The sequence below is a fragment of the Camelus dromedarius genome, chromosome 13, assembly GCF_036321535.1.
Source record: "Camelus dromedarius isolate mCamDro1 chromosome 13, mCamDro1.pat, whole genome shotgun sequence".
Classification (NCBI taxonomy): Eukaryota; Metazoa; Chordata; class Mammalia; order Artiodactyla; family Camelidae; genus Camelus; species Camelus dromedarius.
In genome coordinates this window covers 67754594-68908026 of record NC_087448.1, presented here as the reverse complement: position 1 = coordinate 68908026, position 1153433 = coordinate 67754594, and the positions used below count along the sequence as shown (strand labels likewise).

General features: G+C 47.7%; 10 protein-coding genes, 4 long non-coding RNA genes and 1 pseudogene across 31 annotated transcripts; 5 read left to right on the top strand and 10 right to left on the bottom strand.

Annotated features, from left to right (window-relative positions):
* The first annotated feature begins 22590 nt into the window (after positions 1-22590).
* Positions 22591-91052, top strand: TNFRSF19 (TNF receptor superfamily member 19). Of its 3 annotated transcripts, XM_010988748.3 has the most exons (10): positions 22591-23028; positions 42414-42515; positions 44730-44840; positions 56845-57023; positions 59210-59295; positions 82420-82584; positions 83059-83184; positions 86404-86506; positions 87152-87453; positions 88246-91052. In XM_010988748.3, the coding sequence occupies exons 2-10, from the start codon at positions 42447-42449 to the stop codon at positions 88320-88322; spliced, it is 1218 nt and encodes a 405-aa protein (XP_010987050.3). In that variant the 5' UTR covers positions 22591-23028; positions 42414-42446; the 3' UTR covers positions 88323-91052. The 3 variants fall into 3 exon arrangements, with proteins under 3 accessions (XP_010987050.3, XP_064349339.1, XP_031321606.2); XM_064493269.1 differs by having other exon boundaries at positions 22591-22996; positions 87152-91052; XM_031465746.2 differs by having other exon boundaries at positions 87152-91052.
* A 32949-nt stretch (positions 91053-124001) lies between these two features.
* On the bottom strand, positions 124002-208624 carry MIPEP (mitochondrial intermediate peptidase). Of its 5 annotated transcripts, none has more exons than XR_010383707.1 (20): positions 208398-208624; positions 206314-206487; positions 203310-203398; positions 202170-202256; positions 196207-196270; positions 192264-192446; positions 191591-191747; positions 188851-188899; positions 187130-187190; positions 183843-183895; positions 179195-179348; positions 177610-177687; positions 176048-176252; positions 174788-174897; positions 165175-165249; positions 162233-162352; positions 161447-161502; positions 140696-140817; positions 139844-140467; positions 139030-139185 (listed from the first exon to the last, which is right to left on the bottom strand). XR_010383707.1 is itself a non-coding variant. In XM_064493268.1 (19 exons), exons 1-19 carry the CDS (start codon positions 208545-208547, stop codon positions 124172-124174), a joined length of 2103 nt encoding a protein of 700 aa, XP_064349338.1. In that variant the 5' UTR covers positions 208548-208613; the 3' UTR covers positions 124002-124171. The 5 variants fall into 5 exon arrangements, 1 of the variants encoding a protein (XP_064349338.1); XR_010383709.1 differs by having other exon boundaries at positions 139042-139178; XR_010383708.1 differs by having other exon boundaries at positions 139117-139193.
* A 3820-nt stretch (positions 208625-212444) lies between these two features.
* On the bottom strand, positions 212445-222250 carry LOC105096411 (complement C1q and tumor necrosis factor-related protein 9). Its single transcript, XM_010988750.3, has 4 exons — positions 222134-222250; positions 217996-218182; positions 214999-215061; positions 212445-213708 (listed from the first exon to the last, which is right to left on the bottom strand). Exons 2-4 carry the CDS (start codon positions 218159-218161, stop codon positions 212936-212938), a joined length of 1002 nt encoding a protein of 333 aa, XP_010987052.1. The 5' UTR covers positions 218162-218182; positions 222134-222250; the 3' UTR covers positions 212445-212935.
* A 2174-nt stretch (positions 222251-224424) lies between these two features.
* SPATA13 (spermatogenesis associated 13) lies at positions 224425-449881 on the bottom strand. 7 transcript variants are annotated; one of them, XM_064493261.1, is made up of 15 exons: positions 449552-449881; positions 362033-362145; positions 361321-361467; positions 281522-283150; positions 269617-269982; positions 267796-267940; positions 242337-242473; positions 241084-241263; positions 240685-240870; positions 238960-239139; positions 236970-237202; positions 233792-233921; positions 231647-232019; positions 229499-229573; positions 224425-228381 (listed from the first exon to the last, which is right to left on the bottom strand). In XM_064493261.1, exons 4-15 carry the CDS (start codon positions 282971-282973, stop codon positions 228206-228208), a joined length of 3633 nt encoding a protein of 1210 aa, XP_064349331.1. In that variant the 5' UTR covers positions 282974-283150; positions 361321-361467; positions 362033-362145; positions 449552-449881; the 3' UTR covers positions 224425-228205. The 7 variants fall into 7 exon arrangements, with proteins under 7 accessions (XP_064349331.1, XP_064349333.1, XP_064349332.1 ...); XM_064493263.1 differs by having other exon boundaries at positions 224425-225756; XM_064493262.1 differs by lacking the exon at positions 449552-449881 and adding an exon at positions 407628-407787.
* On the top strand, positions 264529-267802 carry LOC135322794 (uncharacterized). The gene is made up of 3 exons (XR_010383706.1): positions 264529-264687; positions 265307-265658; positions 265951-267802. It is a non-coding gene; the product is annotated as an uncharacterized LOC135322794 (long non-coding RNA).
* LOC135322749 (uncharacterized) lies at positions 373407-374571 on the bottom strand. The gene is made up of 2 exons (XR_010383530.1): positions 374307-374571; positions 373407-373638 (listed from the first exon to the last, which is right to left on the bottom strand). It is a non-coding gene; the product is annotated as an uncharacterized LOC135322749 (long non-coding RNA).
* Positions 449882-460412: 10531 nt separating the features above from the next.
* On the bottom strand, positions 460413-468123 carry AMER2 (APC membrane recruitment protein 2). The gene has a single exon (XM_064493260.1). The coding sequence runs from the start codon at positions 468056-468058 to the stop codon at positions 466217-466219; it is 1842 nt and encodes a 613-aa protein (XP_064349330.1). The 5' UTR covers positions 468059-468123; the 3' UTR covers positions 460413-466216.
* A 29633-nt stretch (positions 468124-497756) lies between these two features.
* On the bottom strand, positions 497757-530059 carry MTMR6 (myotubularin related protein 6). 4 transcript variants are annotated; one of them, XR_004141065.2, is made up of 15 exons: positions 529914-530059; positions 523078-523194; positions 522299-522461; positions 520891-521048; positions 520585-520713; positions 517695-517829; positions 515280-515412; positions 514427-514536; positions 513767-513892; positions 512867-512916; positions 512248-512448; positions 510727-510858; positions 510515-510641; positions 500094-500181; positions 497757-499659 (listed from the first exon to the last, which is right to left on the bottom strand). XR_004141065.2 is itself a non-coding variant. In XM_031465777.2 (14 exons), the coding sequence occupies exons 1-14, from the start codon at positions 529935-529937 to the stop codon at positions 499642-499644; spliced, it is 1623 nt and encodes a 540-aa protein (XP_031321637.1). In that variant the 5' UTR covers positions 529938-530059; the 3' UTR covers positions 497757-499641. The 4 variants fall into 4 exon arrangements, 3 of the variants coding, with proteins under 3 accessions (XP_031321637.1, XP_031321635.1, XP_064349329.1); XM_031465777.2 differs by lacking the exon at positions 500094-500181; XM_031465775.2 differs by lacking the exons at positions 497757-499659; positions 500094-500181 and adding an exon at positions 506701-508712.
* A 3121-nt stretch (positions 530060-533180) lies between these two features.
* LOC116157148 (uncharacterized) lies at positions 533181-535255 on the bottom strand. Its single transcript, XR_004141066.2, has 2 exons — positions 534745-535255; positions 533181-534662 (listed from the first exon to the last, which is right to left on the bottom strand). It is a non-coding gene; the product is annotated as an uncharacterized LOC116157148 (long non-coding RNA).
* A 130-nt stretch (positions 535256-535385) lies between these two features.
* On the top strand, positions 535386-568936 carry NUP58 (nucleoporin 58). Of its 2 annotated transcripts, none has more exons than XM_031465779.2 (15): positions 535386-535655; positions 539974-540095; positions 541897-542052; positions 542681-542818; positions 544178-544288; positions 547844-547868; positions 549038-549103; positions 549412-549586; positions 552405-552484; positions 554484-554602; positions 555027-555109; positions 558113-558314; positions 563699-563797; positions 565395-565490; positions 566784-568936. In XM_031465779.2, the coding sequence occupies exons 1-15, from the start codon at positions 535549-535551 to the stop codon at positions 566951-566953; spliced, it is 1749 nt and encodes a 582-aa protein (XP_031321639.2). In that variant the 5' UTR covers positions 535386-535548; the 3' UTR covers positions 566954-568936. The 2 variants fall into 2 exon arrangements, with proteins under 2 accessions (XP_031321639.2, XP_031321638.2); XM_031465778.2 differs by having other exon boundaries at positions 539953-540095.
* Positions 568937-589863: 20927 nt separating this feature from the next.
* On the top strand, positions 589864-1007129 carry ATP8A2 (ATPase phospholipid transporting 8A2). 2 transcript variants are annotated; one of them, XM_031465780.2, is made up of 37 exons: positions 589864-589986; positions 630486-630630; positions 654777-654876; positions 655326-655424; positions 656429-656474; positions 657706-657746; positions 662149-662222; positions 662653-662722; positions 664327-664454; positions 665628-665739; positions 671747-671912; positions 676036-676163; positions 676871-676948; positions 679484-679572; positions 682350-682394; positions 684961-685036; positions 685722-685827; positions 686058-686140; positions 688610-688659; positions 691111-691180; positions 692681-692765; positions 693966-694105; positions 695527-695665; positions 704004-704068; positions 768597-768769; positions 827337-827520; positions 831454-831564; positions 872939-873013; positions 879439-879561; positions 881479-881557; positions 896697-896758; positions 897263-897319; positions 898613-898720; positions 962430-962518; positions 967664-967768; positions 1001549-1001640; positions 1006588-1007129. In XM_031465780.2, exons 1-37 carry the CDS (start codon positions 589911-589913, stop codon positions 1006683-1006685), a joined length of 3567 nt encoding a protein of 1188 aa, XP_031321640.2. In that variant the 5' UTR covers positions 589864-589910; the 3' UTR covers positions 1006686-1007129. The 2 variants fall into 2 exon arrangements, with proteins under 2 accessions (XP_031321640.2, XP_064349328.1); XM_064493258.1 differs by lacking the exon at positions 1006588-1007129 and adding an exon at positions 1002639-1006530.
* LOC135322752 (solute carrier family 25 member 3-like) lies at positions 738459-739065 on the bottom strand (annotated as a pseudogene).
* A 16641-nt stretch (positions 1007130-1023770) lies between the features above and the next one.
* On the top strand, positions 1023771-1025672 carry LOC135322793 (uncharacterized). The gene is made up of 3 exons (XR_010383705.1): positions 1023771-1023993; positions 1024688-1024875; positions 1025612-1025672. It is a non-coding gene; the product is annotated as an uncharacterized LOC135322793 (long non-coding RNA).
* A 690-nt stretch (positions 1025673-1026362) lies between these two features.
* Positions 1026363-1031332, bottom strand: SHISA2 (shisa family member 2). The gene is made up of 2 exons (XM_010981642.3): positions 1030088-1031332; positions 1026363-1027177 (listed from the first exon to the last, which is right to left on the bottom strand). The coding sequence occupies exons 1-2, from the start codon at positions 1030416-1030418 to the stop codon at positions 1026624-1026626; spliced, it is 885 nt and encodes a 294-aa protein (XP_010979944.2). The 5' UTR covers positions 1030419-1031332; the 3' UTR covers positions 1026363-1026623.
* A 23174-nt stretch (positions 1031333-1054506) lies between these two features.
* Positions 1054507-1149279, bottom strand: LOC105090372 (phospholipid-transporting ATPase IB). Its single transcript, XM_064492886.1, has 36 exons — positions 1149239-1149279; positions 1149018-1149117; positions 1147486-1147584; positions 1146405-1146450; positions 1145713-1145753; positions 1144746-1144819; positions 1142233-1142302; positions 1138932-1139059; positions 1138484-1138595; positions 1136685-1136850; positions 1132496-1132623; positions 1131434-1131511; positions 1130192-1130280; positions 1129878-1129919; positions 1129356-1129434; positions 1128803-1128908; positions 1128168-1128250; positions 1126764-1126813; positions 1123212-1123281; positions 1117627-1117711; positions 1116049-1116188; positions 1110996-1111134; positions 1106687-1106751; positions 1102003-1102175; positions 1098811-1098994; positions 1095967-1096077; positions 1090053-1090127; positions 1083095-1083217; positions 1081838-1081916; positions 1077382-1077443; positions 1074971-1075027; positions 1071806-1071913; positions 1070588-1070676; positions 1065649-1065747; positions 1060377-1060471; positions 1054507-1056151 (listed from the first exon to the last, which is right to left on the bottom strand). Exons 1-36 carry the CDS (start codon positions 1149277-1149279, stop codon positions 1056021-1056023), a joined length of 3417 nt encoding a protein of 1138 aa, XP_064348956.1. The 3' UTR covers positions 1054507-1056020.
* Between the last annotated feature and the right edge of the window lie 4154 nt (positions 1149280-1153433).

Below are 1153433 nucleotides of genomic sequence, written 5' to 3'. Positions count from 1 at the left end.
GACTCGCTGAAGCGTGCTCTTTCCCACTTCATACCATGACCTTTGATCAGAATTCTGTGTGATGATTCCTATCGTGCAGTCCTATCATGGGGGCAGGTGAAGTTTCTCACCCCGTAAACAGTCACGTGAAGCTGGATCCATTGTGCTGGGAGTCCAGATAGAATAGAACCCTTTACTAGCATTCTGTACAGCTAAGATACCAATAAGAACTTGGCTGTAATATTTCGCTGCCGCAAATAGACCTGAAAACACCAGTGTGGGGACAGAGTTAGGGAAGCCACCGCGATTTTCTGTGGCTACAGCAGCTGAGTTCTTTGCAAACTACGGCACCCCAGCCCCTGCGGGGCCCCTGGCAAGAGCAAGTGTGCCGTACATATTTATTGACTGCTTGTTGAAACGTGATTTATCTCTTACTAAACACTGATTAACCCTGGATTCATTTAAAGTGTTGACTAACAGACACATCGTCGTGCACACAAATGTGCCTTTCCTGTGAGTGAGCAAAGTGCCCGCGGATTAGCACCTCTTCCCTCTTCTTCCCAATGCGCTTTTCTCTGCTGGTTGGAAATCCTCTCTAGTGAGCTCCATGCCCCGTCTGAAGCTCTGGCGTGTCCCTGAAATCGCTCATCACTGTCTTTTGTTTCTCTAACGTCTCTGCCTCGGTTCAGTGACTGCACAATGTTGTTTACTAAGCTGCTTCTTGAGAGGCAAACTGCCCGTGTTCACTCACAGGGTGACAAGAGCTGGCAAGGGGGCTCCCAGGACGGGGAAGCCCAGCCACGTGCTCGGAGCTCCTGCTGGTGCACGCCTGCCTTTCCCGTCACTGAGCACAGTGTCATCTTTCTCAGGGTCCTGGTCACAGCAGCCTTTCCTCTGTAATTCAGCATTTCTCTTTTCAAACACTTTTGAACCATTGTCTTCTATCCCTCCTCTTGCAGAACTGGACCAGATACATTATTGCACAAGCCCCATCTGGAAAGTGTGTTTAGAGTGTGAGATCTCGAACACTCTTTCCAGCTCTGAAGACTGGGGCCCGCAGGCAGGTGAAGATACCTCTTGTGATTGAAAGATGTTTCATCTAGAGAAAAAAAATCAAAGGGGTTACTTCATCATTCTTTCCAAGGTTTGTAAAGCCGACCTCACCTTTGGTGGCAATGATTTAAGGTAGATGATGAATGAATGGTTGCAATCAGTGGTTCTCAAATGGAGGGGGGCTTTTGCCCCCCCACGGGACCCCTGCAATGTCTGGAGATATTTTTATTATCGGGACTGGGGCTCCAGAGAAGCAGCTACTCTCTTGTAGAGATCTGGGGTGTTGCTGAATGTCCTACAGTGCAGGGAGAGCCTCGTCTCCGAAAAAGGAAGGTGGTGGAGTGAGATGGACAACTTCCTGAGCACCTCTTACCCGTCTCGGAACCCCATGACTGGGGGTTCCCAATCTTGTGACACAGTGAAAATCGGCACGTGGTGATGACTGTCCCCACTCTTGTGACCAGCTGCTGATGCTGTGAAGTAAGTCCAAGGTCACAGGGACATCCTTGCTCCACAGCTGCACATGCGTCAGTCTCTCTCTTCCATCCACACCCATGCTGTTCCTCGGGACAAGGTCGTGGGGAAAGTAGACTCACAGAGGGTTTTCTGAAGACCCAAGTGATTTTAGACATTATTACCTAGATTTTTTTTTCTTCTCATTTTCTGAACTGAGCTGACCACTGATGGATCAATGCTGCCTTTACTCTGGCTTTTTTTTATAGCCGTTTGGAGCCCATCAGATGCCACTCAGGTCAGCAACCGCGACCGTCATTAGATGACATGCGTCCTATCCGCCTGCTCGGCCTTAAACTGCAGACTCCGTAATAACCAGATTCCACCTGGAAACGCTCTCTGTCATGTTTATAGAACATGTTTTGACCAGCTCACCCCAGCGGGAAGCCAGAAAAGAAAACCGTAAATAGATTTTCAAAAGCTTTTCAATTCAGTGCAAACAGTAATCCATATTCAGGGTTAAACCTTGAAATTCCAGAAAGATTGGAAGGTTTTATAAGGTTTACCCACCCATTATGTTAACTTCTACCTTTTGCAGTATCTAATGTAGTTGCTTTGAAAGACAGTATAATGACTGATCTTGTTTTGTTTTGAACTAAGATTTTTGTCAATGTATAAAGCTTATTTCACCAACTCTCAAATATTTGCTGCCTCTTGGGGATAATATCTTTCAAACTATATTAGATGGCGATCAGTTGGCCAGGATGCTGTCTTAGGTGGATAAGATTTCTCTGGTGGGGTTAATTGTATGGGACACTGTGCAGTTGGAGCATTTAAAATCCAGAAACAGGGTCCGATGGCCTGGGTTCAAGTTCAGGGACTATTTGAAATGCAAATTTTCAGACCCACTAAATCAGAAGCCACCCAGGTGGCTCTGAGGTGTGCAAACGTTTGAGAACCACCAAGTTTCAGCCACGTCACAACAAGCGTTCAGTTTTGATCATCCAATCTTTGTAAGGCTTCTCTTTCCTCGAGTCTCGTACACTCCTGTCTCCTCAGTTCTCTTAAGATGTCTATGTCTGCCACGCCCTGGCTTCCATACCCTCCCGGCTTTTAGTCAAACACAGTGTGACTCACCCCCAATCCCGCTCCTCCCATGCCCGAACCCTGCTCTGGGGACTCCCCACAGCTCTGTGCCCCGCCCCCCCACCCAGGCCCTCGTCCTTCCTCCGTGAGTCTTGTGCAGGTCTCGGTGCCCTGGGTGAGCCCTGTCTGCTCTCGCAGAGCCTGTGATGCCGTGAGAGAGGGCAGGTGCCCTGAGGCCATAAAGCACAGGTATGTTTTAATGGTTTCCTTTGTGGTTCACTCCCACGGTGCAGCTACAGAGGGCACTATTCATACTTTATCCTATGTGACCCTGCCCGAGGTGTTGTCCTAAGGGGAATTTTTAGGACAAATAAGGAGGGGAGGTGATGACCTCATAGTATTTAATTCAATATTTTTGGTGGGGTGGGGTCTCCGGCACGTCTCAAAGTGCTGGCCTTGCTCACACAGCAGAGCTGGGAAGGCTCGTTTAGAACCTGGACACCGTGTAGAAAGCCAAAGAGGTGACATCATCCTAGAAGGACTTCTGATGAAGAAAGCCCGTCACGAGGGGCTCTGACACCAACAAGGATTCCTGTCCTCACTCAGCTTCCCAGATCAGCTCAACTGACAGAACAGGGAGCTTCCTTCCAGAGGGTACATTCTAGAAAGGGGAGGGGAGAGTGACTCTGCGGAGAAGAAGCCTGACAAACACAACCTCAGCCAGGTGACCTCAGTCCAGTACCAACAACGATACATAAAATAGATAAACAACAGGGTCCTGCTGTACAGCACAGGGAGCTGTGGTCAGTATCTTGTAGTGACCTATAATGGGAAAGAATATGCAAAGGAATATATGTTGTATGTATAACTGAATCACTGTGCTGTGCACCAGAAACTAACACAACACTGTAAACCGACTACACTTCAATTGAAAAAAACAGTCACGTATCATGTTGACAGCCCATGCTCTTGATTTTGTATGATGTGGTGGAAAGGGACTTTACCTCTGTGGTCTTTCTCCCCAAAACTGAGTCTAATGGTGAGAAAAACATCAGATGAACCCCAACAGAGGTACAGTCTACAAAAGACCTGATCAGTTCTCCCCAGACTGTCCAGGACAGCAAAAATAAGGATCATCTGAGAAACTGTCAAAGACCAGAATCAAATGAGGGGCCATATGACGAAATGTGATGTGTTCTTGATCCTGGAACAGAAAAAGGGCCTCCAGGAAAAACTGAGGAAATCTGGACAAAGTATGGACTTTAATCAGCAACAGTGCCTCAGTGTTGTTAATTGTGACGAAGGCACCGCACCAATGCGAGCTGTCAGTGACGGGGAAACTGGGTGAGAGGTCTGTGGGAATTCTTTGTAATACGTTGACAACTTCTCTGTGGTTCCCAAAAGTCGCTAAGATGATGTTTGTTACAAACAAGCAGAGCAGTGAGATTTGAGGGAGAGTGGGACAGCAGGCACACGTGGCATTCCCGCGGTGGGTCCCGCCGACACTTCCAGACCCACTTCCTCCGTTCAGACCTTGTGCACCAGCCATATGACGGTGATTTCCTTGAGGTCAGGATTTCACTCTTCATTTGCCACAGAGTCTCACATACAGAATGTGCTTAATTCTTTGAGAAACTGGCAGAAGGGGAGAGAGAAGAAAGGGAGAGATACAACCTTTTAGAGAAATAAATGGATTTTCCTAATTTCTTGGAAGAAGTTGAGGTCATAATGTACAAGTTAAGGAAGATTTCTACCTGGAGAAACTTCTAAAATAGAAATGGTGGTGAGGAAAAGCAGTGGCGTTTAATTTGCTATCAAAGATTTAGCAAGTCAATTGGGCACATTGGTTTTTAAAGGCTCTGCTTCAAGATATCTGTGCATTTCAAGGTCCACCAGCAAGTACGAAGCCTGCCAGAGCTTATGGAGCTTCATTTGTGGTGGTCTACACAGACCGACTTCCTGTTGCTGAGAAAAACGTGTTACAGCTCAGTTGTGACAGCAACCTGGATCCGGGCGAGAGACCAAGCAGCACTCGGGGAGTTGGAGAACTCAGGTTTATTACACCAGCAGTTTATCACTCCAAGCTCTGGACCCTGTCTGTAGGTTTACACAGGCTTTTATAGGCTGCCGCTTTACACTTTGCAATATCATATGCAAATAAGGTGTAACAAAAGTTGACTAATTAGGAACAAGCTTTGTAGAAATGGACCAATCAGGAGGGAGAGAAATAACCAATCAGGAGTAAGCTCTGTGCAAATGAAGTACTACAAATGGACCAATCAGAAGTTAGGGAAATGGACCAATCAGGAGTGAAGGAAATAAATCAGGAGTGAGCTCAGGAAACCAATAGTATTTTAGGGGTAAGTTCCACTTTCCTAGAAGTAAGCTGTTTCAGAGGCAAAAAGTGAGATAGAGTCTCTGGGCCAGGGAACCGGATGGTGCTGGCAGGAGAGTAGTGACCCTGCCTGGGGGTCCTGCCGGTCTTTTTTATGGGGCTTCCCACCTCACTGTCATAACCTTATGCCGCATGAGACCCTCCTACACATACTTTCATAGCGCAGATTCTCTTTGCAAGTACTGCTCCTAGCCCACCCAATACCCATGGCCTCACCTCCTTGCCAAGGGACCCTGTTTGTTCGGGTATTTCACAACATGCTCAGGAAAGGTGCCCCAGACCCAGGCGGTTTCCCGCGATCGCCCTGTGGACGCCAGATAATCCCGACCACCTTTGCCAGTGGTGGTTTAGGGGAGGGTGCTGCTCATTCTGGTCAACGACACGAGAGAGGATTACTGGGGGGTTGTCTGCTCACTATGAACGGATGTGTGGGAAGAAAGCTCCCTCCTTGGCTGGACATTGTCTGGTCTGGGTGTGCAACGTGGCACTGGACTGTCCTTCTGCAACTTTGAAGGGCGAAGCCAACGTGTCAAGCCACAGAAGGAAGATGGAGGGAGTTTGGATGCTCGGTAACACCATGAGCTGCTAAACGAACCATCGAACCACCCCGTTTCTGTATGACTTGTTGTGTGGGATGATACATTTTCCTCACTGTTCAAGCCATTGTTGGTTGGACATTGTATTATTTGCAACCAGAATTGTTTTAATGATCAAATACCCACTGAGTTGTCAATAATCCCTTTAATCCAACCACTGCCAGTATTTCATCCTTGCCAAGTTGCTAATTTATTTGAGCAGGGAAAATAAATTACCGTATTTTTCTAGTTAGGATTTTTTTTTTTTTTTGGTAATTTAACATTTCTGAAATCATGATACATCTTACAGGCACTGCTTACATTTAATATGAAAAGGGTTCTTTTTTCCTGAAAAAGAAACTTTTTTGACTCGATGGGGCAAATTACACAGTTGTGTTTTAGACACTAACAAAGGCGGTAATAGACTCAGCTTTAAACCAGTGAAGAGAAGAGAGAAAAATTATGGAAGAACTTGTACAAACACGTTCAAACCGAGGTTGAGGGTTTTAATCTGAGTAAGTTTAGGAGCTGGAGGGGCTCAGCATTATTTAATTCAATCCCCTTTTATCTACACACACATACTCAGTCCTTTTGTCTTTCACTTTTTGTAAAAAGATCTTTTCTAGTAATTTTTCTAGAACAGAATATCTTATAATTTCTAAGTTAAATAATTACTAGGATGTGTTTTTATTAATATATTGCAGAGAAATCATGTTATTTCAGGCCATTGACGATTATGTCCTTTTATGTGGGATTCCAGATAGTTGTGCTACAGTGTCTTATTTTTGGAACTTAGCTACTTAGGGCACAGTAAAAAGTTTTAAAGTAGCAAGATAATATTACGAACATCTGTACTCCATTAACTTTGAAAATGACACAGAGCACAAACCATTCTAGAAAATAATTATGATTGACTCAAAAATTTTATAAATCTCAAAAGAAAAAACCATTAGTTGTTAAAAAAAAAAAAGTCAAAGAGAATGCTAACATAAGCATTTAAAGCTACATACTTACCTCTAAATCCTACTTAAACTGCACCTGACAGATTTTTACATACTGCGTTTTCACTCTCAATCAGTTCAAACAGTTTCCAATTTCCACTGTGATTTCGTCTTTGTACCATAGGTTGTTTATTCAGTAGTGTATTGTTTGCTTTCCAAATATTTAGGAATTTTTCTAGTAATATTTTTATTATTGGTTTCTAATTTAATTACATCTTGATCAGAGAAAATAGTCTGCAGTATTTCCACCTTTTTAAGTTTATTGAGATTTCTTTTATGGTCCAGAACATGGTCCCTTTAGGTTAATGTTCCACATATATTTGGAAACAACGGATACTTTGCAGGCGTTCAGCGTGGTGTTTTATACATTTAAATTAGGCCCAGTAGGTTGATAGTGCGTCAGTGTCACCGGTATTCTGTGTATGTGTTTTGTCTGTTACAGAGAGGAGTGTTGAATTCTCCAAATAACAGTGCTGATTTCTTTATTTCTGCTGTGCTTCACCTGCTGTTAATCCCATTGAGTGAGTTTTTTCCTCTGCAGGTGTTGTATTTTTCAACTCTAGAAGTTATGTGATTAAGTTCTTCCAGGTCTGAAGCCTGGAAGACAGCAGGGCTCACACTGTGGTTTCTCCTCCCTCCGGATTCACAGCCTGTTCTCTCAGTGGTCTGACATCTTCGAGCAGTTGTTTTATATTTCTTGTCTCCTTTTATAGTTCTCTGTGGCAGGAGGGCAAGTCCATGACAATGACTGCAACGTGAGTGAGTGTAGAAGTTGTTTATAAGCTTTTAACACACAAATTATATAACCTTCTTTCCCCATTCCTTTTTTTTTTTTTCAGTTTCACGACTAGAATGTAACTTCTATAAAGTCAGGGAATTTAGTCTGTTTCCTTCCAGCTATATCTCCATTATCTCAAATATACCATAAATATTTGTTACATTCGTGAGTCAATTTTTTTCCCTGCGGTTTAAAGTACCCTAGCCAGGAGAGAATGATGCTGTATTTGTTCCAGTAAATTCAGGTTTTGATGTGGCCCAGTCAGTGTTCACGATGACGAGTCTACGTCCAGGGATGTTTGGCTGGTATTACACCAGTCAGCATATGAGGCATCAGTACTTATCAACATGTACGTGAAACACGGGCTCTCACTGGTGAAATTAAAGGTATTCAGAAAATGGGGAGAGGCTAGCATATTTCAGAGACATTCCTCACCCTTTTAGGACATAAGAATTCAGTAAGCCTGTAGTGTAAACCCTTAGTGAAGCTGTAAGGCTCAATCTCTAAACAATCTTGCCTCCAGCTATTTCTAGGAAAATATGTTTGCCTGACACCAACTATGAAATGTTTTTGTGCATTTTATGCAAAGCAGTAGTCACAGCACTCACATGTGCAGAGAGCTAGACTTTGATCTAGGTTAGAGAACCAGCTTTATGTCTACTTTTTTAATCAGTATTTGTGTAGTAAATGTTAGTATCTGTGCAGAAATTGGTCTAAGATATGCTTTTATTATACCTGGTAGGGCGCTTGTGGGGCAGCAGCTAACCTCTCACCTCAAACTTTTCAGAGGTTCCTGCTTTCAACCAAAGAGGAGCTAAGAGTTATATGTAATCAAATTTACTTAGATCAGTTTGTAATTGACCAAGTTGGTTTATTCCCAAGAAAGTTGAGAAAAATCTAGTAACTTGATTCATCTCATTAATAGATAAAAGGAGGAAGATCTTATGATTATGTTAGAAGATGTATCATAGTTTTGACATATAATTTCTCACAAATGCATGATTTTTGAAAAATTTAACAAACAGGAAATGGAAGAGACTTTCTTTTTTATTGAAGTATAGTCAGTTTGCAATGTTGTGTCAATTTCTGGTGTACAGCATAGTAGTTCAGTCATACATATACATACATCCGTTTGTCTTCATATTCTTTTTCATTATAGGTTACAACAAGATATTGAATTTAGTTCCCTGAGCTACACAGTAGAAACTTGTTGTTCATCTATTTTATACATAGTAGTATCTGCAAATCTCAAACTCCCAATTTGTCCCTTCCCACCCGCTTTCTCCCTGCCCCGTGACCATAAGTTTGTTTTCTATGTCTGTGAGTCTCTTTCTGTTTTGTAACAGAATGTAAAAGTTCATTTGCCTTTTTTCAGATTCCACATATAAATGATATCACATGGTATTTTTCTTTCTCTTTCTGGCTTACTTCACTTAGGATGACAATCTCCAGGTCCATCCATGTTGCTGCAAATGACATTCTTTTATTCTTTATTATGGCTGAGTAGTATTCCATTGTATATACATACCACAACTTCTTTATCCAGCCATCTGTTGATGGACATTTAGGTTGTTTCCATGTCTTGGCTATTGTATATAGTGCTGCCATGAACATTGGGGGTGCAGGTGTCTTTTCAAGTTGAAGTTCCCTCTAGATATATGCCCAGGAGTGGGATTGCTGGATGTAAGAGACTTTCTTTAACTTGAAAAGTACTATACCCAAATCTAAGATTAAATAAATCTGTGGAATAAAATGAAAACCAAGGAACACTTTAAAAGATATATTTAATGTATGTGTGATGCTACAGAGTTAGCTTTATGAATCAGTGAGAAAAATACAAAGTACTTAACCAATCGTGTCCCTTTTACCACCCAGAAGGAGTTTGACTTTAGTTTTTTCTGTGGTAATCTTAAGGTCCTAGCAATCTTTGATTAAAAATCTGAGCTGCTTTAAAGGAACAATAAAAAGCTAAAAACCTCATCTCTTCTAATACTATTTCAGATGTAATTTTATTGTGTGCAAATATTTGTATTGCATATAATGGGATAATTGGCAGTCCCTTGGGGAAAAAATACATCTATTTTATTCCATACCCAAAAATAAATTCCAAATGCATTTTAAAAATCTAAGTGTAAGAAGTGAAAGATTGAAAAATAGAAGAAAATACTAGAGAATATTTTTATAATCTTGGAATAGGAAATATTCCTTAAATAAGGTGGAAAAAGCAAATACCTTATCAATTCAGCAAAAAGATTTATAAATTTTATTATATTAACCTTTAGCCTCAGTATAAAAAAAACTTAGGCAAAGGTAAAAGGTAATTAATACACAAAATCAATTACACTCTAATTTTTTTAAAAAGGTAATTGATACACATATAAGCAGCCACAAATTGGTATCAAAATTTATATATAACATTCAGCAAATCGGTAGGTAAAAGACAAACCTAGTAGAAATTGGCAAAGTATTTGAATGGTTAGTTTAACGAAGAGGAACTCTAAATGGCTAATAAGCATTTGAAAAGATATTCAGCCTCACTCGTAATCAGAGAAATGAAGCTAAAAATAATGAAATATTCCTTCATACACATCAAGTGGCCAAAGCCTAACACCCAGCATTGGTTGGGGGTTGTGAGCACTGACAACCAGAACAGCCACTTGGAAAGCAAGCTGGCAACAGCTAGCAAATCCCAAAACTCTGCACGTGGGTCCCCCCCGGAAAACTCTCACGCACGTGCACCTGAGTCACAGATGAAGATGGTCGGTGGATGTCCATCGCAGCGTTTGGTAGCAGTGAAAAGCTGGAAACAACCTCAAAGCCCATCCCCAGGGCAGCAAACAAGCACGAGACATTAAGATCCACGTGGCAGAGAGGATTCTCCGCACCTAGAGCCACGCCTGGCTCTTAGTAGACAGGTGATCAGTAAACACTTGTGATATATACGAATAAATGAATTCTAGTGGGTTCACACCAAGTTGTATCATACAGCACATGAAGCAGTCTACATCAGTGAGCACCAGCATGGATGAATCTCAAGGGAAAAGGACCTGCAGAAGAGTGGGTGCAGTATAAATCTATACATGTAACCTTCAGATCACACATCTTCTCACATAACCTGCCGTATACTTCACATTTGCTTTCATTCTTTCTTTTTTCTTCCTTCCTTCCTCTTCCTCCCTTCTTTCTTCTTTCCATCTGTGCTCCTTCCTTATCCTCTTTCTTCGTTTGCTGGATGTTGGATTAACTTGTCTCTAACTCCAAGATCAACAAGGAGGGTAGTTTTTAGAGAGGACAGCCAAGTGCTGTGTTAGACTCAGAGGGCGTGAAACATAGCCCTGACCTGGAAGAAGCTTGTGTCTTCCAACAGAAGCAGGACACACGCTCTAGGAGACGTAGTTCAGATCTCCTCAGACGAGGTAGGGGCTCTTTGTTTCCCCGATTATTATAATCCAACCCAGATTATTGCTACACTGCAGATAAAGGAGTTGGAGGTTAAAATAGAACTTCATGAATACAGGGAAAATGTCTTGTAAGCTGACAGTACCACTCAGAACCTCTTGTAATACCTTTTGTTTGAGGATGCCGGCTGGTAGGCTTTGGCATTTTTTTAATTACTATTATTTTATTGAGATACAGTTGATTGACAATGTTGTGTTAGTTTGTGGTGTACAGCATAGTGATTCAGTTATACAGATGTGTGTATATATATTCTTTTTCAGATTGTTTTCCATTACAGGTTATTACAAGATGTTAAATATGGTTCCCTGTGCTCTACAGTAGGCCCCTGCTGTTTATCTATTTTAAATAAAGTTCAGTTTAAAATCTGAACCCTGACTTCTTCCAGCCTGAGCCTTCGTTGACATGCTTCCCACCAATTGTTTTGTTTGCTCACAGTCATCTGGGTGCAGGCCTGCTTCTGTTGGAAGATACAAGCTTCTTCCAGGTCAGGACTATGTTTCATGCCTTCTGAGTCTGATACAGCATTTGGCTCATGATACAAAAAGTTACTAAATATTTTTTAACTGATTTAACTTTTGGTCACCTTGGAAGCCAAGACAGAAGTCTTTTCCTAAATATTTTATGCGCCAGGAAAGAGTCTTAGCACTTTAAGAAGAAGGACCCATTCCTGCTGGAAAATGTTCCCTTTCCCAGACACAGCATCTGGTATTTCAGCATAAATACACTAGGAGAGAGAAACAGATCTCTGCCTTCAAAGCCTTGTGAAGTGTGTGCATCGTTCACAGCTCATCTGGTAGGTGCCGCCAGAGCTGTCTGCCCCTTTGCAGCCTCAGGTAGGAAAGTTCCTCTGAGAATTTCTCTGCATCTCACCCACAGACTTCGACAAGTGCCTTCAGTAGCAATGTCTGCTTTGGAAAGTTAGTCATGAAGAATTCTGGATTCTCTGGCCTCTAACAGAAGGTTTCTATTTTGCTTAAGGTAACTCGGAGGGGGCTGGATGTAATCTACAAAGCTCTATTGTCTCAGTAAGAATTCCGTTTCCCTTGCACGTTTCACGGTAATTAAGACAGCAGGCAGTTACTGCTTTTAAGGCAAAGATCTGAATTTCAGGGGATATGAAATTTGGTCTTGAAGATAGTGTCATTTTAGTAATCTTCCTATTAATTCACATTAGATTAAGCAAGCAGAATTCTGAACACCTAATCCATCTTTTTTTTTTTTTTGAATGATGGAAAATAGGACTAGGTAGGCTAGTGAAATTTTCATGTGAAATTGAGAAACGTTAGTTTAAAAAATAGATTTGGAGAATAATACTAAAGAATTTATAGAGGAAAAAATGGAGATGACATATGACAACATAAAGCATAGCTTAGAAAAGAGAACCCATGTTAATCCACTCATCGAAAGAGTAACGGAATCCAGGGGATCAAATTGGGGGATCATTAAGGATCATTCCTACCTGAAGTGAGTCCTTTACTTATCCAGCAACTAGTTCTTGGCCATCTGCCGAGCGGTATCCCATATAAGATGCTGAGAACAGCTACCAGCTCACGGGAGGCGTGGATGGTCCCTGAAGGAGCCCCGAGGGCAGGACGGGTCCTGAGTCAAACTGTGAAACACACAACACAACGTTAATTTTATTTATCTTTGTTTTCCCACTCTTCTTTTCATAGCCTTCTCCCAGCTACTTTCCCTCCCTGTGGTTCATCTTCTAACTCTAGGCCCCGGGATTAAAAACACTCTAGGAAATATACACGGTGCAGTTGCATCTTAGTGAGGCTTTAGGTCTCCCGATAGTGTTCATGTTTTAAAACTGATCTGTTTCCGTTGAAATGCTTGACTGGCTCCAGTAAAGCAAATCAGAAGAAGGTGGAGATGTCCATCAACAGAAGACGACAACACAGGGTCTTTTCCATTACCTGCCCCCAGGTAAACTATCCCACATCGTATTATTCCTAGGGACCTGAAAGACCAGCTTATTCAACCACGAGCTTGAAATAACTTTGGTTAGAGTCGAAAAGAAAGTCTTGGGTTGGGTCAAGTGCTCCGGGGATTTACACCTTGGAACAGCAAAGGAGTATCTTCTCTGCAGTCTGCTTCTACAAAGACTGCAGCTGGACTGCGCAGAGCAGCACCTGTTAACAGAGGTGAGCCGGCAGAGTGGAGAGGGTCTGGAGCAAAGCACCAGAAGAATAAAAGGGATGGGTTGTGCACTGAGATCAAAAGGCCTGGTGGTGCGTGGACTGGCCGAGCAATGGCGCAGAGGGGTGCCTGCTTGGGCGCTCGAAAACAGTTCTACAAATATTTAAAAGGTGTTAACACCAGAGAAGGCAGGTCCTTAGTTTGCTTCCTTGGAGGTGACATAATGTGAACCAGTAAAGGTGAAACTAAAGAGAGAACAAAGCCTTCAGAATATCAGGAGATATTTCCAACAGATAACTGAGGTTTTTGCGGCATTAGACAACGCAAAGAAATAGGTCCACTGTGCCGACAGCAGGAACTAACAAATGACTCCCCTGATTTGTCAATCCTTGGCTCTCTTGCCTCTCTTATCTGTCACTGAATACTTACTAACCCACCTTCTCCTACTTGCTGCCCAAATGCTTTCAGATTCCTTCAGGTCCCAGCAATGCCACTATACCTACTTTTTTGGCAGAACGTGCTCTGTGTAGCCAAGTTATATAGACAGATACGCTTGAATAGTGGCCATCGCTGTATGTATCCCACGTGCAGCATCTTGGTTAATGAGCATCACTTAGAATCACAGGGTTGGAAGAACCAGAAGCAAGCCTGAGGTAACCGCTCTCATCAGAGAGGCTGGGTGACTTCTCCCAAGTGCACCAGTCTGAAGACTGAGCAGAGGAAAAATGGGCTTGATTCCCAGTATGTGACAATACCTTTTTGTTGCCCAGAATGCAGTGCTCTCTCTGTGTGACAGCCCCAATTTAGTTTTCTTCTTAAAGCTATGATGAGCAAATTTTAGGAAATTTTTTACTTTGCCAGATTTCCGAATTCTTATACTTTCATTATTGCTTAGAATAGATTTACTTAAATTTGCAGATGAGGTTCATTAATGGGAAAATGAGGTTTGAGCGAGCCCACCCGCAGCCTTTCACTGGGGGCGGTGAGGGGGAGGCTTGAGCTGAGAGGGGAGGTTCCCCCCCCACGCCTGGTCCACCCTCTCTGACTAGATCCAGCTTCAGGCGGGCACACCTAAGCCTGGAACAGGAAGACCCTGCGCTGCCAAGAACCCCTGTAGCACTCTCACCACAGTCTGGGACAGACTTACCAAATGAAATATTGAAAGTTGGGACTGTGGTTATTTCTACCGAAAAATTTCACTGGTGACAAGACGGCTGAGGTGGGTGAGCTGCATTGCACGGTGATGATTGGTACGCTTCACCCCTGCGCTCACTCTGTTGACTACCTGTTTGGTTCTCAGCGCTGAGCTAGTCTCCAGGTGACAAGGATGAGTGCCACGTGGTCCCTTCCTTCCAAGAACGTAGGGTCTAATGGGCAGAGTGGAAGCAGAGACCAGTTTATAGCACTGTGTGTCGGCTGCTGTGACTGAGACATCAAGTGCCAGAGAGAGTCCTACAGAGATAGTAAGTCCTATGGATCAAATATGTGTTTCTTATTGTAAGTCACATCAGATGCACAAATGCTGAAAACACGTCAGTGTGTACGCTGAGTACTCCGGAGGTGACCGGATAGCTTGACATGGCTGTTAAAAACAAGGAGACTCTAGATAAACAACAAGGACCTACTCTAGAGCACAGAGAACTATATTCAACTGCTTATAATAACATATAATGGAAAAGAATCTGAAAAGTATACATGTATGTATATGTGTAACTGAATCACTTTGCTGTCCACCTGCAACTAACATGGTAAGTCAACTACACTTCAGTACAAAATTTTTAAAAATAAACAAAAAACAAGGAGACTGTAGTTCAGAGAAGTCAGGTTTCCCTAATTGTAATGCAAAATCCAGAAATCATGGGAAAAATAAAATGTAAAATTGTTTCATTATGCATTAATATACCACGGGAGATACTGGAGGAAGGAAATAGAAAATGAATTAGAAATGAGGATAGAAAGGAAGACATGTAAAATAAAATGAAGTAAAATATAAAGCCACGAAACAAAATAGAATAAAGTAAAATGCATCAGGTGAGTCTGTGGGCAGAGAAGAGTGTGCCTTGAGCTGAGTATAACAGTTTGCGCTAAACACGTCTACAAATATGGAAAAGCTGAAAAGGCAGTAGCAGATTTGGAGACAATGTTTGCAACATATAATAAAGTATTATTTCAAATACGAAAATCATTGTTTCAAATCAGAACACATTCAATAAGAGAAAAGGATAGGAAATCACAGTAGTGGGAATACAGCTGGCCAATAAACATGTAAAACATTACCTCGCTTCACTTGTAATCTAATACGGAATGCAAATTAACACAATGAGATAACACTTTTCACCTATCTAATTGACAAAAAAATGGAAAGTGCTGGTAAACTTCAATGTGAAGCAAATGCGACAGAGTCAAAAGGTTGTCACATACTGCTGGCGACAGCGCTAATTGATGCAACCTTTCGGAGAGTAACACAGCATTACCACAAAATGTTGAATGTGTATCATTTGACCTAGCAATGTTTTAGGAGTCCTTCCTAAAGAAATACTAGCATTTGCTGGCAAATATATTAAGTATGGTACCATTTACAATAACAGAATAATTGGAAATAACTGAAAATCTGTTAATAAGGAAATATGCTAGTATTCGGATATGTTTAGTGTACAAAAAGTAAGTTTTAATACAATAGAGCAGAATATAGCATAGCCACCTTTTTGTTTAAAAGAAATGGAATGTGTATGGGCGCATGGTGTGGCATGTGTGTGGAGTGTGTGCCTGCGCAGACGCACGTTTGGAAGGTCTCCTGTCACCGGGTTGGCAGAACTGGCCTGTGTAATGGGATTAGAACGGAAGGAAGGAAGGAGTTCATTTTCACTGCACACATTTCTATGTCCTTTGAATTTTTATTACAGACTTCTGCACCGATGTTCTGATCTCTGAGTCATGTTTCTCTTTTCATGCTAGACCTTTAGAGAGGAAATGGTGCAATTTCTATTCGAATTCCAACACAAGAGACCTTTTCTCATTGGAACCGCATTTGAGGACAGTGTCTTATTTTGCAGTCTCCTCGCCCCTCCCCCTCCGGTGTCAGAGACATTCCCCATAAAGGGAGTGATTGTCGGAGACATTTGTTTCATAAAGCTTTGCACATAGATGTGATTATGAGACAAAGCAGCGGCACTGCATTTCCTGTATTAAATATCACACTGAAGTAGCACTTGAGATACCAACCAGAAGGTTAAATAAACAGAAAAGGAAGAATGCCCTTTGCAAGAACCAGAGGTCTAGTTACCTTCTCTGTTCAGGACTTGCCGGTGATGGAAGTGGTGGTCACGAGAGAGGAGGCGACTGAGCTATTCGTGTCCTCAAATCAAAGGAATATCTTTCTAGAAGTATGTTCAAGAGTGTTTAATGGGGGTTACCTCTCGGGGCAGGCAAGGCTTTTGCTCTTGCTTTAATTACTTAAATTCATATAATTTTTTTAAAAAGAAGAATAAATTAGAATTATAGGTGAAATGGATAATGGTTTTTACTTTGTTTTTGTCTACTTATCCAGTTTTCTCTAACAAATATATGCTGTTTCTGTAATCAGAAAAAAAACAAAACCCAGTCCTTGAAATGTAACATTTTTCAAAGGAGAACCCACAAGCCTCCTCTGGGGGATTTCTGTAGCCCAAGAAGCCCAGGTTGGTTTACAGAGGCTGTTAACACTTGTATTGGCAGCACTCCCTACTTGTGAAAACTGAAACAGTGTTTTAGAGATATTTAATTAACAGAAAAAGAAAGTGAAATAGTGTGATCTTGTAAAAGAACACAACTTTAGAGTCATACACTTTTTTTTTTCATTGACGTATAGTCAGTTTACAGTGTCATGTTAATTTCTGGTGTACAGCATAGTGATTCAGTTTTATATATATATATATATATATATATATATATATATACACACACACACACACACACACACACACACACACATACACATATATATACCTTTCATATTCTTCATTATAGGCCATTACAAGGTATTGAATGTAGTTCCCTGTGCTATACAGTAGGACTTTGTTGTTTATCTATTTTATACACAGTAGTGTGTATCTGCTACTCCTAAACTTCCAGTTTATCCCTCCCCTCGCCTGTTCCCCCTGGTAACCGTAAGTTTGTTTGCATTTCTGTTGTGTAAATAAGGTCATTACACTTTTGAGGTTGATTTGAACCATGTGACTTTAGAAGGCTGACATAGCTTTTCAGACCCTTGGTCTCCTGACCTAGGAACTGGGGAAGTTGTTGTTGAATCTAGCAGAGAACCAGGTTGAAAGGGGACAGTTCACCAGGAACTGCTGTTCATAGCTCTGCAGAACACAAATGGAAAATGAGAGTTCGTTATCTGCCCAACCTCTCGGAGACCCCAAATGAGCTGTCAGATCATCAAGGCATTTGAGAGAGGGCTGGACTCTTTTCCTGTCTCTGATCATAGACCGTCTCCTGGCAGCATCCCATGTGCACCGAGCCCCAGGGTCCTTCACTTCTGATCACTCTTCTGACTTTTTACCAGTTGGACTTCCCCCATCTTTTATTGCCTTTGCCACTCATCATGTTGCATGCATCCCTTCCAGATCATACCTTTAGTCTTAGCACAAGAGGTCTTGTGCCTTCCTAGCAGCTCAGAGTTTGTGCCCTCCTCACTCTAGGAATCCTGCTCCATACCAGGCTAGCAGACTCACAAAATGCTGTCCCCCTACAACCCCCAACACACATAGACCATCTCTACTGGGCTTCTATTATCCCACCTGTCTCTGTGGTGACTCCTGCCTTCCTCCATACCCATTGCTGGTGAAGGACCAAACATCTTCTCTGTTTGGGGCCACTCTGCCCTCTGATAGTGGAGGACTCACTCACTGTCCAGCTGCACTTGTATGTGAAAGTCCACTTCAATCATTGAAGTTTACACACACAATTTACACTTCATTTTTTATTTTGAGAAAAGTTTACTCATAATCTTACACATTCATCTAAAGAATGATGAATCCTTGATCTTGAATTCTAACACAAACATGAATGAAATACCTCCTCTGAAAATTGTCATGATACACTTTGGACTTGTTGATGGTGTAATACTAAAATATCGCAGTAGCAATGTAAAAAAAAATCAAAGTTGTTCACTTTCAAATGCTGTGAAACATGTTATTTGCCAAAATGCAAACTTTTTATTTCGATGTGAGAAATGGTTAGAAAAAGCAGAATACAGGGTGCTTTTCTCTTCCAAAGAGAAATAGTTTTTTTTACCTGTTACAGTTAAAAATGACTTTTTTTTTAAAGCAATACTTTAAATAGCCGAGAGTTCAGATGTGTTCCATCCTTACTACACGCCATTACTATTCTAACACTGACCGAAGCCCTAAGGATAAGTACTCTTATTGTCCCAAATTTGAGAGACAAGGAATCTGAAGTTTAAGGCGAATTATTCACACTCAGAATTTCATGTGAAAATATTGGAATTCAAGCCAGTACAGCCTGATGCACGTGACCATTTATCTTTACTGTCTCTTTCTGTGTGTTCTCACCACTCCATTGGAAATCTAATTACCTCATATATCATGCCCAGCTTTCAACAAAAGATTATAAAGCCCTGTTAAAAGACAAGGCAAAACACAGTCTGAAGAGACAAAGGAAGCTTCAGAACCAGACTCAGATGCGATACAGATTTTAGAATTATCACATAGGAAATTTAAAATAACTGTGATTAATATATTGAGGGCTCTGATGGAAAAGGTAGACAACGTGCAAGAACAGATGTAATGTATAAGCAGAGAGATGCAATCTCTAAAAAAAGAATAAAAAGGAAATGCTGGAAATAAAAAACACTGTAACAGAAATGAAGAATGCCTTCAATAGACTCATCAGTACCCTGGACACAGTGAAGCAAAGAATCAATGAACTTGAAGAAATATCAGTGGAAACTTCCAAGCTGAAATGCAAAGAGAAAAAAATGAAAAAGTCTATGGGATAATTACAAAAGGAATAACACACAAATAATGGGATGTCAGCAGGAGAAGAATGAGAGAAAGGAACAGAAGAAATATTTAAAATAATAATGGCTGAGAATTTTCCAAAACTAATGACAAACACCAAACCACAAATCCAGGAAACCCAGAAACTACCAACCAGGACAAACACAAAAAAATCTATTCCTAGGCATACCCTATTTAAATTGCAGAACACAAAAGACAAAGAGAAAATCTTGAAAGAAATCTAGAAACCAAAATAAAAACAAGGAAAAGAAAAACACTTCACCTATCAAGAAACAAGGCTAAGAAGTACATCAGACTTCTCATAAGAAACTATGAAAGCAAAAAGAGAGTGGAATTATCATGCAATATCTGTCTTCCTCTGTCTAGCTTACTTCACCTAACATATGTCCTCCAAGTTCACGTTGTAGCAAATGTCAGGATTTCCTTCTTTTTCAAGGCTGAATAACATTCCATTATATATACACCACATCTTCTTTGTCCATTCATCTGTGGATGGGCACTTAGGTTTCTTCCGTGTCTTGTGCTAATACTGCAGTGAACATAGGGGTGCAGATACCTCTTCAAGATTGTGATTTCTTTTCTGTTGGACAAATACTCAGGAGTGGGATTTGCTGGGTACTCTCTGCAGAAGTCCTTGGCTCAACAACACTAACAGGGTAGATGGTGTCCCTTTCTTATAATTTAGAAGAACGAAGCTCAATGAGATTGAAGCTTGCCCAAGTTCTCCAAACTGTTACCAAGTTAGAGATGAGAAAGATTTGAACCCAAGACTTTCTGGCTCCTGTGTCCATACCCCTTTCTTACCACTGAGCTACTTTAAACACACACAGTGTGTAAATGAAATGAATCCTAAAATTATTCCTTCTAATTTATGTATAGAAAGCAGTGCTTATCACTTGTAATCCAGGATGTATTCTCTGAGCAGAAGGTTTAGAAAAGATGGCATTGGAGATGATCTCTAGGTAACCCCAAGAACTCTGAAAAGTGATGGAAAAAAATATGATGTGTTCCCTGAGCCTAGATCTCACACTTGTGGAATTTATGTGATTTGCCCATCAAGGTGGAGAAACAAAGGAGGCACGTCTCAGGTGTGGGGAAGAAAATACCACTCAAAATAGTGGCACCAGCGGGGACACGAGACCCCCTCCGTCCTTGGACGTGAACGGTTGAGGTCTCCTCAGTCTCAAGTGCAGTGAAAGGCAGCCCCAGCCCCTTCCCACAGATCCGACGGCCGCCTAGCCCACGACACAGCCAGGTGACACCTCGGAGAGGAGAGCAAAGGGAGCCATCTACGTGTGACGTGGCCTGGGAGCCAGCAGTAAAACGCCGCCGCTCAGTGTTATTAAAGCAGATCCTTACGTAGCGTGTGGTGATGTACTTCTTAACCCCGTAGATCAGGTTTCATTTCTCTAATCTGAGCTTTGGTTTTTATTTGGGGGCTGGGGGAGGCTGGTAATTAGGTTTATTTATTTGTAGTGGAGGTACTGAGGATGGACCCCAGGACCTCGGACATCCACAAGCTATACCCTCCCGTCATCGGAGCTTGTTAGAGAGGAAGGGGCTCCCTGCAGGAGCGCCCCTGGTGTAGCTGTTCAGAAGGAACGAGGGTGCAGCCGTGTCACCACCACGCAGGGGGCTCCATGGGCCGGGTCAGGGGATCAGTCCTCCTTCAAGGTGGCCGTTTAGCCACTCTGCTCCAGGTGACAGATGCAGCCCTAACCTGGCTCCCCTTTCATCTCACGTGTAGGGGTTGTCAGCCACAAGAGAACCAAGTCAACATAGTTTTCAGCCACTCAGTGAATAAACTCCACTGGCGATGACATTGCAAGGCTAGATGCACTTTGAACTACAGATCTTCCTTGGTGAGATTTGTGCAGGTTGAGGATCATTTGAGTGGTTTCCATTGGAGTCCCTGTTTTCAAATGCCTATCAGCTTTGGTGGAACTACAAGAATCCTAATTCAGTCCCTCACCTATTTCTGTCACTCTTGAACTCTGTGCAGACATTAGGATGTACCTGATGCTCCAAAGAGCGTCTCGGTGTTAGGATCTCCTGCGTCAGGGTATCGCGAAACCTCACTTCTGAGAGCAGTGTGATGGAATATAGATTTCACGCTGGTTGCAAGGTTGGATTAACTCAGAGAAGAAATGGGCACTTGCCCACTGGGAAAGATTTTGTCCTTTTAAGTGTTTTCTTTGTATTCGGAGTTGCCCAGGAAACATTGTGTGGAGTCCAGGTATCACAGGAGTTTTCCTGGTCTGCTTTTGAGACAGCCTAGAGAATCACACCTGCACTTCAAATACTACCTGAATTCTGCGCATCTTTGAGAAGTGATGTGTGGGGTAGAAAAAGTACAAAAGAAATGCTGGTGGGCAGGGGGAGGAAATGACCATTTAAATGTTACCCTGAACTCATTAACTGCTCAAAGCAAAAAGAGAATCATAGAAGTCTGGAAATAAACACACCATAAACCACATTTTCAAATATCGCATCAGGAAAAAATTTGATGAAAACGAATTAGGAAGGGAAGTTGTATAAGCTACATAAATTAAATTTTATTATCTTTGAAGTTTTGCAAACATTTTGAACTGACCTTCTAAAAGTTGGCAAGTTGCCATTAGAAAATAAAAAATTTTCCTTCAGTCCATAAAAGAGTGATCTGGAATTCAGAAATGCACTGTATCCTGAATCGGAAAAAAAGACGAAATTTTTTATTATTTTCTATTTTGATAAGTACTAAAAATAAGATAATCTTACTTTATTGAAACTGCTATTGCTAAGGAAAGATAGTAAGATAATGCTAAATAATGTGCAGTAGGTTTAATCTCAAATTATGAAGAAGTAGACCAATGTGATGATTTTTAGTGAGTGAAGAGTCGGAACTAAAGATTTCAGAGAAACAGCCCTAAAAGGCAGAGAACACAGATTTGGGGTAAGCACAGGGCGAGGCTTTACATCATCCTTTTCTTTTGTGGATTTTTTAGGTACTTGACAGGTGTTAATGAATGACACCCATCCAAGAAGCACACGTTGCCTTAAAATCTGATTTTCTGAATCCCAAACTAAGACGAAGGCTAAATGCCCAGGGGCTTAAGCGAGAAGGTGACAGATACCAGACACTGGTTACTTTAATTAAAGCTCCACTGTCTAATTGGTAGTCAAAACCTAATAATTTACGTTTCAAGGAAAAAGCTAAAGTTTAGTTAAAATGCTCAAGGACTTGTCACATTTAAAACAAACACTGTGAAGAAGTCACCCTCCCTCTGGCAGTGCCCCTGGTGCTTCTCCGAATGGCGGTAGAGTGATAGATATGTTTAACCATTCTGGACATCTGACACCCGGTCTCTGTGGAGAATTGTGATTTCTGCAGGGAAGGGGCTGTCCTTCGGAGCCAGGATGGATCGGGGTCTCTTCCTACTGAAATCGTCCCGCAGCGATGGCCACGCTTTCCAACTGGGCAGCAGAGGACAGGCTGCGAGGCGCAGGCGTCCAGCGCGGTCAGAGGCCGGGCCGCCGGCCTCCCGGAGCCCGCTCCCCACCGGCGGCTGCAGCCCTCCCGCCCGGGCCCCTCCCGCCCGGCCCCCGGCGCTGGTGATGTCATGGGATCCGCGGCTCCGCGAGATGAAAGGGATAAAGCGCAGCCCGCTGGCACCAGGCGCAGCTTCCAGCGCGCAGTCACGGCGCAGCTTGGGAACCCGAGCGCCGGGGAACCGCGGGTCCCGCCTCGCTGCAGGAAAGCAGGAGGAAAACGACGCGATCCGGGTCAAACAAAAGAATCCGAGGGCCGGGAGGCGGGAGGGCGACTACCTGCTGGAAGCCAGCGTTCCTGCTGGCCCTGCGCACACGCAAACCGGGCCTCCTTTGATGTTCTGCAACTGATCACCGGTCAGATTACGCATTTCATCTCCCTGCTCGTCTGCCTTTGATCTGCGGGCTTAATTCCATTTTCCTGGATTTGAAGTTTTGTCTGGGCTTGTGCTGACAGACATTTTTGGGAAGGAGAAGCACTTGGCACAGAGGTGCTGCCAAGGAGAAACTCGGGCGCCGAAAGGGTGAGTCCTGGAAAGAGTTCAGCGCGTTGAAGGTACGGCGTTTTGTGTTCTGTTGTGGCGTTCACTTCACTTTTCCTGCGCGTTCTCGGAAAAGATGCGTTTAGCCCACGGAGCACGAGCGTTGTGCTGCGTGTCCGGGTCAGAGGAAACACGCTGCTCCATGCGGTTTTAGTAGTTTGCACAAAGGGTTTGCAATCTGTCGTGCACATTTTACTTGGAAATGAGTTGCTCCAACAGGACAAAACAGGGAGTGCTAACTTTAGCACACACCCGGCGCTGCAGAGCCCGAGGTCTGGCGCTGTAATTGCTCCAAGTATTTACAGGTCGCTTTACTCGGTAAACAGGCGGAGGAACCCTACTTGACGCCGACGCTTTCCTTGTCTCCTCGTATAAAAGCGCAGAGTGCGTCTCTGGCAATACTGTTTCTTTAGCTTATTTATTCTCTCACCTCCAAGATGTCAACCTATCAAATACATTTACTTACAGTGTGTATTCTCAAGGGACTCACTGGAGAGGCATTTAAGTATGATTAAAGCCCTTTCTTTGTGAAACTGAAGAATTTTCAAACAGTGAGGGTTTAGTTGTGCTAAGTTTGGTTAAAACATCCTCTAGTGATTTCCTGGAACCTAGCACAAGCCTTATGGACAAACATTCACAGGGTTAATATCCTAAATTAACATTTACTTTAAATTTACAGTGACAGCTGTTGTCAGTTAAAATCGGCCAATTGTTCATGAAAACTATCTTTGTAATCAAGTTATTATGTTACGTAGAGTTTTTAATCACATTTTCACTTTGGTTTATGCGCAGCATGGCAAAACCAAAATATATGGCTGTGCTGAATTGGATAGTTACCTTGTTTTGTGAACTCAATGATCACATGTGCGCCTGCACACACACACGCGCACGCGCGCACACACTGTAAAATCTTTACATTGAGATGCAAGAAAATACAGTGGAAATGTAAGAGCGCCATGTTCACATTAGTTCATTGTAATGGTCTAATCTTAAAGTTTTTCGGGTGAAATATTTATCATCACAATAGTCTACTTAATGCCAGCTCAACCACAAAGAAATTGTAAGTGATGAGACCAGTTAGCCATTCGTCTGAAATTCTTATGAGACAGGAAAGGCCTAATGAATCTCGTTTCACATGTGATTAATTTCTCAGAGCCAGTTAATTGCTCTCTCAACTTTCCTCCTAGTATTGGAAGGTGGATAATTAGCATTGTTTGCTTAATTTTGAAACTCTGATTGCTGTTAAGTGAAGATTATTTAAAACCATACTGACTATGTTTTTAAGATGTGTCAGTAAGAATTTAATCTAAAAGATTTAACTGCTGTTTTTAGTCCTGCCAAGAGAGGCATTTAAATTTTTGTTCTACTGACAGTGTGACAAAACATGTTCACAATGTTCTGAATTACCAGCTTAGGTTGATTTTTTCATTTGTTTGCTTAAAAAGTCGTCATTAAATCACAAAAGCAGTAGTAATGTTCACATTAGGATAAAGAAAATTAAACTTTTCAAGTAATGACTGGAGAAGATGCCTAAAGATATAGTATGCTCAAGAACTCGGTCATTTAGTTCAGATTTGAGACTTAAAAATTTTTTAATGACTATTTATTCTGCTACTCAGTTCATTTTAACAAACACAGACTCTCTTCAGCACAAAACAAAAGAGAATTAGCAATTATCTGATTAATTGAGGCTTTGTAGAAAACTAGCTTGGGCAAGTCAGGTCATTGAAAATCCACTTCATTGCCTGAATTAATTCAGTTAATTGTTTACTTCTTGTGTCTTGGTTGAGAAATGAAACAGATTGTATTTGGCTTTAAAAGAAGGATGGCTATCGCTGAAGGGACAGGTACAGTCTCATAAGCCATCTCTTAATGAATTGCCAGGCGATGATCTTGACTGAGGTTTTGGTAGAAATACTTCCTCACACATCCACTGAACGAAACCCTTATTATTACTACATTTTCCAAAGCACTTCCCTATCTGTTGTTTCAATGGCAGCTTTGTTGCTGCAGAAAGTCCAAGTCTTCAAAAGACTTATTTCTAGTCCTGATTCTGTCACTGATTAGCTATGTGACCTCCAGAGAGTCACTTCACTGCCCAGTGTTCTCCATGTGGGAGTTGATCAGATCATCCTCCTGCAGTAAGCAGGGTGGAATTTTTATAGCCATTTTACAGATGAGGAAACTGAGAAGGGAGAAAAGTAACTTGACTTTCTTAACTAAGGTCACATGGCCAGTTTTGCAAGCCTTGGGCTCGTGTTCTTTCCCGTTCACCATGCATACTTTACAACACCTGCTAAAACAAATGCCCTGCTGACCAGAGAGCAGTGTTAGTTTGAAAGATCAAGTCAGCCACTTCCTTCTGCACTGCAGGTTTTTTGTTTCCATGATAGACTTGTCAGTCAACTGGATTAGTCTGCTTATTTCCCAAGAGTTCCTTTTGCTTCTGATTTTCCAAGCAGTTCCAATTAGTGCAACACATAATTTACCATTTAAATATTAAATACCATATTAAAATAATTTTCACAAAAAACTTAATATATCAATGCAATGTGAAATTATATACACTTGTCTGTGTTTGTGTGTGTATGTACACATATATATACACACAAGTTTGACATTATATAGACATCTTTGTGTGTTTCCAAGGAATTGACATTTTCTTAGAGGATGTCAGTGGGGTCCACGAAAAGTTTAATAAAGGTTGTTGTTCCTCCAGGGAGATTCCCAGTGGGATTTTGTGAGATTTGAGCTTACAGATTCAATATGGGCTTGTCCATGTTGTATGTTCCCTATTACATTTGATTATGTTCAGAATCCTTGAACATGTTTTCATGAACTCTTTCTGGGTTTTTCCCTTGGGTAAAAAAGAATATATTTCTTGTGAATAAATGTATTTGTTGCCTGTAAACTTTGCACATATCCACTGTGCTCTCAAGGCCAAATATCTATCCTTCATATCTCATCACTCTCATAAAGATTTCATACAAAGCTTTACAGATTATTACTTATCACAATCACTAGCATTTATTAATTCACTAAATATTAATTCACTAATATTTGAGTACTTGTGGGCCAGGCACTCGACCAGTATTTTTTGGAACACCATTTCATTTAAATTTCTGGCAATTAACTTTGTCAATATAATTACACAGATGGGGAAAGTGAGTCTCAAAGGGATTAAATAGCAAGTGCAGGGTCACAGGGCTAACTGGTCAGGTGGCACCCCCAGCGTCTAGCAGTCTGATTTCAGGTTGGGTCATTTTGTTCCAGGGCTGGGCACTTACTTATTTCTATTGTAAGCAGTCCATAGAGCTGAGCTTGGCAGCCAAAATTTTGGACAAAAAATCGGCTCTAGTTTTTCTTCCTTCCTTCCTTCCTTCCTTCCTTCCTTCCTTCCTTCCTTCCTTCCTTCCTTCCTTCCTTCCTTCCTTCCTTATTTTTACAAGCACTATTAGAATTCTTTGGTAGCGTTTTCCATCAGTTGGCCTAGAATTGTCAGCTGTGAAGGGCCTCAGGATGGGACTCACTCTTCCTCCACTTCAGGACGGGACCACACTACAGCACCCATGCTGGTTTGGTTGGTCAGACTGTGTGGTGGCAGGGCTGGGCCAAGGCACCTGGGGAAGATGAATTTAGTGCCCCTCTGAAGAGTGATTCTTTACAATGTTGTCAGCACCACCTGGAGGCATGAGCTATGAAAAGCTGGCAGGAGGCACCCTGGTGGCTGCACTTAATTTCTCCTTGACTATCACCAGCCATTCAGCTTTGTTCCCGGTTGCCCCTCAGATCCACCCACTTGCTGAAGTCACCACCCAGGTGACCAAGTCTTACTTCCTTAGACTGAGAAGTACTTTGAAACCATCCATTGTGTCTTAACTCTGCTCTTTCATGAGAAGGGGCGGGAGGGGCGTGGGGGTGTTGAGTGACTTTCAAACCATCTCTTCTATCACCGCCCACAGTCTCTGCGAGAGGAGCTTTGATACCCAGCTTTCCCTATCGCCCTAAGTGACCCCCACATCCAGCAGCCTACGGCCTGGCCTCGTGGCTGCTGCCGGCCCGCCTGCTCCTGCACTGAGGCGCGCACTGTGCTCATCAGAAAGGGCAGGAGGAGAGTCAGCAGCCTGCTTCCTCCCTCAGGAGCCACACGAGAAGAGTCTGGCCAGCACCTTGTGTAAACTCACTGAGGCCAGTGCAGGTGCTGCAACTTATAGCAACTTTGCTCTATAAATGTCATGAGTTTGGCATTATGTCAACTAAATGGATACCCATGTTGGCCTTTTCACGTATGTGAGTTTGTGCACCAGCGGTGTGGTGAAGATTGTTAGGATTCGGGGAGCCTGGATTTTGGCTCCTGCTTTGTTATTAACCTGGTATGTGACCTTGGGCAAGTCGCTCCCTGTCAGGCCCTGCGCTGCATGGCAAGTCCATGACTGTCAGCAGCAGGGGCAGGAACTGCTTAGATAGCTGGGTCTTGGTTGTTTTCCGCCTAATTTTCGTGACTATATTTGGCAGATTTTATTACTCGTTGAGATTCTTACCCCCCTTTATCACTTTATTCCACAGATTTTTAGTGAGCACCTACTATGTGCCAGGCAGCGTGAACTAACAGACAAAACCCAGGATTTGCACGTAGCTGGCATGCTACTCCCTTCCCCATGAAATAGTGACTTATGCTAGAAAGTACTAGAAAGTCAAACGACATTCCCTTAAATTTGCTTCCAGTGAGCCTACTTATCACTGGAACTGTTTTTTCAAGAATTTCGTTATTTCATTAGTTCAACTTTTGAAGGAAAATATTCTAAACAAATACACTGTGGATCAGCCTAGATATCACTAAAATCAGCTTCAGAAAGCTAACCCTTAACATAATCTTACAAACAACACCTGTACCAAGATTCTCACAACAGCTTGGCTTTTTCAGTAAAATTTCAACCCGTTAATAATAGTGTTTTAAAGGGACAAAAATGCGTTCAGCCCTAATTCTAAGCATTGATTTCATCCTGAATGAGCCTGGGACTCATGTTCTTTCTGTACCACCACTGCGCTCTCCTTTGGACGCTGTCTTCTGTGGGTGAGTATTTATTACCCTAACCGGCCTCTTCAAAGAGTGAGATGCACTTAAGAGCAGAGGTTCAAGGCTCTTTGTCCCCACTGTCAAATGCTTCAGTTGTCATTGATTTCTGATGCTTGGCATTGTATCCTCTACAAAAGGTACCCCACTGCTAACAGTGGCTGCATTTAGTGAGCACTTACAGTGTGCCAGGCATTGGGCTAAGCGCTTTAAATACTTCATCTTATTTAACAGTGACCAATGAAGCAACTCACTTCACAGTCGAAGAAACAGAAATTTGGGAAGGTTAAGTCACTTTTCCAAAGGCATTTGAGTGTCAGCTATTGAGTGGCAAACTGGCATCCAGGGCCAGATTACGGGATGCCAGAAGCCATGTCGGTTAACAGCAGGGCCTCTCGCTAGAGAGCCAGCCGCCTGACTGGGAAGATCAGTCAAACATACATGAAACGGCGCAAGAACGAGTGGACGATATAGTGTGCTAGTGTCTCTAAGTCTGAGGGGAGGCCAGAGCGAAAAAACATTTTTTCATGGCTGAAGTCAAAGAAGTCGTTCCTGAGCTGGCAGGTTAACTTCCTCTGAGAAAACATTTGTTGACATTTGTGAGAATGCTTGATACCATCAGAGGTGCAAGTTTGAGCAACATATGTCCCTTCTTGAAAGCAGAATTCCTTTTAAGTCCTTGAGGAAGAAAGCTAAGTCGCAGAGACTTCCGGCAGGAGGGAGAACGTGGCCGGTGCTATGGTTGGAGGAAGAAGTTGGAGTCTCTCCTCCAGCCTCGGGGAGACTCATGGGAGTTGTGGCTTTTGAGTTGCTAAGAAGTCAGAGAGCTGAAATAGGGGAGTCTAAAGAGGACGCTGGGGAGCAGAGGAAGGGCAGGTTTAGGGCTCCCTGGAGGCAAGGCATGCAGACCAGTTTAGCCAGAATATAAAGTGTTGGATCTGGAGGAAGAAGCGATAAGGCTGAAGATGTGGGTGGAGCCCAAACTCGGAAATCCCTGACTGCTAATTCAAGGCATTGAGAAGCCATTCTTTAGAGTGAGGGACCTCTGTCAAATCTTTTCATCGGCCAGTGACCGTGTTGAAAGGCAGGAGGAAGCAGCAGGGAGGGAGATTTGACAGCAGCTGGGCTTTTGGGTGAAAGGTGCCAAGGGCCTGCAGGGTGGTGGAGGTGGTGGGACCAAGAGAGAAAGAGGAAGGAAGTGTGAATGTGAATGTGTGACACCTTACAAAGAAGCAATCATTCAGCCCAACCAAGGTGGACAGAATATCCCCTCTGTGCGAGGCCCTGGGAGTCTAAGAAAATAAGATGTGCCCTCGGGAGGGTGAGGTCTAGTTAGACAGGTAACTTCCAGAGAAGAGCGAGCTTGTTCGTACAGCACCGAGTGTGTGTTGGTCCTAGGTAAGGGGACAGCGAGGCCGGGGAGACGTACACTCGCCTTGAGGTTCAGACGAGATTGTGCGTATCATTTGTGAACTCTTAAAAATAAGTCATTATTGCGATTTCTGTTCCAGCCATGTTAGGTTGGAAGTAGACCACCTTGAGGTGGACACTTGGAAGGATATTTTTAATGTCTTTTTCACAAGTACTAGTCCTGCACTCGGCGCTCCCAGTGTGGGATCCCTGGATGGGCTTATCAGTAATTAGCTGTAACAAGGTATTCATTCCTTCAACCAGTATTTACTGAGGGCTACTGTGGGCCTCGGGGTATAGAAAGGAAATATACGGTTTGGTTCCATCCAAAGAGACCCGCAGTTGTGCCAGGAAATCAAAACCAACACAGGAAGTGTGGGCGCCTCTCCACCGACACACTGCGCAGCATTGGGTTGGAGGGAAGTTTGTCCACTTACTCACTGGCCAGATGGACAATGATTGCTTAGGTTTCTCCAGCATTCTACTGCCAAAAAAAGACTTTTTAATGTACATGGTTCTTTTACTCCTTCCACCAAATCTGCGCAGCGGGCTCCATTAGCCCCGCTTCATAAGTGCACAAAGTGGAGAAGTTTTGACCCCGTCCACAATGCGCGTGTGGAGGCACGGAGCCCGAGCCTGGGCTCCCCACGATGCCCGGGGGCCTGGGTTGGACCAGGCTGTGCCCGCATCTTGGCGGTGGACGCACACTGACCTCCGGAGGCTTATGTCCTGTGAGGACCTGCCCCAGAAAAGCGTCGTGAATGATGGGGTGGACCGTGGGCCAGGTCCTGGTGATCTGGACCCACAGTGCACACGTGTCACATCGTTTCCCGGGCCTTTCCGGGCTGGGGTAGAAAGTGACCGGCAGCGCAGAGGCACAAAGGCCTGGAAACAGGTCCAGGGTGGACACATAGGCGCCCCCCTGGCCGCAGGCAGGTACTTGGCACAGCTCTGCCCTTGGTGGTCCTGGTGCGCCCCCTCCTCCCTGCCCAGGTCAGCCTGCTGGATGCAGTCAGCAGCCCCCGCAGCCCCAGGGGCCACCAGTGCCTGGACCGCGGCCAGGGTACCGAAGGGGCTGTTGGAGGCACAGCCAGGAGCCCAGCGGCGTGGGGTGGGCGGGGCTCCTTTAGGGGCGGGGCTCTAGGCGGGCGGGGCCGGGAGCGGCGGCCGTTGCCGGGCTACGGGAGAGCGCGGCGGGCTGCGCTGGGAAGCTCGGATCGTGCGCCCTGGGAGGGGACCCCGGCCCAGCTGCGCACCGCGTGCTGCGCGCCCAGCCCGTCTCCGCGCGCGCTCCGGAGCCTCTGACTGCCGCCCAGACCTGCAGGGCAGCCTCCAAGCACCCGGGAAGGTAGGCGCCGCGCGGCGGTCCCAGCCCTCGCCCCGGCGGATCCGGCGGGACGCGCGCGGAGAGGCCCGCGCGTGGAGGAAGGGGGCGCCGGCCTGGGCTGCTTGCGTGCGGAGCGGGGACGCGCGGACGGGGCCGCCGGAGGCGATCTGTTGGAGGACTGACAGCCAGGAACACCAAGTTGCTGGAGCTGCAGGAACCGGAGGGTGTGAACGCCCCCCAGTCCCCGTGGGCGACAGGAGAGACTGCACTGTCCAGGGAGGATCTTGTAAACAGAAAGTGTGCGTGGTGGTGAAGGTGCGTGAGTGTGTGTAAGTCACTGTGCGCAAGGCTGGCCGGGGCCTGGCTGGGGGCGCTCCAGCCCGGCCCGGAGCCGCCCGCGCGCGTCCCGGCGGGAAGCAGTGTGCAGGCGGGCCTGCCCGGTCGTGGCGGAGGAGGAGGGAGGACACTTAGAGGATGTGTCGGTAGTCCATAAACACGTTCACTCTGCGGAAAAGGAAAGTTTCCAAGTGTCCGCGGTGGGTGTTAGTACAATGATGGGAGGGGCGGCTCTCCCAGCCCTCGTCAGGGTTCTCATGCCATTTCAGGGAATAGAAATTTAGCTAATACACTTGAAGATGAAGTTTGGAAGTTTGCAACACACAAAACCATAAGCATTGTTGGATATTTCTTTAGTTGAAAGTTTAACTCAAACTCTTTATGAATGTGTGGTTTTTACTCCAATGACAGCTTTCCTTTACTAGAAAACAATTTCTTTATATAAACAGGAAACAGTTCTTGTTAAACATGACTTATGCAAACAAAAGAATTTGTTTTAATATGTTGTTACTTCATTATCAGATACTTACAGGCGAAAGGGAGGATTCCATTGCATTAGTTCAGGATTTACCCTGTTGTGCAGTTTCACCGTAGGCTTTTTTTGTCCATGCTACTTTCCTGTAGTTTAAAAATGTGTTTTATTTCAAGCACCACTTACTTATTATGTGATTTAAAGATATGTAACTAGAGGGGGTGAAAATGGAGCCCTATTGTAGAAGACAGTTTTTGACTATTATTTGCAGAGATGTGGGTACTTAAAAAGAATTTTTCTTTGCATAATATTTATCAAGTTCTAGAAATAATACAAAAGGTAGAAATGCAGTTTCATTTTGAAAATACTGCTCAGACATCAATACATGATGCATGAGCTCTGAAAGTCTGTTATATGTAGTCTAGCCCATAGATGTGTCTCAGGACATCTGCTTTGTTACTGAGGCCACATGGCTTTGCTGACTTGGAAATTTTTTCCTACACCAAGTGCTAGCTCTGGGATGTTGTGTTAGTGTTTTCCGGGACGCTCCTGGAAGTCATTTGTTTCTTTGCTGGGAGTGCCTTTAGACCCTGAGTCCAGGCTGGACTTTGAATTTGAAAGTAAGGCTATATGAAGACGTTCTATGCACTTGAAATTGCAGTATAAACTACCTTTTCTATCTGGAAGACTTGAATAAGGAACATTGCTAACATTTCAGTAGCATGTAAGAGGCTTTTTAAAGGAACAGAAACTTCAGATGATCATGAACATTAATTCATATATATAAAGTATGTATACTACACATAATAGTCACACGTTGTATGTAACATGTTAACTTAATTTACTTGATATAGCTCTAATACACGAATCTAGGGTGTGCTGGGGACTTAGGAAACATGACTGAGGAATTTTGCTAACACTCAGGAGGAGAATTTGATTCTCCTTTTCCACCTATTTAAATCTCTGAACTCAAGCTTGACCCAGTCCTCTACGACCAGTTCAGTTATTCAGAAATTTATACAACCCAAACCCAAAACCAAAGGCATCTTAATCCATGAAAAAGCCAAGTCCTCTTAAGTCTGATAAATCAGTATTTAAAGTCAAGTATTTAAAATGCTGGAAAAGGCCAGGCTGCTCTGTCCATTCGTTGACTACAGGTTGGATGAAGACTCACCTTGAATAAATGCACACCTGCATAAAGAGACAGCTTCTTCTGTCATGAGAGGTCCAGAAACACTTAAACAGTTACATGATTTGTCTCATGGCAGCTGATTATTAAATGTCCATTGCCTCTTTAAAGTGACCTTCTAGCTGGAGAAAAAGAACAGTCAGGCAGTCTGAACACAGTGTCCTTTCATGATTTACTGGTTGAGCAGGGAGTTCATTCATCGTATTTTATCTGTCTCAAATGTTTACATTTGAAAGTAAGATGTTTAAACAGTATTGGGTTATCGTCCAGTCCACACATCACAGAATCCCTTTTAAATCGAAGTTTTAAAACCTGGGCTTTTAAAAAGAGAACAAGCAACCTCAGCAACTGTATAAGACAAAGGAGCTTGTCTGTTTGAAGATCAAGTGTTCTTCAGCCAGCTCTTCCATCCAGTCTTCTCGGATGGGCCTAATATGAGGAAATTCTAAAAGAATGGGGGTGGGGAGGGTGCAGCTCAGTGGTAGAGCACATGCTTAGCATGCATGAGGCCCTGGGTTCAATCCCCATTCCCCCCATCAAAAAAATAAATAAAACTTTATCACCTCCAACCACCCCCCAAAAACTAAACTAATAAAAAAAAATTTTAAATAAACAAGAGAATGGAGGCCACTCTCAGTGGAGAACTGCACACAAGCTTTGGAATCTATGCAGACTTGCTTTTAAAATGAAAATTTAAGCAGCTGTGTTTTAGACATTGTTATGCACAATTCTCTTAGACTGTGTCGATGTTTGAGGTACCCTTAGGCCTGGATGTTACAATTGTTCCATTTGTATTTTAGGATTGAGAAATGTTGTGAACTGGTGGGGGAAGAGTACCTTAGTTACTACCTGCTGGTTGATTGGGTACTTTGAGAACACTGTATAACTGACTTTCCTAAGGCAAAATGATAGCATCCACAACTCAGATACCTAAAAAGGATTAGTCTCAAAAAGCCCTCTCCTAGGTTAAGTTCTGTTAAAAAAAAAATTTTCAGGAGCCTGACAGTGAGCACCCCTAATGCTTTTGAACTTCAGAGGAATTGAAGGTATTATATTTGGCAACAGAACGTTTTAAAAGCTTGTGGAGTTTTTAGTAGAAAATATTTCTTGACTTGAAAAGAGAAATGATTCTCATTCCGCAGCCAATAACAATATGTATATTTTTATCACAGCATACCTTTCTGAGATTCCTAGGCTACAAAAAAGGCTGCCAACTCTACCATGTAGGAATGATCTTCAGGAGATAGTGACATTGAAGACTAAGGTGAGAGTAGCTGGAGGCCAGGGCTTGTTGTCCTGATTGGAAATAGCGGGACCCTGCATTTCTGATTAATGTTTTATTCTCTTAGCATATGGGACTGACATTCTCAATGATTTAAGATTATGTTCCACCGTTAAAACATAAAAGGCCGTACATTTAGCATTGGCATTATTTCAATGCTGATTTTATACATTGTAAGCCTGCCAGTTTACTTTAATGTTGATTTTAAAAAAAATTCAGCTTATTGCATATTGGAAAAATGTATGAGTTGGAGGTAGCATCGTGACGTCCTGTTAACACAGTTTTACTAGAAGACAGCGTTTACCTGGTGCGCACTCTGCGTGTTGGCTAAGAAATCCAGTCGCCTTGAAGGGATGGGAAAAAAGGAAAACTAAGTAACTTATTCTGAAAAAATTATCTAGATTATTTGAATTATTGTACGAGTCATCTGTTTTGATCATTTGTAAGATCAAAAATAAAGACCAGCCTCAGAAAGGTTGCTGAGTTGTTAAGATTAGACAGCGACATGTAGCTCTTCCTTAGTGACCTCCGTCAGCGTCGTAGCACTCCGTTCAGAATGGGTCCTCACCTGAACTGTGTTCTACCACAGGAACTTGTATTTCGAAATCAAGTTGTGGTTACGCAAACTTCCCCCATATATTGTTTTAGCCCTTACAACGACCCTAAGGCAAAAATACTAGAGTTAATGAATTTCTTCATTTATTCAACATGTACTGGGCACATATTTTGGGTGAGTTTCCATTCCAGAGTGATCACAGTTCTTGTCATTAAGTCCTCAAACCCTAATTGGTGGTAAATCCAAATGGCTTGGTTGGTGATGAAGTGAAGGAGGGTTGCCCTGCGTGACAGTGTTGGGGTGGAGACTGGAGCACTGGAAGCCTACGGTCTTCCATGGAAGGGACAACGGATGTTCAGCTGTAGCTAGTGTTGCTTTGACCTGGGGCTCATGGTTGCCAGACTTTCTAACTTTTCAGGCCAATTCTTCATTTTTAATATTGAAAACATAGTTTTGAAATTACATGCTGTCCTGACAGAAGAAAATGACACTCCTGGCGAGATGCAGTACGAGGGCTCCGAAGAGAAGGATGAAGCCAGGTAATTACGCTGTGAGACAGAGGGTCACCCAGGGTGCTCTGGGAGCGCCAAGGAGGGCGCCCCTGGTAGATTCAGGGAGGGTGCAGGTTGATGCAGCCTCTGTGGTTCGGATGCTGTGGTCTGCCCCGCTAGGAAGGGGGAAGCCTGGGGCTGGTCCTCCCCAGCTGCTGCCCTAAACCCTGCTGCTTTGCCTTCTGGCACCCCAGCACAGGTCTTCAGGATCCAGACGAGGAAGGGAAGGGGTGTAGTCTCAGCCCCTGTTGGGTTTATTCCCTAAAAGAGGCTGGCCAATCAAGACGCTGTTAGTTACCATTCCTGCAAATGGGCAGGCTGAGTGGCTCAGTCAGATGTGCAGTCACTTTCTGCGTCAATGCACGGACTGTTTGCCAGCTCTGCGTTTAGGCTCCTGGGTCTTCTCTTTTGCTGGCCTGATTCTTCTGATACCTGCTCGCTGTGGTTGGAGAGCAGATGGTGAGGCGGGAAGCCCACACGCCTAGGTTTCCGTAAACCAGGCATCCTTTGTCTTCTCCTGATTGCTCTCCTAGGTTTCTCTGCACACGTTTTGCAAAACTGGATGCTAGGGTGTTAGTACATGTTGTGTAGCTCAGAAGACTCCAGTGGACCCATTGTACCTAATCTCAATAATTTGTATGTCTTTTGATTGAGAAGTCCTCCCCAAATAAATAGAACCCGAGTATATAATAGCATGTCTTTACCTGGGCCAGACCCTGAATGCCCAGAAGTTAAAAGCAATTTCAACAAATACCTTTTTATTGGCTTATTTTTACTTTAAAATATTTTTATTTAAGTACTTATTATTTCACTAAATTTTCCTTCTTTTCTATGAATGCCAAAGCTTTTCATAAGGTATTTCATTTTACTCCAGGAAATTCAAGGTCACGCTTATAACGCTCCACCAGCTAACGTGTTTATGTCTAACTGGTCCTTGGCCGGGCGGTGTTAAAAGGTTCACTAGCCCTGCTAAGCTTCTGCAGACGGCACCGCCTCCTTTCAGTCTCCTAATAGCTGTTTAATGAAAGTTTGAAGGATGAATGGCCACATCGCTGAATGTGTTATGTTGTTCTAAAGCTCTGTTAGTGTTGGCCAGTTTGCTGATGCAGCCCTGTGATGCTTAGGGGGCGGGGGTCTGGATGTACAGAGCAGCGGGGGGCAGCCCTGTGTCACCTGGCAGAGCCCCCAGCCCCATTTTGAGTCACCAGGTGTGAATTTGGTTGGCTTCCCACCATTTCTAGTACACGTGTCCTTTGGCCCTCAGTGTTCTCTCCCACTGTATGGGGTAAATATCTACTTCAGAGTGTCGGTGGCAGGGAAGAAGGCTGTACTTTTTATAAAGCTCTGACGCATCCCTCGATACCGTAAATACTTAGCTGCACTGACCCCGCGCTCAGCCTTGGACCGCCTTCTGCAGGTCCAGAGGTCTGCAGCATTACCTGCCCCTGGACTGTGAGCATCTGAATGAGTCTCACGGTTCCCCAGCAGGTTACAGCCTTCAGGGGCTGCCACATACCTTGGATCATTGGCTTCTAATGATAATGTCATTAGCAATGACAGCAACCACTGCTAACACATATGGAGCACTTTGGTCCCAGAAACAGCCCCATCTTACAGCTGCTAAACTCACGTATTCCTCACAGCAGTCCCAGGAGGTGGGTACTGTCGCTGCCCCCAGGTCACCAGTTCAGAGCTGAGGAAATGGAGACGTGGGTCAAGTCCACAGCTAGTAAGTGATGCTCTCCAGGCAGCAGGAACTGTGACAACGTCAGTGGCCATCGTCCGTTAAGTTGTCCTCTGTCCCAGGTCCTGGGCTGAGCATTCTCTTAGCAAACCCTCACTGCCCCCCGTGAGAAAGGGTCTGGTTTTATCTCCATAGATGTGTGATCTCAAAGTGACTTTGCCTAGAAACGGGACTGAAAACCCAGGTGTCCTGGATGCCCTTTTCCTCTGACAGTTCCCAAAAACACCCAGACTGATTTTACTTCTGGTGGGTTTACCTGCAGAAAATGATTGGAACCTGGCCTTTATAGCACCCTGACTGATCTCAGGAAGGTCCACCTCAGTCTACATTTCCTCCCAGCCTCTTGGTAGAAAAAGCCAGGTTAAACAGGAAGTCACAGAAAAGAGACCTGGCACGTTTCAGTGGTACATTTCAGCCTCCAGCTCCCAGTGCACAGACTCTTCTGTGAAGAACTGCTTGCCTTTTTAAAGTGAATTAGGGTTTTAAAAATGCACTGTGTCATTTAATCCTGTCTCCTAATCTAATGCACTTAATGCCTGGAAGAGGTAATGAGATTTTGTATCTACAGATCTGAAATCGAATGTTCATTCTGTTCACCACAGAATTAAATCCGTTATACACAACCAGATTTCAGGTGTTTTCCACCATGTATTCTTCATTGTTTTGCACATCTTCATTCTGTTAATTAATTCAGCAAATGTTCACTGAGCATCTTTATGTGGCAGACTGATCACGACACCCGCAACACGGAGAGTCACAGGTGTGGACCCTGTTTTTAAAAAATTTTTTATTGAAATATAGTTGATTTACAATGCTGTGTTAGTTTCTGGTGTGCAACATAGTGATTCAGTTATACATGTATATATTCTTTTTCATTATAGGTTATTGCAAGCTATTGAATGTAGTTCCCTGCGTGCTGTAGTAGAACCTTGTTGTTTGTCTATTTTGTATGTTCTAGTTTGTATTTACTAATCCACAAATCCTAATTTATCACCCCCTTTGCCCTTTGGTAACCTTAAGTTTGTTTTCTATGGCTGTGAGTCTTTCTGTTTTGTAAATAAGTTCATTTGTGTCATTTTTTAGATTCTACATGTAAGTGATATGATATTTGTCTTTCTGTCTGATTTACTTCATTTAATATGGTCATCTCTAGGTCCATCCACATTGCTGAAAATGGCATTATTTTATTCTTTTTTATGGCTGAGTAGTATTCCATTGTCTATGTATACCACATTTTATTTATTTATTTACTTATTTATTTATTTTAATTTCTTTTTTTTTAACATTTTTTATTGCGTTATAATCATTTTACAATGTTGTGTCAAATTCCAGTGTAGAGCACAATTTTTCAGTTATACATGAACGTATATATATTCATTGTCACATTTTTTTCTCTGTGAGCTACCATAAGATCTTATATATATTTCACTGTGCTATACAGTATAATCTTGTTTATCTATTCTACATTTTGAAATCCCAGTCTGTCACTTCCAACCCCCCGCCCCTTGGCAACACATGTTTGTATTCTATGAGTCTGTTTCTGTTTTGTATTTATTTTCCTTTTTTTTTTTTCCCGATCTCATATGGTATTTTTCTTTCTCTTTCTGGCTTACTTCACTTAGAATGACATTCTCCAGCAACATCCATGTTGCTGCAAATGGTGTTATGTTGTCAGTTTTTATGGCTGAATAGTATTCCATTGTATAAATATACCACATCTTCTTTATCCAGTCATCTGTTGATGGACATTTAGGCTGTTTACTCATCTTGGCTATTGTAAATAGTGCTACTATGAACATTGGGGTGCGGTGTCATTTTGAAGTAGGGTTCCTTCTGGATATATGCCCAGGAGCAGAATTCCTGGGTCATATGGTAAGTCTATTCCTAGTCTTTTGAGGAATCTCCATACTGTTTTCCACAATAGCTACACCAGACTGCATTCCCACCAGCAGCATAGGAGGGTTCCCTTTTCTCCACAGCCTCTCCAGCATTTGTCATTTGTGGATTTTTGAATGATGGCCATTCTGACTGGTGTGAGGTGATACCTCTATATTATAGTTCTGATTTGCATTTCTCTGATAATTAGTTATATTGAACATTTTTTCATGTGCCCATTGATCATTTGTATTTCTTCCTTGGAGAATTGCTTGTTTAGGTCTTCTGCCCATTTTTGGATTTGGTTGTTTGTTTTTTTCTTATTGAGTCATATGAGCTGCTTATATATTCTGGAGATCAAGCCTTTGTCGGTTTCATATGCAAAAACTTTCTCCCATTCCGTAGGTTGTCTTTTTGTTTTACTTATGGTTCTCTTTGCTGTGCAGAAGCTTGTAAGTTTCATTAGGTCCCATTTGTTTATTCTTGCTTTTATTTCTATTGCTTGGGTAGACTGCTCTAGAAGAACATTTTTGAGATGTGTGTCAGATAATGTTTTGCCTATATTTTCTTCTAGGAGGTTTATTGTATCTTGTCTTATGTTTAAGTCTTTGATCCATTTTGAGTTTATTTTTGTGTATGGTGTGAGGGAGTGTTCTAGCTTCATTGCTTTACATGCTTCTGTCCAGTTTTCCCAACACCATTTGCTGAAGAGACTGTCTTTATTCCATTGTATGTTCTTGCCTCCTTTGTCGAAGATTAGTTTTTTAAGGAATCTCCATACTGTTTTCCATAATGGCTACACCAAATTAACATTCCCAACAACAGTGTAGGGAGTTCCCTTTTCTGCTATGGACCCTATTTTAAAGGAGCATTCAATGTGCAGAGTAAAATTGATACACAGTGCAGGAGATACCGTTGTGAATGTGGAGAGGGCTGTGGGGACACTGTGAGCAGCTCTCTTCTCTGCATGGTTATGGACAGACAGCATCAGCAGAGAGAGCCGAGCTGGTCCTCAGAGGGACTTGGACGTGGAGAGGCTCTCCAGACCACAGTTCCAGCCTGTGCAGGAGGGCAGATCATGGTGTCCAGAAGAAATGTGGGTACTGGGGCATGGCTGAGCTGGATGGGCAGTGGGAGTGGTAACCAGTGATGAGACCAGCAGGCCAGTGGTTACCAGGCTATAGGGACTTTAGAAGATAACTTGCAGGGACAGACTTGCCTGTACCCCTGAAAAGTTAGGCGTAGCAATGCTCCTTTTGTATTTCCCATTCAAACTATTCAGGTTAGCATGTGTGTTGGGAAGAGAATGCAAACTGGCACATTGGATTTATAGTTCCATTGATTTTTTTCTATCCTAGCATCTAAAAAAGACCTTTATGATGCAAAAATCACAGTGCTTTACTTAATTTTCTCCTTTCTTTGGTAGCGCTTATGTGGTTTTTATCTCATGACCTTTTTTAGTTTATAAACTTTCGAGAAGGACCGTATTAATTACCTTTTTGCCCCAAGGGCACTGTACATATATTGTTTTCATTATTAATGAGATATTTACACTACAAAGAATTTTTAGGGAACAGAAGGTAATATTCATCCGGATTGCCACAGTATAAACCTAAGCCATTGATAATATTTTGGCATGTTCATTTTTGTACATAAAATGGATGTCTCTTATGAAGACAGAATCATATTGTCATGACTTGTAGCTTAATGTGCATGGTACTGTCTTTAGAAGATGCTACAGTGTTTGTCTGCCCTCCACAGTGACGAGCACAGTATCCCAGTGGAGTTTTCTGTCCAAACTAGTTGCTGGATTATGGTATGCACCGACTGTGTTTTTTCTTTCTTTTTTTTTTCAATTGAAGTATAGCTGATTTGCAATGTTGTATTAGTTTCTGGTGTCCAGCATAGTGATTCAGTTATATATGTACGTATATTCCTTTTCATATTCTTTTTATTATATTATAGGCTATATGTCTCTTTATTTTTCATATTTTATGTAAATGCTTTGGTATTTATACCCTCTTTTCCATGTTAGTTTAATTCTAGATAGATTTTTTTCTGACTTTTAAAAAATCAGCACATTAAAAAAATGCAGGACCATGCTGAGAAAGAGAGAGCCTAAAGCCTACCTTTCAGGGAATGTGATTTTATCTTCTGACCCCAATCCTGTGTCTACACAGCAGGTTGCATGGTTGGGTGCTTGCTGGATGATTTTGAGATATGCAAGGAGGGGAAAAAAAGCCATGACCAAGAAGCTAGAAGAGCAAAGCGAAAAAAAAAAAAAAGCTGTTTGAATTCACTCAAAAGGGTCATTCATTCAGCCAAGCTTAAAAATGGGTTTTCATTGCTCTGATCATTGGACCTGCTCGGGCAGCTGGGTTGACCACCCGGGTTGTGCCTCTGGGTCCGGGTGTACCCCTGGCTGGCTGCTCGTCCGCAGCTGGGACAGCAGCTGCCCGGCCCGCCTCCTTTGTTGTTTTTGTTACTGTTTTTCTTGGGCTCTTCGGCCCGTGGCTCTGGTTCTCTGCTTGGGGCTTCTTTCTAAGCCATCAGGTTACCTGCTCCAGGTTTCTGTTAAAGAGGAACGGAACCGCTGTGTCTGCCTGATGGTTGGCGCTCCCAGGAGAGTCTTCACTAAAAAAAAATTTGTTAAATGCATCTCTTCTCTTGACCTTGTGTGAATTGGTAAAACAAAGCAAAACGGATTTGTTTCTACGTTGTAGACCTTTATTGGTAAAGATAAAGAGGCTTAGTTTATCTTTTGTTAAAATGTCAGCTGAGTGTCTCCACCTTCATCACTTGTAAATGATCTTTAGGTGTTTTTAAATGAATATTCATTTTTCTGTTGATAGACAATCTGTCTGTACTGGTTTGGGGAAGAGCTCACAGTGCCAGGTAGTAGCTGCTTCTGCTTCTCGGTGGAGCGGAAGGCCTGACACCCGGGCACAGTGTATTTATTAAGTGGAGCAGGTTGTTTTCAGGACATGTGTGACACAGGGACACCAGAGCCACACACTTGGGTTTGCATCCAGCTCTGCCTCTTACTAGCAGCGATGTGACCTCAGGCAAGTGACTCAGCCCTCCCTGAGCCTCAGTTTCCCCATCTCTAAGATGGGGATAGTGGTAGTACTAACCTTCTAGAGTACTTGTGAGGATGAACTAAGTCATGTTAAACATAGTACCTGGCATATAGCACTTGGCAGTGTTCATTGTTATTTTATCATTAGTATTATCCTGTTGGGTTTCTGTAAGTCACAGTTTGAATGTAATTCTTTTCTGGGTGAAGTTGACTGGACATTGTAGAGACCTGGATAGAAAGAAAATAAAGCCATGGATGGTCTGGGAATTCAGAGCCAGTAGGAGTTTTGTGTATGATGGGTGGGTGGACAAAGTTTCATTTCTCATAACCTAAAGTTTTAAAGAATTGCATGTTACTTGCCTCTTGGATCTTTTTTAAAGGTGACTTTTCTTTTAAGACATAAATAACATTACGTAGTGTGTACAGTAAGTGGGAAACACCCTAGAGTAAGTACAGAGCACTCACGGGTGTTATTGATGTTCCCTGCATCTTCTAATCTTTCAGAACCTTCAGCCAGAAAGGCGTTGAGTAAGAACAATGGCTTTCGAAGTCCTCCTGGAGCGGCAGAAGACACTCTTCCCGATTCTGGTCTTGCTAACCGGTTTGGTAAGTCAACTCTTCACTTTCATAAGAATGTGGGGGAAGAATTTATGTAAGTAGGATCCAGTCTCTTTTCTATTTCTAATCACGTATTTTAAAACCTTTTTCAAATTACATTTTCTCGTGATTAGTTAGTAAATCCAGGGTTGCTGTTGGGCCTTAGCCTTTTGTAACAGTTCCTGCAGTTCTGTGTTTAAGTCTAGATGAAGTCAGAAAATCACAGCGTAACCTGGAGCCGCGTGATACTAAGGCTGCGCTGAGTTTACAGGCAGATGGGCCTCACAGCACAGCCTAGACTAACAAGGCTGGAGCTTTCAGCGTGGGGCCCATGACTTTGCAGTTTATGAAGAATTTGGAATTGATTCTTAAAATGCTCTTGTTGGGGAGGGGGGGAGGGTGTAGCTCAAGAGGCAGAGCACACGCTCAGCATGCACGAGGTCCTGGGTTCAGTCCTAGGTACTTCCTCTAAAAATAAATAAATAAGGTAAATAAATTACCCACCCAAAATAAGTGAGAACTTAAAAAAATAATAAAATTCTATTGTTTTAATTTATTTATTTATATCCCTCTTGGTTCCAAAAAGCCTCAAATATGGATGGAGAATTTTAATGTTTGAAAGCGTAACACAAAAGGTCTATGAAGATGTTCAAAAGAATCATTGAGACATTTAATCTGGAGATAGTCATCATCTACAAATATAAAAAGAATTATTTCCACTGAAGACAGTACCTGAAGTCTTCTTGGAAGACCAAGTAAGAGGTAGTGGGGTCCGACTGGAGTCTGAGATCCAGGGAGATGTGAGGAAAATGTCCCTTCCTGCAGCTGAGGTTGTAAACAGTGGAAGAAACGGTCTGGAAGAGACACTGTGATGTTTTTTTTTCAAAGCAAGTGCAGGGTCTTTGTGGTGGAGGGCAGTCTCTTCTCCCTCTTAAATAAAACTGAACTCCTCTAAGATTGGTTGTCAGAGGGGTGAAGAGAGGCGGGAGGTGATTATTAGACTGTTAACCCCAAATCATGTTCTAGTCCTGAACCCCACCATGAGTTCTCCTGCCTGCCGCTCTAGAGCTGAAGGCTTTGGTTTTGTGTAAGGAGATTAACTGACATCCTTGCAGATGTCTCTGCTTCAAGGTGGAGGTGGTTTATATGAATAACTGCCCGTTGTTACAACTGTCAAAAACAGTTTCCGTGCACCTTGTGTGACAGGCGTCGTACCAAACACTGAGTCTCTGTGCCCCCAGTGCTTCCTGACGTTCTCTGTTGTCATTTACGAAGACCGAGTTACAGTCAGGAGTGTTACCGAGGGAGTTCCTGCTCAGCGTAAGAGTCTGAACTGAACATTATCGCCCGTCAGAGATTCTGTGAAGACCAACATTTTTAACAAAACACTGTCCATTAAGAAACAAGTGTACATACTTTTGTAGAATGATAGTATATACAAAGAACTTACTGTTTTCAGATAAAATAAGAAATAAAGGCAATATTTTGGAAAATGACTTACAACCTTGTTTCTGCAATGTAGGTAATCTTTCCATTCAAGTCCTATGCTGTGAACCAAAGTACCCCGTTAGGCCCCACGTTAGCGGTAAATGAGGATCAGTAAGACAGTGAGTTCGTGTTTCCATCACTCTTGTACTTTGAAGATTCCAGAGAGTTGAGCCCTTACTGTCATCTTCATCATTGTCAGGAATTTTAGTGATCTCATGATTGTCAGATGGTATTTTTTGAAAGATGAACTCTTAAGTAAATGGAATTCAACTGAAAGAGGTGGAAACTTCGTCATCAGAACTGGAAGGCAAATCTGTCTAAAGGATAACAGCGGAGTTCTTGGGGCTAGTCTGTTTCATTTACCTATGTCTTCAATTCATTATATGTGAATATGTTTGTATTTCTTGAAGATCAAAGAATGTAATTTTTGAATTCAGAATTCTTCAGGTTGCAGAAGGACCTTGCATCTCTGCAAAACCATTTCTTTGTGTGTCTTCTTACTTAGCAAAGGGAGATCTCGTTCAGGGAGTGCAAAGAGGAATCAGACTTGTTGTTTGTTCCACTGACTTTTTCAGAAAGTGGTTTTCTTCCTAAAGTGAAGACTGAATTGGCCTCAGTCTGAATTACTGTTTACATTCAGTGATTATGTAACTAATACTGAAGAAAGCCTTCCTGTCTCAGAAACAGTAGAATTAAGTTACTTTAAGATAACGTTTTGTGGAATATTTGTTGCAGGCATGTAAAGGAACGTGTGAAACAGGAGACTGTGGCCAGCAGGAATTCAGGGATCGATCGGGAAACTGTGTTCTCTGCAAGCAGTGTGGGCCTGGCATGGAGTTGTCCAAGGTAATTAGCGGGTGTGTGGTAAAGTTGTCCATATGTGTTTTTGTTTTTGTTTTTGTTTTTGTTTTTTTATTGAAGTACAGTTGATTTAAAATGTTGTGTTAGTTTCTGATGTGCAGCATAGTGATTCAGTTATACACACGTACTTTTTTCATACTCTTTTTCATTATAGGTTATTGCAAGATACTGAATACAGTTCCCTGGGCTATGCAGTAGGGCCTTGTTGTTTATCTCTTTTATTTATAGTAGTTTGTATCTGCAACATGTGCTTTTCAGCTGAATTCTTTCAGTTAATTACTAGTGAAGATTTCTTGGTTCGTCATGTCCCTGTAGCCAGGTATCGTGCAATTCCCTTTACAATACTTGTGATTCATGTATCTTCCTGAGATAAAAGAAATAGATTCTAATAACTGCAATTCAATAAATGTCATTGTTTTCTATAATTTAGTGTTTATCATATTTCACTGAAAGAATAGAATCATTCAGGTTTATTTGCATGAATTAAAAGGAATCTACATTTGACTAAAGATGTAAAGATAGAGCATGATAACAGGAAATGGTGATGTTACTGTTTACTAGGCCTTCCTTCCTTTTCTTGAAATGAGGGTCACCACTGCTGGTCCGGAAGAGAGCCTGGCAGTGTCTTAGGTAACCAGATCCAAGGGAGCAACTCTTTTCCAAGCCACGGCTTTGAACATTCCTTTGACAATGCCCACTAGTATTGTTAATTTCCCTGTGTTGAGTGTCTGCTATTCCCAGGAGCATTTTAAATACATTCATCTGAACCACAGTTTGTGAAGAAAATGCATTCTGGCAGGTTTTCAGAGTCAGTTGTGCTAGGCACCTTCTTGGTCGTGAGCTTGTTCAGAGGTCCTCGTCCGTTTGCTTTATTTTATGAGCTTTTGACGACGTTACCGGTTGTGGACAGTTGTTATCACTTTGTTCTAAATAATGCATCAAGGTCTTCCTGTTGGAGAAAGGAACAAAAGATGTGTTTCTTAATTTTAAGTGACTTTTAAAAGAGGAGTCCTTTTCCCGACAGACGACCATCCCATTAAGTTGAGTCTTCTCCGCGTAGATTTTTGATCAGTGAGCTGCAGACACCAGGGAAAACAGGAACTTTGAGTTCCGCAAGTGAGTCCTGGTGGACGGCCTCCCTGGGTGTGTGTTAAACAAGTGCTGGCTTTAGGCACCGTGGGGAGTGCCCTGGGGTGGACGCAGGCTGACATTCGAGCTCTGCGACGTCTGGTTAGCTGCAGCCCTGCCGATGCTTTGTGACCCCTGTGGATGGTAGTGACATGCATTTTCAGGTATAGGTCTTGCCCTGTTGGGTACAGAAAGGTCCTTTATAGCAGCACATCTGCAACCTGGGATCTGTCAACAAAGAGGCTGAGTGTGTCCTCCCTGGGAGGGAAATAGATGACGATGTTTCTACCCTCAAAGCTGCTTCTTTTCCCAAATCTCTGTGAAAATCTGAATGAAACCTCTCAGACTGGAAGAGACGAGTAAATCGTTTCTAAGAAATTGCTCCCTAGCCGTTGTTTCCTGGGGAATCCAGTGTGATTCTGGAGAATCAGTTTAGAGAATGAAGGTTCTATCAGTTCTAATATTGTTTTGTTTTAAAAAATCCATCTTCTGAGATTACCTGATAACAGTTTCCATATTTCATCGTTTCGTGTGGATATCCAGCAGAAATACTCTTTATTAGGTAGCAGTTTTCCCTGAGTATTGAAACAACTGTCCAGCCCTCTTTCAGTACAAGCAGCCGTAAGGGAGCAATCGGAATACTCCCGTCTGTGTGTGCTTATTTTCTTAGTAATGTTTATGATCATTTTCTTCATTAAAAAAAAAAAAGACTGGGACAAATTGAGTGAGAAAGAGTAATAGTGAAGGTAATGATGTGCCTGAAATATTAGATTCTTAAGACCCACTTGGAAGCACAGATATACAAATGTAGAGCCTGTTCCTGTGTGTTCTGAGGAGTCTGCCTTGCGGGCAGCCGAGCCCTGTCAGCTTTCCAGCTGTCTAAACAGTGGTAGAGCGCGTGCTCGGCGTGCACGAGGTCCAGGGTTCAATCCCCAGCACCTCCGTTAAAAAATGGACAAATAAAAATAAGTAAACCTTATTATCCCCCCCAAAAGAACCCGGACGTCTCGTGTCTTTGCCAAAGGAAGGAACAAGCCAGTCAGCCTCAGGTAGGTTTTGGGGGGAAAAGGTGACGTTTACATCCAGTAATAGAAAGGCTAATGAGTTTGTGATTGTGTGCATTATGGTATGTTTCGCCAAGTCTTTTATCTTGGTTTTTAGCTCTTAGTAGATAAAATTAGCAAGTGAGCCTTGCTCGTACACTAAGGTACAAAAACGTAAAGAGGGTAGAGGGTTCAAACACACCAATGAAAGTATAAATACACTTTTATTTCCCAGTTCACTAATCAAGGCAAAGAGAGTGAGTTTTTTTAATAAGAAAACTTTGGGGCTAGAAATTTCTGAACTGTCCACTTTGAATTTGCAGTTTCTCCTTTCCAGGCTGCCTTTAGTAAGTTTTCAGCAATACCGTGTGTCTTTCAGAGGAAAGAAGAGTAAGTTCTGAGTGTGTTAAAATCACATACAGCACTAAGTCAACAACTGTAGTCAACTGGTTAACTATCACTTCTAAGCTTTGCAATTCAAGGTAGAATCTATTCTTCTCACCAAGATGAGGTTTTTTTAATTGCTGGATAACTACATTTATAAATAACCTGATTGCTTTTTACGTGGAATACTAAATAGGTTGTTTGGAGGAGGTGTTATTTTGTAATGAAGCAAATGAGTATAAAAGTTTTTTTACCATTTAAACTGAGGCTTACGATAAATAGTAACTTTTTAATTAGTCATGGAGAGGTAGACAGCCTGGATCAAATGATCAATATTCACAACTAGAGTTTTCTTTATATTAAGACTGAAAAAAAGAGCATTTTCAGCAAAGAGCTTTATTCTGACATTATTTTATAGCTTGTTTTTATGTAGTGAGCATAACTTAAGACTTCTGTCCATATCTGTGTAAATAACAAATTCTGGCTCATGAAGATCTCTGAATTACAAACATGAATCTATATCTTAAAACTCAAGCCTAGAAATACTTTGGGTAAGCAGGTTCCATCTGTGGTTTTATTGCTCCTAATTATTATTTTCTTTGGAAGACATTCACTCCTGCTTCTTCGCAAGGTGTCCGGCTTACTCCCCCATTGTTAGGTCTCCACTATCAGAGCATGCAGTCAGGGCTTGCCAGACACGGTCCAGATAGCATCCCTGGGGCCAGCGGGACGGAGCTCTGCTCACCTGTGGTCTGTGGTCCGTGTTTCCCTGACCTCTTTTTACTTCCTTTCAAGTGTGAGACAGTAAGACGTCTCAGCAGCTCGAGGTCCAGTAAGACTGTTGTTGCTTCTGGAGATTGACACCCTTCCTATCTTCTGCCACTTTTTTTTTGTTGTTGTTGTTAATATTTGGGGGGGGGGATGGTAATTAGGTTTATTTATTTTTATTTGTTAATGAAGGTACCAGGTATTGAATCCAGGACCTCACGCATGCTAAGCACGCACTCCACCGCTGAGCTCTACTCTCCCCCATCTTCTGCCACTTTTTAGACGAGGACTTATTTCCACCTTTGAAGTATGTTCATCCGCAGGAGGTCTCTTAATGTAAAAAATATGGACTCTATCTGCAGTGTCTTTCACTGTGACTCTGTAATACATACCATGACACCAAAATAGATAGTATTGGCTAGCATTTACTGTAACAAGCCAGGTTTTCTGTGATCTTCGTATGTGAGATAATGGAATCCTTCCAGCATGTGTCCTAAATGGGGAGTGTGACTACCTGGGTATGGATGGGGGACCAGAGACACCGAGGTTAGCTGATCTGCCTAGCACCCCTGGGGAAGGTGGTGGAGCATCTTGGGGTAATGATCTGTCTCTCCTTTCGATGATGCTCTGGTACCCTGAATCGTGGGTGATGATGGAGTGGTCCCTCCCTGTGCTGTCCACAGGGGAGCTACCAGGCACTGCAGTCACCCAACACTTGACCTGTGGCAGGTGTCCCCGAGGAACAGGTTGTTTATCTCATTTCATTCAAGTAACCAAACTGAAGTTTTTCCACGTGAGGTTATGGCTGTTGTACTGGACAGTGCAGTTCCAGAAGGAGCGACGTCTCTCCGGTAGTGGTGGCTTTGGGACCAACTTCTAAAACAGAGACGTATATCCCAGCACGTGTGCAGGGCAGGAGCGGCTCCCGCATCCCTCTCCTCTCCCTCCTGCTCCCGGCTATCTGCCCCCCAGCCCCACCCATCTCTGTCCCTGCTGCTCCTGGCTCCCCCCATCTCATCAGCCATTTTGGTCCCCAGGTCCACCCCCACAAAAGCCCCAAGCACTGTCTCTCTCATTCAGGCTCATTTTCGTAACTCAGCTTAAAGTCGTTTTCCTGAATCTTTGGGAAAATAGGGGAAGGATCACTGAGACATTTGGAGTCTGTTTTGAGGCTTTTATCCCCTTGAGCCACATTTTCTCCCTTCCCCACTGCAGGGTTTAGCTTTTAGTTTTGGGAAGTGTATGATAAAGATCATTAATGGGGTGGAGGGGATAGCTCAGTGGTAGAGCGTGTGCTCAGCATGCACGAGGTCCGGGGTTCCATCCCCAGCACCTCCATTAGATAAATATATAGAAAACCTAATCACCTCCCCCTCAAACATTTTCTGAAAATTTAAAGGTCATGAATAATGCCTTTTCTTATTTCCAAGGCAAAAAAATACCCAGTTTGGTTTCCGTGACACATGGAGCTTTCTGCGAGCAGCACGTGCCGTGGCTGTGGGTGGGCATGGGGGCGATGTCCTGGGGGCTCCTGAGAGCCAGCAGCATCGGGGCCTGTGGGCGGGGTATTTGTGTTTTCTCGAACGGCCACGTTAGGCTTCAGTTCGCAGCGGCTGGCCAGCGTTTGCCCAGCCCTGGCCCCTCCTCCACACCGAGCCTGAAGCCAACAATGTGCTTTCAACACGGTCGCCTCCCAGCAGTAAATCAGGAAACTAGTTTTCGCATGAGCCTCTGGAAACAGACTTCAAGTCTCTGGCACGGTTTTCAAAGAAAGCTTTTCTAACCAATTATTGGGATGACTTTGGTTCATGTGAAAAAATTAATTCTTGTGAACAGCAGCATCTTTCCCTCCACGCGGGTGCACGTGGGCTTCACCTTCTTAGAGACATTACCTTTCAGAAAACTGCTTTCACCCTTAGGAGTAAAGTCACCCACACAAAACTAATGTAATTTTCAGGCATAAAAAGATTCATTTCTGCCACTTAATTACAGCGTTGCTCACTTTATTTACGTTTAATTATACCTAATCGAGCCCAGTGGTATTTGGCAGATATTAACAAGCCCTAGCTTGTAATTTTTGTCTAGAAAACTCAACTACGGGTTTGCATAAACCGAACGTTGGGGGGAGTATGTCTTTGGTGGTATTTTATGAAAGGAAATTAAAAAGCTGATTTCTAAACACCAGCCACCTGAATATAATTTGTCATTTTCATTTGTGTGCCCTAGATTTTCTCCATAAATAACTTCTTCTCTGTACAGTTTGAGTTTTTAAAGTTCAAAGAACCGAAGTGACTACTTATTGGTTGAACAAATAAACAGTGCTTTAGACGTGAGGCCCCTGAAGGTACCTCCCGGACAATCGACGGTCTGTGAGGCTCTCCCCGCGGTCGGTCAGGGACGGCCCTCCGGCCGGGAGGTGGGAGCGGCTGATGTTTTTGTTAAGGGCCGGATCTGCAGAGGGAGAAAGGGAGAAGAGGGCTTGAGGACTGTTTACTTTGAGTCATTTTGCTACTGGAAAGCCACCAAATGTGGCTTAAAAGTATTGGGCAGAGTGACAGAGCTACTGCTGCCTGCAGCGTGGGCAGCAGCAGCCCGGCCGGGCCCAGCCCAGGACCAAGATAAGGGAAGCTCGCCGCCCCCTGCCCCCCCCCCCAGCCCAGGGGGCGCTTGGCCTTGCCCGCCGGGAGGTGCTGCTCCAGCCTTCACGGGCCCTGGCTCCCTGGGATAAAGCCATGACACTAGCAGTGGTGATGGCCGCCATCGCCTTTGGGACGCCCTGCTCAGTCTGTGTGCGTCCGTCTAGCTACTCAGTGAGCATTTGTCTGCTACTCACTGGCTGTTAAAAAGCAGTGACCGGTGTTGCAGGCGGCAGGGCAGGCGTTACTCAGAAGCTCTGCAGTAGGCGTGGGGGCCGCGGCGGAGGGGCTTCGCGGTGCGGGGGAGAGACTGGGTCCCCTCCGAATACAGCTGGGACAGGTGGGGAGTCACAGGCACGGGGTGGGGCCGGGGCAGCAGGTGGGAGGGTGAAGTTACCAGGAGCAGGCGCTGGAGTAGGGGGGTTTCTGACCAAAGCCGACCACACAGGGCTCCTGCTGAAAACAGACCAGGGTGGTCAGGTATCCCCTAGGGGGAGGGTGGGGGGTGAGGATCTGGGCTGGGCAGTTCTGGTGACACTGACTGTGGGGTTCTTGCTGGAACTCGATTTTACAAGGGAAAACGCACAGGTAGACCAGGACAAGGTCCGGAAGCCCGACTCAGGCACGGCCAGCAAAGCCTGCCTGTCGGTCCCAGGCGCGGGGGCTTCAGGGAGGAGTCGTGGGGGGAGGTGTCGTCAAGGAGGAGTCACCACCTGTACGATTCGGGGAAGTGAGTGGGAACCTTGCAGCAATACTTTTTTGAAAATTGCATTCTTTTTTTAATCCACGTGTATATTTTCCCACCTCAAAGTTCATTCATAAAAAGGCCTTCTTGGGGATTCGGGGAAGTCCTAGGAACCCCTGTAAGCTACCAGGTCATGATTTCAAAAACAAAGACTACAGTTTCGTTTTAAAGCCTAAACTCATGTCTACCATTGATGTTAATGACAGGCTGTGTCCATAAAAATAAAACATGCGTCTACTTCAGAAGCCCAGGCCAGTGACCGACTCTCTCTGCCCTCCCCCTCTGCCCTCCCCTCAGCCTCCCACATGAGCGCGCACACACACACACACACACACACACACACACACACACACACACAGTCCTTCTAACGAAATGGTGAGAGGCGGGACTCGGTACAGCCTGGGAAGTGTCAGAGAGCCAGAGCAGGACCGAGGTTAAAGCAGTAAAAGTCCCCTGTTCTGTTCAAGAACTTCTGCACCAGAGAAGGAGGGCGCTCAGGACAGAGCTGGGCTCAGTTCCAAATCCAGCATGGACACGTGGGGACTACAGCCCAGGGGTGGGGTAACTACGAGACATCGAGGAAGGGGTTCTGGCTGGAGAGATGGAAGAGGATTCTTGCTGAAAGTGGCCCGGGACCAGACATCCCCTGGGGGTGGCGGGGTGAGGAGGGTTGATCAGATATGGAGAAGAAGCAGACACTGAGGATGGGGGATTCTGGCTACAACTGGACAGGATCCCTGGACACCTGGGCTCTTGAAGACAAGGCCTGAGAACAGGGCGTAATTGAGAGAGAGGCTCAGAGAAGCCTGTAGTTTGGTCAAAGAGGGGCTGTCAAAGGCGCAGACGAAGCGTGGCCAGCCTGGCCAGCCTGCCCTGTTCCCCTCAGTACTCTCCAGAGACCCAGCCACACCTTTCCTTCTATTCCCAAGGGTAGTCAGCTAGCCTGCCGCCAAAAATAATGTGCCTAAGGAAATCGCCCCCTTTTACTCTAAAGTAATGAGAGGAGAGACAAAAGATAGATTATTTTCGTAGATGCAGTTAGATCCCGGGACCCTCGCCAGCGCAGTTCTCCGGACGTGAAGGTTACCCTCCCGGCCTCAGCACGTGGGGTGCAGGGATGAGGGTCGTGCTGCGGTGGCATCCCTGCATGGGAAATGAGTCCCCTGGGTTGACGCCAGCCAGCCCGCCCTCCCCTGAAGCGCTGATGGGGAGAACGAAAAACTAGATGCAGAATAGTTGTTCACACACATGCACACGCACACACACATACATACACGTGCACGTACACACACGAGGAGGATATTTCTGGGAGGGTTCCCCAAACCTGGCAATAGTGTTTACCTGTGTGTTGGGGGGATGGGAATTTAGAGGCAAGGATAGGAAGAGGGGGTTACCGTGGGGCCAGGGTTGTGGAGTCTGTCCCTCTGTCTCTATCTCTGTCTCTGTCTCTCTCTGTCATTTTGTCTCCTTCCTGTTTCTCCTGATAGTTGTTTGTTGAACTTGTGGGGAAGATTTCAAGGCATCTTAAGCACCTCATTTTACTGAATGAAATAAAAACATCAAAGTAGACATTTATGTTGGGGGTAATTTGATATTTATATGCTGTTTACTTATTAGCCTGGATTTCAAGTAATTACAGCATCTCTACATTTATGATGCTTTAGAAACACGGCGAATGAGCTCTAAGAGTGGCTGGTGCTGTGGCGCTATGTAGTCATTTCATTGCTTGCAAATAATTTCTCTGAATTACTAGTTAATTCAAGATGTCTAGGTAATTTAACATGGAGAGTGGTCACTTCATACATTTCTGAGACTATCACGAACTGCAGGCTATGATAGTATCCTTAAAAGTTTAAAAATAATCGCAGGCTGTGTTTCTAATCATACCTCTTTTAAATGGCAAACACTTCAGAGAAAATACATTTCAAGTAAAACTCCCCCAGATGGTCAGTCTCCATACGAGCGTGTCCTGCGGTGTGTGCTCTGCAAATCTGGGTGCTGTTGTGCGACAGTCACAGAGACAGTCTTATTTCAACCCCTCACCTAAACCTACCTGCCCCCCACAATTACTGTTGCTGCCCCAAAACATACGAACTCCAGGCGGAAGAGCAAGTCAGTATCCAGTTAGCGAAGGTGAGCTGCGATGCGCCTGGAGCCTGGCTTTACTTGCTTTCTATACGCGATTTGGTCCAGTGTGGAATGAACCAAAAGAAAAAAAAATGGTTCATGAAATCCCCATGCTGCAAAATCTAATGATGTGTAAATGACACCCAATGATGTATGGCAAAAACTCATGGGTCAAAATGGTCCCCGTGTACACACAAACTCTAGAATACAGTCAGGAATCAAAATAGAGAGGAAGTGAGTGATTGGAGCAACCCCCCCCCCATGATGCTCAGCAGGAGGGAGGAAGCCCCCCGCCCCCATCGCTCCATCGCTCAGCAGGGGCGTTACAAACACAAAACTGCCCTCAGATGCAGGGCTGCTGAGTTCTTTATGTTAAACATAAAGGCAGGATTCCACCAAGAAAGGTTAAATTATAGTTTATGTACCCATTTCCAAGAGCAGGTGGTCACGATTCATTTTAGGAAGATTCTAATTCAGTAAAAATGTTTTAGATAGAAAGTGATGTTTGAAGTAACCTGGAAAAAATCGGGGTCTGAGATCCCTTTCTTGCCCAGTGTGGCTTTATTTTATTTGACTCAGGAAAGTTGGTCTGTTGGGCTGTAGAGTCCAAAATACTCATAGTCATTCGTATCGTGTGTTTGATGGTTGCCTGTGCTTGATTTAGAGTTTAGAGGCTTTATATATTTTCCTCTTTATGCCTCTAAATAACCCTGTAGGGCCGGTGTTATCCCTTCTCACAGATGAAGAGTCTGAGGGTCAGAGAGGCCCCAAAATAACTTAGCTGGCAAGTGGCAGAGTTGGCCCTCAAACACTGTGTCTGGCTCCCATGTAGGAAAATACACACTTTCCCCCCATATCAGCCTGGCTTGAAAAGCAAAACTCCAGACGTTTGCCACCAGTTTGTAGACCTTTCTCTTCTCCTGTCTCTTTGCCTTTGTTTTCCTGTCTTCCTCCCCCTCCCTTTTCCCTTCCCTCTGTGTTGTGGGTTAACCTGTGGGTGAGATGCTTACAGTCCAGGCCGCCTGGATCAAAGCATGGTTTTGAAATTGCTGCCGCGTGAACCTTTGACGTGGAGACGCTGAGCCTGTGAGCCGGGAGGTCCCCACCCCCGCGGTCACGCGCACGCGCTTTGATCCCGGGACACTGGGAAGGACACTCCCTTTGGTGCCTAAAGAAAGCCTTTGGATGCCCACGCGGCGCTCTCAGCTGCGAACGCACTCGTCCCAGCACAGAGGCACACTGCACAACCCCCAGAAGAGCAGTGACTCCCTGCCCTCTGCGACTAAGTCTCGTCTCAAGAAATTGTCCCTGAATGTGTGTCTTTGGTGTTTTCCTGATTAGTCAAAAAGCTTTTTCGAGCAAGTCAAAGCATTACAGAATTATAAAAACTGAAAACGCCTCATCATTCCACTGCCCGCCTCCCCGCAAAAGATAATCCCTGTTAACAATTCAAAAGAAATTCTAAGTTGTGAGTTTGTACTTCAGCTTTTCTCCCCTGCTCTTTGCTGTGCCCCTTCAAGATGCACATCTGAAAGACAGGCGGAGAGATGGCAGGTGGGCGGGGCAGGGTCGGCCTCCCCGCCATGAGCCAGCCACCAGTAGAAGGTCTGGATTCAGGCGCTGTGACTCATCCTTGCTGGCCCGCTGGTGTCTGGAGTACGGGGGCTGCTGTCTGTTGTGTTGGTTTGGATTTAGTTTCTAGCCCATAAGTACTGTTCAGGTGACTTTGTGTATACATATGGATGAAGAAGTTAAATATGTACACTTTATAGAGAAGCGGGAATTTTGAACTGGTGGGTCTGCCCTCTGGCGCCTGTGGGTCACAGAGGAGGAAGCCGGCTGCGGGTGGGAGCCCTCCGGCCACCGCCCACGTCTGGCTGTCCATGCTCTGGTCCCGCACGCGCTCCGTGCTGCTCCGCCTGCAGCCCTTGAGCTGCTGTCTGCTTTTTCTTGACGGCCCGGGCTCTGTAGAAGCCATCACGCAGTAAAGATAAGCGTGTCACTGTCTGACGCGCCGTCTCTCAGACATCCTTCTGTGCGTGTGTCAGGTAAAGTGCCCGAGAGACCCACAGTGTAGCAGCGTGACATCTGACCCTGGAAGCAAACCGTTCAGGTTCAAATCCAGGTCCTCGGTAGCAGTGCCGCTCTGGACAAGGTGCCTGCCTGCTGTGAAGCTCCGTGCTCCCAGCATGAGATGGGAGGGATGGGCGTGTGAATTAGTGAGGTCGCGGTGTAGAATAAGCACCTGATGAGTGTTAGTACCGAGTATTAATGTTTTTGTAAGAAACGGGGTGGGTAGAGCTCAGAGGCAGCGTGTGCTTGGCACGCGCCAGGTCCTGGGTTCCATCCCCAGTGCCTCCATTAAAAAAAAGAAGAAAAAGGAACATATTTTTAATTCTGTGTGATAACTTATTTTTTAAACGATCATGAACACTTTTTTATATCATTCTGTTTGTGGCTGCACTATAACTACATTACATGATGTGCTATGATTTATTTTGTGCCAGAACTGGTGGAAATGATCACATGTGGGTCAGAAAGTCACGCGTGTTGCCCGCCCTTGGAGAGCAGTGCTGTGCTCTGATGCCCAAATCCAGAGAATCTTGAGACCTTTAGTTTTACCCAGACAGGAGTTCGGTGCCCTCGTAAGCACTGTGGAAGCCTCTTCCTACTCTCAGACAAGAGTAAACCGCTGAGCGGGTGTCGTATGTATATGTGATCTGTCCACGGGGCACATTTCTAGGCTTGTAGGCTTGTGACGTTTCGAAGTGGCCGTCTGTGGGTTCAAATACTTTTCAGATTCTTATTTTCTGCCTTGATAAGTGAGTCAGCGAGTGCGTCCCTGACTTCTGTTTCTGAACGTTCACACGACCGACTGAGTTATAGGAGGAAGCGCAGTAATTGTGCCTGAATCTGGCCACGATCCTGGGGTTGCGGGGGGGGGGGGGGCTTTCTTACTCAAATGCTGCTTGAGTCAAGCTGGTGACTAAGGATCCTTCTGGCCGAAAGAGAGATTATTAGCAGCGGGAGACACCTTTGAACTTGCTCAAAGAGCTGCCTCTGTGTGACTGTTAGCCCAGGTCTTCGCTGTACCTCCTGGTCCCCCGCCCGTGCTCCCAGTGTCTGAACAGCTTTCTCTGGCCCGTCCATCCCCGCAGGAGTGTGGCTTCGGCTTCGGGGAGGACGCTCGGTGCGCGAGCTGCCGGCCGCTCCGGTTCAAGGAGGACTGGGGCTTTCAGCAGTGCAAGCCGTGTCTGGACTGCGCGCTGCTGAGCCGCCTCCAGAAGGCCAACTGCTCCGCCACAGCGGACGCCGTCTGCGGGGACTGCCTGCCCGGGTACGTGGCCCGCTCCTTCCGCGTGACTGTTTCATGATTCTGAACAGGCATCTCTCTGGTTCCCTCCCCTGAATACGACTGATCTGAACCTGGACACACTGGCCAAGGGCTCCTGGCTTTTCTGTTCTCCGCACATCCTGTGCGCCGTGCGCCGAGACGGCATGCTGAGGGTGAAATGGGTGAGCACGCCGACCCAGGCTGGGTGTCACCAGGCTCTGCAGAGGCCCTGCAGATCAGTAAGAAATGTGGGCCAAGGGACAAAAGAATAAACAGTCAGTTCACAAAGGAGGAGGCACAGGTGGTCTGTGGTCACCCGAAGATGGCCTGTCCTCAGTGGTAATCCGGTAAACACACACATGGCCACCCGGTCACTCAGCATGTGCTGGTGGAGCGGCAGGAGGGCATGGCTTTAGGGAAGGCGACAAGGATCCCCACCCACGTGCAGCTTCTGATTTGGTGAAATTTGAAGAAGACGCTCATGGTTAGTGATGAGAAGTAAGTTGTGCAGGAAGGTAGAAGGGAGGATTGCTCTGGGGAAAGAGCGTCCACAGCAGCTGGGGGAGGGGGAGCCCCCAGGGACGCAGGGGAGGCAGTTGCAGGATTAAAGTGGGTCATCAGGGTGGGCGATACTGAAATGGTGAGATCTCAGTGGACGCAGGCCCTGAGGGGGCACGACCTGGGCATTTCCGAAGCTCCAGCGAGGCCCAGGCAGCTCAGGAGACGGAGAGCAGGGGCAGAGGCGGGGGTGGGGGTGACAGTGGACACCCTAACTGTCCACAGGGAAAGTGGACCCAGGCCGTGGACAGAAAGGGGACCCCTCCTGGGCCAGGTGGAGAGACCAAGCTCAGGAGGAGGAATTTTAAAGTTTTAAGTGCTTCTAGGCGACCCCCGGGCAGACTTCCCAGATAAAACAGGCGAGCATTTTACGTGAATTATTTTCTGCAGTGTTCACCGTGTTATTTTTCTTTATTAAGATTTGGTGTGTGTGTGTTGGGGGACAGAGGTAGTTAAGTTTATTTGTTTATTTACTGGAGGGATTGGAGATGCTGGTCACGTCCAGGACCTCGTGCATACGAGGCACGTGCTCCACCCCTGAGCTACACCCTTCCACCATGTTCACCGTGTTTAGAAAATGAAGAAAGTCAGCCTGCTCATTGTTGAAGGTTATTCAGGCAAGATTACACAGCCAGTCTGCAGTGCAGCTTGGAGCCACGACCAGGACACTGCCACCAGAATCCAGGCTTGACGTCACTGCAGACAGAGAGCCTCACTGTCCTCGGCCAGCACATGCCCACAGGGTCAGGGCTTTGACCATATGGCCCGGTGCTAGTTCTGTGACTTTATTGAGGCCAGAGGGCAGGTAACACTCTGGGCCTGAAGGGCAGAAACAGGGCAGGGAAGAACCTAGAGATTCAAGCCTTTCCCTATGCACAGACTTAGCACCTGCACAGATGCAAAAAGTAGTGGTCTTACACCAACAGCACAGGCAACCAAAGAAAAAATAGCTCTACTGGATGTCATCAAAATTAAAGTCTTTTGTGCTTCAAAGGATACTATCAAGAAAGTGAAAAGACAACCCCCAGAATTAGAGGAACTATTCGTAAATCATGTGTGTGAAAAGGGACTGTCTTATCTACAATATATAAAGAGCTCTGACAACTCAATAACAAAAGGACAGATAACCCAATTAAAATATGGGTTTGAATGGACATTTCTCCAAAGAAAATACACAAATGGCCAGTAAGCACAGAAAAAGATGCTCAAAGTCACTAGAAATCAGGGAAATGCAAAAACAAAAACAAAAACAAAAACAAAAAAACCACATACCTCAAACCCACCAGGATGGCTATAACCAGAAGGCAGACAATAGCAGGTGTCAGTGAGGGTGTGGAGAAATCGGAACCTCGTGCACTGTCGGTGGGAATGTGAACTGGTGCAGCCACTCTGGAAAACACTATGGAGGCTCCTCAAGCTACATGTAGAGTTACATCCTTAGGTGTTTGCTGTGTGCTTGGAGCTCTCTAAGGATGTGTCTGAGACGCTGTTTCATTTAGGCCTTTGAGAATCTTGGTTTTGCCAACAGGACCAGTGATGGAGACTGCCGGTGATTTATGACATAGATGTGTTTGCTGCAGCTGCGAGCTCTGATGAAAAAGCTAACAAGGGCTACTTTCCTTCTCTTCTAGGTTTTATAGGAAGACAATGCTCGTCGGTTTTCAGGACGTGGAGTGTGTGCCTTGCGGGGACCCCCCGCCCCCTTACGAGCCGCACTGTGAGTGACACCGGGCCGGCAGCACGGGGGCTCTGGGCCTCTGTTGAAAACTTTCCTTCAGTTGGGAAAGGAACAGAGCCTCCCTCTGCTGAGGGGCTGACAGCGAGCACTCTTTTGTCGGCCGCCCAGCAGGACATAAAGCCCCTTTGTTGTGTGTCGCAGTCAGCAAACTGTGTCCATTGATTGAATCTCGGGGTGAAATACAGACATTTTGCTGCTGCCGTGTTCCATTCAAACCTCTATTTTTCATTCTCGATTATAACTCAGGCCACTCCAATTAACTAGGGGGTCCAGAGCCTAATGCATAACGTCTTTGTGCACACATCCGTGTGTTCCCGTCTGTGGTCCCCAGACGCTGACGTGGGGTGGCGCCTCTCCAGGGACGTCCCTCTCGGGAACCACCTGCCTAATTAGTGCGTCATTCAGTGGGACCCCAGTTCATTTCGTCCGCTCCTTCGTTTTTCTCATTTAACAAATACATAACGAGAAAACCCATCACATGTTGGTAAAGAGAAAATTGTGCCTTTTCCTCTTTGTATGAACATTAGTTGAATGTTCTGACCATACTTTTTCCTTAGATAGAAGAGGTATTTGTTACAAATTATCAGCCTGCCTTGATTTTGAATAGGAAACGGCGGCTTCTCTGGCTTCTTCATTCTGAGCCCAGATCTGGCCGCTGGAAACCCAGGAGCGGGGGGCCAGGAGAGGAGCCAGGTGTGCTCGGGCTTGTCTGCTGAGCAGGGCTCTCCTGAGCTGTGGGGACAGCGCAGTCCAGGAGGGAGGCCGGGGAGGGCGCGCTCTCTGCATACGTAACTCTCGCCTTCCGGGGGAGCGTGAGTGACGCAGATGTTCACCTGGGGGTTGCTTTGATAGCATTTCCGTGCATGGAATCTCTCCTCTTGCTTCTCTGGGGGACAGAAGCCCCTCTAAATTAACTGAAAGTTATCTCGTTACTTGACAAGGTCACATGGTACGTTGGTTTCCAAGAGTGTCATGGAATTTTGCAGCCCACATAATTATGCCCTTTACCAAAATGCATCACTTTCTGCGTCTGAAGTGATGGAAAGGCAGAAAGAATGGAAGACTCTAACTTTTATAGAAGTGTACCTTGACCTGAGTCTTTATAATAGGTCAATGTTTGCCAAACAATTCATTGCCATATTGAATGCCTGCTGTGTACTGGTCACAATTTGCATTAATTTTCTCAGTGTCCCAGCATCAGTCACATTAGTCAGTGAGGACGGCACTTCCAGGGGGCTGGTAACTTTCCGTTGTTGGCTGGTACTTGGCAGAGACAGTACTCAACCCCAGGTCTGTCTGGCTCCAGATACCGTGTCCTTCCCATCACTCCCTACTGTCTCCTGAGAAGAACCCAGCTGTCCAGTCTGTCCTCTGTTGGCTGACGTGATCCACTCCATGTTGAATTCTTCTTGTATTGCTAGCTTTAATGTTCATCATTTAACAAAAACTAAAACTCTGACATAGAGGAGATACTGAAAGCCTCTCTTTGCAATACAGCCCATCAAAGGACACGTCTTCTTGCCAATTAAAACATGGCGGCAACCCGGCCTTGCCCGTGGGTCAGCTCAGCCATCATTTTATCCAGAAAGCAAAGAATATGCTCTTCATCCCAAACCACCATAAAAAGATTTAGTAAAGAGATCAGTATTGCCCAGTGTAGAGTTGGAAAGTACTGGGTTTTTTTTTTCCTTTAATTTATTGGGTTTAAATTTAATGTAATCTAGTCATAAGTCTGAGGCATTGGAATTTTTGCCTTTGGGGATCTGGCTAAGTTTGGGCATCATAAATTAGCCTTTAAGCATAGATTTCACATTTAACTTTTAATGTCTTGTAAAGCCCTGAGTAAGTTACAATTTGAAAAGAAAACAGGCAAGTGTAATTTATATGTATAGATGTATTTCTCCTTATAGGAAACTTTTTAGAAAGCAAAGGAAAAAAATTATTTTTCAGAGTCAGAAATGCAGCATGCACAGCTAATAGCCTTTTGAACTATGAAACCACAGTCTGGTGGTCTTCAGTGAGCCTTAATCCTTATCTCTCTAAAGGAAGGTTTGCTGCCTTTGGCACAGTTCTTGGGAATAATTCCAGAACGCAACTAATCTCCTCAAAAGAGATCTTGAAGTCTTTGGGGGAAATTATGTAAGGCGCCTTATGTTTTCATTTCTTCTGCTTTGAGCTTTTCCACTCATCCGCGGAGAAATGCTTCTGCAGTGATTCCCTGGAGGAGTTCCTGTGTTGTTTGGCCACTAGGCTTGAAGATGGTGGTGCCACACAGGCTACCTGGAGTGCTGGGGCTTGTTTCAGGGACACACCTCGTAGTGAGAGGCTGGACCCCAGGCGGCCCTGGAGTCTGGGGGCTGTGGCCCCCGCAGCTGGAGGTTCCCACAGCTGCTTTCTCAGCCTGCAGGACCAGCTTACGTCCCCTGGTTTCCCCCCACACTCTGTGGGCTGCTGTTCAGGCTCCTGAAGGGGAGAATCTGATTGGTCCAGGGAAATAGCATCGTCTTGGGAGGCACACTTCCCTGCTGAGCAAATGTCTGGTGCCCACTGGGCGTGCGGCACACTGAGGGGCACAGGGCGACCCAGTCCTGTCTTTCACCGAGCACGCAGCGTGGTGGGGAGCTGTCAGGTCCCTCCTCTGAACCGCTGTTCAGACACCACACGCCTGGCGCACGTTGTGACTGATCCGTCCTCGCCGGGGGGATCCATAGCTCTAGGAACTGGTGATGGATGATGACACAGGAGCCAGAGGGAGGCTCTCCCACCCGGGACTTCTGAGCAGGATGGAGAGGACCCGCCAGGGGAGGGGGAGCCTGGGAAGGAGGCAGCGGGGAGCCGAGCATCCTGCAGCCCCGGGCGGCTGTGCGGGTCCAGTCTGCTGAGCCTGGAAGCACCCTGGGATGGAGCCCCGCGAGGTCTCTGAGGACGGTTTTAGTGAGTAATGGCCCTGGGAGTTAGACGACTGCGAAATGGGCAGGGAGAGCGAGAGGAGGAGTGGAGGTGCTCTCAGAGGACTCTGTCCAGACGGAGATGGCGCGGGGCATGTGCGGGCGGGACACATTCTGTTTGGCTTTGGTTTTAGATGAGAGAACATCTGCTCACGTGCAGGCTGGAGGGAAGGAGCGAGCTGAGGGGCTGACCGTCTCACACGAGAGAACAGAAGGGCGGCAGGCGAGGCTGGGCCCGCACGGGTGCTGGAGGGCCTCGTTGCAGAGAGGACGGGGGCCGTTAGAGAAGAGCGGGCCCCGAGGCCCCACCGGGCTGTGGCTGCAGGGGGGCCTTACTCGCTTCTCCCCTGGCACCGTGGGGGCATCCGCCGCGGGGGCGGCTCAGGCCGCCTCTGAAGCTGCCCCGAGACACACGTGAGCTGTACCCGAAATGTGCAGCCTAGAGCAGACGCAGACGAGTCTTTAAAAGGGCGACTGTCTGCGTTACCAACACCAGGGTAATTGTAATGAACGTAGTACGCTGTCTCGTATTTAGATAATGCCTGAAACAAACCAGAGGTTTGCTTCCTGAGATTCCAGGCAAACAGAAAACGCAAGATTGAAAACGTCCTACACTTCTGTCCGCTCTCCAGAGGGCCACCCAGGTCCATCCTTGTCTTGGCTGGGGTAACTGGCAGGTGACTGAACTCCTGGGGGGCTAGGTGTCACCTCTGTAGACTGGGGCGGCCCCCACCGGCTTCAGGCTGTTGTACGTACGAAACAGTCAGGGGTCTGTAGTGTTCTCTGCAGCATCCGGCGTGGGCAGGGTCTCCAAGCTCTCAGCCCCCTCCCTCGTTCCTCCTACCGTGCAGGGCACCCTGGATGCTCAGGTCTCATCTCCCGGCATTTGGGAGGAGTTGCTGTCTTGAAAAGTTCCAAGTGGCTGCCCAGGGGCGTGGTGTTCAGCAGAGGCAGTGGTCCAAAGATCAGCAGCGAGTGTGGGTACCTGCCCCCCTCGACAGGAAAGGGCACAGCGTAACGGGTGGGGAGACGTCAGCTGTCAGATACTAGGTCCGCTCTCTGCTGCTAGGTTTGTAGTAAAGAACACCTGAATATGAATCCCTCTCTTTGTCAGGCACACCTGTATTCCTTGTAAGGTGATTTTAAAAACTGGAAGGACGTTTCTCTCCTCCATGACTATTTATTATTGGCCCAGTCTTTAGAAGTCCTCAGAACCCTGGCATCTCTCAGACCAGAGGAGTGAGGGGGGACACCACATGGGACCTGCTGCTGGAAGTCTGGGTTCACGTCCAGGCTCGGCCTTGTATGGATGGTATCCCTTCAGGCACCTCACCACTTCGAACCTCTGCTTGTTCCTTGGAAAATGGGGACAGTCATGCCCACGTTGGCGGGTTTAGGTAGAACTGAATGGAGACGTGTTAGGAAACATGCCTGCCTTTTTCCAAATGATGGCCGCACCTGCCTGCGTCCCCTGGGGCCCCGCTGTTTGCGGGGCTGGGAGCTGGCCCACGCGGGAGGAGCTCGGGTGCAGTAGGCTTGGATGTTGACTTGCTGGGCGTCCGCCTGCACTGGTGGGTGAGCAGTGAAGGTTACTTGGAAAGGGGTTGCAGTAGATGTTTTGGTGACTCGAGTGGCCAGAACACCAGGCTGCAAAGACCCTGCTCAGGCTGGCCACCTTCCTCTGTCCCAGCACCCAAGGGCTCTCGCCCGCTGCCCACCCAGCACGAGCCTTAAGCTCGCCTCCCCCACAATAGTGATGGACGTGTGAACAGAATTGATTAGTGCACCCACAGCACTGAGTCGGGAGGATGACTGGTTGACGTCTGTAAACTGCAGATAAATAAAAAGGCACCCTTTACGTAGAAATTCCTGCTTCAGGCTTTGCCCCTCATGGTAACGTCACCTCCCAGCAAGGTGCATTCTTCTGGAGCATGAGGAAAAATAGAGAAAAATATATGAGAAATTTTAGAAGAGGTCTATCCTGCCCTGGGCTTGATAAGAGATGCAGATTTTGTGTGATTTCTTTCAGCAATGTTGACTTAATTTGGAACAAATGCTGTGTTTGGAACAGATGGTTTTGAAAAAATTCAAAGCGGTTTTATTGTAGGGTGTTTAACCTAGATGTTTGCTTTGTTCTTGGGGGCTTGGTAAAACAAGCCAGGTGATTCCGAAGAGATAAGAGATCAGATAAGTCGCCCCAAGGGGGAGAAGGAAAGGCAGGAGCTGTGCTGACCTGCAGCGCATTCAGGAATTTACACGGCTTAATGCGCTCAGAAAACCGCAGGTCTCTGCGCCAGTAAGTAATGCATCGAGCTATTAAAGATTGATTGTTTTCCAAAGGAAACGCAGGCCATCTTGTGAATAATGAATAACAGTCATTTCAAAATAAACGTTTAAAAGAATTGTTTGCTCACTGAAGATGATATTTTTAATTTAGTAGAAAAAAGGAGGGGAGAGCTTTGTAAACAAAACCTTTCCAGCACGAGAGCTTACAGAGCAAAACTACAGCATTCTCAAGGTTTCCTTTTTAGTCTTTTTTTCTATCTGTGCTACTGGGTTTTTTAAAATGGGTATATTATGCCGTACATGTGATTTGGTGTCCTTTCTCCACTTGAGACGTGAATGTGTTTCACACGCTACCCCATGCGGCAGTCTAACGGCATTACCGAGCGAGGTGCCCCGTGGGTTTAGGGCTCCCGCTGGGCCGCAGGGCTGCCCCGGTCGCAGTGCTCTGTTCACACCCCTGTGCAGGAGCCGTCCCACAGGGGTGTCAGTGGGTGGGTGCCCGCAGGGTGTTCATGTGCCCAAAGGCACTGATATTTTTGTCTCTCCACCTGCAATGCGAAATTGTTTTAAAGTAAGGGTGCCAGGTAAACCCCTGTTTTAAAGAAAACAAATTTAAAAGGAAGTAAATGGGGAGTGTTTGGAAATCAGTGCCTGTGTGGGTGTTGAAGTTCCTTGTGGTGAATTCTGAGTGTCTCACCTGCACTCCTGAGGTTCAGAAGCCAGTTCCCACCATCATCCCAGTGCCCGGGACCGCTCACCGTGGGCCCTTAAACACTGAGTCTGATCAGAGCGAGTGACAGAGAAGGGGGTACAGAGGAGAGGCTTGGAATCCAAAAGTCCGTCCGTCTGCTTTGGAGACGGCGCGTGGTGTGCCTGTGTCTATTTTCTGTTTCTGCAGCAGAGTTCTGCTCCTGCTTAGTGGCCTGACTTCCCAGAGTCCTCACTGGAGTCTTTGCAGGATGGGCCCACAAAGCCACTCTGTGCTAATTAAGGGTTCAGTTTACCGAGGACGTTGAGGGAGCAAGTGTCGGGCGGGGAAGAGGAAACAGCTGCCCCGGGCTGTTTGAGGACAGAGGGGCGACCCCGTGCCTCCCAAGCAGAGAGAAGGGCAGCTTCTTCAAGATCTGGCCCCTTCCTGCGAAGCAGAAGCTTCAGGGACAGGAGGGCAAGGGAGGGCAGGGAGGGCAGGGGCTGGTGGGCGCTGATCATAGAGCCCCTGCCCCACCGGCAGCCGACGCCCTCTGCTGCTCGCTGCTTCGTCTGCTGGTTTAGGGACCTGTTCTCTGCTCTTCCTTCCACTCACCAGAGTTCCCTGCTTTTCCTCCCTTTCTCTTCCTCAGTATGATGTGCTTTCCTTACTTTGTTGAGAAACAGTCTAAAATAGCGGTCATGGAAGGCTGATGTGGAAACCACGGAGACAGAAATGGCCAGGGCTCCCGGGAGGGTCCCCACACGAATGCTCTCTGCCCGGAGGATGCCTTATGGGCCCCCCGGGGGATCCACTGATGCTTCTTTGTGGACGTTAGTCTTCCAGCCCAGCTGGTGGTGGGAGGGCCGGGGGAGATGAGGGGAGCAGCAAGCAGTGGCAGCCTGCGTCCAGCAGGGAGGGGTCAGGACACCACAGACCACCAAGGACTCCGTGATTTTGTGCCATTCAGTGCAAGGCTGGTGGACCTACCCCCACCCCGAGGGACGACTGACCCCTGGGGTCTTCTGATACCACTCAGCACCGTGGTTACAGTTCGCATTTTTATTCTGGACCCAGAAGGGGTGGGGCAGGGGTGACCCCATCTCACTTGTTGACATTCTTTTTAAGAAAAGGGAAAGCTGCTGTAATTTATTTCAAATGATCTCTATCGAAAAATGGTTCATCCTTTTTTAAGTGGATTTACTTGTGGAGGTAAACAACCGTTTTCTGAAAATACCAAACTTGCCTGAGGATGTTGGAGAAAATAGCTGGGTGGTTTTGACGGCTTGGCCACTCTCAGGGATAAGTGCGGCTGCTCCGAATGATTATTTAGCTATTTCAAAGGTTTATCTTTCCTTAGCCCTGGTTTTATTAACATTATGAAAACCAAAAATTCTTAAGAGAAAAATGTTTCTGAAAGTCATGTGCTTCTACATGCATTCTGTTCCCCCGGGATAAAATTGCCAAATATTTGTAAGCCATTCACTTTGTGCTGAACTAAGAGAAACAGAGGAAAGGGCGGTTTAAATGCCTTCACTGGTTCGCTGACCGTGTTCCCGTCGGGCCTGGAGATGCTCTGAGCTGGAGGCGCGGGAAACTTTGATCTGGTCCTCCGGGAACGGGAGCAGTTGATCATTACCCAGGTGGCTAGAAATCTAACTTCTTGGCCTTTATCTTCAGTCTCTTTTAGACATTTAAAGTCAATGAGCTGGTTTAAATATTTACTCATGAAGAAACAGGTTGTGGGTTGTTGGAGGCCATCACTAAATTAAATGAATGTTAGATTAAGTACAGTTTATTTAAAAAGAAATATAAAATCCGGCAGGCCTGTTTCATTACCTTGTGGACTTTTACAAATGGAACAGTGATTTGTGTGTGTACCTGAGACATGCTGAAGATAAACAAGCGTGGGGACAAGCCATCTCACGGGTTCTGCCAACCCTGCAGTGGGAGCACGCAGGGTCTGAGCTTAGCAGTGATTCCCTCTGGCGCCGCAGGGCCGTTGCTCCCCGGAGGCGGTGTGTGAGGGCCCCCCGCCTCCAGGTCAGTGTGCGCACCTGCGTCAGCATCTCCCGGGAAGCTGCGGACCACCTCTGTCCTCTCCCGCAGGGGTGCCCTCTCCAGCGGCACCTGGAGTGTCCTCGGGCTCTCCCCCACCACTTCCCACTGTCCTAGATATCCTTTGCTTCTCTTGCATTTGAAAAACTTCACCTGGGCACCTGTCACTGTTCTCTGTCCACATTTCATTTTCTATGCAGAGACCAAAGGGTTATGGTGTGGAATGTTGAATTCTGTCTGTTAGTGATTTTCTGCAAAACCTTCAGCATCAAACTAAAATGTACATTGAAAATCAGTCTTTCCTAGAAAGCTCTGCAGGGTCCTGGGAGGCCTGCTTTTCCTTAAAGTGAGAGAGATCGATTTTAAAATTCTCTGTGTTGTCTGATTCCCTCAGGAAGCCTGGCAGGGATCCGTTCTAAGGGCCTGAGGCTAGCTCAGATATCTGAGGGCACAAAGACACGTCTCTGACGTTGTGCCTGACCTGCAGGCCAGTCAGTCCTCTTGTTCACGGACAAATACACTGACTCCTGTCTGAGCGCTGGTGCAGGTGCTGCGGACCCCGTGGTGAAACAGACTGAGATCCCCGTCCTCGAGGCGTCGGCCTCGTACGGCCTCAGAGTAGGGGTACTGTTTGAAATAAGGTGGCCAGGGAAGGCCTAAGCAAGGGGACCCCAGGACAGGGCCCTGACGCGCAGGAGGAGGGAGCTGGCCGTGGCAGAGGCAGGAGCCCAGGGAGTGGGTGGAGGCCTCGGGGGAGGGTGTAGACCAAGTAGGGCCCAGGCTGTGAGGACCCCACTCTTTACTCTGAGGGTGAGGGGAAGTGTTAACTTAGGAGTGACGTGAGCTGACTTCACATTTTGAAAAGACCCTTCCCGGGGGAGGGTGCAGCCCAGGGGTGGAGCGCGTGCTTAGCGAGCCGGGTCCTGGGCTCCGTCCTCAGTGCCTCCATTAAATGAGTAAAGAACGTAATTACCTCCCCCCACCCTCCCCCTTAAAGCGGCAGGGGGACCAGTTAGATACAACAGGTCTGGCTGACACGACGCATGTCCTTCTGCACTTGGAAGAGCAGGCTTTCCACCCTTCTCTCAAGAGTTAGTGATTAGCCTAACTAACTAAATTAACGCATTTAATTTACTTAATTATTAGTTATAGTAATAATATAATAGTATTTGTTACAGTCTGCCTGCTCTGTGATGTGAAAGAAAATTCCAGAAGAATAACATTTGGTTGAGTTTTTCCTAAACTTGGGCAAAACAGAAATTTGGAAGAGGTGACCTCCAGTTTTCCATCGTATCATGAGATTGTACTGCGTCACGAGTGTTTTCTGTTATTTTAGGCTCTGGGACACATGAAGATCTGAGCAGCAAGTCAGGGAGACCTCTGTCTAACTTCTAACACTCATTAGCACTGGAGGGACCCGCTCACCTAACTGCCTCGTTTGATTGTCCCAGGACTAAGGCAGACTAACATCTGCTTGATGTTTTTCGTGGATAAGCTCATTGAATCTTCATTATAAAGGGGGCTTGCGTTCTGGTTCTAACACCTCACTTTCTTTCTCTCCTTTTTTTTTTTTTTTTTTTTTTTTTTGTGGTGGGGGAGGTAGTTAGGTTTATTTATTTATCTAACAGAAGCGCTGGGGATGGAACCCAGGACCTGGTGCAGGCTAAGCGTGCGCTCTTACCTCTGAGCTCTACCCGCCAACACCTAACTTTCAGACAAGTTACTTGTCTGTGTCCTGGTTTTTTTCATGTACTAAATGAAGATCTAATAATTTTAAAAGAGGCTGGACTCCTCGATTGAATTCCTGCATCTCCTTCACATTCCAAACCTCGAGAAATACACGCTCCTCCCGGCCTAACCCAGAGTCATGCTCTTTCCCAAAGTTCTGTCAGCTGTCAAGTTACAAATAAATGAACAGCAGAGTCAGTTCTGCTGGGGTAGGAGAGAGCAGAAACACAGTCTCCATCCAGAAATTTCCTCTCCAGTCTAGACCCAGCCATATTCCACTGGGCAGGACACAGGTCCATTTTTTTCTCTCAGTTGGAAGTTAATGGGCGGAAGTAACTTGAGTTTCATCATCTTAGAGTCATTTCACAGAAGATGGCTTCTTCACATCCTGCAGGGAGGTAAGTTAGCGTTATTCACTTGACTAATAACAGAGCCTGAAGACGAGAGGATGCAGAGTCCTCAGGCAAAAGCCTGCCTCGCCAGGCGTTGCCTCTTCCAGGATGAGGTGGAGTGAGGAGCTCGTGCCTTCGCTCCAGGGACACAGGGGCTGGAGCCCCACGTGGAGGCTGGCACGCAAGGGGTTAAGCAGTCATCTCTTCGTTTGGATTCCCAGATGGCAGCCCCATCTCAGTTGAAGCCAAACAATTTTGAGCTCGTGTGTCCTTTAGCACAGATGTTGGAGGCCATAATGATGTGTTTCTTTTATGGTGTCTTCTCTGTTTCTTGGTGCAGAAGTTTAAAAGCCTCGTTGTTTCTTCAGTCAAGTAAACTCAGCAAGACCTTCTAGGGCTGTGGGATAACAAAAAAGAAAAAAAACATCCTTGAAAGCAAGGAAAAAATTCATTGTCTCTGCAGGGAAATGGTATAGACAATCTGCTGCTGTTTTGAGGCTCATTTTTTTGTGTTAATGATGGTGTTAATTGTAATTAAAGTACCAAACAGTTATACTTAGAATCCACCAAGTGCCAAAGAGAAATCTGAGGTAATGAGCTCACTCTTGGCATAACAGACTCTTCTCTGACCGGCACAGGGTGGTCAAAGTCTTTAGTGGACCCCGTGGTGGCACTGTGGGCACTGATGACCTGAGGTTCACCTCCCTGCCCCGCCAGCCACTCTGTTGTGACAGTGGCCTTCTCTGTCCTCTCTGCGTCCTTTTCCGCACAGAGATGGGCATGATCGTATTTGACCTGCACCGTCATGGTGGGGAGCAGATCTCAGGCCAAGTAATCTGGGAGCAAGATTAAGAAGAACAGAAACGGAGTTTAAGTAACAGACCAGGTCTCAGCCACGGCGACCTTCAGCCTCCCTGGAGTGAGTTCCTGCCTGGATTTTCTCCCTTCCCGGGGTGCTTCTGCATGTTGAGGTTGGACTTCCGGATCCCCTCTGACCTCTAGCCCTTCAGGTCATTCAATAAATAAGCTCCAAGGCCAAATTTAAAGAAATTGGAAAAGAGGCATCTTTACCACTCCTTGTTGACTACAGAGTCAACAGTGACTGGTGAGTGTCAGTTACTCCGCTCCTGGGGGGCGACAGGTCTGGTCGGGACGCGGCTCACGTCACCCCCTCGCTCTAGGGCCACGCCCCAGCTCAGCACTTCCACACCTGGCAGGTGGTTCTCCCCGGGCTCCTCGGGTCCCTGGGCCAGTGCTGGCAAGAGCTAGTGGCTCTGAGAGTCCACACCTTGCCTTTGTGTCACAGGCAGAGCCCCAGCCACCACTGTGGGGTCCAAACAGAACAGCCCTGGGGCCCATCCAGGCAGCAGTCAGGGCCCGCTGGACACAGGAGGAGGAGATGGGGAGTGAGAACCGAGGAGAGGCTGTTGGGAGGAAGGAGAGGACAGAGACCCAGGTATTTGAAAAGATGGTTTTCAAAGCAGTATATACCCTGCTGGATGCAAAAGGATATTCTAGAATCATTCTTGATTTTTCTGGCCATTGACATACAAAGAACTCACTGTTGTAGTCACAGTGAGAGAAATGGTACTGCGGCTTTTCGGCTTAGGAACAAAACAGAACCCCCCTGACAGGATCACAGCACCTGTGCTTCAGTCGTCAAGCACTTGACGACTCAGCCGGCACTTGCACTAGTCAGACATGTGGGCGGGTGACGGAGCAGTCGAGGTGGCTGTGGGCGGCGCCATCTCCAGGAGGAAGGCCTTGGCTGCCGGAGACCGTTAAAATGTGTAGTGGGAGTCCGTGTATTTAGTTGGACGAGGTTTGGGATGGAAAATAGGGCGTCAGTTGGATAGGGACCCAAGCCCATGTCTACACACACCAAGTAGTGACTTGGTGACTTCTGCCCGAGTTTTTAAAATCAGTTTTTATAACCACACAAGTGAGTAATTGGTATCAGAAAATGTAGCTAGCTGTGTTGGTGAGCATCTGAAACCCCCACATTCCTACTTAACTTCAGACCTGAGCCAGCTTATTGGAAATACATACACGCCATCACCGACCCCCTGGCCACTAACGCGTCCCCCCCGTGGAGGGAGAGTGACCCTGTCAGGTAACGGTCACGGGTAAAGTGGAAGCAGTTACTCTTCCACATAATTAAAGCACTGATACTGTGTTCTTATCTTTAACCCTTCGATTCATAATAGTGCTCTGTCAGCTCCAGATTGTTAACAGTCAATTCCCTTGTTTCTCCACTGGCTTCTGTTAAGATTTTCTAAGAGCAGAGATAAAGTTGCAGATAAGAACTGATAGGCCAGAAAAAGAACCGATAGTCCTGTTATGTAGAGGAAATTTCTACTTTTCCAATCACACCTCTTCTTGGGTAGGAAATTCAGAAAAAATGTTTTGGCGGAAGCTTCCCAGAACGCAGTCAAAGGCTTTGGTTCGTATCACTAGTGTTTTAATTGCAAGATTTGGTCTTTCTGTGTTTAACTCAAAGGATAATGGAATAACGAGCCATTTTAGAATTGGGCTGTGTATCTTTTTAAACGGCTTATAATAGAGGTGATGTTTACTGCTAACCTAAAGGAAGGACGCTGTATGTAAGTCTGAGAGGAAAAGCATAAAGCACTCCTAATGCTTTCCATTTAAGAGTGGATGGAATTATATCCACCACCCTCCCGGCTCCAGTTTCAGGAAGGACGGGCCACGTTTTCTCGACGGTCTCCTCCCAGGGAGCATGGTCACAGGCTGAGAACAGCAGTGAAGCCATGATGGGCAGCAGCCCAGAGGGAAGCAGAAATTGATCAAGGCAGAATCGGGGACCGAGAGAGGGCTCAGGGGTGCTCCACGGGGGATCGCAGGGTCCACCGCCCTCGGTGCCCTGAGGCACCGCCATCCCGCAGTCCCACAGGGACCCTCAGTGCCATCACAGGGCCGGGGTTCTTGGTCCTGTAGCCTTTCAGCTACTCCAGGTTACTTCACGCACCCTCGGGGCTTCACCCAGCCTGACTGAGTGGGAAGTAAAGATACAGACGTTTACATCTCAGGGGTGGGTTCTGCTTGTAATAAAACTGTTTTTGTGAATCATCTGTGTGGATATTAAAAGAAAGCGAGCTTGAGGCTGCCTTGGGGTTCTGCCTAGATTCTCTTGTATTTAAATCATGAAAGGACTGATAATTAGGGCGGTGCCTGGAAGGGACTTAAAAGAAAGAATGAAACTCAGAAGTTCCGTATTTATAAACAAACGTCACAGTGCTGCTCAACAAAAGAAAAATGCTTGCAGAGCTGTGCTGCTGCTGCTGCTGGGCTCTCGGTTCAAAAAGGAAAATCAATAAAAAATCGTTTGGGGCACTAACTTGGAAAGCTCAGCACTCAGAACATGTTTGAAAACCGGTCTGACATGACGAACGTTTGTTTCTACTTGCACACAACTGACGGTCCCAGGGACAGGTGTTAGAAGGTAGTCTGGCCAGTATTTACTAGGCTCAGATTCCAGTAAACAGAGATGTCGAGTCAAAATTACATATATACATTTGGGCGATGCTTCAGAAGTAAGGTCGGAATGATTCCTTCAAGAAAGCTGCAAATCCTAGTGCACATCCTTCCGTCGTTCATTTGAAAGGTGGTACTCTCTCACTTTAGGTAAGCTTGCTTACTGAGGAGTGAAAGCCGATCGCTGCTTGTCCTGAACGCCCAGTGAGCTTTGCTCCTCCCGTTTCACTTTGTGCTGTCGCGTCTCAAAATCACATTTTGGTTTCATTTTAGTTCAGAGATTCATTCAGTAATGAATTTGTAGGCAGCCACAATGGGCAAGGTCAGTAATTTTTTTAAATATAGTGGTTCTATTTTTAATCTTTCAGGAGCCTCCATAGTGTCCCTGTGCTGGCTGTGCCAGTTTACGTTCCCACCGACAGCGCAGGAGGGTCCCTTTCCTCCACACCCTTGCCATCACGTGTTATGTTTTGTCTTTTTGATAATAGCCATTCTGACAGGTGGGGGGTGATATCTCGCTGTGGTTTTCATCTGCATTTCCCTGCTGATTAGCGATGTTAAACATCTTTTCATCTCCCTGCTGGACATCTGATGTCTTCTCGGGAAAAATGTCTGTTCAGATCCTCTGCTCATTTTTAAATCCAAGTTGTTTGTTTGTTTGTTTTGTTTTCTTAATATTCCACTGTGTAAGGCCCTTGTATGTGTTGACCATTCTGGGAGGAGGATCTGGAAGTGCTACCACAGTTGTCTGAGGTGAGCAAGTCCGCCCGGGGGGAAGCAGCGGCGGCAGCAGCCCCGGTCTGCCGCGGCCTCCGGCTCTGCCCACGTCTGCTCGGGGGGCGCACGGCATGCCTCCCGGGCGCTGGGGGTGCGGAGAGCCGCTGGCGGGGGTGGCACAGGCAAGCACTCTTCCTTATTATTGAGTGTTTTTATCGTGAAGAGGGGTTGGGCTTTGGCAGGTGCTTTCTTAGCGTGGCTGAGCTGGCGGTGCGCCTGCTCCCCTTGCGTGTACCTACCGCGTATTACGTGGTTGATCTCTGGGTGGTTGGTCCTTGCTGCTTCCCTGGGGCAAGTCCTGCTTGGTGCTGGTGTGCAGTCTTGTCCTGCACACTGGCTTCGATCTGCTTTTGCTTCTGTTGAGGGCTTTGCGTCTGTGTCTGTGAGGGATCTTGGTCTGTAGTTTCCTCTCCTCATGGTGCCTTTATCTGACTTTGGTATCAGGGTAACGTTGGCCTCATAGAGTGAGTTAGAAAGTTCTTTTCTCGTCATTTTTGGGGAAGATTTTAAGAAGCATTGGTGTTAATTTTTCTTTAAATATCTGGTAGAATTCACAATGAAGTCCTCAGTCTCATTAATGGTGAATTTTACCTCATGTATATTTTACCACAATAAAAAAAAAATCAATCCAGTTTTAAAGATACGTATTTTTTCCTGTGCAAACAGAAAAACCTCATTTTCAAATACTGTTTTTATCAGTTATTGAAAGACAAACTGTGTAGTTTGAAGACTCAAGTCTCAGATGAAGAACAAGCACGTGATAAAGACCCACTCCTTTGCAGGTTCCCAGCGTCAGAGGGCCTGGTAGAACGTGGGCTGTAAAAATCCAGCTCTTGTTCTCTGGCCGACTCTGTGGCTCACCTGGAACGTGTACGTTGAGTGCTACCACAGATATTTGTGTTTAACCAGTTTAGATTAGCAAGACAAAGCTTACACTTCAGGGCTATATTCCGGCCTCAGTTAAGATTGCAAAGAGCGCTTTGTTAATATATTTTTTTAATTAAAGAATTTAGCTACAAATAGTCATCAGGTTTTAACTTTGTTCAGCAGGTATTCAACATGGTTTTTTTTGTTGGTGGTGGTGGTGAAAGGGCACAGAAAGCAATGCATTGATCTGTAGTTTACTTGAAAGAAATATGAAAGTCAAAGATAAAATATTTTACTGAAAATCACTAGAAAATGTTTAGGGCACAACGCTGTAAACTGACTACACTTCAATTTAAAAAATACATTGTGAAAAGAAATTTTTTAAAGAAAACCTCTAGCTCGTATGTTTAACTTCCAGAACTAATTATTAATTAAATTGCATGTACAGTGGGTGGGGGAGGGAGCTCCGTGGTAGAGCACATGCTTAGCATGCACGAGGTCCTGGGTTCAGTCCCCAGAACCTCCATTCAAATCAGTCAACCAACCAACCAACCAGCCAACCTAGTTACCTCCCCCCACCAAAAAATAAAAAATAACTGAAAAAAAAGTTAAAAAGAATGGTTCACATGGTAAATCTTTTGAAATTTGCATGTGCCAAGACATGGGTATCCTGTTAAGCGCTCACATTTCCAGTTATGTTGGACTTTCCGAGTGTCGCACAGCATGAGCCCTGCTGTAGAATTTTCTTGTGCTGAGCTAATGCTGATGGAGTCACAGGGCGTTACTGAACTCTCACGTGGAAGGCCAGGCAGAAAGCGTCGTTAGTTCACTCACAGCCGGCCCTCCCCTCCTCTTGTTTACTTGACAGCTCATCTAGTCATACCACACAGACCTTAAAAATAACATTTAAAAAACAAAGTCAAGGATCCAGATGTTCTTTTTCACTGCAATAAAATGCAATAGCCTCTTCAATCTTGGGGGTAACGGGTTCAATTTGTGAAGCCATCTTTATGTTTTAAATTAGGTCAAGTTACATTGTGTATGTTAGCTAATTGATTAGAACTTACCGGTCTGTACAAAATTGGAATCAGCAGTCCTTCACACTGTAGTACATTTTCGCTGTAAACAGTTGGAAAGAGCGTAGCATAGTTTATTTTTAAGAGCATAAATTTTAGAGTCAGTCAAACCAGGCTCAAATCTAGATTCAACCACCTGATGGTGGTTTAAATGAAAAATTATTTATAGATTTGTACAGACCTCTTCATCTGTAAAACCCTTGCTGTGGAGGATTATTATGACATTTCAAAAGTGGGTAGCAAGGGGCCAGCACTCTGCAGGTGTTTGGTATTTGGGATCTGTGATAGTGCTGGTGATAATCCGGATGACTTTCTACCAAAAATACTCATGAGCTGCTGTGGTTAGCAGATCTCTAAACACGCACATCACTTTCTCCATGTCTCTGAGTGGTTTTGGGTGGGGGTAAAAACGTACGATTAATGTGCCTAGTTTGATAAAATGATAGGAATGTAATTTAATTGTTTCCTATACCCAGTTCCCCTCATGGTCAGTTTCTGAAATTGACACCCGGCAGCTTTCCTTGGAGGATGTGATGGACATCCCCTTTTCTGGCTTCTTTGGTAATTCATTATAAATCAGTCATTGCTATGTGTGTGTTGATAACTAAGGTTACGTTTGGTGTATAACGACTAAAGGAAGATCCCTCTGCGATGAGTCTGTGGAGCGCTGACCCACAGTGGCAGGAGAGAACTAAATTCTTGTTTCATACTCAGAGTTTACATTTGGTGATCTTCAAGGCTTGTGTGTTGATAAATCTGAGAAACCCTTGCTTTTTGACCCTTAGTCAGAAATTAACGTTGCATAAAGTGAGTGCCTGCAGGTGAAACTGTTTGCCCCAGCTGTTTGCATCTGCACTGTCACCAGCTACACAGCCAGAGGCGGAGGGCACAAGGCAAACCTGTCGCTGGCATGATCTCGTCTCATCGATGGGAGTATTCCTCGTTAAGCCTTGGGAAATACTTGGGGTTTTCCAGTTTCTTTCACAGACATTCATTCACTTCATCATTTATTAAATATTCACTGGGCACCAGCTGCATGCCAGGACCTTTCATGTGTGTTATCAGTACTGACAAGCATCCTTGCCCTTGTGGGTGTCAGTTTCAGAGACTGACAGGCCTGCGGTCGGGAGGCCCGGGGTGTCTCTGTGGCCCAGCCGGCTTCTCCCCACAGAGATGAGCCACATTTTGCTCACCATTACCTGGCAGATGTTTTACCTGCATCCCTCTGACAGTGTCCATTAGAAAGGATGCAGATGCGAGATTCCCATTCTCAAGCTGCTCCGTGTCACTGTGTAACCTTGAGCCAGTCACTCAGAGCCTGGGCTTTCTCATCTATAAAATGAGAGTGGTCAGCGGACTTCCGCGCCGTCGTCAGGAGGGTGGAGTCACCGGCGGTGTGTCAGCAGCGTCAGATGTGGGAAAGCACACAGAGGTCAGCTCCAGGCCGCAGGTGGTCTTCTCAGACTCTCCCGTGACCCGTCAGAGCCGCCACACTAATCCCCCCGAAATGCGCGTCTTTCCAGCCGTGGCTGAAACCTCTTTAGAGGCTGAGATGTGAGGAGGGCGTCTCTGTTTAGATTCCCACAGGGACAGGCAGGCTTTATGGAAGTCTTGCCTGGCTTTGCAGGTGACTTCTGTTTTCCTCATGTGTTCACGCATCATGCCTTGTAGGACCGAGACGTCTTACTCATAACACTCAGTACTTATCGTCCAATGGAGCTGAGCCCCTAAGGAAATGTACAGTAAGAAACTGAACCCATGTAAAGTATGTCTTGCAACATGAGTTTTAAGCTAAGAAACAGCTCTCATTCTGAAGTCAATTGCCAAAGGGTAGAGCTGAGATTATAGTGCAATTTAATAACTTAATTGGTTAGGGTGAGACATGCCTTTGTATTCCAGAGAAGTTAAAACTTTCCAAAGAATGTGGGTATTCTTATTACAGACTCCTCAGAAGTACTGTCAGAATCCCAGCAGGGTTAGGGTAAGATTCCCTGTCGGCAGGCAGTGTGCGTGGTGAGCTGCGGTCAGGGAGGTTTAGTCAGGGTGGCGGGTGGAAGGAATCTTTAATCTCAGTATCATGACAGCAGCCTCAGGTCAGAAAAACAATCTGTTTTTGTCTTTTTATTTATTTTTTATTGAAGTATAGTTGGTTTCCAATGTTGTGTTAATTTCTGGTGTATAGCATAATGTTTCAGTTACACATATATTATATATTCCTTTTCATATTCTTTTTCATTATAGGCCATTATAGGCCATTACAAGGCATTGGATATAGTTTCCCGTGCTGTACAGTAGGACCTTGTTGTTTATGTATTTTATATATAGTAGTGTGTGTCTGCAAATCCCAAACTCCCGATTTATCCCTCCACCTCTCCCCTTTCCCCCTTGGTAACCATGTTTGTTTTCTATGTCTGTGAGTCTTTTTCTGTTTTGTAAATAAGTTCATTTGTGTCCCTTTTTTTTTTTTTAGATTCCACATATAAGTGATATCATATGGTATTTGTCTTTCTCTGCCTGACTTACTTTACTCAGTTAGTATGACAATCTCTAGGTCCATCCATGTTGCTGTAAATAGCATTATTTCATTCTTTTTATGGCTGAGTAGTATTCCATTGTATAACTACACCACAACTTCTTTATCCAGTCATCTGTGGATGGACACTTAGGTTGCTTCCACACCTTGACTGTTATAAATAGTGCTGCTGTGAACACTGGGGTGCATGTATCTTTTTGAATTAAAGTTCCCTGTGGATATATGTCCAGAAGTGGTACTACTGGATCATAGGGTAAGTCTATTTTTAGTTTTTTGAGGAATCTCCATACTGTTCTCCATAGTGCCTGTACCAAACTACATTCCCACCAACAGTGTAGGAGTGTTCCCTTTTCTCCACACATTCTCCAGCATTTATCGTTCATGGACTTTTAAATGATGGCGATTCTGACTGGTGTGAGGTGATACCTCACTGTAGTTTTGATTTGCATTTCTCTGATAATTAGCGATGTTGAGCACTTTTTCATGTGCCTTTTGGCCATTAAAACAAAGTTTGTAGTAGATAAATCCTTTTCTGAACCACAGCTTGGTAGGGTAGAAGCCACTTCATTCAGCTAGCCCCTCTCCCTCCCCTCTGTTTTTACTGCTCAAGTCAAAAAAAAATGATAAGAAAATAGGCTTTTATCAGGAACTTATATGAATGAATTTCTGGGGTTGTTTTCAAGTCAAATGATAGCCCAGTCTCCCAAAGCTTCTGTAATTCTTCCTCATTGCTTATATGACAGATTTAACAATGATGAGCCCATTTCCTATTTTTTAAAAATGGTGTGTGGTGTAAGTGTTGTCATAACTTGTCTGTATCACCAAGAAGCAAGACCTGGCTTCCAGAGCCGCACTTCCCACGGGGGCCCTCGGGGGGGTGTTTGCGTTAACAAGATGCCTTTTCTTACATCGGCATCAAAAACTGAGGGATGAGACTTCTGTGTTTCTCCTGTTCATCTTCAGATGCTCCTGCCTGGGAAATGCATAGAAAGTGAGTTTTTTTGATGTAATTACCTTTAAATTTGATGTTCTTACCACAACTCGATAGCATTGAAATCACAGTATTGGTGCCCTACCTTGGAAAGATGTGTTAACAAGACTTTTAATTGGCTTAAATTCTGAGTCACAAACTACCAAATTAAAAAACATAATCCCCATTTGGGGGCATTTCAGCTCATGTATAAGTTAGAAACAGTTCCTTTTATCTGAAGGCAGGTAAGTGGACTAATCCATTTTAGAAGCATTTTAAACAATAAGAACTTAAAAGACTCTAATCATCATCTACTTTCGCCTGAATTCCTGATTCTCCGTAGGGTTTTCTGAATAGCCAGTACTACGCTGATTGACGAGTTCAACGTACTAGTGAGCATGGCTCGGGACTTTGAGAGCTTCGACTCCAAAGATGCATTCTGTCTCATTTTGATGACAGTTTTGCTGAAGCCCTATATTGAGTAGAGCTTGGCTATTTGGTGGGACGTTGAAGCAAACAGGCCTGATCTCACTCAGAAGTAAACCGCTGTCTCACAAGTGTGAGGGAGACGTCAGTTTCCCGCACTTCACCGCTCGGTCAGAATAGGGAATCCTTAAACATTCCCCAGATCAGTAGCTCACGAGTAACTTTCGTTAGATATGAATTCCTCTTCACGCGTTCACTGTCAGTGTTTGCACAGCTGTGTGTGTGTTGGCACATCCTCCTGTGAATCTGGCCACCAACGGGGGCTGTATCAGGTTTAGATTTAATCTCTGTTGGGTCGAAGATGTGATCTGTTCAACGTACTCTATGCGGAAGCCTTAATAGGTGCTCTTTGGTTATTACAGTATGTCTGCATAGCTGGAAGTGATAAAATATGTTTTTGAATATTAAGCATGATTACAAGCAAATAACCCTTTACAGCGTGTGGCTGGATTATGAGTCCTGTTCACCCAGACCCAAGGCATGTGGCTATGTGCCTTCCTGAGGCAATGAGAAACTTGTACCAGGGTGTCGCGGGCCCACTGAGCTCAGATATGCCAGACTCAACATCCCAAAGCCAAGGCGTCTGCTGTCCTGTTTTTATGATTCAATGAGCTTGTCTCTGGGTCTAGCCCGAGGTGTCACACAGTGGAAACCAGGCTGCTGGGTTAGGGCTGGGTGTGGGGCGCGTGCACCAGGGACGGGGAGGAAGTGCCAGGTGGCCGTAGGTGCCGTGCGGCGCAGATGCAGATACACACCTCTGCTCCAGAGCTGCCGGGCCCTTCATGATCGCCCGGAGCCGCACGGGTGGGCAGTTGGGCTTTGAGATGTACTCAGTCCACACTGAGATGTGCTGTCAACATGAGGTCACACTGGACTTGGAAATTTTTGTATGGACTGGAGGATGCAAAATATGCCAATACGAATTTTTATGTTGAGTACATGTTGAAATGGTAATATTTTAAGATATAGTGGGTTAAGAAAATAGATTGACTTTACCTCGTTTTTCTTCCTTTTTCAACAAGGCTTGTAGGTAAATGAAAATCTTGTGGGAGGCACACCTGCTTCCATCGGGCAGCAGTGGTCGGGGGGGACCTCAGCAGAGGGGGCTCCCTGGATCTGTGCCGAGAGCCCCGAGCCACTGAGGGGCAGCTGCTGATGGGGATAGGGCCTTGCTGCCTCTAGTCAGGTCTCAGTGCCTCTCACGTCCCTTAGAGGTCGGTTAAACAGGACACAGTGTGTCTCCACAGAACACAGACTTCTGGTCTAAATGCCTTTGTTTATCCTGGAGCCCTGAAGTGCTCATGAAAGTGCTCATTATGGTCACCACCACACTGACAGCCAGCGACCCTCCAGGGCTGAGTGCAGGGCCTATCCTGGGTCTCTACTCATTCACTCAGTTCACGCTCTCCCCGCCGGCGAGAAGGGGAGACTGGCACTGTCATGACCTCTGCTCGGGCAGATGTGGGCACGAGGCTCAGGGAGGCTACGTCATTGGCTCAGGGTCCCCAGGCCGGAGGTTGACCCAGGCGGCGGGATGCCAGAATCCCTGCCCTTAAACACGATGCAGCACCACCCTCCAAAATAGACCCTTTCTCTTGACGCTTTCTTCACACACGCCTGCTTCCCCCTCGTGTGACAACGGTGTGAGTTATTTTGTCTACAAAACTTAGATGTTGTTCAGTAATGTCATAGCTAAGGCATTCAGAAACGGTTACTGTCTCGTGGTCAGGCCGAGAAAGACAGATATTGTATGTTATCACTTACATGTGGAATCGAAAAAAAAGGATACAAATCTTAGTTACAAACCAAAAACAGACTTACGGACATAGAAAACAAGCTATGATTACCAAAGGGGAAAGGGTGGGAGGGATAAATTAGGAGTTTGGGATTAGCAGATACACACTACTGTATATAAAAGAGATAAACAACAGGGGCCTACTGCACAGCACAGGGAACTGTATTCAATATCTTGTAATAACATACAATGAAAAAGAATTTTGAACAAAAAATGTATGTGTATAATATATGTATAACTGAATCACTGTGCTGTACAGCTGAAGCTAACACTGTAAATCAGCTACACTTCAATTAAAAAAAAATGTTTACTTGGGGAGGGTACAGCTCAGTGGTAGAGCACATGCTTAGCATGCACAAGGTCCTGGGCTCAACCCCCAGTGCCTCCACTAAAATAAATAACTAAATAAATAAACCTAATTACTACCCACCCCAAAAGCCAAAACCAAAAAAAAGAAAGAAAGAAAAAACGTTTAGTGTCTCAAATTTGGGGACTAATATGAGGTTGTGAATGATCTGACTCCTTTGTTTTTTTCCTAAAATTGCCCCCTAAAGAATACCTTAGGCCAGTCTGCTTAAAAATGGAGATAGTCTGTTTCCAATTAAATGACAGATTTTAAGTGCTTGCTGTGTGCCCAACACTGCCAAGTGCTGGGGACACAAGAACCAGGGGACGGTTCCTGGCTCACAGACGGTCTGGTCCGGGGGCCCGACAGCCCCTTCCTGGCACACCTGGTCAGGGGTGCGTGTGGTGCGTGTCATGGGAACAGAGGGGAGGCACATGCGCAGGGTCTTGGGGCGCAGGGTCTTGGGGCGCAGGGTAAGGTGCGGTATTCCAGATCCCCCAAGAGGAGGGAGGGCTTGAGCCATCTCAGGACACCCCCTGGTTTCTGGGGTTTGACTCCCGTTGCACGAAGGCGGTGGCTGCCAGGGGCCCCGAGTTCAGTGTGGGCGTCTGTCTCCAGCTTGTGGAGCGCGTGCCGATTCCAGCCCTGTGGTTTTCAGGTAGCAGCAAGGTCAACCTGGTGAGGATCCCGTCCACGGCCTCCAGCCCGCGGGACACGGCCCTGGCCGCCGTGATCTGCAGCGCACTGGCCACTGTCCTGCTGGCCCTGCTCACCCTCTGTGTCATCTACTGTAAGCGGCAGTTCATGGAGAAAAAGCCCAGCTGTGAGTTCTGCGCGCCCTCCCCACCCACCCCCCCGCAGCCCCTGCACTAGGGCGTAGGGTGTTTATCATCATTGTCCCCGGCCCTCGTGTTCCACGAGCGCCCTAAGGCGGGAATCTTGCAGGCGTTGGGACAGAGCACACGTGATTAGACCTTCTGGGGACCTGGTCCCAGAGAGGCGCTGGGAGTGGACAAGGGCAGCACCACTTCATCGGGACCCGAAGAGGCAGGGGCGCCCCCGCCCCTCGCAAAACACAGCTCCTGCGTGGTTCTGGCAACACAGCTACTCTGCGTCTTGAGTTTTCTTGACAGATTGTGTCATATTTGTGCCTCTGTGTAAGAAGTCTTTTTAAATGTGAATGACAGCTGTCCTGTCCTTTTAAAATGCAAGAGCTGGGGCAGTGCCGGTCACCCTGTGATGCTCTCAGGCTCATCTGGGGAACTTGTCTCGCTGACCCACCTCTTGCCTCCCGCAGGGTCTCTGAGGACACAGGACCCGCGGTACCAGGGCTCTGAACTGTCCTGTTTTGACAGACCTCGGCTCAGCACCTCCGCTCCCCGTGTGTGTTGTCAGTGCCACCGGGACTCCCCTGCGACCTGCGGTAAGTTCAGCGCTTGGGGTCCGTTAGGAATGGGAGGAACCCAGACACCAGCGCTGCAAAGAATTGCTCCTGCTTGGTGTTCTAGTCAAAGCTGATCTGGGGGAGGGTAGAGCTCAGGGGTGGAGTGTGTGCTTAGCATGCACAAAGTCCTGGGTTCAACCCCCAGCACCTCCATTTACAAATAAATAAACCTAATTACTGCCTCCCAAAACCCCCCAAAAAAGACAGTGTAGGAAGCTAATCTGGTTCGGTCATTGTCCCCTGTCCCCTGATGTTCGTGGCGTTTTGCATCTCTTAACTATTAAACAGAAAATAAGCACCTCATTAAAGGTCTAGAATTTCTCAGTAACTTTCTAAGCACGTTTGTCTTTATGGTCTTGGGTTGACTGATCTAAAATCATGTGAACCTTTGGTAGAGCAGTAGTTTGTGTCCCTTCTTGTCTGGTGGCGTCACACGTGAGTGTGGACGTGGCAATCTTAGTGTCTTTTCGGATTCCTACAGGACGGATGAGGGAGATTTATGGCAGGGTTTTCCACAAACCGTAATTGCCTGTGGGCTTATGGACAGAAATGAAAGTTTAGGGAGGTACAGGCAGACCTCGGCGAGGCTGCGGGTCCGCTTCCAGACCGCCGCAGTAAAGCGAATGTTGCAGGAAAGCAAGTCACGTGACAGTTCTGGTTTTCCAGTGCATATGAAAGTTATGTTTACGCTGTACTGCAGTCCACTGAGGGTGCAGCAGCGTTATGTCTGAAAAAACAGTGGACCCACCTTAATTCAAAAATATTGCTGGAAAACGCTGACCATCACCTGGGCCTTCAGCGAGTCAGAGTGGTGACATCAAAGACCACTGAGTACGAATCCTCATAACAAACACAGCAATAATGAAAAGTCTGAAGTACTGTGAAAATTACCAAAATGTGACAGTCAGACACTAAGTGAGCAAGTCCTGTTGGGAAAATGGTGCCGATAGACTTGCTCGATGCAGCGTTGCCCTAGCCTTCAGTCTGTGGAAAAGCGGCATCTGTGAAGCACAGCAAAGAGGGGTCTGCCTGTAATTCGATGGACTTTGGCTTCTAATGTGGGCAAAACAGGCAAAGCTGACACCAGCTTTCTTTGCCATTTCTGTATATTCACCAACACGAGGCTCCCGCACTTACGCGCCCCGCCCCGGCCCCAGGACCTCACCCTGCAAAGCAGGCTCCCTGTCCCCGTGGCGTGTGCGGAAGTCCGCCCCCCCCCCCGCCGCCGCCCGCACGCTGTGGTCCCCTCCGCATCTTTGGGTGACATACTCACAGCGCCATTTTGTCTCCTTTAACCATTCTTTATGTTAAATGTTTCCCAGTTCGAGTGCTTATCCTCCTGGAACTGTCTGAGCTTTCTTTTCAAGAAATTGAAGGATTCCTCTTTTAAATCTGATACTTAATGTGTGGGCTACGGCATTTTCAACGTAATTATTTCTCTATCGACCATTACTATCTCTTGCTTTAGAGGTAAAAATGAAATATCGGACCTCCAGTGGTGTGTGTGGGTGTGTTTTTGCTTTTGCCTGCAGAGATAATAGACTCAGATTGTCATTCTAAGTGAAGTAAGCCAGAAAGAGAAAGAAAATAGCATATGATATCACTCATATGTGGACTCTAAAAAAGAAGACACAAACAGACTCACAGACATGGAGAACAAATTTATGGTTACACGGGGGGAAAAGGGTGGGAAGGGACAAATTGGGAGTTAGAAAGTTGCACCTCTTGGGAAGTGATGGAAATGTTAGGAAACACAATAACGTTACTTAAAATTTTCTAATTGAATTAAAATTTAAAAAAATAGACTCAGCTCCTGAGAAGATGATCGTCGGGATTGTCACCTGACAGCACCTCGGTGATTCTCAGGATGGGCCAAGCGTTGTGATTTCTACACGCTGAGCGTGGCACTGACACCAGATCAGAGTTAGCAAGTTTATTGCTTAAGAGCGAAACTCAAGCTTTAAGTGTGATCACATCCAGCTTTGTGCAAACTGCCTCGTTGTAACTTCTCTCCGAAAAGGAAGAGTAAAACAGGTGGCTTTGTTGCAGGCCCTCTTAACAGAAGGGAGAGACTGGACAGAACTCGCCCTGCTGCCGCCCGGGTTCGGGCTGCTCATCATGTGAATTGCCTCCCCCTCGATGGCAGTGCCTTTCCCTTCTAGCTTTTTATTGTGACTTGATTTCAGACTTAGAAAAATGTTGAAACAGTAGGAGAAAGAATTCCCACATACCCCTTACCCAGCTCCCCCAGCACTGACATTTACCTCATTTCCACATTTGCTGTATCGTTCTTACCTCTTTCTAAGTGTGGTGGGCCCTTGAGCAACGCCGGGGTTAGGGGCGCCCACCCAGCGCACAAAAATCCACGTGTGACTTACGGTTGACTGTGTATTCACGGCTTCTCCGTGTTTACGGCTTCTGTATCCATGGTTCCGCGTCCAGAGAGTCATAAAATCTTCGAATAAGTGGACCCACACAGCTCAACTCTGTGTTGTTCAAGGGCCAGCTGTGTATTTTACTTGTGTACACACACACACACACACACACACTTTTTTGTTTCCATTTAAAGATCGGTTGCAGACATGATGTCCCTTTACCCTTAATACTTCAGTGTTTTTTTCTGAGAACAAGAACGTTCTCTTACACAACAGTGTGATTGCTAAGATCAGGAAATTAGCATTAAGCCAGTGCTTTTATATCATCTACGGAGCATATTCAGATTTTTTTAATTGTCCCAGCAGCGTCCTCCATAGCAAAAGGAAATCCCATGTGACACAGTTGCACTTGGTTGTCAGCTCTCTTCATGGTCTTCAGTTTGGATAGTTCCTCTGCCTTTCTTTGCATTTCATGACCTAATGTTTTTGATGAGCCGAGGCCAGTAATTAAGCACACCCATATTGTATGTCACATCACCGCTGCCATCTCCAGAACTGAAACTCTGTCCCCATGAAACACTGACTCCCCATCCTCCTGGCCCCCCCGCCCTGACACCCCGCATCCTACTCTCCCTCTCCAGGAAACTGGCTCCTCCAGGCCCTTCATGGGAGTGGTTCATCGTTTTTTAAAATAAGAAAAAAAGAAAAAAAATTAAACCTCATACCCCCTTCTCCCAAAAAATTCACCCAAAAGGGAACAGCTCAGTTGTCAAGAGCAATGTTGAACTAAAAGTGTGCTTCCTGGCCCTGCCGGCTTTCCTAGGGCCTGTCCACCTGACCGCATCCGGGTGCTGTGACGGGGTCTGCATCGTCGGCCGGGAGACCCCTGGGTGTAGGGTGCATTCCAAGGCTGCTCACCAGGAGAGGTAACTGGGCGGGTTTAGTCCATATGATTTCATATTCCCTCATGCAAATAGACATTCTACTCATTTACCAATTTTCATGTGAAACTCTGGGGACATCACTTTTTTAGTATTATCAATGACATTCTGGACCTTGTAGGGGTTGGGGGGACCTTTGGCAAGAATTAGGTAAGTCTTTCAGGGCTACTGATAACCAGTGCAACATTCTTATACTTTATGTTCCATTAATTTTACTTATATTCGTAATTTGTGACACTTCTGTCACCTGCAAGTAATTTTTTAGCATGTCACGTACTCTGAGAATTTTAGAACAGCAATGAAAGAAACTCAGTTAAGCCCCAGGAATCTGCCTGTTTTAGACCCTGGATTAAATATAACTCTGTTGATTAGAAGCAGGTATGAAAATTCAGTTTTAAAATAAGTGGAGTGTTAAGTTATTGTATGGAAGGAAGCAAATTTATAAGAAAGGAAGACTAGAGTTCTGACTTAGTAAATTGCTGTTCATTTCATCTAGAAGACCGGAAAGCGTGGCTGGAGTGTTGCTCTGTAGGAAGCTGCCCCCAGTAGAGCGCTTATAGCCCTTTCACACTTGTGTCCAGAAATGCGGGTCCGGGGGAGCTGACTGCCTTTCTTCGGGACTCTTTCAAGGTCCGTATGTGGCGAGTTCTCAGACGCCTGGCCTCTGATGCAAAATCCCAGCTGTGGTGACGACATCTCTTCTTGCGACTCTTACGCTGGACTCACTGGAGAAGATGTTCCTTCTCTCAGCCTGGAAGACGGAAGTCCATCATCCTTGGACCCCAGCGGGCGTCGGGGGCTGGTCGGCGAGGCTGCTCCAATTCCAGCTCACCTTGAAGACTTGACGGAGACGACTGATTTACCGAGACACAGCAACTCACTGCCAGAGCCGGTGCTGACCCAGGACGTGCTCTCGGCCAGAAGCCAGCGAGGTCAGGAGAGAGAGGACCCCCTAATCTGCCCGCCCACACATCCCACCAGGTGCAGCAGTGATGGGCTCCAGTGGGCACAGCGCTGACTTAGGGGGAGCAGGGGGAGCAGAGCTCTCGCCCCCCCAAAATGCTCCTGCGTAAATGAGGAGCATTTCCCTCGCGTACAGTAACACACAGGTGCCCATGCCTTTCCCCTCCTGAAGTGAGGTCGCTGCCCTCTTGTAATAAGGTCAGCTCGGACGGCTGCTCTCTGCTGAGGACGTTTGCTCCGTGAAGAGTGGGGTGTTCCAGGGAGGTCATTATAAGAGAAGGCTCGTTCCCAAACTCTAAACTTTCTCCAATAGTTTAACAAAAGTTTTCAATTGAAAGACATCTAAGAATGGCGTTAATCCCTATCCATCTGCGTTCTTTCAAAGAACCGACTGAAGAATCCTAAAATCTTTTCTGACAAGTACTTTAACAGAGTGCAACCCGGAAACAAGCTTTAAATGTTTGAGGTTGAAAATCAGCAAAAGCAGCATTTGTTGATACTGTTCGGGGTACATTTTCATCTTTTCAGAACCGTTTGGGCACACTGACTATAGGTTGTTAGCCAATCTTTATTTTGATTCTCAGAGTTACACGGGTCTCTGGATACTGGAACACTATTACCAGACACACACTTGTCCGCATGGTCTGCGCTCACGTGCGTGCCTAGTGGAGGTTTTGCGCTGTGTGTTTTCGCAGTCACAGCTCAGCTGCTTTAATTGGGAAGCTGTCATGTTCAAAGCTTTCCGTCTGTCACTCTTTCAGGAAGCCAGAAGGACTTGCTTCTTCCTGCAGTGAAGTGTCACATGGGGCCCCAAGGACACTCACTCCTCTGCGTGTGAATGGCGCACCGCCTGGACCTCGCTCGGCTTCTGGGGGCCAAGAGAAAATCTGAACCAAACCGATGGCGTTTTTCAGCCTTTCGCCCAGTGGCTTCTGAGCCAGACCAGCTGTATGCTGCAACCTCAAGGCACAGGCTCTGGGCCTGTGAACCTCTGCGTCTTTCCCGCACAGGGAACCGCTGTGCTCAGGCCGGACTTCACAGGCCGCTGGGCCTCGTCTGCAGCCTGCGAGCGAGTGTGTGCGCCTAACAAGGAGCACGAGTGCATTCCTGGTGGGCGCTCTCACAGGACTGCAGACCCGGAGGATACATGTGCATTTGCCTTTTCTTTCCAGAAATAATTTCGTACAGCCAATTATCCTGCTAGAAGTCAATGTCAGATTAGTTACCTTCACCTTTATGTCAGATGGGTTCAAAGTGGAGTGTCTACTGACTGAAGGTCACTTTTTCATCATCTAAATAATTAGCGTAGGAGGTGAGAATTGACCGCCTACAGCTGCCCGAGTCCTGGGCTTATTAGATGATATTAACGGTCCTAATCAGGAATCAGAAGAGACGTGATCTTTTCCAGAATGGACACTCCTCACCTCAGCCACTGTCTAGTAGCAGGAGGGGCCGGAGTCAGGGGATGTGGCTGGAAAAGGCAGACCAGCCCACCGTCACCCTGAGTTAAAGCCCCCGGACGCTTGCATCGTTGGTGAGCAGGTTCATGTGAAAGTCACGATAAGGGAGCAGCTGTTGCCTCCGTCCCTGTGACTGCGCTTTAAAGACCCAGAGCTTCTCTTTGATAGGAAAGTGGTATTTATAATTTCCTTTTATGTGCATCGAATTTTATCCTAAAGGCTTTAGAAAGGACAACACAGCAGGTTTCCCTGCTGCTGAAGCAGCACCGGGTGAGGTGTCTGTGAGACCACGCAGCATGTTAGAAGCAGAGGAAAAAGCCCAGCTCGTAGGCGGCGTTTAGGTGAACTGTGCGTAACTGCCGTGGCAGTTTGACTAGGGTTGTAGGCTTTCCTCGATCTCGTAAGCTTCGTCAGCACAGTAACTCCCATCTCAGCCAGAGGATGCTGGAGTTAACCGTCCAGTGCTTCTAGGAAGGCGTTCCATCCCTACCACCTTGGTGTTTCTGTGCTAGAAGTACCCTTAGCGCTACGACAGAAATAACCCAGCCGTGAACCAGGGGACAGCTCGTTTGCTCTTTCTGTGCCCTGGAGAGGAGTTACTAGAGCAGGGTTTATTGTCTTCCTGCTTGAACCTGCACGATCAGCTCTGGTGTTGTCTTTTAACTGATTACTCTTGGCTCCCTCCCATTTGCACTTAAAAAAGAAACAGACCTTTGAATGTACATGTATTAGAGAATGCACAGAAACTTTGTTTCCAAATTGCCCCCCCCACCCCGCCACGGTCAAATCAGTGTCTTCTACCTGACATTTAAACTGAGTGTGAGAAATCTGCCTTTCCTAGGACATTTTAACTTCCCTCTTATCACCCCACACTTTTCTTTCTTTGCAAGGCTTTGATGAAATCTCGCAAGGCCTCTTCCTTGTGCTGGAATTGTTCCTCCATCCACAGTTGAGGATTTGCTGTGCGGACACTGGCTTACCCGGGTTTGGTACATCGTGTGTGTGACCCCGTTCCTTTGACTGAAATAGGAAATTAACCAGAGCACTCATGGTAACGCCAAGCCTTTCGGGTCTACCTGGAACCCAGCCACAGTCGATTGACTTTTTCTTTTTTCTTTTCCTATTTTAGCGTAGAGCAGAGGTTCTTAAGCTCTGGTACTCACCAGCTCCTCTGAGACTTGCCTTTAGGAGCCTCATGTACAGCACTTCGGGTCTGACCACAGGTGTCCATGAAAACGCAGGTTCCTTGAGTGGCTTCGCCATAAATCACGTGGGGCCCGCCTTTGCAGTCTGCTCACTCTTGTTCGGGGGAGGGATGGTCCAGGTAGGCTAGCGCTGTGTTCCTTTTTGTAACCTGAGTATGTTTTCCGTATGTGTAGCCCTCATTAACTCCAAAGGCACATGCTTGCGGGATAAAGCTAAGGTTGATGGGGAATGAGACTTCAGCCCCAGATCCTAAAACATCACTTTGGATCTGTAGAGAACCACCTAGGGTTAAAAACTGATTTCCTGTGATACCGCACTTGAAAAGTCCTGGGTTATGTTTATCAAGATGGAGACATTGTACCACCACCTGCTACCGGAACACTCCGTGATGTTATAGTCTGTGCTCTTTGTAAATACTGGAGAAAACCATCCAGTTACCATTTCACATCATTAGAATAACCTGGGGCACTCAGGCTTGGCTGAGAGGGTGCTGGTGCCAGGAAGACCCCATCAGGCAATAACAGGGCTGGAGCGTGAGTCCCTGTGACTTTCAGCTCCGCAGAAACACGTCACCACGGATGCGACTAGTATTTGGAGAGCAACCGCGTAAAGGCATGGATTTCCTGATTTTGTGTATATGGAGCACATTTTTCAAATACAGGTTTTTTCTACTTTAGGTGAAGTATTACTGTTGCTAGGTTAAGCACTGTTGTCTGTGCTAGTACAAAAATAGGACAGGAGCATCTCCATCGTTGCTTTAGGGCAGTCAGATCGCACCAGTTTAGAGTGCGTCGTCACTGTTTTGCCTACTGGGACTTACGAATTTGTAAATTTTGGTTTTCTCACACAAACCGTTTTGTAAGACCTTTTTTTTTATTTGTGAATAAAATTGCTACCTGGTATTTTGATGAACACATCCGGCGAGAAAATGACCCACGGTGTGACTGCAGGCCTGTCGCCCCCCTGCTGTGCAGGGGGGTCTCCCTGCACTCCCGTCCCTCCCGCGTCCCTCTCTGAGCCTCAGACTTCAGGAGGGCGGCGTGGACTCCTTACAGCGCTCAGGCCCGTCCAGCTGCAGAAGAGTGTCGTGAGTCATCTGAGAAGCTTTGGTACCAAGATTTTGTCACGATCTCTTTTTTCCGCCTTTCATTTATGATACCAAGAGGGCAGGTCTACAGAAGGAGTCGTTTTCGGTTCATTCTCCCTGGAGGTGAGTGGGGCGTTCTCCTGCGGGGGTGGGCTGGGGGTGTGAGGGGCTCCCACGGGGCAGCGCTGGTCCCTGTGGGAGCCCCTCGTTTCCTTCCCACTCCCCCTCTTCCTTCCCTTCCTCCCCTCAGTAAAGCCTTGAAAGCACCACTGGAGGTTTTTCTGAAGCGTAGCTGACTTGCAGTGTTTGTTAGTTTCAGGCCTGCAGCAGAGTGGTTCAGTTACACGTATATCGGTTGCTTTTCGTGTTCTTTTCCATTATAGGTTATCACAGGCTGTTGACTACAGTTCCCTGTGCTGAACAGGAGGAGCCTGTTGTTTATCACTGGATTTGGGGAGGACTTTAGACTTCCTAGGAAAAATTGGTTCTTCAGAGTGTCCCAGTATTCTCTCAGCTGTGGTGTTAGATGACACTGGAGTCCACGAGGGAAGGACCTACCTTTGCTTCTTCCCTCCTTCCCACCCGCACCCGCACGCCAGCCCGCGGCCCGTGCAGATGGGGAGAGCTGCGGGCGCCGCCAGCACTCTGAGCAAGGCAGCTCGGGTCCTAGGAGGGCCTAACTGGAGGCCTGACGCATCCCACCGCCACACACAGGGCGTGTCTTCAGGACTGCAGCTGTGCTTAACGTCTGTTTGCGCGTGTCTACTTGTCATTCTGAATTTGTCTCTTTGTCCCATTTTAACTTGCAAAGTCGTTGTCTGATTTTTTTTTAAAAACCTACTTGGCAACCTGTTTGGCAACCAATAAGGCAGGAAAATGCGTTCAGTTATCCTGAAACTAACCAGCACTCCGAGAAGTTCCAGAATCTTGTGGAACATCTAAGACATTTCACAAGGCCTGGCCTGTGATTCTGAAGAGGTGAGTATTCCGAGTCAGCCTACAGTTCACAGCAGTGCTGCTTACCCCACTGCGGCCCTGGCCACGGAGCAGGGCCGGGGCCTTGCCTAAACCACTAGCGGCATCTGAATTTGTGTGATTTACGGCTGCTTCCAAATTCGCTTCTCCAAGAAACTTGAGTTTTAAAACTGAACCAGCAGAACACTTTCTCTGGAAGCATGGGGGTCTTCTGAAGCAGGTTCAAGTGCTCGTTTGTAAAGACAGGGGATTCCTTCTCCTTTATACTTGTTTCTAATGGCATTAACTCTTCCAACTCAAGACAGAAATCCTATGTTCCAGCAGTTTTGTTTGGGGTTGAATGTAGCCAGCAGAGCCCTGCGGAGGGATTTTTCTGACCTGAGTTGACTGTTTGCACTAAACAGAAGACCTTCAGAGCAGGCCTGCAGCCCTCTGTGTGCGTGCGTGCAGGGGAAGTGGGCAGGTGCCCCCAGCCAGGCGCACTCACCCCTCAGTGTGTCAGAGAACTGTCTCCCTTGAAATCTAAGCACAGGTCTGACCCCCCAGAGGCCACGCTGTGAGGAGAGGCTGTGCTGTGTCAGGCCCCATCCTTCCTTCCCTGTGTATTTATACAGTTGTGTAGAGTCTGTGCTCGGTTGCAAGGGCAGTGCAAGGGTTGAAGCGTCCACTAAATATGAAGGCGACGGGCCTTCTAGGTATTTACAGAATAGGCCTTTTTTTTCCCATTTTTAAAATGGAAGTAGAGTCAGTTTACAATGTGGTGTCAGTTTCTGGTGCACAGCATCATGTTTCAGTCCTACGCACACACACACACATTCCTTTTCGTGCTCTTTTTCATTATAGGTCACTACAAGCTATTGAATACAGTTCCCTGTGCTGTGCAGTAGGTCCTTGTTGTTTATTTTATATACGGGACTTACACAATACCATAGATCTTGATTGTAAAGGCAGCGCAGACTCTTCCGGGGTGTGAGGGAGCAGCGGCGTTCAGGAGAAAGTCAGGAGCTGGGTGACCTTGTTCCAGGTGGCGGTCACCTTGTTCTGGGAGTACTGGGACCGGGCGTGGTGGGAGGGGAGGGTCCGGCTAGACCAGGGCCTGCGGTGGCCCAGCCGGGCACGAACGCCGCACTGCGGGGAGTCTATCTGCCTTTAAACAAGTGGGTGACGTGACGTGGACGCGCCGCTGTCTCTGGTCTCCCAGGAGCTTGGAGGTGGCATGTCTAGGCCAGTCAGAGCTCTGACCACAGCAGAAAAGCCGCAGTGAGGGAAGGGACGGCCGGCTGTGCAGGGAGCGGTGGGCTGGCACCCCGACTAGGGACACTGGGACTGAGACTGCTCTACCATAGGGTCACCGTGGGCTTTTCCAGTTCCGAGGGGGAAAAGGAGAACCACCTGCTAACATCAGGTCAGCGCTCTGCCCAGGACCTGAGAAGATGGAGTTGGGACCCCCTAGCCTTCCCGGCCATGCCCCCTGCCCCCTGCAGCGGGGACACCGTTCTCTCCTGCGCCTGCAGCTCAGACCCGTGGTCCCGGCCGGCACCCGCGTTGACCGTTAGGGCGAGATGTACTTGTCCAGCCATTTCCAGATCTTCCAGTGGCTTTCACCTGCGAGCTGAAGTCTTGCCTGTCAGGCTTTTCCCAGCCTCTTGCTCTTGTCTTAGAAACGCCCCCAGGACGTCTGGAAGGCCACCCTGGTTCGGGGCACGGCGGGGCGGGTGCCCCCTGCACCGGCCTTTTCCACCCCTGCCCTGCCCCTGCCCCGCCCCCGCTGGTCACCGCTGATCCCGCGGAGTTGCAGAGTCGCAGCTCCCTGGTTGCAGCCTGTCTGCACTCAGCATCCCTGAGGGGTGGAGAGCCTCTGGCCAGTGGTGACCCACATCTTCTTGGTTAATTTGAACCCCAAGTAAGTGCAAGCAGAGAGGCGCGATCGGCGGCTAGAGATGGAGCCCTGAGACCCCAGACCCTCCCGGAACTTGCTTTCCCACGGAGGGAGACCCCCCATACACCTGTTCTTGACGTGAGGGGGGAGGGGCGGAGCCGACGAGGAGCATATTGTATAAAATGAACGCGTTGATCCTAATATCTCTAAAACCTAGAGGGAGAGTGAAATTCAGTGTTTCTTCAAATGCAAGATTCAGGAAGTGGGGGGAGGGCGGTGGGCACGTGTAGAAAGGAAACTTTCCTCCCGCCTGCACTGCTGCCCACCCCCGTGGCCCTCGTCAGTTGACCTGAGATCTGGGGCTCCAGCTTTCCAGACGCCCGGGCTTCAGCCAACGTGGGAGTTGTTATCTGGCTTCATCTGCCCCTGTATTCACATATATTCACCATCAATAGCTCTATGCGTGTAAATACTGGGTTTTTGCCGAAATTCAGTCCAGTGGAGAGAGTGTTACCGCTGCCCAGGGTACACCAGCTTTGGAGGCAGCTCCACGAGATGTGTTTGAAGGAAATCTGAAGTAACAGCGATGTTAGAATAACGAGTTGCCCAACCAAGGAACATCTTTGAAGTTAATCTTCAAGGCTTGGATATTCAAGGCTTGTTTGTATTTTAAAGCCTCAATACTTAACAGCTAGACCTTGAGCATGGCCATTTCTGTCAGAGGTGACGAATGGCAGAACCAGACTCTTCACTGGAGGATCTGCTGACAGTAACATGGAAGCTTGGAAAACAGCTCATCTCTTACTCAGCACTTCTCCATCTGTTCCTTCATTTGACCTTCACGTCTGTCCTGTGAGCAAGGTGACAAGTTTCACCTCCCAGATGAGGACATGGAGATTCAAAGAGAGTAAATAACCAGCCTTGAAGTCAGTGAGTGGTAGCAAGTGGTGGGAAACATGCAGAGAAGTTTTCAGCCAGTCGTGGTAGAGCTGGGATGTGGATTGGATTCCGACTCCCCGAGCCGTGGTCCCCCAGCCACGCGATGCAGCCGGAAGTCACCTTCCACACGGAAGTGTGGTGAGAGGGGACCCAGGTTTTTGGCTGCGGAATGAAGGCAAAGGACTCCTGGCTTCACCTTGCAGCCCCAGGATGGAGCTGGAAGGACCTTAGAGATGGTCCAGGAGTTTTAGTGTGGTCATCTGTGGAGCCTGGGGTTCGGAGGAGGCCGCCCCAGGGAGGGAGAGGCCCTGCTCCCAACACAGGATCATTCACCTCTTACTTGGCAGATGGACAGACGTAAACCTAGAGAATCCCCATTTGGGCCTTGCTCTGCTGGCTCCAACTCCAGGGAGGAAGGCCATGGCTTGTTGAAAATGGACACTACGACAGAAGGCACAGAGACCAGATTCTAGTCTGAGTTCTGCCGCCAACAGCTGGGTGAGCTTGGGTGCGTCGCTTCTCTGGACCATTTCTCTCTTTCTGTTAAATCTTTCAGGCCCTTGTGGTCTGCGAGCTGGAGTCCCATCCTGGAGACTAAAGAGGCCACACACAGGCCCCAGTGTCGCTGCACTGTCCTGGCTCCGCCCACCAAGCTCACCTTCCACGCCCGTCACACACCCCTCCAAATTTCCAGTTCAAGTCCCAGGGTCCCCTCCTTTTACTGTCATCCCAGGAAAACAACAGGACCTGGCTGGGATCTGAAACACCTTCCCGCCCCCACCACTATCTCTGGATGCTGGTGGAGCAGAAACACCAGGCTCCCATAAAAAGTGTGCAGACCGGGAACATGAGCTGCCAGGGGTTCCTGGGAAGTCAGCGGATCCTGTCATTTCTCTCGGAAACGTTCATCCCATTAACCGACAAATGGATAAAACATGGTCCATCCACAGAATGGAATGTCACTCAGCCTTAAAAAGGAAGGATGCTGACACAGGAGGAACCCTGAGCACATTGTGAGCACAAACAGTAAAGGATTCCCCTTACGTGAGGCATCCTGGAACCCGCCAATCCACAGAGCCGGGGGGTAGAATAGAGGTTTCCAGGGTCTGGGGGGAGGGGGTGTCAGTGTTTAAAGAGTGCAGAGTGTATGTGGTGAAGAGGACAAAGGTGTCAGTGGAGACGGGGTGACGGTCACACAACACTGCACGTGGACTGGGTGCCACTGAGATGCACTCGTACAGTGGCCAGAACGGCAAGTTTTATTGTACGTGTATTTTACCACAGGTGTTTTAAACGGAGTCTGTTCATCTCAGTCAGGACCCCCAGGCCCAGCCCACACCTCTCAGGTGGGCCCAAGGCTGCAGGTGGCGCAAGATCCCCAGGTGATTCGGGAAAGTCTGGGCTCCGCCTTTTCAAGCTCTGTTCTGCTGAGATGGGAACAAAGCCTGCAGCTCATTGGCATCTGGAATCAGGCCCCCCCACACACACACCTTTCTCAGCACCGTCCCAGCCCCTGTGGAGTCAGGACACCATTCAGCCAGGCTGCGCGAGCAGCAGGCAGGCCTGCAGTGGTGACCTTGACCTCGGCCAGCGGCCCACCGTACAGCTGCCACCTTCAGGTCCTCGTCCGTCCCACTGGGAGGGGGCGGACAGGAGGACCGTTGCCGCCACCTGCAGGTGCTTGGTCCACGGCCGGGGGTGGGCGCGAGGGTCATTGTGCCACTTCCGGGTACCGGTCCACTGGGGACCGCGGGCAGGCGGGGCGGACGGGCAGGGGGTGTGCACGCCACCGAGCCTGGGGAGCTGATGCCCAGCAGAAACAGCACCTGCGGTCGGGCCGGGGGGGGGGGGGGGACGGGGGGCGGTGAGCGGAGGGAGGCCGGCCCAGCTCTGGCTCGGTGCCGGCACCTGAGCTAGTCTCGCCGCTTCTCTCAGCCTTTCTTCATTGGAGCCCAACAGACGTAACGTGTAATTTAGCAGCTTAGCCGTCTTCAGTGTGAGGCTCAGTGGCATTCAGTCAGAGATTTTAACACATTTCTCACAATAAATTTAATGAAGCTCCAGTCAAAACCCTGACGGTTTTTAAACATTATTGTGCTGATTCTAAAATTCTTCTGGAAGAGCCAGGAGCCAAGAATAGCCAAGGCTTTTTTGAAGACAAAGAAGAGCAAACTCACCAGATGTGAAAACATTATAAAGAAAAAAGTAATGACGACAGTGCAGTGTGGTCACGGCAGAAGCCCGTCAGTAGCCCAGGAAAACGCGCCACGGGACCGGCGGCCCTGCAGGTCCCCGGTGCTGGGACGGTCGGTCGTCCCGACGACCAGTCTGAACATGGTGGGTGAGCCCGTTCATGGTCAGACAAACTCCACACAAGTTAAAGATCTAAATGTCCTTGAAACTTCTAGAACAAAATCTATTTTGGCCTCGGGTGGGGAAAGATTTCTTGAATGAAACAAAAATACACGAGCTGGCAAATTTGATTATGTTCAAACTGAAAAATCCTCCATCACGAAGTCACCAGATGCAGATTGATAAGCCAGATCCCAGACAGGAGACGAGATCTGCAAAGCACACGCCAGCAGAGGATTGGTGTTCGGGGTGGGGGGGTGGGGGCGCGTGCTGAGCGTGCACGAGGCCCTGGGTCCGTCCCCAGCACCTCCAGTGAGAATAAGAGGACTGGTATCCTGATTGATGAGAAGAAAAAAAATTACGCTTTCAAGATGGTCAATACACTTGCCTCCCAAGAAAAAGGGAGGAAGAGGGGGGAGGGCAGAGATGAGCTGCAGCTAATTGTTTCAAAGCCTCTGAAGCCACTAGAAAAAGGTTAATACCTGTTTAACCTCAGGCGTGATGCTGCTGGTGTCTGTCCTGTGGTTTTCTCTGTTTACTTGGTGTAAGAGAGGAGATAGGAGGCTCGCAGCGGGGAAAAAGGAGCAGAAAATGGAACACTTTAGGGAACAAAGACAGAAATGAGTGTTTGAGCGTCTTTCTCGTTAAGCTAACTGTCTTTATAAGCTGAGTGTCTGTATCCCCACCTTTTCAATCATAATTTAATGCTCAGAATGAATGTCAGGCCCAAAGCTGCCCTTATGAGTCTGAGAATGAGTACATGTCCTCACGTGGTTCTAACAGCAGAATCACTCAGGCCACATGCAGCGTAAGGGGCTCAGGAGGTGAATAGTTAGGAATTGTGCTTAATAGCTCCGGCCCGTGGACCACGAGCAGCGCCTGCGGCTCTGGGATGGCCAGTCCCCGAACTCCAGGTGGCTGCAGTCAGAGCTGATGCAGTCAGCATGGCGGGCGTGGCAGGCACATCTGCACTCAGTCCAGCCTCACTCCGCCCCAGCCATCACTGGCCCCTGGGAGAGCTGCCAAGCAGGGTCAGCGGGCATTCACCCTGAGGTCAAGGCTGCGGGACGCGGCCCAGGAGAGGCCCCGTGTCCCCACCGAGGCCCACACCCGCTGGCTCAGAAGTCAGCACCCAGAGTACCAGGCCAAGCCTTGCCAGGAGGAGACGCTCTGATGCTGATAGGGAGAAAAGCTGTTTCTTTGGTGTTTTGTCCGGTTTTCATTTGCTTTCATTGTGGAAAAGCCCAGGAGCCAGCAGGGAGCCGCTGATGGCACTTCCACGGGTGGGCAGGGCAGGGGCCGGAATCCACTTCCCCCTCACGTGCGGGGGTCCCTACTCTGCGGAGACCAGACCCCCTCCTGCCGGGACTGCGTGGGATGTGGGGTGCCTGCTCAGAGATGGTGACCGAGCCGGCTGTGCCGTGGAGGTCACCTGGGTGCCTCCGGTGCCGCCCCCCCAGGACCTCCCGCCAGGGGCACGGGGGCCGCCTGGGTTCACCTGGGCCACTAGCAACCTTGGCGTTGCCACAGCTGCATCTCAGCAGGCCGGCGGGGATCCATCTGATCCCGTCAGCGTGGCGTGGCCGGGGAGGAGGATCTCTCCTTTGTTCCCTGAAGACCCTCCAACCGCAGCGTCCCTTCCCTGACTCCAGGGCTGAGGTGAGGTTTCTCCCGGTGACCCATCATTTTCTCATCCAAACAAGGGGCCCTCAGCAGCAGGGAGCACGCCTTCCCGGCGGCCCCCAGACCTGGCCTCCACCCCGGGGTTGGCAAGCCCGCCTTGGCCTTGCCGGCATCCAGGGACGCGTGAGTCACACACGGCCCTGCGCTCAGGGTGGACCGTGCTTGGTTTCAACTCCCCTCTTGAAAGTCTCAGTACTAGTTTGAACAGGGACCCCTGTTTTCATTGTGGTTGGGGCCCCGGTGCGGTGGGAACAGGGGCCGGGCCTGCAGCGTGTTCATGCGGATGAGACTGGGGGTGAGCAGACGGGAGATGCGGGAGGGCTGTGACGGAGGTGGAGTAGGGGTGCCCGCCCCCCGGCGTCTTCATTCCTAAATGCCCACCATGCCAACTAGGACCAAGGTCTAGAAGGGTGTGGGCAGCCCTGTCCCTGTGAGCCCGTAGAGTAGCCCCTGCCCAGGGGACAAGGAACAGCCACCACTGTCTCTGGCTTCACTGTGTTTGAAGCATCTCAAATCACTGTTTTGAAAATGAAGATGATGCCTCCTTCAGGATTTCCTGATATGAGCCAATCAGAGAAAACCAGAGGTCTTCCTAAATGTAGCGAATGCAGCCAACAATGGCTTTAAACAGCTGGCGGGACCCTCCAGAGACTGAGATCAGGGTGGCGTTTGTGATGATCTGAGGACTGTGGTCCAGGTTAACCTAAGAAAACTGGAGACTCCACTCTCTCGGTGTGGGTTCGTGATCACTGCACTTTGGGGAGAAGGTTGGGCTCAGTCTTAACTTCCTGGGCTTTACAAACATGGGGCGCTGATGACAGCATGGGGGAGCAGTGGGGGTAGGAGGAGGGAGGGAAGTTGGGGGAACCTCCAAGACTGGCCCGGGGATGCTAGAATCCTGTGTGCTTTCTCCAGACCTTATGATGCCTGCACTCATCATTGAGAAAACAAAAAAGCTGGAAAAGGGGGTGGGGTATAGCTCAGTGGTAGAGCACGTGCTTAGCGTGCAAAGGGCCTGGGTTCAATCCCCAGTCCCTCCATCAAAAATAAATAAAAACCTAATTACCCTCCCCCCAAAAAAATTAAAATAAATTTTAAAATGTGAAATTGTAAAAAAAAAAATGCTCAAAGAAAAAAGCTGGAAAAGTAGCACTTTAGGGAAAGAATAAGATTTTGGAACGTCTATACCATTCTATGAAAAGTCACCCAATTCTGTGAAAATGCATCCCATTCTATGAGCCTTGTCGGGGTGGGGTGCGGGGAGGCACGCACCTTGGCAGCTCAGACCCTGGGGTGGATCTGGGAGCTGGGAAGGGCTTATGTACAATGAAGCCCTCACTATAAATAATATGGGTAAAATCCTGACTATAAACAATCGATGTGGGAAAAGTGGGATGCGGAGGGGAAAACGCTGACTCAGGACACTCCTGCCATCACGTTATCATCCCCACAAACCACACGTTCGCCGAACACAATCCTTTCAAGGGCTGCATCTGCCACGTTTCCTGTGACGACCGTCGCAGGCAGCAGGCAACTGGGCCAAGGTGTAGGGACTCAGTTCAAATTGTCCCTCAGCTGAGTGCCCCCCAGGGTTGCTGACGGCCAGGACGGTGAATCTTGATGCTGTTGATCAAGGTGTGATTTGAGATCTGAGTAACGCCGCACGTGTAGACAGTTTACAGAGTCCGGGATGAGATGCACGGAGATCGAGTGAGTTTTCAGGATCAAGATGTAAACAGGATCGTGGTAAACCCGCTCGTTTGTAACTTACAGCTTACGCTCCTAAACCAGAGTGATTCTAGAGATGCTGAGATAAACGGTTAACGTACAAAGAAGGAAAGAGAATTATTGAGAACAGTGTCCAAAGGGCTGGAATCAAAGCCAGCGGATGCCGACAGACCAAAGGAGTTAAGGGCCCCACTCCACAAGGGTTGGACTTGAGCCCTTCTGGGGAGAACACTCCCTGTTTTATTTTTAAAGATCGTGCACCCCCAACCCCCAGAAATCTTTCTCTGGCCCCCATCCCATGCCCCAGGCTTAACCATGGAGAAGCTTTGTCTCGTCTTTTCCCAGCACTAACCCATCTGCATCACGTGAAGGAGATGTCCTGAGAGGAGTGCCTCGCCCACAAGAGGAACCCCCGTCAAGTGGTCCTGGGTGTCTTATGTCTCCATCAGAGATCACATCTCCGAGGCTTCCCACAGCTTCCACCGGGGGCCTGGCTGTCAGGACTGGAGGCAGGAAAAGGGGGGGGGGGCCCACGGTCACCACCTTCCTGTCAACAAGACCCGGGGAGGTGGCGGCCCATCAACCCAAACGACCCCAGCCTCCCCGGCGAGGATGAGGACAGGATGCGGAGAGCAGGGGGCGATCATAAAGGGCGGAAAATAGAAGGCGGTCCAGGCTGGAAAACATGCACATCTCGCCCTGAGAAGGACCAGAATCCCAAACACAGTTATTAATGGCAAGGAGAGAAAGTGTCTGGAAATGACAAACGCTGAGTGAGACCTCGGGGGAATGCAAAGAGGCCAACAAATTATATGTGAGCTGGTAACGGGATCCCGGGAAGCAGCCGCTCCGAGCACAGCGGTCGTGAATCGCATAGTTGAGGTATCAGGTCATGGACCAGGGGAGAGGGCAGTCTCCCCGGAGTGCCTGAGACCACAGGCCAGTCCCCGGAGATTTAGACGCAGCGGATGGAATGGAAGCGGCCCCGCAGAGGGCACGGCAGGCAGGGGTGGGTTGAGAGAATCCCCAGGGCAGCTCCCTGGGTGCGAGTGCAGGTGGGGACAGGCCAGCCAGGCCCGGCCCTGGAGGCCAGGGGACGAGGACGCAAGTCCTTACCGAGTGTGGAGGTCGGAGGCCCCCTGGCCTAGGGGGGCCACGTCGGAGGCCAGGTAGTGCCACAGTCCGTAGCCTGTGGGGGGCTCTGCAGAACAGCTGTGCTCTTGCCCCTGGGGCACTTTGGGTGTGCTCAGCGCGAAGGGGCTGCGCGTTTTCTCAGCCTTTGCAGACGGCCGCTGCCAGGACACCATCAGAGGCTGAACTCGGCAGGGACAGGGACGGGGCTGCCTGTTCGCGGAGACCAAGCCTGGGCTTCCTGTCATTTCTTGGGATCTACTTTCTGCCCGTGTTTTCACATAAAGCTAGAAGAAGAGCTGACAGCAGTGGAAGCAGAGGGGATGTCAGTAAGAGGGGTAGCAGGCCGGAAGCCCCGACGGGGTGGGCGCTGGGGCGGCAGAGGAGGGTCGCCTGGGGGCCTCCAAGGCTCGGCTGGAGAGCAGATGCCCTCGGCTGCCTCCAAGGGCATCAGACAGTGGCCTGCGGGCAGGAAGCCCTCCCCCGGGGCCTGCGCCCCATCTCAGCCACAGGCAGCTGAAAGCCGCACCCGCTGTCTGATACACGCCCATCTTCTGTGCTCTGTGCCAACGTGTACAGACCCCTGTGCTAGACTCTCACGGTGTGGAAGTGGGCAGTGTGGATCCCCGTGGAGACGTGGACCGGGGGGATGGACGGGGAAGCAGCTGACCACTGGGGTTGTGGGTGCACGACTGAGGCATGAGATGAGACCCCCAGCCAGGGGCGGGGTGGCCACTGAGGCCCGCAGTGAAGACGCTGTGAGGGAGGCATGTGTGGGCTCCTGCGGGAAGAAGGGGTCCAGCCCGGCGGGGGAAGGGGTGAGGGCAGCTCTGCCGAGGCATGATGTGTAAGGTGGAGGCTGGATTCACTCTGCCTGGCTTTGAAGCTGTGTGACCTCAGGCAAGTGACTTAACCTCTCTGTGCCTCGTTTCCTTATCTACAAATAAGGATGGAAAATGGCACCTACCTCCCAGGGTCATTCTGAGGATGACACGTGTGGATGTACAGAAAGGCCTTAGACTGTGTCTTGCACAAAGAAAATGTTCATTAAATAAGAGTGGCTGTCTTTTTGGCCATGTGTTCAGAAAACAGAAAAATTCAGTGTGACTGGGTAAGACAGGGAGACATGGCTCAAGGTCTGGGAGGGGCAGGTGCGGAGGGTGAGGTCCAGGAATGTACCACCAGCAAACGCAGGCCCTGGGTCCCTTGGAGGCTGAGATGAGAAATAGCTTTCAACCTCTCCTTTTCTACATTTTTGAACCTATTACTTTTTTTTCATTGTAGTTAAAACCATTCTCCAGTTACATGACCTACAAAACCAAAATTAAAACACGCTGCTATTTTTATATTGCATCATCCCAGAGCCATAGGAAATGATTGCTTAACCATGTATTTACTTGTGGCCAAAAGAACAAACAAAAACAAATGTCAGCGTTTCATTATTTGGTTCAAAAAATGCATAATGGTGGGGCAGCTTGGGTAGAAAAAATGAGTTCTACAAAAACAGGTGAGCCCAAAGGGTTAAGATTAGTAATCCAAGCAAAAATCGTTGACATTTTAGTGCTTATGAAATCCTTCACCTGACTGCAGTGCCCCAGTGTCTGGCCATGCCCTGAGGCACTCAGGGCCCTGGGAGAGGGTGCTTGTTCCTTGTCCAGCCAGCCGAGACCCGGGGCAGGACTTGGGAAGAGGAGGCCGCGGGCCCCAGCCACGTGCCTGGTTCCCAGAGGCCCTCGCAGTCCAGCAGGAACGCGCTGCATGTATTACTTGGCCCTTGAGTTTGGGGCAGAGTTAGTTCTCCTTCGTGGAGTTCTTGCCCAGGGATGGCCGGTTCAAAGCCAGGCTTGGGGTTCCTGTGGCCCTGACTTTAACAGCCTCTGATACTGGAGAACCACCAAAGCCGAACCACCCTGGTCCCCGATCACTGCCGATCCCTCCTCCATCACCTAAGTGTTAGTGCTGGGGGCATGTGAGGGACACGGTGAGGGTCTGGAGAGCCGGACTCTACCGCCGCCAGGCGCCCTGCTCCGCTGGCCCCACTCCATGGCCCCACTGGAGTCAGTCTCAGCAAGCCGAGTGCGTCCTGCTCAGACCCAAGACTGCCTTGCCCTAACGATGCCCACCCACTGGGGCTTCACACCCTGGGAGCCAAACCATGAGCATGCCATGCGGGGCAGTGGCTGTGAATGAGCTGGACAGAGCCTGTGGAACACAGTGGAAGTCACCAAGGCCCAGGGTGGGGCTCTTACCTCAGGAAGGGCGGCCAAGTCTCTGGGTGGTTTACAGACAAGAAGCAGGACCTGGCCCCACAGATGCCAACAGGGCCTCTTGGTGGCGGACGTGACCTCCCTCAGGCCTCTCCTGGACCATTTGCCTCGCGGCCTTGTAAAAATTGCAAGCTCCATTATCATGGATGCTTGGAAATTCTTGAGGCCTCTTAAAAAGCTGAGGTTTGGAGAAGTGACTCCAGAAGTCGGTGGGAGATGGGGCGTCTGAACGACTAATTACCAAGTGCCGATTTCCAGGCGAAAGGCTGGGTTTCCTGACACCTTCAAGGCGGGATGATGGCTGAGAAGGACCCTCCTTTGACAGCAGCAGCGTAAATGTAAAGAGTTAAAAAGATGCTCCGGGGGTGGGGGTATGGCTCAGTTAGTAGAACGCATGCTGAGCATGCCCAAGGTACTTGGTTCAATTCCCAGTACCTCCATTTGAAAAAGAATAAGAAAAGAGAGAGAAAGAAACCAAAATGAAAAAGATGCCCCAAGGCCAGGAAATTCTACCCTCGATTTTAACAGCGGCTCCCTCTGCCCACGCATTCCCCACAAACCATCCGAGGACGGGCTGACGGTCTTGCCAGAGGCCACTTGAAACAGAGTGGTTTGCTCTGTGCTCCTAGAACTGAAGTCTGCAAGTCCAAAGTCTTTGATAAATACTTGGCGCCAGGACTCCTGCTTAGCTCCCCTACTCCTGGCGGATGAAGGGCGGGGCCGGGGTCCCCTGGGGCAGAAGGGGTCCTCTCGTTTCCACACTGACCTTGCGCTGGGCCGGGGTGGTACACCAGAGCGCCATCCACCAGACCCTGGAGGACTGGAGGTTCTTCTTGACACACGCATTCCATGTGTTCTGTGTGTCTGGTGCTGTGCTGGGAACCTGAGGGGAACTTGCCACCTGTCAACAGGGTTTTCTGGAGACCAGGGCCACCCCATGTGCTGGGGAGACGATGATAAAAACACTGCTTTGCCATCAAGGGGCTTAATGGGAACGGAGGGGCTGTTATCAAGACACAGGGTGGACACGCGAGGTGGATAATGTTCGGTACTGAGGAGGAGGTGCGGCCAGAACCTGCAGCCGGGGGAGGATGCTGTGTGCAGCAGCTGAGGGACGGGGCCTGGAGATGACGTCCTGGGAGGAATGGTCAACGGGGACCTGTGGGGAGACGGGACGTGAGTATAGGTCCCAAGACAGGATGCGGTTGGAGCCTCAGGAACCAGGCTGAGATGGGGAGAGACGTGTCTGAGAGGAGGGGCTCCTGGCAGCTGCAGAGGGGGTCATGGGTTCAGATCTGACTCTTCCCTCGAATGGCGGCCCACGTGAGGCTTCACAGTGGATGTGACTTACGGAGAGAGGACTTTGGAGGATGGAGACAGCAATCTCTCAGGAGTGGCTGCCTGCCCCCTGAGCTGAGCCCGGACCCTCACTCACGTTTTCCTGTCACTGATGTCCACCAGGCTGCATCCAAACACCTGAGATGACATGACTTCTGGTCAAAGGAACCCTGCCGGCCCTGCTGTGACAGAACCACAGCGGGAACCTGGCTGAACCGGGAGTGATCGGTGTCAGGTGGGAGCATTGGACGTAGAGGAGGACGGAAACCCGTCGCGGAGTGGAGGGTAGGGGGCTGGGTGGTGCTCGACAGCCGGTTCTGCAGGATGAAACCCTGATCCGAGCGGTTGCTGACTTTCCTGCTGTCATAGCTCCCGCCAGGGCCAGTTTCTAGTTACCTAGGGGAAGCCACGGTACCCGGAGTTGGGAAGAAATGTGCACAACCAGATCTTTGGAGCTGTTCTGAGCAATGCCAGCTCCCCACTGGGAGGGATGTGGCCCCATCAGGGGCTGGAGGGGGCAGAGGTGAAGAGCAAGGACCCTAAAGCCAGGCAGACTGGGTTCAAATGTCAGCTCTGGTGTCCATTAGCTGTGTGATCTAGATAAGTAACCTAACCTCTCTGTGCATCAGTTTATCCCCTTGTAAAATAGGGAAAACAGTGGTAGCTACTTTACGATTATTATAAGGATTAACTGAGTTTATATTTATAAACACTTAGCATGTAGTAAATATTTAAATGTTTAAATATTTAACTGTTTTCCAAATATAGGAAGAAAGAGGTTTGAGTTCATGTTATGTATATTTCTAAGTCCAAGGACCAATTCACAAGCAGGTGTTTAGGAACCTTCAGAATTATAGACAATAGTAAGTGTGAGAGGAAACCCTGTGGGTTTTGCTTTTTAAAATACACTGTTGGTATTTAGCAGAGATAGCCACAGCTTTCAAAGTCAGGCTCACCTCCACCTCAGGGCCTTTGCAAATGGCTCTTCTGGTGGCTCTTCCCCTGCACAGCCCCCCTCTCCCCCAGTAAGTTCACCCCTCTTTTAAGTCACTTTCCCTGTGAGGCTGCCTCTGACCACCCAGTCTTCAATGGGTGCCTCCCCAGATTCCTTATTCCCTTCCCTGTTTGTCCATAGATGTTGTCACCTTTGAGCCTACCACTTGGGTGCTTTATTTCCTGTCATTCCCTGTGAGGATGTAAGTGCCCTGACAGCAGGGAGTTTTCACTGTCTCGTCTCTTCCACTAGACTGAAAGCTCCTTGGTGGCAAGGACCTTATCTTTTCCATCTCTGTGACCACAGCTCCCAGCAGGGCATCGGCTTGTGCCTGGTGCTCCACTGATGTTTGTCCCATGCACTTATGAGCAGGATACGGTTCCCCTACCTAAAGGGTGGTGACAAGGAGAATGACGAGCAGCGGCACTTCTTCAAGACAAGACAGAAGAAAGGGAGGGGGCCTGGAAGTAGCTCTTGCAGTGGCAAGACATGGTATCCTCCAGAAGGGGCTGAGGAAAGGCTGGCCCTCCTCCTCTGCGGATGATAAAGCCAGAAAGCCTGTCATCCATGTGGGGCAGTCTGGGTGTGTCTCCGTCTGAAGGCGGCGGTGGGGGGGGGGGGGGGGTGCCCTGGTGAACACGGGAGGCCCCCCACCCCAGGATTCCAAGGAAGCACAGGAGACCCTTGCCCTTCACCTGGGGTGTGCCCAATCTTAACACACTGCGGGCAAGCATTTTGGGGTGGAATCCTGCAGCCTATGACCCCACTGCTCCCAGGCTTTAAGGGGCTGAGCAGCGTCGTCTCAGGGCTGAAGAAGGGCAGCTGAAGCGGGACCCTGCCCGTCCTGGCAGAGCCCGGCTTCCGCCACGTGGCACCTTGCCGCACCTTGTCCGCGCCGCAAAGCTGCCCTGTCCAGGCCCCTGCGCTGGGGCAGTGAGCCCCGACCGCTTCCTGCCCCGCTTCCCTTCGGCGAACATCACCCACTGGGCCCTTTTGTCTCCTAGCGGCTGCTCTCCTGCTCACACCACATGCCTCCAACTGGCGGCTGCCTCCACCTCGGGAGGACGTGAGCTACAGACCTCGCGAGAGCCACACAGGACCCAGACCTCGCGGGAGCCTCACGGGGCCACCCTTTTAGCGCCAAATCCTCTGGAAGCCGCGCTTGGCTCAGCGGCGAGCACGTGACTGGCCGGGCCAATCGAGCCCGCCCAGGCGTTGCGGGCGGCGGGGTGGGGTGGTGGGGGGGTGGGTTCCTAGTGGCGCGCATGCTCCGTCCTGCGGGCTGAGCCGGCTGCTGCCGGCGGCGCTGCGGTTGCCGGCGGGAGCGGACAGGGCTGCCCGGGAGTGAGGAGGCGGGACGAGGACCGCTGTCCCGGAAAGAACCGAATTTGAAGGTTGGTAGTGACCTTTTATTGGTTTTTGATCTTGGACACATGTAAATGGTGTAAACGTCCCCCGGGGTCAGCCGTGACGGGAGCGGGCGCGCGTGCTGGGGTGGGAGCCGCGGACTCGGGAAGTGGGCTGCGCTCGTGAGGTGGGCGGGGGCAGCCCCTGAGGGGCTGGGCCCCGGAGGCGGGGGTCCCTGCGCTCACAGGCCCGGCCCATGGCTGGGCGCTGCTGCGAGTCGAATTGCCAGAAAACATGGCTTACCGTGGATCCCACGTGGTGGTTCCCGGTTCCGGGGGCTGTGGGGGCTGGGGAGCCTGTGGGGAGGCGGAGGGCCCGTAGGGCTGGGGGGGGGGGGGCTGTGAGGCTGTGGGGGCGTGCGCTCTCTCCTTCAGGAGGCTCTGCGGGGCCTCCGTGCCCCCGCAGCCGCGCCCTGTGCTGCTGAACCAAACCGGGGTCTCCTGCCCACGCGCAAAGCCAACCTGCTGACACTGGGCCTGGTGAGGGAAGTCGTGCTGGGTTTACTGCAGGCCAAGCAAGGAAAGGTTTTTAAAAAAGAGGGGGAGGGGGAGGTGAGCAGCTGGTGGACGTTCTGATCGGTTGTGGTGGGTAATGTGGAGTCAATACCATCAACCTGGTTGCAGCCGTCTGGGGTCCCCTCCCTGGCGGTCAATCAGCAGTTAAGGTCTTCCACCTGATGGAAGTTTCAGCATCTGCAGAACAGCTCGATGGCTCAGAATTACCTACAGTCCCTGAGGAGGAAGTAAAGGTCTTTGACTTTGCTAAATGGCTAAACTATTATTTTGTCTGGCTTGACTGTTTTCCTTGTCTGCATTTTCTCACTTCCCTGATTAAATCTGCTCTTTGGAACTCGAGGAAGACCTGGGAAGTTTAAGTTTTTCCACAGAGGAGAGGCAGGCAGAGGACGTGGGCGGGGATGGGAGGGTCTGTCCGCGAAGGCTCCATAGCATTGGGTCCTGCGGGTTTACACTGCCCCCTTTACTTTGATACTCCTTAATCTTGAGGAGGAACAGGTGCCAAGCAAGAAAGGGAATAAAGTTTTGGATAGATCGGTTAATCATAAACTCGGCAGCGGAACTCGGTTTCAGCTCAGCCTTGAGGTCGACCATCTGTTCTTGGGCCACGCTTCCTCGGGCTCCTCTAGTCAGTGACTGAGCATGGACCATTTCTTTTTTATTTTGGACAGTTTAATTGAGGTATAATTCATATGACACAAAATTCACTCATTTAGAGTGTATAATTCAATGGTTTTTAGTATATTCACAGATTTGGGCAACCATCACCGCCAATTCTAGAACATTTTCATCTTTCCTTAAAAGAAACCTCATGCCTATTAGCACTCACTCCCATTTCCTCTGCACGTAGCCCTAGGCAACCACTAATCTACTTTCTATAGATTTGCCTATTTGGGACATTTTATGTAAGTGGAATCACACAATTTGTGGTCATTCTTTCACTTAATACAGTATCTTCAAGGCTCATCCACAATATTTTCATTACATGTTGTAGCATGTAGCAGTACTTTGTTTCTTTTTATTGCTGAGTAATAACTCCACTGTATGGATATGATACTTTTGTTTATCCACTTACAAGTTGGTGAATGTGGATTGTTTCCACTTTTGGCTCTTCTGTATAAAGTTTCTATGAACATTTATATACAAAATTCGGGGTGGACATATTTCACATATACATATGAATGGATTATATTCATATGTATTTATAGAAATATCCAATGTATTTGTTTCCTTTCTCTTGTGTATATATCCAGGAGGGGAATTGTTGAGTCATAAAATAGCTACGCCGGTTTACATTTCCATTAGTAATATACAAGGGTTCCAGCGTCTCCACATCTTCGCTTGTTACTGTCTTTTGTATCCTAGCCATTCTAGTGAATGTAAAGTGTGTTATTGTGGTTTTGATTTGCATTTCCCGGGGCTTAACTGATTCTGAGCATTTTTCACGTGCTTATTTGTATGGCTGTTTGTATTTCTTCTTTGGAGGAATGTCTGTTCAGATCCTTTGTCCATTTCTAATTGTTATTTGTTTTATTACTGAGTCATAAAAATTAAATATTTGCATACAATTTCCCTATCAGAGATAGGATTTGCAAATATTTTCTCCAAGTCAATGGATTGTCTTTTCATGTTCTTGTTGGTTTCATTTGAAAAGTTTAAAATTCTGATGCAGTCCAATTTATCTGTTTTTTCTTTTGTCTCTTGTACTTTGGGTGTTGTATCTAAGAAACCATTATCTAACCCAAAGTCATAAATATTTATAGTTATATTCATAGTTTTAGCTCTTACATTTCAGGACTGCCATCCATTTGAGTTAACTCTGTATGTGCTGTGAGGTAGAGGTCCAATTTCATTCATCTCGTGTGATATCTAGCTTCTCTGAACCATTTGTTCGGAAGACTATCCCCCCCCCCCCGATTATTTTAGCACCCTTGTCAAAAATCAACTGGTCACAGATGCAAAGCTTTATTTCTGGACTCTCAATTCTATTCCATCAGTCTATGTCTTTCCCTGTGCCAGTGTTCAGCGAATAATACGGTGTCTTGATTATTGTAGCTTTGTAGTGAGTTTTGAAATTGTGAAGTGTGAGTCCTCCAACTTTGTTTTTTCCAAGATGGATTTGGTTGTTTGGAGTCCCTTACATTTCCATACAAATGCTGGGTAATCACTGTGTGGTGCAGGGCCCCTCTGGCAGTCAGCTGTGACTTGGGAACCCCACAGTGGCCTGCCTGGGACTTCCTCAGAGCTGGGCTGCTCTTCTGCCTGCCAGTCCCTCTCCACCCCTCCTTTCCCAGGGGCCAGGCCTGCATCAGTGTCTAAGGCTCTTCTGCCTGCTTCTGCTATCCCATTTCTCCTTCACAGGCATTTTCCCTGGTGCATCTCCACATCTAATCCTGTCTCAACAGCTGCTTCTCAGAACACCTGAGCTAACTTGGTTTCCTAAGCTTGGCGTTTCTAAATCCCATTCCAAACTCTTTTGATGCACAGTACTTGGAAATATATCAGTCAATAAAAGAAGGGACAATTCAGCTTCTAGAAAACACCCCTTATTGTAAGAGATGGGAGGCCAGGACCCTTTTCATAAAGGGCATAAGCAGGTTTAGCTCTGAGTGTCCCACCTGTAGCCCTTTAGCAGTGAGAGTCGAAATGGCCAACTTTTCAGTATGTGAAGATGAAGCATTTTTTAGCTACTTTCACTTGCTCACCCATAATCATGTGGCATGGCAATTTTTTTCTTATGATTTAACCCATTTTTGATTCTAGATTTATCTTATTTGCAGCGAAAGCATCCTAACCACTACTGACTGTCCTTGGGTGACTGTGAGACATTCTAGCAGTATCTTTGTAAGAAATCGTCCATTTTACTTAAGCTAATTCAAGTTTGCATTCTATCATTTGCAGTCAAGAGAGTAAAGTATTTGTGTTCCTAAAAACCCTGTAGGACAAAGATAACTTGACAGAGTTAGTTTGCGTAGCAAGAGAAAATCAATCTTCATTTTTCCTCTGTGTGACATTATTTCGTCTATTTCTGAAGGTGTCAAAACTAAATAAAAAGTGGTTATATACCTTGAAAAGGGAGGGAAAGAAGATTATGAGCATTAATATGTACCAGGTACGTTCCAGAAGTTACAGTTTTATAACAAAGTGGAATTATTTCATCAATCAGTTACACTTCCAGTCAAACATTATGTTTTGGATCTTATCACCCACATGAGTAAGGAGAGGAAGTAAACACATCTACCAGCTTCAGGAAGAAAACTGTTGAGGCAGAAGATCATTTGGCAAGAATTTGCTGATCATCACTGACGCTTTGATGAAGAAGAGATGTAGCCAGCTAGACTACCATATACCAGACACCGTGTTGTTCACTGAACAAATAAAGTGAGAAGCTGCTCGTCTGACTTTGTTCACAGTGTGGTAACGAGAAAAGGTGTAATTATAGATTCATTTGTTAAGTAGCTTTATTGAGATATAATTCACATACCATAAAACTTAGCCATTTAGAGTATATAATTCAATGGTTTTGATATATCACATTATTAACTTTTAAAAATTGTGATAAAATATTTATAACACAAAATTTTCCGTTTTAGTCATTTTCAAGTATATAATTCAGTGGCATTAATTACATTCGTATTGTTGGGCAGTCATCACCACTCTCTATTTCCAAAAATTTCTCATCACCTAAAATAAAACCTCTCTAACTGTATGGTAATTCCCCCATTACCCTACCGCAGCCCCTGGTAACCTCTGTTTTAAATTTTGTCTCTATGAATCTGCCTATTTTGGATATTTCACATAAGTGGAATCATACAATATTTGTCCTGTTGTGCTTGGTTGGCTTCTTTATACTTAGCAGAATTTTTTGAGTTTCATCCATGTCGTAGCAGGTGTCAGAACTTCATTGCTTTTTATGGCCAAATGATGTTCCATTGTATGGATATCCCACATTCTGTTCATTCTTTCACCTGCTGATGGGCATTTGGGTTGTTTCTACCTTTTGCTACTGTGAATAATGGTGCAGTGAACATTGGTGCACAAATATGAATTGAGTTTCCTGCTTTCAGTTCTTTTGGGTATAAAGCTAAGAGTGGAACTGCTATCTCATATGGTAATTTGATGTTTAGCCCTTTGAGGAACAGAATTAGAGGTTTCTGGTAATGGTAGATCTGGCATTTGGACCACCTCTCCCACAGAAGACAGTTTTAAAAAACTGGTTGAGATGTCTCTTAAAATCTTAAAAACAGTCAGGAGCTAATAACCATGTAATATGAAACTGGTTGAGTCTGGGGGAGAATAAGAATTTAGAAGGGTGAGCTTGGGCACTCAGGGTGTCTGCTCTGGAAATGTCTGCCTATCTGGGAAAGATAGCTGTGAGATTGTACTGCACTTCTGACAGCCCTGCAGGGCCACTCCAAGGGCTAAGGGTCAATTGGAAGGGTGGGAGCTGCGTCTCTGCTTTAGGATTGGATGCTGAAGGGAGGAAGGAGAACTGGAAGTAAGGTAGCTCTTGTATGGATTCCTGCTCACTTCTGAGCCTTCTGAGTTGTCCAGAAAATCGTTAGTCCTAAAACTGGAAGCATGTGGTCCAAAATGCTAGTGCTTTGTGTGCTCTCTAGACAAAGACAGCATCATCACAGGATCCAGCCTCTTTGTAGAGACAACCTTGCAAATGTAATCCCCAGTACTCAGTGAAAGATAAACAGGCATACATGAGGAGCCAGAGAAACAAAAGATACTGGAATTGTCGGGCAGAACTACGAAGAAGTTGTTTGCCATGTTCAAGATGAGTTGACTTTGAAATTTTCCAAAGGAAATTGGAAACTATTAAAAATGCCATGGGAGACTTGAAAAAAAGAACCAAAGCCAACTTCCAGAACAGAAAACACATATTAAGAACATAGATTTTTAATACCTTATTAGACACAACTGAAGAGAGAATTAGTAATCTGAAAGTTAGACTAGGTACAAACTATCTAGAATGAAGCGTGGATAGACAAAGGATAGAAAAAGAGACACAGGGAGGTCTAACGTGCATTTAGTTGGAGTCCTAGAAGGACACAGGCCAAAACAATATTTGAAGAGACAGTGACTAAGAATTTTTCAAAAACAGTTTGAAAATAATTAATCTACAGATCTAAGAATCTTAATACATTCCAACAGGCTAAGTAAAAAATAATAAGATAAACAAATCTACTAGATAGATCATAGTGAAACTATAGAATAACAAAGAAAAATCTTAAAAAGAGCTAGAGCCAGGCAGGAGGGAATAAAAACTGATTACCTTCAAAGGAGTAAGATTCAGATGGACAGCAGACTTCCCAGTGGCTGTAATGGAAGCCAAAAGGTCGTGCGATGGTGTTAACTAACGTGATGAAAGAAAACAACTGCTAACATAGAACAGTCTACCCAGTGAAAGTATGTTTTTAAAATGAAATGAGAAATTCTCATAGTAAAACACTGGGAAAAATTAAGACTTCAGAGAGAAATGAAACCGAGAGGGTCTTCCACAGAGCCCCATTAAAGGAAACACTAAAGGTGATCTTCAGTTGCACATGGAAAGTGAGAGGTGCAGGGAAGAATAAAGGGCAATTAAAAAAAAAAAAAGTAAACATGTACTCGAATCTTAATACCACCTACATAGATAGTAAAAATTACACATATATACAACAAAGAAGACAGCTTCCAGACTAAGAGAAGATAATAAACATGGAATAATAAAATAAGTAAACAATGTAATAACAAAAACATCAGTGAAAGAATTCAGGAAAGGAGGGAGAACATAGAGTAGGTGAAACAAACAAATCATACAGGAAGACTGCTACTTCCTTGATGTCCATGTAGACAGACAAACAGAAATGAGTTAGTATTTTGCATGAAGCATAAGTGCACTCAGTGGGCCAGTTAAAGGGCAGTATCCGAGTGAGGAACAACACAGCCTTTGTAGAAGACACATCAGCGTCAAGTGACACAGTGAAGGAAGGGGAAATACGTCCTGCAACTGTCAGTCAAGGGAAAACCTGTACAGTTACAGTAAGTCAGGCAAAGTGGGTAAACCGGAGCTAACAGGTGTTGCTGGAGACAGAGAATCGTGTTATATGATCACAAATTTTAACTTACCAGAAAGATACAATAATTCAGATTTGGTTATAGTTAGCAATATGGCCTCAAAAATCAAAAATTGACCAAGTTACAATAAATAAATCCAAGAGGTGGCAAGAGATTTTTAATACACCTTCCAGATGTATTAAGGTAGATTAAACAGCAAAAGATAAAGTGCACATTGTACCTCGTAGCTAAAAAAATACACGTTCTTCCCAAGCACATCTAACATGTTTGCAGTATTGATCACACACAAGGCCATAAAATGGGTCTCAGTAACTTTCAAAAAACTGACACAGTGCAGAGTATGTGCTCTGACCACAGTGCAGTAAAGACTCACTTCTAAATTACTCGCTAGCCTAATTTAGATATTTTGAACTGAGTGGTGATGATAATGAAAATACTACCTGTGAACACTCCTAGGGTATAATTAAAGCAGCACTTCAAAGAACGTTCACAGCCCTAAATGCATGTCTTACAAAAGAAGAAAGGCTGGAAACGACAACTGAATGAGCTAGGCATTCACCCAGGACAAAAGAGAGAGAACAGCAAAACAAACGTAATGAAAATTGAAGGAAATAATAAACCAGGAATTAGTAAAACAAACAAACGAACATGAGAGGATCAACAAAACCAACAGTTTGTTCTTGGAAGATTAACAAGATTGATGAACTTCTGATGAGCCTAACTAACCAAAAAGGAGAAGGCACACACACACAGTGTGAGTTAACTATAGCGTGCTTTACGTGTTCTTAAAAACACACAGAGTCTGACAAATTGACTTGAAGAGACTGAAAGTGAAAAAGCCCAGAAAAATAACAGGGCTTATGAGAGAAATAGCTGGGGCCGAAACTCAAAGCCTAGGTGTAGACCCTTAACAAGATGGACAAATCAATAGTGGGGACCACAGCCAGACGGGCAGCTCAGGGTGCTGGGGCCGTCTCGGCCGATGCTCAGGGTGCTGCCTGGGGACCAAGGCTATGCTGATGGAGCGCGGGAGGACGGCAGCGCCCAGACCCAGCTGCAGACGGAGCCTGGCGGCTGTTTCCTTCACGCAGAGCCGAGTGCTTTTTCCTTTTCTGCCGATGTCGGAACTCAGCCGCCCCCATCCTGGAACACCCTCGCCACCCCCGCCTAGATAAGGATCTCCTGTGAACCAGCTCAGTGGCCACAGTAATTGTTACTGTTCTTCTGTTGTCTGAGCATCTGTGACCTCATTTGTCATGAAAACACATGTCATAGCAGAACAGATTGTCTCAGGAGTGAAAATGTGGACATGACCGGGGTTCTGCAGACATAGGATGATGTTGTGACCTTTTCATGCCAGGACACTGGGAGATGTCCGCGACCACAGCTCTCGTGGGCTCCTTGGAGTCCAGGCTGAGCTGGAGCAGGGTCACAGCCCCATGTTCCCAGGCCAGTTTCAGTGTCCATCCAGCTGCCCAGACCTTGTGTGACTGGCAAACTTGCATCAAAGATTCCACACTGAAGTGGGGCCCAGGTCTGAACCCTAAGGGAAGCACCCCAAGTATGTTTTATTCTCACCTTCGTTTCCCCTGTTTCAGCTGCCTCTACACCTCAAGCACTTCCATCTGTCCCTTCACCTCTGGGGCCGATGGAACATAAATCCCTTAATGACATTAGGAGCCAGGTAAAGGGTTACCGCCCTGTGTCTTTTTGGCACGAGGGTGGACGGGATGGATTTACATCCAGTGACTCTTCGCCGTTCTGTGACTGAGATGTGGTTAAAGAACAGTGGAGCATGGGCGGGGACAGGCCTCTGCCAGTCTGGGGACATCACGAGAGGCTTCCCAGAGCAACTGGCGCTCCTGCTGAGTCTTAGGAAGGGGCGCAGAAATTGACCAGGCAGAGGAGACAGTGTTTGAAGGCAGGGAAGACACAGCTGAGGCCTGAGAAACGGGCCTGGGTAAAGACGCAGAAACCTTAGGAAAGTGGGGAAGCCTCCTAGGTGTCCTTGGCAGAGCCTGGACCCAAAAGGCACCTAAGAGATGTCAGTACAAAACCACCATCACGTAGAGGAACACGCAGACCTAAAGATGAGCCGAGTGCTTTCCTCTCCAAAGACCCGGGTCTGATAACTGAGATGTGCAGAGGTGGGGTCTGAGGTGATGGTCCTCATCATCAGACCATGAAGCGAGGAGACCTGGGAGCTAACCCAGCCTCCTCCCCACACAGGCCTCCATCCTGAAGCATTCCTGATGGATGGTCAGCGGCTTCTGCCTGAACCTTGCCAGCAACGGGGGCTCATCGCTTTACCACAGTTGCTGTCCTGTTCATTGTTAGCTCAAGTTATTAGCAAGATAGTCCTCATACTGAGTCAGAACTAGTCGGCCTCCTACCTCTGTGGCTGTCCCCCCACTGGACACCCTTCCCGCTCCGCATGGTCCCTGCGCTGACGGCACCCTGTTCTGTCCGTTTCAGTGGTGAGTGTGGCTCTGTGTCTGGCCTGCTGGGCACCACGGATGCGGGAAATGCTCAGACCACACCCCCACCACGTCTCTTGACCAGCTGTCTTTAGGCCCTTCCCTTTTGTGGCACAAAAGGCAGAGCACAGTAACCCACAGGTTGCACAGAGAACAGTAAAATACGCTTTATCCGCAGCTGAGCAGGCTGTGTGGTGCGGCCGGCCCACCCAAGACGGGAGGCCATGGCCTTTCCCCGGGGAGTGGACGGGCCAGCGGCGGGGGTGTAATACACGCTCACAACACGTCACAGAGTCGACAGATGCTTCTGACAAGACGTAATTACGCGTCACACATCCCGACCCACAGAGAGAAGCCACTCTGGGTCTCAGGCAGGTGACTTTCTCCTTGAGCCCTGAGTGAGCGAGCGCTTGGGCCTGTGACACAGGAGGAGGAGGGTCAGCGTGGGGCCGGGCGGGTGGTCACAGGGCCCAGGCTCGGGCAGCTGTTAGTTTCAGGCCAAATAGTTTGGCGTCTTTTGATGTTCAGCAGGGACTCAGTGAGGCTTCTTGGCAGTGACGTGACCTGGTGGGCCACTCAGATGACCACGAGTGACTGGAGGTGGGGCCCAGGGAGGCTTGGAGAAAGGGGGTTAGCACACCCCTGGGCAGAGGGGAGTCAAGGAGAAGCCTGGACGTGGGAGAGGGGTGAGACCCTGGCTCAGAAATCAGGGGCTGCCGAGATGCTGCTGCCTCAGTGGAGCGGGGCACTGATGCTGTCTGGCAACTATGGCAACAAGCAATGAGGAAACCCTTCCTGTGAAACCCTGTGTCCCAAGTGCGAGTGAGGCCCCGAGACTGGGAGTCTGGCAGGTCAGAGGTGGTGGGGCCGCCTCCTTGCCCCTCCCACCAGGCGTCTGCTGTGCATGTGTGGGGGTCAGGCCTGTGCTTGGGCCCCCGCACCATCCTCAAGGCCGGCAGGAGGCACGTGTTGGTTGTTCCCGGCCTCCTGGTGCCTGGACCTCGTTCTCGGGTAGACTCTTGAGCACACGGCTCCCGTTGCCGTGCTGGAGGTGGTATCTCCTGGGAGGAACTCTCCAGGAAGTCTGAAAGCACCCTGTGAGGGGCTGAACGTTTGTGTCCCCCCAACATTCACGTGATGACACCGCAAGCTCAGTGGGGTGGAATTTGGAGGCAGGCCTTTGGGGGGATTAAGTGATGGGAGGGGACCCTCACAATTCACATCAGAGGGGCCAGAGGACACAGCAAGGGGGCAGGCTGGCCCCACCAAACCCAGCGTCTGACACCCGGCCTCCACCTCGCAGCCTCCAGAGCCGTGGGGAACGGATGCCTGCGCTGCTTTGTGCGGGCAACCTGAGCCTGCGACACACCCCGTGCCCTGGACCAGCCCCTCCTGCGGGAGATGGTGACTGGGCTCTGCCTCCCTCCTGAGCCGTGGGACCCAATGTGTCCTCCCATGAGGGCCAGGGGACCAGGGGACACCAATGCCAGGCTAGAAACTCTGGCCCAATGGAGAAACAGAAATGGAGGGTGGGGAGGGCCTGTCTGCAAGGAGCAGACGCAGCAGGGAAAGCGGGCAGACAGACTGAGGGCGGGTCTGAGCTTCACCTTGGAAAGCAGCCGGCTCACCTCCACAGCCCTCCCTGCACCAGCGCCCTGGGTGCGGGACTTAATCCGTGCATTTCGGGGACGTGACGTTCAGTCTGCACATGCTGGCCCTTTTCCTCCACAGCCCGAAAGGCGAAGCGACTCGGAACCCACAGCAGGGCACCAGTTTGCCCGCAGAGCCGTCTGAAGCGCAGAGCTGGCGTGTGGAGTGAAGGATCTGCAGCTGGAGTGTGATTAGAAACCCGTGGCGCACGTGGTCACCTCCACCCTCATCTCTAATCTCCATCACGCCCTCTTTGCACGGACAGACTAGCCCTCCGTCTGCCTCCTTTTCTCCAACAGCAACAGGCTGTTAACCCAAGGCTTGCTTCTCCTGGCACACGTTATGTCCCGCCAGCTGAATGCTGGAGCCCTGCTGCTGGGATGCAGTCATCCTGGGGAGAAGGGCATCTGAAAGAGGCCTTCAGGAGATGCGTCGAGTACCCCGCACTGCCCTCCACTTGGTGGCGGCCCCATGCGCTTCGTTCCTGTTAAGCTTTTTCACTTACTAGGATGTTCTTGCTGGTTGTGCCCTCGGCCACGGCCTCTGTGTGGTTGTGCCGGCCAACCGGTCCCCAGGTACCAGGTCGGGCCATCCCTTCCCTTCCCTGGAACACCAGGAGCAACTAGCCACCCCCGTCCTTTTTTTAAAATAAATCCTTCTGCTAGCTACACATAAGCACATATTGCAGACTGAGTGTGAAAAGCAGTATCTAGAGAAACATTTACACAGTGTGGAGTGTAGGACGTTCCCGGGGAATCGGGCTCCTGCCCCACTCCGCTTTCCCTGAACTGGACCTTCACTGGTTACGCCCAGACTACATTGGAGGCTCTTATGGATGTTCTGATCCATGTCTGGTAGTGAGCTTGGCAGAAAGAAGCCAAGAGTCGGACACGCTCCCTCCCTGAGATTCAGACGCTCTTGATCAGGTCCCGTGGGGCAGGGAGGGCACGTCTGACCACGGGGACGGGGAGGAGTGACCCACCATTCCAGGCCCCACTGACCCAGACAGTGCCCCAGAGGAGAGCTGGGATGAAGAGTGTGATTTTGGGGGCCAATGTAATGGATCTTTGAGATGTGCAGGGAAGGGAGACAGCTTGAAAAAACACGGCATTCAGGACTGAGTTTCTAAAAATGGCAGGCCACTGGGCCTCCCGGGGCGCCTCGATGCTGGGGCTTTGTACCGTGGGGGGGAAGCTGTGAGACCGGCTGCTGCGACTTGGGGCTCCCTGGGGCGGGTGCACTTTTATGCAGTAAACACAGTTGTTTCCTGGGTCCTTCATGTGTCAGGTTCTTTTAAACTCCTGAATCCTGTTACTTGCTATTACAGAAAGCTGCCCATGTCTCCAGTAAGGGCAAGGTGGAGCCTCAGGCTTCGCTGTGGTGAATTTAGCGCACGGACACCAGGAGCTCTCTTTTGAGTGAGTTTCCCAAATCACACCTCCATTTATTTCAAGGTCTTGCTGAAGACTCATTCCCCCTGGAAGCACAGTGGTCCCTGACCTGTGCTCCCGGGGAAGGCAGGCCCACCACTCCCATCCTGACCCCACCGCTGACACACGCTCCCCCCCCCCAGTGTCACCCTCGTGAGGAGGACTTACCCGAACGCAGGTGCATGGAGTGGGCAGGGCAGTGCCCTGGGCCTGGAGCACCAGGATCTGAGAGAAGCAGCGCACGGCCCTCCCGGTTTCCCTGCAGGTGCGGGGGAGGGGCGGGCCGGCCAGACAGCTCATCGCTGCTGGGTGGTCTGACTCTAAAGATGCGGATGAAGCAGTTTATCAGCCTAACGGGCACATTAATGGCCACCCCGGACTCATAGCGAGGCCTCCATGCAGTTTTCTAAAATCAAGTGGAATCACAGTTTAGAGGAGCGTGTAGGTGGCAGGTGACCCAGGGCCACCACCACCACACAGCTGGTGGCAGGTTCTGTGTATGACTTTCCCACTCCTCTCCGTCCTCCCGCCCCACGTCCCTCCCGCATGATGCCGGAACACCGCGTCTTCCGTCTGTCTGCAGGTCTGCGCGACAACAGGCCCAGGGTTTGACAGGGTGGGTGGTGTAACCCCTCAGCACTCTGACTGTCCGCCTGCAGAGCCCTGCAGCCTCTCCGGAGGCCCCAAGTGCAGCGGACAGGGCGGCGGGCAGGGACGAGGAGCTGGCTCTAGTCCTGCGCCTGTGTGAGCAGCCCTGCGGCCCGCCTGCCTCAGCACAGCAGCAGTGTCGGGACACCGCCCGCCCTGTCCCCTCCTGGTGATGGGCAGCATGCGAGCCGACTGTGAGAATGTGCTTCCCAAACTGAACAATGCCAGGTGGAGTCAGGCACGACGGCTGCCAGGGTTCCACCGCAGTCCGTTTCAGCAAATCAGGCTGAACTCTGGGTATGAGGAAGGTTTCTGGCTGGACAGACGGTTCCCTGAGTGTCTCCGAGACGTTTTCTGAATTTGCTTACCGTAGCCGGCATTTCTTCAGAGTTGGAAACATGCTTTAAATCTAGCTCTGTTGTGATTAAACTTTTTGTAAACTTTAGATTATTATTAAAATTAACCTATTGCCCATTTAAAAAAAGATTGAACTAGAAGGAAAAGTAAAAGGCCAAAATCCCAACACTAAAGACAGTCACAATAACATTTTATTCATTATTCTCCAGTTCTTTCTCTAGGTTATATTTTAGCATTTACATATTCGTAAGTACTTTAAATTGGATTTTTGGAAGCTGGGGGTAAACCCTAACTCTGGAGAATTTTCCCCAGAGGAGCTGCTGTGTGTTATGGGCTCACTCCCATCACAAGGGAAAGCATTCATAATAAAATAATTTGCTGTAGTGATTCATCCAGTTATGAAAAGAGGCAGTGACCTCTTGGCATTCTTAGACGTTCTTTAGGGATCTTTGCTTTGCCTCCTGGTCTAACTCCTCCTTCTAGCGATTTTTGAAGAAAGGTACAAAGCCGAGATGTTTCCTGAGCCCTCGGACACTGGAGGCCAGTTTGCTTCTCAGCTTTGCCTCCTAAAACCTTTCTTCATTGTCCTTCGGCTTTTAACAGCGATGAGCAATCGGATTCTGGGAGCGTCGTAATTTTTATGCCTTCATGTGTAACCGTGTTGTTTCTAGCTGGATGCTTGTAGCCCTTAGTCCCCAGGCTTCTGGAAATGTCATCAGCAGGCGCTCCAAGGGGAGGGCCCTCTCACGCGTCTGGGAGGTGGGTGGTGCGCTGTGGACTGCTGATGCGCAGTGCCATATCAGAGCGCGATGGCACTTTCAGTGTTCAGCAGTGGGACCCTCTGGAGTTCACGGAACACTCACAGTTCCGGGGAAATGTCTGACTTGGGATCTGCTGGCTTATCATTTAAGTTCTATTTATATGCAAGTTCTCAAAAGAAAAGGCAGATTGTTCAGGTGAGGGTCTCTTCACTGTTCTGTTTGTTCGTGTTGACCTGGAATGCAGAATTCTCTCTGCTTGCACTTACTTACTTTACTTTAAAAAATTGTAGGTGAAACATTTTACTGTCTGAACCCTTTTTAACTGTATAGTCAGTGGCATTAAGTACATCACATTGTTGGGAATCCATCGGGGATTCCCTTTTAAATCACATTCACTTTTCCCTTCACCTCAAAAAAGTTTCCTTAAATTCACAGAACAGCGCGTTCTCACCAGAGCCCTGCTGCACGCGCAGCTGTGCTGGGCGCTGGGGACGCAGGAGGACGCGAGCACGCGGTCCCGCTGCCGTCTGTCTCCTTGCCGCGCCGGGCTGCGCTGCTCCGGGCCGCCCGCTCCCCCAACGTCCGTGACCTGCTCTCGGAGACGTCTGGACAGTCCTGCTCTTTTCTGCCGTGATGATGATTTCACTCACTGCCCTGTGTTTCAGTGTCTGCAATTTCTTTTCCTATTCCACCTTTCTTGTTGGCTTATCCTGTTTTAAATTTTCTGCCTGTTCTTTCTTTATGGCTTTCAGCTCCCTAGATAACCGTGTTTTCTCAGCTGTCACTAAGGACATCAGGGAAGTTTTCTACAATGTGCCTTAGTTCCTCTTAAAAAGTAAAGTTCCAAGTTTGGATCTTCTAGCATCTTCCAGGCGATCGCCCCTCCTTTTTCTGAGGCTTCGTATGGCTTTCCTTTTTTTGCTTACTGACCTTCAGCTGAAAAGGGACAGTAAAGGCCCAGGGCATCGTCGCTGGGTTGACCAGGAGCTGGTTAAAGCACCTTTTCACACTTGCCTGTCACTGACAGGAAAGTTGGTATCAATTCCTCCACGTCCGTCTCCCAGGTGAGAGTCCGGGTTGTGGACGGCAGGCTTCTCAGGCAAGAGCCTCCCTCCCCCCCCCCCCAACGGAGGGGCTGCAGAAGCAGCTGGGGCCGGCTCCCCCTGTGGCCGCACCACCTGCGCCCAGCCCGCCCTCCCTGACTGGGTGTGGGTGCGGGGGAAGCCCCACTGCAGGCCCGCCCCCAGCTCTGCCCGAGGATGCTCATGGGTTGTTTCCAGGTTCAGAGACTGAGACGGGGGGAGGGGGGGGAATGTGGCTGACGTGGACGTCCTGCAGGTGGTGCCGGTGCAGGGCCCACTGGGCCGGCCCCCGTGGCCAGGTGGACCCGGCGTTGGGGGGGGGGGGGGCGGTCCCTGACGTTTCTAGTCTGTAGCAGTTCCTCTACAGTCTGGGGGTGGGGGGTGGACACGTGTCCTAGTTTTAGGGATTTTTAATCTTCCCTTTTTACATCATCACTGGTGGTTTAATGAGAAGCAGGAAGGGGCTGTTGGCAGACATTTTAAACTAAAGTCTGTAATTAATTTCTTTAGTGGGAAAAACCCATTAAATAATTTCTTTCCTATTATTAGCACGTGGTGACACCATATGCAGTAATGTTCAGGATTAAGACAGGGTTTGAATCCCAGTTTCCTTGTTTATCAGTTGCTGTATCTTGGACATCATTTATTAATTTTACCTGTACTTTTCTACATTCAAAGCCAAGCCCAAAAAGTCTGAGGTCAAGACTTTGGTCTCTGTTCTGAGTCCACCTGTGGAATCTACTCCTCGGACGTGGGAAAAGCCAATGCGGTAATTACAGGTGCTTCCTGGGCACTGTGACTGACAGCTGCATTTTCAAAGCCACTTCTATAGTAGTCTGAAGAAATCACTGAGGACTGCATGTGTAATCTTTCTGAAGATGGCTTCAAATGGAAATAATTTTGCTTTTTAATGAAGTCTCTACCCAAGTAGAGAACACGGGGAAGGGGCAGAGGTCACTAGGAGAGTGGCTGGACTGAGGGTGGGCCAGCCCCTGACTCTACCACCTTGTGCTCTACTTTTTACCCACTCATTGAGTGGATTTCCTTATGTTCAAAAATCTGCCAGATTTTAAAAGCCCAAATAACTAAAAGAAATTCTTTATTCCAAGTTCCATTGGTTTAAGGTTTTTCATAAATTATTACAGAACTGAATACTGAAATCAGAAGCAAGTGTTCGTAGTTGTAGCATTTACAACGAAATTAGTGTCTCCATGATACGACTGTGATTTACAAACGATCTGAGGTGTTTCTATCATTCAGAATCCATGAGGAAAGTTTCAAAGTCGAGGTCCAAATCGGAAAGGAGGGCGTCTACAAAGTCGTCAGTGGAAGGACACTTCTGCAGCAGACCTGTGAACAGAGAAGAGGTCAGCTGGCTTGGTCACCACAGACCGTGCCTCAGAGGGACATCACGCTCAGGCTCCATGAAGCACTGACCACGGGACGGTTCAAAGTCACGGGCAGCGTGTGGGCCCTGAAAGTGCTTATTCCAATTTTTTTTTTAAACTATCTCATCAACACTTAGCTTAGAGATTAGACCCAAATATGTTTCCCAGGAGTTTTTATTTTGCTGATATTACTACACTCTTGAAGCAATGTCAGAAGACTGAATTTTTCAGTTATCTCTGGGTTGACTCGGAACTGATTATGCTTAATTACTTACCAAGTTTAATGATCAAGTTCTACACACTTTAAAATCAAAACTACAAAAGAAGATATCCAAATGACAGAACTTAGAAGCCCTGGGTGGAAACTAGACCACAGCGAGACACCACACACTCCCTCTTTGTCTCAGAAAGAAAAGTGCCCACCACTGAGCCCTAGTTAACGCTGTGCTCGCAGACGTGTCTTTGGGTAAAATGTACTTGATGGGTGGATGCAGGAGCAGACAGGAGGATGCGTGGTAAGGCAAAGCGAGCAGTGTGTAACTGCAGGAGCTAAATGCAAGCACGCCAGTGCTCCCTGTCAGTCAGCGTTTCTGAGTGCTTGAGAGCAGCCCACATAAAGTGGGTGTCCCCAGCACACAGACTGCAGCTGCTGGGAGAAAGGGGGGGACAATGAGCTCCGACAGAGATTCCAAAGGCTCTGTGGAGGAGCTGGGATCATAGGAGAAGATGAAAAGATGTGAAGATTGAGGTTCAAATTCAGGCCTTCGAGGTGGAGAGGCTAGCCATGTACCAGGTGTCGGGAGGGGGAGACTGGGGGAGACTGAGGCACAGACTCAGCATGACCATGACCAGGATGATGGCTAATGCATCACATTTCATGGCGTCTTTGAGATGCAGGTGTTCACTTAGACAGATGCGGTCAGATTCATAAATCAGGTTTCTGCATTTCCTAGTGGCCAGGTTTCTTAACACAGAGACCACCTGTGGAGAAAACACTGAAACATGGCTTTTAATCACACGGGTTATCCAGCTCCACGTTTCCTTCCTTGTAACACGTGCAGCGTTCTGTAAGTAAACGACTGGTCATTGGTAATCAAAGGCCTAGAGCTGCAGAAGGTAGAGCCCGCCTACTCAGGTGAGCATGGCCCCGTCCCCCTGAAGTGTTCTCTTCTCCTCAACGACCTGCCCACGGAGACAGGACTGTGCTCTGTCCTTGGCGGATGCCCCTGAGGGACACCCCCTCTCCCAGGTCCACCTCCAGCCGCCTGGGCGTCTCCAGGAACGGTGGCCGTGGCGACAGCGAGAGAAAACCACGTGCACTCTCAGTATTTTCAGTACAGTCTGGTCAGGGACAAATGGTTTGGTAATTTTGTATGTGATGCAACTGGTGTAAGGATGGAGGTTCACGAAGGAGGAGCAGGACCAGAAGGGGTGGGACCAGCTCCGGGGGTGGGCGCTCTCCTGGCGTGCAGCTGCGGCATCCTCGCTTTGCTTAGAGTTCATGCTGACCCTTGCCAAACTTCCACACAGAGTTCAAAGAAAAAGTGTTCTCGGGCAGCTCCACAAATAAATTGGAATTAGCTTTTGTGTATGCAGGTAGTAAACAAGATTCCAAGAACTTTTTTTTTTCTTTAAGAAGCTGAAGATGTTCCCTTTGTCTTCAAATCTTAATCTTAAAGGTGGTGATTAGATGTGCAATTTCCTAGGAGCCCCTGGAACCCGGTAGAGGGTGTTAAGTCCACAAGCGGGTGGGGCTTATGGATGCTTCCCTGTGAAATCACCTAAATGGGAGGGGAGGGAGGGGTGACTGAAACCAGGACAAAACCAAGCACAGCTTTACAGCTGAGAAGGTGATGTCAGACAGACCGACCGACCGGGCAGGATGCACGTGCACTCACACGTCTGTGAGGGAAAAGCGGTCGCTGAGTCCGTGTCCCTGCCGGCCTCGGGGACGGGGCCAGGTGGTGAGTAGCAGAGGGATGATTCAATCTGTTTTCTCCTCATTTCACCTGAGAGGCAGATGGGCACATAAAAATTGGGAGAAGCTAGGACATTTCCGCCTCGACCGCTCTGCTCCAGCCAGTGCGTTTCGTGACCTTGAAGGACCTGACGACAGCCCTTGAAGAGTGACTGCTGGAGCAGGACACTCCATGCAGCTGGTCGCTCCAGACTGTGGGCCCACAGCCCAAACTCTGGGGACAGCAGTGTCGCGCAGGACCTGCCAGGACAGCGGGCCCAGCAAGGCCATCACCACAGCCACGTGGTGCCAGGGCCTCGTGCCAGGTGGTGGCTGTGCCTGCGGTGTGGACACCCCTGGGAGGGGCCTGCCGGTGAGAGACGGAACAGGGAAAACGGGTGCACAGCTCTGCAGGTTTCTATGGCCGTTGTGGACCCGGCGGTCTGGTCCCAGGGCCTGGGCTCTCAGGTGCTGGCCCGGACGTCTGTAAAATCACACCTTCTAGAAAGGCCCGCATGTAAACCTCAGCATTCTAGACAGGTCAGAACCCACATGTGTGAAGTTCTGGGGGAGTAAGTCCAAGAGCCTCCCGATGCAGCTCTTGGCTGTGGGCAGCTCAGTTTTGGGACCATGAAGCCACTACCTGGGCAGTCAGACCTGCCGCCACCCCTGGGGGCAGAGACAGTGTTTGCCCAAGAGGAGCCCCTTCCTCAGCCCCCCACGTGGGCCCTCCTGGCCTGGACACTCTCAGGCTCCTAACCAGACACGTTTCCGCGCTCCCACAGAGAACACCCGTCAGCCCTGGGCTGAGTCAGGCCGAGCACGGAGCCGCCGTCCACGCCCTGGCACCTGTGCCTTCAGTCACACAGGGTCCGACCATGTCCTCACAGCATCCGCGCGCTCCTGGCCTGGGCGTATCCGCCTCCTGGAGCACAATACCCAGGTTTAGGGGGACACCCTCGCCTGGTCCTTGCCCGAGAGCCCGGGGGACGCGGCAAGCGCAGAGCACGTGGACTGCTGAAGCCTCAGAAGTGCAGGGGGAGCTCCCCTCCCCCATGCCGAGTCTACTTCAGGCATCACTTACCTGAGTGCCCCTGAGGACCGTGGTCATGGCATGGGGAAGGCCAGCCACGCAGAAGACGGGATGCAGTGACAGTCACTCCCCACCCAAGTGCCCCAGGCGAATGTGAGGCAGGCACAGGTCATATTACGTATCAGGAAGATGCTGGTGAAAGGACGACTGAGACGCTGTCTTACAGGAACGGGTGGGTCCAGCGGGTCTAAGACTGTGTCACTCCCAGACCAACATCACGGTATCAGCGGAGGACCTTAGGGCCACCCCTGGACCTGAGGAAGCAGGACTGGGGGGCTCAGCACTGTAATGGGCCCACCATGACCCCGACGCGTGAGAACCACGGCCCAACAGACCCCGGCAGACCAGCTCAGGGGAAAGGAGGTGAGCAGCAGAGGGTTGCTTTCCTACTCAAACTAGAGCGTTTCTCAAATGAAACAGGAAACAAAAGGAGCATCTGTTTGGGATGCTGTTCCAAGTTATGACCACCAAGCCCCCAGCGTGACAGCACACTGGCTGGCCAGCACCTGAAAGATCCAGTGGGTATGGCGTGAAAACAGCCTTAAAACCTGGGCTGGGGGAACCAGAGAGGGCACCGACCCAGCCCCAGAGCTGGGGGGTTGGGGGGCACTGCGGCCACAGGTGGCATCAGAGGCCGACCGCAGTATTTTTACTAAAAAGAACAAAAGCCAGAGCAGGGTCCGTTTTGGTTACTGGAGCCCCCAGGAAACAGTGTTCTGTTGACACCTGACTCTGGCAGCGGACGCTGGGAGCTGTTCCCCAGTGTCCTGAGCTGGGAGCCGCCATCAGGCTGCTGGTGGGGGGTGGGTTGCAGCATCTCAGGGGGACGACAGGACGTCAGTCCCTGTGCTGGGGGCCTGTGGGACTGTCACTGGTTCTGTGAAAACAGGGTATCTCAGGGTAGCCCCTGGGGGCGAGGGGATGCCCCCCTCCGTCAGGCCTGAGCCAGGCGCCCACCTGGCTGCTCCTAGCTCTGCAACGAGAGGGCCACCCCGGGCCTCACCCCGTAGGATGATGGTCCCCTCGAGAAGGTCATTGTCAGGGGAGAAAACCATGGAAACGCCTGCTTCCCTCCCTTGCCCAGCTGGGCGCCAGCCCATCCTTCCCGGAGCAGGAGGAGGAAGGGCTGAGGATGACTGGGTGGCTCATCCTGGCCCCGGCGCCCCAAGGGCCGCATCTGCCCCCTCACTGAGCCCCCGGAGCGGCGTGGCCCTGCCTACATTTGGCATCCACGGCAGCCTCTGCACTGCCCCTCAGATGCCTTAAATTCCAGTCTGTTTCTCCTCTTCTGACCATCCAGTAGTTTTCCTGTGAAGGGTCACCAAGGAGGAATAGAGTGGAAAGATAAACACTTCCTTCATTTTCTAAACAAAACTTTTGGTGCCTCCAAAGGAGGCACTGAGGATTAGAGCAAGGCTCTGGTGAGCCGCCCTGAAGCAACTGCCTGGGCAAGGAGCTGCAGACCAGCCACTTAACTCCCTGAGACTCACGTGTGCGAGGAGCTGTCTGGGTAAAGGTAGAGTGAAATACGATTTTGAAGACCGTAAGTTGGTACAATGTCATCTACTTTGCTAGACTGTTATAAGGACTAAATGAGAAAATGCGTTTAACACACAGGAAATGCTCCGCCACTGGGAGCAGTGACCACAGACCCAAAGTTGAAGGATGCTGCTGCCTGTTTTTTGCACCAGCTGAATTCCACAGCGCTGATCTCTGACGACGTGCTCAGGGTGTCCTCATCCCACACCCACCACAAGCGTACGGCCCAGGTGACGGGTCACGGGGGTCACGGCTTGCTTTGCCTTTTCCTGGTTCTCGCTGTCTGCTTTTTATGAGCTGCTTATCTACTGAAAGAAGGAAATGGAAGATGTGACTAGAATCAATCCACTTTCTACCTGATGGCAGCTGTGGTAAAAGGTTTATCAAGAAGAGACGGCTGGGATGGAGGAAGAGTGCACAAGACTGACCACACAACACTGAATGCCACTGACGGTCACTTTGAGTGGGGACAATGGTGCCTGGCACGTTACGCGCCCTTTACCACGACCTGAAGAGGAAGAGACCCCCCAAGGTACTAAGACGGAGCCTGTGACTTGCCCAGATTCTTAGCTTCTGTGTCCCGTCCCCTGTGGGCAAACATCCTGGCACCCAGGATGCACAGGAGAGTGGGCTGTCCACACTGACGGGGGCCTGAGAGGGGCGCTGTGAACCCCAGCTCCCCCATCACGGAAGTTCACAGCCATCCTTCTGTGCTGCAGTAATTACAGGAGCCCAGCCCGGCCGACTGAGGAAGGATTACAGCTCTAAGGCTGGCCTGGCAATGTGAAGAGCTCGGGTGAACTTTACGAAATCAGACTCTCATCCCAGCCCCGTCTCTCCCGCGCCTTGGGCAACCGGCTCGCCCTCCTCCACTTTGAAGTTCTTCCTGGCTGCTCCAAGGCACCCACACCTCTCTCCCGAGGTGGGGCCCCACTATCTGCCATCAGGCCCCAGGAAGAGGAGGACGGCAGCCAGCAAGTGAAATTCCTCTACTCCTTTGAACCAAGCGGCTCTGTGGCGCCCGGGCCGGGGTGGAACCTTTGTGCCTCCCCGAGGTCGCTCCCTGCTGGGGGGGTGGGGGGTGGGATGCCTGTCCAGCAAGGGGGGGCCGGGCCGGCTGTTTCCACATTGGTTTATCTCCATTTCACTGTCAGATTTCTCAATTCCACTCACCAGTTCCTTTTCTGAGTTACGAAACATGCTGCCTTTTGAAGCTCCACACCCATACATTAAACACACACACCCTCTTCAAAAATCAGTGCATTTACAGAAGGGGGGCCTCCGCCCTGAGAAGCCAGGTGCTGTCTCCCATCCCTTTCTTCCAGAAAGCGCCCAGCTGCTTCAGAGGCTGCGCTGAGCACATACCCAAACAAGCCAGAGACGAGGGATTCAACTGACTTGCGTCTGGGTTGCCGTCCACCTGTTACTGAAACCAGGCTGAAATCCTACAGCCACTGAACTCGAGATCTGACCCCCGGACATGTTTTCCTCATTTACTCCCGTCACGCTGTGCAAGAAAAGGCGGCTCCCTACCAGCCAGTGTGCTGTCAGGCACGAGACATGCCTCGCGCTCACGCGTTCTCGGTCAGCAACTCTGATTTTGCCATAAAACCTCTGCCACGGGACATCAGGCCTGGTCAGCACGTGCCGCCTCTCAGCTCTGTCCCGGGACGTGCTGCTCAGAGAAGGCAGCACCGTCTGAGCACCGGAGTCCAAGCCTCAGTGCCGCAGATTATAAAAGCGCAGGAGGAAGGTAGACGGACAGGCGTGCAGCCGTCCCCAGAGCAGACGCTTCCCGCTGTGACCTGGAAAGTTACGGGATGACTGGTCCACACGGGACAAGTCGGGGCGCCTGAATCTGAGCCCAGTTCCGCCACTCGCCTCGGTGGGACCTGAGGCAGTGAGCACGCCTTGACCGTGGAGAGGATTAAAGGAGGTGGTGCGTGTGAGGGGCTCAATGCCGCAGCCGGCGCATCGAAACCGCCCAGCAGAGCGGGGAGAGCGGTTCCCAGGCCCCATCTCGTCACCACCAGTGCTGCTCTCTCCCGTCCGCTTGACTCCAATGCAAAAGCAGCAGCCGTTAGTCTAGTTCACATCCAACAAGTGTTCTTTGACTGACTGACTGACTGGAGGTCCTGGGGATGGAACCCAGGACCTCGTGCCTGCTAAGCACGCGCTCTACCCCTGAACAAGAGCACAGGTCGCGGCAACATCTCAGTAAGAGTCCCCCCCCTGCAGCGAAACAAGCACAAACAGGAAGAAGACAGAAATGAAGGTGGTGCTGGAATTCCGATTATTTTGAAGGTGTGATTTCAGATTTTAAGAATGTTTTGAAGCTGTTTCAGTTTAAGCTGCTTGAAGGGAAAACGTTTAGTGCTCAGCTCTTCTCCTGACCGTCGGCTCGGTCACACTGAACACAGGACTGTACAGAAAGGGGTTAAGACACTCAGCGTGTGTCACTCGACGCGCCCTGACTTACCTGACGCGGTGGAAGAGAATCTGAAAGTGGCGTTTAGGTACCTGAGACGTGCGAGCTCAAATTACGGAGGGGTTATTCTATTTTAAAAACTTTAAAGACAAACTGTTAAGTAAAAACGAAACAGGAAACAAAAGGAGCATATAACCTATTTCGTTATCAGTAACGTTACACGATGGTCAAAGGGGAAGGCTTCTCCTAGAGGTGGCAGGAAAGAAGCACCAGGTGTCTCGCGGACGGTCCTTCAGGAGGCGGCCCAGTGAGCCCAGGGGGCGTGCTCCTGCCTCTGCGCTCTGACAAGGTTTCAGGTAAGAGTTGGTGAGCAAATGTCAGTTTCACTTCTTCAACTAAAATCTGCTCAAAACCACTACTCCTGCTATTCTAGTGTGCCCTTTCTCAGGGGGCTTTTTTTGTTTAATTGAATTAGTCAGTTTGCAATGTGTTAGTTTCTGGTGCACAGCACAGTGAGTCAGTTACACACACACGCACACACACACACACACACACACACACACACCATTCTGTTATCACAGGATACCGGGCATACTGTGCTGCACAGTAGGTCCTTGTTGTCTGTTCTGTACACAGTAGTGTGTATCTGCTAACCTTAAACTCCTCATTTATCCCTCCGCCACCCTCACCTCCCTGGCAACCATAAGTTTGTTTTCTGTATCTGTGAGTCTGTTTCTGTTTTGTAAGTAAGTTCATTTGTGTCACTTTTTAGATTCCACATATTAGTGGTATCACATGGTGTCTGTCTCACTCATGTCACTCAGTGTGGTCACCTCCTGTTGGTTCACGTGGTCCCTGTGCTGGTGGACTCTCAAGTGTAAACCCATCAGCATGTCCCCAGCACCGGCTCTGTCTGGGAGGCTTGTGGCTCCTCATTTCCTTCACCCCTGGAGCTCTATACCGCGGGCTGTCAGCTAAGAATCCACATGGAGAGCTTTGAGGAAATGACACCTGCTTCTCTCAGCTGGTTCTAGCCTGTGGCTGACAACATGCCTCCATGACCGCAGGTGAAGAGCAGCACCTGTGCTGAGCACCTCTGCAGACCACCGAGCACTGAGCACCTCTGCAGACCACCGAGCACTGAGCACCTCTGCAGACCACCGAGCACTGAGCACCTCTGCAGACCACCGAGCACTGAGCACCTCTGCAGACCACCGAGCACTGAACACCTTTACAGACCACCGAGCACTGAACACCTTTACAGACCACCGAGCACTGAGCACCTCTGCAGACCACCGAGCACTGAGCACCTCTGCAGACCACCGAGCACTGAGCACCTCTGCAGACCACCGAGCACTGAACACCTCTGCAGACCACCGAGCACTGAGCACCTCTGCAGACCACCGAGCACTGAGCACCTCTGCAGACCACCGAGCACTGAGCACCTCTGCAGACCACCGAGCACTGAGCACCTCTGCAGACCACCGAGCACTGAGCACCTCTGCAGACCACCGAGCACTGAACACCTCTGCAGACCACCGAGCACTGAGCACCTCTGCAGACCACCGAGCACTGAACACCTCTGCAGACCACCGAGCACTGAGCACCTCTGCAGACCACCGAGCACTGAGCACCTCTGCAGACCACCGAGCACTGAACACCTCTGCAGACCACCGAGCACTGAACACCTCTGCAGACCACCGAGCACTGAGCACCTCTGCAGACCACCGAGCACTGAACACCTCTGCAGACCACCGAGCACTGAACACCTCTGCAGACCACCGAGCACTGAGCACCTCTGCAGACCACCGAGCACTGAACACCTTTACAGACCACCGAGCACTGAGCACCTTTACAGACCACCGAGCACTGAGCACCTCTGCAGACCACCGAGCACTGAGCACCTCTGCAGACCACCGAGCACTGAACACCTCTGCAGACCACCGAGCACTGAGCACCTCTGCAGACCACCGAGCACTGAGCACCTCTGCAGACCACCGAGCACTGAACACCTCTGCAGACCACCGAGCACTGAACACCTCTGCAGACCACCGAGCACTGAGCACCTCTGCAGACCACCGAGCACTGAGCACCTCTGCAGACCACCGAGCACTGAGCACCTCTGCAGACCACCGAGCACTGAGCACCTCTACAGACCACTGAGCAATCAGAAGACCAGAGAAAATACTGCCTGCACCCCCATCAGAAAGTTGCGGGCACTGACACAATCTGAAAACATAGCTGCTGCTGTGTTTCTTGGAATGAGCTTCCGACAGGATATTTACTTGGGAAAGAAGGGGCTCGGACAGCTCAGAGCAAGCCAGACCCCAGATGCCCCTCGGTGCTGCACAGGTCAGCAGACTCGCCCCACCCACATGTGGAGGGACAGTCAGAGAGCTCAACCCTCCAAAAGTGGACAGCAGCACAGAGCTCCCTGAGTCCATGCGGCAGTGGGGGGGGGGGCTGCACTCAGTACCTGGTAATGTCCTGCAGTGACAGCGCTGTGAGGCAGCTACACTTCAGATCAAGTCTGCGGTCCCCGAGGGCACGGTGCTGGCCACAGGGCAGCCCCCGGGGCCCAGGAACGGCTCTGTAGCGCCGGCCTGACTCCCACTTCTGTGAAGGGGCAAGACCCTCCCAGACCAGCCCGGCCGCATAAGGGGACTGCTGATGCCTGCACCCAGCGGCTGTCCTCCTGCCACTGTCCCCAGACCCTTCCCCAGAGTGGACCTCCTTCCGACAGGCTGTTATCTGTTCTAACTCCGCCCTAAAGCAGAGTACCTGGAACCATGAGGGCAGGAACTTCTGCTGCCCAGGGCCGACAAGGGGCTTGGTCGAGACCCCCAGGGACCTGCAGTGAGCGTGCTCACCTGCCCCGCGGCCACGACCAGGCACACTGCTCACGGTGAAAGGCACCTGAGTTGTATTTGGCGTAGTGTGCGCTCAACGGGTTAACAAATTCAGATTCTGCTTACAAGGTACCTTCCCAGAGGCTTTTCATCACCTTTGCTAGCAAAAATTATGCTGGTTGAATTTATTCACTGGAGCATTGACAGTAACATGGGCGGGCAGGGGGGACCCAAGGGTACTAGAGGCTTCGGGTTAAGTTCACAGAAGAAAGGCGCTCTCGCTTCCTGGTAAAGGCTGGCTTTCTTGTGCCAGGTGAGGGGTCACCCTGCACTGCAGAGTGACACAAAATGCTCGCCTGTCCCCAGTGTGCGGTCCCGTTACCTGCCTGTTGTGCCCACAAGACACCACACCCCCAGGGAGCGCTCTTTCTTGGGACCAAAGCCTAGTCAGTCAGAAAAGGGACCGGCGCGTCTTTCCAGGAGGGCCCTTGACACCCTTTCTCCTTGTTTACCGCGTCTCTGAGGTCCTGGCCTCGTCTCGGCTTCGGCCCTCTGGATCCCTATTACGTGTCTGTTCATTTCAAATCTGACCTTTCGTGTTTATAAGCAGAGAACACATGGTGAGCTCTCGAAGGGCTGGGTGCCTCTGGTCCTTACCGAACGCTGCCTCCTCGGGGAAGAGACAGGATGTGTCCGGGCAACAGGGAGGTTTCTCAGCATGTTAGTTTTTTCCTAAAGCTACGTAAAGTCTGAAACTAAAACTCAGCAAGGGCCACTCACTCAGGACTGCTGGTAACATAAAAGGCAGCGGTCAGCAAAGGAAGGTGAGTAGCCTCATGCGAGCGAACACAAGCCTGCTTCCTCGTGGAGCCACACATCACTCGCCTGCTGCTCCCAGATCATCTGCACGTTAGTCTTTCTAGAAAGCTGTTCCTTTCCTGAAATGACTAACAGAAACTGAGCTCAGGGTCATGTTCACCAACGCGCACCTACACATTTTTCTAGCATGTGTTTTTAAAAATAGCAAAGTGAATGAAAATGCCACATCATCATAGTTTATTTTAAGCCAAAACTGAGTTCTCTTATTACTAGGAAATGTGATACTTAAACCAGAGGAACACTGTGGGGGTAGAGAATGAAGACCAGAAAACTTAACACTGAAAACCAGGACTTCAGCTCACCCTAGAGTTCCTGCCAGTCGGGAAAGCTGGGTCCAGCCATCTTGTGTTTAGTGGGGGATTAGGGAACTGAATATTCTGCTAATAACGTGTCTTTGTATGTGCTGTGAATGTGTTTAAAACTAGATAAGCACATACTTTCAAGCTGCAAATTAGAAAGAAGGGTTCTGAAGTCAAGTCACAGTCTCCCTCAGGGAGGTGAACCGACCTCCTCAGGTAATTGAGCAAGGAGCAGACCCAGGAACTGGAAGTCCAGTCTTGTTTCACCATGTGACCACTTCGGATTTTTTTTTTCCCGAGGAAGGAAACGCTGTTTTAACCATTTTGTTGTCTTCAAATGGTTGAGTTTTGAGAGGAAAAAACTATGGGGTCTTCTGGAAAAGCTGTAGATTTTTCCTGGGGCTCCCTGGGCCCAGAGCAAGAGTCAGCACAGGGACCTGGCCCACGGTGCCCAGATGGCTGCCAGAGCGAGACCTTCAGACCAAGGGGTGCGGAGCTGGTGACCGCCCACTCTTAATGGGGGGGGGGGTGAAATTCACCTGTGCACAACTTGGTGTTCAAAGATCAAAGCGTGGATTTCTTTATGTATCACAGTGCATGGTGTTCTGACTCAAAGGACTGGCTTGCAGTTCATCTGAGGTGAGGTTAATGAAGTTGTCATTTGGTCACAGAGGTAAAGAACTAATTTCTTTATCTGTTGCTACTTAATTCGTTACATTTTCCTAGTCAGTAGTTACATGAAATAGATAAAGCACCTATAAAACTTACATTTTCCTAAAGGAGTAACACCAACTAGCTCTTCATGTTTTCACATCACAGCCCTCCAGTAGTCTCACCCATCGGGATACCCTGATGTTGACCTCTGAGCCGTCAGCTGAGACATTCCTGTCCTGGGGTGCGGGCTGGCCGCACGCACGTAAGGAGAGGAGGCGCCACTGCTGGTCCTGCTCCACAAACCCGGCCCCGCGGAGTCCAGCAGGCCTGGCAGCCTCTGGGCACCCCCGCCCCACCCCGCCGCGGATCCCGTGCGTTACTGAGACCTGAGACCCGGCAGAGCGACCTCGAGGAAGACATTAAATTCACAGGCACAGGCGTCCCACTGCTGGAGCCAAGTGCAACCCGAATACCTTGTCATCTCTAGTTTGAACCACGGTCTTCTCTCTTTCCATGGGTGAGTTTCAGTGTGGAAACTATCAAGTTTCTTCACACAAAAATGTTCCATATGAAGAACAGAATTTTTAGAGAGATGTTACAACAATCGCAGAAGCAGAATAGAAAAATATACCAGCCAAAAGTCAAACACTGAAAAGAATCTAATATTTTTCTTCTGACGGAGCCACACACAAGCTGGGACTCATGTGCGGATGGTGCTGAGCCCCTGGGCTCAGAAGGGACAAAAGGCTTGGCTGCGGGGAGGGGTTCCCACTGAGAACCAGTCCCGGGGCGCCTCTTCAATCCTGACTCGCAGCAGGCTGTTGACACAACGCAACAAACTACCAGCCTAAAAGGACACAATCTGAATGACCAGAGCCAATTAATTTCATGTTTACATGCGTCCCCAGGGACCCTCACCCAGGCGTCCTGTGCTGGGGAGCACTGAGGAGCTTGATCTCTGCAGCCAGAGGTCACAGGTCCGGATCCACGCTCCCCTACCACCACCTCTCAACACAGGCTGGGACCTGGGCCGTTTCACCACCGGTAGGGTTAGGGTTAGGATGATCCTACCTCACGGTGTTGCAGGAAGATTAAGGTAATAAACACACGGAAACTAATCAAACAGTGCCTGGAGGTAGAGGGTCACCAAGGACCAGCTGGAAAGTGGGCGGCATCACTCACCTCCGTGATCCAGAGGGCAGCCCGAGGTGGGATCCGGTGATGGGACACCAGAGTGTCCCCACAAGGACAGCAGGGCTGGGCGACGGACCGCTTTTGGCCTTGGGCAGACCCAGCTGGAGGAATGCCCCCCGACCCCCAAGAGAAGCTCAGAGAGAAGCTGACAGAGTGAAGTTTCCCAGGGGGTGGGTCTCAGTCCTGCACCTCCAGGGCCAGGCACGGTGACAGCTCTGGACCACCATGTGCCGGAGGACGGGCGGCTGTAGGACAGTGACTGCAGCTCTGCTCAGGGTGTGGGTACCGCCGGGGCGGACCCAGGCAGGGACGCTGAGGTCAGAGCCACCACCAGGAGGACACTTAGCTACTGCGACAGAAACAGCATTTTCCTGAACCAGAAGTTACTTTCTAGACGCCTCTATCAGACAGTCAGAGGGGTCAGCTGCAAATGTAAACGCAGATACACTGAGAGTCTCCAGTAACACTGACATCTTCCCAGAAATACCTGCGATAACATTCAATGAAAACTCACGACGGTCACTTCCACTTACAATGCGGTTTTCAATGAAAGTACTTAAATTTAAAAAACCATCCTAAAAAGGACACAGGAAAGCCCAGCACTAGGACGTGTCAGAGAGAAGACCGGATTAGGGTCTCATTTCTCAACGGAGAAAAAATCCACCCTGATGTGTTGGGATGTCTAACAAAGGCACAGCAAGGCCTCCCAGCGGAGTAAGAGTGAGTTCTTCAGGCTGAAGAAATACATCGTGACTTAGTAAAACCTAAAGGCAAATGTTCTGAGAATTTACAGTAAAAATTCCCTGTTAGCATGTTAGTAACGTTTTGAAAGCTAAAGCCTGAAGTTTTTTCAGCAATCTAAGTAAGTCACAGTAACTAACTTGTTACCTGGGATACAAGCAAACATGCTCAGAACAGAGCGCCCAGGGGAAGCATCATCTCTTTATAAGAAAAAAAAAGTAGAGAGAAAATAGGAAACAGCTCTCATCACAGATGATGCAAAACAAAACCCAAACTGCCAATACCAACACACATAACTCATAAAAACCTTAAAAAATAAAAATAAAAAAGCGTCTCGCTCTGGCTTACCTTGCACCATGAGCATGGGCTCCTTGCCCCCGCCGTGCGCCAGCATCTCCCGGCGGTAACGCTCTCCCGCCGCCCTGGGGAGACAGGGGACAGTTACAGGGCCTGCTCCCGCCCGTGAAGCCACCGAGCCGACGTCAGATCAGAGCTGCCCTTCTTTACGGGTGCCTCCTCAGAGTCTAACTCTGACTTCTACCTTGCCCTACGAAGGAAGACAGGGTGACGGCACTGCGGACTGTTCTGTAGCCAGCACTCTCTTTAGAAAGGACTGTTTATGTTTGACAGAATAAGCAGAAAATCATACCCCCTTCTCCATCATCTTCAGGATTTCTTTAAAGTGAGATTTGAAGTCATTTGTGCCATTCTTTCAAAAAAGAACTTGAGACGGCACCCAGCAAAGAAAGCCAGGACTCTGATGTGAGCCTGAAGGCAGCGGAGCGGGCAGGAAGGGGTGTTGCACCAGGAATGCGCGGCGCTGCTGTTAGCTGCGCTCAGTGAGGAGCGCCGTCTGTGACGTCTCTAAATGACTGAAGTTAAGTAAGTTGTGAAGTTTTCACTCCACTCTTTTTGGAACACCTTTTGGGGGAAATTTTGTGAACATGGTGTCTAATCAGAAATGCTGATAGGAGTTCAATATCAAAAACATGCTGACCTCAAACACTAAATAACCTTGGTTCCATCCAGAAGTGAGTGCTGAGGCTAAGTGTGCCCCGAACAGGACATGTGGACAGAAGCTGGCGCTTGGGACCAGGCAGCCAAGAGCCCTGCCTGACCTCTGGCTGGAAGGGGGTCCGTCCGTGCCCCTCCTGGCGCCCCACAGCTCCGCTCCCCGCAGTCAGACTCTTGCTCCCGGCCTCCAGTTCCTGGCTGGCTCCCAGGTGTGGCCTTTCAGCCTGGAGACTTAAGCACTGGGATCAGAAAGGGTCTTCTGACGGAGGTGAGGAATTTTCTAGTCCAATGAGTGTTCTGACTAGTTTACTTTTACACGTCTAACAAGTATGGCAACCGCATGTGTAGGCGAGAACGCATACGCAGCCAGATACAAACACTGCAGTACATACGTATTAGTACGCGGTTTTCTAGTAAAGCGTGATTCCTTCAAACAAGGTAATTATTTTGCCTATTTTATAGAAATCTTCAGTCAAGAATTGTAAGCCCGCAAGTTGATTTATGATACTCAATTCTGGCTTTAGATCTTTTGAAAATCATAAAAATCTAAAAAGCAGACCAAATGTCTTCAGCGTGCAGAGGGCAGAACAGCATGTGGGTACCAAGTCGCAAAACATTTAAAAATTCTATTACATCAGATTCAGTGCAAGACATTCTGGAACTGAATGTGATGACTGACTGCTGAGAAAACCCAAGCCTTTGGCGAGTTACATCAGGAGCTGGGGTGGGGTGGGGTGGGGAGTGAGGAGCAGACCTAGTTCTCATCTTAGTCCAGGTGGTTCGTGAAGCCTTGAATAAATCACCCCACTGAGCCTCAGTGTCCTCCCATAAAAATGCCTGCGCCAGCAAGGCTGCCCTGACCGAAGACAGATGCCACAGGGAAGCTCACCTGCACTCCACGCAACCTCAGGTGCCCTGAACCCTGAACCCTGTGCGCACGGGAGGTTGCCCAGAGGGGTTGTCTGCAGTGTCTGTGTGGTGAGGAGTGTTTCAGGTGACTGTTAGGCCAGATCGTAATTAGGGGTTTGCTTTCCAAGGAGGCTTCTTCGAAGGACTCAGCAAAGTGCAACTTGTCCTGGTCCTGCTGACGGAGGAGCAGCGGGAGCCTGAGGTCCAGGGAATCAAGGACCCCTGGGCCTCTCTCCCCAGCCCTCACTGCATGTCGTGCCCCCACTGCAGGGATGGGAGGGGCGTTGGGTGTCCCCACCAGAACCCCCCCATCCCCACTGGGATTTGTACGTGGACGCTTTGGGAGGCCAGGAGGCCGCCCAGACACTCCTGAGGGGCCAGGTCTGAACCCTCACGGCAGGGCGGCCCCAGGGCCCCCAGAGCAGGTCCTGCCAGGGTCCCACAAGGCCCTCCTGGGGAGGAAAACCTTCCAGAGACAGAACAAACAGGACGCTGTCTGGTAAAGCAGCCAGTGGTGCTGCTCCCAAGGGCAGAGCAGTCAGGTCCTCTGTGGGCCACAGAGAAGAAATGAGGTTCCACGCGAGTAGGACTCGAGAGGCTGGTGCTGAAAATCAGGAGGCCCATCAGCAAGGACGGGAGGGAGCTGAGAACAGGAGGCCGCGCCACGTGGGGGAGGTGGGGGGGGGGGGGCGTGGGGCAGGCGGGGCCAGGCTGGCAGGTGAGGGAGCCGCAGCAGCTGGGGCTTCTCCAGGCTTGGGTCGCGCTCCTGGAGCCTGACTCAGGGCGCAGCGCGGTGGAGAGTGGACGTCCCATGAATCCCCCCACGTATTACCTGTTGAAGGGGTCCTGCAGGAAGCACTCCCTCCAGACCAGGGAGGCCACGGCCCTGGACACCAGGTAGGAGTAGTACTTGGCCCCGTAGCCCACGAGGTGGCTGAAGCGCAGCTGCCAGGCCTGCAGGGCGGAACCGCGCAGATGGTGAGTCCGCGTCCAGACAGGGCGGGGGGTGGGGGGTGGGTGCGCACGCGAGGACGCCTGCTTCCAAGCCCCACCCTTCATTCGTGCTCGCTCACAGCGCGAAACCTTTCACATTCTACACTGTTGGGGACGCTCCGACCCCAGCCCCTCGCCGTGGGGCCGCACGTACAGACGCGGCCTTCACGGAAGGGCGGCGCTAACGCGAGGCTGCGGGAGGGGGGGGGGTCCTCCTCAGAAGAGGAAGACGCCGGGCCAGCGTGCGCGGAAGCCAGGTCACGCGGGGACCCGGCAGGAAGGAGCCGTCCACAAGCCCAAGACGGAGGCCTCAGGAGATCCCACCCCCACAGCCAGCCGTCCTGCCAGCTCACTGCTGCCGGACTCACGTCTGTGACAGACACGGGCAGGAGCGCCAGTGCGGGAGCCGGGCGGACGGCCAGGTGGGCCCTGCTCCGCTCGTCTGGCTGGTCGGCGGGAAGGAGGGGCGTCCGCGCGCGGACGCACGAGCTGACCGCGGCACGCTCACAGTGGCGCTGCGTGACAGCCAGAATTACAGAAACCGCCCTCGAAAGGCATAGTAACGACAGAAAAATTTTCACTTTTCTGAAACAACTCTGACATGCAATAATCTTTCTTTAAACTGAAGTATAGTCGACTTACAATTCGTTATTTTGTATTCTGCTCTCTTTTAATGTATGCTTTATGTAACGTATGATGGTAAAATTTTTTGAAAAAAGAATTGAAACCTAAGTTTTAAACTAAGGTCATCTTAATGTAATGTCTTTCCACTCCCTGTAAAATTAAGTGTAAAGTATAATCCTCACCGCAAGTGTGCAACCTAGATAAACAGCTTCCACCTCACCGACCAGGCAACAAGCCATGAAAGGAGGCTGGTCCCCGAGGATGCGCAGTGGCAGGTCGCAGGCCGTGCTCGGTCCCACAACCAGCGATGGGGACCCCAGCGAAGGAGCCTCAGCGCTGGCAGCTCTCTGGCGTGACCAGCACCTCAGGACACGCGCTCCACCTGGCCTGGGAGGCAGGCGGGCTGGGGCTCGTGAGCTCACTTGGAACACGAGGCTGTCACGGCAGAGGGAACGGTAACCCTTGGGACCCACCTCTACCTTCAGCTAGGACAAGACGAGAAGTCAGCTGAGTCCTGTCCCCCACAGGGGGAGGGGGGCACCTTGTGGCCCTTCTGTGAAGGTGACCCCGGGGGTGGGGCCACCACTGGCGCAGGGCCCCACATGGCTGTCACAGTAACTGGACCCGGGTCCCCCAAGGCAATGGTGTTGCACCCTGCAAGGCAGAGCAGTGCCTGGGCCAGGACCCACGGCTGAGGAGGGCATGGAGGGTGGACACAGGCTTCCCACCAGCTCACACGCAAATGCTGTTTAAGGGACAGCATCCGTTGTAACAAACTTGAAATTTTTAGCCGGCGGGTTGGGAGTTTTGAAATTCACTTGTAACATACCCACAAGTCCCGGGTGCTCTTTCTCATTAAAACTAGGGCTCTCTGTCAGTATCTGTGTCGCACTGGGACCTAATGCACTGCCAGCAACACTTTCCACAGGAAGCCGCGGGGACGTGGTGGCCTCCGGAACGAGGAGGCCGAGTCTGGTCTGCCGTGCACGGTGGCTCTCAGCTGCGGACGACAGACGCCCTCCTGGGTGGAGGCTGTCGTGAGCCCAGGCGCAGGGCTCGGCCCCTGGAACCCTTCCGCACTCCGAGCCGCCACAACCAGGCCAGCCGCTTCTGTAGCACAGAGGAGAGCTTCATTCAGCTTGGATTCGAGCTGAATGCAGTCTTGCTTTGTCTGGAGATCAGGCCTACACCAACAGTGCCATCTGATCTGAGCTAAGAAAATTCAAGTTTCATCAATTCACAACTGAGTTCCCACATACACAGTGACAGAAGTAAGAGCTTTCAGAAGTGCAGAAAGACAGCAGATCGTGCACTGCACGGGTCCCCAGATGGCTCCCAAACCTGGACACAGGCCCCCAGGCCTGACACTCACCTGGCTGTCTTGTCCTGTAACGAAAGGTGTGAGCTTGGTGCTACACCCACCTCGGGACCTGCTAAACAAACTGCACCACTGACACCTTTCATCAGCGGCTGCAGGTTTACGGCAGACAGACCCACAGCCCCACCGCTGTTTGACCACAAACAGGTTGAGCTGCCGGGCATTCAGCTGACAGTAAGGCCTGTTTCCTCTTCACTCATTCATCAGGAAAAATATAAGACAGCCTTTCGCTGTGGGCTCCAGGGTTATGACATCCTCTCCCGTTTACGTCAAGTCAGACCTCTGCCTGGTGAGCAGGCATGATCGCCCGTCCTCCGAAGCCCCTGCAGTTCTCCTTTATTCCAACCAGAGGTGTGGGCTCTCTCCCTAACCCATCCCACTGTCTGTCTGTCTCCGTCAGGTCATCTCAGTGGTCCTCAAGAACAGAACTGGTGCAGGAGCGGCTGGGGCAGGACCCCCGGGGCCGGGTCGCTGGTGGGACCCAGAGAGGGAATCTCTCTGTGGGTTCTGATCTGCCAGAGCCACTTCCTCACCCACGACTTTCCTCTGTCCACACAGAGACGGGGCTGGGAGTGGACGGAGCAAAGCAGCGGGTTACTTCTGCCTGTTCTCAGCCTCGACCCTAAGAGGGACACTAAAACCACCAGAAACAACTCACACGACGGCAACAGGAAGTCCACATCGAACAGAAATCACTCCAAATATAAATGAATGGAATTCTCCAATCAAAAGACACAGATGGGCTGAATGAACTGAAAACAAGATCCAGCACTGCTTATGAAAGACTCACTTAGCTTTAAGGACAGACAGGCTCAAAGTGAAGGGATGGGAAAAGACTCCATGCAAGCTGTACTTGTATAAGACAAAAAGAGCCAAAAATGGCAACAAGAGACAAAGAAGATCATTCTATACAATGAAAGAAGATCAATTCATCAAGAAAATACAGCATTCGTAAGTACGTATGCAAATACTAACGGATCTGAAGGGAGACACAGACGACCACACGGCAACAGGAGGGACATCAGTACCCACTTTCCACAACAGACAGCTCGTTCAGACATAACATCCACAAGGGACGACTGGACCTGAACTGCACTTCCTGCCTCGGGGACCTAACACACACACGTGGAAGGTTCCACCCAACAGCACACACACACTCCTCTCAAGTGCACACGGAACATTCTCCAGGACAGGTCATAGATTAGGCTGCAAAACTAATTTTAATAAATATAAGGAGACTGAAATCATATCAAGCATTTTGTCTGACCATGATGGTATGAAATCAGAAATCAAAAATGAGAAAACTGGAAAATTCACAAATATATGGAGATTAAACAACATGTTACTGAAAAACTCAATGGGTCAAAGAAGAAATCAAAGAAAAAAAATTTTAATATCTGGAAGCCAATGAAAATGGAAACACAAAATACCAAAACTTATGAGATGCAGCAAAAGCAGTTTTAACAGGGGTGTTTATAGCAATAAATGTCTATATTAATAAAAAAAGAAAGATCTTAATCTAGCACTTTAAGGAACTAGAAAAAGACCAAATTAAGCCTAAGGGCAGCAGAAGGAAGGAAAGATAAGAGTAAAAATAAGTGAAATACAGACTAAAAAGACAGTAGAAAAGGTCAATGGAATTAAGAGCTGTCTTTTTTAAAAAAGTAAAAAGACAAACCTTTAGTTAGATTCACTAAGAAAAAGAGAGAAAGGAGTCAAATAAATAAAATTAGAAATGAAAGAGGAGACACTACAACTGATACCACAGAAACACAGAGGATAAAAGACTACTGTGACAATTAGACAACAAACAGGACAACCCAGAAAAATGGAGCGTACATGACGCTCCTAGAAGAAAACATAGGAAAACCTCCTTGAATTGGTCTTGGCAATAATATTCCTAAGTTTGACACCAAAAGCAAAGGCAACAAAAGCAAAAAATAAACAAATGGGACACCATCAAACTAAAAAGCTTTTATACAGCAAAAGAAACTATCAGCAACATGAAAAGGCAGCCTATGGATGGGAGAAGACATCTGCAAATCATGTAACTAGTAAGGAGGTAGCATCCAAAATACATAAAAAATTCATACAGCTCATCAGAAAGCAGACAATCTACTTAAAACTGGGCCAGAGGATCTGAACAGACATTTTTTTCTAAAGCAGACAGATGGCTAAAAGGTACATGAAAAGATGCTCAACATCACTAATTATTAGGGAAATGCAGATCAAAGCCACAATGAGTTACCATCTTACACCTGTCAGAATGTCTACCATGAAAAAGACCAGAGATTACAAATGCTGGTGAGGATGTGGAAAAAAGAGAACCCACATGCACTGCTGGTGGGAATGTAACGTGATAGAGCCATTACGGAAAATAGTAAGGAGGTGCCTCAAAAAATTAAAAACAGAACTACCATATGATCCAGCAGTTTCACTTGTGGATTTTTATGCAAAAGAAACCAAAACTCTATTAATTTACAATAGCCAAGACATGGAAACAACCCAGGTGCCCATCAACAGATGAAAAGATAAAGAAAATGCATGCTTACACACACACACACACACACACACACACAAACACCGTGGAATATTATTCATCCATTAAAAAGGCAATCCTGTCATTTGCAACAACATAGATGAACCCAGAGGGCACTATGCTAAGTGAGATAAGCCAGACAGAGAAAGACAAACACTGCACAGTATCACATACATGTGCCATCTTATAAAGTGGGCTTCACAGAAGCAGAGAGTAGACAAGTAGTTGACAGGGGCTGGGAATTGGTGGCGAGGGAGGAGAGGCTGATTAAAGGGCACAACTTTCCGTTATAAGATGAGTAAGTCTGAGGATCCAACATGCAGCATGCTGACTGCAGTTGATAATACCGTGTGCTGTAACTGAAATTTCCAAAGAATAGAACTTACATGTCATCACACACACAAAGGGGGTAAACAGAGCTGGTGGATGTGATAATTAACTCTGGGAGTGGAAATCCTATTCACAAAGTACGCTTTAAATATCTTACAATTTTATTTGTCAGTTTTACCTCAGTAAAGGAAAATGTTTTCAGATTATTTTTAATTGAATAAAAGATTCTTTAAATTCTATAGTGTTTTATAATTTTCACAAGTTTCACACACATGATTTCATACAATCCCATAATAACCTTTTCCCCTCTACTACCCCTATTTTGCCCCTCCTCACTGGTAACCACTAGAGTCTGCTGCTTTTTTGTTTTATTCACTAGTTATTTTTTATTCCATGTATAAGGGATATCATACAGTATTTCTCTTTCTCTGTCTCTTTCACTCAGCACAATGCCCTCCAAGTCTATCTATGATGCTGCAAATGGTGAAGTTTCATTTTTTATAGCTGAGTAATATTCCACCGCGCGCATGCTTGTGTGTGTGTTGATGGACACTTAGGTTGCTTCCGTATCTCAGCAATTGAAATAGTGCTGCTATGAATACTGGGGTGCATGTATTTTTTTGAATTAGTGGCTTTGTTTCTTTCAAATATATACCCAGAGTTAACCTAATTACCCCCCTTCCAAAACAAAAACAAAAACAAAAACAAAAACAAAAACAAAAACAAAAACAAAATATATACCCAGGAATGAAACTGCTGGGTCATACAGTAGTTCTGTTTTTCGTTTGACAAACCTCCACTGTTTTCCACAGTGGTTGCACCAATTTATATTTCCACCAACAGTGTAGGAGGGTTCCCTTTTCTCCACATCCCTGCCAACATTTGTTATTTGTGTTCTTGCCCAAAGAAAATCTTGAGGAAAAAGAACAGAGCTGGAGGAATCATGCTTCTTGGCTTCAAACTATACTATAAAGCTACAGTAATCAAAACAGTATGGTACTGGCCTAAAAACACACACAGATCAATGGAACAGAATACAGAGCCCACAAATAAACCCACATACTTATGATAAATTAGTCTATGACAAGGAAAGTAAGAATATACAATGAAGACAGTCTCTTCAATAAGTGGTGCTGGGAAAACTGGACAGCTACTTGTAAGAGAATGAACTTAGAACATTACCATATACAAAAATAAGCTCAAAATGAAGTAAGGACCTAAATGGACCAGATACTATAAAACTCCTAGAGGAAAACGTAGGCAGAACATTCTTTGACATAAATCACACCAGCATCTTTTTGGATCTCTCTTGTAAAGCAAAGGAAACAAAAGCAAAAATAAACAAATGGGACCTAAGTAAACTCAAAAGCTCTTACACAGCAAACAAAACCACTGTCCAAACGAAAAGACAACCTACTCAATGGGAGATGACATTTGCACATGATATGAAGAGCCCGTGCAACTCAACATCAAAACCAAACAAACAAAAAACCCCAAACAACCCACTTTAAAAATGGGCAGAAGAACTGAATAGACATTTTTCCAAAGAGGAAAATGCAGATGGCCAATAGGCACACGAAAAGATGGTCCATGTTGCTAATCAGGGAAATGCAAATCAAAACCACAGTGACCTATCACCTCACGCCAGTCAGAATGGCTTAATAATACACATACATATTTTTTTTAAAAAAACAGAAGAGGGATTCTGCTTCTATCTTCATGATGACTATGCACAGTTCAACAAAGGGGGCGGGTGTCTGTGTAAAGTAAGACAAAAGCCATGAAAGTGAACATGGACAAGATGTGACCGTCCTTCATAGACAATGGGATTTTCTGCTCATGTGTTAAAAAAAGTAGCAGAGAAAAAACAGTAACTCCTTGGTGGGGAGTTCACAGCAGCAGTATTTAAAATAACCAAGACATAGAAACAGCCTACATGTCCATTGACAGATGACTGGATAAAGAAGACGTGGTATATGTATACAGTGGAATACTACTCAGCCACAAAAAAGAAATGAAATCATGCCATTTGCAGCAACATGGATGGAACTAGAGATTGTCATACCAAGTGAAGTAAGCCACACAGAGAAAAATACCATATGATATTATTTATATGCACAATCTTAAAAAAACCACACATACACACATGCACTTATTTACAAAACAGAAGAGGGTGGGAAGGGATAAATGGGGAGTTTGAAATCTGCAGATACTAACTACTATATATAAAACAGATAAACACGGTCTTACTGTATAGCACAGGGACCACTATTCAAAATCTTGTAATAACCTATAATGAAAAGAATATGAAAAGGAATATATGTATGTACATGTATGATTAAAACATCACACTGTACACCAGAAATTGACACACCGTTGTAAACTGACTATACTCCAACTAAAAAAATAAATAACCATGAAATTAAAAAAAAAAAAAGGTAAGAACACCCTCCCCCCAGGAGCACACGGTACCCGCCCCAGCCCCACCCTGTGGGACCGGGGCACCTGCCAGGCACACAGAGCAGCAGCACACAAGTGCAGCCCAGGGTGCACGATGCTCCGGCATCTGGAGGTCATGTTAGTACCTGCATTTTGTACGGAGTAACTGACAGAAATAAAATATGTGACTGATCTGAAATGAGGGCTGCCTGCTTTCTCTCAACATGTCATCAATCCTTCCTGACTGTCTTGTCTGAAGAATTTCCAAAATTCCTGATGTTAAAGCTTTTAGCAATTTCTTACAAAAAAGAAACTGCTATATTTATGGTTGAAACAGATGGAAAACCTGGGTGATGCCAAACTTTCACTCGAAACAAGTGAAAAATTTGCAGTCACTATTAAAAAAAAGCAGCACCTAGTAGTATTATAAAAGTTTTCACACAAAAATAGTATCAACAAGCATTCTGTACAACGTTGTAGTGACAGGAGCCCTGGGCTCCTCTCCTCTCAGATTTCCTAAGTTTGAAAGTTCAAGGTGGAATCTTCAGAAGGGTCAGCTGTGAGCAATTTGTTTAAGGCTGAAACGAACCGATGGCCTTATATTTCCTTCTAGATCTACAGGTTACTGTAGGGCATGACAGCTCATTCCACACAACAGTAGCCAGGTTCCAGTCTAGTCGCAAAGCTGTGCCACCGTGACCACTGTCTAATTCCAGAACATTTTCATTACCCCCCAGAAGAAACCCCATCCCCATCAGCCCACACTGCACTCTCCTTCCCCCTGGCCCCCGATACACCTTCTACTTTCTGTCTCCATGGACTTGCCTGTTCTGAACGTTTCACATGAACAGACGCCTATAATAAGTGGCATTTTGTGTCTGGCTTCTTCCACTGAGCACACTGCCAGGGTCATCCACGCCGTAGCATGTTGTTTGCTGGGAGAATTTTGATGCCTCATTCAATCACTTTACTTACTAGGTGTGTTCAGATTTCAGATTTCTTCATGATTCGATTTTGACAGGTTCTATGTTTCTAGAAATCTATCCATTTCTTCTACATTGTCCAAATCCATGTATAATTTTCATAATTTATGCTCCATTGCATTTTTGTACTATCAGCTGTAACCGTCTCCTCTTTCACTTGTAGTACCATGTGAGTCTAACAGTTAAGTCTAACTAACAGTCATCTATTTCCTCTTTTCAGAAGAACCAGCTTAGTTTCTCTGATCTTTCCTACTGTCTTTTTTGTCTCTATTTCTGCTCTCATTTTTATTTCCTCCCTTCTGCTAATCCTGAGTTTAATTTTGTTTTCTTTTTTTGTTCTTCCTGTAGTTCCTTGACATGTAAAGTTAGGTTACTTGAGCTCTTTTTTTCTTAAATGTAGATGTTTGTGGTTATAAACTCCCCTCTTAAAACTGCTTTTGCACCATCCCGTATGTTTTGATATGTTGTGCTTACAGTTTTGTTTCAATATTTTTAAAAATTTCCTTTTGGTTTCTTTGACTCATTGGTTTTTCAGGAGTATGTTGTTTAATTTCCACATATTTGTGAATTTCCCAGGCTTCCTCCTGTTGGTTTCTAGTTTCATGGCATTTTGGTCAGAAAAGATACCTGGTATGACTTCAGTCTTCTTAAATTTGCTAAGATTTGTTTTGTAACCTATCATGTGGCCAGTGCTGGAGAACGTCACACGTGCACTTGAGAAGAATACATTATTTTGCCGCAGTTCAAAGGAATGTTCTCTATGTATCTGTTAGGTTCATCTGATATAAAATATAGTTCAAGTCCACCGTTTTCCTGTTGATTTTCTGTCGGAACGATCATTCTGTTGGTGAGAGTGGAGTACTGAATTCCCTCATTATCATATGGTTGTCTGTTTCTTCCTTCAGATGTGTTAGTATGCGCTTACCACACTGAGGTGCTCTGATGGTGGGGACGTGTATTTATGAGAGTTATATTTTCTTGATGACTGACTGCTTTATCATTATGTAGTAACCTTGTCTCTTGTTACCATTTTTGGCTTAAAGTCTCTTTTGTGTGGTTAAGCATAGCTACCCCCTGTTCTCCCGTTTTCCACTTGCATGGAGTATCTTTTCTCATCCCTTCACACTGAGCCTTTGTGTCCTTAAAGCTGAAGTGAGTCTTTCACAGCAGCATATTGTTGGGTCTTGTGTTTTTTTTTATCCTCCAGACACTCCATGTCTTTTGATTGGAGCATTCAGTCCATTTACATTTAGAGTGGTTATTGATCAGCGGGGACTTTTTAATTCTATCTTATTGTTTTTCTGGCTCATTTTTAGTTTCCTTTTGTTCTTTAATTACTGATTTCCTTTGTAATTTGATGGCTTTCTGTAGTAGTCGTGTGCTTTGATTCCATTCTCCTTATCTTTTGTGAGTCTGCTGTAGGTTCATGCTTTGTGATTACCCTGAGGTTTACATAAAACATGTTATAGATATAACTGTCTATTTTACACAGAAAACAATCTGACTTAGATCACAGAAAGTTTACCCTTTTACTCCTTACATTTTTGATGTCACAATTTACATCTCTTTATATTGTGCATCAACAAATTATTGTAGCTAAGGCTGTTTTTAATACTTCTGTCTTTTAACCTTTATACTAGAGTTCAGTGGTTAACGGCGCATTACAATATAAAGGGCTTCCTGAATCTGACTGTATGCTTGTCTTTACCAGTATTTTGTATATTTTCCTATGTTTCTGTTACTAATTAGCCTTGTTTCCTTTCAGCTTGAAGAATTCCTTTCAGGTTTAGTTGTGTAAAGCGGAGTCAGTGGTGATGACTCCCTTCAGCTTTCGTTTATAAGGGAAGTCTTTATCTCACCTTCATTTCTGAAGGACAACTTTGCTGGGTAACGTATTCTTAGTTGGCAGTTTCTTTCAGCACTTTGAACACATCATCCTAGTCTCTCCTGTCTGTAAGGTCTCTGTTGAGAAGTCCACTAAAAACTTTATGGGATTCCCTTGTATGAGAGACATCTTTTCTCTTGTTCCTTTAAAAATTCTTTATTTTGGTATCTTGGGGGAAAAAAAAAACTGTTTTGGACTGAAATTTTAAAGCGACCTGCCAGCTTCAGGGGCTTGGGAGTCCGATCTCTCCTCAGGTTTGGGATGTTCTCAGCCACTCTGTCTTTAAACAAACTGTCTCCCCCTTGCTCCCTCTCCTCTCCTCAGGGACTCCAGTGATGCACGCATCACTTCTCTTGATGGTGTCCCATTAAGTCTGTAGGATTTCTTCATTTGATTTCATTCTTTGTACTTTTCGGTCCCCTGACTGGATAATTTCGATTGATCTGTCTTCCAGCTGATTCCTTCTTCTGCTTGGGCAAGCCTCCTGAAGCTCTCTACTGAGGTCTTCAGTTACGGGGCGGGGGCGCGTGATGAAGTAGAGAGGCTGCCTGCTCTTCCTGTGCGCTTGGTCTCAGGTTTTTATTAAGTGGACTCCAGGGCTCTCTGGAGCGGTTTTTGTTCATGGGTAGCTCTCTAATTGTTGGTCTTCGTTGGCGGACCACGACTGGGGTCTCCTAGGTCACCATTTTGGTGACTGCACTCTCAAAATTCCAGTCTTGATTCCTGAGATTTGCAGTAAGTTTTGAAATCCAAAATGGGAGTCCTCCCACCTCTTTCTTCTTTTTCAAGATTGTTTTGGCTACTCTGGGTCCCTTGCATTTCTGTTAAGAATTTTATAATCAGCTTGTCATTTCTACAAAAAAGGCAGCTGAGATTTCATCAGTGATTTATTGAATCTGCAGGTCAATCGGGCGGGGGGGGGGGCTATAACCACCTTAACCAAGAAGTCTTCCAGTCCATGAACACAGGACATACTTCCATTTATTTAGGTCTTCTTTTACTTCTTTCAGTGGTATTTTATGGTTTTACATTATATAAGTATTAAACTGTTTTGTTAAATTTATGCCTAAGTATTTTATTCTTTTTGGTGCTATTATAAAGTGAACTGTTTTCCTAATTTAGGGGTTGTTTATTGATAGAGTGCAGACACATAATTGACTTTTGTTTTTGATCTTATATCCTGTAACCTTGCTGAATCTGTTTATTAACTCTAAATTTTTGTGGATTCCTTAGGATTTTCAATGTACAAGGTCACGTCATTCACAATAAGAGATATTTTTACTTCTTCCTTTCCAGTCTGCATGCCTTTTATTTCTTTTTCTTGCCTAATTGCTCTGGATAAAACCTATAATACAATATTAAGTGGTGATGGCAGACAGTGTTTAGGGAAGAGTCAGTCAGTCCTCAAATCCTGACAGTTTTACCTCAGTGTATTTCTTATATTTTTTCTCTTATATACGTGCTTACCATCCATGCCCAGGTTTAGAACCTCATCATTTCTTGCCTGGCTCGTAAGACCTTTAGGACAGGTTCTATGTGCATTTATTTTTGTAACCAAAAAAAAGTTGCCTTCATTAAACACAATCAAAGAAAGAAGCAGCATCAGCTCTTGTGATAAACATGCAATTGTAAACGTCAAAAACCAAAACTAAAACCAACCACACCAGAAACAGCAGGAAGAGGAGGGAGTAAAAACACGAAGGCGGTCTCCCAGCACAACAGTGCGCAGAAGCACAACCGAAGCCCGCGGAGGAGAGGCGGAGGAACCGGCTGGAGGGGCCTGGGCTCTGCCACGCGGCGCGCCTGCCGCTCCCAGCAGCCCTCCTGCATGAAGCAGCCGAAACGCTGGATACAAACACATTTTTAAAAAAGACTCTGTGAAAACACTACTGAGATAGGAGAGAATAATACATTATCAAAATGACCAGGTAGATTATTTTTACAAATAAAAACTGATTATTTTTAAGAGTATGGTAAGTTCACTACGTTTTTATATTTTTCACCTATTACTTGCATAGATCCTTCTCTCCCCGCCCTCAGTCTCTGTCCCCTCTCTCCAACGCCTGCTCCAGAGTGAAACACGAACTTTTCCCCTCAGTTTCCATCTGCTCATGTCACTACTCTGATCACAAACTTAAGACCTCTGAGGTCCCCTACTCCCTCCAGGATCACATAAAAGCCTCTGCGCAGATGTAACAGGAAGCATGCATCTGATTTTCCAGATCCTGACCTGACTTTCCACCACGAACAGCCGCCCCCACCTCCCGATTTCCCACCACCACCGACAGCCCACACCAAGCTCTCCCTACCATCAGGTAAGCGCAGGCTGCTGCCTTCTGCACCCACCTCCATCACGTGTCCCTCTCTCTCCTCCCACACGGGCTGGGGCGGAATCTGAGTTACAAGTGACCACGCCCAGATAAAATGCCACTTCTCACTCCCCAGGGCAGCCGTGAACAGAGCATCCCAGACTGCGTTACGTCATCTTCTACGCACGCACGTGCCCATCCTTCCTGAAAGATGGTGTCTGCCAACTGAACTGACACACGTGGCACGGGAGGAGAAATGGCGGTGCTGCGATTACGCGGGAGTGGTTTTCTTTCTGAATTGTTTAGTTGTAAAGCATCTCCACTTGAAAAGGGTTTACAGCTGACTTGGAAAAGAAAGGTGGAATAAGCAAAATAATGGGGCGACAGAAGCTCACATGGTGGTTTTTAGCCGTGGTGCCGTTTTCTACTAGTGGTTTGTGACGTCAGTGCAGTAGGTTGTGACAAGCACTTAAAAAACAAAACAGAAAACACGAGCACACCGCACACGCTGAGGGGAGCGTCTAGTCTCCGCACTGTTGCTTCAGTTTTACACACACTCACACCCCTAAAGGCACATAAACAAATTTCTGTAAAAAGACCATAACATAATGCATTTTGTGCTATGGGTTTGGTCAAAATCCTTGGAAGTCAGTGAGTTAACAGTTCAAGGACACAGACCAGAAAATCAGCGCTATGGTAAATAAAGAGAGACACCAAGGACATAAGGACAAATGAAGAAGCTCGAGATGGTGATGAGCTGTGCTGGGCCCCGCCCGACGGGGAAGCAGAGGTGGGGGGCTCCCTGCAGCCGCCCACACTCAGCGCTTCAGTGGTTTAGCTAAAGCTTTGGTGACTTTCCTGTCGCTCAGGAGTCCTGGTCACGAGCAAATGCCGGACGTGAAAGTCATTCAGATGATCCTGGACGGCACCAGTGTCGTTGCCCGGACCGGACAGGGTACCAGGGTCACAGTGGGTATTATCCCTGAGGAAGCGGGGTAAGGATACGTGAAGACAACGTTTGCAACTTACGGCTAAACTATTTCAAATAAGAGGTCATGAAAATCGTCAGGGTGGGAGCGCTCTGTGGCCTCCTGGGACCAGCGGCCGCAGCTGTCCACCACAGCGAGGGTGCCTGCCCCTCCCTGACGCCGGGGGCGGCCAGCCGGCCGGCTCGCATCTCAGAGGCGCCCAGGCAGTCGCTCTACTTCAGGCCTGTGCCGGACAGTGTTAGCCCAAGTCTTTTTATGTACTTCTTTATTCCCTTTTATTTAAATTCCACACAAGACGGGTTCATATCGTAGAGGACGTCCTTAGCTTTAAGAGGGGAAACGAGTTAGAAATCGTGTTACGAGACACATGTCAGCTGTCATCTGACTTACAGAGCCCCCCACCCTGCCCGCTTCCACTTAAAGGCCTGAGCAGAGTAAGAAGGGCTGTGTAGCCCGTGCTCTCGCTTAGGTGGGAAAAAGTTACTGCTGAAACTGTATAAATCACTTCAATTATTGTTTGATTTTTAGCTTTTAAGTGTCTGAGTTTTTCTAAATATCCTGAGAAAGTCTGGTTCAATTTTCACTCTCCATAAATCAGCAAGTATTTCAAAGCTTCCCTGAGACCTTGAGAAATACACACATGTGGACAGTGACTGCATCGTCACTCAGTCAGGGATCTGAAGACAGTGTGTGTGAAGAGAGCCACAGAGGGGCGCCCGCGTTTCTGCTAACCACGTGTGAACGACTCCAAGAGAAAATGCCCTCAGACACGAATAAGCTGCTCATGGAAAGCTGCCACAGGGCCACGAACCTGCTGTAACGGTGCTCAGGAAAGCGGCTGTGGGCGCATTTTTCCAGGGACTCGGGCCTGGAGAACGGCTGCCCTCCCGGAGCAGGGATCAGCCTCGCACACAGAGGTGCCCACCTGCTCTAATCGGTCCCTTTGCTGCGCCTGCTCTAACCCACCCTACGTGCAGGGGACAAAGGCATCTTTCCCACACACTGTTTTTATCACTTAAAGCCCCTCTTCTGATAATCATGTGCGACACTGACCACAGTAACGGACAAGAACACCTCACATCTGGTCTGTGCTCACCGTGCCGGGCGCCGGGCTAAGTGCTTCCGAGGCGCACTCTTTCATTCCATCCTCACAGCCGCCTGAGGGTCTGAGTCCAGGGCCCTGCACCACATCGTGCCAGTAGCGTCCACCACGTGGAGGCCACCTCCCCCTGGGGAGGGGGCCCTCTGTCTCTCATGCTGGTAACCCCTACCTTGAACTCCAGCTTCGACAGCCTGTCCACACCTGACTTCCTCCCTCTGGCCTTCACAATATGAGTGCACGGCTCTTCATCCTGGAATGGGCTCTCCAACACACGTACTGTCTTTCTTTCCGATCACAGATCAAGCCAGAAATACTCCACTGAAACCGTGGACAAAACGAGGATGCGTAACTTCTCCATCATCGTTTATCATGATTGTGAGAGTTTGAGCCCCTGAACCAGTCAAGGACCTGAGGGACACAGACACACTGAAAAGGGGCAGCACAAAGTGAGAACACCGAACTGTCTATGTACCGATGGTAACCAGACAGAAACGGTGGGGAGGGGGTGACAGACCCACTCACAACAGCCCCCCAAAATCATAAAACAGGAATACGTTTAGCAACATGTCTAAGGTGCGTGTCAGAGGAACACGGCACAGGAAGACGATGCAACAGAGCAGGGGCATCCCTGCTCCAAACAAAAAAACAACCGACCGTCAAAAAAACTCCACTAATGGCTGTCCAGCCCGGGCAGGAGGCCTGAAGTAAGTAGACACAAGTCTTCCATGTGAAACTCAGCCTCTCACAAAGGAGGCCTTTCCAAATCAGCAGGGAAAGTGGATTTTTCAAAAACCAATTAGAAAAAGTAAAAGCCAGTTAAGATTCCATAATGCTTTTGTTTGATGTTTACAACAGTAAATAGTTTGAACTCAATAAATATTACTGGTCACTGTGTGCTGATCAATGCATGCTACCCATTCAACTGTTTTACAGATTACCAATTTCTTTTATATGTTTTAAAAGTATTTATTTATTACAAGTTGATTGTTTAAAATATGCAAACAACCTCATCAGCCACCTAACAGCTGTCCATCTTAGACCTTCTGACTACTTGTTGTATCTGCTGGATATTTAGTTTGTATAGTTTTATTTGCTTCTATGTGTATGTTTCTGTGAAGCATTCACAGGGATTAAGTTAAAATAAAACCGAGAGACATCTTGAAAAAAAAATCTCATACCTTACACTGTGATAAACTTAAATCATCAAAGATGTAAAAGTTAAAAATAAAACCATAAAAGTACTAGAAGAAAATATGGACAGAAGTGTAAATACTCTCAGGCCAGCAAGCTCTTTTCAAGCGTGACAGGAAACAGCAAGAACAGCCTGACGGATTTAACTCAAAGCCACCACCACCATCCAGCAAACGAACAAAAACACAACATTCTGAAGGTTAGAAATTATACAAGTTGAAAGATAAATAACAAGATGGGGGATTTATTACAAAATGGATGAAAGATTAACATCCCTACAAAAATAAAAAGATGAACATGAGAAAATGACAAAAAATAATTTACCCCGTCGCCCCCATAAAGATGGAAACATACCACAAGGAAGACGTTGATCTTACTAGTAATAAAATAATTACAAGCAAAAATAAGTTACTGTATTTGTGGTCTATCAGGCTGGCAGAAATTAAAGTCAGATCAGGATTGTCAAGGGAAAGCGATCTGATTTAACTCTGCGGCGCGCTCTGGGAATCCACTGCCAGGGCCCCACCCTCAGGGGTGTGTTTCACGGACAGAGCATCGGGTGCACACGTCCACGGGGCTGCCTGCAGTCCTCCCAGGGTCTGAAGAGCGGGTTCAGAACCTCGAACCTGAGTGGGGCTGGGAGATCAGGCCTGGGGGGCAGGTCTCGGGGCAAGAGGACGGACAGCACACAGGGAACCCCTGCGGAAGGGGGGCCGCAGCCCCCTGCGGGCCGGCTCAGCACACTGTCTGCCCTGCGTGTGGCTGCCTCAGACAGAGAGACCCTCGGGAAACGTTAGAGACAAAAGACAGTGGGGACCTAAGTTCTCAGCTTCCACACAGAACTGCGGGCATCCTGCCTCTGCACTGCCCGGAGTGTCAGGAACGAACACGCACACGCACACACACACATGGGAGAACCACCCCCCACCCTGCAAACAGTGTGGAAACCCCGCAGCTCCCGCCCCTCTCGGCCGGCCCCCACGGGCTGCCCCCCAGCTCCAGCAGCACCGTCTGCCCCGCGCTACCAGGGCCACACAACACTCTGGGATCCCACCTTCTGTCCTCTTCTCCCCACTGCTTTCTGAAATTCCGCTGTCAGCAAAGCACCTGTACTGTCATCTGTCTCTGACCACCCCCTTCACTGTTTGTTCTAACAGAAACCGGGGTCTCAGCTGAGAATCCTACCTCCACAGGTCCCCGGCCATCCCACAGGGCTGTCCCCTCCTCTGGCGCCGGCGCGTCTGGGGTCCCTCCTTCCCGAAGACCCTCAGTGCTGCTCTGTCTCCACTCCCACCGAGGCTGCCCTCTCCCGCACCGCCTCCGGCCCGTCCCCTTCGCTCTCCGGCATCAGTCTCTTCAGTCTTCAAAGAGCCCTCCCTCCGGCCTGTGTGTGTTATTTCTCACACACAAACTACAATGAGGGAGCGGCCCGTGCTCCCCGGCTCCAAGCACCTCCTGTTTCCTCCTGACACCCACGCACTGTCCTTTGCTCCCTCGGCTCCAAAGACTGTTCTCCCCTAGGTCACCAACAACACAGGAGTGCAGGTCCCATGACAGCTTCCGCGTGAGGCACAAGCAGGTGAAGCGCGGTGTTTCCCGGAGGGGGAGGCGCATCAGCTGAGGGGTCAGTCCCCTCTGTGGTCCTGGGAGTGACTGGGGGCGGGGATGGGCCAGAGGGGGAGGGAGACTGCACCTGCAGCCCTTCTGCGCTCACCGCTTCAGGCCCGGCTCGCACGCAGTCAAGTGCGAAGCCCACATCGCTCAGCTGACGCGCGTCAGCTCCCCACAGGGCTGGTCGCCCGGGTCCCACACATGAGGTGACAACCGCTGGAACGAGGCCTCAGGGCCCCGACACCCGGCACCGAGCTCCATGCGTCCTGCCCACAATCACGGCGCACCGGATCGTGACTCACCCAGGAGTCGCCAGGGCGGAAGCCTCTGGAAATGTAAACAGCCTCAAATCTCAAAGACACACCTATATTGTTTAAAATGCAATGTTTACCTGGTGAAGAACGAATAGCCTGGGTTTTTATTTCATTATCTCTAGCCTATGTGAAATTGCAGACAGAAAAAGGAGGGGAAAAAAGGGCGCTGCACTCGTCATGAAAACCAGGGCAAAAATGACAGTCAGTGACGTGGCTCCAAGGGCTTTGCTATAAAAACAGCCGGGCGGTCATGTAATTTCCTCAGTTTTAAATCAGTGAAATCTCGGGCTGCAGCTGTCCCACAAACTGAAACCACATAAATTTTTAGAAAATGAGTCAATCATGAGATTAAAGTTTCAATTTATAACACTTCTGTGTTTGAGTTACAAAGTCATAAATAAATCCAGCATGACAGAGAAGGTAAATGTTTTCTCAGTTGTTTACGCAGCCCAAGAGGAAAGGAATTTAACATGCAATTAACCACTTAGGTTCTTCTGGATATGCACCATATGGTCTCGGTATTGGGGATAAAGACAAAAATAAATATTGTTTTGTTTAATTGAACATTTGCTTAGCAACAACAGATCCTCCAAACGGTGCCACCCGGGCATGCCTTTGCCTCCCAGGAGAGTGTTTTCATTTGTACAAGAGCCAGGGCACAAGAATAGGAGGAAACAGAGCTCCCCCAGGGGAACAACCTCCAGAGGAGAAATGGGGATTTTTACCAAATAACCTAAGCCGCATTCTCTGGAGAGAGAATGCTGCACTTCTAACCACTCTGGGGTCCAGCTGTACTGTTTAGCAGACAGTATTTTTTATACACGGAAAAAAGAGACCTTTGTGCCATTCTGTGAACCAACATCCAAGCAAGTGGGAGGCAGGGACAACCTAGGTCGAGAGCAGGCCTCGCATGTCCAGATCGAGACCCCCGTGAGGTCCCACTTCCTCTCACAAGGCTTGCTTTAAAAATAACTAATTGGAAAGAATCTGATCTTTTAATCTGGAGGGTGGAAGTCACTCAACAGTCAGTACTTCCTATCTTGGAGTTTTATCAGTGAACCTAAAATTACAGTTTTTAAAATAAAATCGTCAAGCCCTCCTGCCACCGAAAGTCAGTAAGCCAAGACGCGATCTTACATGAACAACCGTCACGGGCTGTGACATCGCCCGTGAAAAGCTCTGAAATATACATTTAAAACTAAAGATATAAAAACATAATTCTTAATCTGCTTGAAGGCACAAATGCCAGGTATCTACCTGGATTTCTACCCACACTCGCATATATATTTTAAAGAAAGGAGTTCTTCAAAATGGACTGTTAAGTGAACAGGACAGAAAATAAACTCCAGCAGCAATAAACCAGGTCTTAACAGCCAAACATTGTGCGCAGCAACATCGTCTCATGGCAGGTGGCGGTGTCAGCGGCCTTCTCTGGAGACCACCGAGGAGCTGAAGTGAAGCCCGGCACAGGAGTGCTCCCCCCCACCCGCCGCCCGTCCCCGCGGCCAGGTCTGCCGGAAGGCTGGTCGGGGCGGGCACACAGGGCCAACAGCCCGGCTCGCCACTGGCTGCCTCCACCTCCCAACCGGTGAGTCAGAGGTCACTCTCCTCCGCGCACACAGTTGTGACAAGGCAGCATCAGCTGAAGAGTCTGTTCCAAGACTCGAGCAATTTCAGGCTGGGGAGCCCGCAAATGACATGTAAGCCATATGCTAAAGGCTTATTTATTATTCTGTTATCCGGGAACTCAGAACTCACAGCCACAGAGAGGTTCTACAAACAACGTTCCAAGCTGCCATATAGTCAGTGTAACCCCAAAATAGCAGCAGAGGGCAAAGCACTACACTGCTGTAGCAGGAGAAACAAAAAAAGTTGTTCCAGCTCGAAGCTCTTCCCCACCCACACTGGCTGACAGTGGGTGCCCGTGGCTCCAGCACCCCTCCCGGCTGTCCCCGGGATGTCCCCTCATCCCACCCAGCACGCTCTCCCGCTCGGCGCCGTCCCTGGCCAGAGCGCACAGCATCCTCTCTCCATGGGCGAGTGACGCCCCAGCCCCGTGCTCCGGCCCCGTGGGTCCAGTCACTCACAGGAGCCTGCGCATTCCATCATCACCTCAAACTGAACCCTCCTTTGCACCCCTTGCCCCATGAAGCAGCCACGCCTCCTGCATTCGTGTCTCACCAAGTGCACCCCTCCCGCACGGACAGCCCCTCAAGCCACAGGTGCCGCGCCCACTGATGCTCTGTGGCCGCCCCTCCCAGCTTATCGGACCCCTTTACTGCCTTCTGGTCATGCTCTAACTACATGGAGTTAAGTCACATGGATTTTAGTGCCAAGCAAAGAAGAACGTAAAATGAGTGCAGCACCTCGCAAGCACAAGAGCCCGTGAATCAGGCATCGCTCTGTCAACTGGGGGACGCTCCTAGAATCAAGGCACTGCTATCATGAGTGAGCACACCGATGAACAGGGAGGCCGCTCTGATCGTTACAGAGCTTCCCTCACACAGATGACCCACACACAGAGCAGCACCCAGCACCGGGACGACACACACGGTCAGAGTGGGCAGCGTGACCAGCAGTCCACGCCCCAGACGACGACACGTCTGAGACAACGGGAACTGCCGGGGTGGGGGGGGTCATGAGGAAGACAAAACTCCAGCTCTTCACTTGTCTGAGACGTGCCAGCCCCTCCCGCACACGCGTGACGGTCAGGGCCCCAAGGCCCAGCGGGCGGTTCTATCTGCTGATTAACTGGCGCTCTGTGCCCAGCACGGGCCGGAGCCCAGCACCACCACAAGTCAGACCATGCTTACTGGGCGCGCTGCGGCGTGCAGCGCACTTCCAAATCAGCTCCCCTCCCAGCGGACGGCCAGGCTGAAAAGAGATGAAGGCTGACCTTTTGGTGGCCACCACGCCTCCAGGAGAAGAAGGTGAACCTGAAGAGGAACAGAGCTGAGAAACGGGGGGACGATGTCAGGCCCTCTCCCCAGCAGCCACCTGCAGCCATGCTGAGGCATCTCCATCCTGACCTGAGGTCCCGAGGGACGGAGACACACTGTCGCCCTGTGGGAGCCCCCACCACAGTCTCCCCGGTCTCTGGGCCGTGAAAACACTCGACCTTGGGGCTGGGTCTGAATCCCAGCACCGTCGCTGATTGCCCCCCTGGCCACCAGCGAGACACACCATGGGGACCAGCCTCAACATGGGCCCCCAAAATGGGAAGCCATCCAGTTACAGGGCTATTGTGAGAGAGATTTTCCAGCAAAGCCACTTGCTAGAGTCTGGCATCTAGTACTCAGCAAAGGGTCACAATGCACCAGCTCTCTGTCCGACAGGGCACTGGACACAGGGAGATGCCACACACGTCAAAACCCCTGAGCCAGCGAGGTCCTCACTCAGTGCTGACTGCCTCTGCAGTGGGGATGGTCTCAGGTCGCTATTCTTCTCTTTATAGAAGAATAACGCACAAAGAATGACGCCAATGGCCTTGTTTACACCCCCGCCCCCCACCGCTGGCAGGAGGGAAATAAGCACACGTGGACGGATGGCTGGGGGCGGTGAAGCACCAGGCACCCAGAGCATCTGCCCCACAGTCGCAGGAAGCCTCACGGGAGGGAGAGGACTTCAGGGTCACAACTGGACAGATTCAATGGCACACGCAGGGTCGGAACGCCAGGCTCACCGTGTTCGGGACGTACGGCAGGCCATAGAACTTCTCCTGGGTGTCCCTGAGGATGTCCGTGGTCGACCTCCTCAGGGGATGCTGCCCATGGTAGACCTGGTCCAGAGCGGCATAGAACACCTAGACGGATGACAGTACCTGCTGAGTCTGGTACCACTCACAGACATCACACGTGCACCAGGAGAAGAGTGTCACAGCGAGACACATTCACACACACGTGTACGCGGTTTGAGATGTATTTTGTATCACATTTAAGACCATGTTAGTGATGAAAAGGAAAGCTCTCAAACTTTTCACGATTAAGGTTATTAAAGAATTTTGAACCTCCTCTATAAGGTACTCTTTATATACAGTATAGTGAGTTAAATTTGTGACCACAGAAACTACATGTATATGTATGTATCTGGATATATATATATATATATATAGCTGGAAGTACAAAAAAATAAAGTCATAACTGGTGACCCCCTGGATCTGGTGAATTCTGTTTGGCTTCTTCCTGGAATCCTGATACACATCAAATGAGAAGTGACGTGGTCCAGTCCTAGCTTTGTGACCAAGGGGGCCGGGGGAGGCAGGGGCAGCAGCCCGGTGTCGGGGGAGCAGGGCTGTACAGGTGTCAGGTCTCGGGCCAGGCCAGAGTCAGATCCCCAGAGCTGGGGGCAGGCACCCGGCAGCGGCCACCGTGCAGGCAACCCTGGCTTTGGGAGGTGACCAGGAGAGAAGTGGACAGAGGCCATGGGAACATAATAAAGCACTAGAAAGAGTCTGAACATGAAATCTGCTGCTTAAAGTCCTACAACCTAACTTTTGCAGAGACAACCTCAAGTAAAGATAAAGCGCTTTGTCACTGCAACAGCTGGCTTGAATACTAATGCTGTCTGACTTTCACCTGAAGCGGGAAAAGTAGAAAATGTTTTACGGGAAAACTACTGTCGTGTGGTTATGTTTCTGATATGTATCTTTCTGATTCAAAGATGGAATCTGTAGAGAATGTGCAGCTGTTGACTTGAGAGAAGTGAGGATTAGTCTGGATAAAAGAAAAAATTTAAATGACCTCTAACTTCTGGCTTCAACTAGATATGGAATTATGGTTCCAAATTATAAAGTCAAGTTTAAACCTTTCCGAGAAAAATACCAGCATTTCCTAAATATAAACACTGCTTTCTCTAACTGGTAATCTGAACACGTACAGAACACATCTGTGTCCATACGAGACTCCCCAGGAACGACACACAAGGGCGATGCAGGAGCCCGAAGTACCCGCCCACATCCTGCCTACATTCCAAATGAATAAATTATTAGGAACTGAAATTTTTAAATTCTAACCTCAACTAGGGTGGGGTTTTTTTGGCCCCAAACTATAAACAAATCAGAATTCAGGCACTTCGTTCCTTCAGTTATGCCTTTCACAAGTGAAAGACATAAACCTAGAATGACCTTCTAAAAAAATTATCAAAACAGCAAAATAAGTTAAATGTGCATCTATTTCTTGCTGATTTGCTGATGAACCAAACAATTCTAAGCTTGAGCCTAGCTCCCCCCACCAACTCCCCAGGGGTCATGCCTGCCTGGGATCAGGAAACTTAGAGCCACAGAAGAACAGGGGCTGTTTTTAAAATAATGCACAGCAAAAAAAAAAAAAAACAAAAAAAAAACCCCACAATTTTTAAAACACTGTTTATACCCACTTAGAAATCTGAAACAATTCATTCTGTGCCCACCTGTCTGTACCCCCTGCACAGAGGACCATAGTGTGAAGGGACAGCACCCAGCAGCTCCTGCGGGAACTGCCTAGTCCCCCCCTCCCTCCACCTTTCAGCCTCTCTTCGCCCCCCTTCCCTCCCTTCTCCTTATTCTTTTTGGAGGGTGGGAGGACTGGAAGGCCGGTTTTCCGTCTTAATAGAAAATCACTGGAGTAACTGACACGACACAGGCCCCTGCAAAGCGGGACAGCTTCCACTGCAGACAGCGGCAAATCGAGACACTTCTGCCAAGTAACGTGAACCTTCTCAAATAATTCAGAAATCCTTTTTCGGGGGGAGGGTCTAGCTCAGTGGTAGAGTGCATGCCTAGCATGCACAGGGTCCTGGGTTCAGTCCCCAGTGCCTCCACTAAAAATAATAAATAAACTTGATTACCTCCCCCACCAAAAAATAAAAAAAAGAAATCCTTTTTCAATTGTGTGAGACAGAGACACTGAAGAAAGTAAACTCATGGTTTTGTCTAAACCATGCATTTTTTTCCACTGAAATGTGTATTTCAAGGTACACAAAAACCAGAGCTCATTCATTACTTTCTAGAGGCTGAACTTTATAAAACTCTGAAGTGATTAAACAGTGGCTACACTTTTGAATGAGCAACTGGGTCGTTACAAAGCGACCAATGCCTGAGGCGAAGGATGGGTGTCTGGGCTGTGTCCGTATCACTCTCTGGGCCTGGTGGCGAGGCAGAATTCCACAAATGGACTCAGAAATGACAAATAACCTAGACATCCGGCACCATGTGGCCCCGTCATCCAGACAGTTTACAAAATGTTCCTAGTCTTTATCTGGAAACCTGGAAATTGGCTTTTGAAAATGACAGAAAACTAATGATGATTGTTTAAATTTCACATCTAATAAAAACACAAATTTATAAAAAGACATAATGTGAGTCAAAATATATAACTTGGTTGCTGAAATGTACGACTTAGAAGTCATGGAACTTTCCCAAGCTCTGACTTTCCCGACGGAAGACAGGAAATAACCCTGCGTGACACCTGCTCCCTGAGAAGAGCCAGAGGACTGAATGAGTCACGGTCAAGTTCTTTGAACTCAGATGAAAGACGTTTTAGAAGCATAATTATTGGAATAAACGCACAGCACCGGCAAGAGTTTCACGGCGCGCACTCATGCTGAGTAAGCCCGCTGGGAGAGCTCAGAACAGAGGCGCGCACGCACCTGAAGCTGCAGATCGGCCGCGGCGCAGAGCTTTTTGGATTCGCAAAGACGAGACACCATGCTTCTGGGCAGCACCTTGAAAACAGAAGGACGCACGTGTGAGTAAACTGACCAGTCACTGCACTGTGTGCTTTTGAGGCTGGAAGGTAAAAAATAATAGAATTTCATTATGGTTGAGAGATAACTTTGAAATACTTTCATCGACAAGATAAAGGATGAATACATTCCATTTAATTTTAAAAAGTGCTTAATTGTCAAGTAGGAGTTTGTACATGAAAACACAGGCGTGTGGGGAACTAAGACACTGGCCTTCACCTTTAAAAATCTCATTACAACCTCAGGAAAGGTTAATGCTTTTTCTGCTCCTTTGTTACCAACGAAAGCCGGGCAAGTGCTCCGCTGGCCTTGAAGAGCAGACCGTGACTGACGACAGGAGGCGGGAGCACGTCAAGGAGTGACTACAGGCCAGGGTGCGCCAGCACTGCCGCCGCACCACGTGCCCGCATGTGACCGCAACAGCGAACCGCGCCTTCATTTCCAACCTGAAAGAGGCAGGGCTTGGACACTGAGCACAGCCACGTCCCCACACCACGAGGCTTCCTCCCCGAGACCAAGCAGGTCTGATCATGCGACGCTGCACGCTCTCTCAGAAGCAGCTGACAGTGCAGCTGCAGAGGCACTTCAGTCAGCCTCAGTCTACTTTAACATCGGTAATATTGGGGCCAACCGAAGACAGCTGCCATCCAACACAACTCCACTTATGATCTAAATTAAGCTGAAAGCCTGGCGAAAGAGAAACAAATCATGTCAGAGACCTATGGAAGGTCACTCTGCGCTACGCTCGTATAAACGGACCACCAGCGAGCGTCAGTGTGAGCTGTCTGCTGGGAGGGGAACCAGGCACTGTGTGTGTGCGTGCGCGGTGGCGGTGAGGGGGGGCCGACAGCAGACACAGAGGGATGGGGTGGTGGGAGAAGTTTGAAAAGACAGAAAATATTTCCCTTTTTTTAAATTAAAAAAAAAATGAAAAATAAAATAGAACGATTCTCTGAAACCATCTATATCCCTTAACAAAGGCTAATTATTCTGACCAGGGTTTGAGAACATGAATGCAAACTTATTTCAAAATATTTACTGAATGAATTTTCTACTTCAGAGACTTTACCCCCTGGCCTGAGTTTCTTTTACCAAAACACCTGCAGTTTTGGTCTCTAGCAGCCCTCGGGGTCTGAAGGAGCCCTGGTTTGAAGTCAGCTGGCTTCTGGGCTTCCCGAGGGGAAGGCGCCCCGCCGCACACAGCAGCCAACCCCAGGTCCTGCTGCCAGGAATGGGAAGGGGATGACCGTGAAATTACGCACGTAAGGAAATGCCCAGATGCCACAAAGAGGTGAAGCAACGCAGGAATTCAGACGCTGGCGTTTTTTCAGTGTCTGAAAGACACTCACCGTCTCAGTTAATGACGCCCCGTGTATGACTGTGGGGAGGGCACTGCTAGTTACAAGGTCCACTCCAGCCATAAAATGTAGACAGGAACCGGAGGGCACCCCCAGTGACAAACAGAAGAAGGGTGGAACTGTCGTTTCTGCCATTAGAACATAATGATGCCCACAGCTAACTGCGGCGACCTAATTTGTCCTAACGTATTTTAAGAATTCAGTATGAGTGTTTCCACAATTATATTTGTTCTTTGTTCAGAAACAAAAATGCAGTGCTGATTTCTGAAGAACGGGGATGCGGTTCTGTGTGACTGAACACAACAGCACAGCCGGCCAGCAGCGAACGCCAAGACTCCATGCAGCCCCCAAAGACCCACCGAGGTCCCGGGCAGCAGGGGCGCCCCCACCCTTCGTCCCGCTGGACGCTGAGAGCCGTCGCCATCTCTAGCATCTGGTTAACATACTCATCCGAATCCACTGATGTATCTGTGGCTCAAATGTGAGTTTCTGGAGCCCCAACCAGACTCCGCGGGGCGGTCGGCTGACATGGTGTGATCTGGAAGCTTCTTGGAAATAACCCCCTCTCAGGCCGCTCCCTGCCCACTGGCGGTTTCTGTTGCTGCACATTTGCTTCCTGACCGCAGCAAGCCTCTCGTATCCCGCCTCCTCATTTGTAAAACAAGGATAAAAACACCGCTGCCAAAAACCACTACGAAGATTCAGTGAGGTGACAGTTGTTCAGTCAACTTGTTTAAAGTACGGGCTGATCTGAAGAAATGTCAGTCTCGGCTCGAGCACGTGTCTAGATGCCACTCCCGCTGTGTCCACACGGGCAGGTGTGTGACTGGGACGGCGGCCTCCTCCCCCGCCACGGAGTCCTGGCCTGGACCACAGGTCCCCCGGTGCCCCACAGCACAGCTAACCCTCCTGTAGGCCCAGCCTCGCGAGGAAGGAGGCCGTGTGTGCTATCTTCTCGGGATAAACAGAGCCGTGGGGCTGGCTGACCGTGCACAGGAACAGAAATATTAAAATATTAATAGATTTTCTTCTATTCAGAAAGCACATTTTGGGTCAGATTTTTGAAATCCCGTCAAAAGTGCAAGTGTTTTAGTGAAGTTGGCATCACTGGAATTCTCTGAACGTTTCCCCGGGAGCTTAACTTGAAAGCAGGAAACGTCATCCGTGTGCCAGACGCCTCTCACCCGGCCACCTCGCCAGCCTGATGGAAACACTGTTACACGAGGAGTTTCAGCCTCCGATTCTGATGGAGCCAAGTCACTGTGATGAAGTATCTGGTTTATTTACGCCACTGCGGAAGTGCATTACGGTGGAAGAGTCAAGGCACTCTGGTACAGCCCGTTCCCCCACCCCTGGGAATCCCTGGGAAGGTGGTGGATCAAAAGACACCAGCTTGCTGAGACGTGGTCATCCAAACCAGATGAGGCTTTGGAGGCAGGAAGCCAACAACGCCCCGAGCCACCCAGCCCCCAAGTCAGCAGCTTCCCCTCACCACCGGACCCGAGCAGCCGGGCCCTGCCCGGCACGTGTGCCCAGCGGGCAAGCAGCTGGGTTAGGCGAGTCTCAGGCCGCCGGCCTGGTCGCTGATCAGTCATCCGGGCAGCAGATCATCGACACAAGGAAAACGCCGCCCAGGCCCAGAGACAGAACCTCGGCTCTAAACCCACAGCAAGTAACATCGCACCTGACTTCCTTGACTTTTAGTGGTTTTCCAACAAGCTAAGATGATACAAGATGAGACCCTTCGGGAAAGCTGACAAGGTGTCCCAGGCGTGCCACAGTGCAGACGCAGAAGTCACGTGGCTTTCAGAAAGCTTCACAGGGCTCAACCTTGAACCTTTCAAGGTGTGACAGAGATCTAGCTTCCATTCGCTAAAACAATTCCAGTCACGCCTTGTTTATACTTTGCACGTATTATTCAATTTGACTGACCAGAAATTTTGACAGACGTGTGGAGCTACTGGTTTTTAATTTCTAAGTGTCTGATTTGTATTTTCTATAGGAGAGCAGGAAGCCTCAGGCGAGCTCTGTGACTGAGGCAGGCCCCCTGCATTGGTGCTGGGGCCGGGGCGGACCTGGCTCTGCCCCGAGTGCAGCGGTCCTGTCTAGACACAACTGAGACGCATGAAAGCTGAAAATAGGAAGTTTCAAAACAACATCAACTTGCCAGAACGAAGCTCGTGCCGGCTGCACTGTAATTTTTACCTTCAATCCTTACTCATCCCTCCTGGAGAAAATGACAGAAAATTGATTACAAGCCTGTATGTCTCCTCGGAAATAGATCTTACGCAATTTTAGCCTCGGGCTGCCTGTCACAAACGAAGGCCACAAACTGAACCTCATAATGATGCAACGTAACGGCTCCAAAATGAGAGCGCCACCGCTGTCCCGAGAGCACCTACAGTGGAAACAGGCCTGCTCTTTTGTGAGACGTACTGTGTAAGCCGACTTCCTACGATACTGAGGGGTTTTTAACCAGGAAAAACTGGAAAAAGAAAACCCCCACGATGCTGTAACACGGACGTCCGCAACTCTGACGGGACCTGGAAGTTCTGACGTGAAACTAACGGACCCACCAACCCCGCTGTCACTGCGGTGACCTCTAGCAAACTGCTCAGCCTGTCTGAGCCTGTTTCTACAACGGTGGGTGACTATGTGCCAGCTTCACACATTGCTGGACAATTAAATCAGGAAAAACACACAGAACAATAAATGTTACTTTCTGCTACTTACTGTTTGATACATATTTTGTAGTGGCTAATGGAGGAGGGGCAGGGGTATGTGGACATCTCTACATTCCCCCTCGGTTTTGCTATGAACCTAAAACTGCTCTAAATAAAGTGTTAATAGTTTTAAAAAAAACACAAAAGTAAAGGGAAAGAATCATGTCCATCACCCTAGTGGAAGCCTTACATCTCGACTTTGGCTAGATCACAAAAATTAGTTATGTACCAAAGGTCTAATCTAATTAAAAGGCTGGCTTAACAGAAGTGCATGAAACCCCAAGCCCAACAATGAGGAAACACACGATGAACTCAAGCCCCAGACCACTTCCAAAAGCTGATGACACGCTAGGCCGGAGAACAGCACCAAAGGCAGCAGGTCGGCAGCGGCTGGAGTAGACAGCTAGACGGCTACACAGCAGCGACAGATGACAGACGGCTCCTCCGCAAGGGCTTAGAAGTGCTGCGCGGCGCCTCTGAACAGCGCCCTGGTCGGAGGGGAAGTGACGACGGAGATCAGAACGTTAGACACGTGTCACAACAGCACTGCGGCCTGCGGTTAAAGCACTGCTCACACCGTGTACGGTCTGCAGCGCTGAAGTGTAAGCCCGTATGGCAGCGAAGACAAACTTAATTAGCTCTAAGCGTCCACCTGAGAAACGGGGGGATGGGGGGTACAGCTCAGCGGTACAGTGTGTGCTTAGCATGCACGAGGTCCTGGGTTCAATCCTCAGGACCACCACAGAAGAAAGAATGAATGGGAAAAAAAGAAAAAAGCTGAAGGACAAAACACAAAAGAAAGAGCACAATCAGAAAAACAGAAACGAATGACCTGAAACAAACAAAACACTGAGGACAGCAGAGCTGGCACCAGTCCTGTGTCAGTGCTGCTGAGCCCAACACTCGCCTTCCACCAAGGTCGCCAGAGGGAGGAACGGAAAGGACGTGAGCACAGATGTGGCAGGCCTTGAAGGGGGAAAGAATGCCACAGATAACTTTATGCCAGTGAACTTGAAAACCTGGATTAAATGGATTAATTTCTAGAAAATTACAAGTGAGCAAAACCTCAGAAGACAAAAAGGCCAGAGACCCCCGTGATACTGAGGAAGCCAGTCCTTTAAAACTCTTCTCACGGAGAACATGACGGACCCAGGATGGTTTGATAAGTTAATTCTGACAGTTTCAAGAGACAGATAATTACAGTCTCATACAAGTGCTCGTAAAGGACAGAAGGAGCTCCCCAAAACCCACCTCGTGAAATGGAACACACTTACTGCCAACACCATCAGGGGTGAGAGGACCCGGAGAACCCAAGCGAATCTCTCATCAACACAGATGTGAAAACCACCCCCAGCACGCAGTGGTCACTGAAGCCAGCGCCGTATGAAACAGATACCAGAGAGTTAAGACCCAAGTCCTTCACGCCGGAACCCGAGGTGCCCGACGTCAGCGGCAGCATTCACAGCTCCGCCAGAGGGAAGTGACAGCCACCCAGCCACCTCCAGAGGTGCAGACGTGGTCTGAGAAGACGCAGGAACTCAATGATCAAAAAAATAAAAAAACAACTTAGCAAACTAGAGCAGGAAGGAACTGCCTCTTCCTGACGCCTCCGCCAGACCTGCACCACAGACACGTCTCTGCAGCCTGAACCGTTAGAGACGTTTCCCTTAAGAATCAGGATAAAGGCAAGTAACAACCACGTTCCAGCTTCCGTTCGACACCAGCACTGTGCTGCCGGTTCCCGGAACCGCCCGGGAGAACGGGATGAATAAAAGACCTGTGAGTGGGAAAGGAAAACCCGGCATTATCTGCAGCAGAAGCAACCTGTAAGCAGGTTGTTAGAATTAGTAAAAAAAGTCCGCCAAGGTTGCTAAAAATAAGGTATTAATATCCAAAAAAAGGATTAACTGCACATTTAAACACCAGCACAAACAAGAAGAAAACATAGTTTTTTAAAAACACACATTTATAAAACTATCAGAAAGGGAGGGCACCCAGTACTGAAGCTCATACGAGTCAAGCAGGACCCTCTGGGAGACTTTAAGACTTCCTGAAAGAACTCACAAGCGGAGAGACGCGTCGTCCTCGTGGTTGGAAGACTCCACATTCAGAGATGTCGGTTCTCTCTCCCCAGACTGACCTACAGATTTAACGTAATCCCCACCAAACTCTCATCACAGGTTTTCAAGAAAAGAGAAAAGCTGATTCTCTAAGATGCACAGGAAAGAAGACAAAGGCCCGAGAGGTGAGAAGAAATTTCCCAAGAGCCAGTCCAGACGAGCCCCATCAGATGCCAAGACCCAGAACAAGATGGCAGCGAGGAAGGCGGCTGGGCCCTGGCATCAGGACAGACAGACGACCGCAGGACGGAGAGAGGGGCCCCACGAGCAGGCGACCACACGCGCTTGGCCACTGGGCACACGTCCCTCCAGGATTCGTCAGTTACCACACCCTGGGGAAATTCCACCTGCGGGAGACAGGGCAGACCTGCAGGAATGCCAGGGAGGATGAGATGCGTTCATCTTCAGACACTGACCTGAGGCCTGTGACAAGATCAGTAATCCAGGGCAGGGACAAAAAGCTCCCGCCCCCACAGGAATCAGGGTCTACAGGTATGAGAGAAAGAGGGGGAAGGTCCAGGACTGCACGTAATCCAAACGTCCGGGACGTGTCCCCACGGTACACGCAGGACGGGGCTCAGGGAGCGGCTTCAGCCTGCGTATCGGGGTGCTCGGCACTCTCACCTTCGGAGCAGGGGCCAAGACCATCTTATTTCCTTGAAGCCAAAACCTCAACTGTTAAAAAAAAAAAAAGCTCCAGTGATTTTCTCTTTCAGCAGACGACTTACACTAAGGCCAGCAGAGCGCTGACAAGATCCCAGTTTCAGGATTATTAACGTATGAAAAAGAGCCGCACCATCTACTAAAATTAACCCAACGTGATTCAAAGATCTAAACATAAGACATAAAACTATAAAACTCTCAGGAAAAAACTTAGGGGAAAAGCTTCACAACGTTGGATTTAGTGATGATTTAGATGTGAAACCAAAAGCAAAAGCCAACAGAGGAAAAAGCAGGTGAACGGGACTGCACTGAAATTCACTGACACTTCTCCAAAGATAACACGGACACTCAACAAGCAGGGCTTCAGTGTCACTGGTCACCACACAGCGCGGATCGGAACCACGACAATATGCTGCTTCCCGTCCGTCGGGGCGGCGGCTCCAGCCTCCATAACCCAGACAAGAGAGACTCTGACCCGCGCTGCAGCGTGGATGGACCTTAGAAACACCGTGCGGGGGGAGCAAGCCAGTCACTCATGATTCCACTGACACGAGGTCCCCAGAGCCGTCAGAACCGCAGGGACAGAGGAGGGGAGAGAGGAGGGGAGCAGCGTTTCACGGGGACAGTTTCAGTTCTGCAGGGTGAAAAGCATTCTGGGGGTGGAGGGTGGTGATGGGTGTCACTGAACACAGTGACTGTAACTGGAAACCATCACTGAAACACGGTTAGGTTGGTCTGTTTCAGGCTAGCTGTGTTTTACCAAGACTGAAAGGAACTGCCTATTAAAACATTTAAAGGACGACAAAGTCCACGCTTCCAGAAGTGAGCCTGCTGGGGCCACTGACAGAAGCCTCGTGCTCACTGGGAGCAGCTGGGCAGGGGCTGGGCTGAAGGCCAGAACCACATGCACGAGAAGACCGACCATGGCCCGTCGCTCAGACACCACAGGTCCCGGGACGCAGCCTGGGGCGGCGCGAGGCCAGGGGCTCCCGCAGACGGCCAATTCACGTCAAGTTCATTACGTCTAAGACCTGGGTTTTTTCACACGGGCTGCCACCAAGTCCGCGCTTCCCTATGCTTGCGCTGTTGATTGGAAGATAAATTGACAAGCTACAACATCAAAGCTGTAAAGACGCTTCTGAATCCCAAGTGAGCACCTGCGGCACCGGTGACAGCCGTGCACCTGGACTCTGACAGGCACACCTGTAACCTCTGGCACCTTTGCCACGAGCAGCCCCTGGCCGGTGCGTTCCAGCTCAGACGAGATGCTTTCGTGTTAATGCCACCGCGATGCTATCCTTACTCTGAGAACTCGCTGGAATGCGCCACGGGATGGAGAAAAGTTCCTTTCCTGACGTGCAGTGGGCCGTCCTGCTGCTCCTCTCCCGGGCTTACGTGTTATTTACTTACAGACTCAGATTCTAGGGAATTAACTCCTGTCCTTAGGCTAGTGCTGCCCTCAAAATGAAAACATCAAGCCACTTGGTGCTTAACTGGCGACAAGAAGAGGCAGGCCCTCTGGGACGCGCGAGGCATCTCCTCTCGTGCCTCCGGCGCTCTCCAAGCTCTGCGGAGGCACAGGGTTATTTCAGACTCTCTGGAGGCTGTGTCTGCAATCCCCTCAGCCCTGCGGACGTGCCTTCGGAGCCTGAGACCTGAATTAATTCACAGCAGCATGCTGATTCTTTCCTGCTTCTCATCTCCTTTCCTGTGAAGTATGGCTTTGGGCTCAGTATTTTTCCTTGAAGCCACCTTGCTCAAAGATCACTCTTCTTACTGAAGAGCGTCAGTAGTAACACAGGATCGTCCTCTTGGGGAACTTCACGTCACCCCCGAGCAGTGCTTCCGGCCCGTCTCTGCTCTGATTGTTCTGAGCAGATAACAAGGTGGCGAGTCTCAGCCCAAGACCCGCCCATGGGCCGAGTCTCTGTAATTCACGTAATTCCCAGAGCAATTCCTGGCGGGTCGATGAACAGACAGCTGACTGGACCACATGTGTTTCAGCTCTGTCATCTTAATCACTGAAGTAGATTATGATGGAGACTAATTCAGATTAGTTATCCAGAAACCCACCGATTACTCTACAGCTGACAATAACAATGAGATAAAAGTCAAGTCCAAAAAATAGAAACGGTCAATTCACATCATGCATCTGGAGATACAATCAGAAAGTCACAAATTAATGTGATTTGGGCTCTTATTTTTCTGACTCCATTCATCCTTTCCTTTAATCTCTTTCAGTGTCCTTTCTAAAAGCTGAGCCCCAGGACGAACGTAACTGCACACGACACTCAGGAAGGCGCTGTCCCCGGGGAAGCACTACCTGATGTGATGCTCCATAATCAAATTCTGCAAGAAGGAAGGGAATGCGCTTCCCAGGCAGGGGACGCGGGGACAGGGGCGCAAAGGGAACCTGCTGTAGGGCCTGCCCGCTCCCGTGCGGACCACGCCCGAACCGCCCGGCCCACGTTAAAGGGCAGCTGTCTGCTGTCCACCCTCGACGAGAGCCATGCCCAAAGCAAGCGGGCGGGAGGCCACCAGGAGGAGGATTCTGTACCGAGAAAGTGCGGAAGGCAGGCCGAGATCAGCGTCCCCGGCGAGTCACAGGGGCCACCCACACCTCAGGGGATGGTGAATGAAGTCAGCCCCCTACCTGCCCCGTCTGATAGTGTCGGGCAAACTGGTGAACCACTCGGTAGTCGTTTGCAAAGTACTCCATCAGAATAGAAGGAACCTCAGCAAAGTCCGTGGGGCACCTGGTCCCTAAGATGGGGAAGGAGAAACAAATTGGCATGCATTACATCAACGTATTTATTTTACTTTTTATGAAATCTTTTAATTTTTATTTGTACTTCTGATGAACTATGATAATCTTTTAATTTATTAAATCAATATTTTACTTCTATAAAATTATTGCACATATTTGCAGAAAAATTTAAAATAATCTCATACATTTTCCCATGTATTAGAAGTAAAACAAAATATTTGCACAGCTGAATAAAACACCTTGTAAAGCAATGGCTCACACGCTCTACAAACAAACCCGTCTTTGGCGCTGCTGGGCTATATGTGAAGCACAGTCACAACATTCTTACTGTCAGCAGAGCACCTGAATTTAACTCACTGAATTCCCTCGCCAAATGCTGTTCTTCTTCATTTGTTTTCAAAGTATATTATTTGATCTATTAATTCCTTCTGGTAACAAGGTCAGGCCTCAGCACACAAAGCAACATTTTAAACTCAAAATTATTTAAAGCAACAAATCCTGTAAGAACCTTTTGTTGACACTATGATTCTGTCCAGCCCGTCTACAGTCTTTTCAAGTATCTTCTCCTCCCCTAAAACTGTGTGTGTGTGAAGTTAGTTAATAAACACGGCTCTCCTGGGTGGTCTCAAGCTGACCCGTGTGACAAGAAGCTTAAGACTCGGAGGCGACAGCGAGGGGGGACATCTTTGATGTCACCCGCACGGCCACACGTCAGCCTGAGACACCCCGGCTTTCTGCGGGGGGGGGGGGTGAGGACACAGCACGGAGCGCCCCTCAGCACGCCCTCACGTCTCCTGGCTGGCTCTGAACAGAGGCAGCATCCGCTCACTTCCTCACTCGCTGACTCTGCTGGGGAGACGCACTGACTCACACGCACGGCCACCGACTTGAAGTCCACGTAAAACACAACACAACGGGAAGTGGCACAAACTCAAAGACTGGGAGCGGAGACCCTCCTGGGTGAGAACTGCTATCAACGGCGGGAAAAACGCAGGAGGGTCGGGTCAGCCTCACAGCTGGGAGGACAAGGCAGACCATCTGCCACCCACGACTGCAGACACCCAGATAAAAGGCTTTTTTCCGAGTTAGGAAGAAATGTATGTTTTCAAGTGACTGTGCAGCGAAAGCCCCCTCTCCCCAGCTCACCAGTGACGTGCTGGTAACGTGTCCGGCCCAGCATAGAGTGCATGGCGTGGCCCATCTCGTGGAAAAGATTCTCCATCATCCCCGGGGTGAGCAGCGTCGGTAAGTTCCTCGAGGGGCAGGGGAGGTTCAGCATGAGCACGACGACCGGGAGCTGATAGTCCCCGTCGGCCTTCAGCCTGCCGCCGCGGATGGTGAAGTGGCAGTCCTGCGGGGCCGGGGAGCGGGTGGGTGAGCCAAGGGCCGGGCGCCCTGGAGGGAGAAGAGCCTTGCACACGTTTCACCTGAACTCCATACTTCTGCTCACTTAGTTAGGGACACTTTCCCCCCAGCACTTTTTATTTTGCTAAAATGTTCATCTTCTTAAAACACCATTCTCTGAGGCTGTGCTGATGAGTTCAGTTACTCACTCCAAAGCCATGCACTGAGCTGAGGCCACAGCAGATGCTGGAGATGCTCACAGCAAGGGGGACGGGACACTCGTGTTTACCGGGCCCCTCCTGTGTCAGGACGACACCTTCCACATCCACGGGCTTTGTCACTTGGACAGGATGAGCTCCAAACTGCCACAGAGCAAGGCCCTGGGAGGAGCCTTCCCGGCGCGCACGCACTCACCGCTTACTCTCCACAGAAACCTGGGAGGCAGCTGTTTCGTCTTTCAGACGAGAAAACCAGCTGCGTCTTGGAAATACCGGGTCCTGTGTCCAAAGACGCAGGGCTCGGCCACCGCATCCCTAACGGGGACTCGGGCCGAGGCCTGCGGAGCTGGGCCTCCAACAAGAAGGCACATGGGACTCGGCAGCGGCGACCCAGGCTCTGGCCCCGCCTTCCGCCCACACTGGCCACGCTGTCCTGGAGCCTGGTCCCCTTGCCAGCCTCGCCTCCACTTTGTCAAATACCAGAGCCACTGCCCAGATTCATAAGCCTACGTCTGTTAAAACTGCTTTGGAAGTTGGGAATCACTATTTAAATATAAGGTACCCTTATTTCTACTGTATCTGACAACCTGAATTCTTGATCATTCTAATCAAACTGCCCGGAAGTGCTAAAGCTCGAGAACATGAACCTCACGTATGCCACCCAAGGAGTGAACCGCCCAGAGGCTGAGTCTGCAGTTCTGAGCCAGGTCAACTGTCAAGGATGGATGGTGGCCGAGAGCTGGAGCTCTGGTCAGAACATGTGGGTTCAAATCTTGGGACTCCTAACTGTGTGACTCCAGGCAAGTAACATCCCTTCTCTGGCTTCGGTTTTCCGGTAACAGTAGTGCCCAGTTCAGAGGGGGGAGGTGAGCACTGGAAGGTGTGGTGTGGGAAGGGCTCAGAGCACCGGCCGGCACACGGAGGGCTGGGAAGTGTCAGTTGCTGTCACTGTCACGGTCACCACAACCCAGACACAGATTCACGTAGTTACTTTCACAACTTTCATCATCTTCAGATTCTACACCCTAGTTTCAAGTTTATCTATTCAGCAACCTTTTACATACCAGGCACTACAACAGGGAGATGTAAAGTCCGCACAAATGAACCAACCATTCTAGAAAGACTAGCGTGTAAATGAAGCATCACCTGGTGGGGCTTGTCTGCTCGCTGGAAAAAGTCACAGTAGATGTACCCCAACAGTCCTTCAGATTCGTGAACCACAGCCTGGAAGAGAGAATTTAATTTAGTGGTGAATGAGGCCATCAGAACTGGAAGAGTGCAATGCACTCCTCACATGAGAGTCTGCATCTAAGACACCCACAGCCCCGAGTGCAGACATCTCACCACTTCCTACGCCCACATCACCTCGGGGTGGCATCCACCCCGACGTCTGCCCACCTTGTTCCATCTCTTGGTGCCTCTGACGGATTTTGTCCGGAGAGGAGACCCTGCCTGTCAAGCCCTCCATCCTGACGGCCAGCCCGCGACAATGCAGCTCAGCCTGGCACGCAGCGCCCGGGGACTGGGGCTGGGTGCTGGCTGGATGATTAGCAGCCAAATTGTCCCCCCCATTCAATCTCAGAACATCAGGACACACGGGCATACTAGCCACAACCCTGGAAGGCAGAACCACAACACACAGCATCTGCCCCGCTAAACTCAGTGACAGCACCATTCACACCCAACCCACCACCCAGCCGACGAGAGAGGTGTGGCTCACAGGAGGGCTGGTCTTCAACTCTGCACAACTTGCGGAGAACTGAGAACTCCCTGCGCGCGTGTTCATTAACCCCACAAACATCCATGAGGCATCGCCGTGGTGTCAGGAACTGTTCCCGGCACGCAGGAGATGGCAGTGAACAAAACCAGCAAATGGTGACCGAGGGGCCCCCCTGAGCTGGAGGACGTCTTCATCACTCGCATCTTGTCCCTGCCCTCGCCTGTCACCAGCTTCCATTTGCAGACCACCTCTGCATTCAGTCCACCTCCACAGCTTGTGAGGACACAGCCCACAGGAGAGATGAATGCACTTTCATCTGTCCTTCCAACGCCACCTCCGCCCACTCTACGGCCACAGAACAGCCAGGGGACATGAGCCATCCCCGCTCCTTCACACAGAGAAGTGGCACAGTGTGCTCAGCACAGGGCAAGGGGAACAGAGAGCTACAGCCTGCAGGTCCTCAGATCCTCAAAGCCTCCTTGGGAAAAGCTAAAAACCCTGCACCTCAAATGAAGGGCGCCCTGACTTGGGGGGGGGGGGTGCTCCAGGCTGGGGTAATCGTCAGGAATACACACCAGAGCACAGGGCACCAACTAGCGTCCGATACAAGCGTGGGCTCCGACAGGCGGGAAGGGGCTAGGAGGAGAGGAAAGGGGGACCAGGGACCCTGGGATAACCAGCAGGGACCCGTGCGTGGCAGTAGCATGGCCAGCAATGACAAAGGTCTCCTGAACCAGAGTCTCTCAACAGTCCAAGCCTCAGCCTCGGATCAGGTTTCTAAAACAGTTTTCCTCAGAGAACGAGCCCTGCTGTTAAATGCTTACAGTCACTTCAGGCACTGACTGATGTTGGAGGAGAGTGTTTCTGTCGCAGGGTCCTAATCAGACGGAGCGATCCAGACTTCTCAACAGGCAGCAGTGAGGCGACGCTCCACTGGGGCAGAGCAAACCTGCGCGGAGCTGCCGGGGACCAGGGACCGCGCCCAGGATGCGGCGCCCCCGGGATGCTTACCAGCTTGCGGACATCCTCGCACCACACCTCTCCCCTCACTGGCTGCTCCGCGTGGAGTGAAATCCCCAGCAGCCTGTGAAACAGGACACTCAGGCCGTCCATGCACGCTCCGAGGGAGAAAAACGGGCAGTACAAACTCGGCTCGATGTTGTACCTGGGCAGGAAGAGACGTGACCACATTCTGTTTACTTCAGCTTCTTACGCGGATTCTGTCCCCTTCTCACTTAAAATTTAGGAGCCAGAAAGGACTGAAAACACAAGGTACATGTCTATGCACCTGTCCCAACTCCATTATCCCGAATCCATCCCACATCTCCATCCCTTCCAGCTTGTTCACTCTCAACACCACACCACACACACAGTTACATACAAAATCTGACCCGCTTGAGCTGACGGTCAAACTCTACTCCATAAAATGTGTTATACTCTATATTTATATATACACACATACCTCAAAGTTAACCTAGTTCAACAGAATTACCACATAGCCCAGCAATTCCATTTCCGGGCACATACCCAGAAGAACTGAAAGCAGGGTCTCAAAGAAATATCTATATGCCCATGTTCACAGCGTTGCAACAGCTAAAACATGGACGTAACCCAAGTGTCCATCTGCCTCGGACTGGGTAAGTAAAATGTGGTGCGTACATATACACTATGGGCATCATTTCAGCCTTAAAGAGGAAGGAAATCCTGACACCTACTACCACACGGATGAGCCCTGAGGACGTTATGCTCTGTGAAGTCAGTCAGTCTCAGAAAGAAACACAGTCTGATCCCACTTAAATGAGGTACTCAGAGTAGGGAGAGTCATAGAAACAAGAAGTAAAAGGTGAGGCGAGGAGCTCACAGGCAGGGTGCCCGCCGCCAGCGCCGCACCAGGGTGGGCGGATGTGGGAAACGCGACGCCGAGGCAAGACCTGCAAGGAGAGGTGGGTGATGCGCCCGGGGCACGGGAGCTGCCGAGACGGACACCCCGACGTGAGGGGTACTGAGGACCAAAGCACGTGACCGAGTGTGACTGGCAGGTGGCCGGGAACCTGGGGAGAGCGGTCTGACCGACCATCAGGGCCGAACGCACGCCAGCTCCGGAGGCCACGGAGCCGTGTGCAGGCCAGACCGCTGGGGCAGGTGCGGCAGGAACCCCGAGGGCGCCGCTCCCCCAGGGTCACGGGGGGCTGCTCACCTGTGTTCCAAGACAAGGCACGTCCAGCACCTCTGCAGGCAGAGGGGAGGAGGTTAGAAAGGAGGAGACGGATGACACACAATAGAGTCAGAAAAGCTGATGAAGCGACACCTGTGACAGGGTGAGGGGACACTGCCTTACGTTTGCAAAGCACTGTCACTTCAAGAACCTCCTGCATCCTTACGTCGCTCTGTGAGACAGGCCGAGCCAGAATGTTCCACCTGAGGCAACCAAGCTGCCCTGAAGCAGGAGGCGCGAGGGCCAGGAACCTGGCGCTCCTGGTCCCAGCAGGTAACTGGGACCAGACAAGTCTGAGACCACGGGGAGCGACGGGTCGAGACAGGTATGAGAGGATGCCAACGAACCGCGGTGAACTTTACTAGGTAGCAAGGGACTGGGGGCACTTAAAGAGCACACAGAACCGAGATGACAAGGGTCTAGGGCTCACTTTAAAGCACTGCAGTGATGAGGAGGGAGACAAAAAGGAGAAGAGACAAATGAGGCAAACATGGCCAACGTGCGACCACCGAATCTGGGAGGGGAGTATGTGGGGTTCATATTAGTCTCCCTGTTTCTGTTTATTTTGGGATTTTCGTTATAAAAGTTAATTCTTAGAAACCTAAAGCAACAAGCTCACACACACACACTAACCAAGAAGCAGCACAATCTCACACATTAAACCGCAGCGCTATCTTGAAACACCACCATCCCTCTGCGGGAGTCCAAGGTTTTACAAAGCGTCTAAAACACAAACACTCCAACTTCATTACGCGAGTGGCCCTGACCTCTTGAGAACGCCCCAAGCAAGGAAGACGCACTGCGGAGCCCACGCCCCCAAGACACCTCCCTGTAAACAGCTCCGAGGAAACAAGACTCACTGAAACTCACTACTGGCAGAAAGGAATCAAGTCCTCGAGCATAAAAATAAAGTCAACCATCGAGGGACACATTAAACAGCTTCAGAGTGACCACCCCGGGGCAGGGGCGGGAGGGAGGCTGCGAGCCCCATTCAGAGACTCAAACACTTTTAAATGCGGTTTTGATTTTTTTCCAACCATGTGACTGTATTAACCACTGAAAAATAAAGTAACTACATATATGCTTTTCATAATGTAAAGAATTACCTCTACCCTTCCCTGAAGAATGTGAGACTTGAAAAGGAAAGAGAACGAAGGCACGTTTGCTCCGAGGCTCCCCATCGTCGCCGTGCCCCGCTTCCCAGGACGACTTCAGTTTCTGCACATTAACCTCTTACCTTACTTGTACCAGGTTCTTTCTTCTCCTCAGCTGAGTATCTGAGAAACTGGAACTAAATCTGAAGTATTTCACATAAAAGCAAAGACAACCCCTGGGTGACCTGAAGAAAAGCTCACGTCAAGGACAGGCCCTCAAACTCCGTGTTTTGTGTCAAACCACACACTCGCGTCTTCACTTGCAAGTAGAGGAGACCAGCGTGGATTCAGAAACCTTCACGTGGCTGCGTCCTAATCTCCCCCCCAAACTACCATTTTCCCTCTGCTTTCTCATCCATTACCTGCACCTCTCAGCCCACTCTTGTCGATCAAGATTATTGAAACCTCAGCCCCAAATTCCATCAATTTGCCTTTTAAGCTACTTAAAACAGATGTTTCAAACCCCTGATTCTTACAACCCCACTTGAAGCACTTCTGCATCCCTTTTCCTGTTTTTTTTTTTTTTTTACGGAGTCAACAGCCAAATAAATGAACTAAAGGCCCTGTGGATGTCAGGTGGGCGACACTGTGTTCCTGGGACAGTGGTGACTTCTTACTCTAAAGACCATTCGGACTGCTGGAAACCTCTCAGCAAAGGGGCATTTTGTTGTGTGGGTCTGTGTGCATGCACGTGTGTGCAGGCAGGGGAGAGGTACTTAGGTTTATATGGTATTTACTTCAGTGGACGTACACTGGGGATTGAACCCAGGACCTCATGCTTTATCTCAAGGCGGGAGTGACCCCGTGACCTGGAGGCCAAAGGCACCGCACATGAGCTGGCCTACTGGCCACGTGCAGGTCCCCCTCGCCTGCACACGGCCACACCGCGGGGAAGCACAGACAGGGCCCCAGCCCAGCACTGCCTCCTCGCCCAAAGCTGAGAGCACTCTGCTACGGATGTAATACAGTCACTGCCCTTCAGATGAGTGTCTTCCCAGGCAGCACTGAACCTCCTTCAAAGACCTGAGACAGCACTTCCAAAGCAGCACCTGGAGGGGCCGTTCTCTAGAAGGGCTACAGTTGGCCAGCTCCGTGCCCTCCTGTTAACTTAGTACTGAGGCCACCAGCACGGAGGGAGGGGAGCGCAGGGGCAAAGCACGTGCCCAGCCCGCCCGAGGTCCAGGTCTGTCCCCAGCACCTCTGTTAAAATAAATAAATAAATATGGAGACAATGACGCCCTACTGGAAATTTTGTGGTGACAACTAAAAAATGAATAAATAAATAAATAAACCTAACCACCTCTTCCCCAAAACAAAAACAAACACACAAACAAAAAACCCAAAGAAACCATTAAAACAAATGAAATCTAATTTTAGTGAGGTGCCTCCCACCCCTGCTTGATGCCCGGGTAGAAGGCACAGAACAAAAGCGCTTCGCGGTATAACACCAATCGAGGAAACGCCTCATCGTGACGCGCGCCAACACGCTTCAGTAGAGAAAGCAGCACGGGGCTTTCCTCCTCCGCTGCCTGAGTTAATCCTGCCCTTCCTACCCGGCACAGCTGAAACAGGACCCGTCAGGAGAAAGTGGTGCTGAGTGAGTCACGGCAAAGATTCTGAGATTTCAAAACAGTCCTATTGCGCACGTAAAGCTGCCCGGGACATAAACAGTTTTAAACGTGCCACTCTGAACAGGCCTCCACGTTCCGTGGGCTCACATGCAAATGTGAGAAGGACAGAAACAGGGTGAACGCGGGGAGAGCAGCGCAGCTCCTCGCCTGCGCGACCTAACGAGCCAGACACAAGCCGGGGGGGGACTGCGAAACCAAGTCCTCTGGACCCTCATCTCACGTGTCTCCTTCCAGGCGCGCCTGCGACGAGCGCCGCGCCGAGTCCGCCTCTGCTCCTGCAGTGGTTCGGCAAACGTGCGCTGAGCCCCCCAGCCCCTCGGGCCAGAAACCGGCCACCACCGGTTCCAGCCAAGTCCCAGCCCCACGTGCTCAGATGAGGAGGACCTGGACACCACACACAGGAAGGGGCGGGGTCCAAGATTTCAGGGAGACATGAGCCCAAACCACAAAAGGACAGGACCCCCAGAACAAGGCTGACCCGGCCCGTGAGCACAGCCTCCTGCCCGGACCAAGTGACCCGCGGGCAGGTGCCGGCCACACCCACACGGGGCTGAGCAGGCGGACACGGGCTTGTGACGTGGGCGCCCGAACGAGGAGAGAGAGGCTCAACAGACACTCGTTTCCTCCTCCTCTCAGGCGAGCAGCTCTCAGAAACGTACCTCTCTGCGCGGATCACACCACTGTAGTAGGGGGGGTCCCAGGGCATTAACTCCTGCAATGGAGAAAGTCAGCATTAGGAAAGCTGCTGCCTAGTTTACAGGTCTTCTCAGTCATCTAGCTGGCTTACAAAAAGCGAGACCTGTTACTGTATCAGAAAAGTTCTATAAAAACTTAGGACGTGGCAGGAAACAGGTGCCTTTCTTTCGACTTCCCTGTGATCAGTGAGCGGAGAAGTATAAACAAGGCATAGTCCCAGAACCTGGGGAAAAGGTGGGCAAGAGTCAACCTGAATGTAAGCTAGTGCAAGTCCGCGCTAACAGACCACATCAGCCACGCTGAAGTTTCTCCCAAAATGCATTCTCCCAAAATGCAAGCCACGCATCAGCCCATCAGACGTGCTGCAGGGAAGGTCAGGGAACCAAGGGAAGATTAGGGCTCTTTCTAAATCTAAGCAGGAAGCTTAGGGTGGATCCCCAAGTAAAAGCAACAATTTAGCATGTAACTAAGGCAGAATTAACTCTAATCTTGGCAAAGAAAATATGTCATAAAGAAGTCTCGTAACACTCATTTTCGACACCTGGGACAGACAGTGACAGGGAAGATGTCTGAACACCTGCAGGGCTCACCCCCTGCAGGCTGTCCAGGTGACAGAGTGCAGGTGAGGCAGACAGCCTGGGACCAGGCTTCCAGTCCCTCAGCTGTAATGATGGGGACATGCTGTTTCAGCTCCAATGCTTCCCCGTTTCCCTCCTCCCCACAGCCACCCGGGAGCCCCCGGCCCACTCCTCCATCACACCCAGGCCCTTCTCCCTGCCTGGAGGGCTCTTCCCGAGCCGATGCCTGGCGAGCTCCCTCCTTTTTCCATGTCTGCTCTAGGGCCACCTTCCTGGAGAGGTCTTCACTGCCCAGGCCACAGAAAACAGCAGCCTTCATCCACTTCTCCCGGCAGCACCTCACCCACAGCCCCACCCCCACAGGACCAGCACACAGTGATTTTTCTCCTGTTTACGATCTCTTTTCTTCCCCTAGAACGTAAGCTTCTCGAGGACAGGGGTTTGTTGGCACTTTTCCTACTATTTCCAGGCACCCAGAAATCTGCCCAGTACACAGAACACCCTCAAGACTTACTTGGCGAACGAATCAAAAGCATCTCCCAGACAGGGCTGCCTAACACATCTGCACTGCCGAACAGAACGCCCAGTGCTGAGAACAGCTTACGGTCGCTGCCCTTGAAAATCTCAGCTGAGGCATCATCCCCTCCAACGACAAGGCGCTCTTCCTCGCGCGATGGGACCATGCTTTCCTCACAGAACGTGACCCACGGGAGACGTGGAGGTTTACTTTCTCCCCCTGAGCGCCCGGAGGGCAGGCCTGGCCCCCGGACCACACCCCTGCGTGCTCACTTCCCGGCACACACGTGACCGCCTACTCTCTGCTACGGCCCAACACGGTGCGGGCTCTGATGAAGCAGGGACAGGACATGACCCGGCCCCAGGAGCTGACGAGGGTCCAGCCGACTGGAGAGCCACGCGTCACATCTAGGACACTCTGCCGTGTGACAGAGCCCAAAAGAAGGCCCACATCTTGTGGGGAGAGCAGGAAGTGCCTGCAGGAGACAAAGCTGGTGCTGAGGCTGGAAGACCGGGAGCCCATGACCCAGGTGCACAGCGTCTGCTGGCCCAGAAATAGCCGGTACAGTTAAAAACAAAAGCAGGGAAAGCAAAGCGCAAGGCAAGTGACGAGAGCACACGAGCACCACGCCGCCTCAGCAGGGAAGACACCCACCTGCTCCCGGGCGGCAGAGGACGAGGCTGGAGGAGGACGTGCGGGCGGGAAAGCTGAGACTCAAAGGTGCTGTGAGAATTACAGGGAGCGCATGAAAATTCCACACAGAGTAAGATCAGATCTGCGCTTCAGGACAAGCCCTATGTGCTGGGGGCCTGGTCCACGTCTAACACGGGGCTGGGCACGCGGCCGTGCTGCCTGAATCCGTGGCCACAACCGCGGGCCAGGAGGCCAGTTCACCAGGTGCAGCCACATCCAGGCGAGAAGGGACAATGACCCGGCCCAGAGCTATGGTGAGGGGGCGGAGCAGGCCGGGAGTGAAACACCCGCAGGACTCCTTGAAGCACAGTCGGTGGGGCTCATGACACAGGGGGGCCCGCGTAGGGCTCGCAAGTTCACCCTCCTAACAAGTCCCAGGAGCTGCTGCTCTCCTGCCCGGGGGACCACATTTTGCGAACTGCTGGTCCCGGGTCTGGCTAGGGCAGCAGGGTGAACGGCAGCCCCTTCACCAAAACAGGGCTTCATGAGAAGACTGGGCACCCCTAGCATCTGCAGAACAGCCACAATCAGTAACCAAACACAAGTGTCTGGGGAGGACAGTTTCTGGTCATATCAGCTTTTAACGAATTAGCTTTTGGCAACACACTTTTCCTGCTTCCGCCCTCACCAAACTCAATTCTGATCTATGATCTAGTTTCTAAGTGGACCCACCTACCCAGCTGAAGCGTGCAGAGGACAAAGCCTGGCTCCTGTGCTAGACGCAGCTCCCACCACAAAGCAACAACCGACACGCTACTCTAGCAACTGGTGAATCTGGCAGCACGAGTCTGCCTCGCAGTGGTTGTATCTGGGAGGCTACTGAGCAGTTTCTAAGTCTCTAAGACTGGCTGTGACAGGAAGCTCCCACCCAAGAATCCCCCCAGGACCACCCCCAGAAGGATGGTGCAGGACCCGGGTGACCCCAAGCACCTCGAGCCAAGTAAGAACCAGGGTCCTAACACCTGGGATCCCGTCCCTCTTCAGGGCCCACTCTGGCCACAGGGACACGTGGTCTGACTGTAAGATCATGTCATCATTTGACCTGAAGACAGAAAACCACACTCCAGGGCTTTCAGGGGGAGGGGGTACACTTTGATCTACGTAACTGAGCAAGGGCAGCACTGACGCGGGGCCGCCACCGGCCGGCACCCTGCACGGAGCCCCGACAGCTGCTCCAGAGACGCCGGCTGCCGCGGGACGGAGGCAGCCCCACACACGCAGACCCCCACACGCCTCGTGCGGGGGACGGTGTGTAATGTCAGCTGACCAACAGGAACCCCGGCCTTCCTGGAACGTCAGGCCCAGACATGTGATCAAGCACTTCAGTACTGTGTTCTCCAAATTCAAGGACCCGGAACAAGGCTGAGCGCACCTTCAGCAAGTCAGCTCTAGGGTCGGCAGACAGACCTCAGCTGACAGGCTGCTTCTGTTACAAAGAAAACATTCCAACAAGGTCACTTACGGAATTCTGAGGATTTAGTTTCATTTTCATCCCTCGCATCATCTCAAACTCTTTTGTAGTTCTGTAAAACAGGTTCATTGTGGATGGTTAGGACAAAACTTTCATCCTTCCATTATAGAAGAACTAGTTTGCTTATGTTACATTCAACATTCATGGTAAGATTGGAAGAAATCTGTCACGTGGACATCGTGAACCAGTGTGAATCCAGATTTCACGTGTGTTGGACAAGACGGTGACATGCACGTCAGTGAATTACTTCAATTTCCACCTTAAAAAGCTCCCTGGCAGGTATGTGCCTTCAAAGCACTAAAGCCTGGAAAAGTGAGCACCGTTACAGAAACACGCAAAGTCTCATCAGCAAACTTTCAATCACTGCTTTTTGTGACACCTTAAAAAAGTAAAAGGCTAACAAGTTACTTTCTATAAAAGAATATTAATGTGGATTATACTTAAGATTGCCATTCATAATCCCTCCCCTACCAGCTGCACTGCCCGACTAGCTGAGCAACAATCACACATGCGCTCAATATTTGTAGAATATGAAGTTTCTGTTAGAATTAACTGCTATAAACCACTGTGAAATTATGAAGATATATAAATAGCCAGGGCCTACTGTACAGCACAGGGAACTATATTCAATACCTTGTAATGGCCTACAATGGAAAAGAACATGAAAAGGAACATACACACATACATGTATAACTGAATCACGATGCTGTGCACCTGAATTAACACGCCATTGTAAACCAGCTGTACTTCAATTAAAATTTTTTTAATAAAAACTATGGAGCTATATTTGCCCAAAATATAATCTATAGCTACATACAAGTGAAAAACAGTAACACTTACCAGCAAAGCAAAGTAGAATAAATTCTCAAATAACTGCATAGTTAACACTACTTCATTGTATCAAAGCCACAACAGTTCACTGGATTAGACCATTTTAGAATTGACAAATACAGCGCAAATTGGAGAGCACTGGGTTCTAAGGCACATGTTTATAACAGAAAATGGAAATTTGAGCTAAAATTGACTGTGTTGGTGCAAACAGCAACTGAGTGAGACGGCTTTGGGAGAAAGGGCATCAGCCATCTCCTACGAACCGTGACGCCCCTCCTCCCGGAGCCCCCAGCGTCCGAAGGCTCCTGGGGACGGGCCTCAGCCGCACCCTACAAGATGCCACGGAGGACGAGGGCCGCGACCAGAGGGCCAGCGCAGCGGGAGAAGGCGGGCGGGTCCCACCAAGGACAGGAGAGCACGTCAGCCTGGATTGCAACGCTGAGGCAGAGCCCTCTTAAAACGCACAAAATGGAAACACAGGTCTCTTGACACGCCCGTGAGCCACCCATATTTAGACCAAAAGAAGAGAAAGGCTACCCTGTGAGCTTGTTACAGAATGGACTGTACAAGCCAAAACATACAGTCTCAGAAAGGCTTGGGCATTTTTAAAAATTACACATCAATGACACATTCCTGAAACAACGGCCTGGTTAACCAGAGGGGACGGCCTAGCTGTCCAAGGTCGTCACCTTAAGACACCTTTGTGCTTTCAAAGTACATCTCACAGTTAACTTAAACTCCTGTTGGCTGAGCCCACAGATCCAACTCAATATTCCAACGCTTATATTCTTAAGAGGCCACGTCCTAATTTTTTAATAAATCAAGTCTTTAAAAACAAAACCTAAATCACACACACGCTGAGGAGTGGAGTAAAAACTAACCTTTCAGAAAGTTTGTCAGATAGTTTCTCGAGGAACTGCATGACGGTCTCTAAAACGAAAATCCAAAAGAAAACACCTTTAATTACGTAAAATAAAACGAACATACCTGTTAAAATTACCATGCTGCTCACAGAGTCCACGCACTGCACGCCCTCAAGGCGGGGAACCTCGGAGGAAGCGGGGCTGCTGGCATACACTAGGCACTTCCAGACGGTGCCAACTCTTCATGAGGAAAACAAGTTAAACTGACCTGGTGATAATCCGAAGTCTTATGCTGTATCCCCAAATAAAGAGTTAATGGGGAGCGAGAGAAAAGAATGCAAAGTTTCCATCTGTTTCTATGTATTCATACACGAACGGGAAAAAAAACGTTTCTTAGATGTGTCTAAATTCTTGTGAGTTTTCAAGTGATAGCAAGACACTGATGTGTTCATAAAAATCAGTACAGTTTTAAGGACCAGATTTTAAAAATCGATGTTTGGGGGGAGCAACTGTTTTTATTTTTACACCCAACACCAGAATGATCTATTCAGGACCAATATCTAAAGAAAATACAGCGAAATTAGAACATTAAAAATTTAAGCTGTTATAACCTTTTTACTACTTAAAATACTCCAGCTGTAAGTCATTACACTGTACAAACCCATAAAGGCCGTGTAGTGGAATCACCATCATTTCCCGTGAGAGGACATTTTTCATGTGTATTTTTGAATTTAGCACCTTTTGCCACTGATTTACGCGGATAGAGCTTTCATATGTATTTCAGAGGGAGCCACAAACACTGTTTTTCTATTTTCCAGATGATCTTCTAAATGGTTTTAAGTTTCTTGCTCTCTTCAAATTATCTCTTTTTGAGTAAAATAAAACGCTGGGGCAAAAGGGAGGCTGACCTAAACCAGGAGCGAAGCTGGGGGTTTCCTGCCTCTGACAGCACCCACCAGGCCTGGGGCCTGCGACCCGGGCAACCGCCCCGGGCACCCTGTTAGATGGCAGGTCGCCTCCCTACTGCTCCCGCCCCACCCAGTCCTCTTCCCCTTAACCTGTGCTGATCACGGATGCACACACGCTTTACCTGCTTTTGGTTCTTGTCTGTCTCCCTCACAGGGGTACACGCCACACACGAGCAGGGATCCCCGCCCGTCATGCAGGGATTTACCCCCAGCCCTGGTAACACCTGGCATGTGGCCCGTTCCCGCCGACTCACTGGACGGACGTGGACAAGGTGGGTGACAGAAAAGACAGGGCTGTGGTCTCGGGTGGCCTGTCGGAGACCATGGATATAGAGCTGGGGTTTGGGCTTCAGCTCAGCCAAGTCTTAGCAGTTTAACCTCACCGTGGGTTCCCCATCTGTGAAATGGGTACGACTGTCTACCTCACACGGCTGCAGAGGAATTAAATAAAACAACGGCCCAGAGCTGGCGTCACACCGTCATTAGCTGTTGTGTAAAATAATGCCACTTGATCGTAACACTGGGGTGACAAGAGTGACTATGGAAAAGCACTCAGGTGACATTATAACTGTTCAGAGATGAACCACCCAAAACAAACTGCAAGCATCCTAAGGGTTCAGGGACAGGGGAGTCTAAGGGATGTGAAAACGTTTAACAGGCAGGTTTTGAGCTGAGCACTAGAACACTGGACAGGACTGTCACGGGCAGACATGCAGGGAACAGGAGGGGCCACGGAGTGCGTGGGACACGCCCAGGGCTGCACAGCGGGCCCCACCAGGCCAAGGGACAGGGCTGCCCACAAAAGAGAGGCAAGGCAGGGTGGACCCAACGAAACCTCGGAGAAGCTATGAACATAGCAGAGGAAGAAAGGGTAACTGAGGGAGGGACACACACGGGACAGGCCCACGGAAGTGACCCTCCCCTGCAGAGCTCCCTCTCGCTCACAAACTCCCTCTCATGATGCTACGGCCCCTCCAGATGCATGACCAGAATCCGGGTTGGCCCCTGCCAGGTCTTCCTTCCTCTCAACCTATCACAAAGTCGTGTGAATCGAACCCCTAGAATATACCCGGACTCTCAACAGCTCCACCATCACGACCACCCGACCCCAGACCCAGTATCTAAACTAACTGAAATGTAATCAACATATTGCACACAGTTATGCCATTTTCTCTCACATCATAAACTGTAAAGAACCCCACAGAGCACACGGCAAGCTCATCAAAGCCCCAGGGGAGACGCTCCCGCCTGGCACCAACCTTGCCAGGCAGCCCTCCTCTCTCAGCGCAGGTGGGGACCCGGCACCAACCTCCTCAGGCAGCCCTCCTCTCTCTCAGCACAGGTGGGGACCCGGCACCAACCTCCCCAGGCAGCCCTCTTCTCTCAGTGCAGGTGGGGACTCCGTGGTTTTATGTGACCTGGCCTGCACTCAGCCTCGACTTGAGCAGAAAGACAGCGTGCCTGTCCTGTCTCACGCTAAACCTAACCCATCTGGTTAGACTGAGCACAGAGACCAGTTTGGTTAAAACGAAAATAATTGAAATTAGCATCAGTGAAACTTTTAAGTATGACCTGCTCTCAACATGCCAACAAAATACATTGGTTGGACAGGACATATTCCAAATTATTAGCTGCATTTAAAAGTCGTGTCTAATAATGACACAGACAACCTCCATCAACGGTCTCTAAGGACATGAAACAGAGAACACAAATTCACAGCTACTTAAAAGCAGGAGTTCAGCCCCATAAAAACCCTGTTTTGTCCTCAGAAGCTGGATCAACAGGCTCACCTGGGTTTCCGGCTATCGCTCCCTGGAGGGCTCTGTGGGCGTAGGTAGGGTACCCCACTAACTGGGCCAGAAGATCTCTGCTGCTGAGCAGTTCCTCTAGACACTGCAGCTGACCAGCATCGGGATACAGAAAAACCTTATAAGCAGCTTCTCGCACCTGTTTGAAGAGTAAATGGTGAAACACACTCACCACAAAACAAAGTCCTACGTGGTAAAAAACAGAGGCAGCCCCCCACCACTCCATTCTGCGGGTGAGCGATGCTTAAACGTAACAGTTTCCACAAGACGAATGAAGCCTTTGGATTCACCAGCTAGTGCAGGAGACACCATCACACTCGACCAGGGTCTCTGCTGGGAGCCGGGGGGGGGGGGGGGGAGGACACAACGACCCAGTGCACGTGCCACAAAGCACCGTCCCTGGGGGAAGACACCTGCATCGGAGCCCTGAGCAGTCGGGACTGGCGATGGTCCCTCTGCTCATCAGCCCCCGGAAAGGAAGAGCCCTTCATGAGACCGGAGTGATTAAACTGCTTTTGTTCTTCAAAGCATTTAGGGAATTAACGAGCCTCAGTTAAATTCCTAGCGTAAAGCAGCACGAACGTATTTTGAAGGCGTGACTGTGACCCCGGATCTGGGGTCACGGCAGCAGCGACGGGGCACGGGGCACACGCACCAAGTCATCCGGCGCCTCCGCGTGCAGACTGTCCACCACGACGTGGTCCCCGGCCGGCTCAAAGTGCTGCCGAACGTGTTCCGGCAAGAGCCGCTTCTCAATCTTGTTGGGAAAGTTGGTTCCCATGAGAAACGTGCTGCTCAGGTCCAAGATTTTCACGTTCAAGTCCACCGCTCTCTTACGCTGTACACGGGGGCAGTAAAGTTAACGTTTTACACCTAACTGAAGAGGCAGCTCTGAAGGCAGCAAGTCAGCAGACACAGTTAAATCGTAAATTAGTAAGACAGTAAATACACTCAGGGATACAACGCACACTGAATATATGGTGTCTGAAGTGTGTAATGGGGGTGACACATGGCAAATGTTAACTCTGCTTTTGATAACTGGCCAAAAAGTTACCCTTTTGGTTTTACAATGTCTGTAAGCTTTAAGATTTACGTAACTGCTAGAGTTCTAGTTTGAGTTCTATAATCTGTGAGATTAACCCCACTGGGAAACCTAAGTGAACCAGACGTCGTGGGCTAGTTGAATCTATTTGATAACAACACCTGAAAGTATTTTTAGACAGAAAACATTAAGTATTTGAAGGGCTGATTAGAAAACATACTCAGTCTTAAAAGGTTCAATACGAGGGCAGAGGAAGGGTCTTCCTGCAGCTCTTCCCTGAAGTGCAGAGAAGGGGCATCTCAAAGCTCTGCCGGGAAGGTACCGGAGGGGCTACAGGAGGAGGGGACTCAGGCACTGTCGACGATTCGAGAGGGGCCGTCAGCCCAGAGTGGGTTTATCTTCAGTTTTCGGACACAAGGTCCTGAGAAACCCTGTGCTGTCAGAGGGGCACCACAAGTGTTTGGGATGAAACTTAAATCTGCCGTCCACAATGGTAACCAGTTACCAGTCAGAGTTTTCAGTCACCTGTTCCAGGAAAACTGGAGGGTCATCTGGACTTGGGCTCACAGTGGAATCACACAAACCTTTCCAAGAAGGGGGTCAGTAGCCATTAACAGATTCTAAACTACACTATGACCCTGAAAAATTACTCCACAGCACTCATTTTTTTAAAAAAGATAACTATGAATGACGCAGATGTGCCCTTGATAATAAACTGGAAAAAGTATATATATTAATAACCAAAAGCATTTTCAATATGTAAAATTCAAACATCGTGGGAAAAGTAAGTTTCAGGACATGCCAAGGTCTTTATGTCCAGACTTCTCTCTGCCCGTTGTTTCTGAGGTGGCCATTTGTCACCACCTGCTGGTGACCAGTGGAATAACCAAAAAAATGAAAGGTATCCAGAAATTGCACGATAGTTCCCAAAATTTTCCTCAAAGCCTTTACTTACTGAAATAAAAAGCATGATAAAGTTATTCCAAAGAATTTGTCACCCGTTACAATCCCTGGAAAAACACAAACTGTTTATTTTCTGACTTCACCAACAGTCTGCTAACGCATACAATTTCATCACTGAGATATTTCGATGTGTGGTGCTCTAAGAAGGCTATGAAATTGTTGTGTTTATTAAATGATTGCTAAGGAACACACTCCCTTTAAATGTTTCAATTATATTCATGAGACCTTAAAAATTAAGTAAGAAATAATCTGGAAAGAATAGAGGAAGACAGCAGGCCTCGATGACTTGTAGGTTACACTGTAGGTTTATTTTGAGCTCTTTTTCTACACGTAACATGTCTTCTTTCCACCCCATCCGAGGAGGCACCGCCGACCACGGACGTGGGAGGACGAGGCTTAGCCTGCTCTCGCCCTCAGCGTGGGTGGGTTCGCGGGCGCTGCTCTGCTGGGCCGGGCAGCTGCCCTGGGAGGACACGCGTTAGGCGAAAGCAGCGGTCTGGGCCGGGGGAGGCTGACCCTGACCTCGCACATGTTACACTTGAATAAAGCTGCCAAAACATCTTCCACGGAGATCACATACAACAATTATGCCCAGGACTCTCACTGGCAACCTCCCCCCGAAGGAGCCCAGCCTGACGACCAGCAGTGTTAGCACGATCGCGCATGCCCACTCCGCCCAACACAGGACGTGCTGAGAAAGGACCCACTCCCTGACCCGCGAGGCCGAGGACTGCGACACGCAACACAGCAATGACAACTCACACACAGACAAATGCTGCACACGTGAAACAAATGGATGTGAGTTCAGACGAATACACAATTCCACCACGATGGGGGACAGAAGGGGTGACAAAAGCTCCTCAGACACCTTGGCCTGAGGCAAAGCCTCAGTGGGGACTTCAGGGAAGCTGGGTGAGCAGAGGGCAAGGGGACACAGGGTGGGGGACAGGGGCAGGGGGTCAGGAGTCACTGGGAAAGCAGGGCCTCGAGGACCCTATTTACGTATGAGCCGCCACTTACACCCTTTCAATAGGCAGTGGGAAGTCACTGGCGGTTCCAGGCAGTAGAGTGACAACGAAATCAAGGCTTTGAGGAAGTGACTCCAGTGCTCCCAGGCAGGTTAGAAGGACCACCCGGAGGCCTGCAGGCAGGGCCACCGGGCAGGCTCCGGAAAGGCCACCTCCTCCTACAAGCTCTGTGGCCTTGGGTCACACGTATGGCCTCCAGCGCCTTCACCCGGGAGACAGGAGCAACAGTACCAGCCTCGAGGTTGTTATGAGGAAGCACCTGATGAGAAACATATGACTGAAACAGCAAATGCTCAATCGCTGTTGGTTACAGCGAGCGTCAGGAAGACGAGGGCTTCTGGGGGCCCAGGCGTCTGGTGATGAGGACCAAGATGCGTCTCTCCGGGGATCAAGCAGCTCCACAGAAACACTCCACGGGCTTGGTCGCTGAGACATAAGAGCTCCGGGAAGAGAAAAAACGCAAACTGGCTCCAAAGCTTCATCTGCGCGTCTCAGAGAATGGCGGCGTGACTGGCGCAGAGGCATTAATCACAAACTGCTTTGCAAAGGGGCAGATGTGTCCATCTCAGGCGATGTGAGTTTGTGGTCGACCCCACAGGCCTCGGGGACTGCTCTGTCAGGCCAGGAGTCATGCGCTGAGCCCGTAAGGCCACGTAAGGACATGGATGTGAGAGCGAACCCAGCATTGCTCAAATTCAGCTCCAATCGAAATGATGGTGTCTATGTATGACACGTATCCCCAAGACCCGCCCTCTAATGCCTAAGATGCTCTGATAAAGCAACCTCTACTGACAGGTGAGCGGCTTTGTACTCTATTAAGAGACACAGATGTATCTAAAAGAGACAAGACAGCACTGCTGGAACAGTCTGGGTGCAGGCAGGTGAGGGAGACGCTGTGCAGCAGGCAGGCCCTCCAGGGCTGGTTGAGCCACCCTGTTCTTTCAACCCCAGGCCTCATGCAGAAAAGACTGAGCACTTGGGATGTCGGGTTCTAGAAAGAGCAGTGGCCAGGGTGAGAGGTCCTGGGAACTAAGGACGGGAACCTGAACACAAACCACTCTGTCCTGTGTCCACTTCTGTAAAATGAGGGGCCTGGACAGATCAGAAGGCCCCTCCCACCCCAGCTTAAACATCACACAACCCAGGCTTGCTGCTTCTGGAGCAAAGCCGTGGGGATCTGCTGAGGACAGGTATTGCGCAGATAATCACACGCACGTGAGTCCTCATGTCCTCCCCGCACACCTGCCTCAGACCTAACCTTCGATGGGGTCACCCTCCTCATTCACTGCCTTCCTGCCACTGCCCGTCTCACCCCAACTCCCTGACACCTGAGATGTCCCACGTGTAGCAAGTCATCTTCTAATTCTGAATTACTGTGGGTGACAGGCCAGCTTCCAGGGAGCTTTATGTTCCAATACAACCTACAGAAGAATTTCATTGCATGAACAACCTATGCATTTTTGTAATATGGAAATCTAAGCCACACACAAGAAGCGTAACCATAGCAACAAGATACCAACTTAATATCAGTAAAATAGGAGCCAAAAAACAGAGGAAAGAGTTACCTTTTCTTTGTCTAGATGGATCCCACTGATTTCAAAATCAAACATAAACAGTTCAGCCACTCGCCTATAAACAAAATGAGCCCAGGTTACAACAGGTAATAATTATTAACAAAAACCAGTTTTTTGCAAAATAAATCCATCTTTTCAACTTACTACCAAAAAGGCAGATGTCTCCACACATGCGCACGCGGGCACACAAGATTTGTTTGAAACCAGGAGCTTAACATCTTAGAAGCCAGGCCAGACGGCCTGCTGGCTGATGGGCTTTTACGTTCTCCTACAGACGAGCTGGCGCCACGTACACTGCGCTAACTGTGCAAGCCCAAACCTGAGCCAAGTGAATGACAGTTACTCCAATAGGGCCAAATGTCCGGCTGCCTCCTTCTAGAGGAAACGGACATCTTTTCAGCCATCTAGCTGTCTTCCTTCAAAAATATCTGCTGTATAACACACGCAGCACACCAGTAAGTACTCAACAGACACACATGCCACCTCACTGTGACATGGTGAGCGTGCACACACGGTTCACAATTAGCCTGTGTCATTCAACAGAACTACACTCCCAGCTGCTCGCGGGTGGAGACTCATACACACGTCCCGTAAGGCTTGGTCCCAGCCCGGGACACATTCTCTCTGAATGCATGAAGGCACGGTAAAAGAAATGACAAGTTTCGTAACGGGTACAAACCGTGCTGAGGGAGCTGGCGGGCAGCATCAGCAGTGCCCTCGGACACGTCAGCAGCGTGTAAACCTCACCTTCTCCTGCATCACATTCGAGTGCAGGCTCTTCCTCTGCTTCAGCCCACCGTCCTCACCCCTTGTGAGGGAAGATTCCTCACTGTTTCAGGAATTAGTACAAGCATGCTTTGCACACCTCCAGTTTTTACTGATCATAAAACGTATCTTCAAACTTTACAACACGCCCTAATCTTCCTAACGTGTAACGGCTTCACCTGAACGTCAAGTATCAGCAAGAATAAAAAGCCTTAACAGAACAGAGAGCACCCTGGGTCACATCCAAAGCGAAGGGCGACTGCTCATCAGATTTCCCCTGTGGTTATTTTATACTTGGAAGTTCATCTTTTCCTTTCTAATTCTAAGCTGTTTTAGTATCATTTACTTTCCCACAAGGGACCAGGAAATTCAAAACACCAAATTCATAAATGAAAAAAAACGTGTGCACTGGAAACAAGACACTCCCATGTTGTGCCACAATGGTGTGGGCTGGGACACACGGCTCTTCAAAGGAAGCGAGGGACGCTGGTGCCCAGGAGACAGCGATCTGCAGCACTCATAAACACGCTCAGCCAGTCAGCGTCAAGGCGGCGGGGGGCCACCTCACAGCGAGGACGTCGGTTTTACTAAAAGAGAAGTAACGTGCTTTGTAGAAATCCACGGTTTTTAATCAGGGGCTCTGCTATGAGCTCCAACAACATTCGTTTAATTCTTGAAAACATACTTGTGGGGTGAATACGGGATTTTTCTGAGGTTGTGCTGAGGCCGGACGATGCCCAGCCACGTGGCAGGAGACCGTCCCTGGGCCGGGTCTCCGGAAGCCGAAGGGCAGGAGGCAAAGAAGCAGAAGCTTCCACCAGGGCTCAGGGCCGCCATGTCGGTGCTGCAGAGCACAACCAGGAGTGGCCGCTCACCCCGCAGAGCACGCTCCTGTATTCAGAGTACAGACCTGTAAACGCCGCCGTGATAATTACTCATTTCAACTCCATCCAAGTCCCCGTAATTAAAAACATAAAGCAGCTTATCCTTGGACAGGTTTTCAAAGGCTTTCGGCATGAGGCGTTCAGTTTTTCCTCCAACTGGTGGCAGCTACTTAGAACATGAAGTCCTTTGATGCTGGGCCGGACGCTGAGTCTCCTGGCTAATGAGGACTGTTTTCTTTCTTTTTGATCCTGCTGCGTGCTTGGAGCCAGTTTCAAGTGTCGCACTTCTTTCTGTCAAGAACTTTTTTTTTTTTAAAACTACTTTTTGCTGGAATTAAGTTATCCAAATATTTTATCTGTTCTCCTGGCTTTCCTTGACTTTTCATAATGGATATATTTATTTTCCAGGTTATCGGGTGCCAATATATTGCATGAACGGAATTAAAGTTCGACAGACCACATTAATAACTTAGTCATTTATGGTCTTTCTTAAATAATGTAAGGTGCTTCACTCAGGCCCAGAACGGCGTCTACCTCACCCTGATCCCCCTTCCTCCACAGTCAACCTCAAAGTCACACCACTCTCTCGTAGCAAAGGTATTTTCTGTCGTTTCAACAAGAAAAAAGAAAGATAGTAGGGGGTGATAAATTGGGGGTGAGAATTTATTAGGTAACACAAGTTTATCGTATTACATAATACAGCCTTACTGCATAACAGCTTTACCGTAAACGTGTATGAAAAACTTAAAATCACTAATCCCCAAAACAACCACTATTAAAATCCTTGTATTTCCTTCCAGTATACGTCTTCCGTTCTTTCTTAAGGCAGTGAGGAGCATGTTTGATTAAATCAGGCGAGCCTGGAGAAGGCGGCTCAGTGCCCAGCACACAGTAGGTACCGGAGAACACGTGCCGAGTCCACGTGAACGTTAGGTGCGCTGATCTGACTCCCTGACCCTGGAACACCCCTGTCCCGGGGGCTGTCCCAGGTGGGCGGGGGACTCCCAATAGGACCCCTGTCCTGAGCAGCATAGCCCGAGGCAGCATGTCTGGTCTGGTGACGACCCCGGCCCGGTGACTGACACCACAGCCCCCGGCTCCCATCCAACCCACTCAGCTGTCACACCCCTGCCTACACCAGCTGGGACCAGCCACAGACTTTGGTGCCTTGCTTTTTCTTGTAAAACTGTATCATGAACATCGAATGTCCCTATCTTTAAACATTCTCTAAAAATGCAGCTTTTGAATGTTTACATTGTCTTGTCACACGGACTAGAAGTGTTTTCATTTCCCCACCCCCTCGAGTCACAGGACATCACCTCTTTACCTCCTCAGGGTAAAGTCCAAGAAACTAAGCTGATCAGAAAGTCTGCACATCGAGCTGCCACCTGCTGTCCTCTGAGATGCGTCAGCGCCAGCACTGCGGCGCTCCCCTCACCCTCAGCCCCGCCAGCCGGAGGGCCCCCACCGCACGGCTGCCTCAAGCCAGGTGCCCAGAGGGCACAGCACACGGGTCCTTCCACGTAAGCCTCATGGTCGCCCCAGGACGTGCTTTTACTCGCCTCTCACGGGGGGACACCTGAGGCCCGGAGAGCTAGAGAACCAGCATCCAATCATGGGTCCACTTCTGGGGGCCAGGCCTCCGGCCACGACGTCACACTTACCACCAGTGTCACACGCATGGCACTTGTTCCTCTAACAGCATCTGATGCTGTTCTTTATTCTGTGAAATGAGTTTTAGGAAAAGGATCCCTTGCCTGTTTTCCTATGAGACAGATTCGCTTTTTTCTTTTTCGGTGATTTGTAAGGCCTCTCAACACAGTTAACTGTGTCAACCCTTTGCCACGTGAGTGACATCCGTCCTGCTGTGTATTCCGACTCTGAATGGGGAAGGGCTTTGTCAGATCAAAGTCTGCGATTTTTTTTTTATAACCAAATCAATCTTTCTCTCAAGGTCTGATTTTGGTATCATGTGAAGAAAGACCTTCCACATTTCAAAATTATCAGCACTTTCATGGTTTCTTTTTAAAAAATATTTAAATCAAAATAATTAACTTTTTTCCCAAAATAGTTATCCACTGGCCTGACATCATCTACTGAAAACCAAGTCTTTCCCTCCTGATGAGAAACACATCCCAAATTCAGTCATGCATTCATGTGTCTGTGACTGAAATTTCTCTATTCCCTCGTTGACTTAATTGACTTTTCCAACGTAAGTATAAAACGCTCTTTTAAACACAGCATCTTCATAGTGTGTCTTACTACCTCGAACAAGTCCTCCAGCACTTCCCTCTACCAGATTTCCCCCGCCTAGCCTGGCATATTTATCACCTACAGCTTCAAACTGTCTTAAGCGACAACAACAACAAAGATTTTCTTCAGCTGTGGGCTGCACAGCGCTCGACTCACACAGCCCCCGCCTCACACAGCCGCACAACTCACACAGCGCCCGACTCCCACAGCCGCACAGAGCAGTCAGGTTCCTCTTGCTGCCTAGACACAGCTTGCTTCCCACTTGAATATGCCCTTACATGCTTCCCAGGGCCGTGCGTGCGTGTGCGGGTGCACACGCGTGGAGGGTCTGTGCTCTGCCCTCCGGCGTTCGCCCTCACGTGGATTTCAGCTTTTGCTGCTCCTGGGACTGGGCTCTCCCCTCCACTGTACTTTCTGGACAGTGTGCTTGTTAAATTCCTTGCACACAAGAAAGCCCTTGCTGGTTCCGGAAAACCCCAACTCAAACAGATTTCTTTACGGCTGGGCTCCTTGGAGCCTCTCACATACTGAAACTCTCCAACAGGGGAAAATGCTGTGTTACTGTGTCTGATTTCCAAACTTTCTGACCAGCAGGCCTTCTGGGAAGACGTCTGCATACCTCCTAGAACTAGGGCTTCAGGGAGTGCACCTGAGAACACGTGCCACAGCTCCCTCTCTGCGTTACTGCCAGGACGGATGGCCCGCGGCTTGGCAGCAGCCGCCACTTCACCACACGCAGGCGCTCTGGGAGCCAGACGACACTGCTGGCGGCGTCCCAGTGCCAGAGTTCACGCATCACTTCGGACTCCCCCGCTCACCAGTCACCTTTCCTTTCTGGAATATCCATCTTCTACCCAACCCGTTTTTAATGTATGTATCACTTCGTTATTTTAAAGCTCCTACTGGCATCTTAGCAGCGTCTAGAAACGTGGTCCGTGTCCTGTCAGCACGAGTCCTTTGCTCCCAGTCTGCTAGCGCACCTCAGTTTTCATACAGTACGTGCAGGAAAGCGAATCAGTGAAGTCAGGCCACAAGGAAGCTGTGGCCACGCGGCACCACACCAGCCGAGCACACGCCGGGCAGTCGGCAGGGGCTCAGCCTTCACTCACCCTGCTACGGCAGGCAACGTAACTGTCCGACAGACACATCACTGACGGCGCAGCGAGCTCCAGCGCGGCCCGAGCGCCAGATCAGTGACGTGAAGCAGGAGCGGCGAGCACCCCTGCAGGCAGGGGAGAGCAGCCCCTCCCGCCTCTCACACCCGGGTTAACGCAAGACTGTCGTCAGCTGATCCCTGGGGAACACAAGCCACACATAGAGACAGACCGGAGAGGAGGCGGGACCAAGTAAGTGGGGACTGAGGAAAGCACAAGCAGGTAAGAAAAATGCCAGTCTCTGTGCTGTGACACAGATGACACGCAGGTGAGGAAAGACAGACCCCACCACAGTTCATAAGTAAACCTGAGCAAAGAAACATAATCCCCAAAGCGCCACAGCAAATGTATCTGTGAACTGACCTAGAAATTAGGTCTTTTCAATTCAGATCAATAACTGGAATCTAAGGAACCGAAGCACATCATTCAAGGCTCTTGACGTCCACCAGTGAATAAAACCAACTGGCTCGCGCCTTCTGGTGTGTCACCCACAGAACTTCAAGAACGCAGCTAACCGCAACTCCCAACCGTCAGTAGGACTCGCTCACAGGTGAGGCTCCTGCTGTGGCCGCAGCGGCTGGAGGCACCGAGGATGCGGCAGTGAGCGATCGGGCCAGGCCCCTGCCCTAAAGGAGCCTCCGGCCCAGGGGGAGAGGGATGATGACGCAACACATGAGCAAATGGGGCGATATGGGAGTGGTCGGGACCAAGAGCAAAGCAGGGAGGAGGATGGAGTGGGACAGGCGGAACGTGGGAGGACACACCGTAGAGTGAGTCCTAAGGAGGGTGCAGGGCCTGTCACCTGGGGAGAAACAGTCCAGACAGAGGGGCTGTGAGCGTGGGGACACCAGTCTCACCTTCACAGTCACAATCACAATGAATGCAAGGGAAGAAGTACCTGGTTTCTGGATCAAGAGAATCCACAAGTTTTTTATCAGCTAGTAATTTTTGCAAACTTTGATATAACTCCACATTTGTGTTCAACCTGGAAAAATTAGAAACAAAGAAAAATTAAAAGATTTTCTAACACCTTCTTTTCTTTCTTTACATCAATAGAATGTAATCAAGTTCCAGCACACGTGCCCAGAGGTCTGGGCTGCTTTTTGTCTTGTGTCTTCCTCTGGACCATGAACACCTCAACAGTTAGTACAGGGCAGGCAGTGGGTCAGTATGAAGCAGGGTAGTAACCCTGGAAGGTCAAAGGACAAATGTAAAGCCACAGTCAATAGCTGGGGCCATAGGAGCAGACAGGGTGGGGTCCCACCTCCATCCAGAACCATTTGTTTTTCTAGAAAAGGAGAGGGGATGGGAGGGAGGAGGAACACACACCTGACATCCTGCCCTGAGCCCCCAGGGCCAGGGGCCTTTGCTCACCTGGGTAAGAGGCAGGTCCACACCATGGGGACAGATTGAGGTTAGGCTTCCGAGTCACACACCCGCTGCAACATGAGCCCCAAGGCTACTGTGTGACCTGGGACAAGCTGTCCCAGCCGGTGAGAGCCTTGGCCACCCCAAGGGTTAAATGAGATGCCAGGCACGGCCCACACCCCCAGCGGCTGCGCCAGCCCACCCAGGCCCCTGCCTGAGCAGCACTCTCAACCCACCTGGAGGACTACCATCGGGTCCCGAGTCCTCCGCCCCAGAAACCAACAAGCCCTGGCGGCTGCTCTAGGAGCAACCGGCTCCTGGCCCGGGGATCCCCAGGTAAGGCCCATGTTCCCAGAGCCACCTGTCAGTTCCCACTCAGGGACTCTGGGATGGTCAGGTTGCCCAGTCAGTTCACAGTCAAAAAAATCCATGGGTTTCTGCTGCCACAGTTCTCACAGGCCACCCCGAACACAAGAGGCACGAGGCGGCCCCACCGGCTGAGAAATGCTCAGCAGAAGGGCAGGCCAGCCTCAGCCCCAGGAACTGGGAGAAAGTCAGCAAGGACATCCACCTCCTCAGGTCGCCCCAGGGCCAGGTGTCACCGCTGGTGTCCCCGCCCAGGCCTCTCCGACAAGGCCGGGACCCCGTCGGGGGAAGGGAGCGCATGTACCTCTCCACCGCGGTGCCGATGCTCCGGCAGGCCTCGTCAGCTGCCTCTCGGAAGGCAGCCTCGGGGTGAGCGAGCTTCACAAAGTCAGCCTGGGGGAGACAAAACCAGAAGGGAATGTGATGGCGTGTCCCCCCTGGGATCTGAGGACGGAAACGCAAACCTATGATTTTAAACGGGATGTCTGGTTGGACCCCAGCGTCTGCGTTACTGACACTTTCCTGAACGTCATGATTTCTGCTCCTCCCTGCAAAGGAAATACTCCTACCAGCTTTGCTGTAGGAAGTCTCTCTCCCTCAAATGTGAACATCAGGCGAATTCTTCCTACTTCTATCGTTCAGAAAAGCAGACTCCTGTTTCAGATAATCTAGAACTTTTCATCTGAGTCTTTGCACCATGGTCCTCACACTAACCTGGCTCAGGGAACTCAGGGAGGCTCTTCCTTCTTAAATTGACACCTGGTGCAGTTCCAAGGCGAGTGGGCTGCACCCCAGCCTCGGTGCAGAAGACAAGGCACATTCTCTCCACCACCGTGAAGCAAGCAGGGGGCCCGCGGGTGCCTCCCCGGCACGGGACTAGGGCTGCTACACTGACCTGAGAATTCACCTTAGAATCTTTTTTAATGAAACTACATAAAATCAGACTTTAGTCTCCACGTTAACTGCATCACAAGGCAAAAGGGCAATGTAGGGAAACGACAAAGCACTACCCATCTTCTCTCTCGTGAAGACGTGTGACTGTTACACAAAATAAAATCACCACAAGATCAAACTTCCTGATTTTATTATCAAACAGTTTTTGATGTAAAACCATTTGAATCCATAGTCTGATACAACACTTGTTAAACAGTAGGGTAACATCAGCACTGAAGCACCTGAGAAGCGAGCTATGTAAAAATCACAACAGAGTATAAATCACTGACCTACATGTTGCCGAATTTACAATCAATATTAAAACTCAAAACACTAGCACACATCTTCAAACTCACTTGTGGTGGTGCTGAGGAAAATACTGTTACACAGCAACTATACTAAGAAAAAGAAAACAAAAAACCATTTGGTGGGGAACGTAGGTTATAAAACCACTGCCTTATAACACTACTGATCTCACTAGCGGTAAAGTCTTAAAAACTCAAAAAGGAAGATTCTTTGAACTTTTTCACCTAACAATCGACGTGTATAAATCATGTCATTTTTTTAATATTATCAAACTTCATGAATATTTTTAAAAACTTCAAAAATAGGACAAGCTATGGAGCAGGAGTTAAAATCCTTCAGTGAAAAGCGAAAGTAAAAATGTGGGGCAAATCCGAGAGCACTGGTTAATGGAGATGGAAGCTAAGGCAACAAATCAGCAGTAAGTCTGGGATTTGGGGCCACAAAAGCCAACACCTGATCGCACGTAAGCGAAGCCTGCTGATCAACATCTTCCATCCAGACTTCAGCAACACAACCAGGCAGAGGAGGGTCAAGACCTCGTTTCTGGCAGGAGGTCTCCCAAACCCCAAATCCAGACGTACGCCTGCTGTGCACACACTGGAGGGTCAGAACCCAAACCCAGTGAAACCCAGAACTGGCCAGAAGGAGCCTGTAACATCTTACTCCACTCCCGGGAAAACCCCTAACACAGGCACTTCGTCCATTTCCTCAACACCGGGGAGCTGCCAGCAGGGACTGTGCTAACACTGAGGGGCTGCTACTGACGCAGGTGCCAGGAGGAAGGAGATGTTCTGAAAAAGGAAAAAGGGGAAATGTCATGCTGGGTGAAAAAAAAAAAATCAACCTCAAAAGGTAACTGTGATTCCATTTACCTGACATTCTAGAAAAGACAAACCACCTGAGGGGTGGAGAACAGGTGGGCGGTCTCTGGGGGGGGGAGGGGGAGGTGGGTCTGACATCACTGGGGTGATAGTCAAGCCTCCTGACTGTGGTAGTGGCGTGTCTGGGAGTCGAAATTCACAGAACTGTCCCATCCCCTAAGAAGTCCACGCTACTGCATGATCATTTTAAAAATAAATACTTCCACCCCTCCAGGTAAGGCTCCCCTGGCCGAAGTTGCTGCCGCCGGCCCGGGAGGCTGGAGATGAGCAGGCAAGACCCAGAGCCCAGCTCCGCCGCTCCAGCCAGGTGACCCTGGGCCTCACTTAACCCCTCAGTGGCTTTCTTTCCTCATCTGGAAGTGAGGATGTGCCGAGAAGGCTAAATCAGTCAAAGCAGGTAAAGCTCTCCCCAGGACCTGCGCCCGGTAAGAACTGGAGAACAGTTCACAGCGGAACACCTGCCCCGTGAGGGCAGAGCCGGGGTCCGTCTCCCTTGTGCACTCACTCCCTGCGGGGCGCCGGGTGGGGCTCCACGGAGAAAGGGCGGGAAGAAGCTTTGGAAGGTCCAATACCACGCAGACAGGCTCAGGAGGGACCATGATTTAGGACACGTGCACCACGACCCTCACTCTTGACAGGATGACAGAGACGCGGCCATCCTGGGCGGGAGGAACCAGGCCTCCACCTCAGCTGGCCAGGAGACTTGCACACACTCCCCTCCAACTTCAAAATGTGGGGAAAAGAAGGCTTTGATAGAATCTGGTCGATGTCAAAACCTTGGTTTTAATTAGAGAAGACATTCCTGAAAAAGTTTACAAGAACTAGTTTTTTTTAATTAATTTTTTTGTAAATGTATAGACAAATGTTCTATTATACTTCTGGTAGTTTTCATAAAAGAACTTTTGTCCTGTGAAGAACCTTTGCCACACGCGTAATCGTTCTTTCATCACGCACAACATGTGTCTTTCACTAAATATACACATTCAAGCACCAGTTCTAACGTTCACCTAGAACGTTCCTGCACGTTCTTCCCCTTCAACAGCGCACTTCACTGTAACGGATCACACCTAACAGCTCTCAAGTAGTTCAGACGTTCTAACCTTACACTCTCAAGTTAAACCTAAACACTCAGCTTAAACTGTGACAGCTTGAGAGAGAGAGGCACTGGCGGCTCGGGCCAGGACTCACCAGGTCGGCCACCCTGCACAAGGAGTCGGACAGCTCGTCGAAGATGGCCACCGTCTGGGGCCCAGGCGGCATGGAGCACACCCGCTCCACCAGCTCGTCCGCCTTTCTCAAGGCCGTCTCCTGGGCGATACGAAATCCTTCTGGGGCACTGAGCTCAGGAACTCCAAAGAGGCCCTGAAATACAGAGAATATTCCCCCTGTATAACTAAAACCTTGCTTTACGGGTATTAAATATAAACACTGTTCTCATAAACAAAGTCTTGGCTTTCGTTGCTGCTTCACGGCATCATGGTACCTGTGCTCACAGACAGCACTTCCATATCCCCCACATCCCAGACGCAGACTAAAACGAATGTTCTTAGAATACAACTTCTCAGTTTTTAATTATTTTATAAAAACAAAAGAAGAACGATACAGTTCAAAATCCAGTGGTCACTACCACAGAACTGTGGCCATGATTAAATGAGACAATACACATTTAAAACTCAACATTTTACCAGTGGCTGGTACACAGAAAGCACTTAATAGATGTCAGCTGTAATCACTATTAGCTGTGTGACCCTGGTCAAGTTCTCCCTCCTCCTAGGCCTAGAGGCAGGAGTGCTGCTCTTTGCCATCTTAGCCAGCTGCCCAACTCAGGGCCCGCCACATGCAGGAACGCACGAATGAAACAGATTAACGGGCCAGACGTGTGTAGCTTTGTAGATTAAACATCTGCAAAGGTAACACATCAAATGTGGGAAACACCAAGAGGTAAGGTTTCTGAGGGTTGCCAGCGCCCACTGTCCCTGCAAGAAGGGATGAGGGGTCGTTAACCTCCTTCCAAATACACTAACAAGCTGGAGAAAATAAAGACAGCTGGGGGCAGAGCAGAAGCAGGACCAAAAATAATTTGATCTTTACATGGATTTGATTCGATTCAAGTACAGATTATTTATTTTCACTTCTCAGCATACCTCCCCAGGCTACTCTTGGGAATTCTAAATCTCAGCCTACCAGTTACAGTATTGCTTTAAAAAATTATAGAAACCTTCGTCATTTTTTTTTTATTAAAACCCCATTCACATATTTTAAAGTCTGATACCAGGACCTAAAACCATGACGTATAAAAGAAAATTAATAAAGCTAAATTAGTTACATTTCCTCCACCCACATCGGAGCTTGCCCCTCACATGGTTCTGCTCAGGACCTACAGGGAGTGCTTTCTCACGCCGATTATGTCAGTACCAACTTTGTTTACCCCTATAGAAGTTGGTGTAGCAGACTTCATTCAAAAATAATTTAAAAACAAAGAAACTTGGGGGTTAAATAAGAAAAACTCACATTCAGGCTCACTGTAACCACATCCCAGACTCATCTTTACAAGAAAGGCAGTAGTAGAAACAACGGGGGGAAAAAACAAAAACAAAAGTAACAACGTGAAGCGGGCAAATGCACAAATGCAAAGTAAACAGGCATCAGCTAAGTCCCTCTCCAGCCTGGCCTCCTTTCACCCTTAATTCCCTCACTGCATAAAGAACGAGTGCCGGCCGAATGCCGGCCACAGAGCGGGGCGTGGGAACCCCGAATAACTAGGAACACAATTCGGTGACTTCCTGCGGGAAAAGTCCGCGTGAGAGGCCTTAGGGGACACGACTCTCCACGAGTTTTGTGTTTTAAGAAAAGAAAAAGTCCAAAGCTTTGACAAATATTAATGACGGCGCATCAGCGGAAGGAGTAATTACACTAATTACACGAGCGGGTCCTGGCGAATAGACACTGGCTACTGCAGGTGAGCTCACGGGGCGGCCCCCGCCTCACCTGAGCCGGGGGGAGCAGGAACCGCGGCGGGAGTGGGAGTGGGGGCGGGGGGGAGGAGTAGGGGGAAGGGTGGGGACAGGGAGAGAGCCGCTCAGGCCCGCAGGATCCCGGGCTCTCGCTGAAGCGGCTGCCAGACCCGCACCGGGGCCGCCCCGCCCCCCTGCACCAGCCCCTCGGAGGAGTGGTCCGCAAGGTCACCCTGGGGCAGAAGACACCTCCGTCCGCTGCGAGGCGGGCTCGCCGTCCGGCCCCTCCAGACCCCGAGGACCCCGCGGGCCGCTCACCCCGCGCTCGCCGAACAGGTCCAGCTGGCGTCCCTGGGGCTGCACATTGAAGGCGGCGCCCACCGGGGACCAAGTGGTGCTGACCCGCCGAACCCGGAGCCCGGCCCGGAGCCCGGCCCGGAGGCCCCCCAGCCGTCGGGCGCACAGCATCGCGCCCCGCAGCAGCGCCCCGGCGCCGCGAGTCCCGCGAACCGCCCCGCAGCCTCGCCAGAGCGCGCGCCGCGTTTCCACGGCAGCCGCCCTCGCGCCACGTGACCTCGCGCTTCCGGGAAGAGGTCGAGGTCGCAGGGCGAGCGCTCGTCGGCGTCCCCGGGGCAAGAGCGTCGTCCCCGCCTTCCGGAGCCGCCGCTTGCAGCGCCCCCGGGGGCATGGAGGAGGAACCGCAGGGTCGCCCCACCCTCCCACGTGGCCTAAGCCTCCGGGAACACTGCGCGGCGGGCGCCCGGCTTCCTCGCACACCTGGCCCGGACGCGCCACCCCCGTCGGTCTCCGCCCCAGGGCTTGCGGTACCTGTGCGCTGCGACTGCACGTCCCAGCCTGGCGGCCAAAACTGTCGGTGAACCTGCATCCATTGACTGTAAACGCGTAGTGATGGATGATATAATCGACAACGCAGTTCCTGGGATGGGGGGATTCCATCAAACCGACGGGGTGAGGGGTGGAACCTGGGGCGGGAGGGCAGAGGAGGTGAGAGTAAGCCATGGGTGGAGGGGTGCGGACTGCGCCCTCCCGGTGTCCGCCCGACGTCCACCCGGATCGAAGGATCACCTGGGACGGCCCTAGAGAGTGACCCTACGGGAGGGCAGCCCGAGGCTGGGGTGGAGCGGGAGGGAGCCTGCTGCTGCGGCCTCGCCTCGGCCTCTTGCGGGAACCGGACACCCCGGCACCCAGCCGGTAAGCACGGAAAACCCGGGGCAGTGAGGACTGTGCTAAGGACGCTTCTGTGCCCTGGACCCCGGGGTGTGACCTGTGCCAAGGCCCAGCACCCGAGAGAACCTTTTATCTCACCCGCATGTTGGGGCCTGGGGTGGAGTCCACTTCTGTTGACATCGGTTAGTGAGCAGCCCTGGGAGCCTTCCCCAGAGAGCCAGGAGCGAGGGCCAAGTGGTGCGGGCTTCTGACCCTGCCCTGTCCATCCCCACAACAGTTGGGTGTTCAGTGGAGTGTGTTCTCAGTTTAGCCTGGTCGAGAGAAAGAGCCCAAGTGATAAAAATGATAAATAATTAAAACGTAGTTAAGGTAATTCCCATGGTGCACCTACACAATTCTCTACAAAGTGATTTCACTTTCTACTGATTTTATTCATCAAAGATTTCAAATTACTTAAAATCCCCAAAGTCCTAACTCCCTGGTGATTGACACCACATTGTCTGTAGCTGGTTGGTCCTGGGGGAGGCCACCCTACTTGGCAGGCTTGTACCACAGGCCCTTACACAGATGTTGGATGTGTCATGTAAAGAAATTAATACTGCTTGACAAAAATGCTGATTTTTGTCACACTTTTTAAGAGGAGTCTCAAATCTGAGAGTCTCTCTTTAGCCCAAAATGGTTTTTACATAAAGGTACCTAATCATTTTTACTGCCAACCTTGAAGCCTATAAACACCCTGAAGGAATGATGAATGCTGAGTTAACCAGGTGTCTTGTGTCTCGGAGCCGGGCTAGTTAAAGCTGCAGACCCGATTCCCAGACAACCCGTGGGAGATCGTCGCACGCCACCCCCTGCACCTCTGCCAGTCAGCTTTGTCCTTTCCAAGCACTTTAAAACACATTTTACATCTTATCTTCTATATTCACCCCACAAAAAAAGAATTTTATAAAAGTTTGAATCCTATGTCTGGTCATAAATTGTACTTTTCCCCATAAAAACCTATGAAACCACACCTGTGAGGTTGTGATCCTAAGTAGACGAGGGTTAGCACAGGCGTTTCTCTTTTTCATAACAAAGCCAGGCTCTGCACTGAGGAAAAGCAGCTTGGCTAATTACAATTCAAAAAAGCCAAAGAATAAAAACACAAATTTCTTCTGCAGAGCACAGGGAACTATATTCAGTATCTCTAGTCACCTATAATGAAAACATATGAAAACGAATGTATGTGTGGATATGGATTTCTGAGATGGGGTGCTGTACACCAGAAATTGACACATTGTAACTGACTGTACTTCAATAAATAAAAGTAAAGTATACAGGAGCAAAAAAAGCCAAGGGTAAGGACACTCTGGCTCAATAAATAAACTGATCAGTCTGTTGCTGGCCAAAGTCGGGCACCAAGGCAAGCTTGGGACCTGGGGAGGCTCATTTGCTTCATCCCAGCCCTGGCTCTAGTCTAGAAGAAACATTAATTAAGGAAGGCCAATCAAACACCTGTAAACAAATTATTTATGTATATTTCCATGCAAATAAAAACTACAATGAAGTACCACCTCACGCCGGTCAGAATGACCATCATTAAAAAGTCTGCAATAACAAATGCTGGGGACGGTGTGGAGAAAAGGGAACCCCCCCGATACTGCCAGTGGGGATGTAAACTGGTGCCGCCAACTGCATCTCATTGGCTCTAACTGGTTGGGGCACCATCTTGAAGTAGTCACCGTGGACAGGAGATACTATTCTGATTTGCTAGGACTGAACCCCGTATGCACCCCAGCCTGTAGCGTCTACACTACCTGAAAGACTGGGCCTGAGAGTGGACATTGGGACACTTTCACTGGAAGAAAGGGAAGTGAATGGTACCTGTCTGAACAAGAAAGTTCCCTCCAGTGTGGCCTGAGGGGTCGCATCCCTTTCACCCACCTCTTAGCATCTGTATCTCGCCTTGTGCTGCCGACTGGAACTCTGGTCTCTGTGCTCTGCCACTTTTTCTCTGGCGTAACTCACTTAAAAAAGATTTGGAAGGTAAACAGCACAAGAAATCAAATGGAATTTGCCCTGCTGGGTTTGGGCTTGTTTGGAACCCGGGATCCTTTGTTTTTCCTTCCTGTTGCTCCCTCTTGGATTGGGACCGTCTGTCCCGTGCTCATCCCACCATCGTACTTGGAAGCAGACAACTTCTTGTCTGGCTCCACAAGCTCACAGCTGGAGGAGAATGTTCCCCCTGGATGATTCGCACAGTAGGTCTCACCTGTAACTGACCTGAATGATCCAGATGATGGGGTTGATGATATTCGGGTGAGATTTTTGGACTTAGAGTTGATGCTGAAATTAAGACTTTTGGGGATCTCAAGATGGCGGAATGTATTTTGCATGGGGGAAGGACATGAATTTGGGGAACCAGAAGGCAGACTGTTGTGAGTTAAATTGTGTCTCCCAAAAGGATAGGTGAATTCCTCACCTGTAGTATCTGTGAATGAGACCTTGTTTGGAAATAGTCTTTGGAGATGTCGCCAGGTTAAGATGAGGACATACTGGATTAGGGTGGGCCCCAATCCCATTGACTGGTGTCCTTAAGAGGAGGGAAGCCTCTACACTGGTAGAACAGGGAGGCTGGCCACCTGAAGAGGCAGAGCCTGGAGTGATGCTGCCACAAGCCAAGGATGCTCGGGACTCCCCGAAGGAGGAAGCAGCAAGGAAGGGTCCTGCCCTCAAGGCTTTGGAGGGAGCACGGCCCTGCTGACCCCTTGATTTTTGACTTCTAACCTCCACAACTGTGACACAATACATTTCTGTTGTTTCAAGTGTCCCCATAAGCCTCCCCTGCCCTGTTTTTCGTGCAATCATCCCATAGTATCTGTGGGGGATTAGTCCCAGGATCCCCCCACGGATACCAAAATCCATGGATGCTCTAGTCTGTTATGCACAATGGTGTATTATTTGCATATGACCTGCATACATCCTCCATATGTTTAAAATCGTCTCTAGATTACTCATAATACCTAATGCAATGTCAGTGCTATGTGAATAGTTTCCAGGTTGGCAAATTCAAGTTTTGCTTTTTGGAAATTTCTGAATTTTTTTTACAAATATTTTCCACCCGTGATTGGTTGAATGTGTGGATAAGGAACTGTGGCTTCAGAGGGCTGACTGTCCCAGGAAACTAACAGAGTCAAGTCTGGCAAACAGTTTATTAAATAACTGAGTTGAGTTGAATGGCGATTAAAACCCAAGGCAGACAACGGGCAGAGGATCCCACAGCTTCCTGGGATGTGTCACTGCCACCAGCCTGAAACTTCTCAGTCGGTGATGAGGAATACGCTTCCTTTTCTTCCCCTGTAATACCCTCCGGAGTTCAGCTGAGACAGAAATCATCCCACAGCTCCTTCGAGCACCAAAGTGATATTAAAACACTCCTTCCACCGGGATGTGCAAAGGATTCTTCAAAGAACGGGAATGAGGAAAAATATTAAATGAATTGTAATAGACAGGACAGGAGTTTTTAAATTTGCTCTGGGAATGATAGCGAGTTACGTAGGATCAGTTTTAGGGGTAACTTTCCAGCTTTCACCTTTTCATGGTTAGGACAGTAGTGATACAGTTAATGTAGTAAGATCATCAAACAACTGGTCGGGGGGCTGGGGAGGCAGATTGCCATCCGCTCCCGGTCACGAGCTGCTGAACAGGAGGAACCCTGTGAAGGTTGTGTCATCATCCTCGTCCGCGAACAGGCCGTTGAACCTCTCCCCGCCCGTCACCTGCAGCCACACCTCGTCCCCAAGCTTCAGCTGCAGGACGAGGCCGCCGGACGCCTGGTCCTCAGAGCTCATGTACCCGTCCTTGGTGTGCAGCATTTTTACCCCGTTTTTGACCAGGGACACCTGGACGTTCCTGGAGAAGACTGTGACGTGGTAGGTGAAGTAATAGGCCCCGGCGATGTGGCAGGTGAATTTCCCCGTGGCCACGTCGTAGTGGTTGAACTCATTGTACAGGATCCTGTCGAATCTGATGGGGACACCCGACGGCGGGAACTTGCTCAGTACCGTGAGCCCCACGGTGAAGGCGCTTTTGGGCAGGACTGGAGTCTCACCAATTTTCCCTTTTTCTCCTCGGTCCCCTTTCCAGCCTCTCACTCCCCGGACCCCTGGCTCACCCTGGGGCCCCAGGGGTCCAGGGTCTCCCTTGGGACCAGGCTTGCCCACGGGGCCCATGGGGCCAGGTAAGCCCGCTGGGCCCGAAGGCCCAGTGCTGCCCTTTGGCCCGTCTGGACCAAGGGGCCCCACATCACCCTTCTCCCCCTTCTGCCCTGGGGGGCCCGCGTCTCCTCTGAGGCCTTTCTCTCCCACGGGGCCCACGAGTCCCTTTGGCCCGTGTTTTCCTGGGGGTCCTCTGGCGCCCTGATCGCCTTTCATGCCCTTTGCTTCAACGTTTCCATCTGCCCCTAAGTAAGACAAGAAAGAACAGAGGAAGGGATGCTGTGTGAAAGCAACCTTGTTTTTCCTGTTTTCAAGCCTACAAACGAGATAAAGCCACGCGCAGGTTCAGCATGAGCGCAGGGTTGGAAAGTTGACTCCTAACTTGCACACAAACCATGCTTGGACTCGGATCCCCTCAGTCGGCATTGGGACTCACGTGAGAAATGACAGGTCCTGGCGTCTGAGTCTGACCGCCAGTGGTGCCCGTCCTGAAAGGACACATCTTTGTAGGAGGGGACGGCAGAATGACTCGGGCGCTTCAGTACCTGCAGCGCAGCCCTAAGGATGCGGTGGCCCCTGAGAAGCTCCTCCCGGAACTGAACACAGACTCCCAGACTCGGATGGTGCACCTCGCTCGCTACCGGCCACCAGCCCGTCCATCGTGCCAGCGCATTGCCCCGTCCTGCTTCTGCGTGTCCCCCAGGGCCTCCCACCCCCCGCGCCCCGACGGGAGAGCCGCGGCGACGAGCCCGGACCCGGGAGGGAGGCGCCGGGACCCAGCCCTGTCTCCACCGCTCACGCACACGCACACGCCCACCTAAACCGTCTCCTCCCCATGAAGCTAGGGTGATGAACTGCCTCCTTTAGAGGCTGTGGTAGTGAGTGAGTCAGTACGCGGAAGGCACTTAGCACAACCTGGCACGCGTGAACATTATCCGTCTTTGCCACGACGACCATGCTCCCTCCCCACCAGTGACAACGGCCAGCGTCCTCCCTACCCTCCAGTGCCAGCTCAAGGGCCACCTTCTCCTGCAAGGCTGGGTCAGGGCCCAGTGGCCCCCTCGGGGCCCAGCGGCTAAATCAGGCTTCAGTAAACCGTGGTGCACAGGCCACATCCTGCCTCCACCTATTTTTGTATGGCCTGCAAGCTAAGAATGGTTTACATTTTTAAGCAGTCACAAAGAATGTCCCACCATCGGTGACAATTATATAAAACTCAGGCTTCACTGGAACACAGCCCCACCTCCTAACGCATTGTCCACGCGGCTTTTCCTACGACGGCAGAGCTGAGTAGTTGTGACTGAGACCGAGTGGCCCACAAAGCTGAAAATATTTACTGTCTGGCCCTTCACGGAAAGTCTGCCCATCTCTGCACCGAATCCGGAGCAGCTGCAGAGCAAACACTGTGTGGCCTTCATCACTGGGTCATCCTCAGAACCTCGTAAGGGACTGGACCTTGGTAAACACGTAATAATCTTCATGAACACACTGACAGCTCAGAGGAGAGTGCAGCAGAGTGGAGAGCCATCTCTGACCTGGTTCCCCTTTCTCTCCGGCCATCCCGTCCTTCCCTGGACCACCTGGATGTCCTGGTTCGCCTGGTGGAAGGTGGGAAAACAGGAGAGAGTTAAAACTGCATTGTTTAATGAACAAAAACCAAACAAACAAAAATTCCAGTTTCAGTTTCCCATGGGTCCCAGTGACAGAGGGTGGGGAGTCTGGGGAGCCCCAGCCGGACTCGCATGCAGGTGGGGACAGGTGGGGGCAGGTGGGGACAGGTGGGGACAGGTGGGGGCAGGTGGGGACAGGTGGGGGCAGGTGGGGCAGGTGGGGGCAGGTGGGGCAGGTGGGGGCAGGTGGGGGCGGGCAGCAGGCGCTGAGAGTGCAGAGAAGCGGGTTGTAAAGCGGGCCGGTGGGCGCTCCAAGCACCCAGCTCCAGGAAGGCAGGCCGAGAAGAGGGTGTGCGCATCATCACGACTGCGTGTTTCTCGTGTGACGGGGGCTCGGGAGTGACTGAGCGTGGGGACGCGGGGCAGCTTCCTCACCTCTCCTTTGTGCCACTCTGTGCGGAGCAGAGTGGGAGGCCTACTAGCCTCCTGTGAATGTACACATGACCTTGGTTACACGACGCTATTTGGGATGGAAGGGTGGGTTCCGGAAGGATCTCTCTGGCTCCCGAGGGTGGTGGTCAAGGTGTCTGTGACCCACTGGACACCAGGCCGTGAAGTTTTGCTGACTACACAGGGGTCCTGATGCTCAGAACAGGCTGCCCCGGGCACCAGCTTCCCGTGTTATGTCCTCAGGACAGAAATGGCTCCAGGCGAGGTGACAGAGCTCAGGAGGCCACAGTTCACCTGGGCCCTGGTGGCCACCAAACAGCAGGCCGTGAACGTCAGCCCCGCCGACGGGCGGCTGCCAGGGACGGGGGGGACGCAGCCCTTTCCAGGTCCTGGCACAGTGCTGACTGCAGGCGGGGCGGGAGCCCGAGGCCCCGGGGCCCTGGGGTCGCTGACCCCTCGTGCTCCCTCTCGCTCCAGCCACCACTGCTCCCGAAGGATGTGTCTCCCTCTCCTTCCTTCTTTCAGTCTCCCTGCTTAGTTCTCCCAGCTCTGCCCGCCTCTGAACGTGGCCTCCAGACTCTCCTGATTACGCACTTCCAGGGACAAAGAGTGAACATGTCCCCTAATTAGAACGCATAAGTCACCTTCAGGCACTGTTCTAAACACGTGTTCGTCATAAACCATGCACACAAAACATCTGAAAACAAAGAAGTTAATTTTGAGCGTGGGAAATGCAATTGAATATCTTTCTAAGAAACATGTATGTTGTGTGTAACGTATAGATAACGTATGTGCTCCAAGAAAATTCATACAACTCGAGCGGGTAGCCACTACGGAGGAGCAGGGCAGACTCAGTAGGGGAGAAGTAGAGAAATTTGGTGTTGGATATATGAGCGTTTGTCTTCTTTATTTCTCTCTCTATCCATTTATCTATCATCTTTTGTGTGTATAAAATAATAATTTTTTTTTAATTAAAATCCCCCCAAATGGGGGGGGGGGGTACAGCTCAGTGGGAGAGCGTGTGCTTAGCATGTATGAGGTCCTGGGTTGAATCCCCAGCACATCCTGTAACATAAATAAGCAAATAAACCGAATCCCCCTCCAGAAGACCCAAGGACTATCAAAAGAGGCTTCTGAGTATTTATCATCAGGTTTGGTGAAGCTTTTATACAGCGTGACCGTCGCCGAGAAGAAAATGACACTGTGTTCAGGCTCCGCACGAGCCCTGAAACGCCCAACTGTGGTGCTTCTTTGAGCCCTGACCCCCACGGCGCATCGGCAGTCAGGACAAGGGCGTTTCAGTGAATACAAGTGCAAATTCGCCTGCCCACAGCTGTAGTAATTTCTAGGTTGGGCAGGAACACCTTGAGAGTCTGTCCTTCATCCTTGTTTTCCCTCCTAACGCGCGTTCTGCTCTCATACGGTTGTTTACTGCTGGCGTCCAATCTGCCCGCAGCTCTCAGGTTTTTGCAGGAGGATTTTAGGCACCCATCTGTGATAGTTCAACAGCAAATCTGAAAACCCCCCTGGTCCAGGCACACCTTTTGCAAAACACTATTCCTGAAGGTCAGCGAACGTGGTGGGGTTCCGGCCAGCCTGCTCGCGCTGCAGGCTCCCACTCCTCCACGGCACACGTGTCCGTCTACAGGTGGACCCAATGAAGCCATTCACACCAATTCGCACAGTAAACATCTTCAAAGCTCAATTTTGTTCCTCTTTTAAAATTTATCTTTTAAAAATGTCAATAGAAGTTTTGAGATTTGCTTCCTGCACCCAGAGAGGTCACTGTTTATGCTTAGGTGTGTGACCCTATGGTCAGACCGGGGCTCAAGAACCCCATTCAAAACTAAGCTGCCAGTTGTTATTATGGAAACCACTCCCACATCCTGGCTTTTGCAACTGTCCTTCCCAGCAATGGATTCAGTCCCCGAGTCCCCAGACCCCGGGGCGGGTCCTGGCACGTGACTCAGGCACCTGAGTAGTGGCTGTGTGGCTCCAGGTCACCTCTCACTCTCTGATTTCCATGCCACCTGCCTCATGGCGAGACCTCATCGCTCTGGGGGCGCTCTGCCAAAGACCCAGCCATCGGACGTCTTTCCAGACCTCAGTGCCAAAGGTCCCTCGTACCTGATGCCTGAGGCAGAAAGATCTATGACATCACATGCTCCTGAAAACAACCCAGTAATATTGGAAATGATGCTGGGCAAACAGGTAGCCCCACTGAATGGCAAAGCCCATGGGGATGGGGGTCCTGATGGCTCGTGCTGCACTGGACCCCACGCCCAGCCTGCATCTGGCTGGAGCAGGCTCTCTGTAGTGTTTTCTGGGCAATGGAGGGAGGGAGGGAGGGAGGGAGAGAGGTAAGCAGACAGGCACTGAGCACACAGGCGATGGGTGGATGAAGGAATGAATGAATGAGGTAAAAGGAAGGCAGATGAACCAAGGGCAGGTGTAGGTGCAGGTCATGGGTACCTGAATCCCCCTTGTCACCCTTCGCTCCATCTCGTCCATCCCTTCCAGGCAATCCATTGTGACCAGGGTTCCCTGGGACGCCAGGGTGGCCCTGCCGGCAGGTGTCCTGTGAGTTCCCAATCCCTGCCCAGACTCCGGAGACAAGCAGGAGGCACCAGATCCTCATAGTTCAGACAGTAGAGCGGGACTGAAAGAGGGAAACACAGACACAGGGAGAAACTTCCATCGCCAGGACCTCGGACACAGCTTCTGCTCTCTGTGGAGGAACCTGGACCCCCCCACCCTGGCTGGACCTGGACAGAAGGGTCAGGGTGAGTCAGGGTGGGAGCTGGTAGCAGACCCAGCTGCTTATAATCGAAGGACGTTGTCCTTGGAAGGACTCCTGTGACTGGGGCAACTCTTGTTGGTGAGTCAGTGATCGAGGAGAGAGCTCACTTCCAAGTCAGGAAACCCCCACTGACCATGTCACTTTGGGCAAATATCCTTCAGCTGACCTTGTCACTTTGGGCAGACCACTTTTTGGAGCCAGAGAAGAGATGAATGCTTACCTCACGGGGCTGCTATAAAAACCAAATTGGATCACAGTGTGCATGAAAGCACGTTTTAAATAGTAAGGCAAACGTAGAATTAGCGTTTGATCCAGCAACCCCACTGCTGGGTATACACGCGAAAGAACTGAGAGCAGGGATTCCTGCAGGTGTTTCTACACCACGTCCACGGCAGCATGACCCACAGTCGCCAAAAGGCGGAGAGCGCCCACGTGTCCACTGACACGAGTGGGTAAACAAATGTGGTCCATCCACACAATGGGTAAGATTCAGCCTTAAAAAAGAAGGAAATTCGGACACCTGCTACAACATGGATGAAACTTAGTGAGCTAAGCCACTCACAAAAGGACAAATAGTGTATAATTTCACTTATATGAGGTTCACAGAGAAAAGTTCAGAGACAGAAAGCAGAAAGGTCGGTTCCAGAGCACCGCAGTGAGGTGAACCTCACAAAGGTGGAGCCACACAGACTTCTTGGGCTCCTGTGTGCAGAGAAGCTACGTTCACAGTACACTATACTCTGCTCATGCGCGCTAGCATCGTGTTTAAAAGCAGTGTTCATACATTAATTTAAAAATTTTATGCTAAAAACCGCTGACCATCATCTGAGCCTTCAGCGGGTCGCAGGAGTAACATCAAAGGCCACTGCTCACAGGTCACCGTCGCAAAAGTCCTAGTAATGACAATGCTTGAAATATTACTAGAATTATAGAAATGAGACACAGAGACATGACGTGAGACAATGTTCGATGCAGGGTGGCCACAAACCTGTAATTCGTGAAAAAAATGCGCTCTCAATGCAGAGCAATAAACATGGCTGCCTGTGTGCATTGTAACACGAACTGGAAGCAAACATGCCGGAGGAACGTGGTGGTTTCACAACGGTGGGGTTACGGCTAGGGAGCTTTTCTTTTTTAAAAATGCTTTTTTACAGCGTCTATAAAAATATTTCCGAATGTAAGTATTTTAAAAAACCAGCTAGACTGTCGTCCACAGGCTTACAGCGCCGTCTTATGGAGCCTCTACACGCCTCAGGGTCCAATTTGATGACAGTAAAAGTATTTTTCAAAAAAGAAATGCAGGTGTTTCCTTTTGAAGTCACAAACTTACGCCATTTCAGGAAACGGTGCTGAGTTTTCTTAGAGCCAAATTCCATAAATAATCTCCACCTTCCTCTTGTGTTTAACTCAGAAGTGACCGGTGGTGAAGTCTAGATTGCCCAGACCACCCTCTGGAGGGGTGCACGTTGTTCCTTCTTAATTTTCTCACAAAGTGCGTTACACTTATCCCAGTAATAAAACAGATCAGGAGATCAGAAAGGTGTCAAGTTGGGATCAACTCCAGTTTGCTCTCCGGCCGGAGAAGACCTAAGATAAAAGCAGACCTCCACCTGATTCCTTCCTGGGCTCTGAACACACTGTGCTGGAAGTCAGCGATGGGAGGAGCCGAGCAGCATCTCTAAAGAAAATGGTCCTGGGAGACGGGCGCGAGGCTTTGCACGAGGATTACAGTAGACGTTAGATTAATGTGCTATTTGTCAAAACAAAAATCGACAAAGCCTGGGGCTGGCTCCTCAGTTTCTGGGGTCCAACCGCAGTTCACAGGCTCATCGTTTAGCTCCTGTTCCTGCAGGATGCACCAGGGCTAGGCCCCCGGCCGTCTCGCATCTTTCCCTCCTTCCTGTCCTCTCCCCCGGACCACTGCCCTCCCGCCAGTTCCCCGCACCGCACCCGGACCAACCACAGCCATAACTTGTGAGACACCAACCTAGGTGACAGCTGGCTGCTGTCTCCAGCTGCATCTTCCTACTTTATTTTCAGCACATCTCCAACAGTTGTTGAGTGGCTGAATACATACATACACACATTACACACATGAAATCCTGCGGGGGGGCTGGGTATTAACCCTTCTCGATGCTTCGGGTGAGGGCTGCCAGTCTCTCCAACGTCCCGTCTCACCTTCCTCGACAGTAATGGAAACTTTCTCTGGCCCGTGGCCGCCCACGACAGACTCACTTTTCCAGCCCCCCCAGCAGCGCAGACATGACCCCGACACTAGACTGTAGCCAAGGACACGTGCAACTTTTGGACCGTGACCTAGCAGGCAGGGTGTGCCCTCCCTGGTGACTGAGTCTTCTCGGGCCCCACGAAGGCAGGCAGCACTCTGGGGACAGAGAAGTCCTGGTCCCCAGTGACGGCACAGCCCAGGTCTGCCCTTTACCGTTCCTGACGTCAGAGAGAAACATACGGACTGCTCCCTTGCCCAAGCCTGTTACTCGGGGTCTCTTCCACGCAGGGAAGCCTGTGTCCTGACTAACGCAGGGCTTCTGCTGTCCAAGGCGTGGGGACTCCTCTGAAGGGAGGAAGGTCTGAGTCTGCGGCCACTTCACCCAGCAGGCGGAGTCGCGGCGGACTCACTGGTGTAAACCCCCCTTGGTGCTGCGTTAACAGCCCGACCGCGGGCACCACTTGGCCCCGTCCAGTCGGTGTCAACGCAGAGAGGACAGACTCGGTCCTTCTGCTGAATGAGGGGCTCGTGGGGGGGGAGCGAGGGGCTCTGGGAGGCCGCTGTGACCTCATAAACTGACAAACGGAGACGTCTGGGGACAAGGAGGCAAGCTGCTAATGGCTTTGGAATGACTGTTTTTCAGACGCAAATAAAATAGGCTGTGACTTAGTTTACATCTTACTTCTGGGTCGTTTCTCCTATGCGCCCCACCCCCCCGCCCTGTCTTCTCCTTGACTACTGACTTTCTTGGTAAAAAGTTACTCAGTGTCCCTCCTGAGTAATTTCCTCCAAGGACACGATGTCCCTAATTTGCAGCCAAGGTTGACTTTAAGTTTCCGCTCTTCAAGATTCTTACTTCCCTAAATATGAAGATTAAAAAAGACCTGCCAGAACCCAGCTGAGCAATTTTTACTGGGTCTCCAAACCTCTAGCCTCTAGAGGTTGCATAAAATGCAAGGGATGTGTGAATCCTGGCATCCTTCCTGGACGTGGCGGTCCAAGAATCGAAATCTCTAAACTGCCTTCATTGAATACATCATCGTCCACATGCTCCAGACTTTGCACATACTACGTATTTCTTCTTCAACATACGTTGAAGACCTTGTTTTCAAACTACACCGAGCAGGTAGATCTCAGTGGCAGAGCGTGTGCTTAGCAGGCACGAGGTCCCGGGTTCCACCACCAGTACCTCTGTTAACACAAGTAAATAAATAAATTGACCTAGTCATCTCCCCGCAACCAAAATAAAAATTAAAAAGTAAAAAAAAAATAAATAAATAAAGGACACTGGGTAAGTTAGTATTGCCATAAATATAAAAATGTGCACATTAAAATTTGTGCCAAATAATCCATGAGCTTCTCTAGAAAGCTCTCCAGAAAGGTCTGCTAAATTGACTCATTCTGTGGTTTCCTCCGTTTCCGGCCAGCTGGCAGAGTTCTGGCAGAAGAACTTCAACACCTGCTTACATGGCCTACTTTGCAAATAATTAGGCAGGTTTATCACACCCCACTAACATAAGAGCTGATTTAGGATTCTGAGGCCCTAAATCAAATTTAAAGAAATTGCTTCTCCATGCACTTACCTGAACCCCAGGGCGGCAGGCGGCACCCAGGTGCGACGCAAACCAGAAGCCAGGAACAAACCAAATGAAATCACGCCTTCCTGCCGTGCAATTCCCAAGTGGCCGTCTCTGCAGAACAGCAGGAAGGGGAGGGAACAAGGAAGGGACAAGACGTCTCGGAAGAACTTAAAACACTGAGGCAGCCCTCGAGCCAGGGAGCGGCTTCCAGCGGCACCACTGGGTCCCGCACACCGAGCTCCCTCTTAACGTCCTTTCTGATGGAGCGAGGGCCCGGCTGGCTTCCAGGTGCGTCTGGAGGGCGGCGGCCCCACTGCAGGTGTCTTCCCTTAAAGTGCTGTGTGCCTTCGTTCCTCTCCGTGGCCCCCGAGCCGACCTTGGGCCACTTATGAGCCAACAGGACCCAACCGAAGACGACGCTGCCCGGCCTCGTGGGATTCCCGGACCCTCAGAACTGCTGTCCCTTAGGTGGACCTCTGCGGCTCCTTAGGGACAGCCTTCATGTACCTAAGAGAACACGCCTGTTCTCCTCCCAGACACACACACACACACACACACACACCCGTGTCCTGCACTAAGAAAAACACGGCGAAACTGTCTCCTCGGTCCCAGGTGACCACGCCTGCCCCTTCCCGTCAGGGCCCACGAAGGCTGGTCTCTAACGTGCAGGCAGCAGCGGGGGAACGGGGGATCTGAGGGCTGAGCCAGGCCACAGAGGCCCCACGGGGAGTGGGTGCAGGGCAGGCACGCCACCCTCACTGTGCCTCAGTTTCCCCCTCTGGACAGCAGGCAAACCAACACCAGCGTCGCAGGCCACCGGCAGGCCTCCCCTCCTGACCCCTAGCCCTGCTTGGACACCCGGGTCCTTTCTGAGGGGTGGGCGTGTCGGCAGCGGGGGGCCCAGAGGAAGCTCTCCTCTCCCCTTCCTATTCCTGTCTCCCCCCCCCCCCCGGGCTGGGGTCCCCGGGCCTCCTCTCCCCCAGCTGCCCACCCTCACTCAGCCCTTCCAGGGCGTAACCAGCTGCAGGCAGAGGCCTCTCCCAGGCTGCATCCCAGCCCTGAGCTTCCCACTGGGTTTCACTCCCCCCGAACCCGGGGGGGACCAGGCAGCCACAAACCCATCCTCCACGCCATTCTTCCCTGCATCTGACGCCAGCACCAGCACCCAGCACCCCGACGCAGAACGGGGTGGCCGCCGTCTCCCCAAAACCCTGGTGGCACAGGACCCGTGTCTTCACAGCTGCCTCCCCCCCTTTCCCAGTCTCTCCACTGGATTCCGTCTCCCCAGGTGTCCCCCGGCCTCTGGCTTTAACTCTGCCCCTTCTCTGGCCCTAGAGTGAGCTCCCCACCTCTGGAGACTCAGCCTAGTGGAGCCCAGAGCCCCGGCCTGGCCCTTCCATCACTTGGGGGTGTCTGAGTCCCAGCGCACCTGGATCCCAGCAGCACACGTGGGGCTGCGCGGGGCTCGCCTGGGGGTCCTGCTGGGGCCCTGCCCCAGCTCACCAAGAATTCCCCGTCCCTGAGTCCTTCCTAACTTGTCCATGCTCCCATGCTGCACACTGGCCTTTTAGTGACACCGTGTGCGTGTCCCTCCTGAACACATGCGAGCATCTCCCGGGCCTGGTGGGCGGGCGTGTCCCTGGAAGCCCGATGAGAAACGCCCTGCCTCCCAGCCCACCCCTCCCTCTGTGGGGTGCCCTCCTCAGCTGCCCTTAAGAGGGGTGTTAGGGTCCAGGGCTCCCATGGCCCCCTGGCCCCAAGCGAAGCCCCCTCTTTCAGTACAGCCCTAGGAGGGGAGCCGAGGGATGTTCAGAGTCAACAAAAAGTACTAACAGCTGGCAGCCTTCTGGGAGCCCTCTTCTGAGGACATCACAGCGACAAAGGGCTATTTGCTTAACTTTCCTGAGCTGTTAATCAGCGGAGGAAACTCTTACCCCCTCCCCGCCCGCCCAGGCCAAGTGGGGACCTGAGCTCCAGGAAGGGGCCGCAGCGCGGAGGGCTCCCCCCGGGGCCGGGCAGCCGCCCCTCAGCAGGTGTGCGCCTCGCCAGCCTCGTTCCAACGTCTGGGGGCTCCCTTCAGGTCCAGTGGCCTCTCCTTCCCCTGAGCCTTCTCGCCCCCCGCACCCCTCCAGCGGTCTGAGCAGCTCATCAGGGGAGGACATGTTGCTGCAGGGACATCGATCAGTGCCCGGCAGGGGCTGAGCGCTGATCGCAGAAACCCTCGCGGCACCTCCTCCGCACTTAGTATATATGTTACAGACACACACACACACACAGTCAAATGCACTCCTAGAGCCAGGCTGGCAAATTAACTTTAATGTATAGATACAAAATGACAAATATAGATTCACAGCATTTACAAGAGATCATTCAAATAACATTGTAAATAATTTTTTTTTTTTTACAAAAACTTCATTCAGAGAAAATACACGTCAGTTGCAGCGACCTTGTACCACACTCGTCAGCGGCCAACAGCATCTTCCTCAGCCTGGAAGCTGTCGCCCGACGGACACAGACGACGGCGACTTGATGAGCTAGAACCGAAGGAAGAGGTGGCCAGAGCCTTGTAAAGCAGCCAAGTCATACACAACTGATGCTCGTATTTACACACACACACAAAAAAACAAACCAGAAAAACGTCGGTTAAAGCACAGAATCAGTTAAAAGTATTTTCTAAATACAAGTGTCAGGTACCTAAAAAACAAGAACAGTCATGTTAAGTTTGTTCTAACTAAATCTGCATCAAGTATTTAAGTTTCTGGGTTTTCGTTTTGTTCTTTTTTCAAGATCAGACAGTTTCTACTTCTTATTTTCAGAATCCTGCGGGTGCCACCTTGGTTGCACCCATCCCGAGAAAGCAGCACCGGCCAAGGGAAATTTTAACACGGAGGACCATTTGCAGGGTCACCTGCACACTGTGGGGACGACTGTTTGGGGACAGCTTGACCTTGTTGATCTGTGCCGAGCACCCCTGGCCTAGAAGCCACGTTAATCTGCCCTCGTTGGCACAGAGCTGGGGACACATCTGTTTCTCCTCTCAACAAGGTATCGCACCGCTATTCCCCCCCAACTCCAGGTGGTGGGGCTGCTGTGCTCTGGCCAGGTCACTGGGGGACCTGCACCGGGAAAACCAGCCCAGGCACAGAGCAAACCCCACTGAGGAAACGCTGGGTCGTGGCTTTCACAAGGCATTCCTGTTGTGAGACAAACTGAATTAAATGCACTTTGCTCTTTGTCTGGACAACGGAATGGGGGATTGAGAGGGTTTTCTGAACAGGAATGGGGTTTAGTCTTTGTGGGACGAATAAAAAGGCACAAAGTAGCGTGGAAATGGGAGTGATATGTCTTCAACTACAAAATCACACCTGCCCGGGGAAAAGAGCAGATCTACTGAGAGCAAGCTCTGGAGATGCCGTCCCAGGGAGGGCTGGCAGACCGCCCTCTTCTTCCAGTTTGCAAAACAAAGACAAAGTACGCTACTCCTCCGGGACTTTACCGACAACCTTCTGTTTCACGACCGCGTACAATCTGCCACAAGGTGGTTACACAGTTTAGGCAAGATCCAAACTGAGAAGGCTGCTGGGACCTGAGGCCACTGCCATGGTCTTTCAACAGAGCTGGCAAGTCTGGGAACACGAATGAGAGAGTAAGTGAAATTCATCAGAAAGGTGATGCCACCTTTTTTTGGGGGGGGGGTCCACCCACATTGTGCAATGGGGGGTTAAAAAGAGAAAAGGACAGACAGAGAAGGCGAGCTCCCCAGTGAAACGCACATAGACAGTCTTTACAGGAGGCTCTTTGCTTTTTCTCCTTTTCTCTCCAAGTGACTTAAACCAAGGAGGAAGTTTGGCAAACGTAAAACAGAACACTGAGCCATCTATTCTGTAAAGAATTCAGGGATATGGTAATAAACACAAGCACACAGATTTAAAGAAGTTAAAGGATGCTCTGTCCTTTGAAACGCATTTTATCAGTTTTCAAATCACCTGGAAATCCAAGCAAGGCCCTTGCAGGACAGACATCTGATCAAGTGACTGTCACGTTGTACACAGTGGACGGGGCAGTGGGGACGCACACCTGCGCTGGCGTCCACGCTTCCCGCCCTTCTGTGGGGGAGCCCGGGAGGAGGGGGCGGGCCAGGGACAAGACCCGGCTGCCAAAGGCATGTCCAGCCCCTCCTCCCTGGGCTCCGGCCGAAGGCGGTGGGGGGCGGGGGAGACAGGGCCCTCTGGGAGCGCCTGTCCTTGAGCTGAATCCTCACTGGTAACGGATCATAAGAACTGTTCTCTTTACATCCTCAAACTAATTCTCTTCTATTAAAAACCAAGCAGCCCAACTGCTTAAAACTGCCGCATGTTCCAACCACTCTAGCAGAGGCCCTTCGGCTCTGCTGCGGGGCCCACGGAGAAGCCGACTAGGTGCAGTCCTCGAACACAGTGTCACGTCTCGTTGGCACAAGGGCAGCTGCAGAAAGGCAGCTAAGACAGAGAAGCCGCTCAAAAGGCAGCACCCCCACCGACGCACGGATCCGCACGGTTCCTCAGGAAGCAGCCTCCCCCCAGGGCGCCCAGAGCCAGCACCTCCTTCCCGCAAGGCCATCTCCAAGTGAGCACCTGGAGAAGGCGGGGCCAGGCCGCGGGTGGTAAGACTTCCTGACCAACTCCTGCCTGATGCTCTAAGGCCCGCCCTGGGGCCCCGGGACGCACCTCTGGGGAACAGCTTGGGGCGGGGGGTGGGGGCCCACACCTGGAGGCTCAGGTTCCGCCCTGTCTAGGCCAGCACAGGTGTGTCTCTTCTTAAGCACGGGCCTGTTGGCAAACGGCACTTCCAAGGGCAGCAACAGCACAGAGACCCTCAAGCCGGAAAACACGGGGCGTGTGACGCCCTCCCCGCCCCCCGGCGCTGCACGAGGCAAACGAAAGGCCTCTCCTGCAGAGCCCGTGTGATCAGCCACAGCTGGAAGGTACTGTCCTCAGAACGACCAGCACAGACAGAGGGGAGGCTCCTGCCGCAGGGCTCGGCCTGAGCGGCCGTCCTTGGGAAAGGCTGCGGTCGCCGGGCCTGGATCTGTTGTTGGGTCTCCTTTATACAGGGTCCTCAGGAACCCGCTGGCACTGGTCACGCACACCTGGCGCTGCTGGCGGGGCTTGTGCCGCAAAGCCAGCTTCCAGTGCGGAGGACGTGAGCCCCCAGCATCGTGCTCTCCCGTCACCGTCCCCGAGGGCGAGGGTGCTCTTTGCGAATGCCCTGCACCTGGCACACCTGTGCCTTCACTTCAGCCCAAGACTGAAGGAAATGGGTTTTTCTATTGTGGATGGGCCTGTGTGAACAGACTCTCAGGTCTCTGCTCACGGACTAACACACGGCACGTGGGCGGGGAGCGCTGGCCAGAGGGGCCAAGTCCCGCAGCAGCGGGTTTCCCTCCGTGCCTCGAGGGCAGCGGTGTCTCTGGAACTCGTGCTTTGCCGCGCACTGCAGACCCCGGGCCACGTGACGGACCCCCCCCATCCCCTGCGGCCGGTACGGGAGGGCCTCGCAGGAGGAGGCAGGCACCGTCACTTGGCAACTGCGTGGATTCGGGAGACACCGGGGAACCCCGGGGGCACCTGCAGGGCTGCAGTAACCCCTGCCCCAACACCGCAGGAGGGGTCCAGGCGGTGGGAGGGCGCTACCCCGCCGCCCCCATCCCCTTCGAGATCACATGCAAAGTGAGCCTAACCCGTCGTCCTCGGGAACCCACGAGCGCTCAGCCCCACCCTGAGCCTGGACCGCGGCGCGCTCGTCACCAGCGATCCTCCTGGGGCCACCATCCAGCGTCGCTTCAGAGCTCGGCCCGGGTCCAGGCCTTGGCACCTTGGCGGGGGTCACACGGGGTCCAGCGGGCATTAGAGCCGTGCGTCCTGAGCCCCCTTCCCTCCCGAGGACGCAGCCAGGTCTCTGAAGCCTGCAGGCAAGGCCAGGTCCGCCTCCTCGTCACTGGCTCCCCGCAAGAGCTCTTCAGCCCAGGTCCTGCCGGTTCCTGGCTCTCGCCCAGAAGAGGCGCGCAGGGCTCCCCTCTCCCGGGCTCTCCCGCCGTCACTTCCTGAACGGGGCCAGCTTACTGAAGGTGTGCCAGAAGGGCGACGGTTTCCTCCTGGGCTCTGCCAGGGCGAAGACCTGCGGCTGGGGGACGCTGGGGGGCACGGTGACGTGGCGCTGGTGGACCGGTCGGAAGGTCTGGTGCGGCGGGGCCGCCGGGCACACCCCGTAGCCTGACTCGGGAGGGGAGGGGGGACACAGACTGAGCACCACGTGTCAGCCCAAAGGGGAAAGCAAAGCACCAGACCCCACAGCCGCATCTCAAAAGGACGCCCGACAGCCATGCAAGCAAATGCTCATACTCAGACCGTGCGTGGGGCCGGGGGCCCGGGCGGTCTCACTGAGTCCTCGCTTAAAACCCTGCTGGGGAGAGTACCATTCCTGCAGGAAGCTGAAGCCAGGGTCACGGTGTAGCTTTTACTGCGGCAGAATCAGAACTGGGAGACGCACAAAATAAATAACTAAAGGGGGGTTTTCTGCCTTGAAGACATTTGTAACTCAGTGGGAGGGACGCTGTGGGGGATGGACGCTCAGTGCAGTTTTGGCCATAAATTCCTCTCAGCCCATCCATCCTGGGCTTCACTGAGCCTTGCTTTTGCATTTTCAGGTTGGAAAATATGGAATGGGGTACATTTCGCATGAATGAAGTTTAGAAGAACGTAACACGCGTTTGTGGAACAAACAGCCTTACTGTTTCACCTCGTACAGTGTTAGGTACGCAGGGAAGGCCTCTGCACGGCAGACGCGGGGTCTGTGCCCCCTACCCCCGGTGTTTTGCAGCAGCTGCCCGGGTAGTTCCCAGGGGCGCACGTGCGGGGCAGAGAATCCGGGCTCTCAACAAGCTGGACAATCTTTTGCTTTAACTCACTGCTCGGTGTACTGAACTCGTACACCTTCTTTTCTGACCTAAACTAGCCCATCCCTTCGGCTGACAAGCCGTTCTAGGGGTGGAGACTTCCTCCCCACAGGCCTGCGGAGAACCCCCCTCCCCTGGGCAGGGTGGGGCTCAGGGACCGAGCAAGGAGGTCTGGAAGTTCCGTGGCCCCCACTCAGACACACTTCACATTTTACAGACACATCTTCAGACGTTAGCAAACACTGAGGCACAGTCACAGCCAAATGCGGATTATTGCAAACTGTCCGTTATTTCAATTCATCGTCTTGAGTGTTACCTGTGTTTCTCTCCTTCATTTAGAGTCGGTCACACACAACAATTTGGGGCATTTCTTGTGATTTTACTTGCGATACGGACACACCCACTAAGGAGATGAAGCCTTCTCCAAAACTTACCTTTTGACTTCCCGTGTCCTGCCTTTTGAGCATTTAACATGGCCAGTTTCTTTTGATTTTCCGGAATTTCCATTCCTGGATTTAGAAACAAATGCGAGATGTACTCAAAACAAGTGAAAACATTTCAGTATAAAACTTGCACCGTAACCACGTGAACCCTGAGGCCTTCTCAGTAACCCTAGGCAAAGAGCCTTCATCTCTACAGAAGTATGGAGGTTGGAGAGAGCAAAAAAGGGGAAGGACCATCACCGGGACGGCCGCATCACTGCTCCCCCGAGCGGGACACGCGGGGAAGGGCACGGGTGCTGGTGACCAGGCGCACAGACCACCTGTGTAAACCCGGGGGACGAGCACACGGGTCACCCTATTTATCACCCCCCAGGAGGGCGCCGGGGAGAGGACAGACACCGGGGCCCAGGGTCTGCTCACTTCCCGGCCATGAAAGCTGAGCAGGTTTTGCTTCTACCCTGAGCAAAGGAAATCTCCAAGTACCGGGCCTGGCTTTTTTGCCCTGACTGTAGATGGCTCAAAGAGAGGGCAGAGGACAGAGACAGGGGCGGGCGAGGCAGCCCAGCGGGTCCCGGGCAGGCCTCCACCTGATTCAAGCAGACCTAGGCTCTGCCTGCAGGCATGAGGCCAGGGGTCACGGCCAGGGCTCCCCTCCACCTTCAGACGTCTGCGCCCTGGGCCTTGGGCCTTCAGCACCCCTGACACCTGTCCTGACGGGTCCTGGTGTCCCCTCCAGCCCCCAACCCTTGGCGTCTACTGCTCCCAGGCCCACGCCGGCCTTCCCTCACTCCCACTGCGCACACCCACGTGGCTCCAGGACATACCCACACGGGATGCCTCGGGCACACGTGACAGGCCAGGCAAGGGTCCTGTGGCCTCTCTGACTCTACACTCCCCCATTCACAGGCTCAGCGGCTCCCGAGGGCCACACCCACCCATTCACCCATTCGCTCATTCACTCATCCCAGTCTCCCAGCACCAGCTCCAGGGAAGCCCTGTGCTGCAAAGACGTGTGAAATCAGGCTCCCCGCTTTTCTGTCCAGGAGCAGAGCTGAGAAGTGTCCAGAGCGCTCTGTGGACTGCTTGGCTCCTTCTGCCTGACTTGTCTGACCCCGCGAAGCCTCCCTTGGTGAGAGCTGTCCCCGTGGTGGTGTCGCGTGTGACACGGGGAGGGCCAGGGGAGCCCCTCCGGGTTTCCATTTGAGTTTTCCTCACAGCAGGAGTGCGCATCCCACAGCAGGTAACCTCTGCGGACGCTGCCCATCACTCCACCCGTCCCCGAGGGCCCACAGTCCCTGACCTCCACTCCCGTCTGTGCTCAGATCCCTGCTGTGCCCGGGAGCCTCTGGACCTTGGGCTTGGAGACCAGGGGTGCTGCCACCGGCTTAAATACCAGGCTTCTGTCTCATGGGCCCATCAACACCCCGAAGCTGGAAGATGGGAGGGAGTCTGAGCGAGAGGCAGCACTGCCCTCACTGCCATGCGGGACGCCCGGCCCTGAGCCTCGTGGATGAGAGAGGGCACAACAGGCAGCGGCTGCTGGGCCTGAATAGGGGGCAGCAGGAGGCTGAGGGGGAGGGTGGAGCTCAGTGGCAGAGCACGTGCTTAGCGTGCACAAGGTCGTGGGTTCAAGTGCCTCCGTTAAAATAACTAAGTCAATAAAGCTAATCACCTCCTCCCCCTCCAAAAAGGCAAAAAAAAAAAAAAACAAAAAAAAACCCAAAACCCAACAAACAAAGTGTGTAAACACACAGCTGGAGAGGAAGCCTCAGGACTGTCTGGGGCTTCTCATGGCCTGGGAGGGGGAGTGAAGGGGTCACGCCGAGCTGGTTTCAAAGGCTACCTGGCTGTGTTACAAGGGTGGGTGGGTTCCTTATGCCTCAGTTCCCTCATCTGCCAAATGGGTATAACAGAGGTCTCTGCATCACCGGGGCCACATGGGACAGTCGGTGTAATTCCACATGTGGCAGGGCCCGGGACTGACTAAACACGGACAAACTCTGCCGTGGTGACTTCGCCTCTCACGTCTGCCTTGTAAGCAAGTGCAGAAACGGTCAGACCTGCAAGTCTCTTTCCATCTCCCGGCGGGGACGGAGGGGGCAGGGGGTGAACCGCGGGAGGGGCCGGGGCAGGGCTCACCCAGCTCCCGGTCCTCCTGCACCCGCCTGCGCTCGTCCCTGCAGGCCTGCAGCCACCGCGCCTTGTCCTCGGGCTTCCGGGCGCAGAACAGGTGCGCCTCGTCGCCGGTGCGGCTGACCAGCTTGAAGGCGTTGCGGACGCTGAGGCTGCAGGCGCCCAGGCGGCCGTCCTCCACGTCCACGAGCTCCACGGCGTCCGTGTCCGTGCGGCCCCGGTAGTAGAGCACGTCCCTCCGCAGCCGGTCCTTCTTGCAGGCCACCAGCTGGTGGTCGAACAGGAAGAAGGTGCGCTGCTGGCTCCGGCCCTGCTTGCTGATGCTGGTCAGCTCCCCCGAGTGGATCAGCTCGGAACTCTGCTCCAGGATGTCCGGCCCCTGGAAGGGCGGGAACACGTCTGAGCTCTCCCGCCTGAGCCCCCCGGGCCCGGGGAGAGGCCCCGACACAGAATCCACAGCCTCCTCCTCGGGCTGTGCAGCCACGTGAGGCCCACGCACGGGGCATCGTCTCAAAGGGCCAGTCACACCTCGGCTACCGGTCTCCTGCGTGAAATTCCTTTTTTTCCTACTGAGAAAATGGGAGTGTGCCTGTGACCTGGTGAGAAATGCTGGACTGATGGCACCCCATCGAGATCTAGAATGACACCTGGCCCGGCCTGACCCCCAAGGACCAGGAGGCTCCCTGCGGACGGGGGGCTCTGTCCTGCAGACCTGGGGGGCCTCTGAGTCAGGGGTGTGGCAGCTCCCGGGAAAACCGAGGCTAGGGTCTTGGAACAAAAGGCCAGATGCCAAACTGCCAGCAAGGAATTGGTAAACTTCTGACAATAAATCACCCCCTAAATGCCAGGGTCCAAGCACAGAAGGAAAAACGCACTTCTGTAATATTTAGCTTGGACTGAACCCACTGTAACTTTCTGCCCTTTGATTTTAAGATTTTATTCTCCTTTAATCCCAGTTATAACACAATACTTTTTGGAGACAAAAGATCTGGACTCCAAAACAGCTTTTCTGTTTTCTTGCCTGGAGTGATTCTGTGCCCCAGATTCCTCACTCACAGGACAGGAGACTCAGACCCAGGGATCCCCGCGGTCCTGTCCAAACTCCCGAGGTCGACGAGGGCCTTGAAATCAGGAGTATGTCTCTCCAGCTTCAGTGCTGCAACCTAAAGCTAACTTCTCCGTCGGAACTTTCGCAGCCCTCTGGGAGAGGGGTTCTGACCAATTACTTGGATGTCGGACGACTCCTGCTGCGTCTGAAAACCATCTGAATGCCATGGGCTTACTGTCCTCAGTACCAGCCGCAGGCGCAGTGACTCCCTGCAAGGCCCGAGGGTCCAGCTCTGCCTCTTCCCAGCTGTGTGACTGTGGCCGAGCTACCTCACTTTTCTGTGCCTGTTTCCCCATCTGTTAAATGAGTTAATCGTAGTTCCTACTTCATAGGACTGTCAGGAGGATGAAAGGAGTTCATGAATTTAAATGGCTTAGACCAGTGCAGGGCACACGGTAAACTCAGCATAGGACTAGCTACTGTCACTGTTGTTTTTATACATGAACATGTGTGTGTAGTGTGTATGTAGTGTGTGTGTGTGTGTGTGTGTGTACGTGTGTGTGTGATGCGAGCACACACGTGCCAGGCCATCACCACAGGCTGAACCAAGCACTGCATTGTACTGTCCTACGTAATCCTCCCAGCATCCCCATGAGGCAGGTCACATTTTCCTCCCCACCTCACAGACGGAACATCAGTCCTGCCCAGACCATACACGACTCATGCTCCCGCCACACCATGACCCGTATTTTAAATGTTCTCCAGCGGCTCTCCAGGAGCCCACAATCAAGCAAGAGAGACAGAGTGTAAGCAGTAAGTTGACTACAGACACTCTTCAGAGTATTTCTCAGTGGAGGTAGAGGGGAAAGGATTTGATTGTTAACTTCAGCAGTATGCCTGAAAATACCAAGCCATTAAAGCCAAGAGCAACGAGTACCAGTCACAGAACAGATGGCCACCGGTGGGAGGTGTGGGTGGGGCTGGATGGTGTTCGGGGAGAGGCTCCCATGTACCTCCCAGCCCACGATGGAGCACAGGTGGGGGTGTGGGCAGGTGGAGGGTGTGGGCGGGGCTGGATGCTGGGGGGGCGGGCTCCCACGTACCTCCCAGCCCACGATGGACACCTGCCACCGCGCTATCTTGTCAATGCTCTCCAGTTTGCGCTTCCGCTCGTTGATCAAACAGGCGACGTTCTTCATGGCCTCGTAGGCGGCCTTTATGTTGTTGTAATCACTGCAAAGCAAGGGGTTAATTTTAACCAGGTAATGTGCAACTGGCAAATAAGGACCCACAAAATAATATAACCCATGCAGACTGAATACTGACGGTCCAGGCGAAATGGCATTTCAACAACAGCCACTTTTCCCTTTTCCTTGTTCCTTCGTGAAGAGGCTACAGTCCACACAGCTTAAGGGGGCCGACCACATGCAATCCAGAATTCTTTGGAATAAGAATGTCATTCATGTCCCAGAAACCACAGTGAATGAAAGCAAAGGCCATGAGAAATGAGTTTGGTCCCAGTGACGATGGACTGTTTTCATTAATCAAGAAAGGGCAGGAGAGCCCAGGGAGCCAGCTGAACACTGCTGCGGCATCTCCCTCGTCGACACCCTCGTTCCTGGAGCTCTCCACACCGCATCAGACCACGACGCACCCCCTCATCCTCCCTGTGGCCCCGCTGACACTGGAGGTAACATGAGGGCCCCAGCTGCAGCCCCGACCTGTACACGGGCTGCAACAGAGCGAGTCTGGGGTCGGGTCTTGCTCAGCGTTCACAACTGGGGACGTGTTAGCCAATCGCCCAGCTAATGAGCTAAGTTTTTTATTTTCCGCACTTCCCTGTGTCCCACGGGACAGGGTCTCCGGGTCTCAGTTGTCCTGAATTCCCGTCCTCCTGCACAGCTGGGATAAAAGCCTGGGAGGCAGCAGGCTCCACTGTCTTTGATGGACCAGACACAGCTAAGCTCTGCCCTGAGGAGGTCCCCCCACCCCCGGGCAGCCCCCCTGACCCCCGGGCAGCCCCCCCACCCCTGGGAAGTCCCCCCCAACTCCCGGGAAGCCCAGACCCCGCTGTCTACAGGCAGGAGCAGAGCAGGAAGGAAGGATGCAGTGACACCGGGGTGGGGGCTGCTGGGACAATGGAAGCACCCCCCTCAGCTCAGGTTCCAGCAGTGAAGACAGTGTGCAGAATCATGGTACTTTTTTTCTACAAGGTTTTCTGTGCAATTCCAGAAGAAATAGAGTGTAATTTTTTTTTTAATTTTACTTTGTTTTCCTTCAGACAAGGAAATTGGTTTTTTGTCATCTCCTTTGAAATGCTTTTTTGGAAACAGCCAAAATGTCTAAGTAATACCTCGTAATGAAAAAAGCCCTTAAAAGAGAAAAATTAAGTTTTAAGGAAGCCCTGCCTTCCCAGATGCTCTGCTTCTGCGTTCTCTTACTTACTGTCTCTGATTCCCCATCCTGGTGCCTTTTTAGTCTTTTCCTAAAAATTTCTCCAAATTTGTGACTTGCCTGACTTTGCTGTTTTCTATCAAACTTTTCTGATGTTTCCATGTTTCCATCAGAAAAAGAAAAAAAAAATTGAGCTCTCTTTCCTCTTACCTATTTCAATGAATTATTTTCTCGTCTCCCTTTCATCCAAATTCTCTGAACTGACATTGTTATCCGGGTATGTGGTTCAGCGACCCAGCTCTTCCTCTTTCTACCTTCTGATCTAATTGTAAAGAGACCCCTTTCCCAGCCCTGTCTCAGCAGGAGCCCAGGGCAGAGGACAGAAGGTGACCCATCCCCACCCCACCCCTGCCTGGAGCCAGGTGCTGCCCTGGAGAACACGGCTGCTTTCAGGGCAAAAGTTAGACGTTAAAACCCCTCTGCTGCAGCAAATGTCCTCTGGGCACAACCCCTCTCCCTGCTCCCTCTTCTCGCTAGACTAGACCCCCTCCAGACTGTCCTTCCCCGAGCTCCAGGCGGAGTGAGAGCTTTGTGCGGAGACACGGATGACACAGACGAGGTCTGGTTCTCTTCGACAACAGTCAGCTTTGTTCTAAGACCTTGTGGGACAACGGCCGTGTCCGCACAGGCCTTCCAGCTGTGGAAGGCTGGGAACATAAGCCAAGAGCCCATGCCTGCTGGTGAAAGCACCAAGCAGCTGGGCCCTAGGAGGGGACCTTCCCCCACAGCTCGGGAAGTGGGCGGGCCTGCTCCGACACTGACTGGGCAGATCACAGCAGGGCCAGACGTTCCCGCATGTGCGGGAAACGAGGACTTGCTATTCAGTAAGCAGAGGGTAACCTGGGGTTCCCTCAGAAGGATTCAGGCACAGGGTAATAAGCCCCAGAGGGAAGCAGAGCATTCAGGTCACCATGATGAGAAGCCCTGTGCTCGGAGCCAGAGGGAAGGGGGCTGGGGAGGGGTGGTCGGGAGGCAGAGCGAGCACCCAGCTGGCCCAGAAAGGGCTGAGGGCCCACCCTGACCTCGGTAAGATGCGTCCCCTGAGCAACTCCATTCACGCACCACGCCGTGACCTTGAGGCTCCCTACTCTTTTTGAGTTCCAACTTTTGTGTGTCCTCACCACTCTGTAAAGCCATTTTCTGTTGCAGAATATAATACAGTCGGCCCTCCATATCCAGGGCATCTGCCTCCGTGATTCAACCAACCGTGGACTGAAAATATCCGGAACTTTCTGGAATTTTTTCCCCAAAGAGCAAACCTTAAATTTGCTGCTTGCCAGCAGTTACTTACATTGCATTTACATTGTATTTACAACTATTTACATGGCGTTTACATATCATATTAGGTGTTAGGAGTAATCTAGAGAGATTTAAACTCGCTGGGAAGATATAAATACAGAGCCATGCTCTGCAGGGCACTTGAGCATCCGTGGGTTTTGGTTCCCTTGGGGTCCTGGAACCGATCACCACGGGTACCTAGGACCACCTGTGCCGACTGCTCTGAGGGTGAGATGCTGTGAAACAGCTTAAGGACAAATAAGAGGAAAGGACATATTTCTGAAACTGTATTCATGCTGGTCTATTTCTCGCAACTGTTTTTATTAACTGAGTAGCTACAAAAGAGTAGCTATTCATAAAACCTATGCTGATCAGAAGGACCGACAACATAATAAAAATCCCCCCGTGCTCCTGACACAGGTTAAGAATCACTTTTGTATTTTAGTATCTCTAGAAAGGGATGCTGGGAGCCTCTGCAAGGACCCCATTCAGCGGTCAGCCACCTCCAACTTCCCCAAGGCCCGGAGGCCGCGGCCGTGGGGCCCTCACCCGTGCGCGGGCGCCGTGTACTTGAGCAGCTCGGCCAGCTGCAGCGGGTACTTGCAGATCTTCTGCACGGGCGTCAGCAGGAAGCCGTCCAGGGAGATGTCGATCATCTGCTGCAGCAGGCGGCAGGCCTCGAAGAAGTGGCGGTACCGGCCTTGCTTCATCAGGCCGGCCAGCTCGGCGCAGGCGCCCGGGTGGTTGTTGCAGTACTCGGAGTAGATGGCGAAGCCCTCTTGCTGCGAAGGGGAGGCTCGGCGTCAGGCCCCCGGGGGCTCTGGGCCGCAACAGGGGCCAGCGACACCCAGGCCCCCAACCCCGGGGATGGGGCTTCCGGGCCGGAGGGACCCACTGAGCTGCGACAGTTCTCCCCAAATCAGCCTCCTCCCCGGGGGTGGGGGCACGTCCAGACACCAGAGGTGGGGGCTGAGTGCGCATCCCTTCCACAGAGAGGCTGCGTCGGGTGCAGGCCGTGCCCCAGGAGCAGCGCCATCTCTATCACCCTCTGAGTCACCCCCGCATCACCCTCCTCACCCTGCCTGATCCGAGGGACACGGGACTGCTGTCCTCCCTCCTTCCTGGTAGAAACTTCTCCAAGGGGACCAGGAGGATGTGGGACCCCGGCCCCCATCCACAGCTCTCATCCTTCACCCGCCGACCCCTCCCGTCCCCTCCGCTCCCTGACTTCCCCGCTCAAGGCTGCCCTGTCCTCCCCCAGGACTCACTCCCAAAGTTCCCTGGATGCCGCCCCTGCCCCAGCGGCCCTTTCACAGCCATGCACCTGCCTACACCTGCACTCCCCTGGCTTGTGTCCTGCTCTGCTCCCTACCCGGCCGACCTCTCTGGCACCACCAGGCTCCAACTCCTATTTCCCTATAGGATGGTTTTCCTAACTCACTTGCTCACTCTTTGACTGGAAACCTGGAGACAGCTCTCATGCTGCTTTCTCTGTTCCTTGTGACCAGTCTTGTCTATTTGTCTCCCAAATCCCACCTCAACAGATCCCTCTTTCTGTGCCTCTAACGCTGTCACCCTCGCCCAGAGGCAGCGACACCCCTGTCCCCAAGCTACACTCTCCTGCCCTTCATGGCAAGATCCACTCCACAGTCCGGCCTCAGCTGACCTCGAAGCATCCCACCGATGACCCCTCTCCGTGAATCTCCCACTCCGGCCAGATGGGTCTGTTATAAAGTCCTAAACAGGCCGAGTGCCCTCAGGGGCCCACCTTCCCACCTGCACAGCCACCAACCACGGAAGCATATTGTTTCCAGCCATTTAGCGGCGACCCACCCCGGGGGCCCGCCCGGGGACCACCTGGGCTCAGTGCCAGCCCTGCTGCCTTGGTGGTGGGGGCTGCTTGTCACTGCTATTGTGATCACTGTTACTGCACCCTGACCGCTCTGGCTGGGGGTAAACCTCCTTCCTCTGAAACCTGTCGTACTAAAAGGTGGCAGCCAGGCATCGTTCAGCGACGAGCTCGGGCCGGCCTCACGACAGCGATCCAAGCAATTACTGCCTCTCCCCCGACCGCCAGCGTCCCTGGGCCACGCGCCCGGCCTGAATCAACATCTGCCAATTACCAATGTGTGACCCGGGGTCGCTCACTCTCTGGGCTTGGGTTTCTGCGTCTGGAAAATGGGAGCAATTATCAAACCTACCTCACAGCAGAACGGGAGCTGATATAGGAAAGCCCTGAACATAGATACCTAACAGGTCATCATTAGCAATTATGCCAAACACAACCCCTAGCTCCAAACTGCATCAAGGTGAGGAGGTTTTGAATAAACGGACTTGGGGTATTTAGGTAAAGATTAGCCACAAAAACCAATCAACTTAATCTGCAAGTGACAATACCTCCACTGGACAGGAAATTAATCTGGCACTCAAAGGAATAAAGAAGACAAAGGAAGCCGGGCAAAAAGGACTCTTTCTAGTGGAGAAACAGTTCAGAATTATTTGACCGGATGTTACTTAAGAGAAGTAAAGGGTGACGTACGTGTTGAAGAAAGCAGGATCCGATTTCGCTGAGATGAGGTTCCTCTTTATTGTATTGTTTCTCAAGGTCTTTCAGGAACATTCTTTGGAATTTGTAAATATCTTCGATGTTTCCAAAGATGGTGCTGAGCTGCACAGCGGTGAACATAGCCGTGTGCTTGCGACACTGTCGAATGTAGCCCTGCAGCACGGAAACGGACTCTGTCACGTCAGCTTGGAAGCTCACAGACATCACATACCTGAGTAACACAGGCTTCGGGGCCTAAAGCCGTGGCCTTGGCGCGGATCTTAGCTAGAGACAAGGATCTGACCCAAGCGGTCCCCGCTGGGCTAATACCTCCTTGACTGCGACGTGCCCTCAATACTTTAAAAACAAAAGGAGAGAGAAAAGGTACGCGCGGGTGGATTTACAATCCAAGGACCCGTGTAGAGTTTCCAGGTGACACTCATGAAACAGAGAGCTCGCGGTGAACACCAGTATGGTCGCCCGTGCTTTTTCGAAACTCTCAAGGTAACTTTCGGCCACCTCCAGTTCCACTTCACAGCTGGGAAGGCCCGTCACACACAGACGGCAGCCCCGCAACGAGCGGCTCGCGGAGCAACGCTCACAGTCGGGGCAAAGAGCCGGGGGGGCCTTCCCCGAGGACTCCAGCGCCACCACTCTCTGCGGACGGCTCGACTCTGCGCGTCGTAACCGGGGGAGGCCTGCACCAGTGAGGCACCGCTAACCCTCTGTGCGCCGGGCCCCGGCTGTGCGCGGCTCGGGAAGGTTGTGGAGGGAGGAAGGGAAGGCCGTAAACACATGGAGTAATTATCCCCCAAACCTGCACCACGCGATCACACAGACCGCGCCGACCACACGGCAAACACGGACCACCGACTACTAACAGGCTCTCGGCTCCAGGCTCCGGGGCGACTGTCTACACCCTGACCCCACCACTCACTTCTCTGAGCCTCAGCTCCCTCGTCCACACTGGGGGGAGAAGGGGGCCTTCCCATGAGGCTCGTGGGGGGGTTACCCCCGTGGAGGGACGCGCACAGCCGTGGGCAGGCTGATGAGCGGTGACTACTTCCCCAAAACGCTGCTTTAAAGGGACTCCCTAAACGGCCTGTTCACAGAGGGAGAGGGCTGCTGCAAACGAGCCAAATGTTTGGGTCTTTATCTGCCGGCCAATCCAGTCTCCGGGGTCGGGGGTGCAGGGCTCTCACTGGGCCTGCCTTTGTGCTGAACCCGCTCAGCCGAACGGGAATGCGGACGTCAGCATTCACCGGGGACAGCCAGAATGACTGGACGGGCGCACGACAGAGCAGCGGGTCACTCGCTTGTACGGGATCCAGAAAAACGGAAACCATCACGGGAGACCATGCTGCGGGGTGGGGGACCACACAGGGCAGAACTGGGCCTTGGGCCTCCCCAAATGACACTCATGCTCTCTGTCCATGAGGGTGACTCAGGGTCTCTCTGTGTGTCAGAGGTCAGAGGTCAGAGGCAGCGGGCTGTCGACTGTGACCACCCTTCGGCTCTTTGCAAAGTCAAAGGCTTCCATGTAAAGGTGCCTGGAGTTATGTGCTCCGAAAACTCTGGGAAGCTGGGTCCTGGAGGAGGGCTGGCCGCCTACACTCACGGGGTGGGCCAGACGGGCGGGCGGGGCGGGGGGCTCTAGACAGACGTGTGACCATGAGGGCCTGCCCACGGTGACTGGGCGCGGCCGGGTCGGCATCTCACCTCGCAGATGTCCCTGAGGTGCTTGATGTACACGCGCTCGGTGCTCACGATCTCCCGGATGACGTTGGTCCTCATCTGCTGCTTGCTCTCAGGGTGCTTGTGGCGGTTCCCGCCCGCGTCCTCCTCCAGCTCCTCGCCCGGGGTGCCGCTGGAGCCCTCCGACAGCTCCTCCTGATTGACCCGCAGCTGCGGTCCACACGCGACAGGTGAGCAGAGGGGCCTGGCAGTGGGCCCCCTGGTTTTCTGCCCCCAGGACAGTCAGGAGGACAGCAGGGAACCCCGCGCCTGCACGCGGCCGGCTGAGACCACAGCCCTGTGGACAGCCGCCTCGCCGACCCCAGCAGAAGCTCCCCACCCCAGCCGACCCTCGCCCAGGTCTGACTTGGAGAACACACTTACTCTGACGAAGCTGGCAGGGAACCAGGCCTCCTTCTCCTCACTGCGGCCCCACCACCAGTCCTTGTTGGAGGCCTCCAGGACCTGGATGACGTCGCCCGCCTTGAAGCCCAGCTCCTGGTCGTCCATGGTCACGTGGTCCCACAGCGCCTCGGCGCAGACCACACTGCCATCGCTGATCAGCTGAAACGGGGTGCCCAGCGCTCAGTGCAGAGCCTCATGGGGGACCCTGAGCTCGCCCGGCCCCCCGTGCCCACACCTACGGATGTCAGTCAACTCCTAGCGTTTCGTGTCATGTGACACGAACAGAGAGATGTGCTCTCGGGAGACGAGACCCAGGCGGGCTCCTCCACCTGCTCCTGAGGGAGACCCCAGGTCCACTCATCTGCGTGTCAGTCATCCAGCAAACGTCAGTGTCTGAGTGTCCACCCCCAAAATGGTCTCTGAGTGGCCAGAGCCACGCCACCAAAGGTTATCAGCCACCCTTTCCTGCAAGACCCTCATGCAGAACTCGCTCTCCATACTTCCCTGGCAACCTGCACAGACTTGCATCTAATGTTTGGTTTCCTGCAACTACAGAGGACACAGCATGACGTCTGGACACTTAACAGTTAATTTAAGCTCACCCGGGAGCCAGCCGGAGGGGTGGAGGACCGCACGTCCCCTCAGCTCCCGGGGACCCCGTTGCTCCTACAGCAACGGCCGGTGACACTGATGGGGCTGGGTCACACTGAGAAGGCACACTGCACACGCTCAGTTCGCAAACCCCAAAAGCCAGAGATGCCTTCTGGAAAAATTTCCATAAAAAGGGCTCAAGACATGGCAGAAAGAACCCCAGAGCCGTGGCGGGAAAAACGTAGTCAACGCCAGCTCTGCCGTCTACTGGCAGGTCAGTCAGCCTCTTAGTCTCCGAGGGTTTGCTGAAACGCAGATAATAACTGAAATGTCCACCCCCCAGGTCGGCTGTGAGATCCTCACGAGGCGGCGAGTGCAAGGGAGGGCGTTCCATAAGTGGAGACGCCCCCTCCCAGCGCCATGACTGCTGCTCTGATGGGGAGGGTGCATCTCAGTGACTGGCAAGACCCAGGCCCCTAGGCCGTCCATGAAAATGCTAGAAAACCAAACTGTTCTTCCAGACCAGAGTCCCAGGTTTACAATGTGTTCACTAAGAAATAATCGGTGGGAAAAGTTCGAATGGACTCTGGACCCAGAGCACCGGGGCCCCGTGCTGGCCACTGGGAGTGGAGCCCCGGTACCTCGTTGATGGCCAGCTGCTCGCCGCCCGGCTGCAGGTAGCGGGGGTTGGCCCGACAGAGGTCTTCATAGCTGAAGTCCTCCTCACTGCCGTTGTCATCCACTAAGGCCGAAGACTCCGTCCCTCCATCTGAGGAAACTGCGAGAGAGAGAGAGAAGCAGAGTGCTCTCAAGCCACGGCCAACCTCACAAGTCTGACGACAAAACCCAGGGCCTCTGAGAGCGTCCCCCCGAAGAAAAGTAACCGTTTTTATCTCACCCAGAATGCGGTCATCAGGGAATGCCTACCCACCTACGGAACCAAAGGTAGAAGGGCGGGGGGAAGTGTTACAGTAAGTGAGCAGGCGGACGTTTCAGAGCCGACCGCCAACGCTAACACACAGGGTCACCTCCTGTTTTGTGAGTTAGGATACTGAGTGAACTGTGTGTGATTTACTTGGAAATTTGTGCTCCAAAGGGAACATAAAAGACATAAACATGGATAATATTTCTAAGAAATGTGTCGATAAGCTTAAGGACGAAGAGAAAGTGAAAAATATAATCATTCAAAAAAAAAAAAAAAGTGTCTGGCGTCCATCACATCCCTGCTGCTAAGACAAAAGGTGCCGAGTCCTGTGTGAAGCCTGGGGGCCCCGCCTACTAGCTGCCCACATGTGAAAGGGCGGGGACTCACAGCGTGAGAATTAGGAGTTCTGCGGCACGTTTACCAAAACAAAGACAGACCTCTTGGGGGAGGCGTAGCGTTCTGGACGGCCTGCCCTGGCACTCAGGGCGCCTCTCCTGGGACAGTGGGCCACTGTCACCAGCGCTCCTCTGTCATCGGCATTCCTGGTGAGGAGGGCAGGGAGAGGCTTCCTGGGAGAGGACACCTGACTGAGAACAAAATGCAGCAGGATTTGGGCACCAGAGCATCTAACAAAAAGGCTGAGGCTGGAAAGCAAGGTGAGGGCACGCTGTGGGGAGGGGGTGCTCTCAAGGGTTAGAGCAGGCAACAGGGCTGCCCTCATAGAGACTGAGTTGACGGCGTGATGGGTTTTGAACCGAGGTCCAGATGCTGCAGAAGGAGCAGGTGTTGGGAGTCACAGAGGCCTGGCGTGGACTCGAGCCCTGGACCTAACCCGGCAACTTCATCTCTCTGAGCTGCACATCCTTCTGCCATAAAAACCAGTTTCTTTTTGGAGACTTAGGTGAGCTCACGTGTGTCGAGGTCCTGGCACCCCTGACGCACACTGGGGCTCACTGGGAGGAGTGACTGCAAGGACGGCCGTGGGCTTGTGGGCCGGGTGGGGGGCAGGCTCTGGGCCCAGGGACACCAGCTGGGAGAAGGTGGGTGCACTGGAGCGGGCGGTACCAGGGAACGGCGGGGGAAGTGCAGGCCAAGGATGTGCAGGCCGGGCTGACGACACGAGTCACCAGGAGAACTAACGGGAAGGGGGTCAGGGGAGAAGTCCCTGGGGAGGGGGGAGGAGGATGGTTTGCGATGGTGGTGGACGGTGCTGTGTGTCCTGTTTCTTTCAAGGGCCTGCGAACCTGAGTTTCTAGTAACTTTACCCTCAGGCGACAGGTCTAGTTTCCAAATTGAAGAACTTTCCTTTTTTAACGAGATGTTTTCTCTTCTTTATTTTGTACTGAGTCTTCAAGATCTGATGTACATCTTACTGACAGCCCACCCCCTCTGGACGGGCTGTGTTTCAGGTGCCCAGCAGACACCCGCGCAGCCCAGGACAGGCCCCAGCTCTGCACACCAGGCCCCCAGGGCTCTCCTCTGGCCCCTCCCTCGACGCCCTTGCTCTGGACGCAACACCCCTCAGAGATGCGCCCCAAGCCAGGTCTCTCCAGGGCCCATGCTTTCCCGCAGCCCGGAGAGCCCCAGCACCCGGGACCCCCACACCCAGCCAGTTCGGTCCTCATCAGACCCCTGTGAGCCCAGGTTGGGGGGCTGCCAGCCGCCTCCAGGCTTCTCCCTCCTCAGGCCCTGCCTTTACTTGGGTGTTTCCCTTCTGAGCCCATAACCTCCTTTAGAGAAGAGAGGGGGCCTAGTGTTTTATCTCCAGCACCTCGCATGGCACCCAACATACTGAAGGCACTCAATGAGTGGACTGCAAATCGGCGGTGAGGAACCTGACGTTCCCAGAAGTCTATTTATTTATCTGGGCGACAAAAGGGCTGGGTGGAGGCGGGGTACACACCGGGGTCTCCCTGACGCCCGGTCAATGGTCAGTTCTCATCTCAGCCAGGAAGGTCTCCCAGGACCCTGTCTCCACCACCCCCGAGCCACCCTGTAAGTCACTTCCAAGACAAACTTGAACCACTGGTTCCATCACATTCACCAGAAACCACGCAGGACGGATGCATCACGACAAAGTCCTGCTGCAATCCACCCCACCCTAGTGAGACAGCCCGCCTCCCACCCAGAGCTCGCCCCGCTGGGCGACCCCTCCCGTGGCCCCCCGCGCCCAGCGTCCCCCCCTCACTGAGTGTGTGTTTGTTGTCACTTAACATCTTCACTGGCAGACCAGGATCCGCGCGGAGACTTCTTGTGAGGTCGTTAAGGTTCACTCTTTCTTTTCCCTTTTGCAGTGGTGACTTTGTCATTTAGGGGTGTTTGACATGGTGTCCAGCTACTACGAACTCTCCAAATGTACTTCAGCAAAATTAGGAGAAATGAACATATTCTAATAATGAAAGAAGAACTTTACTCAGTGAATTCCCTTCCTCCCTGTCTTCCTTTTGTTCTAAAAAATACACAACGTTAAATCAAGTGTCCTGGCCGTCTTTCAGGGCAGAGTTCAGCAGTGCTACGAATACTCAAGCCGTTGTGCAACCAGTCTCCAGGACTTTTTCATCTTGCAAAACTGAAACTCTGTCCCCGTTAAACACTAATTCTTCCTCCTCCCTCACTGTTTGGCAACCGCCTTTCTACTTTCAGGCTCCATGACTTTGCGTGCTTTGCACGCTGCGCGTGAGTGGACTCGCACAGCTGCCCTTCCTGCCTCGTTATGGTGGAGGTGACATTCCACCGTACGCACAGACCAGGTTTTCTTCATTCATTCCCCTCCGAGGACCTCTGGGTTGCTCCTGCCTCTTGGCTGCTGTGAATGACGACACCACGAACGTGGCGTGCAGATGTCTCCTCGAGCCCCTGCTCTGAATCCTTCTGGAGGTGCTGGGTTGTGTGGTGACTCTATTTTAACTTTCCGAGGGGCCTGCACGCTGCTCTCCACAACAGCTGCCCCATTCTCTATCCCCGCCAACAGCACATGGGGCTCCAGTTTCTCCAGATCCTTGCCAACTGTATTATTATTTTTTTGTTGAGTAGACAGGTGTGGAAAAGCCATTTTTGGAAATGATCTTGTAGACACTGAGCACAGGCTGTTGCCGAGTGACATCGGTCTTCAAACCCTGCCCTCCCGGGCAGAGTAACATGAGGGCAGACGGGCTGTCCGAGGGGATGGCTCAGAGGTCAGAGTGAACGTGCACACGCACGCTGTGTCTGTGCCGCAGGCTTCCCTCCCGTGCCAACGTCACTGTCACGGCCAGCATCCCCTGGAAAGGCCGTCGCCACGGGTCTCACGGGGACTCGCTGGGTGGCCGTCCCCCTTGGCACCCCCCCCCCCACAGCCCCATCTGAGGACTCAGCCTCCGATCTTTGCTGCCTTCCTGGACGCGAGCATCAGGCCGCAGATGGTGTCTGAGGGAGCCCCCGTCCACGTCCCCAGCCTGCAGTGGCTTCAGGAACACTCCTCGGGAGAGAACCGCATGCCTTCTTACAGTCAGGACTGGTGCAAACACACGAGAGAGGGCGAAGTTTTGTCAAAGAGGCCAACGGCGGCAGTGCCCACACTCCTCAGGAGGGCGACAGACGTCCTTCTGCCCGAGCCCGGATTTCACATCTGTGAGGGGCCGACACCCGACAGCAGCTCCTCCAGGGGAGTTTTCAGGACAGGACCCGTCGAACATCACCAACAGTGCAAACTTCATCTCACGACACGTGCGGAAGGCGGCGGCCTGATGTGCGCTCACACGGAGCAGGCCGCAGCCCGTGTCCTGGTGGGAGGGCACCAGGCCTTTCCCGTTGGGCTTATTTTTGCACCCTTAAGGGTGTCTGATCGGAGTGATGGAATTTCAAACGTGCACGGCCTTACTGGGGTCCTGGCTGGGCCATGTAAGAGGAGGCCCTGAGCCATTCGAGCCTCGGTTTCCCTTGGTAGCGGAGGGCCCTGTCCCCTCTCGCCTGTCTCTTGGACGTTCTGTTAAGAGGGACGAAGAGCTGGCACAGGGGGCGTCCTGCCGGGTACTGAACGAGAGGGCGAGGCAGGTGAACACTGATCACCAAATGGGCAGAACATCCTCCCCACACGTGCGGCTCCTCCCCGGGGTTTTCCCACGGAAACACAGGTCACCAGGGAAATTCCCGCGCTGAGAATCATCTGTTAAAAATACATGTTTTAGGAAACCTCCTGCCGACCACTCAGACTTCCTCCAGCTGGAAAGAAGCCCTTCTCACTTCCCACCTTCAGAGCAGAAGCGGCACACGCGGGAGGGCCGTGCTCAGAGCCCAGGGCAGCCCCCTCCAGGCCACTGCGGTGCCGCTGGAACCGCCCAGGTCCCTGCACTGAGGGCGACTGAGTGGGACAGACGCATCAGGGAGGGGGGAGGGGCAGGGGGAGACGGGCCCAGTCACAGAGTGGCCTCCAACGTGGCCGCCCGTGCCCACCAGCAGGATGGGTGTGGAGCCCCAGGATCTCTGTGCTCCCAGGGCCACAGCGGCTGGCCGGCCCTCGGCCTCCAAGCAGCTTCCAGGTCCTGGAAGTTCGCCTGCTGCCCGGCCTCCGGCCCAGACCGGGGCTTCGGCTCCGGGTCGCTCGGTGTCCGGCCGCGAGCCCTGGGCTTGACGCTGGGCTTGTCCTCGGGCGTGTTTCCTCCTCTTGGCAAGCTGCTGCCCCTCCCTGGCCCTGGCTCTGACCGCGCTGCCCCGTCCATCACGGCCGCCCCGTGCCTCTGTCCTCGGCCCTCTCCTCTACCTGGCCGCTCCCTGGCAGCTAGAGCTGGTCTCAAGACCCGCCTCAGCACACACACTGGCTCCCAGCAGCTGCCCCCAGCCCCAGGCTGGCCGCACACACCTGGAGCAAGAACCCATGCGGTCCCACCGCACCCCCGGAATGCCCTCCCGGCGCGCACCAGGCACCGCGCTAAGCGCTTAGCATAGATCATCCCCTCTGAGCCCCGCAAGCACCCCGGAGTCCCAGCTGCCCATCGACACGGGAGGCAGCTGCAGCCCAGAGCGGCTGAGTAACTGGTCCCAGCGGCGTGGCAGGGACGTAACCCCAGGCCTGCCTGGCTCCAAAGCGATCCTGCCGTGCACCTGCCGGCGTCCTGGCCTCCCTGGGCCACAGCAGCCGGACAGAAGCCCCGCCCGGCCGCCCCTGGCAGGAGCTTCCTCCCCCGAGCCGCCAGGCCGGCCCAGAGGTGCCTGCACAGCCCCGCCCTCTGCCGCCCACCCAGGCCCTCAGACAAGACGGGTCCCCGCTCATCAAGCCCTGCGCGTTTCCACAGGCTGGTGTCACTGCAAGTTGGTGAAACATTGCACTTGCTGTCATTTCCGTCACACACACACCTTGCACAGTGTGTGTGTGGAAGTCAGTCCTCGGAGCACACGGCACCCACGGGAATGAGACTCCAGCAGGACTGCCTCCTCTCTTTGCAGCCAAGCTCAACAAAGGCCCTCAGGGCTGGGGCCCGGGAGCCTTAGGGGCACACGCTGGGAGGGGGGCTGTGCGGGGCCCCACGTGGAAGGTCTGAGCAGCTGCACGTCCTGGTGACACCAGAGCATTCAGCTCTACACAGAGGCTGGGCCTGGCCTCCCTCAGCCTCCATACAAGTGTAGGAGGGAGGCCCGGGAGCCGTGCCCACCTAGGACGGAGGAATGCCAGGGGCGGCTCCACCAGGCTCAGCAGCCACTGGAATAAACACACAGGCGCACCCACCGGCCGGGTCGAGGCCAGCTGGCCTGCATGCCTCCCTGCTGGGCACCGGGGCCACTGGGCCCGGTCACACAAGTAACAAGCACGGCCGCTGGGCAGGCAGGTCCGTGTTCCGAACGCAGGAATCACTGGGCAACTTTTTTCCCCCTTTTCCTCAATTTTGGTTAGTGAGATGGTGTACATGCTGGTCCTGTTTTTTTTTAATCCACCAGAAGCAGAAGCCCTAACCACGTTCCCATCTACTCTCAGCCAGCACGGGGAGCCAATCAAAACAAGGAAGTGGCACAAACCACACGCTGCTCTGCTCCGGGAGCCCCACTGCCTCCGGCTTCACCCACGATTCTCATTCATTCCAGCCTGAGCCACTGGCATTGACTTAAGGCAAAAACAAAGACTTTCTGCAGCATCTTACTGCATCCACGGGTGGCAGGCAGCTAAAATGCTGTGTGTGAATAATTTCTTTCTCTTACTCCTTGTAAGAACACACAGGTTACAGTTTGTAACTAACGAGTGTGAAAGCACCACCTTCTTTCACACTCAGGCAGGAACCAGTCCAGCTGGAAACACTCACAAAAACACTGAGAAGCACGGGTGGGATAAGGCACCAGGCGATCACGGAATCGGGGGCCCCATCACTTCTGCAAGCAGTCAATGACATCCTTCAAAAATCAGTTGTTACCCTTAAACGTCACACACCCCAAATTAGCAAGTAACACTGTTATGTGCCCCACAACAGGGATAAGCTCCTGTGTAAGGAAAGTTCATGTCAGAGAAGCAAAAACCGGCCAAGAACCAGAGCCATAACTCATACAGGAGAGCCCACACTTGAATCTTACTGTTTTCTGTTTCACACCAACTGCGATGCCATGACCACAACCGGTTTCCCTGATTTACTGCGTCCACACCTAGAACTGCCCTCAGGACATGGGACCAGGACGAATGAACTTACACACACACGCGCACATGCCCCTGACAAGCAGCAGCAGTAGAGAGAGAGAGGTCTGCAACTTGCAAGGAAAGAGTGGAACCGACAACACAGCCAGATGCGAGAACTCGTTCTCGGGGCACGTACCCAGGTGGAGGCTTTCCAGGCTCCAAAATCTTGCTACTTCCCCTCTAGCTACCATCCTTCCATTTGAAAAACAGCCACGTTCAGAGCGGGGCCAGGGTGTGACTGAGCATCGCGGAGAACGGCTCGGGCTCTGGCTGCGGAAAGGGCAGAAATCGCTTATTCACTGCTCTGCCTCCGCGGGCGAGCCTCCCTCCCAAGCCCGCCCGCTGAGGCTACAGCCCCAGACGGCGGCGGCCAGGGCAGCGGGAGGAAATTCCTAAAGCAAAGCCAGCCCGCGTGCCGGCCTATCAGACGCAGCCGAGCCTCCTCCAGGTGGGAGAGGGGCGCCCAGAGCCTAAAGGCACCTGTGGGGGGGAGGGCGCAGCGCAGGGGTGGAGTGCCTGGGTTAGCAGAGTCCTGGGTTCTGTCCTCAGTACTTCCGTTAAAAAATAAAAATAATCATAAATAAATCTATTCACCCAACCTCCCCCACATACACAAAAACAAAACAAAACAAAAAAGAAGAAAAAAAAAAGGCATCTGTCTCAGGGGAGAAAAAGCAAAAAGGTCACTCAGTTTAAAAAAAATGGAGACTTGCTGGCAGGGCAAAAATTTGCGTTCTGATGTTGCACTACATTCACCATTAACTTGTGAAATCACTTTAAAAGAGGGATTTTTGTTTAAAAAATATATGTGAATACGTGTGCCTTTCACTACATGAAACAGGCAAACCGTTACTATATAAAGTGTCCTCTATAATGAAGAAACTTGTTTTTTTTTAAGAGGCTCTCACTAGATGGCCCAGGTTGTTTATTTCCGCTGTATTTTTTGGTATTTTCCACATTACGATGAGCAAGTAACATTGTGAAACGCCAATTATTAACAAACAGCGTGCGTCCTTCAATTTCCTCATGACAGGAAGACGGTGACTTTTTAACTCTTGAAGCAGTGAGATCTGATGTGCAGAATAGGCATCGCATGGTTGGTTCCCAATAAATGCTTAAAAAATGAGCCCCGGGAGTGACTGTACCGTCCATGGTGGGGGACCCTGTCATCGCTCAAACCTCCGGGTGCGCAGGGTCTGGCCAGCACGGTGGGGACAACTGGACACAAACAACCCTCTCAGAGCTCCGGAGAACAGATTCCAAGTTTAGAGCAACCCTGGCACTTCATGGAGGAGCAAACATGACCTCACACTGCAGCGCCTCTGACGACCTGAGGTCCTCAATTCGGCGCCGGCTCGGGGAGCAAAGCTGCGGTGACGGCGCCACGCTGACCACGCACTTTATCCGAGGCTCTGCTCCCCTTGCACTGTCCGTGGCTATGTCTGCTGACTCGGTGCAGCCACCTCACATCCAGCCAAGGCTCCAACAATCCACAATGAAGGCGAAACCTGCACACCCGTGCACCCCGCATATGCATACACACACACACACACTCACAAAACCTGACCGGCTTCAAATCTACCCCTTGCAAGTATTTTTTAAAAATTATTTAAAAGAGTCAACATTTTTTTTAAAACAATGGACAGGCAGTTCATTCAATAGGGGTGTATCCATTATTTCAAAAAGGTAGTGTTTCATTAAATGACAGACTTAAAAGACTCCTTGAAATCATTTTCCAGAGCAGACCACTCTCCGAGGTTAAGGCTTCCTATATCCCACGTGGAACAGTCGTGCAGTAACAGTCCATGAAAAATGTTTGACAACCAACTACACCTACCTCCCGGAAACCACGTCCAGGTACCGACACCTGCATCACTTTAACACAGAATTTCCCCTTCTCATGTGGCCACAAAACTCCCTTTTTACAATAACGTGTATTACTACCCCAAAGTGTGGTCCAGAGACCCGCAGCACTGGGGGGCCCGGGAGCTGGTGCAGATGGAAGACCCCAGGCCCCACCCAGGCCTGCGGAGCCGGAGGGCAACTCTCACCAGACCCCAGGGCGCTGAAACGCACACTCGGGTTTGAGAAGAGTTGTTCTAGGCAATTCAGCGAACTCTTGGCTGAGACAGCATCTTAGATGCCGGCATGAATTTTTTTTAAATAATAAATTCAGAAACTATTGAAGACATGGCACCAAAGAGTAGACCTGGTTTTAGTTAGAAATGAATGAAGATGTTAATAAAGAAGCGAAAGGCTGAATTTGAGACACAGAGCAGTGAAACGTGGGTGCCACTTCTGATACGTACCCTTCCTGACAAAGCTTAAAGCCCAGCAGGAGGTAAACAAAACCCAGAGATCTTTCCTTTTCCTTTTTTTTTTTCTTTTTGGTTAAAACTGCAAGTTTTCAAAAAGAAAAAGATCTCTTGGCCACACCTCCTAGGCACGGTCTTAACTCGGGGCTGGTGCTCACGTCCACGCTCCACGGGCAGCTGGCGCAGAGGACAGCTTCTGTTTCCCAGGGACTTCTCCTAAATCCAGAGATGGGGTCAGGGCACTAGACTAAGATGCTTGGAATTTTAGGATCTTAAACCAAAGGCATTCACTAAGTAAACTTACTTTACTGCACACACACTCAAAACAAAAATAAAGATAAAAAGAAGGGGAAAAAAAGTAAATAATCAGACAAAAACTGCATTTAAAATGAGACATCCTCTCAAAGGAAGCTGACCCAACAACCCTTCTTAGGTATTTTTGGAAGAAGCTACAGAAAAGGCTTGACTTTTAGCTTTGAAAAACTTTTTAGCGATGAGAGCCTGTATTTACCAGATCAGGAAGAACACTGCCACAGACACCTTAAGCATAGCTGAAGGAAGTCACCCCCCTCGTCCCCCGTCCCCACCCCACTAATCTATTCTCCACTACAGGGCCAGAACTGGGACGTCACCAACGCTGGCAGCACTGGAGAAGGAAGCAACGGATTAAGCCCCATAGGAAAAGTGGAGAAATTCAAATTACACATCAATATCAAACACTGAGAAACCAGGGAGGACAGAATAAAAGCTGGAAACATGTGGGGTGCTGGATCATTTTTTATTCTAAGGAAGTAGAAATTACAGCTATTTAAGACCCCCGTACATTTGCACACGTAGTAGTGGAAGAGAAGCCCCCCAAGGAGGTGAGTGAGCAGTGGGACCTTAACCTCAGGCCCGTGGTCACTCCTCTGCCTCTCCAGGAGGTTTCCGGGATGACCAGGTGGTCCACAAGGGTCCATTTAGCTCCAAATTCCTGGACTCTTCTTAAGTACCACAGGGCAGAGACTCTCACGTGACCACCCTCTGATGCTGTGCGGAAAGATTACCAGCCCCGGTCATCCGCCCAGCAACCAGAGTTTCCCAGCCTCCTCGGTGTCACTGGAGCAGCAACCTGCCTGCACGGCAGAGACGGCCTTCACCTGGGGATGTTCTAGAATGTTCTTTGGCCCCCACCACCACGTGCTACAGGACAGGCACAGGAAGGCAGGAGGTCCCGAGGACAGAGCCACGCTCTTCTCTGGTGCATGGCTGTGATCAGTTTTAGAAAAATGAGCTCAAGGCTGGGCCCAGGTCAGAACCGAGGACGCCCCGCCCCGGCCCGACCGAGCCCCGGCCCACACCCCACACCACCCGACCACCCGAGATCGAGGGCAACAGGGCGAGGGTTGTGTGTGCGCTCACTCGCCCCCGACGCTGAGGCGGCCGCACTTCCTCCAGCTGGAATGCGGGGTTTCCAAACAGGAAGCAATCCGCTACAGTGGCCAGCAGTCACTGCCACCAACGCCCCGTCCACCGGCAGAAATCGCCGGGTATCCAGGGGGATCCCTTTTCTTTTTCAAATGGATTTAAGAGAAACATTATTAATCAACAGGGCCCGGCCATGCCATTTTCCAGAGAAACATAAGGAAACAGAACACAGACACTGAACGTGACACAGCGTTTTCTACACGGATGGCCGGACAACCGCGGACTCGGGCCCAGGGAGCTGCTGCTCGCGCTCGGCTAAGGTGGCCTTGGGTCTTCCTGAGCCTGTTCGGCGCCTGACTCCCCGCAGACGGGGCCCCAGCACTCAGCCGCACAGGAAGCCGAGCGCGGTCACAGGACCGGCGGAGAGAAGCGCCCCCGCGCGCTCACCGCAGGGGATGGGGAGGAGCCTCCTGCGCCCCGGACACACTCGGCCAGAAGGTCCTCTCTGGGCGCCTCGGGTGGGCGCCCCCGGTGACCCCGCCCCGGCCCCGCCTCTCCAAGAGCCCTCCGCAGCAGACACTGGCCCTGGGCTCTGACTGCAACTTGCAGACCAATTCAGAAACAAACACAGAAACTGTCCTTCAAAAGCAAAGGCGCCATCTCCACGTTAAGACCAAGACCTGTTCTGTCTTCTGTCAACGGCTTGTGGGGTCTTCGTCCTTCAAGGCCTGGTGCACATCTCACCTTGGTCTCTGTTTATCCATTTGTCTTGAATCCCCAGGACGGAGCGTATTTCAAGGCTAACAAGAGCAAAATCAACAACGGATTAGTTTCTCCCGTTTCTTTGTTTTAATCAAAGGCAATTATTGGGGTGTGGTGGTCGCAAAAACTGGCAGACAGGTGTACCTCTCTGCACGTAAATGAAACGTGTTGTGTTTTGTGATGGAGAAGCGTGGTGTCTCAGGGGAGCAAGGCAGGCTTTCGAGCCTGCCTCATCCGGTTTCAATGCCAGCTCCACTCCCACAACTTCCATCTCTCTTGGCTGAGCAAAGGAAGAGCTGAGCCGGGTATGTTTCTAAGCCTCAGATTCCTCAGGGGCACCGGGGATGGGCACTTGGTGCTGGTTTGCTATGTGTTTATTAACTCCCTGGCTTTCTTCCTGACTCAATATTCTTTCTTTTCCTTTTCTCTATGATTTTTTTTTTAATTGCGGTATAGTCAGTTACAGTGTGTCAATTTCTGGTGTACACATAATGTCCCAGTCATGCATACACATATACTTTGTTTTCATATTCTTTTTCATTACAGGTTATTACAAGATATTGAAATAGTTCCCCATGCTATACAGAAATTTGTTTTTTATCTATTTTTATATATATATAGTGGTTAACATTTCCAAATCTCAAACTCTCAAATTTATCCCTTCCTACTCTCTTTCTCCTGGTAACTGTAAGATTGTTTACTATGTCTGTGAGTCTGTTTCTGTTTTGTAGATGAGTTCATTTGTGTCTTTTTTTTTTTTGAAATTCCACATATGAGTGATATCATGGTATTTTTCTTTCTCTTTCTGGCTTATTTCACTTAGAATGATGATCTCTAGGTCCATCCATGTTGCTGCAAATGGCATTATTTTATTCTTTTTTATTTTCTCTATGATTTAAAAAGATTTTTTTTAATTGAAGTAGAGTCAGTTTACAAGGTTGTGTTAATTTCTGGTGTACAGCACAGTGGTTCAGCCACACACACATATGTACCCCTTCTTTTCCTTTTAAAATCCAATATCTGCAACTTGGCACTAGACAGATGATATTCTGAAGACTTCTGTAACTCTGGTGGTTCAGAACGACTGGAACAAATTTAAGGTTTAGAACTGAGACTGTTTGAAATGGTAGACGATGACACTTTTAAGAGATTGCTGGAAACATGTTTAAAAAGTTTATGATGTTTTTCTGAGAGAGGAACTAGAGCACTGTGTCCCTCTAAAAAAAAATCTTGATTCCGGGCGAAGATAAGGCTGAGACAGCAGCTGAGACCAGTGCTGCCAGAGCTGAGGCACCCCCGAGGCTTGTGGGCACTGTGGTTGGAGGCGCCGCTGTCCGTCTGTGCAGTGTTTCTGCACACGGAACCCTTTCAAGGCTTCTAAATTCGTCTGACTGTGGAATCCACACTGTCTTGGTGCCTAGTCAGCAGGGAGGGATTTCAGCGCGGACAGGGTCACCTGCCCAAAGACAAGCGAACAGAATCATCCTGTGTCACAAAAAAATACAACCAGGGCCCGGGTTCCGTGGCGCCAGAGCATTAAGCGGGCTGGGGGCGTAAGAGGGTGCCAGGCCAGACCCACGCCCACACCTGACGTCGGATACTCCAACCGGCCTCCCGAGAACTCCGCTACCATCGTGCTCCGTAGGTGCGGAGCAGGTGCCGCCTGATTTTGTATTTTCTGATTTATCATCGAAAGAAAACTTTTGCAAAGCAGTTGCACAAAGAGATAAAGAGACAATAAGAAATCGGACCAAACGGTTGTATGGCGTGGTCAAAAGCATCCCAAGGCATCACATACACACACGCACACACACAGACACAGACACACACACACCCCTCAAGACCTGCTGTTGCTTTTCTTTTTTTAACTTTTACCAAAAAATTTAGAGGCATCTCTGGGTAATACTTCGGGGACCCCTGAGATAAGGTCTGAAATTTTGGGTCAGGAGAACCAACAGAAAACATGCAGCCGAGTTACTTTCTTCTTTCCTAACAACCTGAGCACACGCATTTCCAATTGGTTTAACCTTTTCTTGGGGGATACTCACACAGCATGTCGTTCCATATAGACGCCTGGTGTCCTAGAGCCTTACACATTAGTTAAGGGACTTGTCTAAGGTAAACTGCTGGCAGTGCAGCTGAGTAAGTAACTCGGACCGCTGGCTGTAAACATGCTCACTGCTCATCACGAGCCTTGTCCCCGGTGTCATCGATGCTTCTCTTAGTTTAGTTCTTTGCAATAATGGCCGCTGATATCCACTGCACGATGGCTGTGCACCAGGTCGTCCTGACACACCTGGGGGGCAGGCAACAGAAACACTTCCCATCACAGATGAGGACGTTAAGACTTTGAGGTTAAGTAGCTGGCCAAGGTCCCAGAGCTAGTTAACAGAGGACTGGGACTCAACTCGGCTTTTTTGACCCAAAGTCCTGTTAGTAAGGAAATTAACTCTCCTAACCATCATTAGAACAGCGTGCCGGAATAACCAATTAGCAGTAGAATCAACAACAACAAAAAACTGAAGGAAAGGGAGAAAATCCTGTTTTCTTTGTTCTGACCAAGTGAAAAATCTGAAAGTGTCTTAATAAATTTATTAACTTCACTGCAAGACTTATCCAAAAATATGCTTCAGTAATTTCTTACAATGTATTTAACTGAAAAAAAAAAATCAAAGTTGAAACGGCATAAACCCTTACAATTAAATTTCCCCACTTCCTTAGTGTTGGGGCGTTAATCACATCGTAACTCTCAATCAAGGAACAGGAGCTTTCTGATGCAAACTTAACACGGCTATTTCTTTCAAAAATATTTAGTAAAAGTAAACATTGACACATTCATATTAATGAGCTTTCAAATACAGTAACATAAAATCACGACTGTTTTTTAACAGGTAGCAAAACAAGTAGTCTTTAACCAGCCCTAGCTAGTGGGAAATTTATGGGAAATTTTCAGCTATAAAATCAGAAAACCAACACAGATAAACAAAATAGATAAAACACCTCCTTGCTCACACATGAAGCCTGGACTCCCCCACAACCTTGCAGCCACCAGCACCGCGCCCGGGCCCTGCCCTCCCACTGAACTGAAACTGTTTACCTCCAAACCGACAAGTTCCCAATTGCGGCTGAAGCCGTGGAAAATGCTGAGCGTGCCCGACGTGACCCTGGGCGCAGGTGACCTCGTAACCATTCCCTCCCTGGAGCCCCGCATCCTCTGACACCTGGACACTACTCACCTGTCTGCCTGTTCCTTCTCTCTTGTGGGTTCCTTTCCCTTTCCAGGCCGGCCAATTCAGGCCCTCCTCCCGTTCCATGCCCACCCTCGGTGATCACACTCCTTGCACCAGCTTTAAGAGCAGCCACCGGTTTGCTGATGACTCCCGGACCGTCCCCTCTTGGCTGGGCCTCCTTCCTCATCAGACCCTCGTGGTGCACGCAGCCATCCCACCCGCACCTCCCCCTCCACGCGGCCCCCCACCTGGTGGGCTTTTCTCCTACGCTCCCCACCACCTGGGCGTCATCCCCCAAAACATCTGGACAACTGCCTGACCGCCACATCTCCATTTCTCCAGTGGAACCATCACGCCCCCAGTTCAGGGCTCTGTCCACTGATAAAGCAACTGTCTCCTCCTCCCGTCTCCAGGCAGGCCCACCGTCTAGCCAGAGATGTCGCCGAACGCCAGCCTCTTCACCCCGCTCCACCGAAAGCCGTTCTGCAGCTCTGCTGCCGCAGAATAAAGCCTGGCTCCGTCGTCACAGGAGGCCCTGACCGGGCAGGCCCCTTCGACCTCCAGGAGCCTGCCTCCTAGGCCAGACCAGCCTCTCAACCTGCCCCGAGGCCCTCCTGCCCAGAGCCGCCCGCCACCTGAAGGTCCCGAGTCTAAAACGTCACACACGCATCCGCGCCCCAAAACACTTCAACGTAAACACACAAAAGGGCAGCTGACTCACCACCTCTGCTCTCACGCAGGACCAGAGGTCTGCGCGTGTGATCGTGGGCTGGAATTCTGCAGGTCACACCCAGCATGGTCAACCCTGACTTCCAGTTCTGGCTTTAGACTAATAATCAGAGATGCCTGTGGAGCGTTCTGACTACGGATTCCCTGGTTTTTCCTTTTTCTTTTTTCAGCTGTCAGTTCTCATCTAATCTGACAGAAAACAGTTTTTTAGCAATTCACCTTTACCAAGTCTCCTCTAAGTGGTCACTGTTTGTAGACGTGAGTCCTTTCAGTCTCTTGTTTACATTTAATTTGTTTATTCAACTGGACAAGTTCCATGACTATAGTAATAACCCCAACTGCCAGAGACTGGTATGGAGTCAGGCCCTTGACTTCTCAGGACAGGATCAGTTTTTTGGGGGCGGGGGGGTCGCCCCGTGAAGAGTGGCCATGATCACGCGTGCGCAGCTCTGTCTGCACAGACGGACATAACTGGATGTGCACGCAGGCGAATTAAGAAAGTTGGTTGGTTTTCTCGAGGGCGCGCCTCTTCTCTGGCTCCCACTGCCCTGCATCTGTCCCCTCGGCCTGGAACACACCTCCTACAACAAGCTTACTCTGCCTCCCACCCACCCTTCAAGCCTTACCGCTGATGCTCTTTTCTGGGGGACAGCTCTGGACCCCCAGGTCTGACTCACCTGCTCTGTGTTTACCCCACCTCCCTTATTGCTCCAAGGCTTTGTGCATCTGCACACCACCCAGGAGGTTCCAGAGAACAAGCTGCCTGCCCCGGGCCAGCCAGCCTCTGCCACACAGTCCCACTTATAACAGGGCACGTATAGGGGCACCAAGCAGGACTCTGTGGGGCCTTCCCAGGACAGACCCCTCCCCTGTATCGTGATAACAGTGTAGGATGCACATTTTCTGAGTTTTTCAGATGCTAAAACCACCCCCAAGGGGAAAAAATTAACTACTTGGATGATCATGAGCGCAGAGCCCCCAGACCTTCTGGCACCTAAGGACCGATAATTACCGCCGCATGAAACAATCAGAGCACAGTGTGCAAGCTGATCACAAACACTGGGACTCCCCTCCCTCAGCTGGCCTTACAACGTGCTTTGCTGAAATCCTTCCAGGAGCTGGGGTTTGGGGGTGGGGGGCACAAGTCACCTGCACTGCTTGCTCAGCCCCACAGTAAACCTTTCTCTGCTCCAAACTCTGACGTTTTGGTTTATTTGACCTTGCTGTGTGTCGGACACATGAACTTGCAGCTGGTACACGTATACGTGTATACATGTGGGTATGTGATGCAACATCATAGAGATTTGTTATGTGGATCAACACACATGAAGTATCTCCTAAACCAAGAGCATATTAAAAGCCCAATTCAGAAAAGTTTCAGACCACTTTGGACATTTCCTGAAACACCATGTTTCATTATGTCCTAACGGCCCATCCTGTACAATTTCCTAATAATATTAAGCTTATCAACTTCATAATACAGGTGAGTACACTTGCTTTTACAACCAATACTAGTTCCTGAGTGGGGGAAAAGTAAATTAGCACACACATACGTCTCAGCATAAAGTCAAACGGAAGGGAGGGGAGTTGCAGATGTGGAAGCAGTATCCCCCAAGTGTTCTTGGAAACTCCTGGGCCTGAAAGGCAGAGGGCCCTCTTGGCACATTTGTTTTTCCTTTAGATGAACGAACCTTAAAGCTGTGTAGGATACATTCACCAGATGAAAGTCAGGCCGGCGTCGGGGCCGAAGGCGGCGGTTAGGAGAAGCGTGTGTGCAGGAGCCCGCGTGCAGCCCCGCCACGTGCAGGAGCCCGCGTGCAGCCCCGCATGCAGGACCCCGCCACGTGCAGGACCCCGCGTTCAGGACCCTTGCGTTCCGCCCCGGGCGCGACGCCGCCTCCTCCAGCGTCTCTGACACGTGGGCCTGGGCGCGCGGCGGGGGTTCCGGAGGAGCCCCAGCCTCCGGCCGCTCCCGCAGGACTCGGCCCGGACGAGTCCCAGACCGGCCTGGGCTGGGCTTGGGGGCGCCGGCGAAGCTCCGGGGCGGTCCGGTCCCTCCGCGGGGACGGGAACAGAGGAAGAGAAGAGGGGCAGGAACTCGCGCGGGGGAGACGCCGCTGCCTCGAACGTCCCTCCGGAGCAGGCCTCCGCGCGCTCTCGGGCAGAGGGGAAACGCAGTGTGCTGGCGTCCCACTACTAAGCGGTTCACTTGGGAATTTTAGGTTGTCCAACTCCCCACACCTCTGGCTGTATTCTCTGGACCCCGATCAGCGGGCGTGGGTGCCGGCCGCAGTATTTTTCTCCTGCTTTCTCACTGACAGCAGAACCGGGGACTTTCAAAACCTCAGAGTGGGTTTTCAAAATAGCTGCTGCCCCCACCAGCCACGGCCAGCTCTGATGGCGTCACAGAGAGGGTGGCCCGCGCGTAATTCCGGTTATTCAGTCCCTTGTAACACAAGGTGTTCTTTACATACCTCATGCCTTTAAGGACTGGATTTTTGGGCTGTTTACTAATGAAAAATGTACATGCGTAGTTTAGAGTTTTATACTCCATTGTTGGTTTTTTTAAATTTCTGTTTGTTTATTTTCGTTTTACAACCCCATTGTTAACAGCTCAAATCATGACATCATTCAGCTGAAGACTGAGCAATTGTCCCTGGAGGGACAGACTGGTTTAACTTGATCTTTTTCCTAGCTTGCAAAGTGTCTATATCCACAAGAAATTAAGATTTGGAAAAAAAAAAATCAAGAAATACTATGAGTAATTTAGAAATATTTTTAAAAGCCATTAAGAGTCTAATCAAGTCAATGCATCGTGTTTGTCTCTCCAGAAAGTCATTTTCTCTATTTTTTTTTATAATTAGTTATCAGTGTACCTAATCTTCTCATTTTCTCTCCTCTGTTGTTCGGCATTATTACAAAATAGTGTAATACTTTTTGGTTGAGTAAAAGGCTTTTGAGAAGTGGAACAAGCAGATACATTTTCAGTGGCATACCCACACCTACTGCTTCGATGGCATGCTTCATTCCTTTGGGTGTGGCCCAAAATTCCCCTCAAGTGTGAAAGCTAAGGAATGAGGTGTCCTCCTCTCCGGAAGGCATTTGAGATCATCACCCGGTTTATATCACACGAGAAATCTCATCTGAACTCCACGGCTGGGAGGCGTAGAAAGAGGCGCACGAGTAGACAGGAGCGTAAGAATTTTCAAGGATGATGAAGTTGAACTTCTGATCCAAACAGACGAGTGAAGGGAGGGCGAGTGGCAGGAGCCCGGAGTGAGCATGTGAGAATGAGGCGCAAAGGCTGCGATGGAAAGAGACGTAACAGAAAAGTATCACAGAAGAAAAAGGCAAAAGGCAGCAAAGACGGGTCCCTAAGAGAAGGGCGTCACCACGCAGGCGCGCTCGGCCCGCGCACCGCCCGGGTCCAGCCTCGGGGCTCCGATGGCGGGGAGCTCCCATCCCGGAACTTGTCAAAGGACCCGTAGGCGCCACGGTGATTCGCGGTCGAATTCCACGACGCCGACACCACACCCGCGCAGAGGGCTGGTGTTACTCCGCGTAACCTTCCCACGCGCGGCGGGAGGACAGCGCGGAGCACGGGGGCGGGGCGGGGCGGGGCTCTGAGCGGGAGGGGCTCCCGTACACCCACCCGGATGAGGGCTTCATTTACTAAGAAAATCTGAGAAATTTTAGTTGTGGGCACTTCTTGACTTGGAGATTTCGAGAGCACTTAACTAGGGAGGGAGGAGGAAACACTTTCATTACTTTTAAAAGCTTTTACTCTAGGAAATTGTAAACCCAAGAGCAGAGAAATTATACGATGAACCCACAAGTATCAATATTTTATCAGTTGCTTCCCACTCCTTCCCAACAACTCTGGCTGCTTTAAAGCAAATCTCACATGTATCACGCGACCAATATTTAGTCAGTGCCATCACAAACAAGGACTTAAAAATACCTGTGCCACCATTATCCCAGGGAACAAAATTAATCATTCTGTCTCTGAATACTCAGTCCACGTGAACATTTCCCCACTTGTGTCAGAATGACCTTTTTACACCTGGTTTGTTGGTATCAGAATCCAAACAAGGTTCACACACTATATTGTTTACCGGACGTAATTTAGGTTAAACCAAATTTGTCCCTTTCGGTGGCATCCACCGGGGATTTTGCATTTAACACATGAGTCCGGGAGCTGGGCGTCATTCCAGCACTTGGCTTGGGTGTAAACCAGGACCCAGCTCTGCCCACTCATAAAGCAGCTGAGAGGTCAGCTCTTGGCGATGGGAAAGAAGGTGTGTGAAGTCTGGCAGACCCGTCTGTTAGGTCTCATCCTCCCGGCCTCGTCCCCCAAACCAGACAAGGGAAGTGGCAACTCTTCTAAGCAGCGTGCTGCTGATCTGCCTGGGCACAGGGAGCCAGTGGGAGATGCTCCTGTGGCAGTGGGTCCAGGCCCTCCAGGGGGTGGGGGGACATCTGCCCAGGAAAAATGGGCATGGCTTCTGCCCCAGGCAGCCCGGCCAGCTGGGGTCCGGGGGTGGTCTGACCCACATGATCTCTGGCCGTGCTGACATTATCACAGGGTCCCTGGGGACAAAACTGAGGCATGACTCCTCTGTGAAGGTACTGCCTGATTTGTGGGGCAGGACAGCTTCACATCTGGTGAGCAGAAGGGGCACGTGGACCACCGTGACAGAGTCGAGGGTCCTCACTCAGCTCTCAGACCCACGTAGATTCCCAGACTCAGGACTTCCTGAAGAAGCAGAAGCCGGGTAACCGTGGGGTGGGTGTCCTGGGACTACAACTCCTCCTTCTGCCTTCCCGGAAGGGTTCCCCCACCATCTACCTGGTAACTGTGCCCCCAGCACTAAAACCTAAGCAATACTCTCTCTGAAATTTCTGAAACCAGAGGACCTCAGTAGAGGGGTCTGCTCGTGTGGGTTCATGGTTGGGAACAAATGGCTTGGCTGAGTGGCTTGGAGGAATCTGGAAAGAACCAAATGGGTTGTGGCCTGCTTTGGGGAAGGCGTGTGATCAGAAGTATCAGGATAAACTCAGAGCAAGAGAAAGCATCTGTCCCACGGGCATCCTGTTGCTGAAGAGGCTGTTGGAACAACTGCGTGGGCTGCGCGTCCCACTCGGCAGAAGTCAGTGTTTGTCTGGTCATCTCGATGCTTCCTCAGTGGTTTCAAAAAAATAAAATGGCCATGGTGGCAGAAACAGATGCCAAGTCCGGGCTAAACCACAGGGCGTCCCCTCCACAAAGTTAATGACATGGTTCCTTAAAGGGACTGGACGGCTACTTGTGGAAAACGGATTACAGTGGACCCTTTTCATAATGGAGGGGTGGACAATTTGCCCTGACTGGAAAAGACACTCATTCCAGATGGGATTTGTTTTCCTCACCCATCGGACCTCTGCTGGAATCTGGCTGAAGGCTCCTGCACCGTCCCTGGCTCTCACATGACACGGCTTCTACCCGAGGACTCCCCAGAGAGAGACAGCAGTACAGGGAGAGGCCAGTGTCCACGGGTGTCACTACCTCCCCCTCGTGCACCTTCACCCAGAGGGGCAGAATCACACCAGACGACCGGGGGTAAGAACAGCAGAGTTAGGAGGCGGCTGGGGGACACGTGTGGATGTGGCGGTGCTGTCCTGGGTGGGTAGGCGCACGGAATCAGTGACTCTAGGTGATGTGCACCCATAACAGGAGACATCAGTCCGGAAAAAAGAGGGCAAACACAGGGGGTTTACGACGACTTAACACACAGGCAAAGTATTTTTTTTCCATCCAGTAACTGCTCCGTCAAAACTGAATTGATTCCCTTAAGAGAGAAGCCCTCCCACTGGAGTTCACAGCCCCGGCCCTTTGGAGTTAGACCTGAGCAGGCCGTTCCCCCCTCCTCGTGCTCTGGGAGGCTAAGCACCCAAGGAAGACCTGGGTGTCTTCTGTGGTCACTGCCACCATCACCTCTCAGCTGGACCCATGCAACAACCTACAAACCCGCCTCCCTTCCACTGCCCTCTCTCCCACAAACATCCTTCTCTCTAAAGCGCACATCACAGCAGACCAGTCCCCAGCTGGCAGTGCCTCCTGCTTCACTAGGAGTAACCCTTTCTATGCAGCCTCTCCCCAGGCTCGCCGGCTGCACCATCCTCTCCCACCCTTGTCTCCTGAGCTTCACATCCTGGCAAGAGGCTGAACCTCAGACACACCGAGTTCCTGCCAAACTCCGGGCATCTGACATTCCTTCCGCTGGGACCTCTCCTCCCTCAGATCTTCGCCCCTGCTCATCTTCCAAGTCTCGGCTCCAGTGTCACCTCCTTAGAGACCTGAGGTCACCTGCTGCCACTCCCGCTCCTCCTCCTCCTCATCACCCACCTTCATCTTCTCCAGAACGATCACTGGTGCCTGAGCTCAGCCCACTTACCATCTACTGAATCTGTTCAAATGCCAGAGCATAAACGTCATGTGACGCTTTATCCTCTGCTCTATTCCAAACGTCAAAGAAAGTTAGTGCCTGGCTCACAGCTGATGCTCCTTTTTTTTTTTTTTTTTTGGTTTGTTTTGTAGATTCACTGATTTTTGACTAAGAGGGGGATGAAGGAGACAGACGACTCTAAGCAGGCAGGACCACTACCAGCTCAAGACACATCAAGTGAAGGCTTGGAGCAGCTTGGCTGGCAAAGACCAGCACGAGGTGGGGCACCAGGCAAAGGCTCAGGGAGCAAACAATGGGGACTAGACCAGCAGAGTGAGAAACAGCACATGCAGAGGAGAGGAGCACCCTCTCCCGGGGTCCCATATGTGTGTCCACGTGATATCGACGTATTTCCTATTTCCTTTCCTCTCACCTCTTTCCACCATGGTAAGGGTTCTGCTAAAATTTACTTCTGGATGTAAACACTGGAAAGGCATTGCAGTGGGACTGGAGAAGGGGTGGAATTACTCAGAGATCCTGGACTTGGAGACGTTTGCAGTGACTGGTAAGCCTCTGGGCTGCTTCCCTCCAGGGAAGGAGGGAGGGGGTTTTAATAAGACACGGAACAGGGGCATCATGTTGAGATGATCATCTTTGAAAAATTAGTTCCTTCCACCTGCTTTATTTTTCTTTCTGATGCCCCCCCCCCCCCGTCTTTACAGCTACTTGCTCATTTCTCATTCCCGCCCTAGAACATACGTGATGCTGGGGCTTTGCTGTGCACACAGCCGGCACTCGGCATGTGGTAGGCAAACCCTCAGCAGAGACTGAATGAGCGAAGGAGCCAGTGGGGGCCTGTCCAGGGTCTAGGTCTCTTTCCAGCACCACTTGGATTTCCTCTGGGGGAGTGACTTGCCCTCCACTGCGGTCAGCCTCAGCGCACAGGGAATCCACGCACCTGCCTCCTTGCACGGAAGACAAGGGTCCAGCCCTGGAGGATCCCATCTTCTCCCTGTCCCCGTGCCCCCAGGTCGTGGGCCCACAACCTGAGCTGGAGACGTGCACCCTCATCATGGGACTCTGACTCTGGAGTGATGGAAGGACGGACGGACTGTGCTTTCCTTGGCCCCTTCCACGTGGTGCCTTGCTCCCAGGAGCCACCCTGACTGCCACCTGTTTCCTAGACAGGTTCTCAGACGGCCCGTCAGTCCTGGGAACGCCTGACACCCATCCAACCGAGACGTCCTCTCTCTGCTTGAGCCAGCTGGGCTTCGTTTCCGTTGCTTCTCAGCAAAAGAGCACTGAACTCCGCATAAGACAGACGACAGAGAGCACAGGCGTGGGCTGATGTTCTGAGGGCAGGGCTGGGGAGGCGCCACCTGCATCCAGCCCCCCAGCTACGCTGTTTCCCCACTTGCCCATCCTTGCTGACCCTTCGGCCACACGTGCACATGCTGTGTAGGGCGGCCACCACGGGAGAAGTTATGAGTTGAACTGTGTCCCCCAAAGGATGCTCAAATTCTCATCCCAGGACCGGTGAGTGTATCTTACTTGGAAATGAGGTCTTAGCAGATGGTCAGGCTAAGGTGAGGTCGTTAGGGTGGGCCGTGGTTCAGTAGGATGTGCAGGTGCCACACGACCATAAAGGCAGAGACAAGGGCCACCAGCAGCCAGGACGGAGGCCCACAGAGGGCCCCCTCAGGCCCCAGGAGGGGCCCCTGCTCTCAGCCTCCGGCGCGGCACCTGGTGTGCGACACCTCAGCAGGGGGCCCTAGCAACTCCTTCAGCACGCGTGTGATTTTACATCCTGCTCTTGTTCTCACTTCAGCGTCACGGCAGCCATGCTTCCTATTTGCAGAAGGTTCTCGTGCTGGTGAGCATCACCCACATAGCACCGCGACTCACTTTCCCTGCTACCTGGACTTCCTCCAGCACGAGTAACACCGGGAAGGACATTCTTGTCGCCTTTTCTCTCCTTTTGAACAACTTTCTCAAAATGCGTCACCAGCGGCAGATGACTGGCTGAGACAGAAGGACTGATCTGCAGGGGGATGCTGCGTTTGTCACCGAGGGGCCGCCGGGAGCGAGCTCTGAATTCTGAGCAGAGAGAATGATGTGCCGGTAAGGAGGGGACTCGGGGCCAGGCTGGGTGTGAGAGCCGGGCGGGGAAGTGCTGGCAGCAGGCAGCCCGCAGACTCCACAGGAGCTGCGACTCCAGCCCAACACCGATGGGGTAAGTTGGCGAGGAAACAGCAGGGTGAGAACTGAACAGGAACAGGACTGACCACCGTGGACGGAAGCCTGGCCTGCAGGGGGTGGGCAGCGAGAGAGGACAGGGCCCGGGTGAGGGGGCCCGCCTGCTCAGCCGAGAGGACCACAGAGGTGAGATGCCCGGCCGGCAGCGGCCATCCAATTCCTCTTTCCTTTCACTGGTTCTGACCACAGTCTAGCCTGGATTCCTCCTGAGTTAGAAACCAGGCCACACAATGGGTGGGGGTGGGGTACACTTCCTCCCTGTTCACCGACCCCTGACCACTGGCCACCGTGTGCAGCCCTCCCAGGACACGCTCCCCAACCATGTCCCAGTCCAATCCACCAGTGACCCTCTCCACCTGCTGTGTTTCGGGGGACGGGGGGGACAACCAGAGCTCCCCCCTACCTGTTGTCTCTCCTCCACCCCCCGGGGTTCCCTCCTGCTCTCCACAAAACTGAAGTGACACCAAGTGACACACTGAGCCTTCTTCAAGGCTCTGGAAGCCACACTCTTTAAACCCCACCCCTTCTCATGGCTTCGGTCACCACCAGCACGTGGAGGAGGACTGCCCACCAGCCAGTGTGGCAGCGCAGGACCAGAACCCAGGTCTCTGGATGCCCGGTCCATCACTCACGCTCAGCGCCTGACGCTCCTTTTTGAAGGTAGGGCAGTCAGCCCAGCAACCAGAGCCCCAGTAGCTGGCAGTCTGCTGCATCGCTCTGAACAGTCAGTGCTGTTCAGGGGTTACACATGGGCCTGGCGGGGGAATGTCCTACTTGACTGTAGATCTAGATTGCTTTCTGCCACTTCCAGGGTGAGTGACTTTGGGCAGTCTACCTGTTTCCACCTGGGCTTTCTGATCTGTCGAACGACGGTTACAGCATCCGCCACAGCATGGAGGTAAGAGATCAGACGGTAACACAGCAGAGCCCACGGGACAGCGCCGCCACCTGATCAGCGCTCTGCCTAGCCAGGTCGAGCTCGGCCTGGCTCTGACGTGAGCGCTGGCGGCGGGGAGATGTCCTCTCTCAGGAATTTAAAAGTCATTCCATGAACTCCCGGCATGAGTACTTACTGGAGGAGTACCAGGAGGGCAGTGTCTATCACACTAGATAAACTCGCCTCTGGTGTTCAGGTGGCCCCAGAGAAGCTCAGACACCCGGGGAGAGTGTTGAAAGGGTTAAGGCAAGCACCCGGAGTCCACCTGTGGTCAGATCTGCACTGCAGGAATGCGGGACCCAGACCGCTCAAGGTCAGGGTCCCTGTGATGGCGCAGAGCCCGCAGCGCACCCTCCCTGGGCCGGGGCGCCCAGCCCACGCCGCAGGAGCGGCTCCTGCCCAAGCCCTCCCCGCCCAGACGCACGCCAACGGCCAGAGCAGGACTCCACACCCCTCTCCAGCGGGGCCTGCGAGACTCACTGTTGGAAGCTCTCATCTGCCGCCGGCGTCCCACGCGGTCCAGCCCGATGGGAGTGCTCTGGGAGAAGGCCAGCGGCCGGAAGCGGGCTGACACCGCCTTGTAGGGCGGCACCTGGTGGGCTGGCACGGGCGGCCGGGCGGCCGGCTACAAAAGGAAGGGAGAGGCGGTGAGAAGGGGCCAGGAAGTGGCAGCTCCGGTGAGCTCTGCACACCCACGGCCCAGCCGCGGGCTCAGCGTCTCACCTGGAAGCCGCTCGCAGGCATGAGATGTTCCCCCAGGTCGCGGCACAGGCTCAGGCCACCCCAAGGTCAAGTGCGACCTGATTCTAAAACACAACCCCAGGATGGACCCTCAGAGCATCCTGCTTCAGCCCGTTTGTCAGCAGCACACCAACAGGGGACAGTCAGAAAAGACGCAGGAAAAGGAGAAGCACGCTGAGGAAGTGGGGGCAGAGGGCGAAGACGACGTGTCCGGGGGTGGGGGCAGCGCCGAGGACCACGGCCGGGGACAGGCTGCGGCGGGAGTCCTTCCCGGCCCCGCCGCACGTCCACCCACAGGCGTGGATGCGCGTCTGTGGGGTACGGTTTCTGTTCACCTAAACTAACAGGACGGTGGAGCTTTGTCTAAAAGAGTCGGTTTCCCACACATTTAGAAGCATCTATGTGCCCTTCTGATTGTCCACATGAACCATCCCTACAGCTACGTCGAAGGCCAAGCTGGCTCGTCGTTCCCCTGGGCTCTCTGAGGATTTTCCTACCCAGGTGCCTGAATGAGCTTTCAGTGCAGAGGGTTATGCTCCTGTTGGATGCTCTGCGGTGAAGACATTTCTAAGTGCTTTAGATCTTCCCCAGACTGTGTTTCAAGTTAACACAGATTAGTTTGCTTTCGTTCAGAATGATTTCCTGTGCAGCGCTGGCGGTGTCGTGGTGAGCAGAGCTGCCTTCTAGAATCACTTCCTAGCGTAGAGAGCATCTAAACGCAACAAAAAGCTCGTGGTCTTCTCCCACTTAATTTGTTTTTTACCGGAAAAATTCAATTCAGTTTAATCCAATTAAGCAAGAGGCTTTGGGGCGTCTGCTATAAACGAGCACTGTGCTGGGCTTCTAGGGAGAATTAAACACAAAATCCAAAATCAACACAGAACTGCCTTTTTAAGAGAATTTATGGATTATTTATAACATCAACTAGCAAGTTTTAAAAATGAAACTGGCACTGAGTCCTGTACAGTTCTGTGAACCTGTGACCACCCAGTTCTGTGAACTTCTGAACAGGGCCTTTAGCTAGCTGTTCTGTGCCTTCGCAGCACTGGGTAACTGACAAGCCTTTGCTGAATTACCAAAATATACTAAGGGAATAATATTAAGATTTTCATCTATTGTCAAGGCAGCTGGAAAGCTGCAACTCAAATGCAGAGTCAGAGTGTGTTAAAAAAAATTATTTCCTCATCTCCTAAAAAACCAATTTATTTTCTTATCATTCTATTGTAAGGATAAGTGACACTTTCTCTTTCAAGACTTTTTCTTTCAGGAAGCTCACTAAATAGGCCCCACGACTTTCCCCAGATGATTCAGAACAAACAGCAGAGCATTTCACACATTATCCAGATGCCAGGAAAGACAGATTAGTAAGGGGCACCCCCGTGTCAGTGGGTTAGTTCTAATTTAGGCATGGTTTCAAAGCCAGGAAGAAAGGCTGCGAGCAGAAGACGTCATCGTTGAGGCAGAGAGAGGAGAGGGAAGCCAGTCGGTTAAGTCTGCAGCTGGGGAAGAGGCCGGGGGCTGGGGGCTGAGTGGGCTTTGGCGGCGGGCGGCCAGTCTTACTTGGGGAAGCAGATGCTCCGTGTCCCCAGTCTGGCTGCCCCCGTAGACGCCGACCCCGCCAATCACTGAGATGGGGCGTCTCCTCTGGGCCCACCGGGGGCAGCCTGCGTCCGGGGTCTGGTCTGCAGGGTCCGGGGAGGCCATGCCGGGCGGGCGGTCGCCGTCCTCGGTGTCCTCTCTCTGGGGGTCGGTGGCGACCGAATCTTCAGGAATAGACAAACTTCGGCTGACCGACTGGCCGTAGTCGGAGAGCGGTCGGGGCCTCGACCGCCTCCCAGAGCCCCATCTCCTCCGGCTGATCCTCTGGGCCTCCGTCTTCTCCTCCTCCTGTGGTGAGGCCCGCCTCCAGGACTCTTCAGTCACAACCTTTGTAAATGTGAACAAGTCAGGTGAGGGCCGGCCCCCGGGAAGACACAGAAAAGGAACAGGCCGTCCACTCCCTCCCGGCCCTCAGCCCTGCCTCCGTTACCCACGGATTGGAGACAAGACCGAACGTGACGGGACTAAGCAAATCTGCCTTTAACTGGAGGCTGAATCAAAACCCCAGTTTCAGCAGTGATGTCTGGTGACCGAGGATGAGCCAGGAGAAAAGACATGGAGAAAATCAGCACCACTGTGAGCTGCTAAAAACAACTTTTACCTACAGGAGGTGTGTCCCAAAGCACAGGTAACACCGTGTGGGGGTCGTGGGCTGCGTGAGAGCCGGCCCTCAAAGCCGTGGAGCGCCACCTCAGGGGCTTCCCTCAACCTTGTTTGCAATCAGAAGGCACTTTAAGACAGGTAAGTCTGGGCGACTCTGCGCTGTTTATAACAGCCCAGACAAGGAAGCGGCCTGCATGCCCATGGACAGAGGACTGGACAAAGATGTCGGGGGTGTGTGTGTGTGTGTGTGTGTAGGTGTGTGTAATGGAATATTATTCAGCCATAAAAAAGAATGAAATAGTGCCATTTGCAGCAACATGGATGGACCTAGAGATGATCATACTAAGTGAAATAAGTCAGAGAAAAACAAATATGACATCACTTATATGTGGAATCTAAAAAACTGACACAAATGAACTAATTTAAAAAATAGAAGCAGACACACAGGAAACAAATTTACCGTTACCACAGGAGAGAGGCAGGTGGAGAGGGATAAATTAGGGGTTTAGGATTTGCAGATACAAACTATTGTATATAAAATAGATAAACAACAAGGTCCTTCTGCAGAGCACAGGAAACTACATTCAATAGCTTATAATAACTATAACGAAAAAGAATATATACGTGTGTATAACTGAATCACTATGTTGCACACCAGAAACTAACACAACACTGTAAATCAACTCTACTTCAACAAAAAATAAAAAATAAATTAAAAAAAAAAAGTCTGGACCGCCCTGCGTGACAATCAGGGACCTAAGTCTCATTGAGGGCGGGGAGGAGCACTGAGCTAGGCTTCAAGGACTAGATCAGGCTCCTAACTAGCTGTGTGTGCTTGGACTAGTCACAACTAACCTTCCAGGACCTGAGATTCCAGACTAGACAGTCCTACAGCTGGAGAGCCTACAACCCTAAATTTGGCAGTACTTTCTAATTTTTCCAGTAACTTTTTCAGAGGCAATGCAATGTACTAGAAAAAACTAACATCAACAAAACAAACTCTTAGGTTTGGAAATGGGCCAACTTCTGTCCTGTCAGGCAGGCCCCCAGCTGGTTCCGTGACCCCAGGCAAGGTTCCCAATGTCTGCAGGCTTGGTTCTGCCCTGGCCCCCGGGGGATTCTGCGTGCGGGGAGGAGGGGAGGCCCAGTGGTGGGTCAGCACATCCTGTCAGCCCCGGGTGATCCATCGCTCTCAGCAAGCTGTGCCTGAGAATAAGCACCCCAGACTCCAGCCCCTGTAGGGGGAGAAGCTCCATCTCGGCCGACTGTCTAAGTCTGGGCTCAGACGGGGCGGTTTCGGGCTCCCTGGGCGGGACTGGAGGGGTGGAAGGGTGGAGCAGAAGCTTGCCGGAGCCAGTCACCGTGAGCTCTGGGCCTTCCATTCCCCCACCCCAGACACTGTGTAACAACAAAACGAAAATAGAACAGAACCAGCCCAGGGAGGGCTGGGAGAACCAGGCAAGTCATGTGACTACAGGGCAGGCAGAGTGGCTGATGTCCCCCCCGCAGCTCCACCCTCAGGACTGGCCCACGGGGTGACCCCTCTCACCAGTCAGTGGCACCTGAGACCAGAAATGCAGGTCCTGTATTTCCCACCTGAGACCCAGGGAAGTGACGTGACTTGCCCAGGGCCACGCAGCTGACGAACAGCAACAGAGACACCAAACGTGGGCTCTGTAACCTCCGATCTCGCTGACCCACGCCGTCCCCGCACACCTAGTCAGCCCTGCTCAAGGCAGTGGGCTCCAGCAGCCTCCGCCCCGTGCTGTCCACCGAGGCTTAGGGCCTGGACCGCTGTCTTTAATTCAAGTCAGCACCGACGGGGTCCAGAACTCACCGCCGACGGGATGAACGCCACTCGGAGCTGAAGGCATTTAAGGACAGGCTTTCTTAGGCTTTCTTCTGCCTGAAAGCAGAACTCGGCTGTCCTAGGTCCCCTCCCCTGGGACAAGGCTATTTCTTCCAACCAGGGAAGGCTGCCTCATCCCTAGAGGAGAAACCCTCACCTCAACAGACACAGGCCCCACACTCTCCGGTCTCCCCGCTTCCCTAAAAGTCACTTCTTTTCCCGTAAGTGCCTTTCTACTCTGCCTTCCCCAACGGGCGCTCTGTAAGCCCCCAGGGCTAACCACTTCCTGGAGTCACTCTTTTCTGTGAACTCCCACTTATAGACAGGAATAAAACCCTGTCTTTTCTCTCATTCATCTCCCTTTTGTTGGTTTAATTCACACACATTCTGAAAGGAATATAAGAGGCTGTGTGAAAAGTTTTTCCTCTGACAACAGGGGGAAAATATGAGTGAAATCATGGAAAAGTTAATATTGTTTTTTGCATCACATACATATGAGAAACAGGTTATTATGGTGGATAGTTTAAATCACCAAATCAAACAGCATAGACAACTTAAGCACACAATAAGAATAAACCCACTTGTATTATCCTGGGATGAAAAGGTTCAGAAATAAAACACTAGAAAAACAGAAGTACAACAAGATCGCAGGCAATAAATTGTCTGACTGCTTACAAATCCACCTGCAGGTTTTGTGTGTGATTTTCTTATGCAACGTGCAGCTTGCTTTCCTCACAGATGCCAAAAAAGAAAAAAAAAAGGAAACTCAGATATCTGAGTTGTTTAGGCAACAAATCCTGAGAGCAAACACTCCAGGAAGTGATGGGGGCGGGTAGGGAGTGTGTGGGGAGGGCGGGGAGCCAGACTGCCACTCCCTCCCCTTCCACAGGGGTGTCCACAGGGCAGCACTTGGGACAACCAGCTGTGGTTCCACTGGGCACTGCTCCCCCTCCTGGGGACACAAAAGGAGAAAGTACGCCTTCCGAGTGGTGCCAGATGTCCCAGGAGTTGCAGAAATTAGCTAGCCGAATCATCATCTATAAACCTGACACAGCCATTTCACTCGTAGCCAAAGCACAGAGGGAGGGAGGGGGAACCCCTCCCGTGTAAGCTCACACGCAAACAGTGATGCTTCTCCAGCAGAAATTCACACTCCTTGTGAAGCAAAGGTGCGCTCTGCTGCACATCTGAAGACTGAATCTTCTTGCAGCCAGGCTGACGTGCTTCTGAAGCACGACCTAGGCTCCTTGCAGGGAATGCAGGTTGACCGTGACTCTCCCTGGAACTACTGACACCAACAAACCACGCTCCCCTCCCACGAGCCAGGACCTCCCCCCGCTTCTGCACAGGGGGCGGCCCCCAGACGCCCTGGTGGAGGAAGGAGTTGACCACACCCTTGCTCTCCGAGAGATTTTTCTTGCTTTAAAAATACTATAATCAGGTAAAGCGCCAGGCTGGAGGTCTGCCTGATCCACGATCTCCTCACAGTCCAGCAGCCGGAGCTCAAATCTCCCAGGGCTCCCACCCAATTCACACCCAAGTCCTCAGCATCTGCAAACGCACCTGCCAGTGGCGTTGTTAACCCTTGCTTCTCAAGACAGTTTTAAAGTACATTTCCTAGTTGGGGGTGAGGGTGGGGGTGGGGGAGGGAGGTTCTGCATTTTTTTTCTTCCTATTCAAGATTCCTTTCTTTACAAAAGTAAAATGCCAAGATAGATCTTACTACCTCCGCTTAGACACTTCAAAACATTTTTTGAAACCACAGTGAGAGTAAATCATTAACCTGGCCCACCTGCACCCCTTCTGAAGCGGGGTTTATCGAGGGCAGACAGGGTGGACAGCAGGTGCAGGGGGAGGACTGCGTCCCCTGGGGAGATACGTTGGGAGTCCTCACCCGCAGTACCAATCCGTGTTATTTGGCGATACCTGGTCTGTAAATGTAATGGAGTTAAGAGGAGGTCATTCTGGGGAGGTGGACCCTAAGCTGATGGCCGGTGTCCCCAGAAGAGGAGGCAGACGTGGACACAGAGACAAGAGGAAGAAAGTCACGTGAGGCCAGAGGCAGCGATCAGAGCCATGCACCAGCGAGCCCCAGGGAACCCCCGAAGCTGGACAAGGCTGGGGCCGTCCTCCTCCAGGGCCCTGGCGGCTGCACTGCAGACACCCACGTCCACAGCAGCAGGATAAATGCGGGCTCCTTTGAGCCTCTTGTCTCTGTTCTGTCTCCTTCTCTCTCCTCTGTGCCAGGACCTCGCCCTTAACTGTGCACACGTGGAACTCAAATAAACTTGGATCTGTTTTGTGTCCTGAATCATATTTACATTCTAGTCCTTCATTCTTAGATCGAGTGGTGGAATCGTCTTTCTCTCTCCAAAGCTGCCGTCTCCTTTACCGTCCTTATTGGGATGTGAGCTGGGCGATCGTCCTACCAGAGGTGGGATGCGCGGGACATGGACCTCCCTCCCCCGGGTTTTCTAACCCTCCCTCCCCCCAAACTCTTACAGGGCTTCACGCATCTTTTCCTGCCTCCCGCAGGCGAGTTAAGGGACCAACAGTGTGAGAAGGGACTTCTGTAAGGGCAGAACTGCCCAAGGAAGAGGGGAGGGATGGGCAGTCACTGACTTGTTCTGAAATATGTAAATAGCCAAGCACCACCCACGAAACTAACGGCCACCCCAAAATCATGCCCCTTCAGACTGGCTCAGCTCCGCGCACCAGTCTCTAGTTCAGGGACCATCTTGGGAAGAGAGGCACCATCAGCCTGTCCCTCCCCTTCCCACACCCCAGACTGGGGCTCAGCCTGGATCTGGACAGGCCTGAGCAAGAAACAGACGGGAGAGCAGAGCCTGGCCCACTGCGTTATTCCTTCCTGGCTTTGTTTTTTCACAGGTAAAAGTAGCTGTTAATGTTGGGGTCAACCCTCACCACAGTGCTGCAGCTTCGACTTACAATGTAAGGGTTTAAGTTGTAAGACTCTTTACTGGTCATTGGAATTTCAACTGCAAATGAAACACAAAAATGACCAGCCAAAAGCCATTCTGATTTTTACGGAGTGGGATTACATGTGCGTAGTCATTTTACCTTGTCCCTTGGGTTCAGGCCATTTGTTTACAATATACAAGCAGTTAACGTGTCCTGTCCCCCGGGAGATGCAGTGGTGATGTCAGATGCTCCGGTTGTCCTTATGTGTGTAAAACTGATGACAAAATGTGTGGAGAACAGTTTGTGAGCCTGTGGCCTTTGTGACTTGTTTCACAGGCAGAACAGGTAATTGCCTAAAAATGCAAATACTGACGCCGTGAGAACACTGAACTTCATACTGATAGTCCAGCTTCGGGAGCATGAACAACACTCAATAGTGACTGAAAAATTCGGGCTGTTGAGGTTCACTGCCATACCTTTGTAATAATCATTCCAGGGAATTTCATTTTCTGGGCTTAACCTGACCATCCCACTATCTCACAATCAACAGCAACACGACACTGAGTTTGACAGTCAGGCAGAGAAAAGAAGGCTTGTGGATTGTCGTTTTGCACCTGGACTCGTGAAAGGAAAGAGACAGATGAAAACCATCATATAAAAAGAAATGCACACAGCGACTCCATCTTAAAGTGTGTTTTACCTCCGAAATGTGCTGGAAAATAGGGAGGTCTACTCAAACTTTCTTTTCTCAAGTTAATAAAAAGCATGATTTTATAAAAATGAACTTAACTTTCCTCTTTTGAAATTGTTTATTGGTTGAGGCCAACCAGATACTCCAAAATCAAGAACCATGTTTTAGAGCTGAATATGCCAGAAGCCCACTGTTTCTCTAAGCTTCTTCAAAAAAATTTATTTCTTTATGAATTTTGGGGGGAGGAAATGAGGTTTATTTTTACTTTTTTTTTTTAATGGAGGGACTGGGGATTGAACCCAGGACCTTGTACATGCTAAGCACGTGCTGTACCACTGAGCTGTACCCTCCTCCCACCTCTGAACATTTTTGACCATGAGGCTTTGGTGATGCTGTTTGACTTCCTTTGCACAGAGAGGTGGAGGGGTCGGGAGGAGAGGGGACAGGAGGCTGGAAAGCAGGGCCAGGCTGGCTCTCCCTGGAGGACGATGGGATGGAGGGAGATGTCTGTGTTCCCAGCATCAGCGAATTTCAAGCCTTGGTTGGCAGCACAAACATGCAAATCAATAGCCACAGATGCCTTTAGAATCATGGAAACTAAGGGTTCCTGGATCAGAACATGGAATGACGTCTTCAAAATCATCTCTCCCGGCACACTGCCTGTGTGTCCTAGTGGAGGACCCCCCCACCCTCGCCACAGCCACGCCATGCCAGGCACTCCTAACTGCTCCTGCCCCGCCAGCCACGGCCACGGCCGCCACGTTCTGTCACACTCAGCCTCAGGAGGAACTGCAGAAGTGCTCCATGATCCAGGGACTCGGATAAGTGCTCCAACAGTGTCCTAACTCGTTCCCATCTCCAGTCCACACTCAGCCTGACAACTAGAACCCATATCCGATCGTGCCCAGCTGTCGCCCAGAACAAACCCAGGGCCACTCAAAACCTCACCTGATATGTTTTGGGGGGGGGGCTTCCTTGGCGGTAGAATTTCTTTCTTTTTTTAATTAAAGTATAGTCAGTTTACAATGTTGTGTCAGTTTCTGGCGTACAGCATCATGTTTCAGTGCTTCGTGTACACACACAGATTCCTTTTCATGTTCTTTTTCATCACAGGTCACTACAAGGTACTGAGTGTAGTTCCCTGTGCTGTGCAGTAGGACCTTGTTGTTTATCCACTTTATATACAGTAGTTTGTATACGCAAATCTCGAACTCCTGACTTATCCCTTCCTGCTGGTAACCATGAGTTTGTTTTCTATGTCTCAGGACGTCTTTAAGGCTCTGTCTCACACACAATTACCCTCCAACCACACAAGACAACTCGCCAGTTTGCCCCGTGTGACCTGATGCAACTGGAGATCAGGTCAAGGCTGCTCCCCTAGGACCCCTTTCTGCCCCTGGTCCACCTGGAGACCCTGCCCTTCAACATTCAGTTGAAATATCATCTCCTGCAGGGAAACCTCACTTCCTGCCCCTTCCTGTTAAAACCACTGCGCTATTTACACAGCACTCATTTATTTATCTGGGTGTCATGTGGAAGCAGCTACATAAATTCTTCCCAGACAACCTGACACAATCATGACGTCCCCAGAGACACCAGAGCCTGGGGAGCAGGCAGTTTAAAAAGCCCCCTGAGTGGTCAGGGGAAGGTGGGTGCCTGGCGGTTAAATGACCAAGCAAGCAAGCGGTTCCGGACCACAAGACAACCGCTCTCACCCTGCACTCAAATATGGTTTTTAGAGCAATGAACCTGCGTTGTCACTTGACGGTAACTAAACCTCTCAAAACCCACAACCCGCGATTTTTAGATCAAGAAATCAACCATCCCATTCATGCCATTTCGGAGCCCACTTGAATGCCGTGCCACCCCGAAACAAAACAAATTCAGTTTTCTTTCCTGCACTGTCAACAATCTGTCCCCACGCTGGTGCCAGCAGGTGCCCCCCCCCCAGGCCCTGGGCCCCCAGGAGGCCCGGCTCCAGACCCGGCTCAGCGCCACCAGCTGAGGGGCTGGGGAGGGGGCTTGGCACCTCTCCAGGCCTCAGTTTAAAGCAAATCCAAAAATGCGGACCCCCTTGACAGGGCAACTGAGAAGGACCTCTGTTAACTGAAAAAGCGTCCTGTCAATGTGAGAGGATACACTGATACTTTCAGGTGCAAGAGACGATGACAGGTTTAAAGTTCCAACGTGAGTTGTTGAAATTCGCCCCCAGCAGTGGGTACTGGCCTCACTCTTCACTGTATTTTAGACCAGATGCTTTATTCCACCATTTACATCTTGCTTGAAAGGTTTTCATTTCACTGTGGGGGAACTGTTCATATTCCGTAGAGATTCATATCCAGTTGACAATATATTTCAATGAAAACAGCAGGGTTACAAGGCCATGTTGCAATCTTTCAGGAATGCCCCTCCTTCCTAAGTCAGGAGTTCGCTGGGGCAGACCTGGAGAGAAATGCCCAGACCAAACACGCAGGGTGTTAACACCACGCGGCGCTCTCAGACCCCAGCGTTTGAGGTATTTCCGAGCTAAGGGCTGTGCAGGCATCACCCATCTGACCTTCACCGTGACCCAAGGCGGCAGGGGGCTACTCTCACCGCTCCGGGTTTACAGGGGAGGACACGAGGCTGAGGTCACTCCTCTGGCTGACCCTCTCCCGAAGCCCTGTTCCTGTACCTGCTCCTCCCCACGCACTCCCTCAACCGAACATTCCTCCTTACACAACATCACGATTATTCGTATGTAGTCCACTCTACCAACTGGACTGTCGGCCCTTGGGAGTAAGAACAGCTTTCTCTTTAAGTCTTTCTTTTCCCCATAATTGGCCCAAAGCAGGCAGGTAATAAGTGAACAAGTCACGTTGTATTTATTATGTGAAGTTTCACTTGCTCTGTCCTTCCTGACACGTTGTATTTCCGCCCCGCCCTCCCGTCCCCCTCCCCCTCCACCCCTTCAGAGCCTTGTTAGCTCTGAGATCTCTTTGGCCGTAAATTCCTGCTAGCTTTCCCTCTGGTCACATTTTTTCCCAATTCTGGTCTTTATTGGTTTACTAGATTAACTTTTCAACACAGTTCTGCGCCTGGCCCTTCCCTATTCAGAAACATCCTCAATTCCTCAATGCTTATCAAGAAATTATCAACTCTGGAATTCAAGAGTCCATGATCGGAACCTAATGACTTCATCTCAGCGGGGGTCTCCCCCTCTACCACCAGATCAAACTGTTACTTCCTGTTCCTGTGAATCACACAAAATCTCTGTACCTCTGACCACCGAAATGCCCCCACCTTCCTCTCGTTAACCATCTACAGAAATCTCACCTTCTTCAAATCGGAGGTGATCAGCCCTATAAAGCCTTCCTTGATTTGGTTCATGGGTAACAATATCGCTTCTGAAATCCCACAGCATTATGGTGCCACCTCTTTTGAAGGATTTAATCCATCTGCACATTCCACTTTGGTTTGGACACATCTCAGGTCACTGATAATCTCCTTGGCCTCACCACTGTTCCCACAGAGCTAGCCGCTGCGTCTTATTGCTGGTCTTATTGCTGACAGGTGCTCGGCAGTTAGCTGTGGTGCATTCCGGACTAAACACAGGAATCTCACAATCCTCCCTAAGGCTGTAACACGGCGGCATGTCAGAAACCAGTTTTAGAAAAAAACTGACCTTAACTGGCCCGTCTGAAGAAGTCGGGTCAACCTAGGATAGGAAAGGCACTAAACGGAGAGTGAACACCAGGCAGTGACAGCCAGTGTTGAGCACTGGGCTACGTGTTCACCATGTTCACCGCATAACTTCCTTGGCGCTTACAAACCTCCAGGGCGGAGAAAGCTCTTCCACACTCCATCCAAGGGCTCGCCCAACGTTGGGCGTGTCCTAAATGTCAGAGCCAGGACTCCAGCCAAGCTAGAAACATCTACCCGAAGACTGAAGCTGCCTCTAAAGGAGTCACAGCGGAGGCCCATCGCGTAGGAGAACTCGGTCTACGGCACAGCTCACCACCGCTGGAAACCAGAGCGTCCGCACTGCACGACCAAGGACCTCTCCCAGTGACCTAACTCAGCCAGAGGGTCTCTGCAACTCAGTGCAAACCCCGGCAGCGACACTAAATCCCTAGGTCTGTACCTTTATGAGGGAACAGGTATAAATGCCCAACTTCATTTTTAAAGCAAGTAATAATGTTTAAGTTACATTTAACAGATCATCGTTGTTACAACAAAGTTCACCACTAGAGGGCAGAAGTACAACGCTAACCCGGCAATTTTGGACGAAGGTGGCTTGACCTTGGTCCAGCTCTTTTCACAGTAAAGGCACAATCCTGTTAAACTGCGTGCTACTTTTCAAAGATTACTTCGTCACCTTCAGAGTGGTCTGTTAAAAATAAATGATTCTAAATTGAAAAATTATTCTCTCTTATTGAAAACTGCATTATAATATGCATTTTAAATATATACAGATTCCAATCTTTTAAAATTCAACAATAACCACAGTTCAAACTACCTTAAAGCTACGTACAGGTAGAGTCATACTATTGATAAGTTTAAAAATAACACGGTGTACATTAAAATATAATAAAGACTGATATTTTAGTTTTGTGTAATGCTATCTGTATACAACTCACAAAAATTGCTTCTAACCCGTTGCATTTTGCAAGGTGCTTTTTGGTTTGTTTCATTTTGTTTGTACTTTGTTTCAAAATGTCAAAATAAAAGAGAAGGTTTCAGGTTATATTTTACAAGTACTTCTCTGCAAGTCACACTGAAGACTGCAGATATCTAAACTGCAAATTGGGCAAAACCACCAATACAGTTTCTCTTTTTGACATTTACTTTAAAAGCACCAGAGGAAGCCTGATGTGCTGCATAAGAATTGTACAGAAATGAACGCAATTTAAAAATGTAATGAACATCTGAAAGAACATGCGTAGAATTACCAACATGCATGCACTTTCACTAACAGTCTAGAGACTGGCTTCCGAGTCTGCGTAACCACTGATCTGCAGGCATCATGGCAAACCAGGGTCCTCTCCAGGGAACGGTGAGAAGAAACAGTGGCCAGCACCCCCTTACACCTGTGATGTAGTCTAGAAACTTACAAGAAGAATAATTTGCAATATGGACACACAGATGCATCCCCCTGGCTGAACGCATTTATAAAGTGAAAATTACACAGTAAGGTTGCCTGGATTCTTGACAGGATATGAAAAGAGCATTACTCTTGTACCCTTGACAGTTATTAGCGAATTCAACTCATGAGACTCTTATGTTCTACTCTAAAAATAAGTATAATAACCACCATAAAGTTTCCTTTGAACCATCATTGCTCACAGCTTGACAGGTCTCAACTGCACATTTCTAAGTCACTCCTGGGAAATAAAGCAGACTTAGAACACGTAATGGTCTCTGAACAAAGAATCTCATGCGTGGGCAAAGGATATAGAAACAGATTAAAACAAAGAGAAGAAAGCTAGTGTTTCAAAGATCAAAATTTTGAGAGTCCCTATCAACTGCATGGGTAGAAAAGAGGGGCTTCCAACTTACCCTCAACCCTAGCACATGGCCGCTCCCATCTTTTGGATGAACAGTGTGGTAAACGCCATCTTAAGGAATTCCACACAACATTCATTGCAAAAGAGAGGGAGATTACTTCTGAACCCGGTAAACAGCAACTTGACATGATAACCATTAGGGCGGACACCAGGAGCTCAGGGCTGCCGGCCCCCAGGCAGGTGAAGGGACCACCTGGGCATGTGCACACGGCGCCGGCAGCCCTCTGCTGAAGGCGGGCCCCACTCGGTCCTCACCTCCTCCGACTCTTCTTCCTGCCTGGCCGCCCCTCCGAGGCCCGGCGGAGGGTGGCTGCTAGCACCGCTGTCCTCACTGCCCTTGTCACAGGTGGCTCGTGCAGTGTCCGGGAAGGATCCAGGCCCTGGCTCCCGCAGCGGAGGCCCCTCTGTCCTTTCCTCACTGTCCACGGAACTCAAGGACAGCGCGCTGACACTGGTGGGACACCTGGCACTTGCTGCTCCCGGACTCCGAGGGCTGGGGGGCTTGGGCGTGGTGGGCCTCGGGGGACCCAGGGGCTGCTCGGGCTCCACGGGAAACCGGCCGCCGCCAGGTCTTGGGTCATGGGCGCCTTGGCGGGACACCTCCTGGGCCGGCCGGCTGGAGGAGGAGCCGTGGGCGCCCGGAGCTGCGCCTCCTGCGCCCGCGTCCCCTGTATCCGCCGGGCCGGGGTCCCGGGGCTCTGCGCTCCTGGACAGGCGCTCGGGGAAGGCGGCCGCGCGGCGGGAGTAGTCGTCGTGCAGGCAGCTGTGCGGCCGCGGCGCGGGCGGTGCGCTCCCGGGGTCCCCGGGCCGCCCGGCCGCGCCGCCGCCCACCAGCCTCAGCACGCGGGCCAGGTCCGGGGCCCTGAGCGGGCTCCTCCAGCGCCGCGGCCTCGCGGGGGCCCCGCCGGAGCCCTCGGAGTCGGCGGACGAGCCGCTCAGCGTCCGCCGGGGGCCCCGCGGCTCGGGCGCATCGCGGAGGTCGGCGAGGTGGGAGGCCGACTTCCGTCGGAAGGAGCTCTTCCTCAGAAAGGCCAGGCTGTCGGTGCTCTTGCTCCGCCTGCACACGACGCCGTTCCTCTCGGGCTCTTGCACCAGCGCCTCGCACGCCGCGGGCTCCCGGGCGGGCGGCTCAGGGTCCAGGAGGCGGATGCGCCCCAGGCGGTAGGCGCGCCGGATGCTGCGGGATCGGAGGGCGCCGCGGGCGAAGGCGTCATCGGCCTCCTCGGGGTCCGAGCCGTCGGAGGCGAAGCCGGGTCCCAGGCCCAGGGCGCCGCCCGCCAGGCCGGCCAGGGCGCACCTGCCCGTCGGGATGCCCGCCGCTGCGCCGTTGGGGACGGGTTTTCCCAGGTCGTGTTCCGATGCCCCCTCCTTCGCCGCATCCCATCCCTCTCGGCTCTGTATTCCCTGGAGTACCGAGGACTTCAGTTTTTTGAAAGACCCCATTTTCCGAAAGGAGGCCAGGGCGTTCCACGTGGAGGAGGAGACGCCCGCCAGGCGGGCGGGGCGGGGCCGCTCGGGGTCGGCGCGCGTCCGGGCCGCGCCCGCGGAGAAGAGGCGCAGGAGCTTGGCCGGGCTCAGCCGGGCCTCCTGGGCGCCGCAGCTTCCGTTCCGACACGCGGGGTGGGACACCATTCCCGGGTCTTTCGGATCAGGGACGGAGCAGGGGACCGCAGCTCCGCACCCATGGCCGTTCTGTGCTGTGGTCATGTTCTCGGGGCCGGGAGCCCGTGGCCCCAGCGCCGCGTGGTTCAGAGCCACCCGCGCCTCGGTGTCCCCCGGCCCCACATGCAAGCCTTCGTTCCCAAGGCCGCCGCCGCCGCCGCCGCCGCCGGCCTGGCTTCGCTGCCTGCGCTGCTCATCAGGCTTCCCGGTTGTGGCCACGGCCTGCGGCAGAGAACAAAGCAGAGCAGGGAGTTAGCGGCTTCCCCAGAGAGCCTCGGTCAGCAGGGCCGAGGCTATTCCGGTCAATAATCAATAACAGAAAAACAGGCATGCCCCAGGACAGGCCGATCATGTACAGCCTATTTTAAATTAAGTTAAAATTGTGCTTTCCCCCCCCCTCCTAATTCATCTTACTATAACTGAAAGGAAATAATGCCAATCACGCATTCATTTAAAAAAAGACAATTATTGGTTGTGCCTTCAATATGATGGAAAACTTAAATCCACTGGAACTTGTTTAAATGAAACTTTTGCAAAACTGCTAGAATGAAAAAGCCAAGGCATCATTCAAGACTGTCTTCTCTTCAAAACAGAAGAAATCTTAAATGATCTCACACACACAAAACCCAACAATCTTTCAAAATGTGTCACAGTCAAACGATGGACTGTTAAATTTAACACAGCTCATAGGAGGCTGAGTGTTCAGGGTACAGGAGGGCCCACGCAGGGAGTTGTCTGGGTCCCTGCTCTCCCCAAGTGGGAACGCTGCTCCGGCCGTCAGGCAGAGCGGTGCTCCACCTTCCACGGCTGGCCTGGGCAGCACAGCCCCCAGCTCTCAAAGAACGGCCAGCGATGATGACCATGTAAGGCGCCCATCTATACGAAGCATTTACTCCAAGTCAGGCCCCTGCACCAAGTGCTCTGAAGACCACACGACACCGAGTCCTCATTCAAACCCACAGGGTCAGCGGGATGGGTTTCGCCTTGTACACAGTCAAGCGGATGATTGGGCAGGTCAGCAAACTCCCCCGGGGTTCCTGCAGCTCCCCACCCCCCGAGCCCACGTTCTCCTCCACTTCTGCAAATGAATGAGCACTGAGGGAGCGGAGATGGGATATGGATACAGGCGTCAGACTCAGTTCAGACCTTCTGACAGAACCCTGACTTAAGGCAAACCCCAGACGTCCGTACGACAGCAGTCAAGACCATTATTCCAAAGGCAACGTTAAAGGCAGAAGAGGAAAAAGTTCTATAAAGACTTGAGGTCAGATCCCAATTTGGCTTAGCCCTTTCAAGCACAGAAAAAAAAAAAAAAAGATAATCTGACCTCATGAAAAGAGGTCTCATCACTTCTACTCTCCAAATTCTCTGGTGGGTTCGTTTTCATTTGCCCCTGAAGAGGGATTCCCTGGAAGACTCATGGCGAAAGGGCTGCTTCCATCTGGGACCAGGGACGCCACACAGCAGCCTTTCTGATGTCCAGTCACCCAGTTCCATTCATCAGAAGATGGACGGGGCTACCACATGCCGCCTGCAGTCTCAGGTTCTAACAGAGAAATGAGGGGCCTGAGGAGCTGTGGGTGGTGTCTGAATGAACCATGTAAGCAAAATCTTGAATCCTCCCAGAACTGCAGCTGGATGTGAAATCTACAACCAGTTGCAGAATGAATCCAACATTCAGCATCACCCGTCCACCTTCACCCACTCTGGGAGGAACAGGGGACCATGAGGTTGTTTCAGCTCCTCACCATCTTGAAATGGAGCAGACAGTTTACACAGTCAAGTCCGGTGGCGGGCCCTGACTGCACATTACGTCGTTAAGAATCCTCCTGCCCCGGCCTGTACTGGACACAGAGAAGCAGACAGGATCCCTGCCGCATAATCCGGCTGGATGTGGACAGTGTACTGACACCACAACTGGAAGGCACTGTGAGAGCTTTATAACCAAGGATGAACCTGTTGAGCTGTCCCTAAGGGCTGCAGGGAAGCGTTGTTTTAATGTTGTATGGTTTGAGAACGTTCTGTGGGGAACCTGGGGCCGGGTCTAGGTCTAAACTATTGCATGAATCTTGAGTAAAACCATTTCAGCATAGTCTGCGCTTCAGTGTCATCTGTAAAATGAGAGGTGCCAACAGGTATGTGTGTACCTCAAACAGCCCATCAGTTCAGGAGCCTGTACTGGGTACAAGGATCTGTGTGGGTCCCACCATAAACTCAAGGCAGTGTCAAGGTGACAGTCCATTCTAGGGGGAATGTGGCAAGAGCACAGGAAGGTTGGGAGGCACTGGGTTAGGGTGACCAGCTGGCCCAGCTGGCCCATGGATGGGGTGTCCTTTAGGATCCGGGATTCTCAGGGCTGAAACCCACAAAGTCCTTGGCAAACTGGGGTGTCTGTTCACCCTACATTATGGAGAACAGTATGGCGTGAAGAATGGCTCGATGCAGCGTAGTGGAAAGTAGGGGAAAACAGGTTTAGAAAAGCCTGCATTCCCTTCGTCTAACCCTGAGACCATCTGCAGGTGTCGCCTTCTTTGAGAAACTCTTGCTGATCCCCCTACAGTGAATCAGACCCCTTATTCTGTGGGTTCCAGGCATCTCCCCAAATCTCTTTACCACAGCATATTATAATGATCTGTATTTATCATTTAACAGGTTTATGTGGCTGCCTTCACAAGACTTAACTCTTTGGGAGTAATTACTGGGTTTTGGACACTTAGGTTATTTAAATTTTTCTCGATGGGAATTTTGTCTCAGTTCTCAGGCCTTGTCAACATCTGTACCAAGGTTAACACTCCACCATTATGTACCACCATAATATTCCAATGTGAAGATGTTCAAATTTTTACACCACTAAAAAGTCTAAGTATTTACTTAAAGCTTTTATAAGTTTTAGGATACAGATCCTGTAAAATACAGGCATATCTGAGTTTCTAATTGGGGCAACATGCTTTTTAAAAGACCAGTGACTTAACTATTCCTTTCATGCGGCTGAACAACGTGACTGTTGTATGCTGCTTGGAATGAAACTGAAAATCACGGAAAAAGGCTTTTCCTGGAATTTCCAAGTAACATACCAATTTGCATTATTTAGAACTAATACTTTGACCTGTTAACCAACAAGGGTTGCAATTCAGTCAGCGTTTTTTTGTAGCAAGTCTTGTAAATTGTGGGAGCTCAGCCAGAGATATTTATGAACAGAACTACAGGAAAAAATTTGAGATGGGGATATTGTGAAATCCTTTGTCTACAAGCTGGATTCAGACTGTATGAACTTTAGGAAGAGAACATTGCTTTTCATTCATCATGAGAATTCTCTGAAAACAACCCTGACCAGCAATTTTTAAATAAGAACTTAAGTTGAAATTCTGGAATATATACCAGGTTAAAGGTACAAAGAAGGAGGTTTTCATAACACTTTCAGGTGAATGACAGAAAACGTGAGACTGGAAGAAAATACTGAAACAGGAAATACCAAAGATGTGAGAGCAGAGCTTCTAGTCAGAGCACTCGGGGACGTTCCACCCCTCACTGCAAAGGTGGGGACCCACTGTCGGGTGAAAGCACAGGCCGGCCATCAGGGGATGGGGTTCCAGTCCCAGCGCTGCCACGTACCAGCCAAAACCCCGGGGTCATCCAATCCCCGGTCATTTCCCTCCAGATCTCACTGGTTAGTCTAAGAGGTTCGACTGCGTGTCTCAACAGTCCTGGCAGAGTGGCTTCCAGCCGTCGGTCAGCACCTTCGCCGGGACAACTATCCTGACAGGTGTCCTGTCTGACTCCCCTCCAACCCAGCCACGCTGAACTTCCCAGACTCCACCAAGTGTCGCTGGACCCAGAAGATGTCACATCTCAGCCTAGCACATCACACCTTTAACCTCGAGGGAGGCGGAGTTCATTAGTGACCCTTCCTCACACGGCGGATGCACTAGGCATCTCCTCCGCCAGGAGAGTCCGCTGCAGGCTTTTTTTTTTTTTAAATTGAATTATAGTCAGTTTACAATGTTGTGTTAATTTCTGGTGCACAGCACAGTGATTCAGTTACATATATATATCTTTTTCATTATAGGCCATTACAAGGGATTGAGTATAGTTCCCTGTGCTGTACAGGAGGACCTTGTTGTTTGTCTTATATGTAGTAGTTAGTATCTGCTAATCCCGAACTCCCAGTTTGCCCCTTCCCACCTCTTTTCCCTCTTTGGTAACCATAAGTTTGTTTTCTGTGTCTGTGAGTCCGTTTCCGTTTTGTGAATAAGTTCATTTGTGTCTTTTTATTTTTTTTTAGATTCCACATATGAGTGACAGCATATGCTATTTTTCTTTCTCTTCTTGGCTTACTTCACTTAGTATGATCATCTCCAGGTCCATCCTGTTGCTGCAAAAGGCATTACTTCATTCTTTTTTATGGCTGAGTAGTATTCCATTGTACAAATATACCACGTCTTCTTCATCCAGTCATCTGTGGATGGACATTTAGGCTGCTTCCATGTCTGGGCTGTTGTAAATAGTGCTTGCAGGCATTTGTCTCTCTGGATTAGGGAACCACGATTCCCAGGCTCCTTTGACCGGCAGCTTCTGGCCGGGTTGACAAGGGAGTCGCTATTAAGGGGAGGAAGGGAGACAGCAGAGCATCCTCTCTGAATCAGCTGTATCCATGCTGGTCCAGCATCTCCTCCTCGGCTCCTGGTCCTGCTGGGGTCCTCGCCAGTCCAGGTCCTCCCTCCCAGGGCCACGCTCCTGTGATGGGGCACCAAGACCCGGCTCCTGCAGTGCCTCCCCTCCCTTTCCCTCCAGTATCTTCTTGCTCCTGTTCGTCTGAGCTCTTCTGACTTCTCTCGTTCCTCAGCTGTGTAAAATAGCCCCTCTGTCAGACTCTCTGGAATATCCAGCAAAGCTTCTCTTCTCCTGACTGACAAACAGGTGCTTTGCCTAATTAACTTTAATCCAAACCAAAAGCCAGGGGAGCTCTCTCCGTCCTGCCCAACCAGACGCCCGTCCTCTGAGGGCTCCCGCGTGCACTGATGCTTTAGTCCTTGCCCCGCTCTGTAATGCTGGTCTCTCTGTCTGCCTTCTCCACGGGAAACTGCTTTGCACACTTAGCTTATCTACCTCTTTCCCGATGGGAATTTTGTCTCAGTTCTCCTGCCTTGTCAGTACCTGTAGCAAGGTCAACAATTCACCATTAGGTACCACCATAACGCACGAGCGTGAAGACGTTCAAAGTTCTACAACACTAGAAAGGCTAAGTATTTACTTAATAACTTACGTGAGTTTTAGGGTACGGATCCAGTAAAATCGATGCCTATCTGAGTTTCCACTTGGGGCAACTTGCTTTCTGAAAGACCAGAGACTTACTATTTCGACAAGGAAGAAAAGGTCTGACGGCCCTTCTTGGTTCCTGCGCCTCCTCCCTGTCCAGGCTCTTTCCCACGCTGAGTAAGGCTACAGCCGCAACCTCCCAAGTTCATGGTTAGGACTACCCGGCGCCCGCAGCCAACGCCAAAACTGATGTCACCGCAGCCACGGGGCCTCCCCTGCACCGACTCTTCAGAGCCAAGCAAGTTTTCCAGACGGGTGGCCCTAATCTTGAAGGCACTCAGAAGGTCACTGGAGCGAAAACAATGTTTCTGCTCGCAAGAGGCAGACTTGAGCAGAGTCTGGGGACGCGCGTCCCTAGGCCTGCCCTGCAGGCTGCACAGAAAGCCCGTCCGAGGGTCAATGCAGGTCGTGTGTCCAGCTTGGTAAAAACTGTTTATGAGCATATGTGTTTGTACACATGTATCTTCCCTGCACTGATTTTACTGCTCAAGCCTTTTGGTTTTATTTTCCTGCGTAAAATGTGCTTTTAGCCACAGAACCCCAACTTAACAACACTGCACTTTGGAGGAAACAAGACCAACTTTCGACTCCATTTCCATCCAGGAGCCAACTGGGTCTTGACTGAGGGGGTCTCGGAGCAGCCCGCTCTGTCATCTCCAAGGACAGAGTCCAGAAGACGCTGTTTCCGGCTCTGTTCACCAGTGTCCCAGTTCTCACCCTGGTTTTTCACGTGAAAGCAACTGCCGGAAGGCCTTGTGTTGCCTCATTTAAACTCTTCTTCCAACTGAACTGACACATGGCGGTTGTTTCTGGGACATCCAGTTCTGGGAGACGCCCTGGGTGGTGACATGGGATGAACCCCACCGTGAACAAGGCAGTGGTGCCTGGTCACTGTCCCGGAGCAGAGGCCCCCACCGCGGGGCTGCGTGGCCCCGCCCGACAGGACCTGACGGGGCCCGCTTTGTCAGAGGAGGAGGCTGTTGGGACGAGCCCTCCCCAGGGGACGTCCTTTGTCCCTCTGAGGCTGAAGAAGGGCTCCTGGGGACCTCAGACATGTGCTCAAACACAAAGGAAACCTCCTCTAATTAGGGAGTCCCAGATCCACCCACCCGCGGCCCAGAAAAGCCAACCGGCCCCCAGAACAAGCAGAACCTGACGGAGGCTCAGAGGCGCAGGTTCCTGGTGAGAAACTCCCGGAGTCGGAACACGCACCCTGCTTCTCAGGCCCTCGCTCAGGGCCGACCTCTTGACACACATCTGTCCTTCAGAAAAGGGGTTGGCTGGCAACTCGTGGGGGCCCTCTGAGGCCTCTCTGCGGTTTTGTCATCTTTCTAGGACAATGACTTTCGGCCAGAAGCTCCCATGAGACCACATGGCCTGCTCCATCACCTGGCTTGTTTGCCAAGAGCAGCTGCTTCGAGCACGGGCAGTGTCCCTGGAGCTGAGCACATGAAAGTCTCACTGGACAGCCGTCGATGACACTGTGTTGGGGACATAGCCGCCGTCACTGTCTACTCTCCCTGCTAACCGCCACCTACTCCTGGGGCAGTGAGTGTGGGGCACAGGCCGTGCTGAAGAGCTCCACCCACCCCCATCTTACCCACCAGTCAACCCGGAGCACCCTCCCCTCCCCCACCGTCAGGTCTGACTTTCCGCCTGGCTGTCACCAGCAGGCGCTTGCATCCCACCAACCTTGCCCGAGCCCCCAGCCCTGCCAAGGGGAGGCCAGCCGTCCTGCGGCTCCCCAGCCCCCTTGGCTTCCTGCACCTGATGTGACGCTTCTGGCTCTCACGTGTCAGAAGCTTCCGGAAGTGCCCCCCAGAACACGACAGGATCAGGTGTCATACTCACAAAAACCCCCGGCAGCCACGCCACTGACACGGCTCCCTAACACAGAGCTTAACCACGTTCTGAATCTGTCAGATGCTCAGAGGGCCTGACATGAAATGAGTATTATATTCTGTCTTTTGTGAAAAGTTCAAAGGCAGTTTAGTTCAGGTGCTAAAAAAAACTGAATAATAAAGACTTAAGTATCCTGAACCTAAGAAAAGGAGAGTGGAGGAGTGAGCGAGCTGAGCAGGGGGCGGGAGGGCCCCCTGGGAGGCAGGGGAGCTGAGCCCTAGGCAACTAAGAAAGGACACAGGTCTGCCTGCCTCCTGGGAGCCATGGCAAGGAGCCCAGGATGAGGGACGAGGCCAGGGCGACCCTCAGTGAGTCCAGCTCAGAGTCGAAGCACCCCTGGTTGGGGCTGCACTTTGCCTTTTACGAGCTCAGGGACCCTGGCGGGTCATGCCCCATCCCTGACCTCAGATTTCTCAGTGTGACCCTGACACAATCCCAGCACCTGACAGGAGTCAGGAGAAGCAAAAATACTGGAAACAGAATGTTCTCACTGGAACATTAATCACGCTTATAACAGGGCACCTCTCTTTGTAAAGCAGACATCTCACAGTTACAGGTTCATAGGAAAAGGGCTACAGGAGACGGAATTCTGCATCAAACTCGCAGACCGAAAAGAGGCAAGCTACCACTCTGCTGGGAATTCAATGGGTGTCACACGTGCACCTGGAATTAGGCCGCGGGAGTGCGGGAAGGCCCCGCGTGCGAGGCCACCGCTTTGGGGCTGGGCACCTCCTCCACGCTCCAGCCATCCTGCCCCACCAAAGGTCACTGCCACGCAGAAATGAAGGGCCAGCGAAGGAACACCTAAATGTGGGTGTGGGGAAATGCCACCAGTCCACCTTTAACCTCGCCCTGTCCTTTCTCCATGCACATGGACAATACACGCCTCAGGCTCCCTTCCAACCCCAACTCTGACGTGGAAGTAACTGACATCTCAAACTTTGACACGCGGTGCTCTCGGTGTCAATTCAGAAGATGACCATTGAGAATTTAAGACACGTCTTTCTGTAAGAGTCCCCTGTTATCCGCTCAGTCCCTCCCCCTCAATCCATAATGTAAGTAAATATGTTGCCAATAGCAAGGAACATGCACGCTACGCTGATAACTGCCATTATTTGTGTTCATGCTAAATTCATAATAGCAATTAATAAAAAGATGAACCCGATTTCTTTGGCTTAGGGGCTCATGTGGAAGCAGAAATAGGAGAGAAAGGAGAGTTTCCGTCCCTTTCCAGCCTGGGAAAGGCTCTTCCGGGACCTGGGAGCAGGGAGTGGTCCTCGGACTCCTCCCAACGTCCCTCCGCCCATCTGCGCATCCTCTCTGAGCTGCGTTCAGCCTCCCTCTCGCGCTCAGCCCCACGATGCTCCAATTAAAGAGGCTGCTTCCACCTTCGTCCGGCCTTGCAGTCCAGGAGCATCCTAGCTGCTGCGGAGACAGGCAGGCAGGCCAGCCCCGCGTTCCCTCTGCCATGACCTGCTGCCCTGCAGTCAGGCGAGCAGTCGGGCGGGCGGCAGCTCTGACCCGCCTGTTCAGGGGCCTCCATGAGTCCCAAGCTCGTCTTGTTTGGCCGCCTTTTCCCCGGGGCAGTGACTTCAGGGCTCGCGGACCCGAGCGGCTGGGGCAGAGCCGTGACTTGTAAGGCCGGGTCTGTGAGTCCAGGCCTGCCTTCTCTTTGCTAAGGATCCGGCAAAGGAGCTGTTCAAGCGTGTGTTTCAATGAGACCGATTCAACTTTTTGAGTTTCATTTAAAAAACAACCCTGCCTCACATGTCTCCTGCAAAAAACAAACAAACAAAAAACCCTGCCAAAGGCTGCCGGTTCATTTCCTTTCTAATTCTAACTTCAGAGCTGTCATGATACAGAATCAACTCTACAGGTCCCCAGGGTCCTCCGAGACCAACTGCTCTGATGCAAGAGGCTGTGCTTTTGCAGAAATCTCGCTGCTTCTGGGCGGTGACACAAGCTGTTCAGGGCCACATACAGGTGACAACAGCTGCATGTCATCCTAGACCTGCAGCATCCGAGTGAAGGGACAGAGGAAAGAAGCCCTGAGGACTTTCATCCACAGGAAGTTCCTGAGGCTTCTTGTGAAACCTTGTCTTGTAACAAGAGAGAGCATGACATGAGGCACTGTGGTTCATTCATTCATTCATTCATTCATTCATTGATACATTCAGCGTGGTTCCTCTGACCCCTCCGGTCAGACTGGTGTGGGAACAGACACCAGGAGAGCAGTGAACGGCAGACACTGTCTCAGCCACCCTCAGCCTTCATCCAACGGGGGAGACACAAAATTAAACAGGTGACTGTAATGAAGTCTGCATCAATGTGACACCTGGACTGCCTCCTCCAGGAAGTGATGTCAGTGCCAGGATTGAAGGTGGTGGGAGGTGCGGCCCCTGACAAAGGTGTTCACCTTATTCACTCACCTTTGTCAAGAACTGTCTTTCCATCTTTCATTCCTTCACCCCACACCTTCCATGTGACAATCTAGTTTCAGCAACAACAACAAAAACACTGACCTTCTAAAATTAAAAACTAAACGAAGACACAGCGTTCCACCTCTGTCCACCCGAGACAATCGAGAACACGACTGGGCTGTAACCCTGAAACAGGAGCAGGGCCATTACAACAATTACTGTGGATGTTTTTGTGATTACATCGTATTTTCAAGTGGAATTCCTAAAATGGGCTTGAGCCCGAGGTCAGGTGCTGACGGCCCAAGTCAGGTTAGGACATCTCTCCCGCGTCTACGGCTGCTCTGACGGGCACCGCCTGCGCCTGACAGCAACCCGAACCGAAGCCGCAGCCCACTGGGCTGGTTTGAACATAAACTTGTCCAGAAAACAACAAAAACACAATTAGATGGCCCTATTTTCTGGGGATTTTGTGTCTTCCAGGCAATTCTGTAAAACTTCAGGTTAAAAAAAAACCCTATATCCAACCTTCAACAAGGAGCCAGTGTTGATCTGCCTGACGTCAAACTACACCAAGCACGCGCATTTCTGAAGCTTTTCTTGGTTTTTGTCTTCTCTTCACCTCAGAAACGTCCTCTCTCAGACAGCAAGTGAAAACGGCTCCATCAGTGGAATTATTGTGGATTTCTGACTGCCGAGGGGCCCACGAAAGACGTGCTGGGAAACCCAGAAAGCGTGGGGACCCTTCGGACCCAGGTTGAACCTACTTGCAGCTGAAGGTCAACCTGGAACATGCCTTCCCCCATCCAGACCTTCAAGATCGACTCTAGGAGCCGCTCATGCAGAAACATGCATGCCCCTGAGGGTGGGCCTGTCCTCTGTCGCCGTCATCCTTGGCCACGGCATGTACACAGCAGTCAGACAGCTCGCATCAGCTCGACAAATATCTGATGAGACGTTCAGGGCCTCCCCGTGAACAGCAAGTCTGGACGCCTACAGAGCAACCCCACCCCCCTGGGGGGGGGTAGACCACCAAGCTCTTCTCGGGAATTTCCTGTATGTTATCATGTCCCAAAAAAAGAGACTTTCCGGCTTCTTTTCCCACCTCCCTGCCAAGAAAATTTAGAAATAAGTCAGAGAATTGGAGAGGCCACTGAATGTAAGCCGCCAAACATCCTGCATCCTAGTTCTCGCCTCCAGTAACCAACCTGTAGTGAAGGAGGGCCCTGTGTCACTGAGGTCAGGCTCCCCCGATGCACAGGGGACTGTCACCCACACATCACACACACGGCGTGGCCCCTACAGCCGAGTTCGAGGAAACATCTCAAAGCACCAGGAGTTCTGCCTTTGCTGGACGTGACACTGATCAACTGGCCACCAAAACAGATTCATGACACGATGCTCATGTCTCCTGGTGAGGGACGGTCAGAAAGACAAAGAAAGTGCACTGTCGGACCCCTCCTTCCCGCTGCGCGACGCAGACCAGCATCCATCCACCCCTCCCGGGGGCCCTGCTGTCCGGTGGTGGGGCTGGCAGAGGGGCAGCTCCCAACACCTGTTCTTCAGAAACGCTCATGAACTCGACGCCGTGACTCTAGGAGCCGCTGACAGCTTCCCGGGGGAGGGGGAGGTTGCTGTGCTGCTCAGCAGCTCTGCCACCAAACTGGACGTACCCAGGGCTGGCGGTCTCACCGACTGTCATGCCCTCGACCCCACCCTCGGCCCCTGTGTGTGCCCTGCTAACTGGCGGAGGGGACGTGTCTCAGCTCCAATCGTCAGGAATGTGGGTGGGGCTGCGGAACAGGAGGCGAAGCCGCCTAAAGACAGCATTGTCACTGTCCCCGCCCGCGTCTTCGGAGTAGTGGGGGGGCAGGTCTGCCATCCGTTCTGCAGGAGTCCTCCTCCTGCGCCCTTCAGGTACTAGAGCTTGATTTTCATTTTCTTCCCCAATTTGCGCACACACACGTCACAGGGGCGTCCTGATAGAACCTCCGAGCACAGGTGAGGCTGAAAACTAGGAACTTAGGTCTCCGATGGAGGCCAGGACCGGGTCCATGGGCCGTGCTGGCTGGGACACCCCCACCCAGATCCAGGTGCACGGGTCGTGCTGACTGGGTCTGCACACCCAGAACCAAGTCCACAGGCTGTGCTGGTTGGGTCCCCCCACCCAGAACCAGGTCCACGAGCTGTGCTGGCTGGAGCCCTTGCCCCCCAGGTCTGGTGCAGATGAGGAAGTGTCCAAATAGACATTTGTCCCTAGGCTCATCTCAAGAATGTGCTATTATTGTACATAAAATAGATGACAAACAAGGATCTACTGTACAGCACAGGAAACTATATTCAATTTCTTGTAATGAGACATAAGGGAAAAGAAACTGAAAAAGTATATATGTATGCAAAAAAAAATCCAAACTCTGTGCATGTAACCAGCTGATTTTAAAGGTCAGAGGAAAGAAGAAGGCTTGGGGCACCTGCAATATTCTGGGGTTGGCGGGGCAGGGAGGCACCAAACCAACAGCCTCAACTTCAGCACAAGGTTAAAGCTTAGTTATTACACGAAACTAAGCATTTTCACTGCATTAGTGAGTAGTTTGTTTGTCTGTTTAAACTGGAAGTGGCTGTGAGATTTTTCTGAGCCCCGAGTGACAAGGACAGTCAGGGGACCTGCCTAACTTTTCACGGAGGGCACGGGAAGGACTAACACAGAACTAATTCACGGCCCCACAGGGAGCAGAAAGAACAAAGCTGTTTCATAGCCGCGTCTCACACATGATGTTTATTCAGCTAGGCAGCTCCATGAAGAAAAGGAACACATTTATATGTAGAAAGCCAACAAAGAAGAGGAACGGGTGACAGGCCCAGTGCTCAGAATGACGCTTACCTCTTGGGGTGGGGGGTTTAATCCTGAACTTACACACATGCTACAAATATTCTTTGATGAATTAAATATTTAACAAAATCATTCTTAGAAGATACACCAGTGTTAGGAGGATGGGCCAGAAGCTACTAATGTAAGTAGCACAGAATGGGACTAAGTAGGTGCGCCGCTCATTCGGCGCCAGACAGACCTGTGTTCCAACGCCTGCTGCACATTCAGCAGCCAGACAGCCCTGAACGAGTTACACAGGCCCCCACCTGCGAAGGGGGGGTAATGCTCTTCTTCAAGGGAGAGTTGGGTTGAATAGGATAATGTCTATTGAAGCCAGAGGAGCCTGGCAAAAAAGACAACAGCTCCCCTTTGCACCACTGACCGTGCTGCAGCGGCCATGGGAAGTGCCTTACAGGCACCACCCCACTGAATTATCTCAAGGTCACGTCGTAATAAACAAAGGAGACCGGATTTGTACCCGTAGACAGTCTGACTCCAGGGCTGGGCCCCCAGCCATCGAGCTAGTCTTTCTCTCCGATAAAACGTCTATATTATTATTAATGATGATGCTTACTATCATAAATATTCGTGGCTAACATTTAAAAAAAACTCGGTTAAAAATTGCCTATACATGGCTAACATGGGAATACTTGACACAAAAACCATCTGTTTCAAAAAGAACCAAAGATGCAGAGAACTGGGTGGCCAGGGTGACCCGACATTGTCCCGCAACTCTCAGGAATTCCAGTACACTCAGTCCACACAAACGATGGAAGCAGAGCTCGACCAAAGAGGCAACAGCCCCGCCCGATCCTCCCCCTAGCCCATATCCCGGCCAGTTAATGTGGGGTGACACATCCAGTTCTAAGCACCACACCTTCGAAGAAACAGCTACGCTGTTGATTGGTTTGGGCAACAGTCGGGCACCCAGTCCTTTCACGAAGAGCAGAAGGATCCTGCGATACTCAGCTTTTCGGGAAGTGACCACAGTGACTGTCCTACGGGAGTACAGATTTATTCAGATGTGCACCTCCTGGGAGAATCAGGGCACAGAATGTGGTTTTCTTCCTTCTAGGACTGAGAATTCACCAACCATCAAAGAAACAGGACACGTGCCCAGCGAGGCTTAGACTTCTGACCTGTACGGGGACGGGGGAGGCCGTGAGGACCGGACACTTAGTACAGTCAGTGTAGAAGCAAAGCAAGTTAAGAGGAAAGGATGGCAGGAGGGGAGGAGCTGGAAGTGTCACTGCGGGCATTGAGCCCAGGACAAAGATGTCTCCAGGAGACCTTGCACACACAGACGGGTATGGGGACCAGGATGGGAAGTCCCAGGCACCCTGGTAACTGTGGTGCTATGACTGCCCCGTCTCTAATCCTTACACACATTTTAAAAATCAGCCAGAAGTGGAAATCCGACAAAGGGTGGCACCTTTCAATACCACCCAAGAGCGGGTCTAACTGGTCCACCCAAAGGCCATTTCGTTCCCCAGGAGAACGTGCCTGATTCTGACTTGCTATTTCCTGCTGACTAGGTAAGTTACAGGTTAATCTGTGCACTATTTTTGTCCAGTAGAGTTGCAAATAATTTCTGCCTCGCAGAAAAGATAACCACAAAGGTCATGGCTTGACTGCCCTGCAGGCAGGGCATTAACCAGTTTTGTCTCCAACTTAGCAAACATTTCAGTCCTTCCTGCCAGACTGTGTAACCCCCTGCATCTCAGCATCCAAGAGCACCTGCCGTCCCCGCACTCATGCCAAATCAGCTGTGACACCTGCTCACTGTGTTCTGTAGGTTGGTTGTGTTCTAACATCTTGAAACTGTGCTTCGATGTATTTAATCCACATTCAGTCACCGTTGTCCCACTTGCTTTCTTTTCCATCTCTATAATGTTATGTCGAGTCTGTCTTATGTCACAGTTTTTGTCACTATTATCCTAACTCTTAACTAACTTGTCATACAGATATTATAGATTCGTAGCAGTGAAGGGCATCTTGGAGAGTGGAATTAAAAGCATATGTCTTCCTAGTGAACAATCTTATAAGAGGTTACCAGAGGGGAAAGGGTGTGGGAAGGGATAAATTGGGAATTTGAGATTCCCAAATACTAACTACTATATATAAAAATAGATTTAAAAATTTGTTCTGTAGAGCACAGGGAACAATATTCAATATCTTGCAGTAATCTTTAATGAAAAAGAACATGAAAATGAATATACGTATGTACATGTATGACTGGGACGTTGTGCTGTGCACCAGAAATGGACACATTGTAACTGACTATACTTAATTTTTTTTAAAAAGTATTTGTCTTCCTCTAAATAGAGATCTTTTCCAAAGATTGAAAAATAATAAAAATAAAAACAAAAAAAAGTTACATCACAAAATTAAGATTTCTAAATAACCAAGTCCTACTCTTCCAATATATCTGATTACTGCTCACCCACACCTGGCAGCTGGTTGCTCCTTTCAAACTGGGCTCTTTCTTCTCTGCAAGCTGGTTCTCTTTTTCTTAACAATCCAATCCTCCAGTCTAATTTAGAAATCATGCCTATTACTGTCTCTTAAAATATGCTACTTTCTACTAATCTTACAATTTCTTTAGATAGAAAATAACATTTACTGAACATTAAGTGCCAGACATTGTAAGACTACCAGCGCGTTTTAATAAATGGGCAAACAAAAAAACCAGAACTGTTTCAATAATGAGCTGCATTACACCAGAAATGGACACATTGTAACTGACTATACTTCAACTTAAAAAAAAAAAAAAAAAAAAAAAGAGCTGCAATCCTTGACCCTGAAAGCCTCATAACCCCCGGTGAAGATTCTCAATCCTTGTCTCCTCTTCTTGATTTTCTGCATTCTCAGTGCTGTCTACCTTTGCTGTCTCTTGCTTTCCTAGATTATTTGTGACTGTATTTCCTATATTATTATTAGAAACACCATATTGCAGCCGGTCACACAGATCTGCTTAGCTCCTAGGGCTTTTGAATATGTTCTGCCTGCTCCACTCATCCTCCCAGTTCCACACTGGACGTCCACACAGGTGAGGGATCAGTGCAGCCTGGCTACTCGTGTCTCTGACCGTCTCACGGTTTCAACTACCTTCATTCCACCCCCAAGGACACCGGGTCCTGGGACTCTCAGGGAAGTCCGGGGCTGCGAGCAGAAGGCCTGAGCTGGGCACTGAGGAGGAACAGTCTGACCTCTTCTCCACTACACTACAGGGCCTCTCAACAGGCACCTGGTTCCAGAAATTTCCAACAAGAACTGGACCATGCCTGACCCCTTGGGAAAGAGCAGGTCCTTGACCGAAACCGTAGGACAAGTGTGTTAACTGGGACACGAACTCAGGCCCTGGCAGCGGTAAACTCCCATCTTCAGTGATTGAGTCACAAATAATTATCCTGCCTCCAGGTCTCTCCCCTGCTCCCGTGTGTCCTTTTCATCTCACGCTGCCTCGTGCTTGGTTTCTTACAACACGCCTTAATGCTGTTTCCTCAAGGGCCTTGTAGGATCTTAAAAAGTATGCACAGCATCTCTATACTTTTTTATCCCTGGTCCAGGGACCAATAAAGATTTATTACATGAATGGATGGCGTAGAAAGGACAGCAGAACTCTGCCCTACGTAAACTGGACCGTGTTCAGTGTGCTGGGAAAAGGTGCAGCTCTTTTTAGTTGGTGCTCTGTCCTTTAAGACTTTATTTTAGTGGGGAGAGTAGAGCTCAGTGATAGGGTGTGTGCTTAGCATGCACAAGGTCCTGGGTTCAATCCCCAGGACCTCCATTAAAAATAAATAAATAAAAATCTAATTACCTCTCCTCCTCAAAAAATAAATAAATAAATAAGTTTTAAAAGACACTTCACTTTATATAAGAAAACTGTTGGTTATCTACTCTGTGAATATTATGAGACAGAACGCAAGTTTATGCGATTGTTACTGACTGGAGTGTGACACCAGCGTGACACTGGCTGACGACAGCCTCTCTATGCCAAGGCTTCCACGCTGGAGGAGTGCGCCTTCCTTCTCACCATCGTTACGGAAGCTGCAAGGAAAACACCACAGAAGTACAACCGTGAAGCCCTCAGCACATCTGAGTAACACAGGAGCTCTCGGAAATATTACCCCAGGCCCCTTCAAGGTGTTTCAAAAACTGCAACAGGTGTAGTGCTGCCACTTCCGTTGAATTTCTTGGCGCCAAGATGCTAAATTCAAATGCAAACAGAGGCACTAAAATTAAGTTGCAGCTTTCCCTACGAAAAATGGTTAATTTCCAATATTTTTATAAATGAAGGGACAAAATTTACCAATCATCACAGAGCCCAAAACACAGCCCCAGTGCTACTTGCCACTAATCCAAAACATCACTTAAGCTAATACATTCAGCCTTTTTCCTTAAACCTTCCTGGCCAGTTTGTTAACCAGTGTTAATATATAGCTGCATTAATCCATTTAACTTCTCTCAGGCTCGCCCTCCTGTCCCCAGGGAAGTGAAACCAGATATTAAAGTGAAACCAATGAGTCAGTTGCTCAGAAGACAAAGAAAGAGAAACCAAAATCCTAGAAAACCCAGCTCGTAGACAATCAGTGGCTGAATAATTAGGAGTTTGCTCTAATAGTGTAGTGTTCCACACAATAACAAGTGTCGACAAAGATGTGGAGAAACCAGAACCCTCTTACTAAAATGGTGCCACTACTTGAGAAAACAGTTTGGCAGTTCCTAAAAATATGTTAAATATAAAGTTATTACACCACCTAGCAATTCCTCTCCTAGGTATACACCCAAAAGAAACAAAAACATACATCCACACAAAAAACTGTACATGAATGTTTATAGCAACACTCTTCTTAAAAAGCAGAAACAAATCACATATCCATCAACCCATGCAAGAAAAATCCAAATATAATGTGCCCATCAATCTGACTACTTGGTCATAAAAAGGGAGTCCCAGTGCGTACCACACATGGATGAGCACTGCAAACATTATCCTAAATGAAGGAAACCAGTCACGGCAGGCCACGTATTCTCGGATTCACGTATACGAAATGCCACGACTGAAAGTAGACCAGTGGTTGCTGGAGGCTGGAGGAAGGGGATAGGGGACGTCTAGAAAGCCGTACCGTCCCCTCCCCATGAATTTAGCCATAATTTACCCCCACAAGATGCACTGTTTTACCTCCGGTTCCGATGAACAAACATTTTGCAGCTGTCTTTGTACAAGTGCAGACGAACTCACTAACGTTCAGCAGGTGAAGTCAGGACTCCACAGACCTTGAAGCAAGTTGAATTTTTGCACAGTGAACAAGCGATTCCGCCGTGGAGTCAGAAGAGGAAATCCCTGCCCTTCCGACGCAGGGCAGCAGCCACATCAGCCTAAACCAGCAGGACCCCAGCTCCAAAACTGACACAGGGTAAGATGTAAAATAGTCATCTTTAAAAAGTCACTTGAGGGGGTGACACGTCAGTCGTCCTTTCTCACGGTCCACGGACTACTCCGACGTCCACGGGAACAACAAGCGCCCGGAGCCCCGGCCCGGCCGCCCGCGCACGTCCCCGGCCCCGCCGGGCTCGCGGTCAGTGGGCCCGTGTGTCCGGCCGCACGCACCTCCTCCTGCAGAGCCTGCCCTGCTCTCGCGAGCCAGAAGGGGAAGAGACGTCTCAGGGTGGCTTTCCCTACATGAACTATCCTTTCTTCTTTTTTTTAATCATGCTTTGAATGGCACGAAGTTCAGGGCATCCACAGACGCACATCTAAGCCCCAGCGCAAAGGGGCACTCCCGCGCCGCAACGGGAGTTCGGCTCGCCCCCAGCCGCGTCTCACGCGCCGGAGTCCGAGTTCCGCCAGGCCGCCCACCGCGCGCGGGGGCGCCGCCGGAGCCCCCGGGGCTGCCGCAGCACAGACGAACCGCGCGCCGTCAGGGCTCCGGGGCGGCCCCAGAGCGCGCGCGGGCGGGCGGGCCAGACGCCGCCCAGCGGGCGGCCTGCGTGGGCCTCCCCCCACCCCCCGCCCGGGTCTCTGCCTCTCTGGCTCCCGCGGTCCTCGGAACTGCCTCCCTTCTGGGCTCCTCTCAACGTGTCGCAGTCCCCGGATGCCTCATCCCCCTCTGCGCTGCTCGGGAACTCCCCGGGGGACGAGGCCACGCGGGACCCACCCACCGCTGTGGCTTCGTCGCCTGCGCACGTCTGCACCGGAACTGGACAACGGACCGCCCGCCGAGCGAACAGCTCCGCGCCTAATCCTGCCCCCCGCCCACTGGAAACCACTCCTGCTACGTGACTCCACCCCAGCACCCAGCGCCAGTGCAGCGCCGCCCGCGCCAAGCCAAAGGCGCCCTCGGGGAGGCTCCCGCTGGGCTTCCCGCGGCCTCGGGCACCGCCCGCTGGGCCGCGTGGCATCTCCTACCCGCCTCTATTCGACTCCTTGTCCTCTGCTCTCTCCTAGGGCCCCACACACAGGTCTCTCTGCTCTGGTGCCTGAGGGACCACGCGCCAACCCCTTCCCTGCTCGGGGTCAGACTCTCCTACCAGGCCGGCGCACCTCCACCAGGACTCACCGCCTCTTCTCAGCAGTCCCCAAGACAACAAAACCTACAGCTTCTTCTAACACCACAGCCTGAGGACACTGGGCACCCACCCACGCCCTCACCTGTGCCCTGCCCTGACCCCCCACCCCCATGTCCGCTTCCTGAGCCCCTCCCCGCCTCAGGCTCTGCAGATTCTCATCAAGATCTGTTACAAATCATTTTCCATTTTTCTCTCCTCTAGTCCATTGAGCACCCAGCACCACGTCCACAGGGAACGTCCCCGAAGGGCCTCTCCATCGCCTTTCCCCCTTTCCACCTTTCACTGTTCCCATCACTTCCTGGGTCCAGAGTCAGCCTCCTCAGCCTGGCCTCCAGGCTCTGACCACTCACACCCACCTTTACCCGCAATGACTTTCACTAACCAGATGGAGCTCCCACATTGTGCAAGGCTCTGGGCCCGGTGTTCAGAGAACAGCAGAAGGAGAGGGGTCTCCTCATCCCACACCACCTGTGCGGACAGGTGCTCCAGGCCTCGGTCCACCTCACGTCTCTGAGGGTCTGCGCCGTCCACCTGCATGAGCCTCTCCAGTCTTCCAAGATCTGCCCCAAGTGACATCCCTTCCACAGCCACACCCTCCCCGACCCCCATCATGCCCTGGGAGAGTACAGGCAAGCTCTGTCCCCTGAAGCCTGTGGCATGGGACATGGTCCTGGTGAGAGCCGGTGGCTGGGCTCCCCTGCCACACCCACGTGCTCCCCTCCACGTTAGATGCGCACAAACAGCCAGAACTTGGCTCTTGACTCAGAAGAGACCCTGGTGTGAACAGGACGTGTGGCCTGAGTGAGTGGTTGCAGATGAGAAAGAGTACAGCCCTGGAGAGCGGTGTCCTGGAGGACACCCCAGTCAGTGCTGGGGGACAGGGAGGGGACAGGGCAGAGCTGGGTAGAAAGGGGCTCAGCCACCGAGCAGAGCTCCAAGACAGAGGCAGAGATCCCGGGACACTGCAAGAAAAGGCCATCGACTTGCACATTCACAGGTCACTGCTGGACTGAGAACGTATTTCATGACCTGGATGAAGTACCTTGAATTACATCAACTAGAAGTAAACGTGCAGGGAGGGCAGGGGTAGCTGCCCTCCAGGCCTCCGCCAAGCTTCCAGAGCGGGTGCTGAGAGACACCAGGCGGCGGCCGTGCGTTAGCAGAGCTGGCTGGGAACTGCAGACACCGGGGGCCGCCCAGAAAGGACACCCGGGAGCCGGACGACTTGAGCGAACTCTGGGCACCGCCCCTGCGTAACTGGGGCCTCAGACGGAGAGGGCTGGTCTTGCCTGTCACTCCCCCGTCTTCGGACAGTGAAGGAAGTAATGGGTCTGAAGCCTGGAGGCATGTGACCAGTGGCAGCACAGGTGACCCTGAAAAAGGAGTCTCCTGCCAAAGTGTCACAATGCAGTGTCGGCGCTGGCCGGACCGGCCTCCCCAAAGGGAAGGATTCATGAATGGCTCTTTGTTGATTCTGCCCCGTCTGCACAAACCCGCTCCTGCCTGTCTGACCCACATGCAGGCCCGTTTAACCGAACAGCAAATTAAGTGTGACTTGGTGGAAACGGAATCGCTTTCTTGATAAATTAGCCAATTAGGATTTCCCGAGACACACGAAAACCAAATCCGACTTTCTAGCCTCTCTCTTGGAATTGTTTTCTTTTCCTCTCAGTTTGATTAATTTTTTTCAACAGTCCTGTTGCCCATTTCAAACAGGTTGCCCGTGGAGTACTTCTCTTTAAAACCTGTATTTTCCAGGCAGAAAATTCACATGTCCACTCCACGACCACGCCTGCTCTCCCTTCCTGAAACGGAAGGCTGCGAGACTCTGAAAGGTAACTTCTCTCCGGCTACGGGCCTGAGCACAGTGGCAGGACCCAGACGCTGGTGCCAACCTAAAATCAATTCCGCTGGAACCTTAAGTCAGAACGTGTGGCTGATGTCCTACATGGGCGCAGGCCTGGGATGCGTGGACCCCGCAACATCCACTTTGCTGGGTCGTTCCTGCTGCGGCTCCACCTCCCACGCCCTTTCCTGTCTGAAAACGATTTCCAGCCCCTGCACCCGCAGGACATGAGGCTTGTCACATCCTCGACACACCCCCTACTCCTGTCCTCGGTCACACTATTAATTTCCCATCGCTGGTGCAGCATCTGAAGTTCTTGCGGTTACTCCCCAGCTTACTAATTTCTCGCTTTTACCTTGAAATTCACTTGACACCCTGTGAGCAAGTGGAGGAAAGATGACGTTTTACCTGTCCACCGAGGTCAACCTTAACACTCCTATCTCCCCACTTGGTGAGGGTGATGGTTCATTTCATGTGTCCGACTTGCTGGGGTCAGGCTGCAGGTTATTTGGTCAAACACACTTGTCTAAATGTTACTGTGAAGGCACATTTTAGATGTGATTAACAGTTAAATCAGTAGACCTGGAGTCAAGCAGATTACCCTCCAGGATGTGGGTGGGTCTCGTCCAATCAGTAGATGACCTTAAAAGGCTGAAGTCCCCCAGAGAGGAAGAGATCAGGCCTTGCATGTTAAATCCAATGATTTGCATAAGGCTTCTGAAATGAGAGCACATGAAAAGGCTACATATGCAGAACTGTCAATAATCATGTCAAAAATGACAGACTACCAAGGGACTCAAAGAAGTAATTCTTTCTGGAAATAGAATCTAATTCATAACTTCTTTTGGCCCTTTGAAATCTCAGTCACTTAATTCTCTGCACTAGTTTATTTCCTACTGAATGGACCTCCAGGTAGCTTTAGAATAAATTATAGCCTCGAATCATAAAAATCTAAATTACAGGCCCCTAAAAATCATACTCACAGCAAAACGTTGCCGATAAATAAAATCCCTTGTGGAAAACATCTTTCATAAAGCAAGTAATAAAATTTTACCAGGAGTGCCTGTCACATGCGCTGGGAACAGTTATAAATAAACAAAAGCATTTATTGTACAATCTTTTGTCACCCAAACTAGCATGTGCTCAGTGCCACAAAGATGTGTCACGGTGAGGTGCACTGGTCTCCATTATTTGGAAAGGCCTTATATTAAGTGACATTCAAGGAGAAGTGCCCAAACTAGAAATAAGTACAGTTACAGAGCAGGTCCCCCGGAGAAGCAAAACAGTGCAACATGAATGCACTTCTCACAAGTCTGGTTCCCAGCACCTGCCTGCAAGGCGGGAGCCACTTCTCAGGGAACAACCATTCTCTCCACTCAAATTCTCTAACAGTGAAGCAATGGCACTTTCTGTACTGCCACCACTTGACCTTAAACTCAGAACACAAATAAAACAACGGGTTTCCTTTAACTGATCTCCCTTAAGATAACCAAAGAGCCATTTCACTTAAAAACGACAGACTGGAACCACCCATCCTCTCCCAGTCTTCAAAAGGCCACTACCGGGTTCACACACAGTAGGGATGAATTTATTTTAGGTCCCAGTTACTCAGCCAGAGAGCTCGGACCATGAAATTATCAGAGCTTTGAACTTTGTCCTGGACAGAACACAAAACCCACCAGTGGTGATTTGCAGGTCCGTGCTGTTAGCTGCCATGAAGTTAATGTGTAACCACAATTACACATTGAAGAGAAAAAAATCAGCAAGTTAAATACACACTCCAGAAAACCCCCAAACAGGCAACAACGACAAGACAGGGATTCTCTCTGTGATGGAGCCGGCCCTCTCCTCCCCACGCTGGTCGGGCGCTGGCCTGGGATGGGGCCCACCTCGCACCCCATCCACAGGTGCGGCCTCCGGTCAGCTGCGTGGCTGGGGTTTCAGGACAGAAACAGTCTGACTCCTTGGGTTCAGGTGGAGCCAAACTTTCTTCCCAGAGAATCATCTGTCTGGAATTCCAACATCTAAATGAGCTTAACACTGATTTCTCAGAAGGAGTCAGTCCCAGTGAGCCCAAAGACCAGACACCTGGTCAGAATCAGTCACTCAAAGGTGGTGGTCCACGAGTGCCAGGAGTTAAAGCAGCGGCCACTGGCTCTCAGCACTTGGCTCTGTGTCACCGCTCACGACACTCCTGTGAGGGAAATCGGCTTCGCTGGGCAACTTTGATCAGGCTACCTGTGCTGCGTCTCCTTGACAGGGCGGGAGCAGCCATGTCTGCTCACCGTGTTGCGTGCAGGAAGGGAACCAATATGTGAAAGACGCGGGGGCGCCACTTCAGGGGACGCCTGCAGGGTTATTTCAAAAATCACACATAGCCAAGTCAGGATTCGAACAAAAGCTCCAGGTCTCCCGCCCCAGCGCAGACGGATGCGGTCCCCTCTCCTCCTCCCTCAGGCCAGGTGCGCCGACAGGTAAGGCCACGGGCAGCCAACGGAGAACGGTAAAAAGTAACGGCAGCCTTGACCTGGATCTCTGAAACCTCCCATGTAGAAAGAGGTCCAACTTTTGGACACAATGCTTTTTTATGAAGTACGTTTGAAGAGTGATGGCACCTGGGTAGATGGTTCTGCCATCAATCTTGATTTGGTTTGAGGACATTTTTCCATCTGGAAGAATTCTGTCTACCCCAAAGGAGGTTTGTGTTCATTATATCTGACTTACGTTTGAAAAACTGGTGTTCAATTTATGTGATATTTTATTTGAAACAGTCACCCCTCTGTGAAAACAACATATAAACAAAAGAAAAGGAGATAAAGAGGTGTAGACTGAGTAAGAGAGAGAACCAGAGGGTTACTGAAGAGAATAACTCAAACACAAGGCTTTCATCTCGTTACTCTGAAGTCGTGTGTGCACTAGACATCTTTTTCTGCCTTTGCTGGTAAGTTACCATGGATAAGAAATGCATGTGGTCAGGTGTCTCTCTGCAGAAGCATCACACACCCCGATCCCAAATGCAGCAGTGAAGCTAACAGTGCCCCCGCCTGTGCCCCCGCCGTGGGGACCCTGCCTGTGCCCCTGCCTGTGGGGACCCTGCCAGCTCGGGGAACAGGGATGACCGTGACGGTCGCTGCAGTCACTCCTCGGGGTCTCAGCGGCTTTGCTTCAATGGACTAGGCTTTGTTTCACAGGCCTGATTAACAGAGCAGAACAACACAGAGAGTTTTCTAACGCTGATACAACCTGCACAGCTAACTGTATTTAACCCCACTAGGAGCACACAAAATTACTAGACATGAAGGTTTTCAAAAATTCAAGGATGCCGCTGAAGGAAGGATAAAGACATAACCACAAACCACAGCACTGAAGCCTCGCTAATCCCGTCTTTACACCCAGGGCGGTGGGAAGGGTACTTTCCAACCCCAAGACTCTCAGACCGTCGAGAAATCCTTTGTGTGGCACCTAGCCAGGCCTCCCTCCCCACGTGAGATTCTTCCTCCAGGAAAAAAAAAAAAAAAAAAAGCCCAAAGAGGAGTTTTCCACAAGCAGGTTAATGATGTCAACAAAATTTTCCACTCAAACATGTACTGATTCCAGACTCTACAAGGTGCTGCTGAAAAAGAATAAGAGAACGCAGTCACGAAGCACTCGGCTCTTGCTAAACGCCAGGTCCCGTGCTAAGTGCTTCTCACCGAGAAGCTCTGAATCCTGGCAAGGCCCCTGGAAGCAGGTCCTCATCCCCTGTGACGGATGAGAAAGTGGGGGTGTCGCACTCTCCGTGTGCTTGACCCTGGGACCAGGCAGCTGGCCCCGGAGCCCAGGCCCCGAGGCACTTCCTCCAGGGCTGTGGTCGAGGGAAAGCTGTGTTCTTGTACAACAGCCTCCCAAGACGCTCCAGAGGACGGGCAGGGAAGAAGGAGCCTCCTTTGTCAAAGAATTTAACAAGGAAAACGTCAGCTAATCTGCCTTTAAAACGTAGGACTCCGAACCAAATCATTTATTATTTCAAATAAATATTAGTGCATGGTTAATATGAGATAAATATTAAATATAAATACTAAAATATAGTTAGTAGCAGCTTCATTCTTTAAAAGGAACTGAAGCCATCCGTTTCAAGTCGTTATTTATTGAGTACCTCCCAGCACAAAGTACTGAACTAAATAATTTATACATTTTATTCTAATTCTCATGCCAATTTCCATGTTATAAATGAGAAGAGACTGAGGCCAAGCCTCAGAGTCCAGTATTTACCCCCAGAGAGTCCAGACTGGAACCCAAGAACACTGCTTCTAAAATTCCCTTTCAATTACACTTAGGTCTATGTTTAAAATAACATACACAGTCATGTGAGAATGTGTGGACAGATACGCCACCTGAATGTACATATACACTCAAAATACTAGGCGATCTTAAAAAAGAATATGTTTCAGAGCCTTTAAGTCCGTGTGATTAGATCAGACGCCCCACTCCTTTAACCTGCTGCAGCGGGCCTGGCACTTCAGAACAATGTGTGGCGTTGAAGATGCAGTCACTGCCCTGAGAAGCTCACCAGCAGCGGAGCAGACAAGGGGAGCAGGCAGCGCACACTGGAGGGTGTGACAACCTCGTACCACACTCAGTGTACTCATGAGCCTTCAGCACAGAGACTGGAGTGACAGCAGCTGCACCAGCAGGAGAAATCAGAGAATCCCTCACAGAGGAGCTGGGATCCGGCTGCACAGGTGTGAAAGATGGAAAAGCCAGGGTGACTAGAGAAAAAGGAGGATGTGAAGGAACTTTAAAAACGGTTTTGTTGGTCCTTTCTTTTAGGAATTAAATTTAAAAACAGGAGAATTCATTCTTCACAAAATCTTTTCCCAGAAACAGAACAGGAAGGAAAACGCACTACCAAACTCATTCTAGGCGTCCAGCATTACCCTGACAACAAAAGCAAAAAAAAATCACAAGAGTAGAAAACCACTTACCAGTATCTCTTGTGAATACAGACACAAAAACCCAAGACAAAGTACGAGCAAGCCAAATCCAGCAACACATAAAAACAGTTACACATCATGACCAAGTAGAATTTATCCCAGAAAGTCAAGGTTGGTTTAATATTCCCCAGATCCTTTAGTGTAATGCACCATGTCAGTAAGGGACAAAAACACACGGTTATCTCAGCAGACACAGAAAAACATTTGAAAAATTAAATGTCCCTTCCTGATAAAAGCACATAACAAAGGAGGAGTGAAAGGGAACTTTCTCAGTCTGATAAAAACAATCAACAAAAACCCTGCAGCTAACACCTTACTCAAGGGTGAAAGACTGGCTCTCACCCCCAAGATCAGGAACCAGACAGGATGCCTGCTGTCACCACTTCCCCACAACACGGCACCACCTGAGGTTCTAGCCAGGGCAGTTAGGCAAGAAAGCAAGATAAAAGGCATGCAGATTGCCACGGAATAAGTAAACTGTCTCTGTTTGCAGATGACATGATCTTATATGTACACAGTCCTAAGGATAGCACTAAAGAACTATTGGACTAATAAACACTTTCAGGAAGGCTTCAGGACAAAAGACAAATATGGAAAAAAATCAACTGCACTCCTATACATTTGCAAAGGCCAATCAAAAACAAAATTAAGAAAATAACTCTGGTATATATAAGATAGATAAACAAGTTCATACTGTAGAGCACGGGGAACTATATTTGGAATCTTGCAGTAGCTTACGGTGAAAAATATGAAAATGAATATATGTACATTCATGTTTGACTGAAGCAATGTGCTGTACACCAGAAATTGACATAACATTTAAACTGGCTACTGAAAGAAAGAAAGAAAGAAAGAAAGAAAGAAAGAAAGAAAGAAAGAAAGAAAGAAAGAAAGAAAAGGAAGGAAGAAAAAACCCCATTTGTAATAGCATCAGAAAGAATAAAGTAGGAATAAATTTAACAAAAGAAGTGCAAAATTTCTACTCTGAAAACTATAAAACATTGTTAAAGATCTCAATAAATGGATTCATGGATTGAAAACTTAGTATTGTTAAAAGGGAAACACTCTTCAAATTAATCTACAGATTCAGTGTAATTCCTACCAAAATCCCAGTTGACTACTTTGCATAAATTGGCCAGCTGATCCTAAAATTCACAAGAAAATTTAAGGGGTAAAGAAGAGCCAATACAATCCTGAAAAAGAACAAGTTATAGAACTTACACTTTGCAATTTTAAAACTCACTGTAAAGCCACAGTAATCAATACAGTGTGGTACTGGCATCAGGACAGAGATAGAGATCGATGGAAATAAAATTGAGAGTCCAGAAATAAATGTTCATATTCACGTCAATTCATTTTCAATAAGGGTGCCAAGACCATTCAATGGGGAAAGAATAATCTTTCTAACAAATGGTGCTGGGATAAATACATATCCCCCTGCAAGAATGGAGCTGGATCCCTCCCTCGTATACTGCAAATTCAAGTAAAAATGGAGCATAGACCCAAAATTGAGAGCTAAATATATTCCATATGAATATAGTTTAAATCTTATATAAATATAAAACGCTTAGATGGAGACACAGGAGTAAATCTTCATGGCTCTGGATGAGGCAATGGTTCTTTAAATATGACACTTAAAGCACAGACAACAACAAAAATAGATAAATTGGATTTTGTCAAAATTTAAAACTTTGATGCCAAGAACACCACTAAATAAGTAAAAAGACAACTTACAGAATGGGGGAAACATTTGCAAATCATGTATCTGATAAGGATCTGGTATCCAGAGTATATAAAGAACTCTTAAAACTCAAAAACAAAATGGCAAACATCTCAATTTTAAAATAGGCAAAGAACTTGACTATTCATTTCTTCAAAGATATATAAATAGCCAAAAAGCACTTAAGAAAAGAAAGTCAGCACCATTATACTGCAGGTAAATGAAAACCACAACCAAGTGATGAATAGGATTCTGGGGAGAGGGTGGAGGAGGAGGCACCAGGAATCTGTCTCCACATCTAGACAACAACTGTACTGTCATACTCCGATTGACATAACTATTTTGGAACTCTGAATACTGTTGAATGCTTGCAACTTCCAGGGATGAACTGAATGGTACTGGCCACTAATTTCAGTCAATTTCAGCTCTTAGCATAGTAGCTGCTACTCATCCCCCACTCCCAGTCACATGGGAGGCAGCTGTGCACATGTTCTGGAACACATAGCTTGTGCAGCCAGAGTGGGCAAAAAAGACTCTACCGTTCCAGTACTAGGGATCTGTGCTCTGATTGCTGACTGCTGCTCCTAATCACAGAGGTGCAAAGAGGAGGGCAACCATTGCTGGGGCACCTCCCCCACTGTTGCAAGCCCACCCCCCTCTGGCTCAAGTGACTTCCAGGGGACTTAAAGGACCTGTGCCTCTTCTCCCTCTGCTTCATTTTTTTGCCTTTTCTTCTTTAGGGAACCAGGCATCAAAGACTAGGACATTCAAAAACAACTGGATGCAAGGAGAAAATTTAAAAGTAACCACACATACCCAGGGAAAGGCTCAGAAAAGACCTGAGAAAACATTAAGTTTACATTCAGGCTGATCATCAACACAGAGATAGCCTACAGTAATCAAAACCACAAAAACAATAAACAACAAACAAAAATGTAGAAAAACCCAACAAATCCTGGGGAAGAAGGAGAATCTGATTTTCAGAGTTATCATATTATTAGATTTAAATGTCCAGTGTTCAGTAAAAAAAAAAAAAAATCACAAGGCATACAAAGAAACAGTAAAGTATGGCTCATTCAAAGGAAAATAAATAAATCAACAGAAATTGTCCCTTAAAAAGACCTGGTGGCAGATGTACTAGACAAAGACTTTAAAAAATAACCATCATAAAGGAGCTCAAAGAACTAAAGGAAGATGTGAAGAAAGTCAAGAAAATGATGTGTGGACAAAATGGAAATATCTATAAGGAGACAGAACACCTAAAAGACGTCAAAAAGAAATTCTGGAGCTGAAAAGTACAATAATTGAAATAAAAAACTCATGAGAGGGATTCAAAGGAATTAAGTAGGCAGAAGGGTCAGCAAACTGGAAGATAAGACAATGTAAACTATAGAGGCTGAGGGACAGAAAGAAAAATTACTGAGGAAAGGAGAACAGGGCCTAAGAGACCTGTGAGGATACCAGCAAGCAAACCAACATACACATCATGGGAGTCCTAGAAGACAGAGAAAAAGGAGCAGCTAGAATATTCGAAAAATAATGGCTGAAAACTCCCCAAATTTGACGAACATAAGCATCCAAGAAGCTCAACGAACTCCAAGTGAGGTGAACTCAAAGAGACTCACACCAAGACACATTATAATCAAATAGCAAGAGGAAGCAAATCATCACACACTGTGCACTTAACAATGGTTAAGATGGAAAATTTTGATATGTGAATTTTACCATAAATTTTTAAAATACACCTAAGTGTCAGGGAGGATGTGGAACTGGAACCCTTATACATTGTTGGTGGGAATGCAAAATGGTGCAGTCGCTTTGGAAAACAGTCTGACATTTCCTCAGAAGGTTAAACATAGGGTTACCATGTGACACAGTAATGACACTCCCAGGTATACACTCAAGAGAAATAAAAAACATACATCCACACAAAACACATGTACACAAGCATTCACAGCAGCACTATTCATAATAGCCAATAAGCATACACAATCCAAATGTCCATGAAGGATGAATAAATACAATGTGGAATACATACACTGTGGAATGTTATTTGGCAATAAAAAGAAATGAGGCACTGACATATGCTCCACCATGGATGAACTTTGAAAAATATTGAGTGAATGAAGCCAGGCATAAAAGGTCAGATATTGCCTGACTCCATTTACCTGGAATGTCTACAAAAGGCAAATCTATACAGACAGAATGTAGATGAGTTATTGCCTCGGACTAGGGACTTCTGGAGAAAGGGGAGTGACTGACTGTTAGTGGGCATGGGGTTTCTTTCTGGGGTGATGAACATGTTCTGAAATTGACCATGGTGATGACAGGCAGGACTCTGTGAATATCCTAAAAACAATTTAATTCTGCACTTCAACTGGATGAGCAGTATAGTATGCCAATTATATAATATATATATATATATATATATATATATATATATATATATATATATAGTTTTAATTCAAATATAATCAATTTAAAATGTTGTGTCAATTTCTGGTGTACGCATCATGTTTCAGTCCTACATATACATACATATATTCCTTTTCATATTCTTTTTCATTATAGGTTATTACAAGACATTGAATATAGTCCCCTGTGCTATACAATAGAAACTTGTTGTTTATCTATTTTACATATAATAGTATTTGCAAATCTCAAACTCCCAATTTATCCCTTCCCATCCCCTTTCCTCCCTGGTAACCATAAGTTTGTTTTCTATGTCTGTGAGTCTTTTTCTGTTCTGTAAAATAAGTTCACTAGGATTATTTTTTAGATTCCACATATAAGCAACACCATATAATATTTTTCTGTCTGACTTACTTCACTTAGTATGATAATCTCTAGGTCCATCCATGTTGCTGCAAATGGTATTATTTCATTCTTTTTATGGCTGAGTAATATTCCATTGTATAAATATACCACAACGTCTTTATCTAGTCATCTGTCGATGGACATTTAGGTTGCTTGCACATCTTGGCTATTGTAACTAGTGCTGCTGTGAACTATATTTCAGCAAAGCTGTTTAAAAAACAAACAAGTGAGGCTGGTGGCTTTGCTGTGGTGTCAATTCATTCTTACTCTAGTCAGAAGGTGGTAGGAATGGTTACAGTCTCAGCTCAGCCATTAGACAGAATGGGTCGGTCTGGGTCGTTAAACTTTCTGATCTTCAACATGTGCACCTTTCTTACACAGGTAATAGCACCTTTCCAGCAGCACATGGCACACAGTGAGCACGCTTATCATGGTGCTTGTTATCACTGGTACTCATGATAACTGCACACAAGTCACGTCCTAACTGCAGAGTAAAACAAGCCCTTACTGCAAGAAGACAGACGCACGTTTCTCAGAAGTTTCTAAATGATCTCTATTCACAGCAGCCGGGTCATAAAGCAGCCCAGTGAACTGCTGCTAATTCAATACACGTTTTTGAGAGCATGCTCAGGGCTGGCAAGCACTGGCTTTTGTTGAATTTCATAGTTCTCCTGTCTTTTTGGTCTACACGGGCAATTTTTTAAAATTAATTAATTAATTTAAATGGAGGTGCCGGGGATGGAACCCAGGACCTCCTGCATGCTAAGCACATGCTCCACCCCTGACCTATAAACCCTTCCCCCACGGGGAGTTTTTTAAAAACCAAATTCATTTTCAGTATTTAAGAAGGGAGATTCCACTTATATTAAGATTTCTGGATTTTCTTGGGAAAAGAAGGTTTGCTCACACTGGGCTCTCTTCCCTTGGGACCCCACAGGCAGAGAGGGACCCCAGTGTCTCCATCCAAACTACATAGCTCCTCTAGCTGCCTAGCCCCAAAAGCATCTGCAACATCAGGACTGTCACAAATGAGACATGAAGGCCACTGAGCTCCCCACCTTTCCAAGATCACAGACCAGCCAGAGATGATGAAAGCAGCCCCGCGAATCAGTGGGGCCCCTTATCATCAGCCAGATTCATTTTGCAGAGGGAAACAGTTGTGTGATTGACCTAAGGCACACCACACCAGCCAGACCAACGGACACTGGGCAATGCCTGAATTACTATAAAGGCACGGATCCCTTTCTTCCAAATATCTGTAAGAACTCAATGTCACAGTTAAAAGTACCAGTGAATCAGCGAAGTAAAGTATATTCGTGACCACCAGGCTTTGATTAAACTAAGGAATAATAAAGACGCTGAATAGACCATTTCCCACTTCTTCTTATTCTAGAAGAAAGGAGGAGGATCATTAATAAAACGTTAAGAAATAAAAGCGTGGGGGGGAGCACGCATGAGGTCCTGGGTTCCACCCCTTGTACTACCACTAAAAATACATAAATAAACCTAATTACCCACCCACAAAAGCCAAAAAATACATGCATGTAGCTAAAAAAAATTTATATAAAAAAGAAATAAAGCATGAGCTTGTTATTTTTTTAACATTTAACAGCTTACCAACCAAGCATGTATTGTCTACTTAGCTATATGGAGCTTCTTTAGAGAATTCACAGAAAACGCAGTAATTAAAGAGCCCCAAGGTAAGAGAAAAAATGCCAAGGATCTCGTCCAGGAACCACGCCAGGTCCCTGTGTGCTCACTCTGCCCTTGGACCGACCTGGCCCCATGCATCACAGCCACTGGTTTTCTGGGAAAATAACATGTTTTTGTGATCTGACAAGCAGATATTCAAGGGAAACTACAACGTCATGGGGGGAAAGAGAGCAAATACTATGATATTTTTAGCTGTGTTCTCTCATTATTTTGTTGTGTTACAAGTAACAGACCAAGGTCCCTGCTGCCCTGCTGCCCTTCTGCCCTGGTACCTGGTTAAACAGGTTACACTCCCGGCGTGTTTACGAAACGACGTGGTGAAGTAACTTCAGCACTGACGCTGATCCCAGATCTGTCTGCATTTAAATTCAACGTGATTCACGTGTAGATATTCTTTATAAAGTTGTGTTACCGAAAAAATGATGTAAGTAAAAATTTTCAGTATACATGGAAGCTTCTGTTTCTTCAGAAAGAATACATAAAAAATGGATATAAGGTTTAAGAAATTTATACTTGCCAGGCGGAAGGTAGAGCTCAGTGGTAGAGCACGTGCTTAGCAGGTTCCATCCCCAGTACCTCCATTAAAATAAATAAGTAAATAAACCTAATCACCTGCCCCAACAAAACAAACAAAAACAACAAAAAAGAAATTTATATTTGGCCTCTATCTGTATAACAATCGGACTTAAGAAAGAAAAAGCACACCAGAGTGTAAGGAAACCCGGACCCCTGCACCCACTTCAGTGGCCAGCACACAGAAGGGGACACGCAGGAGCGGCCCGGTTTTAGCCGAAAGAGACTACGTAACCATGTAATAAAACACAGCTTCCACGCACAGCAGTTTTAATATTATTTTTCAAATTTAAGTTGCAGCATCCGAAACTAATCTTCAAGGTTTAACTTATTCTTATGTTTTCTAGTAATCAGCCTTTGTGGAAGCCACTGAGATTCTGCATAGCACAGGGAACTACAATCAATATTTTGTAGTGACCTATGATGAAAAAGAATATGAGAAGGAATATATGTATGTGTATACACGACTGTAACATTGTGCTGTACACCGGAAGTTGACACAACATTGTGAACCGATTTAAAATTGTAAATCAATTGTAAATCGATTTAAAAAAAAAGAAAGAAGGAACACTACAGACCCTGCAGATAACAAAAGGTAAGAAAGGAGCACTGAACAACCGCACATAAATCTGACAACCTAGACAAAAGTGACCGCTTGCTCAAAAAACAAAGCTGCCGCATCTCACACAGTGTGAAACAGACAACTTCAACAGACTTTCACTATTAAGAAAATTGAATTTGTCATTTCAAAACCACCAAAAAAGAAATCTCCAGGTCCACATGGTCTCACTGAAGAATTCTACCAAATATTTTAAAAAGCATAAACACCAATTCTACCCTATGTCTTCCAGAAATTGAAAGACATCTCTCTATTCATTTTGTGAAGCTAGTACTGTCCTGATACCAAACCAGGTAAAGAGAGTACCCCTCCACCACCAAAAAAAACCCCAACTACAGGCAATATCCCTCATGAATATAGACGTAAGAATGCTCACAAAATAGAATTCAGCAACATATAAAAATAATTATGCATATGACCAACTGGGATTTATTCCATTTGGGTTTATTCCAGGGATCCAAGACTGGTTCAATATTTAAAAATTAATCAGCATAATCCATCATATTAATGGGCTAAAGGGAAAAAATCATATGATCATATCAATTGACAGAAAAAGCATTTGATAAAATTCATTCATCATTAAAGAAAACTCAAAGCAATGGAATAGAAGAGAACTTCCTCAACCTGATGAGAAGCATCTACCAAAAATCTACAGCCAACATTACACTTAAGACAGGATGCTTTCCCACTAAGATCAGAAAGAAGAGGCAAGGAGATTTCCTCTCACCACTCTTATTCAGCCATACTGTGAGAAGTTCAAGCCAGTGCAATAAGGCAAGAAAAGGAAATGAAAGGCATACTGGTTAGAAAGGAAGAAATTAAACAATCCCTATTTACAGATGACATGATTGTCTACAAAGAAAAACCCAAGAAATCTACCAAAAAAAAAAAAAATCCTAGAACTAATGAGTGAGCTCAGTAAGATTACAGGATACAAGTTAAACATACAAAAAAAAAAAAACTGTTGTATTTCTATATACTAGCAATAAACACATGGACATTAAAGTTAAAAATATAATACCATTTACAATTGCTCAAAAAAGTGAAATGCTGAGGTGTAAATCTAAGAAAACATGAACAGGAATTATATGCTTAAAACTACACAAAGCTGATTAAAGAAACAGAGAGACATACTGTGTGCATTGATTGGAAGACTCAACATAGCAAAGATGTCAGTTCTCCCAAAATTCCAGCAAGATATTTTGTAGATATGAGAAGATTATTCTAAAATTTATATAGAAAGGGAAAAGAGGTAGAGTCGCTAAAATAATTTTGAAAAGGAAGTAAAAAACGGAAAGAATCAGTCCACCCAAATTCAAGACTCATAGGAATCAAGACTGTGATGCTGGCTGAGGTATAAACACAGAGCTCAATGCAACAGAAAAGAGAACTCAGAAACAGACCTACACAAATACGCCCAACTGATTTCTGATAAATGCACATAGGCACTGAACGGAAGAGAGAGAGCCTTTGTAACAAAAAAAGGGCAATTAGACAACTACAGGCAAAACCAAAAACACCAAAAACTAAACCAAAATTTCACACTTTATACAAAAACTAACTCAAATGGGGCATGGACTTAAAGGTAAAACTATAAAACTTAAAAAACAATAGAAGAAAATTTTCAAGATCAAGGGCTAGGCAAAGAGTTCTTAGGCTTGACACCAAAAGTATAATCCATAAAAGGAAAAAAAAATCAATAAATTAGACCTCATCAAAATTTTGTTCTGCAAAGGACCCTGTTAAGAGGATAAAGAGACAAGCTACTGAGTCAGAGAACATATTCTCAAGCCACATTTCTAAAGGTCTGGGGTCACCTTCAGAGAATTGTGTTGAGTAAGGAAAGCAATACCTAACATACTGTACAATGCCAATTTTGTAACATTTTTGAAGTAATAAAACTATATGCATAACAGATCAGTGGTTGCTAGAGGCAAAGAAGGAGCAGGGGCAGGAGGGGCGAGGGTGTGGCTACAACAGGACAACCTGAGGGGTCCTCTTGGTGATGGAGATGCCCCCTGTCTTCACGGCATCAGTGTCAGTATCCTGGCTGAGAGGCACAAAATCATGTAAATATCACTGCACTAGGTCACGCATGAGAATCCACAATCATCTCCAAATAAAAAGCTTAATTAAAAAAATTATCAAGTAAGAATTTTAAGCTCTTCATGAGTACAACTGCATACTGTCTTAAGTCTCAAGTCCCCACTCTTCCACCAGCCCTGCCTCTTCTGTGTCAGATGTCGACTTTCACCCTTGTTACTCCAGCTAATGAAAACAATCTGCACCATTGCCGTGCCTCCCACACCACCAAACACTGGGACTGGGGTACGCCTTTAATCTGAAAGTTCAAAGCTATCTCACAGAGACCTTTCCTTGACCATCCAAATCTCCTGGCCAACGTAGACAGGTTCAGTAGGAGAGTCTCGCATGGAGGCCAGAAGTCTGTCCGAATCCCCATGTGGATTCCCCCGTCAGGCACCAGCAAGCAGGTGTGGCCACCTCCCTAGCAGCCGGGCCATTGTGTTATCAGCCCCCTAGACTGCTTCCTTCAGAACCGTTCGCCTCACCCTTGCAGTCTCAGCCCGCACCTGCGTTCAGGAGGCACAGCGGCGGCAGGCAGCCTTCCCAGCACCGACTCCCCAGCTCCGCCCTCCTCACGGACACAGCAAGTGCCACAAGATCTGCCCAGCGGGTTCTGAGATGAGGCTCGCCACCTCCCCATCCTCCCTCACCTCCCGCCAAACGGCAGCACTGAATACGTGAGGCAACACCTCCCAGTGTGAGAGCCGCTGCCCTGGGAGCCCGGAGCCACCCAGATCCCGACGTGAATCTGAGCTCCTCACTCTTCTGAGGTGAGAGCTGGGGGATCCTCCCACTGGGGAAGCATCTTCCCGTCTAACAGTCCACGGGAAGTATGTCCAGGCTAATTCTTTCTGACTCCTGCAGCAGTGCACTTGCACAAGGAAGGGGAAAACGCACTAATCAGGCATGTAGAGCAACTGGTCACTGCGTGACAGCTCTCTTTAACTCAATCATATAAAAAGCTTTCTGTGTGGAAGAAAGTTATTATATATATAAAAAATATATTTTTATATATTATATATTTTATATAAAAACATATATATTATATATATACATAACTATGCGTATATACATATAACTAAGCACATATAATACATATATATGCTTTCAAGAGTGTTATGTTTTTCAGGAGTCCTCTCTCAATAATGACTAGAGTGCCTCCCAGGTCTTAGTCACCCTGAAAGCACACACAGAGAAGTGGTGTCTGGGTTCAGGATGCGAGGGGCCGGGAACCCTCTTGCTGGGCCCTTTTGTTCATCCCAGACGGAGCTGCTCAGACAGCCAAGACCTCATTTCAGGGCAGAAGCGTTCCAACTGACACCAAGTGTTCTTAAACATCCCCAACCTGAGAAAAACAGACATCCTGTGCGGGGGGAGGGGGAGACCTGGCTCTACCGGGACAGCTTTCCAAGAAAGCCGAGAAACAGCACCTTCCTGCTGACAATGGGCACTTCCTCCTTTCTGAGAGATTCCTCATCCCAGCAGGAAAGAAAAACCAAGAGACTGGTCACATCCACCCACAAAACAAACAAACAAACAAAAGGAGATTAAAGTCCTTACTAGGAGAAAGACAAAAACGTAACCATCTGCTTGGCCAGTACAAATTCAGGAGCCCAGCACACGTGGAAATTTAATAAGCCATTTTGCCTCAGAATAATGGTGGCATGGGGTTTGATTTAATTAAACTCAGCAGGCTTGGAAGCGGCCCCCAGGAAGTGAATGTGATAAACCTCCTTCAGATGGACTAGGATGAAAATGGAAGTAACTACACCGCCAGCCCAGACCTCCTGCGCAGCGGCCTTCGTAGTCCAGGCTCTGTGCATCCACCGGCACGCGCCGACCTTGTAACGCTGGACCACTGGTGCTTCCGTGAACCGCTCACGGGCTCCGGGTCAGCTCCGTTTGGGGTGAGCACCTCGGATGAAGGGTCAGTGAGAACTAGAGATTAGGAAAAGCAGAGGGAGTGCCTGCTTCCCCCTGCGGGACCACTTCTGCGTCAGAAGAAAGGCGTTGCGTTCTGGGCCCTGAGTACTTCTCCTGACTTTGAGTGGAGCCAGCAGCAGCGCAGATGGTCTGCGGGAGGAGGGCTGGGGCTGACGGAGCACGCACACCTGGCCCTGCTCCTTCCCGGGAAGCTGAAGATTCCAGCCCGAAAGGAAGTCTAGGGGAGGTTACCTCCATCACTCCCCTCTCACCTGACCCAGAGATCTCAGGAGAGAAGGTGGGGTGGAGGGAAGGGGTTACTGCTGAGCCTGGACGCTGTAAGTGTGTGCTCAGCGGCAGCGCCTCACCCTGGCAGGAGCCACATCCTGTTTATGAACGAAGGGTCCCTCTGTTCCAGTGAGCCTAGTCAATCCACGAGCCATTCTGACCTGCGGGTGCACAGACCCCCCCGCCGGGTGCACCACCGCCAGGGCACCAGGCCTGCCTTCGGACAGCTCCACCCTGAGCACAGCTGTTGATACCAGTGCAGGTCGGTGAGGACGGCCGCGGAAAGCAGGAACATAACCCCTACCATCAGCCGATCCCACAAGCTGCAAGCGTACAAATCAGCCTTCGTACTCACACCCTGCCATGACTTGTCCTGAAAAAGACGAAGGGTTCACGAGAAGCTGCCGCTTTCCTGATGCAGAATTCAAACGTTTCATTTCTTAGGGAGCCCAGGAAGGAGTCTAAGACCCGACTAGAGGGGACAGTAGGGGATCAGCGGCCGGTGCTCAGGGCTCATGGTGCCGGCCGCATCCTGGACCTACACTCCCGCACACCCGCAGGTCACAGCCAAGAGGAGCTGCTGGGCCACAGCAGTGAAGTCCCCCACCCTCTTCTGGGATGCGTAGGACACGATGGTTCTGGCAGAGGGGCCGGAGGGCCGGGAGCGGTGTTCTAACGCCGAGCTGGACTTGACTTGGTAAAACGAGCGGCTCTTGAGTAAGATCAGCCACTCAGTCTACCCTGGGGAGTTTAGATTTGTTTCAGAGAGGTCAAAAGTGGAAAAAGCAGAGAAGGCAGATCTGGCCGATTGTAAGACATACCATTTTCAAAGAATATTGTTTACTTTCCCTGGTGTGTTTTGGATGGATTTCCTTACTTCGGAATTTTTTAAATTAAAATCTATTCTTTTACTCTTTTCTCATTTTAAATATGTCATGCTATTGAACCTACCGGAAGTTGTCAATGTTCATATATCTCCTCGTCTTACAGTTTCGAATGAAGGTTTGGGGATGTTATTTCAGAAGGATGCACGGACCATTTAAGCCAGGCAATTCCTGTCTTTCTAAAGCCTACTCAGCCCATGGGTAGCCCGCACAACGGAGGCTAGTCTTTACCATGATACTGAGCTGCTGTGTGCTGGCGCGACAAAAGCCTCCCCGGTGGCAGATTTTCACTTGGTAATCAGGCAGCGGAACAAATACAGCACACCAATTATTTCTTTTTGCAACACACACTTAAGTGTACTAGGGCCAATCGAAGAGCAAAGAGCAGTTCCTCGTATGCCCTGTGTGGCAAAACAAAACCGAAAACACGACTGAACCTTTCCACGCACAGCAAGAGAACCAATCATAAGCTTGAGATGTGAATTCCCACTTCGCATTTCCCACTCATTTGGCCACCCCACTAGGACAGACCAGAGACTAAAAGAAAATCAGAAACCTCCAGCTGGATTGCAGACTTCGTTCTCTGAGTGCTAACTGTGGCTCAGTGACTCAGGTCTCCAGGCACCCCCCCAAACTGGATTTTAATAACTTGTCGGGATGTTTTAGAGTAATTGTTGCATGGGGTTTGATTTAATTAATCTCAGCATGGCTCAGAGCAGGCCCGTGAAGTCAACATAAGAGATTGCCTTCAGATGTTCTGTTATTAAAAGTTGAGTAATTGTGTCACCGAAAGAGACAGGTACAGAGAAGGCTGCGGCTACAAACCCAAACCTAAAGAAACACTTTTTCCAGGCAGACAGAAAGGTGTGCCCACCCCTCCACAAGGAAGAGGGGCGAAAACGGCCAGCTGGGTGTCTGGTGCACAGCGCATGCTCACTGATACTCGCTGAATTAATAAAACAATGACTGAAGCTTGGATGGACACGTTGACAGGGCAGGCTACACAGAGACTGTAACCCTTTCACATGATGCTTAGAAATACGTCATTTATAACATAGACACATGTAGATCCTAGCAGACAGTTCAGGAGCCAGAGACCAAGTCTAGAGACGTCTTGAGCTGGAAAACGGGCATTTAAATACAAATGATGGATTAAGCCGGGACCAGAATCTTAAGGTGCCGGATTCCCATGCTCACTGTAAAGGGCAGCTCCTTCACAACTTTAGAATCGGGTTGAATTCCAAAAATTCAAGCTTTTCTGTACGGAGGAGGGAAAATGGTGCCCGGTGCCAGGAAGGCTGGCGGGGGTGGGGGCTGTGCGCCCTGTTCACACACGACCTCTGCAGCCCCAGGTAGAGGGCGCTCAGAACTCCATGTGGAGATCTGTGCTGGTCTCACCTCCCAAGTCCCAGAGCAAGACAGAATCACCAGGAGATCCCACACCGACAGGCACATGGCATCCAACAATCGACGTAGCCCCGCTTCCCCCTCCTGTCACAGACCACCAGAGCCCCCCACCCACAGCAGACGGACGTGCACGCCCTCTTCTGAGCACTTTCATTTCATCCCCATGACAGTCTATGACTGTGGTCCCCAACTTCACTGCACATGAGAAAATTCCAATGCCTGGGTCACACCCACAACCAATCACAACATTTGGGGGGTGGGAGCAGGCATCAATCTTTCTTAAAGACCCCCAAGTAATTCCCACGCCCAGCAAAGTTTGAAACACTCGGCTAAGAGATGGGTGCTGTGACTACCTACATTTTTCAGATAAGGCAACAGAGGCAGAGAGGCCTTCCCCAGGTCACACAGCCCTCAAGCAGCAGAGTTGGGACCTGAACCCAGTTTATTTGACTACCACCAAACGCTAGGAAATCATGTCAGGGAGGGGTGGTATGGAAATAATATAAATGACTAGTGTGCGATGAGATGAAGCGAGGTGGGCAGGAGAACTTGTGAGATGTACGTGGTCCAGAAGTACAAGACATGTGGGTGGCTCTTCGCTTGAGGGATGTCTTACATATCCAACCAGGGAGGAATGTGGCTCTTCGAGACGACCCTGCAGCCATGAAAAGGAACTGTGCTTCGGGCCTCTGGAAAGCACATGTTCTAGAATAGTGGTTCTCAGACCTTAGCGTGCGTGAAAATCACCTGGAAGGCTTGTTAAGTACAGACTGCGAGGCCCCACCCCGAGTCTGTAATTCAGGGGGCCCGGGGAGAGCCCTATAATTTGCTTTTCTAACAAATCCCCAGATAATACTGACACAGAACCACTGTTCCCAGCACATTGGAACAGCCACGAGTAATGGGCCGGGGACTGGGGCCACGCAGAATTGTCTGTGGGTCCCTCATCACCAAGCTGGGGTCTGCCTCCCCACCTCTGCTTAATCTGTCCTCAGAGGCTGGAATGCCTCCCTCTGTCAGCTCCTTCCTATTACTAGTCAGCCCAGGCTGAGGTCAGTGCCTCCTCCAGGAAGCCTTCCTGGATCCTAAGCCTCCCCTGTGCTCTCCTAACACCCTCCCCCATAAACTGACCCCTCACCTGCTACGAGTCCTTAGACTTTCCTTTCACACGTCCACCTCTCCCACTGGAAAGAATGCAAGCTTTCCCGAGACACAGCTGCTCCTGACGACTCTCCGCCGCCCCTGCCCAGCACGTGCCCGGCACGTAAAATGAAGTGCGCAAATGGAGCAAATTTCTGAAGCAGAGGCTGTTTTTCTCCTTTAGCCACAGAGAACCCAACATCTGAACCAGTCACGTCTCAATGCACATATGTAAGTGGTTTTAGGACCCAGGACTCCTCTCTCTCTATATATATATCATACAGGGTAGTGACGTACCTGGGCCAGACCTAGAAACGTGTTTACTGTGACTGAACTGTATCTCTAACATTCAACTACAAGACTGCACACTTATCCTTTCATACAGAACAATAATTTCCGTGAAAGGCTGAGATCAAAGTTCCGATGCCAGGAACACATCTCATTCCTGGCCTCCTGCCCCCTCTGCTGTAAGACAATAAAATCTGGGACTCACCCTCCCCTGCACCTGCCGGGACGGCAAGCAGAGACCCCGCCACCACCACCTTCCAGTCCAGTCGTTTGGGACCTGTGCTCTATTTTTCTCCAAGGACAGCTTGCCAGTCTTAGGGAACAAACTGTAACCATGTTAATGGGGGAGGGGAGAGGCTGGCCCCTCCCTCTCCCAGATTAGCTGGCAGCGTCCTCTTAGAGGTCCCCAACCCCATGACTGAGTCCTAGAGAGAATCAGGGGGCGGGAGTCCTGTCCAGATCCAGCCAGAGCGGGAGACATCCTGAGTCAGGCGCATGGTCCCTGAAATGACAACACTGAGTTCTCATGGCTTCCACAGTGACACAGAGCCGTCTCGCCACACAGAAATGGACAGAGGTTATTTCTGGCCAAGAAAGCAGGTCCTTTAAGGTCTTGATTAGCTAAGGTAACAGTCCTGCATCCAGGACATTTAAATATTCTGAGCACAGAATGGGGCATCACCTGTGTCCACGAATGCTGACCTCCCGACCACAGCAAATGGCCACAACCACTTATGAGAAACACAGACCAGCTCTGCCCACTCCTGGCTTTGCCACAGCTCCCGAATTCTCCCAGACACAGTCAGAAAGTATCCCTGCCCCTTGGGGAGACGGGGAAAGGCTGGCCCAGAACTCCTGTGAGGCTGACCCCATGCCTCCCTCCTGCTCCATCCTCAGTTCAGCCAGCAGGAACCACCTAGTTCGTAAAAGGCTCTGGGAAGGCTGCACCAGACACAGAGGAGACAGATGGGTGCAGATCGTCGAGCCAGGCAGCCCTGCGTTCAAATCTCAACCTCAACTCTTACAGGGGGCTCTGGACCTGTCCCTGAGCATTCATTGCGTCACCTGTGAAAGAGGAACAGTAAACCTAACTTGCTCTTCAGTTATAATGATCTCCACCTGAACCTGAGAACAGACAGACAAGTGTCTCCTCAGTTCTCCCAAGGACAGACACAACCACCTGTATCATGCTGGAAGCATCAGAGCGAAGCTAATTACATGCAACGTACAAGAATGGCTGATACGGAATGAGTTGAGCCTCACAGGTAAGCGGTACCCCACCAGGTTCCCTGAGGGCTCCTGGAGAAGGAGCTGAAACAGACAGCAGGGAGCAGAGCTGGAAAAGGGGCAGTGCAGGGAGGGCACGGCTGGGAGTCCAAGGTCAAGAGGAGAAGTGGGGGAGGGTATAGCTCAGTGGTAGAGTACATGCTTAGCATGCACAAAGTCCTCATTTCAATCCCCAGTCCCTCCATTAAAAAAAAAAAAAAAGGAGAAGGGGTGGGCATGGCAAAGCCAACGCAGAGACAGCAACTAACTTGAGACGCCCTCCCCTTCGCCGCTGTTTTGAGATGCGGCGATGAAGGAAACCAAGGGGCACTTGGTACTGATGCGTTTCTGTCTGCAAATGGAAAATGCAATTAAACATTCCAGCTACTGATTTTTCAATTTTCTTGCATGATTTGCCTCTAGAAAGCAATGTGTATTTGGTGTTCCTTCCTGCTGTTTCAGAAAACAAAAATATTGCTTTCTAAAAACATCTGGATTTATGCTTCTGCGATTTTATGATCCCATTTATATCAATACATCTCTCTAAAGCCCACATTTTTAAATGTTTAGCTTTCAGACACACACACACACACACACACACACAAAACCACTGACAATGTCCCTCCTAAATGAATCCTTGCAATGCCTCTTGGCTCAGGAAAGGAAGGACTGGTCCACCGCCTCTGAAGCAAACACAGAGGTCAACACACCAGGCTATAAGCCAGCAAGTTCTGGACCAGAGGTCAGCAGGCCTGGGGTCTAAGGTCAGCTCTGCTGTCCTGCTGCCTCCCTTGGACACGTCGTCTTATTTCTCTGGGCCACAGTTTCCTCATCTGCAGAATGGAAGTTCCCTTCCAGCTGTCAAAGTACAAAGCTACCAACACTCGGCTTCACCAGCTGCACAGGACCAATAGTTGCCTCCAAGAACTTTCAGGAAGGTGAAGACCGACCAGGAAATACATGAACAAGGCTTTCAATTATATAATGAAACAGAAATAAATAAGACTCATAGCAGCACAGGGCTATGAAGGGCCCCAGGGCTCTGGCCAGCTAAAATGAAACTGCCCTCTGGCGCAGGGGAGGACGCGGCTGGCAGTGGTCTTGGTGTGAAGCTTGCTTCCAGCCTCTGCAGCTCAGGGGAGCGTGCGCTCTCTTCAGGAATGCCAGCTGGAAGCCAGCCCAGGCCCTGTCCCCAGTCTTTCTGAGGCACGGGAGGCATTAAGCTGTCCCCACACACTCCTCTACAGGTAAAGATATCGTGCCCTCAGTTGTAAACTGCAGACCAAATAAAAGGTGCAAATAATGACCTCACATCCAAAGCCGAACCCCAGCCCATGCCTGAGTTCCGAAGTCCATGTGGCTGAGGTGTGGGTGCACAGCGCCCGTGAGGAGAGCAGGCCCCCGACCGCACAGCCGTGAGAAGCTGGCCCAGTGCTTAACTTCTCTGAGCCTCCCTCCTCTCATCTGTAAAGTGGGGACAGGCACGCAACGACATTACAGGGACGTGAGGACGATTTGTGAGTTACTACAGCATGTCAGTTCCCTAGAAGAGTGTTTGGTGCCTGTACTAAGTGTCTGACCACTGCTACCTAAGGCTCATTTTAACATCCATGTCAACACAGTTGCAGGACTTGTCTGTATACGATGCTACTTCAGTAAGAACACAAACAGAGCCTGGGCCAGATGGGAAGGTCCTGAAATCCAGAGCTGTCCGGGAGAAAAGCAGTTGCTGGCTGCCTCCTCAGGACACTTTCAGATATTCTGAAATACAGACGTCTGCCAGGGAAGGCAGGGCTGACTGGGAGGGAGGAAAAGGAACCCGGGTGGTGATGCAGTAGAAAAATCACAAGCAGAGGAACCGAAACAAGGTGCGCGGTGGAGGCGGGAAAAGCTTAGGGAGAAGTAGGCAAAAGGCACGAGGGTGCGTGTGTGGAGAAGCCCGCGCCTCGGGCGCTCAGGCAGAAAAGCAGACAGTCACCTGGGGGGAGGAAGATGGCAAATCCGGGCACCAAAGGAGGCAGATGAAACCCAGAATGTTGCATAAGAAACAGTCACGTAAAACTCAAAAGGATGGGGCTTCAGGGGCGTGGGGGTGGGGAGAGGACAAGACTCAGCAGCGCAGGAGCGAAGCACTGCGAACAGGACCCGGAGGGCACCGCCGCGAGGAGTTTGGAAGAAGTGAGGAGGGCACAGAAAAGGAGCACTTGTTAGGAGAGTGGGAAATAAAGTGGAGTGAAATTTCTGCTACTGTTAGCGAAGGAGAGCACAGAACTTGGGGACCTGAGGGGTTAAAAGGGCAGAAAATGCCAGGCAACACGGAAAACGAGTGAGATGTGGGAGGAGGGGTGGACGATGTAAGAATTCAGACGGCCTCGGTAACAAGTGCTTAATAAATTCAAGGTACGCTTGTATTTACAGACACGACTGTCCAGTGCTGGGAAGCAACTGACCGACAGAGTTTTGTTTGTCTGGTTGGTTGGTGTGGTTTGTTTTTCCTCACCTGGACGGAGGGTAGGTTTGCTCGGGCACAGCCAGATGGTGGCCCGCCAGCCCGGGTCACCTGAGTCCCCGGACGTGGGCGCAGCGCTGGTGCGTGTCCTCAGGGACCGGGGCGCGGGCGCCCCCACCTCGCCGGCCACAAGTGGAAGCGAACCAGTCCTGGCGCTCACTCCGTCCAGTTCAGAGACGCCGGACGCAGGGTCCCGCCGCCTTTCTCCAGAAAGGAGGCCAGGGGACCTAGGGAGAAACTCGCTTGGGAGGAAGTTCTCCACCGCATCCCCTGGGCGGCGCGGGAGACCCGCGCCTTTGTCCGTCCCGCAGCCCGAGCTCCGGTTTGGGGACCCCCAGGCGGCCGGGCCGCGCCGCGAGCGCACACAGGGGACACGGCGCTCGGGCTCCGAGGCCGGCGTCGGGGCCACCTTCGCTGCCTGGGCTCCGGGCTCCCCGCCCTGTCACCCGCCCGCCCCGAGCCCCGGCGCAGCCGCACCTACCGCGGCCCGGCCCAGGGGAGCCTCCGAAGTCGGCGGATCCAAGACGTCCCGGCGACTCAAGGCCGGTCCCGGTGCCGCGCAGCTCCAAGCACGCCGGGCTCTTGGAGGCGCTTCTGCTCTGGTGCGCGGCCTCCGGCGGGCGGCTGGCTGGGCGGGAGGAGTGCGGCGCTGAAGCCCGCCCGCCGCTCCCGCCCGGCCAAGGCCACGCCCCCGCTCGACCCAGGCCACGCCCATCTGACACGCACTCCGCGCCTCAGGCCACGCCCACGGCTGGCTCCCTCCTCGCCTCAGGCTGTGCCCGGGGTCCGGCCCCCAGACCACGCCCCTGGCTCGGCTCTCCCTTCATCCCTTCAGACCATGCCGCCTGCCTGGGTCTCTCTCCAACCCCCAAGACCACGCCCTCGGCCCGCCCTCCCCGCCCCCAGGCCACAGTGCCACCAGCCAGGCTGCCCCCACAATCCTCCTGGCCATTCCCTATCGCCACCCCTACCCCCACCCCCACCCACTACTGGGACATCCCCCAACCACCTCCCCGGTGCTTCGACACTTGCCCCCACTCTGGCTCCTCTTCCCCTCAGCTACACCCCCAACCCCGCTCCCTTCCTTCCACCCCCAGCGACTCCCCTATACCAGCATCCCCGCCTGGGTCCCCTAAGCCCGGCTGCCCCCACCCCATCGAGCTCCCAGCCTCGCCCCGGGCGGGAGGAGCTGCCGTGCCTCCCGGGCACCACCCCCACCCCTGCCCCTGCCCCACCTCTGCCCAGGAGGTGGTTGCTCCAGGCGAAGAGACACAGGCTGCGCTTTTCCAAGCAAAGGAAACCCTGGGTCCACCTCCCCAGGACCTAGAGCAGGTCTCACGTAGTCCGCCTGGGTGACCCCCACTCAGAACTCTCACCTCTCCCGCGTGGCTCGAGGATCAATGGTTAATTCAAGAGAAAACCGCAGACGCGAGGCAAACCCCCGCGCCGCAATCTGAGCCACGAACGCTCCGAGATTGTTTCCTGATCTGCAGCTAATGGAACTCATAAAATAAACACATTCTTTTAAAAACTGCCGTGTTTTAGATGATTCATTTGAGTGGTTACGTGTGCCAGCATTATTATTATAAACATGTGTTACTTTAATAATCAAAGAATAACCACTATTTTTAAACTAAGGTATAAAAATATTAAATTACCCAATGAAAAGCCAAAATTAATTCTATACATGCTGTTTTAAATAGTGAAAAAACTATTCTGTATGATACTCAGATGGTGGACTCATGTCATCATGTGCTTGTCAAAGCCCACAGAATAGAACGTAGGATGCAAAGAGTGAACCCTAATGTAAACTCATTTATCATACATAGCATATCAATATTGGCTCATCGATAGCAACAAACATGCCACCCTGACACAAGACGTCAGTATAAGAAACTGGGGTTGAGAGAACGCTCCTTTCAACTCAAGTCTTTCTATAAACCTAAAACTGCTCTGAGAAACACCCTCTTAATCAAAGCACACACACCACAATATTAATGGCAAGTATCTCTGGGTGGTGGAAATACGGGCAAAGTCTTATTCTTTGGATCTTTATTCAAATTCCTCAAATTTTTGATAATGAGTATATATATATTTATTTAAAGCAGAAACATACTCTATACATAAACAATGGAAAAATTTAGAGACATAGCATGAAGGGCTGATATCAAATATTCCATTTCATTGAAATAACTTTAACAAAACCTGCTTGAAGCTCTCATACATGTTACAAATGAAACCTACTTCAGTATTTTTTTAAGAAAAGACTATCAAAGGCAAAACTGAGAGTTTTTAAATGATCTCTTTAGAATCAACACACATCTGAGGAGATATTTTTGATTACTCTATTTTAAAAAATCCGAGTCTCGAAGGATTATTTCTGCCTGCTTGGAGATTATTATTAATATTTACAGGCAGTGCCTCTCAGATAAACAGAGAGTTGTAAAGACTTGGCCCAGAGGCACCTGCTTCCCTGATACCTATGATCGGGGCTAGCCCTTTACATTTCTGAATTTCAGCCTCCTCTTCGGTGAAAAAGGAAACCTCCCACTCTGGATTGGTTGGAAAACATCAAACTTTAGCCCATATAAAACTCCTGATATCTTCGCACATACGTACATTATTAGTTCCCGTCCTTTTTTTAAAAAAAAAAAAACGGTTTTAGTGGGACTTTGGTTTTAGTGGGACTCGAGCTCTTGGGATAAAAGATATTTCTGGTTTTAGATTATTAACTTGTTGGAGCAGGGCAGAATGTGTCAAGAGAAAAAACCCTGATCTGACACCGAGAGACTGGGCACTCTACAGCATCCATTCTAGTTGATAGGAAATAAATCACCAAACTTCTCCAGCTCTCACTTTTCTGATCTGTTCAATGTGCGATATGGACCAGTGATCTCTGTTTCTTTCAGCTCCCATCATTCCATGGGGAATCTCATTGTGGCTTCTGAGTAAAAAGGCTGAAGCCTCCCACAGTGACCCCTCTCCGCCCACGGGACCAGCCATCACTCACTGCCCTGCAAACAAAGCTGACATCTGCGTTCGACCTTCCCTACACATGGGAACTTCCAAAGGTTTCTTTGAACTTTTTTCCTCTTGGTGATCTGCTGGTACCCAACTCTGACTAGGAGCTTAAACTCTAATTCTGCTAGAAAGCCAATCCAGAGCTTTCACAAAGAGCCATTCCACCACCAGTGCAGACAGCAACTACCAGAATGTCACCAAGTCTGTGGTGCACTCTTTTCACATGATAACATCTCCAAAATTATGTGTCCCTCTTGAATACTTTCTGAGCCCTTAACATGCTACGTCCTCTACATTCATTCTCTACTTAGAGCCTCAAAGCAGCTCATGAAGTGCATTATCTTTCATGCCCAACCTGGCTGGGGGCAGAGGGACACTTATACATTAGCAAGAAATTTTCTCAGACCTACAGTCACAATCTCCAACTGACTTCATTGGCAATACCACTGACATCTTTATCTCCATCTGTCGGTCTCCAGTGTCTTGTTTCTTAAGTGGTTGTAAAGGTGGGAGGCGGTGGGGGATGGTAGAGAGCCCAGTGTCTTCCACTCCAGCCCTGGCTTGGGAAAACCACTTAACCTCCCAGCCCTTCCTCCTTATCTGCGAAGCTCTGGGGTGAAGATGAAGTTGATAACATGTGTGAAGTCTGAGCTCAGTGCCCGGTATGTGGTAAGAGCTCAGTAAGTGGTGGCTGTTTTATTGGTTAGAATGGATAAGCAGGATTGGCTGCCTTCAATTCTACAGTTTATTGGAGCAGGCACCTCTCTAATTTAAGCTTCCTAGGATGAATTATGTTTGGCATGCATCAAAATTATTTTCACACACAAGTATCTACTGGGGGAAAAGCGGAGGGAGTTTTCCTTGCTCCTTGCCCAGGAATGGGGCACGGAGGCCCACAGGACGGGAGAGTAGGGATGAGCCCATGCCAGCGTCGGGGGCCAGGCCCTCCCTGGCACTCAGTGAGAGGGATGCTCTCACACCTGGATCTGGAGGGACTGTGATGGCGGGCCGCCCTCAGGAAGAGAGAAGGACCCGCTAAACAGTGTCCCCAGCTAAGTCATGGGATTTGCTTAGGTTCATTTTTATTTACTACTGCCAAATATATTTTCCAAAACAGTGTATCCATTTACCTTCCTACAAGTGATATGAAAAGAGTAAGTTCACCTAGAGGTCTATTGCAAGAAGAATCTATTGCGAGAAGAATCTATTGCCACAGCTCAAGAATCACCAAAACTTTCCTTCCCTCCATTTCCACGTGGAATGCACAGCTTTCTAGGAAGAAAATCTCTTCTGTCCCAGTAAGGCTCTCCAAGGAGGAACTTGAGAAAATGTTCAAAATCAAGGGGAGGAGAAAACAAAGGCCGGCTCACCTGTGGGATGGGAGCGTCTAGGGCGCTGTGCAGCACGCGGCCCGCTGCAGCGAGGGTGCTTTAACGCAGGGGACGTGCTAACGGAACGCATGATGGAATCATGGCATTTAAAAAAGACCTATGGGCAAGTAAGAAAATTGTGGGTAGTTTTTTCCTGCACACGTCCTGTAATGATGTAATCTAAAGTAACATTTTAGAGGTGATTTGTAGGCTACATTCCTCTACATTAATTATCACACCAATTTACGTGTCAGTTCTTATCTTTTTTAAAATTTCTATTATTAATTTTTTTTAACGGAGGTGCTGGGGATGGAACCCAGGACCTCGCGCCTGCTATGCACAGGCTCCACCCCTGATACATACTCTCCCCTCCCCTGATTATATTCTAAGGAGCAAATTCCAACACTCACACAAAAAGCCAATGTGAACATTGTTTACAAATACTGAGAAGGGCGTGGCATCTCTTCTGTGGGTCTGCCCAAAATGCGTAACCTGGGTCTAAACATGGGAAAACCTCAGACAAATACAAACTGAGGGAATAACTGACTGAGGCTCTTTGAAACTGTCAAGGTCATGAAAGGCACGGGGACCAACGAAAAGTAACAGTTTGAGGAACACAGTTTAGTTTGAAACAAAATTAGTTTCTGCCACTAATATCCCTTTTTTGCATCCAGGAAAGGGTATTAGTGGGAGAAACAGCGAATTCCCACTAACGCCCATGGGTGAGTGAGGAGCACTGTGCCGTGTGCGTCCTGGTTCGGGTCGCTGACCAGGTCAACACCACAGGGGAGCTGGGGAAGGACACAGGAACTCTCCCCTACTTTTATCACATTTTTGTCAGTCTAAAATTATTTTAATGTAAAGCCTGAAAAAAATTTTTTTTCCTACAAATGATTAACACTGTCCAAAACTGCTCTGACCTCAGGACTGTAAATCAACATTGGGAGAAAAAAAAAACAAAACCTGCAGGATTGTTTCTAGTGAAAAGTGGGGGTGGGGGGGGGGAGAAAATGCTGCCTGGTCTACTTTCTATAATCACACAAGCTGGGGGCTTCTGTAGAGTGTTTCTAAGGCACTGTTAGCTCATTCTTGGAAACACTGTTTCTAAGGTGTTGTTTCTGCAGGGTTCCTCTAGGATGCCTGAGCCAGGGGATAAACAGCTGTGTGGAGGCCGAACACCCCATTGGCCAGCTCAGGTTAAATAGCAGTTTTGAAGAAAAAGAAAATACCAGACTTGCCCAAAGTGGTGGTTAGTGTGCTCTTGAAACAGCCCATTATCACCCTCAAAGTGATGAATTTGGAAAAAAAAGGACAATGTTCACTTCATGGTACATCTGGATCTGCTGTTCTTACCCCTGGGAGGCCTCACAGTTAGGGATACAAAAGGCAAAGGTTGCTGTATTTCTGACCATGTAACAAATATCCATTAAGCCCTCCTGGATACAACGATGCAGAATGCAGACCAACCCTCCTGCAGTACTCATATTCCAAATATTCCAGCAGAGACCGCCCTAATTAATTAGTCAAATTATACTGAAAACCTCTGTAACAGAGGAACCTGCAAAGTATTTTTGGAACATGGGAGAGAGAAGGATTAGCCCAGCTGGAGAAATCAAGTAAGGCTTTGAGGAATGAGTAGGAGTTTGTCAGGTACAGAAGGGAGAGTGGGCTTGTGAAATCTCATGACATGTTCACGAGTCAAGGGTGACTAGAATGTACAGGACAGCAGAAAGTGGTGGAAAATTCTAAAGCATTACCGTGGCCCAACGTTAAAAAGTGACCTTCACTAGAATTTCTCAGAACCCTCAAGAAATTAACTTTGAAAATATTAATTCTCAACACTCCTCTTCAAGCTCCTATGAAACAGAGAAGCTTTAGTGATCATTGTGTTTCAAGTGTGGCAGAGGACTGTCGGAGAAGCAAAGAGCTCCTCAGTAAAAAGGCTGAAAATTAACCCACATTTTGTGAACCCACCCCCTCGTCATAGTATCATTCTTGGCTTTTCTCTTGAGTGAACTGCAGAGATTCACAAACAATACGTAGCTGGATTTTAGTCCCCACAGCCTAATAAACCACAGAGGGCTGTCTCAGAAGGTCCCCCACACAGACAGAAGCACACAAAGCCACACTTCTGAACAAGAACGTCTGACCTCGGCAGAGAGGCTGGCTCTGGATCCAACGAGTTCTGCTGCTACTTCTGACCCTATTTGTTTTGGGTTCCGGAGCCTCTTACCCCAGGTCCCACCAAACCTCTTGCTTCTAAAGGGCTTTGAAGATGAAAACCCTATAACTGAATCACTGGTTTCACTTCCAACATCAATGAGCCTTTTACAGCTTGAAAATATCCTCTCTTCCCATAGGGAGAACAAAGTGTGGACTGACTGTCTCAGCATCGCAGCACCGGTCAGATCTCTTGACCTTCCCTGAATCCAGTGCGGTGTTCAAGGGGAACAATGGTTTGAATGCAAACTAACTTCAACCTAAACCACTAGGCTTGTGTACACCCAACATAAAATTCAAGAGCCATTTACCCCTTCAAATATGCCTGTGAAAACGGAAGCAGGTGGACTTATCATGGCATTTGCAGCCTCAGGTTATTAGAATTGGAAAGAGCCTTAACCGTGGTCTATAGATTCTGGAACAAGAATAGTTATGCCAATCAAGTAAACTGTTCCAAGTCACAGAGCCGAGCAGCACCAGGACCAGGAAAACGCAGAGCACCTGACTCCTTGTAGAATGTGCTTTTTTGCCTTTCCAGATTGCCAGGGTTTATTTTTAGAGTTCCGGGGGTTAGCAACTGGTATTCTGAAACTATCATAACTAATTTGTTTTTAAAATCAAAATTTAAAATTTTGGAAGACACGGCTTTGTGCAGTATCTGGATGTAACAGACGTGAATAAACTTACACAGACTTTCCTCTGAGATTAGAACACTCACCTGCCAGTTTTTGGTTCCTTCCCCATCAGAAGAATGTCCTGCTCACATTTCTATTTAAGTATCATTATGGGCTGAAAGGTCCCACCTCCCCAAATTGATTGAAGTCCTAACCCTGTGAATGTGACCTTATTTGGAACGAGGGTCCTTACCGATGCAGTCAAATTAAGATGAGGTCTGACTCATACTGGATTAGGCTGGGCTCCAATCTGACTGGTGTGTTTGTAAGAAGAGGGAAATTCTGATGCAGACCCACAAGGAAAAGACCAGGTGAAGACAGAGGCAGGGGTTGGAATGATGTCTCTAAAAGCCAAGGACACCAGGATTGCCCGGAACCAGCAGAAGCTGGAAGAAACAAGGAAACACCCTCCCCTGGAGCCTTCGGAGAGATCCTGGCTCTGCTGACACTTTAATTCAAACTTCTGGCTTCCAGAACTGTGAGAGAACACATTTATGTTGCTCTAAGGCACCTGGTTTACAGTAATTTGTTATGGAACTCCCAGGAAATTAACACAGTATATTATTAAAGAAGATGCTAAATCTGTGAATATTCCAACAGATAAAGGACGTTAAAAGATGTTTTATGACAAAAAATATAAACAACTATTAAACAGCCACAGGAAATGAAACAGTCAACCTTGCAACTTATGAAAGAAACGCACAGTATAACACTAGTGTACAGTGCTTTTTTTCAAGGAGCAAAATTCAACGTCACGTCAACAGTCAGTGCAGGTCCAGCTGCGGGAAAACTGACGGACCCCAGTGTTGGTAGGGGAAGCCCCACTGAGAAACAATCTGTCAACACTTGTTCAGGAATACTTTCACAGTCACCTCCGGGCCTCTGATCAGGTTCAAAAGAAACAGAGTAAAATCTCAAGAACACCCAGTAACAGTCAAGTCAGACCCATCACTGGGTGTCAGACTTCATAAAATATGGCATTTAGTTCCCAGCCTCTCTGACCTTCTGATTCTCTGACGAGGCACACAGATTTCTCAAAGTCAAGTCTGAGAGCACGTGCACTTCTTGATAACACTTAACATCACTTCTTGACTGTATTGTTCTCACCTAATATCCCTTCCTGATAACACTTAAGCTGAACTTAAAGAGGTCTTATTTCCAATCCACAACACACACCACATTCTACAACTCTTTAAAGGCGAAGATGTTTTCCCTGTTGTAAGATGACTTTCTCACAGAAATCCCCGAGGCCAGTTCTATCTTCCTCATGTTATGAGGCTCAGAAACACGAGGCAGCGAGACCCAGGCCCCCGGGCTGAGTGAGGCAGACCCAGGACCAGAAACCGGTCTTCTCGCTGGAGTTCGCGGTGATGCTGGGAAAGTCAGCACACTGACCTTCTCAAAGTTGGAGGACCCTTAGCAGTCAGGTCGCGGATGAAGACACCGAAGCTGGAGGAGGTGAAGTGCTCTGGCCAGATTCACACGGCAGTCACCAAGAACACAGACCTGCCTCTGACCCACGGGCACTCTCTCATGAGTAACAGCATATTTCATCCAATTTCCATCAGCCACACAGATCTGCACCTGAATCCAGCTGGCATTCCTTAAACAAATACTTCTTGCAGGCCTACTGTGAGGGAGTAAGACGTCTTTAAGTTCAGCCCTGTCCCGCGGGTTCCCTGTCCAGCCCAGAGGCCAGCAACCAAGGTGGCCAATGTGAGCCCTGAGCCCGTCCATCTGGCTCTGCGAGGTCTGGAATCGGAATTTTCTGAGTTATTTTCTAGTTATTTCTGCCCATAATTGTTTATTTAAAAATAAGGAATTTTTGTGGCCTGGCTGTGAAGGACCACTCAGAACCTCAGACAAATCATTTCCTGTTAATCATCTGCTTAGGAGAAACTGCCCTCCCACACAGCAGCCCTGCTGCGCAGAATGCCCTCTGAGCGGCTTCCGAGGCGGGCGGCTGTTCAGGGGCAGCCAGGGGATCTCCATTTGGCTCAGGAAAGTGAACGCTTTGTGCTCAGGAGATCAAAGATTCATTTAAAGGAAGTATCCCAGCCCCTGCTTTCCTTTTTTTTCAATTGAAGTAGAGTTAGTTTACAACGTTGTGTTAGTTTCTGGTGCACAGCACAGCAGTTCAGTTATGCGTATGTGAATTCCTTTTCATATTCTTTTTTCTTATCGGTTATTACAAGTTATTGGATATAGTTCCCTGTGCTGTACAGGAAGGCTTTATTATTCGTCTATTTTACATAGACTAGTTAGTATCTGCAAATCTCTGACTCCCAATTTATCCCTTCCCACCCGCTTCCCTCCTGACAACCATAAATTTGTTTTCTATGTCTGTGAGTCTGTTTCTGTTTTGTAAGTAAGTTCATTTGTGTCTTTTTTTTTTAGCTGCTACACGTAAGTGAAATCATCTGGTATTTTTCTTTCTCTTTCTGGCTGACTTTGTTCTACTAAGTGATTCAACCCCATTTTCTTTCAGATTGCACTAGATTTGCAAACATTTGTGGAGATGAAAACACTGGCCTCAAGGCGGGCAAGTCAATCTCCCCGGAGGACCCTTAGTAAATACCATTATCATCTCACTCTGGTCCCTCACCAGCAGTGATTCTGAGATTAGCAAAAGCTCCTGGTTGGGGAAAATGGATTGTGTTAAAGTGTGACAGTGAAGCACAGGAGAGAATTGTCAGTCTTGACTAACAGTCTTTGCAGAAGGAATCCAACTCCTAATTTAGGAGATTATGCTAACCACGAACAAACAGGATTTTATAGGGCATACAGCCTTTAAACCTCCATGAAAAGCACATATTTCTTTAAAATTGATGCTCTGCCTCCTACCCAATCATTGGCAAATCCAGGGAAAGATGGGAAAGCAGCTTTTTTTTTTGGATGATGATGTGTGTATGAGCTCGCTACAGCTGCCACAACAAAGGTCTGCAAACAGAACAACAGAAGAGTGTGTGCTCACAGCTCTGGGGGCTGGGAGTCCAAGCTCAAGGCTTCCGCAGAGCTGGGCCCCCTGGCCTGCCTCCTTGGCCTGTGGATGCTGGCTTCTCCCCTGTCTCTTTCCGCCAGTCACCTTCCGTCTGCGTGTGCGTATCTCTGCGTCTGAATTTCCCCTTCCTTGGACTGCGGCCCGCCTAACGACCTCACCTTAAGTGATTACTTTTGCAACAAACCTATTTGCAAAGAAGGTCACCTTCTGAGGTTCTGGAGGTTGAGGCTGCAGCGTATGGAGTCTGGGGGACACACAGTTCAACCCCCAACAATGAGTAAAGCTTTCCTGAGGCCATAAAGACCACTGGCCTGAGCCTTTATACTTTGCCGGCTCAGGAGGGAATGTTGGCCCCACGCATGGCGAGGATAGTGGGTGACAAGTAGGAAATCGGGGTTTCTCCCCTAGCTTCTGCTTGCTTGCACCTTCGGGCCAGATCTCTGCTTCCTCTGGCCTTTTTCCTCTGCAGGGCTCTGGCCCTAGTGCTGCGCGTGGCGCCGGCCTTCCCGCCTAGCCGTCTGCTCACATCTCCAGAGCTCTCCGTCTGGCCTCCCCGCCTGTTCTGGAACCCGCTGCACCTCTTGGCCCACCTGCCACCTGTTGCCTCCTCTGGCTATTGTGTGGCAGCTGCACGGCCTGCTATCCTTCCTCCGCCTTCCGTCTGCCTAGCGCCCGCCCCGCCTCCACAGGGGTGTCTCGTTCCATTTCTGACCCTCTGGTTGCCCTGTGACCAATGAAATGAACCCTCCTGAAGCGACCAGTGCTGGCATTAAAATTCACATACAAGGTCGCAGAAATATAACACTATTTCCTGTAATGGATCTCAAATGTGCCAGGAGCTACTATTTCACTCAGAGGAAGACAGAGAATTAGCGGAGTTATTGTGGCTTTAGACAGTGCCCATCAGGTTAACTCCAACACTTTGGGGCAAGTATTCAATCTTTCCCTGCACAGCATCTAGGCATGAGGAGCCTTTTCGGGGATGGTTGGTCTCTGTGCTACGGCTGGTCTGCACAGGCCCCGTGTCCTCAGCCCCCTAGGTCTCTGGTTATAGGGGTGGGGCCACCTGTGCCCTGGGAAGATGTCACAGTCCACCGTGGACACCGGCTCCTGCCCTCGCCTCCGTGGTGGCGTCCACGTGTGCTGTGTCCTCCTTGTCTCACCAGCTCTCCTTGCCCAGCTGCACACCCCAATGTGACAGAAGTTTCTGGATCTCCCTTCCCAGCCACCACGTACAGGCCGTGAAGCCATTGCCCTCGTGGCATCTCTCTCCTAAGACAGCAGACAAATGGGAATTGGGACCGGGGCCCTCTCTGCTTTTTGGATCCCCTCCAAGTTCCGTGCTGTTTCTAAATATCTCCTCCTCACACCGAGGTTGAGATGGTCCCCCTAAGAGCATCCGGGGCCTTGGTTCAAGAGGAGGTGGACAGACCGCGTGCGGGGACTCTGGGACTGGGACATGTTCTCGGATGCAAGCAGGCAGAGAGTCTCAGGGAAGTTGCCGGGCTGGCCAGGCCCCTGCCAGTGGACTGGGGGTCACAGGAAGGTTCCTGGTCAAAAGGGCCTGCAGTGATTGGCCAGTGGCCAATCCAGGGACTCAGGCACAGGGATTATTTGATAAAACTGGAGTCCAGGGTGAGGCAGAAGGCCTGTTGTAGAACAGAGGCCCAAGATCAGGACCGGAAGAACAAAGAGCATGATTGGGGCCCATCAGTGACTTTCAGCGGCAGAGCTGAGCCACAGCAGGTCCAACCGCAACCACCTCCCCCCTGTTACAGGTCACTTTTCATCCAGCACAGTTTCGTAGGCTGTGAATCCATATGCAAATGTTAGCTATAACCTCCCTTCCAACTTACCCCATTCTCGGCTCAGTCTAGCGTCTAGATACCCCTTGTCAGCTTGTACCTCTGGGACAGCATTCTCTTTACATCCCCCTTTCCTGCCCACGGCCCTGCAGGGGTCCCTGAGGCCTCGGGCCAGTCCTCAGCTGGCTAGTTAAGCCTTTCGGCAACTTCCTCCTCTGCCTCTCACCTGCCCAGGTTCCCAGGACTCCCTGTCACGCTGCTCCGTTCCCATCAGGTAAGCTCTACACCGAGTCCTGCCCCTGACATTTGCAGGTACCGGTTTCTGCCTCTGCTTTCAAGCACACCAGGCTGTCAGCGCCTGCTTTGTGGTGAGCGTCTCGTCACAGCGGAGGGCACAAACACAAGAGAGTTCTAAACTTACGGCTACCGGGGGGAAAGTGGGTGGGAAGGGACAAATGGGGAGCTCGAGGCTCGCACCTCTTGGGGAGTGGCGTGAATATTAGGTCTCGACTGTGGTGGTGGTTTCATGGGTATAGACATCTATCCAAATTCATCAAATTGTACATCTGAAATAAGTCATTTACTATACAGATATTATACCACGATAAAGTTGTTTAAAAAAATTAAAAAACAAACAAAAAAAAAAACAAGTGAGTTCTGACCTGACTTCTAAGAATTCTCCCCTTGTGGGAGCGGCCTCTCCTATACTTTGAATTCCCAATACCACGTGTTCTGAATGTCTTCCCCTGAGCCTGGCCTTGCTGAACGTTCTTAGTACTGGTATTAATAAGGTGTCATATTTGGATAAAACTTCCTATGCTTTCAAAGTGTTTTCAAATGATCTTTGGTCTCCAGCATAGCCTGTGAGCTGTCAAGACTGTAATTCTATCCCCAGGGCCACGTGTGAAGCAACGGCACTGAGGAGAGTTGGGCAACTCGCCTGAGGTCCCACAATAAATAAGTAAGGACCAGAGCCAGAGCGAGAACACAGGCCACTGGCTCTCGTCCAGCGTCCTTCTCGCACAGGGCGGCGTAAACAGGACCACCTCCAGTGGCCACACAGACCCGAAGACCTGGCGGGCCCGCCTAACTCAGCAGAAGTTCCTTTTTCTCCTGTAACAGGAAACTGGGAGACACACACACACCCAAGGCTGACGTGAGCGGGATCATAATGTAATTGGCAAGACCATTCCCACCTCTGACTACCAGCTCTGTGTCCTGGGAAGGAGAGTGAAGGGCACAGGGCAAAAATCAAAGTGGTGTGTGGAACCAGTTACAACAGTCAAGACATGGAAGTAAGCTCGATGTCCATCAACAGATGACTGGATAAAGAAGATGTGGTGTGCGTGCGCATGCGCGCGCACACATACACACAATGGAATACTACTCAGCCATAAAAAAGAATTTTAAAAATGCCATTTGTGGAACATGGATGGACCTGGAGATTATCATTCTAAGTGAAGTAAGCCAGAAAGAGAAAGAAAAATACCATATGATACCACTTATATGTGGAATCTTAAAAGAAAAAAAAAGACACAAATGAACTTGTTTACAAAACAGAAACAGACTCACAGACATAGAAAACAAACCAATGGTTACCAGGGTGGGAAGGGGGGAGTACAGGGATAAATTTGGAACTTGAGACTTGCAGATATACACAACTATATATAAAATAGATAAACAAGGTCCTGCTATACAGCACAGGGAATTATATTCAATACCTGGAAATAGCCTATAATGAAAAAGAATATGGAAAGGAATATATATATGTATATATATGTATACCTGAATCACTATGCTGTACAACAGAAATTAACACAACATTGTAAACAGACTGTACTTCAGTAACAATTTTAAAAACGTGGACAGCAGTTACATCTCCTCTAAGGAGCTTTCCTGGAAGCCCTGCCCAGTGGCCCCACCTGCATCTAATTGGCTGAACTGGGTTACCTGGTCAATCCTAGCTGCAAGGGAGTCTGGAGGCTGGCACATGGCCACCCTGCGCTAAATCTACAAGGAAGGGATGGTTTTCCATGTTTTCTCCAGCCGCCGACCCTTCTAATCATCTTCCCCTATTTCACGCTACCAATAATAGTCATTTCCTTGTCCTCTCTCACCCCGGTTCCCCAGCCCCTGCAAGAGTCTTACAGTATCCCCAGACAAGGCTCCACAGTTGTTGCTCCTGTTTCTCAGCAAAATTTCTGTTTCTCCAGAGAACTGTTAAAACCAGCAGTCTCTTAAAGTAATAACATGACTGTGTTCATCCTGGATCTTCTGTTACATCTCCCATTTCAAATCCATGGTCCTGTCATGCTCATAAACAGTTGGAAAGTCTTATAAGTCCCAACACTGCAGCATCCAAAGTCTACCTCCGGGGGGTCTGGAAGTAGCACAAAACCTGTCTGGACTCTGAGCTCTTTCCAGGCCCCCAGGGACCACTGACGAGAATGAGACAGAACTCTGCCTTCCAGACGCTCTCAGTCTGGATGGGAGACGTGCGTGACTTGGCAGGTAAGCAGAGGTGGTTCTGTTAGTTAGCCCAGGCTCGTGGGGCCCCAGAGAGGAGGGACACTGGTGTCTGTAGGCATGCAGGAAACTCTCCAGGAAGAGGACCATTTGATGGGACAAGTATGCGCAGAATGTGGTATGAATTCTTCTTCTTCTTCTTCTTTTTTTTTTTTTTTTTTGCTGTAAACAAATGCACAAGACCTTTAAAACCCGAGTAAAAACTTTAGTCCCTTCAAAGCAGCCACTAAGTGGATTTTAATAATGCAGCCTTTGTTCAAAGCCTTCCTTGCTTTGCAAATGCAGTTTGTTCCAATGAAATCCCTTGCCCGGATTACTTTCAAGATTATATAAAAATCTTTTGAATTTTCTCACTGGAAAATCCTTGTCCTTTAGTTCTGGGCAGACGGGAACTCACGTGGAGACGAATAGGTGCATCGCGATGGACTGAGCGAGCAGCGCTGTGGAGAGCTCGGCCCACGGCTCCCTGTGCAGAGCTCACCTTCTGGTCAGAAGCACAGCTGCTGAGAGTGCCAGCGCCTCCGGGTACACGTGCAAAGCCCACGGTGAAGAGAGGGAAGAAGTTAAAAAGCAGTGGGAATCTGAACAGGCCTTTATTCAAGTCCACGACGATCTTGTGTTGTCCGGTTCTGTTGATTTCGGGCTTCTCGGTCAGAGGACAGGTGTTTCCATCTCCACCTCTGTCTGGGCTTTTACCCTGAGCAACTGTTAAAACTTCGGCACAAAGAACTCTTCCCTTATCTGCTTGGGACGTGGATGTGGAAGGATTCATCCTGGGAAGCCGGCCGCCTCTAAGCTTCCAACCTCGCCTGATACATAGCTTGTTCTCTCGACAGCCAGCAATGCGCTGAAATGCAGCCCATAAATCAGCAGAGCTCTTATTCCTCCTATGTGCTCCTAGAACTCCCCTCGGCCCGCCTTGCCCTGATCTCTGTCCCCCTCCCATTTTCTCTCCTCACAGCCGGATCCTGGGACAGCGGTCTGAGTCCTGTCTGCTCCGCAGCCACCTTTTCGATCCACTTAGGGTGGGTGTCCACGGGGCTCACGCTGGACCCTGGAAGGTCTTCTCCTTTCGGGCCTCACTCACTCAGTCACCAGCACTATTTTCCTACGTGTGCAAAAGTGCCCGCGATGTGCCAAGGTGTGGACTGCTGTCTCCCTGGCACAACTCCTTCACACAAGGCACTGGCACACGCGGGGCAAAAGCCTCCAGGACCGGCCCCAAGCAGGGGATGAGGTCACCCAAGGGCTCGCTGCCAGCACCGGGCAGAAAGAAAACTTCCCGTAGGGTCGGGCGGGGTGGGCCACCTCCAGGTGCCTCGCCCGCCTCTTGGCACTTGTGTGCCACGCTGGGGCGTCAGGGGGCCCCAGGTGAGTTTCTGCATCAGGAAGCGACCACAGGTCCTCAGGAAGCTGCGCAGGCTCCAGGCCCTGACCTCCCGCTGGCCGGGGCTCGAGGGATTTCACCCCCTCCCTGTGGACCCGGAGCCCGGGTGCGGTCCTCGGTCCCGGGAGGACGGAGGCAGCGCTGCGGGGCGCAACAGGCAGGAAGGGCGAGGCTGGGCTCCACTTCTGGGAGGACCTCCCCAGGCGGACAGTTTGTTGTAAATAAATGATAAACAGGCCTCCGTCACGCAGCCCTTGGGCACACAAGCTAAGTACACAAAAGCACAAAGCCCAGAAATCCTTGCAGGATCAGAAACCACCAGCTCTTCCTCTGACCCCAGGCACGGGCGCCCTCCTCCAGGCCAGCTGCAGGCAAACACCAGGGCTGTGAGGCAAGACAGACCCAGCGCTACCTAATTTTTTTAAAATTGTTTATTAATTTTTTAAGGGCGGTACTGGAGATGGAACCCAGGACCGCTGCATGCTAAGCACTGAGCTCTACCCTCCCCCCAGCACTTCCAAATTTTTAAACTTTTGGTCACACCTGCAGCATTTCTCTGGCCCAGCCCCAAGCTGTGTTTTTAGCAGGGTTTTGTTTGTTTGTTTGTTTTGGTTCTGAAAAACACAGGGTTAAAGGATTGACCCCGGGAATTTAAGGATTAAAATCAGGCCTGGATTCTTGTCTGCACCTCCCCACGCTCCACAGGACAGACTTCTCACTGGATTCTTTGATTTTTGGATGTTCCTCTGACCCCCGGGGGTCGGCGTGGGCTGGGAAGGTAGGCCTGGCACCAAAGCCCCCATGGGCTCTCTTACATCTGACACCACCAGACTTTGGAGTCCAGGCCCGCACTGCAAAAGGCCCTCTTCAGAACCATGGTCCTTAGAGGGTCTCAGAAGGCTGACAGTTCAGCCGCAGTGAGCAGGGGGTCGGGGGCCGGGACGGGGTGTAGAGCAGCGGGGCGGGGCCAGGGCGGGGCCAGGGCCAGGGAGAGGGTGGGTCCCTGCTGCGGAGTTTTTCTCAGAGTTTGCAGAAGGCAGATAAGAAGGAAGCTCTCCTGGAGGTTTATGGCCATTATTGTCCTAAATAAAGAAAATAATTTGCTTTTGGATGGCAGAAAAAAAATTTTAAAGTTTTTAGTTCACTTGTTTTCTTACCAGGTTTTAAGGAGAAACAGGTAGTAACATGTCACTGTATTGAAAAATGTTCGCATAAAGGTAATTGTTACGGAAACGAGATAAACTAAAGGTAACCTTTCGTTCATGTTTTTGGTGGGAAATAAGCAGTTTCTTAGACTATAAGGTAGGACCTTTCTATGATTAAATCCTCTTTGAATATATTTTTTGCTCCTGCATCCAGGACTCCTGTTTCCAAAACAAGGCTGTGTGTCACCTCAATTGGGAGCTGTAAAAATGCAGATTCCGGGGCCTGGGGGCAGCTGGTCCCCAAAGCCTTTGTCTGGGACCAGGCCGAGCAGGCTAATGGGAAGTGAGCCTGCTTCGGCCGACGGACCTTCTTGTCTGCTCTGCCCACTGTCCAGTGAGCTCGGCCTTACCCTGTCTCTCCAAGCAGCTCACCAGAAACCAGAAGAGTCTGACCAGGCATGGGCTTCGAATACATTAAAGCTGCTGCTTTGGGGCATTTTGAAAATCCTTACAGAGCAGGTTAGGCAAGTTCCCGGGGAACAACAGGCAGAGATTATTCCCCTCACGGGCTGACAGGTGCACGTATGAAGTCACCGCACAGAGCATGGGACAGTGTCTGACTGGCCGTCGAGCCATCAATCCAGACCTACAGCACAGGGACAGGTTTGGAACAGACCCCGACAGGGCTGCCTGCAAAGAGTGCGTCACTCCCCGCTGCCCCAGGACCCTAGGGCGCAGACGACTGTAAATACATCAGACGTTCCTCCACCCAGAGCCCCCACCACCAGCAAAAGCCCTCACAACTTCAGAGAAAGTCACGGACACCAGAGACAGCGGCCTCAGAGTGAGCCCTCTGTTCACAGAGCAATTTGTAGTCACTTATTTGCAAGTGCTGTTGGTTAATTACACTGTCATTTTGCCCACAGGAGAGTAAAAAGTACTCGGATGCCAACTCCTTTGGGGAGGAAAAATAGGAAATGAATAAAGCCATAACTTCTTGTTTTCGATTTTACCTCCCCCGATGATGTACAGCTTAAACGCACGACACCCAGCCTCTTTGACTATTACTGTGGTTTCCGTGACATTAAATCTGAGTATTATGTTTGCTCCCGGTCCCTGTTTCATGCCCTTTCCAGAACGCGATTACTGTTCAGCAGACATGGAGTGGCCTGTGGTGTGTGCACGGGACGTGACTAGTGCTTTGTGGGTAAACAAAGATGCCTGCTCTCCGGAAATGTAGAAGGTCCAGGCTCGAAAGGATCTAATGTGGACTGGAAGTGACTTGTCACAGTAGTTCTCATTTCTTCAGCCCTTCCCGAGCTGGGTGGCTTCTGATTCACCCCACAGTTTACCTGGCTGCATCCTCTTGTGTCCCTAGCAGCTGCCCTGCGTGGACACCCCTGGGGCTCCCGTGGGGTCTTGCCCAGCAGGGAGCACAGCCCGCCAGGAAGGACGCAGGGAGGAGGGAACGGGGGCCGGCCAGTGTCTCTGCAGGCTGGGTGCCCTTCACGCAAGGTCATGGTCCCTGCAAGGCAGCCCTCTTCACCTCCAGGTCTGGCAGTGCCCTCTCGGGTCCCGTGTCAGGCCTGGAGTCAGTGCCCCCCCCCCCCCACCTCCGCTGCTAGCAGCCCGGGTGGGCTCTGCCCTGGGCTTCCCCACCCTTGGGAATCACTCCTTCATGAGACACTTCTCCAGTCCCCCCGTCCTGCCAGGCCTGACTGGCACTGCTCCTGTGAGTCTGGTGTTATTTAATTAAATCCTCACACAGCACAACGAGGGAAGTGTTATCAGTTTCATCTTCCAGACCCTGGAATGGAGTCTCAGGCGGGCTGGAGGGCTGGCCCGAGACCACAGGTGAGACGGTGGCCTTGCTGGAACTCAAGCCCTTTTCACTCGGGGTTTCCTGTAGAATCTCCAAAGAGAAGAGGTTTGTGGGACAGATCAGCGAAGCGCAGCCAAGTCAGTAACAACGATAATAATGCCTGTTTTTCTGTCTCTTCCCTGGGCCATCCAGGGGGCTCCGTGGTGAACACTGAGAGTCACTGGCTTCAGAAAACAGCTCAGGTCCAACACTGACCGAGGGGAATCTGCCAGCCGGTCAGAGCAGGCAGGCGTGAGACGGTTTGACTTCCAGCCCCTCATTTTGTTTCTAGTGGATTTATGCCGTGAGGAACTCTGTCAGGCCCCAGGCTGCAGTCCCCCTCAGAGGCCGCTCCCAGGCGCAGGCGCACAGCACAGCCCCAGAGGCCTGCCCCGCAGCCCGGGAGGGAGACAGGCAGCCCCTGGGGGCAGAGACGGGACCTGCTTCGGGGCCTGGATCCAGAGGGAACTCCAATTCAAAAAGATACCTGCACCCCAGTGTTCCCTGCAGCACTATTTACAACAGCCAAGACATGGAAGCACCTAAATGTACGTCAACAGATGACTGGATAAAGAAGTTGTGGTATATTTATACAATGGAATACTACTCAGCCATAAAAAGAATAAAATAATGCCATTTGCAGCAACATGGAAGGACCTGGAGATGATTATACCCAGTGAAGTAAGTCAGACAGAGAAAGACAAATACCATATGACATCACTTATGTGTGGAATCTAGAACAAAGACACAAATGAACTTATTTACAAAACAGAAAGAGACTCACAGACAGAACAACCTTATGGTTACCAGGGGGGTAAGGGTGGAGGAGGGATAAATTAGGAGTTTGGGATTCGCAGATACACACTACAGAACAGATAAACAGCAAGGGCCTACTGTACCTCACAGGGAACTGTATTCAATACCTTGAAATGGCCTATAATGAAAAAGAACATGAAAAGGAACACATAAATATACGTATAACTGAATCACTGACCTGTGCACCAGAAACTCACACAACATAGTAAATCAACTCTACTTCAATAAAAAATTAATAAATAAGAAAGAATTTCAGGGGATCATCCCTGAGACCTCGGAGCAGAGGGGAGGCCCCCATCTGACACAGGGTGCCTGGCTGTCACTTGCTCTGTCCCCACTCCTCCAGGAGCCACAGGCCTGGCCTGAGCAAAGCTAAAGACAGTCACTCTCAGCTGCAGGGAGATTCGTCTCCAGTAAAGGGACATTTGAATCCACCCTCCAGAGTGAGCTCCCTCTCACCCCCTAGTCCTCCCTTACTTTGCCAATTAACTGGCCAGATGTCTGCAGAGCATCTCCTATTTTCAGGGAGAGTGCGGGGCTCCCGTGTCCTCCCCGCCCGCAGCATGGTGTCCTCGGGCTGCCCCGCGCACCTCTGCCCTCCTGCCTGCTCCTCACCTCCACTGTGACCTCTCCTCCTTCCCACTTCCCAGGAAGAAAACCTTCATGCCTTGAGTCGCGAAGCTCCCAGCCAAGTATGAGGAAGAAGTTCCCTTGCTATTCATTCAGCTGCACAGTCAGACAACTCTCCCTAACTCTCCCTTGGTCCTTAGACCAACCAGGTCTCTAACTGGTGACTGTTACAGAGCATGGGAGAAAGTGTGGGGCTTCCTGGGCCCCTGTCCAGGGCTCATTTGCACTGTGTACCTGTGCTGAAGGAGAAAGGGAAATGGAGAGACTTGCAGAACCTCGGCCCCTCCTATCCCAGCTCCAGCCTGATCTCTCACTGTCACGAGGCAAACGTCTTCCTCTCATCCCTGCCTCCCAGCCGCCCCTTCCCTGGACCCCCAGGCTCCGAGAGGCCCCTCAAGGGCTCTTCTCCCCATGCAAGGGGGGGGCTCAGTTCTCATTAGTAACAGAGCCTTCTGGTTTGTCTGCTGCAGAATCCAGAAGTGGGTTCTGAGCCACCGAAAGCCAGCTCCAAAGTTGGTGCCTTGGAGCCACATCTATGCACAAGCTGAAGCCACAGGGGAGCAGATGCTCAGAGCCTTCCTTCCAAGGGACACAGGACGGGGGGTGGGGGGTGAAGGGAGACCACGGAGCCACCTGGGACACAGCGCGGGGAGAGCCCACCTTGCCACGGCAGCCTCTAAGGCTGCCCCTTCACCTCCACCTCTTCGCACCCTGTGAGTGGGTTTCGTTCCTTTCAGATCCCTGACCCCAGTGAGGGCCTTGCTCTCGTAAGTCTGGGCTGGCAGCTGGGATGAAAAAAAATAATAAAGCTGATAGTACCCTAGTCACATCGGGTCCCACTGCCAGTGCGTGGACAAGTCGGTATGGGATGCTAGAAACCAACAAAATGGGCCAGACATCGATTACACAGAAACACATGTGAAAAAAGACAAGCGTTGGAGCAGCTGGACGCCCCGCTGTTTGTTACAAGGGCAACGGTGGGGTCTGTGCAATTCAGAACAACCAAATGAAATTCGGAACCGTGAATCGCATGCTTCTTTAGCTTCTGAGAGGTTGGTAAGCCGCCCGATGCTCAGGCAGGCTTGTCGGGTGCCTCTGAACAAGCCCACTTCCAGAACTGCCGCTTTCACCGCCATCGGTAAGACAGCACAGCACGCTAAGAGGCGTCCACCTGGTGGGAGAAGGTCAGATGCCTCGCAGATGGGGGGTGAGAGAGGTTCTCCGCCATGTGTGTAAAACACCCAAAGCAAGAAAACAAAAACTTAAAAACCTCTACAAATTAAAAAGACCCCAAAATCCGTTTCTTATCAGCTGTTTTCTCTCAAAGGACTCAGATAATGGCTTTCTTGGTGACCTCACATGCGCACCAGTGTGGACCGGGGGCCCCAGCAGGACGGGTACACCCGCCCCGCCCAGGCCGGCCACGTCACACAAGGGCAGAGTCTTCCCGGCATCAGAGGCGTCGCTCCCCAGGGCCAGGTTATGTCAAAAGCCTAAAACAGGAAATCTGTTAAGGAATTAACAATGGTTACCTCTGGGTGGAGGAGCTGTAAGTGACTAATTTCTGCTCTAAACATTCCTGTACACCCTCAGTGGGCGTTCATTGCTTTCATAACTTAAAAAAAAATGCAAGCTTGAGACAACTCCCACTCCTCTTTAGCATTTGTTATCTTGCGTTTTCCTGCCCCAGGAGCTCCCATCGGCGTCACCCGCCTTCCACAGGAGTGCAATGCCCAGGCTCCCATTTGTAAGTAGGATGCAGCAGACTCCTCTCTCCGTGCACGTTTGGTGCCATCCCTTCTATTAAACTGTAACTGCCTGGTTGGCAAGGAGTCCAAAACCCTGGGCAGCTCCTCCAGCTCCTAGACGTGTGGAAAGACTTTTTTTTTTTTTTAGCTGATACTTTGATCTTGAATTTAAGCATTTGGTAATAATAATAATATTTATGGAGTATTTATGCCAGAATCTGTCTATGCACTTCACAGGCACTGAATCCGAGAGGAGTCCTCAGCATGGGTCCCCCTGTGACCCCCAATTTACAGGTGGGACTACTGAGGCACGGGGCACACAGTGATTTGCCCAAGATCACAAGAGGTGCTGAGTCGCTGAGCCAGAGTTGGAATCCCAGCAATCTGATCTTAAAGACCATGGTTTACGTGCAGCAAATGTAGACAAACGGAGCTGACTTGTAGCTCCTCCTGCTGCTGTGCCGGTGGAGGTGGGGGGGACAGAAGCCAGGAAAGACCATTCTGCCGTCAGTCTTCCCAGGGGCTAAAAAAACGACAGGACCACGCCAGCCTGGGCGACCTGCCAGAGCCGTGAGAAGTCTTTTGCATTCAGCCGTTCCCAGGGAGTCACACGCCAGTTTCTCAGTAATCACTAACTAGGAAATTAAGCAATGGTGGTGGCATCTGACTTCCGCAGAGGAGCTAGCAAGCCCGGGCATTTGCGGGGGCTGAGGAGTCCTAGTGCCGGAGACACATCACAGTGAGGGGCGCGGGGGGAGCCCGTCAGTCTCCACAACCAACCACAGTGGCCATCTGGTGATTGCTTCTGTCGCCACATCGGGGGGACGTGACTAAGAGGCTGCAAGTCATTTGAAGAGCAGTTCAGCATTTGCTCCCCAGTGTTCTGCCTAAAACGCAGGGGTGTTGAACCCAGGACCTCACGCATGCTAGGCAGGCACTCTGCCACTGAGCTGTACCCTCCCCCTGGGCCTTTTGTTTGTTTGTTTGTTTGTTTTGTTGTTGTCGTTTTCCTTTCCTGGGTTTGGCACACCACTTTTCCAGCTTCTCGGGACCCAGCGCATCTGACTGTGAGCCCCCCTCTCTGGGTGCAGCCTCCATGGCCCCCATGTACGCAGGGGACGTTCACCAGCATCACCCTGGTAAACTTTTTTTTTTGCTGTGAAAGTGAAACTTCAAGAGGGCACTTGAGTGCCCAGCCACCCTGTAATCACCTTGTGTTTCCCTGTCTCTAACATAGCTACTTGAATTTCTAGGATTTTCTTCCCCTGATAGAGCTGTAAAAGCTTTTTTTATTCCCTCCACTCCTCTGGCAAGCAAGCATCCCCTCTCCCTTTCCTACTGCCTTTATCTTCCCTTCACATTTGTGTCTAATCTGAAGGTTCCCAGAAATATAGTTTTCAGAGAGGAAATGCAACTAAAATCCTATCAGCCGATTCCTCCAGTGTGCAGAAGGGCCTGTAGACGTGAGCACGCGGTTACCTTTTGAATCCGTGTTCCCACATTCGCTCAGATGTACCCGATCTGCTTTATCTGAGATCTTGAATGAATTTAGGAACAAGATTTTCTTTTGTGGTCTCTTTCACTACAAGCTTACTATTATTCCCATTTCTTTAGCAGGGAGTTGGTGTTCACCCTGCATGCAGCATGGGGTCAGTGGCGGGTGGACCCAGCCCTCACCTTGAACTTGTCTGTGGTTTGCTTTGGAGCCAGCCTGGGGGGCCCAGGCCCAGGGCCTTCCACCCTGGAAGCAAACCATCACTGAACTGTTGGGACCCAGACCCAGCAAGACACAACGCGGGCCTTGCTCTGCGCGGGCCGCCAGCTGACTGACCGCCACGCGGGCCACCGGGGGCTAGTCTCCACTGAATGCCTGGGCAACCGACGTGACATGGACAGGACACTAACAGATCTGTCACGACTGCCACAAACACCAGTGGTGCAACAGTTCACGTGTTCACATCCAAGGAACAGCTGGGTGTAGAGGAAATATAACTCTCTCCTTGGGGTGGAGGCGCCACCTTCTTCCCACGTCCTCCCCTGGTCTGCCCGCCTCGTGTGTGCCTGTCCTGACCTCCGCTCTCAAGAGTGCCCGCTGTTCCGGGACAGGGCGCATCCTGGTGGCCTCAGTTTATCCTAAATGTTTCTTCAAAGGCCGTCTCCAGAGACAGTCAGGTTCTGACGTACTGGGGGTTAGGACTTCAGCAAAGGGATGAATTTTTATTCCCTAGTTAGAGACTCTAATTAAAGAACTGGGGGCCAAGACTGCTTTTGAATTTCAGTCATCCACGCCGCTCCCACTGCCCTGAAATGTGGACGCCATTCAGCCGATGACAGAGACCTTTCGTGTTCTTTCCATTTCTGCCCTAGTTCGCACTCTCTGCAGGCGGACGTGAGCTCACTTCATCTGCCACCCTCTTTTCTCTCTACTCAACATACAGTTCATGAGCTTCCATAATATTGCGTTTCCTCGCACTGTGCTTCGTGCTGGAGACCCCAGGACACCTCCTGCTGCTGAGCAGAAGGCGACATGTGAAAACATGGTCACTGCCCCACTGGCACCACGCAGCAGGCGGGGTAACGTGGCGGGGCGTTGAGAAGACTGGCAAGTCGGAGCAGGAAGATGGCAGTTAAGAAGCTTCTCAAACGATGGCTACGTGTTCACGAGGAGGAGAAATGGACAGAAACCATTCTAGAAAAGCGGAGCACAAAGTACCACCCGGTAAGGCTCAGTGTCTGGTCGTGAGCGGGTGGCAGAGAGGGCGCGACAGGAATGAGGCCGCACGGTGGGCCGGAGCCAGGCTGAGAAGTGGGACTCGGCCAGAGCGAGCCCGCCGAGTGTTTACGACAGGGATGACCTAGTAAATGGGTGTACTGTTTATTATGTGTACTGAGATATAGTCAGTGTGTAAACTGCCATATTAGAATCTGGGTTTGTGAACACTTTCTGCATACAGAGCAGTGCTGTGTGCTGCTGAGCCAGGGCCTGGCCGTTGTCTAACACTCCACCTCATCCCACACCCGCCTGTCATGGTCACCGCGAGCGAACACACCCCGGGAAACGACCGTCTCCACACCTGACACCTGTCCGGGAGACAATGATGCTGGCATACGTATGTATGTATGAAACACTTTTCCTTCATCTGGGTACTTAAAGGAAAGGGACTGCGGATTTGTTTTCAAATCAACACCTATTTGAAAACGGGGTGGGTGAAACCCTTCATCATATAGGCTGATGGAACCAGGATCCCTTTAAATGAACAGGAAGTGAAATCAACTGATCTTTCTTGTCAAACGCCAAACACTCTTTCCTGGAAAAGGTCCCGTTTGATCTGATCTTTGTGCTATTCAACAAAACAAGGCCACCATGCCCCCGCCTTACTGGAGTCTTCTCAACCTGTGTGCACGTGATGGGCATTCTCAGACTTGTAATCTGCTGCTCTCTAACGGTTTCATGTGATTAGTTTCCTCTGTAAACCATCAACAGCACAACGTTCGCGTCTCTGCGTCACCCTCGGCGCCGGGTGAACAGGAAATCATCGCGGCAAACATGGTCCACGGGGCCAAGGACTTGGTGCATCGTGAACTCTTTTCATTCTTACAATAATCTGTGAGGTAGGCACCATTGTTGTTCTTTATTTAAAGATGTGAAAACAGGCACAGAGACGCCAAGCAACCAGCTGGACGAGCCGGGACTCGCCAGGACCTGAGCTGTGCCTGGCCCTGGGGTCTGCCCTCTTGGTCCGTTCAGGTCCCTTCGTGAGGAGGCTTTCCTACGTATCTGTGTGGTTCAGTACATCATCCGAGCCCAGGGACGAGCAACAGGCCAGGCCCTCCCTCAACTGACTCAGCTGCCAGAGGGGCAGGCAGCAGAGCGCCGGGCGCTGGGGCCAGTGCCTGGCAATGCGTACCCCCGCCCGCACCCAGCTCCGGCCGTGCAGCTGCGCGAGGTCAATAGACCTGTGTGTGGTGCCGGGCAGCCAGGCCCCGACAATGACCTGCTTTCTTCTCTCCACACCAGCAGATGCATCCGCGAAAGGCTTTTGTTTTTATACGTATGGCACAGAGAGACTATGAATTGAGAAGGCTGGTCATCGTTACTTTTAAGGTTTTTCCCAAAACCATAAAGGATAAATTATAGTTAATAACAACAACAATACTAGTAATAATAATAATAACAGTACCATTTACTGGGCCCTCGATGCACGGCCGGTGCTGGGCCGAGTGCTTCACTGCACTGTCTCACTCAGCCTCCCCCACGACCCTAAGCAGCGGGGACCAGTGTCCCACTTACAGGCAGGGGAGCGAGGTTCCGGGGCCAAGGGCACGCAGCAGAGCACCCCCCACCAGGCCTTTTCTGCCCCTCCCCTCCCCTCCCCACTCAGACCCTGTCTGTTCCTCCCCACCTCCTTATAAATTAAAGTATAAATGACACCCAGTAGAATAAACTTATTTTTCTTTGTTAATTTTGCTCAGAATAAAACAGCCCTGTGGTTACGTATTTTCTTTTAGATCCTTATCCCCTAGAACATATAATACAGTGTTTACAATGAAACGGTAAGATGTCTGCCTTATAATAAAAATGTTTCAATGAGGGTACAGATAACACAAAAGCAAACAAAAAAGAACACATCTCTGTAGCACGGTGCTGGCCCCAGATCACAATGGGGACATTTCCAGCACCTGGAGGAGCCCAGTTCTCTGGGTCCACATTTACTGCCTCTCAGAAAGGCCACCAAAGTCGTGGTGAAAGTTCACATCAAAGCAAGAGCTCCTGGCGGGGGGGGGGTGGGGGGGTGGCCAGGATTCTTCCGGAGTATCAGGTGTTATTAGCAAAGCTTTCTGGGGCCGAGATGCTGCTGAGGGCAGAACAGTCATTGACCCACCTGGGTCAGCTTTAATTTGGATTTTAGCAGCTAATTCCAATGTATATTCCGCTCACCAGAAGTGATTCGCACGGCTTCCTCTGCAGAAGGACACGCATTTCCTAGAGCCAGCTGCCCACCTGGGGTCCCGCTTGGTCTGTGCTTGGAGGGGACCCAGGACACAGGAGAGGGGTCCATCCTCGGGTCCAGTCCCTCCTGCTTAAGGCTGAGCATGGAGGGGGCGGCCCCAGGGCCAGTGACAGTCACTTGGCCACTGTCACCGCTGTTGGGTTTGTACCGTAGACATAGCATAAAGCCTGTTCCCCAAACTCAAACTGCGCTGCAGCCTTTTAAACGCCTGAAAACTTTTCTGTGACTGTTAAGTAAAGTAACAGGTAGCTGAAAAGGTTTTGGATGCCCTTCACATGGGGACAAATTGAACCTTTTGATTCTATCCAATTAGTTGGATCTATCAAAGCAACTCTGTCAAATCCGGTTAGGTCCTAGAATGAAGATTCTTGGTCAGAGAGATGGGTAGGGACTCTGGGAAGTAAGGTGGCAAATATGCTTGTTGTTGCAGAATGAAAATGTCACCAGCAGGTCGGAGAGCTGCTGATGCAGAACTTAGTTGAGAGGGAGGTCCACTTCCTGTGTGTTGTTTTAATACAGCAGGATTATTTAAGGCCACTGAAATTTGAAAGGCTGCAGGAGATAAATGAAGTAATCACCCGAAGTGCTGCCGTCAGCCCTACTTGGAGTAACTCCTCGCCAGTGACCTGGTCACCACTGCAGACCCCACAGGTGGGCACTGGGCAGCCGGGAGTGGACGATATCTCTTCCCCTAAGGAAAACAAGACAGCCGAGTTTCCCTGACACTTGGAAAGGAAGACCCTGCAGTGCTCAGAGGGCTGGGGGCTGAGTCAGGACACAGAAGGTGCTCGGGGCACTTGGATCCGATGGCTGCTCACGCTCAGAAGCAAACAGTGAAGGATTCAGATTCCCTCCCCGGGCATTCCACCAACCTTAAGTGCCCTAGCAAGCGCCTTCCCCATCACTTGTGGGCCGGCTCCCCCCCCCCCCCCGCCCCTGGCTGCTCAGACGCAGCAGACCTGCATGCAGTGTGCTCCCTCCCCACCTAGTAAATGCCTCCCTTACTGTCCCCAGGGCGCCGGGATGCTCTGTTCCCGTTTCCACCCACTTCTTACAGTGAATTTAAATTGTTCCTCTCCTTTCTTTTCTCATCCAGTATGTTGCTAAGTTACGGAAGATTATTAGGAACAGGTCTGGGAGCTCATCACAATTCCAGAAACAGTTCCGTGTGTGTGTGTGTCCGTGTGTCTCTTTTCCAAGGAGCAGGAGGAAAATGCTCCTTAGACTGAAGTCAAGAAAAACCTTCAGCTTTTGGAGCAGACAACGCAGGTGCCGAGCACAGCACGGCAGGCTCTTGCGAATGGCACAAACGAATCCCTGCGCTGCAGAAATCCGCGAACACTTCATCGGTCCCCTGCCCTGCTTCACGGAAAATGACAGACAAGCACCTGAGCTCAGGACAGGACTGTTTGCCCAGTGAGGAGGGAGGGGCGGCCAGGAAAGGAGCAGTTCGAACTTTAATTCTAAAGCCACAAGCGGAGCCAGTCTAATCATCATTTGGCTGAACCCAGCTTTTCAAACCAGGAAGGGCAGACTTTCGGTCTGAAAAGGGACTCCTTTTTGACTTGACCTCCTTGCAGGACAGATCAGAAGAGAGTGAAGTTTTAATCCACTCTGATTAATGCTGCAAAATGAGCTCCCCTGACACGTGTAATATTACTCTCTGAGCAGATGATGAGGGAGGACGGGCTCTGAAGTTCAGGGAAACCGGACACAGGTCTGACCACCTGCAAGCACAGGGGGTCACTGCTGTCACCTCTAGGGCGGGTCCACACCTGCGCTGCTCACTCTGCCTCAACCCCGTGGCGTGTTGGTGACTGGCGGTCTGGGTCCCCCTCTGCCTGGGGAGACACAGCTGAGGCTGGCACCTGGGCCAGGCACCCTCCGTCAGAGGCCAGGGCTGACGTCACCCGCGTCTGTTGCTGGGCATCTGTCTCTGCCCTGGTTCCCTCGGAGCTCCTGGCAGGCTGGTGCAGCTTCCCCAGTCCTCGGATTACTCACTGGTGCCTTTCTCTCTTTGGGTTGCAAGCACCCTGAGGCTGGAGAAAGTGCCTCATTCACCTTGGCAGCCATAAAATTTCTTATTAAACAAATGAGCGTTCACCCTCGAGTGGAGGCTGTAATTCCTAGCCCACTGTAGACGCCTTGGGGAATTGCAATCATTAGACATTTAGATTTACTCCCTGAAGCCCTGAGAACAAATTGTATGAACACGCCATTCTTATAAATTGAAGAGGTCTCCAGAGAAGACAGCCTTTCCATACTGAGACTACCAAGAAGTTAAAAAAAATTTTTTATTGAGGTATAGTTGACGTACAATATTGAATAAATCTCAGGTTTTCAACATAATGATTCAGAATTTTTAAAGGCTACCGTACTAAGAAGTTTGGGGGTTTGGTGTGGCTGTATTTAGGTGGGATAATGCAATGATCTCATTTTTATTTTAGCTGAAGTTGAGCATAAACATTTCCATGGCTCTGCAAGCACCCTACTTTGCTGGGTAAACTCTGCAAAGTCTGCTCACTCATCTCAAGGTGAGTTCCCCAGCGTGACCGCCCCTCATCACAGCTAGACACGCTATTTTAACAAGACAAACCCAGCACGTTACTAATACTTTTTTTTCAAATCACACTGAGCTCAGCACCACTGAGTCCCGCCTCTGGCGAGGGAGCTGTGGGGTGAGAACTCAGTCAGCCCTCCTGCATCCCGGAGTCCTCACTGGCCACTGGCTGGGGGCATCACACAGGTCATTTCTAGAGGCCGAGCGTGCAGACCTGGAGTCACGCGGGGTTAGAATCTCTGTGCCACCACTTACTAGAAGTGTTTCTTTAAGCAAATTACTGAAGCACTGGTCTCTCTCTCCTCGTCGGTGAAATACAATAATAATGGCACTGACTTCAGGCTGCCCCTGTGAGGGGTAAATGAGCCAACACATGACGTCCTTACAGCGGCACTGGGCGCGGAGTGAACACGGAAAACATTGCAGCTAGTGCCGTCCTCCCCGTCTTGAGCATGAGAAAACGGGGGCTGAGCAAATTCGATCAATTTGTTTGAGGTCCCACAGCTAATAAGTGGCCGAGTAAGAGCTCAGAATGGGTGTGTCCAGCTCTGAAGTCTGTCCTCTCGGACCCTGCTGGGTCGAGGTGCTGGGTGGCACCGAGCCTCTGAGCGGGGGGTCTCTGGTGTTTGCAGACGAGCTTGCTTGTGGGGACAGCTGTTGGGGAGAGTGGATCAAGCAGGGGTTCAGGTGGGCAAGCAGCTGGTTTCCGTTCCAGCCACGGGGCCCAGACAGAGTCTAAGTCCTGGGGACCAAGTAACATACCAGGAAACTCCATGAAGCTATCAGTGGCTGGGCCCCGGGTGCAGAGTTAGCAGGGGACGAGCAGGATGGTCGGGGATACTGGCCAGGCCTCAGAGGTCCTGGGATGGAGCCTGCGGTGGGACTGGGCAGTGGGAGGGAGGGATGTGGGATCAGCTCAGGGATCCGAGAGGGGGAGCCCCGGACCAGACGCCACAGCAGTGGAGGGGGTCCGCCCTGAGGCTTCAAGCCCAGGGTGAGTGGGGCTGAGGGGTGGTCAACCAGCAGCCCGAGGGAGGTGATTGTGACCCCCGCCCCCCAGTGGATCTGGGCCCTGCATTTTCCTGGAGCAACAGTAACAATTCTGCAGTGCAACGCATCCCAGGTCCCCCAGTGCAAATCCAGCTCCCATATTCCATTCTTTCTTTTCTGTAAGAACATGTTGACTCGTCAAATCAAGGATCTCAATTTTGGGTTCAGAAAATACGGCCCCGGGAACTCTGGTTCAGCTCTGCTGTAAATTAAACCAGCTCTTGTGGACTGGAACTGGGATTCTAATTCCTATTTCTGTTTCCTGTGGGGAAATGCGTTTCAACTTCCAAAGGACTTTGGGAACGGAACCCATTCATAGCAGGGCAGTGCCTACCCAGTGGAAAAATCCATTTGCTGTTATTAAGTTCGACTGTAATGACCTTGTGCTCTTCCTCGACATTATGTCATTTTCTCTTTATCCACAAGGGATGGAATTTTAGCAAAAAACAGTAATAGTGGAACCTGTGGCTTGACAAGGAACCCAGGGTCCCCTCAACAACGTGGGAATTAAAGGGAAGGGAGATGGCCATCTTCTAGATGAAAGCTAGTCGTTCTTACAGACATCGCGAGGTTAGTGGGGGTCACCGGCCACATTGCCCTGCAGGCCGGCCCGTCCAGAAGCACGAGCCAGGTCTTGTTGGCATGTCAGGAGGACTGCACTTGAGCTCTGTTCTCAGCCTGCCTTCTCCTGGGCGTGTGCCTTCCTTTCTAGGGGGTACGCAACTTCCTTTGGATTAAGCGTGACACCCAGATTTTCTGTCTTCTCGTGAGCAGAACCCTTCCGCTGTCCCCGCCGCCATCCCCGCCACCATCCCACCAAGTTCCCGGTGCCCTTAGTTCTTGCATTTTACACTCAGTACTGCATCGCCTGAAACTGCGGGTAACCGGAGCCACAAGATCCCAAGTGGCCTGAGGTTTGAACGTCCCAGGTTCTGTTGGGCTGTTTCTCTTTTCCATTAACAAAGATCTTTGTTTGACTTTTCGCACAAATCATATCGAAACAAGAATAAAGACACAGAACAGCACGAGACCTGTTCACGTGGCTCTCCTCTGGGCCCCCCGCGCCCCCCGCCCTCGCCCCCCTGCAGGCCGGGCTCTGCGTCCTCCTCCACCCACCGCCCAGCACGGAGACCGGTCACTGTCCTCCCAGGGCAGCTCTGCCCACAGTTTACAGTCAGCATGGGCGTCACAGTCCCCTCCACTCCGACGAGGAAAAGCAGTTAGGTGACTCCCAGGGAAGCAGGCAAATGGGGAGCTGTGCTCTCTGCCAGCCCCTTAAGGACGCAGGCTAGACGGTTTCCCTCCGGGCACGAGGCAACATGGATTTTGACTGGACATCGGGGTTCGGAGCCCTGATTTCCAAGCAGAAGTGCTAACCCCCGGCCCGCTGGGACGCCGACTCCGCACCTCACCGCGGCGTCAGTGAGCCCCGCGCGGGTGGCAGCTCGGAGCTGGCTGAAGCACGGGGAACGCCTCGCTTCTGTTCTTTCGCACGAGGCTCTCAGAACCTTCCAGTCTACAAACGCGCATGGGTGGTGCTTCTTATTGTAATGAATTCCAAGGTAAACACTGTCTCTGTTTCACAGACGGAAAACGTGTGTGTGAGACAGAAAAAGAAGAAGGCCAGCTTCGTCGGGGCAGCTCAGGCTCAGAGAGCCTGGCGGGAACGGAGGGCCTTCTAGCAAACGGAGTGTCTCCAGCACAGTATTTCCTAGCTGTAGGGGTTTTTCTATTCTAGCCTGTTTGGGGTCCTAATTTTTCTACAGAAATTCTTTCCTCGTCTACAGGGAGAGAAAGTCCATGAAGGGAGAAGGGAAGGTGGGCGATGAGTGTGAGGACCTCGCCGCCCTCCCCACCCAGAAGCGCCACCGGGAGAGCGGGGCCGGCAGCCGGGCACAGCGCCTCCTGCCGGGGGCCTCCTGCCCTCCTGAGCTAGGCGGCCAGGTGAGAAGCTTCCACTCATTTTAGCTACAGCCGAAATCACAGACCATCTTCAAGTTTCTTTGAACTAAATACTTAACTTTTACAAGGCTTGATGGCAACTTTGTCACAACTTTCCCGAGTCTATAACGCGGAACCAAGGCAGCGTCACAGCCAGCCCAAGCAGCAGACGCGGCGTGCAGGGGTCGGGGAGCAGGCGGTCGCGAGGGGCAGGAGGACGTGTTAGCAGTTGTTCTTAACGCCTGAGTTTATGTGAGCTCAATTTAAAACTGAAAGGACAAACATGTATTAATAAAGGGGGAATCTTTCCACTGGGCCAATTTAAAATTGAGGTTAAATCTTTCCATTGAGCCAATTTAAACTCAGTTTTAAATTGGCCCAGTGGAAAGATTTCCCCTTTAATAACACGTTTTTTCCCCCTTTATTAACATATCTTCCCTTCAATGATATTGCTGCAGGACTCTGAGTTGCCAGGCTTACCCATGTGTGCGTCCACTCACGGTTCTCTGTTTCCTGCCTGTGTACCTGCAACGCGCTAGGCGGGGTTCCGGCACCGGTGTAAACAGTAGGAAACCAGCACAGGCGTCTGCTTTCCCGGAGCTGACGTTTCAGCAGGAGACTGGTGGCGAATGAAAGGCAAAGGAATCCTGGAAAGGCAGAGAGAGAGTGAAGACGGCTCTGCAGGGACTTAATACAGGCAGGGTGACGCGTAAGTGCGTGCTCAGGAAAGGGCTTCGGGAGGAAAGACACTGAGACTGATGTGCCTCTGGCAAGAAGGAACCAGCTATCAGAGGTCAGAGGGACGCATTCCCAGCCCAGGAACAGCACATAGAGCAATGGCACCGGGATGCTCTGAGGAAGGACCAGGCCCAGAGGTAGCGCATTCAGACGCAGTGGACGGGAGTGTCTCGACTCAGCCAGACCAGGGCATCTGAACCCTGGCTATAGTGCCAGGTTCAAGCAGCCAGGCCCGAGTTCCCTAACACTACCTCATCCATCATCTTTCAAGGGATCGGTTGAGTTGATCCAGCATGAAGATTCTAAAGACTGTCTCAATTCAGAATTCTGAAAATGGGTACTTAAAAAGAGACAGGGGTTTTAGCAATGATGTGGGGGCTTTTTAAAAATAAATTTGCATCAGTAACTCTAGATGTTTTATTTTTCTAGGGTGAGTTACAAACCACTTCTTTGCGATTCTAAGAAAACGCTTACCCTGTGACAAAGAAGAACTTTTCTTCCTCACGTATTTGTGTGTTCAATTGTATAGTTCTCCGGTTCACTCTTACTTAATACCCTTGACTGGATCTGTGCACTTCTTTTGTTTTCTATAAAAAATGAGAAAAGGGCATATGAATTGAACTATTAACATAGCAGGCGCATGTTACATATCTAACAGCAATAACACGCTGTAACCAGCTGCAAGTCCTCAGTTCGCTAGGTCCTCCAGCTACTCGCGCGCCCGGGACAGCTGTCACATGGTGCACACAGAGAAAACTTCCCTCGCTCAAAAATTCTTCAAAGGTTTGTGATGTTGAAACTTTTGCCAACATAAAAACAGAGCTAAGGGTCTTCCAGAAAGATAGCAAAGTGGGTGACAATGCCAAGAGCCTCCTTGCTCATGCTGTTACGTGTGGGACAACAGAAAATTGAACCAGTGGGAGTTAAATCTGACCCTGCACGGTGCAGGGCGGGTCTGCTGGGACGCACGGTGCAGAGATCACAGGAATAAACTCCGGATCCTGGAGTCAGACCAAGGGGCCTGTTTCCCTGGTTCCACCTGAGAGGTGACTGAGCACAGAGAGCAAGGTACTTCCTCTCTGGGCCTCAGCCTCCTCATCTGTAAGCCTGGGGTAATCAGCCCTGCAAGGACTGAACACGGCAACGCAGGTGAAGGCTGGCAGCCCCGCCCCGCCCAGGAGTGCTGGCGGCCTTACTCTTCTTCCACTTTGGTTGTATCCACTGGAGCTCACCGAGCAGGCTGAGCTCCAGCCAGCTTCTGCATCGCTCCTGACAACGTGTGGCTTCCTGCCCTTCGGTCTTGCCGCCCTCCATTCCGATGGGTCTAGAATGAGTTCTGGACTCCCAGGAGTCTCCTAAGACGCAGAATTCCCTTCTGTAGGAAGGGTACCGCCGTGTTCAAGCAGTTTACGGCAGAGCTCAGGCATTCGTTTTCTGAGCACCTCTAGTTTTCCTAATTGTGCTCAAGCCCTTCCTTGGACTATAAGTGTGGTGTTGTGGCTTTCCAGAGAAACAGAATCAACAGAATACATGTATACATATATGTGTATGTACACACACACACACACACACACACACAGATGTAAAGAGGACATATGAAGAAAGCAGCTCATGCATTCACGGAGGCCAGCAAGTCCCCAGAGCCGCAGGGCGAGCTGGCACACTGCAGGCTCAGGAGGGATGGTGGTTTCATTCCAGTCCAAGTCCGAAGGCCTCAGACTGCGGGGAGGCCGGGTTGTAATTCCAGTTTGAAGGCTGGCAAGGTTGAGACTCAGGAAGAGCTGATGTTTCAGTTTGAGTCCAAAGGCAGAAAACAAGCTGATGTCTCAATTCGATGGCTGCCAGGCGGGAAGAACTCCCCCTCTTACTCCAGGGAAGCACGGCCTTTTTGTTCTAGTCAGCCTTCAACTGATTGGTCGAGGCCCACCCATATCAGGAACTGCAATCTGCTTTGTTCTGTCTACTGATTTAAATATTAATCTCATTCTGAAAAACCCTCCAAATGTAGCTTGCTGGTTATTCCCCGGGATCCTCCTACTTTAAGACTCACTGGGATAGAGCTAATTTTGCTAAACTTGACATGTATCTGTCCAAGATTATTGAATATGCATGTGGTAGGTCTCTCTAAATCCCTCCGTATGATCTTCCCTCCTCTCCTGGCTCAATGAACCAGGGCCTCCCGCCCTGGGGCTGAAGTAGGGTGTGGGGGGAACCAGCCTGTCCCACCCAGGAAGGAGCCTAGGAGGGATGTGTCACGTCCTTGAAGTGATGACTCTCTGTGGGGTTTTACATCCTCCCCCACGGCTGCCCCGAGCACAGGGCACCCATTACTCAGAGGGACCCAGCACAGGCAAGGCTATGCAGAAGCCCCTGGCAGACCCCAGGCACAGAGGGAGGCCCGGGCCTCCCATTTCATTTCTAAAGCCGTCCACATCATGAGTGTATGCACAACCCATGATCTCACTCCCTTTGTCAGCTTGTTCATGTTTGGAGAATCCCTGTAAATTCCTGCATCGTGGCACACAAGAATCCGTTCCTGAACGTGTTTCAAACAGCCATCAAGAAAATGAAGGGACTGTTTTGGTATCTCTTACAATTCTTGCCTGAGTCTGGGTGGCTGGGTCACCAGCCCCTAAATACGACAAACATGACACCAAAGCACATCTGCGGGGCTCACGAGCAACCGGGAGGACAAAGCTGGCAGAGGCCGTGACAACAGGAGGCGGTCCCCAGCCTCTGGGGACATCAGCCCCGCAGGTGTGGGATCCTGGGACATCTAGTGGCTGGGGAGAGAGGTACCGACCTGCACTCCCCACCCCACAGCAAGACGGGTCCAGAAGGGGCTCAGGCAGCGAGCCCGCTGACCCTCCTCATTTCTGGGCAAGAAAGCTGAGGTCCAGGGTGAGAACTGCCCAGTCTCACAGCTCCAAGGGGTGGTGTTGGCACTTACACCCTCCACAGATCATTTCTAGCCAAACAGTAACACACGGGAGCTCCAATCAAATCGCCCATCAACTCTGAGTGTTGAGAGAGAGTTTTGGTGGCTCAGGGTTCGCTAGGTATTTGCATCTAAATCCAGTGATTTTTCCAAACTCTGTCCTTCATCTTCTATCGATCATGGCACTGCCTTACGAAAAGGAAAAAAAAAAAAAGTTACAACCCACACCCTAGCCCAGAAGAAAAACAGGTCGAAACAGGCTTGGAGGAAAATGTGTCTGATGGTCCACGCGAACTTAACTCACACAAGACCTTTTCTGCATTTCATGATAACACAAGTCAAGCAAACAGAACAGTCTTGCCCCTCAAACACTTGATGTTTTATATCTAAAATAGAAATGTCATGGAGGTGAAGACCCTTGATGCTGCAGGTGCAGAGAGGTCTCATAAAGACGAGACACTAAAGGAGACTCGCTATTTTTTAGCCTAAAGAGCCAGAATGGAGACAGAAAATTCAAAAGAATCAGGAATCAGAGATGTCACGCCAAGTAGAAGGGGGAAAAAAAAATCAAAAGCCAAGGTTCTTAGTCCCAAAATATCCCTACAGGAAGCTCAATGGAACAATTTCCGTGGAAAACAGGAGACACATCTTATAAATAAACAGCTGGTAGGGCTGTGAGTGAGACAAGGAACCCCGGGGGGGGGGGACTCCCGGGCGGACTCTGGGTGCCCACCCCACCTCCCAGGCACAGTGGCGGGGTCCAAGGCCAAGGCACTGAATATTTATGTTCTTCTTATAGAATGTGTCTTTTATGGAGAAATTAGTCCCATTACTGTGTCCAAAGAGTTCCTTAAAGTAAGACCCTTTAAGACACCCCCCTCTCCCCTGGTCATCAGCCTGGTGTCCATGGGGACCAGGCTGAGCTGGAAGCGGGGGGTTGGGCAGAGACTGCTCTGCTGGAGAGTCCAGGCAACCCGCCCGGAAACCTTAGTTCTCATATAATGGGTTAAAAATTAAAATTAAAAAAAATGTATATATACTGTATCAATAGGAAGGAACCTACACATGGGTGCTGGTCTACTCTGACTTTAAATATGTGATCACTCCTTAATGACAACCAAGAAACAAAACCACCAAGGTCAAGTTCTGCCACTGAGCCCCCAAGGGGCTTCGAAATCAGGCTGTACCTCCTCCCCCGACCCCAGCATCCCGCACTGGGAGTCCCCCGTCCCGCACTGGAGTCCCCCCGTCCCACACTGGGAGTCCCCCCGTCCCGCACTGGAAGTCCTCCATCCTGCACTGGGAGTCCCCCCATCCCGCACTGGGAGTCCCCCGTCCCGCACTGGGAGTCCCCCCGTCCCGCACTGGGAGTCCCCCATCCTACACTGGGAGTCCCTGGTCATGCACTGGGAATCGCATGGAGAGCAGAGACCCGAGGGCTCTGGGCGCCCAGCATTAGCAGCTCATTGTGACAAAGCCAAGCTCCGACTACAGCCGCTGGGGCCCCTCACGACCAGGCAGGTTTCCATCTGTACAAGAGGATTAACGTGGGGAGAGAACAAGGCATGGGGGGCTGAGAGGTGACAGCAGGACTAGACTGTGGGTGAGGAGTGAGAACAGGCACCTGGGACCCCCGGGCCCCCTCAGCCCTCTTCACAGTCCTCCTCTGGCCCTGGAGGAACCAGCAGGCTCTTTCTTGCCCCCGATTTTGACGGCACTGCCGCCTCTGCCTTCAGTCCTTGCCCTCCTCTCACCGCCTGCCCTGGAAACTGCCCACTTTTCTCAAGATTCACTAGAAGGTTCTCCTCCTCCCAGAGCCTCTTCCTCTCCTCCCCTCGTCCCCAGAGCACCCTGGACAGGGGCCATTCTCCCCGCGGGGCTCCATGCACTTGGCCAGTGGGTACCACACTGATTCATTCATGCCTTCCTTCCACTGTCCGTCCCCCGGAGATTAACCTCCCCGACCTTCTGTCTTGCACGTGTGTGTACCCCAGGGCCCCCGGGGTGCCACGTCTGGGCGTCCTCCAGGAGCCCCCGCCGCCGTGAGCCTGAGCCAGTTGCGCCTGGTGAGGCTGGTCAGCGCCTGCACAGGTGAGTCACAGGTGTGGCTGGGAGGGGACAGCCCTGAGACCTTCCATAGGGGGTGTCTGATGCCACAGGACAGGCTGCACATGGGCACTCAGGGTGTGGAGGACCCTGTCAGAGGGGCTATTGGCAAAGCGGGCTGGCGGGGGTTGGGGGCTGGGCAGGAACAGCGAGGATGGAAAACATCCAGCTTCTGAGAAAGTTTCATCTCCCAGGACAAAGTCATCCACCTGAGATGCCAAACGAAGATGAGCGATTTTGACGTCCGTGCAAACAGCCTGTCCGCCCAACTGGAAACTGCATCTGCCAGGCACGCCATTGTGACAGGTCCCAGGGACCCTGCAACAAGGTACGTGCAGGTGAGGAGAGAGGAAAGGCAGCTGCTGAGGAGGTGAGCACCGAAGTGTCCCCCCTGGGTCAGAGACTCTCCCTTCCACACCCAGGAAACCAGAGACGAGGAGAGGTTTCCCACGGCTACCCAGCTGGTCACGGGCAGACCCGGGTCTAGGATGCGGCTTAACCCGCAGGACACTCACCTGGAAGATCATGATGGGGGAAAAAGTCCCCTCAAGCACACAACTTAGATGTCTTAGATCAAAAGTTAGTAAGCAGGGCGTCCCCTGGCAGGAGGTGTCCCCTTAGACAACGTGCCTGCATCGTACAGAGCAGAGCGGCCACGCGTGGGCAGCACACAGCAGCCTGCCCAGAGGGCCTGCGGGGTGGGCACAGCCCCCAGCCTGCAGACAGCGGTCCCCCACATCATGCGGCATCTTGAGTTTGAAGCCGGACAGAGGCAGGTTTCACGTAACGTTAGGAACGGACATCACCATCCCTGCATTGAAACTTCTGGCTGAGACCCAGCACAGAAGGTGACTTCCCATTGTGGGTCCCAGGTGCTGCCCTGGCTGGAAACTGTCCCAGGTTCCCCTTCTTCCTTTCCCGGACATTGCGCGACTCAGGGAGAGCGGACCCCGGGCGATGGTGCCCGGTCGGAGCCAGTCTCTGGCCCTACAAGACATAAGGCCCTCTGACTGTTCGTCTCTTGGTTTTGTTTTGTCTCAGTGCTCTCCTCGCACAACAGGGATGTGGTTTTCTTGGGAGGACTGGTCTAGCAGGTAAATTGGGCTCTGGGAAGCTGACCAGTCGGCATTATCAGATTTCAAGGAACCAGAGTGCACTGAAGATTTTCATCTCCTGTTCCCAACTAAGCTCGACCTTTTCTGTTCCCTAACATCTACCACGTACAAGGCACCTTACAATTCCTCATAAAATTGTGGTGACTAGCCATCCGATGACATCCACAGACGGTCCAGAAAGACTCGGAGAGCGTCTGCAAACAAAAATAATCAGCCTCACCTCTTCTCGGCCCACGAGGCCCCTGCAGGTGTCTGCATCTGCTCCACGGTAAAGGTGGTCTAGGAACCTTCAGAATGTCTGCACACGTGCTGGAAGGGCCTCTGGGATACACAGACCCTCCACGCTCCCTTGAAAAGCGCGCGCATTCTGTGTCGCCAGCGGCAGGCGCAGGTAGAAGTCGTGACGCTGCTGGCCGCCCGGTAGAGCGCGCGGTGGCCGCTTCCCTGTCCTGGGGGCTGTTACTTCTGCTGCTCCTACTGCTGCTTTACAGCAAAGACAGCGAAATCACCAGAGAAGCGACATGTTTGCTTTTAGGCCCCGCGTCTTGTCCAGGGTTAGGATTCAGACACCTCGCAGCCGGCGAAGTCCTCTGGGTCCCGGAGAGCAGTGAGCTGGAGTCTAGGTGGTAAGTGTGACCTGGGCTTCTGCGCCTAGTCCCTTGCCTGCTGGGGGCCGTGTGCAGAGGCCCCGCACCTAACCTCTCGTGGTGCCGTCGGCGGGTGGGGGGAGCCCACACAACAGCAGCACAGCTCGTGGTTCCAAGGTTGAGAAACGGTTAAAGTGTGTCATTCTCCTGACAACCTTGGTCCGGAGGGTGACCTCATTTGTTCCGCTCAGTGTCCTTTACAATTTTGTCAGGAAGGGCCTTCATTAGAAAACATCAATGTGTGATGAGTCAGCACAGAATTACAAAAATGTGACCTTTCACTGGGAGTTGTGCCCGTTCGACGTTCTGTCCTCCGCCTCCAGCCCCAGCCTGTAAACAAAATTCCCCCGTTTAAAGTTAGACATAAACCCTGGGGACAAACTCACGGAGGACTTCATCCCCCAGAAAAGCCTGCTCTTCTCCTCAAAGCTGACAGTCACCGATTCCAGCCTGGAGACCAAGACTCTGCGTGTGTGTGTGTGTAACATACGTGTGCACGTGTAAAAGTGTGCTCACATACATGTACGTAACCATCAATCAAGGTCCAGAATCTGGGAGATGGGACATTCTCTCTTCTTTGAGTCGACAAGAGGCGGCCAAAAACTCCTGAATCTCTCAACACCCAGGGGCCCTTTTTAATAATTCTTATTCTTAATTGAAGTGTAGTCGATTTACAGTGTTAGTTTTAGGTGTACAGTAAAGCGGTTCAGTTATACATGTACAGACATATATACATGTATTTTCAGTTCTTTTCCATTACAGCACATTACAAGAAACTGAATACAGTTCCCTGTGCTCTACAGGAGGTCCCTGTTGTTTCTCTATTTTAGATACAGTAGTGTGTGTCTATTAATCCCAAACTCCTAATTTATCCCTCCCTCTCCTCTTTCTACCCTGGTAAGCACAGTTTATTTTCTATGTCCTTGAGTCTATTTCTAGTTTGTAAATAAAATTTGTATCTTTTTTTAGATTCCACATATAAGTGATACCATATGATATTTGAATTTCTCTGACTCACTTCACTCAGTATGATGATCTCCAGGTCCATCCATGTTGCTGCAAATGGCATTGGTTTATTCCTTTTAATGGCTGAGTAGTATTCCATTGTGTAAATATACCACATCTTCTTTATCCAGTCATCTGTTGATGGACATTTAGGTGGCTTCCATGTCTTGGCTATTGTAAACAGTGCTGCTATGAACATTGGGGTGCATGTGTCTTTTTGAATTATATTTTTCTCTGAATATATGCCCAGGAGCGGGATTGCTGGATCATGTGGTAAATCTATTTTCAGCTTTTTAAGGAACCTCCAAAGTGTTCTCCACAGTGGCTGCACCAAACTACATTCCCACCAGCGGTGTAGGAGGGCTCCCTTTTCTCCATACCCTCTCTAGCATTTATTATTTGTAGACTTTTTAATGATGGTGCCCTGTTTGATTTATAAGAAGCCAACATTATTTGAAAGTTGCTTAGGCACCAGATCTTAAAAATCCTCATCACAAGAAAAAAAAATATGTAGCTGTATGACTTCACAGTCAGTTGACTAAACTGGTGATGACTGTTTCACAATTTATCAGATGATGATGTCGTACACCTTAAACGTAAATGTTACATGCCAGTGATATCTCAGTAAAGCTGGAAGGGAAACAAAGCTCACATTTCATCACCTGAGCTCTGCGGATGTGCACGGAGGAAGGGAAGGACCCTGGCCACACCGCCGGTGAGCACTTAGGTTTAGCGAGCTCGTACGTTCCACTCAGCGGGGCCACGACTGGCATCGCTAACCAACATCCACGGGCACAGGCTTCATTATCAACTCAGGCCAGCTTAAAACACATTCACACGTATTTTCATACATTTGCACCAGCCCAGCAACTCTCAAATTGTTGTTAATGCTTCGAACTTGAATGAAAGACACTCCGAGAACCAGTTTTTAATGTACGTTCCCAGTCTTGTTTCTCTAAGTGCGGCTCTTGGAGCCTCTGTGTGGAAATCAACCTGGAGGGCCTGGTCAAATGCAGGTTCCTGGGCTCTGCCACTGGCCACCTGGGGCAGCCACTCTGGTTGACACGTAGGAATTTCTATGTTGATCAAGCCACTGGGACCAGATCCACGCACAAGGCGCTCTGAGCAGGTCTGCCCCTAGAGTTAATTCAGGGAGGCTCGCGTGCTGATGGTCAGGACACCTGATGACGACTTCTGTGCGCCTGCGCTGCGACATGGTGAGTCCGGGCGCACGTGGGTGTGAGCGGTCCTGCCTCTGAGCTCAGTGATCGGAGGGGAGAAGGGTCAGTGGTTTCGTCTGGAAGCCTCTTGTAGTTCGCAAAAGGAGGTCTTTAAACACGCAGCTTTTAAGAATGTGTCCTGGCACCTCACCCCTGCCCTTCCATTGTGCTTTTTAATTTGGGGTTACTTTTCCCTTTTCCCTTTAGTTCGCATTTAACATCCCCACGGGGGGGGGGGGGGTGCACCAGAGGTGATTGGAAGGATGCTTTCTTGGGGCAAATCCTAACCCTAACCTAGCATTAACAGTCGTCAAAACCAAGTTTTAGCAGAGAAGACACCGGACCAGAGCCAACTACAGAATCCACCCCTACCCCTGTCCCACCCCATCACAGGCATGTTTGGGAGAACAAATGGCAACTTACTAGTGGCAAAGAAGGACTGTGTGACTGATGGCCCCCTCGAGGGGACAGAGCAGTGAGAGACAGGAGGAAGGACCACCACAAACAAAAGCCAAGATTTCCTGCTGAGAATAAATAAGAAACGTTGCCTCTGCAGACACACACGACTGTGTATAAAATAGATAAACAACAAGGCCCTACTGTAGAGCACAGGGAACTGTATTCAGTACCTTGTAGTGACCTATAATGGAAAAGAATCTGAAAACAAATATATGCATGTACACGCATGACTGAAACGTGATGCTGTGCACCAGAAACCGACGCAACATTGTAAACTGCCTGTACTTCAATAAAAAAATAAAATAGAACAGATAAACAACACGGCTGACTGCAGAGCACAGGGAATATATTCAATAGCTTGTAATAACCTGTAACGAAAAAGAATAAATACGTGTACAACTGAATCATTGTGCTGGACACCAGAAACCAACACAACATTGTAAATCAACTATACCCCAATTAAAATAAAGAAGATAGAACAGGAAACAAGAGAAAAGGAAACAGTTGCCTGTGGTGAAATGATAACAAAAGGGAACCTAAGTCGAAGCGCCTGTCGAGTTTTAAAATTCAGATCTGCAAGCTGAACTGTCTAAAGCCTCTCTGTCTTTTCAGATCACAAACGTGTAAGTTGTGAATCGGTTTCCAAGACTGATGACACCATCGAGTTCCTGCCGACGGTTCCTGCTCCCACCCGGCTCCCCTCCTCCAGGAAGGTCTGTGAGGTGCTGACGAGGCCGTGGGGAGTGAGGAGGGCCTGGGGGAGAGAGGGCGTGCAGCCCAGCCCGGCCACAGCTGGCGCAAAAGGCAGAACTTAAAGTGGAACAATCAAGAGCCTGTTTTCCGAGCCCCGGCGACATCACCCACTGGGAACTTTTTATTCATCCTCTGCCTGGGACAGAGAAAGAGAGGGTCACTAATTACAGAGGAGGCAGATCAGGGAGCAATCCGGAGACCTGCCCTCTCCTTGTTGGTGATGGTGTAAACAATAACCTTATTTATTGTCTCCGGTAAAGGCTGCCTGAGAACTGGAGTGGTGATAACAAAATCGCCCCTGTTTCCCTGCCTCTGTCACTGGGCTGTCACCTGGGCTGGGAGGAGCTGGCTCTTTGGGTCTGTAGGCTCGTGAACACAGCCAAGATGGGGATGACATGCTGTAGGCGAAGTGCACAGACACGAAAGGCCCGCCCAATTACTTCAGTGTTGTGCTTTTTTATTATAACTGGGATTTCCTCGGTCCCGGGGAGCCACAAATTAGGTTGGCAAACTCTGGTGGCCCGTGGGCCGCATGCAGCCCCTGCCTGCTTTTGTAAATAGAGCTGTGCTTAGACACAGCCATGCCTACTATTTACCTCTGGCTCTCTTCTCTGGCTGTGTTCCTGGAAGATTGAGTCGTTCGAGCAGTTGCAACGGAGACAAAACGACCTGCAAAAAGCTTAAAGTGCTTCTTACTGCTCTTTACAGCAAAGGCCTGCTGCCCTCCGAGCCTGCTTCTCAGCAGTAAGGAGGTGCCTTGCTAAACACTGCAGCCATCTGTCCTGCTCCCTGGAACTAAGCACGTGTTTGTGTGGGATGGGACAGAGTCAAGGGGCAAACTAGGGCTTCTCTTCCAAACACAGACCCCCCTGGAATGTCAGAGGTGACTAGATGACTGGAATTCCAGTGTAAACACATGACTGAGAAAGCAGTGCCTACCGGCACGATCAAGGAAGGACTCGCTTCCACGGTGGGGGGTTCTGAAGGGTGGTGCGGTCTGTGTGACCCTTCCTGACCACATTCTCGCAGATTTGGGTTTAACGTCCCCCAAAGACCAGAGTAGTTCCTGTTGAGAATCTAGCTTAGTTGTTAGTAACCTTTTTATGGGGGAAAGAGAGGGTCACACTTCTGAGAAATGACACACACACAGACATTTACAATGTTATTTATAATTTTGGGGGGGCTCTTGGACCCCCAGAAGCTAATCCACAAGCCCTGGGCTAAGAAATGCAATCAATTTTTTTGCTAGTTGTGGAAAGAACAAAAAAAATATTTTTTAAAGCACTAGTCGAAGAACCTGTTTCCAATTAGCTTAATTAGCAATTAGCCAGCTCTTACTTGGCAATTTATTTAAAACTAACAGCATCTACCAAATGCAAATAAATGGTACAGACAGCAACATTATTGGAATTGAGGGAAGAAAGAGATGTTTGTTGTTAAGTAAGATGAGAAGGGGGCACAGAAAAAAATGTGGTTTGTCGGAGATCTGAGCGAACAGCTAAGCTGTCGGCGAGAGGGGCGGGGAGGCCTGGGCTACGAATGTCTTCAGGCTCAGAGAGCTCTCAGTCTTGGGTTGCTCACGCGTGGGCACAAGCAGACACGCACCTACAGCACCTCCAAGGGCAGGCAGCCGCCTTAAAGAAGCTCCAGATGCTGAGGCTTCCGAGATCTCAAGGAAGTGTTGTTCCGTGTCTCACCCCTTGTCTGCCAGCACTGCCGGCTTCCTGGGGGTTGGCGTGATGATCTGCTGTTACTTTCCTCAAATTTGTAATAATTTTTTAAATAAAGGGGCTGCATCCTCCTTTTGCACTGGGCCCCACAAATGATGTCGCCTGACCTGATCATGGGGGAAGAACAGACACAATATAAGACCAAACATGGATAAGAAGAGAGGAAAGCGGGGTCCTCTCCTTGCAAGCCGGGGCCCCAGCCCACGGGGTGAGAGAGCGCCCGAGCTGCCTCTTTGCTGCCCTGAAAACACGTCCCTGCTCAGCACTTACGCGTCCACTGAAACGCCTTTGGATGAACAGCATGAAGCCACTCCTGTTCCAACTTCTCATGCACAAGGGACGCCTGATCTGACTCGCTTTCCTAAATTTTAGGATTCCTCTCAGATTTTTTAAAAATTATAGTTCTTTTTAAAAAAAGTTTTTATTTTGTTTATTTATTTTGGAGGGAAGGTAATTAGGTTTATTTACCTATTTAGTGGAGGTGCTGGGGACTGAACCCAGGACCTCATGCACACTAAGCACACACTCTACCCCTGAGCTCTACCCTCCCCCTTCATATATATATATATATATTTTTTTTTTAATGGAAACTCACCCGTAAAGGAGAGGAGAGAGAGTTTAGAGTTTATTTTCAATGTCATTACTTCATTCATGTCTTTGCCTTACAGCTCACTCTGCATTTTTACTTCCCCGAGTTGTAATAACGTTTTGGGTTGGTCCCCTTCACCGATGTGGTGTCTTTGATCCAAACCTCTGACCTGCTTGAAAGACCCACCTTCCCCACTTTTCAAGCCTCATGGTCCTCTTTGGGCCGTTAATTCAAGGCAGCTTCCTGCAGGACCTCTTTGGCATCAGAGGCGGTGGTTTGATCCTGAGAACCGGGAGCTTTAAGCTTGAATGCCGTGAAAGCAAGCTGGCTGCCGCCAGCAGCGCCGCAGCTGGAACCTGGCTTGGAGGACTTGGTGTCTACCCAGCCGACCCACGTGGTGCTTCCGTTACTTTGAGGATAAATTTGAACACTTCCTCAGGGTGTAAACGCAAAATGTAAAACAAACTAGAAGGAAGACGACGTTAACAGACAGCACGCTTTCACGCGGCCTCATTCCGGGGGCCAGTCATTTTCTGTAAAAAGTCTAGTATTTGAATGTGACAATTAAGAAACCAGAGCTTGGCTAAGCTGCAAACGGGCAGGGGAGGGGAGGGTAGAGCTCAGGGGTAGGGCACGTGCTTAGCATGCACGAGGTACTGGGTTCCGCCCCCAGTACCTCTGTTAAAATAACAAATAAATAAACCTAATCATCTCCCCCTCCAAAAAAAACCATAAAAAAACCAAAAACAATGTTTATTAAAAAACAAAAAACAAAACCCGAGCAGGCAGTTCTAGAGTCGGATTCAATTTGCTTTGATGGGAAGGAGTAGTGTGTGATTTAAACCCCCCAGACCAGACAAGGCAGGGAAGTTTGTGTGGGTCCCAAAAAGCCAGGGGTTGAGATGCCTTATATCTGGGGGGAACTGTAATTTGAAAAGACACCTGCACCCCAATGTTCACAGCAGCACTGTATACAACAGCCAAGACATGGAAGCAACCTAAATGTCCATCAACAGATGACTGAATAAAGAAGTTGTGGTATTTATACAATGGAATAGTACTCAGCCATAAAAAATAATAAAATAATGCCACTCACAGCAACATAGATGGACCTGGAGATGGTCATTCTAAGTGAAGCCAGAAAGAGGAAGACAAATACCATATGATGTCACCCATATGTGGAACCTAAAAGAAGTTTAAAAAGGCACTGATGAGCTCATCGACAAAACAGAAGCAGGCTCACAGACACAGCGAACAACCTTATGGTTACGGGGGTGAGGGACTGGGAAGGAATAAACCGGGAGTTGGATATTTGCAAGTATTAACTAGTATGTATACAACAGATAAACAACCAGTTCCTTCTGCACAGCACAGGGAACTATATTCAATACCTTGAGGTGACCTATAATGAAAAAGAGCATGAAAAGGAAGACACGTGTGTACACGAAGCACTGAAACACGATGCTGTGCACCAGAAACTGACACAACAGTGTAAACTGACTACACTTCAATTTAAAAACAGAGTTGAGGTGCCTTAAGTCAATGGCACTCAAGTGGGATCTAAGGCCCCTTTGAGGAGTCGTAGAGATCAAAATTGCTTCTGCGATAGAGCACCCTAATATTATTTGACTATTGCTCTGTTGACATTTGCACCAGAAGGCAATGGTGGTAAAACTACTGGGCCTGTGGCCTGAGTCTAGGTCCCCAAGTGCCCCGGGAGGCCCATTCCATTCGTCACCACCTTGTTCTTATAGTTACCAAAAAAGAAAAAAGAAAAAAAAAGCCATTTCCACTTAAGAATGCCCATGGTGATGGAGTAAAACTTTAAATCTCGACCTGTGAGTGCACATCTTTCTAATGTTCTGCATGACAAGATGGACAGCGTTCAGAAAGCACTCAGTTTTGTGCAAAAGCACAACAGTCGTCTCAAGAAGCCTGTGTGCAGGAGTTTGAGTCGCACACCCGGTTTCCATGGTACCCTGGTCACTATTTTTACTTGAAAGCATGATTGACAGATAGACTCTGATTATTCAGCCTTGGGTGTTTGCTGGGCAGTTTCTCCAAAATCCTATCACTGGAAGGAAAACAAACAGAAGGTGTCTGTTGCCAACAGTAAAATTTAAGGTTTAAGCAAAATTTAGCTTATTGGAAACATGTAGCAACCACATGAGCTTGACAGCTTCCCCACATCTCAAGGCTTTTCTGATGAGGCTGGTGGTGACGTTGGCAGGGGTGCCTTTTTGATGCTGTTTTATAAGGAAGTGTGCCAGCGTTTTAAAGAGCGGCATAATTTACTGAACCAATACTTCTCCAGTGATCCATGCATGATGTTACTGAAACAGGAGGGAAGAGGGCAGAGCACAGCCGCTCAGGGAATGACAGCAACTTAACACCAAAACGGTGGAAGAGCCACCTCGGAGCTGGTTAACGCCTTGAGGATTAAGAGATTTGACGCCCAGTAGACCTTGAGCTTCACTGTGTGCTCGCTGTGACAGGGCATCAAGTAACGTGCCCGCAGGCGCCACGACAGCCCCAAGGCTGACTGCAGAGGGCCGAAGAGTGGGCGGTGGCCCCGTTCCCCGGAATCCCAGCCCCTTCCCCAGGGCACTTGGAAGGGTCCCACCTGCAGGCGTGTGAAGCTACTGAGACCATAAAACGTGACAGCACCACGCCTAGTGGCCCTTTGCACTCTCTCTCCCCTCTGGAGACGGCCCGCACTCTGCCTGTGGAGTGTGTACCTCCTTGTACTTTAACCTGAGCACCCAGTTCCCACACCTCTTTCCCTGCCTTTCTCTTGCCTTACGCTCTATGCAGCGTGTATCTCTCTACATAGATCTACCTGTACTCAGCGATGGCTCACACTTGAATTCTTTCCTGCGTGAAGCCAGGGACCCACACTCGGCGGGGCACATCCCAGGAGCTCAGCCGAGACCTGGGACACGGCCTCCTCACGCCCCATCCGTTTTCCTGCATCATTACCAAATGACACACGTGAAAAAGCGTCTGAAAGTGCAAGACGGAACGATGGATTTTAAAGTAACAGGAGGCGTCTGAAAGCGACGTGGCTTCTGACTCCACTGCAACTCACCTTTAAGAAGCCACACTTGTCAAGAAACTCAAAGCTGCCGTTATCTCAGAGGCCTGTTTGAACACTCCTTCCATTTACCTGCCTGCGTGAGGCCAGATTTCTCCTTAGACTTCACCTAGCACAACATATTGTGACAGATCCAGATTAAATGCAAAAACAGACATGAGAATCCAGCTGTCTCCTCTCAAGCCAGCCATTACAGAGGTTTGCAAAACTCCAAAACAGAGACACTCCTGTTACTCGTCTTTTTCTGTCTTGGAAAACATGCTTAATTTTCATAAAAATATGTCATTTATGTAATGGGACTATTACTGTACTCTTAAATTAGTAAGTATTTTTTAAACATCTCCATTTTATTTTTTTTATTGAAAATATTAGCCATCTAATCCATTATCAACGAAAGCTCTTCAAAATCCTCAATTTTGAAGAGCAGAAAGGGGTCCTGAGACCAACAGGTTTGAACTCACTATGGCTCACGGACATGCATCCCATCAGCACTGTTTCCCTGGCATGATTTTGCTCAAGTCTGCTTCTCGTTTTTTCTAAGTTAGGCTGTGCGCCCAGGAACTCCTGGCCTTTAAGGTTCCCACCGCTTGGTTCCAAGTCTCCTCGGCCAAAGTGAAACCAGGTGGCTTAAGGGTATCACTTAGGGAGAGAGCACCTGAACTGACGGAGGAGCAACCAGCATCCCGGACCCCTTCACCTACCAGGACCTGTCAGAGTCCACTGGACACTAACCTTCACCTACCAGGACCTGTCAGAGTCCACTGGACACTAACCTTCACCTACCAGGACCTGCTAGAGTCCACTGGACACTCACCACCAACAGGCGTGACGGCTTCATTTAGCATGAAGTGATTGAATCCAACCAGTTTCAGAGAGAATTTGGTCTCCTATTTATATTTGATCCAGAGCAGAGAGGATATTAACTCTTCCCCCCATTAAACTCCGCCGCTCGGCAGTAACTGTGCCAAGAGGAGCAGGGGAGCAGGTTTCATCAGAAGGTCCCAGGTTTGACCTGAGACCATCACACAGCTTGACTTCTCACCCTGAGTTCCCTTCTTGCCCAAAAGCACAAATCCAAGAATTTCCCAGCATCAGCCCTCAAGTCTAAACAGTCTTTTAAACAGCTGCTGAGTGTTGATGGTCTCATGATTCCTTAGAGGAATTTTTCTGTGGGCGGGGGAAGCCACCGCCCATGAGTCCCAGTTAAATGCTGAAGGCTCACTGCGGTGGTGAAAGAAGTCGGGTGGAATTCTCAGAATCTCAGTGTAGACAGACTGTCCCCTCTTCCATCAGTAAGGACTCGCTGCAGCAAACCCTCCTCATGCCTTCAGTCCTCCTGTTTCATGGAAAGACTATTCTTTTTTTTTTTAATTGAAGTATAGTCAATTACACTGTGTCAGTTTCTGATGCACAGCACCGTGTCCCAGTCATGCATATACACATATATATTCATTTTCATATTTTTTATTAAATGTTATTACAAGATATTGAACATAGTTTCCTGTGCTGTACAGAAGAAATCTTTTTTAGAATCTGTTTTTATATATAGTGGCTAACATTTGTAAATTTCCAACTACCAGATTTGTCCCACCCATCCCCTTTCCCCAGTAACCATAAGACTGTTTGCTATGTGAAAAGGCTGTTCTTGATAAATGGGGAAAGCAAATGGGGGAATCCCAGGAACACCAGTGACCCAGACCTCCTGACCTGACTTTAACACGCTTCTCCGGGTGCTGCCGTCCCAGGGCTGTCACGTGGGCTGAATGCAGGGCTTACCTGCCAAAAGATGGATGGGAAGGCAGCCCAGGCAAAGGTGACTTTCTCCAGTGACGTGCAAAGCACGTAACTGCCCTTCACCTGGCATGAGACCAGGATGCCAGGGGCCCAGAGCCCCAGCCCCACCAGCTCCCGGAGCAGCCGTGGCCAGGGGCCCAGAGCCCAGTCAGCCCAGGAGACGGAGGCCGAATCAGCTACTTTGTCGCTTTCTGTCCACTTTCTCTGCAGGTCACATCAATGACAAAGTCAGTTCACCAGTCTGAGTGGGAACCAGAGGTTAGCAGAGCGCCCAGGGCTGGGGAAGGGGCCCGAAAGACTGTGCACAGACCACACCAGCTTCTCATTAACGGGAGCGAGTGTGTCTCTGAGAGCCGAGGGTCTGGCTCTCAGTGACCCGGTGCCCTTCTGGCGGTACCGCAAAACAAGCGTAAGAAGCAGCTTTTCAAATGCCTCCCTACCCGCCCGCCCTTGACTCATTGCCGTCAGATTTCTGAAATCCTCTTTTCCAGGCAGTTTTTGTTTGATTTGGTGGCTCGACACCTAGTGCAGAGCTAGGGGGTGGTCCTGCTCCCACGTGGTCCAGTCACACCCCGAAAATCCCAGGCAGCCTCCACCCCTTAACCTAACTCCAGGGGACCTGCTGCCGGCCCGCAAGAGTTAAATATCTTTCAAACGTTAAATTGATGTCTTTTTTAGCTAGGTAAAAATGTGAATTTCTTCTTCCTCTCCGTTAAAAGGATTTTATTAAATGAGCCTTTCCAGCTGCCCAAATTGAGCCAAACCAATAAATGAGTCAAGTACTCCCCGGCCAGGACTATCTCAGACGACCCAGTATTCGGGGTCTTGGTGACCCAGAAAACAAACTTGATGTCTCAGACCTACTGACTCAACTGAACCGAACTGTAAAGAGGAGAGCCGGCCCCCAGTCTGTGGCCGCCCTCCAGGGCAGGGCCGCCAGTCGGAGCCAGTGCATTCAGGTTTACTCCCGTTTGGGGCAGACTCTCAAGTGCAAAGCTAGCTTGCACTTGTCCTCTGCTCATGACCTCGATGCTCCTGTGACCGAGCAGGACCCTGCGGGGCCTTCCCAGGACAGACCCCGCCCCACCCCCCATGTCCTCCGGCTGCCTTTTGTCTATAAAAAACTTTGGTCAAATAAGTTTAATTAGAGAAATAAGAAAATACAGAAATAAAGGGAAACAGTCAAGCAAGACAAACAAGCTGTTAACAAAGTCAAGGGCCTTCAGCTCCTCCTCAAGGGCCAGAGATGACATTCTGAGCCGTCCTGGAGCCATTCTGCAAAGACCGAAACCCCCACCAGGTGGAAGCAGTTAAGTGTGTGCTGACCACCAGCACGTGGACCCCAGACTGCGGGGAACCAGAAGGTTGGTGATGCTGACTCCCGATGACCTCATCACCATGACCTCATCCCCAGCCAATCAGAAGACTGTCCATGAGCTGATCCCACCCCAAAGCCCCCTCCCTCTGCCTGTCTTTAAAAACCTTTCCTTGCTTCTGCGATAAACACTGTACTTTCCTTTGCCACCACCCGGTGTCACTAGATTGGCTTTACTGTGCACGGGCATGGAGACCCGGGTTTGGCTCGGTAGCCTGCCCGTGTCCCCCAGACTCTCATGTCTCATTGGCAATGCAAAGCCTCCGTGCGTCCCATCACTACCGAAATAAGCAAACAGGCTACCCTCCATCAGCCACCCTGTGAACAAACACAAAAGGAAACCCGAGAGGCTTGGAGTCGCCCCCTGGGGAACCTCCGGCAGGAGCACAGGTGGACTGACTTGGACCGCGCTCCCCTTCCCGCGGGCCCGAGTACTCAGCACACAGAGGACAACGGGGGATGGCGAATCACCTGAAAACAGAGGAGAGGGCCCCAAAGAAGCACCTGCTGAAAGAGAAGTTTGCAAACACGGTGCCAAGGTGCCCTGGAAACCCCGGAAGTCCGTTTCCCCAGGCCTAGAATTTACGGAGAAACATCACGCCTAACGTAAGAGAGAATCTTCTAGCGCTGACTGAGCGTCTTTTAGGGAGAGACAGGACCTGAGAGCACCAGCTCCTTGGGGGCACGTCACCGTCTCTCTATCCTCGCACCTGCTGTGCCCTCGGTGCAGGAAAGCGGGTGGGGGCGTGAGGAGGCCGTGTCCCAGGTCTCGGCTGAGCTCCTGGGATGTGCCCCACCGAGTGTGGGTCCCTGGCTTCACGCAGGAAAGAATTCAAGTGTGAGCCATCGCTGAGTACAGGTAGATCTATGTAGAGAGATACACGCTGCATAGAGCGTAAGGCAAGAGAAAGGCAGGGAAAGAGGTGTGGGAACTGGGTGCTCAGGTTAAAGTACAAGGAGGTACACACTCCACAGGCAGAGTGCGGGCCGTCTCCAGAGGGGAGAGAGAGTGCAAAGGGCCACTAGGCGTGGTGCTGTCACGTTTTATGGTCTCAGTAGCTTCACACGCCTGCAGGTGGGACCCTTCCAAGTGCCCTGGGGAAGGGGCTGGGATTCCGGGGAACGGGGCCACCGCCCACTCTTCGGCCCTCTGCAGTCAGCCTTGGGGCTGTCGTGGCGCCTGCGGGCACGTTACTTGATGCCCTGTCACAGCGAGCACACAGTGAAGCTCAAGGTCTACTGGGCGTCAAATCTCTTAATCCTCAAGGCGTTAACCAGCTCCGAGGTGGCTCTTCCACCGTTTTGGTGTTAAGTTGCTGTCATTCCCTGAGCGGCTGTGCTCTGCCCTCTTCCCTCCTGTCTCACCCTGAGTCACTTAACCTCGTCTATGGCGGAAACCTCTGTTACGAGAAACACTCATTTTGTCTGATGTTCAGCAGCCCGAAGGGCATGCAGTTTTCTTAGGTCATTTTTCCTTTTCTAATTCTCAGTCCACCGAGCACACTCTGGTCACAGATGTGCCCCCCACCCCGCCTTGCTACCTGGAAAGGCCCTGGACAGTGGACACGAGGCTCCTGGCCACGGAAATAACACACTTGTATTGGAATCCCGGCCTCTGAGGTGTGTCTGCGTGAACCAGTTCACTAGAGTCAGATTAGCTCCGGGGAAACTAACACAAGCGAGTTTCAGGGCCAGTGCAGCCAAGGCCGGGGTCGGGCTGTGCTAAACCCCTCAAGTGGCCGCAGGAGACGCGAGGTCCTGCCGAAAACACAGGCCAGCCCATCCTCCCGGGGGGCCACCCCACGGCGGCACGGATAAACAAGTAAATCACAGCCAAGAAAATAAAGGAAAATACGCTGTAACACTTTGGGCTACTCTGGACGGTAAAAGGCATTGAGAAACAGAGAGAACGCAGCAAACTGGGTGAAAATGCAGGCTTTGGAGACTAGCTAGGACTGAATTGGGTTGTTACTTTGTGAATTTCAGCAAATCACTGAATGTTTCTGAATCTCACTTTTCTCTGTGAAATTGAGATAATAATACTATTTCACTAAGTTGGGAGGATTAAAAGAGATAAGCTGCGTTACATCTTCCATCGCTGGAAACAGGCTGGACTTGAGATCCTACAAATCTGCCCAGCCCAGAATGTGTAATGCTAGCCCGGACGTTTTCTAAGCCGTCTTTTGAGCTGTATGGACAAGTCGCGGGAGAGTAAAGCATTCCCCTGGAGTCGGGAACGGAGCCGGAGGGGAGACCCCGGAGAGTAAGAGGTTACTGCGCTTGCATCTTCCAGGCCCTGAGGACCCAGAGCTTTCATCTTAAAGGAAGCACGGGCGGCAGGAGATTAGGTGGAAGGGGAACCAGAGAGACCAAAGGCAAGACGCAGAAAAGACGCTTCCCACAGGGACATGTTAACGGGACACATACACACCCCACAAGCCGTAGACAAAGGAACTTCTCTGTCTTGGTCTGGCTTTTAGTGGAAGCGGAAAGTCGAGCTGTCAGATGGAGCAAATGCAGGGAGCTGGGGACAAACAAAAGTGCAGGGAGCGGGGGTTTCCAAGGCAGTGAAACAGTCCATGTGACACTGACACGGTGGGGACATGACGCTACACATTTGTCAAAACCCATCGGACAACGCTGCCCTCTGGGGGGGTGTTGCTGGTGGGGGAGGCTGGGTGTGTGTTTGGGGGGCACCGAATGTGAGAACCCTGTACTTAACACTCAATTCTGCTGTGAATGCAAAGCTGCTCTAAAAATAAAGTCTATATATACAAAAACAAAAAAACAAACAAGGTGCCCAGCTTAATTTGAATTTTATATAAATAACATACTTATACTTTAAAAAGTCCGCATTGTTTATTTGAAAATCAAACTTAACTGAGCATCTGTACTTTTTTATGGCCGCCCTGCTTCCTGAAGTCATTAGTCCTAACATGTATTTGGGTCTTGAATTCACATTATCTGTCCCAAAATTTTAAGCCAAAATGTTTATATTAAATACAGCCAAATTTGTATTGTCCCTACGTGCCTGGTAAGAGCAAAAAAAAAAAAAAAAAAGAACAAAATTCTTCCTATAAAAATGCACCTTCACCCTAGGACTCAAAGAATTCCCAAAAAGAGTTCAAACAAATTTAAGTTTACAAAAAACAAGCAAACATACAAGGAAATAAAAGAGCCACATTTAAAAAAAAAAAAAGGACCAGACCCACCAGGACTTTAGATATTAGAATTATCAGATATAGAAAATAAAACATTTACATGTTTGAAGAAATAAAAGAGGAAATTGAAACTATGAGCAAGGAGAATTTTTTAAATGATCAGAAACATTCACAAACAAACCTCTAAAATACAGAAATATAATTATTGACATGAAAAACTCAAAGCAACTGTTAAATAGCAGATTACACATGACTGAATAACGAATCAATGATCTAGAAGCCAAGAGTCCAACCCAGAGAGACAGAAAAATACGGAGGAAAGGTAAACGATACTGGAGCTCAAATAAGAACTGACATTCAACTGAAATTCCATAAAAAGACAATAAATAAAGGAGAGGAAATAGAATTTTCCAAAATTGATAGTGAGCGTCACCATAAAAGGAAAAAGACTGAACACATTAAGGACTTCTGTTCATCAAGACACCATAAAAGCAGGTGAATGTCAAGTCACACGCTGGGAGAAGATATTTGGAACTTACGTAATGGACAAAAAATCAGTGTACAAAATATATGAAGGACAAGCAAGCCGATTTTTTTAATAAGGACAAAATATATGATCAGATATTGTATTGAAAAGAAAGGTGAATGACTAATAATTATATAAAAAGATGCTCAACTTCCTCAGAAGTCACAAAAAGGAAAATCCGAATCATAGTGAGATACCATTTCTTATCCCCCAAACTGCAGAAGTCTTAAAACTGAGAACAGCAAATTTCCATCGTGCTGACCACTGGTTGTAAGTATTAATTGGCATGAACACCTTGGGAAAGAGTTTAGGAATATTTTTTAGAGCTGAGCACACAACTCCAGCATGATCCGGCCACTTCTACGTGTGCCTCAAGAAACCTGAACGTGGGTCCTGGGAGACATGTACGGAGAGCTCACAGAGCGTGTCTGCGGTAGTTAAGACTGGAAATAACCCCAACGTTCATCCCTAGGAGAGCACAGACGCACACACGTACGTTCTGAGACATAAGGACACTGAATCGCTTTAGTGACAATGGACATACTATAACCTCAAGCATCATTCTCGCTACTAAAAAGCAATGAGAGGGAGAATGTCTCTTTGCTCTAGAGAGCAGTCTTCTTAGGGGACCTGAGTAGGTTAGAACCACCGCTAGGCATTTTTTAAAAACAATAATTGAAGTTATTGCCCTGTGTGATATTCAGGGCTCCTTTTATATAAAAGCCTACACTATACATTTTTGCTTGAGTTTAATCCCAGGAAAACTTCTGATTCTGCAGATGTGTTCATCAAATAAAAAAAAAATCCTGGCAACAGATTTTTACAGCTACTTCAAGCACTCAGCAGTCGTCGTTGTCCTAACACCGAGAAGCAAAGCATCGAACTAGTAATCACTTTAAAAAGAAGACAGCTTTCAACTATGTCTTAAGTTCTAAAAATGCCTTATCAGGTTTATGATACTGTAATTAAGAAATGTGAAGACTTTTCTAAGAACCTATGTCTAGTCTGTGTTCAACAGACATTCAGTGAACAATGCCTGTGAATGGTGAACACTAGCATTTCATCTAAGTCTAACCCTTTAACACCACTGGGACGTTCTACGGGGTGGAGACCCAGCCTACCGGAGGTGGCAGGGGAGCCATCGGAGGGGACCTGCTTCTGAGCCAGGTGTCCGCAGCACCGGCCAAGGGCTCACTGGCCGCGCTTTGACGTTCACAGCCACGCAGCCCAGGGCGGCCCTAGGGCGTTAATGAAAGACCCCAGTGCAGCCCCGCGTCCCTCTGCGGCGACAGCCTCTCAGTCACCTTCACGCAGCCTGACCTGATCCTCCAAGGTCCCCCACACTGACCTGGTGCTCTGCACTTAGAGCACTGCCCCGACGCGGTTTGCCATGCCCCAGAAGCCCCCCGTGGCCATCCTCAAACGCCACCTCCTCCACCCTGCCCTTCCGGGGCCCGGCTCTCCCCTCTGAAACTCCGTGGTGTTTTGTTTCTTTCTTGTGGTCCTTACACATCACGTTCTACTTTGTAATGCAACCCCCCACACACAGACATGCACACGTCCATGAAACATTCAAATCTTTATCTCCGTATCCCCTTTTACAGTCAAGTGCCTGCTCAGTACAGGCTCAAAAGTAGTCATTGAATTTAACTCCAGCATCTTTACTTTTTTAAATTTTCATTTATTTATTTTTTATTTTTAGGGGGGAGGCAATTATGTTTATTTTTATTTATCTTTTTAATGGAGGTACTGGGGATTGAACCCCAGACCCCTGCATGCTAAGCACACGCTTTACCACTGAACTATACCCTACCCCCAACTCCAGGATCTTTAAATCCTATGCATCAGTTTTGTTTTAATAGTAAAAAACCATGCCACTGCTTCCTACACTGCATCACATTTTACAGGCCAGAGCATCTGGAGTCAACCTGCAGGTTTGTTGAAATACGTTTCGTTTAAGGTTCAACAGCCCCCTCTTGTGGCCGCTGAGGGAAGTTGGGTTTGCTGGCGCAGAGGGTTCAGTCAAGCCAAAATTTCCATTTACTTTTAGAAGTTGAATTTGAAGTGATTCTCAATCAATTTTAGTTCCAAGGTTATCAAAAACCTTCACTTTTGAGATTACCACTGAATGGCAAATTTTATTTGGCATAAAATTGTCATATTAAGGCAAAGGATAAACATAAGCAGTTATTTGAAATTTAGGTCAATGATTTCCATCTCAAATGACTGTAAGTCTGCTTTGAAAGATGTTAATATCATTTTATTTAAGTGTTAATAACATATTTGATTAAGGTTAAAAATTCTTCAGAGTGTCACATCTATTTTTCAGTGTGTGGGAGTAAATAAATCTGGGAATTCAGTGAGAGTGGACAGCATTATGTTTTTGCTTAATTGCAGATTAAGTTAAAAGCTCAGGCATTCTCACAAGCACATGCTCAAGTCTGAAATGGAACAATTTAAAACAAGGAACCAAGTACAATTCTAAAACACAAAACCCCAAACACGGCTCTCACTGAGGTCCAGATTTCTCAGGTCGCCGTGTCCATGGTGGGGGCTTCATGCCAACAGGGAGCTGTCTGAAGGAGGTCGGTCCTGGCTGTTGGTGGGTCTGTGTGCTCTGAGGGGGGTTCCTGGGGGGACAGCTGGGGTCTGCCTTGCATGATGAGGGCGGAAACTTCCGTAGAGGTGGAGAGTCTGAATCCTGGCATAGACAAACAGCTCCACTGGCCAGAGGACCCTGGAGAAGGGCTCCAGGGAGAAGGCGGTGGATCTCCTGGCCCCCGCATCCTCACTGACTCCAGAGGGGACCACAGACAGGGAGGCAACATGGGAATCTGGGCGTGGATGCCAACATGGCCTCGTTTGAAAGATAAAAAGTCTATTTCATAGCAGCTGTTCCTGAACACGGACTGTCTCCTTCCTTCTGGATTCCCACGGGGGCACAGAACCTCCGAACTGCCCAGGAGCCCAACAATTATTTCCAAACAGCACACTTTCAGAAGCATTTCTGTAGTGTCTTCCCATGATGGTTTTATTTTTAAAGAAAAATCTAACCTCAGAGAAGCATTTTCATGGATATTAATTCTAATTCTGAAGGACGCACAAGAGAAAAAAGGAAACTCACTCTCTGATACGTCTGGTAGCCATTGAGCATTTACATTAAAAGTGTTTTAAAACGTTCATCAAGATATGACTGAAGAATAGGTTTTTTTAATGACAAGTTTACTGAAAAATAGATGTTCAATCCCCAGTACGTCCGTTAACTATAAAAAAAAAACTTTCCGTCTTTAGTGAAATTCAAGAATCAGGCCCATCCTAGGGGTCTTGCTCCAGGCGGCCGCACCTCTTCCCACGCCTTCGCGCGCACGGCCATTGCCTGGGCGTCTTGTGAAAATGCAGACTCTGCTCCAGGGCAGCCGGGGACGGGCTCCCGGGCGGGCTGCCTGCTGGCGGGTGATCCCTAGACCCTGGTTACTGTGTGAACTGTGTCTCCCTCCAAATTCATGTGCTGGAACGAATAGTAAACGGGACCCTACTTGGAAATAGCGTTGGTGCGGATGTAATTAGTGAAGATGAGGTTGTTGGGGTGAGCCCTGACCCCATATAACTTATGTCCTCGTGAAAAGGTGGAACCGGACACGGGCAAGCACACACAGCCACAGGGAGAGGAGCGTGTCCCCAGCAGATGCCAGGACCGAGGCCTGGCGCCGGCCCCTCCTGTAGGGCCTCCAGGGGCCGGCGGCCCTGCGGACACCTCGGTCTCGGCCCTTCCAGCCCCCAGGGCCGCGAGGCAGTCGTGTCTGCTGTCGGGCCCTCCGCTCCTGCTCTAGGCTGGGGGTGCTACCATCGCAGAGATTTCCAAATACGCTCAAAAGCAGACTGCAAGGAACCTCTATGAACTCATCCCCCAGGTCCAGCAAACATCTCCGTTTTGCTACACCCGTTTCATTATTTTTATTTTGCTGGATTTTTTTAAAAAAACAGAGAGTTGTGCCCCGCCCTTCCTGTGGCCAGAACTCGGAGGGGTCGCAGTCCAAGGCCACAGTCAGGGGACAGGAAAAGGGCCCCAAGCTTAGGCTCTGCAGCCGGCCAGGCCCGACACCGCTCCCTGCCCGGGGCAACTTCATACATCACTTACAGCCCGAGCTCGCTTCCCTCGTCTGCAAAACGGCCACGATTCTCTGTGGACCCCTCTCGCGGCGGCCTTGCGAGGATTAAATAAAAGCTCACATGTGGCCTTCCCAACCCTGCCGACTTGAGAGAGAGTCGTTTTCAGGGCAAAACGCTAGAAAAAGACCCCGCTTGCTGAGGACTCGCTGGCTGGCTGGCCTCCCGCCCTGGCTCCGGGCTCAGAGCAGGCCGATGTGGGGCACGCGGAGGTGCGGGGAGCACCCGCACTGTCCGGTCCTGCCGGCCTCCCCTCGGCCGTCTGGGCGGGGCGGCCGGCGGAGGGGAGATGCTGGCCCAGCGGCCCCTCCAGCAGCCAGCCGGGTGCCAGCCCCTGAGCGGGCCTGGTCAGGACCAGAACAACCAGCCAAGCAAGCCTGGCTAAGGCCCGGCCTGTGCACAGAAGGGCCAGATAAGCGCTGCTGTCTGGAGCCACTGGGCTCTGGGTGGTTTGCTGTGCTGTATCATTGAAGGAACAGGTGCCTGTGCTGATCAGGTCTGGAGCCGTCCCCCCACACTCCAGTCGTGGGGCGGGCTTTGGAGACAGTGGGGCACAGCTCATCCAGCAGAGAAAGATGGACCGTGGAAGCCAGGGAGACTGGAGGGCCATGGACTTGGTCACCTTGGCCAACTCGAAGGGCCCTAACTTGCCGCCCAGTGGGCAGCCTGTCTCCCAGTGGGTGTCTCTGGCTCCTTATAGCCGGTGGGCGTAATCTCCGTACCTGTCCCAGTGGGGCTGGGAGACATCCTAACCATGCTCTCTAGATGCTGACCAGAAGGGACCATGTGAGGCCAACGTCCTCTTTCTCGGGGACAACCTGGGACAAGGTAGATGAGAGTCTGCCCTGGAGTCTGAAAGTGTTTCAGTTGGAAAGCAGAAAGAAATTCCCCGTTCTGGAGTGGTCCAGAGACCCCGGTGCCCACGATGGAGGACAGAGGGTCTCTGGGCTCCGCCCTGGGAAGGGGCAGCGAGGCCAACTTCCCCCAGGAGGATCTCAGGGAATCCTCAGCAGCGTGCAGGCTCCAGCCAGCTGCAGAACACAGGGCCCAAGGGGCAGTCATGCTGGCACTGCCTCAGGATGGGGAGAAGAAAAGTCCGGAGAATCCCCACTTCTCCCGGGAGGCAGGTGGCCTCCCAGAGCGCTGACCCGAGCTGGGGGCTGTGCCCTAGTGAAGGAACGCCACATCTTAGCCACACTCCCTCCATTCAGACCAGAAGGACCGAGAGGGGAGAGCCTGGGGTCTCAATCCTGACGCAGGGGCACTGGGGACCAGGTCCTCAGTGTGAGCCAGGGGGACCCCCCCCCCACCGCTGCAGCCCCCACCCTTCCTCCCTGGGCTTCCTGGAGCACTTTCTGGACACGGCACATGCACACAATGGCAGCCGTCGGTAATGACATAAATTTTACCCCGTTGTCACACACAGGTATCATCTAATCATCACTATGACACACGAGCTATGTAGCACTATTTCTCCTAAATTTAAAATAAAGACCCCAGGCTTAGTAACCTTCCCAGACCACACAGCTGCTCACAGGAGGGGAAGGGCCCCAGCAACGAAGGGCAGATGCGCCCTGAGATGGGAAGGAGCTCCCACCTGTCCTCTCCCGGCTCCTGCTTCAGGGCACGCCGGGCAAGCGGGCTCGGGCCCTGGAGACGCTCTCCCGTGGGTGAGGCACCAGCAGGATGGCCGCGGCACAAAGGGCTTCGGAGCAAGCTGGAAGGTGACCCGTCGCGAGAGGCACAGCAGGAGCCGGGAGCAGTCTGGAACTGCTGCTCATTAACACCACTTACAGATCCTTCCGTCAGTCTCAGTCCAAGGGAGCCTGAGGCTGCTCGGTGCTGTCCGGTGGTCCAGGGTGCTCAGGCGGCCCTGCCTACATACCTGCCTGGGAACCTGGGTCTCCTAAGACCCAAGGTGACAGCTCAGGGACACTGGGGGTAGGGACATAACTCTGATGAACACTAAAATCTGGGAGAGGACCCTCCACATCCTCTCACACACACTTTACCACGTCCCTTCTCAATCTCTCGTTGAATAACAGAATTATGGATAGTTACTCACAAATTGTCATATTTTCTCTGCAGTTCAACTGCAAACCCCGCGCCCCGCCGACTGCTCTGAACCCAGAAGTGTGAGTCTGAGCGTGGTACTCACGTCGGGAAAGGTGATGCTCATGCAAGAATCAGTGTGCTGTCTTCCAGAAGGTCAACTCTAAAGGTCAAGGGAGTGGAAGCCTTTATTAAGGAGGGGGAAAAAATGCCAGTTATGCGGCCGCACGCAGGAAAGGAATCCACCGCTCCATTGACAAAAATGCCCAGGCGGCTGCTTCCAGTGCTGCGTGTGCAGCTTTCCCGGTCTGTTGACAAGCCCACAAGAATGTGCGGTCCTCGGGGAACGCCCTCAGCGCCCGGCCCTCAGACGCTGCTCAGGACACCGATGGCCGTTCCTCTGCAGGTCACTATTTGAAAAGGCAGTTTTATGAACTAAAATCTTTCTCGTCCCTGTTCCGAATCCCATCCCCACACCCAGAGGGAGCAAAGCACACACACTCATCCCTCACAAGGCAGGAGAGCCGCGAAGCTGCACCGAGTCCTTACTCCCCAAGCGTCCTCAGGCTTATTTTTGTTTATAACTGAATACACTTTCCCTCCTGCTTCAGTCTGAGCTTCTGCCAGACCTGCCCCGCTGGGAACCGATGGGCATTCTGTTGGTCTAAGACACCAGGCAATTCTCCACTCTGTCCAAAGAGATCCCAGAGTCTCACCTCTAAACATATGTGTTTCTTTCAGGAACGTGATTTCATTCATCCATCCAGATTCATGAAACATGATCAAAAATGTAACAATTAGAACAATTTTGAAATGTGAGTACTATAAACAGGCTGTCAAAGAGCCAAATTTCTTTTTTTAAGTTAATTTTTTTAAACTGAAGTACAGTCAGTTTACAATGTGGTGTCAATTTCTGGTGCACAGCATCATGTTTCAGTCATACACACACACACATACCTTCCTTTTCATATTCTTTTTCATTATCGATCACTACAAGATGTTGAATATAGTTCCCTGTGCTCTACAGTAGGACCTTGTTGTTTATCTATTTTATATATAGTAGTGTGTCTGCAAATCCCAAATTCCTAATTTATCCCTTCCCACTCCCTTCCGCCCTGGTTACCATACATTTGTTTTCTAGGTCTGTGAGTCTGTTTCTGTTTTATAAATAAGATCATTTGTGTCTTTTTTAAGAGCAGAGTTTCTTTATAATTAAATCCTAATGTCATCTCTTGGCATTTAACTAGACCCCTAGAGAAGCAGAAAAAGCAGGGTCCTCTTAAAATAAGGACTCTAAAACATGATTTACTTGGAGGAAATCTTGGAGCTTTTAGAGTTGAAAGCAAGTTGGCAAAGATCATTTATATGTTAGTAAAAGGTGGTGACATAACAGGGTCACATTTTTAAAAGCATGTCCATTAATTCCTTGGATGCACCACTCACACAGCAGGCTGTAACCGAACAGGGAAGCCAGCTGAGCTGTGAGTTCGTGGAAGGGGTTTGTAGCCTCGCTGGGGGTCTCCCGTGGGGCGGTGCCTTGCTATCCGAGTGCCCTTTTGAGTTTACCAGTAGCTTTATTTCACTGCAGAGTCTCTGGTGGGTCACACTGCAGCACGTGACTGAACGCAAGTCGCGATGGTAAATAGGAGGGACCATTTTCAGGCCTGGGTACCAGAGTAGTCTTGGAATTGACTAAGCCGACGCAGTGTTCTGGCCCATCCCAGGTCTTCTCGGAGTAGCTTTTCTGCGGCCTGCCGGTTCCGGAGGAGACGGGGGAACATTCGCCAAAGGGGAGGTCCTGCCTCACGGTCATCAGGGGGCCGGGCCGGGGCGGGGAGGGAGTGGCCCACCCCGCCTCCTCCGGCCCTCGCGCGCCTGCCGCGTTCCTCCCCAGCACCAGACTCCCCCTTTCCCTCCGCATTTACCTGCTTGAACTCCATTCATGCGTCAGGTGCCCTAACACGCGCCACGTCCTCAGCGACGGCTTCCCCACCCGGCCCGGCCAGCCCCCCGCGGCGCCCCCTCCGGCACAACGTCCTCCTGCTCCGCGGCACCGCGGGTCCTGTTCCCGGGGGCGACCCCGTCCGAACTTTCGTATGAACTACGCTCCTGCTTCCGTTGTAAGGACGCATCTGTAAATCACGTATCACTTAACCGAGCATGTTTTAACTACGTAAACACAGCCACGCTGTCCTGTCCTGCTGAGAACTGCTCTTTGGTTGTTAACATTCTGTGTTTGAGGTTCGTCCACCTCCACGCACGTGGCCGGAGGCGCCGGCCCCTGCCGTCTAGCGAGGCCATCTGTGCGCACCCCGCGCGGCTGGCGGGCCACACGCAGCCGCCCTCCGCGGCGTCTCTCACCGCGCTCTGCTCCCCTGGCTTGTGCAGGGAGCAAAGGAGGTGGCAGCACTGAGACAGCCGCCCCACCCCCCACCCCCGGGGCTGGGCACCGGCTTTGCAGGGCAGAGCCCTGGGGGAGAGAAAAGAGGAGCTGGAGGAGAGTCGTCTGAGAACGTCTGGGGCCCCAGACGTGCTCCCTTACTTGCGACGGAGCCCACTCAGATGTGGCCTTGATATCCGTACTGGCCATCAGGCAGGTGAGACGGCGGCTAACCTAGCCCTCTCTGCCTGCCACCCAGGCTCTAGAACTTGCTGGGTTTTGCTGCGTAATATTATCTCAGCCCTCTCACAGATAGCCACTGCGTTCCCGGAAGACACTCGCCCTCGCTTCCCCAGCCACCTCTCAACAGACGTTTATGAGCAACAAAGATGTTAGCGGCGGGGCCATGGTGGGAAACAAGGGAGGCGTGGTCCTTGGCACTTACAGCCGCGTCGGTCACCTGCCGCACAAGGAAGCAGGCCACGACGGTGCAGGCGGCCCCGGAGACAGTCACGCGGGGCCGGGAGAGGCCCCTGCCTCGCACCTGGGAGTGTCAGGCAAGATCGCTGGGGGAGGAGTGCGCACGCCCCCCGGGGGAAGGAGGTGGAGGGCGCGGAGCAGGGAGAACTTTCCAGAAGCAGATTCAAAGCAATTCTCCACTGAAGACACACAGATGGCCAACAGGCATGTAAAAAACCATGCTTAATATGGCTAATTATCAGAGAAATGCAAATCGAAACTACAATGAGGTATCACCTCACACCAGTCAGAATGGCCATCATTCAAAAGTCCACAAACAATAAATGCTAGAAAAGGTGTGGAGAAAAGGGAGCTCTCCCACGCTGTTGGTGGGGATATAATTGGTGCAGCCACTATGGAAAATGGTACGGAGATTTCTTAAAAAACTAAAAATAGACTTATCATATGATTTAGTCATCCCACTCCTTGGCGTATATCTGGAGAAAACTCTAATTCAAAAAGGTACATGCACTCCAGTGTTCATAGCAGTACTATTTACAATAGCTAGGACATGGAAACAACCTAAATGTCCATGGACAGATGACTGCATAAAGAAGTTGTGGTATATTTATACAATGGAATACTACTCATAAAAAGAATAAAATAATGCCATTTGCAGCAACATGGATGGACCTAGAGATTATCATACTAAAAGAAGTAAGTCAGACAGAGAAAGAAAAATACCATATGCTGTCACATGTGGAATCTAATAAAATGACACAAATGAATTTATTTGCAAAACAGAAACAGACTCACAGACACAGAAAACAAATTTATGGTTATGGGGGGGTGGGGAGAGGGATAAATGAGGAGTTTGGGATCTGCAGATACAAACCATTATATATAAAATAGATAAAAAGCAAGGTCCTACTGTAGAGCACAGGGAACTCTAGTCAATACCTTGTAATAGCCTATAATGAAAATATGAAAAGGAATCTATGTGTGTACATGTATGACTGAAACATGATGCTGTACACCAGAAAATGACACAACAGTGTAAACCGACTATAATTCAGTTAAAAAAAAAAAGTCCTGAAACAAGAGTGTGCACCCCGAGTTCAGGGAACGGGAAGGTCCCTGGGGAAGGTCACTCACTGAAGAAGGAGCGGAGGGCAGGCAGAGGAGTCTGAGTTGTTTCCTAAAGGCAGTGGGCGACCCTTAAAGGGTTTTAAACAGAGACGTGATAATCTGATTTGCATTTTATAAGCTTCACTCTTGGCTCAGGGAGAAGTCTGGGGGCCAAGGATCAGCTGGACGCCACGGCAGGAACCCAGCAGCGCGGACAGGGTCTGGACAAGGTGGTGGTGATGGGACGAGGGGAGGACACACTGGAGGGATGCTGCATGGACCAAATTGGTTGGGGATGTACTGGTTGTGCAGAGAGTGAATCCAGATGGGAGACACAGGACCTGAGAAGTTGCTTCGTGGGTCAAAGGAATGAGTTCAGAGTCAGATGTGCTGAGTTTGAGGTGCCCAGCACGTGCTTAGCTACATGGGCTTGGCAAATGAAATTTAACAATATGCTATTTTTTGGTTATTTTTTCAGTATGTATCAAGTTATTTGTTTTCTTGTGTTTATACCTCTACATTTTGAAAGACTCAATAAGTCCTAAATATTAAAACATGTGGTGAGGATAGACATTTTTAGAATGTTCTCATCAAGATAAACCTCTTCTGAATGTAACTCTTCAATAAAGCCTCCTACAGCACCAGACGGTCTGCCCCCTTAATTAAAGTCCTTGTCACGGGGCCAGCATTTGGTCAATGGTGTTGAAAAGCAGGTTTCACTATTCTTAGACAAAGCTTCCGTTTCACAGCAGAGTTCCAAAAGCCTCCCCCAGGCTGCGCTGAGGATGCCAAACAAAAGCACATTTTTCAACAACAGCCAATATGGAGAAGGGAAAACTCGAACAGCCCAGTGGAGACATGAACAGAGGAAATGAAGATGGTCCCAGTGAAAGAAAACACGACAGCCCTGACATGCTCGGAGTTCACGCCAGGTGAGAGACATGTAAGTTGCAACTGTACTGAGACACCGGTTCCCACCTGAGATGAGCAGGAGTTTGGTCGGGAAACAGGCCATCTCTCAGGGGGTTGCAGATGGAGACCCTGTCCACGGAGGACAAGTTAGCAATAGCCCGAAATTTAATATGCCCATAACAGTTTTGTTTTAGCAAATTCATTCCAAGAAATTTGTTTAGCAGATATCTGTATGACTGTGTGAAATGGTTTAAGTTCACAGTTATTCACCGAAGCATGGAGATAACCTAACTTTCATCAACAGAAACCTGGTTTATAGAATACATCACAACCACAGAGCAGAATACTATGCAGCCATTAAAAAGAATGAGACAAGGTGGGAACAGCCCAAATGTCCATCGATGGATGGATAAATAAAGTGTAGTACACATACATACAATGGAATACTATTCAGCCATTAAAAGGAAGTGAAATTCTGATATATGCTATAACATGGATCAACCTTGAGGACACTATGCTAAGTGAAATAAGCCAGACTCAAAAGGATAAAACTTGTATGATTCTACTTATTTTGAGATAGCTAGAATAGTTGAATTCTTGGAGACAGTTAGTGGAATGGTGGTAACCAGGGGCTGGGGGTGGGGCAGGGGGAGTTACTGTTCAAGGTGTCTGGGGTTTCTGTTTGGGAGGATGAAAAAGTTCTAGAGATAAATTGGTGGGGGTGGTTGCACGGCAGTGCGAATGTCCTTAATGCCACAGGACTGTTCACTGGAAAGTGGAAAATTTCATGTTATGTGTATTTTACTAAAACAGGAGAATGAAGAAGTACTTTATGTGCTGATATGAAATAATCTCCGAAATATATCAGGTGAAAATAAAAGGTCCAGAATACTATGTACAGTATGTCATCACTTGTGTAAAAAGAATAGAGGGGGATAGAAGAAAACAAATTTCCTTTTACAGGCACAGACTTTCTCTGAAGCATAGGGAGGAACTGGGGGTCTAGAAAACAAATTTCCTGGGGGAGGGTGGGCAGGGGCTGGGCGACCTGGGGGTGTCAGTGGGTGGAAGCCAGGTGGAGGGAGAGACTTTTCAGCAGATGCTGCTTTGTACCCTCTAATTGTATAGCATGTCATCAAATTACATATTCTAATTAAAACAATTAAAATTAATGTAATTTTTAAAAGTTTTAATAGAGTTTTTCTTGCTTTCCTAAAAAACTGCCATCTTTCCCACTATGAAAATCCATGTTCTAAATCAACAGTTTCTTTAAGATAGATTTTTAGCAAACAAGTAGGCGCTATTCTTTTGTTCAGTTCAATTAAAGTATCATGAACACTAAATTTTTAATATAAAACCACTTGAAGAAAAATATTAACAGAAGATGTTGTTTTCGATCACGTGTCTGGTTCATACAGAGCTTTGAGCCCAAATGCTTGAGTTAAATCTTTCTCACCCTCTTGTAATCCATCGCCATAAATCAGATTCCGATGGAAATTCCAAGAGCATCTTTTCCCAAGAGATAATGGAGGATGAGCCACTTGAAAGTGAATGCCCTCCCCCTCCCTGGCCCGCATCCCCTGGTCCCGCATGGCTCTGTTGATGCCCAGGGACCCCGCTGGCTGGAGTCTTCCTTCCATCTGTCCCTGACGTCCACTTCACTAAGCCCACTTCACCCCACCTAAAACAAAAACTCGGGTGCCGTCCATTACATTTCAGTGGGTTTCATACTCATCAAATCCTTTTTTTTTTTTTAATAATTCTTACTTTTTATTGATGTGTAGTCGATTTACAATGTTAGTTTCATGTGTACAGCAAAGTGATTCAGTTATATGTATACATACATATATACAATCAAATCTTGAGAATATCGTCTCCTGTTGCCTTCAGAAGATGCTAGTGGCTCCTAAACTGCTGGTTAGAGTTCCACTAAAAAGTAGGGTTTTTATAAGAAATTCTAGTGGGGAGGGATACGGCTCAGTGGTAGAGCACTTGCTTATCACGCATGGCGTCCCTGGTCCATTCGGGAAAAAAAGGACTTAAAAAAAAAAGGAACTCTATCATCAGTAAATATTCTTTGAAAATTCCTTCCCTTGTCTCATTTTTAACAGAAAAAAAGTCTTAGGTCATTTTCTAAAGGAATTTTTCCCTTCTTTTCCTTTTCTTTTTTAATATGGATTCTCACTGCTGATGGCATTTTAATTTTTCCTGTATATTATGCTCACATCTTAATGTATGGCTTGCCACGCAGCTTTGAAGATTGGCCAACCTGAAATTAAAATTTGCACAACTGTTATTTGTGGTGGGGGAAACTATTTATCCTTCAGATCATCAAAATACCAAGCCTTCCAGATCCAGGGCTTCTTCCTTCCCGTTTGCCAACATTTAATTGCATAACCAAATTCTTACTGCTCAGATCATGCCTCATTCAGCGGCTGACTGCCTGGCCTGGCTGAACGCACTGTTGGAAGAATGATTTGTCTGGGCAGATTCTCAGAGCCAACATTGATAAATGTAATATGTAACATCAGAAGTGCTTAAACTTCACCCCGAAGAATACAGCCCCGCAATCAGGGCAACTGCTGATTTTCACATTTCAGCTACTTTCGTCCCACAAAAAAAAATGTGAGTCTCTCAGAGGGAGTGGGGTCCCCCGCTTTCAAGTCACATACATGTTTAAGAGCTAAACAGACAGGGAAAAAAAACTCTTCTTTTTTTCCTGATGTTGGACGCCAGCTTTGTCATTTCTCCAGTGTGTCCTCAGACAGGTGATGTGGCTCCTCTGGGCCTCACTTACTGACGCCACCATAAAAGTAACGCCCGCTCCAAGTCCCACAAAGTCCCACAAACCGCATCGGTGCCCAGGTCACAGTGAGTGCGCACTCAGGTTACTTTCCTTCCTTTAAAAAACAATCAGTGATGTACTTTTATATTAAGTACATCCATACAAATTTCTCAAAGCTGTAGCCCACATGGCTGGAAGTTTCCTTAGTTTCCCCTTAGTTTGTGAAATATTATGGGATGCTACTCTCTGGCTGTAACAAATGTGAGATGGAATTAGTTCTCTCTGATGGGAACGCAAGCAAAGTACTGAGCTAGAGCTCCTTTTAACGACTCCCCTGACGCAGAGAGAGAGAGGAAATGAAGGCCCATTGCTTGGATCCTGGGCAGAAATGTTTTCCAAGGGAAAACCCTACATACCGCTCCCACTGACTGTTTCAGGTACACTCAGCTTACAAACCAAACGCTCCTGTGTAACTGCCATCATAATGTGCATTTCAGGTCACAACAGGCATCTTTCTTAAGATCGGCCTAATCGGAAGCTTTCCAGGAATGTGTGTGTGGACTTCTGTTTGCTTTCAAAATAAGTAAATACATAATTAGAAAGGAAAAAATCTTCTAAAACACTGCACTTACTGCCTAAATAGAGAAGCCGGATAAATAAGACCCCACGATGACAAATTCTACAAACTAAGAGAACGGTTCCCCTGGACAGATTCAGTGTGGGCTTCACTTCGTGTGATCCCCTTGCACATTTAAAATACAAATCCAAAATACTGAAATTAAAACCTTTCAAAATTTCCTACCGTGTGTAAAATGACCAGGATTTGTGCTTCACGTGATATAAGCTGTAACTCACTGCACAAGGAGACCCTGCTGTGTGTCCAGGCATTTGGGCTGCAGATGCATCCTGAGATGTTAAAAATAACAACAGAAATGGCCTCAAGAGACCTTGACATTCTTACGGGCAATATGACCGATGTATGGACTGGTGGTTTCTCAAGGCTGAGATCTCACAGCCAAGACACGGGAGCCAGGAACACCTCTAGACAACAAAGACGTGAACTGAGAGACTAAACTGAGAAAAACTCAGAAATTCTCACCTCTACTCGTTCTCCAGGAGAGACTTTCCCAACCTTGTGTGCAGACACAGGGAGGTAACAGCATCACTGACCATGACAGTCTCATGGGGACACTGGAAGACTCATGGATAAAAGACAAGGGGACTGACACCTGACATTTGGGGTTCTTAGAGATGACACCTTCCATCTCAGGATGCCTTTTAGAAAGAGAAGAAGTCAAGGACACTGAGGGATTAGAAATTATCTAATCAAGTCCTTCCTCCTACAGAGAACACATCTCTGGGCACCTAGCATGCTAGCCGTGAATCTGTATTAGAGACAAGACTTGCACCCAGGGCTCCTCACTCAGCTGCCCTGATCGTCACGTCACACAGGCTTGAAGCAACAGAAATATCTTTCACTTGCGTGGAATTCAACATATATTCTCGTTAGAAACAGGATGTGCAGAAGAGGCCCCTGGGCTAGCCCCGCACACCCAACCCCAGCGCAAGAAGCAGCAGTGCACTGAAGGTCACCTGCCAACTCAACTGCCTCCAACAGAGCCGCTGTGCCAACTTGACGTGCTAGGAACAGTGGAATCAGACTCCACTCCCCTGCCAGGACCTTCCAGCTCCAAATGACTGCTGGTCAGCATGAGGGGAAGCACTGGGCCCCCATGGGCGAGGAGTGGGGAGTCAGGAGCGGGGAGCATGGCGCTTCCCAGGGAACAGCCACAGGGGAAATGCCTGTACCTCAGAGCTGGCTTCCCAGCTGCCGTGTTTTGGTTTTTAAGGGGAATGTTACTTATTTATTTATTAATAAATTTTAATTGAAGTGTAGTTGATTTACAATGTTAGTTTCAGGTGTATAGCAAAGCAATTCAGTTATACATGTATATACATACATTTTTTTTTTCAGATTCTTTTCCATTATATGTTATTATAAGAAATCAGATATGGTTCCCTGTTGCTTTACAGTAGGTCCTTGTTGTTTATCTATTTTATATACAGTAATTATATATAGTAGTGTGTATTTGTTAATCCCAAGCTCCTAATTTATCCCTCCCCCTCCCCCTCCGCAGCCAACACGTTTATTTTCATCCCTCGGCCTCAGGGGAAGGACCAGTTACCGCTGCCCTATCCTCAGTCATCCCCGAGGGTCTGCACCAGTGTTTTTCTCCTCTCTGCCCTGCTGTTGCTGACCACCCAGTCTCCCGTTCGTATGTTGCCAGCATAAACTTCTGTCCTTGAAATGAACACTCGGCAGTCTTTCTACAGCTTTCCGAGGTTTTATGAGCTCCACCAATGATGAGGAAAGAGAGGAGAAACGGCTCTCTCTCTTGCTCCTTCAGCCCAGCCCCTCCTTCATTTCCTTCAAGTCCTGATGCAGTGCCTCCAGGCGCAGGAAGGCTTAAAATCCTGTGGCCAGATTCGCCCTGGTTAAACACGTTCGAGGGAGGATTTCTTGAGCATCCTCGCTGGATTGAAGTAAGATTCTGAAAAGCAGGGTGCGGAGGTTGGGGTGATGGGAACTTGGAGGAGACACGCATTTTGGGAAGCCACGGCGAGGGAGGAGGAGGCAGCCCTCTGGCCACTGAGCCCGCCCGGAGCGGTTGTTCCCGGCAGCTTATGCGCACCTGTGGGCACGCGCACAACAGAGCTTCTGACTGTGCTTTCCTCCTTTCACGTCTGTCCTGAACTGGAGCATCAGCTGCTCGAGGAAAAAGCCGGTGACCTGTCTTCTCATGCTCCGTTGGCCTGAGAAGGTCCTGGGTGTCTGACAGATGCTTGATGTAAGCCTGGGAATTTCCAAACCACTTCAAGGTCATGACCTTCTTCAGTAGCACAGAGGAATGAAGGGTATTTCTGTGCCAGAATCTGGGAAAGCCATAAACGGCCGCGAACAGCAGTTTTCCTCACTCTTCATACATTTGCGCTGACTTCCTGTCTCCTCATTTGAGGGCAGTGCCTCCAAAGTGAGGTTTTGATTCAAGAGTGTCACAGAAGCAGCCGTTGACCCGACCCGCCCGCCTCCCGGACCCAGGCCCGCTGGTCTGCACAACTGAGCAGGAGACAAAGGTCTGGCTGGACTAGGGAGGGCAGAGAGAGCTCTGCCCTTCAGGAACCTGCTCTAACTTTCAAGGCTGACTTTTCAAAGTCTGGGCCCTGGCATCAGTCCCCTCCCTAATTAAGGATTCATGGCTCTGGGAAGCAGGCATCCTCTTTTGGCTGGGATAACAATAGCTGTCCCACACAGGAACCCGCTTCTGAAGCCATCCATCGTGGAAGGCTGCAGGATCCCATCCAAAGAGCACATTGTGAAAGCTCCTGGTGTTCCTTGGAAAAGCTCCACCAAATATACTAGACACACATCCTTCAGGTTATTTCAGAATATAGTCCGGGGCCCCACGGTTGGAAGTAAATAGGATGGCCCTCAAAGGCACGACACAGGGAAGTGCAGTGAGGACACAGAGAACAACTCCCCAACCCAGGATGGCGGCGGGCGGCTTTCATGGGGCTGTAACAGAAACAGACTCCTAAGGATGGACGCAGTTTCCACTCAACTTGCCAAAAGGAGCCAAGAGGTGACCTATGAAAACTCTGAGCAAATGACAAGCTCTTCCATGCAAAAAAGTGAACAACCATGCCCCACCTTTTCTGGAAGCAGAATCTGAAGTCATGAAGGCAGAAAAGAAAGAGAAAAACAAAAGCACTTTGAGAATTTGATGGATGGTGAATACTGAAAGATTTATTGCAGAAGGCTCTGGAACCTGCCCTGGCCATCTTGAAACTGCACATGGATTCCTACCTTCACAAAGCAGTTTCTGTGTGGTCCAGCCAAGGGCAAGTCACTGTTCACAATGTTGCCAAAACACAGCTTCCAAACCCCGCTCACTGAATTGAGACACTGGGACAGAGTCTTGGATGAAGTAGAAAAGGCAGCTTTATTTCTTGGCCAGGCAAAGGAGGTCACAGTGGGCTAATGCCTCTGAGACTGTGAGCCTGCCAGGGAGAGAAGGCAGAGGGTTTTTTAGGCAAAGTCCAAGAGTTCAAGGGGCAGAGCTAGTTTCCATAGAGATTGCATGCAGGGTAACAAATTGTTGCAAAGTTGTTCTTATTTTTTCAGATGCAATGGTCCCCTTCCCTCCGCTGGGTATGAAGTTTACCTCCAGCTTGGGACTATCTTAATATTCTTGCTCCTAGAACAAAGGTTGCAATAGGAAGGCAGTTTGTGGAAAAGAGCTCTAGAGAAAAACTTGTGCAGGTCAGAGTCAGGTTGATTAAGTGCTTTTAGCCTTTCAAGCAGGCTGAGGCCTGAGACCTCCTGCTGTAGGCTGAGGGCTGCAGCTCAAACAACAGGATACAAGGAAACCACAAAGGGCAAAAACAACTGCAGACATGCGCAGTTAGGGCCAGTTATGAACAACAAGATGCACAAAACACCCAAGAGGAGGGCACTGGGGTCAAGAGGAGGGCACTGGGGGGCAAGAGCAGGGCACTGAGCATGATCCCTGCACACAGCACCACAAGGGGGCTGGGCGGACCACCCAAGCCTCCCTTTTCTCCGGCCTAACCCTGGTCAGCTAAAGCATGAGAAGAACCTTTTAAACCATATACAGTTAGGCAGTTACAAACATCATTACAGATACCAGATGGTCACTGATGACAATAGGGTCCTGCTCGGCTACAAGACCTGCAGCCTTCCTTCTGGCCCCTGTTATTCTATGACCATGGCATTTTAATAATTTGAGTCTCTGCAACACGTTCTAATTATAGCCTTGTTAGTTGTTCAGCACCTCAGAGAAAACATTCAAATTCTTTCAGCTACCTTCCACAGTCTGAAACATGGCACCGAACATGTCTTGTTAGAAACAGCATGGAAAGTGCCATTCAGATGGAAGGCCGCCCTCGCTTAGCTTCATGGCTTCCCCATCCTTTCAGTATTGTGATTTTATCTTTATTGGATTTATTACCATGCTGCACAGGCAGTGCATACACTCAAATCACTCCACGGCTCAAAAAAAAGCAGAGAGACAGGTGATACCTAGATGGAAATGGGGGTCGCTGCCTTCTCAAAACTCAACAAGTTTGGAAGCTGGCCCCACAGAGGTGAGAGTGAAAATAAAGCACAAAGCAAGCTAAATATAAAAGCATTCATCTCAGAATCTCTGTTTTCTTTTCATACATCCAGTGGAATATACTGATGTAAAAACAAAACTGCCACAACTCACCCAAACATTGATTTGAGCTCAGAGAGAAAATGAATGGGAACAATAAAGCAATCAAAATAGGTCTTGTCTTCAGATTATAGACCAAGTTCACTTTCCTTTTTCTCTATGATGAAATGAGTTCCCTCAAAATTCATATGTTGAAGTCCTAAACCCCAGGACTTCAGAATGTGACTATATTTGGAGATGAGGCCTTTAAAGAGGTGATTAAGGTAACATGAGGTCATATGGATGGGCCCTAATTCAATATGGCGGTGCCATAAGAAGAGCTTAGGACACAGACACACACAGGGAAGTGGGGCACAGCAGAAAGGCAGGCAGCCAGCCAGCCAAGGAGAGCTCTCAGAAGAAACCAACCCTGCTGACCTCCAACCTCCAGAGCTGTGAGACCACAGACGTCCGTGGCTGAAGCCTGCCAGTCCGCCGTACTTTGTCACAGCAGCCCTGGTGGACTAGGCACCTTCCCCTTGGGGTCTCCTCACCGCCAGTTTTGAACACTGGTTCCTTCTTTTTTCCACTTCCTTCCACTCCACTGAGCCCCTCACCATCTCTTCCTTCCTTCTGTCCTGTTCTTTCTTTACCTGTCTTTTATTTACTTATTTATTTATTTTTATACAGGGTTTGGGGGTTTTTTGTTTTTTGTTTTTTTTGTGGGAGGAGATAATTAGGTTTATTTTTTAATTTATTTAATGGAGAGGTACTGAGGATTGAACCCAGGACCTTGTGCATGCTAAGCATAGCGCTCTACCAACTGAGCTATACACACCCCCCCTTTACCTATCTTTTAAAAGGGGTTCCCTCACTTTCTTCTCAGACAGAGGTGAAGTCTGCGGAGGGTGAAAGGGAGAGAAGGCATTTTGCACCCAGACTCCCCAGTCTGCTGAGAAGCTCGGGCCCCCCGAGCTCACAGGTGTCTCTGCTTTGCCAGGGCATCAGGCGGAATCACTTCTGACTTCATCAGAAGGTGTGACGCTCCCTTTCTGGATGACCTTGACCAAGTCACCCAACTACTCTGAGCTTCTGCTGGCTCATAGATTTTTTAAAAAGGGATGGTGATGCAAATTCCTGCGAAGGGATTCAGAATGAGCCACCCCCAAAAGTGCCACTTTGGCATGTGGATTGTTCTGAGCTGAAGACATCTGGGCCCAAAAGACCCAGGAGGAGATTTTTTTACCTCCCCCTCAACTTCCTAAAGGAATTCAGACTGGGGCCTGGCTCAGAGAGACAGAACTTTATCCAAGTGACCTATCTGTATTGCACAGCAACACTGAATTACCAAATGTCCATCTTCTTATTGTCCTGCGACTGGCCCTCCCATTCCTCAGCTCAGGATGGCATGGAAGGCTCAGCTGCCCAACTGGCCCTTGGCTTTCACGTCTTTGGGGCTCCCCAGTGTAAATAACTGATGTCGTTTTTCTCCTGTTAATCTGTCTTATGTCAATATAATTATTAGGCCAGCTGAAGAACCCGGAAGGGTAGAGCATAAATTTTCTTCACCTACACTTGCACAGCTGTGTGTGGTTCAATTGAGATAATACACTGGGTTGGGAATTTGGGATTAACAGATACATGCTACAGTATATAAAATAGGTAACTAACCAAATAAGGATCTACTGTATAGCACAGGGAACTATATTCAGTATCTTATAGTCACCTATAATGGAATAGTATCTGAAAAAAGAAGAGGTAGATATGTATCAGTATAACTGAATCACTCTGCTGTGTACCTAAAACATTATAAATCAACTATACTTCAATTTAAAAAAAAGAAGAAAGATAATACACTCAAAAATACTTTATATACTGGTCACAATAGCTCAGTTTTTCTATCTACAAAATAAGTTCTACCTAGAATTTCACAGTATAGTATCATGAAAAATGAAAGTCAGCAAATAATTAGAATTCTGTAACTCTGAATATTATGTATTTTAGAGGATTATTTCTACTCTGTATTTCATTGGTCTGATAAAGTTTATTTTTGTTTCTCCTGACAGTTAATATTTATGAAGAGTGTTGTACTTGGTATTCAGAAGAGGATTCTAAAAACACAAAAGACCTGGTTCTAGCCTTCACGGGTCCTGCCATTCTTGCGGAAAAATGTGTTACAGCTTGGCGTTACAGCTCAGTTGTGACAGCATCCTGGATCCCGGTGATAGACCAAGCAACCAAGCAGCACTCGAACAGCCCACCAGAATTAACACTTCAAATTCTGGACCCCATCTGCAGGTTTACACATGCCATTTATAGGCTGTCAGTTTTACATTTTGCAACATCTATGCAAATAAAGTACAACAGAAGTTGACCAACCAGGAACAAGCTTTGTAGAAATAAACCAATCAGGAGTGAGCTTTGTGCAAAGGAAGTACTACAAATGGACCAATCAGAAGTTAGGGAAGTGGACCAATCAGAAGTGAGAGTAATGACCAATCAGAAGTGAGAGTAATAACCAATCAGAAGTGAGACTAATAACCAGCAGGAAGTGAGAGTAACAACCAATCAGAAGTGAAGGAAAGTGAGCTCAGGGAACCAATAGAATTCTAGGTGTAAGTTAGCCGCTTTAGAGACAAAAAAGTGAGATAGAGCCTCTGGGCCAGGGAACCCGGCGGTGCTAAGAGGAGAGCAGCAGCCCTGTCCAGGGGTCCTGCCAGTATTTTTATGGGGCTTCCCGCCTCACCATCTGTTCAGGAAAATAACATTTTAATTGTAAAAACACTTATAAAACTAGTTCAAAGTGGTTTCGAGGGCTGTAATATGGTATACACAGCCAAATCTCACTGCAGTCCAAGCCAGTACATACCTGAACTTTTTAGGACAGCTTTCCATGCAGCAGTTTCCAATTATCACCTACCTAAAGTCAGTGCCAGGAGACGCCAACAAATCTGATTTAAAATATTTAAAGCCTGGAAAGCTAGTAACAACCCAAATGCTAACTACATACTGTACTTTGCTTTAAAGGAAATCTAACTCTGTAACCATCTGTACAATAGAACCCTTTAATACACAAGGACTTCTAATATTCTTAAAACATAATTTGAAAAACCAAATCTTAATTTTCTCTTAAAGTTCTTGGGAACCCCTGGAAAAGCAATATTCCAGTAGGAAAACCATACATTCTTCAGAAATGCAGTTGATATTTGACTTTAGAAATATCTCAACCAAAAAGAAAACTGTATAGTTTTTTTTTCTTTGGTGGAAATTAACAAAATCCAAAATCTGGTAATTTGGTTAGTAGGACACAGGGTTCAGATGGTTTAATGCTTCAGCAGCTGCCTAATCTGAACTTATATCCTGACTTTACCACTTACTGACCGTAAATGGTGGGGCAAATTACTGTACTTCTCTGAGTGTCATCTTCCTCATATTTTAAATGGGTGCCTTTGCCTTGAAAGGGCAAGGATGATAACATGCGTGAAGCACAAAGCTCAGAGCAGTCAGTGCACCTCTTCCGACAGTTGCAGGGACCATCCTGAGTGGAATTTATCAACGAAAGTGAATCGTAGTGGATTCTGGTTACTTCCCAGTCTTTGCCTCTCCCTAACAGGTGAGTTTCTCTAATTCAGCTTTGCCTGTCCCTCTACCACTTTCCTCTTCTCTCAAGTCCAGCACTGGGCACAGCATGAAGCAGAGCCTCAATACATGTCTGATGAATGGACATATGTATATAACACAGATAATTCAAACACGGAGGCAGAAGAAGAAAGAAACTAGTAGACGGAATACATCTTAACTAGTAACAGATCGGTGTCTTTGGCAAACAACTTAAATCTGGAGAAATGGCTAAAAACGCCAAAGATACCTTTAGCTATAGAAGGATAAAAGAAAAAAAAGGGTTGGAGAAGTATTTCTAACTTTTTCACGTCTTTCATCAGACCACAATCCAAGTATTATCAAAAGCAGAGTATTAATGCATTGAGTAGGCGGTAGCCGAGAAGCCTGATTCCCTAACCCAAGGACAGCCGCTGCCTATGGGCTGGAGTTAACCACCAGGAGACGAGAGTCAAAGAAACACCAGACTTGTGGGCTGGGCCTTGGAGCTCCCCTGGACGCCGCCAGCTCCCCACTGGGCCCCTCCGTTACCCGGCAACCGGGGCACGCCCCGGCTCGGCCCCGCCCCCGCTGCCATGGCGACGGAGGGCAACGCGGCCCGCAGGCGGGTGCCCGAGCCTCGGGGGCGCAGCTCGGGGCTCGCGCTGCACCTGCTGCGGCCGCCGCCACTTCTTAAACCCGCAGCTCGCCAGCGCTCTCAAGCCGAGCCGCTCACCCTCGTCTCCTCTCACCCTTGCTTCAGAAAGTGTTCCACGGACACAGGAGTTCAGCCACTTGCTGCTTGGTGGTCCCCTCCCCCCAAAATGAAGAAGGGGTGACCACCGGCACACAACACTCGCTTACCTTTCTCAGCATTCCTCCACGTTAACAGGGGTCTCTGGAGGGGTCGACCATCCCGCGCCGAGCTCCAGCGGGAAGGAAGTCACCGAGAAGCGGATGGGGGGCTGGGCCCCGGCGGGCGCCGCCGCGAGGGCCCCTGCGCCCTCCTCATTAGCACGACAAAGGGCAGGACCTTCGGACCACTCGGTCCGCAGACGTTCAATCCGTCCGGCTGTTACTTTCCAGGCCACGGTTCAGACTGGCTCTGAACTGCTGCCTGGACGCCCCAGTTCCCTGGCGATGAACAAGTCCAGCGGCTCATCCGTCGCGGCGAGTGCGCCCCCGGGTCCCGGGGCTGCGCTATTGTTTGCGGGTCCCTGCAGGGCGTCGTGGGGGGTTGGGAGCGGCCGAGAGCCGTTTCAGGCCCGCAAAGGTTGAGTTTCTCGCCGGGCTTCCCTCTCCCGCTGCCTCCCAGCCCCTTGCTGTTGCATATTCATAAGAAGGCGGGTCCGCTTTCCATCTCTTGAATCCTCAGGGTTGAGGAAGCAGAGGCGTAAGTGGGGACGATTCGATTTGGAAGGAAACACCAGGAGGATGGGGTAGAGGGGTAACGTAAATACACAAACGTGGGGTCCCTGTTTCACAATTTCTCCCCCCACCTTCGGGCAGCAAGGGCGCGGGCGTGCTCACACACACACACAAACACACGCACGCACGCACTCACGCCCTTCCTCAATTCCTGAATTGAGCAAAGGAAACTTCAAGGAGGTCCTGACTAAACCCATGGGTCCTAATTATAGCATCAGACTAATTGGAGGACTTGGGCGGTGTGGCGCAGGGTTTTTAAGGATGATGTCACCTATATGCTCCTCATGCCAAGAAAGCAGTTAAAAATTATACATGCAGAACTCACTGATTGCATTGATTTTATTGAATTTCATCATAATTGATTGTGTGCTTTTAACGTGGTACAGCCCTCCACCATGTTCAAAAACCCAGATTTTCTAATTTATAAACAATTAAGTTGCTAATGGGAACCCATTTTCAGAAAATAAAAATAGTGACAGGAAAATGACAGGCCTAAGGAAGTTCAGATGCAGAGAGGGACAGTCTTATTGATAAGCATGAAAAGCCATGGCTGCAGAGCTGTTTCCCCCAGACATAACAAGTGGTCCTCCAGAACGGTTTCTCTTTCCTCCCTGAAATTTCCACTATGGGAGTCACCATGGAATTACATTCTGGAATCCAGACCTGGCCACCCCTTACAGTACAGGTGGTTACCTGAGAAGGTGACTTGAAGGGGTACAAAAAAGCTTCTGCTTAACCCTCCAGTCCCCAAACCACGTGCCGTGATGCTTTCACCATAGAACTTACCCCTCTGTGTTGAAGTCCTACAGAAAAGTCCCTGTGAAGATGTGAATTTGTTAGCTGAGGGAGGTGACCCATACTCATTATCCCTCACTAATTACAGGTGGTTGGACTTATGGACGGACGTTAGAAATCCACTCACTCTGCAGGTCCTCTCTGGTGCCTGTGTCCTAGTGGATGTGGGTGCTGGGGAGACAACTGACAATGCAACAACCCAGGGTGATGACCTGGGAGCCGACCTCCTAGTTCAAAACAGACTACAAGCAAACATAAAAAGCCAGGTAGTTATCATGGCTGTAAAGAAAAAGCCATGTAGAAAGGCGGGAGCTGGAAGCCCCGAGGGGCCGTGACTTCCTGGGTGAAACAACCTGAGATGAAGTCCAGGTGCTCTGATGGGGTTTAGGTCCATTCTGCCACTCTGTAGTCATCGGCTCTGTGGCCTCAGTTAATGGGTGCCCTTCTCAGTTTCTGCTTCCTCATCAAGCAAACAAACAAAAGACGAGGCTAGGTTTTCAGTGGTTTATAGTGGGCAGGGAAAGTTGTCATGATGACATGCACTTGGAGGTGCAGAGGGTCTGACAGTGTGGTCAGGTGGTCAGCGCATGGATGCTGTGGGCAGATCTCTGGGCAAGACCCTTCACCTCCGAGTCTGGTTCCCTGGTTGTAAATGTGGGTAATAATACTGTAACAGAGTAGGGCCCTATTGTCATTGGTCACCATATTTATAACTGCTTAGTTGTGTAACAGTTTAAATGGTTTTCTCATGCTTTTGCCGACCAAGGTTAGGACAGAGAGGAGGGAGGCGTGGGTGGGTCAAGGCGCTGTGTGCAGGGATCATGCTCAGCACCCTGCTTTGACACCAGTGCCCTCCTCTTGACCCCAGCCCCTCAGAAACAGCAGTCGGGTGTTTTGTGCATCTTGCTTATAGCCCGCCCAGCTCCGCATGTCTGCAGTTGTTTGGGACCCCTTGGGCTTTCCTTGTATCCTGTTTGAGCTGCAGGCCTCAGCCTGCTTAAAAGGTGAAGGCATTTAACAATCTGACTTTAAACTGCACAAGTTTCTCTCCAGAGTTCTCTTCTATGAACCGCCTTCCGGTGCAACCTCTGTTCCAGGTACAAGAACACTGAGAGTCCCAAAGCGGGGGTGAGCGTCACACCCAGCAGAGGGAAGGGGACGTCTGCAAAACCAAGAACAGCCTTGCAACAACTTGTTACCCTGTATGTGACCTCTAGGGAAAGCAGCTCTGCCCCCTGAACTCGGGAAGTTTTGCTGTAAATCCCTCTGCCTTCCCTGCCCTGCAGGCTCGCAGCTTCAGAGGCATTAGCCCCCTGTGACCTCCTTGCCTGGCCAAAAAATAAAGCTGCCTTTTCTACTTCATCCAAGACTCTGTCCTGGACTCTCAGTTTGGTACGCGGGGTACAGAGGCCGTGCTTTGGCAGCAGCCCCCACCTCAGGGGTTGCTGAGACTGTCCGGTGAGGGCACAGAAATACTGGGGCCCGCTATTATGATCATGCCTCCCCTTCCGGAGGGCAGCCCCACAGCGCGGCCTTTGAAAGGCGCGGCTGCTTGATCACGAGACCCAACCATGCTTTCTAATCTGGACCCTCGTCTGTGTTCCCTCGCTGCAGAGGGAAGTAGGATCAGAGGGGAAAGATGCCCCAGAGGCACCCGCTGGCCCTCCATGGGCATCACCCCGCCATGGCTATCACTAACCATTGCACAGACTCAAAAAAGGATCCGAGAGGTCGACTTCCTACAAACGACACACAGCACACTTCTCCCTGGTGCTCTAGTCCCTTCTGAATAGTGAATAAATGCACCACGAGACCTGTCCTAGTCTCACTGAGCGCTCTGCACCCCGTGTGTGCCGTCAGGATTGTGAACTGTCTCCTGAACAGTCCCAGGAATGACGCTGAAACCTGTTTGCATGTCTTTTCTCAGGGCCTGCTTTGAGAGCGTGCTCTGAGAAACAGTTCTGGCACTGTCAACGAATTGCCTGCGCAAGCAGGGGGGCCGTGCTTCTGGACTTAAGACTGACACAGAGGAGGAGGGGGAAGCTGAAGTGGCTGAAGAGAGAGGGGAGGGAGCCCAGCCATGGTGCATTGGCCACCCTGCAACATGGCCCCAAGGAGAGGAACTCTGGGACCCAGGAAAGACAGCCAGTCACTCAGTCACACGTGAAGGTGCCAACTGGACCTCAGGCAAGTAGCCAGACACTAATGAGGCCCCTCACCAGCATGTGCTAAACGCAGGAAACTGTCCCCCACTTATCTAGTGGTCCGGATCTTGTGGACACACTGCCTTGTTAGACACCGCCATCCAGGAGATCTGGCTCAATTACCACGCTTATAAATTCTTTTCTCAGCTTCTGTAATCATCTATGGCTAATTAATTTGGATAAAAATTTCTTCCGCGCTTGAAATAGTCAGAAATGCATTGTATTCCCTTCCCGGATTCCCAAGTTAATACATGAGCCATGTGAGGCAAATTATGGGAGAGGATCTTTATCTAAGCCACATGCAGACAGAAATGCACACTCTAGAATCTCTCCAAATCTCATATCAGTCCCATAAATTGCTCTAGTGCATTACAGGGACTTGAATTAAATGAAAGGAAATCAAGAGGGGTAAGAAAGACTCATGTATGTCCAGTGTTCTCAATCATTCTAAGCATCAAACAAGTACGTTCCCCTGGGATCCTAATTAAAGTCACTTTTTTATCATTTTCACTGTGTGTCCCAGAGAAACAGGCACATAAGTGAAACTGACAAGATCTGACAGCATCATTAGCCACCAGCGCCACACCTGAGCAGGTAGCGCAGCCCCGCTGTGGTACGCGGTACGTTGCCGCATACGAGAACCTCCCGCTCTCAACCTGCCAGGTGGACGCGGCGGGGAGAGAAGGGAGCTTGCAACGGAGCTGTCTTAGGAAATTCACTCCACTGTAAGCCCTTAAGTGCTGTTGGTCAGATTTCCCCAAAGCATTCACTGTGCACACTACCGTGTTACTACTGAAAAAGGAAGAACAAATTTTCACTCTCCACTTTTACTTCTGTTCACTGGTTCCTTCAGCAACTGTTTCTCGAGTGTGAGGCAAGATGCCAGGCTCCTGGGGAGCTTTTTCCAAAAAGCAATTGTCCACACGGACTTTAAAAATACAATGAGAAGAGTGCATCTATACGTCAATCTAATTACTGTGAATTAAATCATTTCAATGTGGCTTTAAGGGACAATTTGCTTCACAGAAAACTGTGACTGTGGATGTAAACTCACTGTGGTGATCACTTTGCAACAGGTCCCTAGACTGAATCATGACGTTGTTCACCTGACACGAATACAGTGCTACGTGTCAATTCTCTCTATAAAAAGGGCAATTTCTGACCAAAAGAAGACATGATTTGAAGAATTCTGACACATTCTCTTCTAAAGCCAAGAATCCAAGTGTCATATGAGTAACAGCCTTTCCTTGATTTGTAAACTGGAGTTTTGGTGTAAAACATGTTTATAAGGCTGCGAGGTGGCTGACAGTGGCCAATGTCTTCCTGAAAGAGCCCTGGGTGGCACGGGGTGGGAAGGCGTTAGAGACGTGAGGGGCTGGGACCAGAGCACAGGAAGGGAGAGGGGAGCAGGCCAGGGTGGCGGTGGGGACCCAAAATGGGGGAGAGGTGACAGCACCAGTTCCAAAGGGGCCTGTAATCCAAGGCAGAGTGGTTCCGATTAATCTGATTCAGGGACCACTGTCCCCCAGAAGGGGCTGGTGGTTTGGGCAGCAGTCTTAGGTAAGGACTCCTGTAAAGAGCAGGACCCTCTGGGGTTTCCTGGGACAGACCCTCCCCATGTCCTCCGCTGCAGCTCCTCTCTGAAGGACCCAGATCATAGCATCTCATGTCTATTTCCTGAGTTTTTCAGATGCTAAAAACCACCACCAAAGGGAAGAAATTAAGTACCTGATGATAGAGAACATGTGGCCCCCAGACCTTCTGGCACCTGGGGCTTGATGGTGTTGACGCCCTGTTCCCTCCACGTCAGCCAATCAGAGAATTGTGCACAAGCTGATCGCGTACCTGCGACCTCCTCCCTCACCTGGCCTTTAAATAGGCTTCGCTGAAACCCTTCAGGGAGTTTGGGGTTTTCTTGGGCACGAGCCACCTCGTCCTCCTTGCTCGGTTCTGCAATAAACCTTTCTCTGCTCCAGACTCCAACGTTTCAGTTTGGCCTCATGGTGCATTGAGCAGATGAACTTGCTTAGGTAACACTCCCATCTTGGCAGCTGGGGAGGCTGAACTCAGTTACATAAGCACAGGTGTTGATGGTCCAGGAATTGGTGCCACGGGACTCAGCTCAGGGAGGGCAGGGGAGAGTCAGGCAGTTCCAAGGACCATGGGGGGACAGGTCCATGCTCCAGAGGACACATGTGGAGCGCATGCCCCAGCTGTCAAGGGTTGCTTCACATGACACCCGATCCACCCCAATTCTGCCAGTTCTTCAAGTATCCCAGAGGCAGAGGGCCCCGAGGAAACACGCAGGGAAGGCACGGCCCCTGAGAGCAGCTCCCCACCAGCACCACCATATGACACAGCATCCTTTCCAGAGGAGAGGTGGGAGCAGCCTCCAGTTGACACAGGCTATTTGCTCTCAGCCACAAAGGAGGCAGAAAGGCTCCTACTGAGCACCTGCATACCTGGCGTTCCCTGTGTTCACCTCCCTGGATACACATATCCACGTGATGTGTACCACCGCTTCCATCCTCTTCCTTCAAATGATCCATTGTGGAACCACTGTCCATTATTTCAATCTTTTCTGAATGGTTTCTATGTTTTAGCTGATGCACATTCTGGGGACTCACTAGATATATCAAGTTTTCAATTATTGCATAAATGGGCACTTTTTTTTTTTTGCTGGCCTCGGTAGGATATTAACTTGCCCCAGAGTTCACCCTCAGTCAGCAGTTTGCTCACCATCCATCCTTCACTCACTTGCTCAGTAAGCACTAATTCAGCACAAACCCTGGGCCAGACTCTGTGCCAGGCCCAGGGAAACAGCCCAGGGCTCCCACTCTCCAGGGGCTCACAGCCTCGTGGCAGAGAGACTGGGAGACGCGGCTCCGTAGCCGTAGCCGGAAGGCAGGTGTCAGTATCTGATCGCGGGGCTGTGGCAGCAGTGAGGAGAGGTGCCTCCATGCACAGACAGACACCGTGGGGGAGTCCGCCTGTCCTGTCCACCCTCAGTTTTGTTTTTATTTCATTTTATCTTATTTTATTTTATGTTTTAAATTGTTTCTTTTTTTTTAATTGAAGTACAGTTTACAATGTTGTGTCAATTTCTGCATCATGATGCACAGCATCATGTCTCAGTCATTCATATACATACACAGCTTCCTTTTCATAGTCTTTTTCATTATGGGTTACTCCAAGGTATTGAGTGTAGCTCCCTGTGCTGTGCAGTAGGACCTTGTTGTTTATCTATTTTATACATAGTAGTTAGTATCTGCAAATCCCAAACTCCCAATTTATCCCTACCCACCCCACTTTCCCCCTGGTAACCATAAGTTTGTTTTCTGTCTATGAGTCTGTTTCTGTAAAAACCAGTATCTTTCAAATGTGAACGTAACAGCCAGTAGAAGAGTCAGTGGAAAAGTCTGACTCCACCTGGAAGGCTCTCTGCGCACTGTATCGATGGGCGGGCTGGCTCTTGCCTCTGGTTGGGCTTGGCCAATGCAAACCCAGCAAGGGATCAGAAGGGAGGGAGGAGGCCTACTTATTTCCTCCTCCATCCCTGTTCTCTCTGGTGGGATTGGAGGGGGGCTGGTGGTATCCCTGGACAGAGGTTCCCATCTCCAGGAGGACCCCTGTGTGTGGGACTCACCAGCTCCTCCTGGCTTGCAACCATTCACACCTGTGTGCTAATGAAGGCCCTGGGACTGCTGCTCTCAGCCCAAAGGCGCTAACCCCTCTGCCCTCTTGCCTCTTCTATACCTCGTTCACATTTCTGCAAATACCACCTTTCTCTTCTCTATCACCTCAGTTTATCCAGCTTAAAGGGTGTCCTTCCTTATCGGAACCCTTACTGACACAGAGCTCAGTATAACAGCAACCAAAAAAAAAAAAAAGAAAAATACATCAGAATTAACAAACCAGAAATGCAGGAGCCAGGTAAAGAACACTTCAAAATCAACAGAAGAGGACAAATGGAAAGGCAGCCACCGACTTGGACGGGCAACCCCAACGTCATAAAGGCGTCAAGCCTTCCTTGGTTAATTTGTAAGTTAAACGCCAGCAGATATTTTTACTGCTGCATTGCTATTGTTGTTGTTGTTTCATTTTTTAATGAAACAAACCAGCTTTACCATCCACGTTGCAAAACAAACAAGAGTAGCTAGGAAGACTCTGAAAAAGGAGAGCAGATGCTAAAGCGTAAAATTGCTACCACTAATTAAAAAAAAAACCTATGGTACTGACACATGAATAGAGAGAATGATGGAATTAAATAAAAGCCCCAAAATATATGCAAATGCTTATGAAAAATTACAATAAACATTGCATCTTAAATCAGTGGGGAAAAGGACTATTTAATAAGTGGTTTGGGGACCACAGGTAGCATTCTAGAAAACAAATGCAGCTGAGCACTTTGGCACATACCAGGGAGGGACAAATTAGGAGTTCAGGATTGACAGACACACACCACTATATATAAGATGGATAAACAGCAAGGACCTACTGTACAGCCCAGGGAACTATATTCAATATCGTGTAACAACCTATAATGGAAAAGAATCTGAAAAAGAATAGACATGTGTATGTGTAACTGAATCACTGTGCTGTGCACCAGAAACTAACACAACACTGTAAATCAATTCTACTTCAGTTAAAAAATAAATAAAAACAAAAACAACAAACAAAAAGAATATTCTGAAAGGACAGGCAAGAAACTAATCACTATGGTTGTGTGAGGACGAAGGTGAGGGCGGGGCCGGGGCACAGGTAGCAGGTGAGGGCGAGGGTGTGCATCCCTTTCCTTCTTATATTTAAGGATTGAGCCCTGTAACTATATCCCCTATTCAAAATTTTTTTAAAAATGAAGATATATTAATCTTAGAACCAGAGCCCCGGACGGACGGAGGCTAGTATGTCACTAAGAAATACTCCTTGGCTTAGGATGGGTCCCTCACACCCGCTGGGGCCCACACTGCGCGGTGAGCAGCTTCTGTCCGTCTCCGAGAGGATGAACGAGGGCAGGCCTGTCGCCTTCGTTCCTCAGCGCAGCCAGGAGGCCGGGACGTTTACGCCCAGCGCGGAGGCAGGAGGACGCCCTGGGTACGATCCCCTCCCTGTTCAGACCGCAGGGGCCCCACGTGCGCCGGCTTCCGCGGCGTTTGGGGCTCCCCTCTCTGGACCGGTCCATGTAAGCTGCGCAGCGTTTTCAACGCCACCACACAAGCAATTCAATGCCCCTGCCGAAAAGAACACGCCGTCAGCCTGGCAGCTCATGCGTGATGCTTTTCATTTTTTCTTTCTTTCTTTTTTAACAGAAGAACTTACTTCCGGGGGAGGGTAGCGCTCAGTGGTAGAGCGCACGCTTAGTTTGCGCGAGGTTCTGGGCGCAATCCCCAGTCGGCCTGTAATAAGTAAATAAGCCTAATTACCTCTGCCCCCCAACCCCCCAAAACAGACAAACAAAAGAACCCACTTCCTGTGCCTTCCTGGCGCACAGGGCTACTTCCAGCTTCCGCTACACCAGCGCCCGCGACGAGACGTTCTCTACAGGTGGCGGGCTCTCCGGCGAGGAGCAGGCGCACCTGTAACTGGTGGAAATCGGGCAACGAAGACGAGCCCCACGAGAGGGCGAGGGAAAGGGCGGCCCTGAGCACGCGAATTCGCGCTTTCCTTTCATTTTGGAACCCATGGTGACCGAGAGCCCCGACTAGGCCGCGCAGCACACAGCACCGACCGGCGCCGGGGAAGGAATCTGCCCCTTCGATCTATTCGGCAACTTTTCGTACCAGACAAAATTTTTCTTCACGACAGATCACCTTGTTTGCCGACCGCGATCAAGGTTTCTATGAACCAAAATACAACGGACCGGTTAGTTGCCCAGCAGAAATGACCGTCCGATACCTCGCCCCGCCTGGTTTCAAATGCCGTAGTGTCAGTGGCTGTGGGATCACCATCCTCAAAGCTCCTGGGGAATCGGAAAATGAAGATTAAATCACAGATCCCCACCCCCACCCCCACCCCAGTGCTGTTCCACCCAAGTGAATTGTCCGGGAGCAGCATCTCCAGGGACTGAAAGCTACTCTGTATTTGCATCCTGGTGAACCTGCTTTCCTGTCCGTTCACACATTCAAACGGTTCCCCTGCGCTGCCTTTCTTTGAAAGAAAAGAGCATCTTGCATTTGCTAATGAAGCAGAAAATTCATCACGCATCTTAATCACAGCCTGCTTAGCACTTGCTTTGCACAAGACCATGTTCTGAAGCGACGTATGTGTTCCTAAAAGGCTGTGTACAGATTTACTGTTTAAACTTTTCGTTGCATTTTAGATTTGTGAAGCTCTGTAATGAATTCTTTGCAACGTGAACAGACTGTCCCAACTGATCTTATTTGTAGGACTGGACTGCTGGGAAAGGATTTTCTTAGAAGTATTTCAGACTGTCAATTCCTTACATACACAGCTACATTAAATCCCCAGATCGAGGCTGTGTATTTTTGAGCATAAAACTCAGACTTAACATGTGAATTTCCAGCCTGACTCCAAGACAATGTAAATATATATTATATTATTAACATTACATTTGTTATGTATTGTATATAGAGTTATGTGATACACGCTTATGTATATTATATATAAAGTATAATGTGTTACAAATGTAAAGTAAAACATATAATATATAAAAACACACATAATGTATATATTAATACAGTAGGAAGGGAAAAGAAAAATTTTTCATTTGATCTATTTTTTCCTAGATATTTTAAATCTGGGCTCTGAAAACTATCCTAGAAAAATCATTATATGTATGACTGAATCACTGTGCTGCACACCAGAAATTAACACATTGTAAACTGACTATACTTCAATAAAAAAAAGAGAGAAAAATCATTAATTTTACTGATCTTTCTCTATCTTTTCTGTACTATGATTTTGGTATCTCTCAATATATTTCAAATGCAAAAATAGCTTTTTTCATCCAAAATTTCAGACCTTACATAATAGCACTTATTTTTAATATTCAAAAATGAAGATAACACACAATGACATAATGTAAAGTTAGCAACATTATAAATTCAGCAACATTTAACAAAATCATAAGAATTCATTTTTAACTTCATGTTTTTTAAAAGATAGCTAATCAAAGATAGACACACACATGATCTTAACTTCTAGTTGAGCAGGGGACTCGGCCAGGTCCTGATCACAACGGCAGCGACTTTAAATCACTTGTTATTCCAAAACTGCTTTATTGCGATGTGACGGGCGTACAGACAGCTGTACATATTTAGTGTCTACGAGGTGATGAGTTTGGGGATAAGGATACGCCCACGGCCTGATCACCACAACCAAGGCCAAGCATATCCATCACCTCCAAAAGTCTCCTGCTGCCTCCTCTGTTTATTTACTTTAATTAATTTTTTTTTCCTTGTGTGCTAAGAGCACTTAAGTGAGGTCTGCCCCTTCCCAAACTAAGCGAAGAGTAAATGTTGTTAACCAGAGGCCCTAGCTGTCCGGCCGGTCTCCGGCGTAATCATCTCGCACAGCTGAAACTGTGATGCGCACTGACGTGCCCCCAGGAGTGGGACTGCTGGACCACATGCTAACTCTGTTTTTAGTTTTTTAAGGAACCTCCACACTGATCAAGAGGAGAGTAGGTCTTACAGCGTAAGGGAACTTGACCAAAGGCAGATGACTGTTCACCAAATTTTATAAACCTCTCCCTTCCATGGAATAGAGTTTCCTGGAAAGCAGCTGCCCCTCCCAAGGCTGTGCTTCCCAGGTCCTTGTTATATTCAGAAATGGTCCCATCAGTAGTTCTCCCCCTGGGAACAGCAGGCAGTGTCAGAAACAGGTGTGTTTCCTGTCTCTTCCCCCATCTCCAATCCCTTAAGGGAAAGAGGAGCCAGACCCAGAGTGTCTTTGGCTCCAGAGTCACTCCGAGAACAAAGCTGCTCACCAACTAGGAACCCATTCATTGAGCTGGAGAGAAAGGAAAGCACAGAGAGATCCAGGCTGCGGTCATGTCATCACAATACAGGGCATTTACCACTCAAAGTGGGAGAGACATCCAGAGACCCTTACGACAGCGAGCGTCTAGTGAGTCACAGTGCTGAGAGAAGTGACACTCACCTCCTTTCCTGCACACTTGCTTTGGGGTGCGGGAGGCAGGAGGGAACAGCGCAGCCTAAACGTTGTAGGCAAGGGCAGAAAAACTGCCCCTGGAAGAAAATCTTCATCCTTCCACGGCGGCCCCCAGTTTGAGTTTTTGGTTTACCTGTGCCATCGCCAGCTGCCCCTACCGCTGGGGAAAACTGGGTCATTAGGTGCTGAGTACAACTCTCCTCATTTCCAAGAGCTCGCCGGGGAACCCCTGCCTGGGGCATCACTCTAACAGGCTGCGAAACAGTGGATGGCAAAGCTGCCTGGGGCTTTCCGGGCATCACAACTGATGGAAGATGGGAAGTAATTAGGCTGCTCCGAGGAGACCGAGTCCATAGGGGGGACGGGCCAGCTTTCTGCAGGATAGGCCTGAGATGCAATCAGAAGGTTAATGTCAAGTCCGATTATACGGTTAGACTTAAGCTGGCACTGGCCAGTTAGCATGTAAGCATTCGCCTTCAGGACACGTCAGCTCGGAAACGTTCAAAAAGAAGACGCTTCTAAACAAACGGTGACGACTCCACTCTGATGTCACACGCCCGTTCTGACACATACACACGTGCACACAACTCTAACAAGCCGCTCTGCTTGGGCTGGCACACACGCCTACACCGACGCAAATCCCCGGGGATACATGGAAATCCAGACACGTTAGGGACCCCCTGGGCTAAGAGCCGTTATAAGAGCCCATCACTCTTAGTGTCATGACTTGTGAGGGGTCACATGGGGAGCACCTTGGGTAAAAGGCAACGAGCACCCATCTGCCCCTCGGCTCCTGCTTCCAGTGGAAGGAAAATGGTGACCAATACCGCCCACGGTCAACCCAAAGGAGGCAGCCCCTGAGGGGTGGGCTCCGGGGTGCTCTGCTGAGGACGCGTCGGGGCTCTGCTGCGGCTCTGGTCTGCCATGAGGCGGGATGTGTTCATAAATTGTTGCTTGCCCTTTTACGTGCACATACACGATGGGCGTCATTCTAAGGAGAAAGCACAGCTTTTGAGATGAACGTTCTCTGGTAAAAGGCAAAAGACTGGCAGATGTGTGTTCACCGCCATTTTAAAACTTCTTTTCCAGTTGATTTTGTGTTTCTTCTTTGTTCCTTTACTTCTCTTTTTCCCTTTGGGGTTTGGTCATTATCTTTTGTATTAGCTTGATTTCTCTTCTTTTTGGTTTCTGTGACTCTATTGTAGGCTTTTGATCTGTGGTTCCCCTGTTTTTCGAGTATGTTAATCCATTACCTGTTTGCTTTAGACTGGTGATCATATAGGTTCAAACACATTCTAAAAAGAATGAAAAAAAAATCTACATTTTCTTGTTCCCCTCTCCCACACTCAATAGCCAAGACACGGAAGCAACCTAAATGTCCATCGACAAGATGACTGGGTAAAGAAGATGTGACATATATACATATATGTATACACACACACACACAGTGGAATACTACTCAGCCATAAAAAATAATGCCATTTGCAGCAACATGGATGGACCTGGAGATCATCAGCCAGAAAGAGAGAAAAATACCATATGAGATCACTTATATGTGGAATCTAAAAAGAGGACACGAACTTATTTACAAAACAGAAACAGACTCATAGAAAACAAACTTACGGTTATCAAAAGGGAAGGGGTGGAGGGATAAATCGGGAGTTCGAGATTTGCAGATACACACCGCTCTATATAAATAAATAAACAACAAAGTCCTACTGTAGAGCACAGGGAACTATAGTCAGTATCTTGTAATAGCCTATAATGAAAATGAACATGAAAAGGAATATATATATGTGTATAACTGAATCACCATGCGGTACACCACAAATTAACACAGCATTGTAAGTCAACTATACTTAATTAAAAAAAACAAAACAAACAATAATAATAATAATAATCAAAGGCAAGAAACTATAAATCAGAAAGGGATCGTATCTGTTAGGTGATGAGCTTTCCTGGCCCAGGGAGCTAGAAATCTGGGGCTTCGATCAAGGGCAGTTTGGAGGATCAAGCCGTTGCTTCCCGGAACACGCCTGCACACAGAGGCAGAGTGCGCCTGCACCAGGGCACGTGGACCAGAGTCAGACAGGGCTGCTCTCCCGGCAGCAGGACAGGTGTCGGGGACATTCTGCCTCCTGTTACACTCAGCGGCGTTTGAGGGAGGGGCAGGGTTGTGCCTTCAAGGTGCAGGAAGTCAGGAAGCGGGAGAAACCATTAAGCAGCTTCCAGTGGGATGTATTAGAAAGATAATGTAGGCGCTGCCATTCTTAGCGATATACCTTGATATTTCTGACACGGTGCCAAGACTCACGTGAGAACATGGACCGGGAGGTCAGCTGCAGGGATCAGGCACATGGATCTGAGGAGGAAGTTGGGGCGAAAGGCACCAATCCTCCTCATTAACAATTTTTATGTGGAGTCCATGTTAAAATAACGCTATCTGTGGGGAGGGTACCTAATGACCTCCCCTCCCCCCCCAAAATAATGCTATTTTGCATGTATTGGCTTAAAGGACATAAATAACGAGATGAAATTTACCTCTTTCTTTTTATTGTTTAATGTGGGGCTAGACAATGTAAAATGAACCATGGGGCTGGCTGTAGAGTTCCCGGCTACAGACCAGGTTTAGATGAGGCCACCTGCAACGTGGCGCGGCCCACTTGAGAACCAGTGACCACGTGAAAGGGCACAGCGCACTTCTGAGTCCGACCCGTGCTCAGCTCTGGCTGAGATACGGTGTGTTCTCGAGCCCACATTGTCCAGGCCCCAGTCCTCCAAGGAGACATACACAGCATTTTGAAAGGAGCTATTTCCTCCTAATGCATTTTATAAGCCAGCTTATGTAACAAACTTCAAAAATCAGGAGGCCACCCAAAGTCTCTCTGGCGCCCCCACCTGGCCTTGGCTGACATTTACAGATCTGCCGGGGAGGGAACAGAAGCTCACCTACTGTATGCCTGAGTATGTGACAGTTATAAGTATTAAACGTCATAAACCAACAACAGTTAAACAAAATACGTTCCGCCCATTGCCTTGTCAAATACAGCTTCATAAGAGGAGAACAGAAAAATACGTGTGGAGCTATGATTTTTACATTTTGGATTCGGGACCAAAAATCACTATTTAGGTTTTTATCATCAAGCCACTTATATAACTTGTGTTCTTCGACAATAATGATCTAAGGGATTAAAAATAAAATGTAATTGTGTTCCAAGTGTGAGAAATGTAAATATATAGGATCATAAATCTAACAAAAGATGTGCAAGACTGCTACGTTGAAAGCTACAACACACTGTAGAGGGAATCATGCTCTTGGACTGGAAAAATCACTGTTGGCAAGATGCTGATTCTTCTCAAATTTTTCTATAGAGTCAATGAAATCCCAAATAAAATACTCAGCCAATTTTTTTGTTGTGGAAATTAACAAGCTGAATCTAAAATTTACATGAAAACGCATAGAATCTAAAAGAGCCAAAACAATCTTGGGGAAGAAAACAGAGTTGGAGGACTTACACTGCTCTATATGAAGACCAACTATAAGGCTACAGTGGTGATCAAGAATATGGTATCTGTGCAAGGGTAGACACATAGAACAAATAATAAATTTGAATAAATTAGACTGTCCAGAACAAGTGCACATGGATAAAGTCACCTGACTTACAATTCAGGGAAAAAGATGGGCTCTTCAGTAAAGGTCGCTGGGTCTGTCGGATACCTGAATTGTAAAGAATAAACCTGGCCTCTGCCTCACAGCACACACAATGACTAATTTGAAATAGATCATTGACCAAAAAGTGGAAGTTAAGACAACAAAGTTCTGGGAAAAAAATGTAAAAGAATATTTTCAAGGTTGTCAGTGGGCAAAGATTTCTTAAACAGGACACACAAAGCAGTAGCTGTGACAGAAAAGATCGAAAAACTGATATTCATTAAAATTAAGAACTTCTGTTTAACAAAAGTCAACACTGAAAGCCAAAAGCTGGGTCACAGGCTGGGAGGAGATCATCGCAATCCACATGTCTTGTGAAGTTACTCATTTTGGAATATTCAAAGAATGCCTACAAAATAACAGCAAAACACAATCCAATTTTATTTTATTTTTACTTTTTTACCAAATGAGGGAAAGACCTGAACAGGCAGTTAACCAATGTCTAAATGGACAAAAAAAAAAAGCACTAAAAAGACGTTGGACATCACGTATAGTCACCACTGCAGCGTGAATTAAAACCGCAGTGAGACACACTCCTCCGCCACTGGAAAGGCTCAAATGTAAAGGGCTGACACCACCAGATGAAGGGCCTGGAACAGCTGGGACGCGCATGTGTTGCTGGCGGGGTACAATGGGGGTGACCCATCTGGAGAGCTGTTTGACATTCTACAAAAACTCAAGGTACACCTACTGACCCAGCATTTCCACTTATATGCGTGTACCCACCATAAATGAGTTCCTAGGTCCACAATAAGACGTGGACAAGAATGCTCATAGCAGCTTTATTCATCATACCCTGGAACAGGAAATCCAAACGCCCATCAGAAGAGGAATGGATAAATAAATAATGGGATATTAAAGAATGGAGCGCCACATAGCAGTGAGGTGAAAAAAAAGGCTCCCCGGGGATGACTTCTGCAGCTACTGTGCTAAGCAGAAGAATAGTAATTGAATAGGTCCATGCTCTATGACCTGTCTATATGAAGGTCAAGGACAGGTCACAGTCATCTATGGTCACAGAAAAGAACAGGCGCTAAGCTTTGCAGGGGCAGGAGCATTGACCAAAGCCGGCAAGAGGAAACTTTCTGGGATGCCCATAACTTTCTCTATTTCCATCTGGGTAGCGGGTAAATGCGTATATACGTGCTCAAACACTCAGCAAGATGCCCACTTAAGATCTGCGCACCATACTGTTTGAAAGTTTTGTGTCAACCTTTAAAAATGAAAGGAGGAAGTTTGAAATTTGCAAATATTAACTACTATATGTAAAAACAGATAAACAACAAATTTCTTCTGTATAGCACAGGGAACCCCATTCAATATCTTGTGATAAACTTTAATGAAAAAGAATATGAAAACAAATGTATGTATGACTGGGACATTATGCTGTACACCAGAAATTGACACATTGTAAGTGACTATCCTTCAATAAAAAACAAATTGAGGAGGGAGAGAAGTGAGGTCCACACCCCGCCCGATAGTTGATAAGCAAAGTTCTGGCCCTAGTGACAGAGTAGTGTTCATCTGAAAACAAGAAATCTTCCTAATCAGGGGAACACCCCAATCAGCAGAAAGCATTCCTGATTAATTGCCTCCAAGTGTGAGAACACATTGCTAATTAGGTTCATAGTGAGACGGGAAAAAAGAACAGGTCTGGGTTTTGATCCTCAACATCCCTTAACTGATGGTTTTGCTCTTCTCATCTGTGTTTTGCTTCTGACTCATTTCGTTTGCTTTTGATGGAGAATATCAGAAAATCCAACCCAAACTGGGTTAAACAGCCAAGAAATGCATGCCGCCCTGAAGGAAAGCCCTAAGAGCGTCTTGGTTGGTTGACCAGTTGCTTGGTCTTGGCACCAAGGATTCCCACCATCTATCCTGCTACTTTATCATCCATTGCATGGGGTGCAGGTTAAGCTGAATCTCCTCATGGGGGGTGAGATGGTTGCATGGAGGCTACATTCTTCTTCATTCTTGCAAGAAAAATTGCTGCTGGAAGATCTCCCAGAAGAGTGAGGAAGAATTTCCCCAGAACCTCCAGCCAATCACCTCGTGTCCCCTTGGCCCAAGCTTTGTCACAGATCCATCTAAACTGGCTAGAGGAGAGAAGGCTGAGTGAGATTACAAAGACGGGTTTGGTCTAAGGAGGGTCAGCCCTAGGGCTGATTTGATTTCGTTTTTCCCCCTGATGATGAGTGATGTTGAGCACCTTTCCATGTACCTGCTGGCCATCTGTATGTCTTCTTTGGAAAAATGTCTATCCAGACCCTCTGCCCAGTTTTTAATCAGATTCTTTTCAGCTATTGACTTGTATGAGTTCTTTACATATTTCGGGTGTTACCCCATTATCTGATACACATTGTAAAATGTTTCCTCCCGCTCCACAGGTAGCCTTCTCACCTTGTGGGTGGTTTCCTCTGTTGTGCACTTCATTCTGGCCTTGATTTCATCTCCCTAGTCACCGACGATGCTGAACATCTTCCCACGGACTTACTGGTCATTTGCACGTCTTCTCTGGAGAAAAGTCTGTCCAGATCTTTACAGCGGAGCTGTAAGAGTGCTTTATATATTCTGGACGCAAGTTCCTTGTCAGATGTGATTTGCCAATATTTTCTCTCATTTTACGGCTTTTCATTTCACTTTTTTGATGGTGTTCTTTGAAGTATAAACTTTTTTTATTTTGATGAAATTTAATTAATTTATTTTCTTTTTTTGCTCATGCTTTTGGTGTCATATCTAAGCCGTCATTGCCCAATTCAAGGTAATGAATACTCACTCCTGAGTTTTCTCCTGAGTGTTTTAATTCTTACGTCGAGGTCTCTGATACATCTTGACTGACTTTTGTGTGTGTCAGTGTATGAAGTAAAAGTCAAACTTGACTATATTTGAATGTGGACATCCGACTGTCCCAACACCATTTGCTGGAAAGAGTATCCTTCTCTCATTTAGTGGTCTTGGCACCCTTGTCAGAAATCGATAGACAGTAAACGTAAGGGTTTAATTCTGGAATCTGGATTCGATTTGGATTGATCTCTCTGTCTCTCCTATGCCAGTTTTGTACTGTCTTGATTACTGGAGACTTAAAGTAAGTTTTGAAATTGGGTTATCCAACTTTGTTCTTCTTTTTCAAGATTGTTTTGGCTATTCTGGGTCCCTTACATTTCCATTTTAGGATCATCTTGTCAACTTCTGCAAAAAAGGTAGCTAAGTAGCTGGGATTTTCATAGGAGTCAGGTTAAATCTGTAGGTTGATTTGTGGAATATTGCCTCTTGACAATGCTAAGTCATCCAACCCATTAACGTGGGAGGTCTTCCCTTCTATTGAAGTCTTCTTTAAATTCTTTCAACAACGTGCTGTGTTCAGTGTTTCAGTCTTGTACTATTTTGTAAATTTATTCTTAAATATTTTATTGTTTTAATGCAAATGTAGTAAAACTGTTTTCTTAATTTCACTTGCAGATTTTTAATTGCTAGTATATAGAAATACGACTTACTTTTTCATATTCGTCTTGCATCCTACATAGGTATATGCATTTGTCGAAAGTCATTGAATCTTGCACTTAAGATACATGCATTTCACTTCATAACGTTTCCTCAATAAAAAAATTAATATGTAGTTTTAAAGAAAATGGGCAGGGCTGGTTATTTTTAGAATGAGAGTTATTTCTAATAACTGACACTACTAAAGGTTTATATGGTTGGACTGGCTCCTCTCAGAGAGAAAGGAGTGGTGATGTTCAGCAGAGCATAGCTAATGGCTGTTAATGGAAAAATAAAGTCATTCAATATTGATACTCCAAAGAGTTAAGAGCACTCACTAAATCAGTAACCATGGTGACAAAGGATGGCGTAGGCTATTACTTGCATTACCCTGACATTCGCTTTGTCAGAGCAATCTCACAAGCAAAAAGGCATTTGTTTCCCTTAAAAGAACGTATACTGTCTCTCTATTAAATGTTGATTGACTTTGTCATAATTGACGAGCACCCATGTCCCGCGGTCTTTGCACTCATCCTGCATCCCCACCACTCACATCTCGAGGCACCTTGGCGATGAGCAGAGCTTCTCTGCTGCCCCTTCAGTCACATCGCACGTGCCGAGACACTGCTGTTTGGTACTTATTATCAAGAGATGTCTCGGCTGTCCATCAGGAAATAAGGCTCTGTGAGCGCAGATCTTGTGAAAATGTAACAGTGACTAGCAAGTTTTCTTAACCATTGAGACAGGTCTGTCTCTTGTGGTAGCGAAATACATTCTGTCTCTTCCAGAGATCTCGTGACATTAGAAAGTCTAATGAACACTTCGCCCCCATGCGATGTTTCCCATGCCTTCCAGAGCTTACAAGGAAGGCTTCCAGACCAAAGCCTCCTGGAGAAATTGGTCTTTAGCTTTTGTGCCTGACGTTAAAGGAAAGCAGACCAGATGGGCTAAAATGGGCACATGGACCGTGAACACTTTCTCACCGACAGGATGATTCATCTTCAAAGTTCTTAAGCCTCATCAGACCTTAGTCTAAGAAAATCCTGTGTGAATCCGGCCAGCATTTATTTAGGACAGTCTGCTCATCTGCAGTTGCCTCATGTGAGCTGCTCTCGTGTAAATAATCTCGGGATTCCTGAGATGAGTACAAATAATCAGCCTTCAAGTACGCTCTATAAAAAACGGTATTAACATTTGTTGAGTGACTGTGTTCCACGCTTTGTTCTGGTGCTTTTATACATAACTCTCAGCTTAATGAAATTTGGTAATAAGGAAGGAAAAATTCACTTTTCCTGCCAAATCAATTCAATGCATCTGTGTTCATTAAACAGACAACTAAAACATTGCTCACATATAACCTATTCCCTTATTTTTTCTTAATATTATTTTAAGCTATCCAAAAATTACCATAACGGCATCAAAACCTAATTGCTGTCTATCCTCCTGATTTTCCCACTGAAGGGCAAGAGAAGAAAACTCCGTGTCTGTCATCTAAAATCTATTAGCAACTACTTTGGCTAAGCCTTGAAACTAAGACGCTGTGGGTCAGTTACACTGGAGTGAGCTGACATTCGCTTCCTGCCAGGGGCAACATCCCCAGATGGAGAGAACTGCTTTCCTGAACGTACCACGGAAAAGACAACATTCACCTCTGCCGGGATCTGAGACTTACAAAGCCAGCGCTAGAAGCTGTGTGCTCCAAAGAAGAACTTAGGTTTGGGGGGTCAGTGGACGTCCTGTGTTTCCTCGGGGAGGTGTCTTTTTAGCTGGCTTGTCTGAATGTGCTGAAGTGGAGAGAATGTTCTTTCTTACTTCTGGCAGAGTTGGACAGAAATCCAAGGAGGAGGTAAATCCTTAATCCCCTCCCAATGCCTCCAGAAAAAGAGATACCAAGACGTTAAAACTGGAAGAGCCTTAGAAGCCAGATCACCCACAGCCCTTATTTTACAGACATGGAAATGGAAGCAGAGTGAAGGGGACTTTGGTTTAAGCTTTTAGACCCTTTGTCATCTCTGCTTTCCTCTCTGTCATTTAGAAATGATGCTCGTAAAAAAGAATAAAATAACGCCATTTGCAGCAACATGCATGGATCTGGGGATTGTCATACCAAGTGAAGTCGGTCAAACAAAGACAAATATCATATATCGCTTCTATGTGGAATCTTAAAAAAAGACACAAATGAACTTATTCACAAAACAGAAACAGACTCACAGACACAGAAGACAAATTTGTAGTTATGGGGGCAGGGAAGTGGGAGGGATAAATTAGGGGTTTGGGATTTGCAGGTAACACTATATATAAAATAGATAAACAAGGCCCTACTGTAGAGCACAGGGAATTCTATCCAATACCTTGTGGTGACCTAGAGTGGAAAAGAATATACATGTGTGTGTGTCTAACTGAATCACTGTGCTGTAACGAGAGATTAACACAACATTATCTATTAACTATATGCCAATAAGAGATTTTTTTAATTAAAAAAAAGAAATGATGCCCAGAAGTTCTGCTGGTGGGAGTGGGACTCAAGTCCTCTGAAACTGAGCCGAAGCAAATGCAGAAATGATTTTCTCATGTGTGTGTATGCATGTTCTCATGTATACAGATGATAACAAGACAGCACAGAACACGAAGAGGGTCTCTGACAGGAAGAGTCAGCGCAGCCCACTTCAAAGGACAACTAATTCTCTCCCCCGGGGCCCTCTAAGGAGCTTTAGGTACTTCAGGACCAATGCGCATCGTCCCAAATGTAATTTCCATCACTCAGGACCACCTGCCAAGGGAAGACGCCCTCCAGTTCACCATGAGCTTCAGGAATTGCCCACTGCAAATGCTAGACAAATACTGGAGCTTTTAAAAATACCACTTAGCTAAGGTGCAGACTTCTAAGGCAGCAGCCATCTGCAGTCTTAATATAAAATGAAATTAGGCTTAAAAGAACTTTCCTCCTAGGTGAATTACGATCAATATCTCTATACAGAGATTTATGGGGAATACAGCTCTCTCAAATATTCCTAAAGTAGAAAAGCATGCTAAATAATAAGTATATACATTTACATCTATATGTACTTATGTGGGCAAATTTATTTAAGATACTTTGCATTTCTTTTTGAATAGTAATTAGGTGTATACTTCAATCTATTTATATTAACAAGAAGGGCAGATGCAATCCTACCGCACAGTGTCTTCCTAGGAATAAAACTAACTCATAAACTGTCAATAGAACAACTCAGTTCACTCTTCCCTTGTCTAAGGAAAAGACTGACGTCCTTTCTGAGGATCACCCAACATACAGAGAACCCCTCTTACTGAAAGTCTACATTCGATAGAGTAGTTCCCAAATTCCAGTTTTCCAGCTTTTGTAGCAAAAGCAAATTTCCAAGCAGTGGATCTTATTCCTCGCTGAAGTGATGGATTTCAACAGCGTGTGTAATACTTATTTTCTGGAATCTGGTGTATAAACACACAGCACTTGGAAACCACAGGAAAAAGGTTTCCCCTATTTCTCTCATTTTATGATTCAACAGTACTGAATGAAAGACTTATCTGTTATTATCATTCAATATTTAGTGATTGTTTTTACTGGCAGTGAGTCGTAATCCAGGTTCCAAGTCCATGACTGTGGGGCGGTAGTGTCTCACTGCTGCCACCTTCTGGAGAGTCCAGTCTCCGCAGTATTGACCAGCCGTTTTTAAAACTCAAATTACCTCCAAATAATTAACCTAACTTACTGGGAAAACCAACACGGCTACATTTGTGACTCCAGGTGTGTTTGTAGGGGAAAAGCTTGGCTTCCTGAAATACGGGAGGAAAATTATACAGGATTGATCAGAGAATAGCAGGCACCTTTCCTCCTCTATCCCATAAATGATTCCAGTAGCTCATAAAAGAACCCAACCTGATGTGAAAGTATCTTCCTGTCTTCCCCCTGCCCTTTGGCCACTTAAATTAGAAATAAGATCAGAGTTCCCCAGATCATTTCCCACCCTGCCTCTGCTTCTGTTTCCAAGTATGGGAGCTGAAATTTCCCTCTGCCTGACGGCCACAAGAGGGAGACAGTCTCTTTGCCTGAAGACTCGGCCATGAGTCTGGTCTGATGTTTATAAGGTTGGAGAATTGGTCTTCCACCCGATTCTCATGGTGTCAGGGTTATCATGACGTCATGACAGGATTAGGTTGTTGAAATTATCATCTTCATCACCATCATCACCTTCATCATCAACATCACCTTCATCACCTTCATCACCATCATCATCACCATCTTCTTCATCACCATATATTGTTTGTCTAATTCTGGGGGAAAATGACTCCAGATTGGAGGATGGTTTAGAAGCTCTCTTTGCACAAGATACTCCCACAAGAGGAGGTGTGTCTGAGTCACGGCCAGCGGGGGAGGCAGATGGGCTGACACCCAGTGCTGGAAGCCTCCGTGGGTGCGGGGTCTCACCACAGGAGAGCCATGCGGTGGAAGGGGAGGAGGACCTCACAGGGGCTGCACCTCAGGGGCTAATGGAGACTTGAAGCTAAGGCAAGACTGGATGTAAAACTTTGTCTGGAAGAGGATGTTAAGGCAGCGTGTTCTTGAGCTCCCACTTTTCAAAGTTGGAAAAACCTGGGAGCCTGTTACAAGTGAATCTTAGGTCCTACCCAGACCCACAGAATCAGAGCAGGCCTTTGGGCAAGATCTCCAGGTGGTTCACAGGCACATGCCAGTTTCAGTGGTGCTGGTGCAGATCTGGGGAGAAGGTAGAGCCGAGGGTGGAGACGAGCGGGGGGCAGGGGACGATGCAAACAAGGCATGAAGGTGCTGATGGAAAGGCTGCCTGGAGGCTGAGGGCATCTTGTGCCAAGTGACGTCTTCACTGCTTTTCTGGGATCCTCATCATCTGCAACCATCTGTCTCAGTAACTCTAACGAGAGCTGACACTTAAACGTGGTGCCAGACACACTTCCAGGCACTCCACCTGAATCACTAATTAGACCCTCACAACAGCCATGAGGTGGTGATTAATATTCTGTCCAGAGGGTGTGGAGGAAAGGGAACCCTCCCACACTGTGGGTAGGAATGTAATTTGGTGCAGCCATTATGGAAAACAATATGGAAGTTCATTAAAAAACTAAAAATAGATTTACTATATGGTCCAGCAATCCCACTCCTGGGCATAGATCTGGAGGAAATTCCAACTTGAAAAGATACCTGTACCCCAATGTTCACAGCAGCACTGTTTACACTAGCCAAGGCATGGAAACAACCTAAATGTCCATTGACAGATGACTGGATAAAGAAGTTGTGGTGTATTTATACAATGGAATACTACTCAGCCACAAAGAAGAATAAAACAATGCCATTTGCAGCAACATAATGGACCTGGAGATGGTCACACTAAGTAAAGTAAGCTGGAAATAGAAAGAAAAATACATGATATCACTTTTATGTGGAATCTAAAAAAAGGAGGGGTGACACAAATGAACTTATTTACAAAACAGAGAGACTCACAGACACAGAAAACAAACATGGTTACAAAAGGGGAAGAGGGTGGTGGATAAATTGGGAATTTGGGGTTAACAGATACAAACTACTATAAATAAAATAGATACAAGGAGGGTGTAGCTGAGTGGTAGAGCGCGTGCTTAGCAGGCACAAGGCCCCGGGTTCCAGCCCCAGTGCCTCCATTAAAATAAATAAATAAAAACCCGATTACCTCCCGCTCACAAAAATTTTTTTTAAATACAGAAAAAGACGGTAAACAATAAGGTCCTACTGTAGAGCACAGGGAAGTATATTCAATATCTTGTAATAAAGCATATTGGGAAAGAATATGGAAAAGAATATATGTGTGTATAACTGAACCACTATGCTGTACACCAGAAACTAACACAACATTGTAAATCAACTAGACTTCAATAAAAACAGTATCTCCATTCTGCCAATGAGAACAGCGAGGCAGGGAGGTGACATGTCTCCCCTACGTCCACACAGCCTGCAGCCCCAGACCAGGATTCAAACCCAGGCGCTGCCATCAGGACTCTGGCGTTTTCGCCACCTTGTCCTCAGGCTGCGGAGGAGCTTAAGCTTGGATTTGCTTTTTGTTCTCCTCAGAGTGTTCTGTTTGTCTGTTTAATGCTAACACCCTAACTCCTCCGCACCGAGGAGAAAGGGGAAAGGACAGGTGCATCCTGGACCACCTCCTCCTCCTCCAGACACAGTGGGTTTCGCTTCACCAGATGTTGTTTTAAAAACCAGACATTTTCACACCAAAAATCTCCCTGCTCACGTTTGGTGCTTCCAGCTTGCCAAAGTCCCCACCACTCCCTGCAGCCTTACACCTGGCCGCTTAGTGTATCCAGACGCTGCCTCCCACTCCACAGGGCATCTCCCCGCTGTGGTCTCCCTCAGTCATCCAGGTCCTGCTTCGAGCCCAGCGCTGTGCCCAGCTCAGTGCTTACTGCCCTGGGCATCCGTGGGCAGGAGCAAAACCAAGAGCAGGCTGGGAAGCTGGCCCCGGAGGACTGAGCTGAGGAACCAAGGCGAGAATCTCAGACTCACGGAGCAGACTTCTGTTAAATGACTGTAAATCATGGAGATCCAAAGACAAATCCTTCCTTCAGAGCAAGCAGCTGGGAAATCCCTCTCCTCTTTGACTCAGGCCCTGTGTAGTATTCCCTGGAAACGTGCCACATGACATCAAGTAGCTGATTTCTTAATAAGCGAATTCAGTTTCTGCTGTAGCATTCTCTCTCCTTCAGGCACCATCTGTGCTTCTGAGTCAATACGAATGGATCCCTTCCAAGACGTTCACAGCCTTGAAAGATGGATGAATATGCTGAAAAGTGCTCCCCCGCCACCAGGAGGACCATTCTGTTCCCCGCCCTCGCCGGCGCCGATAAACACGTTTCTGCTTTACCTGCCTGTTCTCCGCTTTCCCCAAGTGTAAGTGACCACGACGCACACTTGACGCTACAGTCGACTTTCTAAGGGGATGGAGTCGTGTGCTCTTAAAGGGCACCACCAGAAAAGCAGGCTCCCCTGTGACTTACTGATGGGAAGACCGGTCTCTGAGTTTTCCTCCTGTCAATTGGAATAGGAATACAGCTGTGATAATTAAAGATTTAATACTACTGGCCTCTGGGAGCCAAGTCCAAAAACAAATCTCCACTTAAAGCAAGGGACTATTAGGAAAGGGAACCTTTGTACACTGTTGGTGGGAATGCAAACTGGCGCAGCCATTGTGGACAACAGTGTGGAGGTTCCTCCGAAAACTAACAACAGAGCTACTGTATGACCCAGCAATCCCACTCCCGGGCGTAGATCTGAAAAAAACAAAAGCACTCATTTGAAAAGATGCCTGCACCCCAGAGTTCACAGCACCGTGATTTACAGTTGTCAAGGTGGGAAGCCGCCCGAGTGCCCGCCAGCAGACGGCTGGATGAAGAAGACGAGGTGCGTGTGCGCAGTGAACTCACTCAGCCATAAGGAAAACATGACACTTTGCCATTGGCAGCAACATGGATGGACCTACTGGGCGTTGTGCTAAGTGAAATAAGTCAGACAGAGAAAGACAAGCACTGCCTGATACCACTTTTATGTGGAATCTAACAAATACCACAGACTAGTGAATGTAACTGCAGCCCAGCAGGACCCCGCGGGGCCTTCCCGCGCAGGCCCCTCTCCCTCCCCCATGTCCTCTGCTGCTGCTCCTCTCTGAAGCACCCAGATCATAGGATCTGATGCCCATTTCCTGCATTTTTCAGATGCTAAAACCACCACCAAGTGGAAGATCATGAGCATGGCGCTCTCAGGCCTTCTGGCGTCCGAGGATCGGTAATGCTAATTACCTCGACATCAATCAGAGAACTGCGCGCGAGCTTATCACAGACCCTGGGGCGCCCCTCCCTCAGCTGGCCTTACAAAATGCTCTGCTGAAAACCTCCAAGGAGTTTGGAGTTTTGGGAGCACGAGCCACCCTTTCTCCTTGCTCAGCCTCACAATAAGCCTGTCTGCTCCAAACTCCGATGTTTCCATATTGTTTGGCCTCGCTGTGCGTGGGGCACACGACCTTGCATTAGTGACATAATGAAAAGGAAACAGACTCACAGATATAGAGAGCAAGCCAGAGGTTACCAGCGGGGAGAGGGGCGGGGAGGGGGATACAGGAGCAGGAACTATTGGGTGTAAAACGAGCTGCGAGGGCACGTTGTACAGCACAGGGAGCATCGCCAGCATCTTACAATAACTACAAACGGAGTCCAACCTGCCAAGCATGAAGCGCTGTGTGGCACACCTGTCACGTATATAGCACAATAAAAAATAAAAGTAAGAAGTAATAAAATGAGTGATTGATTCACTTGCGAGATCCGTGTATGTATATTAAATATTCTTGCAGCTCTTTCTTTGAACAGGAGAACAGCCGCAGGGAAAATCAGAGTCAGGCCGTCATTTCTGGAAGGAAGAAAAGCGACCCTCTAGCTGTGGGACAGGAGAGCTTTATCGAGCCTGAAACACGAATTCCATCATTTCTGTCTCTCGTGGCCCGTCCTTCACTCCCTCCTACCCCTCCCTTCTGCCTCGGACACATCCTGCTGATGGAGCCGTAAACTTTGTGCTCAGCAGCGTCTCAGGCCATTTCATGCTGTCCTGTTCCGATTCCCCAAGCTGCAGACGCACTGCAGCCCCTTTCTGCACCTTCGTAAACACCAACCACCCGATCGCACTGTCCCGGCTCCACCAGCTCCCACCAAGGGCCTCAACTCACTAGTCGGCTGTCTCTCCTTCCTACTCTGAGTTGCCTAAAAGGACATAGAAAGGGACCTATGGTTTGTTTCCCTAAGTGACATCACATTAGTCCCTCTGAAAAGGATGGACAGTTTCAAACAATAACAATGACGGTGCGAGATCCTATTTTTAACATGTCTGTCTCAGGCTTGCTTTGGAACGATGTGTTTTAAATGTACAAGCTAATTCAATCCGAACGACACTTTGAAATCAGCGAGTTCTTCATCACCCAGTTCTGAGAAATTTGAATTCTTATGCCCTATTCTAATATTCTTTAGGAATGTATTTTTTATTACTTGCCTTTCCAGGAATCATCATCTTCATCGTCATCATTGTCATTCACCCACCTGCACAGCACTTGAGAGTTTCTAAAAGGCTTTTATGAGACGAGTTTCGTGGGATCCTTCCCAGCGCCCCGTGAACCAGGTGCTGTTATGTTCACTTCGTGGGGAAGAGAGCTGAGCTGCAGTAAGACAAAGGGGTTTACGCGGGACAGCTGGCAAGCGGCGGAGCAGAGGTTTGAAACTGGGCCTCCCTGTGTGCTTTCCTCCAGGGCGGAGTGTTGAGAGAGAGACAGAGAGACAGAGACAGAGACAGAGAGAGACAGAGACACTGTCAAGAGCTCTGCTCTCAGAATTCCTGGTGCGAGTCCTGGCCCTGCCACTGGCCACCCAGGGACACGCGGACACTTATGGAACCTCTGTGCTTCCCTCCTCATCTGCAAAATGGAAACAACAACATCTACATCAAAGAGAGACTAGAGGGATAAAATCAGAGGGCCCGGAGAGCAGCGCACGTGGCCCCCTGCCACCCGCCCGCTGGTGAGCGCCTGGCATCGGCGTCCCCGCCAGAGCCGTGAGGCCCGGGGCCCGCGGCTAAACATCGAGGAAGAGGGGGAGGGCACAGCTCAGGGGTGAAGCACATGCTTCACATGCATGAGGTCCTGGGTTCCATCCCCAGCACCTCCATTAAAAATAAATAAACCTAATTACCTCCCCCCAAAGGAACAAAATGTGATAATTATATAAATAAATAAAAGGAGTTTCTATTTTTTAAAAAAATGACAAGGGAAAAAGAAGACTCAGTGGCTATTCTGGATATCCGTTTTTCTTAACTCTCTTCAAAAAGCCGCCTGGGCTAGAGATGGCAGTGCTCAGGGCTTCCGCTGCTGAAGAAGCCGGGAGGGTGTCCTGCACGGCGCCGCCCCCTCTGTCTCTCCCGGCCCGTCATTAGTCAGCGGAATAAAGGAAGACAATGGCTTACATTTCCACTTCAATCTGCCCACAAAAAAAAGAGTTAAGTCTGATAAGGCAAAATGCTAACATATTTCAAAGCTCCCATTACATAATTCAAAGAGAGTTTAGGAGGGGTTTTTTCATTTCTCTTAAATTATTCATTGCATCAGTCTTTGAAATATTTACACTCCTTTCTCCAGGAGTCGGAGGAGAATGCTGATGGAAAGCTCTCTGTGCAGGCCTGGGAGAGATGCTGGGGGCTGGATGGATGTGGGGTTGGGGGCAGTGGAGAGGGGGTGGGGGAGTGGGGAGGGGGTGGGGGGAGTGGGGAAGGGGTGGGGGGCTCTCCACCCAACCTTCAAAGGCTTTCGTTCTGCCTGCTCTGCTTTCTGAAACTCGGAATGTTTTCCTTTTGAGATCCAGGTTTTAGCAAATGGGATTTATTTTATCTAATGTCGTTCCGCAGGAAGAGCCCTTCACTCAGCCCAAGCAAACCTGTGAAGACGTGGGAACGTCCTCCCACCACAGACGAGAAGTCGCTCATTAGCAGAACACCGGGGTGCTACTATCAAGGCACTGGTGCAGCTGGCACCAGTTCTGAGAGAGGATGATTCATTACCATGGTTACTGATGCCAGAAATATTACCTTCTGCAATCAGCACACACAAAGATCCTTTAAAGAGAGTGTAAAAATTAGAGCACTGTAAACAATTAGTGAAAGCTGCCAACAGGCACCGAGGCTGCGCTCACACAATGCTGCTCCCAGGACGTGAAAGCGGGGATGCACCACTGCTGCACCAGCAAATCTCGCTGAAAGCGGAAAAAGGCACTCGTGCGCGGGAGAGAGCGGAAGGCCCCCAGCAAACGTTTCTGTGCAAATTTGTTACCAGCCACATGGACCAAGTTAGAAAAAGACCTATCAGATGGATCATATTTGAATGATCAAGTTCTGGTTGTTAAGCCCACCTTTTCTTTTTTAAGTTTTTTAAAAAATTAATACACTTTATTTTTAGGCTGGTTTTAAGGTCACAGAAAAATTGAGCCAAAGTGCAGAGAGTCCTAATACACCCTCTGCCCCCGCACACGCACGAACTCCCCTGCTATCAGCACCCCCACCAGACGGTGCGTTGCTTACAACCGACAACCCTGCACGGACTTGTCTCTGTCACCCAGAGTCCACAGTTCAGGGTTGTCTCTTGGTGTCGTACATTCTATGGTTTGAGGCAACTATGTAAGGACACGTATGCACCATTTACAGTATTATACAGAGTATTTGCCATGTGTTAAAATCCTCTGTGCTCCTCCAATTCACTCCTCCTTACCCTCTAATTCCTGGCAACCACTGGTCTTTTTACTGTCTCCATAGCATTTTCCAGAATGTCACACTGTTGAAATCATACAGTATGTAGTCTTTTCACACGGGCTTCTTTCATTTAGTACTAAACATTTAAGTTTCCTCTGTGTCTTTTCATGGCTTGATAGCTCATTTTTCAAGCACTGAATAATATTCCATGGTCTGGATGCATCACCATTTATCCATTCACCTACTGAAGGACATCCAGGTTGCTTCCAAGTTTTGACAATTATGAATAAAGCTGCTACAAATATCTGTAGGCAGGTTTCCGTGTGGACAGAAGTTTCCAGCTCCTTCGGGTAAACATCAAGGAGCGTGGCCACTGGCTCATGTGGCAAGAGGGCGTTTGGTTTTGTCAGAAACTGCCAGCTGCCTTCCATCCTGCACCCCCAGCAACATGAGTGAGTCTTCCACAGTCAGTTTTTGCAAAGTGCCTTGGAAGATGCAGTCTGTTATTGCGAGGTTTTATTACAGTCCAGTGCTGCTCTGCCTTAGTGACAAGATCAGGGTAAGGAAGGCCAAGGACAGGCAGTCTGGCTGTTAAATGACAGCCATTCCACCTTCAACGTCAGTGGGTTACCTCCCAAGTCTTGAACTAGGAAGATAGACTAACTTCCATAAGAAAGCTTTGATGGGCTGGATGAGGCATTTCTGTACATATTTTGTTCTGTTTAAAGAATGTCAACCCCCTGAGGCAAACCAGGCTTTCGTCAACTCCAGTCCAAACCCAGTACAACATCCCCAAACCCCACCCTACTCTGCTGAAACACCTGCGGTAAAGCTCGGATTGTGCAAAACTCTCTAATTCCCGTCCTGGTCGCTCGAACATTCAATGGACAGAAGTTTATCTTCTGCAGCATCATTTCTTTATAAAAAAAAAAAGGCTGTTATATCAATTAGTATCAATAAGATAATAATCTCATGATAGGAACAAAGTGCCTTTGCATTTTGCAATATAATCTGCAGAGTTCGTGGAAAAGCTCTGCTTCACGGTTAGCATCTATTCGATTGACAGGCAGCAGGTTGTCAGCGCTGCCTTAACCACTAGGACGGGCGCAAGTGGCTGTGATTTGACCAACACACACACACACACGCATTCTGCACGTACGTACACGGAGGTGTAGATAGGTGGACGTGCCGTGCAATCTCCTTGCAAGCGAGGGCTTTTTGTTTGTTTGTTTCTATTGTCCACTGTTTTATCCCAAGCATCTAGAAAAGTACCAGCACATCAAAGGCCATACCCACACACAGTCTCCTAATATCTGCAGAGTCTTCAAATACACATACATGAATGAACACAAAGGCTCCCCCCGTCCTGAAGTCAGAGATGCCAACGGGTCTTCTCTGTGTGTTTCCTTCTGGGGAGCACAGGGCTCCCCCTCCCTCGAGGCTGTGGCGGTGTTCTGGGGTTCTGAGCGTTCCTAACCTCCCCAGCACGCAACAGGCGTGCACCTGATCCTCGCTCTTGGCTTCTCAGGTTTGATTCTGGTCCACTGGGTCCTGGCCTGGCCCTGGGGGCTACTCTGCTTCCCCAAAGATCTTGGGTCCCCAAACCCAGCTTGGGAAGGGCCCTTGCTGCTTCTTTGCTTCACTGGGATGTCCTTCTTTCAACCTACAAACAGTAACTGAACAGGACAGAACTGGCATCTGGGCTCTCAGGCCTTACAGCATCCTTGTTCGCTGTCCTTGGTACTGATGGTTGGTGTCCGATTATGTGCAACTAGGAGCTCACAGGGAACAAAGCCAGGGGCTGGATATCGCCCTTTGCACACCAGCGCATAGTCAGCCAGAGCAAGACTGGCCAAATGGGTGGGCTTGCTAACATGGCAGCCCCCAAACAGACTTCACCTGAAGGACCTGCTGTAGCAACCTCTGAGCTCTGCTCTTTTGTCTTCTAAGGACTCACACCCACTGGGAGATGAACAAGGTCTGAGTGCAATCATGTGTTTGCCTGGTCTCCAGGACAGAGCGGCTGCGGGCTGGCATAGGACAGGCTGGTGGAAGTGACTGTCTCTCCCCAGGGTCTGCCCTGCCTCCCATAGTGTCAGGCCTATAGGGCTTGGGTGGTGTGGACCCCCTGGAAGGACCCTCATTTCTCCCCATCAAAAGACGGTCAGGACCCCTCTGCCCATGAAGAAACGGGAAAACCGAGGAATTCTCCAGTCCTGCCCTCCTCCTCCTCGGCAGGGAGCATGGCGGGGCAGCAAAGAGCCCTGGCTTGCAGCCCGGTCGCAGATGGTTTCCAATCTCTGCTCTGCTACTTACTACCTGCACCATTTTAGGAAAGTTGCATAACCTCCCTGAGCTTCAGCTCCTGTAACTGGAAAATGGCAGAAGTCACCACCAAGCACATAAGGCTGTGACGAGGTTGGGCGCTAGTGGGTGTGGAGTGTGGGGTGCGCAGGCAGACCCTCGTGGTTCTGTCCTGATGGCTCACCTACAGCCACCACAACAACCAGATGTGCCAGCCCCGCCTGGTCAGCCTCTGTGTACGCCCCGTTCCCCAACCCCAGCGGAGCAAGCCTCAGGCCCATTTCCCAGCGCGTCCCAACCGCAAGGTGCAACAACATGTGAAGTGGGCTTTATTCCAGATTTGATGAGGATCCAGTGGAGAGGACCCAGCACCCAAAGCACAGTAGAAACAATGAAATTCCCCCGCTTAATAACTCAGAAGTTTCCCTTGACAGCCATCCGGCTCACATGTCTCCTCCTCTCCCCACGATGCAGATTCTGAAGATCTCAGTGCTGCCCTGAGCAATCATGCCCCACCGTCAGCTCTGTACCCTACCCTGCAAAGGACAGGGCCACGGTCAGCATCCCTCTGCCTGGCCGGCAGCTGGGGTGGGCCTGAAGCCCCGGAGCCCTGGCCCAGCCCTCTCTCTGGGGCTCTCCGACTCTCAGGGAAGGAAGACACAGGCAGGGCTCAATCAGACCATTGGTCTCCTGTCCCTTCCTGCCCTGGGGCAGGTGCACTTTAATGAGCGTCCTGCAGGTGTCCAGATCGACTGCCTCCATCAGTTCTGACAGCGAGTGAGGAGGATGAGACCCTCGGCCGCCTTTGAACAGTGCAGCCAAAGGCAGGGTTTCCGGGGAGAGCAGAGCACCCACCACCTCGCCAGCCCCACTTCCCTCTGGTGGGTGGGCAGCTGACGCCCGCTGTGCCGCTCCCGACGGCAGGCCTGGACTGGAGCAGCGGTATGAGGTGGGATGTAAGCTGTATATCCTCCTGCTCAGCACCAGCATCTTGGGTCCCCCACTTGCTGGCTACTTAACCTCTCTGAGCCTCAGTTTCCCCGTCTGTAAAACACGGATAATATTACCTCTCAAAAAACTAAGGTCAATGTCCAGTGCCTGGCACAACGCACATCGCCAACAGAGTGCCTATTTGTTCCTGGTTTGGGGTCTCCATACCCACCTGGTATAAGGCTTTATTGCCCAGGTCAGCCAGCAAGCCGTCCTCAGAGGCTGCTGCCGCCGCCCTGGACCATGTGCCTTTCTTCCTGCCTGGACCACGGGATTTCATTCTCATCACCCCTTGTTTTCCTCCAATAGGATAAAAAGAAAAAGAGACCAGCAGTCTTCAACTGGGGCAATTCTGCTAAGTCCCCCACCCTCAGGGGACATTGAGCAGTGTCTGGAGATGTTTCTGGCTGTCAGAACTGGGGAGCTGGGGGTGTTACTGGCACGTGGCGGGTGAGACCAGGGATGCTACTAAACGTGATATCATGTACAGGACAAGCCCTGCAGCAAGGAACCACCCAGCCTGCGATGCTGACGCGCTGAGGCAGCAGGCCCTGAGAGACCTTGCGTCCGGAAGGTGTGTGCTTTGCACATAAAACTGCTTCTGAACGCAAGTTCCTGTGCCCTACTCACAGTGAGGCCAAAAAGCATCGAAACATGGGAGTTCAGAGCAGAGACAGGTTTACTGCAGGGCTGAGCGAGGAGAACGCACGTGGCTCATGCCCAAAAAACCCCAAACGCCCAGAAGGGTTTCAGCTGAGCATTTTGAAAGGCCTGCTGAGGGAGGGGCGCCCCAGGATATGTGATCAGCTGCGCACAATTCTGAGTGGTAGATGCTGGTCAATCCTTAGGTGCCAGTAGGTCTGGGGGCTCCATGCTCGTGATCGTCCAGCGGTTATTGTCTTCCATTTGGTGTGGTTTTTAGCATCTGAAGAACTCAGGAAATCTGTATGAGATACTATGATCTGGGTGCTTCAGAGAGGGGCTACAGCCGAGGACATGGGGGATGGGTCTGTCCTGGGAAGGCCCCACAGGGTCCTGTTCAGTTACAAAATGGCATTTTTTTTAATTAAGTGGGGAAAAAATGTTATTGGAGGCAACTATGCAAAAAGTGCACTAATGGACAAATTCTCTGAAAGGAAAGCAAAAATTGTTATCAGGAGAGGAAGATCTCAGATGATTTCTCTTGCATTTTAAATCTTCCTGGAGGGTTGTTTGGGCAACAGATAAAGAAGTGAATTTTTCTAGAGTGTAGCGCAAGGTTCGGCTGGTTACTTAAGCAAGACAACCAGCACGTGGAGACTCAGTGACCTTCAAACACTCTCCCTTCTCCCAGTGGGTCAATTTATCCACACCTCGTGCAGTTCGTAAAAGCCCAAGACAGAACCACACTAAGATAAACCAACGTGGAGGGGGGCGGGTTAAAATAATGTAAATAGGGTCTTTATATAACTTCATTGTTCATTAAACCAGAAAATGACAGCAACTGCCAGGACTATAGTTAGGTCAGTGGGGACCAAAAAATGTCTGGTTTTTCCTTTTAAAAAAGAAGTTTTTCCCCAGAAACTGTTTCGCCCTGCCAAGTCATTAAAAACTGCCAAACCCATCTGTGTGTAAAATGAAACTGAAGCAGTAGGTCAGAGGAAAAAAAGCAAGCCTTTAAAATCCCTTCCACATTATAGGACAGGCAGCTTCCATAATCACAAAAGAAAAAAAACTGGACATTGATCGTGAAATGACGTGGCGGAACATCAGAAGACGTTGTTACGTGGAGCTGGGAAAAGACTCCAGCACAGAACAGGTTAATCAGGGCAAGACACTTAAAAGCCCTGTTCATTCAAGGCCAAAGGGATGGCTTAGATCCCAAAATGCTATTAAAGAACTAGCTACACCCCACGTCTGTGGGTGACTGCCTTTAGTCACTGTGAGCACAGTGGGTTAATTTGCATGTGATTTACATACAACCTTCTGCAGGCAGATTAAGGCATTCACAAGCCTGAACTTTTTATTATTTCTTTTTTCAAAGAGAAGGATCCATTGACTAATGGTGTGGGTTTCTTTAAGCTCTGTTAGTCACAGTGGGTTTTGTTGTTTCCGCCTCCAACCACAGCTTGTGATTGTCCCTGCGATTTATTTACTAATAGTCTGATCAAGGCAAGGAAGCAGGACACTCTAACCTTTAACCTTTGAGATGGTTATATAGGATGGGGTTGAGCTTGGTTCCCTAGCAGAAAGTACCAAAGTTGTGAAATTATAAACAACATTGTTTATGAAAACATTAGCTTGACAAAAATTAGCTTTGAGGCAGTATTCTGTAATGGGTCCAGATAATTCGATCGGCTCATCCTACCCTGTCTAGTCTTGCAGTCTTGCTGAAATAATCTGTTTATTCATTGATTCATTTATGCTGCGCTCCACAAATGCTTCTGGGAAGTGTGCACGTGCACACGCACACAGTAGCTGAGATGACCAAGCTGAGGAAAAAGACTTATGCCGGGAGAGATTAGAACACAGAATGCATGCCACCCAGTGTGTTGGGAAGGACAGATTGGCTTCAGGAGAGGGATCCCCACCAGGGCAGAGAGGAAGGCGGCGGCAGGGGCACTGCCTGGGCTCCGCGCAGGGACGCGGGGCAGCCAGGAGTTCCCACTGCACCTGTAAGACTCTCTTCAAACAAAGACAAACGGACTCACAGCCTAATCTTGGTGGGCACTTTGAGGTTTGTTATATTTTTCCCTGAACTTTTCTGTGTATTGACATGTTTTGTGTTTAAATATTAAACATGACGAAAAGGAAGTCTGAGGACAGCCTGAAGGGTCTAGAACACCATGCCTGGGGCCCTGAGCTTGGTTCTCCAGGAGTGAATCAGTGTTCGAGCACGGGGCAGTCTTGTCAGCGCTGTGCTCTAGGGAGGTCATTCTAGCAGTCGCATAGAACTGGCACAGAGGACCAGGGCTAGAGGCAAGGAAATCTGCTTAGAAGTTGTTACAGGACATGGTGCAACCTACCATACTAACCAGGAAACACACACACATTTGTGTGAAGTAGATAAAACTCCATTCTCTTGCTCTTCCCACGACACATGCTCAATTCCACCCCTAAGCTCCGACGTCACGTTCTCAAAGTTGTCCCACAGGGATTACTGGAAACCTCCCTGTCCCATTTCCCACCAGACGCAATGTTTCTTGACTCAGCCGAAGATCTTCGAGGGAGAAGACTTGGTTACGGTAAAGAATGAATGAGAAAAATTGAGACTGGGGGCAGAGAGGGGGTGAGGAGTCAGGAAACATTATTGCTGCTATTAAAAAATACCCTGAGGAGAGCAACATAAAATTAAAACTGAAAGCAGGATTTGTGCAAATTACATACCAATTCACTGGTGGCCCAGCTATTTTAAGTACTGCCTGAGTTACATGTGATTAACAGTCACAGGCGATCAAACCTAGGAAGGATACAACTTACCAGCCCTTGTTGCTCCTTGTCTGGGGACCAGTGCAAAGCACACTGCTCCGCTGTTCCCAGGAGTAAACGTGCCTGCACAGGAATTTGTCTGTGGTCTGCGTGTGCCCCAAACGAATGCCTCCAAGGGCAGGTCGGGAATTTCCCACGGATCAGCCGACTGATAAAGAGCACTTTACGTCCTGGCTAGAGCTGTGCCAGAGCTGCCCCAGGTTTTCGCTCAAAACCCATCAGCTCCCATCTTTAGCAGCAATGTCCTTGCTTAAAATCTGCCAACCCCGCCCCCCCCGCCCACCTGGAGCAGGAGTAAACATACATCTTTAAGTAAAAGGGTCCAGGGATAAGAAAGGAAAATATACACACACATGCAAAAGGAAAAACCAGATGGAACCAGATAGGACCAAGATGGTGAACAATCTGGCTTCCAACAGACCCGGAGTCTCATTACACGTTGATGCCACTACATTAGCATGTTAAATGACACACCCACCAGCGGCCAGGACTGGACGTTATGGGCCAAAACAGGATAAAGAGGGGGTGGCACCCCACTCCCTCGAGAAAGCCCTGCCCCCTCCCAGGTAGACGGACGCACGTGCCTCCCGGCCATTAGCCTCACTCCTCCCCCGCGTGGCTCTAAAATTGAATCCCTCTCCTGAGACGGGCAAGAAGTTGATCTGTGAACTCGGCTGCCGCTCCTCCATTCTTTGGCCACTGAATAAAGCCTGTGCTGTTCAGCCTCAGGTTCCCTCTCGTTATTCACCTACTGGAAACCAAATGGAAACCGCCAGGGCAGAGAGCCACCCCCACGCCCCCAGGACCCGAGCAGGGTGCACACGTCTTAACAGAGCCGCCTGCAGGGGGTACATCCCTCCCAGCTTCTCTGCTCTCTCGCCTCACACTCCAGGGCTGGCTACCGAGTGCTGCTCAGCGACTAAAATGTCTCACAACTGCTCTCTCATCTACGGGCCCTCCGCACAGCCCTTTAATTCAGATTCAGTCTCTTCTTCTCGGTCCCCCCGGGCTGTCTCAGACGCTGGTCATCTGCCGTTCCTCCCACACTCCGGCCCTGGCCGCGGCAGAAGGCTCCCGGCTCCCTTTACTGAGGACACAGGAGCCCTGTTTGTGCTAAAGCAGTGCCTGTCATTCACACCTGTTGTCTGTCTTCCCTCCGTCCACCTCCTCATCTTCCTCCCTCTCTGGGGGATGTGGTCCCAGCGTGGCTCCAGCAGCCTTCAGGGCTGGGACAGGTGACCCACACCTGGCTTTTCGGCACTTGAGATCCCCCAGGCACGATGATTGGGTCAGAAACGGTCACATGGCCTGGGGCTGGCCAATCAGAACCATTCAAATCCCCGCACGGTGACCGGTCCCAGGATGAGCTGAAGATCCAGGTCTATGCAGGAGGGTGGGGCCCTCTCCTTTCTCCCGATACTTGATCCCAAGAAGACGGCAGGGCCGGTCAGCAGCTCTGAGGACTGACCTGACGGAGGGAGGTTCTGACGGCCCTGTGGGAACTCCTGGGGGCAGCCCTCCCTGGACGCCACCGCCAGGGGCTTCCCTTTCTGCTCAAGTCCATTTGAGCCGGGTTCTCTGCCCCTCTTGTTGCACACGCCTGACCGACCCAGGGCCCTCTCTGTTCCCCAAAGCAGCCCTTGCAGTTCCTTGCTCAGCTCCACACGCGCCCCGTTGCCTCCTGCGCACTGCCAGCAGGAGAGGCAGAGAAGGAGAGGGGACAGCGTCCACACGTCCCTGTGCCCTCTCACCCCTGTCCACTGCCATCATCGTTGGAGCACCCCTGAAGGGACACGTCCTCCCTGACCCCGGCCACCTCTGCTCCTCCGCCTGCCTGGGACGGGCTTACCCATCACTCCCTCTTCCTGGTGTCTCCAGTGCCCCCCCCCCCCCCCCCCGCTCCACTGGCTCCTTACCTTCAGCATGTGAACAAGCAGAAGGGAGGGAGGGAGGGAGGGAGGGAGAGGTGGGGGAAAGGAGGGAGAAAAAGGAGGGAGGAGGGAGGGAAGAAAGGAAAGCAACTTCCCTTCTTCCTGAAGATCAATCTCTCACCCTTTCTCTTTCCTTCACTCCCCGTGTTTGCTTCAAAAACATCCTGTACTCCTGTCCTTTTTCATCAGCCCTTCACCCCCCAGCCTACCGCAGCAAGGACCCTGCCTCCACCTTCCTGAAACGGCCAAGTGCAGTGACCTGATTCCAATGTCTCTCTCCGTGGGATGGTCAACTCTGCTGACTTACCCTCCTCAGCGCAACCCTCCCAGCGCCCCTTCCCAGCGCTGCCTCCCGCACTCTCCCTCCTTTAAGCCCACAGCCTTTTTTGGATTACAAAACCTATTGAAAATTTGACAAAGCCTCTGGTTTGTTTCCCTAGAAACGTGTGCTTTGCACAGCATCGGCCAAGGTTTTAGTAACAAACTGAAGAGTCTCCGCCAGCTAGGTGAATCAGAAAGGGCTTTCCTAAGAGGACGGAGAGTTCACATAAGGGGTGGGAGGGTGACACTTCTGGAACCCCAAGCCACACACCGGAACTGCTCCGCCTCTGCCAGGGAGCCGGCTTCCAGACATAAAGCTGCCACCAAGCTGCGGGCACAGCATCTCTACCAGCTCCTGCAGGCACTGCGCCAGGAGGGGTGGGTGCCCCGCACCCTGCTCCACTCGCCCCGTGTCACTCTGTCCTGGATCAACTCACAGGAGGTTCACGCGGTCACGGGAGGTGACCGATTTCTCATCAAGGTCTCTCACAGCTCACCCCACTGGCAGAACCTGAGTCCCATCCAGAGTTCGAGTTTGATGGGGAAAAGTCCTGTCCCACTTTTCAGCTCTGCTATAGGAACAGCTGGCCAGGGCGTGTTAGCCCATCGAGCCGCTGCCGCGCCCCGTGCGTGTCCACGCGGCATCCGGAGGTAAGCCGAGAAGCATGTGTTAAATATTAATGTTCCCAAGGGCCTCAGTCAGGACCTTTTTCTTGGTCACAAGCATCAGATCACTACTGCAATCGCCTTGCGTAGGAGTGGGGATTCAGCGGCTCCGTCAAGAAGTTGAGAAACAGAGCCAGCCTGGTCACACCGTGTCTGTGAGCTTGGGCGTCAGGATTTGCTCACCTCTCCGCCCTGCTTCCCCGGTGTGTCCCCTGGGCAGGGTCTCCCTACAGCGGTGAGGCTGTCTCCTTGCAGGTCCCCCCCAGCTCCACAACCCCAGCAGACAAGGGGGGCCCTTTCCCAAGCAGCTTTAGCAGAAGACCAAGGGCGATGGTCTCATGGGGACCAGGGAGTCAGCTGCTCCTCCTGAACCCCCCATGTGACCAGGGGTGGCAGTGCTCTGATGAGCATGTCTGGGTGGCATGCCCAGCCCCAGGCCCAGAATGTGGCCGTCTCTGCACCAACAGGTTGGACTGACGGGTGGGTGTGGAGGGGCAGCCCCAAGGAAACGGGATGTTGTTACCCAAAGGAGGGAGGGAGATGCTGGGAAGGCTAATTCAAGAACCGTCTGTCACGCCAGAATTCCGTCTCCTGCCTCCTGTTCCACATTCCGTCTGGACAACCTCAACTACACTTGTCATTCCCAGCACTGCCTTGACTGAGGGCCCTCTTCTCTGGGATGAATCTTACTTTGATTATTTGCATCCAAATTTCAAGTCACCAAAAGAGACGGTCCGATTGACAGGGCCTTTTGAGACGGAAGGGGGCACTGTCTTTTTCTTCCTCATCTAAGGCAGCAGCAAACAGCATCCTGAAATGACTCACCCCCTCCCGGTCCTCTGCTGGAAGTGGGACCACTCACTGGCAGGTAATCCAGCTCACTCTATCTAAAGGGTGGGCACCGGTGCTTTTGCCCACAAAAGGGAATATTTTAAATATACATATTTATGACTGCTTCCCCAAGATCAGAACTCTTAATCCTTGAGATCTCCTACTGAGATATTCAATTCATTGTTTATCTCACTTAAGGTTCAAAGGTTCAGTCTTAGTTTCAAGCGAGCAAGACTGGAGCAGTGCTGTCTGTGTTATATTTTCTCCTCCCCCAGGGCAGTCGGTCTGCTGGGACAGAGGCACGCAGGTCCGAGTGGGTGACCACCTTCACTTTAAAACCCGCTTCTTAGCATGTGCTCCTGGGACAGAGGAAAACACCAGTTATGCCAGCGCCACCTGCTGGTGTCCACAGCGTTACTAATTACTCTCTCCACACCTGAAGTTTCCTGTCTTTAAAGGGCATTTTTATCTCCAAGTCCTGAAAACATCACAACTCAACAGACCTCAAGTTAAACTCATTTTCAACATTGCTTTTTACTCGATATGCCCTATTTCAATTAATCACCATCTATCTTTTTACCAAATTAGAAACTTCTGAGCCATCTGTGGTCTCTGTCTCCTTTCAGATCCAACTGGTCACCAAGTAGTATTACTATCTCCCAAATTGCTGCGTCTTTCCCTCCTCCTCTGCACTTGCCTTAATTAATAAGGCCCCTTTCAGGAACTGTGGGCATCTCAGTTGAGTTTATAGCACAAGCCTGAAAACTGGTTTCTCACCCCTAGCCCGGCCCTTCTCCATCCCTTCCATCACCAGAAAAGAACCAGACAGGGACCTGCCTTCAGCTCTGTACCCCCCTCACCACGTTTCTTCTCCTTGGACCTCAGCTGCCTCGTTTATAAGTGATGGGGTTGGAGTTCATCACCTCCAAGGCCCCTCAGCTGAAAAGTTCTGAGATTCTGGTTCCAAAAACTCCTGCTCCCTCAGCTCACAGGGTCGTTGTAAAAATGAGAGCACGTGCTTGAAACCTCACTGGGTTCTGGACCTCCAGGCGGATGACTGATCACTGTTCATTCACGCACGTCACCTCGCACGGGCACAACAGACAACAGCTAACATTTACTGGGCACTTACTGTGTGCGGCCCGTGGCGCTCGGCTGACTGCACCCATTTTCTCTTTTATGAACTAGCACAAAAGGGGAAGTCTACCATCACTCACCGGTTCTCAGGACGCACTCTCTGCCACCAGACGAGCCATATTTGCTGCATTGGAGGAGCAGGTGGGCAGAGAGGCAGGAAGGCAGAGCAGATGAAGCAAAAACTGCCAGGAAACTGGACAGAGGGGGCCCACAGCCCTTCCTGGGGCGCAGCTTCCCGCAATTATGTCCTCAGGAGGCAAAATCACAGCTTCACCCGCTAAGACCAAGGACACGCCGCAAACATCCCAGGTTCCTCCGACACCTTTCCTCCAGTGTCTGCAGGTCCAGGACCACGGACCCCCGTGCTTCTCAGCAGTTTTATCCGCCCGGAGGGGCGGGCCATGCACTAATTTCCCTTTTGGTTTCCTTTCTCTGCTCACAGCTGTTACTTTCACATCAGGCTGTCTCTGACACCCACGTGTGTCCACCTGTCCTCACAGCCCCTCCCCTCCCCTCCTCCTCCGAACCCCGTGCAGGAAATCTCGGCCTCCGGAGGGGTCAGCTACTTCCTCAGTCTCAGGTGGGGCTCTCTGCAGAGAGAGGGGAGGCAGGGACTCCTAGCATCCTGGAAGACGTGTGATCACAGAGGAGCAGCCTCTACGGAAGAGGAGAGCCAGGCCAGCTCGTGGTTCTGTGGTCTCCCCTCCGCCCCACACCGCGGGAGCCCAGGGCACCTGTCTCACCGCGGTCTGTCCCGCCTCCAGCCCGGGGTGGGGGTGGGGGCGCTTTGTCCCCCTGCCCAGGCCCTGCGGGCCAGCCAGGGAGCCAGCTCGGCTCCGGAGCTTCGGAGGCTGCGGGCAGGGCTGCTGCGGGCAGCCGCACCCAGCAGCCTGCAGACGCGCCGGGCCCTGGCAGGGCTCGCTGGCACCTGTGACGCCCTGGCTGTTTTCTCCTACTTAACCGCGCCGGCAGCGCAGGTGGGGAGAGTGTTTCAATAGCCACCCATGATTTCTACGAGGGAAACACCCGTGCAGGAGCCCCAGCCCTGGCCCCTCCGGGGAGGGGAGACCAAGGAGGACAAGCGGGCCAGGCGGGGGCATGTAGAGACAGAAGCCCACGCCGCCAGGAAATGCAGACGGAGATGCTCACGGCCCGGGCCTGCGCCCGGGCTCAGGGAGGGGCGGCTTCCTGGTGAACGTAAGCCCCAGAGCCCCCGCCGGTCAGGAGGGGGCGCTTCCCCGGAAACCACTTCCTGGTTTAACCAGATTTGCCGCCATCTGAAGGATGGCACCTAAACTCAGAGGCCCAGGCCCCCCCACTGTCCCTTGTGTCCTATGTGTGTAACGTAACACAGCAGCTCTGCTCCCTGAGTTTTCACACTGAAGATGAGTTAGACCCGCGCGTTTGCCGCGTGGCGGCTGCTGGTACTCTCCTACAGCTGGGGCGGGAGGGGACAGAGTGATAGAAAGTGACTTTTTTCTGATATGCAACAGGGGGTCACTGAAATTACGGGCCATGTCTTTTTCTAATTGTCTTTCTGGGAGAGGTAAATAGGTTTTTATTTATTTAAATGGAGGCACTGGGGATGGAACCCAGGACCTCGTACATGCTAGGCACACGCTCTACCACCGAGCTACACCCTCCCCACTCCATGGACCACATCTTGAGTTTCCTTAAAACGTGAGTGAATCTCAGCTGAGTCAGGGGACCGCCTGACTGAGAAGAGCTGGACATCGAGCTTTTCCTCTCACGACCCCCACAGAAAATGACAGTGTATGCAGCTCTGTGGGTTGAAGACAAGGGATCTGGGGACAATAACATGGGACTCAGCTAAAAAAAACCCAAACATTTTCTCCATGTTACATCATATAATTATGTCAAGAAAAGTAAGCGAGGGAGTGTCAGGGAGAATATGAATGCTGACTTCCTGTAAAACCTCTCCATAAACTCTCCTGGAGCACTTGGCTGAGAAGTCTGCTCTCCTGGACGTAGCTTGTGTCTCTCAGGGTTTCAGCCTGGCCTGACTCCAGGCTGCTTTTCTAACTCGTGACAGCCGCCATCAAGGCGAGAACGTGCTCACGCAAAGGGGTGATAAAAAATTGAGAACCACTTTGCAAACCTTTCAAACATTTATAACAGTTGAAATGAGGTTTAAAGCTTCTGAGGGCCCTGACTTTCCTTTTCTGGTGGAAGTACTTGTAATGAAAGCAAGTGGGCTTGGAGCCCAGCGGGGCTTTCTGACACAAGCGAGTCTGCCACGGGGACACTCTCATGCGGAGGACTGTCCCTCTGCTGAAAGCACCCTCAGCCAGAAAGGACAGGAGCCCGTTAGGTGGGGGACAGACAGAGGCCCCGCCCACCCCACCGCCCACACCCAAGCCTGGCTGCGCCCTGGGCTTGGGGCCCTGCTCCCCGCCCCTCCCCAGCACAAACTCCGCACAGGCTCCATCCTTGGTCCATCATGTGGGCAGCAGGTGGTGGAGCTTGGTGTCCAGACTCTGGGTCACCTCGCCTGCCCTTTCCAGCACTGCAGGGAGTCCCAGGTCTTCTCATCTGTCCTCAAGCCTGGGGGTACCATGGGATGATGTGAGGACCCCCATCTCCTGCCTGAGCGACTCTCAAAAGACACCCCCAACTTAGGGTGCTGGCCAGCCACTCCAGGCCCTGCTGCTACCGAACTCAGATTCAGCTGCTCACTGCTCAAAAGCCACGTGGCTCAGGGCCCCAACCCTCTAAACACATGGCTGATCTTTCTGGGTGACTAGTCCCCATCCTGGGTCACCTCATTAGCATAAACTCAGGTGTGGTTGAGAGACACCCCCCCCCCCCGTGAACAACAAAGACATTCCTATCACCCAGAAAAGTCCAAGGGCTTAGAGGTTATCTCCCAGGGAGCAGAAACAAAGGGCAGACAAATTCTTCATTGCACAGTAATCCCCGAGCACACTGGCTTATCAGAGCACAGCTCTCGGGACCAGCTTCCCAGACAAAGCAGATATGATACTAATTTTCCCCTAAAGGAGAACAAATGAGTTGTTGGGAAGACAATTCTGGGCGAGCAGTAGGAAAAAGAGCAAAGATGGTAGAAAGAAGGAAAGATTTAAACCAAAATGCGTGGTCTGAAAAGAAGTGATCAATTAAAAGGTGCAAGTCCGTGGAAGGGGGACTCAGAACGTTGGAAAGGATGGGGCCAAGTAGGGTTTCGCCTCTTACTGCCCTTCGAGAACCTACAGATGGAGGGTTATGACTGTCGGAAGATCAGTTCTCTCTGGAACACAGTGGTGGGCTTGGACTTGCCAGTGGGCAGGCTCACCATGCAGAAGAAATTTCCCGACCCCCACTGGCTGGGCACGTACTGGTGAGTGCAGTCCTACATCCAGCCCGGTGTGTCTGTGCAAGAGGGAGAGAACAAGACGTGGCAGGAGTCTTCTGAAATGAGGTCCTGTGGGCGGAAGAAACATTTAGACACTTGTTCAGAAACACATCACCATCTGGAACTAAGCCTGAGACACAGATCTACAAGAAAGTGGCGCCTTCTGGGAGACACGGAGATGCTAGCGCCGACAGAGGAAGACCTCTTCAGGCCACCGCCCTGCTCCTGCCTGCCAGCCTGGGGGGCTGCTAGGCAAAGACAGACGAGAAGCAGAGGTGGCAAACGTGCCGGCCTTCATCTCCTTCAACTGGAGCAGCTTGAAAGATAATCCCGCGTACGTGTGACTTTGTCTCCGTGTGCAGGTCTGTACAGAAGGCACGCGGGGTCCCCACGGTCCGAGCCCTTGGCTGTGTCTGCGGGGCCTGCTCTTCCCTCAGTGTGACGTGTGGTACCCGCGGACCCACGTTTCGATAACTGCCTATTTTTCCCACATAAACCTTTATTTCCCTGGTTAAGTGAAGAGGGAGAATGTTATTATTAAAGCTTCTGACAAACACAGCAGCGTTTCACGCGCTCTGAGACGCCCGTGTTAGCGTCTCCGACACGCGGTGCGCCCTTCAGCCAGCGGTGTCTTACAGCGGCCAGCCTTCTCCTTCCTTCATAACGTAGAGGGGGTGGTATATCTGTAGTGTCTTAGGTTGGCTGAAATATGGGCAATTGCGTAAAAGAATGTTACTAGACAAACTGCTCACAGCTTGAAGAAACCCACTGTCCTGAGGAGCGTGGCTGTTCCAGGCGCGGGGCAGGAGGCGGGTGTCCGGATCCGGAAACCGTTAAGGCGCCTGGGACGGCCTCGGGCAGGCGAGCCCGCAGCCCTGAGCCGCGCAGGCTGCCGCTCCTTCGTCCCGCAGGGTGGTGACTAGTTTTTTAATTGGAATGGTGGGAACTTGAGTGTTTATTACTTTCTGTAAGTTTGGAATATTTCATAATTTACAAACCAATAAGCAAAAAAGGACAGCACTTTACAAAAAATCTTAATGGGCATTTTATTTTTTTCTCCCTTTTTAAAATTGAAGGATCGTTGATTTACAATGTCGCGTTATTTTCAGTGATTCAGTTATACATATATATTTATACATGCATCATGTTTTTCATTACAGGCTACTACAAGCCACTGAATATAGTGTGGATGGTACTAATAGACTTTCCACGGGTGAACCATATCTGCATTCCTGGCATAAACGCAGTGTGGTCACGGTGAGGATTGCTTCCACAGACTACTAGGTTCCGGTTTTCTAACAGCTTGTATAGAGACGTTGAATTCCACGGTAGAGAGATGGCTGTAGTCCCCTCTCCTGCCAATTTCAGACAATGCACCGAGGAATGTTCCCCTCCTTCCAAGAAAGAGATGGTGTTAGACTAAGTTACCCGATGACAAGACGTTTGGTGGAACATCCGTTCTGCCATTTGGTTTAATGTTTTGCTTTGTTTGGAAAAAGAGGGAGGGTTTTAACTGCCAATTCAATGTCCCTGTGGTTTTAGGACTCCCTGGGTTATCTGTTTCTTACGTCAAGTCACTTTTGGCAGTTTTTATTTTTGGAATTTGTATATTTTGTCTAAATTTTAAAACTTATTGGCATAACTTTTACAGCATCCTTTACCTTTTGATCTCTGCTGCAGCTGTAGCTGGACCATCTTCCCATTCTGAAGGTTTCTTGTATGTCTCTATTTTTTTCTTTTTTTTAATTGAAGTATAGTTGATTTACAGTGTTGCGTCAGTCTCTGATGTACAGCATAGTGATTCAGTTATACACACATTATATATATTCTTTTTCATATCTTTTTCATTATACGTTACTACAAGATATTAAATATAGTTCCCTGTGCTCTGCAGTAGGACCTTGTGGTTTCTCTATTTTTCCTTAATAAATATTACTGGACTAGGGGTGGGAGACATAGCTCAGTGGTGGAGCATGTGCTTGGCATGCTCGAGGCCCCGGGTTCAATCCCCAGTGCCTCTGTTAAGGGAAAAGATAAAAGACAAAACAAAAAACACCAAAAACAGAAATTAAAAAAATAAATATTACTGCATATTTTTCAAAAATACCGATGTTAATCTTTGTTAGTCCACTTTGGAGTATCTCTGGTTTCCATCTCATTACTGCTGACTTACACTTTCTGTGGGTTTATTGTTACTCTTTTTCTAATTTCTTACAATTGATTAAAATGGATTCTCAACTCATTAATCTTCAGTCTTTTTTCCTCTAATCTAAGCATTTGGCTGTAAATTCTCTCTAAGGAACCATTAGCCCTATTTCATGCTTTAACATACAATGTTTTCATAATTATGTACTTTTAATTGTTTCTAGTATTTATACACATTTCTTCGATCCGGACGTCACTGAAAGGTGCATTTAAAACAATCTCCAAATGCATGCAGTGGTTTTGGTTATCTTTTTCCTGCTAATTTCTAGCATAGTTGGATTGTAGGAAGAGAACATGTTCTGCATGGAGCTGATGGTTTGAAATGTGTGGAGACTTAGTGCATGGCCTAAGATGCAGTCAGGGTTTCATCTGTACTTGAAAAGAATGTGGATTCTCCAGTCGTTTGGTCCAGGGTTATGTATGTGTCCAAATGTGTTGCTCAAAGCTTTTTCCTTACAGATTTTGGACCTGCTTGATCTTTAATCACCAGAGAAGGTCTACAAAACAGTCCTGCAGCTCTGACTGCGGATTTAAGCGTCTCCCATGTGGTCCAGCCCATTCATCGACGTTCCTGTCTTCCAGGCGTCAGCAGTTACACCTGGGGACTCCGGGCCTCCCTTCCCTGATGGCTCAGCTACGCACTGAGAGAAAGGTGAATTTTGTCGGGCATGATGTATTCTGTACAAGAAAGAAAGTTTTAACTCTATCTAACCTTCTGTTGCCAGAAACACTTAAGATCCCAAAGCTTCGCTTTTTCACTGGAAAATGGAAATGATAATATCTTAGGTTGAGGTTCCCCAGGAAATGACACCAAGACACAGATTTGCACAGGGAGTTTATCAGGAAGTTCACGGGACCTCGGCAGAGGGGCCGGTGTTATATTTCACCCACGCCCACCACGCCGAGCACGGAGCCCAACACGGTGAGTACCAGATATTCGTTGAACTGAACCAAAGGCGTGAACCCACTTACTGTCACAAATAGTGGATGTGACTTTTTCATCGGGTGGAAAAACGCAATGAGAATGTGACGTTGGGCCCAAGATCACATGAGCACCTGGCAAGAGCCGTCCCTGAGCTGCCCACAAGGACAAGAGTCCTCTCAGCGGTGCCTCCATCCACGGAACAGCAAAGCGAGAACAGAGGCTGCTTCTGGCGTTAGAACTATCACCAAGGCTGCTCAGTCACCTTCTAAAGGCCGCCTTCACCCAGTGCATGGGGTGTATACAGACCTCAGGAGCTGAGAAGGAAACTAACCTCTCAAATTACAAGCCTAGAAGCCTAGGCCCCCCTCCCTGATGGAACACAAGGCGCCCTTTGCTGCTGCTTCCTGGGATTCACCAGGGGAACAGGCTCTGTCTGCAGCCTGGTGTTCTCCCGTGCACCCCTTCCTTCTCAGGGACACCCCGTCCTCGCCCCACCACGTGTCACGCAACCCCCTGTGGTCTCGAGTGCCGATCTGTCCCAGGGTGTGCAGGAGTCCGCGGGCACAGGCTTGGGCGGAGCGGAGGGCCCAGGGTGGCTCTCCAGGGCTCTGTTCTCTGTGGTCGGGTGGGGGACACTGAACTGCACCTTCCGAGAGGCGTCCTTTCACTCCTCTTTGGTTCACAGTTGCTTCCCCGGGACTCTAAACGTTCAGCTTCAAATTCCCCGCACGGTGCAAACAGCATAAGAGGGAAAGACTGTGTATGTCCTTAAAACTCCCCTGTGACGCCCACACTGGAGACTGACGTCCACCCATCACGTCCAGCAGGGCCAGCAGCTCCCTCAGGGTCAGAATTGACGGCGCATTGCTGGAGCACTAGATGAGCCTGTTCTGCCTTCGAGAGCCATGAGGATGGAGCAGTGTCCTCATTCAGCTCCGGAACCTCACATTGCAGGGCAGGGCGATGCCCACTCTGACAGAGGCAGTCAGGAGCTGGGCCAGTTCAGAGCGTACGCCTTGCTCATCCACTGCTGGAAATGGGAGAAGAAATTGCTCTGTCGCTTAAACTATTTTCCACCTCTCAAGCCCAGACAGTTACTTGTTGTTTCAGGTTAAATGCACCAGCCATTTCTCTGCACTGTGCTAAACCACCCAGCTCCCTGCCTTCAGTTAGGGTTGTGCTGTGTCTTACAGCCTGTTGTCTGGAGTCTGGGGGAGTAACTCCATTCTGATTTGACCCCATCATGTCGAGATGGTCACCATCATTGCTGCTGTGGCTGCCAACTCTGCAACCAACTCAGCTAGCCTCTCCCCTGGACTTCCTCCACGAAGACGAGTCTCTCCCAACCACCTGTAGGCTCTGAATTCCAGAGCAGTGTGTCAGAATAACACACTTCAGACCAGTTCCAGTCCTAAGCACATGTCACCACTCTTCACCAATCTCGAAGTCCACATTTATCTTCACCTTCCATCAAAGCAAGTTCTCTGTCCAAGAATATTTCAACTCCAACCCACGAAGTTTTAATTTTTGTAAATGCCCCCTTTTTTAAACAAAAGCTCAGTTAACATATACAAAAAATATACTATGTCTCAGACACCTAGCTTTCTGAAGGTTACTAATGGTACAACTGCTCTATTAATTAAATCTCACGGTCCTTTCTAGAGCAGGAAACTGCGGCTCATAGGAGTTCAAGGAGCTGCCTGGATTCGGAGCTGGTATGTGCCCAAACCAGAGCTCAGACCCAGCTTCTGCCCGGTTCCCAAACTTGGGCTCTTTTCACCACACTTCACCACCTCAGAGAACTGAGGTGAGTTCTGGTGTCTCTGGCTTCTGCTCCTCCTTCTGCGTTACCTCCAGGAACAGCAGGGGCGAGGAGGGAAGACCGCAGGCTGGCAGAGAGGGAGCGCGGCTTTTGTGAACTGCTCGCCGCACGGCTTGTGGCCCTGCTGGTGCGCGGGCGCTGAGCCAGTCTCGGCGCCGGTCAGGTCTCCCTTTGGAAGCTACGCATCATGCTCCACAGGCAAATAGGAGTTTTCTTGCCAGTTAAGAGAAATGTAAGTAACTGCGGCATGAACAAGCCCGTCTTCAGGGAAGTGGATTCCAAACAGCTCAGTTCTTACTTTTCAAACAGAAAATGGCACAACCTCGTTATTCTTCACATGAAGCTTCAAAAATACTACGGATTTGAACTATGAGACATATGAAGTGAAAACATACCCCCCAAAACAAAATGAAATAAAACCAGAAAACAGTTCTCTAGAAAGACTCCACGTCACTGCTCGCTAGCAGCCTCGGCAGGTCAGCTGGGCTCACGGAGGGTTATAGAGGATGGAGGTGTTCTGAGCAGAAGGGCTCGGAAATCAGACCAGAGTTACAACAACGAGCAAGCCTTTCAAAAGGCGACTGCTCCAGCCAAACAATAACTTTCAGTTGTTCATAAAGTGTGCGAGAAATATGGGTCTCCCACTGGCCTTTCTACCACACACACACACACATACACACACACCCCACATTCACCACACACACCACACCACACCCCCCCACACCACAAACACACCATGCCACACACATACATACCACCACACGCACCGTACACAATCACATCACACACACATCACATCACATACACACACCACATACCACATACACACCCCCCCACACACACACACAACACCACACACAATTATTACATCATCATCATTATCATTAGTATAAATTCTAAAAATTGAAGAGGCTGGAAATAAAATTTATCCCAGAAAAATAACCACCCACAGAATTCACGTTCAATGTAAAGGATCAACAAAATTTATTGACTGAATTAAACACAACATTTAAAATGGCAGTGCTGTATGTTCATTTTAAGATGTTTGAATGAAACAAGGAAAGTGCTATTAGTCCAAGCCTCTCACATTCATGAAAAGAGTGACTATCAAAAACATGCACGATGGTCCATATGCACCCAATGGAAGTATCTCAACAAATATACAAAATACCCAAAATAAAATATTTACAGGTTTAAAAATATAAACATTGGTTCATTTATCCCATTAAACCATTGGAGTGGAGAAAGGAGAAAAGACCCTATTGCTATTTAGAACCCTTTTTTTAAAACAAGTTTTAAAAACATAGAGTAGTTCTAGGGACAATTTGTGATGTTTGGGAGCGTTTAACATTCTATTACAAAAATAATATCTATCACTCTACTAACAGCTTCCCTCCTGTGCACAAAAATAACGCAGCCCACAGCCTGTCCTCAGGGACACGCCGACTTGCAGAAAAACTAGTTACAGAAACGGACTCGTTTGGGTTTTCCTTGTCTTTATTCCCAAACAACCTGCAATTCCCTGTATGACACTGCGATATTTCATATAAATAATTTGGGCAAAACCAGAAGTTAGCAACGAGCCGGGCAGGCAGCTGCAGCCCATGAAGAAAGGACAGGAACTCACTTTGTCTGTAACATCTGAGCCATTTTCCCTGATATTCCTGATAAAAAAATACCACCATCAAATCCTCTAAGTTCAGTTAAACTTATCCCGGAGGCGATCAAAATGCAAAATATGACTCTGTTAGAGCTCCTCTGCCTTTACTCAGAAGTCACTGTGTGTGGGGGGGTAAGCATTGAGATGTAGTTGTCCGAGAAGGCTCACAGCCTCCCCCAGCCTCCCGGTCCATTTCATCTCACGACACGACAACCAGCATTTCCTCTGTGTCAACTCGAGGCCCCTGTGCAACGTGACCGGGTATTTGTAGCATTTCCTGCTTTAGTTTACTAAACGACCCAGGAAGGTGTCTGAGACGTTTATTATGCCTCCAATAATCAGTGACCTCAGTTTTATTTTATTAAAAAAATGTATTTCCTCACATAGTGCAGAAATTTACTCTACCCAATTACTGAATAATTGACAAAAATTATCCCAGTTTACAATTTGGTGGAAGGACCACCTGTTATTGACTTCTTTCACTGCATCTCATCAAAAAAGCATTTTACCAAGTGTAGGCAGCCCATATATGAACAAAATAACCTCGTTAATTGTGCAATGCAATTTCAAAGTGATTTTCCTTAAATACAGAGAGTGGCATCCAAATAACAGAGTGGAAGGAAACTCTGCCAGATTCACTGCTGAAACTGCTTTGGTTGTTTCATTATTGACAAAGCAGTCATCAGATTATAACATCTGCATGCAGACCTGCTAGCGTGTAACTAACTCTAAACTAACTGGTGAACATGGCCCCAGATTTTGACTTGCCAGGTGAGAAAAACAAACCCTGCTAGCTCTGAGATCTACCTTTAAGACTTGTATGTACAACAACCAGCAAGTAATTTTTTCAAAAAGCCACGTTCACTTTTAACTAAAACGGTCGAACTTTTAGTGGTGTCCACAATCATAGAGATCTGATTTGGCTTTTGCCATTCAGAACCTTTATCAGTTTCTTCCCAAAAACAAGTCGCATAAAAACTGATTCACAAGGCTAAAAAAGATTTATAATTAAAGCATGAGCCAGAGAGCTAGATTTCTGGTTCATATTCTGTCCTCTGCTTATTAATGAGTGACTTAGGACAAAAATTTTCCTTTTCCTCATTTTCTTCCTCTGTAGACTAGAGTGCTACCCACCTCGCCTGGTTCCTGCGAACAGGACTATAACAGAGAACACAGAGCATCATCCCGGCTTGAACACAAAGTTTATGTTCCGTTCTTTTAACTAAATATAAAATATTCAAATTCACAGTGACTGACTTAGAGGTGCTCAGTAAATATTAGTTGAAGGAATTAACGAATCAGAACATCTAAGCAAGGATTCAAGACCAGAGACAGGAGCTTCCCCTGCAGTTTGGAATTGTGTCAAGGGGAGGGGTCACCGCTCCCTACTATTCAAACAGACAACACAGAACACCCAGAACCAGCCTAGACTGGGCGTAAGGTGGGAAAACAAAACGTGCTCGGAATGACTGAAACCCCATCAGGGAAGGAGCATCGCCATGACAACGGAAGAGATTTCCGTCCACACTGCTGAAGTCAATCCCACGAAGGCAAGGATTCCTCCAAAGAGAGGCAGATGTTTGTCTCTGAACGGTAGGCAGGGGCAGCCTTCCCCCAGGATGGGCGCGTCAGCCCTCGGCTGCGTGAGGCATGCGTTAGCTCTTTCCCTACTGAGAGTGAGCTGGTGATGAGATTAAGCAGTATTGGTATCAGCTCTGGTATTACTGTAAGTCACTCAAGAGTGTATATCCCTGTCCCGGAGACTGGGTGGATAGACAGACAGACGGACGGATGGAATAGACTAGGAACAAACAGAAAGGATGAAGTACGTGTGCCCTGTTAGGGACATAGCGTCGCCTCACCCACATGGCTGCTGAGAGCACTAAGCACCTGTAAAGCTCCTGGGAGAGGCTGGCAAGAGCAAGCACTCAGCACACGGTCAGCCTTGTTACAATGATTATTTTTAGAGGGCTTTGCATGACCTATTCGACACTACCCCTGTCCAATCTCACGCCACTCTGCTCCAGCCCACAAACTACAAGCAAAAAATACAAAATAAAAGGAGGTAAAGTAAAATAAAGGGGTTTGTAATGACTACAAAGAATCTTTGATTCCAGCGCAGTTACGTGGGGGCTCCTAACGGAACGGGGTTTTGTGAAGCCCTAGGTACAGTCTATGCCCCTGAATACGTGGTGCATTGAGTTAAAGCAAGTATCAGTCATAAAATGTGCCCAGTTCCAGTGCTCGGGCTTAGTGACTGTTTTAATCTTCTGTTTTTCGGTTTGAAAAGGAATTCCTTTCCATAATCATGAAACTCCCCTTCTGAATCTCTCCTTTGAAACATTATCTGTAGGGAGATAACGTTCCTTGTAAGTGGCTATTGTTGCAACAAACTGACTCCTTTCAATGGTCATCACAGTGAGAAGGCTGTGAGAAGGCTCCAGGACAGCCATGAGTCATCAGAGGCTCTCTAGGGCAGGACAGGGTCGCAGGATCAATCCCTGCCCTGGGGGAGGGGCCGCACGCCCACACCACCCGACAACATTACAGCCGCCTCCTCTCGGAAAGGAAATGCTGGCCTTGCGCTTCCCCACATGAGACTCCAGCTGCCATACTGGCCTCAGGGTCCCCACTGCTTTCTAAGTACTTGTGCATAGAGAACTGAAAACTCCTAAAGAAGAATAAACAAGACCTGTGCCATGTATTCCCTGTCTGCCTGCATCGGGGGAGGGAAATGGGATTGGAAGGTGGTATTTGGGTTTCTCCTCTTGTTTCATCCAGGTCCTTCTATTTTTTATCTTTTTCAGTGGAGGTGCTGGGGATGGAACCCAGGACCTCGTGCCTGCTAAGCACGTGCTCTACCCCTGAGCTCTACCTTCACCCTCATCCAGGTCCTTCTAATGGGCCGCCCTCAGTGGTGCTAAATACACACAATGGTGATGCTTTTTCCTTCTGTTTAAGGGTATAAAATCCTTGGATTAACTTCTTAACAATCATAAGGGGAGCTAAGTCTATGTGACTGTCCAGGGACATGCTCAGTAGAAGCCAAGCACAGGGGGCCATGTCCACATAGTTCTAATTCAGGAGAGAAACCTACAGTGACTACAAGCGGGGACTGAGTTCCACGGTGCAGATGTGAAAACAAACACCAGAAGCAGCAGCCCCGGACTGCCACCCGAGGGCACCGCACAAACACGGCGGAGGCCGAGGGCGAGGACAGAAAGCTACCCTAACCAATCTCTTCGTACAAAGTTCACGGTAAAAAGTTGCCGGAAATTAACCTGACCAAGACTTAAACAGCGAGAACTCAGAAAAGCTCAGCCAAAGACATCTTGGTATCTGATACAGTCTCTTTACTTTGGTAACTTTCCTTTTGATGATTTACTTTTTGTGTAGGTGAAAGGTCATGTGAAGAATCATGTCAGTGCAAATACCTGAACACTACTTCTGAGATTAATGAATAAACCCTTTGAACTCAATAAGTCATCACTTTCCTACCACATCGCACACTTCGCATTTAAGTAGGCAGATAATCTGTGGGAAACGGATCTAAAGGAAGTCCTTAGTGGTTCTCTATTCTGTTGTTGTTATTAGGAGAGATAATAAAAGTCTGTTTCCTCCTGTGATTATTCAGAAGGCTGTCAGCAGTTTCTCCTCGCTGGTGCTAACGGAAATACAAAAGCATCAGTACTGAAGCAGAATGGTGCAAGTAACACTGTCCGGGGAGCGCAGGTATTGAAGTCAGGCTGTCTTTGTGCAAAGCTATTACACTGACTGATGAACTCAGGGCCAACGACTGAGTGGACCTTTTCCCATATGATCTGGCCAACTCTTTGACTACAGGGAATTAATCAACCAAGTATCTCAGAATCATAGGTAGCCCGTATCCAACGCTTTCCTTAAAAAAATCAGCAAATATGGCCAAATCAGAGAACACATTAATTGGAATGTAAATCTATTAAAAGTCTAGAAAACAATCTCCATGAATGAGAGAAAGTAGCCCTTGGCACAAAAAGGCAACTACGTCCCTTGTCTGTGGTTGGAAAAGGTTAAGACACACCTTCCTGCACTGGTCCTGAGTTCCCATCAAGTGATTGAGGCCATTTAATTTATTGTCTGAATCCTTCATTTGACAGGTGCAGGTGTAATTCTGAGAGAGAGAGCAAAAAAACACAGAAAATATATGGCAAAAAGAATGAAAAGAAAGTATTTTAAATCTTGTGTAACTGGTTAAGTGGCAGGCAAGGGGAAATTAAGGTAGACTTGGCCGACATTTTCCTTTACTTATAAAAAGAAAACAGCACAGTGGTGTAAATGCAGAAATAAGTCCCAAACTGTGAAGGCAAGAATAGTTTGTTCCAGGGCTTACAAAATAGATAAATAGGTTACCTTTCCTATGACAATATTCTCATCAGTCCTTCGGGTCCTCCTCCCTTCCCTGTGCAACTGAACAGTTGAACTAATATAACTCTGTTAGGGTTCATGCAGAGAAGAATGGAACCCTTGCAAGAAGATGAACCAGAAGAAAATAAAGATCCTTTGTTTTACACCTAGAATAACATTTACGGTCTTTCCATTCACTACGGGGAAATGACCATATTTTGAGTCTACCTTGTACTATGGGTGTTGAATCCAATTTAAATCCCCTTCTCCAGACAGAACTGATTCCTAAAATATCTCCAAGTTCACAGTGAACGCCTTTGTCTGTTAGCTGTGCACAGCTGCGTGCGTGAGCACATGAAGTGTGGACTGCTGGATGAATTCCTAGCGGTAGACTCTGAGTGCTGAAGGCTGTCTGCCTACAGGACCTCATCTATAGACCCAAGGCAATTAAATATCAAAGCACTACTTTGAAATAACATTAAAGATCTGACATGATGCAATAAAAGCCAGTCATCTGAATAATAAAGACATTCAGCAAATCTCTACCACCTCTTCTAATGGAATCACTGCAGATTTGAAATGGAAAACAACCTGCTTTGTGCTGTGGCCTCAGATTTGTATTCCTTTGACGTCTGTTTGTTCCTTCCTTCAGATTGCTAAAGTAGGTTTTCACGTACTTAACTTGCCTGGTTCTTTCCTTCGCAAAACAGAGAACAAATTTAAAAAGCATGTAAAATCAGTTCACTACTTAGGGAATCTCTCCGGAAAATGAGAGTCATCCAGAAGTGTGTATGTCTTCTACGTGTGTGCAGCTGCACTGGAAAACGTCTCATCTTCCTGATACCATGAATTCTCTCCTAGTGGAAGCTCTGGTCTCTTGCTTAAATGCACTGAAGTGCATTTCACAGAGGATACTATATAATCATTAGACCCTAACAGCATTCTAGGAACCAATTGAGTTGATCATTCAAACTATCATGGCATTTGGTAACCCTTTCTGAAATGAAAGCTTCATCTAAAATAACAGGAAACATACATGTAAGTAAACCACTTTTCAAAAATCATCTTGGCACAAGATACTTCTTATGCATAAGATTCCCAAGTGCCATATTCTGAACATACATGTCTCAGTCCTAAATCTATAAAACAGAAGTCAAAGGACAGGCAAAACGACATTTTCTATGGTTTTTCTTTATGTGTTCCTTGTTTTGGACTCCCCACACTGAGAAATGATTGACTCCAAAAATTTTATAACCAAGGTAAAAGATCTGAAAACCAGGGTCTAGGGTGAGAAGCGAATAGACTCCTACCTAAGACAAGGCAGAACCATTCCTTTGGGACATCAACACAATAGATTTTTTTTTTCCTGCACTGAAAGCCAGAGAACCCATCTAAAACAAAAACAGAATTGCTTCGGTTTATAGGACCTAAAAGAACATCAATGGTTTGGGACCTGTTTTCATGTCTAGCTACAAAACCAGATTTTAAACTCGAGATTATGGACAGATTATAAAATGTTAACAGCTGGATAATCTGTAAAGTATGTATTATCTACACATGAAGAGGTTACAGCTTATAAATGCTGAAGCACTGTGTCTGTTGGCATCTAGTGAAATCTTCCCCTGATCCTGAATTCTGCACTGGGTGGGTGGGGTGGGGGTGGGGGACCCTGCTCTGCTGAGCATTTTATTTCTCCCCAAATGATCTAAATAAACCCAGCAAACCCAAACTCTCCTCCATCGTTGGTAGATAAAGGCCTGTCTGCATACCTAGCAACCGAAAGTCGGCAGGTTTCCTGCCAATCAGCGATCCCTCCGCTCATCAGGTAAATACCTGTCTCTTTCAGTTCCGTAGGTGTTTTCCACACAGTGATACAGCAAAGGGTCTTTTTTTTTTTTTCCTGGAAAGGAAAAGAAGGAAGGAAGGAAGGGACGTGTCAGGAAGAAGAGGGCCCCTCTGGTTCTCCCGGCGGTCCCTCCAGGCCCGCTGGACCCTGACACAGACAAATATCACGGCCTGATGCGCATTTAGGTTTGAAGTCCTGCTTTCTGCAAAGGCAAGTAAAGGTGACTTCCGAGTGTTCAGTGCATTAAAGAAAAAAGAAAAAGAAAAAGATTTGTAAAAAAGGTAAAAAAGGAAAAAGGGTGCTTGAAAATAATTCTCGGGGATCTATCTTGAGGGGAGAAGCCCGCGTGAAGCTTCCCCTCTGCAGTGTGTCCCGCCCCTGCCGGCGGCACAAAGACCTCCTCGGTGCAGGCGCGGGAGCAGGGCCTATTGGAAAAGCCTTTCTTGAGCGGGAAGCGAAACTTGCCGAAGTGGTTTCCAGGGAAAGTTGTATTCCTTGACACGGGGCCCCTCCACCTTGGCCTTGGAGACCTCACAACTTTTTGGCACCATCGTGGCACGACGCCGCGGCCCGGAGGGTGGTCCCGGCCAAGCCCCGGCTGCTGACCCTGCGGACCAGCACTTTGGACACCGGGATTTTTGTTCTGGGCATCTCGCTCCTGGCTGGCTGCTGGTGCACGGCCGGATGGCTGGATGGCAGGGTCGCGAGGTGCTTGATGCTGACGGGGATCTTGGAGTCCTTCAGCAAGCTGCCCGGCGTCCGCAGCGGGCAGGTGATGGTGCCCGGGGACACAGGCTTCAGCCGGGACAAGCTGGACGCCTCCTCGCTGGCGGAGGGAAGGGCTGAGGGGCTTTCCTCGGGCTCCACGTGGAGATCGTAGAGCGCGTCGCCGCTGTCGCTGTCCCGGGGGAGGCCCGCCTTCCTCGCGCCGCCCGAGCTGTCCTCCTTGGGCCCAGGGGTGCTGGAGTCCCAGTGGCCCTCGTCACCGTTGTGGGCGCCTTCCGGCGGCTCCTTCTCCGGGTGCTGGGGCTCCTCCTTGGCGGGGAGCTCCGCGGGGATGCGGTTGAGCCTCCGGCGCTTGACCGAGGACGCGTCCTGGGCACCCTCCGCACACCTGGCGTCTCTGGGGGTCTCGGGTGCCACCGGGGCTTCCGGCGCTGCGGTAGCCGTGGCCGCCCCCTCCTGGGGCCCTGATCCCTGGTCCTCGGTCTGGGAGAGCATGTCCCAGAATTCCTGCAGGTAGGAGTCGTCCGCCTCGGCCGGGCTCGCCATCTCCTCCCCGCCTCCTTGGTAGGCCACCACGCCCGGGGTCTTTTTGGAGGGGGCTGGCTGACCTGGCCCGGGGGCATGCTTGGCACAGCTGGGACCTGCCTCGTCCTCGGGGTCTGCGATAATATCTCCGCAGCCTGTAAGAGAGTCAAAGCTTTTCAATGAAGTCACGTCAGAAAACATCAGACAAATACGATCGGCCGATGGGTCTGAGGGTGGATCGACCGAGGAAGGGTCAGGGGCGGCGGGCGCGCGGCCGCCTTCGGAGTCGGCCCGGGGCGCAGTCTCGGCCGGCGCGTCCCCGGGCCCGGAGGCGTTCTCGGCCGGCCGGCCCTCACCGGAGCGCGGCTCGGGGGGCGCGCGGGGCTGCTCGGCGCGCCCCGGCCCCGCGGCGCCCTCTCCCGGGGCGCCGGCCGGCGTCGGCTCCCCCGCCGCGGGCTCACCTGCTGGCTCCGGCCGGGCGTCCGCGCCGGGGCCGTGCGGCTGGCGCGCGGCCGCGGGCGCCTCCTCCTTGACGCACTCCAGGCTGGCGGTGAGCGAGCCCGGCCGCGCCAGGCCGCCCGGGGCCCCCGCGCGCCCCGCGGGCGCCGCGTCCTTGGGCCGCCGGTCCTTCCTGCGCCAGCGCACGCCGCCGAAGAGCCCCCGCAGCCCCCGCTTTTGTCTGCCGCCGGCCTGGCCCGCGTCGGCCTGCTCCGCCTTGCCGCTCTCGGGTCTCCCGTTCTTCCGCAGGAGCGAGAAGAAGCTGTGCGACTTGGCCACCGAGCCGCCGGCCGCGGGGCCCGCGCCGCCCGGGGCCGCCCGGGGGGCCGCGGGGCCCGGCCGCGCCCCGTCCCCGCCGCCGCCGCCGCCGCCGCCCGCGCGCGGCTCCTCGCGGCGGCCGCCCTCCAGCACCAGCGCCTCGGCCAGCCCGTCGTGCGTCCGGCTCCTCACCAGCCCCGCCGGCCCCGCGCCCTTCCCGTCCCCTTTGTTTTTGACCCCGAAGATGCTGGGCATGGTGCCACCCGGCTTCCTCTTCTTGAACAGTTTGAAAGCCGCTTTATTAATCTTCCCCGACGGCGGCTCGGCGGCCGGCGTTTCGGCGGCGCAATCACAATGCAAGTCCATGTCTGCCGCGAGGGTCCCGGCCGCGGCCCGCGCCTTCCTCCTGCAGCCCCCCGCGGCCGCGCGCCCGCCGCTGACAGCCGCGCCGCGCCCGCCCGTCTCCATGGAAACGGCGGCGGAGCCTGTCGTCAGCGCGGCCCGCGGCCCCCGCGCTCCGAGTCGGCCCGAGCCGCGCCGCCGCCGCCGCCGCTGCAGGAGGAACGCGCAGAAAAGACCATCTCGCCTCCCGCCGGGGCTTACATAACGCGCTAACCCACTTCGCGGCCGGCCCGGCTTTGTGCTGCGGCGTTTTCTGCGGCGCGAGCGGGCGGCAGAGCCGAGCCGATGTCAGCGGCTAGAGTCGGAACGTCAGGATGCACATTCCAGCCAGTCTCACCACCTTCGGATTCCGCCTCCTGACTTGCCCTGGCCGGAAGCCCCGTGGTGCAGCACAAAATGCCCCCCAAAGGACAGAAACATTCCACCCCCCACAAAATGCTTGTTTCTCTTATCACCCATCCTGGACATCGTGAATCTTCGTGCCTTTCCCACGCCCTTCGTGTCCGGCTTTACCGTTTGGGTACCAAGCCCAGCCGGCGCGGAGGATGTCTGTTTACAGCTGTCTTGTCCATTGCTGAGCACGGTCTCCAGGTCGATGTTGAATTCGTATTACACTGGTTTTCATTCTCGCTACAAAAGCGTCGGCCATCAGACACCAGCCAGAAGCTCTCTGCAATGAAAGTGCAAGTTCCGTGGGGTGGAAGTTGACTGCTCCTCTGCGACAACGTTGGCTTTTATCCCAGACTCCAGCTACTGGGGCTGAGGTCACAGAAGCCACCACCCAGACTGCATTTCGTAGCAGGGGACGGAGCTGAGGATGGAGGACCCAGTTTGAGACGTTCAGGTCCACTCCACAGGTGGTCCTTGGACTCCAGGGTCTACCCTCTCCTTTTCCATTCAGCAGGACCTCTGCTGCTGCCACCCCTGCTCACATCTCCCAGGGCTGTCCTGCAGCCCCCTCCCCTATGGGGCAAGGAAAAATCTGGCAGGGCCCCTGAATGCCCAGAAGTCTCTGCCGCTACTTGGTCTGGGGAAAAGGAAAACCTTGTCCCAGGGAACAGCCCAATCTGGGGATCTTTTCTGTGTTCTTACTTTGAAGGTGACTGCTAATACGGTAACCTTGACACCTATTTCATGATCCTGGCTGAGGGCTTATTAGCAAAAAAAAGAAGAAATTTGGAGGAGCATGTGATTACATATGATTTATATAATATTATTTAGTAATATTATGTAATAAATATGTAGTAATAGTATTTATTATACAGCATCTATTGTTATTCATTAAATATTTAATAATGTGTGATATTGACATATATATAAATAACAAATAGACACGGGTTGTGGCTTCTGCTGGAGACTTGTGCACGCTTGTCTTTTCTGCACAAGTGAGTGTCATTGAATGAGGATAATCAAAACAAGAGAACTAGAGCAACATAGGAAGAATCATTTGTGAGCCCACCGTCATCATCATCATCCTCATCACCATCATCAGCATCATCATCTTCATCACCATCATCAGCATCAGCATCATCACCATCATCCTCAACATCACCATCATCATCACCATCCTCATCACCAGCATCAGCATCAGCATCAGCATCAGCATCAGCATCCAACCAGCTTGACCCCTGCCTTTGTCCTAGGATTCTTGACTGGAATTTTCTATCTTAGGGGAACCACCCAGAACATAACATGGAGAAGGCTGCCCTCCAAGCAGAGCTGCCCAGGCCACACTATTTCCATTAAGGAGATGGCAGGCTCTACCCTAAATTCGTCTCAGGTCTTTAAAGGGATAATGTTTAATCAATGAAGTTTGGAAATGATACTTGACTTGGGACCAGTACCTCCCAACCTCAGACTGCCCTGGACCCCAGCCTCTTCGGAAATGCCAGCTCCCCACGCTTGTCTATCTGCACTCCCACCCCTGTGATTATCCTCCGGGGCGGGCTTCAGATGTCCTGAGATGCAAGTGGAGACCCTCAGCTGTGCTCCAACCCAAGGTCCTTGTATGGGGACCATCAGGAAGAGCCCCGACTAGTCAGCCTGACTCCCACCCCAGAGTCCACTCCATTCACATGTCCCAGGGCTGTCCCTGCCCTCAGAGGGATGCCATGAGCCTCATGCTAGCAGAGACCACAAGGTGAAGTCCACATTTGCCAAGAGAGACATGAGTGGGTGCCCGGCCAGGGGTCCACGCTGCCAGTCCACTCCTGTGCCTGCCTTCCTGGGGAGGACAAGACTCTGGGCCAGGGCCAGCGAGACGGTGACTAGAGGGGCTTCAGCACAGGAAGTCCTGAGCTAGACTGAAGTTACTCTGTTTTCTTTTTCATATTTTGATTCCTGATTTCCCCAAACTTCAGCTTTCACTGTAGCTTAATAGTTGCTCTGGGCATATGTTTACTCAGAGGAGAAACTCCTTTCTAACCAGTGACCTGCAGGTGTGAAAAGCCCAGCCTGACTGGTAATTTTCCCCATTACCTTGGTGCATCCCTGGGGCTGCAGAGGGAAGCGAGCTTGTCCCACAGAGCCCCTTGCAGGCTCGGCAGTGACTGGGAAGCTCAGTGCGTGAGGTGGTCTGGGCTCAGCAGGTCCTCATCACCTCGGCCTGGCCCCCATGGGCTTGGACTTGGATCCTGGGGTCAGGGGGTGTGCCACAGAGGGCCAGATACAGGCCAAATGAGTGCTTCTCCGTAGTGCCCAAGGGCCCCGGTGCAGGGGCCATGTGGCAGCTGGCAGCCCTGCATTTGGATGTCAGTGTGCCTCTCCAGTGGCCTCTGGTGACGGCCACCATCATTGGCGTCCCTTGGCTTCCAGACTCGTCATCCTAAACTCTGCTTTCATCTTCATACAATATTGTTTGTGCCTCTTCCCTTCTTATAAGGACACCAGTCACAGTGGGTTCAGGGCCCACCCTCCTCCTTGACCTCATCTTAACTTAAATCTTAGCCACATCTCCAAAGACCCTGTTTCCAAACAAGGTCACTTTCACAGGTACCAGGGGTTAGGACGTCAACATATCTTTGGGGGGGGGACACAGTTCAACCCACAACAAGCATTATTATCACTGGTGGTGACAGCACCCACCTCCCCTCTGTTCTTCAGCGCAGACTCGGTGCCCTTGGCACAGACATTCATGTGAGTGGGTTCAGACAGGGCATGGACTGCTCTAGCAAGGGAGGTGGGGCTTGGCAGATTTCAAGGTCATGGAGATGCCAGCAGTGAGGGGCAGTACCACTGCCAGCCAGAGTAAACAAGAGAGAAAATGCTGTTGGCCACGGAGACGGGGTCTTGGCATCCATTTGTGAGACCCGGGGTCTCAGGATTGTCCAGGAGGAACTTAACCCAATAATTGCCTTTTCTCCTGGTCTCCTGTCTGGCTGGGGTTACTTTTAGAGAATATTCTGTCTCAGATGACAGAGCGGGATGGAGGGGGTCTCTTCAAGCTGCAGCACCAAGGTAGCAGCAGGGAAGCCAAAAGCAGGCAGAATGAGGTCAGATAGCAGAGGCGTGTGGAGACACGCCAGCCTTGGGCACGGATGCACGCACCTAGGGAAGGCCGGACTCGGCAGTGGGAAGCAGCGATCCCAGCAGGGATGCTCACCAGAACCAGAGTCCAGGCATTCTGGGTGTCATGAGCCCACAGGTGTCAGTGAGGCAGCCAGGCACAGGAGCTCGAGAGGGCGAGCCTGGAGGGGCTGCAGGAAAGGACCAGAAGCCCAAGCACTGGCCCCCATGTGCGTTTGCTCGACTTAAAGGCACTCTGCTCTGCATCTGCATCTTGAAGCAGCGTCACACACAGGGTTGGTCCGGCCCTCCCAGCAGACAGACCACATGCAGAACCACGTGTCTAGCTCAGGCAAGCTGGTCCCCCCTTCCACTCTGCCTCTGTTTCCCCTCATCACACCCATGCCTGACTCCTGCTCAGTCGCTGCCCACCTTCTCAGCCCCGCCTCCATCACCCACTCCACTCTATTCAGGCCATTTAGCCTTCTCCTTCGAAGAGACTATTTTTTGTTCAAAACAAATACATTTAGTAAATGTTTGAGACAAAGCAAATTAAGTATAGGACTGTGGTTATTGCCACCTCCGGTGTCTTAGGAAGGGCCTTGGTGTGGCCTTAGCCGCATCCACGTGCATTTCTTGTGCATCAGGTGGGCTCTGGGGGCAGGCAGAAATCAAGCAGGATGCCAGCCCGGATGGCGACCAGGAGGCTCTCAGTGTGAACCTCTCCACCTGGTCAGATTGACAGTCCCTCCTTCTGTCCCAGGTGCTGGGCCAGTGTGATGGGGCCTTGGCCGCTTACATGGTTGATTTTTCTCCTTTGGGGAGAAAAAACAAAACCAACCCTCTGTTTTCCTCCATGATGGGTTGGTCCCCAAAGAGCGGGCTTACTTCTGCCCCAGATGCCGACCACCTCCTGGGCTTCCTTCTTGGTCTTTGGACTCAGCCCCTGATCCGGCTTCACACAGTCTCCATTCATGTGTCCTTTGCCATCTACCACAACAAGGGGACGTTTTTTCAAAAGCCAGAAATCTCAGCAGCTGAATTCATTCTGGGATGTTTCCTGGACGCGCACCAGTGAGCTCATTAGCCGAAGCTAATAGCAGGAGGCTTCCCCCCCCCCCCCCGTTTTCTTTCTCTTTCCTTTTTTTGCTTTGTTTTGTTTTGTTTGTTTCTTTGCAGCAAAGAGCAGGCTCATGTGATCTCGTCCCGGTGGCTCTCATTCCTGTATGTTCAGGGCGCAGGGACTAAAATCACCCTCAGGAAGAGAGGGCTGTGCTTTCGAAACACGCACACTTCTTAGGAGTGTCTGCTTTTGTTCAGCGGAGGACTGAAGCTCACATGGGAGATTTCTAGGTCAGCTTCACTCGGCTCTAAGAAAAGAAAAGTCTAGCCAAAAAGAACAGCAAAACTGGGGCCTGGGCTTTCTGGAGTGTCTGATGAGCCAATTATTACAGCTCAGATTAGGAAGGGATTAACCCCCGAGGTTGGACAGATGGAGAACGCTATTAAAGTACCCCATGGGGGGCTTCAGAGTGGGTAGCAAAGTGACCACCTGTCCCTGTTTCTTGGCTCAGTCTGTCCTTGTTCAGGGCCCCGGGACCCCGTCCTTGACGCTTGTGTGGGGAGACAGTGAATTGCCCCCAGCTCGCCAGGGACCCCTGTCCTCCTGTTTCTCTCTGTCTGTGTCTTGTGCCCTGCCCTGGAATGACCTGGTAAGAAGCGTTCAGCTGACTTGCAGGTGATTTTGGGGTTGTTATCTCTCGGGGCCCCAGGGAACAGGTCTGGGACATTTTATCAGATCACGGCACACAGGAAGGCTTCGGTTCCAGGCCTCCTTTTCTTTGTGAACTCTTGAATAGACAACTCCTTTCTTGATTTCTGAATGCAGGGGCTGCATCGACTGTTTCTCTGTCTCAGATGCTGGAGAGGAGTGAAGTGAGATCTGTTCTGGGTCTTTTTGCCTTTTGCCCCTGCGTTTGGGGCAGTGGGGACAGTCTGTCTGGGCACGTGACTGGGCAAGGAACCCGAGAGGGGAGGGCCTCGTGCTGCAGCCTTCAATTCATAGGCAGAAAGGTATTGGAAGCAGCCCGTTCAATAATTACTAAGCCATTTGGCTCTTCTGCTTCAAGGCCGCTGTCTTGCAGAAATGGTGATGCTGACCTCATGAGAATGGGTCTGGGAACATTAGTGGTTGATGAGAAAACATTATGGCAGATGAAATACGTTGGGTGATCTCGAAACTGTAATGATTCAGCCGGGTGAGGACGTCTGGCTTATCTGTCGAGCTCAAGTCTAGATACAAGAGCAGAATACCAAGCACACCCAGCACCTCCTCCCCCGAGGACGCGGCCCCAGCGCGACGGGACAGGGCCTCACCGCAGCGCTGCGCGAGCAGCCGTCCCGGCGACCCGGAGGCCCCGGGGAAGGGGCCTCACCCTGCCCAGAGGCAGTCCGCTCCGTGCCTAGATAGTGCTGTTAGTCGTCTTCTAACACTGGGTTGTTCTGTGCCTTCACAGCTTGTCTCCCTTGGTCCTGGCTCTACCGCAGCTTTGTGCAGGGAGTATTGTTTGAAGTGATTCTCATGCACTCAATTATTTAACCCCGCAGTCTGGGGGGAGGGTGTGGCTCGGCCGTAGCGCACGTGCTTGGTAAGCACGAGGCCCTGGGTTCCATCCCCGGTGTCTCCATTTGGAAAAAGAAAACCCCCCACAGCCATCACATGAGGTCGGCCCTCCTTCTGTTACAGAAGAAGAAATGGGACAAAGGAGGTAAGTGACCGCCCCCAGTAAGCGGGGCAAAGCAGCAGGTGCCGCAGACCCCCATCCCGGCCACTGTTCGTGATATTTATTGCTGAATAACATTCCTCTTCAAAATTTAGTGGCTTAAAACAATGACCATTTTCTTTGCTCAGAATTCTGTGGGTCTGATATTTCAGCAGGGCTCAGCTAGGTGGACCTTCTGCCACATTTGGTATCCCCCGAGGTCGCTCTGGGACTGCACTGTGATGGCAGCTAGGACATGCAGGTGGCTTCACACGTCTGGAACCCGGCGGGGACAGCTGGACGGGTCCACGCAGCTCTTGCCAAGAGACTAGCTCGTGCCTCTTTTCATGACAACTGGACCCCAAAGCCAGCATTTCAGTCTGCAAAGGCGAAGTCTGCATCCCTGCTAAAGCCCGGAAGTGATCCGACACCACATCCACCAAATTCTACTGGCCAGCACAGGTCTCAGGGCAGCCTTGCTCCAAGAGCAGGATAACGAAACCCCACCTCTTTACTGAAGAAGGGCAAGACCGTAACACAGAAGAGCACCAGAGACGAGCGAGGTTGTTGTGGCCCTCGGGGAAACACCATCCACCAAACCACAGCACCGCGCCGCCTCTCCAGATGGTTAGTCCACGCACCCTTCCAGGCGACCCCTCTCCAGGTCATCAAAACTACACTCCCCAAGTATCTGTGAGTCTTCTGTTCTTTTAGGATTAGCCTTGTGCCTTCAACTCTACCTTATGAGATGTGGCACCACGCTGTCCTTCTCTGATGTGCCCAGAGCTGAATGTCATGGTCCAGAGTGTGTCTCAGCAGGTGCAAAGCAGAAGGACCATCGTCCCCTGCCTTCCGGCTCTGGATGCTGGATCAGATGGGACTTGCTGTCTGCCACACAACATCACATAGAAATTCTGCCGCCTGAAATCCCACGCCCCCCAGCTCTGTCCTGGTGCAGTTGTTCTGAGGGACCCAAGCTCAGTTCCACTGTATGAAATCCAGCCTGGCACTCTGACTGACTGAGCCTGTCTGGATCCTGATTTGGTCTTCCACCGTGTTCACACCCTCTCCCAGCTTAGCATCAAACCCACATTTGACTCACAACTCAGTTTCTCTGTTTACATCTTCTGCCACCTGTCCAGAGGCAAGAACAAAGCCCTGCGGGAAGACCACGAAGAGCCTCTCTCCACATGAAAATTCAGCCACTGAGCTGCAACTTTGCAGACTGATGGGACAGTGGCTCACTGGTTATGGCACCAACTTGCATTTGCATCCATCCCCCACCTCTTGGCATTTGGCATAGGAACCACTGCCAGCCCTTTGCTCAGGTTCCAGAAACTCCCTGCTCCATGCCCTCCCCTGGTGTGCTGCTACCAAGATTCTGGCAGCACAAGAAGTTAGATCGGCCTGAATTTCTCACGGAGCCACCCAAGACGCCTGGTGAGTGCAAATTCCCCTCCCCTATCATGCCTTTAGCACCACCTCATCCGCCCACTGCTCGTCTGAACACCCCCTTCCTGTCCACCTGTCTGCAGCCTGCCAGCACCTCTCCTGGGCTCCAGAGTCCCTCAGAGAGGACCTCAGGGGTGCACTCACTGAATTAATCACAGCGCCACTTAGAGCCTGATCCTCTTACGAATCTGGGTCAGGAGGCATAGAGTTAGGATGGCTGGTACTGGCTACTCTTTTCCTGAAGCGTGGGCTCCTGCTCCCCTCAATCTTAACTGCACAGCAACATGGATGGGCCTGGAGATGGTCATTCTAAGTGAAGTAAGCCAGAAAGAGAAAGAAAAATACTATATGATATCACTCATATGTGGAATCTAAAAAATAAAAAATAAACACAAATGAACTTATTTACAAAACAGAAATAGAAAACACACTTACGGTTACCAGGGGGGAAAAGGGGTGGGAAGGGATAAATTGGGAGTTCGAGATTTGCAGATACTTATTACTATATATAGAACAGTTCACAGCAGCACTATATACAATAGACAAGACATGGAAGCAACTTAAATGTCCATCAACAGATGACTGGATAAAGAAGTTATGGTATATATATGCAATGGAATACTACTCAGCCACAAAAAAGAATGAAATAATGTCATTTGCAGCAACATGGATGGACCTAGAGATTATCCTTAAGTGAAATAAGTCAGACAGAGAAAGACAAATATCACACGCTATTACTTACATGTGGAATCTTAAAAAATGATACAAATGAACTTATTTACAAAACAGAAAGAGAGTCATGGACATAGAAAACAAACCTACGGTTACCCGGGGGAATGTGGGGGGGGATAAATTAGGAATTTGGGACTACCAGATACAAACAACTATAAATAAAATAGGTAAACAACAAAGTCCTACTGTAGAACACAGGGAATTCTATTCAATAGCTTGTAATAACCTATAATGAAAAAGAATATACATATATATGTATATGCGTAACTGAATCACTATGCCGTATGCCAGAAGCTAACACAACATTGTAAATCAATTATACTTCAATAAACACACACACACACCTGTACCATTTGACCCAGTGCTTTCAGAGTCCAAGGAAATAATCCAAACACAAAGTTGTGCAAAGTCTCATTTAAATGATACCTCCACTTAATGGAACACTAGGCAACCATCAAAAGGCCATTGTGGATGCAAACCTGATATCAGTTTAGGGACCTGAGTGGCCCTCTCTTGCCATCTCAGATATGGGATTAATGTGCCCTGATGCTCCATCCCACACTTTCTGAAAACATGATGCTTTCTCACTAGTGGTGTAGATGGCCGAGACCTTCCGTCCTCCCAAGTGCTTCTTTCTGTCTATGCCTCTGTCCAGAGCTGCCTAAATTCAGCTTCCACTGCCCCCAGGCATTTCATGGTCTGGGTGACTTTACTATCATTGTGGGGATGTGCAAACGGCTCGGATGACACATCTGGGTACCACCCGAATCTCAACTCCCTGGGGCAGTGACAGACTAGTCCCCCTGCTTCTCCAGAGCTTCCCCTCCCTCAAAAAGGGCCAGTTTTCCCCTAAAAGGAATTCTTGGATCAGTTGCTAATAATATACATTTCCTTCTCACGTTATTGTATGAGGAATTTCTTGTGACATGGGAAAAAGCTTATGATAACATGAGCTAAGCAGGAAAAAAGCAAGATACAATCTCAAAATGATACCCAGAATAGTCTCAGCTATGCAAATGGACAGGCAGCAAGGAGGGAGTTCAATCAGGAGCAGTGGTCATCTCCGGCCAGGGACCCTGGGTGATCTGCGCTCTCCTACAGGTACGCTGCTACAGCTCCCAAGTCCTCAGAGCTGCTAAAAATGGAGAACTTAAAATATTTGGGAAAATTTAAAAGTCTAGAAGTCTGGAAAAGCCCGTGTGGGGCAGGAAAAATGCAGGTCTCCTTTCCACCCAGGGTGCAGACCAACTCCAGAGTGATACTCCCGCCCTCCTGGATTTGCGCTGATAACCACCGACCTTCCTGTGAAAGCTGGATGGTCCCAACGTTCTTAAAGGCAGATCTAGTTATCTGAGTTCTCCTCATCCTCTTGCCAGGCTGCTTCCTTGCTACCCAACACCTCTTGGACGCGGTCCCCGCCCTGCCGGTGGACCCAGGAGCCTGTCGCCCCGAAGGTGCACCTGCTGGTTGCGAGGCGAGCGGCACATCCTCGCTCCCTGCGCACTTGCGCCTCCAGATGCGGTTCTCATGCCCGCGGGTCCCCTTCCTTCCTCCGCCCGAGAGAGTCCACCAGGGCAGCTCTGGTCTTACTACCTCTGCTAGACATGCAGCTTCCGATGCACCCGCAGCCATCCCATCGCCAGGATGCAGACCCGGCCTGATGCAGCTGGCTGGCCTGTTCCCAGAGGAAACACGAGGATCCACCAGGACAGGGAAGGGCCACTAATGTTTCAGCCTGAAGCGGTCTCCCTGAGTGTCCATGGAAAGACCGTGGGCGCGCACACGCACCTTGCGGCCTCGGGTGTCTGGGAGCAGCGCTCACAGCCCCTCTGAGGACAGAGCTCGGAGGTGGCGGTGCCGGAATGAGCACCTCTCCTCCCTCCCTCCCTCCGACAGGAAGCACGAGAGAAAATACTCCTCCTCCTCCACGACGTGCGCGGAACTTCTCGCAGGCGGTGTGTGCAGACACTGTATTTCCATTTCTTTCAGTCATCACGAGGGGCTGGTTCTCTGCGCAGCTGAGAACCATGTGGTTCTGCCCCCGTGAAAATGATCTGTTCTGTCCCTCGAGCTGAACCAGACTACCCTGTTGGGAGTAGGAGGGGACCCTGGTAGACCCCCAGCCAGGGCAGGACCCAGAAGGGCAGGGGTCTCCATCTCCTTTCTGGTTCTTCCTATTTGAACTACTGGAGCTGGGAACCAGGGAGCAGCAGCCACGTGGTTTGGGGAACATCTGGGCTTTCCCCGTCAGCTGCCCCAAAGCAGACTCCATTCTGATGAAAAAGCGGTGTTCTCGTTGTGCAAACCAAGACAATTCTTGTCTTCCCTTCCAGCTGGATCGGGACTCTAGGCCCTTCCTCTGTAGAAAGTCTGGAAGGTCCTAAACAATGAGGTGATGAGAACAAATGTATAGTTTAAGGACATCATCTAGCTGGCATGTGCAGGTTAGATCTGGGGGACACAGTGGACGTGGGGAGGCCAACAGGAGGCGGTTTCAGTAATCCAGGGGGGGCTGGTGGGGTCCGGCCCGGGCGGTGGCACCCCAGCCGGTGAGCGGTGCTGGCGTCTGCTTATAGCCTGAGTCTTCAGAGGTCCCCGTGGGAGAGGATCCCCCCGAAGGTAAACATCAAATGTTGTGAAGCTGGATGTGACATCTGTGACAGCCACTTCTGTAGCTACTTCTACATCGCATTTCTCCTGCTTCATCAGGGATTTATGAGCTCCATGAAGGAAAATAAGGCACAAAGCCTGTCCTCAAGTTGCTTGTAAACCTAGAAGGGAAAACACTGCCTCTGGCCAGACATGACAAACACGATTTGAGAAGAAGGATGCAGAGGGAGAGATCAGTCGCAGGTTGGGCAGCGAAGGGAAGAGAGACTCGGCTGGGGAGGCCTTGTGGGTGTCGAGCCGCAGTCATCTTCTGGGTGAATGTGAAAAGCAAGTGTTAGAGCCAGCAGGTAGCTGGACGTGAGTGGAGAAGAGGGACATGGGCAAATGGCAGAAAACCACACATCTTGTGAACAACAGGGGTCCTTGGACAGACCAAGAAAAACAGGAACCTCCGGACTGATAAGAAACCAGACAGTATGGGTTGACAAGTGTCCTGGAGGCAAAGAAAGGTGGGACAAGGCAGGAATCTTCAACATCCAAATGTGACCTTTTGCTCATGATTCCCCATCCGAATGTAACTTTTGGTTCATCGTGACCTCATCTGACTTTCCAATCAAGACTAAATACGGAGGGGGAGGGTATAGCTCCGTGGTAGAGCACATGCTTAGCATACTTGAGGTTCTAGGTTCAATCCCCAGTACCTCCTTTAAAAATAAATAAACCTAATTACCTCTCCCCATCAAGATAAAATAAAATTAAATGGTACAATAGTAAATATGTAAACAAAATACTTTTTAAAAAGACTAAATAAGGGCAAAAAAAATCCCCCCTCGCCCCCCTAGGAAGGTGGAGCTGGGAAGAAGATCAGGAAAGATGGCCCAAGCCCCTCCCCACCAATCAATATTCTGCCCATTCATTTTTACACCCACGTAACCAGCTTGCCCAAGGAACTCGGGGCAGCTACCCACCTGGGTCTGCCCGCTCTTCCCTTGAGAGCATCCTATCTATCCCTTAAGACATCCTTGTTTCGCTTTCTTGAACTCCTCGCCTCATTTCTGAATTCTTTTCAGAATGAGACGAGAACTTTCTCGCCGACAACACTAGGGGAAGGGAGGAGAGGACACTAAATGGCGCTGAGGCTCAGTGACCAGCAGACTTGGCAGCTTTTCTTTGCTTCTGTGACTTGCAGGTGCAGATGGCACCGGAGGATGCGGGACCTGCAGGTGCCCGGAGACACACAGCCGGATGCCTCTTTGAGATCTCTCCTCAGAGAGAAGCATCAGAGCCACAGGAGGGCATGAAGTTGCCAAAAAGACATCATTAAGAAGCAGAGAGGAGAGAAGGTGGAGACCTATGGCTAAGGAGCTAGAAGGAGAGAGGGTCCATGCAGAAATCATCCAGACGTGGCAAACAAACTCACAGTTCCCGGGGCGGAGGGGGAGGGAGGGATAAACTGGGAGTCCCAGATACTAACAACTACATATAAAATAGGTAAACAACAAGGGCCTACTGTAGCACAGGGAACTCTATTCAATATCTTGCAGTAATTTATAATGAAAAAGAATATGAAAATGAATATATGTATGTATACAGATGACTGAAACACTATGCTGTACACCAGAAATGGACACACTGTAAACTGACTGTACTTCAGTTAAAAAAAAAAAGCTGTCCAGAGAGCCAGTTGATATCTTTGCCCTTTGTTGATATCTTTGTCGCCCCTGAACTCGATGCCCCCTGCCCCGCAGCTGGCTTCTGGTGTCCCAGATCACCCCCTGGCTCGCTTGGCTGGTATCCTGTCTCTGCTTCATTGGCACCGTGATGCCCAAAGAACAGAACGTACGGTTTCTGAGAAAGAGCTTTGACAAAATTTCTGTCATAGAGTTTGGTCCCCGAGCCGGCTCATCCTCGAGTTTGTTTTAATCAGACGAGAGCTCTGCCCTCTTCGGCTTCCAGACTCTGCGGCCGGCGTCTCTGCCCTCCCAGCCGCCTCAGGGCACTCAGCACAGGTCTGGTGCGAGGCCAGTGCGCCTGCTGGTTGGCGCTGGCGCTTCTCCTCTCACGCAGACCGCGTCTAGGGATGATATCGTGCTATCTTTATGTATATCGAGATAAACAAAAAGGGGCTCACCCAGGAAACAATCCAGTCACGCATGCATGGTGTGCAGAGCACGCCTAGTAGAGCCCTCAGCATCTGTCCGGAGTGCAAGGGCACAGAAGGACCTGGGAGAAGGAGAGAGAAGCGGCCACAGCCCGGACGGTTAGTGCACGCCTGGCTCGGATCGCAAAGCAGGGCTGGCTTCCTGGTGCGGGTGGTGGCCCAGGGTCCATGCTGGGCTAGTGGCCAGCTGTCGCCTCTGGAGGCTGCTAATACCTTTTGATCGGGGAGCCCTGCAGTTGTGTTTTGTCCTGGGCCCCCGATTGTGCCACCAGCCCCACTGCAGAGCTAAATGCCCCAGTAATAACAGAAGAGTCAGTGGGGCCTCTCCTGGAGAGTGTGGGAAGTGGCTGTTTGGGTCAGAGCGAGCCAGGACCGCAGGATGTGGCCCCCTGGGCGGCCCGCACTGTCGTCCACTAAGATCAGCTCTGTGAGGGCCAGGGGCTGGCCAGACGCCGGGGGGCTCTACCTTTGAGGCCGGCGCCTGGGTGACAGCTGCTCACCCTGCTCGGCTGAAGAACTGAGCTGCAGAAATCTAATTTGGAGCTCCCTAATGAAGCTAATGAAGTCAGGTCATTTTAATCTGTTCTTGGTTCAATTCTGTGTCTAATCCCGGAATAAATAGATAATTGTGTCTTTGCAGCATATGTGTCCTTTTCTGTGATAGACGAGCCAGGCAACATCTTTGTATGATTTTTTTCCTGAATCTTTAGGAAAGGAGCTGATTTTCTCCAGCCTTGCATGTCTGAGAGGAAGTAAAAGTGTAGTGCCTTTAAAATAATTCAGTCATGCTCCTATTTGACAACAGTATTGACGACTATAAAGTCAGTAAGCTGTGCCCAGAGAGTCCCTTAGTCCGGAAAGAACTTCTGTGATCCTTGGATTTTTCTTGTTTAAAGAGCACTTACGAACAATAAACGTTACAATCCACAGACGCCGCCTGGAACGGGCTGAGGCTGGTGGAAGAGATACCGAGCCCCTTCTGTCCTTTGGCCTCGCCTTCTGTAAACTAGGACAGTTTACTCGTTAACCTTTAAACGATATCCAGTTATTTCCCTGAGACACATACATCTTCATAACGCTGGGAAATCCTATAAACTCCAGAGGCGGAAGGTTTCATCCGTCCGCCTTCCTGCCAATCAGGATTGTTCTTCCTGAAATATTTCCACTTTTTTTTCCAAGCAGCTGAGATGAAGTCATTCTTTCCCCCTTGGAGTTTACTGACTCACTTTCTGAATTTTTTCAGTATTAATCTAAACATCAGGCTGTTTTCAGGTGTCATCCATTTCTCTCTTTAGAGAGCTTTGTTTTCCACCATAATTTCTAAACATTATTAGAAAATACAGAGGGGAAGGTACAGCTCAGAGGTAGCGTGCGTGCTAGCATGCATGAGGTCCTGGGTTCCATCCTAGTATCTCCATTGGAAAAAAAAAAGACTCACATCCTAGCACTGTGAGTCCCTGAGGAGTCCAAGGTGAACACAGGCAGACTTAGGGAGAGACCAGCTCAGAGGAAGCCCCGAGGTTGGACTGAGCAGACGGGGATGAGGCCCGGGCTGCCTGCGGGTGGGGGCGCTCTGGGGTCCCCCTCTCCCCCACCCCCACCATCCCATAATTCCCCCCAGCGACACTGGACTCTTTCAACAGCAGGGGCCACCACCCTGCTTGACCGCTGCAAGGCAGCCCCTCTTCTGCTGATGGTGACCCTGCAGCATTGCTCTAAGAGTCCGGGACCCTCTCCCATGCTCTGTTGTCCCACGTCAGATAGTGGACAAAGCTCACCAGGGCAGACATCCTGGATGGAGCACACTTGCTCCCAGGACACAGGCTGCCCTGCTGTCTCTCTCCAAAAAAGCCTTCGAGCATTTGGGTGGAAATCAGTACAGTGTTCAGAACTGGAAAGTTTTCGTGAAGCTTTGAGCAGGAATCCAGGGGAACGAGAAAGAACAGAGAAAGACAAATAGCTTTTCTTTCATTGCAGTATTTGTTGCTGAACATCCTTTGGGCGTGTACTCAGTTCCCATGACAACACCAATGGCAGAGCCAAAATGTGAAATCAGACCCATTGTCAACCACAGATGTGCAGCAGAGTCCAGGCGGGGCCCCAGAGGAGGGGGCGGCATCGGCTGAGCACAAAACAGCCACTCACCCTGTGCTGCCGACCACGATCCCACGACAGCAAGGTCTGAAAACCCTCGAGAGGGAAGATTCTAGGGAAAGAAGTGGGGTACGCAGCTGAATTTGGGTAGATGAACTGGGTCTGATTTCAGAGACAGACAGAGTATTTCACTATTCCCAAATCATTTGCTGAGCCAAGAACATGTTCTTGCTGTCGGGCAGTAGACACAGAACAGGGTCCTCTGGGAGACGACAGATGCCCAAACCGTATTAATACTTAAGCTGATTAAAGATTTATAGTAGCTCAGTTTAAGTGTGTCCCTAGGCTAACATTTTTTTTAACTTCTACTTTAATTTTGAGGTTAAAATGAGGACAGTTGTGAAAACAAGCATGGAATTAATATCCTGTTACCACTCAGTAGGAGTGTGTCATCGGTACCATCGCTTGCATCGAGGGCCCTTTGACGCAATAAAAATGGAGTGTCGGGCACTGCATTAATCCTGTGAAGGGTGAATCTCCTTGTACAATAAGCCCCCCCTCCGATTGAATTTTTATCCCCTAGTTCGTTGTTTATATTCATGGCTGAGCTGCAAATTTCATGAAAATAGAGATCAAATATGTTTGCATCTCCAATCCCTACAGAATGCCCTAAAGCACATAGTAGGCACTCAATAAATCTTTGTTGAATGTACACACATGAGTGAATATAGTTCGTATGAGGCAGGATCTCCACCTGGTAAAGGAAAGGAAGATCATTTTTAAAAATTTCATACCAGGCTGATTGAATTAATTGACACATAGCAGTATCTCACATGCATTCAGTTATTCAGTCAGTAAACACTTACTGAAGGCTGCTAAGAACAAGACTGCTGTAGGTGTGGAGGATGGAACAGCTACCAAGAGACACAGAGCCCACCTGCCTCCCCTGTAGGGAGAGGGGCTCTGGGGCGGCCCTCGAAGATCAAGCGGGGCTGGAGGGGAAGAGGGAACTCCTGGGTTCTTGCCTTCCTCTCCCTTCCCCATGACGGGCAATCTGAACCCATCTTTTCCCAGGATCCTGGTCTAGCAGTGCTTCGTCTGCCCTCCATCAGGCCCACATGGCCTCTGCCATTGTCACCTGCATCTGGTGTGGAGCTGCCTCGGGTTGGGGATCTGCGGGGAGGATACAGGAGAGAGAACAGTCATCATGTTTCTCCCCAAAAGGGGTCTCTGTGGATCCGAGTGTCAGTAGGACCTCCTCCCCAGCTCTGGCTCCCAGCAGTGGAAGGGCCGGGGGCTGCCCCCAAACCAGTGCCCTTCCTGCCACCCACAGAGCGTCAAACACCTCCAACCCTGGAGCCCAGTCTTCACACCACATTCTGCTCTCGTGGTCCCCCAGCGAAGCGCCAGCCCACTGCTCTTCCATCGGTGTCACCCTTTTCCTTCTAACCACCCCCATTTCCCTGTATTCACCCTTCCTCTCCCCTCCATCCATGGTCCTCCTCTCCCCTCCTCTGTCTCTCCTTCCTCTTCATATCTTTGAAAATCTTTCCAGATTCTAATTCACAAAAGAAAAAAAACCACTGAGGCAATTTATACCAAAGCAAATAAAGCCCAATTTTTTTAAAAAGATAGAACCATAAAAGCACTAGGGGAAAAAACATGTGATTTTAATTAAAAAATGTACCAATACCCATTTATGATAAAAACTCTCAGAAGACTAGGAATAGAGGAGAATTTCCTCCACTCGATGAAGAACACTTACAAAATGCCTACAGCTCACATCATCCTTAAGGGGAGAAACTGGAGGCTTTCCTGCTAAGATCAGAAGCAAGGCGGGGATGTCCCCTTCCACTGCTTCTTCTCAACATTGCACTGCAAGTCCTCCTTAGTACAATAAGGCAAGTGAAAGAAATAAAATGTACATTGATCAGGAAGGAAGAAATTAAACTGTCTGTTCACAGATGACACGACTCTCCATATAGAAAGTCTGAAGGAACTGACCCCCAACTCCTGGAACAAATAGGCAGTTACAGCAAGGCTGCAAGACACAAGGTAACATACAAAAATCATCAATTTCCTGTATATCAGCAAAGAACAAGCTGAATTTGAAATTAAAGAACCAATGCCATTTACATTAGAAAACCCCAAAATGACATGCTTCAGATATAAATCTAATAAAATACATATAAGACCTATGAGGGAAAATATCACACTCTGATGAAAGAATCCAAGAACTAAACAATGGAGAGATGTTCCACGTTCGTGGATGGGAAGACACAATACTGCCCTGCGGCCAGTTCCTCCCAACCTGATCTACAGACTCAGTGCCATCTCGGTCAAGGTCCTGGCAACTCACTGTGTGGCTATCAGCAAACTGATTCTAACGTTTATATAAAACGATAAAAGACCCAGAACAGCCAAGACAACATTACAGGAGAAGAAAAGTCAGAGGACTGCCAGTCCCCAACTTTGAGACTTACTGTAAAACTACAGTAATCAAGACAGGGGGTAAAATAAAACAGATCACTAGAAGAGAACAGAGAACCTAGAAACAGACGCAACTGAGCTTTGACGGAGGAGCAAAGGCACAATGATGGAGCAAAGGTAACCTCTTCAACAAGTGGTTCCAGGGAAATTGGACATTCCCATGCAAAAAAGAAAGGAAGGAAGGAAGGAAGGAAGGGAGAAAGAAAGAAAAAGAAAGAAAGAAAGAAAGAAAGAAAGAAAGAAAGAAAGAAAGAAAGAAAGAAAGAAAGAAAGAAAGAAAGAAAGAAAGAAAGAAAGAAGGAAAGAAAGAAAGAAAGAAAGAAAGGAAGGAAGAGGGAAAGAGGGAAAGAAAGAGGGAAAGGAAGGAAGGAAGGAAGGAAGGAAGGAAGGAAAGGAAGGAAGGAAGGAAGGAAGGAAAGGAAGGAAGGAAGGAAGAAAATCTAGACACAGACCTTACACCCACACAAAAAGTAACTCATAAACCTAAATGTAAAATACAGAACTATAAAACTCCTAGAAGACGACGTTCAGGTGACCTTGGGTATGATAATGCTTTTTAGATCGAACACCAAAGATGCAATCTGTGAAATAAATTATTGATAAACTGGGCTTGACTGGAAGTAAAAACTTGTGCTCTGCAAAGGATAATGTCAAGAGAATGAAAAGACAAGCCACAGACTGAGAGAAAATATTTGCAAGAGACACACCTGGTTAAGAACTGTTGTACAATGTAAGCAAAGAACACTTGAAGCAACAAGGAAACGAACAAGGTGATTAATAAATGGGCAAAAGACCTGAAAAGACGCCTCACCGAAGACGTACTGATGGAAAGAAAATAAGCAGAGGAGAAGCTGTGCCACATCGCACCACGAGGGAATCGCAAACCATAACGTTAGCGAGAGACGCTGCACACCTTCAGAACGCCCCACATCCAGCAGTGACAGTGCCGAACGCTAAGGGTGTGGAGCAGTGGGAACGCTCACTCACTGCCAGTGGGAAAGCACCTGGTGCAGCCACTTTGGAAGACAGTTTAGCGGTTTCGTACAAAACTGAACCTACTCTTACTACGATCCAGCCATCACACTCCTTGGTATTTACCAAAATGAATTGAAAATTTATATCCACACAAAAACCAGCTTGCATGTTTATAGCAGATTTTTTAAGCTATCACTCACTTTTAAAAAAATGATTGAAGTACAGTCAGTTACAATGTGTCAGTTTCTGGTGCACAGCACAGTGTCCCAGTCACACATATACATACATATATTCGTTTTCATATTCTTTTTCGTTAAAGGTTATTACAAGATATTGAATATAATTCCCTATGCTATACAGAAGAAATTTGTTTTTTAATCTATTTTTATATTTAGCAGCTTTATTCATAATTGCCAAAGCTTGGAAGCAACCAAGACATCCTTCAGTAGGTGGATGGATAAATAAACTGTGGTACATTCACACGATGGAATATTAGTAGTAGTAACAAGAAATGAGCTATCAGCCATGAGAAAACACAGAGGAAACTTAAATGCACATGACTATGTGAAAGGAGACAATCTGAAAAGCCTTCTTCCTGTATGAGTCTAACAGTATGACACTATGGAAAAGGCGGAGCTATGGAGACAGTGAACAGTTCAGTGGTTGTCCGGGCGTGAACGGGGAGGAAGGAGTTCACAGCAGGGCACAGAGAATTTTCAAAGTAGTGAACCTAGTCTATGCAGCACCGTAATGATGGATACATATCATTACGCATTTGTCCAAATCCACAGAATTTATAGCACCAAGAGCGAACCCTAATGTAAACACTGGTCTTTAGATGATAATGGGTCAATGTAGGTTCATCGACTGTACAAATGCATCATTCTGGGGCAGGATTTTGACAGTGCAGTAGCAATGTGTGTGTCGGGGCTGGAAGTTTATGGGAATCTCTGTATTTTCCACTCAATTTTGCTGTGAACCTAAAACCCATTGTAAAAAATAGCCTATTTAAAAATATATGCGGTGAGAAAAGGAAATGATTAAAAGATTTGACTATACAAAAATTCATTTCTGTTCAGTAAATATTACTATAAATATGAAATGAACATTATAACCCTTTAAAATAAAATTATAATATTGTAAACATTTAAACATTAAGTCATTTAAAAGCTAAAACAGGCTAAAATAGTAATATTGTAACATTTCTTTTCACGGGTCCAAATGTAATCTTCCCCAACAAAAGTACCCCACCCCCACAACATCTGCTGGAACACAAACCTCCTTCCCCTTGCTGCACTATCCAAACTTCTAACAGATCGGATGACACCCCCACATTGGGGAGGGTGACCTTTGTTACCAATCAAATGCTACTCTCTTCCAGAAACACGCTACAGACACACTCAGGAATAATACTTCAGCAGTTCTCCGGGCATCCCTTAAAGTTAACCAACAAAATTATATTTGTTTTTTCACCACTAATTTCCAGGCACTGTTCTGCAACAAGGCTGCACATGAGTGAGTGTCTGCTGCAATAGTGCCGAGTAACAAACCACCCCCACATCTCAACAGATAGCAGCCAAACACAACTCCGTCTCATGGCCAAATGCCCTCCCTTGTGGCCTTGCTCTTTTTTTTTTTAAATTTTTTATTGAAGTGTAGTTGGCTTACAATGTTGGTTGCAGGAGGAGAGCAAAGTGATTCAGGTATACACATACACACATTGTATTTCTTCTTTTCAGATCTGTTTTCATTATATGTTATTACAAGAAATTGAATATAGTTCCCTGTGCTCTACAATAGGTCCTTGTTGTTTATTTTATATATAATAATGTATGTCTGTTAATCCCTAATCCCTAATTTATCCCTCCCTGCCCTTTCCCTTTTGGTAATTAACCATAGTTTGTTTTCTATGCCTGTGAGTCTGTTTTTGGTTTGTAAGCAGGATTTGTATCATTTTTTTTGGACTCCACATATTACTGATATCATATGTTATTTGCAGCAGCATGGATGGACATAGAGATGATCATATTGAGTGAAGTAAGTCAGACAGAGAAGGACAATTATCATATGATATTGCCCTGATCTTTTTTATGTTGTCTCCCCTCTGGTGCTCATAACTCCATCGCGTACCTGGTGGGCTCCCTTAGTAAAGGCGGGGAATGGGGTTGGGCTGTCACCTGAAGCCCTGTGTCCCAGCGGGGCTGCAGGTCCTTCAGGGGCCTGTGGAGTAAGCAGCATCATGTGAAGCAGAGGGTGAAATCAACCAGCTCTCAAAAGGAGCCAGACGTGATGTTTCTTCCTTTTCTCCCACTGCCCTGTGCAGCCATGTGTCCGTTATTCCACATGGCTGGTTGCCAACCCACGAATTCTCAGGGCGATCGTTGCATCTCCGGGTTTGTGCGTGATCAGTGCAGTCCCTATTAATCACAGCCCAGACGCTGGAGTGCCTGCCATGAGATCTCACGGGGACCTTCCATCCTGCAGTGTGGGTCTGGGCATCCTCGGGGTTCACGTCCACCTCTGGTCACCTGTGAGACTGCTCCTGCCTGCTCATCTGAACCCTCCATCCTCTGGGTGCCTTTCCCGTCTCCCAGAAGGGCAAGTCTCTCCTCTGGGTTTCAGAGAAAATGATGATCATGACACCCACCAGTCAGTGAACAACTGTTAGAACAAGAATGACACATGGACCCTTACTCCATCCTCATCAGAGCCCACGGAGGTAGGCACTGCTGTTCCCATTTTACAGATGAGAAAACCTGAGGCTGGAAATGTTCATTCAATTGCCCAGAACCAGGCATGAGTTAGGGCAGCTTCCGCGACTCTCATCAGCCTAAGAAAGCAGAAGTCTTCCCATCAAACTTGGCATGGTCTCATTTCTTTAAAATTAAAAATGTCCAGTTTCATGTGATACTCGAGGCTCCAAATTCATTTAAAGTTAAGATTTGGTTTCTAAGTATCATTTCCCACTGAAAGGAACCAGGACTCCTTGAAGAAATTACTTTTGTCAGATTAGAGTCAGGAAATGTACAAGATGAGCCTGACGTCTTGAGCCTGAATATAAGAAAGTGTCCAAGATACGAGAGTATTTTTAAAACAACACAGGACTCAGCCCAGAGGCTCACAGGCTCCCCAAAGATTGTGTAATCTGAGCACCAAAGGATGACAGCAACCAAATATACAAAAATTCATGAGCTCATAATAATACGAAACCAACACAATCAAACAAACAAAGAACAAAAATCCCGAACCTATTGACCGTCTTTGGAGGTGGTGAGGATGCCTACACGTTACTCTGAAGGGGGAACAAACAGAGGAAGACTCCAGCGTCTTTCCTGCCACTCCTGTATGACTGCACTTCAGAGAAACCCAGCAGCGGATGGGGGAAATTCTTGACAGAAGAACCCAGCTAATTAATACAGAAGTCATTACATTCTTCGAAAATCACAGTTTTGCAACCCACTAACAGACCAGTGGAGCTTGGGAGCAATCAGCCGTGGCTGTGAAAGCCACCACCAGCAGCATTAAGACCCACGAGGCGCATCCCACGAATGGAAAGCAACGGGGGTCCCGTTTAGATCCTGATTTGAATAAATGAACTGAAAAATTCAGTTTTGAGTCGAGGGGAAAATTGAACATGGGCTGCCTATTAAATATTAGAAACTATGGGGATACTACTAAGCTTGCTTGGGTGTGATAACAGCACTGTGGGGTTTTATGTCTTTATGTATTAGAGACACATACTGAAGTACTTACCTGTATTGTAGTGCCATATCTGGGATTTGCTCTAAAACCCTCCAGCAGAAATCGTATTGGGGAAGAACAGGTAAAACCTAAAAGGCAGAATATTGATAACTGTTGAAATTAGGGGATGAGGAAATGGGGGTTCATTATGCTTTCTACTTTTAAGGATATGTGAAAGCCACTTCCATAGTAATTCTTGAAAATTTTATCAAGAAGCTACAGCTTCTCTCCAGCCTGGTTCTACCTGAGCCTGAAGGACACAGAGGGGAAGGGAGTTCCCTCCTACCCTCCCACTCCCTCCGCCCCGGGGGTGACATCTGGCTTGTGGGGAGGACCAGAGGAGAGCAAGGGCAGGGACCATTCCACCTGACAGCTGCCCTTGGAGCTAACGTCGGTGTTTTCTGCACCTGGCAGGTGTCGAAAGCTGACTTCCCTTTGGCGGAGGAGCAGCTTTTACATTATTGCTAAGAGACTCTCCCTTCACCCACAGGTCCCTTACTGTGGGTGTTGCCTGTTAACTACCCCACTCCACCCCCAGCCCCGCAGGTTCCAGGTTTCCAGCAGGGCAACCCCCACCCAGGCACACACAGACACTCAGTTGTGGCCCCAGAGTCCCTGCCTGTGACCGTCTCAGATGAAGTCGCTTTCAGAGGGCTCCAGGCTGGTTCCCTTCCAGGTGGCCACACTGCATCCTTGCCTGATGCCCCAGAAACGAGAGAGCGGCTGTTCCTTGACTTTGGGGTCTCTTCATTAGTTTCCCTTCCAGACTCTCCCGAGAGAGACAGGTAGGTCCCCTTAGTGGAGGCAGTCGTCTGGGAAAGGATGGGCACCTCAGGGATCTGGACGTTTCCTGGGGGCTGGCGCTGTTTCTCTAAAAAGGGATATCAAAAAAAGAACCTCTCCCATCTTCTGTCCCCCTTGCTCTCTGCCATGTGTGCAACGGGCTTCTCCAAACTAAACCACCACCGTGGGCCTCTCCCAGAAGATCTGCAGGCATCTGGTGCCTGACACATCAGTCAGCCAGCTTTCAGCAGCAAGCAACAGGACACCTGACTAGCGGTACGTAAGCAGCAGGGGCTCAGTGTTACATACAATAAGTACAGAGGCAGAAAATCCCACATTGATCCAGTGGCTCAATGATATCAGGGCTCCAGGTCAGTGTCTCTGAATTCTCTTGATTTTTTTTTTCTACTTTTGGTCGCAAGATGGCTGCCACCACTCCAAACATCACACCATCCACAATTATACACAAAGGCTGGAAGGAAAGGGCTGATTCATTTCATGTACCTCTGTTCTCATCAGAATGGAAAATGTTTCCCCAAATTCTCCAAAAGATTTTCCTTTATATCTCATTAGCCAGAACAGGGTCCCATGCCCCCAACCCCCCTGCTGCCCAAACTGAATCACTCACAAAGGGGAATAGGAGTCTCATGATTGTCTCAGACTAGTCATGCTTCATCCTCTGGAGCTGGCTCCATCTTCCCTCAGTCAGCCAATCCCAGAACAGAACAGAAATTCCACTAACCAGGGAAAAGGAGGGAGAGGCTGTCGGTGGACCACAGGCACCAGAGACAAACACCACCTGCTTCTACTTCATGCTGTGCCCAGGGCAAATCATAGCATTGTCAGGCCTTCCTCCTTGAAATGAAACAGCCACACACGCGTGGGCTTTGGGTGGTGGGAACAGAGCTGAGTTCTCCAGTCTAAAGAGGCTTGTTTCTGCATCACACGTGCCCCAGACAGGCCGGATCGCGGAGCAGGCACCATACACACCGGGATGTGTGCCTGGCTGCCGGGTCTTCCATCTCACTTGAGGATCGGGTGGCCTGGTCCCTCCTCCGGGCAGCACTGCCAGCCAGGCTTCCTCTCCCTCCCACTTCCCTAGCCGGAGGCCCGGTTTGCTCAGCCAGGGAAGGGGACACACCAGGGGACTAACAGAGCTGCAAATCGTGGTTTGGGGCATGTATAGGAGAGAGTGGGAAGAGGGAAGGGGCTGGGACACAATGTGGAGACCGACCAGAGCAACACGAGGGGTGCTGGAGCTCTGATCACACGCGCAGCCCCCCTACGGGGAAAACGTGGAGGTGAAGGCTGGGGAGACGGGAGGACCTGTACGGAAAGAGGGAAGGGCCGTTCCTTCTGATTTGTAGGGTGACTTGTAGAGAATTCTCGTTTCTGTTTTCTGCTGGTTCTGGTGAACACTTAAGCAGGTTAGTAGTGTAGCTTATTTTAATTAGTTTGAACATCCCGGCTCTGAGTTTAGGGTTAATTTAATTTTCAGCACAGTAATGGACTAATCTGATTCTCCTCTTGGGGAGTTTGAATGTGAAGTACAAAGTTACCAGAAAATAGTGGAAGCAAAATAAAAGATGGAAGATATGGGGCAGTCCTGCCCTGAGATATGCCGTCCACTCAGATGGAGAGAGGCGGGCTCCAGCCCTGACCTCTGAGACCCGCCCGACCTCGTGGCACAGCCTTCACATGTCTCTGAATACGCCCTCCTTACACAGGGGAACCAGATGGTACCTTTATTAGCACAAAAGAGCTCGTTAAGATCACTCTTCAGTATGGACTGTTTTTTAACCTTCTTCAATGTGTTGCTTCCCAGTTTCGATCCCAAATCAGTAAGTGAAATACGCTGTAGCTGTCCGTTCACAAATGACATTGTCACCCAGGTTTTGGTCTGGATGATGTGTGTTTGGCCAAAAACTAAATTCACTCCTTCATTCACTTGTTCATCCAGCACATATTTAATCCGCACTTGGTGTCATGTTCAGGGCTGTCCCGGATGCGCAAAACGGCACTGAAATGTCACAGGCCTATTCAGAGTATTTTACATCTTAGAGAAGAGCACGGAAGGACTGAAACTCAAAACAAGTGAACAATGGAGAAAGAAAGATTAAAAAGATGTTCACTGGCTGCAGGGAAGAAGAGAGACCTGCGATCTGTGTCCTGGGTGGGGTGGGAGGGAGGCAGGGCCCCCAGGCAGGCCGCAGTGCCACCAGTGCCCCCTAGACACGCAGCCCGTCCTGGGGGACAAGCTGGAACCTGTCCCGCCAGCACCCCAGCGCAGAGCACCCACCACCCCCTGGGGCCCTGTGGCTTCTGCATCTGGAGGCCAGCCCAGGAGCCAGCCCCGAGTGCCCTCTGGTGTAGGTGGGGGGCGGGGGAGGGAGTCCAAGGCCCAGGCAGCTAGAAGGAGACCCGCACTCTGGACGGTGGTGGCTGTCAGTGTGTTTGGCTTTCGAAACTGAAAAATAATAAAGGTCCTTCCTCATACCTGAGTGTTGTGAGCGATGCACCAGCAGGGCTGTCCGATGCGCGTGTCTGTGTGCCCGGGTTTCAGCCGTCCGGAGGCGGGGAAGTGTGACTTCTGTGTCCGATGCCGAGTTTTCCAAGAACACGTGGTCGGGCGGAGCCTCCTTGTCACGTTGTGGATAGTTAAGGAGTAGGAGCCGCTGCCGCGAGTTGGCCGCCAGACTCCAGGCCCAGATCGAGCCTGCACGCAGCCGAGCATCGAGGCCGTGGCAGCGCGGCGTTCCAGCTCATCCGTGGGCGCGCTCAGAAGCCTCCAGACCAGGACGTGGGATACGGGCTCTAAGCACCTTTCAGAAGGAGAAAGGATCGATTTTTCTTACTTTTTGCCACAGTGGACGTGACACTCAAAGTCTCCCAGCTCCATGCAGGTTAGGGCTATGGAAACAGTAGCTCCCCTGTCCCTGGGGGCCCCGTGCGCTGGGCACCCCGATGCAGGGCTGACCGCAGGGGGGGACCTGGGCCCCGCACCCCGGCTTCCTCCTTCACAAAGTGGGGATCACGGTCGTCCTATGTCAGGGCCCTGCACCGATGGGGTGACAGGCTCATCCGGTGCTCAGCCTGGGAAGAGGTCTTCATGCGAGTTCACCGACGTCATTGTTCACTAGCAAACAGGGTGGGTGTGCGTGTGGCCCACGTGTGCGTTTATTGATCGGCCTACATCCTTGTACAAGGAAGGAAACTGAAGTTTGGGGAGTGAGAGTAACAGACAACCCCGGGAAGTCGGCCTGATGGTGTCGGATTGTCCGAGTGTCCTCAGAGTGCTCTCAGACTGACTGTCCCCCGGGCCCAGCCCCCGCCGCTGCCACGATGTCCAGGAGGAGCGAACAGCCCCCTTCAGCAGCAGCTGGGAGACACCAGGAGCAGCAGCCCCTCGGCCGACCTCTCCGGCTCGCGGGAGGCGGGTGCCACCCAGCGGGGCGGACCCCCGCTCGCACCTGGGGGGCCGGTCCCTCTGAGCTGCTGGGTCTCACCTCCAGCCACGAGAGCGAGCCTTCTCGCTGGACGTGCTCGGCGGGGGTGGAGGGGACACTGACGGAGGGGCTAAGCCCCACAGTCCTGGTAAAGAGACACAGATAAGGCCCCGGGGGTGGTTTTGGTTTTGCCCAGAGGTCGGTGTGAGCCCTGGCTCCCACGAAGCAGCCCCGGGACCTTGATTCAAACCCCCGGCACCTCTCAGCCGCTGCCTTCCTCACGTGGGACGCGGGCGTGAGCACACCCCGCTCCGCGAACTCCGGCCCCAAGCCTCCCACACAGGCCGCCGCCCCCGGCGCGGAGCGCGGCCGGGTCCTCGCCCTTCCCAGGCTCTCAGAACTGCGCTGCGGGCCTCTGCAGAGGGCGCGGCTCTTCAGATTGCATTTCCGACTTCATCCTTCAGGGCCCAGCCTGGTGCTGCTGAGGCAGAGAGGGTGTCCTTCCCGGGGCGGCTCCCAGCGGCTCCCGGGCTGGGCGCCGCCTCCCCATCGCACGCGTCCTGCGCGGTCGCACTCGCGGCTCCGGTCTCACGCGAGCCCTTCCGGAGAGGAAGGGGCGGCTGATGAAGTGCTGCGGGGACAGTGGTTCCACAAGCTTTGCTATAAGATAATATTTATGGAGTAGTCTAGGCTCTGGTTGGAAGTGAAGCATGAGGGCCTTAAATATTTCATCCGGCTCATTCCGCGACCGCGGTCCCCGAGTCCAGGAAAGTAGGTCCACCGCCCGGGCTCCATTCATCAGCTTGCTCTGCGATTGTCCTGAAGCCAAGAGTGAGTCCCCTTCGTGGGAGTGACGATTCAGCATGAAGCTGATACTCAGACATGCAGAAGTCCGCCTGCACTCAGTACTAAGGAGGTGCTGGGGGCAGGAAGCCGAGTGGCTTGGGGTCCCCCGCGGCTGTGGGAATGCCCAGCTGTGTCGCAGGGCCCCCCCCCCCCTTCCTCTGCATTTCTCCACCCTGAGCTGCTTGTCCCCAGGAGCCCTGTGCAGGGCAGGGGGCGGGGCGGAATTTCCCGGGATTCAGTGCACCCGTCTGATGGAATCACTGAAGCACTGCCCTTAGGTATGTGCTCAGTCTCTCCAGTGAAATGCCGAGCCCCTCAGATGTCCCCCCTTCCCGCTCTTCTCCGAGCTGATGAGTGAGGGGGTGGGGCAGGGGCGCCGGGGAATCTGGTCTCCCCTGGGGGCTCCAGAGACCCCCACGTCATGACCCCAGGGTGGGGTCTAAAAAATTGAGTCTAAGCTAAGACAGTATTAAGCCATTTAGATAAATAAGACTAAGGAACAGAGAGCTAAAAAAACACTCTCAGCTTCACAGCACCTGGCCCTGTTCCCTCAAAGAGCCATTAAGGTGACATGGAAGCCAAAGGCAGATAACGACTTCAGCAAATGCCAATCACCTCCCATTTGGGACTTAGGATTCTGAAATGATACATGGCTGTACCTGAAGTAATTAATTATAGAAGATTGGCTAGGCTATGATTCAACTTAAAATTTGAGTTCCTAACTTGCTGCCTTTTCTCCTTGGTCATCCCAGCTGGCTCCATCTCGGAACTGGGAGTCGCGTTCGGGGCGACGCCCTGGGAGTTTGAGTCAGGGCGCCCTCCCGGGAAGGATGCCGGGCAGCCCTGCTCCTCTCTGCCTCCCACTCCCTGGTGGAACTTACCCACCAGCAGTGCAGCTGATCCTGGGTAATGGGAGCTGGACCCCGATTTAAAGTTCTAAACCTTCCACTCTGGAAGTGCCAGTAAAGAGGATGCCATGATGCTGGGAGGGGCCACATTTCCCCCGCTGCCCCACTGGCCAGTCCTCCTTGGAGATGGGACCTGGATGCGCACTCAGCCTTGGCAACAGGGTTGCAGACTTCCAGTAGTGCTGCCATTTGAGTGGCAGCTCAGTGGGAGGCCTAGCTCTGCACAATGGAGGCAGCCGACTGGGGAATACACCAGCTCTTTTCCCAGGCCTCGCACGGAAGGAGGAGGCAAGGCCGAGGGCGCAATGAAAGTGCTCTTTCCGGCATCCCATGGCTCCGTTCCCCACCGCTGTCCTGCTCAGTCAGCAAGCTTTCAGACACTCAAGTGGTAGTATCATGATTTTGACAGTGAGTTTGATTTTGTGCTCCTAAGAAAGGATTCAGGACGGGGACAAAGGTTCCTTTCATCCCATTCTGACACAGCACACAGGAGGGGGCCTGGCAGGGAAAAGCTTACAGTCCCAGCAAGGGACTGAAATTTTATTCCAAGGGAGCTGGGGAGTCACTGGAAGGTGCAGGCATCCAAGGACAGTGTGTGCTCTGGAACTTGGGGACAGTGTGTGCCTCGATGTAGGGGAAAGGTTATGGGCTCTGTCTTCTCCCGCATAAATTTTAACGACATGGTAGAAACTTGGGGTTGAAAGGAACAATTTCTCGAGGCCTCGATTTCTTGAAGGCTTTACCCTACCAGCAGTCATCTTCAGGGACCCCACCATCAGATGGAATCAGGTTGTAGCCTGCGAGGGGGATCCTGGCTCTCTGGGCCAATACACAGCGTGATGAATTAATCAGTAACTAGTGACTTGGTGCCAGCCACGCCCTGGCCCCGGGCTGGGCACCAGGCAGAGTGGTGAAGCCGACTCAGCGCCTGCCCTTAACACGCTCCCGATCAGTAACCGGTACTGGTTGGGAAAGATTTGCTCCAATTTCATGTGGCTTTTACAAGTTACATAAAAAACTCATCCCAAGTTAAAACACCTACAGAGTGAAGTGGGGAAGGTGTAGCTCAGTGGTAGAGCACGTGATGTGCACGCACGAGGCCCTGCGTTCAATCCCCAGTACCTCCATTAAAATAAATAAACTTAATTATCTCCCCCCTAAAAGATTTTTTTTTTTTAATATGTACTGGAAAGCAGAAAGGGGGAAGCAGTTAGGTGACGGAACAGCAGCATGCTAGTACTCCAGGGAAGCTCAGCACCAACCAACAAACACAAAGGAAATACATTATAACAGCAAAAAACTGGAGAGATTTGCAGAAACAAAGATCATCCGTCCCAAGAGAGACAGTCAACAACCCTGTCCCGGCACTTGGGTGCACACCACACTGTCCCTCATTCATTCAGCCGAAGTCTGGGGAGACTTGACTGTGGTCTGAGGCCGTCAGCGGCCACAGGCTGACGGGCGTCCGGAGCGCCTGGGCCGGAAGACGGCCCTCCCAGCAGACATGCTCTGTCAACAGAACTTTGCTCTGTGTGTGCTGCTCTTGCCTCGGAAGCCGACACCTCTGATCTGTGAGACTCACACTCTCCCGGAGCCTGTGCCGGGGAGGGGTGCCACCTCACGGCACCGCCTTCTCCCGTTCAATGCCGCGGCCTTGGGGGACCCATCATGTCCAGAGATCAATTAACTCCTGAGTCCTTTTTCCAAAAAGAAACACTCATAGGTCTTAAATGATTCAACTTGCGCCAAGTGATGTTCACTCCTTGAGTTAATTCTCTTTTCAAGCCCTTTAAACAGCATGAGAACACGGTGCTGTGTGTCCGTTACCCGCCCCATCCCACATGCACACACCCCTGCTTTACCTAAGTGACTCTTGAAGATCGGTTGTAAGTCAGGCTGTGTCCTCAGCCTGCAAACTTCCCTTCCTGTAATAAATCCTACATGATCATAGTAAGTTATTCTTTAAATGTGCTGTGAAATCTAACTTGCTAATATTTAAGTGGGATTTCCCACCTATGCTGAAAGGCGAGGTTGGTCTACAGTTTTCTATTCTGGAATCCGGAGGGATCTTTAAAATTTTTAAAAAATCATTGGTTTATTCAAGTTTCCCATTTTGCCCAGTTAAAATTTTTTCTATGTATTAGAAACACAATTTATTGATTGTGTTTTATAATCTTTTAAAAGTCCTCTACACTAATTCATTTCTTCCTTCAACAAATATTGTGCTTGACTTTATAGATTCAGTTCCTAACAGAGAGGCTGCCATGGAGATGTCACATTTTAGGGATTTAATCACCGTGCCTGGTGCTGATTTAGGTGCTGGTGATACAGTCGTGAAAGTGCTGGGGAAGACCTTTCTCGGCAGAGCTTCCATCCTAGCGGGGGAACCACGGATGAAGTAAACAAATTGGTTACAGACAGCGACACGAAGATGACAAAGCAGGACCAAGGGATGTGGACAGGTGGGTGTGGCCGCCCGGGACACAGAGCTGGGGTTTCGTGGGGAGCAGGCCGGCACACCCAGGGCTCCCAAGGTGAGCAAGCAGGGCAGGTTAGAGGAGAGGCAGGGGCAGGGAGAGGCAGGCAGGTGGCGGGAAAGGAGACACGGGTAAGCCCCTCGCGGCCGTCGCTGGAAGGTTGGGTGCTTCCTAAGGGCGGCGGAAGATGCTGGAGGACTTTCCACATGACTGGACAGGATCCGGGGACACTTTGCAGAGTCTGGCTGTCGGGCGGGGTGCTGGGGCTGAGAACCAGACTGGCTTGGGGAGCCTGGCTCCAGGTTGAGCGGTTGCCTGGCAGCTGAGGGTGTGGCCATGTGCCTCCTCTCATTTTGCTTCAGTTCTTCTCCGTCCTTGAGGAGGTATTCTGGAAGTTTGCCCGCTTGACAGCTTTTGTCTAAGAAACAGCTCTTGGGTTTTCTGATGCACTCACGCCTCTGATGTGCTCTGGTCAATAATTCCTTCGTGGTGTCTTGGCCTCTGTGACTGCTTTCTGTCTACTTCTTTTTACATGTTGTTCCTTTTGCTCTTTTCTGAGTCTTAGCTCATTCGTTTGTTGCTTTCTTTAAAACAAAAACAGTGAGATGTCATGTATCCCAGAAATCTGACCGGGAGCAAAACCTTAACTTCACCAGACACAGCAAGTTAGGTACTAATCGCATTACAACCATGACTCAAATTTCACCAGATCAAGGTCCAACGTGGACAAGTGTGAATCTCTCTGAGCCCTCCCATGTTTGAGGAACTCTCCACCCAATCCAACCTGCCCACCCCATATTAGATGGACACCCCAGATGCCTTCCCTGCCCCCCTGTGCTGGGACATGGACATTGACAGATGCCAGGGACAGGGGGACCAGCAACTGTGCAGAGCCAGCACCACACATGCAGCAGAGGAGCCAATGGAATCCGACGGCAGGACAAGTCCCAGGAAGGAGGGACGACCACACGTGTGCACAATTCCCAGGAGCCGGGACGGTGGGGCAAAGAAAACTGACCTCTGGAGGAGGCAACGGGGAAGTTGTCGGAGTGGGTGCTCTTTCCGACAGTGTCTGCTTCTCAGTGAGCAGGGAGGCAGGCCATCCCCTAGGAGGAAGGGGACATGAGCAAGGATGGGAGGTTCGAGGGGAGGCAGCAGGTGTGCACACCCGGAAAGGGAGACCGTCAGCTCTGCGGTTGGCAACTTGTGGGGATTTCTCAAACATCTCAAATGTTTTAGCGATCACGTCTCCATGGCACACGTGTGTGTGTCAGAGAACACAAGAATGCAAGCTAGATAAACTGCATCCTATTTTAAAGCCAGGATGAGAGAGCCCTGCACAGCCAGGAAGGACGCCCAGGTCCCCGGGCTGCAGAGGGAAGCTCGGAGCTATGCCCCCTTCAGTCCTGAGCCGAGCAGAACAACTGCCAGATACAGACGTGCCTTCCATCAGGAAGCGGGACTGAATGGGTTTGGAAGTTGTCTGGCCCTCACTGACGTGGATGCCTGGTACATTCTTTCCCTCCGATGTGTCTTTACACGAATGGGGGTATTTCACATACTCGCTTCTGCTTTTACTGAATAAAGTATCTCCTGCTGAGCCCACGTTTTTAGCGTTCTCCATCAGAGACCCCTGCTCTCCTCTGTGGGTTAACGCTTATCTTTGAACCTACTCCCATCCTCTGGGAGAGCTGGAGAGAAGTCAAAGACATAAATATTTGAGGTGGCTGAAAGCAAGCCTCCCCTGTCAAAACCCTGTACTTTCCCTCAGAAAGTGAGCTGCAGACCTTCAAAGCCTCCCGTGGGGCCCGCACGCCTGATGGCGCGTGTGGCCTCGTCTCTGGCTTCCTGGGACTGGTTTCTGACGTAGAGGAGGAAGACGTTCTCCTCCCAGACATGCAGTGTTAAGGGCCCACCGCAGACAGCGAATCACTAACTGAAGCTAGACTGAAGGCTGGATGCTAGGATCTCTGCTTCAAGGGTTTTCACCCTATTGTATTTACAAAAGGATATTTGACTACCTGACCCTCATTCATCTTCCCGCCGGTGTTAACTGTGAGTTGTCTGCCTAGGAAGAGCCAGGCGCGAGGGGGCCATGCTCCAAGAGTGCGCGACTGTATTTGATTTTGGACATGGTGCTCACGGTCGAGCAGGGATGTTTGCACTGGCTGCATCGTGGCCCTGGGTAGAACTCTAAGATCCCCTCTGTGGGGAGGGGAGAGCTCAGTGGCAGAGTGTGTGCTTAGCATGCATGAGGTCCCAGGTTCAATCCCCAGCACCTGTTAAAAAAAATAAACCTAATCACCTCCCCCCCAAAACAAACAAACAAACAAAAAATATAGTCCTGGGAGAGCAACTGCTCTAAACTGTACTGATCCAAAATCCCTAGGAACTTGCAAGTGTTTTGGAGAAAGTACGCCTCTGGGAGCAGGGTAAACGGGCCCGATGACAAAGCAGGACAAGAAACTGGGCTAAAGCATTCTGGGTGACCATCAAGGAAAACTGCACCAAACATGAGATCCTCACAAAGAGGACAGCGCTTTGTCGCAGCTGCACAGGAAGGAGGGGCATTAAACATTTATTACTATTGCCTGTTTTCAGAAACCATTTGGCCGAGGGCCACCTGGCCTGCCCCCTGGAGCTGCGGCCCCGGCCCTGCGGCTGCCGGGGGCTGCCTTTGTGCACACTTCAGAGGCCATCTAAGTGCAGGCTCTGGAGGGCATGGGGGCTCTGAGCCGGGGAGCACACATCAGCTAGGATCCGACATGCTTATTACCTGGCATCAACGTTCAAATGTTAAAATCCTAACTTATTTCCAAGCTCTAGAAGGTGCTAAAATATTTAGATTAAATCCTTTGCTAGAATTACAAGGACAGGAAAAGAAAGCATATTAAGAGAGAAAAAGGGTAATCGTAGCAAATTGGCAAAATGATAGACTATTTGAAAATTAAAAGTCTCATTCTTGGTCTGTATCAGTATTTTAACATGATTCTGGCTCATTCCCTTTAACTCCATCTGAAATTATTAAGAAATAATTCTAAAAAGGTTGGGCTTGCATTTCCACCCACCCACCCAATCAGTGAGGCTCTAACCACCGGGGCTGGCCCCGCACCCCTGAGCCGGGGACAAAAAGAGGGAAACGCTCCATCGTGGACAAGCTCATAGTGCAGGACCAAAGTCCCCTGGGAGGTGTTTCTCTGTGTCCATCCCATAGGCTATGTGTGCTCATGTTTTTTCTTTTTAATTTAAGGTCTGTAGTATATACTTCCACTCTTTTAATGGGAAAGTTGTATCGGTAAGTTAACAAGCTTTTCTTCCTAGTCATACGTGCAGTCCGCTTATTCATCTCCCAATCAGCTACAGAGCCGCCGACATCTGATTCCGCCTCTGCTAATAACGAAACTGCCCTTGCCAAGTGACAATGGCAGAGAGTGCCTACTCTTTAAATGACCCCTCTGTGGCATCTGACACAGTTTATAACCTTCTCAAACTCTTCCTCACTGGGACCTGTCTGTCCCTCTCAGGTTTTCCAATGCTCTTGCTTTCCTTCCCTCTCTCTTCACCATTCTCTCTTGGGCTCCGCTACTTTTCAAGGTTTCATTCTCAGGTCTCTCCTCTTGTTCTAAGACCTCCTAGTAAATGGTATGCACACACTTAACTCAATCGTCCACCAGAAACTGGTGGCTTCTAGACTTCCCCCTCTAACTGAGGACTCTTCCCTTAATACCACATTGCAACGTTTATCAAATGTCTCCGCTGGGATGTCCCATCGCCAACGTAACACACCTAAAACCAAGAGCTTCCTTCCCCCAGGTACCTAGGTCTCCTTCCACTCCCCACCTGGGTGAGTGATGGTACCCCCAACCCAGTTACCCTACGACAAGTTAAAGTCACCATGGACTCGCCCTTGTGCACAGTCCTAGGGTCTCAAGGTACCGTCAGCAAGCCCCGCCTGTTCCAGCTCCTCGCCTAATGGGATCCCACCTTCCCCACCGTCAGAATCTTTATACCTTCTCTCTTAGGGATCTCAGCAGCCTCCATTTCATCCCCTCCGGTCCAGAGAAGTTCTTCTAAAATACAAATCTGACCTCACTCCACTCTTGCTTAAAACCAAAGCTTCGAACTGCCTCTGCATCTCCTTCAGGATATCACCCCCGTCACCTCTCACTCCTGTCGAGTGGTGACACTTCCTGCAAAAGCCACGCTCTCCCATCTTTCTGTGCTTTTGTGCAAAATGGATGACTCCCCCTCTCCCTACCTGGCCAGAGCCTACACCTTCCCTACTCATTTGTGCAAACAGTTCAAAAGGAAGCCTTTGATGACCCCTTCCCATGCTGGCTTAGGATTTCTCTGTGCTAGAATGGTAATCGTGTACAGCAGGGCGTGGCAAAAAATAACAATCAACATGTACTGAGAGCGAATCGGCCATAGTGGTTCTCGAACCTAAATGTTCACAAGGATCACTTGGGGACATGTCCAAATGGCGACCTCCAGGGCCCGTCCCAGCGTTCAGGTCCCTCAGACTTGGGACTGTGATCAGGCAGGTGTATTTTGATACAGGTGACCCAGGAGCCATACTTTGAAACTCACTGGATGCCTGACTTCACCCCAGTTCCTTCAACACACTGCCACCTAATTGATATTAGTAAAATAGCTTTTACCACCTTAAAACATCAAGCATTTGGCATCAAACACGATTCATGTGCTTCACACATACTTGTCAACTGTCTTAAACCCAGTGAGGTTGGTGTTATTTACACATCAACAAAAGACTATAGAGACGAACTGGATCAAACCCGCACGGAAGATCGACAGGACCGAAGCCTGTGCTCCTTTCCAGGGCACTGTCTTGGATCACCCGCTGCACAGAAGCAACACCTAAAGCTTCAGCAGTGTCCCCATAATGGTCGACTGAGTCAAATCCTTGGCCTGGATTTGAAGGCCCTTAAGGGGCTGCCCCTATGAGACAGTTCAATCTACATGTCAACTTGACTGGCTAAAAGATGCCCAGACAGCTGGTAAAACATTATTTCTGAGTGTGTCTGTGATGGTTTTCCCGGAAGAGGTTAGCGTTTGAATTAGCGGGCTGAGTAAAGCAGGTGACCTTCCCCTGTCCGAGCAGGCATCGTCGCACCCGCTGAGGCTGGAATGGATCAAAAAGTTGGAGGGCAGGTGAATTCACTTTCTCTCTTTGAGCTGAGACATCCATCTTCTTCTGCCCTTGGACATTAGCTTGGGCCTTCGGACTCAGACTGGGACTTACACCGCCAGCCTCCCTCTCCTCCTCTCAGTTCCTAGGACTCGGACTGAATGACACCATTGGCTTTCCTGGCTCTCCAGCTTGGAGATGACAGATCTTGGAGATGGACTTCTCAGCCTCCAGGACTGTGGGAGCCTCTTGCTATGATAAATCTCCTCTTGCAGGTATCTGTGTGTGTCCTATTCATTCTGTTTCTCTGGAGAACACTAATACTGACTTTGGTACCCAAGGTGGCTTGAGAGAAACAGAATTTTAAGGATAAGTTTTCTGAATTGGTTCTTAGGGTCTTAGAATTATCTCTCTAATCTGATTACATTTAAAGATGCTAATGAGTCTATTTCTGGTAGGAAAGAGAGCACCTTTTCATGATAAAGAACACCCAACCAATTAGGAAGGAAATGTCCTTAATATGATAAAGGCCACATGTGAAAACCCCACAGGTCACACCAGAAGGTTGAACTCTTTTCCTTGCTACAGTCAAGAACAATGCACGGCTGCCTGTTCTCATGTCTATTCAAAACAGTACTGGAAGTGCTGGCTAGAGACATTAGGCAAGAAAAAGAAATAAAAGGTATCCAAACTGGAAAAGAAGAAGTAAATTTGTCTCTGCATTTATTTTTTTACAAGATAGCGAGTACAATAATACATACTTTTTGAGATAATCATTCTAAATTACAGGCTGCCTTTTCTCTAAATATAGCTTCCTAAAAGCTTAGTTATATATATTTTTAAAATACACTTTATTTAACTAATCAAGATACGCTAATGCCAACTGGACTAATGCACAGAAGAGCCAACAAAACAGCTAAAGCCCAGGTAATGAAAATGGATCAATGTCACTGACAATCTGCAAATGCTCTGTATAGTTCTACAGACGGCCACAGGCATTTCATCCAACTTAGACAGCCAGCCTGAAACTGTCCAGAATTCTGAAACTGACCTTCTGCACAAGACAAAAAAGTCAAAAAGGGCTGGTTACGTTGTACATACAAGAAAGGCCAAACTTCGGATCACTGCCACCACCGAACACAGGTGAGGATGTGGAGCAGCAGAGTCTCACCCGTTGCTGGTGGGAATGCACATGGCGCTGCCACTCTGGAAGACAGATTGGTTTCTTACCAAACTGAACATACTCTTACCATGGAAGCCAGCAATCATGCTCCTTGGTATTTACCGAAAGGAGCTGAAAACCATCTACACAAAAACCTGCACACAGATGTCTATAGCCGCTTTATTCATAATTGCCAACCCTGCCAACCTGGAGGCAACCCAAATGTGCTACAATAGGTGAGGGGATAAATAAACTGAGGTACATCCAGACAATGGAATATTACTCAGCCCTAAAACGAAAGAGCTATCAAGCCACGAGAAAATATGGAAGACCTCTAAATGTGTATTACTAAGTGAAAGACGGCAATCTGCCGTGATTCCTGCTACATGACACTCTGCAAGTGGGAGACCTCTGCAGTGAAAAGATCAGCGGTTGCCAAGGGTTGGGGGAAGGGAAAGACTAACAGGCGGAGCTCAGAGGACTTTTAGGGCAGTGAAAACGCTGTATGATGCTGTAAAGGCCACGCACATTTGTCCAAGCCCACGGAATGTACACCACCAAGCGTGAGCCCGAAGGTAAATGATGGACTCGGGTGACTGACCTGTCACTGGAAGTTCATCAGCTATAACGAATGTACCGTCTGGTGGGGACGCTGAGTGGGGAGGGCTGTGCGTGTGTGGGGCAGGGGGTACACAGGACATCTCTGGACCTTCCCTCCAACTTTGCTATGAACCTAAAACTGCTCTAAAAAGAACAGTCTTTAAAAAAAAAAAGAGGTTAACCTGACATTACCCCACACCTGCTCCCCTACCAATTAAATATTTTTAAAAACGGCCTTCCCACTCCCTTTATTTAGACAAGATCCCCTGAGCTACTTCGAGCCTAATGAACCTGCTCAAAATGCCCCAAATCAAGTTACTTTTCTCTGCCAGTCATCCTCCCCGGTTCACACTCAGCTCCGCCCCTGGTGGGTCGGTTCGCCGCAGATGGGCCCACCCACTGGACACCGCCCTCCAACAACAAGCCGGTAAGGGCTCAGTGAAATGCTAAGGCCAGGAAGCGACAGGATCAAAAGGAAAATGTGACGACACCAATGCATCTGCTGAACCTGAGCCCACGACGCCCCCGTGAACACTTCTGTACAGAACAACTGCTGTTCATGAGCACCCTTTTGCAAACCGAGCTGCTCAAACCTCAGGCTGTGATGATGGGGACGCGCAGCTCCACGCGCCCGCAGGAGGGAAAGCCCCACCACAACCGGATCCCGTTTGTTTTTTAAAAAACAAATTCAAAGTAAAACACAGACATGTAACGGCCTTTTAAATAATATATGTAATAATGTATATGCCACACACCCTGACACACGGACATAAACCCAGCCTCATAAGGCACACACAGAGTCTGCTTTTTGCCAACTATATACCCCGTAGGTCACTTGGGATGTTAAGTGGTTTCCCAGTCCATGTGTGAGCACATAAACACATGTATCCAGGCCTCAAGTTGAAGATTAAGATAATAAACTCAAGAGCTGAATATAAGATGTCTGCCACAGAAGATTCTAGAATCACAATCAGTAACTGGAAACAAGTAACAAGGCACAACAGCTTCCCTCTGTGCTCACGAAGGTCAAGTTTCCCGTCCCAGCGCCTAAATGTGGAAATAGACTTGGCTGAATCACAAACTATGTTTTATAGTGCATTTCTGTTACTGTTTAAAAACAAGTATTTTTCTTATTACATAATGCGTTACAGAAAAGCACTGGAAAAATAAATACCATTAGATAAGCTCATACAATAAAGTTTTTTTTTCCTATTTGTAAAAGATATCTGTTTCTGCTCAAAACTAGTCTAACATACAGGCGTAACAAAAAGAAGCATAAGGGACCCTTTGCAGAGTTCCTGGTGTCCTTGAACTGTATATCTCGTGCCACCCATGTTAAATAGTCCATTTAAAGCCAGCTGGGTGATACTGTCAATGGAAAGTGACTTTTTTATCTTTTTTTTTTTTTTTTGGTAATTTAATAACACATACTAGTACAGAGAATAAAGAGTTAACATAACATGGCAAAATGAAACTCTCCCTAGCACTTAAATTTCTGTTACACATTAACTTTGTATTAGGCTATCCTTAAATTTCCTTTTTTCTTCTTTGCTAACAGAGAAGAAAAAAATGTTCCAGAGAAAACTTCATGCAACCAAGCAAAATCTAAACTCTCTAGATTCTCTTTTTTTTAACCCCAAAATTCTTGGGTAAACAAAGTTTATTCTAGGAAGAGCAACTCAATGAGACATGAAACCATTTTAAAATATACATCTATGTACTGTTCATTGTTTCTAAGAACAGCTCAGAGCTTTAGCTTTTTAAACTTACATACTTATCAAAGGAATAAAGCCAACCACAAAATAAGGCCCAACAGTTTAGCAGTCCTACAACCGTTTACGCACGCGTGCCGGGCGGGCAGCTCCTGCAGGGCTGAGCAACTCTTCACAGGTAATACAAGGCTGACCCAAGGCAAAACAAAACAAACCGCCTTGCTCTAGGCAACGAAACTTAAGAGCAATGTAATGAATAAACTGCGAGTTTAAGGCTTTCTTAGAAATATTTTTCATGGCACTTCAACTTTAAACATCACTAATAGGCAAAATATGTAAAAAGCCATAGTTACAGTCACAGAACTGAAAGTACATGCCGTGTCAGCTATCAAATAAGGGACCGCGTTGCCAGTTTTGTTTTCCAGCAATCAAATTATCCTTAAGGAAGGCTATCCGTGTTTGGCTGTGGTTACCATGTAAATCACACAGACATGTCAATTCACCAGTACAGTATGGACCGTGTCTGGAGTAAATTGGCCGATACCACTCGTTTCTTCAAGAACTGTTAGTCATTCACGCCTTGCTAGAAACGCAGCTAAACTGCCTGACTTCTCTCACCAGAGCGGGTACCGGCCTCTCTCCAGCTGCTAACCCACCGGGACACTCTGAGAGCGCTTTCGGTCCCACACACGGACCAGCCGCACGGTGACCCGCTTCCCGCACAGCAGCCAGTGCAGGCAGCACCGCCCGCGCCTAACAGGTCATCCTCGCCACGCCGTACTCCAGGCTGACCACGGCGGGGTCCGGCTTGGAAAACTCCTCGGCGTATTCGCTGTACCGATTATCCGCCGGGTTGCTGCTGTCTATAGTTCGAAGAGCATCATTTCCGGGGAGCAGCGTCTGCTCCTTAAAACACAAGGAAGTTTTGAGCGTAGGTGATTCAGGACGAACTGAATTTAACAATTCCTTGGTGAGAACTCCATCTGCTTGCTTATTTTTACATTGCTTAATTTGCTGGAACAAATCCAAATTTGAAAGAGATTACTAGCTGCACATACGACATTTCAATATAGCTAGCTGAAAGTAGAAAAAAGTGCTTTTGCACATTTTCTCGTTACGTATGATATAAAATCAAATCTCAAAAAATTAAAATCTAGTGAGGGCGAGTAACATGATTGAGAACGCTAACTGTTGACAACCTTTGCAACGGAAAATGGTTATCACACTTGACTGCAGAAGAACGCCAGGTCTTCACATTTGCAAAGCACGTACATTTCCTAGAAGGTCTAAAAGGTAGGCCTTTTATAATGAAAGAAATACATGTGAGACAGTCACTCTGAAACCACAGCTGTGCAACGGAACAAACACAACTCATGTATCAGCTAAAGGTATTGGGGCCTGAAGAGCTGTCTCATGTGGGCTCCTACAAGGGCTGGTTAGTGCGCGCAGCAGGCTTCAGGACACAGCAGAACTTTTCCTATTTTAACAGAAGATTCAAAAAGTATTCTTCGGCAGAGTTCCACACTCCCCGAATCGTTGGCCTGATCTCCAGACGTCTTCCCGCACCACCTGTATCCTGGGCTTGTCCCTCCTCCCATCCAATCAAGCGGCCAGCGCTCCATCCCAGACAGCCGGGGACGGTCTTACTGAGTGACGACAGCCGCCTGGGGTTTCTGAAGCACGACCGCATGACCCTCTTGCGGCGTCTCCAAAGGCAAAGGAAAGAAGGTCCTAGGGTGGAGGGGATTGCTTTCCTTTGAGGGGGGAGGGATTTCTTAAACAAGATACACAGAAGGGCAAAAACCATAAAGATCGGTCTATCTGTCTACATTAAAATTCAGTGTCACACAAAACATACCATAAATAAAATGGAAAAGATAAGAAAAGACGGGACAAGGCCATTGGTGATACACGTAACTAAGTAAGACTTGGTGTCTGGTATACAAAGAAGTCTTACAGATCAGTAAGGAAAAGGCAAATATGCCAACAGAAAAATGAGCACTGGTCTGAACAGACCAATCACAGAAAGGGCAAAAGCAAACGGCCAACAAATAGGGAAAGTCACTCAACGTCACCCGTTATCTGGAAATCCAACACCGCAAATAACTGAGTCGTGGAGCAGAGGTGACCTGCCAGACTGTGACACAGTCACACAAGAGAATGTCGCACAGCAGTTACTAATGAACAGATGAATTAAAGCTACATGCTTTAATTGATCGACATGGATACACTTCAAAACAACGTTGAGCGAAGTGAAGCAAGAGAGCGTGGGAGCCTTCACATAGTTTAAAAAAGCTCGTGGCTTCTAAAGCTGAGTGAGGGCTTCCAGGGCCCTCGTGTTGCCTGCTGCCCTTTATACTTCGCACACAAACTATTTTCTTTCGTATTTTTCAATATTTAATAAAAATAGCGTTTTAAATCATACAAAACAATATTATAAATTGTTTGTGGATTGAACATATACTGGATGTGTAAAAAAATGTGCAGGAAAGACTAACAAATTCCACGCTGAAGGTGGGGGGAGACTCAGGAGCACACAGGGTCTTCAAACAAAAACATGGAGGAGCTGAATCAAGTGTGATAAGCGTTAAAATCTCGCAAAGCTGGGTGGTAGATACCCTCACATTTATCAGGTTTATATCTATTTTTCTAGCTACTTCAAGTAATTCAATCTATTTTAAAATTCAGGGGAAATGATTTAAACTCACCTACTCAGAGTAGAGACCTGGCCTTGAAGCAGTGTGTGCGCTTGGGAGGTGTCCGAATATGCTAATTCACACTGAGCGCGAGTAATTAACACCCCGTTAGGTACTTACAGATTCCAAGTCCTTAATGTCGTTCTCCAACTGTTTATTTTGCTCGTTCATATTCGCAATTATATTAAACACAGACTGCCTAGGATGCAAAGTTCGATCAAACTGGTGGTACATGTTTCTCCAAAACCTTTATGACAAAAAAAAAAAAAAAGCATTTCAATAAAGTGTGTTTGAAAGAATCAGGCATAGATACTTCAGTCATGCTAACTTACTTGAAATTGAAAGATACTGTATTTGGTTCCAAAACTGCAAATTCCTGAGCCTGGGGCTGGTAGAGAGGATTTAAGTACTTCACTCGATCTTCCAACAGAAACGGCCACAGCGAGTACGTCTTCTCCTTCAGCCTGCAGGGGAGAGCAGCTGAGGGCTCGCCCGCGGACGCCGGGCCCCTCCACGCACACGCGCGGGGGAAGCGCGCGGCCCGCCTGCCCACCTCGCCCCCTTGGGCCCGGGTCTGGGCCGCGGGGGCCGGGGACGAACGCGAGTGTGAGTGCGCACACACAAGGGCATTAGGAAAAGCCGGGATGTCATTCAGGAGCGAAACAACTCGTTACACACTGCAGCTCCAAGAGGAGGCAGGGGCAGCAGGTGGGCAGAGGGAGGAACAGCTTTACACGGTGTGTTTACCAAGTGAACACGAGACAGACGGGGGTTGGGGCAAGGTGGAGACCCCGCTCTTTCTTCCATGACCCCCAGACAGCCAGCAGCTGAGTTCTGAGAGAAGGACGGCCGGGCAGCGGCCGTGTCAGCGCCTTCCCGCCGACGAGGACGACCGGCACTGGCCGGGAGGAACAGGTCCTCCTAAAGCAGCCCTGCCGCCCCAGAGCCAGCCGCCCAAGGCCACCACCAGCCACGACTCGGTGACGCAGGGAGCCCCCACGGCCCGTGGCCGTCACTGGCTCCCCGGGCGTCCCCGCTCCACACCCTCACGCCCCTCCGCACGCGGCCAGCCCCGCCGTCCAGACCGCGGGAGAGCCAGCACGTGCTGCCTTCGACCACGACGGACTCGGCGCCTCCACCTCGGCTGCGGCCGGTCAGCAACCTGCGACTGCTCCCTCCTGACGCTCGGACATCTACACCCAGGACCTCCGCGGACGTGTGTCCACAGGGGCCTCTCACGCCAGGGCTCGCTGGCGTCCAGCCTGAACCGGAAAGCCCTCCTCCCGTAGGCTGCCGAGGGAGGGGCAGGCGCGAGACCCGACGCGGGGAAGGCGCTGGGCCGACAACAGCTGCGTTTACTTTCCTCAAAGAACCATCCACTTAGAAACGTGAGAGGAGCTGCAGGGCTTTATCTTACCTCAAAACCAAGTTTTTATACCTTTTACTGCACTTTAGAACTTAGACCAATACTCTCCAGGAAATGAAATAATGTAGAGGTTTTTCTGTTCTAAATACACATTCAGATTGGAAAGGAACACGAGGGGGCTTCCCGGATGCTGCTCGCTTCTGGCTCTGGTGCTGCTTAAGCAGGTGGGCAAGGTTAGGATGCACTGAGTCTCACGCTTACATGCACTTTTCTCCACGTACACTGCACTTCAAAACACAGCTTAGCCATTACCCCAAGAGTGTGGGGGTATTCAGAGGGCATTCAGCTTCAGAAATACAGACAATAAAATCTTTACAACCAAACTCAAGTTCCACATCCTGTCAAGATATTCTAAGTTCAACTATGATTTACGTCAGACCTCAGCTAAAGAGAAAAGAAGAAAGTCCATTTTAATCAACTGTCTTACTTGAGTTCTTCTCTTTCCTTCTGACAATTTCCAATAAAGTTTCCAAATTGGCATGAATGAATATGTTCGTGGATCTGAAGAAGAAACGCTTCATTGAATTCGAAGGCTTGTGGAAACTGTTCGGTCAGATGCCACACGCATTCCAAGAACTGAGTGAACACCGGGGAGACTTCTTTGGGGTCCCCGTCCAGATGGCCGCACCTAACCCCAGAGAGTACAAACTTTTGAAAATGTGCCTGAAAAAAGTCAACTGTTCCGGTACTGTTAAATTTAAATACCCCCCACCAAGAAAAATCCTGAACCATTGTTACTGACGTAAAAAAATCTTATGCTTTTACTGAAACAATTTATACCTGTGAGTTTTTCAACCACAATTTTAAAGGGTCTGTTACTTTCTAACTCCTACAATCCAGAGAAAAAGGAAGGTAATAAATGGCCATGAAAATTAACAAAAGTATGAGACTTGAAAGAAACGACAGAAAAATTTAATCAGTCTTCATATACAAAACCAAAGCATGCTCGCCTCCTATCATCAGACAAGACAGCTCATAAAGAACAGAACTATTCTGGCACTCTGAACGAGTTTTACAAAATACCTAAATGTGTAACTGTGACTCACCTCTCTGAAAACTTATGTCCAAAGGAGATCCAATCCTTTTCTATTAAAACCTATTATAGGAAAAAGTAAAATCCATTTTATAACCACTTTCAATTTTTTGTCTGTTTAGAATGGATTAAATTCTATTATCTTAAAAACAGCATTTATATTTTTAACTTTTGGCTGCAAACAAAACAAAGCAAAAAATTTTAAATTAGAGGCATAAGACAGCAAGAACCTGGATTAGACGTTGGTCTAACAAAGAGTGAAAATAATACATGAGAAGAAATACAGCAGCCTTGTAACTTTATTTCAGTTGTACTTATCACATTGTAAGTGATAAATGTATGTTATGAAACACTACTACATTGACATTTTCGTATGTGTGATGATGATATATGCACAGAAAAAAGGTCAGGAAAATGTAAATCAAACTGCTACCAGTGGCTACCATGGGTGGTAGACCGGGGTGGGTGTTTAAACCTTTTGTTTTACTTGAACGTTACTTATGTAACACTTCAAAAAGAAATAAGAATGATAAACTAATGAAAAGTTAATATTCAAATTCAAATGATATCTAACCTCTGAAATGTGCCGTCTTTATCTGTTTTCTGCTTCAACTCTATTGAAATAACAGTAGGCTTCCAGGTGTCTTCAGTCTAATCTACACAGCCTCCTTAGTATTTAGTATACTTTATGATTTCATTAAGTAATCACCAAGCACATTCTTTTCAGTGTCAAAATTGCCATGGTTAGCTCCTCTGGCTTTGTCTTAGACCTCCCCAGAAGGCCATGTGATGTAGTGGGTAATGGTGCAGTTTCTGGAGTCACACTGCCTGGGCTCCACCACGTCCACACCGGTGTGACCTCGGGCACAAAGCCACCCCCGTTTGAGCCCACGATTTGGCCAGACGACCTTACCATGAATCCTCTGACTGTCCTGTAGTAGGGATCCAGCAGGAGGGAGCCCAGGGAGCAAACCTGGGAGGTCCTGTCCCAGCCGTCAGAGCAATGGACCAACACACTGGCACTCTCGGTCGTTACTGCCTGAGAAGAAAGACCACGCACTCAGACTGCAGCAGAACACACTTGAGGCAAGTCAGCACGTCGTGCCTACTCAAAAAACGTACCAGCAGGGACTGCATTACAAAGACGAGCTAGGACTGCAGAAACATTGTCACGGGGGCGGGGGTAAAGCTCAGCGGTGAGGTCCTGGTTCAATCCCTAGTCCCTCCATTAAGAAAAATAAGTAAATAAACAAATGTAATTACTTTCCCGCCAAAAGAAGAGAGTAAAATAAAAAATAAACACCTTAAAAAAAATCACAGAATAATTTCCCAAAACCAAGACAAAACATAATAAAACGCCAAGTCAACAAAAGACAGAGACAAAAATGCTGTTTCAAAGTGTTGGGGACGTTCTTCTAAAGTCCCTCCCTCAAGGGGACACAGCAGTTCCCAAGCTCTTTAAAATTAACGCAAGCCTCACTGAGGAGGTGAAGTCCCGCTGGAGGCACCGACGGGGAAGGGTGGAAGTACCAGCCGTGACCCCCCTCACCTGGGGGGGGCGGCAGGGACCCACCTTGGCTAAGACGACTGCGGCGCCCAGGACGGCCTGGACGTGGCGGAGCCACCCCGAGCTCTGCAGGCCGGAGTAGAGGTCGCCGACAGACAGCCCTCTGGTGCCACTGACTGCAAGGGGAGAAAACGCTTGTCAGACGGAGCCAGTCCCCACTCCCCCGGCTCGGGAGGCCCCAGGGGAGCGAGTCCGGGGAGGAGAGGACATCAGCACGCAAGACGCTTTATGGACATGAACGTGCCCTTAAACGCTCAGTAACGGACTTTTCGGTACATTTTTCTATCATTCCTTGTGCTTAAAAAAATGCTCCAATCCCTTTTTTATAAAATTTTGCATCATATGTGTTTAATTAAAAACAGCCTAATATTTAAATTTCTAAAATTCCAAACCATGACTGGAAAGATAGGTTAATATTTAAATGGCACATTATCATAAATTAATCTTCCCTGTACTGACTAATCAAGAATATTGAACAACAGCAATTTTTCGTAAAACCGTTAGAATTGTCCTGTCCAGTATGGCAGCCACCACTCAAACATGGCTACTGCACACTTGAAGCGTGGGTAGTCCGAACTGAGGTGCGCTGTAAGGGTGAAATACACACGAGCCAATTTCTTAGGCTTAAAGGGAAAAGTAAACTAGACCATGATTAATTTTTTATATTGATTACATGTTAGCATGATGTTTTCAATATGTTAGGTTAAGTCTATTATTAAAATTCACTTCAATTGTTCTTTACTCTTGCCAATGTGACTACTAGAAAAACTTCAATTACACAATCTCAAATCTTACGTTCTGCCTTCAGCATCCCGTTTCTGCTGAACAAAGGTGCCTGCAATGCAAGCAGCAATCATACCTTCCAACAGTCTCTGAAGGCTGGACCGCATGACGTGAATATTTTCAATCCCAACAAACTGAAACCTAATATTAGAGTAGTTGTCTTCATTTTCATAACCTTTTCCAGCTGCTCTGTTGGCCATGGCATTCAGCTAAAATTTTAAATTTTAGAAATTTAGAGACAAATTGCTTTCATCTTTTAACTTAGTTTACCAAAGTATCATGAAAACACGGAATAAAGCACATTATAGCTAGTGGAATTTAAAGGAATGCCTCCAAACTGAATATGCCACCATTTTTAATAGGCGGCTACTGTGAAGTAACAGGGTTGCTACACAATGGAAGGGTCAGACAAGCTCCCCACAAATAACTCACTGATGTTTTCAGCCAGTTTCCCATATGTTTGTAAAATTTCAAAATTAAAAATAAGAAAGAAGTACCTCCTATGTAAATCCTAAATGATTCAGAGACAAGCAGAGCTGGGGTTTTTTTTAACAGAATCAATCTATGAGGTTCACTTCAGAACAAGCCTGGAGCACGTGCTCACTCAGAAACCCCCAGAGGCCCTGAAAACCAGACCTGAAGCACCCGTCAGATTACGTGAGGCCCTTCACATTCGAGACTACTGGAGGCCCACACCGTGTGCGGCAACGCACTGGCCCGAGACATCTCCAGGAATTAGGCCCCCAAAACTGATTTCTAGGGAGAAAGGACTGCCCATAGGCCCATGGGCTTTGGTTATTAGATCAAATGCTGTCAGAGGTTCTCTTGGGATTTGGCATGTTTAGTTCTTTTCGACTACGATTTCACACAGTATGTTGTAACTTGCTAAGTATTCTTATGAACTTGGATGAAGCAGAACCTAAACTGGAAGAAAAGCTTGTCTTTCTCCTGCAGTAGACTGGGGCCCAGGACGGCAAGAAGTACAGTTAAGTTGTATCTGCTGACTCATTGGTTATTCTTACCAATATAACTTACCACCTACGATGACTAAGGCAAGAGTTAGCTGTTAAAAATTACCACTACTTCAGTTTAAGTTTAACTAGGAAAACAATGCAATCAAAAAAAGATATTTTCTGTGTAGAAGTCAATTATACAAGTAAGAGCTATTAGGTTCTAAGAAACAAATTGCCCTCAGACCACAGGTTCAGAAAGTCTTAAATTACAATCATCTGCCATATCTAACATTACCTAAAAATAGTTCTAACCAATTAACCCACCCAGATTATACAAGGAAGGAACCTAAAACTTTTCTTACAAGAGATAGCACCAACACTCATGACTTCTAAGAAAGTCTTTTTGTGTAAATAAAACGTTATCGAATTATCAATGTCCAATTTTTAGTATGTCTTAATTCACTCAGATTACTCTTATCTTGTTTTCTCCACTGTCCCTTGTGAGACTGTATAATGGTGAGAATTACTTCTCAAACAGCTACCATTCCTTTCAACAAGGCTGCATAAGTTGCACTCTAGACTGCTCACTCGCTTTTTCTCATCGCTTTCTCTTATTTTCTCATCATTCCAGATTCTTGAAGAAATCCTCACTATAATTCTGCCAATGTCCTTTTGTGTAGCCCACCAGCTCTGCATGCGATGCTATAATAAAAATTAAAAGTAACATCAGCTGTTACCACTGAGGGCTTTCACTGTTAGCTGTAGGATCCTACCTGAACTGGCTGTTTAACTGTGCTTATGAAAGGGAAGGGGATTCTGACATTGGTCCCAATGACAAAAATTTATCCTGATATCACAGAGTCCTAACAGAACAACTACATCCTGTGCTCTGTTTATAATTCTCTGGTTCAATGATTCCTAAGTTAACTACCTATTTTCCTTACTTTCTTGAATATTCCAAATTAAGATCTATTATTTAACACAAAGCATTTTGCCAATTAAGAATTCTACCAAAAAGTAATACAATTAAGTATTTCTTCACAATAACAAAAGACATATACCAGCAAGCATTCCCAATATAAAATTCAGCTTTCCTAAATTTATATATACATATACACACATACATATATACATATACATATATACACACACACATATCCACACACACACATACATACATAGACACATATATAGATATATATAGACACATATATACATATACACACATTTACATATACATATATACACAAATATACACACATATATATTACTTACACATATACACACACATATACATACATACATATATGTGTGTGTGTGCGTGCGTGAGGACATAAAAGAAATCGTCATCTGGCTGACTGGGAAATGGGTCTCCTAAGTTGGTATGCTTTAAAAGATTGATTTCTTTGGTATCATTAGCCTCAGTTAATTTAAAACTAGGACTGAAATACATTAAATATGGACAAACTGATCAACTTCCATTACTGAATCAGCAAGGACAACTGCCCAGCCAGACTGCGCTGGGCTCGGACACATACCCGGGGCCTGGTGTCCACGACGTACATGTAGTGGTTGGCTGGGTTGGCTTTGCTGATGGCCTGAAGCAAATGCTCGTCCTCCAGGCACCGGGCACTGAATCCTGACAGTGGCTGACTACATCGACAAATGGCAGCCTAGTTTTAAAAAGATAGAAAACAGATTATTCAAAGATAAATCTAAAACTTATCTGAAAAACATCTTAAAAGGAGAAAACCCCAAAAGTTAAAATCAAATGCATAGTCTGTTTAAAAGCTGGCAGGACAATTCGGGTGTTAACTTTGAAATTCTATTTGGATTAAATACTGTTTCAATGTCTTGATGTTACTTAAGTTTTCCCAATACTATCTCCTACTAAGAAACTTAAATAGCTCCTTATCTAGTTTGATGGAAAAAAAAAAATCTTTCATCCTAAGAAGCAACACCTGTTCAATTCTGTATCAGGTAACCTACCAGACAGCTGCATTCTGTGCTCTGGATTATAAGATTCTTTCAACTCAAGTTCAGGTAAATGATTCATCAATAAATGTAGAACATAATTTTTTTAAACAGCACCATTTGAACCTTTACTTTCCAAAGGGTTTCAGAGCTCTAATTAGAAATCAGCAAACTTTATATAAAATGAGACATAAAATGAGAAAAATGAGCTTCAATTCAAATTTGGTTAAAATACAGTCGATCTAAGAGAGCAAAAATAACTGTAAGAAGTAGTGCGTGTTGGAGTAGATTATCTACTGTTGTTCAGTCTCAAGAAAAGATTTAAAAGACTTAGACCCATGTACCTTTTTCTCAATCTCATCCATACCAGCTCCAACTTAACTCTACCCAAACATTCCAACCACAGTATCATTAAGGAAAAAAGTACATATAAATTCATATTCACACATTTTAAATTCACACATAAAATAAAATCATGAAAATGTAATAAAACAGTAGAAGAAAATGAGGACTGCCTTATTAAGGTTTTCTCAGACCAACTCTCTGGCTTGTTGGGTTGGGCACTGTGTATCTATTTTCAGCCCAGTGTTCCAATAAAAAATGTATACAAACATGGGTGTGTCAAACAGAGGCCTTAACCAGTCATAACTCCCTATGACTTTGTTATGAAAAGCAAATTAGGAACTTCTGTTTAAAGTTTTACTTTTTACCTCTGGCTCCCTTCTCAAACCCAACTAAAGTTCTAAGAAAGAAATTCTAAATGTGTAACACCAAAAGGTCAAAGAAAATGAGAAAAGAGACAAAAATTGAGTAGAGCCATCAATAAAATGTGGGGAAATGAAAGCAGACTGACAAGTAGTAACCGATTTAGCAAAGAAAGCTGACAACTTGTTCCGAGTCAAAAGGAAGCAAGATATTCTCAGCAGCAAAAGCCCAGGAAGGCCCGGGAGCTGATACCTCTGAAGGCCTGACGGGGGATAATGGAACACAGCTAGGCTGGGGTGAAGCCCTGTGCCCACCAAAACAAGATTAAGTAAAGCCCGGGTAACAAAATGTGCAACCGCCCCACCCTCTTCCCACACTTGGATCCTGGACAGGCTTACTACACACAGTGGTGTGAAAATTATAACAGAAAAAAATCCAGAGAAGATCACTCAAGCGCACAAGCGAACTTCTCAACAGCTTTGAAGCACCTCACTCTTAAATATGAGAGGCCAGCCAAGAATCAGATATTCGAAAGACATGGAAAACAAAATAAATAAGAAAAAAAAAAACTCTGAGCAGACTGCTATGTGGGGAGCACAAGAATTCTTTCTAAAAAATTCTTTAACATCTTCAGAGTCACATCCAAGAAGAGAAAACTAAAAAGTTCAGAAAAAAAAATTTTTTTAATAAAAAAAAAGCCCAGAAAACAGGAAAGAATTCTTGGATTTTTAAAACATTACAGCAAAAATAAAGGAGACAGGAGATGGACTGAAGATAAGGTTGAAGAAATCTTACCTCAAGAGATAAATAGGAGAGAAAATTAAGAAAAATGAATGTTTATGCTAAGAAGCCCACTTGTCAACACACACACACAAAGTACAAAAAAATTAACAGAAGAGAGGAAATTACCAAAGGAGCAACTTCCCACAACGGAGTCCTGAGTTTCCAGACAGAATTTAAAACAACACGGCAAGGCACATCACCATGAAATTTCAGAACCCTGAGGAAAAAGACAATTCTAAATGCTTCCCAAGGAAAAAACCAGCTCACAAAGGACAGGGCATCAGAACTGGCATCGAGCCCTCAAGTTACCAGCTGTGATGAGAAGAGATCCACCCTCTCCGAACCACCGGTCCCCACGGAAAGGGACAGGTAAGGAGCAGAGCTGACAAGCTTGCCCAGCGGCTCCCATGCACAGAGAGCACTAATCATGGAGGCCCTCCTGCCTGCGCAGGGACTGCAGGTAAGTTTCACCGTGCTGAGCAATCCCTGTCACAGCGTCTCGGTATAAAGACACCGCCTCCACCCCTTCTCACTGGAAAAGTCCTCCCAATGTGAGGAGCTTACTATTAAAACGGGAGCCTGAAAGACCCTTGGTTCTCTCCCTTTTCTCAATAGCTGGCTTGTCCAAACTATCTGCTCTCCCTGCAAACAAGCAGGATCAAAAGAGAACCAGAGGAAAGCAGGAAGAATCTATCTGCTCACAAATCCTGTTGTTTTCAAGTCACTCCTGGAAGGGAAGAAGGAAAGGATGAGGGGGAGGGGAGAAAGATGACAAGTATGAGAGTTTCCGTATTTCAGGATAATTTTGTTTTTAAATTTCAATCATGTTATTAAGGGAAAAGCCAGCACTTCTCTATCAGCAACATCATAACAATGACCTCTTAATGTAAAAATGAACGTTCTTTCGGATACTTATGCCTGAAGAGGGTTATGCTTCAACTGTAAAATCAAAAGAAAGCTTCCTACCTCCTTACTCTGATGATAGTAGGAAAGAACGGGGAACCGCCCCTTGCTCCGGAACTTGGAACTACCAACAATTATTGGCTTGCTTGCTATTCGGGGAACATAAAGTTCTTTGGGGTAAGTTTCGCAAATCTGTAAAAATCAAATAAAACATAACCATTGCACTCATGGTTCCAAACCCAAGAGGTTAAAAAACACCTTTCAAACACTAAAACATATTAAACGCAAGAACAGTACAGAGTAGTACACGGACAAGCCGCTACTATGACTCTGACTCTCGGTACCAACATTTTCTAACTGACAGGGTACCTTGTAGTCCCTGTTGGCGTCAGACAGCTGCCAGTTTGAATTCGGCACCCCCATCCTCTGATACTCCTCCGCAAGGTCAATGAGCTGCCAGCCTCGCAGTCTTTCTGAATCGTTTTGTTTGGGGTTATAAGAGAATGCGTAGAGGTCTTCATATTTTGCTATGGTACACAAAACACATAAATGTTAAAATGCAATTTATAGGATTTAATAATTTTTTCAGTTTTATCCCTCCGTTTTTAAAAAATTTTCAGAGATAGCTAATACCTGAACATACTTGAACTTACTATTTTCCCAGTTCTTTGATGAAAATGAGTAATCTGAAGACACATAGGTCGATCTAAGATTTCATTTGTATCATTAGCAAAACCTAGTAAATATCACAGTAAGACTTAGACATTACTGCAATACTTCCTTCCCTTAAAAGTAAAATTTTAAAGAGAGAAGCAGACACTTCCCACCCACCACTCTTCCCAAATGAGACGTAACACAGAGGACTAATGCTTTAACCAAGAACTAGAGATGGCACAGAAAAACGGGAAAGTGCATGTACATCCCACAGAATGGTGTTGGCCAAAACCAGCAGAGGGTGCACAGAGCCCCTGAGAGCATCTGCTCCTGAACAACGCCACGCCCCAAAGTCAGAGAAGCATGCCCGCTGTGGGACGGGGCTTCCCTAGGGGCGGTGCAGACACCCGTACAGGCTCTGAGGGCCCAGAGAGGAGCTGGAGAGAAGAGTGAGAGGGGACCTGCTCCGAGACCGCTGCAACCCAGGTGTGCAACACACAAGAAACAGTCAGGAACCAGTGAGCTCTGTCTCGATGGAGACAGCCACGGCGTCCAGCATGCTGGGGGAGGAAGCCTGCAGACGCTGGGGCACCAGCGCCAGTAAGAGTCCTCCCCGGGGCCAATACTGCCCTCACTCCTGCCTCCACTAAAGCAGGAGTCACGCTCTCTTACCCCTGCTCACTCCAGTCAATCTAAGGAATCAGCCCCACTGTGGCCAGGCGAGCCTGACCTCCCTTAACTTTTCATGCAGTAATCAACTTCCAAGTCATTCCTCTTGGCTCTGGGACATCAACTTAGAAAAAAAAAAAAAAAAAAAAAGCTGGGCTACTGGCTCTCAACAGACTTTGAAAACGTCAACAGCAATCTGGTTCGTCAAGCCTGTACCACTGTAAATGCTTCACTCTTTCCTTGCTATTTCCCTGCCTTTGGAAACCGTTCCTACAGTTCAGATCGGAAGTTTCTCATCATTTCTAGGCCAAATTTTTTGGAACAGAGCACATAAGAACCCAACTTAAGAGTAACCTGAAGTATAATGTAACAATAATGAGATATTAAATAAAGTATCTTGGATAATCTAGTCCATCTCAATTAGCAAGTAAGCTCTGGTCCTGGAGAACAGCACCTTGCTTTGACAGCTGTAGCAGAGAGTTGTAGATGTCGTGGCAATCTCTTTCTCTGGGAACGATGAAATGCACAGTCCGGAAGTTCTTGCACTGAATCACCAGTGGGCACCCCGACGTCGTCAGAGCCAGCTTCTCCACCGAGGCAATGTGGTGGTGCAAGATCTACAACGGGAGGCAACATCTGATCATCATTACAGAAAAGCACAAAACAGCTACTGTCTCCCAGAGTGCAGACATGTGAGAAGCGCCTCCGCAAACACAGTCTCCGATCTTACACTACACACGCAAATTTTTAATGACCATATGCCCAAGCCAGAAACAGACTCCTTCTACTCCTGAACCTCTGAGCTGTTTTCTACAAGGCAGAGGGGTGACCATTAAAAAGCACCCCCTCCCCCCAAAGCATTCTAGTCATGTCATTTCCCACTTCTCTAGCCTCATTCCAATTCCTCCACACACCCGAGTCCTAGTGACCACAGCCATCGCCTGGCTCCTCTGTACACGCACTGAGCTCCTCCTGCCAATTGGGATGATAGCTCTGCCCCTTCAGTCAGGAACTCCAGGCCTTTGCTTACAACTCATCACCGAGAGAGAATCCCACAGCCCAGGTGACGCCACAGCTTTATTCAAAAGGAGGGCGGAAGTGCTCACATGACTTTGAAAAATTTCTCATTTAGACAGGCAACACCTAAAAATGCTTGTACATATTCAAAATAAAACACAGCGTAGGTCGATCCCATTGTGATAATCATGGTAACCCGGCTGGGGTCCTCCTTACCCAGGTTTCTTTCTGGTGAAAGTCTATGAACAACAGATGTGTGGCCGTGAGGTACAGGGTCCCTGTCAGAGCCTTGTTGCTGCTACTGAATCGGTCAAGTAATTTCACTTGCTCAACCTAAGAAAGAAAAAGGTGTTATTTCTCATTTCAAAAGTGGAATAAAATCCATTTTCTGTTATCCCATAATTCAAATGTACATTTGCAAATGTTTTCCTCCTGTTCAAAAACGTGAGTTTATTTAATGTCGAAAGTTAATCACGTATCTTGGGGAATGTGTCACCCACAAACAACATAGGCATTATTTACAGTTACAAACATAACCAACAGAGAGAACTCTGTAAAAAATGCACATGAATACGAAAGAGAACAGGAAGGAGGGCCGCGGTATAAATGAGCACAAACACTTTTTGTATTCAAGAGGCAGTATGTTTTATTTAAAGTTGGCAAGTCAAGAAATAAATACATAAAGGTTATTATCTAGTGCCATGAAAGTAATCTACCAGGAAAAACCAATCCTGGACGAGCTCAATGGCTGCGAACACTGCGAACACTGCGAACATCACTCTGCCCAGCGTCCCCCCCCAGGAAAGCTCTGTGTCCAGTTCTGCTCTTCTCCCCACCTGCTCTCCCTCCTCACTCAGCCTCTCCTGCTCAGCCAAGCGCGACGCCATCTTCAGGGCTCATTGATGCCCTCTCTTAACAGGAATCCTTCTCAGAAAATTAATTAATAACTAATGTCAGCGCTGCATTTCTTCCTGGCTCTGAATTCCCTCGCATGTCACATGCTGCCTGACCGCCCTCTGTGGCTGAGGCAGTGAGGTACATGGTACATCTTTATCAATGGTGACACACACACACGTGCGTGCACACAGGTGCCACTGGGGAGTGTGGGCAGAGTTGGCCAAGAATGTGCAGGAGGGTACTGCTTTGAAAAGATAATATTTATTACTACTCATTCCTTTGGGGGGGAGGGGAAGTAAAAGAACCTTTACCAACTAAAAATATTAACCCACAGCTGTCTTTAAAACCACAGAGCTAACCATTACCTCGTTAATTCTATACTTTTACCTCATATATATTTTCTTTTCCCTTACTAAAATTGAAAAATATCCCACTATGAAATTAGGATTTCCAAAATAATCAATAACTACAACTGTAAAGGCTACTTAGATCTCCAAGAGGCTCGATGCCATAGTGTTTTATTTATAACAGCAGTGTCCAAATAAGTTAAAATTTAAATGCAGAACAAAATATTTGATTGTGATTCAAAACTCCACCTGCAAGGGTAAGGCAGTGAATGGAGTTTCAACACTTCCCTCTGGAAACTTAGAGACAGGATCTAACTTACTGCAGCTCAGGTCTGGCAGCTGATTTGACAGATAAAAACTAAAACCTGTCAGATCACCACGCACTGCCTTTAAAGCCACAGGAAAACTTGCTTCTTATAAACCTGAATGAAGATTTCTCTCGGAAGTCAACATTTGTTTCTTTGTTTAGGACTAGTTTGCTAATTCACTCCAAAATGCACTGGCTACCAACTAAAGGTCAATCTGTCTGGGCCTCACTTTCTTTATGTGTGGAATAGGGACAAAACTCTCTCCCTCAAGGGCTGCAGGAAGGCTGGGGAATAGATGTCAGGTCCTCTACACCACGTTTGCCTGAGAAATAGTAAGCAACAAAGCGAGCGAATGAAAGTTTAAAGAAATTCCTGTTGCTAGCGAGCTGAGGAGGTAAGCTGATCCTGACTGTCCTCTGCACTGACCACTGTCCAGTTCAAAGCAGACAGGAAGGAGGAGGCACGTGGACTTGAAAAGCAAGCTCAGTCTCCTAACCCGAGTGCTAGGGTTGGAACACCCACATTCTCCTAGTGTAAGTGTCAAAAGCAAAGCTCGACAAAATTTTCTTGACTGATGCAGAGGAAACACAGAAGTGTCAATACAGGATGACGCATTATGTAAGAAGCGGAGGGACGTAGCATCTTACCTGATGAAAAAGAAGCACCTGTTAAGGTAGAGAAACTGCTGTAAAGACAACCAGTGGAGGACTTTGAGCACAGCAGCCTGTGATCAGATGCCATCAGAGGACCTTTCTGACGGCAACGCGGAGGATGCGCTGAGTTGGGAGAAGACTGGTCCTGGGGTAACCGGGTAGGAGGCCACAGAGGTACCTAGGGGAGCCCGGGAGGATGTGATACAGGCCAAGAGCCCCCCCACCCCCCGAGATAACAACAAACTGGTGTGAGAAGGAAGGGACCTAGAGGCTTCTTAAAGACACTACGCCTGTCAGGCCAGCTGCCATTTACTGAGATAAAGTATAAAAGGAAAAGTGAGTGAGGGAAAAGAGTCTAGCTTGACGTTAACAAACTAAGGATTACCCATCACCTTAGTAAGTGCAAAACTATATTCAAATCAAAATATAATAAAAATCAGGGCATGTCTCCTTCAACATGGCAATCTCTATATGGATGTGACAGATAATAAATCTGAAATCATTCAAAAACATTTATTTAATACCTAAAGTTCTGGAGAAAAATAAGAGATTTTCCAAGAAAACATACAGATTATTCTGCTCTTTGCTGAAAATCCTAAGACTGTAAAAACAAAGAAGTCAGATCTTGTTTGCTAGGATCGCACAAAGCTCAACCACACACACCGCCAGTTTCTAAACCCCACCTGCTGCTGCTGGTTTCCTCTTTTCAGCGAGAGCCGAAAGCCCTGCGCAGATGTTGCTCCGGACTTTACCTGGTGTTTTCATGGAAATGTTCTCAGAGATTTAGGGAGCAACTATGACTCTCACAAGCACTGAGGCACTTCAGAGAGAGTCGAGACCCTTCTTACAGGCAGTGTCACAGGCAAAAAGGAAATGGGGAAGAGGGAGGTTAAGGGAAAAGAGAATAAACAGAAGGGGAAGGAGCAGGGAGAAAAGAGCCGGAGGGTGTGGTCCTTATGCGGAGGATGGGAGATGCTAACAGATCACCTTAAGGGCCAGTAGATCTGTTGCCAACTCTGGGCCTGCGCTCAAAGGTACCCTGATGGTCTATACAGAAGCTCAGGTTACAGGTGACTACACAGCTGGAAGGGAAAAACACAGGAAGTCACAGACAGATCACATCCTGAAGATTCAGACACCCAAGAGGGGAATGTGGCCCCTGGGGCAGGAGGGACCAATGGCCTTCCTCAGTCCAAGTTCTGTGGCCCACGGCTGTATTCACTCTATGACAGGACAGGGCGATTGAAGCTGGGATGGCCTGCCGAGGCCTCTCTGGCTCCCTGTGATCCCTCCCTACAGCCAGGCGTCCACCTGGGACCGAGAACCATTATTCCACACTCCAGTAGTCCCCCGTGATGACGGGAACACGGACAGCTCCGAGTCTCCTGCTCTGGGCCAGACCTCCTCCCTCATTCCAGACCCTCGTCATCAGCATCCTGCCACCTGCTCCTCTCCCCGCTCCCCTCCCATCCAGTCCTCCTCACACTAACCCACCTCCTACTCAAACCCCTTGACAAGATCACTGCTCTGCGAGGCAGGAGGGGGAATGGCCATGGGAACAGGACAGGCATCAGAGGCCCGGATCCAGGCTCCTGGCTCCACCATCCAGGGATCACAGGGAGCCAGAGAGGCCTCGCTTCCTTCGCGGAGCCAGCTGTCGGGTCAGGACAGGTTATTTTATTTAGTCTTTGCAAGTTTCAATTTTCCCACCTGAATAATAGGATAACATTAGTGTGAGCCAAGGTAGCACTTTACGTGGGGAAAGCATTCAGGTGCTCCTCCAAGTCTATGGGCTCTTATTTCAAAAAAACAAAACAATATCAGTTTCTCCTTATTCTTGATCCATCCTTAGTTTTGCATTCCCTTCCCTCTTCGTAATACATAACATGGATCTGTCTATATACGTGTATACTCTCACATTCTGATGACAAGGGGTAACAAGCCAAGAACAAATGGAGCGTTAATTTTGAAATTACTCAAGCTGAATACCAGTGGGGTTGGGTTTTCACGGGACATCTCGCTTAGCCAACTCTAGGAAGCAGTCTTTCACGTACGTCTAGGCTCGGAAAACATTCTTCCACTTCCTTCTGCAAAGCTCCACTCACAAACAGCACACTACCATCTGGGGCGATCCACGGTGTCAGCCAAGCCCTGGCGCCTGGCAGGGAAAGGGGAAAGAGGGCATAAAGAGGAACTGACTCTGCACGTTTCCCGTTGTCTCCTGCCCAGACTCTCTCGTTGCGGCAAAATCAGAGCTCAGAGTGATGGGCAGCAGTGTCACTGCTTGTAAGCATAGCTTGGAAATCTCTTTCAAAAATTCAAATTCTGACTTGACATCTTTTTTGATGCTATGCAATGAGTAGCCCAAATGTGACCAAAACAGGGTGATACAACTGTTCCTGAATGTTAGAATTATACAGCCATTTAAGTAGTAGTCAGCTCAGATACTTTATCTGAGGTATCTCAGATTAGTAAGCAGTAATTTTTAAAAAGGACTATAAACAGTACAAAAAAACACCACCACATAAAAATGATTTACTTACGATAAGAGGTTTGGGGGAAAAAAGCTTAGAATTACTATTAAGATTTATTTCTGAATTAATATTAATATATTTGAACAAAACAGATGAAAACTGGAGAGATAACAGTAAAGTCGTTATCAGTCTTGGGAGTTAGACAAACCTTGGTTTAAATCTCGGCTCTCCCCATCCTGAGCAGGTTCCTTCCACTCTCTAAGCCTATTTCCTTCTCATCTGCAAATGTACATAATGTCCCCAACCGGCAGCATTAAGAGTTTGGGGATAATCTTGTATAAATTAACGTATCTGTGACATCACACCGTGCAGCTGGCTACACTGACACACGGCTGCTCGTAAGTGGTGATTACTACTTCTCAAACACAGCGGTCTGCGCGACGTAGAACCAACTGCTAGTTCCACGGAGCTACTCGACAGTCAGTCCATGATCACGACTAAACTAGAGAGAGTTCAAAACAGCTAAACAAACGGAAAGCAATTCATTTTTACTTTTTAAATACTTACAACTATTTTTGCAGGAAATTAACTGTCCAGGTGAAGGCGATGATAATGGAAACAAAACATTGGCTATTCAATCTTTTAAGACTAAGTGATGACTCAGGAAAATGTTAGAGTTCACACAACTGCTCTCAGAATGCCCTGAGATCCATGCTTGTCGTGCTCACTGTTGTGTGCCCACTGTTGTGTGCCCAGCATCTGTACAGGGACTGACACACAACACGTACCTAGTAGATATCCATTTAATTGCAGTCTATGTACAGCCACATTCCAGAGCAGCAGAGGTCTAATGCTAGAAAAATAACCAAAGTAATAAAGGAGCACACTTAAGAAGTGTGCTTCCATTTTTATGGAAAATTAGTCGGAAGTCTTTTCATCCTAAAAAAGTCATTAAAAAACCTTTACTAAACCACCAGTGTTAGCCCACTGTGAACAGGTAAGACTAAATCAGAAAATTAAAGTTCATAACCTGGTAGTTAATGAGGAACAGCAGAGCAAACGAAAGTTACCAGCAAGAATCTTAAGGAAATAAGGTAAAGAAATAAAAACGAAGATACACGTTCATTATAAATTTAAGGCAGGAAAACGTAAAATAAGCCGAGGGATCCTAAAGCTCTTCTAACACTCTGTTCACTCTTACCAATCCTTAGGAATAGATTTGTTCTAATTGAGTAAATTCAGTTCATTTTTACTGTTTTCCTACTGTGCACTATGAACTGTAACAAGCACTGTGAAAGGTGCAGAGATGAGGTGCAGTCTGGCACAGAAGGAAGTCCCTGCACACAGCTACCACGTACACACATGAGGAATCTGGGAAATGGGACAAGAACCTTATCTGATGCCCACCCTACCCCTCCCTTCCACCTCTGCAGTCTTCTACTAGTTTGGTTATTTACCTAAGCACCCTCTACCTTCAAACTTTAAGTGGCAGCAACTTGAATTTTAGAGTTACTTTATCTTTCTTCTCTTAAAAATAGAGATTTTCAAAATGGGGTTGCTTTTTAGCATCCTTAATTTTACTAGGTACAATATGTGCCATGTTAAAAACATGCTCTAATATACGTCCCTGCACACCGTAAAAAGGGTTGTGAAACACTTTAATGACATAGATCTCAAATTCTCCCTGCAACAAATGAAGGCGTGTGTCGGCTCTTTTCCTAAATGAGCTGTGACTTGAGGACGAGCAGCTACGGACTGCCCCTAACCGTTTCGGAAAAACCCGGGGAGTCAAGATTCGCAGTGGGTCTTCTTCCTGATTCTGCAGGTTCCGCGCGGTCTTAAAAGGATGCTATTCAATGCTTCTGATTGCGAGTTACGTTTTCTCCCTTCCCAAAGTTGAAGCTGAACTAAAATTCTGTAGGTAAAGTAACTTGGTGTCATTTTCTCCCGTTTTAACAGCTGTACCAGAATCATTAGAATCTGTGTTTTCTCAAAATAAGTGTCTTTCACACACAAAATGAAGCAAGGGGCTGAATATGCTCAGCTGAGGAACCAGACACGCTTCCCCGCAACGCGTCTGTCCAGCGGGCTCCTGACACTAGAGGCGAGCAAGTTCGACCAGAGCCCCAGGAAAACGAGGTGGAGCGGGGCGCCGGTCCAGCTCCCGCAGCGCCGGCAGCGAGGATCCGGGGCCGGGGCCACAGGGCTCCGGCGCGGGGCCACAGCGGCGCCGACTCGGCCCAGGAACGGCGGCCGTCCGCCCCCGCCCGAAGCCCCTGGGCGGCCGCCCCCGCGCCCCGGGCCGGGCCCGCCAGGACCCTCGGCCCGCCGCCCTCCGCCCGCCCCGCGGCGAGCCGCCGTCCGCGCGCCCACCTTGGTCGTACGGATGTGCTCCATCCCGAGGACGCGTCCGCCGGCAGCCGCACCGGGCGCACCATGGAGCGGAGGACCGGTGGCGGCGCCCCTGGCCCAGCAAGAACCACCTCCGCCGCCGGCCGCATCCACCGCGCACGCGCGGCCCGCCCCACCGTCTCCTGGAAACACTTCCCCAAACCCGGCCGCCGAGGGGGCGCGGCGCGGCGGGCAGAGCGGCGGCGGCGCGCGGAGAGCGGCGGCGTGATGGTGCGGGGCCGCCACGGGTCCCACAGCGCCCCTTGCCGGCGGAGGCCCTTCAATCCCGAGGAGAGCGCGGTCCTCTCAGGCGGCTGGCCGTTTTCTCCGCTCCAGACTGGGTCCTGTGCACGTGCTTATGCAGAGAGAATTTGGTGGGGGAGGGCGAGACAGGATGTCACTGAAGCCCCTCTCCCTACCCGTGGACAGCACCAAATTTCAATACTTCCTCTTTAGTCTGAGCTTCAGTTCGGCTCCCAAGAATCTATTCCACGGAAATAATCAGGTGTATTTAGTGTAGCCTTATTTGAATCGATCACAATCTCCAATATGGTGAGATCAGTTATATAAAGTGGGGTATGGCCATACACTGTTAATACCAGCATCCCTTAAAAATTATGGGATGCGTCCTAACAAGTAAAAGCTGAACAAACTGAAAAATCAACAGCTTTTCGTAAGAAACTCTAGTTGAGAAGTGAGATCACAGGGCAAACCACTGATCCCCAAGTTAAAGGAAACAGGCAAATATCAGAGAACAACAGCTTATGGGAACAGAAATCCACAGGCGCACCCTCCCTGGGAAGCAGTGCTGCGCAGTTCCTTTGAGCCAGTACATCATGTCCGGCTATCTGGAAAACATCACATGACAAACTAAAAGGCAAAAAACAAAAAAACAAAAAAAACCCCAGAGTTTGAAGAGACAAAGCATCAAATCCAGTCTTAGATATTGTGGGGATGTTGAAATTATCAGGATGGGAATTTAAAACAATTATGATCAAGAGGCTAAGGGCTCTAATGGGTTAAGTAGACAGATTGCAAGAGCAGATGGGCAGTGTGACCAGGGAGACGGCAATTCTAAGAAAGAACCAAAAAGAAATGGTGTGGATAAAATCCACTGTAACAGAAATGAAGAATGCCTTCGATGGGCTTCTGAGAAGGATGGACATGACTGAGGAAAGGATTTCTGAGCTTGAGGATATAGCAATAAAAATCTCCTAAACTGAAAAAGCAAGAAGAAAACATTTGGACAAAAATAGAATATCCAAGAACAGTGAACATCTACAAAAGGGGTAACATCCATGAAATGGGAGTATTTAAAGGTGAAGAAAGAAAGGAACAGAAAAAACATTTGAAACAACAATGACTGAGAATTTCCCCCAAATTAACATCATGCACCAAACATTTCCTCAGAGAACACCAAGTAGGATAAATGCCAGAAAAACTACATATCATTCTCAAATTCTGGAAAATCAAAGATAAAGAAAAAAAATTCTGAAGAAGCCAGGAGGAATAAACCTTTACCTACAGAGGAGCAAAGAAAAGAGTTACATCTGAATTCTCTTCAGAGAGCATGCAAGCAGGAAGTGTGGAGTGAAATATTTAAAGCACTGACAGAAAAAAAAAATCCATCAACCTAGAATTTTATACCCTGTGAAATGCTTATGTATAAGTGAAATTAGTGACAGCATTGATGTCAGGGGCAGGAGGAAGGAGTTAGAATTATTTTATTATAAAGTATTCACAATGTAATAGGGAAGAACAAATCTGACTCCATATTAGATCTGTTCCTTTAGTTCCAACCCTGTGCTCTGTTTCCCATGCTGAGTCATGCTGGTTCTGCACCTTTTGTAAAAGAATGTTGCCTCTATCCTGAAATACACAGGCTAGCTCTGACCTTTAAGGGTATAACACTTTTCCATTCGCATAGAGATAAAAAGTTGCAGAATAGAACATGACATTTGTCTTGTTGGAGGTTTACAGGGACACCATGACCTGACCCACCGGGACAGCTGCAAGAGCAAAGGATTCTGACACCAAGACGTTTGCGACAACCAACCATCTCCTCCCCTTTTTAGTATAAAAGGAGCCTGAATTGACTTGGGGAAGGTGGTTCTCCAGGACATTAGTCTTCCATCTTCTTGGTCTGCTGGCTTTCCCAATAAAGTCCTTATTCCTTGCCCCAACACTTTGTCTCCCAGTTTATTGGCCTGGCAGCGAGCAGAACGAGTTTAGACTCGGTAATAACACTACCAACAAAGTTTTGCTCTGAAGGAGTATCATATAATGAAATTGTTGATGCTGAATTACTGAGTGAAAACTAAACCAGCTATATAGTGGTCAGTTCAAAGTGACTATGCTTTGTAATTTTTATTTATGTCAAACAAAAAGCTTACATTTCTAAATGGTTAGGATTACAGGTGACTTTTGTCATTCCTCTATTTCAGCAGTTCTGAAGTGATTTCAGCCTGGGGTGATTTGGCCCTCAGGGGATATTTGGGAATATCTAGAGATATTTTTGGTTGTCACAACTGGGTGTGTGTGTGGGGGGGGTGCTACTGGCGACTAATTGGTAGAGGCTAGGTCTGGTCCTGAGCATCCTAAAAGGCACCAAACACCCCTCACTGTAACCAAGCAGAACCCTACTGTCATCAGTGATCATATATTTGTAACTGCTTAACTGTATAATAATTTAAAGGGTTTTTCTCATGCTTTTGCTGACCAAGATTAGGCCAGAGAGGAGGGGGTTGTTGTTGGTTAAGTGAAATCATGAACAGAAAACCATAAGCACAGTAGCTGACCTCAGTAAATGCTCTATAAATAAGCTGTACATGTGTGTCAAGCAGAATGCGTCGTAGAATCCCCAGAGGTATCTGTATCCCTGCTGATTCTGATGCTAGTTCTTTAGCTCTGAGTTCAGATGGGGTTTCTTAACAGGATTTTCACAGTATAAAAAATAAGGGGAAGCAAAGTGGCTTGCTGTAGAATTTAACATCCAAATCACTTGCTTCATCCTTGGTAAGCAGCCATTCACATAGAATAGATACATGAGTTCAAGTCTCAGTAAGTCAAAGAGGAGTATTTGAAACATGTTTTGGGATGGGATGTGATACTCTCTCCAGCTAAGGAAGGTTAAGCCAAATTCCAGTGCCCTGTGGTTCTGCTGGCTGGGCAGGGTTTAATTTGAAAGAGGCATGAAGCTTATGTCATTACCATTTTACAGTCAAGTTTTTGATTGAATAACCAAACAACTGGGCTTTCTTTGGAGTTTTATTTCTGCAGAACGTAAGGATTTAAAGTGTCTTCTTTTTGCTAACAGGACAAACAGAAGTCACATAAGATTACAAAGGGTCTTTGAGATCCAGTCTTACATTTGGTGCATCTAGAGAGGCAAGTGGTAGATTGTAATACTGCGCATCAAATATTCCAGTTTCCATCTCTGCAGGGTTCCTCTCTGGAATTTTGGGATTATCTGCAGCAATAACTTAAACTACTCTGCTAGATACAAGACAGAAATATTGTACTAAAATTTCTATAAGATCAAGTTTAAAAAGTTTGTTGATTTGAGTAACTCCCCCCAAAACTCTTATCTGAGTCAGATTTTCCTTTCTTTTACAAACTTAGTTTTAGATTTACAGAATTATTGCAGAGTTCCTATATACTTCAACCCTGTTTCTCTATTACGAACATGTTATTTCAACCCCTACTGTATTTTTACATGCTCTTTCCATCCAGTTAATCTTATATGTGTTGGTAATTAACATATATGTATTTAAGTGACAGGATTTTGCTTTTACTAATTTAATTTTGGTTATCTTCAAAAGTTTTGGAAAGAATGCACAACAAAGACATAGGGAATCACTTTCTATCTTTTTACAAAAATTGTCTGGATCAATCTTTTTCCTTTCCACTGAAAGGTGTCCTATTTGTACCTAGATTTTACACTCCCAGCCTCTTACTGACCACCCCATAGTCATCTCTGATAGTAGCATTCTTTAGACCACTGAAGCTCTAAAACCCACAATATTTTTTCTCTTCCTGTTCAATCACTATGTTTTTCTTTACACTACAGTTCATATATGTCCCTTTTCTTTCTCATTCCCATAGTGACCTCCATAATATTTGAAATGCTGTTTAATTTTTAAACCATGCAAACACAGAGATGGTGTTAAGTCTGCTCAAGGTGTGGTAACAAAATATCACAGACTGGATGCTCAAACAGCAGACATTTCTCACAGTTCTGGGAGCTAAATTCAAGACCAATGTGCCCATGGTCAGTCTTCCCGGCTTTCAGAAGGCTGCCTTGTTTTGGCTGTGTCCTTAGAGGTGGAAGGGGTGAGTTCTCTGGTGTCTCTAATTACCAGGGAACTAACCCTATCACGAAGGCCCCACCCTCATGACCTCATCTAAACCTAATTACCTCCCCAAAGTCTCATCTCCAAATACCATCACACTGGGGATTAGAGTTTCAACACGTGAATTCCAGAGGCACACAATTAGGTCCCTGGCGGGGGGCAATGTCCAAGCCCAAAGCAGGAGAAAGTGCTGCATTAAGGGGACCCCTGAGCTGTGAGGTTACAAAGTGATTGAGTGGAAGGCACTGAATGGCAGAATGAAGAGCCACTGGGTTTTTGATCACGGCAGTGTCCCAGTGAGAATTGTTTAAGGAAAGCCAATACGGTGGAGGCTTCTAAGATGACTCCGACTGGACCAAATCGCAGGTAGGAAAACCATCTGTGGAAGTAACGGAAAAATAAGGACCCACGATAGAAAGGCAGCACCCCAAACGCACCACCGCCGGGAATTCCTTCCTCACCCTTCCGCCCTTCGCAATCTCCTCTTTACACTCCCATTTTTCTTATGTTTAAGGGTTGCTCACAGAACCCTGTCATTGTTCCCGGTTCTGTACTTTTCTCATCCCGTCCACTTTGCGGTTCCCTAGTGGACACAAGAAGGTGTCCCGGCGCCCCAGCTCGAAGGCAGCCGAGGGCGGGACCCCAGGCTCCAGCCCGGAGACGCGGGCACGTCCGTGGGCTCCACCACGGCCTCGGACAGCGGGTCTGGGCCGGTTCCGAGTGTGCCGAACACAGAGCTCGGAGGCGCCCGCGCGGCCAGCCGGCCCGACGGGACTGCTGCCTGGGACCTCCCGGCCGTCGGAGTCGTGCGGAGGAGGGCGCCAGCCTTGCCAACGCCGGGCTCTGCGCATCCTCCCTGGCTGCAAGCAAGAGAAGAAGCAATAACTGAGACGCAATAGCCACAAGCAGAAGCTACGTCAGCACAGACGTCCAGACACACCCAAGGGCGAGACACCACCCGAACGGGGTGGACCTCGGGGCGCCGCCCCAGCTCGTCCCAGGGCGCCTTGCGCGGCGCGCCGGCCCCACCCACCCCCTCCCAGCGGCCCCTGCGCGGCGTGCGTACTTCCGGGGCTGCGTGCTCGCGGCCGACCGACGTGCGCAGCGCTGTCTCCGCCCCCTCAGGCCTGTTCTTGCGGCCGCCTGGCTCCGGGTTCGCGCCGGGTCGGGGCTGGGCGGGAGCGATGCTTCCCGGCCTGCCTCATACTTGAGGCGGGAGCGACCTGCCTACCTCTCTGCTTGCCCACGGCGCCGAGCCGGCAGCCATGTCCGCGGGGTTCTCCTTCGGGAGCGGCACGCTGGGCTCCTCTACCGTGGCCGCCGGCGGGAGCGGCACGGGCGGCGGTTTCTCCTTCGGGACCGCGGCGTCTAGGTAACAGCGCTCCGCGGGCGGCCTCCTTCCGGGCGGGCCTGGGGGCCGGGGGCCCTGAGAGGGTAGGGGGGCCTGGGGGACGGGGGAACCCTGGGGGCCGGGCGCCCTGAGAGGGTAGGGGTGCCTGGGGGCGGAGGGCCTGGAGGACCGAGGAGCCTGAGGGGTCTGGGGGCAGGGGAACCCTGGGGGGCGGGCTGTCTGTGTGGCGGGGAAGGGCGGCCTGGAGGGCCTGGGGTGGGGGCGGATGGCTGGGTAGGGGGCGGGGAGGCGAGGGAACCTGGGGAACAGCCTGAGGGTCGTGGGGGGCGGGGGACACCTGTTTCCACGCGAAGTCTGGGCCCAGTGCGGCACCAGGCTGCGGCGTACGGTGAATGTGAAACGGATGAATGGAACTAACTTGTGGGGTTTTAGAAGAAGATACTCAATAGGAAATTTTAAGGGAGACAATTACACGTTTCTCCCTGATAATTGAGATGCCATTGTAGGGTATACGGTTTGGGACATTAATGATTGGTTTAACGGTGTCGTGGTTATGTTAAACGCGCTTTCAAACCTTTTGTGCCTCATGGGATCCTATCTGTCCTTTTTTATTTTGTTTTAAATACTTGTTACAGCATTTACTGGTGATAATTTTGAACTGTATATGCTAATTAGTATATCATAGGTAACATTATTGTGTTGTAATGACTCACATTGGTGCAAAATGTAGGCACCATAGTCCTCGTTTTTGTGCGGCCTGCTACACCGCCACAATTTGGCTAGCAGACATCTAGAAAGGCGATTAAAGATTTTAATGATGCGAGATTTAATCCTTAGAACTCAATCTTTTGAAGATAAAGGTGGAGGAGATCAAGTCAAGAGGTTTACCGAGAACGAGTTAGATCACTCCTGAAGCTTGAAGAATGTGGTTGTAAATTAACCAGGCAAAAAGACATTCAGTTTTGTCTTTTAAAAGGGGGAGGGTGATGGTGCACAGAGTACAGTGAAGTCAAAAATCTGGAGTTTTCCTTTATACCTCCTCTCCTCTCGTTTTACGTGCTTAATCGGCGAGGTCTGATAATTTTAATTCTTCGGTTTCCCCTTGCTTCATTTCCAGAGCCACCACCCTGTTGCAGACTTGTCATTCATGGGACAAGTAGTTACTGAACACACTCCTGTGTAGTAGGCTCTCTGTTAGGCGGTAAGATGAGTAAGTCCTGCTTCCCGGAAACTTACATTCTTAGGAAAACACTTATGATTCCTGCCAGGTTCTCAACCAGTGACCTATCCTGTGTTAGAAGAAAACTGCCCCTGTCTACTTTGATTAGCTCAGTGGTATCTAAGTTGCTATCTCAACTGCTTTTCCAACTTTTTTTGCAACACTGTAGCCAGTGATTTTAAAAAAAATTCCCTTTGCCTCCCTTCAGTGATTTTTCCCCTGTCCTTGGAATGAAGTAAAAATAAATCCTACCATGATCTGCAAGACCCAAACAGTCTAGAACCTCTTCAGACACCCTGAGCCCAACTCATTTCAGTTTGCTCCAGTTCAGTGATCCAGACTCACTATGAAAAAATAGTATCTACAGGCACACAAATAAGTAACAGTTTCAACAGAAGACACTGCCCTTATTTCCTGCAATGTGCTTTGTTATTTTTTATTTCGTTCTGTTTCATTTTTTTAAAAATGCTGGTTGTGAGCTGCTAAACTGATTTTATACTCCTCCAGGGCATCCTGATCTTAGTTTGAAAAACACTGCTCTAGCAGCTTGGGCCTCTCTCAGTTCCTCAGGTGGACTTGGCCAAACCCCTTCCCACCTTCGGGCAGGTCCCTCTGTTTGGCATCCCCAGCCACTTCCTGTGCTGAGCTGGTGCCTGTTTTGTGGGATTCGTGCTCACTTCCCAGGGAGGCCTTTTCTGACCTGTCAGTGTAGAGGTTTCTATTCTCACCCCTGTGTTATAGCACTTACCACAGTTGTTACCAGCTCATTACATTTTTCAGTTGACTTGTTTATTGTCTGATGCCAGCAACGAAATGTAGGCTCTGTGATGGTGGAGAAATTTCATGCTAGTTTTCCCGGAGACACAGTGGAGCTCAGCACATTATTTGTCGAATGAACAAATGATTGATTAATCTTTTTCTTTATGGTTGGAAACTTTCTGAGGGCTGATCTGAGTCTTATTTACCACTCGATCTCATCCCTGCAGCAGTGCCTGGTGTTATTATGAAAATGACTCTGATAAATACTTGTTGAATCATTGAGTAAATTATTAGCAGTGAACTAGAAGAATTTATACAGCCTTTAGAAAGCCTGAGAAATTAATAAAAGAGAAAGTCTGCCCCCTGTCCGTTGGAGTACTGGTTTGGAGGCCTGACTGCCCCTAATCCCACCTGGTGACTTGGTCTCTTGGTATATCATTTTGGAGAGTTACTCTCCAAGCCTCAGTTCCCACATCTGGAAAAGGGGTATAGTCATGTTTACCTCAAAGAGTTGTTGAGTGAGATAAACGCAGTGAAGTGTTAGCATTGGGTCTGACATTTGCTGAGTGCTCAGTAAATGCCTCCTGTTGTGTCAGCTCCTAAATGCACATTCTGGATGGAAAATTAAGATTCTGTTCCTGGTCTGCAGGTCTGCTCGGCTTTTCCACAGCACGTCCTGTTGAGGAACTGGCAGCTAGTACTGGTTGAGGCAGTAATTGGTTAGGTCTGGGGGAGCTTTTGTTTCAGTAAATTTCTCTGCCACAGAGATATTTCTCCTCTGCTTCTCTGGTAAGATTTCAGTTTGATGTGTTTCTTTGGTAACGTTTTCAACTTTATGAAGTTGTGAAACACTTCTTTGTGTCTTCGTTTATCTTGAAATGTCAAGAAACTTAAATACTTAAATTTTCTTAAAATACATTTAAAATTTATTTATGAGATAGCTATAAAAACATGGGATCATTGATTTGTTTGGGAGGAAGGGGAGCATAATAAGCATTTTCATAATTTGATTCTTCAGAATTTGCCAGTGTTCCTTGAAGTACATTTTTGATTCAGTTGATTAAGTGTTTAAAGATTTGTGCTTTAATTGTGGGTGAGACCTTGCAGCCCTGTTCTGCTAACCCTAACCTTGTGCTTACACACCCAGGGCACGTACACGTGTGCTTGCTCATACGGATCACTTTGAAGTCAGTGGTAGGCTAACACACAGTTAGGATACACCCCCTCCTTCCTGCTCAGAGTCGAGGACTGATTTCAAGTTCTGCCTCCTTAGTAAGCCCCTCCCTCTCCATTCCTCCCCCAGCGACCAGCTGGTGGGATACCTTGTGCGTGGTGTGTTTGGTTGCATTTGTAAGTGCTCCTTATGATAGCAGTAGCAACAGCATTTATCGGGTGAAGCTAATTTGCCCTGTGTAATCTCTTAATCTTTACAAAAAAATCTTGCTAAATGGGTACTGTTACTCCCGTTTTGCGGTTGAGGAAATAGAGGCTCAAAAAGGTTATGTCTCCCACATGCCAGCGCGTTGGAGAGAACTGTATAATCTTCGAGGTATCATCAAGGTTTTTTTTTTCATATTTACATAATTTCTTCTCCCACCTAGAGATAGCAAATTTGAGCCTCTGAAGTTTGCTAAGAACAGCTGAAAAGCTGTGAATTTTGTTCACATCACTTGTTGTTAGCAGCTGCTCTTTTTAAGCTTTCAGAAACTCTGAAGAGGATTTCTGCTGATGAACACATAATCTTCGAAGAGGGTAGTTTTCCATCGCCACTTACTGGTGCCAGGATATGTCTGTTCTTGCCCATTATCCCCACCCCCAGTGATGGTAATACAGCAAGAGAGAGGTGGTGAAGACAACTTAGAATAACTTTTCTATTTCTGGCTCTGTCTAACTTTTCTTTATGTTAGCAGTTGGGGAAGGACAGATGAATTTAGCAGTGTGAGTTGTACATGAGTAGTTCAAAAGGAAAGTAATCCACATTTATAGGATTTCCTTATGGCCATTTAAAAATATACTAGCTTTCAAACAAAAACTGGTGAAGGCAGAATATATGTGTGACCCTGTTTATGACTTGGGATCTGAAATGCTAATTGCTATAGATTATGCCTTTCTTGAAGGCTGGTATTGTATTTTTAAAGACATTGTACATGTGGATGTATTTTTAAAGAGAACAGAAAAATATTTGAACTTGGTTGGTTAAAGGTGAATTGTTGCTTTTGTATCTTGTGGAGATGTATGAGATATGTTAAATGAAGAAAATAGCCCCAAAGAGCTAGTTTTCATTTTTATTAAATAAGTATTGGCTCCAGTAGGCTTTACTTTGTGTTTTTTATAAACAAGCAACCCTTCTTTGGGACTCAGTTTTGGAACTCTTGGAAGCACCACGACGCCAGCAACTACATCTGCTTCTTCGGGTGGTTTTGGAGCCGGGCTCTTTGGATCTAAATCTGCCACTGGGTTCACTCTAGGAGGAACAAACACAGGTAAGGAGGATCGTCACATTTTCAGGGAGTAGGTTTGGGATGTTTGTTCTTTGTGCATTCTGTCCTATGTCTCCTCCCTTTACAAGGATCGTCATTGGTGGTAGCCCTAAACAATGTAGAGAGATGAAAAGAAGTACAGGGATGTGGGATTGAGGGCCAGAAATAGGCCCAGCCATTAGCTATGACTTACATTACTATAAGAAAGGAAAGCACACACGTACATTTAAGAATTAAAGGAGATAAATCTCTTTAAATACAATGGATTAAAGTAATTAATATTTTATGTTAGATTATAGAATGCAGTGTTTTACCTTAGTGAAGATTACGTTAGATTGACAATTTGGACATTAATTAATTCAGCATAGATGGGATAGCTGGCTTCCTATTTTGCTGTAACTTCATAATTTACATCCCTAAGAGATGTTTTAAATTTTTTATTATTAAAACAATTGTTTCACAACGAAAAGGGTAAGATATAAAGGTTTCTGGTGGACATTTTGGTAATGAAAAGTTTTTAAAGTACAGGTAATTTGTTATTATGAGCCAAAAACATGTTTCCCTGGAGCCACTGTTTTCAAAGTTTGCTTCCTTATTCACATTCAGCGTGTGCCCTCAGGCCTCTTGGTGTCTGTGACCATCTTTGGCCTTGAGCTCCCAGCCTTGGTGGCAGCGCTTCCCCAGCCGCGCAGGAGCCGCCCCGAGCCCAGCGGTCGCCTCTCCAGATAGTGCCGGTGTTCTGCTTGGAGAAGCTTTTTTCCCTCCTTGCCTCATTTTGTTATAGGCAATAGTTGTTTGCATTTTACATCCCTCATTCCCTGATTAATCAGGTTGCATACAGCTTGTAGTAGGAACCCCAGTGCTGCAGGAGAGCGCGTGTGCGGGCAGTGGTGATGGTGGAACAGACGCAGTCCCTCCCAGTCCTCCTAGCAGGGTTACCTGCCCTGAAGGGGCTCCAAATCTCGCGCTCGTGGCAAACCAGAGAATGCCACCTTCTGTTGATGATTACATTTTATTTCTCTTTTTGTCCCCAGCAATAGCAACAGCTTTAGCCATAGGATTAACTCTGGGTAAGGATTTTTGAGGAAAGAGCCCACATCTGTGTTTCCTACTCTTCTCTTCCCTGATGTCTCACAGGGCTGGGGTGCAGAGGAGAGCAAGTGAGGAACTGAATGTAGGTCACAGATTCCCACTTCTCAAAGAACCTCTCAGCATTTGAGTTTTTTAAAAAATCAACAACTATATAATGCTTTTTAAATTCAGAAATAATTTTAAATACTGAAGTGATTTTTCTGTAGAAATTTATTTCATAATACATTTTTTCAGTCGTTTAAGCCCTTTTAGTGGAAAAAGCACCAAACTTTAGGCCAGAAGCCTTGGAATGAAGCCCTGGTTGTATCTAAGTAGTTGTGAGGCCTCAGCTGCCAGATACAACATGACTGTCCTTTAGTTACCTATAATATGAGGATATTGGACTAAAAAGTATGGTTTCCCTTCCAGCCCCAAAACCTGCTAGTTCTCTGTAGTGATGTGCTGCAGGGAATGTGAGTAACCAGGTCACCGCTGCCCTGACCTGGAGGACGGGAAGTGATGTGAAACGGTGCGAGGACAATGAGGGAACTCAGTTAAAATTAATTAAACTTCAATTAAAAGTTGAAATAAATTAAAGATTGGTGACCTTTCTTCCCTTGGATGCTACTTACCTTGTTATCAACAGAAAACACGTCTGTTTAGCACCAAAAGTTAGGGCAGAATTGGGTGTAATACATGTAGTTCTGGTAAAAAGGAGTTATTTTTTAAACAGGCACGCCGGCCACCACACCTGCGTCCACTGTGGGCTTCAGCCTGTGCTTCAGCAAGCCCGCGGCGCCCGCCACGCCCTTCGCGCTGCCCAGCACGTCGGCCTCCGCCTCGGCCGGGGCGCTCACCCTCTCGTCTGCTCTAACGTCGGCTCCGGCAGGTGCGGCCCAGCGGGGAGCGGGGCGTGTGAACTTACGTGCTTAGTGAACATAGGTACCTACCTTTAGTGAAGATAATTTGAGTTTGGGAAAATTTTTATTTTGGTCATTCAGCAGTGTTGACCTACTGAGGGACTGATTTGTGAAGGTCAGCATTGAGCCTTAAAGCGGCAGAGGCCTTCCTGGACGTTGGTCTCTATTTACAGAGCAAAGCAGGGGAGAGAGTGAGAGGTCACATGTGAAATGATTCATATCTGCTTTGTTTTCAAGGAGCATTTTGGTGACAGGCAGGGTAACGAGTTTTCATAAACCTTGCCTGGCTTAGGATTCATCTGGTTTTGAATGTGGAGTTGGTGGCCTGGCTTGAACACCCTGTGTTACTGTCTAGAGTCAGTTACCTGATCCCATGCAAATATTAACCAAAGTCCTTATTTCTGTCACTGGTTTTTGCTTTGAAGGTACTATTTCTCTTTATTCTAAAGTACATACAATCTTATCTTTAAGTGAGTGGTTTTTCCCAAGAGCCAGTTTAACCATGACATCAGTTTTTTTTTAGAAGTGTTTGTATTTTCTGTGATGTGCTTGGAAATGATGTTTCCTTTTGAAGGCTGACTGTTTCGCTGTTTGCAGCATCCACAGGATTTACTCTGAATAACCTGGGTGGAACGACGGCCACGACTACCTCTGCGTCCGCGGGCTTGTCCTTAGGGGGCGCCCTGGCTGGCTTGGGAGGCTCACTTTTCCAGAGCACAAACACTGCGGCGTCAGGTGATGGGTGATTGCTCTCCAAAAACAGTGAATGTTTACAGTTAAATTTACTGTGTCTTTATTTTCACATTTTGAGCAGATCACATTGTCTCTTTAACCGTTATGTTTTCCTTTTAGAGTAAAAACTGAATTATAAAATGTAGTTTTTAATACATAATTGGGTATTTTAGCCATATTTTAGAAATACATTTCCTTAGTATTGACTGACTAGATAGGGAAACAAAGAAGGGCCTGTTTAAGGAGTTGCTAAACTGTTTTAGAGAAACTTGTCTTTAGAGTTAGAGGGTTGCTTTTTGTGTTTGTTACTGAGTTTTTAGATCAGTTCTGATTTTTCTTAGGCCCTTTGACACACTATTCAATGCTTAATGGTGGTTATGTTAACCTAAAGATGCCATTGATTTTTTAAAAATTAGTAAGTTACTTATTCAGCTGTGTGTTTTCACACATTGCCAGGATTTAAATCATTTTCATTGGTCCTGTGCTCTTACCCAGTACATCCTGTTGTTTCCTCTGGTTTTAAAGTAAATGGCATTTTGTCTAGAGAAGCACATTGTGTCAGCTTGGAAAAGCATGGACTTAGGTGATTTACCAATGCAAGGTCTCTGAAGTTTTACTGTTTGAGTCACAGGTATACGTTGATGACTTAAGATTAGTTATAGTCTAGCTCCTTCAATTCCGTTTGTCAGTGAGGTAGTGTTTAAGTAAGTGAAGTCTACTTTTTTTTTTTAATTTATTGAAAAGAACTTGGGAATATGAAATTTTGATGATGTTTGAACTGTAGCTCTTTAATTAGCAGTTCTTTAAATTTCACTAGTAATAAAACTATTTGCTGTATATTACACTGAAACCTTGTAAGTTCATGCTGGATTGTTTTTCCCCAGCCTTGTTGAGGTATAATTGACAAATAAAATTGTGAGATACTTAGTATACTACGTGAAGATTTAGATTTGATTGTATACATTGTTTTCTTCTGTTGAGTTAATTAACACATCCAACCTAGAATATTTTAAAAGTATGCAATTTCCAAAGCATGATTGGAAGACAGTAAGCAAACAAAAGCTGCTTTGGCAGAGAGGGTTTAAAAACAACTAAAAATCAAATATCCACATATACTGAGTGAACAGATATGTTCTGGCCCTTTTAATAAATCAAAATCACGTTGTCGAAACTACATATACCATTCAGTCCAAGCAAGATTGTCAGTCTTTGTCCAAAGCATTCTCTAGACTTGTTTCTTGTTGGTCTAAATCAAGTGTGAAGATAATCTGGGATCCAGCTTAAGAGCGTTTGAGTGCGCTGGTCAGCAGAGGAATCATAAAGACCGCGGAGCCTTGTGACTGATGTTTGGTCTGTTTGCAGGACTTGGACAGAATGCTTTAGGCTTGACTCTGGGAACTACGGCAGCTACTTCCTCTGCGGGCAGCGAAGGCCTTGGTGGCATAGATTTTAGTAGCTCATCGGATAAAAAGAGTAAGTAATGGTATACTGTAATCCTATGCTCCAACAGGCCTGTTGAGGAAACTTAAATTTCTGTGTCAGGAAGATTGTTGGTTAAATATTCAGCAGTAAAGGTTTGTTTTTCAGTTTGCCTTATGTTTCACAAATTTCGTCTGTGCAGGGCATTTAAGAATTTATTTTTGTAGAAAAGTCAGATTTGTAGGTACATGTGTCTTATGTAGCTAGCTTAATAAGTGTATTAATATTAACATTTTAAAATCAGGACCGTGATACGTATATTGTTTTGTAACCTGTTCTTTCTCGTGTAATATATCACAAGTTGTAATCAGTGTCAATAATTCTTTAAAAATATTTCAGTGCCGCTCCATATCACTTTCATTAATGGATATACCCTCGTTTGGTCAGCCGTCATCTGGCTGTTAGCGTGTGTTTCCAGTTCTTTACTTGGGAGGCTATCACTGCACTTGGCATCCTTGCAGAAAGAGGCATCATAGTGCAATCGCCGGGCTGCGAATCCTGGCTCACCTGTTCATGGTCCTTTGACCTTATTCCAGTTGTTTATCCTCTCAGCGCTTTACAGAGTAGGGGTTGGTTTGGGGATTACTGTTTGTAAAACCTTAGCGGAGGCAGGCACATGGGAAATGCTGTTTGTTTTTATTATAAGTTTTTGTTCATGTTTTGGTTATTTCCTTAGGGCAAATACCTAGTGAATCATTGGCTTAAAGGGAGGGACATTTTGGAGACTCCTGGCATATGCTGTGAAATTACTTTCCAGAAACATTTTACCAGTGTATTTACCCACCAACCAGGATGAGAATTCCCTTCTCACTATGCTCTTGTTGTGCTGAATATTCTTAAAAAACTTTTTTCAACCTAAGTTTATTTTGAGGGTTTTCTGTGGTTGTTGGTTCCATGTGAATGGTTGGTTTGTTTTGTTTTGCAACATCTCTTCTGATGAACGCATGTTGCACTAGAGTACATACACGAATACTGCACTGAACCTCTCTGAAGAGCTTAGATGACATAAAAGATGAAGGTGTGAAATTTTCAGTGTCTGTATCTGTTGGAATCTTTAAAATGGGATGTGGGTTTTATTATAAGGAGATACTGTTTTAGAGTAAATTACTTTCCTGAAAGTTGGCAAAATCCTTCTAAGAAAATTTGGATTTTTTTCTCTTTGAATGAAAATTAATTTCTAAACATAAGGTCCTATCTCTTGTTTTAACTTGATTTTCTTTGTAGCAACTCCCTAATTCAAAACCGGCCTCCGGGCCTTAGCAGCTCATTGCGCACTCAGTTGGAGCGCCTGGTGCCCTCCAGCCACTTTTATTTTAAGCCTGAGATGCCCCTCTTCATTGTAACTGCTTTTAGGCTCCTTGTGAAGGAGCAGATTGAGGAATGTGAGAAGTCAGTCCCCCCTCTCTTGCCCTTCACCAGCCCAGTGCCCTGCTCTCTGGGGGTACCTCAGCTAGAGCTGAGCTGGAGGACCGTGCGGGACAAGTGCCCCTGGCTTCGTGTACCATGCCCCAGTCCCCGCTGATCCCATGTATGTGTCAGGGTTTGTTTTTTTTTATCTCCAGCGTTAATCTCTGTCAGCCTGGACTTGTAGTCTTGGGGGGGATTTAATCAGGTGGAGCGGGGTGGGAAGCAGCTTTCTGGGAAGAGGGGCAGCCCAGAGCAGGACCTAGGGGTGAGGAGGCATGAGCACTTTGGGAAAACTCCTGGCCGGCCCGTGTAGCTGCAGGACAGAAAGGCCAGAGCGTTGTAATTAACCGAGGACACTCGGATCTGCTACAGGGCTTTGCTCTCGATAATGTGACGTAGGCAAGGTGGGTTATGGGAGCGTAAGGATGCTTTCCTAGTTGGAGTCCATGGCCATCAGAAACAGGTGCACGTTTGTGTGCATGCAAACTTTTGTAAAATATAATAAAAATGGAATATTGAAAAGTATAGCAAAACAGTAATTAGTAAACAAGTTGAACTATTTGGGAAAAAAATCCCTGTTTTATATTAGTGTCTCATTTAATCTAAGACACTGTAGAACATGAGTGCCAGTTTCAGGAATGATAAACTATGAAGAAGAAAATCTTAGAATCAATGAAATACAAAATATAGAAAAATAAACTACAATTGGAGCAAACAAGTAAACAGAAAGAAACCTCATGTACAAAGGTAAATGACAAATTGAGAGTAAAATCCTTGTTTTCTTGATGCTTATTTTCTCATGTGACATCTATGAGATCGAGATGTGTATTATAATTATAAGCATCTAATTTTAGGAATAGGCACATGAAGTATATATGTGAGACAAAGAATATGCTTAATGTTGAAATAACTCTGAGAAGTCAATAAGACAAATATCTCAAAAATGTACAAATCACATGAATAGGCAGTTCACAAAAGGAGATACACACTTGTCGAATTAACTTTTGAAATAAAAGTTTCACTTAATGCTATCAGAAATATGAATTAAGACTGTAATACAGTGGCATTTTTCACCTATTTATCTGCAATGATCTCTTTTAATATGTTTATTGTTGAGGGTGTGATGGAAAAGGTACTCTTATTCATGGTCGATGGGGACATGAATTGTGACAGCTGTTTCAAGGGATGAGCTTGATAATATGTCAGATGCCGTCACCGGCATACTCTCTGACCTCGGATTCCTCTGCTTGGGATGTGAATAAAGCGGCGCACAGGCGTTTGTGGATGAAGATGTTCACTGCAGTAGCATTTATACAGTGAGGGCTGACGTGCCAAGGAAAGGGTTAGACATGAAGGTTATGATAACCACTGTATCATCAATTCTCTGTGATCATTTAAAGTCATTTTAGGTGACATGGAAAATACTCACAAGCTGAGAAAATATGTTAAAATATCACTTATAATCCTGATTGCCCTTAAAGATGTACATTAAGTGCAGAAAAAGGTAGAGTGAAGCTCTGTGGATTTCTTTATTTTCTATATTTTGTTAAATAAGCAAGTCTTACTTTTTAGTCAGAAATAAATTTTGGAAAAGCAGAAAGCAGAAAGTGAGTCACTGCATCATTTTCTGAAGGAGCATTTTACTTTTCTACTTACTAGGTTTTTGCTGTTAATGCTATCAAATATGTGTTCTTACTGAGAGCTATTGATATGTCTACAGATAATAAAAGCTTCATTTTTAAAAAATTTGCTATTTTTGTAAAATATTTAGGGAAGTTTGGTAATTCAACATATTTTAGTATTGTATTCCGGTAGGGCCTTAAAAAGTGTCAGATAAAGCTCTCAGGCATTAAACTCCTAGGTGAGAAGATTTTTCAGGGAAGATAGTTGAAAAAGGAAGATTCTTGCTCTTGAAAGAAATAGATGCAAGTCAGCCTCATGATTGTTTACATATATAAACATGTCTTTATAACATGTGTGTGGAATCTGTGGCAAGTCATGACACGGCACGGGGTTGAAGAGGCAGTCTAAGAAACCCTTAGCTGTTTCTATTTATATCTTACTTCATATTAACTTAAAACTTGTATTTTGAATATATTGTTAAATTACCTATTTTTACACAAAGCTGTTTGAATTTTCTAGGTGATAAGACAGGAACAAGACCAGAGTAAGTTTACAATTTAATTTTTAAAATATTTTATTTAAAGAGCTTTACTTTTTAAATTGTAGGCAAATGGTATGGTTGAAGGTAAATGGAACCATATAGGCATTTAGAAGAAAAATTATTTTAAAGAGTTTTTGTCAAAGATAAAATAATAAGCATAAGCTCCGGAGAGATTATGAAAGGTCAAATCTTTAAGAAAATTTATGACCATTTCTTTCTCGGAAGGGGTTGGTTTTTCTCCGTATAATATAAATAAATACAAATATATGTCTCTGTCTTTTTAACTGATTAAATATTGGACAACTCATGAAACTTCACTCTTGGAGCACCTTTTATTTATATGAACAAATGAAAAACACATGCTGTCTATATGTAAATTATGTTGCCCGCAGCATCTTTTCCTGATGAGGGAGAGGACAGTGGCCTCCAGGTACATCGTGTGTGTTTGAAGATTGTTATCTTTCTTACCAATCATGCTTCCTCATGTAATAGTTTGTATTACACTAAACAGCACATTTGTAAATGAGTGACGAGCTCATGCCTCCCCACACCTCGTGTGTGGTGCATGGTGCGTGGTTTAGCTGTGTCACCACAGGAGGGAAGCTGAGAGCCTGCACTGTGCCTGGGACCTAACTCGTGACGTCACGGCGTGCCCAGTGTCATTCATCCCTGAGTGCAGTGAATTGTCATGATTCCTTTAAGCTGCTCCTGAGTCTTACTTTGTTGAAGAACAAATTGAGGTTATAAAATAATGACATTGTCGTCATCTCATCATGAGAAGTTTTGTAGACTTTCTTTAGTGAATGCGGTGATATTTTTGAGCTGAATAAAATGCCAGGCATAGAATTTTTGAGCTGGAGGAACTTGGTTTAATACCTCATCCCATCTGTGGTGTTTTCTGGTTTTGTTCTCAAACATTGAGCTAAATGCCTCTGTGTACTTACAGTAGCTGCCAGTCTTCTTGGAAAAGACACCTCCACGTCAGACGGATTGCTAGTTATCTTATAGGCCCGGAAATTTCTTGTTCTGCATAAAGAACTTTGAGATCATGTAAGAAAGCTATAAATGGGGAATGCTTTCTCTCTTTTTTGCATCTTAACACATACTCTTAAAACTCAGCTGTTCGCTTTTTATAATCGCAGTGGTTTTAATGTCTGTGGCATCTTTCTTAGGGATAGTAAAGCCTTGAAGGATGAACATCTACCTCCTGTCATCTGCCAAGATGTTGACAATCTCCAGTAAGTGTGTCAAGTATAATTAGTAGATAAATCATACTTGAAGACTTTAGGGGGAACATCTCTTCTTCCTGAACATTTTAAGTTGGGTTAACATTTTAATGCTTTTAGAAATTAGACAGCAGGACAATTGAATTAAGGAAAAAATTCTTAACTGCCATTCTGTAGAAAGCATCTGAAATGTAGATGAATTTTTAGTATTTGCTTCTTAAAAACACTTGGACTTTAAACTCTGACCAACCTGTTGTAAATATAGAAAAATAGAAAGCCAAAGGTGAATTTTTTTTAACTCAAATCTTTTTTTTTTTTAGGAAATTTGTGAAGGAACAGAAACAGGTCCAAGAAGAAATCAGTAGAATGTCTTCAAAAGCGATGCTTAAAGTACAAGAAGATATTAAAGCTCTGAAGCAGCTTTTGTCATTGGCTGCCAGTGGGTTACAGAGAAACACTCTCAATATTGACAAATTGAAAGTAGAAACTGCTCAGGTAAACTAACTTACTGTCATTTTATTGTGGGATTCTTTTTTTTGCTTGTTTGTTTTGCTTGTTTTTTACAAATAGAAAAATAGGTCTTTTTAAAATTATAAAGTTTAATACGGACATACTATTTAAGAAAACCACGTAGTTTGTGTACTTTTAAGTTGCTATACTAGTAGTTCCTAGTTTGTTTTGAGTGCTTACCGCGTACGAGGCGGTATCTGAGCCGTTCAGGCCTGTTACCCAGTGCGCCTTCACCACAGCCCTGTGAGGTTGGCGCTGCTGTTAGCCCCAAATGGGAAAGCAGACAGAGAGCTTTGTTCCTGGTGACTCTGCAGCTTGGGCTCCTCACTGTTGCCTGCTGCCTGAACCGTATGTTACACAAGGAGAGAAAATGTTCTTACGTCAGTGATCAAATAAAAATTATGTTTTATAGCTATTAAATTCTGATGACTTGCTAGTCTAGTTAGGTCTTAGCTAATAAAAATGGTAATGAGGCTAATAACCTGTCGCTAATGTCTACTTGCTTTTTGTCCCTGGTGTCATATGCAGCGTAGAGTGCATTGGATGATAGTGGACGGTTTGCTTGTGTTTTACACTCTACAGTTACACGGTGTACTGGATGTGACCTCGGCAGTCTAGAAACCTTGCCCTAAAGTTTTCCCTGGTCTGTTAATGAACTTCCTGACCCCTGCTTTTAATAGGCTTGCCAGAGTGCTATGCTCTTCATAAATTAAGTGGTAATATTTTAAGTAAAAATTTTGACAGTACTTATGTGTCCTTTTTTATTGAAGTATAATGGATGTACATTAGTTTTAGGTGTACAACATGATTCAATATTTGTATGTATTGTGAAATGACCCACAGAAATCTAGTTAACGCCCACCACCACAAATAGCTAATACTTTTTTCCCCTCTTGTAGTGAGAACTTTGAAGATCTGCTGTCTTAGCAACTTCCAAATATAAAATGTAGTGTTATCAACTACGGTAACCACGTTGTATGTTACATCCCCAGGACTCAATTTTTTTGTAACTGGAAGTTTGTACCTGCTTATGTGTCTTCAAGTCAACTATTGGAGAATACTTGTGACATTTTTAATTAAAATGTGTTACTGAAATAGCTAATCTAAGCTATGATGTTTAAAGGGAATTCAAAGGCTTTATTGCTTGCTTTTAGGTTTCCTGGTCACTTAACAGATTCTGTGGTTAAAGATGAGTGAAGTGTTCTCCCATGTTTGCTTCCCACCTACTCTTCCCAGTACAGGAAGAGTATGTCGTCCCCTGTGCACTTTCTAGGAGGAGGAGCATCTTAGTTGTGCCTTTAGACTGTGGAGAATGCTTAGACTCCAAGCACTTACAGGAAATTATAAATTTCATGTGTGAAATTACATGAAATTACACAAAAGTCTCCTGAGTTAAGTTCAGAACAGTTTATAGGAGATCTCACATTTGGTCTGAGATTACTCTTAATCCCAGTACACGGGAATTCATGCTTTACTTCAGTCTAGCGAGTTACAAATTGGAAAAAAAGTTCTGACTTCCTTAGTAAAGTAGTTACCCATCTTATTTAACCCTTAAACCTCTTCTTCAAAGAAGGCCTTCCTGGGAAATACAAATAGTCCAAAGGTAAACAGTGTTGTGATTACAAAGACCAGACCCTCATGGAAGTAGAGTCTCTCACATGCCCCACGTTGGGGATGAAACTCGAGAGCTGAAATAAGGGTGGGTAATGTTCTTTTCTGTGAGCAGCATAGGTGCCAGATAGTTTGCTGCAGTTACATTGCCGAGTGCATGTAGTCAGAGGATGTTTTTAAGGGTCTGTTATGTGCAGGGCACTTCATTGGGTTTTTGGGGATCAAAGCACTTACAATATGCTAGGGAAGGTGGGCTCCAGCGGGCAGGTAATGTGTTCCAGGTACAAGGTGTCGTGGGGCCCACAGAGGGCTCAGGTGGGCATTTCCTCCACCTGTCCGAGCAGGACAGGGTAGCAGTGGTGCCCTGAGCCTTGAAACCTGCATAGGTGCTCCCCTGGCTGGCAGGAGGGAAGGAGAGCAGCTGAGGGTGGGGAGGAGGCATGTGTGAGGATCTGCACGCTGCTTAGCATCATAGGAGGCTTAAGTGGAGGTTGCAGAAGCAGTGAAATGATAGGAGTGTGGAATGTGAGTGGGTTAAACAGGTTATGAGTTAAAACCATTGGCTAGAAGGTAGAAATGGCTTTGAGGGAGAGTAGAGGGCAGTGTAAGAAGGGTTAAGTGTGAGAGCTTTAAAAGAATTGGGCCGCCTAGACACCTAGACTCGGTGCTCTTCAGGCCTTCCAGCTGCCTGGCCTGGGGCAAGAGTGTGTCCCATCTCTGTGGCTGCCTCGTATTTAACTATGTTAGAGGTTGTTCTTGGAGACTCGCCCCCTTGACTGTGGAGCTTAGTGCTTAGTAAGTGTTCAGAGTGTCAGCTGCTGTCGTCGATCTCAGTGTTAGTACTGCTACCTTGCTTTTTAAAAATAATGTTTTCTACAATTGTATATTAAAGATTGTTAAATCGTAACATGGTCTTTAACTATGGATGAGTTAACTTCATGAATCCTACAGAAACTCATAGTTTCTTACGATAGACCAGCAGCTCCTTATAAACTTACAGAGTTTGTTAAAAGTGGTCTGTCTTCCCTGGAAAGAGGCTTTAGCAGCTTGTAAGGCAGCGTCGTCTGTAGTATGTTCTCGTCGCATGAGGCTCTGACATGGCACTGTAGAAGTTTCAGTCCAGAGAGAGTTGGTATTTTTAGCCTAACTTTTAACTGGCTTTTTTCTTTTTTGTAAACTTCTATTATATTAGGAGTTAAAAAATGCTGAAATAGCTTTAAGAACCCAGAAAACACCACCTGGACTCCAACATGAAAATACAGCTCCTGCTGAGTAAGTTATTGGATTGTTTTTAAACAGATGTTTCTCACTCTAAGAAAGCAGAACAGTGAAAACAATATACAGGCTAGGAGTTTTTAGTTCATTTTGAAGCAAGCCTGGACACTGTTTATATGGATTCTTAAATTGAATTCTCATAATAACGCTAAGAGGGTACATTATCCCCATTTTACCGAAGGGTAAGTGAAGGCCGAGGTCTGGGCTTTTAACCACTATTTTGCAGTTGCACTTCATGTTGCTTACAGGGTCTGTTCCACTTGATCAAGTTTTGCAGATGGTAGAAACTTATATTTTTACCTGTAAGGACTTTCAGTTTAAAAATAATTTTATGGTATTATTAAAATATTATTAAAATAATTAAGTTAAAACATAATTTTAAAAAATTATTTAAAGTAATTCTATGCTCTTCCTTAAACAAGGCATACTAAATATATTTTAACCTTTTTGCTTATTTCCATAACTTTCATTTGCACAGGAGAAATCTTTAGGAAGAAACATTAGAAAATATAGATCAGTAAAATCAAAAAGTCCGCCTGCCCCCAGCTTGTATATTCATGTCGCTTCTGTACATGAGATGTACATCTGGTCTGTTTTTCACACCCTTTCGTGTTGCTCAGGATAACAATAGCTAACGTCGTCCCATGCCTGCCGTGCACCAGGCAGTGTGCTCGGCGCCCCGTGCGGTGTCTGAGCTCCCACACAGCCTCACAGCCCTCCCCCCCAGGCTCAGCGCTGAGGGGCTGAGGAGCTGAGGAACAAAGGGGTAAAGGGGTCAAGTCCTGAGCTTGTGGGCAGCAGGTTTCTGTCTAACTCGTGGTCCCTCACCCTTTTTATTGTAATTTCAGGCAGTTTCAAGAATAAAACAAAGAATTCTCATTTATCTTTCATCCAGATTCCCCATGTGCCAACATTTTTACTGTATTTGTTTTGTTCCTAGCTCTCCATATGCGTAAATACAGTTTTCCCCTGAGCAGTTACAAGTTGTTTGCAGACATGACGCTCTTCATGCTTAAGGACTTTAGAGTGTGTTTCTTAAACCTACGGACATTCTCTCACATAAGCACAGTACAGTGATCAAAACCAGGAGACTGTTACCTCACCCTGAGCAGCACGGGGCGGGCCTCTTTGCTGGGCTCCTCAGTGTCCTGCCCGCGCTTTGCTCTTTATGCTGCTGTCAGAGCTGATTTTGAAATGGGTTGAATTGTGTGTTTTTCCACTGCAGAACGCTTTCACGGTTCCCCATTTCTTACAGAGTAATGTCCAGACTGCTCTGCGTGTTATTCAAGGCCCCTTTTTATTCTCTTGTTAAATTTATCAGGATAGTCCTCGTAATTACATATTCTTCCTGTAGTACACTGTAGTGTTTTCAGATCATAAATGGTGTTTCAGATTTTAAGAACTGTAAGAACTTGGTTGTAAAATCTGGTTGACAGTTGCACTTTTTTTTAACGTTTTCCTTTGAATTTTAGAGTTGCAAAAATAGTAGTACAAAGAATTTCCTTATATCCCCTTACCTGCTTCCCTTAATCATAGTGTAATTATCACGGGCGGGAGATTAACATTGGCACGTATTAACCAACCTACAGACTATTTGAATTTCACTGACCTTTCCACCAAGGTACGTTTTCTATTTTAGGATCATTTTCACACTGCATTTAGTTGTTATTCCAGTGTGTAACATTTATTCAGTCTTTCCTTTTCTTTGATGACCTTCACATTTTTGAAGAGTATTAAGTCATTTTGTAGGTTATCCTTTAATTGGGATTTTTCATGATTGGGGTAAGGATGTGCATCTATTTTTGATATCTCGTTAGCTTACAAGTTTGGGTTTTTGTTTCACTAATTAATATCTGTGTCGCTTAAAGATACGTTGTGTCATCAGACTAATTCAAAGGCCCTTCTTAAATGGGAGCATATCTTTGTTTGGTATTTTGAGTATGAAAGAAACAGTGCTTTAAAACTGTGACCTGCCTTTGTGAATGTGTTTGTGTAGCTACTTCAGGGTCTTGGTTCAGCAGTTCGAGGTGCAGCTCCAGCAGTACAGACAACAGATTGAAGAGCTGGAAAACCATCTTGCCACCCAAGCCAACAATTCACATATCACCCCTCAAGGTAACATGCTTCCTGTGCTCATTGTTTTAATAGCACTAGTTTTTTTGTTTGTTTTTGGTAAGAGAGTTTATGCTGTTGTATTGGAGTAGATACTCTAGATTATTACTAGTAGTTATCTCAAGCTGCCGTAAGAAAGTTTCCTTACAAGTCCTTGGTTAGACCTTTGTTCCCTGTAAATATAAAAAGCTTGATGATGAATTGTTACTGTGTAGCAGGCAGATATTCTAGGGTCCCCACCTCCCCGCCAGGTGACTGATGGAGAATCTTCTCAGTCTGCTGTGCTGTCTGCTCACATCCGTGGAAATGCTGTGTAGTTTCTTCATCCTACACATTAACTGTACCCAAAACTGGACTCAAGTAATAGAAAAATAATATTGAATCTGTTATATACATATTTGTGTGATAATATAATTTTCTTTTATAGATTTATCAATGGCTATGCAGAAAATTTATCAAACGTTTGTAGCTTTAGCTGCACAACTTCAGTCTATTCATGAAAATGTAAAGGTAAGTTTTCACTGCCTGTTCAGCTCTCTGGACATCTACACCCAAGTCAAGTATTTGTTTCATTTGCAGGACAAAAGTATCCATGCTTACTCCAGAAATAGCTAAAATTACACATAAGTGAAAAAGACTAAAACTAAAATAATCCGTAATTACGCAGACATAACCACGGATAGGATCTTTTTTTAAAAGAAAAGATGCAAGTCTCTTGTGCAATCTGCTATTTTAACTTTTTCAGCAGTACATTGTGAGCAGCTTTCCATGTTCATACACATACTTCTTCAACATCATTCTTAGCAGTTACGCAGGGTTTCATCGCATGTATGTGTGTAGTTTGTTTAACCCGTCGCCTTAAATCGGACGTTGAGGTTGTTTCCATCTCTTTACCCTTATAAACAGAACATTCCCAGTAGCAAAATTGTTCCACACTGCTGCTTTAATACTATGTATGTTTTAAATGTTTATTGGCCCCTACATAAGAAAATCTGCTTACAACATTTGTCCCTTCTAAATACAGGGAACTGTTTGTATTTATTAACTAATAAAAATAAAACAATTTGTCACTGAATGTTTTGAACCTAGTGCCATATGTTCATTTTTAAAATTTATTTGGGTGAAATGTTAAATACAAGTACACCTTGTCCAATCAGGCAAATGTAATTAAAGTCTTCCTTGGAATTAAATACTGTCAGAGAAAAACCTTTAAAATTCAAAGCATTCAAACTTGAGTCTTAAGTAAATTCTTAACTGTATAGAATGGAATTTAATCACAATTATCATTTGTATTTCAATCTGATGATGGTAATAGAATTTTTTTAAGGTAACCATTTAAATCATACCATTTTTGAAGTGATAGCACACTTCAGTACTTTTGCTTTCATAGATTTGAAATTTTAAACCAAATCTTTAGTTTTAAAGGATTGGAATTTTTATTAAATTCTCTTAAAACTATCTATAGTAAATATCAGTTTAATTTTTTAAAGTGCTAAAGATGATTCTCTTTTGGCACTTTGAAGTCTGTGCTGTGCTTTTTTCTTTTTTTTTTTTGCTTAAGGTTTATTATGAAAGTTTTCAGATACAGACATAGAGCACTATTACACTGAGTGCCAGGGTGCCCACCACCCGCCTCCAGCCGTTAGCAAGATCCTGCTGGTCTTCCCTGATCGCTTCTCCACACAGATGTGCTTTTCCCTGGCATATTTTAAAGCAGATCTCAGACATGTCATTTGTAAATATACATGCTTTTTCCATGGTAGTGTCTCCTCTCTAGTTTGAAAACTACCCTTTTCAGTAATATGACCATAAAACAATGAGATAGATAATCGCACAGAACAGCCACAGATTGTATTGGATAAACTTCATATGAAATTTTGACCTATTGTTTTTTTTTTTCAATACACATTCCCAGGAACCAAAGAATGTTTCATGATCAGGTTTGACATATTGCCATTTATTTTCAGCTGTGTGTAGCAAACTGTAATGTCTAGACTTGGTCGCTTCATATAGAAATCTCATAAGAGGTGTTCTTTTGCTCCTTTTGTGTTGTTATTCCTGAGGTAACCTGTTGAAACAGGCTTAAGCTACCTGATCAGCCAGGCCTCCGTGACATTACAAAATTAGGCATAAATTTTATCAGTTAATTCTATAAATCATGGCTGGCATCAGTGGGTTTTTTTGGTGGTGATTGTTTTTTAAACTAATTGTCTATTTCACGTTTCTAAGGCAGGTCATTATTTCCCATTATCTGAAGTAAAACTAAAATCTGTGGGCTATTGATGCCACACATTGCATGGGTGTGTATTCATAATTGCACAGAAAAGGGAGGATGCGTATGGGGGAGATTCGCTCTAAGAAGATTTGTTTTTTGGATGTCACATACCCTGCTTGTGAATGTATTTTTCCCAATTTTCAGTTCTTGGCAGGCCCACTTCAGCACGTTGTAGAGGTGGGAAGGTGGGACACACCCTGGTGTCCACACAGAAGTGGGTGATAGCTTTTAAGTACTGTGAATAACGGGAAGATTTCTAAGTGCTGTACCAGTTACAACCAAAAAGCCTGATATTTATTAATTTCTGCTAAGAGCAGTTCGGAAATACGAAAATATACACCTCTTCCAAAAGTGGTATAAAACTGATCTTAATTAAACCCTTAATGAAAGTATTTAATAATTCTAATGTTAAACATAATCATTCCTATTAATGGCCTTAATTAAGGCGATGTTGCATTTAGTGTAAACCAGCCCCCTTTATGGATTTGGGAGCTTTGCTTCCCCACCCTGTAATGGCAACCCTGCGCAAGCTCAGCCTGGGTCACTCTCGCTGTGAAATAACACTGACGAAGTAAGACCCTGCTTCACACCTCGGGCTCTCGCTGCTTAGGGGGGTCTTACTGTCCTCTGTGTCACCTAGGCCTTTCTGGAAGGTGTTTAGCAAATACACATCCAGTAGGCTGTTTTTAAAAATTGTTTTGGGGGGTTGGGGGAGGTAATTAGGGTTATTTGTTTTACTTTAGAGGCGGTGCTGCTGTTGAACCCAGGACCTTGTGCGTGCTGAGCACTCAGTCTGCCACTTGAGCTGTGCCCTCCTCCCCAGTAGGCTTTTTAAAAAAGCTTTTTGAATCTTAGTTATCAAAAGGTTGGCTATTGGAGGGGAATTTTTTATGAAAAAGTGGAATATTTATTAAAATGGAATTTTTTAGGTATTAAACTTGTCTGAAAGCTTGACTAACTTACTTTAAAGAGGGTTTCATGAAGCCAGGTATTTGAGCAGTCGATTGTAAAGACATGACTAAAATAGGGAAGAAAATATTCAAAGGTGTGAACTCTGAGCTCATCACTTCCCACACCATGCGCATGGCCATGCTAGCGCTCTGATTTGCAGGTTAGATACCGTGTATAATGTTGCCAGTGTTTCTGATCCGTCTTTGTTAACTTATTTCACGGTTATATTCATTCTCACATCACTAAAGTAAACACAGAACTTGACTAACCTTTTTTCCTTCCTATAGGTGCTCAAAGAACAGTACCTTGGCTACAGGAAAATGTTCTTGGGAGATGCTGTAGATGTGTTTGAAGCCAGGCGAGCAGAAGCCAAGAAGTGGCAGAACGCGCCCAGAGTTACTACCGGACCCACCCCTTTCAGCAACATGCCAAACGCAGCAGCCGTTGCCATGGCTGCGACACTTACACAGCAGCAACAGCCTGCTACAGGTCTGAGTGCATTCACGTTATAGCTTCTCACTGGTAAATGCAGAACGTTTCTGTGCAGTTTTATAAGTCTTCCTTTTGTGTCAGCACTGAAGAAATTTCTATGAATAGCTGTTCCAGTACAGTCTAAACATTGTGACGGACATAATTACAAACACACACCTGATAACAGCGCAGGTAGTCTTAGCAATAACTATACGTCATCAGTCAGACACCGAATATTGTGAACTTACTTAATGTTATTTGCTGTATTGCTATAAATGCCCTTTAGAACATGTTGTTTCACTACTGAATTACATTTAAGAGCAACAGATTCTAAAATCGTGATTGTGTCATATACTGTTTTAAAGTCTAAGATAATCCAGCCATAGGTTGCATTTTCGTATATGGTACTGATGAGCGGTGTGCTCGCACACACAGTGACCACAGAGTACCCACGTTCAGGATGAAGTGTGTCTACTGGCAGAGGGTGTGTTGAATATCAGCAGGTTTGTTTGTATGTGTAATGACTGGAAACAGAGTACAGGCCTTCTTAACCAAATTTGGAAGAAGGTACATACTAGAATAGTTTGCACCTTTTCAAAATGAACAGAACATTGCAAGAGCAGGAGAAAGGTGTTTTGAGGTTTTCTGGATTGTACTTTCAGAAGCATAACCGGGAGGTTGAGCAGATGAAAATACTTGGTGAGATCCTGGAGAGCAGGTAACTTTAGTCCTTGGTTTAATTTCACCACGAGAGAAGTGTGTTCGTGGTCTAGCTCTGCCTGGTTAGCTAGGTCCTGTGTCCTTAGAGGTTACTGCTTCTCTTTTGACCCCTGTAGTCCCTGTTCTGTCAGGCTTGAAGTGTGACTCAGAAGAATGTAGTCTTAATGGATATTGGCTTTTTCTTTACTTGCTGATAAATTTTTGAGTAGTGCTTATTAGTTACTCCATGGCAGGTGTCTTTCTGAGAGTTCCTTGTTGTCCAGAGTAAGTTACAGTATAAAAAAATAAACAACAGTACTTCTCTAGATTGCATTCAGGCTGCCTCTACTAGGGAAGGAGTCTCTGGGTTTCACTGTTGGTAGTTTAAATAATTGTTCTTCACATTTGGAGGTGACAGAACTGACTTACCATCAGTAAATGGCTGGTGATGGATTTATGCCAAATCGTCCGCGTTCCGTGGCTGGACCGTGTGCACAGTGGCTCACGGAAGCCCATGTGGTAGCCCTCCAGCTGGCTGGAGGGTGGGACTGCCTTCTCAGGTTGTGGAGGGAGGAGTCCTATAACTTGATTGGCTCCTTGCCAGGTCGTCATGGGACTGATAGAAATCAGTCTCATAGTTAGAATCATCAGTTCTCGTGATTGCTTAACCAGGTATCAGACCGACTCTGGTATCGATGTGCTCTTTAGAGCAAATGTCAATCCTAAAATAGATCAGAGAAGCAGGATGTAGTTAAGCGTTCCTTAAACATGAGAGATTTCCATTCTAATCGATAAACTTGAGAAAAGTCAGTTACCTAAAGTGCAGTGCTGGAAGTGAAAAGAGTTCTGTGGGGTGCAGCTGAAATTGAAGCAAAACCACCTGTCAGGGCTTTCGTTTTGTTTTACACTTTCTTGTGTAGACAGTCTTGAGGTGTGTAGATTTCCACTCACACTTTTTGGGGTCATGGGCATATGGAGAGAGATGCTCATTCTGTAAGTAGGAGTGGCCCTGGAGCTAGGCCCCCTGGCTGGGCAGATGAACAGGACAGAGGCGGTCTTCGCTCCCTGTGGCGGGGGGAGTATCAGTTTAATCTAGAGTAATCACCTTCACGAGCCTTCTGCTCCGATGCTTTAACTTGTGTGGACTTGTACAGGCTTTGGGGAACTGAATGCCTTGTACATGCCCTGCAGGGGTGAAGCCCACGTGAGGGCTTTCGCACCAAGTGGCAGGAATTGTCGTTTATTAACCTAAACAGTCTTACACTTTTCAATTCCAGTTGTGTAGATTTAGAACTGGGAAGCTGAACAGTGGTGACCACCTTGTTTGCCTTCTCATTTTCCTTTGTCTCTCTGAAGGACTCCCACTCTCCGTGCTCCGTTTTACGCCTCTCCCAGTCAGAAAGTTGGCTATTTCAGTCTGTCACCGCGATAGCGAGACTTAGGAGCTCCATCAGATGCGGCCTGGCTTGGCGAGACAGCCCATTTAGAGACGACCCTGTCTGTTGCATGTGCTTTGTACTCGGTGACTTACTCCTTGCGTCCTGACTTTGATGAAATCTTTGTAAGTGCCAGTAACAAATTGTAAAGACCATCTAGATGAAGCTGGGTGAAGCTTGTGTCTGTCTTTATGCATCCCTGTTGGTCTGTGCAAGGTTGAGCGGTCGGAGGGGTTTTGCTTCTGTTTGCATATGGATCCCTGACTTTATTAATGTACAAGAGTTGATCGCTTCTCAGGCTGCTACCTTCTGAAGGTGCTTTCTGTGTAGTCTTTCTTGGAGGTGGAAGTATGGACTTAAGTGACTTCTTGATCCTTCTTCGATGTCTTTTAATGAAAAAATCTGTATATAATAGAGCATAGGCCTGTGTGATTTATGGTTATTGCTTCTGAAGGCCTTTGAGGAGGACTGAAGAAAAATTCTGCAGGCTATTTTTGTGTGAAATAAGCATCAATATGTGGATAAATTACATGGTGGTAGACCTTGAGTGCACTTGTCCACAAGTGCTTCTGAAGTCTCTTAAAAGTTTAAGATGGCTTTTCAGTATAAAAATCCAATTTAGGGTAGATTGTTTTAAGCTGATATACTGGGGTTAAGTTTTGCTGTTGTGTTCTGACACTTTTAAAAGTTCTTGATGTTTACATAAAAAGACTTCTCATGTGACTTAGCTGCTGTTTTTAAGGAGAACTTAGGCATTTTGTTAGGAATTCCTACTTTCTAGCTTTTAGTGTAGGTTTGGATATTTAAGGTGTAGTGCTAAATAGGAAACTTAAGTATCTCATTTTAGTTCCTTGTGGTTTTGTGGTTTTGTTGTATTTAATAACCAAAGGAGCATTCCCCATTAAATCAGTAAGAGTAAAAATTTTCAAATTGGGGAAAAGGCATTTTTTAATGACAAATTATTATTTTAAAAATATGACTTAGGAATAACCATGCTAATTACATGAGATACTTTGAGTGATCATTGAAAATTAAAAAAAAAAATTAGCACTTTAGTCCTTTTCCTGTGAATGCAGTTTTTACTTTTGAGAAAGTAGAATTTATTCTGGAAAATATGAATTGCAGTGCTAAACTTGATTTTGTTGTGTGTGAATATATTATACAGTAACTTTTGTAAAATGTTACTCTACATGAAGATTTCACTTTGGGCGATCACTGGGATGTGTTACTACTAACTTGGGTTTATTTATGGAACTAAGAGCCTCTCCTTGAATGACTAATGACTATTCAGATTCTGAAACAGACTTCTTGAATTGTTTACGTAGCCTTTGCCCGAAGGATGTAGATTCTGCTTTCTATTAGTGAAACTAATTTATATGGTGGCCAGAGTGTAATATATGCTAACACTTTGGCATGGGAGATATTTATCATGAGTTTTTACTATTAAAAAATGTTATACATTTGCCTACTAGTTTTATAAATGATGTTGCCTTCAGAATTTGTGTGAAGGCACAAAACTCAAGATACCACGTACCTGTTGTGCAATGGAAAGTCTTGTCATCGTTAGAGTTCTTGGTTACCTGCACCCTGAATATTGATGGTTAGAGTTGCTCTTAAAAGCAGACCCGCAGACAACAAAAAGCACGCTGTTTGAGTGACTCTTCCAACCTGTAGGGCTGAGGGCTGTGGTGTGCATTATTCTCTAGGGTCTTCCACCAGCAGTGCCTCCTATGAACATGTGACACTTGAGTCTCTCAATGTTAAAGAAACTGGACGTGTGTTTTCTACATATTATTTTTGTTAGAATTAAGAAGGTAATAGTTTAGTTTCTTTTTCCTATAGTAACATTTTACAAAAGAGCTGCTAGGCAGGTATTTTATTCTCAAATTTATCTCAAGCTGGATGTAAAAATTTAAATCCTTTTTTAATTTATTTCTTCATAGTCGTGTAAGAACTGTGGCTACTGTTAGTCCTTGTCTTTTCTGGGTAGAAACTGTTTGGAAAGTCCAGTTTCTGTCCCAGTGCAAAATGTAGTTCCTCAGTTTCTCTTCTTTTCTTTCCTTTTCTTTTTCTTTTCATGCTTTATAATTTTACACTACCTTTTGAATATACAAACCTCATTCTTCATTGAACAACTTGAAGGCTATGATTTCTTTGAAAAGTTTCAATATCCATCTGTGTATTACTTTGGCAGTTCCCTCAACTTTGAGATGCACTGATCACTGTGCTTGAAAAAGACAAGACTGAAGATTGTACTATGAAATTTATCAAATAATTTTCATAAATTATTTATCAAATGAGAGATTTTTAGATTTTTGTATTCTTAGTTTAAAAAAAAAAGTAGTTAAAAAGAGAGGCTAGTAAGTTTGATACTATTCTTGCCAAACAAACAGCTAAAATCTTTGAAGTAACAAATGGGAAAAGGATGATTAATCGTTCTGCATCTGAGTACATTTTCCAAAATGTTGGAAAGAAACTTCTGAATTGAAATCTTGAATGTATTGACTCTGTCGAGGTACACAGCGGTGCCTTTGTAAATGTTCATTATCCATCCTTTTTAATCGGGTGATAAGTGGTGTAACGTAGCAGAGCTTAACGGTAGAACTCAGTTATCACTTTCTGTGAACAAGGTGGAATTGTCATGTTACTGTGTAATTGGTTTGCTTTAAAATGAACAATAAATTTAATAAAATACAACATTGTCCTGTTTTTTATCTATTTATTGTACATATCATTTATATTTCTTATAAAAAATCATGCCTAGTTTTCGGTACTTATGAAGTAACATGATGGCTTTGCATGTTAGTGTCAGTCTCTTTTGATCAATTGAGACTTGACTCTAACAGTAAGGAGCTTATTCTAAAAAGAAAAAAAGTAAAAACCTTACTGATTACACCAACTAATTTTACCAAAAAACAAGTGGGGAAATCTAAAATCATTCTAGAAGTAAAACCAAAAAAGCTATAATTTACAATACATTAAAGATTTCAAATTACTTAGTAGGTTAAATTAACATCCATCTTTCAGTGCGGTAAGCCTCTCAATTGTCTAGTGTGAATAGATTAATTTTTTTAATTTAATTTTGAATAGGTAAATCAGTTGGGGCAGGTAAATTAGGCTGGGGAGACATCCCGGAAACTAAGTTTTAGCAAGTAGAGTTTGTTAAAAGTAATCACTGTTCATTTTAAAAGTAATTTCATAAAGAACCTTTAATTTTGAAAGAGTAAGGCAAATTTGTTTCTTTTCCCCCCATTTTTTTTATACCAGGGCCACAGCCATCTCTGGGAGTTAGTTTTGGAGCGCCATTCGGGTCAGGTATTGGCACTGGCCTGCAGTCAAGTGGCCTAGGTTCTTCAAACCTTGGAGGTACACTTTAACTTTTCTCGTATTGCATTGGACGATGGTACATTTGAATTGCTGCCAGTCTGTGAAAACTTCTACGAGGATCTGCTCTTTCGGAGGTTAAGGTTCTGTCTCGCAAAACAGGATTCTCCAGACATAATCAGTGCTTTCTAGGGTTAGATTTAGAGCTTTAAAAATTTCATCTTCTGTGAATAGTAAATATAAAAAAGTATTAAAATTAAATTGCAGGGATTTTCATATTTTCAAAACAGTATGCTAAAATATGAGCTTGAACATTACTTAGTTTTATTTAATTAAAAAAATTAGTTGAAGTCCAAACTACTTCTGGACATACATTCTCCTAATCATCGTGTTTTTCTGAAAACAGCACTTTAAATGGGGAAATATTGTGTTATAAATTGGACAGCTTGACTTCTTTCCATTCCAAAGCACTTTTGGCATATTTGCCTTTGTGCATACTTGTGTATACATAACCAATTAAGTTTATTTTATTAGTTTCGTAAGTTAACTATAATTAGTAAGGTAAGTCTTTTGCAAAAACATCATGATAGATAAAATGCATTCACAATTCTCTGGTGTGGATAATTAAAGGTTGACTGTATTTGACATGCATTTTCATCTGATGAATAAAGTTCCCTTATTTCCACGGAAATATATCATCATAAGACGAGAAGCCTATAAGCTATTAAGGTTATTTAATATGTTAGACTCTGCTAGGAATTACTAGAATTACGGCAGCATAATTCCTGTGATCTATAATCCAGTTTATTGCCATGTTTCATACTGTTATGGGCAATAATACTATCAAACTCAATATTTTAGATAATTTAAATAAATTAAATAATTTACTGTTGCAGAATAACTTAAAAAGAATTTGAATTTTATTTTTAGAGCACTTGAAACCAATCTTCAAGTTTCTTAGCACAACCTCCTCTTGACTTCATACAATGAAAAATTTTTTTTTATTTAAGTTATGCCTATAGTATTGTTAAGAGAAAAAACAGGATGCTCCCCTCCCAGTTTCTCATTGTTGAGTTGCTGGGGCTGAGGCAGGAGCCGGCTCTCCCTGCAGAGATGCGGAGTGAGCGACTGGTGAGCTCGCGCACTTTTCCAGTGCTGAACGGTCGTAAGTGCAAGTGTTTTCGTAGAAAGCAGAGTAAAATTACCTTGTGGTACTCGTGTTTAAATTATTGTGCATGTCATGCTTATTCATGAATTTAGTCACCTTTTTCCTTCAAATGAAATGGCTCTAAGTAGATATGTTTGTATCTGTTTGACTAAAATCATACTTGAATGATCAGTAAATTTTCTAGTCCATTTGGGAGAGAAGGTACTAATATGATCTTGTTTTTTATGGCCTTGTTCTTTAAAAATTACTAATGGGTCATAAACTTAGTGCAAATAGGTAGAAATGTCTTATTTCAGAATTGGTCTGGTTCTTCCAAGAGTCCTGTGCAAAGCAGTAAACAGCAGATTTCCTTGGCAAGGCCGTGGTTTTTGCACTGTGTGTAGTAGACCTTTGGTAATTTGAGGTTTTGCTTGTCGGCATCCTTTAACCTGTTTCACGTTCGTTGTGTATTTCTCTATCACCCTGCACTAGGATTTGGAGCTAGCTCTGGTTTTGGATGCAGCACCACAGGGGTCTCCACATTTGGATTTGGAACAACAAATAAACCCTCAGGAAGTCTTAGTGCAGGTTTGTGTGTGTCGGCCTGAATCCCAGGCAGATTTAAAGGTGCAAATGATTTAATTTAAAAATATAAGTATTGCTATTTTCAGTATCAAAAAATAAAAAATCCCCAGTTCACTTTCTCCCCTGGAGAAGCGTGCAGGCCTCACTCATCGTGCAGCTTGTCTCTCTGTGAGCTGGAGGTCCGGTTTGTAGAACGTTTCTAACAACTTATCAGGTTTGGTAGAATAAATAATAACATCCTCTCTTAACTAAGTAGAGGTTATTTTAAACCCGAAGACTAGTTCTATGTTTAAACAGTTTTCTTCATTATTACAAAAATGAACCCATTGTGAAGGTTTTAATGCAGTTTTTATCATTATTCATTCAAGAGAATCATTTCTCTTCTAAAGAGGTGTTCTTTAGTTTTAAGTCCCTCTGATTTTAAGAATACTTGTCTTACAAATGATTAATTGGGTTCTTTGTTTTTGAAATAGGTATAATCTTTTGACATTTCTAGTAGAAAATTCCAAATTCTGTCTACTTCTGCATTTTTTCTGTATTTGTAAATAATGGATTGTTTTTATGTGCAATGCTTATGGATAAATAGCATGCCTAAAATAATAATAATTTAATACTGATTAAATTTTGTTTTAATTGAGGGAATTTGAAGGAAATTCCATTTAATATTAAGTAGTGTTTGAAATCAATAGTTTCTACAGAGTAAGATAATAGAATTACAGGTACAGGGAAGATGGAGAATAGCTATCAGGATTGTGATCTAAATGTGTTAATATGGGTTAGCTAGGCAGTCATAGTTCTTGACCTTAATTAAGCTACGGCTCTTACAAAATCAGAACAGTAGGTAATACTCTTCCATGTACTCGTTGTCCTGAAAACTGTGGGTTGAGGCTTTCTGGAGGACTTAGAATTGCAAGGGTGGGTCCAAAGGTTGTGAAAGTCTCTCTCCTACATTTTGATAAAATGTTTCTGGAGGGCCTCAGGAGGAAGGCACCTTGGCATATTTAATTAATAGGAAAGTGCCTGCCAACTTGAAGTTTTCTGTCGATTTCTGTTTTTTTGTGTAAGGTTTCTCGCTTGGCCTGGATCACTAAACTTCTGTCTGTAACGGTATCACTTAGTTGTCAGCTAAATTATTTTCCTGTCAAATTCCATGTGAGGAATTTAGGGCCCTAAGATACTTGCTATTTTTATAAGTTACGTATTCTCTCAGCTAGAAATTTCCCTCTCATCCCCTTTTTTAGTATTTGCTTTTGTGATTTAACTTCTGATTTGAGTATTTTCTTCCCTAAACACAAGGCTTTGGCAGCTCAAGTACATCCGGGTTTAACTTCAGCAACCCTGGCATCACGGCGTCCGCTGGCTTGACGTTTGGGGTGTCCAGTCCTGCCTCTGCAGGGTTTGGAGCAGGAGGACAGCTCCTTCAGTTGAAGAAACCTCCAGCTGGAAACAAAAGAGGAAAAAGATAGACACAGGGGTTGATGTGTTGAGAGAATCCATAGCAGCGTCGATCATTCTATGAGTCTATTTTTCTAAAGTTGATGCAGAAATTAAACTGCATCCCAGGAAATTTATAACGTTTTGATATTTTTCATTACTTCTGGAATTTGAACTTTGTTCTTGTTTGCCATGCTGAACAACTTTTTTCTTGTGACTCTGAAACCTGGCTGTGTATTTTTTGTTACTCTGATCTCAGTGTTAAGAAATGTTCTCATGACATCGCTGATGGGCAGAACCTGCTGCCGTGTAACCCGCTGTCACAGCGGTGCTTTTGCTGACGAGGTTTACATTATGTGAACACACGCACACGTTTCTCACGTAGGTGGTATGAACTCTGGGGCCTGTACTGGCATCAGCTTGTTCCTGGTAGAGGCCTTTGACCTACACTGCAGGACATCTTGTGAATATGTATGTAAACTGTATACAGGATAATACACACAGTTGTGTGTGCGTGAAAAATACATATTTACAGACCTACAACTTTTGCCTCAGACTGTTCCCCCTTTTTAAGGGTATTTTGTTTTTCACCTTCTGTGCTTCGAATCCTCAGTGCTAGTGGAGCGATTAGCTAGAGGTACCAGGCCATTGTGGTTACTTGCTAAAGGACTTAGCGGAATGGTTGCCGGTGTAAATATTTGAGCAACTCAACTTCATTGCCCCCATCTCTTCCGTTTTTGTTTCCACCTTAACCTTTAGCAGCTACTCCGAGCGAGGGATGCTGTCAGACTCATCAAACAGAGTTTAACGGCTTTTATTATCCTACACGTGCTCATGTTGTCTGTGTGAGGTGTTTTTTCCTATCTGCGATGAACCTTCAGTAGCATATCTGAGCTCCAGACAGGCGTCCTGGGGGCAGTAGCTACTAGGCCAGGCTGATTCTGTGCAGGCAAAGGACGCACTGTTACTTCAGCGCAGGCTTTTCTAGCTATGCCAGTCCAGGGTTATTTCTCACAGGGCTCCCGATGCTGACGCCAAGTGGAGTGGCTTATCAGCCTCTTTTATGTCTTAAGTCAGTGCTTAATTTGGAATAGAGAAACCATATATTTTAAGAAAAAAATATACTTTGTAGCAACAGTAAACTATCCCGTTTTAACGGTGAACAGAGAGTTCCACGTAATGACACGTAGACACGTCTGGTTGCATCTGTGTATTCCTTGTATCAGCATTAGTGACACGGAGCGGGTGAAAAAGAGCCCTTGGACAGAGAGCTGCCTTAGCCTTGATTTCAGACAGAAACCGTTAGGTAGACGTACTTATCTTTCAAGTACAGTTTTCAGATGGAATGTGAACATGAATTTCATTGAAAATAGTTTAATTTTTTATATAGAAGGTTTTGTACATAATGTGCATCAAGTGAATATTTTCAGAATCATTTTCACCAAGGCACCTTTTTTTCTAAAATAGGTATTACATATATATATACACACATATATACACATATATATTTTTTAGTATAACGTTAGTTGGGTTTGATTATAAAAGTGTTGTCAAATCTGTTTTATTTATCTGCATATAGCAATGATTGGCTTCTATTAGAATTGACATTTTTGCACCTTGATGCATTAAAATAAGGGAAATGCTTTGTTTCTGAGCACTGAAGTTATTGTTATTTTTGCATACTTCTGTAACACTGCAGTCCCCAGATCCAGGTTTTGGGGAAGGGTAGGAAAACGTGGTTTTGTGTTTTGAATTAACTGTCAGAATTAAATACACAATTACAGCAGACTTTTTTTAAAAAGGACATTGCATTGTGCTGCAAAAATCTGGATATGTATATTTCTTGGTTTTTTTTTCTTTATATATTTTACATTTTAATATGTTGACCACTGGAAATTTGTAACATCGATTTGTGATGGGAGTTTAAACGTGTTGTCACCGTCTCTGCTGTCTTCACTTTGTCCAGAGCCTGTCATTATGTAAACAATAAAATTGGTTGTGTCAGTTGCTTTCAATCTTTCTAGGTGTCAGTAGTTGTTCTTAACATGGAATTTTCTTATTACTTCTTTATTCTCTGGTTGAAAGTTTTTAGTGTTCTGTTTTCACTGATACATACTTATATCTTGCTTTTTTTTTAAAAAAAAAAGGCTGAACACAAGCTAGTAAGTTCTTTGTCACTTGCTTTTGTCTTCTCAAAATTACGAAAACATTTTTAATTATACAGAAGAAAATTGAGAAAAAAGTGAAAGTCTTCAACGCCTGAGCCCTAATTCTGCTTTCCTCCCCAGGGTCTGCTCTTCATGGTTTGGTGTGTGTCCTTTCAGACCCATTAAAAAAACGCCTTTTTCAACGTGTGTACATATGTTCAGTCTTTTTCCCTCTGTCATTTTCTCACATTTTGTTCTCTTAGATCCTTTTTATTTTTTAACAAATGGGTTGAAAATCTGAGTATTCTGTGACTTGCTTTTTACCCCCTCAATGACACGTCGCGGACGGGCCTCCGTGCGCGCTGCCCCGTGGCAGGGTGCACGGCGACTTCTCCCAGCGCTTCCCTGTCCCCCCCAGTGTTCCGCCTGTACAGGAGGCGCTGTACTGAGTGTCCTCGAATGTGGCCCTCGTGCTTAGGTTTCATGCTTCGTTGGGACTGACTGCAGATGAGGAGTTGCTGGAGAGGCGTGCCGGTGGTCTGCTTTGATGTCACGCAGCCTTCCAGAAACGCTGTGTAGACAGACACTCCTGCAGCGTATGTGCCAACCCACTTCCTGCCTGCAGCCCTGACGTCACCGGTCCTTGTAACAAGTGCATGTGAGGTTGAACCTTTTAATATAGATGTTAGCCATTTGCATGTTAATGTAATCACATGCTAATATCGTGTCCGTTTTTACGCCAGGTCACTTGGAGTTTTTTCTTAATGATCTCTGTAGCTAATGTGTGCTAATCTTTTTCTTATGAGATAGGCTGGACTCCTGGAGTCGGCTGGGTTCAGACCCCTGCCTTGAACCTGTGTGATCTTTTGTAGACCTCAGCCTTGTCATCAGAAAAGTGAGAACAGCAAAGACAGGCAGTTGTGTGAATGACGGTCTGCATTAAGGCACCAGGTGTATAACCCCTGACACTTGAAAGGCATCTTCCGTTCCCGCAGCAGAGCCCCAGCTGCTCCTTGTCGGGGGTTCCTTTACTTTGGTTCCTGATAGGGAAGCCGCCCTATCCTCTTTTGGGGGGGGGTTGGGCTGGGTTGGGGGCTGTTCTAGGCCCCTCACTCTTCAAGATGTACCTACTTTGTCAAGTTTGATTTTTCCTAGGAAGAGTCTTACTTGGATTTTGATCAGGTTTAGACAAATATATTATGATCCGGGGACAGCTGACAGCTTGTACGTACAGCGTGGGTTAGTATGTGTTTACCAGGTGTCTTATTTCAGCAAGGTTTTGCCAGTGTCTGCTAGATTCTTGGTGGTTTTCACTGGTAGCACCTTAATTCTATTTCTCAGTGAGGTTTTTAATCCTAGTTAGTACAAGGCCATTGATATTACACGTGCAGATAAACTCTTCTTTTGTGATAATATAGGAGGCCTAAATGAATGTACTGCTAACCTCAAATAGTGTTTTTTGCAATGAGAGAGTCTGAATAGCAGACTCTTCAGAAATGCTATGATGGGTGTTTGTGTGTGTGGCTTGTTTGGGTTTGGATGGTTTATCCTGAGCTAAGCAGCGCCCCCTCCCTGTGTGCCTTCCCCAGGCGCTCCCTGGGACCTGGCCTGGCTGCACGTGCCTCCCAGAGCACACTCCACAGCGTGTCACCTAGGGGACACGGCCCCGGGGCTCAACACACGGGCCACTGTCCGGGAATCCTCGCACAGAGCCGTAGCTCTCATTGTTGGGTATGTAGTCTGCTCTGGGCACCACACTCAGAATTTTATATACTTGACCTTGTTTAAATCTTCAGTGTCTTGAAGGAACTGAGGCTTAGGTTAAGCAATTTGCTTGAGGTCACACAGCTGTTAAGTCACGGAGATGGGGTTTTTCTGTGACACAGGAGTAGCACACCCATTTTCACGTCCATCCTCCCAGAGGATGGCAGGTGATGCGATGACGTAATTTACACTGGGAAATTGCACACACGCAACAAACTAGATTAGGGCAGGGTAAGCACAAAGGGCCTGGGCCTCGAGGGAGAATGTTGTGTCTAGGGTGTGAGGACTGACACCCCAGCATTGGGGATGGTCTGTCCACCTTGGAGAGGGTGAGGGGGGGGCAGTTTGGGCTGTTTGCATCTTAGGAACAGTGAGAAGTTTAACAAGAAAGCCTTTGTGGAAAGGCTTGCCTGACTCCTGGAACCCAAAAGAGCACCATGAGCTGGGATTAAGTGTGGCAGATCCTCTTGCTATGCAGAGACGAACCTTAGCTGGCCTAAGAAAACCATGGAAACAGGCGAGAAGCCACAGGTGCTAAGAGAGCAGCAGGTAGAGGAAAGGGTGGGGGTTACCGGAAAATGGGTCTTGGCCCAGAATGTTTTTTGCTTTTTCCCTCTCATTCAGTCTAACGCACTTTTTTTTTCTTCTACCTAATCTGTTAGTTAATAAACACAGAAAAAGCCTACCAGGCTCACAAAGATAGCGGTGCTGTTGCAGAGAGCTTGTTTCTGTCATCCTCGCCCCTCTTTGAATCCCCTGGTAGCAAGTCACTAATTCAGCAAATATTAATACTTGCTGTGCGCGAGTCACCGCCTGGAGCTCAGGATAGAAGTATGGGCGGGAGACGTCTGCTCAGTAACGCTGGCCAACAGCACTGGGTGCTCAGTAGGGCCAGGACCTGCTCTTTGGAGCTTTCAATATATTAACTCATTTTTCTCAGTCCTGTGAAGTGGGTACTATTATTCCTTTTTTACAAATGAGAAAAACGGCACGGAAGTTAAGTTACTTAATGGTCACTAAGCTAGTAAGTGGATGGGCCACAATTCAACCCCCGGGCGGTTTTCTGAGTCTAGGTTTCTACCTCTCATTGTATGAGAGTAGGTATAACATAGGGGGGCGCGCTCGTAAGTGATGGGGTAAATGTGCAAAGAGGATTCTCGAGAGCACAGAAGAGATTCTTCTGGCTTGCGGGGAGTCAAAAATTTATGGTAACAGTAGGGAGCCTGTGATTTGTGAAGTGTTTACAGTTTGAAATTTAAAAAGTAATGAACGTGAACAACAAAAGGGTAAAGTTAAAAGCAACTGACTTTCTCCAGGAGTTTCCTACGTTTCCTTTCATCTTGGTTCTTGTTTTTCTTCGTTCCTTTTACCAGTTTCATAGCCTATATGTGTACATTCTGCTTAACTAGTTCCTTTTGGTGAGTATTTAGATGGTTTCTAATGTTTACAGTTATCTATTAGAAGTAATTATAGTGGGACAGGCAAAAGTAGTAGCCAGTTTTACTGAGGTTTTATGAGAGTTTGACCATGTTCACGTGGGTATCGGCCATCTTTCTTAATTATTTTTAAGAGCTCTTTGGATATAATCTCTATGGAAATGTTTGAAAAAATTAATTTTAAATCTTTAATCTTGGATCCATGTGACTTTTTTTTTTATTACATCCCCCCTATTTCACATTGTTTTAAAACATTTCTTAATATCTAAAGTTTTTGTTTTATATATGGCAAATGTTTCATAGTTGAAATCGTTTCATCTCTGGTTATGGTCACTTTTTTGTTGTTGTGTAGAACTTTTTCACTTTCTCATGTTGCCAGAATTCATTAGTGTTTTAGAAATGACTTCTAAGAAGAGGGAGAACTCGGTGGGAGAGAAAGAGAGTAAGACACGTTATACAGTCCGTGAGGTCTTGCACACTAACAGTCACGACGCTTCATGACTGTCTGAAGACGCCTTCACCAGACCCTGCTCGGTGGCGGGGCCTGGACTGCAGCAGGAGGGGCGGGCCTGGCGGGAGACGCCGCTGGGCACCCCGTTGCTGCGGAGGCCGGCGACGTGAGCGCTGCTTTTACGGATGAGGGCAGAAGTGAAGGTGATTTGCCCAAAGCTGTGTAAGCACCAAGAGGAGACGCCAAGACTCACCGCACAGTCCCAGGTGTCATTCTGGTGAAATCCTTCTGACACGTGGTCGGGTGGAGGGCACTTTGAGCCCAGTGTCCCTTCCAAGTCTAATGCCACTGCCGTCTGTGCTGTGATGTCCTGAGAAGGCAGAGGGAAGTCAGGCCACCGTGGCCAGGGGGACGTTTTCTCTCCCATAGACGTGAGGACTTGATTCCAGGACACCACTCCTAGCGAGCAGCACCAGCGAGCAGCTCTCCCTCCTGCTGTGCAGCCTCCTACCGTGCACTTGTGACTGGACCGTCTGCGCTAGCCCTTGTTAGATGTGATGAGTGCACTTGTTGAAGTAACCCATTGAGAAGCGTTTGGAAACCACCACTTTGAGACACTTGCTGCAATGCTGAGCGTGTGTGGGCTGAGTTACGTGGTTTCCTAGGTCTACCTGGGTGTTCTGTGTGCGTGTGACTTTCACCGCTGTGTCTGATACAGTTAAGCTCACACTTACACATGAATAAAATTGAAAATGTCATTGAAAGTCATCCCTATTTTGATGATATATATTTAAAGATCTATTTTGCATTTCTGCGCATCAATATTTTGCCCTAATAATTGACTGATTAGTCTACTGCGTATAAACAGGCAGATGTTCCTTTCAGGTTTGTTGCAGCCCCCCTTCCTCTCCATTGTGAAGCGACTGTTGGGACCTCTTTAAGCTCTAAGTCAGTTCTGTTTCCAGTCCCACCTTCACGCCTACTTGCAGAAATGCTAACAGCTTCTGACTCGGCCTTCCCTACCGTGAGCTTAAAATTTAACTTTCTTGTTTTGCTGAGTCAGTTACTGTCCCATTGCAATTTCTAAAATTTGAGTCTTAGGCCACTTTTAAAACTTGAATCTTTTTATGATGATAATTTTATTGGAAAATCATTGAAGTTTTATTTTCTAGAAGCTCTAATTGGTCCTTTCGAAAGTACGCCCGGGCGCGCGTTAGTGACCTTAGCCCTCGCTGGCCCTTCTTCTTTACGCGTCCTGCTGCCTGCTCACACGTGTCGCTGCCAAGTGCAGTCAGTACTCAAAGGCAGTGGCGTCTCAGTCTGTGACTTGTTTTTTGGCTTTTTTCCCACGACTTTTGTTCAGTGTGACTTGTCCTTGTCCTTGTGTTTTTGTAATTTTTCTGTGAGCTCGTCTTTGATAGGAAATCTGCCTTCAGGGATTCTTGGAGGCTGCAGGCTGTTCCTCCAGAAAGGACCTGCGTTTGCTTCTGCCAGGCCCAGCCCACGTCAGTGTGGGCCTCACTCTGAGGGGTTTTTGGACCATGTGTGTTATGTGACTTGAAACCATAGTCCTTTCTGAGAGTCAGTGCTAAGGAATGAATTCTCAGAGCAGAATTTCCTTTCACTCAGCCCTGATTTTTAAAAATCAGATCTGCCCTAAAATTCCAAATCTGAGAAGTCGGTGGGCAGGTCTACAGCAGGCAAGTTCCAGTGCCAGATACCTGTCTGTCTGTCTGTCTGTCTGTCTATCTATCCGTCTACCTATCTATTTATTTATTTTTGGTCATAGTGCTGAGATGGGGGTTGGTAGACTGTCGCCTGTGGGCCAGACCCAGGCCACCTCCTGCTTTGTAGCTAAGGCTTCGCTGGGGCGCACCCAGGCCGGTCTGGTCACCCACTGTCTGTGGCCACTTCTGCCTCTGCTCCCTGCAGAGCTGAGTAGTTGGGACTGCATGGCCTGTAAATCTTACAATGATCACTATTTTTCTGGCCCACTGAACTCAAAATACAGTGATTTAAACAACATTGTTTCTTTCTCTTTCACACCGATGGTCAGAAAGCCGTCCAGGGATGCCGGGGTGGCTCAGGGCCCAGACCCCTGACGGTGTGGTTCTGCCCTCCTGACAGGGATGGTTCCGGTCCAGCTCGTGAGGAAGGGAAAGCGTGGAAAGGAGGGGATCTTCTCCTCAGAGGGGGCGCTGGAAGCTGGGTACGTCAACTCCTGCTCACATCACTGTCCAGAACCTAGTCACAGAGCGAGTGGCAGGGGAGGCTGGGATGTCCCCTAGGGGTGGTCACACACTCCCCTCAAGCTCTTGTCAGCAGGAACTGGGGAGGAGGGTTCCTGGGCTGGGCTCCTGGGGCTCGGCTCGGCCCTGAAGAGCTGCTGAGACCTGTGGGGCACTGGGCACTACCAGCCCCAGGGCCCCCTTCCCCAAGCGTTCACTTCATCTTTGGCTTCTGAGATTTTACGTTATTTTTTTGCTGGCTCAGCCATGAGTTTAAAAGGTGTTTAAAAATTGTACTTACCATTTTCAGCCATTTTGTATCTTTGAAGATCTAATCCAAATAGGATTTTAAGTAGAGGGCCTTGGCTTAATTCTTACGGGCTTTCTTCTGTTGACTCTCTCTTACTCCTGGTCTGGATATAAGCTGCCCCAGACTGCTTCTCAGTAGTGGTTCCATTCTCTTCTGTCCGTGGTCTAGTTCGTATCATCCTTTCTTCAGTTGTCCTTCACTTGGCTCTTCTTTTCAGTCTGTTTCTGGTGTTGCTCTTTATTTTTAGCTCCTGTAACTTTACATTCAGAGGCTGCAGCCAAGAGGTCTGTAGCTTGGTCTGTCCAGTCCACAGAATGCTGATTTTTAAAAACCAGATCTGTCCAAAAATTCCAAATCTGAGAAGTCAGTGGACAGGTCTGGCAGCAGTGCTGGGCCTTCTCTCCTGCTCAGGGAGCTGCCCCTTTCAGTGTCACTCACCATCCAGTTTGCCCCACTCCCCACCCCTCCCTAGTGTGTCTCACACTCATGTCCCTCCACTTGTTGAATCACCTGCCACACCAATTTAATGACTTTCTCTGTTTCACGTTGGCTTGTCTGTTCCCTTGCCCACCTTCAGCTATCACAGGGGGCCTCTCCACCCGCCTAGCGCAGGAGGGTGGGTGGGGTAGGCATCTTCGTTTCACAGTAGGGAAGCCAGCTCACACCCAGCAGGCCTCTGGCCTTCCCCGTTCACACGCTGTCAGTTACATGTCGCAGGAAGACAGACTCACTGCGTAGTAAGTTTCTCGATGCTGGGAAAACCTCTGGTGATCAGCCACTCTGAAAGCGGGGAACCTGAAGCGAGCTGTGCAGAGCGGGGCAGCTGACAGCAGGGGGCGGGAGGGGCCGGTTATAAATGTCTCACAATCACGCCACACACAGCGTGCTTCCTGACCTGTCACTTCATGTCAGCGTTCTCTAATGGGACTTGTTTTCTGTGTTTCACTCTTCTGTTTCAGTACATTCTTAACGAAGAGCGATTCTTTCCAGGCACCATTTACGTCGCCCGTATTAGCTGGACCAGAGGACTGGTCGAAAGGGCCAGCTTTTAGAAACAACGGAGGCAGAGCAATCATGTGCTGGGCATTCCTCCTGGTCTCAAAGGGAATTCCCCCTGCTCCACAATACTGTGTTTCACTTGCAGTTGGTTTAGAATCAGTGATTCTCCGCCTTTTAAATCCTATGCTCCCTGATAACAACAAAAGTATTGCTGAACACCTGCCACCAGCCACCCAGGAGTGGGAGTGTTCGGTAAGTCGTTCTGCCTCGGTTCAGAATTAGTGCTTTGGTATGTGCTGTCCAAAGTGGGGGTCACTAGCCACATCCGCCTCTGATACCAAGCAGGACCCTGTGGGCCCCCCACCACCCCTGGCCTTTGTTCATAGAAAAGCCGAAGTCTCCCCGCCTCCCTGAGTCACAGAAGAGCAGCTCCAGCAGCTGGTGGGGACTCTGACCACCTATCTCAACAGTTACTGAGATCACTCCCCTATTTCCCTTTTAAACTTTCCTGGCTGAACAGAAACTTAGAGATAGTTTTTTGGTGGGGGCAATGCTGGGTCCACCAGATTGCAGGCATTTTGATTAAAAGGCAACTTTCCTTTTTGTTACCAAGGCTGTTGCCCCGGGATCGTACCCCTGCCCCTCCCTCAAACAGAAACCAGTTACTCTTATCTAAGTGTCAGGAGGCAGCTGCAGAGAAGAAACAAGAACTGGTTAGAACCGACAGAGTCCAAGATGGTGGAGGACTTGACTTCCAGTGACCTTGAGCCTCATTATACACTCGTTGTAATGCATTATCTGCTAAATGACACCCCCACCAGGACCATGACAGTTGTGATCGCCATGACAACAGCCAGAAAAGTCCATACAAGGACTGATTGGCTCCATCACACCTAGAAGGAGGACTTGATGGTGGAAGCTTCCCATAAAAGTCCACGTGGCCCAACCCAGGCCGGGGCTGTCCCTGCTGCCCAGTTTGGCTGACGGCTCCCCTCTCCAGCAGTTCCTTCCCTTTCCCCCTCTGACAGTAAAGCGACTGTTCGTGTCGTCCCTCTGCTTCTGTTGTGTGAATCCTTTCACAGCAAGGACACTCACTTTGGCGGGCTTCCTCATTTAGGGGGCCCTTCTGTCTGTTAACAGCTACTGAGCACATGAAATATGGCTAGTGTGACTGAAAAACTGAATTTACAGTTCTTTTGAATCAATTTAAAATTTTAAAACTGACATTCGATTCAAATACGGGGTATGTGTTTGGAACAACTTGGATATATGAGCCTACTTTTTCAATTGTAAATTTTATGAAATCTAAATGCGAACCAAGTAGTTCCAAGGTAAATTTAGCATCCAAATTGAGAAGGATTTAGGTATAAAATTCACTCTGGATTTCAAAGACTTAGTATGAAAAAATGTAAAATATTTCATTAATATTTGTATATTGGTTTTGTGTTGAAATAATACACTAAGTTAAATAAAACAGTATTCAGGTTAATTTCACACGTCTTTTACTTGTTTTATCATGGCTAGTAGAAAATTTTAAATTACATATGTGACTTTCTATGTGTTGGGCAATGCTGGTTTAGATGATACTAACCATGGTCCTAGGACCACAAATGGCTTCTCATACACCTAAAAGAGAAATAAGTTGCAGATGTTTGATTTACTTCTTTTAAAAAAGCTCCAGGTCAGTTGTAACAGCCTCCTGCCTGGTTTCATTGTCTGCTTTCATCGTCTCTCCCCTCATCCATCATCAGAATTCCTGGGGATCTTCTCAAAGTGCAAACAGGATTGTGTGAAGCCATACATGCTCTTTGGTGCTTTTCGTTCCAATCTCTTTAGCATAAAATACAAGGCCCCCCACAGTGTGGCCTCCACGTCCACCAACCCGGTGGGACACCCTCCCCCCGGACCCTTCTAGAACGCCATGTTCCTTACACCCCTTTGTGCATTGTTGCTTCTTTGGGCTGGGGTAAATGCTGGCCCCCGGCGCCATCTTTCCTCACGCCCCGCCCCGGCGCTCTTCACTCTGCTCCGACGGGGCTTACGGCGCGGGCTCACCACGCCGTAGTTTTGTTGCATGATGTTCCCATTGTCTCCCACATTAGACCGAGTAATGCTGCAACAGGAGTCCTGTCTTGTTTTTTTTGTTTGTTTTTGTGTCATCAACACCCAGCATTTAATGGGCTTCATAAATACGTCTGAATTAAGTAATTAGTGGGGGAAAGTGTTCATTAACTCAGTGACGCAGCGCTGACCTCTCTCCATCCAGCTGTTGGATCCGTGCTGCCGCAGTGGGATCTCTGCTCCACCACCTCGCAGGTGTATGACCTCGGCCAAGTTGCGCCCCTGTAGTAAAACAGAGAGAGTTCTACCTATGTTTCAGGTTGATTGTGCAGGTTAAAAACAGCTAACATATGTAAGGTGCTTAAGTATGTGCCCGGTGTAAGCTAAGCACGTAGCAAATACTCACGATGATTGTCATAATACAGTCTGAACGATTTTTCTTCTCTCAGGCAGCAAATCGCAGATTCTAACTGGATTTTGCAAATCCACTGTTAAAGAAACCAATGAAATAGGAAGAAAAATCCATTTCTGAGCAGGCACTGAACCTACAAATATCTACTCTGCAAGGAGCTTCTGATGATCATTTTGTGAATCTCATTATTTAAGAACAGAACTGTATGTCATATGGTGAGTTTGGTCAAGAGTTTTAGAATTCAGGAAAGGAAACTTGTCCCCAGTGTTTAAGGACAATCTAATGGATCATAGACCAGATACTGGGAGTGTTTAAAGCAGTTGTATGCAGGCCACTAGTCCAGTGTTTAGAAAGAGTTGTGGAAAATTCACCGATGGAACAGGGAAAGTTGATACAAAATACTAATCAGCCAAGTGGAGTGAATTAAATGTTTGCTAACTTTAAATATGCAACTTATTCTTTTTAAAAAACAGCTTTTTTGAGATATAATTTACATAGCATACACTGAATGAAGAGTACATTCAGTGGTTTTTAGTGTATTCCCAAAGTTGTGCAATATCACAATTTGATTCTAGAACATTTTTGCTGCCCCAAAAAGAAATCCCATACACATTAACAGAAGCTCCCCACTTTCCATCACCACCACCCCAAGTCCTAGGGTCAACAATGTTGACCATCTTTTCATATGTTCATTGGCCATTTGTATGTTATGCAATCTATTCCTATGTTTATTCTATTATCAAATGTTTGTTGAGCAGCTATTATGTGCCAGACATCTTTCTGTCGGAATAGGTAAGTGAACACATTCAAGCAAAAATCCCAGCTCTTGTGGAACATACATTCTAGTTGGGGGATATAGATGCTATATAAAATAAGTCAATATAGGGAATGTTGGGTGGTGATACATGGTATAGAAAGAAACGAAGTAGGAAAAAGGAACAGAGACTGCTGCGGGAGAGGCTTGTGATTTTAAATTAAGTAGCTGGAGGAGGCCTCACCAAAGAGGTGATGTTTGAGTAAAGAGAGGAGGTGATAATGGAAAGAACTGTGCAGGGACATCAGCAAAAGTCTCAAGCCAAGAGGACTCAGGGGCTCATTCAAAGAGCATCCGTGTGGCTGGCAGAGAGAGAGGGAGGGGAGTAGGAACAGGTGAGAAGATTATGGAGTTAACGTGAGATCACATGAGGCCATTATAAGGCCTCTGGCTTTTGCTGTGAGGTCCTAAGTCTGGAGAATTCGTAGAGGAGTGACATGACCTGACCCCCGCCTTAACATGACCTGACCCCCGCCTTAACAGGACGTAGAGGAGTGACATGACCTGACCCCCACCTTAACACAGGTGCAGGGGTGTTGATCCCCACAATGAGGGGGACCAGGAATGCTGAACATTTTGCAGCAGAGTGACCTTCCACATGTGTCAGTAGAAGCCCTGCTGTAACACACTGGGGCGAGGACGAAACAGGAGATGAGCTGAGAGGTATTCCTGCCATCCAGCTGAGACACGAGCACGACCTGGATCACACTGGGGCAGCGCAGGTGACGAACCCCAGATGTATTTTCAAGTCAGAGTCGACAGGACTTGCTAATCAAGGACGGTGTACAGGATGTTGGTCTGCACATGGGGAAAACAGAGTGGGCCAGTGGGGAAGGAGGCGGCGGGGAGGGGTGGAGGAGCCATGGGTACAGGCAGGCGCCCGAAGCTGGAGATGCCGTTAGACATACACATGGGCAGGTTAGACAGCAGCCAGAAACCCAAGTCCGCAGCTGAAAAGAGAAGCCTGAGTGGTGACGTGAACTTGGGAGCCTTGATCTAAGGCCAGATGATCAGCCGCGGAGGGAGGGAGGATGGGGTACTCCACCATTAAGTGAGGACAGGGAGGTGGGAGGAGAAAGAGGCGGGAATCCCTGGTCACCTGGAGTGATGAGCGAGAGTGGTCCTGGGGGAGTGGAGAACCCTCCAGTCGGGGTTATGTTCTGTTCCTCTGAGAGCCCACCCCTCCCGCTGATTACAAACATCAACTCCAGACAGAACACAAAAACAGCCACTTAAGGATTTTTCTAAAGTCTGCGACAGAAGGCAGATTGCAGAACAGGGACCAGTTTCTCTTTTCTTTTTAATGTTTTTTTCTCTAAGTGCTTTGCCCCCGGGTAGCTTATCAGTGCATTTCGGTAGCTGAAACTCCAGACTTTCTGGCCAGAGGAATGAGGTGGAGGAGCCCCTGGGACTAGAGAGAGTGCATGTGTTTGTGTCCTTGGACTCAGGGGAGGAGAAGAAGGGCAGATCTAAAAGGGGAAAAGGGGGGGGTGGTGAATAGAAAACAGGGACAGGGATTCCCTCACTCTGTCGATGAACCTGTGAGAGTCTCGGATTAACCGTGACCCACACGTGTGCGGGGCAGACCCAACCCCGGGTAGCAAACACTGCAGGAGCCACCTGAGACCTGCGCCCTGAAGTCACAGCAGAGCTCGCGGTCTGAACCTAGCAGGACACACTCAAACCAAAGCAGCAACACTCCCCAGGGACTCAGGGCAGAACCCAGGGTTTACAGGAAGTACCAGGTTCAGGACACAATGGAAATTAACGTGAGCCATCCCCAAAGAGAGACACAACCTTGATCACAGGAAACTCCAGATAGGATGAAAATCACAGGTGAAAGACGAAAACCCCAAAATAAGAAAATGGGTCACTTAGAAAAAAAATACAATCTTGAGCTGACGAGCGCTTTCTCAGAATGTCGGGAAACTGGGAAAGCGAGGAGCAAAGATGACACAGTTTGACCAGCTGAACGCTAAGCGCCGTCCTGGGGCTGCTGGTTTCCGCCCTCCGGCCTTCTGTCCCCTGGGCTGCTGCCCAAGTCTGGGCCACCGGGACTCGGCCACACGTGTGAACGTGGACCTGGGGACTAGGAGACTGACAGGGCTGGCCCCCTGAGAAGGCTGCCCGGGTCTACACCTCGGAGCCCAAGGGCTGGCCCTGCCCCAGGCTCTCCTGCCCCTTCTGCCTTGGGTTACCTGAGGGCCGGGTCCTCTCAGGGATTCCATTTCTGCGAAGGTAGCGTGGTCTAGGGACCTGTTTGGGGAGGGAAGCGCCGCTGCCTCCCTTCACCCTACAAAACGCTAAACCAGTCGAAAAAAAACCCTGAAAAATACAATAAATAATTAGAGAATAAAACTGGCCAGTTCACAAGAAGAAAATACCAGTACCCATGACCGTATGAAAAAAAGTATTTAATCTTTCTAATAATTAAAGCTATGCAAACTAAAAGCGTCAAGTGTTCAGCAGCCGTTACAGGTTTGCGCGGCGGCACAGCGAGCCCCTCTCGGGGCAACGTCTCCTCCGTGCGCATCCCCGTCCCCTTCGCCTCGCCGGCCGTGTGCGTCTGCGTGTTCTCCAGCTCCCCGCGCCTCGGGCGCCGGGCTTCCCCCTTCCGCTGAGCCGCCGGCGCGGCACTGTGCCCCGGGCCCCCTCCGCTCCGTCCCCGGGCCGGCCCTCGTCCTGGGACCGCGCCCTCCGCCGCCTGCCGCCCACACCTGCTCTCTCCGGGGAGCGTTGCTCCGGGTACCGTGAGATAACGGGAAGGGGGGCGCTGCTGGGGATGCCGTGGGTGAGAGAGCAGTGGGGGCTGTGCGGGCTGGAGGGGGCGGAGGGGCACAGGAGAGGGAGCGGACCGAGCGCCCGGGGCAGCGCGGCCCGCAGGGGCGGGTGGAAGGAGGTTTACCTGCGCAGGGGAGGCTGTGCCTGCGTCCTCGCACGTGTTTATGGGCGCCAGGAGGCGCGCTCTTTCCCTCCCTCACTCCCTCGCCGGGTCCCTCGTCCCCTTACCCCGCCTGTCCTCACTGCCTCTCCAGACTCCTGCAGTCCACTCAGCGAGTGTGGGCCGGAGGGAGCGGCGTGACCGTGTCCACGCGGGCCTGGTTCCCTCCCTGGTGTCTCGGGGAAGCCGCCCCGGGGACCACCTGTCGGGAGGCGCATCAGCGCGTGGGGCTCTGCGCACCTGGGCACCTCTGCTTGGCCAGCCGGTTCTGCGTTGTGTCTGTAAACGTGCGCCACCGTCTCCGCAATCCAAGGGCGTATTGGATGGGTTGTCTTCCCAAACTCGGGCATAAATGAAAGGGTGCATCTTGCCTGAGTTAGAATTCAGGCTTCTTTTATACTAAAATGGGAGTCGGGGGGAGCCCTGGTTCTGGCCGCTCAGAGGGGACGTGTTAATTTCTTCCTGCAGCTGTTCACGGGGGCCTGGTCAGGATGTTTCTTGTGAGCTAAACAAAGGTATCTGAGCTTAAAGCTCATTACCTGGGAGGCAGGGTGCCCAGAGATAGGCCACTATGTATAATTTTAAGCTTACAGGCAACATCCCTTTGGTGATTAACAAGCAATAGAGTGCAAAGGCGAAAGTAAAAGAAACAGATCCCACATGGAGTCAGATTTGTTCCTTCCCTCTCACGCTGAGTCCTGAGGAGCTGGAGGGGCTGAGCTCTGGGGCAGCACTCAGATTCTCAGCCTCTTCCCTGAACACGCTGACTCGGTTGTTGGTGGGCCGCATGGGAGGAGGTGGCTCGGGGGTCTGCATTTTTAATAAGCTCCGAAGAGGTGATTCCGATGGTGGAACCAGAGATTGTTAACCTGGGGGTCCCGCACCTTAGAGGCAATATGACCCGCTGTGGTGAGGGAAGAACATATTAGATCATCTTTTCATTAAGTTTTTACAATCTGATATTCCATTTTATGAAAGTTATAAATTCAAAATCCTGGTCCTTCCTTAAAATTTTTAACAGCATTATTGGGGCATAAATTACACATGATAAAATGCACCCATTTTTCATGTTGAGTTCAATGATATTTAGTGAATTTACAAAGTGCTACAACCATCTGTATAATCCAGTTTTAGGACATTCACATCACCCCAAAAATATCCATGTGCCCACCTGCAATCTTCACTTCTACCCCAAGTCCCAGGCAGCCCCAAAGCTACTTTTGATATTTATAGATTTTACTTTTCAGGAAATTTCATGTAAATGGAATCATACAATATGGTCTTTTACACCTGGTTTCTTTCACTTAGGATTATGTCAGCGAGTTTCATCCGTGTCATAACATGTGTTAATTGTTACTTCCTTTTCATTGCTGAATAGTATTCCATGTCAGGACATACTACAGTGTATTTATCCATTCACTAGTCCATGGACATTTCGGTTATTTCCAGTTTGGGGCTATTATGAATAATGCTGCTATAAACATTTGTGTACAAGTTTTTGTGTGGATGGATGTTTTCATTTTTCTTGGTAGATTCCTAAGAGTGAAATTGCTTGGTCATTGGATAAGTTTAACTGTTAAAAAAAACTGTTAAAATGTTTTCCAAAATGGTTGCACCATTTTACATTCTCGACAGCAATGTAGGAGGATTTTAATTTCTCCATGTCCTCACCAACACTTGTTATTGTCTGTCTTTTTTATTATAGCCACTGTGGTTGTATTTTGCATTTCCCTAATGGCTAGGTGGTGTTGAGAATCTTTTAATGTGATTCTGAGCCATCTGTGTGTCTTCTCTTTGGTCAAATGTCTATTCAAACCTGTTGCCTATTTTTAACTTGGGTTGTTTGTCTTATTGGACTGTTCTGTAAGTCCTTTGCCAGATATATGGTTTGCAAATAAAGGGTGTTTTTCTTTTTTGCTGAATGATACTAATTTATTTTCAATTTTTGGCTCAACCTTGTTTTCCAGGAATAAATAACAATTGGTCATGATCTATTTTTTCGTATAAATAAAGGGTGACTTTCAAAGTGCAAAGACTTTTTTATCTTGATGAAGTCCAGTTCACCATTTCCTCTTTATGGATGTTTTTGTTATCCAAGTGAAGATTTCTTTACCTAATCCCAAGTCACAAAGATTTTCTTTGTTTTCTTCTAGAAGTTTCATGTTTTTAGTGTTTATATTCTGCTTGATGACCTATTGTTAGTTAATTTTTTTACATGGTGAGATGTAAGGGTCTAAATTTACCTTTTTGTATGTGGATATCCAAGTGTTCCCGCAGCCTTTGTCAAAAAAAAAATGCCTGAAGAGAAATTCACCTTATTCGTAGGCCCTGTCTAGATTTATCACGGTGTCCTCGCTCGCTCCGGCACATTGTGGAGTCATGTTTCCACTCAGTGCATCCTCGGTTCCCCGGCAGGGAAAGGCCAGCCGCCTCCCCAGTTCATCTGAGGCATGTTGTGCTGGAGTGACGTCCATGTGCTCCTGGTTATGTGGATGTACTGACTGAGTCGTTGAATTTTAACTAAAGTAACCCTCATACGTTGCTTGAAGCACTGGGTGAGAGAATCTGAAATCGCAGCCGTTGCCTGTAAGTGGTGATGGTGCTAGCAAATGGCTGGAGTTTCTAGAAACTCTGCGTTAATGTCCAGCTCACAGAGTTCTCTGCCCATGTCAGTCTCTCTTTTTCAATGGACACTCATGCTTCCCTTTGTGTCTATTTTCCCTTCCAGGCAGAGGGGAGGGGGAACTCCTCCAAGTCTGAGGACTCCTCTACGTTTTCCTGAGAGGCAGCCAGGGAGGGGGTGCTGGGTCGGGACTGCATTTCGGGGGTGACTGCTGGAAGCAGGGGGAAAGACGGGGTGGGAGGAGACATCCTTCCCAAGTCTGTTTCCCAGAATAGTTTCCCAGAGACCTGCCTTCCTTAAAGTGTGGCTGACTGAAGCGTTCAAGCCCAGTCTCTCCTCATTTGGTCCCTAGGGTCTGACGTCCTGGGGTGAGAGGTGGCCTCCTCTGCACTCCAGTCTCCCCATCCATTAGAGGAACACCAGGCTTGAAGCAGACCAGTTAAAGATGTTTCCATTCTTGCGCACGCGTGTGCGTGCGTGGCATGACTACACAGCACACATGCTCCTGTCTCCACCCGAGTGCCTGTCTTTCTCTGCCCATTGGTCACTCTCTGCGCTTCTTCCCTGCTGAGCCTGATTGAAGCAATTCTGACTCGCAAGTCACTAGGGGTAGGGCTGTGACCACAGCTGGCAGCCGAGGCACACTGGGCCCATCCTGGCTCTGCTGACCAAATGAAGGGCTGCTCTGTTTTCTGCTTGCGCGAAACAGAGATGGTTCGATTGAATCCAAGACAGCTTTCTCGGATTGATGCAGAGACCGAGCATACCAGAATCACCCAGAACGCTTATAAGAAGGCCCTTGGGACCACTGCCGATGACCTGCTGAGTCAGGCGGGGGTGGGGGGTGGGCACCTGCAGTTCCCTGAGGACCTTGGTTTAGGATGGGGTGCTTTTCTGTGCAAAAGCTTGACATCTGCTGGTCCAAGGGACGTCACGGAAGGCCACATGGGACTGTCCACAGTCGCCTGCTGTTGTGAGCACAGGTGTGGCTCTGCATACGTTCACCAGCTGGGCTTCGTTATTTTTGTGGTCACTAAATTTCAGAGTGTAAAGGAACTTACCGCTCACGTATGTGCGGGAAACAAGGCCAACAGACACGAGGTGACTTGGCCAAGACACCATTTCTCTTTATTCCACTGTGTCTCCTTAGTGACATGTCCATACAAACTGCCCAGATGGGACAACAAACCTTTCACCCAAAGGCAGACGTGACCCAGAGAAAGAACTGCAGGGGGAGAATTACGTGTCAGTCATCTTCACATGCATCTGAACACTGACGGTCAACTCCCTCCGCTGATGAAGGATATCCTGAGATAAACAGAAAATGCCAACACACAGCTGAGTCCGTTTTACTGAAACTTAGTTTACTCAGCCTTAATCGTAACCTTTAATTGTCACTGAGATTAAGTTGTGCAACCTGGTCTTGATAGAAATGACATGTTAAAACCTTTTATGAAGCTTTGAAATTTCCTTGATATTTTAAATTTATCTTAGGTAGAAGGTGACTGCTTGGATACTTAGAGCCCTAAACTTTCCCTAAGAAAAGGAAGTAACTGAGGAAGTGTGTGAAGAGCTGTCCCATCCCCACTGACACTAGAAAGGGGTTACCTCTTTATGGAGAATGACGTAAGTGACAACAGGACACTGACGGTAAATTTAGGGGTTTGTGGGTTTGTGATGGGAACACCGTGGCCAAGATACTAGCTGATGCTCAGGAACACATTTTATTTTCAAAGTCGAAGAGGATTGAGAAACTTTGCAGTTGCTTTTCTGCTGACACGCATTCATCTACACACAGCATCCTTTCTGACGGCATGTTCCAGGCGAATTTGATGACAACGGAAGAGATGCAGAAACGGTGAAGGGAGATGTATTAAGCAGTAGTATTTTGGTTGCAAGTGATACAAACCCAGCTGGTTTCAGGAGTGGCTTGGGGGAAGTGTAGCTCCCCACCCCATTAATCTCCACGATCCCCCCAAATCCGCACTGTAAGTAAAGCAGTGTTTGTCCCCACATCAGGATCCCTTTCCTGGCTCTTTCCTCCCTAAGCCCTGCCTCTGCAGAAATTCTAGGGTTGCATCTTAGGTAAAAAAAAGGAATTTATTCAATCACATAAGTCCAGTGAATGACCTGGGCTTCAGAAAAAGCAGGACCAATCAGGTGAAACAATATTATAAGAAAATGAATCTCCGTCTTTGCTGGCTAGACAGGGTCTCTCCCGGTGGTGCCAAGACGGCAGCTGGAGCCCCCAAACTCTCATCCTCCTCGTAACTCCTTACAACCCCTCTGTCCTCCAGTGTCCCTGCCTCTCTGTAAAGACCTCTGGTTTTCCCTACTGGGGTCACCTTCTCACCTGGAGGAAGCCTAAGCGCCCTGGCTGCAGCTGGCACCACATGCCAGCCATGAATGTGAATGGGTGAGGAAATGGAAGGGATGGAGTCTGTGACAGCTGCCCCTTCGTCGTAGGGAAAATAGATACTGGCAGCTCTACTGAATATTTCTTCTTCTAAGTCCCGTGTGGCGCCCTACTCTCTAAAAACAGTGTGCAAAAAGGGAGAAGCATTTGGAGAAGTGTTCAAAGAGTCATCAAAATCCATTTCCAGAATGCTTAAGAAGACCACCGCAGAAGAGTGAAGGCTTCCATTAAGTGATCTTCCTCCCTGGACCCTTTCCCCAAAACTGTCAGGGATGTTCTTTTAGTCTGTTTGTTTGTAAATAATGACCAGAAAGAGCCCTATGAAGAAAGCCTGAAAGGAAACTGGCCCAGGGACTGGGGGAAAGGAAAGGATTAGGGACTGGTGCATCCACTGCCTCTATATTGTTTTGCTCCCTTAGCAGGGGAGCAGGCACACACGGGATGACTGTATGCCTGTCTTTCTACGTGCCATACACACGCCTCTCCTTTGTTACAGGTGTATAGACATGCATCCAGATGTAAAAGGGACACACATACATATATACATTTTTTTTAAAAAGATGGGTATGTCTAATCAAATTTCATCCAATTGTACATCTGAAATAGGTATAGTTTACAGGAATTATACCACAATAAAGACGTTTTTAAAATAGGAAATGGGGTTTTAGTTTGAGGAAAAGACAGGCTTAAGAAATGGCTTAAAGCCTTATTTATAAATGTGTAATTCATGGCTAGGAACACTTGGTCACCACCCTTGGCAGGTGTGAAGACCCACTGAGAAACCATCTCCCATCCCAAAGCCCAGCTTAACGACCTAGAAAATGTTCTCTTCCTCAGCGTCCTGCTAAGACTGACCAGGAACCCGTCTTCTCTTGTTTTGGTTTGTTCTGGGGCCCAGAAGAGACGGGCAGGACCCCTACTTGAAGCTGACCTTGCCAGCCTACAGTGTGCAGAGCAAGCTGTCCATCCTTTCTGCATATTTTTTTCTAAGAATATCTGTAGCAGAGACCAGACAGGGGGAGCTTGGGACTGCAGGGCTCTGCCTCCATCTCTGCCGAGATCCGTTCTCCTTGTCTGTCCCTGATGGTTAACTTCTGTTCAGTGAAGCTTAATGAGCACATCAAGAAATGCAGGGTCAGGCTCCTACCTACATCTCTTTTTTTGTGCATGTGTTCCCTATGAGGTCAGAATTTTATCAAATATTAAAAAGATTCAGCTTTTTTTTTTCATTTATGGAACCGTGCCTGGAAGGACCAAGCAGTTTTGACAATAACTGACAAGTGAAAACCACCAAAAGTAGATCAAGTGACCTTGGACCAGACACCTCATCTCTCAATGATTCTATTTCTGTGGAAGAAGGGGTGTGTGTGTGTGTGTGTGTGTGTGTGTGCATGCACACTAAGTGAGGTCCAGAATTTCTTACAGCTTTAACATGCCACCAGCTGGAGTTGTCCACAGGCTGTGGGGGCTGGAGGTGAGGAGTCTGGAGACCCAGGACTGCCCTGAGTTCCAGGCCACACATCAGACACCTTAGAAATACCTGCAGAACCTGCACAAATCCCACCAAACTGGACATGCAAACCAATCTCGGCGGCGGGGAGGAAGGGAAGTGATGTATATGTGTGTACATGTATAACTGAATCACTTTGCTGTACACCTGAAACTAACACTGTAAATCAACTACACTGCAATAAATTTTTTTTAAAGTAGAGGAATGGAGCCAGGGTTAGACAGTTTATCTTCTGCCAAATTATCTCAGTGTAACTTCTGTGCAGTGACATGTAGCTCAACATACGAAGTAAGATGGATTACTAAGATGAAAGTGTACACTGACTTACATTTTAGAAAAGACTAAAAAAGTCACCTTCCCTTTTCCTGGTTTTGACCTCCCTGTAAGAGATGGGGTGACAGTGGCATGCGTCTGGACTTCCTAAGCCCTGCATCTATAAACAAATCGGGACATTAAAAAAAAAAGGTTATGAGTCCTGCACGACTCACAGGAAGCACCTGCGCCCCAGGGCAAGTGACAGACAGGTAAACCAGGCAGCAGATGGGCACAGGAGGAACAGTCCCCGAAGGGCGCCCGTCTCCCCGGCGGACCCTAAAGCACAGATCCCCCCGCCCCCCACGCCTTCCCCGCACCTGAAGGCGCCTGGTCCTGCGTAACGTTCCAGAGGCTTCCCCGGCGGCCCCCCCACCCCGCGCCCCGCCCGCGCCCGGGCGTCCGCAGCCCGTCGCACTGGGCGCCGCCGCACTGGGCGCCGCTGCGGCACGGACGGCGCAGCCTCGGCGCAGGGAGCGCCCGCAGCCCGGCCCCCGCGCGCCCCCCATGGCCCTCGGGCCGCCCGCCCTGCGCCCGGCCCCGCGCAGCGCCCGCGGGGGGCGCGATGCCGAACGGCCCCGGCCCCGGCCCGGCTCTTAGGATGTCTCTGCCCCGGAGGTCGCGGATCCGCGCGTCCGTTGGTGAGAGCGGGGGCGCGGGGGGGGTGGGGGCGGGGGGACGGTCAGGCCTCAGCGCCCCGCAGCCGCCCCGCACGGGGGGCTGGGCCCAGGCCGCGTGCCCGGGGTGGGGGTGGGGGGCTCAGGGCCCGGGGCTCAGGGCCCGGGCCCCGGGGCAGGTGCGCGCCAGGGCGGCGCCGGCCCGCCTCGCCCGGCCTCGTGCCCCCGTCCCCGGTCAGCCGCTCGCCGGTCCCGGCCCCCGGCCCCGCCGCGGTGCGCTGGGCGCGGGCGGCGCGCGTTCTGCGGCGGAGCTGGGCGGGGGGTGGGGAGGGGCACCGGGGCTTCTGACCCCCGGCCCTCGCCACCCCGGGGACGCCCGGCGCCCCGCGAGTCGGGGCTGGGCCTCGGGAAGCCGGGTGCTTTAAAGCCACACACCCGGTGCTTCCAGTGCGGCATCCGGACCGCTCTGGCCCTCGGGCGCTGGGTTTTGTCTGTTGTTTAACTCGTTAGGAACCGCGAGCTTGTTGAGCTGGATGTCACGTGATTATGATACAGGATGGCTTGTCTGCACCCTTTAGATAATGAAAATTTGAAAGAGTCCTTCAAAACGATTAGATTTCGTGCCATTTCAGGACTGCTGGCAAGTTTGTAGGTAGATCTTTGACACGAGGAAAGTACAGGGTTTGCGGTTTGTACCTGGGGTCCCTTGTAATCTTCGTGGGTTTTGTTTGTTTTTTTGAGAAAAGTGGGCATAGAAACAGAAGTGACTTTGCTGTTTCCGTAATTGAATGCTGTGAGGAGACAGACGATTTAGAGCAGTGTTTCTTAAACTTGAGTGATGGAGGGGCACCTTCACATTCACTTGAGGAGACTCCCAGTGTAAAAGCATCACGGAGTGACGGGCTGAGACTAGACTGAGGGGCGCCGGACTGAAGCAGGGAGCCCGGTGCAAGCCAGATGGTGCCTGTGGCCTCTGAGGTGGAGGGGGGCGGGGGCGGGCACAGCCTCCATATGTCTGAAGGCGCAGCCAGCAGCATTTGCTCAAGATGTGGAGGTCGGGTGGAAGTGAAAGAGGAGACTCGGAGGTTTTTGGTCTGAGAACCTGGAAGGATGCACCACTCACTCAGATGAGGAAGTCAGCGGAAAGAGCAGGGCTATCTTCTTCTTGGAGGGGTAGTTGCATGTGTCAGGGGTTTGGTTTTGAACATGCCAGAGAGCCGAGGGGAGAGAGTCAAGCCAGCCTGCAGACTGGAGAAGGACATTCAGGAGCATTCGGGGGGGGCGGGCTCCCAGGGTCGGGGTGTGACTGGGCGCTGTCGCGGGCCCTGTCTTGGAAGAGTCCCGAGTTTGCTTCCTGCTCTACTCTGGCCATGTTGGAAGTCTTCATGATTTTTGAACAATGGGCCCACATTTTCTCTTTTTTTTTTAAACATTTTTTATTGATTTATAATCATTTTACAATGTTGTATCAAATTCCAGTGTTCAGCACAATTTTTCAGTTATACATGAACATATATATATTCATTGTCACATTTTTTTCTCTGTGAGCTACCATAAGATTTTGTGTGCATTTTCCTGTGCTATACAGTATAATCTTGTTTATCTATTCTACAATTTTGAAATCCCGTCCGCATTTTCATTTTGCACCAGGCCCTGCCCATTACGTAACCATTGTGTGTGGATGTGGCCAAAAAGAGAGAGGTCCTTGGACGCAGCCCTGAGGGCTCCAGTATTTCAAAGTCAGGGAGGTGAGGGCAACAGCAGGGGGGCTGCGAGGATGGCTGGTGAGCTCAGAGGGAGCCTGAGAGGCAGTGGCCAGGAGGTACGGGGTTCAGCTGGGGAGGGGCTCCTGAGAGCTCAGGACAGATGAGGCGTGAGGACCGCCGGGTTGTTCGGCAGCGTGGAGAACATTGGTGCCCTTGCGGGAACTGATTTTGTGTGATCCCAGGGAAGACTGTCTGTCAGAGCAGCTTCATGAGAGACTAAGAGGTCAGATATTGGAAACAGCATGACCAGAAAACTCTTTGGGGTGAATTTTGTAGCCAGGGGAGTGGGGAGCAGGAGTGGTCACTGGAGGAGGACATGAGTTCCAGAAGGCTGTCTTAAGACTCATGTTACAGTCATGCTGTTGATGGCATGAACTTCAAGGCGAGGGGATTTCCGGGAGGAAGAAGGGGCAGTGACCTGAGCTCCACTGTAGGGAGCAGCCAAGTCCAGATGTGGAGGATGGGGGACCTTGCTGATGACAGGCTGCAAGTTACAGAAGGCAGAGAGGAAGGTTTGAAGTGATGGGGGTCTCTTTGGAGTATTTACACATGTGAAGAAGAGGGGACCCAGACCACGTGGGCTCCCCGGGGACACTCCGGTGAACTTGCGCAGAGGGCCTGCTGGGGTCGGTTTGGACGATGACATCAGCAGGTGTAACTGGGGTGTAGCTATGAGTGCCTCGGGGAGGGGTCCTGAGCTCAGAGACCTCTTCTTCCCACTTGATAGAGCTGGAAAGCCAGGACAGTGCCATCTGCAGAACCAGCACTCAAAGCTTAAGACGAGGTCCTCCAGTACAGCACAGGGAACTGTGTGCAATGCCTTGTGATGGCCTAGAAGGCAAAAGACTATGAAAAGGCATGTACATGTGTAACTTCATCACTGTGCCGTAAGTACACCAGAAATTAGCACAACACTGTGAACTGACTGTCCGGTAGCAGCAACAGCCGCGGCTCAGGACCCCCGTGCGCCCTGCAGGCCTGCCGTGGCTCTTCCTCCTCCGTGGGTGTTTTTAAAAGAGCCTTTTCTGAAAACAAAACCAAACCAAGCCAAAAGCATCCTGTTAGGAGTTTGGTTACGTTTGCATTACATTTGTGACTTAATCTGGTAAGAATGGACTTTTAAAAACCTATTGAGTCTTCTTAACCATGAATGTGAGCTCTCTCACCATTTCTGTGTCTTCTTTTATCTTTTGCTAAAGTGTCACAATTTTCTCCACGCAGTTTTAAAAGGTTTATTCCGAGATACTTGTATTACTGAGACGAATGGGATGACTCAAAAATTACATTTTTACCTGGTGTTGCTGGTGTCTAGCAAAACTTTTTGTTTTTTAAATTGATTCTGTATCCAACAACCTAATGAACCATCTTAGAAATTTTGATAGTTTATGAATTCTCTAATTTTTTCAAGTGTAGACATTCTCATTATCTGCAAATAATTTTATTTCTTCTTTTATAATTCTTATAACTCTTATTTTTGTCTTACCTGATTATATTTGCTAGTACGCCCAATGCAGGTTTACCAGAAGCGCCGTTTTTGCTTTGCTTTTAGAACATTAAAGGGAATGCTTCCAGAATGTCATGCCTATAGAGTGGGATGTTTGCTATCAGAGATTGGTGGCAGCTCTGTGTTACACTAAGGATCTGCTCTGGTGTTCCTACCCAGGACCCAGTTGATTGAGGGCAGAGGCTGATTTACTGTGCACTTTTAAGATAATTGTAAGGGACCAGGAAAATAAGTAAAGACTCCTGGTGGTTGTGGGGTCTCTTCTCTTTCGTCTCCGGATCTCTGGGTTCATTAAAAGTGACTCATGGCACACCTGTTGGAATGGCTATAATGAAAAATGGCGACATCGCCAAATCCTGGCAAGAGTGCAGAGAGACAGGATCATTCCGATGTCCTTGAGGGGCCTGTAAGACGGCACAGCCACACAGGAAGAATGTTTGGCAGTTCCTTATGAAGCTGCACACGCAATGACCGCTTGACACAGCAGTGGAACCCTGGGCGCTTATTCCAGAGCAACAGAAATTCAACACGAAAACTCGTGCATCAGTATTCATAGCAGCTCTACTTATAGCAGCCTGGAGCTCGATGTCCTTCAGTGGCCGGATGCCTGAACAAAAGCTGTCGTGCATCCACAGCACGGAACAGTACCCGGCAGGAGGCAGGAGCCACCTGCAACAACTTGGGTGGATCTCCAGACAATTGTGCTGAGTGAAGAAAGTCCAGTCCCCAGAGGTTACATGCTGGCTGATCCTATTTCTATAACATTCATGAAATGACAAAATTACGGAAGTGGAGAATGCACGAGAGGTTGCCAGGGGTGAAGGAGGGTTCGGGGGCGGGAGGGACAAGAGGAGAGCACGAGGACCCTGGTGGCAGAACTGCTCTGCGTCTTGACTTAGTGACACTGTCCTGGTCATGATGCTGTCCTGTAGTTTTGCAAGACGGCACCAGTGGGGGAAACAGGTAAAGGGCGCATAAAACCTCAGTGTCATTTCTTAAAACTGCACGTGCGTCCAAAGTAATCTCAGAAAATAAAGCTTAATATAGAAAAGTAAACTCGTAATTTTTCGTCGGATAAAATCATTCATTGTCATGTTTCCAGTCTGTAGTATACTCCCGCTGAAGACATCTGAGTTCTGTTATTATAATTTCATTGATAGGCTGTCCCCTTGGGGCAGTTTCTATAACACACCTGTTTCTGTAACACAAGGAGCCTCTGTGTTTGAGAAGCTCAGGGCTTGGCATACTGTGTCCTGTTTGCTATGTCTTGGGAGAGTCTGGGTCGGGGGGAACTAAGACAATCATGTACTTCCTTAAAAGCGTGCTTCTCGTCTTTTACAAACCAGTAACAAAAGGGTCACCAGTCACAGCCTGCTTCCAGATCATGTGCCGAGCTGCATGCTGTTTAGTGTAATAATTCTGGGATGAGTGCTTCTTGCCTACGAGGTAGCTTTGAGTCCTATGTTAACCTAGATGTTCAAGCGTACTTTTCCCAGTTCCACCTTTTCCCCCAAATACACTCCGTGCTGGTGTGTCTCAGCCATTTTACCAGGGGGTGGGGATGCAGAGACGGGTGAGAGGGCATCCTCCACCTTCGTGGGGCTTGCAGTCTGGTCAGGTGGAGCCTTCTAGTCAGTAAGGGAGACAGAGTGGAGAGAGAGTCACTGGTTTTAACAGATACACGTGGGGGGGCCTCCTGTGTGCCGGGCCCTGCCTGGTGCTGGAGGTGGAGCAGAGAGCAGAGAGGATGAGCCCCGGTGGGGGTGACGCACGTGGGGTGAGCGCCCTCAGCTCTCACCCAGCCTCGCGGTGATGCTCACGGCCAGTGTACATGGTGGGCAGGGAGGTGACGTGCTGGGAGTGTCTGTGGGTGCGCAGGTCAGGTGAGCGGTGAAGACAGGAAGGAAGGGGAGTTGATTTCTGTGGATGACGGTGTCCGGAGGTGTCAGTGGTCTCCAGGGCGGAAGCTCCCCGCTCTCCCCACCCTGTCTTACTGAATTTATGGTTTTGGCTAAAAGACAGAAGATTAGCGAAGAGTAGCAGGCAGGCAGGCAGGAAGCACACAGACCAGATACAGACACGAGAGGATGACTGATCGTCCTCCAAGTCCACACTGCACCCATCCATCTCTTCTGCCCTCTCCTGGTCTTCAAAGGTGGTTTTCTATTTTGTTTTGTTTTAAAAAGCCTTCCTCCATGGACCTAGTTTACCCCTACCAACCTGCCCCAGGCTTCAAGTGGAAAGTGAGGAGAATTGGGCGGTGAAGGTATGAAGAGCTGGAATGTGCGGGCTAGGGGAGAGCTCAGAGAGGGCTCGGCCCCTTCTGTCACAGGAGAGAGACAGTAGCGGGCCGTCTTGCTTTGCTGGTCAGCCTCCTGCAGGACCAGCTAATTCATAGCCCCATGCGCTTCCCAGTCTCCCACCTGCCTTGTTCAGTATCAGACCTGAGCTGAAAGAACAAGCTCATTCATTCTGTACTGGTTTCTGTTCCTCAAGTGGAAAGAAAGAACTCGGTCTAAGTTCTTCCATTGTCTATACTATCTATCCTGTAGGTTCTCAATGAGTAAAGATTTGACCGAGCTCTGTCATGGGTTAGTTTTGGACTTGGTCTAAGGTTCCAGACTATGTCTGGAAGGTTCTTAGAGGTAATATATATGGGGGTTAAAACATCAGGCTCTAAGATTAGAGGGAACAGGGTTTAAATTTTTGACACTGTCATTTGCTGTCTGTATGCCATTAAAAAGCTTCCTTTGCTTCCATTGCAGGTGAGGATGAAAATAAATCTTGAAGTTCATGGGGTGGTCATGATTAGTGAGTAACGTGTGTAAAAGTGCATGCGTTGATTACTTGACCATTAAGGGGACTTTGTGTAATTGAGCTCATCTCAACGACGTGTCAGGTCTTTCTCATGCTGCCCACCACCAGCCAAGGTGAACCACCTGGACACTTAGTCTGCCCAACAGCAGAGCTGCCAAAAACTTCAGCTGTCATTATTTTCCCATTTACGTCAAATGAAGGAGGCCTAACCAGATGACTGCATAGAGTTATCACTGGAGAACGCAGATCTTTTTGCATGGTCATCCAGGTGGACGTGGTCACCTGGCAGGCGCTCTGATCGGAGGTCAGAGCGGTCACCCTCTGACGTCTCTCAGTGTTACCACCTTCTGTTAGAAGCAGTCCCGCCTCCACGGCAGGGAACACCTCAGTGTGGTGGCTTCAGGTGTTTGATCATTCATTGATTTTTACCTTTACAGTCGATGTTTTATCTTAGACCCTCATCTGACAGAAGTGCCAGCTAGACAAATGGATTACATTAAAAGTGTTCTCTAAAAAGTCTCAAGCATTTATGGGAGGATGTGTGGTATCAGCACCTTCAAAGATGAGACTCTGCCTTTCCTCCCTGGATCTTTAGATTTACCAAATATAATCCCTGGTCAATGCCGCACTGCTGACAAGACATTATTTACATCCATTTAGGCGGTACAACTGCTCAGAGCAAATGTTAACAGCCATTAAGAAGGGCTAAAAATAAAAGTGATCTCATATCCAGGCCCCAGGAATTTCTCTCCGTCACCATCAAGGGCACACGCAGAAGCAGGACCTTGGAGAGAGCCTGTGCCTGGCCACGAGGGTGACCAGTTGCACCTGCAGGTACCCTGACAGCCGCTGGGACGCTGTCTCGCCTACGCTGCTGCCTGGGTCTGCCTGTGGCCGTGTGCCCAGGAGCGCTGCAGTGCTCAGTCCTCAGCAGTGGCTGTGGAGGGTGAGTGTGTGTGTGTCTGTGCAGAAGTCTCTTGTTCTGACAGGTCATTTCTTACCTTGCTCACTGCCTTTCTGTAAGAATCAGAATCTGATACAGCACTAATTTCCACTCCGAAACCCGATCCGATCCCAATTAACTTTGATCTAGAGATTTTGTGTTTGCAAGTAATCTTTCCAGTCTTATGCCAAATAATAAATGTCACATTTCCCACATTTTGGTGGAGCACTCGGGTGCCCCCTTTTCCTTTCCTGCATCTGGGTTAGCCGTCAGCAGCACTGAGGATCCCAGGATTACTGGATTAAGTATATTAATAAGCACATTACGGAGACTGATCATGTCGGGGAACTAGGGTGCACGTGGCGTCAGCACTTCTGTGTTCTGACGTTTGGACTCGCAGCCCAGATCCTATCTGCAAAGCTGGTTGCTCCCCCCCCAGTGTAGATGATACCTTCGTATCAGGGAGAAGTTCATTCAGATTCAGAGAGAGAAACGGGGTGATTTATTCAGGTTAGGGCCTGCAGGATCAGGCCTCTTAGCAACTGTTTTAGCCTCATAGTGGTTATCGCTATTTAAGGCTCTTTTCCATTTTCTTTTTATTTTCTTTATTCTCATGCACTGAGGAAACAGAACTGTGGTTTTAAAACTGTAGAATTTGCACCTTGGAACTCCCAAAGAGGTAGTTACTATATATCTAGCAAACAAATTATATGATTTCTGTCCTCTGGAATCTTCAGGGGACACACTCAGCGGCCAAGTGTAGCCTGACCAAATGGCTAGGATTGTACAATCCATCGTGCTGTTTCTGTCTTGTCCCCTCCCCAACCTGTCCCCGCCCTTGAGGCCCCAGGGCTGTCCACTTTTGCTGGTGACATTCTGGGTCCTCTCTGAGCTCCTGTACATGTCGACCCTTCCTGATGGCTTGGAAATATGTGGTTTGGCTTTCCTGCTGACGTTAGGGCGGGGCCACATTTTCAGGAGGGGAGACACCAGTGTGGACAGGTGACTGAGAAGGGGCCACGTGTGAAGACAGCTGGGGCGGATGGAAACCCGGGAGCAGTGACACCCGGGAAGGAAGCGCTCTGCTACAGTTAGTGCTCCGGGGCGAGCCAGCGGGGGCCCGGCTGGGGCGGTGTTGGAGGAGGAGGGGAGGATGGCTCAGGGAGCGAGCTGTAGAGATGGAGACTGGGCAGGTGGGAGGGGAGGGAGACGCTCCTTCTGATGGTGGGCAAGTAGAAGAGTCGTGTTTCCATCTCATCTGTCGGATGTGTGTCCTTCAGAGAGCTCAAGATACCTGCACAGACAAGACGTTATAAGGCGGACTTTATAAGACATTGCTAAGGTTGAAGGAGACTTTCTAGGTCCGGGCCGTCCAACAGGGGTCTTCTAGGCCGTGCTTCCAACACGGGGCACCAGCCTCACGGGGCACCAGCCTCACGTGGCGGCTGTGTGCGGTGAATGTGAATGAGGCTCACACTGTGCTGTAGGGGAAAGGACACTGGGCTTTGAAGATTTATTACAAAAGAAGCATGTAAAACGTCTCACTAATGATATTTTATGCCTGTTATATACTGAAATAATACTTTGGCTATGTCAGGCTTAATAAACTATGTTATTAAAATTATTTTCTGTATTTCTTTTTACCTTTTTTTTAGCGTGGTTATCAGAAAATTTCAGATTGCATATGTCTAAGTTTACATTATATTTGTGTTGGACAACACGGTTATAGATCATCTTGTCCAGTTTTGATTGACTGTTCATGGAATTGCACTTTCAGAAGTGAAACCATTGGGCGGTCCAGTGCCCACGTTTCCCGGTGAGGAGACCAAGGCTGGGACGCCCAGGACTGCCGGGGCTCCGGAGATGGCGGCGGAGACCAGGGCCCGTGTCTTGAGGCTCCAGCTATGTTGTCAGGGGAGTTTTGTCTTCCTCTTACACTGAGTGAAAATCCCTGGGCACAGTCCAAGACATCCACGTAGAATCATTTTGAAAACGAACTGGGTCCTCATAGTGCAAAGTCCTTTCTGTTGCTTTGAACTTAATCTCTAATAAAACCCAGTTGCTTGAATCTGTGACGGCTGTCAGACGATACTAGTCGGTATTTGCAGGGACGTTCTTCAGACGTCTTACACGTGCCGTTCATGGTTAGATGAACTTCTGACCAGGCGGGGCGCTGTCCGGGGGTGGCAGCTGACAGGAGCCTGGGTCACAGCCTCCTTCCCCACCAGCGGGCATCGCCTTCCCTCCGGTTAGTGATTGGAGCTGAGTTGGGTTTTTTTAAGCAAAACATTTAAAAAATATTTCCCTCGTAGTGCATGTTTTCTCCATAGCGTATTACTTTCTTAAACGAGTGCCCCTGAAACATCAAGGAAGTAAGTGCAAAAGAAAAAATCCAAATAGGCGGTGTTCAGAGGCTGTCAGGCTGGTAGTGGCCCTGAGTCTTGTTGAGAAAACAAAGTAAGTTTTATTACCAGGGCATGACGCTAGACTTTTTGGGTTGTTCATGACTTTGGGTTTCTAGGAATTTCTTCTAAACAACACTGATGAAACGATGGGCCATGATAATGAGCACGGTGCTGGTGACCAGGATGATGCCGTGTTGTTGGCGGTGGTCTGATAATTGTGTTGGTGGTGTGTGGATGTCTTGCTGTAGAGACAGCATTCGACTCTCAGTCAGAAAGTACATACAAGGGAGAGCTGTGTGGTCTACAGCCCACGATACATTTCAGTAGAGACCGTGGCTCTGTGAGCGTGGCTGCAGCGTATGCCTGAGACGCCCAGGGCAGGAGAGGTATTCTGTGCTTCTGTCCCTCATCCAGGCTCCTTTATGCAGGATGATACGTTCACAGGATACACCAGGGCAATGCCAGCAATATTATGCCGAGGCCAAGGAGGTGACATCTGGGATGTGATGACGTCTGTGTTAACTCTGAATTCAGTGCTTGTTACAGAGTCCAGACTTGTTCCACTTGCCGCACAACAGGCCGATAAATCGGGAGACGGGGTGTTGGGGCAAGAAATAATGACTTTACTGGGAAAGCCAGCAGATCAGGAAGATAGCAGACTAACGTCCTGGAGAACCATCTTCCCCAAGTCAGAATTCAGGCTCCTTTTATACTAAAAAGAGGAGAGGGTGTGGTTGGTTGTTGCAAGCTTCTTGGTGTCAGATTCCATTGTTCTTGCAGCTGTCCCCGTGGGTCAGGTCATGGTGTCCCTGCAAACCTCCAACAAGACAAATGCTATTTTCTATTCTGCAACTTTTTATCTCTGTGTGAATGGAAAAGTGTTATACCCTTGAAGGTCAGAGCCTTGAGAATGGGTTCTCCTATAGATTTCAGGCTGGAGGCAACTTTTTTTACAAAAGGTGCAGAAGGAGCACGATAGCCCAGGAAACAGAGCCCAGGGTCAGAGCCAGGGGAACAGATCTGATATGGAGGCAGATTTATTCTTTTCTGTTACACGGTGTCGTGTTACGTAGTGGGTGACAAATGTGTAATGGCACGTATCCACCCTTAGTCTCACGTGTTGGGTTTTCACTGCCCACCGTCCTCCCTAATTCATTGCCTTCCCCCGCCCCCACCTCCTGCCAGCCACCGATGAGTTTTACTGTCTCCATGGTTTTGCCTTTTCCAGAGCATTATTTGGTTGGAATTCTATAGAAAGTAGCCTTTTCAGATTGGCTTCTTTTGCTTGCTAATATGCACTTAAGGTTCTTTTCATAGTGAGAACTCATTTATTTCCCCCTTTTTTTTAAAGTCCCTGAACAATGTTCTATTGTCTAGAAGTACCACGGTTTGTTTATCCATTAACCTTCTGAAGGTTGCTTCCAAGTTTCAGCAATTGTAAATAAAGCTGCTATAAACATTTGTGTGCAGGTTTTTGGGTAGACATGAGTTTTTTTAAACTACTTTGGGTAAACATCTAAGGCACACAATTGGTGGGTCCCATGGTAAGAGTCTATTTAACTTCTTAAGAAACTGCCAAAGTATATTTTAAAGTGGCGGGACCGTTTTGCATCCCCGCCAGCGGTGAAGGAGAGCTCCCGTTGCTCCGCATCCTCACCAGCATTTGGTGCTGTCGGTGTTCTGGTTTTCAGCTGTTCTGATTAGGCGTCTAGTGGCACCTCGTTGCTGCTTTAGTTTGCAGTTGCCGGAGACGTGTGACGTGGGGCATCTTTTCAAATGCTTACTTGTCATCTGTGAATCCTCTTTGGTGAAGCATCTATTCAGATCTTCTGCCCATTTGTGAATCAAGTTGTTTGTTGTCTCATTGTTGAGTTTGAAGAGTTCTTTTTGTATTTTAGATCCAAGTCCTTTATCGGATTTGCGGTTTGCAAGTATTTTCTCCCAGTCTGTGGCTTGTCTTTTCATCCTCTAACCGTGTATTTTGCAGAGCACGAGTTTTTAGTTAGAAAAGAATCCAACTTACAATATTTTCTTTCACAGATTATGCTTTTGTTGTTTCAGATTTTCTTTGCCAATATTTTTCCTTAGCTTTTTGAAACTTATACATGCAAACTTACTCTTCTAGAGGGTGCTTTTAAATTATCAACACATAGATTTGCTTATTTTCCCCCTAGCAATGGTTAGAATTAATCAATATGCAGACCCTTTTCCTCTCCGTGCTGAGCCCCCAGACAAAAGGAAGACAAGCCTTGGACAGTGCTCCCCTCCCCTGCTGCCTCCTTGCTGACACCACCTGCGTTGGTTCCAGACAGCAGTGAACAGCTGCTTACTAATAACTTCTTTGCCCACCAAAGCTTCCTCGTGCTCCCTTCCTCTCATTGGCAGAGCTCCCCTAGGGCCCCCCAGTGACCATCTGTAAGCGGTGAACTGGTGCTTAGCGTCCCTGGAAGTGCTTCTGCGTCATCCTCACCAGTAAGGAGGAGCTCTGCTGGATGCAGAATTCTGGACTCTAAATTCCTTCCCTTCAGCACTTTAAAGATACTGCTTCATTATCTTTCTCTGCCCGGATTTGCTGATAAGACTCTGTGTCTATCTGATTGTGGTTCCTTTGCAGCTAAGCTATTTTTCTTTTTGATTAGTTCTTAATATTTTGTTCTTGACGTTCTCCAATTTCAGTAAATAATGGCGTAATTTTTTTTTCCCCATTAGTTAAGTGCTCAGCACTGGAAAGCTCTTTGAGTCTGAGAACTGTATCTTTCTTTTGGGGGAGATTCCCATGTCTTACCACCCTTGTCAGGCAGCACCTGCCCTCTGCTGCCCGTCTTCCCTGCAGCCTCAGTCAGGTCGCTGCTGACCCCACCGTCCCTGCCCCGGGCTTCTTAATCCCCCTCTGCCCCTCCGTCTTCTCATGCCCCACTTGGGGAGAATTGCTTGGAATGCCTTCCAGTTCAATCATTTACTCTCCAAATTTTCGTTTCTTGTCAGTTTTTAGTATCTATTGACTTTTCATTTCAACGGTTACGTATTTTATTTCCAGAGTCTCTAACTGATCCCTTTCCCTCGCAGTCTGGTGTTGCTTCATGTACTGAATACTCGCTCCCCGGAGGATGGGCCTTACACGAGCTTCAGGGTCTTTGCTGGTCACTCTGTTACTTGAGTGTGAGTTCTGCTTGCTTTCTCCTTTTCATGGTGTTCATGCATCTTGAGTTCTAGGTGATTCTAGAATTCCTTTTGGGGGGGGGCAGTTGAGAGTCCCTGGAGGGGACGAAGCAGGCAGCAGGGACCGTCCACATGGTCTTCAGTGAGCGCAGGACAAGCCACCTGGAGCTGCCCCCTGGCGGCACTGCTGAGCCCCAGCGCCCTCGCTGCTGAGCGGGGCCCTTCGGGGGGAGCCTGTTGGTCTTTCAGGTTCCAGGGGGGCCAGGGGCCAGTGCTGGAACCCCTCCCCGGCGGCAGGGACTGCATCAAACCACACGGGCTGTCTTTCTGGCTCTTTCCTTCCTTTGCCTCAGTGCCGGCTGCGGAGGGAAGTCACCCAGACCCTCTGTCTGTCCTCAGTGGATCGGGCTGTGCTTTGGGCTGAGCTCAGCCCTGTCTTCAGCGGGGGTGTAGCCCGATGACCCCCGTCAGTCCTGCTTTTGGGTTTTGGCCCAGACATGTCCCAGCTGGGCATCCTTGGGGAAGTTACCTAATCCTCAGCGCCACTCTCCTCACATAAGAATGAGGTGACAACCCTGCCTAGCTCACTGACTCCCTAAGAGAGGCCTAAGCAAGTAACACATCTGGAGCACTTAACGCTACCCGAAACCTAGTGTCTCTTACAAATTATTATAAAATTAATAATGAATACAATGGCATTAATACCATAGTGTAATTACTTCAAGAACAATATACTAAGACGACAGGGCCCTGACCCTCCTTCATTTTGTTTTGTTGACAACTAGATTTTTCCCCTACTCACTAAAAGCTATTAGGCTCTTACTATACACATTAGAATGGAGAAATGAATAAGGTATGACTGGAGGAATAAACAGATGACCTTCTAGTATGGAAAAATATGTTCTAGGAAAAAACCCCGGCTATAATCGCCCTATAGTAGCAGGTATAACGTGTTGCCCATCATACAGCGTTTAGCCGCTGTCATGACTTATGAAAAGCACCCTCACTGACTCAGCATTCGTCTTTCCCATCACTTTCCTCTTCATTCCCTGAAGCACCTTCCAGTAATCGGAGCAGCTGTACACACGTTCTCCTCCGTTAGAGACACCTGGTGGACAGTGGTTCTTAACCCATGTCTGATTCTGTCACCTGAAAATGTATCCAGAGCCACAAGCGCTTGGTCTTGTTTATTAGTCTTGTATACATATGTATGTATGTAGAGATACAAATGTGTGTGTGTGTGTCTGTTCTCCACAATGTAACCACCTAGTGTATGTAGGGCGTGGATTTTGTTTGATGTACAGCTGGTGTACAACGTTGTGTTAGCTTCAGGTGTGCAGCGCACCGATTCAGGTCTACACATATGTATGTACTATTTTTCAGAGTCTTTTCCATTATAGGTTATTACAAGCTACTGAATAGAGTTCCCTGTGCCCTACAGTAGGACTTTGTTATTTATCTATTTTCCATATAGTTGTGTATGTCTCTTAATCCCAAAGGAGAGGTTACAGCCGACACCACAGAAATACCAAGGAGCATGGGAGACGAGTGCGAGCAGCTACATGGCAACAAGACGGACCACCTAGAAGGAGTGGACGAGGTTTAGGAAGGTGCAGTCTCCCAAGCCTGAACCCAGGAGAGACAGGGAATGCGAGCAGGCCAGTCACCAGCGCCCGGGGGTTAGCGTCTCTGTACGATACGAACTCTGTGTGGATACAGATGTCTTTGGAAAGTCAAATGATTGTGGTAGTGGGTTTAATTTTTAAAGAGCGTCACAAAATGCTGCTCACATCAGCAAATGCACAGACTTTATCCCTTCCTGTGAAACAACATCCGTTTCCTACGTGATTGTGGTGCTCTGTCAGTTTAGGGGAGAACAGTGGTACGAGGCTGCAGGAGAAGGTGTGTTTCGTGCAGAAAGGCGTCTGCACCCTGCTTCATCGTACCCAACTTTGGGTTGAAGAAGCACCCAAACGTCTTCACTTCACCGATTTTCACATAAATCAGCAAATGTTTGTTGGCCATTTCTCATGTGTAATGTGTCAGGCAGTGGCCTGGCTACTTAGCTGGATAAAGGATGCACAATTGTACACAGTCCGTCTCCAAGGAATTTACCGTCTGGGTGGGAAGATAAGACCAGGACGTGTGAAGAGGAAATAATAAAAAATTAATGGCAGTTGATGACAATCACAGGAGAGGTGCCCACAAGGTGTAATGAGTTGCTGAATGAGTCACTCGGTTCACAGAGAAACACCTGAAGCACAGAATGGGCACAGTTAGCTTTCAGGAGGACGGCTTGAGTTGGGTTTTTATTTTTCGGCCATTTAAAAAGTCAGGGTTATTAGAGATAATTTACATACAGTGAAATTCTCCCTTTCTAAGTGTCTAGTAGGACTTGAGGATCTTGACAGACGCACAGAGCTGCGTCCAGTCTAGATGGAGAACACTGTCCTCGCTGAAGTTCTCCTGTGTCCCGCTGCAGCCACTCCCTCCGCCCCGACAGCTGCTGATCAGGCTTCAGTCCCTGTGTTTTGCCTCTCCCAGGATGTCAGACAGACGGAGTCATACGTGGCCACCTTTCGTGTCTGGCCCCTGTCCCGTCCTGCCCTCATGGTTCACCGCTGTGTGTGGCTTCATTCCTCTGTGTGCCCGGCAAGCATTTTCCTGCATGGATGTACCACAATCTGCTTCTCTGTTTACCTGTTTGTTCTCACTTGGGTTTCAAAGGCTGCGTAGATCTGGACGGAGGTGGTGGGGGTGGGGAGGGGACGGCGCAGTTTGGAGTTTCTGAGGTCTGTCCTGCCTCTGGACAGAACCAGGGATCAGAGAGGGAGACTTCTGCACACAAGGATTAGCCTGCAGTTTTATTCTTGATTAATCCAGCTCCAGCCTGTCCTCCACCTTCATACTCCAGCCAGCACTGCTGCCTCCCTCCCCGGGACCCCTGGATTCCATTCATTCTTTGTCCATGGACTCATTTATCCATTATCTACTGACTTATTCTGTTCATTCATCATTTAGCAACATTTGTTGAAGGCCTCCCAGTGCCAGGACCGAGCTGTGATCAGGTTAAGCAAACTAAACACCATAACCCTTGCCCCTGGAAGTCCTTAGTGTCGTGGAGGACAGAGCAGGAAGTCGGCAGTCAACAAGAACTTACCACATAAGGATTTAACTTCCCATGTGGGTTCTTGAAGTGGGAAGCTCACCTTCCCTTTATTTCGGTGCCTTGAACATCTTAAGCATCCAACAAGTATGGAAGGAAATTGGTGCTGAAGCCCTTTGGATCAGTTTTGGTCTTTGGGAAAGAAAAGCAGCCTGCTTGTCGGACATTTAGGCCTTTGCCCTTGCAGGACGCCAGGCAGAAGGTGTCTCGGCCAGCGTGCGGACCCTGGAGCAGGCTGTCCTGGTGGGTGTGGAGCTCGGGGAAGGTCACAGTGGGCAGCAGTTATGTTTTCCTCAATGCCTATTTGTGGCTGAGGATGTGGTTTGAAAAACGCCAACAAGCAACCACCTGTCGTGGACAATATACCAATACATGGATTAAGAAATAAAGCTACACATTCCAGGACGTCCCTGGCCCCACTTCGTCAGTGCTGAACTTGCACGACGTGCAGTGTCATCAGGCTCAGGCCCCCACCTGGTGGACAGAGACGCTGGCCAGCTGGCGACCTGGTCCGTGGTGGAGTCAGGGGCGCGTTGCTGGGGACTGGTGGTGGCCCCACTGGCAAGTATGCGGTACCGTAGTCAGAAGGAAATTCGGTTGCTTTTACACACACTGTGGCCTTTCGCTGAGTATCTGCATGTGTCCAGGTTCTCAAAACAATCAGCTCAGAATAACCCTCATGCCTGTGGGGTGACGTGCTCGGCTGCCCTCCCCTAACATAGGGCAGCGGGTTCACTGGGGACAGTCTAGACTTCTGGGTTGGGCTGCCTGAGGTCGTGGGATCTTGGGAAAACCAGGAAGCTGTTCAGAGCCAGTCCACCCACCTACAAACCATGGAGGCTATCTTGTGACCACTGAAAGGGACCAGACAGTGCGGACGTAGCCTGGCTTTGATAGGGTTTCATAAGCGCTGTTCGGATGGTTTCGGTTGTTGCTGGATAACTAAGCGAATGGTGCTGGCTCCCAGGCCCACATCAAAGTAAGCATGGGGCCCCCGGCTCAGCCTCACGCTCCCCCGGCCTTCCCGCCGGCAGTGGCTGAGCCAGGGGCCCCACTCCGAGACTCCAGGGGAAGGAGGGCCCGCTGAGCCTCAAGTTCCCCACGCCCGCCTAGAGGGGCTTCCTCGGTTACGCGGTCCTTGTTCCGTGAACAGCCCGTCTTGGTTAGTAGCACTGAGCTGGAAGACGCTGGTGCTGGGGACAACATGGGGAAAACCCCACCCTAAGCAGAACTCAGGTTGGGTTGTGTGGGCTGTAAGTTCTGTCTCCACCTTTGCCAGGAGCTCACTGGGTGACCCTGAGTAAGATTTCAACTCCTCCGCATCCAGATGCTCGCTCTGGGCCAGCTTTCTCCATCGCGAGGTCAGGGTTCCCTCTGTATATGTGGCAGCCATGTTTCCCCAGAACCCACAGGAACAGCTGGCCTGGGAATGTATTTTTCCAGCATATCTTTACTTCAAGTGGACCGTTGCCCCCTGATTTGAGCCATTTGGTAGCTAGTTGCAGCCACGACACTTTGAAGGTTAGGGGTTAAGAGGAGTGGAGAACTTGAATTTGGGAGCATCCAAGGAAATCCCACGTGCATGACTCTATAATCTGCACAAAGGTTATCCGTCCACTTTATTTATCACAGGTCATAAATCCTAAAAGCACAAGGGGATGGAGGGGACCTCCCATGGGATGTTTGCTGATCACACGCTGTTTGCAGGTGCTGTGTTCAGGGCTGAGGGAGGGCTGGTGAGGAGGAGCTGAACCTCGGGCGCTGGAGGATGCAGGCAAGACCACGGCAGGGGAAGAAAGGGGAGCCCACGAGGACGGCACCCGGACGTGGTGGCCAGGGAAGGCTTCCTGGAGGGAGCGTGTCTGAGACTGAACAAAGACTGAGTTGGGTAAAGGAGCGTGTCGCTGGGAGAGAGGGCTCAGGGCACAGGAAACAGTCTGAGCAGAACCCTGGAGGGATAGCCTGCGGGGGCGCTGGACGTGTCCATCTGGGGGACGCTTGGGAGGAAGGGTGGGTTGGAGGGGAAGCCGAGCCCCAAATTAAACAATTCGAACCTCACCTGCAAGGGGGCAGGGGATCCTCTGAAGGATTTTCAAGTCCCACAGTGGGATCTGCACTAGAGAATTTTGGGGAATGACTTGGAGAAGTGAGGGATCCTGTCCAGGAAAGTGTTAATGGGCGAGGAACAGGGTCCAAACCCAGGGCATGGCAGAGAGGGCAGAGGGCGCTCCTGGGAGAGACCTGATAAGATGCGGAAAAGAGGGGGAGGGCTCCGGGGGCTGCTGAGATGTGTGGTCGGGGCCCCTGTGGGGTCAAGAGCACCAGAGGAGAGCTCGGTTTTGGAGGGGTAATCACTTCTGTTTTTTGGCCAAGTTGGTTTGCAGCGCCTGCTAGACGGTGAGCAGGCGTCGTGGGTGTTGGAACTGAGGCTGTGGCCCTGACAGGTGGGAGCTCAGAGAGTCGGCGGTGGGTGCTGGTGGCAGCTGGTGCGCTAGTGAAGGATGAGGGGCCCAGAGAAGGTGGCGAAAAGTGTCCAGAACAGAACTCTCCCAAACATCGACGTCTGAGCAGCAGGCAGGGGAAGGCAAAGCCATAAAAGCCACTGAGAAGTTGGAGGAAATGAGTGTGGTCTGCTGCAGCGTGGGATGGAGTTCAGATCACCACCAAGTGTCCCTGGGGCCAAGCCAGAGGAAGGCTCTGGAGAGCCCTGGGGTGTAGCGGCAGGAGGCTGTCGGGGGGCAGCAGGGGAGACGCCCGGGGCAGGTGTGGAGGATGCCGTCAGAAAGCTCAGCTTCCAGGGGACGTGTGGGAGGAAGTCGTGGGAAAGTGGGAGGGAGAACAGAGCCGGGCGTCCTAAAGAGGAGGGGCACCCGCGGGCTAGGCCCTCATATGGGGAATTGGTCTGAGATGCCCGTCAGGAAGCCCACTCCCCAACCCTGCCCCTGTCAGCCCCATTTGTCCTCCCTAGCCATCCCGCCGGCCTTCGGAGGCTCCACACACTGGCCTCAGAGCTGCCACTCAGGCCCCTCAAGATCGCAGCAGGACTGGGCGCCCTGTAGCCAGAGGTCCTGCCCAGGCTGGTCCCCTGGGAGCCCAGCCCACCAGCAATAGCCTATTCAGAACACGAGCCCTGAACAAACGGACAGCATCCATCCATCGGGTGTTAACAGACCCAGTCCGGGCATCAGGTGAACTACGTCGTCATAAGGAGTGAGAAGAAGGCAGTCTTGGGACCACTTAGAGAGAGGACCCCTTCACCCTGGGTCTGGGATGGTATGGGATTAGCAAGGAGGGGTTATTTAATCCGAGGAGGCTCACACAGGGCCATTAGGCTGCTTCACGGCAGGGAGGTGATGGAAGTGCCCGGAAGGAAGTGGAGTAAATTGAAGAGGGCGTTTGTGCGTCTGTCCCAGGAGATGTGCTGTGGCCTTGGTGATGTCAGGTGTGGCAGACGGAGCTGGTGTAACAGCTTTAATTTTATGCATGTGGAGCTGGTGTCTCTCGTGCCCAAAGATAACGTTCTCCCCCCACCCCCGACATGAGGGGCTCCCTTCTTCTCCGGTGTTAGCAAGTTCCAGCAGGGCCCCAGGGACTTGGCCCTGCCCCTCGGTTCCAGTGGGACAGGCTGAGAGCTGTGAGGACCCTGCCGGGAGGCGCTGTTTCCCAAGGCAGAATCGCACACGCTGATGTGTTAATCATTTTGTTGAAGGATGTTTTCTCCAGTCTTCCGTCGGTGGATATTTACTTGGTCACCAGGCTTGCAGTGGAGCAAAGTAAAAATTCTCCATGTGTTGTAGCAGCGGCTTATTAACGGGTTCTATTTATGGGTTGTCTATACCAAGCCATTATGTTAAACTCCCCTCTCCCCAAATAATCTTGCCCTTCTTTTAAAAAGCTGTTTAATTAGGGAATCTTCAGAGCTCTGTGCTTTGGGACAGCTGTCGTCATGGTTCCCTGATCAGATACTTCAAGGAAACAGATTTTTATCTCTAATAATTTAAATTTCTGATTACACATGCAGAACAATACTATGCAACTACTCTTGGAGTGTCGCACAAGGAACAGCTTAAATAAAAAAGAATGGACTTTCCGAAATCATGCAAAGAATGGAAAGAACACTTGAACAGAGCATTTGTTGTGATGCTTGATTTTAGGACCTTCGATTACAGATCGCAAATTCCCGTGTCATCTTACGAAACTATTATTTGAAAATCTTTCTTTTTGATTTTTCTGTTCCCTGCCTCCTGTGCTAGTGGATGCGCTTCCGTTTTGATATTCCCGTAAAGCTCTGTTTGTCTGCAGATGGCAGTTTCTGTAAATAACTCTGCTGGCTAGACCAGCAGACTGGCCCCGTCCCTTCGCTGCCACGGTGCACTCTGTCTGCTCAAGCATTGACTCAGTCTGCAAGCTTAGTAATAATGTCCATCGTGACTATTTACAGAAAAGGGATCTGCCTGGGTCTCATTTCCTTTGGGGGACGAAGGAGACGGTTACGGACATTTGTATATCAGTCTGAGCGTGATTGTTACGGAGCATGAAAAATACAGACCAAAAAGCCTTGGACAGCCAGGGCTCAAGATCTGAGATTAAAAATGCCAGATCCCCCAGCAAATAGCTAAGCTAAAATAAGAAGGAGATGGTAAAACGGATAACCTGGAAGAGTAAATGGAAAAAGTGATTCAAGAGAATGGTATATATTTTTTAAGTGTTTATTTTTGAGGGAGGAGGTAATTAGGTTCATTCATATGTTTATTTTTAGAGAAGGTACTGGGGATTGAACCCAGGACCTCATGCATGCTAAGCACATGCTTTACCTCTTGAACTATACCCTCCCTGCCAAGAATAATATGTTTTATTTCAGGTTCTTATAAGGATAAATACTGACCTTCAGAAAGAGACAAAACTGTACCAGACCCACTGGAGCTCGGGGCAAATGCGCTTCCGAGTCAGAGGGGACTGGGGGAAAACATGGAAAGTATTAAAAAATTAACATTCACCAAGGAAATAGGCTGTCCTGCTTGATCTTCAGAATGGACTGTGGGCCTTTAAGTTTGCTGACAGGGGTCCTGGAATTTTCCTATTGCACGACACCTAGTCACTTTACAGCGAGTAATGTGGGGGTGGGACAGGGCAAAGAGGTCCCCATCTCGTGAGATGCCTGTGCTTTTCCAGAATAAAAGACAGGCCAGCTGCCCACCAGCCGTGGCCCTTACACATGCAGATGACTTTATGCAAAAAGTGCTTCCTGGGGCTTCTCCCTGTTACAGCCAGAGTCCCCTCCGGTTTCCCACTATTGAATTCACTTTGTCTTCAAGATCTTGGCCAAATGCCCTCTCCTCCAGGAAGCATTTCCTCTTTCTTCTCGTCAGCATGGATTTAACTTTTCCTGAACATCCCAGAGCACCGTTGTCTGTTTCTAGGGAGACATTCTTTCAGTGTCCTGTATTTGTTTACATACCTGTCTCTCTGATTGGATTTTGGCTTATTTGAACTCGAAGGCTGTGTCTTCTTCTCCCCCGTGTTCTCCGGGTCCTGCTCAGCGCATGGCACATAGTAGATCCTCAGGAAATATTTGCTGGAGGAATAAATTAGTCCCAAATAAAGCAAAAGTTCTGATACCCTGGCATAGTAGGTCATGTTAAATCAGCACACGGCTTTCAACACCTCCAGCGAGCCGGGCGCCGCGTCAAGCCCTGCGGTCGGGGCGGGAAGGCAGTGCCCAGCCCCTGACCAGCTCTTACCCCTTGACAGCTGACCGAGCCAACACCCTCCCAGGAATTCTACTTTGGGACACTCCCAAAACTGGCTTTGACTTCCTCCTGGGCCTGCAGCTTGCTTCCAGGTTGTCCTGAGCACTCCTTCCACCAGCATCCTTTTTCTCGCTGTTCATACCTTCGTTTATGCGACCCTAAGTGGTCCATCTGGTCGTTCTGTTCTGTTGTTGGCATCTTAGCTGCTTCCTAGGCACTCTGTCTTCCAGGAGCTCTGGGCTCCTATTTCCCCAGTTAGATCCTTCCCATATCCTTTCTCTAGAAAGCTGCCCACGAAGTCAGTGTTAGACAGAGACAATGGCTTATTTATAATGTCGTCAAACTTATGTATAAAAAAAATCCTCGTGGGTTTCAAGGAGGCAGCTTTCTTTTGCCGGGACGAAGGTTTTCACGCCAGGCCGCAGTCAGCCAGAAGGGATGTGGGAGGCGTGTTTGCACGTGGTTCATGGCTAATGGGGGGCAGGCAGGACTTGGGGGAATGGGAACCTGACGTCTGTGTCACAGCCCCCACTTACCAGCCTCGGGACTTTCGACAGGTCACCCAGCCTTCTCGTCCATTATTTTCTTACAAGTAAAGCAAGGACGGTAGTCCCTGTCTACCTCGGAAAGTCGTCATCTGACTTGTCAGCCAGAATGTTTCCCTACTGTTAGGAGACTGAGGACCCGGGTGTGACAGACTCGTGACATCCGTGCACTGGCAGGGCCGGGGTGTGCAATGCAGTCACGGCGCTGGCGGATGCTCAGGGCGTGCTGTTAAAACCGTGTGATCCCATTTTATGCAAGAAAAGTGTGTGTGCGTCTGTGTGTATATGTGTGTGTGTTTGTGTGTGTGTCTGTCTGTCGGGGGTGTGTGTGTGTGTGTGTCCACTTGTATGAGAAAGGGCAGGTCCCGGAAGTGCAGCGTAGGTGGAGTTGAGATCGCTTCGTTTCTTTAAATGGTGGGGTTCTGGGCAGCTTTTACCTTCTCTTTCACAGCATTTAAAACAAATTCGTAAAAAGAACCATAAACCTTCCTGACACAACTCTTCCCCTCCCTGTGCCGTATAACTGAAATGCAGCGTTTGTCTGCCCGGAATTCTCTCTTCTTACATGAGACCAAGGTGAGCGTACGGATTTCTTTTTGGCTGAACTGGCAGCGGATGGTGGGGACGGTTGGCCTTAAGGTATGGGCTGCTCCTTGTAAACTGAAGAGTCACTTGCTTGGTCTTGGGGTGGGGGCGGGGTGCACGGCTCAGACAGAGGCCACCTCAGGGCAGGTATGGCCCGGCCACCAAACTGCTTGAAACATTCGAAGGACGGAATCCAGCCAGGGGTCCTTCAGGGCGGTCTTGCCAGGGATTTATTTAACGATGGGCAGCAATTTTCCTGACCCCTCCTGCAGGCCAGTTAGGACGCACAAAGCAGTATTCAAAAGTAAGCAGCTGTGGGGGGAGGGGATGCCCAAGTGGCAGAGCGCATGCTTAGCAGGCACGAGGCCCTGGGTTCAAGTCCCAGTACCTCCTCTAAAAATAAATAAACCTAATTACCTCCCCTGCTACCAAAATAAAGTAAGTAATACAACGATAAGTAAATAAAGTATTTTTTTAAAAGTAAGAGTTGTTTGCCATACAAAGCCTGTAGCTTAAGTCATAGTATTCGGGGACTGGGGTGGTTAAAGGGATTGATCTTTTAATAATGACTCGGGCTCCTCTGGAGACCTGATTTGATAGTTTGAAGATCCGTCTGCCTTCCACAGCCACAGGCTGTGCTCGGCGCATTAGACGCCGAAGTGACCCACTCCAGGAAGGCAGAAATGAAACTGTCCACCGAGCTGCGGGCCGGTGGCTCACGGGGGGCTCAGGGGAGGGGTCTTCAGACCTCAGCAGAAGGCAGAGATAATTCCTCAGGATGTAGGGCATCTGGTCGTGATGGCAAGAAGGAGGCAGAGGTCCAGGGAACGGGGAATCACAGATGCACCAGGAAGCAGCGAAGTCGGCCGGCGCTCCCCTGGCCACTCGTGGGCCCTCTGGGGTCCTGGCAGGACACACAGCGGGGTGTCCCCCTGTACTGAACGGACCAGTCGTTAGTGCCGTAAAGCAAAACAAAACTCTAACTCTGCCCAATTTTACGTGAAGTCCTCTCACACATCAGGTTGTTGTGGGGGGGGTCTTTCATACTTGCAGGCAGGCTTTTCAAAGGATTTACAACCTGGCTTGGTAACGTGGTCATCTAAGGTAGCTGAGTCGGGTTACCATTTCTGAATCTCTTTTTATTTTTATTTTGTTGAAGTACAGCTGATTTACAGCGTTGTGTTAGTTTCAGGTGTGCAGCACAGTGATTCAATTGTACATGTAAGTGTCTCATATTCTTTTTCGTAATAGGCTCGAACAAGGTCCTGAGCACAGTCCCCTGTGCTGTGCAGCACCACCGTTCTCTCTGATTCTTATTTAAGCTAAAATGTAGTGTGTCGTTCAACCTATTTTTTTAAAAACAAGAAAATGAAGGCCAGAAATGTTCCATGACCAGAGAGAGTCTGGTGGGGACCCCGGGAAAGGGCTTCCCACCGGGGAGGTTGGCCCTCCCCTCCAGCACTGACCCAGGACCTGGCCATCACTTTGGAATAAGGCTTTTCAGTTCCTAGAAGCCTGCACCTTTTTTCTCTCTCAATAACTGTCTTTATCTGTATTTCTTTGATTACTAATGAGGTTTGTCATTTTCCCGCAGGGGGACTGACAGTCTGTAAAAGTGTGGCCCTGTTCTTGCCTTAGTGACCGCAGGGATGAGGGGAGCTGGGCGCGGTCAGTGTTTGCCCTGTGGGATGATGGTGACCAGAGAGCAGGACCTGTTGGACAGGAGGAGCCTGGCTGGTCCCTGAGCCTGGCTTTCACTTTCAACCCGAGATACAGAGGCCCGAAGACACCACATGGCTCGTCAGAGACCAGAGCTATGCCACAGACCCGAGACTGTTGACTCTGGCCGTATTTCTGAGCAGAAGGATCAGTTGTTTTGGAGGTAAAGACGCTAAGGTTTAGGAGACCAAGCTGGCTGCTCTTTGCCCCAGGATGGAACCTGAAATGCCTGCGTTTTAGCTTGCGCGTGTCCCTTTGCCATAGGTGAGTGCTTCCATCTGACTAACTCAGGCTTCCGCCGTAGTAGTGGCCCTGGTCGGATATAAATTCCACGCTGCAAGGTCTCAGCGATGTCGCATTTCATTGCCTGACTTGTGGTTACTTACTTGAGATACAGTTTGTTCTCGGCGAATTGCCCTCGGCTCCTTTTCATTTATTCCCTCCTTTCGTGTCCTCACCGCTACCCGGCTGTTATTTCATCTCTTCATTTGTTCTTTCATCAGTTTCCTGGTGGCCCAGGGCATGTCAAGCAGGTGCTGTGTGAATAATTAACCAGGAGAGCATACATGTTGGAAATTTTCAGGAGAGAAGCAAAAGAATGTGGCACTTCTGTAGATCAAGGAGATGATAGACGTGGATGGTTTCTGGGAAAACAGATGCTCCAGGCAACACATTCCTGCTGAAATATTAACGTGTCTTTTCAGTCCTATTTAGAATTTAGACTAAAGCTTATCGCGGGCGAAGGTCCTGGGGACCTCCCTGGCCCTCCTGCCAGCCTCCTGCTCTTGGCGGGCACACCAGGCACCCGGCTTTGCACTTAACCTCTTTCGTCGGGGATGCTCTGCCGTCCCGGGGCTGGTTCTCATTTTCCGAATCTGAACTCCTGGCTCACTCCCTATTCCCCGAGCCTGTCTTTCTTCACTGAACATTTCATATACGCATTCGTTATCTGCCCTCCGACCACAGGGTAGGCTCAACGAGACAGGCTTTGGGTTTTGTTCAGTTTCTACTACAGAAAGTCAGTATTTGTGAATGAATAATTGGGATTATTCTGAGATCGTATTGCAGCAGTTAAAATTCCTATTAAAGCCAAGAGCTTTGCCGCACGTTAGGACTGAAAGGGCGCTGGCCACGTGCAGATGGTAAAATGCTAGGGTTCCCCTCACTGTCCCTCGTTGGCTTTGTCGGTGCTGCTGGCCTCCCCCACTCCCACTCATCTTACAGAAGCTGATCTGGAGATTTCATGGAAAGGTTTCTTGGAAGACTCCAGGGCCAGTCCCAGCCCCGGAGCTGGAAGGCGAGAGCCCTGGGTGCTTTCTCCGGTGACCTCGCCCCCGGCGACAGCCAGTGAGGCAGGGCGTGCGGCTTGCGGGCAGCTCTTCTGTCTAAGTGCTCGTCCCCCCTACGGAAATCTTGGGGTGTGTGTACTACCCCCCGCCCTCTCCAAATGGGCGGGTCCTAGACCCCCAGGGTCCGTCACTTTCTGTATTTGGTGTTGTATCATGGGACGTGAATGGCCCTTAATTCTTCCAGAATGACTGGCTTCCTCAGTATCGATGTCAGATCTCCAAGTGGTTTCTTGTCACTTTACGGCTTTCTTTTATTCGTGGGAGCTGCTGTTGGCAACCCTCTTCTCTGCAGGCTGAAAGTGTCCAGGTGCGCACAAGTTGAAGACTTTGGGGGAGCTGCGCCCCGGCCCTGTTTTGCACCTGTGACTCATGTTTCTTGTTGTGGTGGGAGGTCTGGGCCCCTCGCCTGCTCAGGACTGCCCTGGGGCTTAGACCCTGGGCCACCGGGCGTGGGGGGCCGTTTTAGAACCTGGATTCCAGACTCAGTGCTGCTCTTTATCCATAGATTTCATCATGAAGTGAAAGCATTTCTTTTCTTTCCACTTGTCTGAAGAGCTGGGATTTGTCCTTGGTTTTCTTTAAATTCACGGCCTTTTCTGGAGGCAGGTGTGATATCGTCCCCCCACCTCCAAGTGGGGTCCTGCCTGAACTGACCCTCTGACCCTCTTCCAGCCAGTGAATTCACAGTGGTTCTTTTCACATGGCTCCAAGTTACACGCCTGAACTGTCACGGTCCGGGGAGTCCTGACCCTCTCTTAGGAGAGCGTAAGCTTTAAATGATGAATTTAAGGTTCAGGATGTAGATGGGTAGGCACCACCAGCGCTGTACAAACGCCTCTTATCTTTAAATTACGTCCAGGGGATGCCTCCCTGGGCTTGTTCTCTTTAACCTGTGCCTTCCCTTGATTTCCAAAACCTTGATTCAAGTTCCAGGCCTGAATCTGATCTACCCAGGATTTTGTCTGTCGTGTAATGTCTGAGACACCTCTAGATGGATGGAGACCTCACATTCTTTAAGAAATGGTGCTACCAGTTGGCTCAACATTGTAGACTGACCATACTTAATAAAAAATGCAAAAAAGGGAAAAAGGAAGGGTGCTACTGGTGACCTCCTTGTTGTGGAAAGCACACGTCAAACTTAGCATCACGTGCAATGTTCCCTCAATGGTCTGGCGTCGCAGCGATGCCGAGACGCTTCCTGGGCGGCGCATGTTGTTTTCAGGGTCCCTCCAGAGCCCTGCTCCTCACTGTATGTGGGCCGCAGTGACCATTCTTTTTACATTTGTTAACGTGTTTCTGTAACTTATGGTCTCTCTGCTTCTCCTTCTAAAAGAGGAGTCAACTCTATGGCCACCTAAAAATCACAAAAGCGATTCTCACTTGTCACCTGCACAGAACTGGAGGTCCACAGCAGGGCAGAGAACACAAAAATGGCTTTGTTTGTTTCTCCTCGTTGGTTTCCCTTCGTGTACGTGTGGCTGGATGTGTAAATGTGTGGGAGTAAGCCCTCTTGTGGAATGGAGTCCTTCATCATCGCGAGAGGGACCTTTCACGCCGGCCTGTCCTTGCGGTGGGACCTGCGCTGCCCGGCGCTGTCGCCGCTCCAGCTCGCTTCCGGTGATGTGCGTGCTGTCCGTTCCCACTTCACCTGTCTGTGTTTTGTATGTAAGGTGGACTTCTTGGAGAGTGGCCGTAGTTAGATTTTGCCTTTTAATTCAACCTGACGTTTGAATAAATTGGCGTGTGTGGGCTGCTGACAGGGAACACAGCTGCCAGCGTGGTTGGGTTTAAACGGATCATCTCGCGGCTTGTTTTCTGCTTGTCCAGCCCCTTCTTGGTTCCTTACGGTCCTTCTTTACAGCCTTTTAAAAAAGTGTTGATTGTGTATTTTGGGTATTCTGTTTTATCTCCGCTCTGGCTTAGTAACTGTAGCTCCTTGTTTACCGTTTTTAGTTCTTGTTCCAGGGCTTCCCTAGATCATCTTGTCACTTGTCACTTCCTACCATCAAACAACAACACAGCATTTTATCCCTAATGTATGAACTTTAATACGGTGTCTTTCAGTCACTCTCCTCCGTCCTTTGCAGTTTCCACTTTAGTCCTAAGTGTAATTCCCACAACACACTATTATATTATCTATTGAATAATTTTTTAAAAATTTCTAAGGAAAGGGTCTCTTTTACCTATATATTTTCAATTTTAGGCATCCTTTGTGTGTGTGTGTATGTATGTATGTATGTGTGTGCACATATGTGTGTATGTATGTGTATATGTATGTGTGTGGGTGTGTGTATATGTATGTGTGTACGTGTGTGTATGTGTATTTAAATTGTCAGTTTGTGAGGTAAGATAATCTCATTTGACGTTTCCTTGGTTATTTCTGGGTGCTTTCTTGTCTTCTGACTTAGCTGAGACTTTCCAGGATTTCTGCGGCGTGGCCCGAGGGAGCCCGTTGCTTGGATACCATCTAGCTCGGGTTGCTGTTACAGCCGTGGAGAGTCGCCCCGTACCCAAAACACGGGTATCGTGCTGGGTTCAGTTTTCAAAATCTCAATGTTCGGCTTAAAAGGAGAAGAGAAGAGGAAGAGAGATCTTTTCTGTAAGCGAATATACATTCATGAACTTGAAGAAGTCCACAGATTTCGGTTGGAGAACTTAGTGGAAGTTCACAACCTAGCTCAAATGTTACTCACCCAAGAGAGGCTGTGACACGGGGGATGGAGAAGCAGGTGAGGCTGGCATCTTCCATCAGGGGCCAAAAGCACAGTAAGAGGATGTCACATTCTTTAGGTCCCATACAGTATCATCTTGATTTTTTTTTCCCTAAAATAATCCAGTTCTATTTAGGGGCTTTTCCTCTGCTTGTAAACCTATGACTGGTTCTTATGTCTACTTGGCTGTCATATTTTTGTGTAAATCAAGTATCAATATAGTCTGCTGGAAAAGGGTGCTGTTAAAGATTGATATCCTATTTAAGTTTGTATTAAGTGTGTAGAAGTAATTTACTTGGCTATAAAAGCATTTATAGGCACAGATGTCTTTAATATACACTACTGTGTCTTGTTCTAGACATTTCATATTTGTAGGAAGATTGCAAATATTTAAAACAGGAAATACCTCCTTTAGCTTGATCACTAGATACTAAATTAAGAATTTAAGGTGATGTTTAAACATGCAGTTTTGATCCATTAACTGTTGATTTACCAAAACATAATAGGAAACTTTTGAATTAAAAATGACTTTGAGCAAAGCATCAGGGCTCCTATTATACAAACTTTCCTTAATGACAGAATGGTAATTGTGAATGTAAGTGGCTTGTGCTTACTCAGGGCTGTCTTTGTGGCCAATAAAACCTTTAATAAAAAACTGTGTGTGTGTAAAATCGCAGCACCTTTGTGAGCCCGCAACTCTCAGGAGGGCATATCGGTGTGAGGGTCAGGGAGACTAGGGGGTTTGTTCTTAGGTTCGGAGGTGGGATTATGGCTTTGGATTAGACAGACTTGAGCTCCCAGGAACATCTGGAGCAGTAGCTGTGAGGAGATCACTGCACTAATGGCGTCGGCGTCAGGTGTGGGGGCGGGCCTGAGAGTCCAGCAGCTTTGTATTTATTTAAGGCTGAATTTTTAACCAAGGGAGTGGCCTCTGGACAGCTGTGTTTCCCATAGCAATGGGCACGGAGGGAGCCCTGAAGCAGGACGTGCGCCACCCCGAGTGAGGCTCTGTCGGTGACGGCTGTGCATTTCACATGGTCACACCTTACGTTCCCCTCAAGGAATTCTTTTTTGGGGCAATTGGCCATATTACTTTTTATCTTCCTATAAAATGTGATTAAGTTTAGATCCATTAACTGACCAGGGTTCTAGGACTCCTTAATCAATAGAAATGGATAAGAGGCCAGACAAGAAATCCAGACAAGGCTTTACTGGGACTCGTGCTGCAGCAGGAGGGAGTGAGAGCAAGGAACAGGTGCCCTTGCTTGCTCCCTGAGTGGGGGTGGGCTGGGCCCTTATGTGGGGTGAAGGTGGGCAGGTCTGGGGTCAGGCTGGAGGGGTGGCTTAGGGTCTGCCCGCCCCCTTGGTGGTGCTGTGTGCAGGGATCATGAGCAGTACCTGCTTTTGCTCCCAGCACCTCAGGAGTGGCAGCTGGGTTTTTGGTCTCTTTGTATCTTGTTCATAATTTGCCCCAACTGCGTATACCTGCAGTTATTTTTAGTTCCTTATAGTTTCTTTGCATCCTGTTGCTCAGGATGTCTCTCCAGGGGCAAGCCTTGCAGCAATCAGTCCCAGGTCCCAGGTCCCAGCCTGTCTCAGATCATTGGCTTTTAAACTTTTTCTTAATATCACTTTTTTCGAAACTGATTTAAAGTTATTATTAGAAGATGATAGTAAAATTCAAAACAGAAAATATGTCTTTCATTTTGAAAGTTGCTTAGGCCAACTGAGATGCCCCATGCACTAAGCATAGAAAGGAAACCTGCATCACTGTTGGCAGGTGTGACACCCCAGTATGTTTGCTGGGGAAATGTACTGGGCCCTTCTGGGTCTGCTGTCTCCTGTCTGTGGCTCCACTTGGGGCTGGAACCAGTTTCCTGGTGACAGCAGCTGGCTTTATACTGGGGCAGAATGTGTGTATCTGTACAGACCATGAACTGATGGGAGACCTGGACGAAGTCTACAGACTGCAGGTGTGTGTGGGAGGTGCCTCGCCCCTCTTTCCCTGCAGGTGGGCCTGAAAGGGGCTGCTTCAGTGGAGGTTTGAAGGACTGGCAAGGATTATCCAAGTGAAGAAAGATGTAGGATCTGCCTGTGTTGAACAGCAGAGAAAAAGAACTTAGTTCCTTCGGGCCAAGAGTGGTCCAGGAGGTCTAGGCTTTGAGTGATGGGCAGAGCAGTAAGAGATGAGGCTGAACAGAGAGATGCTTGAATCTGAGCAGCATCTTCTATACCCTGGGTAGCTAATGATTTTTAAATAAAGCATCTCTGCTCATAAGAGTCACGATAACATGTGTCAGACCGTGCATTTGAAAAGCACTTGTACTTTATTGGACTTTTTCTAAAGAAATGTGTCTTAACAAAATAAGTTCTCGTCTCCCACTCTGCCCGCCTGCTTTGGTGTTTGAAGCTAATATGGGTGACTTCCATGTGTGTATGGGTTCAAACCAAGAGCTGGATGATTTATTCATGGGATGTGTATTTCTGGTGCACTTGGCTTTGCTGCTTGGCTCTCTGTTTGCGAATGTGATGTGTGGTTGACTTGCTTTGCCCTCGGTGTGTCTAGCAATACACGACACAGCAGCCATTCAAGCAGTGCTGTCATTATTCAGATAAGAGTAGAAACTGTTCTTTCTGTGCCCAGGAAAATGCAGGTGGAACTAGTGAGACCACAGACACTGAGATGGAGTCAGGAGTAAGAGGCTTTTGAGGGGGCAGTGCCTCGGAGACATGGAGGCGGGGATGGGGTGGAATTGGGCCAGGAAAGCCCTCGTGCTGGTCGCCCGCCTGTGACCAAACAGGGGGAAGCAGAGCTGGACCAGGGGAGCCTCTAGACCTGGAGCTGGCAGATCACAGCCCGTGGGCCAGTCACCATCATAACAGCGGCTTTGGTCTTAGGAACACCGTGTTTACTGCTGTCCTCTGGAAGGGCTGGCGTTTTCATCTTATAAGTAAATCCATTTTGTCTGGGTTTGTGTGGAGTTGAGTTTTGGGGAGGGGGGTCCCTAAGTTCTGGAAGGCTGTCGTCTCTTGATCAGTACTCCCTCCCTGTCCCCATCTCCCGCTCCATGTAGAACAGAGTCTGACTGTCAGCAGAGAAAAAGGTGATCAGAGGGAGCTCATCCCAGACTCTGGCCGTGGCGCACTTTGCTGCTCGAGCGTCGGCAAAGGGCTTGCAGGGGGATCGCGCCGCAGAGCTCGGCTGCGGTCCGGGGCGGTTTGCGTCAGCCGTCACTGAGCTCGGGCCGGTCTAGCCGGTGTCTGAAGCACGCGGTCCATTCGTCAGTGGTGCCTTTGGTAGAAAGGTGAGCTCTTCCCCAAGAGTAGGATGTAATGTTTATTATTTGGGCCTCAAATTCCCTCATCTTCACAGAGTTATTGGTCCTAAGGATTTCAAACTATGCAGACACTGTATTTGGTTGTACAGCCTTTCCAACTTCATTTCTTGTTCATCGATGTGAAAACTCTCTCACTCTGGGGGCTAATCACTGAAATGAAGAATTTCACAGGTAAAGGAAGAGCCTCCGAACACGCCGGGCCCTCTCCCCGCTGCCCGCCGCCAGCCACCTGCCAGGCGCCGCACGTCGCCCCCGGCTCTGCTGTTCTCGTGGCTGCTGCCGCCGCCGGCGCGCCGGGCGGCCTGCCCTGCAGCCAGAGGCCTCCCTCCCGTGCGGACGCGCGCCTGCTCTCTGTCCGCGCTGCGTGCCCCTTACCTGCCAGCTGGTTTTGTGCGTGCTTTCACCACCGGACCGTTCTGCCTCTTCCGCCTGGTCGGTCACGGCCGTCTCTCCACCCTCCGCTCTTGGCCCTTGTCTTCAGCGGCAGTGTTGAGGGAGGCGAGCGAGGAGCGTCTGTCTTTCTTGTGTGTCTGTCTGGGTGTGGAGGGGAGTGGACACAGCCCTGAGCGGGAGGGCATGCCGGGGAGGCCACGTGATCGCTGGCCGCGTGGCGTGTCCGCCCGCGGCTTCAGCCTGCTGTGTCGGGGGTGTCCTTCCCCGCCTCCACCCCTAAATGGCGCTGCGCTGCTGGCTCTGCGGGGAGAGGCGCCTCAGCCTTCCGCCCGGCCCCCCGCCCCGCGCCCGTCTGCCCGTCTGCCCTAGCCGGGCGCGCTAGCCGCGCTCCGAGACTCCGGGCACCCTCGGTCCTCGCTGTCTCTGGTCCCCGCCCCACCCCCGCCCCACAGGTGCCGAGAATGGTGAGACCAATCACGTGCTCTCCACGTTTCCCGGAGGACACCTCTACAATCAGAACGACACGTGAGCGGGGTGATTACGACAACTGCAGCACAGGGAGCGCAGAGCCGGGGCAGCTGCGTGCGGTCGTGTGGGTCGTGTGAGGCTGAGGAAGATGCCCCCCGGAGTCACTGCCTGCCTGGCTGTCCCCGGGCCCTGTGCACGCAGAGGGGCATCTCGCCCAGTGGGGGACGTGCGATGAGGGAGGACTTCGCAAAGGAGGGACCTAAGCTGGTCTTAAGGGGTGAGTCCCCGGCGGGCAGAGCCCGCGCCCGGAGGAAGGACGCCGTGCCGGAAAGGGGCGCTGGTGCCCCGTGCTGCGCCCGCTGCTCTCCCGCCGCTTCCCCGCCGGAGCGCAGGCTCTCTGAAGGCCGGAGGGCTTTGATTTGGGAATCGCGCACGTAGGATACTCTCAACTTGGGATGAGTGAGTGACCCCCTGTCTGGTCTGCCTTTCGGCTTGCCTGCCTGACTCACCGATTTCTCCACGCGCCTGGCTCCAGGACGCTTGGATCTGTAGGCCTGGGACATGGCAGATCTGGTTGGAGCCTTAGTCCTGTCCCCGCCGCCACCAGGCTGCCGGTGCGTCTCTCTTTTAATGTGTGGGTTCTGGGAGTATATTTTTGTTTAAAGGGAAAAAAATTAACCAGATCCTAAGGAGGATAAAAGACTCAGTCAATAAATATTTGTCTGTTTTAGAAAACTCCTTGCCTTGAAACCTCTCCCCCAATTATTTATAATGTGAGCTGTACAGGAGACTCTCAGAGTAACAGAGAAAATGGCAGCTTGTGGACGCCTAGCTAATTGCCTGGCTGCTCTTCGCCCGTTTTCATTACATCCAGGGTGAGCAGGCTTGTCACGTGACTGTCCCAGGGGTCACGGGGGTGAACGCAGGTGGCACGGGCTTAGACAAGGCCCAACGAGAGACAGCTGTGCTTTCTATTGGAATTATTTATGACCTCCTGACTGGACAGAGACAGCCGCTCTGGCGACCCTGAATTGGTGGAGGGGCTGGGGGTCCGGGTGGCCCCATCTGTGTCTCCTTGGCACAGCACTGCCTTTGTGATGATTTTTCCACATTTGAGACTTTCTCACTTCTCTGTCTGAGAAGAAACGTGATCCACAAAATGTCACATCAACAAGAAAGTCAGGAGATGCCGTCACACTGGAAAAGTGTATTTTGTGTATCCAAGGGTCTGGGAACCAAGGTGAACGAGTTGGCCCCTGTGTTGGTTTGTTCAAACCTGCGCATAATTTTGGAGGTTCCATGGAGACTGTTAGTGGAAGTTAGGTGTCATGTGTACTTGTCACCACAGGTCCCAGGACCCTGACAGGCTGATTGCAGGTGGATCTGGGCGGTGGCTGCAGCCCATGCACGTGTCTTTCTCTTGGACGTGGCCTTTGGCTTCCGGGCACCCAGGACCTCCCCCACCCCGACCTGGGCAGTGGCTGGAAGAAACCCCAGGAGGAGCACAGAGGGTCTTCAGTTATGCCTTTCAGGAAGAGCAGGGACAGGCCAGCTGGGCTTTGGTTTATAAGGGGACCTGGTAGATGGGTGTCTCTCTCCCTTTGGTCACATTTATGACAGACATTGGGGAGCTGGACTGAGCATTTTTGACATGGAAGCAGAGACACCTCAGCGGGTTTTAAAGGGTGGTCTGGACTCCAGAAGAGCATCGTCAGCTGTACACGAGGAAGCTCGCCTCTGTTTCTGACCTTCAGGACGTAGAGAGGAGGAGCTTGAGAGGGAAGATGCCAGTATGACAAGAAGCATCTTCGTTTTTCTCTCTGTGAGGAAAGTTTCCCCAGTCAGAGAGGGGTGCTGTGTGGGATCCCTGAGGACAGAACTGAGGGGTGAGAGGTTTCATTTTCCTGAGTGGCCCACGTACCTCTAATGCGGTCTGTGAGCTGATTTTTCCAGGGGTGGGTCCTGCAAGGCTGCAGGTGGATGGCGGATGTGGGCAGGCCGGGTGCAGGGATGACAGGTGATGTGGTTCGGGCAGAGGGAACCCAGGTGAGGAGGAGCCCACCTGGGGACACGAATGCCCATGGATAAAGCCAAGCCAGACCTGTCACAGGCTGTGGCCACAAATGCCAGCAGGGAGACCAGGGGCATCGCTCTGTAGACCAGAGGAGGCAGAAGACATCTTTGCCCAAGGGTCAAGGCTCTTCCCTCCCACCCCCGCCCTCCATCCTCCCAGGGCCCCTCTGAGGGAGGGAAGAAGAGGAGGAAGTCCTGGAGCCAGAGCATCTATTCAGGAGAGACTTAACACCGCTTGCGTGAACTTTTAAAATGGTAAAATTAGACTGAGGTCCAAATAAAACTGAATACTCCCCACTCCTTCTTTCCCCCTATTCTCTTTTGGGTGGTACCTTAGGGTCACTCCTTAAATTTACTCTACCACATTTTTCTGTGTCCACTGAAGACAGGACGTGAAGTTTCGTGGCTGCATCCACTCTGATTGTTGGACACGTTTATAGAGTAGCTTCCATGTCCATGCACTGGGGACGTGGAGGTGACTAAGAAGGCCCTAACCTTGTGGACTTACGGCTGACGTTGGAAGGCAGAAAATGAGGAGATGAATTGCTTAAGTGCAGTGAAGGAAATAACACAACGTTAGGGAATAACTAAGCTGGGCAGTGTGGCAGGGATGGCGGTCAGGGAGCGCTTCTGTGTGGAAGTGAAGTTTAAGCAGAGGCCTGAGTGATGGGAAGGAGTTAGCAAAGCCACACCTGGGGAAACAGAATTCTGGGTGGGAGGAAAGGCAGGTACCAGGCTCTGGAGGGAACAGCGTTGACGTCTCTGGGAGTGGGGAGAAGACTGCTTTTGGGGGAGCTCCCCGAGCAAGGGAGAGGTGTCAGGAAGGATGCTGGAGAGGTGGGCTGGCGGCGGGGCCATGTGCAGTGAACCTGTACGCCTTTGACCAAGGTCTTGTGGGTCTTCAAAATGCCTGGGACAAGCATACTGCAACTGCCCCTCTCCTGGGATTAACTAACTGCTCAAAGGCTGCGTTCACGCCTGCTGACTTGGCCATGGGGTCTGAAGGTCCGTGCGCCTAATCTGAGCCCGGTTTTGAGGTCCAAGCAGCAGTGGGAGTATCCATTCCAGGAACAGAGGCAGTAGCTACAGAAAATTCAGTGGGCTTCCACTGATGCCTCCGCCAGCCCAGCCCCTGGAGAAGAATCCTCTGCATCGAGTATCTGAAACGCGGCTTTTCTTTTTGCTGTTGCTGTTTTTATCTATTAAATACGTTTCCTTAAATCACATCCGTCGTCACGTAATTTACACGGTGAGTGTTTATACATCTAAGGTATAAAATGGGTTGCAGGGAACAGAGCCCAGTTTGTGCTTCCTGGAAACTGGGCTTTGGGTGGCCGCGGCTCACTGCTCGTCCCCCAGCAGGAGCCATGAGGCTGTGAATAAAGAAAGCGTCCCTGGTCTGTCTCTGCTCACGTGGTGCTATTTTTGGAAAGCTCTGCGCCTTCTCCGCACGACCGAATCACAGCCACTCTCATAAGCCTAGTCAAACTCTTTCTTAATGAAATTGCCCTGTGTTTTGGGCCCTAAGACTGGCAGTCATCTACATCCTCTGAATTCCCAGATTCTTTGTTCTCTCTTGTTTCTGTTGCCTCTGCTAACGAGTCAGCTTCTGCCTTACACTGTGTGTCTTTTCCCTTCCCGCCACCTTCATCTGGGGGGCGCCCAGTCACTTTGGATGAGTGGCACCCCACAATATTTTGAATCAGAATTAGTCAATGGCCTGTTACTTCCCTCCCCATCCTCTTTCCCTGGAAAAAGAGAAAAGAGAAACCAGTAAGTATGCACAGTAATAGCAGCTCCTGCCCATCGGTGTCTCTTTCCCTCTGTGTTTTTATTCCTTTAAATTCTCGAGTAGAAATGGATCACAGATGCTGTATTTGGAAAGATGTGTTTTGTGCAAAGCAGGGTCCAGAAAAAGGCCTCAAAAGTGAGTCTGCCAAGGTGAGAATAATCACATTTTGCCTTTGCACAACGTTTCCATTATGTTTATTTGATTAGGACTGATAATCAGGTCAGGTTCTTCCCCAGCCTCTGGGCTGCTCTGTATGCGTCCTGAAGGATTCGGAGACATCTTTGTGAACACGGGGTAGAGGCCAGAGCTGAGGTTGAAACTCTTCAGGAAGGGGAGTGGGCATGCCTGTGTGTGCATGCATGCACGTGTGTACATCCACGTGTGTGCCCATGTGTGCGTGTGTGTCCACATGCACGTGTGTGCGTGGGCCCCACGTGTGTGCACCCACGCGTGTACACCCATGTCTGTGCATGTTTGCCCAACATGTGTGGGTATGTGTGTGTGCCCCACGTGTGTGCGTGCACATGACTTGTTGCAAGGCTGTGATGATTGCCCTGTTCTGGAAATTTTTCCAGAGGCAAAGAAATAAAAAAAATTTTCATAATTTTCAAGTACATAAAAAATGAGGAAAATGACATAACCAACTGTTAACTCGTGTAACAGAAGCTGGAACACCAGGGATTTTCTGTCGCATCTTATTGCTGCAGAAGAAGTTCAGTCTCATTTTCCCTTGAGGTGGGGGTGGGGATACAGTCAGCTACCTGTGAATGAACTTGGTTTATATGAAGGCAAAATCTGGCCTGTGAAGGGGGAGTGGTTTATCACATTTTTACAACTTTTGTGTTTAAAAAAAAAAAATGAGGCTGAGGCCATACGTGGCCCAAGGCCTAAAATATTTACTGCCTGCCCCTTTGCGGAAAGCGTTTGCCAGCCCTTGATTTATGCAATCGATTTCTGTTTTCTGGATTAAGGGGCCAGGGCTCAAGCGGCCTGAGCTCACGGGGCGGCCTGTCCCAGCGGGAGGGGGGCTGGGTTCAAGTTTCTGCAGATTTGGCTTCCAACCCCAGCTTTCATTTGCCCTAATACACTTTTATGATTTCTTTTATTGAAGTGTAGTTGGTTTACAATGTTGTGTTAGTTTTAGGTGTACAGCATAATGATTCAATTATGCATACATGTAATATATTCCTTTTCATATTTTTTTCCATTATAGGCCATTACAGAATATTGAATATAGTTCCCTGTGCTCTACAGTAGGATCTTTTATCTATTTTATATACAGTAGTTTGTATCTGCAAATCCTGAACTCCCAGTTTATCCCTTCACCCAGCCCCTTTCCCCTCTGGTAACCGTAAATTTGTTTTCTATGCCTGTGAGTCTGTTTATGTTTTGTAAGAAAGTCCATTTGTGCCATTTTTTTTAGATTTCACATATACATGATGTCATACTTTTGTGATCATTAATAAACTTTCCCTTTTGACTCTGTCGTCCCGGAGTTCACAGAGTCATGTCAGCGATGCGATTCTGATACTAACTATCCGGAGTGAGTCAGACTTCACAGACTGAGGACACAATTCTCTGTAAGTCTGTCCTGACTTCAGACACCAGTGGAAAGGTCTGGGGTCCCCAGGAAACCAGCCCTTCTGAGCACCTGGCTACAAATCCCGACTTCTCTCTTCCCCCTCAGTTTCAGTAATAAGCTAGAATAATGTAGAGCACTCAGGAGAGAGCGCTGTACTCATGATTATAGTTTTATCAGAAAGGACACAAATCAGGATCAGCCAAAAGAGAGAGTGATGTTGAGGAGGGTCCCCGTGGGAAGCATCCATGTCCTCAGGACAGGTCACCTGAGCTTTAGTGCCCATCGTTTTGTTGGGGGCTTCATTACACAGGTGCTAGTAATTGGCCACATGATTGAACTCTGACCAGAGACACCTTTCTACCTGCGAAACTTACCTGCATGACAGGTCGCCATGGTTACACTGGTTAATGTTTTTGAGAGTGGGACCCAGATCTTTGGGTTTTGGGTTCTCAGCAGCATCTCAAAGGGATTCTCAACTCTGGCTGTCCATTCCTATCACCTAAGGAGCTTTAAAAACGAAAGAAAAGAGACAAAGGAGTCAGAATCTGTAAAGATTTGGCCCAAGAACTGGTTAATTTTGAGAGTGCCCTGGGTGATGGTGAGGTTCAGCCAGAGGGAATGCCACCTGGCGGTGAACTGTTTTATCCACAGCGGTGTCTGGAGTCCGAGCTCTCCATGCAATTCTCCATGCTCTGCCTGGGGAATTCAAAGCGACCCTTTCTAAGACTTAAGTAAAAATAACTCAATTCAGGCAGCAAAGATGAGTGCCCAGCAGGTACCAGGCACCGTCCTGGGCGCTGAGGTCACTGCAGAGGACCGAACATGTCTCTGCTGTCCTGGTGCTTCTGGTCTTGGCCATGGGAAGACAGCCCATAAATAAATAATGTCAGGTAATGATGATAAAGGCTGTGGAGGAGAACAAAGTGGGGTGAGTGGGCAGAGAGGAGAGCAGCACTTTCACGTAGGCTGTTTCAAAAATATTCCTTGTCTTCCTTGAAATCAGCAAATGCTTTAAAACCCAGCCTCTGAAGTCCTGCCCTAGCTCCCCAGTCTGGAAGTAGGAAGTGCTGCTCTCTGCTGCCCCTGGTGGATGAGCGGAGGAGAGCAGAGGACCACAGAATGGGGGGCAGGAGGGGAGGTTCTGAGGCTGGGGTCCTTCCTGTACAGAGACGCACCTACCTGTGACCAAGGACTGGCTATAAGTACCTGTCATGAAAGCACGTTAGCTCTCAATAACCAGTTTTAAATTTTGGTTGTCCACCTCTTAAGATGAGGATTATAATAGGATTCCAACCACTTAAAAGATGATGTAAATAGCCAAAACTCTCTTTCAAAATGTTTCTCATAGGCTGCATTCTTTGTAGCTATGAAGTGGCTGTTTACTGAAATGAAATGTCCTTTTCTTAAGTAACACGCGACACCATTTCTTTTATAGATGGAAAATGCGGCAGGTATTAGAGCAGGTGTGATTTAGGGAAAACTAGAGAAGTCTCCATCATCTGTAGGGCAACTTTCTTTCCTGTGAGCCTTGACTTCAGGCGTCCCTCCCTGACGGTCACTTCTTGAGGTGGGTCGCCCTCTCCCACCAGGGACCCTGCCTTGTGTTTGGAGACGTGGGTGTGCGTGCAGCAATTGCAGTATTAGATGTGTCATCGTTTGGCAACGCTGCCACCTCTTCAGGTGAAGGTTAGGGGGAGTTTGAACTCCAGAGAGGCTTGACTATAGGACTGAAATCACATCTTAAGGAGGCAGACTTGCTGGGGTCCTAACCACCGGAGCAGTACCTAGAGCAATGGATGAAGGCTCACGCGTGCGTCCAGGAGCTGGGGTGGGCAGGGCGACTGCGCTCGGGTCTGTTGAGGATAACGGGGAGCCAGCCTTCAGCACTGAGGTTGGGCACTTTCATTTTGGAGCACAGAGGTGTGCTTCCGCCCTCTTCTGCGGCGGCGGCGACCCAACGCAGGGCACACCCCCTTGCTGTCATCTCTCTGTTCCTAAGCACAAAGAAGCCGAGCAAGCCTAGCTCCAGAAGTCAGTCCCTGGGCCTGGAGGAGGGGCTCGCCCAGGGGAGGGGAGCTCTGGCCTCTGCTCCCCGCAGCCCCTCTGTCCGTGTGGCCCTGCCTCCAGCAGTGCGCGCTCCCCATCCCCGCGGGGCCTGCGTCCCCGCGCTGCGGCCAGGCCCGCTGGGACGGGGGAGGGGGCGGGGGTGCGGGAGGGGCCGAGGCTCCCACCCGCGGGAGAGGCTTCTCAACGCCGGGGACCGGGGCGGGGCGGGGCGGGGCGGGGCGGGGCCGGGCGAGCTGCGCGGTCTCCTGGGGCTGCCGGCGTACAGAGGCGGCCGCGTCGCCCCGGAGCGTCCTTTCCAGCTGGTCCCCGCCCGCCTGCTCGCCGGTGCTGCTGCCTCGGCTCAGCGTGACTTCTTTGTGTTTTGCTTTCTGCCCGCGCCTCTTCTCTGCAGGACCTGTTCGTCCTTCTTCGGGCTACAAGAAGGCAGATGATGAGATGTCCCGGGCCACGTCTGTTGGAGACCAGCTGGACACACCAACCCGCACCATTTACCTCAACCAAGCGCATCTCAACAAATTCCGTGACAACCAGATCAGGTAGGAGACGGCGACAGACACAGGAAGCGGTTAATTCCAGCTGGCCCGGGGCTTGGATTCCTCTTGTCTTTTCTACGCATCTAGCAGCCTCTGCCCCTCTCTGCTTCCTCCAGCCCCTTCCACTCCCCTTCCCCTGAAGCCTGGACGTCTACACCCACGTTTCCAATCCGGTCGTGGGAATAGAGCCTTATCTTTCCTGCTTTGCTTTGGTCCTGTGCTCGGGCTGTCTGTGAGCCCAGAGGACGTTTTTACTCTTTTGTCTCCGGCAAAAATGAGGTCTGTTATCGTTCATCCCTGAGCTCCCTCCAGGAATTCCCCCCTTCCAGTCCTGTTTTAAGCCAACGGATAGCCTTCCGTAGCGATTTACCAACTGTATGTGGAGAAGTGCTCTGTAACGGAATCCGTCGGGTCACAAGAGCTTGAATTCAGCTCTCAACGCCTGGGGCGTTTGTTCAGAGGGCTTTATTTGCTGGGAAGCTTTGCCCAGAGTTAGCGGGAAGATGATGGAAGCTAACGTTTGCATGTCTGCTTTCTGCCGGCCGCTGTGCCCGGTGCTTTAAGTGCACTGGCTTTGTAAATCCCCGCGACCTCGCGAAGAAGGCGTTCTTACCTTTGGGTGAGGAAGCTGCCATGGAAAGGTGTTAAATAATGTACCTGTGGTCCCTGAGCTATGAATGACCAGGCTGGAAATGGAACCCAGCCTGTCTGACTGCTGAGTTCCAGTTCTTTCTACTGCGCAAAGCTAGCTTTTTCGGGCACGGGGGTTCGCACGTTTTCAGATGTCATTAAACTTTCAGGCTTAGACAACTTTATCTCTGGGAGTGACTTCAGAGGAGGTAGTTGTGTGAGTGGTTCAGAATGCCACTCAGGCGTAGAGAGGGTAAGTCAGGTTACACATAGATTACTGACAAACCTGAATTCCAGTCCTGGGCTCCTTGAAAGCTCTGGCTAAAGCTTTGTTATGTGTTAAGTGTTCCCCTGCAGTCTTTGCACTGGACAGGCTGCTTCACTGGACGTGTTTATTTAGAAAGATGTGACTGTTGGACATTATTGTAGCTGGATAGGATTTGGGGTCGAATAATGGTGCATACTCTGCCGAGGTGACACTTCCAATTATTAAGAGTGTTAGATTATCCTGGCTTTATTTGGGGTTTTAAGAATGACCCTTGGGGCATCTTTTATACTTAAAAGTATAGCTTAGAAGAATAGCTGAGGCCAGATTCAAGAATGAGTGGCTTGATTTAAGATGCAGAGCACCAAACACAGTGAGGTAGTGCTTCACACACTAAGGTAGCTCTGATGGAAAGGACAGCGACAAGTGCTGGCGAGGATGTGGAGAAATGGGAACCCTTGTGTGTCACTGATGGGAATGAGAAATGGTGCAGCTGCTTTGGAAGACAGCTTGGCAGTTCCTTAAAAGGTTAGATGTAAAGTCACATAGGACCCAGCCATTCTACTCCAAGGGGTATATACCCAAGAGGAATGAAGACATGTGTCCACATAGGAGCTGGTGCAGGTGTCTGTGACCGCGTTATCATCATAGCCCAAGGTGGAAAGAGTCCAGATGTCTTTCAACTGAGAAATGAATACAGAAAATATGATACAGCCATACAATGGAATATTATTTGGCCATAAAAAGGAGTGGAATAATACAACATGGACTAACCTTGAAAATGTTATGCTGATAGGAAGAAGCCAGGAACAGATTTCATGTGTGATTCCATTTATACAAGCTATCCAGAAGAGACAAATGTATTGAGAGAGAAGATAATGAGTGGCTCCTGGGGTTGGAGAAGAGGTTGGGGAAAGGGGAGTGGCTCTTATGTGCTTGGGGTTTCACCTTGGGGTGATGGAGACACAACTCTGAAATGTACTTAGACCATCTGGAATCCTGCCCTGACGATATAGATCCATTTCCTTAGACCTTCTCATTGAGTTTCTTTTAAAAAGGTAAAAAGATTTATTTTTGAAAAGATACGTACTGTGTAAGGATATGGAATTGAAGAGTTACTCTTCTTTTTAAACTTTTAGATATTTTCAAATATTATTTTTTCTTAGTTCCTATTCATTTTCTTAATTTCGATACCCATTTATGCAGGCTTGAAGCTGGAAGAAGGAAATAGGGGTCTTTGGGTTTTGTCTAAATTCTCTAGTTTCCATGGAAGGGGAAGGTTTTTTTTTTTTTAAAGTCTTGGTAATGGGACCTCACAATCTGTTCTCTAATCAAGACTCACATTGACTTTTTAAATTGAATTGTAGTTGATTTGTGTTAGTTTCTGGTGTACAGTATGGTGGTTCAGTTATACATATATATAATTCTTTTTCATATTCTTTTTCATTATAGGCTATTACAGCTATTGAATGTGGTTCCCTGTGCTGCACAGTAGGACCTTGTTGTTTATCTATTTTGTATATAGTAGTTTGTATCTGCAAATCCCAAACTCCTAATTTATCCCTCCCCCCTGCCTTTCCCTCCTGGTAATCATAAGTTTGTTTTCTGTGTTTGTGAGTCTGTTTCCATTTTGTAAATAAGTTCATTTGTGTCTTTTTTTTAGATTTCACATACAAGCAACATCATATGATATTTGTCTCTGACTAACTTCACGTAGTATGACTGTCACCAGGTCCATCCACATTGCTGCAAACGGCAATGCCTCATCCTTTATTATGGCCGAGTAGTACTCCATCGCATATGCACACCACAGCTTCTTTATCCGAGACTCACACTGACTTGGATGCTGATTTTATCATCAGTCAGAGATTTCCAGGGACTGCCTGCTGTGCGGTCTTGCCTGTGCTTTTTTAGGGGTAGGGGAGGGGGAAGCGGGCATATCTGTGGGCTGGCTAGGAGCGAAGTGGGCAGACACGGACTGCTCAAAGCCTTGTATGAGTGAATAATTGAATTAATTAAATATATTAAATATTCATATAATTTTTCAGTTCATGGTTTATACATGAGCCTAAGTTTCAGAATACACTGAACAGGCTCTGAGAAATTAAAGTGTGGCCTGCTGTTCTATAAGATGGTCTTCAAATATTTGCTTCACCTTGACTGTGTTTTTCATGAGGAATTATTGTTGGTAATGTGATTCGTACTTTATTCAAGAATTGATTATAAATGGATTCTCTTGGCACTATAGTTTAAGCATTTTACAAAATGTTGAGCAACATTGTTTTAGCACTTGAATGTCACTGAAATCAAGCTTTATAACAGTATTGATTTTTTTTTTAAATAAGGCTTTTTACTTGGTTCTGAATGCTTGCTAAAAGTTGGTAAAGCTATTCAAAGGATATTTTCCTAAAAGTGAGTTGGTAAAGGATTTTTTTTTCTTAACATAATTTTTCTTGTGGAAGCATGAATGATTTTTCTTGGAGGCTGGGGCAGGGAGTGTCTATCCCAGATTGCTTCTAAATCAAGGCTTTTGAAAAGAAGGGACGACGTGGGCCAGAGGCCCTGATGCCCATTCATGGAGTCGGGGTGTCGGTGAATTTGGTCGCCCTGCATCTCTGGAGGCTGCCCTCCCTGGAGCGGAGCTGTCTTGCTTACCTTCTGGACCCCAGGCCCTCCCTGGCTTGGAACCTCAGGGGTCTTGGCGGTTGCTCTGTGACCGCCTTCATGGGCAACTGGTGTTCTGACTTCACAGAAAGGACTGGCGTTTGCTGGGGAGGGATGTGGTGGTGGGGCACTGGGCGAGGTTAGGGAGGGCAGTGTGCTACGATTCTGAACAGGGATGGATGGTCCAGGGTTAACGCTTGGACTAGATTACCTACAAAAGAGGCTCAGCCTGGCGCCCAGGAGTGAGGAAGTCACTGCCGGAGCTGACTGTAGCCTTGGCACCGCCGGAGTGCCCGACGTGGTAACTCTGAATCCTGAGCAGTTCCTTGGAATCCTGGGAGTCTGTGCCATGTAACTGGATGTCTGTCTAAACCTTGTTCTTGACACTGAAAACAATGCCGGTGTTTGATCTAAAGCTGTGGTGGGCTGAAGTTTTCCGTTGTTGAAGCCAATGAATTTGGATTATCATAGAGAAATATGACATGGTCTTCTCTCCTGGGCGTTGATTTTCTAGGGCCTCAGCTGCGAAGACAGTGACTGTCTTCAGTCATCCAGAATTTAGCAGACATTGCAGCTTCCGTCTTCATGTGTAAGATCTTACATATATCCATCCTACGAGATGCCTTTTTTCTGAAGTGTACGATCGCATCTCCTTTAACATTCAACAGCTTTATTCGGCTGTAATTCACATACCATATAACCATCCATGTAAAGTATGCAATTCAGTGCCTTTGTGTACTTTTAGAGTTGTACAACCATGAACACAATTTTGGAACATTTTTGTCACTTCCAGAGGAAACTGTACTATTTAGCTATCCTCTCCCCATCCTTCCTCCCTCAGCTCGAAGCAGCCACTCATCTTCTTTCTGTCTCTGCAGGTTTTCCTGTTCTTCACATTGCACGTGCAGGATTCCGTTTTCCTTTAAGCGTTTTAAGTTAAACAGTAAATGCTTACAGAAAGCTTGCCACTTAGAGGGGGCCGGTGGCAAACATTAAAGTTTGTGTATCTAAATTTGAAAAAATGTTTCAAGGTAAAAAAAAATTTTTTTTCCAGAAAGTATCTTGAAATGATTTACTGATCAAAGGAATGGACAGTATTTATGTAATCAAGATCAGGCAGTGAAGTCTTTTTGTGTGATTATCAGCATACCATTTACAACTGTGAGTTTCAAGGCTGTAAAGGGATTTTCTCAGTGTTTGAAGTGAGGTCTTGCAAAGCAAGGTAGGCATGTTTACAGTCGCTCAGTTTTGAATGAGTCCTTCATTTCAGGTGGGAGTTTTAGTTAGCAAAAATCTTCATTAAAGCAATAACCTGACTTTGTCAAGCTACTGCATTTCTTAGATTGGTTTGTCTTACAAGAAAATGGCTTTGTATGAATATTTTGTTGGTTTTGCCAGGATAAGTTTAAAATGGAATTTTGCCTATACTGAAAAGGGGATTGAGCACTGGGTTTTTACACATCGTAGTTTTATATATTATACTGGGATCCTGGTGTCTGAAAGGATATTTTTGTCTTAAAAAATAGAGGACAAAGTCATATTCAAAACCGGTGTGTGCGTGAATAGTGGTGTCAGAGGATGCGTGTGGTCCTGGATCTAAGATCGTGGAGGGCGGGAGGATGAACGGTTGTCTCTGAACATCTAGAGCTGTGGAGCTGAGGTGGGAGCCGGTCTTCACACTTAGGGTGCTTGCCATTTAACAGGGAAACGATACCAAGATCCCGGTAATGACCGTGACTTCCTTTTGATTCCTATACAGATCATTGTTTTAAAAACCAGGGTTTACATGTCTCATTTGAGACAACTGTCCTTGGCAAGTTGCGCAAAGGTACAGGTGTATAAAAATCCTTACCAAGCAGTTGGTTGTGTTGAGTGCATTCCGTTTTCCTACTTTACAACAGTCTCAAGATTTTCTGACATTTATGCTGTTTTTATTTATCTGTTTATTTATGAATTTTTTAATAAAAATTGTACTTAAGGTGTACAACCTGACGGCTTGATAGAAATACTGCGGTCAGTCTAGTTAACACATCACCTGCTCACTCAGTTACTGCTCACTCTTCTTAATTTAGAGGCACGTGCTCGGTCAGTGTCCGAACCAGGGCCTCCCACCCTGTGTCCCGACCGTGAGCGAGCGCCGCGTGTCAGGTGTCCTTCATACACACGCGCAGCGGTTCACGCCACAGAAGATGCTTGTCATCAGAACTTCGATCAGGTCTGCACCCCTGGGCAGGCCTTTGAGGCGCTCTGCAGGTAAAAGCATTCGACCCGGGGGCCTTTGGCATTGTGTATTTCAGGTAACCATGAAACGCTTGAGCTTTGTTGAAATACGTTTTTAGAAACAGAAAAGTGTGGCAGCCTTGGGCAATACTAGAGTTTGTGTGCATAACATTTGATCTGGTTCCTCTGCAGTTGAAAAAGGAGAAACGTGGACTGCAGAAAACCCGACAGTCAGAGTTTAGTCACGTGAGCTTTTGTGAGGTTACCTAGAAAGTGGCAGCCAGGTGTCCATTCCGCCCCCTATGGCTGCGTCACTCAACAGACAGCAAAGCGTGCTCAGAAATGCTGATCAGCAATCCTTTCAAGAGGGACAATGCTTTGAGAGAACAAAAGGAGAGGTCTGACCATTGTTGGGATGCAGGGATGTTCTGCAAAGAAATTTCCTGAAATCCATGAGGTTGGTTTGACCACTGAAATGCCGATCTATCCTTTTCTCCTAAATGAAAGCCAGCTCTTCAAAACTTAAACTGTAGGCTGTTAGCTACCCTTACCTATTTTAAAAAAATTAGATCTAGTTAAGAAAGGCTTTGGGATTGAGTTTGGGATGTTGTCGTTGGTCATTCTGAGGGATTGTTTCCTGTATCTTGGGCATTTGTCACTCCACAGGCTCCTGGAGGGAGCTGGCTGGTTTTAGCTTTCAGACCTGCCTGAGACAAGGTGACAGCTGGAGAGGGGGCCAAGCTTGTCACATAAGTTCTGTATCCACATCAGTGGGCTCCAGACCTTTCTGATCGCATGTCCCATCCATAGAACCTTTTACCATGAACCTGTCATATGTGTATCTAACTGTCTAACTCTCATGAGTTATTATCTCAAGACCCAATACCTATTTACCAAGATTCTCGGTTAAGAATTATGGATGTAAATCCATATTGTTGGTAATTTTCTTGATTTTGAACATTTTTGGCTGATTTATCAGATTTGATTAAATATCCTGACATTCAACCTGGAAAAGCAGTTTTGAAGAGCTTTTGCTTCCTGGAGGTGCCGGTCCCGCGGTTTGCTTGCTGCCCTTAGTTTATCGCTTTCAGGCTGTGGTTGGCCGCACTGCGTGAGTCGGAAGCCACTTGCTCTTTTTGGGAGGGTTAGTTGAGTTGAAATTAGGTTAATTGATCCATAAACACCCCTCACTGGACACAGAATAAGCAGAGAACAGCCAGGGGAGGCTCCCACTCTCACCCCCGTCCTAGTCACCGCAGCTGCCGTCACAAGATACCACAGTCTGGGACTCAGACAACGGAAGTTTGTCTTCCCACAGTCGTGGAGGCTGGAAGTCCTGGAGGAGGGTGCCAGCAGGGTTGGGTTTGGTGAGGACCCTCTTCCTGACTTGCAGACGACCACCTCACTGTGTGATGAGAGAGAGACACCAAGCTTTCTGCTGTCCCTTCTTGGAAGGGCACTAACCCCATCACAATGGCCCCACCCTCACAACCTCATCTCAACTTCAGAACTTCCCAAAGGCCCCCCCCCCAAATACCATCACAGGGCAGGGTGGGGGCCGTTAGGGCTCCAACATGTGGATTTTTGGGGGGACACAGCTGAGCCCTGGCACCCCCTCTCCCCCACTGCTAGGAGCTTCTCCTTCAGCTGTGTTACGGAGGATCACGGAGGGCACCAGTGTCAGTCCATTCAAGAAATGTCATTAAAGCCCAATTTTTGAAGGTGCCTGTGCATGTGAGCTCTGATCGCTTTTTCCCACACCCTGCGGTGGAGCCAACCGCTTTAGATTCTCGTCCTCAGAGGAAACCTGCCTGGTCTGACCCAGTCTGACTTTGACCTTGGGCCTCAGCAGCACTGAGACTGAGCGCAGCAAGGAGACGCAGTGCACTAAGAACAGAGCTGGTGTAAGTTCACGTTAAACTTACCGTGACTTCAGTACAGCCAAACGCCAGCTAGGATCCTTTCCTGTAGATTGGTAAAAACCTTAAACTCGGTCCCAGTGGATAATTAGATTGCTATCCAGTTGTGAACATAAAGTCTGTACTTTTCTTTCCGCATCTCCCCCCCCCTTCCTTCCTTGTCTGGACTGTCAGCTTCTCAGCCACTCGGACTCCACTTTGACTGCCCCTGAGGACCTGGGTGCTGTGCGTAATACAGAACCTGAGTGCTGAATTGCCGATTCAGTTCTATAAAGGGACAGTCCTTAAATTATCCAATCAAAAAATTACTCCTTTATCTTGATTCCTGTAAAGGGTGGAGGTTTTGAAAGTGTTACTGTCTAGCATATGAAATATGTTACCGAGCTCTGACAATTTAAAAATAGAGCTTTTTATGTGAAAACAGGAAAGCTGTTTGCTGAGTAGTATCATGATTATTCCCCTGCATCCTAGCTCTGTTGAAACTGCCTCCTATTAATTTTTAATGCTCCCTTTACAAATTAGAGTTCCTTAATCATTCCAGTGTCGATCTATCAGAGTAAATTGAATGATTTCCTGTAATGACTCTGAAGGGCAAAGAGAAATGTTAACTTCTCTCCGTGTCACCGTCCTGCCTGCCAGCCAGCCGTCCCACCTGCCAGCCATCCCACGGTTTCACTGCCACTTACATTTCAAGGTCTGTTCACTCTGTGTACTTAGACATCGCAGGAGAAACGATTTTAAGGACAGGAGTGTGTGTGTACGTATGTACACGGTCATTCTGTGTACGGTGGTCTCGGCATGGGTCAGCTGTGCTTATAAGCCAAACGTTGTCAATATTACAAAGTCACGGAACTCCAAGGCCAAAGGCAACATCATGGGAGATTCATACTGGTGTCTTTACCAGTCTCCTCCCTCCGTTCTGTGTAAATGTGCACACGCACGCACACCCGAAACTCTCACTCAGTGCTTATAATTCATTTGCCTACAAATGAAGATCTGTCTCCATTAAGGGTTGGAGAAGTTGTCTATATTTTTGCCCTTAAAACTGCACCTGAGAACTCCAAAACTAATATTAAACTTTGAGGAAATATTGAGAAAGCTGGCTGTCACTAATCAGCTGCTGACCATTTTTTTTTCATGTTTCTAATTCCGATTCCTGAGGACCGCATATTTCGAGTTTTGTGGACCATTTGATAACATTTTCTTTGGATGGTTCATGGGCATAATACAGTGTTGCAATATTTTGTCACATGTCATACACTTAAGTAGACAAGAAGCTATTTTTAATACAGTGCTATAGAGCAAAATAAGTTTTATAGAAACCAACCCACGATCTTTGAGGATTTTGAAATAGTGGATTGCTTTATAAGAAAGTTGACTGACTTTGATTTTAAATCTTGATTCTTTCTATATAAATAGTTTGCAGATGTTGCTTTAAGATTCTTCCACATCCATATGTTTTCTCACACAGCAGGTGAAAGTAAATCGATTACACATCGTATATTCTTTTGAATATTGTAAGAAGGGACCTCATGACTTTTGGTATTTTGAGATACTATGATTAGAAAAAAATGAATGTACACCTGATCTTAGGCAAAAAGCCAAGAAGTGATGAAAAAATGAATATAATAAGAATGTCTAGGCTTTTTGAGAAACTGATACACTGCTTACTTTTTGAAATACATCTGGTATTTAAAAAACTAGAACAGCATGAAAATGAGCCCACGCACGCCCGTGGAATAACAATGTTTATAACGTGACGAGTGGGGCTATGGTTGGGTCGTGGAGCTTTGTGGTCATGTTGGTGAGACTTTGAAGGTCTCTGACTAAAAAGGAATTGCCTCTAAGACCTTTTTGCCAGGTTTTTGTACCCCATGAACGATTGAATGCATTTTATAGGATCTGTGAAATGGTGTCAGTGTGCTGGTCCCTTTCCGCCCTCAGCTTCCCGTCCTCGTGTCTTGCACTCCGCGGGCTGCACTGTGCTGCTCGGCTCCCTTTGCCTGGCTGGGGACACCCGGGTGTGCAGATCATTTTGTTAAAAAACCTTACATTGCATAAGAAAAACATGTTTATTTGGTCTGGGGCAGGGCTCTGACTTGTTTGAAACTAGGACTAGGTGACTGCAGAATGTGGTCCTCATTGTCACCCTGTCCTGCAGTGCATAGTTCCCAGGATTATTGTGAGGATTAATTAGATGAGTTAATATGCATAAAGCAGGGGGAGGGTAGAGCTCAGTGGCAGAGCATGTGCTTAGCATGCACGAGGTCCTGGGTTCAATCCCCAGTACTGCCATTAAAAAAACAATAATAAATAAATGAATAAATTAAAAAAAACTAATTACCTCCTTTCCTCCTTCCTCCTAGAAAAACAAGGATAAAATATTAGGCTTTAAAAAGGAAAAAAATAGAAAAAGAATAAGAAAAATAAAAGTTAAAAAAATAAAGTGACAATATAGGCTGACAATTAAAAAAATTTTTTTAAATATGCATGAAACACCGTGCCTGGCAGAGTGAGTCATGAATTTTGAGGTTACCAGCATTTGCATTTTAGATTGTATGTTTGGCAGTAACTTTCTTCAAAACTCTGTACATATTGCTTGAGTCAAAAAAAAACACATAGGTTTTGAGTTGCATTCATAGAGATTCAGAAATAATGTGCAGATGGAGTGGATGATCGGATGTAAGGAAAAAGCACAAACATCTTCTTGCAGCAGCCTGATTTGTAAGGTTTAATTTTAGGATTTGCCTGAGGTGATCAGGGAGAATTGATTTTATTTTATTATTATTGTTATTTAAAAAATTATGCACCAGATGTGTTCTTTATTAATTGGCTGTAATAAATACCACAGATGGGGTGGTTTAAACAGCAGAAATTTATGTTCCCACGGTCCTGGAGCTGGAAACCCAGGATCAAGGCGCTGGCCGGGGTCGGGCTCGTCTGAAGGTCTCCCTCTTGGGCGTGTAGATGACCGTCTCCCCTTGTGTCTCTACGTCACTGTCCCTCTGTGTGTGTGTGTGTGTGTGTGTGTGTGTGTGTTCTGATGTCCTCTTTTTTTTTTTTTGAGAATTTGAAATTACTAAGTGTTTATTGGGAAAATGTAACATAAAAAGCTCTCAGTGTGTACTATCTTTTTTTTTTTGGTTGTTTTCTTTTTTTGAGGGAAGGCAATCAAGTCAGGTGAAATGGGTAAAGCAAACTTGGTAGGTCCTGGCTTACCAGTTCCCAGCTGGACGATTTGCACCAGCAATTTCTCTGAGGCTGCGCTTCCCCGACTGTCAGATGGGAAGCATGCTTCCTTGAAGGCTTCTTGTGATGTTAAATGAGGTTCCGGACATTTAACACCGTGGGTCTGGTCTGTCATGTGGTCCAATTGCTTCCTCCCTGCTTTTTCTTTTTGACTGTGATCAATACACATAGTGTAAAACTTAGCATCTTCACTGTGTTTGAGAGTACGATTGAACAGGGTTAAGTCCACTCACACTGTCGTGTGGGCCACGTCCAGCACGCCTTCCGTCTTCCCAAACAGACTTTCTCTCCATCCGACAGCTTCCTCCTCCCCTCCCTCCCCCTCCCCTCCCCCACCAGCCCCCACCACCCTGCTGCCTGTCCCTCTGGGTCTGACACCCCAGACACCTCGTGTGATAGCCTCACCGCGCTTGGCAGTGGTGCTTCCCCACTGTTGTAGGGAGGTCCAGGACTCTACCCACCCGTCGTTTTTTTAATGGCATCTCCATCCTTCGATTCAGCTCTGCCTTATCTTGTGTCTTCTGTGTACCGTGGAAGCACCATTAAAAAAAAATCAGGAATAAATGTAAAGGAGATTCAAGTGAGTTTTCTTCCCTTCTGCTTCTGCACTGTGGTCAGCTCCATCCTCCCTTTGCCCCGTGGTCCTGGGAAAGCTGAAGTACTCCAGGGCCAGGTGGAGAAGGAGAAGGCGGAGGGGGCGCCGGGGCGGCTGGGCCCGGCTCTCGCTGGCGCTGCCTTGTCAGGTAGGCGGCTTCTCTGCCCCGGCTCAGGCTCTCACTCCCCACTTCCGCGGTGACCCCCACGCCCACCCCACGACCGTTTTTTCTGGGTGGTTATCGTTCCAGAAGAGTGAAGGCGCTGGGGTTCTCTCTGTCCAGGGACCGTTGCCCCTTCTGTTCCGTCTTCAGTGAGATACACAGGGCGGTGCCCATCCCATCCCTGGCTTTGGGGTCCACCGCCCCATGTTCCTTCTCATCCTGGGTTCTGGCTGCGGCGAGTTACTCGCTGGGCCTCCAACCACGCACTTTCCCTGGAATGCTCTCTCCTTCCCGGCTAAAGCCTCTCCTGCTGGCGAGCTCGGGCTTTCAAGGCTCAGGTCTCACATCACTGAAGAAGCACGTCTTTCTTGTCTGGCATCCAGCCCGCCTTGGCAGGCTGAGCCCCCTCCCAGTCCCCAGGCCCGCCCTGACTTCTCTGCTGGGACCTTGTGTTGTGTCACGTCTGCTTTTATGTCTGATCCCCAGCTCTGCTGCATCACCCTTGGTGGCCAACTATGTCTGCCTCCCTGAGTGTCCTGCTGGCCCCCAGCACACGGCCTGGCCAGGCGGGAGCAGAGTCTTGGCCGAGTGACCTTGCTCCGCAGGTGAAGGTCAGATTGTACAGGAAATAGGAATTGGCTTTGCATGTTGTTACCAGATCTCCCTTGTACTTAACTGCTTACTGAACAAACCCCCAAAGCTGTTACTGAAGCCTCGGAAATTGATGTATTGTGTTTCTGATGTGCTTTTATACATAAAGTACTCTCGAAAGGGGCGGCTGAGTTACATGCTTTTAATGTCAGTTCCTCAGATTTAAGAGATTGATATCTGCCCTCAGACACAGGCATCTTTGGGATTTTATGTGAGAGCTGGCATCCTTCGTCATGTATGTCAACTCAAGTTTAAAATCTGCTTATTCGACACATTTATTTTTGGCCCCCGGTCCACACTGGTCCCTGTGCGGCCGTGGGGAGACGGTGGGAAACGTGAGGCCTCTGCATTCGTGGTTCTGATCATCGGACCCCCCTCTAGTCCCCTCTGCACTCCAGCTTTTTGGGGCGGTTTGGGTGACGGTGATGACTTGGAGCCCACACGTGCTCATGAAAATTGAAAGATATCGAGTTTTTCATGAAATTGAAGCTATTTCATGAAGTAATGAAAATATTTTCATATGAAATAATAGTCGTATGAAATATCAAAACTATTTCATAAATAACTTTCATAATTTTAAAATTGGTAGGCCAAATCAAGAAAATAAAATGCACCATAACCGGTATGATTTAGGAGTTGTCTAAATTAAATGTTTTGCAGACGTTTTGGTCTTGTTCACTTTCGCTTATGACTCACTTGACAGTCACCGATGTGAACACCGTAGCAGCCTGACAGTGGAGGACCCAGGTCCAGCCTGCTACGGAGATACCGAAGCGACTGAACGGGCGGGGGTCGCGCAGGGGTGGAGCGCGCTCAGCTCGCCTGAGGTCCTGGGTTCCATCCCCGGCACCGCCATCAAAATAAATAAACAAACCTAATCTCCACCCCACCCCCCGGCCCAAGAAACCACGACTGAACAAATAGTTGTGCTTTTTCTTTTTTTGTACTGTAATTTTATTATTTATTGCCAGGATTAGATAAAACTTTAATAAAGACAGTGTTTGCTGCCTGTTCTCTGGTCAGTTTTATATGTTTTAATTTCATGATTGCTACTGAAAGTAATTTTGCCACATAGAGGAGAGGACTGTGAAAGCCCCGTCTTCTCTGGGTATGAGACACACGGAATGCAGCTGTCCCCGCCCGTGGCCACGTCTCAGGCTCCCGGACCGCGGGCTGCGCCCCCGCACCTGTGCAGGTGCACTTGGCTGTAGCATCCTGTCTTTCAGGCCTCAGTTCCCTCCTGTGTAAGATGAGGGACTCGAATTAGATGTTCAGGGTCTCCTCCAGCTCTGAGGTCCTGGGGTGACTGGATCCCGGAGGGGAGGCCTGGCTCTGGGGGAACTGCTTCGGTTGACCTACTGGCCGGTTACTGCTGTGACCCCCGCTCCTGCCGTCTTGAGGGCCCTTGGGGAGACGCTGGCGGCGGTGCATGGATGTGCGCGTGGGCTTCCTGTTGCTTTGGTCCCTACGACTAGGACTGAGGTCTCCCTCTGCCCTTGGGAGGAAACGGACCCTCTGTCGGCCCCAGAGTTCATTTGTTCAGACTTTTGAATTATATTCTTCAAAACTATGTTCTTACCTATCCACTTAGTCCGTCTGATGATAGCACGACTCTCCTGTCGCCGAGTTTTCAATTTGCTCATGACTTTTGTGCGGCATGTTTCATGCTGTGTCGTCAGTACCTAGAATTTCCCCCCGGTGGTGACGTGGCTGTCCTTAGTGCTTTGGCCTTAGACGGGAGTTCGATGTCACCTGACAGCCTTTGCTTTCTTTTTGTCCGTGTGTGTGTCGTGGCCCATGAACTTGCCTTCCCTCTCTCTGAGTTATGTAGCAGAAGCCCCACAGAGGGCCTGCCTCTGCCAGTGCGGGCGCCCACCTCTCCGTCGTCGTAACTTTTTGATGGTGTGTTCCTTTGTTTCTTCTCCTGTTGTTGCTTCCGTGCCTTTTCCTGGACTCTCGGGCTGGGTTGCGGAGACGTGTTGTGGGGTTGCTAAGCAGACGGGAGGAGCAGCATCAGTTTGGCCCACACAGCCCGTGCAGGCCCAGGAGGGGCCGACGGCGCGTCCGAGACTGCACCACTGGGCCAAGGGGGCTTGTGATAGATGTGGCTGGCGGTGGATGTGAGAACCATGCACATGCTGGTGGCCATTTGAGACACAGAAGTGAGTGGACAAGATGCTTGAGGATGTTGAATTAGAGAAGTTCCCTGTCTAAGGGCCCATCGATGAAGATGGGGAGGGGGGACCCAGGGACGAAGGTGGAAGAAGCCAAGGACGGCCCTTGGAGGAGGAGGTGGGCAGGAGCCCTTCTGCTGAGACAGTCACTGAGTGAAGAGAGCTTCAGGAGCCAGGTCTTGGGGGTGAAGGGCTGAGTGAGAGGTGGGGACATGGTGGGATGTTGGCAGTGATGGTTTGACACTACCAAGATTTCTTGCAAATGGAAATGGAAAAGACCACCGAAATGGTGGGAAACGGGCACAGTATATGAAGATGTGATGGGGAGCAAAGACGCATGAACCACAAATGTGTGAAAATACGTTCAGTTTTGCTACAGTCGAGGGAATGCAGATCAGCGTTACAGGACATGGACGTGAGCCTGAGTAATACAAAAAGACTGTTACGCCTGCTGCTGGTGGGGAAATGGAAGTAAAGGATATTCCCATATATTGTTGATGGAATTGTGAACTTTTAAAATATTCAATGTGATATAATTTGCTGCCTATTAAAATGAAAAATGTATGATCCTCTTGGAACAGAAAAAGTACATTAGGTAAGAAACTTAGGAAATCTGAACAAAATGTGGACTTTGGTTATAATTTTAAAAACTACACAATCATTAGACTCTTAATCCTAGTTAAGATAATCTACCTCCCCAAGGGAAACTCACCAACATTCCTGGACATGTGAACAAGGATATTCATTGTGATAGGTTTTCTGACATAAAAGTCTGGAAATAAAGGAAATGCTTGGGGAAGGGTATAGCTCAGTGGTAGAATGACTGCTTAGCATGCATGAGGTCCTGGGTTCAATCCCCAGTACCTCCATTAGTAAATAAATCAATCAGTCTAATTACTCCCCCCAAACAAAACAAAACAACAAAAAAAGGAAATGCTGAGGAGACTGATTGAAACAATTAAGGAATATTATACAGCCATTAAAAAGAATGAATTAGAGCTATACCATTGACTTGCCTGTTCTGTTAGATGGCAGCACCGTAACGTTTTGGGATTTGGATAAGGAAAAGTTGGAAATAACACTTTGTGTGTGTTTAGAGGTATATTTATGTGGTGTGCCCTCATGGAAGGGATTAGTGCTCTTATAGAAGAGACCCCAGAGATTTCCCTCACCCATCTCACCATGTCTCAGAACCGGGAGGTCAGCTCTCACCAGACACCAAACCTGCTGGCACCTTGATCTTGGACTTCCCAGCTGCCAGAACTGGGAAATAAATGTCTGCTGTGCATAAGCCACCCTGCAGTCACTTTTGTGAAGAGGTAGATTAATAACTGTTCAGGTTAAGAGTATCAGAAATGTTCCCACTTGCCCCCTGGGGTTGTGATATAACAGTGTAGAGAAGAAAGTGTCAAAATATCAGCAACATATTACACTTGAAGTACATGAGCCATGTTGGAGAAACAGTGTTTGAAATGTTCAGGGCCAGAGGCTAGTCTATAGGAAAATCTTCCAGATTTTAAGTTTTATTTATACAAGAAATTTGATGGAAATTTCTCTGAATTAGACACCAATCATAAAAATTTACAGGACACTGCTAGTCAAGAGTTACAGAGCTGAAAGAAACATTACCAAAAGATCAATGAAGAATAACTGATCATACTAGAGGAAAAAAGTGCCTTTCCTTACTAGAGGAAAGAATGAACTGTCTTTCCATTCATTCTGTAAAAGATTTTATAAAATTGTCATGTAAGAATTGGTTTAAGCAATGAAATAAGAAATATGAGGAAAAGTATTATAGAATACTAGATCTTTAATAAATATGCTGTTTTATGGGTGTGGTATATTTCAGCTTTCATGAATTATGTTGAGATTTCCCCCCATCATTCTAAATAAGTATTCATTTTTGTACCCTATTTTGTTCTTGTAATTCTATCTTAAAAACAAGCTGAAATTCCCAAATTGTATGTGTATTGTATATAAATGATATCCTGGCCCCACAAAATCTGGGTCTAATTCTGAGAATATAAATAAATATTTTTGTATTTATTTATTTATGTAGTTGAAGGATAGTCAGTTACAGTGTGTCAATTTCTGGTGTACAGCATCATGTCCCAGTCATGCATATATATACATATATTCATTTTCATATGCTTTTTAAATGAATATTTTTAAATGAAAAGATGAGAATATGTTTAGGAATGAACGACAGTGCTTTTAAAAAAACATTAAATAGCCACAAGTGAATATACAGGGACCAGTTATTAATATGAAATAAGACATGAAAATTCTTCCTTAAACATTGCTTTCCTGAGGATTTGTGTTAGAAAATAATTGGGGAACATGGTCCGGCTCAAACTTGCTGCTGCAACGAGATTTATGAGGCAGAAAACCCTGCTGCGACAGCCGGCCAGCGGAGGGCGCTGTGCTGCTGGTCCCCGGTGCGCGCCGGCTCTCCACCTGCAAGGTGGGCAGAGGGGGTTAATAGAGTACATACTTGATGTGGTGACTTAGAGCTCCCCGGAAGAGGGGAAGAGGAGAAGACGTTGCTTTCCTTCTCGCCTCCACTCCCCCACCCCTGCCCCCAACTCACACTCACACAGCGTGGAAGTGAATGGGTGGGTGGATCCCAGACTGTGCGTTGGGCATTCATGAATAAATAGGGAAAAGCTTGTAGAGAAGAGGACCCCTTGGGCTGTTGGCTTAGAAGAGGAGAAGGATGTGGCTTGATGCAAAGAAGAAATAAAGATGTTCCAGGAATTTGGCAGAGGGTTAAGGAAAGCGAGAGAACTTAATAAGAGCTAACACTTTTCAGAATAAAGTGATTTCCATTTAAGTGGGAAGAGCCTTACTCTCTGTCTCTGCTGGGCTGAGCTTCAGGGAAAGACTCTTGTCCCGAAAGCTGGGCTGCTCTGCTCAAAGGAATGACCATCTAAAAGCTTTGTGCTCTGGGTGCCGGACTAAATGTTTGTTTCTTGTGAGTCTCACGTAGGACTGGTTAGAATTCCCCTCCTTTTATCCAGGACCTGGGGCTCAGTTGCTGCTGGCAGAAGGAAGTGATGGTAGGGGTGACTATCAGATATGAGTGTTGCTGGGGCATCTTGTGGTGGAAGTTGCATACAAGTAAATTAAGTCTTTAGCCTAATTTCCTATTCTAATAAACAGCTCTTGTATATGACCATTCCTGAGATCAGCTAGAAACAGAAGACCTGACAGTCCCTTGACAGTTACATCTGGTTACTATTAGCTTTTGTTTACAATATTTATTAAAATAATACATGTAGGTAGTAAAAAGTTCAAATATTATGGAAGCTTATCATGAAAATCAGTAGCCTCCAGCCTCATCTCTCCCATTCTGGTTCTGTTCCACCAAAGGCAACCACTCTGAACTCTGTTTGTAATTCTTTTGGTGGTTCCCACCATATTTCTAAATTAGGTTTAGAGGAGCTCTCCCTGAATTCTTTTGCAGATGAAGATTTAACTTCCTGACTTCAGGGTCAATTAATGAAGCGTACATCATGTTTGTCTCTTTTCTAATGTAACTTGCTTTTCCTGCCTCAGTTTTCTACTGGAACATTTAAAAAATATATCAATCCCTATTTTTTCCATCAGCTCACTAGGTACTTACATTATGCGACCTCTCTCTATGGTTTATTTTTTAAATGTTTTTTTAAAATTTATTTTTCCTTCCAGTTTTACTAAGATGTAGTTGCAATATAGCGCTATGTAAGTTTAAGGTGTATTGTTTTTGATGACATATTTTACATCTTTTTGTGTATTGCTTATTGTGGATACAGATGATTTTTTACTGTTTTTGTCTTTTAACCTTCATCCCATGTATAGCTATAGTCATGGTTGATTTACCACCTTTGCTGTGTATTTGCCTTTACCAGTGGGATTTTTTCTTTTGTAATCTTCACACTTCTAGTCGTGGCGTCTTCTGATTAGAGAAGTTCCTTTGAACATGTCTTGTAAGCTGGTCGGTGGTGTTGAACTCTTTGCATTTTAGCTTGTCTGTGGAGCTTCTGACCGCGCCGGCAGATCTGCTTGGGAGCCTCGCGGGTAATTCAGCAGACGGACCTGTATGAAGTGTGACTCCTTCTGTACTTGTCTGCCTCCAGGCTGAAATGATAAGTATTTGCTGTTTATATTTACTGAAGCTGGAGTAGCTCATGGAGAGCCATCCTTTGAGATCTGCAGCACAAAACCGACTGTCTCAGGACTCCCTTTAAAAAAAATTGAAGTATAGTCAGTTTACATTGTTGTTAATAGAACTCCTTTTCATTTGATTTTATGTTATAAAGTGCACGAGTGTTTCTGTAAAGCAAGTGAATAAAGCCTACTCTACGTGGTCCCACGTTGAAAGACGGTAGCCATAAGCATCTGACATCTGGCCTTGGAACTGCTTACCTAACATTCTTCCAGCTTTGCCTGGCAGCAAGCTCTGTACTCAGAAATGTTACCTTCTCTTACCTTCTTCCCAGCTCACATTCCTGTGTGAAGTAAACTGCTTTGGGTCCAAAGCTAGTCATTGAATAATGCATTGAGTAAATAAACCAAGTTAGAAATATGAGAGGAACAGGACGCTCATGCCATTTCATATGAATTGTAGGGCTGTCTGACTTAGAAACTTACATTCAGAGGTATATTCATGAGCTGATTGATTAAAATCCAACCTGTTTTTCTCATTGGATATGTATTATAAAGAATAGGCTGATTGAAACAGACTCACAGACATAGAAAACAAACATGGTTACCCGGCAGATGGGGAAGCAGGGAGGGAGGGATAAATTGGGAGTTTGGGATGGGCTGACGCAAACTACTATGTGCAGAAGAGATGAGCAAGGCCCTGCTGTAGAGCACAGGGAACCTGTAGTGACCTGTAATGAAAAAGAATATATGTATGTATAACTGAATCACTATGCTGCACACCAGAAACCAACACAACATTGTAGATAAAAAAAAATTTAAAAAAAGAAAATAAAAAAAAGAAGCAGCTGATTTTTCAGCCCACGTGATGGATGATGACGAGCTGTGTAGATGTCAGCGCCGTCAGCCCAGTCGGGTCCAGTGATTGTTCTGGGAATGGGTTATGAGACAAGGAAGGAGCACTTCTCTTCCAGTTGGAGACAAAGAAATAGGAAAAGTGTTGAAAATAAAAATGTCCATGGGAAGGGGTTTAAAGGGCCCCCCACATTCCCAGTCAACACGGAATATCTGGGGTACGTTGGGCACGTTCCTGACGTGTGTTTGTCCATGTGAGGTTGGAGAATGAAAACAACGATTCTTTTGAACGTCTCTGCTGTTCACATTTTGAAGTGTTAGGCTGCTTGGCTTTCTGGAGGCTTGTTTCAGGGGAAGTTACACTTGGAGCAGCTGCTGTGCTGGAGATCTGCCCTTGGAGGACAGCCGTCAACCTTGATTTTTCTCACGGCTGGAAAACTGGACTCAGCTTATCTCGGAGTTCCTGTGCTGCCTTCCGGAGGTCAGACTCTGTCTGCTTGGTGACTTGTGACAGGCAGGGAGCTCCAGACCCACATTTCAACAGGCCCTGTTTTCTGATGTGTGGTTTCCCATCCTGGCCAGATCACGAGTGTTTCCACGAGGACCATGTCCACCATGCACGTAGCCCGGTTCCACCCTTGCTGAGTCAGGTGCCCGGGGGGAGGTTTACAGGTTGGTATTGCTGTCAGATCTTGTCTTCTCCTAGGAAGCTTCCAGAGGCTTCCCGTCTCTCGAAGAGGAAAGGGCCAGGGTGTGGACGTGAGCCGCAGGGCCCCCTCGCTGCTCCACCAACAGGACGACAGCAGCAGCCGCCGCCCTCCCACTCAGCGTTTTGCCGCATGCTGCTCCCTCTCCGCAGAGCTCTTCCCTGCGCACCCCCGTGGCGGGCTCCTGCTCCATCGCCTTGTCCGTGACACGCTCCCTGGTCGCTGTTGAAAGCGACCTCCTCCGCGACCCCCGCCAGTGAACCTTTCTGTGTCCTCCGCCCCTGATCTGTTCCCCTCCCTGCTGTTTATCACCACCTCTCTGTCGCCTAAAGCGAGTTCGTGTGCCCGCCGCACCACGAGGCCAAACCAACTGAAACGTCAGAGTTTGGAGCAGAGAAAGGTTTATTGCAGGGCCGAACAAGGAGGACGGGGTGGCTCATGTCCAAGAAAACCCCGAACTCCTGGAAGGGTTTCAGCAAAGCCTGTTTAAAGGCCAGGTGAAGGAGGTGGTCACAGGTACGTGATCAGCTCATGCACGATTCTCTGATTGGCTGATGTGGAGGGAACGGGACATCAACACCATCAACCCCCAGGAGCCAGAAGGTCTGGGGACCACGTGCTCTCGATCATCAAGTGGTTCATTTCTTCCCTTTGGTGGTGGTTTTTAGCATCTGAAAAACTCAGGAAATATACATAAGATACTATTATCTGGGTCCTTCAGAGAGGAGCTGCAGCAGATGTCATGGGGGAGGGGTCTGACCCTGGTCGTCCCCACAGGGTCCTGCTCCTTTACATCTCCTGTGACAAAGTTTACTTGGTTTTGAAATCTGATTTCTTCTCTAGAATGTAATTCCCTCGAATGTGTGCATTTGGACCTTTGGTTCCCGGCGGTGCCCGGCACAGGCCCTGGTACTAGGTGGGCTCAGTGAGCACCTGGGGAAGGCTGGCTGGCTGGGTTTTTGACAAGCTCCTGATTGTTCTTCATGTCACCCAATTTCAGGAAGCCCTGGTCTAACCGATGTTTACAAGGAAACTGGGTGAACCCCAAGGAATGGTTCTGTTTTCTCCTGGTCATCTCTCCCCGTTCCCCAAGCCCTCCGACTTGCTAAATGCCCAGGACTCCCTGGCAGCTGGTGCCCAGCCACGCTGGCAGGGATGCTGACACATGCAATTTGAGTAGGAATCTTTTGGGGGCTATGAGCTCACCTGGTGAGCAAGCTCTTCTGTGGGGAAGCACCCTCATTCACCCCTTCACCCCTCAGGTGTTCTTTCCCCGGAGCTATGCTGTCCACATCTCCCATGGTTACACGTGACACTGTTCATCAGGATTGAACTCAAAGGGGAGATCTGAACACATCTACCTCCTCAGGCGTGGCTGCCACTCAAAGTGTGGTCCTCAGACCAGCAGCATTGGTTTCACCTGGGAACTCATTAGAAATGCAACATCTCAGACCCACTCCAGGCCTCCTGAATCAGGATATGCATGCAGTGGTTAATTTTATGCAATTTGACTCGGCCACAGTGCCTAGCTATTTGGTCAAACATTACCCTAGATGTTTCTTTGAAGTTGCCTTTTGAATGAGACGAATGTTTAAATTGGTGGGCTTTGAGTAAAGCAGATTACCCTCCATAATATGGGTGGGCCTCATCCAATCAGTTGAAGTCCAGCACAGAACAAAGACTGACTGACCTCCCTGAGCAAGAAGGAATTCTGCCAGCAGATGGTGTACAGACCCAAATGGAAAATCAGCTTCTCTTGGGTCTCCAGCTCTCCAAACCCTGTCCTTTTGGGGTTTTACAGAGGCTTTGTTACAAAGTCATAATTGATTAAATCATCAGCCGTTGGTGATTGAACTCAGTCTCCAGGAGTGGGTGGGACTGAAAGTTCCAACCCTCCAATCATGTGGTTGGCTCCCCTGGCAACTAGCCCCCTTACCTAGGGGCTTTCCAAGAGTCCCCACGTGAACACAACAAAAGACACCTTTATCCCTGTCAACATTTTGGAAATCTCAAGGGTTCTAGGAGATCTGTTGCAGGAACTGGGATGAAGACCAAGTATGTATTTCTTATGACAAATCGCAGTACCCCAGCACCTTGAGCGGAAGAAGGCTGGAAGTAATTCTGTCTTATGGACGACTGACGGTCGTGTAGAGCGAAACTCCAGGCAGTTGTCCGACAGGGATGATCTTCCCGGAGGCAGTGGCAGCAAATGGTTACCTGGGGCTGCTTCCTGCTCCATCAGGTGCCCTCAGGCTGCTGCATGTTGGGGGTTTAATTCTGTCACTCTGGGTCTGGCTGCTGTCGGGTCTTGCAGAAGTGCCAGTGCCTCAGGTGCTCTGTCTCCTAGCCCTTTGCTCTTGTAGTTGGCGCTTCTAACAGACGGTGTGTTTGAAATTTAGACAATCTGCTGAGACTATACTTCGGATAAGAGTCGGCCCGAGTCGTGCCTTCGGGAGCTGAGCTAGGGCTTGGGCAGGTCTTCCAGCGATAAGCCTTGGAGCAGCTCCAGGAGGCGTGGTTCACCGTATCCTTCAGGTTCCCAGTTTATGCCTGTGCATGATTTCATTGATCATTGACTGTCTGCTGTGTGCCAGGAAGGTACGAAGTTGAAGTTGTTAAAAGACAAAATTCAGCTGAGTAAATTTAAAAGATCTCATTGGCTTTGTTCAGTGATTCATGAGCTGGGCAGTGTCCCATCCGGCAGAAAGAAAGGAGCTCTGAGGAGCTGAACCAAATGGAAGAGTTTACGGGCAGAAAGGGGGTGAGACAAGGAAGTTACTTGCAAACAGCAGATGGTTTGGGGCAAGGTCACCTTCCTTTGGGGGACCTCAGGGCTCCGTCAGGCTGATCACCTCGCTGGTGCTGACCAGGTGATTCCAGACTGACTGGTTGAGATCACATTCCTGGAGAGGCTGGGAACTGCAATTGGGTTAGGTATTGAGTCTTTGATGACATGGGCTTTGCACAAGTGACTCCATCTTGGCCCTCCTGTGTCTTTTTTTTAAAACAAATTGAACGTTCTTGCGGTTCCCAGAATCTCTTTTGGAGATAGACAAACACAATCCAAAGCCAAGCAGAGACAGCGTCATGCAGGTGTAAACACCATACTGGGACCTGGAGGAAGACAAGCCCTTGTGAACTGGACCTGACTTAGTGGGAGAGGGAGGGTTGGATGGGAGGGCGAGATGGGAGGGTCGTCTGGTTCTGGAGGGACCACGGGAGGAGATGTCTCAGGCGGGAGCTGAAGGGCGAGCCACAGTGGCCGAGTGAAGGGTGTGTGTGAGGGTCGGGTCATTCAGGTGTGTTTGAACGTGAGTCCATGGTGAGTATCTGGCCGGATGCATTGAACTGTTAAGCACACTCCCGTTACCCACGGCGTGCTTCGGAGAGTGGGCTGCTGTGTTGAATCAGTGACTTTGCGGTAAGAACTGTAGCGCACCGCCAGCCCTGGGGGGTGATGCACCTGTGGGTGCGCGTTCCTCGGCTGATGCTGGCTTCCTCCTCTCTGTGTCAGTGTCCTCCTCCTGCGCTGGGGGCGTGAGCCCCCTTTCCATTTTGTGGTCTTTGACGCACCTCTTCCCTTTACATACGTTGTTTATATGTTTCCCATGTTCGTAGCACGAGGCTCCTAGAAGCTGGGTCAGTTTCCCTGCTTAGATCGGGTGACACGAAACAGACACGTAGCTACCAAAGTTGGAAAACCGAGATCACATTAGTTTTTCTTATCAGATGTGTTTTTTTTTTCTTCCAGGAACTAGCTTTGTACGAGAGGACAAGCACAGCCGTTTCTTTGTCCTGAGCTTTGAAATATTTTGCTTTTACAGTCCTGTGTGTCATTTTCGAAACTACGCTTTCTTGCTTTTCGGACTTGGCAGCTGTGACTGAGAGCAGTGTTTTCTCTGTCCTCACAGCACGGCCAAGTACAGCGTGGTGACGTTTCTACCTCGGTTCTTGTACGAGCAGATCCGGAGGGCTGCCAATGCCTTCTTCCTCTTCATTGCCTTACTACAGGTGATGCTTTGAAAAGTTATTTAAAGTTCATCCCCTTAAGTCGGTGCAGAATGAGGGCTGGCTGCAAGGTCATGTGACTGAGAAAGCATCATCAGACTTGAATGAAATCTGTTTGCATGAACAGCCATGATCTTTGCATAAAGGGCGACTCCTTTAGGTCTTAGCTTAAGGGTAATTGCAGTTACAAAAAGAGGCATTGAGAAATGGCCATGGGGTTGAGTAGGGGTCCTACTTTTAGCCCCTTTTCCTGTTCCAAACACAAAGCAATGTTGGGTAAAATTTTTTTAAAATGTAACACGCTTAGCTGGTTTTTACAATAAGGTAGTCATTTTGGTGGAATGGAAATGGAACAGAACTGCAGAAGGGCCAGGGGTGAGTGCCAGGTTTTCTTTCTCCTGGAGAGGATTTCAGTTTGCCAACGTCCTGCTTTTGGTCTCTTTCTCTTACAGCAAATTCCAGACGTATCTCCGACAGGAAGATACACCACCCTGGTGCCACTGATCATTATTTTAACCATCGCGGGCATCAAAGAGATTGTAGAAGATTTTGTAAGTTTTTGCTTTCGGATGGTAAAAACATTGTATCGAATATAATTTGCAACTTATTTGTTGCTCTGGATTTTTTAAGACAGAAAAAAAATTGGTCTGTTGGCTAATTAACCTCTCAAGGTTCATGACGGTATTTTGGGGGAGCGACGGTGTACACACAGTGTTTGAAACACCTGCTGGGAACACAGAAGTGGTTCAAACCACGTTTTCTGATGTCAGGTTTCTGAGTCCCCTTTGATTTTTGTCACTGGTGTTCCTTACATCCCCCTGGAGCTTGCTAGTTTGGGTAGCAGATGATGGACTGTATTGCTGTCTAGTATGTGTCAGCATGAAGGTAATTTGACAAGAATCTTCTCCCTCCTCACACTTGTTTCAGTGCATCTCCAAGTTCATTGGCTACAATCATCTTCATACTCTGTCTCCTGTTTTCTGTCCTTTTTTGGGGGCTCTTCTTTATCTCTGGGCTCTTTCTCTCCCTCTCCCCTTTGCTTCCTGTGTGTCTGTCTGTCTGTCTCTCAGACTTTCACACACACACACACACACACACCCCTTTTCTCTCTCTTTCTCTCCCTTCCTCTCTCTCCAAATGTGTGTATATTTTCCTGGGAATAGTAAATGAATAAATGCAATACAAATCAAAGCAGAGATACTTTGCCCCGAAAGTTCTTCATTGATAAAACGAGTTCAATTGTCTGTTGTCGGTGGATCATACAGAAGCATTCTTTCAGTCTGATCTAACACGATCAAGGACTGGGAAGTTGTACACTTCAAAGTACTTGTTTCTTGCTAGAACCAAAATGGGATTATTTAAACCTCAGCTGTGTTTCCTCTGTTCCCCTCCGAATTTACTGAGTGACATTACGCCACAGCCAGTAACCTGAGTTTTAGGGCATCAGCCGTGCTGCGCGTTGCTTTGCCCTGTGTTTGCCCTGCCTTGTCGTTTGGTATTTCAGTTATTCATTTGGAACTTTTGAAACTAACAAGTTTCTTTCTTCCTGTAACAGAAGCGGCATAAGGCAGACAACGCAGTTAACAGAAAGAAAACCATAGGTAAGACGCCGGCCTCGGTCGCTTTCCCACCAGAAGCCTTAAGAATAAGACCTGCATTTAAGGAATTTTGTTTTATTTAAAAATATGTAAATTTTTTTAAATTGAAATATAGTCAGTTTACACTGTTGTGTAGGAATTTTAAATAAGTGGTTAATGGTATTGGGATAAATGGAAGGAAATAATTTATAAAATACTTTAAAAATAGCAAAATGACAAATAAATCCAAAAAAATGTGAGTCCTGGTAGTTAAGATTTGAATGGAATTTGTGTATTTTAGAGTTTTAGAGGTGGAGGTTATAGCTCAGGGGTAGAGCACGTGCTTAGCATGCATGAGGTCCTGGGTTCAATCCCTAGTACCTCCGTATAAATAAATAAACCTAATTACCACCCCCCGCAAATGTTTTAGAAAAGGTTGTAATTTTCAGGAGTGAGACATGTTTTATATTCATAAAAAGTCAAAGTATCCGCGTCCTGGTTTACTAATAGTCTCGTCCTCTGCCTTCTTCCTGTTGCGTTCCTAGAACAGCAGCTCTGTGCTCTTGTTGGGGTGATTTGGTAAATCTTGTAACAGCAGGAGTGATTTGTTTTTCTTCATAAGGGCTAAACATGAATAGACCTAACTTCCTTGCCTATGTCTGTATTTATGTGCCCACATTACTGTGTATATGATCCGTGAGTGCCTAGCTCGGGGCTCCATTTCGGGGTGTGGTGGTGTTACATACACCTTTATGTCTAAGGATATGGTAAGCTGGAATTAATGAGTGGAACTATTTATTTTTTATTTTGGAACTTAATGTATTTATTGAAAATATATTTTAATATATTTATTTATTTTGGAACTTAATATATTTATTGGAAAAATTTTAAGTATATACCCCAGTGTGTGAATAGTATATTCACACACTGGGGTGTGTGAATCTACTATTTATGAAATACGAATATTTCCAATGAAAATTTCTTATCTAAACTGAGATGTGTTGTCAGTGTAAAACACACACCAGATTTCAAGTACTTAGTATAAAAAGATTTTAAAATATCTCATTAATAATTTTCTTTTTGGAATACATGTTAAAATGCAGATATTTGGGGGTATATTGGGTAAAATATATTATTAAAATTAATTTCACAGTAAGTGGAACTCTAAAAGGAGCCTTTCGGATTTTAGAAAGCTGATTTTTCTCTTGATTATCATCAATATTAACCGATACATTGTTTTGTTTTTCTTTCTCAGTGTTAAGAAATGGTGTGTGGCATACCATCATGTGGAAAGAGGTAAAAAATGAATTTTAAAGATATGTCAGAAAGTATCTGCTTGGAGATTTGTAATTAATTGCATGTATTGGTTGCGGTAGAAGGTTTGTGCTAAGACACAGGCCACCTCCCTTTAATGGAAGTCTGCCTTGCGGAGTCCCCCTCCCCACCCACGAGGAGGAGTTCCTCCCTCTGTTCCCGCATCCGCTGGAAGGCATTCACCTTGTCTGTTCAGAGTTGGGAAATTCGTTGCTCCTGATAGGTTATTTCAGAAAATTTGAAGCATTTTCTAGTTTCTAAATCCAACTGAAGACACGTTTTCCCTGGTCTTCTGTTGTTCTCTTAACCCAAATTCAATGTGTTAAAGATTTATTTTTTCAACTTTTGAGATTCTCACATCTGACGTTGTTGGTGGAAAGAGTCTGGATTTATGATGACGATTAAATATAAAGGATGGAGTGGGGGTCGGGGACCATCCTGTGTTGGTTCTGAGGCCGGGCTGCTTGAGCTCATCCCAAAGTTCTTAGCTTTACTACAAGAGTAAGAAGGTCTGTCCCCACGTCCCTGGTGTATGAGGTCGGCAGGGTTTGAGGATGGTGCGGTGGGTTTTGGTTGTTTATAGCGATTAACAGAAAACTGAGGAGAAATCTACTGTTCTATCTGGACATTTTGTATCTACTAAAATGATCTTTTTCAGTGAGTTTCTCTTGTGGCTGGAACTTAATGCTCACAAGATGTTTTTGGAGGCTGACTGTCAATTCCTCCAGGATTCAAAGCTGATTAACATGATTTCCGAAGAAAATCACATTTTAGTAGAGTAACTCATAATAGTTTCTCTTGCTGCATTTAATAAGCAATGCTTTAAAACGCCTCTGCGAGGGGCGAGGGCACAGCTCAGTGGCAGAGCGCATGCTTAGCATGTGGGACTGGGTTCAACCCTCAGTCCCGCCGTTAAGAGAAAAACATCTCTGTGACCTTGTGAGCCCGCAGAATGCCCGCGATATGGGAACTACAGTTTTTATTTTCTTTCTACTTTATTTCGGGAGAACCATTGAGCCCCTACGATAGTGTTTTGTGACAACGCCTTTTCCTTGGTAGCCACCCGGAAGTCCTGCACTGTAAATACTAATTGACCTCACTCTCATTTGGAAACGTGGTGGTTCTCGGGCAAGAGGTGGACAGTTCTTGACTTCACAGTTCTAGGGGTGCTCACAGCGCTCTAGGAATTCAAGAACTCCCAGTGCACTCAGGAACGGCCTCTTCCTCTCACATTCCTGTGGCCACTCTGCTCCCCAGACAGGCCCTCCTACTGACTGCAGTGGAGAATTATTTGGATTTGAGATGTTGACACCACTTGAAACAGCAGAAAATGGAGCGATGATCTCAGAATTCTGGAGCCAGGAGTCGATGGATTTGCAGATTCCTAAAGCTCAGTCCTGTTTCCCACGTATATTTGGACATAAACAACAGGAACAAAAACCCAAATCAGATGCCTGTTATGTGCTTTGCAATTTGTTTATTTAAATGGAGCTCTGCACATGTACTGAGACTGTTAGGCACTGGGGATGCAGAGAAGAGTGCAGCGTGGCCCCTGCCCCTGAAGGGGTTTTGTAAGTGGTTCCGACTTCAGCGGGCACCCCAGTCACCTGGCAGGCTGGTGCCCTGGAGGCCTGGGCCCCCCATCAGACCTTCTGACTCTGTAGATCCAGGCTGGGGCCTTAGAACTGGCACTTTTAATGAGTACCTAGGTGAGCTGATGCTGTTGGTCCGGGGCTGACGCTCCAGGGTCATGGCTTAGTGGACACGACAGGCGGGTACATAACGTGGTGCGGGCGCTGAGCCCTGGGGCAAGTGCCCCAGGCGGGAGGTCCCTGGGAGCATCAGGGAGGGACAACTTGCTGGGTCCCACTGGTTCAGGTCAGGAGAGGCTTCCCTGGTGAGACGCTCCAGTGCTCTCTTGAGGGATGAACTGGAGGTAACCAGTTTAAGAGGGAAGTGGGGTTCAAGACGGAGGTAACTGGGTGAAGCTGGGAGCGGTATGGGAAAGCCAGCACACGTGCAGAGCTGCTCAGAGTGAGGGTGAGGAGGTGGGAGAGGGCAGGGGTACCGTGCTGGGGGGGCAGGCACGGAGGGTGGCTGTCCCGCAGGTTCCCAAAGCAGCAGGACTCTAACCTGAGACAGAGTCTCGGGCCGGCCACCCCGGTCCCTGGGCTGCGGCTGCCTGAGCGCGAGGGGCAGCTCTGGGTGGGTCTCCGTGGCTTTGGCTCTTTGGAGGCGGGCGAGGGGTACTCTGTGACACCTTAGAACTTCTTACTGTAGGTAGATTCACACACTCAAGGGGCAGCCACACGTCAGAGCCCCAGGTAGAAAACCCTTTTCCAAGAAAAGTCCAAGTAAGTGGTTTCTCATACACATGAAGCTCTGAGTCCTTTGTTCCTGGGGTGTCACTGTTTCTTTATTCAGCTGGTAAAGAGGCAGGGGAAGCCATCACTTCCCTTTTCCTCGCACTTTGAGTTAAAAAAATCCAGTACTTTTTTTTTCCCCGAAAATATGAGTTCTCTTCCTCTCTAGTTTCTTTTTTTTGTCTCAACTAATTGCTTCTGATTTTTTCCTATGTAATTAAACTAATCACAGAAGCACGCAGAAAACGTCTTCAGTTTTCGTAAGCACCCTGGCTGGTGGACTGGTGGTTGTTGAAATAGATCTGTGGCTTCTCTTCTTTGACTTTGTTGTGGAACCTGCCTTAATTATATGCCTTTCTTTTGCCTTTAAATTGGGTACAAGTCCAGGAGGGTGTAGCTTAGGGGTAGAGCGTGTGCTTAGCATGCACAAGGTCCTGGGTTCAATCCCCAGCACCTCCATTAAAAAAATAAATAAACCTGATTACCTCCCCCCGAAAAAATTTTTTAAGAAAGAAAAACAATTTAAAAAATAAGTTGGATGCGAACTTCCGATGTGCAGAGGCTCTAGAATTTAATTCTCACCAACCTCTCTGAGGTTGAGCCCAATTCCACAGACTTCCCCTCCCACTTTGATAAGCAAATCAAAGCACTAACAGGACAACTTTTAGCAAACATGCCTTTTTCCTAATAAAAATTAAACTACAGGCTCCTGCCAGGGCCACGCTCCTAGCTTGTAAGGTCCAGGAGTGTTTCACAAGTCTTGATTTCTAAGAGAATAGGAACATGGGTTGGAATAGGACACGGGGAACTTCGTGCCCTTTCTGAGCTTCATGATTGTTGGTGCACCGGGAACGGCCCACATGTCTCCACCAGCCTTGCTCTCACGCGCAGGGTCCCCATCTGGCTACGCCCCAGGCTGACGCTTACAGGTGCCCGCTTCACACCAGGTGCTCGCACGTCCTTCCTTGCTCATTGCATCGCTCCTGCAAGGCCAGTGGTGGCGTCTCCCATGTAATCGTGAGGACGCTGGAGCTCAGACAGGTGGAGAGCGCAGGGTCCCGGAGCCGGTGTGCGTGCGTGGGGCGTGGGTCTGGGCCTGGGCCTGCCTGGCGTGAAAGCCCGTGTTCTCCCTGGCCACGCGCCTGTGATGCTAAAGGCCCTGAAAGCCCCTGGCACCCGTGGGCTTAGGTTCTGCAGACTGGCACCTGTTTCCTTGGCCAGGGGTCTTTGTCCACTAGAATCTGTTTCCCAAGACGGCCTCTGACTTTGGCCGTGACTTTTCCTGGCAGTTTCCTGAGGCCACACCAATCTCTGTGCCACGTGCTGTGTTTCTGGGGGGCCTTTTACATGCACTGTTCCTGCATGAATTTACTGTCGCCCCTTCCTCAGGCCATGGCCTTCAACCCTGGCTGCTTGGTTTTGAGTCCTGGTTCTAACACTCGCTGGTTGTGCGACCATCGTCTATTTCACTTTGAGCCTTGGTTTCCCCCGTTGTAAAACAGAGGAAATTTACATGTGTTGACGCAATTGATGCTCACAATCACCCCATGAAGCTGTTGACCTCATATCGATGGGAAAAGGGGCGCAAGAGTTTACCAGAATCGCTCAGGTGACACGAGCCGGGAAGGGGTCCCGCAGGGGGATCTGGAGCCAGGTGTCCAGGCAGGCTCCCAGCTGTGCTCTCAGCCTCTCCCGCTGCTGCGCACGGCGGTGGGGACCGGTGATCAGGTGTTTCTGAGTGGATGAGTAATTGTGAGAAAATAAGACCTTGATAGTTGTTTGGACTCATTCTTTTTCCTCCTGCTCTTTTTTTCCCCTTATTCATTCAGCATCATTGCAAAAAGGCAGTGTTACCATTTGTCTGTGTTGGAAGATTTCCCTTTTATTCTTATCACAGAAAATAATTTCTCTGCCATGAGCTCCGTGGCGCAGTGTAATTGTTTCTTCAGACACTGGATCACCTTCACCACCCTTTGTGTTTTCTTGTCTTTCATGCCTCTGTCCTTGTCCCGGTGTCCTAGGTGGCAGTGGGAGACATCGTGAAGGTCATCAACGGGCAGTATCTTCCAGCAGACATGGTCCTGTTCTCCACCAGGTTAGGTGTGCTCGTGGGCATGGTTTTTGGCATTGATGCTGAGAACAATGGGATGTTCTCTGGTGCTTGATGCCAACGTTCAGGGTCATCCGGGCCCACTGGCCCCGTCTTAGCTGGGGTGTCCTGTGTTCCCATCACTTCCCATGCCCATCCCCTTGCTCTCACCCTCCGTGACCTCTGTCGCCTTGAGATCAGGCTGCCGTCACATGGGGCGTGTGCAGGCGGATCACTGGGCGGAGGGCTTTGTACTGGTGCCCTGCCCCAGTGGGAGTGGGAGTGTCTGTCTGTCTTTCTAGTCAGTTGCCCCTCCTGTGGGGTCGTTTCTGACCAACCATCAGACAGGGTTTCTGTAGTTGTGGCTTTCTGAGCTGTGAATTGGTGGAGGGGACCTCACTGAACTTGGCTGTGTTTTTTTTCTCTCTCTCCTTAGTGAACCTCAGGCGATGTGTTATGTTGAAACAGCCAATCTCGATGGGGAGACGAACCTGAAAATACGGCAGGTAAAGTCACCTTTTGTGACCTGCGTGGTTACAGAACCCAAATGGCAAAGATGCTCCCTGAAGGTACCAGTCGGTGCTTTTTCTAGAGGAAAAAATGTTCTGCCACAGAAGGTTATGCCTTAACCCTGGTGGGACCTATGGGAGGAGCAAGACTTTTTTATGCAGGTTGTTCCTTGAGAGTCAAGGCAGAGCCAGGAGAAGTGTGCGTCGCCAGGGAGCCTGGGCTGTGACTGACATCTTACTGAGCTCTCTGCCTGTTCGTGAGGATGGGAAGGGGTCTCAGCGAGGTCCAGCTGCATGCTGGCAGCAGCTGTGGACAAGCTCTGGGCATCTCCCTTTACATCGTGCTTTTCATGGAGATTCTAATTCTAGAGAGCAGAATATTATGTACAAAATTTCTATGCCCTTATATGGAGGGAACTCTAATTCGAAAGGATACTCGCACCCTAGTGTTCACAGCAGCACTAGTTACAATAGCCAAGACATGGGACGAACCTGAATGTCAATTGACACATGACTGGATAAAGAAGTTGTGGTATATTCATGCAATGGAATACTACTCAGCCATAAAAAGAATAAAATAATGCTATTTGCAGCAACATGGATGGACCTGGGGATTGTCAATCTAAGTGAAGTAAACCAGAAAGAGAAAGACAGATACCATATGATATCACTCATGTGGAATCTGAAAAAAGAAAAAAGAAGACAAATAAACTTATCTACAAAACAGAAACAGACTCACAGACATAGTAAACACCTTGTGGTTTCCTGTGGGGAGAGGGTGGGAAGGGATCAACTGGGAGTTCGAGATTTGCAAATACTAACTACTATATATAAAATAGATAAACAAGTTTCTTCTGTAGAGCACAGGGAACTATATTCAATATCTTGTAGTGACCTATAATGAAAAAGAATATGAAAAGGAATACATGTATGTTCCTATATGACTGAAACAGGATGCTGTACACCAGAAATGGACACATTGTAAATTGACAATACTTCAATTAAAAAAAATTTTCCATGCTTTACAGAAAGCTGTTCTTACCAGAGATTTTAATTCTGGAATGAAGAATAGTCTTTAATATATAAGAATTTTAAGTTCAAGTTAATAATAATTCACTTTGACACTTAAATTTTCTGCTGCACTAAGTTGAATTTGATTCCATACACATGCCTCAGATATTTGATTTAGACATTTTTTTCTCCTTAACGAAGAGTTACTGGGTGCTGGATTCACACTGTATGACAGGGGCACTTTATTCTGTGTTTATGGCCAGTGCTAGAATGCAGCTAATGGAGGATGCTTCCTGGAAGGTGTTTGAGTGTGTTCATTCTGACTTTAGCCTGGATGTGTCCACGGAGTGATGCAGCCTCGACTTCTTGCTGCTTTGAATTCTTTCAAACCTTTTGCATCAGGCGGCTGTGGACAACGCTGCCTGTGAAGTCCAGCCTGCAGAGCTGATAGTTTGAGGACTACCTGCTCCCCCTAGTCATTCCATCTCAGTGGATTCATCATTTCCTTTTGATTAACAGTAAAGATGCTGACTGTGGTCCTTAAACCTGAAAGACGGTGTTCAGTTTCCTCTCTGGGTCGACCGTTTTAGGGTTTGAGTCACACGGCTGACATGCAGACCAGGGACGTGCTCATGAAGTTGTCTGGGACCATCGAGTGTGAAGGGCCCAACCGCCACCTCTATGACTTCACCGGAAACTTGAACTTGGATGGAAAAAGGTATCAATTTCCTTGTCATTTAGTGTTTTTGTTTTTTTTTTTAAATGTGACTGAGAAATACAGAAAAACATCAGTTTGTTTCCTGGTTTCATAATATTTTAAAACAGATTCCTTCCTGTTTAGCTTAGATATGGGAGTCTGAGCTTTTTCTGAAACATCATTTTAATCAATTTCAATCTTCCCCTTAAATTCAAGGAAAAGACCTGATTTTTGGCAAAAAAATATCCCCAGGGCCTGAAATGAGGGTCACAGAACTGTTCTTTCTGTGTGTACTCCCTCAAGGGAGGAGAGTAGTGGTTTTTGCTGCATAAAATTGTCCAGAAAAGCAGAAGAGAGGTGTCTGAGGTGTAGAAAAGCTAACATATTTATTCGAGAAAATTCTTTTCTTTCTTTTTTTTTTTTTTTGCTTTCTTCTCAGTCGTCTATGTTTTCAGAAAGTTGAATGAAAAGGACAATTTCTCTTCCTTTAGAATGTTCGCTGCCCTGTTGTCTGTCCTGTTGTCTCTGTCCTCTCGGCGTTTGTTTGATTGTTTGAGTCATTTTCCGTCATTACGTTGGGTGGGGGGTCTCGCTTCTGCGCACCTGTAATCTGCCTCCTCCTTACCAGGGATTCCCACCTTCATATTTTGAACAGACCCAGAGGGAAGGACTTTGATGGGAATCAACCCCAAATAACTCTGACAGCTCTCAGTGTGGCTGCTTTCTTGGTTTCACGAAGAATGCAGGGCAGTTCTGCAGGCTTCCGTTTTGATTTTCTCACTAAATTATCTTTGACAAATTTGATATTATAGCTTTATTGCCTTTTTTCTTCCTTATAGTCTGTAAAATAAACTGAGTTTCCCAAATGAATTCGCTTCTGGTTATTTTAGCAATTTCCTTTTGGGGTGTCGAGTTTCATAACAGTTGTACGAGACACAATCCCCTCTTAATGTTTTGGAGGAAAAAAACCCAACCTTTTTCTGTGGTGATGAATGGCTGAGATAAACCTTTTTTTGTGGGTCTTTTTTGGGTCAGTTAAGCCAGTGGTAACCGTTATGGTCCCTGTTTCCCAGTGAAATAGTTCAAATTTGACTGAAGGAAGCATTTGATTTATTGTGGGTCTATGTTTAAGGGGGAAAGTCATGCTCATTTTCCAAACTCTCATTAAATATAAATGTTGTCTCTTATTTTTAGCCCTGTTTCCCTTGGGCCCGACCAGATCTTACTAAGAGGCACACAACTTAGGAACACTCAGTGGGTCTTTGGCATAGTTGTTTACACTGGACACGACACCAAGCTCATGCAGGTAAAACATTTCTGTGCTGAAAACATTGCTGATTGCAGTCTTTTTTCTTTCTTTCTGTTTTTGTGGAGTAGAGGGTGGAAAACGCAGGCGTTACATTTAGAAGCTCAAGTTTTGTCTGTGAACCTGAATTTGGAAAGGAGGTGCCTTTACTTTAGTTCCTAGGTGGTTTCCCCTGGGTTTCTGTTTCATATCAGATATTTATTGCTCTTGCCTGAAATATCGACAGTCTTTGTCCGGATTCAGTGGGACAGTCAGTCCTCACCTACTTCATCTCCAAGCTCAAGGTGGGGTTTGTTCTAACATCCTTATTTCTCTCTTTACTGCTCCTCCTCACCCCATTAATTAGGATTTTATAGGAAATTGTCTTATTTAATTATTTATTGAATTCTAGACAATTTAAAATCAGTTATTTTTGAACTAATGTTTTATTCATATCATATATCAAAGAAAAATGTGAACATGATTTTGTTCCTTCTCTCTGTTAATTTTTAAAAATTATGATTTGTGAATTTATAGCCCACATTTCTTTTGTGACGTATTTTGCCAGACAGCTTCGAAATCCTGACAAGTCAGCGTCACTGCATGTCATTTCTTTCATGTCCTTGGTATCCCTCGGCATCCTAGTTTGCTAATGGCTTCTATGAATGAGGGTTGGCCTTTCAGCTTGTTTGCCCCTTTGTGTAACTTCTAAAGCGCATATTTGATGATCTTTTGTAGTTTAAACGTGATGAGTGGCCGCCATGCACCACGTCTAGTGCCGGCTGTGAGGATGCAGCAGTGGGAGCCTCAGTCTTGCCCCAGGGGGCGGGGTGGACTCAGCAGTGAGGGGGAATCACAAGGCGGAGAGAGAGTTGTTGCAGCGTGTGTCATGACCGGCTCGGCGGGTGCATACGCAGGGGGCAGCCGGCCCAGGTCAGGAGGTTTCCGTTGACCAGATCCTGATGTGAGGTTGGATAAGGGAGGCTGTTGTGTTGGTCCACTCTCTGAGGTCAAACGATGGAGGAGGAGAGAGGTAAATCTTTGTTAGAACTGATGACGTGATGGACGCCAGGGTCCCCACCAGCTGGGGAATGCAGTGGAGATGGGGGAGGAGGGACCAGAGGGCTGAGAAGATTGTTGCACCTGCTGAGTGACAGGCCTCAGGGGCTTGGCTTTGAGCTCCTGGGTGGAGGGTTTGTAGAGTGGAGAGACCCGGGCGTGCAACCTGGGAGTCTGAAGTAGACCTGTTGGAGGCCATTGGCTGTTGAGGAGTGAAGGATGTGGACCGCAGCATTTGGTGAAGATGGGACAGTGGCAGGGCCAGGTGGAGATGGATACAATAAGCCAGTAACTCGAGTCTTCAGGGAGTGAGGGGCGGGGAGAAGGGCTGGTGGACTTCCTGGAGGAGGAGGCAGTGGGGGGCAGGGAGGAGGCTGGTGGACCTGCTGGAGGAGGAGGCAGTGGGGGGCGGGGAGGAGGCTGGTGGACTTGCTGGAGGAGGGAGTGAGGGGTGGGGAGGAGGGTTGGTGGACCTGCTGGAGGAGGAGGCAGAAGGTTGTGTAGCCAAATGACATGAGTTTTACAAGCGGATTCTTTAACATGGCGTTACAGGAATGAAGGGTCAGAAGTACTGGGTCTCAAATATCACTAAGGAATACTGTCCTCAGACCCTACGGCCCGGGAGTCTGTGCGGGCGTCCTCTGTTGGGGGAACTTCAGGAAAAGGGTGTCCTCCGCTGGGTGAGGCCAGAGCAGGAAGGAGGGCAAGGACTCAGGGAAGCTCTGGTCCCAGGAATGGTCACAGAGGGGCACCCACGGCCGCTGAGGAAGATGAGTAGTTGGTGAGCGTGGAGAGGCAGCCCCAGGCGGCTGTGCCCGGTCTCTGCCTCCCGCTAGCCCTTGCCCATTCACCAGCGCTGCATGCCGTGGGAGCGCTCCCCGGTTCTGAGCATCTGGAGTGAAGTCTTATCTCTATGAAGAGTGCAGTGCTCTGCCACCTCGTGGGTTTCCTCTCCCTGCCCTGTCCAGTGCCAGCAGTCGCCGCCGGTGCTCGAGCCCCACCGACCCCAGATCCCTGCTGTTGTTATGATGAAGCAGCAGAGATCCCGAGGAGATGGCTCAGATCTGGGCAGGGCCCCGAGACCAGTTTTCAGGTTGGGCGTCTTACAAATTCGACAGCTCTCCAAGATTCCTGGCAGCCTGGGTGTCTTCCCAGGGTGCGGTGCTATTTCTCTGGGTTGTACCTTGGTAATTCATCTTTGTAGCTAAGGTGTAAGAGATAATTAAGTTACACTTAAAAATTCCATCCTGGCTTGGAGATCATAGTACTAAGTGAAGTAAGGCAGAAAGAGAAAGAAAAATACCATACGATATCACTTATATGTGGAATCTAAAAAGAAATAATGACACAGATGAACTTATTTGTAAAACAGAAACAGACACACAGACATAGAAAACAAATTTATGGTTGCCAGGGGGCAAAGGGGGCGGGGAGGGGTAGACTGGGGGTTCAAGATTTGCAGATATCAACTACTGTATATAAAACAGATAAACAACAAAGTCCTACTGTGCAGCACAGGGAACTATATTCAGTATCTTATAATAACCTATAATGAAAAAGAATGTGGAAAGGAACATGCATATACGTATAACTGCACCACTGTGCGGGACACCAGAAATTAACACAAGCCTGGAAACCGAGAGACCTCACTGAAAAGACAATCCCAGCCTCCCTCAGGGAGTGAGGTGCGTACCGAGTCACCTCGCGCAGTTTGCATCCCGTGGGTGTCCTGGCACCCTCCCTGCTCCTCCGACATGTGAAAGACCGCTTTGCAAGGCTGATCGCATGTTGCCTGAGCACGGAACAGCGGGGAGCCCCGCGCACCTGTGCTGGGCCGGCGGGCCGCCGGGCCTTCAGGGCTAAAACAGCAGTGAAAACACCGCGCTTTTAAGAGGAACGTGATGCAGCGCCCGTAGCCGGAAGCCGTCCTGGTCGTGAAGTAACACCTCCGCCCGTGCTTGCGCTCCCTGACCGCAGAGAGGAGGCGCACTTGCTTTAGGTTCGTCTTTTTTTTTCGTTTTTGTTTTTGAACTCTCACCTCAGTGCCTTCCGCCCGCCACAGCTCCCTCGTTTCACGCTGAGCGGAGTGCCACGTGGAAGTACTTGAGCTTCTGCTGTAACTGTGGGTCGATCGGAGGGGAAGGAGGCTCATCACGGCCGCTGCCGCGGACGGCGCCCCGCACGCTGTTGCGGGGGATGCGCGTGTGTTAACTCGTTCCTTCTCACGGCAGCGGCCCTCGGGGCGGCGCTGCCACTGTTCCCACTTCCTCGCTGAGGACACTGGGGCGCAGACTCTAGGCAAGCTCCCAGAGCGGCACACCCAGTGAGAGAGGGGGCTGGGATTCACGCCCCGGCGGTCTGGCCCCCCAGCCCACGTTCCAAGTGCTCTTCTCGGACGGGAATAAAATGTGTAAGACGCAGGTCAGCTTTAAGCTTTTTCAAAAATCAGGCATTTGAGCCTGTTTCTATTTAGAACTCTGTTTCTCAGAAGTCGTGGTGTTGTCTCGGGGTTTCGTAGAAGCACTTACAGGGCTGGCAGGGATTTGACGTTACAAGCTCGTTGCTGCACGTCGAGGTGTCCCGGGGCCGGGCAGGCAGGGCCCGGCTTTCCGAGGTGCACGGACTGCTGTCTGGAGTTTGGGTTGTTGCTCTCGTGTTGGATGAAATACAACCTTTCCTAACCCTGTGAACTGGTTCACCCCCTGGAAAATGTCAGAAGTCCATAAACTCGTGGAGTCATAGAAATAACATTTATTGTAAATTTTTTTCTATCTGTGGCTCCAGTGAATGTTTATTAAAAGCGATAAGATCATCTTTAGTTTTTAAAAGGTTAGGGTAGGCAGATTTGAAACCAATCTTCTGGCTCTTGCCATGAGGTCAGAGGTGAGGTGTCCCCATCGGCCCTGACTGATGACAAGCTGGCCTTTGCTGATGGATTTCCGTTGAGATTCTAGTGGAATATTTTTAGAAGTCTATAAAGGGCAAATAATTTAGAGAACTAAAGTGAAAGGGAAAAAAAGAATAAAGACAAAGGAGATGCTGCCATGCCGTCTGGATACGTACAGGACTGCAAAATTGCCAGTGTCACGACTCCCTGACTCCCTGCCCCGCGGGAGGCCAAGGCCGTGGTGGCAGCAGCCCTGGGTTTGGTGACAGAATTCAGATGGCGGTTTCATCGGCCTTCTGGTGTGAGCGTCTCCATGGAACGTAGATGATCGTCTCTCCTGTTTGTCTCGGTTTTACTTCCACTTGGTGACTCTGTGTTACTTCCAGGGCCGTCTTTGCCCTGGCTCTGTTAGCGTCAGGCAGACAGGGAACGGTGAGGGAGAGGGCTGGCTTAAGCTTGGCACAGGGCACCATTTTTCATGACCAGTCAGTGTCCTACAAATGTTCAAGTCACCTGATCTTGAGGGTCAGTGTAGCCTGTAAAGGCACGGGGCTCCTGACTCAGACAGAGGCCTGTGGGCTGAAGCTCCGCCGGGTCCCCCGTCCACTTTGTGGCTTCTGGTCTGGCCCAGGCCCTGCCCACCTCCGGGTAGAGATGTTACCATCTGATGTCCCCTCCCAGCCATAACAGATGACGCCAACTCAAAACTATGTGAAGCTCCTGTGTCACAGTTCTGGAGGTCAGAAGTCTGATGTGGGTCTTCCCCACATCATGTGTCAGCCAGCAGCATTCCTTTCTAGAGCACTCTAGGAGGTTCCAGAGGAGAATCCGCTCCTTGCCTTTTCCCACCTTCTAGAGGCCGCCTGACCACCCTGGTTTGGGAGCCTTGTCCTCCGTCCTCAGAGCCTCGGTGCTGCGTCTGTGGCCACCCTCCGGTAGTCACGTCTCCCTCTGACCATTGCTGGGGAGGAGTCTCTCCTCTGCTGTTAAGGACCTGTGTGGTTAAACTGAGCCTATTTGGGCAATTCAAGTTAATCTCCCCAAGTGGACATCCTTAATTTAATCACCCCAGAAAAGTCCCTTTGCCATGTGAAGTAACACAGTCACTTGGGTCCAGGCGTTAGGACATGGACATCGCTGGGGAGGGGCATCATCCTGCCCACAACTACCTTCAGGCATTTTTTGATAAAGTGACTTCCCGTGAAGAACCGTCCAGTGCAGGCAGCTCTGTTGACTTTTTCCGCTGCTGGGGGGATACAGCTCCACGCTTTCCCCTTGAGGTGCAGTGGTCCTTGAAGCTGGCTTGAGTGAGTCTTTCTGAACCAGCTCTCACCACTGACTTATCCTCTAGCTGGGCTGGCTTCCCTGCCGGCAGTGAAGGCAACCTGTGAGCGTTTACGGGCGGTTAGGCTATCTTTCTGCTTTTGTTTTATCCTCCTGTCTACATTCTGTTTGTTTATGGTTTAGGACTCCGTTCAGATTTCTCCTGGCCACTAGGCTTTCCTTGCTTGTTTCCTGTACATGGTTTTCCCAATGAACTCTCTGTCCATCCATTTCTTTTGACACCTACCATTCTCTTTCGCATTGCTGTGTATGTGTTTGTGTGTGTCTTTTTTTCTCAATTAAATTTTGAGCTACTGGACTTAAAAATATCTCTCTGTGTATTAATTGTAGGGCTATGTGATTACTTTGAAGATGGTAGATTTCTGTGATCTTTAAGTTTCTCTAGAATTATCAACATCCTGATTTCTTTTAAACTGGACTTAAATGATTTAGAAACTGTAAGGTAGTGAAAGTAGCTAGTTTTATGTGACAATGTAATCGTAAGAGGTGCAAACTGAGTCGTGTAGGCTTGAAATATGCACTTTTAACATGATAGAGTGTGTCTTCTGTCTTTACTTAAAACTAGCTGTTGATTCAGGGACATAGTACGCTTTTAAATTTCATTAGTTATTTGGCAAAAAAGACTACAGTCTTTTACTTTTGGTTTGTTGAATTTGGTTAGCTTACCTCCTTTTCTCCCTACTCTTGGCCCCCAAGTTTGTTCTGTGACCCTTACTGATTTTAAATGCTCTTGTGCAGAATTCCACCAAAGCACCTCTCAAGAGATCGAATGTTGAGAAGGTGACGAACGTGCAGATCCTGGTGCTGTTTGGCATCCTCTTGGTCATGGCCTTGGTGAGCTCCGTGGGAGCCCTGTACTGGAATGGGTCCCAAGGGGAAAAGAACTGGTACATCAAGAAGATGGGTAAGTGGCGGGACAGGTTGCCTGTTGAAGTGGACAGTCCTTCCAAGCATGGTTTGCGCATGGGGGCCACGCCACCCTCCCCTGCCCTCTGGCTGTTGTCCATTATTACCAGTCTTTCAGGACCTGGAAGGTGCGGAGTCATGTGGTGAAGGGAAGGTGGGCACATTTGGGGATTGTTTTATACTCAAGTGATTATTTTTTAACTGTTAGGTTGTGAGTTTTGTTTTTTAGGCTTGTAGGGATTATCATGTACAGCTTAGTTGATCAGCATCAGATTACTTCAGATTAATGCTGATTTAATTCCAATAAAATGCAGAAACTGGGCTCCAGTGTAGATCCATGTCCTCCCCTGCTCTGTGTGATTGCTATGTTTATAACACCCATCTTTGTTATCAACCCAGTAATTCAGCGTCATACTCACTCTCTTGCATAATGTTACATCTCAGAAGTGAAAAGGAAAAAATAACCTATGGATTTCACATTAACCTATTTATTTACTATTTACTCCTCTTTCCGGTCGGCTTCATTTCTTCTGTGCGTTTGTGTTACCAGCTGGTGTCATAGCTTTGCTTCAAGTAGCTCCGTTCTCTCCTCCCTCCTTTGTGCTGTCGTGTGCATTACATCTGATTTTTTGCCACTTTTTAAAATCCAAAAGAAAAGATAAAAAATAATTATATTATCTTTTATAAGTACCTATATAATTACCTTTATTGCCCTTTGTTTCTTTATGTGGATGTAATTACTGCCTGGTATCACTTCCTCTCATCCTGGAGAATTTCCTGTATTACTTCTTATAAGGCAGACTGGACAGCAACAGATTATCCCAGTTTCTATCTTTGAGATGTCTTTATTTCTTCCTTGTTTTTAAAGGATGGTTTTGCTGACACAGAATTCTTGGTTGACATTCTTTCTTTGCGGTACCTTGAATGCGCCATCCCATTGCCTGCTGGCCTCTGTTGTACTGATGAGGTCCGCTGTTATTCTTACTGAGTTTTCTCTTGTGTGTGAGTCATCTTTCTGTTGCTGCTTTCACAGTCGTCTTTGGTTCTTAATAGTTCTGAGTTTATTCTGTTTTAGGTTTGTTGAGCTTTTTGGATATTGTACAGTAATATTTTTCATTCAGTTTGGAGAGTTTTCAGCTATTTATTCAAAATTGTTTCTGCCACATTCCATTTCCCTCTCCTTCTGGTACTTCCATTATATGTATGTTGGTCCACTTGATGTGTTCTGTGGGGCTCTGAGATTCTGTCAGTTTTTCTTTATTCTTTTTTCTTTCTGTTCTTCAGATTGGATAATCCCTATTAATATATATTTGAGTTTGTCTGTTCTCTCTTGTGCCGGCTCAAATCTATTGTTGAGCCCCCTTAGTGATTTTTAGTTATTTTATTTTTTAATTCCAGAATTTCCATTTGGTTCTTTTTAAACTTCTATCTCTTTATCGATATTTTGTAATTAATGTTCATTGTTATCTTACTTTCTTTTAATTCTTTGAATAGTTTTCTTTAGTTCTTAGAATGTGTTTATAATAACTGCTTTGATAGCTTCGTTTGGCCCATCCTTTGGGCTTGTCAAAGGCAATTCCTATTAGTCTTTTCCTGTGTCTTTGTATCATAAATTTTGGGGACTGAAAACTGGGAATTTCAGCTAATGCGTTATAGCAGGACTCTGATTTCCTCTCCCCCCTGCCCTCCCCCGCTACTTTTTGTTTATTTGTTTCATGGCTTGCCTGGAGTATTTCTGGGAGGTTTGTTTTTCCCTCTAATGTGCAGCCTCTGATGTTACTACACAGTTTTTATTTACATGTTTTTAGTTTTTAATTCTTTTAAAATGTACAGTTTAAAGTGTTTGGTGAGTTTTAGTATATTCATAGATTCCTAGCAACCCTCACCGCTACCTAACTTGACAACATTTTCGTTATCTCAAGAAAGAAGCCCAGTCCTGATTTACCAGTCACCCCCACCCATTGTTTTTACTTTTAAGCCAGGATTCCTGGGGGTCAGCACAGCTTAGAAGTCAGCCAGTGGTTGGTCAGAGGTTGTCCCTAACCCCTGGAGTCAGTAAGGAGCCAGCTGTCTGATCTGTGTGTGCCTTGGGAAGTGTCTGCAGTGTTCGGGGAGTTTAAAATCCACCCCACTTCAGTCAGGGACCAGCAGCTCCCAAGCACTCTCCCCAGTCCCTCCCGAGCAGCTGCAGCCCTGTGTGTGGACCTGGCCTGGACCGCCAGGGCTGAGTGTAAGCTTGGCAAGGTTTCTCTGGCCGTCTGTTTCCACGGATCTTTCTGTCTGATTTCTGGCTAGTATGCCGTTGTTTGCCCCACTGGTACTGTGAGACCTTTGTCTTCCTCGATCACGAGCCACTGGGGTTGCTGTTGCTTTGGCAGTGTCCTGCACATGGCGGTTTCTGTGCTTCAGATAATGTTAGCTCCCTCAGGCTGCTCCTGTTCTGACAGCCAGTCCCACCCTGGAGCCGGGGGCGGGGAGATGAGGGCTGCCAGTCCTCATGGCCCACCCCGACCACCCACCCAGAGCAGAGCTTAAGCAACGCGGACCTGGGGGAGAGAAGAGGAAGACAGACCAGCTTAGACGCCAGAGGCTCCCACTTAACTCACACTGAGTAGATGTTCTTGAATCCACGCTTTTGACTGTTTTGTGTGCTGTGTGATCAATGTCTGCACTTTAAATGCTTGTTTTTGACAATTTAGTCCAGTTTTATTGCTTCTTTTTTTTTTTAGAGATTTGCCAATCTCTTTACACAGCAATTCCAGAAAAATAAATAAAATTTAATGATAAAAGTTTTTTGAATAATAAAGTGGAATTTTTTTAAACTTTGGGTTGTTTTCTTGGGAAGACTATTATTCCCATCTTTCGATATATTTTGAACTGGTGGAAACATTTTTTTTCCTTTTCCAGTTATCATGTAGAAAACTCACACACCTTAACTGCCCAGAACTCCTGTTGCCATTGACGCATGTGGGAAACGTGACTGGGGCTTCAGTTGTAGATATGAAAAATCCCTTGATTTTGGTTTTTAAAATTTGGATTTCAGTCATGTCATATGTTTAGCTTCAAACGTGAAGACTGTTAAACTTTGCACATGTTTATTCAGTTCCAAAATGTCGTGGTCTGGGTAAATAGACAGCATTGACAATATATTTGTATACAAGCCTTGTGGAAACTGGCATTTAAATTGCTCAGATAATGTCAAACGCTAGTACTAGCTGCATGATTTATACTGGAAGAATATATATACTTTTAGTCCCATTCATAATACTTTGTGCTTTGCTTTCCTTGGGGTGAAGTCTGAGCAGCTCTGGTAAAAACCATCAAACTTCCCATTTGCATCATCACTGTCCGACTTTTGAGTTCAGGTCAAAGAACTTTCCGCTTCGACACACACACACTTTGTCCCTCCTCCCCCTCTCCTGGTCCCTCCTCCTGTCTAAGCTGACCCTGCCTCTGCTTTGGATTCCATCCTTTGGGAAACTTGTTCCATCAAGACATCCCTCCTCTTGGCTTCCAATGAGCTCTGGGCGTCCTGCCTGCCTCTCTTCACCCCTCTCCCCGTTCACACCTGCCCCCTTTCTGCCAGCTCTTTGGGGGTGTCTCAGATACGCCCACACCTCAGTGAGGCTGCAGACACTCCTGGCAGCCACTTCGGATGCCTGTCCTCTCTTCTGTACCCCCTTTAGCTCGCTGCCCTGTCTCTACACTCCAGGACCCGAGGAAAGCCGCTGTTCCCTGGGTGGCCTTCAGTGACCGTGCCTTCCCACGAGAACGCTCCTGCCTCGGCTTCCGCAGTGCCCTGGGAGCTCCTCTTTCACAGGCGGGCCGCGCTGCTCGCTCGCATCGCGGGGGGCTTCCTCCCGCCTCCTCCCCTCCCCCGCAGCCTCCTGTCGGAAGCCAGCTCTGTATCGCAAAGAACTACGTCCTACCCGTCTTCGAGTCCGCAGTTCTTGCCCCATAGTAGGTGCTCAGTAACTGCTTTAACTTGAATCTCTAAATCCATACATCAGCCAATAAAATTTGTGAGGGGGGAACGTCTTTCAGAAATGTTCCCACATAGCAAAGCCCAGGGAAACGGAATGGAGACTAAGCTACACCGACAGTCTGGCTTTCTCCCACAGACACGAGCTCGGACAATTTTGGGTATAACCTGTTGACCTTCATCATTCTGTACAACAACCTCATCCCCATCAGTCTGCTGGTGACTCTCGAGGTGGTGAAGTACACGCAGGCCCTCTTTATAAACTGGGTGAGTACCACCCGGGCGAGGAGCTGGGCCGCGGGGGCCGCGCCGGCTGGCACTCCCCAGCACCTCTCAGGGCCTTAGTGATTGAATGGAGCTGGCAGGCGTGCCCCTGAGCAGTGGCAGTTGTGACTAGGCACTTGGCACCTCAGCGTCCTGGTCCATGAAGCGGGCAGGGCAGGACCACCTATTGAAGGGGCTCTCGTGCACCTTCAGTGCAGTAATTCAGAGGCTTAGCAGGTGCCACTCGGGGGAGTGGGGAGGAAATGGCCGCAGCTGCTCATGCTTTGGAGTCTACGTGGTGCAGCAGGAAGTTCTCTTAGGGGTGGCTCCTTCAGTGTTCACCCTGTATCAGAATTCGCCGTGACGGCGCTCTTGGGTTCTATTGCAAGAACCGCGGCAGCCAGGATTTGGAGACCAGACACTTCCGTGTGCATTTTTATTTAGCTTCACAACAATCCCAGGAACAAGGTACTAGCTGAGCCTGAAAACATGAGTTAGTCTCAGTCAAGAAATGATCGTCTCGAAGCCAAATCTTCTGTATGTAAATAAGTACCACGATGTTTTCTCTACAGTCATAGACACTGAATTTTCACCCCCAAATTAAAAATTAACGTTTATATTGAGTTACCTGTTTTTAGCTTCTCTCCGTGTTGGTCAGCAGGAGGGATTGATGGTACATTTTTTCTGAAGTGCCCCCGTCTCTCTCTCAGGACACAGACATGTATTACCTGGGAAACGACACCCCTGCCATGGCCAGGACGTCGAACCTGAATGAGGAGCTCGGGCAGGTGAGCCCCTCTTTGGGAACTTCGGGAATGTGATGTAAGCGTGCAGGCAGACACGTACTGGAAGGACCCCGGAGAGAGCTGGCAGAAAGAATTCTCCATAAAGGTGGTTTTGATGTCTGAAGAGCTCTGTAGAATTTGAAGGTTTTATAAAGTACAAGTGTTACTAGGTCTGACTTGCTTTCTGAGGCATGGATGTATCTTACCGCCTAGAAGGTACCTGCAAAAAATTTAGTACAAAAACTACAGTACAACATTGTTTTGGACTTAAAATTGTTAATCAGGTGCAAATGACAGGGCACACAGTGGTTAAGATACCTGGATGTGGGTAACCCTACAAAACATGTGGGGGGTAGTCTGAAGGACATAAATCCATACAACCTCACACATGTTCCAGCTTGTGTCTCTGGAGTACTTTGGGGAGCCCGTTTCTTTTGCACCATCACCCCCGTCACCCTCCTGCCTTCGCTGAGTGACGTTCTGCAGCACGCCGTCACCCTGTGTTGGGATCGCTGCAGGGAGTACCTCTCCTGCGTGCAGTGCAGTGAAAGGTTCTGATTCCCTTTGATACATCTTACACGAATCTCCCAGCAACCCCGTGGGGTCAGGGTGATACAGATCAGACTAAATCTGTCCCCTCCTTGAACTCTTCTCTGGTTTTCCAGTAAAGTTAATGTGTCTCTCTTCTGTGTTCCCCTAACAGTCTTTCCAACCATAAATACAGTAAAATAAGAGGTCTGGCAGGGCTACCTGCCCATGTCCACCCTGGGACTTCTGAGCCCGTTCGTGGGTGTGGATGTTCCCGGCAAGCTCTTTGGTCTCCTCCATCATTTTAGCACAGCGCTCACTGCATCTCTGTTCTCAGATGCCGTTGAGCTGGACCCAAACCCCAAAGGGCTCGGGGTACTCAGGCGCCCAGGATGAAATAATTCATCCTGATTGCAAATAGGGAACGTCTGCATGGGGATGTTGTTTTGAGTTGGAACTTAAAGGATATGTTAAAATTCAGTAGCCAGAGTGACAGAAAGTCCTAATAATTCCTTATTATAAAATTATCATTTTTATATATTTTGATCTAATCTTTTAATTTTTAAAGAAGAGGCAGAAACACTGCTTATTGAAAGGCCAATTCTATTGAGTTTTATATACCCCTAAACTTACTGCATATAAAATTTATGTAAAACTTATTATTTATACTTAAAACATTTAATTACCCATAGTGTACTTTTATGTTTTATATATGTCTTACATTATATATTAGATTTATTTCATATAAATATATTTTATGTTTCTATGTTATATTTGACTTAAAGCTTTAAGATCATTAACAATCTTTACTTGAAGGACCTTCGGTTGCTTTAAAAATAATTCTCAGGGTATTTGCTTGTATGGTGTCATTAAGAAAAGTGCAGAGTAAACAATTCATGTTATTACTCCCTCTCCTATAAAACAGTGCAGCATGGCTACCCTAGCATGGTTCTTTGGGATCCCTGGAGCATCCAGTGGCGATCCTGACCCCTCTTGAAAAAAATCACTGCAAAGCTGGAATTTTTACTGGAGTCAGTTCTGTTAATTACTCCCCCCCCCCAACAGTCCATGGTGCAATTTACACATAGTCTGATGTTACATGATTTTCTGGCCAAACCCTTTATTTCATAGATGTGGAAATTGAATCCAAGAAGGGTGAGGTGACTTTTACAGAGCCCACATGGCGGGTTGGTATCCAGAGCCTCACCGGGACTGTCCCTTCCCTCCTGGTCCTGAGTTCTCTCTCTTTCCCATCACGTCATCTGCACGCTGGAAAGAAAAGAACTCACCCAGCACGTGGGCATTTGGGTTCATCTCTTTTGCGCTCACTTAATCATGTCAAAATGGTTTGCTTATTGACCTCCACAGAAATTTCTCTCTTCTCCTTTGTATACTGAAGGTTTAGCGCGTTACATTTGTAAAGCTTTGTGCCTTGGAAAGTTGTGTAATCTGCAGCAGTTCCACGCTGCCTTCCTGTAATCTCACTGCGATAGTGACTGAGAAGCTTTGTGTTTGTTCTGCGCTGTTTCAGGACGTACCCTCTTAGTCCAGCTAGGGGATGGAGTCTTAGAGGGAAGTGCTTTGTGGTTGCCAAAGTCCGAGCTTGTCATCTTGGGATATTGGGCACAAATTCTGTATGAGATCAGAGACTAGCTTGAAGGATGCCATGTCACTGAGATGCCGGGTGGCAGGAGTTAATGCTTTCTCTCCAGATCTAAAATGGACCCTGAGCTGTTACTGACGCCTGCTTTGTACGTTTCTGCACAACTGGACTCTGAATTGGTTTTTGAAAAGGTTTTTAAGTGGCCTAAGCATTAAAATATATTTATTTTATAATAATATGTAATTATGACGTAATATATATATATAGTTATAAAACATACTTTGCTTGCTTAAGGAAATTTCTTTTAAAAAATTAATACAGATTTTGAAAAATAAAGAAGACTTCATTTATTGACATTTGCATCTTATTTCATTCGTGGTATATGTTTTTTCTATTCTTTGATTTAGGTAAAATACCTGTTTTCTGACAAGACCGGAACTCTTACGTGCAACATCATGAACTTCAAGAAGTGCAGCATCGCTGGGGTGACGTATGGGTGAGTGTCTGTCACTGACTGAAAAGTTTATTTGTATTCCTCTGACAAAATAAGTTTATTTTTAGCTGCTTAATCAAACACCTTGACTTTCTGATATTTTGAAAGGAAATTTATAAGGGACTTAGATTGCTAATTACTATGGAATGTGTTTTCAACTGAATGGGGCCCAACTTAGAACGGTTAAAACATGATTTATTTCTGCAAATATTAACCTAGTGAGAAATCTCAGGGAATCTATAAATTTATATTTCTAATCTAATAATTAGACATTTTTAACTCATGGTTTGATCTGAATGCTGTCCTTTTTTTTAAATCGAAGTACAGTTACAATGTGTCAATTTCTGGTGCACAGCACAGTGTCCCAGTCATGCATATACACATATATATTCATTTTCATTAAAGGTTATTACAAGATATTGAATATAGTTCCCTGTGCTGTACAGAAGAAATTTTTAAATCTATTTTTAATATATAGCAGTTAACATTTGCAAATCTCAAACTCCCAAGTTTATCCCTTCCCACTCCCTTTCCCCCAGTAACCATAAGATTGTTTACTATGTCTGTGAGTCTGTGTGTTTTATAGATGAGTTCATTAGTGTCCTCTTTTTTTCTTTTTTTTTAGATTCCACATATGAGTGATATCATATGGTATTTTTTAAAGTTGAGGTATAATTGACAACATAATGATTTGATATTTGTATACATTGTGAAACAATCACTGCAATAAATCTAGTCAATATTCATCACCATACATAGTTAGAAATTTTTTTTCTTGTGAGGGAGCTTTTAAGATTTACTCTCAGCAGCTTTCAAGCATGTAATACAGCATTATTAACCTGTGGTCACCATGCTATGCACTATAGCCCTGTTCCTTATTTATTTCATAACTGAAAGTTTGTACCTTTTGACCTCCTTGACCCATTTCACCCATCCTCTACCCTTGCCTCTGGCAATCACCAATTATCTTTGAGAGCTTGTTTTTTTGTTTGTTTGTTTTTTGTTTTTAGATTCTACATATACATGAGATCATGTGGTATTTGTCTTTCTCTGCCTGACTTACTTCACTTAGCATAATGCCCCGAAGGTCCACCCATGTTGTTGAAAATGGAGAGATTTCTTCTTTTTTATGGCTGAATGGTAGTGCATTATATATACACCACACTTTCTTTGTTCATTCACTCATTGATGGACACTTTGGTTGTTTCTGCGTCTTGGCTGTTGTAAATAATGTTGAAATAAACATGAGCTTGTATGTCTGTCCTTTTGAGATAGTGTTTTTGTTTTCTTCAGATAGATACCCAGAAGGGAACGGGTGGGCCATATGATAGTTCCATTTTTAAGTTTTTGAGGAACCTCCATACTGTTTTCCATAGTGGCTGCAGCAATTCACATTCCCACCAGTAGTACACAAGGGTTCCCTTTACTCCACATCCTTGTCAACATTTATTTCTTACCGTTTTGGTTGTAGCCGTTCTAACAGGTGTGAAGTTTTGATTTTGGTTTTGATGTGCATTTCCCAGATGATCAGTGACATTGAGCACCTTTTCATGTATCTGTTGGTCGTCTGTATGTGTTCTTTGGAAAAAATGTCTATATATCCTCTGTTTTTTAATTGGATTGGTTTTGTTTTGTTTTGTTTTTTGCTATTGAGTTATATGGGTTCTTTATATATTTTAGATATCAACCCCCTATCAGCTTTATAATTTGCAAATATTTTCTCCTATTCTGTGGGTTTCCTTTTCATTTTGTTGATGGTTTCCTTGCTGTGAAGAAGCTTTTTTAGTTTGATGTAGTCCTACTTTTAATTTTTGCTTTGTTCTTGGTATCAGACCCAAAGACATCATCACAAAGTCCAATATTAGGGAGCTTGTCACCTATGTGTTTTCCTAGGAGTCTGATGGTTTTAGCTCTTACATTCAAGTCTTTAGTCCATTTTGAGTCAATTTTTGTGTGTGGTGTAAGATAGTAATCCCATTTCATTCTTTTGCATGTGGCTGTCCTTTTTTCCCAAAACCATTTATTGAAGAGTCTGTCTGTTTCCCATTGGATATTCTTGGCTCCATTGTCATAAATTAATTGATGAGATATGCATGGGTTTATTTCTGGCTCTCTATTCTGTTCCAGTGATCTATGTGTCTGTTTTTATGCTGGTACCACACTGTTTTGATTACTATATCTTTGTAATATAGTTTGAGGTCAGGGAGCATGATGCATCGAGCTTTATGCTTATTTCTCAAGATTGCTTTCACAATATTTTTTATGGTTGTATATAAATTGTAGGATTGTTTTATTGCTGTGAAACATTGCCCTTGGAAATTTGATAGGGATTGCATTGAATCTGCAGATTGCTTTGGGTGGTATGGACATTTTAACATTGTTAACTCTTCTAATCCATGAGCGTGGGATATCTTTCCATGTCTCCTCTGATTTCTTTCATTAATGCATTAACGTTTTCAGTGTACAGGTCTTTGCCTCCTTAGTTGAATTTACTCGTAGGTGATTTTTCTTTTAGAAGCAACCGTAGATGGGGCTGCTTTCTTATTTTCTCTTTCTCTTGGTTCTTTATTAATGTGTAGAAATACAAAGGCTTTTTGTATGTTGATTTTTGTATCCTGCACCTTTACTGAATTTGTTTATTCTAACAACTTTTTGGTGGAATGTTTAAAGGTTTTCTATGTATAATAATGTATGACCTATGCTGAAGATTGTTCTTTGTGTGAGTAACTGTCTTTTTGATCACAGTTTGGTGACTACTCTGTTTTTTCTGTCTCTGGCAGTCATTTTCCAGAATTGACAAGGGAACCATCCTCAGATGATTTCTGGTAAGTCAGTTTTAGCAGTTCTTGATCCTTTTGTGGGAAAGGCTTTGGAACAATCTTCTATTGGCATTTCTTGCCTGAATATTTTTTAAAATAAAAGTTTCATGTATGTTATTTCAAGAGAGAACCAGAATGAAATGTAAAGATGAGTATTTTAAGAGTCCAGCAGTGCTGGAGGGCTCTCACAAAAACAGCCCGCCATTGGTCCAGGATTGTCCACTCACTTCCTGCCTCTTACCTCATCTTCAAGGCTGTTTCATACATATTATAGCGTGTGTCAGGATTTCATTCCTTTTAAAGGCTGGAAGATAATCTGTATATGTATATTACCACGTTTGTTTATTAGTTCATCTGTTGATGGGCTCTTGGGTTATTTCCACCTTTCGGCTGTTGTGAATAATGCTTCCCTGAACGCTGATGTACAGGTATCTGAGTTTCTGCTTTCACTTTTTTTGGGTTTCTATGTAAAGGTGGAACTGCTGGGTCGTGTATTAATTCTGTGCTTAACTTTTTGAGGAACCACCAAACTGTTCTTCATAGCAGGGCGACCGTTTTACATTCCCTCCGTGATGTACAATTTCCCTACATCCTCACAACACTTGTCAATTTTGGATTCTCTTTTTTTATGTAACAGCCGTCCCGGGGGGGGGGGGAGTGGTATCTCAGTGTGGCTTTGATTAGCATTTCCTGTAAGACTAGTGATGTTGTTGGCTAATGTTTTAAGATTTATACACTCAGAGAGCTGATGGTAGGGCCATGTGTGTGGAGGGGGCAGTGTGGTTGATGACTGACTGGCTTCCCTGTGGGATGGTTTGCCAGGACTATTAGTGGATCCCAGGGTGACAGCATCTGTGCTGATTGCATCTTGTGAGCTGGTTCGTCTTTTTCTTGATGGAAGATTTCTCCAGTTTCCTGCCAAGGGCTACGAGTCTGGCCAAAGCTGTTAGGGGAGCTGCGCGGAGGCAGAGGGTGGTTGATCATACCTCTCAGCTTATAGGGGATTTCACTTAAAACTGCTGTGTGGGGACGATGCCCTGTCCCACCTGCCTGTGTGCTCAGGGTCTCCGGGTCCTGGCTACTCTGGTTTAAGCTCTCTAGAGGATGGCCCTTCGTTTCTCTCTGGGTGCGCTGGCTCGGTGGCCTGGCTGTGCGGGGTAAGGGCGGTGTTCTTGCAGGCTGAGTCTTCCTCAGGTGGACTTGGAGCTTGTTCTGTCTCCCACCTTCCCTTTATCTCACAGGTGCCTCGTGCTGCCATTTCCTGCCCCTTCACAAGGTTCCGCTGGGGGCGGCGGCTTGCGTCCTAGGTGCCCCGCCCCCGCCCCTGCAAGCTGTGGTTTCTGTTCTCTCTGCGGTGGTAAACTCCGATGTCTGCTCACAGCAGCCCTGCTGCCGTCTTGTCTCCATTGTCTTTGTCCCGGAGAAGGGGTTTCAGAAAGAAACGGAGGTTCACGGACGTACTCAGCCCTTCCCGTTTCTTCAGTGTGTCAGCACGTGGCTTTCATGTCAAGTTTCCTGTTTCGTAATTATTTGCCCTTTTCTCTTTCATGCACAAGCTCTGCCCGTGGATGGCTTCACAGATGCAATGCCACAAGGCCTCTTATTCTGTGCACGTGAAGCAGGCATGGTTGGAAGTTTTCCTTGGTAGATGCGGAGACCAAACAAAATGATCACGTCATGGCGTTTACCCTCGCGTCTGTTTCTTATCCTTGTAACTAAGCGTGAACCTACAGCTCTCCCTTGGCTTACAGCGGGCTATGTCCTGGTAGCCCATCGTACATTGAAAATGTCCTAATTCAAAAATGCGTTTAATACACCCAGCCTGCCGAGCATCCCGGCATAGCCCAGCCTCCCTGGGATGTGCTCAGAACACTTACCTTAGCCTACGCTGGGCAAGAGCATCTAACCCAGGGCCTGTTTTATACTGAAGTGTTGAATGTCTCACGGACTTTATTGAGAACTGTACTGAAAGTGGAGAACAGAAGGGTTGCCTGGGTCTAGGACGGGGGTCAGGGTGTTGGTTATTCACCCTCGTGATGAGGGGCTTCCTGGGAGCTGTGGCATCATGGAAGAGGATTGTGCCCTGTGTTTCCAACCCAGGAAAAAGCCGAAATTCAAAATTTGAAGTATGGTTTCTACTGAACACGTATCACTTTGCACCATCGAAAAGTGGAAAAATCATCAAGTTGAAACACTGTAAGGCAGGGACCATCTGTATTTTGTTTATGGGATGGTTAAAGCTTTTCTGCCTCAAGGTTTGAAATAACATACAATATTTCAAATCTTTAAAACTTTAATACGGGGGGAGGGTATAGCTCAGTGGTAGAGTGTGTGCCTAGCATGCATGAGGTCCCAGGTTCAATCCCCGGTACCTCCACCAAAAGTAATAAATAAATAGATAAGCCTAATTACCTCCTCCACAAAAAAATTAAAATAAAAAAATTTTTAAAAGCTTAATATAATTGTATAGGGTTTTTAGGTGTGGTTCTTCTGGAAGACAGAGTCTTACTAGGTTTGACTTATTTTAAAGGAACTTTTGAGCTGAGGAAATGTTTTCTGTTTTCTCTTACAGCCGGATGCCTCCTCCCCTCAGTGACTCCTGTGACTTTGACGACCCCCGGCTCTTGAGGAACATCGAAGACCATCACGTAAGGCCGCCGCTTGCGTCTAGGACACTAAATAGCTGTGATGCACTTTTGTGTGTATGTGTAGTGTCTTGAAAGTTGCGATTTTGGAGCCTGGGGAAGAGATACAGCCTCACTTTTAAGTTGCTAGGACTTCAGGGAAGCGGTCCACTTAGGGAGAACACTTGGCCTCACTGAACTTAAAGCTGAATTAAATATGTGGTGAATATAAAGCAGTGCGTCAAGATCCAGATGAGTCTTTCCACAGAATTCTCTCGCATTACAGGTTTCTGTTGCTTTGTGAGCTTTCTGCAGTGCTGTTTCTTCACAGTTATGAGCCTGAGAGGGCATCTGTTTCGCAATATCCTTTGGCTAGGACGGCTTAGGAAACAAAAGTGAGAGATAACACCATGTAGCATTTATAGCACCTGCCATGTCCTAGATGTTTGACGTGTATTTTCTTTAGCACCTGAGTCACCCCAGAGAGGTGACAGGAAGTTGCATAGAAAGACTGACTTGGCGAGCAGCAGCTGATGGGGAGGGGGTGAGTGGGTGTGCACCGCGGGGCACCCGGAGGCCATGCTGCGGACCTCGACCTCTGATCCGAGGGAGTAGGAAGGCATCACAGGATTTTAAGCGGGAGGGGACTTGCCTCTAACTCTGCTGTGTGTCCGTGGTGTCCTAACCGATAACTCCTCTCCCGTTGCAGCCCACCGCCCCTTGCATCCAGGAGTTCCTCACCCTTCTGGCCGTGTGCCACACTGTGGTTCCGGAGAAGGACGGAGACAGCATCGTCTACCAGGCCTCGTCCCCAGGTGAGATGGGGAGACCTGGGTGCGTGCGGCGACGAGACTGCCCTTCGCAGTCCGCACCGGGTGCCTCTGGCCGTCTGCTGGCGGCAGGATTGTCCCTCCCGGTGGACGAGTCTCAGGTCTGGGCTTCCCCTCTGGGGCTGGTGTGGGTCTTGTTAATGTGAAAAATAACACTTGCTGAACGGAAGCTTGTCCCTCCCGGAGGCCAGTCCTCATCAGCTCTGTGTTGACAGATGAGGCCGCTTTGGTGAAAGGAGCTAGGAAGCTGGGCTTTGTCTTCACGGCCAGGACGCCCTACTCCGTCATCATAGACGCGGTAAGCGGTTCTGCCGGCCGCCACCTTTCCCTCCTGAAGGTGCTGCCCTCCGGCTTCCGTTCGCTGATGGGGATGACGTGCGTGAGGAACTTAGCGCCCTGTTGCTCTGTCCTGTGATGGCTGGGATGACTCCATGGCCTCTGTCCTCGGTCGGGGGTCTGGGTCTGTCTTCATGAAGCCCCCAGTCACTGGCTCCCGTCTCCTTGGCGGGCTGAGGAGGGAGTTGGCAATTAAGATCTTTTTTTTAAATCTGTATGTTTCATCCCCACCTGAAATCAAGTTTATTTTACTATTATTTTTCTGAGTTTCCCTCTCAAGGAGCCAGAGGGGGAAACTGAGTTGTAAGAAAAGCTTTGCATCAGGAAGAAGGTCAGATAGGGACCCTTGGGATGGCAGCAGGGACACGGCTGGCTGGGTGGGGTGGGTGTTGTGGATGGAGTGGTTAGAGGGACCTGATTACTGCCATCTGGGCAGATGCGGGCAAGTGCTCCACCCTTGACCTGGGGAGGGAGGACCCATGGGTTTTTACAGTGTTTGGCTTTCTGCGTCCTTAATCCCCAGATCGCTTGAATGCGTCTGAAGTTCCCGTGCATCTGGCGTGACCACTCGGCGTCGGTCCTGCCTCGGCAGCAGCCCATCTCACTGGCGTGCAGAGCCTGTAGAATATCGTGTTGCATGCAAAGTGCCCGTCGCGTGGCATCGTCAGTTTCTTTTTCGTGGAGTACAGAGATCAGACCATGTTTATTTTTACTTTATTTCAGTCAACACAGGGAACTTAGCTTAGGGAAGCGTACAGTCCCCCAAAGTTGGGACAATGTATGGACTGAACAGAGAATTTCCTTCTTGGAAGCTTCTAACCGCTGAGGGTTTCCTGCCCTTCAGTTTGGAGACGTTAAGCTTCACTGCAGGATTTCAGGGGCGTGGATGCTGCTCTGTTCATCTGCATTGCAGCTGTGGGGACCGAGAGGGGTGTGGGAGTGAGAAAGACCCCCTGAGTAGCGAACATTTTTAAATAACAAGAACTTTAATACCGGGGAATCATCAAACCACAAGTCCTGGAGTTTGCTGCCCGCGATTTACAAGAAGTGGCCTCACTGATGGCCCTTCAGTCCACGGGGGCACGAGAGCCGTGGTGCAGGGCAGGTGGGCAACTGCGGCCAGAGCGCTAGTGCTGGGGCGGGGGGCCAGCGGTGAGGTTTTTATTTTTAAATTTTTATTTATTTATTTGGGGGGGGTAATGAGGTTTATTCATTTATTTTAACAGAGGTACTGGGGATGGAACCCAGGACCTCACGCATGCTCAGCGCACGCTCTACCCCCGAGCTGTGCCCTCCCCGCAGCGGCAAGCTTCTGAAGGGGGCCTGGCAAAGCGGGACAGCGGAGGAGGAAGGGAGCTGCGGCTGCAGAAGGCGGGGCACAGGGGCTGCTGAGGGCTGGGTACAGTGGCGCATCAGCTGTATTTTAGTTTGCAGAGAGAAAGGGCTGGGGCGTTGCAGAGGGGCGGGTAAGGATTACCCAGTGCTGCCCCGTGTGTGTGTGTGTGTGTGTGTGTGTGTGTGTGTATGTGTGTATGTGTGCATTTGTGCACGCACAGCCCATGCCCTTGGCGATCTGCGTGTTGCTTCATTTATTCTCCCAAACCAGGGGACCAGTGCTGTCAGCGGCAGAAGCCGGGCTCTAAGTCCTCTCTGTGCAACGCTGGAGCCCCGCTCTTTCCGCGAGGATGTACTAGGGGAAAGAGCAGGTTCTATTAAAAAGTTTGGAAATTGTACACACGTAATGTGGAACTTCTGTAAAAAAAAAATGGAGGCTATTGAAGTTCCAACTTTGAAGAAACTGAAGGAAGAAGACATTTGATTAATTGCCCTAAAATCTGGTGCGGATTTATAGTGCCTTATTTCTAAATGCCAAATCCCCAGAGTTTTGAATGCCAGAAGTTTTCTTTTTCCCTCCAGATTTGGGGCATGGACATTTGGTAGCAGAACCTAAGCCGACCTGGGGCTGCTTCTGGTCTGTAGGAAGCTCACTCAGTGTGAATAGCTTTTGCCACAGACAATCCACGTGTTGTATCACGTTCCCCAGCCCCGGGGATGTGATGGTGCTGGTGCACGCATGTGGTTCTGTGAAACGTGCAGGGTTCTCAGTTTGGCAGCATCACTGGCGCTAGGTTTCAGATGGACCTTGTGAGGTTTAATTGTGTTTCTTGGATGGGAGTGTGGCTGCTACGCCTGCTGGAGAGAAATGAGACGTTTCCACCAGAAGGGGGAGCTATGACCCCACCAGACTGAATGGTGGGGAAACAGTACATGTTGAAAGGCGTCTGCAGGGGGTTGATGGAGAGAGAATTGGGTGGTGGGAGGACAAGGGGGAGGGGGAGGGAGAGGTGTGTAGAGAGGTTATGATTGGGGAGACGGTTTTGAGGTTTTAATACTTTGCAGTTGAGGTAAGAGCCTGTTTTTCTTCCTCTAGATGGGACAGGAACAGACATTTGGAATCCTTAATGTCCTGGAATTTTCCAGGTATGTTTCTCTTTCATGCACTGAAAATACAGACATATATATATTTAATAACTTCAGCAGAGTGTTTTCGTGATTGCACGGTATGATTAAATACAGTGCTTAAGTATTAAATGCAGTAAATACATTCCCCACTAGCCCTCGTCTCTCTGGAGTTTGTGACTTTCATTGAAGAAAGTGAGGTGGGTTGTTTCCTTTGTGTTTTAAGATGAAATGTATGCTTCCATATCCTCCTTTTCTTTAGATTTCCGGAGGTTGGTGTTCTTGTGTCTGCTGCTGCCGACACGCCTGCGTAGTTTGCAGTCTGTGATGAGGGCATTATTTCTGTGGGTCTTCCGGGTCCCGCGAGGTCCTGCCCCATCTGAGCACAAGACCCGGAGACAGACAAATGAGGACCAGTGAGATCAGCTCGCCCCGCTGGAGGCTCGGTCCGAGGAGGGCAGCTGTTGTGCACATTCAGACTCATTGTCCCCCAGCGTGGCTCATTAATTCACCATCGGCATAATCTGTTGGATTATCTGTTTCCCTAGATCATTCGTAAAAAACCCCGTGTATCTTCATGTTTTGTTTCTTTCCTCCTTCTTAACATCAACCTGTGACTACTAGAGTGAGGTTCTGTGGTGTCTTGAAACCTGTTAAAGTTAGGTTTTTATAACCTTTGTTAAATGATTCACAATTTTTTTGCTGATTTAGCAAGCTATAAGCTATTTGAAAAGATAAATTTTTTTACCCTCTTGTAGGAAAAGCTTTCCAGCCCCATGTTACAGTTTTAGGATGACAGACTTGACCTTTGCTGGCTCAGGAGCCCTTGGGTTGGGTATTCAGTGGGAGAGGGAGGTGCCTGGTCTAGGGGACAGTGTCCCCGTGTGTGGAGGGGGGGACACACTGGACGTCTCTCCAGACTTTATGTGCCCCATGCTTTGTTGTTCTGACATCTCTGTGCTGTTGTGCAGAGCCATCAACTGGGACCAGCAGTTACTGGAGGAGAAAAGGGAGTTAGCTGGAAACAGGCAGATGTGGATGAAGGCATGTGGATGTATTTTAAAAACTTCTGGGAGCCTAGGAGGGAGCAGAGAGCTCACTTGTGGTTGTAGATGTGGTTCTTTTTCTTTTTAGCTGCCCTGTCTTTTTCCAGATGCCACTTAAGCCTGTCAGCACTCCTTTGAAGTAGTTGGTGGCCACCTGCTTTACTCGTTCAGAAACTGAAATGCCGGGTGAACAACCTTGCTGAGAGCGCCTGGCTGCTAGGGAGCTGACTGGGAGTGAGAACTCAGATGCAGGTCAGACAGGGGGCCAGGGGTTAGGATGCAGGAATTCACACAGAGCCAGAGAGGGGATGTCCCTTGCTCTTAGGAGGCTGTGGTCCACCGGAAATCACCTTGTAGAAAGGTCCAAGAGGTGGGCGGTCTGGGGCCATGGTGGCGGGGCCATGGGTCAGGAGGACGAGATGCTGTCTGCGGAGGGGTGGAGCAGAAGGTATGGGCAGGGGTGCTGAGTCCTCTGGTGGGAGACGGCTCCTGGGAGCTGAGAAGAGGCTGCAGAAGTGGGTGGAGAAGGAGTGAGGGAGTGAGGGGTCCTGATGGAAGGTGTGGAGGAGGCTCGTGTGCTGCAGGCCGGGGAGCGACCACGTGACCTCGGGGCTAAGGCAGGAGTGTTCGCGGAATTTGTCCTTTCTTTCTACTCTAGTCAAAAGAAGCTGCACCGAGGAGCCTTTGAATGAAGTGGGTTTATACTGACTCTTCCGCTCTGCTGCTTACTGGGCAGGTTACTGAGTATTTCTGAGCTGTGAAATAAAGAAAAGGACTTCAGCAGAGCATTGTCAGAAGTCAACGGAGACAGACACCATATGACCTCACTTATATGGGAAATTAAAAAAATTAGCTTATTTATAAAACAGAAAGAGACTCACAGACATAGAAAACCAACTTCTGGTTACCAAAGGGGAAAGAGAGGAGGGATAAATTGGGAGTTTGGGATGAGCAGATACACACGACTATATGTAAAATACAGAAACAGCAAGGACCTCCTGAACAGCACAGAGAACTACATCCGATGCCTTGTACAGAATGTGTGTGTGTGTGTAACTGAGCCACTGTGCTGTGCACCAAAACTAACCCAACACTGTAAATCAGCTAAACTTCAATGAAAAACAAGTGAATTAGATGCACGAGGAGGTGCTCATGTCCTCCGTCTCTGCCTGTCCTGCCGTGAAGAGCTGTGCTGCTGAGTTTCCAGGGCAGGGACAGGAGCAGGCTTGCGCCCCTGACATGTAAGGAGGAGAGCGGGAGACGGCACACTGGAGTCTGGCTTGGAGGAGGAAGGGAGAGGGAATGGAGCCTGGCTGTTTCGGCGGCGGCCAGACCGCCTTTGGGTTGTTGGGTGTGTGTCACAGGACGTGGTCCTAGAGAACATACTAGTAACAATTCTCTTTCCTTTTTGTTTTCACTCTTGCAGCGACAGAAAGAGAATGTCCGTGATCGTGCGAACCCCTTCGGGACAGCTGCGGCTCTACTGTAAGGGGGCTGTAAGTACTGAGGCCCCCAGGCTTCCCTCACGGCCGTGCTCCGCCTCCCTGATGGTTGCCCAGGGTCGGAAGGCTCTTCCTGTTGGCCTGAAGCTGACTTAGGGGTACAAGCCCACCTGAGATCTTGGGGCTTCAGTGGAGGGCTCGCCGTGCAGCAGTGGCGGGGTGGGAACCTGTAGCTGGCTGTGTCGTGCAGAAGCCTTGGGGTGTGAATTCTGATCCCCATTTTACCAGCGCTGTGTTGTGACGTCGGCAGATGTGGTCACTGGTACTGACCGATGACCTTCTAAGTGCTCTGACACGTACACTTCTGTCAGCTCTCCTCAGCGTCCGTCAGGGGGGTCGTGTTCGCGGCGGAGGCTGTGTGGCAGGTGTGAGGCAGTGTCCACCTGTGCTCAGCTTTCTGTTCTGCTGCCTCCTGGCAATCGAAGCTGAATGTCCTACGTCTCTAAGGGAAGCTGACACTGTTTATGGGTCTGAGCTGCAAAACTGTGTTTTGTTAAACTGTGGTCTTATGTGTTGAGGGAAAGAGTTACTAACCTCATTTTACGAGACTGTCCGGGCTGTGAAGGTACACCAGGGTCAGTGACTTGTTGGAAATCTTCCCAATCTTTCCCGATGAGGGGAAGAATTATCTGCGTACATTGTGACCAGAGCTTTTAAAATGTGAGTAATACGTGTGACTTCTAAAGGCATCATATCTGGACCCAACAAGGCCACCTGCATTATGTCCCCCCATAACCCCCCGCCTTAACTTTTGGTTTGCTTGTTTGCCGTTCTGCTCTCAGGACCACTGCACGTCCGGAAGGGGCCCACGCCTGGCCCAGAGGTGGGGGCGGCCGCAGACCCGGGGGGGGGTGGGAAGCCCTGCAGTGGTGCTTTTTGTTTTTTATAGGATCGAGTTCTCTTCTAACCTGCCTCTGCCAAACTGGGTATCTTAGAAGTATTTGGGGGGCCTCCAGTGGTGCAGTTTGTAACATACCTGCTGCATGACCTGTAGTCTCCAGCTCCCGGCCCTGCCTGTCGGTCATGGACGTGGTCCCAGGGTGACGGGCTGTCCATGCAGCGTGTTCTCAGCTGAGCCAGGTTGAGAGCCCCGTGGGCCATGCCCTCCCTGGCTGGGGCCCCCTACAGCGGCAGGAAGGGAGGGTGCACCTGAGCAGGGCAGGCTGAGCGTCTTCTGCGTCTCACTTCTGCAAAAGGCATCAGACCCTGGGAGGCACTCTGCAAATGTGGGTGAAGGTGGGCCCCATTGTCCCCCGATGAGTCTCCTGACACCGCGGTCCTCCCCAGCCTGCTCCTGTGTGGACGCAGGTCCACACCCTACTTGTTTTCCAAAGCTCAGGACTGAATCCAGCCCAGAACTGTTTGCACTCGCCCACACAGGTGTCCTCACGCCCTCGGCATAAACACCGCGGAAACAAAGCCGGGTTTGCAGTGCTGGCTGGCAGGTCAGCTGACCCCAGGGTGTGCCAGTCACGATGTTTCCTTCCTTTCTAGGATAATGTCATTTTTGAGAGACTTTCCAAAGATTCAAAATACATGGAGGAAACATTATGCCACCTGGAGTATTTTGCCACGGAAGGTAAGGGGAATCAGGAGATGCGGTTTCTCCGACTGCAGTTGGACCGTCTGGTGGCGCTGGGGACAGCCGTCGTGTTCTGAAGGGACGGGTCATTTCTATGCAGCGCTTGGCTTGCTTCACGGGCATGTCTTTTTCTGGTGCCCACCCCTATCCCCACCCTCTACATCCCGTGCCCGGGGCAGTTGCAAGAGGTGTGGCCATAGGCCACGTTCTGTTACCTGTATGAGACCCCCCCCAACTCTTAACCAGACATGCCAGTCCCGCTGGGGAGAACGGAGGCCTGCTCACAACCCTGGTTGCTCACCTTCAGCCCCCGGTGTGAATAGTGCACGTGTTAATGTCATGTCTGCTCTGGTGGCCCAAGCCTGACGTTGCTGTGTATCCTGATGGGTACGTCCACACATGATCCCGGTGTCCAGCAGACCCATGTGATTATGATAATTAAATGGACAACTCTGCCGGGGGAAAAACCCCACAGTATGCAGTAGGCAGCGAAGGCTGAGATTCCGACGCGGAGTCCTCTCCTAGTTATTACTGCCTTGTTACCTCCTTGTCTCTCTCCTCATTCCTCTGACCTTGGCTTGCCCTGGACTTAAGGGACTAATTCATCGGCCCCACAGAGAACAGGAAGGGGTTCTCTGCAGTCTTTAAACAGCACTCCCGTCCGGCTCTCCGGCCCGTGAACACGATCAGAGTTGGAGCCCCGCTTGAGTGCTGACTACTGCTTCCGGGCCTGAGCGCCTGCGGCCCCGCGCACGCACGTACGTCGGCGCCCGCGCACGTGCACACACGGGCGTGGCTCTTGAAAGCCTCGGGTTTTCACGCGATAGCCCGCTGGGGTTTCATTGCTGTCTGGAAGCGGACTCCTGTGGCCCTGACTGCTGGTGCCCGCCCCGTGCTCGCGCGCGTGGTTCGCGCTCGGCTCCTGGGCGTCTGCTGCGGGAATTCACCCTCTTGGCTTCTGTATTGTCAGCGTCTGTAGAAGAGGTGGTTTGTATCAAAGCGGTGGAGATGCTTTTAAATTCTCTTTTGAAATATGTGGAAGTTGAACTAGAGTGACCTGCAGAGTAGTCAGTTGCCTAAATTTCTTCGTGTGTGCGTGTAGGACGCGGGGCCGCGGGGGGCCACCGGGGTGGGGGGCGAGCCGTCCTGCTTGTCCGTCACTAGTGGCGTCACGGGGGGCCCGCGGCTGTTTTGCAGGCTTGCGGACTCTCTGTGTGGCTTACGCCGACCTCTCTGAGAGTGAGTACGAGGAGTGGCTCAAAGTCTATCAGGAAGCCAGCACGATCCTGAAGGACCGAGCTCAGCGGCTGGAGGAGTGTTACGAGATCATTGAGAAGGTAATTGCACGCGACAGAGGCGTCAGGTGCCAGGGAGGGGCTGAGAGAACCACCTGTTGAACAGTCTTTGAACGGGAATCATTCCTTTTGCTCTAGAGCGGTGGTCTCTTCTCTTGTAAGTATCTTAACTAACCATTAGCTTTTAATCGTTTCTTCGCTTTAAGAAACACTTAGTTCTTGTGGGGTCTCTGAAGGGTCTAGCCACCCTCCGCCAAGCACTAATGATGTCTTACGAAGTAGCAGGTCAAAAACGGCACCAGCGACTTTCTGGGTTTGCCTAAGCTGAGGCTTCAGGAGATTAGCTGACCATACTGAGTTACCCGACCTGTCGGAATGCGGAGGCTGGGCGGACATCGCACACACTAAATATAATCACACTTACTGTTCTGGTAATTTTTCTTTTTTTATGGAGGTACTGGGGATGGAACTCAGGACCTCGTGCCTGCTAAGCAGACGCTCTACCACTGAGCTCTACCCTCCCCTCTAATTGCCTGTGTTGATTTTGTCATTTCAGTTCATGCCAAGACATTAGGCAGCTTTTCACAGATTGATTGCCTTGAATGTGGGAGCCGGATCTCAGCCTTTTCTGTTTCACGTCGGCAGACATTGGTCCATCCGTTTTCCAGTCTCCATAGCTCCAAAGTCATCACTTGTTTGTTTTTTTTAAATTCCTTTTTAAAAAGAGATTACCATTTGCTTTTTTATACTCAGTTTTTTTATTGACTCGTTTGCCATTTCACTGGAATTTGGGTAGGGGTAGAACTGAGTTCAGGTGTTCATTTGCCCTGCTTCACTGGAAATATCCAAAATTACTATTAGAATCAGAACAAAGCATATAATAGGCTCAGTGCCTGGCAGCCCCGGGCGTGCAGAGCGCGTGCGCCCAGGAGGTGTTGGCTTTTCTGGTTACCAAGTCTGTTTCTCTCATGTGTTCACGATACCATTGTCCTCTGCTCATTAGTGGACGGGAGGGCAGCTCAGTCCTGTTGATACTCCTGGGATAACTCGCCCATGTGCTCTGCTGCCAAATGGGTCCTGTTGCAGAGCACCCGGGCACCCAGAACTAGATGCTGGCCTGTGTGTGGAGGCGGTCTAGCCTGGTGGGTGGTTTTGACTTTTTTTTTTCCTTTATTGGTCAGAGGGTCATTACGTTTATTTATTTTTAACGGAGGGACTGGGGATGGAGCCCAGGACCTCGTTCCTGGTAAGGTCTGAGCTATGCTCTCTCCTTTGCGGCTGGTTTGGAAATGCCACACGTGTGGCTGTATCATCAGTTATCTGCAGACAAAGGTTCAATGGAGAGGAAATAAGATCACTGTCTCACAGCATCCTGACTGCCTTTCTTATGTCAAAAGCTTTGTCCTGTTAATGCCGATCTTCAGTGTCTACCAATCTTTAACTGAAAATATTTCCCAATCTAGAATCTACTGCTCCTTGGAGCCACAGCCATAGAAGACCGCCTTCAGGCAGGCGTGCCCGAGACCATCGCGACTCTGTTGAAGGCAGAAATTAAAATATGGGTGTTGACAGGAGACAAACAAGAAACTGCAATTAACATAGGTAATTCATTTAGAATATAATTTCCTGATGCTGATTTTTGTTTTATGTCTTTAAAGTGTTTTGTATAAGTGCCTCTGGGCTGCTCAAACGCGCTGACGGATGGTGTTCTATGGAACTCTTCATTCACAGGGCCAGGAGAAGTTTCCCAAAATCAAATGAAGATGCTCTGATGAGGATTATCTGCCTGTTATAAACATTAAAACTATGATGCTTTCCTGAAGAGTATTAGAGACACGTACATAGGATAGAGAATTCAGGAGTTGACAAGAGTTTGAGTTTCTTACTGCTTCACAAAAATGTAGTGTAAGAGACTAGGAGCATGTTTTCACTAAGTTTAAATATGCATCATTGTTTTATGTAATTATAGCCATTTTAATGATTTTTACCAATTGGTAGGTTTTTCTGAGAGTCTCGCATCTTTCTCTTCCCCGTCTGGACTGGCAGCCTCTTTGCTTGCTAAGCATCGCAGACCTGAAAATGGAAGAAAGGGAATTTAAGTCCAAATAGCTCTTTTAGTGTTAAGGAGGCACATTTTCTAATTTTGATTTTTTGAGTTTTTTTAAAGTTATCTGGTACTTCTGTCACCCTTGTGGGGTCCCAAGCCCTGGTGTGTACGTGGTAAGATGAGTAAGTTAGGATCACATGGCTTCTAACGTATTTATGGAACTAAACTCAGTGCCATAGCTCACTTGAGGAAGAAACATGCTGGCACGTCTGAATCTGAGCAACTGGTGTCCTCTTCAGAGGAGTCTCCTGGAACATTATCACCTGAGTCCAGTGGGTCCCTTTCCTTCAGCCTTCTCTTTGAATCAGTTCTGTCTCTCCGAGAACTTCCGTGGTCGACAATACCGGCCGTCTGGGGTGGATTTTACCTTTTTCTAATAGACAGAAGCCGTGTAATCAGCTTTTACCTAGGCTATAGCTAATCAGATGCATTTTTGGACTCACAGACAAGGGAGATTAAAGTCACCAGGGACTGATATGTCACCAGTGATGTACGCGCAGTCTCAAGCACCAGTGTGAACTTTGTGCTTGCTGTCTCCGAGACACGTGTTCCTGGAGAAGAGTGAGATGTTCCTGTGTTGACCGGCACCACTACTAGACTGCAGACCTGTGGCTGACAGCCCTCGGTGATGCCGGCAGCCGTTTTATCGGTGAAGGGTAGCACATTTGCTTTTTGTGTAATGTCTCTCTGTGTATAGGTATTATTTCCCGTGTAATTTTGGCATAAAACACCTGCTAGTGGCAGGTGGCTCCTGCTGTTCATACAGGGCACACGAAGCCGGCTGCTGCCCTGAAATACTTACCGCTCAGGGGTATTAAAGCAGCTCACTGCTCTCCCAGGGCAGTGAGAAAGAAGCGCGTGACCCATCAGCTTGAAATTGCACTGTCAGTGACCGGCTGTCCCGTCACGGTCAGGTCTGGAGTATTCCTGCGGGACCAGTGCCCTCCCACCCCAGCCCCGGCCGCAGCCCTCAGCTCCCCAGAGCCCTCTCCCCCGTGTCTGCCGTGAGAAACATCAGTGCCCTGACGGCGCAGCTGTCCCGCCCTTGGGAGCACATCCCCTGTCCGGTTGCCTTATGCCTGCGTTCATCAGGGTCCAGCTAAGTTTGGATAAACTCAAATGAAAGCAAAAGGCCAAAAATAAACCCAGAAAACACGGGTGGCCTGTTGTCCCTGAGGGAAGGTTTTACTCGTCTGTGGAATGAGGCTTCTCGGAGTCTTGCAAGGTAACTGATACCTGTCCACAGTTTCTTTTCCCATTAACAGCTTTATTATTTTGTGGTTTTTTTTGAAGAAGGTGTAGCAACGTGTGTAGTTTTGGTTCTGGAAGCACTCATGTCCGTTAGATAGTTTAAAATTGACTTTTTAAAGTGAGTGCTCCCCAAGACCACTAGAAGGTGACGCCTTCTGCTTAGAGCTGATGACTTTGCCAAAGTCTCTGATTTATCCTGGAGCTTTTCTAGACTCAGTTCTCAAGAGCGGATCCGTGGAAGTCAGACATGTCTTGGGTGCTGCGTGTCTTCCGACAGCCAGGGGGCTGATGTTCTGTGAGAGAGCCGTGTCTGAATGACTTTTTCCCTTTGTGTTCAGAACTCAGGTTTGTAGCCCTGGCTGATGCTGAGGGTCCAGTGTCGTTTTCTGAGTTAGGGTGTCTGCTGAGCCTGCAGATGATTCAGTGCAGAGCTCCAGATGCGGTGTTCGACTTGTCCGTGTCGGACCACGGGCGACGGCGGTGAGCAGCCTGGCATCGCGCTCCGCACGCAGGGTGGATTATAAGCTGGGGTTCCAGTCCACATTCCTTGCTCCCTCAGTAACGTGCACTCTTACTGACGTGTCTCCCATCCTCCCGGTTGGATGTGCTGTCCGTTTGAGCGCATTCTCTGTACGTTTTCCCAGGGAACATGTGGGAAGAAGGGCAGGTACCCAGCAGCTCGGTTGGGATGAGCGCCGGGCGCTCTGCTGTGGGGCTGTCCCGGCACGGCCCTCGGTCCTCACGTGTGAGCAGTCCTAGGGCTCGCGGTGGGCAGTGCGGAGTTCACTGGGTCGCGCTCTGGTTAATGACCGCGCTACGTGCTGCTGGGTCTCGGGGCTCGTGACTTCTGGTGTAGGGCTCATTTTAAACGCATTCACGGAGCTTTCATGAAGACCCTTCTCTGAAACTTGAGTTAGAAGACCTGGGAGGAGGAAATAGTATTTCGTCCATTCTAAGACGCGTGTTGTTTTCATGCTTCATTGCCCTGGAATTGGGGTGTCTTACGATTGTTGACTCTGACAATTTTCTTATTTCCCTTTAGAGGTGACGTCTGGTGCCTGGTGCTGCTGTCTCTTCAGCATTTGCTCTGTTTCTCTATCATTTATCCATCATCTGCCCATCAGCCACTGTCCATTCATCATTCATCCATCCATTTATCCATCTATCCATCCGTCTATCCATGTATTCATCCATCCATCTATCCATCCATTATCTATCCATCATCTGTCTGCCCATCCATCCATCCATCACAGTTTCAGAATTTATTTAAAGTGTAACTTTTGTTTCATGCCTTGAAAATAGATACATTTGTCCCACCAAGTTTGGGGATATCTGTGTCTCTCATGAGCCTGGAGTGTTATGTGGATACAGTCATCCTGCCTGTGGCTTTGAGGTCCTTTGGAGCTGGCGCAGTGCCAGGATCCCGCTGTTCTGTGCTTGGGTTTATGCTAACGAGCTGTGTTTCCAGGAGTTGGCCATTTTCTTTTTCAGCTTAAAAGTTTGGCATCTGCCAGTCTGAAGTGAAGTTCCAGCTGTGGGCTTTGTGGATCGTGTAGTCCCTGTTTCCTTATTACGACTGGGTGAAGCATCTGTCACAGAGTCGGACAGTGGATGTGGGGTTTTCGGACTCTCAGTTTTTTCTAACGGAGGTAGGAGGCGTGAGAACAACACCCAGTGCATATTCCATTTTAAAGTCATCACGCTGAGGGTCGCTTTCACTGAGGACCGTCTGAGTTGGGATCCCACTGCCCCTCCCCCTGCATTTTGTTGCCCATCATTTGATACCTTCAAAACGCTTCTGTAGTCTTAGAAGCTTCGTTTCTGAGAGTAAGAAAATGTAGACTTACCTGTCCTATTCTTGACTGTTGGTCGGGTTCTCAGGGGGTCCTGGGGGAAGGTGGCCACGTTCCAGTTCCAGTGTTGTTCACGGAAGAGTCAGGTATGGGATTTCTTGATTATCTGCAGCTCCCTTGTTGCCAGATGCTCCCCTGTAGGCTTGGGGAACTTACAATCCGTAATTGGGGTCTAAGTTAATTAGGAGACCAACTCAGGAACGAAACAGATGAGAAGGTACCAGTTGTGCAGTGAGGATGCCAAGCAGGTCTGGCGTTAGTGGTAGTTGTGCTATAAGTGTTAGCCCAGCATGTGACGTATTACACCTAAGTCCTTTGTGTAAGTTTTGTATTTACTTCCCATTGAGACAGGTGTTATCTCCCTTTTAAAGATAGAACTGGGGCACAGAGATAGCAAGCAACTTGGCTTGGACCACACAGGAGAGAGGATGCTGAAAATCTGAGCACAAAACTGTGATACATAATGCTCACTCCCCAGAAGGGAAGACACAAGTCCAAGAGGCCGGGGAAGGCTTCACGGATGAGACAGGTTTAGAACGTGAGCCTCGGGATTTGTGTAAAGCAACTAAACAAACAAAAGAAGAATGATGGCTCAGTTATGGGGAGATCACGTGGTCAGGCTGAGGCCGCGTGTTCCTCCCTGGGATGGAGCAGGGTCTGGGGATCTGGAGGGGGAGGTGCTCAGGGTCCGGGGATCTGGAGGGGGAGGTGCTCAGGGTCCGGGGATCTGGAGGGGGAGGTGCTCAGGTGTGGTTCTGTGGATGAGCCTCAGGGTCCTGGTTCTCTGATGAGGAAGGACTGCACTGAGCATCCTTGTTGCACCCTGGAGGAGATGAAGGGTTCATCTTTCATCGCCTGGGCCTGATGTCTGCAACGTGTTCTCTACACTCACAGTCAAACATTGAGTGACAGTCTCCCTGAAATTAGTTAGAACCAGCAACACACTTGTTCAGGATTTGGAACCAAGTTGAATCCCACGGGCGGGGAGCTTGGTCGGTCCTAGATGTGTGATTAGTAAGGATAAGCTGTTCCTAACCCTTACAAGACAATCTCCAAAGAGGTCTAGGTCTGGATGTCTTTGACGATATATTATCTTAAAAATAGAGGCCCTGATGGCGGGTTCTGAGAGGTCTGGTTGGGTGATACTTTCTAGTGTGAATGATTATTTTACTTTCGTGAAATCAAGTCCTGCTCTGAGGACCACAGACTCTGTAATGTTTTGATTTCTTTGAGTGTTGATTACACTCAGGTAGCAGAAAGACTGAGCGCCTTTGTGGTGTGCCGTTCACTGCAGCTGCAGTGAGATGTGAAATCCCAGAGGCTCCCTCCTCGGCCGCTTTATGGTCGTTTTGTTAGATTGTGAGATTAGAGGACTAGACCGCAGTTTACAAGTGTGGATTGACGCTTCATACCTGGCTTCTCTCCAAGAGTTGATCTCATTTTATCCAAAAACATTAGGAATCAAGCACACAAACTTGGGTTGACATAGCTTAATTTGCCACATTAGCTAAGTCATGTTTAACTGTGTTAAACGGCCATGGTCTGCCTAGAGCAAGTGTTCTGTGTGATAATTCTCTGAGCACAATCTTGCTTCGTTTTCCAAATTGATAAAAAAAGAGAACCTGTTTCTTCTCAGAAACCTTGAATTTTGTGTATTTAAATCCATGAAGGTGTTGGTGGCTTTATGTATTACCCTCTCCCTGTAACGGCTAGAAGCATACTTGGAGTTTTTCCGTAATACTTTACGCAGCTTCTCTTGTCAAGTGACATTTTGCTTAAATATAAAATTTGCAGATATCAAATTGCAAAATATAAATAAATTGCAAACTAGGAAAGAAAGCAGCAAGTGACGGTTTAGAAATTACCGCCGACTTCCTCAGCTGTCATCCAGGCCGCCGCCGGCCAGCAGGCCCTTTGCGCTCGCTGTGCTAAGTCTGTAGCAGTCTGCGTTGCGTGGAGCTGTGGGAAGCCTCTGGGGCCGAGGAGGAGGGAGCCTGATGCGGAGAGTGGTGATCAGAGTCCGATCTCCCGTCTGTGAGTGAGAACGAAATAGAGGCCTCCTTTCTGCACGTAGTCTAAGAATTTCTAGGAGGGAAGAATCCATTGGTAAAATTTTAGTGGGAAGCAAAGAGCTCAATTATTTCAGTCCCGCCAGGTAGAACATTAAACGGCATTCTGGGGAAAGCTCATTTTTACTCATCAGTTTTGTTAAAACATGGACCCGAGCAAGTTTGAAAATGTGCAGAAAGCTGTGCCTTATTTCCTCACTTTATTCGTCCTCTTAGAGGCTTAACAGGTATTTGCCCACGTGGCCCTGTGATTTTAAATTACTCAGTTGTTTTAGCTGTTAAAATTATATGTGGCGGTTTTAACCAGTGAAGTAACCTCATTCCCTTGAGATAACTGTGGTTAACTGCCTGGTCTAGGTCTTTATGGTATTGCTTTTAAAAAAAAATTGAATTAAGTAAGAGCCATAATTTTGTGCTTTAAAGTTTGTGTTCTGAGGTAATTTACAAAATGATCCTCACAAATGACACTCATTTGTGAAGGATACGCTTCACACATTCCAAAATAAACAAAACAATCGCTTGTTTTCTCCCGCCGCCCCCACCCCAGAAAAGCCAGGGTTTCATCATCTTAATTTATGTTTCTTTTTTAAATTGAAGTACAGTTGATTTGCAGTGTTGTGTTAGTTTCTGATGTAGCGCGTAGTGGTTCAGTTATACAAGTGTATGTTCTCTTTCAGGTTCTTCTTCATTGTAGGTTATTACAAGATACTGAATATATAGTAGGTCCTTGTTTGTCTATTTTGTTTATAGTAGTTTGCGTCTTTTAATCTGAAGCTCCTAACTTAACCCCCTCTATTCCTTTCCCCTGTGGTAACTGACCACAAGTTTGTTTTTTATGTCTTTGAGTCTCTTTTCTGTGTTGTAAATAAGTTCATTTGTGTCATTTTTGAAGATTCCACATAGAATTGATATCATATGGTGTTTTTCTTTCTCTGTCTAACTTCCTTCACTCAGTATGATCATCTCTAGGTCCATCCATGTTGCTGTAAAGCCATTCTTTTTACGGCTGAGTAGTATTCCATTGTGTAAATATACCACATCTTCTTTAGTCATCTGTGGATGGACATTTAGGTGCTTCCATGTCTTGGCTGTTGTAAATAGTGCTGCTGTGAACATGGGGGTGCATGTATCTTTCTGAATTAGAGTTTTCTCTGGACATATGCCCAGGAGTGGAATTGCTGGATCATACGGTAACTCGTTTTTAGTTTTTACAGGAATCTCCGTACTGTTTTCTACGGTGGCTGCGCCAGATCACATTCTCACCAGCATCTCACCAGGAGGGTTCCTTTTCTCCACACATTTTCCAGGATTTATCATTTGTGGACTTTTTAATGCCCTTCTGACCAGTGTGAGGTGATACCTCCTTGTTAGTTTTGATTTGCATTTCTCAGATAGTTAGCATTTTGAGCATAATTTTTGTCTGTCAAATTCTATTTTGTGCCTGTGAGTAGGTTTCTTAAGGATGAAAAGAGGACACAGACGCAGCAATTCCGTGACTCGTCCATCAGTTAAAAGCCTGTCTCCTCGTCGGGTAGACACAGGTGCTGTGGAAACAGGTGTTTGGACTGTTCCTGGGAGAAAGCGCAGGCTCCTGCTGCCCGAGCACAGCAGTGGTTCCGGCCCTTCCCTGGGACGGTCCCCTGCGTCCTCGCCCGAGGGTTGATACTCTTCATGCTGTTTGGTCCCGTGTCTGTGATCGTTGGTCCATTAGGGTCGTAAGGGCCACGTTTCTAGGTGGAAGGGCTCTTTTCTTGCCTTTTCTCAGTGAGGTAGATGGAGATGGGGCTGGTGGAAAGCCCATGTTGGTGCCAGCTCTCTCAAGGGTCACCCGAGGGTGGAGGTGGGTTGGAAAGAAGGGCCCCGGCCGGCACCCCTGGGTGTGGGGATTTGAACAGGAGCCAGCAGAGGCTCTCACCTTGGTTGTGGTGTCACAGGGTGTCACCAGCTGTCACGTGTGGACCACAAAGTCTGAGTAGCAAAGGGCTCTGTAGGAAATGTGCCTGCCGCGCAGGAGACGCGGGAAAGGGCGGCTTGCCTAACCCGCAGAGATGCTGTGGTCTGAAAATGTGATGGGAAGCGTTAAGGATTAGTACTGGGACACTGTTGTTCCAAACTTTTATTTTTTTAAATGCAGATTTCATTCTTGAAACAGGGATGGATCTGAGCTTCTGCAGGAAAAATGACTCCATCCTTGAATCCTAGGACTCCTTTGACGCCTGCTGTGAGAATTACCTGCTGCTTTAAAAAGCAAGTGAGGGTCTTGATATTCCAGGAGGCACGTTTATGCCGCTTGGGAGCATCGTTTGATTCCGCGTGTCTTCCTGAAGTGTTAGCTGTTATTTTAGAGAGCCCACAGCTCATCCTCATATCCTACAAGGATTACAGGGATAAAGGAAAATCTGCAGAAAATTGACGAGTACTTATTTCAGCCATTAGTTGTGAAGCCCTTCCAGGCGGTTCTGTTCGCATGTCTGCAAGAGTCGCAGTCCATGGAAACGCTCCCTGCCCCCTTTCCTGTGCAGTGCCTCTATGTAAACCCATAGGCACAACGTGCTAGTGAGGAAGCTACAGGAAGGGAGGCTGACTTCAGATAAGCATTGAACATGGTGAGTTCCTGGGGGCTGGTAAATTCATGTGTGTTGTCCTTTCTTTTATTTCAGGTTATTCCTGCCGGCTGGTATCACAGAATATGGCCCTTATCCTATTGAAGGAGGATTCTTTGGATGTAAGTAGCTTTGCCAAAGTTATATTTGCTATAACTGTGTTCAACCCTTGGTTTATTTCCACTATGGCTGGTGATCAGGGTTTAATTTTTTTTTAATCAAAAAGCAGTAGATGAAACTACTCAGTGTGTTTTCTGTTTTAGTTTCTGTATAGATGTCATTAAGTCCTATCTTTAAACATCAAAAGAGTAAGCTCCGAACGTTGCTTCTGGTAGCACTCTATTTTGCTCACCTGGAATTGTGCAGTAAAACGGGACAGTTTTAATCCTGTCTGACTTCCGGTTATGATTTGCGTTCAGTGGTGATGGATGTCTCCAGTGTGGTTGCTAAGGAGACGCTTAGGGTTTTCTTTCTAGCACAGATTTTGAAGTAAGGGTGAGAGTCAAATGTCAGGAGTTGTTTGCGTTTAGCTGGTAATGGGATACTTAGGCACCGAGCTCCCTCACGTCCCAGTGCCACCAGCTCACCCGCCCCGTCATGGCCCGAAGCCACTGAGGCGACCCTGGCTGGGAGCTGGATTGAGAGTTGAGAGTGGGCAGTGACCTGCTTGGTGGTTTGACGGGAAGACATGAGCTAAACACCAAGACTCCATTTGTCAGGACGGTGAACGAGTGCGTCACTGGCAGGCCCCCTCGGCCACACTTGCTGTCACTCCATCATATTTAAATGCCAGTGCCAGGACCAGTGACAGGGTTGGTGACACTTGTAAAGGGGGAGGTACAGTCCAGAGATTTCTGTACTTGCAGACGGTGGGGCCATGAGTCCTCCTGTCAAGACCAGGGCACCCAACCAGTTCAGGACTCCAAAGGCAGGAGTCAGGGAGAATCCGTGCGCCACCGAGGCCCCACTGGCAAGATGCCCTCCTTGGGCTCGAGAGCCTCAGGAGTTATCCCAGTGCGCCCCTCAGCTTTGGGCCACTGTGTGCAAGAAGCCCAGCAGCCCCAGGTCACCCCTCATCTCCTGGACACTAATCATCACCTGCTCTGGGGGAGCGAGGAAAACCCTCACCCCACCCAAGTGTTCCCACCTCCCCTAGAGCCCCCATCCCACTTGCCTCTATTTTTCTCTCTAGAACTTCCCATCCTTGGAAGTAATATGTATTATACATACAGCATATATGAAACTGTATTTATACAAATATGGGAATATATTACAGAAACATACTTATATAATGTTTATATATGTAGGGGAAATACACCTAAGATTTACCACCTTAACCATTTTTAAGTGTCTATTTCAGTGGCATTGAGTGTGTTCTCATTTCACAGAGCATCACGTTCTCAAGGTCCATCCGTGCTGTGACAGGTGTCCGGATTTCCTTCCTTTTCACGGCTGAGTAGCATTCCAGTGTGTGGATGGGCCACATTGTGTTCCACGGACACTTGGGTCGCTTCCACCTTTTGGTCATCGTGAATGAGGCTGTGATGAGCCTGAGTGTACAAATATCTCTTTGAGACCCTTCAGTTCTTTGGGGTATATATTTCACCCAGAAGTGAAACTGCTTTGTCACGTGGTAATTTTAGGTTTTAACTTTTTGAAGAGCCACCATGCTTTGTTCCACACACCTCACTTTGTGCACAAGAGTTCCAGTTTCTCCACACCCTTGCCAACATTTGCTATTTTCTGGGCTTTCCTTGGCTTGAGTTTGGATAGTAGCCATGCTGAGGTGTGTGAGGTGGTGTCTCGGTGGTTTCGATTGTGCATGTCCCTGAGGAGCAGCGATGCTGAGCGCATTTTCGAGTGCTTATTGTCCGTTTGTATCTTCTTTGGAGAAACGTCTTTTCAGTCCTTTGCCCATTTTAAAATTAGGATGTTGACTCTTTTTTTGTGGGTGTGTGAAAGACTTTATGTTTTTTCTGTCTCCCTCTGGTCCGTAGAATGTAAGGTCCACGGAGCCGAAATCTGATTCTGTTTTTTAGCTGTGACTCTACCTCTAAAACAGTGCTTTGTGCAAATTAAGTACTCAGTTAAATGTCTGAATGAATGCAGAAGCTTCAGATGATTTCCCAGTGACCGGTTAGAACTTCCGTGTAAAGACGGGTCTTGCCCCCGAGGCGGGGGCGGGGTAGCGGGACGGGGCGGTCGCCGGCGGGAGGAGGGCGGCAAGCACGCGGTGGGCGGTGATGGTGCGGAGGAGCGCCTGGAACCCGGGCTGCGGCCACCCGGCCTGGGAGCTGGGTGCGCTAGAGTGTCTGTGCCCGGGGCTCCCTCGTTTCCTGAGGACCTTCTAGATCTAAGACACCCACAGTCCTAAAAGAAGCCTCTTTTTCTGGAGGTGACGCAGAGTGAGCCTCAGGTTTCCTCTCACACCAAGCACTCTCTGGAGTCCAGGAGATGATGGACCGTCACCCCGCCTGGCACTGAGACCTGCAGCCCAGGCTGGGACTTGGTTTCCCCAGACCGAGGCGTGACTTGTGAAGCCAAGCAGAAGGCTTTAGGTACGTGTGCCCGGCTTCCCTTGGGAACCTGTTCAGAATGGTTTTCCCTTAACCAGCTTTCAACTTCTGTTTGTATCAGGGCTGCAGGGTCTGAGGATCTGCGGAGCAGAGCTGCAGCCACCAGGCACTCTTTCTGGTTACATACTTGAAGGGGCACCTCACATTTCTGCCCAGAGTCCTCTGCTGCCCCATCTCCTCCACCATCCTTTAGTTTGGTTAAAGGCATTCATATTCTCATGAAAATGTGGCTTAGTGGGTGTGGAATAAAAGCAGATCCCAGGGCAGTAAATGAGACACAGTGGAGCCCTGGTGGGGCTCCCGGCCGAGCTTCTCAGGTTGCAGGGCTCTGGTGATGCAGCAGACAGGACAGGGGCCAAGGTGGGGATCATGAGTCTGGAGCACTGCACCTGCTCCCCACTTCACCTGCGTGTATGTGCTGGGGAACTCGGAGGCTTACGTCCAAGACCAAGAGCTGGCACCCGTCACCCTCCCCTGACCTGCAAGTCTGTCCAGGCTAGGACTCCAAATGCTCTGAAATGATTGGGATTTCCCTCTGTTTTGAGTTTCTCAGCTGTTGCCAAAATAGCATGTCAGCTCTGGGATACAGAGGAGACCAGTTGTCGTGGAAACGAGGCACTTGAGGATGTGCCCCCAGTGGGGCACAGGAGACTGTGTTAGGATGCCAGGAGAAAACGTGATTTTTTTCTTCTTTTTTTTTTAAGATTAAAAAAAACTGCTGCGACTCCAGCTTTATTGATGACAGTGTATGGACTGGCACTGGCTCACCCAGTCCTATTTCTGGCGTGCTAACCAGGGATGGGAGGAGGGTGGGGAGAGGGAGGCATGGACCCTCACAAGTGAGAAGGGGGCTCACGGGGGGCTCACTCGTTTTGCTTTTAGCTCATTGTGAAACTTTGGAATCCTTGGAGGGGAGGGTAGAGCTCAGTGGTAGAGCGTGTGCTTAGCATGCATGAGGCCCTGGGTTCAATCCCCAGCACCTCCATTAAAGTAAGTAAATAAATAAAACTATTTGCCACCACCCCTCTCCGTAAAAAAAAAGAAAGAAATGTTGCCATCTGGATTACTGGTTAAATGGATTTATGGACTATATTTAGCTTTGGTTAAACTGACTCTCGTAGGATGCTGGCTTAAAAGGATTTCTGTTAAAAAAAAAAAAAAAGGACTTGCGATAACAGTAGTGTAAACAGAAGCTCCAACAGGACAGCACTGATGGACGCACATGCTGGTTCAGGTTCCCTTTGGCTGCTTGATGTATTAAAACAACGATCAGATCCGACAAGTTAAACAAATTTCGGCATTAGCCCCCAGGCTGCTGTCATTAATCATGCATCTTGCCCTGTGTGCATCGTCATGCTATCTGGGAACATTAGCCGTGGTAAAATGAAACGGTTGGAATTAGTGAGACTTTAAAAACTCAGAATACTGAATATGAGAATAAAAATCTGCAGTGTTATCAGCAATACTTTGAAGAGGTGTGTTTAGAAATGCTTGTACGGCTGTGTGACTTACTGCATCAAATGTGGGTCGTTTGTCTCAAGCGGTGGTCGGAGCCACCCCACCAGTGACAAAAGCTCGTGTCCGGGAGCATTGGGCATTTTGTGTGACTCAGTGCTCTCAGTCCTCCCAGCAACTCTTTTTTTTTTTTTTTACATTTATTTATTGAGTTATAGTCATTTTACAATGTTGTGTCAAATTCCAGTGTAGAGCACAATTTTTCAGTTATACGTGGACATATGTGTACTCATTGTCACATTTTTTTTCACTGTGAGCTACCACAAGATCCTGTATATATTTCCCCCCAGCAACTCTTAAAGGTAATGAGATTTTCCTTTTTCAAGGCTGGTGCTAAAATATTTGAAAATTTCTCTTATTTTTTCTAGCTACCTGATAATAAATTCCTGATAAGATTTACCTACTTGGTAGGATCGCCTAATGGTTGTATTTGTTCTTCAGCATCTTAAATTCAAATTATAAACCTTCTGGAAGGTGTTCTAGTCCAACTGAGCTATTCATTTGACCTTAACATTATTTCATTTAGATGCCTGCCTCCCTTTACTACCCAGAACTTAAATTTTAAAACAGTGTAAAATAAAATGATCTTTTTATTTTAAAAAAACCCACATTTTCTGTCAGGCATTAGTGAGAAGTGAAATGTTCTGTGCTCTCCATTGCGATAGTCGCTCGCCCCAAGTGGGCATTCATCACTTGAAACATAACTAGTTTGACTGAGGAACCATTGATTTTAAGTAATTTAAGCAGCCACACGTGGCTAGTGGTGACTGTCCTGGACCGCACAGCGCAGGTCGTTTCTAAGACCTTCCAGCACACGTCAGCAAACTATGGTCATTGGGCCAAATCTAGCTCACCACTGTTTTTTTTTTTTTTTTTTTTCTGTCTCAGTTTTATTGGGATATAATTGACATTCAGCACTGTGTACATTTGGGGTATACAGCATAGTGAATTGACTTATATACATCATGAAATGATCACCACAATAAGTTTAGTGAACATTATCTCGTATAGATACAAAATTAAATAGAAAAGCAACGTTTTCTTGTGATGAGAACTCTTAGGACTCACTCTGTCACTTTCACAGATGACACTCAGCAGCGATCATCGTATGGGTCACGTTGCACATGACATCCTCAGGACTGACTTACCTGATGCTTGGAAATTGGTACCTTTTGACCAGATTCATCCAGTTGCCCCTCCTCCCATGCCCACCTCTGGCACCCACAAGTCTGATCTGTTTTTCTACGAGTTTGTTTGGTTTTAAAGTGTAATTGACCAACAGCACAGTTAGTTCCTGTGATACAGCATAGTGATTTGACCACGTGTTTTGTAAAGTTTTATTGGAATACAGCCATCTACCTGTGGTCGATGGCTGCTTTAGTGCTGGACGGCCGAGCTGGCTAATTGCAGCACAGCACAAATGACCCACAAATCTGACTGTCACTGTCCTGTTTTTTGCAGCATGTTGTTTGTGGAAACTGACCCAGTTCTAGTTCCATTTTCTGCTTTTGCTGAGCCTCTAAAACGGTGTATTTTGAAATGTTAACAGGCATTATGAGAGAAATGGGATTTGGGGCTAATTTGGAGAGCTACGGAGTTGTAAATAATTAAGTAGGCTTTCCTACCGCAAGTTTTGTGTACTCTTTAAAATTTTTTAAATTGTTTAAATTTTTAAAAATTGAAGTTAGTAAATTACAGTGTGTTAATTTCTGGTGTACAGCACAGTGTCACTCTTTAATATGTTTATTGCACTGTGAATCTTAGGTTGGTATAGAATATTTTCTTAACCAAACTTACCTAACCATTGAATTTCTTTTTGGATGAGTAACACTTGTGATAAACAACACAGATTTAGAAATGTTGCTTTTAAAAATAGAGTTTTCCTCTTGACAGATGATGGAAAGTAAAAAGCATATGAAAAGGAATGCGCAGAGTAAGAAAACAGAAAAATGCATTTTTAACTTATGAATGTATATTAAATCAGCAGATATTTGAGTGCTTTTAATAGGCCGGGCAGATTGCTAGAATTGTGGACACAGCAATTCATGACGATATATTCTCGACTCTCCTCAGGTTTCTGTTTTAGCTGAGAAAACAACCATTCAATCCTGACTTGGACAGTTAAGTTCTTTTTGTGGCAGTTGCCATGAAGGAAGAGTATGAGGTGTGCTCAGTACGTCTGGCGAGGGCGGGGGCCGGCGGGCTTTCTCTGGGAAGGACGAGATAGTAAATATTGCATAGATTTCGTGTGCCATAGGCTCTGGGTCACAACTCCTCATTTCTGCCCTTTAATGAGAAAGCAGCAGGTGGTGGATGGACACACACACACACACACACACACACACTTGTGCATACATTGCTGTGAGTCACACACACATGTACATCTGTCTCTCTGCACTCACATTTTTCTCCAGTATTTTCCAAAAATGACTGCATAAGTCATACAGGAAGTCTCAACGACATTTTAGAGAATTTGTTCTCATTTGTCTCATGTTCTGTGAACACAATTCCCTGAACCAACAAATCAGGCATAAAAAAAAATCAGTCATAAAAAAGATCATTATGAAAATTAGTACTCTTGAGAGGGAAGGTAGAGCTCAGTGGTAGAGCATGTGCTTAGCATGCACGAGGTCCTGGGTACCATCCCCAGTACCTCCATTAAATTAAAAAATGATAATAAACAAATAAAATAAATAAATATTACCTCCCCCCCAAAATGAACAAAAAATAATAATAAAATTAAATTAAAAAAAAGAAAATTAGTACTCTTGGAAATTTTAAAACTACACTTATAAATAATTCAGGCATCCAAGAGAGAATCATACTGGAAATCAGAAAAATAGAACTGCGTGGCTGAAAAATATTTTGCATCAAAACTCGAGGGATGTGAATTTCCCAGAGAGAGAAATTTGTAGCATCTCTGCTTGTTCTGTAAAAGAAGAAAGGCTTAAAACTAGTGAGCTATTCATACAATTTAAGATGCTAGCAAAAGAGCAAGTGAAGACCAACAAAATTTGAAAGTTGATTCTCCAAAAAGGCTAGTGAGGTTCACACACACAAAGCTGCTCAAGGGGGAAAAAACCCAACAACGTTAGGAATGAGTAAAGAGAAATAGCTCCGGGTAGAGAGGGCAGTGACTAGAATAATACGAAAGCTCTGTGTAAATAAACTTGGGGCTTAGGTGAAATGGGTAATTACCTAGGAAAAATATAAAACTTTAGACTCAAAGAAATAGGAAACCTGAATAACCCTGCAATTCTTACAGAAATAGTATCATTACTTCTGATTTTTCCTCCAAAGAGAACACTAGACACCCTTGTGATGTCTATAGTCTGGTTTTGTCAAGCATTAAAGAACAAACGGTTCTAATTTTACACAAAATCTTCCAGAAAATACAAAGTCAGTACTTTTCAGTGAAGTTTGATGCTTACAGTAACCTTCAAATCAAAACCAAAAAGGGCAGAATGAAGAAAAATTGCAGGTCAATCTCAGCTGTGAACTGGGAGGTCACGTTCTTTGATAAAAAGATGGGCAAACCGAATCCAATAATATAAAGAAAATCATACGTGTGATCTGGTTGGGCTTAATTCCAGGAATGGAAGCCTATGTTTTCTTTAGAAAGATCTGTTATGAATATACTTTACCTCATTTACAGATGAAAGAAAAAACACAATTAACTGCAGAAAAAAAAATTACTATTTGTTTATCATTAGCCAACAACAGCAACAAACTTTATAAATTCTGGAGTAAGAGTGGACTTTCTTGACCTGAAAAGGTACATCCACCAAATCCTCTGTCCAGTATTCATGGTCACTGCTTCTGAAGCAGAGAGACACGCACATTCCCCGCCAGTAGTCCCGCTGATTGCTAGATGTCCTGGATTGCTAGATGGTGTTTAAAAGAAACAAGACATTTCAGGCAGCTGGAGCGCCGTGCCCCCTCCGCCTCCATCCCACTGCCTGAGGGAACGCACTGCCCGGCACGCGGGCTCCTTTCCCGTCCCCGTGTGTGTCCACGAGCCCTGTAGACCCGGCTGTTGGTTCACTTTCACGTCCGTGAGGTCACGTTTTGTGTATCTTTGTGCAGTTCTCTTTTTCTCACCCGTGTTTTTGATATTTATTCATGGTGATAAATCCGGCCCTAGTTCGTGGCTGCACAGCACTTAAAACTTGGTGGCAGACATTTAGGATTGCTTTCCGTTTTTGTGTTGTGGCCAGGGTGGCTGAGAAGGTTGCAGTTCCCTGTGTTCCTGCACCTGAACAGAAACCCAGCTCCTCGGTGAGCATGTGGCCCCTGCCGCCCGGTACTGCTTAGTTCCTCTCTGGAGTGGTTCTAACCCATCTCCCTTTCTCTGGGAGCGTGTACGGGTTTCCATGGCTCCAAATCCCCATCTGCAGGGATGCCCCATCCTTAGTACAGCAGACAGGAAAGCGTGTCACTTTGCTGTCTTTGCGGAAGGCCCGCAGCCACCTGTCAGCGGGGCTTATTCGTACCGCTTCCCAGCTACTCGGGGGGAGTTTGCAGCGTGTTCCTTTGCCCTGGTTGGTGACAAGTTCTTCTGGGACCTTTGTGACGAATTGTGTTACCAGTATTTGAAACATTACTTTCTTTTTAAGGATCGTGGACTCACATGCCTGACAAGCCTTTTTGGTGCTCTTCCTCTCTTTCCCATTGTGGGTAAGTGGTTTCTCAGCCCCGGAGGCATGGATGCGAATCCTTTCCTTGCTTCCCTTGTCCACTGACCACTTAACAACATCCGACTTTTAAGAGCAGTGTTTGGTACAGCTTATCTTGTCAGATGCTCCAAGTCCCTGCCTAGTTACCTGTTTGGGGATCTAGAGAGAAAGCGATACTTCCAGGGTGCCCCACTTCTGGAACATTTATTTTCCATTTCTGAATCATGAGTGTCATGAGTCACACTTTGTTCCTTTAAAAAGATACATTAACAAAATCTGATAGGTTGGCTTAGGTCATAGGGTACAAATTGTTGTGGGCAACTGGCCCATGTGGCTTCCATTGGGCATAATAATAGTAAGCCTTTGACATGTGTGGCAGCTGCTCCTGTCTCCAGCCAGGATCAGGGCTTAGAGGGTGGTGCGTGTGTAATTTAAGCAGTAACATAGAGATTAAATATGTAATTGGAATTGATTTTGCAGAATAAAACTGAAGTCTGCTGTATCTTGAAAAGGAAATTATTGTAGACATCTAAATAGCTTACTGTATAGTTTAATTACAGTTTTAGTAGTAGACAGGACTGAACTGATAAATCTCTGCAAGGAGATGCAAGTTGGACTCAAAATCGTATTGCATTTGTATGGAAGTCAGAAAAGCTATAATGCCAACCTGAATGTAAAAAATTTCATTTCCTTTAAGTTAATTTTTTTTACTATAATTATATGGAGAGTTATTATTTCATGACGATATACAATTTTTTATCATCATCTGATTAATTTAAGGTCTTTCTTGTTACTTATGTGGTATTTGCAGTAGTTAGATAATAGGTTTTAGTTTTAGAGGTTGATTATTTTTGTATCTGAATTTATTTAAATTTTGGGATTTTCTGTTCTGTTGAATCCATGAGTTAGAGCTGGTTTTCGATATTTCAGGTCTTTCTGGTGAGAATTGACTGGCCAGTTTTGTGAGGAGGCAGTGATTTGCAGAGAATGGAACTGAAAACTAGCTTATCTGACAAAAACTCTTAAGTTAGGTACAGAGAAAAGGCAAAAACTCTAAAGTTAGAAATTAGATACCTAAAAACCCAGACGTTTGCTTTGCTGACCGGATTCTTCTTGTTCCTTGACTTTGTTGTTTATTGTGGTTTTACTTACGAATTTCTTGAGTTTACTAACTCGTTCGAATTCCATCATGCCATTTGCCGAGCTACTCACATTTTCCCCATGGCTTTTCTTCATTACTGCAGAATCAGAAAAACTAGAGTGATTGTGGGGAGGTTATTTTAAGAAACACCCCTCCTCCTTCACTCCTGTCTCTGAGCCCCCCCATCAACCTTAGTATTTACACTTAAAATACCAACAGGAGATAAGAGCTAACAGATAAACTGAAAGAGAAGTTTTACTGTTTTCCAAGACAGCAGTTGGTAGTGCAGCCACGTGCATGTTTGGAATTTGATGCTGCTAACCCCTCCCTGTCCACTCCATCTACCAGCCCCTCTGCCTCAGGACACATCGTTTATATCAGCTAACAGTATGGGTTCCCGTGTTTTGTAGGATCAATGTAAACAATATTGAAGTTGATTATTGGTCTGTAAATTACGTGCGAGTTCCCAGCATAGAAGCATGTCATATTAATGAAAGCAGCGTTGGCATTCGGGGCCAGGTGTCCATCCTGTAGCAGAGCCGGACCCTGTGGGGATGCCCAGGGTCAGACCCCTCCCCCATGACCTCTGCTGCAGCTCCTCTCTGAAGCACCCAGATAGTAGTATCTCATGTATATTTCCTGAGTTTTTCCAGGTGCTTAAAACCACCACCAAAGGGAATAAATTAACTACTTTATGATCAAGGGCACGTGGCCCCCAAACCTTCTGGCGCCTGGGGTTTGGTGGTGTTGACGCCCTGTTCCCTCCACACCAGCCAATCAGAGGATTGTGCACGGGCTGATCGCATACCCTGTGACCTTCCTCCCTTACCTGGCCTTTAAATATGCTTTGCTGAAATCCTTTGGGGAGTTTGGGGTTTTCTTAGTTAGGCATGAGCCACCCCATCCTTGCTCAGCCCTGCAGTAAACCTTTCTCTGCTCCAGACTTCGATGTTTCAGTTTGTTTGGCCCCGTGGTGCAGCAGGCGCACAAACTTGCCTTTGGTAGCAATCCTGTGGAAAAACACGTGTAGGAGCGTAAAGATCTCGTGAGCACGGCCGGATATTTAGGTGAGATTCCTTAATATACTCAAGAACTTAAGCTACTGATGGCATAAGCCCCTGTGTTTCATTTCACTTAGATTTCCGATTTTGCTGTCTCTGTGCGTGGGTACAACTGGCCGTGCTCTGCCACTTCTCGGACTTCAGCTGACTTTTCATGGTAGAACGTGCGGGTTGAGTGACTCACCGCGGCCACGGGTGCAGGCTTGGTTAGGAGCATGTGTTGTGTATGTGAAGGATCCTCATCCGAGCAGACCTGAGAAGTGAGGAGCTGAGGACAGCATGGGGCAATATGGGAAGGGGAGACGTGGAAGAGATGTTGGTGTGGGTGGTCCTCATGCAGGGGCAGGAAAGATCTGCCCTCTTGCAGCTGAGAGTGTGCTGAGATGGGCGTCAGGACGGAAGGTATCAAGCCCTCCAGGTGAGTAGAAGGTTGGCTGAGCCATCTGATTCCACCTTAGTGAGCGCTCAAACACAATTGGTCAGTAAATCTGTTTTAAGCTCTAGAGTAGTCAACAATTATACGAATGGGAGAAAAAATTGATTTTTAAAAAGACCTTGCCCCTTTTTAGAAATGATCAGACTTAGGTTCTATGGTTAGTTCAAACTTCCTCTAGCAGGGCCACTCCATGGGATGGGGGACCTTATGCTGCTTGTGGAAAGGTGGCGCCTAGGGCGACAGGTGCCTCAGGACTTTTGCGGGCTAGTGCGCTCCTGGACCCTGTCCAGCATGCGTTGTTGTCAGGCTCCAGGGCGACGGTGGGGCTGGCTCAGTCAGCCCCTTAGCCCTGGACTGGGAAGAACTCCCAATCGTCTACATGGCAACAATGCAACTGAAAACTGGAGTTTCTGTTTTCCAGCAGTGGTAGGTGAGGTGACCGCAGCCAGCCCTCCTGCTGAAAATAACTAAGGCTGTTGAATTAAGATAGTTTTAAAAATAGTGTTTAAAGCATTGAAGAGAAGGGATTCTCAGGTAAAATCGAAGGGAGAGCGAGAAGGACCCCAGGAGGCCAGAGGCGCCTGGGACAGGCAGCCTCCTTGTCCCGAAGGGCTTCGGGGCCGCCACCCCGGGGCCAGGGTGAGCCAGCTTCCTGGGGGCTTGAAACCTGGGTCCTCATCGCCTGTCAGATGCAAAGCGCTCGCAGAAACGAGCTGAGAAGCTGAAGGTTGCGTTTTGCACAGAAAGAAAGTGATCTTGGGTGTGAGATCTGAGCACAGCGGGCTGAAAAGCAGAGAGTGTTAAGGACTCAGCAAAGCCCAGGTTAATACTGACTGTTCTCAGTAATGCCTGGGGGTGAAACACCGATCTGGAACACAGTACTTCAGTACCTTCACGTTGAGATGAGTGGGAAATAGATCTTGTGTTGAAAATCCTCATGCTGTTTGGGAAGGGTTTTCAAGCATAAATAACTTTACAGTTGATAGAAATCTTAAGGCTCAAACCCTTTCCCCCCTTTTTGATAGATGAATGGAACAAAATGTTAGAAGTAGGCCCTGTGAATCTGATTGCTGGATACCTGACACCAAGGGTGAAAACTGGAAATCAGTGAACCAATGGTGACATTGAAAAAATTGTTTTTTTCAGTGAAATTGTGTGAAAGCATAGAGGGAAAAGGAGACCTAAACAAACATGAAAAACTGCAAGAAATGGATGATCGTTACGATGGGAAGCTGTTTTTTTGATTTTTATTTTATTTAGTTTTTGGAAGGGTAGGTAATTAGGTTTATTTATTTATCTTAACAGAGGTACTGGGGATTGAACCCAGGACTTCATGTATGCTAAGCATGCGCTCTCCCACTGAGCTCTACCCTCCCCCAATGATGGGAAGTTAGTTTGAGGGCAGTTGATTTGAGGGTTGAGCAGTGTCTCTGCAGCAGGATTACTGATGCTGCTGTCTGGCCCGTTTTATCACTTCCTGTGCTGTGTTAGAGTGACTGGTCCACGCAGCATCCCCGGGGAAGTCATCTTATGCTAGTTACCCAGTGTCTGCCCTCTTCTCCAGCACACAAGATGGTACCTTGAGACGTCGAGAAACATTTACTTAACAACCAGGAAAGATGCTCTTGATATAGCTTACCTTGTGCATTAGTGAGTATGAAACCCACTTAACTTGTGTCAAATGCCAGACTTCTTACTCCCTGGGCTGAGTGTTGGTGGAAACACTGGATGACAAAGTCACCGTCAGATTTGGCCCGTCTTTGATGAAGTCTGTTTTACTTTTCTATTTTTATTTTCTGCAGCCTTTTCTGCTAACTTGGTGCTTTCTTGCCATTATCTTGGCTTTTTAGAATAAGTACATTTAACTCCTGAAGTATTATCTTAGGCTGATGATGCTTGTAAATGTCCATATTGGAAATTCTTGATGGACTTGGCAGAGCTGAGAGATCGGTTCCTTTCTCCTGAGTATGATTTTCTTGGGTTTTATTTGATGCATTTCTATTTTTTACTGAAATGTAATTCACATATAGTGAATTCACCTTAATGCATTCTTACCCCTGTATTATAAGACATGTGCACATGGCATTTTACATTCATGTTTTAAAGTTTTGAGACAATGAAAGAGGAATCCTTCTTTCTGTAGGCAATCTTGTACATTTTGTTTTAAATTGCATTCAGATGGCAAACACTCATTAATTGTAAATTTAGTTCATGGGGCAAAATGTGTTTCCTGTGTGCCTTTTCCAGAGAGGCCCCAGGAGGTCACTTCTCATACTGAGATGGTATCAAAGTATATATAATGGCAATAGGTAAGTGGTCTAAAACATTTACCCCAACAAAGGACTCAGTTCTGGAGAAAAACAAACAAAAAAAACCTTACTCTGTAATCTGTATTCTTCCCAACCAGAGGTGTTATTTACGGAGATTTTTGTAGTTTTTTTTTTCCTTTTGTCAAATCAGATCAAAAACCATCCTACCTTTTTTAAGTGAGCCCGTTTTTCTTCATTCGGGCTAATGTTGATATTCACCAAATCAGGTCCTGATACATAAGTGAGGGAATCGGCGAGGGAGTGGGCTGGGGGAGTGGGGATGGCTTAGGTGACAGTGGGTTCCTCTCTAGACACCTGATGGTCTGTTTTCTTTTGAAGTATTATTGAAAGATGGTTGTCAGAATTGGAAATCGTAGAGAACAAATCTGCACGGAATCTAGAGCACATTTGCCCCAAAGTTTGATGTCTTTAAAATCCACAGGAGGCCATGCATTTTGTCCTGTGGACGTGATTCAGTCACACCCTGACCCTGTGTTATTTTTTTATAAATTGAGACGTTCAGGGAATTTACATGCCAAGTGGGAGATGTGTAAATGGAGCTCAGCAGATTTGGGGCAACTGGCAAGTTTAGTTTCTTTTGGAGAGGAAAAAAAAAAAAGAAATGGGGACTAGTCAGAGCGACCTGAGCAGCAGTGTGAGGGGTGAGGAGTGGATCAGGAGACAGCGTATCGCAGGGGAGTGGGAACGTGAGATGCACAACCACGACATTTCTGAAACCTAGAAAAGTGATGACTCTTGCCCGGCCCCCCCCATACTTTGGGAAGAGGGGAAATAACCTGAAACAAATGTTTATTTCTGTTGTGGGGTCATTACAGATCTAGGTCATCGTATTAGTGTAAGAGAAAAGTTGATTTGCAAAGATTTGCTCATTTAAAAATTAGTAGGTAAGTCCATTAGAAATATTCGCAATTAAATATCCTAAATATTTTGTTATAAATTATGAGCAACTGAATTTTAAAGACTATAGTCTAAGATGCACCCCCATCCCCCCCAGTTAAATCTGAACAGAAGAGCTGGGACCATGATTTTTTTCTTAAAGGTTCTTTTTAGTATCAACACGGAAGTGATGAAAGGGGTTTTTTTTTTCCTTAATTTTTTTTCAAGGGAGGATTTGAAGAGGTCAGTAGAAAAATCTTGTAAATTCACTGAATATATATTCTTCTTTACACAGTCATTTTTCTGATTAGCATCATTTTATGGTTTTGTCATTATGACCAGTTTTTCTTTGCTTTGGGTTTATCACCGTCATGGACTTTGGACACTGGAGGCTTTTACCTGGATGGAAACAAAACTGCTGTAACGTTTCCTTTTGTAGAAAGCTCCCCCAAAGCTGGTCCAAATCCATCTTTCCTCATTTGTGCCCTACGAGTCTGAGCTGGTTTACTGAACAAACCTGCCTCATTACATCCTTAGCATCTAGCAGGCCGCTAACGTTTGGATGGGAACTCAGTACAGCGAAAGGCTGAATTTCCCCCTTTGTAAGTTCTGTTCCTGAGCCTCAGCCTGAAGCTCTAGGCCTGATGCTGCTCACAGGAATGATCGCTCCTTCCTGCTTTATCTTGACTCCCGGCTCCTTAATCTCTCAAAGTCGACTTGGACCTCCGTGACCTCATCTTAGGGGGTTATTCTGTTCTCTGTTGATATCGGCGGAGGGCTTACCGTACGACCCCTACAGCTGTAGGCTTGTTTGTTAAAGACATTCTTTGTTTTTTTTTTTCAAGTTTTTAAGAAAGGTTATTACTGGCAAAGGTTTTCACTTCTATTTTCTTTTATAGTACAACATTAAAAACCTTTTTAATTGGAATGTAGTTGATTTACAATGTTAGTTTCAGGTGTATAGCACAGCGATTCAGTTATACATGTATATTTTTTTCTTTTTAGATTGTTTTCCATTATATGTTATGACAAGAAATTCCACATTACTATGTATAAAATAGATAAACAACAAGGGCCTACTGTATAGAAACTATGTCTAAGACATTGTTTCATGATGTCAGAGCGCTTTGAAGTGTCTCGCACGCAGGCAGGTGGGGGTGAGGACGCCTACTGAGCTGAAGTCCCTGAGAAGCGTGTTCTCTGACGGGAAGCTGTCCTGCGTTTTCCTGCGTATGTTTCTTTTCTACTTGACTGGTTAGCAGAGCCCTCATTTTTCCTGCCTTTGATGGCCTGTGTGAGCCCCTGAAACACGGCTTTCATGGCTTAGAAAGAGACCGTAGGTTAAGTCAAGGGGCTGGAGTTCCTATTATCACCGATTTATACCTGTGGTCTATGATATAGAAGTGAAAAAGGAGAGGAATTTGGAGGAAATTAAACTTTAGAAACAGCCTCTGGTTGACTGAGTTATAAGCTTGACTCTAATTTTTGTCACTGTAGGCAAGGGCTTTCTTTACCGTTTCAAACTTCACCTCAATTTAATTTATATTTTCTAAGCTGTTGGGAGACACAGTTAACTTTAACAAACACACGACTTTGGTCTTTCTGTATGGTTTTGATGGCACCTGTGTTGTGAGATATTGCAGGAAGGCTGAACGGTGTACTCCCCAAGCACAAATCACAGTATTTCCTCCAAATTATAAGTACAAAGGGCACTGGAGATATGTGTGCAATTATGTCTTTAGCACGTTGGTGATTTGCTGCGAGTTGGGTAAAGTCCAAGTGGTATGAATGACACTTGCCCAAGGGTGGTCTCGTCTACGTGAGCGGCTTTTCAGAAAAATAGTCAACTTACCCAAATAGAGTGATTAGAACAATTTTCCTGGTGACCACCCCTCTAAGTTTTCACTTCTGTTTCAGCTCCTGTGAGTCTTAACAGCTGTGTATGATTTTAAAGGAAGTCCCTTCCGTCTGCAGGGGTGTGTTGCTGGTGGCTTACTTAAATTGGCGATATCTGTAAGGTTTTGCATTTGAATTGTCTCCCAATGAGCCCAGAGAGGATGCTTGACTTTAATGCTGTAAGGAAAACTTCACAGCAGCGACAGATCAGGCATGATCAATGACACGCAGTCACATTTTGGGGGAAAAGAACTTTCAGTAGGAAGGGCGTGTGATGAGAAGAAAGACGTACAGCCGTGGAGGGAAAAGAGATTGGTTGCGGGGTTTCCAAAGGCATGTTTGCCTCGGCCGTCAGAGTCAGAGACGCTGGTCCCTAGGAGGACACACAAGTTGGAGTCCAGTCACCAAGAGATGTGCCAAGGTTCTCTAAGAGAGAATCTCCTTGTTTAGCAGATCCCTCCAACGCAGACTTTGAAAACGTCAAGTGTTTCACGAGGGCGTAGAAATGTGGTCGTGCGAGGGTGACTTCAAATACGTGGCTCTTAACCCCTGAAGTTTCCTGCGCCATGTGAAGTAATTGTCTGAAATTACACGCACTGCTGTAGTGACTGAACTCCAGCTGGGAACTGAGCCTTCAGGTTTAAAGATACACAGACCCGGGCAATTCAGGGATGATTAAATTACCCCTCCTGTGGGAACCGCCATCCGTGGGCTGGAGTGGTGGGCAGGGTCTAGGGGAAGCGGGGCGATGGGTGTCTGGTTGCAGCTTTGCTCGTGTGGGCTGGTACCCCTTCCTAAGAAGGGAGGGGTTTTTTATTAGTTCTTATTTTTTATTGGAGTGTTGTTGATTTACAATGTTAGTTTCATGTGCACAGCAAAGCGATTTGGTTATATACACACATACGTATGTACACTTTTTCATGTTATTTTCCATTACAGCTCATTACAAGAAAAACTGAATATAGTTCCTTGTGCTATACAGTACGTCCTTGTTTATCTATTTTATATGTAGTAGTTTGTATCTGCTAATCCCAAACTCCTAGTTTATCCCTCCCCTCCTTTCCCTCTGGTAACTATAAGTTTGTTTTCTATGTCTGTGAGTCTCTTTCTGTTTTGTAAATAACTTCATTGATATCCTTTTTTTTTTTTTAGATTCCACATAGAAGTATATCTTACGAGATTTGTCTTTCTCTGTTTGACTGACTTCACTTTGTATGATAATCTCTTGGTCCATCCACGCTGCTGCAAATGTCATTCTTTTCTAAAAAATAACTGGGTCAAATGAGGTCTAGACTGAAGGTCACAATGGTGTGTAGTCATGTATTCACTTGATAATGGCCACACAGTCAGGCTGTGAGCACTTTCTCAGGGCCCAGGACAGGCACCACAGCTGACCCAGATGCTCATCCTCAAGGTGACCACAGGCTAGTGGCAGTGACAGACCAGTTGGGGTACATAGGACAGGAGAGTGACAGAACGGCAACTGCCAGGCCACGGCGGGGTCACGCTGACCTGCAGGAGAGAGACTCGTCCCCAAATCAGACGGAGGACCGGGCTGTTCTCAGTACAATATTCACACTGAGACATGGGGGGCGGGCAGCCTTGAGGACAGAGTCGAGTCCCACAGCAAAAGGCATGTTGGAGCGCCAGCACCTCAGACTGCGCCCTTCTTTGGACCCAGGGCCTTTGCAGCCAGTACAACTGTGTCCTCATGAAAATGGGAGATTTGGACATGACAGACACAGAGAGAAAGCAGGGCCGAGACCCAGGGAGCAGATGGGGACCTGTGAGCCGAGGTGCACCTGAGGCCGCCAGGGGCTCTCCTCTTCAGTCTTTAGGAGGAACCAGCCCTGCTGACACCTTGATCTTGGATTTCTCACCTCTACACTTGTGAGGCACTCATTTCTGTTGTTCAGGCCCCAGAGTGTGGTGCTTTGTTACGGCAGCTCAAGCGGACCAGCACAGGCGGTGTCGCCCAGGCAGAATCCGGAAGGGGAGGAGGGGGTTCAGACCGCAGGGTCAGGACGAGTGGAAGGCGGGGGTGATGGAAACAGGCAGCGTGTAGATCTGACAGAAGGAAAGACACTGTGTGACCTAGATAGAATGACTCCACGTTGTAAAGATCTCAGTTCTTCCTAAGTTAATTCACAAATTTAATTCATACCCAATAAAAACACCAACGCACTTAAAAAAGGAAAGAAAACAGTGCAGTGTGTCTGTGAGTGTGCCCTTCAGAAACTGAGCCTTATTGGGGGCCGCGGGCTGTTGGAGATTTTTTTTCCTTGGGAAATAATCACTGCAGTAAGTCTACCACCCCTCACCTGGTGTACTGACAGTGTTTTCTCTTGTCATGAGAACTTTCAAGATCTGCTCTCTTAGCAACTTTCAAATGTGCCGCAGTCTTACTGTCGGCCCTGCTGCACTTTACGTCAGCAGGACCGCTGTATTTTGTACTGAAGTTTGTACCTTTTGGCCCCCTTTCCCTTTTTGCCCACCCCTCCTTTGCCTCCCTACCTCTGACAACCAGTGCCTTGTTGTGTGTATCTACGAGCTTTTTTTGTTTCTTTTGTTTCATGTTGTTGTGAGACTCCACGTTGCTGCAGACGGCGATTTCCTTTTTTTTATGGACGAGTAATATTCACGTATGTTTGGATCTTGTTTCCTTTGTTCGTGTGTCAGTGGACACTTAGGTGGCGTCCGTATCTTGGCAGTTGTAAAGAGCACTGCAGTGAACGTGGGGGTACAGGTATCTTTTCGAGATAGCGTTTTTGTTTTCTTCAGATAGTTACCCAGAAGTGAAATTGTTGGCTCATATGGTAGTTAAATATTTTTAATTTTTTGAGGGACCTCCATACTGTTCTCCACAGTGGCTGCACCAATCACGTTCCCACCAGTAGTGCAGGAGGCTCCCTCTTCCCCACAGCCTTGCCGATGGTTGTTATTTCTTGTCCTTTTGATAACAGCCATTCTGACAGGTGTGAGGTGGTGTCTCACTGTGGCTTTGATTTGCCCTCCCTGATGGTCAGTGATACTGGGTACCTTTTCATATGTTTGTCTTCTTTGGAAAAATGTCTGTTTAGATCTTCTGCCCCTTTTTTAATTGGATTATTTTTCTTTTGCTATTGAGTTGCATGAGTTCTTTATAGATTTTGGATATTAACCCCTTATCATACATGATTTGCAAATATTTTCTGTCAAACGACATATTGCCTGTTCATTTTCTTGCTGGTTTCCTTTGCTGTGCAGAATCTTTTTAATTTTATGTAGTCCCACTTTTTCATTTTTACTTTGGGTGTCAAATCCAAAAAATCATCACCAAGACCAATGTCGAGAAACTTAGCACCAATGTTTTCTTCTAGGTCTTTGTGGGTTTTGGGTCGTACATTGAAATCTTCAACCCAGTTTTAGTTTTTGTATGTGGTGAGAACTAGTGGTCCAGTTTCATTCTTTTGCATGTGGCTGTCCAGTTTCCCCAGCACCATTTATTGAAGAGACTGTCCTTTCCCTGTTGCATATTCCTGGGTCTTTGTTGTAAATTAATTGACCGTGTGTGTGTGGCTTTATTTCTGGACTCTGTTCTGTTCATTGATCTATGTGGTTGTTTTTCTGACAATACTGTACAGTTTTGGTTACTTTGTCGTGTAGTTTGAAATCAGAGAGCTTTGTTTTCCAGCTTTGTTGTTAAGATTGCTTTGGCTGTTCAGGGTCTTGTGGGCTTCCATACAAATTTTAGGTATTTTTTCCCTACTTCTGTGAACTAGACCATTGGAATTTTGTTAGGGATTGCACTGAATCTGTGGATTCTTTGGGTAGTATGGACAGCGTAACAATGTAAGTTCTTCCAGTCCATGAGCCTGGGATATCTTTCTGTTTGTTTGTCTCCAGTTTCTTTTATTCTCTCACGGTTTTCAAAATACAAGTCCCTCACCTCCTTGGTTAAGTTCATTGCTAGGTATTTTATTCTTTTTGATGCAGTTGCAGCGGGATTGTTTTCTTAGTTCCTCTTTGTTAGTTCTTTGTTAGTGTATAGAAATGCGACAGATTTCTGTGTATTAGTTTGTATCTTCTAACTTTACTGAATAAGGTTAGTAGTTCTCGCAGTTTTCTGGTGGAGTCTTTGGGGTTTTCTACACATAATATCACGTTATCTGTGGATAGTGACAGTTTGACTTCTGCCTTTCTGAGTTGGATGCCTTTTATTTCTTTTTCTTGCCCAATTATTTTCTTTAATCAGTCATTTAATCCTGTAGATTGTCTTCATACATTTCTTTCTTCTGATCTCTGGGAATATTCTTTCACTTTGATGTAATAGCTCAAAAAATAAACATCTTTACTCTGTTTCATTTGGCATTTGAAGATCTGCCAGATATTTTGCATTAGGCTAGATGGCACGTATGAGATGTTGAACTTCATGGTAGCTTTTAGGGGGACGGTGTCCTGGTGTGAAGGCGACGATGTAAATCGGAAGGCAGGGCCCATCCCAGCGTCCTCTGGTTTTCTGTCTCTTTCCTCTCAGTGGTCACCCATCTCCTTCCCACCCACAGACTATCCCTCTGGTTTTTCTTTTCTCTCTGTGTAGGCCAACGTGGCTTCTGTTTTCCAGTATAAACCCCCTGACCTTAAAGGAAGAAATGCTGGCTTAACATACAGCGTAAGTTGGTCTTCTTTCTATGACAGCTTTATACTAATATTTTTATTATTTTGATATTCGAGACAGAGCTTCACATGTAGGGGAAAGAGGTGATATAATATTACAGTTCACATGGCAGCCACTGTTTAAGTTTATGGCAAAAGCAATGACTTGAGAAAGGGCGCCGCATTCACAGCGCTGAAAGCTTTGTGTTGGCAATGTTGTCCAAAGAAAGCAGCTCTTACTATTCCGCCGTAGACCTGGACGCCGTGCTCATGCTGTTGAGGACACTTTTGGCTTTCCTTCCCTGAGCAGGGAAGTGGGAGAGAAAACCAGGTCTAGGATTTTTTTGTGTGCTTGTCTTCTGGTGTTTTATTTCTAAGTGAATTGAGACCATATGGTCACGTAAACCCGAAGCTAGGTGGTTCAGAGGTTTGATTTCGTGGCCTTGAGATGTTTCTAGTTTTGCCCACAATTAGTGGGAAATAATGTGTTCGTATACTAACTTACAACTCACACAGACCCACCGGTGAAAAAGCTCACTTCAGGTGGCTTTTGTGTCCAAGAGAAGTGGCAGGTCTCTGTACAGACGCTCCTCACAGGAGCCAGAGCCCTTTCCCTTTCTCTCTGATGACATTTGCTTGGGGTGATGCTTACTTTGCAGGTCAGCTTCCCTGCCAGGATGTCCCAGCCCTAGCCCTCATTTCACAGGCACCAGTGTCCACCCCTCTTGGATGGAGCTCAGCTCCAGGCCAACAACTTTAAGTGACGGAGCTGTGGTTTGTGTAGTTGGTTGCTGTTAATGTACTCTCAGGAATAGAAAAATCTTCCCCATATTCCCTTGAGGGAGAGGCTCTACAGGAAATCTGGAGACAGCCCTTATGTTGATACACATAAAATATGCTTCTTAGGAATCCGTGTTGTGACCGTCAGATGAGCAGAGTCACGACTGAAAGCCTGAGCAATTTGACTGGCTCACCAACAGGATGTTTGTTCTCTGTGGATAGTCTAGACCTACCGAAGGCGACTACATCATTTGCTGAAAAGAAGTCCTTAGAGTTCATTTCTCATGCGTCATTTTAATTTACGAGAGCAGTGGATGCGCCTGGGCCCGACCTGGCATGTTTTCTGGGGGTTAAGTCTGGTCCAGGGCCTTTGGCTGTGGTGGAGGCTGCAGGCTTCCCATGAAGGGCCTCTCTTGTTAGAGCTTAATTACAGCATTTGCATCTTGAGTTGTTGACTATGGATTTTTTTAAACCAAGGACTCAGTGTGATTCACTTTTCAGTTTCTGATCCAGTAAGCAAATGACTTTTCCCAAGGAGTTGTTCAGTAAGGGAAAGCCATATATGTGATTCTTTTTTGCCTGGGGAACAACTAGTCTTCAGAACTTACAACGGCCCCATTCACTTCTGCAAGGATGGAAATACTCATTTGCTCCGTCCAGTAGGGCACCCTCTGGTCACACTGGCTGGTGCACCTGGGGAACTGAACATTTTATTTTGCTGAATTTAAATGTAACTGGCCACGTGTGGCTGGTAGCTACCATATTGGACACTGTGGGCTGGTAGCTACCATATTGGGCACTGTGGATTTAGAACATTTTTTAAAGACTGAAGACACTTCAGAATATATTTAAGGTACTTTGCAGGGTATCTTTCTATTTTTGGTCCTAACTTGATTTGAGAAGAGGCTTTTTTAAAAATTTGCATTCTTTTTTTATTGAAGTACAGTCAGTTTACAATGTTGTGTCAGTTTCTGGTGTACAGCATCATGTTTCAGTCCTACATGTACACACATATCTTCCTTTTCATATTCTTTATCATTATAGGCTATTACAAGACACTGGATACAGTTCCCTGTGCTGTACAGTAGGACCTTGTTTCCCTATTTTATATATAGTACTTTGCATCTGCTAGTCTCGAACTTGCAATTTATCCCTTCCCACCCTCTTTCCCACTGGTAACTATAAGCTTGTTTTCTATGTCTGTGAGTCTGTTTCTGTTTTGTAAATAAGTTCATTTGTGTCTCTTTTAGATTAGATACCTATGGTACAAGTGATATATGGTATTTTTCTTTCTCTTTCTGGCTTACTTCACTTAGAATGACGATCTCCATGTCCATCTATGTTGCTGCAAATGGCATTATTTCATTCCTTTTTATGGCTGAGTTGTATTCCATTGTATAAATATACCACATCTTCTTTATCCAGTCATCTGTCGATGGACATTTAGGTTGCTTCCTTGTCTTGGCTGTGTAAATAGTGCTGCTGTGAACATTGGGGTGCAAGTATATTTTAGAGCTAGAATTCCCTCTGGATATATGCCCAGGTGTAGGATTGCTGGATCACAGGGTAAGTCTATTTTCAATTTTCTGAGGAATCTCCGTACTGTTTTCCATAGTGGCTGCACCAAACTGCATTCCTGCCGGGAGAGTCGGAGGGTTATTAGTGATCATGGTGACGATGTTGTAGCCAACTGATGTAAGTGTGTCTCTGGGAAAAGTTCCACATCCCAGGAGTTTAGGTGTGGGGTAAATTGCATGTAACGTAGCATCAACTAAATCAAGACCATAGTGAAACAGTACCTCGCAATTTTTTTTTTTGTTAATGGAAAAACCACTTGGATATTAAAAGTGGTAGAGAAAAAACAAAGAACTTTAACGCTGTCTCTAAAAATCTGCAAAACTTCACCAGAAAATGTAAGAATTTAAAGTTGATTAGCTCAGTCAAACTTGACAGAAGCAGGAGCTGCCTCTGCTTTTGGCTCTTGCTGTTTCAGGAGACAGCATCTCCAAGTGAGTTGTCAGAAAAGCTGTCAGGTTTCCCTGGGGACCTTGCTGCAGCCGGGAACTATGTGCCTGATGGAGTCGGCATCAAATAAATTGGACTCATGAATATTAATAATTTCTTAAAAGTAAATACCTAGCAACTCTAAGTCTCTAGCCCTTTAAAATGGCGACATTCTGCTTTAACTGCGGTAAATGCTGTGAGGGTGTGTGTGTTCAGTTCACCAGCCCCATAAAGTGATCATTCAGAAAGAAAATTCCGACAAGTCATAAACTCAAGCTAAATCGAAACTATAAAAAAAATTTCAAATTTTAATGAGAAGTAGTGTGGCTTAAGGCTTTTCAATTATGACCACAGTGATCTCTTCAGACTCTCCTAGGAAGTTTGAAGTGCTCAGGTTTTCTTTTAAATTTTCCTGCCCCGACAGTGACACTGAAAAGAAGTCCTTGTTTCATTTGCGTTTGCCACCGCCACCTGGGGTGGTGCTTTTTGTTTTTAATGGAAAACATTTGAGAGAAGATGTGTGCCAAGCGTTTCTTCCATTTGCCCCTTCTGTGTCTATGCAAACTGATTCAGAACTGCAGTTTTAACTCTTTGGTCTCCGACCACCAGAGGTTCCCGGGGGGGGGGGGGGGGGTTCGGGCTCTGAGGATTAACCTCCTTGACGCTGCCGGTGGTGTGTTCGGTAAGCCACAGACACAGGAAACACAATTACTAGGTCATTAACAAGCACTTTTTTTTTTTTAAGAGAAGGGACAAAACGTCTGAAATTGCTCTGAGGAATGTTCCTTCTAATTTAAAAAAGTACTAGGAGCAGAACTAGGAGGAAGGTGAATTTGCATTGACGTGCAGGTGCTGGTTCTGGGTGACAAGCGTGGCGCGTGTGTGTGCCCTTGGGGGCAGAGCGGGGCGTTGCTCTGAGCTGAGGAGTTCAGTCCAAGGGAGGGGGACCCACCTAACATTTTAAAAAGGCAAACTCATCAACAGACATACAGAGGGCTGTGTAAATAAGGGGGGGCAGGAGCCGGCCCAAACTGGGGAAGGTAAAGCCAGGGAAAATGCGTTGGAGAGAAAGCACAGGGGAGGGAATGAGGCGTGAGACAGTCTTCCTTACAGGAAGTTGCCACAGTGTGGGGAGTGTTCTGCTCCGTGTTTGTACTGCAGGCTGAGAGTCGGTGTCCCAGGAGAGAGGGTCATTGTGCTAAGTGGATCTGTGGATGCCACATCCACAAGAAACCCCCTGAAATTGGTTTAATCCAGGGTTTTGCAAACTCAGTTGAGCGTGGAATCCTTGCAATACTGCACAGTCATTTCTGTTCCATGGTTCGAGGAGGGCTGTCTGCTGGAGGCGCGAGGGCCTGGACAGCTGGCTGGGGCCGGACTCTGGGAAGAAGCCTGTAGGCCGTGCTCTGCCAGTTTGCCTTCTCTGAAATGGGAAGAAAACACTGATTTTGCATGTAGCACAGGAATATTGAAGATAACAGGTAATGTTACTAGAATTTTTGAGTGGAAAGACGTGGCGTGGACCAGTAACGGCTATTGTGTAATGCCTGGTCTCGGTTATTTGGGGCGCCCCTGCTGTGTGAGTTAACGTGTAGCCTAGTTCAGGGTTTCTCTGCAGAGCAATTGCTGTGGGTCAGACTCCGCCCAGAGGCAGCAGAAGCCATCATGAGAAATGCTTGTCTTTCGCCTTTTAGTAGTGTTTCCCTTACGAGGTTCATGGTTTGGTTCTTCTGTTCTTTCACTTTGAACCGATCACATCATCTTCTTAAGAATTTCCATTTTATGGCTTGGAGTCTGGACTCCAGGGAAGCCTTGGGAACCGTCAGGTGTCTGAATGTGTGGGACCACGTGGCCCAGCTGCTGGCACGATGTGCAGACCGTTGTAGCTGGTTGAATGGCTGAATGGCCACTTCAGCAGACAGTTATTTGGCTTCCTTTAAAGATCCCCTAAATTGTATTACTTGAAAAACATACAAAATTTGCAAGTTTACCATATAGGCAGGTACATGTGGGGAGTTACTGATGTCCCGATGTCCGAAGCACAGAAACGAGCACACGTTCTGCTCCCCTGGCCAATAGGGGTGACTGCTCTGCTTTACCTGGTGAAGCCTTACTTTGGTCTTCCCACATTCTAGATAAATGACCAAGGACCTCCCCCCAACCCCCCATCACAGATTTACCCCTGTTTCCTGACAGCTTCCAATCCAGGGCAAAATCAGTCGTCCCCGAATCACCTAATAGAAACCAAATCTCTAACAAGCCCCTACAATGCCCGGCAGTTCCCATCACCTCTGGTCCCCCAGCTCCCCGAGCTGGCCCAGTCTGTCCTGGTGGCCTGCGGATGCAGCGTATGGATACCCATGTAAGAGTCAATGGTATTCTTATGTGGTCACTTTTGGTACTTGTGAAAAATTAAAGGCAGAAGGTGATATTATAGGAGGAAAGTCTATAAAGGAAGGTTAGTGGTCAAAACTGAATGAATGATCCATTTCAATAAAGGCAGCTTCACAAACGGTCTCCCCGACCAGGTTGTGGGACCCGGGTGGGGGCTTCAGCATCTGGGAAAACCAGTGTGTGTGTGTGTGTGTGGGGGCAGGTTGGCTGCCGCAGGGCGGTTCTCAGGAGCAGATGACCCTGGGAAACCCAGGGAGAAAATGACTTTCCAAAAGCGATAGATTGTGCTGATTACGACCAGAGCGGGTTTCAGCCTGCTGCCCAGGTCTGGAACTTGAGACCAGTTAAGATCAACAAGCATTTTGCGGTCAAGTTTCATTTAATTAGTTTGCTGCCAAGCCATGGTTTGGAGGCTGACTTGCACGCCAGGTGCCTTTCAACGGTCGCCCGTCTGAGCTGGGGAGAACCTATGGGGCCTGCTGCCTTGTCTGCAGCCCAGCGTGCTGCTAGACCCAGTGTCAGTGCCGGGGGGCTCACCCTGGGGCCCGCCCTCTGCACCGCTGGGCGGGGCTGCTTTGCAGCTGATGCACGAAGACAAACCCAAGCCCAAAAGGTGGTAGAAATAGGGAAGCAGTTTGGCAGGTTTTTCCCAAAAGCCAGAGAAAAGCATTTTTTAGTCCTTTATCAGTTTTTTTTTTTTAAAATTTAATGTAGGCTGACTTTTATTTTTCCAGGTCTCTTTTCTAGGAAACAGGCAGGGTCCTCTCAGGCACTAGCAAGCTCCCTTTGTGAGGCAAACGCAGCGCTTTCCTCACCAGCTGTATTATGTCATCGAATTAATAATGTTGTAAAGACTAGATCAGAAGTCAGGTTGGCAGCTGTGCCTTTGGGGAAATTTTTGGAAGAGTGACCTTCCATTTTTAATAAGCATGTTATTACATTTAGAATTAAGTTATGGAGAGCCAAGCTACCCTCTTGAATTTGCTATTAGCCATTTTTTCCCTTTTATTTTTAATGAACTAGAACCGGTCGAAGTCAGTTGTTGTTAACAGGGTGCGGGAAGAGAGGAGCTCAGTATTTTTACTGTCAGGCCCTTTATTTTAGACAAGTTTAACTCTTCCAAATGTTCAGCTTTTAAAAGTCTTCTGTGAAATACCCATTTCTCTTCTCCCCTCGTAGTTAACGTGGGTGGGAGAGCCCACGTTGACCCTTTCCCCACGTTTACGTCTCAGTGCCATCCTCTTGTTGGCGCTTTTTCTTCCCTAAAGCGGAACACACCCTGTTCATTGAAATCTTGCTGTGATTTTAAAATTCATGCGGAAAATAAATGGGCCGGAAAGTCCAGTGGTATATTCTGAAACAGCAGATCTGGGGAGAGGGCTTGACCCGTAAGTACCAGAGCCCAAGTCCCTGCGGCGATCCTTCAGAGCGTGGAGCGAGGGGCACAGAGTAACAAGCCGGGGGCAGTCGAGAAGCAGCCAGCCCGCCAGCTGGATCTATTCTAGTATCAAATCATACTCCCAAATAAGACGTAAGAGCTTTTTGTGAATGATGTTGGCATAAAAAACAGCAGCTTGGAGCCAAAAATCTAGATCCCGCACTATCAACTAAAACAGACCAACAAAGGATGCCCACGGGTTAGTGACGATGACAAATTGTCAGACCGCCGGACACGTCATAGAAAATAAAGAGACTGTGCTCAGATGTGAAGCAATAAACCAAGTCACACATCGAGTACTATTCCCTTATTAAACAAGGTAGTCAGGTAGTCTTTGGTTTCTGGCACCTAACATACCCGCTTAGTAAAAGCCCACACATTTGCTCAGGTAGCTTAATGAACGCTGTACACGAGGGGCCGCTGTCTGAGCTAGCCTGTGAGGGTGCGCAAGAAAAGAGACAAACGCTTTAAAATGTGCTCGGGTGATTACATGGTGGGTAATTTAAGACCCCCCCCCCCCCAGCTGTGCATATTTTTTTAGCAAATTGGGAGAGAGAGTAAACTTAACAATATATGATTATACATGCCTTTTAGCTTGTTAGGTCTTTGGCAGCTGGAGGTGGGGTACTTGTAGTGTATTTCTCAGGTTGATGATTAGGACAGGATTTGCTGAGGGCTGACCACATGCTCAGTGGTTTTAAAATGATCACCGTTGCTTGCAGCAACTGTATGAAGTGTATTGCATTTCTGAATTTACGTTTACAATAAATCCGTAAGCAGAGCTGATTTGTGTCTGTGCAGGCACTGGGGTCTGAGGAAGACAGTTAAATGGTGTGAATGTGTGATATTTAGATTCCTCTCCTGGACTGTAAGTGTGCAACTGTCTTTAGGCTGCAAATGTCCCTTGAAACTATTAGCTGGGGGATCTAAGAAGATGCCCTTGAAAAGCTTAAAGAAACCTGGGTCTGCCGAAGGGTCTTCTGGGACCTGGAACATTTGGCTGCAGCATCCTGTTACAATGCAGAAGAAAGCCCTTGTATGTAGGTATCAGCTCATTTCCAAGCACCATGTTGGAGAACTGATGGCAGCAGCGCACATACAAAGGAAAGAGATCAGAGCAGGTCAGAGCGAGGGGGTGCACGTTTCACCACCCGCCCTGCCTGTGCTCCGTGCTGGGATCATCAGCGGTCACCCCAGTGAACAGGTTCCAGCTCCGGAATGGGATGCGGTGGCTCCGTCTGCCCTGCTGAGAAAAGCGAGGCTCGGAGAAGGTGAGTGTCTCAGCCAGGATCACACACGCAGTTGATGGCAGGTGCACATCATTCCGTCTGGAGTGACTCCAAAGTTGGTGAAGCCCCCAAATGTGCAAGTTTAATAAAATTCAACTAATGCATCTACAAGTGAGTTCAGTGCTACCGTGACTTCTGCGTCAGTATTTTTTTTTTACTGAAGTACAGTTGATGTATAATATTACACAAGTTACAGGTGGACGATACAGTGATTCACGGGTTTTAAAGGTCATACTCCACTTGTAGTTATTATAAAATATTGGCTATATTCCCTGTGTTGTACAATATACACTTTGTAGCTTATTTTATATTTTAGTAGTTGGTACCTCTGACTCCCCTCCCCCTATGTTGCTCCTCCCCCACTTCCCTCCCCCACCCCATAACCACTAGCTTTTTCTCTGTATCTGTGAATCTGCTGCTTCTTTGTTATATTTTCTAGTTTGTTGTATTTCTTAGATTCCATATACAAGTGATATCATATAGTATTTGTCTTTCTCTGACGTATTTCACTTAGCATAATACCCTCCAAGTCCATCCACATTGTTGCAAATGGCAAAATTTTGTTCTTTTTTATGGCTGAGTAGTATTCTGTTGTGTATATGTATACCACATCTTTTTTATCCATTCATCTGTTAATGGACACTTAGGTTTCTTCCATACCGTGGTCATTGTAAATAATGCTGCTATGAACATTAGAGTGCATGTTTACATTTTCAAATTAGTGTTTTGCAGCTTTTTTGGATGTATACCCAGGGGTGGAATTGCTGGGCCATATGGTACTTTTCTTCTTTTCTTTTCTTTCTTTCTTTTTTTTTTTTAGGAACCTCCATACTGTTTTCCACAGCGGCTGCACCAATTTACATTCCCACCAACAGTGCACGAGGGTTTCCTTTTCTCCACTTCCTTGCCAACATTTGTTATTTGTGTTCTTTTCGTTAATAGCTGTTCTGACATGTGTGAGGTGATATCTCATTATGGTTTGATTTACATTTCCCTGATAGTGATGTTGGGCATCTTTTCATGTGCCTGTTGGCTATCTGCATACCCTCTTCGAAAAAATGTCTAGTCAGGTCTTCTGTCCATTTTTCAATCTGTTTGTTTTTTTTTTGACGTTGAGTTGTATGAGCTGTTTAAGATTTTGGTCATATCATTTGCAAATATCTTCTCAATTTCAGTAGATTCTCTTTTCATTTTGTCAATGGTTTCCTTTGCTGTGCAAAAACTTTTAAGTTTACTTAGGTCCAATTTGTTTATTTTTGCTTTTATTTCCTTTTCTATGGGAGATGGGTCCAAAAAAAATTGCTATGATTTATGTCAAAGCATATTCTGCCTATGTTTTCCTATAGGAATTTTATGGTTTCCAGTCTTACATTTAGATCTTTAATCCATTTTGAGTTTATTTTTGTATATGATGTTAGACAGTGTTCTAATTTCATTCTTTTACATGTTGGGGACCAGTTTTCCCAGCACTTATTGAAGAGACTGTCTTTTCTCCATTGTATATTCTTGCCTCTTTAGTCATGGATTAATTGACCATAAATGCATGGGTTTATTTCTGAACTTTCTATCCTGTTGCATTGATCTGTGTGTCTGTTTTTGTGCCCGTACCATACTGTTTTGATGATGGTAGCCTTGTAGTATAGTCTGAAGTCAGAGAGTGTGATTCCTCCATCTCCATTCTTCTTTCTCAAGATTGTTTTGGCTATTCGGGATCTTTTGTGTTTCCATACAGATTTTAAAATTACTTGTTCTCGTTCTGTGAAAAATGCCAATACAAATTGAAGACTAAAAACCATATATATGTTTTTCTGTAACCCTAACCCTAAACCCTAACTTTGGCAACCATCAGCCTGTTCTCTTCATCTGTGATCTTAGGTTTTTGTTTTCAGATTCCACGTGTGAGATAGTACTATATTTGTCTTTCTCTGTGTGACTTATTTTACTTCATGTAATGCCCTCAAGATCCATCTATGTCTTCACAAATGGCAGGATTTTATTCCTTTTTATGGCTGAGCAGTATTCCCCTGTCCATCTTCTTTATTCATTCATCCACTGATGGACACTTAGATTGATTCCATTTCTTGGCTATTGTGAATAATGCTGCAGGGAGCACAGAGATGCAGGTATCTTTTCAAGGTAGTGTTTTCATTTTCTTCAGATAATGAAATAATACCCTTGGGTACCTTTTTGACTTCCTCCTTGCTATGGTCAGGATGTTTGTATCACCCAAATTCATATGTTGAAATTTTAATTCCTAAGGCGATGGTATTAGAAGGTGGGGCCTTTGGAAGGTGGGTAGCTTGGATTAATGATCATATAAAAGAGGCCCCACGGTGCTCCCTGACCCCTGCACCATGTGAGGACATAGGAGACCTCTGCAACCTGAAAGAAGGCCCCCACCCAACAAGGCTGGAGCCCTGATCTTGGACTTCCAGCCTCCAGAACTATGAGAAATAAATTTCTGTGGTTTATAAGCCACCCAGTCTGTGGTATCTTGTTACAGCAGCCTGAACAGACTGAGACACTCCTCATTTCCTGTTCTGTGTACTTTTTATTTACTTAGTGGTTACCATGGGGATTACAATTAACATCATAAATTTAGAACAATGTAGTTTGAGTTGACACCAGTTTAGCTTCGACAGCGTACAAAAGTTCCGATAGCCCTGTGTCCCCCTACCTCCAACTTTGTGTTGTTACTGTCACAAATTTCACCTTTGGACATTGTGTGCCTGTTAACTTAGATTTATAATTATTATTTTATGCCTTTTTCTTTTACATCATAAAGGCAACAAAAAAGAAGGGTTGCAAACCCAAAATACAATACGGGATTTTCTATTTCCCTGTGCAGTGACCTTCCCTGGAGTTCTTTTATTTCTTAGTTGTGTCCTTTCGTGTCAGGCAGATGGATGCATTTCTCTTTAGAATTTCTTGTAGGGCAGGTCTAGGGATGAATTCAAATTTTGTTTATCTGGGAATGTTTTGATTTTTTCCTTCGTTTTTGAATGTAGTTTTGCCAAATGTAGGATTCTTGGTCAGTAGGTTTTTTTTTTTCCCAACACTTTTAAATAGTTCATCCCCCTGCCTTCTGGTGTCCATGATTTCTGATGAGAAGTTGGCAGCGAATTTTATTGATGATCCCCTGTACCTGGGGAGTCACTTCTCTCTTGCTGTTTTCAGTAATCTTTGCCTTTGTCTTTCAGTGGTTTTATTATAATGTGTCTCAGTGTAGATCTCTGGGTTTATCCTTCTTGGAGTTTGTTGACCTTTACAAATGTGTAGATTCACGTCTTATACCAAGTCTGGGATTTGGGGGCCATCATTTCTCCAAACATTCTGCTCCTTTGTCTCTCTCCTTTCCTCCTGAGGCTACCTTACGCGTGTGTAGGCATGCTCAAAGGTGTCCTGCAGGTCCCTCTGGCTCTTTTTATTTTTATTCTTTTTTCCTTTCTGTTCACCAGTCTATAATTTCAATTGTTCTATCTTCAAGATTGCTGAATCTTCTTTCTGCTTCTTCATATCTGCTCTTAAACCTCTGCAGTGATTTTTTCATTTCAACCGTTATACTTTCCAGCGCCGGAATTTCTATTTGGTTCCTTTCATAATTTCTGTTTCTCGATATTCTCCATTTTGTTGTACATCATCTTCCTAATTTCCTCTGCTTCTTTGTCCATATTTCCTTTAGCTCTTTGACCATGTGTAAGATGGTTGATTTAAAGTCTTTGTCTGGTAAGTCCATTTTTTGAGCTTCCTCAGGGATGATTTCTTTCCATTTATTTTTTCCCTTTGAATGGGACTTATTTACCTGTTTCTTTGTATGCCTTCTAATTCTGGAGCAGGGGACGGACTGGTTAGTTTAAGTATTATAATGTGATAACTCCGGGAATCAGATTCTTCTTCTAACCAGGCTTTTTGTTGACTGTTCAGAGCTGCCATTTGTTTAGTGACTTTTCCAAACTGTTCTTTACGGAGAGCGTATTCCTTGTCCCATGTTGCTACCGAAGTGTCCATTCTGTTGGTGTTGGTTACTGAAGTCTCTGCTGTGTTTTCTTAGTGGTCATCGGTGAGCTGACAGATTTCCTTAAATACTTGGAGCCAAAAACAAAAACAAAACCCTTCGTCTGCCTTTGCAGCTTAGCTGTGAGCCGGGGGTGAAGGCAGGCACCTGCACTGTGCTCTGGCCTTTGTCTCCAGTTTGTGCAGAGTTGACAGGCTCTCCAGTGCTGCAGGCCTAGGGTCCTCTGGGAACTTCTCTGGGCACGTGTCTTTCCTGGGTGTGCACGATGCACTCTAGCGTTCATGGTACGTGTGGTGGCCCTTCCAAGCCCCATTCCCTTAAGAAGCTTCCTCCCCAGCCTTTTCATTCCAGGCTTTTGGGTCTGCACGCTGCTTGCCCCAGATAGTGAATGTCTTTAATCTTTCAACAGATGCCACCACCACTTGGAAAATCATTCCAGCCCAAGGAAGTAGGGGTGAAACAAAGGTCAACCTCTGTGCCCATCCTTGTGAGAAACACCAGACAGGTCAAAAGGCACAACCATCGCATTTTAAGAATAAGGTCTATGTTAGCTCCCGGCACCAGCAAGGCAGGCTAGGAATGTGTGCTACCACCCTTGTGGCCACCGCATGGCACTGCGGAATGGGGGCCTGTAGGCAAGGAAACAGGAAGGCTACGGCGCTTCCTTAACGAAATTCACCCACCATCTTTGTCATCACTAAGCACACCCCTGGTCACTGCAGCTGTTTAACTAAATCTTGGAGTTGATTGTGTCAGTATTTGTCAGCTTAATCATTGCTTCAGTGGAGGGACCAATTCTCTGAGCACCCTATTCCATTTTCCAGGATGTTACTTTCTTTTTTGGTCATTATTTAAATTTAAGACAATTTTTAGAGCAGTTTATGGTTCACAGCAAAGTTATTGGGAAGGTACAGAGATTTCCCATCTTCCTACCTGTACACACGCACAGCCTCCCTCACGATCAACGTCCCTCACCAGGTGGTACATTCGTTACAACTGATTATCCCCCAAAGTCCATTGTTTACCTTAGGGCTCACCTGTGAGTTTGCACAAGCAGCAGTGACAGGTGTCCACCGTTGCCGTTCCATGCAGCTTAGTCTCCCTGCCCTCCAGATCCTTGGTGCTCTGCCTGCTTATCTCAGCCTCTCCCCCACAGCCTTTGGCAAATGCTGCTTTTATTTTTGACTGTCTCCATAGTTTTGCCTTTCCCAGATGTCACAGACTTGGAATTGTACAGCACGTAGCCTTTTCGGATAAGCTGCTTTCACTTAGCAATATGCATTTAAGGTTCCTCCTTGTCGTTTCATGGCTGATAGCTCATTTTTTTCATGAACAATTGGGTTTATTCCGACAGTCGGTTTGAAACTCTTGCAAGAGAACTACAGTAATTATATCAGGAACAAGATAATTTCCTACACTGTATCGAATATATAAAAGTTCCTTTTGCATTTCAACACTGATCAACAAGCAGATTCAGTCCACAGTTGCTTCCATCTCTCTGCTGAGTCAACCCAAGCTGCTTCTTCAGAGATCCTGGCATCTCAGGTGGAGGAGGGCGAGGAAGCCTGAAGGAGACCTTCACAGGGTCGTAGGTGAACCACTGCAGTGGAGTCAGAGTGTCGATCAAGATGACGCGGGCAGAGTCCCTCCACGTACCTCTAAATCCAAGTCTCTGGAGGACCTGAGAAGCCCTGCTACCCTTCTCTTTATCCAACACAGACACCAGAGAATCAGCAGGTGAGGAACAATGGCACAGAAGACTCCAGCTACGTAACCTGCCACAAATGGGACTAGCAGCTGCTCTGCCTTTGAACGTTCACTTTGGGGCTTGGGAACCACAAACGTGCCTGATGCTTCCACGGTACATTCAGAGCAGGTGAACTTCATCATGATGTATGGTATCTGTGTCACCCAGAGAGAAGCAACCCCTCGTAGAATGCCTTTAAATTCTCTTCCTTACACGTTTTGGGAGCTGCCTCCCTTGAAGTGTTGGCGTAACCTGGTTGGGTCTGAATTCAAACCTTAGTAGCTTCCATAGGAGCCAGGTGACAGCTCATTCTTTTGTGTGTGCTGAATTACCTTCCATTGTCTGGATGTACCATAGTTTATTTATTATTTATTCACTCACCTACTGAAGGACACCTTAGTTGCTTCCAAGTTTCAGTAATTGTGAATAAAGCTGCTATAAACATCCATGTGCAGGTTTTTAGCTGCTTTGGGTAAACACCACAGGGTGAGGTTTCTGGAGGATACAGGAGAGTGTGTTTAGTTGTGGAAGAAGCTTCCAGACTGTCTCCAGAGTGGCTGTGCCATCTGCATTCCCACCAGCAACAAGGGAGAGTTCCGGTTGCTTCACATCCTCACCAGCGTTTGATGCTGTCAGTGTCCGGGGTTTTGGCTGTTCTAATGGGTGTAGGTAATTACTTTTTGAAGGAAGAGATTCCCACTTTGTTGAAATCTGAGTAGTAACGTTTCATGTAATCATGCTGTTACTCTGGGCGCCTTTCAGAGCCTGGGAATGGCTCCCTGCGGGGGGTGGGGGTTACTGAAGCGGCTGCTCTGCACAGCAGCCTCTCGCCCCACTGTCGGGGCCGCTTGGCGTGTGTGTTCAGTCTGGGCCGAAGTGTTCTCTTCTCCCCGCTCTCCTGGCTGCCTTCTTAGCTGACTGTCCCTGGGCCTTCCACCTGTGTTGTCACGGTGGCTTCCTACCCCTTGCCCCCCGTCCTCATCTGCTGTTCAGTGTTTCTGTCTGTCTCATGTTTTTAAAGCATTTTGTTGATCTAATCACTCAAAAAATATCATCTTAGTAACTTCAAAATGAAGTCTCAGCTTCTGGGGCCCCCCTTCAAGACGCCCCAGTAATCCAGCCTGGTGGTCTTTGCCCAGCAGTTCCCATCAGGTCCCTTTGTGTTCACACTATGCCAGTCTGCGTTCCTGGTGGAGAATCTGAGGGTCCCCGTTCTGTAGTCTCCTTTACTCCAGTTTCCCCTCCCTTGCCTTCTTTTCTTCCTGTGTCTCTCGTTGACTTCTCCCTCCAAATCTGGCCCAGGTATCAAATCTTCCAGTTGTGGGTGATTAGGAAAGCTTTGTCAAAGTAATATCTACTTTAAAAAAAAGATTCCTTATCACTTACCTTTACAGCTCTTGGCTGTTAATGTTTTAGTGCCTCGGATGGAAGTCGTTTTTGGCAGGCACGCTGTCTCTTCCCTTAGACCGTGACACACGTGAGGACAGCATAGCCCGGTTATTCTACATTCCTGATTTCTTGACACAGCGCCCTGCTGTCTTACATGTTCACTAGCGTTTGTCACGTGAATGAGTGATTAGGTCTAGCTGCATAAAGCGAAACTGCTTCCGGGAGGAAGTTTTAACCCCTTTTCTATGGGGGCGGTGAAGCCAGTACAGACACAAGTGTGACTTTAAATTTAAATAAATTTACCAGGTGGACCGAAGAGCCCTTAGCTTGATTCCGTTCGACTTCCTGAGAATAAACGGGTGGCAACAGCCTGTGTCTTAGGAGGTTTTCCTGCGGACACCTTCATTTAAAGCCTGTAGATGCCCTTGCGGTCCAGCTCTGGGCTTGGATGCTCTGTTTGTCTAAAGGCTTTGCCTGGAGTCACAGCGTGATGCTTTTCCAACTCAATGCAAGGGCTTGGTCCCATGTGTGGAATCGTGGTGCTGTTCCCTTGTCCGTTTCGTAGCTGGAGATTTTATTTATTTCCTTTCTAATTCATGGTTCTGTATATCATACCCTCTAGCCTTTCGAAAGGGACAGAGGAGCAGGGTGCAGCCTTGTCCAGTGAGGACCCACCAGCGAGCGTCCACCTCAGGGGGGTACCGGCTCGGAGCTAATGTCCACCTGTCTGTCTCCCATCTCTTCCTTTGCCTGTCTCTCTGTACACCTTTGTCCTGTTTGAAGGCAGCAGGTTTTTCCTACAGGGACCATACAAGATGCCCAAGGAAATTCCAGCTCCATCTCAGCTTGTCCTTACAGATGCCCCAGCGCATCCCAGGCCTTCTGAGCCCAGGCCGCAGCATCGTCAGCGCCCCTGCAGCCTCTTGCGGCGTCACCCCACGTGCGGCGGGCCTGGCGGACCCCGTCCCTTCCTTTCAGGGGCTGGAACTGTGGGTGGGGAGATAATCTTTCCTCACACATTTGGTAAAGAAGTCAAATCCCAAACTATAAGGATTTCAGTTTTTAAATGTGTACTTTCTTTAAAAAAAAAAAAAGACTCTATATTTTCTTCACTTCCAGACTTCTAATTCTGGACTGCATTTATTTACTTTTTTCATTCTCTGCATTTGTTTGTCAGTGATGTTTCTGGAACTGCCTCCACCGGTTGCCAGGCTGGCCAGTTTACTTCTCTGAGTGCAGATGCATTTGACCCTGGGACGGGGTCAAAATCTGTGCCACTAGGGCCCCGTTCTGCTTTTGGAGCTAATATATTCAATCTGATTTCCCTTGCATATGATAGCTATTAAGACATTTCAAGACTGTGAACATACTTATTTAAGCCCGGAAGAGCCTGGGTCCCAGAGGAAGGAGGCAGCAATTAGGGAGCGGGAGGGGGTAGGAGGGGGCAGGCTCGGGTTTGGGAGGCTTTGGGAGACGCAAATAGTATAAGGATTGTGGAAGAGAGGAAAGGGGCAGAGCAGAGACAAAAGTCTTGATTTTCTGGCCAGTAGTCCCTGAAAATAATCTCTCCAGCTCGTCTTCAGAACGAACATCTGTGTCATTTCTTAGTTCCCTCGCGAGCGCGTCTGTGCATTCAGGCCCTGCCTGCAGCTCTCAGGCGCACTGTCCCCACCGCCCTGTGAGGGTCTTACCTGTGAGCACGGACGGCCTCCTGTAGCTGTGCCGGGGACTCCGCTTGCCGAGTCCTGTCTCGCTTCAGGAGAATCAGGATCGATGACCCGTGGCGAGGCCAGCTGCTGTGACTGGAAAGCAGTGGCTCTGATTTCTGTGCACCACACAGGAAATTGAGCCTCATTACTCTCCTCCTGTCATGTGTAATACCGATGTAATTGTAGGAATCGAAGGAAAAAATACTTCAACCAATGTGGTACTAAAACCGTACGAGCTTACTGACTAATTCATCTTAATCTTGTGACATTTTACAAACTGACACTTCCACTGCCTGTGCACCCTGCCCTGCTCCTCTAGGAAGCTCGATTTCTTACCCCAAACACAAGTGTGGTCATGGTCCTCCATGTTCCCTACCCAGACAGCTCCTGGTCACGTGGGGAAAGCAGTTAGGCTTATAAAGGATGATTCACAACAATGGAGGAAAAGAAAAGAGAAGGAAGGAAGGAAGGAAGGAAAATGGGGACTGAGCTAACATAAAAGGATCGTGCAATTTAAAAAGTGTGTTTATTCGCTTGTGTGGTCCTAGGCAGGAGAAAAAGAGAAAATGATTTTAGGGGGCAAAAAGTGAAAGATGGTACTGAACATGGGGTGGAAATTCTCTAGTCCCAGTGCCACTTTGTCACCATTAAGCTTCTCTTTTCAGTCATTTCTCCTGGGTCAGCAGAAGGTAGTCAGGAGCTGGATGGCGACTTGCTTTGGGTTCCACCAGGACTATGAGCCCTCAGAATGGTGCCCATGTCTCAAGTTAAAAGCTAGCCACCCAAGGATTGCCATTTTCTGTCCAAAGTAATATTTCTGCACTCAGAGAAGCCCCCAGACCTCTGGGATGTGAACACATTCATCCTGGTCATGGTGCCTGTGCAGGGCTCCTGCTGAGGGTCCAGACGTGTGACCCCCCCAGAAATTATATCTGTCCACGAGGACCTAGGGCACGCCCTCAGCTGCTTGTTTTGTTTATTTTCAGCCATGTATGGAAGGAAGCATGAAAATTAGGTATTTTTTATAAATTATGCCTCCTCACTTAATGTTTTTCCATCCCATGCAGTTTTAGTTCCTCAATCAATTCATTAAGTCTTTCGTTTTTTTAAATTGAAGTATAGTCAGTTACAGTGTGTCAATTTCTGGTGCACAGCATCATGTCTCAGTCATACATATATTCCTTTTCATGTTCTTTTTTATTATAGGTCACCACAAGGTAGTGAATAGAGTTCCCTGTGCTGTACAGAAGAAACTTGCTGTTTATCTATTATACATGGAATAGTTAATATTTGAAAATCTCTAACTCCCAATTTGCAAGTCATTAGGTCTTGAACTGGTTGAAACAGATTGGCCTTGAAATGTCTCTGGTGCCCATTGGCCCCTATTTTTCAGTAGGAAAAGCTTAGAATGGGCTCCCTCCCGGGACTGCTGTCTCGTTTCTGTCTCTCCTAGTAGGAGGTGTGTAATCCTTGCAACAGACCTGACTTCTTACTCCTTTTTGTCTCTAAAGGGTGTAAAATTCCCGTCAGACCTGGAGGGCAAAGCGAGATCGAAACTTCAAAAGAAAGAGAACTTTCTGGCACATTCTCCTCACCCCCCAACCCCCCAGCGGTACGTTTTCTCCCGTGGCTTGGCTATCAAGACAGTGAAACTTGAATCATTTTTCAAAATTACAGTGTGACTGTGGTTGTAAATAGCACAGAACTGGGAAAGGCGCTGAAGTGAAAAAGTTCTGTTTGCAGGCGTTTGCAGGCTGTAACCATGTCTGGAGTATTTCCCACTTGCCTCCCTCCAGAAGCGAATTTCACTGGGGGCGTTGGAACGTAGCAGATTCACCAGTCTTGTCCCCGCATGGCTTGGGAGCCGACTGCCATCACCGGGTGCACATCGGGGGTCTTGGGAGGATCCTTCTGCCTATTCCCTTTTCCCTTTACTTCTCTGCTTCCGTGGGAGTGTTCTGGAACCAGATGGGGGTGACCTGCTGTTTCTTGCTCCCTTCGTCCGTAATTCCGACTGCTCCCCTGGAAGTGTCTGCCCGCCTGTTAGCATCTGGTTTTACAAACCAGGTGAACATGTGAAGTGGTCGTGGTCTCCGTGAGGTGGTGGTGGGGCCCTCGCGGGACGGGATTTGGGGAACGGCAGAAATGTCAATTACCTGTGTGTTGCATCGTCTTCGGCTTTGCCCTTGGGTGTGCGTCCATGACCGGGATGCCAAGTGGCCGAGCAGGAGCCGAGTCCAGTGTCACCGCAGCCACTGCCCTGCAGTTGTCAACCTCAAAGGCGTCAAAATGTCTGACTCGTCTCCTTTCCAGAGGGCACATGGTTCTGATGAAACCAAGCCTAGTCCATAGGCGAGCTGTAGAGCAGGGCAGATGGAGCCACATCAGGCCAGGTGCGCCTGGTCCCTAGGGACCCGCCTCCAGTTGTTTTCAGATGCTGGTGACTGTGGGAGTTACGCATTTTATCGAGTAGTTTTTCGTTTTAATATTTGGAGAAATATGACATGGTCTTTTCTCATTAATATCTTATATGCTTTTCAGGGAACTCTATTCAATTTCTTGTAATAACATATAATGGAAGAAAATCTGAAAAGAAAAAAATATATGTATACATGTATGTGTATGTATAACTGAATCACTTTGCTGTACACCTGAAACTAGCATTGTAAATCAACTATACTTCTGTACAGCACAGGGAACTATATTCAATATCTTGTAATAACCTTTAATGGAAAAGAATATGAAAATGAATATATGTATATATATGCATGACTGGGACCTTGTGCTGTACACTAGAAGTTAAAACATTGTAACTGACTATACTTCAATTTAAAAAAAAATTAAGCAAAAGAACGTAAGAACTTAACATATACTATAAATAAGAAGGGACCAATATGCATCAAAAATAGCTTGTGTGCTTTTGATAGAATGTGAAATCATTCCACCATGAGTTGGAAAGGATTCTGAAAGAATATCGTATACAAACTTCTCAGAAGACCTGGGCACTCATTTTTGTTCTGATGAGTATATTTCAGAGAATGAAGGTGTTTAGAAGAGTATTGAAAATGTGCTCCTGGGATCTGTTGGAGTTCATGGGTTGGATAAGCACACCTTCCAAAAGCAGGCCTGAGTTCTCCTGAGAGCATGAGAGACAGGCTCAAAAAGGACATTTTAAGTGGAAACCCCCCAGTTGGTGCTTCCTCCCTGTGATATGATACATAAATTAAATTAATATAATTACATTATTTATTCATGTGGTTGTTTATTTACTTGAAAAATCAGTGTCTTGGAGGATACGTGTTCTGACAGGTGGATAATGGTTGGAAGTTCATGATGTGATTGGGAGTACAAATCAGAGGATTGAAATTTCAAATTAAGGAGAATGTTCCCAACTTGAGAGCTTGGGCATAGATGCCTTAGGGTGTCCTGAATGTTCACTGGTATCTGGGAAAGGGTGAGCTGGGTTGTTTTTTCCCGTCTGGCTTAGATATTTCTGCATTTGCAAACTCAGGGGCTCTTCCCCAAAGCTGTCATCCCGGAGAAGTACAGACCTCTGTGCGAGGTGGAGGGTGGCAAGGAAAGAAGTCATTTCAGGGCTCTGTTCAGAGTGTGAGATCTCATCTGGGCTGGAGGCCACATGTGAGCGCTACCTCAGGACAGTCTGATTGTTTCCCTAGAAACACAGTTTATCCTGTGTGAGTTATCGGAACACCTCACTGCATCTACCCAGACTCCCCACGCTTCACCAGAAATAGATGTTTTTATGTGTGCCAAAATGAAAAGGTTGAATTTTGTCAAAGTGGAAAGGAAAACATAGATAACCTATTACGTGATTATTTGACATCATATATATATATACTCTTTCTAGAAAATAGTTATTTTGTATTTGACTTGACAGAACAATGAACTCTTTAGTAGGGGGTTCAAAAACCTCTTACTGGCAGAGCCATTCAGTAGGAAACCCAATCTGACCAGACTCCCAAACAGGAAAGCATCTTCTCTCCTGTAGTCTTGTGTTTGGGGAGGGATTTAGGAAACATCCTACTCCTTTTTTTCGTTTTTCTTTTCCAAGTGCCTCGGTGATGGGGCAGCGTCCTCTCTTTCTACTCCTTTCTAGACAAAGAGAAACCTGCCCGGATCACTTCCAGGGGCTCCTGGCTAGTTTCCCTTGTGAGCTTCCAGCCCAGTATCTGTTGGGTCAGACTCATCTTTTAATTTTTTTTAATTTTAATTTTTTTGTGGGGGGAGAGACACAGTTTCAACTGTATTTGTAATGTTTTAGTTCTTTTTTATTGAAGTATAGTTGATTTATAATGTTGTGTTAGCTTCTGGTGTACAGCATAGTGATTCTACTGTACACACATATATGTTCTTTGTTGTGTTCTTTTCATTATAGGCTATTACAAGGTATTGCATATAATTCCCTGCACTCTACAGTAGGACCTTGTTGTGTATCTGTTTTATATGTAGTAGTTTGTATCTGCTAATCCCAAACTCCTAATTTATCCCTACCCCCATTTCCCCCCCTGGTAAACATAAGTTTGTTCTCTATGTCTGTGAGTCTGTAAGTAAATTCATTTGTGTCATGTACATAGATTTCCACATATAAGTGATATCATATGATATCTGTCTTTTTCTGTCTGACTTAATTCACTTTGTATGATAATCTCTAGGTCCATCCGTGTTGCTGCAAATGGCATTATTTCATTCTTTTTTATGACTGAGTAGTATTCCATTGTATAGATATACCACATGGACATTTGGGTTGTTTTTGTGTCTTTGCTATTGTAAATAGTGCTGCTATGAATAGTGGGCTGCATGTATCTTTTTTGAATTAGAGTTTTCTTCTGGTGAGACTCATGTTTTTAAAAACTCTTCTACCATGGCATCAACTTAGTCTAGAAATCTGCTTCCCATGCCAGTTGCCACCAGCCACATGTGGTGGTTTAAATTAAGTTAAATGAAATGGAAATGTTAGTAACCTTGTTGCTCTGGCTGCATATCAGGTGGTCACTTACCACACGTGGATAGTAGAGAGGAGCATTTCCATCATCACAGAAAGTTCTACTGAAGTGATGCTGGTCTAACATTCATAACAGTTCTCTGTTTTTTAAAGACTTTACATGTAAACTCCCCAGCCTGGCTTCTAACCCCCACCACAGTCTTGCTCTCTGTACAGATTGAATATGACTTATTAGAAGGTGGTCAGGAAAATCCCTGGGCTGGGGCTCACAGGAGACCTGGTGGAAGAGGAGGGGCCTTACATTCCTTTTTCAAGAGTGAAGGGTACTCCAACAGACAGGAGGTGGTAGAGGATGGTTCTGGGGAAAAGTGCGAGTGTGCAGATGAGTCTAGGAGGCATAGAACGGCTCGGTCTGGTTGAGCGTAAAGGAGGAAGGGGCAACAGGAGAGATGGATTCCTTGTTTTTCGTTCCTTGTTAGGGTTTAATATAGGAAAGTGTCTTCTCATGGTCCCTAGTTTACATTTGAGTTCAACTATCTTCAATCTGCTCTGTCCTCAGAGAACGAGAAAGAGTTCATCCAATAACTGCCAAGAGGGTGGGAACAAGGATGCTGGTGGATAACGTGTGCTTCAGAGGGAAGAGAGATGCTGATGGGAGTGGGAGTGGTCCAGAGATCCTGGAAGGAGCACCGTGGCGATGATCGGTGCCCAGGAGGGAGGGAGGGAGGGGGAAGGACACAGAAAATTCCACAGAGGGTACAGGGCAAGTGGTATCTTCAGAGAGTGGCAGATTTTGGTGATGACCGTATGCAGGAATGCTGGACATTTAAGAGGAATGGATGGGAGATGACCTAGGGCAGCTCAGGTGTGCTGGGATGCGGTGGATGCGGTCGGAGAGGCACGCGGAGTGCGAGGTGGCAGGAACTGGCCTTCAGCCCTGTGCCCCTCATACCTGCACAGCACCTATGACTGGTGAACTGCTGTCAGTCATTTGCTGGCTGTGTAAGGTTGGGCTCACCGTGCTGTCGTCATGGAGTATCATGCTACATAGACGTCCACGCCTGGGTGGTAATTTTAGCAGTGATGGAGGAGGTTGGGGAGAAGAACAGAGGGTGCTTAGTGATCGGGCCGGCGGCTGGTGGAGGATGTGGCCAGGAGTATTGTTGAGCTGATGGAGTTAAGCCCCCGGGAAGCTGCCGAGCTCACCGAATTACCCAGATCCAAAGTTCCAAAGCGGTGGTTGCTGATTGAGCCTTGGCATTTCCCTGCGGGCGCTGGCTCTGGTCTGGATGCAGTGCCTGGGGGCGGGCTGCTTCTGTGGCCGGAGGGCAGGGCTGCTGGACCCGAGTCCCTGGAAGACGGCTGCCAGGTGGTGGCTGGCTCTTGGGCAGGTGTTTTCTGCATGACCTGGAATCAGAAGTATTCTTTGGGATGATGTCAGTGGCAGCAGTGTGGCTGTGGGGCTCTGTCCCTAGAATCCAAGCCGGGGTAGAGTTCTCTCTCTGCCTCCCCTTGCTCTGGGACCTTGCGCAGGTCACTGACTCTCCTGGGCCATTTCCTCTTCACAAAAGAGAATGATACTTGCTCTCTCCACCGCCGCAGGCTGGCCGATGTGGGCATGAGAAGAGATTCATGTGGGAGCGTTTTATAAGCTGTAAAACGCTGTGAAAATGCACGTTGTCCATAAGTTGGATTGCAGGGGTGGAAACTGGAGGAGGGAGCCCGGTGAAGATGTCTTTGCAATAATCACAGTGAATGAATGAGGACATGAGTCACGGCCTGGCTCTGGTAGTGGAAAAAAGTAGACAATGGTGGATAGTTCTCGAGTCAGAATTTTAAAGTTGCACTTGGAAATCAGTTAAGCCATGGGGGGACGAAAGAGAGGGAAGGGTCAGGGAAGATACCAGGATTCTAGTTTGAGTGACTGAGAGCATGGCGGTGAAATGAACTGGTATCGAACAGCCGTGCTGGGAAGGACTGGACGCTGACGAAGGCCTTTGCCATAGGCTTGCTGGGTTCCAGGCGCTCTGGGAACATTCAGCTGGTGGGAGGAGATGCCTTGTTGTAAGCACAGGGGGAAATCCAGGCTGGGGTTGGGTCCCAACCACCAGAAGCCGAGTTGGCGAATTTGGAATCAAACGCTGTCACCAAAGAGAGGCCAGGGACCGACTCCTGGGGAGACGATGCCACTTCTCTTACCCTGGGGCCCGGGATTCCTGGGCGCGCGTGTCGCTCCTCTGCTGCCTGGCCTGCATCACTCACCGCGCTGAGTGCTGCGCCGCCTGCGTGTTCAGGTCCCCGACGCGCTCTCAAGTCCGGGCGGGCGGTTATGTTCATCTCGGGGACCATGGGATCTTGAACCTAAGTTAAATGCCTAGTAGCCCGCAGTTAAGTGTTTGCACATTTCCTTCGGGATGAACGAAGGCTCTGGATCTCAGGTGGTGATTGTGAGGGAAGGTCCGGAGAGGACTGGGGCAGAGTCGCCGTCAAGGGACATGAAATGAGACCAGTTGATACTGTTAGTGCCGTGCTCCTCTGAGGCTCTACAGATGGATTGTGTGGGTTCAGAACAGAGTGTGGATTAGGAAAAGCAGAAATACAGACGGTCACGGGGATTAGGACAGGCAGGAGCTGGAAGCAGGGGCCCTGCCGATGCCATCAGTTGAAACGCGGTCCCGCTGGAGAGGGGGACCGGGCGGGGCCGTGTCCTCGCGAGAAGAGAGGAGCGCGTGCGCTCGTGCCCAGCGCGGGCGGGGGCTGGAGCGCGTGCGCGGAGGCTGGAGCGCGTGCGGCCGCGGCCCCTGGCTGCTGGCTCCCGCGGCAGGTAGGAGGGCTGGGAGGCGTCCCCTTCGGGGTGTTGAGGGGCCGCGGCCCTGCTGACACCTTGCGTTCAGACATCCAGCCCCGAGAACCGCGAGAGTGCTCTTCCATTGTCTGCGCCCCGCCGGGGCTCCCTGTGGCAGCCCGGGAAGGGGTAGCGGCTCAAGGGACGGAGGCCAAGGCCCCGCGAGCCGCGGACCCGCGCGCCAGGCTCGGGTGTGGGAGGCGGGGAGGAACGCGTCGTGCCGGCAGCTCCAGGCGGGGGCGAGGGCCGCCCGCGGCCGCGGCCCGAGAAGCGCTCTGCGCCCGGCTCTCTGAAAGGAAGGTAAGGGGCTTCCTCCAGCATCGCAAAGCCATCGTTTCCCTTCACGGCCTGCCCGTCTCTGCCGTCAGGGCCTTGGGAGTCCCGGCGTGTGGGTTTGTGGGCGGTGGGTTTCCTTCACAGGTTTTATGACAGGGTCTCCGTGCGTCAGTGTAGAACTGAGGTCTTCCGGTCTGATGGGTCCACCGTGCGGACGGCTCACTGGTGATTGTCGCCTCAGACGGTGCCGTCGACCAGCCTCGGGACATTTTTCTGACGAGAGGGAAACAGTTGGATTTGAAGTGACTGATTCCTTTTGCAACAGCCTCCGGGAAAACTGGGAATTCTAGACTGGCTTTCTGGAGAAAAGAGTCTTTGAAGGTTAGGAAACTGTTTTCAGAAAAAAATAACAAAGGTCTGAGTCCAGGCAGCTGGATGAACCAAAATCGAGGGCCTGGGGGTGGCAAGAGGCCCCGCAGTTTCGTCACCTTTGTCCCCTGTGGTCCCAGATGCAGGAGAACCAGCGTCTTTAATCTGTTTTCCCGGAGCTGCATTGGAAGGTGAGCCTGGGCTCGGTGCCGATGGTTTTAGAAGGTTCTTCCCATATTGGCTGCGGAGTGAAATGGTGTTTCCTTTAACGTCTCCACACTCGTGATTCTTCCGGAGATTGACTGGTGTGTGGTGCTGGGGACAGCAGCACATGCTGGCGGCCGTTGGCTTGGGCAGTGGCCCCTCTGTTCCGTACAGGGCAGGGGAAGGAGGCCAGCAGGGAGCCCTTCTCGTTGTTTCCAGGGCAGTTCCAGGAGCGGCTGTTTCTCCCCAGGGGAAAGGAGATGTGCACCGGTAGGCAGTGTGGACAGGCCTGCTTCCCCGCCGTAGACACAGCCGTTTCATTCCTTCTCCCCCCCACTCCTCCCCTTACTAAAACAATGCCCCCGGCCCTTTGAGAACACTTCAAAGTGATTTACTTGCTGAAAATGTGTGAAAACAGTGATCTGTCAGGGAGACAAGGAGAACCCCAGTGGTCTGTTCTGTTCTGTGTCCTCTTAGAATGGAGAGGAGCAGAGGAGAGCTTTGGGCTGCCCCTGGGGACGTGGTCTGGATGGCCCTCTCCCTGGTCGGAGGGTGAGTCCCGACCAAGTGAAGACACCTGACCATGATCCAGGCCAAAAGAGCACTCTGGTCCTTGGCTGAAGTGCACAAGAAAAACATGTCAAGTGCATGTCAGTCTCTGCGCAGGGCTCTCTGGGCATAACGACACCCGAAGGAAAGCTGGATTTGGGAAAAAAACAAACTGTGATTACTGTTCTTTGTCATTTAGACTGCTCAAGTAAGAAGTGCCATTGCGGTTTTAGTGAAGGTGTAGGAAGCTTCGGGGAAGAGCTGCTCTCAGCAGCCGCACTGCTTTCCCAAGTCTGTCTTCCTCAGCTTCTGCCCTCCCTTGTGGGTTCTGTGGTTCCCTGGACCCTGCCTCCACCCCTTGTCCAGAACCTTGAGTTCTGAGGAATGTGACCGGACGGAGAGGCTGGCCCACCCGGCCCGCTTCTCGGCTGCTGTTGCCCTTAGTTGTGTTGCTGCTTTACTTGGCCACAGTTTTCTCCATCTGCCGTGAAAACCCTTACAACTCATCCACGTGTGCTTCCCCCCTTCTTTAGTGGGGTTGCTTTCTGTCTGTGGGGTGCACTGCTGGGGAGGGGCCATGCCCGCTGCTCACGTCCTTCAGAAAGGCACCCTCCGGAGAGTTTCTGCAGGGAGACCGATCGTGTTACACCCCAAGGATTGTTGAACTCGGCGGGTTCTGGGCTGCAGGCTGTGTCCCCCGAGTCCCTGGGCTTTGAGGCCTGCTCTGAGGATGCACATGTGTGTGTTGGCTTAGAGCAGCGATGAAGCCTTCCCCCCTTGGTGGATGGTGACTTAAGGACTATGAGGCGGTGCTCTCACCGGCCTGCTGTCCAGGCCACTGTCTTCTGGCTGTTTTCCCGTGTATCAGCGACTCCCTTATACCTAATAGTCTCACTTTGGATTTTAAAGAATACATTCTAAGTGCAGCTAGAGAGAGACTGAGGTCGTTTGTCTGAAAGATTCCTACTAATGGAAACCAGGCAACGAACAGAAGCCAAACATGCAGTTGATCTCTACTGACTTTGAATAGGACACAGAGACAGACCATGAGCAGAGAGAGGGTGTGCTAGTACCACAGTGTGAGGTGATTTTAGTAACGGTGCGCAGGGTAAACAGACGAGGAAGCCCACGAGGAGGGAGGCTGCGTGAATGTGCTGCCCTTGGATGTGAAGCTGTGGCAGCTGCCGCATCCAAGGTGAGGTTCTGGTGGAGAGTGTGGGTGAGCAATTTCTACTCATTCTCCGAGTCAGCCCTTTCTCTGGGCTGTGGTTGGTCCTTTGGGTTGTATGTCTTCTAGATGTATAAGATTCTCAACATGCTTAATTTGGGAGAAGAGTAATGCACTTCTGCTGGATTTAATGTGTACTTCTGCGTGCATACTGTTGGGTGGGACAGGCCCTTTCCTGTTGGCCGCAGACCCCACCACTCCTTAATGTCACAGTCATACCTTTATTACCTGCCTGGTGCCCTGAGGTCATTTATCTACATGGTATCCAAAGAGCATTTTCAAATTCTTCCCCAAACAGAAGCAAACAGACAGTGAGGCAGACTTCTATTAGATTTATTCAGTTGACCCTTGAGCAAAGCAGGGGTTAGGGGGCACCCAGCCCTGTGCTGTTGAAAATCCGTATTCTATCTTGATCTCTAAAACAAAGGAATTGCTGATTCATCCAAGGGCTGATAGTGGAAACATTTTGGGTAGAATCAGGTCGTAAACACTAGTTCTTTTGATCTCACATATTGTGATCAAACACAAACTTTCCCCCATACCTAGTTAAAAGTCTGTAAAATGAAAATGCAGGCACTTTATTTACTGCAAAAAATCTGCATGTGAGTGGACCCACCCAAAACCCGTGTCATTCAAGGGTCAGCTGCATTCGTATTTGTCTCGCCCACTGTCTTCTGACAATGGTTTAAAACGAACACCGGAACACTCAAAATTCTTGAGAGGAAGTAAAACTGCTAAAGAATCAAGTAAGAAGGCTTAGGGCCAGGATTATGTCTTAACCACCTAATTAGCCCTTAAATTGGTAACATTGATCTTAGTGGCTGAGCGGAGCAGAGTAGAAAGCATGTATGTTTCATGTTTAGTGAGTGAATAGTTCTGATATTGAATGATTCTGGCTTCACCTTTTTCGATCTTCCTGGAAACATTTTTGCTCCTGGGTTTCCCCTGTACCCAAATGTCACTAAATTAACACAGGCCTTGGAACGCCTGAGAAGCCCTCTCCGTTTCACACACTCCTCTTGAACGTGTTGATGTTGGCTGAGCTGAAGCCAGAGCCTGGGCGCCTGCGACCTGATTGACACCCCCGTGTGTTCTGCTCTGTGGTCGTGGGCCTTCTTCTGGAAAAGCTGTATCGAGTTCGTCCACTGTTGTGAATGAAAATAATCAGCAGGCGAAAGCATAGAATTAGAGACCTCTTGGTATATTTATTTCTGTGTCTCAAGAATTCTGATTTAAAGCAGACATTATTTCAAGTAACGTGAACAGTAGGTCGTTCTGGAGTCTTGGATGAATCAATGTTTTCTTCCCTTCTCTCTGAGAAAATCTATTTAAAGCAAAGGTCAGATCTGTACTGGATTTAGAACCTGTTACACGTGAATCTGGAAAACAGAGCTGCTTCTCTTTTTTTCCCTTCTCTACATAGTTTCAAGCATTAGGGACACTCTGGTCTCCTGCAAATCATCATTTCCCACTTATTTCTGGTGTTTGTAATTTTTTCTTCTGTTCCAGGGTATAAAATATAACCTGTAGCATAGATACATAGCGAATCTGCACCCTTGTGAGTCTGTGGGCTTCTTAAATTCAGGGATAACTCAAATCTTTAAGAGTTGTCTTGGAGAAGTTTATTAGGCTTCAAGCTACATCTGAGAAGGTTGTGTTGTGTTTAATGAATATGCTCAAAAATTGAACTCCTTGTCTGCTCTTCCTCCGCTTTCCTCCTCCCTCTGGCCTTCTCCACCTCCACCAGGGCCATCCAGCTGTTGTTGAGGTTAACAGCCCCTCCCCTGGCCTCACGTTGCTATCCAGCCCTGTGGTTCTGTCCTGAAATGTCTTCAACTGCGGCATCTCCCCAGGCAGGCCTCGCCATGTGTGTGGAACAGAGCTCCTTGGACTGAGCCCTGAATCATTTTTCTTACATGATTCAGAAATTCACCTTTCTCCACCCAAGGCCTTTCCCTCTAGCCCCAAGCCCAGCTCTCCAGAGCTTGTCTAGGGTCCTGCCCAGATGCTGACAGGTGAGAACAGGTGTCCAGCTGCAGTTCCTTTGCAGGCTTGATGCTTCTTTGCCGGAGCTTTCTTTGTCCATCCCTGACCTCCGCTACATTTTCTGGTATTACATCTTCCTCTTTTACTTCTCTTTTAAGGTTGACAATTATAAACTAAGCTCTGTTAATTTTAGTAGTTTTCTCTTGCTCCTTGCCTCTCTCTTTCATTTATTACATTCTTCTTCTTTTCACAGCCTTCTATTGTAGCACTTATCCTGTTTTTTTTTTTAATTGAAGTGTAGTCGGTTTACAATGTTGTGTTAATTTCTGGTGTACAGTATAGTGTTTCAGATATACACATCTATATATATTCCTTTTCATATTCTTTTTCATTATAGGCTATTACTGTTGCAGCAAAGTGTGTTACAGCTCAGTGTTATTTACAGCTCAGTGTTATAGCTCAATTGTGACAGCAACCTGGATCCGGGCGAGAGACCAAGCAGCATTCAGAGGGTTGGAGAACTCAGGTTTATTATGCCAGCAGGCCCAGAGGAGTTAGTACTCGAAGCTGTGGACCCTGTCTGTAGGTTTATACAGCCTTTTATAGGCTACCAGTCTAGACTTTGCAACATTTTGTAACATCATATGCAAATGAGGTATAACAAAGGTGACTAATTAGGAACAAACTTTGTAGAAATGGACCAATCAGGAGTGAGGGAAATGGGCCAATCAGGAGTGAGGGAAATGGACCAATCAGGAGTGAGGGAAATGGACCAATCAGGAGTGAGCTCCATTCAAATGAAGCCCTACAAATGGACCAGTCAGGAGTTAGCTCAGGGAACCAATAGAATCTTAGGGGTAAGTTCCACTTTCCTAGAAGTAAGCCATTTCAGAGTTTAAAAAGCGAGGTAATGCCACTGGGCCAGGGAAGTGGATGGTACCAGCAGGAGAGAGTGGCTCTGTCTGGGGGTCCTGCCGATCTTTTTCATGGCGCTTCCCATCTCATTACAAGGTATTGAATAGAGTTCCCTGTGCTCTACAGTAGGACTTTGTTGTGTATCTATTTTATATATAGTTGTGTGTATCTGCAAATCCCAAACTCCCCATTTATCCCTCCCCCTTTCTTCCCCGCTAGTGACCGTAAGTTTATTTTCTATGTTTATGAGTCTTTCTGTTTTGTAAATAAGTTCATTTGTGTAATTTTTTTAGATTCCACATATACGTGATACCACATGGTATTTTTCTTTCTCTTTCTGGCTTACTTCACTTAGTATGACGATCTCCAGGTCCATCCATGTTGCTGCAAATGACGTTATTTCCTTCTTTTTTATGGCTAAATGGTATTCCATCATATAAACACCACAGCTTCTTTATCCAGTCATCTGTGGATGGACATTTAGTTTGCTTCCATGTCTTGGCTGCTTTAAATGCACTTACTCTGTTTTATTTTCATTCCTGTGTCCCTGGTAGGAAGTGAGTTTCCTGAAGATGGGGAGGTGAGAAGTATTTATCCCCAGTACTTTCTTTGAGCATCACCTATGAGTAACAGCATAGTGTTTGTTGAATAGAGTTTATTAAGGTTTACAAAAATGGTTTCTGATATATATATATGTGAACATTTGGTATATAATACATAGTGTATATATAGTATATAAATATTTTATATATTATACTTTATATATTATATATGTAGTATATATAATATATAGGATATATGTATATATTTTTCTCAGAATAACTTTTCATCTCTTCTCTCAAGCTTTTAGTACTGAGGCTTGGGACCCCTCCCCCTCAAATATGTATACAAAGAAAGAAGCTCTCATAGGCACATGAGAAGTTACTAACCACACTGAAAATGCCACCTTATTCAAAGTTTTAAATAGTTAAGCTGACATTTTATTTTTCCCAATAGAAATGCTGGCCATCTGGAAATCTGTGTGTGTGTGTGTGTGTGTGTGTGTGTGTGTGTGTGTGTGTGTGTGTGTGTGTGTGTGTGTAAGTGTTAGGGGTGACGTCTCTGCAGAAAGCTATTTAAGAAACTTCAGGAAACATTCATTCCTCTGGATCCTTTGGGAGTTTTAAATCTTGGAATTTGTACGTTCCCCCAGAATTACCAGTTTAATTTTAGGGGGTAAACCTTCATCACTTAGGGGGAATAAGGAATCTGGCACCTCATCCAGACACGACACCCCAGGACAGAAGCCGGGCAGCGCCCTCGTGGGGGCCCGTCTCTGTGCCAGTCTCATCCTCCTAGAGATGAAAGAAGACAGTGCTCCTTAAGATGAGAGGGCCCGGCTCGGGCCTGTGGGGCCAGGAACGTGCTGGGAGTGTTTGAGGTAGATCAGCGCCCCCAGACAGGGAGCCATGGCCGGCCCTAGTCATGTGATTCCCACTTCCAGGGGCGAGGGGGTGGGAGGACAGAGCAGCACTGCCCAGGAGCAGGGCTGCTGGTGCCAGGTCATGGGGGGCAGGGAGGGTGGGCAGGGCGGGGAGACGGCACGGCCAGCTGTGTCTGTCAGGTGCAGCTGGCGCTGGCTGGGCGGGAACATGGGCCCAGGGCTCCCAGATAGTGTAGGTTTCCAGGAGCAACTGGAAGTCAGGGTTTTCATGTGAAATCTCCTGGTTTTAACATTTGGGCTAAAAAAGTTCGGTTTGGGGATTTTTTTTCTATTACATTTTTTTAAGGTTTGATGCATAACTAACCTAAAATCAAACTATCGATTGTGTTTCTTGGCCACTCAGATCTTCTGTCAGAACATTTTGTCCAGATAAGCGTAAGCTGTTGTCGTTCCACCCATAAGTCAGTGTGTTTTCACGACTGAGGTCCCTGGTGTCCAGGCTCTGGGGGACCCCTGCCCCCTGACCCCAGCACCCACACCATGAACGTGCCTCACGCCCATCGGCCAGCTGACCGTCCGGTCCCCGGGGGAGTTGGGCCTGGGGTCCTGGCCGTGTCTCAGTCGCGTTCCTCACTTGCTCTCCGAACGTGTGGGTGGTCCGCTGAGCTGACGTCACCAGGACTTTATAAACACTGCCATCGAGGGCCCTTGTCCCAAGATGGGGGGTGATGCGTGGAGGGGCCAGCATGAGCAGGGTGATTCTTGGGATGGGAGTGGTGGTTCTGGTGGGTGGAGTCTCGGGGAGGCCGCGCTTTGTCATCCTGCTGCAGGCTGAGTGCTAGGTTTGCTCTGCTCACCTAGAAGGAGCAGCAAGAAAACTACCCAATGATTTCTGTCTCCGCTCTCCGGCAAGCATTGATGGAGAGGGTGCACAGTCCACCAAGAACCAGCTGTGGATGTTCCGTCAGAACTTTGCTGGCGGAACCAGCGCAGTGGCCGGGGTGGCTTCTGAGAGGCAGTGGCCCCAGAGCAGTGCCAGAGAGGCTCCCTGGTCCCTGAGCATCCCAGCCGGCCTGCCCACCATGGTCTCCCAGGGAACAGTAGGTCCCTCTTAAACCAAAGACCCAACTCTCTCTTCCACAAAGTCACACTCCACTCTCTTCTGTCCCCTAGTCCCTGGCTATGCACCCCACCCCCTGTCCTCCTGTTCCTCTCCCCAGGGATGGGCCCTGTCCACTCCCTGTTGCAGCAAAGTGTGTTACAGCTCAGTGTGACAGCAACCTGGATCCTGGTGAGACCAAGCAGCACTCTGAGGGTTGGAGAACTCAGGTTTATTATGCCAGCGGGCCCAGAGGAGTTAACGCTCCAAGCTCTGGACCTCCTCTGTAGGTTTACACAGGCTTTTATAGGCTGCCAGTCCAGACTTTGCAACATCATATGCAAACAAGGTGTAACAAAGTGGACTAGTCAGGAATGAGCTTTTTAGAAATGGACCAATCAGGAGTGAGCTTAGGGAACCAATAGAATCTTAGGGATAAGTTCCAGTTTCCTAGAAGCAAGTTGTTTTACAGAAGCAAAAAGTGAGATAACGCTGCCGGGCCAGGGAACTGGATGGCGCTGGCAGGAAAGTAGTGGCCCTGCCTGTGGGTCCTGCTGGTCTTTTCATGGGGCTTCCCACCTCATCCCCCCCTCCCCCAGCTGGAAGCTTACACTTATCTCCGGCTCTCTCTTGTCCTCTGACCACTCACTATGTGTCCTTTTTCTTAAGTGCTGTTTCTTGGTCTTGTCTCCATTTTCCCAGAGGACGTGAGACCCTGAGCATCTGAAGCCCCTCAGCAGGTCTGTGTGCTCGTCCACTCCATTTTCCACATGTGATCATCTGGGTGGTATTTTTGTACGTAGAAACCTGTGCTGGCTCCCCGCAGGCTCTGGGAGGGAATTCTAATGCTTCCAGCCTCCCCTCCCCGGCCCGCCCTGACGCCTAACGCCTGGGGGTCACCGTGCCTTCCAGGCCTGCGGGCCTGCTCCTGGCCATGCCCATGCAGTCATCTTTGGCTGGAGTGGGCCCTTGTCTGTGTCACTTTTTCTTTCTCTCTGGGCCTCTCTACCCCTTGAAGCTTCTGTAACTAATAGACTCTTGATGGCTTAAGGTGATGTAAAGGATTTTTTTACCCGGCTCTATATTCCAGTGTAAACTTCTGTCCCATGACCTCGAGTCCTTGCTGGTCTGTGTAGAGAAGAGACAGGTGGGGAGGGTCCCAGTCTGCCTTAGAGCCCACCTCCGCCTTCCCCGGCTGGTGATGGGTTCACCGCCCTGTCAGGTGCCCAGGTGCACCTGTCATCAGTGTGGAGTCTCCTGCGGAAATGAGACTTCTCTGGTATTTTTTACTTATTTGGTTTTATTTATTTATTTTTAAAATGTACACATCAGAGAGTGTGCCCCCTGACTTTACCAACTGGAGACTGTCATTCAGAAAGTCTTCCTAGTTTTCAGGGCGCCAACAGGGGTCCACAGAGACATGAGATGTTCTCTTAATGCCGTGGAGGATTTGTGTGCAGCTGTTCTCTCCTCTCACCAAACACTCAGCCTCCCCGTCGCCTGCCGATTCAGGGAAAACTGAGGAGGCCCCGTTGGCAGGCTCTTTCCGGAACTGGGCCAGTGTGTGTATGTGGGGACCAGCTGCAGCCGGGGAGCCTGGGGTGGCAGCCTGTCTCAGCTCTCCAGGTCCTGTGCTTCGGTTTTAGTGGACAGTGGGTGGGCGCTCACAGTCCCATTTTCTTCCCGTGGCCGCAGTCTTCTCTGTCTCTGCACAGCCTGCAGCTGCCACATGTGCATTTGGAATTTTTTATATGATCTGCCTTCACCATTTCTCTTTCAGATTTTTTTTTTTTTTTACTGTTTTTGTTTACACAAGTCTAAACATAGTCTGGACACATTATAATTCCTCTAGGAGTCAAGATGCCTTTAGAAGTATTAAGTGCAATGGCTGTATTATTGAAATATTAATGATAAAAGCTTAAATCCCCAACGTCAGGAAATTAACCAGTTGATGTTATGATGTTCATTTCCTTACGCGGAATCCATGAGGTTTATTTCAAAAGTTTGTGAGTGTTTATGAAGAAACTGATTTATCATATAGCAAGTAAGTAGTTCAAGAATTGAGAAGACTTTGTGCTACGACGATGTGCTTCCTGTGATGACATAGCAGATATTAGCCTTTGTCACTGGGAAGCCATGTACATCTTCAGTTTGCAGTTGGTGTTTCATCTTTTGGTGGGAGATAACAGCACTCGTCTTCCTTTGCCCAGGTGTGCCTGCCATACTCACAGGGTTCATTAAAAACTCCCTAGCAACTTTCTCTGCAGTACTTTCTTGTTAAATTTCTAAACTCGATCACCATGGTGTTTGGTTTGGGCTCTTTCTAATTCCTCCAAGAATCAAGGTAACCTTAGAAATACTAAGCGCAATGACTGTTCTGTAGATCTGTGAAAAGGTACCAGTTTAAATCTCCAGAGGTCAGGAAATTAAGTAACTAAGCTAAGATGGTTATGCTCACAGTAAAATTATTCCTGGTTAATGTGATTATTTTACTTTGTCTTATTTTTTAACCCTTTTTTTAGTTGAAGTGTAGTTAATTTACAGTGTGTCAGTTTCTGGTGTACAACATCATGTTTCAGTCATATACATACATACATACCTTCCTTTTCATCTTCATGTGACAATTTGAAATGTGATTCATCGTGTCCTCAAAATATACAGAGACTTCGATCTGGACAGATGTGTGACCAGCAACTGTTCGTGGAATTCCAGAGGGTCAGTTTATACATGGCTGAGTGATTGCTCACAAATGCTGATTCCACGTTCCTCCTGCGGGAAGCTCATGCTTTGAAATCATTGCTTAAAGAGAAAGGGTGATCTTCTCTAAGAAGAATTCCACATCCCAATAAACTGCAGAGTGATCTGTAGTCAAGGGTCAAAGAGCAAGTGCCTTCTCAGGCATATAAGTTATTTTTGATATCTTCTTATACCCAGCGGTTCAAGAATATATTTGTTTAGCCTGTACAAGGGTTCCTGGTACTGAAATAAAAAATCTAGTTTTTTGGAAGAAAATAAATTAAGCGTATTACGTTTGCTATTTAATATCTTTTGAGAAGTGAAAGAAAGTACGTCTTTTCACGGGATTTTTTTAGCCTCTGTGATTTGAGCTCTGTCACAACTGTTGGTCACATTTTCTTTCGATAAACAGTGGTGATTGATAGTTTTCAAACTTTCGAGACCCTGAAGCCTAAGTGAATAAATGGTCTCTTTCTTTTAAATGACACTTGTTCACGAGCAGCTGCTGCTGGGTTTCTCTCATGCGCTGACTTCCTGACTCTCCTTGAAGGCTGCCCAGGACGCCTTTGCAGGAAAATGTAGATCTTTTAGGCATGTGAGATGTAAAAAGGAAAGAAGAAACGGAAAACACTAGGCTATCTCAGCCCTGAAGAGGGCTTCGTGGGGCAGCCTAGGCACCCGGTTGTCATCCCCCAACACGAAAGCTGTCCTGGTGTCCTCTGTCCTCTGTGAATTCGCTCACTGCTCTTAGTCGTGTGTTCTGAAATTACAGCAGATAGAAGCTGATTTAATTCAGTAAGCACTAAAACCATTGGACACCATTAGTCATTTGGGAAGTGCAAATTAAAACTACTCAGTCTAGCACCCCGTACACATTAGAGTGGCTGAAATGAAAAAGACCAGTGGTGGAAGTGTTTGCAAAAATGGGGCAGAGCTAGGAGACTGGCGAGAAGGCAAAGTGGTGCCAGCACTTTGGAGAACCGTCTCGCAGTCCCATAGAAGTAAACTTGCACGTGCTCTGTATGTATCTGTAGAGGGTATGACAGACTGATCCCAACCTTACGTATCTACCCAAGAGCAATGAAAACATACGTCCACACAAAGACTGGTATGTGAATGTTTATAGTAGAATTGTTCAGAATATCCTAAAAGTGGAAAAAAAAAAAACCCCAGCGTACAATAATCAGTGAGTGGACAAATTACAGCATCGCCACACATTGGAATCGTATTTGGAAACAGAAGGGAATAAATTACTGATTAGTGCCGAACACTGGACAGACCTCAAAGAACGAGGCTAAGTGAGCAGGCCAGGCAGGAAGACTGAGCTCTGACTCCTGTTTGTGTGGCGTTCCAGAAAAGGCAGAGCTGTAGCCCTCGATCAGTGACGGCTGGATGCTGGGGTGAGGGGACTGGGCTGCCTGCAGAATGGCGGGCGGGGACATTCTGGGGTGGTGGAAATCTTATGTCTTAACTGTAGAGGAGGTCACGTGACCACCTGGAAGAGGGATTCTTGGCTGGCCTACGTACACTGTTGTTACTACCCTGCACAGAAACATCCCTGGTGGATGACTTGCGTTACTACGCTTCACTTAGTTGTATGTCTTGAAACCCCTTTGTGTACTTTTGGCAAAACTCATTGAGATGTATGCTTAACATCACTCAGCTTCATGTTCATTTTAACTCATTGAAGCTGATTCACGAAAGCAAAACAAATCCAAAAACCTTCTATAGAGGCTCATGTGCTAGTGCAAATTCAGTAAATTAGGCTGCTTTATTCCGAGAAGCTCATTTTTTTTATTGGAAATAGAAACATTCTGTGGGAGGTAGAGACGGCCAGTGTAGAGAAATGCCTGATAGGGGTGGCGGTAAAAGGTGACCAGAGGGTACTAGCCGGACACTTGGGCGCTGGGAGCAGGAGGCCACATCATCTCTGGAGGATGTTTGCTACGTGCCTGTGCAGTATCATCCCATCTTCCTTGAAATTATTCGTGTTCTAGGAAATCTGCAATGTTACACATTTAAAAGAGGTCCCCCTGGTTGGCTAATGAACTTGAAATTTTGAGAGACTCACAGCATGTATGATTGGTGTTTGGTCCTCAGTTTTACAAAAACTTTGACACCCATTAGGGTCCATCAGTGCGAAAGCATTGGGAGTATTAGTGTTGTCAAGAAAGGGGTATGATCATACTGGAAATGAACATGATAGTAAAAGCAAAAAACACACCTGGCAGTGGCAGGTGAGTGCGGTACCTGGCGTGAGAGGTGGACAGTGGGAGAGATCTGTGCAAGAGGAGCGTGTGATGCTGAGGAGACATGTGGCGAGGGACCAGCACAAGGAATAGCAGGATGGGAGAACCACAAACCCATTCTGCACCGTGGTCTAGAGGATGAGCGTGGTCCTCAGATGCTCACTCGCCCGAGGTTAATTCGGGAGAAGGTTGTTTGTAGTTCTCTCTCGAACTTGAAGGCTGAGTGTGATTCGGTTGAGTGGCCGCTCATGAAACTCTAGCGTCCTGGCTTTCAGCATCATCAGCTCCAAGCCAGTTGGAATTTGCAGAGCATCAAAGTGAGGGCCGAGGCAGCTGCTGCTACTAAGATGTGTCAGAAATCACTCGTGACGCTGCCAAGCTCCCAAGAGGGGAGAGGGTTACCTGCCTTGACAGAGTTCAATGCTGCTGAAATGGTTTAATTTTGAGGAAAGATCCCTGCTGTCTGCAGATTGGTAGAAATGCAACCAGGTTCTAGAAATTGTCATCTTTCCTGGTTCATTTATTAAATCCAAGGTGGTTCACAGTAGAACTACCTTTCAGATCCCACTTGCTCGTGGGTGGAGGGGGCTGCACTTTAGCCGTGCTCAGGGTCCATCAGGTAAACCTTTGATCTGTGCATCAGCAGAGAGAACCGTTCCCTGAGCTCGTAGGGTAGCCCTGTCCCGGTGTGTATATAATCTTCTTTAAGATCCGGAAACACAGGGGCGAGTGCCGACCTTACTGACAAGACGTGCGGAGCTCCCTGTGCAGCACGTCTAGGGAAAAGCGTGTGTCTGGCGTGGCTGAGAGATCCGTCTTCAGACACCATCGCCCACTTTTGGCTTTAAGTCATGTGTATTTCAACTGTGAAAGAAAATAAAATTGCAGAACACATGTGAAAGGCTGAAAATATATTTTTAACACTCATGCCTACAAGGCAAGCTCTAATTAAGAATTTTCGAATGTTTCATATTCATATCTTTCAGGGAATGAACCCCCAGCCCCAACTCCCTGTGCCCCTCGTAACAGCTAAGTCCACTGTAACTTTCAGTAATTGGTTTTTTATTAAAATAAGAGACCGCAGTATAAATTTTAGCAACAAGGCTTAATAGGCATTAACGGGCCCTGGGATCCAACCACAATCTGTAACATCGTTCCTTTGGGAAAATAGATTCTAAGTGCCCAATAACTAACTTACAAATAGACTCTTGAATCATAGTCCATTTGAGAATAAGGAACTGTTTGTGATAGTAATACCTCCGATTGGCTTGCTCTGGAACGGCTCAGAAGGGACCTATATTCTGCCGCATGTGTGTGGTGAGCCAAGCCAGTCTGGGTTTGATCGAAGATTCTTGCTGAGTGGCCACTGAAAGCGGAGGAAGTAAAACCTAAGTAGAGGCTGGAGACGCGTCAAGGGTGGGGCTGGAAGGATGGGTCTGGAGGGGTTTTAGTGGTGGGAGAGGTTTTCAGCCTCAAAGGTGAAGCTGTGATTCTGAGCAGATGAAGGGAGCAGTTCAGGGTGGTTCAGGTAAGGAGGGAGGTTAGATGGAGAGGACCTTGATGGCAACAAGGCCAGAATACAGGGAGCAAGAAGAATCGAGAATCATCATTTTTTTCAGGAAAATGTACCAGGGAGGCTGAACAGCCCACGAGGAGTGCAGACAGATGCCTTCACGCCCTATAAATAATCTCTTAAAGATGGTATGGTGAAGGTGTGGAATCAAGACTTAGACGCATCAATTCATTTCCGAAGTCAGCAAATTTACTGAGCACCTGCTGTGGACTTGCATGAGCAGACGTTGGCAAAGGGAGTTTCGGCCTTCATTGAATTTACAGTTTAGTATAATTTCAGCCAAACACAGAAATGGGCCGAAGCAGCCTGGGTATGATGGCAGTGACGTCTGCGGCCTGCCCACGGGGGAGTAGCAGCTCTTCACTGTCTCCTTTGTTTCGGGGCCTGCCACCCTGATTGCACGGTAAGACCTCTGGGGGTGGATAGCACGGGGCTCAGCAGGCGCTGCAGTGACTGCACCGTGCTTGGCTGATTGTAATGGGTTTGACTCGTGTCGCTGCTGAACTGAACCCTTTAAGCATCAGAAAACTAGTGTTTGTTAACGTTCTGTACTCTTGACCAGTGTGTGGGGAAATGACTGGTTAATGGAATATAAACGTGAAATTTCTTTTATTGCTGTTGTGGGGTTTAGTAAAGGTGCTCTGGCTGCTGGTGGAGAGCACGGCCGCCATGTTTCTACAGCGTGCAGTTCAGCACAGCCATCGGATGGTTACTCCCATGGGCATCACCTTCTCCCACTGGCCTTGCCCCACCCACCCCCTCCGTGTGTTCGCAGCCTCACCTCCTATGCTGCGGTCCATGCCTGCATCTGTCACTATAGTCACCATGTTAGAGCAGAAGACTTGCTCCAGACAATAAATGTGATAGTCTGGTGCTTGTGCAGTGACTGTGTGCCTGTGCTGTGCTATGGTTGCCAATATGTCTTTTCATCTCCAAATCCTCTATGTCAGGGAGACTGCAGCATCGCCAGCAGGCCCAAGGAGTGGCCTTTGGTCTTAGTCAGCTTGGGCTGCTGTAACAAAAGCACCGTAGACTGGGTGGCTTAAGCAACAGGAATTTACCCCTGGTAGTTGTGGAGGCTGGAAGCCCAGCATCAAGCTGTCAGCGTCTGATGAGGGCTCACTTCCTGGTTTGCAGAGGGGCTGTCTTCTTGCAGTGGACCCACGTGGCCAGAGGGGGAGATTAGAATTGAAGGTGGAGGGAGGAAGGGGCAGGGAAGAAACTCTTCCTGCCTCTTCTTATAAGGGCACTAATCCCATTGTGAGGGCCCCACCCTCATGACCTAGTGACCTCCCAAAGAGATCCTATCTTCAGATACATTGGGGATTAAGGTTTTCACAAGCAGCCCAGGCTGAGCCCCCTTGTCTGGGCCAGGGAGGTTCTTTTTCTGCATGAATTTGCATGGTCAGTAATGAAACCCATGCTGAGGTTGGAACAGCACAGGTTTCATTCAGTGACAAAGAATGGAGAAGCAGGAACTTAGTTCACAGGTCAGCCTCTCAGCCCGTTTCGGGTGGAGACACCATTTGATAGGAGGGTCGAGGTAAAAGGGAGGGAGCTGGAAAGAGCGGGAGGAATGTCGTGACTGCTCCCAGAACAGGGGTGTGGTCTGGAGCCAGAACTCAGGCAGCACTACTTTTCAGTCACTTGGTTTTTCCGGTTGTTGTCATGGTGATGGCCAGCTGCCGTGGTGGGTGCGTGATTCAGGAGTTAGTGTGTGACAGTGGGTGGAAGAGGCTCAAGGTCACTGGAGGTCAACTCCTCCGCCATCTTAGGCCTAGTTGGTTCTAACCAGTTCTTGTTTTTTTCTTTGCAGCTGCCTTCTGAGACTTAGATAAGGGCAGCTGTATTCCTTTCGAGGGAGGGGCAGGGGTGTGATCCTGGGGCCCTGGGGGGACATCAGGAGCCTAGTGTTCTCAGCACGATTCTGCCATTTGTATTCCCTTTGCTCAGGCGTGATCTGGCGGTCTGGCCCCTAGGACACCCGAGTCTCCCATACCAGTAGGTGGTCAGCTGCCGATAGTCAGGCCTCCTTACTCCCTGCTTCCTGCTGGACAGCCTGTCCTCATGCATGCTCCACAAGTAGCCCCAGTAGAGAAAGTGCCCTTTGTAATATCACCATCTCTGCTTGTCTCCACCTGTGCTCTGCCCCCTTAAGGAGAAGCCACAGGAAAGGTCTTCACATCTCAGGGATTTGTATCCTCAGCCTTTTCCTCCATAAACCCACGGAAGAGGCTGATGGGCGTCAAGGACCCTGGGCTAGACCGTGCCTCTCCCACAGCACTGGCCCACTGTCCACGGCCCAGATCTGCGACCCAGCCTCATCACTTTGGTGAGGTGTTTCCCAGGAGGGTTCTCTGTCCACTGTGCACTGAGCCCGGCAGCACACCCTCTGGAACTGCCCAGACTGTTCCCAGTTCCCCGGTGAACCCCCCCAGGCTCCCAAGCTGGCGTTTCCCAAAGTGGGTGGAACTTTCTCCTCTACCTAGATTCGAAAGGGCAGGCTGTTTGCACAGATAAAGTAAACATAGATGTTTTGTTGAGATTCAGAATTACACAACTAATCAAGAATGAGATATAGAAAGTGTCCTTTATTTTTTAGTCAAAGTCAATTTACCTTTTACTCTAGGGCATTATTCTATCCACTCTTCTGTTAGTACGTGGACAAAGCAGGCACTGTCACTGATGGCGCTGACGCACTGCCTGGCGTGGGAAGCTCCCAGCGAAGACATAGTAATGGGAAGGGGAGTGGGTTGTACGGGGCTCATCACGTGCCCGGCAGGTCACACTCAGTAGCTCAGTTTTCATAACAAAAGTGCTAGGAAGTGAGTATTCGCTCCGTTTTACACGAGAAAACTGCTGTGTAAAGAGGTTCAGAGGTCGTAGTTGGGGGGTTGGGACCAGACCCCAGACCACCTGATCACTGAGTGGGAGTTGGGACGAGACCCCAGGCCACCTGATCACTGAGTGGGGGTTGGGACCAGACCCCAGGCCACCTGATCACTGAGTGGGAGTTGGGACGAGACCCCAGGCCACCTGATCACTGAGTGGGAGTTGGGACCAGACCCCAGGCCACCTGATCACTGAGTGGGAGTTGGGACGAGACCCCAGGCCACCTGATCACTGAGTCACAATCGTGCCATCAGCGTGTCTTGTTTTGACATTGTCAGAGTCTCTTGTTGAGAAGGAAGATTGAGCAGAAACACTGCTCACTTTGTGATGTAGCTGACCCTCAGTTTAATGAGCGGTAGGATTCCCGCTCACTCATGTATTTCTTAACAGTAACTGATGTTATCGTGTGATAGATTACATGTAAGTGTAACTTAGTGGGCAAAGGACAGTTGTCTGGACAGAATAATTTCAGCAGACTTTGGTGGATCCTTGATTAACTTAAAGCATTTTTTTTTTATTGTGAACCAAAAATTGTATTCTTGTATTTCAACCAGTTATCCTGCTCATAGTCATAAGTTATGATACCCGGAAAGATCAGAACATCATTTTTTAATCTTAAAAATGATTCTGTGCTTTAATTCCATCTGATGATAAACATCACACCAAGGCAATTACTTTGGCTGGTAGTAATTTTATATTTTGTGTGTGTGTGTGTGTATATATATATATATAAGTATAGTCAGTTTGCAAGGCTGGTAGTAATGATTTAAAAGGTATTGGCAGTTTAATTAGATATTTTCTGTAACATGAAAAAATTATTTCATTCTTACTCTGATGATAGATGGAGAGAAATGGTTTACTTTGAAGAGCTCAGCAGAGTACAGAAGTTAATCCTTTGTGTTATTTTTATATTTGCTAATATCTTTTGGATGCTTTCAAGATGACCTTGTGCGAACTGAGAAATGCTTGGCATTTAAGCGCCAGCAATGTTACCTTTTCCCAAAAAACACTTGTTTACTTGGAGTTTCCTGTTCTAGGGGCACCAAGAATAACATGTATGTAGTATAAAGGAGAGGAGAGAAACAGTCACAAGAACATAAGTCACAGTCATAAGAACATTAGTAATTAAAGTTCCAAGGGGGAAGAGTTTGCAAACTCTAGATCCACGGCTGACTGCAGCCGGAGTAGGTTACTGTAAGTATCAGGTGTCAGTATTGCTCCAGGGGTGCTTCCCCCCAGAACGCAGACCTGGAGGGCAGCCCAGGAGATTATAATGAATAAATATGCCAGGTTGAGCTGTGTCTCTATGTTTTACATCACAGTGGCCATATTCTCATTTTTCAGGGGCTTCCTTTCGATTTCTGGGTCTTTTGTCTGCCTTTGTGAAACTTCTGTTTTTTGATATATTGAAATGCTCCCCCCCAATCTCGTTTCAGGCGACGCGGGCAGCCATCACCCAGCACTGCGCGGACCTCGGGGGCCTGCTGGGCAGGGAGAACGACGTGGCCCTCATTATCGACGGCCACACACTGAAGTATGCGCTGTCCTTCGAGGTCAGGAGGAGCTTCCTGGACCTGGCCCTGTCGTGCAAGGCTGTCATCTGCTGCAGGTGGGCGTGGGAGTGCTGCCCGGGATCTGCGCTCTGACGCATCTGCAGCCCATGCTGCCGTAAAAGAACCAGTGCCTGGGAATTCTAGGGGTGACGTTTTGGGGTGAAAAAGTGCAAAACAAAAATTCAAACAAAAAATAGAAACTCAACTGTCCACTCCCAGATTTTCTGGAAGGCAGTTAGTGGGTTTTACATTTTTGTTTCACTTACTATCTTCTGAGAAGACAGAAGTGATCAGAGCCAGGGTGGGATAAAGTGGGAGAATGTGGCCTCAGGCTGGTGGGGGCATTAGAAGGGCCCCGGGGACTTGGTTCCTCGGTTCTGGAGGGGTGCGCTCGACCTCCAAGCCTTGTGGGACCTTGGTGCTGCTTTTCTGTTGGATGGTGGATATTTGGTTGGGGCCATGCTCTGCCAATTTTTGTTTTAGGATCTAACCAGACACCTTTGTTGACTTTTCTTGAAGTCTGGGAAAGTGTTTTAGGGTGGGATTGTTACATCCCATAGATGACCAGCCATGCAAGGTCCAGTTTTCACAGAGATCTGAAAGTCAGGCAAATTATAGGTGTCCCTCAGAGACACTACAGGTCTACAGGCTTGGTTCCAGTGAATGGCTATGAAGCCATGATGTGAATCCCGTGAACGTCTTGTTTTCCCAGTGCAGACAGAAGTCGTGTTCACACTATACTGTGGGCTGTTAAGTGTGCCATAGCATTATGTCGAAAAAAACCAATGTCCACACCTTAAGCCAAAAATACTTTATTGCTAAAAAATGTTCACCATCGTCTGAGCCTTCAGTGAGTCATGATCTTTTAGCCGGTCGAGGGTTTGGAATATTTCAAGAATTACTAAAATGTGACGCAGAGTCGAGAAGATAGAAAGTGAGCAAATGCTGTTGGAAAAATGGTGCCAATAGACTTGCCTGACGCAGGGTTGCCCCAAGCCTTCAGTTTGTAAAAAAAATACGGTATCTATAAAGCACAATAAAGCAAAGCATGATAAAATGAGGTGTGATCGTATACAGAAAATAAACTCTGTAAAGATGGGTGGCACCACCCCAGCTTTGCAGTAAACAGCTTCAAAGGTGAGAGGGACCGTCCCACTTCTGAAAGCCCTTTGCTCAGGCAGTCAGTCCTGTGTGTGCGTAAATGCTCAGTGCCTGTTACTGGATTAATAGCTTCATTTGTGCCTGCTCTTATATTTTATGGTTATACACTGTTTTGCATTTTTTGGATTTCTTAAAAAAATGACCTCGGTTGAAGTGTAGGTCATACACTTTTACATGCATTGTGTTTGTTGGTGTTTTCTCAGAAGCCAGTTGTTAGAGGGCTTTTTAACTCCTTGCTGCGCTAGTCCTTTAAGAACACCCACTGTGGGTTCGAGCATGGTCCAGTTGGAATAACTAGTGTCACATTGATGAGTGACCTTATTAGAAGGCCCTAGTGGCATCACCCGCCACACCTGTCTGCCCCAGCCTCCCGGCACTGCCTGTTGGAATACCCAGCAGATCTGAGGGCAAGCTCACCTGCCGGCCATTCTCTCTCCCACATCTTCCCAGCCTTGCCGCCTCCTCCCTGGCTGTTTCCTGTACAACACCAAAGAATCTGTTGTCATTTCCTTACGAATATGCCTCCCCCAAAACCCTGAGTGTCTGTCCTCATGTAATGATTTTCCCTGTCATTCTATTCTACTGTCCTGATCTCCTTTGTTTACTTTCAAACCTGCTACCAACAGCCAAGGAGGCTGGAGTGACTAGTGGAGCATCTGGGATGGAAAAGCGTGCTACTTTTGTGCTTGTGGTTGCAGGATGTCCAAGGACCGGGGGGCGAGGAACACATTCAAATGTGTTTGGGTGTTTTGCCTTTAAGTCAGGAAGCTCGGTGCTGCTGTGAGGGATGCGGGACGGGGAGGAATGACCAGAGCATCTGGAAATGAAAAACTATGCTTCCTGGTTTTACAGGGGTCTCTTTCCCTTTAAAAAAAAAAAATCTTCATTGAGATAAAATTCCCATGCCATGCAGTTCATTTAAAGTGTGTAACAGTTCATTGGCTTTTAGAATAGTCACAGAGTTTTAGAACTGTTATAGCCAATTTTAGAATATTTTGATCACCCCCCAAAGAAACCCCTTTATCAATATCAGCCCCCACCCCCCTCACCCTCCCAGCCCCCCTCACTACTAAACAACCACTGATCTGCTTTCTCGTCTCTGTAGATTTGCCTATTTGGGATATTTTATAGGAATGCAGTCATTAAAAATATAGTCTTTTTTCTGACTGGCTTTTTTCACCAAACATCATGTTTTCCAGGTTCACTCCTGTTGTAGCATGTGTTTGAACTTCATTCCTTTTCATAACTGAGTATTATTCCATTGGAGAGAGAGACCACGTCTATTCATTTTGTTGAACATTTGGATTACTGATACTTTTTGACTGTTATGGGTAATGCTGCTCTGAAGATTCAGGTGCAAGTTTTTGTGTGGATTTGTGCGTTTATTTCTCTTGGGTACTTACCCAGGAGCAGAAGTGCTGGGTCAGGAGGTAACTGTGTTGAACCTTTAGAGGACCCATCAGACTGGTTTCGAGTGTATTCACCCTTGTATGCTCCCACCAGGGGCGTGTTGGTGTGTCAGTGTTCCAGTTTCTCCACATCCCTGCCAACACTTGTTATTATGTTTCCTTTGATTGGTTAGCCTAGTGGGTGTGAGTTGGTGTCTCACTGTGGTTCTGATTTGCATTTCCCTGATGATGAATCTTTTCATGTGCTTGTTGGCCATTTGTGTATCTTCTTTGGAGAACTGTCTGTTCAAGTCCTTTGCACATTTTTAATTGGATTATTTGTCTTTTTATGACTGAATTGTAAGAGTTCTTTATATGCTCTGGGTACAAAGTATTTTTAATTGAAGTACAATCAGTTACAGTGTGTCAGTTTCTGGTGTACAGCAGTGTGCCAACATGCATACAAAGCATTTTTATTAGATATAAGATTTCAAATTTTTTTTCTCATTCTGTAGGCTGTCTTTTCATTTTCCTGATAGTGTTGTTTGCAGACAAAAGATGTTGACTTTGATGACATCCAGCTTCTGTGTTTCTTCTTTTGTCCCTGGTGTTTTGGTGTCATATCTGACAAGCCCACTTTTCTAAGCAGCTGATAACTGTGCCTTCTTTCCTGGATCCCACGGGGGCACTTCAGATGGGGGACAAGCACGTGGCAAGGAGGGTAGAGAGGGTGGGGAGGTGCTTTCTTAGTCTCCCCTTTTGTGTCAGCACTGTCACGTGGCTGAGTGGGCGGGACCTTCTTTCTACCAGCTGGTCCCGGTCCCACCCAGAGCCCAGAGTCACGCTGAGAAAGTCATCATCCCGAGCAACTGCCATGCTGGTCCATCCTCTGCCTTGGTGGTGAGCAAAAACCAGCCCCACCAGAAATAATAAGAAACAACACCGAAGAGCTGGTAAAAGCGAATCAAAGCACACCCGCTCTAACTTCATGGCTTTTCAAATGGAAATCAGATCGAGTCCGCTTGGATTCTCGGGGAGGAGCCAGGAAGGCCTTCAGGCTCGACAGGAGCACGCCCTCTGCCAGGCCAGGTGCTGGAGACGGAAGGAAAAATCTTTTTTCCCTCCTGCTTTGGCCGCTCTCAGAGGGCTTTGTGTCCCATCACCCTGTCTCCTTAACCGCTTCACAGGAAGGAGTTCAAACTGGAATTGGCACAGAAAGAGGAAATTTCAAATTAAAGACTGTTACTGTCTACAAAATAGAAGCCTTAATTGAGAAGAGGAAGCTAGGACAGGGCACCGTTTTACTGCTCTGGGAGACGTTTCTTGGCTGGTCTTGCACTTAAGATTAAAAAAAAACATACTTTAAAATAAAAAACACTAACACCTTTTGGATATGCTTCCTGTTCATTGAGAATTTAAACTCAAGTTCAGTTTACTGTGTGACTTCAAACATAAGGCCGACCTTGATGTTCGCCTTTCATCTCTAAGATTTCATAGTTGTGAAAGTTACCCTTTTCTCTAATAATAGAAGAAAATAATTTTTTTTCGGAAAATGATGCCTTGTTTCCCATCTGTGTTGATTCAGAAACTTATGAATGTTGTGCAAAAGTGGATAAATCCTTTTAAACTAAAGCAGCAGAAAGAGGAAACGTGTAAGCATTTGTTGAATATCTTGCTGAGATTGGAATCAAGCTGTTTTGCTAATTACACGTTGTTACACCCACATATTTTCCATGTGGCTAAAAATCCTAGAAAGGGGGAGGGTTTAGCTCAGTGGTAGAATGCATGCCTAGCCTGTACGAGGTCCTGGGTTCCATCCTTAACACCCCCATTTAATAAACAAACAAGTAAACAAACCTCCCACCCATTTTTTTTAATTGAAAATTTAAAAAAAGTCCTAGAAAAGTCATGAAATGGTCCACAGAACAGTTACCAGTCAGTCCAGACTGCAGGTTACTGTTGTGTCTGGCAGGGACGTTGGCTTGTTGCCTGTTGAGGAGTAAACTGGCTAGTCCAGTAAGAGCTTTACCGTTGGCTTGATATTCGCGCACTACGTTCCTGGGCGTCGTAGGAGAACAGAGGTTAAGTGCGAGTCACGAGTGAGTGTCTGTAGCGCTGCGCCCCCACCCTGTCTCCTCCTTTGCCTCTAGTGTACATCCCTCCTTCTTGGAACCATGCCCCAGGGAAGTTGGCCGACCCCTTGTCTTGCCATGTGCACAGCCTCTCAATCAAGTAAGTCAGAAAGAGAAAGAAAAATACCATGTGATACCACACATATGTGGAATCTAAAAAAAGAAAGAAGAGGACACTAATGAACTCATCTACAAAACAAACAGACTCACAGACACAGTAAACAATCTTATGGTTACTGGGGGAAAGGAGGTGGGAAGTGATAAATACAGGAGTTTGAGATTTGCAAATGTTAACTACTACATATAAAATAGATAAACGACAGATTTCTTCTGTACTGCACAGGGAACTGTATTCAATATCTTGTGATAACCTTTAATGAAAAGGAATATGAAAACAAATATATATATATATATATATATATATATATATATATATATACACATATATATATGTGTATATATATATATGTATATGCATGACTGGGACACTGCTGTACACCAGAAATTGACACATTGTAACTGGCTGTACTTCAGTTTTAAAAGAAAGAAATGTCTTGATTTGTCCTCAGCATCTGGCACTGAGAGCCCCCGGACCCTCCCCTGTCTGTGATGCCCCTCCCTTCTCCCTGGTCATGTGTCCCCCACCCCTGCCTTGGGCTCTTGCACAGCTTTGAAATGCTCTATTTCCATGTGTCGCCTTTGGCCCGGTTTTCCCACCCCTCTGCCCTTTCCCTGGTGCGTTCCCTCAGGTCTTATGGCCTCATCCATCTTCTGCATTAGGGATTCTGAGCACTAACTTTTCATCATCGGGAAAATGTCAAAAATTTTCTCCTCAAAGAGTTAAACCTATAATTACTGTATGACACAGCAGTGCCTCTCCTGGATCGACATCCCCTGGACCGTGAGCTCCTGGGCCATGCTGCTCTCCCCATTGGTCTCCTGGGGCTGCTGTCTCAGTGGGGGGTACCACTCTCCTCCGCGTGGCCAGGGCCTTTTGATAGCAAAATAGGTATCATGTTTTATCTAAGGACCTTTTAGAGAAACTAAACCATATAAACAAACTATTGTGTCGAGGTTAGAAATTGTATCCTTGTAACGTGTTGACCCTTGATAAGTGTTGTCTTTGTCAGTGGGGAAGTAAAGGCCTGAAGAAAATCACGTGGCCTTGCCCCGTGTGTTCAGCTGGTGACGGAAGCCCTCCCGGTGCATCCGGGATCTGGGTGGGGTCGGGGCCTCTGCTCTTAGGTCACACGGTTGTCTGTCCAGCTCCTGCGTGGGCGCATATTTATTGTTGTTGATACTGGCAGTTTCGGATGAAAGGTCTTGCTTTTAACACATCTTTCAAACTGTAGAATTTGTTTAAACCTATTTAGCATAAAGTCCTGTGGGATGTCTCACTCCCCAGCGGGGTAACAGTCATGCAGAAAATGTGTAAACCATCCTCAGCTGCTAAAGAAGGAATTCTCTGTTTTCTCTTCCTGTTTCCTTTACTTAAACCACCATTGTTCTTGCTTCCTCATTTTTCCTTTTTCCGTGAAGCTCTTTATTTTTGTCAAAATGGAGATACATTTTTGTTGCCCAGACGGGAGCTGAGGGGACGCCTTGGCCTCTTGAGAACATTCAGAAATGTGAGAAGTCCGTATCGTCAGGAAAAGAGTCGTGAAAGAATCATCAGGGCTGCCCGCGCGAGGGAGCTGGTTGGTGCCTCACCGCAGCTCCCCGCAGACGGGGGACACCGGTGGCCACACGGGCGGGTGGTGTATTGCTTTCTGCCTCTGGGCAGGAGATGGAGTGGAAGGAAAGCATCACAGCAGGGGTTTCCCCACGATGTGCAAATGAGGGATCTCAGAAGGCGTCATTTATTTTCTCCAGTGTGTTTAGACTTCTGTCTGTCAGGATAGATTCAAAGATAAGCAGTATAAACCGACGGTGATAGCACAGCAGTCCAGACAGGCCGGAGAAGAGGGCACGGTGAGCACACTCAGGGTTCTGAAAACTGCGGGGCTGCTTTTTCGAACGCTGAGTGATTTGTGTTTCTTGTAGAAAGATGTTAAAAGGTACAGATAAGCCGGAAGAAAGAAAACAGCGTCCCTCATGCCTGGACTGGAGCTCAGGCTGGGAGCAGTTAGTGTCTAAATGCTGATCTTTTTCAGTTAAAATGCTTTTTCTCAGAAGAGGGATAGACCTTTCACAAGACGGGAAGTGAAAAGTTTATAAACAGTTTCTGTGGCAAATAGTAACGTAAAATGTGTTTTTTAACAAGCTTAATAGTGTTCTGTTAGGAAAACACTAGAGTTTAATTTATTCCTAGTTGTTGGATATTCAGGTTAACATAGAATTTTTTCCCCACTGTTATAATGGCCACTATGAGTAAGATTTTTATAGCTAAATTTTGCGCAGATGCTTGATGATTTCCATAAAATAATAATATATTCAAGAGTAAACGACACAGAAGTTTGCAGAAGGGTTTGTGACCTTGCCCTCAGAAAGCCCAGTGGTGTGGTTTCGGGAGGGGTGGTCAGGAGTCCACGGGCCGCCCACTGGGCAAAGTGCTGTCCTCGGTTTAGTCCACGCAGTTGGGCTTTGTGAGCCTGACTTTGAAAGGGGAGCAGTTGGCAGATTATTTGGTCCAGGACACCCACATAAGCAGAATCTAGAAAGAAACCGAGATAGCATTTTCACACCCTGACAGCGTGCCCTTCCCGTGGCGGGCTCCATCCTCACCCACTTTGTGGACTCTCTCAAGCCTTGGGCTCACCCACACCCAGCGCATCGTCCTGCCCGTGGGCTGCCCGCGCAGAAGGGAGCCGGCTCCGGCCCCGGGCCTGGCTCAGCCCCGCTGCCGCCCCACCCAGGACACCTCGGGATGCTGTGCGGTGCATCTGTGTGGCATCTTTCAGCCCGTGGGCCCTGCCCAAAGATCCCTGTCAAAGCAGAGCTCAGACACACGAGCGGGAGTCGCTGCACGGATTGTGTTTTGCTTGGCCTCCCCCTGGACAGGGACCCACCCACATGCTTGCAGAAGTGAGCTAGTGAAGTGATTTCTCAGCACCCACATGCTGAGTTATGTCCACTTCCCCCTTGGACGTTTTATTCTGGAGAGGACCCTTAGCTTGTTGGGGGGTGAGCCCATCCTTGGGGTTGTCTGTGATACAGCGCAGTGTGTGTTCACCCATTTGTTGATTAAATGCAATTAAGGGAGAATTCATTTTTAGACAGCTTTTTTTTTTTGGGTGGTTAGCTCTAAAATGAATGCTTTTATTTGAACCGATTAGATCGATTTTATGTGGTCCTAACTGGCCTGATTTTACTCTGCTAAAGATGTTACTCTGCTCAGATGTAAGGTTCTCCAGCAGTGGATGGAATAAACACAATTTCCAAACGCCCAAAGTTTAAGAAATGTTTTCCACCCACAGGTTTTAGTAGTGTCTCTCGAGAGTTAATGTTAGCCTGGGGCAGCTGTCATAGCGGATCAAAAATAGCGTCTGTCCCGCTGGGAAGGCTCGGCGTGCTTGGAGACTTTGGGGTATTAATCCAAAGTGGGAAAGCGAATTCCTTTCTAAATAATTATTTTTAGCTTTGAAAAGAATTTTTATTAAACTTTTGGAAATCAAAGATGCTTTTGGTGGTGGCTTGTGTTTAGAAATGAAGCACTGTTAAAAACAAGAAACCCAGTTAAAAAATGGGCAGAAGGCCTATAAAGATACTTCTCCCAAGAAGACATCCAGGTGTCCAACAGGCACATGAAAAGATGCTCAACATCACTAATTATTAGAGAAATGCAAATCAGAGCTGCAGAGAGATATCACCTCACACCAGTCAGAATGGCCATCATTTAAAAATCTACAAATAATAAATGCTGGAGAGGGTGTGGAGAAAAGGGAACCCTCCTACACTGTTGGTGGAATATAAATTGGTGCAGCCACTGTGGAGAACAGTGTGGAGGTTACTTAAAAAACTAAAAATAGACTTACCATATGATCCAGCAATCCCACTTCTGGGCATTTACCTGGAGAGAACTCTTAATTCGAAAAGACACCTGCACCCCAGTGTTCACAGCAGCACTGTTTACAACAGCCAAGACATGGAAACAACCTAAACGCCCATCGACAGATGACTGGATAGAGAAGATGTGGTGTATTTATACAAGGGAATACTACTCAGCCATAAAAATAATAAAATAATGCCATTTTCAGCAACATGAATGGACCTGGAGAATGTCATTCTAAGTTAAATAAGCCAGAAAGAGAAAGAAAAATGGCTTATATGTGGAATCTGAAAAAAAAAGATACAAATGAACTTACTTACAAAACAAACAGACTCACTGGCCTTGAGAACAAACCAGCAGGGGAAAGGGGTGGGAAAGGATAAATAGGGAGTTCGAGATTTGCAGATATGAATTACTATACTAAAATAGGTGAACAAGTTTCTACTGTACAGCACAGGGAACTATATTCAACATCTGGTAGTCACCTATAATGAAAAAATATGAAAAGGAAGATGTGTATGTACATGTGTGACTGAAACATGATGCTGTCCACCAGAAATTGACACATTGGAAACTGACTATACTTCAAAAAAGGTTAAAAAAAGAGAAATGAAGGACTGTTTTCATCTTAAGTGACTATTGCAGGAAATAATTTGTACCAGACACTCCACAAGACCAACTTGTGACTTTTAGGGATTTCTCATAATTTGAGTCCCTTCCAGCTAAGTTGTATGTTATCACTGTATACACACACACACACGCACACACCACATGCGCACACACACTACACACATGCGTGCACATGCACACACACCACACGCGCATGCACACACACCACACACATGAGCACGCACACGCACACACACAAATATACGTTATAACTCCTTCAGGTAAAAATTAGAAAAATACTTTGACCCGTCAGCTTTGCTCCCTGTGTCCTGAGCTAGTGAGATGGTTTGGTGGGGTGACACAGCGCCTGTGATAAAATGTAGGCAAATGGGTTAGTGTAGATTAAGAACACAGGAGGCTCCTCTTTAAGAAGATCTGGTGTAAGTCATCCAAATTAAAACTCTTGTTCTGAACAGTTCTGGAAAGTGGTGTCCGTGGCAGGAGTTCCCTTTGGTTGATGATCTTCACGCTCCTGTGTCTACACAGAAGCTCAGGTACAAAAGGAAGGAATGGAGGCCCTTTCCACTTTCCGGGGTAGTCTAAGAATTATGGTAATGTGGTTCCCGCACTGTCCATCCCTCCCTCCCTCCATCCCTCTGTCAGTCCCTGCTGCTGCCTCCAGCACTGGGGCCCGTAGGAGATGCCAGGTGAGCTCAGAGACATGCCACTTCTCAAGTTTTTTTCCCGTGTTTCTTCCTCTTCTCCTTTTTCATGAATGATTAATTGGTTGGCACATGTCATTTTTGACAATTCTGCCTGCCAAATGAAACAGGATGATGTTGGGTCAAACTGTGGTCCAAGATTCTAAAGTAGAAATTCATGATATTTGGCATCTTTCCTACTTGAAAAACAAACGAGAGAAAAGTTAAGAATGGAGCTTAATTAAACATGTGGAGTATTTCGTGAATATTTATGTCCCCAGGTCTTACCTTGTGATAGTATTTGTACTTAAAGTGCTTTTTTTTCCTTTTTCCTGTGAAGCAGTGCAGAATGTGTTTCATTAGTACAAGGAGGTGTCATGTTAACTTTCATTAGGAAAAATATTCCGCTTCTTCTGACAACACTGCCGTCTTTCCGATTGAAACTATGCAAAGGAGCTCTTACCTTAATTGGTCCCAAAGAAAACTACGTTTTCCATTTCCCTGTCTGTACATCTGACACTTTCCCTCATTCATCACCTGCTGAGTTGTCAATGCCTTCCCTCTCCTGGTTCGACAGCCAGGATCCCTCCTCTGACTTTGAAAACCGTCAGGAGTACTTCACCCTAAAGCTTTGCTGTCCTCCAGTTTGAATAAAGCACTGGGATTACCGTTGACAACTGCCCATGGGCTGCAGGCTTCTTTGTTTCGGGTTTTGTTTTTCCAGCTCTACTGAGGTAGAACTGGTGTACAAAAAAACCGCGTGTACTTAACAGATACAATTTGGGGAGTTTGGATACATGCATACACTCTTTCTGCCATCACCACAAACCAGGTGCTAAACATACCACCACCTCCCAGAGCTTCCTGGTGTCCCGTTGGTGTTTTTTCATTTGTTTGTCTGTTTTGTTTGGTGCAGTGACATTACTCAGGGTGAGACCTGCGCTGCTGGCTTTCCGCGCATAGCCCCTCATGGTCCTCAGGCACCGCACTGCAGGCGGGTCTCTGGAGCCCACCCCTCATGGGTGACTGTACGTTTGTCCCCATCGGACAGCAGCTCCCCTGCACACACCCCTTGCCGCCGCTGCCCCGGTCATCGCCGTTCTGTCATCTTCTACACCTTTGACTCTGTCAGTTGCCTTGTGTAAGAGGAACAGCACAGTGTCCGTCCTTTGAGACTGACTGGCTTCACCAGCACGCTGTCTTCTGGGTCCACCCACCTGTCGCGAGGGCAGGGAGGCTTCTCTGCTTTAAGCCTCTGTGATGCTGTTTCTTCTGTGTTTACCTTTAGAGAGGTCGCAAGACAAGAGAAGAACATTTAAGTCTTTTGTTTCTCAGGGGTCTTGATACTACATTTATATTTAGTCCCGCTTAGGGTTACAAGTAAATTGTCAATAGGAAGTAAGTCAGATGGGTGGAGCCAAGTTAAGAATCACCAGAGCTTAGAAGGCTGGGCTGGGGCTGAGTTTGATGACCGGTGATCTCTAAGCTTTACCACCGGTGTAACGTGCACAGCTTTGCTGGGCCCATGGAGACTGGGAGCTTCTGCTGAAAGGCTTGGATTTTGTTATTTCTTGTTAATTAGCTGTCTGAGTTCCATCAGCTTTCCTGGGCTGACCTGTCTCCAGTGCTAAGTTTCTGATTGGCCTGGAAATGGGAGGTGGACAGACAGCCGCTCTCTGCCCTCCTTCTGCCACCCCTTCCATCAAAATCTTGACACCTGGGTCAGCTGAGAAGAACAGAGCCAGCCTTTTTCGCCTGCTAAGTTGTCACAGTGGCGTTCTTTTCCTCGGCCACACCAGCCATTAAAGACCAAAGTACATACACCAGCTTGAAGGTAATCCTTTCACAAATGCTGGAATGCCAAGTTAAAGCCATCTGTCAGTCATTTGTGCATTTTCCGTCGTGTTTGTTTTAATGAATAGGTGTTTTCTGAAAACACTAGCGCTGGAGAAATTAGGAATTCTATGTTACCACAATATTTTGCCAATTGATAGATAATTGAGCCTTAAGTTTTTATTTTCTCTTTAGAAAATCATGATGAACATGTATTAAATATTTTTCCGGAAACAGAAAATGACAACAGTAAGGGAACAGATGCTTATTTGTGGATAATTGAACATGTGAACGTTTAGGTGTATGTTTAGTGTTTTTTCAAATCCTAATGCTTCACATCAAAATATGAATTTTGAGTTACAAAATCTGAGAACAAATACAAGATAATACAGAAAGCAGTGAAGTCTTTTTTTAAAACAGGGGAAGAATGTTGAATGATGCTCATTTACTTTAATGACACTTGGGATCTGAGTTTGTATTCCTCCAAAGCTGTAAGTACGTGTCAGCCCGCCTAAGTGTCAACACAGCGACTTAAGAATAATAAATGACAAATGCGTTAGGGCTGTACAATGTATTTATACTCAGAGAAGCTAAAGAAGTAAGGCAGGGGTTTGCTGTGGTCCCATTCGTGTTTCCTTTACTTAAAAAACTGCGGCCGAGAGTCTTTAGTGAGTCCGTCGTTGGAGGGTCTTGCAGTTCTACTTAAGACTGTCCTGAGTTAAAGATTTCTTTGGAGTAAGTGTCGTGTGCATTTAGGTAATGTTACTGATTGGAAAGTAACTGTCACAAAGCTGCACGTCCCAGCACTTGTTATTGGTTACTTCTAATCGGGGAGGTTTTTGGAAGAAGGTGAGATTCCCTTTGCAGTTTGTAGAAGGGGATGGAAGCCTTTGACATGGGGAGAGGCTGATTCTGTCTTCTGAGATGGACCAGGCTGGATCTGAGGAGGGCAGGGCTTCAGAAGGAATTGTGCTTCACAGCTGAGGCAGTCTGGGACACTGGGGCCATGTCCTTCTGGGACACTGGGGCCATGTCCTTCTGGGGCACTTGGGGACGTGTCCTTCTGGGACACTGGGGGCCGTGTCCTTCTGGGGCACTGGGGGCCGTGTCCTTCTGGGGCACTGGGGCCGTGTCCTTCTGGGACACTGGGGCTGTGTCCTGCTGGGACACTGGGGCCGTGTCCTTCTGGGGCACTGGGGGACCTGTCCTTCTGGAGCATTGGGGGACGTGTCCTTCTGGGGCACTGGGTGGTGCCACCATCATTCATAAGACAAATTTGTTGCCCTTTTGACTGCAGGGGGAAATAGGAATGTTCTGTAGTTGATTCTGGGGAAGCCCTTTCTTTTCTGTATTAAGTTCCTTGATGCATGTGCAGCACCTTGCCTGTGAGCAGCCACCGAAGTATGTGCTCTCCTGTACCAGCTTGTTTTGCTTCCATCAGGTGTGGTTACTAGGCTGCGTTTGGCTTTGGCTTCGTGAGCCAGGCTGTTGGAGCAGTTTCCCGTGAGAAAAAGGAGTCTTGAATTCCTCTCGGTTTGCACAGGACCGTGGGGCTCTTCACCTTCAAGGTCACCTCCCTTGGTCAGTGCTGCTGCCCCTAGGATCCCAGAGCCAGGAGGACGAGCCTTGGAGGAAGTCCTTTCTAGGTGCACGCTCAGAACGGGAGGGGACGTCGAGGAAGGTGAAGAGCCCCCCTTACTCAGTCCCCGGTCACGGTGGCCGGAGGCAGGACTTCGGTGAGGTCAGACTTGCCTGCTGCGCAGTAAGCCTGTCCAGGGCTCACAAGCTGCCTACAGCTGGGCCAGTCCTGTGGGGTCGCTGAAGCGCTGTGTCCTTGCAGGGACTAGGTGATAAGTGACAAGGATCTAAGTGGCTCTCCTCGTGCTTTGCCTGAGACTAAAGACATAGTGAAAGTAGATGTGATCACTGTGGACTTAATTAGGCCCTCCCGAAATTCGTCTGCTGCAGTCCTGGCCCCTAATGTGACAGTACTTTAAGAGGTAATTAAGGTAAAGTGAGGTCATCAGTGTGGGGAGCTGATCCAAGATTAGTGTCCTTATAATAAGAGACAGCAGAGAGCTCTCGGGTGCATGTGCGCCGTCTGTAAGCCGGGAAGAGGGCTCTCACCAGAGACCCAGTCGGCCAGTGCCGGGATCGTGGACTCCAGCGCCAGAACTGTGGGAAAATAAACTCCTGTTGCTTAAGCCAGCCAGCCCGAGCCAGCCAGTCGCCTCGGTTAGGTTCCATGCTGCCCATGCTAATGAGCGCAGTCCTCACTGTAGCTGTGTTTTAATCGGCCAGAGCCCCCTTCATCGGTTCTGAGTTTGTGTAGGTAAAGGGGTTGGGGGGCGGTGAATGACAGGCGGGGAATTGTATGAGCAGGGATGAGAGCCTCAAGCACACTTCCTTGCGAAATAAACCAGGGAATGCTTTGAATAGGAAGTCACGCCAGTCCACCAAAGGTGAAGTTATGCCATCTGATAAAAGCAAAAGCAGAAATATCTTCATGGAACTGAAAACTGAATGATGTATTTCGTTTACTATACCAGTCTTCCCTGAGAACTGTCCTAAGATTAGCTTGATTTATTTTGTCTTAAGGTAAGTTTAACAACTTAATCCTTAAAAACAGAGATAGTGATCCCTGGGCAGAATTCCTCCCTTTCCCAAAACGATGTCTGTTTCTCTTTTACTGAATTCCCAGCTTCGTCAGTTCATTCCATATTTCAGGGTTGATGTAAGCTTTAAGAAGCAGAAATTGCCTCTTCTGTTTCCAACTTGAACGGCACCTTTACAGTTCTGTGTAACAGACTTCATCTTTCTCACCGTGTCTATGGTCTTTGCTAGGACTGAGGGGTACGTTTCATTGGCTTAGAAGTTTTCATCAGTTTATATGTATTTTGTACTGTTTAAGCATGTCTTTGTGTACGAAAGGTTACTGATTTAAAATGAATTTATATTAGCCCACTTCTCAAAATCCTGAAGTCAATCTGTATGATTCTGAGTGCTACAGCTGTCATGTAGATATTTTATGGAAAAATAAAAAATACTTCATTGCTCTGCACTGAGATTCTCAAGTCAAGATTGTAGGAAAACCCAGTCTTGTAGTTGCTAGTGAGTCATAAGTTGTTCCTGTTTATACCTTAGGGCTTTTTCTGTGGCTATTCTGGCAAATTTAAAAGTCTCCTAAGGGTTATCTCAAATGTAGGTCACATTGTGTTTCTTGAGATAAAAATTGTAATGAAATCTGCACATGTGATGAGCGAATTAAAGGTGTGTGCTGCAAAGTGTGTCCCGCCTGACACCTCCGTGGGGCTCCTGGTCTGTGCTGGGGAGTCTGTCCTCGGGGGTGTGGGGGGAGCAGGATCAATGCAGCCTCTGTCTCTGTGAAGTCCACGGTCTGGAGGATGAGCTGGACAGTAAGAACCACGTGGATTGAACAATTAGGATTTACCATTTGGTCTCTTGCATTTCAATGTGTAGGCGCCTTTGGTCGTAGGTAGACTGGATGGTTGACTGTACAAGCTTCTCTCATGCGGGGGCTGGTGCAGATTTCTGTGGCTACTGTTAATGATCTGCGTTGATTCATCCAGAGTTTGGTTAAAAGAGAAGCCGTGTGCCCAGCAAAGAGGCCATCTGGTGGCTTCTCATCTGTCTGAGAATGACATGGAAGGGCCTCGGCAGGAGGCCCCTCTCCCACCAAGCAGGCTGCCGGCCCAGCACCGTTCCAGGCTCTGCTCCCGCCAAGCCCTCACCCTACACAGCACACACGCTCCATGGTTCAGGCCCCTGCCCTAGCGTTACCTCCTCGGCGAGGCCGTCCTTGCAGCCCGGCTAAGTTAGCGCCCTTTCCTCTTCCCTCAGCTGTATTTTGCTTGATAGCACTGATTACTGCTCGACATGCTGGACTTGCATTTAGTTATTGGCAATCTGGCTCCACCCAGCAGAACATCAGCTCCATCAGAGCAGGGGCTTTGTCTCTGCCCTCTGCGCCATCCGCATTGCCTCCACCGTGTCCAGTGCTCAGTAACACTGCAGGTGACTGAGCGGTGTGATGCCCTCCATAGCCCTGTGTTTTCTTGGAGGCAGCTGACTCCCTTCTCAGGACAGTTGCTGCAGTTATGCTGACAACACCAGAGACGTAACACTGAAAAAGGAAATGTTTATGCTCTCAGAGTCAAGCCTTTTCTCATTCCATTGTTTTTCCGATTCAGAGGCACCTGCCTGGCTGCTTGTGTCTCCAGGTCCTGGGCTACCTGCATATAAGAAATTGACACCTGGTAAGAATACAGAAACCCCAGGGGGCAGGACAGAGAGCTTCTGTATCCAAGCTGGCCTGTGATTCTGAGTGCACAAGCTCATGGAATCTCTCCTTGGACACTGGAAAAGAAAAAAAAAGCACTAACTGGAAATTTGAATAAATGCTCCCTTTGAAAGTTACCTGCCTTATTCTTCCTTGTCTCTCTCTCCTGTCCCTTCTTGGGGGTGAAGTTGGCCTCATTTACAGCAGTTACTACCGGATGGGATCAGGGCATCGGTGCACTAGGCTGATGTTTACTGAGCAACTAGTGCGTGCACGTGTTGTGCTGGGGAGGGTGATGCACAGGGAGTCAGTCGTGGAGGTCTGTAAACCTTGCTGGAGTTTGGCCTTGATCCCCAGCACGAGGTGAAACCTTTGAGATGTTCTAACCAAGGGACGATGCGACCAGATATGTGTTTGTCCTGACAGTTTTATACAGATGTAATTCACACAGCACCCAGGGCACCTGTTTGAAGTGCACTGCTGAGTCGTGTTTAGGGGATTTGCAGAGTTACACAGCTGTCACCACAGTCCATTCTAGGACATTTGCGTTACCCCCCAAATTTTTATCACCTGTTTGTCACTCCCAGTTTACTTCCCCCACCCCGCCCAGCCCTAGGCAACCTTGAATCTACTTTCTGCCTCTAGAGATTTGCCGATTCTAGATGTTTCCTATAAATGGAATTATACAGTACGTGGTCTTCTGTGACTGGCTTCTTTCAGTGGACGTGATGTTTTCAGGGGTCAGTGTTGTGGGCTCATGTTTATATCTTTTTATTGCCAAGTAATATTCCATTACGTGGATATGCCTCGTGCTGTTTGTCCATCCGTTAGCTGGTGGGCCTTTGCTATGACTGACGCTTCTCTGGCTGTCAGGTACAGGCGTTTGTGTGGACACGTGTTTGTGGTAGCCTTGAGCTTCCCCCGAGTGAGATTGCTGGGTCAGGTGGTAACTCTGGGTGTAACCTCTCAAGGGACTGGCTGCTGGGCTGTTTTCTAAAGAGACTGCACCATCTGACACCCTCAGCAACGATGTATGAGGCCAGCTTCCCCGAGTCCTTGCTGAGACTCGTTGTTACCTGTCTTCTTTCATGGCAGCCGTGTGAGTGGGTATGAAGTGGTGTCTCCTGTGGTTTTGATTTGCATTTCCCTGAGGACCAGTGAGGCTGAACATGCCTTCACCTGCTTGCTGGTCGTCTGTGTGTGTCCCTGGAGAAATGTCTGTTCAGATCCTTCGCCCGTTGTTTAACTGGGTTGTCGTCTTATGACTGAGTTGTGAGATTCTTTATGCAGTGTGGATACAAGTATCTCATCAGGTACACGATTTGCAAATACTTTATCCCATTCTGTAGGCTTTTTCTCTTTCTTGATGGCGTTGTTTGCAGCCCAAAGTTTCTAAATTTGGTGAAGCCCAGTCTGTCCACTTCATCCTTTATTTGCTTATGTTTTTGGTGTCACATCTGAGAAACCGTTGCCTGACCCGAGGTCACGAAGAGTTACTCCTGGGTTGCCTTCTAAGGGTCGTACAGTTTGGCTCTCACATTTAAGTCTTTGGTCCATTTTGAGTTGCTTGTTGTGTGCAGTGTGAGGTGAGGCCCGATTTCACTCCTCTGAGTGTGTTGGTCCAGCTGTCCTTGCACCCTGTGTTGGAGAGACTGTCCTGTCTCCACTGAACGGTCTTGGCCTGATTTATATTTTTCACAGATTACTCTTAACTGATGGCGTCGGGGATGGTTTAGAGTAGAGGTGAGAGCAGAGGAGGGGAGGTGGATTTGGCAAATGTTTCTCTTCTTGTCGTGTGTAAAAAGCATTATCTTTGGCGCTGGAGCTATGGTGACAGTGTGGTCAGACACGACCCTGACCTCGTGCAGGTACTGAGGACAAAGATGCAAACCTCACAGGAAAAAGAAAGCAAGTGAGATGATTACAGATTGTGAAAGAAGAAGCAGAATGATGTTGTACATTGTAAATGATGTGGATCTTGAATGCGTAAAACACAAATTGCTTGTTTGATGGTTTGGCCTTTAATTTCAGTTGTGTCTCCGCACTTGGGCTGAACTCACCAAGGCACGCAATTCGAGTCGAACGGAGTCAGATAAAGAGCGGGATGGAGGGAGAGATGTCTTTAGTTGTCATCTCCCCGACGTGGTGCTTTTGCCTTTGAGTTTGCACTCAATGTGAGTGTCCACCTGCCAGGAACACTGCCAGTGACTGGCAGACTGGAAGAATGACCGCTCTGTCATTTATTTGTCTCATTCATTCATTCCTCAGTAAGTAGGATCTGGGTAGACTGGGTTAAAGGAGGTGAAGAGAAATGAACTTATTTGAGGCGGCTCGGGTAAGATGGAGAGGACTCCGTAATCAAGCGTGAAGGCTCAGAATGAACAGAGGGGATTGTCAGGGGTGAGATCACGGATTCAGTATTCTGAGGGCAACGACAGCTGTTGAATCTCTACTGACCCCTCTGCAGACACCATTTCACGCGCTGCCCCCCAGATCTGCCCACCACCTCCACCGCTAGGCAAAACCACAGCTCAGGGGAGACCACGTCACCCGCCCCGGATCTCAGAGCTGTGACACCTGATAAACAGGTGCCTTTTACTGCTTTAATGAACTCCTTTCACTCTGTTGAGCTCCGCTTTTCAGAAAGTATCCAAAGATGGAACAGAACATGTCAGGGTTCTAAGTAAGTATTTTAGAAAGAAAATCTCAAGGGAAAACTAGCCAAAAAAAAAAATTAAATGAATTTCCCGCGGCCTCGCTGACTGTGTGGTGTATGTATGACTGTTTTGGGTGGGTGTGCTTTCTTGGGGTGAGAAACCCTGATCTGAACACTGCCCACTGGGTGGTCGATCCTGGCCTTCCCGGCATGCGGGGAGGTGAGGACGCAGCTCACACAAGCTGGGTGTGAGAGCTGAGAGTGCGCTTCTGATCTTTGGCATTTTCATTTCCTTCTTTTTCCTGCATGGTGTATGTATTTTATGACAGTGCTTGGAAGTCCAGGCTGACGGGGGAAAGGAAGCAATGTTGTACGTAGGTAACTGGGGCTTAGACGGGGCAGGTGGCAGGAGGGCTCTGGGGCCGGGCATGTGGCGCCTGTCCCCAGACTGTGTCACACGCGTGTCCCAGCACATTGTTCCCTTGGTGTTGGAATCGGTTCCATCACTGGATTACCATCTGTCTGGTGCGGCGCTGTTTTTGAGAGTGAAATAGTGACGTCGGGAAGGTGGGACTGAGATCACTGTTTAGTCACAAGGATGACATACAGCAGTGGTTTCAAAACCAAATGTTACACAATCTTGAATTACAAAATTTATTAAGGAACATTTTAATATCTCAGAGACTCAGGGTCAGAAAAAATTCAAATGGACATAAGTCAAGTTTCTCGTTTACCGTTCATTTTGGGGCTTTGCTTCCTTGTTATCGTCCTGTTGTGCAGAGCCTCTCGGTCCTTTCTTACCTGCTTATTGCTCCTGTGGTACAGATGCTCGTTGGTGCACAGAGCTGAGAGCCTGTTTGTCGTTATTTGGCTGACAATGTGCTGTGTCTAGAGGAATGCAGATTTTGTGCCACATGAACTACAAAAACCAATATGTGCTAAAAGAAAGAAAGAAAATGCAGAGAACCAGCAGCAATTGGGGAAACACCCTCCCTGCGAGAGCAGCGATGGAGAGGCCCAGCCTCGAGACAGAACGTGGCTCACGGAAGGAAAAGGAGGGGTTTTTTAAGCCAAGAATAACAATGAAAGATTAAAGCACCCATAAATTGTTTTAAATTGATTTTTCAAAAGTTGCTTAGAAGTAAAGTCGTACAAACACGGGCTGTTTTTAGTGACCCTGACGTGTGGGAGTGTTTATTCTGTTGTAACTGGCTCTCAGCTTTGATTAGAACAAGCTGGTTGAATGAATGAATGAATGGACAACGTTGGTGTGAAATGGCAGAGGAAGCAAAAGGGACCAGGCTCGTGGTCATGTGTAAACACACGCACGTGGACCCCCAGGGACACTTCCTGGATCCAGAATCATGCCCCTCCTCCCCCTCACTCTCACTGAGTTTGCTGGGCGGTCCCCGGCTGTCTTCGCGCTGTCTGTGACCCACGTTGCTGTCCTGTACATGTATTTGAACACGAGTGAGTGGGGTTTTACTGCAGTGTGGCTCATTTTGCTTAAGGATATTTAAGTTTAATCTGTGTTAAATCTCGCAGCTGTAGTGTATTTATTCTCACTGCTACACAAAGTTCCATCATGTAAATATGGCTGCAGCGTATTGTAATAGCCTCCTGTCGGTAGGCATTTATTTGGCTCCATGTCAGATTTTGACTTCTACACAGAATGTGGCTGACTGCCTCCTTGGGCACACGTGCAGGTTATTTTTCTAGGGTGTATACCTTGGGAGTAGGAGTTGCTGGTAGTGGGGAATGTGCATTTTCGGCTTCACTAAATAATGCAGAATTCTATTTGCAAATGAACGGTCAGCAGTTCATACGTGTTTCCCCAGATCTACGTCCTTGCCAAGACGTGTGTTTCTAAGGTGCCTTAACCTCACCACCCCCACAGGTGTGAAGTGTCTGAGCTCCTTGTCCTGGTTTTATGTGTCCCCGGTTGCTAATGAGATGAGCTGCTTTATTTTTAAGCAGTACCTTTTTTTTTTTTTTGCAGTACAGTCTCACATCTGATGTTAACTTGACGATAATGAGTTGCTTTTTGTTAGCATCTGCCTGGCACATCTTTTTCTGTCCTTTTACTTTTGGCTTTTCAGTAGTCCTTTTCAACATCGTCTAGCTGGGTTTTGTTACTCTTTGGCTTGTGGCTCCTTTGGGACGGTCGGTGTCCGTTTCCTGCAGGGGCTGAGGCACACCTTTGCTCAGAAGGTCGGCAGGACTAGTGGGGCCCCAGCTGGTGTTGGAAAGGTGGAGGGGAGGGCGGGGGACAGGCTGCAGGACCTGGAGGTGGGGGTGGAGTTCCCTGTTGCTGTGTAACAAGTTGCTGCAAATTTAGTCCCTTAAAACAATGCTAATTTATTCTTCTCCAGCTCTGGAGGCTCCCTGGAAGATTGTTTCCTTGCCTTTTCTAGCTTCTAGTGGAAGCTGAATCCTAAAGGGTTTCTTTAAACGATACCCTCCTTGGCTTGTTGCCCCTTCTTCCGTCTTCAAAATGCATCACCCGTGTCTGCCTCTCTCGTATCAGATCCCCGTCTCTCCTGCAGTAAAGTCGTCCTCGGCGGACGTCAGTAATCACAGTGAGAGCCCGCCCAGGTAATCCCAGATAGTCCTCCGTCTGAAGATCCTTAGCTTAATTATATCTGCAGAGGTCCTCTTCTGCCATTTAAGGTAACATTTACAGGTTCCAGGGATTAGCATGTGGACATAGGCTGTTCTCCAGCCTAGAATGGTGGGCTTGAAAGGACATAGGAGTTTTCCGCTCCATCCCAAGGAGTCCTTTTCCTGAGAAGGCTAGATTCCTGAGTCTGGAGGAAGTATCCGGCACAAGGCAGGAATGCAGGGGGCTCTGTAGGGAAGGGCAGTTAGGAGCCCCGGGGCGGGGCGGGTGGGGGGGGCACGCATGTGTACATTTCAACCCCCTTTCTCTTCCTCTCCACTCCCAGTGTCGCGCCTGCTGTCTTTGGTACCGCATGCCCATCCTTCTCCAGCTGGGGTGTGGTGTGTGCACACACGGCTGTGTAAGTGTAGAACCAGGGTAAACAAAGCCACTAAGGAAGCCTGGCGCACCTTGAGTTCACTTTTTTCTCAGCTCTCAGAGGAAAGCCTTCATGTATAAATTACTTAAACTATGGTATGATGGAGGCTGTAAAGGTCACCTGAATTTTCAAGATAAACCATGAAACTTGAAACCTATTCCAGCTTAACCCTTATGTGACAAACTGGGGTCCTCTGAGAAATACTGTTTCCTGCGTCGGAATATTACAGGCAGAAGTTTAGAGCTCTGGGGGCTGTGTTTGGTTTCACAGAAACAGTTACCACAAGATGCTGGGGCAGCCAGGAGAGTGGCTTCATCTGCGCTGTTGCTCATGCTCTCGCCACCCCACGGCGGACTGCGTTTGCAGGGTTGAAACGCAGGTAATCGTGGGCCTTTGGACAACATGAGAACCTGTGTTTTAGAGCACTGGAAATGCTCACGGCTGAAGTCAGCTGTTACCCGGAGTAAACTTCCCCAGAGGGGATTTTCCAGACTGAACGCAGGGGACCAGTAATAAAACGCAAACTATGAAGTGTCCTGCAGCAACAAAAACACGTGGGATGTTTTTCTATATAATATTTCACATTAAATGTAATTGTAGATTAACTTTTATAGAGAAAATATTTATTCAAGCCAGACATGCTTAAATCCTTTCATTTCCTCGAGTATGACAGAGCACTGGGAATATGCCCCCTTTGTAATTTCCTACTGGTCTGCCTCGGTTATGGACAGAACATTAACTCTGCAAAGGCTGCGTATGGGAAAGGACCCAGATGGAAACCTGACGTTGGCCAGACCCTGAATCTGGCCTCCAGGCCTTTGTGCTGTGGTCCCAGCATGGCAGCCCACGTGTGGCTCCTGGCCCCCTCCCCAGGTTTGGTCCTCACCCCTCGCAGTGGCCGTGGCAGGGCACTGGGGGCCGTGGTGGGGGTGTGGTGTGGTGTGGTTGGACGCAGGGGTGCGGTTAGGGGTGTGGCAGGGTGCTGGGGGCATGGTGGGGGCGTGACAGGACACGGGGGTGGGGGGCATGGCAGGGGTCTGGCATCCGCAGGGTCCTCTCCCGTCCTCGGCTCACACAGTCTGTCAACCACATACTGTGTCAGATTTAGTTAGTCAAACCGAAACCCGTTTTGATAATTTTTACCAAACATCAAAATTTAGAACAATATTTAGTGTTTATTATTAACTTATTTACTATTAAATAATCAGCATTAATAACATATTATTGTTTAGAGTTTAACAATATCTAAGTTCCTGGTGTGAACAGACTTAGAACTGTAGTGAGGAAGGGAGCGGGTCCTGAGCCTTGCCTCCTCCGCTTACCAGCTGTGGGGCCTTCACCAGGGAGTTGACTGGAACTGTGTGCTTTCCCCTGTGCGACCCGGGGACACCTGCCTCACAGACACGTCCATGCAAACCTAAGCTGCCTGGCACAACGCCTGGCTGATAATAGTCCCTGTTTAACAACGGAGGTAAAAGCAGCAGCAAGGTCTCGCCCGCTGTCATGACAAGTCTGCACCGAGCCTCTCGTCTTGAGTTGAAGTCACAAGTATGATGCTCCCTGAGTGATGATGGTTCGACTTACAATTTAAAGAAAAAATTTTTAATGAAGTCTAGTCGGTTTGCAGTGTTGTGTTAATTTCTGGTGCACAGCACAGTGGTTCAGTTACACGTGTATATTCCTTTTCATGTTCTTTTTCGTTACAGGTGACTGCAAGATAACTGAGTGTAGTTCCCTGTGCTGTGCAGCAGGACATGGTTGTTTATCTGCTTTATATTTAGTAGTTTGTATCTGCTAATCCCGCACTCTCAGTTTATCCCTCCATCCCTTCTTTCCTTCTTTGGTAACCATAAGTTTGTTTTCTGTCTGCGAGTCTGTTTTTGTTTTGTATGTAAGTTCGTTTGTGTCATTTTTTTAGATTCCACATAGAAGTGGTATCATACGGCATTTTTCTTTCTCTTTCTGGCTTACTTCACTTAGAATGACAGTCTCCAGGTCCATCCATGTTGCTGCAAATGGCATTATTTTATTCTTTTTTGTGGCAAAGTAGTATTCCATTGTGTAAACATACCACAACTTCTTTATCCAGTTGTCTGTCGATGGACATTGAGGTTCATTTTAAAGTTTTCATGTCTAAAATGCCTGCCGTGAATTGCCCTAAGGAAGCCCGATTTTCTCGCTCTTGGAAAAGGTTACTGTGGCAGGTGGGATGTGAGGGCTTCTTGGACGCTTACTGTCTGGTTGTTTGAAGGAGGGGGCAAGGGTAAGCGTTAGAGTCGTAATAGTTAAAACACTGACTGAGCGCGTTCTCGTGCCACTTGCTTTCGCCCTTCTCTTCCCAGGCTTTTTTTGGCCACAAAATGCTTTTTATTTGGAGGAAACTCTGTCCAGACTTGTCCTTTTATTTTTCTGGGTGAAAGTGCTGAGTCTTGGAGCGCTAATGTGAGACATTCAGGGTCACCCAGGTGGTTAGTGGAATGTGCTTGTTGACGGAATCAGATTCACAAAAGGGAGAATATAATGCTTTCTTCAGTTAGAACAGAAATGGAGGGACATACTGCAGAGTCACACACACATGCATGCATACACACACACGCACACATGCGCACACACATGCACAGACACACATGCACACACACACACACGTGCACACACGCACACACACACTGAACTGGACACATTCATTGACCAAAGCAGAGGTGTCGCTGAGAACCAGGAAAATATGCGGTCACAGTACAGGGGAGCCAGCGTGGTGTCCTTTCTCACAGGATGGGAGAGCATGCTGCACACCAGATGTCTACATCTGGGGCTGGTTTCATTTATACTGAAGGTTGTGAAAAGCTTAGGCCCTGAAAATGGAAGTGGTGGATCTGCAGGTGGCACCCGGTGTCCTGCAGGGGTCCCCGGCCCACCCTCTGCTGTGCTTCTGGATCTCGGACACACTGCTCTCTCTCCTTCGTGTCAGAGTAAAACCAAACTTTCCTTACCCCAGCCCAAAGAGCTGGGCTTTTCCAAGACAAAAGAAACCCCCCTCCAATCACTGGGTTAGCGATGGGGGCCCTTCCCCCCAGAACAGCACGTGGAGGTTGGACGAGCTGCTGGTCCCCTGCACGCCCACGTGGCGGCAGGGATGAGCAGCCCTGCGTAATGGGAGAACACCTGGACCAGGGCGCTGAGGCCATGGCCGCGGCCACAGGCTGGCTCCGTCACGAACCACCTTCAGTCCCTCAATCGAGCTGTTCGCACTTCCGGCCTCTGCTTCCTGTTTGCAAAGCCAGGGACAGGCTACGTGATCTCAAAGCACTGTTTGTTGTTGTTCAGAAATTCTAGCTATTACTTAAATCTTAATGCCTAAAATAAATAAATGATATGTCTCCTGAATTTATTTTTTGTATGTAGTTCATAGCCAAGAATGTTCACTGATGCAAATGAATCATTTAAGGAAGTGCTTTTTAAATTTTCGGTGGGATTACATTTGACGTGAACTGTTTTTTCTCGTTGTGTCCCACCTTATCGTGGTCTCAGGCTGTCGACGGAGCTGAGTTGGTCTAACAGACACAGTGATCACTAACTTAATGGAAACTGGGCTTCATGAATCAATCAGTGAGGTCTCAGAGGGATGAAAACTATGGGAAGAAAGGACATAACTTGTCCCAGTGAAAGAACTAACTTGTGGCTGAAAAGAGCATATCACACCCTGTATTGCTGACTTGCCCCCGCAGGTGTAAATAAACCTGGAAGGCAGAAACACGTGGGAGTTAGTGAAAAATTTATTGAAAAGGTAGTACAGCCCCCCTCCCCCGTCGCTCGCATCCAAAATCAAGAATTACTACCACTGGCCGGGGTTTTCCTTGTGTCTCAGTGGCGTCATTTCCCACGTGTGAGAACACTGAGTGGGGAGCGATGTGAGAGTCCTGTGCTGTTGGACGGCAGTCTCACATGCCTTGAGGATGAAATGTGGACGCTGGGAGGCGTGGGTCACGGAAGTCTTCAGGTCTAACAGGAATAGACCCTGGCCGACAGCAGGCGCTCTGACGGACAGAGAGGTTCGTTTATAGCGTCATAAAGAATGGCATGAAGGATTATATTGCCCCCAGAACAAGACAGATTTTCTCCCTCCCCCAACTATGAAAGTAACGGATATTTATTGTAGAATTTGAACAAAACGAGGAACCGGAAATCACTAATGGTGTCCCCGTTCTCAGACATTCACTGTTGTCTCCTTATGATGCTCCCTGTCTGCGTGGGCTGATGTGCACGAGCGCACATGTGTCTCATTTTCCCTGCTGTGCTCCGTGGTCAGATGGGTCCTAAATGCCGGAGGAGATTGGAACCGAGGCCAGCAGGACTTGAAAGTTAAATTCTTCCCGCGAGGAACCTTTCCCTTTTCATTCTTGCTGGTCTAGTGGTTATTTATTCTGTTCTTCATACTTGGTCAACCCTCTCACTTACTAGGTTTTTGTTTGTTTATTTTGTTTTGTTTTTAATTGAGATATAGTCGGTTTACAGTGTTGTGTCAGTTTCTGGTGTACAGCATCATGTTTCAGTGCTTCGTGTACACACACAGATTCCTTTTCATACTCTTTTTCATTATAGGTCACTACAAGGTATTGAATACAGTTCCCTGTGCTACACAGTAGGACCTATTTTATATATAGTACTTGGCATCTGCTAATCTTGAACTCCCAATTTATCCCTTCCCACCTCCTTACCCCCTGGTAACTATAAGCTTGTTCTCTGTGTCTGTGAGTCTGTTTCTGTTTTGTAAACAAGTTCATTTGTGTCTTTTTTTTTTTTAGGTTCCACACGTAAGTGATCTCATATGGTATTTTCCTTTTTCTTTCTGGCTTAACTTCACTTAGAATGAGGATCTCCAGGTCCATTCGTGTTGCTGCAAATGGCATTATTTCATTCTTTTTTTATAGTTGAATAGTATTACATTGTGTGTGTGTGTGTGTGTGTGTGTGTGTGTGTGTGTGTGTGTGTGTGTTTATATACGCATCTCCTTTTTCCAGTAATCTGCTGATGGACATTTAATAGCTTTTCCAAAGATTACGTTGTATAGTAGTTGCAAGTATTGAATTACTTTGTCTCTTTTATATATGAGCCCACTTAAAAAAAAATAGTCATGACCCAAAGAGGTAGAGAACTTACCAGCTCCACCTCCTTTCTTCAGATACAAAACTGCCCAGACTCTCTCAGACGGCTTAAGGGCCTCCTGAAAACTAAACCGTAATCGTGTTCAGCCCTCTTCGATGTCAGCAAATGACTCCTCCTACCTCGTCTCAGTGCCTTCTGGTGGGCTTAACCCGTGTCCCTTGGATTTCCCTTCACTGGGGAAGGAGTGCAGCTGGCTGTCTCTTCTGTAACATCACCTTTTCTCAGCATCTCCTGAAAGGCAGGTCAAAGCCTTGGATCTATAAGAAATCCACAAGGGACCCCATTCCTGTTTCTATAAACTGTCACTTTCATGTACAGAGACCAGACGACACTCTGTATATATGATAGCCCTTGCTGAGCCTGAAGGCTGTGTCCACCCTGGGCCAAGAGCATTAGGCATGCCAGCTCGTTTAATCTTTATGGCAGCCTTCTGATTTCCGAAGTGCGATTTCCAGTTGGCCCATGAGTGAAGCCAGGAGACTCCAAGCTGCCCCCCAGAGCAGGTGGTGGGCTGGGACTTAAACCCCCATGTACCGGAGACTTCCCACAAGCAGGTGGGAGATAAGGCCGATGTTCCTCTGGTTTCTGCCCCTTGCGCCCCTACCTCTTTGTCTGATAGTAGCTCTGGTTGAATCTTTAAGAAGGGCGTAGGGCTGTGGACTTTTGCCAGACCCCGTGTCCTGGTTCTGAGGTCTGCCTCCGCGGCACGGCCTGTGAGCTCAGCCGGCAGGAATGATGGAGGTGGGCTGCGCCGGGAGGGCGGTGGGCAGGGGGCGCCCGTGGCAGGAAGTCGGAAGGGATTTGTGGTGAAGGGTGGGAAGGGGGCCGAGCCTGGAGGACCCCTCCAAAGTGTCTGTGTACCCTAAACACATCTGTTTTCAGCTGGCTCACTTCTGCTAACACTTTCTCGATTTACATACGTAAGAACTGCGAGCAAAACGGCTGGAATCAGGGCGCACGCCACTTGGATCCTTGCCAGTTTTTATTTCAGGCTGACAATTTGGGAGCTGGAATACGAGATTTAGGGTTGTTTGTTTCTTCTAATGAGGTGGCAAGATAAGACCGCATTTGTTATAGCTGTTCAGCACAGGAGGTTGGAATATTGGTTTCCTTTTTAAAAAGAAACACAAAAACATAAAACTTGCAAGCCCTGAAAATAGTGTAAATGACCGAGCTGGTAATTGGACTCATCATGGGTTGGCTTCCGTGCCCCCGTTGGTGAGTGTGGGAGGGAGACGAGAGGTGTGAAAGGATAGACACGTGTGTGAAATCGGTGAGTGAAAGTGCTGCCTTTTCTCTCAAACTTCTGGGGCAGGAGAGTCACAGCCTGCATTTGAGGAGGGGACGGGAATGGACTGGCGTTTCTCTCTGAGGCCTGCCTGAGCGCCTCCCATCACAGCATGAGTGCTGGGGTGCCAGCCCTCACAGCGCCAGTACAAGTTCCCAGGCATCAGTGGCTCTCAGCCCACCACTTAGATGGAGCTTGTTGATCTGATGCTCTTGTTGGCAGGACGGATTCTTTTTCTGCCTCCTTCAAACCGCGTTGAAAGAGAAACGGGAGCAGAAAGGTTTAAAGAGCAAAACTGGTGGATGTTAACTTCTTATTCTGTAACCAGGTAAGCTAAGAATATGGAGCAGAAGGAGATATTTTTTCTTCTTCTTCTTTTTTAACAGTACTTTTGACCCCATTCCATTGCCAAGTAAGTTCAGCTTGGCTTGGAGAAGAGCCACACAGATGGGAAACAGTGAGAAGGCAGTAGATAAATGCACCATAAATGGCAGGGTTACCACTGTAGCTTGATGTTATGGGGATTTGTAGGATTGATCCCATTTTATTTGAGGAGGAGTAAACTTCATGTTAATGAGGTTGGCAGATGACCCTAACTTGGAGGAGGTTTCAAAAGTCTGGAAGAACAGAAATATTATAACTATACCTTAAGGATTAAAAATATAGGCAGGAAATAACAAAACTAGATACAGCTTGGAAAATGCACATGACTACAACCGGGGGAAAATAATGTAAAATGCAGGATCCCAGAGAAGAGAAGAAACGTGTACTAAAATGCCAAAGAACAGCACTATTTGGAAGGATCCACTGGACCGTGCGATGTACTGCAATGGACTGGCCATTTGGGGCCACCCGCGTTGCTCATCCTCAGCAGGGAGACGGTTTATTTTGCAGAAGGACAACTGGCAGTGCTTGTTTCAGGCCCTGTCGCTTCACTGCTGAGGGGATGAGGAGACGGGAAGGCGGCTGGTGGTAGAAACCGACGTAACCCCGGGGAGGACAGGAACAGAGGTGCGGACTGAGCTGAGACTGCGGGAGTCGGCTTGCAAACAGATGGCCCTCGGGGAAGTTCCGGAGGGAACGTCAGCAGGATGAAAATCCAAGAAGGGGGAGCAGAAGCTCAAGGTGGTGCCACCGTTGGGTCCTGGGATGGTGGGTGGTCCCTGCGAACACCCACTAGAGGGACTGGAGGGGGGAAGTCAGATCTGGCGGGGAAGATCAGTGTCCCTCTGTTGAGTTACAGAGGCTGCAGTGTATCAGCTGTGGGGGCATCTAGCTTACAGACAGACATGGGCTCAGCTGGGCTCGTTGGTGCAGGTGCCTGACGTGGGGCACCCAGTGACTGTGTCGCGTAGGCCTTCAGCACCATATCCCCGAAGGCTGGAAAAGACAGGAATCTCAGATACCTTGGACAGAACAGCGGAAGTCAGTCTTATAAGCGTTCTTGTCTTTTCATGAGATTGTGCCTATTCACCTTTCTTAACTCTGGTTATAGTAAATCAAGCTGTTTTAATCGGGCATTTAAAAACATGTATAGCTTCTAAGAACTGCAGAAGAAGATAAATATTTTAAAGAACACTCAAGTTCTCATATTTTAGTTTTTACAGGCAAGACCTTCGTCTGAGGAAAATTAGCTTAAAAATCAACTAATGCTAGAAAGTCATGGAGATTAAAACTGGGTATAAACCAACGTTCTAAGGATTCTGATGATGCTGAAAATCAGCAGGTTGATACCAGACTGCTGCTTAGTTCCTTAAAATACTGGAACTTTCTTCTTGATAGTAATTAGCACTTAATGGGCAGAGTTTCCAGGATAGACATGTCCCTAAAATTGCTGAAATAGATATGCAAGCAAGATTTCAGCTCTGGAGTTTAAACACCTGGGAAGTTGCATTACTGACCTTCAGGTCAAATGCAGTCTTTTCAAAATAAGGGCTCAGTGTCACAGCATTTGTTGGGGGAGCGCTGGACCCTGAAAGCGGGAGAATTGTGTTCCGAGGCCGAATCTGCCCCCAGGATGCATGTGCTCAGACAGGGCTCTGGAGGGAGGCTCTGGTCCCGGCCAAGCCGGCTCCCCGAGGGCGGGTGTCTGCCGTGTGTCCCGCTGCATGGTGGAGTGTCCGGCGTGGACGTTCGTGGCTGGACATCTCAGCAGCCCGCCTTCCAGGCATTTCCGGGAGTCGGATTCCTCAGCGTGTCTGGGGTGTGTGAGGTGACGTACACGTGTCAAGTCCACAGCAGCTGCGGGACTAAAGCAGAGGACACCCAGGGACACGTGTGTTTCATCCTGAGAAGGAACTGGGACAAGGAACTGGAAGCCCCCGGGGCTCCATCCCTCGCGGCGTGTTTCCTGCCTCCCCACACCGCCGCTTGTGTGACTTTTGCAGCAGGGGGTCTCGAGGAGGCTGTGATTCCCTCACATGTTTGACTGTTTTGACCCTCGCTGCTTTTTTCTCGAGGGTGAACCTTTCGGATCCCTGACTCTGAGGATGGTATCTCAGAAAGTCACACCCAAAGGTTTTACAGCAGACGAGGGAGGCAGAGGTTAGGAAATAGCCTGGGGAGGTTTCAGAGGAGGCCGCAGCTGCCCCTCTGAGTCTGGAGGGTATGGAACATGGGGCGGCCGGGGTGGGCACACGGGGGAGCCAGGCTCCAGCTTGGGGGGTGGAGGACTTCCCAGGAGGTGGAAGATGCAGGAGCGTGAGGGGTTGGGTTGTCTCCCAGGATTCTTACATTGAAGTCCCAACCCACCCGGTACCTCCGAAAGTCACCTTACTTGGCGCCAGAGTCATTCTGATGTCATTAGTTAAATTAGAGGAGGTCAGGAGGATGGGCCCCGATCCGGGATGACTTTACATGAAGGAGTCACTTGGACACAGACAAACACACAGGGAGAACCCCCTCTCATGTGGAGGCAGAGATTGGGGTAAGGCTTTTGCAAGCCAAGGAGGGCCCACAGCTGGCCAGGAAACCACCAGAAGCAAGGAGAGAGGCCGGGAACAGAGGCTCCCTCACAGCCTCAGAAGGAACCTGCCAAACTCTTGGTCTAGCCTTCCAGCCTCCGGACTGGGACAGAGTGTTCCTGCTGTCTGCACCGCCTGGCCTGTGCCCATGGCCCTCACCATGGGAGCCTGGGACTCACACCGGGGAGATGGTACCACAAAGGGGAGACTTTTGCAGGATTCTGGCAGAGTGGGGGACGGTCAGGCCAGGGGAAGGAGGCACAGAGAAGGAGCTTGAGGGCCTGGAGGAGATGTGGGACCCGCTCCTGGTGTGGGTGGTCACCAGACCTGGGAGCAGAGCTGCACTTTCCCACGTGGAATTGACCAGCCACATTTTCCGCTGGGGATGGTGGTGCTGCTTCAGCTCCTGGCAGTCGGCTTGGGAAAGAAACACTAGACAAATGTGTCTTGGGGCGCCGAGTAGCGCCCCTGAAAGCGCTCTGTGGTGACTAGTTCGCCAGCTTTCAGCAGGTTGATCAATTTCTTCCACTTCACCTGCTGCCCAGTTTGTCTTAACCTCAGCAAGAATGCTAATTAGTCGTGAAAACCTATATTGATGAATGAGGTGCAGGCCCTTGAGGAACATGAAGACCGTCAGTTAACAGTTGATTTATTCATTGATGGAATGTCCTTGGAAAAAGAGTATTCTGGGTTATAAGGAAAGCATTTTGAAGTGTTGTAGGATGTAAGTTAATCCTGTGACCACGTCTATGACTTATGAGAGAAAAAGTGTACACTGTCTTTTAGCGTGGCAGAAACTTTTAAAGCCATTAATTACCTTCTACTGTGGATCCGGCTGAGTAGTTTTTATAAACTAAGGTCTTCCAATATGTGCCTTGATCTTGTAGGAGGAAAGAGATGGAAATCCACTGACCCTAAGTATGAATTTCCTTAGACTGTCACCTGATTCTGTCTGGTTTCTCAGTCTGTACGCTAATATGAATGCAGTCGATTTTGTTTAACCCAAAACCACAGGTAGAAGAATATTTCCCTTTGTTCTCTTCCATACTTGCCCCTTGCTCTTTCCTCCCGTGTATGTGTCTGTCACTCTCTGTGTCTACTCCCCGAATATGCAGAGATGCTACAGAGAAATGGAAACTGTATGTGTTTTTGCACATTTCACGGTTTAGCCCTTTCTAAAGGACCACTGTGGACAAAGGGGAGAACTTAACTTGTCTACACATGGCTCCATATTTTGATATTGGGGGATCATTTCAGTTATATCCATGTTATTAATAATTAGGAGATAATAGCACCTGATAATTAGATTGAGACTCAAGATGACACTGTGGACCCGAGCTCAGCGATGTCCTTATTATGTGACCTTGGTTATAAATCTCAAAGCCAATGCAGTGAGAGTGACCCACCTCAGAGAACTTAATAACAAGCTCGTTATGGGGCGTGCTGTGAAATTAACGTGCCTCCATCCAGAGAGAAACACTGGAGTTTTCCGAATCTTTGCTAATTAGATGCAAGTTGCATTTTCAGAGGAAAAGGATCCTAGATATATTTTCCAAGGATATGGCCCCATGTCCTGCAGATAAGAAAAGGGAAACTGTAAGTCAGATAAAGACCAATACTATACAATATCACTTGTATATGGAATCTGAAAAAGCTGAACTCAGAAACAGAGGCTAGTCTGGTGGTTGTCGGGGGCTGGGGAGTCGTGGGCAGGGGAGATGTCGGCCAGAGAACACACACTTGCAGTTGTAAGATGACTGAGCACTGGGGACCTAATGCACAGTGATTACAGCTAATACTACTGAATTATAGACTTGAAAGTTGCTGTTGGTAGATCTTAAACTTTCTCTCCTCAGAAATGAAATGGTAATTACGTGACATGATACAGGTTAGCTAAGCGGGGTGGTAATTGTTTTACAGTCCATGTACCAAGTCAAAATGTTATCACCTTAATGCTATGTATTAATTATATCTTAGTAAAGCTGGGAAGGGAAAGGAAAAGTAACACCCTTTGAGAAAACTTCAGTGACTTTATGGCTGTGTCAAGGGGTTGGGTGGAGTGTGTGGGGGAAGCTAGAGCAGGGACCCACCTGTTGACTGGACTTCGGAATCTTAGAGATGAGCTGGGAGTGTGGATGGTGTGTTTCCTGAGGCTGATGACAAGCCACGTGCACTGTGCTGCAAGCTGATCGATGTCCATGGGAGGGCAGATCAGGTACACAGGTAACTTACCTTTGTAGCCTGTCTTGTGCCCGGCAACCCACACTAGATGCTTGCATTTGATTTGGTACCGTTTTCAGGATCACCTCCTGAGGACTTGGAAGGTCGAAGTCCATCTCTGCTCTGGACTGTATATCCACCTGTGACTGAGTGTGACATTTTCCTGTGGCTGGGGATGTGCTGGAGTGCTTGCGTATAGAGTGACATAGATTCAGGCAGGACATGGTGGATGTGGAGATAGGGTGTGACGTACACGGAGTGAAATGAACACTGTGTGAGTGAAGAAAGCCCGAGTATCCATGTCTAAGCTAGTAGAGCTTTTAATTGCTTATTCTTTTCAAAAAGAAAATTGTTTTTAAGCAAGCAAACCCCAAACACCTGAGTTCCATCCTCTAGTTCACTTTCCTAGGAACGCAAATTTTTTTTGGTGCCAAAAAAATGGTATTTTAGTACAAGAGGAATAGTGGAAGGCTAGGTCTCCCTGGATCGGACAGAACGCTACGCCTGAGGCTAAGCCCCTGCCCCCATGTCGTGTTCTCTCATGTTCTCACCGCACTCTGGGTACCTTTGGGGGCTGAACTCTCATTCTTCTGCAAGTGAGCCTTTGCAACGGTGCCATTCAGTACTAAAGAGCCCCCCCACCACTTTTGGAGTAACGCTCTTCAGAAGACACTTCGAATATTGTCATTTTTTTTAGCTGAAATTGGTACTCTCAGGGACAGTCTTAGTGAACTAGCGATAAAGCCAGTTCAAGTCTAGGAACCTGAAAACAGACGAAGCCCCAGTGATCACAGGGAAGACTATTCGGAGTGCTCAGGCTGTCTGCAGGATCCCGCACATGGAGGTGGGCTTTGAGGCAGGATGGGTGCCACGGCCTGGGTACCTCCCTGGTCATTTAACGTGGGAGAGGGGCACTCCCACACTAGCAGGTAAAGTTCCTTGGAGCAAATCTGCCCCAAGACTTTGAATTTGAACTTGGAAGGACTTTAAACAGTCCCTCTGTTTTACATGCAGTGGTCTCTTTTTTAGGAGCATATTTGAGATTACTTTGTATATTCCAGGTGCTCCAGAGTTTGTGAAATTACATTATAGTTAGAAAAAAGTCAACCCGGGTTGAGGCTACTATGTTCCCTGCTCGTTTGTAGAGGTCTGAGGATCAGGTACCGAAAGGCAACCTGACCGGCATCTTCTCTGTCCTGGACGGACACCATTTACGCCTCTACAGCGTAACAGTAAACAGCGGGGCACTTCCCCCCCAGGAGCCAGAGCCTGGTGGTTCCAGCTCAGAGCGTCGGGATGATCGCGTCAAGTCTGAGCTGCACACACAGGTCAGAGCGAAAGCCCGTTTTCAGCATCAGAGTGAACATCACTGTGGAATAATTCATACGTGTTTCTTAAGTTTCTATTTTGAACATTGTAGTGTCACCTCTAGCTTTTCTGTCTGTGTTTTCAAAATCCCCCTGTGACTGGAGCATCTTAGATGGGAGGCATTCCATGGCAGGGATCCCAGAGTCCGCTGGGGACCAAGTTCATTCCTCCACTTCCTCTGTAAAACGAGACCCCTTCTTCCTTGTGTTTCCTGATCTCACCCAAGAAGTTTTCAATTATTTGTTAACAAGGGAGGATGTGACCATCTTTGAAAAGATTTGCAAGAGCAGTTTTTGGTTCTCTGTACACGTATGGGAAGTCAGGAGCAGGGATGAGCAGAAGGTAGTGTCCATCTCATCCGTAACCTGATTCTTTTCCCCGCTGGTCGCACCCAGGGCTCCGAGCCTGCTAGCACCTGCCTGCTTACCTTTAGGTCCACGTTTCCGGGCTCACATATGTTCAGGAGAGGGACAAGATTGTGGGAAGGTCAGTAGAAGAGCCAGTTTTCAGTTTTGCGTTCCCATGTTTCTGTGGCCTTTCCACATAAGAGTTTAATTTTTTGGCAGAACTAGTAAAGGGCATCGTCGTGTTTCTCATGGACCAGGGGACCTTTGCAGAACGGTCGCTGCCCTTAAGGCTGCTTGTCAAGGAGCCCTTAGGATACAGCGGGGTCTGCGTGAAACGGGAGGTGAGACTCCACATGGAAGGGAGTTAGCATGTGGGATGCACCCCAAGTGGAGGGAACCCCCTGCAAATGTGCAGCAGGGACCAGAGCAGAGAGCGTGGTGGGATGTGTACTGTGATAGAGTTGAAAGATGCATGCTTTAGGTGTACTGTGTTCATTGCATCTTAAAATCCTACAAAGCACACGTCATTGTCCCCATTTTATAGGTTAAGAAAGAGTAATAGTGAGTAGCCCCCAAACGCAGCAATATGTTTTAAAGTCATACTGAATTACCTAAGAAATGAGCAATTTTTTTTTTTGCAGGGAGGGGAGGTAACTAGGTTTATTTAGTATTTATTTATTCATAGAGGAGGTAGTGGGGATTGAACCCAGGATCTCATGCATGCTAAGCATGCATGTTACCACTTGAGCTGTACCTTCCCCCTTGTTTATTACTGTTTTTAGTGGAGGCACTGGGGATGGGATCCAGGACCTGGCACATGCCAAGCACGTGCTCTACCACTGAGCTATATACCTTCCCTGCTAAAATGAGCAAATATTGACTTTTCCGTAAGCTGACATTTTTTAGCTGGCTTTGTTCAGGTATTTCAATTAGATTTGTCTTACAACAGAGGAATTCGTTGGGTCTTTAAAGATGGATTCAGCTTAATCATTCAGAAAATCTATGAGAGCTAATTACTAGCACATTTGTAGTTCATTCTGATTTAGGAGTCAGTTTGGTTTAAATTCCAGTTTTAAGGGGAAATCGCTGTGTCCCGTATCTGTTTTAGCTCTGTGTTTTCAGAAGTGCGGGTGGGTAGCATCGTGCATTGTAAACGGGCTGAATGGTTGGAGAACTTCACTCGCAGCAGAGCCGTTGTTTTCCATGAAAGGGGGCGGTGGGACCCCACACACTGTTTCACGTTGAAGGCCTTTTCAGCGGGCGGACCGGCCTTCTGCCGACCCGTTTTGAAGGCTCTGTGGACCTGGTTTCTGAGCTTGCTCCACATCTGAGTTTTCTTAAGCGTTTGGAACCTTCTTCTGTTTTAAATGTTCTATATAAACTCTTTGGTTCGACCACGGAGTGAAATGTTATGACATTTAAGGGGGAAAAATCCTATAAGCATTAATCATTGTAAGGTATTTGTTGCTTTTTCATTCGACCCCAGCCGACTTACACCCTGACATACCATCTCCTGAAGGCTGCGGCTTGCTTGTTTAATTGTTTAGTGCAGAACGTGGTTTGATCTCTTTCTCTGGCTTTCAGTGCTGGTAAATTAATCAAAAGATGTTCCTGCTCTGCTGGGCACTAGCAGGGGCTTAGATGTTTCTGCTTCAGAGCCCGTTCATCAACTAAAATGCTTTTAAGCCCCAAATGGAGAGTAAACAGCATGGCCGTGGTCGCTTTGAGGTGGGCCATTACTTGTGACCCCTGCCATCTGGGAAGGGGCCTGTTTGTGTTAGCAGCTCTTCTAGTTTGGGTTAGACCATTTCCAAAATGTCCTTTCTCCTCTTTCTCTTCCAATGTTTTTAGTATTTGTGGAGAGCTACCCCTCCAGCACCCCACAACGTACACACCACAGGCATCTCCACAGGAAGGCATGGAGGTCAAAATACAGAAGCCCAGTTTGGTTCTATGCCAAGATTTTTAGGAAGTGTGAAAGCAAAATTCAATATAGTAATCAGTGTTTGTCATTAGAGGACAGTGAAGCTATAACACCATTTGAGATAATGAGATATAAGAGTGATTTTATCAATATGGCATTATGGGTCCTTAGGGCTTGTTTTCCTTCTGTTAGATAGAAGTTGACACTTTTATCATCACTGGCATGCTGTGTGCCAAGCGTTGTGCTAGGCACTGACCATACAAAAGAAAATAATCTTTGCCTTTAGGAATTAGGAGACAGACACACAAATGGTCACTTCAGGGTGATGGGGGGAGTGTTCTGACTGAGGGATTTTCGAGGGGAGGGCAGGGAGATAGAGGAGGGTCGCCGGTCTCAGCTGGTGGGTGAACCAGAGATGGACGAGCATCTGGGCAGCCCTCTCCCAGGGAAGAAGGGACCTTGAAACTGGTCTTTAAAATGGATAGAAGTTAGTGGAGGGGAAACGGGGACCTGGGGAGGTGGGGGAGGAGATTTTGTTGGCGGAAGAAGCGGCGTAGGGATGTGGATGGTTGGGTGGGGGCATGGCCAGCACACGGTTTTGGATGCCCGAGTTGTCAGGGAGGGAGGCAGTGTCTGAGAGGGGCAGCGTTATGTGGGGGATGGTCAGGAGACTTCTTATTTTTAAAAAAGGGATTTATTGTAATTTAGTATCATGGTCTGAGTTCAGAGAAATAAAGGGAGATGATGTGTTTGAAATATTAGTTTAAGTTGCAGCCCAAATACAGAAGAGACTCAAACAAAAGAGAAAATTAAACTAGGCATACACACGAAAACAGGCAACTATAGATACAAATCGTGGTGCTTTCCAGAGTCCTTGACTGCTGCATATTTTTAACAGTTTTGTTGAGATATAATTAATACACAAAAACTGCATGTGTTTAACATGCACGATTTGGTGGGTTTGGACATACGCAAACACCCGTGAAACCATCGCCGTGGTCAGGGTACCGGACTCACCCGTCGCCTCCAGAGCCCATCAGGAAGCTTCCTGGATGCTAAGCTCGGGCTTGTTCGTGGTGGGGCGCACTGAGGCGTCGGGAGGGGCGGCGGGCGGGCAGGCGGGCCGCGCGAGCAGAGCGCGCTGCGGCGGGGTGGACGGGAGTCTCTGGGAGAAAGCAGAAGCCCTTCTGGGATTGTGATCGTTCAGTCAAGTAACATAGTAGCCGCGCAGCCATTTTTAAAGCTTGGGAGTGTGTTGTTTGTGGGTCCAGAGTCTACAAAAAGAATTGAAGTGGACTTTCTGACTGCAGCCCAGGGCTGCGGGGCTGACGGTCCCTGGGGTGCTGCGGCGCGGTGGCTGCCTCCTGGGAGCACGCGCCCTCTCCTGGGGAGGTTCCGAGTCCTGCGCGAGTCGGATTGATCTGGTGCGCTTCCGGATCCTCTTCTCCGTGGTTTTGTGAAGGTGGCTAAGTTAGCCTCCCGTGCCTCTGGTGTATTTTGACTTCGATCTCATCAGTGGCTGTTTAGCAAGCCCGAGGCTCCACGTCAGATTGCTCACAGTGACGGGGCTCGGGGCTCGGCGCTGGGGAACGCGCCGTGTTTCTAGGGCTTGTTCGCATGCTTTGCATTTGGAAGGTTCAGTGTCTCTCCGAGACTAGGCATATCCCACATTGCATGTAACTCAAGTGGCCACGATCTGGGCCCAGGTGGTCATTAAAGGAGCAGAGAATGGAACTGAGTGAGGCCTGAAAGAGTGTTAATCAGTTTTTGTTTTAAGAGAAACCCGGGCCCCGCGCCTGCGAGCGGGGCTCTTGGTCAGGGCTGTGCCGAGGCCGCGACCCGTCTTCCTGTCCGTTTACATTCTTGGCACAGGATCCTGGAGTGGAGCTGCCCGCACGGAAGTTCTGCGGGTCCCGCGAGCCCGTCGGCGGTGTACAGGGCTGCTGCTTTACCCACCTGTCGTCATTACATATTTTTAGTCTATTTTGTTTTTTGCTGAACTCTGTTCAAACCGTTCCTCCAACCAGAACACCCTCTGGGGGCTTGGTCACCATTTCCCTCCGCCCTTCCGGGAGGAGCTCAGACTTTTCTCTAACTCTCCTCCTCCTCTTCCTCCTCTTTACTGCCCTCTCCCCCGGCTGAGCTGGGATGTCCTGGCCGTCTTCACTGTCCACCTGGCTGGGGTGACATTTAAACAGGTCTCATCTCTCTTAGTAGTGAGTGGAGGATGCAGGGCAGGACAGGGTCTGGCTCACTCTGGAGTCTTTAGACCCTCCCATGGAACTCTCCACCAAGCTGGGCCTTAAGCTCATTTACTGAAAGAAGGGATAGGCCGGGTCAGCGGGGCTGTGGACTGGGCACTGCTGCTCAGAGACGGTGCTGGCACAACCGACCATGGCTTGTGCTGGGCACTGGGTGAGCCACACACGTTGGGGAAGCTGAGAAGGGGTGTCACAGTCACAGACAGACTGGGTGATGCACGTGGGCGCCCATGGGCAGTGATAACTCTCCGGGGGTGGGGTCCCACACGGCACCCCCTGGCTCAACCCAACATTGCCAGCTCCTTCAGCCACCAGCTAAGAGCCGAATCCTGTGACTGTTGGCCAGACGCCCTGGGGTATGTGGCTGGTCACTTCCCCTCCTGTAATGAGTACCGTCCTCTGCCTCTCGCAGACTGGAGCGATCAGTGTCGCTGTCAGTCTGGAGATTCTCATCCCAGCATGATAGGTCGGTTCATAAATGTGAGTGTGGCCCATGTGCCAGGTAGGAAGGTGAGTCCTGGGGTTATGTTGTGGAACTGTGAACGTGGTGCTGCCTTCTTGGGGGAACCACAGAGAGAAAGTCATCCTCAGGGTGGAAGGTGGGCCACTGCAGGTCTTTGATGTCCTTTCCCAGTTTCTCTCTTCTGGACGTGTTGTCCAAGGACTGGCAGTCCCATCGGGGCCCCTGGTGCTGCCCTGGAGTGAAGGGTCTCCTTTGCCCCTGAGTTTAGTGAGCGTGTGTGCACCAAAAAGAGGTACCCGACTTGCATAAAGATGTAACCACCCCCCAGAGTTCAGGAAAAGTCTGTTTCCTCAGTTAACGTGCATCTGGAAGAAACAGAAAATGGCTATTTCCTAGTTACCATTCCGGTGCATGAAGCCACCATTCATGTGTGTTTCTCTCTTCTTCATTCACTCGAGGACTTGGAAAGCAGTCGCTCCCCTTGCATTTCGTGCCGGGTCTGCATGACTTACTTCAAGAGCCGCTGGGCACACTGCAGGTACCATCTGACGTCGTGGAGATTGACGGCCCCGCCTCATCACTGCAGCACCTGGGCAGTGGGCTGGGGGAGGGGGCTGTCTCTACAGGTCCAGCCTACCGGCCCAGTGTATTTGTACTGGTTGACCAGTTAGCTGCAATCTGCACAGCTGGGGGGTTAAGTATATTTTCCTTTGTTCTATTAATGACCTGAACTTCATAGCATGCTGATAGAAAAAAGTCCCAAAATGTACAAAGAAAACTGACAAACTGTGTCGCTGCCTCATGACCTTGACTGGCCCTGGCCCTGCTCGGGGTATCTGTGAGCAAGTCGGACAGACTGGGCTCAGCGTGTGCTGGCTGCCTAGACCCATCAGCCCGTTGTCCTTCTAGGAAGCAGTGGCCTTCTGTTTGCTTCCTAGGAAGACTCTACCTTTTAAAGATTCTGAATGGAAAAAACGCTATGTGATTGTTTTCCGGAGGGGATGGTGCTTTTGTGAGTATGACTTAATAGGCTGCAGCTAATTTCTTGGAAACCACTCAAAACCATCTTTGCAATAATGTTGAAAAGTTTTTTCCTTGGACCCAAAAATCAATGCCTTCAATTTTAGAGGAACTCGACTTAGAGGTCTGTAGCTGAAATGAAGCCCCACGGGAGTAGGCGCTTCCTGGAGGATTGTCTGATGTCACATAGGCAGGGAGGCCTTAGCTCTTGTTAGGATCGAAGGTAAAGAACAAATTCAAATTTTAATTTAACTTCTTTCTCTAAAAGTTAATCATCATCTCAGAGATGAAGTGCTTTTTAGAGTCTCCTGTTTTTTAACTATAGCAACAGATCACCTGTGATGTAAGAGAACGGCTGCAGATTTCATTGGGACTTCAGGTGAATTGAGAACGAGTTTAGGAGAATCTGCTGGAGGGGTGGTTCTGTTTGTGACTTGTTCGTTGGTGTTATTTGACACAGTTGGGTTTGTTTGGTGTTTGTTTCATGTCAGTCTCTGTCCATTTTCTTTAGAAAGTGTAAAACTGGGTACATAGACTTCCGCTTGTATTTATTGCATCCCAGCTGGATTACGTGCTGTTCTGTTTTGCTCTGGGGGATGAGAGCAAGAGGAAGAGTGATTTGGGGTCCGGGAGTGAAGAGCGTCCCTCTCCCGTGTTTGCATTTGCGTGGGGAGGTGGGCGTGACAGCTACACACGCGTGTGTCGGGCTTGTGATTTATCCTGGTGAACAGCTGATGTTGTTTCAGGGCATGAGGATCGAGTGGGCTGATTGCACGGTTCTCATTGTTCAAGGAGAGCTGATGTTATTACAGCTCCATCTTCAGAGCAGGTTTTCCCCATGTGGCTCCCAACTACCCTGGAGACAGAGCTGCCGAGAGAGGTGTGCTGACAATGACAGGGTCGCCCTTCAGTCCTCGTTTGCTCCCTGCTCCAAACCTCCCCGCGTGCCCTTTCCCTCATCCCTACACCAGAACCGCTCCCGTGACTTCCACAGCCGGACTCACGTGGTAAGGGGGCTGCAGCCGCTGCGCGCCAGCACTGTGTTGGATATGTGGACAGTTAAAAAGGGAGCTGTCATCTTCACCCTTCAGGAGCTGGAAATCTGGTTTGTGTTTACGTCTGTTCATATTCAGTATACATGACTGTTAGTGTGAATTATTACACAATTTAACAGGTTGGTACAGAAAGAAACCCTGTTATGAATTATATGTGGAAACAGTCTGACACGGGACTTTAAGAGAAGAGCTGATAAATGCAAATGGAGACACATCAGCCAAAATTTTCTGTTCTGCTGACTCTCATCCCACCTGCATCCTGAAGCCCTTGAGAGGCCCTGAAGCCGGGAGCTCGTGGGAGGACGTTCCCCACCAGGACTGGGGCAGAGCCTGGGGAGCATCCTCAGTGCAGAGGAGACGCCTGGTGCTGGGCGCTGAATCCAAGATCAGGTCGACACTACGATATGGGTTTTTCTCCTGCCTGTCAGAGTATTACCCACCTTAGTCTTTGTGGCTCTCTTGTGAGGCTGGTGGCAGTGGTGACACCCCCAAATTACAAGCAAGAAACCGAGGGCCAGGGGGTAGGGCAAAGCTGTTGGGGTCTCACAGTGTTGAGGGTGGAGACTCCTTGGCTGTGCCCCAGCCCGGCCCAGCCTGACACTCAGACATAGGAACTCTGTGCAGATTCCAAATGTGTGTGTCCACAGGGGCCAGGGTGCGGCAGGGCAGTGTGCATGCAGACCCTGGAGGGACACTGTGCTTAGTCCTGTCCTGGCCACGTGGAGGTCTGTGGCCAGGTGCACTGTGCTGGCTCCCTGAGCCTGGCCTCCTCAGCCCCACGATGGTCAGGATCCTGGTGCCCGGTCCTCAGGCTTGCAGTGAGGACTAAATTAGCCAGCGTAGGGGAGGCACGGAGCCCGGTTGCCGAAGCATAGACAGTGCCTTCTACACAGCGCTGCTGCTACCCCCGTAGGCTGCTGTCACCATCACAGTTCATGGTAGTTGTTGTTATAGTTAGTAGTAGTAGTAAATGTTTTTGTTTCCAACTTAAAAGTATAGGCTTTATTTTATTTTATTATTTTTTATTGAAGTATAGTTGGTTTGCAGTGTGTTCATCTCTGGTGCACAGCACAGTGATTCAGTTACACACACATGTACATTCCTTTTCATGTGCTTTTCCTTTATAGGCTATTACAAGATACTGAATACAGTTCCCTGTGCTCTACAGGAGGGCCTTGTTGTTCATGTTTTATATACGGCGTGTGTATCTGCAAATCCCAAGCTCCCAATTTTAGCCTTCCACCCTCTTTTCCTCCCTGGTGACCATAAGTTTATTTCCTATGTCTGAGTGTTTCTGTTTTGTAAATAAATTCAGTTGTCATTTTTTAGATTCCACACATAAGTGATGTTATGTGATATTTGTCTCTGTCTGACTTACTTCACTTAGTATGATCATCTCTAGGTCCATCCGTGTTGCTGCAAATGGCATTACTTCCTTCTTTTTTACACTGAGCTGTGTTCTGTTGTGTGCACACCACGTCTTCTCTACCCAGCCCCCTGTCAGTGGGCACGCAGGCTGCTCGCATGTCTGACTGCTGTCACGTGCTGCTGTGAGCACCAGGGTGCCCATGTCTACAGGCACAGGTTTTAGAGCTTAAGGAACATCAAAACCTTCATTGTTGATCACAGAGGAGGAAAGACAGAACCGGGAGCTTGTCCATCTGCACGTGGGAGGCCAGGGCCCCAGTTAGGCCCTGTTTTTTTATTGCTCTCACTGGAAGCATTCCTCACGGAAAGAAGCTCATTCATTTGTTCACACATGGTCACCTCTGGAGTTCCCTTCTCCAGAGCTTTCATCCTGTGCTCACTGAAAGCTTACACGGAAGACGACTGGCTCCGAGGGGTGGGGGTGGGGAGACCTGTCAGAGGAGGGCGGGGTTTTCTTGGCCGTCCCAGGACCATAAAGCCTTCCCCTATGCGTAGTTTTTATCACCTTGGATCTCAGGTCTCAGGCTCTGGTTCTGGACCTTATACGGCTTTAGGAGTTTGCCATGTGATAAAAAGGAAAAACCCCTGTTTATCGCTTCCTGGGGTACAGTGCCTGCTTTCCCAAACTCTTTCACTTCACTTGTCACTTTGCCCTGAAAATGGGGTCACTAATCTATGTGGGCGATTGGTCATTTTTGTTGCATTACTTGGGAAAAAAAAATGACAACACCAAAGGTACCAGTGCTTTAGAGTCTGCAGTTTAATGAGATGTGTGTGTGTGTGTGGTGAAATGGAGAGATTGGGTGTGCGCTGTGACTTTGCTTGTGTGACACTGCTCTGGCCTCCCCCTCTGTCACATTCCCTTAGCTGGGGGCTCCATTTGGTTGAGGGCTCCCATTTGCAGCGGTGAGGTGGGTGGAATCCTACGTTTCCTTCCCTGTTGTATTTCAACATTTCTGTGGATGGAGAAGTCGTTGCCATCTGCAGAAAGCTGGGCGCCCCTGCTGTGGGAACCCCTCCCCGCCACCGCTCAAGCTTCTGGGCTGGAACTTTCTTCATTCTAAACTCCCCCCTGGGGCCCCAATGGCCAAATCGAGTAAAGTTGAGCTGCAAAATAAAGTAACGATGCTAACAGACTGTAACTTGTTGGATAGCATATGAAATCATGAATTTATATGGATTAAAAAAAATCAGTGAATAAATTAAAAGTTTGATGAAAATGGAAAAAAAAAAACCCTTCTGGTCCTGGCCCTAACCCAGCGGTCAGTTATCTGGTGAGCTCTGCCCTTGGTCCCCTTTCCAAGCTCAGTGTCGGGCTCTCCGCCCTGAAGGCAGTGGGTCCCGCTCACTGGTCTGCGGACCAGGTGGACGTGGCAGGTGCTGGCGGCATCGTCCCCGCCCACCAGCCTGTCAGTGGCAGGCTTGATTTTTAGGCAGTGGTACAAAAGGTTACAAAAGGTGGCAACGTGATACACGTGACTTTATATGTATTCATTTACTCTGAGACGGACCAGGTGGACCCGAAGCTTCTCTGAACAGGCATTGTAGTGAACTAATAATCTTTCCCTTTCTTTGATCAAAACCACAAGATGATCATTATTCATAAGTATGGTAAGTGTGTCCTTGAGCATGAAACAAAACCCGTTCATTATAATGAAGAAGGAGGAGACAGAGCTGTGTTTGAAGTCCAAAAATAATCATTAAAAGATGGATAATTCATCAAGCATGTGTTTGTTACTGATTATGTTTGGTGCTACGGGATTTGAAGGTGAGTGAAGCAAATCCCTAACACTGGGTGGTTCAGAGCCCAGCTGTGGGGATGAGCACACCGCTGCCCGTATCTCAGAGGGGTCTTCATCCACAGAAGTGCTCTCACGACGGTTTTGACAAGAAGATCGAGTTACGAATTAAGCTTTGCATTAGATTTAGCTGACTGCTGTTGCAATGGGCTGTTAGAGCTTGTTTCTTCTGTGGGTACAGAGTGTCTTGGGGCTCCTGTCCTCTCTTTACACAGACCCCCATGTGGTCGGTCACTACGCCGTGTGTGCCCGCCGGCACCTGACCTCCAGCCCCGGGCCCTTGATGTCTGGCGATCTTTCTCTGCCGTCATCCAGGACTTTGGCAGATGCCCAGAACCATCAGCAGTCACTTTTGTGTTGCTTGTGGGGTGGTAGAATGCTTTTGTCTCTTTTTTCCCCAATAGCTTTTATTTTTTAGAACAATTCTAGGTTCACAGCAAAATTGAAGGAAAGGTCCAGAGATGTGCAGTACACCCCTGCCCCACACGTGCACAGCTCCCCCAGTATCGGCATCCATACCCCCCAGAGCAGAAGGTTTGCTGCCATCAGGGAACCCCCAGGGACAGGAAACCGTCACTCAGAGCCTGGAGCTGACACTGGGCTCCCTCTTGGTCTCTTGGTGCTGGACGTTCTCTGGGTTTGCACAGATGTGCCTCTTGGTTTAAACAGTTTGGGATGTGCGGTAATGAGAAAGAAGAGCATTCGCATTTCCTGGATGGAGACCGAGAGTTAGTGGCTCTTATGAAATACGGCCTTTAGCTTTGAGAAGGGCGGGTGTGCTATTTCGAAGAAAGAGCTTTGCTTAATTTATCTCCATTCCCACCCAGCAAATCCCACTTCAAATTTAAAAAAAACAAAGGGACGAACAAGGAGAGCAAAGCATTAATCTGCACACCTACTCCCCGTGTAGGGGGCGTCGTGCCCACCACCGCCGTCCCCGCGGCTCTCAGGGCGCTTGGCTGTTTGGATTAGGACTGGGGTGAAGGTTGGAGGTGGACAGGCGGCCCCCTCCTTACCCAGAGTCCGAGTAGTTACAGCTTGGCCTGCTTGTTGGATTGGTAACCAGATGGCCTCTGTTCCAGGCACAGGTGACAGGTGAAGGGCAGGTGTGATTAAGATTGTTCTGTGAAGCACCTTGGTTGGTCATCATTAATTTTCAGCATTGCATGAGCTTATGGGGCCTGGTCCTGATGGAGCCGTGAGCTTGCTCCAAAACATCAAAACTCACTCAAATGTGGAATCTAAAAAAGAGAGAGAGAGACACACACACACAAATGAACTTATTTACAAAACAGAAACAGACTCACAGACATAGAAAACAAACTTATGGTTACCAAAGGGGAAAGGAGAGGAAGGGATAAACTGGGAGTTGGAGATTTGCAGGTACACACTACTACGTATAAAATAGATACACAACAGGTTTCTCTCTATAGTACAAGGAACTAGATTCAATAGCTTGTAATAGCCTATAATGAAAAAGAACATGGAAAGGAATACGTGTATGTGTGTGTATGACTGAAGCATGATGCTGTACACCAGAAACTGACACAACATTGTAAACTGGTGATACTTCAATTAAAAACAAAACAAAACAAAACAAAGCGCAGGCGCTTCCCAGCTGTCCTCTGCGCTGTTACCCACTCCCACCTGCCCCACGGCAGCGGCCAGGCACGGTGTTCTGAAACACCAGTGAGATTTGCAGTGGAGAGCCGTAAATGTGTGTTGACTTCAAGGAAGGCAGGCACTCCTAAGAGGGTCTTGGGGGCCTTAAAGCATTTCAAGGAAGCAGAGTATTGAATTAATGCTTTTTGTGCTAAAAACATTAAGGCATTTAAATGTGTTACTCTGATCCCTGCTGCAGCCTGGGAACAGGAGGATCTAATATCTTCTGTTAAAATCCCTGCTTTCCTAGACTGTGCCGTTCTTTTCAGCCCTGTCCAGGAAGAAACAGACCATAACCAGTCGACTTCAGTGAATATAAAACTTGTAATTCACAATGTACAACCTATTAATGTTTCTATAAAACGTGGTTGCCCAGATCTTAATCTCTTTGACACCATCGAGTGGAGATGCTAGGTTTTCAGAAGCTAGCCTCTCCTGGCCTGAGCGCCCCTGGAGTGGCTGTTTCTCAGGCATGTGATCAAATTGTCCAGCGCACAGGGACAGATGCATAAATCCTGAGCCCCCAAGCAGGGGATACTGATTTCAAAGCGAGCCCTTTCTCGGGTGCGGAGTAAGCCGATCTCGAGCAGACGGTGTCCTCCTTTTCCTAAGAGCCCCTCTCTGGAGCCTGGGCGGCACTCACAGCACTTATGGCCGCGGCGCCCTATCAGGTTGTAAGGGTTTTGTTCGGTTAATAAGGAGTATCAGGTTCCCTCACAACTCTCACTGTAGGATGGTCGGTCTGTGCCTCCTCGGCTGGCCGGGGAGGAGTGCGTGCTCCCAGGACCATGGGGCTGTCACCTGGCAGGTAGTGGTTGACATGAGTGTAAACACATACATGGCCTCATCTCGAAGTCAGTCTTTAGCATCCTCCCCTTTACAATTCTTGTGTGTTGAGGAAATTTTGAGAGTTTGGAATCGAGATGCAGAGGCCATGTAAGGATGAATTCAGGTGACTTCGAAGATGTAGTCTTAAATTCTTCACACTAAACTCTGGGTAATGCATCCCAGTGCAAGTGGACTGTCGAGGTGGTTTTTCAAGTACAGCGTTACACGCGGGAGAACCAAGACTGGGTTTTGTGTGGTGTACGTGTGTGTACAGCCCTGAGGTAGTCAGGGACCCCTTCAGGCTTTATGTTATCATCAAATATTGAATACTGAATGAGGCAAATGAACCTTTTAAACATCAAGGATGTTATTAGTAGTAAATGTTAATACATAGTTATAGTGGCAAATTTATATAAATCTTTTTAAAATTGAACTATAGTTAGTTACAATGTGTCAGTTTCTGGTGTACAGCACAGTATCCCAGTCATGCATATACAGACATACATTCCCTTTCAGATTCTTTATCATTATAGGTTACTACAAGATATTGACTAGATTTCCTTATGATGTACGGAAGAAATTTGTTTTTTTTTTTTACTACTTATAAATAGTACTTTTAATAGCTTCTCTAATTGTATTTTGCTTCCAGCCTCCTTCCCTCCTTCCCCTCCTCTCCCCTCTACTCCCCCTCCCTCCCCTTCCTCACTCCTCTCCTTCCCTTTTTTGGTGGAGGGTGAAGATGAGTTCTACTCCTGTTTTTGAAAGTTGCGTTACACCTAAAAAGTCTGTTCTGGGAGTGTGGAAACATTTACCCTTACTATTTTTGAAAACAGAATACCCACAGCATGTTGAAAATAATCTTTGTCCTTACAGGATGTCATGGAAATTTTAAGCTTTCTGCAGTTTGAATTTAATACGGGCCCAAACCAGTGTGTTGAATTCCTCAAATGACCGTGGAATTGCACCACCAGGATAAAGAGCAAGACGGCAGGGCTTCTGGGTGGCATCTTCACAAGCACTTTGAGGGCTTAGCAGACACCTGCTCTCCAAGTCCCACCTGCACAGTCAGATTTGTCTTATGGCACCCATGGAGACACTCAACCTTCAGTGTCATCAAAGGCAGACCGCCTTCCGGCTGATACTGCAAAATACAGGGGATGTTATCAAAACCTGTACATTTCAGCCGTACCAAAGTGAGTCATGACATCAGTACACCTGGACTCTTAGATTAGTTTCTCAGCAAATCCAGTGGCACACTGGCCTGTGTTTCACAGGGTTGGCTGGATCACATCAGAATTCGTAATTATTTCATGCAAATATTTGTCACCAATAATGAGATACAGGACCTTCAGTTTGTTCAGTCAGCAAGTTCAAGGCTTCCTCTCCCAGGCTCTGTGTTGAACAGGTGTTAATAGTGTGAAGGTCCCGAGGTCTTCGAGATTGTGGGAGAGTGTGGTTTCAGACTTAAATCATTGTGTGAAGAGCAAATCCATAAAGGATCTTGTTTGGAGGGTTTGCACACCTGACGTCCCTGAGACTACGTGTGAAGACTTGGGAAACGGGTGTCTGCTAAGCCCTCTGCGTGCTCATGCAAGATGATCCGCAGGGGCTCACCGTTGGCTTAGATTAGTCAAAGCATTATGATTGAAAGAGGCAGGGGGAGAAAAAGACCAGGCTTACATGTTAGCCATTCCCAGGAGAGCCCCATGTGAGGCCAGAGCCCGTTGCCAGCGATGTGTCATTGAGAACTGTCACAAAAAGCCTGTAATAAGCCTATAATGTTTCCAAAGCTGTTAGTAGAAATCAAGACCATTGGCGTGTTTGGTCAGAAAGTTTGCAAACAGTGTCCGTTCCTAGACCACAGGAAAAGTGGGCTGTTTTTACCTACTTCTAAGAATGGTAAGTTTAGAAGTTTAGATCTTAGAGAGGTGTCTAGCCTTGTGGGGAAAGCTTTCATTCTCTCCGTCTGCAAGTAGGAGTCGCCCTTCAGCTGATACCATCTCTCTAGGTCTGCTACTTATGTGGAAGTGAATGTATACCTGTGTAAGTAGAACTGTGTTTTTCCTCCTGTTATTCCTAGTTATGGTTAGAGATGTAATTAGTCTTGGAATCATGGTTATGGTAGTCACCATTGATTGAACGTCCTCTGTATGAATCCCTGGATTAGCAGTGAGGGTGGGGTGATGGATGGACTGGATGGGACAGGAAGTGAAGGGAAAGGTGAGTGACAAGAACAAACACATCTCACAGGATGGACACGATCAGCTACCTGGACTGTGTACAGCTCCTAGAAATAGACACACCTGCTAGGTAGTGTCAGGGTCAGTTCTTGCTGGCCCCCCTTGTGGTCTGTCATCCTTTCTGCTCTTTCACGGGGCAGCTGATGAGGTTAGAGAAGGACTTGGAACCTCAGTCATTCGGCATTTTGTAGGGAACCCCACCTTTTATATTACCAATCTTACGTGGTTTTGGAACCTTTAAGGGTTGAGAGGAGCCTCTTCCTGGAGGGTCCCATGGCACCTCAGTTGTTAGAGAAGATGCTGTGAGAGGACAGAGCCGTGAGGCTGAAGCAGCCACGGCGAGAAGCCCTCACCCCTGAGCACACCTGGGCGTGGGGTGCTGCTCCCTAAAGCCGGCAGCTCGTGGTTGGCGTTTTCCTCTGCAGGCGCGCGTCCTGCTTCTTAGAGTGTATTCTGCTCCCGCCCCCACTTGCAAGGCTGCCTCTTGGTCAGGCGCTGTATTCACGGAAGGAAAACCTGGACTGCTTCCTCTGTGTTTGCATCCATCTGTACGTGCCTTCCTCACGCATAACACAGCTCGTGTCCACGTGTATGTCTGTTAAGTGAGGGAGCACTTCAGTCTCCTCTGGAACCAGTGAGTGATTGAGTTTATTTTTATTTTATTTTATTTAATTTTTTATTGATGTGTAGTCAGTTTACAATACTGTGTCAATTTCTAGTGTACAGCATCATGTTTCACTCATACATGTACATATGTATTCTTTTCATATTCTTTTTCATTGTAAGTCACTACAAGATGTTGAATATAGTTCCCCGTGCTGTACAGTAGGACTTTGTTGTTTATCTATTTTATATGTACTAGTTAATATTTGCAAATCTCCAACTCCCAATTTATCCCTTCCCACCCTCTTTCCCCCTTGGTAACCGTAAGTTCATTTTCCATGTCTGTGAGTCTTTTTCTGTTTTGTAAATAACTTTTTTTCTGTCTTTTTTTTTTTTTTTTTTTTAGATTCCATATATGAATGATATCATATGGTATTTTTCTTTCTCTGTCTGTCTTACTTCACTTAGAATGATGATCTCCAGGTCCATCCATCTTGCTGCAAATGGCATTATTTTATTATTTTTTGTGGCTAAGTAGTATTCCATTGTATACATATACCGCAACTTCTTTATCCAGTCATCTGTTGATGGACATTTAGGTTGTTTCCATGTCTTGGCTATTGAAAATAGTGCTGCTATGAACACTGAGGTGCATGTATCTTTCCAATTTGAAGTTTTCTCTGGATATATGCCCAGGAGTAGGATTGCTGCATCATATGGTTAAATCTATTTTTAGTTTTTTGAGGAATCTCCATACTGTTTTCCATAATGGCTGCACCAAACTGCATTCCACCAACAATGTAGGAGGGTTCCCTTTTCTCCACACCCTCTCCAGTGTTTATCATTAGTGGACTTTTGAATGATGGCCATTCTGACTGGTGTGAGGTGATACCTCACTGTAGTTCTGATTTGCATTTCTCTGATAATTAGTGCTATTGAGCATTTTTTATGTGCCTGTTGGCCAGCTATTTCTCTTCATTGGAGAATTGCTTGTTTAGTTCTTCCGCTCATTTTTGGATTGGGTTGTTTGTGTTTTTGTTATTAAGTTGTATAAGCTGTTTATATATTTTGGAAATTAAGGCCTTGTCAGTTGCATCATTTGCAAATATTTTCTGCCATTCCATAGGTTTTCTTTTTGTTTTGCTTATAGTTTCCTTTGCTGTGCAAAAGCTTGTAAGTTTATTTAGGCCCCTCTTTTTTTTTTTTTTTTTTTTTTACATTTATTTCTATTGTCTGGATAGACTGTCCTAGGAGAACATTGCTAAGATTTATGTCAGAAAATGTTTTGCCTATGTTTTCTTCCAGGAGGTTTATCGTGTCTTGTCTTATATTTAAGTCTTTAAGCCATTTTGAGTTTGTTTTTGTGTGTGGTGTGAGGGAGTGTTCTAACTTCATTGATTTACATGCAACTGTCTAGTTTTCCCAACACCACTTTCTGAAGAGACTGTCTTTTCTCCATTGTATATTTTTGCCTTTTTGTTGAAGATTAATTGACTGTAGGTCTGTGGGTTTATTTCTGGGCTCTCTATTCTGTTCCATTGATCCATATGTCCGTTTTTGTGCCAATACCACACTGTTTTGATGACTGTAGCTCTGTAGTGTTGTCTGAAGTCTGGGAGGGTTATTCCTCCAGCTTCATTCTTTTTCTTCAGTAATGCTTTGGTGATTCTGGGTCTTTTGTGATTCCATATAAATTTTAGGATTATTTGTTCTAGTTCTGTGAAAAATGTCCTGGGGAATTTGATAGGGATTGCATTAAATCTATAGATTACTTTGGGCAATATGGCCATTTTAACAATATTAACTCTTCCAATCCAAGAACATGGGATATCTTTCCATTTCTTTAAGTCATCTTTAATTTCTTTAGTCAGTGTTTTGTAGTTCTCTGTGTATAAGTCTTTCACCTCCTTGGTCAGATTTATTCCTAAGTATTTAATTTTTTTGGATACTATTTTAAGAGTGATTGAGTTTAAATTTCTCTTCTCAGTACCTACATCAGCCAGCCTGCAGGTCTGTGTTGGGTCCCCCTAGACGTGGCCTCACCCTCCTGCTGCTTGTCTTCCTTGAGTCCCATTTCTGCCACTGGGCTCCAGGGACCATCCCAAGCTGCCTCTTAGAGCTTGGGACTATGGTGAGAAGCACCAATATCTGGGACATGAGATTGAGTTCGACAGCCTTACACGTGTGGGATCAGAGCTCAGATGTAGGATGTTCCACAGGGGGTAACTGTCCAAAAGGCCTGGACCACTGGCCCTATGTCAGTGCAGTAAATGAAGAAGAAGGAGGAACACAAGGGTCAGAGGGGCGTTGGTCCAGCCATGGACTCACTTATAAAACAGATATGTATGGTAGTTCAGTTATTTTTAGATTTCAGACTCATAGGTTAGATGTTTGCATATTACAAGCTCTATTGATATTAAACGCTTTTTAAAGCTCTCTGTATGAGCTTTTTTAAGGTGCTGCAATTTTTGAAACGTTCAGGATAACCGACTACTATAAGAAATAAGGTGTAATGTTTTATCTTCGTACTTTTTTTTGGTGGGGGTAGGTAATTAGATTTATTTATTTATTTATTTTTAGAGGAGGTACTGGGGGTTGAACCCAGGACCTTGTGCATGCTAAGCATGCACTCTACCACTTGAGCTATACCCTCCCCCTATTTCAGTGCTTTTTTAATTAAAGAGAATCTTTTTTGTAAAATATTATCTTTAATGGAAAAATAGAAACCTTCACAAATGAAATCACATATATTGGTTTGTGCAACATTAAGAAAAAACTTACAAAGTCTTGTATACTTTATTTTGGTTAGTTAGTATTTTTCCCTCTTACCCTCTTATGGGAGGCACTTCCTCAAACAGTGAGGAAGACTGTTTTAAGTGAAATTCCAACCCAGATTTGTACTTACTAATTTGAGTTTCAAAGCTTGAAAAAAGAGGATGAAATTCGGCGTTTCTGCCCATTAATCTTGTTACTGTATGAAAATTTTGCATAAATCTCATGCTTTGGAAATACAAATTTAGCTAATTAAAACATTTGAGCAAGAGAGAACTTGTTACAAACAACAAGTTCATACTGTACAGCACAGGGAACTGTATTCAGTATCTTTCAGTAACTTATGGTGAAAAAGAATATGAAAATGGATATATATATGTTCATGTATGACTGAAGCATTATGCTGTACACCAGAAGTTGACTCAACATTGTAAACTGACTATACTTCCATTTAAAAATATGTATGTATGTTTGTAAAAGAGAGAGAACTTGTTACCTTGTCCAGACTAGTGCCGGCTGCTTCAGTGTGGTCCATGGACAAGCAGCATCCACGTTGCCAGGAGCTTGTCAAAATTCATGTTCTCAGGTCCCACCCCAGACTTCCCAAATCAGAATCTGTATTTTCACAAGCTTTCTAGGTGATTTTGAAGCTCACATGAACACTGAGACTCAGTGATCTCCACCAGTGGTCTTCAGGCCTCCTTCTTAATCATGAGGACTGTCCAGATGGACTAGAGAAATTTAGGTGTTCAACTAGTGGAAGTATTGTTACCATGTTACTCCCTCCGGCTCAGCTGAGCTCAGTTTACAAATCCATCCTGGAGACCCAGCCCCTCTTTGACAAGTAGGGCTGCCGAGCTCTGAGAAGGGAAGGGATTTGGTTTTGTTTGCTCAGATGATGCTGCAAATTGGAATTCAGAAACTCACTCTGAGACCAGAGCTTTTGTAAATGAAATAAATTAATGTGTGGTTATTAACCTTAGGAAAGTAGTTACCAAAGGTTTTACTTAAGTGTCGTAACTGTAGAAAGTGAGTTTTAGAATTTCAGGAATGCATATCCCATAAAATGAGGTACTCCAGGATACTGAATATTTTTAAACCAAAAGGAAGATTTGATTTTTATTTTAGAATCTATTATATTAGCCCCAAAATGTGGGTAGAATAGCTCTCCAGTTAATTAAAGATCTCTGAGTTTATATTTTTATTCATAATGCACCAGCATAGGTTATGCAAGTGTCCCAGCTCCTAGCTTGGCTCCAATATAGTCTGGAATTCTTATTATACAGGTTGAATCTATTATATGCTGGGAATACTTAAGTGTGGCATGTGATTCCAGGTCACAAATTAAGATTTAAAAAGAGCTAATTTTGGCCTACTAAATGATGACTCCATGATGACTTGGCCTACTAAAATCCTACATATGGCTGAAGTGTAGTGATGCCTATTCAGTTCTGTAGAAATTAGCTGTTTGACATCTATTTTGAACCCCTAGTGTGTGTTAGAATTATGTTTTCTCAAGGCATTACAGCTGAGGGCATAATAAATCCTGGATGAGCGTTTCATGCTTCCAAATCACTGGGATATGACTTGGTTTATATACTGCAGCCAGGTTTTCTCTCCATTTTTGCTTTTGGGGAAATGCAGCTGTTGAACTTTCATAGATTTTACTTTAAGCATTAGAATCATGACTTGAGACCTATGCCAAGGCATAATGAAAATGGCACAAGATAAAGAGAAGATTATAAAGGCAGCAAAAGAAAAGTTAAGAGTTAGTTACAAGGGAACCCCCATGAGACTATCAGCTCATTTCTCTACAGAAACGTTGCAGGCCCGAAGGGAGTGGCAAGATACAGTCTAAGTCCTGAAAGAGAAAAAAGTGCAACCTAGGATACTCGACCCAGCAAGATTGTCATTTAAAATAGGAGAGAGAGAAAATTTCTCAGACAAGCAAAAATTGAAAGAATACAGCAATACTAACCCTATCCTAAAAGAAATATTGAAAGACCTTCTGTAAACAGAAAAGAAGTAAGAATCCATAGAAAAGAGAAAATCACAAGGAGCTGTGATGATACCTACAATGAACAGCCAAAGAACAAACACGAAGATGTGAAGGAGGACATGAGAACCCTGAAGCGTTGGGGAGGGGAGTAAGAATCACGGCTTGACCTACTTGAGACCCAGATCTCAGAGAGGCAAATGCAGTTGAATGTGTTTGACCGGCTACTGTCTCATGTTGGCTGACTACCTGCTAAACCCCCTAAAAGAAAAGCAAGAGCCTCAAACTCAGATTTGCCCAGCAACTTCCCTGTTCCACCACCTCAATGCTTTAACCTCCCACGGCACCATGTTCATGTGGCTGAGCATCTGCCCCACAGGCTCCCTTCTCTCCAGAACTTGTCAGGTCACTTTGCTTGGTCATCTGGGTGGCACATAGAACCTCAAGGAGCTGCAGCCTCAGGCCGGCCCAGTGCTTCTGGCGTGTCTGTTCATGCTCCCTTGTGAATCTTGTGGATGCAGAAGAAGAGTTGGAGATGAAATGATGGCACCATTGGGTGGAGTACCACTCCAGTGGGTGAATGATGGTCCTCGAAGAGTGATTAATTTGATTGTGGAGAGAAATGATTAATGCGTTCACGGTTCCTTACTGTCATGGTTCCTTACTGTTCCTTACTAATTCCTTTGTAAAGCCCCTAGATTAGGAGAAAATTGAAGAGTTTCTATTGAGTAGGTAAAGTCTAACAGTTTCAAGTATTATGTCCTAACCACTTAGCAGACATTTGAAACAATAATGCACATAAATGGAGAGAAGTCATACTTCATTTCTTTCATCCTTAAGCGCCCATAATCATTGCCAAGCTACATTGTGGTAACCTGTAGAGCACTGTTCATCTTCTCGGCCTTGGCCTGAGAGCAGATGCTGCCTCCCTCACTTCCTGTTCCATGCTGACCTTTCCCAAGGCATTTGCATTTAATCCTAGTAGCCATGAAAACTCAGCTTCACAAAGTTAGATCTTGCAGTAGATCATCGCAAGGAGTGTCATGTGATCTAATGCTGAAACTGTGAGCTACTTCCAGCCAGTGTTTTGCACCACCTGAGAGACACTGCGTGTTTCCCTTGAGCGTTTGTCATTTCCCACTGCGGTACCCCAGGGCCACACACACAGTCTGGGAACCATGGGTCAGCGCGCAGTTCTCAGGACTGTCCAGTTTTCTTTCCAACCAGTGGAGGTTTTCAGGCGAGATAGGAGATCACATTTGTTTCACACCTGCTTGTTAACATACGTTTTCACATAAACATATCACAACTATCTCATGAGGTGAGTGGTTATCACTTTCCCCATTTCATTGATGACAGGTAAGGACTCACAGAATGGTTTCCCTGTTTAAGTTGTTAGTCGGGGTCCCAGGAAAAGGTTACGCTCAGCCCTTTACATTTGAATCCTCCATCGTTTTCTCTATACTGTGATCTCTGCTTCTGTTGAGTTCAAAAATGAAACAGGAAATCACATTTGTGTAGCAAATTAGAATTATGGGCTGTGTCTGCCAATAAGAAATTTAATGAGAAAGAGGGATGTTAGGATCAGCCCCTTGGATCCAAGTAGCAGTCACATGGACTTGGAGGGAACAGATACAGTTTATATCCCTGTACATTAAAACTGCTTAATTGCTAGCATGTGTTTGAATGAAAGCTCACTGATACCTGACAGTAGTGCTTCCAGTAATTTCCTTTTAGGCTACGTTAAAGTAAGTCTAGCATGTGCTGCCAGGGAGATGGTGATCTGTCTGATTCTCCTCTCAGCTGTCTAGAAGATCCTCCTTGGAAGCTGTTTTTAAGTTCTGCAGCTCGCCGATTAAATGACTCAGGCAGAAGACCTGACCGAGCCCCGGACCCCGGGCTTAGGGGAAGGGGGTGATGGGTGTCCTCGTATGTCAGCCTTGTTAATATCTGGGAGAAGAGTTCCGCTGGTTCTCTTCTGACCCAGAGGACATAATTCGTACTTTCAACTGTGCTTATCAGTAACCAAAAACATACTACCAGTTTTCAGCAGTTGCAGCTGCCCCAAGGAAGCAGTAAATCCCCATCACTGAAAATCCCTGTGAAAATGACAGGAGAGGCAGTAGGTCACCCGGCGTGGCTCCCACAGTCGCTTCAGCCCTTCCGTTCTGTTTTCCCAGCTTGCCCATTGTCATGTCTTTGTAGCACTTGTGCTTCAGTTCAGCTTACGTCTCACCAAACACTTCCTTCCAGGCTTGGTCAAATTAAAGTCTTCTGCTGGAAAATGCATTTTTCTGGTTTGGAGCTCATCTGAGAGGTTCTGTGGAGAAAGTCCTTGAGTGTCCCTCCCAGGTTACACGTGCAGCCCCCACATGGGTGCAGTGGAGTATCTCCGGGAAACCCAGAAGGGTCTCTTGCTCTGGGTGTGTGTGTGTGTGCGCGTGCACGTGTGCGCGAGTGATTCAGGGATTCACCTGTAAACTTCACAAACCAGATACCGGCTTCCTTGTTTAAAACTTAGGATAGATCAGTCCTGATCAGCAGTTTGACAATGAACCCAGTCTCATACTCTGAACAAACACATCTTCATAATTAGTGTCGCTGTGCTTTTTTATTTTTTTAATGATTGTGTAACAGTTTAGCATTTTTTAAATATTGCTGTGCTTTACAGCCCAGAGATTTATGTTGGCTCTTCTTCCCCGACGGCCTGAAGGCTTATGGAAAATACCCACCTTCTTTTGACTCCCTGTGGAGACCAGCCCTCCTAGGCACAGGCTGCCTCTCCTTCTCCACCTGCACAGCTCAGGTTAAGTCCACCCTCTGCCCTGGGACTCTCCTTAAACCCTCCTGCCTGGCCGCCCTTCAGACGCGGTCTCCACCTCGGGGTGGATGTGGTGCGGTTTTCTCCTCTCCTCTCGCACTGGTCCTCTTTCTGCACTTCCCCAGCCCAGCTGACAGTCTTTCCCTTCTCTGAAAGCAGGTTTTGTAGGAAACTCCCTCGCCAGCCCTGGGGTTAGGGATGATGCACGACGAAGCAAAAAGGAGGTCTGTGCTGGATTTCTGATTTATTGAGAAGACATACCCTAAGACCTCGGCCGCCAGCCTCACTGCCTTTGTCATTCAGGAGGGCACACGCGCCCTCGAGGAGTTTGCACGCCCAGCTCCTGCCGCGCAGAGTGATTACAAATGGGCTTGTGTTTTCAGTTAGTCTTGACTTGTGTATTTCATCTGCGAAGCTGGCAAACACTTGAAAGCCACGAGCTACTGTTTTTTGAAAGCTGCTTTGCACAGGAACGTAAAACGTATGTATTGAATTTGGAAAGTGTCCAGGAACTGCCCTTTTAATGCAGCTAAATGTAGATCACAGCTGTCTCCCCTGGAAAGACGCAGAGAGTCATAATTTCTCCTTCTCCCCTACAGGGTCTCTCCGCTGCAGAAGTCGGAGATAGTGGACGTGGTGAAGAAGCGGGTGAAGGCCATCACGCTGGCCATTGGGGACGGGGCCAACGACGTCGGGATGATCCAGACAGCCCACGTGGGTGTGGGGATCAGCGGGAATGAGGGCATGCAGGCCACCAACAACTCGGACTACGCCATTGCACAGGTCAGCCGCGTGGCCGACCTGCCATCCCATCTGGTAGACAGGGTCTCCTGGGCGGGAAAGGCCTGGCTGGTGTTTGACTTGCAGTCCAGCCCTTGGACTCTGACATCCCTCCGGAGGCTGCATGTCAGAGAAACCACCAGGGTGCTTGGGTTTCTCTGCAGCCTTGATCTTGCGCAGTGACGAGGCCTCGTCCTGCCGCTTGGGTTTCTTTTGCTGGCTGTGGAGTTGGCTGAGTTTTGTCATTCCTGACACATGGGGCTCTGGTCCTATGATGATAACCTCTTACGCTCAGCTCTGCCTCTGCTGCACGTGCTTTTCCTGTGCCATCCTGTGCCCGGGGACGGCTGTGCCCATAGCATCCGTTCTCAGCCTCCGCTATCCTGGTACCTCCTCTGCTCCTCTAGAAGGTGCTGGCACCCTCTCCCATTAGGGATTTAAGGTCAGGGGCATCAGCAATTTACAGCTGTCGCCTGGGACTGCCAGGACCACTGCCGTCAGGTGAACTCCAGGGGCATGAGCCCTGGATTTGGGGGTGGTCCCCCTGCAGTCAGCAGCCTCTGGCACTTCAGCCATGCCCAGCCTTCTCCTCTCTGGATGGTACTTTGCAGCATAGGCTCCTGACATCCGTCATAGATCCTGTTCTGTTGACCTGAGGACGAGAGAAATGTCTACTTCTCGCTGACAGCCCCAAAGTGAAGGAAAGTCACCAACCGCCTGCCCCTCAGGGTGCATATCTAGACCATTTATGACACTCGACCCTCCAGAAAATCTAGACATCACAGAGAACACGGACCGTTGCCTCCTGTCTCTGATTGCAGTGCGCTGGGATTAAGCGCCCGCTGTTTGCTAGGTAGCTAGGGTTCCCCCTTGTTCTGCCAGAGTTTGGTCTTTTGAAGAATGTGTTAACCTTAATCACATGTGCACAAGGAATAATGGCTTTCCCCTCCTTCAAGCTGGAATCGGGGGCTATATAGAAAACGTGGAAGAGCTTGCAGCAAGCCCAGGGCTACGGTCTGGTCCTCTGTGGCTCTGGGGCCCCATCTCCCAGAGGGCTCTGCCCGAGATCACATCTCAAATTCCCTCCCAGCTCACAGTTCTCCAAACGCAGGAGGAACTACAGAATCCTCTTGGCTCCAGAAAGTGCATGAAATCAATCCTGTTCCTTTCTTGATTTCGAATAAACCCTCAAGATGATGGCTAATGCAGGTAGGAGAAGGAATTCTGAGTGTACAGGTGGGGAAGCTGGGGCTCCTTCACAATAGGTGACCTGCCGCAGGTCCCAGCTCCCAGGGTTAGAGAACAGCAGACCTGCCTGTGACCCTGGGGCCCAGGCCCGTACACCTGCCCGTATACTTTCCCCAGTCAACCGCCCGGAGGCCCGTGGGACTCACCCTTCCTGCAGGCTGTCAGCAACTGGAGATGTTACACACCCAGCGTTATTACATACTTGAGTTACAGCCCCATGTGCTGGACAGGATCATGGGAGGTTTCCTAGGAGTTCCAGGCAAATATTTGTCTGTCTTTTTCTTTTAAAATGTCTAGGGAGGGGAGGCTCTACGACCTGCTTTATTGAAAAGGTACCAATAGGATGTGGGATCTGAGCAATTGCTCCCTTCAAATCAAAGGTAAATCAAAATTAGAAGCAAATCAAAATCCAGGAAGAGTGTATAGGAGGGCAGGGCGTCATAACTGTCTAAGGGGCTGTTTTGCCAGTCCAGCCTCAGGAACTGACGAATGGCCCCGGGCCTGCTGTCCTTCCCATCCACTATCCTGTTCCTGGTTAGGCGGCGGCCTGTGGTTTCGGGGCCCTCCACCCTCTGCCTTCATCACGAGGCAGGAAGTGCCACTGTTTGAGGAGTTCCTTTGCCCCTGATGAAATGAGGAATGCCTTCAGTTGAAGGGGCTCCCTGGGCTTTATCTGCTGGTTTTCATGTGGGTGAAAATGTTATTGATCAAGTTTTGGAGAAAGTGCCCAAGAGAGTTATCTACAGCAGGAAAAAAGTGAGCTCAAAGACTGGTCCTTGGGGAGATGGTGAAGGAGGCCGAGCTCTGGTTCCACGTCCTCCCGGCTGCCCAGGCTTTTGTCCGCAGGGACAGCCCCTGGGACTGACGGCCTTCCCGCGGGGTGTGGGGCCCCCAGCCCTCAGCTGCCTGTCTCCCCGGGAGAGTCACTCCTGCCCCCGACCTTCTGCAAGTCTTCTGAATGACCTCATGGAAAGAGCGTTTTGATTTAGGATATTTTTTTTTCTGAAAGCAATTGCTACAGCGCCCAGGCAGGGCCTTCCAGATGGTTCCAGCAGATGTTCCCGTGCCCACTGAGGTCCAGCGCCAGGGGGCCGGGTCAAACACAGACTTCCTTTCTGTTTGTTGAGCTGGTTATTTTATGATTCCCCAGCCCCCTTTGGAATCCTTGATGAGCCTTTATGGGGAGTTTATTTTTCCATATGCACCCACTCCTGCCGTCCTGAAGTCTCATTCAGCTTTTGGAGTCCGTCGACGGGCCGTCTGCCTGTCCCTGATCTGCAAGACCTCGCTGAGATGTGTTTCATGTCAGATTGAGCCGCCCCTCCTGAGGGCTGATGGAAACGAGTATGTGGCTTCCTCTGGGAAAAAAAATTAAGAAAAATACTATATGCTCAGCCAGTCTTTCCTTCCCACAGAGAGTTAAATATAATTTCAAAAGTCATGTGAAATTAACAGGAAGTTTACAATAGTGAAGAATGCCTAGTACCTGTGGACGTTCTCAACACAGCCGGCTTCCCTCTCCTGGGAGGCTAATGTAATTTGAGTTGGCGGACCGCCCCGCGACTTGGAATGGGAGGTCAAGTCCAAGTTCAGGGCAACCAAGCGTGGGGACTCGGCGCCAAGCGAGGTTGACTGAGTGCACAGGAACCGTGAATTGAAACCGCGTTGCCCCTAGAGCGCACACAGGCTGGGCCACAACGCAGCACAGCTCACCTCCCTCCCTCCGGCTCCTTGCTCACGCTCTTGGGGACCCTGATGAAACAGGGCACAGACAGCAAGGCCAAGCTAAGGGGAGGGCGAGGAGATGTGGTTGAAGTGGTGTCCAAAGACCCCCTGCCCCCAGGACGATCCAAGTCTTTGGTTGGAATATTGCTGAGTATCTCAAACCGCAAGAGCCCAGTGGTCACGTCACTCTCAGAGCAGCATCAGCTACGTGCTGGTGCTTTGTTCTGATGGGCGGCTGCACGGCCCTCCAGCGAGAGGGGCTCTGCTCTTGTTGATGGCCAAGAAGTGGGAAGGAATGGGCGTGGAAGTGGGAGGCAGAGTGTGTGTCTGTGTGTCTGCGTCTCCGCGGGTGTCGCTTTTAACCTGCAGGCTGCCAGTGGGAACAGGTGGCATGTTTATGTGCACCCCTGGTGCGCGAGTGTCCCCCTCCCTTGATGCTGTTGTCACCTCGAAATCTGTGATTGAATAGTAGTCTCTGATTCCCACTGTACTTTCCTTCCAGTTCTGATGGGTCACCTTCTCTTTATAATCAAGATCCTTAAAAAGCATTTGCATAAATTAGAGTTTCACAAAAATAGCCATTCAAACTCCAGCTGCGTATTTGGGGAAAATGATAAGTATGTAGATTTAAGACTGGGGAGGGTAGAGCTCAGTGGTGGAGCACGTGCTGAGCATGCACGAGGTCCTTGGTTCAGTCTCCAGCATGTCTAATGAAAAATAAATAAACCTAGCTACCCCCTACCCCCAAAAAAGTTTAAAAAATTAAATTTAAGAGGGGATTTCAGTCATTCTCACCTGGTCTGAAGGCTCTGCCTTTGCTTTCCTGAGGTGACTGGTTTTCTCAGGTCACGTGCAGAATCTGGTTTCCTCCATGACCTTACCTTCCTCTTCTCCGAGAGACATTCTGTGACTCTGGTTCCTGAGTGATGGGCCCCTCTGGATCCCGTTTCTTTCCTTTTTCAGTTTTCCTACTTGGAGAAGCTCCTGCTGGTTCATGGCGCCTGGAGCTACAACCGGGTGACCAAGTGCATCCTGTACTGCTTCTACAAAAACGTGGTCCTCTACATCATCGAGGTGAGCCGGGGGGGGGGGCGGGGCTTCTACATCATCGCGGTGAGCTGGGGGGTGGGGCCTCCTTACATCATCGAGGTGAGCCAGGGAGGGCCTCTACATTATCGTGGGGGGGTCCTCTACATCAGCAAGGTGAGTGGGGGGTGGGGCCTCCTTGAAGAGGAGGGCTTTTCTCAGAGGGTAATTTCAAGGAAAGGTTTTTGTCCATGTACAATGCAAAAGGTGCTCCTGGGACGTCTTACAGCCTGACCACACACACCTCATTGAAGCCGGGGACACATTCCAGATCCAGGTTCTCTGGATCCAAAGCCAGGAGCCCCCCGCCACCTTCTCCACACCACGTGCCCTCCCTCCTCCGTCTCCCTGACAGATGGGTGGGCGGGGACGCCCTCTCCTCTGCGTGTTCCTCCTGGCCCTCCTCCCCCGGGTGGTCAGAGCCTGGGGAGCTGCAGTGGCACCTTTCCTGGCGGGCCCTGAGACTGTCCGGTTTTCTTTACTTGCATGAAAAGGTTTCTTGCTGGATTTCTCCTGGAACTGCAGGTCTCCAGAGCACTCACTGGTGCTTCTGGGATGTTTGGATGCTATCACTTCAACCGGGAGGATGTGGGAGTGAGTGAGGAGTAAGCCAGGAATGTAATTAAAAAGATCTCAGTGAACTCATTGAGTTGGCAGCCTGTTTTTCAAGATGCTGATTCAGTTACAAGTAAAATCAAGGTGCTTGCTCAAGGGGTGGAGGGGCCAGGGACCAGTGGAAAAGGCATTTCATGCTCGGTCGAAGTGGGAGCGCCGGCGACCTCGTTCCTCCTTTTCAGGAACAGCTCTGCTATAAAGGTGCGATCGTCATGACTAAGAGGTTTCCAGACGTGTATAGGAAAGCAGAAGCAGGCAGCCACTCTGTGGGGAGCTAGGAAAGCAGTGGTGATTGTGTGTGGTGCCGGCATCTCATTCTGTAGTGAGTGACTCTGTGTCTGATTTCCCTCAGCTCTTGGCAGGAAAAACAGCTGAGGGGGCGCAGGTCAGCCTTTTCTGATGTGGTCCCTGAAAACACTCAGCTCAGATCACTTGACAAGCTGTTTGCTCATGTGGCTGTGCCGGACTGCTCCTTCACCACGTGGTCTATCCTTTCTTATTGAATATTCGGATCAGACATCTAGGTTCACGCCGTGCCCTCCGTAACTAACACATAATTACTAACACGTAATTTCCCCAAGTTGTGCAGATTGTTCGCTGCACAAGGCTGTCCCGCCAAGGGGATAAGCAGGGCTGAGACGTAGCAAAACCTAGTCAAGAAGTTGCAGGTTTCTTACCTGCACGGAGGCTGCCACCTGGGGGGTGTCGTGCTGCGGTGCTCTGCTCAGCCACCGCCAGTCAGAACTGTCAGATGCTACGTGTCACGGATTTTGTGGTTTCTGTCTTCTTCCTGTCCATGTTTTTACGATTCCCTTTTGAAACTTAAAGGTGTTTGTCCCCCCACCCCCACCCCTAGGGCATTTTTGGCTTGTGTGATAGGAGTCACTCCTTAAAGTCACCTGGGGTCATAGATAATTAGTGAGGACGGCTGAAGCGGGGGTGTTGGGGTCCCCATTCCCACGTCCCAAGTTTCACATGCATTTTAAGCTCCCAGAGCTGAGGGCTTCCGAATAATCTGGTTTTCCTCACAATCAGCAAATTGCAGATAGTCTAGACTTCTTATCAGGACATCCTACATGGAGCTCAAGCCTGAAGCTTTCCACAGCTGCCTTTGGGGACTTTCTTTGTCATTTACACCTACTATCTGCCCTTTCTCTTTTTTAAAAAAGAGCTTCAAGTGGGCTGAGGTGGAGATGCGTACAGTTTCAGTCTGTCTGCAAAATTCTCTTTGGCACGAGGCCCTTGAGAGGCTGTTTAAGTCCCTCAAATTAATGTCTCAATTGTGGTTGAGCAACAGGACTTCAGCGGTCTTTTGGAAGCAGCCTTGTAAAACATTCTTTATGAAAGTAAAACTAACTAAAGGAATAGAGTATCTCCACTGCTCCGAGCCCAGTGTCCTACTTCATATCGCCAGGCGATGTTCATTTTAAAACCAAGAAAAAACCCTTGACTGAGCCCAGACAGTTGGAGTGTTGACTCAGACAGCGGCCACCACTGCCAAGTAACTGGTGTGGCGTCCGTGTGTGCACTTCAAGGACCGTCCTCCTTGCGTGCTGTTCTGGTGTGTTTGAGCTGAAGGAGCTGAGATTGTTGTAATTTGATTTGCTCGTTCGCAGCGCAGATAGTTTTGTGTTCTAAAGCTTACGTTGTAGTTAATTACTTAGGTGAGAATGAGTTAAATGTATTCCATATTTTTCTTAAATGGTTTTCTTGTAACTCAAGGAGAAACCCTTTGCAATAGGCAGTGAATTCTCATCTCAAATGTCCTCTGCTATATATGTAACTATCAGTCATTTAAAATGACAGATTTAACTGAAGAAAGAGAATGAAGCTGGAGGAGTAACCCTTCCAGACTTCAGACAACACTACAGAGCTACAGTAATCAAAACAGTGTGGTATTGGTACAAAAACAGACGTGGATCAGTGGAACAGAATAGAGAGCCCAGAAATAAACCCACAAACCTTTGGTCAACTAATCTTCGACAAAGGAGGCAAGAACATACGATGGAGTAAAGACAGTCTCTCCAGCAAATGGTGTAGGGAAAACTGGACAGCTGCGTGTAAATCGATGAAGTTAGAACACTCCCTCACACCACACACAGAAACAAACTCGAAATGGCTTAAAGACTTAAACATAAGACACGATAAACCTCCTAGAAGAAAACATAGGCAAAACATTCTCTGACATAAATTTTAAAAATACAAATTTAAAATAATTTGCCAATTAAAAAAAATACCATGTGTGCATATGTACACATATGTATAGTCTGAGCAATTACTGTGAGGCTCATTATATGATTTGAATTAGCAATAAAGACTGTATGCAGAACCAGAGCCCAGGGATAATGCAGGCTGTGTGCTTAGCGTACTAACCCGTGGACCAGGACTCCTCTGTAGAGGGGTGCCTGGCGCACTCATTGCAAGATGCGTCACAAGCTGAAAGCCCCTCCACCCCTACCCCAAGTCCCTTTACGTGTGTGTGTTCTTTTCTGACCTTTCTCTCTCTGTTTATAGAGACGTTCACATATACAGACAATTCAGTGTTTTTACGTACCTGTCATCATGTTTTGTAATACATTCTGCAGTTTGTGTTTTACTTACAGTATATTTTGAATTCATCTCCCATCACTGCATAGGGACCCATCACGTGCTGTTTCACAGGATGGTGTCCTGCAACCATCCAGCCCCATACATGGTGCGCCGCATAGAATTCATTCAGGCTGTCGTAACTGTTGGTGCAAGCGACTGAAAAGTAGGAACAGAACGATGGAGTCAGAGAATTCATGGTGGCCCTATTAATGATAAAACTAATAACGTATTCGACCTTTGTTTTCCATCCGCTCCGATAACTGCCTTAATTTAGTGCTTTTTACCGGGATGAAAGCAAAGACCACTAGCTTTGCCCACTCAGCCGTCTGCAGTGCAGCTGGGGCGAGCTTTCTGAAGCATACACCTGACCGGCTCCAGTGTCTGGCACGGTGTCTGGAACATAGGTGCCCAAATTGTTGGCGGTGCGTGAGTGAATGAATTCCACTACTCTTTTCAAACTCTTCAGGGGTTCCTGTGTCTTTTGATGAAATCCCATCTCTCCCTCGTGCCCTCTGTGGTCTGGATCCTGATGGTCACCAGCCCCGTTTCCCACCACATCCCTCCTGTTTTGTTTTTAATCAGTGTTATTGAGGCATAGTTAACACACAGAAAGGTATGCCATTTTTAGGGGTACAGTTCTAGGAATTTAAACTGGGTTTTTATCATTAGAGACTAACTGGCAGTTTCCTGTCCACCTCCCACAGATGGTGACAGACAAGAACGTGCCAGTTCTAGAGACAGTGGCCGTGATGGGTGCACAACAGTGTCGGTGTGCCACTGAGCCATGTGCTTAGAAATGGTTCAGATGGTCAGCTTCATGTTGTGGGTTTTCACCACCACTCCACAACGTTTTAACATTCAAAAAGGTGACAAGCGCTTACTTCCCTAGTCACCCTGAGGGAAACGGAAAATGCGCCTCAGACCATGTGCTTTGGGAAGCTCACTGAAGGCTTGAAAGACAGACTTTGCATGTAGTTTTGTTTTGTGTTAAAACCAATTAAATGCTAAGCGACTAGATGGACCGTACTTCTCGGGAGGTGGAACCCTGCTGTGGGCTAGACTGGGAGGGACCTCTCAGTCACCTGGGCAGTTCCTGTTTTGTGCTGCAGGTTACAATTTTAATTTTAATACATTGGTAGGGAAACTGTTTCAAGTATGAATTCCCGTTGGGCAACGTGAAAATGGGAATCAAGCAGAAGGGGTGGCATTCTGGAGAGTGCTCTTCTCCCCTCGTGGTCCTCATTCTCCGCATGAAGTGCTCTTGGGCTGCGGCGTCCAGGTGGACGAGATGGGGCCATGGCCCTTAGAATTGGAATCTCATAGGGGATGCGGTAAGGACTCCCATCACTCAGTCCCAGGCTGGGTGCTGGCTTCCAGGAAGACGCTTGCCATGGGGACTCTTGGAAGTGGTGTTTCATGGCCAGGAGGGTGGGGGGCTCATGAGTTAAGACCTGAAGGACGAGGAGGAGGTGATAAGGGGAGGGGCTGGAGGAGAGGGTTGGACCACTGTGCCAGGGGGAGCCTGCACCTGCGTTTCCCATTCCCCTCTCTGTCCATCCCAGCTCTGTGATGAATGTCAGCAGTCGGTAAACAATGGGGAAGAGGTGCACTTTGTTGGTTTTTAATTGAAGTAGTCAGTTACAGTGTGTCAGTTTCTGGTGCACAGCATCATGTCCCAGCCATAGGTATTCACACATATACTCATTTTCATATTCTTTTTCATTAAACATGATTACAGGATACTAAATACAGTTCCCTGTGCTGTACAGAAGAAATTTGTTTTGTATCTATTTTTGTATATAGTAGTTAATATTTGCAAATCTCAAACTCCCAGATTAATGTTTTCCCACCCCCTTTCCCCAAGTCTGTTTCTGTTTTATAGATGAGTTTATTAGTGTCTTTTTTTTTCTTTCTCTTTCTGGATTACTTCACTTAGAATGACAATCTCCAGGTCCATCCGTATTGCTGCAAATGGCATTATTCCATTCTTTTATAGCTGAATAGTATTCCATTGTGTATGTATACCATATCGTCTTTATCCAGTGATCTGTTGATGAACATCTGGGCTGTTTCCATGTCTTGGCTATTGTATATAGTGCTGCTGTGAACATTGGGGTACATGTATCTTTTTGAATTAGAGTTCCCTTCAGATGTTTGTCCAGGAGTGGAATTGCTGCATCATATGGTAAGTCTATTTTTGGCTTTTTAAGGAATCTCCATACTATTTTCCATAATGGCTGCACCAAACTGCATTCCTACCAACAGTGTAGGAGGGTTCCCTTTTCTCCACACCCTCTCCAGTGTTTCATTTGTGCACTTTTTAATGATGGCCATTCTGACTGGTGTGAGGTGATACCTCATTGTAGTTTTGATTTGCATTTCTCTGGATAATTAGTGATGTTGAGCATTTTGTCATGTACTTATTGGTCATTTATTTGTATGTCTTCACTGGAGAATTGCTTGTTCAGGTCTTCTGCCCATTTTTGGATTGTTTCTGTTGTTGTTGTTGTTATTAAGTTGTATGAGCTGTTAATATATTCTGGAAGTCAAGCCTTTGTCAGTCTCATCTTCTGCAAATATTTTCTCCCATTCCGTAGGCTATTGTTTTGTTTTGCTTTGGTTTCCTTTGCTGTGCAAAAAGCTTATAAGTTTAATTAGGTCCCATTTTTGCTTTTATTTCTATTGCCTGGGTAGACTGCCCTAGGAGAGCACTGCTAAGATTTATGTTAGAGAATTATTTTGCTTATGTTTTCTTCTAGGAGGTTTATAGTGTCTTGTCTTATATTTAAGTGTTTAAGCCATTTCAAGTTTATTTTGTGTATGGTGAGAGGGAGTGTTCTAACTGCACTGATTTATGTGGGGCTGTCCAGTTTTCCCGACACCACTTGTTGAAGAGACTGTGTTTTCTCCACTGTATGTTTTTGTGTTTTTGTCAAAGATTAATTGACTGTAGGTCGTGGGTTTATTTCTGGGCTCTCTATTCTGTTTCATTGAGCCATGTCTGTTTTTGTGCCAGTACCATACTGTTTTCATTACCGTAGCTCTGTAGAATTGTCTGAAGTCTGTGGGGGTTTATTCCTCCAGCTTCATTCTTTTTCTTCAGTAATGCTTTGGCGATTCTGGGTCTTTTGTGATTCCATATAAATTTTAGGATTATTTGTTCTAGTTCTGTGAAAAATGTCCTGGGGAATTTGATAGGGGTCACATTAAATCTGTAGATTACTTTGGGCAATATGGCCATTTTAACAATATTAACTCTTCCAATCCAAGAACATGGGATATCTTTCCATTTCTTTAAGTCATCTTTAATTTCCTTAGTGTTTTGTAGTTCTCCTTGTATAAGTCTTTCACCTCAGGATGCCTACTCTCACCACTTTTATTCAATATAGTATTGGAAGTCCTAGCCGCAGCAGTCAGGCAAGAAAAATAAAAGGGATCCAGATTGAAGGGGAAGAGGTTGAATTGTCACTATATGTGGATGAAATGATACTATATACAGAAAATCCTAAAAACTCCACAGAGAAACTACTAGAACCCATAAAAGAATTCAGCAAGTTAGCAGGAGACAAGAGGAACATGCAGAAATCAGTTGCATTTCTTTACACTAACAATGAAATATCAGAAAAAGAGAGTAAAGAAACAATCTCTTTTAAAATCGCATCCAAAATAATAAAACACCTAGGAATAAATGCTGAGGTTTTATGTTGCAGCAGGAAGGCGCCTGCAGAACGAGTCAGACATGTGCTGAGGAATGTTCTCCCCAAGCCTGGTTGTTTGCCGCCTGTCCTGAGAGCTGGGAGTTTGTTAGCAAAAGGCAAGGGGGTGGGGGGGGGGGGGGGGGGCGGGGGAAGCAGTGGTGAAGCCAGAGAGGTCTTAGCAGTCTGCAGGGACACCCCTGCCAGACACCCGATCACTTTGAACTTCATAAAAATAGACTCTTACTGCCTCTTCCATGTGACACTCTGTGCTTTTTTAATGATGTTTTTGCAGCTGCTGTACCTTATAGGAGCATTATGAAGATCCAACATTCTAAAAAAAAAAAAAAAAGGAGTATTTAGGCATTGATGTTTTAAAAATGGAGTCTAAGTCTCCATCAAATGTTTAAACCTCCCTGGAATTTAAAAAAAAAAAAAGCCCAAGTCTAAAAACAAAATTCAAGCGAAGGACTCACGGGCCCCGTGTGACGTTTGAGAAGTCGGCTGTGTCCCTTACTCCAGGTGCCCAGTCTTCCCTCCACCTGGTGCATCCACAAAAATGACCCAAACCCAGCAAGGGGTCCAGGGTGTCACCTCTGCGTCAGAGCTCACATATTCCAACTTCCTTCTCTTCCTCGAGGCCCTCCTGCCTTCAGAGACAGCACCACCCAATGCAGCACCAGGCTCTTGTGTGTTCACCAGATCGCTGGTGACTCCCTGAGGTCAGGGACTGGACCCTTTTCCAGCAGTGCCTCCAGGCGCTCAGTAGACAGAAAATCTATTGAGTAAGTTTCAGCAGAGGCCAGCCCGTAAGACTCTGTTGGGCTTTTTGTTTTGGGGGGTCTTAGTTTTTAGAATATAAAAGATTACTTAAGTAGCACATTATGGCACTTGTCTTGCCTTTTAGGAAACGCCTTTCTGACCTAACTTAAATCTGTCCTGATGGAATCTTCACACAGAGAGCTATACCCCCCAAGTATTAGAAGATTAATCTGGTTTCCAGATTGTTTAATCTCATCTTTTGAGAGAACCAAGGGTAATTCTGACTGCATTATGGAAACACATTCCTACTTACGCTGCTTTTTGTTTTGGCTGAAACTCACAAATAGATTTTCACTCTTGTGCAGTTGATTTTACCAGTGAGGTTTTTTTTTTTTCTCCTGTTGATGTTTCTTACCATTGAATCTGTTTATATTGAACTCCTGTATTTTCTCTTGTTCTTTCTTCAGTAGAGACCAGGATTCCTAAAACTTCTGAAATCAGATTTCCTTTCATTTTTACAATTAATTTTGAGATGCCGTCTCTGCAGATGACGCCTGCCCATCCTAGTTCATCTCTGGACACCCAGGGAGCTCTCCAGGCTGCGCTGGACCAAGGTGCCTTCTGGGGGTGCCCTGAAAACACCACCTGCTCCCTCCTGGTGTACAAACCGGGTGGGAACTGTGCCATCCACAAAGATAAAGTCAGCGCTTCTGTTACCAAAGGGGGAAGGGAAAAGACCCCAGTTCTTATCTTACCCGAAAGATAAGAATTCAGACGGGAGGTGGAGTGTTGTGTAGCGAAGATTTAAAGGATTTATTAGTGAAGGGAAAATGCACCTCCAAGAGCAGGAGGCGGGCTGACCCACGGGCAGAGGGCAGTGGTCTTTGTCTGGTCCCCTGTCTTACTCCCTCGCTTAGAGGTGGTGTCTTGTTGATTGGCAGCTCTTGCCGCTGGAGCGCTTAGTCATGCTCGTCCCCTTGGCGCTTGTCCTTGCCCGTTTGCACACAGAAAACCCACAGGGGAGCCTAAACCGCAATGTTAAGTATGTTACCATGAGCACTGGGTCACGTGCGGTTAGGTCCCTGCTGGACACCGCGCGGTCGTGTCTGTCGGGTTCTAACCGGTGTCTTGCAGGCGCTCACTGAGAGGAAGTGAAGCCCCTTTATGCTGGAGGTGGGCAGAACACCATCTTCCAGACCATCCTCCCTCTCCTCCATCTGTCTGCCCGGTGCCCCCACTTCTCTACCGAACACTTCCAGGTGGTAGAGTTACACCGGCTGGCCTTCAAGGTGCTGTGGAATTCACCTGCTTTGGAACCCTCCACCCTGAGAACAAGTTGCCGTGAGACTGAGGATGAAAACGAATTAAGTGTGCTGGGTTCACATTGCTGTCCTTGTGGCTGAGCAGATTTTAAATCTCTAAAAGTCGGGGTGCGTTTTGTGTATCCTGACTTCTCTGGTTGGGGAGAAGACCTACCAGAGAGACCTACCCCAGAAGGCAGGGCTATAAACCCTTCCTATGCTGTTTGATGGGTTGTGGTGAAGGCCACCTGCGTCTGTTCGTGGTATCATTGGCTGACGTCTAACGTGCATTTGACGCACTTTTTCTGGAAGTGTCTTGCTGCTTGACCCCTGCGTGCATCTTGGAGAGACTGGCGGGAAACTCACCAGAGGGAAGCTGTGTAGCAACTGTGGGTTCTTCTTCCCACCTGAGTGGCACCAAAGCATATGGCCGTGGTTTTCACGTGGGTCTCCTGGGCCCACCTTTCAAGTAGTGCTTCCCAGAATCAGCGCGGCCACAGACTGACGGGAGCAGCGTACGTACACGTGGTCTTGGGGTGGCGGTGGGGGCTTTTCTCCCTCTTTCTGTTTGTGTGGGTTGATAGAACTCCGTCTGTGATGGAAATCCCTGGGGACTCCTCCCTCAGGAGCTCACAGGACGCCTCCTCCTGGTTAGCTGCCACTTTAACCAGAGCCAGCGCCAAGCCTCACCTGCCTCCAGCTGAGTCTGCGCAGGTAGGAGTCTTGACTGATGCTGCTGCTGCTGCTGCTCTGTTTTTTCCCGCTTCAGTAGCATCTGTCACACAGTGAACCCCACGAGTGCTGCCGCCCACGTCAGAAAACGCTGATCAGTGGTTTTAAACATTCAGCAGCAATGGAAGGAAAAACCCTAAAATCTATTTAAAACAATTTAATCTTTGTTGTTGCTAATCAGGTTGCTAGAATGAATTCTAAAGAATACAATTAATATTTAAAATCAAGTTTTTCTGCCAAATTACAAAAATATTTAAACATTAGTCAAAAAGATGTACTATTTAAAATGAACTTAAATGTACTCAAGTTACAGTAGGAAAAGTACCACTGTAAAAGTCAATATGAATGAACAGGAAGACCTTCTCCACTCCTGGACAAGAAGAAATATGTACTTGCACATGGATGTACACATACAGATGAACGTACCTACATATGTGTACACATCTGTCTGTGTCATGTATCACAAAGTGTCAGAATGATTATTTACTTAAACGAGGAAATGCTGAAGATCATAAGAAAATATTTATAAGAGAAGAGAGCCTGGAAGTTTTGAAAATAAAAGTGTCAAGAGGGACTGGCCATACCAGATGTTAAATGTAGTGTAATCAGCAGAACTGAAGAGAGAATAAAAAACGGATGCGGATGCAGCTGGATCTCTGGGTTGTGATAAAACTGGCACCTGAAAAATGGGTGGGTCAAAGATAGTTTCCATAAATGCCGATGGGCAGCAAGGGGCCATGTGGAGGAAATACTATGTTGGACTCACAGTTCTTCACCCTTTTCACCAAAATGAATTCCAGATGGATTTGAGGTTGGTTGGTTGATTGAAAAGAATAGTCCAGGTTGTGGAAATGTAATGCAATCACATGGTTGGAAGCTTTGCAATTCCATCCGAAATTAAGGCGAACAGAACCTGCGCAGTCTCTGCTCTGTGTGCACTGTTACCCCCACCTCCGAGGGGTCCCTGGCCCGTCCATTCAGCCCTTGTTTATGCAGATACCGGCTTATGTGATGGCGCGCCCTCGTGCCTGCCTTTCTCGCTCGGAAGGCTGGATCCTGCAGACCTCTTCTGCACCCACGTTGGTGCCATGACAATAAATCCTGGGAGCCTCTCCCCAGGGTACTAGAGGGCCGCCTCCATCTTTCTCCAATCACAGAGTGTTCAGTTAGGCAAATAGTTTATTTAACCAATCCCCTATTGACGGACACTTGGGTTTTTTCCAACTTCAACATTTTCCTTCAACAAATTGTGCTGCAGTGTTGGGTAAATTCCCAGAAGTGGGACTTCCATGTCAAAGAGGCAGTGCATTAATAATTTTGATAAACACTGCCATTTTCCCTTGTAAAATATAGTCTTTGCATATTGGGGAGATTAGCCCGTGGTCAGTGGCATGAATTGCACACATATTATTTCTCGACGTAGCGAGAGGCTGGAGTCATCCTAAACCGTGCAGTGCAGGTTGGGTTCCCTGGGAAGGCACATCTGAGATGGAGCCAGCACAACAGATGTTCGCCGGGACGAGATCAGCCTGTCCCCTTGGGAGGGATGGAAGCACGGGGGAAATGCAGGAACCCAGGTCAAACGGTTCCAGGAGGAGACCATGGCCTCTTGCTCTTGGTAGAGCCCAGCCGCAGACCCTGCTTCCAGGGACAGCATCTGAGCAGAGGCCATGGCTCAGGAGAAGTGGTTCCTGGAGAAGGAATCTGTCACCATTGCCTGGCACTCCTGCTGAGCAGTGGGGCCGTGTTCCCCTCCCCTGAGGCTGGGTGGACCCTTGTAACTGCCTGAAGCAAGAGATACCAGCTGACTTCCCAGGGTAGGACGTGAAAGGACGGCCCCCCGGGAACCTAGCTATCCTGGCGCAGGAAGGCCAGGCCGCGCGGAGCAGACACACACACAGCTTTCTGGCCAACAGGCTCTCAGGCCTCAGCCACCAGCCACACAAGTGAGCGAGCATCAGAGGACTCCCGCACCCAGCCTTCCAGCTGAACAGTGCAGATCTGTGAGCAAAACTCACATCGTCATTGTTTTGAGCTGCTAAGTAACTTAACCACAATCATTGGAACAAATAGTGATGCTGATTTGATTTTAATTAATGTTTCATGGGGAGGGTAATGGCTCAGTGGTAGAACGCATGCTTAGCATGCAGTTTGTTCTAGGTTAAATTCCCAGTACGTCCATTAAAAATAAAAATTAATGAATGGCCCATCAGGCCAACAAGTTTCTTTACCTCTTGGTTCCTGTTACTTTGAGCCAGTCCCTTTGGAGAATGCTGCATTCTGTGCAAATGATGAAGTCACTGAAAAGGAGCCTTGTTACAAGGACCATGTCCTCAGAAGGCATAATGATCAGGCACCCGGCAAACTGCCCAGGGCCCTTGCTCCCTGGTGTCCTTTCTCCCTGACCTACCATGACACTGAAACTCTCTGTGTCCCCATGACAGAAAAGGATCAGGTTTCCTGTTGCCACATGAGTGTATGCAGTTGTCAGAACTCACTGGACCAGATGTTGCAAAGGGCCCATTTTGCTGCAAGCAAATTATGTCTGCAAATAAATAAAAATAAGCAGAGAGAGATTCTAGTCATTGCTTCTTGATATTTAAACAGGCCAAGTTGTCATATCTGGTGGGTGCAGGTAGAGCTCAGTGGTAGAGCGTGTGCTTAGCATGCACAGGTTCCTGGGTTCAATCCCCAGTACCTATGTTAAAAATAAATAATAAGGTACTAACTACTATATATAAAACAGATAAGCAACAGGTGTATACTATAGCATAAGGAACTATATTCAATATCTTACAGTAAACTGTAATGAAAAAGTATGAAAAGGAATATATGTGTGTACATGTATGACTGAAACATGATGCTGTACACCAGAAATTGACACAACAGTGTAAACTGAGTGTACTTCAGTAAAAAAAGAATGCAAATTTAAAAAAAAAAGGTTTTGTAAATTATAAAATTAAAAAAATAGATAAACCTAATTGCCTCCCCCACAAGAAAAAAAGTTTTTTAATTTGTTAAAAAAGAGAAACCTTTCTCTTACATTGGAGTTCCCCCCTCTCCTCCCTCTCCCTCCCTCTCCTTCTCATAACCCCACACATCTTCTCAGACTCACTTTTGATGATTAGGCCTGCTAAGAGGGGTCTGTACATCCATGCCTGAGTTTTGATTCAACCGATAGAACTGTGATCCAGAGTCAGTTCTGTACCTTATAAACCTGGGGACTTTGGTCTCCTTGAGGACACTTGAAGCCTGGGAAAGTTATGCGCACACTTCGTATGTGCCCAGGTGAAGCGCACCAAGGAACTTTCTCCTGTTCCATTTTTTCACCTCTGAGAGGTTACATGGTTCAGAAGTGTTCGGGTAGCAATTTACTTGGACACATTGGGCTGTCAAAGCTTCCTGTTCCTCCTTATTTCTAAGTTGTAAGAATATAGTTAGAGTGCCCGTATTCCTATACATTTCCTTAACCTTCAAATACGAATATTAGACGAAACCACAAACCACAACTCAGAAATGCCAGCGCCTTCTCTGCCACGTTAGCATATTTAGTCAGTTTCTCTTCCATCCCAGTCAATGACAGGCGAAGGGATTTCTTTAGGATGACAGGTTGTCAGCACACTGACATAGATTGTTTCACATGTGTATTTTTAGTGGGAATGAGTGATTTTTAAGTGAGCTTTTCTGAGAAATATAATCGTAGGGAGAAGGATTATTACTCCATGTGTCAACCTTACGGAATCCCTCCCTCCCTCCCTCCCCTTTTTGTTGCCTAACGGTCAACCTAGTCAGTAATTATTAACAAGTGTTTTACAAAAGAAAAAGGCCATTTGGAGTTTGCTGAAAAACATCCCCACATCTACTAGAATAGACCTGTGGATAAATAGTTTAAGAAAATTTACTCAATCTTCTTGGCCCAAGATAGAGAAGAAAATTTTTTTAATAGTTTAGAATTTTTTCTGGTCCTTTATTAATATTTCATTACTTAGATAATGTTTGGGGAAAGGAACTTATCAAAGCTTGATGGATGGAGAGGGCATGTATTTGTGAAATTGAACTAAATCTGGAGTCGATGGGATAATACATCTGTAATGTATCTGTTTTAAGAACAGTGATCACTTCGTGAGATCCTGGATACTTTTTTAGGATCAGGGGCTCAATTGTGTGGTTATGACCCAGTTGCTACCTGGAGGTTCCGGAAATTATTCAACAGGCAGGTCGTATGCAGTTTTCTGCCAGGACCACTTGGGACCACCTCGTTTGAAATGGCCACCGTGCCGCACGAGGACGTGGCCTGCCTTTGCTTGGTTCCCTGTGAACTAGTAAGATGTTAAAGGAGAGAGCTTTCAGGACACAGCCCCAGGGAGGGAAAACACCATGAAATGGATGAAGATGGTAAATTCTGTGTGGAGGAGAAAGCAGTTTTAATTTTTCTGGGGGAAATTATTCACGGCCACTAGGGACCTTGAGTCCTTCAACAACTGCCTACAAACAGCGTTGTTCCCCCTGCAGGGGCTTTAGTGGGGCTTTGTCACATGAATTTGGAGACATCCTGTAGGAATGTGGGTCCAGCCCCATAGAACCGCGGCTCTGGGCCCCTGAGCTGCGCCCACGAGCTATCAGGTCTCCATCGCCTGCCCGCGTCATCCGGACCCCCTCCTGGCTGTCTGGGCCGAGACTTTAACCATCACCTTAAAGAAGGAAGGCCCTGGGGCCTTATGACCTTACTGGTCACAGGAATAAGAGAGGCCTGGAGTGGTCATATAAAATGATGGTATATAGTAAATCCAAAAAGAATATGAAAACAAAACATACTTGCATGTGCAAGTGCCACTCACAGCTTCACTTCTGACCCCCAGACTGTCCCCTGTGACCAGGTTGTGCCCTTGGTCTCAGCCTGTGTCAAATCCAGCTTTTTAGGGTGAGGTATGATGTGAGTGGGAAATCTTTTGACACTGTATTTGCAGTTACTGCCCCGCAGTCTATAAATCTGTGTCTAAAATCATGATTACTGGGCATTTTTAATGACCAAGAGAAAGCTTTAAGATAAATAATTTTTTAGACATATAAACTCAGCTATGCAAATATGTGTGCATATAAAACAGGATCAGGAGGGCAGATAAGCCTACATTCACGTGCTCACATTTGAGTAAATGTGTGGATGACTTTTTATGTGTTTGACAGACATTTTTAAATGTTTGAAAATAGTATGTTGATTTTATATGTAGAAAAATGTCATTTCAATTTACTCGGATGTGAATAGATGCTCTAATGCAGAGAGCTGGGAGAAAGACACCAGAAGTTAGAGCCGACAAGCAGCTTCAAAACAGAATCACCCAAAACCCCACAGAAACAAAAGTAGGCCATTGCAGCAAAAATTAGGGTGATGTGAGTAAAGTGTCACTTAGGGAGTCTTGTATTACTACAGTAGCTTTTGCTGTCAATAATACAGGTTTATTTACAAACAGTTTCCCCTGAAAGATAAACACCATGAAATAGGTTTTCAAAATTTTTCAAAATGACGCTCGCCTTGGCAGGTGTTCATGAACTGTCTCTTCAAGAGTCTCGAGCGGACAGTAGGTAATTTATACCTTTGCGTGGGTTGAGGTCGAAACACACCAAAATAAAGTAACAGCAACTTGGCTCTGCTGCAGGGTAAACAGAACAGCTGTGTGGTGAGAGCTCTCTCGGTCACTGGCTTCAGTGCGCTTCCTGAGTGTGAGGACAGGGCCCTCCCACGTACACGTCTGCACCCAGGGACACCCCTGTTCCCACCGCGGTCGGCTCTGCTGTCTCCCCTTGAGTTCTTCTCTGTTTATTTGCTTCTTTTTGGTTTGAAAATGTGCTTGTGTATTTAAAAGTTTATACTTAGTGGTGATGGGTCACAATGAGTGGTGTGTTTACAAAAAGCTTTAATCCAAATAAAGCTCTGTGATAACTAATGGAAGGAACAGCTATTCGGTCTCTCCATCGCGAGTATACGCATAATTTGGGGGGTTTGATATATAGGTTGTCTTACTGTAGTTTTTATTCAGATTCTGTTTTCTGCTCGGTCCTTAGGTTTTGGGGGCCCACGCTAGTGTGTCCGATGGCATAACTGTTTAACAGCAGAGTTTCCAAGGGCCTGTTAGCTGTTTCGAGGCCCCTCATAATGGTGGATTTTTTAAGTGCTAAAGTTCTATTGAACATTCCATGCCAAATTCCTTAAAAATTAAAGATCTTTATTTAATTAGAATCAAAAGAGAGAAACAGTGTGGAGTTAACGGCTGGATTCTGTTGCAGCAGGAGCGGGGCGTGTGCCCTTGGAACGCCTGCCTGGTTAGAGGCACTTGAGCCATAGATGCTCACATAGCTTATGCAGGTTGGATTGATAACCAGTAACAACAAACCCCTCTTTGTCTTCCACGGTTAGTTTTATTTCAAAAACTTTTTAACGTGAGTGTTATTTTCCCTGTTTTGGTTTTGTGGAGGCTGCCATGTGCCCAGCTCAGGGTTCTTTCCCCTTGAGAATCTCTGATCCACGTACATTACAAGTGGTCACCATGTGTCGTATCACGTGCCTCCAGACCAGCGCCAGACCGCGTCTGTTCCGTTTGTGCTGCCCACAGTGGTGGTCATTTCGCTGTGAAGACACTGACCATAGAATGTCTTGTGACTCACGTAACTCTGCAGCCTCCTCGGGGAAGCAGCTCTTATTTATGGAAATGTCGTCTGGTTCACTGAGAATTTCCTCAGTTTTCTGGGTGTGTTTGGGCACGAGGGACAGGGGGCAGGTGTCTGCACTTGGTGACTCGATGCACGTGACCATCAAGGAGCCATGCACTTTGACGGAACTCTTTGTCCACCAGGCCTGTTGAAGCTCATTTCTGTTTTTTATAGATGGCGTTTAAAAATAATAATAATTGAGTGTCCAATCCTCAATGGGGAAAGACTATTTCAATTTTGAATGCTTAGTAAGAAAATGATATCAAGTCGCTGCACATCAGAACAGTGCCTGAATGGAAGGGGATACAGTGAAGGCTGGTCTTTAGAAGGAGGAGGCTGACCTGTTCACTGCCTGTTCACTTCACTACCTGTTGTGGCAGGTAGATGGCATTGACAGATGAGCTCCTGCCAGAGTCTAAATTCATAGGTGCACTCCCGTCCTACGTGGAGTCGTCCTGGCAGATGGTGGGATTGGGCATGGTGGAGCGTCATCATTTGAAAATAATTTTAAACAGGTCTGCCTCGCTGGAGAGCAGATGCAGACTGGAGGGAGGCTGAGGCAGGAGTCCAGCTGAGACCTGTTCCCACCCACAGCCGTGCGCCCTGAGCAAGGAGCTTCCCCGTAGGTATCTTCAAGGACTCCTTGCCCAGCAGCTCTCGTGTTCGAGGACCTCAGCTGCTGGTCCGATGGCAGATGAAGCCATTGCAGGGCACAGCAGCATTGTCACCACAAAGGACCACTCTGCCCCTTTGACCTTGGAGAGCAGAGCAGTGACTCTTCATGAAAACAGGATTTGGACATTCCCAGGAGAGCCTCCCGACCTTCAGGGAAATGCAACACATTTTCTGAAGGACGTTGAAAAGGTGCACTATTTTCTGATGACACAGTATGTTCTATGATAATTGTAGTCGCAGTAGCGGCTGGTCTGGTGAGCGTCTTTCTGTGTCCTCCACGGTCGTAAGTGCTTTACACATAGTAACTTATTTAATACCCCTCCCCCCCATTAGATGGTCACCAGTGGGATCCCCATTTTATGTGGGGAAACCAAGGTGCAGACAGGTTATAAGTCACGTGTTCATAGTCAGACAGTGGCCGAGCCGACGTGTTACATCAGACGCACTGGTTGTAGGACATCCTGTGCACCTGGACCAGGTCTCTCTGAGGACTGTGGGGCTGAGGTCTGGGCCTCTGTGCTGATCTGGGTGAGGAGAGTGAACACAGTTAAACACAGGAACCCGATGATAAAAATCTCAAACTGGATAACAGGTCAGTCTGAAGAAGTTGAGCAAAAGAGTCACACCCGAAATTATGGTGTGATATCTTGAATCCAGTCCACATGTCTGATACAACCCTTCGCCCAGTGATTTTCAGAAATCTCACATATGATTTCAGGTGCGGCTACTCATTTTGACTTGGAGGAGTTGTAGGGCAGATTCCTGAACACCTGGAGACACTATATGGATTTTTTTTCCCTAAAAAAGCTGTCCCTTGGGAGGAGACCGCTGAACTAAGAAACTGAGCTCTCACGAAGGGTGTGTGTGTCGAGGCTGAGAAGCAGGACTCCAGTTACAGTCGTACTGAGCACTTCACCTCCAGTCCCTGCTTCAGCCCCCGCCCCCGCCCCCGCCCCCGCCATCTCCACCCACGCTTGGAAAACTTAACCTTTGTGAAATTCTCAGTAAGCAGCAGTGAGAAGAACCACAGGGAGTTATTAGGATATGCTGAAGCAGCCGAAAGGGGCTTGTGATTCTGCGATCCCCCTTACAGGCTGTCAGTCGCCGCCTCTTTGTTGGTCCTGGGCGGAAGCAGCAGAAAGCATCTTCCCGGGGCAGGAAGGACTGCGATCCTGACCCGCAGCTGCAGAAGTGCTCGTTCATGCAGCTGCAGGACCCGAAACCGGAGCCCTAATCCGGCTTGGTTTTCCAAGGTCTGCCTTTAGGAACACACTGCAATATTGTCGGAGTTGCCTGTGAAAGAGAATTAAAATGTGCTGGGGGGTGCCCCCCCGCCCCCACACTCCCTCATCCTCCAGGCTCTCGTGGAACCTGTGCTCCCGTCCTGGGACGGCTGTGGAGCCCAGGGCATCTCTCTCTAAGGCGCCCTCGGAGCCTGGTAGGCTGTCCAGACATGCTCACCTGGAGCGGGCTAGCGTTCTGACCCGAACAAAACTCCCCTTGTTTCTCAGCTTCAAGCCAAATTCTCTAAGGCTAGAGGAATTGCTACATCACTCCAACTCAGCAGCCAAACACATCAGTCCTTTGGAAGCTCGTCTGCATGAACTTTAACCAGAGCTGCTCTTAAAATCCACCTCCCACAGCCCTGTCTGTGGGTGGCACTCCCCTGAGGACAGCAAGGAGTTTCAGGATGCTCAGAGAGGAACAGTTTCTCAATCTGCTGTCTTCCCCTTCCCAGAGGACTTGGACTTGCTGTTGGGAGAGTTTCAAATATGCTTTGAAACTTGAAGATAATGAAGTGGTTGGATGTGAACGAATGTTCCTTGACTATTTAAATACTAAAAATGTGATCTCTGGTAGCTTCCATTAGCTAGAGGTTTATCATCTGGATAATAGGGGTAAAAAATGTTTGCCTTGAGTTAGAGACACCTCCCATTACTGGTAAAAATTGGCATATGTCCTTTTAGAGCTTTACAAATTCACACAGTGAACAATTGCAGTGAAACAAGAGATGAGGTTCAGTCAGTGAGGCACAGTTTCTCCAGGATGACTTCCCGGAGACCTTGCAGGCCAGCAGCTCCGTTCTCTTTCTTGTTCCCCTGGGAGTAGGTGAGACGGGGTGATGAATGCCATGTCAGTGCCTGCCAACTGTTTTTTAAACTATTTTTAAAAATTGAAGTAGAGTTGATTTACAGTGTTTTGTTAGTTTCTGGTGTACGGCATAGTGATTCAGCTACACATGTATATATTCTTTTTTCATATTTTTCATTATAGGTTATGACAAGATACTGAGTATAGTTCCTTGTGCTGTACAGTAGGACCTTGTTGTTTACCTGTTTTATATAGTAGTGTATATCTGCTAGTCCCAAATTCCTAATTTATCCCTCCCCACCACCTTTCCCCTGTGGTGACCATAAGTTTGTCTTCTATGTCTGTGAGTCTGTTTCTGTTTCGTAAATAAGTTCATTTGTGTCATTTTTTTAAGATTCCACATATGAGTGACATATCATATTTGTCTTTCTCTGTCTGACTTACTTAGTATGATAATCTCCAGGTCCATTCATGTTGGTGCAAATGGCATTATTATTATTATTATTTTCTCATTGAAGTGTAGTCGATTTACAAGGTTGTGTCAGTTTCTGGTGTACAGCATCGTGCTTCAGTCCTACATGTACACACATGTCTCCTTTTCATTTACTTTTTCATTATAGGTCACTACAAGATGTTGAATATAGTTCCCTGTGCTCTATAGTATGGCCTTGTTGTTTATCTGTTGTATATATACTAGTTAATATTTACAAGTCTCAAATTCCCAATTTATCCCTTCCCACCCCCTTACCCCCTGGTAACCACAAGATTATTTACTATGTCTGTGAGTCTGTTTCTGTTTTGTAGATAATCAGTGTCCTCTTTTCTTTTTTTAGATTCCACATATAAGTGATACCATATGATATTTTTCTTTCTCTTTCTGGCTTACTTCACTTAGAATGACCATCTCTAGGTGCATCCATGTTGCTGCAAATGGTATTATTTTATCATTTTTTATAGATGAGTAGTATTCCATTGTATAAATATACCACAACTTCTTTATCCAGTCATCTGTCGATGGACATTTAGGTTGTTTCCATGTCTTGGCTGTTGTATATAGTGCTGCTGTGAACATTGGGGTGCATGTACCTTTTCGAATTGGAATTTTCTCTGGACATATGCCCAGGAATAGAATTGCTGGGTGATATGGTAAGTCTAGTTTTAGTTTTTTTTTAAGGAATCTCCGTACTGTTTTCCATAATGATTGCACCAAATTATATTCCCACCAGCAGTGTAGGAGGGTTCCCTTTTCTCCACACCCTCTCCAGCATTTACCGTTTGTGGACTTTGAATGATGGCCAATCTGACTGACTAGTTCTGATTTTATTTGTAAAACAGAGGACTTAGACACTAGATGTTAACTTAGCAGCAGATAAATCTGAAAATCAACTTATTTTTAGTTTCATTATAAAAAGAAATCTCCAGCCTTCCACATGGAAATTTTGTCTCCTCCGGTTTGAGGAAGAAAAATGAAGTCCCGCCCCCCTTTCGTCCCGCGTGTCCCTTTTAGCGGTCGTCGCTTTACCAGTAGTGCAAGCTGCTAGAACCGTACAGCACGGACTCCATGAGGTGGTGAGATATGCGTGCAGGAAGTCAGGGGGCTCTCTTGTTTTAATGAGAACTGATTTGTTTGCTTTGGAAAGACTCAAAGGTGAGGTGTTCTTTAAAAGCTGATTAGATATGAGTAAGACAACTGAAAAACTGGTGGATTAAAACAAAATTCATGCAGGATTTACAGTCAGATTGCCTTGCAGATTCTCTCTTTGCTTAAAAAAAAAAGCGAAAATAGGCATTTTGTAACTGACTAGTATTGATATGTTGTGGTGTCTGCGTGTGATGGAGAAAGGGGAGCTTCGACCAGGAGAGCAGTTCTTAACTGTAGACTCGCGTTTCGGGGAACCAGTTTACATTTCTATATTCTAAGCTAAATAAAATAGTTGTGTATCAGATCTGACTCATTTTTGAAGTAACTGACTTACTGCAGGTCTCAACTAGATCTCATACAATCAATCCTATGACAGGATTGTAGCAGGTTGCTAAAATGAATTTAATAATATAATTGAGACTGAATATCAAAATTAAAATTCAGTATTCGGGGAACAGTTAAATTTATAACAGTCATTTAATAGAGGTTTCTGGTGTCAATTTAAGGGGTACCCCATTTTATATATATATATATATATGTATATTCTTAAATTGTACATTTGTTAAGACCTGGCCCGGGCATAAATTTTATTTATCTACAGTCATCTGAGAAGTATCACTCAGGTTGCATATACTGCCTTGCTCTCATGCTTTTGTCTAAATCAGCATCTGAACCCACACGCTGCTTGCTCCTTCCCCATATTTTAGTGTTGAAATCCTGCACATCCTTTGAAAATCAAGCCCGGCGTCACCTTGCCTGCTTCCCTGGGTTCTCCGTGGGAAACTATGGTGGCATCATGAAGCTTGTTTGTTGCTAGTACGTTGGACTCTGACCTGCTGTTTGCCTTAGTGAGAGTTGGGCCCGGTCCTCTCATGTTCGAAATCACGTTTCAGACGATGCATCTGAGAGTGTACTGCGTTTCGCTGTATGTCTGCGTGAGGCACCAGATCTCCAGTTTTTCTGAGAGTCTGTCTTTAGCACTTTGCCCGAAGCCGTTTGAGAGAGCACACCCTGAACTACGGTGGAGCACACTGAGAACTTAGGTGTCAGGAGAGACAGCAAATAATGTCCAGGGCAAGCGCAAACACAGATCCATTTTCTGAGAAAAAAAGCACATTAATAATATTCTGCTGGTGAAGTGGCAGCCTGCACATATGGTGCGCCAAGTACTTTGGCAAAACATTTTGCTTAAACTTCGAGAGCCTTTCAGTTTTTGCCAGGGTATTTTAAAATGCTAGTATTAATTTATCATCATTTTCTGGGCTGGGGGGTGTGAGGGGCAGTCGCTTTAATGATAGTAACATAGAGAGGCTCTTGGCTGGGAAGGAGTGTTAGGAAGTACTGCAGTTTGTGTTAAAAGTGTACAGGTAGAAGTGAGTGAAAAGCTGGAAAATTCAGAAGCCTGCAGGGACGGAGAAGCTGATTTTAACTCTGAAATGTAATCCCCGTGTGTTTTGGCATTTAATTTTCTACAGTATTAGCCAGTTTTATGTGTTGGGTTTTGTGCGTTGTGTTGGTCACAATCTCCCAGTTAAACAGAGGGAAGCAGTCGTGCCTGCATTTGCAGGGCTGGCAGGTGTGACTAGTTTCTCCTTTATTATTGGGCCCCAAAAGCTGTCAAGAGCTTTCCGTAAACACGTTCTAAATCTGAAAGTATCTTTAAAAGTGAACTCCCCCCCTTTTCTTTAAAAGACAGGCTTTCCACTGGGCTGGTGTTTTTGCTGAACTACTGAGGGGCTCCCCAGGGAGAGATGCCCTGAGCCTGGTGTGGCCCAGCTGCCCTGCGGGCACAGTCTGGATTTGGTGGCCCTGCAAAGACTTCTTTACTAAGTGTGTAAAAAAGTGAATTCTGTGAACTTAAGATCACAGCCCAAGGGGACTTCTAGCATGAAGAAAAGGCAGAAGCTAGCTGAGGTCTAAGAGGCTTGTTTAGGAAAAAAAAAATGAGGTGTTGGACAGTTAGACAGAGCCACCAGGTTTTTAGCATCAATTAATAGTTCTGAGTCACTCAGGTCTTGAGTCCAGAAAGTAACTATTTCCAACTCACTGTCGTTAAACATGCAGTTGCTAGCTTCTGTTTTCTTGATTGTTAATTTTCAGTCTGTATGTTTTGGGTGCTTGGCTAAGGATTTTGTTAAAACATCTTTTCTGGTTTGCGTTCTCATTTCCTGCAAATTCTGACTCTGCTTCAGAGGTAGATACTTAGAATTAACTTACTTTTTCCTATTTACCCTTGTTTAAGAGCGGTGATGTAATGTATCTTTTATTTGATCATGAAAATCTGTAATTCATGTAATTTATTCAGAAGCAAAGGTGGCTTTTTAAGTTTCCACATGCTTAGAATCGAAAGCTTTGCGTGGTCTCTCCACATAGATCAAACTTAAAAGCATACGGGCATCTTAGAGATTAAGTACAATGTGTGCATTTAATTTTGAAACTGGGGAAATATTTAAGTTACTGTCTTGATGAAGGCTACAGCTATTACAACATTAAGTTCTCATTGAGCTGAAGGCATCTATCAATGCTAAATGATCGCTGCTGTAGCTCGCTGTATTGTTTTTCTGGGCTGTTTAATTCACCGTAGGTAAATCTCAATACTTCCAAGAATGTGAGGAAAAATTGCAAACACTGTAACCTCAAGATCAGTGACAGTGCACACTTCCTACAGTGTGGCATTTGCTACTTCGGAGAGCAGATCACAGAATCAAGCTCCTGGGGACGCAAGGGGAGGTCGTCACTCGTTTGAAGACTGAGTCTGTTTCAGATGCTGGAGAGAGCTTGCCCTGCAAACACGTGGATCTCGTAATTTACGGTGGAATAGGACAACAAAGAAGAGTGAAGATGGGGGAAACCAAAGACACCGCAAAGAGAATGAATGAAGAGGGAGTGAGAGGAGGAGGAAGGAAATCTTGAACTCCAGATATTAAGCCTTCAGACAGGGACACCTAGAGAGAAAAATATTAATTGAAGTTAAAATTGCAGTGATGGGCTGGAAAGTGGGAAGGGATGGCTAGGTGGGACTCGGGATTTTTAGGGCAGTGAAGGTATTCTGGGTGATACTGGGTGGTGGACACATGACGTCTTGGGTTTGTCAAAACCCATAGAACTTTTTAATTCAGATCCTTTGCCCAGTTTTGCTTTGCCAGTTGCGTTGGCTTTTTCTTATTGAGTGGTAAGGGATCTTTATGTGCTGTGAACACACACCCCCCCCCAGGCGTGTGATTTGTAACTGTTTTCTCTCGTTCTGTGAGTTGTCTTCTCACCTTCCTGATGGTCTCCCTTGAAGCATAGAACTGTCCAATTTTCAGAGTCCAATTTATCTTTTTCTTTTGTGTCCCTTGTTTGTGGTGTCATATCTCAGAAACTAGTACCTACCCCAGGGTCAGAAAAATGTGCTCCAGGATTTTTTTCTAGGTGTTCTGTAGATTTTGCTCTTAAAGTGAGGATTATCATCCATTTGGAGTTCATCTCTGTACATAGCGTAAGGTAGGTGTCCAGCTCCGTGCTTTTGCGTGTGGATATCCACGGGAACCCGCACTCTCTATTGAAAAGACTGCTTTCTCCCTCACTGGATTGTCTTGGGACCCCGCTGAAAATCAGTTGACCACAAATGAGCGGGCTCATGTCTGCATTCTCAGTTGTGTTCTATTGATCTCTACGTCTTAACCTCAGAATTCTTTGAGTAAAAACAGTGAGACAGTTAGCTTAGTCGCATCACTCATTCCACGTGGAAACCAGAGGCTGGGAAACCTGCTGTGACCCTGACTGGGGGTGCTCTGCCACGTTTCCTTTGAGCGAGACTTGGACCGTCCAGTCCTTTGCAGTTGTTATTCTTACTTTTTTTTTTTTTTTAAACTCGCTCTGCTCACAGCAGTCACTTTTTTTCCTGCACACTCAGAAGAGGGAACCCACAAAGCTGTGGGGCGCCTCGGATCATACTGCACACACACTTAATGCACACGCACGCATGCGCACGCGCACGCGCAGGGAGGGGAAAGGGTTGCTGAGTTTCCTTTTACTCTTTCGTATGTTGCTGTTCCCGGATTCACCGAGTGCAGCACAGGGGCTCTGTCCCAGCTGTGCCCTGAAGTCTGGCCCTCAACACACTTTTAGAAACATTTTCATGAGACCGCTGAATCACAAGTTACCTTGATTTAAGGGCAAGAAATAAGAGCATTCTGAACAAAACAGAAACCTTTTTTGAACCCAAGTTCAGACTGGTTTCTTTGTTCCCTGGAGACATTTTTTACACCTGAAATGCCTACTTAAAGCATACTTCCGCTTGAATGTGTTTTAAACGTCCTCCAGACACCCATGCTTTACTACCTGTGATCTAACTTTCTGAAACCCCTGTGACCTTATAAACAAAGAGGTCTCTCGAGAGCCAAACTGGGAATCCACATTTTTCAGAGAGCTGAGAGATTTTTTCCAAAAAGTTGAAAGAGCTCTCAGGCATCCACGTCCCAGGAGGAAGGACCGTGCCGTGTCCCAGAGCTAGACACGGAGTGCACGTGTCGCGCCGTGAAGTGTGTCGTCCCCGTGAACGCGCATGGGCTGCAGCTTCAGGGAGCAGGCGTGTGCAGGGACTTGGCTTGTGGGTGGAATGTTAGCTTAGAATGAGTGGATGGTGACACACTGCTCTTCAAAGTTAAAGTCTGCATCATTTTGTCCTCTCAAACTTAACACGTCCAGGACAGCTGTTGAATCTTTCTTCTCAGAACCCACCCTGTTAGAGGTCATTGCAGGATACTGAACATGATTCCCTGTGCTGCACAGAAAAAACTCTTTAAAATCTGTTTTTATATGTAGTGGCTAACATTCGTATGTCAACAAAAAAACTCCCCCACACAAAAATAAATGCAAATTGAAGAATCCCAGAAAAGACCAAAAAAAGAAAAACCCCACTCTAGCTGCTCTGGCCCCTCCCCTCCGGGGGCCCCCTGGCCAGTCTCTCAGCCTCTTCGCACCTCTCTCCCAGTGACTTCCTGAGCCCCAGCCGAATTGCCCTCTGTCTTCTCAACAGACTAAACTCTCCTTCCTCTCAAACTGGGCTGTTCCATTCCCCTTCAAAAGGCTGATGGTTCTCCCCTCCAGCCCCCACCACCGTTTGTGTGTTTAACTTCCATGTTTTCTGTGTCTCCCTCTGGGCCAGAATCGCCCGAGGGGCCAGGGATCTTCTCTCCCCCTAAATCTCCAGCACCTGGAGGAGAACCTCGTACCCAGTGGTGCTCCAGGGATGTGTCCAGCACATGGTCAAGCAGTATGTGGTGAGTTACACCCAAATGTCGAGCCCCCGCGGGGTCTGCGGGGATGAGCGTCTGTGTGGAGCTGGGCTGGAAGGACCACCTAAACCTCACCTCCCGGGGCCCACTTACTCAGCCTCAACCATGGGGACGCGGTGAAGGGGAGAGCTGTTGCAGTTTTGTTGGCTGTTGGTTTACACTGGGCTCTGAGCCCCAGGAAAGTAAACGTCATAACAGCTTTGCCTCGACTCGGATGGCCTGTGACCTCGATCCAGACCTGGTTGTCGGGGGGACGCGCTTTGTCTAAATGAGGCTTCGCGTTGTTCTGAGTTAGACTGTGACTCGAGTCTCGTTGCTAGTGAGCTGACGCAGGGTTCTTTCCTTAGGTAGCAAATTAAAAATGACAGTGTGAACGAGAGCGCTGACCCTGCCCGTCCAAAAAACCCTTGAGGCCGGGGACGCATCTGGATGGTTTTTTGGTGTTTTTGTTTGTTAACGCCTCCCTCTCTAGTAAACATTCCAGCTTTAAAATGCTGACGTCTCTGATTTTCATGGATCTGTTTCCCAGCACCAGTAATGTGGGACTTTGTAATATTACATAAATTTCCAGAAAGTTCAAATGCCGGGATGCTAATGACTCATGAGAGGAATCAGGTGTTGAGGAAGAGACAGGCTGTGTCTGTAGTGGGGAGAGGGGGAGAGGGGGAGAGCGAGAGGGAGGGAGCAAGCAGGAGGAGCCAGACTTCACCTTCACTTGCAGAACTGCAGGCAGGCTGTTTGTTTCCTGGGTCATCTGTTTGATTCTTTTTCTTTAGCAATTACTGACCTGATTATAGTGTGTTAGTTATACCCCCAAGTCACTGATGAGGATCGTTTCCAATTTTTTGGAAACACTGAAGGGTAGAATTATGATCACGTTTACTTTTTATTTCATCATTTTGTTTTCAGTTTGCCCTATGAATTTTGTTAGAGTTAAGCACTTTTTTGATAGTTAAAGGCCTTAAGGGGTGAGTTGAATCAAGAGTTGCACAAAATGTTAGCCATTGCCTCCTCTAAAAGAAAGATACCATAATTATATTAACTTAACTGAGAGGCAGCAGCTTTCCTGGGCTTTTCCCTCTTAATTATATAAGCGATGCCAAGTGGGATGTAATAATATGATTTTAAGTTGATAATTAGTGTGTGGAAGGCAGTTGGCAATGAGACGCACAGCAACGTCAGTGGCACAGAAAAACCTAAGCATGGTCCAAGTGTCGATACAGACGTGAAACCAATACCAGGAAGTCAGTAATTCAGTAGAGTGTTTTTTGGGAAATACAGTCAGTTACTTTAAAATTTTTAGTCAAAATAAAACATGTAGTTTGCCTAAAACTTATAAATCACAGCACGTGGAAGCATGGGATGTGTGTGTAGGTACAGATGTGTATTCATGGACAGTATGTGTATGCTTACATTCCAGTGAAAATGATCATCCTTACCCCTACTTGGACTTCTCTTGTAGCTGTAATTCTTAAAGAAAATCTCCTTTAGACGATTCTCCTAGAAATTGTCTTTATATCAGTAACTAACATGCTTGTACCTTGGGTTGGTGTGTGCATTTCAGACCTAACCCCTGACTTCCTGTCTTGGTGGGGAAGGGGCCTCCTCCCACCGAGCCTGCCCCGACCCCTCCAACTTCCATCATAGTCTCATCTATCATTTTAATTAATGCTCAGAACCCTGTTAACTTCCTTAAAATTATGTAAATAGTGTTTGCTCCAGAGCCAAGAAGTATGTTAGGACTACTTTTCCTTCCTTGCTCTGTGTGTCCTATAGATTCTAAAAGCTGCCCTTTTTGTGTCTTGCCCTAACTGAATTCCACATTCTTCTGAAGCTCTGCCGAATACTCTCCAGCTGTTCCATCGTATGTGTTTTCTTTTATCTTCCTGTCCGCCTCCCCCTCCCTCTGAAGCCCTGGTCCTCCAGGCTCCATCTAGATTGCTGGTGCTTGAGACAGCAGCCCGCTTCCTTCTGCTGTGGAAATTTGTTTCATGAACCCCTTATCTTCTTTATTCTCAACTCCTTCACTCGTGTCCCTTATGCACGTACATCGGTAGGTTCTTGAGAAGTGTTACATAGGTAGTGTATTTCCATGGCACTGGATAGCCAAAAAATATCTTTGTTCTTTGATTGTATTTAGCTGGTAGATTGTCTGGGTATAAAATCCTAGGCTGAATTCTTTGTCTCTCAGAATGCTGTTTGTCCTTTAACTTCCTTCTCATCGACTGGAGAGAAACTCACTGTAATTCTGATTCCCAGTCCTTTGTATTCAGACTCCAGAGTATTTCTCTGCCTTCTCTTTATGTTCAGTATTCTGAAATTTACAAAAACGTGTGTGTATCTTCTTCCGTTTATGTGCCTTTTCAACCTAGAGATTGGTTTTCTTTTGTCTGGGAGATTTTCTTATTTTATTGACATGTCCTCCATCTTCTGCATTTTGTCTCTACTACAGCTTAGTCATATACTGACCTTCTGGATTTATCTCCCAAGCTGCTTATATTTTTGAAATTTTGCTCTATCTTATTCTTTGCCCTGTTGAAGATTCCTTGACTTATCTGCCAACCCCATTATTGAGGCTTTTGAAAATGTTAATCTTTTTCTTTCTCTTTAATTTGCAAGTGCTTTATTTTCTTTCTTTTCCCCCTACTTTCATAGTAGCATTCTGCTCTTAGTTTATGGATGTAATATCTTCTCCTGTCTCTTTGAAGATATGAAATAAAATTTATTTGAAATTTTCTTTTGTTCCCTTATTTATCTCCATTTTATCTAGGGTTTTTTTTTTTCTGTTTTTGAAAGCTCTTCTTAGAAGCTCCAATATGTGGTTTTGTACTTTCTTTAATTAGCTCTTTTGTTTCTTATTTGCATATTTTAACATTCGTGTAATAATGTAAACACTGAAACACTAAGTTAATACATTTCAGATGATAATAAAAGTAATATGTGCTCATGGTAATTTGGCCCTGAGATGAAAGGTGACAGCATTTTCCATCGTTTATCACATTTATTTTCCTCTCCTGAAAGAACTTTCCAAAAAGTTATGAAAATAACAGAGCACGAACTTCTTAGCAGCTCTGGATAATGACAAGCACTCGCCTGTTCGTTCACATCCTGTTGTGAAAAAGAACGTGACATGGTGCAGGTGTAAAGAACACATCGTTATTACCGTGTACGCGCACGCCTGCTTGGGGGGGAGTCAGGAGGACTTTCTCTGGGATGAATCCTGGAACTTTACCCAGATGTGAATGATCGATTGGGTTATGCATAATATTCAGGTTAAATTGTGTATTAGCTTATTTGATGGAGGTCTCAGAGTGACAAGAATCTGCGGCAAGAAGGGGCGTTATGAGAGCATAGCTCCTCGTAAAACACACCGCGTGCTGTAGTTAGTGCCTTTGGCAGCCGCTGACACTCTGCCCACGTTAGCATTCTAGGGCTTTAGCGAGATTGACGAATGCTTCTGCTGGTGGTGGTGTTTTTTCTTTTTGGTGGGGGGTGGTAATTAGATTTTTAAAATTTATTTATTTTTAATGGAGGTACTGGGGATTGAACCCAGGACCTCGTGCATGCTAAGCATGCACTTTACCACTGCTCTGTAGCCTCCCCCTCTGCTGGTTGTTAAACTGTTACTCTGAAATCATAAATACATACACTTAAAATAGACATGTTGCTCTAGAAATGCCTCAAAATTATTTTAAATAAATTATGTTCTAAGTATTAATAATGCCATAATTAAACATAAAGCAATAAAATGCCGTCATAGTAGCTTGGTTGCTACAAATTTATTGAGTAAATATTATTCCTTCTGAAAATAAAAACTGAGAGCAAAAAAAGGGGGAAGAGAAAGGAGAAAGTGTTCAGAGATGGTTTTCCTTGGAAAACTCTAAGCCTAATTCACCAGCTTCCCTCTGCCCTTTACTGACAACCTCGTAAGGCCTGGTACAGGTGTATGGCATGGACCAAGAGGTGATGCTTCTGGTGGTACCTCCCGTTTTAATTTTTCAGAGATCTCGTAATCAACACCTGCGGAAGCATCTCCCAGTGTGGGGCCTTTGAGAAAGCTGTGCTTCTGAGAGCCCACAGCTGAGAGCTGGAAACTTTGAACACAACAGCTGGGACAGAGGGCAGTTTGTAGGTACTTCTACAGAGTGGGCCATGGTTTTAGCTTTGAAATTTGAAGTCAGAACTTTTTTTTTTTGTTTTATTTCGTTTTGTTTTAATTTTAAAATATTTTTATTGAAGTATAGTTAATTTATAATGTGTTAGTTTCAGGTGTACAGCGAAATAATTCTTTTCCGTTATAGGTCTTTCTTGTTAATGAAGTATAGTCAGTTACGCGGGCAGTTTCTGGTGCACAGCATCGTGTCCCCGTCATGCATATACATGCATGTATTTGTTTTCATATTCTTTTTCATTAAAGGTTATTACAAGATACTGAATATGCTTTCCTGTGCTATACAGAATAAATTTGGTTTTTTATCTATTTTTATATGTATTTATCTATGTATATCAAATTTATCCCTTCCCACCCCTTTTCCTCCCAGTAACCGTAAGATTGGTTACTATGTTTGCAAGTCTGTTTCTGTTTTGTAGATGAGTTCATCAGTGTCCTTTTTTTTTTTTTTTTTTTTTTTTTTAAGATTCTGTGTATGAGTGATATACGGTATTTCTCTTTCTCTTTCTGGCTTACTTCACTTAAACTGATTATCTCCGGGTCCATCCATGTTGCTGCAGATGGCATTATTTTTTTTTTTCTTTTTATTGCTGAGTAATATTTCATTGTATAAATATATTTTTTATTTAACTAACTAGTTAAAAAGGGAAAGGAGGTGTTACCCATTAGATCATATGAAGTCGTTTAAAACTTGAATGAGCTAAATCTGCCACTCTAAGATTTGGAAGAAGACTTAAAGCATGTAAGACAGGATGACTGTATCATCTGAGCACAGACTTAGAGAACTTCAGGTACAGAGAATGTGATGTGAGTCAGGCTGCCCTGTGTGAGAAGAAGAAACTACTTTATCAAACAAAATATGCTAGCAATTGTGTATTAAAAATGAAAAATATTTTTATTTTCCCCAAATCTTTCTGAGGGATATCAGGTGAAAAGGGTGTGTCTCTATGAAAATGTAGCAGGAATCATTAGAAGTTATTTAAAACTTTTTGGTATAGGCTTCAGATATACTTCCTAGACATTAAGAGAGTGAATTATTCTGGTGAACAGTTGACCAGTTCTTTCTCAAGTCAGTGGTTTCTGATTCTTTGCTTTCTGGAAACTTTGCAAAGGACCTGATCAAGATGTTAGCAGATAGGTGATTTTAAAGAACTTGACTAGTAGAACACTGTATTGTCTTTTGGTACATGGCTCAGAGGTCCAAAGTACTGATGGATATTGCCCTAATAAAACTTAACATTCTCATTTATTATGTGAACTAGATTTCTAAGGACTCAGACCTATAGAAATGAGCAGTAGGAATAGAAATGAAGTTGAACCCTGTCAGGTAAAATATCCTTTCTCAGTTACATGAATGAATAGACTGGGGGAGGACTTTGCTCCATCTATATCATTAAAAGGTACATTTCCAACAAAACTGTATTATATTTTATTTATTATTTAATAGTTATCAAAAATTATAATTTTCATCAATTAAATGCCACTAATATCTGTAATGAAAACTCAGTACAGAAGAACTTTTTAAACATAGAACCCCATAGCCACAGAGAATTAAAAGAAATTCATTTTTAATTTCTTTTCTTTATTATTTTTTTGAAGCATGGTAGGGTAATCAGTAAAGGACTCTTGAACAAAAATGCATTAAATTAGTGTTAAATGGGTCAAGTGGAATGGAAAACAAGTTACAGACAAAAAGGAACAGTGTAGAATTTCTAACTCTTAAAAAGTATTTGTTCCTATATCTCTTAAAGTGGGTTGTGATGAGCATCAGCTGGTGGTACTTAGAATCCAGTGGCCACATTAAAAGGTGTAAATGATCTAAATTTATTTTAAGGTGTTGATATTTACAATATGCCAGAAATTATGTCCTTTACAACTGCCTGAACTTATCATTAAAACATTTACGTTATCTTGAGATATATTGAGACCAAAGTAATCTACAGACTCAGTGCAATCCCTGTCAAAATGCCAGTGATGTTTTTTGGCAGAAGTAGAAAAACTCATCCTAAAATTTTTATGGAATCTTAAGGGACCTCAAATAGACAAAAGTCTTGAAAGGAAGAACAAAGTTGGAGGAATCATATTTCCTGATTTTAAAACTAGCTACAAAGCTGTAATAGTCAAAACAGCGTGGTACTGGCATAAAGACAGGCACATAAAGCAATGGAATATGGAACCTATAAATAAAGCCTTGCATATACAGCCAGATGATAAGAGTGCCAAGACCTTTAAATGGGGAAAGGACTGTTTTTTCAATAAATAATGCTAGGAAAACTGGGTATCCACGTGCAAAAGAAAATTAGGCATTTACCTTATACCATATAGAAAAATTAACTCAAAGTGGATCAAAGACTTAAATGGGAAAGCCAAAACTATATACGCTTAGAAGAAAACACGGGTGAAAGAATATTAGTGATTTCTTGGGTATGACACCAAAAGCACAGGCAACGAACTAAAATATAGATATATTGGACTTTTTCAAAATTAAAAATGTTGTGCATCAAAAAAATGCTATCAACAGAATGAAAAGCAACCCATAGTATGGGAGAAAGTATTTTCAAATCATGTATCTGATTGATAAGGGATTAATATCCAGAATATGTAACTCTTACAACTCAACAACAGCATAAAGAGAACCCAATGCAAAAACCAGTAAAGGACTTGAATAGACATTTCTCCAGAGAAGATGCTCAGCATTTCTCACCATGAGGGAAATGCAGATCAGAACCACAATGAAATACCAGTTCTCACAATTTGCACCCATTAAGATGACTGCTAAAAACAACAACAACAACAACACACACACACACACAGGAAATAACAAGTATTGGTGAGGATATGGAGAAATTGGAAGACTTGTGCCTTGCTGGTGGGAAAGTGAAATGGTGCAGCTGTTGTGGGAATCAGTATCAAACTTACTCAAAAAGTTGAACGTAAAATTACCATGTAATCCAGCAATCCCACTTCTGTGTATACACCCAAAAGCTCAAAAGCATGGACTTGAACAGATACTTGGACGTCAGTGTTCATAGGAGCATTATTCACGTTATGCAAAAGGTGGAAACAATCCAGGTGTCCATCGATGGATGAATAGATAAGCAAAGTGTGCTCTACACCTACAGTGAAATATTATTCAGCCTTGAAAAGGACTGAAATTCTGATCATTGCTACAACATGGATGAACCTTGAAAACATTATGCTAAGAGGTATAAGGCAGACACAAAAGGACAGATATTGCATGATTCCACTTATGTTGAGTAACTGGAATAGTTAAATTCATATAGACAAAGTGGAAGGGTGGTTGCCAAGGACTGGAGGGAGGAGAGAATGGACAGTGATTATTTGTGGGAACTGTTTCAGGTTGGAATGATGAAAAAGTTCTGTAGGTGGAGAGTAACATTTTACAACAATATCAAGGTACCTACTGCCACTGAATTGTACACTTAAAAAGGGTTAAAATGGTAAATTTCACATTGTGTGTATTTAACCACCATAAACTATATATTTATTGAGATAGTTTTTCAGATCTGTAGATACGTAGTTTTCAGATTTCTCCAAGGCAGTATGTGCATCGTGGTTCACATGCTTGAAGAACAGCTGTCTAATGTCCTTCGCAGCCTGATTCCGGGCCTCTCATCTCACTTCATTTCCCTTCTTCTGGCCACCTGGAAATTCATGTCTGCTACAGTTACATACAAGTCATTCCTCTGCCCTTAACGGCCCTCTCCCCCAGGACTTGATGATGGAATCTGATACTTCGAGACCCAGCCAAGTGCCTGCCACCTTTGAAAAGGCTATGGTGACTCCTGTAGACAGAACCCATTTCCTGAAGGCCTTTTCCATACTTCTGATTCATCCCAAACTTGTCCCCAACCAGACTGCGGTCCTGAAGGGCAAGGATGCTTCACCTTTGTGATGGCTACACATAGCACAGGGCATAATTTGAAGCACGGTCTTAGTAAATACTTCCATAACTGAATTTTTAAAAATAAGTATGATTCTTTTCTTACAATCCTCCTCTGACAGAGTAGACACACTTTTCCCTCTACTTTCCAGAGGAAGTAAATAAGGAAAAGAAATCTCACACCTTATCCAGGGTACAGGCATCAGGTGGCCAGCGGGGATGGAGGGACAGCATCAAAATTTGGTTGCCTTCTTACAGCCCCGGTCTGTGGAGCCAGGCAGTAAGTCTTACTGTCCATATGTTAAGAGCATTACTTTATTTGTTATAAAACACGTGTTCTCAAATATTTGCCATAGGTCCTCTCTGTAAATGAAATGATCTTATCCATATTCCTGCTACCCCTTCTGTAATAAACCCCCTGCCACTGTTCCAACACCAGGAGGTTGGAAACAACTGTATCATTAATGGACGAGAACTAACCAGTGGCCCCCAGATGAAAGTCTCATTATTTCATTACTAGTCTCCGGAGCTGTTTGGTCTCCTGACACTGAAGCACAGGATTTGGGCTGAGAGTCTAAGCCTTGAACTATTAAAAAATGTTAGTAGTCCTTGACAAAATTTGGAGCAATTACATTCTATTGTGCCAAGAATTCCTTATTAAAAATCAGTGTAATTATGCACACTCCATCTGGTTAAAATTATGGTCTTTTATGGGAAGGAAACCCGACTTTGTATTTACCTGATGTCCCATAGGATAAGCATGTCATTTTGCAGAAACGGATGTATTTTTGTAGCACTGAAAAATTAAGGAAACTTTGAAAGTATTTACCAGATTTCCCTTTACTATCTTTTGTGACTTTTGAGCTCTAAGATTCAACTTCTTGCATCATTTGGGATTTTAATGGAAAAGAAAATGTTAAACTAAAGTAAGAAAATTTATATGTGCACATCATATGCTACATCTATAGGCAAGGAACAATTTCTGTTTTATACTTAGGACATTCTAATCCCTATAGACATAACTTAGAGTGTCATCTTAGTATTAATTTGTTTTTTATTCAGAGAATTTGGATAATGAAAGGTGAGAGGCTTACTTTTGATTGTCTGCTGGTATACCGATCTTTCTCAAACTCTTCCAAAAGACTGAAGAGGAGGGGACTCTCCCAAACTCATTCCATGAAGCCACCATCACCCTGATACCAAAACCAAAGATGATACCAAAACCAAAGACACTACCAAAAAAGAGAATTACAGACCAATATCTTTGATGAACACAGATGCAAAAGTTCTCAACAAAATATTAGCAAATCAAATCCAGCAACACGTGAAAAAGATTATACAACACACTCAAGTTGGATTCATCCCAGGAGCACAAGGATGGTTCAACATACACACCTTAACATGCTCTACCACATCAGCAAAAGTAAGGACAGAAATCACATGACCATCTCAATAGATGCAGAAAAACCATTTGATAAAATTCAACACCCATTTGTGATAAAAACTCTTCCCAAAATGGGTAGAGAGGGAACATAGCTTGACATAATAAAAGCTATTTATGACAAACCCACAGCCAACATAATACTCAATAGTGTTGGTCTGCTGGGTCAGTTTCAGCCATATTAGCGAAAGATCGTGTATTTCAGCTCAAAATATTGCGGGAAAATCTTTTTGAAATCAGAGTAATTGCATTTTGTTTTGTGAAATGAGTAAGATGTTTGTGGCTTGTCTTTCAAAACAGTTTGTATCTTAAACTAAAAAGGAGCCTTTTTAGCTTCCTTCCACAACATTACAGGCTTAAGATTTAGATCATTTTGTTAATACATTTTTTGAGCTTCTAATGTGCTTATAGTTGTGAAGTTATTTTGTCCTGTTACAATCATAAACTGTCAGCAGCATGGTTAGCAGCCATGAATATTGACTTGATGCTGAGTCGCCTGAACTTCGATGTTTTTAAAAATTACTTGTTTGCTATGTCGGGTCTGCTGTTCACAACTACAGCAGTCTACCATTAAACACCTGTTGGGTGGCAGCCATGATGTCATCCATCACCCCTGTGCCCTGGTTTCCTCCCTTGTGAGTTGCAGCTCATGCCTGTTTGTTGGGATTGCGCTGAGGTTTACATGAGATAATCCATTTAGAGTCACTGGAAGGTTCTGTGCAGAGGAAGCATTAAATGTATGTTCCCTTTTGTAGTTATCATCGAAAACAACACCAGTTCTGCAATGTTTTTTTTTTTCCCCCATTTGTTCCTTAAAAAAAAAAGCAGCAGCAGCGGCTTGGGGGATTAAGGAAGCTGCCCTGATCACGTGGCCATTCAGGGAGTGGAACTGGCTGGTGCAGCTTACAGGCGATGGGGTAGACAGGTAACAAGGGAACAGAGATTACAGGAGAGAAATGAACGTGGTGGAGCGACAGACAGTAACCAGGTCTTTTCTGTATAGTTCTTGAAAGGAGTGCTCATTCGTTATGTACTAGCAATGGATAAAGGAGAAACAGCTTCCCTTCATCTGTCTTTATTTCTGTGCTAATAGTCAGTACCTTCTGTTCCTTTCTTTGTAGTCCAAAAATACGTAAACATGTAGCATTTTTGTTGTAGCTTCACCAAAAACGGATTCTATACACATTACTCTGTAACTGGTTCTTGTCTGCTTGCCTTGAGAAACCCTTAGAAGTTTTGTGAGTGTGAGGCATTGGCTCCTAGCGCTGAGCCTGTCCGGGACCGACCCAGAAAGAGAAAACGCGAAACCTCCCGGGGATGGAGCAGCCCCTTTGTTACAGCAGTCTTCATTCAACTCTGGCCATTCAGGCCCTTGTTTATTGGATGAAACACACTTGCGGGGAAAGTTTCTAGGGTATCTTTCTCCTACTGTTGTTACTATTATTACTGTTGCTGGTTTTATTTCTGATAACCCTTGCTCTATAATCGCTTCCCTGATTTTTACCCCTTATTTCCTATCAACCTGCCGACCAACTTACCTGTTCATGTTGCCTTTTCTTCTGTCAGCCTCATACTGGTTCTTTGGCACTTATGCCTTCATTTACATCCATGTAGATTTTGCATTTGAAAACACAGACTTGCTGATTTCTCTGTCTAATAAGGAACCTGAACCCTGTTTTCCCCTATGCTTTTTGTTTTGTTTTGTTTTCCACTGTTAACAAAACTGCAACAAGATATGTTTTTTGGGGGGGTGGTTATTCGGTTTGTTTATTTATTGAAAGGGAGGTGCTGGGGATTGAACCCAGGACCTTGTGCATGCTAAGCATGCGTGCCACCACAGAGCTGTACCCTCCCCCCCAAGATACGTTTTTATATACAGGTGCTTTTATTTCTCAGAACTAAATTTCTAAAAATAGAATTTCTCAGTGACACGTGTGCTAATTTCTTACCCTACTCCATACTGCCAGATCAAATTCCGGAAAGATCGTAGCGCTCTGACTCTGGTTGCCAAGGGGGGCACGAAGGGATAGACTGGGAGTTCAAACTTTGTAGATACTGACAGGCATGTGTAGAATAGATCAACAAGATTATACTGTGTAGCACAGGGAAATATATACAAGAGCTGAACATGTATCTTTAATGCCAGTTACTCAGCGTAGACCTGACTGTCGCATCAGTAGATCCGGCTGTCGCAGCTACTTTAGTGAGAAGCCAGATGGCTGGTTTATTTAATTATCCTCTGTGGGGTGCCTTCCCACTGCAGTCGTCTGCCCTGAGTCTTGAGAGAGCAGAGGAAAGCGGGGAGCAGGTCCCCCTGTCCCTGATGAAGCCATCACCCAGGCATGTGGGCTGGCAGCTGAGGACCTGAGAGGCTGCAGGTATAGCATGCGGGGCAGCTGAACCTTGAGGCGGGAGCCTGTGCAATTAGCCAGGACGATTACTGAATTTTTGGCAGCGAGGCAGCAGTTAAAGCAAAGAAGGATCTTTTTCCAAGAAGGAAAAGCCATTTAATACGTGCGGGTCCGTTTGCTCAAAACAGCACTACATTTGAGCACCAGAAACCCTGGGAGCTTGGCAAGCCATCAGCGCTGGCCGCCCTTCATCCAGACCAGCATGTCTGCGGCCGTCCGGTAGAGCCTGGCTCTCGCTTTGCCTGCATCCATCTAATAGCGTCTCCAGTTAACAGGGAAGTAAAGGCAGAGGGATCTTTGCCCCCTTAGTCCAGAGGAGTAAAATCCAGCGGCTGTAAGCAAGGCCCGGCCCAAGAAACCGCACAGCAGAGGGGGCAGGCGTCTGTCTGCACCAAGGGCTGTAAGCTCCGAGCGGTGACCCTCCGAAAACGGCATGAATGTTTACAAACCGGGCAGGGCCTTCTTTTTTGTATATGAATTCGCATTTGTATATGACTAACCCGTGTGAAAGCCTGATTTTATAGTGTGTCAGGAAGCCATCGTGTACCTGTCTTGAGAATAAATAAAGTAAGAAAGAAGAACGTTTATATAAATATTTTAAAAAGCAGTGTGTTCTCATACTTTTTCCATTTCACCTATGGAGATCTTGCCAAAATAAAATCAAATCTGAGTGTTTACAATGTAAAAGAAAACCAGCCCGTGGATTTTGAAATTAGGAGATGGATTTTGTTTGTTTTGTGTATTTTGGTTTAAAATCTTTTTTTCTCTCCCAAATAAATATTTCCAGTGAAATAAACAGGTCTGATCATCTAATGATAGACTATTTGAATGAAGATTGAAATTGAATTAGAAATGTTGAAAATAAGCTTGTTTATGCTTTTCAAAAAGTTACAGCACCTGCACCTGATAAAAATTAGTACAAACATACCAGAAATCTTTGAAGAAACATGGGGTCCAGCCAGGGCCAACTTGGAGAAAATGAGAACACTGGCTGCTGAGAGGAAATGTCCCAACACCAGCTGATCAGGGATGTGACTGCAGGGAAGACTGAGGTCTGCGACGTGATGAGGCTGCTTGGAGAAAGGTTAATGCTGAGAACGAGATGCTTGACTTCGTAGGATTTTTCCTTCCTTATTGTGCATTTTTCAACAGCTTGAATGTCAAAGTGACATGAAATTCACTCTCAGTCTTCAAAGTGATTCCTCATAAATAATTTATGAAGACATATTTCTGGTTTGGGGATCTAATTTTGTCAAGTTCTGGATTCACTTCTGGTGCTATTACAGCCCCCGTAGAGTCGGGTCTCTGGTTCCCCAAGCGGGGTCTGGCCAGAGGGGAGTTCCTCAAAAAGAAGTGAAGGTTTCTGAACCCCACCCCGTTCACACAAACTATCACGGCTTCCTGCAGTGTGTCACATGGCGTGATTTTGCATATAATGAACATTACAACGTTCTAAGTTTTATCAGGTTGACGTAATGAATTTCTTCCTTTGGTCCAGGGTTTCTCAGTAGCGGCACTGGTGACATTTTGGACCAGATGATTCTTTGCTGTCAGGAGCTCTCCTGGGCATTGCAGGGCTCTTTGGCTTCTCCCTTCTAGTCACCAACAACACCCCCCAAACGATTTCCAGGCGTCGTCAAGTGTCTCAGAGGCAAAAGTCAACCCTGGTTGAGAATGACTGCTTGAAACCCTTATCTAAATAAAGCATGAACATGTTTTAAAAGTTGGCAGTATTACGAGGTAGAAGTGAGTCTCTGTGCTACCCCCAGAGAGCACGTCTGCTGCCTCGGGATAATGAACAGTAACCATTTCTCACCTGTCTTCCGGAAAGTTGCCACGCATATCCGAGTGTACACACCTGCTCGGCACAGTCATGACCATGAACATACAGCTTGATATTTGTCATTGTGAGAATGTGTCCAAGGGGGTTTTGTGTTACTGTGCTCACAGATCTGGATTGCTCTTTAACATCTGTATAGTGTCTCATTGCTGTGGGAGGACCGTATGCGTGTGACCAGCTACCAGTGTACGCATGGCCATTTCTCATCCTTCCAAATAACGCATGGTAGCTTCCTCGTATTTTCACGTTGAATACTGTGTGATTAGCTGTAAGATACAGAGTACGTTCCTACAAGTGGAATTTCTGGGTCAGAGGAAAAGTATATTAAACAGATTTGTGGCCAGTGCTATTACCATCGGGGTATGAAGGTAGCCATCCCTCAGGTTATCAAGCTTTTAAGTCCTTGGCACCTGTTGGGTAGAAAGTGGTGTCCCTGTGTGTGTGTGTGTGTGTGCGTGCGTGTGCACGTGTGTGTGTGTGTGTATGTGTTTCCTAATAAGTGAGGTCTCCTACACTCACACGTTGTTTTGCTTCTTGCCTATTTTCCTAACCATTTGTTGGACATTTTCTTTCTCATTTGTAAAGAATTTGTAAGGAAATTAGGCCTTTGTCTTCATAGGTGTTTCAAATATTATGTACTATTCTTTATTTTTGTTCAATTTTATTAATATTTTTCTCTATAGAAATGAACTGTTTCCGTATTTGCTTCTTCCTAAGTCAGGTTTCCGTCTGTCTTCCTGATGCTCTACCCTCTCCTGCTTCCCTCTCACCCCCTCCAGGTCTTCTCCGAATTATGTCTGGGGGATGGTTCCATCTCTAAAATAATTTTTTTCCTTGTCATGCATGTCCCTGGCCCTTCGCTCTGGACTTGATTTTATGTCAGTCTTGCCTAATCAGTTAGAATTAGGGTCACTTGAGGGCATGAATCATCTGCAATTTATTAATTTTTACATCCCATGTTACTGCAAAAGATGATCTGAGTGTGTTTCTTTCATATTATTGTGTTTTGCCCTTTGCCAAGTTGGTGGACATTTGATGAAGGATGGTCAGCATTTTGTGAGCTAAAAACACATGGGACCAACAGAGGCTTTTCTGTGGTTTTTTATTTTATTTTTTTAAATCTATTTGTAAGTCCTACAAAGATAAGTCATATTTATTGAGTCAACTTTATGGGAAAAAGAACATAAAACGGAGACCCTTCCAATCAGTGAGAAAGTGTTGACACAAAACATACTAGATGTGAATTAAACACAAACGGCTTCTCTGTAAATATGTGCAGGCAGCCGCTTAAAATTGATATGGGCCTTACGTATAAATTTTCCTTAAAATGTCGGTGTTTGTGATGCTGGGAATCTGTGTTTTATGAGAGAACAACTGCTCTGGCCCTTGGGCTCTCTCCTCAGCGGCTGCGTCCAGCTGGTGGTCCACGTCCCGCCACTCCTTTCACGGATGGAAACATTTAGGTCAACACTGATCTAAAACTTCATGAACTTCCTTCTCTTTCAGCTTTGGTTTGCCTTCGTAAATGGATTTTCCGGGCAGATTTTATTTGAACGTTGGTGCATCGGCCTGTACAACGTGGTAAGCTCTCCCCATCTCTCCCCGATGGTGTGCGGAGGTGCACTGTTTGTGTCTGGGAAGTGCATCTGTGTGCACGGCCGGCCCCACAAATACATCTTTAGAGCCTTGTTGCTGCTGCACATCCCAGAAGCCCAAACTCTCCACACATGGTTTCAATCATAGCAGATCATTCTTGAGTAACCCCATGAAATTATTAACCCATATATCTTGATAATAGACCCTTGTTACCTCCTTGCTAAATGCCTGGGCAACATTTCCATGTTTTTTAGCTCAAGAAAAAAATTCCCAAACCACGTTGAAATTCATTCCACTTCGTAATTTTATTTCTGAATTCTTAAACCTAAATACAAGTACACAGTGTGGAATCCGGTGTCCTTTTTGTCCTTCTTAAAAGCACACCCGTCCTTGTGGAAGAATGTTTTCTCCCCCCATGAGCGCTAACAAGGCGACTTCTGACCTCCGGCCCCCATGTCGAGTGGTGTTCAGCTTGTTTGGTAGTTTTCGTGATGTCAGAATTCTCCTTTTATCACTTGATGGCAATGAAGGCAAAAGCTGGAAACAAACGCAAACCATAGGCTAACATGACTAAGCTGGCCGGGAGGGCCGGGGGTGCAGCCTGGGGCCGGGAGACCCCAGCAGGGCACTTTTCTGGAGCCGCCCTGTCGCCTGGTTTTGGACCCTGACTCAGACACTGTGCCCTGGGGAGCTGATTCTCCGAGGCTGACATCGCAGGCAGGCACACGTGGGCATAGACCAGACATGCAGTGACACAAACCGTGGTGCTGTAAAGGCTTACCGTTTGTGTATACATCTGTGCTGGATACTCGTCATCCACCCACTCAGCTCCCTCCCTGTTTCGGTGGCCACTCCACCAGGCGCTGCGTTAAAATGCTGCGCAGCACACGTTGCTCCAGCCCTGCTTGGAGCCACAGGCTAGGAGGGTCCCGTGTGCAGACTAAGATGCTGCTGAACCAGGTTCCGATCTTGATTTTAGACAGAGTTGGTCAGTTCATAGCCGTGTTCCTTGCTGTAGAGGACACCAGCCGGGGCAGAGGACAGCTCAGAGGAGAGCACTCGCCTAGCCTGCGTGAGGTCCGGGGTTCCATCCCCAGCACCTCCATAAAATAAACAAATAAACCTAACTAGCTCCCAGGCTCAAAAAACAAACAAAACAGAAACAAATGAAAAGCTTTTTTAAAAAAAGCACACCAGCTCATTTGTTTGCTAATACTTACGCCCCAAAAGACAGGAGTGGCAGGTGGTGAGAGCAGGTTTGTCACCTGTGCTGGGGAAGCTGCTCTCACCACTGCCACCGGACAGGGGCTCGCCCCCCCCCCAACAGACTGTTAGCTTTGCGGGACTGAGAGCTGTCCCGAGTGGGTCAAAGTGCGGCGACCTTGTAGGGAAAAGTGCGCCGCCTGCTCCCCGGTGACTTGGTTCTGGAAAGGCCACCACGTGCCCACGCGTATCTGTAAAGGGGAGGCTGAGACCTTGGCAGCTCTGCCTTAGAGCTCAGGGCTAAATACATGCCTCCTGGTTACACAGGGAATGGATTTTAGCCCGCTTTTCATACTTAGGTGGGAGAGCTGGATTCTTTCCTTACCTCCCTGCAGTCTTGGGCAATTCAGATTAATCCACCAAACTCACATCAAGTGCCTACTGCACATAAGATGCTGATAGGCTGTAGGGTGATGTTGGTCCAGGTACGGGCGGTCCGCAGACCACTGGCATGAGAGTAACCAGGATTTCTGTGAAGATGCAGGTTCCTGAACACCAGCCCAACTTGGCAGAGAGTTTCTCAGAGATACTGAGAAACAAGACAGAATTCTAAACAAAATTTTCTAGGCGTTACCCACGTTAACGTGTAAGACCCATGGTGATCTTTGATCCCCAGGGTTGGGATAAGTTTAATGCCTCTGTGTCCTCCAGATGACAGAAAATATTGCAGCAGAGAAGGGAATTCCCAGGTGAAGTGGCCCTGTTGCCACGGATCCACGGTGCTGGTGTTGGAGTTGGCGACTGGTGGCAGAGAGTTGGGACGTCAAGTCAAGTGGAGTCAGAGGGTCACTGGCCGCCAGAGTCAGTCCCTGGAAGGGCCCAGCCTTTTGGGGGCATGGAAGTCTGCCCCGGGAAGTTGTCTCAGCAAGTTTTGTTTGAAATCAGTGGAAATTTAGAGAAAAGTTGCAAAAAGTGTACAAAGAACAATATTTCCAGATTCAGTTGTCTGCATTCAGCTGCATTCAGCCACCGTCTGCATTCTCTCTCCATACACGTGCACATGTGTGCAGGTGCACATGTACACACGCATGCACAAAATATTTATTTCTGAGCCGGCTGAGAGCAAGTTAAGACGTCATGGCTGTTTCTTCAAACTTTACATGGCTTGGTAAGACCAGTATAATGATCAAAAATCACACAACTTGCATGGATACAATACTGTTACCTAGTCCATGCCAGTCCGTATTCCAATTTTGCCATTACTCTAATAATAATGTCCTATTTAGCAATTTTAAGTAATGAATCAGTGCCATCCCATTAAATTCTTATTATATCCTTAGTCAAATTTCTACATCTTTTTTTTATGGGTAGAGTGAGACTTAAAGAAGCCACCAGTGAGAGAAGCTCCCATGATTACATGGGTTTCAGCTAAATGGTATCCATTTTTTTTAGTGAAGAGATAACTCTAATGTTTTTTAACCTGTTTCAGAAATTTTATCCTACTTAGTTTTAGCAAGCCAGAGTAACTTGAATGAGAGAACTGGGCCGGCCGCACTTGTAAAGGGAAATGTAAACATTCTAAACAAGGTATCAGCGAATAGGCTGCAGCAGTGCATTAGGGGATGGAATATTTGCCAAAGCAGGGTTTATCTCAGGAAAACAGGAGACTCAGAATTTAAGAAAGCTTTCTAGGTATCACTGTATCAGCCACACAAAGAAGAAAAACATGGTCCCGTCAGTAGTCACTGCAAAAGGTTGAGTCAGTTCCACTGTCATTCCCAAAATAAGGACTCTAAGTGATACAGGAAAGAAGTAAGTCAACTAACTATAATGCAGACTGTTTATTTAAAAAAAAAAAAAAAAAGGTAGCGTATTGCCTTAAATGGTAAAATTCTAAAACGACATCATTTTAAATAAGAAATTGGCCATGGATTCCTGCCGTCAGTATAGAATTTGGCATTGTTTTGGAATTTTCAGCAACTGCCAAGAATATTAAATAACTATTACAAATAGTAGGAAAAAGAGGAACTATTTCTGTGCTTGTAGAAATATGTGCACAAAAGTGCCCGTGTGAGTGTGTCTCTCTGTGACACTATATCTAGAAAACCCAAAAGATGTCAGTAAAGGAATACTGGAATTATAAGAGAATTTGATAAGAGGACCAGATCCATAATAAATAAATAAAAACTAATAGCTTTTTCCTATCCTGGCCATCACTAGTTTTTTTTTTAAACTCTTAACAGTGAGCACTTAGAAATGCAAAGAGAGAAGAATTCCTTCCAAAACAGCAATTAAAATTACGCAGTAAAGTCGATAGTACCCATATGAAAAGCACCCCAAATCTTCCTGAAGCATGTGAAGTAAGGTCTGAACAGATGGAAAATCATACTGTTTCCTTGTATGGGAAGAGTTAATGTCATAAAAGAATCAACTCTCCCAAAATTAATATGTAAATTTATGTGATTCCAAGTAGAATCCCAACAGATGATTGCTTTGGGGGAAAAGAAGGAGGTCGTGTAAAATGATATTAAAGTATAAATGGAATTAACAGGCACCTAAGAATAAATATGCAAAGCGAGTTCAGAAAACAGCAATCATGGGGTAGGCTTATGCACACACCAGACCGTACCGTGAAGCTGCCGTAGCCGAATCAGTGTGATACTGACGTACAACCAGACAAAGGGGTCAGAAAGCCCAGCAGCAAATCGTAGTCCTGGACTCCAGGTCTGTAGCATGTGAGAGTGCAGTCAATGTCAATGCGGTGTTTTAGTACAGCAGAAAAGTTTGGATTAACTAATTATGTTCTCACAACTGGCTGTTTATATGGAAAAAAAAATTGGGACTCCAACCTGATACAACAGAGATAAATTAATTCCAGATAAATTAAGACTTAAATTTGAAAAGTAAAACTGTAAAAATCCTGCCAGAAACTCCTGAAAACTTCCATAACCGTGATTGCACATTCAGAAGCCATTCTTGACCATATAAAGACTAAACGCTTTTACATGGCCAAGGTCACCCTAAAGAAAGCCAGGATGCAGAAAATGTATTTGGAGGAAATTTTGTAACATAAAGGCAGAGTTGCCATCTATCATGCTCAAGAACTCTTAGAAAAGTTGACAGAAAGAACTGGATATTTCACAGAATTGCAAATCCATACGTCCAACGAATAGAATGAAAACATGCTCCCTTTCACTGGTAGTCCAGGGAAATGTACATTTATTTAAAAGTAAGAGTTAATATCTTTGATTTTTCAAACCGGAGAGAACGAAATAGAATATCACACCTGTTACTGGTAAGGAAACAGGGAAAACATCACTGTGGGCCTTTGTAAAGCGACAGGTGAACGATGGGTACCTTTTCCAAAAACAGCTGGTCAGCGTCTGGTGAAGCCAACCCCACAACCCCACGTCTAGGAATCCTCCCCACGGGAATGGAAGCTGACGTATAGATGTTATAATGTATTCCTGGCGTTCATGGCACAGTGTTTGTGGGAACAGAGACCTGGAAACAAGGCGAACGCCTGCTTATAGGTGATGGTTGGAAAAATGTAGTTCCTCCCTCCTGTGAATTATTATGTGAGCATGAAAAAGACTGCTTCCGTGTCCAGCCTAGGTGTGGGTGTGGGTGGGGACTGCTGCCAGCCAGGTGAGGGGTACAGTAGGAGGTTAGCCTGGGGGTGGAATGGAGGGGCGGGTTTGAAGTGGGTAAAAGGAGGAAGTCAAGTGAAAACAGAAAAGGAAGAATAAGGTAGGCTGTGTGAGCAGTGTGCAGAGACCTGCTTTACCCAGAACAGCTGGGGTGAGTTCACGTACTGTGGAGCTTCAGAGATGTTTGTGGGGGCCCCTTCCTCCAGCCATGACCCTGGTAGCTTGAGTTATTGTGAGGGACGCGAGGGCCACCACTCGTGATCGTTTTCTCCTGGAAACCTGCAGAGCAGTGACATCCCAGGGCGGTTCTCCTTTCTGCCCCTGGGTGAAGGTGGAGCCCGCAGGTTTTCCAGGCCTCATCCCACCGCCCCTCTGGTTGCTCCATGGGAACAGACTGGGAAAAGGCTTACTTCTCTGGCCAGACTCTCAGGCTCCAGGCATCGGTGTGCTTTCCGAGTTATCGCAGAGACATGCATCCCCTCCCAGGGGCCCCTGCTGGGCTATTGGGTCTGGATTTGCTCGATGCTCATGCAGAGAGTGACCCAGTGCACATCCAGGGAGGAGGTGGCCCACAGGTCTACCACGCACCTGGACTGGGATGAAATGCTGGTCTCCAGCCTCCCCGCCTTCTCTTCCTGGAACACAGATGCAAGCACGTCACACATCTTTTGAGGACAGGGAAAAGTTGCCGTCTTAGGAAGCGCCATCTGCCCATCCCGGCCTTGTCTTGTGCCGGGTCCCCGGCCAGCCGCCATCCTGCACGTCCTGGAAGTTTCCCCCAAACGTGCCGTGTGCCTTTGTGCCCTGAAGCTTTGTGAGAGGTGCTCGTTTCACAGGGGTGCTTCCCTCTGCACCCCTCTCACCATGCCTCGGACTGTCCTGCCGAGTCCTACAGGTTCAGTACCTTGCAGGCCAGAGGCTTTTTGGTCCTGGCGTCCTTGACTCGCTCTCTCCTGCATCCTCGCCCCCAGAAGCGGTTCTCTGTTTTCTGTGTTTGCTTCCGTGCTTGTTGCCCGCTGCCCTGTCCCCAGCTCTGCAGGGACGGACTTCCTAGAGGTCAGGGACCTGCTTTGCCTTCTTCTGTTTTCAAATCTCCCTCTGCCTGGCGATGATCATAGTATCTGGCCCATAATTCAGTCCCCGGAAACATCTGTCAAATGAGGAAGTGAATGAAGGGCATCGTGCTTCCTGAAATTTGTGTATGAACTCAGGATGGGAAGTTGTAAATCCTGCCCGCGTGCGCACAGAGCTCACGTGGTGGGAGGCTACGTCACTGCTTGTTTGCAAAGGGAAGCAGTTCGTATTTAACGATTTTTTGGCGAATCACGTATTTATGACGTTTTTCATGTTCAGTGTATTCATTTGATGCTGATGAAGCAACAGTTAAAATCGGTCTTTCATCAACTTTCTTTGCTGGGAGGGGGTCCAGGGAGTGGTGAATCCTGAAGCTCAGGTTTGGACTTGACCCTCGGCTCAGGCGTCATTCCGGAGCCTGGAGACACAGGAGCTGCGGAAGCAGGAAAGGCCCCACGTAACAGCTGTTTGTTCTCCCCGCAGATTTTCACGGCGTTGCCCCCCTTCACGCTGGGCATCTTCGAGAGGTCATGCAGTCAGGAGAGCATGCTGAGGTTCCCACAGCTCTACAAAATCACCCAGAACGCCGAGGGCTTCAACACAAAGGTACACTGCGTGGGCATCTGGGGACCACATCCTCCAGTGTGGGTCGGTACCCACCCAGGAGGGTGCAGAGGCTTAGTGGGGACAATTGAAGATGGGTGAGGACACGGGCTCCCCCCAAGGGGTAGACCCAGTGGACTCGAGCTGCCCCATTGGAAAGAAGCTTCCATCCCTTTCTCTTCTCTGTGTGCGCCCCCAACATCCCGTGGCCAGCAGTTCTGTCTGCCTGGTGTCTTTAGGGTCCTGGCCTCCCCGATCCCTCATTCAGCCCTGTCGCCTGGCCCAGCCCTCCTGCTGTCGCTGCCTGGTTCTGGCCAATGAGGACAACTGGCCAGATGCGAACACAGGAATCGGGGCAATGGGGTGTTGTTTTCAGTCTGGAGCATCAGGAAAGGGAAAGCATCTAGAAGACGAGGGGCAGGCCACCCTGAGACAGGGGTCAGGGGCGGGGGGCTGGCCCAGCCAGGGCGGGGATCCTGCGGTCAGGAGTGGCCAGTGGGCCTGGGGTGTCACCGGCCCTTCAGCTGCAGCTAAGAGGGCAGAGCTGAGCCCCACCACCTCCCCCCTGGGAGTGAGGGAAGGCAGGCACCCAGCTTGGCGGGAAGGCAGAGTTGTTTCTGTCTCAGGTGGTTGTGCAGGAGGTTTGAACACCGTGTACCGGGTGGGCGCAGGAGCCCTCTGTAGAGAACAACTCTGGGAGGCTTCACTCTGAGCCAGGGGTTATGACGTCGCCCTTCAGGGCTACTTCACACTTAGGAAAGCGTCCTAGACGTGTCCAAGTCAGGAAAAAATGAAAAGGACCCTATTGGTTCGACGCTGTTTCGTACACAAGGAGACCGGGAGGGCTAACTGACCAGCCCCTATTCACTGCGGCTCTTTGGATGGGAAACAGGCCTGTTCTGCTTTATTTACGTAAATCGAACCTGTGTTTTACAGAGTTTGAATTCAAAGGGTGTGTGAGATGGGTAGTGGGGAGCGGACTCATTAGGAAGATAGCAGAGCTGAGGATGCTCAAGACCTTGAAGATTTGGGGTTCGGGAGGATAGTACCAAGGGCAGGGAACAGATAGGAAAAAAATGAACATTTAAAATGGGAAAATCGCATGGTCTTATAATTTCTATTTTCTCTTGTCCCCCCACTACGTAAGATTAAACTATGTGACCATTCCCAGAACAATTTGTAGATTTTGAAATGAATTCAGTCTGCCTTCAGTAGCTCCGCCACCCCAGGGGTTAAGAGGATGACTGAAATGCATTTATAAAACTATAGCATGGAAGAAACTAAACTTTGTGGTCTTCTGTTTGACCTTTCAGGGGTTGAAGAGAATTTTTCAATGTGCATATTAATTAAAACCCTAGGGGGGAGGGTAGAGCTCAGTGGTGGAGCACGTGCTCAGCACACACAGGGTCCTGGGTTCAATCCCCAGTACCTTCTCTAACAATAAATACATTTTTAAAAATTTCTAAAAATTAAAAAGCTGAATGGGAGGGATTTTAAGGAGTAAAACAGAAGAGCGAGACTGTTGGTAAGAATTTACATCTGACGTGTTTGGAATGCTTTCAGACAGCGCAGTGTCAGGCTCTTTATTCGTAATTTGACTGAAGGCCCCTTTTCGGGATGACTGTACAGTTTTGTTGTCTTCCTTTCGATTCTAAAGAAAGTGGATTGTAGTTTATTTTTCGGATGTGGGTAGATTGTACACTGGCCTGTGTCTACATGCATATCTGTTTGGGTCTTTGTGCTCAAGTAGTATTATCTGGAGATAGCCCGGTCATTTGTATGTAAAAGTGAGGAAATGCTTTTTCCGCCTCCTGGAGCTGGGCAGCGCCGCCCGCATCCCTGACAGTGAGGGGCTTGTTGAGCTGCACGGAGGTCACGAGTGTGGGCAGCGCCTGACTCCTTCGGTTTGTTTTTCCGTAGGTTTTCTGGGGTCACTGCATCAACGCCCTGATCCACTCCCTCATCCTCTTCTGGTTTCCCATGAAGGCGCTGGAACACGGTAACGCTTTATGATTCAACCATCAGCCGGGAGCTTTGCAGCCCCTCTGGTGCCAGTTGTTCACAATTTTTTTCCCAGTTCTGCAGACCCAGAGATCACAAGAACACATTTCAGAAGAAAAATATACCTAAAATCTAAGAAGAGCTGGTCTCGGGTTTATAGTTTGTCGGTTTCGCCCATTCTGGCTCTGAGAACCCGTTTTCTTTCCAGTTGCCTGGAGAGCTTAAGTACTTGGAGTTTTAATTTTATTTTTAATAACCATCAGAGTCGAGGGTCTTAAAGAAAAACACTGTAATGGAACATCGGTGCCTCTTGTCCGTGAGTTTGAAATTCTCCGCAGTTACTCGGGCTTTCATTTTCCGGGCCAGACGTGCCTGCCCGCCGAGTAACTCGGAGCTCTTCAGGGCTCCATCTTATACCCAGTTTTCCGCAAGCGTCTCCTTCCTTTGACGTACACTTTTCAAGCACAGTTTTAAGGTTTGTCGAGGACTGATTGTCCTGACTGGCTTCAGTCTTCCCTGCGCCTAGGAGAGGGTGTGCGAGACGTGTTTCTGGTTCTGTATCTGTTCACACTTCTTGATCCTTCCAGAGCATGGCCTCTTAAAGACACATACCTCTTAGTCTCAGAAAACGAAAATGGATCACAGGAACGCTCCTCTTTCACCCCCTCCAATCCTTAACAAGCCCCCAGGAAACAGTACTCCAGGTGTTGCCCAGACGAGGCCTTTTTCTGTTCGGAGAACCAAAGGATATAAAGTTTCCAAGCTGCCTTGTTTCTGTGTCAGTGTGTTTTGTGCTTCAGACAAGCACGATTCATCCTCAGCGATACGCTTTAACCCATTAAGCACCGACAGTGAGGGAAGACGTGTGTCGCAGCCAGTGTATTGCACCCTGTGCCCTGTTCCCTCAGTTCCACAGGCCTGCTTTTCCTTCAAGGGGCCCTAAGTCTCTAAATCAGAAAGTGATACTTTCTGCTTCCAACCCCACTCCAAAGGGGCGTTCCGGTGGGGTCATTTTCTTTGAACTCCAGAGCTTTCCCTTCAGTCATCTTTACGTGTCCTGAATTTAATGCCTTTTGAATTACGTTTCTTTTGTGAATAAGGGCTTACAAATATGAGCGTGTTGACTGCGGTTTGTTTTAGAAGCTCTGACGGTTGGGTGATAAAGCAGCCGTGACGGTATCAGGCTGGGCAGGTGATGGAAAGGAGTGATGAGCCCAAGAACGGCTTCAAAGTGTCCTCTGAAATCTGAGCCCAGCCTTTTCATCCCCAGGGAGAGAGAGCAAGCAGCCTGGACTGGCCACGAGTACCATCTCCGGAGCCCCCACCCTCTTATCTCGATGTTGACTGTCCCTAACTACACATGAAGTGCTTCTCTCTGGACTCAGAGGTTTTACAAGGTGGTCATTTACTTGCCTGCTTCAGTAGGAGCCAGGGTGGCCCCAGTCTGCCCCAGAGATGATGGGTTTCTGTCCTGAGTCATGGTTATGTGCTTTGAGATTGTGATTTATAGTTTATGATGGCTGTAATACACAGTATGTATTTACAATATGTATGCTATAAAATATATAACACTACATAGCATTTGTACTACATGGTGCATGGTACATGCGCTGCGTAATGTACACTGTGCTGTATGTACTGTGTGGAGCACGTACTACGTAGCACCGTATAGGACACAGTGTGTAATGGTGCGAGTGTAATCACTGTCCTCTACCTAGATTCCATCGCACATCCATTCATTCACAAATGTTGTTTGTATTTAAAAGGGGACAGACTCCCAAAGTTAGCAATTTACCTAAGAAATATCACCAAGTAAATTTCAAGTTAGTTCCCGCCACCTTCATCTCCTTCCCTCAGGTTAGCGATCTGCCCAGCAGCTGGCCGAAAGGATGATTTCTTCCCCAGTTTTTACTGTTACCACTGTCATCATCAGTGTCGTCATTTCATTCTATTTATTAAGCCTTCAGCATAGAGGTTTCTTTCAGTTGTGTTGTAAACAGCAACCTTTTGAGTGCAACTGTTCACGCTGAAATAAATTGCAAAAATAAGTGTATTTGGCAAAGAACAACAGGAGGGCTCTGGTGTGCTTCGTATTGGTTGACGTCTGCTAGCAGATGGGATGAATGTTCTAGAGTTACTTTCTAAATTCTCACTGTAAGTACACAGCAAAAACCATGCTGGCGTTTCTTCTCAGCCTTGTTCGTGCATGCAATTTTTACGTCCACGGCACTGTGGCAGACTCTCAGGGTGATGGGCGAATGACTCAACGTGGGTCTCACCCTCACAGAGTGTGTAGTCTGCCAAGAGACGTGGATTACTCCATACAAGGCAGACAGGAACTCTGTCAAGTAAAGTGCAGATAAAGTGCTCTTGGACTGCAGAGGGCTGAGAGAGAGATGCCTTTCATTTGGAATTACTAGTGCCTAGTTAGAGAAGGTAACATTTATACTTAACCTGAAAGTCCAAGTGGGACTGGGATGTGGGAGGGCTGGAGGAAGGAGGTAAACAGAGGGGGTGTTTCCGGGCAGATGTGGAAAGCTTGAGATTTTGTCCTTCCAGGGTGGAGGGCAGGGAGAAGGGAGTGAAAGTTGGATTGCAGAGGGCGATGAATGATGTTAAATCAGGGCTCCATTTGCAGGCGTTGGACAGCCAGTGGAACTTAGATCGAGGAGAGAATTATGATCAGAGCAGTTTGGAGGAAAGGAATCTGTCCTGTCTTGTAAGGTGAACGGTCCAAGGAAAACTGGAGGCGAGGATCCCAGTTAGGTCTCGGGTGTTCCAGGGAGCTTGAGGAGGGTTAAGCCCGGGAAACGGGAATGTGTTTAGAGAGGAGGGAACATGTCTTGAGAAGAACTTACTTACTCAGCAAAATCGCAGCAAACCTCGGATGTGCCGGGCACTGGGGGTGCAGAGGACAGACACGCTGCCTGTCTTGCTCTCGGGGGGCTTCCGGTCAGAGCTGATGGTCAGGAGTTTCGTGTGTCAGTGCTTCATTGCCAGCGGGCTGTGTCCCGTGGGCTGCGGGTGTTGCTTATAATACCGGGACCCCACGTAGTCTAGGGGCTCAGGGAAGAGTCTTCTCCAAGGACGCGGTACTTAGGTTCTTCAAGATGAGTAGGGCCGGGGAGGTGTGGGGAACGGCGGGGAGAAAGAGCATTCCTGGCCGGGACCAAGCGAGCATGCGGGGCTTGTGCTGCCAAAGAGCCTGGAGAGCTGATGGGCGGTGGTTCCCAGTGGGGCTGGGGGCCTGGGCTCTGGACTTTGTTCAGTCTCTGGAGAGCATTTCGTGACCCTGAGCATCCCTGGCCGTGGACAGTGAATGTATCCTTGTGCAGCTGTCAATCAAAATCTGTCTCCACGTGTTTCCAGCATCCCTTCCGGATCAGCAGCAGCATCCCTGGTCGGGGAGCTGCGGCATCAGGGGGCAGAGAAGTGAGGTGAGGGTCAGATCACTGAAACCCAGAGAGGGGCTCTTCCCAGGGACGGGTTTGAGGTGGGAGTTACACGATGGGGTTTGTCTCTGAGGAGGGTAAAATTGCCCTGCAGAGAAACACATGAGGTCTGGCAAGAGCATGGGGTTTTGGTTTTTTGGGGTTTGGGGGTTTTTTAATGGGTGGAGGGAAGCCCGAGTTAGATACCAAGAAAGATTGCAAGGCTGAGAAGAGCTGGGGTGCGGCATGACTGGAGTACCCGTTTAAGTGCTGACTGGCTGACCTAACTCCAGTGACACTTTGAATCACAGCTTAGAAGGATGCATTCACCCTGCTCCCAAAGAAGCGTCAGCATGTGGTGCCCATTTGAGACAGACCAGGGCACCTTCAAGCACGGGGGACCCTGACCTCACAGAAGAGCCCGCCCCCAGCCGCAAGCCCCTCAGACACATGCGGACTTAGAGCCCTGGGAAGGGAGCGCGGCCCCGGGGCTGAGGTCCCTCAAGCAGCTTCCTTCTGCCGTTCCCTGCTCTGCGGACTGTGTCACCAGGATGGTGGCTTTTACCAGGAAATTCTCCCCACGCTCCCAAGAGAGGCTGAGGTCCACACAGTGCCATTCACGCTGGCACCTCGCGTCAAGAAGAAATGTTTCCGGCACATCGCTCCTTCCTTAGGACGCTTCCAAGACTTTTGCTTTGCTTATTTTTGCCTGGTTTTGGATAGACTTTTCAAAGCACTCCTTCGCTGATGAAGTTTGTGATGATTCATTTCAAGTTTCGAAATACATTTTTCCACTCAGCAACTCTGCAAATCGTATTCCTTCCAACCATCACAGCCTGATGCTCATGGCCACCGCCTGCCTGCAGCTCCCACCCTTTGATCCAAAATGTGATTCTGGGTTAAAACCAGAGACATCACCTTTGTGGGGACCGAAAGTCACCAGGAGCCTAGTGCTGGGCCACGCTCAGGCTTTCCACTGAAGGGTCCAGTCTGCATGTTTGAGCAGCCCTCCTCGAAGGGGAATGTGGTTATTGGCAGAAGGACGTAAAATCAGTTTTGATTTAAAAAAAAGAAACTGTGAGATTTTTCTTGATGAAATTTTAGAGGGAGGTGAGGGAGGGAATATGCTTCCCAGCAGAGAAAATTCCTAAAAATAAATTCTTGATGCCTCTGGGCCACACTCTGGAAACCACTCCCATCTCTTTCCAGAAGAAGAAAACACCGTGTAGACATTTATGGTGTTGGCTCTGGTAAAGCAACAGGTCTTTGAACACTTTTTGGAGAAGGCTATTGTGTGCTTTTCAATAAGTCTGCTACTGTAAGATGAGCGTGTTTTACAAACGGAAGTGATGGTACACATGTGCAAAGTGAAACGCAGGGCGCGTCCCTCTGCCTGTGGCATTTTTGGATCATTTTAGCTTGAATTATTTAAGACCTAGACCTGTTACTGTAAATCCACTTATTTTATGTCACTTACGTCCTGGTGACTTGCATGTTTTCACACTGAGCTAAGTTGGGGGACATGACTGCCATTGTTCTCTGAGATCACAGCTTCTTAAAATCAGTTATTCATTCATCAAAAAGAAAAAGGTGAGTGAGTGTATCCTCTGTGCCAGACCAGTGCTGGTTTCGGGACGGACAGTTCCCTGCCCTCGTGGAAGTTACTCTGGACAAGACAGGACTGAACAAAAAGGGTAATGAGAGAGGATGGTCCTGGTCCCATGGAGTGCGTACCAAGGACCACTACCTATCCCGGCTTGAGGGATTATCTCCCGGAGGAAGTGGCAACAGCACTGAAGGATGAGTAGGAGTGAGCTAGGAAGAGATGGAGGAAAGGGTTTCAGGTCATGGGAATAGCGTGGGGTGAGAGGTGTGAAGGCACACAGGGGTGGAGGGTTGGGGACACAAGGCTGCGAGGCCGGGCCTTGGGATAGAAAGGATGGAGACAGAGATCGGACCTTTCCCAGCCTTCTGGGATGAGTGAGCCTTTTGGAGGATGAGTTTGGTGGAAGCCATTGGTAGGTTATAAGCAGAGCGGCACACGGCTGGCGGAGCTGAATGTGACCACGCTGGTCAGGGTGACTGTTGGCGTCCAGTGGGTTGGCTGTTGTGTGGTCCAGGGCAGTGACCACAGCAGAGGGGAGAAGGGGGCGGGCCAGGGGGCTGCTTAGGAGGCAGAGTTGGAGGATCTGGTGTTACTTCCCCGGGCTGCCTGATTGTGCTGCGTCCTAAACCTGTCCGGAGAATGTGTTGTTTCTGTCACAAAGTTTACCAGCAAAATAATTGCATTTTAAAGTAAGCTACGGGAGACAGTAAGCCAACATCTTGTGCCCTGTGTACAGACTTCAAAAGATCTAAAATAAATGAAAAATGTCCAGAGATGAACATTAAATGCTAAATGGGACAGAAAATGGGGGTAACCACTCAATGTGGCCCCTGCCATCTGGGAAACCTGCCAAGAAGACAGGGTTGTGTGGACATCCACCAGGTCCTGAAGCATATAAATGAAGTAAGTGGCACTTCCTCACTAAAAACCAGAAGGATGGAACATTCTAGAAGCTCTTAGGTCTCTACAAATGAAACCATAGCTGGTGTATAAATCTAAGCCACAGTTACCAACCAGTCGTTGTGGCACACTGAAAACTGAGCTTCCAAATTCCAAACGAGTTTTCCTGCTCAGGCTTGTCCTCCATGCAGTGGGGTGACGTCTGCCCCACATGCCTGCAGCACCGTTGTTGGGAAACAGAGTGAGGCAGAAGGGCCGTTGTTTTCATTCTGTTCAATGTTCCTCATGTTTCAGTGCCTCTCTTACTAAACCCTGCATTACATGCATTTTGAACAGTTGGGTTTGGTGTAATGCTGTACAAAGTGTCGGTCAGTGTTCCCAGATTTCACCCTTTTAGCTTCACTGGGAAGTTGAATTGAGGTGTATTAGGGTGGGAGTAGCTGCTGTAACAAACAACCCCCAACACCAGGGGCTTTAGCCCAATAAAGGCTTATTTCTTATTCGGGTCAGCGTCACGTGGAGAAGCTCATTGTTCATGGGTGTATTGACTATATTTTCTTACTTTCTGTATTTGCGGTGCCCTGATGTTTGAGGTCTTCAGCCTGGAGAGGCAGTGCCTCCCAGGGAGAGCCAGCTACTCCCACTCAAGCATGCCTTTGCCTTTGATATACAGCCAACCACTCTCGCACCCACAGCCCTGGCCATGTGGATCTCACTCTCACACCAGGCCAGCATCCCCTGTCCTAAACCACCCTGGGGCCAGGCACCACATAACTCAGGATCACCCTTAGCACCCAGGACTGTTGAAATTCTTCGCACTGGCCCGTCCTGAGCTCACTCTGCCTTGTCCATTTTGTCCCATGAAAACCCCCAAAAGGCTCTGGGCCGTGCTCTCCCTCTCCCCTCCTGCCTCCCCACTGACCTGGCGCTTCTCCGCGTGGCCCTGCCTGGCAGCCCACCCATTCCTTCTCTAGGGACCCACGAGGACAGACTGCTTCCGTCATGAGCGTCACGTCCACGTGTGTGTGTGTGACTGAAACAAGTCCTGGGCTCATTTCAGTGGGGCTCCACCTGTGCCTGGCCCCCGAGTTCACCCTCAGCCTTCTCGCCTCAGGGAAGGGAGCCAGGAAGAGGACTGCTTGCTCTTAACCATCTCCGGCAGGAAGTGACCCATCACTTCTGCTCACGGCTGACTGGCAGGGCCCAGCTCACCCCCAAAGGGCTGAGAATGTCGTTAGGCTGTGCCCCGGAATAAACACCGTGTCTGTGGCCTGCTCGCTGGCTGTTTGACATTGGCAATCAGATTTACTTTCCATCATTTCTGCTTCCTTTTCACAACCTATTTTTCGCAAACAAAAATGAAAAAAGGTTGCAATCTGAGTTTCACATCCTTAACTTTGTCCGTCAGAAATGTCAGTCGGGAAGAGAAAAATCCAGCAAAAGGCTTATATAACCAGGAACTGCACCCGGCGCTGGTGATGAATGTGGTTATAATCACTAACACTTGTGTCAACTCGGCTTTTCACAAGCTCTTTCCAACAGTTTATACCACTCTTTACAGAGAAAGGAAAAAATAAATGTTCCCTTCATGAATACATAGCGTTGGAAGCAGAAAGACTCGTTTCAGTTGTAGGACAGGCAGCTTCAGCAGGATGAGTGCTAGAAGGTTCTTTGTAAGTGCGTCATTTGAAACTTGGAACACGTTTTCACTCTTGATATTAATCTAATAGGAGCTGGTGGGCACAGCCCCTCCTCTAAACCTGTGGAGTCTTAAGAGGCCTGAGAGTGAGGTGAGAGAGGGGGAGGCTGTTAATATTCTGGAATCAGGGCTGCTCTGAGCTGGTGCCGCTGGAGGTTCCCGAAGCAAAAGGCTGGGAGAGGGGGGTTGGGGAGCCTAGCCTCTGCTCTCCAGCCAGACCCTTGGCAGGCACCCGGGGTCAGTGCGTGGTGCCCCTCCCCGCCCTCTCCCTCTGCGTCACACGTAGGTGAGGCGCCTGCGGTCCTAGATTCAGGTGCTCCACGGACTCTTACTAACAGTCCACACACGCGTTCACCCCACCTGCTTTCCTAGTCGTTAAACCCTCTCTCCTCTGGCTGCACGGTTCTGTGCTATTGCTTTGTCTTCAGATTTTGCCTTTTGTCGGAGCCCCTTCTGGAGGCGTTTTTGTGGTTTCCTGGGCCCTGATGTCATGTTTTTAACGAGCATTCAGTTGAAATGGCCTCTTTGTAAGATGTCATCAGCCCAGACCTGTGGAATATTCCGAGGTAAGTTCCTTGATCATTCTGTCTGTTTCAGAAATGAGACTTACTTTTCTTACAAATCTTGGGTTCTCCCACAAATATTCTCAAAGAGCTTTCTGCGTGCAACGTTTTGGGCCGTCACCACCGATGTAGAGGGTCCAGGTGGTTTTCTCCCCGTTGTTCACAAGAGTCTGTTTTAGGGCCTGTGTTTCTAGACCTTGTTCGGCTAATCCTGCATTGCATCAGTCCCTGGGTCCAGTCAGACTTTGCAGATGATGGAAGTCTGGGTGGACAGGCCCAGCTGACGCTGTGGGTCCGTGAGCCTTGGCGCCGGGGCCTTGCAATGGCTTCTAAGGAAATGACCAGCTCTCAGGACAGTGCAGTAAATATTGTAGACGTGTTGTAATAATCCTCTTGATGCGTACAGTCAGCACCATCATTATGTTAGGGTTATCTCATCTTCCCTAAAGTTACTGTAAGTCTACTCAGGTTACCTCAAGTGCAAACATTTTATTTAATGCCAGTAGCATTTTACTATCCTGGCAGGTTAGAAATGAACACATCCTGAAATTCTAGAAGCTTCAGCTGGAGAATGTCCCTAGGTTTCGCGATCTGTTTCTTCTGTCCATGTGACATTGTCAGCGTGGTGGTCCGTGGTCTCAAGGGTCTTCACAAGCGAGCTCTCGGTCCCAGAGGTCATCGCAGAGTTTGCCCCCTTCCAAGGGCGTCAGGCACTGTCAGTTGCAGCCCTTGGTACCAGAGCCTCAGCCCGTTTCTCTGCTGATGGTGTGAACGGGGAGGTCCCACCGCACGCGCTCCTCCACAGCCTGACCGCGGAGAAGGCGTTCCCCTCACGCACTGGCCCCTCTTGCTTCGGGCGGCCGCCCTGTACTCACTGCTTAGCCCAGCTCCTCTGCTTTCTTTCCTCTGACGTTGTGGTTCTCACGCTGGGGGTTTGCCCCCAGGGGACATTGGCAGCGTCTGCAGGCGTTTTGGGTCGTCACAGCTGGGGGTCGGTATACTGACATCCAGTGGGTGGAGGCCAGAGACGCTATGACACAGCCTGCCAGGTGGAGGACAGCCCACATCCAGGAGTCCCCTGGAGGCAGGTCAGCAGGGCTGAGGCCGAGCAGCTCGGGACTTGTGAGACGCCCCCCAGCTCAGGAGGAAAGTTCTGGGCGCAGCTCCCAGACTCGTGCCTTATGTGGTGCGGATCCCTGTCCTGTGAGCCTCGTTCCCTGGCCACCTGTCTTCTCTCCTAGAAAGAGCCTTCCGTTAGGTGTTGGTATCTCAGAAGAGTGTTTCTTAATCTAATTCTTTTCTCCCTTGAAGTTCTCTTCTTTTATTCTTTGGGGTCCATTTTTCTAACTCAGTTAATGAAAACAATCTCTTCTTTACAAAGTTCACAGCTTCTTACTAAGTGTGTGGCACTTAGTGTGTGGCTTGCCTGTCACCTAACTTCTCTTCACTGCACCAGTTTCCTCATCTGAAATATGCAGGTAATAATACTCTTTCATATAATTAAACGGACATTAGGGTACTAATGTCACACACGAGTAACGCTGATATCCGTGTATTAGTGTTACATGCATTGGTAAGCTTCCTCGCATATGTAAAGTGCTTAGAACAGAGCCTGTCTCACCATGAGTAACAGATGTTACCTGTTTTCAGTGTAGAACTCTGGACGTCTAACAATTTTCTGTTTATTATGTCTTTATCCATGAAATAGGAAACACATTCTGAGCCCTCCATATTTAGACTCGTTTTGTATATTTCATTTTTTTGGATGTGAACCAACCACCATTTGAAATATTACGTGAATCAGCCAACATTTAAAACAGTACATGAATCAACCAACATTTGAAGTTTTAGTAGCCAAGGGAAATTCAAAAGTTGTCAAGCCACAGTTGTAAACCTTGATTTTCAGGGTAGTCTTTCCCCCCTTCTAACTCTTCCATCTGATCAGCGTTTTCTCTGGACTCTGTTAGGGCTGAATGAACTTCAGATCATTCTCTGCTCAGTCAAAACCCTGTTCTCCATTCATGGACCCACAGGGTGGGACTGACTCTAGGAAGTGCGTTCTGAGCTAAAATGAACAGGAGGAAGCCCTGAAACCCTCAGGTTTTACCATTTAATGCCTGCGGCTGAGTCAGCAGGCAAGGACATGGACCTTAGCATCTTAGAATTCTCTGTGTGAAAGGAGCCTTAGTGATAATTCAGTCCTCATCGTCTGTATCTGATATGACACCCCCGTCTTAGAGATGTAGAAACTGAGACCCAGAGCCTAAGATTTTAAAATACTGCGTAACGGTGGCACTGGCGCGAGTCTTCTCACTCCCATGACTGGGCGTACTTTCTCCTAACCCAGCTCTTTCTCTCCACCTCTTTTTCCCAAATATCCTTTTGTTTCTTCTTAATAGCATCACACTTCCCTGCTCGCTCTCCTCCCTGTTGTTAAGTCAGGACGCTGATCACATGGCACCAAGCTCTCACTTGCCCACTCTTTTCATCAGTGTTCCCGTGTTAATACAGCCAAGGAAACGGGACCGCCACTGACCTGGCGACTCAGACCAGCAATCTTGACCTCTCCTCTGATTCCTCACGATCTTTTTCACCCCCATCCAAATCCAAAACAAAGCCTGTCATTGCTGCTTTCAGAGCATGTGCCACATTCTGTCACTTCTTTCTGCCTCTGGCCTGCGGGGTCAGGAGAGCCTTGGTGGTGACGGAGATGTCCTGTTCCCGGGCTCTCCAGGACAGCAGCAACTTGCCACACGTGCTCCTGAGCAAGCGAAATGTGGCCAGGTGTGACTGAGGAGCTGAGTGTCTTTAATAACTTTATTGATAAATTATTTACAAACCCCACAATCCACCCATTTAAAGTGTACAGTTCTATGGGTTTTAATATAGTCACGTGGTTGGCGCAGCCATCACCTTCATCAGTGTTCAGTCATTTTCTTTGCCCCCAAAAGCAACTCCATACCTACCAGCAGCTGCTCCCCATTTTCTCCCAGAACCCCCAGCTCCGGGCGACCACCTACCCACTTTCTGTCCCTGGACTTGCCTCTCCTGACGGTTCACACAGGTAGGGTCAGACCGTGCATGGCCTGTTGTGACTGGTTTCCGTCACCGAGCTTGCGGTTTTCAGCGTTCACCCGTGTAGTCGCACGTACCACTTCTTCATTTCTCTTTATCATGGTCCACATTTTGTCCGTCCGCTGGTTGATGGATACGTGGCTGCTGTGAAAAACGCTGCTGTCAGCATTCACATACAAGCTCTTGTGTGTTTTGTTCGTATGTTTTCATCTCTCTTGGGTTTGCACCTGCAAGTGGCCAGGTCGTGTGGTCCCTGCGCATGGCCTTTCGAGGAGCCGCCCAGCCGTTTCCAAGGCGGCTGCCCTGCTGTGCACTCCTGCCGGCGGGGCACGGGGGCTGTGATCCCACCGCCTCCCGGCCGCCTCTTGGCATGACCCGTCTGCTTTATCATAGCCGCCCTGGTGGGTGTCAGGTGGTGTCTCGTGGTGGTTTTGGTTTTGCGTTTCCTTGATATTAATGATGTTGAGTCTCTTTAGGCCCTTACTGTGCATCTTCTTTGCAAAAATATCTATTCAGTTCTGTCTGTCCTTCCCCCATTTTTGAATTGAGTTGTCTTTACTGTTGAGTTGTAAGAGTTCTTTGTTCTGGACGCAGCTCCTTCTCAGATAAATATTTGTGAGTTTTTTCTCCGTTCTGCAGGCTGTCTTTTCACCTTCGGGATGGTGTCCTTTGAAGCACAGAAGTTTCTAATTTTGCTGAAGTCTAATTTATCTTATTTTTTTCTTTTGTCACTCTGCTTTCAGTGTCAGAGCCAAAAAAACCACTGCCAAATCTCAGGCCATAAAGATTTTAGTCCTATGTTTTACCCTAGAAGTTTTGTAATTTTACTTCTGTGTCCATTTTACATGCACAGTTCAGAGGCGTTACATTCAGAATGCTGTGCAGCCATCACCCTTATCTGTTCCAAAATGTTTTCATCACCCTCAACTGAAACTCTGTGTTCAGCAAGCAGCAACTCCTCCTCCTCCCTTCTACCCCAGCCCCAAGCAGAAACTGACTTTTTGTTTTATCTTCATTAGTTTAAGCGTAAATGGCAGCTAGAGGCCACCACGTTGGACACAATGCCACACGCCCCAGTGTCGTCCTCCTGGGTGGATTGTTAGAACCATTTCCAAACTGGACTCGGCACTTGTTATTATTCTGTTCTTGGTCGTCCGGGAGCTGTTCTCCCATAAAAGCTGGACTGTTCCCATAAGAACATAACACACCCCATTTCACATTCTGCATAGAATCTTCCAGTGGTTTCCTATCACAGTTAACAAAGAATTCAAACTCCTCGCCACAACCCGCGTTAATCTGCCCCCTCTGACTGTCTGCACAGTCCTGGAGCCTCTGGCCAGACCGGCCTCTGTGATGGTCTGTGGGCCCATCACTGCTTCTGTATTCAGGCTGTTGGCCACTCCTCTGCCAGGAACCCTCTCCGCTGTTGTTCATATAACTCACTCCCTCCAGCTCCTTAGATCTGCTCTGATGTTACCTCCTCAAAGGATTTTTCCTGAACTCCTGATCTAAAAGAGCAGCCCTGTCTCTCTCCATCCCACTACTCAGCCTTGGTTGTCTCCACAGCTCTTGGCACACCTGACGTTTTACTGTGTGTCTGTCTGTGTGTGTCTGCGTTCCGTCTCCCTCACTGTACTGAGAGCTCCCTGAACACAGGCGGGGACCTTGTTCTCCCAGATCCCCCAGCTGCACTGGCCAAAGAGTCGACTTTACATAAATATCTGGCGTGTAAATTAAAGAATGAAGTTACCCCTGTCACAGCTGCGGCCTACGTTAGCGTCGAAGAAATGGCCCCCTGTCTGATCTCAGTGTTCTTTATTGAGGCATTTCTTTAAAAGTATTATCTTTATGATTAAAACAGTCTTAAAGTCAGTTACTGAAAAAGTGAACGCTTACAGTTCTGAATAGCTATTTGCTAATACAACAACTGACTGCTTTCATGAGCTTAATTTAGCCTCTTCTTTACTTTTTTGGACATTTTTTTCCTTCCTCCCTTTTCAATGAAGTCCTGGCTGAGTTTTCAGTCTTCCTGCACCACGTCTCCCCTAAATTCTAGACGCGTCTTTTTTAAGTCAGAAGCCGTCCTGTGGTCACTCGGGAGTGGTCCCCCACTGCAGATAGGACCCAGGGCAGCCCAGGATGTCCCTTTGAGGGCTCATCTTTCCTCACGCACAGTCTGCCTCCCTAGAATCGGGAGAAAGGGCGCGTCCTGCGGCTGGACCCAGGGCCCACCATCACCAGATTCTGCCTGTGGTGCTACGTGGTCATTTTGGTGTTTTAAAAAAAGTGAATAGGTCTTTTTTGTTCTTCTTGTGATCTACTCAGTGTTACTTTTTTTTTCCTTTTTTAAAATTTTTCAGTTTTATTAGGTAGAATTATTACAGTTTGACTGCACATAAACAATATATTACATGTAAAAACATATACACAATATACTGCACATATTTTTAAAATTTACATATATGTACCGTTCATTGTTTCTAAAAACATTTAGAGCTTTAGCTTTTAAACTTACTTAGTTATCAAAAGAATAAAGCCAACCACAAAATAAGAATTAATTCAAAAAGATACAAAACCCTGCTGTTAACAGCAACATTATTTATAATTGTGCATCCTAAGTGCACATCAATAGATGAGTGGATGAAGAAGATGCAGCATATACATGTGATGGAATACAGCCCCCCCATAAGAAAGAAGGATATTTTGCCATTTGGGGCCCTTCATTCACTTTAAAAAAACTGAATAGGTCTTGATTCTTTCAGAAGAGTCGGATCTTCAGCAAGCGGATGGGTAAATCAGTGAGCACGAATATGTGTGTACGACAGCTCCTGAGTCGGAAGCTGGATCATAGAAACCCCCATGTGCTCGGTCTACAGGCCACAGATCTAATTTGAGTATAAAAGGGAATAAAAGGAGATTGGCTGGGTCGCCCAGAGAAACCACTTCTGATCTTAAAACAAGCCTTGACCCCTTAGGGTCAAAACCAGGCTTTTCACAGCAGGCTGGCTGACATGCAGCGGACCATTCTGTTAGCGTTCTGCCTTAGTGATTGCTGTGTGCATGGTAAGAGTCATCCTTAAGAAGAAAAAAGTAGAAAAGATACGAAATTAAAGCTTCAGAATCTGGGGGAGGGCACGTGTTCAGCGTGCATGAGGTCCTGGGTTCAAGCCCCAGTACCTCCATTAAAGAAAAAGGAAATGAATAAATGAAACCTAATTACCTCCCCCTCCAAAAAAAGAAAGTCTTAAAAAAGAGAAACGCTTCAGAATCCTGGCTGTGTCTTTGAGGCGTCTCTCCTTGGCTTGTTTGCATCCTTCCTTTATAGAGTCTAGAAGCTTACATAGACGTTCGTAGAGAACATGAACTTGGATTTGGATATCCTCCAAAATTCTTTGAGTTCAGTCATTGTGAACTGATTTTGTATCATGTATTTTGCTATCTTCTGCTATTGGCCTGTAATTTTCAATGTAGCAAAAATTAGAGATGAATAGGAAACGAACACTGGGAAGAGGTCTGATAACATGGGCATCCGCAGAGGTAGGTGGATGTGTTCTTACTCTGTTCCCTCTTCTAGCGACCAAGGGAGATTTTAATCTTTATGAAAATGGACATTTCAACCCCATCAGGTGTTTGGTGGTTTCACGTGTCGAAAACCTGATTTTGTTTGTTTGCTTCCTCCAGAGAAAATAGAAGATGAAAAACATTCAAGGCAGAGGGAGGAGGCATTGGAATCACAGACGATGTGGTTTTTGATGTTCCTGAACATTTTGATAAATGTCTCTAAAATTCTGTTTTTACCTTCAGGGTAGAACAGACTGCAGGGCTCTGCTCCGGAGGGTCACAGTAGCTTTTCTGTTTTTCAGATACCGTGTTGGCCAACGGTCATGCCACCGACTATTTATTTGTTGGGAATATTGTTTATACGGTAAGTCGCTCTGTTTACCGAACATCCTCAGATGGCCCGTGAGCGGTGCTCCCTGTCCCCTGACACAAGGCCCTCCGCAGCGGCGCCGGCTTCGGGCCTGCGCACCGCCCGGTGCGGCTCCGTGAAGCTGGACCGGCCGCGCGGTGCTGAGCTCGCGTGGCACTGGCGACTGTGCAGAGCTGAGGCTTCTGGGCCGGTGACCAGCGCATGTGCCCCCCCTCCAGGTGACCATTTCACACGTGCCTGTGGGAAAAAACAGCGCGAGGGAAAGTGATTTCTCCCAAATCTTCCAAGCTCGGGGGGCAGAGTGGCAGCTGTGAGGAGACGACCGCTGAAAGGCGGGCTTTTCTCCCAGTAAACCGCCTGCACGCTTCCTGCGACGGGCCCCCAGGAGCTCGCCACCGGGCCGGCGCCTTCAGAGAGCGGCTGCCGCGGAAGGCTTGCTTCTGGAAAGTGAAAATAAACGGGGTTAACACGTTTCCCAAATTTCTCTTCCTTTCGCAGTATGTTGTTGTTACTGTTTGTCTGAAAGCTGGTTTGGAGACTACAGCTTGGACAAAAGTAAGTTTTCCCTAGAGTTATTTCTCTCTCCACTTTGGATATTTTTTTCTGGTGTTGTGTCCTTTTAAGCTTTGGGAAAGTGATAAGCAGTATCTGGCTATCTTATTTTAAATTATGCATGTAAAAATTGTGGTTGGATCTTTATCAGGGCAAATTTGCAATTCAGAGTTCTCTGGTCAGTCATTTGCTGGGCACTTAATACAGCTCTAGGCTGTTAACGGCTCATTTCAAGTATAAACACATATTGTAAAAAGAAAAAAAAATACAGAAAACATAGGAGGACAGAAAGGAGAATTTTCATCTTCCATAATTTTACCACCAAGAAAGACTTACTGTTAACATTTGCTGTAATATCTTCCGGACTTTATTTTACATGTGTATTTTTTAGTGAGACAGTGCATTTCAGAACATATAGTTTTCAGGAGGGAAGGTATAGCTCAGGGGTAGAGCACGTGCTTAGCATGCACGAGGTCCTGGTTCCATCCCCAGTACCTCTGTAAAAATAAATCAATAAACCAATAAACCAAATTACTCCCCCACCAAGGAAAAAAACAACAGAAAAAAGAATTTTAAAAAGAGCATACATATAGTTTTGTCTTTTTTCACTTAAAAACATCTTATAAACATTTTCCATACCTGGGAATATACTTCTACAAAACCGTTGACTGCGATGAATGAGTATCAGGTTTCATTGGTGTCCCATCGCTTGTGTAGTCAGTCCCCAGAAGTTGACATTTCCCGGACATTGGTGATGGAGTGGATCACGGAGTGTGGCAGAAAGGAGGGCAAGGCTCATCCTTTTAAGAGGATGAAGAAGAAAAAGATTCCTCAATCAGTAGAGGCTTAAAGCATTAAGATGCCACATCCATTCCAGACTTTTCACAAGTTCTTTGGAAACTGAAAAGAACAATCAAAGTCTCAAAATGATAAATCAGCCCACCTTGCTCATCCCGTCTGTCCAGCACCCTCTCACTAGGTTAACAAGACTTGTTCCACCGGAGTGCGTGCTGGGGAGGGAGGGAGCAGGCCCACTCACGCCACGGGATGGGTCGGTGGGGAGGTGGGTGGAGGTGCGACAAGCACATTCATCTTCAGGGTCATTTGGGGCCACCAGTTACTTGAATTCATTGTTAAACATTCCGAGAGGAGAACATTAGATCAAACTCTGCAATGATGGTGAGTCGTGGAAACCTTTCCCTCAAGGAGGGCCGCATGGCTGCAGGGATTCTGAGCCAGGGAGTTCAGGTGGCCCCCAGCGGCGGAGGCCCTGCTGAGTGTCTGCTTCCTTTGCAGTTCAGTCACCTGGCCGTCTGGGGAAGCATGCTCATCTGGCTGGTGTTTTTTGGCGTCTACTCAACCCTCTGGCCCACCATTCCCATCGCTCCAGACATGAAGGGACAGGTCAGTGGCGCTGTTTGGGAGTGGGCTTTCCGTGTCTTGGGGCGAGGATGAACCAACTCCAGGAGAGGCTGGTGTCGCCGGCTTCCGTCGAAATGCATCAGGCCAGACACAAACCAAATCAGAGCACCTGGAAGAGGTATTCCAGTCCACAGAAATAGCATTTGAGATTTTAATTCCTGTGTATATTATTGACATAAATCCTCTGACCTACCCAGCACGTCCGCGCTCCCGTAATGAACTGTGTGTTAGTCACACACGGTTCTCGTGTGCAGTCCGCGGACCTTGGAAAACAGGAGATGGTTTAAGTCTTTCATAACCCAGTGACTGTATCATGCTTGTTGTTTCGATGTTGAGTATTATTACACTTTGATGCATTGCTAGTCAGTCACCTGTGAAAGATAAAGCTAACAACTCTATTAACCAGATCATGAATTACCCAGAATAGCTCGTGGTTCATCTCTTAATGGGAGAGGCTGAGATTGAAGACCTTTCTGCTTGTTTGGATTTTTTTCATTGTTTCTTCTTTTCTATTATATTTGTCTGGTGTTGGAGATTGAGCCATCAATACTGGCAAACTGAATCTTAGGATTCCATGGGATTGGGTCTGGAGGGGAGCTCGACAGCCCTGGGTTCCAGACGTCCTCAGTTTGCAAATGAAGTGCAGACCTGGCCCCACAGCCCCCAAGCTGGGGTCTGCCCGCAGCCAGCACTGCCCTCGGACCCCGACAGGGGCTGCCTGACACCTCGCTCTCGCTCTTTCTCTCTCTCGCTCTCTCTCTCACACATGCACACACACACATAAATTTGCTTTACAGGGAAAATCTTCAGGGTTTATAAAAGAACGCGTGGTTGGTAGTAGGAGACACAGAATGTTTGTGAAGAAACTATTTCTTCTTTACACGTGCACTCCTTCGGAGGTCGTTACGCTGGCCGTCCCGGGTGAGGGAGCGCTCGTGTTCCTCCCCAAGGCGTGAGCGGTCGTGGTGCACAGGGCAGCACCCCCACTCTGGTCTGCTCCCGGGGTCCCCAGGACCCTGTGTTTTCCTGCCAAACAGCCAGAATCCCCCTCCCAGGCCTGCCTGGTTCTCTCCCCCGATCCAGGCTCTGGTGAGCACCCGTGAGCCCCAGGGCGGCTGTTCGAAGCGGGTGTGCCCTGGGTCCCCTAGGTGTTCGCTCTGGGACATCCACCCACATTCTCATGAGGTCGAAGGTTCGCTGGTGCTGTGGGCCAGATCCAGCCATGGGAAGGTGAAGTGGGGTTGCGGGCATCTCCTGGTGTTGCTACCCCAGGATCACACATTTCAAAGGCAGGCCTGTGCCAATCCAAGTGATGGAGGAGCTCACAGAGCCCTGGGTGAGTCAGGAAGCTTGTGGTGGAGCAAAACGAGCCTTTCCCAGCAGAGATACTTTGCACACTTCAAGAGTCAGTTCTGTTTTGGAACAAGGAAAGTATTCACAGTGGGTGTTGTGCCTAGAAAATCTTCTTCGTGGTCTCTTCCTTCTGGTCAAGGGTGGTTGTGGCCTGATGCATATTTCACTTGGAGAGTTTTTTGTGTGGGACAGTGAAGACAGCAGCCCACTGCTCTGGACAGTTTCCTAGATTAGAGGCGACTGGCTGCTGGCAGGATGGAATCAGCTGGTGGGTGACTGGCCGACAAAGCCCCATCCTTTGAAAGCCCCCCAATGTCCTCCACAGAGGATGCTCTGGTGACCCCACTGTGTACGCCCACACCAGGGACTGCCATTCAGATGTGTGTGGGTCAGGCTGGTCACCAGCCCATCACGACGTTGACTTGGGAAGTAGGGAGGGACCACGTTTACCAGCCGGCCCCTGACCCGGCGTTCTCACTCTCTGAGCCCCACCCTGGCCTGTGTGGCTCCAAGGCTCGGCTTAATGGTGCAGTTCCCACAGTTGGGGCCTTTTCAGAGAAATCGCATGAGCTGTTCCCACCATCCAAAAGGTAAGAAATCATAATATTAAATCACATTTCACTTGGGTAGGAAAACTTCTTTTACCATAAACCATGATGTTTCAACTTTGTTGTTGGTTGGCCTGTTTCCATGAGGCAAGGGATGTTCTGGAGTCAGCCGCTGCTGGCCAAGACTGGGTTCCCGTTAGACGTGGAAAGAAACGCTAATGTGGTTTTGTGTCACGGTGCCGCCAGGTGGGAAATCTGTCTGGGTTTGAAGGGCTGTTTCTCATCCCTGGTTTTGCTCCAGGGTGGGGCTCTTGCCGGGGCACAGGATGTGCTAAAATAACGCTGGGGCCAACTTGATACTTTCACTGGTGTCTGCACCCCAGTGGTGTGTTCATTCTTTGAAAAGTGGTGGTGAAGTATTTAAAAAAATTTTTTAACACTTACGAAGAATCACTTGGGTGGAGAGTGGCTGAAACTAGCCTGACATCTCTGGAAGGTTCTGCCATCTCTGGGGGATGAGGTACCATCGTAAAGAAAGGGGGCGGTCAGTGACGGGAAGCGCTGCCTTGGGGGAAACTGATGATACGGCCCAGCCGCGTCCATCCCGTTGGTTTTTGGCTGGTGCTGTGGACTGGGCGTTTGCGTCCCCCTCAAATTCAGATGGTGAAGCCCTGACCCCCAACGTGGAGGTGGGGTCTTGGGGAGGTAATCAGGTCATGAACGGGATTAGCACCCTGACAGGAAGAGGCCAGAGCGCCAGCTCACTCATCCCTGGTGGCGATTGAGGATCTTCACCTTCATCTCCTTATCATCATCTTCATCCCCATCATCATCTTCATCGTCACTATCATTATTACTTTAAGAATATTTCTGGTGATTTTCATAAACCATTTTTTGTAGTTCACAGGAACAGTCAGGTTTTGGCCAAGGAACACAGTTCTTTTGAGCTGTAGAATTAAACTAGTGTCTGGTGGCCAACGGCACCTCTCACCCAGGAGCCAGAGACAGAGCCCACACACAAAACGCTCTGTTCCTAACATCCTCAACAGTTGAAAAGATGCATTGTTTCTGCCAGGGCTTCCTAAACCAGTTTGATTAACTATTTCTTTGTCTTGTCTGAGGTTGGTGGGGGTTTTTCTCAACAAAGAAGAAGGCAGGTTTTCCCTCGAGGGCAAAGGAGAGGAGGACTGTGGGACGGGGTGATCTTCCACGTCAAAGCGTCTTTATCCTCCCCGGAGCGTCTCACAATGAGGTCCGGGAAAGCCAAGCAGACAGTGAGTCCGGAAGTCCCTGTGACGTTTCTCAAGTTGAAGGAGGCGTCTGTGTCCTTCCTCTCCTGAGAGCAGGCACCATTTGTGGGATTTAAGGGGCCCCCTGGTTTTCCATTTTTCTAGGCCCAAGCTAGTCCTAAAGTGAATTACAAACTTCGGTTGTGTCTATCCTGACTGATGCCGAAGTCGTCAGCTGGGGAAAATACGTGGCAATGTCTTCCCGCGGGGGACTGCGTGTTTTTCTTTCTGCCAGTAGTGCAGCCCTGAGGCCCCATGGTCAAGGCCTGAAGGAGGAAAGCTGCAAACATTCTGTAGGACAGAGTTGCCTGCTTGTGGAGAGGCTTGGATTACAGTGATGAGGAAAACTTGATCAAAAACTGGATCAGGAAATGGGTGGCTCTTTCCTTCACATATTCCTAGAGGCTTGGTGCTTTGGGAGTCTCAGAGGGGGTGCCGTGGTATTTGACCTTTGTTTAAAAGTCAAAAGACCTGCCCCAACTAACTTTGGATCCTTTTGCAGAGTCACTTAACCTGCATTAATTTTCTTGTCAGCAAAGTCAGAATACTATTACCCCCCCCCCCAGTCACCTCAGAGATGTCATAGGATTGCCTTCGGGAAACGTATGTTTCTGCTCTTTCCCTTGGAGTGATAAGTTCTTCTCTTGAGCCACTGTAAATGGAAATATTGTGACTTAAACTCCCAGTTGTTTTGGCCAAAGAATTTTAAAGATTTTCTAGGTTCTTGATGTGAAGTATTCCAGGAAGGTCCATTGACCGCCTGCGTCTGAATGATCTAAGTTGCTTTTTAAAATGATGACCTCCCTCCCCGCCAAAACACGAGTACTTGTGATACAGGATGGGGCGCGAGAGGATGGCCGTGTCCCAGGTCTCAGCTGAGTCCCTGGGACATGCCCAGCCAGGTGAGGGTCCTTGGCTTCACACAGGAGGGAATTCAAGAGAGACACAAAGAGTGAAGGTAGATTTGTTCAGAGAGATGCAGACTCCGAGTGCAGGCGTCTCAGAAGGCCTGAGGAGACGCACATTCCATAGGTAGAGTGTGGACCGTCCTGAGAGGCGAGAGACGGCCTCCGAGCACGGGGCTGTCTAGGAAAGTGAGAGCGACCACGACGTGTGGGGTGGGGAGTATTTACGGGCTCCGCAACTTCACATCCTAACTAGCGGGAGGATTATTCCAACTCCTTTGGGGGAGGGGCGGGGGTTCCCAGGGACTGGGCCATCGCCCACTTTTTGACCCTTTATGATCAGCCTCGGAACTGCCCTGGTGCCTGTGGGAGTGCTGTTTACCACGCTGGTACATTACAGCGAGCGTGTAATGAAGCTCGAGGTCTCCTGGCAGTCAGATCTCCTGCCACCTCAGGCTTCCAGGTCTCCTGGGAGTCAGATCGTCACCTGCTGTGTCACTCCTTTAATGGCTGTGCCCCGCCCCCTTCCTCCTGTCTCGCACGTGCGCACACACTCAGAATCCCTGCGTGTGGAGCCCCCGCCTCAGCCTGGACATTTCACCAGCCTGTTCTTCTGCTTAAAGCCTGAGAACCACTGCTCACACCACCTGAAACATTACTCCGCCACGATGTTCGCACCAGCCCTGGGCACTCCAGGAGGAGGCGGTGTTTGTGGATCCACATCCAGGAGCAGTGGCTCTGGAAGTCACGGCAGGCAGTGTGGCAGCCACTCTGAGGCCCGGGCTTTGTAAACAGAGGATTATAGTGAAAAGGATGACGTCATTCGCCCAAAAAAACACTCCTCACCGATGCTGGTGCTTTTCCTTTAAAGTTCTTTCACTGCTGGTAAAAGCGGGGGAAACCTTCACTTCAGAGCCTGCAGACTGCGAACTGTGCGGTCCCAGGCTCCAGGCTCCAGCCAGCTTCTGATCTGTGACAGCCTTTTTTTTTTTGTCCTAAATACAGGAACGGGTTTACTTTTGGGTTTTATATACATACTTCGTACACACAGTGCAAATCCCGATGGACTGAAAGGGAACAGAGGATCAAAGTGATTAACTACTCGTGTTCCCAACGCAACTGCTCTCGCCTGGCCTGGACTTTGCAGCCCAGAGATCTCAGACCCTGGTATTTTCCATACAAATGTAAAGAGAGGGGTTTTGTTTCCAGGTTGCATGAGCTCTAGGAGGCAGCCCCAGAAGCCGGGGTCAAGGCCGTCTCTGCTCAGCTGTGGTTCCAGGACGTCAGTGTGAGCCCAAGGCCAGGAGAGGACTTGTCCTCAGGTTAACTTCCGTGGTGTGGGATGTGGTCATTTGTCCCCAGCTCCCGTCCACCTTCCCCCTTTGCCGAGGGGCCCAGTTTGTCTCACGATCTGGGCCTTGTGCGAGCCTGGCCCCAGAGGGGGTCCTGTTCACCCCAGCTCAGCTGGAGCCCACCTCGAGCTGCCCCGCCTGGGTGTGGAGCCCTGAAGATGGGAGGACACGCTCCCTGGGGGGCTGAGGCACGTTTGCTCCTGAAAGAAGCCCATCAGAGGCGTGGCTGTCTCTGTGCGCAGTGGGTGACATTGCTGCTGCGGAGGGTTTGGACTTGCTGGCTTCTCGTGTGTCTGTACCTCTCACCACCTGCGTCCAGCTGGGATGCGTGTACCTCCCTGCAGGCCCCCACATTAATAAGCCCTGTGCGAGGCCGTCCCTAGGACTGAAAAATCATTAAAAGAAAAATCAGGAACGTTGACTTGAGCAGAGACATCTAGTTGGTTCTCACTATAAATACAGGCCTATAAATATTTGGGCTCTAAAACCAGAAAATTCGACGTCGGACAACAGTTCCATCAGAAAATGGCTTTTGTGGTCGTTACACGTCACGCCAAGTGGTTTCTGTTTTTCTTTTCCTGACAACCGAACAAGGAGGAAGGTATATTTTATCAAACCTGTTAGCCCCTCGAAATAATTCCAGGTTCTTCCTACAGGCAGGAGTGGGACTGGCTCGCACCAGGTCCTGGCTGCTTCCTGCAGGGTCCATGGGATCAGTCTGAGTTAACATGACCCAAATCGAACTTCTTTCCTATTCAGTGCAGATCCCAAGGAACGTACAAAGTGAGAAATGTACAAAGTGAAGTCTTCTGTTCGTATTTTCTGTAATTGGGTTATTTCTGAGCCTCAGCGTCATCAGGTATAAGAAGTAGATAACCTCTGTCTTTGGAGACACTTTTAATAAGGACATTAAAGAACCTAGGCATGTGAGTAATAGTAGGTGATGTCCGCGGAGAAAGAACCGAGTCCCAGAGAAAATATACGTCCATGGAAGTGTGCCCTCCCTGAGCTGCTGCTACATAACAAAGCAAGCATTAACTCGTCTGACATCTGCGGTATCACCACGTGAGCAGACGGGGGCTTGAGAAAGGGCCAGCACCAAGGAAGGAAGGAAGGAAGGAAGAAAGAAAAGAGAGGAGAGGAGAGGGGAGGGGAGGGAAGGAAAGGAAAAGAACACCTTGGTCAGACCAAGGATTGAGGTGCCTGGGGCGTCCGAAGTCAGCCAGACCTCAGGGTGCCACACTTCGTCACTGGGAGAGCACCTAGGGTGATGCTTGGTGTCAAAGAAGTGTCAGTCAATTCTTTTTAAATTTTTGCTTGTATTAAATTGATCCAAAGTGACTTGCCCTGCAGCGTAATAGCACTTTTCAAGTACAAACGCGGTATTGGGACCCCTGCGTGTACGTGGTGTTGGAGCAGCAGTCTTCTGCCCTCGTACCTCAGGAAAGCGGGTTCCAAGCAATAGCCCATTTACAGTCCATTACAGAAAGTGGTGATCCTGTTGTCCCTGCCCGCCTTCCTCCCTGCTCAGTTCTCTCCATTCTGGCAGCTTGTTTTATTATGGCCTCTTGTCTCAAGGATGCTGTGTGCTAATTAGAAGCCAGGCGGCTTTCATTGTGAGCTCTTCTCCTCTGGGGTTAAAGGTTTTGTTGTGGTGTTGGCATATGCCGTTCATTCTGAGGTTAATTTTTTAAGTATCTGTCAGCAAATTAAAGTACACATTACATGCTGATTTTGTTTGTTTGTAATATTTATACTCCGTGGTCTCAGAGCCCATTTGATGTGGTTTTGAACTTTTCCTTTCTCCAAACATGTGGAAATGTGCATGGAGGGCCCTGGAGCTGAGATCCTCTGCGGGGACTCACATCTCCAACATTTGCGGAGGGAGACGCCGGGCCTGGTGGGCAGAGCCCTAGTCCTACCCGCCAGAGACATCAGGGTTCCTTAGGTTTGTTCTGGTTAAGAGACACAGAGATGCCTGAAAAGGGCCACCAGATAAAGGATTTGTGCAAGAAGAGATGACGGGGTAGGTCAGACTAAGAAGGAAGAAGGTACAACCACAGCACGCTGTTAAACATGGGCCAGGTCCTCCTGCTCCGTGTAAACGGCGACGCCAAGCCCCCGGAAGACCAGGGTCGCGGGAGGATTTGACGTGAGAGCTGCAGTCACCGTCGCTGCTGGTCTGGTGGCTTGCAGACTGTCGGGGGTTCACTGATGTAATCGTGTGCTGCTTTTTCCTTCTTTTTGTTTTAATGGAGGGACTGGGGATGGAGCCCAGGACCTCATGCCTGCTCAGCACACGCTCCACCCTGAGCTACACCCTCCCGCCTCGTGTGCCCTTTGGACGTGGATTAACCAGCTGTCATAAGTGTTTGGCATCCCTTTGGCCAGAGGCAGAGAAGAGAACTCTGGTCTGGCTGTGTCTGCGCCTCTGCTGCACTTTCATTCACAGGTGGTGGTGGGTTTTTTTAAATTATGGAAACCTGATTTTGATAAAGGACAGAAGAGGAAGGAAGGGGGTGTTTAGATGTGCAGACCCTTCCCCGATGCAGGGAAGGCGGCCCAGCCCCATCCTGGATGCCCGCCCTGTGTCCACTTGCTCCTTTTCTGGTCACAGCCCCTCCATCCCTTCCCCTCCTGCAGACCGTGCACTAAGACAGTGCTGGCTCCAGCACTGGCCTGGGAAGTGGCCTGGCTCATTACAGACTCATGAAGGCCGTTACTTGTCACCTGCAGTTGTTGACGATGGGAAGACGCCCCTCTGCTCGTGCTTCCCAGCAGGGCCACTATTGTAGAGGTGGTGGTGGGGCCTCAGGACCTGAAGGACGTGTGTCCGGCCGAGGACATTGCCTAAGAAAATAACTCACTAGGTAAATAGACTGAAAGCAAAGGTTGACTAGTTGAGCCCCTCACTTGCTCTCAGCCTTGGAGGAAGGTGGCTCGTCAGTTCCCCCTTTAGGTGGAGGACGTCTGGAGCCAGCGTGCTTGGGCGCTGTGGAAGGCAGTTCTGCTCATCACCACTGAGGCTCCCTCAGACACGCTGTGGCTTGTCCTCTGTGGTGTAATTTGTGTCATGGCTGATGAATAATGTTAAGGACAGTAACCTAATGGTGCATCTGAATAATTTTGGCCAATTCCATGTCTTCCACATGCTTGGTCTTCTGGCACCTTAGACTCAGAAATATCTAAAGCACAACCTCTCCCCCTAATGTGTTCCCTGTGGTCCCTCTCTGTCCAGTGATATTGTCACCTTCCCCGGTCACAAATGGGAAACCTTTAAGCCACTCCCCCCATCTCTCCCTCATCGCCAGAGCTCCACCCAGCACATCCAGAGACCAGCCCAACATCACTAACTTCCGCGTGTTCAGCCATGCTGTTGGCACGTGTGCAGCCGCGTTGTTGGTGTGTGTGCTGCCATATTTAGAGCATCAGACGGCCAGGATCAGAGGCGATATTTCCTGGCGTCGGCTGCCCAAGGGCACAAACAGTCTGCACGCACACCTGGGCTGTAGGACACGCGGAAATGTCAGGAGGAGAGAGAGCACCTGGCATTGAGCACAGACTGTAAGTCAACTCAGAGTCAGACCTCTGCGTCTTGTCTTTGTTACGGCTTATTTCCATGAGAAAGAGTCTTAAAACTTAAACTCTTGTCCTTGCTAGTGTCTCCTGGTCAGAAATTCTTTACCAGGTACTGAGGAACGTGTCTCCATTGGTGGCAGTAAGTGAGGACTTGTGACAGGGAGCAGGGAGCTCTGTCAGCCGTTAGCCTTGACCTCGACCTGGCCAGGTTAGGGCTGTAACTCAAACACACTGACTTCTTCTTTATGAATTGTACCAGTCAGGGTCTTTGGTTGCAGTGAACACACACACACACACACACACAAATGCTAGCTTTGACTTAATAAGCAGAAGAGGAGTATGCAGGCGGTAATGCTCCATCCTGCAGAGGGTATGGAGAAGCTTAAGAACCAGGCTCAGGAAGCTGGTAGGACCCACGGAGGCTTCCCCGGGACCGCATGGTCAGGACAGGACATGGCACTGCTGCTGTCGGCCGTGTGCCTGTGCTGGTGGTGGACTCGGGGCTCCACCACTTCAAATAACCCGGGAGGTCCCTGAAGCACAGGCAGGAGCGTTGGTGGACGAGCCCGGGTCTCCTCCAGGCCCCAGCCAGTTCCATTCTGCAGTCCTTCTAGCAGATTTATCACAAATGGACCCAGATGTGTTTTAGAAAGATCCTGGCAATGCCTACCTTCTCCTGCAAATGACAAGAGGGGAAAACGTCTTTTCCACAAGGCTTCTGCAGGGGAAGGAGCGAGGAGAAGAACCCTGGAGTTTTCTTGAACAGCTCCTTTCAATGAGAAGAGGAATCTGCCTTATTAACAGATGATTGGCATAAGTTTTAAGTCTAGTTTAAAATATCATATTCAGATCAATAACAACAAAAAAAAACCCAATCAAAAAACGGGCAGAAGATCTAAATAGTCATTTCTCCAAAGAAGACATACAGTTGGCCAACAGGCACAGGAAGGATGCTCCACATCACTGATTATTAGAGACATGCAGATGGAAAACTTCACACCGGTCAGAATGGCCCTCATGAAAAAGTCTACAAATAAAACATGCTGGAGAGGGTGTAGAGAAGAGGGAACCCTCCTGCACCTTTGGTGGAAATGTAAATTTGGTGCAGCCACTATGGAAACGAGTATGGAGGTTCCTTAAAAAATTAAAAATAGAGTTACCATATGATCCAGCAATCCCACTCCTGGGCATATATCTGAAAAAAACTCTTAATTCAAAAAGATACATGGACCCAAGTGTTCATAGCAGCACTGTTTACAATAGCCAAGACATGAAAGCAGCCTAACTGTCCATTGAGGGATGACTGGATAAAGAAGATATCACACACACACACACACACACACACACACACACAATGGAATATTACTCAGTCATAAAAAAGAATGGGGTCCTGCCATTTGCAACAACATGGATGGACCTAGAGATTATCAGAGTAAGTGAAGTAAGTCAGACAGAGAAAGACAAATATGTGATATCACTTACATGTAGAATCTAAAAAATGATACAAACGAACCTATTTACAAAACAGAAATAGACTCACAGACAAAGGTAACAAACTTTATGGTTACCAAAGGGGGAAGCCAGGGAGGGATAAATTAAGAGTCTGGGATTAGCAGATGCAAACTACTGTATATAAAACAGATAAACAATAAGGTCCTACTGTATAGCACAGGGAATTACATTCAGTGTCTGGTAATAACCTATAATGAAAAATTAAACATGTGTATAACTGAATCACTGTGCTGTACACCAGAAAATACAATACTGTAAATCAACTCTACTTCAATAAAAATAAGGAAAAAAATCATGTTTAGCAAGAAGCATAAACAAAGCAAAAATCATCCCATAAGAAAACTTCTACAGGACCAGGGCTTGGGGAAAGGCAGACCTGAACTTGGTGCCCTTACAAAAGGTGGTGGGGAGGAGGTGGCATCCTGGACGGAAGCTTCAGGGCAAAGAGCCTGGCCTGGGGCCAGGATGGGTAACCAGGCATCAGATAACCCTAAAATCAGACACTAATGACATAGAGACAAATAATTACCTCTTAACTTGTCGGTGTCTGTCACAATTCAAGTAGCAAATGTCCTGTTACTTCTGCTTCAAGAAGAGCCCACAGCTGCAGACTTGCTTCTGGTGAAGTGGTTAAACGTTCCATCGGATTAAAAAGTGTCATTTCTTTGTCTTTTCCGGATACTATCAAGTCATGAGCAACCAGCGAGAAGAGAAGAGAAAACATGATAAGCACTACTTTGTCATGTTCATTAAAACACCGGGGGACTTTGCAGCTCGAGTGACACCGCTGCTGGAGCCAAGGGCAGCTGCTCCCCTATTTGTAGGCCTACAGTGAGGCTGTAAGTGGTAATGAAAGGCTTGAGGTGAATTTTAGTTCTGCAGCAGGATTTGGGCATTGCGAGGATCTTTCTAGAATCCATTTAGATCAATTCCTGTAAATCTGCTGAAAGTACCGTTACAATAAGGAAATCGTATTGACAAGCTGCCGTCTTTCCCCTCCCTGGAGTTCCTGTGTACCGTTACAGGTTCTCTAAACGGGAAATGGAGTCTCACCCACCTTGCACGCCCCCTAGAACTACTTAGGGTAAGTTAATCTTTTCAACAGAGCCGCCAACTCTTCCAGCAAAGGAATTTGATGTCTTTGTGGTTTTGGCAAAAAGGTGGTTCATTTTACCAGTTTCTCGATGAAATATGTTTCATGATAAATTCAATCTTTCCTCAAAAAAAAAAAAAAATTCCCCCGATTGACTTTTCTGTGCAAAATTTGTCATGAAAGGCTTCCTGTGTGGAAGCAGCCAAGTACTGAGTTTGTGTGGACCTGGGCAAAGCAGTTTGGGGTCCAAGGTTAAGGATATTTATTGCTGGAGGTATAACATGTAATTCATATCCAGGAAGAACAAAATCCAGCATGCTGACAGTGGTTCGCAAACAGATGCATTTACTTTTTTTGTCTTAGGGGGAGTGTTTTTCTCCCTGCTCCCCGTTTCAGTCCTTTGCCACACGTGGTAGAATTTAGAACGAGTTTTGCCAGGGATAACTAGCAAGGTATCCAACGTGTAAATACACAGGAGAGCCGCTGGTTTCATTGCACAGACTTCTGAGAAAGTTCCTTGCTCTCCGAGGCTGGCAGGGCACACAGGAAATTCCTCGTAGGTCTGCCCATTGCAATAAACAGACCTCCGGCATCTAACCGCATCCATGCTGAAGGTTCTTATGTGGGGTTGTTTTTGCTCTTTTTGTAAAAGTTAAGGGTCCCAGCATTCCCATTCCAGCTTCTTTAGCTCTTAGGCTTTGCAATTTGTGTATGACTGTGTTTAGAGTTTAACAGATCTCGGGGTTTAGTAGGACTTATTCTGTGTTATGGATACACTCCCCGAGAAGGTGGGCGAGGTCAGCGGATCCCCTGTGATCTGCGTCTGAGCCACCTGATGCCACATCAGATTTGTCAGAAGGCTCACAAGTTAACGTTTGCCTTTTGGTGACTCCTGGAGGACGTTGCTTGTGATATTCAGGGACCCATGCTACTCGATGCGGTCCCAGCCGGCAGCCAGGGCATCCCCCAGGAGAGGGCTTGGTAGAAATTCTGAATCTCAGGCCCCAGCCGGAACTGCTGGACTGGAATCTGCAGTTTAGCCAGAGCCCAGGGGGCTCATAGGACATTAAAAGTGAAGCAGCTCTGAGTGACGTCTCGGCCACCAGAGTCCATCCCAGTAAGAATTCTCGGGAGCGTGTGGGGGAGATCCGCAGGCCTCCAGTGGGGCAGAGAGGAAGGAGGGCGAAGAGGACATCGCTCAGTTAAATCATGCTCATTAATTCAATTTGAGGCAGGAATGTGTGTAAATAAACGCTGGCAGCTTCCTGCGGGGCTGGTGCAAGAATGCAGGGCCAGCGCCTGCCCCTGAAAACGCAGCTGGGGACCCGTCAGCCGGCTCTGCATCTGCGAGATAATGACAGAGAAGACGGCATTACCGTTATCGCGTGAGGGGGGTTTAAATGCAGTTACGCGCAAGACCAAGTGGAACCGGAGGCTCTGCTCCCAGAGATAAAATCTTAATTATTTGAAAAGATAAAGCTCCCTTGACTGCTCCCTCGTTTTCTAAATCAATACAGATCGGATTTCCAGGGCTTAAGATGAGTCGGCCAGTGCCCGGCCCCACACAACCTGGGTCCAAGTCAGTGACCTGTTCACTTCCCCTTTTCCCAACGACACTGAGTCCCTGAGGAACGGGTGGGGGGAGCTGAGTTCTGCAGAGTAAGCGCCACCCCTTTGGACCATAAACCTGTGAAATGTTTACGGGGCTGGTTTTTGCACTTGGTGTTCACTGGCTGCTTTGAGAGCCGAGGGATCATCCCCAGGTCATATTTATTAAGCCCCACGTGGCGTGCTGGGCAGGACACTGGCCTAACTGTGAAAAGGTGGTTCTCCTGCTGTACTGGTAGGAGAGAAGAACAGACCCTAACTCAGCAAATTCATCAGCGCTGAACACTTGATTCTGTCAGATGTCAGGCATCGTTTGTGAAAAAAGAGTCGGATGTCATTTTAACCAGCAGGGAAAAACATTCTAAGTTTTTATCCCAAGCATTAAAGGTAAACAGCAACAGTAATAATAACACACAGCCTAAGGAGAAAGGGCCTGGTACACTGTAAACCTTGATCATTTGCTTTAGTCCACGTATAATGACAGTCCAGCGTAAGTGTCCTTCATGTGCTTCACCTGTTACGTGCTCCTTGACATAAAAAGCAGTGCTCGTGTTTAAGCTGCACAGATGTTCTTAAGAAAATAAACCTGCTATGCAAGCCTGGTTTTAGGGTTACTGGGAAGATTAATAATTATTAATATTAATTATGGGTAATAATACTTAATAAAATAAGAAAAATTAATTATTAATTATAAATACAACTTATTATTAATAATTATTAATTATAATATAATGGTTAAGAATAATAAATCAGAATAATAATGATAATTTAGAAGAATAATAATTAAGAATAATAATGATCTTCTTTGTCAGACTCACTAAAACCTAGTATCTTATTCCTGTATTGATAACTTTGCCAGATCATTGTCTTTAAACCCCATGTCTTTTTCCATTTTTCTGCTTTACTGTCTTTTACCTATTTCTGATTAATTTTGTATAATACTATAATTGTTCCTACAAGTATGTACAGCTCTACATCTAATACCTTTGATGATCCTCTGCATTTAACAGAGTCATTTAAAGCTTTCTCCTTGGATGTTGTTTGTTCCAAAGAGACATCAGTTTCCCAGCTAAAAAGTAGCCCTGAGTCCCTTGTCCCTCCTCAGCGAGGAGTGGCTGTCCAGGAGAAGAGGCGTTTCCTTCTCTGCTTTAGCTGGAAATATTTCCCTTGGTGCCTCTCCGCCCGGGCAGACACTGCTCAGAGCAGCTCACTGAGTGTTACGGAATGCTTCTGTTTAATCCTCACTACAGTGCCCATTTCATGTGCAGGAAAACCGAGTCCTGGGGAGGTTAAGGAACAGCCCAAGGTCACCAAGTCAGGAAGGGAGGCAGAACTCACACTTGGGCTGTCCCTGAATAGCCCCACTCACCCTCCCACACACAGCACTGCCTTGTCTTTGCAGCACCCCCCACGGCCCCCCACCTCCGTGCTCTGAGTCCTCTGCACAATTTCATTATGAAAAAATATTTTTATCCTTATTGCAAACTCCTGTGTGTACATGTTAGGACTTTTGGAGAAGGGACTGGGAGTAGAAGAGGCCCACAATGGGCAGCGGAAACCCCCCTCCCCAGACGAACCACTGAGTGTGAATCTGGGGGGTGGGGCATTGGAGAGCCCCTGTCCCTGGGCTTTGTCCCAGCTGCTTAGAAAAGCTAGAGAAAGCCCTCCGCTGCAGGCCACTCCGGGTGAAACTGGAGAAAACACCAGCTCCTGGCCTGCGGCCACGTGGACATCCCCGAGTGACGCGTGGCCTGCGGGCTGGAGGACCGTGGGCTTGGTGGTTGTCGAGGCCTGACTCACAGGCTTGGCAGGCACTCTGCTTTTGGCTTAGGAGGGATTGAAACTCCGGCTGAGAATGACAGGAAGCAGACTGAGGAGATGTCAATTCTCGTGACTTTCTCCCTCTTGTGCACACGGCATTGCCTTCCAGGAGAAGGGTTTCCTGGGGGGCCAAAAAGAAGAGAAGTCGGGTTGTTCGGGCTCGGCCCTCTGGCTGACACGAGGTCTCCCTCATGTGCAGCTGCGGCATGGTCGGTGGGAGGTCGGTCAGTGGAAGGACAGTGGCGTCTCACTCAGCCTTCCTGGAATGCCACCTCTGGGGGTCCCGCAGACCAGGTCAGGTTGAGGGTGAGGGGTCTCCCCCTTTCCCATCATGACACCGGGGCTCAGCAGGTGCATGTCTGTCCCAGTGGGGTTAGGATAGCGGTTGTGCAGTGTTAGGAAGAAGATCATTTCAGGATTTGGTTCTGACTCTCATCTCCCCGGGTCCAGGGCCTGGTTTCTTTGTGGCCAGTGCAGTCCTGCGCCTGCCCCCCTGCTCACTCTTGAGTCATCAGGACGCAGGATGCTGTGGCTTGAGACTCGGGTGTGTGTCCTCTGGGAGATGCAGATTTTGTGCCCCGATGGACTGATCTGGGTCTGTGATGGGCCCTTTGTCTGTGGACGTTTGCTCAGATGCAGGCAGACTCGGCGATTTTCCCTGCCACGTCCTTGAGCCTCACCTGGGCCTGAGAAGGTACAGAGCTCTGAAAATTAAGACATGTGGGGTGAACGGGCCCAAACCAGAGCTTCGGGGTCAGAACCCCATTTACCTGTGGCCGTGGCTCCTCTCCCTGCTGAGTCTTTCCTGAACCCCGGGGCCCCTCCGCATCCCCTGCTCTGCCGCCTGTAGGTCCCCCGGGGCCATGAGCACCCCCCGCAGACGGGGGTCCCGGCCTTCCCCAGTTGTGGCCTCGGCTGTGGGATGTGCAGGCTGAGCTCTGCCCCGGATGCCCCTCCTCACTCCAGCCGGACGCTCAGTGCCCTCTCTTCTCTTCCTCTTTTCTCCTGTGTCTCTTTTCTGAGGGAGAGGTCTGTTCCTTAAGGACGAGAACGTAAAGGTCAGGTCTGGTCATTGTCTCCAGGACGTCGCCACCCCGTTCCACCTCAGGGACAGAAGAGGGGGCAGCTGGCCTGAGAGTCACTAGCAGCCTGAAGAGACCAGTCTTCACCCAGAGAAGTCTGTGTCCCACGATTCTGATTAGGCTGTTTCCTTCCTAGTAATTCTGTCACCTTGTGTCTCCCAGAATTAAAAAGGTCGTCATCTGCTAGGAGGGACGTTGGGTCAGAGCAGGGGATTTGCAGCATCCAGGCGTTCTTCCTCTTTTACAGTTGGCCTTTTGCTCCGCCTCGGGGAGCGTTTCCATGCTTCACTCCTTGAGGAGATGTTTATTTACCCAGACTCGCACAATTCTCACTTATCCAGGGTGACCCAGTATTAACTTGTAATCACCAGGCTTCCTGCTGAGGGAAGGGATTCTTCAAGAAAAGCAAAGGGACCTGAAGGTTCAAAATTCCAGAGAGAAACTCCTACTGAAGGGGATGGGGAAGGGCTGCATTTCGGGAGCCATCTCCCTGAGCGGCCTGCTACTGGAGCTCTCCGGACACTCCACTGTTTCAAAGTCGCATTTGTTGTGAAGGGAGTTTTTTCTCTACGTTACTACGGCAGCAGGTGCCGAGGCTGACAGGCGCTGTCACGGCATCTCCTAGAGGGCTGTGTTTTTACACACCTGTGTTAATCAGCAGCATTAAGTTTTCCAACTTAACCTGTGCCCACTGCCTGCCCCCGGAGAAGTTGGAATGTCATAAATCTCAACTAGCTTTCATTCTGGAAGATTCTCAAAGCAGCGATGGTGGCTCCTGGCTCTTGCTGGATTTGACTGCATGTGTTTGGTGGGTTTTTAGAGCAGAAGGGCGCCCCTAGTCTCCGTTCTATGTGCAGTGCCTGTGGTATGTCACCCACCCTTGGCCCCCCCCCATTTTTGGTCACATCTGAAGTGCCAGCTGCTTGTTATAATCAGGCCACTAAACAGACTAGATACAGCTGCCACCACGCATGGCCTTGCACTCCCTGTGCAGGAGAGGGAAAGCCCCTCGAGGGCTTGACCCCATGGGCAGAGCAACTCCCCGGGCCAGGCAGCAGCCCCGAGCCACTTAGAGCATCTGGGGGCTGGTGAGCGGCGTGTCGGTAAACGTTCCGAGACTCAGGGCCCTCTCTGGGGGACTGTCAGAGATTTACTGCCTTGAGAGTAGGAAATTAGGAGAGAAATGCGATGAGGCTTCCATTCGCCGGGTCCTAGGTGTTCCCTAGGATTTGCTGGTTGTTCGTTATAGAATCAAACTTGCAAAGAAAAGGGGTCTCCCGTAGGTGGTTGACGACACAGAGTCAGCTAGCAGGCAACGTTCTTCCAAGGACAAGGCGACTCTCCGTAAAGTCTGAGTGGTCTCTCCAAACGTCCATGCTGTGCGATTACACCCATGGAAAGTTCCAACACTTGCAAAACACATTTATGGTGTTAGAGGTCAGGGTGGTGGCTATGCTTGGGTGGAGGAGAAGTAAGAAATGGGAGAGGCCTGAGGGGTCTTCTGCTGTGTCTGGAGCTTTTCATCAGAGTGCTGTGTCCAGGAATTGCTGTCTGTGAAAATGAAAACGCCCCTGTGTTGCACACATACCGTCTGTCCCCTCTGTTGTTGGATGTGTTTTACTTCGATAAAAGCTGACATTTAAAAATATGACATAAACAGCAAGTTTCTACTGTACAGCACAGGGAACTGTGTTCAGTATCCTGTAGTAACCTGTAATGAAAAAGAATATGAAAGAGAATGTATGTATGTTCATGTATGACTGAAACACCATGCTGTGCACCGGAAATTGACACACTGTAGACTGACGATACTTCAACTTAAAAAATTAACAACAATATAAAAAAGAGTAGGCATGAAGTGCTGCATAAGGACAGGTGCCCTGATGCCTGGCGGAGCTCAAGCCCATCCAATCCCACGAAAATATGTTTGCAATATAATCCTATCTTTATGAAATGCTCCTAAAACCCTGATACATGAGGGTAGTCCAGTAACATAGATGAGCAGTGAGGTGAGGGACCTAAGTTAAAACATTAAGTCAATCAGGACTTTCAAGCTAGCTTTCATTTTCTTTCACCTTTAATAAATGCATCATTATCTATTATAAAACAAAATAAAACTGTGACCTAAGAGCATAAGGAGAAAGTGCTTTCCTCAGGCCAGCTTTTACTAAGAGTGAATTCAGAGGAGAGGAAGAGGGAAGAGGCAGGTCACCTAAGTGGGCGTTTGCTGCGGCTCTGGGGATGGGAGCCCTGCGGGCTGTGTGGCTTCTCATGACTCTTCCTGTTAAGCTTCAGGCTGTCTGTTGAGGGTCCCTAGGTTGGTTTTTTTTGGCTTTTTTTCCTTTAAACAGACTAGTAATAAGCACAGCAGTATGTTTTTTAATCTCAGTAGAACGCTTGTTTATAAATGCCTCTGTGGCCGCTTATGCAATGAATAATCTTAAAAATTCATTTAAATATGCTGGCTTGGAAAGGACCACCATATGGGTGATGGTCATGGGGGAAGTGGACAGAGAAGCGCTCAGAGCCCCAGGGACACAGCATTTCCCAGGTGGGGCAAGAGTCTTCTCACCAAGGGCAGCACCCATTGGCTGGCGAGTACAGTGGTCGCTCTGGAGAGGGGGGCGGACTAATTCTGTGTGAAAGTGAACTGATCAGGGAGGGTGTAGCTCAGGGGTAGAGCGCGTGTTTAGCATGCACGAGGTCCTGGGTTCCGTCCCCAGCACCTCCACTGAAAAAAAAAACATACTAATAATAAATAAATAAGCAGACCTAATGACCTCCCCCTACAGACTCCCTCTGTGTCCTGGCTAGTGGACTCTTTAAGAAATGCTTTCCGTTCTCTTAAGAAAGGCTATGAGATATGGCCTGATCCTAAGTCTGTTCACACGTGCTTAAGGCTGCGAGGTAGGTTTGTAATGTGTTCTCCAGGAAGGACTGTTGTTCTAGGCTCAGTTTGGGTTTTCATGCAACCATAGCTCTCTTCCTGTCGGGTGTGCCCGGGGCTGTGTCTGCACCCTCCCTTCCTGCTGCAGTAAGCTCTTCTTTCCCTTCCTGGTGGCTGGTCTCCTGGCAGGACCTGACACTGATGCTTCTAGAAATTCTGTCTTCTGCTTCCAAAATATGATTCTCTCCTCCCTCTCTTAACTTTCATTGTTTTATCCCACCCCTTAAGGCCTAGCCCTTAAGTATGATTGGTCCGAAGAAGTCTTCCCTCATTTTTATTTTTGATTTCTCTTGGGTTACATTATTTGGACTAAAGCCTTCAATTCCAACTAAAAACTAACAACTCCCAGCTATATGACTTTCAACCAACACTTGATAGTTGCCTGCAGCTTAATTTACTTTGAAAATGGAGCAGGTCTTTTTCGTCTTTTGTGTCTCTTTAAATACCTCACAGAACACCTGGTGCATCATATTTGATGGATGAAAAACAGTCCCACATGAGTAAAAGGTTCTTAACTTCTATGTTCAATTTTATGATCTTATTCTAACAAACATTCCCCGAACAGTGATGCTCTAGAAGATGAAGGACGGTGTTTCCTTTCCCGGCTCATGGTCACACTTCTGCCATGAAGATCAGCAGGCCGCCCTCGCCATGGGTCCATTTTTAACTAAGGCCCCCCGCCTGTCAAGACTTCTCGAGGAAGTGCCGTTTGTGAGTTGACACTTTGCAGAAGACCTTTCTTCCTTTATTCTTGTGGGACAGACCAATTCTGAACATAAGTCCTTGGAGCAGAAACGCTAAAACATTTGGGAACCTTTTTTTCCCTAGTGGGAGCCTTATGTTGCCAGAAGTGACTATCCCAGAGAGCTGAAGAAAGGCCTGTGAAATTTAGCTTTTAAAAACAAAGCTGTGTTTAAGTTCTGTGGAAACAGAAGGTATTGCTTAAACATGACATGGCAGATGTTATGAAAATTTGTTTTAAGGCATTGCTCTCAGGTTAAGTCATGTTTCCAAGCTGCAGCCTGGATGCCATCCTGCCAGCTCAGCGGGGCTCTCGGTGGCAGGCATGGGGAGGCCAGGGAAGGGGGTGAGCCCCACGGGTCTGAGGGGCACGGTGCTTCTCTTCCCCAGCGAACAAGCTCCTTTGTCTTTGAGATGTACTTCCGTCTAGTGAAAAACGCGTTTTAATAGATACCGGACTTCGCTCTCGCTGAAGAAAACCCGGGTTCCTTCAGTGTGTATCTGCGGTTTCTTCAGGGCAGTCATGCTGCTCAGAGCCGTTGTGTGAAAGCCTGTAGAACTCAAAGCGGAGTGGAAGGTGGATTCCGCTTGGGTCTGAACCGTCTGATCCTGCCGCCGCCCCCTTCACCCCTGCGAGGAGGCTGGCTGGCTAAGTCTGGAGGGGACACTGCATCCGTCCCTGCGCTCAGGCGTGCGGGGGGTTCTCCAGGAGGGCTGCAGAGAGGGCGGGAAGCAGGAGTGCCGTCCAGGGTCTTCTTTTGTATCACACATGAAAGAGAAATCTCAAGGTCGAAAAATTGGCGTTTTTTTGGTCATTTGCCTGACTTTGAGGCTTCGTGTCCTTGTAGAGAAGGACACCGTGAGCCTCGCGCCGCCGTCTCCTCCTCACGCGTGGCGGCGTCGGCGGGGCCCGCGCGGAGCGGCCGGCGGGCGGGGCGTCTCTGGCTGCCCGAGGAGGGTGTGGGCTCCAGCAGGGGGCTGTCTTGCTGCCTGTGGGAGCAAGTTAACGCCACGGGAGCGCTCTGTTCGCGCAGTCAGCCGTGACTTCCTCGTTTCTCCCGCCGGGGCTCCTAAGCCGCGGGCGTCTGCGCGCGGCTGCCGGGCCCTTGCCCCCGACGCCTGCGCACTCCTCCCGCGCCGCGTCCCCCGCCGCGGCCGCCTCGCTGCGCGGGTGGCGCGTGCGGGCTCCAGGCCAGGTCGCTTCCGTGTGACGCACGGAGGCGCGGTTCTGTGCGCTCAGTGGTTTCTTCGCGGGAACATGAGGGCTGGGTCGTTACATGACTCCTGGTTGAAAATACTGTTCAAAAACTACGGAGGCCTGAAGGCGTCTAGCGCCGGCACGGGGTGTCAAGTGGCAGCCGCCATCTCTGTCAGACGTGTTGGACGTTGCGATGAAGGTCGGGGGAGGGCGTTCCGGGCCGGCAGCCATGCAGCGTCCCCAGCTCCAGGCTGAGCGCTGGGCTCCCAGGGGGGCCGGGCCGCATCTGCCCTCCTGCTCCGGAAGCTCCCGCCGTCCGTGCCGCTGGCTGTGCGACGTGCCGCAGCTCGGCCGCCTCCTGAGCCGGTCTGACCGAGGGAGGACTCAGGATTCGGGTCACGAAGGGTTTCGTGGGAAGACACACAGAGCTGTCGGGGCCACTCCCCCGGTGGTGCTTGGTCAATGGTGCTTATCATAGGATTCTTCTCACTTCACAGTGTCGATTTGGAGTATTTTCTGTAAAACAAACAAACAAACAAACAAAAACTGTGTATGGTCATTCAGTACAAGTCGACTTCTAGCTGAGAGGTACCAGGTTTTGTTGGAGGACCTGGGGATGCAGCTGGGCTGCAGGGCTGGGCCCCTTCCTCAGGGAGCATCCATTCCAGGGAAGTCAGGCAGACAAACAAGAACCATCTGTAAGCAGCAGAAACAACCGTATCGCCGTTACGCAGAGAATCACAACAGCAAGTGACTTGCCTCCTTCAGATCGGGTGGGGGCACCTCAGGGGAGCCACCGCCTTGGCTGGGGTCTGCACGGCCAGCAGGAGCCCTCGGAGCCCAAGCAGGGGGCACAGGAGGGGTCCCCAGTGTGGCGTGTTCCTAGTAAGGCAGCAGCGGGTGGACCAGAGTGGATGCAGGGGGGGTGGCAGGAGAGGGGAGCGGAGTGGAGAGCAGTGGCCAGACCGTGGTGGCCTCGGTCAAGGACAGAGAGAGAAACTTGGATTTTATTCTCAATGGGATGGAAAGTCTTTGAAGAGTTTTAAGCAGGAAAAGTACACAGGAAAAAGATGTGTGCATCTTTTTTTTTCCCTTTTTATATTTTTCTCTTTTCTTCTTTCTTTTCCTTTTTTTTCTATACCTGATGATTTTTTCATCTTAAAAGATGAAGGTGCTGCTGTGGGAGAGAGAGATGGTGCAGTGAAGGGGGTGGGGCGGGGAGACCGGGTAGGCGGCGATGACTTGGAGGCAGGTGGAGGTGAGGAAACGTGTTCGGGATCTGTGGAGCTCGCACAGGGTGGGCCCGGCGGGCTTGGGAAGGAGAAGAACACCTTCACGAGTCGTTCTGAGCCAGTGGGGAGCGCGTGCGTGGGAAGGGGAGGGGTTCTGTTCTGGCCATGTGAGTTCCATGGAGATGTGTGGAAGAAGCAGGAGGGTCAGTGAGCATCTTGGTGGAGTTTGAATCTCGGTGAGAGAGAAGTCCAACTCCAGCTGGATGCGAGGGTACCTAAGGCAGGAGCCATCCTGGAAGCAGGTGGCTGCTGTGATCAGTGCTGTGTTTGGAGGGGACCCGGGAATGGCTCTCCCCTGGCCTCACAGGGAAGGGGAAGCAGATGGGGTGAGGAAAGACAGAAGGACGGGGTGGTGGCAACAATGCTGGGACTGCAGAGAAACCGGCTAGGGAGGGCGACTCAGCCAGGCTGATGAGCCCGGCTGAAGGTGCCAGGTCTGGAAGAGGAGGCCTTTCCAGAGGCATCTGCCAGCCTAGGTGGCACCGGAAGTGGCTGATGGATGGAACTGGGCCTAGGGGCTTAGTAAGTAGCCCTGGAGTGAAGAGAAAAGGGCTGAGCCAAAAGGGCTCTGGGGGTTGTGTGGAACTGGGGAACTTCCCTTACGTAAGGGGCCCCCCCAGCATCTGTGTTCGGGGGGCGGTGGGCACACGTAGTCCTCGAGGTTTAGAAATTTTACATACACATGTATGCCTTCCAAGGAGTTACATTTTATTCTCAGTAGATGTACGTTTGTATGTAAAATTTTTATCATCTCCATGAATACAGATTCATGCCTGTATTCTATACATGTAATTTAAAGTCTGATGTTTAGAAGAAACTTAACTAGATAGGATAAAGGAAAAATGTCCATTGTTCGTTTTTCCTATTATTTTCATAAACGCATCTTAGAAGCAGGAACAGAGCCCTTTCAGAAGCCTGCGTCTGGGAGGGGTGGGTAGGGAGGCCTTAAACTGCGCTGACAACAGAGAAAGCGCTGTGGATGGCTAAGGTTTCAGAGTCCAATTAGATTTCACTCCACAGAGGCCTTTTCCCGCCTGTGGGCTGGAAAACTCTCCAAACAGGATATGGTGATTATTCCTAAAGGATCATTGCAAGTCCTGACAATAGCTCATCGCTGGTGCTCAGAGGGACGGCTCCTCTTAAACGTGTAGTGGTGATCTGAATGAACAGAACATGTGCAAGCATGTAAAATATTAGCCCATCTACCAAACTGGAAGGTGACTACCTGAAGATAATTCCAAATAATTTAGTTATATTAACCTAGTTTGGGGTCCATTAAGCAACGAGCCTAGCATTTATAGAGAAGAATAAACAAAGTTAAAAATTCTCAGCAAACAAATGAAACAAGAACATGGGGTTTGAAAAAGGACAAGGAAAAAGTTGAGCAGGAAAGGGTGGTTCTTCAACAGACATTGGGGAAACCGCCTCTCCCACCACCATCTCTGCGTTTCAGAACACAGTGTAATTCCAGCCGGAGAACGTGATCTGGCTGCAGGGTGGTACGGTAATGGTCTGTCCTGGTTTGGTTTTTTGTTTTTTTTTTTTTTGTTTTTTTTTACTTGCACAGTAAAGGTTTAGTAATATCTTTAACTCCCTCCCCGAAGCTTTGGAGGACATGGGACATTTCTCCGTACAAGCAGATTGGGTTGTTTGTCCAAATGACAGGCATTTTTGAAAAAAAGAAATCCAGCTTCTAGCCATAGGATCCCCACAATGCCTGGTGGGCAAAGAAGAGACCAAATACTAGATGTCTGTGCTTCTGTTTTGGATCATGCGTATTCGAAGCAGTCAGTTTCGTCCTGGGGAAAGGCAGGTTCACATCCACCACTGCTTGTAGACAGGGACCCCCGTTCTGCGTCCAGCCCGACCTCATCCTGAGCCTTAGGCCCATGCTCACTGAATGAATTTCCAGCTTTTTCAAATAGGCACTTCCTTCTCAAGGTCTCTTGGTCTCCAGGCCTCTCAAAATCAATATGTCAAAATATCAACTAACTTTACACACACACACACACACCGCCACACACCATGCACAGATACACATGCATGCGTGCAGCAGAGGTGGGGGGACAAAGCAGACCAAAACTTGTTTCTCTGGCTGTAAATCCTGTCTTGCTTTCAAGTCATCCAGAGCAGGGACCTGAGACTCACTCCTGACTTCTCCACATGCACAGGTCCCGTGTGCCTCAGTGTGACCTGTTCCAGCCTCTTCTCCCTTGAGTGGTCAGGCTGCCACTCCGGTCCTCCTCCCCTTCATCCCAGCCCTCCCTCCATCATGAATCCAGACTCTGCCGGTCTCCCTGCCCCCACAGATGCCTCCTGGTCTCCCTGCATCCATCCTGGCCTCCCAAAGTCTGTTGTTAGCTCCGTGGCTGGAAGGATGATTAGGAACCTGGATCACTGATGTCATTCTGCTGTTCCGAAACCTCCATTGCTTCCCTCCTCACTCAGAGCCAGTCTAGATGGTCCAGAAGGCTGTTCACACCCGTCATCTGCCACCGCCCTCCTCCCACGCTCTTGCCCACCCCCTACCTCATCATTCAACCCCCCCGAGGTCAGTTCCGTCCTCAGGCTTATGGACTTGCCGGTCCTCCCTCCTCAGAAGGCTGTGCCCTCACACCGTCACCCTCCAAGTCACCACTCAAATCCTCTGCAGTTCCCCCAACAATCACAGAAGCACATGAGCGACACCCCCCCACCTGCCTTACTCGTCAGCCTTCATCTCACACTTAATTTTTTATAGTATTTTTTAAACTTTTTTTTGTGTATATATATTTTTGTTGCAGTATAGTCAGTTTACAGCACTGTGTCAGTTTCTGGTGTACAGGATCATGTTTCAGTCCTACAGGTACACACATATCTTCCTTTTCATATTCCCTTCACCGTAAGTTACTATAAGATAATGAATATAATTCCCTGTGCTATACAGTATGAATTTGTTTAACTATTTTATATATATTAGTATTTGCAAAACTTAAACTCCCAATTTATCCTTTCCCACCCGCCTTCTCCCTTGCTAACCATAAGTTTGTTCTCTATGTCTGTGAGTCTGTTTCTGTTTTATAAATAAGTTCATTTGTCTTCTTTTTTTTTTTTAAGATTCCACATATAAGTGATATCCTGTGGTATTTTTTTTTCTCTGTCTGACTTACTTCACTTAGAATGGCAGTCTCCAGGTCCATCTGTGTTACTGCAAATGGCATTATTTTATTCTTTTTTATGGCTGAGTAGTATTCCATTGTATAAATATACCACAACTTCTTTATCCAGTCATCTGTCGTTGGACATTATGGTTGTTTCCATGTCTTGGCTGTTGTAAATACTGCTGCTGTAAATGCTGGGGTGCACGTATCTTTTTGAATTGGATATATGCCCAGGAGTGGGATTGCAGGATCATATGGTAATTCTGTTTTTAGTTTTTTAAGGAACCTCCATACTGTTTTCCGTAGTGGCTGCACCAAACTGCATTCCCACCAACAGTGTAGGAGGGTTCCCTTTTCTCCACACTCTCTCCAGCATTTATCATTTGTGGACTTTTTAATGATAACCATTTTCCACCCTTGATTTTTATCTGTGGTGCCGCTCACCATCTGATGGTCTGTGTGATGTTCTCATGTCCTTGGTTTGCCTTCCATACATATAAGTTCCAGGAGCTTCAAGCACAGTTGAGTTCTCAACTTAAAATAACAGGAACTCAATAGAGAATTTAAAAATAAATGAAGGAGAATCACCTGAGGAATATTTTTTAATAACATAAGGTTGTGCAAACTCTACCTCAGACCGGTTGAATCAGACCCTCAGGGTTTGGGGACCAGAAGTTGCTGTTTTCACAAGGTCCCCAGGTGATCCAGGACTGAGCCCAGGTGGAAAGCCATCGCTCCCGGAGAGAGATGTTAAACCGTGGATGATCCCTGCTTATACCCTCAACAGCTGTTGGTTTGCCCTTGGAGTCATTGCCCCAACTCCTGAAGGCAACAGCCCAGACCCTGTGCAGATGGGACCCCTGGGGAGCCTTTCAGCCTTGGGTCCTGCCTCCCTTCCTCGCTGCCCCACAGAGATCCCTGTGTCTTCCCTAGCGGGTCACATGGCCTCACGTACACCTGCCTTGTTTCTTCCGGAAGTGCTTCCTCCCCACTCTCTGTTGGGTGACCTGCTCACGGTTGAAGTTCTGATTCAGATGTCAGCTGTCAAGTGTAGTTCTCCCTTCCGCCGCAGCTCTCCCAGTAATCACGCGTTACTGGGTAGCACATCGTGTGTCCTGTCTCTTTCTCATCATAATCACACTCTCCCCGTCAGACTCAAGCCTCCTAAAAGGTTGTAGGAACATCCCCTTGCTGTGTCCTCAGCATCTGGCCAATTATTAAACACAATTCTTTAACCAGTGAACCCAAACAACAGTATCTTAATGACAAGAGACACCTTTATTGGGTTTCCTGGAGTATTCTGTAGTTACATGCCCTCCCGCGCGCGCACACACACACACACACACACACACACACGTGCACATCTAAGGAGAAGCGTGTGTGTCCAGTCCTGACTCCCTGGTCCTGAAGAGAGAGCCCACGTTACCTGTGGTTCTGTTCCTGCCCTTTTCCTAAATTTAATCTATGCTGCCCTCTCTTTAAGCAGATGACCTTGTTAAGTACTTGATGTTAAAAAAAAAAAAAATTTAAGGAGGGCTTTGTAAGTGACACCTCTTACGTGCTCATTGCTGAACAGATAAGATTTTCTCTTCCTCTCCAGAGTTGACTTTTCTTGCTGTCCTCTCATCCCACCAGCTGTCACCTTGTCCTGGACCCTGATTCCGCTTTAACTCCCCTTCATATCCCTGCCCCGCTGGTCTTTTCATTCTCTGCTCATTTAATGCGGGAGAGCGGCGAAGCCTTGTCTGACCCCTCGTGGTGCTCTCTGCCGCCTGCTCCTCCCCACCCCCGCCTACAGCTGGGGAGCCCCAAGTTTCTGGGCGCAGCCTCTGTTAGCTCAGATCCCTAAGCAGGGGTTGCCAGTCACCACCTTAGCTCCAGACCCAGCGGTCGTCAGGCTGGTCATCCTCAGCCTTCTGACAGCACCAGCCCCTTGCTGTCTACTTCCCTGAGAACTCACGAGAAAGCCCGTCTCGCCCATTTCCCTTTGTTCTCTGTTGACCCTCCTCCAAGAAGCCTCTCCCAGAAGGAGCCCGTTGTCCCCGCTGCCCCTGAGTCCCAGCACCAGTTGGCAGTGCCAGCTTGACTGTCTGAAGCTTATCTTTTCTCCTCCTCACTCCCTCTTACAACAGCTCCTGCCGGATTTCTCTCTGTCCTTCATCCTCTGCTGCGTGTCCCAGGCCTCTGATCATCTCACGGCCTCTGCGGTCAGTGGCCTCCACAGCCAATCCGTCTTTGCATCCTGTTGACTCTCCTCCCTGCCCTCATGTAAACCTTCACGTCCTTTATTGCTTCCCGCCTGCCTGCCTCCAGCCTCTCCTGTTGACACAGCGACAACCTTGACTTTTGCAAAAGCCTGATTTCATTGTCACTCTGCCCAGAACCTGCAGCCATTCCCTGATTCCTCTTCCTCATTCTCCCTGGGGTTCCCGGGCTGGCCCCCCGGGGCACCTGCTGCCCAGCCCGGGGGTCCCTCCCTCCCCTCCACCCCGCCTTTCTGTGAATCCCTGTCTTCCGGATGGAGTGCTCCTGCCTTCTCTCCACCCAGGCACACTACCCTTTCTTCCATTTTGTCCTTTTGTGAGAGCATCCGACACAGATTCCTGCTTTTCTGTTTCTTTTTCAACTTAATTTTCGAGATGACAGAACAAGAGCCTTGGGACAGGAGATGGGACAGGAGACCCTGGCCTCTACGACGTGGTCCCGAGCGGGTCCCTGGCAGGGCCTTGCATCTTCGTTTCTCCCTGCTGAGTACTTTAGGGCTCGGAGCCTCGCTCCTTAATCAGTGTGTTTTGTCGACAAGCAGTAAAAACGGTAGGAAACATTCCAAGAACTGGTGTCTTGTCTCACTCCAACAAACGGTGGCTTTGAAAGGGAGCCACATCAAAACCAACCCCCCGTTTTGATAACCGTTTATACTCATGTTCGTCTGGCATCTGGGCCTCCCGGGTGGACCCCCCCAGGACAGGGGTTCTGGATTTCTCTGGGTCTCTTGCTTTTCTCATTGGTGCAGTGAGAAGTGCATTGACTCAGCCATTCAGCAGTCGTGTCATGAGTGCCTAGGATGGGGACAGGCAGATTTCTTAGGCTACTTTTAACTGTACAGTAGCAATGCCATTTTCTGAAGACAAACAAACAAAAACCTTACTCGACTAGCAGGCCTCTGAGAGATTTTTTTTTTAATTACCGTTTTGCCATTACAAGCTTTCTACGTGCCCCCTCCCCCTGTTTCTTCTTTTGTCCCACCTTTATTTTCCCATCCAAGCCTAGGACCCTCTGCTTTCAGCTCTCCAACATCATACGAGCTTCTTAAATAAACACGGCAGATTACAGAGTAAAAAGAGATTTCTCAGGGTTCTGTGACGGGCCTACGCAGAGGCGGCAGCGCGGGCTCTGCACGGAAGTGGGATCTCGTGGGTTCTTTTCAGGACTTAAGCTGTCCTGTCACATTGCTGTGTCGTTAAGACTTGACCTATCTCTGTATCCTTGATAGATTTTTTTTTTCAGATAATAGTTCTCTGATAGCAGATCAACTCTATGGTCTGTTGTCCCCCACACGATCAAAGTCGAACAATTTATATAACTCCCATGATTTGAGACCACCCTTAGCAATCTCGCCAGAGCTGGCCCTTCAGCACCTGGCGGTCTCCAGGCAAGGTGCACTTTCCGTGCTCCCGAGTCTGTGGAGCAGATCCCTTAATGCTCCGGCTTCAGTGGTTTCTACCCATCATGTGCTCACAGTGATGCAGGCTGTGAACGGAGTTTCACCCACTGCCTTGCCCAGCTGGGGCTCCTGAGGAACTGAGCATTTTCCCCGTGGGTCCTTAGACTGCTCCCGGGCACCTCCACGTTTGCAACGTCCTGTCTGGTAAGAAGGTAACGAAGCAGTGATTGGCCCCCCTGCTCAGAACAGCCTGGGGGCCGGGAGGCCCCAGTCGCCGGGGGTGTCCTGTGCCAGCATTCCACAGCCCCCCTCACTCAGCAAATTCCAGACGCCTCACGGCCGCGCCGGCGCTGAATGGTGACTTCAGGCTTCACTGGGTTTGGGCCTCAAGGGGGCTGAGCCAGGGCTGACGTGACTTACTGTTCAGACAACAAGCTCCAAAGGGGGAAGACAGCTCAAATACCCGCTGACTGCTGCCTTCTCCAAAAGAAACTGACTGGGGAGCAGCTCTCGGGTCATCGTGACCCCGGCTCCATCTACTTCCGCAGCGTCTTTCTGTCTCGGTCCTTTTGTGGTGGGGACAGGTGACTCAATGATTTTGAATAATTGTAATGTGTGATACTTAACTTCTAAATAACAGGTCAATAAAGCAGAAAATTATTTGGAAGATAAGATGAATAAACAGTGTTAAGGAGTATTTAAAAAAAACCAAGCACTTTATACGTAACTTTAAATTGAATAAAAGTACTGAGTTAAATACTTTTGAATAATTGAATTTCAGAATTACACCTTTTTACATTGTGTGAAACACACCTTGAACTTTGAGGATTCTTTACCAGTAATACCAATATATTAAATCTTTATTTAAACCTGATACATTTCAACTGAGTAGGAAAGCTTTGCAAGTAGACCTTGGAGTTGTTGATTGATTGATTGATTGATTGATGTTGTAATTATTTGTACTTTCCTAAAAGAAAAAAGGAAATCCTCTGTACACATTGATGTTACTACAGTGAAATCATTCCAAGGTAATAGTTTCACATTCTTCATAGCGTGAGTTCCTGGAATAATGTAGCTGCTAAAATAGTGTAACTCTGACCCCATGTCATATTTTGTTTTATGTTAATTTTAGATCATTTTAACCATTTTGAAGTTACAGTTCAGTGGCATTAAGTATATTCATGATAATATATAACCCTCCTCACTATTTACTTCCAGAATTTTTTCATCTTCCCAAACAGGAAATCTGTAGCCATTAATTCCTCATGCCCAGCCCTAACATACTCTGTGTATTTGCCCAGTCTCGGTACCTCACGTAAACAGAATTACACGGTATTTGTCCTTTGCGTCTAGCTTATTTCACTCAGCATAATGTGTTCAAGGCTCATCCGTGTTGCAGCCTGTGTCTAAGGCTGAATAACATTACTCCAGTAAATGTTTTGTAGAGGAGGACAAAAAGCTTTCCTTGACCCTCTCAGAGTCCCTCACTGGGTCTGAAAAAGACAGACCAGCAGAAGAGCGTACAACTGTGTTTATACAAGTTCTCTGACTCTAGAACCTTCACCAGGAGAAATGGTGAAACCTGAATGTTTTATGCTTCGTTTGAGGAAGAGGGGGCCCCAGGAAGGTGTGCTGGGCTGGTGGGGGGAGCTCAGTGTGAGGAGCTGCGGGACTCCGCGAGGCTGGTCCGTCCAGATTCCCTCTGTGTATGAGGGGTGAGGGTCCTCTCACCTGAAGGTCTTAACCTGCTTCAGGGGGGACGGGCAAGAGGAGGTCGGAGACACCTTCCTGCTCCTGCCATCTTCTCAGACTCCTTCAGCTTACCCTGCTCAGTCCGCCAAGGTGCCGCATTTGGGGGCAGCGTGTCCTGATCCCCGTGGGCACGTCCTGCGTCTTGTTCATCATCCATCCATTGTCAGGCGTTTGTCGTTCCCGCCTTCCGGCTGTGGGTGACGCTGCTGTGAACATGGCGGGTCACGTTTCTGTCTAGGTGTTTGTTTATTTTGGAACATGCCTCCCTCCCTCTTTCTCTTAGGATAGAAAATGCTTTTTGAGTAACTCTTTCTTCCCAAGGTAGTCCAGGACTGGCCATTTTGCTGTTCTCAAGTGAGGTAATACTTCCACGGGGAAGAGCATCCTACGTGAAGGTCTAGGTCAGCTCGTTAGAGGAGCACGTAGGGCTTCACGCCTCCTTGTGACACCATCTCTGCGTGACGGCGGCCGCGACCACGCATCTGCGGATGCTTGGGTGGACGCGAGGAGAGACGGCCGGTGGGGGGTTGGTGAGAGCTGTGTGTGTGGGCATGGGTGAGACCCCACTGTTTCCCAGGAGGCTTGGCTGTCGCGCACCTCCCTGGAGCCTCAGCCCCGGGAGCCCTGGCGTGCAGGCTGGGGCGCCCAGACGCGGCCCCCAGCGCCCCACAGGACGGCTGTCTGGCTGACGTGCGGGGCCGCACGCGGGAGCCCAGCCGAGTCAGGAGGGAAGCGGTCAGGCAGCCAGCGGATTCTGTTGTGGGTTTTTCCCTCTCTCTTGATTCTCATATTTGAAAATCGCAGAACGAAGGGCATCTTCTCTGTTTCGCTGGTGCTCCCGCAGTCCTGGGACCTGGAGAAAGCGCCTTTGCTTCCGTTTCCCAGTCAGGAAAAGGTACCCTGTTCTGCTCCCAGGGCTAGAGGGAGGTGGTGGTCTTTGCTCACGATCGTCGAGTATTAATCCATTAACCACAGCTGAGCTCCTGACAAAGAAGTGTGACCTTTCAAATTATCTGAACTGTCTGCTGTATGTCACATTTTACCTTTTTAGAGAAGTGCTAATTCATGTTAAGTCCGCCTGAGAGATCTGTTTAATGAGCAGATTAAGCGGATGATTATCCCTCTCTTAATTTTTTTTTAAGGAAGGGCTGCTTGAGATGCCTCTTGTCTGTTTGGCAAAGGAACACAGAAAGGCCTTTTTGAAATTCCCCCTGCAGGGTCACAGGGGCCCAGGCTGTTTGCCTCATTAAACCCTGGTGGCTTCTTTAGAGCCAGCTCCCTCCAAATCGCCCTGACACAATTGTATCTAAATTAGCATCTGAGCGACCCCCTTTCTCTCTCTCCGGGTTTCCAGCCCCAGCTGACAGGGATTGGCAAAAGATGTTAATTGGTTGGGCCTGGCTCTGAACAATAGACTTGCCAAGTTGACAAAAGGACTAATGTTTCTTTCAGTCGGCACCCAGATTCACACAAGTACCTCTTTTAATTACCAGGAATTATTGTAATACCTGGTCAATGGAGTAATTGACCCTCAACAGCCAGCACTTGTTCTGGAATAGCTAATGGCACAGGCCTGGTCAGAGTCGCAGGACCCGGGGTGATTTGCGGGGACTAAAAAGAGATTTTCTCAGCCAGCCTTCTGATGTCCCAAGGCGGCCCAGTGGGAGTCCGAGCGAGAGGACTCTGGGGCTTAACTGGGAGGAAACGCGTGGGAAGCCACTCGGATCTACCCTTAGAATCCTAACGGAGGCGCAGGACTGCGTTTGGGGGTTTGAAAGGAGTCAGGAGCTCGGCAGCGATAGGGTTTAGGTCAAAGGCAGCTTCACAGGTAGGGACATTCCAGAGCAGTGGCTTCTACGCAGGAAAACACAAGGCTCATTTCCAGCCTACCCCTCAGCTCCCCGCTTTTAAAAAAGGGACATTTTTATTTCAGATGTTAGGTTACGTGAGTCCCCAGATCTCGTGTCACCTCACTCCTTATCACAAATCACCGCAGAGAGGATCAAGGTTCTGGAGAATTTGTTTTGCAAAATTGACTGTCTGCTGTGCCATGGTAAATTCCCACTTGTCAGCTACTTTCTCATTCTAGTCAAGGCTAGGGTTCCTCCCGCATCATAATAGCAGTCAGGTGCTACCTGGTGTTTAGCTGTCACGGTTCACATGCAGCCTTTATTCAGTGATGCTAACACTCCACTCCAGGTGGGAGATGTTGATGATACCACAAAACCACTGCAGTGCATTGGGTAAGGTGTGGCCCTTCAGATCAGACAGAACCGGGTCCCCCTCCCACCTTGGCTACATTCAGCCTGTATGATCTTAAGCAAGTTACTAAAATGCCTACGTGTAAGTTTCTGCCTTGAAAAAGGGGTAAAGTGATTTTTTTAATGCCTATTTCATAGAGCAATTGCAGAGTTAAATGAAATAAGCTCATCTTTCTTTAAAAAAAATTATTTTTTGTGTGTGTGGAGGTACTGGGGATTGAACCCAGGGCCTCATGCATGCTAAGCATGCGCTCTACCACTGAACTATACCCACCCTACCAAGCTCATCTTTAATTTTTTATTTTATTCAACGCAGCACCTGGTAAATAGTGGCACAGATATGCCACCTGTTACACTAATCACCCCGAGATTTCAGAGCCAGGAAATGATGGGAGGTGCTTTCTGCACTGACTGCTGTTTGACTCTGAAAGCCTGCACCTTCCCAGGGTGCCTCACTGTCAGCTTATCACTAGAGTTTAATGGAAAATATGATTCAAAGATGTTGAAAAATAAAATACGAATTGCTTATTTCCATCTTTTAAAACAGCAGATGAGAAAAAATGTCACTCATTAAGCCACATTCTGATCTTTTTAACCAGGAAATTATTTGCTTTTCATAAAACTAGGATTTACTTATTTCTAACAAGTTTCTATCAGGGGATGGTGAACATTTAAGCAAGACATCAATTGTTATTTCTCAAGGTAGCTATCTCTCTGCCACAAGGAGAAGGCACTGTTTATTCACTGTGTCGCAGGTGTGAAGAACTTTTCAGGCTTCAAATGTCTCAATCAGCAGTCTGTTCTGTGTTTGTTTGGATTTTTGATCTGGTGAGAAAGTTGTCTTGAAGAATGAAGTTCTCTGAGGTTAATATGGGTAAATATTTTTAAAAATGACCGCCCAAGAAAAACCCAAGTTTCTTGAAGTGACTTAGGGCATGAATGTGGGTTACCAGGTCCTTCTGGGCTTTGTCTGAAACCTACCTGGGTTCTAATCACAGAGCGTGGATTCTTCAGCAGAAAGCGTTCCAGGGCACCTCCGAAGCCTGAGTTCTCGTCCGGCTTCGCTTTTCAGCAGTTCTGAGCCCTCGGGCTGACTGTTTAGCCAGGCCCCGGGATCTGTTCCCTCAGCTGTAAAATGCGGAACTGGAACCAGAGGGGCTCAGATGACGCCTCACCAAGCTGACACACAGACTGGGCGTCACAGCGCCGGCCCAGGAGGCGCTCCAGCCAGCACCTGGCTTGGTGTTTGTGCAGTCGCGGCTTCAGGGCTCTTCTGTTGGCGCCCAGAGTCTTTCTCTTGCCTGATTCTGCCCCGCATCTCTTTCCATCTTCCTTGCTGGCCCTTCTTTCCTGTTCGGCCTGCGAAGGTGGTGCTCCTTACGAAAGCAGTCAGCCCAGGTTTAGCTGAGCTTGGTCTGGGGCACCTGCATGCACGTGGCCAGCAAGCCCACTGAACAGACGAGGAAAGGAAAGGGTACGGCTGGAAACCTGGTTTGGCAATAGTTATAGTCGTGGAAACATGTGGCCTCATACAAAGAGAACAGGGGAGAACGCAGAGAAAGATAGACTTGAGGAACGTCGACGTTTAGTAAGTGGATGTATTTTGGGAAAGCCCAGGATGAAAGTGAAGAAATACTGACAAGTACTAAAAAAAGGAGGAAAAAAAAGAGGCGTGTTCCTCCGAGTTCAGTCCAGTCCTTCGCGGATTTCGTCTCTCTCCTTCTGGTCGTCCCTTCAGCGCCCGTGTTCCCACTAAACAGAAATGCTGACCGCGCGGCCCTGAGTCTCCAGCTGTCGCCTCTTCCAGGCAGACCGAGCGCAGAGGCGGGCTGGGTCTGTCTCCCTGACGTGTGTCTTCAGGGACCGCGTCCTCCTTGCTTTTGCAACCACGGTGCCCAGCGCCAAGTAGGGTTTCAGAAATACATAGTAAATTGAGGCGAGCTCTCAAGTTTCCTCCCAGGACGAGGATTCTGTCTTCTCTACCCGCGCTTTGCGTCCATTATCATAATGTTGAAACAAAAACATGGAACACGTCCACGGAATTTTTCTTTACAGAGTCGTAGATGTGGGGGAATTATTTGCTTAAACCCAAGCTTCAGTTCAGTCCCGACTCTGTTCCTTGAGTAACATTAAGCCCATGCTATTTATCAGCCCTGGGCTGGGTTTTGAAAACATTTTCCACCAACTGTGAGTCAGATGGAAATACAGGAAGGGAAATGGAGACTTTAATAAAGGCAAACAATGTGAGAGAAAGGGGGGAAAAATGATGTGGGCAATTTTCACATAACTCATCCTAACTAGGCCTTTGAACTGGCTCCTTCCCCGGCTACAGCCAGGCTCCCAGGCCAGGGGAGCAGCCCTTCCAGAGAGGGCAGGCTGGAGGCAGAGCGCAGCAGGTGGGGGCTGCGGGCCTCACTTGGCTGCTCCCCCTTGGACGAGAAAGGCTGCCCCCGGCAGCACTGGCCTGGCCTTCAGAGACCAGCCCTGGCTTGTGAATCAGCCTCGCCCGTGCTCTCCTGAGGTCGCTTGCCTGCTGAGAACCCTGTAGACTGGGTCAGTCAGACACAGGGTTCTGCTTAAAATGCATCACGGATAAGATAGGTCAATGACTAGGACCTACTGCAGAGCACGGGGAAGTGTATTCAGTATCTCCAATACCTTATGATGGAAAGGATCTGAAAAAGAATGTATGTATGTGCCTGAATCACCTTGCTGTACACCTGAAACTGACACGCACTGTAAATCAACTATACTTCAATTTTTAAATAATTTTTTAAATGTTTAAAATTTAATTTAATTTTTTGCCAGGGGTAGGAGGTAACGAGGTTTATTTATTGATTATTTTTTAAATGGAGGTGCTGGGGACTGACCCGGGACCTCATGCATGCTCAGCACCCACTTTACCACTGAGCTATACCCACCCCCCATGCTTCAGTTTTTTTTAAAAAGTGCGTCATGGGATGTACTGTTTGAAGCATGTGGCTGAGCCACATCGGAGGAAATTTTCGAGAACACCTCTGTCCTTTATTCCCATGAGGAAATGGAAGCCTGGACACGGGACGGTTGTGGGCGGTATGGGGGCAGCGCACCCAGCCTGGAAGCCCACATGGGTCATTCTCAGCTGGTGGTTGTACCAGTTCCAGAGGTGGTTTTAACCCTTAACCCTGAACAGGGTATGGTAGGGCCGTCATTGTCCTCATTCGTGAATTAATTTGCTCTTGCTTTTTCTGTTTGCCTCCTCTTATTTCTAGTTTACTTGAATTAATTTCTTTTTCTCTATACATCTTTTATTGGCTCACGTCAGGCGTGGACTCAGAGATGGTGTATTGAGCCCTTGCCGGGTCCTAGGCAGTGTCCGGGGCCCGTTTCCTGGTTTCTCCGGCACCTGCATCCTTCCCATGAGTCTCTTTCTCGGTCTAAGTCCTCGAGTCTCACGTTCATTCTGACCCTTTAGCGCATGAACAGACGGTGCTCAACTCAAAACAATGAGAGTCCAGCCACCCACACCCAGGAGCAGCCTCTCCGTGTGGACAGAGTTTCCATGTCTTTGAGAAGATCATCGTCCTAGTGCCCTCCCGGCCAGCGCAGGGTCTTCTCTGTCCTGGACGTTGATCTGGACACAGTTCATCAAAGCTGAGCCTACATGTTCAGCATAGTGACACTATATCAACACCAGGTTTTCTTATTCACGTGGAGTTGACTTACAGTGTTATGTTAGTTTCAGGTGCACAGCACAGTGATTCAGTTATACACATGTATATATTCTTTTTTATATTCTTTTTCATATTGTCTGCACTTCATAAAGAACTTGAGAAAGAGAGGGAATAAGTAACTTGCTGTCCTCACACAGCTGTTGAGATGCAAGGCTGGTTCATTCGTGGGTCTGACTGGTTAGGACCAGCTACCCAAGGTCACTATGCTGCATTACTATTACATCATCAGTGGGTGGCCGGGCCAATTAGAATACACACAAGTAACTGTAACTTCAGGAACGACCACTAATTAGTGTTGAAGGATCACTTAGCAGAAGATTCTGTCTTGGTGAAGTTTAGGAATAGCATGGCTCTCCTGTACTGGTAGGTATTTAAAGAAAGAAGTCTTCCCCACCCCAGTTAAGTACAGAAGGTCATTCTTCAGAATGGGACACACGATGCTGAAGGGTTAATTGACGTATCGTAGTCCTGGTCTGAAACAGAACAAGATGCCTTACTTAATTCTAAAATTTCTTAAATGTCTGAAAATAGTTTTTATGCTTTGAGTATCAGAGGCCCCAAGAGATGGCTGGCCACGGAGAAGGATGGGAAAAAAACAAGGGAAGGCGGATGTTTGAAGAGAGTAATTATCTGTAGAGGGACATATGTTTTTAGATTCAGTGAATTCAACTTTTATGAAGTGAAAATCTGGCCAAACCACATAAATGGACGCGAACTGGCTGCCAGATAAAGAGCGTTGTCGGCATGAGAAGGCACTGGAGCGGCCTGTGGGGGAGGCTTCCCAGAGCCTCTGATGAACGGAAAACACTCCGAGATGCTGGGGGCGCGTGAGTGACAGACGGGAGGTTTTCTTGGGGAGAACTCGGTTACGAAAATAGGAGGGAGGGACTTTTGTAACAGAAATGAGGAAGCCAAAATGTTAGATGTACCGACTGGACTCTGTAAGTGTCTGACTACGTGATACTCCAGGCGTGAGGTTACCTGCTGGTGGAGACGATCTTGTGGCACAGAGTCAGACCCACGGTTGAGAACAAGAGAGGGACCGATGTGGTGTGGACCATTCCACGGTGTGAAATGGTGTCTGTTACCTGCAGCACCAAAGCGAAACCCAGAAAGAGGACCCACTGTCACCCTGGCGGGAAAGAGCAGATGTGTACGTGGTGAATGTCACAGTGGCTTGGTTTATGGAAGATTTGCTCTAGTTTGTGAATGCACGAGTCAGTGCGCACAGACGTGGGTGCAGTGACACCAAGGGCAGCGTGATTGCCCGTGTTATGGTTGGTACTTGGTGCCCGTCCGTCCCTGAACGTTTCGCTTCATTTTGGACCTCACTTGCATCATGACATTCGTTAGGGGGTGACCCTATTTATTCCTGTGATTACTTTAAATTAATTTCCTATGTATTCTTCATTAAAAAATTACTAAAGAAAGCAGATTGCTAACCTGGGGATTGGTGCTGGAGTGGAGGTTAAAGAGTAGGAAAAAGAAGTTTAAAATGCTGTTTTTAAGGCTGTTCATACATATGATCCTAAAATTAAGTACGAGCACGTGTCACTTGGGACTTTGTAAGTCAGTGAGTTGGAGGATGGTGCCACCCAAGACAAGGAACTTGCTTTTTTAACCTGAGTTAAATGCTGCCTTCAAAGTAAGTGAAATTCACGTTGAAAGGAATGTGTACGTTTCCAGATACGATGCCGCCCAAGTTTTTAATATATTCTGCTCCAAGATTATACACTGTTTTTTGTTTTACTGGAAGTGTTCAGGGGAGCTCATAATCAAGGTCAAGATTTAGGAGGAGGGAAAAACTGCACACGTTCATCTTGGGAAAAACACAAGGAAGGTCTTGGCCAAGGCGTTCAGCATCGCAGCAGATGCCTCGTCCTTCTCTTTCCCTTGATTCCTACATGTGATCCTTGAGTTAAGGGGGAAAAGGGGGTTGTGAGTACTTTTCAAGAGGGAACTAACTGTAGGATGTGAGACTGTGCACACAGCATGACTTCCAGTTCTTTCTAGGTATTTTAAAAGTAATACCTGATGAATGCTGTATGCGCGTGCACACACACACCGATTTTAGTAACGTGGAGGAAACCTAGTCCGTTTCTTGAGAGTGTTACTGGCACTTATGTCCATAAAGGGTGGTCATTCCCATGAGACTGGCTTCCACCCCCCAGGAACTCTGGCTCCCCCGCCTGCTGCTTTGACAGTAGACATAGCTCGAGAGCTTGGAGCCTTGGCCACAGTTATGTGATTGATTCCCTAGAATGCATGTCAGCAAGCATTTATTGCATATCTACTATTTCCAAGGCTCGATGCTGTATGCTGATTATTCGCACTTACGTTTTAATTGACCAAGGATTAATTTTTAAATATAGAACTTTACTTGGTTATCATTATGACTATTTCCTTGATTGTGACCTTTTAACTGTATTTTGAATTTTATTGTTAAAATTTTTTTAACATTTTTTAATTGAAGTACAGTCAGTTTACACTGTTGTGTCAATTTCTGGTGCACAGCATCGTGTTTCAGTCCTACATGTACATACACGTGTTCCTTTTCATACTCTTTTTCATTATAGGTGACTACAAGATACCGAATGTAGTTCCCAGTGCTGTGCAGTAGGACCTTGTTGTTTATCTACTGTATATATAGTAGTTAGTGTCTGCAAATCTTGAACTCCCAGTTTAGTAAATAACACTTTTCTTTTAAATGTTTGATTATTCTTGTTATAATTTGCATGTGTTTATTACAGAGTATATGACGTATTATGAAAGCCACGCTGAAGCCATTGGCTTTATTTGTCATCACTGATAACATTTTGACATTTAGGGTTAGTGTGATTCTTAGCTGAGTGTCCCACCTCCTTTGAACTGTATTCAGACCATTATACTCCAGAGACTGGAGGTATTTGGGTTCTGGCCTTGTTTTTAAGAGGTAAGAATGTATTCCTGTGCTGAGGGGGCCGGTCTGAGGGAGCGTTCCCTGAGCTCTCAGTCAGCCGGCAGTGCTGGGAGCGGTGGGAGGGAATCTGGGTCCTCTGCTCCTCTGCTCTCTGCAGGATTGTGAGAGACACCACGGTGACACTTTTCCGGGAAACGCACCCTCACTCAGCCCCTTCTCCTACTTCTGACTCATGCTTACCTGGTAGCACTGACCTCCTCAGTCCTTTGACTCCAGCCTCACACAAGTCTGCAGCCAGCTCCCAATTCCAACTCCCACGAGCCTTTTCCGTCTCTTTCTTGCAGACCACTCTGTGGTTTGTTGGGGTTTTTTAAGCTCACTCCTTCTTTAGCATCTTTAAAGCCATCTTCCCCTGCGGCCTCCCATCCTCCAGCCAGCCCTTCTCATGCTCCATCTGGGCCCCTCTCCCGCCTCCTCCATCACTTACAGGCGATGCCCCCAAGGTCTGCCCCTGCCTCATTCTCCCTGCCAGGTCTCATCTGCTCTCCCAGATGCTGTGGCTTCTTACGTGCTGATGAGGTCTGAGCTGGATCTCCCAAAGGTTAGATCTCCTCTAAGTGCCGGACACGGTGACCCAGCGCCTTCCCGGCTTCCCAGCTTGGGAGACACACGTGCACCCTGAGCCCAGCATGTGGGAGAGGGTCCTCACCTTTCCCCAAACACCAACCCCATCCTCCCGTCTGTGTTCCTGCCTCTGTGCAGGGCTCCGCCGTCTACCAGCTCACACAGCCAGGAGCCACAGTCCTCCCCTCTCCAGTCTAGTCATCACTGAGCTTGGGGATTCTGCCTCTGAAACACGCCGGTCCCCGCCTTCCATCCTGCCTGGCTCCTCAGAATCTCACTGTTTCTGGCTGCTGTGTCCCAGGAGTCCCCATCTGGCTTGGAATTGCCCCGGGCTGAACGACTTTGCTCCCAACAGAATAAGCAGGTATCAAGGAGAACATATTGTTCGATCTTTTTTCCCCTTTAAAATAAATAAGACTATCAGGTTGTAGAAAAACTGGACTGAAAGTAATTCGCATCTGTGTGTTTAATTTATTTACCTATAGAATCTTGGGTTGGCATGAAAGGCTTAAAAGCCGAGATACGCTCTTCTAATTGAACATGTGACATTTTGTGGAACAGCATGGTATTTATAGTGTGAAATATAGTTCTTGGTGTTTATTTGCTCAAATGTGTATGAAAGTGAAAAGTATATTGAACTATATGCCTAAACCAGAAATAAGGTAAATAATTTACTGAGGTAGTGAGTATTTTTCCTTCTGTGGTTTATTTCTTAGACCTTAGAAATGTTATAACAGTGACACGCTTGTTTTGTGAATTTGGAGAGTAAGAATTAACTGCATTTAACTTTAAAGAGGAAAAATGAGCTGCATTCTCAGAGCTTTCAAACAGTACGGGAAAGTGCTGGCATGCTGGCTGCCGGGATCTTATCTACGCAGTAAGGAGGTCGAGCCTTACCACGCCGATCCGGGTTCTTCGGCTCTAAAATTCTACCCACGGACCTGTCATCCTAATCAGTAACATGCAGTTTTTTTAAAAAACTCTGTGGTCAGTTCACTATGCTGATTATGAGTCTTTATTCTAAACCTTCAGAGTTTGGTCCTAGCATTTGGAGTCTGAGCATCGGGGTGCGCCTGAGCGGGGCCCCACATGAACGTGTAGGAGTTCAGAATGGCAGGAGGATTTTACAAGGATAAGTGTGAATTGTCTTATTGTCAGAACACTGTTTTAGGCGTTAGAAGCGGCTGGTGACAGGATGATGAGGTCTTGCAGTCCTGCAGTTGCAGTGAACCACACACAGAAGGAAATAAGCTGCCAACTGGCCCGTTACGGAATTGCAGCCCTCCCCAAGGATGACAGAAAGGAACACGTGCTTCCAGGCGGTGGGCAGGGCTGTCGGCTTCCTGTAGGCAGCTGCTCACTCCTTCTGTGGACGGCCACCAAGTGCTCGGAGGTTATAAATAAGCAATCACTGGAACCCCTCCAGAGAGACCCAGCAGAAGGGTTAGTGACTCCTGGCATTCTCCCTTTGGCGTGCTGTTGGAATTCTGATGCCACATCCCATGTGTCTGCACGTGTCCAGAGATCCTGCACAGGGATGAGGCGTCCCAGACCGGGGGTGGCGGGGGCGGCTGGTCTGTGGCAAACATTTGTCAGGCAGCTGCCAGCCAGGCGCGCCCTTGCCCGTGACACACACTAATTCTAATCCCGGTGGCAGCCTCACAGCCATCAAGGTACCAGAGCCCCGCCAGGGGGTGCCATCTTTTACAGGGGCCCCGACTTGGACTCTGTGCTGCCTTGGCCCAGATGTGAAGTGCAGCCTCTTTTTATGACCAACTTGAAGGGGCAAGGACAGGGGTGTTAACAGACCCAGCCCCGCCGCCCTGCTCACCTGAGAAAGCAAAGGAACAGCCTAGAAACACACATCTCAGGAGGAGCACGGAGGAAAGACGGTGCCCCTCCTCACGGCGGGGAAGGTCGGCAATTAGCACGGTTGGCGGAACACGTGGCGAAGTTTTCCCATGACCGGGTCCTCCAGCGGAGCCCTGCCGGGAGCAGCAGCCGTAGGCTTGGCAGTCGTGAGGTCTTCAGAGAGGGTTTTGTTGAAGCCTCATGTCACTTTCAGCGACAGTGCTGGTCGGCCCCCCCCAGGCCAGCGCTCGGCTGGGCGCTGCAGACAGGGGCTGAACAGGGGAAATGCATGCAGTCCTCTGTTTTTTACTGTTACCTTTTTCAAATTAAAATAAGCTACCCTCTCCACCCACGTTGAGGTTCCTCCAGGTACCCCTGGCCTCTATTTCCCGTCTGTAAAGTGGGGGTGATGCTAAATCCCCTGGGTCCTAGAAGTTACCAAAATAACAGGTGTGGAGGGTCCCGTGCACTATGTGTGTGAAAGGTGCTGCACACGTCTGGGTCGGAGCCCTTTGTGACGGCTTTGATCCTCACCTTTCTGGAGAGAGAGAGTTGAACAATTTAAATCCTTTCTGGCTTTATTTTTCTAAGAATATCATCTAGATAGGATGATGTAATTCTAGCATTTTCTGTGAAGTTGTTCTCTGGCTGCAGAAGACATTCCAGAAAATGACAGTACAGTGTCTGGCTTTAATTGATGGGTTCATGTCATTGTCAAGGGGTACCTCTCTTCCAGATAGCTGGTAAGGAGAGAAACTAGCCAGTAAGCAGCCCTTCAGCTCTCTTTCCCGTGTCCTTGCAAGAATCCCGTGGGTTGATCGTGTCCATGGTGTACATCCTCAAACTCTCCTACTCCTCCCCGGCTGCCTCCTGGGCCCCCCGCTCCCAGAGGAGAGTAAGGAAGGCTTGACGAGAGGAACTGAACTACGGACAGTAGACCGCAGTTAATCTCCAAGTTCCCTTCCTAGGGACGCTGTAAGAAAGCACCACACCCTGGGCGGCTTGAGCAGCGGACGTGTGCTGTCTCCCAGTCTGGAGGCTACATGTCTGGGGTCAGGGTGTGGGCAGGGTTGGCTCCTCGTGAGGCTGTGGGGGAGGACCTGTCCCAGACCTCTCTCTCCTTGCTCCAGGTGGTTTGGTGGTCGTGTTTGGCATTCCTTCAGCTGGAGAGGCATCACCCCCATTCTGCCCTCGTGTTCACGGGGTGTCCTCCCCATGCCCATGTCTGTGTCCACATTTTGGATTCAGGTCCCATCCCAATTACCTCATGTTAACTAATTATACCCACAATGGCCCTGGTTCCAAATGCGGCCCCGTTCTGCAGCACTGGTGGTGGAGGACTTCAACATAACAATCTGGGAGGGACACGAGTCAACCTGTAACAGCATCTTAAGTTGATTTTCCATTGCAGTGTTTTTGGTTCCCACTGTGTGTAATTCTCATTGAGAACTAACCAGGTAGAAAGATTGGAGTGTGCTTTATTTATTTATTTGCAAATGGGGTTGTATTTCTATGTCATATTTGGGGAATAACAAGGACTTTAAAATATTTGCAGTTTTTACTGAATTCAGGTAAAAAAATTATTTAGTGGGTCTCCTTTCTGTCAGGCGTTGAGCTCCGTGCTGAGAATATAAAAGTGAAATGTTTAGTCGTTCTTTAAGACTTGGTGAAGGAAAACAACGTGGAGTAAATGTGTTGTGTGTAAGGAATGAATACGGAGCAAATTCCTTGAAACTGCAAAAGAACGGTGTTGTGAGCTATGGGGTACAGGGGCAAGGAGACTGTGGGGACTTCTTAAGAATAACAGTGCCTCCCCTCAGCAAGACCTTGAGGAAAATAGAGATCGTCTCCAGGATTGTGGGGCAGGACGGCGTTTTGGTAGGAGAATGTCCTAGGGCCCGAGAGATGGAGTGAAGTCAGGGGAGGGGGCGGCATGGAAGAGAAGGGTGAGGAGTCAGGAGCTCAGGACAGAAAGCTTGGGGCAAGGAAAGAGATGCCTTATCGTCCAAGAAGAAAATGAAAATAATGCGGGTGTGATGTGGGTGCATGTTTAAGTACAGAAGAGTTGAGAGTTGGAGATTTCAGGCCACAGTTCTCAAGTGTTACAGGAAATTTTCCATGGTTAAGTCATCTTTCTGGAGGGCGTCGTTTTGCTGTTAACGCTCTGTGATGGCTTCAGCTTGACATTGTGCTCTGGTCCGGGTGCTAAACAAGACGCAAAGACCCTCCACCATCTAACTCCTCTCTGTGTCAGCTCTCGTTCGCTCGCTCTCCTCTGTCGTATTTGTTCCTGGAACGTTCCAGGCTCTCTCCGGCCTCTGGGGCCTTGCAAACAGGGCCTTCTGTTCCTTCCAATCACAGCCCACCTCCCCGGTCACCTGATCAACTCACACTTCGCCTTTGAGCTTCCGCTGAAAGTGGCTCATTCCGGAGGGTCCTTCCTGACCCTTCCCCCCTGCCCCTCCCCCCAGGGCAGCCCGTTGTCCAGTGTATCACTTTCCAGGAGCTTAACATTCACTCAACACCTTTCTTTTCCAACGGGTGGGAGGCTCTTGAGGGTGTGACCCATGTCCCCACTGAGCCCACTGTGTCTCCAGCGTCTAATACTGTGTCTGGCAGATTGTGAGTGTTCAATGGATGTTTTGCTAAATGAATGAATGAGAAAGACATAAATTGATGGATCATGTCTCAAAAAAAAAGCTTCAAGTCTGAAAATAAAAATAAATTTAGCAGTCACAAAAAGTTAAATTTTAAATTATTGCAGAACTAATACAGTTTTATTTAATTAACTGTCAGAAGTGTTTGGAAGAACGAGCGAAAGAACTGAAAAGTGGTGGTAACCCACCTCGACTCCAGAAAGCCACGAGGTCCCGGCGTGGACGGGTGAGGGGCGTCCCCGGAGTCTCCCGGGCCTCCCTCTCCTCCGCTCGTTTTGTTTCCTGCCGCTCCTGACCGTTTCCACTCTCTCATCTTCTTGCCTTCCCAGCATCTCAGGGACACAGTCTGTTCTGATACAAGTGCGTGAATTCAGTGCTGGTCCCGCCACCTCCACCCCACGGCAGCCTCTGTGCTCAGGAACCTCCCCGCATGGTGTTTTCACCTCCCGTACTGCTCAACACCCAGCAAAAAGCATTTCCTACAACAGTTGAGATTCTGCATCTTATCACTTTTATCGGACAAAATGTAATGGCTTCTGCATTTCAGAAGTGAGTTCAGTGTTTGGTTTTTCTCTTAAAAATAAGTCAGATTTGACTTTGGTCGGGGGTGAATCATATTCAGTCCCCAAAGAGGCTGGTAGCTGTCTGGGTCAGCGGTCTGAACTTTTTTTTTATCATAATGCCAGTTAGGGTTCTCCAGCTGTGGGGCTGCTCATGGGCCAGCAGGGCTGGGAGAGAAACAGTACGATGCTCGCTGTGGTGAATGAGTTCATGCTGGGGAGACACTTTCTTGCCACTCAAAGATCTAAAGGGTCTGAATATTCACAAGGTCTTATCGAAGCCTCTCCCTGGTTACTAGTTCTTCACGTTAAGTTAATGTACATCCTCAGAGTTTCATGGTATATCCAGGCTGAGTAAGGGTGAACCTTTTAAAAAAAGAACTGGCACGTTGAGTTTCCAGAAGATGCCTATTCGTTCTCCTCTGAGGTCCCCTCACAGGACAGCGCCGTCCTTCCCCGCGCCACCAGCGTCCCAGGCTGCGCGGCCAGAGCCCAGACTCGGCGGCCATCCCTGCGTCTCCAGAACTGTGTTCGGTTTAGCTTCGTGTTTGTACCGTTTCCCTTCATCTTCCGTTGACGTGGACTGCTCTGAAAGGGGCACACCCACATTTGGTATCACTGCCTTCATTTTTCATATGTCTTGGCTTCGGTTATGGTGCTTTTAATATTCATGAAGTTTGAAAAAATAAACATCCCCGACGATTTCCTGCGAAGGGAAACGTTATGGTTTCAAGCCCCAGAGAAAACAACTGGTGAGTTCTGCAAAGCCGCGTTTTTCTCCCTGTCCGTTGGGAGGGAGCTCCAGCTGGGCAGAGTCACAGCTTCCTTGACACGTTTGGACTGCCCAGAGCAGACGGCTGGGGGCCGGATGGAGGCAGAGGCAGAGTCAGCCGACATGCATGTTTAAGGACTCCCTTTGGAATAATGGAATCTAGAATCCTTTCAGTTGATTCAAAATTATGTAATTGAAGAATGTAGAAGTATTCATTCCGTTTCCTTCTGTGTGTTCCAAAGGAAATTGTCGACACTGTTTCTCAGTCCTCTCTCCTTGTTCTCCTCTAAGCCTCCGTTGATAGTTCCACTCTGAAATTAGCCCCACCAGTCCCCGTAACTGTCTACAGGAGTACACGGCAAGAATTTCCTGCAAATGTGAAAGCCAACCTTTTAAGAAAAATAAAAAGATGACTCCAAATAGTTAGAAGGAAACGGATGTTAGAAGCGGTTTTTCACTAACGCTCCAACAAAAAAATAAAATTAAAAAACTGTATCACCTGTTGAAAGATGTGAACCAAAACAAACAACAAAAAAGAAATAGTGTTTCAGTAACAGAACGCTGTCCTAGGTTTCCTGTGCTGAAGTCCGCTCCGTGGGTCAGCCGTTCTGTGAACGCTCGACCACGTGCCCAGGGGATGTTCCCAAGGTCACCAGTTCTCTTCCAGCCGCCCTGGCTCGTCCTCGATCAGAGGACGGTCCCATGTCCCACACCAGTGACTGAGCTGTCACACACACCCCTTCAGTTTCATGTTTCTCCTTCTCAGAACTCCTCTGCATCCTCACTCTCTTTCTCAGGAACAGTGCGACTTCCCTGTATGCTCCAGGTTGCCTGCCTGTTCCCTAGGTCAGACTCTGCATCTCCATGGCCGACTCAAATGCCATTAACAACCTCTTTCGTTCTAACCACTTCCCACTAAGGATGCTAAAAGGGCGCAGATTTGGATGGCCAGCCTCCTCGTAGCCATAAGTGGCCGCGTGAGTTACAGTCAGCCGGTGGTTACTAGGGCAGTCGGCCAGGGGCTTCCAGCGTGAGTGGAGCTGGATGGGCTACCTCCGCTTCCTCCCTCAAGGCAGATGGTGTGTCCAGTGTTACAGCCGCCATCTTGGGACCATGAGGCCACAGGCAGGAGGCGAGAAGAAGGCCAACACTGCGGGCAGTGGTGCTGCAGGATTGGAAGAGCCTGGGTACTCAGGAGCACAGAGGAGCCAAGACCTACCTCCAGAAACACTGGGGGAGAAAAATCAAAATCAGCCACCGTTAGTTGAGTTTTTAGTTACCCACAGCAAACGCAACCTAACTGACACTCCCTTGCCAAACAGAACTCATATAAAGCCCATGCCTAATCCTGGGACTTCCTGCCCATTTTTAATTTGTCTTGACTGGCTTTTTTGCTGCCATGACTCCCCGAGCATCCCCCTGGCCCGTGCCCCCCTCCTCGTGAGGCAGTCTCTTCTTCACCCTGAGGCTTGTTGAAGGAGGAGTCCCCACTCCCTCCCCGGCTCCTTCCCGCCCCTTCCCTCCCTGCACTGGACTGACGCCTCACCACGTCACTCTTCTCACAGCTCACAGCTGTCTTTCTAGTCTCTGTAGCCCCAGGAGAAGCAAAGGTCTTGTCTTCCGCTTCCCAGTCTCTCTGCAGGGCATGGTACCACTCTCTCCTCCCGCTGTCTTGACCGTCCCTTCCAGCCCTCCAGTCTTACTGCGTCTCTTTCCTCTGCCCCACAAAGGAAAATAAACAGAAAATTCTCCCCTTCGATCAGCTCAGCTTCCGCTGAATCTGCTCGGGCAAAGGTCAAGCTGGAAGGCTTGCACCTGGTGGCCCTTGGCATCGAAGACCAAGGTCTTCTTTCTGCCTGATTTTCATATGCTTGTGAGCCGTGGGAGGCGTCATTAAACTGCCAGGGAGCCGAAGTCAGCACATAAAGGAACTGTTTTGATGCTTCAAAAACCCAGGCAAACAGAATCTGGATTATTCAGTCAGGTCTGCTTAGAGGATTTGTCTCGGGTGTTTAGATTGCTCACAGTCTGCTAGGGAGGTCACTTAGGGGCTTAGACCTGAAGGGAACCATATTTAGTGTCCCCCAAATTTCACTTCATCGTCTCCCTTGGGTTTCCCATCCCCAGTGCATCACTGTGAGCTGCACGTGAACTTTCACCCCAACTTCTGTTTACTCACCTTCTCCTTCCGCTGATACTGGATTGCACGGCATGGCCAGCCCAGTTTTTCCGCCTGGCTTGGCAGTCGTGTTCTTGGATCCCTTTCCTACTTTTTCGCTGATGGTCTTTGGCTTAACAAGATGCAGGGAGGCCTGAGAGGCGGCGTGGCGCACGGTTCAGAGTGCAGGGTCTCTCAGCAGGATGGCTTGTCGTCCCTGCGGCCTTAGACGAGTCACTACCTCTCTTGATGTCTTGTAGGGTCACTGCAAGAGGGAGCCAGGGTGGTGGAAGCTGCGCCAACATCGCAGACTTTACTGCGTTCAGTCAATAAAGAATTCGTGTTATAGTGCTTAGGATGATGCCCAGCTCAGGGCGAGTGTTCAGTAAGTGACAGTAGTTGTCGTGATTATCCCAGGACACTGGCAGGCACATCCCAGTCAGCGTCAGCCAGTGGACCGGGGAGGGCTATGCACCTAGGTCTCCCACAGTTCGGCGCTGTGAGCTAGCCTACCCTGAGAGGGCCTCAAGGTCACAGGAGAGGCTCCACATGTGGCCGCACACCAGCTGAGGTCAGTAGAACATCTGTCCGTGTGAGCAGACTTCCCAGCAATCTTCTGAGTGACAAGGACACCTGCAGATTTTCAGCTGCTGGAGCCAGTTGGTCACTGCCTGACAGGGCACTCCCCCTGAAGACAGCACCCAGAGTCAGGTCTCCAGGGGGAATCACTGTCAGGATCATGGTCCCAGCCATACCTCCAGGCCAGCGGCCATGTCTCCTCAGGCTGGGGCTGTCCGGCCTGAGAATGACCACTCTGTCGGCCCCTCATGGAAGGTCACTCCTCAGTAATCAGCTCAAAGTGGACCCACATGCCAAGGGCCTAACCTGATGCAAGTGCTAGAAAGCCACCCAAGGGGAAAGGTTTATCTGATGCCAATTGAAAACCCTTAGGAATCTGGATGACAGTGCTCAGTGTCTGCTGCTAAAGACTGAGGAGTAGGTGTTACCCGGATGGTGCTGGGGTGCTGGACTCTAACTTCCTTTCCAGACGTTGATGCCCCCACAAAGCAGGCAGGTTGGAACCTGTAGTCTATGTGGACAGCCTGTGTAAAAGCACCCCCCCCGCTGTCTCCAGTGACTCTGTTAATAAGTGGCCGCCTAGGACGTGCCAACTACTGGGGACACGGGTGTAGGGAACACATCTCCACCCTCAGGAGGCTTTCCATCTAACAAAGAAGGCGAAGACACAGGTCAGCATCACTGAGCGTAGTGCAGAATGACAAGGCATGGCGCAAAGGGCGTGCACCCTGGGGTCTGCAGACCTGGATGGATGGCGGCTCTCTCCTCTGGCCGGCGCTGCAACCTGAGATGGAACCACACCTTCCACGTCTTGGAAACAGAGGGTAATGCTGCAGGTGGACATTTAGGAGTGTGCGACAAATGGTAGTCATGCAAAAATAGTAGCAACAGAACTGTTACCCTTACAGAGGGATACAGAGCAGGGAAGCGTGTAACTCTGTCTGGAGAAGCCGAGGGGATGATCCTTGAATCGAATCCTGAAGAAGGAAGAGGAATTCTCACAGAACAACAGCAGAGCGGGGTGCTGTCAGCCAAGCAAAGAGCAACATGGGCAAAGGCCAAAAAAAAAAAAGAAAGAAAGAAAAAAAAGAAAAAGAAAGAAGACAAAGAAAAACCTTGAGGATTTGGGGAAGTGTAGACAGCTCGGTGTGGCCAGGGTTCACAGGGCTGGGGATGGAAGGCCGAGGGCAGAGTCTGGAATGAAAGACCACGAATGACCTCAGAGACCCTTCCAGAGAGTTAGATTTTGCCAAGTTTTGCAACTCAGAGTCCCAGTGCCAAGTACTATCCTAGGCGATGTGTCTGTGTACCTGGGTGCCCAGCCACCACCCTGCAAGGATCAGAAAGCCCCATTTTACAGATGTGTCCTCCTAGACTCAAGAAGCTCATTCCTTAAGCATTAAACTCACCATATGAATTCAGCCTGCCCACCTGAAGGACATGTTGTCTTATTTGATATTTCGTGTTACATTGTGTTGCTTTATTTTTTTGTTGTTTCATCTCTACATGTGATTCCACCTTGGATGCATTTGGAACAAAGCAGTACCATAAATAAAATACATTGTCTTCATGGCTGAGCAAGCTTGAAGTTGGGGCCACCTTCCCCAGCCGGGCTGCTGACGGGGGAAGCGGCGGCATGTTTCACCGACGGAGGGCCGCGCCCCGGCGCAGAGATTGGCGTTTACTCTGGGTCACGTCGTTCTCTCCAGAGGGAGGGGGAGGGCAGAGCTTGGCCGCAGAGCGCATGCTTAGCATGCATGTGGACCTGGGTTCCATCCCCGGTACCTCCTCTACAAATAAATAAATGAACCAGAAAACAAATAAACAAAAACCAAATAAATCAAGCATTTATTAAGTTGTTAAGAACGGCACACTCTATTTTAATTTTTTATGATAAGCGTTACACTCCAGCCCAAAATAAGACAACATGGGACGTTTGGTTGAGGTTGAGGCTATAGATTTCACAAAATTTTGCATGTCACCCAGAAAGGAGTGAGACTCCAACCAACTTTAGAGGGACTCTCCTCAGTTAAAACGTTGGAGAAGTACATGCTCGCTCGACCCTGGGAACTGGGGAAGGTCAGGCACCTAGGGGCCCCGCGCTCTGTGATCTGACTGCTGAACCCCAAGCCCTCAGAATGCTCAGCACACGTTTATTTTGGACAAGCTCTAAACAGGTGTTTCCTCTATGTCGCACATGGTTTAAACCAGAGCCTCACCGCGTCCGGCATGTTCAGCTGGGACCCCAAGGCTGCGCCAGTGCTCACGGCGGACTGGCCAGTTCCCACGCTGGCCAGCAGCGGGCCGAGAACAGATGTGGGGGATTATCGGGGAGGCGGTGGGCCTGCGTGTCTGCGGAAGTAATTCATTCTGGAGATGCAGACGGGCCCTGCTGAACCTTCAGTGAGAAGTTCTAGGAAATGAGCCTCGGTGGACCAGCGTGTCAGGACTCCAAACAAATGTTTTCCTGGTGTCCTTTAATTGAAAGAAAAATAGTAAATCATCATCTTTAAATCAAGCTGAATGGAGAAGGGAAGGAACCCTAATCCCACAGACAGTCATTTAAGTTCTAATCTGTGAATGAATTGGTGGGATCGTGACAGTGGCGTGTCAGCGTGGAACCCCCTGATTGATTTCGTGGTGAACCACTGGGAGCCAGTTCCCAGTGCACTGGGAGGCTGGCTGCCCACCCCCACCCGGCTTCTGGCCCTCCTTTAGGGCTGGGCTTCATCATCCCCAGTATAACGCAGAGCTGTTTCTTCCTGGCCATTTCCGGCCATCCCCGAGTTCTTTCTAACTGCTCCACCAGCGGTGTCATTGCCTGACCCTCAGCCCACTTTCCAAGACACTGTGTGTTCAAGGTCCATGGCGTAGAATGCTGTAGGTCGTGACCATTTTCACGTCTGCTCAGCAGACCGCCTGTGACCCTCAGTCCTTTCCGGATACTGCTCTGCAGAAAGCTAATGGGAAAACCACTACCTTAAGCGCTTCTGGGTGGCATTCTGTGGGTTTCTCGTACAAACCAATTGTGTTGGTCGGTACATTTCAGTAACTGTTACTGGTTTTAAAATGAAGTATTTAAAGATCCACAGAGAAAGAGGTGATCTTGGAATCATCCTGGGGGCTGTGGGGTATATAGCTCAGGGGCAGAGTATATGCTTAGCCTGTGTGAGGTCCTGGGTTCAATCCCCGGTACCTCCATGTAAAAAAACAATGAACAAAAAAATCATCTTGACCAGTAAAGGTCACTGAAGACAAATTAGAAATATGGCCAAGTATTTAAATAGGAGTTCTAAGAGGAACAGAATTCAAAAAACGTGTTTTTCAGATTTTTCTCTCCCATTGATTCCATGGCCAACTTATTTATAGCCTGTGAAGGATTTCATTAGAAAGAACAACAAAGATGGACATTCACCTATTACTGCCTTACAGTTGATTTGAAATTTTTTGGCTTTTTCTGAGAATGTAGTATATACTTTGCTTTTTCTGGGGATAAACATATAAATATTTGTGCTTGGGAGAGAGCAAATTGTTAATATGGAGAATGAAAGACTAATAATAGCTTACTAATAAGTGTTTTTAAGGAAAAAAAGATAAGGAGGCATAAAATTGTATATCACTGGCATTAAACAGTAAGACAAGTTTACAAGAGTAAGCAAGGGAAGACATGGGGGACCCTCGCTGTAGAAAGTCTATGATTCAAAATCTCAAATGCATCCATAGAATTCATTCATGCATTCAGCTAGGATTTTTTTTGTAACAGCAACTCTAAGTAACCTCATTACTTTTGTTTTTGAAAAGATGGGAAAGAAGGCTGATTATTGTGTTTCTCCTCTGAAAACATCTTCAAGTCTCCAAAATTAATAGAAATGTAAGAAGACAGTTCTCTAAAAGCAAAAGAAATCCCTCAGGGCCTTCAACAATATTAAGGGAAACAAAGACGAGAAAAGAAGGTCTGTTGTGAAAAGCCGGTGCCGTCACACGTGACTTTCACACCAAGCCCACTGTAACAGGCGAGTCTGCTGAACGGGAGCAGGCTCTCTGCAACAGTTTCAGTCCGAAGCATTCACTGCCATTGTATCTAGGAATTTTTAAACTTGGGAAGCTGTACTAAAAAGATAAATCGAAATATATGGGAAAAGGAAATGGAGCTGAAGTGTTTCTTTTAGACTATGAGGGAAAAAATTGGATCTGTCTTATGTGAATTTTCAACAGTGACCTGGTCGAGAAAGTCCAAAGTACATTAATTAAATTTACAGAGCCAAAAAAAGGTGAAGCCCCAGGAGGTTAGATGTAAAAACCACAGATGGACTGAGAGAGATGAGAGGAAGTGGACAGACTCTGACGACATGGTACTCAGCTGAGAAGTATGCACGCAGATACGACGGGGAATACTCGCCAAAGACAGATAGCTGGTTTAAAGGAAAAGTTAATAAATTGTCGAGGCTGAAAAACTCTACAGACCAAAGCCAGGAAATTACATCATTATGGATCCCGCAGTAACTGTAAATTCACCCCACTGCACGTGTGTAGTATTTCACATTCCTGGGTGTGGTGTTAACTTTCACACCTAAACACGCGTGTGTGTTGCATCTGAATTACTGCTGTAACGGGAGCAAAGGAGCAAGCACGATGGACCTTCTGCTCCTTTCACAAGTCACCCCGGAGCCTGGGAGCCCGAGGAAAGAGGGAGGCCAAGGAGATGGGAGGGTGCAACCGTGAAGTGGCCGTGCGTGTCCGAGGGACAGGGCAGAAAGTTGCAGCACATCCCCAGATGCCACGCGGGGCTTGAACACGTCCCTGCTCAGGTTCTCCTTTGTTTTCACGTCCTCATGTGAACGCCCTCCTGTCTTACTAACATGCTTTTTCACCCCGATGTTTTGCCCACCCACCAACCATTTGTTCTTCTCTGTAAACCCCTTTCTCTTACTGGCTCATTACAGGAGCAAAAATAGTGTTTTCCTTTGAAAGCATCCAATCAACTGGTTGGCTAGTTGCTTTTTAAAAAAACTAAACAAACCTTTTCAGTCACCCTATATGGTATACATCCCAGCACCTCCATCACTTCAGAGGTAGGACCGGCGTGGAGGTGTCCGAACATGTCCCCCAAAGCATCGTCTAGGCCACTTGTCTCCTGGGTCCTGTGTCTGCTCAGAGCACCTCTTACCTTCTTGTGGCTGTACCCTGACCTTCCACTCCTGACCTTTGCTACGTTGTTGGGGATTCTGCTCCCTCCCTGGACGATTCCTCTGTTTATCTTGTCTTCATAATCCTGTGCCCTGCTCAGTGCCTGTGAGACCCTTCAGCACAGCCACGGCCTCACTCCTTGGTGAGGCTACAGCTCCAGGACCTGGTCTGGAATCTGCATCTTCCACGGGATCTTAGTGTCTGACTCCCCCTGGCGCACAGCCACCATCTGCCTCCTTCCCGCAGACCCTGCTTTCCACCCCTGCCCTCACCGTCAGTCCCTCAGCAAATGCCCGGCATGCACCATGCTCTTCCCCAGTTCTCCCAGCCCTGTCTCCCCTGCTGCCAGCTGGGCTCCCAGACCAGTGGTTTACGCGGCGCTTCCACTCTTGTCCTGACTCCCTGCCTGTTTCAGTTCCGACACTTCTGCCTTCTTCCACCCGCCATCCGCATGCTCAGCTCCGTGATCCTAGGCTGCTGTTCAGCATTTTTATGGAAAGTCAGACAGTCTGTGTCCTCGTGGAATTTATCTGTTCATGCTGGTAACTGGGCTTTCGTTGATATTGTAAGATTTGTGCATCTGACTTGCTGTCCTCTGAGCAGTGTTTCCAAGTCATTTTCACTCCTCCGTGGCCCCAGGCTGCTTCATTCTGAACGTGTGACTTCACTTTCTGCCCACTCACGGAGACCGAGGTCACTTCCTCTTGGTTTCTGCAGCATCCTCCTCACCACCCACCAATCTCTTTAAATCGCCACCTACTGACACTGCCTTCCTCCCACCTCCTGGTTAACACCCGGCCCTTGAACTTTCAGAGGCTTCCACGTCATTCCCTCTCATACACTCTCGAGACCATTCTCCACCCTTGCCTCTTGACTTTCTTTGTTCCAAGGTTCTTTCTCCCTCCTGCCCCCTCCCCCACTGCCATCTCATCATTCTGGACAAGCTCCACCCAGCCTCCCGCCCTCCCCCCATTTCCCCATGATGCTGCTCAACCCTCTTCCTCCCGGTCATCCTCCCTCATGTCTTCCCTCACGTCTGCTCCCCTTCAGGACACAGCTCCATCCTGGCCCTCCTCCCGCTGACTGAGATGTCACTGCGTCCTTTCCCTTCCCTCTCCTCCTAGTGTAGGGGTCACCCAGGCGCCAGACCAAGCCTTTCCTTACCCAGTATTCCCTCTCTCTGTGAGTTCATGCATTTCCACAGGCCCACCCGTCACTATGGTGCAGATGGCCCCTGAGTAAGCAGGACGAGCCCCCCCCCCCAACCAAGCACGCGTGGTCCCTGGGGCCCTACAGCGGGCTTGCTACGAGCCCACACTTGTGCTGCTCACCGCATGCGGGCCAGTAAATCAAGAGACAAGGTGCTGGGGCAAGGAATGGCGACTTTGTCCGGAAAGCCAGCAGATGGAGAAGATGGTGGACTAGTAGTGTTCCAAAGAACCATCTTCCCTGAGTTAGAATTCAGGCTTCTTTTATACTAAAAGGGGAGGAGGAAAGTCCTGGTTCCGACCGGACTCGGAGGGGAGGTGTTAATCTCCTCCTTCCTGCAGCTGTCCGCAGGTGGCCTGGGAGGCAGCTTCCCAGAGGTGGACCACCATGTGTCATTTAAGCTTAGGGGCAACATCTCTGTGACTAACTTATGATAGAACACAAAGCTTCTTCCCTGTTATAGGTCACAGCCTAGACCTTTCTTACCTGAGTGATGTCATCGGTACCCTGGGAATCACCATGGCACCCGCCTCACAGGGCCGCCGGGAGGAGGGAACGGGCTAATTCAGGGAGAGGGCTGAGCACAGCGCCCGGCATGCAGCAGGCCCAGGAAAATGTGGCTCTTTTCTCATGGTCAGGACCGTCCTCATCAGCCTGCACATGACGGGTGTTCCTGTGAACGCCAGGCTCTCTTCAGGACCAGCGCTTTCTGAAAGTTGGCCTCATTCAGACCCTGTGGTCCCACCTCCTCCCTCATTGCCCGGGGCTCTGAGCCTACCCTCCCCTATCACCCTCTGACCAGTCCAGGCTCACCCATGTCCCCCTGGCGATTGCTGAGACCCCCTTTTGGTCTCATTTCAAAAGCTCCTGTGAGCTGGCACCTTGACGACTGCTCCCTGCTTCCAGTGCCTTCTGTGGCGTTCTGCTGTCTCCTGAGTGAAATCTATAGCCCTCAGCCCAACACGCTTCCCCCTCTTTTCAGGCTGGCCTCCCCATACAGCCCCTAAACCCGAGGACAGTTTTCTCTGGCAGGATCTATGCACACAGCGTCCATGACGGTCCTCGCCTCTGCGCTCCTGGCTGGAGGGCTTCTCATCGTCCACAGTGGGACGGGCTCTCAGTGAGCCCCCAGCACGGGCCCCTCCTGCAGAATGTGTGTCCCTCCACTTTGCCTTGGAATTCCCTCCCCCTCCCCCTGGGCTGACCAAAGGCAGCAGAGGACAGGGGCTGCCCTTCCTGTCCCCCACGCGGTCCTAGTGCACGTCACACACTGACCTGAACCTTCGGGGTCTCATAGCTGTGGACCCACCCCTGAAATCCAGCCCTGTGTCCTGCCTCACACAGACTGGCCGTTCACGGGGCCTAACAATGGAATTTTTCAACACGGTGACAGACTTTCACAGGGAGAGACAAAGGATTTGGAGTTAAACCCACAGCCTAGTCAAATACTGACATGCTACCTGCTTCATAGCTTTTAGAAAAGACATAGAATGTTAACCATGCTGTCCAGTGCCCCTGGTTACCCTCCCAGTATCATCCCCCTTGAGAGGGAAGCACCCTCATCGCATTCATGGTGACTGTTTCCATGCACCTATTAGGTATGTATAAACCTGCGGGAAACATGCACAGTGTGTGCAGTGTGCAGTGTTGATTTTTGCAGGGTTTTGAAACTTTAACATCAACTGTATCGATATATACCCCCTCCCACAACACAACACTGGGTTATTTTGTTTTTTTCTAAACTGGTTTTTGAACTTTATCCATCGTGATAGAAGTATGGCTTACTCATTTTAATGCTGTTTTCAGTTATATGAATATGCCAGGATGTATTTATTCTCCTATTGATAAGCATTTAAGTTTTCGATATTGGGGGGCAGGAGTGTCGATCACCGAAAAGGCTACAGGGAACATTTCTGTCCGTTTCTGTTTGTGGACATGTGCAAGTCTCCCCCAAGCACACGACCGGGCTTGAAATGTGCATCAGAAATTCCTCAGTCTGTGGCTTTTTCTTAAACTTCGTTTATGGTGCCCTTCAGTGCAGAAGTTCTCCATTTTAATGCAAATGCTTCTCTTTTCCTCCATGGTTTCTGCTGTTTCGTATCAGATTGTCTAAAAACTAATCCAAGTCAGACAGGTACTGTCCCACGTTTTCTTCTGCAAGTGTCAGGGTTTTTGCTTTTCACCCGGAGGTTTCTGACCCACCTGGTGGTGACACGTGTCAGTGCTGTGGGTGTGGATCGGGTTGTAACTGGATGTTTTGCATCTAGACAAGCAGCGCTGGGCGGGTGAGCCCGCCTCCCCGTGAAAGCTGCTAGATTTCTAGTATTGTCACGTGGGACCCTTCACGCCCAGGCCCAGGGTCTCTGGTGTCTGAGCAGTGAGGCCAGGGATGCTCAGCTAGCCTCACTTAGAGGACCATGAGCATCTGCTTCCAAGTAAGTGGGTTTGAATCTAGAGAGCGTCTCAGATGGTCTATGGTCCCTGCATGGGAGGCTTTGTCCCTCTGGAGAGTCTCGGACTCATAAGGCCTCCCGTGTGGCTAAGGCTAAGCGTCTCCCTGCTGGCATCTCTGGAGGACTGTTGGGCCGTCCAGTGGAGGCCTCCTCTCCTCAGTCAAATCACTTCCCTTTTAAAAAAGTGCTTATTTCCTGGCCTGTCGAGGCCAGCTGGGATGCTTTGAAGACTAAGGTGTTATTTTCACTCCATAGGTACCAATCTTAGTAAGACGTGTCCTTTCCAAGGAGGAGTGGGGACCCGTGAGACCCACTCAGACGCCCAGTCTGTGGGGTTCTAAGCTGTGCAGTTGGCAGGCTGAGCCCCAGGACGTGGCTGCCTGGGCGTGCCTGATGCGGCGCACGCCTGCTCACCGGCCTAGCGTCCTGCGTGGTGGTGTGGGACAACAGGCCCGGGAAGGGGCCCAGTTATTAAGTTCATCATTTAAAAATGTTACTTTCTAAGCAGAAAAGAAAAAAAGTCAGAAATGGTGCAACAGAATTAACTTGTATTCGGTAAAGTCCGACTAGGATTTCTGGGCTAAAAATGGAAGATGGATTGTATACATCGGAAGGCCTGCAACTTATTAAAATAGAAGTTACTGAAATGCTAGCAAATCATAATAAAGAAAACACTAGAAAATTGTGAGCAGACAGTAAAGCCATTGTCTGTTAAGAATGTGGAGCTCAGACCGCGGGACAGGCCCCGGCTTTGGCGGCTGAGAGGTCTCGGTTCAGGTTGTGACTCGGCCCCTTACTAGGTGACCTTTAACTGACCCCTGACCTACGGAGCCTTAGTTGCCTCATCTGTAAGATGGGAGCAATCGTACCTCTCCTCTCTGGCAGGGGTTTTGGTGGAGCTTAGACGGCAAGGGTGTGCCCATGTCCGGGAGGAGAGGCCCCAGGGAAGGGGCAGCTGAATCCAAGGCCTGCCTGCTACCTGCGCCCGCGCCCGCGGCGTGGTCAGTGAGAGTGGGCAATACCGGGGAGGGGAGGGGCGGTACCGGGGAGGGGGCGGGGCTTAGGCTACTCACTCGCATGCCTAGCATGTCGGAAGCCCTCGTGGGGGATTTGGAGCTGCTGCCTGGATCCTTCGGTGCTGCCCGCGGTGAGCACCGGGAGATGAAAAGGTAGCTATGAGTGTGCGGGCGGACGCCGCCTCCTCCATCCCTGGGTCTCTCTCACCGAACCGCAAGGCTGGCCCAGAACGAGCGCTCCAGAACCTCCGGAGGAGGGAAGGCAGGCCGACTGCGGCTGTGAAGGTTTTTTTGTTTCACGAAGAAAGAAATCAGCTTTAAAAGTAGAAAGCACGGTTTTAATTTCTCAGTGTGGCCCTTGGGGATGGATGGTTTGCAACAGTCATTCGGTTATCCTAAACTCTTTATTAAGTCAAGTCTTTTCTTCCCCAGAATATTTTCTCTGTTAAAAAAAAGAAAGAAAACCAATCTGGACTTTTGGTTGGAGGAGCCATAAAAAGTAACAGTGAGAGAGAGAGGGAGCGAGAGAGGTATGCAGCAGGGCTCCCCCCGGGGAGCTGGGAGCTGCTGCTAAATTTCAGTTGCAGTTGTCAAGAGTTAAAGAAAACACTGGAGAAAATGTCTCATCGAGGGGTCCCGGACCGCTGTGCTCCGGGAAGGCAGTGAGGGATGGACGGCAGCCAGCTGGCCGGGGCCCAGCCGCCAGTGCCCTGCGCCAGCCCCTGAGCTCATTTGCTGCTTCTAAGTCATTTAACAGTCAGAGCTGTTTCCAGATCAGCACAGGGCACTGTGAAGAGGCTTGGGGGTTGGGGGGAGCCAGGGAGATGTTAAGGAAGAAGCTTCGCTCATTTTTGGAGGTCTTGCCCAGGGCTCCTTGGGGTCTATTGAGATGGACTGTACATGAGCCCAGCTGACTGGACGCTGGGCACAGCGGCCCAGGGGGCAGATGCTCTGCTGTCCTGGCTCAAAAGTAGAGGAAACAGAGGAGGCACGCAGAGGGCAGTGAACTCATTTAGGCTTCAAGGGAAGTCCTGGCACATGGTGCCTGTCTCAAATTTGTCCCACAGCGGGGAACACAGACTGACCTTGCCCAGCTCCGGTTCCTCCAGCCTCCTTTCTAGAACCTCTCATCTGCCACCACATCCATGTGTGGCTGGTCCCTGGCACCGTGGACGTGTGGGTGGTGCGTAGAGCGCAGAAGCTGCTGAAGGCTCTCATCCCTGGTGACACGTTTCGCGGTGCCCCTGGTGGACACTCCTGGTCTGACCAGAGGCTGTGCTGTGCAGCGTGACAACCGGACAGGCCCCCATCCTCTCCAGCCCTCAGCTGTGTCCTTGTTTATCAAGGAACTTCCCGCCCCTACCTCAACTTTCCTCTGATTCACTGCAGTGGGTGCCTATGCATTTGGCACCTAAGTGGTTAATAGCATCACTGGCTAAAGGCATGGAGGGTGCCTTCTTCCCTAGGGGGCTGTTAGCACATCAAAAGGGTGCTTTTAAATCCTCACTCAATAGTATATGTGGTGGGGGGAGTAACTGATAGCCACTTGTCACCGAGCCCAGCTCAATAAATACTTCTTGTCATGCTAGCAGAACTAGTGCCATCTAACTGAACGTCAGTACCACAGGCTGCGGCTTTAGCAGAGTGCCTTAGCCCGGACCCCAGGCAATCTGTGAAAATCGGGGACACTAGAAACCTTTCTGGAGACACACCTTTGTAATTAGTTATGCCCACGACGTCTTCGCAGGTCCAAGTTTTAAAAACCAATGAAAAAACAATCCTTCCAAGTCCCCATATAACCTTTGTCACTGGGGGAGGGGGCTTCCTGTCTCCAGCGGGGCCATTTAAAGGCCATTTTCCTCATTTCCTGCAGCAGGGAAAGTTGTGAATTTCGTAAGCTATATTAAATAGTCCGTGACTGGTGTAGAACGCTGTTTTTAGAAGGCTGTGTCCTTTGACAAGTACACCTAGCAGATGATGCGGGATGTGTTCCCTTAAGTGCAGCTTAAACAAACCCACCTTCCATGGGTCGAGCATCCCCTTAAACGGTCCAGCTGGGTCAGCCAATGAGGCCAGCGGCGTGGAGAGGAGGCAGGACTTGCAGAAAGCAGATGGCTCACTCCAGCTCATTCCTGGGTTTGCTTGGACCCGTGAGAGAGGGAGGATTGTGAGTTCAGTTTTTCTTCTGTGTAAGTAGTGTGTTTTCTGTATGAAAACCAGGAACTAGAGATAGTCAAAGAGACATGGAAGTAAAACTCAGCAGTGCACACCCTCTGCTACGCCGTTCCGTGTGTTTTTGCTGACATGTGAGCACACGTGGGTATGGAGGTCGGTGGTTTCAACGGTCTTGGTGGATCCAGGCCTGAACTACTGCACTGTGTTTGAGGCCCTGGAATGTGCTTCATTTAAGGTGAGGAAACCCCAAAACAGAACTCACAAAAACAATCATATGTATCGATGTATACTGACATGTGTCATGCCTGACACTTCAGGGCGCAGTCACTTTGGGGTGGGCATCTTGGGTTGAATTCTGAGACTTGGGCCAATCCTTCTTCCTTTCCCAGCCCCCGCCCCCGCCCCCCTGCCAAGGCAGGTCCCCTTCACATGCCATCTCAGAAACCACACTTTCATTAGGTCACTTCACAGCTCTCTGTGTCAACAGCCTAATTCTCTGTCCCTTTCACTGCTGTCCCCTGGACGTAGGAGCCACAACATAGTGAGGCCTCTGCTTGGACACGTATTCCTTACTTTCTTCCACATGAATACTCTTGAACTTGCATCTTTTCCCGTGTTCCTACTGATTTCCTTAGGATAAATTCTGAGACACGTCACTGATGGAGCAAAATGCACTCATATATGTTTAAGGTTTTAAACTATTCTTCCAGAAAGCTGGTCCTCTCAGTTTTAGACAAGGAAGGCAAGTCCTCCGGTGCCAGGGTTGGAGTACAACTCTACCCCGAATCTCGCTGCTTCTCAGTTCCATGGCCATGAAGTGCCCACACCACAAACGGCTCCGTGCCGGAGTTCAGGGGCAGGACCCGCACGGCTGGCGGGGCTTTGCTGCGCCTGCGCAGATGGAGCAACTGTGCGGACGGAGGTGTGAGTTGATGGACCTGCGCACCAGAGCAGAAGGTGGGAATGGGGAAGTGAGTTAAGCCTGGGTGCCCGGTGAGGACCGGGGACCCCCCCCCAGCGTGAAGAGAGATACTAGGCCCCTGACTCTTAGCCCCACCAGGACCCGAGCGGGTCCTAAGGTTAATCGTGCCTCTGCCTCTCGGTCCCTCCCTCCCGCCGGGAGCTCCACTTCCTTGTAACGAGCAGAACACAGCGATCGCGGGGGAGTCCAATGGTGAAACTCAGGAAAGGGAAACTGGTGACCAGGAAGAGAACTGTCACACGTAAGACGCCTGGGTAAAGAAGCTGTGGTATATGTATGCACAATGGAATACTACTCAGCCACAAAAAATAATGAGATAAAGCCATTTACAGCTGCATGGATGGACCTGGAGACCATCATACTAAGTGAAGTAAGCCAGATGGAGACAGACAAATATATGATTATCACTCATATGTGGAATCTAAGCAAAGGGCACAAATGAACTCATTTACAAAACAGAAATAGAAAATAGACTCACAGACATAGATGAAAAACTCACGGTTACCAGGGGAGAAGGAATGAAGAGGGATAAATTGGGAGTTTGGGATTTGTAGATACAAACTACTACATATAAAATAGATAAACAACAAGGTTCTGCTGTATAGCATGGGGAGCTATACTCAATATCCTGTAATAAACCATAATGGAAAAAGAATACGTATATATGTGTATAACTGAATCACTTTGCTGTACCCCAGAAACTAACAGAATATTGTAAATTAACTGTACTTCAATTAAAATAAAAAGAATTCTGTCGCATGTTAACTTCAGTCCCTTTCCAGGTAGCCCACCCTCCAGGCCAGGGGGCCGCTGCCAGCCAGCTCCACCCCAAGCCTCACTCATTGGAAACAAGACAGAAGGCCTCTGCCTCCCCTGCCCCGTTCTGTAGGGCAAACGCCTCTCCCCGCCTCCCCGCCTTTGTCCCTGAGCCCCCTCTTCAGCTCTTCACCTAACTGACATCTAGCCCTGTAACTCTTCCTTAAGCCCTCTCCCCAACTCCTCCCACACCATTTTGCATCCCCAGAGCCGGAAAGTCTCATCAAAGGCCGAGCTCCTCGCTTGCCTCCCTGTCACCATCCTCCCACTTGGAATCGCTCTCCCCCGGCCCCTCTGGCTGTTGAGACTTCTCTTCCAGGCGCCTCCCACTCTCCATCCCCAAGAAGTCTTCCCCAGCCTTCTAGCCTTCCTCCTGCCCCCAGGGAATGTGATCGTGACACGTACACCCCATGTGCGATGGAGGATACGCCACCTGACTTTAAGTCCCTTGAAGGCAAGGACCGTGACCTGATCACCTTCCTTTTTGGGGTGTTGAGAACCGCTCTGCCAAGAGGCGGGTTCTGTGGATGAACCAGCAGGAGAGGACCAGGAACAGATGGATACGTGGGTGGGTGAATGATTACGCTGGAGTCTGGTGGCTCCGACATTTCTCCAGAGGCGGGATCAGGACAGCTTCTGGCCAGGAGAGGGCCTGAAGCACTTCATAAAAGAGGGGGACAGCGCTCCTCAAAACAAAAGAATAGAGACGAGTGGGTGGACACCACGGCCAGGAGCTCACCCCGCCAGGTCCCCTGACATTGGTCCTAGGTGCCTATTTTAACTTCCGTTGAACTTGATACATTCTGTTGCTTTTGTGTGATGGGATGTTTTACGCTGATTAAATTGCATCTCTGATTTTGGAGGAAAGGGTATTCACGTGTGTGTCACTTCTGTTTCTTGCAGGCGACCATGGTCCTGAGCTCTGCGCACTTCTGGCTGGGATTATTTCTGGTTCCTACTGCATGCCTGATCGAGGACGTGGCATGGAGAGCGTAAGTGAAAGATGGAGTGGTACCCAGGTCTTGTCGCCTGCCCTTCAGTTGTCTTCCCCTAGCCCTGCCAGACGAATGAGATGCTGCGGGATTTCAGAGAAACAGGTCTCCTGCCACCTGCCAGCAGCAGATATACAGGATGTGGGGCTTTTGTTTGTTTGTTTGTTTGTTTTCCTTTTAACCTATGCTTCACCTTGCTGTAAGAATGTAGAGAAAAAGCAGCCAGGCTCTGTGAAGGTCAGGAGGGATATTCCTGGCGCATGATTGTAAGAGAATTTCTAAGTTCACAACCGTTCCATGAGATTTAAGAAGCATAGCTCAAAATTCATTTCTCCTGATAGCTAAAAATCAATGCTGAGTGATCACAAATACAGCCCGGCCTTAAACCCCAGACTTCAACGGAAGTTGTGTGTCTGTGTAAGTCACTTCCCACCACCAAATGCTTGGGATGAAGTGTTCTTCACTTTTTCAAATAATTCTCAGTAGGAAGCCTTCAAATACAATTCTAAAGTGCCCATTCACAAATCTGTGAGAAAACTAACCACAGAGACTAAACTATATATCAATAGGAAATAATTCATGCTCAGTTTTTGTTTGTATGTTTTAAGATATACTGTTTCCTAAATATCTTATGCACAATGTAAAAAAAAAAAAAAGCTGCTAAGTTCCAAGATAATGTAAATTTTCTTCCACCTGTGAAGATGACGGAATACGCCGCATGAGATAATACTGATTTTTGTTTGGGGTGGGCCTCATTCCTCCTGCAGTTGCCAACTTCCCTGAAAATTGAGACTCTTGGATGGGCTTCACTTTGGGCAAAGCATAATTACTTGGGGGCCCTGAGGTAGAGAATTCAGACTTTAATCCAAACCTCCCAGGAAAAGACATCAGATTTCATTTTTCTCTCTCCCTTCCTCCCACCCTCGATGAGAACTGTTCTTGCCTGACAGTTAAGGATGTCTTTTGAAAAAGTCTTCATTTTGGCATGATCTTGACAGCCGACGATACCTAAGTCAGAGAGAGGAAGTGAAGAGAGAATTTTATAGCTCCCATTTTGGGTGTTCTTCTTCTCTTCTCTTCACTAAGTTTTGCAACTGTTAGTGAAAATGAAATCATTCTAGTTTCTTAAGTGCCTTGGTTTACCACTCCTTGCCTTTTCCTTGCTAAAACTGTGTTTTGTAAACAGCAGAATCAGAATCCTTGGAAGTGCAATTATTACACCCAGGAGATGTTTTCTTCATCTAGTAAATGAACTGAGAGAAAACGTTAGTTCCGTTATTTCCTCTCGGAACACAGCCCGGTCGTGGCGCAGTGTGTCACCTTGTCAAGTCCCTTCAGTTTTGCAAGATAATCATGTTAGTTTTAGGTAAATATAACGCGGTCTTTGTTACATCAGATCACTTTTCAGTTTACAGTGACTGAGTGTAGTAATTTGATTATAAATTAATATCAGCCTATTTTAATTCAAACCCTTTATATTAATGTCATGAAAACTTTTTTTTTAATTGAGACAGTGAGTTTGCTGAGTGAGGCTTCGGCAGAGGGATCTTTCTGCCGCTTCAGAGTGTTTGCAGGTTGCAGCGGCTCTGCCCGCCCGTCTGTTGTCGGGCTCCTTCCTGGTACCTTCCAAAAAAAAGTGCTCAGTCACCAGGAAGCAGATTATCTCTTCCTTCAAACAGGATTTGGTTTTGGTTTTTCCCGGCACTGTAAAATTAGCATGATTTACATTTTAACAAGGATAAATCAATGACACTGCTTCCAGCTCCACTAGAAAGCGCACAAGTCACCCCCTTTCCAAGGAGCTGGCCAGCCAGGTCGGCTCAGGGGCTGGCGGGCGGGGAGCAGAGGCAGACCACGTGTGGTTCCACCTGCTGCCCTGCCAGGGCCCGATCGCGGCCTTTCCCAAAAGCGGACAGCACCCACCTTTGGGAAAGCCAGAGAGGCCCCCACTGAACCCCAGAGGCACCTCCTGAAATTTGGTTTTGTCTCCTTATATTTGGGGGCCCAGGGAGGATGGCAGATACTGATTGCCTCTTGCCTGGAGTATTTGCCCAAAGTAGATGCTCAATTTGTCATATTCAGTCAGTGTCTAAACTACAGTTACCCCCTCCTCAAAAACAGGAATCTGGCGAGTTTCTTTGGCATTTTCCCTCTGATCACAGGGCCTCTGTTTTACCTCATGTTATACTCCCAGCCTGAAACACTTGTTTGTTGAGTCAGGGAGACTAAGAGGCCTCTCCCGCGAAGAGGAAGCATCTTGTGAGCTGCTTGCCTCTGATGAGGCCACGACACTGAACTGTCATTTCTCTGTCTGATCTTTATAAAATGTGTTCTGTTTTTCCTTCCTGCACCTGGAACCAAAAGATGAATCCCAGTTGTCCAGAAAATGACCCATCATTTGGTTCAAACTGTGGAATGTTGATTGGCAGGTGACGTGCTAGGATCACCAGGGCCTTCTGAGAAGTTGAGTGTAAGTTGAGTGACGGAGAGTCAGGGAGGAGCTAGCGCTCGCCCTGTGGCGAACCCGCATGAGGCGTTTGCTAGGGTTCTTTCAACTGGACTTGGGCCGATCTTAAGGACTTTTGTTTAGTTTTGAATTTTGGTAGCTAACTCTGTTTTGAAAGAGCTCTTAAATTCCAGCGCAGGGCAGGCCCACCTTTTCACCTTTATTTCTGTGTGCATTGGAGAAAGTGAGTTGCTTCGTCTGCCTGCATTTTCCCTCTTTCTCTGCCCAGTCTCTCTCCCATTTTAGGACCTGTACTGTTAAGTGTAAGGAAAAGAAAAAAAAAAAGAACAGCATGTGATCATGCGATCATTTTTTCATGAAGTCTGTCATCTTTCTGGGCGAGGAGGCATTATCAGACTGTCTTAAGGCAGATTTCGACACCATAAAATACCTACTCTGTTATCCCGTTAACCAGAGTTTTCAAGAGGGACCAAACTAATGCACCTTTATTAAAATAATTGATTGATTATATGTGATACCTGGTTGATGACTATTTTTATTAGAAGCATGCAATTTAAATTGCCTGGAACTATTTTAATATCCTTTCACTCACATGCTTCCAAAGCATTTCCCTGGGACAGCATCCTTAGGTTAGCTGCCATGCACTTTTCTCATCGAGGAGAAGTTCACTTATATTGCTTTATAAAAATAATATAAAGCTCAAGGCCACGGGACACAGGAACCCGTCTCCTTTTATCTGACTGTATCTCTTGTGCTTCACCAGTTAGCACACAATACACTCAGCAAGTCAACAATGACTTCATTTACTTATGTAACCCCAGATAGGCAGTTAAATGGAAATAAAAGGTAATAAGAAATTTCTGTATACAACTGGGCCTTGATTAAAAAAAAAAAGCTTTCTAACCAGACTAATTTCTTTGAAAGCATATTGTGTTTACCTTTTCATCTACGTCTAGAATTTACCATGTCCTTCTGACTTGCTATCCTTCCAAAAGAAAAGAAGAGTCCAGGAAAAAAAGTTTCAGAAACAAAAAAGATGTAAAATTCAAGATTCTAAGCTTTTGACATATATATTTCAAAAGCCCCTGATAACCTGGAGATGCCCCCCCCCCATCTAAAGGCCACCGGTGGGCTTTCACACTCTTACAGAGGCTAAGCACCCCAACTCTGCCCCCACTGTGGTCACCGAGCCTCTCGACGTGGGGTTAGGTGGGCAGTCCCGGGCCCCTGGGGGCCAGCCGTCCACAGATAACGGGTTCTTACTCCGTCCAAGCTGTGACTCAGAACAAGCCAAACCCCAGCTGATGGTGAGATCCAATTTACACGCCAGTGGCTCATGCTTAGAGACTGGCTTTTTAAACCTGTAAGTATTAGGTTTTCGTCAATTCTCATATAGGCTTTGACAGGGGAGATGTTAGACTCATTTCTCTAAGTAAGGCTTTATTAGGTAAAGGTTCTTGAGAAGACAGTTTTAAATTGCTAGCATCACTTCTACTCCAATGCTCCACACAGCAGGACTGGCCGAATCACCCCCAGGTTGCAATTCCGCATTCTCTGATAGTGGGTAAGTCCCCAGGCCAGCTCCTGGGAACCAGCCCCAGGCAAGTAGAATTGCCGAGTAGCTCGTAGGTGCAGTTTCCTCTGCGGGAGCACCTGCAGTGCCTAGTAGCATCAAGATGCTCAAGTCACTTCCCTCGGAAGGGGTTTGGTGAAAACTGGCAGCTTCAGTATAGCAGGTCAGATTCTCTCTGTTTATTTATTTATTTATTTATTTATTTATTTATTTATTTATTTATATTTGTCTAAGGTATAGACTTCCAGTGATCTGCACCCGGTGGCCCAGCCTTCCTACTTCAAGTCTCCTGCTTGGTGTCTCCCATTTCCCCACGCCCAGAAGATAACAGTGGGGGCTGTCGTGGAGGCTGACGAGCCCTGCTGGCTCTGTGGGTGGGAGAGGGGGGAACGGAGTGAGGACAGTCGTCAAACAGCCGGAGAAGCTCAACCTCCCGGACTCTCTGGACCCTCACCAGCCCTCGTGTCTGAGGTCAATCCGAGTGGCCTGGGGCCACAGTTGATGTCTGCAGGAGAAATGGAGATCTGTGCCCAGACACTCGTGTTGAGCCGGATTTCAGATCAAGGGCTTGTCACGAGGAGTGTGAACTCTGACATCATAAATCCCATCCCGGCTACGGCTGCCACTCTTTTCACTAAAAGGAAATAGAGGCTCCCCCCACCCCTGCCACTCTTTTCACTAAAAGGAAATAGAGGCTCCCCCCACCCCCAAACCCCTGATCACAGTGGGGCAAGGCCCGAGGGACCCACCTACGTCCACTATGGTGAGGAGTAAAGCATCTTCTGGGGTTTAGGTCCTGCAGGGAAGGCGTTAGAGGCAGACCTATGATGCTGCACGAGCTCCGGCCTTAGGTCTGGACACCAGGGCCTCTGCGGTCCGAGGAACGCTTTGGGCGGCGGCTGAGTCTGTTCTGCAGGACGTGGGTGCCTCCCAGGTTACGGAGGTGGAGCCCTGGCCGTGCACGGGGGCGAATGCTCCATGATGTTCCCCAGCCTCCATCTGGCTCCCAGGGCCTCCGATGTGGCCCCGGGAGGGAAGCAGCCCATCGGCCCAGCCGTGCACAGTTCACGTGTCTTGTGCTTTCTGTCTTTTCCTCATGACACAGGGCCAAGCACACCTGCAAGAAAACGCTGCTGGAGGAGGTGCAGGAGCTGGAAACGAAGTCCAGGGTGATGGGCAGAGCGATGCTCCGGGACAGTAACGGAAAGAGGTGGGGCTCCGGGCGGACGGTCCAGGGACCACGCCCCCTTCCCCGCCCCCTCCCCGCCCCGCCCCCGGACCTTTTCCCGCCTCTCCCCGGTCCCTTGTCCTCTTCTAGGTTTCTCGGTTTCTCTCTCCCTTCCTTCCTTCCTTCTTTTTCTTTCTTTCTTTCTCTCTCTCTTCCTCTCTCTTTGAAGTATAGTCAGTTTACAATGTTGTGTTAATTTCTGATGTACATCATCGTGATTCAGTTATATGTATATGTGTATATATATATATATATAGTCCTTTTCAGATCCTTTTTCATTATAAGCTATTACAAGGTATTGAAGATAGTTCCCTGTGCTGTACAGTAGGAACTTACTGTTTATCTATTTTATATACAGCAGTTAGTATCTGCAAACCCCAGATTCCCAATTTATCCCTCATAATCTTCTCAGTTTTCATTGTGTGCACAAGGTGCCACATGGAACTCGTGCTCTCCCAGGGGAATGTGAAATGTGACTTTCTGGGCCCCTGGGCCCCTGAGCCTGACCCCACCCCATCGGGCGAAACTTGGGTTTTTGTGGGGTCTGGACATGGGTAGAACAACCCACATGTGGAAAACAGAAATAGTAGTGTTATGTTCTTAAAGTGGAGAAGTTCTGCGTTAGCAGTCTTAGCAAAGAGTGTTTAAAAGCCAGGCCTTTTGCTGTCAGGCACGGTTGTTCTACTAAAAGGTGAGTTTTTGCCGTTGAAGGTTTGCTTGCTGAAGAAGGCGTGTTATTTGTGTTGACTGTTACCATCCACCTCGAGTTTTCCCGGGGTTTGTTTTGTTTTTAATGAATTACTGTTTCCTACTGGTGTGACACTCTGGCTGGTCCAGGGAGTCAGGGGCTGGGTCCCCTCCTCATTTCTCATAGAGCCTCCTCCTCAGACCTAACTGCTGGGTTCGTGAGTAGTTTTTGCCTAATTGCATATGTGAAAAGGTTATCAGATTGCATTTGGTTAAAATTCACCAAAGGAAATTTGCCTGGGCCCAGGGACAACTTGCAGTGTAAGAAGGAGCCTTTGCTGTACTGGAGACAAGGAATGTCTGGGAATTTATGGGCACGGCTCTCCTAGAAATGCTTAGAAGGAAACCTCTGTAGCCAGCTGCTCAGCGAACACAAATCTAGAGGCTGAGTTCTTCTGGAGATCCTACTATATTTTTATTCTGTTTTGTTTCTATTGTTTACTTTACCATCTTTCAAAGCAATGAAAACTAAGCTTTTTTTTTCTTTTTTGGAAAGAGAATCCCAACATTTTGAGAAGTGTTAGAGGAGGAAAGAAGTTGAAGACTATGTAGTTCAAGTTGTAGTTTTTGTATTTATTTACTGTCTTTTTAGTGAGTTCACTAGCATTCATTGCATGGCAGCTGTGCTAATTGTTGTAAGAAATTATCAATCAACAAGATGAAAATCACTGTCTTCAATAAGCTTGAAGTCGTGACTGGTGGGGGCGGGGCCCGGGCTTAAAGGCGGCCTGTGTGTAACTGTCAGCGGCAGCACAGGCCGCGGGTGAGCAGGGCCTTCCTCACCATTAGGCACTTCAGGCACAGGGCTTAGCATCCGCCAGATGGTCCAAGATCTACAGAATTCTCTGAGACCCAAAAAACAAACAAATAAACGTGCTCCTAGGCTCTAAAACTGGGGAGACGCCTCTGCAAGTTGAAATGAATAAACATTTAAAACTCTCCAAAAATGCAATCTTAACTGTTAAGTGAAATAAGCACACTGTTTTATCCTGTTTGACAAGAAATTTATAAGCTCTTTTATGTCTCAAGAATTCTCAAGTATCCACAGTGGTTGCTGAGAGGTCATGAATGATTTCTGAGGAAAATGAGAATTTCAAAGCAAAATTCTGAAACTCCCTTCCAACATCGGACAGGAAAGCATTGCATAGAACAAGTTGTGAGAAACGAGCCTGCTCAGAGAGGAGCAGGGTCTCCTGGTCTGTGAGGTCCTTAAAACTGGGATGGGCAGGGAAGAGGCACAGGGGGCATCTGGAAGAGGTAGCAATCCCGGCAAGGCTCTGGCTTAAGAGCTCGGGAAAGAGCTTCACACCTGAGACAGGATGGAAGACTGGGCTTTGAGGGTAGGAAGATTTTGATGGACAGAAAGGATGAGGGCGTGTTTGTGGAAGACAGAGCAGCCTTAGTGAAGGTTCAAGTCAGGTGTGTGCAGGTAAGGACCCACTCGGTTCGGAGGCCACGTGCATCCACAGAGCTCCAACCTGCATTTCAATTCTGGCTCAGCTGAGATGAGCCGTGTGGTCTTGGGCAAGAGATTTCATATAACAAGACTGTCGTCATCTGTTATAGAAGACTGATGCGGGGGTAGCGCATGTGACAACACATGTGACAGCAGTGTCTGACCCCTGGAGACCGGCACAGTGTCAGGGGCTCGTCTTCAGTTTGGCAGGAGGGTCATGATGTTGAAGGGAGTGAGAGCTTGTGGTTGATAAAAAGAGTAATTTTTTTTAGGATAAAGAAAGTTCTTTTATTTAATTGAGTATAATCAGTTTACAGTGTGTCAGTTTCTGGTATACAGCATCATGTTTCAGCCATCTGTATATATACATATATTCCTTTTCATATTCTTTTTCATTATAGGTTACTACAAGATACTGAATGTAGTTCCCTGTGCTGTACAGTAGGACCTTGTTGTTTATATATTTTATATACAGCAGTTAGTGTCTACAAATCCTGAACTCCTACTTTATCCCTTCTCACCCCTTTTACATCCTGGTAACCAGAAGTTTCTTTTCTATGTGAGCCTCTTTCTGTTTTGTAAATAAGCTCATTTGTGTCTCTTTGTTTAGATTCCACTCATAAGTGTTATCATATGGTATTTTTCTTTCTCTTTCTGACTTACTTCACTTAGTATGACAATCTCCGAATCCATTTATGTTGCTGCAAATGGCATATCTCATTCTTTTTTATGGCTGAGTAGTATTCCACTGTATATATATACCACAACTTCTTCATCCAGTCATCTGTTGATGGACATTTAGGTTGCTTCCATGTCTGGGCTATTGTAAATAGTGCTGCTGTGAACATTGGGGTGCATGTAAAAAAAGAGTAGCTTTTAAATTCACTTATCCTGTTGGCAGCTCACTTTCACATGTTCAGATGAGTCAGAAGAAAATCAGAGTTTGAAGGTGGTTCCTGCCCTGCCTTCTGCATTTTGGAATCTCTTTTCTGGACACTTTAAATTACCCACAGTGGTAGCTGGCGTGTCTGTGAGCATGTGTGTCAGGAGGCCCCCGTGGGATTCCAGCCTCCAGCCCCTCTGTCCCAGGGTCTGGCCTCACTGTTATGTTCCTCACAGAAGACAGTGCAGGGCCTCCATGCCCCTGCCATCTGACTTCTCCCTCCTGACTGCTCCCAGATCCCCTGGGTGGTCCATCTGCAGCCTGCATCACGCTAGCTGCTCTCTGCGGAGAGGACTTGGCCCTCAGAGTCGTTCCTCCATCACCTGCTGGGCTCCTTTCACACCTGCTTGGGTTCCTGGGCTGCCCAGCGGCTGAGGCTGAGGGCCAGGGGAGGGGCGGCCTGGGGAGAGGGCAGAGATTTCTGCAGCCAGGTCCTTCATTCTGGAGATTTCCGGACCGACTCCCTCTTCAGGGCCCCTGAGCGTTCTCTTCCCTCACTCCCCGTTCCTTCTTCCCCACCCCAGGTGATGTTTGAGTTTGCCCGCGCATCGCTCTCCAGCTGTTAGTCTGGCACGGAGTAGAAGTGCCATAAACATTTGTTGACTGGAGGCGCAAACATCTACCTGCACCTCCTGGTGCCTGATGTGTCCGCTCCTGTGTGAAGTGCCACAGAGGGAGGGTTGGGGCCATCACTCAGCCTCTAGTAACGGGGAACTTCATCTCATGGCTTAAAAGTAGCACTTCACAGAAGTGCAGATGGGGAGATGGTCCTCCCTGCTGCCCACAGCCCCAGCGCCCAGGTGTCCTGATTCCCCGGCCACCCTGACCATCCCCGTTACTCAGCTCAGCTGGGACGCCCTTGCCTAGGGCCTCTTCAGGACAGCTGCCAAGTCCCAAAACCCAGGTCCACTGGCCAGTACTCTGGCCATTTTTCTCAGGAATGTACTCCTAAAGAAATAGGACCAAAATCTTTATGCCTTAATCCTAAAAACCCCTTTTGTGCCAAATTACAATTTTGAAGTGGGAGCTGGAGATATTCAGGGTCCCTCTGTGCCCTTTATTCATTCGGGGAAATACTTTAACATTTTCTTGATCTTGTCTAAGCCCCCAAACTTCTCCACAATCTTGGTGAACCTTCAGATTTCATTAACGTACTTCTGCCTTTTCCCAGCGGCAAATCGTCTTCCAAAATTAACCTGCGTGATCACGCATAAATACGCCTGTCCTTCTGACTCAGCAAAACGCGCTGATGACGTGACACGGGAGGTCAGAGAGCTCTCCATCCAGAGGGGACAGCGAGGACGAAATGCCCAGGGAACAGACAAAATGGTTTTTCCTGATTTTTGTTTGTCTTCCCTGGACAGAGCATTTTTCCTCGTCGCGTAACTCGTGCCTCAGAGACACTGGAAACTTGCTGCTGTGTGGATTGTTCAGAACACCTTCCCCAAACCACCTTCCCGTCAGCTTTACTGGGACAGACCCGCTGCTCTGCGGGGAGACAGTCTGCCACGCACCTCATTACTTGGCGGCACCTGAAAAATCAGGAACTAAGTGAAGGATTCCTTTTTTTCAGTGTTTTAGTAGTATTTTTCCCTCTTTATTCCTGAAGTGAAACTCATGATTTTTTCTTTCACTGGAAGAAAATCTACCGGGGGCCACTTACCTCTGTCTACAAATACAATTCAGACAAATGCCCAGAGTGCCACGTAACCCGACAGGCTTAAACTGCTCTTCTCCCTTGGTGCAGGGCAGAGGCTGCCTGGTGTTTCGGCTGCTTTGCCAAGTGAGTGGAAAGGCTGACCGTATTTGGTGGCAACACCTAGTTTTCCACATAGGCTTAGCCCGAATGAACAACAAAGAGGATGTTGTTTGGTTGAGACTGTCTGTTCATCACAGTTGGTGGGAGGGGCTGGGGGGGGCACCCTGAGCAGATTTTCTCCAGCTTTAAGGTCAGGGGTTCTGGTTGCTGTTCCTGCCTCGGCCAGCTGGGCGGTGGGGCTCCCTGTCGCGTCAGGCTTTCCCTGAGCGCCGTTACACTGAGCTCCTGCTGGAGGAAGCCCTGCGTCTGGCTACACCTTGCCCTGAGCCACCTCCGCATCTCCCAAGCGGTTTTCTGTCCTCCGTGACCCCAGGCCTGAGCCGGCGCTCACCAGGGAATCTAGACAGCCTGGCCGCCTTGGGAATCTGGGGGAATATGACCCCCTCCTCCATCTGGGCCGCAGCCTGTACCCCCCGGGAGTCCGCTTAATCAAGGCTGCTCTGCGCAGCCAGGGCGCCGGCGACCTGGGACTCCTAACGGCGTGTTACCTGCTGGAAACCGGAGGTCGGAGCCTGAAACACATCAGCCGCCCCACTCTCCTAGGCTCTTTTAAAACCAGTTGTATTAGGAAACAGAACCCCCAAAACTCCCCAATACATTTTGAGTGTAGATTCAGCTAAAGAATATCCAGTATGCTTTGATCTTTAAACAGAAATCCTTTGACCTTTAAAATAATGTTTAAAAAGCCATTTGGCGTCATCACACCTCCATCTTTGGTACAGCTGCTGAGTCAAAGATGAGTATAAGCAAGGCCAAAAATATGAACTACACCAGCTTTCCTGGGTATTAATTCTCAGATATAAACTTTATATCATTTCAGGAAAAATATCTCTTTTTCTCAGAGTACTGGCTGTTGGCCATGCGTGTCTGTCTTTTTTGTTTCCCTCCCATTCCCTTCCCATACTTCTCCCCCCACCCTGCCACCGAAAATATCTTGGTTTTTTTATTAGCCAAAAAGGATAGGAAATTACAGCATCATTTTTGTGACCCTCTCCAGGCCAGGTGGCAAGTGTCTGCCTCCAACACCTGGATAGGCTTTATTTCACGTCCAGCTGCATCTTTTTTCCACCGACTTGTCATGAAGCAGAGGAAGGCTCTCTGACTGCAGAGACAGACCGACCTGAGTTGGGCTCCAGGCCCTGCCACTCAGCTCTGTGACCTTGGCTGAGTGATTCACTTCTCTGAACTTTAGTTTTCTTATCATCTGTTTGATTTACGGTTTAAATAAAGTAATTCCCATTAAATCTACAGCACGTGTAGACACGCAGAAAGTGTTAGCACCCACAGGTCCCTAACTTAGAAGCGGAATCACAGTTAAATTTTGCTGTCCATGTTAACACATCGGGGTTTTCCCAGAGCCCTGGGAGAGACAGCAGCACAGAAGATGCTCCGGGTTGTGTCGTGGGGTATGTCCCCTGGGCTGGGGAGAAGGGCAGCCCTGTGGCTGACCCCAAGCCCTTGGAGCCCCACGTGCAGCTCCAGGGAGCTCCGAACTGGGGATGTCAGTGGCGGCGGGGTGGGTCAGCCTTTGGACTCCTGCCCCAGCTAGCTCCTGTTTGCAAAGAAGAGGGTGCAGCTGGCCAGGATACCTCCCAGGGCCAGGCTCTGCTGCTGGATGGTCCCTGACCTCCCTCTGAAATGCAGCATTGTGTCTACAAAAGAAACTGAGTGTACTGAACCCTGTGTGCGGAGGGACCTGACAGGGCAAAGAGTGTGGAGAACAGGGAGCCTTCTCAGGAAAACCACGGGGGTGTCGGAGACACTCCTGGACAAGAGCAGGAAAACCTCAGAACAGGTGAGGAAACGCACTAGGGGCAGGGGAGTCAGCGGCCCAGGAAGTTCACAGGGTTACCCAGCTGGGGGCTTCTGGGGACTGTTCGCGTCCCGGGCACAGGAAGGAGAGGGGGAGGGAATAAACTCTGAAGGAAGCAAGACGCCTAATGAGCACTTGGTTAATGAACACCTAAGCGGCCTGTGTCAGCTAAGAGTCACTGGCTCTCTTAGGGGTGTTCAGTCCCAAGAACGTTGTTGTTTTGTTGTTGTTGTTGTTGTTGGCTGGTGTTTAATAATTAAAAAACCACTTTGCTGAGCACCGTTTGCTACGAAGCAAGAGGAGGACTTCTCATCCACCTCTGTGCTGGAATCCACTCCGAGCCCGGCCACTGCCCTTGGCTTGTTGAGCAATGAGAGCATCTTTCTGGACCACCAGGGGAGGATGGGGAAGGGACGCCGTTTCCTTGGGATGGAGGGAGGTGCGGTGACGGGGGCGGAGGCGGAGGCGGATTCAGTGTTGGTCAGCGGTTTGCTGGTGACCGTCCCCATCCTCTGTCTAGGATGACTTGAGTAAATCTGTTTTTTGGGATTATGACTTAAGTTAGCTCAATGGCAACTTTCTCTATCTGCCAACAAGACACTCTTCAAAAATCACTTCTACTCATGAAGTGACAGTCAGAAACGAACTAGCACCCCTGGCTAACTGCGTCCCTTTTAAAGTAACGTGAAATATGTTAATCCTTTTTTTTTTTTTGGCAAGCTGGTTTTACGAACCCATCTGAGAAGTGACAGAAGAATCTAGGGAAGACTTGAACTTCTTCCTTGGGTCTGGGTCGTAGAATCTGAATGGTGATGTTTCACATTTCAGGCAGGGATCAGTTCTTCGGGAGAGTCTTAAAAGATCTTGGCTAACTTTTCTTTCATTATCGGTGAGTCGTTTGCTTTTCCGGTGGCCTCCCCTGTCTTCCCTGCCTCCGATGTGATGGGTCTCCAGGAGCAAAACATCCCAGTCGGCCAAACACGGGTGAGCAGGAACACCCACTTGGAAACTAAGTTACAGCTCACTGTCCAGGAACAACCAGATTCTACTGCCTGTTTCTCTCCTAACTTCTTGGAGAAGCCAAGGCGGGAAGTGTAGGCCTTCTGGCACCCTGAACCTACAGGCGCGGAGTGGGTTTTGTAGTGCCTTCCTGAGAATTACTGAGTCTCCAGGACATACGGGGCTGTCGGGGGGAAGGAGCTGAGGAGTGGGGCTGGACGTTTTAGTTTACGTTCCGTGTCTGCTTTTGTCCCAACCCTCCCCTGAGCACGTCTGACCGGGCCCCAGGCATGGCCTTGCTGTGAGGGGTGGTGGCTCCTGTCTCAGCAGCTGGCACTTGGACAGGCCAGGTAAAGCCCATTTGGTCCCAGGTAAATAGGACATCGTTGCCCTTGTGGTTGAGAAGGATTTGGAGAATATGCAGAAGTCACAGCTAAGAGCCAGTCAGCCTCCTGTGGCAGGGGTGACTGCACTTAGCAGTAGATTCCTGTGTGTCTCCTGCTGGCACTCCTGCGAGCAAATCCTTGTCTCCAGGACCCAGGACCCAGGAATGACTGCTCATCATGGCGCCTTGGTTTTTAGCCATTCGGGGAGCCCCGTGAAGGCTTCTCTTTCTAACTGGGCAGTGATAACACAGTTATGCAGTGTTTAGTCTCTCTCTAGCAATTAGGATTGGCTCACAGCTCTTTTGGTGGTGGTAATTGGGAGTTCACACTTGCTAATGAGTAAACATGTTGGTTTCACAGCAAATAGAACCAGTGGTCAGCTGAGAGGGGAACCAGTCATTCATGAATCCGTGCAGCAGACGGGGTGTGGCATGGAGCGGTGGGGTGGGGGCCAAGTTCCCACCATGCTAGGGCTCATGTCCTGTCAGAGGTGACACACAGTGAACATGTCTGTTGAGGACCAAGAGAATCCGTAAGGACTTAGAAGGAAAACGGGGCAGGGCTTTGTGATGGAGAATGAGTGGTCAGGAAAGCCTCTCTCAATGACACCTGCACCGAGCCCTGGGTGAGGCGCAGAGCCGACCAAACGCAGATCCAGGGCAGGAGCAGGGCCAGCAGCCGGCGGGGAGGCCGGGCAGGCAGCACCCTGGGGCTGGCTGGTGCCCACGCGATCCGGGCAGAGGCTTCTGGGAGGCGGCAGGGCCCAGATGCCCCCCCCCGCCCACTCAGGATTCGTGAGGCAGCCCGGGGCCTCGGGGTTTCAGCCACCAGAGCTGTGGGGAGGGTCTACGCGAGGGAAACACATGACCCAGTGTTCTCGAACACCTGATTACCGTCAGGTTTAAAACCATGGAATCCCACCCTTACATTTAAAAGTTAGAAAAAATCCCAACTCATGAAACAGAAGGTATTTATTAGTATGAATTCATTATAAAAATTCAAATTAACACTTTTTTTGTCTTAAAGTCAATTAGTGGTAACACTGAGATGACTTTCAGAATGATAAAAACCTGACATTAGTATCAGGGCGGACAGGTGTGCACAGCATCTCTGTGGCCAGTTTTTCTGCTTTCTCTTGGGTAGACCAGGAAAGGTTCTGATACACAAAACTTAGTTGCCAGTCTTAGCTGTTTCACAGTTTACCTTCTCACCTCAGGCTGTTTCTGTCTTTTGTTCTTGATTATATTTAATATAACAATGAGATATTTGCTTAAATCAATATATAAATAATAATATATACATATTAAATAATTACACAATGGATTTATAAGTATTAATATAAATATAACATAAATTTTATGTTATTTTATATGAATGGACACATAAGAATGCTTTTTTGAAAACAGCAATATATAATTACAACCTTTCTAATAGGTAACCTATTTGTAAAATCAAATATAAGAACCTTTAATCTGAGATCTTTACAGAAGCAAGTTAACTTGAAAACATTTGTGGTTTCTAATATTCTAAGATTTAATATGAATTATAGGAAGTATTTATATGATCTTATTTTAGTTAAATATGTTTTAAATATTTAACGTACATAGAATGCAATTTAAAATCTAGTGTTTGACTAACAGCACTGTGAATCAACACTTCAATTCAAAAAAATAATAAAATCCAGTGTTTGGAAGAATAGTAAACAGTGCTGCAACCTGAAAAGCATGTATTATCCTTGTTTTTCAGTTCAGTCCCAAAATCCAGGTGCATATAGTCTTCAAAAAATTTAGTGTTTATAAGAATATACACTTGAGAGGGAAACACCATTATTTTAATATTACTTACACTTCTAATTTAGGAATATAAAATGATTAACTTGAACTTAGGCGTGATTTTTATGTGCCCTCATTTAATTTACTGATAACTATAACTTTTCATCACTAATGGAATAAAAATTTTATAATCCTACCGTATATTTCTTATTGCCAGTTCATGAGAACTTGTCATGATTTTTAGATATTCGGGTATTTCTAGAATGATGGTTGTTGTGTTTATTCAAGTGTTGACAGAGCTCCCAGACCTGCTGTCCTCCTGGCCACGTCCTGCCTACTCAGAAAGCACTTGCTTTTCTAAAAGGAACGTAAGACAGGAACTTGCTGGAAGTACTTTTGTCACATAGCACTTTGGGCTTATCCAGGCCACATCTTTTCACCAACCTCAGATAGACGTTGAAAATGGGAGAACTCTCCAAGCTGGGGAGACAGAGCCTGCTCCCTACAAGCCCGTCTTCCACGCGGCACAGCAAAGACCCCCCAGCCCTGGGCGGCCGAGGGTCAGCTGGGCGGTGCAGCCTGGTGGCCCCGCGCTGCTGCCCGACGTCACAGACCCTCAGTGCCCCGGACTATCTGAGACCCAGCAACCTTCCAAAGTAAAATCCAACTGAGCTTTTCTATTTCATAGCCCAGGGGAATGCTGCAGCTACATCTCTGTCCATTTTGGCCTGTTTCTTTCTTCCATAAATCATGCTGTCCTGACTCAATCGCTGAGGACCGCAGTTCTGCTGTCCCTTGAAGGTTTTCACTTTAGTTTCTTTGGTGATTAGAAAGGAAGACACACTTCATCCCTCGGAAACAATTGATTTGTATCTGGGCTGTTTTGGAAGGACTGTCTCCGGGCCAAGTGCACCGTCTTGATTCCAGATAAAGGCTTGTCTTGAGCATCTTGAGGGAATTCTGTTCAGCGCAGCAGACATCCTTGTTTCGGCTTTGATCCTCACAGGCGACTTCTTCCTCCTCTTCCTTTTTGTGCAATATTCTCAAAGGGCAGAACCACATCATTCCATCCGGCTTACTTCACAGCCGTGTCACGGCTGTGCTCCCTGTGCTCATTTCTTTCTGGAACGCAGCCGTTCTGCGTAGGTTTCATGGTCTCTGACTTTGTTCCTTTATAGCCCTGCTGGACCATGGCCAACCCATGACACCATCAGAAAGAGCGCGTAGGCTCAGAGACGCACCTGCTGCTGGTCCGTTTTGATTTTCTGTGCTGCTGTCATGTTGGTGTCAGCAGCAAATGTTTTCACATACCTAACAGCGGATTGCTGTCTGTTAGATACACATATATACACACACACATGTATATTCAGCAACATTTCTTATCTACCTCTTCCATTTCCAAGAACAACAACAGAACATCTATTTCCATTTTTTATGAAGTATAGTTGATTTACAATATTATATTAGTTTCAGGTGTACAACATAGTGACTCGGTATTTTTATAGATTCTCCATTTAAAGTTAACTACAAAATAATGGCTGTAATTCCCTTTGCTGTACAATATATCCTTGTTGCTTATTTATTTTATACATAGTAGTTTGTGTCTCTTAATCCTCCACCCCTATCTTGCCCCACCCCACCCCACTGGTAACCACTAGTTTGTTCTATCTGTGGGTCTGTTTCTGTTTTGCTATATGCGTTTGTTTGTAGTGTTTTTTAGATTCCACCTATAAGTGGTATCATACACTATTTGTCATTCCCTGACTTATTTCACTAAGCATAATATTCTCCAGGTCCATCCATGTTGCTACAAAGGGCAGAATTATTCTTTCTTTATGGCTGAGTGGTATGCCATTGTATATACACCACATCTTCTTTATTCATTCATCTGCTGATGGGCACTTAGGTTGCTTCCATATCTTGGCAATTGTAAATAATGCTGCTATGAGGGTTGGGGTGCATGTATCTTTGCAAATTAGTCTTTTCATTTTCTTTGGATATATACCCAGCAGTGGAATTGCTGGATCATATGATGGTTCTATTTTTAATTTTTTGAGGAACCTCCATACTGTTTTCCATAGTGGCTGCACTAATTTACATTCCCACCAAGAGTGTAGGAGGGTTCCCTTTTCTCCACATTGTCACCAACACTTGTTTGTTGCCCTTTTGATAACAGCCATCCTGACAGGTGTGAGATGGTATATCATTGTGGTTTTGATTTACATTTCTCTGATGCTAGTGATATGAGCATCTTTTCATGGTCTGTTGGCCATCTGTATGTCTTCTTCAGAAAAATGTCTATTCAGGTCTTCTGCCCACTTTAAAAATTGGATTCTTTGTTTCTTTGATATTGAGTTGTATGAACTATTTATATATTTTGGATAGTAACTCCTCGTCATTCATACCATTTGCAAATATTTTCTCCCATTCAGTAGGTTGTCTTTTTGTTTTGTCAATGGTTCCCTTTGCTGTGCAAAAGAACATCTACTTCTACCATTTACAGGAACAACAGAAGAAAATGTAACAACAGCAACAACAAAAACAGTTTACAGTGAAGCCTATCATTTCATTTGTTCTCTCAAAACTGTGTCCGACTGTGAGCAGTGCAGGCCCTAATACTCCCTTGACTTTTTTTTCTTCTATGAACCATTACCATTTACGTCCAAACTCTTAAAACATTTTGCATTAGTAACATGGTATTTCTTAAGTGCCTGTGAGTGGGCACATACTGTTGTTGACGATCACAGAACCTTGGTTTTCCTCATAATCTTCAGGGGTCAGCTTGGATAAAAGAGCTTCTGAGAGTTTCCCCGTGTGGTTGTCTGCATGGGTCTGCTCACCCAGAGATGCCAGTGTTGTCATCCTTCGCGGTGATGCGAATCCAGACAAGGTTCCTGGCATGTTGCCCAAAATCGTCCTGGGTGGTAAAGAAATAGAAAAGAATAACAGAATGATGGCAGATAAGTAGACAGAGAATGAGAATACAACAGAAAAGTGTTTTAACAGAGTGATGGAGACATTGCCAAGACAGTACAGTACAAACCAGAGCTTGTTACCAGGGGAAGGCGCTTCTGGCTGCAGAGGGAAACTCAGCAGATGGAAAGAGTTATCCAGGCACAATGAAAAGTTCAGCGTGATGCACTGTGAGTCCAGCATGGTAGTGAGAAGTCAGGTTGGATAAGTAGGTAAGGGCAAAATTGTATGGCCTGAGGTGAGGCTGGGGCTTTAATTCTGTAATGAACAGGGAGCCATCAAAAGCCTCACTTCAGAGAAATCGCTGTGGAATGAGATCTTGTAAGTATAGAGAACATTAAAAAGAGCCACTTGACCCCGTCAGATCTCTGCAGTTCCTCCTTGCAGAAACAAAATGAATCTGTCCCCAGGATCCCTCCCCTAGGCAGGGCTGTGCCAGGACATGCAGACACCTGAGTGTCTGAAAGGCACCCTCAACCCCACTCTAGAAAACTTAAAATGTAGAACGGTTTTCTCATAGTGGGGCGTCGCTCTGAGTGCTCCCCAGCAGGGAGGGAAGAAGTGGACACTGGGGGGGAGCATCAGCATATTTCTTTGAGCCTCTGATAATCTGATGGGAGCTGCGCCCGTCTCCCTATGTGTCAGTTTCATATTTGATTTTGGGGGGACTCACCATCCCTGAAGACTTGGTCTTCATGTTGGAAACATAGCATCGCCTCCCAGAGGCAGACGCACTGCGCGCTGACGTTTCAGCATTCCCCTGGGTGGTATAGCCTCTCAGGAAGCACAGTGATCAGACACTAGAGAGAGACTGTGGCTTTAAGTCACTGTTTCATCATTTTTATGGATGACCCAGAGAGAATCCAGGTAATAACAGATGAATAATTAATTTGAAGTATTCAATGCATTCTTTGAAAAATGCGTAATCCAAAGGGTTTTTTTTTTTAAGAGGAAAGGGAGAAGTTTTCCATCTCCCGTGCCCCATATACTTCATTTTTCACCCAGTCTTTTTACACGCCATCCCAATATCAATCACAGTGCATCCTTCCACAGACTGTTGGGCACCATGACGGAGGTAATCCAGCCAGACCTGTCAGGATAGCCTCACGTTGTGGGATCCAGGTGCGTCTGTTCAATGAGGGCTCATCTTCAAAACTGGAAAACGTGAGCCAGAGACAACGTGGATAGTCATCTTATTCTGCAATTTTAACAGCAGTGGTTTGCTTTCAGAAATACCGGCAGGTTTAGCATCTCTCCTACTGGAAGAAGACAAGGGCTTCACCTGTGGAGACCCCAGAGCCCCTCTGGCGTCCTCTATCCGTGGGCTTACCCGTTTTCAGGAAACCCTGCTTTAAAAGTAGTGAAAGAAGGCTTGGCGGAGACTGTGTGGGGCCGCCTCCACCCTGAAGATGCTTCTTTAAAAACGGGGCCCACAGAGGATGTGACACGTTGCCAAAAACACCTTGGCCACCACCCAGGTGGAGGTGGAGTCAGGCTCCCTGCGGCCTGGTCTCCACCCGGACAGCCTTCACATGGCACCGGAGAACGGAAGGTGGTTTCCCTTTCCGTGTGCGCGAGCGCTCGACAATCGGCACGGAAACGGGAGGCACCTGAGGGTGGCTGCGGCCGGCCGGTGTCGCGCCCCGCGGGCCGTCTCCGCAGCTGTGGCTGCGGTTGGAAATGCGCGCGTGCGCCGTCTCTGCGCTGCGGGCGGGGACGCCCGCTGCTCACGCCGCCTTCCGGGGAGCTCCCGGGCGAGACAGGTGTTCTGGATGATGCGGGCGTTTTTCAGGAGACGTTTTCAGGTCTTTGGCCCAGCTGCTTGGCCCTGGAAAACAAAGTTGTGAGTATCCATCCATACGGGGTTCTGGAAAACAGAGTTTCAGCTCCGGCTCCGAAGCAGCTCAGCTGGTGAGCGGGGACCTGTGTGGGGGTGGGGAGGTGGGGTCCTGCGAGGCCCCCAGCCGGGTGCGCGCCTGTCCCGCAGGGCCGCTCTGCTCGGAGGCCGCCCCGCTGAGCCTGCAGGCGCCCGGCGGCGGCACGTGCGCGCGGGGCTGGGGACAGGCCCGGCCGGCAGGAGATGGAGCAGCACCCTCACCCCGCGGGCACCCCGCTCGCCCCCGTCCGCGGCCGCTGTAGCCCCACATGTGCGGATGCACAGGCCCCGGGCTGTGTCCCCCTTGGAACGCCTCGTGCAGCCTCGGAAAGGGCGGGCAGCCCGTGCACACGAACTGCGGGTTTCTGCAGCTCTTCCTGAGCCTCCCCGAGACCTGTTGCTATATTTCGTCCTCCAGGGGGGTCGGGGGGTGTGAAGGAGGACGAAAGATTCTTCCACGTGCCGGGGGTGGCTGGGCTGGACTCTGGAGGACTCAGGACCACGAGTCCCCGCGTTGTAACGTCTTACTTGCACCCACCGCACCTGGTTGCAGAACGGACTTTAGGCAGCTCAAGACCACGAGTAAAGCGTGGCTGTTTATAAAGACCAATTTCTTGAGGTCCTCCAGCTCTCTCCAGGAGCCTGGCTGAGCCTGCAGTGACTCGCCCATGGTCTGAAGTCCTGTAAACGCACACCCTGGGCTGAGGCTGCAGAACCTCCTCTGTAGCTCCTACCAGGGGAGTGCACTGTCTTCCCCAGCGAAGGCAGGGAGGCAGCGGGAAGCCGCCCCCCCACCCCGCCCCGGGAGCCCTCCACGCCTGCACCTGCGGCCGCCCGCGCCTCCATCCCTCATTATCTGTGATTAGTATTTAGGAGGTTAATGGGTGGAGCAGCTCATCTTTCTTTAATTACTTAAGCAACTGAGTTGGGGGACCTCGCGGCCAGCTCTGAATTACTCTGTTTGGATGCTGATTTGAATTTGTGAAGTCAGATGTTTATTACCCAGACCCAGATCCTGTGTGTATTGGGGAGGAGGTGCTAGGAAAAGAGGGATGGTGGTAAAGTTATTTTTATTGTAATTAATTTGCAGCTTAATGGGCCTCCAAGAAAGTCCATGATTTTAAAAGAAAATAACGGTCGGGAGAGAGATCCGCGGTTTCGAACTTGATTCAGATCTTAAGCGCCAATAGGCAAATTCGTTTTATTTTTCTTAAAAGGGCAAGTTCACACTTGAGGAATTTAATTGATTAAAAAATACCATTGAGTCATTATCCCCATGTCTTAACCTTCACGTATTAGCTGGTTTGTCAAGTCAATTTAATTTTCAGCACGTTTACATGACAAAGCTGCCAGCTGTACCCTCGGGAAATTATATTCCTGCCCAGTATGCTTCATTGCTCAAAAACCGCCCTCAACACCTGACTCCGGTCTCCCTGACCATCTCTCAAGCACCCGGTGCCACTTCTGCCGTGCAGTTGTCACCTGTAACTGTCAGACCCCTTAGAAATTGCCATTGCTTTTTTTTCTATTTTTGTTGTTTTTAAATTGAAGTGTAACTGACATACAGTATTGACTTAGTTTCTGGTGTCCCGCAGTGACTCAGTTACACACAGGTGCGCAGCCTTTCAGCTGCTCCGCCATCATGCGCTAGTACAGGGCGCCGAGTGTGCCTCCCTGTGCGCGACAGGGGGCCTCGTCGTTTCTCTCGCCTTTTTATGCACATCCTTCCCACCCTCCCGAGCTCTCTCCTTCCCTCCTCCATCACATTCACAGACTGGCCTACAAAAAGGGAAACTGAGGCGTAAACAAATGCAAGGGTTGGTTTAAAGGAGATTTGAGCCAGGCGGTACCAAACCAGAAGGGGAGCTGGGGGGCCGTGCAGAGAAGAGTGTGACCCACCGTCGCTGAGAGCCCCATCAGCTGGCGGTGACACGCTGCCCCAAGGTTCTAGTCCTCACCCTGATTTGGGCTTGCTGCCAGCCACCCCGGCCCCAACCGCGGGCCCCTGCAGCCTGAGGGCATCCTTCCTGACCCTGGTTTCACACCCTTAATGAGGCCGTGGCTCTCCGGCCTCACCTGAGGGTGCGCTCGGGACCTGGGCCAAGACGCCTGCTTTCCATGGTGCAGGAAGGCGCTTGTAGCCAGACTGTGCATCTGTGAGAAACGCCCGCTCTTCTCTGGCCAAGTTGGAACATAGGCTCGGGGGTCCTGAGGCCTGGAAATTCCCTTCCTGAAAAAAGCTCCTGTGACAAGAGCCTGTGCCAGAGTGCCACCCGCCCCCCCCCCCCCCCCGCAGAGGGGAGCTGGCAGGGGCCTCTGAGGGAGAAGGACAAGGACCCAGTGGCCTTCCCCGCCCACCTTGGTCTTTGTCCCCGCACTTGGCCCCGCCTGCATTGATTATTCCTCTGTCTCCTCACTCCGTCAGTCCTTCAACAAGTAGTTCTTGAGCATCTTGCGCATGGAAAGTATTCACTGTAGCTCCCTGTGCTGTGCAGTAAGTCCTGGGCCCTGTTTTTGGTGCTGAGCACATAACTGGGAACAAAATCCCTATTCCAGCCCTCAGAGCCTACATTCCAGTGGGGACCACAGACAGGAAACACAAACCCTTAGTGAAAAGGGCTGAAGACAGAGCAGGGACAGTGCAGGAGAGGGGTGGTCTCCCGGGGCTGGTCTGCAGGAACAGGGGCAGGGAGCCACTGGCACATGGAGACAGAAGTGCAGAGGCCCTGGGGTGGGAAGCTGTCCAGAGAGGTCCAGACGGCCATGTGGCCGGAGCAGGAGGTGCGGAGGGCTGACAGGAAGTTGGGTTTGAGCGGGGTAAGTGGCTCGTCCAGTGAGGGGAACCAGCGCTTTAACAGAACTCTCAGCTTGTCAGGCGGCGTCTTCCTGGTGAGCGTCGTGCTTCCCGGCTGTGGTTGTGCTCAGTCTAGTCCTTTCCCCGGACGCCCCATCAGGAGACATACCGAGCCTGGACCATTCCAGACTCGCTCCATTACACCCGGTGCTTTTCAACCCACCGCACAGCCTGTCCCTGAGGCCCCTCCGGGTGGGCCAGGTACCCCGCTAATTTATCTGTTCCTAACAGCCCCGTGACCCCGACCTGACCTCTCCACGGGCTCTCTGACGGGGCGGCAGAGCTGGGCTCCCACCTCGCTGCAGGCCCTGGGATGAGGGAATAGTTTCCATATGCGCGGGGCTGTCATTCAGATCCGACTCCGCCGGCTTGCTAATGAGGTCAGACGGCTCTGTAGGGCTGGACGGCCTCCCCTCCGGGCAGTGCCGGCCGGGGATGCGGAGAGCCTCCCACCCCCTCTGAATGCAACTGCTTAGAAAGGATAACTGTGCACAGAGACCAGACTGCCCGGAATGCATACAAACTGAGAAGGATCTCTGTTTTATTTAAAGGTTTCATTTTGAGAGAATTGCAGCTTCACCTGCAGTTGTAAGAAATACAGAGAAATCCCACGTACTCCTTACTTAGTTTCCCCCAATAGTAACATCTTGCAAAACTACAGAACCATCTCGCCACCAGGAAACTGACATGGATGCAGTCAGGATACAGGGCATTTCCATCGCCACAAGGGTCCTGGTGGTGTCTTTTTATAGCCCCGTCTACTCTGTCTCCCATTTGGCTCCGGACAACCGTTAACCTGATCTCAGTTTCTGCAATTTTGTCATTCCAAGAATGTTACATAAGTTAACCACAGAGTACGTGACTTTCCGGGAGTGACCTCTTCCCCACAGCACAGTTCTCTGGAGACTCATCCACGTTGCCACGCAAACCAGTACTTTCTTCCTCTTCATTACTGAGTGGTGCTTCGTTACGTGGAGGTGCCTCGCTTAGTTAAACTTCGCCTGTTGAAGGACAGCTGGGTCCCAGTTTGGGGCCATTGTGAGTAAAGCTCCTATAGGCATGTGTGTCTAAGCTTCTACATGAACACAAGTCTTCATTTCTCTGGGATAAATGTCCAGGAGTGCAGTGCTGGATTTATGGTAGTTGCATTATTTGAGTATGGGGTTTTTTTTTTCTTTTTTAAAAATAACATTTATTTAGCTCATGATTCTGTAGGTTGGCAGCTTGGGCTGCAAGCTAGCCAAGGTTTATCTCATTTTTTTTGAGATACAATTCAAATACATAAACTTCAACTTTTTTTAAAATGTGAATTCAGAACTTTTAGTATATTCACAAGGGTGTGATATGTTTGGTGGGTTTTTTAATACATGTTTTATTGAAGGAGTCAGTTTACAGTGTTGTGTCAATTTCTGGTGTACAGCATGTTTCAGTCATACATGTACATATGTATTCTTTTTTCATTATAGGTCACTACAAGATGTTGAATATAGTTCCCTGTGCTCTACAGTAGAACCTTGTTGTTTGTCTGTTTTATATATATTACATAGTATCTGCAAATCTCAAGCTCCTAGTTTATCCCTTCCCCCCCTTCCCTCCCTGGTAACCGTAAGTTTGTTTTCTATGTCTAAGTATCTTTCTGTTTTGTAAATAAGTGTCTTTTTTTTTTTTTAAGATTCCACATATAAGTGATATATGGTATTTTTCTTTCTCTGACTTACTTCACTTAGAATGACAATCTCCAGGTCCATCCATGTTGCTGCAAATGGCATTGTTTTAGTATTTTTTATGGCTGAGTAGTATTCCTTTGTATAAATATACCACATCTTCTTTATCCAGTCATCTGTCAGTGGACATTTAGGTTGTTTCCATGCCTTGGCTGTTGTAAACAGTGCTGCTATGAACACCGGGGTGCACATATGTTTTTGAATTAAGGTTCCCTCTAGACATATGCCCAGAAGTGGGCTTGCTGGGTCATATGGTAAGTCTATTTTTAGTCTTTTGAGGAATCTCCATACTGTTTTCCATAATGGTTGCACCAAATTACATTCCCAACAGTGTGGTAGGGTTCCCTTTTCTCCACACCCTCTCTGGCATTTATAGTTTGTGGACTTTTGAATGATGGTCATTCTGACTGGTGGGAGGTGATACTTCATTGTAGTTTTGACTTGCACTTCTCTGATAATTAGCCATATTGAGCATTTTTTCATGTGCCTGTTGGCCATTCGTATCTCTTCACTGGAGAATTGCTTGTTTAGGTCTTCTGCCCATTTTTGGATTGGCTTCTTTGTTTTTTTTTAATTATTAAATTGTATGAGCTGTTTATAAATTCTGGAAATTCAGCCCTTGTCAGTCTCATCTTTTGTAAATATTTTCTCCCATTCTGTAGGTTGTCTTTTTGTTTTGCTTATGGTTTCCTTTGCTGTGCAGAAGTTTATAAGCTTATTTAGGTCTCATTTATTATTTTTGCTTTTATTTCTATTGCCTGGGTAGCCTGCCCTAGGAGAGCACTGCTAAGATTTATGTCAGACAATGTTTTGTCTGTTTTCTTCTAAGAGGTTTATGGTGTCTTGTCTTATGTTTAAGTCTTTGATCCATTTTGAGTTAATTTTTGTGTATAGTGTGAGGAAATATTCTATCTTCATTGATTTACATGCAGCTGTCCAGTTACCCCAATACCATTTGCTGAAGAGACTGGTGTGTTTGGTATTTTTAAGGAGACGCCAAACTGCTTTTCAGAGTGGCCATACCATTTCACATTCCCACCAGCCGTGTATGAGCGATCTGGTCCTTCCACATCCTTGCCAGCATTTGGTATTGTCACTTGTTGTTGTTGTTACCCGTTGTGATAGGTGTGTAGTAATAGCTCACTGTGGTTTTAATTTGCATTAACTGATTGATCGTATGATTTTTCTTCCTGGTTTATTCTGTCTGTCTGTACTATCAATTGTTGATAGAGGAATATCAAATAATTCAACAATAACTCTGAACGTGTCTGTTTCTCCTTTCAGTTCTGTCAGTTTTGGCTTCACATGTTTTGCAGCTCTGTTGCCTGGTGCACAGACATTTACGATTGCTGTGTGTTCTGGGGGGACTGACCTTTTTGTCACAGTCTTCACTGTCTCAGGTTATTTTCTTTGCTCTGAAGTCTACTTTATCTGATAGTAATATGGTTTCTCCTGCTTTCCTTTGATTAATGTTCACATGATATATCTTTTTCCAACCTTTTATTTTCTGTCTTCCTATATCATTATATTTGAATTGAGTTTCTTGTAGACGGCATATCATATCATTGTGTCATGTTTTGTAATCCACTCTGTCAGTCTGTCTTTTAATTGGTATATTTAAAGCATTTATATTTATGTATTATTAATATGTTGGGGCTTAAGTTTATCATTTTACCTTTTGTTTTCTGTTTGTTCTGTTTTTCATCTCTGTTTTCTTCTTCCTTCTTGGGGGGTCATGTGAACATTTTTCAGAATTCCATTTGATTTATCTGTTGTTTTTGACTGTGTCTTCACAGTATAGTTTTTTTCCACTGGTTGCTCTGGACACTACATTATATATACATAACTAGCCACAGTCTACTGGTGTCGTTTTGCCAATCTGAGTGAAGTATAGAAACCTTACCTTCTTTTATATCTCTTCACCCACCCACATATATTTCTTTAATATTTTCTCTTCCTACATTTAGAACCATATCAGACAGTGTATATTTTTTTTAATTGAAGTATAGTTGACTTACAGTGTTGTGTTAGTTTCTGATATATAGCATAGTGATTCAGTTACATATATATATTCTTTTTCATTATGGGTGATTACAGGATATGAATGTAGTTCCCTGTGCTATTATACACTAGGACCTTACTGTTTGTTTATTTTATATACAGTAGTTTGCACCTGCTAATCCCATAGTCCTAATTTATCCTTTACCACCCTCTTTCCTCTTTGTTAACCATAATTTTTTTCTATGTCTGTGAGTCTGTTTCTGTTTAATAAGTTCATTTGTATCCATTTTTTTTAGAGTCCACAAGTAAGTGATACCGTGTGATGTTTGTCTTTGACTTCGTATGATAATCTCTAGGTCCATCCATGTTACTGCAAATGGCATTATTTCATTCTTTTTTATGGCTGAGTAGTATTCCATTTGTGTGTGTGTGTGTGTGTGTGTGTGTGTGTGTGCGCGCGTGTGCGTACACATCTTCTTTATCCAGTCATCTGTCAGTGGACATTTAGATTGCTTACATTTTTTGGCTATTGTGCTGCTATGAAAATTGGGGTGCTTGTATCTTTTCAAATTAGAGTTTTCTCCAGATATATGCCCAGGAGTGGGACTGCTAGATCATATGGTAACTCTATCTTCTGTTTTTTAAGGAATCACCATACTGTTTTCCATAGTGGCTGCATCAAATGATATCCCCACCAACATTGTAGGAGGGTTCCCGTTTCTCTCCTCCCTTTTCAGCATTTATTGCTTCTGGACTTTTTAATGATGGCCATTCTGACTGGTGTGAGGTGATGCTTCATTGTAGTTTTGATTTGCACTTCTCTAATAATTAGTGACACTGAGTATCCTTCATGTGTCTGTTGGCCATCTGTGTGTCTTCTATGCAGAAAAGTGTATAATTTTTGCTTTAATCTGTCAAACATAATTTGGAGAGCTGAAGAGGAAAGGAAAAGCCCATTGTATTTACTATATTTTTGCTCACCGTGTTTCCTCTTTCCTGATGTTCCAAGATTCCTTCTTTTCTTATTCCCTTTTTGTTCCTAGAACTTCCTTTAGCTATTCTTATAGGGTAGTTCTGATGGTAACGAAGTCTCCTAGTTTTCTTTCCATTTGATAATGTCTTGATTTCTTCTTCATTCCTGAAAGATGTTTTCACTGAGTTGACAGTTCTTGAAAAATATTATGCCACTTCTGATCTCAGTGATTTCTGGTAAGAAATCCACTGTCATTTGAATTGGTTTTCCCCTACAGGTAAAATGTCTTTTGTCTTTTGGTGTTTTTGAGATCTTTTCTTTGTTTAATTGTAATCTATCTTGGCCTGGATTTCTTTGGGTTTATCCTAGTTAGGATTCGTACAGCTTCTTGAATCTGTAGGTTATGGCTGTCACCAAATTGGGGGTTTTCAGCCTTTATTTCTTGGAGTGCTTTTTCAGCCCCATCCTCTTTCTCTTCTCCTTCTAGGACTCTGACACCACCTGTCACATTCCCACATGTCCCTCAGGCTCTGCTAACTTCATTCAGGCTGTTTTGTCTTTGGTATTCAGGTTAGATCATTGCTGCTGTTCTATCTTCCAGCTTACTGATTGTGTCCTGTCTCCTCCATCCTGCTATCAAGACAGCCCATCCACTAAGCTTTTTATTTTACTCTATTTTTGAGTTCTAAAATTACAACTGTTTTCTTACATCTGTTTCTTTGCTGAGGCTTTCTTCTTTTTTCCACTTGTTTTTAGCATTGTCCACAGTTGCTAACCGAAGCATTTTTATCATGGATGGTTACTTTAAAATCTTTGTCAGATTATTCCACCATCTCTGTCATCTCAGTATTGGCATCTAAAACATTCACTTTTGGATCTGCCTGGTTCTAGGTATGACAGATGACTTTCAAATGTGGCATTTGGGTATTACGTTATGTGACTCTGGATTTTACAACAGGCTCGCTCCTGCCAGGGAGAGTTAATCCAGATCCCCCCTTGGTCTGCATTGATGCCTGCAGGGTCGGGGTGAGAGTTCCTGCTCTCCACTGACTCTGCAGGGGGTGGGAGAGGGAGGAGAGGGAGGGGTGTGTCCTTGTCGCTACTTAAGGATAAAAGTCCTGATTCTCCATTAGGCCTCTTCTGACACCACCCCAGGGAGGAGAGGGTGGAATGCCTTCCTAGTTCACAGGGCAGGAGATGGAAGTCCATTCTTCTCTGCATCTCCCGATGGCTCTGCTGGCACCACAGGGGGCGAGAGACCTTAGCAGCTGGCAGGGATGAAAGTCCTCGGTCCCTACTTGGCCTTCTCTATAACCACCCCTGTCGGGGCCCTGGGGCGCCTTGTTGCAGCCTCGTACGGGTGGAAGTCTAGGCTCCCCACTTGGGCTTTGCCAGCACGGGTGGAAATTGAGCCAAAGTTTTTTCTGGAGTGTTTGGCTGGAGCAGAGTGATGGTGGTCTAACTGTCTTGTGAGGCTGCCGCTTCCCGCTCCTTCGGCTGGAGGGAAGAGGCTCTCCCTGGCTTCCTGGCTGCACCCGTGGGCACTTGGTGGCCAGGCTCTTCTGCTCCAAGTCTGGAATCCATGAGCTGAAAGCAAGCTCGAGTTTCTCATACTCCGAGGTTCCTGGTCACCCTTCCTCTCCACCTTTTCAGTGTCATCTTCTGTTTGTTTTACACATAACGTCCAGGGACATCAGTTGTGCTTAACAGGAGGAAGAGAGAAAATACACCTATTCCGTCCACCTTCCGGGAAGCAGTCTCTACAGACGGGTTTTGTTTTTTTTTTAACCTCTCGAAAGGAGCTGGAACGCGGCAATGCAGGGCTGGTTTTCAGGAGGAGCCATTTCTACCTGAGTTGCTGCTTCCAGTGAAAGGACAGTGTCGTGCTGCTGCGAGCGCTGTTTCTTGTTGACCTTTCCTCCTAACCTAACCTCGCTGGCTCACTGAAGTCGCCACCCCGCTCGCCGGCACTGTGGAAAAAGATTCCGTTTGTTTCCGTCTCTGCTTCGGGTCTTCTCAGCGTCCCCAGACCCTGGCTGGAGGCCCCCTGGGCAGTCCTACCCGCCCGCGCGGTCGCCACACGCCCATCAGCTGTGCTCTGAGCGGGGATGGCGGTCGGCAGACAGATCCCACCTAACCTGAAACTGCAGAACTGTTTCTCCCGTCAAATCATTGCCTAATTTGGTCCTGTCACTCTTTGGTCAGTCTCTTCTTTTTAACAGGAAATCACCCAGCGATTCTCTGTACAGGAACGAGATTTCTTCCGACACCCAGAATGGTGCCTTTACTCCCACTTTCCAAAACCTTGTCTGGAAGAGAAGAAAATCAATTGTCCAGTACAAGCCCTTCTTCCCTCCAGTTCCCAGTTTTGATGGTCAGAGGGGACCTGAGCCCAGGAGGGACTAGAGGAATCTTTTTATTTTTGGAATGGAATCTGTACTGAATTAGTTAACCTTGAACCCTTTCCTGCCCTCAGCCAGACTGTCCTCTAACTGCTCCATGCAATCTGAATTCTTCTCTTAACAAAACACAATATCCTATCTCTGTAAAGGCCACGGAAGTTGTCATTTTGGGTGTGTTTTTGTTTTGGTTTGTTTGCTCACAGTGTCATCTAGAGTTTGGAGGGGGCCTTCCTCTTGTGGAAGAGAATTGAAATGATGTCCCCATTCTGTCATTTTAAAGAATTTCTGTGCTAAAAGAGGAGTATCTCTCAGCTGCTGTTGTAAAACCCACTGTCCTGAGCTCAGTGCTGGGCCGTGTGGACAGACGCAGGGACACTTGCCGCAGGGTCCCCCTGCGGGACACGTGTGAGTAGGACAGCGAGTCAGTGCCCCGAGCACAGGTGCAGCTCTCTGCCTGTCACCGTCCCCGCTCTCTGCCAGGTTGCACTGGGAGAAACGGAGAGAGGGTGTGAGCCCGGCGCCCTGCCAGGATGAGCCCCTGGCTGAACAGGCAGGGCTGGGTCGCTGTCTCTGGGCATCTCCATCCCGGGGCCTCCCCGCCTGCCCTCCGGCGTCCTGCAGGCCCAGGGGCCCGGGCTGGGCCTGCTCCTCTCCTGTGACTGGACAGGGTGCAGCTCCAATGCCTCGCCTTCCCAGAGCCTTCCTGAACTTTCTCCATCTTGTCACCACGTCCCCTCCATGATGGCGCTCCTCACCTTGTGCCTTAATGTGTGTCTGCACAGCAAGGCAGCCTCAGACCTGTTAGCTGCACGGGGGAGAGGCTGTGTCTCAGGTCATGTTTCCAGCGCCAGATGTCACACCCAAGAGGCGCAGCACAACCACTGAAGGGACTGGAAGTCGCGTTCTAGAGCTCGAGGTGTGCAGACGGGCCGGCAGGAGGCGGGTAACTGACTCCACCTGACGGAAGGGAACTTAGGACGGGCGTCCGCCTCCAGGGTGCGCACTCCTCCCACCGGGGTCTCGGGCTGGGGACCCTTCTGCTTTGCGGTCTTCTTGCTGTTTTCCCTCATTACACACGTGGACTTAACTAAGGTCGGGTGGTTTTGGGGGGATTTTTGTTGTTTTTTAAGCCTACAAAGGCCTAGGTAGATGGAGAGCACTGCTGAGTGCAGAGGTTCTCATGTCCCCGTGTTCGGACTGTAGTGAGTACCAAGGAGCTACTGCTTGGGGCTGTGAAGTCTTTCCCTAGGGATCCTTAAGAGTAGGTTAGAACTGGGGGAGGGGAGAGCTCAAATGGTAGTGTGTGCTCAGCGTGCACGAGGCCCTGGGTTCGGTACCTCCACTAAAAAATAAATAGACCTAATTAACCCACCCTCCAAAAACAAACCCTAAAAAAAAATAGGTTAGAATTTCAACAGTCTGCTTGCTCAGCAGATGCCTGGTCGTACCTGAAGGAAAGGGCACTGTGGATTAGCGTTCATCTTGAGGAAACTAAGATTTATGTTTGGAAGACAGTCCAGCAGCAACTCAAAAGTCAGTGCCTTAGAACACCTGTTTGCGTTTGACTTCATGGTGGTGTCAGTGCAGGCCCCCCCAGCTGTGACGGCCCGCCAGACCGGACCGAGAAGCAGACCTGCCGCCATCTGCTCCCGTCTCCAGGCTGTTCTTCCACAGTTAGCAGGGGCAACTTTAGCAGGGACAGCCTCCTGACAGAAACGTGGGCATGAAAGTTGATTATTGCCCCCAAATCGCACTTTCCAGCTCTCTGCTCCTTCCGGACACCGCACGCCCTTTGAGACAGGAGCACCCACGTGCCCCGGGACGTGTGGCTCCTAGTGGAGCCCGTCGGTCAGGAGCCACGTGAGATGGGGCTTCAGCACCGCGCCCGGGGTGGAGGGGGGAGGCAGGAGGGTGCGAGCCGCTGTGGACTCCCGGTTACCTGCGCCTTCGTGCAGGCGGACGGGGCCCAGGCAGCTCGCGTGCCCACTCCTGGCCGCGGAGAGGTCAAGCAAGCACTCAGCTCCAGCGTCCCCACCGTGGGAGAAGGAAACCACGAAGGTGACGTCACTGCCCACAGGTCAGGTGATGGGAGGGAATTTCCCTCGATTCAGGACCCCTTCCCTCTGTTTTCTTTTTAAATTGTGATGAAATCCACATAGCGTAAGATTCACCATTTTAAGGGTGCAGTTCCGTGGCACTTAGCGCACTTGCCCTGCTGTGTGGCCATCACTGCTGTCCCGTCCCAGGGCACCTTCCTCTCCCCTCAGGGAACCCTTGTGCTTTCAGCAGTCACTCCCCCCTCCCTCCCCGCCTCCCACCGCACGGGCCCAGCAACCACCGCTCTTCTGTCTCTGTGTATTTGCCCGCTCCACGCTTCATATAAATGGAGCCATGCAAGACACAGCCTACTGGGTTTGGCTTGTTCACTCACCACCAGGTTTTCAGGGTTTTTCCATGTGGTGCCTGTTCCCAGTACTTCATTCTTTTTCATGGCTGAATGATACTCCACTGTATGGACAGACCACACTGTTACCCATTCAGCAGCTGACAGATGTCTGGGTTGTTTCATCCCTCAGTTACTGTGAATAGCGCTGCTGTAGATGCTGGTGTGCAAGGATCTGCCTGAGTCCACCCTTGATTCTTTCGGGTGTAACCGAGGAGTGGAACTGCTAGGTGCCGCAGTAATTCTGTGTTGAACTTAACCGCAGAGCAGGGCCCCCTCAGGAAGCTGCGAGGACTCCAACCTCCCCACGGCCTGTCCAGCACACGCTCTCTGTTTCTGTCTCACTTGCAGCCGTCCTCGGAGGTGTTGTAAGTGCTGCTTCTCTGGGGCTTTGATTTGCGTTTCCCTCGTGACTAATGACGTCGCCCTTTCCGTGTGTTCGCTGGCCACTGCGTTTCTTCTCCGGGTGATGTCTGCACAGACCCTTGGCCTGTTTTTGATTTGGTTTGTCTGCCTTCTTGCTGTTGAGTTGTTGGGATTACTGATATGTTCTGGATCCTAGACCCAAGGTGTGTGACTTGTAAACACTTTCTCTCATTTTGTGGTTCTTTTCACTTTCTTGATAATGTCTTGATTCATAAAAAGTTTGAATATTGATGAAGCCCAGTTATCTATTCTTCATTGCCTGTGCTTTGTAAGGAATATTGCCAAATTGAAGGTCATAAAGATTTATACAGTTTTAGCCCTTGTACATGGGGCTCTGATCCCTGCTGAGCCACTCTGAGTGACTGAAGCTGAGGGCCCGGCCTGGTTCCTCTGCATGTGGAAGTCCACTTGCTGTGGGGCCTTCGCTGAGCAGACCTCTCTCTTCATGGATGGTCCTGGTGCCCGAGCCAAAGGCCAGCTGACCACGCTCTCTGGGGTTTCTGCCACACTCTTACCTACACTACGCAGATTCACATGTCCGCCTACCAGTGCTTTATTGCTGTAGTTTTACATTAAATCTTGAAATCAGAAAGTGTGAGTCCTGTAATTTTGTTGGTTTTTTCCAAGATCATTTTGGTGATCTGTGGTCCCTGGAAATTCCATACGAATCTCTGGATAAACTTTCCCCATTTCTGCAAAAAAAAACAGGCTGTTGGGATTTTGCCTAATTGCTTTGGTTCGATCTTCCAGTAAACTCGCTGAACAGAAGTGGTAAAAGCAGGCATCCTTGTCTTATTGCTGATCGGAGAGAGCCAGCTTTCAGCCCCTTGGCGCATGCTGTCAGCTGGGGCAGCGTGTTTTGTAAATGCTCTTTGTTGGGTTGAGGAATTTCCCTTGTCTTAGTTTGCTGAGTATTTTTATTATGAAAGGGTGTCGGGTTTTGTCAAATGGTTTTTCACATTAATTCAGATCATTGCTCTCTTCCCTCTACTCTGTTACTGTGCTGTGTTATACTGGTTGATTTTTGTATGTTTAACCACCTTTGCATCCTGGCCTAAATCCCATCTGGTCATGGTGGAGAATCCTTTTATTATACTGCTGAATTCGGTTTGCTCACACTTTGTCAGGAGTTCCTTTTTTAAGCCAAACTCTCGTGGATCTAATTGTTCTTCCCTGTGCTGCTTCGTACTCCTTTTTCCTTTACTTCTCACTAACAAATTAACCAAAGTAAATTTCTGATTGCGTTCTCTTCGCCTTTTTTCCTATCTTTGTGAGTGGATGGTTTTCAAACCTCACGTAGACAGGAGAATGCTGTAAACTGTAAATGTTGTTCATATTGTCACCCCTTCCTAGGCTTGAGCTTTGCCAACATGACTGTTCATGAGCAATTTTACTGATGTTCATCCACAATGGCCTTTTCCTCCGTAACATTTCAGCCCTGGAACACGGGCAGAAGTCGGTGTTGTAAAAGCTCTGGTGCCCTTTTCCTCACCCAGAGCTTTGTCAGATCCATTACTATTTTCAGTCTCCAGAAAAGGGTGTTTCTAAAAAGACTTGGGAAGCAACGGCTCTGTGACTTTGCTCTGTAGCCACCCTGTATTCCAACAGTCAGGCCAGGGGACTATAAATTAAGGGGTCCAGTCACTGTGGCAGACTCAGTGGACTTGGGGCCACACAGGAGCACTGGGTGAAATGGGAAGAGAAAGGCTTCCAGTGTGCAAATGCAGGAGCGGCAGTTAAAAGGCTCAGGGCTTGATGCGGGGAGAGGTGAGCCCTCAGCCCCACGTGCGATGGGTCAGAGCCCTCTGCACAAAGCTGCAGACTTTGTAGGGCTATTTTATTTTTTAAATTTTTTAAAGTATAGTCAGTTTACGATGTATCAATTTCTGGTGTACAGCACAGTATTTCAGTCATACAGGAACATTCTATTATTCATTTTCATACTCTTTTTAACCATGAGTTACTACAAGATATTGAATATAGTTCCCTGTGCTGTGCGGTATAAACTTATCTATTTTATACAGAGTAGTCAGTATCTGCAAATCTCAAACTCCCAAGTCATCCCTTCCCACCCCCTCCCCCCCACCTAGTAACCATAAGTTTGTTTTCTTAGAGTCTGTTTCAATTCTGTAAGTTTGTCTTTTTTTTTTAGATTCCACATATGTGATATCATATGGTATTTTTCTCTTTCTGACTTACTTCACTTACAATGACATTCTCCAGGAGCATTCATGTTGCTGCAAATGGCATTATTTTATTCTTTTTTATGGCTGAGTAGTATTACATTGTATAGATATACCAAGACTTTCTCATCCAGTCATCTGTCGATGGACATTGAGGTTCCTTCCATGTCTTGGCTATTGTAAACAGTGCTGCTATGAACATTGGGGTGCGGGTGTCTTTTTGAATTAGAGTTCCCTCCAGATTACTGTGCAGGAGTGGGCTTGCTGGATCATAGGGTAAGTCTATATTTAGTCTTTTGAGGAATCTCCATACTGCTTTCCATAATGGCTGCACCAAACTGCATTCCCACAGTGTAGGAGGTTCCCTTTTCTCCACAGCCTCTCCAGCATTTACTGTTTGTGGACTTTAGAATGACGGCCATTCTGACTGGTGTGAGCTGACACCTCACTGTAGCTTTGATGTACATTTCCCTAATAATCAGCACACTAGGCATTTTTTCATGTGCCTACTGGCCATCTGTATGTCTTCACTGGAGAACTGCTTGCTTAGGTCTTCTGCCCATTTTTGCATTGTGGCTTTTTTTTTTAATTAAGCTGTATGAGACAGTTTTATATTCTGGAGGGTAAGTAGGGGTGCTATTTTAGGGACACAGGCACTGGAAGAGTGGTGCTCACTGGACTGACAAGGCAGCAGTGACTCATGCTCTGTCCCAGTGGAAGCAGGTGGAACACAGAATCGCCCACCAGAAACCGGAAGCCCGTGCTAGGGTATGAGGCCCCGTTTTAGACTCTTCCCAGCGCTCCAGGAACTAAGCTCGGATATGAGGGAAACAGGGCCCTGGCAGAGGCCAAAGAAAGACCATTTAGGAGAACAGCCCGGAGCTGCGCAGCCAGCCACAGTGCGGCGAGCCGCTGAACCCACAGACACGTTCAGCTCCCCCAGACCTGGGGTGCGAGGATTGTCTGAAAGGGTCTATAAAGTACTGAGGAAAGAAGACCTGGAAATCAAAAAGCCAGAGCGGCACAGAATGGGAGAAGGGGGATTGGGAAGAAAAAGTAAAATGTACAGACATGAAAAGGGTAGTACTGAGACTGAAACACACTGTTTAGTCTCGTAATAGTTCAGAGAAAGGGAAAGGAAATGGAAGCGTGGGGAGATTCAGGTAGAAATGGATACAACCTCCCAGGCGAGAAGAGGGGACCAAGGCAGGAGTCAAAGTGCTCTTCCCACGTGAAGGCGAACCAGCCTTCGCGCGTCTGTAGCTTTCCAGGTGTGAGCAAGACAGAAGAACAAGCCACACCTAGAGCGAGGGTGGCACTGAACGTGCAGACATCACAGGCAGACAAGATTATAAGAGCGTCCAGAAGGAAAAGGCGAACTACCTGCCAAGAACCAGTCCCCTGAGTAGATGACGCAAAAGAGAATGAGAAAAAAGTTACCATAAACTAAATGCTACCATTCAGACGTATTTTAAAACGTGATCACACGTTGCGGATGCAGAGAAACAGCCTGCACGTAGGACGGGAATGAAGACGACTGGGAGACAGGAGAAGACCAGGGCCGGGGAGGAGGGAAGCCGACTTCGTGTCTGAGGCTTTGTCAGTTCTCACGCGGGTCCGCACCTGGCAGTGCAGGACTTGGTACAGGAGCATGAGTGGGGACCACGGGCCTGCAAGTAGACGTTCTAAGGCAGGCTAACAGCCAGCCACGTACCGTGATGAGCAGACCTGTGCGGAGACGGCAGGGCTCAGTGTGATGCCCGGTTCCTTTGTAGAGTTAGCTGCACTGGGAGGGGTCTGTGCACAGGTGTGGACATCCCCGTCCCCACATCCCACAGGTCTAGCAGGGTGCACACTGGCTGGCTGGTGATGAGGGAGACAGAGCTAATGTGGGGGGGGGGGCTGGCTCTGGATGCCCGCTTGAGGGAATCATTGAGCAGGGCCTTCTACGGTCCCCTGTACTTGGGGTGCAGGGCAGGTGTGGGCTCTTGGACACGTCTCCTTGATCCCAGGGACCCCTCAGCACGTGGGAGGACGGGCTGGAGCACAGGGTTAGAGGGCGGTGCTCCCGTGGGCTAGCGCTCAGTGGACAGTAGGCACGTGCTGTCCTTGCTTTGACCGTTGCTGTGTGTTCAGAGTATTTCATTTTTTGAAACATACACCTTTCTGTGAGGAACTCAGACGTCTGTCCAGCACCCACGCCCTCTGTGCTTGGAGGCACTGAGCTTGCTTCCAGCTGCCCAGGCAGAGACCAGGAGGTCACCAGGAGGGGCTTCTGGATCTGAACTGGTGGTTGGTCCAGGGGTGACTGAGCAGATGAAGGGCTTGGTGGGGAGCCCAGCCCTGCCGTCCCCTCCACTCCTGGGGAGCGAGGGCCTTCATCCCACTGGTGTACTGGTGTCCCCTCCCACGGGCTCTGAGCACCGGGCAGTGCCTTCTGTGCAGGCACCGTGGACAGTGCAGCTCAGACACGGAGGGCAGCCCCGCATGACACTCCCCACCTCCTGGGAGCTGCGGGCAGTTGGGGGGCCACACATGGGGACAGAGCATCTGGTCCTCCCTGCGGCCCAGGCGGTGGTTCAGCAGGACCCAGGGAGGTTACAGTGGCCCCTGCAGAAAACATACGAGAGGGGAGGGAGAGGCAGGGTGAGGGAGCAGAAGAAATGTGTTCCCAGCAGTCATCAAACATCTTCCCCAGGGCTGGCCGAGGCCCAGCCCAGTACGAAGTGAACTTCAGCTTGTGTGGAGGGGAGCCGGGCCCTGCTCCCCTGGCAGAGGCCCTTACGGGAGCATGAAATGGGCCCTGGTCAGGAGAGACTTGTCCTCGGACACGGGTTCTGGACCACAGGCCACTGCAGCCCCTCCAGTTCCCACAAACGGCAGATTAGGGGTGTATTCGTTGCCACAGCAAAAGACCACACACTGCGTGGCTTAAACACCTGTTTCTCTCCCAGCGGTTCCGGAGAGCCCAAGTCCAAGAGCAGGGCCGGTTCCTCTGAGGCCTCCCCCTCCGCTGGCAGGTGAAGGGTGCAGTCTTCCTTGGTCTTCCCCTGGTCACGCCTCCGTGTGTGGGTGCACCCTGATCCCCTGCCTTATTCGGACAACAGTCAAGCTGGATTAAGTCCACGCCGTGCCCTCATTTTAACTGCGTCGCCTCTTTAAAGCCCCCTCTCCTAATGCAGCCCCCACCCTGAGGCCCCAGAGGGCTAAGGCTTCCTTCCACAGGTGAGTTCTGGGGGAGCACAGTCCAGCCCTGGGGCACCGGCAAGCTCCACACACAGTGTCTGTTTGGGTCGAAGCCAAGTGCCACCCTGACAGGAGATCAAAGCACGTGTGCACCTGGCACCTCTCAAGCACTCCACCTCTGGGTAGGGCATAAACCACAGCTGTCCTCCAGCGGCCTCTGTGCTTCTGCCCCCAGCAGGGGTACCTCGGAGCGAATCATTTCAGGAGAAGCAGGAAGAACTCCTAATCCTTGTTGTTCCAAGAAAACTTACCTTGGTTTTCACTGTGGTTCAAAATAAGCATCAGGTCCTGTGTAAGGAACCCGTCTCCTCCCGCAGTCCCAGGCAGTGGGGCGCGGCCTGGCACCAGTTCCTGGCGGCTGCAGGTGGGACAGAGGCTTTTAAGACATTCCTGGGAGAAACAGGCGGCTCCCTGCAGGTGTTCTGCAGAGCCCAGGCTGGCCCGGTGTGAATGAACACTTGTGGTCACTCACAAGGCAGGCAGGGTCCAGAGGCGTCGGGTCCGGGGATCTGTCTGGGGCCGACCGCTACCCAAGCAGGGGTGAGATCACACGTGCTGTAAATAACAGGACGTTTCCTCCAAAAGTGTCGTGAAATGGGACGTTTTTCTGGACGTGGGGCAGCCTTTTTCCCCAGTGTGTTTTACTTCAGGACCTGAAATCATGCATCAAGCCCCTGGGAGAGGGGTCCATGGGGACGGGGGCTGACCCATTTCATCTGCCCCCAGGATGAACGAACGGGACCGGCTGCTGAAGAGGCTGAGCAGGAAGACGCCGCCCACCCTGTTCCGCGGAGGCTCCCTGCAGCAGTCAGTGCCCCGTGAGTAGGCGCCCCGGGGGCGGGATGGGAGGAGGGCTGGGCAGTGGGCCTGGTCAGAGGCGGGTATGGCTCCAGCGCAGGTCATCCCCGGGACCCAGACTTCAAATCCTGATGTGGTTTAAGATCCTCCCATCAGCCTCCCAGTGGGATTCTAAGACTGACGTGATGTTACTTTCAAAGGGTTCCCCCCAATTCGCACATTGATTAAAACAAGGACAATCACTGACAATCCCCACCCCTCTGCAGCTGGAGGCCAGGCCTGGTTTCTGCCCAGCAGGGCTGTGTGGGGTGCACAGGAGCCCAGTGGGAGGCCATGAGCGAGGGGCATGGAGCTGGGACAGGTTGGTAGGGCTTACATGCCAACCCAGACACCGTGCCGCCAGCCGAGGGCAGCGCTGGCCCAGTACAGGTGCCCTCGTGCAGGCGGCCTCCCTTCCCCAGGGCTGAATCCCACCTCCCCCTCCAGCCCCCACTCACTCCCCCTCTGACCCCACACAGGCATCACTTTGACCAATGCCCACTTCTGCTTCCCCTTCGCCCCTGAGGCGTTGAGAAGGAAGAACGGGTGGAAAAGTGAGGACTTGCTTGCACCCGGAGGACAGGCGTTGGAGGGCTCCTGCCGAGCCCGCAGAGCTCCACCTGTGAACAGGTCTTCACAGACCTGGGCAGAGAGAGGAGGGAAGGGGACATCATCATCACCGTGGTCCCCTCCCCGCAGCCCCACGTGCTGCATCCACGCAGGAGGAAGGGGGCTGAGGCCACCTTAGCGTGTCCCACAAGCTCTATGTCTGTGAGGCTTCTCCGCCCAGGACGCCTGGCAGGGCCTAAGGGCAGTGCATCACCGGCCCAGGGCAGCCCAGGGCTCAGGTTCCCGGCCACGGCCTCCGGGACCCCCACCGCCCTGGAGCTGGGCTGCCTGCAGTCCTGCCCCAGCACTGCCACTTTTCTGTGACTTTCGGTAAGTTAACCCCTGTTTCTATTCCTGTAAAATGGAGCAGACATGCGCACGCACCTGGCGTTACTGGGCGGATTAATGGAGGCTGCTGTATAAATGAGCACCTGCGGTAGAAGCCCAATAAACATCAGGTATTACTTTTTTTTCTGCCACTAGTTGAGGAAATCTGAGCCACTTACCTATTTCCCTAAACTTGTTCTCTCCTCTGAGAAAAAACCAGAATAACATACCTCTTATATAGCCCATGAGGCTTCACGACGGAGCGGGGAGAACAGGCAGAGGAGGAGTGCTGAGCCCCTAAAAGCGGTGTTCGTGCCTCAGAGCCTCCAGCCTCAAAGAATGAACCACCAAAGTGGAGACTCGGGAGGACTTTTGTGGGAGCATCATAAAGGGTCTTAAAACAACCACTAAATGTTTTCCAGACTCTGTTTTGAAGGACAAAAAATTTCTAATGAACAAGAGCTGTACAAGAAAGCGGCTTAAAATCACACATTTTAAAGACACTCAGCAACTAGTGATGAGAGCCTGCTGGGCCCCAGGGCATCTGTCCCTGACCCGCAGGGCGAGGAGGTGCTCCGGGACCGGGCCTCTGTCTTCGCAGGAACCTCATCTCCGAGCACCCGTCGTTCCCAGGGGCCGCCGCACCCGGTGTCTGTGACCGACCCTGCGCGTCCCGCACAGCCGAATCTCCTTGTCGACCCCGCCAGCTTCCCAAGCTTCTGTTGCTCCTGGGAATCCTTTTCCACCCAGGGAGCGGCCACCTTCGTTAAGATGCTATCACAGCTCAGACTGGAAGGACTGCTACTTAAGGGGAGTTTTACTCCAAAATAACATGATTTTTAGGAATTTCACCAAATATTCTACCTGGAGAGGACAGACCTCAGCCCCTCGAGTGTGGTCTCCAGGCCCCCATCAACCCTTCTGAAGATGAGTGAAGGTGGGAAATGCTATGAGCTGGGGGTTCCCTCTGAGGCCCCGTCTGGATGCAGATGGCAGGCAGGGCTCATCAGGCAGGAGCTGGTGAGCTGAAGGTGCTGGCGGAGGTGGGCTGGGTGACTGTGGCCCCTGTTGTCCTGCTAAAATTTCTTCCACTGTGGCTCTAACCCCTACCAGGCCTGGCTTCTAAAAGGAAAGTATTTATGGGTCACAGAGACACCCCTATCAGGCCACCCTCCTTTCATTCTTGAATTGAAAGGACACTTAACCTCGCTTGAGTCTCAGAACGTCCTGGTGCACATTCTGGAAACATGACGGTAGATGCAGCTGGACCAGGAGCCCTCCGGTAGTGACCTCTGGCCTGTGCTGACCCTGGGAGGAGAGACTGGACCAGAAATGCCTGAAACCCTCCCCACCCTAGAGTGGCTGTCATCCCGCTGGCTGGCCCTCCTCCAGTGAGACAAATGTGAGCTGAGGACGTCAGACAGCTCCGAGCTGAAGAAACCAGCGCAGGGCTTCCTGAACGGAAAACAACAGATAAGAGATGGGGCCGCTGCTCCTTCCTTCCAACAGGGAGTGGATGGTTCCAGATGTGAGATACTCCCCAAAAGGACATTCCCAAACAAGGCTTATTTTTCTGTCTCAGCAAGTCCCCTTCATCCTTTCCTCTCCACTAGTCTCCACCCCCAACAACAACAAAAAAACCTCATTAAAAAATAGGTAGCAATGTTCTATTTGGGCTGACAACGGCCTGGAGGGGAGCCTCTGCCAGCACTGGAGAGGCTCTTGTCCTCCCCTCAAGAGGACCCGTCCTGGGGCCCACTGGAGGGCCTGGTCCAGGCCATTTACAGAAAAGTGAGCCACGAAGGCCCAAGAGCTTAAAGGCTAAGCCCTCCCCGGCCCTAGGCTCTGGGTCCACAAGGATGGCGGAGCACAGGGGAGGGAGAGCTCCATGGTGGCCTGCCTGCCCCAAGGATGGAGAAGGACACTTACAGGGGGTCCCCATCCCTCAAGGTCAGCACCACTTCTCGGGGCGGAGAAGCAGCCCCCGGGTGTGGCAGGACCACCGTTCCCACAGCACGCTGGGTCCAAGGACAGCTGCTGCGGCACGGCCACCTTGGTAAGCAGCAGATATTACTAGAAACGTCCCCTTCGGGAGACCAGAGGAAGAACGCTGCCCGGGCCAACCACAGAGCTCAGCCTTGTTGCCAGAGGAGGCAGTGCCGTTTGCTAGATTTTACTTTGAAACACTGCAAGGCCAGCAGCTGGTCTGGGACGGCAGCAAGGACGCAGCACAAAGGGCACCTTGTGGGGCACGGGAGGCGGGGCCCAGAGAACCCTTGGGCCACCCAGGGTTTCCTCATCTTGGACCCACAGCTCCGAGGTGGGAGGAGGCCGTTCCTCTTCAGATCCCAGGAATTCTCCGAGGCCGGGAGAGTGGCACAGCCTCCGTGGGAAGGCTCAGGGCCCACTGGCTCTGCACCCTTTGCGGGGCGCACACTGGCCTGGGGGCTCTGCCTGGTGCTAGGACAGTGGACATGCGGGTTTTGGTAGAAATGCGGGTGAGCAGCCAGACTGACATCCCAGTGGAGGCTCCCCTCGGCTCTCAATCTGTCTTTACTTCCACCCCCTCCCTGCTGCCCAGCCACGACCTCAGTGGCTCCTAGGCCCCCTCTGCAGACAAGCCCCGGGTCCTCTCAGGCCGAAAGGCTTGCTCTCGGGAAGAGCTGGGAAGCTAGCCCCTGGGGACGGAGGCGCAGTTTCTGCGCATGATCGGAGCAGCCAGTCACCCCCAGCATCTGCTTTTAAAGTCACTTCCTCATCTCCCTCCCCATGAAGACTATACTTTGCTCTGTACATCTTTATAGTCCAGAAACTTCCCTTCTCAAGCCAAGTGTCTGAGTAAAGTCAGAATCCAGGATGATACACAGGCATACTCCTGACCTCTTCTCCTTTAAGGGCTGTGAGCTAACAGCACCAGTGGTAAGTCCTAAACACGCGCAGGCGGGAGGCAGGCTTTTGACTGTGTCGTTTTTTGGTCAGAAGGTCTAATTCAGCTTGTGGGACTTTTCCGTACCCCTGACCCAGAAGACTCAGTCAACAGAGCGGGTCTTACCTGTCCCTTCTGTAGGAAGGGCCAGTTAGGAAGCAGAGCCTTATTCTGGACTTCTGAAAGTTAACCCCATCCCAGACCCTCAGAACGGAGCTGCAGGAGCGCTCGGGCCATGCCTGGGTTTGTCTACCAGCTCTGCCACCTTGGGCAAGTCATGATGTCACCCATGCCTCCATTTCCCCATCTGTGAAATGGGAAGAACTCCGCCGCCTGTCTCACAGCGCTGCTGGGAGGAACAGAAGAGCTGAGCATGCACAGTACACACCACATGCTCTGGACACACAGCAACTGATCCTGTCGGCTGCTGGTAGTGTTGCCATCATTTCTGGAACCAGTTGTAAAAACCAGTCTTCCTGTAGCCATTGGGCCAATTAAACACCTCTTGACTTTTTCTAGTGATTTTTTTTTTCCTTTACCTACACAAAAGTAGACCCACCAAATCCGCCTGATGTGAACGCTCCCAGCACCCCGTGCACTTTGCCAGCCCTTACTGTTAGCATATGTTTACCTGGCATGTTTACACCTTAATAAATCACCCACGGGCCTGTAGCTTCAGGCTGACTGGAACCTTTCCGGCGCAGGACCTGTTCTCCCCGGGGGCTGGCAGTGGGACAGTGCGGCGGGAGCCAGTGACACACTGTGATTCACAGGCTGCGCCGGGCTGCAGCCCCCAGAAATGGGAGGACACTCCCCAGCCCAGCCCAGCAGCAGCACAGAACCACCCGGACTCCGCCCCTCGGGCGCACCCTCCCTCCTCCTCTTCTTTGCCACACACGCCCATGAGGGTCAGCTGTCTCTGGACCCCTATCCAAGGCCACGGGGCCCGTGGTAGGAGCTTGGCCACGGTCTCCCCATAAAGCAGCTTCTTCCAAACCCAGTGCACCGCCCCCCCACCCCCCCGCCAGCCTGCTCCTAACCAGGCCTCTGTGCCCTCCTCTTTCAGATGGGTACGCCTTCTCCCAGGAGGAGCACGGAGCCGTCACTCAGGAAGAAATAGTCCGCGCTTATGACACCACCAAACAGAAATCGAGGAGGAAGTAAGACGCAGGCCCTCCCGCGGGCTCCCCGAAGGGGCGGCGTCGGCGGCACGCAGTGTTCGCGCATCCCCGGCGGAAGAGGCCGGTGGCAGCAGCCAGAACACCGGGACACCCGTTCTGTGGCCTTAGCCGACCGGTTTGCTAGTCCCACTTACCCCGCAAACCCGAGGGCTTCCCGCGGGGGGCCCTTCCTTCCCTTCCAGCCCGGCTGCAGCGCTTGGCCCGCCTTTCGTTTACGCTGTTAGGAAGCGTTCGACTCTGCTCTGTCAGGTGTGAAATTAAAAACATAATGTTTCACCAATATTTAAACATCAGTACTGGTTGTTCTGGGAGAAAGGGAAGAGGGTTTTATGCTGCCTGAGAACCCGTCTTGCGGAACTGGAGCCGGGGGCGCGCCGCTTCCTGCCCTGTAACCCCCAGATAAGTCCGCGGGGCAGCACGTGACTGCACTTTATGCAGGCCGCTCTCTTGCTCTGATTCCTTTTCTGTTTGTACGAAATTGCCATAAACTTGATTGCGGTGAAATCACAAAAACATGTATCTGGGTGGTAAGCCTGAAAATGGTTACTTGAACCTCCCAGTCACATTTGCAGCGGGGGGGACCCGTTGGGGTCCCGACACTCCCCTGCATCCTCGCCAGGTGCCTCCCGGCCAGTGGCCCGGGTGCTCTCGGGCACGCCGCGCTCAGACCTACTGCATGTGGCCCTGTGCTTGGTGCATGGCAGCTGCGGGCACCCCAACCAGCACTCATCCTTCTCCCGCAGATTCAGACGCGGATGCGAGAATCCCTTCTTCCACCGCCCTGCCCCTTCTGTAACGGAAGAAACCACTCCACGTATCTAATACACGTGTACCTGCCTCTTCCTGAGGACAGGGACACCTGCGGGTCAGGGTGATCGTAGAGCCCCTTTGGCCCCGCCCACCCTGGTCAGGCTCTCAAAACTCCTCTCCTGGCCTCCAGACCTCTGGATCTTGGCACCTGCTTAACTTAGAACCCATGCTTGTTCTCTTGGGAGTTCAGAGCACGTTTCAATTTTTAGTGAATTTATAGCATGTCTCCCCAGCAAAGGAACACACCTGTCACTGCAGCTCTAGAATCTGAGAGCAAGGAGGGGTGGGGGAGTAAGGGCCCCAGGGTGAGGCAGACCACCGTCCGCGAGGCTCCAAGGGCACAGAGACAGTAGGGTGATGACAGAGGACACACCCTGCAAACCTCCACAGTAGAAATTCGGAAATCAAGCCCCGGAGCCCCGGCTATCATCCTGTTCAGCCTGAGGTGTCCGCTGACATGCAGTTTTAATTGAACAGCAGTCCAAACATTTCACAGAAACGGCCTTTCTTCTATGGACACGTTTCTCTTCCCCTCCCGTCAGCGTTAGATCCAGGCACCTCCCGGAATACGAGGGGCCCTCAATCTAAAACAAGGAAAGTACTCAGTCACTGGCTTTGGAACCTCAGAGTCCCCCTTTCTGAACTGGAGGGAACTTGGACGCCTTCAGGCATGAAGGCTGCACGTGGAGCCCTTAATAAACCACTGGCCTGGAGGCACATCCTCTGCTCCCTGCTTTGGTCGCCAAACCAGATTTTTGGATGGCTTAACATAAATACTTCTGGGCAGCTGTTGCCGGTTAAAATGGCACAGTTCCTCGGGGGAGGACTGTGCTAAATTAGGAAATGAAACAATAGGGCATTTTGCTTCCTCACCCTTCATTTGGGAACATCCACATCTCTCTGGGTGTTGAGATCATTTAAAGCATGATTTGCATTATCTAAGCACCCAAATCCCTCACTCAGGAGGTGCCCAGGACCCAGAGAGGGCTCAGGGTGGCGGGGGGCAAAACAACGCAGCAAACAGGTGAAGGCAGGAAAATGGCCAGTCCTTCCTCCCCAAGGAATAAAACGGTCTCAGCACCAGAGCACCCAGCAAGGTGGATGGCCGCAGGAATCACAGAACACAGCACAGCAAGGCGGCGGTGCCCCCACTCACTCCCAAGGACCACGTCCCACGCCCAGGGGAGCAACGAACATTCGGACTGCATCATATAAAGGCACTGGACGACTTGGTTTCATCTGCGAACTACGCCTACTTGGAAGAAGGGAATTCCAGCTCCATTCTTTGTCAAACACTCGGCTCGTTCTGTGAACGACAGTGTGTGCCCGTGCGCTTGTTCGGGGCTTTTGTTTTTTATGTTATTTTTTATGTTAAAATGCAGTTCAGATCTTTCTGAGATTTAAGTGTATTTTCCAGTTCTTTTGAGGAGCAAACAGTCCCTGCAATCATGAAACACGCACGCGGGAGCGAGCACGAGCGGGATGCCTTTATTTCCTCTCTCCCGCGATTAAGCTATCTTGTAGCCAAATGACTAAACTAATGACTAAACTGGGTTTCCTGGAGTAGCCGCTGTCACCGCGTGTGATGTGTTCTATTCAGCCAGGGCCGACTCGGGGGCTGTGTCATTTGTGCTATCTTTAAATTGAGGTCAGGGTGTCACACACAAGCCCTCCCTGGGGAGGAGAGTGGACCAGACTAGGTTGCACACTGTCAGCTCAGTGGAAGCGCCACCTGGGACCTGTCGCTCTGCCACACGCTAAGTGACACTGGGGCTGGCCGGTAGGCACTGCAGGGCCTGACCCTGGACTGGGCTAAAGTGACAGACTGCACCCAGGCCCCGCCTTGGTCTCGCCTTGCACACAGACTGCAGATTCTTGTCCGAGTTCCTGTCCTGTTCCGGCCGACTCTGCAGAAGAGCAGCCCTTCCCTGCTGGCGGCCGAGCCCAGCTCCTCCGCAGCATGCGTGGCTCAGAGTGCTTGCTGAAAAGGGAAGGTGGAGTGGGGCTGGAAGGAGCCCCCATTTCTGCTTGGCTGTGTGATTTAGCACGTCACTGCCGACTGGGACGGCTTTGTCATAATTTGGGGGTGTTGCTAGTGTGTCTAGCCTGTCTCCAGGCAGAATATTCCAGGCTTCTTGACCCATCTCCCACCACACACACACACACACACAAAACCTGTGCTTTGAGAAGGAGATGCTGTTTCTTTCACACGTGGAGTGATGCCCCCAGACACCAGCCTGGGCTTCAGCAGGTCACAGCTGAGAACACTGCTGGCCTTTCCCTTCCCTGACGGGGCTTCAGGAGCTGGCGGTAACAATTCATAATCATTTGTCGAGAAACAGTGAATAACGAAAACAAATTGAGTATAAGTAACTAACTTCTGAAAATGCCTATGGACATATATTACAGACTTTACGGTTGCATTTTTTTTTTTAAAGAAAGCTCTAGTCTATAATCTCCATTGGTTATAACAATGACCCTTTATCATATTTTTCTGAACCATACGGAAGAGAATTTTCTATCATATTCCTGCTCCTGGAGATTTATGTCTTAGACCGCAGGCTGGATAGGATGTGTGCAAACCTCTTCTGGAGAAGAAGGTGGTCTTCAGTTTTGAACATGTGAAAGGACTGCCCACATTTCTGCCGGGGCTTGAATTACGGCCCAGGGCCATTGTCTCAAAGTAATTCAAGGAGTGATTTAGCCCCAGCATTTGAAACGTAGCCTTTATCTCCTGGGATCCATAAGAAATGCGACCAGGGAAACTGTGCTTAAGCAGAGTTTGAAATAATGAGGCAAAGAAATGAGTTTATCAGGTCAAGGTAAAGGATGGCACCCCCATCGTGCTCATTAAATACTGCTTCATGCAGGCGCTTCAATTAGAAGACACACTAGTGACGGAGACAGTGAAAGCCCCCGCCCGCGCCCCGGAAGCGATGCAGCAGCTGGCTTTGCTGCTGGTGCTTCGGTGGCTCAAGACAGTTGCTGGTCCCTGTAAGTCCCAGGGGAGATGACTCAGCCGCATGTTATCCATCTTTGGATCTTGAAGAGCCAGGAGGACAGAAGATTTCCCAGTGGGTCTTAGATGGGGACCCAAGGCTCCCTGTAATGACATGTGTAGAAGTGCCCTGAACTGAACAGACCGGGAACACTCAGCTCGATGTTCCAGACTCCGCAGATTTTCTCAGCCTCCCAAACCATCCACCAGAACACACTTCCGTTCCCTTTCCCCAGAGCTTCACTTCATGCCAGGACTCCTGCTGCTGCTCCGTTTAATGCGCTCCTGGTTTGCTGGGACTGACTGCACTGTGAAGGGGGGTCTTTTCATTGGGAAGAGGGCTCTGAGCTGGCAGGGCTAGGAAGCTGGTGGGGTGGAGAAGGGCTCCGCTCCCGACTGGGGATTCTCCTTACACCAGGCCAGCTCATCTTCAAGTGACAATCTCTTGCCCTAGCTGCCTCAGAGATGTCCACTCCCAGGCATCAGGCCAAGGAAAACAGGCTTCCAGGATCAGCCCCTCAGCCTCCCTCCCGACCTGGCTCAATGAAGGAAGACCTGTGCGGTTTAAAAGCCGGGAACAAGTGTGAGGGGCTTGGATTTACGACAGAGTGGGAGGAAGCTGCAGGGACGGTGCTCTCCGAATAACCCTGCTCAAGGGACTCAGGGGTCCGGGGGGGCTCAGCAAGGCAGCGCCGGGACTGGGAGGGCCAGCTCCCCCCAGAGGGCGGGAGGACACCCCAGATCAAGATGTGAGTGCACTTCTGATGAGACGGAGCCAGTCGGTCGTGCTCCCAAGGACGGCTTGGTGTATGTGCTCCAGGGGGTGGGGCCCGCGGTCTGCAGCCTCGGTGGGCCACCCTTCCTGGATTGCTGTTTGAACGACATCTCAGGGCGTCTTTCTCCTACAAGCAGAGCCACGTGCTCACCGGTCTGCTGTCACATCTGTGCCCGATGGCTTAAGTACTGTTTGCAACGGGGACGTTTTAATCTGGTTATGCAGAGAGAAGCGAGGCTGTGGGGGCACGTTTAATTGGCTCCCAGCAGAGCAGGGAGCTCGGCTGTGGGGTGCGGGGTTTTTGCGGCCTCCCTCTAGAAGTGTTACCATTTTCACGTCCTATTAATGTCCTCTGGTTGTTAAATTACAGCCGCACGTTACAGTGGAGCTGGGTTCCCTCCTGGAGTGAATACAAATGAAGAAGCATTTTACTTGTCTTTTTAGAGGTTTTGGAAAATGTAGTGATTCGTGGCTTTGATCCATCCTGTTGACTGGTGTATGTCTGCACAGACCTGTTTCAAATAAATCTTTTGTTAAAGTAAATGGCTGGACCACGTTTTATTTTTGAATTTCTCTCCCACTAATAAGCACTCGCTGCCACAGGGACTTTGGGCTAGAACAGAGGTTCTGTCGGCAGGCAGACACTATACATACACATAGACCTGCTGTCTTGGAGCTGACAGCCTGCAAACGCAGCTAAACGGCAGGGGTGCAGGGGAATCTGAGCTGCAGGTGAACACGGGTTCGGCTGCTTCGAGGCCAGGCCCCTTGCACGAGGAGAGGGTCCAGGAGGCCACGCTGAGTGCGGGCTGACAGGCAGAGGGGAGCACTGGGCACAGGCCTTCTCCACCAGGTACTTTATTCCCTCTGGTTCATCCCTGTTTCCCTGCCAACTGAGACGTGGCAAGTTCAGATTCTATTATTGAGCATGAAATCACAACGCTGTTATTGAAGGGGTTCAGAACCCGCACCCCCAAACCTACCCCTTCTGGCATAATGACTGCTTTGAGTGGAAAGCACCTGAGAAACAGCAGGTGCAGGAAGGGCTCACTGCCCCCTCTTCGGCCCAAAAGCAGGTCCTAACATTTCCCGTGAGAAAGACGCCCTCCCTGCACACGGAGGAAGGCATGAGTGGGCGCAGCGGCAGGCCTGCACAAACCCCCTGCGAAAGACCCCCGAGCTGCCCTGCCACTGTCCACAGTCTGCTGCCACCAGCCCAAGCCCCTTGGCTCACATCCCACATGTATCTTTGTAGAAAACAGCAGACAAGCTGTTGGGCTTAACAGCTTCTTGGGGTCTTTGTTTCCCTTCTGAAGGCTCCCATGTATGCACAAAAATATTAAATAAATTTGTATGCTTTTCTCCTGTTAATCTGTCTTCAGAAAGCAGTTTTTCCTCCCTTACATTGTTTTTAAGGGCGGGCAGAGACCTCTGCCTGTTCCCTGCAGGCATAACGCGTCGCATTCTGTATGAGACCCCCGCCTTGGGGTCCCTGGGATGCCGGGTTCACACCACAGAGGCTGCACTGAGCCTGGGGAACCTGGGGGCCAGGGGGAGCTGAGGGCTGAGTGTCCTCGCCAGAAACCCGACGGCCACTCACCTGGCCTTGTCTGGGCAGCGCTACACATCACCTGTGCGCGGGGAGGATGGAACCCGAGGTGCAGGACAGACGGGGACTAAAGCCTCTGGAGACGGTTCCCTGCAGAGGCTTCAGTCTGGAGCCCAGAGATCTCTCAACTGCCCACTTCGAATGTACTACACTCCCCAGTGGATGACTCCTCCCAGACGGGCCATGTCCCCGGAGAACCAAGCCTGACCAGAGTCACCACCCTGGGGGCCACGTCCACAGGCATGGCAGGGACAGGAGGCCAGCCTCACTCCCAGGCAGGCTCCTGTAGCTCTTCCTCCGCCTGGCCTCTTTTTTTTATTATTTTTTTTTTTTCAAATCACGGAAAACAAAAATGACTTCACACAATCAGCAGCGAAGTGTGGAATTCCAACCGCTGCCATTTCTTGGCCGCGTCTACAAAACCCACCTTTGCCAGGGTGTTCCCTGGAACGAGCCTGAACCGCAGGGGGCCGCCAGCCGCTACGACGGGTGCAGACCCTACATTTCTGCCTAAGGTGATGTTCTTCCAATAGTTCTCTCTCTAGAAAAGACTCAGGACACTGGGGAAAAAAATCAGTCAGGGTCTGCTGTTTATTTTCAGTGTTTCCATAAGACACACGTGTGAGGGACTGAAATGTTGTCAGAGGAGCAGGGCACGTGGCAGGAGATGGCTCCCGCCTCCAACGCCGTCCGCCTTCACTCTCCCCCGTGTGACTCTTTCAAAGGAACTTTCCAGCAATTGTTGAAAAGCCAAGCAGTCGTTCCTGGACTAGAGATGGAGGTCTGGGACTTCACCTTTTCCCAGAGGATGAAGAAATAGAATCCCTCCACCTACCAAAGCCAGACGCACCGAACGCCGAGACCAGCTCCCGAACATTAAGCTTTCGCTTGTTTAAAGTAGGCCAAACACATAAATCAAACGATTTAAAATTCCTGAGGGTTGGCCTCAAAATCTCCATCTTCAGCTGCTTGTCTCTTTTTGCAGTGAACTGTCCTTGATCTCAGATTCCAGAGCGATGGACGCCAAGAGAAAGGGTGCGGGACTGTCCCCAGAGCCGAGGCTCGGCCCGACCCTGAGCTGGAAGGGTCCGTCCCTGGAGTTTGTCTAGGACTGCTGTTACAGTTGCTCACAGAGTTGGATGCGACCTGTCCTCGGTCCCCTCAGCTAAAGAACTATGTTTTGATTTGAAATACTCTAAATGAATTGCTGACAAATTCTTCCCAATTGTCTTCCAACAAAACTGTTGTGCATACATTGTGCCCTTTCAAAGCCCTCTTGCTGACCTGACACATCTTGTCTGTGGCCGGGGGGGAGGGGATGGAGAATGGCTGGCTGTCCCCCTTGCTTTCCAATGGCCTTGAATGGAGTACATGAGTGTCTGCTGTGAGCTGAAACAGACCAGCCCTTCAGCCGCAAACAAAGCTGTTCAAGTCACTTTTTCCCCTTCCCGGTGTTAAGAGAAGCCTCTGCATGCAAATCGCTTACAAATATGTCTGCAGGACAAGCCCTCGAATTTGTTTCAATAGTTGGTTTAAAACTGCCTGAGGGTGGGGGAGCCCCTCACTCCTCACTGCGTCCAAGCAAATTTGTTTAATACTTGAGCTAGAAAACGTTTTAATGCAATTCTGCTTTCCAGTTCATTTGACGACCAGCCCCAGCAGGCTCGTTGCGGACCTGGAGCCGGGGCACCCCACACCCACCTGCCCTAGTGCATGGGGGAGACCTGGGCGGGCGCGCACAGGAAGCTTCTGGAACCGCGTGTGCAAGAGTGCACGCCTGTGAAGCTTCCGCAGGAGGGACCGAAGCAGACACAAACGTCCACGAGCACAAAAGAACAAAACTTAACCTTGAGAATTTGGCAAAGCAGCCCCGACAATGCCATGGAAGGTATGTGAGGGCTGAACCCACGTCTTATTTTTGGAGATGGGAGAAAACCCACTTCTGGCAACTGTGTGCAAAGGGAAAACGCTCAGGGCCCTTTCAGTCCCAGCCACCCAGATGGATGTTTGAGAACCTGGGGCCTTTCCAACAAAACTGTGGAGGCCCCAGCTCCAGGGGAAAGGCCTCGGCCGGCGGGAGGGGCCCTGCGGTCCATGCGAGCTCCAGGGCCACGTCGGAAGCAAGACCTGCTAGTGACCTTGAACTCCACCATCCTGGGGTCTCCAGCTCGGAGGGCTGGCCCCACCCTTCCCCACTGCTCTGGGGACCGCGAGCTGTTTTCCAGGCTCTGGAGATGTACCAGAAGTTCCACCATCTACCATACCCCCCCCAAAATATTAAGAACCACAAATGCAATGAGCAACAGACACAGAGCAAAGGAAAGTATAACCCGATACCTCGCCCCGCGGCGCGGTGGAAGTCCTCACACCCCGCAGACTTGGGGGTTCATAACCACCCACATTCACCTGCCACGGTTTCAGAGGCTGATGTTTCAGATCAGTGTCCGGTGGGGATTTGCTGTCCAAGTCACCGCCAGCCACCCTCTGGTTGCATCCTCACGTGGCAGGAAGGGTTTTTTAAATGAAAGCATTAATCTCCCCACCAGGCGCCACCATCCTGGCCTAATCACACCCAAAGGCCCCATCCCCAACATCATCACATTGAGGGTGAGCCTTTCAACATAAGTTCGGGGAGGTGCGGCGCCAAGTGCCAGCGGACGCTGACTGCCCCCGATCAGGGCTCCGCGGCCCATCGCCAGGTCCCCGGGTCCCTGCATACTGATTAGTCTTCACTCACCCCATTGTCCTTCTCTTGTCAAACCACCTTTTTTTTTTGGTACCATCAGTTACAACATGTCAATTTTTGGTGCTCAGCACAATGTCCCAGTCATGCATACACACATATGTATTCATTTTCATTTACTGTCAAACAGCCTCTTAAACCTTCTGTGACTGGATGTCCCTGTCAGCCATACAAACAGGTGACCACAGAGGGGACAACAGTGTCTTTTCTCTTTCCCACCGGATGGCAATCTCTCTGCTCATCACCGAAAAACTCCACCTCAACCAGAACTCAAGGTCCATCAGAGCCCCAGGACCGCCCCAGGACCACCTCAGGCCCACCTGCCCATCCGATCTCCTCATCGTGCCCCCACCCCACAACCTCCCCATCCTTAGAGGCTTTGTCCCCAACAGCCTCCTCCAGGAGCTCATTTGGGACAGCAGTGCTCCCACACAGCCCCAGGCCCTCCAGGCCACACCCTCTATAGCGTGTATTTACACGCCTAAGCCCCATGTCTCCAAGAAGCCCAGAGACTTCCCCACGTGAGGCCCATGTACGACACGTGCAGGTGGTGGGGCATGTGGAGGAGGCCAAGCCCTCAGCCTCAGAAGTCTGGCCAGTTACTAACCTCATGACCTTGCAGAAGTCGCATGGCACCCCTGCACCTCAGTTTTCTCCCATGCAGTATGGAGACTCCCCCTGGGCTCCTCACAAGCAGTGGTGAACAGGGACCCACACTGGTATGGCCGGGCACTGCTTCCACAACAGCTGGGAAAGATCCGCTGCCCCATTAGTAAAGGGGCAACTGGGTTCCCCACCACCTCCTCTGGACCTTTCTGCAAGCCAGCAACTAAGGGGCAACACCTCCTGGGGGCGGGGCCACTCCTGACCCCACGAGGCTCTCATTCTCTAAGACCAGTCAGTGCCTACTGCCATCAGACTCATGAATACTCTTAAAATCACACCTGGTGGCGAGATTCTCCATACACTCCTTCCAGAACCATGTTCCGCACACGCTGCTAAGTGCTAAGGGTGCAGACAAACACAGCATCCAAAGAGCTCAGCCCAGTGGAGGAGACAGACATGCCAATAAACTGAACACAGCCTGCGAGTGTTTCCATTATCTGTTATTACAGAACAACCACCTCAGAACTTGGTGGCTCAAAATAACAGCAGGTTCCTCAAAAAATTAAACAGACTTACAATATGATCCAGGGAATAGATCCGAAAGAATCAAAAGCCGGGACTCAAACACAACCATGTTCTAAATAAACTTAAAAGCTTTTGCACAGCAAAAGAAACCACGGACAAAATGAAAAGACAGCCTACGGACTGGGAGAAAGTAACTGTAAATTATGTGACTGCCAAGGGGTTAATATCCAAAATATATAACAGTACATACAACTCAATATCAAAAAAAAAAAAAACCCACCAATTAAAAAAAATGGGCAGAAGATCTGAACAGACATTTTTTCAAAGCAGACATACAGATGGCTAACAGGCACATGAAAAGATGCTCAATATAGCCAATTACTGGAGAAATGCAAACCAAAACGACGAGATACCTCACATCACTTAGAATGACGCTCATTAAAGTCTACAACTAGCAAGCGTTGGAGAGAATACGGAGAAAAGGGAATCCTTGTACAGTGTTGGTGGGAATGTAAATTGGTTCAGGCGCTATGGAAAACAGTATGGATGTTCCTCAAAAAATTAAAAATAGAACCACCATATGATGCAGCAATTCTACTCCTGGGTATATATCCAGAAAAAATGAAAAGACTAATTCCCAAAGACACCTGCACCCCAATGTTCATAGCACTATTTACAATGGCCAAGACACGGAAACAACCCAAGTGCCCATCAGCAAACGACTGAATTAAGAAGATGCGGCTTACAGAGAAAGACAAATACTGTATGATATCACTTACATGTGGAATCTAAAAAGTAATACAAATAAATGTGTATGCAAAACAAAGAGACTCACAGATACAGAAAACAAACTAGTGGTTCCCATCGGGGAGAGGGAAGGGGGAGGGGCAAGGCAGGGAACGGGATTAAGAGGCAAAACGACTACGCACAAAGCAGACCAGCCGCAAGCGTACACTGGACGGCTCGGGGGATTACGCCATTATCTCGCAGTAACTTTTAACAAACACAATCTGTAAAAATACTGACTCACCTGAAACTAATATCGTAAATCAACTATTCTTCAATAAATAATGAATAAATGATAAAATAAAATCTTCCCCCGAGAAGTGGACCGGCGGTCGTCAGGGCCTGGGTGCAAGGCACGGAGAGCCAGCGTCTAACGGGCACAGCGTCCGCGTTGGGGAAGACGAGGACGGTCCAGGGGACGACGGCGGGGGAGGTTCGCAGCAACGCGGCCGGGCTTCGTGCGCGAACGCCGCACTTACAGCCGGCGAGGAGCAGCAGAGTGCGTGTGTATCTTACCACAACGAGGAAAAAAAGGAAGAGGAAGAAAAAGAAAAATCCCATCTGCGGTTTGGGCAAAGCGCGGCAGAAATGACCCACCTCTGCTCCCGGTGCTGGCGCGGCTCCTGGGCTGACCTGGACGGCGGGGGCCGCAGGCACCTCCCTCTCTCCGCGGGCCTCCCGGGCGGCCTCTCCGCGAGGCATCACCTTGTCACCAAGCGAACCAGGTCCACGTGCCCCAGGGACGCCAAGGTTCGCAGGGAACAGGGTTTACCCGCAAGGCAGCCACACGAAGAAGCAGGGGGAGGAGCCTCAGCCCCGCTCCCCGGGAGGCGGGGCGTCAGGACGCGTGCTCCGGACGCGGGGCGCGCGGAAGGGACTGGAAGAAGGGGCGGTGCCGCGGCTCTGCGCAGGCGTACCTGGGCTCCGGCCTCTGCGGGCGCGGGGCCCCACGTGAGCGTGGAGTTTTCGGCCCTCTGACGTCAAAAGGTCAAAGAGCAACATATGCGCATGCCCAGTGGGAGGGCCTTAAATGGTGCCGCTTAACTAGACACAGCTGACACCAACTCCCTGGACAACATCTGATTGTTTAGGCTGCTTGCAGCACGCGCCACGTGGAGGACACGCGAGTCTTTTGTTGCAACAGTTAAAATGACCTTGATGAGTGCGGTCACAGGTGAGATGGATGTAACTAATGGTCACCTGGGGTTGCAGCCTTCTCAGGCTTCCAAGAGACGGAAGTAGAATCCGCGCTAAGGCCCGGGCCCTGAGACGGGCACAGCATCCCTTCCCAAAAGGCTGTTACTGGGGCAGAGGCCACAGAGCCCACCCAGATCCAAGGCGAGGGGACTGACACCCACGCTTCTCCATGAAAGGGGTTTCACAGAGTTTGTCTTCCGTTTTCATCCCAGCGTAAGGTGACAGTGGAGTGTGTACGGGATACTGAGGTATTGGGGAGACAGGATGCTGCTCTGGGGGTTCAGGGAGACTTTCAAGGCAAAGGAGACAGTCTCATCCAGGATGAGGTAATGGATGCGAAAACCTCTTGTAAACCGTGAATTGTTCCCCCAGTGCATTACTAATGATGACGACAGTAAATGCTGAATTAAGAGGAGGATTTGCAGCTGCTTCCCAATTGATAAGATGCAAATACAGACCAGACTCTCACCTTATTAAATTCATCAAGTTGCTCTGGGCTACTAAGCCAGGAACGTGCGTAGCAGGTCCCCATGGAAAGAGATGTGCATGCCCTTCAGGTATCAAGCCCCCTGCTGATGATACCCAAGTGGGCTGCCTCCCTGGGTATTCCATGCAAGGCCACCATTATGCATTGAATGCCACCATATGCAATGCACCCCAAAGAGAATTGTAGTCATGAGCCCGTCATGGCCAATTCATTTTCTGCTAACTGTAGAGAAAATATTTGTCAAGCACAGTTTTTTCTAATAACCACGTTGTGGAAAAGAGACGGCGCTGAATCAAACGAGGTTCTGATCCTTCTCAATAAATGATTGCTGAATGAACAGGGATCCTTAGGTAATCAACAAGGAGTCTTTCTGTTCCAATACACCTTTCATTAGATATAAAACTTCTTAAACTAATACAGAAATACTGTACTGGCTTAAAAAAGAAGAAAATGAAACCCATTAATAATGAAAGCTAAGAAAATTCTATTCCAGATCACTCTTAGCCTTCCTATTTATCATTAGGAGAAATTGTTTTAAGATGGGTCTGGTAATTTCAAACTTTTGCCATCCTCACTTTGTTCTGTTGGACCAAATATTTGGAGTCAGTTGGGGCCTAAAATCTAGACAGAGCAGCAAATGTCATTCTCACAAAGGTTCCCATAAGAAGGGTCCAAGAACAAAGCAAGTAGGACTCAAGTTCCCGTTCCGTCCCCTCTCTCCCCTTCTGTGCACCTTGGTGTCCTGTTTTGCTCTTTCAGGTCTCTAACACCTGTTTAACCAAGTCCTTACACATATTCTCTCTGTAAAAAAAACCTGTGTGACCACGGCCATATCAACTAAGGCAAATATACATGTATGTCTTACCATGTACCAAGTCTACTGGAATTCCACCCAAAAGAACTAAGTACTTACGTTCACCAAAAGCTGTGTTCAAAATGTTCCTATCTGCATCATTTCTAACAGCCCAAACAGAAAATATTCCAAGTGTCCATCAATAGTAGATTGGGGCTTGGGGGGTAGGTATAGCTCAGTGGTAAAACATGTGGGTCAGCATGCACGAGGTCCTGGGTTCAATCTCCAGTACCTCCACTTAAAATAATAATAATAATAGATTTTAAAAAACTTTCCAAAAAAACCCCAGGATAGCTTTTTAAAAAATAGTAGATTGGATAAGTAATTACAGCATATTCATATAGTGGAATACTACACAGCAATGAAAAGGGGTGAACTGCCCCATTAGACACTGGTTATAACATTGAGTGTAAGGACCAGACACACAAGAGTGTGATTCCATTCATGTGGAGTTCAAAATCGGGCACAGCTAATCTCCAGTGGTGGAGCACGGATCTTTGAAGGGAGCTTGCAAGTGGATTTTTTCTATCTCTTGATCTGGGTGGCGGTTTATTTCAGTGTACATTTAAGATCTGTGTGCTCTAAAGTGTGTAAGTTATAATAAAGAAATTAAAATAAAACGTTTCAGTCTAGGTTCCTGCCTGAGCCCTGACTGCTTCAGGGAGATGTGCAGTGGCAGATTACAAAGGCTGGGTCAGACTCACCAGACCTGGAAGAGATCTGTAGAGGAGAGTCTGAATTCCCAGAGCAACAGCAGCAGAGATTTGAAGGCAGGCAATTCAGGCTTTACGAAGAGGAGGACTGATTCTAGGATCAGAGAAAGCCAGTACTGCACAAGTCCCCAGACAACCTCAAAACACAAGAAATACAAACTAACCCAGTAAGACTGATTAGCTACTGAAACAAAAATAAGGAAAATAATCTCCTAAGCTAGTTCTAAGGAGATAGATATATATATATAGAGAGAGAGAGAGAGAGAGAAACATATTTTGTCAACATAAATTGTGTATTTCTCTATACTGAACAGGTTAAACAGAAATGAAAAGAAGTAAATTATATGTGTATCATAAAAAGCACTGATGCCACCTGCACTGTATCCTTTGTCCCCCCAACACCAACCCTAGGAGGCGTGTGTTATAAACCCCCTTTTACAGAATTCACCCTAAGATCAGAGACTGCAGAGCCCTGGTCAAAGGCCACACCGCAGGTTGGAGAAATGGGTTTGAACTTGGGCCCATCTATCAAGGGAGCTGGATAGAACCAACTATATCCAGAAGGGGAAGGCTGAGTTTCCAACACTCCTTTCAAAACATCAGTCAAGGGCTGAGAGCAGACAGCCTCATATAGTAAGTTACTCTTGTTTCAAATTTCCCTGTGTGCATTTTGTACACACGTGTACACACACGTGGCGATTTTATATACATGTTGCAGATGGCCATCAGTCTTCCACAACTGTCACGTCTGCTGAGTAAATAATGTCTTCTGTAACCTAGGATTTTTCTAAATGGAAAGACCTCCACTTCAAAATGGTTGAAATTAAGATGCCAGTTTTATGTTAAAAATCGATCTTAAGGCTGCCATCATAAACTGTTTACCCCTTTTATCATCTCCTATTTAAAAGTTGTTTTAAACACTAATTCTAAATTTCTGGATCTTGATTTGAGTCTCTGTCCTTCAATTTGGGGTCTAACTGTTAAAGGTATTCTGAAGATTTAGCTGTGAAAAGTGAAATGATTGTCACAGCCAGCTTCCTTCGTAAAACTTTGTAATTTTATCCCAAAGTTACTCTGTCCCGGTGCTGTGGGTTAGAGTTCACATTCGAAAATAAGTAACATTTTCGACAGGAGGGACAGCGGGACTGTCTTTCTAGGGTTTTATTCTTCCACTTTTCACTGATACATGATTCTGTTCAGAAGAACAGTGTCCAAGGGAAGCAAGTAGAAATTGCTGCAGGAAGCACACTTGCCTAGTGTAAGTTCGTGATCTGCTGCACAGGGTTAACCATTTCTAACTCTCTGGCATCTTTCCTTTACTCACCTCCTTAAAGGCACTTGAATCACAACAACATTCATGTTTTCAATTAAGAGAAAAATTTCAGAAGTCAAAGAAATTTTCTACATAAGTATTTGGGAATGAATGGGCTGAATGGAGATAGCTCATCTCTGGCTCTGAGAGAGAAAAAGAGAGCACACAGCGGGATGGAGCTGTCCGCTGGGCTCTAGCACCTAAGGAGAAGCAGGGTTAAGGTAGATGATGAGGAGTGGGGTTCTCACTTGTTTGCCTGATTTTTGCCTCCTTGCAGTATTTTGGCTGCTCCTTTAAAAATGCAAGGGACGGAGTGGGGGTGGGGGTGGGGGTGGGGGTTACGGTCAGTGGAGCTCAGGGGTAGAGCACACGCCTAGCACGCACGAGGTCCTGGGTTCAAGTCCCAGTCCCTCTGTTAAGGGGTAAAATGTAAGAGGCTCTAAAAGTTGAGCACAAAGAGGGTGCCTTCCCCGGGGCCAGGTTCCACCCGCTTCTGGGCCCCCCGGGCCCTTCTCTGGGCAGGTCCCAGGGAGTCCCCCCCTTTCCGTGCATTTTTAACGCTCCTGACGCCACCCACTCCATATCTTGGGATTCCTCCACGGATTACACGTGGCTTCCTCGGACGCTGTGATTTTGCTCCTGTTCAAGAAGAACTTGCTGGGGTTTTAAAAAATTCCCGACAAGTTCACTTGGCCGTATCTGCTGGCGCGTTATGAACTCAGCAGGTCCGGCAGGGCTGGCAGCTGCCTGGGATGCGTGTCTTCAATCCTAGTGACTGACAGGGTCGAGCTGGTTTCTGGACCATGGAACTCCCCTCCCCACATCCCCCGGCTCCCGCACGCACACACCCCACACACGAGTGGGTCTGCACTGGACGGTGGGGTTAAACACCCATCATTCATTTCAGTACTGCAGTTCTGAGCCTGGAGTTAGAGCGGGTGAAGTCTGTGAGAAGTCACAACTTCAGAGTCCATTAAAAAGAACCGAACTTACTCCTTTTAAGCACTTAGAAAGCTTACACAACTAAAAGCAAGCATCTGTGCATTAATTTAAACCACTTTAAGGAACAGCTGAGGGGGTGTGCGGTGGGGCGATGTTAACTCTAAGCAAAAGACTGCTGTGAATTTGCAGGAAACAGAGATAAAGCCTCAGAAAGGAAAAAGGACGAGGTGTGAGTGCCGTACTAGGAAGGGGCACACTGAGGAGAGAACGCAGGATGCCGAGCTTTCCGACCCCGACCTCCAGCACCATTTACATTTTTCTCCCGTGTCCAGACCTCTTGTGAGCGCCTGCCCGGACTCGCCTCACCAACTCAGTTGTAACCTTCATGCTTCCCTTCTGCAGGAAACTTAAATCCTAACTTGTAACAAAACAAGGAGAAAATACAAGTCACAGAATCCATCAAAAAAAGCAGTGCAATCTTGAAAAAATGAGCTCCAGGTAAATGTGCCAGATCAAATGTCCTTTTAGTCTAGGGACCTACTCAGAAGCGGAAGGCTAGCTTGAAGGTGAGCACTGCAGAGTAAACAAGCTGGGAAAATGCGTTTGTCTTAATGGTCTTCTCGCCACTTTGAATGTTGATATTCTTGTTAAATTTTAACTTTCCCAGAGGCAGGAGAAATGATAGGCAATGCGGAGTTTCCGGGCTCTTAAACGGACACAAAGAACTGGTTAATTTCTTCCTTGCGATCAAAGGCTCTGACCTTCCCACACACGGGGACACAGAAGCCCCGGAACCGTGATGACCAGCACTGAAGGTGTCTCCACACAGAAGGTGCACGGCAGCCGACCTTTCCTGTGAAGTGCGGCTTGTGTTCTTCCGACAGCACTGGCTTACGAGGTGCTCATTACACCTTAGAGGTTCTGATTCCTTGACGGTAAGGAAGGTGCCAAAACCAGGTATTTGAACGGTTTTCCTTGGCTAGCTAAATTTCTCCAGTTTTTACCAAAACTGAAAAGATCTGAGGTTGCTTCTAGGGATGTTATATTTATTGGAAAGACCAAGTAGCATTCACTAAGTGAAAGATTCATTTAACTTATTAAAGTGTATTTTTGCTTAAGTCATGATACTTAGTTACAAGGGAAAGAAGGAAAAGTCAGACAATCTTACATAGAGAAGAAAGAACTCTCCATCCCTCTGTGTTTAAATACGGCTGCTGAGAAGGTGGCCGGGGGACGCCGGCACCGGGGAAGGATGGACTGACTACATTAGGGACCGGCGAACCATGGCACGACGGCCAACTCTGGCAGACTGCCTGGATTTGTACAGCCTTAGAACTTAGAATGGCTTTTACATCTTGAAATGGTTGGGGGAAAAAAATCAAAAGTGGAATATTTTGTGAGATGTGAAAAGTATATGCAGTTCGAATTTCAGCATCCATCAATCAGGTTTTATTGGAACTCAGCCAGTCTTATTTATGTACCTTCTAAGGCTCCTTTTGTGAATAATTTTAGGGACAACTGGCCTGCAAAGCCTAAAATATTTACTCTCTGGCTCTTTACTGAAAAAAAAGTTCCCCAGTCCCTAGGGCTGGATGCCCTCTAAGGTCCCTTTCACCTCCAAATTCCTAGGAACTTTATTCCATAGACAAGCTGGGCTCCTCCATCAAAGACAACGCACAGAACACACGTCAGCCTGATCATCTAATGGCCCACAAAGAACTGTTTATTTTGCGCTGTCATCATCTCCCACGGAGTACGTCAAGTAATGCTGACTCAGAACGTACCACGGACCTCCCAGATGTTAATTCCTTTTCAAGGTAGGCTCTTGGTTCTCGAAAGCAACACTGATGCTTTTTAGCAATTTTATGCTATTAACAACTTTAACAGACCGTCTGAAAATTTACCAAGTATAATGAAAATGAAAAAGCCCAACTCCCCTAGGAGTTCATACCATAAAATATTTATTCACAAGCAAAATGATTTTCCCCTGCCTTCGGTTATTAAAAAAATCTGACAGAGTATCTTCGCTGATACCAATTGCCAACACGGTTTTACATTATTCAGTCATGAGACAGAGAGATGATGGGTAAAGACAGAGAGAGGTGACAGAAGGGACAGCTAACTGATGACAGATGACTACAGATGGAGACACAGATATGTACAAGACCATTCCTCACCACCCTTAATTACAAGTCTTGGTTTTGCTAGCAGGTGGAGCTTGACTTGCACACACTTCAACTTATAAGTAAACAACACAAATAAACTCACTTGAATTTCAGACCACTGGTAATGAATACAGGGCCTGCTGAGGACTAAGAGGAAAACAAAAACTAACTTTGTGGGGGAGAAAGGCTGTATCTCTTTGAAAAGCTTTGTCTCGACTTACTAGTCCCGACTGCCCGAAAAACAAGCCATTTTGATAACGACAGTATAGAAAGCCCCTGGTTTGCAAAGTCAGTCGTATCTGTGGCTTAAATTTCATCCCAAGTCTCAGATTACGGCTGAGGACCTTCACTAGGCGTCTCTGTAAAGCATTTCTTTGGATTTTTATAGGGAAAAGAAGAAAATGTTTTTATCGGATCCAGGCAGAGACGCTGATTGTCACTTATGACAACAGTAGTTACCTTCACTCAGTGCTACGCAGACTTGGAGATCGAACACCAAAGAGAATGAAATGCCAAGTCACACCACATGGCAACACTGAAAGTAACTTGGAGAAGTAGCGGGTGATTGAGTTTATGATTTCAGTATAAAAACATCTAATTACTTCTTCTCGGATGTCACTGTGAAGGCAGAGATTTAGGAGATACCATCGTGAAGGGGGAGGGTTTTATGTCCATACCACCCGCTACTTTGAGATTAAAACAATCCCAGAGTTCATCAAGGGCATTAGTTAAGGAACCATGCAATTTCTTTCAGTCTCTTTTTAATGTAGAAAATCACTTTGTAATAAGATTTCTACACAAGGTAAAAAAGCACAAAATAGACCCCAAAAAGCACAAAAATAGACAATATATAGGTATCTTTTTACAATGAAATTAAGATGGGAAACACTGAAGTCAGTGATTAACCTCAGAGTTCAAACTGGTTTCCTTTTATAATAGTTGTTCTCCACACATCTCCCCCTAAACCATAGATGCTTATTGAAAAACTGGCCCAGGCCAAAGGGAGCGAACAGGTATTCTGATCTTGTACAATAAAAAGCAAAAAAGAATAACGATGAAACAATAAAACCCCTTAATCCACCAGTTTCCAAAGTTCTTCTGACACCATACCTCAAGGGCACTTAAGGGCTCACATCTGTCACACAATGTCATCGTCAACAACACGGGCATCTCCAGGTGATGCGTTTTCCCATCATAAATCAATCACGCACCGGACGAAGCATATCCAGAAACGTTAATTCAGGAAAAGACGTTTTCATACAGTTTGGGGGCAAATGAAGCCATCCAAGAGAATCGTGCCATGAATAGCCCCACCATGCGCAAACTTCCACCTGGAGCATCCTTCCCGAGTCCACAGCTTCTGCTCTCCTGTCTGGCACGGGAACCGGCCACACCTTGCGTTACACGGTCACAGCGGGGTACATCTTCTGTTCACTGTTAGTGTGAGGGAAAGGGGCCTGGATCTGCCTGTAGCCTGTCTGCAGGCTGTCCAGAAAAGGGGGCACGGGGGTCATGGGCACCGAGTCATGCTGCACTGGGTACCCCACGTAGGGGGCATGCAGGTACTGCCCCTGGTGGGGCACGATCTGGGTGGCCTGCTGGCAGTTCAGCACCGAGAAGTTTGTGGGCATGTTGACATACACGTTGTTCATGGTCCCCTCCGGCAAGCAACAGTTGGTCTGCGACCTGGTGGGGGGCGCCCGGGCCCCCGAGTTGGCGCTGGAGCTGGAGCTGGCCGCTGTGCTGGACTGGCGGGACGAAGACCCTCGGGAAGTGCTGGCGCTGGGGATCATGGGGATGGTCTCCATCAGGCGGGTGCCCCCCGGGGCCCGGCTCTGCTGGGGCTCCTGCTTGGGCCGGAGGCATCGGCAGCAGCAGGCCGCCACGAGCGAGCCCAAGATGATGAAGGCGACAAACACGGACCCGACGATGAGGAAGGGCACGTAGATGGGGACTGAAGGAAAGGAGAGAAACAAACTGTGGTGACTTCCCGTAAGAAGGCAGCGAACGTCGGGGGTGGGCAGTGGAGCTGGAGCAATGGCGACGCTGAGACCCACACCCAGGAGCCCAGGCCGGGCTGGTCTGGGCACTGACGAGCCCACAGAAGCTCCGTCCTTCATCAAGTGCTTAGAAAAGGTGGTCGGACCCCACAGGTGGGACGGCTTGGGCCCCCCAGCAAGACTGTTAACATCACTGGTGGGGGGAAGGCACAGCTCAGGGGTAGAGTGTGTGCTTAGCATGCACGAGGTCCTGGGTTCCATCCCCAGCACCTCCATCTAAAAAAATAAGTAAATAAGTAAACCTAATTCCCCCACCCTGCAAAAAAAAACAAGCGAACAACCATCTACAGCTAGACGGCAACACTGACTGAGACAAATACCCGATGCAGCAAAAGCCTGAGTGTAAGGTTTCAGGACTGCTCAAGAACTCCCACAGTAACTGAACTGTGCACGTTTCTGTCCACTAGTTACGGGACCTGCATGGAAACGAGTTTAAGTTATTTAAAAGTCTTTTTTTTTCCCAGACATTTATTTACATTCCTTGCAAACTTCTTTTATCAATGTTTAGCAAGTTCTTGTTTCATAGGCAAATAAATCAGAAATTGAGGTCAGGCTCTAGTCACAACTACTTCCGAAAAGAGTTTGTAAGGTACAGAGATCAAAGAAGTGTTAAAAGGGAAAAAAAAAAGCCCTCCACGTAAAAAAAGCTTGCCTCACTGAAGGCTGCTTCTTAGGAGGTGGGCCTGGCATGGGGTTGGGAGCGAGCTGTCCAGGTAGAGGGGCATCCAGTTTTTAATTATTTTACCTAAAAATATCTTTGAGGAGCCATGGGGAGAGCACTACAGGGTTTCAGAAGCTGGACACCCCAGCTGATGGGCACAGAGAATCTAGAGGGAGGAGTCTGTGGAATCCCACCCTACATTACCAAGAACCCATGTCTTTTGACGTGTGCCTGCCCGCCTCCTTGACTATTTGATCAGACATCACATGGGGACTGGTCCACTGGTGTTGGCAAAGCACAGTGCCAGCACGTGGTACAGGCAGGCGCTCAGCTCTCCTGAGCCTGAGGTCAGAGACACAGCATCCTCTGACCGTGCCCTGGGCGGCTCTGGTACTCTGGGGTCAGTGCTTCTAGAACACAGTACCCTATGGAGTCCTGGAGAAAAGTAAAAGGTACTTTATAAGCAGGTAACCAGAGGCTGACAATTGAAGGTTTCCTTAACCTGCAGTGCAGATCAGGGTAAATACATTATTTATGATAATGCCCCTTGGGCGGGTAGAAACCCTGGCCACAGAGTGTATAGCCCAGAAGCATGTTCCGATGACACCAGCTCATCAGGGTAACCACGGCTGTGGGAGGGCACCAGGTGCCCGGCTCTTCCCTGTGGGTGCTATAAATATTTCATTCTCTAAGTTAAGATACTGGCCCTATATGTTATTAAGAAATAAACAAATAATGTGAAAAAAATACCCCAGACATTATAGCAAAACTAGCTGAAAGCAGTCCAAGTCCACATAATGAGTTTTGGGGGAGAAATAACTGTTCTCTTTCCGGGATTTCAATTGGGAGCGTGAATAACTATACAGGGCAGAGAAGGCAGTGTCGCTGGAAGCCCTCGGCGCTTCTCAATTAGACGTACTGTCCTAGACTCCACAACAGACGTGAGACGGACAGAATCTTTAGGAAAAAAAAGATTTAAAAGTAGGATTTAGAAGGCACCCCCACCGACCGCCAGCTGCCTACTGATTTGTTCAGTCATCCCAACTTTCTGGAGACCATCAGCCGCCAAAGCGGCAGACAGAGGAAGCAGTCTGTCCTGGGCTCATTTTTCCAGGTTTATTCCAGGACCACACACCCTGCCACGCGGCTCGCCTTTTAAGACAGCGCTTCTGGAATTAACTCTCCCTTCTCCTCAGAGTCAGGGCCGCGGACCAGTAGAAGCTAATGAAATGCCTGACAGCAAAGGGAAGGGTGCCAAAGGAGGCGCCTCTCCCCACGCCCCAGGCAGCCCTGCGAACGCGGCTGGAACCCCGCGCTCGGCTGTGGAAAAGTCCTCCCCTACTCAGAACCAACTGCAGAAGCAGCGGAGACGCCCCTCTGTGACAGGTGCGCCCTTCCACCCGGACCACATCCTCCCTCCCGCACACAAACTGGGGTAGCCCCTCGAGGGAGAGGGTCCAGGACGCTTGTGACAAGCGAAGGAAGTAGAACCTAGCCAACGCTTTCTGGCATTTATTTTTCCAATTCTAACTCGGGCAATTTAAAAACTACAATTAAAAAAAATCAAAGCCACAGAGAGCGGATTGGCAGCGCTCTGATTGTCACACCGACAAAAGTCTGAGTGGTAAGGAGACAGAGGAGGGAGACAGGTGTAGCCCGGTCTCACCGAGGATTCGACTCCCTGGGCACCCCAGGGCAGCCTAGAGGAGCTGCCTTCCCTCTGAGGAGCCTTCAAGTGCCCCTGCCAGCCCTCCCGCGAGGGGGCGCCCCCGAGACACCACCCCTTCCTAGGAATTAGACCTATGGAGACAGGAGACATGCGAGGGGACACAGGATCCTGGGCAGGAGGCACCTGGGGCTGTCGGCAGCCCACCGTACATTGGATGTTACGTTTGCTTTGGGAAATCCAAGCCAAGCCACTCGTTAGCTGGCAGATGGGGAAACTGAGGCCCAGGGCGGTGAACGGTGCCCCGCTTCGCACACATTAATGGTTGGGTCAGAATACAGGCACGCCTCCCGTCCCCAGACCCCTTCCCCTTCCTGAAATTTCAGGCTCCGAATTCCCGTCCCCTCTCCAAGCTTCTGGGTCCTGCCGGCTAGGCAAGGCCTCTTCTCCCCTTTCCGCTCCGCCCGGCCCACCTACCTGCCGAACCGTCGGGGCCGTCTTTGTCCGCGCGGCCAGGCTCGCCGGCGCCCTGCTGGCGGTCGTTGTCGCAGCCGCCCTGGTCCAGGCGCGCCTCGGCGCTGGAGCAGCAGTAGCGCAACGCGCAGCTGCCGCAGCAGATGGTGGCGTCGCCGCCGTCGAAGCGCTCGGGGCACTGGAAGCCGATGCGCCAGACGCCCTGCGCGTCCAGCCAGCCGTGGCAGTACTCGCCGCTGGCCCGCGCCCCCGCCGCCAGCAGCGCGGCCAGCAGCAGCCGCAGGAGCGAAGCGGCGTCCCGAGAGGCGGCGGACGGGCGGCGTCCGCCCCACATGGCACCACCCTGGGCGCGGGCGGCGCGTCTCCAAGGGGCGCAGAGCCGACTCCGGGAGGGGCTGAGGCCGGGACCTCTTCGCTGAGTGTCCGTTCCGTGGAGCTTTCCACGCAGGCCACTGCTCCCCGCCGCGACGTCCGGGAGCTAAGCCATGCCCTCCCTCGGCCGGTGGCCTGGTCCCGCCGGAGAACGCCCTGAGAGTGGGCACGCACTGCTAAAAGTCTGCGGGTGCGAGTCAGAGGGCCCCCGGGGCTGCCGTCCCGCAGTCCCCGGAGGCTTCAGCTGCGACAGGGCCCTCCCGGTGCATCCCCGAGGGGACGCTCGCTCAAGCCGGACGACCGCTGGACCCCGGAGCCAGGGCGCTCCCGCAGAGTGTAAGCCTCGGGGTCCCGCACGCGAGTCGGGGCGCGTCTCCCCTCCTTTATTCCCCTCTCGGGCGGAGAAAAGGGGCCAAGAAGGCGGGCAGCGGGCGCAAAACTCCGGGCAGCAAGTGCAGCAGCCGGCCGCGCTCAGTCTCCTGCGCTCCGAACTCGGTCCGCATGGCTCCGGCCGCGCCGCCCGGGCAGCCCTCCGGGTGCAGCCCCAAAACTCCGCTCCGCAAGAAGGACTGTCGATCCTCCCGGCGCACGCGGGCGGCCAGGACGCGGACGAGGGTCTGGCGCGCCCCGCCGGAGTCCCGGGAGCCGGCCCGGGCTGGCGGCGTCCGCGGCTGCTGCTGGGCGCCGGTCCAGATATGTGGCTCGCCCCGCTCCCCCTCCTCCGCTCTCCGGACGCAGCGCGCTGAGTCCGGCTCCCCCTTCTCCCCTGCTGCTGCGCCCTCGGGAGGTGTGCACCGATGGGCGCCTCCCACGGAAGTTTCAGTCCTCCGGGCTATGGAAGAAACAGAGCGCAACGGCGCCCGCAAACCCGCGCGCCCAGCTTCAACTAGCCCGCTACGCCGCTGCGCCGCGCTCTTAAGAGGGGTCGGCGCCGCGGGCGCGCATGCGCTCGCCCCTCCCCCCCCCCCCCCCCCCCCCCCCCCCGCCTCCCGGCGCCCAGGGCCCTTCACCTTCGGACTTGGGTGGAGAGGAGCCGAGCGGCTGCTGGCGGTGGGCTGCCGGCCAGAGCAGGCGCAGGGGCAAACGGAGCTTAAGCAATCTGGGCCTCGCAGACACATAACAAGATTCGGACTAACAGCAGACTCTTTGCTTACTGAAGGTCTTAGGCATTCAAAATTCCATTTGATTCTCCAAACTTCCCAAAGGATTCTAATTATGCTCCATTTTACAGACACTGAAGGTGCCACTCAGATGAAGGGTCCCTCTCAGCTCCCAGCAGCTGCTGTCCAGGCCCGGCCAGTCACGGGCCCCGCCTGGGCAGCGCGGTGGGCTTGGGGTTCTCCAAGGTGGGACGCAGAGCTCCGCGCAGACGCGCCACATTTGGCCGCTGCCTGGCTGATTCGTGCCGCTTCTTTTCTTTCTACATTTGGACATAGCGATTTATTGGATTCAAGCAGAAAGGTGCCTCCCTTCAACATTTGGCCCTAGTGGTGTAGACAGCTGCAGTTAGGAAGCAAACAAGGTTCCGACAGACCAGCAAGGCGGCTTTGATGCGGAGAAATTAATAGCTCCTGTCTCACGGAAGCTGAGACGACAGGTGCTGATGCAATTCAAGCAGCAGTGATTATTTTTAAAGGAACTGATGGCCCTTCCGACACGGTCTGGAAGTTAGCGACCTGAAATCTAGGCCCAGCCCTACCACGAAAAGAATCCTGCACTTTGCTAGCCTCAGTGGAACACAGGATGTGCTGACCACTGAGGTCTCTTCCAAGTCCGAGACTGCGGAACACGAGGTGATCTTACTCACAGGGAAGACTCCGCTGTTCAGACCCCACGGGGCACTTGTGCAGGCCTCGTGACTAGGCGTGCACTGGCCCCAGAGAGTCAAAGGAAGCAAACACCTTCGTCTTTCCTGTAAACCTCTGTCCCAACACTACACTGTATACCACTGCATTTTTGGTGGGCTATTTTTAGCGACATAAAATGATGTATTTTAAATGCACCAGCCTCCACCTTTTCTTAGTAAGTTAGGAAAATTTTCATATCAATTTTCATATCAATTGGGTACTGGAGATTCACCAAGAAGCCAAACATGACGGCCATTTTCTTCAAACAGAGCTTGAAATCTCTGGAGTAAAGCAGAAATTAGCCAGAGAGACAAAGTACTGAATAAGCAAAGCTGGTACAAGTGTTAGAAAGCTATGATCAGAGTTCACAAATGATAAATGCTGGAGAGGGTGTGGAGAAAAGGGAGCCCTCCTACACTGCTGGTGGGAATGCAGTTTGGTGCAGCCATTATGGAAAACAGCACAGAGATTCCTCAAAAAACTAAAAACAGACTTACCATATGATCCAGCAACCCCACTCCTGGGCATATATCCAGAGGGAACCTTAATTCAAAAAGACACATGCACCCCAATGTTCACAGCAGCACTAGTTACAATAGCCAAGACATGGAAACAACCTCAATGCCCATCGACAGATGACTGGATAAAGAAGCTGTGGTATACTAATACAGTGGAATACTACTCAGCCATAAAAAATAATGAAATAATGCCATCTGCAGCAACATGGATGGAACTGGAGATTGTTTTTCTAAGTGAAATAAGCCAGAAAGAGAAAAATACCATATGATATCACTTATATGTGGAATCTAAAAAGAAATTGACACAAATGGACTTATCTACAAACAGAAACAGACTCACAGACATAGAAAACAAACTTATGGTCACCAAAGGGGAAAGGGGGGTGGGAAGGGATAAATTCGGAGTTTGAGATATCCAGATATATCCTACTATATATAAAATAGATAAACAACAAGTTTATACTGTAGAGCTCAGGGAATTATATTCAATATCTTCTAGTAACCTACAATGGAAAGGAATATGTGTATGTATATGCATGACTGAAACATGCTGTACATCTGAAATTGACACAGCACTGTAAACTGACTATGTCAATTTTAAAAAAGAGAAAGCTCTGATGGGTGATACACAGCATCACTTTAAGCATATACTTGGGGTGGGGAGCGGAGGGAGGGGAGAAAAATCATCAAAGGCATGGCACTTAGGCCAGAAGTAGCTGAAAGGTTTTCAATTAGAGTCTTTTTCTTAGAAGACACCATCAGCTAACGTTTCTTGGGGGCTTTCTCTATGCCAGGCACGGTGCTGTGTTTTACATGCATCACCTCATTGAATCCTCATTGCAACCCTATGAAGAAGACGTAATTAACTCTCCTCATTGTACTGGTTGAGGATAACTTACCCAATCCTTACAGACAGAAGGTGACAGTTTGCCTGGACAGCACGTGGTGGTCCAAGCAGACTCCCAAGCTGGCCCACCACACTGCTGGACACCAGTCTCCACTACGGAAAGCCCAGAATTGACTGTGAACTCTATACTAATCACCAGATGGTTAGGCATCGTAATTTTCTCCTGGCACCATAAAATGATGTGGCTGGTGTTCAGACGGTTAATACTTTACTTTTTTCCCCTACTTTTGGAAAAAAGAGTCATGCAAGGGAATTGTACATTTCTTCAGACAGTGCCCAAGCCATACCATCCACCCTATTCATTTATCCTCTTCTCCAAAAGACCCACGATTTGTCAGTTTATTTATGAAGAAAGCCATGGTGACCATATGCATGTTGAAATTGATTTAGTGACCTGATGATGGTGCCAGAGCTTAAACACTGTAAGTTTTCCCCAAATGGTTCACAATTTAATCCACAACCAGACTTGGAAGTGCAGAGCTTTGAGCAAATCCATCCCTTTCTTTTACTGCTGTGTCCCTGCATTCCTTAGAAGTCAGAGAGGCCTGTTTCATGGTTACTCCAAGTGGTGGGTGACTGTCTTCAATGCTCGGAGAGCCTTTATTTCACTCTGTTACTCCCTCTGAATTGATCTTACTTTTTCTTTGTGTGCCTAGTATGTTGTCTTGAAATTTTATAAAATTAGTTGTCGAATACTTCCTGAGCATCTTTGTGGGAGGTGCTACTGGGAGATAATAAGGTGGTGGTGGTCCGTCCATAACAAAAAGGAATTTCCTCACCATCCTCAACAGACAGCCTTAAACTATTTTACTAGTCTCTTCTGAGAAACTGTAACTAGTCACCATAACATATAGGTAGTACTATTAATAATTTATTATAATCAAAACTAAATGTCAAGCAGTCTGCCAAAGCACATTTAAACACACGTGAAGGCGTGCCCTCCTCCCGTTTAAGAAGCTGGATTCTAGACGTTAACTGCAGAAGTATACTTTCAGGGTAGTCTGCCTTTCAGCCCACCTATATATACATATAAAATACAGCTGATTTCAAAACAAACTTCTAACATATCTTCAAGAATACAAGTGCAAAGTCATAGAACTAAAGAAATGATTACTTCTAACTTTGCTAACTGGCGTTGGTGCAGATCATATGGAGGTAATCATATTTCATTTGGCTGACAGGTCTAAAAGCTGCAAGATCTACAGTGTTTTTCTGTAAGTTTCAACAAGAGCAAAAGGTTCTTACCGTCTGCACACCATTCAGCAGCCTGTTTAGAAGAATGGCTTCCCCTGCGTTCATTCATTTCTTTCCCTCTTCGTTTATAAACAGAAGTCATGTTGAAAATTCACATTTGGTTTACCAGGAGTTCTTTTAAGTTTAAAGTGTTTGCGTTAACAAATGAGACTTCAAATCCAAACAAATATGTTCATTTACATTTCTTTTAATTTTGTCATATGGTTCCTTAACTTCATCTGAAAATAAAATCATTCATAAAGTTCTGAAAAAAAGTCTTTCTTGTTGCTTTAAAATTTTTCATCTTTCATCTTCCTGGTTTTTTCCCTTGTAATTAATATACTGACTTTCAGAAAAGTAATTTCCATATTTAAAATTCTTTTTCTTCTCATCTATGATTAACTTTAAACATTTGACAGACTTCTCTCCCTTCACCATCCTTCCCCGTAACCCCAGAGTTCTACTGAGCCATTTTTAAGTCAATTTTGATGTTTACTATTGTTTTATTTTCTTTTTGGAGATATGGAGTTAAAAACCACCCAGGACATCTCCCAATAATGCCAGAGTATCTAAAAAGGGCGGCATAAACAAAATCAAAGTAACCTCAGAAAGCCTGAAGCAAATTTCTGCAAATCATACATCAGAGAAGAGCCTAGTATCCAGAGTATATATACAACTCGACAACAAAGGCTAACAACCCAATCAAAAAACAGGTAAAGGACTTGAACACACATTTCTCCAGAGAAAACACACCACAAGGACATGAGAAGATCATGAGTTAGCATCATTAGTCATAGGGGAAACGCCAGTCAAGGTCACAATAACATTTCACAGCTACTAGGATGACAACAGTAATAATAATAAACAGAAAATAACAAGGGCTGGAGAGCACGCAGAGAAACTGGGACCCTCATACACTGCTAGTTGAGAATGTAAAGCCACCGTGTGAGACAGTGTGATGGTTCCTCCAAAGTTAGACACGGAATTACCACACAGCCCTGCAATCCCACTCCTAACACATCCCCAAAGGAGCTAAAAAGATATGTCCACACAAAAACCCGAGCATCAAGGTTCATAGCAGCACTATTCACAACAGCCAGAAGTAGAAGCAATTCCGTGTCCATCCATGATGAACAGATAAACAGAATGTGCTGTATCCATCCAACTGGAATATTATTTGGCCATAAAAAAGGAATGTGGTACTGATACACACTACAACACAAATGGCCCTTGAAAACACCATGATAAATGAAAGAAGCCAGACATGAAGGGCACATAGTGTATAATCCCATTTACATGAAATGTCCAGAATAGGGCAGTCCACAGAGACGGAAAGACACTTGAGGTCTTCCTAAAATGGGAAGCCGCTGGGGTCACAGCCCTACACCTGTGGACCCAGAGGGGTGAGGTGCAGTGACAGGGGTATGAGCTAGAAACAGTCTGAGGAAAGTAGACATCCATCCAAAGATGAGGCGGCAAATGTGTGCGGATTCAAAACGGCAGGAGGATGGGTTGGTTACTGCACAGATCCAGATTCAATTCCCGCCCCCCAAACATTGTGTTCATGTCTCTACTGATGTACTGGGATCACGAAGCCTTTTGTCTCCCACTCTAGACAACAGCTCCTTAAAGGCAGAAAACAAATCGTGCTTATCTTTGGGGCCTCACAGTGTAGACAGTTTACCCAGTCAGTAAACACTTAAAAGCACATGCTGTGTGCCAGGCACAAAAATAGTGAATATTGAAGTGTTAATTTCAAGGCCTTGAAATCAGTAACGATGAAAGCCATTCTGAGCGTAGCAGTTTGGATATAAAACATCTGGTAAGACCAGGTCTACCACCTGGCACCGGGGATGAAGTCCTTAGACTCGGACTTGGGTTCAGAGGGAAGGAATTCCTAGCAGAGCCTCCCATGGCCCCGCCCCGCAGACCTGCTTTGGAGGCTAAAGGTGAGAGTGGTTTGCAACGAAGGAAGATGAGAAAAGGAACAAGCCGTTTCCTGGGTGTCCCCAGGTGAAATCGAAAAGTTCACCATCTACCGAATCGGTGCCCACAGCTCTCCTCGTCTGTGGTGTAGGGGGAACGGGGCATCCCAGGTCTTCGGCAGGCCTGAGCCAGGTCCGCGAGGCTCCTGGCCCCAGCAGGTGAGGCGGCACCACTGAGTGTCAGGGATGGCCAGGAAGCTGCCAGCCTCGGTGGGCACCAGAAGGGCAAGTCTGAGGTTACTCTGCAGGGATTCCCACGATGGAGAGGAATTTCCTCATGGGCCGGGGCTGGTCCCTGCACAGCACGACAGGGAGGCAAAAGGTCTAAAATCACTTAGCACAAAATTATGTTGTTTTACGTAGAATTTGAATATAATTCCGTATTTTTAACTGAAGTCATTCAGAAGGCGCTTTGGGGTCGCAGGTTCCTTGGGATTCCTCTTTTCAGATCACTGTTTTTCTATGACCGGGTCACAGAAAAAAATCCCATTCATCCTGGGTGTTTAGATTTGATACAAACAGGAATTCCCTTCATCAAACCTGCCTCACCAGTCTCCTGGTAAAAACATAAAAAGATAAAAGAACCATTGTGCTGCTGATTTGAGCAGAAACGGAATGATGGAATTCACAGCGCGGCCACAGCCCTCCTAATTAGCCCTGCCCACATACTTCAACTTTTCTAAACCAAGCCCTCCCCCATTTTACAGTTTCAACTTTTTTTTTTTTTTTTTTGGATCTTTGGATTAGTAAGAGATTTTCTTTGGCTTTTGCAAGAAGTCAAACTCTCAGGAAACAACTGAATTAAAACTTCATATTTGCTTAAAAGTCCTTAGCACCTCGCATCTGTGTTTCCTCAAAATGTCCCCACTGGAAGAAGAAAGGGAAAATGTTCTGCATTGTGCAGGATTCAAATGAGCAGGAAAGCATCTGATGAGTCCCACAGCCTACTCCCGTTAGCATCCCAATTACACCTTAAGACTTGTTAAGTATTGCAGACATTCTGCAGCTTGACAGCATTCAGGAGACTTCTCGTTTGATATTGTAAGTTCTCGTATAATGTAACGGTTCTCTGGAGGGTCTCCAACCTACTAGCCTTCATTACCTAATTAGAAGAAAGGGCTTTTAAAAATGTTTTTATGTCAGAAAATATGCTTGAATGGCTCTGAGACGGAGGCTCAATCAGCTAATAACGACTATTGACTACTGAACACCTGGTACGTGCCAGGCACTGTGCTAAACTCTTTGATATCATTATAGTGTCTCTTCCAATAAGTGTGTTATTAAGTAAGCTAAAAAAAAAAAAGGTTTAAATTCATCCACTTTTCTAAAATTTCCCAGTAAGTTAAAAAGGAACCTGCAGCCCACGCAGAACATCATCCCATTGATTTTAACACAAGCATCGTTAGCACCCCTTCCGAGGCCTCTCTTTTCAATGCGCTGGGTTCTGATGTTACACAAGTGAGATGTCTTAGGGGAGGAAACGCGTGTCCCTGGCATTCTTAGTCTCCATGACCAGTCTCCTTCATGGTGCACCGCGGTTTGACCGTATCAGGCATACCTAATCCTTAGTTCTTTTATTCCTGAAAGGGGTCAATTTACTTTAGAGACACGAGGCCTGGAAGAAAATACTAGGCAAATGGAAAGCAGAGAAGTATAGAAAGGCTTAAGGTGATGAGGTATGGCGCCCGAGGGAAATAAGGAGATGGAGTTTGCTTCAGAAGCACCTTGAACCATGTGAAGGATTGCTGTAGGGGGGCCCTTAGTGCCCCCGTCCAGAGAGGGCAGCCTAGACGGAGCGGAGTTGCACCCCAGGTGATGTTCAAAGCCCACTCTCCAACCACTGCAGGTGCAGAAGCAGGAACGCAGAGGCGAAGATGAGGGGGTGAAACTTCCCAGCCCTTCTCTTCCTGCAGAATTTGTTAAATAAACTCCGGCCTCAGAAGGAGAAGGAGTGCCTTACGACAGCTGTGCCGCGGACAGGGCCAGGACTGGTTACATTCTTGAGATTCCTTACTAGTATTCCTTGAATCTCACTCTACAATGTGGAGGTGTTCAGCTTATAATAAAGAAAACAGCAAATATGGTTCATATTTGTCCTTGTGACATTGCTCAAATTTCCTGACTGCCTCAAACAAAGAAATCATTTGAAAACAAGTCAAGATGGTGACCTCTACTAGTGTAGTATTTTAATTCACCTTACAATGAAAGTTTCGGAATAATAGCATTTTTAGCACTTTTGAGAGTTGGGGGAAGAGAGAGTGAGAAGTTACCCGGCTCAAGGGCTACCTGGAGACCTGGCCTCTGTCCGTCCGCAGGGGTAAGGCAATCCCAGCGCCCACACATCCGAAAGCCAATCGGAGTGAGTTTCAGATGTAGGCAGTATACATTTATAGACTAGGTCAAACAAATTGGACAGTTTAAGTGAGCAGCCAATGAACAGAAACATAAATACGTTGGGGCCAATAAATGGTCATATTTATAGAGCGCAGTAAAACCCGTATCTCTCACTTGACTTGGAGAAACCTCGCCAACTGGATTGAACACGGTGGTCACGACACTGAGTGCTAAAACCACGGGAACTTCCAACTTCTGCAGTACTATTTCAGTTGCGCTGGAATATTCAATGTCCTCCTGGAGGAGAAAGAACCCCAAGTGCTAAGAAACAAAGCAAAACAAACACACACAACCAAACAAGCCAACAAAACCCCCACTTCCTTCTGAATTCCTTCACACATTTCCAGAATCTGGACAGGGCTGCCAGACTCAGCCTATATTTGGGGGAAAATATAATCCATATGTTGTTTGATAGGAAAAGAAGGATTAAGACAGACTCCAAGTAATAAAAAAAAATAGGTTAAGTGGCTCCAAGGTGCAGCAGCCCCTGCTGTTTTCTGCGTTGTGGTCGCCCCGTTTTGGTAGCCGTGGAGGTGAAGGTGATGATCCGGGCGTGGTTTACTATAAAGTCCAGGTGTGGGAATAGACCCAGCCTCCCATACACGGATGAATGATCACTTGATTCTGGTGCGAGGAGCTGTCTGCTGGGCTGGCGTTACAGTGGCTGAGTCTCGGACAAGGAGCAGGTTCACAGAGATGGAAGGCTCTTTTTTAAAAGACAAACAGAAGAACCAGCTCCTCACCCTGTCCCATCTCTCAAAGAATGCGCACCATCTCTACGGAAGAATTGTGACACCATTTGCCACGTCTCCCGCTCACTGGGGACCCCGAGAGTCTTCGGGTGATGAACACTTGGGATTCTGGTCACTGACCCACATCAAATCATCAAACTCCCTTCATTAATGCTTATGACGTGTAATTTCGCAACTGGCTATGGATTTCAGGAAACTCCAGTTTTTTTCCGTAAGAAGTAAATTAAGGGCAGTGTAAGTGCTGTTGTTAACCAAATGATAAAATCATGCCACGTCTGATTGACTAAATCAACTAGGACATCTGGGGGGGGGGGGTTGTTTGTTTTTGCTTTTTACTTGCAAATAATTTCAGACTTGGAGGAAGAGTTGCATCAGTAAGAACGGTATAAAAACCTCCTCCATATTCCTTTAGCATAGTCACCAATTGTTAACATTTGGGTAATCTGTTTTATGGCCAAACAATGACTCATAAAAATGGATGAACCCTCCTCCTACCGATGTGGGACTGTCTGCCACACAGACGTGTCGACCGACGCACCAGCATTACTAATTGTACGGTGCTTGTCAGAACAGAACCAAAACCCATGCTCTCATGCATGCAGGTGATTGATTTACACTTTTCCCTTGTTGTCAACAAATTAACTCTAAATCATATGCTTGTTAAAACACATTGAGTTCCCATTCCTAACAGCTTGGCTAACTTCACACATATTTTGACACTGAACATTGGGCTCTAAGTGCTAAACGGAAGAGTATGATTCCAGACCTTTCAAAGCAGAGAAAAATACATGTAAACCATGAATGTCCTAAGAGTTCCTGTCATTGGCTCTTGAGCGCCATCTTCTGGCTAAATGTTGGCGGTGAGACGTTACATTGAACACACCGATTTTTACAATCAACAGGGTCACACAGAGCATCCTGGATGCTAGATTTAAACAAAACAGAGGCATTGGCATTACGCAAGTGAAAACTGACTATGTCCACAGGGAAAAAAGCAATCCACAAGATCAGAAAGAAGATAACTAGAAGGTGGAAATGGCCCTTCTTCTTACCAGGCATGCCCATCTGAGAAGCCTTTATGGGCGGTGGGTGATGGGGGGAAGGGAAAATGAAGTGGGGATAAAGGCTGGGGGCTAGTCATGGGGAGCAGTCAGCTGACCGCTGCAATTTTACTTTATTTTTTTGAACAATTTTTTACTGAGTTATAGTCATTTTCCAATGTTGTGTCAAATTCCAGTGTAGAGCACAAGTTTTCAGTTACACATGAACATACGTACGTTCATTGTCACATTCTCTTTCGCTGGCGATTTTACTTTAAATCATTTCTCCAAGTCACAACTCTTAAATCCAGGCTTCTTGAAGGCTAGAACTGAGTCCAATTAATCTTCTTTTTTTAACATTTAAAAAATGTGTTATTTATTTTTAATGGAGGTGCTGGAAGTTGAACCCAGGACTTTGTGCATGCTAACTATTTGCTCTACCACTGAGCTATACCCTCCCGCTCCCCTCACGAACCTTTGTATCTTCCATTGACTGTACAGTCCCTTGCTGAATGAGTGAAGTAAGCACGAGAAACAAATTTATGTCCCCGTGTTTAACGTGTGCAGGCGTGCTGTTAAAGCCCGAGTCCGAAATACACAAATGTTAAGGAATACGTGACTGCAGCACAGAGTAGCGGAAGATCTAGTAATCAATTGCTTTTCAGTGGCCAAAATTATCTACATCTCTGTTTAGTCATGTTGAAAATCTGCTACTGAAATCCAACCTATCTGCAAAAACACACTATCCACTTAATGACCCTAATATACTAGACTTGGAGTGGGCTATAATAAGTATACACTTTATGTCCAAAGTCAATAGTTATCCATCATCATAAATAATTTATTATTGTATTATTTAATTTTTTTTATTTTTGTGGGGGGAGGGGTAATTAGGTTTATTTATTTATTTTTAGAGGAGGTACTGGGGATTGAAACCAGGACCTCATGCATGCTAAGCATGCACTCTACCACTTGAGCTATACCCTCCCCTCATCATAAATATACAGATTCCATCTAGAGATTCCACACAGTTGGGGAGCCACACAGCATCCCCTTTAAACAGGTGAAGTAACTGTCATGAGGCTGCGGTACTGAGCGTCACAGCGGAGCAAAACATGGAGGGATTGGCTGTCTGAGGCAACAAGGCATGGAGATAGCCTTCTACACAATATTCAATTTAAATCTCCCAGGGACAGGATCCTTTCTGCACAAGCATTCCCCACCCTTGACTTTGTGTCTGCTTTGACTCAAGAAGCTTTGGTGACAAGTTTCACTGGGGGTCGATATACAATGCTGTAGTATAACCAGTCCTGACCAAAGGCTAAAAGAGTGGAGAACAGTATCTGGCATTTATTGAAGACCTACTGTGTGCCGTATCTTGTCTCCACACATTGCCTCATTTAATCTTCTAAAACCCATTTGGGAGCAGAGTCACATCCAGGGCTCAGCTTTGGCCGTGGTGTTCAGCTGAAATCCACCATTTGCCTTTGGCCCCAGCGTTGGAAGCTGCTTCAGTGAACTTTCTGGCATCCCTGTGCTTGTGTGATCCCTGCACTTGTGTGTGCATAAGGTCTTCCGCTTGTGTAGGTCAGCATCGTATCTAATCATCTTAACATCAGAAATACAGACATGGTGTGATGTTTAGATTTGCTTTTAACACTGAAAGACAGTATTTACTTTCAAATATAGGTAAGCCTTCTATATGAATCTTGGAGTGAAAATCTCTTTTATGTGTTTAGAGGCTGGAATTTTATCAGTCCTCTGAATTCTAAATCTGTATTTCTTACTGCAAGACTGCAGTGAGTGTGACAACTGTGAAGGTGACGTAAAAGAAAGCATGTTAGCTTCAGGACACATATTCTTTTTTCAATCAACAAGCGAAATGCAAATTTAAATGATAATACGTGGCAGAATAATAAATAGTAATAGGTTCTATCATAATTCTAGAGCTTGTAGACGTGTTCTGGGACGCCAGCAATGTTAACATTAAATAAAGTGACATTTAAGAACTGTATTTTTTTTGTTTTGTTTTGTTTTTTTAATTCTAGATAAGTCATGATCCTTCTAAGAAAAAATACGATCTGGAAATTCTTTGTATGGGTGCTTTAAAATCAGCATGTTAACCTTGCCCCTTAAAACTGCACAAGGAAAAACTCCCAGATCATTCTACAACAATGCCCATGAGAAATTATCTCTGATCCAGACACAGTAAAGACAAAAGGAAGCAGGATATTTATTTAAACATGAGTTACTCAAATACCTTGCTTCTCTACCCGTCACAGGAGAAAGTGGGTTCTATCCAGTATTGTAAATAGGTGGGCAGCTACCAGAGGAGACCTCCAGCAGCCTCTGACAGTGGAGAAATGATTGTTTCTTCCCCATAATGTTACATTTATACCATCTGACTGATACAACTTTGATAGCAAAAGCATGTGCATGTCGTCATAGGCTGACTGAAAAACTAACTCCGATTCCGTACCCCTCCATATAGTCAGAGCCTTTGCAATGCGACCTTGAAGTCTTTCCCTTCAAGAGATGGAGTGTGTTTCCCCAGCACCGGATCTGGGCAGCTTTGTGATCTACTCTGGCCCCCGGACTGCAGCCCAAGTGACCGACGCGCCAGCTCTGAGCCTATCTCTGGAGGTCTCGCTTACTGGCGCGCTCTGTCCTCACCTGTCACCCTAACCCGCCTGAAAACAAGCGCGACTGCTTGATGGAGGGTGAGGGACCACACGGAGTGGAGACGCCTTGCTGGAGCCGACTCCACCCTGGGCCGCCAGCCCCCAGCTCATCTGCCAGGTGCCAGCAGCCACGTGAGCGAGCAGACCCGAGCGTGTTGAGACGCCCTGCGTCCCGCCCAGACCAGCACTAGCACCCAGAGGACCAAAACCGGTGAACGGAAAGTGCTTATTGCTGTATGCGCCCGAGTTCTGCAGTTACTGGTCACACAGCGTTATTGTGGCAGCAGACACCCAACATAGTTAGCCAACGATGATTTTTCCAAGAGCAACATCAGGGCTATTCTTTTATCCCAGAAATCCATTTTGTGATGGTGATGCTCGGTTTTGGCCTCAGTGACTTTGCCACATGACCAGTTAGGAGTCAGCACGGATGCAGTGCATCTCTGGGGGGTAAGGGTTATTGTCTCCAATTTAGAATTACATGCACACACGCAAACCCCTAAGGCCCATGAGGGTTTGGAAGCTTTCTCAGGTCAAGTCAGGTCGATCTGACTCCAGATCTGTGTTTTTAAGACTGAGCTACAAAGTGAAATAAGCCAGACGGAGAAAAGACAAATACCGCATGATATCATGAATCTGTGGAATCTAAAAAATACAAAAAACTAGTGAATAAAACAAAAAGGAAGCAGACTCAGAGATGCAGAGAACAAGCTAGTGGTGACCAGTGGGATGGGGGGAGGGGTGAAATAGGGGTGGGGGAGGGAGGCACAGACTACTGGGTGAGCGGCTCAAGGATACATTGTACAACTCGGGGGGTATGAACAATACTTTGTAATAATTGTAAATGGAGTTTAACCTTTAAAATTGTATATATATATATTATATGTGTGTGTGTATGTCTGTGTGTGTGTGTGTGTGTGTGTGTGTGTGTTTGTGTGTGTAAGACTGAGCCACATTCTGTCTCTCACGCAGCCTCTGCAATGAGCTCCGGCAAGAATGGAGAAGTTCACTTTACAAGAAGTCACCCCCTGGCCAGCTGGATGGTTTATTTCAGGTAGGAAATGAAGAGATCCTTCCACTGGAAAACTGAGATCTTTGTATGAAAACCAACTTGCTTTTCTGGGAGAAGGGAGTGCCGGAGTCCCACCACACCCTGGCACAGACGCCCAGTAAAAGCGCGTGGAGGCAGTGAAACCTGCCCACCAGCGACACACGTGTAGCAGCTTAAAGAAAGGAAATCTGTTAAAACGATGCTTTTCCTAATGCAGCCCTTCTGTCAGCCTCCTGACACAGTTACTCTAAAATGAGGCAAGAGCGATGTCTTGACCATATGGTTCTAAGTCTACCAGCCTCCTCTGATCAGACTAAACTCTCGTTTGGAGGGAAGTGTTGCTGAGTGAAGCAGTGTGTATGTAAGAGAGACAGGAAACAAGCTCTCTTATTTTACTGAGACAACGCTGATTTATATAGTATTATGTAAGCTTCAAGTGTGCAACATTCTATTTCCACTTCTGTACGCCCTCCAACATGCTCCCCACCAAAAATTTAGTTTCCATCTGTCACCATACAGTTGGACCCCCTTCATCTATTTCACCGCCCCCCACCCTCACCCCTGTAACCACTAATTTGTTCTCCGTGTCTATGTGTTTACTTTGGGGAAACTCTCTTGCGAGTAAACATTTGAGTGAAAGAAAGTAAACCCATTGGATGGAGAAGAGCGGTGGTTCTTTCGGTGGTTTCAGGACCAGCATTTCTAGGGATGGTTTAGATGTGCAGATTCCCGGGCCAGACGCCAGCCCCAGAGTCAGCACTCCGCGTGAAGCCCAGCAATCCGGTTCCAGCAAACCCCTCGGTGGTTCTGATGCCCGCAGAGGGGGTGGAACACGGGGCAGGAGGAGGTGTCCTTCAGGGAGGACTTGGCTTCTTCCTAAGTCTGGGTCTTGTGCTCAGTTCAGGGGGAAACCAACAGTTCTGACCTTCCTTGACCTCTGCCCCCAGAGGCTCCTGGAGGAGCTGGCACCCCCTTTCTTGTTTCTGCACCGTGCAGGGGGCAGAAGGGAGAAAGGAGCGGGGCTGGCTTCTCCCTTGGCCCCAGCTCCCCCTCCTCCTTAAGCTTAACCCCCTGGCTGCCCTGACAAGGTCACAGCACCTTGTGCGTCATGCGAAAAATATTCCCCGACAAAGTGCTTTGCCTCCAGCTGTGAAACTGATTAGTGGCCTTAAAATCCCTGAAGAGTCTCTGCTGGCGGCTGCGGTTGCTATTTTAAACCTACAGAAGAAAAGAGCGTGTGAGGAAGGGAACTGCGGATGACGTACAGGAAAAAGCTAAAAAAAAAAACAAAACCCGACATAAATACAAAACAGAAACAGACTCATAGACATAGAATACAAACTTGTGGTTGCCAAGGGGGCGGGGGGTGGGAAGGGACAGACTGGAAGTTCCAAATGTAGAATAGAGAAACAAGATCATACTGTATAGCACAGGGAAACATATACAAGATCTTGTGGTAGCTCACAGAGGAAAAAAAAATGTGTGACAATGAATATATATGTATGTTCATGTGTAACTGAAAAATTGTGCTCTACACTGGAATTTGACACAACACTGTAAAATGACTATAACTCAATAAAAAATGTTAAAAAAAAAAAACCAAACAAACCCTTTTTCCCTCCAAGTTAAGAACAGAACAGCCAGTAGAAGAAATGTGACATAACTTTGCTTCTACGTCAGAGTTTTCTGTTGGAATAGCCTAACGGTTAATTGTTACAAAGCTACTTCTGAAATCAGTATCAAGAAATTCAGCTGGTAGGGACTTAGACAGTGGGACAAGAAGAGAGAGGCAGCCGGTGCAGGTTCTGGGGAAGCTGTGCCCCTTGCTGAATGCCTGGCCAGGGTGAGCTGTCTGCAGGCATTAGGAACTCTGCCCGAAATACGGGACGGAAATCAGAAGTGCCTGAAACAATAAACGTGATGGGTTCAAGTGATTAGTCAGATCTGGATTTTTTTTCCTCCGAATTCACTGCTCTCCATAAGAATGAGTTTTAATGAGGGAGGGTATAACTCAAGTGGTAGAGCGCATGCTTAGCATGCATGATGTATGAGGTCCTGGGGTCAATCCCCAGTACCTCCATTAAAAAAAAATAAAAAGAGTTTTAAAGGTCCAGTTAAAACCTGTGGATCACTCACTGCTGAGGACGTAAGGATGCTAAACCTGCGGAAAGGTTCCAGCCAGAACTTTATCCGACAAGCGTTTCTTGAGCATCTATTCTACGGAAGATGTGCAAGGCACTGGGAATACAAGTAAAAAGACACTTAGTCTGCAGGATGGAGACAAGATGTGTAATGCTAAACAAAACCAGTCCAACCAGAGCTCAGAGGAGACTTCTAAACTGGGTGAAGGAGGGGGACAGGGCCTCTCAGGCAGGAGGAGGGGCCTCTGCAAAGACAAACCGGTCTGAAAATGGACTGTGGGAAGTCCTGCCTGGAGGAGCCCTTAGAGAGGGGCTGGAGCCTGGGGCAGGGAGGAGAGGTCCGGGGACGGACTCCACAAGGGGCCAGCAGGTGGGCGGGGGCATTCGACTGTCTCTAGCAGAGTTGCCAAGGTTATGTCCTTGGATGATAACCCTACCAGGAGTCTGATGATGGTCTGGACAGGGAGAGAGGGCAGGGAATTTGACCAGAGACAAGAGCAGTGAACTCACATTTGTCGTTTGTCTCCTGTTAGTTAGTTACGCAGTGTGTCCCAGTTGCTCCCACAACAAAGCTGTCTGCCTCCCCAGTCAGAGCAGGCAGACACTTCAGAATCTCTGAACAGGGCCAGCGTACAATTCACTGTGACAAGGTCACTGCCTATTTGGAGAATGAAACAACTACTTCTTTTGAAATTTCATTGAAATACCCTTCAAGAAGGGCCAGAAAAATTTATTTTTACTCATTGGGTACATGGGGTTGAACATGTTAACACTACCGTCCCTAAGGCACCTTCTGTGAATTCATCCAGGGACTCACGTTCACTGAGCACCACAGGATGCCGACCATCCACGTTTGTTTTGGTTACTGGTGGCTGTGTTCCCAGTTACTGTTTTCTAGGAAATACTTCCTACTCTGTGCACAAGGGTACCGTATTTTTTTTTCTGAAGCCCCCTTTGATCACATCCTAATATTCTGATGGAGAAGGATGCTGCTTGACGCGGGAGGGGATGCACTTTCAGGCCTCGGCTACTGCCTTGGGAGCAAATCACGTGGAACGGACAAATACTCATCTGCTGGCCCGCGTGTCTGATTTGCAGCGAGCGTACAGGCAGCTCGATTTTTACCCAGTGCGGGGGGGAGGGGTAGGAGTAAGCTCATAGCAGGAAAATAAACTGTGAAAAAACAATACAGGTCTCACGGGTGGAGAAGCTACAGATGTAACGTTGGAGGTGAGTGCGTTCTTTCTCCATAAACCCGGTAAAGAGCTGAGCAGAGGCAAGAGCTCTCTCACGCCCCCTGGTGTCTTTTGGTCTTACTTGCAGTATTCCAAAATTTCTGAATCATTATTTCAGGAGAAAAGATCTCTAATTCCCTAGAACAGATTTTTCCCTAATTCAGGGCACATCCCATAACAGCAAATAAAGTTTAGTTCCCCATCCTTCCTTATGAGATATTTTGTAATAACAACAACAACAACAACAATAATAATAATAATAATATGAGAGACAGCAGGCCTGGTGTTTGCTGATGGCTGTGTAGAGCTGGGAATTTTAAGTGTTGCTCTAAACTAGTTTACATCTAAGACAGACCATCAAATAGGCAGCTATCAAGACCAACCAACAAAAAGAGACCATTTAGGAAAGAAAAAAATCCCCTTTCAGAGAAATAATCAAAATCATGTGATTAGAAGAGTGAAGAGTGGTTTATAAATATTTGCTCTTACCACTTGTACTAGAAGCTTCAGAAATCTGACAATTAAAATTTTTAAATATCTAAAGAACCTGAACAAAATTAAAGGCCAGATAACAGACTTTGGGGAAGTATTATTCATGCATGTCATTTCTGGGGGGAGGAGGAAAGACTCTATTACCTTACTTACTGCCTCCAGAGCCAAATCTCCATCTCCTTAAGCCTGAAGCCTGAGGCCCCAGCAGCGCACCTGGTGCACACTAGATCCCAGGAAAGCTTTGTTTTCGCACAGTTTGGACTGGCCAAGGCAAAATGACACAGTGCCAAAGAGGTCTCACAGATACAAAATAGTGATCACTTTGCTACATCACTAAGTAACCAGCAATGCAGTCAACAGCAGGCTGGACAACTCTGAGCAGAGGACCCCTCCTGTGCTGGGGTAGATTTACCAGGACTTGACCACCGACCCCTCTAGGTTATTCCTACAAGAGTACCTGCCTGTTGGCACCTTACTCCTCCTCCCCAGGTCAGTCAACCTTCCACGTTCCCTACACCCAGTTAAAATCACAGGGCACTGCTTTTCAGAGAACAATGTGGTTGCTCAAAACCTTCATAAGGCTTAACAACTAACAAAACATATCTTACCAGCATGAGGTTTCTGTTTTCAGAGCCTAACGAAAGGCAGAAGAAAACTAATAGTGTCCCTTTTAATAATACCCCGAGGCGTGACTCAGTGAACCCAAAGAATCAGAAGGATCTGCTTGCATGGAAGTGGGAGTCCACAGCCTTGGGTGTGATGTCTTCCTGGTCCAGGGAGAACATTCTCACACCAGTGCTTCTGCGCGCTTCATACAAGGGGCAGGTGAAAACGGGAGCCACTCCTTACTTTTTCCAAAGTTAAATAAAATGTGAACGATGCCCAGTAAAAGAACCTTCAGCTATGCACACCAGCTGAACCGAGGAACACCGCTTTAGGAACTGCAGACAAACTATTTCAGTTGTACTGTCACAGGAGGGCAGCACGCTCCCCTCTAGCTAAATCCAAAAGCTTGCCTGCCTTAGAGTTTCCAGAATAACGTCGCCAGGGCCTTTCTCCGCCCTAAAAAGCCCAGAGGTTCAGTGTTCACTGCTGCGAACGCAACCAAGTGGCTTCCCAAAAACAGGGGCTGACCCGCCAGCCAGGCCGCAGGGCCACCTGGACACTGAAACCCAAACATGTGAAAAATGTTCTTCCCGAGTTTGTCACCAGCCACGTGCCCAAGACGCGGGTTTCTCGGTCCTGGACGTCCTCACATAGCTCAGCCAGATCTGGGCGACTAAGCAGCCGGGAAACTAACGCGGAAACGCACGCAGGCGGGACCGGCCTGTGCGCCCGAGGCCCCCGCGCACGGTTCACGCCCACGTGCCGGGAGCTGTGCTCGCGTGCGCGTGGGCACCCCCGCGGAGCTGGTCGGGGAACGCGGCCACGTGGGGGAACCGCGGAGGTTCGGCCGGGCCGCGAACCTGCGCTTCTAACAAGTCCGGGTGCCGCCGCGGGCGTCGGGGGAGGGGGAGGAGGCGGCCCGAGGCGCGGAGAACGTTGCCCGCGGCGCGTCCTCGCCTTCGTGCTCGGCGGGCAGCGCCTGCTGCGGCCGACCGCCCCCGGCGGCCGGGACAGACGGCGCCCAGCGGGGTCTCGGCGCGCTTTCCCCCTTAGCCGACGCTCACACCTCCGCACGCCCCCGCGCCCGCGCCCGCCTCCCCTCCGCTCGCCAACCGCTCGTAAGGAGGGCGCCGAACCGGGGGAGGCTCCAGGTCCTGCCCGCCCGATCCCGCCGCTCCCGCGCCCGAGCCCGGCCCAGCTGCGCCCCGCGTCCCCGCCCCGCGCCCCGCACTCACCGGGGCTGGGAAAGCGAGCGGGAAGCCGCGACGTGGGTGGCTCAGCCGGAGCGGCGCGGGTGCGGCTGGCCAGAGCTTTGCGGGAGCTTCGGGAGGCCCCCTTCCTTCCCTCCGGGTGCGGCGTCGCCCGGTGGGCGTGAAGGGGGCGTCAGCGCGGCGCCCCCGCCCCGCGGGACTCAGGCCTGTGCGGACGCCTGCGCCGCACCGCGTGGCAGCCGCGCGCCGTCCCGTGGGGCCTGGGTTCCCGGATCCCCAGCCACCTGCAAAGAAACGCGGATTCCTAGCTGTTAAAGCTCCAGGGGCCTCTAGGGCAGCCTCCTTGTTCTTCAGAAACACAATTCTCGACAAGTGACTTGTCCAAGAGTATCTTAATCAATTCTTGTTTGTTTTCAGTTTTCAGAGTACTGAATGTGGCTAATTTCTCTGGGCACACTTCGTAAATGTAAAAACTTTAGGACAACTGGACGAAATCCCAATCTGAGGGGGTAAAAAACCGAATTCAGGGAAAACCTGGTCTTGTGGTCGGTGTGCGACCGTTTAATTTTTGGTGACTACTGCATGTCCTTCCACTAGGCTGGGGGTCAGTGGGGGACCACGTGCACTAGTCAGCAGAACGATGGAACGCCCAAGGCCGCTGTGGCTATGGCTGGCCTGTGTGGAGAGGGCGTGGACGGACCACGGGTTCCATCTAGCGCTCTAGTTCTTAAGAAACCAAACAGCAGCAACAGTCAGTCTGAGCCACCAGCCCTGAGAAACGCAGGCTGGCAGGAGACCACATGTCTTTATTTAGCAAGTTCCTTTCCACCAGGAAGCCTCCAAAAGTCTTCCTGAGCAGAAATGAGGCTTCAACGGGCAAGGCTTTTGGAGAAAGAAATTTTAACAAACGACTTACATAGGGTAGTCCAGAGTGGGGCTGGTTTTTGCCTCAGGAAATCTTTTCTCAGTGAGCCTCAATGGCTGGGAAAAGGCTATTTTTCAGGGACTAGACAAGACTCTGTCAAAGTAAATTACGCACTTAATAATTTTTCCCTCACCAGACTGAAACCTACATGATGTCAGGCAACTGGTTTTTCTTGTTTCCTGATGTCACCCGAGGGCCTAGCAAAATGTGTGGCATGTACTATCTGCATAATAAATACTAACACATGTAAGAGCATCGATGAACCATAGAATGAGTCTGACGTTCCTGAAAATCACTCATGTAACCCACATGTCAGCCAAGGGCACCCTGTTAATTCACATGTCGGTTGTATGCATTCAATCCCCTTCCACCCTCCTGACCCCGAGACACCTGCTCAACTGTCTCATGGAAAGGACCCAGGTCTTTTTCCATCTCTTTGTTCCACCGTCCTCTGAGGGCGGGCGTTGCCTCTGGGCCAGCTCCTCTCCTGCTCCTACGACCGCTGCACTAATTCCAGGCGTCACATCCAACAGGGAAACCCACCAAAGCCACCTACTCTGGTCTTCTCGGTAGGAAAACAGTCTTTCCCAAAAGTGTCTTAGCAGAACTCCTCTCATCTCACTGGTGGGAGTTCAGGCATATGCCCACCTCTAAGCCAATCACAGATGCGGGAATAGAACCACCATGACTGCTCGAAACCAAAAAAAAGCTCCCCTCTGAGCGTAAGATAAAGAAAGACGGTCACCTGACGAAACCAGGGTTCTGTCAGCAAGCATGTAGCGGAAAGCGGGTGCTGGGTAGTCAGCCAGCAACGTCTGCAACAGTCATGTGTTCAGAAGAATGTGTGTTACCATGTATCGTGTGAACAAGCAAGATAACACGAGGGTTTTATTCTTAAGACTATTAATCGTCACTGTACCTGATAAATAATTTCCTACGCTGCAAGTGTGGGTTATGAAATTTAATGTTACCTGGCCAAGAATATGTCAGTAAAAGGCTGTTTAGTTATGCTATTAGTTGAAGCTCTTCAATATTAACTCTAACCATTTTATTCATATCTTAATTTATCACAATACTTATCGACTACTGTTCTTTCCTTAATGGAGATCAAAGTATTCGATTACAAAGCACTTGATGTAATTAGACTAAATAATTTCAAACAATGAGAAGAGGTGAAAACCCTTTCTTATAACACTGAGATATTCCAGTTAAGGATTACACAAGGATTTACTTAAAGGGTGTTCAAAGCTCTATTGTTTACTTTGGTGAAGGGCTTTGCTGCAAACAACCTGAGCGTCCAGGTTAGAGGGCTGGGTAAATTGTGATACAGTCAAACAATGAAATGGCATGACCTTCTTTTTGATTATTTTTAGCATTTCATTTATCTCATCTACTGGTTTATTAGACATACCATTTTGTTTAAGTTCTTAGTGGTTCTGGGGTGAACAGTATATATCTTTAATTTACCAGTCTACTTCTCAACAGTAGGACACTGCATAATATACAGTGTAAAACTGTGTAATAGTATACTCTCATTTCCTCCCTCCTTTACTTTGTGATTTTTTTCTGGCTTTTCTGAGAAGTCAGTGGTCATTCCCAGTTTGTTTTTCCTTTGTTAACTTTGTAATGTGATTTTTCCACCTTTGGCTAATTTTAAAGTGTTTCTCTTTACCCTTGATTTTCAGCAAATGGATTATGGGGGGTGTGTGTGTGTGTGTGTGTGTGTGTTTAGCATGCTGTGGGTTGGTTCTCTGATCATCATGCCTGGAAATACTCTGCCTTTATTTCTTTAACCTTGTCTTCTGTCATTTTTGTATCTGCAACTCCAAAGCCTGCATAGAAGACTACTTGGTATCTCACAGGTAGTAGGTGCTCCCTGCAGTTGTCGTCCAGCCTCCTTCCTCTTTGCATTTCATTTTGGATAGTTTCTATTGCTCTGTCTTCAAGTTCTTGTTTTTAATTTTGCAGTACCTAACCTGCTGCTAAGGTTATCCAGTGACTTTTTCATTTCATATATTGTATGTAGCAGCTCTGGGAGTTTTATTTGGCTTTTTTTTTTTTAAATGCTTTTCATTTCTTTCCTCGCTGTGTTCGTGTCTTTAAGTCACTAAACATTTGTGTAACAGCTGTTTAAAACTCGTGTGTATTAATTCCATCATCGCCATCAGTTCTGGGTCTGCTTACATTGACTTACTTTTGTCCTGGTTACAGGGATTAGATTTTCCTGCTTTGAATATCAAGTGTGTGTTTGGATGTTAGACACTGTGGCTGTTACATTGTTAAGGGTCTGAATTTTGTTTTCTTCCACTAGAGGTGGGTTTTTGTTTTTGTTTTGTTTTGTTTTGCTTTTTCTTTTTTCGCAGGCAGTGAAATTAGCCATGGACCCCACGGATGCTTTAGAGCTCGTTTCTAGACTAAGCTGAGCTTTGATGAAGTGAGATGAAGGCTTGGAGCAGCTCTGGCCCCGATGCCAGCTTAGCCTCACCACCAGGTAGGCCCTTGGGGGTCTCTGCGGAGGATCTCAAGTGCTCACCAAGCTCTTTCCACCGTGCTTGGTTAAAACCTGAATCCTGCGGCAGCTCTGGGTACCATTCAGTTTCCATCTCTCTGGTGGTCTGTCTCTGCCAAATTCAGCGAGGTTCACTCACCACATAAGTAGGTTGTTACCATCCAGCTGTTCTCTCTACGGTCTCCCTACAGAAATGTCTACAATCCCTTTCTCAAGAGTACTTTACCTGGCTAATTCCAGCTGCCTCGGCCTCCCTAGACTTCAATCTCAGGGTCCTCAACTCAGTGAGAGTCCTGTGCTTTGCTTGGGTAACACTTCCCTGCACCACGGTCTGGAAAATGCCTCTGGACAGAAATCCTGGCTTACTTTGTTTCCTTTATCTTAGGGATTATAGCCCTTTGTCTAATGTTTGAAAACTTCTTTTCATACATTTTCCCAGTTTTCTAATCGTTTTAAGCAGGAGAGTAAGCCTAGCATTAGTCACTACGTTATGACTGGAAGTGGAATCTCCCTGGAAATTTTTGTAAATAGCTCAATTGAAATTTAATCACCAATTCATCCATTTAAAGTGTTTAATGGTTTTTAATATATTCACAAATATGTGCAACTATGACTGCAATTTTTGAATATGTTCATTGACTCAAAAAGAAACTTGTGCCCTTGAGCTATTAACCTTTGACCCCTTCATTTTTCCACCAGCCCTGTGCAGCCTCTAATCGACTTTATACCTGTAGATTTGCTTATGCATTCCTCAGAAATGGAACCATATTGTATGTGGCCCCTCATGACTGTCTTTTTCACTCCACACACATAACGTTGTGCAGGTTGATCCACGTGGTGCGTGTCTCATCCTTTAATGGCTGAACAGCTTGCCATCGTGTGGACAGCCCACATTCCGTGTACCCACGTGTGGGTACCTTTCTGAGATTTTAACTGGGCTTTCTCCCAATGTTTTCCTTGTTGCCTTATTTCCCCTCAAACAAGTATCAGGCTTTTTAGTTCATTTCCTCAGAGGAGTCACTTGGCAGCACAGAAAATAGAGGCAGCCTTCAAGAATCCTCCATCTTTGCTTTTAAAAACTCACTAAGTAGAATTTGGTCTGAGAAAGGGGGCTCCACCCTGGACGAGAGGAGGGGTGTGAAAGGCATCTCTTTGTTCCTGCAAAGTGCACAGGGGAGACGATGTGTTCCAGGAGAGGAGTGACTTTGCTGGGGACGTTAGACCACAGGCGTAGGGATTCCAGCCTCCCCCGAGGGTTCCAGTTCCCCATACCTGACACAGAGCATCATAAAGTGGCCAGACCGAAGGGAACCATGTGTCTTAGTGGTGACCTCTGTGGGCAGATGACAGAAGAATGGAGCTTCCCAGCGCTTCACAGCGTCCGAAACCCTGGAAAGGTGGTGCACACCTAAGGCAGAGCCACAGGGGTGACTGGTGCTGATTCTCCACCAGCCCTAATGTGGGGGGGTCAGAGGGAGGTTAATGAGTTATGGCAATTCTTCCACACCTGGTTTTGAGGCCCAAGATTAGTCTATGCTGCACTCACTATCTGAATTCACTGCAATCAAGAATACTGTGCACATTTCATACACATAACATAACTCAAAAATGACAGGATAGTGTACTTAGAACAATTTTTCGTATGCTGCCTGTGCCCTTAATCTGTGAGCTTTCAAAAGATAAAGTTTCTGTGTGATCCCTTTCCAATTAAGCAAAACAACCTTATTCGGCAACATAACATCCTTTACCTTTTTCCCCCCAAAACAATGTGTACCAGAGTTTAACTTTTGGTGACACACAATGCTTTTTAGTTTTGTACTTCAGAATGAACTGATAAAGCATCTCACAGAAGCAGAAAAATAAATTATGTAAAACACTGAAGGCAAATTAAGAAAAAGCAAGCAGGGTTCCCCATTATTTATACCCGAGGATCGTGACTCAATCGATACATAAAGAACAGACCGTCCAGAGCCCCAGGAGTGAGAGTCGGGGGGCGGCTCACCGCAGCGGCCTCGGGAAGGATGTGCAGCCCAGGCCTCACTCAAGGACGGCCTTGGAGAGGGCGGAAGGGACAGTCCCCACGGGCATGCTCTTGGTGGTGTCGTAAGCGCGGACCAGCTCTTCCTGAGAAATCCCGGTTTGCTCCACTTGAGAAAAGGCGGACCCCTCTGAAAAAGCAAAGCACCGGGGTCTCTGTTAGAGCTGATAGTGGGCGGCGAGCGTTCTGGTGGCAGAAATCGAATCTCCAGCCGGAGTGGAACACGCTGGCCACACCAGCCAGGCCAGTGACTGAGGCGGGGAAGTGGGAGGGCTGGGGGGGGGCTTGGTAACGGAGCAGTTGGCAAACCTGGCCATGTGCGAGCCGCTCAAGAAGCCCTTCCTACACCCTTATTTCTGGGGCCACCACCGATCTGTGGGTGGCTGGACACCCGCGTGTGCGTTTGAAGTTCTCCCCGGGAGTCTGATGTAGTGCTGTGCCCTTCCTGAGAACCGAGTCCCAGGGGTGCAGCCTGGCCGAGGGGCCAGGGCACTTGTGCCTGTTTCTGTGGGGCCGTGGCTGAGCCCAGTCTGAGCAGCTCAAACAGTGGCCACATGATTCCCTGAATTCACTTCCCCCCACCATTCAAGAGGAGAGGCCCCAGAAAGGTCTGAATCTTGAAACTGAAACTTACAACTCGAACCCAGAAAGGTAGTTTCTGAGGCTGAAAACTTGCTAGGGGACAACACGCAGTATTAATATTAAACTTGGTAAGGAATCCATGATGCTGGAAATAGTCCTGCTTTTAAATTTAGCTGATTTAAATCGGTGTTCAAAGCGGCTTACTCAAGTTTATATGAATAACAAGGTCACAGGTAGAAATTCGCAGAGGAGTTAATCCATCACTGAGCACTCTCTCACTGGGAGGGTCAACCTGATAATCATTTCTGAAAGCAGAGCTGGCATTCACCCAGCAAGGGAGAGAGCTAACCAGTATCTTCATTCTTCTCTGAACCTTGACCTTGACAGGTTAGACGTGGAGCATCACACGTCTGCATGACACATTCAGATTAAAGTATTACCCAGATGCTGCCTCTACCCACGTGCACCGAAGGTTTACACCATGGCTCGTTGATGACAATGGAGTTACTTTGAGTGGCCATGCTCCCTGCGGAAGAAAAAGTAACTTGTATCCACGCGTTGTGTCCTGGATTATTGACCGAATGGAGTGCCCGTGTGTGGAAGGAAGAGCGAGTGGAGTAGTCTGCAGCCTTCTCTGCACGGTGGCATTGCTCGGCGCTGGCAGGAAGCCCTGTGTCCGACACTAATGCGAGACCCGTGGTTCTCAGACCTGAGTGGGCGCTGCCTGCAGAAGGTCTGATTCAGTGAGTCCGCGGTGGGGCTCCGGGGCTGACATTTCCGGCCGCTTCCCAGGCCACGCTTCTGCTGCTGGTCTAAGGACTGTGCACGAGAGCCGCTGTTTCAGGCCATTTTCACGACAGTCCTGGGATGGATGCAGGTATCAAGTTTCCCACCCCTGGGGGTTTCGTTCCTTCCCTCTTCAGACAGATTCAACCAGAACCTCAAAGGGTGAGGCAGGCCCACGGCTGTGGCAGGAAAACCCTGAGGGTTTCTGGGCACTGAGGCCCCCTTTCCGAGTGTATGTCCAGGCTGGGTCCATCATGCAAACCACCAAAGGTGGGAAAACAGCTGTCCTCTCCCTTTATTTTAAATGTTCTAAACATAAAAACATGGAGGGCTGTGAAAAATGAACATATTAAAAAAAAGTCCCCGCTCTTTTAAAATGGAAGGTGTGTTTGCATTTTGACTGGTCTCCTCCCCACTCGAATGGAGGAACCAAAACCCTCTTTCTGCTTGTCTTCGTTCTCATCCACCTAAGGCCTCCGGGGGCTGGAGGGTTCAGCCGAGAAGGGATATTTCTCCCTGGGTCACAGCAAGACACACACACACAGAGGGTCTTCCGGGAGCAGGTGATGGTCCAGCTGCATTGCCCCATCCAAGCGAGGCCCGGACTGGGGTTTTGGAATTTGCTTTTATACATTAGTGTTTTGTTGTGGTTTCTTTCTTCATTCTAAATATTTGCTTTTGAACCTAATTTTGTATTTGTAGTTCTGTATTCTTTTCCTAAAAAGCATCCCCCAGTTGATATGAAGCTCTGGACTTACAAAAACTGGGATCTGCCTTTATTCAGAAGCAAAATCCATCTTTTGGAAACCTGGGCTGGCTTTCCTTCTCACAGTGTCCCCAGGAAGGAGTGCCTGCTGGATGGACAACAGGGGCCACAGTCACGCAGCCCACCTGCAGGGCACCTTGGGTCCACCAGCACCTGCCTGATGGGCATTTAACTGCCATCTGCACCCAAACGGGGCCTCAGAGAGAACCCCACTCTTAGCATTTCCCACCTTCATTCATCTTCAGGAAGTCCTGAGGGCCAGAGAGGAGTGATGGGGGCTGGAGAACACACTCGAGGGACTGACTGGTGACCCTCCCCCGGCCGGCTCCTGATGCATTTGCTTCCTCAAGGCTGATCACAGCCAGGATCCCGGGACAAGAGGGCAGAGGCAGGACGGGTAAGAGGTGAGAGGAGAAGGATGTGGGGAACCTTCACGTCATTTTTCCCTCCAACCTGGTAGAATGTCTCGCAGACTTCAGAACCCACCATGCCGTTTCTTATTATTTTGGCATAGTTGTCTCATTTAATTCACTTTATTATAAATCTGGGAGTCTGATGATACCTTTAAGAAAGTCAGAGTTTTCTGTCTCAAGAAAGAGTTGGTATTTTGCAATTAACGGACAATTTCCCTGTTTCTTATTTGAATCCAACCAGTGCGGGAGGAGTGGGTGAGGACCGTTGCACTTAGCAACACATAGATCTCTGGTGGCCTTGCCTGGAGCAGTGTCCATCGAGTGACGGGAGTGAAAGCCTGAATGGAGTGGGTTTCAGAATGGGAGGAGAGGAATTGGAGACACTGGACACAGATAATTTGATTAAAAATCATTGCTGCCAAAGAGTGCAAGGAAATGAAGCAAAATCTAGTGGGTAACGTGTGGGCAAGAGAAAGTTCTTTTTAAAACAACCTGCTGGGTTAAGAAGGATCCAGCAGAGAGTGAACAACTGAAGATGTGGGATACATGGGAGGGAACTGCCCGGGTGATGCTCCTGAGCCGGCAAGAGCAAATGGACAATGGCACACAGAGGACTGGCTTTCCACAGGGGAGTGAGAGCAGATCCGTGCAGAGGGGGAGGGCAGAGAGTGTGGTGCAGAGCTGATGGCGGAGGTCTGCTGAGAGCCCGCGGAGGATTGTTTCCAGTCCATTGCTCTCAGGGATGCAGAAATCAAGGTCATAGGTTGGGAAGGATGGGAGAGATGTTAACCGAAATCCTTGAGACACCTGCTGTATGTTGTTTTCTAGTCCTGGGTCAATTTTTAACCTTTCATTATCTTTCAGGTGTTTCTACCTAAATGTCTCGAGGGAGAGGGAGGTGAGGTGGCTGAGGACAGGGAGGAAGAGCAGGGGCTGTGCCCGAGAGAGACCTCACTCCCAGCGACAGGGAAAAATCAACAGAGAACCAAGGATTTTGAAACTTTGAACACCTCGGTCAAAGGAGGGGGACAGTGAGCTCTGCTTCCCAGGAGACAAACACGAGCTGTTCCTTTACGTTTACTATTTGCGGGGTTGAGCTGTCCCCCACCCTAGGACGGTACTCAGCAGTCACACTGTCAGACACGGTCACATAGGCCTGAACCTTTCACGCAGGCACGTCTTGGATGGCTTCTTATTGCAGGCGGGGAAGAAAATAACTTTCGCAAGTCTCCATGCCTGACTGAAGCTGTGCTAACCTGACACCCTGAAGAGGGGTGAAAGTTTTCACCAGGTAAAAAGTATTTGAGGCCAAATACCATTTCTCCATGTACAATGGGGCGTTTGGGGCCTGTCAGAGGACCTTGAAAGCAGGAGGGTTTTACCTGCAGGAGCGGGAGACCGGAATTACCTCCTTTCAAACTGCACTTGCTGTAGGCCAAGCGCACTCACTTCACAAATCTAACTGAGCCTATGAGATTACCTTGACTTTTTAGAAAATAGGTAATAGTACAGGTGGTTACCTTTTGAAAAAACAAGTATGGTAAAACACACGGACATAAACTTCACCATCCACACACACTTCCTGCTGCCTCCCCCCAGGAGCCCCCCTTCTGCTCTCTGACTCTCTGAATTTGACTGCTCTGGGGACCTCAGGTGGCCGCAAGCACACAGCACTTGTCCTTCTGTGTCTGGCTTTTCTCACGCAGCGTAGTGTCTTCGAGGAGGAGGACCTGACTTTCAATCACCCGCCCTCCCTGTGAGCCGACGGAGTCCCTGTGTTGTGGCCCACTTCACGGCCCGGGACTTACGTGGGTTGCCCAGATCAACGGAGTTGTTCCGGAAGACCACCTCGCAGGGCTGGGGACTCGGGGACTTCTGGAGATTCGCTGTCTCCATCCTGGGACTAAATCAAACACAGCCTGCCTTTAGTTCATTGGAACAGACTTCAGAGGAATTTGTTGGGTAGGGGGGAAGTTGCAAGATAAAAGTAAAAAAAAAATCTCCCTCGCATTTTGGAGAATGTTCATATATTTAAAATAAAATGGGTATTATCCGGACACGCTCAGCAAGGTGTTTCTTCTGAAGGAGCATTTTGCTGTGAGTGTCTCTTACATACAACCCTCCTCCTGTCTTTTCCAAAGAGCTGAAGTGGACAATAGTGTCCTATTTGTCCTCAGGCCTCCAAGAGCACCTTAGAGATTTTATGGTCCCAGCTTCTTTCTCTTAGGACCATGCTGTCACCTGCACTGGTTCAAGACTCCTAACAGCGTGGGCGAGGACAGGTCGGCTCCAGGCACGAGGGAGACCCTCTCCAGATCCCGAGGCTTACTGGGGCACCTGGAAATCCAAGGACAATACCTTCTGAATCCCAAGGAGAAGGGCCACTACATGAACTGGCCCCTCCCAGGCTGCCATGCTGTGGACAAACTTAGCACAATTAGGGACCTTCATGGCTTTTTCTTCCTTTTTTCTTTCTGTAAGCTGAAAGACGGGATTAAACAAAATACCCACGCAGCCCAGCCTAGCCTGCTCTGACTCTGGCTCCTTGGATGTCACCAGGCCATCCTAGGGGCCTTCTACTGCTCTGGGACTTGCCATGCACCCTTGCATTTCCAGGAGCGTGGGGGCTCGGGGCCGTGCTCGCCAACCGCAGCTGCTCTTAACAACCGCAAGGCCTCCCGCATGCCACACCCTCCCGCTGCCGCTGCGACGATGCACAGAATGCTTGGTCTCTAAGCTCGGCCTGAAGGGCCTGAAGCAGAAGCTCCAGGGGTGGCCTGGCCCAGGGCTTGTGCCGACAGGCTGGCCTTGGGAAGGGCTGGCTACTGGCTTCCCTCCGAACTCTCCTCTAGGGTGAAGGTTATTCACTGAAAATGCTCCGCACCAGATTTTAACAGGATGGTAAGTGTAAAAAAAAGGGGGGTGGGGTGGGGAGGAGGGGAATGGCTGAAAACTCTGAAAGCAGTTAAAAAGAGTCAGATCAGGTTTTTACTTTGCTCGTACATCCAGGGACTGAAGAGCATCTGGTTCTGGGATTTTCAGAACCTGATTACTCACCTGCATCTCCTCCTTCTCCCTCTGTTAAATTTGTCACAGATTAAACACTTACATGGCTCAAAATTTTAAAGAGAAAATCAACACAGGTAGAGACTGAAGCTTCCCTGTCCCACCTACCAGCTGCTCACTCTGCTCCTTACTGAGGTCACGAGGAGCGGTCTCTGGGTGACGCCGCAGCGGGGCCTCGTGAGCACAAGCGACTGCGTGTTCCTACCAGCCCTGCCCGTCTGCGCCTCAGGCCGCACGCTGTGCGTGGCGTCCTGCGTCTGACTTCTCCTGTTAATGTATCCTGGAGACATTTCCATCTCAGCACACAGCGTGTCCCCAGTCCTTTCCACAGCTGTGAGTGTCTCAGCCTGGGGCTGATCCACACAGGTGTGGTTGTTCCGGAATGTTTGCTATTCCAAATATTGCTGCAGTCCCTAACGCTGGGACATGTGCAGGCATTTCAGGGGTGGAAGGGGGGTACTTTCCCAGAAATGGAACTCCTGAGTTGAAGGCTATCGCACTTGTTTCTGATAGACACCGCCAAGTGAGCTGACCTAAGTCTTTACTTTCCCATGTTTTCATCACCCAAGGGCTGCCAACTATGACAGGTGAAAAGCAGCCTTCCTGTGTACTCCCCATTTTCATTTCTTTTCATGAGTGACGTTGAGAACATGTTCATGCGATTAAGAACCATTGTATTTCCTTTTCTGCAAACCGTTATACTTCACCTGCTTTTCTATTAGCAGTGGTCCTCCTGCTGATTTCCAGAAACATTGTATCTACTTGGGAGATTAGCCCTTTTTCATGTAAACTTTCATTTTGTCCAGTTATATTGTTTTATTTTTATTGAAGGTCATTTTGCATATCATAAAATGCATAGATCTTAAAAGTACAGTGTGATGAGTTTTAACAATGTATCCATCTCCCAGATCTGTTTTTATGCCAGTCCCATGCTATTTTGATTACTACAGCTTTGTAATATCATTTGAAATCAGGAAGTGTGATGCCTCCAGCTTTGTTTGAACCTATGGATGGCATTGGGTAGCGGGAACACATTAACGATATTGACTCTTCGGATCCGTGAACACAGGATGTCTCTCCATTGACTTGTGTCTTCTTTAATTTCTTTCGTCAATGTCCATAGCTTTTGTTGCATAGATCTTTCACACTCTTGGTTAAAATTATTCTTAAGTATTTTGCTGTATTTGATGCTATTGTAAACTAAAATTGTCTTCTTTATTTCTTTTCAGATAGAAATGCAACTGATTTTCGTATGCTGATTTTGTATACTAAACTTTCCTGAATTCATTTACTAGGTCTAGCAGTTTTTTTGTAAAGTCTTTAGGAGTTTCTGTATATAAGATCATGTCACCAGCAAACAGAGACAATTTTACTTTTTCCTTTCCAATTTGATGCCTTTTATTTTTTTTCTTGCCTAGCTGCTCTGGCAAGGACTTCCAATACTACGTTGAATGAAAGTAGCCAAGAGTGGGCATCCTCGTCTTGTTTCTGATTTCAGCTTTTCACTGTTGAGTATGATGTTAGCTGTGAGCTTGTCATATGTTGAGGTACATTCCCTCTACACCAACTTTGCTGAGAATTTTATCATAAATGGATGTTGAATTTTGTCAGGTGCTTTTTCTGCATCTATTGAGATGATTATATGATTTTTATTCTTCATTTTGTTAATGTGGCTTATCACGTTGATTTGCAGATGTTGAATCAATCTTGCACCCCTGGAACAAATCCCACTTGATCATGCTGTATGATCCTCTTAATGCAGTGTTGAATTTGATTTGCTAAATTTTGTTGAGGATTTTGGCATCTATGTTTATCTGGGCTATTGGCCTGTAATTTCCTCTTCTTGTACTGTCTTTATCTGATGTGGCATCAGGGTAATATTGGCCTTGTGAAATGAATTTGGAAGCGTTCCCTTGTCCTCTTTTTTTGGATGAATCTGAATATGATTGGAATTAATTCCTTGAATGTTTGGTACATTCACCAGTGAAGCTGTCTGATCCTGGGCTTTTATTTGTTCAGAGATTTTGACTACAATGTAATCTCCTTACTTGTAATCGACCTATTCAGATTTCCTTTTATTTCATGATTCAGTCTTAGTAGGTTGCACATTTCTAAAAACGTGTCCATTTCTTTTAGGCTGTCCAATCTGTTGGCATATAGTTAGTTATAGTCATTTCTTATAATCCTTGTATTTCTGTGGTATCAGTTATAATGCTTCCTCCTTCATTTCTGATTTTGAGTTCTCTTCTTTTCCTCAGTGAATCTGGCTAAAGATCTGTCTATTTTGTTTATATTTCCAAAAAACCAGCTCTTAGTTTCACTCATCTTTTCTGTTGTCTCGATTTCATTTATTTCCATTTTGATCTTTGTTATTTCCTTCCTTCTGCTAAATTTAGGCTTATTTTATTCTTCTTTTTCTAGTTCCTTGAGGTGTGAAGTCAGATTGTTTATTTGAGATCTTTTTTGTTTCTTAATGTAGGCATTTATCACTATGAACCTCCCTTTTATAACTGCTTTTGCTGTATCCCGTAAGTTTTGGCATGTGTATTTCCATTTCCATCAGTCTCAAGATTTTTAAAATTTCCTTTTTGATTTCTTCTTCGAACCCCTCTGGCTATTTGGTGGCATGCTGTTTAGTCTCCACATATCTGTGATTTTTTCCAGCTTTCTTCTTATAATTGATGTCTAGTTTCATGCCATTGTGGTCGGAAAGAAATGTTCAATGTGATTTCAGTCTTCTTAAAATTATTAAAGTTTATTTTGTGGACTCATCTGTGATCTGTCCTGGAGAATGTCCCATGTGCACTTGAGAAGCATGTATATTGTGTTGCTTTCAAATGGAAAGTTATATAAATATCTGTTGTCCATTTGGTCAAATGAGTCATTTAAGGTCAATGTTTTCTTGCATTGTCCTGCTGTTTGTCCCTTTAGGTCTGCAAAAATTGCTCTACATATTTGGGTGCACCTGAGCCAATGTGGGCGGCCCCTTCTGTGTGATGGACTTCTTTTCTTTTGCTGTTCTGAAGTCTCTTTGTCTTTGGTTTTTGACACTTTTATTATAACATATCTCAGTGAAGTACTTTTTGGGTTGAACATGATTGGGGGTCTGTTATAGCTTCATGAATCTGGATATGTGGAGATGTTTTAAAAATTCTCCTGGGTAAATACCTAGAAATGGAGCTGTTGGGTCACAGGATAGCTGTTGAATTGAACTGATTAGAATGGCCGCTTGTCCACACTGACTGTGTGAGAGTCCTCGTCACCCTTCATGCTTACCAGCACTGCGCTCTCAGTGCTGAGTACTCAGTAGATCCCAAATACACGGATACTGATTACTCACTCCATTTATTTACTTCAGATTTGCCTGTCCTTATGACTTTGCTGTTCCCTAAATGCTTTTAAATGTGCTTTGGGGCCTTTTTGCCCAGGCCACGCCGTCCGTTGTTTTCCACCCTCTCCTTGAATCTTCACAAAGCACCCAAAATGCACGGGTGTTCAGGCCAATTCCCCACTTATAACCCCTGATAGATGCTGCTCGTTCAGAGGAAGCGCGCTCAGAACTCCAGGACACGCCCAGTCCTCATGGAAGAGCCCAGAATGAAAGCCTATGGGTGTGGCTGCTGAGAAGCAGCCTGGTGTTTCTACTCAGGAGGGCGCCCAGGTTTTGTCAGACTGCTGGAACTGAGCTCTCTCTGGGGGCAGTCTGGATGTAGAGATTAAAATCTCGAAGAGGGTAACAGGATTTTCTGGCACAACGGGTGTGGGATAGGACGAAGAGGGAGTGAAAATGACCTCAAGATTTTGGGCCCGAGAAGCTGAAAGGATGAAGCTGCCATCGGCTGAAAGGGAGCTGAGAAGAGGGGCCTGCATGCTGGGGACGTGAAGTTCAGGATGCCTGTTTGACATGCACTTAATAAGCCTGGGAAATCACGGAGTGTGTGGAAGCACCTGGGAGGGAGGGGGAGGTGGGACAAAACAAGGAGAAGGGGTTTCTAACCAAGAGGACTGGCTCACCTCTTTTCAGAATCTCTGGGAAGATCAAGTTCTTGAATTCTGCTACTTTCCATTTCCCGAACCTCCTCTAGCAAAGTCCTCTTGCAAGTATTTCTAATCCTGTATCAGATGGGAAGATAAAAAGAATATAACACATGAGCTTTTGCACAATGTAAGCAACGATTTCTCCCCTCCTAGGTGACAGCTGGACGGCCCTTGGCTGCAGGCAGGGTGGTGGGATGCAATGCAGCAGGCAGGGGCTGTGTGTGAAAACCAGACTGTTTTCCTTGTGGCCAAGAGCATCACCAGAGGGATGCCCGACAGGGGCTGGGCCTTGTGCACCAGCAGCCAGCCCCCCAAGCTCTGCTGACTTTCCACACAAGCCTGTGTGTCCCTCCAGGTGAGTGTTGGGCTGCAGACGCGCCCGACTCTGCAGGAGCCAACCTGCTTGAACCCAGCCTGACAGTTAGTTGAAAATTCCTAGCTAGCACTGATGCACGACTCCACGCAGACTTTCCAGAATCCTGATGGTTAAACGCTCTTTCAGCCGCGCGCTACCCCTGGTCCTTATCTCAACCCGAGAGCCCCAGGGCTGGCCATTTACAGCAGTTCTAACGGTGCAGCGGACATCTCTGCGGTTCAAATGCTGGGTGTGCGTACGTGGCTTGAAACATACAAGGCAACCCAGACAGATGCCCGTCTCTCTGTGGCACCTGGTTTCCACTGAGGTCTGTATCTATATTCAGGCATTTGTCGTTCATCCACTCGTGCAACTCCTTAAATATCTTTTTGAGCCGTAATTAGGTGCCAAAGCAAAAACAGACATCGTCTCTACTTTCATAAAGCTTCCAACAAATGGAGAGAGACAGACAACAGAGAAGTGAACAAATGAGCAACACCAGTAGGGGACAGGTATGACGGAAGGGGCCCCACGTAATGCCATGACAGCACGAGGCAGGGGAGGGAGCTTCTCAAGGGTGTGAGCAGGGGCTCCTCTGAGGAAGTGGAGACCAAGCAGGGAAAAGGAGGAGGAGGCAGCAACTACAGGAGAGTGGGGGAGAGCATTCCAGGCAGGAGAAACCTCATATGCAAAAGCCCTATGGTTGGAGGAGCGCAGGGAGTAGGTCTGAGGAGGCAGAGAGATGGGCAGGGAGCAGGCCGTCCATGGCCTTGGGGAGGATTTGGCCTTTAGCCCAAATGCAGAGGCAGGTGCAAAGAAGAAGAGCGGAGGACAGCTGGTGGACTTATGGTTTAGTCGTGGCTGTTTTTACCTTCAGACAGTACAACAGAAATGTGCAAAAGAGTTTAGGATGTTAGTCAGGCTTGATGGTTTATAAAATTTAGGCTAGCTGAGATAGAAGATTATAAGAAAAAAGAAGGTTGATGGATTGGGAGAAATTAGAGAGGTCAATGGTCAAATTTTAGAACAAAAAAGTCAAAGAGCTGATGCCGCCCACCTCAAAACATTATAAAAAAATTAACAAGCCTGAATACCAGTGTGCACCTGAGGAAAAGCCCCTGGATCTAAGCGCTGTGCTGTGATTTAAGGAATCACATTCTCAAAGCCGCTCCTGAAAAATGGGAAGCCATCCCTTCTTGCTGGACAGCAGCTGTTCCGCCAGTGGTTGAACTGACAACCTGCGACCCCACTTTTTCTGCGCTGCATTTATCTTTTTGCAATCCTTTGTGGCTGAAGTAGAATTATGAATAACATATAAACAAACTAACACTCTACCAATGTCTTCACACAACTGATCACAAGGCTTATCAGCCATCAGACATACCAGGATGTTACTGATAGGAAATTATTTATCAACAACAAAAAGCGAAGGAAATGTGGCTGACAAACCAGGTATGGCTTAGATTCTGGAAGAGAAAAGCCGCTTTATTTTACAGGTTCAAATGCTTCATCTAGCCACAGATTCTGATTTCCAAAGAGAGAGAAGGGAGCGCTTGGGTGCTGAGGGGCTCACATTAGAACCATTGTGTGAGTCTGTTAGCATCTTCTATCTAACTGAGGATGGCTAAGGTCACCTACAAGATTCCAGCACACTGCAAAGGCAACTAACAGCAATGTGAATTTTTCATTGTCTTTCCTATTAGCTGAGGCCTCTCTTCCCCTGTAAGTAAAGCCAACCCAGCACGAAACCTTTTTTGTTCTTGTTTTGCTCTGCGACGTGGTAAATAACAGGTGTTAGAATTTGCAGTTCAAAGGGGAATGAGGAATCTTTGAAATTTGTGCTTTCGTATAAGTACAACGCAGTTTAGAAGAAATTAGTTTAGTAGTACATACAGGTTTTTAAAATTCAAGTCACTTTTGTATTTGAATTATTTTGCATTAATTAATTTTTAGTTTATTTTCATGTAACTGTCTTCCTGGGACTGTATCAGGGATGTCAAATCATTCTGAATTATGGAATGTTTTATAAGCAGAAATTTAAGTAGATCAGTAAAGGAAATAGATACAAGGAGATTAAGACAAAACAGAACCAGAAGCATTGCCCTTAAAAGCTCAGTGGCTTCGGGATTCACATTTTACAGCAACCTTAACAAATGAACTGCTTCATGCTGTGAGTGACTATATGGCACCTTATTTTAAGATGCCATCTCAGATAAACGATTTGGGAAAATAAACTACAGTAATGATCCTCCCATTAAAAAAAGCCCACAAGACTTATGCTTTTTAAGAAATGCCTATCATCCACATACCACATGTACCTAATCAAATACTGCAAGCGAAGTCTGATACCATGTGAAAGCTACTACCGTGTGCTAGAAGTTAGTAACTTTTAAAAAGTTAAACACACATTCAAAACGTGCCAAGACTCAAAAATTCAAGTTTTAAGTTTTACAGTGATACCGATATTTAAAAGTATACACTTGTAGGTTATCAACATTTGATCCATGCTTCTTCATCTCCTCCAGGACAACACCGAGCACCTGTTCAATTACTTTGTTCCTCAACAGTTAGTTCTGAAATTAAACTGAAAAGCTTGTGGATCAGATGGGGACGGGACGCCGTCAGGAACAGGAATACTTAGGAGAAGACACTGCACATTTTCAAAAGATAAACTATAGCTGATCAAAACTGCCCTGAGTCGAGTACTTAACTAGAAAGCCTTCTCTTCCCAGGAAAAGGAGACACTTCAGTGCCATCCAATTTAACAGAAATATTTTAAACTCAGAGACGGAATATACACAGCATGATGAAAACCTCCTTCTGTCAGCAGAAGAGAATACAGACTGAAACAGGACCGGCACGCATTTCCCCGGGGAAGTCTGCGCTCTGGTTTAGACATGAAATGCTCACTGTAAATTGGGAGTCTTGCACATCTCCCAGTTCAGTGCAAGTTCCTGCCTCCCCAGTAGCCCCAGCTCTGCTACCAGGAACACGTGGGTATGAAGTAAATGACTTTGGGGCAGTGCATTCTTTACAGTTAGATTGAAGGTGCCCCCCAAATGGAAAATGATGTATTTCCAGGCTTCTCACTGTGACTGTCTTAATGAGCAAAATAACATCTTTAAAGACAAAACTGGGTCTGTGACTGTTCATTAAATGAGGATGATTTCCTCCTCAAATGGCAAACCTTATCAAATGGAAGGTAAGATGTATTTGTGGGACTGTAGAGAAAACATTTTAGGTTGGGACAGTAATGTCTGTATTTCACAAAGGGATGAGACCCGGAGCTGTGGAGATATTCCAGGAATTGTAAGCTCACAGTCACTGGTTTCATCTCACACTCAGAGAATTTTATTTATATTCCACGGGGTGAAAACCCAAGGAGAATTTGTTTACATTAGGGAGCGGAGCTCCCCCCTCAGGAGGGGTGGGGACACTGCTCCTCTCCTACATAAACGCCCAGGTTCCTCCCTGCGGCACAGTGGTCATACTTGCAGGCCTGTCCGTCCAGCTTTCATTTCATGACCCCGAAGTGGGAAGACTGAGGCAGGGAAGCCAGCTTGGCAATTGTTAGAGGTCAGTGGTACTAGCCTGTCTCTGCCCCAGAAACCTCTTATTTTCAGGATAATATGAATTAATATCAATATTCCAAATTATTAGTACTTTCTCCCCACTTCCCGCTAACTTGGGAATATTGCTAAATTTGGTATATTTGGGGGGGTGGGGAATTTGAGAAATTTCAGTCTTCCACATTGGAGTCTATAAATAATTATGTTTGCCCTGGTATATAGAGGAATTAAGGAAGAAGTGGACGTTGAAAAGCAAATTAATATTATCCCTTCTAGAATATACCTTTCTCTGCTTATTAATTAGTTTGAAATTTATAATGTTCTAGAGCTCTGTTTATGCTACAGATTATGTGCAATAATTAATATTATATATCAATTATTTCTAATTTTAAAATCTTATAATTTCATGGGTTCTTTACCTTTAACACTACCTTTAACATTAGGGACTACAGAGATTTCTAACACCTTGGTTGTCTTTTCTTTCTGTTAGACTTGGTAAAAAAAAAAATTGAGATAGTCTAAGCTAATATTTAAATAGTCTGGGACAATTATATTTGGAAGATTCTTAATCCAAATTTTTGAAAAAGAAAAGAATGCCTTTCTAATTTGAATATTATATTTTCCTCCTATTTCTTATTTTATCATTAGTTTTTAATCTGCGATCCTCTGGTATCACATTTTGGCTCCTGAAAAATAGATAAAAGTTACATAAGTCACACTTCTAAAGAGTGAAAAAGTGGACCTCTTTTCAGAAAAAAATTGTGAACTCAGTAATATCACTACCAAGTTTCTCTCTCATGCATTTTGATTCCATCTTTTTTCCCTAAGCTGATTGCTGGTAAATCGCAGAGGGCACTTGCTTCCTTTAAAGGCTCCATGACATTTAATATTCATAAAGTGGCTCTTAGTTTAACTGAAAGGCATATAACTGGAAAAGGGTGATTAACTATGACAATAATCTTTTTGGTTACCACTTCATTTTTCAACTTACGATTTCCACATTACATTTTGAATCAGGCACACAAAGGGGACTATGAAAAAACCCAGCCAGAAGTATGGGCAAACCAGGACCATATTGACCTGCAAACAAACAGAAATAAACAGTATTTAAATAAGAATCATTTAGTTGCCAATATTAAGCACCGAGTGCAGCTTTTAGTTTCTTCCCCTCCACAAAAACCTGGAGATGCCAGAAAAGGTATGGATGCAGCCATATGAATCTAGAACTACTAAATCAACTAAATAAACAGGTACATAAAGCTTAAATATAGCATTAGCTAACTTAACAGTTCATTGTGTAAACAAACAGCCAAATAAGTATTTTGATCAGACAGGTTTTATCTCAGGAATGCAAAGGTGATTCAACACTGCATTACCCAGCAATACAGCTTTGTTTAACTGCCAGACATTTTGTGTAAAACAATTAAGCCATTACATTCCCCTGGGAGAACTCACTCTTCTCTCTGCCTAGCAGATTAATTAATGGCTGGCTGATCACTTTAGTTCAATCAGGACTGTACTGACTTGAGACTGGGTAAGGCTCTGTACTACATATATTTAAACTTTTCTGTATGCTCTGAAATTCTTACCTCTTAAAAAAAACACTTTCTATCTGGGGAGAGATGGCTCCTCCCAAGGCTAGCCAATTCTTTGAGATAGCAAGGTCTCAGCTGGGAGCATGTCTCTGATATGCAAACTAACCAAACCACAGTCCCGTCTCTTCTATCTGGCCCATACACCCCAGAAGCACTATTCCTCTGCCAGAAACTAGAGCTTCTGGAGCTCCACAGAATGTCTATTCTGGTTAAATATTTTAAGTCAAAATGTTTTCTGAATTACCATGCATGCATTACCAAATAATGTAAGCACATTTCACATTACATGAAAAATAAAATCACAATATTACCTATTTTAGATAATTCAGAAATTATTATAGTTTTTTTACATTATCAGTTACGCACAAAGGATACAAATTTTAGAAAGAGTGGTTAATACAGATAGTTTGAAACAATGGGAATTTAGATAAAGTAACATAATAACTAAAATGTCAACCAGATTTTATAGCTGGACCGCCAGCTGCTTACTGCACTGATTGTACCTTTTCTCTCCAAATTACTTTTGAAAGTAGGTAACGTCAGCTTCCATTGTTACTGAACATCACGTTTCACACGGAATGTAAAGCATACTCGCCACCAACAGTAAAACTAACCTGTCCTGTCATCTCAGGAGAAATAGGGATGGTCGGCCAGAGGAAAGAGTAAACTGCAAAGAACACCAGCCACATGGCGATGCTCCCCCAGATTCCCAGGTGACTGAACTGCAGAGAGAAGAGTATCATGGAAACACTTCTGTCTTTTCTATTTAAAAGAAAAAATCATTTAACTCTGTCAATCAGCCACCAAAATACACTTGTCCAGCCCATACGTTCTCATATAAGCCGTTGTTTACAGCATCCAAAACAACCAGGCCTGGGTCACCCAGGCCAGGCGGTGCTCAGCGCCTTCAGTGACGAGACCAGCTCTCAGACGGAAGCGGCTCCTCCAGCCGATGGGTCAGGTAATGAGACTGGGCTTCTGTCTGTTATTAACACAAAGTTCTTTCCAGGGGGAGGGGAAAGAGCTGGAACACAAATCATTAAGAGGGATAACAATCTGCCTGGATCACACTTGTTCCGAGTGAGTGACCGTGGGAGAACGGCCGGCGCTCGGATTCTCGGGTTGGCTGGAACGGGCGGAGTTTCTGTGGCACCGCCTGTGCGCGCCGTTCCGCCCTCAGATGCCGGCGGAAGGCTCAGCGGCCGTGCCGGGTCCGCGAACGCGCTCCCAAGTCTGTAACAGCACCTTCTGTTGCCCTGATCGGTCGCTTTGTGCAGCTGGTGTTAGCAGAGGAGCAGTGAGGAGGGTGACTAGTTCTACACTTGGCCAGGCTGGCTGCGCCGCCCAACCTTTACAGGTTTACCGTCTACGCGCGTGGAAGGCGGTGGGCTAGGCCAGGTGACTCCTTAGGGGCTCAAGGGCTCGCGTCCTCCTGGGCGCTGCTCAGCACTTACATCTGAACAAAAGGTATTGAAGGAAAATCCCACAATCTGCTACTTCTCAGAGTATTTATTGTTCAGGAGTCACTTTCACAGGCAATTTTTCATGCTATTTAAAAATAACCTCTAACAAGATAAATAAATAACAAAAAAAAATGTTTCAAAAAGGAAATTTTACTGTGTTATTCCTCTTTCTGGGGCAGACATTCACTTTTTTCCTTACGTAAGCAGGGAATTCTCCAATATATACTTTACAGCAATTTAAATAACCACAAGATGTATGTGATAAAATTAATGTTGTTTAGTTCTCCATACTTTCATCTATTACCTTTGGATTGCCTATGAAAATCATGACTTGAATAATAAAGAATTCTATAGCATTAGAAGAAGGAGGAGGAGGAGAAGCAGCAGCAGCAGAAGAGGAAGAAGGAAGGAGGAGGAGGAGGAGGAAGAGGAAAAAGAACAGGAAGAAGAAGAAGGCCTCTTACCAAACAATTCCTCTCTCTGATTAGAGAAAATAAAACAGGACTGGTCTCCTGAGGGCTCTCTCTCGTGATAATGCACATGACTGAGAAGATGGCCAGCTCAAGGCTGTGAACTTTAAGTGATGTGAACACTGCAGTGCATTTTCCCGTAATGGTTCCCTTACAGTCGACACTAAACACTGCCTGCAATATGTGGTGTGTTGTGTGGCTTAAAGAGTATTTGCAGATGGGTCTCTGTTAGGACCATCCCCTCCCGGGGCGGTAGGCCATCACTGCTGCTTGGAGACGTGTTCTGTTATCTCCCTGCCCTGGCTCATCCTCTGGACCTGATCAGTGGTTTCCAGCATCATTCTCGTCCCCAGGGAAGAAGCACTGGACCTCCTCCTCACCCTCCCCACAGAGGAGGGCAGCACAAGAGCAAAAGTGAGAGCCAGTCTCTTCTCTTTCTTGCCACAGTCCCCCGGCTCCTTCTTAACTCCTCTGTGAGCCTGAGGGTAGGAGCCTCGTACCTCTCAGGCCAGAAGAGAGACTTCTGGTGCTGAGTCTGATTTGGCCTTGAAATATTGCCTTGTTCATAAATGAGGTTCACTATATGTGGCTGACATAAGTGAACGTGGATCTAAGAAACACTCTCACTAGAGAAAATTTTAACAAGTAAGAGGAGGCACAGAAAAGAACTGTTTGCATGTCTGTGTTCCACGAATGCAGTATAATACCACACTCACAATTAGAATGCCTTATGAATGGCCAATGAGCTATTTTTGCTCAGAAATCCTTGGTCCCAGGTCAGTGTTAATGCCCAGTGGGGACAATGGCAGTCAGAACTCTGGGTTGACTGCATCAGAAATGAACTTCATCATATTCTGCATAATCTTAGCTCTCCAAAAGTGACAAACTGATAAAAATTCAGACACTTTTTCAGTACAACTTGGGAAACAACTTATTTTTAGATGCAAATATGTATATATGTATATACATATGTATTCACTTAATTTAAATAAATTGGCAGGGGTAGGTAATTGGGTTTATTTTTTTTTTTCAGTGGAGGGACTGGGGATTGAACCCAGGACCTCATGTGTGCTAAGCCAGCAGTCTACCACTGAGCTCTACCCTTCCCCCAACCCCATATTCACTTAAATTACTGATAAGGTCATGAAAAATAAAATTCTGCTTTTACCAGAAGTTCCACTTTTAATAATATCCTAAGGAAAACATTACTCACGCCTGGAAGTAAACAAGTACATCGGTGTTCATAATACTGTTGATTATATATTATTTATAGTAATGAAAATTAAAGCAATTATTCTAAAAATAATGCAAATAATAAGCATCCATGTTATAAAATATTATTCCATCAATAAATGAGGCATAAAATTAAAGGTATGAAAATATTAAAGACCTATTATTAAGTGAAAGAAGCAAGTTATGAAATATTAGGTATATTATAATCCTATTTTTATGGTAAAAAAGCATGCATGGAACAAAGACAAAGTATAAAAGCCAAAATGTCAACATCACTGACACTGAAAGGCATGAGCGATATGTATTTTCTTCTTTTTCTGTATTTGCTAAATTTTCTGTTATAACTCTGTGCTTGGATGAGAGCGAATTAAGGGTCTCGGTGTTATGATGAATTGAACCTATTTCAAATGTAAGGCAGGAAAATGAAAATTCTAAAGACATCAGATCGCTAATATGCCTTCATCCAGTTTAAATCATCACTCAGACACGCAAAACAAAAGAAAGAACAATAATGAGACCACAAAAAAAACGCTAATACTTTCCTAAAACTTAAAGAGAAAATTAGTATACAAACAGCTATACAGATTGAGGAAACATCCTAAAGAATACTTACTTTATTCCAAGACAGTGTCTCCAAACCAGCTTTCAGACAAACAGTGACAACCACATACTGTGTGAGGGGAGACGGGAAGGGGAAAGAGAGTGGAAAACGGTGTTACAGTTTTCCACTGGAATCCACACCGCCCCCCTCCCTTCCTGACCTTTCTGGATTAGTAACCCCACTACAATGTTGAGGAGAGGTGGTAACGCTGAGCATCTTTATCTCACTCTCAATCTCAAAAAAATAAAAAGCTTTCAATGTCTCATTAAGTATAACTTTGTTGCAGGGTGTGTTTGCAGGCAGCCACTGGTAAGTGAGTGGCCTCCGATCACGTCTACCTCTCTGTTTCCAGCCACAGCGTTCTAGCAAGCTTCCGTCACTCCTCTAAGCTACCACCAAACCTTAAAGGTGTCAGGGCAGTGGCCCCTGCCTGCCACTCCAGGCCCATCCTTGCCATTACCCGAACCTCCCTGCCCAACACATAGTTTGCACTCTGCTTTCCCTCCAGTGGCCCTTTTTAATCCCCTCAGATCACCAAAGCTGACTGCACTTTACTGGAGGCTTCCTCCACTCCTCTGGGGCTATCTTATCTTTGGCTTAGCTTTTTCCTCCAAACTCACTCACACTGGGAACAGCGTGTTGGGAAGTCTGGGCTAATTATCTCACCACGCGGAGCCGCCATCGCCCCTCTTACTCCTCCTTCAGCGTTACGTTTTGAGCACTTCCGCCTTGTTCTAGTCCCCTTTCCTTTTTTAGCTGCTTTGGCGAATTTATTTTGCTGTGATTTTTTTTGTTGTTGGTTTTACCATTTGTTTTGTCTGTTTGCCTCAGGAGACAGAGATTCCGTGAGATGGATTTACTCTGGCATCTAAACTAGGAATCTCTTGTATGTTTGCATGTATATATACGTGTATTTAATGTTATTCTATCTCTCTAGAATGCAATTTTCATGAAGACTTGGTTGGATTTACCACCATATGTTCAACACTCAGCACAGTGTTCTGCACATGACAAAGCTTAATAAATATTAATGAATGAATAAAACAAGGTCTTATCTGATCTTACTTTTTCCTTGGGGTTGAGAAATAGGTAAGGTCTGAAGAGGAGGCAGAGGTGAGGACAGTGGGGTGGGGGTGGGGTTCTGAAAAGAAGGAAACTTGTTCTATGCATATGTCCACATAAATAAGAATATACTACTTAATCGTATCTGATGTTCAGGAATAAACAATAAAGAGCTAAAAGCACAACCAATAACATGAAAATACAAAGACAACTAGCTAAAGTGGCAAGAGGCCCTGTGCCGATAAACTGTTTCTTACATAGAAGGAAACATGGGGAAAAACAGTTGCAGATTTTGTTGTTCCATGTTAAATGAAAAAACAAAATCCACAGATGAATATGTTCCTACTTGCATACAAAGGGATAACATGCAGTTGAATATGCATCTACGGTTTTTTAGAAATATGAATAAGAAACTACTAGCAGTAGTGGCAGACACAAAACTTAGAAGCCATAAAGAAAAATACTGGTAAGTTTAACTACATGAAATTAATATGAAGAATATATGCACGAAAAATGCCATGAAAAGTGAAACTGAGAATATGTTTGTAACAAATATTAGAAAAGTTAACATATAAATAATCATTAATAATTAATAAGAAAAAGACCAACAACTCAATAGAACTATCGGTAAAGTGCTTCAACAAACATTTTACAGAAAAAGAAACAGGTGTGGGTTGTAACCCCACGTGACTATGCTTCCCCTCAAAGTAAAAACTGCAATGGGCTATCACTGAACCCACCAGATCAAAAAGCGAGGTAAGACCACACCCGTGGGTGCTTGGGGAAACCACTATTTTTAATCACTCAATTTGTGCAGCCTCTACTGGGGATAATTTGGTAAGGTTTTTTCATAATTTACAATACCCTCTGATCCAGCAATTATACTTCTAGAAATTTACCCTAAGACATACTTACTCATGGGCATAAAGGATCATCTTTGCAGCACTGTTCATAAAGGCAAAGGACCCCCCAAACCCTTAATGTCCACTAACAGGAGACTGGTTAAATAAATACTGGTGGGCTATTCATACAAGCAGCCCTGAAAGAATGAGGTAGATGTTTGTGGGCCGATTTGAATCCATCCCCAAGGCATGTTACATAGTGACACAGTAAGATACAGAGAGTATCCCCGACTTGAACCAAAAAAAAAAAAAAGTGTGTGTGTGTGTGTGTGTATATATATATATGCATTTCACATTTCTAGAAACATATATAATATGTATTTACAACCATTATAAGAGTGCCTTCTTGAAAATACACTGAAGCGTGAAGGAGACAAACTTCATGGGAGACTGTCTTATAAAGCTTGAATTTTTAAATGAAACACTAGGAAAAGTAACTACGCACGTGGCTGATCTTACCGTATAAATAAAATTCCCAAGAAACAGATAGTCTGTAGTGTGACCACCTTGTAAGACCATGTCTGAAAAGTGAAAAAGTCATTTTTAATCTTTACAGAATCTGAAACAGACTTTTGAATTGATTTTTACTAAAGGTACCCATACTGGACACCAAAAATATTTATCAATTACTGGTCACATTTCTCAAGTCCTCTGTCAGGGACCACAATGCTTACTGTGCCTACCACAACTGTGACATTTCTCCCACCTCTAACTCCCCCCAAAGATATATTTAGCAACAAATAAATAAATCACAAGTACATGAATGTGATTATCAAACCCAGTTTCACACGCATCTACTAAACCATCTGGCAGAGTCAGCAAACTGAGAATCCAAAACAAACCAATGACGTTAAGTAACAAGTGATGCTAAGGAACAAGACGGGGATATTAAGGATTCTGTCATCACGTTTTTCACACTATCCCTTTTCCACGATAACTAAAGCAATAAACCGAACAGGTAACTTGAAGTTGAAACAGAATTGCATGTTCTTTTTAACCATTGCTAAGTCTGCTACAAACCTATGAACTCCATTCCATATAAACGGTCAGTACCATCTCAAGATTAGGATGATTTCTTAAGGTGTTCATTGCACTTTTTAAAAATTCTCGAAAAAATATTGGTGGTTCTGGTCTGGGTTGATGTGGCAATTTTGGAGTGCAAATCCCTGACCTGAATACCAAAGCAGGTAGCACACCCATGTATTTGAAGCTCACTAATTCTCTTGATTTATGTTTTCTTCTGATTTAGAACTCACTAAATTATGCAAGGCTTAGACTCTTTCTTAAAACTATATGCAGTAGTAAATTAGGGCATCTGATTGAAGGAAAGTGTAGATAAATATGTGGGTCAGGTTAGACCAGCCCAGAGAGTGAGTGTCATGGGTCTGTACAGACCTAACTTGGTGAGTTTTCCCAGGAGAGGCGTGATAGTCTAGATGAGAACCAAATTGTAACTGACTAGAAAAGGGAAGGAAGCTACTTCAGAGGAGGATAATGTTGGGTTACATTGTCCAGTTACGTATTGACAAGGAGAGAGGAAAAAGACAAGCTATGCTGGGGCAGAAGGGACGCTTTCCTTCTGCACATTATACAAAATCAACAGTGCAAACACAGGAAACCTCCACAGAATCTACGTTACAGAAACTAGGAGACCAAAAAAAAAAAAAAAAATCCACAGACTCAGACAGCCATTGAGGGCTTCAAAACACCGGAGGTGAGCACAGAGGCTGTGCCTGGGAAGTAACAGTGAAAGATCTGGGGTAAAGTAAACATCAGGCTGGCCGAGGGCAGCGACCTCAGAAAACATCAGCAAAAAATACACTCTTTAAAAGGAGCGTACTTGGAAACAAATGGATTTGTCTAAAGAAACAGAGCAGTATTTACATAAACTTATAATAAAAATAACTGTAAGAACAAAAATTCAAACTTAAATGAGTATCAGAAGACAACACAAAAAGACCAAAGAAAGCCAGTAACGTAATTAAAGATTAGAAAAATACATTAAAACATTGCATAAAAAATGCAAAGTCAAACAAGAGATCACAAACAAAACTTATTTTTAAAAAATGAGTTTCGGATTGTATCTCAAAACAAAACCCAATCCTACACTGTATACAAGCAACACACCTAAAACAAGAAAGAAAGGAAAGGAATTTATCAAGTTTGAAGAGTAAAGGATGGCCAAGGAAAGTACAAATTAAAAGCAGGAGACACGATATTAACATTAGTTAAGAAGAAACTGAGGCCAAAAAGAATTAAACAAGACAAAGGAACAATATAAGGCCAAATGGTACAATACAAAATAATTAGTAGTACTGGTGCAACAAATAACAAACACCTCTAAATCACAGATTATCGGAAATAAACAGGGAAGTAAACATGTAGTAACAGAGGACTATACTCACCTTCCTTACTATGTGACAAGGTCAAGGGACAAAAAAGTAGCAAGACCCAGACTTCTGCATTTACCCATGAGGAAGTAATAGGACTTCCCCTCTTGCTATGTAGTCAGTTAGAACTACATGAAATAATTATATGAAACAATGTTTTTCTGACCCTGGGTAAAAGGCAGCAAGGGACAGCGATCCCTGAGAGAGAATAAAGGACTGGTGAGCCCTTGCCTCACATCTGGGGTAACTCTGGACTACAGTGCGGGGACGAAGAGCCCACAGACAGCGCAACACTTCTGCTGAGTCTGTGAGACAGAGAAAGGGCTTTAAAGAGGCCATGGTGGCTGGAATTTGCAAAGTGAACACTGGAAATGAGGGAACTATGCAGAGAATGAGCTCCAGAAACTCGCATACGGGTCCTCATAAGTCTTTGGCTGAGTGCCATTCTGCATACGTATACTGAGAATTCCACAAGGCCAGCAAAGAGCAACTTCCATGGAAAAATCAAATCACCCCAGAACTGCAAGCCAAAAAACTGCCAGATCTAATATGGAGCTAGGAGTTGCTCACATTCCCATGGGCCAAAGTGGGGAGACCTCATTCAACACATGAAATGTGCAGTAGAGGCCCAAGGAGGGGACAATGTCATTAGAGGAACTGAATTAGTCCTAGAGTGAAAGATACCATCGACTTGGCTTTAAAAAGAATAAAAATCCTTAAGGAATCATGCTGATCCACAGAGAACTTAACTGCCTGCCAAAACCAAGGCTAAGTATTTAAATACACACACAAAAATATTCAGCAACATGCAATTCACAGTTTCCCTCACCCATTATAAAATTGTGACACGTGAAGAAGTAAAGTATTTGACCCATAATCAGAAGAAAATTGGCTATAGAAGCCAGCCCCAAAATAACAGAGGTGTTGGAATGAGCACAAGAAGATTTAAAATAGCTGTTATAAATATTATAATTACATCTGAGGGTTTGAAAGAAAACATGAACATAATGAAGAGAGAAATAAAAGATGAAGAACTAAATAGAATTTCTAAGGATGAAAAATATTTACACACAAAAGAAAAAAAAATCTGTGAATTGCGATTACCTGCAGAGAGAGACTGCTAAATAAAAGATCAGTGAACTTAAAGACATGGCAAAAGAAATTAAGAATGAACTAAAAAGAGAACAAATACAGGATAAATGAAGAAGAGATGTGGGAAAATATCAAGGATTGTACCATATATGTAGCTGGAGTCCCAGAAGAAGAGGAAAGAGGAAACAGAAAAAGTATGTAATGATGAGCAAATTTTTCCAAATCTGATGAGAACTATAAATCAACAAACCAGAGAACTTTGAGCAATCTCAAGAAGGACCAATGCAAACAAAACCATACCAAAGCCCATTAAAATCAAGTTGCTGAAAGTCAGTGGTGAGAAAAATCTTAAAATCACAGAGCTATAAGTTATGATACATAAAGAGGAACAAATATAAGAAATATCAGATTTCTCAACAAAATAATGCAGCCCAGAAGACAAGGAACCAACATTTTTAAAATGTTGAAGAAAATGAACTATCAACCTATAATAGGATACTTAGCAAAAATTTTTTTCTCAAAAATGAAGGCAAAATATAGCCTTCTGACAAAATTTGAAAGAAAATTCTTTTGCTTTAAATTTTAAAAAATTAGATTTGCTTTAAATTCTTATGTTAGAAAAGAAGAAAGTGGTAAAATCAACAACCTACCTTCCAAGATCAAGCTGGGAAAGAAGCAAGGAAAATTCAATTAAACAGAAGGGAAGGAAATAGAAGTAGAAATGAAGCAAACAGAAAACTGGAAACTATACAAAATCAATGAGACCAAAGCTGGTCTTTTGAGACTATCAATAAATCTGGTTACAGGAAAATAATTCTATTTCACACCTTAATTTGTGGCTGTGGACCAACTAAACACCAATAACATACTCTAGAAACACATCTCCTACTCTGGTGTGTTACACACAAGTCAGTTTGGCAAAAAAAACTTCACACATAGTGTTATTTAAAAAATTGTACATCAGCCAAAGGAGACTAAGTCCAATAATAAAATATAAGATTAAATTTCTATATGATCTTGCTAGATTTGTATTATAGTCTGAGTGGAAGCATGATGCTTGGGAAAAGAAAACAATAAAGCAGACATAAGTGTCAAACTCACTGACAGGGGGAGTCTGTGACCCATCAGAGCCGCTGTGCTTTCCATCAGATCTCCTGACTCAAACACTCAGTAAAAGTTACCAATAAAGGCACCAATCCTCAGTTTATACATGTCAGAGGCAAAGAGAATGGGCCCTAAAAACCACCTGTTAACCAGATTATACTGTGAGATTTAGGTGAATATGTATCTTTTCTAAATACTATTTTTGTATTCTTCAGTTCTTTTTGTAGACACACACACACACACACACACACACACACACACACACACACGTTGACCCCACTGAGAATAAGGTGTTCTTTGCTGAATATTTGAAACAATGAAGCAATTACCATGCTCCAGCATTTTTGTGGGCAACCAGAAGAGAATGAAGGAGTGGACCAAAGCATTTACACATTGAATCCAAAGGACCTAAAAGAAAACAAAGCAAGAAAGGCAAGATAGTACTTTGGTCTAAATCTAAAATTATGCGACATTATAAAGTAAATTTGTTGTGTGAAGCACAGTTACAAAACTAAAACGTTTTCCTAAAGACGGAAAAATCACATTTCTTTATTCTATTTTTAAAGAAAGATTGTGAAATTATAGGATAATACTGTATGAAAAACAAACTTATTAAAAATAAATGTGTAGGACTCAAATATAGTATATTTGTTATAAAAAAATTGTAAAGGCTTAAATTATCCAGCAAAAGAGAAGCAGAAGTAAAATTTTAAAAAGAAATAATGAAAGTACTTTCAATCTTTAAATTTTAGCACTTTAAATATAATTTAATACCATATTTTATATGATACACTCTGCTCCTTTACATCTATACCTTGACTCTGGTCAAAACAATTTTTAATAGACCATATACAGGCAGGCCTCAGAGATATTGTGGGTTTGGTTCCAGACCACCACAATAAAGCAATTATTGCAGTAAAGCAAGTCACATGAATGTTTTGGTTTCCCAGTACATTCAAAGTTACGTTCACACTATACTGCAGTCTCTTAAGTGTTAAATAGCATTGTGTCTAAGAAACCAATGTACACACCTTAAATAAAATGCTAACCATCATCTGACAACACAGGGTCTCCATCAACCTTCAATTTGTAAAACAAACAACAAAAAAAACCCCATAGTATCTGCAAAGTGCAATAAAACAAGGTATAGATGTACAGTTTTCTTAGAGGAAATCTCAATGACCTAAAATCTCTGGGAGCAGTCAGACAAGGACGTACAATGGTTAGACGGTGACAGAATGACAACAGAAACCAGTTTGTTCTCTCAGTTCTAAACACAACGGTCATCTTCACGCTCGCCAGGAAGACTCACAGATGGAGAAGAAAACAATGTGGAAAGAACTTACCTGGTCTGTGACTCAAATTTCCCGGAGTAAAGCAGTTTTTAGGGAAAAAAACGTAAGAAACTGGTTCAAAAAGAGCTAATGCCGAATTGGAACATTGGGTAGAGTACATAGAAAGACGGCACAGGGCTACATTCGTTGTGTTTTTTAAATTATTTTTCCTAAAGTATCGGAAAGGGATGAGACCAAGGTACCTTCGGAGAGAAGCCGAGATGACAGACCCGCACTAAATCTTCTGCTTACCTTTATGTTGAAAGTATCACCTGTCTGAGAAATCGTGTAGAGCTGCGGGTGCCTGAGCAGGCTCTCCTGACTGCAGCACTGCTCACAGATGCCCAGAGTGAACGGTGGCAGTGACGTGAAGACCTGCACAGGAAACAAGAAGCTATTTTACAAAAGCTTTCAATCTGCACTGAGTTGCTGTTGTGCCAACGTCATTTTCCTGGCTTTGACGACATGTTATAATTATCAGGATATTGCAGGGGGAGCTGGGTGAAGGGCACACAAAACTAATTATGCAAACTTCTAGTAAGTCATAAACTGTTGAAAAACAGAAGTTGTTGACAGAGAAGTTGTTACTGAGTCACATAGTTTGAAACAGATCTACCAAACCATGACTTCATTTTCTAATTGAGACAATCCTTTGACTCAATCGTTTATAACTAAGTAAATGTTACTTTATGTGCACAAACTGGATAAAGTTTATTCTCCTGTTTTTAATGAGCATAAAATGAATAAATTGAGTGTCTAGATATTTAAATAATAATATTTAAATATTAGGCATAATACTGGCCAACAAGTCTAACAACGACATCTATATCTCTCATAAGAACCAGGTGTTTTATAATCTAGTTCACTTGCCAGGGTTTGGCACACAGTAGGCACTCAGTAAATACTTTAAGTGAATGTTAGATTAAACTTTTTAAAAATTTACAAGAATTATCTGTCGTGATAATTATCATCAGAAATGAAGAGATGTTTCCCATCCATTTACTATTTGAATAGTTATTGAACAACCATTATGCCAGTAACCATGTTAAAAGAAAAATACATCATCCCTTAAAGAGATATGGACCTTGTCAAGAAGGAAAGCTTACAGCAATAGGCATAATATTATGATTTAAAAAAAAGTGGGGAGGATACGAAGCAAGACGGCAGAGTAGAAGGACGCTTGTAGCTCACCCTCTCCCACAAAGACACCAAAACTCACATCTACAGACCTACTCAGCTAACCAGAGCACGTGACAGAACATCGCCCTCTTCGAAAGATAAAGACACCAAAAATCTGGTGGGAGAAAAGGAAAAAAGAAAGAAAAAGCAAAACACTGCGGGACCGATCCCGCAGGGAGGGAGTAGCAAAGGAGGACTGGCACTCATTCACTGGGTCCACCCCCCTCCAACGGAGAGGCCAGTGGGACCAAGGGGAAGCCTCCAAGGCTCAGATCTGCCCCGAGCACCCCTTGACTGACAGAACTGAGTTAAACGGGCACAAATGGTCCCCGCGACACCAGCCGGCAGCTGGGGCTGGGACAGGCCACCCCAGCCGGGCAGAGGACAGGGCGGCTGCACTGAGGCAGCCCCGGGGGACTGCAGGGGGCTGCGCACCATGGCTGGGAGGGGATACGGAGAACAACCTCGATCTGCCATAAATTGCGAAAAAAGTGAAGCAACACGGCCGGTGTGCCCTGAGGGGAGAGGCGCTTGTAGCCTTTGTCTTCTCAGACCTGCGCCGCCATTACTGGCACTTCTCGTGAGAAGAGAGGCGGGGCGCAGCCACAGCCGCCATCTCCTCCTGTGCGCAGCGCCTGGGTGGGGGCGGGGCCGAGGCCTGAATCCGCATGGTGTGGCGGGGGGGGGGGGGGGGGGGGCGGTCCGCAACCTCCTAGGCAGGACTGAGACTTGTTTACAGCTCGAGGCAGATAGGATCTTTCTGCCCTGGCACCTCAGAGAACACGCGCCACCAAGACAAACAAGGAGCTGAGATTTGGCACGGAGCAGGGGTGGGGCCATTCTGCGGTCTTCCCCGAGCCCGCCTTCAGAGCGCCGACCCAAGGCGGAGCAGGCAGCTGCACAGAGCAGTGGAGCAACCAGCGCCAGGAGAGGGTGGGCTGCCACACGCCTTCCTGGCAGGAACGCAGCACCTGACCACGGTGCTGGGAGGCGGCACGATCCGCCCACCTGCCTCGCCCCAGCGTAGCATCTGACTGTGGCATCGGAAGGGGAGTGACCCGCCCGCCTACCAGGTAAGAGCTCAGCTCCTGACCCAGTGTTGGGAGGGGGCGCGATCTGCTAGCCGACAGCCACTGGGAGCAGCACAGATGAGGGCGCCAACAGAGGGCCTCTGGAAACAGCAAGCTGAGTTCACAAAACAGGGCAAAGACACAAAAACCTCTCAATAAAATCATTAAGAGCACACCATCTCCAGGAGAACTAGATAACTGATACTCCTTAAGCCACAGTGCCAGACAGATATGAGCAATATGAAAAAGCAGAGGAACCACTCCCAATTAAAAGATCAAGAGAAATCCCCTGAAAGCATGATCAAGAAAATAGACATTGATGGCCTACTAGATCAAGATTTCAAAAAAGGACTGATCCAAGTACTGAAGGAACTAAAGGAAATAGTGTTTAGAGATATAAAATATGTCAAAAATGAAATAGTAGCTATAAAGAAGAGCCGAGTTAGTAAACTCATTTGCTGAGATGAGAGCTGACCTAAAGGCTGTACAAAGCAGGCTAGATAATGCAGAGGAACTAATAAGTGACCTAGAAGATAGGACAACAGAAAGCACCCAATCAGAACAGCTGCAAAAAAAACAAAACAAAACAAAAAAAAACAATGAAAACAATATGAGGGACCTATGGGATAATACAAAGCCTGCCAATCTATGCATAATAGGGGTTCCAGAAGGGGAAGAAGGAACAAAGGGGATTGAAAAGGTATTGGAAGAAATCATGACTGAAAACTTCCCAAACCTAAAGGAATCAGATATCCAAGTATAGGAGGCTCAGAGGGTCCCAAACAGGAAGAACCCAAACAGACCCACACCAAGACATACCATAATCAAGATGGCCAGAGTGAAGGGTAAAGAAAGGATCCTAAAGGCAGCAAGAGAAAAACAAAGAGCGAGTTACAAGGGAACCCCCATAAGGCTCTCAGCTGATTTCTCTGCACAAACACTACAGGCCAGAAGGGAGTGGCAAGATATACTCAAAGTCCTGAATGAAGAAAAGATGCAGCCTAGGATACTCTATCCAGCAAGGCTATCCTTTAGAATAGAAGGAGAGAGAAATAACTTCACAGACAAGCAAAAACTAAAAGAGTTTAGCAACACTAAACCCATGCTAAAAGAAATATTCACAGGTCTACTCTAAATAGAAAAGAAGCAGGATGCTACAAAAATGAGAAACTCCTAACTGGAAAGGAGATAACTGCCATGAATTACAAAACTAAACACAAAATTGTAAAAGAAGACATCTAAATCATTAAGAGGGAAGCAAGGAAAGCCACTGTGGACAATAGTATGGAGATTCTTCAAAAGACTGGGAATTGACTTACCATATGACCCAGGAATCCCGCTCCTGGACATATCAAGAAGGAACCCTACTTCAAAATGACACCTACACCCCAATGTTCACAGCAGCACTATTTACAACAGCCAAGACATGGAAACAGCCTAAATGTCCATCAACAGATGACTGGATAAAGAAGAAGTGGTATATTTATATGATGGAATACTATTCAGCCATAAAAACCGACAACATAACACCATCTGCAGCAACATGGATGTTCCTGGAGAATGTCATTCTAAGTGAAGTAAGCCAGAAAGAGAAAGAAACATACCATATGAGATCACTCATATGAGGAATCTTAAAAAAATAAATAAATACAAAACAGAAACAGACTCATAGACATAGAATACAATCTTGTGGTTGCCAAGGGGGCGGGGGGTGGGAAGGGACAGACTGGGATTTTAAAATGCAGAATAGATAAACAAGATTATACTGTATAGCACAGGGAAATATATACAAGATCTTGTGGTAGCTCACAGCGGGAAAAAAATGTGGCAATAAATACATGTATGTTTGTGTATAACTGAAAAATTGTGCTGTACACTAGAATTTGACACAACATTGTAAAATGACTATCACTCAATATAAAATGTAAAAATAAAATTAAAAAAAAGTGGGAAACAGAGCAGAAGGAAAGGAAGGAGAAGAGGGAGAGGTGAGGAAAGGGGAGAGAAAATGAGAGAAGGAGCAGGAAGAGGGGCGTGTGGGAACTGGGCCCACTGAGAAGGGATGTCAAAAAGACTTCTTGGAAAAAGGACATCAGAGCCTCATCTGAAATATCTATTTCTGCATATTTCTGCCCCATGTGGTTCCTATTCCTGTGGCACTTTAACCAAGGATTCTTCACAAAGAGCAGCAAGACAGGAGAGACTTCACTGAGCAAGCATTTTTCACATCTCTGGGTTTCTGAGGTTTACTATTGTCCCATTGGCCAAATCAAATCACATGGGTGACACGGGGAAACCCAGAGTCAGTGCGGGTGGGCACACCAAAGGGTGTGGATCACAGGGGCAGGAGCAACTGGGGCCTTTATGACAACCTAACATATGGCCTCTGTAGATCCTTTAGAATTTTGTGCACGATGTTAACAGCAAATAAAGAAAGTTCTACTTCTTTTCTAATCCATTGTGTTTTGGGTTTTTTTTTTTTTTTTTTGTCTTATTTACTGGTTAGGAACTACAGACAATATTGAATAGAAATGGTAAGAACACACATTCCTGTCTTGTTCCTGACCCTAGGGGAACACACTGTTTTGCCTTCAGGTGTGACATTAGCTGTGGGTTTTTACAGAAGCACCTTCTAAGTGCTCATTAGGAATGGGTGACAAATTCTCTCGAGTGTTTTGACTGCATCTGTCGAGATGATCATATGGTTCTTCCTTAAATCAGTTAACAAGGTGGAATTCACTGTTTGGATTTTAAGTAGTAAACCAAACTTGCATTTCTAGGATAAGAATCTTTATTTAATTAAAAAAATTACAAATTAAAAAAAAATTGTTTGCCTGTGTTCTGACGTGCAGGTAAGTGACTTGCAAATCAGCTTGATACTTTTGAGGCTTTTCAGTTTTGTTATGATGGGTCCAGAACAGTGCTTATTATGAGACTAATTCACCCTTATTGTTAAAAGTGTGACTTATATAAGGAATTTCCCCAATATCCTGTGTAATAAGTCTTCCCAAACTGGCTGATGGGAATACAAACTTTCCCAGGCCGGAATGGGCTCCAGGAACTCAGCCTCCTGCTTTCTGCTTTTTTTTTTTTTTTTTTTTTTCCCTTACCTTTGAGTAGACTTTTCTCAGGCACACACAGATAAATCCGCAGCCAGGCTCCTGGGGGCTCTCCGCAGACTTCCAGAAACACTCGTCTCTGTACTTCTCTGTGCCTGCACCTCTTTCTGCCTCTCCGCCCCTCAGTACAATTTGCCCTTCTCTGCACTTGATCTTAGCCAGAAGGCCGAGAAGCGGTCCTGCCCTTCTCTGATCCTCTGTCTGCTGAATCCCAGCTGTCCTGGCCCACTAGCCTCCAAGCGCTGTCTTCAGTTCACTAGGAACCTGGGACCTCTTTGGGCCTGTCTTCCTTCAGTGCGGCCCTGACACAGGCCTGCCCTCAGAGATCACAGCCATGAGTAGCCTGTTGTCTAAAGGCTGAGAACTACTGGTCCGTAGACTTTTTTCCGGGACTCTAGTTTTCTTCTGGTAGGAGTGCAATTCCTATAGCAGTTGGTCATGCGTGAGCAATAGCAGAAATCATATCTGATCTCTAGAAACAGTATGACAGCTCATTTAAATTTAGTTATCAAATAAGTAGGCAGAATCTATCTGGCATCGCCAGTAACTATTTAGAATGTCCAGGGCCTCTTTTTTTTTCATCTGTAAAATATGCTTGTAATGAGATGAGCTGTAATAAGTCAAAGGATACTGAATAAGCATGCCGTCATACTTTATCCTCAGTTGTCCATAATTAGGTTTCCCACTGTAGTCCCTTTTGCTGCTTATAAAAATGCCAGCATCTGTGTTTTCCTTTATTGAAAAAAATCAGATTCCACTGACCAGTATCTGGCTTATGCATTCATAGTGATTTGTCTAACACAGAGGAGAGACTCTGCCTCTCCCTACTCTTGTCTCTAATAAAACTCTGGAGAAAGTCTACCAGTATTGCCACCTGTGACCAAGAGCCTGGCAGAGAAAACTCTCTGTAGGGCCTCAGCTTCACTGTGCAGTGTGCCAGTCAAGTACGTCTAGCCACTGGCATGTGCACAACTGTAAATGCTCACAGCACTAGACATTTTTATACTATTGGGCACCCAATGACTTCTATCTAGTGACTTCCATCCGTGCTTTCTGTTTGGGGATGTAAACTCCCAGAAGACAGAATTTTAGGAGTTAGGGCACGGGGCATGCAAAATATAATGTGACTGTGTAGTGCAGTGCAGGAGAGAGCTCATGATACACTTGCTGGAACCTAATTTTTATGCTAGGTTTCCTAACTTCTAACCCTTAAGTGGAATAACAGTACAACAAAAATAAAATAAAACAGAAATTAAATGGTGATGTAGCTAATAAGTCATTTAGCCTGACTGTTTAATTTACATCTACTTTTTGAACTCAGAATAATTCAAGTAATGATATGGAATTACTTATTGTTAGAAAATTCCATTAAAATGGAAAATAGTATTTACTATAGGCTTGATATAAAAATTCATCATTTAGTACAAATAGAGTGTATTATATTTCCACAAGTACAAATTTTCTACCAGGAGGTTTAAAAGGACATGGAATTACACACACACATACACAGACAGACACAAAGATAGATAAATCTGAATATATATTAAATGGAATGGGTTTAGGTAGAGTTCAACAATTTTTACCTGGCTTAAAAGTATGAAAATATTGTACAGGCGTGGAGTTAAAGAGATTTCAAATACATCATCAAAATACATTGGGAGCAAATTTCACTTACTTACTCTAGAATGACCTACCATGACTAGCAACCATGTGTGGCAGCAACAAGGCCCTAAAGACGTATTTGTGGGGCTGGCGTGGACACAGATGATGGACTCAGATAAACTTCCCAGACACAAACAGTGCACTTCTGCACATCATCAGGGAGAGATGGGGAGAGCTTACCAAGTTGTACAAGCTGATGCACCAACGGTCAAATATAATCTGCCCAGAAAATCCATTCATGAAGGCGAACCAAAGCTGAAAGAGAAGGAAGCCAAGAGAACCACTCAATTAGTGCTGACCTAAACACACCCTCGTAGTTTAAAAAGCAGCACAGAAACAGAGACAGACTTGTAGACATACCAAACAATCTTATGATTACTGGGGAAAGGGGGTGGGAAGGGATAAATTTGGGTGTTTGAGATTTACAAATGTTAGCCACTATATATAAAAATAGATTTTTAAAAAGTTTCTTCTGCATAGCACAGGGAACTATGTTCAATATCTTGTAATAACTTTTAATGGAAAAGAATATGAAAATGAACATATGTCTGTATATGCATGACTGGGACATGGTGCTGTGCACCGGAAACTGACACATTGTAGCTGACTGTGCTTCAATAAGAAAAACAGTGGCACAGAAGATGTTCACCTCGGCTGGAAGAACTAAGAGCTGCTGTGGCGCCACACAACTGTCCTTTCATAAGTTATGAATTTCAGATATCACATATTACTGATATTAAACAGCACTGATGTACTTGGTTAATTAATGGCATATATATTTATACCAAAATGGGCATTTCTTGGAAAAGGCCACTGGCAACTAATCTCAAATTGAGTAATAAGGGTTTATTGTGTGTCTTCTATGCACACAGTTACCACAAATGTCCCTTTCCTGTCACAGTGCTCTAATAATAATAACAGCAAGCCCATACTGGGTACATATCATGTACAAGGCACTGTACTGTCCCTCTAAAGGCACTGTCATATTTAATCCTAACAGCAATAGCAAAAAGTAGGTATTATTACTACTTGTATCTAGATTTAGGAATTGTGAGAACTAAGGCTCAGAGAGGTTACGTTACTCAAGCCACATGCCAGTAAGTGGCAGAGACAGGTTTGGAGCCCAGAGCCATGAGATCCTCAGCCCACACTCATCCACTCATGTTAGGGGTGACTTGTTAAAATGTATCATTAACCATAAGACCCTTCGTAGCATTAATATCATGAAAAAATCCTCTTTTACTACATTTCAGACTTCGGGATTATGAAGATACTAATCCCAATTCCATCTTTTCAACCATGAGAGACAGTCTACATGCACGCAATTTACAGTCAGGCGCGCCTGCGTTTGAATCCCAGGTCACTCACTTCCTCCCTCTCACTGCTGTGTGACCCTAGATGAGTGATTCAGCCTCTCTAAGCCTCAGTTTCTCATAGGACTTGCAAGTTTTACATAAGATAATACATAAAAAATGATCATCACAGTGAGTAACACATTGATACCACTGAATAAATGTTACTTTTGTGACTTAACTACATGTACAGACATACAATATAATTCTAAAAAACACATCTCGAATTCTTCCTAGAATGAATTGGAATTATCAACAAAATGTATCTGTAAACTACAGCTCATGTTCTGAAGCAACTTGCAGTTCAATTAAATTGGTTAAAACATAACTATATGGAAACAGTCAGATGGTAACAAAATGCAGTTTACAATTAAGTACATTTTCAGAAGAATAAAGTCAAGGATCGCCATTAAGTACTAAAACTATGTTTTCTGCACCCAGTATACGCCAAGTTGCTGAAAGACACAAATATTTCAATTCTAGTCCCAGTTCACAGAGTTAGCAGGTTAGCACCAGGTAATCCTGGACAAGATACGAATGTATGCCCCTCATTTGAAATAACACCCTTCACTACCACAAATTTCTGAGATTTTGACAGCTTCTCCAAGTAGCCCAGGACTTGGCAAGACGTTTCCGGAAAGAATTTTGATGTGCCAATTGTACACGTGATTAGTTTTAGGTGCTATGATGGTTGACGCCACAGTCATTCTGAAACTTTACAACTCAACATCACTCTTTACTGAAGCAATGCATTATCGGGCAATTAGATCAACATATCTCACTGAAATCACTTATTTGATAGCGAAAGAACAATAACAAAGGACTAAATAGAAGTTTTAAAATAAATGGACTGGCTTTCTTTAGCTCAAACACTCAAGGTTGATTTCATTTACATTTTGGCAAAATCTCATTTGATGATGTGAGGAAAAGAATGACCAAGTACAGTATTTTAAATACTTATAAAACTTACTTTTTCTCGATGTTATTTATTCAAAACATACATTATAGCTTTTCAACATACTATACAATCTGTCTTTCAAACTAGTTAATGCCATCCACCTCCAAAAATATAAGTACAGGACAATTCCTGAACATGTTAATGTCATTTTTGATAGCCTTCCAGTGGAAGCATATATATGCCCAGACAGAACTCCTGCAGTGGTCATATACAGCTAACTAGTAACAGCTTTCTGTAGAAATCACATTTTATTCTTTAAAGTATATGGGAAAATGCAACTAAATATATTTAAAAATGGGAAAGTCACAGTCCAGCTAGAGTTCACTCAGATTTGGTGAGTTGTTAGAAAGTTTTTCCAGGTGTGGCTGGCTTGCCAAGCTCCTCAGACTTTCCTCAAATAGAGTATTATTTATGAAAAATGGAACCAAAGTCATTGAATATTTTTTATTCCTCAGAAAAGGAAACTTGCTCACTCGACTTGTCATTGGACTGCCAAAAATGCAGTAACAGGACTAGCAAAATCCTCAACAAAAGATTAGCAAATCACATCTATCAATGTATGAAAAGAACCATATACCACAACCAAGTCGATTTTATTCCAGACACACAAAACTGGTCCAATATTTGAAAATCAATCAGTGGAACCCACATATGAACAAGCTAAGAATAAAAGTCGTGGTGATTACACCATTTGACAGGAAAAGCTCTGACAAAATCCAACACCAATTCATGATGAAAACTCTGAGCATTCTAGGGATAGAGAGGAATGTCCTCAACCTGATGAAGGGCGCACACCAAGAGGTGAAAAACCACTAAGATTAGGGACAAGGCAGGGATGTCCCCTCTCACCAGTCCTATTCAACACAGGGCTGGAAGTTTTGTCAGTGCAAAAAGTCAAGGAAAAGAAATAAAAGTCTTACAGGTTAGAAAGGAAGAAATAAAGCTTTCTTTTTGAAACTGATTTTATTTTACTCTTTTTTGTTGTTGCTGTTGGGGGAGGTAATTAAATTTACTTATTTATATATTCTTGCAGGAAGTACTGGGGACTGAACCCAGGACCTCATGCATGATAAGCATGTGCTCTACCACTTGAGCTGTACCCTCTTTAACAGTGGCAAGAAACACATAAAATTTACCATCTCAACCACTTTTAAGTGTATAGTTCAGTCGTGTTAAGTTTATTCACATTGTTTGCACAACCAGCCTCCAGAACTTTTTCATTACCCAGAACTTAAACTCTATACCCACTGAACAACTCCCCAGCCCCTGGCAACCACCATTCTACTTTTCTGACTCTGTAAATTTGACTCCTTATATATTTCATGTAAGTGGAATTGTACAGTTTTGTCTGTATGTGATTGGCTTATTTCACATACCACAATGTCCTCGAGGGTCACGCACGTTCCAGCATGTTGGAATTTCCTTCCTTTTAAAGGCTGAGTCCTAGTCCATTGTGTGCATATATCCCAGTTCATTTATCCATTCATCCTTCATTGGACACTTGGGTTGCTTTCACTCTTGGCTCTCGTGAAAAGTGCTGCTGTGACTATGGTGTGTAAATATCTCTTCAAGTCTTGCTTTCAGTTCTTTGGGCGGCACCGTCGGAAGTGGAATTACTGATCACATGGTAATTCTGATTTTAATGGTGGGGGAGTTATCATACTGTTTTCCATCTAGCAGTTGCACCATTTTGCATTCTCACCTACTGTGTACAAGAGTTCCCACTTCTCAACATCCTCACAAACACTTGTTTTTTTCTGTTTTGGGTTTTGTTTTTTTTTTTCCCCAATAGTAGCCATCCTAACAGGTCTGAGCTGGAGTACTACACAGCGATAAAAAGGGGAAATGATTGTGCACGCAACAACTTGGATAGATCCGAAAGGAACTACACTGAGTGAAAAAAAAATCCAGTCTCAAAAAGTTACATAGTCTGTGACTGTACTTTTATAACATTCTTGCAAGTTACAAGGATAGAGAGCAGGTTAGTCACTGCCAGGGATTAGTGATGGGTGTGGGTATGAAGGGGCAGCATGAGGAGATCCTGCAGTGATGTGGCTTTTTCTGTTGTAGCTTTTTCTGTAACGTGTCTGTGTCCTGATTACTCTGGTGGTTATGAGTCTACACAGGGATAAAAGTGCATAGAGTGACAGACATGTACACATACACACATGTGTGTAAGGCTGATGAAATCTGAATAAGCTCTGGGAGTTGTACTGACAGCAATTTCCTGGTTTTCATATTCTCCTGTGGTTTTATACAAGGTGTTATCTTTGGGGGCAACTGGATGATGAAGGGTTCACCAGATCTCCTGCAAATATTTTTTATAACTTCCTGTGAATCTATAATTATTTCAAAATAAAATGTTTAAAAATATATTTCCACAGCCAAATGTAAGGCTTACACAGGTATTTTTAAAGTCAGGATGGCCCTTAGAAGATTCAGTGCCATATCTTGGCTATTGCAAATAATGTGTCCATCAACAGACTGGATAAAGGAGGTGTGGTATATACATACAGTGGAATATTACTCGGCCACAAAAAAGAATGGAATTCTGCCATTTGCAACAACTTGGATGGACCTAGAGAACATTATGCTTAGTGCAGTAAGCCAGACAGAGACACACAAATTCTCTATGTTATCACTACGTGGAATCTAAAAAAATAACATAAATGAATGTATGTAACAAAACAGAAAGAGACACAGATACGGAGAACAAACTCATGGTTACCAGTAGGGAGGGACAATAGGGAAGCAGGATTAAGAGACACAAACTGTCACGTATAAAATAAGCACATACACTTGAAACTAATGTAATTTTGTAAATCAACTATATTTCAATTAAAACTAATAAATACTTACCTTTTAAATACATAAATAAGATGTATGCAAGCTCTATTGTACAGTAGAGGGAAATACAGCCATTATTCTGTAATAACGTTAATTGGAGTATAATGTGTACAAATGCTGAATCACGACGTTGTCCACCTGAAACTAACACTGTGAACCAACCATACCTCAGTAAAGACAAGAAGATTCACTCCCACATCCCATAGCCCTTATACACTGCACAGCAGAGAAAGCATGCATTTTCAGAAGCAATAAAAACATGACAAACTTCAGATTCCATAAAAAAATGCAGTTATGGAACCGTCATTTGGTCCATTTTCAGGAGGAGGCGGCCCCGCTGCCGGGCTCCGGCCGGAGGAAGGGAGCCAGGGGCGAGCGGCACGGCCGGCTGCAGTGCCAGGGCCACGGCCCAGCCGCCCCAGACGGGGGCAGGAGAGCAGGCCCGGGTTTGTGTCATTTTACTTTCCTGGTGTGGAAACAATGGCAGTGAAAAGTTTCTTTTCCCACTTGCTTTAACCGCCAAAGCTCAGAACAGCCGAGACACAAAAGGCAGAGAAGGTGTCTGGAAGGACACGGCCCTTTCCTTCCCTCAGTGAGGTGTTAGGAAGCCTTCTGACGAGGTTTCCTGTCAGGAGAACAGTTAAAGAGCCCAGAGTCCTCCGGGTCCTTTAATTACCAGGAGCTGGCAGAGATGCACTACAGTTTCAAACAGGATATGTTTTTTTAATCACAGACTATGTCAATAAGTCATCATAATGTCATAACATTTTTGCTTAACATAACATTTTTTACTAAATCAATTATATGCAGGCAAAAACTTAAAGCAGGATTATATAATGCCACCTTAAGCGACATAAATATGAAAAAATACTGCACTATCAAGCTTTATGTCAAAGCCCTAGCTCCTCAAGGAAAGAAAGCCTATCTTCTTTCTTACCTCAATGATGTACAACACGACATTCTTGTAGAAACAGTACAATATGCATTTAGTCACTCGAAAATAATTCCAAGCTCCATGAACCAACAGCAGCTTCTCTAAGTAGCTAAACTAAAAGACAGAAATAATAGTAATGAAGTTCAAAGGAACCTACCACTTAGTGACAAAACCCACAAAATGTCCTTTTCCCAGAGTTTCACAGATCAGCAGTTCTTGCCATGGAGGATACCCGTTCCTGGACAATCTGACTCAGCTGTTCACTATAAAGGAATTTCTTAAAGCTTTGTAAGATTAACTTCTCTTATCACTAAAAAGAATTAATCATCACTTTTCCTCCCCAGCAAATGCCACCTGGATTTTCACTTGTCACATGCAAGGCTTTGAATTTAATCTGATCCACACCTGAGACCGGCTGGGACCTGGGACCTGGGACCTGGGACTCTGCTACAGTGCCTGCACCTGGACAAACGTCTCCTCCAGCAACAGGATACAAGGAAACTATAAGGGACTAACAGTAACTGTGAATTATGAACAACAAGATACAAGGAAACCAAGAACCCAGCTGCCACTTTTGAGGTGTCAGGAGCAGAAGCAGGTACTGCTCACGGCCCCTGCACTCAGCCCCACCAGGGGGGCGGGCAGACCCTAAGCCGCCCCTGCGGCCCGACCCCCCGGACCCACACACCCTCACCCCACATAAGGGCCCAGCCCGCCTCCACTCAGGGAGCGAGGAAGGGCACCTGTTCCTTGCTCTCACTCCCTCCTGCTGCAGCGCGAGTCCCAGTAAAGCCTTGCCTGCATTTCTCCGTCCTCTTATCAACTTCTATTAAGGAGGCCAAGAATCCTGGTCACTAGCACACCTAGGACCTTAGTCATGAGAAAGGGTCAGAATTATTTAATGAAAGGAACCTCATACTGGAAACAAGAACCTCAGTCACTGATTCTTCTATCTGATCAGGTACATGTAAGAAAGTCTCACAGAAATCAGTCCCCCGTTTCCCACAGTAAATATACAGAAAGGAAAATTAAAACGTGCAAGGAGGAGACGTGGGATTTCTGCAGCACTCCCGAGCTGCCTTACCCTCATCCACTTTGTCCTTCTCCACAGCACTTATCACCTTCAAACAAAGGACAGGCTTCATCTACTACTGTAATTACTGGTTTTTTTCTGTCTCCTACAACAGAAACTATGAGAGCAGGGCTCACTGTTTACTCTGTGCTCTGAGGAATCCCAGACACCCAGGAATGTGCCTAAGGTGTGGGGGGGCACTCGATAAGCGTGTTTTGAATATTCAAGAGAGTTATTCCACAAAATGAGGCAACTCAGTAATTGAGTGACTACGAAAATTAAACATCAACCTCAGAATGGCATGAGTTGGTACAGATGGAAAAAAAATACTTAGCCTTTCAAAAAAGAATGCTTAAGAGTTTGGAACATGAGGGTCAGGATGGGAAGGGAGATGCAGAGTCATAAAATGCGTGGCTACTATGAAATCAGTGAATTCAAGAAGGATGGGTTTTGCTTTCACCGAGAACTTGATACTACACAAGTCATTACAGACAACATTCCTAGTGCCTCAAATTTTCGCTTTGTGATGATTTATTTGCAGGGAGAAAAAAAAAAGAAATTCTAAGTGAAAGCTGTATTTCTTGGGATGACTTAAAAATATTAAGACATTTGGGGAGGGGAAAGCAAAGGAGTCACTCTTTTCAGAGAATAAAAGGATCCAGGCGGTGAGCAGAACGACGCGTAGACCCAGGGTGGACCCTAGGCTGTAGCCTATGAGAGGGCGGGGGCAGGCCGGGCGGAAATGGGGGGCTGTCCACTACGGCCCTGGGGCCAAGCCTCACTCTGGGAGAGGCTGAAACGGCCCATGCTCTGGCGGAATACCCTCTCCCTGGCTCCAGTCAGAGCTGCTCTCAGGTAAAAGCACAATGGGAAGAAAACTGATGTGTTATCATTAACCTGAAATAACGTTTTCACAGGGGCCAAAGCAAGAATCAATGGCACAAGAGACTTGAAAGACACGGAGAGATTTTAAACGCCTATTACCAAGTGAAAGAAGCCAGTTCAGAAAGGCGACGATGTTCTGCGTGATTCCAACAATACGACATGATGGGAAAGGCAAAAACGATGGAAATGGAAGCGATCAGTGGTTTCCAAGGGTTGGGGCGAAGGGAGGGATGAGCAGAGGGGCACAGAGGATTCTGAGGGCCGTGAAACTGCTCTGTGTGGCACTGCAGTGGTGGACACAAGTCACTGCACCCTCGTCCAGACCCACCAAGAGTCAGTCCTACTGTAAACTATGATGCTGATGTGGCAGTGCAGGTCCGCCCATTACCAGGGGTGTACTGCTCTGGGGAGGACGCTGACAACAGGGCAGTCTGAGCGTGTGTGCCGGACGGGGGTACCCAGGACATATCTGTACTGCTGTGAAGCTAAAACTGCCCTAAAAAACAATTTCTATTTTCTTAAAATGCCTGCCAAGAGCCAGTGCCTCCTTAAAAAGGGGGGGTGGGGGGCACAGGGAGATTTTAAGTCTTCTCCTGGAGACATGAGAAAGCAAAGTGCACAGTGCAGACTGCAGACTGCAGAGACTGGGGTTTAGAGGCTGAATTAGCAGAGCTACCGATTCTGAGCGGCGGCAGCTTTGCCAGCTCCACAGCTGGCAGGGGGAAGCCTCCAATGCTGCAGATGCCTAGGGACACAATGAAAGAGAAGCCCACACGTGCTGGTGGCTTCTAACAGAAAGCAGCTTGGAAAGTAGGGTAGGCCTCAGGGGTGGACACAAGGTCTTCAACACTCCACGCCAGCCGGCCACCCCGGCCACCCCGGCCGCGGACCTGTGCGATGGCGTAGTCCGAGTTGTTGGTGGCCAGCATGCCCTCGTTCCCGCTGATCCCCACCCCAATGTGGGCCGTCTGGATCATCCCGACGTCATTGGCCCCGTCCCCGATGGCCAGGGTGATGGCCCTTACATGCTTCTTAACCAAGTCCACTATTTCAGCCTTCTGGAGGGGAGATAATCTGAAAAAGAGGACAGAAACAACCACTTTTAAGCATTTTGTTTGGGTTCATGTTACTTCGCCCTGTTCTAGGAGGCTTTACATAGGAGTCCACAGTAATCTACATACAGCCACACGTAAGTGACCGTTCCTGGTAAACTTCCCAATTCATTAATTCAGCTTTTTACATACATATGAAAGTTCCCACCTACCCCCACCAAAAACAAAAAGAAAAGCACACACACACACACACACACATCCCCAAACAATCAAAAAACACAAAACCACAGAGTAGCTGCTTTAACATCCCCAAAGAAATACACACTCCTGGCTGCCCAGTTTGCACGGAGATGCACAGCTCCGTTTTCCACTCTCCCCTCCAGCACCTGCTGCCTCACTCTGGGCGGCTGTGTTAACTTACATCTACATACACGAGAGGAAGAAGTGAAGGGCTACCATTTCTGAGACTGCATGAAGGCATTTACCCAAAGAGAGGAATGTAGAGGAGCCTTTGAAAATCAAACCACCCTCAAGTAAGCTTGAAAATACAAGGAGATAGAAAAACAAGAAGGTATCAGTCAGGAGAGCTGAGGTTATGCTGTGGTAACAACAAACCAAAGCTACGTGACTTAACAAAGGTTGGTTCTTTCTCATGTTATGTGTCCAGTGCAGACTAGGATACATCATTGATACTTTTTTTTTCCCTGAGACAAGCTACAAAAGCAAATTTAATATGCCTAAAAAATTTCAGGATAGCAGACCCTGTCTACCCAGAAAATATTTACAAATATACCAAAGGAGGAGAAGCAAAACTTCCTCTCTTCTGCATCACTCATTTATTCTTCACTCAGTAAGTCAGACACACACTTCTATCAAAAATGAAAAGGGCACACAAAGATTTTATTTTCTTCACTTATCAATCTCTTCCCACAAAACAGCTCCTAAAAAACTAATTTAAACTTAACCTTTTCAAACTTCAGGTGAGATTATTAAAAATTGAGGAGATAGAGGTTTCTTTGATTAGAATATGCTCTAAATTTTAAGCCTGAAACATAGTTGGAAAGAACGTTTGCTTCATAATGAATAAAATATAATGAGTTGTAGATAGAATATGAAAAGCTTCGAAGTAGAAGATATTAGGAACCATTTGTAAGTCTAGTTCCATCAAGAGATACTGGTCCTTTTACTGGAATACCTGCAACGTCAGTAACTTCACCATTTAGTGTGATGATTACTTTCATATTTAGACTCATAAATGCAGAGGGGAAAAAACTAACTCAATGTAATTAATCTCAAGTCTGATTCTTTATACTTTCAAATCTTAATCCATCCTTGCGGCAGCCAAGTTCTCCAGATATCAGGGACCAACCCAATAAGCCTTCTCTGCCCCTGGCTATACACCCTCAAGTCTCCAGTCACTGATCCGCGTGGTTCTGTGCCCTTTACAAAGGTCCCAGTCAGTTTTCGACCAGCACTGAATGATCACTATTCTGATTCTGGATGCCCACCCATATATGAAAAGAAAGCCTAAAATAGTATTATTCTTTTAACAACTGTTAGTTGAATTTAAATCAATCAAACATTTTAAGTCACGTTTGCATGTGTGAGCATTAAGCCAAGCGTCCCTAATCCTGGAGTTGTATGACTATACCCAATTGACGCTCTTCACGTTCAAGTCTGGCAAAGTTCACCTTGTCATTCTATTGGCTGAAACAACATAGAAGTTCCACAAAATCTGAAGTAAGGGGAGAAGTCTACTTGGGATAGGAAAAAAAAGTCACTATGCTATGTTTTTAAAAGCATGGATGTAATAAGAAAACATAATCCTAAAACACAGTAGAAATTCAAAACAGACTTCAAATAGCTAATTTCTACTCTTTTCAACTGAATAGACGTTATTATTTTCCAAAAAAAAGAATAGGATTTCATATGTCAGTTACAACCAGAAGCCAGTTCTCACTGTGGTTTTTAATCTATGACATGCAACCAAATGCCCAAGTGAACAATGATTTAGCAAGAGCGTGTAATAGATCCAACCTATGAAACAAGTGCTTCAGACACCTTTGAACTGATGGAAGTATTTGTGGTACTGTGGCCACCTGTTATCATGAACTAAGACTATACAGAGATAAGTAAGCCTTTGACTGATTGGAATAATTTTATGGTTTTTCCATGGGCACAAACTATTCACTTCCTTATCAATAATCGGAGCTAGGAATGAGAAAATGTTTTCTGTCTGAAATTTGTAAAATACATTTTATGGCACAGAAGTTTTCTTGAATACATAAAAAAGTTTCTTGTTATGTTTATCCTTCGAATTTGCTGAGTAAGCTACTTAAAGGTAACTTCATATTCATTACTTACCATTTATTCAACAAATATTTGTGTACTTACCAAGAACTAGGTGTAATTCTTGATGCTGGTGATAGAGCAGAAAATAAAACACACAAACATTCCTGCCCTCATGAAGTCTACATTCCAGTGGTGAGACGTGCGAAGCAGAGTGGCCCTCTTTGATTGAGGGAGCATGTCCATCATAATTATGACTAACATGCTTTAATAATTGGCCCATTTAATATTTTATTGAGGAACAAGGAACAACTGTATACTCTTATTATTTTCTCATCTCCAGCCATCTTTGTTGTAGATGAAGTGCTTTTTTAAAAAAAAAAATGTTTTTACTTGCACTCCTTACTCAGAACTTCATTTTCCTCCAGGTGTCAGTGAAGTTTTTTAAATTTGCCCCTCACTATAAATAAACTGAGGGCCTTTGTTCTAAACCGAAGGACTTCTTTCATTTGGCCAATACATCGATACACGATGTACCACTGAAAAATGATAAACTGCTTTTGAGTGAATCATAAACCTGACAATTAGAGTTAAATTCAGACCTTTCGTTTCAATTTGAGCATGTATTTTCCCAGTAAGGAACTTTGTCTCTGCAAAACTTGTATGTTTGTATCTATATTTTCTTTACATAAACAGGATCGAATACGGCAGGAGAAAACGCAACAGTGAATACACTCTTACCGACAACATAGCACTGCCCTGCACGAGAGCGCCAGGCTGAGGAAGTTCTTCTTGACTTCTGAGTGGAGGGCGTGCTTCAATGTTTTACCATCGATGATTAGGGCCAGGTCATTTTCTTTACCTAACAAGGTTCCAAGATCCTGGCAGCTCTGGTTAATCACTTCTTGTGTTGCCTAAAAGGGCAACAAAGGGGTGAGGGTAGGGAATCACTTTATTTTTATCATTTTAAATAGAAAGGGAAAGACTTTTGAGTCAAGGTGGTAGACTGAGGCATACATTTACCTCCTCCCCTTTGAAAATCTCACTGAGATGAAATTTGAAAGTACATAAATAACATGAAAAGATGCTTGACATCATCAGTCATGAGGTATCAAATCAAAACCACAAGGAGACACCACTTCGCATCCACAAGCACGACTAGATTAAGAAGGCAGATAATAACAAGTGTGGACGAGCTTCTGCAGGAAGCAGAACTCATACACTGCTGGCGAGAATGTGAAACGGTGCAGCCACTTTGGAGGACAGCCTGGCAGCTCCTCAATTAAACGTAGAGTTTTTGGATGACCCGGCAGTTCCACGCACTACCGTACGTACACTCCAAGATATGAAAACATACGTCTGCGCAAAAACTTGTACCTCAATGTTTACACCAGTGTTATTCATAATTGCCCAAGGTGGAAACAAGCTGATGAGTGGATAAATAAAACACAGTAAATCTATACAATGAAACATTCTTTAGCTATTAAAAAAGCTATGAAGTACGAATGCAGGGTACAACATGGGTGAACCTTGAAAACATCATGGCAAATAAAAGAAGCCAATCACTGAAGACTGCATGTTATACAATTTGATTAGCATGAAAGTCCACAATGGGCAAGTCCATGGAAACAGAAAGTACATTAGTGCTGTTTAGGGTTGGGGGAAGGAGGGTGAGGGAGATGACAGCTAAGGGGTACAAAGTTTCTTTCAGAGATTATGAAAATGTTCTGAAACTGATTCCGGTGATGGCTGTGTGTGTCTGTAAATATATTAAAATCAATTGAATGACATACTTTAAACAGATGAATTTTATGCTGCGTAAATTATATCCCAATGAAGCTGCTTTTGGAAAAGTCTCAGAAAGTACGAGTGGATCCTTACCCAATTATATTGTAATTCCTAAGCAGCCACTAGAATAATGTAAAGCATTTGGCTAAATGGATTCAAATGGAATTCTAAAAAATATTCAAATAACCCTTTCCTCCTCTAAAAAAAGGTGGGGTAGGGAGGGAAGAAAAGAGTAACAAAAACAGAGCAGACAAGAAAAAAATTACAGGCCAACAACACTGATGAACATAGGTGCAAAAACCCTCAACAAAATATTAGCAAGCCGAATTCAACATTGAAAGGACCATCTGATCCAGCAATTCAACTTCTAGGTATATATCCAAAAGAATTAAAGTCAGGATCCTGAAGAGGTATCTGCACTCCCACATCCATAGCAACACTGTAGCCAAGATAACAGAAACAACCTAAATCCTAAATGTTATTTGACGGATGAATAAAGAAAATGTGATATATTTTATATATATATATATATATATACATATAGTTATACAGATAAAGACATATAGACACACACACACACACACACACACACACACACACACACGATGGACTACTACTCACCCTTAAAAAAGAAGGAAATGACCCTGTGACATGCTGCAACACGAATGAACCCAGAGGCCGCTGTGCTAAGCAAAATAAGCCAGTCACAGAATGGCAAGCAGTGCACGACCCCATCTGTATAAAGCGTCTAGAATAGTCAAGCTCATAGAAGCAGGGAGAGAAATGACAGTTACACAGTCTTGGGGGGAGAGGAAACTGAGGAGCTGCTGAACAGGTACAAAGTTTCAGTTACACAAGATAAGCAAGTTCTAGAGCTCTGAGTACAAAACAGTGACTATACTTAACCGCACTGTATTGTACGTGGAAAGATTTGTTAAGAGGGTAAATCACAAGTTAAGTGTTCTTACTATTAAGGGGGGGAGGCACGAGGAAACTTTTGGAGGTGTTGGATATGTTTACTACCTTGATTGTGAAGATGGTTTCATGTGTGTGTACATATGTTCAAGCCCGTCAAGTTGCATACATTAAACATGTGCAGTTTTTTGTAAAACTTTACTAAATTTAAGATTATATATGCATATATATATTATATGTATATGCTCGGCCTCTACACTAGGAACTGCAATAACACTTTCAGTACTGTTCATTCTGCTCAAAAACTTGAATACTGTCCATTGTACAAACTGAAATTATAAGCTGAAGGTGAAAAGTTAGCCTATGGCACTTGGATTTCAGCAATGATATGTGAAGAACTTGGATTTGCCACTACCATTCTCATAGAGAAAAAAGCTGAACACACTGAAAATCAACTCTTTTTGGACCCATCAAGGAACTGAGGAGCAGAAGCTGGAGCCATAAACTAGGAGGAACACTTAAATGGTGATTTTGAGGAATTGGTGAAGGCTGAGTGTGGACTGGCACAAAAGTGAGAAATTCCCTAGGTTGCAATCTTGGGGGTGGCCCTCTCATTTTTGTGGATTTACCTCTAGGAACCTCACCAGGTTCTCACAGTGAAAAGCCAAAAAAAAAAAAAAACAAAAAAAAATCCCCTCATGGCTCAGCAGGAGGAGAGGAAAAGTGACCCTTCTGAACTATGTCCAGAACATCTGCATCACAAAAGCCTAGTCTCTGAGGTTAGAGCCTTTATCAGAGCCTTGTCCCACCTAGAAGGAAGGGCACTCACTCAACTCCAGCTTCCTCTAGCTCCCTGTGTCACCTAAGGGGGGGAGAGAAAGTTCTAAGAAACACTTATGAAGACACAGGGGCACAGGTTCAGTTTAAGACTGAGGTTTATCATAAGACTATGAAGCACTTCCCCTCCCACATACCTCACCACCACGCCCAGAGCTCCAGGACAATCTCTGCGTTGCAGATGAAAGAACTGCAAGGCCCGTGCCCTGTTTAAGGGAGAGCTCTCAGGGAAGCCCAAAGACCACGAGGGAGGAAAAAACAAGGTCACTGCAAGAATTTGGAACCTCTGATGCCTACAGCTACAGCAAAAATTAAATACAATTCACCTCCTTTAGTTATATTAGCATAAAATTTCACATTAACGGCCTTTTACCTCAGTTCTTTTTACCAGATACACTGCGTCAAGCTTCCAACAAAAATTTACAAGACACGCTAATTGACAAGAAAAAGTACCTCTGAAGAGCCAAAGCAAGCATCACATCAGACTCAAAGATGTCACAGATTTTGGAAGTTATCAGTGAATTTAAAACATTTTAAAGATTTTAATGGAAAAATTAGACACATAAAAGACCTGATGAGCAATATATGCAGACTGATGGAGATACTTAAGAAAGGATAAGAAGAAAATGCTAAAAGTAAAAAACACTGTAGCAGAATTGAAGAATGCCTTTTGTGGGTTCAACAGTAGACTGGACACAGCTGAGGAAAGAATTAATGAGCCTGGAGACATGTCAACAGAAACTTCCCAAACTGAAATACAAAGAGAAAAAGGAAAGAAAAGAAAAAACCCAGAACAGAATATTCAAGAACTCTGGGACAGTTTAAAAGGTCTAACATACAAGTAATCACAATACTAGAAGGAGAAGGAATAGAGAACAGAACAGAAGGAAAAGTCTAATGACTGAGAATCTTCCAAAATTAATGGCAGACACAAAAGCACAGACCTAGGAAGCTCAGAAAACACCAAGTAGGATAAATGCCAAAAATCGACACCTAGGCATATCATATTCAAACTGTATAAAACCAAAAACAAAGAGAAAATCTTGCAAGGATCCAGAGGGCTGGGGGAAACACCTTATCTGCAGAGGAAGAAAGATAAGGAACAGCAGACTTCTAATCAGAAACCTTCCAGCCAAGAAGAGAGTGAAGTAATTAAAGTATTGAAAGAACAAGAAATACCAACCTAGAATTCTATATCCAGTGAAATCATCCTTCAGATGTGAAAGAGAAATAAAGGCTTTCTCAGACAAGTAAAAACTGAGGAAATTCACCACCTGCAGACTTGCTCTATAAGAAATTATTTTTTAAGTTTTTAAGAATAATGATGTATGTCAGAAACTCAGATCTAGATTTAAAGAAAAGGAAGAGTGTCAGAAAAGGAATAAGTAAAATCTAAAATTCTTTTAAAAGGAGTCTAAGAAAATTACATAGTAAAAAAATACTTAACAGAAAATAAATACTACCATTTAACTTTTAAGGGCAAGGATATTCAATATGGGATTCCAAATTCCCTTTCATTTTTGCAATGTGAATGTCATCTGACTTCTCAAACTTTTGATAAAGATGGCTATATAGACATATTTTTTTTCTCCTTTTTTTCCATTTTTCAAATCAAGGATCTAGTCCCGAATTCGGTATGACACCAGCAGGGTTATAAAGGACCAGCCTCAGAGTGGGGAGTAAGAGGGAACCAGAGGTGACAACAGAACTGAAAACCAATTGAATTTTCTGATTCTTGGGAAAGAATCTTGGGGGAAATCTAGACTTTCCAAAGGACTTGAGTGGGAGTTAAAGGCAATCTTATGTAGATTTTAAGGAGGTGGGTAACCCTCAAGTAACAAGTCGGTTACATTCAAATTAAATGTAATTTAAAAACATCACTTACCTCTAATGAATCTGTATTCAATTGAATACGAGGCATTTGACCTGATAACAGTTTACAGGAATATGCTACAAAGAGGGAAATAAAGATGTCACATATTTGAAGACTCAATGCCTTCCATGAGCTCATTTTTTAAAAAATCTATTTATATTCTTCCTTTGTCATACTCAGCCTCGCAACTATTTCAGAGCCTAGTAGCTCATCACAAAAGCAAGAGGTTGAAGAGAGAAAAGGAATCAAAAAGTTAGTTCATCTAAGTCTTAATAGGCAACTTAAATAGAAATGGTCGGGAAGGTGTGTAAAACTAATGGCTACATCTGTACGTTTAAATGTTGGTGGACTTTTAGTTGTATCTTTTTATGACATGAGCTCCAGTTCACACTTTATAATAATTCCAAGTCCTTGAGGAAGCCAAGTTCTGGTGCATCAAATCACTGTATCAACAGTATTATACCTACTATACTAACATCATCCAAGGTGCAACTAAAATAAATATATGTATGCAGTTCTTGTACATCTCAGGAAGCATTTTCCAATTTGAAAATTTTAAGTCATTATCACTCTTGAAATTAGACTGAGAAATAAGAATATATATACAGGATTAACTTAAGTGGGCCCAAATACAAACTGCACCTAGAAAAATGAAACTCTCTCTAAAACAGATGAACCTTTACCTTAAGGCTTGAGTCTTTATAAGAACAGACATTTTAAAGCTTTGTGAAGCCGAGGAAACATCCAGACAGACAGTTCAATAACTGGTCACTTTCTTTTCCTCCCAGAGGACCAAAAGGGGCCTCATTTGAAAGCTATTGGGTAAGTGAAGGAAACCAGCCCAGCTGCGGGAAACACTGGGCGGCTCTGCACGTGGAGGGAGTCAGGACAGAGCTTGTCTCCCACCTTACGGGTTCAGGTTTGTCTCTGAGGACTAACGCTCACCCTGAGGATGCGCATGTGTGCGCTCAGCTCTGCAGCTGTCCGTGCACCCTCCCCCTGTCCATACAATGACCTCATGCTCTCTCCTGTCCCAGCAAATCTTCAACAGAGCCTCCCCAGCCTCCCTCTCAGCAAAATGAAAGTGTCGGCCCCTTGTTCAAAACAAAAAAATGCAGGAGGGAATGTCATCACAGATACTAAAATATAAAGGTTTTCTTTAAAAATATTTTATACTTATAAAACATAACAGGTAGATGGTGAAATACAACATAAGCTTACAAATTGCAAAAAATTATATTTTTGGTGCCATAACTTTATATAAAACAAAAAAATAATATTTCACTAATGTGAAATATTGATTGATCATGATTTTTCTGCCTAAATTTTCTGTAAATTCATTTATTAAATCATCAGAATTTACTTTTAACAACTTTATTTTCAAACAGTATAACTGAAAACAGTGTTAGTGGCTCTTGACAAATGAAAGATTGTGAGTCATTTTTTATTTTGGAACAGGATCTTTCTGCTGATAAAACTACTACTAGAGCTATTAAGAGTGTTTTATGGACTATAAGAACTCTGATAAATTTCTGATAAATTATTTTGAAAATTAAATTTTTATACATTTATAACTGTTTCCTATGGAACAAATTTTCTAAAACGCTTTAACTCTTCATACAAATCAATTTCATGTAAGTTGGAATTTAAATATAAATTTATACAATATCATTTTAATGTTCCCTTTGAAATTTCCTAAAACTTACAGCTGTCATACAAACTAACAAAAGTAACTTCATGATTTGTATGTAATTCAAGATGCCTATTTATGTATGTATTCTATTGTAGTCTGTTCAATTACAAGGAGAAAATAATTTTTAAATGGTTTTCATTAATTATTGGTTTATCTAATGCTTCTTATGAATTCCACAGAATACGATGATCTTTAAATTAAATTTCTAGTTCAAAGCCTGTAGGTATCTGCTTTGCATTGTTGCACTGATTTTTCAAAACCAGAGATTCTAAACTTTTCAAAGAATTCTAATAACTTCTTGACATGTTTTATTGTAATGTCCATGTGTCCACTTATATTTTGTAATAGGTTACGGACGAAGTTAACTGCCTGAATGCCGGCAGCTCCTGTCCCAGAGATCAGGGTGGAGAGTGAGTAACTGTGCAGGTGCTCAGGGACAGAAACCAGACACCGACGGGCAGCCAGCCTCCCCCACGGGTCCTGGTGCTGCCCCGTGAGGGGCCTTCCTCTCTCCCTGAGCCACTGCTGCTTCTGCTGGCTGCACCTGAACAAAGGGCAAAAAGTCTCCATGTATGACCAAGAAAATGCAAATCGAATCAGTGTGCAAATTCTGAGTGCTTACTCGTATCCAGCATTATATTGGGGGCAAAGGAAGATTGACAAGAAATACGTGATAAACCTCTTAAAACCTAAGGAAATAAAGCTGACTCAGAAGAGAGCAAACCACATACATATTCACTGGTAAGCCAAACGTAATAGTACGCATGCTACTGAGGTCAAGAGGCGGCAGATAAATGTTAAATCATTTTATCAGAAAACTCTGCGGTTCTGCATCTGCAGATACAACCCACCCCAGATCATGTCGTCCTGTGATATTTACTATCGAAAAAATATCCAAGTATAAATGGACCCACGCAGTTCGAATCATGTTGTTCAAGGGTCAGCCAGAGTCCCTCCCCCAGTTCCCCATCACATTCTGGTACAGGTCACCATCATCTTGTCTAGATTCCCACAAAGGCTTCCTGAGTGATCACCTGGCTTCCATGTAGTCTGGTTTCACACAATAGCCAGTGGGCATTTTTGCAACATAAATTACATATTACTCTCCTGCTCGAAACCCTACACATTTCTTACTGTGGCCTAACAAGCTCTCATCTCCTCTTTGCTCTGCTCTGCCCCCTGTACTCCAACCACACTGGCCTTTCTATCGTCCTCAAACATGACACGCACATTCCCACACCAGGACCATTGTGCTCACCATTTTCTTTGTCCAGAACCTTCCCAATGCTTGCTCCCTCTTTCCATTTGGGTCTCTGCCTCAAATGTCACCTCCTTAACAAGTTTCTGTCCAATTACCCCTCTACGTGTGGCTATGCCTTGCTTTGTTTTCATTCTTAGCACTTACTGCAATAATATTACAACAGTGATTTGCTGGCTAATTTTCTGTCTTGTCTACTTAGATGTAAGGTTCATGAGGACAAGGACTTTATTACTCAGTTTTTCATTCCAAGATCCTAGAATTTCCCAGCACATAGCAAGTGTTCAATATTCATTAAACGAATGAATGTAGTAAATTAGCAGAGACATCATTTAAAGGGTGTCTGGTGCTTGCAGAATCATTTTATCATACGTGTTAATCTAATCAGAGCTGGCTGCCAGGATGATCATCAAAAAATAGTAATTTCAATTCCTTCTCACCGTCAAAATTTACATATTCACAGCTAGGAGCTGATTTTTCAACTCCTTTCCCCTAACATACAAGCAAACAGTGAAATTTTTTAAAAAACCATGAAGGCAAAGAAGTGACTTTGGAGCTTGGGAAAAAACACTGGCTGAATATTCTCACTAGTAATCAGAATGTTCATGAATAAGAATATATAATTCAAATATAGATATATAAATCATTGGGGGGGAAATGCCGTAAGATAACATCAAGTGTCAAAGGAGGAATAAGAGATAACGTATTACTCAGCTGGGCATTCTACATTCCATGTTTCCAGATCTGCAGATACTAACTACCACATATAAAACAGATACACAGCAAGTTCATACTGTAGAGCACAGGGAACTATATTCAACATCTTGTAACAACCTATAATGAAAAAAATATATGAAAAGGAAGATATGTATGTATGTACATGTAGGACTGAAACACGCTGCTGTGCACCAGAAACTGACACAACACTGTAAAATGACTATATTTCAATTTAAAAAATGTGAAGAAGAGAAAAAAGTTTTTGCTTTGCTTAGTTTGTTCAAATTCTCTGCCATCTGATGGCAAGATTACATTGCACTACATTTTTCTAGAGACATATAAAACAATTACTTATAAAATAGATTTTAAAAAAAGGTCCTACTGTACAGCACAGGGAACTATATTCAACATCTTATAACGGCCTATAGTGAAAAAAATGTGAAAAGAAATATATATATATATATGTATATGTATAAATGAAGCACTATACTGTACACCACAAATTAACAGAACATTGTAAATCAGTTGTATCACAGTGTTTTAAAAAGTAACACAACTACCTGCAGGAAGCTCAGCCATGCACTCTTGATCCTACAACACATTCAGGGGACGCATGCACAACCAAGGAAAAGAACGTTCTCCGTGTCTCTTACCTATGTTAATTGCTGTTTCTTGTTTATCTCCTGTCAAGACCCATATTCTTATGTTTGCTTTCAATAAACTTGTTATCGTTTCTGGAACGCGTGCTTGAAGACGATCTTCAATGGCTGTGGCTCCAAGTAGGAGGAACTTCTAGATGGTTTTTGAAAGAGATATTTTTATTACCAATTGGAGATAAGAAATACTTTAAGATGGAACAAATAGAGCAAATTTTGGCCAAAGATATGCATCTAATAATTTATTATGTGAAGCCCCATATACATACACACACGCACGCACACTTTCTAGCCTCTTCCACAAGTTGGTCTGTCTGTCTGTCCCTGTCTCGCTACCACATGAGGCAGTGCAGCGTGATGGCTGAGAGCTAGGCTTTCAGATTCACCCCCCAGTTCTACAAGTTACTAGATATGTGATCATAAGCAGATTACTCACACTTCTGTTCCTCAGTTCCCTCATCTATAACTGGAGAAGTGGGGAAGTAAGATTACTAACAGAATTACTCTGAGAGTTAGCATTTGGAAAGTGATTAGAATGACACCTAGTGTATTATAAATGGACCGTAAATATTATGTTATTCTAATTATTATAGCCTTAAGGTAAGTCTTGAAGTCTAGAGCAGTAAGTCCCCTTTATTCTCCTTCTTCAAAAATTATCATGGTAATTCTTCGCCTCCTCCTACTTTGGGTATGAGTTTTAGAACAAACTTGTCAAGTTCTGTGAAAATTCCATTGGGACTTTTATGTGCTCTTGCATTGCACTGAATTTATAGCTTACTTTGAGGTTTATTTATTTATTACACTGGTTTTCCTGTATGTTGTATACACTCTTCCACTTACATAGGTCCTTACTTCTGTCCTTAAGAAAAATTTCATAATTTTCTCCATAAATTTCTTACCACCAGATGGTTTATTTTACAGTTTTTGTTCCTGTTGTGAAATATCTCCCTACCACTGGAGAGATTCAAACAGAGGCTTGATGGTACATAAAGAGGTTTATGTAAAGTATAAAGCCAGATGACCTCTGATAATTTGGGGTATTGTTTCTCAGAAGCCAGCACAATCTCAAAGTTCCAGGGCATTCTACATTGCTGTTAGGAGTTAAAGTGAAATAAAGATGTAAGACAAGCTGATTCTGTGCTGATAACTAGAAATCAAATAATTTAATTGAAATACCATCACATATGAACTGTAAATTAAATCTTTAAAATAGCCATGAGGTTTTTAGTCTTCTTGTTAAGCTCAATTTTTTAAATGCTAAATATTCAAGTTCTATTGATCCTATTAGACATCTCTCTTATTTCCATTACTCTATTTTTGTGCCATTTGTGCTATGGTATTTTCAAGATATTTCTATAGTAAAACTTTGTATTTTAATGTAAAATATCCCACAACTAGCAAAAAGCATTTTTAATAATGACTTATGAAACATGAAACAGGTATGAAATGGATTTTTTTAATAGAATGCTTTAAACCTTTTTATGATGAAAACACTCAACTAACTAGGAACAGAAGGGATCTTCCTCAGCCTGACAGGGACACCTGTGAGGATCCACAGTTAACTTCGCACTGAATGGAAGAGGACCAGATGCTTTCCAGCAAGATCAGGAACAAGATAAGGACGTCCACCAGTTCTATTCAACATCTTTTTCTTGCCTAGCCAGGGCAACTAGGCAAGAAAAAGAAATAAAGGGATCCAAAATGAAAACTCAGAGGTAAAACTATCTCTATTCATAGATTACATGATCTCATATACAGAAAACCCTAAAGAATCCTCTTTAAAAATGATTGGAAAGCTTGCACATGAATGCCCATAGCAGCATTATTCATAATAGCCAAATGGAACGACCCAAGTGTCCATCAAGGATGAATGGATAAACAAACAGCACATCCACACAGTGGATTATTATTTGGCCTTGAAAAGGGATGAAGTACTGAAGATGCTACAATATGGATGACTCCTGAAAACAGTAAGCTAAGAAAAAGAAGCATGTCACTGAAGGCCACATAGTGTATGATTCCATTTACATGAAACATCCAGAAGAAGATAATACAGAGAGACTGAAAGTAACGTAGTGGTTGCAAAGGGCTGGGGTTAGAGAATGGAGGGGGGATGGGTGTGGGTGGGGATAACAGACAGTGAACACTAATGGATGTGGGTTTGGAGGAGAGGATGTTGAAAATATTCTGTGTTCATTATCGTGATGGTTGTAAAACTCTGTGAGTATACTAAAAAACATCAAATGGGTGAAATGTATGTTATGTGAATTATATCTCAATAAAGCTGTTTTTTTTTTTTTTTAAGGAAGGAATGCTTCAAAGGAATTGTAAAGCCAGAGAGCCTCAGAATCAAGTCTAAATCAATCAGTCAATCAATTCGTACTTTACCACAGTTAATCACTTTAGCAATTACACCCTAAGTTATGCTGCACTTGACTGCTGGTTCAAGTGCACACATCGTCTTAACATTACTCAACAAGAAAAAAAGTTAAAATCTTATTAATCCCCCAAGGAAAATGCTTGAGGAGCAAAGAAGCGCTACTGGCCTCAAGAGCTAGAAGGCGGGTCAGAAAATAACCCCCCTAACTGAAAACAGGACCAGAACAATGTGCATGGAATTTCCAAGAGCCAACTTCACAGAGCTGGTCGATCCTACGCTCTTTGGTGTCAGACTCCAACGCCCGTGTAAAAGTCTGCAGAAAGCAGCCATGTAACTATAGCTAACGTGATTGCCGCAGTTTTAGCAGATGTTAACACACGTCATGAGGCAGATGATTAGACAGGCTGTCTAGTCGATAATACAAAATAAGAAAAATGACAAGCAAGGGGCAAGACTGTTAGGGTTTCTAGATGGCATACAGGTGTTGTAAGCCTGGAAAACTAGAGGTGATGACACAGATTTTTAAAAAAACAAAATTTAAAAGATTCTATGATTGAAATAAAAAATTTTGGCTACTACAGCTTGAAAGGTGTATCTCTTAAGAAAATCCAATTCCTTCACCCTGTCATCTAACATTTGCCCCCAATGTGTCCTTTCTTATGAGGTACCCTAGAGCTAGGGGATCTAGTTCCCAAGCAAGTTTCCCCTGATGGGGACGTAATGAGTAGTGAGGGCTAGTCTCCAGCCCCCCAGAAGTCTGGCCTGCCTGACTCAACCCCCAGGACCTCATTACTCCTGGGTGAACTGGAAAATATCCAGTGGGGAAAAGGGGAGAGATGGTGGTAACAGATGAATGAACACACTTGACAATTATCAGTGTGATTTTAGCATCACAGAGCCTGGTTGTTTGCATCAGTGACCCCAGCTAAACCTCCTCGCATTCACAGTAGGCAGAGATGTTGAGCATTTTTGACTCCTGCACTTTTTAACCTCATAGTCATTGAGAGAGAGGAAAAAAAATCACAGTTTTGTTAAATAGTATGACTCTGCTTTGTCAAAGTGTCTAAGACCAATTAGATTTCCACCTGACCTTCCAAGCACGGCAGGCTGCTCATCGCGGCCCCAGGTACACAGGTAGCCTTTAGACTGCAGTGCGGCACCCGCCTGGGCCAGACAGGAAAAGCTGGCCCCGGAGAGCCCTTCTGCCTTTCACTTCTGCCCTCTGCAGTTTAAGGAGAAGCGTAACAAGCAGTCAACACCCAGCCCTGCCGACTATAGCAGTCACTGCTTTCCTTGGAGAACAGGCATGCTTGAAATCTTCAGTCCCCAGTGTTCCCCTCTCTTATTCACTTACCATTTCCTGAGCACCCACTGTGTGCCAGGCGCTGGGTACGTGCTGGAGCCTCGCATTCAGCTGATGAAGAGTTGGTCATTTTAGGGCCACATCACTCCCCGGCCTTGCCACCCATCTCACGTTCCCTGAGAAACTTAATCTTTTCCTTACTCTTTCCCCACCTATGACTTCCAGATTGAAACTGAAAACTAACACACAAATTAAAACAGTTTGATTGGAAAGCAACTGCCACACCAATACTTGTACAGTCTTTCAAGTTCCTGAGGCCAATTCCCACTCGCCCAGATTGCTTCTCGGTGTGTGGGAGCAACAGACCCCCCTGTGCCACATTAAGGAACAGGCGGGCTACACAATCAGCCCTTCCCTGCGCTTCGTCAGCAGACGCTGAGGAGTCACTCCCGAGGGCTGCTGCAGCCGGGCCACGTGCTTGGTGTGAAGCTAGGGGAGGTTCCTAATCTTTCAATGCTCGACTTTGAAAAGAAGATGGACCCAATGATGTCAAGAAAACCCCTCCACTTAAATCTGTTCCGGCCAAGATCCTGTAGGAATGAAACGCAGAGTTCATGGGATCAAATGGCAAGAGAAACCAAGCCAAGAAATTAAGGTAAAAGTTGGCCCAGGACACGTGACATCCCTGAAGCCTCAGATGAAATTCCTAGAGACACCTGTGTGACACTCGACAGCCCAGGGTCACGCGGTTCCCCTGGAAAAGCAACCGTCAGAGAAACAGAGGTAATAAGAGTCCCCATATACACAGCGGGTACCACGGAGTAACCAAGGACGGAGACACACAAGAGCACCCAGGGGTCGGGGGAGATGTTCCCCATTCACCGTAAAGTGAAGGGCTCATCATTCAAGCAGGACTTTCACGGGAAAAATTCTAGGGGGAGCTTTCTTTTAATTTTTATGGGAAACACTTCTCTGTGTGTGTTAAACATATACAGTGGAATTCCAAACATACAATACACATGTACAAAGAGGAGAGAAGAGACTGGAACTCAGTTATTAGCCTGACGTTGCAGAGGATTATTATTTATGATTCTAGCTTATTTTTCTGTAATAAACATGTATCTCTTTTGAAATGGGAAAAGTTATAAAAAGGATAATGAGATTGAAGTGACTAGGATATGATTCCAAAGAGAAATATTCTAAAAGATGTGGATTTGCAGGATGATAAGAGATGTATACTTCTGAAAAAAATTTACCTGTGCTTTTAAAATTACATCAAAAAATTACATCAAGATGTGAATACATTGATAAATGCATTTTCTTCACGTATGTATCTTAGCACAAGGAATGTGTATGGGGTACGTTACCCTTTCAATAGTATCATAACAGTCTTCCAGACTTTGAGTTCTGTCTTGTACCACTGTACTGGCTTCTTTATACTTCACCAACCACTGCTGATACTCCGCCTCAGTTAAATCTATGTAGGCAACACACAGAGTCCTCAGACCTGCAAGAAAGATATTACCTGGTCAAGCTTCCAGTGATCAGGGAGAAGCAGAGAATTTGAAAACAAAATCCAGAAGCGTCTCAGAGGCTGAGGGACAGTGAAGTCCTCCGCTGTCCCTACCTGCCCTGCCCTGGCCTCCTTGCTGAGCGTATCACCTCCCCTCCCTCCCTGCTTGCTGTGGCTCCCCTGCCTCTTACTTCCTGACACTTGAACTTGAGCCTTCCTCTGCCTGGAATATTCTCCCCTTCCCCTCCTCAGTCTCTGCCTAACTCACCTTGGGTAGAGAGAGCACCCCTGCCCATCACTCTGCTCCCTTTATCCTGCTAGCTTCCCTCCATAGCACTTGTCACCCCTGTGACGTCATCTATTACTGGCAAATTCCTGCAGGGCATTGGCTTTCTACGTTTTGTTCACTTCTGTCCTGGAAGCTGAGAACAGTGCATGCCACTTAATTGATGCTCAATAACTATTCGTTAAATGAAGGAAAGAACAAATGAGGCTTCTGTTTCCAATTTCAAAGTAAGCCAAATAATCCGTAAGATATCAGAAAATTAATTTAAATCCCATTTCACAAGGACTTAAGTGAAAAAAAAAAACTTTAAAAAGCAAACTTATTCAAAACTGACTCAAGGAATTTAATTTCCTTAGGAGATGGATGATAAGTCAGTATCAGAAGGATAACAAGAGAATGGCAGGAAAATAGCAACTGTCAGCATCCTGAGTTATACGCACAAAATAATCAACTTCAAAATACACCACATGAACTGGAAAAGCCTATTTTTTTCCTCCAACCACGGGCCAAGTTCCTACTACAGCTTGATAAAGAGGTTACACTTAGCAAACAGATTATAGACGGACGACACTGCTTTAGGAATAAAGGAAGAGCCACACAGAAGAGCACGCATTTTACTGCTTGCACATAAGCACAAAAACTGTTAAAGGTGAAAGAAAGGGAGAGTAATTATAATGTCTTGACAAGGTTTGTTTGGGGAATCATTTATTTTCAAGCAAACAGAGGGCATACAAGGTCACACATGCAAACAAGCTCTCCCTCTTGCCCACCTATGGGCCCCAGCAGCAGTGACATGCTTCAAGGCTACAATTTCAACATTGAAGAACGGCATTAAAATCTTATGGTTACCAGGGAAAGGAGGTGGGAAGGGATAAATTCGGGAGTTTGACATTTACAAACGTTAGCCACTATATATAAAGACAGTTTTTTTTTAAGTTTTTTTGTATAGCATGGGGGAACTATGTTCAATATCTTGTAATAACCTTTAATGGAAAAAAATACGAAAATGAATATATATATATGTATATGCATGACTGGGACATAGTGCTGTACACCAGAAATTGACACATTGTAATTGACTGTACTTCAGTTAAAAAAAGAACAGCATTATAAACGAGAAGTAGATTCAAAACAATTTTCATTTACCTTCTTTGGCAAAATATTCCAGATGGGTTAATGTCTCCTCCACAAAGAGAGAATCTTCTGAAAGTCTCTCATAAATCACTGAATCCTATGGGGTGGGGGGAAATCCACAGTAATTAACACCTTATCTAAGACTGACAGTCTGAATTCTAGATACTCTTTTATAATTTATTGTTCTATCTAATAGATATGAAGGTGCTCACATGAAGCCCCAGTGAAAGCACAATTCCAGAAAAAATGTTACATGCAGAGGAACAAAAATAAGGCTAACAGCGGATTTCTCGTTGAGTCAATGCAAGTAAGAAGCCAGTTAAGTAAAATCCTTACAGACTGAAGGGAAAAAATGGTCAGCCTAGAATACTATACTCAGCAAAAAGTTATTTCAAAATGAAGACCAGGAAAAACAAAGATGAAATAAAGATTTTTTTCCAGTTTAAACTGAAAAAAAAATTATCACCAATGGATCTATGCTATAAGATATGGTAAAGGGACTTCTTCAGACAAAAGATCATTACACCAAATGGAAATATGGGTCTGAAAGCACTGAAAATAGTATTGATATGAGTATATATACATTATTTCTCTTGTTATTTAATTCTTTTTATTTAAAAAATTGACTTCTTGAACAAAATTAATACCAATGTAGTGTGAAGTTTATAACTTTGTAAAATTAAAATGTATGACCACAGGAGCAAAGATTAGGAGAGAATCAGAAGTAGAATTGTAAGGTTCTAATACTATAGGTGAAGTAATATACTATCACTTGAAGGAGGGATGTAATAAATTAAAGATACCTACTATAAGCCCTAAAGTAACTACTAAAAATAAAATTTTTAAATAAAAAAAGGAAATTGAAAAAAATTCAAGTAATCAAAAGAAGGCATAAAACAAAAAAAATGAGTAAGAGAAAAAAGAACAACTGGAACAAACAGAAAATAAATGACAAGATGATACATTTAAATCTAGCCATATCAATAAGCATACTATGTAAATGGTCTAAACATTAGCTAAAAGGCAGAGATTTCCAGAATAGATAAAAAACACAAGAACCAACTATGTGTTCCCTAGAAGAAACACACTTTAAAGACATAAATGGGTTAAAAGGAAAGAAAAGATATACCATGCTAACCCTAATCAAAAGAAGTCTGAAGTGGTTATATTAAGATCAGACAACAGAGATTTCAGAGTAAAGAATATGGCCGGGGAAAAAGAAGATCTTTTCACAATGATAGGTCAGTTCATCAAGAGGAATCAATAATCCTCAGTGTTTATGCACTGAATAACATAGCTTTGAAATGAAGCTAAAACTAACAGAAGTAAATGAAAAACAAATAGAACTTCAAGATGAAAATCATAAATCCACAATAATATTTGGGGATTTCAACATCCCCCTTTTGATAACTGATATAGCCAGTAGACAAAAAGTTACTAAGGACACAGAATATTTGAACAACACCTATCAACCAACTTGACCGAACTGATACGCCCACAAACAGCATAATACTCATTCTTTTTCAGTACACACAAAACATCTAATATTAGATAGGTCATGATCTGACAAAACGAGTCTCAATAAAATTAAAAGTATTTAAGTCATACAAAGTATGTTCTCTGAATATAATGGAATTAAGTTATAAACCAATTAAAGAAACATCTCTGGAATGCTCCCAAATATTTGAAAACTAAATAACACATCTCAGAATAACTCATGAGTCAAAGAAGAAATCAAAAGCAAAATGAAAATACTTTAAATTGAATGAAGATGAAAATGCAACATATCAAAATTTGTGAGATGCTGCTAAAGCAGTAGTTAGGAGGAAATTTATAGCACGAAACATCTGTATTAGAAAAGATGAAAGGTCTCAAATCAAGTTCCACCTTAAGAAAACAGGAAAAGAGCAAATTAAACCAAAACTAGGCAAAAGAATGGAAATGATACGGTTAAGAGTGAAAATGACAAAGAAGCAGAAAAACACTTGAAAAGAATTAATAAAACTGAAAGCAGGCTTTTTGAGATCAATGCAGTTAGTAACTGTCCAGCTAGCCTCATCAGGAAAAAAGAGAAAAGACACAGATTGCCAAGATCAGGAATGAGAGAAGTGACATTTTTATAGATTCTACAGATACTGAAAGAAACTTTAAAAGGACTATGATGAACAGTTTTTTCTAATAAATTTGGCAACTAGGATGAAATAGAAAAATTCTACAAAAAAGTGCAAATCAAAGCTAACTTAATTTTTTTTAATGCTCTGAAAAGTTCTATATTATTAAAGAAATTGAACTTGAACTTAGAAACCTTCCCACAAAGAAAATCTCAAGTCCAGATGGCTTTCTGGTGAATTCTAGCAAACATTTAAAGGACAAATAATACCAATTCTATACACACTTTTCCAGAAGACTGAAAAGGAGGGAATGCTCCTCATTAATTCTACATGACTAGCATTAAAAACCAAACAAAGGCATTACAAGGAAAGAAAATTAAAGACCATTCTTCTGAGAACAGATGTGAAAATACTAAAGAAAGCTTTAGTAAATTAAATCCAACTTATATATATAAAAAGGATAAAACATCGTGACCAAATGGGGTTTACCTCAGGAATACAAGTAGGTTTAACATTTTTAAAAAATCAATCAATGTAATTTACCACACTAACAGGTGGTGAAATGAAAAACCACATTAGTATCTCAATCAATGCAGGAAAAATATTTGATGAAATCTAGCATCCATTATTGATCTAAAAAAAAAAATCACAGCAACCTAAGAATGAGATGGAATTTCCTCAATATGATAAAGAGCACCTATCAAAAAAGTACAGCTAATATTATCTTCAAAGGTAAAACATTAAGTGCTTTTGCCTAAGATCAGGAAGAAGACAATGGTATCTGCTCTCTCACTTCTATTTCACATTGTACTGGAGGTTCGAGTTTGTGCAATAACACAAGAAAAAGAAATAAAAGGCATCTATATTGCCAAAGAAGATTTAAATTGTCTTTGTTCACAGATGACATGACCATTTATGTAGAAAATCTGATGTAATCTATCAAAATGCTACTGGAATGATTAAGTGATTTTGTAAACGTAGGACACAAGATCAAAATATACAAAAGCCACTTGCATTTCTATACAGTAACAACAAACTATCAGAAATTGAATTTAAAAAATAATTTACAATAGCATCAAAAATATAAAATACTTAGGAATAAATCTGACAAAATAAATGAAGGATCTATACACTGAAAAACTACAAAGCATTATTGAGAGAAAATAAAAAGACATAAGTAAATAGAGAGATATATCATGTTTATGTAATAGAAAACTCAATATTATTTAGGATGTCAATTGTTTCCAGATTGATTTAGAGAGTCAACATAGTCCCAATTTAAAAAAAATCCCCATTGGCTTTATTGGAGAAATTGACAAAATGATTTTAAAACTCATATGGAAACACAAAGATCTCAGAACATCCAAAACAACTTTGGAAAAGAAGAACAAAGTTGGAGAACTAATGTATATGGTTTTAAGATTTATTATAAAGTGACATGATTAAGACAGGGTGTCACTGGTATAAAGACAACCAACAGGACAGTGAAAGGAAATAGCAGGCTCACATACATGTGACAGAAGTGCAAAGGCAATTCAGTGAGGAAAGAATAAACATTTTAACAAGTGGTGCTGAGAAATCAGGTATTCAGATGTAAAAAACGAACTTCTAGTCCTGGCTCATATCATTCAAAAATTACTCAATATTAACCGGAAGTAAATATAAAACCTAAAACTGTAAGAAGAGGAGAAAACATAGGAGAAAATCTTTGTGACCATGAATTTAAGCAAAGATTTCTTAGATATGGCACTAAAAGCATGACCTATAACGGAACAAATTGGTAAATTGGACTTGATCAAAATTACTAACTTCTGTTCTTCAAAAGACACTATTAAGGGAATGAAAAGATAAGCCACAGACTGGGTTCTAGTATTTGCAAATTATCTATCTGAGAAAGGACTTGTATTCAAAATAAATAAAGAACTCTCAAAACTCAATAAGAAAAACAAACAATTATTTTAAAAATCGGAGGCCAAATATTTAAAGAGACATTTTAACAAGGAAGATAAGTGGATGGTGTGTAGAAAAGAGCTGACATACCAGGTCAAAGACTGCTATCTTTAGAAAGACCTATTTACAAGGTTGGCCCTTGGCTGGTAAACAATTCTCTAAACCCATCAAAACATTCCCTGTGTGACTCCCATGGGATTCATCCAGACACTGCCTATGTCTTTCTCCTTTGTGGTCTGGCTGTATACCCTTATTACCATAATAAATCTTAGTCATGAGTACAACCATGTGCTGAGTCCCATGAATCCTTTTAGAGATTCACTAAAAGCATAGGGGTGGTCTTGGGAACCCCCATCACAGATAGCAAATAAACACATCAAAAGATGTTTGCTACCACTAGTCAGCATGGTCATGTAAGTTAAATTCACAATGAGATACACACCTATTAGAATGGCAAAATTAAAAAGACTAACCATGCCAAGTGTTGGTGACAATTGCTGGTAATCACAGTTTGGTGGTTTCTTAAGAAGTTAAAATACGCCTACTCTGTGATCCAGGAATTTTACCCCTAGATGTTTACCAAAGAGAGATGAAACCATATATTCATTCAAAGCCTTGCACACAATGTTCATGGGAGCATTGTTTGTAGTAGCCAAAACTGAAACAAAACGTTCATCAACAGATGGAAGGATAAGCGAGTGCTGGTATACCCACTCAATGGAATCTACTCAGCAATGCAAAGAAATGAACTATTGATACAAGCTCCAACATGAATGAATTTAAAAATAATTATGAGTGAAAAAACAGACAAAAAGTCACATAGTCGGACTATATGACTTTATATAAAACTTTAATAAATATAAACGAATCTATAATGACAGAAAGCAGATCAGTGTGCAAACTTACCAAAATGTACATTTTAAATATATGCAGTTTATTTTATGTCAATTTTACCTCAATAAAGCTGGTTTTTTTTTTTTTAAGTACATATGATATAATAGAAAATACATGTATGTATGTACATGTATAACTGAATCACTTTGCTGTAGACCTGAAACTAACATTGTAAATCAACTACACTTCAATAAAAAGCAAACTTTAAAGTACAAATGGCAGTGAACAAATACCTAAGTGCTTCAAAAGAAGAGATTTATGGAGGTAAATCAAATCCCTGAGACACCAAATCCCAGCACTTTGGGCTCAGAACTGGGATCAAAATTCCCTTAGCTATAAACCCTTAGCATCAGTCATCTAATCATTGGTTCTCATAAAAACAGCTGAGTGACAGCAGGTTATCACTGATATAAACACTGTGTGAGTGACCACAGAATTCAGTGCGCTCGGCTGCGGGGGACGTTTTTGGCTGCTTGGGTTTGAGATGGGCTTTTCAATCTTCAGTAATGCTTCCAGCAACCAGTGACTACAGCATATACAGAGTAACAACACTTAAAGATACGGTGAAGTTGTGAAGGGCTTCCTTCCTGTTCCTGTGGTAAAAAGAGAGGAGTCGCGTGAAGGACGGAGCCCAGTACTTACAGCCCCTTTGCAGTAGAGCCGGACCTGTCCTGTAGGAGTTCGGACAATTATAGACATCCTCTTTCTATTACTAAAACAATATTGAAAGTATCATTAGTATCTATTTTCCTCAGTACATGGCGCTAACACCCACACAAAAAAATCCAAGTCAAAAGAATTCTAAGACTTAGCGTCCTCGGCTGCCCTGTAGTGAAAAGGCCGGCATGTTTCTTGCCAGTTTCCATGTCTTTTTTTCTTTACCTGTTTCCTTTAACGGACATTCTAATTATAAATCTCCACCTCCTGCTACTACTATTCTTTTCTTCCATGGAAATTTACTGACACAAATATATATAATAGATAATATATACTATTTATATATGTAATGTGATATTTACATTGATATGTACTACTATAGTATAGTACATAACACAGATATAGTAATACACCTTTCTTATGTATCATACATAATGTATATTACTGATAATATAATATGTACATTATATATACATGTAATGTATTTAATATAATTGTTAAAAACTGCTGAGGGAAGAGGAGAGCAGCCCTGGGTCTGTGTATTATTCAGATTTCACACCATGTTTATCAAGTAGACCTTCCTGTCCACTGTGCTGCACAGAGATGTTAAATTTCTGGCTCAGTAGATGCCAGAGGTTTTAAAATATGGATTTCTGTCTCAAAGTCCTTGGGATTTTTGCATGGGTTTTTTTTTATTTGTTTGTTTTTACAGTCGTAGATAGAACATAGACTCATTGCTTTTATTCCTGGTTTAGCAGCCCAAATCGGCTTGAAGAACTCCTCTCTCCACCTACCCCACACACCGCCAAAGTAAACTGGCCGAGATGGTCCTTCCTTCTCATCATGGCATTCTCCGACTCCTAACCCTCCTCTCATCTTTCAACCACCAGCCCAAGTCCCATCTCCTCACAAAGGCTCCCTTGGCGCCTCCCTCTGAGGTGACCTCCGCCACAAGGAGCACCACGGTCCGTCTCCATCAGATCAGACTGTTTAATATGCTTACAGCACTCGTCACGACTTGAAATTATCCTGTTCATTTACCAGAGTCAAGGGCTCCACAAGCAGGCGGTCGTCACGGCCACTCTAGTCCTAGGACAGTGACTGGCATGTGGCTACAAAAGTATTTGTAGCTGCGTAGACTGCAGTCCACCCCGTGAAGACGAAAATACGTATTTTTTTCATCCTCTAACTTCTTTCACCTCTGGAAGCACAGGCTGGTTGCAAATACCGGGGCTTTGGAACCAGACAGACCTGGATTTGAATCCTGACTCTGCCGCTCATTTGCTCAGTGACAATGGGAAGGTCCTTTGAGTTGAGCTCCAGCTGCATGTCTTTCAAAAGGAGCGACCAGCAGCTACCTCAGGGGACTGCTTTGTTCGTGTCCAGCAGACCAGTTGGGCTCTCGGTCATTCCACGTTTTCAAGCTCTTCCAACAAAGAGAATTTTATTTTCCCTCAGGCATAAGACTGATCAAGAAAAGGAGGTTGAAGCTTGGAACAAAAGTAAGAGGCTCAGAGACGTGATTGCTGAAGGAGAGGAGAAGGGTCTCCTCCAGGCAGGGGAAGCCCCTAGTGAAATCCAAACGCTTAAGCCTCAGAAAAGAGTGTTCCAGCTAAAGTGACAGTAATGATACTACACACGCATACCAAATGCTGTATCAGTATTTTTTACGTGCCAGGCACTGCGATCTAATCTTCACAACAGTCCTGTGAGGAGGACACCATCTCTATCCCCAATTTATAGACCAAGAAACTGCGGCGCAGAGAGGTTAGGAGACGGGGAAGGCCACAGAATCACGACCACGCGCACAAGTGCTCCTTGTCCCTCCTGCGTCGCCGGTGCTTCTCCACCCACTCCCCTCCTCTCCACGTGCACCCACGCTTGTCACCAACCTTTCTCCCCTTCCGCCTTCTCTGGCTCCAGTCGATAAAGCCACTGAGTAAAGAATTAGCCAGCAAGATAACAACTCCGCCAGGCCACCAAGCCCAGCAAGTCACCAGAAGTGGTGAGAGACGCCCAGGCACCTCCCACCTCCCAGGGAGCCCAAGCCGTGCCTGCTTAACACACAGGCTTCCCCTGGCCCCGTCGCACTCTGAACAGGCTACACCAAAGCTCCTGGCCTCCAAGCAGAACACGTGAGCTAGAGCTGTACTTTCCAGCAGGGGTAAAGGATTAGCAATTGTCTTAAATGTTGAGAAAGCTGTTGGAACACTACTCAGGGCCATTAAGTTTTTTAAGTGTCACCTAGCTAGGAGCACACATGTTCATGACAGGAAATGACTGCTGTCATGGTAGCAGTAGTCAAATATGAAGAAGGGAGAAAGCTAGACTGATTATTGAGATGTATTTCCTTGCAATAAAGTTTTTATAAAAAGCTTTCCTAGAGAAAGGAGTTAACAGCAACTTTTCCGAGGTTTAAAACTTTTTTTTTTTTAACTGTCACTGGGAAACAAGGCTTTAAAGACGTGATCTGAAAAACCATCTACCTTTGGGAAGAGCAAATGATTTACTTGTTTCCTTTTCTAATTTTTCAGATTCCACATTAGAAATGGTCTGATGGCCCAAGAGATATGACTTCATGAGTCAGGAGGAAACTCCAATGGCAATAAAACCATCACCCACTTCCTCACAACACGCTCTGGGGCATCAGGCCATGGCTGCTGGAGTGTAAGAGGAGAGGCATTTGGAGGCACGCTGTTCCCTTTGAGGGAAAATTTCAATTACTTCACTACTTTTGAAGAAACAGTTTTTGATTTATTTGTGAAGATAATATTCAATATCCATTTGTTAAAAAAGAGACAATAGGCCCAAAATGGAGTCACTTATGCTCAGCACAAGTCCCCAGCCTGAGACTTAATGCCTAACCGAATTGCAATTACAGCCTCCCCAGGAATGCAACCTTAGCCAGTCAGTCTGGAATTGCCTGGTCAGCACTGATGAGGAGACATGAGTGACAGACCACTGCAGTCCCCCAAAGGAAGGGGACCTTGCCCCAAACGATCCACTCTGCTATAGCCTCCGTGCCCCACCCCTGTCACCTATGAACGTCGTCCACTTTGTTCAGCTCCTCAGAGCTCCTTTGTCTCTGCTGGATGGGACGCTGCCCAGCTCATGAATCACTGAGTAAAGCCAATGAGATCTTCACAATTTACTCAGTTGAATTTTGCTTTTTAACACATCCATTCATCAAATATTTATTGAGCACTTCCTGGATACCAGCCCCCCCAAAGAGGTGACTCCTACCCTCCTGGAACTTACGGTCTAGTTGGCAATACAGTCATTAAGTAATAACCCAGGTTTAAAATCGCAGCTCTGACTGTGACAAGTGCTAGAAAGAAGAGGTTGAGAAACCAAACCAACTACAAGAGGGAATTTGCGTTAATGGGGCCAAGAAGAGAGAACTGAGCAGACGTTAAAGGGTGGGTAGAAGCTAACCAGAATTTCATGATTCTGTGTTAAGCTTTTGATTCACACACACACTGCCAAATCTCAATTGAATAGTCACAGAAAGAGCCCTGGTAAACACAGGCAGCTTACCTAGAAAACTCCAGGACGTTAAGAATTTCAAACGTGAATTCTTCTCCCATCTACAGGAAGATAAGACAACATGCTCTTACCTGGGGATGAAAGTATTCATCTTGCAAAATAACTCACTCTCCCAATCACATACAAGGTTTACCCCGCCAAATACACATCTTTTTCAAAATAAAGAGCCTCCTGCACGTCTGATGAGATGCTGGTGCCCTCCGCTGGTAAGAACATTGCTTACAACCTGGGCAATATTAGCAAAAGTGCTTCTAATAGTGACAGTTTGAGCCTGAAACACCTCTCTTCTCAATCTAAAATCAGTACTAATAGAAACACTGTATAAACACACTCCTGTTGTAAAGTTACATGGAGTAAATGAGACAATCATCAGACAGAAATGGGAGAGCAAATAAATCTTCTAATAAAATTGCACAGATCAAACAGAATTCTTAATGACTAGATAATTTGAAGAGGTAAACATGGAAAGAGGTGGCATGCTATAAGATGTATCAATGAAACAAGCATTCTTTTCTAAACTTTTCCTGTTACAGCCGCTTAGCTTTCTGTAACCATGATCAATTTGTCTCTGAATCTACCAGCTCCCAGCTTTACCAGTACAGGACTGTAGAAGTTCAAATAATTTGAGAATCATCTATGTGCTATAAAGAAGAATTCATCAGTCCATTCTAGCAAGGACACAGTGCCTAGTAAACACACCTAACCATTGCACTATGACTAGGGGGAAAAAGTGCATTGGCCACCATGTTTACATTGCTTCAATTTTTTCTCCCATAACATCAAAGGCTTGTGGTTAGTGGTCATCAAGAAAAAACAAGGAAATATATATGTATATAAAACATGAATAAATCAACAGAACAGAGCTGACCAAAGAGTAGTCTGAAACATTTTGATTCTTCATAGGAAAAAAAATCCTGTATATCTTGAAGATCTAATGATTCTAACTCTTTGGAATAGCTCACTTTTACTGAGCACTTTCTCTGCACCAAGCACTAATCTCAAATACTTTACCTATATTAACTCATTTAATATTCACAAGGACCCTATAATATGCGTGATGAGAAAACTGGGGCAAATACAGAGAAGTTAAAGAACCTGCCCCAGAACAATGGCTGGGAAGGTATGGGGCCAGGTGGGAATCCCGGGCAGTGGACTCCACAGCTTCTACTCTGTTTTGGGGTGAGTTTTTTTGCAGGGGGCATTAAGTTTATTTATTTATTTGGAGGTACTGGGGATTGAACCCAGGACCTTATGCATGCTAAGCATGCGCTCTACCACTGAGCTCTACCCCCCCCCCCACCCCAAGAGCTCCTACTCTGAACCACTGTTTACATGTGTTTCTCTGGAAGAGCAGGTGCATATAACCTGCTGGGAAGCATACAGGATGCTACTCACAGCTTCAATGGTGACAGAGTATGGCGTTCTTGTAGTGAAAACAAAGCCAAGTTTCTTTGCCCCTTTCACTAAAGCTGCTTCATCTGCCAATAAAAAGTCTGTATTAATGGAGATTGAGCAAACGCGTTGACGCTGAATTTAACTTAATGTAGATTTCTATTCTCCAGCACGAAAATATCATGTCAGTCTTCACAACTTGGCTTTGTTGATCACTTATCTGTGCTTCTAGGCACCAGACAGTGTTCATGGAAGGGGAAATTTCATTAAGCAGGGCCTCTTTTGGTGGAACTAAGATAAATCCCTCAGCCTGGAAGTGAAATACTTTCTCAGTGCTCATTACGGTCTTGTTTGTTCTCCAAGCCATTAGTAGCATCTCCATAAAATGTTGCCTTGTGACTGATTATAACCCCTGTGCCCAGACCGCCCCCTGCCAGCCTTCTTGTGGCAGTTTTTGGATGTGTGGAGAGGGGGAGCCCCAGAGCTGCAGAGTGGCCCAGAGCTGCAGGTACCATGAATACCCCGAACTGTCAGAATTTCAGAGAAGGAGAAGGGCAGGAGCCAGCAGGAGGTCAGCGATGGCATCCCCTGCCCTGCAGGCGCATCACCCGCGGGCGTCCTGAGTGCGCAGCACCTACCTGGGGAGGAAGCCTGGTAGTTTATGTTATTCCCATCTCTCTTGGGAACAACAGTGTGGCACACGCAGAGCAGAGTAAGAAACTCCTTTATACAGGCTTTCGTGGGCTGCAAAAAAGGGACAGAGCTGGTGAGTCCCTTCTGACCGCCATCTCACATGAGTCACGCACAGCCTGCAGTCAGCGCCAACTGAGGTTTCACTTCAGGTACACACAGAGTCAGGCTCCAGCTGAAAACCAGATCATGCATCCAAAATGTGTTTGTGGAGCGGGTACTGAGTCGGAGACAGTGCAGGGGGCTGGGGAGACCCCAGGGAACACGATGGCTCTGCCCTCTTGGAGCGTCTGTTCCCCGTGAGGAACCGTATTATGAGCTCAGCACTCAGCTCATAATATTGGTGTAAAATCCCTTGCTCACTGTATTATCACCAAAAAAATTTCGAGACTCTTTCTCTCTTCCTGTGCTCAGAAAATTACACCTTTTGGGAAACGATATGTACGTTTCAAAGTTACACAGCATTGCCCTGTTGGCGTGGAGTGAAAGCAGCAGACTTACGTGGTTGTTCTTCAAGTTCCGCAGCAGTGTCGGGTCGTTGAACTCATAGGCCTCTGTGACAGAGCAGGCCTGTGACTGACTGAGGAAGAACACATAAGATTTGTTTTAACTAAAAGTTCCTGGTGACCATCAGTTATCAAACAGCTCTAAACAGAACACAGCCCCATCTTCTGTTTTCATTAAGTCACACTTAGAACTAGTAAATATTTCGAGTTCTGTTAAATTATACATCCGACCAGGCCTCAAGCTGCAAAATGCATTGGAAAATGCCTAGAAAACTGTATAGTTATGCAGAGTTTGAGGCAGAGTGAATTGCCACCAAAGCAACCAATTGAAGTCTAGGTTTTGGGTTCTTTGACTATCAGATGGGAAAGATCTAAGCAGGGGAACTCCCCAGGAACTGCCACTGGAAGTCTGGACAAGGGGGGCTGTGTTATCGTACCTCAGAGCTTTGGTACTGATAAAAAGCCTGCTGCAAGGGAAAAAACACTGGCAAGCCAGGAAAGAATGTTCTCTAGTTACCTTAACTTTCTTCCACCAGCATCACTTCTGCTTGACTGATCTCTAAGGGAAAATGAGAAAGGAAATATGACTTATTACAAGACTATAAATGTAAAACTCTTAAGGAATTTGAATCATGTATAAAAGTAGATGTAAATCATATTTTTTAAAAACCTGCAAGTTTTCATCGAAGGTATATTAAGTTGCAACCTCATTCAGCCATAGCTATAGTAACTAGGAGTTCAGATATGTTCTGCAGTAAATAAAGGCTAATGAATTTTGTTAAGGAACAAAACATGAGAATTTCCAACAGACCAGGGCGATAAAACACTTACCCATAAGTTATACCGGCAATGGTGCACTTCTTTAATGTCATAATATTGCAAGTAAGGGTTCCTGTTTTATCAGAAAATAAGTACTTCACCTACACAAAGAAGAAAGACATTTTAAATTTAACTAAACAAAGAAAAAATTAACATGATAAACAAAATAAATTTAAAATATATTTAGAGAAAAAAGATAGGATGACATTCTTTCTCTTTAAATCCTCAAATAATGTGAATTTCTAGAAAGCAAGATGCTCAGTCTACAAGAATTCTATCTTTAATTTTATACTTCTTTCAGAGGCCGTGCTCTTTGCACTACACTGGAGGTGAAATTCTGTGGTAATATGCAAAGTAAACTTCAAGTCATCAAACCTAAAAAATCCAGAAATTCGAGTCCATTTTCCTCCCACAAGAAGTCTCATTAAAAGTATCTAGAGAACATTAAGTAGATAAAGACTGGTATGCTGATATATATGTATATCTTAGATGGAAAAGAAAACCAGACTCGAAGTCACTGTAATCGTTATCACAAGCATAACACTCATTTCAAAGACAAGCGGAAGTTTTGCAGGTGACCATTTCTGTTCAACAAATAATGCAAAGCAATATGCAATTAAACAGTTTAAAGATCTCTGTATTATTTGGAAAGAAGAAATGGATACTGACTAACTACTTGTTAAATAAAGTCACCAAAAAATGATAATAAAAGGCAGGAGCCACTGTCATTTAAAAGATCGCCAGCATCTGTCTGTGGGTAACCAGGCATCGATCCCTGCCTCTTTCTGTTGTATGGCAGGGACCAGAGGCAGGAGGCTGCATGTCTACCAATCTCTGGGCAGCAGGCTAGATTCTACCATTGAGAGGAAATTTCTGGGAGGTACTGGAAGCTCTGTTGCTTCCCTACTGGCAGCTGTGGGCAGATGCGTGAGTTTGGCAGGTGTGAAACCGTGCAGCAGTCTCCAGATGCTTCCCTAGGGGCTCATCTGCCTTATGGAAGCTTTTCCTACCTGTCCCTCCAGCTTGTCCACCCTTCACAAGCACATAATGGTCTGTATTGTCTGTTCTACTTGCAACCCATGATGCAACACTATCAATCTTTTGAACAAGTTGTACTCCTGAAGCTCCATGTGGACGTCAGATTAACTACAGCCCATGGCCAAATTTGGCCCTTTCACTCTGCAGAAGCTCTCCCTAGACCCATCTCCTCTGAAGCGCCTGTCGCACTGACAGGAGGCCCTTTGGGGCCCTCACCTGCCCAAGCTCTTCATTAAGATTGGATGTTCTGGCCATGGCGTACACATTATTGGCCTTATAGTGCATGTCTTCATCCTGCAGGAAACAAACAAAACAGCCAAGCCACACAGTCAGAACCAGGCTCCAAACTTCTGCAGGAAGGCTGTACTGCCACTGATCCCCCACACGCCTGACATTTAGAAAAAGGCACACCGGAGAGTCTAGAACTCCTGGTTTTGGACGACACGTGCTAATTTCTCACGTAGCTGGCAGAGTTGAATTAGGAGAGGCAACGCCACGTAGAAACAAATGGCAAGGGGGTGGTGATTGGAAGACGTGGCTGTCAAATCCCCGCTCTGCCTCAGACACGTTGTGTCGCCTTGAGTGTGTCTCAGCTACAGCATCCACCAAATGGGAGCAACAGGACCTCACAGCACTGCTCAGAGAGCTACTACAAAAAGAACACATTTGAAAGCACTTTGTCTAACGTTGTGGTTGCCAAGATGCTATTTCCCTTCAAATGATGGTAATTCATGGTCTACTAGGAGGACCGTGTTAATGTGACATCTAACAAGAATTTTATTGCACAGAACACTATTTTACAATACAACTAAAAGTTGTAACCCCACACTCAAACCAGGAAATTCATTCAGTCACAACTTAGAGAGTATTAACCTCAGTCACCACGTGGCTGTCACCACGCGGGGATTCTGGGATGGCTTTGTCGCTGCCACTCTTGCCAAGATCTGTAAACCTCTTGTAAGTCTACTGGCCTCTCCCCTTTGCGAGTATCTTAAATGTTAATGGATAACCTTTTCTCTACACTTGCCACTAAGCCACTCCTAAATATTTCCTATCAGCTAGAAAAAATATATGAAGAAAACGACGTCCTCTATCTAGACTGACACAGAGAAGCCCAGGCACTGCTGCCTGGCTCCACACCAGTGCTGGGCTCTCCTGTCGAAGGCATGGCTGGCCCATCAGCTGCACTGGCTCCATTGTAAGAATCAGTCACGTTGATTCTTATAACCAAAGCCATAGCTCGAGAGAGTTTTTTTAAGTCCTGATTTTAATACTCACCCAGTTTATAAACAGGGCCTGAATGTATTTCACAATTTCCAGAGTGACGAGCAGACTGATGGGGATGAGGTTGTGGTACAAGATGATGAACATCAAAATGTCAAACCCAAAGCTGTGGGTGTTGTGCTCTGTGGAAGAAAATCAGAGGAACCCCATCACGGCTTCAGGCGACATCTTTATTCATCTCTGCTTGCAGGATTACGGTTTAAAATTGCAGAATTCTTCTCCATGAACATTATTATTAAAAGTATGATGAAGTGGACACAGATGTAAAATGGTTTTTAAAATATTAGTCAAGCACCAACCAACCATGTAAGAGGGTGTGCGGGAAGCATCGAGCTACAATCTAACAGGGCATAGATCCTGCCCTCAGGGAACCTCGGTGCGGCTGGAGGAAGCTGGAGGAGTCAGGAGCAGCTGCAGCGAGTGAGCTCCGCGCTGTGCTGAACGCCCAGCGCAGCAGCAGCAACACAGGTGCGGGGCCAGGAAGGGGTCTCGGAGAAGCTGGTGAGCAAAGAACTGAAGAAGGGAATTTGATAAATGCAGGGGATAAGGAGAAGGGGGTGAGGAGGACTTTTTAGGTGGAAGAAACAGTACGTCTGAAGCCAAAGAGATAACCACTATAATGATTTTTAAAACTCAGAGAAAGAAGGAAAAGCATGCCCCCCTCAAAAAAATAAATAAGATGCTTTGTAAAACCTAGCGATGTGCCCATTTTCAAAGGGACAGTGTGTTTGAGAGACTAATATTCCAATAAGAATTGAACCTAATTTCACGGAAATTTACTTTAAAATATCTAGAAAGTGCTCAGGAGAGAAGAGATACATACACATCGCCTTACATGCATCTTTCTGGAAACTTGCAACTCAGTCTTACATATAAAACGTACGTAGTTGAGTTATGGGAGGAAGGGTTATGTAACTGAAGAGCATTATATGAGAAGTAAGTTGTAAACAAGATCAGAGTAATTAAACACAAATCAGTACAAATACAGACAAAGTTAAATAATTTTAATTGTAAGTTAGAATTTTATACTCATTTTTCTACATGAGTGCATACTTGTAATTTAGACGCTAAATCTAGGTTTCTAAATTTCATCAACCTAAATGTCAAGTTCAATTAACCATCACATACATTCAAATTCTTACCACCTTGAGTTGACTAATCTTTCCTTATTTGTCAGAATTATACCTTTACACTTACCGCATTACTTTATGGTCATAAATCATTCTCTTAAGAAAATCAGAGACAGGTATCACTATGACAACTTTATGGACAGAAACAGAGACAAAATCTTTAGAGCTCTGCTAAAGGTAATAGTTACTAAAAATGCAATTATAACTTTAACTACTCAGTATCTTTCTCTTCTCTTGGATTAGAATATTCTGGGCAGAGAAATGTAGTCAGGACCCAATTATGGGTTCTTATTCCAAATACGCCACCAACTTCCTCTGTGCTTTTCGGTAAACACATAGACTGTTTCATTTTTATAAAAGAAGGATTTAGACTAGAAAACTATGAAATTCTGTTTAACTCTAAAATTATTTAGTTTAGTGAATCAATTAACTACTGAGTTCCTATTACAAAAAGGCACTGCTCTTGGAGTGAAAGATATAATGATTCCTGACCTCGAAAATTCACAACCTAGCAGGGGTGTGGGAGAGGGGAACGATAATTATAAAATATGGAAACGGAGTGATATCTATTAAGAATATCATTACAGAACCCAAAGAGGGCTCCTAACTGGTCAAAGGAGGGGGCAGGTAAGACACAGTTGCTGCTACCAGAGAAGATAATGTTCATCTCAGTCTGAAATGAGACGAGGCAGGCATCCAGGTGCACAGAAGGAGCCCCGGACCACAGGCCTGGAGATGATGGAGCAGCTGGTGGACAGAAGCATCATGAGAAAGACAAAAGCAGTCCTCTGAGAGTAAAGACGAAGCGCTAAGGAGAAGCGGTGAGGTGTCAGGAGACAGGGGTCAGGTCATAACAGTCCTGAGAAGCCACGCGAAAGGAGGTTTATCCTGACCCCACAGGCCAGGAGTCAGGGAAACACTTCCTCTGACAGCTGGCGGGTAAATATTCAGGCTTTGCAGACCCTGCAGTCCTGTTGCAACTACTCCGTTCTGCTGCTGTAGCATGAAAATGCAACAACAACTCATAAATGAATAAACATAGCATGCTTGTGCTCCAGTAAAGCTTCATTCACAAAGACAAGCAGTGGGCCATCAGACGGCAACTTGCCACCCTAGCGCAGGCTCAGTGACATCACTGAGTCTACTGGACACATTCGTACCTGCTTTTTATACGCATCCTTCTGGAAACTGTGTGAAGGATGAATTTGAGTAGAACTTGACTGAGGGCTTGGCAACCAGTTAGGAAACCGTGGTGGTGGTCCAAGGATGGAGAGGAGAGTGCCTACAGAGAAGATGCTGGAAAGGCAGAAGCAGTGAGACTCCGGGACTGACCGGATGATGAAGGCCACGGGGCGGATGTGGGGAGGAGAGGTGGAAACTGAGAAGGAGGTAAGAATGACCTTTATGTTTCCAGCTTGGAGATGGTTGGATGTGGTACCACCATTTACACGGAGAACACTGAAAAGAGACACTGGTTTGAGGGGAAAAGATGAACTTAGTTTTGTACGTGCTAAGGTAAGAAGCCTCGAGGACATTTGGAGAACGATGTCCGGGCAACAATGACTCAATAATTCACAAGGAAAGCTGAGCTGGAGGTGAGCACGCAGACGACATCGCAGGGTGGGTGAGAGCTCAAGTTATTAGAGGGAGTGAGTGCTCTTGAAGGGTTGTCTTGGGTAAGACAGTTAACCGCCCCTCAGAAGCTGATGAAGTTGCTCCTGCAGAAAAGAAAATTACACGCACACCTATGAACAAAATTCCACAAAATTTCGAGGATTTAAGGGCTCAAGTTGAGGAATTCCTGATGGCCCCAGGATCCTGGAAAACACTAGCAATTAAAAGGTAGATCAAGGTTTCTATGAATCAAATAGGGGAAAAACGGGTTTCAAAAAAAAATCGGAAGTGAGCGGCAGAAATCCCGTAAGATCGTGACTTTAAAAATGACCACTGGGTTTAGTAACTGGGAATTTACCCCAGATGTGGAGCAATTATTTCAGCAGAGCGGTTGAAGTGGACAACAGGTTGAAACGGGCCCAAGAGCGACCAGGAGGTGAGGAAATGGCAACAGTGTGGGTTGTCTCTTCTTTCAAGAAGTCTGATCAACAAGGGAAGAGAAGGGCATTTGTATGACATGCAGAACTTGACACATTTTATAGACACCAAAATATCCGTGACTTTTGTGAGTTTTTATGTCTGCTTCCAAATAATATGCATGCACCCTCTTGGAGTAGAGCAAATTAAACAAGAAAATTTAAAATGAGATTACTTTTTAAAGCTCTTCTAAAATCTAGAAGCTCGAAATCAAAACCAGACTAGTAACATCTAGAAACCCAGACTGTGTAAGAATGAATCCTTTATTTTTGGTCCAATTTACAGAGTCTATACCTTAGTTTCTTAATTCCTAAAATGCTCTCAAACAGATCCTCTCAAGGGAAGTTAGAGCAGTGATAGATTAGGAAGGGCGGAAAGATGTGTGATGGCTTACTTTGAAAACACGGAAAGACACAAATAAAGCAAAGAAAAATGCTGAACTTTTAATGCCAAATACCTTTAAACCTCTTATGACAGGACACTCGAGCCTCTGAATCCCTCTCAGTGCTCCTTGTCCTCATTTCCTTGCACTATTCATTGTACATGAAGTGCTGTACTGATCCAAGGAGGCAGATATTATCCCCATTTTCAAATGAGGGAAATAATGCGCAGAGAAGTAAAAAACCTTGTCCAAAATCTTCTGGTGACTAAGAATCAAAGACGTGGCCCTCATCTGTCTGAGCCACAGTCTCATGCCTCTGCCCTGATTCTTCTCTCTGCTTTATCCCGAAATGCCAGGATTATACGAAATGGTCAGGACAATCTATTAAAAAAAAATCTTAAGAAGGAAACGTTCTATTTCTAAAACTCGTTAATCCTCAGTTTCTAAAACAAACAAACAAAACAAAGCCACCACACATCAGTTAGAACAATAAATAAATACATGGGGAGACTTTGAAGTCACTTTCCAAAGCAGCACAACTTCCAGAAACGGCAGCTTCCTGCCATGCTCTGGTGCTTACCCTTCTTCACGATGTACCAGATGTCCACTCCATGCTTGTCCTTCCAGAGCATGCCTCCCACACAGCTCACCAAGGACATGACCAAGAGCAGCAGGAACAGCACCAGGATCTGCAAATTGGTCACCTTCTCAACGCTGGATCTCTTGAGAAGCGACTTGACCGAATTCTGCACAGTAGCACACAACCACATACCAGAAAGGACAAAAAACAAACAAAACAAGTGGATTATAGTGGGAACCATTTTTATAGTGAGAAGAGGTCAAAATTGCAGCAGTTGAAAAGTAGGAAAAGTAGGATATGTCTTTTGCCAAATAACTAACAGACTGAAAGTATACCTGTGGTTTAATGAGCGTGGCTTTTCCACCTCAGTTCTTGGAGCGTCATTCTCTAATTCATAGAAAACATATTCGCATAGCAGATCCATTACCTCAAAGTCTGAGGTTCCCCAAAAAACAAATATAGTAAATCTGACAGTCTAGGTGATCTTCTGAATAGCAAAACAAAAACAAAAACAAACAAACAAAAACCTCACAAATTTATTGCTTTTACCACTTCTAGTTACTGAATTATTTCCAGTTTAAAAACCATGGACAGTCTCCCAAGGCAAAGAAAATCTAAGCAAAAATAAACAAATGGGATCTGATCAAACTTACAAGCTTTTGCACAGCAAAGGAAACCATATATAAAATGAAGACAACATACAGATTGGGAGAAAATATTTGCAAATGATGCAACTGACAAGGGCTTAAATTTCCAAAATATTCAAACAGCTCATACAAACTCAATATCAAAAAAAAGCAAACAACCCAATCAAAAAATGGGCAGAAGACCTAAATAGACATTTCTCCAAAAAAAGACACACAGATAGCCAATAAGACACATGAAAAGATGCTCAACATCACTGATCATCAGAAAAATGCAAATCAAAACCACAGTGAGATAACACCTGTCAGAACTGCTATTATTAAAGGATAGGAAATAACAAGTTCTGGCAAAGATGTGGGTAAAAAGGATCCCTTGTACATTACTGACGGGAATGTAAATTGGTGCAACCACTATGGAAAACAGTATGAACGTCCCTCAGAAAACTAAAACTAGAACTGCCATACAATCCAGCAACTCTATTTCTGGGTATTTATCTGAAGAATGCAGAAACACTAACTCAAAAAGACATCTCCAACCCCTTGTTCACTGCAGCATTATTTATAATCACCAAGATCAAGAAACAATCTAAGTGCCCATCAATAGATGAATGGATAAAGAAGATGTGATATACGTATCTCAACACACAGTGAAATATTACTCAGCCATAAAAAAGAATGAAATCTCACAGCTACAACAACATGGATGGATCTAGAAGGATACTACGCTGAGTGAAATAAGTCTGACAGACAAATGCCTGATGATTTCACTTCTACATGGAATCTAAAGAAACAAAACAAATGAACAAATATAACAGAAACAGATACATAGATACAGAGAACAAACAGGTGGTTGCCAGAGGGGGCGGTGGTTGGGAGATGAGTGAAATAGGTGAAGGGTATTAAGAGGTACAAACTCTGAGTTACAAAATGAGTAAGTCATGGAGATGCAACGTACATCATGGGGGATATAGGCAAATACATATTCTTAACTTTTCAGTCACACTTTATCAGATTAAAGTTACCATTTCTATATTTTATTAATAGCTTAATAGACATGAGCTTCCTAAATTCGAGAGAATACTAAAGCCCCTCATTTCATAAAGGCAGAAGAAATAATCTAAAAGCAAGACTGTTTGTCATCATAGATGATTTTACCTGCATGAATTTGGTTTCCAGTCCAGTGTAAACAACTATGCCAAGAATCCACTCAGTATTCTTAAGCTGTGTCCCTCTTAGCAAGACCTGCTCAGGCCCAACTGGAACAGGGCTAAAAATTTAAAAACAAAGAGCACTTATAAACTACCAAAGTTTTTCTTTTTACAATGTAAAACAAACCTCAGCTTTCACCTTATAGATAGATTTCCTTTTGTCAAGATCAACTTTTTGGGCAAACAGCAATAGAAACAAACATGTCTTCAAAAAATGTATCTATTTCTAAAAGAGAGTAGAAAAAACTGCTTTGTCATCCATGTCTCATCATTCCAAAGATACGCTGATAAAACATTTTAAAGAGAAAAGCATCTCTTTTACCTAGGGTGACTACAGAAGTTGTAAGTTCAAGGGAAGATTAAGTGCACAAAACACGAGAAGGAAAAGATGATACCTGCTACCATTCAGGTGCAAGGTTCCAGTGAAGCTGTTGAAATGACAATTAGGTCCTTCACATTCTATTTTTCCAGACAGGCTTGACAATTGCTTTTCTGTTTGCATTTCAGCTGTTTCCAACAAAGCCTACAAAATAAAATCAAAGGAAAAAATGAAAACAGAATTGTAATGGCAAAGTTCAATGTCTCTAATAGTTAATAAAAGAAGATTATGAAAAGACAGTGTCTAAAAATGTATTGTGCTTACCAGACAATAAATAATACCCATCAAATTTTAATATAAACTTTGTTTGAAGACTTTGGCATACCAGCAAGTTGCAAATAATTTTAATAAGGTCAAAAGAGGTACGAAAGTTAAGTTTTTGTCACCTCTATATGAAGTACCGTTTATGAAAGAATAATCACCATAACCAAATACCATGTAGCATCTGATGCATTTACGTCCATAGCTGTTGATGTGCATCACACTTGGAGTAGCAAGAATCTAGAACAGTGACCCCAAACTTTTGTGGGTACCAGATTCACCTGGAGGTCTTGTTAAAACACAGATTTTTCTTATTCAGTAGGTCTGGGGTAGGGCTGCAGAATTTGCATTTTTAACATGGTGGTGCTGCGTGTCGGGGGTCACACTTTGAGAACCACTCGCCTAGAAAATGTCTCGTTCCAGTAAGATGATGTCAACCTTCCAGAGAGAAAAGGCAGACCATGCTCAAGAGAATAGGAATCAAACTGTCACTAGTGTTTTTAAAAACAAGATACAGGAAGACAGAGGATTTTATTTTTAGGTATTTAAATACAAGACCTTTAAATCTAGAATGCTGCATCTTTCCAAATATCAAATAAATGTGAAAGTTTAGTACAAATATTCTCAGGCATGCACACAAGGTCTGAGAAGTGTTGACACTCAGAAACCTACACTGAAACAGTTTGGGATGAACTTCTGTTTGTTAAAAGATGCCTCAAAGAAAGTATAAAAGCAAGTTACCACCTGGGAGAAGACATTTGCAACACATATAACTGATAGAAGAATTAGTATTTAAAATGCATGAAGAAATGTTATAAATCTATAAAAAATAGAAATGTCTCAGAAGAAAAATGACCAACCAACATGAACAAATATTTCCCAGAAGAGGAAAACATGTATGAGCATCAAACTCAAAAACAGATGCTCAAGAGTGATATACTAAGGTGGAGGGTGTAGCTCAAGTGGTAGAGCGCCTGCTCAGCATGCATGAGGTCCTGGGTTCAAGCCCCAGTTCCTCCATTAAGAAAATAAATAAATAAACCTAATTCCCACCCCCAAAAAAAAAGTTCTTAAAACAAAAAACAAAGAGTGATATACTAATGAATGAAAGGAGAAAAAGCATTATTGTATCAATAGATGCTGAAAAAAATTAGTAGAAGATTTAACATGCATTCTAGGAAAAAAAATTCTTAGTAAGCTTCCCACATAAGAAAACTTCCCAATTTTCATAAGAGAGAACTACAAACATTAAAAACGACTATCAACCATGAAGTATCAGAAGTTATTTCTGTGTTAGTCTGGAGCAGGAGGGGACTAGGATCCATCACCAAGTTCACTTTCAATTGCTCTGGAGCTTCCAGAGATGAGATGGGGTTGAAGGGTGGGGGGAGCGAGGTATTATCATTATTGGGAAGGAAAGACCAAAAATGACACAAATTTTAAAGAAAGGATGTTCTGCCCTTAAACCCTACACGCTTGAGTTAAAAATGCCAAAAATGTGTAAGAATTTAGTAAGGTGGCTAAATATACAACCAATAAACAAAGTAAGTACTAATGATGTACCTGCTAGATCTCACTGTTGCTAATAAAACTGCTATAAACATTTGTATAAGTGTTTTTGTGTGAACATGAGTTTTCGTTCCTCTGGGATAAATGACTAGGAGTGTAACTGCTAGGTCGTATGACAGCTATACAAAACTGCCAGCGTGTTTTCCAAGCGGCCATGCAATTTTATATTCTCACCCACAATATATGAGGGACTCAGTCTCCCCACGTCCTCACCAGCATTTGGTGTCATAAATACTTTTAATTCTGGCCATTTCTGATGGATGTGTAGTGATGGCATTTCCCTAATGGCTAATGATGTGGCAAGCGTTCTCATGACCTTATTTGCCATTTTATATCCTCTTCTGTGAAATGTCTCTTTTGCCCATTTTCTAATGAGGTTGTTTGGTGGGTTTTTTTTTCCCTTTTGTAGAATTTTGATGGTCCTTTATTCCAGATGCTAGTTCTTTGTCAGATATGTGATTTGCAAATATTTCCTCCCAGTTTTTAATTTGTCTTTTCATCCTCAAAACAAACAGAAAAGAAATGTAATACAGTTTTGTTAAGTTTTAGCCATTATTTCTTGGGCAGAAACTCTTTCCTTCTCTGTCTCCTCTCCTTCCAGGCTCTGACGACATGAATGTCAGCCCTTTGGTTATATTCCCACAGGTGTCCGAGGCTCTGTTCATTTTTTTTTTTTCAGTCTGTTTTCTTTGTTGTTAAAATTGGGTGGTTTCTGTTGTGCTGTCTTTCAATTCACAGTTCTTCCCTCTGGCCCTTCTATTCTGCTGTTGAGCCTGTCCCTCGAGGGTTTTTTTGTTATTGTTGTTTGTTTGTTGTTTGGGTCTTTTTAGTTGTTGTGTTTTTAAGTTCTAAAATTTCCACTTGGTTCTTCTTTATTTCTTCTATTTTTTTGCTGAGACTTTCTGCTTCTCTGCTGAAACTTTTTATATTTTCATTTGTTTCAAGCATGTTTGTGATTGCTCACTGAAGCTTTTTCTAATGGATCCTTTACAGTCTCTATGAGATGCTGCTTACTCCCTGTTATTTTGGTATTGGCATCATTGACTGTCCTTTTCCATTGAGTTATAAGATCACTCAGAGTTCATATATAACCCTTTTCACTCTAGTTGTAGTATTTCACCACGACAGCAGTTTTATCACCGAATCACTAACAGGTATATCCTCAAAACGACATGCATAAATGTGTGTTATCCTCTATGACCTGAATTTTATAGGACGCATTTTTTCTTGCAGTCGTGAGTGACACATTCACATAGTTCCTGTTCATTATTTTAAAAGTACTCTTTAAATGTCTGATGAGGATAAATTACATTCATTCAATAATGGTAAGACAATTTTCATCATAAAAACAACAACTGGTACCTGACAAAACTTGACATTGTAGACTCGGGTATAAAATCAGAAATTAAAAAGGTATCTTATTGTAAAATGATTATAAATCAATAAAAAATGTTAAAAAAAAAACAACCATAAAAAGGTATTCTTGCCTGACGTATTTTTAGATTTGTCTCTCCATCCAGATTAGATGTTGCAACGTAACATGCTGCCTGAGGTCCACTAAGGAAAATAAAGCAAATAATGTTGAGTCAATATCTCTCCAACAAACTAGTTTCCCAATAATGGTAACTTCTGAAATGTGATCTACATCAGTAACGGTTCTTCAGAACTGACAGGACTACAACTACTACTTTGCCAGGGGATATTAGAGGTCTAGACCTACAAGGCTGAAATTCACCTTGCAGAGTAATAGCTCAGTAGAAAATTTCCCACTGAGTTAGCAAACATTTGCCTTGTCAAAATTTCACTCCATGTTCAATGCAATTCACTTATGATAATGAAGCATTTGGGGGGAAATGTTACTACTTTCAAAGCATATTTTCATTTTTATTACCACCATATCATCATTCTAGTTTTACAACCACTATGTGAAAAAGATAAGGGGGCTTCTTTCCTGAGAGATAAAAGAACCAAGAACACAAATAGAAAAGCTGTTCCAAATGATAAGGCATGTTCATGTACCTCAGGTTTTTCCATTAGACCAACAGCTCTCATTTAAAAAACTTTTGCCTCTGAATTTGACCATAAGATATGCATCCCTCAGGCTGATAAAGGTGATACCTATTTTTAAAATGTTTCTAATAAAAAAGACTATAATTGTTCAAAGAAAGTCAATTCCAGTAAATTTTTACATGTGTATCTCTTGTAGATTTGAAAAATAAACAAAAATAAAATTATTTTTGTGTGAAATACATCATATGACAAAAGAGTTTATAGAATGAACGTTTATATTTTAAGAATAACAATAAAGTCAATACCCACATAAACACAGGAGAAGAAATCGACTACTTACTGTGCCTGAAAGGCCTAGCAATTACATTTTCCTCTCTCCACCCCAGAAACAACTACTAGGTTAATATGTATAACAGTCATTCCCTTGCTTTCCTTTGTAGTTTCATATCATATTTGTATCATTAAGCTATACACTGGTTAGTTTTTTCTGGCCTTGACTGCCACATAAATGCACTTAATTATATGTACAGCTTCTTCGATGACTTGTCTCTTCTCTTCAGCAATATGTGTTTGATATCCAACCATGTCAATGCATATAACTGCAATTCATTCATTTTCATGGCTGCATAGAATTTTATTTTATGAATTAATTGCAACTCATCCATTCTCCTATCAATGGACATTTTTACTGGTTCAAGCTTTTGCCATTATAAACCAAAGCACCATGAACGCTTCTATACATTGTTTCCTATTCACTATGTGCAAGAGTTTATATGTGCAAGAGAAACTATATACATATATACACACATATATATACACATATGTCATTGTTAAACAAATATATATCTAGCAGTGTTATTGCTACATAAAAGAGCATGCAAATGTTCAGTTACATTAGGTAAACTGTTTATCAGTTCTGTTTTACCAGTTTATATTAATATCAGCAAAGAATAAGAGCTCCTTTTGCACCATGTCCTTGTCAGCACATACTATATTCAGACTTTTAAATTTTGTAGTTGAATGACTGTGAAAAAATCCTTCTTTAACTCAAGGCCAAAAAGATAATCACAGAATTTTCTAAAAGTTTATGAATTTTTCTTTCACATTTAACTCTTCAATTTATATAAAATTGATTTTTGTGTCAAGACAAATTTCATTTTTTGCCATGTCTATTCCTGTGCCGGTACTTTACTGTCTAAACTGCTAAAAATTAAAAATTATCCCTTCAGATATGGCCAGACAAGTGCCCCCAAATTATCTTTTTTACCCTTAACGGAGGCACTGAGGGTTGAACCCAGGACCTTGAACATGCCAAGCATGCGTGGAGGTAATTGACATTTTTATAATATCAGATCTTCCTATCCAAGAATATATTTTTTCATATATTTATTTTCAGATGTCTTTTGATAGTTTCATTTTCTCCATAAAGCACTTGCATACATTTCATCAGATCTGTTCTTAAGTATTCTGTAAGTTTCCTTCTATTGTAAAATACGTCTCTTTATTACAGAAGAATAAAATAAGATAATAAGTGTAACATCTTTTAGATTTGTTGAATGTCTGTAGAAATTGTAGAAGAGATGGAATTAATCTGAGAATTAGGATAGGAGAAAATATGTCCAGGGAAATTAAAGAAAAGATAATGAAAGTATAGAATAGTAGTTGTTAAACTATGACCCAAAGGCCAAATCCGGCCCCTGACTACTTTCATAAATAAAGTTTTATTGGGACACAGCCATACCCATTTATTCACATACTGCCGATGACTGCTTCTGATATTACAAGGGCAGAGCTGAATAGCTACAACAGAGATTGCATGGCCCACAAAGATAAAATATTTACTGTGTGTCCTTTTATAGAAAATGTCTGTAGTTACTGGTCTACAATGTAGAGAAAGGGATGATGAAGTGAGAGAGGAAAAAGCCTTTGGTTTTCTTAAAAATTCTAACTCACAACAAAAGTTCCTTAAACGCCTGCTAACGTAACTAACCTGGAAGAAATCAGGACCATGTCTGCAGGGAGGAACTGTTCGTTTGTGGCCTTCACAATGTCACCCACATTTACCTTTCAAGCCAGGAGAAAAAAACAGAAGTATGAATTTTAAAAATCACAAAACAGAGGCAAAATGTGTCAAACATTCTCAAGGAAGAGTGTAAGATGAAAACCCTGGAACCATCCTAGTGAATTTCAGCTACATTAGAATAATCTTACCTCCTGATGCATTCATTCCTCTAAAACCGCTGCTCTTAACCAGGGGCTATTCTGCCTGCCCCATCCACCAGGGGGCACTGGGCAATGTCTGCAGACGTTTCTGGTTGTCACGACTGTGGAGGTTTTAGGGGAATGTCCTCCATCGGGCACAGAGGGCAATCTCTCCATTTCTGTTTCCTCTGAGTCCCAGAGAGAGGAGGGAAATGCAATCACTACCAACTCTCCTGGTTTATCTCCCTCAGGGGAAGAAACACTGATGATATTTTGAAATCAATACATTCTTACAGTTAGATTTCAAAGGAATTTTACACGAGTCATCAATTAGTTATTGATGAGGATGAAGTCAGAATCCAGCTCCTGTATGCCTTTAACTCCCATTCCACGGGCAGATATTCACAACAACATTCCCTGAGACAGCCTCCATATAAAGGTCGTCCAGTACCCAGAGCAACAGTTTGTGAACCATCAACTTGAAACTTTCCACACGCTGACGTGCAGGTAGCACTGAGGCACGCTGGAAGGCGTGCAGACTTCCAACCAGACAGACTGACGCTCAGACCCTACTTTCACCACTTTCTGGTCACGTAACCTTGGGCAAGACACTTATTCTCTTTGATCCTCTACCTTCTCATCTACAAAATGGGACAATATGATAGTTCCTGAAGACATATTTTACAGATAAAAACCTGTAACTTTAAATGTGGAAGGTGCTAATTACTAAGTTAAAAGCAAAAATACACTCTTACCTCTTTCCACTGAATCACTTGCCATGCATTCTGTCTTAACACTGAAAAAGAAACAGCTATGTATTCACTGTAATTATTGCATTAGGTAAAGTCCAAAATAATAAAAGATACCTCTTCCCCAGAACTACAGGTGTTTCTTTATAAAGTACTGCCTTTGTTAATTTAAGCTTTATATAAACTGAGAGAGTAATCGTGTTCACATGCACTACACCAAAATACAGCAATGTATATCATATAATGCAACATATGATTGATATGATATAAATTTGACAGAGGCTACATTAAGTCACTGACAATCCCAAAGACGAAACAGTTGGTATTAAGCACCGAAGTACCAGTGGATAGCCTGCAAAGCAACTTAAGGTGTTTCTGATTAATTACAGAGATTGCACACGTCAGAACAAGGCTCAGAGAGATTCAGTGGCATGCAGATCTTTCTCATGGACGTAAGAATTGCTCATACCCCAGGTATCCCATCCTTCCCTCTTTTTTTTTTCCCTTTCACTCTAGTTAACATAATTATTGATTCGAATATACGGAAACGGCTTCCTTCCGGTTTTTTCCCTTTGTTTCAATATTTCTTTAAGTAATAATATATTACAAAACATGTTACCTGTACCTACTTGATGGTTCTGGATATTATCTTAGAGTGGAGGCGTGGGGGAAGGTAGAGGCTCGAGCTCACCACTTACCTATTGTGCTCTTTGAGTTAACTAATCTGTCTGCCAGATGTCGTTTCTGTTACAGAAAAAATATCCATTAGATCAAAAGTTTAGAATGAATAATTCGAATCACAACACGAGTCACAGCTGGCTGAAGAAAGAATAGCAGCAGCAGACCTGACAGGAACAGTTCCGTCGCTCCCTCAACTGAGGTGCGGCCTGAGGGCGGCGGCAGGGCCGCGCGGGGAGGGCGGGGCCCCGGAACCGGCTTCCCGGCGGGCAGCCCGGCTCTTCCCCTCACTCCCGCGGCCACGGCAGGTCGCCAGCTCGTCTGTGCCTCCATCTGAACGCGCGCACCACGCGTGCACACATATATGCAGCACAGTGCCTGCTGCGTAGTAAACTGCTACTTGAAATGCTGACATTTTATACGTTGCTTGTAATGACTACTTTTGGTTAAACACATAATCAGCAATTCTGAATATTGATCCAACTTAACCAAAGGCTTTTAAGTTTGAAGAATTCTTTCCTATTACAAATGATTCAAAGGCCAGCAACCGGGTAGCTATTTCGGATGCCATAGCAAGATGGAGGGATCAGGCAGAAGCACACGAGCGACCACAGCCGGTGATGCTGGAAAATGAGCACGGGGACGGCGAGGGAGGAGGGGCTCTGCCAGAGTGACCCCAGCTGTCGCAGGTAGGGTCAGAGCAGAAGAAAACACTGTGAACCCTCTCTCTTTTATTTCATTTCTCCACTGAAATCGGCAGGCCCGTGTGAAATCACAACCCTGACAAGGTTACAGGGGAAATGAAATAACAGCACAATTTGTTTCAGCCGTTTTGGGTTTTCTCCTCTGGTTGGATTATCTCCCCAAAGACCCTACCATAGTTCTTAGGACAGCTTTTAACTCCTGCTGGTCTCTCAAATACACACATGTATCAAATCTAAAATTTGAAACCTCAAAGCTTTAGTTCACATCAACTACAGATGTTAAAAAGCATACAGTTCCAACCAACAGCCAGAAAAAAGAGAAAGAAAAAAGTCTGAAAAAAAGGAAGTCTTATATTCGAGGCACTAGTTTTGAGAGTATTTACTACAGTAAACTTACATGATCTTCTACAACCTCTTTGATGCCTGAAATTGTAAGAATAACCAGCAAAGGCAACAGAGTTGTATATTTTCCCGTCGGGGACACATCTGGAATTTGCTGCAAAACAGAGTTACACTATTAATTTTATAAGTCCTTGTTGAACTCTGCGTACACTGAGAGCTACGCTAGTAGTGGCTTGGCCCAGGACCTGACAACAATAGACACATTAAATATTCAGCATATCACACCATCCCTGGAGTGTGACCCTGAATATCACATCACGGAAGAGTCCTCAGTGCATCTGCTTAGTAACACTTCACTCCTTACGTCACCTTTCTAATAGACACTTCATTATGTTTAGGTGGGAGCAGCTCAAAACCTAAATGTTTAAAATAGCATCTTTTCAAAATAGTTCAATCCAAAACCAAAAGGTCAGCTATCTTAACCAAATCTTACTTCTTTTTGGGGAAGAGGAGAAAGTTTTTGGAGGCCCAAGGGAATAATGATTCCTGGGTACAGATTACCCGAGGAGAGTGCTCCAGGGCGACCCCCACTGTTTAAAATACGAGGAAGTAAGTGATTGAAACTGAAGCTGTGGTCGTTTTCCAATGCGCGCAAGGGCAGTGAGGCTTTGGAGCTGACCCTCTGGTTTCCAGATTTAGACAAGTTCTTAGGCCAGTGTTTCCAGACTTGGGCCAGTGTGCGCTCTCTGTGCTGCCTTATTATTTTTTGCTTGCTTATTATTTCTTTGCATGATGAGATGTACACATAATTAAGCCTCATGTTAAGTGTTCTTACCACACTTTTGTTAAAAAAGGAAAACACTATTTTAAACTAACATTTGGATTTTTTAAATTATTCCCTTCAACATAGAAAACAAACTATGGTTACCAAAGAGGAAAGGGGAGCAGAGATAAATTACGAGTTTGGGATTAACAGATGCACATTACTATACATAAAATAGACAAACAACAAGGACCTACTGTATATATAGCTCAGGGGACTGTATTCAATTTCTTTCTTTTTTTTTAACTTTTTTTTATTGAGTTATAGTCATTTTACAATGTTGTGTCAACTTCTTGTAATAAGCTATGATGGAAAAGAATCTGAAAAGATATGTATACGTAAGTATAACTGAATCACTTTGCTGTACCCCTGAAACTAACATTGCTAATCAACCATACTTCAATAAAAGATAAAATGTTTAAATTAAAAATTAAAAAAAAATTTTAAATAAAATAATTCCTTTCAAAATACAGTAAAATTACCCTATCGTGAAGGTGTCACAAATGACAAAAGTCACTCTGATAATATCTCATTAATGATCTAAATCAGGTTGAACTGTGGACCAATTAATTCATTTATTGTGCACCAACGTGTCTTTCAGCCCAGAAGTGGAGTTTCAGCGTCTCGCTGAATAACTTAAATATTGTAAGACAAGAACTTTAAATTTATTCTCTACATAAAACTCTCATTTCAGCTAAGTGAGCTTTTTATACCTTTTTCACTTCTTAAAAATCTTAATCTAATAGCACATTCAGAGACATTACCTGCAATATAGTAATGAATAGGAAGAAAGCGTTGGCAGCTTTGCTAAACTGCAGATACAAGTACAGGGGGAGGAACGACCACACGCTGTACTTGGCCGTGCTGCAGGAGAAAAGAGAGACAGCACTTCAGTTAACGCGCTGAACTCGGAAAGCACTGATGGAAAACACAGAACATTAGTTCTAACTCAGAAGTGGACAAAACTTTGTTTGAAAGCACTGACCCACTTCTGAAGCTATTTTGTCTTTTTTTCACAGCATTCATTGTTATCTGAAAACAAACCCAGGATAAAAGAAGAATTCTCCCCATTTCGGGAAGCACTATGACTATGTATGCAGACATTGGAAAGCAGGGAGCAGCAGGCTCTCTAAACACAAGGAAAGGAGAAGATAGATAGATAAGATTTTTATTAAAATTTTATTTTCTATAAATCCCAAAATATAAAAATCTGACTTCTTCAAATACTTTTGTAAGGTCTTTTGAAGTATGGTTGGTAAAAACAATGGGTTCCAGGTACCTAATACTTTCTTCTTTTCATAAACTCCTTATATTCTTTATTGTATCTGGATTTGCTGGGTATCATGCATGTTATTTTACCAAACTTTGGGAGCTTTGAGATGGGAAATTCAGTATTTCTGCTTTTAATTCATCCACATCAAATATGAAGAATTCCCAGGCAGGACGTTTTTGAAAGACTCATGGATTAAACGGAATTAATAATTAACAACCCAAAACAGCTCTTAAAATTCATCACACTAAATAAATTTTAAAAATAGAGATACATAAAATAAATCCATTAATATTAAACCCAGAGCCAAATTTAAGAGAGGTTGAGTTTTCTCATGTCCCTTTTAAAAAACAGATGTTTTATTGTCCTCTCATTTAGAACGTAGCCCTCGGAAGACCCAGTTTTATGGCGGTGAGGCTGCAGTTCTGGTTTCCACCAGGTGTGGGCCTTAGGCTTGAGTTCTCTCCTCCACCTGAGCATTAGAACTGAAGCCCTGGGTCAACAGAACTGGGCAGATGTCCTCAGAGCAACCCTCCACTCCAGTGTCCCCAGCCTCTTTGGATTCCTGCTTTGCCTTCATTTTTGGTCTCAGAGATATCTTTTTTTTCCTTGCATGTCAATGATGCACAGTTTTAAGCTGTTTGATTAGCTAATCATGAAAATGCTTAGTGACTCCTGAGCTGGTATATCCAACCCCTGGCCTTAGTGCCTGGTTTAAAAAAAAAAAGTGTATCTATGAATATATATATGAAAAACTGATCCCTTTCAAGCTTTCATCTAACTTTGCCTCTGCAGTAAGTACTCAACTCAGCCAATTCCTCAAGAAATAGAAGTCTTACTAGCCTAACGCTCAGTTCCCCGATACCTGGAAAGGCTGTCCCTCCTACATGCAGGTCTGCTAGAGAGCTCTCAGCTGCGGCCTGTGAGCCAGGGCACGTGACACAGAGCAGCAGTCACAGAGAGCAACCTTGAAGGTGAGGTGAAGAAAAGTCCTGCTCTCTGTGGTGAGTTCCTCAAGGTTCACGAAAACTATTACAGCCTGACGCATACACACAAGGTGTTGGTTTTTGTGGGGAGGAAGGCCACACCTTCCCCCCACCCCTTCCCTCCAGCTACACACTCTTCTCACCTGATGGAGTTTTTGCAGAAAGTGTTCTTAAGGGGTTCGTTGAGGTAAATGGTGCGGGCTTTAGACATATCTGTTCTTTGCAGAGACTGTCGCCAGCCCATCGTCTCCTCCACCTCTGACGGCCCACAGAGAAACGAGCAGGGCCTGTGGCAAGAAGGCACCGAGACGTTACACAAAATGCTGTCGAAGGCAGGCTCCGGGGGAGCAGCAGGTGCCTTCGAGAAGGGGAAGAAACGGGTAGGATGAAATGGAGACCCCTCCCGGAAAGAGTCTTGGCAGAAGAGCAACAGCTCCCAGGCCAGAGAGCTGCCCCCTGACCAGGTGACCCTCAGCCTGACTCAGCTCCAGACAGGTGTCCTCCTGCTTGCAGGCCCTTTACCTCCCTGTTCTTCTTTCCAAAGTAAAGAAAACTTGTAAATTCTTACTCTACTCCCTTTGAAATGTATATAAATCTCCTCAAAGCCTCTTGCCAGCTTTAGGATCCAGTGAATCTTCCTCAAGGGCCTGGGATGTCTCTTTGAGATACAGTCACCTGGGAGCAGCGTAAACTTGCCGCTCCCTCCCTCCCCATCATGAAATGGAAGGAGCTGTGCTTTCCTTTGGGTAAAGACAATTTTCAAACACGGAGGTCCGCAACTCCCCTCCCCCACCTCGGCCCTTAAAAACCTCTCCAGCCCTTTATTTCCGCAAGTTGAGCTCAGTCTCCCTCCCTCCTGCAAGAGTCTTGAATAAAGTCTTCCTTGCCTGCCTAATTTTATCCAGTGCCATTTTCACTTAGACATCTCCTAACCCCAAAACAAATAAGGCTTTTGACAAAAGGGCCAAAGAGAGCTTCCTTTGGTTTTGGTGAGAACTAAAGCTTGGCTCGGGGAGGGGTCTGCCCCGGGCCACCAGCACTCAGGAAGCGTCTCTGTACCAGTGCCCCTGCGCCCAAACTGCCTCCACTTGTCAGAGTCCCTTCAGTTCAGGGTTGCTGCAGACATTCAAATCCTCGAGGACAGGAATTTTCCGACACCCCTGTAGTTTAGTCCAGCTATTTCTCTGGACTAAGAGACGTGTGAGGGGATGAAACAAAAGAGAAGTACAAGGTGAGTGAGAGCGAAGCAGCTGCTGATGGAGGTGAACAAGCCCTGGTCGTGGCCTGACCAGAGAGAGACCCGTGCTCCTCAGGGCTACCTCGTGAAGCCTGGTGACCTGCCGCCTGAGGAAAGGTTGCCTGTGGGTGACTGTTCCCAGGGGCAAGGGCTAACCCTAAGCTGACGCCCCAGCTCACACACGAAGTGCCTTCCTTCTCAGCAGGTAACTGGTCTGGGGGTGGCCCACTAAACTGAGCAACAGTGAAAAGTTAGCCAGCATAGGACCTGTGCAAAGTCATGCAATCCTTTGCCCAAAATATGACAAAGTAGGAGGAACAAAAGACAAAGAGAATCCTTGTTTGTACATCAAAAGACTTAAGTTACAAGACACATGGAAAGTGCATTTCCTTTAAAAGAAATTAAACATACCCATCATGGAACAAGAGTTCAAAAAGTCATTTTTTAAAGTGATGATAAAACTTCAGGAGAATTTCTGAAGGGACCTGAAAGCGCTTACTCCTGAAATGAAAGAGAAAATACCTTAAGAAAATGAAAAGCCACACTGAAGTAAATAAAATAATAGACAGCTGAAGAGAGGAGTGTGCTGCACACTCTACAGAAAACTAAGCAAAATGAAATGAAAAAGAGCACAGAAGATAAAGAACTGGAGAACAACTATAGATTTAGGACAAAGGATATCCAATGTATGCTTATTTGTTGTCCTTGAGGAAGAAACAAAAAATAAAACAAACAAAAATATTTAAAGCCACGGTAGAATAAACTCTTCACTGAAGAAGACCCTTCTTTAAGGAGCACAACACGACTAAGAAAAATCTGATACAAAACAATCAACACCAAGATGCTCTGTGATTAAGTTTGTCGGACTTTAAGAGTCATGAAAAAGGGAGGAGGGTAGAGCTCAGTGATGGAGCATGTGCTTAGCCTGCACGAGGTCCTGGGTTCAATCTCCAGCACCTCCATAAAACAAATAAATAAAACTTTAAATACCCACCCCCCAAAAAAAGAATAATGAAAAAAATCATTATTCTTAATCACAAACCAATTGAATTGCTTACAAAGGATGGAGGGAGAGGGAATACTGAAGCCACAGTTAGATTTCACCATGAAACATTCAAGGTAGGGGCAGGAGACCGAATACCCCACCAAGAAACAATTGAAAAGCTTTGGTAATCAAGACTAGTAGGAGGCAGTGATTCACTGAGACACCATTAAGTAAGGCTTTAGATAATGGTAGGCTATCTTATTGTGCCCAAGCTCTCTACAGAAATATTTTAAAATGCTGAAATTAAAAAAAAAAAAAGCTTTTAAAATACATTAGTCAAGATAAGAGCTGTTAGCAGGCCAAAATTTAATCAAAAGCAAAAAACATCAAGAGAAATAGGTGAAAATTTCAAAAAGCATTTTTCCCCTGAAGAAATGTGCCAATTCCTACTCAAGTTAGCTGTAGAGAAACAGGGGGTCTGTAAGTCAAGGCTCAGGTCCTGACCAAGGTAGAGAATCTAAAAGAACCTCATAGTCACACAAATTCATCTAAGGGTCAGGGTGAGCTAGAAAGAGACCTGCTCCATTCTCCATTCAACTCCTCCCACAGGGCTTCAGGAAGAGATGCCCTGGCATTGCCCTGAGGAAGGAGAGAGAAAGAGGAAAGAGGGAAAGAAAGAGAGATGAAGGGAGGGAGGAAGGG

Coding starts and splice junctions, on each gene's coding strand:
- TNFRSF19 (XM_064493269.1), top strand. CDS start 42,447: ATGGCTTTCGAAGTCCTCCTGGAGCGGCAGAAGACACTCTTCCCGATT. Junction 59,296..82,419: donor GCCCCCTTACGAGCCGCACT/GTGAGTGACACC, acceptor TGTGGTTTTCAG/GTAGCAGCAAGGTCAACCTG. Junction 82,585..83,058: donor CATGGAGAAAAAGCCCAGCT/GTGAGTTCTGCG, acceptor TGCCTCCCGCAG/GGTCTCTGAGGACACAGGAC.
- MIPEP (XM_064493268.1), bottom strand. CDS start 208,547: ATGCTGTGCGCCCGACGGCTGGGGGGCCTCCGGGCCGGGCTCCGGGCC. Junction 206,488..208,397: donor ACCTGTTCGGCGAGCGCGGG/GTGAGCGGCCCG, acceptor TCTGTATTTCAG/GGCCTCTTTGGAGTTCCTGA. Junction 179,349..183,842: donor GGTGTGATCCGCGCAGAGAG/GTACGTTTCTGA, acceptor CTTCCTGCCCAG/GTACAACATCGAGCCGAGTT.
- LOC105096411 (XM_010988750.3), bottom strand. CDS start 218,161: ATGAGGATCTGGTGCCTCCTGCTTGTCTCCGGAGTCTGGGCAGGGATT. Junction 215,062..217,995: donor GGGTGACAAGGGGGATTCAG/GTACCCATGACC, acceptor ACCTTCCACCAG/GCGAACCAGGACATCCAGGT. Junction 213,709..214,998: donor CGGAGAGAAAGGGGAACCAG/GTCAGAGATGGC, acceptor TGTCTTACTTAG/GGGCAGATGGAAACGTTGAA.
- SPATA13 (XM_064493261.1), bottom strand. CDS start 282,973: ATGACCACAGCACAGAACGGCCATGGGTGCGGAGCTGCGGTCCCCTGC. Junction 232,020..233,791: donor TGTCCATCGTGGGCTGGGAG/GTACGTGGGAGC, acceptor CCGCCCTTCCAG/GGGCCGGACATCCTGGAGCA. Junction 228,382..229,498: donor AGGACACGGGAAGTCAAAAG/GTAAGTTTTGGA, acceptor CTCCCGAGTCAG/GCTACGGGGTGTGCCCGGCG.
- AMER2 (XM_064493260.1), bottom strand. CDS start 468,058: ATGGACTTGCATTGTGATTGCGCCGCCGAAACGCCGGCCGCCGAGCCG.
- MTMR6 (XM_031465775.2), bottom strand. CDS start 529,937: ATGGAGCACATCCGTACGACCAAG. Junction 522,462..523,077: donor TTCACCAGAAAGAAACCTGG/GTAAGGAGGACC, acceptor CTCCCGTTGTAG/ATCTTGCACCACCACATTGC. Junction 520,714..520,890: donor ACGCCAACAGGGACTACAAG/GTACCCTGTCAG, acceptor TGATTTTTACAG/ATTTGCGAAACTTACCCCAA.
- NUP58 (XM_031465778.2), top strand. CDS start 535,549: ATGTCCGCGGGGTTCTCCTTCGGGAGCGGCACGCTGGGCTCCTCTACC. Junction 549,104..549,411: donor CAAGATGTTGACAATCTCCA/GTAAGTGTGTCA, acceptor TTTTTTTTTTAG/GAAATTTGTGAAGGAACAGA. Junction 558,315..563,698: donor GCAGCAACAGCCTGCTACAG/GTCTGAGTGCAT, acceptor TTTTTATACCAG/GGCCACAGCCATCTCTGGGA.
- ATP8A2 (XM_031465780.2), top strand. CDS start 589,911: ATGCCGAACGGCCCCGGCCCCGGCCCGGCTCTTAGGATGTCTCTGCCC. Junction 768,770..827,336: donor AAGGCTGTCATCTGCTGCAG/GTGGGCGTGGGA, acceptor TCTCCCCTACAG/GGTCTCTCCGCTGCAGAAGT. Junction 879,562..881,478: donor CCGAGGGCTTCAACACAAAG/GTACACTGCGTG, acceptor GTTTTTCCGTAG/GTTTTCTGGGGTCACTGCAT.
- SHISA2 (XM_010981642.3), bottom strand. CDS start 1,030,418: ATGTGGGGCGGACGCCGCCCGTCCGCCGCCTCTCGGGACGCCGCTTCG. Junction 1,027,178..1,030,087: donor CGGCCCCGACGGTTCGGCAG/GTAGGTGGGCCG, acceptor CCTTTCCTTCAG/TCCCCATCTACGTGCCCTTC.
- LOC105090372 (XM_064492886.1), bottom strand. CDS start 1,149,279: ATGAATGCTGTGAAAAAAAGACAAAATAGCTTCAGAAGTGG. Junction 1,138,596..1,138,931: donor TTGCACCTGAATGGTAGCAG/GTATCATCTTTT, acceptor TTAAATTTTTAG/CCCTGTTCCAGTTGGGCCTG. Junction 1,131,512..1,132,495: donor AGGCCCTGTTTATAAACTGG/GTGAGTATTAAA, acceptor TGTTTCCTGCAG/GATGAAGACATGCACTATAA.